Genomic DNA, 1,153,433 nt, shown 5'->3' with positions numbered 1-1,153,433 from the left:
GAGGAGAGGGGAGGGCGGAGTAGATGCAAACAGCTCCTTCTGATATGGAGATCAGTTTGCTTCTGTAAAGGAAATCAGTTACTTTTGATAATGAGATAGCAATTCAGTCAAGCTGGGACTGAATAGGGACTATGAATGGTTATCTCATTATCAAAAGTAACTGATTTCCTTTACAGAAGCAAACTGATCTCCATATCAGAAGGAGCTGTTTGCATCTACTCCGCCCTCCCCTCTCCTCCTCTATATCTGACCAGTTTCTTCTTGCCCTCCATGCATCTGACGAAGAGGACTGTGATTCTCGAAAGCTTATGCTACAATAAAGTTGGTTAGTCTTAAAGGTGCTACTGGACTCTTTTTGATTTTGCTACTACAGACTAACACGGCTAACTCCTCTGTATACATAAGTTATAGAATTTATGGTCAAAGATGAAACTATGACCGTCAGCCTAGATGACTTTAGAAAGAGGTTAGGCAAATATATGGTGAACAGTTTCATGGACTATAATAGGATCGTTCTTTTCCTGTTTCCAGTTTCTCCTCATAAACTGGTGCACGTAGCATAATTTGAGGAATGCAATGATTATACATTCTTTAAGTGATGGCGGATGCTTTAATTTCTACCTAAAAATATCTGGGACAGTTTAAAGAAATAATAGTAAAAAAAAAAAATCAGAGTAGAACCCATCATTTTGTTATGACTGAACATGCCAGGCAATATTCTCTTATTCCTTATTTGTATTCACTTTTTCACCTTAAGAATAATGACTTTGAAATTACTCGCAGCTACTTTTATAACAACATTAATGGCAATTCCATTAAGTAAATTAACATTATCATATAGATTCAAAGTCAAAGCAAACTATCGCTGTTAAAGGAGTCACTTACAGCATTAACACAGTTTGTGAGACGCTTCAACCTCACACAGCTAGGGGGGAAAAAACATGTTAGTACCCTGGAGTTTGAGGATGGGAAGTGAGACATAAAATGGATGAACGCTTCTACAGACAAGTACCTTGGTGCTGATCAAGTAGGAGAAGATTCCCCTCATAACATTTTAGAAAGCTGTATGCTACTAGATGAGCAAGCCAGTGTGGTTTAGCAGACAGAATGTGATCTGGGAGACATGGGTTGAAATTCCTATTCTGGTAACCTGGCCAGTTACTCACTCTCCATCCAAACTACCTCACAGGACTTGTGCTATGAGGAAGACAAAGCAATGTTATAAGCCTCTTTGGGACCCCAGTAGGTAGAAAAGCAGAGTGTAAAAATTTAAATAAATTAATTAATGTTATTCTGTATTAGACAAAGGAGTGTAGTGATATTCTGGAATCCCTAATTTGAATATCATTGCTTATTTATGGTGATGGTGAAAGCGGAGCAGAATGTTGACAATTCTTGCTATTCCTTTTGGATGTGGAAAATACAAAAAAATACTTGAAAAACGATCCTAATAATATCTAATGATGCCTCATAAACATAATTTCACAATCCGTTTTATAAGAAGTGCTCAGTGAATTACAAAATTCAAATATATACATCTATACAATTCAAGAATCCATCATACTGAATCAATGCAGGAAACAACATATACCTCTTGCAACAGACCATAGCCTCCAAACACTCTCTCAACATTGAATATAGGTATATTCAATAATATACCTATATATAGGTATATTATTAATTCTATATAATATACCTATATAATATACCTATATATATTGTTGTATATTATTGTTGTAAGAGGTATATGTTGTTTCCTGCATTGATTCAGTATGATGGATTCTTGAATTGTATATATGTAAATATTTGAATTTTGTAATTCACTGAGCACTTCTTATAAAACTGATTGTGAAATTATTGATTGTTTATTAGGCATCATTAGATATTATTAGGATCATTTCCCTTAGTGTTTTTTTGTATTTTCCTTATCTCCACCTGGGGAAGCCTCTTGGTTGTTTTGGAGCAATTCCTTTTGGATATAGCAAATTCAACTAAACTAAACAAATTGTCCCCTCTCCGCAATACTGTTGGTTTGAAGGCGTTTGGAGGTCTTATGCCCTCTGAGTTGCTACTTTTTAAAAAATCTACCCAGAGACCACAGAACTCAATAATCTTACAAGATTATTGCCACCATAATCGGAATGAAGAGACAGACACCAGACTCGGATCTAAGGGCCACTTTATTAATTAACATTAACCAAACATTAACCCATAACTGCAGCAAGGGCCTAATAGCAGTACAGGTCAAGCCACGGGGTCCCCTTGGACCACCACCTTGACCTGTCTGGGCAAGCCCTGAAGCCCTGGATGTGAGCCATCCCCCTGGATGGCTTGGACCTGGCTGGCCAGGCAAATTGGTTCCCCCTTTTCAAGCTCCTAAAGCCTCAGCCATACAGCAGTGAAGGAAGGACTTGCATGTGGGGTTCCCCTAGGCAGTCTGCCCCTGCAGCTGGCAACCGTCATAAGCAGTACCATCTGCTCCTGGCAGACCCCTCTTCCCCACCAATGGGGAAGCACCAAGGATGCTCACCAGCTCGCACCCTGTCCCCCAAAATCTATCCTACCCAGGACCAACCTAACAGGTGCCACCCTATTCAGATTGTCCCATCACCACCACTTGGTGTGCAAGGTAGGTGAACCCCCCCCCACTCCCCAGGCCAATACAGGAGAAGGGGGGGGAATTCCTACCTGGCTCCGCATGAACAGCAGCCAGCTAATCCTGCACCAATAGGGTGAGGAGTGTGGGCCGAGCACTTTGGAGGCAACTGCATGGCCGGGACAGGCGGAGCCACCTAATGAAGCTGCCGGCTCCGCCCATGGCCAAGTCCTGGATGCCTGGGAAGGTACAATTTCCCCTCCTCCATGGTGGCAAAAGACATTCCCCATCTTAGCAGCTTTGCTGCTGGACAGGAGTGCTGCATACTCAGGGCTGCACTGTTATTTACAAATCTCTTACCACTGCCCTGTGGGTCACTGCCTAGATTTTAGATTTTTTCCCTTTATTTATGCCCTGACTTTCTCCCCAATGGTGACCCCAAACAGCTTCATTCTCCTCTCCTCCATTTTGTCCTCAGAACAATCCTGTAAGGTAGGTTAGGCCAAATATCTTACTGGTTTTCACGACAGAGTGAGGAGTCAAACCTGACTCTCCCTTAACTTAGAGCCTTGCTACAAGTGACATTTTACATGTGAAGGATAAAGGATCATTTTTGCAAGTCTTTCTGGGAACTGAAGTTCCTCTCCCCCACCCCTTTTCCTTTTGTTCCTTCCCCTTGCTGCCTGAAGAGACAGAGAAAGCCTGTGGCAACAGCAACTTTTGCAAATCGTTCCTCCAGTCACAAGCCTGCTCTCAATGATCTTTGGGGCAGGCAGCTGCAACTTTCTCAGCTTTTTCCGGAGCATTCCCCCCCCCCCGCCCCCCTGCAGCAAGACGATTTGCAAAAGCTGATGTTGATGCAGGCTTTCTCTGTCTCTTCAGGCAGCGAGGGGAAGGAACAGAAGGAAAAGGGGTGTGGGAGAGGAACTTCAGTTCCCAGAAAGACTTGCGAAAATGATCCTTTATCCTTCACGTGTAAAACGTCGCTTGTAGCAAGGCTCTCAGTCAGACACTCTAACTGCTACACCACTATTCCCAATTTGAGGGTTTCTTTTAACTAGTTGCAGACCCTAACCTAGCTGTTCCTTAGGGTGGAAGGGCAGGGAGGAGATGGGGAAGTTGTTGGGTTGGGTTATTTCAGCATGGATTTGGATTTTAATTGGAGAAAGTGGGCCATATTCATGCAAACTCATGTATTCCTGTCCGTCTCCTTCTTTCTTGCCCTCTGCAGCGGAAATTTTCTTTATATTTATAAATTCCTTCTGGTGTTTGTTTATGTGTAATAAAAATACTTTGTAAAAAACTTCTGGTTTAATTCAAATACATGAATCAGTGATGTATTTGAAAGGGGAATGCAAAAGTTTTAGTTCATCTTAAAATAACATAATTAAAAGACTTCAGGTATGTATAATACTCATAACCTTTTTGGGGGGGGGGTAATATGGTGAAGAATGAATGTATAGCTACATAACACATATACCTAGCTTTTTTTTTTGGTCAAAAATGAGAAAATTCCAGATGTACAAAACATGGATGCCTTTGCTATTGTGGCACCTTGACTGCAGAACCCCACTTCTCAAAGATTTGCCCTATAGCAAGCTTGTTATGCTACAGGTACCAGGAGAAAAAGTAATTATTCTTCATCCTGATTTACTCTTGATCTCTCTCATCTTTGGTGGGCCTGAAGAAATGCTTCTACTTTTAATTAGTTTGACAGTGTTTTATTCTTAGTGACTGACAGGGCAATCCTAAACTGAGTTATGCCTTTCTAAATCCATTGAAGTTTACCAGCTTAGAAGGATCTAACTGCTTAGGATTGTCCTGCAACTTTATAGTTCTGTAATCATGCAATCCTAAGCAGAGTTACTCCACTCTAGCCCATTGATTTAAATGGGCTTAGGCTGGAGTAACTCTGTTTAGGATTGCACTGTGGTTGTATTTATATTTGATTGTTGGAAGCTGCTTCAGGAACAGAAGGGGAGAGAGGGGGGGGGCTATGAAGGTTTTTGAATATACTTACTTCTAAGTCAATATATATTGAGAGAAGGAAGTTACTGTAATACTTCCAATTCACCGTCTTTTTACTCTAAGACATAGCGGTGCAGAGGGTATCTCATCCCATAGCTATTAAGGTCTTTTGTGGTTCTTAGCTTCCTTAAGCGATAGTATGCAATGATATATTTTATCTTTTTAGTTGTGTTTTACGGATCCTTCATGTGGACTATGAATATGATGCCAGGACAATTAATTTAAGGTGTAGGCTTGAGGCAAGGCCAATAAATGGACAGCTATGATTCTATGATTTAGAAATTCCATTTATCTTACTTGGTTAGTCTGATATTTTAATATGGCAGGAAAAAATCCCTCTGATTCAAAACCTCTGAAATTAATGACAGTGTAATGTATTTTAATATCAGAGGTGACAGCACTGCGGTTTCTTCCTGCCATTTGTCCTCTGCCCCAGAGTGCCAGAATAAAAGTGGTTTCTGGCATTGTTATATGTATGGTGATTTAATAGCATAAATGACTTAAACTTCCTGTTTCCTGCGCTTCTTTGTCATTTGTGAAAAAATACTCATAGGAATCATGGTGGTATAGTGATTAGAGTGCTGGAGTAGGAACGGCTTTCAAATCATCCATGAATCTTATTGGGTGACCATAGAACAGTCACTCCATCACGGCCTACGCTACTGCATAGGGGTCTTGTGAAGTTAAAATGGAACATGGAGAATGATGTAAACCACTCTGAGCTCGTTGGAGGAAGGGTGGGGAAAATAGGTGATGAACTTTTAAAAATGCCAGCTTCATATCATATTCCTATCTTCCCACTGGTTTGCCCATCTGGTTTGCCCACTGGTCTTCCCACTGGATGGTTTGCCCATCTCACCATAAGGGATATGCATAAACTCAAGTTTACAGAGATGATCAGTAAGAGTTTCATAAGTGTAGAAGAGGAGACATTGTATACTGTTCACCTCATGCTGAGGATAAAATCACAGATCCTATATTTCTTCCCCAGGCCTTGGAACAAAATCTAATATTAAGGGGTTAGCTGAAGGTCATTAGGCAAAAAGGTCTTCTTAAATGTATGCCTTAGATCTGTGCATGGAATGCATATATCATATGTATACATGAATATACATGCACATATATACACATACTATCCCTTCTTTTCTCTGGGAACTGCAAAGTCATAGTGACTATAATTTTCCAGAGGCGGGCCTTCTGTAGCTTAACCAGGCCCCAAAGAACAACTTAAAGATTTGAAAAGCTAAGAAATGGATTCAGAAGCCAGTTCCTTGACATATAAGTACTGCTCTTATATGGTCCAGTCTCTGCACTGTGTTCAAATTACAGGCCCTCCTACATGTCCGCTACTCTTCAGACATGAGCTGGGTGTCCATGGTGGAAAAGCAGCCTTTCTCAGTGGTGGCCCCTTGAGTTTGAAATACTCTCCTCATTTCCCTGTATTTTGCACCTCCTCTTGACTTTTTTTTTCATTCCACGATTTTATATTTGTATACTTGTTGAATGTACACTGCTTCACATGAACACAAAAAAACTACCTTATACTGAGTCAGACTGTTTTAACTATCAGCATCAGTCTTGTTTATTTTGAGTGGCCATAGCAACCTCCTTTCTCTATGTTCCAGGCTTCTGCCAGATAAAGCAGCAGAAATAAAAATCAGGGGCAATGCTATGATGTCACTTCTGTGTGACTACATGGAATTGATGTCACGGTGTTGCACGGCATTCTAGAAATTTCCCAAAGAGATTTGAGAAATCCTTAGAATGACACTGACCTTAGAATGACACTGACACCATGACATCATATCTGGGTATGCAACCAGAAGTGATGTCACAGTATCATGCTATGCTGATTTGCAGAGTCTCTGTCCTCCCATCCGCAAGGGCTGGCAACCCTAACTGGCAGTGGCTCTTTAGGATCTCAGACTCACCTAATCCTTTTAACTGGAGATAGTGGGCAGGCAATATATAAACAAATTTACAGTACTTTGTGTATGACTATGTATGTGAATGAGGAACTGTATAAGAATATGAAAAGACAAAGGACATAGAGTAGATAGTGAACAAAAATCTCCACATATCCACAAATTAATAAGGGTTGCTATTCATAATTGTCATCATCAAATTATCAGTATCGTAAAACACTAAAAAAATGTTTACGAACTGGCAATGAGGGAATCCTGATGAGACAATAATTCTTCTTTGTGGGAGCTGAGAAAATCCTCTCTCCTTGAGGAAATATGTTTAGATCCCTTTCAATAAATGAGTAACTATTTCACTTTTATGACACAAAAAGGATGATCTGGAAAGGCACAAAGTATCCTGGTTTCCACATAAAATTGTTCCAGAAGGTGCAGTGTTGTTCTTATTGTCATTCCTCCTTTTAATTTTCACTGCTATTTCAATTTGAACCCCCTGGGAAATTGGGTAGACAAGATAAGCCCAAGAGGGTTTCCAGTCATGGAATAGAACACTCGTAGTCATGAGAATGGCTAAAAAACATTTTTAAAATTTGATATGGCTGGAAATTTTCCTCCCTGAGGTAATATGCCCCAAATGATAATTGCAAATTAATCAATGGGTAAAATATTAAGGCATAAAATTGTATCGCCTTGCTGTGATGATTTACGGTGCAGAAGACATTAAAGTCCTGGAGACATATTTTTATGACAAAATATTGGAATATTTTATTGCCACAGCAAAATCTGTAATGAGAACAGAAAGAAGTGCAATATATTTTGGTTATTGTGACAAACCTTGTTCGATAGCAAAAATAAGAGGCGACACTAACAACTGATTCTCATTACATTATTCAAAACACGGCTCTCTGGGCATCAGGTTCCATACACTAGGTTTGCTGTTCCTCCACATAAATTGTTAATTTATCTTTATTGAATATGACCACTTGAGAATCTAAATTACACATGTATAATACATACAGCACATTACTCTGAAAGGCAGATTTACTGCTTGCATTATATAACCCAAATGAAGTTCATGGGCTATAGGCATTAGGACTGTAACAGGTAATGTTATGCTTTGCAGCCGCTAATATCATTACAAATAGCAAGAGAGGGAGAGTTTGTATCTAGCTCTCAGGAGTCCAGTCTATCACCTGATATTTAAATCCATGACTATGCCATAGAGTTCCTAGGCAGCCAGAATAGACTTGAAGAAGGCAGTAGCAATTCTATTTTCCCAAGTTCTACATAAACCTCAAGTTAACTCTGGATCTTGCACAACTCTGAGTAGAAATGCAGACAAAAAGAGCAAGGGTCTGTAGGAGCTGCTAGTCGTGGAAAGTAAGCAAGGAGGCAGACGTTTACCAAGTGGGCATGCAGGGCCTGAAAGCTGTGTTTGAGATGTACAGACTGAGGGGTTAGATCAAATTTAAAGCAAATGGAATTCTTTTGAACTAGGATTGCCAGGGCCATTCTGGCAAGCAGTGGGAGGATTGCCAGGGCCATTCTGGCAAGCAGTAGGAGATGGGGGGAGGGAATGGAGGGGGCAGCTATCAGCAATGGCATAACATTACTTCTGGGAAATCCCAGAAGTTATATCATACCCCTCTAGAAATGTCCAGAAACTCTGTGGTAAAACTCTATGCTTCCCCCCAGAAGTGAAGTCAGTGGTCTCTAGAAATTGCCCCAAATGATATGGTTTTACCATAGAGTTTCCAGCAGTTCCTAGAGAGGCATGACAACACTTCTGGAGTTTCCTGGAAGTGACATCATACCATAACTGACATCAATTTTTAATGTTTTTCTTTCTCCTACTGGACATTTGAGTGCCTGCAGGCACATGGTATCCCTATATGGGCCAATCCAGATCCAAAAATAAGGAAGAAATCTTGGTTATGAAAGGCTTATTCAAATTTTTACTCTGGACCATTTGATAGGCTATGATGATGAGTTTTTGTCATTTTCTCAACTGAAGTCTAGATATGACTTGCCAACTTCTGTTGAATGGCAATCTTTGCAGCATCAGTATCTAAATATGGCCCTGCAGCATTAAGTTTTTCAGAATCTCACTCCTGGAAATTCTCATTGAAACAATCCACAAAACAAAACCTACAATGTTTGTTTATAAATACTTGATATCAATTAATCAATATGATATGCTCAGTCTCAATATGCTCAGTCTCAAATATGATATGCTCAGTCTTCTTATCCCTATGAATGGGATAAGAAGCTAGATTGGCCAATTCTGCCAAAGCAATGGGATATGGCCTTAAAAATGTATACCTCTTGTTTCTACAGAATTCAAACTGTGACTTATTCAGCAAAATATTAAAGTTTAGGATAAATTTGACACCACAGCACATTTTTAGTAAAAGACTAAGTAAAGTGACTACTTGCTAGTGTTCTGGATGCACCTTTTAATCATATTCAGTTATTTGATATTTCGAGGAAGAAGTAATTACTCATATTAATTTGGTGTTGAATATTCATTGATTTTTGAGGATGCTTATGCACTTTTAAACTATCTGCCTGTATCCTGGAATCTAACTAATGGTCAACAAAAATGGACCCTTCATTTCCTTATTGTAGCCAAAAGACCTGAGAGATAAATTCCCACTTTCCATAATTTAAAAGATGCAGGATCTGACAGCCTTGTCAATATCCGCACATATGGCCTCATGTAAATGACAATTGCCTATGGACTTACTTTAAAATATTTGGAAACTTTTTATAGTTGTTTATGTAGACCTACAATTATTATTGTCATATATTTTTCTCTGTCTGTCTGTCTGTCTGTCGGTTGATCGATCGATCTAAAAAACCCTATATTGGTCTATTGTAAAACCTGATATCTACTGAGCTGATAGATGAAATATGAACCTTTGTCTATCTTCAGGAATAGTGCTGAAGTACAGCAGAAAACAGACCAATTTCTTCCTCCATTCGTAAGCTACCACGAGCTACCATGAGGGTGAATGCAGAAAAGTCATCATTCCTACTGGCAGAGTTCCCAGTTTGATGTAGTTGGTGTCTTTCTTTCATTTTAATGTTTCAACCAACAAGGAGTCCCTGTTGACAATGGAGAAGCCAAAAACTACTGAATTAATTTTGTCGGTGCTTTATCTTAATCAAGAAATCCCACTTCACACAAACAGAATTGTATGTCATTTGAGATGAGGCAGATCAGAGTTCCAAGGCTTCAAGATATTGTGGATTCATTTAAAGAAAGTGATGAGGTCAGCAAATTCATATGGTATAGGCCTTGCTAGACTATACTGCTGTGTCCCTGGTCTTCTTCAGATACCTAATGGCATCACTGTACACCATCACACAACATGCCAGAAGGGTTATAACATGCTAGTTTTCTGTGTATGGATTTGTACCAGTTAGGGAGCGGTTATAAGGATAGCTCTAACATTGGCTATTAGTTATCAGCAGAAGTCCACAGGTTTATTTGCTAGCATTACTTTGGCATTACATGACCCCTGCCATTAATAGGAACATCAAAGGGAGGGCAAGAAGCTGAAGCTGTGAATCCCCTTCCCAAGAAATATTTATATTTTGAGAAGTATTTTTTGGGAAACCACTGTAGTACAGTGGTTAAGTAGTTGGGCTGCAAATCAGTACTCTTTTGGTTCAAATCCCACTACTTCCATGAGCACAGTAGGTAAGTCTTGGGTAAGCTGCTCCTCTCAGCTCCAGCTCCCAAGTTGTATTGTGGGGATAATAATAACACTAACATGTTCACCACTCTGGGTGAAACAGTAATCTGTCTAGAAGAGTGGTATATAAGTGCAGTTATCATTTATTATTATTATATTTAATATTGTCTTTTGTTTTCTTGAACTGCTTTATTTGGCCAAAAAGTTGGAAATAATAAAAGTAGTAGCAACAATTACTACACTTACCCTTACTCAGGGCTTTTTTCTGGGGAAAGAGGTGGTGGAACTCAGTGGGTTGCCCTCGGAGAAAATGGTCACATGGCTGGTGGCTCTGCCCCCTGATGTCCAGACAGAGGGAAGTTTAGATTACCCTCCGCACCGCATGGCACAGAGGGCAATCTAAACTCCCCTCTGTCTGGACATCAGGGGGCGGAGTCACCAGCCATGTGACCATTCCACTGTGTTCCTGCTGAAAAAAAGCCCTGCTCTTACGCTTACGCTTATGCTTACGCTTACTCTTGTTCAATTTTGCAAGCACTCCATTAGATTCAATATGTAGAAACTTATGGCTACTTTTACGCTTAAAAGTATTTTCAAAAATTTAGGCAGAACACTTCAAATTCACCCTCGCCATACATTATTTTCAAATATATATACTCTTGCCTTCTATATGGTGAGAAATGCATGAATTATTTTAGAAGCAAAATTGAAGCTGAGCTGCATTCCCTTGAGACAATTGATCATGAAATTGGGTAGAAAATGCTACTAACTTGAAGCATAAGAGATAATTTCAAGAGACACTGTTTTCACTCCATCTTCAGTTCTTTGCCAGCTGGTGATACAACTCCAAGTCCATCACTGTTTTTCATTTGAAAATGAGATTATTTCAATAATAGGCTTTCAACAGGAATCCCTCTAACTATGAATTAAAGTGGCAGCTCAGCTGACATGCTCACAAAACACAGCTTCACTTGGGTTCATTAAATGTGAGAGTAGTAAATGTCCTGTTGAATCCCCAAAGGGTCTGATTGAAATTCAAAAGAACTTGAAAATATATTCATTCTTTGATGATTGATAGGATAATTAATGGTAGTAAAATGTTATTAATTTCATGTACACCTATACTCCTGTAAACCTGGGTTTATTATTGTTGATGCTATTATTACACATTTTAAGTATATACCTATGATATTCATTACACTTATGTGGCTTTCAGCAATTCTATTTCTAAATTCTCATCTCCCCTTCAAAAACCCACAGGGCTTATTTGTCACAGCAGCAGCTTCACATTTAAACATAGGCGATTATCTAGCAAAAGTTAGCCTCACTAGAGCAATATTGAAAGTAATGGAATGGAAGTTCCTTACAACAAAATTACCTCTCTGATTTCAATAGAAAACAGCAAGAGTCTAGAAGTACCTCTAAGACTAACAAAATTTGTGGTAGGGTATGAGCTTTCATGAGTCACAACTCATTTCAGGTATCTCATACCCTACCACACATTTTGTTAGTCTTAGAGGTACTACTGGACTCTTGCTCTTTTCTACAGTTACAGACAGACTAACAGCTATCCACCTTGATCTATTTCTCTGATTTCATTGAGACAAACTGCAACCCCATGGTGGATACTTGTGTGGGAATGAGCATTTGAATACAGCCATGTCTTGTATAGAAAGAAGATCCTGCAGGGGGCAGAAAACTCTAGTTAGACAGAACTGTAGGGGGAGACCTTCATTCTAAAGGTGTCTTTCTTTGTCTGTCTGCAGACTGCTATTCTTTGGTCTTTTCTCAGAAATCTCCAGAACTCTCTCAACTAGCAAGACAGCATTTCCTGTTCTTTCCTCTCCAGCTTGTTGGTTCTGTTAGTAAAGTTTTTGTTAGAACCAAGCTAGATGTGCAGGTTTTTAGAGTTGGGTCTGGGTTCCCAACTTGAGTTCCCTGCAGCTTCATGGCATCTTTGTGGAGTAGCTGTTAAAAATAATATAAAACCTAAACGGCTTCAGAATGCTTCCCCAGGGGGAGGAGGGGCTCCTCCCTCCTTGCTCAAGCCATTCCCCCCTGTCAAAATAGCAGAAAAAAGTTCCCCTCCTGTTTTTTCTGTTGCATCTAGAGTATTCGGTGCACGTGAAGCAGTAAAAGCAACCGGAAAAACACCTCCCATGCTGTTGTGACACAGAAAAATGGCTTGAAGGGGGAGGAAGGAGCCCCTCCTTCCCCAGTGGAGGCATTCTGAAGCCATTTGGGCTCTCTTATTTTTTAACAGCCATTTAAGCTGTATGGCTGTGGAAACCTTTAAAAATTTGCCTGTCTAACTTGGCCTTCACTCTTAATCAGTTCAGCATTCTGACTGCTGCACAGGCACTCTGCCAGCATTGAGGGCCATTGAATAAAGTGGAATTTACTTCTAAGTAAACTCCATAAGATTGCACTGTTAAGTTATAGCTAACTTTTGCTGGGCTATGGTCACTTGACAGGATTGTTCAGAGAGTTTGTGAGTGAGTCTGACAGGGAAGGTCAGACAGGTTCCCCTCTGCTGTGAGGGAAGAGGAAACTTTTGCCTTAACTGTAACATCACTGTCCTGAAGAAGAATTCAATTTAAGAATTCTTAGTATAAGTGTGAGCAGAAGCTGAAACCCACTTGACACAGACACCATAGAAATGGGAATGTGTTTTGGCAAGAGTGATTGGGTGGTAGGTTAGACTCCCTTTCAAGCCAAAGAAGTGTTAAAACATCTTCTTAGGAGACGAAGAGTAATTCCTGCCCAGTTGCTACAGTGGGTTTGGATCTGAGGAGGACCTCGGGTATCTTGTGAAGGGAAAACAGTTTTAAACTAACAGCAGGAAACCTGAGCTGTCATAGGAAACTCTGTGAAGAAACATTGTTGCTGTAACCCAAACATTAAGTAAAATGCCGCTCTTTGCTAAGAATCAAGAAACTAAGCTTCAAGGAAACTATTTTGCTGGATACTCAGTATGTATTTTGTACTACCAACAAATTTTACCTCAGCACCTGACTGCCCTTATCCAATCCCTGCCTGTATAAAAAAAAGTTATTTCCTTTTGAACATTATACAGTCTCCAGTGCCATTTCCAACAAAAAGGAAGAGGGTTCCTACTTCTCTCCATCAAATTCCTGGGCTGGACTAAAAAGCCAAAATTATATCTGACTGTCAGGGTGGGACAAACAGACTTTCAAACCACAAAGATTATCATTCTATGGTTGTTGGGGGTTTTCCGGGCTGTATTGCCGTGGTCTTGGCATTGTAGTTCCTGACGTTTCGCCAGCAGCTGTGGCTGGCATCTTCAGAGGTATAGCACCAAAAGACAGAGATCTCTCAGTGTCACCGTGTGGAAAAGATGTAGGTCATTCGTATCTACTCAGGAGGGGTGGGGTTGAGCTGAGTCATTCTGTAAGAGTTTCCCAGGGTGTGGAATGCTAATGGCGGGAGGCTTCACTGTAACCTGAGGAGGTTCTTTTGCATATGGATTGGTGCTTGATGTGCTAATCTTCTCTGCAGGGCTATTGTCGGGTGTGGAGTGTTTTGTTGGCCTGGTGTTTTTCAGAACTGGAGCCCATGCTCTGTTCATTCTTAAGGTTTCTTCTTTCCTGTTGAAGTTTTGCTTATGCTTGTGAATTTCAATGGCTTCCCTGTGCAGTCTGACAAAGTAGTTGGAAGTGTTGTCCAGTATTTTGGTGTCCTGGAATAAGATACTGTGCCCTGTTTGAGTTAGGCTATGTTCAGCCACTGCTGATTTTTCAGGCTGTCCAAGTCTGCAGTGTCTTTCATGTTCTTTTATTCTTGTCTGGATGCTACGCTTTGTGGTCCCGATGTAAACTTGTCCACAGCTGCAGGGTATACGGTATACTCCTGCAGAGGTGAGGGGGTCTCTGCTGTCTTTTGCTGATCGTAGCATCTGTTGTATTTTTCGGGTGGGTCTGAATACTGCTTGAAGGTTATGCTTTTCCATAAGCTTTCCCATCTGATCAGTAATTCCTTTGATATATGGCAAAAACACTTTTCCTGTAGGTGACTGTTTTTCCTTGGTTGTTTGATTCATCCTGGGTTTGATTGCTCTTCGGATTTCATTTCTGGAGTAGCCATTTGCCTGAAGTGCGTGGTTTAGATGATTAATTTCCTCATTGAGAAAGCGCGGCTCACATATCCGTCTTGCACGATCCACTAATGTTTTCATTATGCCTCTTTTCTGTCGGGGGTGGTGATTGGAGTTTTTGTGTAAGTACCGATCAGTGTGAGTTGGTTTCCTGTAGACCTTGTGACCTAACTGAAAGTTTGCTTTGCGGATGACCAAGGTATCCAGGAATGAGAGTTTTCCCTCACTTTCTTTCTCCATTGTGAATTGTATGTTCAGGTGGATGTTGTTGAGATGATTCAAAAACTCCCTCAATTCTTCCTCCCCATGGCTCCAAATGATGAATGTATCATCCACAAACCGGAACCATACACTGGGTTTGTGGGGTGCTGATTCTAGAGCTGTTTTTTCAAAATGTTCCATGTAGAAGTTTGCTATAACTGGGCTGAGTGGGCTCCCCATGGCCACCCCATCCATCTGTTCATAGAATTCGTTGTCCCATTGGAAGTAACTGGTTGTCAGACAATGATGGAATAAGGCTGTTACATCCTCTGGGAAAATCTGATTAATCAGTGCAATAGTGTCTTTTACTAGAACCTTGGTAAACAGGGATACAACATCAAAACTGACAAGTATGTCTTGTGGATTGAGTTTCAGAGAACTGATTTTGTTGATGAAATCTGCTGAATCTTTGATGTAAGACGAGGTTTTCCCGATGTGGTCCTGCAGGAGATCTGCCAGATGTCTAGCTAATTCATATGTCGGTGAACCAATGGCACTCACAATGGGTCGGAGTGGGACTGAATCTTTATGTATTTTGGGGAGTCCATATAGTCTAGGTGGCTGTGCTTCAGTCTTGCATAGTTTTCTGTGCGTGTCGGGATGTAGTGAGGAATTCTTGATCAGCGCATTTGTTAGCCTGGTGATTTTGCAAGTGGGATCTCGTTTTAGTTTTTTGTAGGTGGAGGGGTCCAGGAGTTCCTTAATCTTCTTTTTGTATTCCTCCGTTTTCATGATCACTGTAGCATTGCCTTTATCAGCTGGTAGAATGATGATGTCTGGATCTGCATTGAGGGTCTTGATGGCATTTCTCTCCTTGCGTGTTATATTGCTGGTGGGAAGCTTTGCCTTTCGTAGAATCCTGGCTGTCTCTCCTCTTATTTCCTCAGCTTCCTCTTCAGGTAGATGACGGATGGCAGCTTCTACATTTGCAATGATGTCTTCCACAGGAATTCTGGTGGGGGTGACTGCAAAGTTTCCTCCCTTTGCCAAGATGGAGGTTTCTTCTGGTGAGAGTTGACGGTCTGTCAGATTGATGACAATGCGTGCATTGTCGAGCATTGGGCTTGTCTGTCTTTTTTCCTGTAGTTTGTTAAACTTCTGCTTCTGTCTGGATGTGTGGTTGGTAAACACTTGTTCCATCTTCCTGTAGGTGAGATTATCGACCTTGTCCCAATCCTGACTTCTCATTTTATGGCTGGTGTTGATATGCAAGCAAAATAGCTCCTTGTCTGTGGCAGCAAGTTCTCTGCGGGTAGTGTGGATTCTCTCACGTAAGAGGGCCTGTTCTAGACGGTCATAAATGCGGTTCGCCTGTGTGGTTTTGAAGATTCTTTTAGTTGTGAGAAAAGATGGAATGGTTCTTGTGTCCCTGCAGCGTAGAAGAAAGGTCAAAGAACAGAGTAGATGTGCTTTCTTGTTCCGAAGTGTTTCCAATCTTCGGGTCTGTTGGAATGTTTCCTCCCCGTAGAGGTGTTCGATGTATTGTCGAAGGCTTTCACGGCCGGAGAACGATGGTTGTTGGGGGTTTTCCGGGCTGTATTGCCGTGGTCTTGGCATTGTAGTTCCTGACGTTTCGCCAGCAGCTGTGGCTGGCATCTTCAGAGGTATAGCACCAAAAGACAGAGATCTCTCAGTGTCACCGTGTGGAAAAGATTGTGAGTGCCATTGGTTCACCGACATATGAATTAGCTAGACATCTGGCAGATCTCCTGCAGGACCACATCGGGAAAACCTCGTCTTACATCAAAGATTCAGCAGATTTCATCAACAAAATCAGTTCTCTGAAACTCAATCCACAAGACATACTTGTCAGTTTTGATGTTGTATCCCTGTTTACCAAGGTTCCAGTAAAAGACACTATTGCACTGATTAATCAGATTTTCCCAGAGGATGTAACAGCCTTATTCCATCATTGTCTGACAACCAGTTACTTCCAATGGGACAACGAATTCTATGAACAGATGGATGGGGTGGCCATGGGGAGCCCACTCAGCCCAGTTATAGCAAACTTCTACATGGAACATTTTGAAAAAACAGCTCTAGAATCAGCACCCCACAAACCCAGTGTATGGTTCCGGTTTGTGGATGATACATTCATCATTTGGAGCCATGGGGAGGAAGAATTGAGGGAGTTTTTGAATCATCTCAACAACATCCACCTGAACATACAATTCACAATGGAGAAAGAAAGTGAGGGAAAACTCTCATTCCTGGATACCTTGGTCATCCGCAAAGCAAACTTTCAGTTAGGTCACAAGGTCTACAGGAAACCAACTCACACTGATCGGTACTTACACAAAAACTCCAATCACCACCCCCGACAGAAAAGAGGCATAATGAAAACATTAGTGGATCGTGCAAGACGGATATGTGAGCCGCGCTTTCTCAATGAGGAAATTAATCATCTAAACCACGCACTTCAGGCAAATGGCTACTCCAGAAATGAAATCCGAAGAGCAATCAAACCCAGGATGAATCAAACAACCAAGGAAAAACAGTCACCTACAGGAAAAGTGTTTTTGCCATATATCAAAGGAATTACTGATCAGATGGGAAAGCTTATGGAAAAGCATAACCTTCAAGCAGTATTCAGACCCACCCGAAAAATACAACAGATGCTACGATCAGCAAAAGACAGCAGAGACCCCCTCACCTCTGCAGGAGTATACCGTATACCCTGCAGCTGTGGACAAGTTTACATCGGGACCACAAAGCGTAGCATCCAGACAAGAATAAAAGAACATGAAAGACACTGCAGACTTGGACAGCCTGAAAAATCAGCAGTGGCTGAACATAGCCTAACTCAAACAGGGCACAGTATCTTATTCCAGGACACCAAAATACTGGACAACACTTCCAACTACTTTGTCAGACTGCACAGGGAAGCCATTGAAATTCACAAGCATAAGCAAAACTTCAACAGGAAAGAAGAAACCTTAAGAATGAACAGAGCATGGGCTCCAGTTCTGAAAAACACCAGGCCAACAAAACACTCCACACCCTACAATAGCCCTGCAGAGAAGATTAGCACATCAAGCACCAATCCATATGCAAAAGAACCTCCTCAGGTTACAGTGAAGCCTCCCGCCATTAGCATTCCACACCCTGGGAAACTCTTACAGAATGACTCAGCTCAACCCCACCCCTCCTGAGTAGATACGAATGACCTACATCTTTTCCACACGGTGACACTGAGAGATCTCTGTCTTTTGGTGCTATACCTCTGAAGATGCCAGCCACAGCTGCTGACGAAACGTCAGGAACTACAATGCCAAGACCACGGCAATACAGCCCGGAAAACCCCCAACAACCATCGTTCTCCGGCCGTGAAAGCCTTCGACAATACATCGAACACCTCTACGGGGAGGAAACATTCCAACAGACCCGAAGATTGGAAACACTTCGGAACAAGAAAGCACATCTACTCTGTTCTTTGACCTTTCTTCTACGCTGCAGGGACACAAGAACCATTCCATCTTTTCTCACAACTAAAAGAATCTTCAAAACCACACAGGCGAACCGCATTTATGACCGTCTAGAACAGGCCCTCTTACGTGAGAGAATCCACACTACCCGCAGAGAACTTGCTGCCACAGACAAGGAGCTATTTTGCTTGCATATCAACACCAGCCATAAAATGAGAAGTCAGGATTGGGACAAGGTCGATAATCTCACCTACAGGAAGATGGAACAAGTGTTTACCAACCACACATCCAGACAGAAGCAGAAGTTTAACAAACTACAGGAAAAAAGACAGACAAGCCCAATGCTCGACAATGCACGCATTGTCATCAATCTGACAGACCGTCAACTCTCACCAGAAGAAACCTCCATCTTGGCAAAGGGAGGAAACTTTGCAGTCACCCCCACCAGAATTCCTGTGGAAGACATCATTGCAAATGTAGAAGCTGCCATCCGTCATCTACCTGAAGAGGAAGCTGAGGAAATAAGAGGAGAGACAGCCAGGATTCTACGAAAGGCAAAGCTTCCCACCAGCAATATAACACGCAAGGAGAGAAATGCCATCAAGACCCTCAATGCAGATCCAGACATCATCATTCTACCAGCTGATAAAGGCAATGCTACAGTGATCATGAAAACGGAGGAATACAAAAAGAAGATTAAGGAACTCCTGGACCCCTCCACCTACAAAAAACTAAAACGAGATCCCACTTGCAAAATCACCAGGCTAACAAATGCGCTGATCAAGAATTCCTCACTACATCCCGACACGCACAGAAAACTATGCAAGACTGAAGCACAGCCACCTAGACTATATGGACTCCCCAAAATACATAAGGATTCAGTCCCACTCCGACCCATTGTGAGTGCCATTGGTTCACCGACATATGAATTAGCTAGACATCTGGCAGATCTCCTGCAGGACCACATCGGGAAAACCTCGTCTTACATCAAAGATTCAGCAGATTTCATCAACAAAATCAGTTCTCTGAAACTCAATCCACAAGACATACTTGTCAGTTTTGATGTTGTATCCCTGTTTACCAAGGTTCCAGTAAAAGACACTATTGCACTGATTAATCAGATTTTCCCAGAGGATGTAACAGCCTTATTCCATCATTGTCTGACAACCAGTTACTTCCAATGGGACAACGAATTCTATGAACAGATGGATGGGGTGGCCATGGGGAGCCCACTCAGCCCAGTTATAGCAAACTTCTACATGGAACATTTTGAAAAAACAGCTCTAGAATCAGCACCCCACAAACCCAGTGTATGGTTCCGGTTTGTGGATGATACATTCATCATTTGGAGCCATGGGGAGGAAGAATTGAGGGAGTTTTTGAATCATCTCAACAACATCCACCTGAACATACAATTCACAATGGAGAAAGAAAGTGAGGGAAAACTCTCATTCCTGGATACCTTGGTCATCCGCAAAGCAAACTTTCAGTTAGGTCACAAGGTCTACAGGAAACCAACTCACACTGATCGGTACTTACACAAAAACTCCAATCACCACCCCCGACAGAAAAGAGGCATAATGAAAACATTAGTGGATCGTGCAAGACGCACGATCTAACCACGCACTTCAGGCAAATGGCTACTCCAGAAATGAAATCCGAAGAGCAATCAAACCCAGGATGAATCAAACAACCAAGGAAAAACAGTCACCTACAGGAAAAGTGTTTTTGCCATATATCAAAGGAATTACTGATCAGATGGGAAAGCTTATGGAAAAGCATAACCTTCAAGCAGTATTCAGACCCACCCGAAAAATACAACAGATGCTACGATCAGCAAAAGACAGCAGAGACCCCCTCACCTCTGCAGGAGTATACCGTATACCCTGCAGCTGTGGACAAGTTTACATCGGGACCACAAAGCGTAGCATCCAGACAAGAATAAAAGAACATGAAAGACACTGCAGACTTGGACAGCCTGAAAAATCAGCAGTGGCTGAACATAGCCTAACTCAAACAGGGCACAGTATCTTATTCCAGGACACCAAAATACTGGACAACACTTCCAACTACTTTGTCAGACTGCACAGGGAAGCCATTGAAATTCACAAGCATAAGCAAAACTTCAACAGGAAAGAAGAAACCTTAAGAATGAACAGAGCATGGGCTCCAGTTCTGAAAAACACCAGGCCAACAAAACACTCCACACCCGACAATAGCCCTGCAGAGAAGATTAGCACATCAAGCACCAATCCATATGCAAAAGAACCTCCTCAGGTTACAGTGAAGCCTCCCGCCATTAGCATTCCACACCCTGGGAAACTCTTACAGAATGACTCAGCTCAACCCCACCCCTCCTGAGTAGATACGAATGACCTACATCTTTTCCACACGGTGACACTGAGAGATCTCTGTCTTTTGGTGCTATACCTCTGAAGATGCCAGCCACAGCTGCTGGCGAAACGTCAGGAACTACAATGCCAAGACCACGGCAATACAGCCCGGAAAACCCCCAACAACCATCGTTCTCCGGCCGTGAAAGCCTTCGACAATACATTATCATTCTACTTGGAGCTGATCAGCAAAAGCAAGCAAACTGAATTTTGGCAGGAAAATCAGTCTCACAGTGGGAGAGTGAAGGGAGAGGTCTGTCATAGTAACATTTTCAGTGAAACCCCCAGAACTTTTCCTGGGAGTAAGCCACAGTAAATAGACATGAGAAGGATTCTGTGTAAACTAGTTTAGAATTGTTCTCTTATTCAAGTTTCCTCATATTATTTCCCTTATCTGGCAGTGGCAGACCATGATACAGAGCAGGGGTTAGCAAAAGAACAAAGTAAGTTGGACAAAACATTAAGGTAAGAATGGGGAACAACTGAAAACGGGGATGCCATTTTGAGTGGCAGCATGTGTACAGCTTTGTGCCTTGTTCCACTCTGACAACATATAGTTAGAAGGAAAAAATTAAGAATCATTATGAAAAAGGAGAAGGGGGGCTGAATTTTATATGACTTTGCTATGCAAGTTTTTATTATTATATTTTTGAAAAATGGTGACGGTAGACTGGGTTGCTAATTGAACCATAAATGTTCCTTTATTCCAACATGAAAACACTGAATCTTTAAATTTTAGAAAAGGCTAAGTAACTAGAAATTTCTTATTTTGTTGCATATTATACATATATTTTATGTAAAGATGGAATCCTGTAAAAATGATCATATTCAGCAAAACTTGTAGCATGAACAAACAGCTGATAATTAGGGAGGGGAGTCAAAGGGGAAATTCCTCTTCTCCAAAAGGACTCTTTTCCTTCCTGTGTTCTTTCTCTCACCCCAGCTGTATCTCTGTTCTGTTTCATGTCCCTAGAGGCCATTTTGGAAGACATCCCCATGACAAGAGTAATGTGTATTTTGGCTTATGGTATGAAGGGAACAGGAGAATCTCATTAACAGTTTATAATACTGAAGTTACCATCTGTACACTAACATCTGTGTTGTGGGCCATAAAGTATTTGGTCAATGTTCTAGATAAACAAAGGGTAACGAAGGCATCCACGTTTTTCTCCATGAGATGACAATTTTTCAAATAATTTCTACATGGCAGATCTAATGAAGAAAGTTGTCCATGTGTCCAGAAGCCCAGATGGATGATGTCATCAGGAGGTGACAGCTTTGTTTGAGAGTCAGTTGTAATAAAATACTTGGAAAATATTTTCACTGCTCTGCTACTAATACGTGGTCCCAGAAATAGGAGAAACCAACAGGATAAGATTCTGCAAGCCAAAAGAAACCTCAGTGCTTCACAAAAGTTTCAGAAGCTCAGGAAATGCCCAAAATGACAGCTTTGCTAGCTGTGATCTGTATGCTGAAGAGTTAACTTTTCTCCTCGCATAGTTTCCCCAATCTGAACTGGCCCTACATAGCATTTGACTTATTAGAGGCAAACATTTTGTGTATGTTTGTCCTGTTGTGTCACATAGCAGTTCCACAGGACTCTTTCAGGTTGGGGACTATGGTGCCCATATGCTGTGGTATCTAAATTAGAGGTGGGCACAAATCAGGAAAATACCGAACCATGAGGTTCATGGTTCATCACGTTTCACAAACCACGAACCACAAATGTTCACGAACTTGCCCTGGTTCATGAACTGTTTCATTTGGTTCGTGAAAATTTCACTTCTGGGGCAGCAGAAGGTCACTTCCAGGGCTGCAGAAAGTCCACCCCCCTCCATTGCCTAGGAAACTGATTGATAGGCACTAGGCTGTCTGCAGTGACAAACCAAAAAATGAACCAAACAAACCAGCCTAAAGTTTGTGGCGGTTCATCAGAAATGGGCTCTGACAGGATTCGGTTTCGTTTTCTCAGCCATGCCGGACGCTCCTCTCGGCTGGTCTGGGAGGAAACGACCGGGCACCCTGACCGGGCGGCTGACCCGCAAGGATTAGCCCCCAGGACTCCCAGGGAGGGAGCCAGGGTCCGGGACGCGGCGGGAAGAACTCCCCGAAATCAATGCGGGGGGGGGGGGGGAATTGCCCGTTTGTCCCTATGGAGGCCGGCAGATGTGCGCGGCGCCTCGAGTGCCGCCGGGCAACGAGAAACGGCAAGTAAAAGAAACAGGCGGAAGCCTGTAAACAAGCGAATCCCTTCTGTTCTACAAGCGTTTGTGAAGGAGAGGTTGATCTGAAGAAGACTCGCTCTTCCCCTTCGTTGAGTTCCAGAATTTTGTTGGCGCCCCCCCCCCCCCAAATGGCAGCAAAGAGGCAAAGTCCCGCTCTCGGTAAGTCAATCTCGGCTACCTTGCAGAAGGGGGAGTCGCTCGAAGAGTTGGTACGCAGGGCGGTGGTGGAAGCTATAAAACCCTTTGTTGACAAGCTGAACGAAACTGATCAAAGGGTGGGCTTAATTGAAAGCGAGGTGAAAACCATTAAGGCAGCAGCGGGGGGGGCAGAAAAGTCTGCTCTGGAAAGTGCGTCACTTGTGAAGGCTACAAAAAAGGACCTGAAGTTGGTGGAGAACCAGCTGATCGGGCTACAGGTGGAACGAACGCAGACAATTTTGCGTCTCCAAAACGTGAAAGAGGAGGAAAATGAGGATCTGTGGGATTTGGTCTCGGAATTACTGGCGACACCCGCGAGGACGACTAAAGAAGAGGTTAAAAGCGCCATTTTGGAGGTCCGTCGGGCTTCTTCAAAATATGCAACAAAGCGACAGTTGCCTCGTGAGATCATTATTGACTTTTCATCTAAAAAGATTCGGGACACCATCCTATATAACTCATACAATGCGGATTTGGACTTTATGGGTTTGAAAGTCAAGATTTTGAAGGACGTTCCATTTCTAGTCCGGAAACGGCGTTTTAAATATAAAAAGTTTGTAGCACTTCTGAGGGACCATGGAATAAAGTACAAATGGTTATTCCCGGAAGGAATATGGTTCAGATATAAAGATCAGGCCTATAAGATATTATCAGAAGATCAACTAAAGGATTTTGAGAATAAAAACCCAGAACTCTGCTGCACCAAGAACGAAGAAAAGGAGGAGCCGGAGGGGGGGGGGGGAGGAGGAGAGCATCGCAACAGCAGTTGCATAGAGAGAATTGCGTCCGGGACCTAGAAGGGGGAGGAAAGTTTAACCAGAATTTGAAATGTTTATTCTCTGTATGATTAACCACTCCATCATTATTTTATGGAGCTATTTTTGTATTGACAGTATGAAGGGAAACATTGAAGTGTAGTGTTTAGTGTTTGTAGTTCATTCCCCCCCTTTTCTTTTTCCACCCCCCCTTTGTCCCTTCCCTCTCCCCTTTCCTTGTGATAGTTTTGTGTAGTGTTTTGTAGCTATGAAAAATAAAAAATTTATTAAAAAAAAAAAAGAAATGGGCTCTGACAAACTGCTGGTTCATGAACCATGAACCGACCCGGTTCATGATGAATTTTGGTTCATATTTCGGTTCATGCCCATCTCTAATCTAAATTGATCTAAATTGTGGCCCCATGTGATTGTAAATATAAACAGGGCACTTGGAAGTTCTAGGCATGGAAGTCCCAGTGTCAGATGTAATGTTGCCCTCAGAGAACTCTCTGCTTTACTTACCAAATTTGAAGTTTACTAGATCTATGGGGGAATCAACCTAATGAAATCCTTGTTTCAGTGTCACTCCCTTAAGCACAGAAAGCTCAATAGCCTTTGCATGCCATTTCATAGGGAAGAAAGTTATTCATGAGTAGACAAGAGTTAACTTCCATATTCAAGGGACCTCAAAATCTGTAGACAGTTTTTCATCATGTCTGTACACATTCTGGCAGAATATTGGTCCATTTCAGTTGTTACATTGTTGCGTATGTCTATACTGAGACAGCAAATATATGTGTTTCCTCTTTCAATCAAAATGACAATTATTTTTATTGAGAGATTCCTATGTACTGCATTCTTTCCATAAGTGTGATGAAATATAACTGCTATTTCTATGGAATGCTCAAAGAAGACCTCATAAGGGACTGTCTTGCAGTACCTCTTTATGATGATAAGCTCCCACAGTGATTACAGCTGGATACTGAGTTAGTCTTCAGAAAGCCATTACACAAACTATCTAAGTTTGTCAAGCAACAACAGAGAGAAATTAAAAGTACTCTCAAACCTACTCAGGGGATAAGAGACCTTCAGTGCAATCCGAAACGGAGTCATACCCTTCTGAATCCATTGAAGCCAATGTACTAAATTTGGTAATAGTTACAAAACCATTGAGAGATTTCTTAAATGGGAAGAACATATGGATTTCATGTTGACAATGAACCTTTAAAGAGAATAGTTCTCACTACTAGCTTAGCATGACCGTGTTCAGGAGACAACAATCAAAAAGATGTTTCATCTTGCAGTCTGAGAGGAAACTAGACATTTACAATGAAAATATTCATATCATGATGACATGCTAACATGAGCACCTTGTTGACTTTCTATTTCTATTAATTTGTATTTACAAGCCCCTTGATAAACTTCATTGAAAATTGACGTGATGCTGGCTCATCACTTCCTGAGATGCTGCCCTGGGCGGGTTGCACTGAGTGGCACAGAAGCTGAGGAAGTGAAAGGCAGCCTCACCTCATCTGCTCAGTGCCTGCAGCTTGTCTTCAGGTGGAGAGGTGAGAGCTCTGGGGCCAGGCTGGAAGGGGGGGGCACACAGGGCTGGGGCACCTTCCTTGGCACGAGTCTATGGCGGGGATGCCACTGAGTCTCTCCCAAGTGCCCTTCTCCTGCTGGGATCGGGGGAGCAAAGCCTCTGTCTGGCTGCCCTTGAACTCAAATGCAGCCATGCAGGGAGGCTGCAGCTCCACGGTTCTGGAAGGTGGAGGGCAGCAGTTCACAGGAAGCCAGAAGTGGGACAGCTTGGCTCATTAAAGGCATCCCGGCTGGTCTCTGGCCTGCAAGAGCTGCTTGTGGCTGTCACTGGGACAATGTTCGGCGCTGCACATCAGGCGCATGATTTGGCGCTTCCCCTTGCTTGCTGCTGCCAGTGCACTCACTACACTTCCCATCAAAATGTGCAGGAAACTGACATATGTCTTCTCCATGTTAGGCATCACTTCCAGTTCAGCTCTAACATGTCTACCCATCTTGATCTAAACCAGCTTAGTACATGTACTTTTCAATTTACTCATTAGGTTACTTTGGACCAGTCACTGCTTCTCATCTGAACCTGCTTCACAGAGCTGCCTTGTTTAACTTTGAGGAAGCATAGCTTGTAGGGTGGGGTGGGGTGGGGGTGACTGATCAAAATGTGGGAACCTACACTATAGAACTGGAATTTTTTGCTTTCTAAAAAAAAACATCAATGGTGGCACAGTGTTTGGAAAAGAAAGAAAAAAAACCCCTTTCCCTCATATTTCTGTTGAGTTATTCATCTGTTTTACTGATCCCAACATATTAGCTGGGAATTTCAATCTAGACATAATAATCAGATGAAATAAGACATCAGGTTATTAAATCCGAGTTCTGAGGAATGCAGCAGCTGACATGATGAGCAATATGATTTAGATTTACTCTGAGCAAAAATCAAAATTACATTCCTGGTCAACTTTATCTTGGCAGAGAACAACTAATGCTGATCAGGTTCAAATCAAATGTTAAAGAAATGTGTGCTTTGGACAAAGCTGGCCCCATTCCAATGGTAGGTGAACAAAGAAGGGTGTGAATTGCTAGCCATTGCAAAGAAGGGTATTGGTATTTGCATTCCTTGTAACATGGCTGGGACTGTACATTCCCATCAAAAACTACATCTATTGTTATTGTTGTTCCTTTTGTTGTTGCTGCTGTTATATTTCATTATTATACATCACTTTACTTGTTTTAAAAGTAGTAAAAAGTAGTATAAAAACAAGTGTATCATAGCTTGGATGCTTGCCTGCTGCTCTGGCTTACATCTTGTTCACACGTTGCAAAAAGGAACCTGATTTTTTCAACGGTTGGTTGCATAGTTGGTCAATCTGTTTGTGAATGTTCAACAGGTTGCTTCACTCTGTTCCTTCACTGTATTCCAATCCTTACTGACCGTATAGTACAGTGCAATTAGCTTTTCTCACATGCGTGTTCCCACACAACCCAACTGAGTTCTACTACCCTCTCATCCTTATTGTGTAACTGCTCTGCTCAGCAAGAATTTTCTAAACCATTAGGTCACTCACAGATCATATAAATCAGTCCTATATAAATGATCATATAAATCAGTCCTATATAAATGTTTCAGTAAAATCCTACCCTTCAGTGTAAATATGTTCTACATAAGTGTTCTGAATGAATGAATGAATGAATGAATGAATGAATGAATGAATGAATGAATGAATGAATGGCATCTGTTTCTTCACACACCCAGAAAGACATAAGGTTTAATTGGTTTAATGTTTATAAGGTTCAATGTTTGGGTTGAACTAAGGGTCACAACTTTATTAACTGCATGTCTGACCTGAAAAACTCTTTGGCATTTGAAGATTTCCTCCACCTTATTGTAGGTATCCTGTCTAGTAAGGATTAACTTAGAAACCAGGTATACAGCTGCTTGCCTTTTTCAGGTGATTCTACCTTGCCTTCAAGTCTCAGATCAGTAATATTATTATTCCTTATCATTTACTCAAACCATAAAGCTATTTCAAGGGTGCCCAGTCAGTAGTAGCAACCCCTCAGCAGCAACCCCTAGCAATAAGTTTGGGGAAGGTCAATGAGTCCTACAGGTCTCAAGGAATGGCTAGTTACCTCAGGTCTCCTTAAGCCAGTCATCCACAAGGGTGAAGGTAAACCTCCCTTCAGGCTTTGACAAAGGGTGCTCATCAATTGTTTCCTATATCGCCTCTTCTGAAACTGCTTTTTGAGACCTATATATATGGAACAAACCACAATAGCAGCTGAATTGATAAAATCTTCCCTCCAATACCTCAACACAGATGCAAAGGCAAAAATAATCACTCTAAGTCTAGGAGCCCCTTTGGGGAATTAACTTCCTGTGTTGTTATACTTGGGTAGGTAGCATTGGCAGCTGTATTATCTCTGTGTCTAATGTGATGGAAACAACCTTCGAAATGGGTTTTCCTTCGACCCAGTGTTGAACACTAGCAGATTTGGCATACCTAGGATATTTCCTTTTAGAAGTAAAGACCACAGGTAATGGGAACAGTGTTCCATTGAAATTAGTGTCACAACATGTTTTGCATTTATTTTATTCATTATTGTGACTTCAATTTATGTATTTACTTCATTCATTTATTTACTTAATTTATAACCCACCTCTCCTCCATTTTATCCTCACGAGAACTCAGTGAATTAGGTTAGTCTGGGAGAGACTGGCCAGCCCAAGGCCACCCAGCAAGCTTCCATGGCAGAATGGGGATTCTAACCTGGGTCTCCCAGGTCTTAGTCTGACACTCCAACTACTATACCACAGTGGACATGACTTGTTCATTTCAAAGCCAGGCTTGTTCTAGTATGAATATTTCAACTTCCAGATTCCTAACTAGATTTTTAAAATAGCTTTCGTTCTACCACTGATTGATATCTTTGATGTATTAAATCGCAAGTTGTCATGCTCTTAAGAGAAACTTCCTTTCTAGTACCCTCAATAAGGAATTTAAATTGAAATTTGGTAATATGCAAATGTTAATTAATTGATTTAATAGTAGACAGCAGGTAGATAAAACAAAGAAAGAATTATTAACATTTAAGAGTTGGATGAGCCCTGCCAGTAGTGACAGATTTCTGTCTCCCTTTTGCCGCAGCCCACTGAACCCTCTAAAATATTGTTTCCGGGGTATTAATGGACCTTCAGGAATAGTATGAGGGCAAAGTGTGGGAAATGGGAATTGGCAAAAATTCCCATGACAATGTTGTTCCATTTTATTGATGGAACAACATCTTTCAATCGAACCCTTAATCATCAACTTTTGAAAGTTCTGAGTTTAAAATTTATGTCCCATCTTTTAATAAAAATGAGTTTTTGAAATGGCAAAATGTTCTTCATGCTCAAACAACCCAAAAAAATTGGGGGAGGGGGGATACAATGTTCATAGAAACAAGTGTGATCCTTACTAAGCACCACTGAGACAAGGAACTGATTTATGCTCCTAAACCAAAATAACAAAACTGGGGGTATCATAGTTTGGTCAGATCATTAGAAGAGAAGACTCACCAGAAAAGGCAATAATGCTAGGAAGGGTAGAAAGCAGTAGGATAAGAGGAAGACCCAAAATGAGAAGGCTTAACTCAATAAAAGAAGCCACAGCCTTCAGTCTACAGGAGCTGAACAAGGCTGTTAGTAACAGGACATTTTGAAGGTGGCTAATTAATTAATAAGGTTGTTGTAAGTCAGAAGTGACTTGACAGCACATAACAAACACACAATCTATGCAAACTTTCCCCTTCACCACTATAAATAAATGATAGCCATTCAGTCATGGGAGGGGGACAAAGCCATGCACTTGGAAGTACATTGTTGTAGTGAAGGTAAATCTGATACTTCACACACTTCCACCCAAAAACCTATGAGGACCCTGCCCAGTCTAGCTGTAATCACATGAAATGCTGTGTACAACAATAAGTCGTCCAACTGAGGCATAGGGTTGGATGCAGCCATCTTTTTCATTCAGTCTCATCTAATTCCCTTCCCTACTGCAGCTCAAATCACACATCTTTTGTCCATGCAGGTCCCATGATCCTGAGCATAGTAGTTTTTGGGTGGTCAAAAGGGAAGTGCTTTTTTCACCAATAGAAAAGCTGGCTGGATCCAACCCATTTGTTGCCATCTGTAATAAAAGATACATCAGTCCATTTCAATGGGGCCCAGCTGAGCATTACAATACAGATGTATGCCCAGATGTGCATCTATTTCTGCTTGACAAACTACCTTACCATTTTGGACTGAGTATATCTAACTCACCATTGTGACTTTAAATATTTAGAATTCTTGTACTAAAGAACCAGAAAAGTAACTTTAGGGCTATTTTCTTTTAAAACCACAGTAGCACAGGCATAGTTCTCCATCACCACCACCAAATTACCCATATTCATCCGCAATAATTTTCTTTTGATTGAACAAAAAGGAACATTTAATCAGAACGACCACCTTTCCAGGATCAAGGTTCTACAGCCCAAATGACTCTTTCATGTAATAATTCATGACGAAATGAGGTTTGACGGAGAACACACTGACTTTTGATTAGACCGTTCAAACTTAAACACTCCCAGTGGGCATTTCCGCAAGATGGTTACCTCATGAATATTTATCTGTGCCACAGGAGAATGAAATTGTCACCTTAGAGCAGTATTTATGATTGTGTTATTGTCAATGTTTCACCTCTTTTTATGGCCTCATTCATTTTTGTATTTTTTTTTACGCAGCCACTCTGCTATGAGTGGGGAAAATCAGATAAGGCGGCAATCTGTATGATGCCCCAAGCTACCCTGGCATTTTGTCAAGTTGACAGCAATCTGCTTTTTGTTGTAATAAAGTATCACTTGGACCCTGAGATCCTGAGAGAGATTGGTAGCATTTTTATATTTTGAAACGGCTGGTAATTGCCAGAACTCCACCCAGAGCAGAAGCACCAAAGGTTTAATCTGAATTCTATTTCTAATGAGAGTTGCCATCATATTTCCTCCCAATCATCCTGGTTCAGGCATAACTCCCACAAACTTCTGAAGAAAGCAAATTACATTTTAATAATAGTTTTCTGGTACCTTCCATACATTCTTACTTAGGCTACACAAAAACCATTAATACATATTTCTGGTAAAAATTATTTTGCATTTCTTATCCCTCTTGTTTTGACCTGAGAACCCCATTTTGATTTCATATCTGTTATGAATAAATTGAACATGCAATTCTTTGTTTCATTTCATGCCATTTTCCATTCTGTTGTAATGGCACTCCCCATCCATTGCATTAATTTGGCAATATCATGTTACATACACCAGATGGGGAAAACTTCCTGAAAGAACACCAAGAAAAGGGAGAGCAAGCAGGCTCAAAGAAGTTTACAAAAAACTTTGTTCAGAATATACAATATTGAAAAGTCCCGATAGGCATACAATGTAGTCCCAGTCTATTTTGAACACAAATGGGTGATAACCAACCAGTCAATTCCAGGACTTGGATTATTATCCAGGCTCAATTCCTTGAGCCTGCTTACTCTCCCTTTTCTTGGAATATCATGTTACATGACAAAATGATCTTACATATTAATAGCCAAGTGGCCCTGATTTGTGGATACTAAAATCCAGAGACTGGAGCTATGAACCAGACTTCAGTCCATGACAGATCTTCCTACACACCTGAGAAAGGCCCAGGTTTGCAGAAAAATCTGAAATCTAACCCCCCCTCCCAAATGATAAAAGAATACCATGTGACTTTAGTTAGTTAGATGCCCTCAGTGACTGTTGCTAGGCAATCGTAACAATTTAGCCAGTATTCCAGGTTTGGTTTCTGTCAGGAAAAGGCAGTGGGAGGGGGCAAGTCCCTTTTCAGGGCTGTTTTGGCCTTTGAGGGAGGACTCATTGAGGCCAGACCCAACAGCAACCCCTGGATGCCACTATATTATGTGACTTGAGTGACTGACCCAGTCTTGGCTGCTTGCTACTGTTCAACAGCAGTTACCCCACAAAAGGTAGTGTAATAGATTTAAAGATTCAGAGTAGGATCCAGGAGATCTAGGTTCAAATCCCCACTCTGCTGTTGAAAGAGAGAAGGAAGTAAAGAAAGGTGAGCTTATGAAGGTTGCTAGGAAGAAAGAAAGAATACTGAGTGGAAGGGGTAGGGTTACCAGGTCGCTATAATATACTGGCAGGAGGGAGGGGACCCAGTACTTAGCAGGAGGATTTCCTTACAGTGCCGAGTCCGACACCATGACATCACTTCCAGAAGTGACCTCATTGCACTGGCACTGGGCTTGCTTGCTCCTGCACTTCATGCAGGTCCAATTTAGCAATTGGCCTCTGTGAAGCATGAGATCATGCACAGCACCAGCATGATGGCATCATTTAAGGAAGTGATGTTGCACCTTGCCCAAAGCACTCTTGCTGGGTGTGCTTGCCCAGGTTGCCTGCCAGTGGTGCATTATCATTGGCCAGTTCACCACCTCCCACCGATCACTAGTGATCACCAGGCAATGGTGTTACCAGAACTGCTCTTTTATTATAATGGGGAATTAGCTATAGCAGTCTGTAACTTTAATATTAAGCGAGGATCATAACCTATGTATACGGAGGTCCCGATCCCAGACACTCTAGTGAAAAAGAGGCAGACAACAAATAAGTTCCAAACACGTGTATTGAGTGTGGCGTAAGCCTAGCTTGCACAATCATACAAGGAACACACAAGGTCTAAGAAATACAGAGTAGGAAATACAGAGACATTCGCATTAGCGGGTTCCCAACGATGGTAAGGGAAATACTCACAATCCTGGAGTGAAGCAGAGACACGGCAGCGAGGGTGGCCCAATGCCAGCACTGGGACCACAGACGGACAGCAAGGAGGTCTGGATAGGGAATGGCCGAGGCACCGAGTGGTCTGGGAGACCAGCTTAAATACCCCAAAACGTACCCTGGGGCTGGTGCTGTACTCGGTGGTTCTCACAGATTAAAACAAAGGGTCTAATGGGCTACTGAATGGCTTGGATGGGCCACTTTGGTAATCAGATTGTGATAAGTGACACCTCAGGAAGAGGGGACAAAAGAGGGAGGGGGAAATCCAAGTGGGCTGAAAGGATGTTCCAGCGGACAGGGCTTGTCCTGATGTCATCAGCTTCTGGAATGCGGAGGTTTCTTTGGGATGCATTCTCTAAGTGCTTGGGATGGTCGGCACTTAGTTCCTTCTCCGGGGCGGCTCCTAAGATATGCAGAGTGGGGCGAGGGGCTCTCGCTGCGGACGTGGTGTGCCCGCTTCGCCGAAATGGCTTCTCAAAGCAGTCTTCTTCCCAGGGTCTTCTGGCTGCCTGAGAACATGGATGCCGGCTGGGCATAGCTGGGGCTGGATAGCAGGCTGCCCGGTAGCGAGGGCAAGCTCGGGGACCGGCCCGCGGGAGGCTCCAGGCGGGAACTGACCAGGGAGCGCCTAGCCAGGCTCGCTGGAGGTTTCCCCGGCAGGCGCCCGGCTGCTAGCAGCGGCTTGGGCCCATATGAGGCAGGCTTCCATGGAGGCAGGGGAAACAACACTTTAAAACACAGTCCAAGGCAGGGAACAGGCACGGTCCATGGCAGATGGCAATGCAGGCACGGGGCACACTTGTAAGAAAGTCCAAACACACACTGGGAAATCCAGATACAGGTCTGGGCAGGGTTGCCCAGGAAAAGAGTCCTTTGTGCAGTTAACCAAACATGGGGTCAGTAAACTACACAGTCTATTGCAGCAGCAAGGTAATTGACACGCAGGCAGGAAACTGACACGTGTATCAGAACACACACGTGCAAAGCAGTCTTTGTGCAGCTGTGAAACAGTAATGCAGGAAAATTTAACACAGTTCATAGCAGGCTTCAAAGCAGGGGAGGGGGCCTACTTGGCAACAATTCCCCCCCTCGGAGACCCCGTGACGTCAGGCGCGCGGGTCTCCGAACTTGACTTCAAAGGTGAGGTGGTCGGCAATGTCCGGTGGTCGAGCTTCGAGCGAAGAAGGAGTGGGAAGGGAAGGAGGGGGAGGCGTCACTCAAAAATTTAGTTTGGAGAACCACCTAACCGAATAAGTGCAATTTAGATCAGCCAATGGGCTGCAGGTCTCTGGGTTCACACCAGGGGGTGTGCTAAGTGCAATCGTCAGAATAAATAGTAATAATTCATAGCAATAGTAATTCATAGTAATAGGCAGCAATGATCAATTCATGCATATAAACAACAACAATTCATGTTTGGGTACATTGATCAATTCATGGCGGGAGGTAATTCATACGGAATTCATGGTGGGTTAAAAGCACTAAAAACCAGGGGCAATTAATATACATGGATCAATTCATAGATAATTAAAATCATAAATACATAGGATTAAAAGCAGGGATAATTCATACAGGGTAAAGTGAAATGTGCAAGCATGGCATAATTCATTGAGGGTAGGCTAATTCATAAATGGTTAAAATCATAAATACATAGATACATAGGGTTTAAAATGATAATTCACGAAGTTAAAACCGATTTCATAGATGATAGCAGCAATAGTAAAAGCAAGTGCGGGGAAATAATTCATGGGGGGTAAGCGGCGGAAGGGCTCATGGGGGACAGAAAAATAAACTCTGCGATTAAAAACCAAATCAATATGGCTGGATTAAAATTAAATTCATAGACTAGAACTGCCTCGGCGGAGGGAGTTGGGTTAAGAAGGCAATTCAAAAGGTTAAAATCAAATTCATCGGGATAAAGTTCATGGGCGCACTTGCAGTAGCTGGAGGGAGGGACTAGTTCGGGGCTAAATTCATGGGAGTAAAATTCATGAAAGCAATGGGAAGAAATTCATAAAACAATAGAGCAACAAAGATCACAGACGGCTCAGTCAGCAGTACAGCTGCTGGACTGGGTTGCATATTTACAGAAACAAGCAAACTTGGTCCATGTGTTCCAAAACACACTTCCACCCCCCCTTGCTGTCTGCGTCAATCCGCAGAGCAGGGTCGGTGGGCGGCGAAAAGGGCTTCAGGTACACAGTTCTAGTCCTCATGGCGGTGGCGTTGCTGGCGGTCGTTTGGAGACGGGCCGTGGGCTGGGAGGCAGAGAAATATGTCCCCCCCTAGTCCACAAGAGGGCCTCGGAGCGGTGTCCGGCAGCAGAGAGTCCATGGGGCCGGTGCAGTATTCATACACATAATAAACATAATCATAGTTCATACCAACATAAGCAACTAAACAAGGGTTAAAGGAGGGCGCCAAGAATAACCATTAGGGAAGGAGGAGGTCGGGGTTGTAATGATCCAAACGGTAAGACAGCTGGAGTTGCTGGAGCTGTCGGCGGCTCCAACAGCCCAAATAAAGTAATGAGGCACATAATAAAACTTGAAAGGCCAAAATCACAACGATCGGGTGCAACGCCAAATTGTAAATTCCAGTGGCAATGGGGCTCCAGCCAAAGAGGGTTTCCCACCACGAGTGCTCACAGGTGGTCTTGATTCGTTGGACCAGATCCAAAATCTCCTTCCCGTTGTGGGACACAACCAAAGCAGTGGTGTCCCCGTCCCTCTGGATGCTCTGGAGGGTGTGGTGGAGCTGCGGGTGGGCCAGGAGCTCGTGGATTAGCTCCAGACCGATGCCAAGGGGAATGGGCTTCACATATCGATATATGGATGGTGCCACCAGGATCTCTTCTTGGGTCCAGACCGGTACCGTGTAGGTGAAATCGCAGGCTGCTACTGAAGACAGATTACAGAAGCAGCGGTTGACTCCCGGGATCACGGGCTTCAGCTGGAACGAGTTCAAGACCACAAAGTCGCAGGCCGTTTGCACACAGGCACATCCTTTCCCAAGGTAGACCACAGCGGAGCTGTTCTCCCGGACGACCTCAAAGGGGCACTCGTTGAGGGCGTCAACTTGCGGGGCTACACAGGGGTGATGAGGTGCAAAGGCTCGGTCTTGGCAAATGAAGCCGGTCTGGTCTCGATGCTGGCACCCTTGGAGGCTGACGAGCTGCCATCCGGTCGGGGTGAAGCAGGCCCAATGGTCGGGGTGTCTGGCGTAGAGGACTTCGGTGTCGCTGACTTGGAGTCCCAGAGGCACGACTGGATACACATGGAATGACTCGTGCGCACTGGCCATTAATAAAAATAATTTAGGCTCCTGGGTGGTCGGCGAGAATGAGGAATTTACGAGAGACCACCAGGATTCAAGCTCCAGTTCTATGGGTGACAATTTGGGCATGATCAATCTTTTAATTTCCAGGGGCAAATGCCCGTCCGTGGCTTGCCGAATTAGCCCCATGGCCACAGCCTGATTTAATTGTTGGGCTTGCATACATGCCATGGCTATTGACACGTTGCGTTCGAAAGACTGCGTTCCCTTGAGCAGCAGAGAAAAATCTCTTTCAATTTGACTCTCCCAGTTAACTAAAATGGAGCTGATCTCGTGTTGCCCATTTGAAATGGAATTTAGGGACTGCACCACTGGTTTACCTAAGTCAGAGATGCTAGTCGTGACATGGGCAAACTTATTAGCGAGAGTCTCAATATTGACCGAATCCATGATTGCTAAGCCTCCGGCTGCAGGAGCAGTCCAGTCGGCAATGCTTCGTCTGGCACGCGAGAGAGAGGGAGAGGGATCGATCCACAGTTGTAGCCATGCATTCCAACCCTTGCTACCGGCCTCCAGATAGGGAGCGCACTGCGGCAGCCTCTGGGTTACATTTAGCTCAGCTAAGTCTATGCGGATCTCTTTTAAAGACATTTGCGGGCGGACTAGAACTCTCTCTCGAATGTCAGTTTTCAAAACATGGGAGCCCACTATATGCGTGCCGCCTTGGCTTAATTGTTCATTGCTAGCAATCAAAGGGTCAATTTGGATGGCGTGGGTCTCCTGGGTCCGGATCAGCAGGGAATAATTGCCTGGTTCGTGAGTCAAATTTACAAAGAGCAGCCCAAGCCGGTGAAATTTCTCTACTAGGGGCTTGGTTTGGCATTCGGGCGTCTGTTGAACCAGTATCCAATCGGGTGGGCCGTGTTTGGCTAGATCTTCCTCTTTTACAATCCAGGTCAGGTTCTCCCAGCGTTCTATAGCGAAGGAGAGAACTGTGCCTGAAGGGGGCGTGATAGTGACTGATGCAGACTCAGTGGCAGTAGTGCCTAGTAGGATGGTCATTCTAAAGGGGTCTCCTGCCTTCCATACTGCGGCCGACACTAAGATAACTTCACAGTATGGTCCGAACGCCTCGGTGACAAATGTCGAGGTTTCGAAGTTGGCAGGGGTGGTATATTTGTCTACCACCGGGACTGCGGTGGGGGCAGGCCTGATGCGGGGGAGGAACATACATGGGATCGGAGCAAGTGGTGACACTGTGTCAGTAGGCGAGTAACATACTAATTCTTGGGACAGAGTTTTTACTCCTACACATAAAATAACAAGCTCTGGGGGTCGGATCCACTGCTCTTCACAGCTGCGGAAGTTAGTGCGATCCGTGGGGGTGGTCATATTGCTCTGCTGCACAACTTTGCAGACCATCATTTCATTTCCTGCCAGGGTATTAATACATCTCCAGTGGGGGTAGGGCATTAATTTGGACGGGCGTCCCTCTATTAGGGTGCCTGCCAGCACGAGCAAACACAGAGTAGCCAGGTGCCTCATCTCCTGGCCTTCCTTTTCTTTTGTGGTGAAAATATCCTGGGGAGACCTGCGGATATAAGTACAGGCTCCCTGAGTTTGTTGCAGCAAAAATAAATGAAGTAAAGGGGGGAAAAAGAAAAAGGGAGAGCGTTTTTCTGCCAGCACTGTCTATTAGGTGGGGCTCGAACGAGAAGTCCCGGAGCACTAAGCGAGCCTTCCAGCTTGTTGCTCTGGGGAACTCCTGTGCGAAGGTTTCTTTCTAAAGCATGTATATTTCAGAGGGTAACGTCTTTACGTCGAGCAAGGGTCGGCTGTGCGTTAGGCGGGATTATGCAAACTCGCCCCAGGGGTCCCTGGGTGCCTGGACTATGTGGCCTCCAGGTGCCCCTTGCTCGGTGGCGGGCTGCTTTTATTTTGCAGGCTGAGAGCTGTCGGTCCGGCTCGGCCTGGCCTTGCCGCTTCAAAACGACAAAAAAACTAGAGAGCGGTTTCCAGCAACTATAAGGGTTGCTGCTAAAGGAGACCTTCGTTCCCTTTTTCTGAAATAATTTTTAAGTAGGTGAGGTTAGGGTTGAAGGTATGTTTTATGATGGTTTGCTTTTGCTTTGCCTTTTTCCCTCTGCTTTTTTGCAGGACCTCATGTATGTATTTCAGCGGACCATCTTTTTTCCTAGGATCAATTTTTGGAGGGACTCCCTCGGGAGGCCCCAATTTCATGTTAAAAGAAAGAAACACACAAAGCAAAAGCACACGGGCGTGGGTTATTTTCAGGTTGCCCTCACTTGGAGGGCCTGGCAGGGCTTCATTATAACTTCAATATGTCTCCCCCCCTTCTTTTCCCTTATACGGTACGGGCAAGGGAAAAGATTACGTGGGGCGGGCGGCTGCTGGCGGAAAGGGCCGAAGTGGAGCCGAGGGCGCTCGGCGGCGTTTATCGAAAAGCGGCGGAGGCGGCCGAGATCTGCCGGCGCCACTGGGTCTGGGTTATTCGGGGGTCATCTTGGTACGGGGGATCCTGGCTATGTAAATGAGGCACGCTGCCCCTTGTGCGTGGCGAACGCACCTCAATAACACATTCCAGGGGTCACATGTTTACAAAATACTGGCGGGTCTTTTACCTTTGCACTAAAGCGTACTAGATGGTGGCGCCGTACAGCAACTCACCATGACGAATATGAACATTAGTAAAAGAGGGATGTTGGGCTATCTGGGGGACCTTTTCCAGGGGAGGCACGGCCCTCAAAGCCAAAGCCAACCATCATGCGAAAGCGTGGGTCTGGCAGGTGAGACCCCGAATCTACATAGATGCGGGATCTTCACCAGCACGGCGGGTGATATATTTTCGAATACAGGGATCACCTTATTTGGTGATTCCACTATGTTCGAAGGAATGTATGCACCTCTGGGCTAACGCCTCTCCACCCACTTTCACACACAGCAAATCTCTTTTGCCTGTGCAATTTTTTTCCGAACACGCGGCTTAAAATCCAATTAAGAATCACTTTCGGTGGTGGTCCTATTAGGCTTTGATTGCCGTGTCTTCTCCTAAGGGTCCCAACTGTGGGGCCCGCCTACTGAGGTCAAAGAATAGAACTGGAAAAAAAACTTTTAACATTTACACCCATATCTGTATATTCTAGTGTTTCTTTTATACTAAAGCTACAAAGGTCTGGTCTAAGGGGACACACGGTATCTCTGGCCCAGGGTGAAGGGATATCTGGCGAATCACTGGGCAGAGGGGGGCTGGGCTGGTGGCGGCTCCCCCAGGGTCATACACGGGAGGGGCGGATTGGAGCGGCTTCCCTTTCCATTCTTTTAACTGAGAGGCGTGAAAGTATTTTAGCCAAGTGCCTCCTGTCTTCCTCTGGATAGCTACCTGATAGACGGCTGGGGAGACTCTTCTCGTGATGGGGACTGGGCCTTGCCATTTGGCTGCTAGTGAATGCACCATTTGCGAGAATTTCCTGTATAGAACGAGCTGTCCTTCCTCCCACTGCCTGGGGTTCCTGACCCATCCTAATTTGCGGTCCATATCTTTCTGAGCCGTGCCCAACTTCTGGGCCACTTGCATGTGGACGGCATGTATGGATGAGAGCAGGTCTTGGACCCAAGCGTCATTAATCACCACGGGCTGCATATCAGAAGGGAGCTGCGTATCTAGCCAGAAGGCTTCCGGGAGCTGCATTCTACGCCCTGTCATCACCATATGGGGTGTGAGCCCGTGAACTGCGGTAGTGCCTCTAATGGCCATTAGGATTATGGGGAGTTTTTCATCCCAGTCTCTCCCGGAGGAGCGAACCATCTTGCGGAGAGCCTCCTTGAGGGTCCGGTTGGTTCTTTCTATGGCGCCTGAAGCTTGAGGGTGGCCGGCTATGTGGAAGCGTTGCTGGATGCCTAGCGCTTTGCAAAGCTCCTGTGTGACTTCTCCGATGAAGTGTGAGCCTAAATCAGAGTCCATGACTCTCACAATGCCCCATCTTGAAAAGACATTGTTGAACAGTAGTTTGGCTGTGGTGGCTGCATTGTTGCGCTTGCACGGAAACGCTTCGACCCATTTGCTAAAGGGGTCTATGACAGTGAGACAGTAGCGATTGCCGCGAGGAGTGGGGGGAAGGGGGCCGATAAAGTCAATTTGTATGCGAGCCCAGGGTCCGTCAATTCTCTGATGCTGGAGGGGAGCTCTAGGTCCGGTGGGGTCTGCATTGACCATAGCGCAGGACAGACAGTTGTCTACCCATTGCGCTACTTCGGTGCGCATGCCAGGCCACCATCCAACCTCTTTTACCCTTTCCAGAGTCAGGTCCTTGCCTCGGTGTCCCTGCTCGTGGACGAACTGAATTAGGTCGGCCCTAACTTCCAATGGCATTACCCAGTGGCGTTCGCCGGCTGTATCTACAGCCCAAACTATGCCTTCTTCTTCTCTGATCATGAGTCTCCCTGTCTGATCTCTTCCTGCGGCTAGGAGGTCGGTTATTTCTGGGTCAGATAGCTGCAGTTGTGCTAGGTCTAGTGTTCCCGTAGTTCCCTGAGCCTGGCTGCGGGCTTGTGCGCGAGTGGTGACAGGATGTAAGGGACAATCGGTAGCTGGTTCCGGTAGGGGAGCATTTTCAGTGGCGGCTGCCTTGGCTGCGAGGTCTGCCTGGTCATTCCAATAAGCGGTCTCTGAGTTTGTCTTCTGGTGTCCCTTGACATGGGTAACCTGCGTTGGGCCTGAGCGGGACTGAAGGAGTGCTGCTACTTGCTGCCATAGCTATAGGTGGGCTACGGGTTTCCCATCACTAGCTCTCCACCCCTGATTCTGCCACACCGGGAGCCAGACCGTGGCGGCTTTGGCCGTCCAATCCGAGTCTGTGTAAATGGCAAGTGGGCTTTCTGGGGGCTCAAACTCGAGCACTGCCAGAAGCGCTTGCACCTCAGCCGCTTGGCTGGAATGGGGGCGGGCTGGACCTTTGAGAGTATGGGCGTCGCTCACTCGCACGGCGCCGTAGCCTGTCCGAGGGGAGCCTCCAACGTGAAAGGAGGAGCCGTCACAGAACCAGCATGTGAAGCCGTTCTGTCGGGCTTCCTCTAGCGGGACTCCCCAAGTGACTGGCCAGACAACCTGCGGTGGCGGGTCCAGGGGGCACTCGTGCTCGGTCCCGGTTACTAACAGGCCATAGGGGGCTGGTGGCTCGGTGGTTTCCTTTTTAAATTCTACTCCGCGGTTGACCAGGGCCAGGGTCCACTGTGCTATGCGGGCGTTTGAGACTTGTCCGTCTTGTATCTTTCCAGACAGAATATATTTGAGAGGCGTGTGAGTGGTTTGAACTATGGTACGTGACCCTCCTATGATAAATTCCCAATGGGTCAGACTCCAAACTAGAGCAAGGCAAGTCTTTTCGCATGGGCTAAACTTGGTCTCTACTGCGGTTAGGTTGCGAGAGGCATAGGCTACTACCCTAGCGGTTCCCGCCTGCTGCTGGGTGAGCGTGGCTCCTATGCTCTTGTCTGACACTGCTAACTGAATAAAGAATGGCTGGGTAACATCCGGATGGGCTAGGGCCGGGGCTGCGGCCAGACTGCGCTTCAGCTCGGCTAAGGCTGTCTGTTGCTCCGGTCCCCACTCCCAGGGAGTGTTCTTCTTGAGGAGAGCATAAAGGGGGCGAGCTTTGTCTGCAAAGGACTCGATGAAGTCTCGGGAAAAGTTAAAAGTTCCTAGAAGGGCTCTGAGGGAGGGGACATCGGTGGGTGCAGGCAGCTTGGAAATGACCTCCATTCGCTGGGCATCCGGGGTGCGACCCTCGGGTCCCAGGGTCAGACCCAGGTACTTGACGCTGGTCTGAACCAATTGGGCCTTTTCCCTGCTAGCCTTGAACCCAGTTTCGCGGAGGAGTTCCAGGACTTCCCTGGTGATTTGGCGGGTCAATTCTTCCGTGGGGGCGTGGACTAAAATGTCATCCACGTAGCTCAGTACGTGAGGCCTCGAGGAGGGTTGGAGGCGTTCCCTCATCTGAACTACATGGGCATGACAAATACTGGGGCTGGAGTGGAATCCCTGGGGTGTCCGCTTGAATGCGTATTGCTGGCCGCGGAAAGTGAACGCGAACTTGTACCAGCAAGACTCATGCAACCGGATGGAGTGGAAAGCGTTGGCCAGGTCTATGACCGAGTAGAACCGGGACCCAGCGGCAATGGCCGTCAGGATCTCATTGTACTTGGCCACAACCGGGGCAACTGGAGGGGTGGTGGCATTCAGGGCACGGAAGTCGACCGTCATTCTCCAGGTCACTCCATCTGCTTTTAGAACTGGCCACAATGGGGCGTTGCAGATGGACTGCATCGGGAGTATGACGTCCCACTCAAGGAGTCCTTCTATAGTCTTGGCTATCCCTGCCTCAGTTTCCGCTGGGTACTTGTATTGTCGTTGGGGAGGAGGGTCCTTTCCTTCGATCAGGACGCAGGCGCCCTTCACTATCCCACACTCGGCCTTGTCTGTCACCCAAACTTCGGGAAAGTCCTGAGCCCAGGGGTCTCCTGTGATGGGGGTGAGAGGAAGGGGGGCCTAAAGGGCTGCGCACCGATGGATTGCATTGATAAAGTCTGGGCCTCCTGGGATGCGCCACAGGAGCCCATTTGCTAGGTCAATGGTCAGTCCCTCGGCACGAAAAAATGGCATGCCCAAAAGTCCATCATCTTCTCCCCGGTTTGCGCATGCCGAAATCCGGGTGGTCAGGTTCCCAACGGAGAGGGGGATATCCTGCCAGACTGGGGATTCCTGCATGCCGCCTCCAAAACCGGCGAGCTGCATGGTGGTGGGGGTCTGAGTTCCTTTAGTGACTAAGGTGGGCCGGAGTATATTAAGTGAAGCTCCGGTATCTATGAGGAGAGTGGCAGGCTTCTTCTTTTCCCCGGGAGTCCCGATCCCTGCCTTCACTGTCGGTCTCCCCCATGTGTCCGGCTTTAGTTTAGCAACTATGCCCACGGAGGGAGATTGGGACTCGGGGCAACCCTATTCTGATCCTGCGCCCTGGTCGGTGGGAGCGGCGCTTCCTCTAAAGGGGTTGTTGGGGCTCGGGCGTTCCCGGACCGCAGCTATCGGGGGACTCGAGAAGGGAGGATCAGGCGGTAAAGGGGACACCGACGGGGGTACTGGGGGCTGCTGCTGGTCTTCCCACTCCATGATCGCCTTCATTAGAACGGACGTGGGCTTTCCATCGAATAGCTCCATGTTCGCTCCAATGTTTTTGAGGCGCATCCATAGTTCCCAACGGAGGGTGTCCCTGGACTGGGGCGTGCTGCCGCGGTCCCGGTAGCCCTCGTGGTCGCCCTGCGATGCTCCCCAAGCGTTAGACTGATCTGGAGGCGGGTAGACCTGATGGTGGTACGGGTGTGATACTCGCGAGTGAGAAGGGGCTAGGGGCGCATCCTGTAATCGGGGCTCGTGGGGTCCCTGCTGGGAGGAGGAACCGTAACTCGGGGTGGGCGCAAAGGAAACTCCCGGGCGGTAGTCCCTTGGTCCTCTTCCCCGGTTACAGCTACTGCTCCTTCCCCTCAGGATCCCTCCCCTTGCCTCCGGATACGGGCTGCGTCCCTGCGGTCGGTACTGAGAGTGGGGGCCATGATTGGCATAGGTGACTGCACTTATCGGCTCGCTCTCCTTTCTGCGAGGGGCCGGGGACTTCACATGGCGGATGGCGCCGGTCTCTCGCAACAGGCCAGCAATGCTCTTGATGCGGGATTCCAGCTCTCCCCATGTAATGCTCCCGGGCTCGACTCCTGCTAGGGCTAGGCGAGTGGTGCTGTTGAGTCCATCTATGACTGCCCTCCTAAATTCTAAGTCATCGAAGTCCGGCATGTCGCTCAAGTCTAAATCTACCTCGTCTGCTAGTTCGGCTAGGAGCTGTTTCCTGGCTAAATATGCCTCTGGATCCTCTCCGGGTTTTTGAGACTCTGCAATATACAGGGCTTTTAAACTCTTGGTGGGCCACAGGAATGCGCACAACTCTTTCATGGCACCATACTGACTGCGAGTGGCTAGTCTCCGGTTAGAAATGTATGCATTAAGAGAGGTGACTATTTCGGGGCTGGCACAATGGCGGGCCAGCTGAGCTACATCGGAGCCACTGGCGGAGGGCTGGGACATGGTCACGTGTGCAAACCATTGTATAGCTGAGTCTCGGTTCAGGGGTCCCATGCGGTCAGCTATGGCTTGGAGCTCATCGGGCCTCCAATTGCGGGTTTCCTTAATGACCCGGTCTGTCTTCCTACCGTCCTCGTCTGTGGTTACAATTTCTTTGGTAGCTATCGGATGGAGGGGCTGTGGAGCTTCCTCGGGCTGGGACGAAGGGGGTGACCAACTGTCGGTACTACCTTCGTGGAGGGCCAAGAGGGCTGCGGGATGCACGGCGGAGATTACGGCCTGCTGCATCCCCAGGTGCTGCTTTAGGGCCTCTAGCTCCCTCTTACAAGCGGAGTGGTCTGCTGCGGCTATCTTTGCAACTTTCTGCTCTGCCATGAACTGGGCGGCATGGGTTAGCTTAGCGATTCTTTCCTGTCCCTCGATTACTGCGTGCTCAGCCATGTCAGCACGAGCGGTGGCCGCTTCAGCCTTGTGCTGGGCGTCCTGGAGGGCGGTAGTTAATCCTTGCTTTTCTAATATGAAATTGACGCGTTCAGCGCGCCACTCAACTGCCTTTTCCTCATGGTCTTTCTCCTGTTCGGTTAGCTTAGTCCTGAGGGTCTGGATTTCTAGACGCAAGGCGTCCTGCTCTCGTTCTGACCTCTCCTCTAGCTCCTCCTGCGCTGAGTGCAACTTACTAATTAGGGACACGCTGTCCTGCAGGGCGGTGAAAAGTGCCCAGGCCCCGTATCTGTCCTTCTTACTTGACCTAGGTTTCTCCTTTTCACAAAAATCTTGGAAGGCGCTTCTAACTATCTGGAGTGGGTCGGGTCCCTTGAAGGAACCTGCTTCCCAAGGGCAATCTCCCTTCTTAACTAGCCACTTCTCCAGGCGGGGCACGGTGGGGGCTGCCCGGTACATTTTACTTTTTCGTTTAAGGCTGATCTCGGGGGAGGTTAAAGAGTGGATCAGCGACACCAGGGGTGGGGCGATTAAAGCTGCTCAAGGGTTTTAACAACTTCTTCCTCTCTATGTCCCTTTTGGGAGGTTTATCCTTCCCTCAGGTCCTCAAGGGTTTTTACCAGGGGGTTTTAAGGTTCTACTTTTAGGTTCACAAGGGGATTTTTAAGGGTCCTACACTCGGTTCTTCTCCACCGGGGGAGAAGGAAGAATTCCTATTCCCGTTTCAAGCTTGCCTACAAGCCACGGGACCAGGAAAAGTTTACTGGCTCAGAAGGTGCCCTCAAGCTCTCTAAGCCCAAGAACCAAAAAAAAATGCTCAGTGCTTCCAAGCCTCTGCTCAGAAGCTAAAGCTCAGGGGTCTCCCAAGCCTATACTTGGAAAACCAAAAAGTGTCCCCAAGCCTCTGCTCAGGAACTGCTACTAAAGGGGTCTCCCAAGCCTATGCGCTCAGAAAACCAGAAATGCTCCCAAGCCTCTGCTCAGAAGCCAAAATGCTCTCAAGCTCTCTGCCCAAGAACTGAACTCAAAGTGTCTCCAGGCCTCGCGCTCAGAGACAAACGGTTAAACTGTCTCCAAGCCAAGACCAAAAGACTGAAAGCGCTCAAGGACTGCCTCTGCACGTCCCCAAGCAAAATTGCTCAGGAGTAAAACCACGGTACTCCCAAGCGGAAAAAGCGCTCGAGAGTTCTAACAACTCCCAAGCAAAAGTGTGCCCAAGAGTCCCACTGACTCCCAAGCGAGGTGTGCTCACGAGTCTGACTTAAAACTCGCAAGCGGAAAGGCGCCCAAGAGTCTACCTTAAAACTCTCAGGCGAAAAGCGCTCAAGAGTCTAACTTAAAACTCTTAAGCACTGTGCGGCCGGCTGCGGCGGGGCTTCAGGAACCTGGCTTCAGATTCCCAAAGCTAAACTGACTGAACGAACAGACTATCGATCCCCTCACGTTTCCTCCGGAGCGGGGATTGAAGCCTAAGTGCTGGCAGGAACGGGAGTTTGGACGGGCTTAGGAGAGACGGGGGAGGGCGGAAGAGAATTTTATATGTGCTGCTTCAGGATATATATATAGAGAGAGAGCCTACTTCTGGGATCCCACCCACATAGACGCGTTTAGGCGGCCCGGAAGGTGGCCAGGAACTTCACCAGTTCAGAGGTCCTCACCCACAGTACACCGGTTATAACGGCTGGAGGGCCTCGCGGTGCACCACAAAAGGCAAGTAGTCCAAAGCTGGCTGAAGGAGGAAATGGGGAAAAGCCAACCCACAAGATAGAAATGCTCACTAGAGCCACACACACTCACACTTTTAATTCCCTAAGCTAAATTGCGCTCTTTACACTGAGGTCTGGAAAATTTTCCTCTAAGTCAGTTCGCTGAAGACACGCGTGTCGACTCACGTGCGTTCACACGAACTGGGTTATGCCCGCATTCTCCACCAGTAAACTGTTACCAGAACTGCTCTTTTATTATAATGGGGAATTAGCTATAGCAGTCTGTAACTTTAATATTAAGCGAGGATCATAACCTATGTATACGGAGGTCCCGATCCCAGACACTCTAGTGAAAAAGAGGCAGACAACAAATAAGTTCCAAACACGTGTATTGAGTGTGGCGTAAGCCTAGCTTGCACAATCATACAAGGAACACACAAGGTCTAAGAAATACAGAGTAGGAAATACAGAGACATTCGCATTAGCGGGTTCCCAACGATGGTAAGGGAAATACTCACAATCCTGGAGCGAAGCAGAGACACGGCAGCGAGGGTGGCCCAATGCCAGCACTGGGACCACAGACGGACAGCAAGGAAGTCTGGATAGGGAATGGCCGAGGCACCGAGTGGTCTGGGAGACCAGCTTAAATACCCCAAAACGTACCCTGGGGCTGGTGCTGTACTTGGTGGTTCTCACAGATTAAAACAAAGGGTCTAATGGGCTACTGAATGGCTTGGATGGGCCACTTTGGTAATCAGATTGTGATAAGTGACACCTCAGGAAGAGGGGACAAAAGAGGGAGGGGGAAATCCAAGTGGGCTGAAAGGATGTTCCAGCGGACAGGGCTTGTCCTGATGTCATCAGCTTCTGGAATGCGGAGGTTTCTTTGAGATGCATTCTCTAAGTGCTTGGGATGGTCGGCACTTAGTTCCTTCTCCGGGGCGGCTCCTAAGATATGCAGAGCGGGGCAAGGGGCTCTCGCTGCGGACGTGGTGTGCCCGCTTCGCCGAAATGGCTTCTCAAAGCAGTCTTCTTCCCAGGGTCTTCTGGCTGCCTGAGAACATGGATGCCGGCTGGGCATAGCTGGGGCTGGATAGCAGGCTGCCCGGTAGCGAGGGCAAGCTCGGGGACCGGCCCGCGGGAGGCTCCAGGCGGGAACTGACCAGGGAGCGCCTAGCCAGGCTCGCTGGAGGTTTCCCCGGCAGGCGCCCGGCTGCTAGCAGCGGCTTGGGCCCATATGAGGCAGGCTTCCATGGAGGCAGGGGAAACAACACTTTAAAACACAGTCCAAGGCAGGGAACAGGCACGGTCCGTGGCAGATGGCAATGCAGGCACGAGGCACACTTGTAAGAAAGTCCAAACACACACTGGGAAATCCAGATACAGGTCTGGGCAGGGTTGCCCAGGAAAAGAGTCCTTTGTGCAGTTAACCAAACATGGGGTCAGTAAACTACACAGTCTATTGCAGCAGCAAGGTAATTGACACGCAGGCAGGAAACTGACACGTGTATCAGAACACACACGTGCAAAGCAGTCTTTGTGCAGCTGTGAAACAGTAATGCAGGAAACTTTAACACAGTTCATAGCAGGCTTCAAAGCAGGGGAGGGGGCCTACTTGGCAACAATGGAGCAAACCCTGTGTTGTGGGCCAGGCCAAGAGGTCAACCCAAGCAGAGTGGTTAAAGTCCATTCCAAAGTCAGGGCATGGAGTCAAGACTTGAGGGTTGGTCCAAATAGCAAGGTCTGGAGGTCTGAAGGTCAATTACTGGTAGATCTGAGAACATTGTCTAGGAAAGGCCAAAGCATGGTCCAGAGAGTCATGGGAAACCAGGAAGGGTCTGATGCAGCAATTGCAATGGCAGAGGAATCCCAACATGTTGCTTTCACTCCCAAGTGTTCCCTTTGGCTGTTTTGATAGTCCTGTGCAGAAGGGCTGTGTTTGCCACCAGTTACTTGGGGTTTACCCTGCTGCTCACTGTTGCTATCAGCTAACAGCAGGCATCGGGCCAGAAGGCATGCACTGTGGCATCTCTCCTGCAACTCTAGTTTATGATTCCATCTGCAGCGCTCTAAGGGTGTGAGTGATCTGGGAGGGCTGGAAATGACTGGCAGAGCTGGCCTGTTGCATCAGAACTGGAGGGTGTGGGTGTTGGTGGCTCTGCCCCAGCTCCTGGCTGTAAACTTTGATTGACCTGCAGCTTCTCTCCTAGCTTGCCAGCTTCTGCTGAGTCAGAGCTGACTGCGCAGGGCTCCTCTTCTTTTGAGGAGTCCTCGCTATCATTGAGCCCCAAGACACCCCAGGAGATAGCACACCACTGGGAACCGTAGGAAGAGGATACAGGGAAAAGTGAAGTACCCCTAGTGAGTCCTTGCTTGTTTCCCACCATGCAAGTGGGACCAGCTCTGCTGGCACCACACAACTGCACCATAGGGGAGAGACACCTGGTGGGGAGGAGGAGAAGATAGGGGGCAGACAAAGGTGGGTGGGAAGAAGTAAGCAGGAAAAAGAGGAAAGACTATGGGGGCTGGGTTAGGGGAAAAGGACATGGTGGGGGAGGCAAAAATCAGATGCCCTCTGCAAGTCCTTGAGCATCCCCACTTGTTATAGATATAAATGGCAATTCGAAGCTGTCCCACATGCAATTTTCAAGGGCTTGGCTATCATAAGTGCAATCACCTGTTTCTCAGTCCCCACCCATCTTTAGGGCTCTGCTTCTCTGGTCCCTTCTAGTAGCCTGAAACTCTGGCTGGATCCCAATGACAGTCTCTGTTGATTCAAGGCCTTAATAGCTGCCTTTTAGAACAATGTTGAATAGGGCTGCCAGGCAACTAGCAGAAGGGTTGTGGTAGGGGGCACACCCCAGGAGAAAATTAAAAAGAAAAATAAGGCCTCATTTACTTACAGGAAGTTCTTACTACAGAGCATTGGCCATTCCCAGATCTACTCGAAACTGTGGTAAGAACTTCTGGCTTTACCACAGAACAGTTCCTAGAGCTAGCCTTTGTTTCTTCTGATTAGCTTTAGGAATTGCCAGAACTCTCTGGTAAGAATGTACTGTAAGTAGATGAAGCCTTATTTTTCTTTTTAACTTTTTTCCATCACCACTTCCAGTGGTGGGCAACAAGACCTGGGGGATTCCCTGCTCCCACTGGGGGCTTGGCAGCCCTGGTCTCAAATCTGAAGAGAGTCTTATTAGATGTCCAGTGCTGATAAGAGGTATTGTGTGAAATACTCTGGGGGGAAATTTACTGATTTTTATCCAAGTTATTTCAGCTTCCTACAGCATTCCTTAGATGTTCCATTCAAGGGAGACTATCCAAACATGCTTCGGATTTTGTTTTAGGAAAATTCAGTAAGAATGAGAAATTCTGCTAGACTTACCGAAACTGTTCTGTCCTTCCCTGTAATTCCTAAGAACCAACTTCATTTTGCTTCAGGTGAAATTTCAGTGGATACTTCAGTGCTGAATGCTGGATAACATTTGCCGCAGAGTTTCATGTATTGCAAAGAAACATTTTAACTTGACTCAGGAATAGACATGGGCACGAACAGGAAAAAAAACCCTCAAACATGGTGTTCATTGTTCATTGCCATCCACGAACAATGACCAATGAACATTGACGAACATGACCTCTTCACGAACATGTTCGTTGTTCGTTGTTCATTGTTTGTTGTTCCTGGGGGCCAGCAGGCTCTCCTCCAGCCATCAAGATCCCTACCGCACCACTCGCAGAAACCTTACCTGAGCAGGCAGCAGGAAAGGTACCATTAATAAATAATAGCTTGGCCCAGAGCCTGGCAGCAGCCCTGGAACTTGCAGAGGTAGATTCCTATCCCACCACACACAAAGAAAATTCAAGCTCCAATGCACTCTCCCTGTCTCTCTCTCAAAATGCCAATAGCAACTCTCTCCTCCTCACTGTCTGCAAAACCAGAGCTGGGAGCCCCCCTCCCCCCTGCTCTTTGCTTCCTTGTAACAAATTTAGAGCTCCACACTTGAAAGGAAAACCTGCCTATCAAGCTAAATTGGGCTTAGATTGGGGTTTCCAGGGCAACAGCAGGAGTTCAGACAGAGTTCAGGTAGTCCCTGCCTCCGGTTGCCAAGGGAATTGATTGCAGGTGCCAGATTGTCTGGCTTGATGAACAGCAACGAACAGTAACGAACGAGGCTTGCAACAACCACCTGTTCATTTAGAATGGGGCCTCATGAACAGCTTGTTCACGAACAGCTAATTGGGCTGTTCGCAGCTTTTTAAAGTTCATATTGCTGTTTGTGCCCATCTCTACTCATGATTGGTAAAGCAGAATTGCCTCATTCGTAGTGTGAATTTGTTTGGAATGTAAGATTTCCTTTTCCACAAAAGATTTCCAGGGTCACATTTGATCTTGACGCTTCATTTCTGGCTGCAGAAGCTGCTGCTTCAGCAGGGCCCACTGCCCATTGATCGTTTTATTGCATGAAGGTTGGAATACTATAATTTCTTGCACACACAATCTCTCTCTGACTCTATTTGCTTTATAGAGCTTCAATTCATGTCGAATTTACCACACAGACTGCTCAGAGGAACTCAGCTATATCAGCAGATTGGTGAAAACGTTACCTTGGCCCCTGGTCAAATGGCAAATTGGATCTAATACTTGTCACATACTTATAGTTAAATACCCTGGTATCCATGGTTCTGTGAATTAATATAGCCTTTACCCTCATGTATTTAAAAGATGATAATAATACTATGGATGGATTTCTTGCATGTTAGCCTTTGCCAAACGTATTAATGAGTACTGGGCTCGCTTCAATAAAATTGGTTTTGCAATTTTTTGCAATTTCTGAATCAGAATTATATATGATTTAGCTGTCCTTATTCAGACAGTGTAATGGAGATTTAATAGTTGTTGCTATAGCACAGTCTGCTTTTTTTCATGGACATACCACCCCCATACCACAATCTTCCCACTTGTTTAAAGCACCTATATGCAAGAGTAGATACACGCACTTCTTAATGGGACACTGAAGATATTCACACCCTCCCTATCTTAATCTTGCTCAAGACTGAATGACCTTGGAAAGAGATTAAATCCATATTTGATCATTTAACAACCTCATTGTCAGACCAGATTATATTATGATTGCCACTGGGATGCTGCCAGAAATCGTCAACTTGTCAAGCATAATGTTTGGCCCCAATGCACCAAAGGGATTAGGTCCGTCAATTGCAGTATCTCCATGCTTCCTGCTCCAAATCAATGGCCCCAGAATCAGGCAGAGAATACTTCCAATTTTATGGTAGGGAGAGAGAGAGAATTCTTCAAGGGGAGATGTGGCAGCTCCCTTCTTGGAAAACCAAGGTGTAGTCAAGAACCTAGGTATAGCTAGTGGTCTGAGTTCAAATTAGTGAGTCACAAGTATAGGCAGTGGGAAGTGGTATGGTGTAGTGGTTAAGAGTGTTGTACTAGTGGTTAGAGTGTTGTACTAGGATTGGGGAAAACCAATTTCAAATCTCTGCTCTGTCATGAAGCTTGCTGGGTGATCTTGAGCCAGTCACTCTCTCTCAGCCTAATCTACCTCACTGAGATGTTAGGAGGATAAAATGGTGGAGAGGTGAATGATGTCTGCTGCCGTGAGCTCCTTGGAAGTTGTGCAAGATAAGAATGTACTAAAATAAATAAATCTGATATATTTATTTATTTGGAAAGTTTTATACCATCTCTCCACTAAAAATGTATATGGCAGTGTACAATTAAAAAAATATATCAAATCTTGCAGATCAACATTAACACAAATGGGAAAAAACCAATAGAGCAAGCAGTTGCTAAAACCAAATTGAAACAGCTCAACCTGTAGAACTTTAAGAAACAACAACTGATCAGAATAATTCAAAAATTAACTAAAAGCAAGTGGGAATGCGCTGAGTGGTAAGCCGCAGTACTGCAGCCCAAGCTCTGCTCATAACCTAAGTCTGATCCTGGCAGAACATGGGTTCAGGTAGCTGGCTCAAGGTTGACTCAGCCTTCCATCCTTCCAAGGTCGATAAAATGAGTACCCAGTTACCTGGGAGTAAAGTGTAGATGACTGGGGAAGGCAATGGCAAACCACCCAGTAACAAAAGTCTGCCAAGAAAACGTTGTGATGCGACATCCTGCCCCATGGGTCAGTAATGACTCAGTGCTTTCACAGGGAACTACCTTTACCTTGAAGTGGAAATAAAAAGATATGTCCCTGGAACCAAAACATGTCCAGTGCCATTTGGAAGGAGTAAGAGGGCATTCTAGAATGGGAGTGTTGGTGGAGGAGCCAATCTAAAGCTGTATCCTTCATGACCGTCCACCATATGCCTGAAAGTGGTAAAATACAAAGATAGAATGTTCAAGAAATGTTTAAAGGCTGTTTACCTTTGCTCTGGAAGGAGTGAGGAAAAGGGATGGAAGAAAAAAGCCACACCTTCCAGCTGAATTCTTCGCTATACAGTCTCTCCCAGTATTAGCCCATCCACCTGCTTAAATTTTCCCAGGGCTTTCTTTTGAATATCCCTTTCCTGAAGTTCATGAGATCTGCTACAGCTCAAACATGTTTTGTTCCTGGCCACGATAGGCAAAGATGTTTTTTGATCAAAGAGTTCTTCTCATTCTAATCTTTGTATTTTTATTATTTTAAATATTTTTATGCATTCTGGTTCACACACCAGTCTTTGTAATACTGGTTGAGGATAGGAAAGGTAGGATACAAATATTTTAATAAATAAACCTGGGTTGATGAGCAGAAATCTTTAGGGATATTGAGTTGCCATTTTGAGTGTCATTATGCATTTGGCCACATGAAGTAAGGGGCAGTGCTCGGAAGTTTGGGAGAAAGGAATAGAAGCCCTCTGTGATGGAATGGGTTTTAAATGCAAGGATTACCAAATACTGCATCTAGCGAGTGGAAGGTAAAGGTTTAAAGCAACTGCCTGAAGGGAGGATGATTGACATGCTGCTCCCCCCTCTCCATGATTGGCCAGTGAGAATGTAACAAATTGGTGCTGACAGAGTTGTCAGGAGAGAGTTGAAACTTGGAATCTGACCAGTGAGAATCAGACTGGGATTCCTCTGTGTGAGGAAAAGGAGGACAAAATTTGGCTTTTAGCTGTTGAACTAATGTGGGAAAGCCAGCCCTAATTTTACTCAGACAAGATATAACTGGGACCATGTGGTTGGCAGAAGAAGTGGGTAGTAAGAAGACTCCCCTTCAGCCAGATGATCAGGGTTATGTCTTTAGTAGAATAATTCCTGCCCAGTGTCTGGCAAGGTTTTTTTTAGCTTTGTGGAGTACCCTGAGTCTGGAATAAAAGGAGCGGTGTTAAAGTCAGAAAACCTAAGCTGTGAAGTGAAATCAATGAAGGAACTTTGCTTAAAGCAACTTAAGTCTGCAACTACCAACCTCTCACTTTTAGGAACTGTATATATTTGAAACTAAGCATTAAGAAGACTATTGTGCCTCATATTTGTGAATTATTCTGTTCAACAAACAAAATTTCCTTTCCCTGCTTATCTACATACCAATCCTGCCTGTTGAATAAATCTGCTGTTAACTTTTTGAACTTAGCTTCTAGTGCCATTTCATTTTAAAGGAGACATGGGCCTCTGCTTTTCATCTACTTAATCTTGGCCTGAGTAATAAACTAACTACATATATGTTCTTTAAGGGTGGGACTAAAGGAATTCAAGTTATACCCAGATGCATGCTACCAAAGGCTTCCCAGCCCCAGCAAACAACCTCATGGGTTTTAGAGGGAAAATGCGCCCCCTTCCCAGCTGCCTTCTGAGGCTTAGCTGGGGGGCAAAGTTTGCCCCCGCAGAAGGAGGAAGAGACAGACCTCCCTCCTTCCTGGCATCCGGGATCTGCTGGGGGGGGTGGAGTCAGACGCTGAATCAGGCGTCTCCACCCCCATCGGCTACAGTTTCTCCGTGCGATAGGCGGAGCAGGAGGTATTTTTCTGAGCTCCTGTTCTGCCTTCGCACGGAGGAAGCCTCGCAGACGAGAGCTGAGGAGCGGTGTCTGCTGCCTGCTTCTCGGGTTTTTGCAACGGCTTTGCTGTTGGGCACTCGGCAGCGTTCGGGACGGCGTACAGGGCATATCCACTTGTATTCCCTCTTGGGAATGGTTTGCTTGCGCAGTCGTGCTTATGGGTCTGCGGGGGTGGTTTTTAGTGGGGCGTGGGGATCAGTCGGGTTGCTGTGTCTCCTTCCTTCCCATCCCAACTTCTTCAGCTGTTGCCGGGGGGTATCTTGCTGGCTTTATTTGCAGGGGGCTTACGAGTATCTGTGCAAGCCTGTGCAGTTTCAGTGCCCAGTGAGGCACAGTGGGCCCAAGCCTTTGCATTGCTTGGTGGCGACGTTGTTAGGGGCTGGCATTTTAGTGCAGGTGCGTACTCGGCCGTCATTTTATGGTAGTGGCCATTTTAGGTGTGGCTGCTGATTTTCCTTACAGGCACATTGGGGGACCTTATAAGGAGTCATCCTCTCTTCCCACATTAATCTGTGAGGCAGCTGCCTTGTTAGTGCATTTGCTGGGTAGCACTGCGGTTGGAAGTTTCTCTTCATTCCTTTTTGGTAGCATAATACCTAATAGACACATTAACATATAGAGGGTGGTGATGCTCAGTAGTCAATTCTCTGCCCTATTGTGTTTTGGGGGGATGGCATCCAGAAAGGGCACAGGCCGTGCCAAGGGCAAGCAGCATACTAAGAAACAGCCTCCCAAAAGGTCCCCCCCACCTGTTAGGCCATCCTGGCAGGAGAAAGTTGGGGATATAGGGAGCGGGCCGGTGAGCACCCTCATGGCGATTCCCCATAGGGGGGGAATGGGGTCTGTCAGGAGGGATGGTATGCTTCACGGCTGCCACCAACTGTCAGACCGCCTTCAGGGAACCCCAGGAGCAAGTCCTTCCCTCATGCTGTACGGCTGAGGCTTTAGGAGCTTGAGGTGGGGAACTCTTTGCCTGGCCGGCCGGGTCTAGGCCATTCCATGAATGGCTCACGCCCAGGGCAGTGGGGCTTGCCCAGACAGGTCAAGGTGGAGGTCCTGTAGTGACCCCGTGGCTTGACTTGTACCACCAGATTGTATTTAATAAAGCAGCCCTTAATTCCAAAGACCTGTGTCTGTCTCATTCTTCCGACTTGGGGGGGGGGAATCTACCTCACAGTGGGGGAGGACCAGGACAGTACACTATACCATCATTTCCTCAACCCATCTGAAAAAAATGCAGCATTTCTCAGGTGTCTTTATACATGGAAAAATGGCTTTACTTAAGGAAGCTATCCTTGACTTAGAGAGTCCATGCAGGAAAGGGTTATGCAAGACACTCATCGAAGGAATCAAAACCCAGTTTGCTTGGCTCATTCTCCAGATTAATTTTTAACTAGGCTTATTCCTTTCCTTCCAGTTGCATACATTTATCAAGGCTGTGCATGTGAAATTCTGGGTTGTAGTCAACATCTATCATAAGTGATAGTCACAACAGATGTGACATGTTGGTGTTGTGTTCTGGCATTTTCTATTTTTTGATTTCCAAAAACGATGAAAAACAACTTACTTATGTAAATTTTTCTGGGCTTCCCACTAACTATACTGTTGCAAGATATATAGATCTTTTAGAAGAAAATGACAAAATTGCCATGGAATTTAAAAGACCCCTTCCCTTTTTTCTCCTTTGTTATGTGATACACATATCTTTACCATTCCTTCTCCCACTCCAGACTCTCCTGAGACTACAGCCTGCTTCCTTTAGTGAAGGGCACAGTTCAAAATGATAACAGATTTATGCCCCCCCCCCTCAATAGTTGAATTGGATCCGGATCTGTCCCACTCCTACATTAATCCATTTTGAACTACTTGTCCCCTGGAGCCATCCATACTACCCTTTTCCAGACTTACTGGAGCCACCCATACTACCCTTTCCCAGATTTACTGAGGTGATACTTGGGGTAACAATGAGGGATATTAGGAGCCCTGGGAACTAGAATTCACCAAACTCCTGGCAATCTCATCACATCCTTTTTTTCAACATCTAAACCCAGGGCTGCAAATGCAGCCGAATGAGATGGTGGAATCCTAAGCTGGTACAATGGTGAGAAAAGGCACACTTTTTAACATCCACATGGAAAAAAATCTTAGTGAATAAAAAAGGAGCACAACAGGGAGAAAGAATTCTCGCATAGCCCTTCAAATGCTATGCTAATTCTTTTCATATACCAGGACTTGCAGGAGGTACTTCACTTTCCCCTGTATCCTCTTCCACACTAAATATTTGGAGTCTTTCTTTAGCCACAATGGTGTCCCTAGCACCATGGTACTTTGGTGAAGGACAGCAGCAGCAGATGGCCACTGAATGGGCATGAATCAGTTCCACATGCCTGGGAATGCCTCATTGTGGCTCTCCTTTAATAATTGTTTTTTCTTTCCAATTTTCACCCTCATCTGCATAACATGAGGTTTTGTGGCAGCCAGGAGCTTGGAGGCTGAAGGAGACCCCTCCCTCCTCAAACCCACATGGATGTTGCTAGTCTTTCTTGCATTGTGCGTAAAAATGCTCAGAAAGGGGTAACAATGGCAGTACCAATGACATTATGTCATCTGCTGCTCCCCTCCATGTTGCAAAGAAAACCTTTTGCAATTTGTTCCCTGTGAGCCTAAAGGTAAAAGTAGACCCCTGTGCAAGCACCGAGTCATTACTGACCCATGGGGGAACATCGCATCACAATGTTTTCTTGGCAGACTTTTTGTTACGGAGTGCCTTCCCCAGTCATCTACATTTACCTCTAGGAAACTGGGTATTCATTTTACCGACCTCGGAAGGATGGAAGGCTGAGTCAACCTTGAGCCGGCTACCTGAACCCGGCTTCCGTCAGGATCAAACTCAGATCGCGAGCAGAGCTTGGGTTGCAGTACTGCAGCTTACCACTCTGCGCCACAGCACTACAGCGATCTTCCTTAGCCCTATAAGCCTACACAATGCCATTGCCATTGCCAACACTGAAGAAAAAATGCACACATGCACACTGCACATGTCCCCTTCCCACCACAGACGTAATGAGAGGCCTCAGTCTCTCCTCTTTGGATCCAGTTAGTTGAATGAGTGCAGACATACTTGCTGTAAGGGAAAACTAGATGCTGCTGGATGCACTTACTGGCCTGCCTGTGCAGCCACTGTGCAGGTAAGAAATGAAACAAAAGGCTTGTTATAGCCTTGCTTCCCAAATATGTTCTGCCTTTCTGGAAGTCACTTTAATGAGATGAATCAGTGATTTCTGTGTGTATTTTGGGCTCCCCCCCCCCGCTGTTATCCACACCCCTAGAGAACTGTTATCTTGCGTGCATCTCCAAACTCTGCTGCCAGGAGGAGAATTAAATAAAAAGTGGGACAAAGGCAGGTATGTTTAGGTTATTTAATTACAAAACAGGAGCATATGTATAAACAAAAGAAAACTGGGAAGATCTTACATCCGAATCCATATTTTTCCTCCATAGCAAGTTCCCCCACCCAATTCCATTTCTTTTTCTCCTCAGTTTTTACTTCAGCTGCTGAGTTTTTGTTTGTTTGTTTCTGACATGCTTGGAAACTGGCAGCTTTTTCCTTGGCTCTTCGGTCATAATGTGAAACAGCACTTTGGATCACAACAGATAATTATAATTTTTTAAAACAAACTAAATCTCAACTTTTTCTCATGCAGTACACTCATGCCTCACAACTTGATGCATTCCCCAGCAACTGTGCATATCCTTGTGAGTCCTGCCCAAAGTGTATACAGTGCCACACACATAGGGGCAAATGGGATAACTCTACTCTTAGATACAAAGATATACAGATGAAAGTCTGCAGGGTTCTATGCACATGTACAAGTGTGCATTTGTAGGCTTTGCATATGAGATCACGAACATTGTAAGGTGCTGGTTTCCAAGAAGGCGCATATATGATGTTACATTCATATGGACATACATTTGTATATCCAGAATGTTTTCTGCATATTTTTGTACATGTAGACATCCAGGGAAAGATAGGTATAAATGTTCTCTGTTGTATGCTTGGAGAGTACTAAAGTTTCAATGGCTTAACAGGGCTATGGAGGAATATAAATGAGAAGTGGACAATTCTTTGAATACAGCCAGAATTTAATGATTCCCTTAGATAAGAGATTTCCAAATCTTGAGCAGAAAGCCATTGGGCTTTTCACCTGAATTTTCCATTCATTTCATTTTTCCTCACTCATTTGAATGATTAGCTTTCCCCCTAAATGTTTTATTACTTTTAAAGTCCATGCTGATACATTTCAGCCAAACTCTACTAATATAATGCTATCAATTATGCATTCCTACAGCTATTCATCCCTCCCAACTCCCTCTTCCGAAACATGTGGCTTTCTTTGATTATGTGGGGGGGGGGGGGGGGTTGCATTATTTCAAATTATGTATTTGCAAGAAGAAAACCCAAAAAAGCAATTTCACACACTGTTTCCTTATTGTGCTCATTTTCATTACTTTAAAAAAACTGACAGAAAAGCACACCGACTCCAATTAGAATCCTTCTTTTGGAAATTTACTGGATCGATAAACATTAGTAAAATAACAGAAAGAGCAATTGCCTTTATGCGTTATTCTCGTTTTTGAAAACAAGTGCCTTCCAAAAGATAAATATCATGTATTTAAAAGCAGAAATAAACTTGATGTATGCATTGTCATATTATTAGTTACTAATAGGCTGGTCCAAGATGAGATGTCATGGAATTTATTTCAGCCATGCTGTACAAAAACTTTTTTTTTTGTCTGTGAAATAAAACATAGTACCAAACTGAAAATCTGCAGGAGGAATGTCTGTATATAAATTACATTAATTGATATAGAGAGGTTACTCGTCATAACATCAGTTTGACGTATATATAACAACAGATCTCTCTCAAAACTCTATGAAAATCATCTTTCTACTGAAAAATCTGGCTGCCCCTTGCTTATTCCTAGGTAAAGTGATCTTAGGACTGCAGTCTTAATGGGTTAGATCCAGACTAAATTTTCCATTAGTGGCATGGACTTTTGCTGCCAAAGCAACCCACTCATTTCTATTAAATCCTTCCCCAGGTGATAGGGGACCATGAAGAATGGCTTGAGGGAGGGACAATCGATAGAAATTGTCACATATCTGCATCTGATCCCAAATTCCACCCCTATTATAAAAAGCAAAGCAAGAAGCCACAGGATAGCTTCCATGCCATATAAGCAGCATTTATATTACACAACCATATATATATTGTGCTCACTTACAAATCAGGCCGCCACTTACACATTGCCTTTCAGCTCAACATGGGGCTTGGTATGTATGGCCTCAACATTTCTTCTAATGTGAACTATAACAAAACATTTATAACGCTCCAACATTATAACTTCATATGTACTAAAAAGCACAAGAGCCGAATATCAGACTAATGATCCATCTAGTTCAGCATCCTGTTGCAACAGTGGCCAGTCACATCCCCCTGTGAAGCCCACAAACAAGGGCTACAGGCAACAGCCGTCACCTTCTGGCTGCTCCTCAGTGTATGACAAATGTGTGTGTGTGTGGGGGGGGTGCCTCTGAACAAGATCCCATTCCGCGATAGACATATTTTCTATAAAACTGCTCATGCTCTTTTTAAAACTTCATACCATTAATAATTGACTTGTTGGCCTGTGTAATTCACTGCCACAAGAAATGGTGATAGCTGCCAACACTGTCATCCTAAGCAGAATTACAACATGCTAAACCTATTGACTTCAATAGACTTAGGAGCGTATTAACTCTGCTGAGGATGGCAACTGTTAGTGGCTATCACCCTATCTTGTGGTAGTGAATTCCACAGGACAACAAATCATTTATTAATTATATGAAATAATACTTTTTTTTCCTATCTGGAGTCTACTGCTAACACATGATACATGAAGCTGCCTCATAGTGCTCCGGATCTTTGGTCTATCAAGATCACTGTTTTGGGGCTAGCAGAATCTCTCCAGTATCTCAGATGAGGTCTTTTGCAATTTCATCCTTTTAACAGGAGATACCTGGGACTGAACTTGAGCAAAGGAAAAACTTTACCACTGAGCCATGGACCTTCCCCAGTTTTATAAGCTGAACCCTAATTTTAAATATTTCGTTGGGGCTGATACAAAATTGCATAGAAAAATGGCAGAAGAAAAATTGAAATTAAGAAAAGTTCAGATTCTTGATTGATTTGAAACTTTGATTGATTGAGTTCAGATTCATTTAAAATATTTAAAGGATTTGTTCAATGCTGTGTTCTGTGTATTTTTGTCACTACCTTGTATATTTTCATACTAATTGATTATAAATTTGTATTAATAACATCCCAATTTAAAATCCATTTATTTTTGATGTTTTGAAAAGGTAGACCCAAGTGTCGATTCAAGGTAGATCCAGTTCTATGTAGCTATCCCAGTCTGAGGCCATGGGATCCTTTATTTGCTAATAACCACTGGTAAAAGCAGTGCAGTCAACTATATGACATTTAAGACAAAGCCTGAGACAAAATTCTTCTTGAATTTGAGATGGCAATTGAAAAGTCAAATAGCTCTCTTGACACCTGGAGTCATTGACCGTGCACTTAAAAAAATAAAATAGACCAGGTTTGACACCAGCATCCACTAGTGAAAAATAAAAATCAATCAAAGGTGCTTTGTCATCACCCCCCACCTCCCCCCTGGTTTGTCTTTTGTGTAAGAAGTGCATTTAGAAAAAAAGTTTCAATTTCAGTGATGTGTGAGCTATCAAACCTATCATGACAAGTAATACTACCATTTCAGACTATGCAACTTGTAGTCAGACAAGAGAATGGAAAAGAATGCATGTTAGTGTTTAATGGGACAATTTTTTAAAAAGATGAAGAAGGAAAGCTCCAGAGGGTTTAGAAACCCCAAATATCTATAAATTCTAAGATGACTTTTTGGCGTCTGAATCTGGGCACACCTTATTCATTTTCTATTTGGTATTTCAGTAGTGACAAAACCTTGGAGCCAATACATTTGTCAACCTTAAATTGCTTTTGGTCTTTGTCAGAAAACTATATTCAAAGTGTTCTTTTACTCTTTTGACTGCATTGCCCTGGGACTGATCTTGAGGATTTGAGTTGTGCAAAGAACTATGGCATTGTGTAAGCAGGATGGGGTAACAGGTAGACATGGGCACGGACCAAAAAAAATTAACAAACCTGTGGTTTGTGGTTTCGCAGATGAACCCAAACAAATTAACCATAACAAACATTTCCCGTTACCAAACCGGTTCGCGGTTCATGGTTCATGGCCGTCGGAGTGGCCCCCATTGCACTTAGAGAGCCCATATTCACAGGGAGTGTTTTGCAGGCTCTCCTCCAGCCAGCATCCACGTTTGGTCAAGATTGCAATAGGGATCTTGGAGTTATACCCTCTCCAATCTGAGGCCCCCAGGAAACACCCACTCGATACAATTAGAGCTACCAGTTGGCATTGGCCCAGTGTACAAGGTGTTGGCCGTCAGACCTGCCAGGGATAAGATTGGAGTGCCCATGGCTACAGAACACCCCCCTCCCCCCTCCCTCCCCTGGGTGTCTTCCCCCATGTAACCAATTGTAACCAATTTGCAGCTCCATGGTTGGAAGGAAGACCTGCCGATCAAGGTAAGCTGGGCTTCTATTCAGGTTTCCAGGGCGACAGAAGGAGTGCAGACAGAGTTCAGGCATTCCCCCAGCTCCATTTCCAAGGGAATTGATTGATGGTGCCTGACTGTCTGGCTTCATGAACCACGGGCGAATGCAATGAACCGGGCTTCCAATGAATGCTGGTTCATTGGCCATGGACCCTCACGAACTGCCGTATTGTGAACAGATGATCAGGCAGTTGTGGGTTTTTTTGGTCCATAATGCGGTCCGTGCCCATGTCTAGTAACAGGTGTATCTTGGATGAGATACAACGTAGACAACAAATCTTTAAAATGTGTTATGCTTGCTTTCCTGTAATGAATAATTAGCCTAGTTACTTCATTGATGTGGAAAGATCTACCTCTTCTCTGCATGCTTCCTGGACCGATTGCTGCTGCAGGCTTGATCTCTGCCCACTGCTACTTGCTATAGAGGAAGTGACCTCCTGCTGGCATAAGCCTCTGACCTCAGGAACTGTAGTTGCTGTACCAGACTTGACCTCTGACTTGACTATGATCACATTTTTTTACTTCTGGTTCTGATGGTTCACATTTCTGTCCAGGGAGACAGAACAAGTCCACAGACAAGACCTCGGTTTTATCAAGCAGTCTCTGTTTGGGCTGTCCAGGGGTAACTCCTGTTCGATACTTTTCACTTCTTAAACAACTTGTTTGTAATATAGGAAGAACTAGATACAGCTTTGCAGAGAATGGAAGAATCAGTAATGTGATCCTCTGATTACAAGCCAGTAACACCTATACCACAAACACAGAGCTAAGCTACAAGAGATGAATTACATGAGAATACGCACATGAAGGGAATCGCAATGTTAGCCAGAGAGCTGAGTTTTAAAAGAGATCGGAAGGCTTTGTCAGTTTCCCCTCTCTACAGAGCCAGCAAAGATCGCTCCTCAGAGAGTTTGTTTATTTCACCTTTGCCTCCTGAAGACTCTGGCTGAATCCACATTACCTCGGCATGTCCTGGTGTTGCACTAAATGTTTGCTAAACACCCGGAAGTATAGCGCCTTTCAAGCACGATTTCTGAATCGTGCTAGAAAGACGCTATACTTCCGGGTGTTTACAAACATTTAGTGCAACACCAGGACATGCCAAGGTAATGTGGATTCAGCCTCTGTCAGTTTCATCTTCCCTTCTAGGCCTTCAGATCTCTTTTAAAACTCAGCTTCCCAGCTAACATGGTGAACCTCTTCATGTGAGCGTCCTTGTGTTTAGCTCTTAGTTGTTAGCTCAGGACTCAGTGCATTTCTTGGTCCCAGCATTGTACAGTGTTTCCAAGTAGCATTGGACATGAAAGCAGATTAAAAGCCAACCCAATGCACAGTCACTTTAGCAATGAGCAGGCAGCTCTTGTTCACCTGGTCCAATGCGAATCTTCAGTAGAAAGTCTAAACAGTCCAGTGAGGGAAAGTAATCTCTCTGAGTCCTCTAGCTGTGTGTCAGAGAGTCCACTTGTTGGTATTTTAGAGACTCTTGAAAGAGCTAGGCAAGTGAACTATGGATGGATTAGATGGCTTGGTGGAACTGACATACCAATTTGGCTCTCTTTATCAATGTTATTGCTAGAAACCTTACTTCTTCTATTAATCTTAATTTGGCTGCATCTGCTGTGATATATTCCCACCAGGTGTGCTGGAAAACCATGGTTGCAGTGGGAAACTGATTTTTTTTAAAAGAGAGAGAGATGGAACCAAATTGCTTTTCACTTAATGTAATAATTTATTTAGTTTCTTTGGCTCTAATGACACTTACTAAATATAACAACAAGGCAAGCCTTGATTTATACATTTATATGACACTATATTTATATGACACTAAAAACACTGGTCTCAGTCTGGTAGAGACTAAAATCAGAGACTTTAAACCAGCTTAACTTTCCAGTGATGTTAAGTGCTATCCTTCCATGCTCATTAATATATCTTTTGTTCTTGTGTGTGTTAAATTACAAATCTTATATATGGAAAGCCCAACAAGGCTATGATATACTGTGTCAGAGAAGTTCATTAACAAGCAAATTTGGGAAGAGGCACAATTTCCAGTTTGGTAGGGACAGGGAAAATATGTTTTAGCTTGAGAAGGCCCTGTTACTTGAGCTACTGAAGGTCAAATAACATCTCTCCTCCCCAGTCATCTTAAGATCATTGGTGGAGTTTCTGTTGCTTGAATACATTGCAGACCCCCTATGACCCATGGAATTTTGTCCATGGACCTCCTACAATTCACAACACCAACTTCTTGGGACATCCAAGGAAGGAAAGGGGGCGGTGAGGAAGATATATCTTCCATTTGTGTTTCATAGGATACCATTTAATTAATGAAATATGGAAAGGGTTTTCCCATTACTACTAGATAGTAGCATCTACCCACTTGCTGCCTTAACTTGTCTTCACTTGCTTTTATATTCCCCATTGCGTAGCCATTCCCATCCAAGGTTAAATAAAACTATGCCCTTATTTTTACAGTTATGTGTGTGAGTTGTACTTCTGCCTTCTCTCTTGACTCCTAAGCTGGTGCCGTCATATGCACAAAAATACCAAGAGATATCCATTCTCTCTCACAGAAGTACATTTACCAGAATCATCCAGGGAGAAAGAATGGCTACCAAACCACCAAGTCAAGATGTAGATATACCTATATTAAGTAGGGTGTGCAATTCGGTATTCTGATTAGGTTAAAAATACCGAATCAGGGCCGTTTGGGTTTTTTTCAATATTACGGAAACTTTTTCTGAATACCGAAAAATTTTGGTAATACTGAAACAGAGACTGCCGAAACGATTTGGCCATTGTTTTCATAGAGAAAACCTTCTCCTGGATTTCTGGGAGTCTGGGGGGGCATTTTCGGTCCGAATCACACCAAACTTGGTGGGGCCCTTCTCCTAACTCTCTTCTAACTACCCTCCAAGTTTCAGAAAGATTGGACTTTGGGGGGGCCATGTTATGTCCCCTCCAAATAAGGTGCCCCCATCCTCCTACACTCTCCATGGTTCTCTATGGGGAAAAACAAGTCATCTTTCTAGGTGACTTGGGGTGGCATTTTGCAAGCAAAATGCAACCAACTTTCCGGAGACTTGCTCCCACCTGTCCTCCCACCCTCCACCGAGTTTCAGGCAGATTCCACTTTGGGGGGCCATTTTACGGCCTCCCAAAGAAGGTGCCCCATCCACATCCACTCCACTATTCCCTACGTGGGAAATAAGACAGGCTTGTCTGGCTAGGGGTGGCATTTTGCATGCAAAATGCCCCCAAACTTCAGGTGCCCATCTGCCACCTGTCCTCTCATGCTCTACCAAGGCCCAAGCTGCTCCCACTTTGGGGGGCTATTTTATGGCGTCCCAAAGATGCTGCTCTTAGCCCCCCCTTTCTCCATTATTTCCTATGGGGGAAATAAGAGAGGCTTGTCTGGCTAGGGGTGGCATTTTGCCACCTTCAGGGGCCCATCTCCTACCTGTCCTCCCACCCTCCACCAAGGACCAAGCTGATCCCACTTTGGGGGGCCATTTTATGCCCCCCCAAAGGTGGTTCTCCTGCCACACCACTTTGTCTTTCTACTGTGGGCACATAGGATTGGAGCTGCCAATGGCCACAGCCACAGTTCACCTGCACCCAAACTGCCAAATACCACACACACCCTCCCACCACTACATAAAATAACACAACTCACATCACCGTTTTTGACAGCAATTGTGTTTGGGTGATTCTCTGATGTGAAGTGCCAAATACCACACACACCCTCCCCAAACTGCCTAATACCACACACACTCTCCCCAAAACCTAACCTCCCCTGTCCTGTGGCCAGCCACTTTCTATTGATTCCTGTTATGGGAAAATCTCCCACAGCAGGAACCCACAGAATGTGGCATCTATGGCCACAGGAACAGTCCCCCTTTTAAATCCACCCCCACAGCCCCACACTGACCCAAAGACACCCTCCCCAACATTCCCACACCAGCCACTACCCCAGGAGCAGGCTGGCCAGCCGTCCCCCATTGTTCCCTGTGATGGGAACTTTTAAAATCTCTTTCCCAGGGCAATTATGCACAGCCCAGGGGTGCCACAATGGTGGGCACACTCCTGAGTGTGAGCTTGTCCCTGTGAAAGAGAACCTGAACCACAAACACCCTCCCCCAAATTCCCCCACCACCTACAGAGATGGCTGGCCAGCCAGCCCCATTGTTCCCTATGATGGGAACCAACTGCACAACAGAGAATAAATCACAAACACACAGTGAATAAAGTTTTTTTTAAAAATATTTTCTCACTTTCAAAGTACAGGTAGGCAAAGCATTGTGACACATTACACCAGCAGTCCCCCACACAGAAAAATAACACAACTCACTTAACATCAGAGAATCACAAAAACGCATTTCCTGTCAAAAACACTTTATTTCTTTAACAGCTATGGGTTACATAGCAGGGGGGCACACCAAAGGGCATTCCAGCATTCCCCTACACAAAAATAACATGTCTCACTTCACATTAAAGAATCACAAAACCACAATTCTTGTCAAAAACACTTTATTTCTTGAACAGCTTTAGGTAACACAGCAGGGGGGCACACCAAAGGGCATGCCAACACTATCTTACACACATAAAAAAAACACAACTCACTTCACATTAAAGAATCACCCAAAACACAATTGCTGTCAAAAAGACTTTATTTCTTTAACTGTTTTAGGTTACACAGTAGGAGGGCACAACAGGGCATAAAAGCAGTCTACTACACAAAAATAACACAACTCACTTCACATCAGAGAATCACCCAAACACAATTGCTGTCAAAAACGGTGATGTGAGTTGTGTTATTTTATGTAGTGGTGGAAGAGTGTGTGTGGTATTTGGCAGTTTGGGTGCAGGTGGACTGTGGCTGTGGCCATTGGCAGCTCCAATCCCAAGTGCTTCAGCTTTGTGGAAGTCTTCCCCACAGTAGAAAGACAAAGTGGTGTGAAAGGAGAACCACCTTTGGGGCGGGCATAAAATGGCCCCCCAAAGTGGGATCAGCTTGGGCCTTGGTGGAGGGTGGGAGGACAGGTAGGAGATGGGCCCCTGAAAGTTGGGGGCATTTTGCATGCAAAATGCCACCCCTAGCCAGGCAAGCCTCTCTTATTTCCCCCATAGGAAATACTGGAGAAAGGGGGGGGCTAAGAGCAGCATCTTTGGGAGGCCATAAAATGCCCCCCCAAAGTGAGATCTGCTTAAGCCTTGGTGGAGGTAGAGAGGACAGATAGGAGGAGGTCCTCTGAAGTTTGGGGGCATTTTGCATGCAAAATGCCACCCCTAGCCAGACAAGCCTCTCTTATTTCCCCCATAGGGAATAGTGGAGTGGATGTGGATAGGGACACCTTCTTTGGGAGGCCGTAAAATGGCCCCCCAAAGTGGAATCTGCCTGAAACTTGGTGGAGGGTGGGAGGACAGGTGGGAGCAAGTCCCCTGAAAGTTGACCTAGAAAGTCACCTAGAAAGATGACTTGTTTTTCCCCATAGAGAACCATGGAGAGTGTAGGAGGATGAGGGCACCTTGTTTGGGGGGCATAACATGGCTCCCCAAAGTTCAATCTTTCTGAACCTTGGAGGGTAGTTAGAGGAGAGTTAGGAGAAGATCTCTGCCAAGTTTGGTGTGATTTGGACAGAAAATGCCCCCACCCCAGACTCCCTGAAAGCCGGGAGAAGGTTTTCCCATTGAAAACAATGGCCGAATCAAGCCGAAACGCGAATACCGAATCGGCTTGCTGTTTCGGTATTCCCTGTATACCGAAACTGTTTCCTGATTCAGTTAAAACCGAATCAGGTTTAACGAAATAGGCAGGCCTTGCAAACCCCTAATATTAACTTGTATTTGAATATCAACTTTGAAATTATTTTGACATCCCTCAAAATTTCAGTTGCAAACCCCTGCAAATTCACCTGGCATTCGCTTGAGGTGAAATTTAGTGGCAGTTCTACTAAGATTTTGTGTGTGTGTGTGTTCTCATAGAACAAAAACTTATTGCATTCAAACGCCAACTGTGTTAGTGTAAAAGCCTGTGTTGCCATAAGAGATGGTGAAAGTGTAAGATCCCTAGTTTGAGGCTCAGAGCCTTGCTACAAGTGACATTTTATACGTGAAGGATAAAAGATCATCTTTGCGAGTCTTTCTGGGAACTGAAGTTCCTCTCCCCCACCCCTTTTCCTTCTGTTCCTTCCCCTCGCTGCCTGAAGAGACAGAGAGAGCCTACGGCAACATCACCTTTTGCAAATCGTCTTGCTGGGGGTGGGGAATGCTCCGGAGAAAGCTGAGAAAGTTGCAGCTGCCTGCCCCAAAGATGATTGAGAGCAGGCTTGTGACTGGAGGAACGATTTGCAAAAGTTGCTGTTAACGCAGGCTTTCTCTGTCTCTTCAGGCAGCGAGGGGAAGGAACAAAAGGAAAAGGGGTGGGGGAGAGGAACTTCAGTTCCCAGAAAGACTTGCGAAAATGATCCTTTATCCATCACGTGTAAAATGTCACTTGTAGCAAGGCTCTCCGTCTCTTCCACCCCCACTAAAGATAGAGTTAACAATCCCTTGAGGGTATTAATCAAAAAATTTGTAATATTAAATTTTACTCACCAAATAAAAATCTTTTTTTAAAAAAACAATCCCTTTTGAGCACAGTGGAGCTTACTTTTGAGAAAATAGGCACAGAAACAGATTACACCATTTGTGGAGACAGGCCTCCAAAATGCACATTCTGTGCTTTGGTTTGCATGTGAAATATATATTTCCATCAACCCCCTCCTCTGCTCCCCCATGCTTAAGGCCATTAGGTAAAGAGACTAAAATGATCTGAGTGCACCATACTAGTAAATGCCATGCATATAATGAAAGCAATACTTAACCATATTTGGCATACTATTAAATATTCTTTCAGTACTCACTGTAGTAACATTAACTTCAAATGAGTTTCTGTGGTTAACTAAGAAGTAAAAGTTTATTACATTTTTTAAAAATGGAAAGCACTGTACTTAAAGGAAACTATTTGCACGAAAATGATACTAATCTCCAATTATTTAAATGGCACGACAGTACAGCAGCCCTGTGAGACTGAATTCATGTGGCATGATAAGGTAACATTCTTAAACAGATCTGAAAATGCCCGTTGCATAATGTCTGCTCTGAAAAACAGACATTTTCCACTATTGTGTTAAAAAAATGAATGTTATTCTTATCGTCTTAAAAACAGTGCTTTACATCTGTAATTGGAACTTCTCAAAGGTTTAACTATCTAGATCCCAGGTCAACAACTAGATATCCTGGACAGCTATTTGGAGAAAGGAGTGGGAAAGCAGAAGGCTGAAAACCTTTATGTTCCTTTAGTGACCTATTGGAAAATTTATTTGCCATGGACAGTATAAGCTTTCTATCATTTCTCTTTATTTTGTACTGCCTGGCAACCATCAAGGGAGGAACCAGTTTGGTGTAGTGGTTAAGGGTGCGGGACTCTAATCTGTAGAGCCAGGTTTGATTCTTCACTCCTCCACTTGAAGCCAGCTGGCGACCTTGGGCTAGTCACAGCTCTCTGGAGCTCTCTCAGTCCCACCCACCTCACAGGGTGTTTTGTTGTGGGGATAATAATAATATACTTTGTAAACTGCTCAGAGTGGGCATTAAGTTGTCCTGAAGGGCAATATATAAATCGAATGTTGTTGTTATTATTATTATGTTTATGTTTTCTCTTTTTATGTATTACTGTCCTGCCTTTCATTGGCAATGCCAAACCCTAGGCGGGTTATTACAATTTTAAATCCAATCACTTGTATTTTATAAATAAATAAATAAATAAATAAATAAATAAATAAATAAATAAATAAATAAATAAATAACAGTGAGGGAAAACTAAAGGGCAATATATTTAACAGAATCATTAAAACCACCCCAAGTTCACTTTAAATACCGCCTGAATTTCAACAAGTATTTGTCTGTGCTAAAAAGCCAAGGAAGAAGCAATCTGTGCTCTGCAGGGGGGCAAACTTGCACTGCCATTGTGCCATCACAGAGAAGAGGTCACCCACTGTATCTGAGATTTTGGTAGCAACCGTAAGATTTCTCCAAAGAAATTTAGCGTGTTCTAATGGGATAGTTTGGTATACTGTACTGTTTTAATTAATTTTAATTAACCTTTTTAAATTGTGATACTGGAAGTTAACTGTTTATTAGTTGATGTGATGTTTGGAAAATTTGTGATGGCCTATGGCTATAGACAATAAACTCTGCGACATAAGATTTCTCACAAATCTTCAAGGAACTGAACAGGATCAGCTGGAAAGATAATTCAAGAACATTTGGATCCTAAAATTACTACATACTAGCTGTACAATGTGTAGCTCCACAAGCATAAAAGAATTGATGATATTCTCTGCAAAGTATAGTCTCTCAAGCAGCATCAGAACTTCTACAACTTTTGGTTTCCTAGAAAATACCCAGGAGAATTTTCATTTGGAATGGGTCAGTAATTGTAAGAAGAGGAAACAAAAAGCATTTCTATACCAAAATGGTGATACCATTAGGAAGACTTTAAAATAAACAAGTGATCCATAGAAGCCAATAAAATAGCTCAGCTGCAAAGGAAAAGGAGCATACCACAAAATTTAGTTTCCATATGCTTAGGGCTTGACAGAATACCTCTTGGCCTTATACAACATGTACAAATAAGAGAAAAAGCTCAGAAGACCTCAGAAAAAGAAGAAAATCAGCTGGGTTTTATATAAGGTGTTTCAACACATATTTCTGAATGGTCCATCTCTCCCTCAATGCTACCACAGCCATTCTTTCTTCCTCTGTGTTCTTCATGTTGTCTCATCTCTCCAAGTGAAGAGAAAGAAGGAAGGCTTGTGTTCTTGTTACTTAGCAACAGCTCTGCATGTTTTTCCCTGACACTTCCAGATAGTCCGGAAGCAACTACAGAGCACAGCGGGCTAAACAGCTGCAATACTTGTCTGAGGAACCTCCTCAACATCCCAGGGTGGCATCCCACTCATCTCATGTGTCTGTCTAGCTCTAACTCGTGTTCTCATGATCAGCAGGAGGAAGAGAGAGAGAAATACAGGCACAGTGTAGGAGGAAAAAGCTTGTTCATTATTTTTCCTCTTTCCCCCTTTACTTCACTCTTTTCACATACCTATTCCTTCTTCCATAATATAACTAAGAGTGGCACAACATTGCATTGGCCATTTCAACAGTCGATTTTATCTTGTTCAACTGTGACATCCTGACATGAGCCATATCACTAGGTTTGTTCAGTTTGGCACCGAACAATTCACACACCTGTGAATTTGTGAAAAATACTAGTCATCTAAACAGAGTAATTAATGTTGCTGAGGACCATTTAGATGGATATCTTATGATAGGCTTTTTTTCAAAAACACATAATATATTTATGATTGACTGCAAATTTGGTGGGTATAGGACATTGTGAAGGTCAGTTTGTGGGGTGTTTAAAGGGCCCAGCCCCGTGCACATAGAAGGAAAGGGCCCTTTAAACTATCCACTGGCTGGCAGCAGGTGGGGAATCCCCCCTGCCACCTGCCAGCAGATAGTTTAAAGGGATCTTTAAAGGGCCACGAACAACGAACAACTAACATGTTTGTGAACTGGGTCATGTTCGTTACTGTTCATTGTTTGTTGTTTGTTGTTCGTGGATGGCAACGAACAATGAACAGCTTGTTTGGGTTTTTTTTTCTATTTGTGCCCATGTCTACTCGTGATACTCATATAAACTGAGACCAAAAACTTGTTAATTAAAACCCTTATTCCTAGCAGGGAATTTTTTTCATCAACTACCATCTCTTCCATAAATTTCAAAATACTCTGCCAATAATATCTGGCAACTAGGCAGCTCTACCAAATTCTATCAAATTCCTCTGTTATCGTTACATCTGCAGCATTCCGTATAATTGAATGTACTTATTTTTGCCACTCTATCTGGTGTTAAATACTACCTATACAGTTCTTTCAATGAATTTTTTTCTTAAATTATATTGCAAGAATCTTTCTTAATATCTTTATACAGATCAAAGCAGACATCTTATCTGATCTGTAACCATAAATCTTCTCTCCATTTTGTTTTATGTCTCTAGCATTTTCCTTCAATAATAATCTGTATAGGGTTGCCAATAACGTCCTCTGTTTCTCTGGTTCATTCAATATTCTCTCAAAGTAATTAAATGGCGGGAAATATTCATTTGTCCCCACAATGTGCTTATATAATTTCTCATCAGTAAGTTCTGGAAATTGGAGATGTTCCCTCCCTCCACATTATTAAACTTCAGCATATTAGAAGATTCTCCTCTCATGCGTAAAGTCTACTAATCTTATCAAACCTGCCTCAAGCCAGGTGTTAATTTTTTTCATATCAAATGTTTGCATAAGTTCCTTACCTGATAGTACAGGCCTACAGATAGAATACTGTTATTCCAAATGATCTTTGCATTTGTTTCAAGTATGTACTAATGCAGAGTGAACTATATTTTCTCCTTTTCTAATTGAATATACATGTCTCCAAATCCAAATTTTATTTATTTATTCAATTTTTATACCGCTTCTCTTCAGTTAAGATCTTGAAGCAGTTCACAACAATTACAATGATTAAAAACAATACAAAATATAATATTCAATAAAATCACAATTAAAAACTACTCTAGTCCCAACCCTAGCCTATAAAACCCTGTGAACATAATAATAAATAATAACATTTGATTTATATAACACCCTTCAGGACAACTTAAAGTCCACTCAGAGCAGTTTACAAAGTGTGTTATTATCATCTTCATGACAATCACTCTGTGAGGTGGGTGGAGTTGAGAGGGCTTCCACAAGCTGTAACTGACCCATGGTCACCCAGCTGGCTTCAAATAGCGGAGTGGGGAATCAAACCTAGTTCTCCAGATTAGAGTCCTATCACTCTTAACCACTACACCAAACGAGCTCCCAACTATCTACCACCAAACAGATAGATAAAAATGCACAGTAATTTGCTGTGTCTTACAAAGTAATATTAGATAACAAAGAAATGCCAGAATAGTTCTGCCTTACAGATTTTACAAAACATCAACAGGTTTTGCTGAGCATGAGGGTGCCACAATTGTAAAGGCCCTCTTCCTTGTGAATAAACTCATGCCACCCCAGCAAGCCTGGCTTAGATGAACAAAGCAGGTGGGAGAGTTCATAATGGGAAAGGCAGACCTGAAGATATGAAGTGAAGGGCTGTAAAAGTGAGGAGGACCAACACCTTGAATTGGATTCGGATGCTAATCAGTAACCAGTGTTATATGAGCTGACCATGGTGATGTATTGTCGAAGGCTTTCACGGCCGGAGAACGATGGTTGTTGGGGGTTTTCCGGGCTGTCTTGCCGTGGTCTTGGCATTGTAGTTCCTGACGTTTCGCCAGCAGCTGTGGCTGGCATCTTCAGAGGTGTAGCACCAAAAGACAGAGATCTCTCAGTGTCACAGTGTGGAAAACACACTGTGACACTGAGAGATCTCTGTCTTTTGGTGCTACACCTCTGAAGATGCCAGCCACAGCTGCTGGCGAAACGTCAGGAACTACAATGCCAAGACCACGGCAAGACAGCCCGGAAAACCCCCAACAACCATTGACCATGGTGACTTGGTCAGCGACCTAGCAGCCACGTTCTGCACCACCTGAAGTCTTCAAAGCTTCTTCAAGAGTAGCCCTACACAGAGCAAGTTGCAGTAGTCTACGCAAGAGGTGACTATTGCATGGATCAATGTGGCAAGGTCAGATTTAGATCAAAGTTGTCAGGCCTGGCAAAGATGGAAAAATGTTGTTCTAGCAACCGTGTACACCTGTTTGTCAATGGAAATCTTAAAATCAAGCTAAACCCTCAAACTCTTCATGGAGTCCACAGTAGAAAGCTGGGCTTTGTTGAATAATGGGAGAGAAAAACAAATTCCCCACAGTCAAAGTCCTTCCAAGCCATAGGTCCTCAGTTTCAAAGGATTTAACTTCAGCCAGCTACCCCATAGCCACTCCACTATGGCATCCAGGCATTGGGCCAAGGAAGAGAGATCTGCTTCTGGTTGCTTATCAAGTAGAAGGTAGAGTTGGGTGTCACCAGCATACTGGTGGCATCCAACTCCAACATCCACTAGAGGGTGTGTATGTATATATAAAACCACCACGGTCAAGACTGATCCTTGCAGGACCCTACTGTGTAGTTCCCTCAGTCCCTAGCGGCTCCACCTCCTAAACTACCTTGGCCTCATCTTTCCTGAATTAAGATATAATATGGAATTGATACAATAATTGATTCAATAATTTTGTGAGTGGACACCCCCAATAGTTAGTAAAATGCTGATGCATATGTAAAGCTAACTATAATCTCACATACTGAAAGAGAGGGGAGATTGACATCTGGAAAGAAGAGGCGTAGGGAGTATTATATTCACTCTCAAATGCTAAGCTTTTATTTGGTGATTGGGCAGTATTAGATTGGCATATGAGAGGGCTACAGGGATTCTATGTATGAAGAATTTTACTAAAACTCTACAGTTATATATGTTCTTTTTGCTTTTTGTTCCAAATACAGATACTTCCAGTCATTTTTCACTCTCTGTGTTCGTATAGAATTTGAATGAAAATGTTTGTCTTCATTAATGTGGGGAGTAACAAAAGGTGCTGTTGCACCTTAGGGCAACAAGAGAGAGATTCAGTACAACCAAGCCAGGCCTTAGTATTTATGCCTATTGTTTTCTCAATGATGTAGACCTATATCTTCCTTCCCTTTAAATATATAGCCCGTTTCACCAGCAAAACACTTTTGAAAGAGGATGTGGGAGCTCCCCTTGAGAGCCAATGAAATATTTATCTTCCTAGCACCATCAATTTTACCGTTACACAAAGACACATTTTTAATGCTAGAAAGATAAGGAAGCCAGCCATAATATATGATCATCAGCAATGAAACTGGAAAGGAAAACACTTGACTCGATCTCAGGTTCCACAGAGGAACCATATAACAAGAGGCTTCTCTCATTTAGCAGAGAATAAGCCAGACTTCAAAAGTAAATAGAAGTTGATATGGCATATATGAAGGTAGGGTATTTGGGATCATCTACAGTATTTTGACATTCATGTGACTACATCTAGGTTAGGAACCTGGCCCTTACTGTGGGGCAGAGAGTCAATTTCATTTGGGACAGAACATGTATTGGCAGTTTTAACACAGGAACTTGAAAACAGAAATCTATGAAAACCTTTTCTTTTAGAACAAGACCGAGCTCACAATAACCAACAGTACAAAAAGAGACAAAGATGAACAGAGACAAAAGTTGCACAGCTGTGGACTTTGCTCAAACCAGCATGGGGGGGGGGTCGGTGGCACTGGAGGGAGCTAAGTGCCCATGATGAGTTTCAGCACACATTGTATACTTCTTACAGACAAAGAGTGCAGGCAAACAAGAGTACTGATAAATCACATGTTTTACTTTATCTTTTCAACTCCAATCACAGTTCACTGTTCCCATTTATCTGACCAAACTGTCCTAACACTTTGTACTCAGAAACTCTTTGTCCTGTTTTCCTAAGACCCCTTGTCAGAACAAAACATGGATTGGAACTTCTGGTGACAGAAAATGGTTTCAGCATAAGCATTTTACAGAACAAAGAACATGTTGCAGAGAAAGAGAAGGTGATAGTATGTTTGAAATCCCCTGACAGCTTCAACCGATGGTTTCATACAGATGTTCAGTGTGGGATTGAGACAGAACTCTGTAACATTGATAAGAAAAGTACAACAGAGCTGAATGGGGGTTCCCCAGTACCACTTTATGGAGTTGTCATGCCAGGTAGAAATGGAACTACTGAGAGTCAACTCCCATGTGATTTCCCATGTGATTTCAAAATGTGAATGTAAAAACAACTATAGATAATTCTGGAATGGCAAACATCACAAATTCAAAGCTAAATATGAGAACTTGATCCACCTGAGAACTTGGGGAGATAAGCCATGTCCCAAATACATTGGCAAGCCACTTGAATAAGCCTCTTTACTTCTATTGATATATGGGATGAATGAGTGGTATAACCAGGGTTTTTTTGGTGACAGGACTTACTGGTACTGAGTACCAGCATTTGGGGGGGGGGGTGTCTCTGAAACATACAAGGAATAAGCTCCAGGCATTTGTGTGAACTTGCCAGGCCATTCTGGTGTAGTGAGAGAAGATACTGTTTCTGCATTCCATTATGATTTCCTGGAGGCATCTACAGATATCACCTTGTTTCTTTAATCACTGGACAGGTGGTGTCATATTGACATGGCAATGGAAAGTGACATCAAGTTTTACCTAATTTATCAAGACCCCTGCAGGGTTTTCCAGGTAAGAGACTAAGAGCCAGACTACACGATATGAATGACACGTTAACAACATGCAAACGGACTTACTTTCTCCCCTTTGCTTTCCCGTACACTCACTAGCACAGCCAGACTGTACTTGATCCTGTATCCGTGCTGGCATGGGTTTCTTCTGTGCTCCTTCAAGACACAGGAATGGTATCCCATCATGCACCGCCAGTTTGCACATGCTTAAACCATCCCCTGTAACTGTCCCCTGTGTCCCCTATTGCCTTTATGTGCAGGAAGAGGGAAGCAGAAGCAAAACAGAATCACCACTTTGCAACAGTGACTCATTAATATGGTCTGCGGACACTTGTCAATGTAAACTGCTTTTTTGCTGACATGTGCACAGAGCAGAGCCATGGACACGAGTTAATCAGTGGTAAAAAAGACATGGGAAGGTGAGGAAAAAAATAATCTGGCCACTCGCATAGACTCGTGTAATTCATCTCATCTAGTTCAACCACAGACGTGGTTTGCCATTACTTCAATCTGCATAACAATTTGGTGAACCAGATCTTCATTGAAGGTTTCCCATCCAATTACTAACCAAGGCTAGCCCTGCTTAGCTTCTGACAAGAATGAGCTTTCCTGAGCTATCCAAGTCACAATTGTATTAACATATCCAGTCATTATTCTTATCCCCTTCTCAAAAGCCGCCCAAATATCACTAGCCAAACTCTTACTTCATTCATTTTAATTGTGATAGTTTAGTCTGCATATCATCTTTGGAATGTTGGTTTTATCTGTACTTTGGATATCAGTTCTTAACTAACCAAGTTATACTTGCTGTCACATAACTCAACTATGTCTACAGATGGTAATAGAACAAAAATGCTTTATACATGATGGAGACCAGAAACTACTTCTGGTCTCCATCATGGTCAGTACTGTCTACTATTGTAACTAGCAGAAGCTCTCCAGGGTATCAGGAAGAGGTCTTATCTAATATCCTATAAACATACATACATGCCATCAAGTTGCAACCTACTTGTGCTGACCCTAATAAGGGGACTTCAAGACAACTTAGAAGCAGAGGTGGTTTGTCATTGACTTCCCTACAAAGTCTTGCTTGGTGAACCCCATCCAAAGACTGACTGCTTAGCTTCTGAGATCTGATGAGACAGGGTTATACCATGCTGCTTACCCTCCCATATATCATCTGAAACCTCCATGGAAGATCTTCTCCACATTTTATCTCCACAGCAAGCCTGTAAGATAGGCCCCAAATCAACCAGTGAACATGCATAGGACTAGGAATTTTTTTCTGGGAAAAGAGGTGGTGGAACTCAGTGGTGGAACTCAGGACTACACAATGATATCACTTTGGGTCAGCTGGAACAAGGAGGGAGTTTTCTAAAGTTTAAATCACCCTTGGTGGAAATGGTCACATGGCTGGTGGCCCCACTCCCTGATCTCCAGACAGAGGGGAGTTTAGGGCAAGGGACAGAAGGAAATCTAAACTCCTCTCTGTCTGGAGATCAGGGGGCAGGGCCACTGGCCATGTGACGATTTTCAAGAGGTGCGGGGACTCCATTCCACTGCATTCCCTCTGAAAAAAAGCCCTCCATAGGACTGAGGTGAAAGCATATAAGCCTTAGCATTGACTTTTGGTCAAACTACCGCTGAATGAAAAAATCGTGTGTAATACTAGAACAGCTTTTTTAGATGCATCCATTAACCTTAAGGCTGAAAAGCATGGTGTTAGCAGTGAGAATCAAAGTGCTCAAACAAAGGAAGAATATAATATTCTCTTAATGTTAAAAACCATCATTGTTTGAAGATGGTCCATGCAAATCACCACCATTTTGATTTCCCTCATGTTCCCTTCCCATTGATTTCTCTTTCTCATCCTTTTTGTACACTTTTGACATTCTAACTGAAGCAATTTTTCTAGCAGTGTTCAGAAATTGTTACATTTATACCTTACCACCTTATAACTTTTCTGTTTTATTTTTTGTCTTTCATCTTCTCCTACTCTTGATTCTCACTCAAAAGGCCAGGCTTTTCAAAGTGAAGATTTCCAAAGGTAAGAGCCCAATTGTTAAGCTGGTACTTTTCTCATGAACTCCTACAGTATAGCTTTGTCTTCCCTGGACAACAATGGGTCCAAGCAAAGTGTTGTGAATTCTCTTCAGAAAATGGAATCTATAGGTTTTGTCTTCATCCACATAGAGTTTCAACTATTTGAGATTGTTTTCTTTTATAATACTTACATTGTTCTGTCATCTTTATTAGAGATGGGCACGAACAGCAATATGAACCAAAAAAAGCCACGGATATCCCAATCTGCTGTTCGCGAACAAGCTGTTCTTAAGGCCCCATTCTAAACGAACAGGTGATCATTGCAAGCCTCGTTCATTGCTGTTCATCAAGCCAGACAGTCTGGCACCTGCAATCAATTCCCTTGGCAACTTAGGCAGGGATTGTCTGAACTCTGCTGTTGCCCTGGAAACCCCAAACTAAGCCCGATTTAGCTTGATAGGCAGGTCTTCCTTTCAAGTTTGGAGCTCCAAATTTGTTACAAGGGAGCAAAGAGAAGGGGGGTGGGGTCCCAGCTCTGGCTTAGTTTGCAGACAGTGGAGATGGAGAGAGTTGCTGTTGGCATTTTGATAGAGAGAGTGCATTGGAGCTTGAATTTTCTTTGTGTGTGGTGGGATAGGGATCTACCCCTTCAAGTTTTAGGGCTGCTGCCAGGCTCTGGGCCAAGCTATTATTTATTATTTGTACCTTTCCTGCTGCCTGCTCAGGTAAGGTTTCTGGGAGTGGTGTGATAGGGATCTACCCCTTCAAGTTGCAGGTCTGCGGCTAGGCTCTGGGGCCAAGCTATTATTTATTATTGGTACCTTTTCAGGTGCCTGCGCAAGTCAGGTTTCTGGGAGTTGTGCAGTAGGGATCTTGACTTGGATCATGGCTGGAGGAGAGCCTGCTGGCCCCCACAAACAGCCTAACACAAACATTCATGAACAGGGCCATGTTTGTGGTTTTTCTTGAGTCCCTGTTCGTGGATGGCAATGAACAATGAATATCATGTTTGGGTTTTTTTTCTGTTCGTGCCCATCTCTAATCTTTAGACAGCCCTGTCCTATTCATCTTGCAATTGGCAAGCTCCACCAAGCTACATTAAGTATGTTCATCCACCATATAGAGATGGAATGGTTTTGGAAAGGGTATAGCTATGCAAAAGCATTGTAGGATAGATCATGCCTCTCCAATACCAGGCATTTTTGAACGTGTGGAGAAAAGATGGACTTTTTTTGGCAGCATTTAAAGGCTTTGCTCAAAATTTGTTTGCCAAATGCCATCCCAATGGAGAGTGCTTGAACAACCTCACATCATACCCTTACTAAATATATACTCTCTATATACTAGTATATATAATATATATTAAAATATGTATCTTTAGATTCATTGATCTAAATAGCCGTACATCTTTAAGTAACATGTTATTTGAGGGAAAGATACTTGTGGGAGTGATGGGAAATGCATTTAAGTTACTTTTGATAATATTAGTGTAACAGATGTCATTTCACCTCTTCCAAAAAACAGCTAATGGGAGCTGACAGAATGTTTAGGCTGCTGGAGGGTGAGATCTGTTAGAACAGTTAGTGAGGAAGGGCAAGATTTTATGTTGTTGAAGGAAACAGCCGACATAGCTTGCTGCTGACAATGGTTATATTGTAATCTTCACTTTTAGGAGAGATGGGGATTATTGAATTCACATAAGAACTGTGTATCCCTGTGTTTAACTCACTCACTCCAATGTTGTTAATCTTGTAAATAAAGTTAACTCTTGTTTTCTTCTTCTCTTTAATCCTGGCTGGCTGGATGCATGTGCACTTACTGGGAAAACAGGACACACATACAATTCAGTCTGGTCGCAACCTAAGTGTCTGTGTAACTACATGGTGGTAATGTATATGAGAAATAAATATTGAGTTCCCCTACTCCAACAGTTCTGGGCAGTAGCTTGGTGAGGTGTAGTGAAGGAATTGGCCACCCAGTCTAGTGATGTCTCTGTGAAATGAAGAAAGAGGAGCCTGTACATTGTTTGGTCAGGCTTCTCAATTTAGTAATTGGAGATTATACAAGTGGTGAATTGTGGCTACTCTGAACTCCCTGTGAAGCCTGGAACCTGTAAAAGGAGGTTTATAGTGGGTGGCAGCATGTAAGGGGGTCACAGGTAGTTGTCTGTAGCCATTCTATTTAAGGCACCTGATTTTGGAACAGATAAAGAGCTTTGGTTGTTTTGACTGATGACAGTCACTGAGTGTAGGACTGGTGCATTTGTGTTTGAATCTCTCAATTCAGATGAATATCTTCTGAGTCATTCTCTTCCTTTTGGTGCTTCAAGGAAGTAAAGCAGAAACAGTGTCAGAGATGCATAAGAGGATAGACAAAGGACTGCCCCTCATTATTTCTAAAAGTACTTAGTGTTTTTTTCTCTTTGAATTAGGTATAGCAATTATATTAATGATTGGGTTGGATTTTCATTTGTTGTTATCTGAAGCACATTCCTAGTTTCTCTCTATGATTGGCTGGGAATAAGAGATAAATAGGGTAGGTTCCAGGATGTGATACTAAAAGATACTCTTCTTCTATATCAGAATTACCTATGGGAGCCCCTCTTGATTTCTGTTTTCCATGTCAAGCAAAACTATTGGGGGAGGTCTCATTTAAGGGATATGGTATCATCAATACCCAACTCTCTTTTCCTTTGAATCATTTGAAATATATACAGTCCTGAACAGATGGGAGTGGAAATGCTTTAGATGGGATTACACTTTTCTTGAAAAATCAGGTTTGCAACTAGGGGTTGCCCCTGGAATCCCAGACAGTGCTGTGATCAATGGTGCCTTTTAGTCCCTTATTAACTGAGCAAACAAGCACAATCACTATGGGAACAAAAAGTTACTACTGCTTGTCACTCATGCCTTTCCAGTATCTAGATTAGACTGTTGCACTTCATTCCATGTCAGGCTGCCCAAAACGAGTATTCAGAAAGATATCTGATGCAACATACTGCAACGTGCTTGTTGTGGGTTAAGTAGCAGGGGGCTTATCATAGCAGTGCCTCAATATATTTGCAGGTAGCATTCAAGGTGGTTTTGACCTATAATGTTCTAATTGGTTTAGGCCCAATGTACTTTAAGAACTACTCACTGCCAAGCAAGCAATCCTAGTTCTTAAGACCTGCCAATAAGGCCCTGATCAAGATATCATCACAAATAGATAAAAGACCCACTGTTTTTCTCAGTGGACTCCACCAAATGCTATGAAATTTGCTTACACAAATTGTTTATGATGCCTCTCTTTGACCTCATTCTGAAGCAAGGTGAACACTTTTCTTCTCTTCCACAATTTTAATGTTTAATGTCTGAGGATTTATGGCGTAAACAAATACACTTTGGTATCTTTGAGAGCCATTCCTATCATCAGATCTCTCTTCCCTCATCATGTTCCTGCTGAATTTGGAATCACACATAACACCAATGTATGAATTTAGGAAGGAATGTCACATGCCCCAAGCTCACGTCACAGCTGTTATCTATGCTTTTAGATAATTTAATGTAGCCTGTACCGTTTACTGTTTATGGTGCCACTTTAATATTTTGTGTTGTATTGCACTGAGCTTTTAAATATGTTTTTTAGATAACTGTTGATGTTTTTAATGTAAAATATTCCTGTTGTTAGCTGCCTTGAACCCATTTGCAGGGAGGGAGGGGTATAAATATCTTACTATATAATTGAGTAAGCACGTATCAGACAACTCACTTTATACCTTGGTGCACCCCCAGAGGGTGCTGCCATGGAGGCAAGCTTGGGTAATGCACCATGTACCTCCAGAAAACGTGCCATGGTGGGAAGCCCTGACCGGGAGCAGGATGGGAGCAGGTGGCAATGCCCACCTCCCGCCTTGACCCAGCTGGTATTAGGAGTGAGGCAGGTGGCAATACCCACCACTCAACTTAACCCAGCTGATATTAGGATTGGAGCAGGTGGCAATGACTCTGCTCACCTTAACCCAGCTTATATTAGGTGTGGAGCACGTGGCAATGCCCCCCCCCCCCCCGCGCCTTAACCCAGTTGGTATTAGGAGCAGAGCAGGTGAAAATGCCCACTCCCAGCCTTAACCCAGATGGTATTAGGAGGGGAGAAGGTGGCAATGCCCTCTTCCCGCCTGAACCCAGTTGGTATTATAAGCGGAGCAGGTGACAAAGCCCACTCCCCACCCTAACCCAGCTGACATTAGGAGTGAAGCAAGTGGCAGTGCCCTCTCCCCACCTTAACCCAGCTGGTATTGGGAGCGGAGCAGGTGGCAATGCCCACTCCCCATCTTAACTCAGTTGGTATTAGGAGCAGAGCAGGTGGCAATTCCCTCTCCCCATCTTAACCCAGCTGGTAGTAGGAGTGGAGAAGGTGGCAATGCCCTCTCTCCACCTTAAGCAGCTGGTATTAGGAGTGGAGCAGGTGGCATTGTCCACTCCCCACCTTAACCCAGCTGGTATTAGGATTGGAGCAGGTGGAATTTCCCGTCCCATCTTAACGCAGCTGTTATTAGGAGCAGATCAGGTGGCAATGCCCTTCCCCCCACATGTTAACACAGATGGAATCACGAACATATCAGATGGCAATGCCCACATTCCTTCCCCTGATTGAGATCAGGAGTGGAGCAGGTGACAATGCCCCCCTACCTTAACTCAGGTGGCAGTGCCCATCCCCCACCTTAAGCCAGCTGGTATTAGGAGTGGAGCAGGTGGCAATGCCCTCCCCTGCTTTAGCCCAGCTGGTATTAGTGGGAGAGCAGGTGGCAATGCCCACTCCCACCATCATCCATTTGGGATCAGGAGTGGAGCAGGTGGCAATGCCCACCTCATGCTGTCACCTGGTTGGGATCAGGCACAGAGCAGGAGGCAATGCCATTTTCCCCTTCATCCAGCTGGGATAAAGAGTAGAACAGGTGGCAATGTTGGCCCTCTTCTACTTACCAGAATAATCCACTGAGCAGGCGGCTATGCCCACCCTGACTTCAACCTGCTGGAATCAGGAGCAGAGCAGGTGGCAATGCTTGCACCCCCTTTACCCAGTCGGGATCAGGAGCAGAGCAGGTAGTAAAGCCCACTGCCCACCTTCATGTGTCAGGGTCAGGCGTGGAGCAGGAAGCAATGCCTGTTCCTCCCTTCACACAGCGGGGAGCAGGTGGCAATGCCCACCCGCTTTACCCAGCTGGGATCAGACTCAGAGCAGGCAGCAATGCCTGCCCCCCCCTTCACCCAGCCATAGTCAGGTGCAAAAAATGAGGCAAAGCGCCCACTTTACCCAGCATCAGGTAGTGAAGCCCACCACCCCTTCACATGGCCAAGATCAGGCAGATCAGGCATGGAGCAGATGACAATGCCCACCCCCATCCTTCACCAGCTGGAATCAGTGACAGAGGAGGAGCAAATGCCTGCCTGTCCGCCTTCCCCTTTCTAGAGCCTGTTGTATTTTTTTCCACAATGGGCTTTGTTGCTAGTGATAAACAAATGAAATAAATAAATAAAATGATTAAAATCGTGAATGATTTTGGCAGCATGGAATACAAAAAGAAAAAAAAATGTGGGGTGAGGGGATGATCACAATCTACTTCCTTTTCATTGATGCATATTTTGTGAGATTAAATTATAATCTAAACAATATTTCTTGAAACTGCTGTCTTGTCTAAGGCACACTTATTTTAATTTAAATCTAAGCATAAAAAAAATTAGCCAGAATTAATTTTTAAAGGCTCTGCTTTGTTCAACCCCTCCTCCTCTGTATAAGGTTTTACTTTAGAGTTGCCAGACTTTGAAGGGACATTAACAAACTCATCTTCCACACAGCTCTGGAAACAAATTATCAGACTGAATATTTAGTCACCCTTGTCTAGCGACAATTTTAATACTGAAATACCAGAAAGAAAAAGGCAAATGAGTCATCATGCCATAAAGTGCAACAGGATTACATTAGCAAATTTCTGTGCAGAAAAAAATATATGCAGTAACTCATGTAGGATGTTACAGGGGAAAAAATTAGTCGTGATTCTGTTCATTGAAAGTGTGCCGACCAAGTTGCTTGGCAGAACCAAATGTGATTGATTTTCACAAATCATATTTTACTTGCAGACTTTACACACTGGGACACAACTTACAATAATATAGTGATAAAATATTATTAGAAGAAGTTTTTATACCAAGATTCCAATCAGGCTGTCAAAATTATTTATTTAGTACTCTCACATTGCTTTTTTTGTCTGAAAGGTCTTGAAGATGATGTACAGTTTTTTTAAAAAGCATAAAACTATAAAAGAACAATTAAAAAAACCTCATCAACAGAATACAATAAAGGAATATAAATGACTACAGCTAAACCTTGCATATTATTTGGCTAGAGGTATACAAGCATTTTCACCTGCAGTTAAATTCTTTCCAAAGGTGGCCTGGAAGGCATCCCTAGCTATGTGATTCCTAACAGCTGCTCCTACCACTGAGAACACCCTCCGTAAGTGCTTACTTCACAAAAGAAGAAACCAGAACAAGAAGTCTGTATCCCAGAACCCGTCATGGAAAAGTCTTGATAGTTGCAAGTCTTGTGTACATTCCTTTCTCATGCAATCCATTATGACCCTAGGAAAGTTTATTTGCTGAGTAGCAGGACCCATGTGGATTGATAGCCACAAAAAGTGGGAGGATGTTGTGGGAAGGGGGACCAAAGCACCCTCTCTGTCTCCTCTGTCAGTAGATCTGTGCTGAAAGAAGAGGAATAAGAAAACCATTTTGAACTCTTTCCACTGCACCCTCCCAACCCAAATGGATATCCTTTAGGACCAACCTTCACAGTTGGAATTGGAAAGCACCATTTTGCAGTAGTTTTGGTCCTACCTTAAAGGTAGGTTTCAGAGCATAGTGCTGGAAGACTGATGCTTGATCCCCTTGGCCTCTGGCCTATTCCATATTGTCTTCCATGCTTTTTAACATGTACACAAAACCACTGAGAAAGGGCATCCAGAGAAAAGGGCTGACTTGCCACCTCTATGTTGATGAAGCTCAGCCTTATTTTGTGCTTCCAAAAGAACGCTGTGAACTGGTGGCTCAAGGCAGTTTTGGAAGGATGAGGCTTAACAAACTGAAACTTAATCCTGACAATCCAGGCCCAATTCAAGATGCTGGTATTGACCTTTAAAACCTGATAAAGCTAGAAGCCAGCCTAACTTAAGGATTGTCTATTCTCTTATGAACCTACCTGACCACTCCACTTATCTTCAAAAGCTCTGCATCAGGTGCTTCCCACCATGACAGCCTAGATGTTGGTAACTCAACAAAGGGTCTTCTTAGTCATGGTGCCTTCTTAGACTCATGGGGAGTACCTTCTCCAAGGAGACTGCTTTGTCTCCCTCTATCGTCATCTTCTACTAGTGGCTGAAGATATTCTTGTTTTGTTTGCCATTCCCTCACTCTCTTTGGCCTTCCTCTCTGTTTTTGTGTTGATTTTATATGTTTTCTTTAATTGTTTGAAATACACACACACATATATATATATATAGAGAGAGAGAGACATTAAAACAGCATTTAAAAATTCATATTTTAATGCTGCTTTAATTTTTGATTGTTTGCCACCATAAAGACCCTAAATTGGGTGGAAAGACAGCATACAAAAGTTTTACACAGGGCTATACTATAATGAGATTATTTTGAAAGATTTAAAGAAGAGAAATGGAATGTGGAACTATACCACAGTGTGTAATACATAGTATCTGTTGCTGTAGGTATTATCTTACTATGTCATTTCTGCGTCATTTAATATCTCACGTTAATACTTGTGCTTTGTTTGAGCTTTGTCTCAGATTTCTGCTTCGTTTCAGATTACTGCAATCCTAATCCTATAACCCTGTTTATTGGAAGTCCTATCCTGTTGAATATATTGACTGTTGAATATACTGACTGCTTTGAATCTAAGCGAGAAAAGTGGGCTACTATGAATAATGTTAATTAATTAATTAAAAATAAATAGTTATTAGTCCATGTGAGAGCTCCAATTTAGGAATATACTTTTGAGGGATCAGAAAAGACTGCTGAGGTGATGGGAATGGGTTAAAGACCCATAATCCTTATATCCATGAGTTGCAGGACCCAACCTAACCCTTCTTTACCAGTTCTCAATGCAGTAGGACTTGCTATACAATGGAATAGAAAACAGTTTCAGCCCATTTATAGATGGCCCCAGAGGATGTACTTTGAAGTGATGGGACAAAGGAACAAGTCATACTAGTATCTCCCTCCATATATTTAGTGGTAAGGCCTACAACTAAACTGCTGTATGTAACTAGGTACCAGCTTACTCAGTGTACCCCATTTTGAAATGGATTCATCTGAATAGGGACTATTTTTGTACAAATATGCACATGTTGATCTTGGAGGATGCTAAAAATTCTCCATGTGTTTTGCATTGGGGATGTGAGCCTCTGGGGTTCAGCCTTATGTACAAACTACATGGTGGGGCTTGTATCTGAACTAGTTTCTAGGTTTAGATACAGTGAAATTAGGAGTACCAGTCTACCCATGTGAGAAGCAAGGCTTGTTCTCCTACACCTAACAAGAGAACTTTAACTTCATTAGACTTCTTAGGTGGAAGGAAGTTGTTCAGCTTTTGGAAAGGTGGTCTCCAAGGGACTGTCTACATTACTCAAGATGTAAGACAGATGGATGTATGCTAGTTCTACTTAGGCCTGTGAACCACAATCCCCAATCCATCTCTGTAAGAGACACTGGCCGTTTCCACATGGCTTACCTTGTTCCGGAAAACAGTGAAATTTCATGTGAAACCACGCGAGAAGATGCTGTTATCACATCTTCTCGCACGATAACAGCATCTTCTCACACAATTTTGCACGATAACAGCATCTTCTTGCGAGATTTCACTGTTTTCTAGAACAAAGTAAGCCGTGTGGAAATGGCCACTATCTGTGTATAAGCGTTTCCGAATTCCCAAGTTTCATTTTTTTAAAAGTCTCTCTAGCCCCATTTCGGGGTGTGTGTGTGGATATATAAGGGGAGCTAGATGTTCTGTAAGAAAAGAGCTAGACTTTTAAAAAAAAATAATGAAGCTGAGAATTTGAAGAACCTGATTCACTAATTGTTACAATGTTATAATGATATAACAATTTTCAGGTTCAAATTTAAAAAGCCAAAAAGAATCTGTGCACTCCGTGTGTGTGTGAATAGCTGTCACATGGGTGGCATCAGGAAAATGTAAACTTTCTCATCCACACAGCAGCAGAACAAGCTTTTCTGCCATCGCCCCCAAAATTACACCGCAAAGCAGGTTTGGGAAAGATCAGAGGAAAGTTGGGAAATCCCAGGAGGTGAATGACTGCACCCTGATTCTGTGGGGAAGTGGGAGAAGAAACTTGAATAGAAAAGTCCAACAACATCACATTAAAGCTATACTTGTTATACCCAGCACTGAGCATAAAAATACTGACAAAAATTGATCTTAAAATCATGGCCTGAAGTATCTTTTTTTCCCTCTCACACACTATCTTTCTTATTCTGTAACTTCAAGCTTGATGAAGAGTTCTGATGAACTCAAAATCTTGAAAGCCCCCGGCCCCGCTCTTACCGGGGCTCGGCGTTTGCGGGGCTTACAGGCAGGGGAAGACGAGCAGGAGCGGCTTCTTCCCTGGCCCCAGCTCTGCAACGGGCAGCTCTAATACGAGCTGTGCAGAGGCTATTCCCAGCCAGCCAATCAGTGGCTGGCTGGGAAAATTCAATTAGAGGGCCGTTGCTGGACCTGAGGGAAGAGGTTTTCCCTCAGGTCCTCCTATAGCTCATTTAAGCCGGGGCCAGAACGCGTCCCGTTCAGTCGGCTCCGGAACTGCGAACCCCTCCCACCCTCCACTTATTTACATCTGTGTTAGCGTCTCAAGCCCCATGGTAGTCAGGTTTGGCTTTGTATTAGCATACGGTTAGCGTTATATGTTAATGGTCTAGTATACTGTTCAAATTGGTTGTTAAATAAAGAGACTCTTTGGAACAGTCTCCCTGTTAAAACCCGATGCTGGGATCCGTGCCCTACGCTGCCAACGTTCCTTTTCCTTTTCTGTAACCAATAAAGTTGTGGCCTGTTTTTTATCCAACAAAGCTGTTGCGTAATTCTTTCCTGCGCTAGGACCCTGCCTTTGAGCTTGCCCCGCAAACTGATTTGTGTCATTTTTGGCTGGTCCTCATAAAAGGTATTACAGGGATTGTGTTCTTGTTTTGAATCTGGCTCACACATTTAAGGGCTACATTAGGTGTGGGCAACAAGCCAGGTTTACAGTGCAATCCTATGCAGAGTTACTCCAGTATTAGCCCATTGAAATCAATGGGCTTAGGCTGTAGTAACTCTTTTCAGGATTTCACTGTCTGTATACTAAATCTTCTGATTGTTTTTTGTTTACAGAACATGCAGGATATAAATATTTTAAATGAATATTTATTTAAATATGGAGGGGGGACTAAGAAATAGCTATAGAACAAGTAAAAGCAACCCTTGTTGCTTAAGAACCATCACAGCAGGGTTGCTTGGCAACCAGGATTTAGGATGGGAAGGGGTTTGGAGAAAGCATGCAAAGAGTCAGAGAATATTTTCAAATGGGCAAAAGAAACTCGTTTCTAGGAAGCTTTTAATTAAAGAAAAACAATGCAGGGTGCAGTGGCTTTGTGACACTTGCCCTTGTTATCTCATTACTACATAGTCAGATTGTCATTCCCTGCAAATGGAAGGCGTAAAGGCCAGCTGTCCATTGCTTTCCATCCATGTGATAAAGGAAGGGATCATTTCTACTTGGAACATACCCATCATTAATCTTTTTTTTTTAAAAGTGAATTCCTGTGCTCAAGCACAGCAATCTTAAGAGAGCCTTACAGACTGAAGCATATTTCTAAAGGCTTTCCCCATGGATTTTAGATGCAAAGGTGGGTTTGCAACCCAGACGATTTCCAGATAATAATGGCTGTCCGGCAAGGGCACCTGTTCTATCCGACACATATGCTTAGAAACATGTTTATAATGGTCTCTATTCACATTTTTACTTACAACCTTAAAGAAACTTTGACAAAGAAAGTAGGATTAAATAAAAGCCCTGGATCACCATAATTTGGAAATGACTTGATGGCACACAACACACAGAGAAGGGCTGATGTTTCAACAGGGAGCATGGAAGTGTACAGAAAGCTACAGAGCAATTAAAGATAAATTCTGCATTTGAAAGAGAAAAGGAAATTAAGAGGAACCAATGGCTGTATCTAAAAAAAATAAATTTCTGAAAAAGAAATTCCATTTCCCATAAAAACACTAGGGGAAAAAATTGAAAGTTTTGAAAAACCAGAGAATAGAGCAAAGAGATTGTTGCAGTTGAAAGTGAAACATCATGGGGACTCAGGCCTTTGACCTTTCTTTAGAGATTTGATACAGGATAATGCAGGGTTGGGCAAATTGCGGCCCCCAGGCCACATGCAGCCCACTACAGAGTTTTTTGTGGCCCGCCAAAACAGTCAAAAAAATCCGCCTTGAACGGAGATTTCCTTCCCGTGCGCGACCAAAGATTCGTCTCGGATTTTCCACTAGGACGGCTACGTCAATCTCAACAAGCAATATCACTCCTGATTTCAAAAAAGTTGTAGAAAAGTGTGATAGGGTACATTTATCTCATTAAACTGATTCTAAAATTAAATGTGCTTGCAGCTATAGATGATATGAAATTAGCACAATAAATAAATTGAATAAAACTACCACTATTTTATTTAATTTATATTTATTGATTTTTATGATACAATTTATACATTTTTCTGAAATGCAAAGTTAACTAATGAATGCAATCATTTTAAAAGCTGCGGCCCTCCGCTAACCTCCGCTCCCACAAAGTGGCCCCCAAGCCAAAACAATTGCCCATCCCTGGGATAATGAAACTGTTGCCTGCATCTCTTAAGCTCTGCTTTTATATAGGTAAGCAAGACAAATATATTACAGTGATGCATCAAGTGTCTAGGCTGTTTCATCCAGAGGAAATTAAACTAAGCTGTGCTGTGTCCAAGAAAAAGCCCTAGATTCACAAGCACATGTGAGGTTTGCCTCTTAAAGTACCTCAAGGACCCTTGTGTAATTCACGCTGCCTACTGTGCTCTGCTGCAATTAGTGCTGTCCTGCTGTATTTCCTAGCATGAAAGTCAGGATTTCATTAAACAGGCATGAGCCCTCCTGCAACATTCACGAGGCACATCTACACTAACTCATCCCATCCAGTGTCATAAATTTCTTACTAGTCCTCCGACTTAATATTTTTTTTTAACTTTTGAAACCCATCATCATCATAAGCTTTATTGTGTTGGCTCACAGACCTAGCAATTAACACTAAAAACACCAGCATCAGAATTATAATTATACTTTGGACAACATCTGCATGCATGTTGACCGTTTCAGCAGTCTCTACCAATAGATAACTCACACACTTAAAAACCAACAACTTAGAATCATCTGTGGGTGCAGCCAAAATGAGATTGTAGCTGGAAAATGTTTCTTTTCTCACATAGGGAAAGCATATACATACTTTTTATTATTCCATTAATGCAAAAAACCCAGCTTTTAATTATTTTTATATTAGCAAAAATGGTAATACATCACCTTTGCCAGTGCTGTTCCATAACACAGTTTATTTAATAGATTTTTATCTTGCACTTGCTCTAAGAAGCTGGGGTGGGGCGGAGTATGTGAGTCTTCTTCTGAATTTTATCCTCACAGAAAACCTCTGAGGCAGGCTCGGCTGAGAGAGAAAAATCTAGACCAAGGTCATCCAATTTCATGGTGATAATGGAGTTGAACCTAGGTCTCTGGAAGCCTAGTCCAACATTCTACACGGACTCTGTGCAACATTCTAATCCGACACTACACTGGCTCTGTGCAGCCATTTACACATGTTGTGGATGCTTTTAAGATAAGACAACTACAATACAAGTGCTCTACTCAGAGATTCCCTGCAATACTTTGGTCCTAAATTACTTTGTTCAACCAAGTTCATGACCAGATAATCCTTGTCTGAGTCAAATAGAATAAAGGGTAAACTAACAAAAAGTTAAGCTGAAATAAAGTAAGGAAGGTTGTAAAAAGCACTTAAATGTAAATAGGACGAAGAACTCCAAAAGTGCTCTGTTGAGCTGTATGAGCTGCATATTGAGAAGGATGAGATAGTAAATCACTGAGAAGAAAGAATGGACTGCATGTAAAATTCCTGGGGGAGGGGGGGCTAGAATAAGGGGAAAGAGAGTTTAGGACCTATCCTGCTCAAGACTGAGATTTCCAAGACAAGGCTGGAGTTACTACTAAAGTCAACAAGGCAAAAAACCTCAGATGGTATCCTAGCAAATGCTGAACATGGAGTAAAGCTTTAAGCACCCCTGCAAGGAGATGGAGATACAAATCCGACTCCAACCTGTTCAAGGACAGGCTTCTGGATCTTGAAGGCACTACAGCTGCAAGGGTTCTGATGCTTCTTGGATTGTGAGGCTTGTGTGATCTGTTGTGGGAGAGGCCTCAACAGGGACTGGCATGGAGTCTGAATCTAAGGAGGAAAACAGGGCACCAGGGGGGAAATGCAGGCTTTTCCTGGGGTGTTTTATGCTTCAACTTGCAACCTCTGATGGAATGGGGGAGTCTGGGGTTAGGACTAGAGATGGGCACAAATCGGAAAAAACCCGAACCATGTGGTTCATGGTTCGTCAAATTTCATGAACCACGAACTTTCACGAACCTGCCCCTGGTTTGCAAACCAGCTCATTTGGTTCGTGAAAACATCACATCCAGGTCAGAAAACCATCACTTCTGGGTCAGCAGAAGTTCACTTCCGGGTCAGCAGAAGGTCTGCAGGAAGTCCATCCCCTGTTGCCTAGGAAACTGATTTATTGGCACCGGGCTGCCTGCAGTGACAAACCAAAAAACAAACCAAATGAACAAGACTAAAAGTTTGTGGCAGTTTGTCAGAAATGGGATCTGACGAACCATGGTTCACGAACCATGAATTGACCTGGTTCATGCTTAATTTTGGTTTGTATTTCAGTTCATGCCCATCTCTAGTTAGGACATGCTTTTACCTCCCCCATCTGTCAGATGAGGACAATGGCAAGAGAGCTATGGCACAAAGCATGAAGGACAGGCTGTATGCTCCAAGCCTGACTTCCCATGGCAACCAGTTGATTGGTACTGACTGAATTGCATTGGCAGTTGAGCTCTTGGCTTCCACCATTTTGGAGCTGCTTTAAATGCCCCTTGCCTTTTTTTCTATTTAAGATTTTTTTTTCTGTCAGCTTGGATGCTGTCCCAAGTTTCTAGAAAGATCCTCCTTCTCTGTCCATGACCCCATTTTCTAGATTTTTTGAGCTGCATTCTGAGGCCATGTTCAGACTTAGATATAACATGTGGGGGACTCACAAGAACATACTAGCAATGTGCTCTGAGGACCTTCATTAGTTATTGTAAAGTTACAAGTAACACTCATATCATGGGGGGTTTAACTCCCCAGTTTTATTTTATTTTTTAAATTTCAGATTTTTCTGCAAATGTGAGGCTTTTTTTTCAGGTTTGTAGAAAGATTTGTGTTGTTTGTCCATATTTCCAGTCTTTGGATTTAAGTATCCACATATTTGGTCCACAGAATGCAGTAGAAATCTGAGATTGCTGTCTGACAGCAATGGTGAAATGGTTGAAAAACAACAAATTGGAATTGAACCCAGACAGTACTGAAGTGATGCTTGTTGGGAAAGCAGAGATCTTGAAGGACATTGTACTCCCCACTTTTGATGGAGTTCGTCTGACCCTTGCAGATTCAGTTAAGAGCCTAGGGGTTATACTGGATCCAGCTTTATTACTAGAAAAACAAGTTAAGGAAGCGGCAAAAAATGCTTACTACAACCTCACTCTAGCTTGGAAGATGGCTTCTTATCTTGACTTGGCTTACCTGGCCACTTGGATCCATGCTACCGTAACACCAAGGCTTGACTATTGTAAAGCTCTATACAGAGGTCTCCCATCTACGTTAACTAGGAGACTCCAATTAGTGCAAAATGCTGCAGTTCGACTGTTATCAGAAGTGAGCAGGAGCATGAACTTCACTCCCATCCTATAGTTGCTCCATTGGCTACCCATCAGTTACCGTGCTCAGTTCAAGGTATTAGTTATTACATATAAAGTTCTTCACGGCTTTGGTCCAGCATACCTGAGGTACCGCCTCCCTCCCTATGTTCCTCCATGGCAGCTTCGCTCATCTGAACAGGGTCTCCTGCAGGTGCCAGACTGTACATGGGTGAAGTCAGCAGCAGCCCATACACGGGCTTTCTCTGTAGTGGCCACTATCCTGTGGAATGACCTGCCTGAGGAAGTCAGAAGAGCACCAACTTTTCTGGATTTTCATAAACGATGCAAAACCGAACTATTCAAAAAGGCTTTTTACTTGGATGAGAGGGCTGTATTGTAGGGATGGGGTCTCAGATGCTTTGTTAATGAGTTAAGGACCATAGACTTCATTACTATATTGCCTTACATATTATCTGCTGCTTTAAATATGTACTCCTATGCAGGGGTCATTTTGTAGAAAAAGAGCATAACTCATTAGCATACCTCATTAGCATATGCCACACCCCGTGACATCACCGGAAGTGTGTCAGAAGGCAGCACCCACCCCTCAGGCTCCACCCCAAAAATCTCTTGTTATTTCCCAACTCAGAGCTGGCAAGCCGACCTGGAGAAAAATTGCTTCAAAAGCACAAAGAATATAATCAAAATGTTAAATGGTTTTACTATAAAATCAAGAGAAATCAAGAAGTAAAACGGCACGCTAGGCAGATAACTGAGCCAGGTATAGTTGTGCAAGGACTTGCAGGGGGCAGCTCACTTTCTTCTGCATCCCCTCCTCACACTATTTCCTCTTGCCAATTTTTTTGGCAGCTCCCATATCCTCATTGGTTTATTTTCTCCTTCCCACCCACCAAGCAACCTTTTATCTACCCTTCACCTTTAGCTACATGTATTATTTATTTACTTCATTCATATCTTCCCTTTCTCCACAACAGGGATCCAAAACAACTTACATCATTCTCCTCTCCTCCCTTTATCCTCACAACAACCCTGTGAAATAGGTTAGGCTGAGGATATGTGACTGGCCCAAAGTTACCCAGTGAGTTTCCACAGTAGAGTAGGAATTTGAACCTGGGTCTCCCAGATCCTACTCTAACCACTGCAACACCCTGGGTATCATGGGATGGCTGCTGTTGAACTGTAACAAACAGCCAGGCCTGGTGAATCATGCAAGTTGCATGGTAGCAAGTCAGCCTGTGGATGCTGCCGGTCCAAAACAATCCTTAAAAAGCTCCAGCCCTTCCTCCTGCCTTTTACTAACAGAAACCAAGTCTTGAAGGCTGGCAATACTGTTGTGGTTGCCTAGCAATAGCCACTGAAGGCATCCATTTCTTAAGCTACAAGTACTTCTTTTATCATTGCGGGAGATTTTAATCCACCTTTTAAAACAAGATTTGTCTGCAAACTTTGGGCATTTCTCAGGTTTGTAGGAGGATCTTGTCTATCCATGGCCCCCATCTTTGGATTTAAGCTTCCACAGATGGGGCCACATTGAGAATTACATATATTGGTAAGAGTACCTTAGGGAAGACTGGTGGTTTCAAATGTATTCTCAAACCTTCCTAGCCTCCTTCTAGAGCATTGCCATATGGTGTGTAACATAAAACAATTGCAAGGGTTGAAGTTACAGAAGTGTGCATTGATTTCTCTTTAAAGAGACATTACTCTTTCAAAAGAGAAAAAAGAGAATAAAAGGAATCAATGAAAATTTTCTTTTGGAAAAATGAAATTTCCCTCATGATAACATTAACTTTGAGCTCCATGAAGGAAAGTGAGATAAAAAATATACTAGATCAGTGATGACATAAGGCCTCTGAATCCTTTGGTGAGAAAATTTGGAGATTTCCCCCAAAGCAATAGCTTTGACAAAATGAAGGACTTTTAGGATTTTTAGGCAACCCCTTTCCCCCACTTGCAATGACTTCTGAGAGTGTAAGAGTAGGGTCTAATTTTTTCCTGAGGAGGGCCGTTTTCACACACACCCCAGGAGACTGCGCAAACTCAAAGCATGAAGTGTCCTCCTAGCACGATCTTCCGGCACGATCCCCTTTAATGGCCCGATAACATCAGAAAAAGGGCCATTAAATGGGATTGTGCTGAAAAATTGCGCTAGGAAGACACTTTTATGGTGTGAATTTCACACGATTTTCCAGGCGCCTGGCCGTGTGAAAACAGCCGGGGGGGGGGCGGATCTCAGACCCAACATTCCCCATCTCAGTTGCTTTAAAAAAGTGGTGTGCAGCAAGCAGGAAACAAACGTAACACTGAGGAGGTGATGATAGCCCTCAGATACACAGGTCTTACTGTGTATATGTTAGGGTCTGTGTATTGTAAATATATATTAGAAGTATACCTATTTAAGTAAAGTTGCCCTGTCTGGAATGCAGTTTTCGCTTTCTATTTTTTTTACTTGTTCCCTTGTTACAAACCTCCTCCGAACTGAGTCTTCCCTTCAAACTGCCTGTTCTTCCAGAAAGCACGGGCTTGCTCTTTTTGGGAGGGTAGCTCCATCCCCTCTCAGCATGTGTAGAGCACCTCTATATTGTAAGAACCACAAGGCTATTCTTTATAGGTTTTCATTTTTCAATTAATTTAATGAGGATGCTATTGTTTGAAGATAAGTTTTAATGGAAAGCCATGGCTTTTTCTTTTGATACCTATTTTAAAATAATTTCTAATACCTGCAAGTCAGGGTTTTTTGGGTGTGTGTGTTGGGGGGGGGGTAAGCTGGTTTGGGTTGCCATGTTCAATGTGGAAAAAACAATATATAAATATTTAAAGAAACACACACATTCTGGTACATTTGATGATACTGCTGTGCAGTTGGGGGACCGTAGCGGATCAAAGGTTACAATCCACAGGTGAATAAAGTTGTCTTGTTTGTAGTGTTTTTCTTATGTACTAATTTTTTTATGCATGACTTGGGGGGCATTTGATGATAATATTTATTTGTGTGATGGTTATGGATTAAAAGTTAAGAACCACGTGTCTACCCATTTTCAAATTTGCTAAATTTAAGTGTCAAATACTTGGAGAGGGATGGGAAAGGCTTTTTTAAGATAGAAGGGCAGTGACTCGGTGATCGAGCATCTGCTTAGCATGCAGAAAGTCCCAGGTTCAACTCCTGCCATCTTGAGTTTAAAAGATCAGGCTGTAGGTGATGTGAAAGACCTCCCCCTGAGGCCCCAGAGAACTGCTTGGACCAAGAGTCTGATTCAGTATAAGGCAGCTTTATGTGTTCATGCATGCGTTCCGCTTTTGATGGAGAGTGACGTATTTAACAAAAACCTGTAAAGTTGCATTGCCATACACATCTTTTCCTGCCCTTGGCTGGAAATAACTGCAGACTTATTTGTGAGGAGTTTTCAAGTTCCACAGGGAAGAAAGGGGTGGGGGTATTTAAAGAATATTTAAAGAATGGGATATTCTAGGACAAGTAAAATGTCACAGGGTGAGGAACAAAGGTGACCAGAAGGAAGAGAAACAGACCTGACAGAAGAAAGTAAGAGAGCAAGAGCTTTAAAGCTCAGAACAAAATGGGTGTGCTGGAGGCGGAATGAAAAGTGACCTGTGAATAGAGATAGGAGTGGTTAGAAAGAGTCAAAGAATAAAGCAGTACAAAGAATAAAGCAAAGTAATAGTAGTACTATTACTATTCATAGCATTAGATGCACTATAAAAAAACCTTCTTGTTCATAGAGTGCCTGTCTTTTTTATTTCAAACATTTTTGGTACCTCTATAGGGTAGGGTTGCCAACTCTGGATTTGGATTCCTAGAGATTTGGGGGAGAAGCATAGGAAAGGGTGAAGTTTTGGAGGGGGGAGGGAGCTCCAGAGGGATGTGATGCCATAGAGTCCACCATATTCTCCAGGGGAACTGATCTTTGGAGTCTGGGGATAAGTTGCCATTCCAAAAGATCTCCAGCCTCTCCTGAAGGTTGGCATCCCTGGCATGGGCTGGCACAACTATATAGGCCAATTAGATTGTTGCCTAGGGCACTGGGCATTAAGAGGAGCTGAATTAAGCACAAATTTCTTGTTTCTATTTTTAATGTATTAATGTGTTATGTTTAGACTTTTCATTTCTCTCTATATTGAACAAAGATGTGCAGAAATCATAGTTTGCCAGTGGTGCCAAAACCCTTTGGGCCAGTCCTGTCTGGTGGATGCTAGAGGAAATAGAGGTAACTTAAACAAGCTTTCTCTCATATTCCTGCCATTGATGATCTAGATCTTTGTGTCATTGAGTGCTGCACTATTCTAATCTTTTACCTTCTTGGTTTTCTTGTCTAGGCAGAAAGTGAATAATTACAATAGCGCAATATTCAAAGATCAGAAGATCTGATCATGTTGTCCTGTATGGATAGCTAAGCTTGTGTTTGAGTTACCTAGCCCTGGGGGGAGGAGAAGCACAGATTCTGGGGCAGGAAAGCAGTGCCCACAAATGTCTCTCACAGATTGTTTCATTGTACCCATTTCAGTTTCCTGTGCAATCTTTTGCATGACAGTATATAAAATTGTGTGCTGGTCTGAAGCCAACAGTTTAGCTCCTTAGTGCATGCATGTGTGGAATACAAAAATGAATCTCACACTCTATAATAATGATGATGCTGAATTTCACTTCAAGATATTCCAGTTTTACTCAAAGAAATTCTGACAACCTTTCCCCAAATTATGTCTTTTATGTTCCATAAATAAAAAGAGTCTCAGACTTTCCCCGATTTCCTTTCAACCCTACTGATGGAAATTACTTTGGATTTCTTTGAACGAACCTTTATCTATGATACATATTGAACACCTTTCAAGAAGAGTTGTCAATGTGATTTACCATGTCAAATATAAAACAAATATATTATATATAAACCAACAGACTTCTGAAAAAATAACTAAAACGAGTGGTGGGCAATCCAGTCTGACTAAGAAAACAAGAGCTTTTTTGTGAGTGTCCTTCTTGAGTGACTGAAGAAGCACTGAGAAATGTTGTGATTGATCAAAATGAAGGCTTGCAACAAAACCCTCGACCCATAAATGGTGCCCACACCATCTCTTGTTGCTTCTCCCCCATTCCAAAGATAAGGACCTTATATTTATAAAAGGCAATGAAAAAGGGTTTGCTAAACATGAAATTATAATTCCAAATGATGTACCTGTCCATCACTTTATGCAGGGGTTGATGGGCATGGTAGTTTTCTGAGTCTTCTAAATTGAATTGGCAGTCCAGTTTTGATCAATTGTAATGGGAAGTGATGACTGGGGAAGAATGAGAATTGAAATTGTGAGAGGGAAGAGGTTAACGAATTCCTGTTGAATTTTTCAATGAAAATGACTCCACCTCAAATTGGCAGTTTCATCCCACTGTGATTATGCATAGGATGACCACCTCAAAATCATGGTCCTCAAGCCAAAAATAAATAATATAAGGCATCTTTAGGATACATTTTATGCACAAAATTAATTGCATTTTCAGTAGTGTTTCCTCACATTACTTATTTATTACTCCTTATGTCTTTGGGGTATTGCACATATGTATATGCTTATTATGTCATTTGCATTCAGTTTTGAAGCATATGTTGCGTGCATATAGATGTAGTTTTTATAACATCAGTGATAGTATTAATGATTTTTTCTCAGTTTCTACATAATATGCATACAGATGCACATTTTAGATCTTGTATCTTATGTCTTTTTCTCCTTGTGGTAATCAATATCAGTATCAGAACAGTAAGGAATCAATGGAATCTCCTTTGAATAGATCTTGGAATAACAAATGCACTTTGTTATTCCTCAAACCTTCTTCAAACGTGCTGCATTTCACCTCTCCTTGATAATTAAGATGGAATAACCTTGTCTGATTGTGAGAACCAATAAAGAGACTAGAGGTAATGAAAACAAGAACATTATTTATTTCCTTGGAAGAGAAAAGAGAAATTTTGGTGTTAAGGATTATAATATACATTTGTAACATTGTGTGAAACTTTGAGTGGAGGAACAGTTTCACTTTAGAATATATTGTATCAGAAATACAGATAGAAACTGTCAATTTACTCTTTGAGAGTAAAATTAACAAGTTTTCTCCAGGTACCCCAAACCTTAGTTAGGTTTTACTGGAGTTAATAACATACAGACCTCAGTCTGCCCCTTAACTCTATGAAGACTAAGGTCTAGAGAACTTAACAACCAGGGTATGCCCTTCCTGGCAATCACACTAACCAATCTGCCTCTGCCTGAAGACAGACTACAATATAGAGCTTTCTCTGACATGCCTGTTTGATTTTTAAACTGCATCTGAAGAACTGGCAGTTAAAAAGTGCTTCTTTTACCCTCATTCTCTACCTCCCATATCCCTCTGAGGGGTCCAAGAGCCCCGATTGGCTGCTTCTTGCTTCCCCGATACCCAAACAGGGATAAAACAAAATTGGCATATTATTTTAAAATGAGGGATAGCAGTGTTGGCCTTGTTTGACACACTTACACCTGACAATACTTAGTGTGCTGAACTAGGTGGAGTTTCAAGGACATCCCTGTGCACACTACATTGTGATACAGTACTCTCAAATACACAAAGATTTAAATTTTGTAATTGTCTGGGTTGAATTTCAGTTTACTCATTCTTTCAAAGTTCAAGAATGCTGCCACCACACTTCTGGGTTTAATGCAAAGAAAATTAGAGCCATTTGTTCTGGATAATTCTGATCAGGCCTGATTTAGATATACATCTAAACAGTGTAAACACATGAGTAGGAAGCAAGTGCCAGTTAACAAACTCAAGGGGTCAAAGGCATGTATTAAATGCAAAATATTAGCTTCAAATACAGTCAAAATTTCTCACATAGTCAACATAATATTGCAAGGTAAATTTCAAACAATTACAGTATCATGATGGTGCAACAGAAATACAGTCAGGAAGAACATCCCACAGGTAATCTTCCATGAAATATTACAAGGTAAATTGTAAAGAAGTCCTTTTTATAATCAAGTGCAGTGCTTATTTTTTTAATTATATTTTATTGTAATTATAACTTTTTCATAATAAACAGGAAATAAAGAACAATAACATATATACAATCAATAAACATATAAACTTTTTCAATATACAGGTAACATTGAAACATAAGCCTACAATTGACAATCGGCAGGTACTGGTCCAACAGTTGCTGGTAACTCGGTCCCACTATATAGCAAAAACAAAAGGGGGAATAAGTGCAGTGCTTATTTTTCAGGTGGAGCCAGTGCAAGCCAAAGGCACATCAGATCGCCCTACACACAGCACCGGCTTGACTCCAGTGTTTCATCAGGGGCGAAATAACATCCACCATACAAAAAGTCAATACGTAACGTCAATTTCAAGCACCAACCAGTCAATTATCCCATACAGAAGTCAAGTGAATTACTGTCGGCGTCCATAATTCAAGTTGTTCTCACCCTGAAGTTGCATATAAATATTAAAAGCATGGAAGATAAAATTGAACTCATAGAGGAGGACTAATCTCCCGGCACAACTTTCAGGTAGTTCCTTACTGAACCACAGCAAAGGGAGGTGCCTTCTTTTGACAGTTATGAATAAAATTCAAGAATATGATAGAGCTCATCACTAATTCAAATCTCCTCCTATTTATTTCACTTTTAAGCAATGTTCAGGATATGAGACAATGGAAATTATTTAACCTTTATCACAGAGACAGCTGAATGGTGTATGCACATAGATCAACCCAATTGTACAGCAAATAAAGTGTCAGGGCTTCTTTGTGAACAAATAGCCATTTCTCATATTATTGCTCAGATTTTCATAGACTACAGAGGACTTAATAAGATCCTATGTACACCAGTCCTGATGGGACCTGATGATTGCCATTTTGGAATGATACTTTCTCCCCATTTTTCTTTTATCTCAAAGGGATTGCTGAAGCAATTACTGTCAGCAACATAGATATGCTTTTGTTCAATCCTAAATCATTTTAAACTTAGAAATCTAAAATCATTCATGATTATCCTTAAAAAATAAGCACTGTTCAGTAGCTACAATGGCAGATTTGAAACCTTGAGCATTCTGCCATGTACAGCCATGCACATGCATAGACTAACAGGGAAGGTCCAGAGCACTCCATTAGAGCATATGCTTTGCTTGTATGAAGTCTGAAATAGTTACCAGAATTTTGTCTAATGCAAAATATCAATCAAATTTGGAGCTCCCCACCTGAGGCAAAATATCTGAGAAATTTTTGAGGGAAACAGAAGTATTTCAAAAAGTCTAAGAACATTTCTCAGAGGAAAGGAGAGTCTATATTATCTATAGGCTGTGCCCAGATTTCATAGAAGGTGAAACTTGTTTCAGATTTGGGACACTCAGGCTAATCACTTAAGGATTTACTAGGCAAAATCTCCCAAGAACTATGAAAGAATCTATACGAATTTTGGTAACACTAAAGAACTTTTTTTAAATGAAATTATTTCCAGTTTAATTACAAATATGAAAAGAAAGTCCTCTTCCTCTGAAATCTCTTCCAAACTTTGGAGATGCACTGAAAATCACAGCAAATGATACCAGTCCAGACAGACTAGTCAATGGTCTGATTCATCTAAATAACCTATGCTGAGTCAGATATTTGTCCATCTAGGCTATGTCGCTATGTGTGGTCAGGACGTGTACACTAAACATGTGACTATATGAAGATGGCCCACTTTCCAATTTGACTCAAAATCACTTTGTGGAAGTCTGAGCCTAAAGAAGAAAACTCTCCTTCTGCTATTATTAATGACTATTTTAATGAGATTTTTTGGATTGGCAATGATTTTAATAGTGTTTACATGTATGCTGTAAAGTGCCTTGAGCACCATGTATGGTTGAGAGGTGGTATAGAAGTTAAATAAATAATAAAAATGACTCATGCAAATCTGCTGACAAAGGGGATAAAATTCCTCTAAAAGCTTGGAAGAAATGCTAAGAATCTGGATAGAGCGGAATCAGAAGTAACATTTCTTAAGAAGAATTAGTAAACTCAAGCAGTCAAGCGTACAATAATAACAACACTGGAATTACTATGTTTAAGAACCAATAGTCCAAATTCCCAAAGATAGTGTTGTACATGTATACCATTTTAGAAGGGGAAGGAAAGGGCCAAAGAGACAGAGCAAGAGGCAAAAGCAAGGGATGGTTGCTATCTATTGCCACCCCATTCAGAAAAGAGACGGACACCAGGTTGGATCTAAGGGCCACTTTATTAACTTAATACAGACAACACAAGCCAAACAGCGGCAAGGACCTAAAGCGGTACAGGTCAAGCCACGGTGTCCCATCCTGGACCACCGCCTTGACCTGTCTGGGCGAGCCCCCGAAGCCCCAGGTGGGACCCATCCAATGGATGGGGCGGACCCAGCCGGGCAGGCAACTTTGGTCACCCCCCTTTAAGCTCCTGACACCTCAGCCGTATAGCAGTGAGGGAAAGGACTCTCAGGCAGGGTTTCCTGAAGGCAGCCTGCCTGTGGGCCTGGCAGCTGTCACAGCAGTACCAGCCCTTTAGGCAGGCCCCTCTTCCCACATAGGGAAGCGCCAAGGGAGCTCACTGTCCCGCACCCTACTCCTACAAACCAGCCATGACTCACCTAACAGGCACCACCTCGCACCAAATTCCTCAATCCCCAAGTATAGATGCAAGGTAGGCGAAAAAACCCCCTTTTCCTAAGCCAATTCGGAAAGGGGGGGGAAAATTCCTACCTGGCTCCGTACGGCAGCCGGCTTATCCTGCACCCATAACATAGGGAGAGGCGGGTGGGCCGAGCGACTGAGCAGCACTGAGCTGGGAGGGCAGAGCTGCGTCGCAACGCTTGCTCCGCCCTCCCAGCCACTCCTTATAAGGAGCAGAGGGGTGGTGCCGTCCATCCCTCAGGAGTGGCAATGGACGGCCCCTGGCTGAGCAGCAAAGCTGCTTGCCAGGAAGGGGCCGAATTGTACAGGTTCCAGGTAAAAGTCCAGGTAGAAAATCATCCAAAAACTAAACCAGAAGAGAAATGAAGCAGGCACACTTTCATACATCCAGAATGGGAACCCCACACTTGCACAGACATGGTTGGGTTGAGCATACTTGCAGGATCAACTTCAAGCATAACGAAGCATAGCATTATTGAGGGAAAGATTCTGGGCTCAATTATAGGGCCAAAGAGTTGAGTTAAAAAACAAAATATCATTTTCTGTCCAAGTTTTGAGGGATATAGCTAACAGCTGTGCTCCCTGATCAGCCACAGGTAAGGAAGAGGGAGGCTCCGGGTCCTCCTGGGACTATTTCCCAAGAAGGAAAGAAAGAGTAGGGCCGTTTTCACACTACTAACCTGCATCCATAACGTTGTGAAACATTGCACAAAAAATGCGGAAGACAGCGTCTCCTCGCGAGAGTTTTGCACAATATTGCACAAAACTCTCGCAATGTCACGCAAAACTCTCGTGAGAAGAGTTATCTTCCACGTTTTTTGTGCAACGTTTCGCAACATTACGGAAGCAGGTTAGTAGTGTGAAAACGGCCTAGGTTTCTGAGTAAGGACATAGTGCATTGTAGGCAGGCTTAAATTCAAACCAGTCCAAATTAACTCATTTTGGGCTGCAAAAGTTATGGAATGCCTAATTCTTTTTTATGGCTGAGTGCTAGGACACCAGAACTCCTTTGCATCCAATGCCTTGACTAATTGTTAGAGAACCTTGATTACAAGTTTGTTGGCTAGATACAAACCGATGGTTGGGTATAATGTCTCTCTGCTGTTGCTTTTTTCTTTAGCAAGGACAATGTGAGTAGATAGGATTGTGTATGATCCTGTCTTCTATCTGCTGGAAACAACTAGGAAGCCATTTTCTTACGTCCACATGACTGGCAAAATGGAAGAGGGAAAGGGGGAAATGCTAAAACGGGGCTTTGACGGCAGCTCTAGTATGCTCATGTTTCTGAGCTGCTTTCAGCAGACAGCAATATATCAGCCTCAGTGACCCAACTGTAAAAGAAGAATAATAGTGATCCATTGGACAGTGTTCTGTGAGCATAAGCATTAAAAATGCACTTTACTGTAAAAAAAGGATTGATATAGCTTGGATCTGCCCTTGGAACTCCCTCTCCTTTTTTGCAAAGCACTTTATAAACATTTAAAACTTGAGTCTTTAAAAAAAAATCATTCTACATAATTCTAAGAACCTGTTACAGGAGGTGGAGGGTGGGGGGGGGGGGACACATGCAGGTATGACCAGATAAGAAGTGAGCAGCGACTGTAAGTGTGGCTCGTACTTTTTAGTCAAGCACAGTCTGAGTATAAAATATCAAGTGCACATTTTGTAATGGTGCAGATGTATATTTCTGACAAGCGCAATTTTTTTCTTTCCAGAGGTGCAAATTGTTATCTAACCTTTGGCGATGAAAGCCAGCTGCTTTGCTGTGGAAGTGCAAGAATGTTTTCTAACTTGTGAAATTCTTGCTCTGTACTGACATTCAAATTAAGTAAAAATATAAGCATGAGTGGAGCTGGGATTTTTAGAGATCCAGCACTCTAACCACTAAACCACACAAAGCTGTCCCAGTTCTCTCAGGAAGACCAGTGGTGTCTTGGGAAACATTTGTGTTGACAGTGCCACCTATATGACATAGGACGGCTGGTGTTATTGGAATGGCGCAGGAGGCAGAGAACCACAAAGCAACAAGCCCTGTACCATTTATATCATGTCAAAAAGCATCCTGAGTGCCTAACTTTAGGCAGACACAAAGGAACCAGGGCCAAGAAACAGTACAGAGAATCAACTAGTCTTTTGAAATCCATTTGGGGTTAGCATAGGTTTGCCAACTCTGAATTGGGAAATTACTGGAGATTTGGGGGTGAAGCCTGGCATGGATGCTGTGTGGAGAGGGGAGGGGGGATTTGATGTCATAGTCCACTGCCATTTTCTTCAGGGGAACTGATCTCTGTAGTCTACAGATCAGTTATAATCCTGGGAGATCTCCAGGCCCACCTGGATGCTGAAAACCCTATATTAGTAATATTTTCTAGTCTGAGCTGTTGCTCAGAGATACTATAGACACACAACATCGCTTCTTATATCATACTGCTTGGGATCCCTTCTGGATGCTTAGTTCCTGCTGAAGGATTTCCACTCTTCGGGCTTTATTAAATGTACAAGACTCAGTACTTTTAAAGAATTATTTCGTTTTTTAAAAAGTCTTACTTTAAAACTCCTAAAACTGATCAACAGGGACTAATTGGGTATGGAGAGAGAGAAGCTTTAGCTCAGTGGTAGGTCACGTGCTTGGCTTAGAGAGTGTAAGTTCAGTAGCTGGTTTATGCCATTAAAAGGATGACAGATAGAAGCACTAGAAAGGACCTGGAAAGCAACCACTAGTCAGAGTGGATAATATTGACCTAGATAGGACCCTAGAGTCAGATTCTCACAGGGTAATCGTCATCTATCTACTTTGCTGAAATCAACTTGCTTCATCAGCAATGCAGTTTCCCAAGTTTATAATCATCACTTTTTTTTGCTTCATCACACAAAAAGCTCCCTGTAGACCTTTTAAAAATTAAAGCTGTAACATGGCAGAAAATTAAAGAAACCACCCTGCAAAGATACTTATTTTAGCCATATTAAGTTTGCTCCAAATTGTCCAATTTAAAATTATGTCATGTTCCTTGTCAGGGTTTTGGGGGAGGGGGGGTAGAATGGATGGTCAGGGTTTAATTGTGACATACCTTTGGGTTTATGAGAAGGCTTGTCCTGGAAATTGCAGTCAAATTATCTAGCCATTCGATTTTTGACTTTATATTTCTGAATCTTATTCAAAGAAATTAGATCATTCAGTGTGTGCTACTGAAAATGTTGATAGATGCAGAGAAGTTAGCCGTGTTAGTCTGTGGTAGCAAAATCAAAAAGAGTCCAGTAGCACCTTTAAGACTAACCAATTTTATTTTAGCATAAGCTTTCGAGAATCAAGTTCTCTTCTTCAGATGCCTGATACAGAGACTGGTCAAACACAGAAGAGCAGAGGGAAGAGGCAATTAGGAGGGGAGGGGGAGGGAGCAATCAAAACATTCCTTTGCTAGTATATGTAAACATCTCCTTTTGGTGTGTGTATCAGTTGGCTTCAAAGGAGTTTGCCCTGTTAGTTTGTAGAAGCCAAACAGCTAGACCATCCAATTCCAATGCAGTATGGGCCTTCGATAACCACAGCTCTCCCTGCCAGATGCATCTGACAAAGAGATCTGTGGTTCCCGAAAGCCCACGCCAAGTACCACTGAGCTCCCCCAGACCCCACCTCTGTAAAGGAAATCTGTTACCTGTGGTAATGTGATAACCATTCATAGTCCCTATTCAGTCCCAGCTTGACAGAGTCAAATTTGCATATGAATTCCAGTTCAGCAGCCTCCCGTTGGATTTTGTTTTTGAAAGGTTTCTGTTGAACTACAGCGACCTTTAAGTCTTTGATGGAATGTCCTCTTCCCCCCTCCCGGACGGCCGATTATATCAGGATGCGGGTCTATTCTGGAACCGTTAGCTCTACTTCTGGATATGACCCTGAAACCAGCAGTTGCAGCAATTGGTCCTCTCATACAGGATACCAGGGACTTTATCCAAAGAATAGAGGGGACACCCATGGTGGAGGATGCATGCTTCCTCACCATGGACGTAACGTCATTATATACAATCATTCCACATGATTTGGCACGAATGGTAGTGGAGGAGGCTTTGGATTCAGTAGGAGGCAATAGACCATCAAAGAATTTTCTTCTACAGCTTTTGGACCTGATATTAGAAAAAAACTATTTTCGCTTTCAGGATCAGTTCTTCTTTCAAGTGAGGGGAGTGGCCATGGGGTGCTCTGCAGCACCAAATATTGCAAATCTCTTCATGGGTAAATGGGAAAATCAGCACATCCTGGATCAATCGAACCCGTTTGTAACACAGATCATACAATATTTTCGATTTATTGATGATCTCTATTTCGTATATAGAGGGACAGACTCAGTCGTCAAGTTTTGCGAATGGCTCAATAACAGGGACCCCCATGTTAGGTTCACCTGGCAATATAGTAAGAATGAGATCAATTACCTCGATGTGATTACCTTTAGGGATGTAGACAACACCATCAGGGTACGTTCCTTTAATAAGGAAACAGATAAGAATTCCTATCTACACTTTGACTCGTTCCACCCCCGGCATTTGAGGGAAAACATTCCCTTTAGCCAATTACTGCTGATTAAACGCAATTCTTCCTCTGCTTTGGATTTCTTAAAGGATGGGAGGAGGCTTTGTGAACAGTTTAGGAGAAGGAGCTACCCGGTCAAAGTTATAGAGGCAGCTTGGAAAAGGGCAAATAATACAGGAAGACCGTTACTCTTCATGCCGGGAATGAGGAACCAGGGTGACAGGATAACGTGGGCGTTGGATTTCACCCCCAGAGCCAACCAGATCAAAAAGATAGTATATCGACATTGGCCTCTGATAGAAGGAGTAGAGGGTTGTGAGTCTAGACCAAGGATTGGTTTCCGCAAAACCAAAAGTTTAAGGGACGACCTGATACGGGCAGACATTAGAGAGAGGGAGAAACATCTTGATCTCCCACAGGGTAACTTCCAGTGTGGCAATTGCCAAATTTGTAGCATCATGAATGTGGGTAGGGAGTTTAACATCAGAGACATTAAAGTGACAGTTCACCATTTCGCCAACTGCCAGACCAAGGGGGTAGTTTACCTTCTGGAATGCCCCTGCAGAATGCTTTACGTCGGCTGCACGTCCAGACCGGTCAAGGTTAGAATACTGGAACACATATCACGCATCCGCAATAACATACAGGAAGCTCCACTCACACAACACTACAGGGAACGCAGTCATCCAGAGAATGCCCTTAAGGTAATGATCCTAGAAGTAGTGGGAAGAACTAGCGCCGATACAATCCAAACAAGGCTTCTACGCAGAGAAGCTTTTTGGATTCACAAACTTGACACGATAAAACCAAAGGGACTGAATAATGAATTATGTTTGAATTGTTTCTTGTGAGGAACTGAGGCACATAGCATGTGAGGTTACAGCATACAGTGTGAGGTTGCTTTAAGAGAGGGTGGTACCAACAGGCTACAGCTGATTTAAATAGAGGGCAGTTTGCAATGACGTACAAGGAAGAGAACAAGCATACCTACTAACCAGGCGATGAGAGAAATGTGGTGGTGACATTCTACTGGGGAGTGTTTGTAAGTAGGAAAGATTGTGAACTACAGGGAAGGGGTATTATGGAGAAAAGGCTGTAAAGGGGTAGCATACTCATAGAGTGTTTTCATCATAGATGGCACGCTCCTGAAGAAGGTGGCACGAAATCTGCGTTCGTAGCCGGCCCCAGATTGAGCGTGGCGGTCTCCACTCCCTCCTTTGGAATTTATTTGGGCTTTACACCACCTTTGGGAAGAACTAGTTGAAGGAGAGGAAGGAGTGAATCTGTATAAAATTCATTGTATTACTGATATACCTGGTATTGTAGAGTTGTACTGCACCAGAAATGAAATTGCACATGTATGATTTTGCACTTGTACGATTTGCACATGTATGAATTGTCCTATGAGCAATGGTCTTTGTATGAATTGCAATATTGGCTCAATGAACAAGAGGCACTTGCACTTTGAAAATTGTATAATCATTCATTATTGTGGTGGCGTGCACATAGAGTGCAGACGTTTCTGTGGGTAACCCCTCCCTTGTCTCTACTGCGGTTGCAGAAACGGCCATACTTTTCTTTTTCAAGTGGCTACCATAGCTTTTTTTTTTGTATTTTATGTTTCTGTTTGCACAAGAATTCTAGGACATTGTTTGTTGTTTATGGAATAATATGTAATATGGAAGTAGCAAAGCAGAACTAGTTGCAAAGTAGCAAATAAGTTGCAAATAAGTTGCAAAGTAGCAAAACAGAGCCAGTTTGGTGTAGTGGTTAAGAGTGCGGGACTCTAATCTGGACAACTGGGTTTGATTCCCCACTCCTCCTGAAGCCAGCTGGGTGACCTTGGGTCAGTCACAGCTTCTAAAAGCTCTCTCAGCCCCACTCACCTCACAGGGTGATTATTGTTGTGGGGATAATAATGACATACTTTATAAACACTCTGAGTGGGTGTTAAATTGTCCTGAAGGTGGTATATAATGTTGTTGTTGTTGTGAGCGACTTCCGGTTTGGGATTCATGGAGGTCTAACGCAGCTCCATTCGCGGAGCTGACCGGACTGCCGTTTTAACCGGCCGGAGGGGTGAAAATAACCCGCGGCCGACTGCTCTCAGGCGGGGAGCAGGCAAAGAACGCTCAAGACCCTAGGGTGAGCTAGATCTCGGACGAGGGGGGGCTCTACTCAAGGAGTCTCCCCCCCGATCCTTGAGGTCCCACCTTGCGACGGGTCGGCTATAATCTCTGCGGCAGTTTTGGGGCCAATTCGGCTGGCATAAGACCTACATAACCAAGCTTCGATCGGGGAGGGAAGTCGAGAGGAGAATTTAAGATCGAAACAGCGATTACAACCCGAGAAAGTTGAAGAGAAGGTAAAGATCGCTATCTCTTGAAACGGGACAGATTGATAAAAACAGAGTGGAAAGAAAGTAGATTTTTAAACTGCAACAGACTAGTGAAAAGGAGGTGAAGACTCGGCAGGAGTTGTATTTTAAAAGAGACTAAATTTAAAGAAGTTATTGCAAAAATCGGACTATTGTTTTGAATACCTGTGGTTTTGGAGCTGTGGGAAAAAGACACCATCGCGAGACCTGCTGTGGGAAGACGGGAGACAGGAAGTGCGTAACAACAATAGAGTGGCTGGAGGGAAGCGGCCCTTGCCGACGGACAGGAAGTAGGGAATCACCATTTTTGAAAGGGGAAGGGTCGCGGCTTCAGCGGAAGAGGAAGTAGGCCATCTTGGATTACAATAACATAGAGAAACCATAGAGAAAAGACGCCCAACATTTTGGATACAAAAAAATTAATTTTGGCAAAGATTGGGACATTTGAAAAAAAGGAAAACGTTTAAATATACGCCACGGAGCTAAGGAAGAGAGCAGATTCGTGGGAGCGAGCTAAAGCAAGCCCCACGATGTCGAAAAAAGAGTGGCAATCGGCAATAGAAAATTTGGACAAAAAACTTATAGACATGATGAAAGAACTTAAGGACACGAAATTGGAGCTTATTAAAGAGGTCAAAGAAGTTACACAGACAGTAAAGTCGGAGCTGTCAGAAGTGAAAAAAGGCGTGGAAACGATTAGTAGTGAATTACAAGGAACGCAGCAGAGAGTTAAAACAGTAGAAGACGCGATGGAGAATTTAATAGACACGCAACAAACAGAGATGAGACTGGTGAAGGGGAGGATGTCAGTTGCAGAAACTAAACACATGGAGAAGCAGCTTCGTTTTCGTGGTCTGCCAGAAGTGGAAGGGAAGTCAGCGCAAGAACAGATGACTGAGGTGTTGGCTGATTACCTGGGGAAGGAGGAGGAGGAAATTGTGGCTATCCTAGATGTGGCGTACCGTGTGAACTCGAGAATTGCAACCCAGAGGAAACTACCAAGGGATGTGATTGTGCAGTTTACAACTAGAAATATGAAAGAGAGGATTGTGACAAAACAATTTCAAGATCCATTGGAGATTGATGGCAAGACGATTATCATAATGAAGGAACTGCCCAGATCAGTGTTACTGGACAGGAAAAAATATAGAGTGCTAACTCAGACTTTGAAGGACATGAATATCAGATACAGATGGGAGTTACCGGAAGGAGTGTCCTTTGAGTTTGGAGGGGCAAAAAAACACATCAGATCTGAGCGGGAGATGGAGAGATTTATCAAGGACAATGAAAAAGACTTACCAACAAAACCATGAATATGGAGTGTAAAGTATTATCTTGGAATGTAAATGGACTAAACTCACCGAATAAGAGGAAAAATATTTTTCATTGGCTACTAAAAAAAAAATGTGATATTGTTTGTTTGCAGGAGACCCATATTAGAAAACAGGATGTAAAATATTTAAAATCTGGAAAATTGGGCAAAGAATTTGCAGCGGCCTCTAACAAGAAAAAAAGAGGAGTGGTGTTGTACATAAAAGAGGAGCTGCAGCCAAAATTTGTTATGAGAGATGTTGAAGCTAGATTTGTAGCAGTGGGATGTAATTGGAATTTAAAGAGAGTGTTGGTAGTCGGACTTTATGCACCTAACGGTGCAAAGGAAAGCTTCTTTGAGGATTTAAGGAAGCATTTAGATGATCTTGTATATGACCAGATAATTCTTGCTGGAGATTTCAATGGAGTGACAGATTTGGAACTAGACAAAAAGACTACAACAGCACAAAAGAAAAGAGGACTATTGCCAAAGCTTTTTTTTGAGTTGATTCAACAAGAGACTCTCGAAGACGTATGGAGGAGAGAATATCCTAAAACCAAACAGTTTACTTTTTATTCTGCAAGGCATCTTACATTATCAAGAATTGATATGATCTGGGCCTCAAAGGACTTAGCGTTATGGACTAAGGAGGTAGAAATAATGCCGATGGTAGGCTCAGATCACAATCCAATTATGTGGAAATTTGGAAAAAGGAGAAAAAGGAAAGCCTGGAGAATAAATGAGGACTTGTTACAGGAAAGTGAGAATATGGAAATATTGAGAAGAGAGACAAAGTTTTTTATACAATACAACGTGAATAAAGAAGTACCAACCAGTAAAGTTTGGGACGCGTACAAGGCGGTTGTAAGGGGCATACTAATGGACTTAAATGGCAGAGCAAGGAAAAAGAAAGAGGAGAAAAAACAAGAGATTGAGGAGAAAATAAAGGCCAAAGAAGCACAGTTAAAAAAGAGACCAGGGAAAAAGAAAATACATCAGGAAATCAAAATTCTTCAAGAACAGTTAACAGCAATGAGTAATAAAGAATTGGAGTGGAACCTTAAAAGACTGAATCAAAAAGCGTTTGAGGGTGCTAATAAACCTGGGAAATATTTGGCATGGCAATTGAAGAAGAAAAGGGAAAAGAAAATAATAAATAAAATCTGTGAAGAAAATAAAACGTACCTGGAGCAGACTACCATTAGTAGAGCCTTTTATAAATTCTATGCTAAGCTGTATAATAAAAAAGAAGTAACTAAAGAATCAATAGCATCATATTTGGAGAAAACCAAACTTCCAGAGATCTCGGAAGCTTGGAGAAATAAGTTGAATAGTGAAGTAACTGATGAGGAAATAAGTAAGGCAATACAATCCGCAAATCTAGGAAAGGCGCCAGGGCCAGATGGACTTACGGCTAAATTTTATAAGACAATGGCCAACGAACTGGCACCATTCCTAAAAGAGGTGATGAATGGAGTTTTCAGGGATCAAAGAATTCCAGACTCTTGGAGCGAAGCGAATATATCATTGATCCCAAAAGAGGGCCAAGACGTGAAAAATTACAGGCCTATATCATTACTTAACAATGATTATAAAATTTTTGCGAAGATATTGGCGGAGAGACTGAAGGGGTGGCTCTCGGAAGTCATAGAGGAAGAACAAGCAGGCTTTTTGCCGGACAGACAAATAAGAGACAATTTAAGGACAGTGATCAATGCTATTGAATACTATGACAAGCGCTGTGATAAAGAGGTTGGTTTCTTCTTTGTAGACGCTGAAAAAGCGTTTGACAATTTAAACTGGGATTTTTTGTTTGCCACTATGGAAAAGCTACAATTGGGAGAAAGATTCATCAGAGCAATTAAAGAAATTTATAGAGACCAGACTGCAGCAATTGTAGTGAATGATGAACTGACCAAGAAATTGACGATTAGTAAAGGAACAAGACAAGGTTGCCCGTTATCTCCATTGTTGTTCATTTTAGTATTGGTGATTTTGATGATACAAATACGACAAGATGAGGAAATACGAGGAATAAAAATAAAGGACTATTCATACAAGGTTAGAGCATTTGCAGATGACATAATGTTAATTGTAGAAGATCCATTGGAGAACATGCCAAAAGTGATAGATAAGATCAAGGAGTTTGGTGACTTGGCAGGTTTCTTCATTAACAAAAAGAAGTCAAAGATATTATGCAAAAACATGACTAAGCAGAAACAACAATTGTTAATGGAAACAACGGACTGTGAAGTAACTAGTAAGGTGAAATATTTGGGACTTGAGCTGACTGCAAAAAATATAGATTTGTTCAAGAACAATTACGAAAAATTATGGACTCAGATAGAGAGAGACTTGATCAAATGGAATAGACTGAATTTGTCATGGTTGGGCAGGATTGCAGCAGTTAAGATGAATGTGTTACCAAGAGTAATGTTTTTGCTACAGACAATACCAATCATCAGAGACTCTAAACAATTTGAAAAATGGCAGAGGAAAATATCAGATTTTGTTTGGGCAGGCAAGAAGCCTCGAGTGAAAGTAAAAGTTCTACAAGATGCAAAGGAAAGAGGCGGAATGCAACTGCCCAACCTGAGACTTTATCATGATGCAATCTGCCTAGTTTGGTTAAAAGAGTGGATGACATTAAAGAATAAGAAACTATTAGCCCTAGAGGGATATAAAAAATTTTTTGGATGGCACGCATACCTATGGCATGACAAAGTAAAGGTCAACTCGATGTTCCTGCATCATTTTGTAAGGAGAAGTTTATATACAATCTGGAAGAAGTACAGAATTTACCTACAAGAAGGAACCCCCTTGTGGGTGGTTCCATACGAGGTGATAGATCCGAGAGCTGTTGATAATGAACAACAATGTTTAACGTACAAAGAAATAACTAAAACTGAAGTATCTAAACTTAGAATAAAGACGCAAGAGGAACTATCACCTAACTATGATTGGTTCCAGTACAGACAGATTAGAGACTTATACAATTCGGACTCTGCAAAAGGGGGCATACGAACAGAGAACTCGGAACTAGAGCAGACCCTTCTTAAAGAAGACAAGAAAAGAATATCCAAGGTATACCAAGTTCTGTTGAAATGGTATACCGAGGATGAGATAGTTAAAACACAAATGGTGAAATGGGCTATAAACTTTAATAAAGAAATAACAATGGAGGCATGGGAATACCTGTGGAAAACTACAATGAAGACAACGACATGTATTAACATCAAAGAGAACATTTTCAAAATGATTTATCGTTGGTACATGACACCAAAGAAGATTGCGCTAGGGAACTTGAACACTTCTAATAAATGCTGGAAATGTAGGAAGCATGAGGGCTCCCTCTATCATATGTGGTGGTCGTGTGAGGTAGCTAGGCAGTTCTGGGGGGAAATAATAAGAGAAATGAGTGAAATTTTACAGTTTCAAATAAATAAGAACCCAGAACTCCTGCTGCTAAACTTGGGAATGGAGGGAATTCCAGCCCATCATAGGACGTTGATATTTTATATGACTGCAGCAGCTAGACTTTTGTATGCGCAGAAATGGAAAGTACAAGAAGTGCCAACTATTGAAGATTGGATCTACAAATTGCTGTATATGGCTGAAATGGATAAGATGACAAGAAAACTGAGAGATCTGGACTCAGGGCAGTTTAACACAGACTGGGAGAAGCTGAAACAATATTTGGAGAAGAAGTGGGAGGTGGGAGGAAAACTGTGGCAGTTTGAGAACTACTGAAGTACAATAAAAGTATAAAAGAGAGGGGTGACTTTACCGGGGGAGGAAGAGAAATGTGAATTTATAAGCAGTTAGATTAATTAATTGACTGAGATATATATAGATATGTAAGGTTAATTGATAGAATATTGATAGAGAATAATTAACGGTTTAAACATGAGGATTGAGTAATTAACAATATTTTTTTTACTTGATAAGACTTATATGCACCAAACTGAATGTATAGAAGAGTTAAAACGATTGACTATGTGATGAGTTATATAGAAATACTATAAAAAGAAGAAATGATTAATATATAGAGAACAAATCAAATTGTTTGATTTAAATGTGGGAAATTTTTATGGTTTATGATATATAGAAATATTCAAAACTGAAAAATGGGATAAATTGTTTATCTAAAGAAGTATAGTTTGGATGTATAATAAGTAAAAGAGTTAAAGATGTACTGCTTAATATAATGGAGAATATATATTTGTTTTAGACAGAGGAAGTTAATAGAAGTAAGGGAAAAGGGACAGAGGGTGGGAAAGCTGTTGGAAGTCAACAAAAGGGGGGGAAAGGGAGGGGGTTAGAAACGAAAAATTAGGGGAAAATTGAATGTAATGTAATGTAAAAATATTAATGTTCTAACCCAATAAAATTTTTTTTTTTTAAAAAAATGTTGTTGTTATTAATAACCTTGAAAATGCATAAATGTTGTATATAAATTGGGTGCAAAGAAAAAGAATATAGTGCAATTTTAAAAATAGATTTAACTCATAGAAGGGAGAATCAAAATTGAAATGAGACTTATCAGGTCAAAACAGCAGGGGTGAGAATTGGAGAACATCCTGGATTACATGACAACAGACAGAACATTTATATTACCCAATGCTCCCCAAAGTCACTGTTTTTCAGCATGATTGAGCCAGTTCATGCATGCAATTGCAAGATGTTAAATGCTAAGGCATCAAACGATGTGTATGCATGTTTGAACTGGTTTGGAGATGATGGCAATTATCCAGAAATGGTGGATGGGGGGAACCTCATTCAATGTAAGATTTTTTTCAGTCAGCATTGTTCTTTGTCTCTACTTCTATCACTATTACTAATGTTAACCCATGATGATTAATATGGCATACAATCTCACAGTGTCACAAGCAATGCAGACAATGTGCCTGATGGTATTATCACAGTCGGGCTCACAGCAGTCGCACATTCCTGTGAATGTGAAATATCTCAACCTGGTTGCTCATAATGCATTGAGAATGGTGTGTTATCATGGCCATCTGTTCCATTAAAAATAGCACAAATTATGAAGAAAATGTTCCCATAAGATGTAAAGCACAAAATGGTTAATTTTTTTGATTCACAGCAGGGCTGCAATATTTACAGTGCAATCCTAAACAGAGTTGCATTGTTCTAAGCCCTTTGACTTCCACGGAGTTAGAAGAGTTTAATTCCTCCTAGATTTGCACTATTAGTTCACTAAACAATTCGTTTAGTATTTTGGTCAGTTAAAATCCATCCTTCCAATTAATCAGATAGATTTTTCAGAAATTATTTTTAATAAAAGCCCTTACAACTCCATGGGTAGCAAGCACCTTCTTTTTCACAGCATAGATCACGGAAGAAGGAATGCCTCTGCTAAGCTGCTTCTTCAACATTACATGTATGCATGGTGTATAGACAAAAAGATTTTTTTCTTAAAAACTAATATTTCATCATTATGTAAATTCATGCAGATTTAATCAATGAATTACAACTTCATACTGTCATCTAAGATTTATTTAACTGAGTGATAGCATAAGTCACCAGTTTTAAGCAATCCTATTTTAAGGCAAGGAAACAGCCTTGCAATCTGTCATAATGCAATTATGAAAATTCAAATAACCATAGAAGTAGGTACAGCATTTAAAGTGCAGACTTTTGACCTTGAGTTCATAATGTGACTCATGTGTTTTCTGCAGCAATAGAAGGTATTTGAGGTACAGCTAGGCCTAGGATGGTTGCTCAAAGCAACATATCTCCCAATGGCATAGCTGCATGGAGTCTTTTTATTGTTATACGCCAAAGGTTGATTCACACATGCATGCTCAACACCACATTATTGCATCACCATTAAGCAGTGCATGATGATTGCTTACATTTATAGTGCATCAGAAAGAGTTTTGCTCAATTGTGGCTCAAAAATAAAACAAAAAAGGGACATTTACAATGCTTTCCTAAGTCAAGTTAAACTCTTCTAAACCGGTTAACATCAATGGTATTAGAAGGTGTAGCCCTCCTTAGAACTACACTGGTACTTCCTTAGGAAGAGCCACTAGTATCCATGACTAGACATGGGCGCAAACCAAAAAAAAATAACGAACCAGCGGTTCGCGGTTCGGTGCCGACGACGATCCCAAGATCATGAACAGCAACAAACATTTCCCGTTGCTGAACCGGTTCGTGGTTCACGGTTCGTGGGACGCGGAATGGCCCCCGTGGCACTTAGAGAGCCCATATTCCCAGGGAGTGTTTTGCAGGCTCTCCTACAGCCATCACCCAAGTTTGGACAAGATTGCAAAAGGGATCTTGGAGTTATATCCTCTCTAATCCAAGGCCCCCCAGGAAACTCCCACAAAAATCCAAGCTCAATTATACTCTCAGTCTCTCTCCCCAAAGACTAGCAAGTGGCAAGCAAGAGCTCTGTCCCACTCCACTGCTCACTGAAAGTGAAACCCAGCCTTAGGAAGAGCCACTAGTATCCATGACTACTGTCTTGGCTATCCCAAACAAGAGGTAGCTTTGAGGCTAAGAGTAGGATTTGGATGCATACCATGGGAACAATCACTGGGATAGGGGCCAAACAAGTCTGGTGACACACACTGTAAATGTAAAGTGCAAGGTCACTACCACGGACTATTGATGGCTATCAGTGAAATCCTAAGCAGAGTTACTCCATTCTAAGCCTATTGACTAAGACTGGAGTAAGTCTGCATAGAATTTCACTGTATGTCTATGAAGTAATGAAATGACTCCTATAGATTTAAAAAAAAAATCACAGATGGAGCTGTTTTACTTTATCAACTCATATCACTTTCACTACAATATTGTACAACAGAGACAATTGTAAAGATGATGTTAACATTCAGTTTACTGCTTGGACCCCAAAATCTTTATTTTGATTTCACTTCTCCTTTGTGTAAATGGAACTGTCACTAGATTTGTGCAATTTTCAGTTTCCTCATTTGAATCCTCCCCCATAAAACTGAAACATTTTAATCATTATTGTGCACTAATAAAATAGTGTTATAGAATACATATAAATGATGTACATTGCAGCATATCATTAGGCATTGCATACAACATCATGCAATATGTATACATAATAAGACTGAATTTATAAAATGAGCGATGAAAAATGAATAAATGAAATTGTTTGGAAAATATGAATAAATATTAGCAAAAAAAGAGTGAGATTGGGAACATTTGTTCAGTCCTTATATCCACTCATTCATTAAACTGCAAATCTTTCAGGTGTTGAAAATGAAGGGATAAGAAATCAAGCAATGTACATATGTGTGTGAATCAGCCCATCTGAGCATACTAGTCTGCCAAACCTGAAGTCGAGAAGATATTTCTTCATTTGTTTACTTAGAAAATCTATATGCCATCTCTCCAGAGACCTGTTTAAGATGGCTTACAGATAATAAACTAAAAAATATAAAGCCATTAAAACACATCCATTAAAAAGAAAACCATTTCTCATTAACTAATTAATCTTGAAGAGCTTCCACCACCCCACTTGTTGGTACAATAGAATAGAAGTGTGTGAACTGAGAAAATTTTCGTTATAATTTCTGATCCGAACTTTGTGGGGGATATTTTACAGTTAATGCATTTTTCTGGGTAGGATATTGTGGATTCAGGAGTCAAATCCGTGGGTTTTTTTTTCTTTGAGACCATTATTTCAATGGGAAATCTATTCAGGGGTCTGGGGCATCTGTTTATAAAGATAATGGCATCAAATTTGTACAGAACACAGTCCTCCCTCTAGTCAAAGTACATTGAATGAAGGTGGTTGATTCTACAGAGCCTCAAGTAAGTCCCTTTCTGCACAGCCACACCTATCTCTACTGATTTCTAAAATGATGGGCAGCCTGGCATGAGAGTTCCAGACTGGGCATAGTCATAACTCCCCCTCCCATCTTCGTTCATTTCATTTTCCTACTCTTACAGTGACTGACCGATCTATCTACTTTGCTGAAATCAACTTGAACCCCTTTCTGAGGAATGAGATTGGCAGTTTTAATCCCTGCATGAACTTCTGACTGAGAGCTGGGGTGGCACCCATGACCCAATTTGTGTCACACATAACACTTATTTTGTCCCATATATGCTAACCCTCTTTGCCTCTTTCTCCCCTCTCCCTTCTGTGACCATGACTGAATTTAGAGACATGGAGGACTCTAAAGGGATGCATTTTGACAAGAACAGGGTGGGGCAACTCTTGCTCTTTGGGGCTGACATGACAGAGATGGACAGTTCTAGATCCCTGTGTAAGCAGTTGGCCCTGCAGTTGGCCCTGCCATATTTAATAGCCATTTTAACATGGCTACCTGTGATATAAAATCACAAGGCCTCTGGATTTAAAATGGCATCTTGTATTGCAGCCAGAGGACTGCCAGCTAACAGTTGCTGAGTCTTGCCTAGGAGACCCAACCATGAATGGAATGCCACATAGGAATGCGGAGTGATCAATGGTGATTGGATTTACAGGCTCCCCAGCCCCTAAAGAATGCAGTGCAACAAAGGTCTCGCAGAGTCATCTCCACTTAACACATTCCTTTTTCTCATTCCTTGATGAGATCTCCTGTCTTTGATTGAGGAGCTAATCAAATGGCATTCATAAGTATTTACAGTTCATTCCTGGGAAGGTACATTCCCCAACTAAATTCATCAACTTAGCTCCGGTGGATTTCATAAACAAACTGCCCTTTTGTGCAGAGCCCAGGCAAGATTTGCTTTTCCTTTCACATGCCCCGGCAGCTACCAATCTAGCTAATCAAACCTTTTGTTAATCCCAGGAACTGACTATTGGAGTCTGTGTTCTAGCAGCTAAATAGGCTACCTCACCTCAGGGCATGTTTTACCCTATAAGAGTAGTGCCTTGGCCCATTCAAAGTGTGCATGCTTCCTGGCTGCTCCCTTAGGGTCACTTCCTCCGTACATGCTCCGCGGATCCAAAGTGCTGTTCCCTTGAAGTTTGCCCTAAGCCTCTTCCTCTCCTGGCCAAGAACGCTGGTGTTTGAAGCTATTCTCTTCTCCCATGAACTGGAGTACTCTTCAGGATAGGTAGATATACTTATTCCTCTCTCTCTATCCCAACTTCTGGCTAATTTCTTTGGACTCTGTGTGTGTGTAACCATTCCCCCCCCCCGCATTTCTGTGTGTATGTGCATGCATTTTTTTCTTTCTAATAAAAGATTATTTGAACTTAAGCATCAGCCTCATTTGCTATTTTGGAAGGGACCCCGTAAACATTGGTGAATAAGATCCCGTAGTTACCGGCCTTTCACATAGCTGTCTTCCTTGCTTGCTAATTCCCCCACAAATTCTCTTACTCACAAGGAGACTAATTCTGGGGACCAGAGGCACAGTGAACATGGCCACTGCCTGGAAGTCACCAGTCCCACCTTTCACCATACACTGTGGTGGGTCAAGGGGAGCCATATTGTGGGGTACTGTATTTGGGGCCCCTTGGCCAGGCAGCTACTTTTAAAACAAATTTATGACAGCTTGTTTTGACAGCCTAAAAGAGGTGCCCCCTAGCATGTCTTTCCTGTATTACTGTAAAGTGTTCAATTTTTTTGTTTATGTGCTATGCTGGAGTTCTGTCAATGAATTCTGTATCTGTTACCCAATGGTATGCTATCAGCTGGCATCCTTCTAGGAACTCGGGTGGTCTCTTGCTTTGTGACCTGTTTGCCTCATGCTCCTCTCCCTTCTGAGATTCCATCATCCTCAGCATTTCACTTCATGAAATAACTGATCAGCTTCTCATACCCCCCAAAAGGTCAAGGCCAACCACAACACAGTGAATAGCAGGTCTCCATCCCTTTGGATTTTAAAACAGGCATCCTTGAGAAAGTGAGAATCCAAATGGCTAAAGGAGCCATTTTCTCAAATGGATCCAGTACCGTATGAAAAGCATGAAAATAAGACTGAGGTTGGTGCTTGTGCCAAGTCAAATTTATTGTATTCCCACGTGTTTTTCTGCTTGTGTAAGATCTTTTGCAACCAATTTCTGGTTACTATAATATATTGTGAGGGATGTGCTAGATGCTGGGCAAGACCTTGTGCATGCAGAAATGCACCAAGTCTGTATAGGCTTCTGCTTGCAAACTGTTGGATCCAAGCCACACTCTAACTACATACCCTCCCAACTGATGTTTTTCAGCTCTTTTTGTTTTCCACATCCTTTTCTTGGACAGATGCAATCTCTATTCTTAGATCCCTGTTTTAAAGCTTTAGATTATATTAAAGATAAATTATGTTTAAATTACTATGAATTGTCTTGAAGTTCTTAAGGGCACAAAGGTAGCACTTAAAAAAAAAGATTAAAATGAAAATATAATATATACTAGTCCTAAGATCCTGCAGAGGAGACATGACATTGAAGCAATCGGTCTTTAAACTTTCCCCAGACTGGGCACAAGCATTACAACTCCACTCATTCTCACAGTGAAGTGACAGAGTTTCTGTAGATGTCATGGATCATATTGGTGGGGTAAGTAAAATGAAACAGAGAGAGTGTGGAAAACAACCTCCTCTTTTTGGATATTTTCAGCACTCACATTTGCTGTGTTTAATGCTATAGTTTGTGGCACCATTTTCCTTCGGTCTCTTTGCCTTCACTGCCCTCCATCTCCTTTGCTGCTGTCCAGTCCTATTGTTTGTGATCACAGGGGTTGAAAATGTCTGAATACTACATCTGATGAAATGCTGATGATGATGCAGATACCTATGAACAAAACCATGTAGGCTGCAATAGCAGCTGTTTGGGCAAATGAAGTCATGGACAGTAAAGGCAAGGAAGGATAGTGCTGATAAGAATGCAGCCAGGGCACCAATCCCTACTGAAACAACACAAATACTGGTTGAAGTATTTGTCTCAGTAATTTGATGGCATTTAAAGTGTTACTTTTAAAATGAGTATCAGAATTAGAGAATACTTGGCACAGACCTAATCATAACACAATCAGACCGGTCACAACTGCTAAATTTAATTTCTTTATATGCAGTTCATGGGGAAAATATTGCAGAAATCCACATATAAACACCAGGTGTGCTTTGCCTAAGACTGCCAAAAAAAAAGAGCAGGAAATATCTTAGCTGCTTAATTCAATTAGGTAATTGGTACTGCTGGTGGAAATCCATGTTTAGAATGTCCCAATTTGTTGCTTTTTTAAAACGATGCTATCATTACCTGTACAACAGGATGTAACTATTAACTGTGTATTGCTAATGACAATAGCCTATCTTGGAGTGATAACCACCTTAGAAAAATTGCTAAATGACTGAAAGGAAGAATGCATTCATAAGTGGAAAATTTATGTTTCATTCAATTGCTCCATCTTTCTTCTCAGCTAAATCTTCAGTTGCAGCCACAAATACGGAATTATACCAGCCCAATTCAAAAATCTTCTTTTAAATATGTTTTCATTATTTCCAGAAGGCGTTACTGGAATATACACTGACGGGTTCAGCAATGACATGAACCCTCATCTTTTCACAGACAGAAAAATTCTGTGAATGTCTGCAGCAGTGGCTGATAAGACACCCGTTTGTCTTTAATCATATGCCTTTTTCTTGCCGGTCCAGGAACTAGCTCCTGGCATTTGGTTTTCATGAGGTCACCAAATAAGCGTTGCAGTTTTTAATGACAAAAAAAGATGCAAATGTTTGCAGGAAAAAAAAATGCTAGTAGCACATTAGGTAACTGATTCCTTGTCTCCAATCACCACACCATATGGTGTGAAAAGATATTCACATTTCTTCTCTGAGGTGGAAAAAACCTCAATAAATTAGAGAACTTCTATTCCCTCAATAATATCACTATTTGAAAAAAAAATGTTATGTAGTTCTGCTATTCAGTTAGTTTCCTACTTTAACAGCTCTTGGGCTTGATTTCTAAATTAATGGAGGAAGAGTATTGCCAGCTGGTCATTGGCAACCCCTGGGAGGATTGGAGGACTGGAGACTGTGGAAAACAGATGTTGTGCCATGTTGTGACATCAATTCTGGATTCATATCTGGAAGGGAAGTTACAATATCAGGTAAGAATCATAGAGATTTGGGAAATTCCTAGAGTGTAGCATAAGACCACCCCCTTTTGCCCCCACTGTTCTATCAAGTGATGGTGCAAGCCTGAAGCATGGGGGCAGGAGGCTGTCTACCATGGTAGCCCTAGGGAAATGTCCCTTGCTTCTGTATCACTCTCCAAAAAATGTGTAAATTAAAACTTCTTGTCTGATGGCATATCAAAAGATTTCCTGCACATACCAGACAGCCAACCTCACACAGAGTTTTTATACAGGGTCGGGCCTTACTACATGACCTCCTTTGTCCCTTAAGGAACAAAGTGTCTCTTTTCCACTTTGCTTGTTTTGCAGGTTAGGGCTGGTGCATAAGCTCACCTGATTTATAGCCTTCAGGTAATGGGTTCAGGAGCTGCTACAGGTTGAGGATCTTACTACCTTTTATGTGCCAGCTCAAGACATTTCTTTGTTCCCAGGTTTGAACTAATGGATGATAATCTTTTTTTAAAGCTGTCTTACAGGTCTGTGTCTAGCCTACTTTATAGATTTTATTTAGGCTGCTCAGTGGCTCTTTTATGCTATTTTTATGTCTCTGACATTTTTTTTTAAATACTGGTTATATATGTTGTTTTTAAGCTTTGAATTGTATTTTAGTTAATGTGAGGTACCTGGAGCAGGTTTCTGGAGAGGAGGGTTGAATTCTACCAGCTTTTGCACTCATTATCATGTCTTCCACCTACTCACTTGAGTAAGCACCTGTGTGAAAAATAAAGCACAGTTTTTTTTCTGGAAGAGACAATGGCTTGGATCTTATGACTAGAGATAGGCACGAACTGGGAAAAAAATGAACCATGCGGTTCATGGTTCGTCAAATTTCACGAACCATGAACCACAAACTTTCATGAACCTGCCCCTGGTTTGCGAACCGGTTCATTTGGTTTGTAAAAATGTCACATCCAGGTCAGAAAATCATCACTTCCGAGTCAGCAGGTCACTTCCAGGCCTGCCAAAGTTCACTTCCAGGTCAGCAGAATGTCTGCAAGAAGTCCCTGTTGCCTAGGAAACTGATTGATTGGCACCAGGTTGTCTGCAGCGACGAACCAAAAAATGAACCAAACGAATGAGCCTAAAAGTTCATGGCAGTTCATCAGAAATGGGATCTGACGAACCATGGTTCACAAACCATGAACAGGCCTTGTTCATGCTTAATTTTGGTTCGTATTTCATTTCGTGCCCATCTCTACTTATGACATCATTCTACTTGCTCTTCTACTATTATACACTCAGATTTTCACTGTCTGTGTCCTGCAAGACTGTAGTAGATTTTGTATCCTGTGGCTTTTTTCCAATATGCTCGAGGGATTATGCAAACAAAAGCTCAAGCAAAGTGGCATCATTTATGGAGAGAGACTACATAAATATTAGCATTAACTGTGTGCAGTTTGGGTCACTATATCTCAAAAAGGACATTGCAAGGCTGGGAAAAGTATAGAACAGGAGGCAACCAAGATGATTAAGGGATTGGCACACTTTTCCTATGCAGAAAGGCTGAAGAGTCTTTTCAGTTTAGAAAAGGGATGACTAAGGGGAACATGATAGAGGTTTATCAAATTAGGCATGGATAGAGAGAGTAGATAGAGAGAACTTTTTCTCCTTCTCCCAAAACATTAGAACTTGGGGGTACCCAATAAACTTGATGTGGATTCAGAATGAACAAAAGGAATAAATTCTTTACTCACTGAGTGATTAAAATGTGGAATTCACTGCCAGAGAATGCAGTGATAGCGACAGGCATGGTGGTCAAGTCACAGCTGACTTAGAGCTATCTTGTAGGGTTTTCAAGGCATGAGATGAGCACAGGTGGTTTCCTATTGCCTGAGACAAAGGCATTGCCTTTCAAAGAGGATTGACTTTAAAGCATTGGCTTTAAAGGGGGATTAGACACAATCAGGGAAGGTAGTTCTAGCAGTGACTACTAATCATGGTGATTAAAGGAAACCTCCACGTTCAGAGACAATAGATCTCTGAATACCTGTGCAAAGAGGCAGCATCAGAGGAAGGCTCTGGCCTCTAGCACAGTTGTTGGCCCTTGAGAGTAACTGGTTGGCCACTGTGTGGAACAGGAGGCTGGTTAGACAGACCGCTGCATCTTGTATTCTCACTGCAGCACTTAGTACATGTGAATTTTGTCCATATGGGTCCCGTGATTCTTGGCATAGGCTTTTTGTTGATCTTTTGCCAGTGGAAGATCTGGTGGCATCCAATCCCAACTAGCTAACTAAGAGAGAGAGAGAGAGAGAGAGAGAGAGAGAGAGAGAGAGAGAGAGAGAGAGAGAGAGAGAACAAGTCTTGGCAAGTACATGGGGCGGTGAGAACTTCATCTTTCTCCACTTGTTTTTCTCCAGTACAAAAAGTTCTTATGGGAGGACTGCAGAAGTATCCATTCTAAGCTAGAACAACAGATGATAGAATAAGAGGGAGGAAACTGAAGACTTCCAAAGTATTGTGGCTGCTACCGATTTTCTTTTCTGCACAGAAATACATACAAGCAGCTATGCTTTTCTGATTAATATTACTTCTTTTGAGGTTGACTAGGTCCTTCTGAAGTCACTGGCAAATCTGAAACAACTTTATCTTAGTTAGATGCAGCAGTGTGTGGGCTTGCACCTGTAGGCATCTTATTTTTCATCCACTTTTAAACCATCAAACAAGAAAGCATGAAATGGCATGGGAAAAAAGATTGTCAAGATACATTTGAAGCTGGCAGGTCATGGTTAGTTACACTGTTCCTCACTAGGACACCCATATTTTACACTCATGCGAGTGAAGATGGACTATCCTGACACAAGAACACTCCAGTGAACATGAAGAAGTGCTTTGTTAGCTAGAGGATTAGAGATTGCAACAAGACAAAAAAGAATTGATGACATTAAAGAAACAGGTTGTCTTCCAGCTTCGTGGTGTACTGAGAAATAACCTTCACACTGGAATGACAAGCATAGATTTTTATAAATTTAATCAGTCATCCCCAATTTGTCTTTCTTTTTGCATTAGGAAAACTTAATGGTAACTGTGAAGTGTACTTACAAATAACTTCATTCAATTAGGCTTTGGTTTATAAGGAAGAATATTAGGAACTGCAATGCTGAATTTGACCAGGAGTCAGCATTCTGATTTCAATAGCAGCCAGGCATACAAGTAGGTCTTCTATGTTGTACCTGGTATGGAAACTCATAGGAATAGGGGCCAGCATGGTGTGTAAAGTCAGTGTGGTGTAGTGGTCAAATTAGGACCTGGGAGACCCAGGTTCTAGTCACCACTCTGCTATTAATGCTCACTGGGTGACCTTGGGGCTGTCACACATTTTCAGCCTAATTTACTGAACAGAGTTTGTGAGGATAAAAATGGAGGGAATGAGAATGTGTCTCTCTTAGGGAGAAAGGCAGGATATAAAATAAAATATAAAATAAAGAAATGTATATATACGAAGCTGCCTTATTCTAAGTCACATCACTGGTTCACCTGGCACCACCTCTTCAGGAAATCAGGCAGAGAAAGGCCTTCCCCACCAACTTCTACCTGAGGTCTTTAGAGTTGGAGATGCCAAGGACTGAACTGCCACCCTTCCTTATGAAAAGCAGGTGTTCCCAGGTGTTCCACTATGGAATTAACAGCTGTTTTGGCTAATATCTATTGAGAGGCTGTTACCTGGATGGGACTCCTTACGAGTGAGAGGAGGGAATTAGCGGCAAGGAGTAGGTTATACAAGAGGGGTAACAAAGGGATACTCCACCAACTTTTATGGGGTCCCCTCCCCAAGGCAGCAGATGAGACTGGTGACCTTGAATTAAATAGTATTTTTATTTAAAGAGGAAAAATGCACACGCACAAGAAGCAATAAAAATGGTTTGCATTCTTACACTTTGCGGTGGGTGCAACGACAAAATGGCTTCCACAAAATGGCTGCTGCAGGTAGCAGAGCCAGCAATAAAATAGCTGCTACTGCTTACCTATCAGTCACACAGTGAATATCTTTGTGACAGCTTCTGCCAAAGCAATGTTTTAAAAAATCTCTATAGCCAATCAAATCGCCAATGGCCAAACTGAAGTCATGTTTGTCAAAAGCCAGTGGCCCCACCCACTTTTTAAAAACACTTGGGCACCAGGAAAGGTGTCGATGGGTACCATGTTGGGGTTCTCTGCTCTATTTATTTGTTTTTAGGTATTGGTAAGCAAAATAAAGCAAAAAATATTGCACCCAGAAACCTCTTTGTGAAAGGTATTTGCATACTACCATTGCACAGGTGTGTTCCATTCACAAGGCCTCAGTCAGGTTATACATTCTCTTACTGAGCATTCATGGACTTAATAGTCTACCTAGAGTCTATATTAAAAGATACACCTGCTGGGTGGAGATATTGTTGATATGAAGACAGACTGACAATACTTCTTGATCCTCTGTAAGCAGTTGTGTTTGAATAGAGAATATAAAGAACAAACTGGACATTTCCTGCCTTGGATAATTATCCAACTGATCTAATTTTAGTATAGGATTGCTTTTCTATTTCTACTAACTGCCTTACTATCTGCATTTACCCTGATTCTGTGCTATGTTTGCTTCACCCATGTGTAGCTGGCAATTGTTTTCTTAATTACTCCATTCCCCTTTTATTTATTTTGTGAAAGATGAGAGCAAATTGAAATAGTCACCATCAAGCAGCCTTTAATAGTTTAGGCTAGTTACCTCTTCCATTAACCCCACTGAGTTAAAAAAAAAATCTGAACTCATTTAAAGATTCTCTATGAAAAAAAATCAAAATTTAAAAAAGAAAGAAAAACAATCTTGCGTGAATTAAATTGTGCATGCAGGCTTTTTAAAAATTCAAATAGTACAAAACAAATGTAGTCAGTAGGAAGCAAATCACAGTGCTGAAATATACTCAACCAAACAGCTTTTTCTTCTTCTTTTTTTGCCCAGTAGGAACATATCTACACAAAAAGAAAAAAAAATCTATATACCAGTGGGATTATTCCACTTTGCTCTAATTGGGCAAGACAAACAGTCTCAAAGGCACAGTCTAAACAAGCCGCCTTGTAATGTGGAAAGTTTCAGAATAATTGAAGCAAAGACATGGAGCACTTTTAATTAAATGCTCAGAAGTGTTTGATCAGAGTTATTTTGCTCTTTTTTGTGTTATGAGAGATTGCTACATTTGGAGGTGGAAATGTTGAATGGGCAGGCATGATTATTAGGCTTAATACTGTTTATTAAAGTAACAAGCATTTCTATAGCATTTCTAAAGTTGCTGTGACGGATCCCCCAGCCTTATCTGGCTGACACCCTTCGATGCCACCCCTTGTGAATGATTCTGCTAGCTTAATGCGGTTCTGATTTGGGATCTCACAGCTCCTGTCACCACTTGTGAAGTATTCACTGGTCGAGGGACCCTTCTGACAGGGAATAGAAATAGGGACCACTTACACTCCGACTCATTTGGTGCGTTGTAGACCTCTTCTCATGAGGAGAGAACTCTGGCTGGAAGCGGGTCCACTCTCTGGACAGAATGGAATCCTCCTCAGCTCTCACAGACACAAACTGGAACTAGAATATCACTTCGTTGCATCAGCACCTCCTCAAACTCTGCCACTTAGTCTGACAGGCTGAGAGCTGGTTCTCCTCAGGGAGTATAAGATAGGCAGGAATTATCAAACCGGACTCAGATGGTTAACAGAAAAAAATAACTTTACTGAAGCACATTTTATCTTCCTCCTGCACAGCCTTAAATGGTTAAATGTTCCAGATACCTCATTAACTAGTCCTCCTCAGAGAACTCTCTAAACACATCTGCCTTCTCTGGTTGCTAGCCCTCCACTTCCTTTTCCAGAGTCTCCCTTAACTGCCAAAACTCCCAACTAACTATTCTCAATGGTCTTAACTGCTCATCACTGCCACTCTCTCTCAACATTCTATTCAGGACCTGTCACTCAAACAGGGCCTGTCCGTCACAGTTGCCAAATCCAGCTTGGGAAATTCCTGGAAATTTGGGGGAGGGGGCTTGTGGAGAGGAGAGTTTGGGTTGGGGAGAGAGCTCTACCACCTACCACTGGTCAACTGACAGAAACAGCAGGACAGGTGATCTCTCCCAATTCCCTTCCTCACTGCACCCCTCCTGAGTCCTGACCTGCATGGCTTTTTTGAATATGAGGAACCCACCTTCCCCAAGCAGTGTCATTTCATGGTTCACAGGTGGTTGCTAAGGGAATGGAAAGAAAGAAAAGATTAGCTGCTGCCAGAAGAATGACAGGAAGATATAACCTGTCAATTCACTGCCAGTCCCCCTGCCCAACACTGTATGGGTGCATTGATTTAAAAAAGCCACTCTGATACATGTATAATCGCATGAGTCTTTTTGTGTGGTACTTTGTGTGTGCATGCTAGGGTTGTTTAGAGAAATTATCTTCATTCCTCTTTACCTGGATGCTCCTTGAAATCTAGCAATCCGTTTCTTTCCTTCGTTTTACGAATTTGGAGTCAGTTTCTAATCATTTCCTTTTTCCTTTTTTTTTTTTGATAAAGAATAATTTGAAAAGAGGAGGGGGCAGGAAGGGAAGTCCTGCAAAATTTCAGAATTTTACTTTGTAGATACTCAGAGGCAAGCCCTCCCAAACCTTCCTGTCTTCTTGCTAGAGAACTTCCCTGGGGTGTATAACATAAAATAACTACAAGGGCTGAAGTTGCAATAGGGCATCTTAATTTCTCTTTGAAGAGAAATGGAAGAGAAATCCTGCTCTTAAAAGAGAAAAAGAAAAGAAAAAGACAAGAGGAATCTATGGCTCTATTCAAAAAGAGAATTGTGGGAAAATAAATTTCCCACACCATAAAATCCCTAGTACGTGTACTCCTTCAGATTGGTAAAATATGTTTTACCAAAAGGAACGTTTGTAATGATGTATCAGCACCCAGATCTATATTATATCAATAATGTAGAGGAGAGAAAAAAGACACAAAGCTGTGTAAAATTGTGTATGTGCTGCTGTATGTACAAAAGTCAGAATATGTTTTAAAAAGAAGTTACAACCGGGGATTCAGAAACAAGCTCAGGTAATTCAGAACTCTGAAATCCAGGGAGAAGTTCAGACGAGGAGGGTTGCCTACATAGCTGCTTCCCATATGAGCCATTTCCACATCAATATTGTGCCACCCACTCAGGCAATAGTTGTAGTGAATAACCTGCTCATGCGATCCATCTATCTTTTTCATACAGTTCTGGACAGCATACAAAGAAAATGAGAGTCTGAGTAACTTCCAAGGAAACTTATCCTGCTGCCTTTAGCATAGTTGCTTTTCCTATTGCTGCTTATTCAGACTTTTATATGATGCAATCTCATTGTATGGAGCAATCCCATTGCGCGCACACCCCCGCCCAATCAGGCAATGGTGATCATAAATGAACTGACGGTGTGATCCATCCAAGTCAGTGGGCTTAAAAGGAAGTAATTCTGCATAGGATTGTAGTATAAGCCTTGAAAATGTGAGCACACGGTGGCATCATGGGGATATAATTTGGCTCATTTTGTGTTAACCAGCACCTTAAATGGCCTTGGAAACAAACTGGCAGACAATGCCAAGATTTCAAAAGGAAGTAATGAACATGGGGCAACCAGCCCCAGATAGCAATCAGGCCACACATTTTAAGGTGCCTTCCCTCCAAGTATTACTATCTTGCGTTCTAAGTTACTGTAAACGAAATGAAGTTGTTGGATGATCAATATCTGCATTTATTTAATGGATTTCATGGCTTTTAAATATTTTCAATAATACCATTTAATTATCCATTTTAAATATACTGTAAGCAGCCTTGAACTACCAGAAAGGCAGAGTACAAATGGTTCAAACAAATTAAATAAAATGCATAAACATTCCACTCTCTTTAAGCAAGATGAGGATCACATTCATAGGATGAATTGCATCCACATGTGTTAACTTTACATAACTTTACTTTAAAGCCTTGGATAGGCCAAGGGGTATGCTCCAAGGGGCCATTAATGCCTGGCAAAAGCACATATAACAAACAAGATATATTCAGGTGGTGCTTACCAAAGACAAACAGCCCGCTGTGCAAATTCCTCTCACTCAGTTCATGGTTTATTATGCTCTTTATTTTTTTATTGTGCCAGAGGAGGTTTTCTGTTTAATTACCACTGTTCTACACATTTCAGCATATTTGTGGCGATGAAAATCATTTATCATGCTTGCATATTCTCTTTTGGATGTTCAGCCTCATCTGAAAAATGCAGCATCCATAATTGGGAAAATTATTAGGATTTACAGAGCAGTGCTGGGTGGGAGGAGATTTTTGTAGCCACAACACCAGTATCTTACAATTTGGTGATGGATGCTACTTTTAAAAAAGGTTTAGGATTATATTTCCATTTGAGCTGTGTCAACCTAAGGAGATTTGTTTTAAGTTCACTGCATAAAGGTTTTATACTTTATTCCCACCCCCAACTGGTCTGGAATGTAGCATTCCCGGCTGGCAGCAGCAGCCGCTGTGGCTGGTGGCTATGATTTGCCACCCTGGAGGAGGAGGCGGCAGTGGTGCTTTCCTGGTTATCCAGGTACACTTTGAGAGGTGGAGCTGGTAGCCTTATAAGGCTGCTCCACCTCTTAGTATTGCAGTTGTGCCTTGTGCTTGAGCAAAGCACAGCATTTTTTCTAGAGATCTTACCTGGCACAAGGAGGAGAGATGCGGCTTCTAGACAGTGGCAGTGAGGCTTGTTGGAGGCAAGCAGGCTTCATCATGGCAAGCAACACACAGTTTCGGCAGCAGCTTTCGGTGGCAGGCCAGGTCGGGCAGTGGCAAGGTTTACAAGCCGTGGCTGTGGAGGCTGGCTCCTGAGCGGGCTCGCACAGGAGAAGCGGTGCCCTGCTTGGTCTGTTGGCTCCAGGCAGTGCAGGAGCTCTCCCCATAGTGCTGGTTGGTGGGCAGGCAAGCAGGCAGTGGTCTGTGCAGTGGCATCGGTTTCTCTTTACAGGAATGGGGGCACCCAAGGGCAGCAAGTGCCTTGTGCCATGCCTGCCTTTTTGTTCACGGGGCAAGTTTGCCTGGGGCCACCCTCCCCACACACACTTCTTATGTCGGGGGCTCACTTTGCCAGCAGCATTTATTATTAAGCACAGCCTTCTGGGGGCAGTTGAGTTTTTTACAGCCCATAAGAAGACCATGCTGTGTGGGGAAGGCATTATTGCTGGGCCTTTCTAAGGGCTTCCAGGCCTGGCAGCCATCTTGCAGGGCTTAAGCTGGCCATTTTGGGTCAGGCCACATCCCTTGGCCTTGATGGGGGCCCCTAGGCCCAGCAGCCATTTTATGTAAGTCTCCCCGACCCCCAGCGGATATTTTGTCTTGCCCCAACTTAATGGGGGCTTTTATTTACATGCTTCAAGGTCCCCAATTATCCCCTCCCCCTTTTGTCTTATTCTATAGAAGTGCCATTTTGGGCACAGCCTAACCTAGCCCCATGCCTGCCTTTAGGCCTGCATCAGGGTGCTGAGTAGGTGTCGTGGCCATTTTGTAGAGGCCTGGTGTCCGTTTTGTTGAGGCCTAGCTGCCGTTCTATTGGGCGGAGCACACAGCTACCTGCCTGCTAACATTAAAATCTTTCCTGACCTGGCCGCTTGGATCCATGCTATGGTAACATCAAGGCTTGACTATTATAATGCTCTATACATAGGTCTCCCATCTAAGTTAACTAGGAGGCTCTAATTAGTGCAAAATGCTGCAGCTTGACTGTTAGCAGGAGTGAGAGGATCATGAACATCACTCCCATCCTACAGTTGCTCCATTGGTTACTCATCAGTTACCGTGCTCAATTCAAGGTATTAGTTATTACATACAAAGCTCTTCATGGCTTTAGTCCAGCATACCTATGGGACCACCTCCCTCCCTATGTTCCTCCATGGCAGCTTCACTCATCTGAACAGGGTCTCCTGCAGGTGCCAGGCTGCACACAGGTGAAGTCAGCTGCAGCCCGTACACAGGCTTTCTCTGTGGTGGCCCCCTATCCTGTGGAATGACCTGCCTGAGGAAGTCAGAAGAGCCCCCACTCTCCTGGCTTTCCGTAAATGATGCAAAACTGAACTATTCAAAAAGGCCTTTTTTACTCAAATGGGATGGCTGTATTGTAGGGAAGGGGTCTCAGATGCTTCACTAATGAGTTAGGGACCATAGACTTCAACACTATACTGCCTTACATATTATCTGCTGCTTTAAATATGTATTCCTATGTACCACCAGTGCTCCATGTTGTCTAATGTTAGTCCTAGAAGTGATTATGTTCTGCTTCTGTATTTTTTCTACTCTGTATTGGATTCTTGCTAAAACTATGTCCTTTAAACATGCATCTATTTACCCTATGGCATTGTTTATGAAATGTCCTTGATACTCTATTGAAATGTACTTGATACTGATTGTACTAATCTCATACTATGTGATCTGCCTTGAGTGAAAAAGGCAGACTATAAAGGACATAAATAAATAAATAAATAAATAAATAAATAAATAAATAAATAAATAAATAAATAAAGTTCAGATAGGAGGATCTCAGAACACAACTCCTTTTCACCTCAGCATCATCTCACCTCTCAGAAGGGACAATGTCATCATTCATGACAAGTATCCACATTCTGCAAGGATTTATTTTAAATATGTTGTAAATTATACTAATGGAAAGACAATTCACATACTTAGTAAAGCATATCCTAGTGTTAGGTAGAATTCCTGTCAAAAATTTGCAGGTACAAATTTATTATGTTGGTAGTTCTATCTGTCAACCACCCAATCACGTCTTTTATTTAATTTCTGATATTCCCTTTTATAAGCCACCGTTCTTTATTTAGTTTTTGGGGGTGGGGGGGAAAGCACTCTCAACCCTTTCACCTTCAGTGACAAAAGCAAACAGGAAAATTGATAAGTGCTGGTTTGAAATCAGATCCTTCTGTTGAGACTAAAAAGCTGGCAAAGCCTCTGTCAGATCACTGGTTCAAGATTCCATTCACTAACTTACTCTTGCTTTAATGTCTGCTTGTACTCACTTTGAAGCTACAACAAAAGGTCCAAGTTGTTCTGCCTCAATAAAAGTCTTTTGAAGACAGAATGGACCTGTTCTCATAGGAAAAGTCCTGATTCCTCACTCCCCACCCTCCAATTCTTTTGCAATTGGTTCAAATGGACTCATCTAAAGTGAGGACAAAGCAGGACAAATTTTTACATGATTTTGCACCACCTTTTTTATCCATACAAACTCATCTCAAGTCTCTGATTCAAACATCATCTGTGTTAAACTCAATAATTTATATCTAATATTCTAAATTTAAAATAAACAGTTGCTATACTATCCACTATCCAAACACACTTTTATAAACTACAGCCTTGATCCAACTTCATAATGACTGTGCAACACTGAAAATAAAGTTGTAACAAATTTACTCCACTGGAATACAACTTGAAGGTGTTCACCTAATAGCATTCAGCTGTAAGATCACTGCCAGTTAGGGCTGCCAGACCCCCGGTGGGGGCAGGGGATCCCCCGCCCCCACCCTCCCACCCCCACCCTTACTTACCTGGCCAGCGGGGGGGGGGGCGCACCTTCCATGCACACCCCCCTGCGGTGCTGCACGCCCCAGCACACAGCCGCTGCCAGGATGCCTGTTTTGGCCTGGATCAGGGCCACTGAGGAGCGTTCCTGCGCTCGGCAGGGGCCCACAACGGGCCCGATTCGTGCCAACACGGGCCCATTCTGCACCAAAACAGGCCCGATCCGCGCCCATTTTGGCATGGATTGGGCCCATTTTGGCGTGGATCGGGCCCGTTTTGGGCTTCTGCGAAGTGCAGGAGCATTCCTGCACTCTGCAGCAGCCCCCAATGGCACAAGTCTTGTTCCAGCTATAATGGCTCTCAATTTGCTGCTGGATCCAATTCAGGGTGCTGGTATTGATCTTTAAAGCCCTATACAGGTTGATACTAGCATCCCTGAAGGATCACTTTCTCCCATATGAATCGACCCATCCTTTCTTGTAATCTTCGGAAGCCTTGCTTCAGTGCCCCACCATCTGAGGCTAGACTGGGGTCACTCATGGACCATGTTACTGAAATTTTAGAATTCCCTCCCCAAGGAGATTCATCTGTCTCCCTCTGTCATTGTCGTCCACCAGCAGGTGAAGACAGTTTTTGTTTATTGCCCCTTCTCCCTGGTTGTGTTGTGTTTATATGTCTGCATGTTTTTATCATATTGTTAAAGAATTTACATAAATGCGGTTTTAATGCCTTGACACACAAACACTCATAACAACACAATAAGGGAGGAGGGTCATTAACAGTGACTGAGGGTACACCAAACCAAACCAAAAAGTCTTCAGCCACTTGCAGAAGGCAATGATAGAATCTCCCAGAGGAGGGCATTCCAAAGTTTGGTCCCACAGCTGAGAAGACCAAGAATGCACTGGCCAAGCTGAGCATCTTTGTGCTACTACAAACTAGGCTTGCAGGGGCTATTCAGCACAACAGCTCCAGCAATGGGCATTAGCTCATGCATTGCTTCCTCTTTAAAACTGATAACAGTACAGGAGACAATAAGTGAGCCCTATAGATGCCGAATATTTGAGCCAAGTGGCCCTTGAGATACTGTTAGAGTTGCTGGGTCTTGGCTGTGCATACCTAGCCACCACTATACCACTATATCAGTGACCCATCAGGAAAATTTCCCTGTAAGTTAAATTATCAGTCCACCCCTGGAGAAGGGGTTGTGTTACCATCCAGCTAGCTTTAGATGTCACCCAAAGCACTGCCTCCAAATATGAGTATGTTCATATGGAAGACGGCAGTCCTTAAGGTATGTTGGCCCCGAGCCGTTTAAAGCTTTGATGGTCAATAGCAGCACCTTGAATTAGGCCCAGGAGCAAACTAGGATCAGTATAGATGGAACAAGCCTGGAGAGGCTGGCAACTGGAGAGAGTCTGGGGAGAAATGGACAAGAGGGGGCACCATCAGTGTTACAGTGTTATGCTACTTCCAGGGAAAATCCAGAAATAACGTCACTACACTTTAGGAACCATAGAGTTTCTGCTGATTCCTAGATCAGGGTGATGTCATTTTGAGAGTTTTTCATTAAAGTGATGTATTGCTGATATGTTAATTTTTTGTCCTCCTTCCAACAGCTAGAAAAAGCAGTTGACAACAGGGGTGGGGCTGAGATTTCACACCTCCAGAGGGAACCCAGCATCTTTACAAAGAGTCTACCCTCCAAAACTGCCATTTCCTCCAGGGAACTGATCTCTGCAGTTTGGAAATCAATTGTAATTTTAGGAGAACTCCACTCAACACCTTGAGATGAGTAATCATAGCATGAGTTCACTCTCCTCCAGAGGGACCAATCTGGGTAAGTGCTATCACTTGAACTTCTCACAATTTAGGGAAGTGGAGTGACCATAACAATCTATGGTTTCTTGTTTGGGCCCTCCCCCTTCTGACATTGCTTAGAACAACAAGGAAGTCTCCCATTTTCCAATTGCTTATGTCATAGTTTCAAAACACATTTCCAGATGCCTATGAGTGAGATTGAAATAACTTCCTAGGTTTCTAACTCATTTTGGTCCACTAAAACAAAGACAATACCATGCTTTGTAACCACCTTATCCTTGGGAATGTTTTTCTCTTCTATCCCAGCAGGGAAAAGCTGAGAGAGCTGCATTTTTCATGCCAGCTGAGCTCTCTGCCAGCAGCTTTTCTGTTTACTTGCACACAACACAAAACAGTGCAATTATATTGACTTCATAGGTATAAATTTGAATGGAAGTCAATAGTCAAGGCAGGCTGCACTTTGGCTTCTATTCATGTGGTTGCCAGACCAATAAACTGAGACAAATGTATAGAAAGTAACGCAAGCACTGATTCTCCATGGTTATCAGCACAAACATGCAATTACAAGCATTAAGTGATGTGCAAACAGGCAATCATTCAGCTTTTGCTAACAATCACAGATTGTTACTGCATTTGCCTAAATAGCTGAATCAGCTGCTGCAATTCTTGGGTTGCACAAATATTCGGATAGCAGCTCTGCACCTTGATTGCAGCACTTGACCAAACTGAATCTGCAACAAACACCTCTGTAGAAATACTTTGCGATGGGGCCAGGCTAAATCTTCTTACTTCTTTTCAATTGTTTATTTTTCATGGGTGATCATAAAAAGTATGCCCCCCATTTTCAGTAATTTTTCATTTGTCATTGCAAACACATTTGGTTTCTGAAAACCAAAACATTCAAAAAACAGTGGGGGGACACTTTAACCTTCCAGGACATTCAGTTGCTGATCTAAAAGTAGCAATTATCCTGCAGAGATTAGAAAGAGAGACTGCTGAATTGCAACTGATAATGAAGCTCAAGACAATTCTTCCACCTAGACTGAATGGAGACCTAGGCTTTCTGTCTCATTACCAATGCTGATTTTTCCACACCCATTACCCCTCAGCATGCCCCACCCTATCCAATCATGACTGCTATTGTTATTCACCAGCTATTGTCATTCACTGGCGATTGTAATTCAGTTTCTGCAATCACTCCACTCTCCAAGATATGGACTCACATTCTAGTGGTATTTGAAGAAGTGAGCTGTGACTCATGAAAGCTCATACCCTACCACAAATTGTGTTAGTCTCATAGGTGTCTGGACAGTTCAACCCTCAACTATCATTTCTAAATGCTGATTACAGCCACTCAGAACCCCTAGTAGCCCTCTGGAGGGTTGAGGTCGTCTAAGTTGTTTGAGACTTCCCAGTCTCCAGGTTCGTTTCTCTGGGTGAACTTGTGCACAAGTGGTCAGACACTCAAGACATGGGCTTAAATATAAATGTTGTTTATTAATTCAGAAGAGTGTATGCAAGGGTGCAGGAGCCACTCTATAAGGCACAAGCAAGAGGCAATAAAATAACAACAGCTTACCTAACTTTTAACTAAAACTATCTGACTAGACATGGAAGCTTGCTGATTTGCTTTTCTCTGAAGTAGCTTCAAGTTGTTCATACTCAAATAAAGTCCCAAACCATGCCAGGCAGCTCTGGTCATTGTAAGGCCTGACATGGAACAAAATCTCTCACATACTGTTGGAATAAAAGTAGCAAATAGAATGGTCAAACCAGGTGTCCAAGTGAGAGCGTGTCAGATCACAGAATGAAGTAAGGAGCCATCTTTTCTAGTACTGTTAGCCAATCAGGGCACACTTTAATATTAGCATTGTTAGGCCTGAGAAAGCAGGGAGGCATCCAGAGCCTTGAGACTCCCTTCCACCCAAGGACGTCTTAGCCTAGAACTACAGGCTGCAGGTGCAATTAATTAAGGAGCCTGCTCATTCCATTCCCAGGGTAGCAAACCAGAACTAATCTTGTGAGAACTTATGAGCCTGAACCAAAGTGCTCAGGTTAGGCATGTATATGTGGCTTGGCCTAGACAATAGGTGCTACTGGACTCTTGCTCTTTTCTAAAAATATCATGATTCAACACTGTCAAATGTGATTGATTTAAACATTCCCACACTTCCTTTCTCCATGCCAAGCACAATCCCATGAATTAAATCGGCATATATCTATATGTTAATAACCAGCCAAACCATCCACATGAACCAACACAGAAGTCTAAGGTAAGGCTCTTCTGAAAATAAATGTTTACATTGCTTATAATGGAAGGCAGGAAGCAAATAATCCATACTTCCAAGGGCAGAATATAACAAAGCATGATAGCCACCACCAGTAAGGCTCCAAATGGGCTTCCATCACTGTAATCTTGCTATGGCAAGTAACAGAATGGAGGAACTGAACATATAAGCAGAGTTGGCACACTGGTTTGTACAGGGAGAGGTGGTCCTTTAGTTAGATCTGGTTTGTACAGGGAGAGGTGGTCCTTTAGTTAGATCTGAGAGCTGTTGGGATAAATCAGGTCAAGGACTGTTGATGAACTGATGAAGACAGTGGAAACTACAGCAGCCAATGGCAACCAAAGGAGCCCCGAAGCAACATAAATGCTTGGTATTCTGTTGTATCAGATGTGCTACTTTTGAAGCAAGCATCAAAACTGGTGAACATTTGGTACAGCCTTCCACATGCACCTAGCTTTATACATACTGTAAGGTGCTTTTTCCTCTGCCCTTTTTGATTTTTTCTAAAGTCTCTCACTGCATAATTAACTTCCCATCTGAGAATCTTTATAGTGCTGGAAAAAAGGAGAATCTGCTGCAAAAACTGCAGAAAATAGTATCCACTGGAAAGAGGTTTACACTTCCTATGTAAAAGTATAGCTGGGAGGGATAATGCCTATTAGAAATGATCTGAAGACTGTTGTTCATTACGGTCTGCATAAAACAAACAGCATATTGCAAGAATAATAGCACATGCTGTACTGCTATCCGTTGTCATCATTATAACAAGCACACAAAATACAATTTATGACTCCTCCCCCACCCTTTGAAACAGCCGATTTCTCTTTAAAAAGCAATCTTCTCTAAAATAAGAGTGTTTTTTTAAAAAAGGGCATTAGCAATTAGCCATTACACTGGAGGGCAATAATCAGAGCTCAGATATACAAACATGCAATGTTCTCTATATAAAAAAAATAACCTTATGAGGAATTTTAAATACTTTGTTTTAGTTGAAGGCTCAAGGCAGAGGCATTATTTTAGGTTTTAATTGGAGGGGGAGAGATGTTAGTAATGAGGGGAGAGATTCAGCAGATTCCAGACATCTGTTTTTTGGACTCATTCAAGGTTAAATTTCAACTAAGCAGACAAAAAAAAAAAACAGGGTATGGCAAGGCCAGCAGTCATAAGATAATAAAATTTTGCATGGGGTGGGGAAGGTGGATAGAAGGAATTTTTTTCTCCTTCTGTCATAATACTAGAACTTGTGGGCTTCCAATGAAGTCAATGGTTCTGCATGGACAAAAAGAAGTACTTCTGCACTCAGTGAATAGTATAATTGTGGAATTCACTGCCTGAGGATGTAATGATGGCCATGAACATAGATGGTTTTAATAGGGAATTTGACAGATTCAATCATTAGCAGCCATGATTAGACATGGGCACGATTGGAATTACGGACTGAAAATTGCCCCGATTTTGGCATTTGTGCCATCGGGACCAGGCTAATCGGTTCCGTCCACAGCTCCTAGTTCAGCGCTCGGGTGGGGCGCACTATCGGGTCTCGATCAGATTGATCGGTTTACATTTGGGATTGTAGTCTGCAGACAGTCTTGCGCCAGCCATCTGTTCCCGAGGGAACGGAACCCCGTGGAAACGGAGCCTTGGGAATGCCAGAGCTGTTTGCCCTCCTTCTGTCACCCTGGAAACGTGAATGGAAGCCCAGCTTTCCTTGATCAGCAGGGCTTCCTTCCAACCACAGAGCAGCCAGAAAAGCGCGCACCCGTCTCGTCCATTTGGGAGAAGAGAGGGGAGGGCGGGGGAAGGGGGTGTTCTTCTGTAGCCATGGACACTCGAATCTCATCCCTGCAAAGCCTGAGAGGCAGCTCTTACGGCCAAACACAGCCCTCCTGCGTAGCAGACCCAGGCTTTATAAATAGCCATGTGCTGCACAACAAAGTTTCACTTTCCGCTCGCGGGTGGAGTGGGACAGAGGCGAGCTCTCGCTTGCCGCTTTTGGAGAGAGAAAGTGCAAGAGAGAGAGAGAGGGAGTTTTAGCTTTGGGCTTCAGTGGATAGGGAATTAGGGAATAGGGAGCTATCTCCTCTGGTCCCCCCCCCCGTGACAGTACCAGCACACTTCCATGGGGACAGACCCCCCTGCCCCCTGAGGGGAGGCGGCTTGCCGCCGCCTCAATGGGCCTGCCAGGCCCGGCGGCCACCATCTTCCTCACCCACCATTCCTTTAGCGTTGGAAACCGCGGGGCACCCTCCTGCGTCGGACTTCCCGATTCCCGATTCCCGATTCTGTATTGGAAACGGGACTTGATCGGTGAGGTTCGGGTACCTGGGTTCGGCACCGCCGCAGAATCACGATCAGTTAAATCAGGATTATTTTTTGGATCGTGCCCATGTCTAGCCATGATGAGTAAATGGATCTCCTTGTCCACAGGTAGTAATTCTATAACAACAACAACAACAACAACATTTGATTTATATACCACCCTGCAGGATGACTTAACACCCACTCATAGCAGTTTACAAAGTATGTTATTATTATCCCCACAACAAACACCCTGTGAGGTGGGTGGGGCTGAGAGAGCTCCAGGAAGCTATAACTGACCCAAGGTCAAGCAGCTGGCTTCAAGTGGAGGAGTGGGGAATCAAACCTGGCTCTCCAGATTAGAATCCCACGCTCTTAACCACTACACCAAACTGGCTATAAATAACAATGCTGAGAGACAACATCAGGGGAAGTGTCTGTGCCCGGTTTGTTGCCCACCTAGGCCACTGTGTAAGATAGGACACTGAGGCAGATGATATAAACACATGGTTGTTGTGTATTTTCCGGGCTGTATAGCCGTGGTCTTGGCATTGTAGTTCCTGGCGTTTTGCCAGCAGCTGTGACTGGCATCTTCAGAGGTGTAGCACCAAAAGACAGAGACCTCTCAGTGTCATAGTCTCTCAGTGTCACTGTGTCACTGTGTCAATATAACCGGCATTCAGCTGGAGTAAATGAAGCAAAGGAAGAATCAGAAACAATCCAAATGAGACAAACTGTAACCAAGTAAAACAATAACATATAGATTTTTTTTTAAAATGACTAGAGTGGGCCTGAAGCCAGCTGTGGTGATGAGTTATGGAGCCCTCCCTTCTTTCAGCCTAAGGGCACTTGTGGAATTTTGAGAATATTGAGTGACAGAGACAATCACAAATTGGTTACCATAAGAAGGGTAGTGGTCAGTCATGAAATTTTAGATGGCCAAAATGTTCTCCTATGATGGAGGCATGAAGGGGATGACTCCTTGGCTTTTCTGAAGCATCCCTTGATCCAATGAGGGGAAGAAAATCAAGAATTGGCTCTTACCTTTTGGACAACCACAACTTGGAGAGGCTGAGAGTAAGAAGGTAAAAGAACCAAGGGACTCCCTCAATTTACACAATGAACTATTCAATTTATGTATATATTATATTCAGTCTACTATCAATGAAAAAAGTGCAAAGTGCTAATCTCAATATTGTTGTAAATTCATAAATACAATAGCATAAATAGTAATAAATAATCAATTCTCTGATCCATATAAATACTCCGACATCAAATGCATACAAATAGTCAAAATATGATAAAATATGGTCTAAATCAAATACATATATAGTCAAAATTCCATTTCCTATAATAGCTAGCTGGCTTCATTTTGCGTAGTTGCTTTCTCAGGGGCTATATCAATTGAATTACCAGAGTTGATGAGAAATATGCAGCTCACCATCGCAATAGTTAACAGCCAGGGCGCATGATTTCTGCAGGAAGAAGATCTTTGTGTTTCTGTGTTACCTTGTACAGATGCTCCACATTAATCAACCAATCAATGGAAGTCTTATTTTTTCCATACATGAAAATAATGATAGGGTAGTAATATTGTGTGACAAATATTCTCCAAAGGGTAGGTAGGTCCTTCCTTCCTTCCTTCCTTCCTTCCTTCCTTCCTTCCTTCCTTCCTTCCTTCCTTCCTTCCTTCCTTCCTTCCTTCCTTCCTTCCTTCAGGAAAGTAGTCTGTTTGGTATAGTAGTTAAGAGTGACGGGACTCTAATCTGGAGAAACAGATTTGATTCCCCACTCCTCTATTTGAAGCCAGCTGGGTGATCAGGGGTCAGTCAAAGCTTCTAAGAGCTCTCTCAGCCCCACTCACCTCACAGGGTAATTGTTGTGGGGATAATAATAGTATTCTTTGTAAACTGCTCTGAGTGGGTGTTAAGGGCAGTATATCAATTGACTGTTATTTTCTTTCTTTCTTTCTTTCTTTCTTTCTTTCTTTCTTTCTTTCTTTTCTTTCTTTCTTTCTTTCTTTCTTTCTTTCTTTCTTTCTTTCTTTCTTTCTTTCTTTCTTTCTTTCTTTCTTTCTTTCCTTCCTTCCTTCCTTCCTTCCTTCCTTCTTTCTTTCTTTAGGAAAGTAGCCTTTTGACTGACACTGCCCATTAAAGATTAACCACATCTTGTTAATTTGATACTCCTTGCTTACGGGAATACTGGGATTCAAAACATGGCCCTCAGCACTTGTTTGCTGAGCTATCATGCTGACATCTGTTTTCTTAGTCAGTGTCTGTAGCTCGAGGTATTTAAAAAGAGAAAACTTCATGAATTATCTATCCTTCTGAGTTTAGACTGTGAAAAATAATATCTCTCTCTCTTCCTTCCACAGTAATGCAAATAGCAATCTTCAAAAGGGCTGGAAGCATTAGCTGAATATGAAACGAGTTAGCACATCAGTGCAAAAAAAAAAGTACATATGTAAATATCTAGGTGAACCATGAACATTTTCATGCCTTCTTCTATGTAGCATATTTTAGCCATAATACATTTTTCAATCCTGCATCGGAGGATGTGTTGCTAACCAACAGAAGGACTTGTTAGTGTTGTTATAGGGAGAGGAATTCCTTTTTTCCAAAGTTCACTTTTTAGATATAGCCATTGATTTGTATTATTCTCTTTTTTTCTCTTTCAAAAGATGGATTTCTTTCAATTGTCTGCAAAGAGAAATCAATGTACCCTTTTTATAATTTCAGCCCTTGCAGTTGTTTTATGTTACAAACCATACAGTGGTTGTCTAATAGAAAGACATCACTTGCCTCTGAGCATCTACATAGTGAAATTCTGAAATCTTGCAGAACCTCCTTTCCTGTCCCTGCTCTTTTTGAATTTCTCTTAGATCAAAATGAAATTTATTGGAAAATGACTCCAAATTCCTAAAAAGAGGAGAAGAAATGAACTATTAGATTTCAGGGGTAAAATGGGTAAAGAGGAATGAAGAGAATTTCTTGTAACAACCCTAGGACTTGCATGGTTTGGGGAATGGGAGACCTATAAAATATAGCCAGTGACTGAGCCATAGCACAGCCCTGGTGTCTCCAGGTAAAGGGGATTTCAGGAAAAATGCCTGAAAAAGGGTTTCTTCCAAGGGCTCAGAGCCTCTGACAGGAAAAGTAGACAAGAATGGGATAGATGGGCCAATGGTCTAAGTTAGGGTTGCCAGGCCCCCTCAGCCTCCCAGTGGGGGATTGGGGCCTCACACTTACCTGCAGGTTGGTGGGGGGTGCATGCATAGCATGCATGCACTCCCTCAAGCACGATGACATCACTTCCAGGAAGTGACATCATTACACAGCCCCTGGGAGCACACCCACTCTCTACAGGGGCCCAGATTGGGGATGCTACAGAGTGCAGAAGTGCTCCTGCCCTCCACAGTGGCCCCAAACGTGCCTGTTTCAGCCCAGATCAGGCTCATTTTGGGCCCATTTTGGCATGGATTAGGCCTGTTTTGAGCTGATGCAGAGCATGGGAGCACTCCTGAGCTCCACAGTGGCCCAAAATGGGTCCAATCCAGGAAAAAATGGGCCCATTTCAGGCCACTGCAGAGCACAGGAGTGTTCCTGTGCTCCACTGTGGTTCAAAATGGGCCCAATCTGCACCAAAACAGGCCCAAAATGAGACTCATCTGGGCTGAAATGGGCACATTTGGGGCTGCCGTGAAGGGCAGGAGCACTCCTGTGCTCCACAGCAGCCCCAATCTGGGCCAGATCTGGGCCAAAATGAGCCCAATCCAGGTGGATGCAGTGCACGAGAGCGTGCAGCACTCCCTGCCACTTTGTTTCCAAAGGACTGTGTAAAATGCTTGGTTTTTTCTCTGTTTTTCAAACAAGCCTGGGAGGGAGGGGAAAGGAGCCATTTAATTCTTTCCTAGTTTTTAAAGCCAGGATGAATGTGCAGTAACATTACAATGTTGCTATGTTACAATGTTACAACGTTACAACCCTTTCTTGTTCTTGAGAAAAAAGAGAGTGTGTGTGCATATTCCAAAGGAGGAAGGGGAAAACCAGCCATTTAACCCTTTCCTGACTTTTAAAGGAAGGCCCTTTGAAAGCAGTTCCTCCTTTCAAACGCCTCCTATCAGTTGAAAAGCAGCCGGGAGAACACCTCTATTGCAGAAAGCCCATCTCCGGTTGCCTAGGAAATTGATCGATCAGTGCCAGGCTGTTTGCCGTGATTAACCAAAAAACAAACTGGCCTAAAGTTCATCACAGTTCGTCAGAAATGGGCACAGACAAACCGACCGTTCGTGAACCATGAACCAGCTGAATTCGTGATGACATTTGGTTCATATTTCAGTTTGTGCCCATTTCTAGTCATGAGTAGAGATGGGCACGAACAGCAACATGAACTAAAAAAAGCCACAAACAGCCCAATCAGCTGTTTGCAAACAAGCTGTTCGTGCGGCCCCATTCTAAACAAACAGTGGTTGTTGCAAGCCTCGTTCATTGCTGTTTGTCAAGCCATACAATCTGGCACCTGCAATCAATTCCCTAGGCAACTGGAGGCAGGGACTGCCTGAACTCTGTCTGAACTCCTGCTGTTGCCCTGGAAACCCCAATCTAAGCCCAATTTAGCTTGATAGGCAGGTCTTCCTTTCAAGTGTGGAGCTCCAAATTTGTTACAAGGAAGCAAAGAGCAGGGGGGAGGGGGGCTCCCAGCGCTGGTTTTGCAGACAGCAAGGGAGAGACAGTTGCTGTTGGTATTTTGAGAGAGAGACAGGGAGAGTGCATTGGAGCTTGAATTTTCTTTGTTTGTGGTGGGATAGGGATCTACCTCTGCAAGTTCCAGGGCTGCTGCCAGGCTCTGGGCCAAGCTATTATTTATTAATGGTACCTTTCCTGCTGCCTGCTCAGGTAAGGTTTCTGCGAGTGGTGCGGTAGGGATCTTGATGGCTGGAGGAGAGCCTGCTGGCCCCCAGGAACAATGAACAATGAACAACGAACATGTTCACGAACAGGTCATGTTCGTCAGTGTTCATTGTTCATTGTTCGTGGATGGCAATGAATAACAAACACCATGTTCAGTCCCCCCCCCCCTTTTCGTGCCCATGTTTAGTCACGAGGCCTTTGGTAAGAATTTTAGTAATTTTTTTTGGTACACCCCAACTTTCAGATATCATAGAGTACTTCATAATACAAATTCAGATCATTGGCAAATACCTGAATTTTTTATATTAGAAGTTGTAGTCACAAAGAAGCAGCATTTCTTGAAATCAAAAAAATTAGACAACCTATGCAATAAAATTTTAAGGGATTTTTCAGGAATATATTTTCCCAGCTTTGAAGCCCTCAAGTTCTCAGAAAAGCTCTGCACAGACAACTCCAGATGTCAGATGAAACTTAGGCTAGGAGAATGATTGGCCCAAGTTCACACAATGAGATTCATGGCTAAGTGAGGATCTGAAACCAGGTAATCCTCGTCTGACACTCTAACCATTAACCTCACTAATTCTTACAGATTTGGTTTAAATTTTTGAAATTATACATTTGTGTATCACTTACTTTGCCTTTCTCTTCAGTCAACTAGGCTACAGCAGGAGCTCCCCACCTCTGCTAATTAGTGTCTAATTAAGACTAGTTTGTTTTGTTTTCTCTTAGAGCATTTCTTAATTTCCATTTTGCAATTGCAAGAAGAACAATTTGGCTTTTGGCTTGTAAGTGCAAATCAATTGCAGTATTATATTGTGTCCTGAGATAGCTTGGGTTCTTGGAAATCATTACATCTGTTCTGTTGAAATGTGATAAGACCTATGTACCGTTTTGTGTATTCCAAAAAGGCTGAAGAGATACTATACAATAACTGCAATTATTCCTATGATCCAAATCTTGACTTAAAAAGCAAAACACTGGCATATAATTCAAACTTCATGGCACTTAACTTTCCATAAGGGGTACAGTGATATCCACCAATTCTTTCCTCCCACAATAGACCCCTTCCACTTTGATCCCTATGTGTTTTCCACCGGCAAAAATATTAAAGGTCTCAGCTCACAGCAGCCAGAGGGGGAAGTATCAAAGTCCTGTTCCATGAAGTCCGTAGATATTTGGATGAACGTAATTTTCAACCTACAACCTTGCACCTTTCACAGCATCTTATAGGTGGATATACCTGTACTTTAAGACAGAATGCATCTGGTGATTCCTTTCCCTTCTGTTATACTAAATGAACTTAAGTATATTTAAACAATCACATTAATGAAAAAAGATCCCGAATAATAATAAAAGAAAATGCCCAATCTGCCGTGGAAGCTTGCAGGGTGACCTTGGGCCAGTCATATACTCTCAGCCTTTACCTTACAGGGTCGTTGTGATGATAAAATGGAGAAGAAGATGGAAGGTATCACTAGGTAGAAAGGCAGGTTATAAATCAAGTAAACAAACAAACAAATATATGAAGTCTATGAAAGGAGGAGTCTCCTTGTACCATGTCACGGAGTAAACAACCATTAAAAAAAAACTCAACCAGCCAGCAAAAAACTGCAAGTTATAATGCTTATTTTCCAGACCACTTACCAAAAGATCAAAAAATGGTATATCAGTCCTGCTGTACTTAAAGTATTTTTTTTTAAAGCTGAAGCCTGTAAGTTGGTTTACAATTTATAAAGACCATGTGAGGAAGAAAAGGAGCTCAAGAAAATAGAAATTAGCTGTAAAAAGCTTGAGAAAAACTACATTTTGGAATATTATTTCAACTATACTGAGGATGTCTGCAAGTTCCATAAAAAAGGAAAGGTATGTGAAAGGATGGTGGAGAGGTAATCCTTGGTTGGCTAACAGGTAAATATTAGTCAAGCTGAGCTGGCAGAGGAAGGTTTCATCTTCCCTGTCAATTTTTCTGCAGTTGTGTCAGGTTACTCCCACCAGCGAACCATCTTGCCCCACCCCTCTCAAAATGTTGTCTGTCTCCACCCTCAGATTTCATATTAGAGTGGATTTTATGATGTTGCATCTGGTATATGAGGGGAAAGTAATAGCTTATAAGCCTCTTAAAATCTTGGCTATCTGGGGGCTCTTTCTGATGGATTGTATATACATTCTTCATTAATATGAGGGAGTTTGTTTAATTAAAGCTGGGCCATTGTGGCTTTTTTTCCAAGAAGCAAACACAATACACAGGGTGATGGTCTGTAATCAGTTATTGCTTTAGAGTACCTAGGAGTCTAGGTTTCCAATAATCAGATCTCTTTTTAACCAAAGAACCTTGTCCAAGTATAATTACTTGAATCTGAAACTGTATTAAGCATAAGAAGAAAAAGGAATTAATGAAATTTCTGTTCAGCAGCACAGCTACACTTCACTACTTCTCCGTTGATATCTAATTATTTCCAACTGCTGAAACAGGCCAGATTAAAGTCTATCCTATTTGTGTACTGAGGCAGCAACTTGTACAATACTAGTTCTTTTCCACAAAGCTCTGAAAAGTTAGTTTTCTAGACAAACCCAAGTATTTTTGTTTTGTTTTTTAGATTTAACAACATAAATACGCGGGTTTCATATGTGGTCCTTTGGGTTTTGTTAGCTAAAGATTTGAAATAATCTTCAGAGTTTGAAATTATCTATTGCAGGAGACAGAAGCCTGAAACTGAAAACAGCATCCTGCTTTCTCCCTGCCTGTATTGACATCCAATTAAAAAATGTGCTGGGAAATCTCCACAATGTCACAAATGGAAGGATACCAGTAATCATGATGTCCATCCAAAGAATAAGCTACTGCCTTTCAGCTGCTGTCCATAAACCAATTATATTAAAAACACTTTTTGTTAATGGGCTCATAGCAGATACAGGAAAAATGAGAGATCAGAGTGGTCATATAAATGACTGACCATTTGACGTATTGACCTAATTGTAGGTTAATGTATCCAGTGCCCCCTAATTTGAGGAAGACCTGGTTGACCAAAGCGGACAAGGGAAACCTACCAGCAGGCAGGTCAATGGAAAAAGGAGACATTTCCATTAATATGGGGGTGATGTCAGAGTTGTTTTCCTCTCCAAATCTAGTCTTCTTCTTTCTTGTACTTTCTGCAATAGTAATCCATATGACTGTGAATGTAAATGGGTACGAGTTGCTGAAAATGTGGTTTGGATTATAAGGCATTGTTCCACTTGCATATTTGCCATTGCCAAGCAGATGTTTCTTCCTGAAACAACATAAATAGCCACTTAAGCATATATCCTGAAATAAATTCGAGCTTTCACAACTAACAGCACAAGAAGAAGCACCATCTACGAATCTATGCCTATGAACAAGGCATGGGCTCATTAAGCTGTAATCATTTAAGAGCTGGTAGCTTGGGCAGATAGAGCGAGCCAAAGGGTAGTGGATGAAGGATTGGCCAGTATGGAGTCAGGGATCCCAGTCCTCTGGGGGTGAGGGAGGTATGGCGGTGGGACTCAAGCCAAGATGAGAAGGACATGGAGATATGGTAGAGCTCGGTGTCCTTCCAACCTGTGTCCCATCTTGAGAAGTGCTGGGTGTGGAGTTAGGAAATTTAGCCCCCTTTTGACACTGATGTTGTACAACACTTGGTCCATAAATAATAAAACTAGAATGCTGCATGATTATTTTGCAGCAAATGATATGGACCTGGTGTGTAAGAGCAAGACCTGGGTAAGGGAGGGCAAAACAGTCGTCCTGAAAGAACTGATCCCCCCCGGGTTTTCAGTCCTCCATCAGTCCCAAATGGGTGGCCAGCGGGAGGGGTGGCGATCCTTGTCCAAGAGTCTTTCTTCTTCAGACCGCTCCCTGCCCCAGAGATCTCTGGTATTGATTGTGTGGGGTGATGAGGAGAGTTTGGCTATCTGTGTGGTGTATTGACTGCCTAGGGCACCAGCAGACAACCTGTAGTGCCTGTTGGAGGTGGTAGTGGGGTGGTCCTTGGTGTATCCAAAATTGGTAGTGCTGGTAGACTTCAACACCCATGCTGATGATGCCGCCTCTACTCGGGCTGCGGACTTGGTATCCTCCATGGCCGCACTGGGACTCTCCCAGATTGTTTTGACCCCCACACATCAAGCAGGCCATACACTGGATCTGATCTTCAGGATGGGGATAAATGTGGATCTGGAAGCAGTTGAACTGGTGCCATGGTCAGAACATTTGGTTGTGAAGGCTCGGCTGGATATGCTGCCGCCCTCTGCAAGGGCAGTGAGCTTATTTGTGCTCGCCCATGGAGACTTATGGATCCAATTGGTTTCCAGAATGCTCTGTGTTATCCGATAATCCCTGGCGGTTCATTGGATGCGCTGGTGGAAGACTGGCAAGTCCATCTCTCTGAAGCCATCGATAAAATCTCCCCGTTGCCCTCTTTGCCGCCACACCAGATTGGCTCCCTGGTATACAGAGGAGCTACGATGGATTAAGCGGGAACTGAGACGGCTTGAGCAAGGGTGGCGATGATCTCGTGATGAAGAAGCAAGATCATCTTATAGGACGTTTATGAAAGCCTATGAGATGGCGGTGAAAGCTGCAAAGAAAGATTTCTACACAGCTTCCATTGCATCAGCTAGCTCACACCCAGGAAAATTGTTTAATGGGGTTCAGTCACTGGTCTCCCTGTCAGAAGGAGACCGTCAAATTTGAATTTGGATATTAGCTGTGAGGCTTTTGAGAGCTTTTTTGCTGATAAAATTTTATCTCTCTGCTGTGACTTGCCGGCCACAAGTACGTGAACTAGAGGCCCCTTGGCCATCTACTGGGATGATATTTGATCATTTCAACCCATTCTCCAGGGATGAGATCGAGCAGTGAGACCTACCATGTGCTCCTTGGACCCATGCCCATCAGGGCTGGTGAAGACCAGCATAGATGGGCTACAGACTGCCTGGGAGGCCATTGTCAACATGACCTTGAGCTCCAGGATTTCCCCCAAAGCCTTGAAGGAAGCTGTGGTTAGGTGTCTCTTGAAGAAGCCACCAACCTGGTCTGTTACTGCCCAGTTCCAAAACTCCCATTTCTGGGTAAGGTGATTGATCGGGTGGTGGTGGAGCAGCTATAGGGTTTCCTGAATGATTCCTTATCCCTAGATCCCTTCCCGTCCGGCTTCTGCCTGGGACACGGAGTGGAGACATTGCTGGTCACCCACACGGACGATCTCCGTAGGCCGCTGGATCATGGCGGATCAGCGCTGCTGATACTATTGGATTTGTCAGCAGCATTCAATATGGTCGATTACCATATCTATTGACCCACCACCTCGCCAATGTGAGGATACAAGGGACTGCCTTACAGTGGTATGTCGCTTTTCTCCATGGTCGGGGACAGAGGGTGGCACTTGGGGAGAAATTGTCATCCTGCCACTCATTGGTGTGCGGTATCCCTCAGGGGGCAATACTCTCCCCATTATTGTTTAATGTTTATATGCGGCTCCTCTCCCAGCTGATGTGGAGTTTCGGACATCGATGTCATCAATATGCTGATGACACCCAACTATATCTGATGATGGACGGCTGGCCTGACTCTGCCCCAGATGTCTTGGAGTGTACCTTTGAAGCTGTGACTGGGTGGTTGAAGCAGAGTCGGTTGAAATTAAATCCAACAAAGACAGAGGGCCTGCATGTGGGTCTGAGGGCCATGGGCATGGGACTCTGGCTCCCCGCTCTTGATGGAGTGCTACTTGTGCCAGTTTCAAGAGTTAGGAGCCTGGAGGTGATCGTGGATGCCTCCCTGACTATGGATGCACAGGTTGCAGTGGTTGCCCGGTCTTCATTTTTCTATCTAAGACAGGCCTGGCAGCTTGTCCCCTACCTATCAACCCGTGACTTAACTGCAGTGGTCCAAGCAATGGTCACCTCTAGACTATACTACTGCAACTTGCTCTATGCAGGGCTTCCCCTGGTCCTGATCTGGAGGCTACAGCCGGTCAAAAATGCAGCTACATGAGTAATTGTAAGGGTCCAGATTAGGAAACATATAACACCTATACTATGCCAGCTGCAGTAGTTACCAGTTGAGTACCAGCTCCGGTTCAAGGTTTTGGTGTTGACCTATAAAACCCTCAGCCCAGCATATCTGCAGGACCGCCTCTCCTCATATGTACCTTCATTCAACAAATAAACAACTGTTGGTGGTCCCTGGCCCAAGGAAGGCCCGCCTGGCCTTGACCAGAGCCAGGGCCTTTTCAGTCCTGGCACCAAGCTGTTGGAACTCTCTGTCTGAGGAAACCAGGGTCCGGTGGGATTTGTTATCTTTCTGCCAGGCATATGGTGGAGGCTAGGTTGGGTCCCCACTGCCCACAGTAGAGATCTGTCCACCACCCTACATATGAGCCTACATATGAGCCAGGGCTTGAAAACCAGTATTTTATCGTCACCATCTGAAGAGAAGCTGTATTGTATTTATTGCATAAAGCTGTTTTAATGTTATTTGCATAATGTTTTATCTGTTTTTAATTCTTATTTATATAAATTGAAATGTACTCCACCCTGAGCCCGCCTGGCGGGGAGGGCAGACTAAAAATCTAATATAATAAATAATAATAAATAATGCTGCTGATAGGTATCAATGATGTACAGCATATACATGACAACATGTCTAGCACTGGCCAGTTTTGTTTTGGGGCAATTATGGAGGATTGAATATTTATTTATATATTTAGAAAGTGCATATGCTGCCTCTTGGAGTGGTTCACTACAAAGACTATACCAAAAAGTAAATAAACACAAGACAAGACAGTAAAAACCAATACCCATGGCCTAAACCATCACACAAACAGAGCAGTCTAAAACGATATTGATAGCAGTCTTCGGGCTTGGTTCAGACCATAGAACAGCTAAAGAAAATAAAACCCCTTAGTTAAAAGACTGAGTAGAGGGAACATTTTTTTGTCTTTGTTCTTAAAGGAAGGCTGGTGAACCTCATAGAAAGGGTATTTCAAAAATGAGGTGCCACTGTCTCTGGTCTCCATCTGCTTCTCCTCTCCAGGCATAGGCATAGAGAACAGGGTTTGGGAGGAAATTCTTAACTGGTAGGCAGCACTTTATCGCAGGAGGCAGTCCTTCTTAGGACTTTATAGTCATTATTAGCTTATACTTAGACCTACTGGAAATATGAATTGTGCTGGAGGGTTAGTGATTACACAAGGAGTGCTGCTTGAGCAAATAAGTTCTCTAGCATAGTAGTGAAGTACTTTATTCAAGTAATGATCTATACACTCTGCATAGGATCCAAGCTTCTGTACAGAAACCAGCATCGAGGCTCAAACATAACTGGAAAACTGGAAAACTTTACTGAGTTCTAACTGGCTAAGTACACAGGCCTGGGTCATAATTCAGGTGGAAAAACTTCTACCACATTGGGCTCACCAGAGACAAAGGATGGGTTTAGCTCATACCACGATAGAATCTTGCAGTGCAATCTTTTGCTTTCTCTCAGATATATGAATAGCCTTTCAAAAACAGAATCCAACAGGAAGTTGCTGAATTGGAATTCATATGTAAATTTGACTCAGTCAGGCTTGGATTGAATGGGGACTATGAATGGTTATCTCATTATCAGAAGTAATTGATTTCATTATCAGAAGCAAACTGATCCCATTATCAGAAGCTATTGATTGCATCTACTCCCCCTTCCCCTCTCCACCTATATATCTGACCAGGTTCTTCTTACCCTCCATGCATCTGATGAAGAGAACTGTGATTCTTGAAAGCTTATGCTACAGTAAAGTTGGTTAGTCTTAAAGATGCTACTGAACTCTTTTCTATAGAGAATAGTGAGGAAGTCAGGGAGGCAGCAGTACAACAGATCACACACAGGGCAAAATGCAGCATGTGGTGCTAGTGGTGGGATTGAAACCCCAAAGAAAAGTTGTTCATGAGGTAAAATGCCTGGGTAAAGTAAAGAACACCTGAAGCTCTGTGTGTGGAGAAAAAGGAGTGTTGGTTGTGACCAGGGCCCTCCTGAGGTAAAAGTTTAAGGTAATGTAAGGAGAAGCTGTAATAAAAGTTAGTGGTGTGCAAAATGAAACAAACCAGAAATACATCCAGAAATTGCTTGTTTGGTTCAATAAAGTGGTTTCTGGGAAACAAAGCTATAACAATTCCCCCCATCAAAAAGTCTGTGTGATTCAGTTCTCGGCATGCAGCAGCAGCTTCCTCTACTGTTTTCATTAACAGCAATCAACCAATTAGATCCCAAGGGGCGATACTGAGCCCTAGCATAGTATAACTGTCAGCGTGAGTGCATTTTTTCTTCAGTGCTTCCTAGGGATTGATTTGCAAAGGCTTACTTTGCACTGGGGAGGTGAGCAGCACATGGCATGATGCCATCAGCATAACCAATCCCCTTCTGTATGCTTTTATTTATGTATTATTTATTTATTTATTCAATTTATATACCGCCCATCCCCAGGGGCTCTGGGCGGTGAACAGTTAAAATCGATAAAAACAAAAACTAAAATCAATATACAAATAATAAAACAAATTAACAAGGTGCAGTGGTGGGCAGAACCTTCCCCACCCCAAAGGTGGGAGGCTGACATGGCACCGCCCCCTTCAATCACCAAACGCCTGGTGGAACAGCTCTGTCTTACAGGCCCGGCGGAACGATAATATGTCCCGCTGGGCCCGGGTTTCAATTGACAGAGCATTCCACCAGGCTGGGGCCAGGACTGAAATGGCCCTGGCCCTGGTTGAAGCGAGGCGGGCTTCCTTAGGGCCGGGGACCACAAGTAAATATTTATTCGCTGATCGGAGCGATCTCCGGGGAACGTACAGGGAGAGGCGGTCCCGAAGATATGCCGGTCCCAACCCACTCAGGGCTTTAAAGGTAAGAACCAACACTTTGAACCTGATTTGGAATTCAACCGGAAGCCAGTGCAGCTGGCGCAGGACAGGTGTGATGTGTGACTGGTAAGGTATACCAGTCAGGACCCATGCCGCTGCATTCTGGACCAATTGTAGTTTCCGGATCAGGCCCAGGTGTAGCCCAGCATAGAGTGAGTTACAGTAATCTAGCCTGGAGGTGACCGTTGCATGGATCACTGTAGCCAGGTCCTGGGGCGTCAGGTAGGGGGCAAGTTGCCTGATCTGACGAAGATGGAAAAATGCAGACTTGGCAACCGCCGTGACATGGGCCTCCATCGATAGGGAGGCATCCAGGAGCACACCCAGACTCTTTACCACTGGCAAAGTTGCCAGTGGTGTCCCATCTAGGGCAGGGAGCTGGATCCCAACATCTGGCAGCCCCCGTCCCAGCTGCAGGACCTCCGTCTTCACTGGGTTCAATGCACAATGCAAGGAGAGGTTAGCAAAGAACAAACATTCATGCAGGTATACACAGACAGATTTGAGAAGTGAGGTGTCTCCTCCAGCCTCTGAGTTGTGAGTTGCTGCAAAGGCTCATGTTATGCAGATTAGGGTCAAAATTGGAATAATGAAAAAATTATTATGCCAGAAAGCATAACCAGGCAGGTGTGGACTGGGTTGCCCATTCAATGACCTTCCGCTGCTGTCCTTTGCTTAGGTGCCACCGCTATGACTAAAGAAGTCCTCTGAAGATAACAGGTTGGGGAGCAACAGGAGGAATTTCACCCTGACTGGAAAGACTCCTGTCTTTTCTGGACTCTTCCAATTAAAACTGTTAATCCGGCATTAAATGATGTGGAGATAGCAGGCGCTGTGCACAGTTGCACATGTACATCAAAGTATTTCCAGATGAGTATTCCAAATGGAAGGACCAATCTGATTAGATTATTATATCTCCAGGCAGTTTTACAGAATTTTGCCATCCACTTTGCCTCCTATTTTATTCAACTCTGGGTTAATGGTTGTATCAGAAAGGGAGACTGGGAGACCTTTCCAGTTTCCCACGTTTACTAGTAAAAAAAAATAGAGAAAAGAAAGAGGTCTATCCTTCTACTTCCTGAGAACAATTTCCTCCACTCACTCCTCCCTTTGAATTTTGATTCTCATTGATGGCACCTATATGTCAATGGGCTCTATCACATTTAGGGTATGGCATGAAATAGATCATTATGGCCCCGTCATAAAGTCATGAGGAAGATATTGAGGACTCAATGGAAAACATCATGGTATGCAAAATTGTGTTCTACTCTTTGGTTTTTTAAAAAAACCCTTGATATTATCTTTAGAAGAACCACAGGTGCTCAGACACAGAGGGCATCTAGTTAAGTGCCAGTCACTGCCTTCTCCAGGTCTGTCTGACTGGTTCACTGTGACAGATAGTGATGGTGCTACAAATAAGGCCAGTGAACTACATTTCACTAAATTATATTAAGCCCAGGAAGATTCCAAAGTTCAAAGAAAGATCAAAGATCAGAGTTGAAAAGATGGAGCTGAGTCTGATCCCACCAGCTCCTTCATCATCTTCCACTCACTGGTTAACTAACTTAAAAACAGAAACCAAGAATAAATGTAGGGGGAATTGTAGGTTGAAAAAAAACCAAAGGGGAAGATTTAGTCTGCTAAGTTCTCCTAGAGGGTAGATGCAGGTTAGACAGGGAAATGCATCACCCCAGCAGCACCATGACATTCATCAGGACACTTGGAGAAAACACTCTAAAGAAAAGTGCCGCTGGGACGGGGGGAAGAAGTGGTCTGTTGACCAATCAAATTTCATCAAAGCCCTGGAAGATTTCAATCATAGTTCTTTGGGGCTTGCTGCTCCCTTTTTCTGTGTAAGTGACAAATGTGTGCCTCAATGAAAGCCCGGCTAGTTCATGGTTCCCACCTACTCATCCCCCAATGTAGATTTCTCTCCAGGTTTTTGCAATGTTCCAGCATCTGACTGCTGAAACAAATACTCCTTTAAAAAACCCTAATTCCCCACAAAATCTCCTGATATGAGACAAGGGCTTACTTACTCCTGCCTGTCCACACAGGAAAATGAAAAGTAATGGAAAAACAGAAGTCTGTTTGGATGGGGGGAGGGAAGCTGCATGCTTCCATTTGGAGCTTGGAAGTGATTAAGGCAAGATACCTTGTTTTCCAACAAAATGCTAAAATGGAAGGATTCGCCATCAGATTGGGATGAAACTGCAAAGAAGCAGAATAGGGCTGCCAGTCCCCCGGTAGGTGTGGGAGATCCCCCACTACTAGTCTCTGCCCCCTGCCTCCATTCACCTGGCTGGTATGGAGTGGAAATGGCCCTAGGGAATGGACCCAGGAGGCAAGAAGTGTACAGTGGGTGTGCTCCTCATGGCCGCAATGATGTCACTTCCAGAAGTAAAGTTCTCACACTTGGTAGTGGGCATGCACCTGCCCTTCACAGGGGCCAAAGGGTGAAGGGTGAGAACATGCCCACCGTAGGGCATGATGGCATCACTTCTGAAAGTGATGTCATCATGCCTGCCAGGAGCACGTGCACTCTTTGCACAAGAAGATCACAGAGGTAAGTGCCAGTCCCGTTCCCCCCCCCCCCCACAACCTGGAAGGTTAAGGGAACCTGGTTACCTTAAAGCAGAAGGAAATATGGCAGCAAGCGACATGCAAGGATGAAAAGGTAACAATATTTTATTGGCATTATGATCACTTGGAAAAGGAGAAAAAGGAACGGAAAGCAAGATTTTTTTATTTAACGAATTTACTCTGCTGTGCTGGTTGGACTCACATTGCACTGCCATTACTGCTTTACTGGCCAGTTTCCCACAATACTGTGTGCCTGGCTGACAATATTTGTCTTTCTCGGGAGTCTGTTGTTACGTGTGTGTATATAGTGTACTTGAGGAAAAATATGACGGGTCAATGGTTTAGAGGGAGGACTTTTGTGACTTTTGATGCCGTTAAGTGCAAAGACAGTTGCCTCCAAACCTCATTTGCCCAACTTCCCTTGAACAGCATGCATGTGCTCATGCACAGTCAACACCCTCCTTGTGCACACACAATGAGCCAAAATTCATGAGAATGAAAGGAACCAAACAGGTTATATCCAAAGCAGCAACGGCCCTCCTGAAACAGACCAATGACAGTGTAGTTCATTCAGAAACCCCTTATTCAAAACTAACAAAAAATTTCTCAGTGCATATCTGTAATAAAGGTTGAAGACAGTTTAAAACAGAAAGCATTGTATCCCCCCTTCAAATTTTTCATTATCAAACACAGTGCATTTCGGTCAGTTGCTATATTAGGCTGCCAGACATCAGCTGTGTAGTAATCAGATGGTGAGACATATACATGCCTGTGTGAACCAGCTATGAAACCCAAGTAATAGCCCTTCAAATATCAATCCAGCAGAGTGTCAGCTTGTGATGAATATGAAATTTAGAGGAGAAGGAAGCTTGGAGAAGATCCAAAAACCAAAATATGAATCTCCTGGCCAGCTGAAATCTTTAACCATGAAGGTTTGGCTTCAATATGCACTAAAAATTCTCAAACATGCTAATTAATGTATTAGCGCACATTTTCCAGTGTAGCTCATTTTTCCATAGAGAAATCTTCACTATGTCTTTAGGAATGGATCCAAGGCTTTCATGGAAGAAAAGATGCCAATTATCAGAGAGGTGTAGAGAAGGTCAATTAATGTGCGGCTTGCTCGCCAGCTCCAAGTACTCAGATGACAATGCTCCCATTCCATTATTTTCTCTCAGAGTGTATTTTTATTTTTACTTTAAAAAAATTAGTATCTCCAGATGTATTCGTGCATATTTTAAAGGGGTTGACATCTATGGAATAACACTTTTGGCAAATATAAAATAGCAAGTTAAAGGCCTACTGTTTTATAGTGGGGAGGGGGTTTCCGCTTCTTCCCCCAATTTCATATACCCATCCAAAAGCAGATATGCTAATATGACCCAGTGCTCAAACTTGAGGGTTGCCCAGTGATGCCTGGCTCTCCTACCTCTTGTGATGGCTCCCTAAACTATTGCTTTAGAAGGCTCAAGGAGACTATGATTTTCCCTCTCCAAGATTCCCCATTCCACTCTACTTGGATGCTTCCACCATTTTTCTGTGTCTATGTATTGCTTCGCATTGCTTCCAGATTAGAGATGGACATGAACCAAAATACGAACCAAAATTAAGCATGAACCAGGCCAGTTCGTGGTTCGCAAACCATGATTCTTCAAATCCCATTTCTGATGAACCACTACGAACTTCATGACTGCAGACAGCCTGGTGCCAATCAATCAGTTTCCTAGGCAACAGGGGATGGACTTCTTGCAGACCTTCTGCTGACCCGGAAGTGACCTTCTTCTGGCCTGGAAGTGACCTTCTGCTGGCCCTGAAGTGATGATTTTCTGACATGGATGTGACGTTTTCATGAACCAAATGAACCGGTTCACGAAACAGGAGCAGGTTCGTGAAAGTTCGTGGTTTGTGGTTCGTGAAATTTGACAAACCACAAACTGCATGGTTCGGGTTTTTTACGGTTCTTGCCCATCTCTATTCCAGATCCACACATGTTATGGACCTAGACACAGTACGTCTCTTTAGCCAGCTGGCTTCCTGCCTGCCTCCACCTGTCTCCCACTTGTCTTTACCAGTAATTCCTTCAGTCTTTTGTCCCAGCTTCTTAGATTTATAACATTTGATTTATTTCTCATCCAAGCATTACAAGAAAAGCAAATTGGTATTCTGAATCAGGCAATTGTAAATGTCAACAAGATCACTTTGAGAAGAGTGATACTTTGAGGAAGAAAGAAACGGGTGCCTGAAAACTTATTGGCAAGCACTGTGGTGGCCATGTTGGGTATCACTGTCTTAGATAGAGCTCTGTGCAAGTGCCTTTATAACTGTGGTGGTGTGGAAAGCCAGTAATGACAAAAAAAAAATACGGAGGGACAGAAAGTATGAGGTCCTTGCATTTTCTCTTATCTTCATTTTATTGTAACCTACAAAGCAGCTCTTTGATATGAAGAACTTTAACTTAAATCATCAGGGGAACATAATGGAAGTGCTGATTCAATGTGAAAAAAAATATCCTCACGCTCAAAAATAGATTTAGCAATATTGTCCCATTACATGTTATTAAAGAGAGGGTCGAAATTGACAGAACAAATTAAATGTAAAACTTTTTTTAACGGTCTAATGGAGTTTTGTTAAAGAAGCTGACTCTAGAGTCTTGAGCTTGATTTTAAGCTCCAAGTTCTTTTGTACCAAGGTTATGCTGGCCAAAACAATATGTTGAATAAGGCTTTGTGGGCTATTGCAGAAGCCAATAATTCCCTGCTGGATGATGATGATTTCATTATATGCCTCCTCGGAACAAAAAGTGCAGTTAAGCAATGCGAACTAGCAAATATCTTTCTTGAACAAAGGGTGTGATTCTAACTTGCTGATAGCATTGAAACCAATAGACCATATTTCCAGATACAAATAATTACAATAAGTTGCAGACAAAGCCAATCTGGTTGTGAATGACTTCTGTACTGAAATGTTAGTGCAATATTTTATCTAAGGAAATGTGAATGCAGCCCAAATTAAAACTGCATCTACACATCATTGGATATTATGCTATCATTGTGGTATAGCAATTGTACACAACTGGATTTGCTTGTCTATACAGGGAAATCCAGTTGGGAATGATTGCTATAGCACAGTAATAGCATAGTATCTCACAATATATGGAGGCAACCTACCTATGCACTTTATGCCTCTAAGAATTCTTGAGTTACTTGTCTGAAAATGAACCCAAACTAACTCAGAAATGTACTCTCTCATCCGCTAAATGAACTGGGTTTAAAAGTTATTTTCTCATCTTCTGTGTACAAAAAAGATAGTCAGATTATGATCTGATTCCCCAGTGCAATTTTATCCATGGTTAATTGGTAGCCATAGGAAAAATTAAATCCCTGAAGAAATTTTGTCTGTCTCCTGAGGCATCCAAAATTTTAATTGAAATATATCACTGATGGGGAATTGCCAAAGGGGTGCTCACCGGCCCTCTCCCTACTTCCCAACTTTCTCCTGCCAGTGAAACCTACTAGGCACCACCCTACAAATGCTTCAGACCCCTGCATCAGCACAAGGTAGGCGAATAACCCAACCCCTTCCAGTATACAGTATATTTTTACCCCATCATTTCTCTAAGGAGTTTCAGGAAGCATGTAGTGTTCTCCCTTCACTCTATTACCCTGTCAGGTAGGATAGGTGGCAAAAATATAAGTGGGCCAAGTCACCCAGCAAGTTTCATGACTGAGTGAGGGTTTGCCCCTACAGTCGGAAGAATGAGACAGACACAGTAGTTGGAACTATGGGCCGCTTTATTAAACACAGCATTAACACTAAACTGCAGCAAAGGCAAACTAGAAGTACAGGTCAAGCCATGGGGTCACTCCTGGACCTCTGCCTTGACCTGCCTGGGCAAGCCCCACTGCCCTGGGCTTCAGCCATTCCGAGAATGGCCTGGATCCAGCTAGGCAGGCAAAGGGTTCCCCCCCATCAAGCTCCTAAAGCCTCAGCCATACAGTATGAGGGAAGGACTTTCACCTGGGGTTCCGTGGAGGTGGTCTGGAAAGGTGGTGGCAGCCAGGAAGCATAGCCTCCTTCCTGACAGACCCCTTTCCCCACCGATGAGGAATTGCCAGAGGGGTGCTCACCGGCCCGCTCCCTACTTCCTAACTTTCTCCTGCCAGTGAAACCTACTAGGCACCACCCTACAAATGCCTCAGACCCCTGCATTAGCACAAGGTAGGTGAAAAACCCAACCCCTTCCAGCCAATTTGGGGAATGGGAAAAAAATTCCTACTTGGCTCTGGAACAGCAGCTGGCTAATCCTGTACTAAAACAGGGTGAGACCGATCACACGGAGGGACAGAAGCTGCAGGGTGGAGACGCCTCCTAGGGCTCTTGTCTCTGCCCCCAGCCTGAAGACCAAATAACCAGGAAACCCGTCTGTCCCCTCCTCCATCCGAGGAGGCAAACTTTGGCCACCAGCTTAAGCTGCAGGGCAGCTGCTGGGAAAGGGCCGCATTTAATTACACTTGTTAAGAGAACTTCTCTTAATTTTTCTTTACCCAATTTCTCCCTGAAATCCAGCACTCTGTTTCTTTTCTTCATTTTAGGAATTTGGAATCAGTTTTTAATCAATTCTGCTTTGATCAAAGAGAAATTTGAAGAGAGAAGGAGCAGGAACTCTCAGAAGCAGGCAATGACTTCCCAGACTTTCCTATGCTCCTATCACAGGCAGTCAATGGCAAACCACCTCTGAATGTCTCATGCCTTGAAAAGCATAGCGAGCAGCCTTAAGTTGCCTGTGATTTGACAGCACTTTCCACATTAGAGCACCAGCCTGTGAAAAACAAAAGCAAGGGTTGAAATTGCATTTATTTCTATTCAAATAGAAATCTAAGAGAAATGAAAAATCCACATTTTAAAAGAAGAAAAAAGAGAATAAGAGGAATCAAGAGCTATATCTTGAAAAGTTAATTTTGGAAAAAGACATTTATCTCCTGGGAACATAGTTAATTTGAACCCAGGTCTTCTGTATCGTAATCCAACATTCTTTCTTCTATACCGTATTGGAGCTAGTAAATAATTGGCTTCCAGTTTTATGAAAAAGGAAATTGCTGTATTCTAAAAAAAAGAGATATTCCACAGTTCATTGTTAACATCTCTATTTTTTTAATTGTATATGCAACACATATAGTAAGTAAAATACATCTTCATATGCAGTGCTATGCCCCAGAGCAAGTGTTCTGTAACTAAGTGGCACCAACATTATTAGAAACTACTCATGAGGTAGTCATTTTGTGGAGGAAAATTAATTTCTGAGTGGAACAACAGCTGAGTGTTATAACTCAAGCTCTGCATGCAGAAACATCCAGAATGAATCCCTGGCATCTCGTTAACAGATCTCAGGTAATAGGTGCTGTGTAAGACCATTCCATGACCAAGGTTGTGAGGGCCGCATCCAGTCAGAATAGGTAATACTGAGCTAGATGGTATGATGAATGGAATAGGCAACTCAGCATGCCTTCAATATTGGGGTGTGCTGCATGTCTCTTTGTGTAACTCTCTTGATAGTAAGCTGCTACTCTTTGTCTAATGTGGGAATGCCTCCTGACTCCTCCTCTGTGTCTCTTGGAAGATTTTCTTCTTGCCTCATGACTAGAGATGGGCACGAACCGAAATACAAACCAAAATTAAGCATGAACCAGGCCGGTTCGCGGTTTGCGAACCACAGTTCATCAGATCCCATTTCTGACGAACCGCCATGAACTTTAGGCTGGTTCGTTTGGTTCGGTTTTTTGGTCCATCACTGCAGACAGCCTGGTGCCAATCAATCAGTTTCCTAGGCAACAGTGGATGGACTTCCTGCAGACCTTCTGCTGACCCAGAAGTGACTTTCTGCTGGCCCGAAAGTGATGATTTTCTGACCTGAGTGTGACGCTTTCACAAACCAAATGAGCCAGTTCACAAACCAGGAGCAGGTTCGTGAAAATTCGTGGTTCATGGTTTGTGAAATTTGATGAACCATGAACCACATGGTGCGTTTTTTCCCCCCATTCATGCCCATCTCTACTCATGACCTCTCAAGGGGTGAAGATGTATTTCTAAGAGCTTCTGCCATGAAGGCTTCATCCACACACCCATACTCAGCTTCAGTGCTGGACAAGCTGGCCATTGGTAAATAGAAAAAGTGACCCTTTAGACTAGGAATCTTTCTCTCTCCTCCAAGGTATTGCCATGATCGGAATTTACATCAATAAACTGTTAAGTTTTATCTTTTCTAAAATTTGATTGCCTGAGGATTAATTACTGCATGTTGGGGAAAATGCTTCTGACTGAGTAACTGCTACTAATCTGCTACCACACATAATGTAACTATTTCTAATTCTGGATTGCTATAAGAGAGCTTCATAAGTGCATATTCAGACCCTGGGCGACTGCTGAGAGAACAGAAGGATACAGAAACTGGCCATTTTTGTCGTCTACATTGTTGAGTCCATACCAGTAGCCCAGCAAGAAATGTGAAAAATGTGTCCCATTACACACAAGATAAAGATGCATGATTAAAGGCAATTTTGTAAGATGAATTTTTGTGATAAGATTGTATTATAGACACTATTTTTATTCTTAATGGGGTTCTCTTCTGAAATGTTAATGTTTTTTCCTAGCTTTGACAGACTGATGTAAAACAATGGGGAACAGAAGGCCTGACAGGTACCAATTGGATTTACAGGTTAGGGCTACGATAAGCCTGTCTCCTCCAAATGAAATGTTCATCTCTGTGTAGATTACACTGCAATGCTTCACTGCATCGGTAGATAAGATAGTTCATTTAGCTCCCTGTTGCTCCCTGTTTAGAGTCCATTTCTCAGTTTTGCTAATGGGCAGTCCAGCTACAAGACTACATAAGAGAAGAAGAACATGAAAAATAAGAAAGGTAGACATACTCCTGTCCAAGGAAGAGGTGGATGCCTAACCGTTCAAAGTGTTAGCAGAGACACCATCATATATTTTAGAAATTTTACCCTTCCTTTATAAACTAATCAGTTTTAAATACTAGCATTTAAATACTATCATTTTTATTGGATTCAACAAATGCTAACAAAAGGAAGACAGTCACCATGACAATGAACAATGTCCTTATATGACCCACGACAACTTTAGAGATGCTTTTTTTATTATTAACAAATCCATCTGAGCAGTAAACGAATCCATCTGAGGGGAAAATGGAGGGAAATTGCCCGTCTTCTGGTTAAGAACAAGAAGTCTACCATTTCTTCTTTTAAACTTATAAAGATACTATCCATTATTTTTAGTGAAATAATAGCATGTAAAGTACAATCTTTAAACGTATTTTGCAATAGTAATTTCAGATTATGTTATCTGCAATCTTTAAGGGGCAAAATACATGTGACAGGAGTCAGATCACAGATGCCTGACACAACTCTCAGTCACATGTTCACACAGGGGCTACCTTTTAAAACCTCTCCCTCATTCTGTGCTGCTCAAAATACTGTGAGGACTTGACTACTGTGCCTGCCAAAATGGCTGTAGGGGTGCCTGTTTGCCCTTCCTTGGACTTCACATGTCCATCACAGGGCACATGGAGCCTGAGGAAAGGGAAAAGAGCCCCCTCCCCGGGTGGCTATTTCTGCTGACAAAAATGGCAGTGGAGGAAAGCCTACAGTTCCTCCTTCCTTCTTGCACCATATAGAATTGTGCAGAGCAACGGAAAGGTTTTTAAAGGTTAGTCCCCATGTGAAAGTGTGACTGAAATTTGCATCGGATACCTGTGACTTGACTCATGTCAAATGTAGCATGTATTTTAGACCTAACAGAGCAGTGAATCAAATCATTCTTGCTCCTATATTTAGAGCATTTTTTATCTCAGCCTTCCTCCAAGGAGTTTCAGAGCATCATATGTGTTTAAGCCTGTTTCATTTTATCCTCGGAAAGATCATATGAGGTTCATAATAGAGTGGAGATATGAGGTTTGGGTCTCCCAGATCTTAGTCCAGCACCTAACCACCGCCACACTCTGGCACTCCTGCATTCTTAATACTGCTGCCTTGTCCTCCACACCTTCCAGCTGAGGAACAAACTGTCCTGTTGCTGAGACAGAAATGGTTGGATCTCATGTTTGTCTCAGATAAACAGCGGCAGGGCAGCAATTGTAGCGATCAGCCAGGTAAACAGGAAGAGACAAAATTAAGGGAGCAATCTTAAGCAGGTCTACTCAGAAGTAAGCCCAATTTTATGCAGCAGGGCTTAATCCCAGGAAAAAATATTCTTTGTACTGCAGGCTCGTCTACTCATATCTGATTCACTGGTGGACTAGAAACAGGCATTAGTGAATATATGAAACTGACTTATATAGAGTCAGATTATTAATCCATCTAATTTAGTATTGTCTTCTCTGAATTGTGGTGACAGTCCAGGGCCTCAGATAGAGAGGAGCATTTCCCAACACTTATGGTCTGCATCTGTCATTGGAGATACCAGGACTGAGATCAGGCACATTATGCATGCCAAGCATATGCTGTACCACTGAACCCCAGCCCTTGCTCTCAGCTTCAGGTTGGTCTGTGTTATAGCAATGCCAGAAGTCGACATTTTGTTAACATTTCTTGAGTCTGATCAAACTGTTGGTTTTGCCACCAACTTTAAAAAAGGTTAATTTTATAATATAAAAAATAAAGTCTCACAACATATTTGCAGTGAGGTTTCCTATCTGTCTATAGTTTAGAAGAGGATTCCTTCACCCTTGCTCCAATAATCTTCACTTTGTTGCTGACAAAAAACAAGAAGTATCTGTTGCAAGATGACTTTTAAAAATAATTCATTGGAAAATTTCCCCAAACTACACAAATTTATGTCTGATGTGTAAATTGAAAAAAGAAATTATTTCTGAATACTCTTGTTACAATGTATAGATGCTGGCCTGTCCTACCAGTCAACTCAGCAAAGTCTGAAGCCTTCCTTTGGCCTAAGGCACTTCCTCTGAATTTGTTGATAGTTTTCTTGCCTTCTTTTCAAAAACAATGCTAAAATGTTATCAACTCCCATTGTGCCTGAGGTATTCTCTTCCGTTAGGAAAGTTAAATTGTGTATATTGGATATTCTGCCAAGTCCTTAAAATGTTCAAATGTATTTATACTTCCTTACTTGCACAGCCACTCGCAAAATTAAATTATCTCTAGCATGGATCTTTAGGGAGATTTTAGGGTTAAAATGAGTTTAATCATTGGGATTCCGAGTGAAACAAACAATCCATTAACTTCTGTATGTGATACAGACAGCTCTACGGGGTATGCCTAGAGACACGGTTAATTAAGGAGAGGGTTGAAGTATCAAAAGAGTAGAACCTGTATCGACTAAATCTGAGCTTGTTAATTATTGCCATGTCAACAAAGGCTGTCAAGAGTAACAATTGTTTAAACAGGGGACTCAGAACTGAAATCTTAATAAAGGAAATATATCAATACTACCAAGAGAAGTTCTAGCTATGGTTGTCACCAGAATCTATTCAAGGCCAATTCTGATGGCATATTGAGAGGTCTGCTAGGGAGATGAGATGCAGAATACTTGGGAGATTGGTATACCACCCCCCATAGATTTAACTGGCTCATAAAACTTACCTGTCTCATGTGCCATCTTGGCTAGGGAACATTGAGTTGCTCTCAAAATGATCTTCTCACAGATGTGAAGCCATTTTTGATGTTTGCCTATAAAGAGGTTCTTCTAGGGAGCAACTTGACTAATCATGTGACATTGTGGCTACTGAGGGTCTTCCAACTCAGATATTTGGATCCTGAGTAGAAAAGGATATCAAAGAAGTACTTGTGTTGAGATGGGTTATTCAGCATTATCCTACACACCATGGCCCATTCTGCATGGTCATTTTTCAACATATTGTACTCCATTCTGCTTCCTATGTTCTCCTCATTTCCAGATTTCTAAGGTAGTCATGGGACACAAATATGACATTAGTCCATCTTTTCCCCATATTTCCCCCCTGCACACATTCTGCGATTTATTTTTGAAGCTGATGCCTAGTCGACGCTGTCGCATGTTATGTCTGTGTGAAACACCATACTCTGCTTCTTATGCCCTCCTCTCCGCCCCCCCAAGTGCTGATTGGCCTGTCTGCCAGTAACCACTCTCACATTTCTAAGCTCTCTGAACTCCTTGCCCACTATTTTTATCAGTAAAGTGAGATAAGGGTCATAAGGCTGCTTCTCCATTCTTTTCCTTCCTCCTGGGTATACACACACTCTTTTTTTTCTTTCTTCAAAGCCAGAATGAGTCCTAACATTGCAGCTTATTACCTCTTGCTTTAAAAGCATGGAAAGGGTTAAATGGGTACTTTCCCCTCCCTCCAGCATGTTTCAGGCTTCTCCTAATGCCAAAAAGGAAAAAAATATATTTTTACAAAACAAGGCAGCAGGGAAGCTGCCAGGAGGGAATGAAGCAGCAGCATTTTAATACTTTCCTGGCTTGGCTTTAATAAATGAGAGTGGAACAAGCATAAAAAGTACATGTTTTCCACCATAACTCTACCACCAATTGTCTCTCCAGTGGGCATGGGACAGCCAAATTAGTAAATACAGGGAAGGGGGGGGAATAGGCTCCAACATTGCAACATTACAATGCATGCAAATGTTTTTTTTTTTAAATGACATCAGCTCCAGCTCCCACAAAATGCAGCTCCAAACAGACATATCTCAACTTGTAAGCAGACAAGTTGTGCAGTGTAGAATGACGGGAACCCAAGCTGTTTGAGCAACAATTGACATGAGTGCTCAGCATTGCTACTAAAGTGTGCCATGCAGAGTTGCCAATGAAGACATTTCACTCCACATTCACTTTAAAGAAATATAAAGCACTAGCAACAAAGCCCATTCTGAGAAAAAAATACAACAGGCTCTAGAAAGGGGATGGCGGGCAGGCAGGCATTCGTTCCTCCTCCGTCACTGATTCCAGCAGGTGAAGGAGGGGGTGGGCATTGTCACCTGCTCCACAACTGATGTGCATGCTTGGCTCCTGACTCCAGCAGGGTGAAGACAGGGTGGGCATTGCTGCCTGCTCAGTGGCTTATTCTGGTAGATTGAAGAGGGCGAGCATTACCACCTGCTCTGCTCCCTATCCCAGCTGGGTGAAGAGAAGAAGGGCATTGCCACCTGCTCCACTCCTGATCCCAAATGGGTGATGGTGGGGGGTAGGCATTGCCACCTGCTCCACAACTAATACCATCTGGTTTAAGGCAGGGGAGGGCATTGTCACCTGCTCCAATCCTGATCCCATTCAGATGAAGTAGGGTGGGCAAAGCCTCCTGCTCTGCTTCTGATCCCAGCTGGGTGAAGGTTGGGGTGGGCATTGCCAAGTGCTCCATTCCTAATACCAGCTGGGTTAAGGTCAGGAATGGCATTGCCACCTGCTCTGCTCCTAATAACAGCTGTGTTAAGGTGGGAGGGGAAATTCCACCTGCTCCGCTTCTAATGCCAGTTGGGTTAAGATGGGGAGTGGTATTTCCATTTGTTCTACTCCTAATGCCAGCTGGATTAAGGTGGGGGGCATTTCCACCTGCTCCACTCCTAATACCAGCTGGGTTGAGGCGGGGGTGGGCATTGCCACCCTCTCCTCCACTAATACCAGTTGGGTGAAGGCAGGTGACGGCATTGCCACCTGCTGCGCTCCTGATCGTAACTGGTTTAAAGGGGGTGGGCATTGCCACCTGCTCTGCTGCTGATACCAGATGGGTTAAGGCGGGGGTTAGGCATTGCCACCTGCTCCACTCCTTATACCAGCTAGGTTAAGGTGGGGGTGGGCATTGCCACCTTCTCCGCCACTAATACCAGTTGGGTGAAGGCAGGGGATGGCATTGCCACCTGCTGCGCTCCTGATTGCAACTGGTTGAAAGGGGGGTGAGCATTGCCACCTGCTCTGCTGCTGATACCAGATGGGTTAAGGCGGGGGTTAGGCATTGCCACATGCTCTGCTCCTAATACCAGCTGCGTTAAGGTGGGGAGAAAGCATTGCCACCTGCTCTGCTCCTAATACCAACTGGGTTAAGGCAGGGAGGTGTGCATTGCCATCTGCTCCATTGCTGTGTTAAGGTGGGGGTGGCCATTGCCACCTGCTCTGCTCCTAATACCATCTGGTTGAAGGCAGGGGTGGCCATTGCCACCTGCTCTGTGTCAGACAGTGGCTTGCTAAAAGTTGCAATCCAGACTACCTCTTGCAATTAGACATGAGTCCATTGATTTCAAAAGATTTACTGAATATAAACAACCATTATAGTCCACTATCCAAGATACAATGATCTTGGCTGATACATGAGTATTGTTACGAATGACAGGCAAAAGCAACGGTACAGAATAGCAATCCCCTGTAGGCCCCATCCTCCCCCACAGTTCTCAAAACAAACGGCCCGAGGGTGAGAAAGTGAAAGCTTCCCAAGGCTGGAAAAGTTGTAGACATAACATTCCTCTTCTCTCTGTGATGTTCCGGTGAACTGCTTGCCACCTGCAACAGAAGCACTTAAAATACTGACAAGATTAAAATGGAATCTCTTTGGTTGGAAAACATATAAAACATTGTCAGAACCTGACACTCTGCTCCTAATACCAGCTGGGTGAAGGCAGGGGTGGGCATTGCCACCTGCTCCACTCCTAATATCAGCTGGGTTAAATTGAGTGGTGGGCATTGCCACCTGCCTCACTCCTAATACCATCTGGATGAAAGCAGGAGGCAAGCATTGCCACCTGCTCCCATCCTGCTCCTGGCCTGGGACTCCCACCATGGCATGTTTTCTGGAGGGACATGTTGCCTTCCCTAGGCTTCCCTCCATGGCATCGCCCTCTTGTGGTGCACCAGGGTATAAAATGAGTTGTCTGAAATACACTTACTCAATTATATAGTAAGATAGGCATGAATAAAATTAGCACCTCTTGTGCTAATTAATAATTGCCCCCTCAGTCAAAATGAAGAGACAGACACAATGCTTAGAAATAAAGGATCGCTTTGTTAAACATAACATTAATCATCAATGATGGCAAGGGCCAACTAGTGGTAGAGGTCAAGCTATGTTGTCACCCCAGGATCTCTGCCTTGACCTGTATGGACAAGCCCGGCTGCCCCAGATGGGAGCCATCCATCGAATGGCTTGGACCTAGCCTGCCAGGCAAAATGTTTCCCCCCTTCAAGCTCCTAAAGCCTCAACCATACAGCATGAGGGAAGGACTTTTACATGGGGTTCCCCGCAGGCAGTATGCCCAGGTGGTGGTAGCCATCACCAGCATACCATCATCTCTTTGAAGACCCCATTTCCCCCACAATGAGGAAGTGCCAAGGGGTGCTCACCTATCTCCAGTCTTTATCCTGCCAGTGACTGTACTAACGTACCACCACAGCCAATTATCTCAAATCTCTGCCCGCAGTACAAGGCAAATGAAAATCCACCTCTACCCTATTTGCCAATGTGGGGAAAGGGGAAAAAAATTCTTACCTGGCTCTGGAAACAGCAGCCGACTAATCCTGCACTACCACAGGGTGAGGTGGGTCAGCCGAATATGTGGAGCGAATGCTGACTGGGTGGGCAGAGCAGCATTTTAAGGCACCTGGCTCGGCCTCCCAACCATGTACCTGGATGCCCAGGAGAGAGCTCTGCCTCCTCCTTCTGAAGAGGCAAAGCCTGGCCCTCAGCATAAGCCACAGAGCAGCAACCGGGAGTCCCGCATTGCTCTTGTTATAATACTGAATGAACTCTAAAAATCAGAAGATATGTTTTTTAAGAGAATTAATGGTGGTATAGAGGAATTGTCTATAATTTAAGCACTCACTTTTGCCTATAATTTATGCACTCCTTTCTTTCATGTTGTCTCTGGTGAAGCAAGTTTGTAATTTTTTATATGTGACAAAACCCTGCAAAACCTATTTGGCCAGAGCAACTTGCACAACCTGTGACCCACCAAGCCAAATGTATCCCAACCACCATCTGATATTGAATCTGTATATAACTTTACATAACTGATGAGTTGCATTGCATTTTTTTGTGGAGGGTATGCATTTTTTTTTCTCGGCTCCAAAATAATCTCCCCTCCACAAATAATGATAATTCATCTTTAGAAAAAATATTGTCCATCCATCACCAGCCTTAGAAAAAAACATTCTGACATGCAAGTCATCAATGGTATTCTGATCATGGTGCTGGAGTAGAGGAGGTAAAAATGATAAAAAACTGGTCAGGGTAGGGGGATCCTATTAGCTTTGGGCATGCCTGAAGTCATTCTTTCATCAGACCTATTTGTGTAGAGTAAACCAATAGTAATATCAGATTACTTTCTACCTTTATCCACAAACAAATGATTAACTGAAAGTGTTTCATCTTCCTTCACTGTTATGCCTATACAGCTATTCCCTGTTTGCTGTAGTGAACCCCCAACCACTCTTTTGATGTGCCTTGTAACAAACTGGATTGAAAGTATTTTGATACCTATATGATTCCTAGTATATTACGTTGTCTGAAACAAAATAGAAAGGCGCAGAGTCACATTGGGTCACTAATAGGTAGACTCATCTCACTTTTAAAATCATACTACAGATTTTGGGCTGCTGAAAAGTTGGACTTGCCCTGAATGGAGGGAAAGAACCTTTTTGACCAATGAAGGGCCAAAATCCCATATCCAATTTGCAAGCCGCTATACTTCATGGCCCCAGAAACTGCCTTGTTTGAGCCCAGTCCAAGGCTTTAATGGAATGACCAAGTCTTGGGGGATGATAGACATGTGCACAGTGCAACTGTGTTCTCGTGTGTGTAATAGATTGTGTTCTCATGTGTGTAATTAGTTGAAATGTGGGTCAGTGGGGGAGGAAGTGAAGAGCAAATGAATACAAATTAGATTGGGAATGCATTTATTGAGAAAGTGTTGTCTGATTTATATTCTTTGCAGGATGAAGTTTTCTGTAAAATATTTTTGCTAAAAAAAAAAGACCAAGCAGGCAGAAGACTGTAATGAATGAGAATTAGTGCCAAGACAAAAACCTGCCCTTTCAGCTCTTCATAACTATTCAGTTTCTATGAAAACTGCAGTTGAGAGAATAATAAGATTCCGCTGGAAACAGCTGAAAAATGCTTTAAAATTCTCTTTTCTATGCTTTTACTGCTGTAGCACATCTTATCTTGCCCTGAGTTCTGCATCTTAGCAGCTGTTTATTCCTTTTTCTTTGCCCATAATGCCCTTGGCCTTAAGTGACCACATAGCCCATTAATCCCATTGGTGTATAGACAAAACCAGTGTGTGCGTGAGGGGGGTGGGATGGCACTGAGAATTTGTTTGCAAGAGCAAGAAAATTTTCAAAAGTGGGAGCAGCTCTTTAGCACTCAGAAACAAACATGGACATGGATGAGCTTTTTTCGCTAAGCTGTAATCCTCTTTAAGGAAGGACACTTGAGCATTTGTTGGTTCATCTCATGTTCTGCTTCCTGGTCAAGACTAGGGAGCTGATTTTGCACTGAGCAGTTCTGCAGTTTGTGAGCAGCTCTAGCCTCATCACTGCATTATTTTCTCTTTAATCAGAGTACAGTGCAATGCAATGACGTCTGGGGAGGAGACTGAGATCCACAAATATGCATGATGTAAACAAGTACTTTCTCTTCAATCTACTGCCCATCAAATTCATTTCATAGTTTTTATACCCCCAAGTTTTAATATTTGGGGAGAAGAAGAAAAAGCTATCCCTAGCCACTTTCTTCACAGTATGCATGATATTATATTCATTCTGTCATTTCCCTCACGTAATTGTCTTTTTTCTCAACTTAAAAAACCCATACTCTTGAGCCTTTCCTCTCAGGGAAGGTGCACTACCCCCTTGGTTATTTCCTTTACCCTCTTGGCACCTTTTCCAGCTCTACAGTATCCTTTATGAGACGCAGTGACCAGGATGTAGCCCATCATTCTGTCTGTTATTACTCATTGATCTAAGGCTGGAGGTTGTCCAAGAAGGTTTTGAGAAGGACTCCCAGCCCACCATCTTGATGGGCATTTCACTCTCTATTAAACATTAGTGATTTTTCAGGGGTGGTATCAGATGCGCTGAAGACGATGAAGTACTGGAAATGCATCACAATTGATTAATTTGTCCTTGCAAATCTGTGCATTAAAGGAGGTGACAAAAACTAATGAAGTCTTTAAAGGGAAGATGAATGTACCTCTTCCATAGGATCTGTGAAACTGCAGTTCATGTGCTTTGCCAGGTAGTTGGCATTAGAAAAGTCTGTAACCCTTTAAAATAATGACACAGTTAATCAGTTCTGAATTACTTTGGTATTAATAAGGATGTCATAAGTAGAGTGTTTGGGGATTTCCAATTGATTTCATCATGGTAAAAATGGCTGCCAATAAATGCCAAAGGAAATTAATTTTTAAAAGAGTCCATTACTTGCAAGCATTACTTTATAATTCATTGTTATAAATTCACCCCCACACATAATATGCCAACTGTAAAACTTTTTTGAAAATCACATACAAAAACGATCATTAACTGTTGCGCAAAAAGAGACGGCTTCCTGGGATAATATTAGGTTCCTTTCTTGAATTCTGTACTACTAAGGGAACCCTCCTAAGCTTCTCCTCATAAATTTGAGTACATTTTTCTTTGATATGTCCATTTAATTATTATTCCCACTGATTTATTTTTTTACTGTCAACCAGATAAAATTTTCAGTTCCCTCATAGATCCCTCAGTGTTTATCAGCTCTGTTGCTAACAGTTTCCCATCAACAGTCTGAATGGGAAAATACTTTAATGACAGACATCAATGACATCACAGAAGGGGAAGGGTCCATTTTGTAGTAAGTTGTTGCCTTGATGTTTCATGGCTCATATGAACAGACTACTCACCTAGGCAGTTTGCTTTCATTATCTTTCCCAATGGGGAATAAGCCCCATTTAATAGATTTGCATTGGATTCTGAGTAGAGATGGGTAAGAACAAGAAAAAAACCAAACCATGTGGTTCATGGTTCATCAAATTTAACAAACCACAAACTTTCATGACCCTGCCTTGGTTCACGAACCAGTTCATTTGGTTCGTGAAAACGTCACATCCAGGTCAGAAAATCATCTCTTCTGGGTCAGCAGAAGGTCACTTCTGGGCCAGCAGAAGGTCACTTCTAGGTCAGCAGAAGGTCTGCAGGAAGTCCATCCCCTGTTGTCTAGGAAACTGATTGATTGGCACCATGCTGTCTGCAGTGACAAACCAAAAAATGAACAAACCTAAAAGTTCGTGGCGGTTTGTCAGAAATGGGATCTGACAAACCGTAGTTTGCGAAGCACGAACCAGCCTGGTTCGTGCTTAATTTTGGTTTGTATTTTGGTTTGCGCTCATCTCTAATTCTGAGTAGATTTGTTCAGAATAGCACTGTAAATATTTAACATTTAGGTAGACCAGGAAGGAGATAATTCACATTTGATGCCCTCTTCGAGATGCTATCCAAGATCTTTGGAAATCCTATAGAAGGTTTAACGGAGATTGGGCTAGACAGAAAGGGAGTATGGGAGATATAACCAAACAACAGACAAAGGTCTCCAAATAAGAAACAGAACATACTTGCATTTCTGACTTACATTACACCAATTCAATGAACATTGGTGCCATACAGAAGTTTACACACATTATCTCTGTCTTGTTCTGACATTCAGATTGAAATAGATTGGCCTTTTCAAATCAAAATTATTCTTCGGAGAGCTATGAAAATGTCAAAAAAAAGTTCTACAGTTTACATCACTCTTAAAAAGCCTTTTTCCACCTTTGTAATCCTATTCTTTTCAGGTGATTTCCCAAGTTAATATCTAGAGTGTGTGTTCCTTGTTACACTTGAGGTTAAAAAGGTAGGCATAATTCATGACCAAAGGGAAAACAGATTCTATTTGCTCCAGCACAATAAATATTTTAGCAACTATATGAAGGAAAAGAATAAGTTATTCACACTGGCATTAACAAAGATAGGATGAGCAGCCCAGAGTGCTACAAATCATTTAATTTGGTGAAATAATTTATTGTATAAGGGAAGAAATGTAAAAAGTGTAAAAGATAAAAATGTGCATACTTTGCATGGCTGCAATATTAATCAAATGTATGCTATTTTTTATCAAGCTGACTTGTACAGTTAATTAAAAATGGCTTTAGCTTCCTTTTAGAACTTTATTTTTTTCACTTGACAGGATTTTAGCATGAGTAGTAGCTGGAAATACAAGATGGATATGATTATGGGAATGAGAGCTTTTTAAACACTTCAATGGCTTGTGCACATAGGGGTCATCCAATCAATTTTATTGCTCAATGTTGACCAGTTACCCTCCTTTTTATTTGTGAAGATCCCATGATCCTGGGAAACATATCCTTTTTGGTAGTCAGATGGGAACCCCTCCTTCCTGGAATGGAAAAGCTGGTGGGTCTAATCTATGATATAAAATGGAACAAATTTGATTCTGTATTGGTGGACTCCTCAAGATGATTGCAAAAGAAGACTCTGGCAGGGCTAATGCCTTACTTTTAGCTGCAACTTCAGAGACTGTTGTTGAGATCTTCTGAAATGTCTAGGAAATGAACTCACCAGGAACACCACCTCATCCCACCCAAGAAGCATATCGAAGGAGGCCCATCTATGGCTCAGTTCAAAGAGTTCGAAGATGAGATGCAATATACATAACTACAGGGTCCGCATAACACACTTAGTGGCTGCCTGAGGAAGCAGATATCCCTTTGACCCTTTCCATTTTGCTCATTCATTTGGTGGAATATGAAAAACACTTGAAAAGATGGTGCATTCAGCATAAATCGCTTCATGACCTAGGGTCCACATATCTAGGTGCGGGAAGGAGACTTCTGGTAAGTGTCAGGTCCCCATCTCCACCCCCCACTGCCAGGTGAGTATAGTGACCTGGCCACCCTAGACTTCATTCAATTCAGTTAGAGAACCAAAGCCTTCACTGGGCTTTATTGTTGTGTAAGTTTTCATGTGCCTAAGGAGAAATCATTGAATCGATGGGTTTTTGTACAATGTGCGTTTTGTTAAGCACGAACAGAGCCTCATTTCCCCAATTCCCTCCTTTGAAAAGAAGAGTGTGTGCGTGTGAGCAGAGCTGCCCAACACTTGCCTTGACGCACACCTTCCCCAGGCATTTCTTGGGGTCTATAAATATGGAACCCTGTTATTGCATGCTCTCAAACTTGGTGCATCAATAGTTTAGAGGGAAGACTGTGCTGTGTGATTTTGGTGTTGTTGTGTGCAAAAACAGTTACCCCAAAGCCTTGTTTCCCCACCCACCCCTTGAAAAGAACAGTGTTCATTTGCAGACATACAGCCAACACACGCAACAATGAGCCAAAACTCAGGAAGGCGGGCAGGCAGGCAGGCAGGCAGGCAGGCAGGCAAGCAAGCAAGCAAGCAAGCAAACAAACCCAAATGTATCAGATTTGAGCTGGCACTGTCCCAGCTGGAACAAACCAGTAATGGAACTGAATTATTCTGGAACTCATGGAACCAAAACTGAAATGGAAATTTTATCAGTGCATACATACTTTTTGGGACATGAAAGAACTGGTATTGATAGAGCAGTTTTTTTTTCCATTTCCTTCCTGATAATTTAGCAGCTCTTGTTAAGGACTGGGTCACTTGTACTGTTAATCAGTTGAATTGGGAGAGAGAATGAAGCTCCACCACCAAAAGACTATGGGCAACTTCATTTCCCAAGTTAATATCTAGAGTGTTTTTTGCCTTGTTACGCTTGTGGCTAAAGAGGTAGGCATAATTCATGACTAGAGGGAAAACAGATCCTATTTGATTGCAACATCCAGGTAGATTAGGCTGATAAAGAGAGTCTGGTAAACTGAGGACCTAAAAATGGACATGTAAGGCTATAGCTGAATATTTTATTTGGACCTGATTGCATATAGATAGTGTACAGTACTGATAAAAATTTAGTACCTATTTTGCATATTATTTAGTGCATTTGTTAACTGCTATGCAAATGACATTGAAAGTGTGCACATTTCACACAAAAAATGTGTTGCTAAGAAGAAAATGGCATGGAAACAAAGAATCATAATTTCACTTTGTCCAAAGAAGTTAAATCCCAAGCAGGATGTTCAGGTTGACACAGCACACTCAAGAAATTTAAAGTTAACCCTAGGGGAGTAACAATAGCCTTCTGCTAGCATAAGAGGGATAAGAACCGTAAGTATCCCAGGGCAAAACTAAATTTTCCCCGAAACACTTAATGACTCTACAAGCCTCAGCTCAGCTATTCTCTAACTGTTTGATTGTAATAGAAATATAATTATATTGCAATTAGACTGCAATTTCTAAATGAGGATTTTTAAATTCATGAATCAAATTAGAGTACTCATTTTATTTGACAACTTCATTTACTATGACAAATAGCCTAAATTGGAATCACATGCTTCAGGAACCCTCAGCAAACTTCTCAAAAGACATCCAGCTATACATTGATTTCTGTGAGATTCAGAACCACATAATAGGATGCAAAATTACAGCCCAACTGATAATTCACACAGTTCATTATTTTTCAATTTGTTCAATCCAGGACTTTGTAATTTTTACACTGCCATTTGTAACTCTACAATTTGTAATCTAGAGACCTAAGCGGCTTTGATTGCAAAGTCTTGCATAAAGGTTGCATAAAGGTTGGATACAATAAGAGTATTTTAAAAACGTTAATGAATAATATGGAGAAATGTATCCAAATGCCCATCTGTAGTGCCAATAAATTATTACCTTTGCATCCTGCCGTTGCCTGCTGGTGCTATGTTTCCTTGTCCTTTGCAGTTTTGTTCCCATGATGAGGAGATGAGGAGATGTTCTTTTATTAATCACCTCCAATCTCCATTGCCCAAGTGCAAGCAGGCAGCATGATTGTCTGTACCTACAACTTACCTGGAGTTTCCCCGTAAGTTTTCCTTTTGCTGTAGGTAGGCAGGACTGTTTTTGAAAGGGCAGAGTAGGTGAATGGTTTGCAGGATGTGGGGGAAGCAACCCTAAAAAGTTCTACTCAGATGTAAATACCATGTTATTCAATTGTGCTTACTCCCAGGGAAGTGTCTTTAGAATTGCAGCCTATAACTAAAGTCTGCACATTCCCTCTTCCAAATGTTTCAAAAGCCGATAGATGGGGAGGGGTCTCCTCTTGCAAGGACCGAATTGGCAGGGAGACATTGCCATTGCCCTGGTAATGTTGGGGGGGGGAGATGCACTCCTGCACATTGCACAGATTTTCCCTTCTTGCCAACAGAGTTAATTAAAAATGGAAGAGCCCTCTCCTCTTGGGATCCAATTGGTGAATGTCATTAAGGAAAACAAGATGCTGCCACTGCTGCAAAGTAAGAACTGATATGTAATGAAACAAAGGAATCTGTTTTGCTGGATTTGGTTTGCTGTTCTGGAAGCTGCTTTAACTACACAAAGTGATTTCTGGCTTGTTTGTTTCATTTTGAACACCCCAAGTAAATAGCTTACCCTAGAATAACCATATTCAGGGTATGTCTAGAGGACTGTGTATATGTACCTTTATTTTAAATCTTTGCTATGAAGAGCATGTTATGTGGAGATCTTCTTTTAAATACATTTTTATTAGTTTGAATGTGAAAGTTTGTTCTCTGCAACCATGGCAACCCCCACTTGAACATGTTACTAAAAAGGTGACAGAGGAAGGGAGGCGGTTGGTTAACAGGTCACTAGATTCCCAGAGTTGTCAAGTGTAGTAAACTGTCCCTGCAGTAGTTAATAAGATTGAGGCACCAGTCAGAGCTTGTAATCATCATGGCGGACAGAATGCTAGGAGTCCTGGCCTTCTTAATGGAAGATACTCTAACAATGCAATCCTAAACAGAGTTACTCTTGTCTAAGCCCACTGAAATCAGTGGGCTTAGACTGGAGTAACTCCGCTTAGGAGTGCACTGCACATGACCAGATAATGGCAGCATAGCTACCCAGTGAGAACCACTTTGGGAGTTGGCTCAGGAGAGGGGTACACCACTGTGTGGAAACCTAGGACAGCGTCTTGATCTCTTGGAGGACCCAAAGTGGAATGGTGCTCAAGGGTAAGCAGGGCCATTCTGTGACAAGAAACAAAAGAACTTTTTAATGAACCCAATTGTCATATCTGCATTTTGAGGACCTTGTTTAACATTTATTTTAAATATTCATTTTAGTGGCAATAATTTGGTTTTGATACACCCTCCCTTTTTTGTTTAACCCTTTACATTAAAGCCAGTATTTCCTAGCAGTGCTAAACTACCAGAAAGATGAAATTACTTTTGACAAGTAAAGCTTGTCAAGCATGGGTGTATATGTTAGGTTTGCCAGCCAGGCTCTTCTCTCTAAATGGAGCAAAAATGGCAGGCTCAACATGATAGAGATATAGAGAACTCCTAGGGAGCTGTGACATTGCTTCTCGGTGAACTGGAAGTGACCATGCACTACGCCATGTCTCACCCCCCTCCCTTTTTGCTCCTGCTGGAATGAAAAGTGAGGGGGGGATCTGGAGGTTAGAGATTGCTTGCCACAGCAGGCAGTCTAGTAAGCCCAGTACATGTAGATATATTCATAGAGATGCACTGGGCTGCCAAGAGCCATCACAGGCCACCCTGAAAGAGATTATCACCACTCCTTTCTCTTCATACCACCCAGACTCAACCCAAACATATGAAAACAAATCAGATGGCTTGCCAGGCTCCAAGCCTCCCTCCCCCCCCCCCGACTAATCAGCACCCCCAGATTTTTGGTACCCGAGTGCTCCCAGTAGCCCTGTGGAAATGTTGGTTCTACCCAGCATGCTGTCTGAGTAATGGCTGATAAGGAATGTTACTGAATTACTAGGACTAGTAGCCAGTCTACCCCAGGGCCATTCTACTGATGGAAAATTAAGATCAGATCTAACCCGTTCTGTATACAAAATAAGAGGCATGAATCAGGATCATGCCCATTGGCCTTACTGCAACTACAGCAGCCTATGTGTATGTAACTAAATGCATATAAGTTGCTTCTGTTCAATGGCATCTTCCATTTTTGTAGAATGCAGGCTACATATAGAGACCCTGGGTGGAGAGGTATTTGGGTGCATGAACATAGGTGGCTGTGTATCCAAAGCCTTGAAAGTGTGGAAAGCAGACCTAGCAAATGTGACCACTCCCAACCTATTCATTTGCCATCTTAATGCTTAAGTCAGTAGCATTTACACCTCCTAAACCAATAGGATTACATCTACCTTATTCTGCACTAGATTATGTCCAGTTCCCTATGACTGCAAAATAAATATAATGTACATAAGCTATTAGAAAAAGCTACACCCGGATGCATTCTGCTTTTTAAAACTGTTTTTCCCCTATAAAGCAGTGTCTATAGTGTACCAAAATAAAACAGACTGCAAGGTGAAATACAGCCAGAATATAGGATGGCATAGTTGGCTAATTCAGCTAATGGAATCTAAGAGCAGGAAAGTGTGGAAGTTATAATAGCAGAAAATTAAGGCAGTTCTGCTTATAGCAGGATTGCATACAATAAATGCTATAATTTCCTACAAAGTGGAAACAAGCATCAAGCCTTTAACTGTACATTCACACATGGGAAAAAACCCTCACTCGGATCAATTATCATATGAACGGAAAAAGAAAAAAAGAAGTTGCTATTTTATTTATGTAGCGGAGCAAAGCCCTTTAATACCGCATAAGCAAGGAGTGAAAGATTTTTCTAGAGGACCAAAATGCTTTGAAATAAGGGAGGAAAGTTAAAATTAAATATCCCAGAGGGAAGGGAGTCTTTTTTAATAATTTTTTTTATTTTAATTACTAACATCAAAACTACAAACAAAAAAAGGAAAAAGGAAACAAGGGGGCAGGGAAAATACAACATAAAAACACAGTACGGCCCCTCCCAACCTGCAGCTCAAAGCTGCGTAGGATGGGGGCCGCATTTGCAGCCCTGGAGGGAGAAAGCGGCTGCTCTTGGGAGGGAAGAAAACGCGGGCTTTCTAAGGGGCGGAGCCAAGCCTTGCTAGGCGGCTCCGCTCTCTCTGCCCTGCAGTCGGCTTCGCGCGCTCGGCCCACCCACCCTCCCTTTACCAGTGCAGGAGAGCCGGTCGCTGTTTATCAGGGCCAGGTAGGAATTTTTTCTCCCTTCCCCTAATTGGCGAAGGGGAGGGGAGTTTTTCGCCTACCTTGCACTGGGTATTTGGTTGTGTGGACTTGTAAATAGGTTTGTCATTTGGCAGGATAGAGTTGGGAAAAAGGGAGCGGGCCGGCGAGCACCCTTGGCATATCCCCAATAAGGGGGATTGGAGTCTGTCTGATTGGCTGGTGGGCTTCACGGCGATCAGCTAAGAGGGCAGATTGGCTCTGGCACTCACCCTGTAAATGTCCATCACTCGGGCTGTATGGCGGAGTGGTTGGAGCTTCGGGTGTGGTAACCATTTGCCTGGCCAGACGGGTTGCAGCCATGCATGTGGATGGCTTACACCCGGGGCAGTGGGGCTCGCCCAGACAGGTCAGGACGGTAGTCCTGGCGCGGACACCGTGCCTGACCTGTACCGCAGTTAGATCCCTTGCCGTATTTATATTTTGTTAAAGTTAAAATAAAGTGGCCCGTTAATATCCAAAATGCTTTGTGTCTGCCTCTTTATTCCAGACTGGGGGGGCAAACTACAATTACAAGTATTGAATTCCCTTCATAATACAATTATTTAAAGTTAAACTTTCTAATATGCTATTAGATTGGTAAATCTTATAAGATACGAACTACAGTCAGGATCAGGTCTTCTCCCCCCCCCCTTCGTCTCGGTCTCAGCTCTCTTTGAACAGCTACAATAGCTGCGCTCACTCCCTCCTCCCTACTCCCCCCTTCAGATTCTGGATCTTCTTCTTTCTCGAACTCTGATGATTAAGCTCCAGAGGGAAGGGAGTCTTGACAGCATATGGAAAGTCCTACACAGATTCAAAAGTGCCACAAGCAAAAGGAGAGAACTAAACTGCATGCAATCCATTGCCTGTAAGTAATGAAAACACGGAGGCAAGCAAGTCAAATGCCAATAATACATATACAGCTACCATTTGGTATTCACACTATTTTAAGGATGCTGATCCCAAATGAAGAACAATTTCGGTTGAAGAGCAAGTATCAATAAAAATCCAAGGCCCGGAATTCCTAAACAGAAATAATAGTTAAGAGCCAGTTGAGTTCAGAGTGGCGAGACTCTAATCTGGAGAACCGGCTTCGATTCCCCACTCCTCTGCTTGAAGCCAGCTGTGTGACTTTGGGTCAGTCACAGCTCTTCCTGAGCTCTCTCAGGCCCATCCACCTCACAGGGTGATTGTTGTGGGGATAAACATATTTGTAAACTGCTCTGTGTGGGCATTAAGTTGTCCTGAAGGACAGTATTTAAATCACATGTTAATATTATTATTATTAATAGTTAAAGAAGTCCTTTTGAGCATATGTAGCAAGCTTTTCCCTTAAAAGTGAGTAACTACGGTATCCCCCCCACCCCACCCCTCTACTCACAGAGGTTAAAGTCCCAGCAGTGACTTCTCCTCCACAGCTCTCAAAACTGAAAATGGATAAGTTTTATAGTTGAACCTGTTAGTGGTAAAATTCAAGGTATTCCTAGAACCAACAGAAAGAGAACACATAAAGCCTCTTCTTTTCCACAGAACAATCCAATCTACTGCTCATTTTCCTTCATCTCTCAGCAATCCTTTGCAAAACCATTTTTTTTCTAGCACAATGGAAGCAGGTAGTTTTTAAAATATTCATCTTGATTTACTGGTAAATTAAGGCTTGTGTTTGTATGCATGAAGCTGAAAAACGCCAATTTCTCACTCCAGCACTTATTATTAATTAATTTATTTATGATCCACCTTTCTCACTGAGACACAAGGCAGATTACAGTGTCAGTCAAGAGCTGTGGCATGCAATAGCAGTGCAATGGGGTAGGGATTTCAGATATTTGAAAACCAGTAGAAGTCTGATACAAAGCTGGAACAATGCTGGAACAAAGCAATTTTAATATGGCGTATTATATGACGGAGAAGCTACCCAGCAGGAGCACAATTACAGCAACACAGAGTACACAATAGTGTAGTCCATTTCCCCCCGATTCTTTACCAAAGCACCACTTTGAGCTATTTTCTTACAGTGCAGTGCTCCTAACAGTGTAAAAAAGCCCTCCTGAATAACGAATTTTTGCATAGTTTGCAGAAAGCCAGGAGAACGGGAGCCCTCCTAAGCTCTTCAGGCAGGCCATTCCATAAGATGAAAGCTCCCAGGAGCTGTACAAGCAGTTGCTGATTTTGCCCATTTGCAAGGGGGCAACTGAAGAAGGCCCTGCTCAGATGAGAGAAACTGTCATGGAGCAGCAAAGAGGGAGAGACAGTCCTGCAGATATGGGGGACCAAAGCCAAGATGAGGTTTGTATATGATAGCCACCACCATCTGGAACTGAGCCCAGTAACTGATGGATAGCCCATCAGTGGTCTCAAATGGTGCAAGCTTCTGTTGCAGCCCTGGCTAGTTTCCCCTGTCAAGAATATTAGAAATCAGCTGATATTAAAAGCAGCTTATTGACAGTTAACAGCTAGGCTTTGGGTTATAGGATCAACGATTATCAGTTTTGGCAGCACTATAACTTATGTGGCATGAAAATACAACCGTGTTTACTGGTGTCAGCTTTTAGGTAGTACTTCCTCTCAGCTGTAAGCTTAATTGTCACATACATTATAGTGAAAAACAAATCAGTTGTTGCTTTAAAATGTGGACATTTTGATGGTGAAGTTTCCCCAGAAAAATGGGACAGTCCTGGCTGAAATGGTGCCAATACTGGATTTACGGACAGACTAAGTAAGCTACACTTTAGAACTTTAGATTATAGACTCTCTACAAAAAAAGTTACTTGCATTATTTATTTTATTTTATTTCAAAGTTTTATATGCCACCTTTCCACCCAAAATAGGGTTCCCAAGGCAACAAATAGAAACATTAAAATAGCATTTAAAATGCATATATAAAAACAATAAAAACATATAGCCATAAACAAACAATCAACACACACAAAAACAGGGAGGAGAGCCAATAAGAGTTTGCCCCCCCCCCCATTCAGAATGAAGAGGTAGATGCAAGAGTCGGGAACTAAAGGTCTGCTTTATTAAATTACAACAGCGTAACCGTCAACACGGCAAGGGCCTAACTATCAGTACAGGTCAGGCCCTGGGGTCACTCCTGGACCTCTGCTCTGACCTGTCTGGGTGAGCCCCTGCTACCCTGGGTGAGAGCCAACCATGTGCATGGCTGGGACCTGGCCCGGCCTGGCGAAGTGGTTCCCCCCCTTAAAGCTCCCCCACCTGGCCATAAAGCTGCAGGGGAAGACTGGCTTGTCCAGGGGTTTCCCACCAGGGCGTCTGTCCTCGCAACTGGGCCGTAAAGCAGCCAGCCACTCCTGACAGACCCCAATTCCCCACCAATGGAGATATGCCAAGAGGGCTCACTGGCCTGCTGATTTTCCCCAACTTTTAACCTGCCCCTGCTAAGGCCAAGCCTTTGCTTAGGCCTTCACACCTCACAGATGGCGTAGAGCTACCCGAGCCCTTGCCACATCTCCAGAATGCTGTTACTTCTGTCTCCTCAGTAGAGGTCAGCAAATGCGGCCCTGATTTGCAGATTGGGGGACTCCCTTTTCCCAATACTATAAAGAGGGCTCTAGGGCCTCCACCCAGCCCTTCAACCAATTCCAACCTCCTTGCACACCACAGGTGGGGAGCCTTGGACTAAAGTCACAAACCACAGCCCAAGCTTCTTGCACACACCTGGTGGGAAAGTCTTGGGCCCAAAACCAAAAGTTCCACCTTCCCGCAACCACAGGCAGGGAAGTCTTGTGCACCCAGGCACACAGGCCGTGGGTCCAAAACAAAACCTCCAAGTTTCTTGCACATACCCGGCGGGGAAGCCTTGGGGCGAGTACATGTGGGGATCCCAAGCTTCTTTGCACACACCTGGCGGGAAAGCATTGGATCAAATACTGTGGAAATACATAGGACCACTTAGCCTTTGAAGCACATACTGCGTATAAGCCGTAGGTCCTAACTAGGGATGTGCGTTTCGGCATTCAGAATGCCGAAAGAATGCCGAAACAAAAGTGTTTCGGCTTCTTTCAGGGAATGCCGAAACGTTTCGGGGAATCCCGAAACGTTTCGGGTAGCCGAAAGAAAAAAGCCGAAACGTTTCGGGATTCTTTCGTCTTTCATTCGGCTTTTCAATGGGAAAATGCCTCCGTCTTCCCGGACGTCTGGGGGAGGCATCTTCCCACCGAATAAGCCCAAAATTGGTGGGGACCTTCCTCTAACCCTTCTCTAACAACCACCCAAGTTTCAGACAGATTGGACTTTGGGGGGCCATGTTATGGCCCCCCAAAGCAGGTCCCCCCATCCTCCCATAAAGGAGCATCTTCTTCATTATTTCCTATGGGGAAAAAATGAAGAAGCAGGCTTCCTTTGCCAGGGGTGGCATTTTGCATGCAAAATGCCCCCTTACCCTCAGGGGCCCTTCTCCCACCCCTCCTCCCACCCCCCACCAAGGCTCAGCCTGCTCCCACTTGGGGGGGCCATTTCATGGCCTCCCCAAGTAGGTGCTCTAATCTCTACCACTGACAGCTGGGGGAGGCTTGTGTTGCCAGGGGTGGCATTTTGCATGCAAAATGCCCCCCAACCCTCTGGGGCCCTTCTCCCACCCCTCCTCCCACCCCCCACCAAGGCTCAGCCTGCTCCCACTTGGGGGGGCCATTTCATGGCCTCCCCAAGTAGGTCCTCTCAGCCCCTAAATTCCACCCCTTACAGCTCCACACAAACCCAATTCCCCCCAGCTGCCACACACAGACCCAAATCCCCACATTAGCCCCTCACAGACCCAAATCCACCCCCACCTGCCCCACACCCATAACCCCAGGAACAGGCTGGCAAAGGCCAGCCCTCTCCCTTTGTTCCCTATGCTGGGAACTTCTAAACTCTCTTTCCCTGGGCAATTCTGCACAGCCCAGGGGTGCCACAATGGTGGGCACACTTCTGAGTGCCAGCTGGTCCCTGTGAAAGAGCACCTGAACCACAGACACCCTCCCTCAAATTCCCCCACCACCTACAGAGATGGCTGGCCAGCCAGCCCCATTGTTCCCTATGATGGGAACCAACTGCACAACAAAGAATAAAACAAGAACAACACAAAATAAAGTTTTTTAAAAATTATTTTCTCCCTTCCAAAGTACAAGTAGGCAAAGCATTATGACACATAACACCAGCAGTCCCCCACACAGAAAAATAACACAACTCACTTAACATCAGAGAATCACAAAGCATGATTCCTGTCAAAAACACTTTATTTCTTGAACAGCTTTAGGCTACACAGCAGGGGGGGAACACCAAAGGGCATGGCAGCAGTATCTTACACAAAAATAACACAACTCACTTAACATCAGAGAATCACAAAAGCACAATTCCTGTCAAAAACACTTTATTTCTTGAACAGCTTTAGGCTACACAGCAGGGGGGGAACACCAAAGGGCATGGAAGCAGTATCTTACACAAAAATAACACAACTCACTTAACATCAGAGAATCACAAAAACACAATTCCTGGCAAAAACACTTTATTTCTTGAACAGCTTTAGGCTACACAGCAGGGGGGGAACACCAAAGGGCATGGAAGCAGTATCTTACACAAAAATAACACAACTCACTTAACATCAGAGAATCACAAAAACACAATTCCTGGCAAAAACACTTTATTTCTTGAACAGCTTTAGGTTACACAGTAGGAGGGCACAAAAGGGCATGATAGCAATGTACTACAAAAAATAATACAACCCACTTCACCGTTTTTGACAGCAATTGTGTTTGTGTGATTCTCTGATGTGAAGTGAGTTGTGTTATTTTTGTGTAGTACACTGCTTTCCTGCTCTGTGGTGCCTTCCTACTGTGTAACCTAAAGCAGTTACAGAAATAAAGTGCTTTTGACAGCAATTTTTTGGGGTGATTCTTTAATGTGAAGTGAGTTGTGTTATTTTTGTGTAAGATACTGCTTCCATGCCCTTTGGTGTCCCCCCCCCTGCTGTGTAGCCTAAAGCTGTTCAAGAAATAAAGTGTTTTTGACAGGAATTGTGCTTTTGTGATTCTCTGATGTTAAGTGAGTTGTGTTATTTTTGTGTAAGATACTGCTGCCAAGCCCTTTGGTGTTCCCCCCTGCTGTGTAACCTAAAGCTGTTCAAGAAATAAAGTGTTTTTGACAGGAATCGTGCTTTGTGATTCTCTGATGTTAAGTGAGTTGTGTTATTTTTCTGTGTGGGGGACTGCTGGTGTAATGTGTCATAATGCTTTGCCTACTTGTACTTTGGAAGGGAGAAAATAATTTTTTAAAAACTTTATTTTGTGTTGTTCTTGTTTTATTCTTTGTTGTGCAGTTGGTTCCCATCATAGGGAACAATGGGGCTGGCTGGCCAGCTATCTCTGTAGGTGGTGGGGGAATTTGAGGGAGGGTGTCTGTGGTTCAGGTGTTCTTTCACAGGGACCAGCTGGCACTCAGAAGTGTGCCCACCATTGTGGCACCCCTGGGCTGTGCAGAATTGCCCAGGGAAAGAGAGTTTAGAAGTTCCCAGCATAGGGAACAAAGGGAGAGGGCTGGCCTTTGCCAGCCTGTTCCTGGGGTTATGGGTGTGGGGCAGGTGGGGGTGGATTTGGGTCTGTGAGGGGCTAATGTGGGGATTTGGGTCTGTGTGCGGCAGCTGGGGGGGAATTGGGTTTGTGTGGGGCTGTAAGGGGTGGACTTTAGGGGCTGAGAGGACCTACTTGGGGAGGCCATGAAATGGCCCCCCCAAGTGGGAGCAGTCTGAGCCTTGGTGTGGGGTGGGAGGAAGGGTGGGAGAAGGGCCCCAGAGGGCTGGGGGGCATTTTGCATGCAAAATGCCACCCCTGGCAACACAAGCCTCCCCCAGCTGTCAGTGGTAGAGATTAGAGCACCTACTTGGGGAGGCCATGAAATGGCCCCCCCAAGTGGGAGCAGGCTGAGCCTTGGTGGGGGGTGGGAGGAGGGGTGGGAGAAGGGCCCCAGAGGGTTGGGGGGCATTTTGCATGCAAAATGCCACCCCTGGCAACACAAGCCTCCCCCAGCTGTCAGTGGTAGAGATTAGAGCACCTACTTGGGGAGGCCATGAAATGGCCCCCCCAAGTGGGAGCAGGCTGAGCCTTGGTGGGGGGTGGGAGGAGGGGTGGGAGAAGGGCCCCTGAGGGTAAGGGGGCATTTTGCATGCAAAATGCCACCCCTGGCAAAGGAAGCCTGCTTCTTCATTTTTTCCCCATAGGAAATAATGAAGAAGATGCTCCTTTATGGGAGGATGGGGGGACCTGCTTTGGGGGGCCATAACATGGCCCCCCAAAGTCCAATCTGTCTGAAACTTGGGTGGTTGTTAGAGAAGGGTTAGAGGAAGGTCCCCACCAATTTTGGGCTTATTCGGTGGGAAAATGCCTCCTCCAGGCGTCCTGGAAGACGGAGGCATTTTCCCATAGAAAAAAGCCGAAAGAATGCCGAAATAATGCCGAAAGAATCCCGAATCCCGAATCCCGAAAGAGATTCTTGTTTCGGCTTTCAGCTTTAACGATAGAGAATTTTCTTTCGGCTTTCTACTTTCGGCTATAGCCGAAAATTTTTGGCTTGCACACCCCTAGTCCTAACCTGCAACAATGGTAAACCAACAAAATCGCATTAGTCTCAGGTGAGAGTTGGATAGGCTATTCATCCCATATCACGGGTCATCACCAGCCCCAACAATAGCACCTAAAGAGAAAAAACACAACCAGTCGCTGCCTTAAACAACAAGGCCATAAAACTTAATAACAGTCCACTCCGTCATTGCAGTGAAGGCCTTTTGCCTGTGTTTTGTTAGGCATCCCCAGCACCATCTGTACTGTGCCTTTTGCCCTGTCCCAAACACTTAGATGCTGTGAAGGTGTGAAGACTTGCACAAACTGGGCACACACGGTGAAACTTGCAAGTCTCCTGGAGCAGGCCCCCTGTGAGGCGAACTCCCAGCAGAGCATCCATGGCTATGCCAACTGCTCACTCAGCCATGCCCTGTGAGCCAATGTCATTACCATACGAATGACTAGGACATGAGGTGGAGGACTGCACCTCCCCTCAAACCATCAGGTCTCTACTTGCCTGGGTGCTGCAAGTCTGTGTGAGCCTGTAAGGAAAGGACCATGCCCTGTGTGCCAAGGTCATTACAATGTGGTGAATGACCAGGATGTGAGGTGGAGGACTCCCCTCAATCCATCAGGCCACTACCTGCCTGGGCACGTAGTGCAAGCCTACAAGCCTGCAAGAGCCTGTAAGGAAAAGGGCCATGCCCTGTAACCTTGTCTCACAGGGCATGGCCCAGGTGAATGATCTGGACATGAGGCGGAGGCCACTCCTCCCCTCCAGCTCACAAGGCCACCTTGCCTATTCTTGCAAGTCTGCATGAGCCTACATCAAAAGGGCCATGCCCTGTAGCCAAGGTCATTACTGCACAGGTGGAAGACCGGAACTTGAGGTGGAGGACAGCTCCTCCCCTCAAGCACACTGGGCCACCTTGCCTATGCATGCATGACTGTGAGCCCGTAATGGAAGGGCTGTACCCTTGAGGAGCCCAGCTCATTACCCTCAGGTGAAGGACCAGAAGTGAGGCAAAGGACCCTACCTCCCATCAAACAGTAGTAGCAGCCCAGTCATCACCACCCCAGTGGCTAAGTGCAGAATTTCCAGACCCTTCCCTAAGGGCTTCAGCCATTGCTGCACTAACCCTCAGAATCTAACTCCTGTGCCAACCATTAACATCGGGTTACCCCAGAAATTGCCTGGGATACATCAAACTGTGAGGTTTACTGGTAAACCTAAAGGCGCCTAAGCCACCTGATGGCTGCCACTGGATATGAAGTAAGCCCCTTAACATTCCACTCCCCCATAACTGATAGATCCACCAGCTCAGCGATAACTCCTACAGACCAACCTACGCCCCAGCCTAGCAACTGCTGGCCAGTTGGTCATAGGTTCACTGCATACTGGGGGGCAATGGTGCCCAGTTACAAAGCAACCATGGCCAACCCCACAAGCATAGGTCAGAGAAAATCCAAGGGGCAAGCTGCACTGTTCCCTCTGCAGGCATGCTGCCTTAAAACATAAACGCCAGGACCAATCTCCAGGATCCATTTCAAAAAACTATGCCACTTGGATGAAAGAGGGTTAGGAATGAGCAACACTGCCTAATTGCCCATGTGGGCTGAGGGGTCATCTAGTTCCCTCCCCCACAATCCAATTGCCACAAGGATTGGAAAATTCCAAGCATATACGGTCTATAGTAAGACCCCCATTCTGACTGGTCAATGGGCCACTGCTCAGCCCACCAGTGCCCCTGAACTAAACCCAGAAGCCATTGGGCCGCAAGGCAGTGGAAACGCCAAGGAAACTCCATTTCTAGGCGCCAACACCCTGGAGACAAGGTTTGGTGCCCCGCCAGCTGCCATAGCTCCCATAAAGTAGGCTAACTAGCAGCTGCCTGGCCCAGGTGCAGTAAACCTTCTCAAGTATCATTTACCAGTCTCTTCTCAAATCTGCCTCATCCTTCTCTTCCACTTCCTGAAGAGGAGGGTTAACCCCCAACATGCTGCTCCCTTTATGACTGTGTCCCTGGTGGACTTAGTCAAGTGGCCAAACTGCAAAACCCGAAGGCAAGACCCAAGATGATATAACCCAGGAGTCTAATCATGGGAGCCTGGAGAGTGTCGCCTGACTCCTGGAGCCCCCATAGACATGCACTAGGGGCCAGTGGACTTACCTACCTTGTCAGTTAGGTCCACTGTCTCCTCAATAGGACCAGATTAGGGCAGCCTAGGCCAGATACACTACTGTCTGTCAATTGTGCTAATCTGGTAGAAAGATCAGATCACATCTTGTACTTCTGTGCCCTGCGTGACAGATTTGCAGGTTTCAGCAGATGCAATAACACAACATGCCATTAAGTGGCGTGAGTGACAAACCTAAAAACAGCTCTTTAGGACCGCAAAGACTGAAAAATTGAGCAGCGAAAAGGGGCCGGCCAGCCACCACCTTGGGACTATCCACCCTTCAGATGACTGCAAGTATTCTGCCCCCACCCCCCCGGCCTCAGCCAGGACTTCACTGCTGCTGCTGCTGTGTACTCTCTCCAAATAAAGTGAAAACAGTGGAGTAGGCCTAGATAGGCTGGAGTCCTGCAGGGGCTACGCCTAACCCTGCTTCAGCCCTCCTGCCTGATAGACAATGATAGCCCAGTATTCCTGTCAGAATGTCAGTTTGCTTGTCAGTTCAAGCCAGAGCTACGCCATGTTCTCATGTTATAATCTGTAGTTGTTTAGTTCTTTCCCTCCAGGCCCAGGCGCTGCCCAGCCCGCATATATCTATGGGAGCAAAGAATTCTTATCAACCCGTTCCGGCCGACCTTGACATCCTTGCCTTCCCAGGTCTTCTAGACAGGACTGAGGGGGGAGGCTGGGAATGGGTGTTTGAAGTATTGTTACTTTCATTTTGTGTGTCATTCTCAACAAAGCTTTCGTTCAGCCAAGGCTTTCCTAGTCCTTGGAATATGGACACTTGTATCCTGAGCATTGTCTTTCAATAAACCTTTTGGAATCAAGAAACTTTATGCTTCTTGCAGAAGGGGGGAGACGAACTCTAGATTCCATAATCTGACAATTCCCTTCCCTTCCAAAGCAGCCATGTTCTCCAGGAGAACTGATCTCTGTGGCCCAGAGATCAACTGTAATTCCATGAGATCTCCAGCCACCACCTGGAGGCTGACAACCCTACCATTTCATCATCCTCAAAGGACGAGTCTTGCCCTCAGCAGGGCTACCCTTTTTGAGCAGCATGATGAAAATGTACAGTAATGTAATGTGCTGTAAAATGACTGTTTTTAAAGCTTCAAAGCCCAATAGGAACACAGTACCCCCAAAATGGCAGCTCAAACACTGTGTAGGCCACAGAGGCTTCTATAAAATGGCCGCCAGTGCCAGGAGGCTAAGCAGGCCACCGTGTGACAGATTCAAAATGGTCACCCTCAGAGCTGTGCATATTGTAGATGCCTTCACAACGTGGCCGCTACTGCCAGGAGGCTAAGCAGGCCACTGGGTGCCACTCTCAAAATGGCCACACCTGAATGAATAAACTGCCAAGCCCTCCCCAAAATGCCCCCTGCTGCCTGAAGGCCTTAGGCTGAGCTATTGCTGCTAGAAATACTCCCTCCAAAGTAAGTGTAAAAGGGGGGGAGGGAAAAAGCCTGGGGGGGGGGAGCTACCAGCATCCACACTGCTAGGCCAGTAGCAATAGTGTATGAAGAAATCCTCCCCTCAGATGGTTGCAATTCACCCCTGCGGCCTTCAGCAAAGCCCTTGCTAATGCTACTGGAAGTACTCCTCCCAACAAAGCGGGGAGAGGAGCCCATGTAGGCCAGAGGCCTACAGGGGCTGAGCCTCACCCTACTTTAGCCCTCCTGACTGATAGACCACAGGCCCCAAATGTAAATTTAAAAAAGTCCCTGCCAAACCACTGAGCCAGGCGCTGGGCCCTGGCTCTCATCCTGGAGTTTGAAGGTAGCAAGCAAGGGAGTTTGAAGGTAGCAAGCAGGGGCATGGCACAGCTTCTCTAAGGCAGCTACTGCTACCTTTCCCAGAGGACCTTCAGTAAAACCAGTCTCGGAGGAGCTCAGCTGAGAGAGCTTGAGGTACGCTCTGCTGAAGCCGAGCATGAGGCACAAGGCATGAATGAGACACTGAGGGGCAGAGCAGCCCTATAAGACCTCTCGGTCCACCCACTCCAGCATGGCCAGGAAAGCATAGCTACCTCCTCCTCCTTCAGGGAGGCAAATTGCGGCCTCCAGCCAAAGTGTCTGTTGCTGCTGGCTGGGAGTGCCATATTACCAGAGGTACATCAAATGAAACAAAAAAGTCTTCACCCAGTGACAGAAGACAATGACAGAGAGAAACAAGCCTCCTCCTCCCTCCTAGGGAGGGAGGTCCAGAGTTCTGGCACCACAACTGAGAGGGCCCTTTCTTGGATTGCCACCTGTGTAGCCTCAGATGGCAGAAGCACTTGAAGCCAGATCTCCAAAGATGACCGGAGTTGTCATGTACTAAATTGCCAGTGGCTGGTAATGCTATGAGGCCTCTTAAACATGACATAATTTAGGATTTCAGGAAGTCTTAATTTGGCTCTAAATGGGGCAGTCACAGGGTATCACATTGTAATGGCCAGGTCTCCCGGGGCTCAAAGTGGGGGATGGGAGGGTTGTGGCAGGGGAGCTTCAAGAGTACTTATCCCCCGCATATACTCCAGAACTCTTCTGGTGTGACCCTGTGCTTCCATGTTGTGCCAGGAATGACGCAGTTCCTGGTGTAATGTGAAGGCATTCCAGAGCATGCAGGAGTGTGCTCTGGGGAGTTCTTGCCCTGTTCCTACACCTTCCCCCCTGTCGGCCAGGTGATAGTTGGCAGGGGATGGAAGCTGGGTGCAGAGGATCCCTCATCCCCACTGGGGGAATGGGATCCCTAATGAAGCATCAGTTTTGTCTCACTGGGAGCTGCCTTACATGTTACACAGATTGAAATGGTGGCGGGCTGAGATGGTATAACTCTGTCTTATCTTCTCTCCCACAGGTGACAGCTGGAGGGTATAATATTTTTGAAGGTTTCCCATAAAATAAACTCCTTGCAGCAGAAAGCTAGTTTCCCTAAACCATTTCTCCCCTGTGCTAGTCTGCTACTGGCAAGAAGTTTTACAAATTAAGTTTTACAAATATGACTTTCTGCAGCTGCAAATAGTTCAGTTTGGAATTATGTCACTTATCTCCCCATTCTCACTGTGCATAACATGTAGAACAGCTATAATTTATACTTTAAATGTCTCCTATTTGTATGCTGTTTGCTGTGAAAGAGTTTGAAAACAGCTGGATAAATAATCACATTCTCTTCTCTTTCAGTAATGGTTTCTCCTATTTTCCCTACTGCTTCCATCTGAAGTCTGATTTACATGAGCAAGAGAACGGTGTGGGAATAAGAGGGCAAAATGCAGGAGGGAACAGAATGGACTGCGCCACTTCAGACTGCAGGTGGAAGAATGGTGGCTGGAGGAATGATTTCAGAATGTCCCCCAAATTTAAAAACATCCAGGAAATAAAAAGTAAACAGTGTAAGAAAAGAAAGAGGGTAGAAGCTTTCTCCCTGCTGTCTTAATTTTCTATTACATAGAGGGGTTTTTTTAAAGCAACTTTCAAAGCTGGAATCCCTCCCCTGTTGTACAAAGTAGACTATTCCATTCTAACACCTCAAGTAGTACCTCATTCACTGGCATGAGTCTTTTTTTAGGGTTGTCACTGCTCAGTGAATCATTCTGGTGTGCCACTTGGCCCATTAGGTAACACACTGAAAAAAATGTTGAGTCTGAGGGAAGGCAGCAAATACAAATGCCTGACAAGTACCTTTCAGTTGCCATTTTACAGGGAATAATCCCAGACAGGTAAAGTCTCACATTATCATATGGGAAAATGTCCTTAGGATTGTAGCCACAGATGCTTAGTATGTGAGACATTGTCAAGGAAGCATCTCCATCTCTTATTTTAAAGAGCAGCTACTAAGAATCAAGCAACAGAACCACCTCTGTTCATAGAAACTGAATGGGTGATCTATGGGCCCCCAGGAAGAAACATCTTGTCTGTCTTAGTAAAAGGCTCCAACCTTCCTTCATATTTCCTCAGATAATTTTTCACCACAGACAAAGCCTTCAAATTAGATTCAGGTTTTGCTTTAGGTAAAAATTGGTGCAGAAGTTTTATTAGTCTTTTCAAAAGCTCTCTTGGCTTCCCACAGATGGCCTCAAATGTTTCACCTGGAGAGGAGGATATAAATTTGCTTCAAAGTTCACTGTAGTTGAGATGTTTTGGCAAACTAATCTATCAATTACATTTTAACCCCACCCTTCCTTTCAAGAGCATACTTAAACCAGCATACTTGGTTCTCCCTTTGGCCATCTTATCCTCACAACAATCTTGTGAGATAGATGAGGCTGAGAAACAATGACCATCCCAAGGTCACTCACTGAATTTCATGGCTGAGCTGGAATTTGAACTACTCAAACACTCTAAGCTGCGTCTCAATCAGAAGCTTTAATTTGGCCATCTCATAGCTCAAGCTTCCCAGGCATCAGCCTAAGGAGAATACATTATTCCTTGTTAGATACTCGTCTATACTAAGAGCATTTGAGGCAGCTCAAAATATTGTAAGACCTTGTAACTGAGGCTCCCATTTTGCTGTGCTAGTTCTATTGACATTGATGAAACCTGTTAGCTTAACTGTGCATTTAACTGTGTCCCATTGATTCAGATGAGACTTAGGCATCCATAATGTCCTCTAGATTCTGCCAGTTTTGTGCACAACTCCCAGAGCTATTGAAATCATTGGCAAAACTGGCCATCCTCAATAGGAACTGACATTAGAGTCCCAAATGGATAACTGGAATGTCTGTGCAATTAACTGTTAAAAGGATTTCCTCCCCTTGTGATCACTAAGTTGCTAATAAGTCTCGGCATTTAACCGAGACATTTTCTCTCTGAACTTTTAAGTTCAAATAATTTCCAGCTAATGTGTGTTGCCAGTCAGCCCACAGGTGCATCACTCTTTGTTCCAGAGCATACATCATGGTGCAAACTCTCATAGAAGGTACATCCAATGCCCTGTGCTTCGCTCAAGGACTCAGTTATATCTGTACCTATTAATTCAAAGATAACTTTCAGAATTTTCAATAGGGATTGTTTTCTTAAATGGATGGATGTCAGAAATTTCAATAACCTGTTCCCAAAGAGACAAAATGCTTTCCAACAAAACTTGCATGAGTAAGTCTATGAGAATACTGCTAGGAAATAATTATATACTTAAGCAGCAATAGTAACTATTTGTTGCTTCTGAAAGGCTTCAAGAGTTTAGGGTTTCTTCCAGCAATATTAAAATGGTGTGAGAACTGCTGCAGTGCATCATCTTCTTCTGACAATGTGATAACTATGACAAGCTGTGGTCAAGTATGAGGAGCCACAATAAGATTGTTTCTCATCATAGTATTAAACTACCAACCAAGGTTTGAATCCCCACTCTTCTGGGTGACCTTGCATCAGTCACATACTTTCAGCCAAACTTCACAGAGTTGATGTGAGGGTAAAAGGAAGGTGTAAGCTGCTTTCAGTCCCAACTGGCAAGAAAAGTGGAGTATAAATAGAGACAATATCTCCCATGAAATTCCAATAATTAGGGGTACATGCTGAGAAAAATGTCATTATTTTCCATCTGCGCTTTGGTGGTGGTGGTGGTGGTGGTGGTGATGGTGGTGTTACCATGATTGCTTATTTCTGGGTTGGACCATTTGGGATCTGAGTAGTTTTTCAGGTTCTGGAGTTCAAGACCATTATTTTTGGTGGAAAATGTATACAGATAATGGCACAAAATTTGCACAGAATACAGTCCTCCCTCTAATCTAAAGCCCGTAAATTTCAAACAGTTTGAACAAAGGAATTCAATTTTACCAACCCATGAAGTAGGTGCTTCTCTATGCAGCTGCACTTCTCTCTACTGTTTTCAGTCAAGTGGCAGCCTAACAGTAGAGCTCAGGCCAGCCACTGGCATTAAAAACAAAATCTGTCTGCATTCATTTCATTTTTCTACTCTTACAATAACTGACTGACTGATCTATATATAACCTTTCTGCTGAAAACTCTGGATATGCCATCCTTCCTTGTTATGATCAGTTTTCTTTCACAAAATGAGGATGACTTCCTGTGCAGAAAACCTCCCCATCCCCATGGGGGTCTTTTTCAGGGAGGGTTGGAGTGGCTGTTTTTTAACCAAATGGTACCACAAATTCAGGTAGTTTTTCAGGTGGGTAGCCACGTTGGTCTGCACCAGGACATTTTCAGGGCATAAACTTTTGAGATTTTGATTTATTGGACTTTAAGGTGCTACTGCACTCAAATATCACAATTGCAGGGGCACTAGTGCAGCCTATCCACGAAAGATCCCCCAAGTTTCAAATGAGTTGTATCAAGGGGTCTTACTGGTCTCTGAGCAAGGTGTTCCCAGCCATCCTACGTGCAGAGGAGAAAACGGCCCTACTCCCACAAAGGAAGAAAGGAAGGACAAATACCCAGCCAGTCTCACAGCTCTGCTGGGCATTGTGCCATGCTTGTGCCAGTCAGGACCCTTACTCCCCAGGCCACTGCTTGGGTAATTTGGAGAATCAACAAAAAACAAAGCACCCTTCCACAGCTGATGGGAAACACATAAACATGAAATACAAGATGGATTTTTCAGGCAAGGGGTATTGTAATGCCACCAAATCCCAGATTTATGTAACTATTTCGGAAAAACATGTTCACAACCCAAACCAATGATTTCCATGTATATTTTCAGCTTGAGAATTGTGTAATGCACATGGGCAGAGGATTAGCTTCCTTCAGCTGCAGACTGTAGTTTTGTTTTGATTCCTCCTATATATATGAATGCCAACTGGGTCCCTCACTGCTTCTTTTAAATTTGGTAAGCACATCTGAGAGATCTCTGAATCAGTGGTTTACTTACAAAAAAGTGATCCTTCATTATCACTGATCAATATCTGGGTTGTGCGCCTTTGCTGTTTACTATCACAGGGCAGGGATTCCCTTTGGCTTCTGGCTCTATCTGTCCCCCCATAATCTCCACAGCCCTACCTAGCTGCTAGCATACACAAGCAAAAAGTTTCTCTCTGCCCCCTGGAGGGCAGATAAGACGGTGGCCTAATGTAGGAAGGGCAAGCTGTAGCCTAGTATCCCCATTTTCTGAGCTTTGGCTTTTATATCTCACCTTGAAGTGTGAAACCTGCTAGAGGAGGGGAATCAGGCAGGGGGACATCTATCCTCTCATTTTACATGCCTGCTTGTGTATTTGCTTCTTCCTAATTCCACAGCTCTGGAAAGGAACACTTCACCTGAACACTCAATCCATTCTTAGACAGAATCAGAGGCCTCTTCTCAAGATTGAGAGTCCAGTTCAATGATTAGCAGAAAGCTGAAATAATGAGCAGAGGGACACCAACTGGATCAAGCCATTGGATAGAAAGATCAGTTAATTGCTCTGGCTAGATGGCATCCCTGTTTGAGAAATTAAATCCAGCCAATAAGGCATCGGATAACTCTCATATTGAAAGAATTCCAACAATTCTGAAATTAAATAATTTTATAACTTTACAGTAGCTATGAATGGGAACTTTTTTGGCCAGTTCTTAGATAATAAAATTATAACTCCACATCCCTTGTATACTTCTGCATTCACATATCCTATAACCATCATCTTTTTTGGTGGAAAGAAGAACACACAGAGTTGGAATGTGTATAGAGTATTGTACACTCAGAGCAGTGACACTTACTCGTGGGTTACAAAGAGCAATAACTACGTTTACCACCAACAAAAAGAGCTACAATGATTACTTTAATGCCCCACCAAATCCACACATCCAATAATATTAAACAAAACCATCAATATTAAATATATAATCCATTTTTTTTTCAGCGCAACAGAACTTAATTCCACTATCATATTTGTTGTATGTGTTTTCTTCTTGGGAAGCTGACAGAGGTTCAAAGCAATCCCCCAGAAAATGAAAACAGAAGAGCCTGAAGTTGCATGTTGAAGAGCCCTATGTGGCTCTCAAGCCATGGAGTAAATACCACTATGACGGTCACTTATTAGGTGGGAGTGGGGGAACTCTCACCCCTCATTGGCCACCCTCACTCTGGCGAACAGTGGGGAGAAAATGCTGGTGCCAGAGTTGCATTTAGTGATGTTGATATCATTTTTGACCCCAGAACAAAGTAATGTCACTTTGTGACCAGATGCTCATTCACCTGAAATTCTATAGTTTTACCACAGAGTTTGGGCTATTTTGCTTTTTAAATACATGCTAATTAAAGACCCATTTTCATATATAACATTATACATTTAGGAAGAATGGAAAGTAAAGAGTAAGGCTTTGGACAAAGATTACCTCAAAAGAGGCCCCAATCATTTTCTCTTGAGGATGTCATTTCTCTTTTTTAAATTCTAGAATGAAATACAATGTTTTGTTAAGCATTTGATTTCAGTACCTAGGTAAGGCTCATTTTCAACAAAATCTAGTGCATGTGGAAGTCTATGCACATGGATATAGTTCTGCACCCAAAATCCCACTGAAATTAATTATGAATATACAAGAACTGTAAACAAGGAGGCAAGAGACTCAAAGCACACATTACCTATTATAATTATCTTATTGCCCTGTGTAGCTGGTGTATGTCATTTAATATTCTGGCCTTCATCTGAGGCCTTTTTTGTATGAGGTTAGGTCTGCAAAAGGTTAAGTACTTAATTATGAAAAATCTTATGAAAAAGTCCTACAGGACAGGAAAGTGATTAAGCCAATCTAATACTACAGGAGTTTAATCAAGCTGTAGTGGAATTGTAAAGAACCTATACAGTTTAAAAAGAAAATGACGTCCTTAACAAAAAGGTTTCAATCCATTTAACAGAAACCCAGATGAAATTATGTTACGAATTTTTTTCCTTTCTTAAAAAAAGAGATCCAAGTTTATCAATTCTAGTAGTGGTCTTTCAGCTTCCCCAAAGGGTCAAAGTATTCCAGATGAAATAAAGAAAGTATAACATTGGGATTTTTCTTTCAGTAACCCTTATTATGGGGATTAGTTCACACCAACAATAAGAGTTGAATTTCAAAAATGGGAAGATTCTGAATTTCAGAATCTCCCTGAGCTGGCACAACCTGAGCCCAACCCACCACCCACTGAATTTGACTCAGCTGATAGTAATAATAATAACTGTGCTTATATACTGCTCTTCTAGGCAGATTAGCGCCTCACCCAGAGCGGTGAACAAGTTAGTGTCATTATTCCCACAATACAGCTGGGGAGCTGGGGCTGAGAGGAGTGGCTTACCCAAGGCCACCTGCTGAGTTCATGGCAGAAGTGGGATTCGAACCAGTAAAGTGCTGATTCACAGCCGAACCACTTAACCACTGTGCTACAGCAGCTCTCATGCATGGACCCAATTTTTTCTCCATTCCCTTTCCCATACTTTTCCATGTTTACAAAATTTCATGAGGAGAGAGAGGAGGAAACAAAATGGCAGCTGTGAGAGCTGATGAAAGCCAAGGGCTCTTCTGAAGACCAGATCTCTGCAATGAAGGTATCTGGGCATAGTTGAATACTCTGTGAACTCTAGCTGTGTTTTTGTTTTTTTGCTCAACCTGGCTTGTCGATCAGAAGCATACTTTCCTGATCATTAGCCATCTCTCTTGATTATTCTTTTCCTCCTCCTTGCCTCACATCCTGATATATATGGGAAAGGTATGGTGGAGTAACACTTGAAGAGGGCTGATGAAGGAGCTCCCCTGGATTGAGGCTTTCAGAGCTTTGGAATGCTCCTCCCAAATACCTCATTCTGCATAAAGATAACAAAAAGGGGGGGGAGGTATCTCACCAGGATTGCTAGGTACCCCTACCTTCAAACTTGAGGGGGGGGCTGCGAGTGCAGTTTCTCTCATTTTTTCACTATGTTTGGTTGATAACATTTACTTCCATGGAGATAGATCAAGATGAGTAGCCATGTTAGACTATCTGTAGCAGCAGAAAAGAGCAAGTGGCTAGTAGCACCTATAAGACTAACAAAATTTGTGGTAGGGTATGAGCTTTCATGAGTAACAGCTCACTTCTTCAGACATAGCTAGAATGTAAGTCCATCTGTTCTGATTTCAGATGCTGAATGACAATGGCAGGTAAATGACAATAGCCGGTGAATGACAATAGCAGGCATGATTGGATTAGGTGAGATATGCAAAGGGGTAGTAGGTGGCTCTCAAACTGTGGAAATTCCTGCAGAAGAATTTCAAAGGGAGTTTAGAAAGAGAGACTGCTGAATTGCAACTGATAATGAAGCTCAAGACAATGCATCTACCTGCATTGAATCAGACCTAGGCTTCTTGACTCAGTCATTACCAATGCCAATTTATCCATACCTACTACCCTTCTGCTAAATTTTCAATAGAAAATTTCAATAGAAAATTTAGTCATTACAAGCTAATATCTTCTACTGGATATTGAGATGGATATTCTTAGACCCAGTGAGGTGGTTAGATAGGGTTACCAGTTTAGGATTGAGAAATTCGTGGCAATTTGGGAAGGGAAGAAGCTTAGCATGGATTTGATGTTATAAAGAAGCCCTCCAAAGCAGCCATTTTTTTCAGGGGGAACAGATCTCTGACATCTGGAGATCAATTGTAATTCTGAGAGAGATCCAGGACCCACTGGAGGTTGTCAGCCCTATGGCTAGAGTGGTTAACCTAGCATCTTGGAGAACCAGGTTCATATACCCACTCTGCCATAAAGCTTGCTGAGTGATCTTGAGCCTGTTATTCTTTCTCTGTCTGTCTAACCTACTTCACAGAACTGTTGTGAGGATAAACAGAGTTGCCATTTCTTATTGCATTTTATAGACTTTATATGTAATGTTTACTGGGTCAGTATACTAATATATTGCTTTGAGCAGTGGTAAATAAATAAAACATTTCAAATATTTGAATTCCCCCCCCCTAAGAAATGGAACTGATAAAGAAACCCAAGTACAAGGGGCAGTACACAAAGAGGTTTTATAGAAGGAAAAGGTAGCAAGGAGAGATTTCAAGCAAATGTGTTTTTATCATTTATTAAGCAGGCACAAGAACCTGTTTTACCTATAACCTTAATACAGCTGATAGAGTTCAGGGATGCGTTATACAGACCTGGAAAAGAATTTAAAATCTGAAGCATTATCAAATTCTAGTTTTCCCTAGCAAAGATGTTTGACGAGACAGCAGCAGACAGAAGATACATACTTGTATCAGTTTCAGACAAATGCATGAAAGGCACAATTGGGATTTAATCCATGAATTCAGCCTCACCGTATTACTTCATACTAAGTGAATGATGATCCAGTGATCTTTTTTGTATTCTATTAACTTTTTTCTTTATTTCCAGACTTATCTCATTTTCATGACTAGATAAGACAATACAAGGTGAAAAGCAAATGATAATGCAGAGAACTAAAGAAAAGATAGATGATGGGAAAATGTTCAGAATCTATGGTTTGTGGAAAACTAACTATATTTAACTATAGACAGGGCTGTGGATTCCACAAGAACACAGTCAGAAAAAGCACTTCTAGGGTTCCCAACTCTGGGTTGGGAAATTCCTGGAGATTTAGGGGTGGTGCCTGGGGATGGGTGGGGTTTAGGGAGGGGAAGAAACTCAGCAGGAATGTACTGCCATAGAATTCACCCTTCAAAACAGCCATTTTCTCTAGGAGAACTTATCTCTGGAGTCTGGAAATGTAATTCCAGGAGTTCTCCTAGCCCCACTTGAAGATTGGCAACACCAAGTGGTACCTGGCCCCAAATGTAGCTTCCTGAGGATAAAGCTTCTAATACTTATTGCTGCAAATATATGCCTGAAAGTGTGTGGGTATTAACTGCTGAAACATCGGAAGCTATAGAAATTGCAGAATTTGTCAAGAATTACTGTGCCCTCCATAGCATTTTGCCTGCCTTCATAATTAGTAAACCCAGAGAATAGTATTCCAAATGGCAAAAAGTTAGATTACAAATATAATCTCTAGAGCCTTTGTTGTCGCACCAGGAATGATGAAATTTCTGGTGAGTCAATGAAGGGAAGGCTCCTGCTTGGGGATATTTTCCTTAACGTTGGCCAAAATTGGGTACTCCTCAAGAGCACCCCCCCAAGACACCCAACGTACCCCAGTTAGGACCCCGTGGGACCTGGAAACCCTAATTATGACCCTTCATTTGCTTCCTTGGAACACCTGCCAATTTCCCTTACTTCTTCTACAGCAACCTGTACAATTCCTGCTAATATAGAAAGGGCAACTCCAGTTCTATGACCAAGCCAAATCTCTATACTCATCCTCTTTTCGGAGCAGGGCCAAATATGTCCCCATATGCAGTCAGTCAGGAGTTATTATAGTTGCACTGCTAGTAGAAGATATACTTTTTGCTTTGCTTTTCCCTTTACAGTTCTGACTTTAGGCCAGTTCTCATATTACTTTTTTGAAGAGGAAGCATGAGAAATAAAGCCTTATTATGGCTGTAAATAAGCCTGTCACTCACAGCTCCTCAGCAGCAGCCAGAAAGAAACCAAGCTGGAGTAGCAAAGTACTGGGAGAGCCAATCAAGCCAATGAAGCTGGGCATGTGAGCAGGTAGAAGCTTTCTTCTTTATGGAAATTCTGGAAATACAGTTACCACATGGAACACATTGAGAGGCCATAGGACATGATGTCTGAGGCTTTGGAGAACATTACCAGTAATAATAACATAATAACATTCAATTTATAGACCACCATTCAGGACAACTTAACACCCACTCAGAGCGGTTAACAAAATATGTTATTATTATCCCCACAACAATCACCCTGCGAGGTGGGTGGGGCTGGAAAAGTTCTGGAAGAGCTGTGACTGACCCAAGGACACCCAGCTGGCTTAAAGTGGTGGAGTGGGGAATCAAACTTGGTTCTCCAGATTAGAGTCCTACCGCTCTTAACCACTACACCAAACTAGCTCTCACACCAAACTGGCTGTTATTAGAATATAACCTCCATGCTCTACCTGGAGGTTGGCAACTCTAGTAGATGCATTAACACACTACATATTTTCTAATTGTTCCTTATTGCCAGTGGAGAAGGGACTTTGATTCAACTTCTGGTAAAACAAGTCATTTTTCTATGAATACCACTATGCAGAGTTGGAAAAAGGAACATGGAGAGCACAGGAATGGCTACAGGAAACATTGCAATACATCCACATTTTCTCTTCATCACCAACTATAGCTGTGGATCTCAAATTATGAGTTGTGAGGCCAGGAGGAGAAACATAGTAAGCTGATATAGGATATTTTGGAAAGGCTCGTTGACAATTTTGGATCTGCCCTTTTATAATCTCTGAAATACCCTAATGGTAGTTTCCTTCTGTATAATGTTGCATAATTATAAAAGCTCAACATTGTATGTTGAGGGGGGAGAGTAGCATGGAGTTCCATTGCAAATGCAACTTTCCTAAATTTAGAAGTGGGTCCTACTACAAAAAGTCTGAGAATTGTGCTCTACAGGAGTTCCCCCTTTTTTACCAATTAAATAGCAAATGAAAATATCTCTGTAGTTCTTTAAATATGCAGGACCTTTATGTTACATCAGAGTTCTACTTCACTTTCATGTCATTAATTACCACTGACAGATTTCCTGCAGAGAATGTACTTAGGGCTAGATTTCACAAAAGTAATATTACATTCATAGTCCAAACTGAAAAGAGATAGGACAATAGGTTCACACTACTGGAGTTCCCACTTTGGCAGGCATTAATAAAAATGACTTTCTGCCTTACTACAGATGGAAAGTATTATTAGCTTCGTAATCTTTTTTAGCATATGTGAGATATTGATCAGATATGGCAACTATATTGTTGCTCCTCCACTCCACATCCTGTGCCCTGGAAATATTCAAAAGAAGTTCCCGTTAAGACAATGAGTCTGAAACATAGTAACCCAGTTTAACAATTCAGAACATGTACAGTCTATTCATTTAATGGGAAGCGGCATTGTCCCTGTTGGCCTTGGTCCCAGCTGGACAATTGTCTGGGCTGTACAAGAGGACACATACTCTGATGTTCATCTGCATTCACAGATATCTGGGAGGTGGAGCCAGCGGGTATGATCCTGCTTTCAAATGAGCATGTAAAGTACATGTGCTTTGAAGAACTGAACAGAGCAATTAGCACCTGGGGAAAAGTTTCCTATGTATACGTTGTATCTGGTTTAACTGTGGTCATTTGACCATGAAATTTTGAATCTTTTCTCTCTATCCGGGGACTGTCCATAGTACACATAATAAGCGCCCATAGTGTCCATAGTATTAGCCAATGATGGCGCTATTTTGTCCATTTCAAGTACACTTGGCCCACATCTCTTTGCTTCTGTGAGAAGGATACCCATACTTCTTAAAGGGGGAAAAGCCTCCATATTGTATTATTATCTGCTTATACAGTTTTACCAAGTTGGCTCAAAAGCGCCTTCCTATCTACATGCCTTCAAGTAAGGCACCTAAGCACATATGAACTGTGCATGTAGACTCCAAAATTGTGTGAAGAATATTCAAAAAGCAGAACTTCTGATTATAGGCACGTGCCCTATATAGGGTTCCCAGGTGTCCACCGGTGGTGAGTAAACTTCCAGAGGTTTGCCCCCTTTCTTGCTGATCTGCTAGTGATTGATGGGAGGTGGCAAGCTCCTAGAGGTTGCCCACCACCAGTTGGCACCTCAGGAATATGTGTGGTGCACGTGCTCCCGGGGGCACAAAAATATCACTTCCAGAAGTTATGTGATTGTGCCAGTTGCTGGAGTGCTCATGCACTTCATTTGAGCCAATGGTCAATGGTCATTTGAGCCAGTGGTCATTGTGCAGGCACTGGAGCATGCACATACATGCATGAAGAGAGAGCATAATGTTGCCATGAGGTAAATGCCAGGTCCCCCTTCCCACTGGGAGGGTATAGGGACCTGGAAACTCTAGTCCTATACAGCTGGTAGGCATAGGAGCTATACCCACAGGAAGCAGATGCATGTATGAAGGAAAGAACTATGCACTTAGCTGACCAGGAGGCAGGATCAGTGTACTTACTACTAGAGATGGGCACGATCCAAAAAAAATTAATGATTCAGCTGATCATGGATCTGCACCGGCACTGATCCCGAATGAACGACCCGCACCGAGTATCTCCCGTTCCCGATCCGTGGATCGTGGATCGTGGAGGCAATAGCGGAGGGGCGCCCCGCTGTTCCCAGTGATACAGGAATGGTGGCTGATGCCAGCGGCATCTGTGTTTGTGTTTGGCCGTCTGTGTTTGGCCATCAGAGCTGCCTATTAGGGTTTGCAGGGATGAGATTGGAGTGCCCATGGCTACAGAACACCCCCTTCCCCCTCCCTCCCCTGGGTGTCTTCTTCCAACTTGTGACTGCTTTGCTGCTCCATGGTTGGAAGGAAGCCCTGCTGATCAAGGAAAGCTAGGCTTCCATTCAGGTCTCCAGGGCGACAGAAGGAGGGCAAACAGAGCCCAGGCATTCCCCTGGCTCCGTTGCTGGCGCCTGAGTGTCTGGATCCCAGGTCTGAGCCCAGATGCCCCAATCCAGGCCACTCCCGACTGCTGGATCATTGGTCATGGATGATCATGATCCGCCGGGTCATGATCGTGCGATCGCCATTATCATGGGTTTCTTTCGATCATAATGTGGATCGTGCCCATCTCTACTTACTACTACCATTATCTACTTAGACATAGATCTACTTATTTAGTACATTTTCTTCTATCAAGGAGCTCATATATAGGCCCCCGTTTTAACCTCACAACAACCATGCAAGGTAGGTGAGGCTGAAAGAGAGGGACTGGCCCAAGGTCACACAGTGAACTTGATGGCTGAGAAGGAACTTGAACCTGGATCTCACAAACCTTACTCCAAGACTAATCATGACACCATGTTAACTCATATATCTATGCCATGAGTATAACAAACACAGAAACAGGAGGCATGAGAAAGGTCAGCAATGCAGATGGATCAGATTACCTCCCTAAACAAACTCCTCAGTAAACACATATCACCTCCCTAAGCAATCTAAGATAGCTCAAACTCAAGCAGTATTACAAAAAGAGCTGGAGATGACTTAATATGGGCAAATCCATCCATTTGCATTGGGTTTCCATTGTTAATGCAACCTGGAGTAGATGAGTGAGACGAAAAAATCCTGTTCCTTGATTTACTTCACATTTGTTTTCATTTTTTGAAGCATGGTTTCTCCCAGGTAGAGAGAAACTTGCATAGGAAGGGCTGAGGGAGCTTCCATCATAGCCCAGGTGAGGAGAAGGCCCATCCCTTCAGAAATAATATCATCAAGTACTGCTTGCAGAGGGCCATTTCTAGGCTTGCCACTTGCCCATTTCCTGGGAATGTCCTCCCGGGAATCTCCCGGGAATGTCCTCTGATGCCTACTGGTGCCTAGGGAATTGCTGCAAGAAATTGGGGAGAAGGAAAGGGGGGACAGGCTTGCCATGTCTACCAGAAGTGGTAAGAGATACTCTGGCATTTCTCCAAGACTCTATGGTAAAACCATAGTTTTTCTGAAAAAACAAACTATCCCCAGTGATGCACTGACACCACTTTTGGGCACACATCTGAGATATCAGTACTTCACCCTCAAAGGACACCAAGCAGTGGGTAAGTCTCCTACCTGTTCCCAGGGGAGACCTGGCAACTCTACCTATTTCCCCTGACAGGATTCCCAAAAAACAAGTCAAAGAAAAATGGGTAGCTAAAGATTTTAAAATATCATCCCTAATGCTAGGAATGAACTAATATCCTCCATTGTGTTCCATTTAAAAATCATATCTAATGCTTTATATCAAATATATTTTTTCTTAAGTTAGCTCTTGTTTTTTTTATATTTCTGATATTTATATTTATATCAGGCCATGTGTGCCTAGAAGCTTTATTGGTTTAGGGAAGGAATCCAGCACCCTGATTTCATACATAATTGGCAGGGGAAAATTCAGTGACGGGAGCTTAGAAGAAGCTAGCTAATTTGGAGTTCTCACTCAGTTTAAATTAAATTGAATTCAAATCATCCAGCCATCCTGGATGCACTTATCGTTTCTTCCAGGGCGATTCCCACTGTCCAATCAGGGAGGCAGGAACTAATTTTCTTCCTCTTCCTGTCTGGCATGTGGAACACCCTCTCTTTGGTTCAGGTGACTCCACAAAGCAGTAACATTGAATTGATTTAAAATAAGGGGCAGAGAGGGGATACTCTTCCATACCATGAATAATAACATAATAATAGCATTCGATTTATATACTGACCTTCAAGACAACTTAGCACCTGGGCCGTTTCCAGACATTGCGGCTCGTGCCGGAGAAAATGCAAAATAGCATGTTTTCTCACGCGAATTTTGCGCAACATCATGCAAAACTCGTACGAGAAAACACGATATTTTGCGTTCGCCACAGCACGAGCTGCGGCATTGTGGCATGGAATGGCAGAAGGTAAGCCATTTGGAAACGGCCCCACTCAGAGCGGTTTAAAAGTATGTTATCATCATCCCCACAACAATCACAACAATCACTCTGCGAGATGAGTGGAGCTGAGAGAGCTGCTAGAAGCTGTGACTCACCCAAGGTCACCCAGCTGGTTTCAAGCGGAGAAGTGGGGAATCAAACCCAGTTCTTCAGTCCCGCAGCTCTTAACTACTATACTAAACTGGCTCTTACAGCCTCTTTGTTCTGGACTGAATGGCTCTGCTACCTTCAGAAGGTAAAAGGTATGGCTGCTACCAGGTTACACCCATGACATTCTGGGAATGCTTGGCATTCTAGAATGAAGTCTTTAAAAGAATGGAAGCTATCCAACTGCAAACGCAAGAACTGGTAGTTAATCAAAAGAGAAAGCACCCCCACTCAGCCGCATGACAAAAACTTTCTCAGGGAAAATAACCCATTCCTATCCCAATAAACAGCATATTAAAACACCTAGTTAAAATTCAAATAAACTACCCTTTAAAGATCTAACTGCATAATAAAACCTGCCATTCTTTCTTCCACATTCTTTATTATCTATTTGCTAGATTTCACATATTATACAAAAAGCCTTCTACTGCGTTCTAAGCAATGAGGGAAGATGTCAAAATAGTGGAAAAGACATTGAAAGCTCTTTTGACCAAGAAGAGTTGATCCCTTTTCCCACTCCTAAAACCTAGTTTTTCTAATGTCAAAATAAATCACCAATTTCAGTTCCAGGGGAAAAAATAGTTCTACTTTTTTGTGGAGGAAAGGTAATCACCTGCTGTTATATATGAATCTCAAATGCAGCAACTCCGACAATTTTGCTGCAACATAGCTAGCCTAGCCCAGGAGAAGTTAACTTGAATGAGGCCTCATTAACCCAAATGCCATACCCCAACTGCAATTTCACACGCAGGAGCAGCACTGTCAGCATGCCATATATTTGAATAAATACATTCTTTTGTGTATAAAGCAGATAACAGAGTTTCCAGTAAATCTCTACTCACTCATGTTTGCAGAAGCATTTCCTTAAAAAATCAGATTTTTCTTAAGCTTCCCACTTTAACAACATTGATTAAAGTGCTAGAGATAATCTTTTGATCTAGATCTTCCCAGTTAGCCTTTGGAGGGTTATTATTTTCCTTTGTATCAGCTTGTTAGCATAAACAAGCTTTTTTCAAGCCCCGTGCAATGATTGACCTTCCAAACCAAATGCAGTTTTAGATAAACAGTGACACTTAGAAGATTTTTCAAGCCTTTAGTAGGCCAGGGAATGGTTGGCTGCATTCACTTTGGTAGACTGTGATGTTCTAGTGCCAATGGTATGATGGGTTTCTGCAAAACCTAGTATGTAAAAAATGAACAAAAACCAACCTCAGGTGCGTATGTATTGCTCCTTCTTAAGCTCCCTGGAGCAAATTCCACCTTCAGCATCTTTCAGAATTATATATGACAAATGGGGGTACCTGCAATGGCACAAAGGGGACTCATGAGACTGTTGTTTCCACCTTTGTCTCATGTTACCCCCCCCCCCCCGCGCCCATAGCTGCCATCCTCCATCAGAGGCACCCGCCACCACCTTATTTATGTATTTATTTATTTTATTTTATGTTTATATCACTTCTCTTCAGTTAAGATCTCGAAGCAGTTCACAACAATTACGACAGTTACAAAAAATACAAAAAGCCAGTTTGGTGTAGTGGTTAAGAGTGCAGGACTCTAATCTGGAGAACTGGGCTTGATTCCTCACTACTCCACTTGAAGCCAGCTAGGTGATCTTGGATCAGTCACAGCTTCTAGCTCTCTCAGCCCCATCCACCACACAGGGTGTTTTGTTGTGGGGATAATAACAACATACTTCGTAAACAGATCTGAGTGGGTGTTAAGTCATCCTGAAGGATGGTATATAAATCAAATGTTATTATTATTTATTATTCAAATTTAATATTCAATAAAATCACAATACAACAGCCTAATGCAAAAATTAAAGAAAACACTCTAATCCCAACCCCAGACTATAAAATCCTACAGATAATATAAAAATTGCAGGTAAATAAAAATGTACATGAATTTGCTTTGCCTCACAAAAGAATATCAGAAAGCAAAGGCATGCTAGAATAGTTCTGCCTTACAGAGCTTCGAAACATCAACACTGTCTTTTGAGCATGAGTGCGTTCTGACAGTGCATTCCAAAGGGAGGGCACCACAATCGTAAAGGCCCTCTTCCTTGTGGAAGAAAGTCATGTCACACCAGGGCCAGGAACCACCAGCAAGCCCTGCAAAGATGAATGAAGCAGGTTGGGGGGGGGATTCATAATGGGAGAGACGGACCTGAAGGTATGAGGGTCCCAGACCATGAAAAGCTTTAAAGGAATTGGATCTGGGGGCTAATTGGTAACCAGTGCAGCTGTTTCAAAATCAATTCTATATTTGGTCAGCAATCTAGCAGCCACAGGAGAGTCTTCAAGCATAGCCTTACTTAGAGCGAATTGCAGTAGTCTAAATGAGAGGTGACTGTGGCGCGCATCAGTATGGCAAAGTCAGATTGAGACAGATATGGGGAGACTTGTTGGGCCTGGCAAAGATGGAAAAATGCAGTTCTAGCCACCATGGATACCTGTTTGTCTATGGAGAGCTCAAAATCAAGCCAAACCTCTAAACTCTTCACAGACTCTGCAGCAGAAAGCTGGGCTCCGTCGAATAATGGAAGTAACAAATTCCCCACAGCCAAAGTCCTTCCCAGCCACAGGACCTCAGTTTTCAAAGTATTTAACTTCAGCCAGCTACCCCTTAGCCACTCCACGACAGCATCCAGGCAGTGGGCCAAGAAGGAGCTATCTGCTGCCGGTTGCTTATCAAGTAGAAGGTAGAGTTGGGTGTCGTCAGCATACTGGTGGCATCGAACCCCACATCTCTTAACAAAATCCACTAGATGGTGCATATATATATTAAAAAGCATCGGGGACAAGATCAATCCATGTAGGTCCCCACAGCATAGTTCCCATTGAAATGAATTCTCATCCCCAATTATCACCCTCATTGAGCAACCCTGGAGGAAAGAGGAAAAACATTGTAAGGCAGTAGCTTTTTCCTCCAGTGAGGCTAGGCAGTCAGTTAGGACCAAACAGTCAACTGTTTCAAACTCAGCACACAACTGCCCTTATCTAGCTGAAGCCGAATGTCATCAACCAAAGCTATTAAAGCAGTCTCAGTTGCAAAGCTTGGCTGAAGCCAACTGGAGTGGATCAAGACCTGAGGAATCATTCAAAAACCTCTGAAGCTGGTCAGCGAACAACCTCTCAATGACCTCACCCAGGAAAGGCAAATTTGACACAGGGTGGTAATTTGCTAGCTTCCCTTTCTCCAAAGAAGGATTTTTCAACCGAGGTCTCATTACCGGATTACCGTCTCCTTAAGGGAGCTAGAAAATTGGCCTCACATGAGAGAACAGTTAATAATTGCTCACAAAAAGTTTCCCACCACATTACAGCAAGATTTAATTAGCCAAGAGGGGCAGGGGTCCAACAAGCAGGTGGTAGGCCTTACAGCCATCAAGGTTCTGTCAACACCGGGGGGGGGGGGGGGGGGTAAGTGGACTGAAGGAATCTAAGAATGGACCCCAAAATTCAGATGGAGCTGCTGGTATGCTACTAGCAACAAACTTGGCAGCCACATCGGCACAAAGCATAGTGACTTTATCCATAAAATAAATTGCAAATAAGTCACAGTTAAAATCAAATCATCTACCACTTGAAGGAGTAGTAAATTGACAAATCAATCTAAACAATTGAGCTGGATGTGAACTAGCAGACACGATGGAAGCAGATATTCCTCCTTTCTGCCTCCACTGCCACTTCATAGGCCTTCAACTGAGCCCTATAACATGTTCTCATAGTCTGGCACCATTTACATTCAAGCTCTTAATGACCTCTTAGCCTCTCTTAGCTCCTCATTACACCATGGAGCCACTGAGGGCTGAGCACAAAGAGGATGTTGGGGAGCAACTCTATCAATGGCCTGCTGATAACCCTTATTCCAGGACTTGGTAACCCCATTGAGCAAGGTGCCAGCAGACAAGGAGAAATCATGCAAAACATTCTGTAATCCATAAGTCTCCGTGGGTGAGCATAAATCAGCTTGTTTCCCAAGTGAGAGGGGACAGCTAATTTCAATCCTGCCCCAACGAGGAAATGATCTGACCATGGAACTGGTTCACAGACAACCCATGACTCCAGATCAAGCCCTGCACAAAACATCAAATCTAGTGTGTGGTCAGCTTCATGTGTGAAAGCTGACACAATGTGGGAGAGACCCAATGTTGCTACGGCAGCCATAAAGTCCAAGGCTGCCCCTGACAAGACAGCCTCTGCGTGGATATTGAGGTCCCTCAGGACCACTGACCTGGGGAACTTCAGCACCCAATCAGCAACACCCTCTGACAGCAACAGCAGGGTGTCAGCAGGTGAGCTGGGAAGTTGGTAAACCAGCAGGACACCCATTCCAACCCACAGGCCTGAGATGTATACAGCTAGAACTAAAATCCAGCTGAGCAGCAAAGTGAGGCATACAGCAAGTTAATACCATTCAAAACAGCTGATCTCTCTCAGCATAGGCAGTTCTCCCTCTCTCTCTGGCAGCATAGGCCCCTGCAGGTAGGCACTCTAACAGTGACGTAGGAGGGTGAGGCTGAGCAGCCGGCTTCTCTCAGCACAGGCAGGAGTCTGTTCTTTCTCCTTTCTGTCTCTCTCCCTCTCTGGCAGCATAGGCACGTTGAGCACCATTTTAGGTTAGGGCTGGCAGGCCTCCTTGCCTGATGGGAGATTTTTTTTAAAAAAAAAATGTTAATGTCCTGTGTGCCACTAAAGCTTTGCCAACTTGCAGGTGGTGGCTGGAGATCTCATAGAATTACAATTGATCTATAGTCTACACAGAGAGAGTCTTCCTGGAGAAAATGGCAGCTTTGGAGGTTGGACTCTTAAGGCATCACGTCCGGGAATGTGTACTAAAGAAAAAGGTATCAGGAATCTGATAAATATCAAACAACCTAATATCCATGTCCAAAAGTACCAGAATAGTGTTTGGATCTGGGTTTTATTCAGAAATCTTCATTATACCCTACTGGGGAATATTTCCAGGGGGCTGGGTAGGTAAGGTCTTGAGTAAATTGCAGCATAGTGAGGGCTAGCTGTCCTCTGGGGATCTGCCTGAAATTTTGAGATGATTGGGTCAAGGGATCCGATTCTACAAGCCTTGGAACAAGATCCCCTCTCGAGCCACTCTATAGTTTCCTAGAGGGGAAAATCCGTAACAAAGAAGCCAAGCAAACACACAAAGAACAACCATCCTCTTAAAAAGAACTAACAAAGCCCAACAGATCTAAAGAATTCCAACAAAACCAATCTGGCAACAGAAGAAAGGCAAGGCATGCTTGCAAGCCACTTGTAACAACTCTGCTCCCCCTTGGCTTTTTGGAGGGTCTGGGAAAAAGAGGGAGAGGAGGTGACTCTTAGTCAACAAGTTAGAGGGAGAGAGAGAGCACTGTCTGTCCAATCATGATGATTCTGTCATAGACACCACCACCCCCCGCAGTACCACACCAATTTTGTGCATAGAGGTCCCATGATTGCCAGCATGGGCCTTTTTTTGGTGCTCAAAGATGATCCTTTCAGTCACAGGGTCAAGTATCCATGCAGGTTTTAAAACAGTTGGGGGGAATGCTTTAAAAAAAATAAAAGAGAGCCCAAATGGTCTTAGAATGTCTCTGCAGGGGAAGGAAGGGCTCCTCCCTCCCCGCTCAAGCTGTTTCCCCATCACAATAGCACAGGGGGAGTCCCCCCCCTTTTCTGCTCCACGTGCATGGAATAGTCCATGTGGAACAGAAAAAGCAGGGGGAAAACCTCCCTCCTGTGCTATTTTGACATGGGGAAATGGCTTGAGGGGGCAGGGGGAGCCCAGACCCAACTTTTTAAAAATCTGCCCTTGTAGCTTGACCCACTGACTACCTGGTTGCATCCAACCCTTCATAATTGCAGAGTTAGGATGAAAACACTGGCAAGCCTTCCTAAATGAACATAATACAATAAGCACCCTATTTTCTCATTATTAATTTTAAAATGGGCTTCTCATTAAATTGAAATTGGTTGCTCTTATTGATTAATTTTATAACGGCACAAGCCACTGGGGGCAATACTTTTGTTTCAAGTCGTCGTTATGGAAACACAGAGCAGTTTCTAGTTCAAAGCAAACTTTTACTTAGCAAAAAGAAAAAAAGGGAGGACATTATTATCTTCCTTCAGCAACATTTTTATGTAATGACTTCCTGATATTTATTCAGCAACACCAAGAAATCCACACAGAAAGAAAATAAAGGGAAATGTTATCCTGGAGAGAGAAAAAGAGTTGTTTGTAGCTACCATAGCAACCAAAGTTATGAAAAGATTTGGCAGCTGAGGGTTGTTTTGAAGCACAGTATCAGTGATCTCTCCAGCTCTTCGCCTAATCAATAAAAGCACTGTAGCTTCAACCTCTACTTGGGTCTCAAGGCATGAGGTAGATATTAGGGGGGAAATGTAGTATAGATTTTAGTATGAGTCTCCTGATCTCCTTCGGCATTGCAACAGAACAAGCATAACACAGCTTGTCTGTGTTTTTTTGTAGCCTAGAACTATTACAGTATTATTATTGCAGTCACAGCAAGCAGTGTCCTATGTCTCCTATCCCTCCTCTAGAATACCTGGAGACACAAAATGTACATTTTTGAGAGCCACACTAGTGCAGTGGCTAGAGTGACAGACTGGGATCTGGGTGACCTAGGTTCGATTCCCTGCTCTGCCATGGAAGCTTGTGGGGCAGCCTTGGGTAAGTCACACACTCCTAGCCTAACCTACCTCAAAGGGTCGTTGTGAGGTAAAAAATGGGAGAGAGGGAAATGATTTAAGCTGCTTTGTGTCTTCAGTGGGGAGAAAGGCAGGATATAAATGAAGTAAAAGAAATAAAAATAAAATCTGGAGCAAGGGCAGGGGCAAGGAAACTCAAAACACAACATTGTTACATGTAATATTAGATGTTATGGAGGGAGGCAGAAGAAGAGCAAAAGGGGGCTGGAGATTATAAGTGGTAGCCACACATAATTCTAGAGCCTGTACTTTCCGGTTCTGATGTTATATTGTCCTCATTTGACCAGCCTTTAGCATTGAGAATGGTTTCCAGTGATATAGCCAAAGTATTAGCCAGCAATTCTCTAGAGAGATATCATGTGAACCCAACGATCCATGTAGATATTTCTTGTAGTAAGTAATGTGAAGCACAGTCTTTGCAAAGTACATACTAGGGATGTGCAGCGAGAAATATGTTAATTGAGAGCTGACCTTAAAAGCATTCATGCATAAATGTAATAAATGTTCTACTTCTGAAGAGAATTATTTCCAACATTAAGGAGTGGTCAGAAACTTCCTGTTTGACAATTATTGAGGTTGCTCACTGTCTGGTCTAGTTTTTTCCAGCAGCAGAGGAAGGGGCAGCAAGTGGAGATAGTAATTCAGCAGCCTGACAGAGACATTATCATGTCAGTACAATTAACACACCTTCCCACCCCCAAGAAGAGACTCATTCTAGTTAGCATTTTCATAGACAATGGTTCCAATTTCTGCCAATCTCTGCACCACCTCACTGGTTTCTAGAGAGTTTTCTGATTCCATATCAACATGCATCTTGTGTCTGCACACGCTACTTCTCTGTAGCTGCAGTAGCCATCTACTGGCCAAGGGGAAAGGAATACCTTACAAACAATGTCAGGCTAGGAAGAAGGGAGGGGGGAGAAGAGAAGACAAAGCTCTGCCTTAGGCAATGTTTGTCCTATAGTTGGTAATAGGAAGCCATCTTAAACAGGGGAAAGAGGCAGTGGTTTTCTTGCATGTGAGATGGCAACCGAGCAGAGGTGCTCTTGGGTGATGGGTGTCTCGGTGCCCAGTTGCTGACATTTTGGCATTCCACTTTTGGGGCTCCCTCAGGCCTCAGATAAAGAAGGCAGAGTAATAACGTAATAACATTAGATTTATATACCGCCCTTCAGGATGACTTAACACCCACTCAGAGTGGTTTACAAAGTATGTTATCATTATCCCCACAACAAAACACCCTGTGAGGTGGGTGGGGCTGAGAGAGCTCCAGAGAGCTGTGACTAGCCCAAGGTCACCCAGCTGGCTTCAAGTGCAGGAGTGAGGGATCAAACCCAGCTCTCCAGATTAGAGTCCCGTGCTCTTAACCACTACACCAAACTGGTTATATCACCCTAAACCTCTGTTGCCTCAGTGGAGGGCTGCTTGGGAGTTTCTCCCACTCTCTCCCCATGCAACTCATCCAGCCCTGCAGCTCCTCCAGTCCCCTCCCCTTCTTTTATAGCCACCCCCAGCTACCTAATCCCACCCGAAGACACTGGCCCAGCTCCCCTGGGCTCTGGTGGCTCAGCTCCTCCACCCAGCATGATTGTGCTAGGGGCCAACTCCTGCCAATCGAAGGACCTGAGCTTGGCCTCCATTCCCCATTGCCCTAGCAGCATGGCTGTGCTGCTCTCAGGCATTGCACTCACTCTCTCTCCTGGAGGTCCTTGCTAGCAGCTGCCTCCCACTGCTAGCTTGCCACTCACCTCCACCTGGCTTCATCCATAGTAGGGTTACCAGCCTCCAGGTGGTAGCTGGAGATCTCTCAAAAGTACAACTGATCTCCAGGCCACAGAGATTAGTTCACCTGGAGAAAATGGCTGATTTGGAGGATGGCTTTATGGAATTATACCATGCTGAGATCTCTTCCCTCCCCAAACCCTGCCTTCTCTAGGCTTATCCCCCACCCAATCTCCAGGAATTTCCCAACTTGAAGCTGACAACCGTAGTCTGCAGTGTTGGATAACTGGAGGGCAGCAGCAGGGCCATTGATGGCCAGGAGCCCAGGAGGTATGGATACTGATTTTGGAACAAGTGTCAGCTCTGGTCCTGGACAGGTGCACAAGAGTGGAGGACAGAAAGAGGATTTGGTCTGCACCACATGCAGACTTTCTGCAACACACACATTTAGAAGACATGAAAGAGAATAGTTATGATAAAGAATTATATCATCTCCCCTTTCTAAAGAGAATGGCTGGTTCATACACTTCTATATGCCTTTATTGTACTTAAAAACATTAAACTCATAGAAGGATATGATGTCCATAAATATACTCACTGATGTTTCACGCGTGTGGAGTGGGTTTGTACCTTCTAAAAACAAAACCAGAGCACATGGATGGAGGAATTAAAACTACTCCTGCCCGCCTTACCTGTGTTATACTGTTTGAAGCATATATTCTCTAGAGGAGCCGCAAACATTGCTGTGAACATGTTCAGCAGGTGAACATATGGCTTGCAACAGCTGCACTCACTTGTGATCTGATAAGCTTCAGATATCCCCAACTCGAGCAGCTGCATAGCACTTGTGTGGATGAGTTTCAGTTCTTCTGCCTTGCAGCTGCTTCCAGTTCTGCTCAGTAAGGAAAATCTGTTATCATAGATGGTCAGGCCGGTGTTGGTGTGTATGTGTGTGTGTGGGGGGGGGGAGAAACTATGACAATACCTGTGGGGAAATGGCTTATTTTAAAAAAAAGAGCCCAAATAGGCTCAAGATGCTGCTGTGAGGGAGGAGGGGAAGGCATCTGCTCCTGCCTCCCTTCCTAAGCAATTTTACCATGCAAAAATAGTGCTAGGAGGAGTTATTTTCTATGTTTGCTGCTCCACATGAAGTATTTGTGCATGTGAAAAAACACAAATGGAGGGACCCCCCCCCCCAACACACACAGAAACACACACACTGCTTTTGTATGGGAAAATGGATTGGGGGAAAGCAAGAGGGGAACCCCCCTCCCCCAAAGTAACATCTAGCCTGGCTCTTAATTCAGCTCTAACACTTGCTGTGATGGAGAATTGTTTCCTCAGATGATGAAGGTTTTGTCCATTAAAGGAAGATTGTGAGCTAAACTAGACACTACGACGGCCATGCTTCAGACCTGTGGCTGCTGACAGCATTTTAGAGAAGAATTTGGCCATTTAAAAATGCTTCAAGGACCTGATCCTGATTGGGTCCATGGTGCACCTGAACCAGGTGATCTTGTTGGCCCCCTGCACACCTTTTCAAGCACTGAAACAGCATCCCCCAATGTCTGTTTCAGCACTTGAAAAGGCACACAGGGAGGGGGAGCTTGCCTGATCCTGCTGTGCCACAGGCCTGAGAAGGGCAGAGCCCTCATGGCCTTTTTCAATGGCTGAATTCTTCTCTAAAATGGTGTTGGCAGCCGTGGATCAGATCCATGGCCCCGCTAACATCTAGTTTGGCCTATAGTCATCAGATTCAACCCAATATTTACTTTTAAAAAAAGAATATAGTCACAAAAAGAAAAGCTATTCCAAACCTACAAATAATGCTTGGGTTTGAGAAAATTCTCTCTATTTCCATTTTTCTATGAGCCCATGTGTGACATCTCTTTTTGCCAGAATTTTTTACAACTAATAACCAGATTCTATCAAAGATCAAAACTCCAGGATAGAAGTCTTTTAATTAGATTTTTTGCAAATACGTGTTTGAATCTTTTATTTGTTGCTTTATCGTCTACCTTCATGCTTTTTTTTTTTGCTTCAACTATACTCAGCATTTAATCACATTTTGCTTTTTAATTATGTGAAGCCTATTTTTGTCTTTTAGTCACTGTATTATTATTATTCACTAACTTATTGACAGATACAAAGACAAGTGTTGAATGGGATCAATTCAGAAGATGCAATATGCCAAGTAATGCTAGACGGTGTGTGTGTGGGGGAGCGGGGGAGATAATATTCTGAACAGTTTTCTCTGTTCTTATTTCAATCACAGCTAATTAAAGATTCACACAAAGGTTTTTTCCCACTCTCCTAACTAAATCATACTCAGATTTCAATGGGGGAAAATAATAAATTATTCTACATTGCTGCTCAGAGCTTTCTAAAAAGAAAAGCTGGAAATAAGCATGGTATCCAAAACAACATCCAAAAAAATAGTTTCAAATCGCTGTTGTTGTTGTTAACATGATTTTTTATCCTGCCTTTCTGTCCTCACAGGACTAAGGAAGCAAACAAATCTAAAAGTCTTTACCCTCTGGCAGCAGACAGCAACAGAAGGGGGCAGGTGGATTTCCTTGGGGCAAGAGTTCCAGAGTTTGGGTACCATTACAGAGAGCTGAGCTACAAGAGATGAATAACATGAGGAGGAGCATGTGAAGGGATTCACAATGTTAGCTGGGAAGCTGAGTTTTAAAAGAGATTGGAAGGCTTTGTCAATTTCCCGTCTCTACAGAGCCAGGGAGATCTGCTCAGAGGGTTTGTTTATTTCCTCTTGACCTCTTAGAAGGGAAGGTGAAACTGATAGAGCCTTCAGGAGGCAAAGAGGAAATTAACAAACCTTCTGAGCAGTGATTCACATACTCCTCCTCCTGTAATTTTCTTGTAGCTTGGCCCTGAGAAGGCCTTCTCCTCAGTTGCCACTCACCGAGTCTCAGAAGGCTGGGGCACCCAAAGCAAGGCCTCTGAAGATGACTGCAATGATTAAGTAGGTTCATAAGGGAGCAGGTGGTCTTTCAGCTATGTTGGTCCAAAACCGTATAGGGTTTTAAATGCCAGCATCAGCACCTTGAATTGTGCCTGGAAACAAATTGGGAGCCAGTGTAGATGAGCAAAGACTTGAGTGATATGTTTCCTGTGACCCATTCCAGTCAACATCCTGGCTGCAGCATTCAACACCAATTGAAGTTTCCAATCACTTTTCAAGGGCAGCCCCACATACAGCACATTGCAGTAATCTAATCTCAGTGTAACCTGGGCATATACCATAATGGCCAGACCTTGTCTGCCCAGGAAAAGCTACAGCTGGCTAACCTGTCAAAGCTGGTAAAAGGTGCCCCTGGCTATAGCTGCCATAATCTTATCCAGCTGTAGGCCTGGGTACAAGAGCACCCTCAATGCCATCTTCTTGAATTCTTCTCTATAGGATATCAATTGATCAGAGTATAAGTAAGAGGGTCATGGATGACGTTTGGCCAGAGGTGTATAATAGTTAGAGTATCAGACTAGAATTTGGGAAACCCCTGTTTGAATCCTCACTCTGCCATGGAAATTTGCTGGGTGACTTGAAGCCAATCTCTCTCCCAATCTCTCTCTCTCTCTTCACCCCCCCACCCCCCGACCTACCTTCACTGTTGTTATGAGCATAAAATAGAGAATGATGTTGCAAGCTGCTTTGCATCCCCATTGAGGACAAAAGCACACTATAAATATCAATGTATCTATTTCCTTTATTTTCCCAATTGACAAACTGGAGCCACTGAGAGACGGGGGGAGCGGGGGCATTCTCTACAAACCTGAACAGTCTCAAGGTTGCATAAAACTCTGAAATCTTTAAAAAATTACATTGAGGGATTAAAACTGTCCACAATAACTGAAGCAACACCAGTAGCTTAAAAAAAAATACCGACTGAACTCTCAGTGTCTGTTGGCGGTTGCTAGACAGACACAACATAGAAACATAGAGTTGGAAGGGACCCCAAGGGTAATCTTGTTCATCTCTCTTCACAGTGCAGGAAATTCACAGTTCCCCCCCCCCCCAAATCCAAAGAGGTGATTGGCATTACCCTAGGCATGTACGAAAGGTCTACAAGAGTGTAGCATTGGGCTCATCCCTTCATGCCCTCCCTCTCCTGCATACATTCAAATTGATTCACAGAATCATCTTTGCTATCAGGTGGTCATTTAGCCTCTTCTGAATGGCAACAGTATTGCCAAACATACCAAGCCTATTGTTTCTGAAAAGCAAAGCTGGTGAGAGGGGGGAGCAGAAGTGGACTAGGAGACCAAAACAGTCCTGGAAAAGGTCCTGCTTCCCTCCACTGTCATATCCCCTGATGGAGGAGGATTTACTGGAGACTAGGCACTCAACTTTTCATATGCCTTCGTGTGCACCCAAATTCTGTGCACACTTCCAGGCTGCATGATGACATCACCTCCAGAAATTTATTTATTGTAAATAAATATTTGGCTGAATGAATGCGCAAGTCATACACTGTTCCCTGATGTATGTATGTATGTGGGAAACTGGTTTAGGATGGGTATGAGCTTTCATGAGCCACAGCTCACTTCTTCAGTACTGTAACTCATGAAAGCTCATGCCCTACCACAAACATTGTTAGTCTTATAGGTTCTACTGGACTCTTGCACTTTTCTACTGCTACAGACAGAGTAACACGGCTACCCTTCTTGGTTTAGAATGGTGAGATAGCCTCTAAGATCAGCTACTGTTGCTGCTGCTGGGGTTGAATAACCTACTGGCAGCATATCCGATGAGATGCATCATCACCTAGGATAATTACTGATGTCTATATGATAGTGGAATTAAAGTCTAGGTAGGAACTTCACTTTTGAGAAACGGGAATATTAGAAATATTAGAATAGATTAAATATGAAGAGAATTAAAAAGGTTTTAGCGCTGTTGGGGGTCAAGAGAGAAAGGGGGAGGGTGGGGAATATATGTTTTAATTAATGAATATACGGTATAAAAGTTGTAGAGTGTTATAGGGAACTGATGTATGTATTAGATATATGTGTGTATTAACCTACCCAATAAAAATCTTCTTTTTTTAAAAAAAGAGAGAGATGCATCATAACCTGTTATGCCAATGAATTCATGTTAAATAATATTTTTGTAGGTGGTGAGAGAAGTGGGGGAAAAAATTGATATTTTGTGCTAGTAAGCAGAGGGATCATTTTTGGCAGTAGAAAACTTCACCTGTACCCCATAGTGAAACAACAGGTGTCTTTACTTTCACTTCAGTGGCACTGAAATCTATTGCTCATGGAATCACCAGCCATCAGTTTAACAGTGGGGCTAGTCCTGGCTGCTTGGCCTCATCAAATCAGCACATTAATCCTTTTGGGTGAATGTCACAATCTCTTAAATAGCAATGCTGAAAATGAGAGACTGTTTCCAACTACTTTGTGTTCCTTCTGCTTCAATACAGTGCCTGTAATGAAGAAAGGTAATAATTTACCCTTCCAAGAGCACTGGAAAAGCACTGCAGGGAAATGGATGCAATTATTAGTAATTGTAGGAAGAGAAATTTTGCTGTGCTTTTCCCCATCCTGTTACACTCGACTAGTTCCAGGCTTACTCTGTAAACAGCTACTCCATAGTCATAAAACAACTGCTAAGAGAAGCTTTCTTATCTTTTCTTTTTTTTAGATCCATTTAAACCACAGCAAATAGCTTTTTATGCTGCAGTTGTGCTGCACAAAACTGATGGAGTAGTTTATTTAAAAGACTTTTTAAATCATTGCTCATAATCATAGCTAAATTACTATTATATATAAATCTTTACAGCATTACCAGCTTTCAGAAATAAGGGTAGGGGGGAGCCATGGCAACCCAACCGTGTGCTCTTAATGTTTACCACAAAGAAAAGGAGCACCCTTAGGCATTTTCCTGTGGTTTTTCAAGATGTTGGGAATGGGATAACTAGTATTGACTTCTTTTTCACCAATTTAGATTTGAAAAATAACAAATGGAAGATTTGGATAATTTCATCACAGGGTTAAGATTGTCATGATTCTTGGTAAGCTAGTAAAATAAATGTTTTTGAGGCACTGAATATGCAAAGGAGGCCTGTTTGTGGACAGAACACTGGAGGAGGGCAGGGCACTGTCCGGATCTCTTCACAGAGGATTGCTCATGAATTTGGAAGGATGTAACTTTGTTTGAGATTGTACTAAGGATGTGCATTTCCCCTTTTGCAAAGTGACCTTGAATTACAGTGCTGCCCAGAAACATGCTCATTTTTTTTCCCTCACAAAATTCATTGCGGGCCATTTAGAACTGAACCTGACCTGACCAGCCCTCAAAACAGGCATCCTTAATATGTGGCAGTGGAATTGTGAATGTCAAGAGATGCATTCCTTCCTGCAAGAATCTTGTCAGCCAGAGAGGAGGAATTTGTACAGTTTGGTGCCTCCTCTCAAACGTTCAGCCTTGAGCAGCCAACTCATGGCACGAATACCAGATGGAGTTTGTGGAGCAGCACCTCAAAAGGAACAGGAGGGACCACAAGCCAGCTATGGCACAGAGGCAAACATCCACATGACACTTTCTGGTGCTGCACTATTGCCTCCTCTGCAGGGCTAAATATGAGAAGCAAAATTAGCCCAAGAAATAACAGCAGGCTGAGTGTTCATATGTTGCCTTAATTAGATAGTCATTTCTCAAAACTTAGAGTGATATGCAAGAGACAGAAAATAACCATTTTTTTTAAAAAAGCACACTGATAAAAAAAAATCCACAGCCTGAGAGCCTTGCTACAAGTGACATCTTACACGCGAACGGCACTTGATCATTTTCGCAAGTCTTTCTGGCAATTGAAGTCCCTCTCCCCCACCCCTTTTCTTTCTGTTCCTTCCCCTCTCTGCTAGAATGGCTGCCTGAAGAGACGGAGAAAGACTGCTTTTGCAAATCGCTCCTCCAGTCACAAGCCTGCTTTCAATGATCTTTGGGGGTGGGCAGCTGCGACTTTCTCAGCTTTCTCCAGAGCATCTCCCCCCCAGCAAGACGATTAGCAAAGTTGCAGCTGCCCGCCCCCAAAGATCACTGAAAGGACACTAGGACTTCACTGACATGTCAGCTTTCTCCAGAGCATCCCCCACCCCCAAGCAAGACGATTTGCAAAAGCTGCTATCGTAGGCTTTCTCCGTCTCTTCAGGCAGGCATCCTAACAGAGGGGAAGGAACAGAAGGAAAAGTGGTGGGGGAGAGGGACTTCAATTCCCAGAAAGACTTGCGAAAATGATCAAGTGCCATTCGCGTGTAAGATGTCACTTGTAGCGAGGCTCAGAGTCAGCCATCACAAAAGTCTTAAAATATTGTTAAAATGACAAAAATTAAATAGGCATATGATTCAAAGATGGATTAAACTAGTTAATTAACGCATACTATAGAGGCATCTCCTTTGATCTTGATGGGTGGGTCTTACCCCTATCCTACCACTCCACTGAGCAAAGTTTAAAGCCTTCTCCCATTAAAGTTGGAATCTTCTTCCAACTTTAATGGCTGTTCCTCTAATAGGACAGACACTTAAGTTGGGGAACAGCTCCTTAGGCTGGAGAAACGGATCCATGCTGACATATCTAGAGACTTGGGGCAGGATGAATCAGTCTATGTTCCCACTCTCTTCCCATAGTGTACTTTCCTTACAATCACACAAAGCTAAGGAAGTACTCCCTCAATGACCATGCCACTCAAACCTCTTTCAATGTTTTGAATTGTGTCGTTAGATTTCCAGACAACTGACAAAAATTTAATCAATCAATTATTACTCCAACTCTATAGTTCTTTGTTGAAGACCATTCTTAAAGTTCCCCAAAGTTTCTGAAGTGTTTTGTGGGGTAAAGTGGAGAACACTTGGGAGGGGAATTGGAAGCTACTCTGTAGCCACTCAGGATCTTCTTTCACATCCTTTAAGATCCTAGCTATTATCTAAATGGAGAATTCATTTTCAGGCACCCATCATCCACCCTCTAGTTATGAGTCTAGTCTTTGATAATTTCTTCAGTAATTTACTTCTAATAATTACTTTAACCATTCTGATACTTTATAACCTTGACATTTCCAAGCAAGAGCAGCACGAAGCCATGTTGACAAATAAATAATTACCAATTAGTGTTTTGTTCTGCCACTGAGTTAATAGAATACTAATAACTATTTGTTTCCAGATTCTTGGGTCAAATTTCAAAGAAAAAATAGCCCCTTCAGGTCAATATTATTGACAGATTTGTCTTTCATTTTTCTCTCATCTTAATGAGCTAGAAATAGTGGCCAACCTTTAGAAGTGTAGGTATTGTTGCTTTGTGTCCTACATATTGGTGCTACAAAAGGAGAATAGGATTGGGAGGCTAGATCTAAGATCTTGCTAATATTTTCCGTCTGTTCCTATTTCAGCATAAAGTTTGGGCATGGCCCGAGGTACAAACCCTTGGGCATGAATGAAAGGGCAAGAGCTATGCGATCTGAAGAGAAACCAGAGTATATGATAGTAAGATAGATAGTAAACTAGCCTCCTATGGCTTATCACAGCAATTATTGCTCAGTATGGGTTATAATCAAGCCAAAAAGGCCATTAAGCAGAGAATAATAGAGGTCGAGAGACAACACGACTTGAACAGATTCAAGGTGTTACTGTTTGATCCTGACCACATGGTTAGGCTAACCCCTATGCCTTATCTTTTCAACCTTGCCAACCACGAACACAGGAGAACCTTTACATTAATGCGTTGGGACTAGGGGTGTGCAAAGGCACACTGTTTCGAGATTCTCGTTTCGGGTATACCCGAAACGAGAATCTGTTTCGGCAACAGCTAAATCTGAAATGGCAAGCCATTTCGGGGTTTAGCAGTTTGGTATTGTTTCGGGTTGTTTCGGGTTGTTTCGGGTTTTTCAATGGGAAAATGCCTCCGTCTTCCCGGATGCCTGGGGGAGGCATTTTACCACCCAATCAAGCCAAAATTTGTAGGGACCTTCCTCAAACTCATCTCTAACAACCCCCCGAGTTTCAGACCGATTGGACTTTGGGGGGCCATGTCCCCCTATCCTCGCCTAAAAAAGGGAAACGTGAACGTATTTTTAGCTTGCTGCTGCTAATCTTCTTCATTATTTCCTACGGGGGGGAAATGAAGAGGCAGGCTTGTCCTACCAGGGGTGGCATTTTGCATGCAAAATGCCCCCCAACCCTCAGGGGCCCTTCTCCCACCTTTCCTCCCACCCCCACCAAGGCACAGCCTGCTCCCACTTGAGGGGGGCATTTCATGGCCTCCCCAAGTAGGTACTCTCAGCCCCCAAAGTCCACCCCCTACAGCCCCACACAAACCCAATTCCCCCCCAGCTGCCACACACAGACCCAAATCCCCACATTAGCCCCTCACAGACCCAAATCCACCCCAGCAGCCCCACACCCATAACCCCAGGAACAGGCTGACAAAGGCCAGCCCTCTCCCTTTGTTCCCTATGCTGGGAACTTCTAAACTCTCTTTCCCTGGGCAATTCTGCACAGCCCAGGGGTGCCACAATGGTGGGCACACTTCTGAGTGCCAGCTGGTCCCTGTGAAAGAGCACTTGAACCACAGACACCCTCCCTCAAATTCCCCCACCACCTACAGAGATGGCTGGCCAGCCAGCCCCATTGTTCCCTATGATGGGAACCAACTGCACAACAAAGAATAAAACACGAACAACACAAAATAAAGTTTTTTTTAAAAAAAATATTTTCTCCCTTTCAAAGTACAAGTAGGCAAAGCATTATGACACATTACACCAGCAGTCCCCCACACAGAAAAATAACACAACTCTCACTTAACATCAGAGAATCACAAAAGCACAATTACTGTCAAAAACACTTTATTTCTTTAACTGCTTTAGGTTACACAGTAGGAGGGCACAACAAGTCATGATAGCAGTGTACTACACAAAATAATATAACCCACTTCACCGTATTTGACAGCAATTTTGTTTGGGTGATTCTCTGATGTGAAGTGAGTTGTGTTATTTTTGTGTAGTACACTGCTTTCCTGCCCTGTTGTGCCTTCCTACTGTGTAACCTAAAGCAGTTAAAGAAATAAAGTGCTTTTAACGACAATTTTTTGGGGGTGATTCTTTAATGTGAAGTGAGTTGTGTTATTTTTGTGTAAGATACTGCTGCCATGCCATTTGGTGTGCCCCCCTGCTGTGTAACCTAAAGCTGTTCAAGAAATAAAGTGTTTTGGACAGGAAATGTGTTTTTGTGATTCTCTGATGTTAAGTGGGTTGTGTTATTTTTGTGAGGTGGAATGCTAGAATGCCCTTTCGTGTGCCCCCCCCTGCTGTGTAACCTAAAGCTGTTCAAGAAATGAAGTGTTTTTGACAGGAATTGTGCTTTTGTGATTCTCTGATGTTAAGGGAGTTGTGTTAATTTTTCTGTGTGGGGGACTGCTGGTGTAATGTGTCATAATGCTTTGCCTACTTGTACTTTGAAAGGGAGAAAATAATTTTTAAAAAACTTTATTTTGTGTTGTTCGTGTTTTATTCTTTGTTGTGCAGTTGGTTCCCATCATAGGGAACAATGGGGCTGGCTGGCCAGCCATCTCTGTTGGTGGTGGGGGAATTTGAGGGAGGGTGTCTGTGGTTCAGGTGCTCTTTCACAGGGACCAGCTGGCACTCAGAAGTGTGCCCACCATTGTGGCACCCCTGGGCTGTGCAGAATTGCCCAGGGAAAGAGAGTTTAGAAGTTCCCAGCATAGGGAACAAAGGGAGAGGGCTGGCCTTTGCCAGCCTGTTCCTGGGGTTATGGGTGTGGGGCTGCTGGGGTGGATTTGGGTCTGTGAGGGGCTAATGTGGGGATTTGGGTCTGTGTGTGGCAGCTGGGGGGAATTGGGTTTGTGTGGGGCTGTAGGGGGTGGACTTTGGGGGCTGAGAGCACCTACTTGAGGAGGCCATGAAATGCCCGCCCCCAAGTGGGAGCTGGCTGAGCCTTGGTGGGGGGGTGGGAGTAGAGGTGGGAGAAGGGCCCCTGAGGGTTGGGGGGCATTTTGCATGCAAAATGCCACCCCTGGCAGGACAAGCCTGCCTCTTCATTTTTCCCCCATAGGAAATAATGAAGAAGATTAGCAGCAGCAAGCTAAAAATACGTTCACGTTTCCCTTTTTTAGGCGAGGATAGGGGGACCTGGTTTGGGGGGCCATAGCATGGCCCCCCAAAGTCCAATCGGTCTGAAACTCGGGGGGTTGTTAGAGATGAGTTTGAGGAAGGTTCCTACAAATTTTGGCTTGATTTGGTGGTAAAATCCCTCCCCCAGGCGTCTGGGAAAACGGAGGCATTTTCCCATTGAAAAACCCGAAACAACCCAAAACAACCCGAAACCTTTCGGCAATCGCTGTTTCAGATTACCCGAAATGTTTCGGGTTTTCTGAAACGTTTCGGGAGAACCCAAAACAACCCGAAACAGTTTTCTTTTGGGTTTTTTCGGGTATCATATACCCGAATTGCACACCCCTAGTTGGGACGCTCTCCCATCAGCTGTATTGGAAGGCAGATACAAAAGAATGCCACTGGAAGAACGCCTGTGTCCCTGTGGTGATGGGAAAATAGAATCGCTAGAATATGTCATCTTTGACTGCAGAATACATATGCAACTTGGAGAAGTTTATATAAGGCCTATACTTTCTGCCCATCCAGGTAGACAAAGAGCTTTTCTACTTTCAAAAATGCTCTCGGATAGATCCCAGGACATAACACATAAGGTTGCTAAGTTTGGTTGGATGGCAATAAAGAACAGGAGTTCATTTACTACCAACTAAAGACTGTTTTGTACTATGGTTTTATGGTACCTGGGTTTTATGATATGCTGGAATTTAAATTTTAAGCATTTTTAAATATTTTAAATATTTTAAACATTTTAAATATTTTAAGGCAATGTAATCTATTATGTTACTGAGCTATCTTTTAATCGGAATTCTCTAGTTTATCTCTGTAACATTGATCATTCCTGTAATTCTTTTGCTGGTCTAGGACCGTAATAATAAATTTGATTTGGGCAAGAGCTATGTGGCTCTTGGCACTTTGGATTTTAGTCTACAGTTCACAGACAGTGCTTTCAGATGAACTAGCCACTGAAACCAGGAATAGCCCAAAACATTGTTTGCTTTATTTGTTTCTTTTTGTAAGCTTCTTTGGGCCTCTTCAGGAAAAAAGTGGGATACAAACATTGGAATATATAAATAATATCAGCATAAAGGTGGCTAACCAAAACTGTTTTAAGTAGGGGGGAAACAAATCCGAGACCTGTAAACATTTGGTTGAAAGTTTGCTGAAACTCTGACAAATAAAGACCTCTTTGCATGAACACAGTTTGGCATGGTTTCTGCTAAGGCTTCTGGCCTCTGCATTGCCCCCGCAGTCAGAAGAAGGAGACAGACTCAAGGCTTGGAACTAAAAAGGCCACTTTATTAAACTTAACATCAACCATTAACATATGGCAAGAGTCAACTAGTGGTACAGGTCAAGCCACGAGGTCAACCCTGTACCTCTGCCTTGACCCGTCTGGGCGAGCCCCGCTGCCCTGGGTGGGAGCCATTCTTGGAATGGCTTGGACCTAGCCAGACAGGCAAGTGGTTTCCCCCTTCAAGCTCCTAAAGTCTCAGCCATACAGCTTGAGGGAAGGACTTGCACCTGGGGTATCCCTGGAGGTGGTCTGCCCAGGTGTTAGGAGCCATCACAGGCATACCATCCATTCCTATCAGACTTCATTTCCCCACCAATGGGGAAGTGCCTAAGGGGTGCTCACCGGCCCGCTCCCTATTCCCAAACTCTCTCCCGCCCATGACCAGACTTTCAGGCTCCACCCAAGCCAATTACCTCAAACCTCTGCTAGCAGTACAAGGTAGGTGAAAAACCTCTCCTCCTTGGCCAATGTGGGGAAAGGGGGGGATCCTATCTGGCTCTGAAACAGCAGCTGGCTATTCCTGCACTGCAGCAGGGTGAGTAGGCTGAGCATGTGAAGCAACTGCTGCCTGGGAGGGGCAGGCAGCTTCCTTTTATGGCACCTGGCTGCACCCCCAACAAAGTCCCCAGATGCCCAGGATGGCACGCTGCCTCTTCCTCCTTCTGGGGAGGCAAACCCCACCCCCTCAAGCCATAATGTGGCTGCCAGGGATACCACATTCCTCTGAGAGTGTGAGAACATGCCACTAACACAGTATGCTGAGATGGAGGCAACAAAAAGTTGGGTAATGTGTAGTGGGGGCCAAAATCTGAGAACAACTAACAGGTCACAAAAAAATTATACCACATTAAGAAGTGTTATGCCTCTGATTACAAGAGTGTATGGTTTATATAGCACCACTGGAAGATTGCAGCATGAATTTAGAGGCCACCTTTGTCAAGTGCAGCAAATAAACTATTCCAGACTATGATAGATATATACATGTGAAAGGATATATGCTGGGATATATGCTGGACTTACTTCCTTATATGTAACACAGTTGGCTGGATTGCTGGTTGGAGACATTGGGTTAAGACGTGGCTCATGGTCAGATCATTACCTGAAAACGTGTGTGCGGATATGCCTATGCACAAAGACAGAGGACTAAATAGAAAGATCTGCCCTTGGAGCTTTATGGTCCTTGTAGGATTGTGGAATGTTCTAGGTGATTAATAAAAGGATGTTAGAAATGGCTTTGTAGGCATATGTGGATGGGAGTTACCCCAGTACTATTACTTGGACTTTTATAGATCCAAGTCCTTGGTTCATTGCAGAGTTGAGATAGAGTAAATGGGTAGGGGCTGAAAGATAATTTGAGTACAAGGAGCAATATACTCTGACAGTGCTTCCCATAGAGCTTGTTTGCTGATGAATGAGATGGTAGCAGTGACAACTATGAGGCATTTTCTCTACTGCAATCACACCAGCTAACTGACATCCAGTGGTTCATATTGGGCCCTAAGAATGAGGCACTGTAGAATGACACCTTACTGTTACACAGTTTTAAAAGACAAAATAGTTCAGCTATGAGGCTCCACAATTAGTATACTGTCTATGCCAGGAGAGGTGGAAGCAGCTGCTTGTCACAGTTGCTCGAATCAATTCTGCTCCTTTTCCCTTAAGGTTGGTGACAGAGAGGTTGCAGTAGAGAAGGCTATCACATTTGCTTTAGATCCATGTCCATCATGGTTGGTTAAGACCAGTAGTACTGAGAAGGAAGCAGAAGCCTGTCAATTTGTGGATTTGGTGGGGTCCTTTAATCTTGAGGAGCACCACTCCGGTCTTAAGGTAAAGGTGTACTATTATCTCCTAACAATTAACATCCATAGAGTAAATACTTGTCAAACATGCTAAGTCATCAACATCTGTTTGTTTGTTTGTTAGTTTGTCTGTGAGATTGATATGATACCACTCCAGAGATCTGTTTGATTGATCAGCCAGCAAAGCTGGCAGAAATAGAGAAAAACTATTTTTTTCTGAGAAGCTTGCTGTCTGTTCAAAGAATTCTAAAAGGATAATGAGGCCAAAATTCCCCTTATCAAAGATACATAAGGAAATTTAGCAACTATTAGATTAACAATAAAGTAGCAGTTTGTAGATATAAACAATTATTTAGAGGATAGAAAATCCCATACTGACATTGACTGATCAAACATTTCCAAACATTTCCAAACAGTTGAATTCATTCCCCTTCTGCAGCATTGAGCTCCTATCACCTAATTTACAAGTTTGGTGGATACACAGACTGATCACACTGATTCATCAAAAAAAAATCTGCTGGTAAAAGTGCAGATCAGAAAAAATCTTTCTAATCTCGATCTGTGCAACAGGATCCTATTCCTATCCTACCATGCTGCTTACCAAAATGTATGTACGTATGTACATACGTAGGTACGCATATGTGTATGTATGTATGTATGTATGTATGTACCCTGACCTGAATAGCCCAGGTGAGCCTGATCTCATCAGATTTCAGAAGCTAAGCAGGGTCGGCCTTGGTTAGTAACTGGATGGGAAACAGATGCACCTCTGTTAGTCTCTTGCCATGAAAACCTCGTCATAAGTCAACTCTGACTCCAGAGCACTGTCCACCACCATGTATGTATGCATTTGTTCATTAAAATGCTTATACCCTACTTTTTCCTTGCCTTGACCAAGATAGCCCATGCTAACTCAGAAGCTAAGGCCTTGGTTAGTAATTGTATGGGAGACCACCAAGGAAGACCAGGGTTATTATGCAGAAACCAGAAATGGCAAACCACCTCTGTGAGTCTCTTGCCTTGAAGACCCCAGCAGGGGTCTCCATAAGTGAGTTTTCAGGTGCTTTCCACCACCACCACCTTTTCCTTCTGGCTCAAGCATGAAGCCTTCATCAAAACCTAAGAATCCTTCCTCCAATTTAAGTGGATCTTCCAGCAAAGGAAGGCTCCTTAAACTGGTGGAAGGCTACTTGGAGGATGGCTGGATCTAGTTCATTGACCTTTTTTCTGAATGTCTTTAAGTGAAATGTGTTAAGCATGTCCAATGGCTAGGATTTCATCACTTGGCTTAAACAATCACTATTCAAGTTGAACAAGGAAATGTTCCGAATCCTTCTGTATCCCTAATGTTGAGATTTGTGGGCTGTTGGCTAAGATCATCATTGCTTCTCTGGGTGAGGGTAGACTGCTTTACTGTTTCATATTGAATTTTGGTTTTACTGCTTGTGCATACAAATCACCTTAAGCCTTAAGTGTATATGAACATGCCCTATACTTTGTGCCATACATCTCTGTCTACTGGTGTGCTTCCCTGAGGGATGTGGCTTAGGACTGACATGCCTAGCAAACAGTGGGAGACTCTATTGGTGGCTTTACCACAGAGTTTTGGCCAATTCCTAGAGGGACATGATGGGAGAAAACCTGAAAGTATCATTCATATTGATGACAAATAACCATGTATTTCATTTTATTTTTCTCCCACCTCCTCTCTGAGTGGCAGCAGGAAACACGAGCTAGTGGCGGGGAGCCCTTGCCCATGCTGGGAGGCTGACAAGCCTCATTGTCTGGCTACTATCAGCATTTTTCTCATACTAGACATGGCATGGAGCTGAAGTGATACTTTTGAGATTATTTTCTTGTCAGGCACAGAAGGAGAGCAAGAAAATCAAGCAGAAGGCCTGCACATGCGTAGTACAGGTTTCTGCAAATCAAGGAGTCCCTATTGTGCTGAACATGTTCCTCTGAATATTATCACCTAGGAGGAGGCAATTAACATAATTATTGATTATTGTTGGGTTTGAAGTCTCTGTCTTTGTTAAAAAGTTCATATAGAATAATGAATGGGTGTCTTCCGGCATTAAAAGCCTGGTAAGTTTGTATTCTAACATCAGATGCATCTGATGATGTAGGCTGTAGTCCATGAACACTTCTATGAGAATAAAAACTTGTTCATGTTGAAGGTTACACAGGATTCCTGTCGATTTCTTTTTCTCTGACAGACCCACAAGAATATTCCATTGGAATGGGAAAAGGTTGGATTTTATATCTTTCCAAAACGAAGATTACAATTCCACGTATCAACACTTTGAATCATAAGGCAATTAGAGTGTGCCAAGAGATTCACTAGCAAGGATATTTAATTTGATTTTGTTAAACTTTCTAGAGACTGTATATAACTGAACAGAGTAGTTTAATCTCTCTTTATATGCATGAGGACAGTTTCCCAAGGGTCAAGCAAGGCAAAATGAATTATTATGCTTTTTTTCCTCCTTTGTTTCTTTTGGACTCTTCATGGATAGATAACTACACCTTTGTGTACACGATGTCTCAGGCAAGGAATAGTCATCATCTTAAGGCTAGGCTTCTTGGTTCCCCAGAGGCATTTGGTGGCCGTGATGGGAAACACAATGTTGGACTCAATACTTTCCCAAGGTTAGGCACCTGAGATTTTTCACCAGCTCCATGGTCAGCAGTGGGAAAACATTCAAGAGCAGAGCTAGTATACTTAGGCTTGAGGTACCCCTTAAATGCACCCCAATTTACCTGGACACAGGTAGGTGAAGTATTGTCATGCACCAAAATTGGTGTGACGATTGACCTGCACTGCTATTGGACCATATTCAAGGAAGTGGCTTCTCATTGGGTAATTTGCGGTTGCTGAATTATTAGGAGCTGAGCCATTATTAGGATAGATGCCAGGATCCAAGTTGCCATTAGAGAATTCAGACTTTACTTTGTGGGACATGATAATGGGGAAATGCATCTAAGGGATGTAATAAGGAGATGAGTCCTGCTGAGATGCCTGTATCACCTGTACAGCAGGTATAATTTATACCTCCCTACTAACAGTGAGTGATGGGGTGGGTAGATGGCTATTGGCCTACATCTGACTAGGTTTCTAGAAAAAAATCTGTATTCTAAGGAGATCCTGAGAAACTTCATATAAAGTTATGGATTTTCTCAAGCTTCTGACTGCACTAAACAAGAAAATCTTTGGGTGCACAGACATAGCTCTCAGTGAGGGGGTAGAGTTTGGGGCAACAGAGAGCAGAAATTGTCTCTCACCCAGTCTCTAGATCTATTGAAGTCTTTCTTATTAACCAGCAATCACACATTTGCAGGTGTTAAGACAACTTAACACCTGCAAATGTGTGCTTGCTGGTTAATAGGCAAGTGTTTGCATCTAGGGCGTAGGTTTGAGGATTGCAGGAAAGAATTGGTGGGGAAGTACTTAGCTCTTCCTATGCTCACCAGCTGTCCCCTGCAAATATCTTTCCCCTAACCACATGGGTTGTCTTTTTCTGAAAGTAGCTTGGGGAAACTCTGGTTTTGATCCAATAACTCCCTTCTACGAATGTCACCCAGAGTTCTGAATGCCTCACAAGATGTGTAGATCATTCCCTGGAGATCCTTTGGCCCCTGTTAAGAACAACTGGTCTATCCCAAACACCCCATCATTACTACTTTTTTCCCTCTACACACCCTTCACAGTTGTGATGTTTACCAACTCTCTACCAATGCCAATGTGATGTTTACCAATACCAACACTCTACCAATACCAACACTCTCTCCTATCCAGAGATTCCCTTTTGCAACATCTTCCTCTGCCAGAGAAAAACTTCCACTAGAAAAAGGCTTTCTCCATCAAATGAAGACTGCACAGGAGTGAGTAACTGGATCCTACTTATTGTAAACAAACAGGTGTGGGAGGATTTCACAGGAGAACTGGTAAGCAGCAGATGGACTACACACAGCTTTCCTGCCTGCCTGTTCTGTTTTACAAATCCCCCTGCTTCTACATTATAAGGCAAACATGGGTGTTAAGCCAGTGTCAGAATATTAATATGTAGTTCTGCCCTGTGTTGTTTGTGGAGGGAAGAGTAATGTCTGGCAGCTTCTAGTGGGAAATAAGAAGGGAAGCTGCATTCTCTCTTTCTCTGTTTCTGACAGACAGAGAAAGAGAACGTGAAAGAGAAGATACTCTCATTTTGTTTTCTTTTGTCTCCTCAGTGGCTGGATTGACTCTCAAACTCACATCTAAAGGGGTTTGGAAAGGACAGAGGCAGCCAAATGGCATGTTTGTCTGGCAAGTGGGGCTGTGACTTCAGAAGGTACCAGGTTCAGTTCTCAGCATTGGTGATGTGAAAGACTTCCACCTAAGATCTCTTGGAGAGCTCCTGTTAGCCTCAATAGCCCAGTGGACTGATTCTGTATACAGCAGCTTCATGTGTATATGTTCAGTGGTCTCTGAGAGTCCAGGTTCCAAGAAAATATCAATTATCAAGCAATGCATCTCTCCGAACTGCAGTGTTAAAATGAAAGGCTAGTGGACACATGAAGTGAGAAAGCAACATGCCTGCCAAGCACATTTACACCCTATCTTTATTTATGGACATAATAATAATATTTGATTTATATACCGCCCTTCAGGACAACTTAATGCCCATAGTTTACAAAAGTATGTTATTATTATCCCCACAACAATCATCCTGTGAGGTGGATGAGGCTGAAGGAGCTATGGAAGAGCAGTGACTGATCCAAGGTCACCCAGCAAGCTTCAAGTGGAGGAGTGGGGAATCAAATCCGGTTCTTCAGATCAGAGTTATTTTTGTACCAATGACTTATAGTCATCATTATAGATTCATCCATTACATTGCAGGGCCTTTAAAACAGATTGAGCATTTTCCATGTCCGCATTGTATAGGTCTATCAACAGACATTGAGGAGAGGGAGTTTCATGAAACAATTCCATATGCTCTGTTTGCTCCTGGGAAGGTTTAGAGCGATCTCTTTTAGGGAGTTGATCAAAGAGGAGCTCCCACTTTCTTTATGCTTATATTTTGCCAAAAGGGAAGGATCTACTGATTCTGTAAGTGATTGTAACCGATTTTTGGTAAACTCCAATCTTTCAACAATCGTGCGCTGTTCCTGGGAGTTTCTCAAAAGATTGTAAGAAATCTGCTTAGGAGTAATGGAGGATTAATCCATCTTTGTCCTCTAAAATCATTTGGGGCTGTTCTAGACATCCACTATGGATTTTTCTATCAGTTGGATTCTGCCATCTCTCTTTTAAGGATTTAAGATTTTTCTCCATTTAAGTGGTTTACATAGCAATGCAACAATTGACGTATTTAAAAACAAATGTGCAAGAAAAACCCCCTTTGACCATAGGATCTTTTTAAATCTTTGAATTAACATAGGAATACTAGAAGATTTGAAGGTAAGTCAAATTCTCTGCATTTGAAATATATAGTTAAGAGGTTCGATAGTCCTGCCACTCTTAATCATGACACCAAACACACCTTACGTGGTGTGGCATATCTGTCACAACCAACGTTTATTTATTTTTAAATAATCATATCCACATTGGTGCAGTGGCTTCCAACCAACTTCTAAAAATATAATTAAAACATAATAAACCACACTGACAGGCCCACATTTAAAATGCGAACTATTAAGAGATGTTTGACATAATCATTTGCAGTCCATGCACACCAAGAAAGGTTGGTACAATCACAAGGGAGCAATAAAACAACTGACAGTAGAAAACAAGAATATAACCCACAATGCTACAAAAGAAAGGCATTAAAGCAGAAGTGGAGTAGAGACAGATTTATACAGTAAAAGATATGTTTCAAACTTATTGAAATTTTTCCTAAGTTGAACATTAATTTGGTGTTTCCTCCTCAGATAAAGAATTTCTGAAACAGTTCTGAGGAATTTCAAGGGGGCCCAAAATGACAATAAGTCCAGTTAAGCATAAGGATAGTTTTCGTGACTCTCTTGGTGTCAAACTTCATAAACTCAGGAAACCATTGATTATAATCTGTGTGTGTGTTATGTGCAATCAAGTTGTCTCCGACCTATGGTGACCTTATGAATGAAAGACCTCCAAATTCTAATCTGACATATCAAATTTACATACAATACTGCCTTTAGGGTGCAATAATTTGGACTGTCCTTATGGGATACAAGGTGTTGTCACCATAGTTTTGTTTGTTGAAATTCTAAGGTATGGGCTAACTGTCTCTCTTCCCTATTAAGCTTCTTGTGACTTAATTAATTATCGGTTCTTTTTTTATTATGGTCTGCTTTTCCAATTAAAGTATTTTATGTCTTCATTAATCTATTAAAGAATTTCCCAGGAGGTAATTAATTAGATCTTTTTTTGCTGGGATGACAACAACTTGAGTGGACACAGTGGAGAGTGTATTTAAATAATGTAACTGCACGCATCATCTTAGAAAATTGTTTTTAATTGCTCTCTTTTAAAGAGATGGTCTGTTGTGCCTAGCAACTTTTGAGTTAAATCTAGCAGAAGTTAGTCTTGATGACTAATATCCTACAAAAAGAATGGATTGCAGGTAAGACTCATGGAAGCTGAACATTTGAAACACTATTTGCCTGCTAGAACATGTCTTCTTGTGGAAGGAAAAGATGATTGCGCGTTTGCAATTACATATTGATTTTCCACAGTTGCTTCCCCCACTCATCCATTGCTGACATCATCTCCTACTTCAAGGGTGGATCCTGCCCTAACCCTACCACTCCACTGAACAAAGCTTGAAGCCTTTCTCCAGCATAAGGAGTTTTATTCCAATTTAAGGTGCTTGTCCATTGAAGGAAGTACCCCTTAATTTGGAGGAAGGTTCCTTAGGTTGGAGGAAGGATCCTTGGAGGATAGTTGGTTCTTTGTTTTAAGAAAAAAAATGACCTCTTGGATTGGGTCCAGACTAAACTTTCCATTTGTGAAACAGAATTTACTTACCACAGCAGCCCATGGATCTCCCCAAAATGTTGCCCTAAGGGATAGGAGACCCTAATGAATGACATGAGGGAGGAATCTGTAGTACAAAGGAGGGATTGGAGGAAATTGCTAATGATGTTAAGAGAATATCTCTTTTTCTTCTTTACTTATTTGTTTCTTGACCTCTTTTTAGGAGTTTGGGTCTGTTCCAAGTCAATTTTGTTTTGATCAAAGAGAAGGGCAGGAAGGGAGGTGCTGCAAAATTTCAGAATTTCACTGTAAATGCTCAGAGGCAGGCAACGTCTTCCCAAACTTTCTTATCCTCCTGCTAAAGCATCACCATGTGGTACGTAACATAAAACAACTGCAAGGGCTGAAGTTACAAAATAATTCATTGATTTAAAAAATGAACAAACACAACTTGTTGCGCTTGCAACACATGATTCCTGTTCTGGGTACACAGGGCAGCATGGACAACTAAGAGGAAAGGGAGCTAGCACTGCCTTGCCTTGTGATAAATATGGGCATGGACATTCTTACACTGTCTCATGGGATTGTGGCTCTTTATATTATTTACAGATTCTTTAGTACAAGTAGCTATTGTGCAGACAGAAAGCTGGCCAACATGGTATTGGAAGCATCAAGATGATTCAACAGAGGACTCCATTTTTGTGCAAATGAAAAGTTGTCAAGGTAAGTTCAGATGTTCCTGTCAAAGTTCTCAGAATTTGTGACTGAAATTAGCCATGTATTAGGATTAGCACAGTCCCAAAGACACTTTCCTTAGAGAAAGCCCCACTGAATAGACCAGAAAAGGATTCTGAATCAAGTGGTTTAGGATTGCTGTCTTCGTCATGATTCTCCCTTCAGATTGCTCTCTCTTGTGACCTCTGTAAAATGGAAAGCACTGCAGCATGGCTCCTTCTAGCGCCTCAGTGATAACACCAAAAAATTCAGGCTATGGAATGTGGTGCTTCTCCATAACAGTGTGCCTCTTATGGAAATTAAGGCAACCCTGGTATGAGAATGAGCCATGCTTCAATGACAACTGTCCTGTAACTATACCAAACCAGTATCTTTTTTATCAGAAGAATCATGATTTCATATTGCTTTTCCATTAGCTACATTCAAACTCAGAACTATTAATCTTGGAATGCCATAAAAAGTCTGTGAATATCCCGACCTGAAGCTGTACATCCTGTGTTTGTAAAGAAGCTTAAGCACCTATTCAGAAGCTGAAGGACACGCACACACAAATGTTACTGCTAAAGTTACACATTTATTATGACAGCAGTCTGAAAAGGAGACAAGGCTCCATTTTCATGGCAGTTCCATAACAGGAGAGATACTCTTAACAGTGCAATTCTAATCAGAGTTACTCCTCGTCTGAGACTGGAGTAACTCTGATTAGGATTGCAGTAGAAGTTTGTCCCCCTCCCCCTCCCCATGGAAGAGCAGGGAACAACTGGTGGAGGAAGTTGAATGTTTGATGCTTTCTTATACTGAATCAAACCACTGGTTGTCCAAGTTCCATATTATTTACTATGACTGGTAGAAGCTCTCAAGGGTCTCATATTGACCCCTTTTACATCACCTGCTACCTGAACCTTTCAACTGGAGATACCAAGGATTGAACTGGGATTTTCTGCATGTAACACGAATGCTCTGCCAATGAGCCGTGGCCCATCATCAGCATTGCACAGTTACCAATCCATAAAAATTAATTGGCCACCAACAAGCAAAAGTTAATTATGACTATGTTCCAATTGAAAGGGCCTCATTCAGGTGCTGATCTAGGTGGGAACTGTTCACTTGTGACGGAAGAAGAGCGTGCTCCCATACATAAATACCATTCCAAAGTGCCCAATCTGTGTCATCTCTACCCTTTTATTGATAAGAAAGGATTGTACAAATTCAGCATCCATTGGTTGTATGTGTAATGTACATGGTAGAGAGACAATCTGTAAAAATATGTACAGAAATAATCTGTACAATTTGTCACCACCTAAGTAAATGTTTGAATAAGACCTTCCCCCCCCCCAAAAAACTCCATAGTCGCCCCTCCATGGGACAGACCACCAGATTTTGATTACATTCTCAGAACTAAGTTTCACTTAAAGGACTTGTGTTGTGATTTTAACTGTCAGCCACATCAAGCAGGACTCTGATGAGGTGGCATAGAAATATCCTAAATAAACAAATAAATATCATAGTAGTAAAAGTGTGCTCCAAAAAAAAAAATCATTATAATTTTCGATCCAGGATTCAGGGGGAAAATGTTTACCATGACTCCTGTATTTCAGGTAGAGGAAATTGGCAATTCAAGATTCAAATCTTTGTACGGTTTTGAGCTTTAGAGTTTGAGGATCATTATTTCCAATGGGGAATTAATTCAAGGGCAGCTGTTTATAAACATAATGCCACCAACTTCCCACAGAACACAATCCCCCCTCTAAAGATCCCATAAGTTTCAAGCAGACTGAACAAAGGGTTTGATTTTATACATCTCCAAAGTAGGCAGCTCTTGGCACAGGCGCACTTCTCTCTACTGATTGCTAAAGCAGCAATCAAGTATCCCTATGCTTAGGTTTGTAGCCTAATGCTTTAAATGAAAATGAAAGGAAGAGGGATCGACAGATGTTACTATGGAAGCAGCTGGAGAATAATGCCTTTTTAATGTGAGTTTTCAAGGTTAAGAGGCAGGAACAATGATATACAGATGCCAGCATTTCTTTCTTTTTTTTAAAGGAATGAAAAAACACAACACAATTGTTCCAGTGAGCATCAGAAGCTTGCCTGTTTCTTCCTTTCGTTGGTTTTAACAGTTCTTAATGATAGTTCTGCCTTGACCTGGATAGCCCAGGTGAGCCTGATCTTGTCAGATCTCAGAAGCTAAGCGGGGTCAACCTTGAAATTGGATGGGAAACCTCCAATGACCAGGGTTGCAGAGGCAGGCAATGGCGAACCACCTCTGTTAGTCTCTTACCATGAAAACCCTGCTCGGGGCTCCTCCACTGACATGATCCCAATGCTTTGAACGGATCATCTGAGCTGCTTTGACCTAAAAATCTGCATTTTGGTTTTTAAAGTTCTTTGTGTAAATGGAACCCACCATTCTTTATTTTCATGCTGTTTTCCATTTCTCTGCACAAAATTTCTTCCTATAAAATGCTCTCAATTTTCAGTGTTGTATTTATGTTGGTAAATCAGTACAATACATTATGTCAGTCAATCATAATGATCAGACTGGCCATTTAACTTACAAAGAAATTTTATAGCGGGCCACTGGTGGCCACAATCAAGCAGACCCAAGCCCTATCAACTCTGACCAAGTGTCAGGGGCCACCTGACCCAGAACCCCCATCAGCCACGGCAACTGATGTCAGCTCACCAACTGTCTCCTCCTAGGATTACCAGGTCCCCTTATCCTCCTGGTGGAAGGGGGACCCTGCGCTCACCTTTATGCTGCTTTGATCATGCTCCTCACACATGTGCCCTGCACCTGTGTGATGGCATCACTTCTGGGAAGACATGGAGCATGTGCACAGATGTGGGGGCACACACATGTTTTGCAATAGGCTGATTTACAGTGGGAGCACTCTTGGAGTGGTGTGATGACATCAGTCCCAGGAAGTGATGTCATCACAAAATCCCAGGAATACACCCAGGAGGCCCATTCCCACCCCCACCCCCACTGGCCAGGTAAGTGGTGAAGGAGGACTGAGGGTGAAACCAGGGAATCCCATTCCCACCAGGGGAATGGGATCCCCATTTCCTCCCGTGTTGCTTCAGTTTCAGGGAGGATGCAGTGCAGGAGCTAATGCCCAGCATTAGTCATACTGAGCTGAATGGCTTTGCAGTTTCAGTTTGTTGAACAGCAAGGGCTGCTCATCTTGACTTGCTCCAGGAACATTTTTACTTCCCAGGCTACTTCATTACATGCATATTAAAATTTCACTACATGTATTTACAATATACATCCAATAGTGAAAATAGGTTGTTGAAAAAAGTATAAATGAATGTAGAAACAATTGAAGCTGGAACTGTTTTTCACCCCTATTTTGGGACTGGAGTGTACATCTGAGAGACAGAGATCTCACTGTTGGCTGGACAGCAGCATTCAATTTTTTAAAAAAGTGTTTTGCGCATATTCAATGCCAGGTACACATTAGAGATCCTGCATATTGTTCCATGAACACTTTTACTGCTGAACTTACCATGTTCAAAGGTGGTGAGAGCCGATGTGAGCTGATCATTTGTTCTGTTCAATTTGTGCCCAGCAGCTGCAAATGTCTACTGTACTGGTTTACATTGGGTTTTCCCCAAAGATGCTATTGATTCAAACTAATCAGCAGCTAATAGTATCACTAAGGCTAGGATTTTATTGAAATAACAGCATGTATAGATGACTGATTTAAATGTTTTGTGAGGGATTTAATTTTTAAACAATTTAAATATTTAAACAATCACCTACTGAGCAGAGCAGTTATGTCCCAGGGATTAGGGGGCGGGATTGAAATCAGTTGGGCTATGTGAAAGTGCAGATGCACAAAAAGCCAATTGCACTGAACTGCATGGTTGATGAGGAATACAGTGAAACAGTCTGTAAAATCCTGACTAATAGATAGGACAACTTTCAAACTGATCATTGAAAACCAGGCCTTTGTTCACCAGTGAACAGATCACACTCTGAGCTGGCAGCTATCCAAACATTCCTACCACACATCTGTTTACCAAGTGGCACTGTAAATGTGGGTGCTGAAGGATTTTATTCTTCAAATCACTTCAAACTCTTGGAGAGATGGGATATAGAACTCACACAGAAGACCAAATTAACCCGAAGAGATCTTTTTCAACCTGGGATAGCTTGTTCACTAGCATAACCTTACCAAGTAATCAAGAGAACTCAATTTCATATTAGATGCAGAATATTATCTCAACATGGCCTATTATGGGTTAAAATAAATAGATATTTGTGGGGGAAGGCAGGAAGTTACATACTGGAGGGGATTAGAATCATCTTTTCACTTTTCAAAATAAAAGATGGCCTTTTTTTTAAGAAAGAAGGAGGTTTGATTTTGTTTTGCTATTTTGAGCACAAAAAGGGCCCATTAATTATCGCTCATTTATCTGCCTTACTAAACAGTATAACTCTAATCTACTCAAGACATTTATCTAGCTCTAAATGCCCGAGCCATCATGCTCACTGCATGGGGGTCATTAATGTGTCATGCAAATCGAGCACTACTGCTGGAAAAGTAGCATTGGGAGACTGAAAGTAACAACATTTGAATGACAGTAAACCATTTATTACCAAAACAAGAACACTCTTATAATGGGGTGAGGGGGGGGACTGACTGTAATATATGATTTACAGTTTAATGTATAATATCTTATGTAAAACAGAAGTTTTGAAAAAGATATGTTGCTCTTCGGAATTAGGAATGGGCCATGCATATGGCAGTATAATTTGCCTTATCAATTGAGATGAGAAGGGCAAACACCAGGGATCCAACTGAGAAAATGTTTGATGTAACTAATGGGACATTGTTGTTACTGACTTGTCCTAATTTCACTAGGACAAGCTGAACTGACAGTCATTGGATTACAGTCATGAAGTTAGGGAGCAAAAAGTGTGTGTATTTATTTAAATTTTCTTGACTTGATTTATTCTCTGCCTTTCTCACCAATGGGGCCAAAGCTGCATATATCATTTTCTGCCATTTTATCTTCATGGGAACCCCATAAAGTAGGTTAGTCTGAGTGTGTCCGACTGCCCAATATCCCCTAGCAAGCTTCCATGGAAGAGTAGAGATTAGAAATCAGGTCTTCCAGATACCAATCCAACACTCTAATCACTATACAACACTGGCTCTCTGTCGGTTGGGAGAGACTTTTTATTGTTTTTCTTGGCTTGACTTCTTTGTAATTACTTGTTGTGAACTGCATTGAGCATGTTCTGGAGAGGTAGTACATATATTTTCTAAATAGATAAACTCTGTTGCAAAGGATTGTCACATGTACCTTCTCAAAATTATTAACTCAATTTACTTCATTTATACATCACCATTCTCCCTAATTATGGGACCCAAAATGACTTATATCATTCTCCTTGCCTCCAATACATCCTCACAATAACCCTGTGCGGTAAGTTTGGCTGAGAGTGTAACTGGCCCAAGGTCATCCAGCGAGCTTCCATGGAAGACCAGGGATTTGAACTTGGGTCTCCCAAATCCTAGTCCAACAATCTAACCACTACACATCACTAGCTCTCACAAGAGGCACCACTAAATTTCTCCAAAAGTGAAATTTCCAGTTGAACATGGGAAGTTCATATTCATGCAAAACATGAGGAATTGTGGGGGCAGGGGGAGGGGATACAAATGTCCACACTGAAAATGTGGTGCTATTTGCTCTCTTCTTAAAGGTGTGGTACAGTGCTGCATTCCTGTGGCTTCTCTTGCTGTGGACGGATTGGTTCTTCCTGTTCCCAAATGCACCACAGTATATTTTGTCAATAAATGCTCATTCTTAGTTTGCAAAAGTAGATATTTGGATAGGAGGTGAAAACAACTCTTTATTATTTAATTAAATTTCATGCACATTCTTTACACAAGTGGAATTTTTTCCCCATAGAGCCCTCATTGTACACATGTACACCTGTGTGTACCATTTCTAGAAAATAAATGAACAGAAGTTCACTTTCCACATTACAACTATGTGTATATACACACAAACCACCCAAGTCCTCATCATACAAACTTAAACAAATAAAATTTAAATAAATCAAGGATGGGTTCAGTCAAAAATATATCAGCGGAGGGCACTGGTGAATGTGGATTTCCCCTGTATTCCTATCCCCCCACAAGGCCTTTGGACAACCAAAAAGATTATGCCTGGGATCATAAGAGCCATGTGGACAAACAGCCATGCAGGTTGGGTGTGCTGCAGTGAGGTGGGGGGGGGGGACCCTCCTCTTTCTGCCATCAGTAGACCAACACTTATTGAAGTGAAAAGGGGGCAATTTTCCCCTTCTTCCTCTTCACTGCATCCTTCAGTCCCTTAATGCTGTTTGTGCACATCGATTCCATGAGTCAGGACTCATGTCTCCTGGAGCTGAAAATTACCCCTAAGGAGTGGAACATGAAGAAATTTATTCTCATTCCACTGTTGCACAATATGGTACAAGCCATGGTTTCTTCAAATAAAAAATGAACAAACCTCAGATGCACCAATATGTAAAATACAAAATGCCCTTGAGAAAACTACTCCATCAAAGTACATAAACCACATAATATTGTAAAATCTGAAGGCCATGAATAGGAAGAAAAACCAGTGAAGGCAAACCATTCCTTAAGAAGGTTCCATCCATGAAGCTACAGCTTGGAGGGAGGATACTTCTGCAATCAACAATATTAGTCATGGATTAGTAATACAACTATCCTACCATGTTAGAAATGTACAGAGCCCTTACCACTTGTTAAAAACCTCAGCCTTCTTCATGTATAACAAAGTGTGGCCAAAAAAAATGAAAAACCCAATTTTAGTAATGTAGGTGACTACATGATAACCTTGTAGTAAATTGATATTCTGTGCGGTCTCAACAAGAGATATGCAAAAAGAGCTGCAATAATATAAGTGAAATGGTTTTGAGATACAAATACCAAAGTTATCACCAAGTTTTACATAAAGTAAAATGTCAAGGTGAACTTGGAATTTCTTATACATCCAGCGAATTTCAAGGCAAGCAACAACATTTTCAAGAATATTAGTGACATTTCACAGTCTAAGATCTCAAGCTGCTTCAGGCACATCCTGTTGAAACAGCTCTCTGCATGTACTTGGAATGCACCCCAGAATTATCATCAAACCATCAGCAACAAACAAAACCCTTATAACCAAGCAGTCCCCAAGAAGTTTCATTCTCCATATCCTCAGTTCTTCAGTGAACATTTAGAGACACTGTAACCCACCCTGAGCCTGTTTGTGGGGAGGGTGGACTAAATATAGAACAAACAAACAAACAAATAAATAAATAAATGTAGTAGCTTTCTTGCTTATTTTGAACCAATTATTTCAGCCTTCATCCCTCATGGCTTTTATCTATGTGGGTCTTGTGATCCAGAGTATAACATTTTTTTCAGTCTAAGGAGACCCTCTTCTCCCTTTTCCACCAATAGAAAAGCTGGTTGTACCCCATGCTATAAGCTGTACCACCTCAGTTTGACTGCAATTATGAACAAGATCATGAATTTAAAATCAGCAATCTAGAAAGCTCTTTGTAAACTAATAAATCTGGGAGGAGTCTACATTGAATCTGATACTTTCCTGTATGTAGAGAGACTTGAGTTTGGGAAGATTTTTTTTTTAAAAAAATGACTCTCCAGTAAAAAAAATGACTCTCCAGATGGGCAGGAACAGCAATACGTACTAAAAAAGGCGACGAACAGCCCAATCTGCTGTTCATGAACAAGCTGTTCATGAAGCCCCATTCTAAACAAACAGGTGGTCTTTGCAAGCCTCGTTTGTTGCTGTTTATCAAGCCAGACAATCTGGCACCTGCAATCAATTCCCTTGGCAACTCAGGCAGAGATTGTCTGAACTCTGTCTGAACTCCTGCTGTTGCCCTGGAAACCCCAATCTAAGCCCAATTTAGCTTGATAGGCAGGTCTTCCTTCCAAGTGTGGACTGGAGCTCCAATGAACAACGAACATGTTCATGACAGGATCATGTTAGTCAATGTTCGTTGTTCATGGATGGCAACGGACAACCAACACCATATTCGGGTTTTTTTTCTGTTTATGGCCATGTCTACTCTCCAGTAGTCATCTGAAGTAGCATTTTCAAGAATTCTCACCACATGTCATTCTGCATAGCAGGTAGATTTTACTAACAGATAGTCAATGTCTTCTTACTGACCATTCTATCCAGCATTTCATGTCTAAAGTACCTGACCTTCAAACTTGACCAACTTGACCTCAAAGTGTTACCCCAGAATGATTGTTTTCCTTGAAGAAATTTAGGATGTAATGACAGAAGGCTCCTGGGAGAGTGAAGAGAAAGCGGAAGAGGGAATAAGAAAGGGGAGAGAGATAAATTGAGAGCAGATTAAAGTACAGAGACAGTGATTCAATTTAGAGTGAGCTATGAATAATTATTCTCAGGAGCAAGCTAAGCAATAAAGATGTGGGTGTTCAGCAGCGTAAGAATAGATGAATTAGTCACAGAAGTAATAACTCAGATAGTTAAAAAAATATGATAACAGTCAGGGATTGTTGCATGGATGGAGAAATAGCAATTTTAGAGCAGCACAGAAAATTCTCAATTAATTGTGTCATGCAGCTTGGATATAGGGAAGAGAATTCCAGCAGCATCCATTCATTGTAAGCTAAATATATCAATCTGAGGACAGGATTGGGGTGGGGGGGAGGTTAGTAAATTTAGGGTTTTTTCAAAAAAAACAATGATTTTAAACACAAAAAGCGGATGATAATGCTTTACGTTTATGTTTATGCTGTTTTTTATTTTTTTTTATAATTTTTTTTTATTTTTCATAACTACAAAACACTACACAGCACTACACAAGACTATCACAAGGAAAGGGGAGAGGGAAGGGACAAAGGGGGATGGAAAAAGAAAAGGGGGGGAATGAACTACAAACACTAAACACTACACTTCAATGTTTTCCCTTCATACTGTCATAATACAAAAATAGCTCCATAGGATAATGATGGAGTGGTTAATCATACAGAGAATAAACATTTCAAATTCTGATTAAACTTTCCTCCCCCTTCTAGGTCCCGGACGCAATTCTCTCTGTGCAACCGCTGTTGCGGTGCTCTCCTCCTCCTCCCCCCCTCTCCGGCTTCTCCTTTTCTTCGTTCTCGGTGCAGCAGAGTTCCGGGTTTTTATTCTCAAAATCCTTTAGTTGATCTTCTGATAGTATCTTATAGGCCTGATCTTTATATCTAAACCATATTCCTTCCGGGAATAACCATTTGTACTTTATTCCATGGTCCCTCAGAAGAGCTGCAAACTTTTTATACTTAAAACGCCTTTTCCGGACTAGAAATGGAACGTCCTTCAAAATCTTGACTTTCAAACCCAAAAAGTCCAAATCCGCATTGTATGAGTTATATAGGATGGTGTCCCGAATCTTTTTAAATGAAAAATCAATAATGATCTCACGAGGCAACTGTCGCTTTGTTGCATATTTTGAAGAAGCCCGACGGACCTCCAAAATGGCGCTTTTAAACTCTTCTTTAGTCGTCCTCGCGGGTATCGCCAATAGTTCCGAGACCACCTCCCACAGATCCTCATTTTCCTCCTCTTTCACGTTTTGGAGACGCAAAATTGTCTGCGTTCGTTCCATCTGTAGCCCGATCAGCTGGTTCTCAACCAACTTCAGCTTCTTTTTTGTAGCCTTCACAAGTGACGCACTTTCCAGAGCAGACTTCTCTGCCCCCCCCCCGCTGCTTCCTTAATGGTTTTCACTTCGCTTTCAATTAAGCCCACCCTTTGATCAGTTTTGTTCAGCTTGTCAACAAAGGGTTTTATGGCTTCCACCACCGCCCTGCGCACCAACTCTTCGAGCGACTCTCCCTTCAAAGTAGCCGAGATTGACTTACCGAGAGCGGGACTTTGCTTCTTTGCTGCCATTTTGGGGGGGGGCGCCAACAAAATTCTGGAACTCAGCGAAGGGGAAGAACGAGTCTTCTTCAGATCAACCTCTCCTTCACGAACGCTTGTAGAACAGAAGGGATTCGCTTGTTTACGGGCTTCCGCCTGTTTCTTTTATTTGCCGTTTCTCGTTGCCCAGAGGCACTCGAGGCGCCGCGCACGTCTGCCGGCCTCCATAGGGACAAACGGGCAATTCCCCCCCGCATTGATTTCGGGGAGTTCTTCCCGCAGTGTCCCGGACCCTGGCTCCCTCCCTGGGAGTCCTGGGGGCTAATCCTTGCGGATCAGCCGCCCGGTCAGGGTGCCCGGTCGTTTCCTCCCGGACCAGCCGAGAGGAGCGTCTGGCATGGCTGAGAAAACGAAACCGACGTTTATGCTGTTTTTTATCATTGCTACCAATGTTTTAAATTGTTTTGAATTTCTGATGTAAATCCACTCTGAGCTCATTCACAGGGAGAGTGGACTATAAATTAAATAAATAAATGATTTAGGGCATCTTGAGTGGATCAGATCCAAGATATGAGGGCCTCCCTCATGAATGAGGAAGCCTCCCTCATGAATGAAACACAGGTCTTCAGTAAGTGAAAGAGAATCATAAGATTTTACACATATACATGAGTTTATAGAATATGTACAGCAAGCACTTGGAAATCTAAAGACTCTCCATCAATAATGAGCTAGTATGCAAAAATTTAGATTGGTGTACTCTACTAAAATAATTTATTATAAAAAGGAGAAAGGAAGATTGCTATCATATCAATGTTTTGAAAACTGGGTTTTGGTTTATGGAACACTGGAACAGAAAGTGTGGTGACTTTGTAATAACTTAAAATTACTTTCTTTGACGTAAAACTTAATAAAGATCAATTTATTATTTAAGCAGACTCTTTGCAAACTAATAGAAAACAATATATTTACAGTTACAGTTATATCCAGGTATTATTGGAGTCCCAGTTTATATGTAAAAGGATGGATAAAAGATTATTTTAAGCATGAACATATAAAATCCATTGAATTTTTTTAAGCCAACAACTTGTTCATTGCTAGCACATCCTTCAGACAACCAATTAAGGAACCATAGCTTACATAACTGGAAGCAGAAGATAAAGAAGCTCTATTCTCTCTGCTAAAACAAGACCAGGAGCTGATTGTGGTACAGATCATGAGTTGCTAATATCATGTGCAGATAAGTAAATGTCAAGTAGAAGGTTTATTGTATTCAGCCATAGGCCATTACAAGTCACAAACAACAAAAACAAAAACACAAGCTTGAATAGATACGTAAATGAAAATCAGTATTCTTACTCATGTGTAAGGGGAAAATACTCCTAAATCTCTTTTAAAAGATCCTTGGGTTTTATGAATTTTGAAGGGAGTGCTTAAAAGGGTTGTGCGTTTTAAAAAATATTGTTCTGTTTTTGAATCTGTGACTGTTGTTGAGTGAAATGTATATTGTGATTGGGTGGTTTTCTGTAGGGGTGCTACTCAAAATCCATTAGTTTTCTTTTATGCTCATGGCTGTTCTTTTCAATTGGGAAAGAGAGGGTAGACAAATGGAGGCTTTGGAGTAGCTGCTTTTGTACTCAATTACACATAAAATAAAGACCTCCCACTGAATCATTGACTCACTGAGTTTCCAACACATATAAACAAGGCAGTTGTGATTAACATACCCTAAAGTAGGTAAGTGGTGGCAGGGCAGTCATTGTTTCCTTGACTCCTATGCTGGGAAACTGCAAGCAAACCATTAGCAGTGGGCCAGTGCCCAAGCAGGAAAGCAGAGCAGCACCACCAGCTTGCGCTAGCCACTGACATTTGGAAAATAAATCCTGTTTTTATGTTTACCTTTTTCTTTTTCTTGTGTAATAGAATGATTAATTAATAGTAGTGTCCTGTTGTGAGGTCCCTTTGAGAAGCCAGGAAAAACACATTTCCCTTGCATGCTTCTTACACGTGATGAGGCTGGCTCTGTATCATTGTATCCTTTTCTATCAGAAGCAAATATATAGTATGGCAGTCTATCTTAACAATAGCTTTGTCAATGACCACAATTGGACCTATATAATATTTTGTGCCTGTAGTTATTTGGAAAACTTTTAACTGCCTCCTCATTAGACATGGGCAAGAACTGAAAAAAACGAACTAGGAGGTTTGAAGTTTGGTTTGTGTGGTTTGTGAAAATGTCACTTCTGGGGCAGTAGAAGGTCCACAGAACAGGGGTGTGAGCTTCTGGTTTCCCCCTTTTAAATGCCAGACACTTTTCAGCTGATGGGAGGGGAATCCCCATCAGCTGAAAAATGCTGCTGGCTGTTCTGCTTCCCATGTTTGCAGAAGTTTGCTTATTCCCTGCTGGCTTTAAAAGCCAAGAAAGGGCTAAATGGCTGGTTTCCCTTCTTCCTTTGGGGTATTCTTCCCCTCCCCCCTCCCCCCTCCCCCCGGCAAGTAGATGTAGCAACGTTGTAATGCTGTATTGCAACATTGTAACATTACTGCACTTTCCTCCTGGCTTTAAAAGCCAAGAAAGGATTAAATAACTGCTTTCCCCTCCCTCCAAGGTATGTTTCAGGCTTTGCAAAGAGAAAAAAAACCAACCGTTTTGCACCGCCCTTTGGAAACAAGGGGGGGGGACCTCCTCTCAATCCATTTATAAAGCTCCAGTGCTTACCAGCTGTGCCGCAAGAGCATGTGTTTTTCTTTGATTCTACTGTTTTCCTGGACCATGGTATTTCTCCCTTCCAATTAGATTCTTGCAATGAAGGCACACAGAGCATTCCCAGGCAATCCCAGGCAATCAGATGGTGGAGATAGCTGCCTTTCTTCTCTCCTCCTTTGTTGGGATTTCTTTCTAAAAGTAGAAAGCCTGGAGGAACCAGTGGCCATTGAATTGAAATGCTTGGTCCAATTCTCTTGAAACTTGGGTGGTAGACAGCCAGTAGTTGCTTGCCTGAAATTTTAGTCTAATTTGGTTAAACAACAGTCTTTTCAACCACCCTGAAGTTCCCCCAGGGAATAATAGCAGAACTTCAACGTGCTCTCCCCCCCCCTCTCATCCTGTGTGTGTGGGTGGGTGGGAAGTAGAGGCTTTTTTCCATCTGAAAGTACAGAGCCTGGGGGAACCAGTGGCTGTAGAATTGGAACGCTTCGTCCAATTCACCTGACACTTGAGTGGTCTTTAGTTGAACAGCAGTAGTCTCTCTGTTGCATTTGGTTAAAAAAATAGCCTTCCCAGTCCCCCACAGGGAATAATCGAAAAGCTGCCAAAATCCTTCCTTACATTGTTTTAAACAGACTGCAGCGAGGAAAAATGAAAACAGAGTTTTCAGCAAGAATTTTTTTTAAAAAAATATTTTAAGTCAGTCACTGTAAAAGTAGGAAAATGAAATGAATGATGGCAGGGTTTTTTTTTAATGCTGATGCCCATCTGAAGCTCTCTTGCTAGGTTGCTGTCATTTTAGGTATCAGTAAAGAACAAAGTGCAGCTGTGCAGAGAGGGACCTACTTCAAACTGACCCACTTTGTTCAATCTGCTTGAAATTTAGGGGGTCTTTACAGTAGAGGCAGGACTGTGTTCGGTGCAAATTTGGTGCCATCATATTTATAAACAGCTGCCCCAGGTTCTTGAATATATTCTCTATTGAAAATAATGTTCCCAAAGGGGAAAAAAATCACATTTGAAAACCACTCCAATAATATCCTACTTAGAAATAAACAATCACAGTAAGCAATCCCAAGTCAGGTTCAGAAATTAAACATTTTCTCAGTGCACACCCCTAATCTGTATTTCTAGAACATGTTAACTACTGTACAATGCCGACTGAATACCTAGCAAGAAGTAATTAATTTCTCTTTATTCTACCAATTACTGTATATGCTCATATGTCAATACAGACCTCAGAATGTTAGAGCAGTAAGTTATTAGCAAAATTCTCTGCTGAAATTCTGCTCACCCTGCTGATGAGTGAGTGCCAACATTTTTTATGCAGTGAGGTAGGGTTTTTTCCCAACATGCAATGCTCAGTGAATGATTTGTGTTAAGTACAGTTCAAAAGATTTCTTTGTTTGAGGAATGATTTTCAACTTATTGTATTTAGGAGGGGTGTGCATCCCAAATCAAAAATGTACACGGAAATTGGTGTTATCATAATTTCCCATGTAGTTTTTTTATGTTCGGATGCTTACTATCAGCAGCTACAGACATCTTGTTTTTCTTTTATTCCCTGCATTTCCCAGGCAGTGGCATGGAAGAGGCAGCTCCTGACTATTTCCCTTAGCAACTGAGTCTCCTTGTTCAGGGGCCCATAGAATTGAACCCCCTGGAGGAGTCTTTAGTGGAGAGGGAGTTCTAACTCCCTTGTGATTTTGGTGCCGTTTGATTGAAAAATATTGACTCCAGCCCCTGAAATAAGCATACTATAGTGAATAATGACTGAGTTGCAGTTTCCCCCCTGTCCTACTTTTGTGTTGTTGGAACATTTTCTATGGTTATTTTTCCTTCCAGTCCACCAGTCTGCAAGTAAGATGCTGGAGGCACCTTGTTCAGGGTTCTATAGAATTGGGCCTCTTGGTCAAATTCGCTTGACATTTGGAGGAGGGTCTTTAATGGGCACCCTGACCTGGATAGCCCAGGTGAGCTTGATCTTGTTAAATCTCAGAAGCTAAGTAGAGTTGGCCTTGGTTTGTAATTGGATAGGAGGCCTCCAAAGAAGATCAGGGCTGGAGAGGTATGTAATAGCAAACCACGTCTGTTAGGCTGGAGAGGTATGTAATAGCAAACCTCCTCTGTTAGTCTCTTGCCAAGAAAACCCTGCCAGGTGTCTCCATAAGTCAGCTATCACTTGAGGGCATTCTCCACCACCACCACTTTAATGGGCAGGCAGCACTAGCTCCCCTGAAATTTTAGTATCATTTTGTTGAAAAAAGCCATCTCCAGCCAAATCCCTCCATAGGGTTGACTGGAACCCAAATATTTCTAGAATCCAAGAAAAACCTGAACCTGAATTCCAAAATGGTACAGGGGAGCCTAAATACCATTAATAGTAGTATTTATGCTCTTCCTGAAATTTGAATCATAAAAATACCATTTGTTTTTTCAGGTGCATTTCCCTAGTACGGACAGGTTTCCAAAGGGTCAAAAAGCACACATATTGGGTCTGATATCTAGATTAAAGGCTGATCTAGAATAGTCAAATCTCAAAATCACTAGATGAGATACAACACCTTCATGAAACATTTGCACACCTTACATTAATGGATTCCTAACTCTTGCCTTCAAAGAACTCTATTTGAATTCATTTACACAACATTCAATCAAACAGACAATTTCCCCCATACGCTGAAATAAAAACATCAGTCATGGGAAATATAGGTTAACTAGGGCTTACTAAACTCCTGACTTGTGCAACCAAACACATACTTTCTCTCTTCTATATACACACCATTAGTGCAGAACCTAGGCAATAGCTGGGAAGGTGTCTGTGTGGTAAGGAAGGGGGCTCTTCCCCCACCCCTTTTGTGTTTGATTTTGCTACATTGCAACTTTTTGGTGCTGTAAGCCAATATAAGTCAATTGGCATTTGCGACTCCTAGTATCTACTGGAAGTTTCCTGGGGGTGGCTGCTTTGGGGGTCAGTTACTTGGACCACCGAAATGCAATCTTGGCCAAACTTGGAGAGTGTCTGGAAGAGAGCCTGCTGAAGCCTTGCTGCCAGTTTAGCATCTCTGAGTGCTAAGGGGATGATCCTAGGGCCCCCGGAAATGACAGACTATGGACCGACAAACTGGTCCATGAACAGGTAGGTCTGCGAAAAGTTTGTGGTTCATGGTCCATGAAAATTGATGGACCACAGGCCAGCAGTCCATGGCATTTTCCAGTTCCGTGCCCACCTCTACTAAAGAGATTTCCCAACTGTGCTTGCCAGCAGTTAGGCAATCCATATTGGGTTTTAGTTAAGGCACGTTAACTAAACTAACTACACACAGAAAGCTCTTATCCAAGTTAGAGAATCAATAACCGTTTATCTAAAGAAATATATTTACATACATTTAGTGGAGAGAAAGAACTAGTAACTGATCTAACTAGCTAGGATGGCTTTAGATTGAAAGTAGGCCATCTCTCTCAGGAGAAGACACCATGCTGCCTCTCCGGATACATGCAGGGAAGAAGAGAGAGGAGGAGGAGGAGGAGAGAAGGAAGTTCCTGGCAGGAAGGAGACTGATAGACTGATAGTTGCCTTCCTTCTTTTCTGCTGGCAGTCCTAAAGGCCTGAGCAAGAGGCATCACCAGACCCTTCTTCTAACAATCCACCTGGCTCGCAGCTCAGCAAGTCCAACTGCTTCTCCATGCCTGCAACAAAACTGTGCTGAGAGACATTCCTCATTAACTCTATAATTCCACCCCATACCCTGTAGGGGGACAAGTGATGTTGTATTGCTCTAAGGGATTTCCTCTCCCCAAGCTCCCTGATGCCATTAAACCCATAGCAGTTGGCTTGTATACCTCCATATATCTCAGAATGCTTTCCAATCTAAAATGATGACAAGGATCATCCCACACTAATCTTGCTAACCTCAGTAGGGCCTAGCCAATTCTCCAAACCAAGCCTATTTAGTGGTAACTTCCCCTGATGCAGCTACAAAAGGCAGGCAAAAAAGTGATATTTTCTAGGCCAATTTGAAAGAAGCTCAAAAAACCTTGTTCAGCACCAAAGTGATCTGCTAGTCACATACAGCTGCATGGAGGGAGGGATAGCTGGAAAGCAGTGAGGCACGTTCAGCCAAGTCTATCACAAAGAAACTCTTTGTAGGCCATGTGTCAAACCAATGTGAAGAGTAAGCGTGGTACGGGTGCACAGACTCTGCCCTACCTCCATGTGATTGTTGAGTTATCTGCATGGTGTGAATACATGGAAGAGACCTTGTGATCAGCTATGCAGCTTTCTGAACACTGCTGATCCTGGGGAAGCAGGCTATGCAGAGGCATATCCTCTGTGCATTCACACCATGCAAATAACTTTGCAATTGCGTGGAGGCGGGAGGCGGGGCTATCACAATTCGGCTCTTTCCAACTCTCATGGTAAATCAACACATGGGCAGGTCATCTGCACAAGACTACAGTTGTTGTAAGGATAGGAGAGAACCATGCATGCTACCATGAGTGCCTTGGAAGAAGAGTAGGGTCATTTTCACATGGTTTTACTAAAGATGGGCACGTTGCTGTTCATCAAGTCAGACAGTCTGGCACCTTCAATCAATTCCCTTGGCAACTTAGGCAGGGATTGTCTGAACTCTCAAGGGAGCAAAGACCAGGGGGAAGGGGGGCTCCCAGCTCTGACTTTGCAGACAGTGGAGAGGGAGAGAGACAGTTGCTGTTGGCATTTTGATAGAGTGCATTGGAGCTTGAATTTTCTTTGTGTGTGGTGGCATAGGGATCTACCCCTTCAAGTTCCAGGGCTGCTGCCAGGCTCTGGCCCAAGCTATTATTTATTATTAGTACCTTTCCTGCTGCCTGCTCAGGTCAGGTTTCTGGGAGTGATGCAGTAGGGATCTTGACTTGGATAATGGCTGGAGGAGATCCTGCTGACCCCCAACATGGCCAACCATGTTAGTGAACAGGGCCATGTTCGTGGTTGTTCATGTGTCTCTGTTTGTGGATGGCAACAAACAACGAACATCATGCTCATTTTTTTTGTTCATGCCCATCTCTAGTCTTTACCTCGCAAAATCATGCAAAACTCACAGAACAAGGGTGTTTTTATGGTGCGATTTCTGTTGTCACCCCTTCATGTTTTATCCCTTCATTTGTGGTGCAATGACGCACCATGAGGATGCCCTCATTCTGTGAGTTTTGTGCAATTTTGCACAATGGTAAAGACATGTGAAAATGACCCAGGATTAAAAAAATGCTGTAGATACATACCAGATAGGTCTGAACATCCTCTTTTGGTTTCACTTCTCCCCCATGGGAAACAAACCTTGTAGTTTTCTAAATGCCTATGTGACTTTCTGTTTCCTTACAGTGATGTTTTTCCCTGTTAAAATAGAAAAATAGTTACATAGACAGGTTTTTTAATGTTAATGTTCTGGTAATTTCATATAAATAGCACACTAATGGTGCAAGGATGGCACAAAAGAATCAAATGGATCAGTAACACTAGCAATGAATATGGGTTAAATGGATGCGTCAAATGGATCAGTAACACAAGTAATGAATATGGGTTAAATGGATATGTTCATAATGACAACACAGTCTTGAAAAGCTAATAAAATATGCATATTTGGGCATCCCTAGTTCTTACTTTATTGGCTATAAGGGGCTGCTCCAAGTTTTTGTTGGCCCTGGATGAAAACATACAACCAACCTCCCTGTTACCACTAGAGATGGGCACGAACAGCAATACGAACAAAAAAACCCCACGAACATCCCAATCTGCTGTTCGTGAACAAGCTGTTCATGAGGCCCCATTCTAAATGAACAGGTGGTTGTTGCAAGCCTTGTCTGTTGCTGTTTGTCAAGCCAGACAGTCTAGCACTTGTAATCATTTACTTGGGAACCGGAGGCAGGGACTGCCTGAACTCTGTCTGAACTCCTGCTGCTGCCCTGGAAACTCCAATCTAAGCCCAATTTAGCTTGAAAGGCAGGTCTTCCTTCCAAGTGTGGAGCTCCAAATTTGTTACAAGAGAGCAAAGACCAGGGGGAGGGGGGCTCCCCGCTCTGGCTAGACTTTGCAGACAGTGAAGAGACAGCTGCTGTTGGCATTTTGATAGAGAGACAGGGAGAGTGCATTGGAGCTTGAATTTTCTTTGTGTGTGGTGGGATATGGATCTACCCCTTCAGGTTCCAGGGCTGCTGCCAGGCTCTAGGGCCAAGCTATTTTTTATTATTGGTACCTTTCCTGCTGCCTGCTCAGGTAGGGTGTTTGGGAGTGGTGCAGTAGAGATCTTGACCAAAATGGGATGACGGCTGGAGGAGAGCCTGCTGGCCCCTACAAACAGCCAGCCATGAACATGTTCATGAACAGGTCCATGTTTGTGGTTTTTCATGAGTCCCTGTTCATGGATGGCAACAAACAATGAACATCATGTTTGGGGTTTTTTTCTGTTTGTGCCCCATCTCTAGTTACCACCCCTTCCTCCTGTAGCCATTCTTCTTCTCAACGTTGGCTCCTCTTCTTGGACTTACACCTTCTTCTTCTAAGGGCAGCTCCATCAATTGCTCCACCACTGACTGCTGATGCTGGCTATAAGAAAAGATCCTGGGTCAGGTGTCAAAGGAAAGCCTGGACTGGAAGGACTTGCAGCGGAGACAAGAGGTAAATCCTGGAGTGCACAATCAGTTAAGCCAGTCTGTTGCATATTTTTTCTGTTTGGCTGTCTGTTACTTGCAAGAGTTGGAATCTCTCAGTCAAGGGTGTTCATTTATTCAGGTAACAACAGAATGGCCACATTCGCAATGCAGAGTCAAAACAGACTTCCTGTAGTGAGCAGAATTCTTCCAAAGATCAGGGTCCCTGCATTTTATAGTCTTTTAAAAATTGCTTTTGGCACTTTGAATGTAAAGCATTAAGAGATAACATATGGGTGAGACAACAAAGGGAAGAGGCTATAAACCTATTTTTTTCCTCCTTTAATCTAGAAGGAAAACAGAGAAAATGTATTTCAGCAATAAGCAATTTATATTATGCAAGCTCAGGAGAGGATTCATAGTTCATGTGATTAATAAAGAACACATAGAGTACGCAAAGAAAACAGTCTGCGGATGTTCCACTAGTTATATAAAGATTAAGGATAACTAACAGAGTGTGAGTTTCCCAGAAGCTATATTAATCTTCAGCTGGCAACCAGTAAATAAATTTGTTTTTTCTGCCCCAGTGTTTACTCAGTGACTCTGCAGACTTATACAGAGCACAGGATGGTGTGTATAAATGAAAGTTGAAACTGACCCCTTTCATTGATGTAATGAAGAAAATTGGTTGGCACCTATACATTTCTAATTATGTTACATAAAGCACCCGAGGTCCTATTGAAGTTCCTTGTGTGTCAGACTGAACTGCCTCTGCAACATTCACCGGAGGTCTTGTTATGACCTTTACTTTCTTTGAGTACATATTTCTTTTAATCTTTCCCTTAACACCCTCTGGGTAGTTTGCTGCCACCAGGAATATTATATTCCAAGATATTTTATTTAAGTTTTTCCTTTGGTAACGTTCCTAAGCTTCAGGCTCCTTTGTGGTTCTATGTGGCCCTGAGGATAAGAATGAGATATAGCAATGACAGCTACTCTGGGATATAACGAAACAAAAATAAACTTTTATTTAGTCAAGAAGCGTATCGGTTTCATAAAAGTAGTTCTCGGTTCTTAAGGTTACTTCATTTAAACTCATTCATACGGATCTCTTCTAAGGCTTCACACACAGTTAGCCTCTTTCTCTAACTCAATATTTCTCTCACAGAAACGCTTAAAACTCCTCAGGCAGCACACAGCTAGCCTCTCTTTCTCCGACTCTCATTCACAGAAATATTAAACCTGCTCAGGCAGCACACAGCTGGACTCTCTTTCCCTGACTGAGGGTTCTTTCACAAACATGCTCAGTTCAGGTTCCACACAGGTTATATTTCTCTCCTAAATACTTCAATATACTCAGGCAGCACACATCTAGCCTGCTTTCTTATTCCTACTGGAACAAGATTTGGATCCAGTAGCACCCTAAAGATCAGCTAGATTTCTGGTGTATGAGTTTTCAAGAGTCAAAGCTCCCTTCTCCAGATACTTGTATTGGAAGGAAGCTTTGACTTTCAAAATCTCATACCCTGGAAATCTAGTTGATCTTTAAGGTGCTGCTAGACCTGAATCTTGCAGACCAACATGGCTACTCATCTGAAACCATCTGCTTACTAGTGAATGTTTATATTTCACAATTCCACTCCCACCCCCCATCCCGTATCCTCCAAAGAGTAACTGGTATTCCATTTTTTTCCTCACAACAATCTTGTGAGGAATGTCACACGTGAAAGGCCCAAGGTTATCTAGCGAGCTTCATGGCCCACCAAAGATTCAAACATAGGTTTGCATAGTACAACATCAACCCTTAGTGCATTCTGCTGTATTTATATTTATTCATTTAAGAACATAATAGCCCTGCTGGATCAGACCAATGGTCCATCTAGCCCAGTATCATATTTCACACAGCGGCCAACTGATTTCGCTGGAGGGCAAACAAATATGGCATAGAGGCTAAGGGTTTCTCCTAATGTTGTCTCCTAGTAAAGTTATTTAGAGGTAGTCTGTCTCTGAACATGGGCATTTATTATCATTCTATACCACTTTTCAGATAATTGTCTCTCTAAGCAGCTTGCATCAATAAAGAGAGACAGGATCTGCCCACAGATTTAGAATCTAAAAAGAAACACAAGAGGAGTACTAAAGAGGTAGGGTAATTGCCATGTCAGCTCCACAAGGAATTCTGGCTGTGGTGGCTACAGTTGGCCACTATCCCTTATGGCCACTGCCTTCCCATCCCCAAGGAGCAGGAGCAGATAAAGCTGCTTCCCTCCTCATTCCCCAGGAGTCTTTAAACACACCATGGCAAGCTGCGCACGACCAACAGGGCTTTCCAAACTCCTATGTCTCCTGATGTCCTTCAAAATCTGCTGTCTGAGGCCATTGCTCCACCCTGTCTCATTGTAGAGCTGACCATGGATATAGGAGGCAGAACACTGCTGGACTCCTTTTGCCTTGGATTGGAGTCTGGAGCTGAGGCCTGCTCTATGGTCACCTTCTCCAGCCATGGGCATTGTGGCAAGTGTCAGAATGGGGGGGGGGGTCTGAGTGCACATTGACCCTCCTGCCCCTATGTAATGCCTTGTCCCCTCGCTTCAAGCTATTGCCTTTGCCTCCCACCCTGGCTCTGCCCCTTTTGGCTATGTAAAGACTGCCCATAGGACAAGTCACCTCCAGGGTATTTCAATCAACCTCCCTCAGGGTGGCACTTCCTGCTATGGATATCATCTCAGCCCATAAGGGGCCTTCCCCTGCCAGATCCACTTGGAGCCAGCCTCCCTGTTGGTCCTCACAGGGTGAGGATGCCTGGCTAACAACAACTGTGATTACAGAACCCCACTCAGAGCTGTTAACAAAGTCAGTGTTATTGTTATCTCCACAGAACAGCTGGGAAGATGGAGCTAGGACGGTGGCTTACCCAAGGCCACCTGTGGAGCTCATGGCAGTAGTGGATTTGAAACAGCTGATTTAACCATTTAACCTCTATTCCCACGGCCAGTTTTGCTGCCACTTCTGCCATCCTGGGAGGTGTTCCTTGGGGCCTTGGTTTTGTGGTGGTGGTTGCTGCTGCCAGTCCCCCCCTCTTCCCCTGCCATGTCCAGCCTCAAGCCTGCTTGCAGCCATAGGTCAGAAGTCGGACTTGTCTGGAAGTGGAAACCACATTGCCTGCTCTGATGACATTACCCCTGCAGGTTCTGGCAACATCAGGACAGGCCTGTCCATCAGGATGCATGCTTGCTGATGATGGGTTGTTGCTGGAGGCAGAAGTTTTGATTGGCCCTTCCGTGGTCCCATTGTAGTTTCAGGGAACCTGCTGGAAGTTGGCCTCTTTGCCAGGTCACCTTTGCTTCTCTTCCCTCCTCCTCCAGGCCTTATACCCCCTCAGAGCTTGTAATTGCAGGAGGAATGGGAGCTGATCCCTTATACCACCTTCCTTCCTGCTGAATTTCTACTTCAAAGAAAAAAAATATGTACACAGATGTAACTCTTCCAGGCTGAGTAAAACATTGGGGGAGTTTCCTAAGAAGAAAGAGGTATTTTGATCAGACTAGCACCTTTTCACCCTTAGGATGATCATAGATACTGTTACATATGCTATTGAATTTTAGAGCCCCAGCATTTTGCATCATCAAACCTCACTGCATTTTCACTGTCCCCTTGAAAGAACTGACCAGTTTTTATTTCTGTGCCATTTTATTTGTTTCCTTGCAACACATTTCACCATTGAATATACCCAATCTGTACATTATTATTTGTACATTATTTTTCTGTCAATTGTATATAAACAGCATAATGTATAAATTACATAAAATGGAATAAAAATAATATTAAAATACTGCTTTAAAAAATCTGACTACCAGCAGCAGCAGCAGCAGCAGCAAAAAAAAAAAAAGCTAAATGAAAAGCCTCAGAATAATATCTGAAAACAACAGACGTTAACAGGACTTATTCATCTATCTCCAGTTACAACTGAACTTCACCTTAAGCAATTTTGAAGTGAATGACAAAGTGTCTTCTTGAGAGTAATATTCAAGGAATTTCTAAACAATAATATGCCAGGCAAGAGATGAACATATGAAAGCCTTGTTTTGTTTCTAATGATATATCATTGGTAGTGCTGTGGGATTTTCCAAAACTTGGAACCTAGCTCAAAAATACAAACTTTATGCTAATTTTTCATCAAAGTAGCTTACAGTGCAATGCTAAACTGAGTTACTCCAGTCTAATCCCACTGAGTTTAGACTGGAATAACTCTGTTTAAGATAGAAAAGTTGGTTTACCAAATCCCAAACTGCGTGATGCCCAGGTTGGTTTCCTCATTATCAATGCCAAGACACATCATTGTTGTTTGAAGAAGTGTCTTCAGTTTATACCATTTGAACCCCATGACCTGTTAATTTTTAATTGGTCAGTTAGCTATAGAATGTCACCTTTCCTCACTTCAGTATAGCTTACTGTGCCATCCTAAACAAAGTCATGCCTTTCTAAGCCCATTGACTTTAATGAATTTAGAAGGGTTTCACTCTTCTTGGGATTGCACTGTTAGTTCTTCAGATGCTGTACTAACAAAAAAGTTGTTTATATGTTAACATCTTCCAAAGCCAAATGCAAAGATGTTATTCAGGTTCTCCTTCAGTAATCCCATAATTTAGAGCCATTCCATTCACTATAATAACCACGGATCATCATTGCTGTGTCTCAGTTTATATCAGACATCGAAGATCCTTGAGTAGCTGCACCATGGATATCCATCACCTGGGGGTTACCACGACATCAACATATGTTTGTCATGTATTAATTGGCCACCACAGATGTAACACCACTGATAGCACCATGTATCACCTTAACAAAAATGCTTTTCAATGAAGTCAGGTCACATGTTCACAGTAAGTCATCATATGCGCATAGCTCAGGTTCAGAGAATTCAAGTAATATACTTATGTTTGTGTGAACTAGACTTTGGAAACAGATGCAACGTATTTTCTAGAAGAAACTCCATTTGTCTCTCACTAGTTCATGCCCAGAGAGCTTTTAAACTTCCTTTAAACTTAATGCAGTTGTGCTTCACTGAAGAATGTGAAAGGAAATGATAAAATAAGTAGAAGAAAGATATCCTTCAGTACTTGCAGGGACTACTTGGCAGCCTTGCAGTACCTAAACTTTCTGTAATTTCCACAATGTAAGAATGTGCATACTTAAGCTAAAATAAAAACATAATGATATGCAAAATCCTTCAACTACTTTCACTAATCTTACTGATATATTTTTCCCTTGAAATTTCCTGCTTCTCTGCTAACTCCTCCTCTTCCCTTTTAAAAACTCACCATGCAATCCTAAACTGAGGGCCAAGCTACACATGACGAATGACACTTGAACGGCAAGTGGATTGAGTGGAGGGCAAGTGAACAGGGAGAAATACACTTGCCATTCAAGTGTCATTCGTCATGTGTAGCTTGGCCCTCAGTGACACCTTTCTAAACTCATTGACTGTGGCAGGGAGTGGAATGGGGAAGTTGCCCCTTCTCCCTCTTCTATTGGCTCAGCTCTACTTCCTCCTCCTCTCTGCAGCCCATCAACTTGCATGGCTGTTTGGCCATATGTGTCCCCGGATCCCAGGAATAATCTTTTGAGGAGACAAAAGGGACTTTAACGGAAAAGGAAAGTGGCTGGGAATCTGCATGCATTCCATGCCAAGCTTCCATAAATGCTTCTGATAAAGTCACATAGAGCAAAATAAGAGAACTACAGACTGCATTACTTCAGACTGCCGACTGGGAGTTACATTTCTGAATGCTCTTCCACATCAGGAACTTTCATCCCTGTAGAAAACTAGCACCTCAGGGATAAAGGTTTAGCACAGCCCCCTACCTTATGTGCTAGTATACTACAGGCAAAGATACTTCTATGGGAGAGATTACTGAAAAAGTATTTCTTAGATGTTTATTTATTTTATTTTAAGGATATATTTCTTGCCTAAGCCCAAATCAGCTCACCACACAGTACCATGAGATTTCATTGGCACCAATTGTCTGAAGTGGAACAGTCCAGGATGCTAATGTTTCATTCATCGTAATTGGCAGGTTGGCATTTAAGATTTCCTTAGGAATGAGGAAATTGGACAAAATAGTTGGATAGTGCAGTTACAGCAGAGAATTCTACCTGTGAAATCTTGCTTGAATGCATCCATATTTAACTACATTTATGTATGCATCCTTACTTCTCATCATGATCTCCAGAAAGTTTAAATAAGTGGAGATCAAAAGGAGGGAGGGGGGAGGAGAGGGATATCCACTGCCTTACATTCAATGCACTTCTTATTCACTGTATTAAATACTCAGATTGCTTTTTGGGTATAATGAGCAACAAGGAATGAAGCAAAACCTCCAATGACTGCTTAGCAGCCGGCCACCTTGATCACCCAGCTCAAAAAATCGCTAGCCTGAATCTGACATACCCTAAGCATTTGGCCGTTCTGTTTGAGTTTGCAATGCTCAAAGAGATGAAATGAATTCATCCCAAGGGCAAACTGCTGGAGCTTGTTTACAAACTTGATTGTCTGTCTTTGGGTAGGCATCCAATTGCAGTGAAGTCATTTTCCCTGGCTCCCGTTAACTTGTTAAATTGCCTGTTAGATTCATCAATTTCCCTTGTGCCATCACACAGAATGAGAGGTCTTTTCCACTCCGAAGAGCGTGCTTTTGAAAGTTTTCTCAGTTTGAATTTTATGAAGCATTTGTCTCCCACAGGAGAGAAGTAGAGTAGGATCCAATTTTTACGGATTTCAAGGCAAGCGCCGATTTATTTATGTTTCAGTGTTATGGACTGGACTAAAAAAGAAGGGGAGATCCTGGCTCAGTCAACTTTAAGGGCAGTTCAAAGAGAGGATGCTAAATGAGGAGAGGTATGAGAAGTCTGCACAGGAGGGCCATCATGAGTGGAACAGCTGATGAGTGGCAGTGGGAATTCAGGTCATGACCTTTAAACTCCTTCACAACATGGGACCCACATGTTTGAAGGATCATCTCCTTCCCTATACGTCAACTACAGTCCTTGGGCAGCCACCTTGCATCAACCAGAGCCTGGGTCCTTTCCATTATGGTACTTGCTTTGTGGAATGGATTCACTGAGGAGGTGAGGGGAGCCCCCTCCTTGGAGATCTTCAGGATGTGCTACTAGAGTTGCTTGTTTGTTAGGGCTTCTGAAGGAATGTGAATAGTAGGCATCTTTTAATGGCTGGAGAGGGAGGGAGAAACTTGGGCTTTTTTATTTTATTCTGGTTTTAACTGGAAATGTTTTTTTTTATTCACTATTATTGTAAGCTGACTTGAACCATGTGGAAAAGGTAGGGAATAAATGGTTGTTGTGGGTTTTCCGGGCTGTATTGCCGTGGTCTTGGCATTGTAGTTCCTGACGTTTCGCCAGCAGCTGTGGCTGGCATCTGGATGCCAGCCACAGCTGCTGGCGAAACGTCAGGAACTGCAATGCCAAGACCACGGCAATACAGCCCGGAAAACCCACAACAACCATCATTCTCCGGCCGTGAAAGCCTTCGACAATACGTAGGGAATAAATGTTTTAATAAATATAAGCCAGTTTGGTGTAGCGGTTAAGAGTGTGGGACTCTAATCTGAAGAGCCGGGTTTGATTCCCCATCCCTCCACTTGAAGCCAGCTGGGTGACCTTGGGCTAGTCACAGCTCTTTGGAGCTCTCTCAGCCCCATCCACCTCACAGGGTGTTTGTTGTGGGGATAATAATAACATACTTTGTAAACTGCTCTGAGTGGGCATTAAGTTGTCCTGAAGGGCGGTATATAAATCAAATGTTGTTGTTGTTGTTGTTGTTTTATTACAAAATAAATTAATTTTGAGTGTTCAGCAAGGAGTGAGCCAAGCTGATGACTGGTCGAACAGCTTCCCCAGCACTGTGGTCTGTTCCGCTCATGCTCTGAAGTCTCCTTTGCCATCATCTAATGTGATTTTGCTTCAAGAGTCCTCTACATATGCATGGCATGGCTAATAACATCAGTGAAGATGCCGTTGCCTCTGATTCTGATCTGTTTGCTCATATCAAACTGAAATGGGACCCACATCAAAACTTATTATACACTGGGGGACCCCCTTCTAAACTTGCTGTTGTTTTTACCCACTTTTAAAGTAACTTCATACTAGAAAGACACACTTGCAAAAATAATCTCATGCTATTTCCTATCCTCCCTTGCCCCTACATTAATGATACTCAAACACCTGCAAGGTTGCAGTCAAAAACTGTGATAAACACAGTCGTGTTTAAACCACAATTCAAATAGTTTGCCTATGTTTGTTGTGCAAAGAAGAAGAAGTCAATTGCACATGCTGCTTTCCTATGGCTTCTCCCCCTTCCCTGTCACTTCCACTGCTCTACTGTCTGCTGCATTCTATATATATATACATTTGCATTTCACAGTAAGTGACTTACAGATGTGAGGTTTCTCTCTTGGCCTCTTGCAGCTGCCTAACTTGATGTTCATTAATGACAAAGGCAGGTGAACTGTCCAGATCTGGAACAATTCATGCACATACGTTCTTGCAGTGCCTCATGAGAATTGTAGCTATGGTAGAGGGAGAATACCAAACTGCTTAACTATCCTGAATCAGGATGAAGCTTGCTCTGATTGGCTGCCAGACTGAATATTGTATACTGCATAGGACCAAAACTACTCAGCATGATTTAATTTAATTTATTAGATTTATATTCTGCCCTCCCTTCACCACCAGGCTCAGGATCACAATTTACACACCAATTTAAAATTCCATCAGATAATTCATATAATTCATACAATTTAAAACTACAAATGATATCCCATTTGTCCTTGGCAAAATACCTCTAATCAAGCCAGTGAAGGGCTCAACTTGCATGTACATGATCAGTTCATGATTGCAGATAATTTGCTTATGTACTTCATTTATACACTACCTTTGTTCCCGGGGGAGGGGGACTCAAAACAGCTTGCCTTATTCTCCTCTCCTCCCTTTTAATCTGTATGTTGATCACATTTTTGTGGCTTGCAGCATCCTTGCTTACCACAGGACCACCTGTCACTTTAGGCACCTTCCTGCCGGACTCGAAGGAAATGAACAGAAGGTCTCATTGCCCAATTACAAAGACTGCAGAGTTCCACAGTATTTGCTGTCCTTGTGATCCACGTGGCAACCTCCTCTTTGTAGCATTCCTTTGTGACACACAATATAACAAGACAGTAAGATAAAAGAATACAAAGTCTCAGTAGCATACATTTAAAAATGCGACAGATTAATTATCATCATTTCTGATTTACAGGTCACTAGTTCAAAATGCTCCAGGACATTTACCAAATCAGGGGTGAGAGCTGGAGAATGGAAATGGATGGCTCTTTTAAAAAAAATAATTCCTATTGGCTAATTTGTAACTTGACTAAACTAGACAGCTTCAACCTTTCAAGTCCCATTAAAGTCAATAGGATCAGCTTTCCAAAGGAGCATTAATTACACTGAACTGTTGCCATATTCGTATTATCATCTTGAAATCTAGGGTGGGTGGCAAGAACTCTAGTACAATAATTATTTGAATACCTCTTGGTAGATTGGAAGACCCTTCCTTCATTATAATACCACCACACTCATTTGAAGAAGATATGCTGCTCATTCCACCTTGGTCTTCATTCTCTCTGTGCTTCCTATGATATTCAGCTTTTAGAGCAATCTATCTCAATCTATACAATTTTATATTTTTAACAAACACATGAAAAATATGATTTCCTAAGATATTATACAAACACCCCCCTACAGCACTGACTCAGAGAGCAGCTGCCCGTTGTGATGCATATTTTTGCAGAAAGAGTTGGTGTTCCATCTTCCAGCTGCTCTTGGTCCTCTAGGTGGGCGAATGGGATCCGGCTGTCCTCCTCCTCCATTCTGTAGCCACAAGGCAACAGATGTGTAACCATCTTTGGGAGGGCAGAAGAGCAAGCTCTCTGCATCTGTGGATTCTGCAAAATCCCTACAATTAAGGATACTTCCTGAACATTGATGTGACATGAGCTTGTTAGAATTATAAGAGGCAATAGCTTGTGGAGACACAGAACTAAAAGGTGGTATATATTAGAGATATACAACCAAAACCTTACTGAATGAGGCAAGTTCATACAGAAAATAAAATGCTTCAGGTATGAACAGATTCATTTGTTACATTCATGGGAAGCCTTCCTGGTGAACAGTGATTTGAATCCTTGCTGTTTGGTTTAATTTGCCTGGGCAACAGGAGAGGCAGTGAATAACTCATCTATGTATAGGATGCAAACGTGATCCAACCAGTACAGTCAGCTCCTCTTCACACCAAATTTGCCTGTCCCAACTGGCATTTCTGAGCAAAAGATTTCAATTTCCTGCCAATCATTACATAAACTTTGGGAGAGCTTTCCCATTGGTAGTAAGTTTAGTCCATCTAATATTAAGTTCCATTCTCCGTACTATCAGCATAATGCACAAACCAACAAACATAGACCATACACCTCCATATACTTTTGAAGTGCATGGAGGTATGTATTGTAGGGGAGGCTCCGGAAACTTCTTGTTGCTTCTTTCCTACAATTGTAAGAGGATGGTTCCATCCAGGGACAAATCCTAGAGAATGTTGATAAAGTTGCTAGATCCAGTCCTATAGGTATAGTTCTTCTGTCCCTATGGTTGTTGAGCTGATAGTCTCCAGGATGCTGAAAGTAAATTTGTGTGTGCCAGCGATGTGTACTCATGTTTAATAAATCTGAGCATTCAAAGACCAGCTGTACAGCTCTCTCAGTGGCAAGTCTCCATATTTGCATTCATTTTGCTTGGCAGCTCATCAGAGCCTGAGTACAGCAAAACTGTCAGAGCAAGATATAAAGCATATTTATTTTATTTAGCATTTGACGGGACTGGAAGGGAAAGGTTGTCCCATTAAAATGTACTTCTGATGATTTTCTTCAGACTCGCTGTGCTCAATTCCTGAAAGTGAACTGCCCAAAATTGTAGGAAGTAGGGAAGGCAAAAGAAACCAACAAAATTCACATCTAGCACATTTGCATTTGAAAGATTTTTTTTTTAATTATTACACGGGGGGTTCCAATTCCAATAAGCAAAAAGAAGGATTAAGTATAGTACGTTCATGCAAAGTCAATGGAGGCCAAGAGATTAGAATGAAGAGGTCAGAAGGAGAGCTAAATACAGTATACTGTAACAGAGAAACAAATTTTGCAGCAGATGTCCCAGTAGTTGTGTAGCTGTATCATTGTAAATTGAAAATTACTCTGAGAACAAAACTGGAGTTCAGTAACACTAAGGCCAAAACAGTTTTCCAGAGTATAACCTATTGTGAGTCAGGGTTCATTTTGTCAGATACCTGAAAAGTATTCTTTATCTTGTCCATTTTTATGCTGCATATTTTATCCTCACAATAACCTTGTGAGGTAGAGGAGACTGAGAGACAGAGACTGACTGATTATGCATTGAGATCCATTGCAGAAGAGGTATATGAACCTGGATTTTCCACCTACTAGACTAACATTCTGACCACTATACTACATTGGCTCTCCTTCCATTACAATGAAGCTGAAGAGACTTGTGACCAAATGCCAACGAATGCTTGGTAAGTTATTTATTACTAGGACTTAAGCTCAAACTAGACATGATATGCACTTTCATGTGTCTTCCCCTCACCATTAGAAAAACAAAAAACAAACCAGCCTGGGAAGACAGTAAAGGTCTGATTAGGCAAAATTTTGAACACGAGTTCAGTTTGGAGAAACCCTAACCCAATTCAAAACTGACATGGTCTGAATCAGGAAAAAAAGAATTAGTCTCAAAACGATCTCAAATACTTGTTAATTTGCCATCAAACTGTGACTCCACTAGGATGGCCTACCCAAGAAAACCAGGTGTGGAGCTTATAGATTGTATGTAGGGAAAGATACATGTCTTTATCTATTGAGAGACAGAGAGTTTTAATATGTAGCTTCCTAAGGGATCTTCGATATGAAGTAATATATAAATGGTATATGATGTCAACAAGATTAAATAGAGTATTTAGAGATAAGTCATTTAACTGCTGGGAATGCAACACTGCTTATACAAACTTTTATCATGTCTAGTATTCATTTGCCTACAAATCTAGATGTCTCGGTCACATTATATGACAGGGTTAACGCTTAAATCTGATGCTTTAATGATGGCTACGAATGATGGACACATTAACTGACAGGGTTTAAAGGATGGACAGTTTGTTTCTGTTGGTTTATTTCAGAAATTATCTTTATTTGTTGATCACTGGGGTGCTAGTAATAATGTGAGATTGGGTCATTTGGTAATTTTGTTTTAGAAATGAAGCATTGGTGGGGAGGAAGAGTCCTAAAAATTTGGGTAATTCCAAAATGATAAAAAAATTGAGTCTTTTTATTTCCCAGCCCCTAAAATACAGAGGTCCTTATAATATTTTTTTATAAACTCCACAAGGATGTCCCTGAATGATAAATGTAAGTAATTCTATCTGCATCTGATCTGTGGGAATGAATTCCTGTTTGTTTTGCCTCAGAATCATGAATACCGAAGATGTAGACAAAATGGGGATTCATTACCACAGTGAGAGTGAAATTATCTTCTTAAAGGATCTAATTTGGCTTGAACAAAGGGCCCTTTCTGCAGGCCATTTCTGAAAGACACATCAGCAACAAAAATGAACAGAGGCATTTTTAAACGATTTACAGTTTTAAGCTTTTACTTCCCATGTTTCAGATGAAAGCCACCAAAAACATTGGGGATCAAAACATCAAAGTGATGCCTTATGAGGAAAAAAAAGAGGCCACAAATGGAATAAACAATATGATATAATTTCTAACGAGTTGGGTCCAGTGTCCCCAGACACAACTTACTTTCTTGGCAACTAGACAGCAGCTCTGGGAAACGGCATTTTAAAAGACCACTGGGTAGGGTTGCCAACCTCCAGATGGAGCCTAGAGATCTCCTGGACTATTCAGACTACAGAGATTAATTCCCCTGGAGAAAGTGGCAGCTTTGGCAGCCCTACTGAGCTCCCTTCTTTCTGCAGACACTGTTACCAACTCTCTGGAGGCAGCAACCTTACCCCTGGGACCCAATTCTGATGTTCAGGTGATGCACACAGATGATACACACAGGGCCACAGAGCTGGATCAGATGATCCAGCTAGGGTTGCCAGGTTGTCTTCCCCTCCCAGCAGGGGATGGAGGCATGGGCATCTGGCACTTACCATGGAGGTCTTCTTGTGCACGCTCCTAAAGTTTCTCCTCAAGCACTTGAAAACTCACCCAACAGCGGACCCCAAAGAAGGTGAGTGTTGGCGGGCGCACACAATGGTGGGAAACTGGCATGGCATGCTACCAGGAAAGTGCTTCATTGCCAACTGGCACAGCACTGCACAGGGAAATTTTTAAAAAAATCCTGCTTTGGGTCCCTGTGAAGCCTAGGAACATACCCACCACCAGGAATAATGTCACTTCTGGAAGTAACGTTATCGCACCTGGTAGGAGCTTGCCCACTGCATGCAGGTCCAAGGGGAAGTTTCCTCCCAGGCCCATTCCCCAGGCCTCCCCCCCCCAACATAGTCGAGGGGCAAAGGCTGGGAGCAGGGGATCCCCCACTCCCACCGTTGGACTGGCAGCCCTAGATACAGCCCCCAAATGCACTTCTATGTTTGGTGCAAAGCAAGAAAAGGAGCAAGTTTAAGTCTTTCTGTTCTCACACATCAGACACATCTGCCCTACCTCCATTAACACTGGCCATTCATGCAGGGGCATAAAAATATGTAGAGTATAAAAAAAGGCATAAAAATATGCTTCTTACCTCTCATGCTTTGCAGACAGACACCATGAAGGAAAATATTGAGGCGGTTAGCAGTTATGATCTCCTGTCAGGAAGCATTGCAAGTGGACGAAATGGAGTCTGCATGTTTTACTGTGACAAACAACAAATAAATCAGTATTATCCACTGGCAAGTGATATATAATAGGCAAATTAATATGCACAACCTGCTGTAACAACAGAGAAACTAGTTTATGTTGAACCTAATAAATTAGAATATGGAGAAGAGTAATGGTATTCTCAGTTCACACTGATCCGCTGCCCATACTGACAATTCACATTTATATCTTGCTGGTTATGAGGAAAGAGTAAATCTTGTACTGTGTGTTGTATATCAATGTGATTTCTAGCAGTCCTTCCTGAAGTTCTGATAACTGAGATGCACTTTTTTCTTAATACAGTAAGTACAATTCACTTGTATATCTACATTTGGAGAAATGCATTTTATTTGGCAGTTTGGACTGGATAAAACTTTCACATTCAGTTTTAAAAGGTTTTCCTCTCCCCTAGTCGAAGACAGGAAGGAAAGGGAATTCAAAAGCTCTCAAAGTTTTGCTAAGTACCAATCATCAAAACTTTGGAAATGCTAATAAATTAATGGCCAGATTTTGAGTCCCAGAACTCCAGCCAACACAATTACCCTCATAAAACTATCTCCATTGCCAGAGAATAAAACAGTCAGCTCACACTATAAGTGGGAATCTAACACCTAGAAGGGATACGGAGACTTGGGGGCAGAGAGACTAGATTGTACTTTTCTGGAGACATCAGGTAAAGATTATTTGGCCCACAAAGGGTAGACAAGCAGAAAGAATAAAATTCCTTGGCATGGAGGGAAGGTGGCCCGTTTTTCTGGAGGAAGAAGCTGTCAAACCTGAGCTCTATCTTATGGCCATCATTCTCATGTGGAACAGACAAAGGGCTGGCTGCCTAAACAGAGACTCCAAATTAGTGAAGTGCTTTTAGAACTCCTAAGCCTAAAGAACCTGCCTTAGAGTAGAAACGAGACATATTTCATGTGAAGAGCACCTAATTGGTCCCGCAAGCTTCACTGGGAATGGTAGTCTTATCCCCCCCACCCCGAGCAACTGGAGGAAAACTGAGCAGAGTGAATTTTCTTGCAAAGAAGAGTCGCTCAGCTGGAGAGATTCTCTTTCAAAGGCATTCTCTCAAAGAGAGACTGGAAAGATTGATTCTCTTTCAAAAATCCAATCAGCTGGTTTTCCTTCAGGAGGTTAGAGACAGGGAGAGGGGCAATGTAACAGGACCCTGCCAGGAAAAGAAGAACAGAAGGGACCTGGTTTCTCTCTTACTCACAAAACACCTCATCTTTTTTCCTTCCTCTTGTTCAGGGCTCATTTTGAGGGGGAACGTGCAGGAATGCAGTTCCGGTAGTCCGGCCCTGCCCACCTGACTCTCGGCCATTTTGAGCCTGTTTCAGCCTGGATTGGGGCCGAAACAGCCCGGATCGGGCCTCTGACGGGTAGTGGAACACTCTCCACCTCAGCAGTGGCATGATCCTGTCCATTTTGGGATGCTTTTCGGCTATTTTCAGCCCCTTTCTGCCATTTTGGGCCCAATTTCGGCCCTGAATGGCCAGGATTGGGTCCAAAACAGCCAGGATAGGTGATGTCAGGTGATGTGGCATATGCAAATCAGTTATGCTAATGACACATTTCCAGTGATGTCAAGGGGCGTTGCATATGCTCATAAGTTATGCTAATGAGTTCCTGCAGCTCTTTTTCTAAGAAATGACCCCTGCTCTTGTTACATCATTCCCCACTCCCCCTACTCTCATCCCAAGCTCTCAGAGGATTTTTGAAAGGGAGAAAGTATGTATGTGTGTGTGAAGGTCCCTCCAGTTGTGATTAGAGATGGGCACAAACCGCATTACAAACTTCAAAAACCCACAAAATTGGCGATCGCACAATCGCAATCCAGCGGTTCATGATTGTCCACAGCCAACAAACTAGCATTCAGGAGAGGCCTGGTTCGGTGTGTTTGGCCGCGGTTTGGGAAGTCAGACACTCAGGCTCCAGCAAACAATTCCCCTGGCAAAGGAGCCGTGGAAATGCCTGAACTCTGTCTGCACTCCTTCTGTCACACTGGAAACCTGAATGGAAGCCCAGCTTACCTTGATCGGCAGGTCTTCCTTCCAACCACGGAGCTGCAAAGCAGTTACAAGTTGGGAGAAGACACCCAGGGAAGGGAGGGGGGAGGGGGTTCCTGTAGCCATGGGCACTCCAATCTCATCCCTGCAAACACTGATAGGCAGCTCTAATGGCCAAACACAGACCTCCTGCGTTGCCCAATGGGGCCTGTGCTTATAAATAGCAATGGGCTCCCAGGCTGGTTTTCACTTTTAGTGAGCAGTGGAGTGGGACAGAGCTGTTGCTTGCCACTTGCTAGCCTGAGACAGAGAGTATAATTGAGCTTGGATTTTTGTGGGAGTTTCCTGGGGGCCGTGGATTGGAGAGGATATAACTCCAAGATCCCTTTTGCAATCTTGTCCAAACTTGGGTGATGGCTGTAGGAGAGCCTGCAAAAGACTCCCCGGGAATATAGGCTCTCTAAGTGCCATGGGGGCCGTTCCACACCCCACGAACCACAAACTGCAAACCAGTTCGGCAATGGAAAATGTTTGTTGCGGTTCGCGACTTCGGGATCATCGTCAGCACCGAACCGCGAACCACTGGTTTGTTAATTTTTTTAAAAAATTTGTGCCCATATCTAGTTGTGATTCTCTCCAGCTGAGAATTACGTTGAGCAGTTTTTTTTTTTAACTACAATTCCCAGGGATCTTTGCAGGATCTGACACTTGCCTGTGTGTCTTGTGTTTTGACTCTGAGAATAAGATAAATAGGGCAGAGTGAGAGACAGGGGAATTGTGTGTTTGCTTCCTTCTTTTGTATTACTTGCTCAATCCATTGCTATACTGAGAATATGTATGTGGACATTTTACTTTTAATATATTCTTTAGTATTTTGTTCTCCATTCTTAACCTGAATAGGCCAGACTAGCCCAATCTCATTAAATGTCGGAATCTAAGCAGGATTGGCTCTGGTTAGTACTTGGATGGGAGACCACCAAGAAAGTCAAGGGTTACCAAACAGAGGCAAACTACCTCTGCTTGTCTCTTGCTTTGAATACCCTATAGGGTTGCCAAAAGTCAGCTGTGACTTGACAGTGATTTACACGTGCACTCACAGTTGTTCTCTGTAACACATAGATGTCCACAAGTCAAACATGCTATTTGTAATAGCACCAGGGGAAGGGAGGTGAGCAGTTTACAAATCACAATTTTCCCAGGAGTACACAAGTACTGTAAGCCATCCCCAAGGTAACCCATCTCTGGGTGGTGAGAAACACAGGCAATAAATGGAACCTTAGAATGGCAAAGCGGGAAGGTAAGCTGGGAGCACTGGCTTTCTTGGCAGTTAATTCCTACAATAGCCAGTTGGTGGCAGCAGTACCAAAAGGGTGGAGTTTTGGACAGCTGCTGGTGCTTAGTTGTCTCGGAGAGCCAAACAGGATGGTCAACAGGGCAGTTCCACCACACCACGTAAGTTTGTTTTTAAAGTGAATGACAAATCCCTGCCCTTCTTGGAGCCCATTATTTTTGATTCATTGGCTGATCCAGGTGTGCATCCTGAAGAGAAGGAGGCAAGCCTGCAACAGTGATGTATGAGGATAACAACAACAACTATGCTTATATACCTCTCTTCTAGACAGATTAGTGCCTTACCCAGAGCAATGAAAAAGTTAGTGTTATTATTATCCCCAAAATGCACCTGGGGAGCTGGGGCTACAGCAGTGGTTAACTGGCTTAGATACGCAGGATAAGCAGTGGGTACACTCCTCCAAGTAATTCTGCAGCCATTCTAACATGGGAAATGTTTGAATGATTTAAATAATTTAATCCTCCTTTTCATAGTCTGAAAAGGAAGTTTTGTCCTGTGATCTGGTATTGAATCCATCGAAAATGCTTTAAATTCCATTCCAGTCATTGGCTGCAGTTTTTATATGCCACTAACTCATGTCAGATACCAGCTGAAACTATCACAAAATGAGCTGTTACTCATCAAACAGCCAATTCATTTCTTTTGGAAAACAAAGTCATTTGCAAAAATTATCACTTAGGGAGAAACATGCAGGAAACGATTGCTTGGCTTTATATTCTAATCATATTTGTTTCCATCACTGACATTGTCACTGAAAGGAGGAAGGCTTGATGTCTTGCCAACGATACGAAGGAAAGGGTTTTTTTTTTTTTTTGCAGTTTTGGCTGCACCATGAGCATATACAGGCAATGGTGTGAGATGACGTAGCACAGAAAATGAGTTTGTGGCGCACCTAGGTCATGTCAACATGCCCTTATAGGGACAGCCCACTAACAGAATGCTGGAGGCTTTCCCCCCAGGAATCTGGACATTTCCGTTTGCAAAATGCTTGTGGGCTGTTTGGCTTCTGTTTTTTTGGTGCTGAAAAAAACGGAAGCCAAATGGCCCACAAGTATTTTGCAAACAAGAGATGTCTGGATTCCGGGGGGAAAGCTGCCAACATTCCGTCCCTAAAAGGACGTGTGGAAACAGCCCTGGATTGGCAATGGAGCTTCCTGGTCTCCCAGATTTTGAAAGATTTGCCTCTGATAGCACTTTTCCCTGCCACCACTCAATGGGACAGTAGGAGAGAAATGCAGAGATCACTATCTATGTGTTGTGGTGACATCACCATAGTTTAAACTTTAAAGTTTGGGTGTTGCCCCTACGTGATGATGTCACCTCCAAGTCACACTGGAAGTGACATCATTCTGTTGCTGACAATATCATGACATCGCTGGAGAAAAAAACCCTCTTTCACACACACACATAAACACACCAGTAGGTCTCCCACTGGTTGTCAGCCCTGGGCTGGCAAACCTACTCAGCATGAAAATGCCAATGAACATAGCAGGAATCCCCAGCTTTGATGAGCCTCTAGACATTTTATATTTTGCGAACAGGTAGCAAATGCTGTCATAAGATGGCTACATGTTGGACAGGGATCTGTGGCCAGCCACAAACGGCTATAATTGGGGCAGCATTTGCCAGCTTCCACATAGTAGTCATACATTTGTCTGGAGAAACTGGCTGCTTTGGAGGGATGGTGGATTCTATGTCCTTCTACCTAATGAAGGTCCTTCCCCTCTCCTCCCCAAACCATGTCCTCCCTAGGGTCCGCCCCAAATCCCTAAGAACTTCCCAAACTGGAGTTGGGAACTCCTGTTGCAAGCCAAGCATCCTTCTGGGATGGAGGCGCTTGTTTCTGAATAAGTGCTGCCTACAGACATAAAGGTGATGGGCTCTTCTGAATCATTTTCTTGCCCAATGAAATGGATGAAAGGCAGGACTGGCTCTTTACTCCAGGGAAGAAGAAAGTGGGTGCTAGGAAAAACAGTGGTGTGTGCTATTTTGGGGGACACTGGCACAGAGCCAGGCTTATAGACCAGCTTGATGCCACTGCCTGGTTCCAAAGTAAGGAGATTAAGCTAGACCTGCAAAACATCCAACCTGCCAAGCTGAATACAGTTTACCGGCTCTAGAGTTTAACATGCTTGCCACCCTTCACAGTCTAGTTTTGCAATTTCATGAAAGCCACAAAACATGATGTTTAACAAGACCCTACTTGTAGTGGAGGAGGGAGCCTGGATTCAGTTGATTGGGAACCTAGCTGTCTGATTTAGTGTTCAAGGTGAATTCTAACACAGAGCAAGCAGGAGGGAGAGTCCAGAGAGAATGGAACTGACAGGGAGTGTTTCCAATCAGCAAAGTAAAACAGTTACTAATCACATTGAACTATATACAACAAGGTACATTGTTTATTCTAATTGACAGTGACTTACTAGCTCCGTAGATATGTATTTCTCAACACCTGCTTCTCAGAACTGTTTTAATTGAAGATGTCAGGGATTTGAGCTGAACCTTCTGCATGCAATAAATGTGCTAGACCAGGGAGCCACATTGTTCCATATCCTACTGCAGCCTAGAGTGGCAGAATCTAATTATCTAGCCTCACATTAAATAAAAGGGTGGACACTGGCAATCAAGTGGTTAGAAGAAAAGTTTTCACTTTCAGTCATCTGAATTCTGAATTGTGTTTTGCATCCCTCTCCACTATTTTTGCACAGAGTGAGCAAGGGGCAGCAATTCTTCCTGCCTTTTTCATTATATCATCCAATAAGTTGGCCCCATTTCTCTTCCTTGCAAATTTTGCAGAAGAGAAGAAGATCTTGCAGGGGGCAACAAACTCTAGTTAAACAGAACTGTAGGGGATGTACCTTCTTTCTAAAGGGGCCTTTCCTTGTCTGTCTGCAGAATGCTATTCTTAGGCTTTTCCTCAGAACACTCCAGAACTCTCTTGACTAGCAAGGCAGTGTTTTCTCTTCTTCTTTACAGCAGAAATAGTACATTCATATTAGTATATTCGTGTACAGATAGGGATGCCAGGCCTCCCACAATAGCAGGGAGCCTCCTGGCAATTCTCTTTGATGCCCACCAGTATCTTGGGCATTGGCAGGAGGAATGGGGGGGGGGGGGGAGAAAAGGCCTGGCATGTCTTCTAGTTTAAACCAGAATTATGAGGAATGCTCTAGCATTCAACAAAGAGTCTATGAAAAACACCATAGAGTTTTTGCAGAATGTTAGACTGTCCCCAGCAACATGCTGATGCCACTTTTGGTTGCACAAGGAATGATGTCAGCACTCTACCACTGATATCATCTTGTCACTGATGAGCCCCCCCACACACACACACACACACCAATAAGTCTCAAGCAACCTTATCCAGGGAGCTCAGAGACAGAAATTAGTCTCCTTTCTTTTATTTTACTCCACAACAGAACTGTAAGGTAAGTTAGGCTGAGTAACAGTGGCTGGCCCCAGACCACCCAATAAGCTTCATGGCACAGTGGGGATGTGAACTTGGGTCTTCTGAAACCTCGTGCATCACTATACTAAGTTGGGTTGCCAGGATGAGTCACTAATACCTTTTTCCTTCCTGGGAGTTATTAAAGTTATTAAAGGAAAGAGGAAAATTCTTGGAGATTTTGGGGTGGAGCCTGGGGAGAGCAAGTGTTGAGGAGGGGAGGTATAATATAATTTAATGTCATAGAATACACTCTCCAAAGCAGCCATTTGCTCCAGGGAAACTGATCTCTGCAATGTGGGGTTCAGTTGTAATTCTGAGTGATCTCTGGAGGTTGGCATCCCTAGAATACACAGGAGCCAAGGAAGCATTTCTTGTCCCTCCTTGTTTTCTCTCCTTGCAAAGACAATTTCTGGAGGTATCATTCAGCATTTATTGCAAGATGAAGCACTTGCTGTATGGGCAGCATAACTTTTTGGTGTGCTTTGGTCTCCTCCACTAGCACAAACAGATAAGGGTTTGTGCTGTTAATGCCATTTTGCTATTTAACTGTGCTAAAGGGAAAAAAGACTGTGTAGGTGAAATGTGCACTCATGCTACATGAAGATTCTTTAATACTCTCAGATGAATGAAGCTATCATTGTAATTACTTAAAAAAGAGAAATAAATGCCCCAATTTAGCTTTGGTCTCAAATAGACTTGGCAAAGGCCTACCCACTTAACTGGCATCAATCTATTGGTCTTAATGGTAGCCGATACGTCTTTAATATCTCTCATCAGAAATAAATTGAATGAACCCATTGAAACCACAGCCTAAGTCCCTCCCAGATGCTTGATTGGCAATTAAGAGCGAAGTATCAGCTGCCCATCATTGCCAAGCAGCTGTGTACAATTATACTTTTAAAATAGTCTGAAGTGAAATTGCATTGCCCGGCAAACACATTAGGCAGTCATTAAAACCCTTGCTCCACGTCAACATAATAAAGAAACCCTGATTAGCATATTTACAAGGTATTATAAGTCTTCACTTTGAATGACAGGTCTCAGAAAAGTAGTGTTGTGCATTGCGAATGCTACAGCCTGGAAAACAAGGGGTTAAGATCTCCCCCCCCCCGCCCACCCCAGTCCTTGCCATTCTGCTGAAATGCAGTCTGGCTTTTGTCCTGTCTTTATTACTTCGGTCTTGTTCCTTAGCATGTTAAGACTGTTGCCATTTGCTATGCTATTTTCACGTTTTTCTGCTACTTCAATATTCTTTCTGGTGCATTAGAATTTTTAATAGTTATTTTTTGTTTAAATTTTAGCCCTTTTCAGACATTATGTCTATGAATATTGGAGCCTAGAAACTGCGTATCGGGCACATAGTGCTACCTGTGATAATCCCAGTGTGTGCAGCATATAATCTTTATATGTATATGCAGGGCTTTTTTTCTGGGAAAAGAGGTGGGGGAACTCAGTGGGTTGCCCTCAGAGAAAATGGTCACATGGCTGGTGGCCACGCTGAGTGGCGTGGAGGGCAATCTCAACTTCCCTCTGTCTGGAGATCAGGGGGCGGGGCCACCAGCCATGTGACCATTTTCAAGAGGTTCTGGAACGCCGTTCCCCCGCGTTCGCCCTGAAAAAAAGCCCTGTGTATATGTATATTTTTCATGCTCATACAGCTTCGGTTTGTACAAATCAGAACTTGGAAAATCCAGTGGTCAGTTTGCATGTACTAAAGCTGTATGTGCATGTAAAATATGTCTGTTGTTCCTGTTCAGGCAACAGATTGAACATGTGTAGTGAGAAGATCCAGAAGTGGTCTTAACCAATGGGCAGTGGGACAGCTGTCTTGGGTCCCATGCTGATCCATGCTGGGGGAGGCTTGATGGAAGTGGATCACCAGTGCAGCAGCAGCGGTTGCTCACACCAACCATCTGGGGCTCAGGCAGCCATCTCAGCAGTGGTGTCCACTTGTTCTCACCTTGTCCAAGGCTCAGGTATTTGGTTTCTGGTGGCATCAACAGCTCCCACCTACCTCAGATGGGGTGAGGGCTCCATCTTGCTTAGACCCCAGAATTAGAGTTGCTAACCTCCAGATGGTGAATGGAGATCTCCTGGAACTACAACTGATTTCCAGATGACAGAGATCAGTTCCCCTGGAGAAAATGGCTGCTTTGGAGGGTGGACTTCATGGCATTTATACCTGACAAGGCCCCTCCCCAAATCCCACCCTCTCCAGGCTCCACCCCAATATATCAAAGAATTTTGTAACCTGGAGATGGAAACCCTAACCCAGGTTGTAGGTTGTAGGGGTAGGTATGGTTGGTACTTGGGGTAGAGGTCAAAGTGATTCTGGAGCCCCACCCTGGATTTTTGCCTAGAGCCTCAGAATAACTACAGCTGCCCCTGAAAAGACCGATGTACAACTGTCAGCCTCCCAATATGCAGAGATGTACAATTTGAAAAGAGCTATTGCTGTAAGTTTCTTTAAGAAATGCCTAAAAAATGGTCTAAATGAACAAACAATATCCTGAAGGCAGAATTAAGTAGGCCTACTAATTCTTGTAATGATTTACAAAGAAGAAGCTTAACTGCTCTCACCTTGACTCAATGAATGCAGTGGCTATGCACATCTGGACTATTATATGCAGTTCAGTAATTTTTGGCATATTAACTGTGGAAGTTAGCCTTCCATTTTCTCTACCAGTTCCTCCTCACTAGCAAATTGCAGTGAGGCCAGTCAGGACGACCACTTAGGGTTCTGCAAACCTCAACCCCAAGGTGTACAGAAAAACCTAAAATTGTAGTCAGAATATGAAGTGAAAATGAAGTGAAAAACTCTCAAAAACTTAATTGTGGCCCTAAGTTTGTAGCTGACTTAGGGTCAAGCTACAAGTGATGAATGACACTTGAACTGCAAGTGTATTTCTCCCTGTTCACTTGCTCTCCATTTGCGCTCCACGTGGTCCACTTGCCGTTCAAGTGTCATTCGTCACTTGTAGCTTGGCCCTCAGTTTGTACAGAAATCCAGTTCTGATTGTGCACGCTGCCATCCAGGCTCATCTTTCTCTGGCAGCTCCCCAGTTATTCCCTTTGCCATGGAACTGCTGGTCCAACAGCATGAGGGAAACAGGTGTAGCCACCCACTATGGCACTGCTGGCTGTTCACCTCCTTCTCTTACAACTGCCTCAGTGCTGCCCCCTCCTCCCCATACTGTGGGGGGTATTGGGGAAAGCATGTGCTTTCGAATTGAAAGATGCAAACAAAGTAGGAAAAGTTACCAATGGATTCCAAATTAATAGCATCCAAATATCTTTTAAAGAAAGGAACAGCACTGAATCATAGGAAGCATTTTATGAGCCACTGGAAATATTTGGATACCGCTGAGAGTTGTTTTTAAATTAATATAAATAAAATATGGTACTTGTGACGGTGGGGCTTCTGAAATCCCGCAGCCTGATTTCCTCATTATCTACTAAATCCCCATTAAAACCTCTTTGGCAATGTGGAAAGGTCCTTCAAATGGATGCAAATGAAATGGCACATGTAATTGCTGAGACATTGCAAAGGGAGCTTATGGCAAATGAAAATAGGACCAACCTATGGTTTAAACCAAATGCAACTGCATAGCCTAAATATCTTTTGAAGAGCACCTGGCAGAGAGTGAATCACAAGTCTTTAAGTAATACTTTGGTCGCAGAGTGTCTTTTTTCCCTCCCTCTGGCAAATTAATGTAATTAATCTTACTTGCCAACATTATCAATGTAAACACTGTCTTTTAGAAATGAAGTGTGAACTCGTATTCTAATACTGAACACAGCCTGTGGAGAGTAAAACAACAACAAGCTGTCCAAGAAAAAGTGTTTACTTTTCATCCCTACAAATGTAATTCAATGAATATATCCTCCATACTAACTAGAAGTATTAATTTTCATACAAACTAAAGCCTACAACTATGATTACCTCTGAAATTTATATCCTGTTAATCTCAGTTGAGTTGAGGCATTAATTGCCTGGAACTGTTGAGATCTAAAATGAAGATTTGATAAATCATCTATTTTCAGGAAAACATTTTTTTTCTTTTTTGTATATGATGCCAATTGGAGGGTGAAAAGATACGGCCTTCCTGCATCACAAAATGTTTTGCTCCGTCTCTAAGAATTATGTCAGCCACCAGACTCACTTGGGGGGCCGAGTTGCTGCCTGCAAGGTGGTGGAGGGGCACAGTGGCATGGTGGCTGCCATGTCAGCTTTCCCAGCTTGCCAATCAGGACTGGCTGGGTGGGCTGGTCGGGGGCAGGGCCAGATGCCAGACCTGGGATGCACAGTCTCCTCTCAGATCTAGCAGCCTGCTATAGAAAGGGCTGCCAGTTCCACCTCTTCTTACTGCACGGTTCATTAGTAGAGGGAACAGATTATACATGCACTGTTTCTAAAACTGAGCTGAGAAATTTGTAAGTAAAACAACATCAGGCAGAGCAAAATTGGGGTAGGGACTGAACTTGGGACATTCTGAATGCAAAGCAGATGTTCCCCTACTGAGCTGTAGCTCCATCCCTACTTTATTTAAGACCCCACAAAACAAAGATCCACCACAGCCCCTTTGCCCTGGAAGTAACTTGGGGCACCATCCATCAAAAGTTCACCTGAAACATGCAATTATTTCCTGTCTTTCAAGACCCCACAAAACAATTGTGCAATTATTTCCTGTTTTTCAAGTCCCCACAAAACAAAGATCCACCACAGCCTCTTTGCCCTGGAAGTAACTTGGGGCACCATCCGTCAAAAGTTCACCTGAAACATGCAATTATTTCCTGTTTTTCAAGTTATGCATGAATAATTCCAATTATCTGTTGCTGGTCTATATTTTTTACCTTCTTGTTTATCAATTCTTTGACCTGCTGCCCATGGAACAATGTTATCTGGTCTGCAGCAACCTCACCAGAAGAGTTTCCTTTCCACTTGAGATGATCTTGATTTTGATTTATAGTACCTTTTCCCATTCTTAGTGATGGGGAAAATTAGCATAGTCAAGATGGCTCTTTTCTCAGCATGAGCTACCTTCTTTCATACCCATACATTATCATCCTGTCTGTCACTACAGACTTTTTTTTTCCTTTTTAATTTGTCCTTGGCACAACATTTCATAGACTCTGAAAACAACTGGGAAAATGTATGCCTTGAACGAGAACCTAACTCAATCCCCACACGTTAGTAACTTTTCATTAATAGTCACATATTAGCATTGTCATTGCATCAGTAGACTGCTGGATTGATTGTCATAATTTCATAGTATAGCTTGTAGAAATAAAATTGTGGCTGGAGGTGCTTATTGTGTGCCTGCTGAACAAATCAGAACATCCATGACGCAGCAGAACAGGCATGATTCCAATTGCAACACAAATCTACATGGGCAGCTCAATCCAGAAGATTCCATCAGTGTAGTGCCAGCCGACCTAGTCAACATCCAAACTCTGAAATGAAATTTAAACAGATTTTCAGGAAGAAACCATTCCTACCTCTGAAGTGATACAGGATAAGAAATGATTTGCAGCAGGAGTGTGAACTTTTTGAGCTTGTGTGGGTACTTTTGGAATTCTGACATAGGGTAGTGAGTGCAACTACAAAATGGCTGCCAGAAGAGGAGGAGCCAACTACAAAATGTCACGGAGTGAGGTCATGCATAACTCAAATAGTAACTCCAGCACCTCAGGCAGAAGCTCTGTTTAATAAGATGCCATTTCAAAATGAAAATATCTAAAAATATTTTCTTGGATACAGCTTTGGACATGCAGTGAACATCCTTATGTTGTGAAGGCAGCTGTTGCTGAATCGACTTTTTAAAAATCTGCACAATTGTATCTTCAAAGACCAATCAGAAGCCCTGCTGACAAATGTTCCACCTGGCCTCATCCACTTTCTAAAAACATGTGGTGGATGTCATGCACCCATGGCTGCCACAACAGGAACTCTTAGTTTACACAAACAGTAGGCCATGTGGTGAATGGTGAATGGACGGAGGGACTTCAGACTATTGGAGGGTGTCACTTGATTGAAGGTTCTGCTTGCCATATAAAAAACTCGCTGCATACCACTCTAACACTAAACTAACTGGCCTCAATGAGGATGATGAAAGCAGCACATTGGGGACACCCACTAGGATTGCCAACTTCCATGTGGGCTGGAGACCTCCCAAAATTACAACTGATCTGTAGACAACAAAGCTCATTTCCTGTGGAGAAATAGGGGAAAGAGAAGAACAGTCTAGGCAAAGGGAAGGAGCACCAGATATTTGTGTTCTATTGTCCCTTCTGATTCTTCTTTCCTCCAGGGTGATTCTGGTGACCTTCAACATCCCACTGGACAGTCATATCTTGTTTTTAAATGCCAGGACTGTTACACCCAAATGGCAACAATCCAGGATTTAATTCTAAGAGAACTGACCTGCCATGAATAACTGAGACCAGCTGAGGAAGAGGGGAGAGGTTATTCTTTTCCAACTATGCCCCCCGGGGCACTCAGGGGTGCATCAGTAGAGGCCTGCCTGGAGGGGAGGTAGTGTTGTGGAAATCTATTGGAATATTATCCCTCTGGCTTGATGTCCTGTCCAGGATACTGCCAGTTTTGAGAGTGTGTATTTAGTGTTGGGAGTGTGAGACAGAATTGGGACTCTGTTGTTGTACCACCCATCTTGCTGCCCAACAGTCTCCCTGCCTGGGCTGGAGGAGATGATCTTGGAGGCTACTTTGTCTGGAGTGACTCAGGACTTCATGGCCTCCATGACAACCACGGCCTGTCTCAGATAATAACAGGCCCCACACACTGTGCAAGGCCTACTTTTGATCTGGTGATTTGCTCTGGGCAGGAGGAAGGTGACCTGAATGTGGGGTGATTTAAGATGGCCTCATTGTCATGGACAGGTCACTAGTGGGGATTTAGGATACTGAGACTCTGCAAGGGTGAGGGATCTATTAAGATGAGCTGCCCTCATAGCCTGATGTATCCAATTGTTTTTCAGATGGCATTAGAGATTTTCCTGCTGATACTTGGCACTCCTGTTGATGTCCTGGTTGACTTCTGGAATGAGGAAATGATCCTGGTAATTGACACGATCATCCCTATGTGCTCTATCTTAAGTGTAAGAGTAACAATGACTACAGTAACAAGAGAGAAAGACTTGGGCTATATCTAGAGATGGGCACGAACCAGAAAAAAATGAACCATGCAGTTTGTGGTTCATCAAATTTCATGAACCATGAACTTTCACGAACCTGCCCCTGGTTCGCGAACTGGTTCATTTGGTTCATGAAAACGTCACATCCAGGTCAGAAAATCATCACTTCTGGGTCAGCAGAAGGTCACTTCTGGGTCAGCAAAAGGTCTGCAGGAAGTCCATCCCCTGTTGCCTAGGCTCATTTTAAAGCCTATTCTGTGGCAGGGATGGCAGCAAAGAAATAGTATTTATCTGCCACCATTGCATCAGCACAGTGTAGAGCCACAGTACTCTTCTGGGTGTTCAGGGGCCTATTGGGGTCTGGCCTACAACAGATGGACTGCTCTGCAGTGTGCTGCAATCATTTTGTTAAATTTCTCACATCCTTTCCAACATAGACTCTACATTAGCACTGACAGGATCAGAGGGTCCCAATTTTCCAGTTGTATGAGATACCTTCCAGTTTATATAGTCTTAGGGTGTGGAAAGCATTATTGGAAACTTCATGGAGGCCACTTTTCTTTTGTGTCTCCATTTTGCAGTAAAATAGATAAACGTGAGAAGGGTTTGCACAATCAGAACCCTCTAAATTGAAATTTATTTGAGGGGTATGGTATCTGGCAATAGTATGAGGAGATTTTGTACAGTACAAAAGATTTATGTGGTAAGAAGTGCTACCACCGAATCACAGAATCACAGAGTTGGAAGGGGCCATACAGACCTTCTAGTCCACCCCTCTGCCCAATGCAGGACGAGCCTAATAGCACTGTAATACATAGCACTGTAATACAGTGCTATGTATTACAGTTCACAAACAGAGCTTTCAGCAGCTGCCGCAACATGAATGGTCTAACAAGTTGATTAGTTCTAGCTGTTTCCATCAATAAACCTTGGAAATCATGAGAAGTATCATAGGGCTATAAGGATGACTTCTCAAGAGATATTTCAAGGGAAGTAACATTGAAACTAAGAAGAGAAATAGTACCACATTTAAAATTGGAGGGCAAAGTAATGGAATTTGTTTTTGCACAAAACAGAGTTGTAATTTGACAGTGACAGCTTGGGAATGATGCCACAGAGGGAGGTGAAGGAATTATTCAGAACTCTGATGTCTACCGCTTGTTTCAAGCTGGTATGGAAAAAAAGTTGCAGGGCTTTTTTACCACCCATTGTCAACCATGCCACTATGTCACTGCCGATCAGCTATGCTGGGAATTATTTTAATGCCCCTGAGGCAAAGTGTTGTCTCCCATATGACATGAATACTAAGAAAGATAAATCTCTTGGCAGAAAAATATGACCTATGTGCCTGCAGGCGAGCTAAATCTCAACCAAGTCCCAATTTGAGATGGAGAACTGAAAAATGAATTGACAAGCTCACCAACCAAGGTCTATCAGTCGATTGCCTACCAGCACTGCATTAATCTGTATGCACAGTCAGGGGATGTAGCTGCTGAATCACTCAGGAAGAAATTTCAACTCCAAATTCAACCTAACATAAATAACAGAGCAGCTCATTGTATGTACCTCTCTTATACTGAGATGGAACATATGAGGATCCACAACCAATCATGGTCAGAGATGAGAGCTATTTGGGCAGGAAGTAGGGCATTCTCAGTGCTGTTGCACTGAAATCCTACAAAGGACAAGCTTGTCAAGTCACATCTTTGTACCAGCAATTTTCCCCTCATGGATTTCCCATAAAACTAAAGTATTCATTAATAATCCACAGCTGTGATTTTTTCTTGTTCAATTTTAGTTTTTCTTTTTTTAAAAAAAATCATTTGTCACTGGCTATTTTTATAAATAGAAAAGGAACTAACTTGGGAATTGCCTTGGAATAAGCTTCGAGAGTTTTGGAGTGGATCATGAGAATGAAGGGTTTCAGTCATTGAGCCTTAGAAAAGTCATTATCTTTTGTCTTTTCTTTATTAATGTAGAAAAAATAGTATGCCAAAGGTAGGGATGCTACTGAATTTCTCATCTCTAGCTGATCTTGACAACCCCACTTCAGTTTTTGTTTCTTTTTTCAGACCATACCTATTACTATTTTTGTTCTATGTCCTGTTTCTTTGCACCATTTTTTCCTGTGCAATGTATGCATTTTTCAAACTTATTTATGCATCATGGCTTATAAATGGAGTATAATGTAATAATGATATATAATGTATAATGTAATAATGATATATAATGGGCATAATGGGAAACAAGTGACTTGGGAACACAGCAATAACAAGAAGTGGAATGAAAAGGTTGAAAACAACATGCAAAATGATAAAAGGTTTAATTGTACATCACTGCTTGATGGATTGGCAAATGGAATGTACATGTTATAGGGAGATGCAGAACTAGCACAGTGGTATCCCATGTGATCTGCCCATCCCATGGGATTATTGAATGAGTCTAGAAGTACCATGGATATATCAGTGAAACCACAATCTAACAGCACAATCCTAAACAGAGTTACTCCAGTCTAAGTCCATTAAAATCAATGGCCTTAAACTGGAGTGACTTTGCACTGTCAATGGCACAGTGCAGACATCACACAAAACCATAGCTGAATTAAACTAATATGGCTAGTGTGATTGCCCAAATGTGCCCCCCCCCCACATACTACAGTTAGCTAGAATCCATCCTGAGCCTGCTGGAAATGTGGAGAGGGTGGAATAAAAATCGAAAATAAATAAAATAAAAAAATCATCAATGCAAGATCTGGATTTAAAGTTGGTTCTGTGTGATATACAAATACAGATACCTTTGAATAATCCTGGCTTGATCCTTGGAGCCACACTTTCATGGTCCTCAGTGATAAAGATGTCTGGCCAAAGCAAAAGGGGTGAAACCAGCATTTGTTGAGGCAAATCAGAATACAGGTGATGGGGAATCCCCAAGGAGTGGAATCCCATTTTCATAATTTAATCAATTTATGTCTGAACTGAGCCAGTTACAACAAACCACCCTTTACTCCCTTACTCTGAGGCAGATTTTCCCATCAAAATCCAAATTTGCCTGCTTTGGCTGAGCACTCCCAAGTATCAGGTCTCTGTTTCTGGTTTTAAATTTCTTTGGTGTCTCACCCGGATAAGCAGTTATAATGGGGGGGGGGGGGGTAGCCCAGCCCAGAAACTTGATGGGGAAAAACAGGAGCCCTCTTCCTCTGTGTTGGAAATGGCACTGGAGACTGTATAACATTCAAAAGAAAAAAACAGCTTTTTTAATAGGCAGGGATGGAATAAGGGCAGTCAGGGAATGAAAAAGCTGAAGTAAAATTTGTTGGTAGAAGTAGCAGGCAAAATAGTTTTCTTGAAGCTTAGTTTCTATGTTGTTAATCCTTAACAGTGAGAGAGGCATTTTGTTTAATACTTTGGTTACAGCAACGTTTCTTCACAGAGTTCCCTTTTACAACTCAGGTTTCCTGTTGTTAGCTCACAACTGTTTTCCCTTTTCAACGGACCCAGGGTCCTCCTCAGAGTCAAACCATCTTTAGACACCGAGCAGGAATTAATCTTCTTATCTTAAGAAGGATTAACCCTTCTTCACTTAGCTTGAATGGGAGTCACCACTTACTCCCTACTCACTCTTGCCAAAAACAACCCCCCCCCCCAGTTCTATCATGGCTGTGTAAATGGGTTTCAGCTTCTGCTGGCTTGTATACTTGGAATTCTTAACTAGAACTCCTCTTCAAGACAATAATGTTACAGTTAGGGCAAGAGATTTCTTTATTCCTCACTCCAGAGGGGAACTTGTCTGACCTTCCTTGTCAGACTCTCACAACACACATGCTCTCCAAAATCCTGTCAGCAACCAATTGTCATCCTGAAGACTGATTCTGACTGACCAATCAGAGAGAGGAGGGAGCAGCCTGTCAATCAAGTTCTCATTCCAGGCAATATGGCCCTCCCGGCCAGCAGACCAGGCTGCTTGGGTGGGGGGCCACATTTGCTGCCGTGGATGGGGAAAAGGCAGCCTGCCTCTTCCCAGGCATCCGGGGATTTGCCGGGGGCGGAGCCTTAGAGAGTTTGCTGGCTCTGCTCTCCTGGCCCTTCAGTTGCTGCCTTGAGCTTGGCCCATGCACCTCTCCCTTTATGCAGTGCAGAATTAGCTGGTCACTGTTTATCAGGGCCATGTAGGAATTTTTTCTTCTCCCTTAATTGGTTCTAAAGGGGAGTTGTTTTTCGCCTACCTTGCACTGCAGGGTTGTTTGGTTAATTAGGTGTGGTGTTGTTGTTGTTAATAGTTTGGCTACTGGTAGGATAGGATCAGAATGTGTGGGCCAGTGACCCCCTTGGCATATTCCCTTTAGGGGAATTGGGGTCTGTCAGGAGCAGCTGGTGAGGCTGTATGGCTGCCAGCCACAAGGGCAGACTGCCTGGTGGGGACCCTGGACAAGGCCACCACCAGGATCCACAGCTGTGGGGGGTGGAGCTTTAAAGGGGAACCACTTGCCTGGCTGCCAGGTCCCAGCCATCCATCGGATGGAACACCCCCAGGGCAGTGGGGGCTCACCTAGACAGGTCAAGGCGGAGGTCCAAGGGGACCCCAGGGCTTGACCTGTACCGCAGTTAGATCTCTTGCCGCAATGACAGGTTGTGTTATACATTAATTAATAGTGACCCTTATTTATACCCAAAGCCTGGTCTCTGCCTTTTATTTTGACTGGGGGGGCAATTGTTAACTCCTTCCCTTCCAGCTCTTTGAGTGCTGCACTTACCAAACCTCCTTTTAAAGTGCATCCCATCACACCAGTATATCAGTTAACCATTAAACTGAGAAAGTCTAACCATATTGAAAATGGTTCCTGAACTGTTAGTCTGCAGATGGAATTGAATGCTCCTCAGACATGAACCCCTCTCTATATAAAAAACTAGCATCTCAGTAATAAAATTAGGCAATAATTCTTCTCTCCAACTACTAGCTATCTATACAGAGGAAGGGTTTTTTTAAAAAGTATTCGGTTATGTAATCTCTGTCCAGCAATCAGAAATTGATTAGGAATGGTTTTATTTATTGCATCATGAGCTGTTTGTTTAGAACAATTCCAAGTTACACTCAAGACTAGAGTGGGATTTGACCTGATCAGAATATTATGCACAGGACAACACCGTCCTGCTAAATATTGAAAGCAAGCTGTCAGAACTTGTGACGAGCCCCAATTTCTGTGATTGCTTTTCCCAGATGTTTACAACACATTATACTGCAGTGATCTAATCTCTGATGATAAAATAGTATTTCATATGTGTAATTGAACAACTATCCAAAATATATAGTTTATCCAAAATGTACAGAATAGAATGGTAATTATTCAAAAATACATTGAAGAAAATGTGCCTAGAGGTATGCTTTTTTGGACAGTAATTTATTTGGTGGGGAGGGGGTTTGATACAAATGGGAATGAAATTTCTTAGGTCTGCATAAAATATAAATGAAACATAGCCCTATTATAAATAACTGAATTCTCTAAAGCCTCTCAACAAATTGCCAGCAAAGAGCAGTTCGAAGCAACCAGTAAATTAGTAATGTATGCTTAGCTCCTGCTATTTGTTTAGTAGGTTGCTAAGGTAGCACTAAAATGTTTTGGTCAAGAGCATCTGAAATGTTGGATAGGAAAAAGCAACATATGCACAAAGGCCCTTCACAGTGATTATTGCAAAGCTAGACTGCAGCTCCACTTGTAGGCTTGTCAGACTCCAGGTAGGGCACCTGAAAGACTGTCTCTTTCCCTATGTGGCAGCTTCACTCATCTGAACAGAGCCTTCTGCTTATACTGTTGCAGCCACTTGTATTAAAGTTGACAGATCCCCTTAACCTCCTAGTGGGAGGGGGAGATACCTGACTTTTACCTTCTTCTTCCCTTCTTCATGTTTTACCTGTGTGCACTGTGCGCACGCAGTCCCATGGGTGCACCATGACATCATTTCTGGTGATGTCACTTCTGGTGATGTCACCGCACAGGCACAAGTGTGCCTGTCTGAGGCCCAAAGTGGCCTGCAGTGAAGTGCAGGAGTGCTTTCAGGGTGGCGCAATGACATCAGTGACATCATTGTGCCCCCCCCGGGAACATGCCTGGGAGCTCCATTCCCATGCCCTCCTCCTCCGCCAGCCAGATAAGTGGAGGATCCTTCAACCCCACCAGGGGAATGGGATCTCTACATTGTATCCACAAGAAGGCTGGAGGTCAAGACAGAGCAAAACAGTTAATACTATGGAGCGAATTCTCATGTCCTATGGTAACAGGAGCCACTGCTGGGCCCTCTTAACTACAGATAGGCATGAGCAGCAATACGAACAAAAAAAGGCCACTGACAGCCTAATCTGCTGTTCACGAACAAGCTGTTCGTGAGGCCCCATTCTAAACTAACAGGTGGTCATTCCAAGCCTTGTTCATTGCTATTTGTCTTGCTGTTCGTCAAGCCAGACAGTCTGGCATCTGCAATCAATTCCCTTGGCAACTTAGGCAGGGATTGTCTGAACTCTGTCTGAACTCCTGCTGTTGCCGTGGAAACCCCAATCTAAGCCCAATTTAGCTTGATAGGCAGGTCTTCCTTTCAAGTGTGGCGCTCCAAATTTGATGTAACCCCGCAAAGTAGCTTCCAGGAGTCAGTCCAGTTTTTGCCACTGTAAACAGAAAATGACATGAAAGGGGGAGACCCATGGATCATGCCTTTCCTGGTGTGCAATCTCTCTGAATCTTGGGGGGTCTTCAGAGGACCATGGAGATTATTTCCCATGCAAATTTGGTGGGTATTGGACTTTGGGAAGGTCAGTTTGTAATCTGTCAAATTAGCTTCCAGCAGACAGTCCAGTTTTTTCCACTGTGAAGAGAAAATGACAGGAAAGTGGGAGACCCATGGACTCTCCTCTTCCTGGCTCAAGTTCAGCTAAGTCCCAAGGGGGCCATTCTGGCTCCCATGAACCTCCAACTATGAACATGTTCATGAACATGTCATGTCTGTTGATGTTCGTGAACCCCTGTTCGTGGATGGCAACAAACAACAAACATCATGTTCGGTTTTTTTCCTGTTCCTGCCCATCTCTACTCAGTATATGTTTTGCTCAAGAATCAGGCTATCCTGCCACGTGCTCAGTGTATCTTGGGATCTCCTCAAACTGCATGTGTGAGTCCTCTCTCTCCCCTTTCATGAGACGCTGGCCATCCATTCTGCTCCTCCATGAAATCTTCTTCACTCTCCTCTCCTGGAACAGGTAATTACAACCCAACCCTTGAACTTCTATTCCTACATTCCTCACTGTTTATTTAGTTTGGTCTCTGTGTGTGCAGTTGCTATATGTATTTTATTCCATTGATCTTTGTTATTTTAGAAATTAAAAAACTTTTTTGGTTGAACATCTGCCTATTTGTTTTAAGAGTTCTTTAGAGGATCCTCATATACATAGGCACAAACAATTCCTATATTACCCCTCTTCTTGCAAGCTTCTCCTTGTTGCTAATTCCCTCAAATTTACAAGGAGACTTCTTTGAGTAACATAGTGGGCAATGGATGGAATTGCCATGAGAACTCTCACCATAGGAAGAGACTTGGCATCCCTACATGTGAGAAAACAAATTGATTCTATTTTAAATACAATTGTTTATAGTATTTTTAAAAAATTCCTTTAGATTAAGTTGTAACTAGGAATGAAGAATTTTGCATGTCTCACTAAAACTCTTTTAATTACTCTTAACATTTCTTGGACATTGCACTTCAGAAGGAACTTTCAAATTCACCTCCAAGTTTTACTTGAGGTTAATGCAATAGAAATTCTAGTTATCACTAGAACAAGTCTGAACAATTCATCTGCCAAACAGAACCAATCCATTAAGTATGGATTGGTTCTGGGGATTTGAAGTGGGGTTTTGAACCCAGGTCTCTCCAGTCCTAGTCCACCATACTATCTGCCATGGCATACTACCTCTCACTCAAGCCTCAGAACATCTCACTGAGGTAAAACTAACAGACATTAGGTGGTTTCTTTTTATTATTATCATATAATTTTTTATTTCAGGTAATAAACTCACAAACATTAAACATGAGGTACGATTGTACAATAATCTAAATCATAGATCTACAGTCATCCACTACTGCTATTATCTACAATCATCTAAGTCATACATATTACATAAACACAGTCATCTAAATCATACAAAGAAAACATAAAAGATAAATTACTATCGAGATGGTTTATTTTCAAAAGTTTATTTAGAAAAACAACTTGGGATAAATATTAACACTTCTGTTAATCTAACCGTCAAAACCTAACCTGCTCTCAGCCCTTTAACTCTTCCCTGTTAGCTGACTCTACCAGTACAGCTCCAAACTTACCCAGGACAATTCCTGTTGGTGGATCCAGAGCACTGCTTTCATTGGTGGCTTTGGCTCTGAGGCACTTTCTTGGCTCTACCTGTTCCACCCCTCAACAATAACCAAACATCAAGGGTATAGATAAGACATTCTTTTGAGTTAAAATAAAATTGCTTCTAACAGATGTTTCTGGGCTTGATAACCACACTAAAGCAAGGATTGTTTCCAAGAAATCACCATCTCCTTTGTTGCTTGTCTCACGACCAGCCTGTACCTCTCCTCCCTGGATCTGAACTCCTTCCTTAGGCCACTGTACCCTTACTTCAGAGATAGGCCCTGAAGCTAGTTATACCTCCACTGTCCCTCGTGCAGCTGTCCACCTTTCTTTCTTTGTCCTGACCAGAAATACCTTCACCCATGCCATTGGAGGATCTGTTCTTCTGATGCCCTAATACTATGGATAGAGTTGCCGTATGGAATCCAAACTAATACTGGACCCTGATGAGAAGTAGGAGCGGGATTTATCTTTTGTTTGTGTGCACAGCAAGTGCATATTCCTGGGGTGGCATGGTTACATCATGCTGACCCCCCTCACTTCCAGGCACCACTCCCGGGGGGGTCCCACACTGCCACAGAAGGCCACCTGGGCTGGTTGGCCAGCTGCTCCTACCTAACTTTTCTTCCTGCCTCTGCCTTTTAACAGAGTCACAAAAGCATATACCCTGAAAATCTTGTTGGTCTTCAAGGCACCACTGGACTCAAATCTTGCTGACCCACTTCCTGGCTCCCTTAGTCAATTCCTGGGCAAGCTTTACTCCAGAGTATAACTTTACTCTTGAGTAGGCTGGCAGTAGTCATTCCACTTCCTTGAACTTTAGTTACTTTGCTTTGACTCTCCCTTCCAGTGTTACCAACAGGCCTGGAGAAAAATGTCTTGTTTCAATAATGACCTTAATGTGTGAAAATGGACAGCTGAAGCTTTTCATGGCTTAGAGGTAAAACAAATCATCTGTTATATAATATGCAGTTCAGTCTCTGTTAAAGGGACATAACTTTTTTCCCCCAAGCAGTTGACAACCCTATTAACTCAGCTGCTGCTTTTCTTAGGGCTGCTCATTTGCTCCTGCACACATACACTGAGGTGATACCATTAATTGTTATTTCAAATTATCCTTAATAGAATCTTTGACATATAAGCATCATTTAGGGATGTGTACAAGTTTATTAATTAATGAAGACACCAAACCAAGAGGTTCCTTTCTTATTGCTGTTATTAAAAAGAAAAAGAATACTATGATTCTTTATCTTGGTGATTTGCGGCATGTTCAGTGCAACCCACAAAGTTCTATATTTCTATGAATTCCTTTAGGTGGTCTTTTCCAAAACATGGTTTCAGGTGAGTAGCCGTGTTGGTCTTCTGTAGATGAGCTAGGTTTAAGTAACGTAGCACCTTTAACCTCATGGCCAACAAGAGTTTCTGTTAGAGTTAAGCTCCCTTCATCTGAAGCAAAATAAATAAAAATACTTCTTATTTGGGGATGGGATAAAAAGAAAGAAAAGAGAGAAATGGGGCTTCCCAGGGGTCATTTTGTAGAAAAAGAGCTTGAGGAACTCATTAGCATAACTCATTAGCATATGCCATGCCTCTTGCCATTACAAGAAGTGTGTCATTTGTATAACTGATTTGCTTGTGCCACACCCCCTGACATCACCTATCCTGGCTGTTTTGGACCCAATCCTGGCCATTCAGGTCTGAAATTAGGCCCAAAATGGCAAAAAGGGGCAGAAAATGGCTGAAAAGGGGCCCAAAATGGTGAGGATCACGCCACGGATGAGCGAGAGAGTGATCCACAAATTGTCAGAGGCCCGATCAGGGCTGTTTCGGGCCCCAATCCAGGCCAAAACGGGCCCAAAATGGCTGAGAGTCAGGCGGGCGGGGCCACCTGACATGTGACCTCTTTGGGGAACTGCGTTCCTGTGTGTTTCCCCTTGAAATGAGCCCTGGGGCTTCCTAAAATTAGGACATGTTACTAGGCAGCAAAACTGGCATCCATCAGTGCCTGGATGAATCCAGATAAAGTTATCCAGAGATTCAATGAGTTTCACAGTAGATATATAACCTGAGTTGAAGATTGGAGAGCATTATATTATTGTGAGGGGGCAGGGAGACAAAAATAAGTAGGTAGGCTGGTGGAGACAGAATGTATCTGTATGGTAAATGATCATATCTGACATTAGCTTTCTATAATGAACAGCTGAAAAAAATACAGTTGGTGATATTTCTTTACAGCATGATCATGATTTGTATTCTTTGGACATTTTTTGAAAGATGGCTGATATGATGAGGTGTCTGCTAAAATGGGTAAGGCCCCTATCTTTCAATATTTTTCCGATTAGACTTATTTTATTTCTTTTCATGGGGAGCTGTAACTCAAAATGAAATAAAGCAGAATTTGAATTAGTGATCAGAGTAAGCCATATTAATGGGTTGATGCTTTATTTATTGCTATTAAACTGAGATAAGTCAGTGAACAATTTTATGGGAGGAAATGGGGAAAAGATTTCAGAGGCAGTATACCAAATATGAAGGCAGATATAGACTAAGATTTCATCTAGTTTAATATCTACAAATATGAAATAAAACTTCAAAATACAATTTCAATAGTAACTCACATTTTATACACTGAGATGTATACATAATTTACTATCAGATTATTGTTGTGTGGATTTCTGTCATATATTTTGGATGCATCTTTGTATATAGAACTACCAGAAAGAGAAGTTTGAGATAGCCATGGTATATATCAGTCCCAGGATATGCTTGAAGGTACACAATGCAGCATCCTTTCTAAAGTTAAGCAGATCTGTTTCCAGTCAGTGGTTCTGAGACCTCCTAGGAATCACATTTCTGTAAACACCTTAATGTAACAAATAATTGGATATGTAATTCATGTGCACACAAAAACTCCTGTTTGCAAGGAGTTGTTGATTCAAATGTTTTGAATTAGTAGTGAACTTATTTATTTATAATAGCAAAAATACAGATTACTTCTTTGGGGAAAGAGATGAGAATTATAACGACTAAATTGAGGTTGGTTAACAAGGATTTTGAAAATTGTGATTGTTTGCTTTTGAAGAACTATGCAGTGTCGCAGTAAAACATCAGAAGTTTCCTAATGGCAAGAGTGGTTTGATAATAGAACTAATTACCAAGCAGGGGTAGGGACTAGGGATGTGCGTTTCGGCATTCAGAATGCCGAAAGAATGCCGAAACAAAAGTGTTTCGGCTTCTTTCGGGTTATGCCGAAACGTTTCGGGGAATGCCGAAACGTTTCGGGTAGCCGAAAGAAAAAAGCCGAAACGTTTCGGGATTCTTTCGGCTTTCTTTCGGCTTTTCAATGGGAAAATGCCTCCGTCTTCCCGGACGTCTGGGGGAGGCATTTTCCCACCGAATAAGCCCAAAATTGGTGGGGACCTTCCTCTAACCCTTCTCTAACAACCACCCAAGTTTCAGACAGATTGGACTTTGGGGAGCCATGTTATGGCCCCCCAAAGCAGGTCCCCCCATCCTCCCATAAGAAAGCGAAGGAGCAGCATATTGTTAGCATGCTGCTACTCATCTTCTTCATTATTTCCTATGGGGAAAAAATGAAGAAGCAGGCTTCCTTTGCCAGGGGTGGCATTTTGCATGCAAAATGCCCCCTCACCCTCAGGGGCCCTTCTCCCACCCCTCCTCCCACCCCCCACCAAGGCTCAGCCTGCTCCCACTTGGGGGGGCCATTTCATGGCCTCCCCAAGTAGGTGCTCTAATCTCTACCACTGACAGCTGGGGGAGGCTTGTGTTGCCAGGGGTGGCATTTTGCATGCAAAATGCCCCCAAGCCCTCAGGGGCCCTTCTCCCACCCTTCCCCCCACCCCCCACCCAGGCTCAGACTGCTCCTACTTGGGGGGGCATTTCATGGCCTCCCCAAGTAGGTGCTCTTTTCTCTACCACTGACAGCTGGGGAAGGCTTGTCTTGCCAGGGGTGGCATTTTGCATGCAAAATGCCCCCCAGCCCTCTGGGGCCCTTCTCCCACCCTTCCTCCCACCCCCCACCAAGGCTCAGACTGCTCCCACTTGGGGGGGGGCATTTCATGGCCTCCCCAAGTAGGTCCTCTCAGCCCCTAAAGTCCACCCCTTACAGCCCCACACAAACCCAATTCCCCCCCAGCTGCCACACACAGACCCAAATCCCCACATTAGCCCCTCACAGACCCAAATCCACCCCCACCTGCCCCACACCCATAACCCCAGGAACAGGCTGGCAAAGGCCAGCCCTCTCCCTTTGTTCCCTATGCTGGGAACTTCTAAACTCTCTTTCCCTGGGCAATTCTGCACAGCCCAGGGGTGCCACAATGGTGGGCACACTTCTGAGTGCCAGCTGGTCCCTGTGAAAGAGCACCTGAACCACAAACACCCTCCCTCAAATTCCCCCACCACCTACAGAGATGGCTGGCCAGCCAGCCCCATTGTTCCCTAGGATGGGAACCAACTGCACAACAAAGAATAAAACAAGAACAACACAAAATAAAGTTTTAATTTTTTTTCTCCCTTCCAAAGTACAAGTAGGCAAAGCATTATGACACATTACACCAGCAGTCCCTCCCCCACACAGAAAAATAACACAACTCACTTAACATCAGAGAATCACAAAGCATGATTCCTGTCAAAAACACTTTATTTCTTGAACAGCTTTAGGTTACACAGCAGGGGGGAACACCAAAGGGCATGGCAGCACTATCTTACACAAAAATAACACAACTCACTTAACATCAGAGAATCACAAAGTACAATTCCTGTCAAAAACACTTTATTTCTTGAACAGCTTTAGGTTACACAGCAGGGGGGAACACCAAAGGGCATGGCAGCACTATCTTACACAAAAATAACACAACTCACTTAACATCAGAGAATCACAAAAACACAATTCCTGGCAAAAACACTTTATTTCTTGAACAGCTTTAGGTTACACAGTAGGAGGGCACAACAGGGCATGATAGCAATGTACTACAAAAAATAATACAACCCACTTCACCGTTTTTGACAGCAATTGTGTTTGTGTGATTCTCTGATGTGAAGTGAGTTGTGTTATTTTTGTGTAGTACACTGCTTTCCTGCTCTGTGGTGCCTTCCTACTGTGTAACCTAAAACAGTTACAGAAATAAAGTGCTTTTGACAGCAATTTTTAGGGGTGATTCTTTAATGTGAAGTGAGTTGTGTTATTTTTGTGTAAGATACTGCTTCCATGCCCTTTGGTGTTCCCCCCTGCTGTGTAACCTAAAGCTGTTCAAGAAATAAAGTGTTTTTGACAGGAATCGTGTTTTGTGATTCTCTGATGTTAAGTGAGTTGTGTTATTTTTGTGTAAGATAGTGCTGCCATGCCCTTTGGTGTTCCCCCGTGCTGTGTAACCTAAAGCTGTTCAAGAAATAAAGTGTTTTTGACAGGAATCGTGTTTTGTGATTCTCTGATGTTAAGTGAGTTTTGTTTTAATTTTTCTGTGTGGGGGACTGCTGGTGTAATGTGTCATAATGCTTTGCCTACTTGTACTTTGGAAGGGAGAAAATAATTTTTTTAAAACTTTATTTTGTGTTGTTCTTGTTTTATTCTTTGTTGTGCAGTTGGTTCCCATCCTAGGGAACAATGGGGCTGGCTGGCCAGCCATCTCTGTAGGTGGTGGGGGAATTTGAGGGAGGGTGTCTGTGGTTCAGGTGCTCTTTCACAGGGACCAGCTGGCACTCAGAAGTGTGCCCACCATTGTGGCACCCCTGGGCTGTGCAGAATTGCCCAGGGAAAGAGAGTTTAGAAGTTCCCAGCATAGGGAACAAAGGGAGAGGGCTGGCCTTTGCCAGCCTGTTCCTGGGGTTATGGGTGCGGGGCAGGTGGGGGTGGATTTGGGTCTGTGAGGGGCTAATGTGGGGATTTGGGTCTGTGTGTGGCAGCTGGGGGGGAATTGGGTTTGTGTGGGGCTGTAAGGGGTGGACTTTAGGGGCTGAGAGGACCTACTTGGGGAGGCCATAAAATGCCCCCCCCCAAGTGGGAGCAGTCTGAGCCTTGGTGGGGGGTGGGAGGAAGGGTGGGAGAAGGGCCCCAGAGGGTTGGGGGGCATTTTGCATGCAAAATGCCACCCCTGGCAACACAAGCCTCCCCCAGCTGTCAGTGGTAGAGATGAGAGCAGAGCACCTACTTGGGGAGGCCATGAAATGCCCCCCCAAGTGGGAGCAGGCTGAGCCTTGGTGGGGGGTGGGAGGAGGGGTGGGAGAAGGGCCCCAGAGGGTTGGGGGGCATTTTGCATGCAAAATGCCACCCCTGGCAACACAAGCCTCCCCCAGCTGTCAGTGGTAGAGATTAGAGCACCTACTTGGGGAGGCCATGAAATGCCCCCCCAAGTGGGAGCAGGCTGAGCCTTGGTGGGGGGTGGGAGGAGGGGTGGGAGAAGGGCCCCTGAGGGTAAGGGGGCATTTTGCATGCAAAATGCCACCCCTGGCAAAGGAAGCCTGCCTCTTCATTTTTTCCCCATAGGAAATAATGAAGAAAGATGAGCAGCAGCATGCTAACAATATGCTGCTCCTTCGCTTTCTTATGGGAGGATGGGGGGACCTGCTTTGGGGGGCCATAACATGGCCCCCCAAAGTCCAATCTGTCTGAAACTTGGGTGGTTGTTAGAGAAGGGTTAGAGGAAGGTCCCCACCAATTTTGGGCTTATTCGGTGGGAAAATGCCTCCTCCAGGCGTCCTGGAAGACGGAGGCATTTTCCCTTAGAAAAAAGCCGAAAGAATGCCGAAATAATGCCGAAAGAATCCCGAAAGCCGAAAGCCGAAAGAGATTCTTGTTTCGGCTTTCGGCTTTAACGATAGAGAATCTTCTTTCGGCTTTCTACTTTCGGCTATAGCCGAAAATTTTTGGCTTGCACACCCCTAGTAGGGACTAGAAATGGGCATGAACCGAAATAAAAACCAAAGTTCGTCATGAACTGGGCCAGTTCATGGTTTGCGAATCGGCGGTTCATCAGAAGTCATTTCTGATAAACAGCCACAAACTTTAGACCAGTTTGTTTGTTTTTTCTTTTGGTTCGTCACTGCAGACAATCTGGTGCTGATCAATGAGGTTCCTAGGCAAGGGGGGATGGGCATTCTGCAGACTTTCTGCTGCCCTGGAAGTGACATTTTCACGAACCAAATGAACTGGTTCATGAATCAGGGCAAGTTCGTAAAATTTCATGGTTTGTGAAATGCAATGGACCACATGGTTCGGCATTTTCCCGGTTCGTGCCCATCTCTAATAGGGACTCCTCTTTCCTACAGACTTTCAAGCAGAGGTTGAACAGCCATCTGTCAGAAATACTCTAGCCTTGGATTTCCAGCAAAGACCTGTGGGGTTGGACTAGCTGACCTGAAAAACCTGTTCCAAATCTAGGGGTTTGTATCAAACAAATAATTGAAAATGGTTGTGTGTGGGTTTTTTTTTGTGATCTACTGGCAATTGAGGTAACATTTGCCTGCATGATGTTCATGCACATGTTTTTTCTCTCTGTAGGCATCTTGTTTTTCTTAATTAAATTAAAATATTTTGCAGAACTCAAAAGACTGTTTTCACCCCTCTCTTGCTTGGCTGCTCTTTCATTTAAAACGGAGCTGAAGCAAATATAGGGGAAGTTATGAAGCAGAAACTGCTTGCCAAAATTTATATTCCTATGTTCCTAATTGGAATTTTTTTTAAAAATCCCATTTATGGTATTTATATAGCTGTAAGCAGATTTAGAGGAGCAGAACCTTTTCACATCCCCCTCCTGCTGAAATCCACTGAGGCCTCAGTCAGTGGACCCACAGGAACTGAAAAGGTGGCAAAGTGGGGGGGGGTCAACAGTGGAAAGGGGAATCAGCAGACTGCCCCCCTTCCACAACTGGAAATGTCCATAGCAGGTACTAAATGTTTGGGCACAGGCTGATAGCTTTAGGAATTTTACTTTAAAAAATTAGCAAGATATATTACCTATTTTACTCTATTTCTCATTATATATCCAAAATGTTTGCAGTTCATGTTTGCATGAAATACATGAGTGTCCAGTGGTAGTGGTGGTCTCAGAGTCTTATCCCTGGCCATCTGCCATGCTGGCAACCCTTCCCTAGGGGCTCCTTCAGCCCTCAAATGAGGTGGTGCAGGACAGAGTTGCATCATTCTAAGGCCTCTGGAGGGATGGTGGGGCATTCCTGTTCTCTCTCTCCCCTGCCCCTGTCCTCTACTGCAGCATCTCAGGTCTCCTTCCTGGCCTGAATGAGGAGCCTCCCTTTTATCGCAAATCCCATCTCCTTAGCACCCACTCCCAAGGCACCAACCAATCCTAAGGCCAGAGAGTGTAACCCTATATAGTGTAAGGTCCATCCCCTTGGTCTATCTTCATACTCCGTAGCTTGTGGTGTGATCAAGTACTTGTGCAGGGTTTCTGGTCCACCCACTCTCACTACAGCATCCCTGCACTCTTCCTGAGAGCCAGGGCCAGCGATGTAGCTACATCTGCTGCTTCTCAGTCCTGACAGGCAGACCTGTGATCCATCCACTACACTGTCCTTTGAGCCCACTGCCAGCCATGGGAGACCCCATGTTGCAGACAGGGAGATGTCCCATGCTCGGGCAGCATGGCTGCCTCATGCAGAGGGCTTCCTACACGGCACTGAGAGAAGTGGTCAGTCCAGACTGCCCACCTGCGGTTGGCCCACTTCTGACTCAGCTGTGGCAGTGGTTGAACTTGAACTCTGGGTGGCTGGCAGTCTCTGGAAGGGGTACACTCTCAGGCAATTGAGCCACCATTTAACGTTCCATAGAGTACTGGAGGCATACAAACGTGTTGGCATGATGAGTCTTATCCCTCTTACTTAAATGTTGAGGAATTCCCTGCTTTCAGTTTTACATACAAATAATTCTCTGATATGCAAGTGAGTAGGGGAGATGTTAATGGTATAGATCTCCATCTGTACATTGGAATCCCAATGTAATTGATGGCTTTAAAAAACAAAACAAAACTTGGTCTCTTTCCAGATTACCACTAAATATGTAGTACCATTTAAAATAGTGATTCCCAGACTGTGTGCCTTAGGGACTAAGTGAAACAGGCATTGAAAACTGAAATGTACATGTCATCATCATCATCCCAAGTTATGGTCTGGAGGCATGTGATGCAGCAGCACTGCTGAAGTTAAGCAGGTTTGGGTTTGGCAAGTGCTTGGATGGGAGCCTACTATATGCTGCCTGAAGTTCCCTGGTGGAAGAAAGGTGGAAGAAGCATTATGTAAAACATTCTAAGAGCTGTCAGACAAAAGAGGAATTCAAGAAGCATCACCCAAAAACACCTCTACCCCAGTGCTGGGAAAGCATGGCTTGTATCCAATGAGAATTGCAAATGAGCAGAACTCATGTAATGGGATTTCCCCAATACATTGCCCCAGAAGCCCCCCAAACACTACCACAGAAGTTCAATGAATGGCTCCCAGAATAGTGCTGAGTGTGACGTAGAGGTCTTCAGTAGGAGTGGAAATCACCTCTCTTGATGGTGCAAACAGGCCACTATTAACTGAGCAATCCTGCAATTGCAATTGTTTGTTGTTCTCAAATATCTTTTCTGAGTGTTAAGTAGGGTCCAGAACAAACTGTGTTTGGGGAGACATTGATTTAAAGAACATCTTGCCACTTGCCACTCTAATTGTTAACTTGCTTGAGATTTCTTAATATAAATACATCACTAAGAAAATATTCTTCCCAGGATGCTATTCTAATAAGGTTTAAGATTTTAAAAATCGTAGAAATCAAGATGGTAAACTTAGTCCAATAATTTTTTCAACTTGATCCTATGCTTGTAATGTCAGAAATTGACTCCCCCACACACATACACACCACAAGTTCAGAGGGAGGTTCTCCCAAATATCCTCAGGATTGTGCTTTATTCCAAAACTAGCACGAAAACAAGTGGTGCCAAATCACTGCTGGCAACTATTTGGTGAACAGAAAGACGTAACTGGGAAATGGATGATGTTGCAATTGTGTCAAGAATAGCTGGAAAGGTAGAGATTGTGATTTATTTTGACATATGTCAGTACCATAAAAATTCTCAAGAAAGAGAAACACTCATCATTCATGAAATGTGAAATTGCCCAAGGCAGCTTTTGGGAATGGAATTGCTCACATGGAATAAAAAGGAGTGTTTACTTATGGAAGAATGTTTTCAAGTACTCAGAACAAGAGAGAGAGAGAGAGAGAGGTCATATTGTTTGTAATCATATTTATTCTGGCGCAAGATCATACTCAAAATTCCCGGCCATGACAAGTATATACTTGATTAGTTCATGCATCCTACTTAGATTCAAATGTCATAAACATAATTATAAAATTACTATAGGTGCAATCTAATATTTTTCTTTCCTATGCAGAGGAAAATCCAGTCTAATTCAACTGAAACCATGTATGGAACATTTCTCCATAGAATGACATTGCAACCCTAGCTGGAATGAAGAGAGAGACACAGGCTTAGAACTAAAGGGCTGCTTATTAACATAACATTAACACAAACTACAGCAAGGGCTAACTAAGTGGTACAGGTCAAGCCACGGGGAGAGCCCTGAACCTCCACCTTGACCTGTCTGAGCAAGGCCCACAGCCCCAGGTGTAGGCCATCCCTGGAATGGCTGCAACCTGGCTGGCCAGGCAAATGGATCCCCCCATCAAGCTTCTAACACTCCAGCCATACAGCATGAGGGAAGGACTTGTCCTCGGGGATCCCTGCAGGCATCTGTCCATGTTATGGTAGCTGTCACAAGCATACCGCACTGATGGCAGACCCTGTTTCCCCACCCATGGGGAAGTGCCACTGGGTGCTCACCGGCCCACTCCCTATTCCCCAATACTCTTCTGCCCATGACCTAACCTACCAACACCACCCAGGCCAATACTTCAAACCTCTGCTAGAAGTGTAAAGTAGGTGAACACACACACACCTGTCCCACCAGCCAATTAGGAAAAAGAGGAAAAAATTCCTACCTGGCTCTGGAAACGGCAGCCAGCTAATCCTGCACTACTACAGGGTGAGGTGGGTGGACCGAGCCAGTGAAGCAACTGCCGACCAGAAAAGCGGAGCCACCTCTAAAGGCACATGGCTCTGCCCCTGGCCAAATGCCCATATGCCTGGGAAAGGGTCCTGTCTCTCCCTCTGGGCAGGGCTACAAATGCTGGCCCCCGATTTAAGCAGCTCTGCTGCTGCTGGGAGTGCCGACTTATTTATCAGCACATTCTCATTAAACACAGCAGTGTGAAGTGTTACTGTAGGTAAAGCAGAATCTCTTACCAGGCACGTAGAACTTATTCTGACCTATGTCCATTCAAGTTTCAAAACAACATGCTCAAAAATGAAAGCCTTGCTTACAAAGATACTTTTCTCTTGAGCCACATGAAGCCGTCTTAAACTGTTTCACACTACTGGTCTAGCAAGATCAATATTCTCTATTCTGACTGGCACTGATCCTTTCATACCACCTACTCCCTGATCCTTTCAATTGGAGATGTCAAGGATTGAACCTGGAACGTTCTATATGCAAAAGCAGAAGCTCTACCATTGAGCTACATCCTGATATGATTACAATTGATTGCATGATTGCATCATTTAAAATCAATTGCATTTCAAGGGTTGCTTCTGCACTTATCAGTTGGCAGCATTTATCATATGGGTGCATGCTCATACCTTACTTCTTTATTATTTTTTACTTTATCATTTACTGGATCCGTATACAATTTCTAAGTGCCACTGCACAAATGAATAGCTTTTGTAAACCATTTGGGAATCAGCTAGGACTCTCCCAGCTGAGTGTTAATCAAGTATTCTATATTGGATCACAAATACTTTGTGCATACTCATAAAGCCACCTGGCAACTTCAAAACCACCAGTTAGACCGCTAGATGCAGCATTTGCCCTTGATAGGTTGCCAATTTTAGACGATTAATGACATACCAATGGTTACAATGGGACCTACACAATTCAGACAAAGCCAGACATGACCACGCAAGCACCAATTACTGGGCCTATCACCAGGCTGAATATTGCTAGTTTGCACCCATGGGAAATGACTTGAAAGATTGTTGTTTCAAATTGAGAATAAATCATCAAAACAATCATATCTGGTGCACATCTTGGAAGAAAAGAAACATTGGTCGAATCCACATTCACCCATTACCCGCTTATTAATCGGTTTTCTTTCGTTTTCCTCCAACCCGCAACTTTTCCTTCTCCGTTCACATTCTGGCTCCCTATCCGGCTTTCTCGCGCGAGCCTCCGGTCACACATCCGCTCGCAAACCGCTTTTGTGGGCGGGACCTTTTTTTCCCTCCCTTTTTTTTATTTTTTTGAAAGCACTTTTCCGTTATTTTGTTTTATCAATATGGGGAAACATCAACAAAGCAACAAATCACGTGAACGTCTTGATAGCTACTGGTTAACTTTTTGGGGCGGGCGATTGAAATGGTCTATAAAAGGGAGGTTTTTCGGCAAAATCTATTTGTGGGTGTGAGTGGATGGTTGGTGTGCTTGGTGTTGTTGTGGTTAGTGTTGCTGATTTGGTTGTTGGTATGGATCCCATAGTCGCCCTCATCGGACAGGTGATGTTTATGTTGCTGGCTTGCCAGACGCAGCTGCTTCTGGCTTACCGGCGCTATTCAGCCCAACGCCGCAGAGCTGCAGCCAGGATTCTGTTCCAGGATTCAGTCTCCACCGTCGCCTGGATGCGCTCCAGAATACAGCGCCGGCAGCGCTTCCAACATTGGTTCATGCTTGCGGAGATGGAGGAGCCACGGCAGCACTGGGTGTACCCGAGAAGCACCGACTGGTGGGAGAATATCGTGTTGGTGCACTGGGATGACCGTCGGTGGATGCGCCGCTTCCAGATGTCTAAGAGGACCTTCATCGACTTGGTGGAAGCCCTGCGTCCCAGGCTGCAGCGTCAGAATACCTCCCTTCGCTCCGCAATATCGGTGGAGAGACGAGTCGCAGTTGCAATTTCGTGGCTGGCCAGCGGAACAAGCTACCAGGTGGTGAGCGATTTGTTCGGGATTGGGAAGTCAACGGTAGCCTCCACGGTGGTCGAGTTCTGCCTCGCGGTCGAGGTGGAACTTCTATCGAAGACTGTCTCCTTCGGTACAGCAATTGGAGAGGTGATTTTTATTTTGAAATATCAAATTTTCGCTATTACAATTAATCGTTTTAAAAAAAAAGTTTGAACTGTGAAGTGAACGCACCGACCAGTTCACATCACTCTGGTGTGCCCAGCATCCCCTTCTCCCAGTCATTTTAAAGGCAATTTTGAAACCCTCTCAATATTTCCAATGCTATGTGTTTGTTTGTGTATGAATGAACATTGCCCACAGACACCTCGAGCGTGTCATACCAGTGAACCTTCATAGTGTGTTCTTCCCACGCACAAATCCCTTTTTTTTAGAAATAGGGGGGCACTAATTGACACACACACGCCCCCCTCACTGTGTGACCTGAAGCAGTTCACAAAATGAAGTGTCTTGGACAGGGATTGCCTTTTTTGCCTCTATGATATAAAAAGTAATTTTAGATTGGTGAGGTGGTATGCAGGAATGCACTTTGGTCCAACCCCCTACTGTGTAATCAAAATCACAACACAATTGGTGTATACCTTCTCCTAACCCTCCTTTAACAACCCTTCAAGTTTTGAAAACATTGGACTATGGGGATACAAGTTCACCGCCCCTCCCATACAATTCTCCACCAATCCTCCAAAAATCTCCATGGTTATCTGTGGGGAGAAACGTCGCCCTTCACGGTGGCTCTGGGTGGCATTGTGAAAGCAAAGTGAACCCAACGTGCAAGGCACCTTATCCGACCTGTAATCCCACCCTCCAACAATTTTTTGTTATATTATACTTTGGGGGGTGATTTTGGGGTCCCCCCCCAAAGTGCCCCATCCACCTCCAAACCCCTGTCTCCAAGGTGGGAAACAATAGAGGCCTCTGTGGCCTGGGGTGGAATTTTGCGTGCAAAATGAACCCAATCTTCAGGGGCCCGTCTCCCACCCGTTCTCGTTCCCTCTAGCAAGGCACAAGCCAATCCCACTTTGGTGGGCCAGTTTGTGGCCTCACAAAGATGCTGCTCTTAACACCACCCCCGGTTACCTTTATTACCAATGGGGGAGATAAGAGAGACTTGTGTGGCTATGGGTGGCATTATTCAATTAAAATTCCTCCAAACATAAGAGAACCTCCACCCAACATTCCAGAATGCTAAAAATTTTAAATTCAGTTCACAAACAGAAATATTTCTGGGTGTTTAAGTATGAGACATCGCTGAGTGGTGATGATGCTTTAAAGCACAGTGTGCCTGACAGCACTACGACTCTTTTTTTTTTCTTCCTTTTTATTTCACCCAGATAATGGACGGTTTCCGTAGAATGGGTTTCCTGCACTGTGTGGGAGCTATTGATGGGACGCATATCCCAATCTGCGCTCCGGGAGGCCGCCCTGATCAGTACGGGAACCGCAAGAACTATTCTTCAATTCTGCTCCAAGGCACAGTTGATCACCGGGGAAGATTTGTTGACGCCGAGGTGGGGTGGAGTGGGAAGAACCACGACGCCTTCATATTCGCCCACTCCGCCTTCTGTGTTGCCATGGATACCGGCTCACTGATCCCTGGAAACCCTTTCATGGTGGTGGATGGTGTTCGAATACCCACGGTGGTCATTGCCGATGGAGCCTACCCCATGCGTAGGTGGCTTATGAAGCCCTACGGGAGAGCGGCAACCACACAAGCTCAGAAAAGGTTTGACAGCCGCCTATTGCGAGCCAGGAACGTGGTGGAGTGTTGTTTCGGGAGACTGAAGGCCAGGTGGAGGTGTCTGTCACACCGCCTCCAAGTTAGGGAGCATAACGTCATAGCTGTGGTGATAGCATGTGTTGTTTTGCACAACCTCTGTGAAAGCCGGGGACATCCCATCACTGGCCGCGGAGCAGCCCCAGAGACAATACTTGTTTCTCACGGAGAGGGACAAGAGTTGACCACCCATCACAGGCATCTTGCCGAAGGAAAGGTGGTTAGGGATGCCCTGGCCAAGTATATGGGCCTAGATTCGACAAGTTGATGTTGCCTTCCTCAGTGTGGCAAATGGTGGACATCGACTAACCTGCTTCAAAAAGCGGCTGAAGCAAGGAGAACAGAAACGGTGTTAATCAGCAACTCACAAGTTAATCTAATCTATTTAAATAAAAAAAAAATTGGTTAACTTAACATCAAGGACTATTGCTTTTTGTGGTGCTGTCAAACAAACAGTGGATGTTAATTCAAGTCCTGACACATACAGACAATACATTCCCACATAGATGAGTGGTCCCCCGCATACACTGTATACAGTCAGTCGTGGTCTTGTTGGCCAAGTCTGGGCTCTTGCTTCCCCCCCCCCCAAATATGCAAGTTAAGGAGATAGGATTCCTCCCTAAATAATGAAAATAGCTACATGTTGCAATCAAGGGAGGGGGAAGCACCACTTGATTGAAAATGGTTGTGTTTCACTTTTCAAAGTAAGGTTGTTTAGAATGGTCACTACATGAGTGATACCACTTATCCTAAAAAAAGACAAATGTAATTCTTAATGTTATTTGATTGTATTATTTGATATTAAACATTTCTAAACTTTGGAGAGAACGTTCAAAATCAACAGTAAATCAACACTGGAACGAGTGTCCATCATCTTATACCTTGATGATTCTATATAATCTATAAAATTTAACAATTTATACACAGACATACATAACTGGGGCGACAACACCTCAACATATTTTTTTTTCCTGAACAATAAATCAACACCATTGCGGGATCACCAGTGCAATGGAACCTGTCATATGAAATTATGTGCCAGAAACCATGATATCTGGTACATAAGCAGGGCAACGCAGAACATAACTCTTCACAGCGTCAACCTCTCCCTGGCTTTGCCAACACATGACCGCTTAGCTGCTGCCTTCTTTGCGGTTGCCTGTGAGGCGGGTAGAGCGGTTTGCCCATTATCAAGTGTGTGAGCGGTAATTTGACGCTGTTGGGCGAGCATCTGTCCCAATGACTTCAATGTGTTCACAGCATCAGACATCACCGAAATGTTCTGCTTCCAGGCCTCGGAAAACTTCTCGCTCTCCATTTTTGTGTGCTCCAAGAATTCCTTCTGAATCTTGTTTTCATCAGCCTTCCAACTGCACAGCATCTCTCTGTCCGTTCTCCATTCGGAAACTTGGACATTGTGTTCCTCTCGAGAACGGCGCATCATATCATCGGCTACTCCATAGAGTGCTGCGTTTCTGCGTTTCCTATTTCTTAGTTGGAATAGTCTTGTCCCAGGTGAAACTTCTGCAAGGCATCTGTTATCTGCCCCTGCTGGTGTGGATATAAGTTAGAGCAACAGATTTATAATTTGTTAACATCTCATACATTATTCAGAAATTTGAGCCTGGAGAACAGGAAAGTATATGTTTATTTATTGTCCGGCAGCAGGCTACATAAGTGGACACTTCCCCATGACTTGTCACACCCACAGAATAGATTTAGGCTGATTTCACCTCATTGCCCCCACCCAGGTCTATGTGTTCAACATGTATTGATAACCATGCATGCGTGAGCAGCAAGGTGCATCCCTCACTGGATGGAAGGCTTTGACGATGCCGCTTGGCATAGGGGTGGTAAAGAAATCACATGGAGGAAATACTGTCAATTGTTAAACTTGTTATGGGTATCACCGCGTTAGTGAAAGAAACCAATTTATGAGCTTCAGATGGGGAGGAATCGTGCTGTGTCCTGATAACCCTTTTTTCCCCTATGCTGACAAAAGTTGCTCTTGCAATGTGCCAGAGTGAGCACATTCTCACCATTTTCAGTGGTTTACCAAATCACACATTTCCTTGAAATCCTGACAAACTCAGCACATATGTGGTGGGAGCAACCGTCAAAGAAGATAGGTGAACCAAGATGGTGTCTTTGTGTCCCTCAAAATAAATGTTTGGACCTGTGATTCATGTCAGTGCAGATCACGTTGACAGTTATGGCTTTATCACTTGAAAGGGGCAAACTGCAGATCAATGCACTCTGTACATTGGAGAAACCAGCCAACAAATACGAAAAAGAATACATGGACAAAAATCTGACATTATAAATGGGAACATCCTGAAACCAGTGGGAGAACACTTCAATCTTCCAGGAAAATCCATCACAGACTTAAAGGTCACTGTAGCTAGACAGAAAAATTTTTAAAAAAATAAACCGTGGGTGGCCGCTGAACTGGAATTCATATGCAAATTTCAACCTTTCCAGTTGGTACTGAATAGGGACTATGAATGGTTTTCACAGTAAAACAGGTGACAATTCATTTGCAGAGGTGGGGTCTGGGGGAGCTCGGTGACACCTGGCGTGGGCTTTCGGGAACCACAGATCTCTTTGTCAAATGCAGGGAGATCTGTGTCTATAGAAGTCTCACACATCATTGGGATTGGATGGTCTAGCTGTTTGGCTGCCACAAACTAACAGGGCAACCTCCTTGGAAGCCAACAGACACACACACAGAATGGAGATTTTGGGCATGTGCCATTAAAGGAACGTTTTTAATGCACCCTCCGCCCTCCCCCCCAAATTGCCTCCACTCTCTCCTCCCCTTCTCTCCCTCCTCCTCTGTATTTGACCATGCTCAGTATCATGTGTCAGACAAAGATAACCTGATTCGCGAAAGCTTATGCTAAAATAAAATTGTCTGTTCTTAAAGGTGCAACTGGACTCTTTTTGATTCTGCAGATCAAATAAGCTTACCTGGGTTAGAGCGTGAACGATGAGCCAGGGGAAGGTCTGAATCACTGTCATCGTCCTCCACAGCGTTTGCACCTGTAGGGTCGTTTTCTGAAAATTGATTTTTTTAAAATGTGGGGTTTTAAAGAAAGGAGGTGATTTGGTATAGATAAATACAACTCAACAATTCACATCACAGGCACTGTTTGGTGAGGTGTCCTCTTTTCTTATTTGTGTCTGGCCCCCAAGCAATATCTCAGAGATCATAGAGGTTGTGAGGGGACATCTGAAAGTTCTTTTTGCACCCCAGAAAGCCAATGATGTGGCCCCGAAAACCAGAATCAAATTTTGTTTTGGCATTCTGTGATCAACCCTTTATCAGCCTTTTAGTATACCAGAATGTCTCATACACAAAATTGCACCTGTGCATCCCCCCTCCACGGTTTCTTATTCCTGTGTTGATCTGTCCCTGAAGCTGGGTACTGGGTTTATATGCATCACGTGTAGAGATAAGAGTTCAAGGCAAGGATCCATTAATGAAAAGGAGATTGATCGAAAATATTTTTTAATCCAAAGCCAATATCATCCATGCTTCTCAGTAAATCAAGACCGGATAAACTGTAGAGTTGCTTGCAAGTATAGCCTGAGCAGGAGTGGTCTGTTGATGATGGGAAACCAGAACTCTCTGACCACCTCCTTTGTATGGCTGATGATGTCACAGTATCCCTATGAATGAAAGACCTCCAAACCATCCCATCATTGACAGACTTGCTCAGATCTTGCAAACCTGAGGTCATGCCTTTCTTTTTTTTCTTAAACAAGCCATCTCATCTTGGCGTTCCTATTTTCCTAATGACTTCAACCTTTCCAGGCACTATTTTGGGTGGGCCACGATTGGAGCAATCTATCAAAGCAATGCTTACCCTTGTCAGCAAGTCCATCTACAGTGCGGTAAAGATCCTCTTCACTGGCATCGGTGGATGATGACGAGTTCTGCTCTATAAACGTGAAATAAATATAGGTGTCATAGTTTCATAGACAGGGAAATGGGAACAGGAAAAAAAATCATCGCTCTGAACCAGGATACTCAACGCTCCATGACTCATGTGCTACCATGGGATTTGGAGAAGAGCACCTCAGCGGTGCGGCATCTATTGTCAGCATGTCATGCGAGAAGAGTTCCTCCGATCCCTCCATCACTTCCCTGGGGGCGCTGATCTGCGGGGGTCCATGGTCAAAAATTATGCTTCACGCTATCCGTTTAGGTTTCACACTTGCGTCCCCTCTTAGAATACTGTCCAGTTCACGAAAAAAAGGACATGTAATGGGGCCATTTCCAGAGGTGGAATTGTGTGCTATGACGCGCTTGTACTCCAACCACATACTTTTGGTTTTGTTCCTGCATTCCAACGCGGTGCGCCGATGACCACGTGAGGACATCATTCTAGAATTTTTTTCAAAGTTGTCTAAGTTCCTGTGGGAACTTCTAAGGGCTTCCTGTATCTTGTCCTCTCCCCAGAAAGAAAGAAGGTCCAATACCTCTTTTCCCCTCCATGTCGCTGATCGAGGAGCAGCAGGAGCAGTGGCCATCATTTTCAAAGTACAATTGTTTGGGGTGGTGTCCGCAGATCAGGATGTCGGTTGCTCTTCTCTCTGTACGTCTGCAAGAAGGCAACTGGAGGGCAGTCTATTGCACTGTGATCCGTCGACCAAGCACTGTTCTCCCACCGAAAATTCAAGCCGTCAATTGAGCATGCGCAGTAGCCACCACCCGTCCCTTTTCTTGAAAAATTTAATGTTAACAAAATATCGCTATTGCAAATATTCGATTAAGCATTGGCGCGCCATCAAGATTCATTGGAAAAAAAATAATGCAATGTGAAAATTGAACCTATATGTTGATAAAAAAAAACCCTTTTCTTGTTAACAATGCTTTCTCGCGCTGCAATGAACCTCAAGCAGCAGAAGTTAAATACATTGGCCGTGAAGGGCCGTCCCATGAGAGTGGGAAAACACAGTGTTCATTCAAATGCATTTAGCGCCGAAATCAAATCCTCAACACCCATTGGTCATCTTGTTTCACCGCATCCAATCAGCAACCATTTTTTCCATGCCTTTATGTAACAATTATGTAGGCATGCTTATTTATGGCACAGCACATTTTCGGTATTTCGTTTTGGGACAAGAATGGCAGCAGCGGCAAAAGGAGTCTTCTGGCGGGATGAAGAGATCGAGACCCTGCTGGACCTCGTTGCACGCTCTGGAAAAGCGGCGCGTGTAATGAGGAGCACACATCTGCCCACAAAGCTAATATTTCACAAGCTGTCGAGGCAGATGTGTGCCTGTGGTCACAGCAGGACCCCCGAGCAGTGTAGATCCAAGTTCAAGAGAGTAAAGGGGGACTTCTACAAGGCGCTGGAAGCCTGGCAGGGGATCCCTCGCCAGAGTGGAAAGCCCCCCGTATTTTGCGTCCATGATGAACCTCTGGGATCTCGCCAGAAGGCCAAGCTGGCAATCCCGACATCATGCTGGTAAGAACTTCTTTTCATAAATTTTATTAAAAAAAACAATTCTGTTAAGTGCACATCAATATGGTGAAACAAAGCTAAATTTTAGATGGGGGGGGAGCTGAGATTTCATCTTCCCCCCCCTCCGTTATTATCGCACAACACCGTTTTTTTGCACTAGCAATTTTTTTTCTCCACCAAGGATACCTTTTTTCACCCCAGCGGCAGGGACCCCAAGGTTAAGAATGCGGCATGTGTTGAACCATTATGTTCATCATGGTGCATTGTTAATTGTGTTATCATTGTTGCACTTTTTGGTAATGAATGTATTGATTACAATGGTTTGATGGAGTGTGTCAACATTTCTTCTTCACTTTGCAGCCCTTCTCCGTGGTAGAGCTGCCACCACTGCTGTGGGGGAGGCAAGAGCAGAGGAGGAGCAGGATACGCCTGCGGTGCCTGGGGAGCACGCTTCCTCCGAGGATCCTGCACAGGGATCAGAACAGGCACCCCCTGGTAAGCAAGTCTTTGCCTAAAATTTTCTTCTCTACCAAAAATCAGGCAGACCAGCAACTGTTGCTTCCCCACACCGTGCACTTGTCCATCAACCTACATAGAATGTCTCCATGAATGAGTGGGACCACATTTGCATCCACACTCCTATGGATGGAGGAAAAGTTGTGTATAGCAGTGGAAACCCCAAGCACGGAGCATCACTGCTGACCCCTTTTTTTCCAGCTTTCAAAAGTTTGGTGTGAAAAATAATACTTAACATTCTTGTTTTTCTCTATTGTGACATCTAGCAAAAAAATATAATGTTGTCAGAGGTTTTTTTTACTTGTGCAATCACAGAGTTCCCATTTTTCAGTAACTATTGTAATCAAATCAGAGAATCTGGAGGTCGATGCCACTGTGAGTCAACCATGATGTGATAATTGCTGTGGCCGAACAATTTTCCAAGAATTTAATTATTTTCTGTCATTTCTGAAGCCAGTGTGCAAGAAAGCCAACCTGCACGGTCGGAGGAGGGTCCCTCAACCAGCACATGGTCTGCTCCCCCAGGAAGAGCCCAACGCAGAGGGATAGATGATCTGTTTACGGCCATGGAGAGGATGGAGGACAGGCTTGGATCATCTAGTAAGTTTTTGATCTGAATGGTGCTGTCACACTTTTTTGGGGTACCGTCTCTCAAAAACAATTTTCTTTCCCAAATTCAGTCACAAACATGCAAGAGAGGTTGAGCAGCGTGGAGGACCGACTAGCACACCTAGGGCAGCGAGTCAATGTAATGGAGCACTGGGAGAGATGGAGACATCACCCCTCTGCCTCCGGGGATGCCTCCTAATTGTTCTCACAACTGTATATAGTTATATAAATTTGCTTCCCCATCTCCCACAGTTTATTGTTGAGCTTTGAATGTAAAAAAAAAAAAAATTGTGGTTCTCTTTCAATGACTTTATTATTTAAATTAAAAAATTATTTCCCTGATGTCAAAAAGAAATTTTCTGTGTATGTGGTCCATGTCCATGCATCAATAAGATGGTGTAACGGTTGTCTGAACTGTCCACTAGATTTCCTCCTTTCCAATCAATGCCCACCCTTGGTTAGAAACAAGTGTCACATCATTAGAGGTTTTCTCTGCACCCCCTTTTTTCTAATTTCCCCCATCCCCGAAACACACGTCAAGTAATTTAATGTTTCTGGACCTCAAACCTTATTAGCCTTACCAGCAAAAATTTGGTTTCAGGTGTCAAATTCTGATTTCTTCAGTTGAGTTGACACAATGTAAGTTTTTTTGGGACCTGTTCAAGAAATGGCAAATGGTGGATTACACTGTTCTGCAGGCACCTCCCAAGCATCCCCCCTGTCATCGTTTTTACAGACACAGTTTTCCAAATGAAATATTCAACAGGTGTAGTCGTGAGTCACCATAAATGACACACAACCCATGCCTTCAGCGAAACCCGACACAGGTGCTTCAAGTGCAGGAATGTGGTGGTTTTTATTCTAGATTAATGTGCACTCTAGTTCCTCACAAATTAAAACTTTGGTGCAATGTTGAGGAAGACCGCTTTATTATCATGGTATTATCATACCTCCCTCTGCACTTTTTTTTATAACCTATCAACAATGTCAATTTTCGTAACAATGGCAATCGCAGGAGGTTTCAGGAGTAGCGAAGGAGTGGCTGTACCTGGACGCCTCCTGTTTAATTTCACTTTTAAAAATTTGACCAACATTTTTTTTTTAAATCAAGGAGAAGTCTTTGGTAGGTGCAAGGAGAATATGTTAGCTTTCCTTTTCCTGATCATATGCGACGTACAAGGAACACAGCACAGTTTATGCCAACCGCCACGGTATAAAAGACAGGAGACATTGGAGGGCTGGTTATTTTGGTTGATCCCAAGATCCCAAGCAGTATGAGCGGAACACCCCTTCTAGATTCAGAGATCTGTGAAGATTGAATTTTTATTCCTCTGGGAGATTACAGTGAGTACATGGTTGTAGATCCCCCGACTGGAAATCTTGCAAGAGTCCTTGCTATCAATGGCACTTGTATAAGCCATGATGTCCAGTTGGAGCCATTAGGCTGAGGTGTTTTTTCAATTATTTATTGTTCACAACAGAAGAGGGAAGCACTGACGATGTAAGGAGCATACCCCGATAGCATCAGTGGGCTCTAAATTGCTGATGTTGAGAAGTAATGTGATATGACCTGTAATTTAAATAGCCTAAGAAAGTGATTAATCCGCCACATCACATAGAGACATCAAACACAAAAGTGGCGGCACAACGTGAGACAGAAACACTAATTCTGACTCGCCTGGCAGGTGCCGCTCCTGGTGTTACCTGTTCTTCCCTTTTAAAACCTCAGTCTATGAATGTGGGAAATGAGATCAATGGGTGAAACAGGCAATGAATAAATGATTTCCTGAATGCAGTGCTGAATCAATCAGTCCCCAGTGTTGGAGATTGGGTCTGATGGAAAAGAACAACACGTAACACATATTGACAGAATTTACAGGCGGGCCCCTATCTGGGCTGGATAACCAGATGTGTTTCTTCTGCTACTGGTGTGGAAAACAAAGAGCGATTTAAAAGTGGAGGATGCAGAAGGACGCTTTGAATATGATGTCCAGAATAATTCCGGTGTTAACTTAGGTTTCCATTCATCCCTCCAATCGGGGGGCCACACGTCGAAGTCTCCAGCCTTGTTGGGACACAGATTTGAGATAGGTTCCAAACAAGAAGAACAACAAAGAACCCACACAACGCCACATCACCAATTTAAAATTAGCATTCATTCTCCACTCTTTCTGTATTCACTGTATCTTTAGAATGCTGTTTCCATTGTGACTCGAGGTATGACACTAAATTTAAGAACAAAACAAGAGTGGAAACACAGTTAAGATTTTAAGGGAATCGATTTTAAGGGAATAGATGTCAATTTAGAACAAAAAAAGTTGGTCACCAGAAATAAGAACCGGTTTTTAAAGAGCAAAAGAAAGGTGTTCAATGTACACAATGTTTTCTGCATGTTTTTGGACAGCATTTCCCTTGTTACTCCAAGATTGACAAACTTTTTTTATCAAGTAATATTCTTGTTAGAAACACAATTGATTCATATTCTGTCTGTGTGCCAGGTAAATCTTCCCGCGATTCTTTGATGTTGTCTGATTAATTTTTTTTTAATGAATCTTTGAAATAGCGATATTTTGCAATACGAGACTAGAAACAGTATTTCGCCAAGACAATTAACCCAAGCGAATTATCCCCGTGGTGCTCACCCTTCGGTCGTGACAAACGCCAGCCACGACAAACACCCTCACTAAACGATTTCAAAAATGAGATTTCCATAGAATAATCCAGTGTTGGACAATTAAAGCTTTTTATTTTGATCAATCGTCACTGCGTAACGTAAATTTAAGTTAAAAAAGAAGCTGAAATCAAAAAGACACATTTCTCAAGGAACAAGAAACACGACAGATTTTAAAACCTTGTTTGTGGTATCATTCAAGAGCAGTGTATACATGGGGTGAGGCAGGAGGCGTAAGGACGGCAGTTATATGTGATCTTTGTTGCGCTGGAACACACTATGTAATTTCGCTATGACAGATTTATCTTAAAAAAAAAATTAAAAGGGGGGGGGAAGGAGGAAGATATTCGGATGGATTGGCCACTAAAAAGATGTTATTGAGAAACAAGTTTGGCTTTTGAGACATCTGATGTTGTTGAACCAAGTAACGAAAGAAAAAAAAGGAGAAATATAGGAGAAATCGCTTATGAGCCGTCTCTTGTGGAATCGGCCAATGGGAACGCAAGGAACAGAAGGGGAGACTTGATTGACGGCTGTTTAAAAAAGGGGCGCGAAAATTGCGCTTGCAGGTGTTCACGTCCACCGTGAAACTCCCGCAAGAAAACCAATACTAGTAATCCGATGGAAAACCGAGAGAGATGCGTGTAGAGGATTGGGTAATGTGACCGGCACTCGGGAATGCGGATTTCATGTGGGAAAAAACCGGGAAAATAGAGGTAATGTGGATTCGGCCATTGCATACTAGGTATGCCCTATTTGCCAAAATTGTATAATATCTAGCCTAGGGTGTCCCATTATTGATTCCCACTACTAATGTTGTATAGTGGTTACACTATCTGCCTAGGATCTGGAGACACTCAGGTTTGATATCCCACTCTGCTATGGACACTTGTTGGAAAACCTTGGGCCAGTCACTCTCTCTTTTCCCAATATACATAGAGATGATGTGAGGATAAAATGGAGGAGGGGAGATTGACATTGCAAGCTGCTTTGAGTCCTCATGGACTTGCAGCATGACCTAGTGCTGTGCCACTGTCATTGCAGGTCACGGAAGACACTTCTGAGCATCACAGAGAGAAAGATAATCACCTGCTCATCTGTAGCTCCCAAACCACTCCTTTTTTTTTCTATGGGATCACATTGCTCTGCCTGCTGGAAGAGGATGTAGAGAGGAATGGGACTCTAGGTTCTTGTATGTGAGTTGTGGAAGGACTTTTCTTGGTGCCTAATAACTGAGCATGTTGCAATATGCCAAACATCATGGCAGCACAGTTAGCTGGGGGTTAGCTCAACAGAATCCCTACAACAATCTCCTCCCATGCGGGATGGGATGGATCGTGCCTTTACTTATTTTTAAGGTGGGCCCATTTGCCAGCAATTTACAAATGATAACAATGATCATTGTAAAATAGAACATTCCGTTACACCAATCACATAGCAAAACTGATAGTCCCGTGCCTATCAGTATGGCAGCAAAACTGGGTCACCCTAGGGGTTGTTTACCACTGAAGTGGCCCAAATATCTGCTCAAGGCAGCACAAATAGAAGAGGGTGCTGATCTGGGAGGAGACACTGGGAATGGCTAGTCTCCCCATCACCCTCCAAATGTGTACCACCATCACCAGGGTCCAAAGCCTGTGGCCCTTGCATAGGCCAGTGCCCATCACTTTGCATGAGGCAAGCAGTCAGGAGCTGCTGTAAGTCTGTGGCCTTTGTTTTATATAAAGCAGGAGAGCACAAGCCATCACCATCACCCTTGCTTTGTTGAGGTAGGTGGGCACGAGCTGGCAGCCATTTCTTTGAGCAAGGTGAGTAGGAGAGCCAGTAGTTCTTGCTTAGCCTGCTCCTTCTTCCTTCTTCCCTCCATTGGGGGACTGTGCTGGGGCACGGCCTTTTTCCAGGGCTATTTTGGCCCTCCAGTGCACTCCTGGGAGTGACCCAAAGCTCTTAATTTTCATGCTCCAATCAAAAGGCTTTGGATTTTATCCTCAAGAGTAAATAATGAAAATAGGCACCAGGAAATACAAAGGTAGGCACCAGGTTGGAGATCACTGTTGAGTCCAATTTTGCACAGTTACTACCAGAAAAACATTTTTTCCCCACAAGAAACAGGAAGGTGGATATGTGACAAAAGTAACACAGGGAACAAAAACACTTCATGGCAGAGAGTACACTGCTCTGATGTTTTGAAACACTAGCTTATGAGTTCTATTACAACGAAGCAACTTGAATTCAGTTCCCAGGAACACTTTTTGTGTGGGGTGGGGCAGATACTCCATTTTCAAAACTTAAGATATGCATAACACTGTCAAGTAAAGATAACTGGCCTCCTAAATGATTTCTTCTGTAGAAGAGAAGATTCCCTTCCCCCCAAATGCAGTTTCACAGTCTCATGTAGCTATGTCCAAGGTGGTGCTTAGGGGCATTAAATCAGACAACATTTCTGTATTTAAAAAAAATTAAGGCTTCATAAACATATGCTCATTGCAGATGTTTTGAGAAGAAAAGAAAGGCAAAGGGAGAAAAGCAAGCCAACAACATTATCAGCTGGCAGCTCTGATGTCTTCTGTTTGTTTCAATACATGCTTAAGGAGTTTTGTGCAAATCTCACAGTAATCCTCTCATACTCTGATGGAAAAAGTAAATATTACAAGAAATATGCAGCTGTCACCAAAAACAGCAGGCCCATATCGAGTTCCCTTCTCTTCCCATGTAAGGCCTAGAACATCTTCTGTCCTGACATCATTGGCTTGTGTGTTTTTCTGCCCTCAACCTACCTAATTGTCTGAGGACAGGCACAAGCTAATAATGTCAGGACTAGAGATGTAAAATTTCCAGAAATTTTGAAGCTATCGGCGGAGAGGGAAACACTTTTTTTTTCTTTTGCGTGTGACAGGGGAGCTGAAATGTTTGGGAAATTGAAATGCTATGCTCACTTTCCTATAAAATCTAGCACTACTATTTCATGTATTTATGGAATTTTAAAAGAGTACATTAGCTTTTGAAAGCAAAACTGAATTTAATTTATTTCATTTAATCCATTATTCCTCAATAGGGACCCAAAGTGGAGAAAGTAATTCTTCTTGCCTCCATTTTATCCTAACAACCAAGTGAGATAGGTTAGGCTGAGAGTGTGAGACTGGCCCAAAGTCACCCAGTGAGCTTACTCAGCACAGTGGGGATTTTAACGTGGGTCTCCCAGATCCAAATTTGACATTATAACCAGTACACCACACCGATTCTTATTATAACCAGTACTTGATAGAGAGCTGCACCCTAAGCTACATTTAGGGGTGCCTACCTCAGGTTGGAGGTTCGGGGGTTGAAGCCTGGGATGGGTGGGATTTGAGGAGGGGGGACCTCCAGCCTCGAAAACAGCCATTTTCTCCAGGGGACCTGCTTTCTGTCATCTGAAGACCAATTTAATTCTGGGAAATCTCCAAGCCCTACATGAAGGCTGGCAAACCTAGATACATTAGCACATGCATCTTATTGTTTGCCTTCTGAAATAGAAAAAGAAGTTGAAATCAGAAAAAAAAATTTGCAATAAACAAAATAAATGTACTATTTGAATAGAAGCAATCTCATACACTCTCAAGAAGACTATTCGGATATTTATATCTCTCGCTAAACTTTCCAACACTGAAAAAATGAAGTTTGTTTACTAGTATCAGTATTAGAAACCTGACAAACTACCACTAACAGTTTTTAAGTACAAAAATGGATAGCACAGCCTTTTTTTCAGTAGAGTTACCTATGCCAAGGTGGAACCTGGTGTTCTCCCAGAATTTCAACTGATCTCCAGACTACAGAGATCAGTTCCCTGGAACAAATGGTACCTTTGGGAGATAGGTTCTATGGAATTACACCCCCATTGAGCTCTCTCCCCTTCCCAAGCTCTCCTCTCTTCAGGAACCATCATTACAACCCCATTGAGCTCTCTCCCCTTCCCAAGCTCTCCTCTCTTCAGGAACCATCATCATATCTCCAGGTATTTTCCAAACCAGAGCTGCAACACTATTTTCCTGCTGTTAGAAATACAGACTTTTTATGGCATTAAACAAATACACATTGTCCAATTAGAATATTAAGCTTGTTCTTTTAAAATAATGAATTATCTAATTTTTTAAGACTTCCTTGTAAATTCCAGTTTCATCCAATATTATATTCTGGCTAATTTTAAACCTTTCTATTGACAGTGCTTTTAAAATATGTCTGGAAAGGATTATGCGATAATCTGCATTATTCAGAAATACCAGCAACTGAGCTGCTACCACTCATTTGTGCACCTTCTGATTCTAGAATACGACCGGAGTTTCATACAAAGTCATAAACCAATTGATATTTCATTCAGATGGAATTCTCATATCTAAATTCTGGAATAATTATATAAATACAGTTTAGACTGTATGAATGAGCATAAATGTGTAAGTGAGGAAGATATAGGTGCATTCACTTGAACAACTGCATGACACTTGTATAAATGGATGGGTACTTAGAGATTGTGGAAGCCACATTCGTCATCATATTTATTATTATTTTTGCACCATTTGGAATTACTGTGCTCCAATCAGTTTTTATACATGCAATTCTAACATCCATATACTCTCCAAAGTTGTGATGTATATTTTTTTTTAAATTGTAAATATGTGTTATATAATGAGGCTTATTACATCTAAAAATGCAATAAATTTTTTAAAAGCATTTTTATGGTGATTTGTCTGTTTTATGATATTGGTGCTTAACAAATAGTTGTTTGGAAATCTATTCATGCCGATACATGAAAGAACCTGTTACACCTTTATTGTACTAGAGTTTCTAACAGAAAAAAAACCTTGTAGAAAAGAGCTCAACTCAAAAGAGTTTTTTGCATGTGTTTCAGTAAGATAGTTCAGTAAATAAATGCATAGTTAAAATGGCAGATTTTGCAGACTACCACTGTATTGTTAGAACAAATTCTAAGTCCCTTCTGCCAGCTACAAATTTAGGACATGGAGGGAGCAATTGGCTCTTGAACCACAAGACCAGTGGAAATGTCACCCCCTGAGAACCACCTTGAGGAGTACAATCCAAATAAGGTCACCTTCTGTAACCCAGAAAGAGACCCCAATACCACAGCAGACAAGGTAACACTGAAAGCTTTCCCTTCTAACACTCCATAATGTTCCCTAGAATTACATTGCCAATGTGCTGTTCACAGATAACCAGGAAGTAGAGTGACTCAGGTCTGTTTCCACACGGCTTACCTGAAGCCGGGCCATGGCGCAACGTTGCGGATCATGCCGGGGAAAATGCAAAATATTGCGTTTTCTCGCGCAAGTTTTGCGTGACATCGCGCAAAATGCAGCATTTCGCGTTTTCCCCGGCATGATCTGCAACGTTGCGCCGTGGCCTGGCTTCAGGTAAGCCGTGTGGAAACGGCCCAGGTCTGTTTCTTTAAAAATGCTGAATTCTCTTTTAAGTCTTGGAGTTTTAGTCAATTGTTCTCAGGCTAGGGGAAGTGCACATTTGTGGCAATACTCTATAGGACTGTCTTTGACCGCATGGAAGGTTACAGTTCTCCAACCTGTTTCCCTGAGTCCTTCAGTGTTAAGGCAGTCTGAAGCTCTGATTTTATGCTCCATCTCCTCACTACTTCACTGTTCAATGCATACTCTACCACACACATTGTCCGTAACTGTAATATAGTATGTGCTTTGCTCCCTCCCACTTCCTTCTTTGGAAGTGACATCCCACTATTGGCCCAACAGCTATTTCTTTTTTAATTCTCCCACTGCTGGTTCAGCAGGATCTGGGTTGAGGAATTCTCTGCCTCCACTGAGAGGTTGCAACCCATATAAAAGGTTGACTTTTTCTGTAAATTGTTTGTGGACAGTGACCTCTCTTTGTAATTCATCCAAAGTCCTCCAGTTAGGATGGAATATAAATTCAAGCAGATAAAGAAATATATAGGCATAATTTAGTACAAATGGCAAGCTTTTAGGGTTGTTCCTAATTGGGCTCAGTGAAAACATGAAAAGTACCATGACTGTGACTTTCAGAATAGGGGAAGAGTTTTGGAAACCCACACTCCACAAGCCCTGTTGATCTCCCTCCATCAGAACTTCATTCATAATACAGTTTGCTGGTCTTATCAGCCAGCCATCCCTACTAATCCCTCCACCCTCTCCATGTATAGCAAACTTATCCTTGTAAAGTGGAGGAGGAGCCAGCAGTGGAGGAGGGTTGCTGGAGCAGACAATAGGGCTGCCAACTCCAGCTTGAAACATGTTTTGAGATTTTGGGGGGATGCCTAGGTAGCACAGAGTTTAGGGACAGGATGTTTAGGGACATCCCATAATGTCCAGATCAAAGGTCAGCTCTTACAACTCCTCCCCTTTCTGTGAGGCCACTTCCTTTCACCAAAATCTAAATTTTAATTTTAAATTACCTGACTCACATAACTTCCTCCCACTGCATATCATTTGTAGACTTATGTATGCATGTGCTCTGTATATGCTTGTTAAATGCCCTCTTTGGGCAGGCAATCTCCTGGGGAAAGCCCATCCAGCTTCCTGCCATTGTGGGAGAAATAATGGGGAGTGGAAATGTTGAGGATAAATGCTGGTGTCTGCTGATTCTCTAAAAACTCTATGGCTATATATCTTTTTTTGCCTGGACATGCCATTGACATGTCATTTCCACCCCTTGTCCCTCCCCTGAAGCTCCTGCAGATGCCAGGCCACCACCTGGGATCCCTATTTCTGAATTGTATACTAACCTACTGATCCTAAATATTTGTGCTGGTATAACTGGCTGCTATCCAGTTATGTTCCACGGAACTTTAAAAAAAAAAAAAAACCTCTCAAAATTCTATTCAGGTTTTTCTTATGGAAAAATATCCACTCAGAAATCCCATTAATACCTTTGCTCGCTGTTGGTGGGCTTGCCCATATGTTGAGAAATTTTGGAAGGAAATTTTACGAAATATACAAGAGATTACAGGTTATCTAATCCCTCTGGATCCATTTTTTTTTTTTAACCAATGGGAGACGGCAAACATCCCTAATATAAGGAAAGAATTAATCTGCAATTTTTTGATGGCAGCCAAATCACTGTTAGCATCCTACTGGAAATCACCCCAAATCCCTACTGTTGACAATTGGTTACTTAAAATATGGGATTACTGCATCCAAGACAAGGTATCAGAACTTATTAATCAAACACAACTCTACCCAAAAGAAACTGACTTTGTACCCAAATGGTTTCTCTTTTTTGAATTCTTAATTGTTAATGATATACATCCTCCTAAACATTTATCATCTTTTTTCTACAGATTACCCTAAATAATGCAAGTTTACTTAACACTGCAAAACATGTTAATGTTTTAATTTTTATGAAATTGATTTTTTTTGTTTTTATGTTGATCTGTTACGTGTTGTTATATTGAATTGTTATCTAAAATAAAATTTAAAAGAAACTAAAAGAAACCCCATTAAGGGACACCAGCCACCAGCATTCCCATCCCTCTCTCAATTTTCCGAAACACTCGTTTCTCCTAGAGATCAGTTGTAAGTCTGGGAGGACTTCAGGCCCCACCTTGAGGTTGGTAAATAGAATTTCAAGGCCTTTCAATGATTAGGCTACATGTTGCTAAGCTTGAAACAACTTGGTAATTTGTGGGGTGTATGGGATTTGCAATTTCCGATGTTTGCTGATACAGTTAATCCCGATTCAACGCTTAGTATCATATAGGCCAGCTGAGGCTTCCAAAGCCTGTTTGTTATCTAGCAAGCATTCTCTGCTACCAGTTTCCATCCTTCAAAAAGAGCAGTTTGCTGGGTGGGGTGGCTTCCCAGGAATGCTCCATGAAAGCTTGGAAAAACTGTTCACTTCCCAGGGCAAGCTGAGTTCACCCATCTCTAGTAAAACAGAATGCATGTTCCCATTGTTTTTCTATATGGGAACCACGTAATCCGTATAATAGCTTGAATACCAAGCAGCATTTTAAGAGATAGCAAGGGAAATGACATTATGCAAGATAACACCTGTCTTTCACATATTTTTAAGTTATTGTAATGCTTTTTTGCTAAAACAAGTGTCTTCATAATTTATCATCCACATTGTAAGCACCTTCAATTTAATGTTGGTTATAGCAGGAGGTACTCATCTGAATCACTCATGTATAAATGTCATTACGAGCCTTATTACGGCGTTTAGTATAATAAAGCTAGCCTGCAATTCATCTGTGAAACACATAACCTGGAATGCACATAACACCTCCTTCAGCAACTATGTCAGTGCAGCTACTAGGGAGGCAAAGGAGAATGTAAAGAAGAAATTGGAAGAAGATTGAGATTTGGAAGGGCAGCCATGAAGGCACTAGAAAAGATTCTAAAGTGTAAGGAAGTGTCGCTGGCGATCAAGATAATTTTTACTATGGTACTCTCCATTATTGTGTATGATTGTGAAAGTTGGACAAGGAGGAAAGCTAACAGGAAGAAAATTGATTCTGTTGAAATATGGTGTTGGAGGAGAGTTATACATATACCACGGATCATCAAAAAGATGGTTTCTAAATCAAATTAAACCTGAATTGTTCCCAGGAACTAAAATGACTAAGCTAAGGGTACTGTACTTTGGTTACATCATGAGAAGACAAGACTCACTGGAAAAGTCAATAATACTAGGAATAGTTGAAGGCAGTAGGAAAAGAGGAAGACTCAAAAAGAGAGGGATGGATTCTGTGAGAGAGAGAGTGCAAGCATAGCTGCTGGGGTCGGCTTTGCAGAGGAGGTTTAGCTGCTTTGAGTTCATTCTGTTTTATTTTCATTGGGGGAGTGGGAGGGTGGGGCTGAGTGTGTATGTGTGCTGCTTTGAGTTCATTCTGCTTTCTTTTCATGGGGTGGCTGAGGCTGTGTGTGTGTGTGTGTGTGTGTGTATGCTTTCATCAATATATTCATCAGCAGGTAGGTGTTCTTATGTCTTGATATCTGTAACTCAAATTGTTCTTCCCCACCCTCAGCTGATTAACTGCTGAAAATGCAGTGGACATATGGGGGTTAACGACATTTTTATGAATATTGTTTGGCTGGGATATGGGAATATTTATGAGCATTTCACAATGTCACAACAGCTTAACCCTTGGTGAGGTAGAGTTGACATGCAACAAAAAAAGGTTTTTTAAACTAAGTATAACTCTAATGCAGCTAAAGTTGAGTATCTAATTTTGCTCCAGTAAAGCAAATGGGGGCTGGATGGGCAAGAGTGCGTGTTCGATCTGGACCTTCACTGTCATCTCTGCCTCCTTCCCTGGCAGGGATGCCTGCTTTCTGAAGGGGGCCTATTGGCAGCAGTGGGGATTGCGGCCTCCCCATTGGCTACACCATGCTTTTCCCTTGCCTTCATGTCTGGGAAGGGGTGTGGCAATTGGCTTGTGTGAGTGGGGTTGTCAGGGGAACGGTGAGTGGGAGCTCCTGGCAGTGGCCACACCTCATCCTGTCACACTCGGGCACCGGCAGGACTCTTCTGCAAAAGTCCATAGGGAGCCATGGAATGGTGCCCCATTTACTTCGACACTTGAGTGATGACGCTTCCTTGGGGCATAGGACTGAGCTGCCCATGTCACACTCAGTGCTTATTATAGGTTGTTATTATTATTCTCACAACAATCACCCTGTGAGGTGGATGGGGCTGAGAGAGATTTGACTGACCCAAGGTCACTCAGCTGGCTTCAAGCGGAGGAGTGGGGAATCAAACCCAGGTCTCCAGATTAGAGTCCTGCCACTCTTAACCACTATACCAAACTGGTAATGGTGCAAGATGACTACTCCATTGTTAAACTACTTCTTAGAATGGTCAGCTGATGTCTTTCCAATGAGTGTTAATTGTCAATTGACATCCCATTGATAGTTCTGTGAAGCCTTCCAGCTGAAGGGTGGAGGAAAGTGGGCATATGACAGTAATAAAGAGCAATAGTGATCTTGCTAACTATAATGATGTTAAAGGAGGTAAATCAGCATAAGGAAACAGAAAATGCTACAAGAATAATGTCCGTGGTGTCAGTCACATAACTGGGGGCACTGATGGCATAGGATCTGAGAACTGATGACATAGGGTCTGAGAATGGAGCCTACATATTCAGACACCCCTACAGTGATGGTGCCTATGCCCAACACAATAGGATGTCCTGGACTGCCAGGCTTGTGTATTTTGGGCAGAAGATAGAAAGCTTCCCTGTGAAGGCTGTCCACCATCCTGTTTTAAATGTGTATTAATAGAAATACACTGTTTTTTTAATGATGTTTTAATGTAGATTAATTTTTTATTGTCTTTTAATATGTTGTTATCCGCCCTGAGCCTGCCGGCGGGGAGGGCAGAATAGAAATTTTAAATAAATAAATAAAGTGCTTGATCAAGAGAGTAGTGTGTCCATATAGATTTGTTCTTGTATGGGTGTGGGTAATTCCTTTATAATCATGTTTAGTTCTTTTTGATATTCCTGAGTGGGATTTGAGGATAATTGTTTGTAGAAAGTAGTGCAAATGACTATCTTCAGATCCCATCAATGCCCCCAGTTATGTGAATTTCTAAGAAAAATACAATCTTCCAGATAACACTATCATGGCCACTATGGATTTTGAATCTCTATAAATCATCATCCCACACAAAGATGGATTACAAGCCATTAGAAACAGCATCTCCAAGAACCCCACAGTTGACCTTGCTACCAAGCTCTGCCAGTTTGTCCTCATTTACAACTATTTTGGATTTGGCAATGATTTATTTCTTCAGATCAATGGCACAGCCATGGGCACCAAAATATCACCACAAAATGCCAACATCTTCGTGGCTAACTTGGAACAGCACTTTTTCAGCTTCCTCCCACTAACATCACTCTTGTACTTGAGATTTATTGATGACATTTTTATCGTCTGGAAACATAAGAAAGAAGTGCTGGAGGAATTTCACCAAGCCTTCAGCAACTTCCATCCCACCATCAAACTGATCATGAATCAATCCACACAAGACATACAAATACACAATGGAAACATAAAAATCATGTTATACCAAAAATCAACTGATTGCCAAACATAACTAAATGTCTCCAGTCATCATGCAAAACACACCAAACAATCCATTGTCTACAGCCAAGATCTACACTTCAGCTGCATTTGCTCCAATCCCTCTGACAGAGATTCTCACCTGCATGATTTACAACAAGGATTTCTGAAATTACAATACCCACTAGGTGCAGTAAGAAAACAGATAAACAAATTCAGAATAATACCAAGGGATGACCTGCCACAAGATAAGCCCAAACAGAACAACAACAGAACACCACTGGAAGTCACATACAACTCCCAGCTCAAACCAGTTCAACACATCATGAATGACCTGCAACCTATGCTGGACAATAATACTGATGATGATAATGCTCTCTCACAAGTATTGGGAGACACACCTTTTCTTGCCCACAGACTGTTTCTACCTTAAACAACAGAGCATTCACAACAATGCACTTGTCAAAATGGACACGAACTCTGGAACCAGAGCCTGCAAAAAAATAAGATGCCAACTCTGCCGCCATGTTGACTCTAACAACGCACTCACTGGACCTAACATTATCAGCTATACCATCTCAGGCTCATGCAGTTGTTCATCTTTCAACATTATATATGCCCTCAAGTGTCAGCAATGCCCTTCAACTCTATATTGGACAAACAGGTCAGCCTCTTCGCAAAAGAATGGACATAAATCTGACATCAAAAATCACAACATTTAAAAACCAGTGGGAGAACGTTTTAATCTGCCAGGACATTTCATTGCTGACCTAAGAGTAGCAGTTCTCAAAGTGAAATTATACCACTAGATTGCTGAAACTGAGTTTATTTGCAATTTGGAACCCCTCCAGAGTTGAATAGGGATACAGGATTTTCTTGCATTACAGATGCTAATTTTCTACAGTGTTCTGCACACCCTAATTTTCTACACTTCTCTGTCAAGCTAACCACAACATGTATCAGAGCTAGCTTCCTGAATCCGGACATCAGATTTACAATAACCCTTCCACCCTTTGCCTGAATTATAAGGATTTGTTCCTTTTACCACTCCTCGTGGTAAAGGGAGCTCAGATACTCAAAAGCTCAGCCCCTAGAAATCTAATTGGTCTTTAAGGTGCTACTGTACCCAAATCTTACTCTTCTGCTATAGACCAACACGGCTTACTAGAGCCTTCAGCATCTGTCTTGAACTTGCCCAATTGCTCATGAACCAACAGAAGACCATCTTAAGTACCATGGTCTAGGCCCACTAGCTGGAAAGAAAGTAGTGATTAGGCTAATTGTGCCTTCTTGTCAGAGATTTCAGCATCTGTCCTCCTGACTCTAATGAGACTCCTTCCCTCATGTGCTTAAAGCTCAGGCAGGGCTGAGCTTCTTTGTTGTCCCTAATGCTTTGTACAGAGGAGAAAGAGCTCCCTGTCCCTCTCCACCATCTTTTTCCTCTTCTTCCTTTCTCACCCTCCTCTGTCTGTCTGTTTGTTTGAAGCAAAACCTATCCAAGATGGCCATCAGGGAACAAATGGAGAAACAAGAATGAAGATGAGTGGGGGGGCTAAGGATGGGGGCCACCCAGAGATGTCTCCACTAATCCCTATGTAGTCAAGGTGTCCGAATGCTCTTGCCCCCTCCTTTCTTGCTGCCCATGGTAAAGTAAAAACAACAAACTTAGCCTTCTTGTTACCTCTCATCTTTTCATCCTCCTGCCATAGGGTCACACACATGTAGCCCCAATAATCACACCTCACACCTGGAGCTTTGTCTTTTGAAAGCTCATACCTTGGAAATCTAGTTGGTCTTTAAGGTGTTATTGAACCCAGACCTCTCTCTCCATCACTGAGGCAAAATATCTAATGGGGAGAAGGCTAAGGTAAGCAAATCGCTTCCTGTTGACTTCCCCTAATTGGCTGAGACCCGTTAGCTGCAATCAATTTTTTGTGTCCCATTTGCTTTGATGTAGGGCCAGGGCAAACTGAATCCTCAGCAATAATTCCACGAAAGTCCCTTCTAAGCACCTGCAGAGTGAAATCCTGAAATTTTGCAGAACCTCCCTTCTTGCCCATCCTCTTTTCAAATTACTCTTTGATGAAAACAGACTCCCAATTCATAAAAAATAGGAAACAAAATGGATTGTTGGATCTCAGAGAGAGATTTGGAATAGAGGAACTAAGAGAAATAAGACACTATTCAACAATTCTTGAAGATCCTTAGTAATGCTGGCCCCAGATCATGCAGATATCCATTTTAGATCAGAATTGAAAATAACAAAACAGGCTGAAAATGATTTTATTTATTTATTTATGTCATTTATAGTCTGCCTTTCTCACTGAGACAGGCAGATTACACAGTATGAGATTAGTACAATCAGTATCAAGTACATTTCAATACAGTATCAAGGAGATTTCCATAAACAATGCCATAGGGTAAATAAATACAAGTTTAAAAGACACAGTATTAGCAAGATTCCAATACAGAGCAGAAAAAATACTAAAACAGAACATAATAAATTCTAGGACTGACATTAGACAACATGGAGCACCGGTGGTACATAGGAGTACATATTTAAAGCAACAGATAATATGTAAGGCAATATAGTTATGAAGTCTACGGTCCCTAACTCATTAGCAAAGCATCTGGGACCCTCTCCCTACAATACAGCCCTTCCATTTGAGTCAAAAGCCTTTTTGAATAGTTTGGTTTTGCATCATTTACGGAAAGCCAGGAGAATGAGGGCTCTCCTAACCTCCTCAGGCAGGTCATTCCATAGGATAGGGGCCACCACAAAGAAAGCCCATGTACAGGCTGCTATTGATTTCACCCATGTGCAGCCTGGCACCTGCAGGAGACCCTGTTCAGATGAACGAAGTTGCTGTGGAGGAACATAGGGAGGAAGGCGATGAGAATGCACTGATTGTAGTAGCAGAGACGATTTAGAGTAATCGCTTTCAACCCAGTTCAGTTTTTTCTTCTCCTTCAACCTATGATTACTTTCATGTTATTTTCTATTTTGTTGCACTGGATTTATTCCTGTAATTTGCATACATTTTTTAAGAATTGTCATTAGTATACACCATAAATAATATGACAATAATATATAAAACCTATACACAATCGGCCAGATCCACTGATAATTGCAGATCTTTGCAGGGGTAAGATTGTGAACATTGGGTTTAGAAATTCCTGGAGATCTGGGAATGAAACCTAGAGCAGTGGGGTTTAGGAAGGGGAGGATCCTTAGCAGGATATAACACCATAGAGTCCACTGTGCAAAACAGCCATTTTCTCCAGGAGAACTAATATCTCTAGTCTGTAGATCATTTGTAATTCTGGGAGATGTTCACACTCAATCAGGAGCTTCTCTATACCCCACTTCAGTCTCATGACCCATTAGTTCATGAGGGTCTCATCATGACCCCCAAAATAAACTATTTGAGGGGCAGAATGGCCCATTGAGTGGATGGGAATGAGGGAAAGCTCTGCTATCCTTGCACCTGTGGATCTCTGCATCCAACATGTTACCAATCAATCTAGGAAAACAACAGCAAAAGCTAGAGGACTGAAATTAGTGACAAAAACAAAAATATTAAAAGAAATAAAACGGGGAACATTTGCCCACCCCACATTTGAGTTAACTTTAAAATGTTGTTGTCTTCTGTTCTTCAAAGTAAAACCCACCCATTTTAGTTGAAGTCTGAAATTTCTAATTAAGTTAAATGACAAAAAATGTTTTAAAGACCAGATCCAACATCTGAAGTCAATTAATAAAGGTCGTTTGATGCCATGTCCACTGGGATTTGCAGTCTCTTTCAGTACCCATGGCATTGCCAATTAATAGCCCATAGTACAATTCCAACCCAACCACAGATTGGAGAGAATTATGACACTTCTTTTCCAATTAACTGAACCCTAACATTTACAGAATGTCTGGATTTCACTGTTATTGCTTCTGTGTACTTAGCTTGCACAAATACTCCTAGGAACTCACAGTAGCTGTGAAGAATGCTCCTAGGGAGATTTTATGCCTGGCAGCAATTTCCTGTTTATTTGTCCTTTCTCTAGCAGATAGGACACTTTCTTCACTCTGCATTTGTTTTCTCTGCAGCGAAATCTTCAGTTTACTCTCTGTAGTCAAGTATCAAAAGCCATACCACGAGGTGATGTGAGACAGCTGCCTCTGGCAGTGGATTTGGGTGCTATTAAGGGTCGCAGAATGAAAGACAGACCTTTGGGCCACAATCCACATGGAAGTTACCGTACCAAAGCCCTATTGAAATGAACAGGAGCTGTGCACGAACATTACAATGCAGCATTTTATTTATGACTCATTTATAAGATTTGTGACTGATCTAACTCTATTTAAAAATTGCCTTCTGAGCAGAGGAGTTATGCAGCAAGGGGCAGTAGGACTCAATTGGCTGTGTGAGAATCAATATGCTCAAAAAAGAGTTGTGCTGTACTGCACGGTTAGGAAGAAGTGCAATGATGCAACCTGCCAAAAATGCAGTATGATACAGCCCAAGTAAAAGCTGGTGGTGCCATACAGGATGGACACTTAAAAGTAAGGTCTGTCTCTCCTAGGGTTGCCAGCTCCAAGTTGGGAAACACCTGGAGATCTGGGAAGTGAAACCTGGAGAAACCTGGGGAAAGTGGGGTTAGGGGAGGGGAAGGACCTTGGCATGGTATAATTACATAGAGTCCACTCCCCAAAGCAGACATTTTCTCCAGGTGAACTGATCTCTGTGGCCTGGAGACAAGTTGTAATTCTGGAAGATTTCCAGCCACTACCTGGAGGCTGGCAACCCTAGTTTCTCCCTGACACCAAAACCACAAATAAAAGTGTTATAACATTCAAAATCAATCTAAAACTATCAGGATATGGGAAAACAAGACATGAACAGCAAAAAAAAAAAAAGAAGAACTTAAAAGCAGACAAGAACCTACAGGATTTTTTCCCTCAGCCTCAGAAGCCAGCACTTCAAACAGACAGCAAAAAAGACATACTTAAAATGACTGCTGAGGGAAGCCAGGTGAGTTTGCCACTGACTCCCCCCGCCCCCAAATACTGCTCTAGCAGCTCTATTGGCTTCCATGGAGCAAGACATTCTTGAAAAAATGTCCCTACTTATTAAACCAATAACAGATCAATTTGCAGATCTTAAAATAAGAATAAACAAAGCCACACAGAAAGCACATTGTGCCTTAGAAATGAGTGAGAAAATACAGGAAGAGGTCAGGGAACTTCAAACGGATAAGAGGCAAATGCAAGAGAAAATATTGTACTTAGAACTCCAATCAAGACAATCGAACCTGAAATTTAGGGGATTTGAGGAGTATCTGACTGCCTTCCTTTCTGGCAAACTGCTAGCTAATATTTTAAACTTAGAAGATGGTATTGCAGGATTGGTATTGCAGGATTGGTTTACAGGGCCCTCAGAATCACCAGACCTGAAAAGGCCCCAGAGATATCATAGCAGTCTTTCCTGACAAGAGAGTAAGAAAAAAAAATACTTGACACTGCCAGAACTCAATCTGCTCTTTCATTTAAAGGTAATCCTATGCTGATTTTCTCTAATCTTCCAAGTGAAATACTAAATAAAAGGAAAGAACTTAAGATAACAACAGAAGCATTGAGACGAGCTCATATCAGAAACAAATGGATAAATTACACAAAATTACAAGAGAGTCACAAAGATAAACTTCTGTATGCCACAGACTATGATTCAGGTCAAATGCTGTTACAAGATGTAAATCTGGCTACACCTATGGATTTTGACAAAACATGCCAAAAAAGGAAATTAGCACAGCCATCCACTGCTCACAAGGAAAGTAAAATGACTATTTGTCACAACTAATGGAAAAGGCAGATGGATTCTAAATACAAAACATCAATTTATTATTATTGCATAATGACTTGTATTATAACTTCCTTAGAACCGTCAAGTCAATCTACTCTAAACTCACAGTACAAATCAAAGTGAATGGGTTAACCTCAGAATTTATATTCTTGGAAAGACGGACTAGACAAGGCTGTCATCTCTCACCAACACTATTTGCGCTTACTTTATAACCTCTTGTGGAAGCAATCTGAGATAATGATCAGATACAAGGAATAACAATTGCATCCAACAACTACAAATTAAGCGTATATGCTGACAACATGTTATTATGCATCAAAAATCCAGTAAACTCTCTTCCTCAATTTCAGGAAATGCTCTCAACATTTGGACATATATCAGGACTGCAAGTTAATCAAACCAAATCTAGATTACTTCCTATTAATCTATCACCTGAAACAGTGAAATTAATTCACCAACAATTTAAATTTCAGTGGCCTGACAATAATCTACCTTAAATAGGGATCTTGATCCCTTCCACTTTAAACAACTTAATTAAGGTCAATCATATTCCAAAATTCAAGGAAATAAAGCAAGATTTATTCAAATGGAATCAACAACAACTATCTTGTTATGAGCCTTATCATCTCATCTCATCCTCTGGACTCCCAAAATTAATCTTCCTATTTCAAACTTTATCCATTGAATTGAAAAATTGAAAAATTATTGAAACATTGTCAGATTTCTTGAAAAATTGGCAGAGTACCCTCAATAATTTCCTATGACAACATGAACATCCATGGATTGCATTTTCCATTCTGAAGCTAAAAAAGACACATGGAGGCTTCAACTATCCAGATGTTGACATTTACACCAAATCAATAAAAATAGAAAACAGTGCTGATGCTGCAGATGGGTGATCATCTAGATTGGATCAAAACACTACAGCCACTCCATCACCCTCTATCCATAAAAGAGCTGATCTGGAGTAAAGCGAATTTACATCCCCTGATGATCAACCAAAATACCTGGCATCCACACTTAAACTATGGGATATTCATAGAAGCAAATTAGTGCCAGAAATATGCCGATTTTTCACATTCACAGCTCAAGTTTGGTTTCTACCCAGTCAGGATCCAGCCTCTAGAGAACTCTGGAATCATCAGAATCCCATGCATTTTATAGATATTGTTACTGATAAAGGGATTCTTGAAAAATCAGAACTAGAAAGGAAAACACAACAAAAGATCCTATGGTATTCCTATCTACAGCTCAAACGCATGATCACACAGATTAAAACGACTGACATAGTGGCCAAACCTAAATCAGAATTTGAGCAAATCTTAGATAATCCAATGCAAATTTGTAAAGGTTTAATTTCAAAAATTTACAATGCAATCCTCCTTACCTGTAATAATAAAGTTCTAACGCCAAGTTAAATGACAGCAGGAGTGCACAAATCTGAACTCAAACGATTAATGAAAGTCTATATGAACCTCAAATCTTTTCAATTCACCAGTGGTTAACACCAAGCTACAAACTTACAAAATAATACATTGTTGGTACCACACACTTAAGAAATTGTCCACAATATCTTCAGCAAAATCCCCTCTATGTTGGAAATGATGTGGAGAAATGGGCACCTATGCCCACTGCTGGTGGGAGTGCAAACACATTTAAACATTCTGGAAAGAAATATTGGAACAAATAACCCACATAACTGGCTGCTCACAATAAATCCTGAAAGAATCATAGAATCATAGTGATAGAAGGACGTCTAGGGTCATTTAGTCCAACCCCCTGCACAATGCAGGAAATTCACAACTACCCCCCCCCCGACTGCCCCACTGACCCCTGCTCCATGCCCAGAAGATGGCAAAACACCTCCAGAATCCCTAGCCAATCCGGCCTGTGGAAAATTGCTACCTGACCCCAAGGTGGCAATCAGCATTACCCTGGGCATGTAAGAAGGCACAAGAACTAAGCACTGATGCAACCCATTCTACCCTCCCCCTCATGATCTGCCCAGGTTCATAGAGTCAGCATTGCTGTCAGATGGCCATCTAGCCTCTTCTTAAAAACCTCCAAAGAAGGACAGCCCACCACCTCCCGAGGAAGCCTGTTCCACTGAGGGACTGCTCTGTCAGGAAGTTCTTCCTAATGTTTAGCTGAAAGCTATTTTGATTTAATTTCAAGCTGTTGGTTCTGGTCCAACCTTCTGGGGCAGCGAAAAACAACATTGCACCATCCTCTATTTGACAGCCCTTCAAGTACTTGAAGATGGTTATCATTCCACCTCTCAATCATCTCCTCTCCAGGCTAAACATTTTAAGCGCCTTCAACCTTTTCTCATAGGACTTGGCCTCCAGACCCCTCACCATCTTCATTGCCCTCCTCTGGACACGTTCCAGCTTGTCTATATACTTCTTAAATTGTGGTGCCCCAAACTGAACACAATACTCTAAGTGAAGTCTAAACAGAGTAGAGTAGAATGATACCATCACTTCTCATGATCTGGACACTATGCTTCTGTTTATACAGTCCAAAACTGCATTTGCTTTTTTGCTACCATATCATAATCCTTCTGCACCAATGGCAGAACTCAACTATACCATATATCAGATGCGATCTCATAAGGATCTTGTTGGTGGCAGCGAAAACTGCAATAGCTTTAAAGTAGAAATCACAGAAACCTCCTACACTTGCAAATTGGTACTTTAAGTTATGGGAACACTACATTATAGAGAAAATCACAAATGGCCTCCTTCAAGCTTAAATATACCCCAGAACAATGGATTTTACAGAAAAATGGCTCCTCTTAATTGAACATATAGCCAAGAACGACAAACAACCAAAAATCCAGTGTACCAAACCATGATGTTATAAAAATTTCAAATCTATGAACACTCATGACTATATATCCTTAGCTGGACCTTGCACAACAACAAATGACATGAGCAAACAATTTATTCAATCTTTTGGTTCATCATGATACATCTTATCCTCCTGAACAATCGACAACAAAATAAAGCTTTCAATCTTGTGCAACACTGAAAGAATCCACACAGAAAACCTAACTGAGTTATTGACTACAACAAACATTGTCAATATTGTACCTTGCAGCAGCTGGTTTATTGTTATCTTTAATGTTATTGTTGTTTATTTTTAATGTTATCATTATTTATAAGAAGTTAAAATCAATTTTAATAATTTTTTTTTTAAATTAAAAAGTAATTCCCTCTGGTTTCCAAACTAACTGTATCAGACCAACTCAACTTATAAACCACCAAACAGAACACAAAACATCAGACAGATTCCTGCACTTGGAAACTTTAATGTGTACTGATGGGCTGCTCATGTATTGCAGGTAAATTACTCCAACAGGGAAAAGTAGCAGCTATGAGTTTGTCAAAATGACCTGGAAGGGAAGGCTTAAACCTCTTCTCCATACATGCTGCGTTCCTGATTCAAGCCACTGAGTATGAATTTCAGAGCACCTCTCTTGACGAGCCCCAGAGATGAACCAGGAAATGTATAATGTGTAATTAAGACCCTTAGTTAGTAAATTTAAATAGAAGAAAGTAGGTATTCCAATATACAAGCAAAGCAAAATAGTATAAAGCAAAATGGAACACATGTACACTCACGCCCACAGAGCAATGGAGACAAGACCCCAACACAGAAAAGTACTTCATGGACGCATCTAATGCTCTGTCCTCATTGAAGTCTTCTCTTCCAAAGCTCTCCATATAAGCCAGGCTGAAAGTGCTAAAATTTCACTGAATTTTATCCCACATAAGCTCAGTCATATAAGCAAAATCCACACAGTGGGAAACTTGCATTAAAATCTTTAAAAGCTATTTCTTTTTTCAAATCCCTGATTATTAGGAAATTAATTCCAGTTGAGTTTATAGGTTAGCAGGCAGGAAAAGAAAAATACGTTTCCTCAATATATATCTCTTTAAAAAAAATTCTATAGATGGCAGGGCATGGGAAACTACATGAAAAGTATAGAAGATGACCTCTGTTTAAAAGAAAGTTGATCAGGCTCAGCGCTGGAAATGTGTTGTGCTTATTAAATCCCCTCATAAGTCAAATTTGAAAGCTGCTATTCATGAAAGGTTTATATATACATGCGTACACAAACCTCTCTCTCTCTCCCTAGTATACCATATATATCATTAGCAGGTAGATCCGTGAGGAAGTAGAAAGCATTATTGTATCACACTCCCAAGCATTGATCATCTGTGAGGGAATAAACAGCACTGAGAGATCCTGAGCATGAGGTGCTAATAGGCTGAGATATTTTACCAAAGCCTGGATTTTTTTGTCCAGTGAAGAAGCCGGCTGTTAAATAGAGATAAAACTAGCAATTCCTCTATAATAGCTCAAACTCTGCCTCAGCAACATCTGCGATTTTAGTGGATCCCAAATTTAAAGGAAAGGAAAGTTTCTCCACTCCAGTTTGAGAATATCGTCTTCAGCATGAGATCTTTTCAAATTACATTATTTTGAGAATGTTTTATATATTTAATTTATTTAATATGAAACATTTTAATGCCGCCTTCCTACCCACAGAGGGTCTTCAAGGATATGAACATAAAAACATTAAAAAATTTCAATATTAAAACAAAATTTAAAATCAACACGTTTAATGCAGACCTATAAACACATAAACACTCATGTACAGGATGCAGTGTACATGGGCCCAGAGCTGTTGGCACCTCAATAACATATTTTTTTTAAATAAATTTTTATTTATTAACATAATAATAAACAACATCCAACATTAAAACTTAGACAGTAAGTCTGACAGGGAGGGCGGTCTAAAAATGTAATTAAATAAATAAATAAATAAATAAATAAATAAATAAATAAATAAATAAAAGGTAATGTAGAAATGTATTGTCGAAGGCTTTCACGGCCGGAGAACGATGGTTGTTGTGGGTTTTCTGGGCTGTATTGCCGTGGTCTTGGCATTGTAGTTCCTGACGTTTCGCCAGCAGCTGTGGCTAGCATCTTCAGAGGTGTAGCACCAAAAGAGAGATCTCTCAGTGTCACAGTGTGGAAAAGGTGTTGGCAGGTCATTTATATCTACTCAGGAGGGGTGGGGTTGAGCTGAGTCATCCTGTAAGAGTTTCCCAGGGTGTGGAATGCTAATAGCGGGAGGCTTCACTGTATCCTGAGGAGGTTCTTTTGCATATGGATTGGTGCTTGATGTGCTAATCTTCTCTGCAGGGCTATTGTCAGGTGTAGAGTGTTTTGTTAGCCTGGTGTTTTTCAGAACTGGAAACCATGCTCTGTTCATTCTTAAGGTTTCTTCTTTCCTGTTGAAGTTTTGCTTATGCTTGTGAATTTCAATGGCTTCCCTGTGCAATCTGACAAAGTAGTTGGAAGTGTTGTCCAGTATTTTGGTGTTCTGGAATAAGATACTGTGCCCTGTTTGTGTTAGGCTATGTTCAGCCACTGCTGATTTTTCAGGTTGTCCAAGTCTGCAGTGTCTTTCATGTTCTTTTATTCTTGTCTGGATGCTACGCTTTGTGGTCCCGATGTACACTTGTCCACAGCTGCAGGGTATACGGTATACTCCTGCAGAGGTGAGGGGGTCTCTACTGTCTTTTGCTGATCGTAGCATCTGTTGTATTTTTTGGGTGGGTCTGAATACTGCTTGAAGGTTATGCATAACGTTCTGCAGCCAATCTTAGCCCTCAGTACTTAGATAGGCAGCTCTGCCTGCCAAGCAGAGTCCCCAGTCTACAAGGGAGGGTAGGACATTCTGCAGCCAATCTTAGCCCTCAAAACTTTGATAGGCAGCTCTGCCTGCCAAGCAAAGAGCCCCAAGTCAGCAAGGAAGGGTGGGACATTGTGTAGCCAGTATGTAAGCAAGGATTAATTCCTTAGGCAATGCTTGGGAAGGTGTCGGTGTGGTGAGTGAGGGGGCTCTTCCCTCACCCTTTTTTGTTTGATTTTGCATAATTGCAACTTTTTGGTGTTGCTAGCCAATGCAAGTCAATTGGCATTTGTGACTCCAGTATCTACTGGAAGTTTCCTGGGGGCAGCTGCTTTAGGGGGCTATAACTTGGACTTCAAAAATGCAATCTTGACCAAACATGGAGGGTGGCTGGAGGAGAGGCCGATGAAGATTCTCTGCAAGTTTGGACTCTATGGGTGTGAAAGGGGGTGGAGTCTGGCCCCCCGGAAATGACTAATCACAAACCAACGAACCAGTTCATGAACCGGGCAGGTCCGTTAAAAGTTCGTCGTCCATGGTCTGTGAAAATTGATGGACAATGAACCATTGGTCTGTGCAATTTTTCTAGTCCATGTCCACCTCTACTCACAATCATTCCCGCTCATCCCATTTCGTCTTTCCCCTTATCCTTGTATTTCTGATTGGCTTGTCGAAAGTAGCAAAACAAGGCTAGAATACCAGGTGCAATTTACCTTGTGCACACAGGGATCTGTCAGCCTCTCCCCTTTTTAGTAGTAACATCTATATCTTACCAAAAAAATCACTCCTGAGAGTTGGGGGTGGGGGCAGAATGGCATTTTATAAGCTGTGAAAGGCTGCTGCTGGGAGAGTAAATTGGCAACCCTTCCATATGAGCACAAAATTGCCTGTTTGGATCCTGGCCCATTCTTTTCTTTGTCTTTTGCTCCATCAAGTGTTTTATGTCATATTATTATCACTTTCAATCTTGTCAAACAAAACAAAAAGTATAAATATTGATGAACAGACTGAGAGGCTTCTTGGCTTATCTGGAGGGGATAGGATGCTATCATTTAGCTTGATACTGAATTGTATCTTTTGACATCATATAAAGAATGTCAATTTTAATGAACAGAGATAATATCAGTGTCAGAGTTTAGAAAGCAAAAAGGCCAGTTGGCAGGAGAGGAGGGACAATACACAGCATTATTCTCCTCCATTTCACCCCCCCACACACACACACACACATCTCAAAGAAGAATAACTGTGTTTTTTAAAAAAGAGATATCTAGTATATTGGAATGAACCCACCACAATTGGAGCAATGACTTTTTATTGCTCCAGTGTTTCCATCACAGAGAAGCATAAACATCCTCACAAATGCCGTTTTCTTCTATTGATTGACAGTAATTTTAGTGCATGTCCAATTCTCCATTATGAAACATTAAACCTCGCAGAGTATTCATAATGAAATGATAACATTCCATCTGCTCGGCAATGAGGATGTAAAGTGATGAACCCCCCCCCAAAAAAGGTTTTATTACACACAGCATTGTTAGACTGTGACTCAAACCACTTACTGCCGCCTTGCATGTGGTGAAGCAGAAGTGATACAGGATGCACAAAGGATTCCCCACCTCTTTTTCACAGATCTAAGCTTCAGGCAGAAAGGGACTCCATGAACCTTTCTTAATGGGGAGACAGGAAAAAAGCAGTTGTCGTCACATTCCAAAGAAGTGCACTTTTTATACATTCTACAGGGCTGCTGATCAATCATTCTACTATTTACTTCAAATCAAGATGTCGTCTTCAGCCTTCCATCCCTCAAAAGTTCCTAAGCATTTGTTCTTCCCTCATCCATTCCTTCCCTTGCCCAGATTTCTGTATCCATTTGAATTCTTACTTTGGGCCTTCCCCACATCTCTCGGGGCTAGGTTTGCCAGCCTTCAGGTGGGACCAGGTTGTCTCCCAGAATTATAACTGATTTCCAGGCTACAAAAATCAGTTCTCCTGGAGAAAATGGCTGCTTTGGGGGGTGGACTGTATGCAATGGTCACTCCCCTCCCCAGGTTCTACCCAAATACTTTGTTTGTTTGTTTATGTCATTTATAGTCTGCCTTTCTCACTGAGACTGAAGGTGGATTACATAGTGTGAGATTAGTACAGTCAATATCAAGGACTTTTCCATAAACAATGCCATAGAGTGAATAAGTACAAGTTTACAAAGACGTAGCATTATCAAGAATTCAATACAGAGTTGAAGAAATGATGAAACAGAGCATAAACAATTCTAGGATTGACATTAGACAACCCAGTATGAACATACTTGAAGCACAGGTAGCACACAGGATGATAGGAGCACATACTTAAAGCAACAGATAGTATGTAAGGCAACATACTGGTGAAGTAGCCGTGTGGCTTTGGGGATCACACTTGGCGAACCGAGCTGTCCACTTTTGGTCTGACAACTTGGCTGTCATGCACGTGGTCAAAACCATGGCATCTAGATCCCCCAGGGTGATGAGGCTGGTAAGGGCCTTTACATTGAAATGTGTGCAGATGAACATTTTGTTCAGGGCCAGGCATGTTCCAGGTGTTAACAACGGTGTGGCAGACGCTTTGTCTTGCCAACAGCTGGAACGATTCTGGCAGCTTGCCCCCCTGGGCCGACAGGCGGCCTGCAAGGATGCCCCAGGAGCTGTGGGAGCTTGGACGGCGGAAGTAAATAGAGCAATCCAGCTGTCCATTGCCCCCAGTACACGCCGGGCCTACGACTGTGTGGTAGGGCAGCTGTTCCAGTTCAGGGTGTCGGCGGGGCTCCAGCAGTTGTGGCGCATCCCGCCTGAGCACTTGATGCACTTTTGTGCAGTGCAGCGGGGCTGGGGCCTTGCAGTGAGGTCCATCAGGGGTCAGTTGGCCGCTTTAGCCTTCACCAGCAAAGCACGTGGCTTACCTGAATTCACGGGGGTCTTCAGGATTAGAAAGATGCTGGAAGGCTGGGCCAGGGAGATAAAAATGCCACATGATCCAAGGCAGCCCATCTCCCCATCAGTCCTTAAGGGACTGGGGGACCACATGGGTGGAAGTCTGCTCATCAGCATTTGAACGGAAGCTTTTCCACACTTCTGCCTTAATGGCATTTTTTGGAGCTCTGTGAGTTAGTGAGCTGATGGCCGCATCACGTACAGACGTGTCTGGCCAGGCACTGAATGCCCAGGACATTAAATTTGTTGGGGATAAAGTCTCCATTGGGATCAGACAGTCCAAGACTGACCAGCGGCAGTGGGGGAGCCCCTTGCTTTTGGGCCCCTGCTCTGAGAAGGAGCTGTGCCCTGTTAAGGCCCTTAAGGAATATGTCACACTTCGTGGGGATGACCGAGGGATTTTATTCCGCCAAGAAGATAGGGCCCCACTGACTAAATATCAGTTTTGGGCGGTGACAGAGAGGGCATTTAAGAAAATTGGCTTGTCGGGGGTCAAATTCCGAACCCACTCCTTCCGGATTGGTGTGGCCTCCACAGCAGCTGCTATGGGATACCCTCAGCGGGCGATTCAGAGAGTGGGCAGGTGGCAGTCAAGGGCATTTTGGTCCTATGTCCGGCCCCTGCAGCAGTTTTAAATGGGAAACTACTTGTTCTTTCCTCAGGTGCCGTGTCGAGCCAAGAGAGGAGCAGAATCTTGATTTGTGGCCACAGCATGGTGTTCTGGGCGGCCACTCAAGCCAAGAGAACACAGATGGGATCCCAGCTGGGCCTGAGCGCTGTGGCCATGGTGGATTGGCAGGGCAGGCGTGGTCTCAGATGGCCTGGCCTGCTGCCTCTCCTGTTTAGGGGACGGAAAGGTCCTCCCCCACACATTGTGGTCATTCACCTGGGTGGTAATGACCTTGGGCTGGTACAGGGCAAGGCCCTGTCGATGCAGGTAGCTGAGAACCTTGAATACATAAGCAGCCAATGGCCGAGTGTGCTTATAGTATGGTCAGAGATGCTACGACGACGGGTTTGGCGGGAGGCCTTTGACACCAGGGCAATAGAGAGGGCCTGACATAAGGCTAACCACGCCATTAAGAGGTCTTTGGGGCAAGGCTTGGGTATTTATTTGCCACACCCCAAGATTAGGGCCAAATTTGCCTGCCTCTACAGAGGCGACGGTGTCCACCTGGCACCTGAGGGCATGATATTTTCCTAGATGACCTGTGGCAAGGGCTTTGGGTGGCTCTAGGCCACCAGTGGGGCGCGAGGGTCTAAGCAGAGGCTTGACCCTTGCGGTGGCAGGAGATTTTGGGAATAGGGTGCGGGCTGGTGAGCACCCTGTGGCACTTCCCCGTGAGTGGGGACAGGGCTGCCATTAAGGGCGGTATACATGGTTGCGGCTACCATACGCTGGCAGAAACCTGCTGGGATCCTCAATACAAGGCCTCCCCTCATGCTGTGCGGCTGGGTGTGTAACAGGTGCTTCAATGGGGATCCATGGCCTGGCAGCCCGGGTTGCAGCCATTCAAAGGATGGCCTACACCCGGGGGCGTGGGGCTCGCCCAGACAGGTCAAGGCGGAGGTCCGGAGTTGACCCCAGGGCTTGACCTGTACCGCTTAGTTAGCTCTTGCCATGCATTACCTTTATGGTCATTTAATAAACGGCCCTTTATTCCAAGTCTGTGTCTGTCTCTTCCTTCCGGCTGGGGTTGCAATGGTAACCTATAGGTAGCCCACAGAATACATAACAACAATAGCTAGAATCACAGAAAGAGGATATGCCAGTCACACTAACCACTTTCAGATGTTACATCCTCCTATACCAGGAAGCTGGTAACACACATATTGGGAGTGTGCTTCTCTCAATATGTAGTCACCATGTTGTGTGAACAGGAGTACTGTGCATATCTTGCACTTGTGTATAGCTTTAGTACACTCAAATCAACCACTGGACTATACATGTATGCAAAATACATGCAGTGTCCCTGTTCAGACAACATGATACCCATGCATGTCTAAGGAGCATGTACTCAATATGCAGAGTTGTAAACCTCCCAGTGCATACAGATGTAACTTGAAAAGGGCTTCATTCATTCATCCACAGTACCTAATTCCTTTGTTGTAGTACCAAATTTTATTCTGTCTTTCAGATTCCAAAGAACTTCGAATCATTGCATCCTGCATCATGTTCTACCCAAGCTTAATTACAGCTACAGGTTTTTTTCCTTTCTCAGGCTCAGCAGTTCCATTTTTTCTTGACTTGCATGCAGGTTAAAGTAGTAAATTAAAACTAAAATTACAGTTTATTGGTAAAAAGGCTATCCTTCATGTATCAAAGACTATGACTGTGCTGAGAGGGTTTCTGCGTTCAAATATTTCTTTCATCATTGCTTTGTAGTGCGGCTTGGAATATTAAACCCTCTGGAAGGGAGAAAAGCAGTTTTTCTTTCCTATAAAAACAAAGCAGGCAGGAAAACAGCCTAGACATCAAAAGATGCTGCATAAGTCTGTTTCCCAGCAGGCTATTCTGTACATTTTCAGCAACTTTTGGGTACAATTAATGCACTCTGCCTAATATGTGAACCTTTTGAAAAGTCAAATGGTTATTTCCATTTGAAAGTACTTGAAAGCATCCATGGTACAGTAGGATAAATTCAGCGTTGTAACTGTAAGAAGACTCTTGACTGTTTTTCATATTAATTTTTTTTTTTAAGAAAAGAAATGCACATTTCCTGACAGGTTGCTTGAACAAATGATACACACACCCATTCTTACTACTTCTTTGGCTATTTCTGCCTTTCTGAAAAGATATTGTATGCTCTGGATGAATATAGGCAAAGACAGGATTTTCCAAATGTTCCTTGTGCATATTAATTTAAATTTGAGCATCAATGCCCAGCATTCCCCATTGACAGCCATTGAGACCTAGCTTAATTGTGAATGGCTCATACGTGAAAGGTAGTACAAGGAGTGCATGGCTCAAACTTGAAAAGCAAAGACCTAGCTTAATTGTGCATTGTTTCTGCATGAAGCCTTCCTTTGTACTGTTTTTCCATGCGCTATAGCTATGATGAACTATTTTCATTTGCAATGTTCCACATGCAAAATACTAAATATTTTGCAGTTGCTTATTTAGTTTCCATTAAAATTGGCTTCATTTCACAACATCCCCCCCCCTTCTCTCTCCGCAGACCCACAGCCACTGTTCAGAAACAGTTCCTGTTTTTCAGGGACATTTATAAATGTGAAAATGTGGGCTTTAAAAAAAAATTGAAAATGAAAATCAGAAACCTTTGTGCTATAAGTAGCTTGGGCTAAAAAAAAAAAAGAGTAGTAAAACCACAATCCATCACTCTTTATTCTGAAATAATTGACTGTAATGGGTTGAACAATTTGAGGATTATGAAACTGACTCTAAGGCTTGATGCATCTGTAAATACATTCTTGCAATACTGTATATGCTTGTTACAATTCCCCAAACTAGTCAATGGCTCTGATTCAAAGGGCATCTAAGTCCTCTAAAATCAAAGTGATATCATGCACTACTAATGCTGCTTCAATTTCCCCAGAATTTAAGCACATCTAACTTTTTGTGGACCTAGATGTATATGAATGATTATTTAAAAAATTCACCTTTCAATAGGGATGTGACCAATAGCATAGAGGATCTCAAGATTCCCTGGACACATTGGAGAAATTAACAAGCAGTGAATAGTGACTCCTTTTATGAAACGGACAATGTGCTTCACCAACTATTATGGTGATTATTTCTGTAGCCGCATATATTTAGAAAGGCTTTAAAAGATTTAATACGAGAAGCAACTAAACAACTTCTACAGCAGTCTCTAAGCCTTGCTCTAAAACTAAGGTCATGTGATCTTCAAACAAGTCTACAATCAATCAATTCCTCTGCAATGTAAAAGGGCAAGTTTGTAAATTGTAAATTCTGTTACTACACTGAAAGGGGAACTCTTTGCATTATGCCTTCCTACAAATAAGAGAAATAAGTCAAAAATAATAGAAAGAAGATAGAAATAATCCATTTTCACACTCAATACTTCACCTCTTAACTATGCTCATTTTTATTCTTTGATTCCTATTTCAGTACCATATAAATCAATACAAAAATGTTCCAGTCAAAGATGCTGGCTGTGCCCAGAAGCTCTCTTATTAACAATTGTGCCAGTCTGGCCTTTTCCAGTCTTGAACAATTGCGTATCAGCTGCCAACTGCAGAAAAGCCAAAGTGAGCTGAAGAGCTGAAAAATAAGGCCTCCACTGGCTGCCAGCTGCCTAACCACATTCTTGCGTAGTATCATATTCTTGCTCAGTTTGATGCCATGCTGGAAAGATACTACAGAAGTATAAACTGAATTAAACCTTGATTCAGTGAGACAGCTCTGGTGTTAATATCATATTTATGCCTGCCCTGTATGTGGGGTATATATAGAGATACCATACCCCTGGTGGGGGCGGGGGATCCCCAACTCCACCCCTCACACCCCACCCCCACTTACCTGGCCAGTGTCAGGATCTAATATGTTGTGGGGACCTTAGTCAGAGTTACACCATGTTTAATCTGTAGTTGCTAGCCTTTTTCTCCCTCCAGGTCCAGGTGTTATTTTGACCGCGCTTTCCATGGGAGAGAATACTCTTATCTGTTTCTACAGCCAGAGACCTTGATGGGCCAAGCCTTCCTACAGCAAAGTTCCCATTGTCCTCGAAGATGGGGGGGGGAGGCTGGGAGTGAAGGGTTTGATGTATCACCAGTTTCGTTTTCTTCTCTCATTCTCAACAATGCATTTGTTCAGCCAAGATCCTTTCTAGGCCTTGGAATATGGATACTTGTGTCAGAGCCTAGTATTTCAATAAACCTTTTGAAATCAAGAAATTGTGCTTCTTGCAGAAGGGGGAGACGGACTCTAGATAACAGGGATCCCATAGTCTGACATTTTGTTGAGAATCCTGCTTTTACTCCCCCGAGCCCTCACCCAGGGAGGATGGATACCAGCGGAACCTGATTGATCCGTCGGTGCCTGGACTGGAGGGTGCTGGGACTAATGAATTGCCTGCCGGTAGTACTGGGCAGGACAGAGCGATCCTTGAAGGAGCTCGACCAAAAATGAGTGGGATTCATGGACATGAACAGCTGATATCGTTGCCAACTCCTTGGCAGTGGGGCTCTAGACCCCGGGAAACCAGGGAGAGGTGAGCTGGCACCATGTTTTCCCACTCAATGATTGACCTCAGTAGGACCATCGGGTCGGCAGAGCAGGGAGCAACGGGAGGACTTGTTTGGGAAATGGGTCGCCTATCCACGCTCTCGGCGGGTGCCACTCGGATTAGCTCCCAACTGTGGTTCAGATGGGATGCGGAGGCTGGGCGCCTGGTGGAGGATGTCCACCGGGGGGAGGCCAGTGGGCCTCAGAACTGGGAGATCGTGCGTAATGAACTCTTAAGTTGGGATTACACAGATGTGGGCTCAACTGGAACTTGGGGCATGGGCGCAGGAGCCCAAGCCACAAACCCATGGTGGAACCAATTACAAAATCAAGCCCATATGGTGCAGTATGGAATACTTGCAGTTACGGGAATGGCTAAGGGCTGTTTGGTGAGTGCTGCGGAAGAGGAAGAAAGCCCCAGGGAGACAACAGGGGTGACTTCGCCCGGTGAAGAATGGGTGCCGGGGATTGCAGGTGATGCCGTTGAAGAAGTGGATAAACAGCAGCATGACTGGGAGGAGACCCTGCTCCTGCCGGATCAGACGGTGCCAGCTGAGGAGGAGAAGACGGAGTACGGTACTCCTGCCCATTACCGGCAGCTGGAAGGCTGGTTGGATGCAATGCAAGGGGACCTGGCTCAAGCTGTCTATCTTATCAGCCTGCTGGTGCAGGGTGAGGGCTCCACCCAGCTGGCTTCTCGAGCCCGAGAGGCAGGAGGGGCACACGCTCGAGCTCAGCCACCCTCTGCTCTACCTGCTCCAGGACCCCAGCCACAGGTTCAAGCCCAGCCTGGGCCCCAACAACCTGTGCCGCCGTCAGCTACTCAAGTTCTGCAGCCGCAACAACCGCCGCCGCCCCCGCTGGTCCTGGCCCCGCAACCGCTGCCACAGCTGCCGCCAGTGCAACCCGTGCCAGCCCCGCAGCCTTTGCCGCCACCACAGTTACCTGCCCCAGGTCCACCACCACAGCCGCAACAGCCACCGCCGCAACTGATCCCGGTGTTGCTGCCGCCAGGTCCCGTGGGTGAGGAGTGCAGGGTGGGGCCCAAGCTCCTCCAGCAGGACAATTAGTGCCTCCAAGGAGACAGGCTAGACTGGGCGGGCAGGCACCGGGAGGACCAGCGAGACCAGCACCTAGACCTCAGCAGATCCCAGGTCGGGTGCCAGCTCCCCTCCGACCACAGCCGCAACAGTCACTGCAGTTTGGCCCTCCACTGCTAGCCCAGGGACAGCAAGGTGGAGCGGAGCTACCTATGGGATGGATTAAGTTGGAGGCCACCTTTGACGGAGATACCCATAAATTGGGATTTTTCGTGATACAAGCCCTCCAGTTTTTCAATCGGTGGGGATATCTGTTCCTGGACGAGGAGAGCCGGGTTACCCATTTAGTGTCCCAGCTGGAAGGCAAGGCAGCAGAGTGGTACGTGACTCTATATTACTCGGGGGCTCCGGAACTGAACACTTTACAGGACCTTATTGCAGTGCTAAGAGCCCAATATGAAGATCCCTTAGAGGAGGAGAGAGCACGTACTGAGCTGCAAACTCTCAGACAAGGATCTCAACCCATGAGAGAGTATACGTCCAAATTTCGTCAGTTGGCAGCCAAGTGCCCTCATTGTGAAGAAGGGACAAAAATAGTAATGTTCCGAAATGGAATTAATCCCAGATTGCTTGACCGAGCTCTAATGCAAGATGATCCCCCGACTCTTATGGGTTGGATACAACTAGCGTGTGAGGTGGAAAACCGTACCCAAGTAGTCCGCCTTGTGGAGCAGCAACAGGCAATGGGAAATAGAAGACCACCGCCCATAGCGAGAGGGGCCCGTGGAATGCCACCAGCTAGAGGAGCTCGAGAAACCCGATGGAGGCAAGGACTTTGTTTGCAGTGTGGAAACAGCGGGCATTTCGCGGCCCAGTGCCCTCTTTGAGTGCAAGCCCAACCACCTCCCCCAACCACTCACCCAGTTCTGGCCCTGAGAACCAGTCGAGGTAGGGGAATACCAAGACGGGGCCGCCTAGACAAAGGGCTGGAAGCCGAGGAAGTGCAAATGGAGCTTGATGTTCACTTCGCGGAGGCGGATGTGCCCAGCCCGCAATCGGGAAACGAGATGGATCTGTCGTGAGGAGGCCCCAATGGCAGATAATGCAGGAGTCCACCCCAGCGGAGGTGAGAGAGAGAGGGGCCATTTTATTTGTACCAGTAATGCTAATTAATCCAGGGAGGGTAACTCATATCCGGGTGCAGGCTTTAATAGATTCAGGTTGTTCAAGAGACATTATTACACCCACCCTGGTAAATGGCTTGGGGTTAGAAACCTGAGAACTTAAAAGCCCGATCATTTTAGAACAAATGGACGGTTCCAATATGAACCCAGCTGTTCAAGAGACAGAGCTGGTACCCACGGGAATGGGCAAACATTGGGAGAGCCAATCCTATATAGTCAGCCAAGCGGTCAAATGTCCCCTCATCCTAGGCAGTTGATGGCTGTGGGATCATAACCCTTACATTAACTGGGCCAAAGGCATGATTGTGTTTGATCAGGAATACTGCAGCAACCATCATTGGCAAACGGAGTGGGGGGAAGAGGCCTCGTTGAACATGGAAGTAACGTTACTCTCCGCAGAAGAACTCAACCTGATTCCAGTGGAATACAGAGACCTGGCACAAGCTTTTAGCGAGGAGGAGGCGGACAGCTTACTACCACACCGAAAAACTGATTGTGCGATTGAACTGATCCCAGGACAAAGTCTGCCCAAAGGAAAACTTTATTCCATGAGCCCAGCTGAGAGAGAGGAGCTCCGAAAGTTCATAGATAAAAACCTAGAGAGAGGTTTCATACACCCGGCTAGCTCCCCCCATGCCGCACCAGTACTGTTTGTAAAGAAAAAGGATGGAGGATTGAGACTTTGCACGGACTTTAGAGGCATCAGTGCAGTATCCATGACCAATGCCTATCCAATTCCCTTGATTCGGGACCTGCTAAGTGTGGTGGTGCATTGTAAGATCTTTTCAAAGTTGGACTTAAAAGATGCTTATTTCCATGTTAGAATCAGAGAGGGGAATGAATGGAAGACCGTATTCAATATGCCATTAGGCCAATATGAATACCTCGTCATGCCTTTTAGGCTTATCCGGAGCACCTGCCGTTTACATGTCAATGATCAATGAGGTGCTACATAAATTTTTATATAAGGGAGTGGTCGTTTATCTGGATGACGTGTTAATTTTTACAGAAATCAGAGAGGAACATGTTGAATTGGTCAGAGATGTTTTGACCACCCTGATACAACACAAACTCCCTATTAAATTATCCAAATGTGAGTTTCATAAAACTGAGTTGGTCTATCTGGGCTATTGCATTTCAGGACAAGGACTAAAAATGGATCCTGCTAAAACCCAGGCAGTGAAAGAGTGGCAAGCTCCTACTACCAGAAAGCAACTACAATCTTTCTTGGGCTTCACCAACGTTTACAGGCAATTTATTTGAGGGGTTTGCCCAGATTGCCCTCCCGTTAACAGATTCACTCAAGACAAAAGGGAGGGGAGAATGAACAGCTAAGCCCACAAGCAAGCTTAACTGGGGGCCTGAATGCCAGGCGGCATTTGAGAAATTGAAGGACCAATATACTTCTGAACCGGTCCTCCAACATCCAGACAAAAACCAAACCTTCATAGTGCAAGTAGATGCCAGTGATGCGGCTGTTGGAGGAGTCCTCTTGCAGAAAGGGGAGGACGGAAAAGTACGGCCCTGTGCATACTTGTCTAGAAGATTCACTGAGGCTGAGCGTAATTGGAATGTCTGGGGAAAGGAAGCTTTCACAGTTACGGTAGCCCTTTCTACGTGGCGGCACTGGCTGGAGGGGGCACGTCATCAGTTTGAGGTGTGGACTGATCTCAAAAACTTAGAAGCTTTACGCACACCCCGAAGGCTTAATGCTAAACAGCTTCGGTGGGCCGAATTCTTTTCAAAGTTTGATTTCACCCTAAAGTTTCTTCTGGGCAAATCCAACTTCTTAGCAAACACTCTCTCGCGCATGCCCCAACTGCAAAGCAGAAGGGAGGAGACTATTGATACTGTCTTCTCCCCCCGTCAGTTGGGAGGTGTGGTCACCACTCGTAGCCAAGCCACCAAGCAGCAGAGTGAGCCAAATGGGTGGAGAGCTAAAATGAAAAGCAAAGTGGAAAAAGAGGGGGAGCGAGCGCCCACAGGAAAAATGTCTCAAACGGCAGCGGGAGACTGGATTAAAGACAACAGACTTTATATTCCTGCCAGCCTCAGGAAAGAGGTGTTACAGCATTGTCATGATGCCCGCACCGCAGGCCATTTTGGTTACCTAAAGACTTTACACTTGGTTCAAAGACAATTTTGGTGGCCAGGAATGAGAAGGGATGTGTCACAATATGTGTCTTCCTGTCCTACGTGCATTATGGCCAAACCCAGAAGGGGAAAGCCTCCGGGATTGCTACAGCCCCTAGAAGTTCCCAAGCGGCTTTGGAATGTGATCTCTATGGACTTTATCACTGATCTACCCCCCTCAAAAGGTTGTACATGTATTTTAGTGGTGGTGGATTTATTTTCCAAACAAGCTCATTTCATTCTGTGCACCACCGTGCCTACAGCCAGAAAGTTGGCCAGTTTGTTCATGAAAAATATTGTAAAATTGCACTCTTTTCCTTCCAAGGTGATTTCAGATCATAGTGGACAATTCGTTGCCAACTTCTGGCGGGAGCTTTTACAAATGGCAGACATTGAACAAGGTATAAGCTCCACCTACCATCCCGAGAGCAATGGGCAATCTGAAAGACTAAATCAAGTGTTAGAACAATTCCTCCGATGTTACATTAATTTTCAACAAGATAACTGGACTGATCTGCTCCATTTAGCAGAATACTCGTATAACAATTTGGTCCACAGTTCCACAGGAGAAACACCTTTTAAGATTGTGCATGGATATGAAGGAGTAGCATTTCCGTTCAGCATACAACCAGAAAGCAAGCAAACCGGAGATTTGGGAGATTGGTGGACCTCCATCTCCAAACAATGGACCTTAATTCAAAAGACTCTGGCCAAAGCGAAAGCGGATTATAAAAAGTACCCTGATCGCCATTGTGTGGAGCAGTGGGAATTGCAGCCTGGAGACAAAGTCTACATCTCCACCAAGAACATTAAAACGGAACAAGCCAGCAAAAAATTAGGGTTGAAATATTTAGGACCTTTTCCAGTTAAGAAAGTAATAAACAGAGTGACTGCAGAACTCGAACTCCCAAAGAATCTACGCCATGTACACCTCATATTTCACATCAGCCTACTGAAAAAGGCACCACCCCCAAATGAATGGCATCCAGAACAACCAATACCCCATCCAACTCTTATTGATGGCCAAGTACACTATGAAATAAAAGAGATCTTGGACTCAAAATGCAGACATAACAACTCTTTTACCTAGTCAGGTGGAAGGACTTTGAGGAGGGGTTTCGGGAGTGGGTGGAAGCTTCTCAGGTCAGAGCCCCAAGGCTCCTCACTAAATTTCATTCTAGGTATCCTGAAAAAGCGGGACCAGAAGGGTGAGAGGAGGGGTCTTAAGGGGGGCAGAATGTCAGGATCTTTTTTTTTTTTTGAAAAATTTTTTATTGGGTTAGAACATTTTTATTTTTACATTACAGTCAATTTTCCCCTAATTTTTCGTTTCTAACCCCCTCCCTTTCCCCCCCTTTTGTTGACTTCCAACAGCTTTCCCACCCTCTGTCCCTTTTCCCTTACTTCTATTAAATTCCTCTGTCTAAAACAGATATACATTCTCCATTATATTAAGCAGTACATCTTTAACTCCTTTACTTATTATACACCCAAACTATACGTCTTTAGATAAACAATTTATCCCATTTTCCAGTTTTGAATATTTCTATATAAACCTATATATCATAAACCATAAAAATTTCCCACATTTAAATCAAACAATTTGATTTGTTCTCTATATATTACTCATTTCAACTTTTTATGGTAATTCTATATAACTCCTCGCATAATCAATCAATTTAACTCTTCTGTACATTCAGTTTGGTGCATGTAAATCTTATCAAAGAAAGAAAATATTGTTATTTACTCAATCCTCATGTTTAAACCTTATCATTAATTATTCTCTATCAATGTTCTATCAGTTAACCTATACATATCTATATATATCTCAATCAATTAATCTAACTGCTTATAAATTCACATTTCTCTTCCTCCCCCGGTAAAGTCACCCCTCTCTTTTATACTTTTATTATACTTCAGTAATTCTCAAACTGCCACAGTTTTCCTCCCACCTCCCATTTCTTCTCCAGATATTGTTTCAGCTTCTCCCAGTCTGTGTTAAACTGCCCTGAGTCCAGATCTCTCAGTTTTCTTGTCATCTTGTCCATTTCAGCCATATACAGCAATTTGTAGATCCAATCTTCAATAGTTGGCACTTCTTGTACTTTCCATTTCTGCGCATACAAAAGTCTAGCTGCTGCAGTCATATAAAAAATCAACGTCCTATGATGGGCTGGAATTCCCTCCATTCCCAAGTTTAGCAGCAGGAGTTCTGGGTTCTTATTTATTTGAAACTGTAAAATTTCACTCATTTCTCTTATTATTTCCCCCCAGAACTGCCTAGCTACCTCACACGACCACCACATATGATAGAGGGAGCCCTCATGTTTCTTACATTTCCAGCATTTATTAGAAGTATTCAAGTTCCCTAGCGCAATCTTCTTTGGTGTCATGTACCAACGATAGATCATTTTGAAAATGTTCTCTTTAATATTAATGCATGTCGTTGTCTTCATTGTAGTTTTCCACAAGTATTCCCATGCCTCCATTGTTATTTCTTTATTGAAATTTATAGCCCATTTCACCATCTGTGTTTTAACTATCTCATCCTCAGTATACCATTTCAACAGTACTTGGTATACCTTGGATATTCTTTTCTTGTCTTCTTTAAAAAGGGTCTGCTCTAGTTCCGAGTTCTCTATTCGTATACCTCCCTTTACAGAGTCCGAATTATATAAGTCTCTGATCTGTCTGTACTGGAACCAGTCATAATAAGGTGATAGTTCCTCCTGCGTCTTCATTCTGAGTTTCGATGCTTCAATCTTAGTTATTTCTTTGTACGTTAAACATTGTTGTTCATTATCCACAGCTCTCGGATCTATCACCTCATATGGAACCACCCACAAGGGGGTTCCTTCTTGTAGGTAAGTTCTGTACTTCTTCCAGATTGTATATAGACTTCTCCTTACAAAATGATGCAGGAACATCGAGTTGACCTTTACTTTGTCATGCCATAGGTATGCGTGCCATCCAAAAATTTTTTTATATCCCTCTAGGGCTAATAGTTTCTTATTCTTTAATGTCATCCACTCTTTTAGCCAAACTAGGCAGATTGCATCATGGTAAAGTCTCAGATTGGGCAGTTGCATTCCGCCTCTCTCCTTTGCATCTTGTAGAACTTTTACTTTCACTCGAGGCTTCTTGCCTGCCCAAACAAAATCTGATATTTTCCTCTGCCATTTTTCAAATTGTTTAGAGTCTCTGATGATTGGTATTGTCTGTAACAAAAACATTACTCTTGGTAACACATTCATCTTAACTGCTGCAATCCTGCCCAACCATGACAAATTCAGTCTATTCCATTTGATCAAGTCTCTCTCTATCTGAGTCCATAATTTTTCATAATTATTCTTGAACAAATCTATATTTTTTGCAGTCAGCTCAACTCCCAAATATTTCACCTTACTAGTTACTTCACAGTCCGTTATTTCCATTAACAATTGTTGTTTCTGCTTAGTCATGTTTTTACATAGTATCTTTGACTTCTTTTTATTAATGAAGAAACCTGCCAAGTCACCAAACTCCTTAATCTTATCTATCACTTTTGGCATGTTCTCCAATGGATCTTCTACAATTAACATTATGTCATCTGCAAATGCTCTAACCTTGTATGAATAGTCCTTTATTTTTATTCCTCGTATTTCCTCGTCTTGTCGTATTTGTATCATCAGAATCTCCAATACTAATATGAACAACAATGGAGATAACGGGCAACCTTGTCTTGTTCCTTTACTAATCATCAATTTCTTGGTCAGTTCATCATTCACTACAATTGCTGCAGTCTGGTCCCTATATATTTCTTTAATTGCTCTGATGAATCTTTCTCCCAATTGTAGCTTTTCCATAGTGGCAAACAAAAAATCCCAGTTTAAATTGTCAAACGCTTTTTCAGCGTCTACAAAGAAGAAACCAACCTCTTTATCGCAACGCTTGTCATAGTATTCAATAGCATTGATCACTGTCCTTAAATTGTCTCTTATTTGTCTGTCCGGCAAAAAACCTGCTTGTTCTTCCTCTATAACTTCCGAGAGCCACCCCTTCAGTCTCTCCGCCAATATCTTTGCAAAAATTTTATAATCATTGTTAAGTAATGATATAGGCCTGTAATTTTTCACGCTAGTCAAATCTTGGCCCTCTTTTGGGATCAATGATATATTCGCTTCGCTCCAAGTGTCTGGAATTCTTTGATCCCTAAAAACTCCGTTCATCACCTCTTTTAGGAATGGTGCCAGTTCGTTGGCCATTGTCTTATAAAATTTAGCCGTAAGTCCATCTGGCCCTGGCGCCTTTCCTAGATTTGCGGATTGTATTGCCATACTTATTTCCTCGTCAGTTACTTCACTGTTCAACTTATTTCTCCAAGCTTCCGAGATCTCTGGAAGTTTGGTTTTCTCCAAATATGATGCTATTGATTCTTTGTTTACTTCTTTTTTATTATACAGCTTAGCGTAAAATTTATAAAAGGCTCTGCTAATGGTAGTCTGCTCCAAATACGTTTTGTTTTCTTCACAAATTTTATTTATTATTTTCTTTTCCCTTTTCTTCTTTAATTGCCATGCCAAATATTTCCCAGGTTTATTAGCACCCTCAAAAGCTTTTTGATTCAGTCTTTTAAGGTTCCACTCCAATTCTTTATAACTCATTGCTGTTAACTGTTCTTGAAGAATTTTGATTTCCTGATGTATTTTCTTTTTCCCTGGTCTCTTTTTTAACTGTACTTCTTTGGCCTTTATTTTCTCCTCAATCTCTTGTCTTTTCTCCTCTTTCTTTTTCCTTGCTCTACCATTTAAGTCCATTAGTATGCCCCTTACAACCGCCTTATACGCGTCCCAAACTTTACTGGTTGGTACTTCTTTATTCACGTTGTATTGTATAAAAAACTTAGTCTCTCTTCTCAATGCTTCCATATTCTCACTTTCCTGTAACAAGTCCTCATTTATTCTCCAGGCTTTCCTTTTTCTCCTTTTTCCAAATTTCCACATAATTGGGTTGTGATCTGAGCCTACCATCGGCATTATTTCTACCTCCTTAGTCCATAACGCTAAGTCCTTTGAGGCCCAGATCATATCAATTCTTGATAATGTAAGATGCCTTGCAGAATAAAAAGTAAACTGTCTGGTTTTAGGATATTCTCTCCTCCATACGTCTTCGAGAGTCTCTTGTTGAATCAACTCAAAAAAAAGCTTTGGCAATAGTCCTCTTTTCTTTTGTGCTTTTGTAGTCTTTTTGTCTAGTTCCAAATCTGTCACTCCATTGAAATCTCCAGCAAGAATTATCTGGTCATATACAAGATCGTCTAAGTGCTTCCTTAAGTCCTCAAAGAAGCTTTCCTTTGCGCCGTTAGGTGCATAGAGTCCGACTACCAACACTCTCTTTAAGTTCCAATTACATTCCACTGCTACAAATCTAGCTTCCACATCTCTCATAACAAATTTTGGCTGCAGCTCCTCTTTTATATACAACACCACTCCTCTTTTTTTCTTGTTGGAAGCCGCTACAAATTCTTTGAGCTTCCGGTTTGGGATTCATGGAGGTCTAACGCAGCTCCATTTGCGGAGCTGACCGGATTGCCGTTTTAACCGGCCGGAGGGGTGAAAATAACCCGCGGCCGACTGCTCTCAGGCGGGGAGCAGGCAAAGAACGCTCAAGACCCTAGGGTGAGCTAGATCTCGGACGAGGGGGGGCTCTACACAAGGAGTCTCCCCCCCGATCCTTGAGGTCCCACCTTGCGACGGGTCGGCTATAATCTCTGCGGCAATTTTGGGGCCAATTCGGCTGGCATAAGACCTACATACCCAAGCTTCGATCGGGGAGGGAAGTCGAGAGGAGAATTTAAGATCGAAACAGCGATTACAACCCGAGAAAGTTGAAGAGAAGGTAAAGATCGCTATCTCTTGAAACGGGACAGATTGACAAAAACAGAGAGGAAAGAAAGTAGATTTTTAAACTGCAACAGACTAGTGAAAAGGAGGTGAAGACTCGGCAGGAGTTGTATTTTAAAAGAGACTAAGTTTAAAGAAGTTATTACAAAAATCGGACTATTGTTTTGAATACCTGTGGTTTTGGAGCTGTGGGAAAAAGACACCATCGCGAGACCTGCTGTGGGAAGACGGGAGACAGGAAGTGCGTAACAACAATAGAGTGGCTGGAGGGAAGCGGCCCTTGCCAAGGGACAGGAAGTGGGGAATCGCCATTTTTGAAAGTGGAAGGGTCGTGGCTTCAGCGGAAGAGGAAGTAGGCCATCTTGGATTATAATAACATAGAGAAACCATAGAGAAAATACGCCCGACATTTTGGATATAAAAAATTAATTTTGGCAAAGATTGGGACATTTGAAAAAAAGGAAAACGTTTAATTATACGCCACGGAGCTGAGGAAGAGAGCAGATTCGTGGGAGCGAGCTAAAGCAAGCCCCACGATGTCGAAAAAAGAGTGGCAATCGGCAATAGAAAATTTGGACAAAAAACTTATAGACATGATGAAAGAACTTAAGGACACGAAATTGGAGCTTATTAAAGAGGTCAAAGAAGTTACACAGACAGTAAAGTCGGAGCTGTCAGAAGTGAAAAAAGGCGTGGAAACGATTAGCAGTGAATTACAAGGAACGAAACAGAGAGTCAAAACAGTAGAAGACGCGATGGAGAATTTAATAGAAACGCAACAAACAGAGATGAGATTGGTAAAGGGGAGGATGTCAGTTGCAGAAACTAAACACATGGAGAAGCAGCTTCGTTTTCGTGGTCTGCCAGAAGTTGAAGGGAAGTCAGCGCAAGAACAGATGACTGAGGTGTTGGCTGAATACCTGGGGAAGGAGGAGGAGGAAATTGTGGCTATCCTAGATGTGGCGTATCGTGTGAACTCGAGAATTGCAACCCAGAGGAAACTACCAAGGGATGTGATCGTGCAGTTTACAACTAGAAATATGAAAGAGAGGATTGTGACAAAACAATTACAAGATCCATTGGAGATTGATGGCAAGACGATTATCATAATGAAGGAATTGCCCAGATCAGTGTTACTGGACAGGAAAAAATATAGAGTGTTAATTCAGACTTTGAAGGACATGAACATTAGGTACAGATGGGAGTTACCGGAAGGAGTGTCCTTTGAGTTTGGAGGGGCAAAAAAGCGTATCAGATCTGAGCGGGAGATGGAGAGATTTATTAAGGACAATGAAAAAGACTTACCAACAAAACCATGAATATGGAGTGTAAAGTATTATCTTGGAATGTAAATGGACTAAACTCACCGAATAAGAGGAAAAATATTTTTCATTGGCTACTAAAACAAAAATGTGATATTGTTTGTTTGCAGGAGACCCATATTAGAAAACAGGATGTAAAATATTTAAAATCTGGAGAATGTCAGGATCTAATATGTTGTGGGGTCCTTAGAGTTACGCCATGTTTAATTTGTAGTTGCCAGCTTTTTCTCCCTCCAGGTCCAGGTGTTATTTTGACCACGCTTTCCATGGGAGAGAATACTCTTATCTGTTTCTACAGCCAGAGACCTTGACGGGCCGAGCCTTCCCACAGCAAAGTTCCCATCACCCTGGAAGATGGGGGGGAGGCTGGGAGTGAAGGGTTTGATGTATCACCAGTTTCGTTTTCTTCTCTCATTCTCAACAATGCATTTGTTCAGCCAAGATCCTTTCTAGGCCTTGGAATATGGATACTTATGTCAGAGCCTAGTCTTTCAATAAACCTTTTGAAATCGAGAAATTGTGCTTCTTGCAGAAGGGGGAGACGAACTCTAGATAACAGGGATTCCATAGTCTGACAGCCAGCAGGGGGCACAAACCTTCTGTGTGCGCTCCCCTGCAGTGCTGCACGCTCCTGTGCACAGCAGCTGCCTGGATTGGCCCAGTTTGGTCCAGATCAGAGCCACTGAGGAGTGCGGGAGCACTCCTGCACTCCACAGCAGCTCAAAATGGGCCCGATCCATGCCAAAAGGGGCCCAAAATGAGCCCGGTTTGGTGCAGATTGGGACCATTTGGGGCCTTTGCAGAGGGCAGGAGTGCTCCCGTGCTCCTGCCCTCTGCTGCAGCCCCGATCCAAACCCCTGTGGAGCATGGGTGCAGTCCGGGAGAAGGCACCGCGTGATGATGTCACTTCCCGGAAGTGACATCATCATGCTTGGCGGAGCGTGCATGCACTTTGTATGTGCACCCCCCCGGAAAGGTGAGTGCCAGGCTCCAATCCCCCCGCTGGGAGGTTGAGGGGGCCTGGCAACCCTAGGTATATACAACCAGAAGCCTGGAACATGGGAAAAGGCCTACTCAGGCCTGGTGAGACTGACATGGCAAAAGTCAAGGATCCTGCCTAGGAATTGGAAAGGTTATAGGATTCCATGGTGGCCAGAAACGGGAGCCCAGTAAGGGTGGGGAATAAACCTTCTTTGCCAGTTTTCTCCTGACCATTCAGCATCCAACAATCAGCTTTGGTCAGCTACTTGAGTAAGTTCTGTGCAAGCCTGCAAAGCCTGCAAAGAATTACTCTGTAATCAATAAAGCTATAGATCATTTCAAGGCATTTGTGCATCCTGTCTGTCTTTGTTTTTGGCATCTCAAAACAATTCTCTGTGTGGGTAAAAGGGTAGGGTCTTTGGCAAGGCGTGTTACCAGATCTGCTATTTTATGGGGAAATTAGCACACAGTCTAGATTAAGTTAGTGTGGATCTTAACCAATGTATACCAGAGTCCGTACTTCCGGATTACTCATGCAATAAAGAAGCAAGGACTAATCAGTACAAAACGTGTTTACTACGGTGTTGCATAAGCCTATAATAGCACATACAAACAAGGTACATACAAGGACTAGGAAATAAAGAGTAGAAAAATAGAGCCATTTGCATTAGCAGGAAGCCCACTTGAGATCGAAGAAGTGGGGCAATACGTTACCTGATCACGGCGAGAAGCAGAGAAGCAGCAGCGAAGCGGGGCAATATCTAATGCCTGCACTAGATATGCAGAGTGATGGTCGGGGGTCAGGAGAGGAATGGTGCGCTCAGTCAGGGTCGGGAGATGAATGATGCACGCCTCATGGCAGGCAGAGCCTGCTTAAGTACCCCAAAATTTACCCTGAGACGGGGGCCTTCCATGTGGTTCTCAGGAGGGGAAACAAAAGCTTGATGGCTCGGTAACTATTGCTAATGGACCACTTTAGAGTCTAATTGTGTGATAGTGACACCTTGGGAAGAGGGGACAAAGGAGGGGAGGGAAGTGCTGGGCAGGTTGATTGAATCTGTCAGGAAGCTGGAGTTGTCTTGATGGCATCAGCTCTGGAATGTGGTGGTTGTATTGACATGTGTCCATATGCATATCAGGGTGAGGCTGGGCTCTGTGAACATGACAGGAGTCTGGTCTTGAAATGGCAGCCTCAGTGCAAACTGTCCATGGTGGTTCTTTGCTGCCTGGGAATCTGGCTTCTTCCTTGGCACATCTCGTGGGCTGGCTAGCAGGCTGCCTAGTGGTGAGGGCAGATCCAGTGACCGTCTTGCAAGGAACTTCCCACGGGAACTGACCAGGGGGTGCCTGGTTAGGCTCGCGGAGGGTCCCTCCAGCTGGCATTGTGCTACTAGTGGCATGGCTCTGGGCCCAGGTGAGGTAGGCATCCAAGGAGGGAGGAAACAGGCACAGGTAACACTGTCCATAACAGCGTGGACAATGCTGCCCGTGACAGAGTCTTAAACAGCAAAGCGGTAAACTGGCACAGTTCAGAGAGGGTTCCATAACAGGAGGGGGGGGGGTCCCTGGCAACAGGTGGAATGTCTTCCCAAAGAACCCCAGCCCCAGTTAGATTTTAAAGCTAGCCCTTAAAGCCCTTCCCCTTTCTGTGTTCCATGCAGAGAGAGATAAGAAACTGCTCACTTCCACTGTCCACTGTCTTTAGGTCTTGTCTTGATTTCAATCCTTTTCATCAATACAGTGAGTAAATATTTTGGATCTGGATCAATGAGCTGCCCGAATGAGGTGAGTTGTTGGACAAAGAGAAGTGTTGATTTGGGCATAAAGGTAATGGGGGTGAAACCAGTGATGCTGTTTGTGTGTCAAAAGTCCTATGAGTGCCTACTAGATATGAGCACAAATCAAAATACAAATCAAATTTAATGACAAATTGGGCCGATTCATGTTTTGCGAAACATGTTTCGTGGGGCCTGCAGTTTTCATGAAATTGATGACTTTTTGGCCCAATTCGTTCGACTCATGAATGATTCTTGATGCCAGACAGGCTGGCGCCGATCCATTGATTCCCTAGGCAACATAGGCTCGGAATGTCTGCAGACCTTTTGTTGCCATTGGAAACCCCAATCTTAGCCCACATAACCTTGATAGGCAGCTCTCCCTGCCAACTGGAGAGCTTCCATTCTGCCCTAAACAGCGAGGAGCAGGGGAATTAATCAACTGAGGAGATGGGCCTTCTGTAGCCATGGGAACACCAATCTCATTCCTCCAAACCTTGTTAGGCAGGTCTGTCTGCCAACCAGAGACCTCCTGTTTTGCTCCATGTGAGCATTTCTTATATAAGGCACAGCTCTCTGCCTTGTGCTTTTCAGTTCCAATAGACAGAGGGAGAGGGAGGACCTGTTGCTGGGATTTGGCGCAAGAGAGTGGAATTGGGAGCTTTTGGCTGGATTTGCTGCTGCTTTAAAAGAGACTGAAAAGCCTCTTTCTTATTTTCAGCTCTTGGCCTTGCTGGGAATGTTGTTGGGTGAGGGTGCCTTCTTTCCTCCATCCCACCCAACCCCAGTCTCAGGGCATTGCCTGGCTCTGTGGCATAGCTTGACTGAGGCCTACCTTTTTTCCCTTTAATTTTCTTCGCATATATTTGTATTTAGAGCATTTGTTCTTGCTGGCTTGTTGGATGAGGTTGGGTGGAGGAGAGCCTTCTGAAATCTCCCTGCGAGTTTGGCATCTCTGGGTATGAAGGGGGCCATGGCAGTGCCCTGCGTTCTGACGAATCACAAAACTGATGAATAATTTCCCGAAACAGGACAATTTTGTGAAAGTTCATGATTTGTGATAAGTGGAATGCGACAAAACACGAAATGCTAATTTCATTTTTCCCCATTTTGTGCCCATCTCTAATGCCCACATATATAGCATATGGTTTAAATTCTGCTGGTCTACGACTGGATGTAAAGCCTGAAGCTGGGCTCCCCTACCTGTTCCACAGACACTTTATTCTCACTGTAAGTTTCTAATGCAACTGAGATTATGTAACGTGGCCTGACATCTTGAATGGAGGACATTGCTTGGCAGCGAGACAAATATATACACTTGTAAAACAAGCAGAACAATCTCTGTGTGCTCCACCCTCTCTCTTTCTAGGCTCCACCTACAGACTGTGCATGGGCACCAATTTTTTGTATCAGAAAAGTTGATAGCCACAAAAGCAACAAGTGATGGTACTGGAAAGAAAGCAGAGGATAACTTGCAAGCCCAGGAAGCAAGTTGACAAGTGCATGGATCTATGAACTGACTAAATAGTGCCCTATGTTGGCTAGCCTATAGGAAGTTTTTATTTAGATGAATCAGCTAAGGGGTAGAGCCAGTAATGCTCTGTGTCTCTGGAGATGTTTGCTTGTATAGATAAATGAAGGATTTGGTTCCAGTAGCATCTTAAAGACCAACTAGATTTCCAGGGTATGAGTTTTGAGAGTCAAAGTTCCTTTTGTCAGATCTGAGGAGTGGGGAAAGGAAGAAGCCCTTATAATTCAGGCAGAGGGTGGGATTATAAGGACTCCTTTTTCTACTCCTCATATCTGATAAAGGGAGGTTTGATTCTCAAAAGCTCATACTCTGAAAATCTAGTTGGTTTTTAAGCTGCTCCTGAACCTAAATCTTGCTCTTCTATTACAGACCAGGATCTGTAATCTGTATCTGAAACTATCCAGATACATGCAGTGACTCAAGTAGTAGAGCTTCAGAGTATTTCCGGGATGGTCAGGTGTTCAAGTCCTCCTGTGGTTTATGACCTTCATAGTTCTTGATATAATGCATATGAAAGATTTGAAGCACTATGTAAAGGCTAGGCATTATGATTAAAGTTAGCTTCAGAAAAGAAATAGTCACTGAAGGTATAACTGGGAAGAATATTCTGGTTTATAACGTGTTGATGTGTTAAAGGTCTTGACAGCTGCCATAGCTTTTTCTCCCCCTCTTCCTTTTTGTTATCCTAATAAAAGGTGTCACTTCACCCAAATGTTATCTCTCTGTGAAAAAGTCTATATTTACAGACTGGGAGTTTTGACTCCAGCAGGGAGGTCTTTAGCGCATATGGTGCCATAGACACAAGTGCTGATACATCTGCAAGTTGTCTCTCTAAGGCCCCAGTGGGTAGTAAATCTACTTCCTCTTTTGCCAAGCTACATCTACACCCAGCTAATAGCTGTTTTTAAAGGGAAGCAAGGGAGGGGGAATGCCACTGTTTACATACAGTACATCTCTGCTTGTAAAATGAAATATAAGTTCACTAGTCAAAAGAGTAAGTTATGCACCTTTTTGGCAAATTTGGACTGCAGAAAAACATTAAAGCAATTAGGCAAAGGAGGCCCACCTTATAGATTTATTTAATGTGACATTTTGGTTAAAATTTAAACATGGGGGGTTGAACAAGCCCAGAGAAAGCAACTGGTGGAGTATGACGCATGAGACTAATTATGCAAACATATGCACCCATTGAGCTTAAACTGGAGTCATTTTGCATAAGATGACACTCTCAAAAGACCTCAAGACAAAGGCACACTAAGGACACGCCAAAAGACCGCTGCTGCAATCCAAAGCTTTATTCATAAATGCCGAGGGTCAAATCAAAAGGACAGGGGAGCGCCCACTCTCTCCGGCTGCTACCGGCAGGAGATTGGCAACGGGTTTGCCTGGCTAAATTGTCCCGTCTCTTGTCACCAAGAGAGGAAATTTTGTTTAACTAAAACTAAGAAGAAACTTGATTCTTGTCCAGCAGGTTATTTTGCAGTAAAGGAAATATGCTTTACACCAAGAATTTATTTGTGGCTTTTGATGAAGCTGTGAGCCTTGCAAAACGGGACAATTTAGCCAGGCAAACCCGTTGCCAATCTCCTGCCGGCAGCAGCCGGAGAGAGTGGGCGCTCCCCTGTCCTTTTGATTTGACCCTCGGCATTTATGAATAAAGCTTTGGATTGCAGCAGCGGTCTTTTGGCGTGTCCTTAGTGTGCCTTTGTCGTGGAGTTTGGGACCGTTCCCCCTGTCTTTTTGCCTACTCTCAAAAGACCTGCCAAAGAGAATATTCCTTGAGTACTGAGCACAATCTTCCATTCCTAGTTTCTAAGGTTTTTTGGTTATTGCCCCAAGGACTAGAAATCACAAAAGCTTTAATGTTCAGTATTCAGTGTTAACTGATATATAATAGCTATTAGCTGTTCAACACAAGATCACTACTAAAAGGATGCTGGCGGTCTTCCCTTGCTAGGAATAACAGAACATGTTCTACATTATTTTTGGCATTATGTGCCCTTCTACTTATCCATCTGATTTCTACCAATTGGACATCTTTAAATATCGAAGGGATTTTCTCTTGGCTAGCTTAAATGTTTTTCCCTCAGCCTTTCTGCTGGGTAGATTCCAGGGAGCAGCCTAGACAGACAAAATTTGCCCCTGTGGATCCAGAGCAAATGAAACCCTATCTAACACCCTTTAAACAGTGTATGGTGGTCCCTTTGAGAGATCATGGGATTCAGCTGGCGGTAGCTTCTGAGGTTTTTTTGCCTCTACAGATTTCCTGCTAGCTGAAGCTGATTTTAATATTACGTTGGCTGTAGCAACAATTTTGGCAGCAGTGGTTGCTATACAAGGGTGGGAAAAGAGGGTGGTATTAGAATGATTTGTGTTGTCTAAGACCATTGGGTCATCGGATAGAAAAGATAGCCCGGACATGTCTAAACATATTCTTACTGCATCAGACTACTTTTTACCCTTTGTATCCTATTACAGTGGCCCAACAACAGGCAGAAATCCATAGGTGAGAAAATCTACACTATCACATGGTTTAAAAAAAATTCCAAATTAAATTAATGAGAAGAAAGAAGAACAAGAGGAACAAATAGCCATATGTAAAATTAGAAATTTCAGAAAAAGAAAATCCACCCCCCCCCCCACACACACACACCATAACAACCCTAGGTGTTTGGTAATACCAATTTGTGTCAGTTTACAGATGCTCATCAGCCATTAATAAACTAGTTAACCTGCACAGTGGTGTCTCGTGTCCTTATTTGGGAGTACTGGTAAAAAACAAAGCATAATAATTATTAATTATGTTACAAGAATTCGGCCCCTTCCTGGCAAGCAGCGATGCTGCTCAGCCAGGGGCCGTTTATTGCTGCACCGGAGGGATGGATGGCACCACCCCCTCCCTCCATATAAGGAGTTGCTGGGAGGGCTGAGCGAGCGTTAGTGACGCAGCTCTGCCCTCCCAGCTCAGTGCAGCTCAGTCGCTCGGAGGAGACAGACGTCTCCAGCGAGCGATTGGGGGCCTAGAGCACAGGCGTTTGCTGGTCTCTGGGCGGGACGGGCGAGGCACGGCGCAGCGAGCAGCTTCTGGGCAGCATCGGAGGCATCGTTGTCGTCCCGCGGCGTCGGAGTGCGCTGGATGGCTGAGGCGCGGCGCGGCTGCGCGGCCTCCTCTTTCTCCGTCGGCGGCATCAGGCCGGCGAGGAGCAGCAGAGCAGTAGGGGTTTTTTTGTGGCCCGTGTTCCGCGGCCCGCGGCTGGGCGGCCTCTTACTTGCCGTTCAAGGCACAGGGAGGCAGGCTACCTGGGAGGGGTGGTTATTAGGGTGTGGGTTGGAAGTTGGCCCAACCCCCCCTTCCTTTTTGCAGTGCAGTTTTGGGGCAGGGGGTAAGCCCTGGTGTGGGCCTCCCTGTGCGGGCGTCGCCCTCGTGGAACGAGCCGAGAGGGCCATGTATTAGCTAGCCCCTGGGGCCGGCCGCCATTTTGTCATCAAGGTACGGCGGACATTTTGTGTGGGCCTGGTGGAGTCAGCCATTTTGACCGCTCCTGTTGAGCAGCGGGCAGTGTGACCTAGTGGGAAGGGCTGTGCTGCACGTTGGCTGGGTCTGCCGAGTGGGTGCTCAGAGGGGTTGGTGCTCATTCATGTTTGGGCCCCCCACCTTTTTTAGAATAAGGTGCGGCCAAGGCAGTCTTGCCTAGTAATTACTGCGGCCCGGTGTGGGAAATTTTTTCCAGGTTACCCTTTGGTGGCTCGTCCATACTCATCAGATCTTGGAAGCTAAGCAAGGTTAGCCTTGTTTGGTGTTGGGGGGGCCTGACTCAGCCTAAGGCCTAAGGAAGTGACGCCAGAGGTTGTGGTATTGTACTATAGGTGGGACTCACTATGGCTCCCAAGAAAGGTAAAGGAGCTTCTAAAGGGAAGCAGCCTGCTAGGAGGGCGCCGTCTAAACGGCCCCCTCCCCGGCTATTTCGTCTTCTGATGAAGATGACTCCTTGGGGGACCAACTGAGTATCTTAAGGCGCCTGGAGGCTCTTGAACAGGCTAAAGGAGACATGGGCTCTGCACAACAAGGGGTGCGAGCAATACGGCCTGTGCGGCGTGCAGCTAGGGACGCTACTAATCGTGACATTTTGCGTCGTTTATCAGTTTTGGAGGGCGCTTCTGGATCCCCGGCGGCTGGAACCAGCAGTGGCCGTGCAGTGACGGTGTCGGATGTCCAGGAACCGGCAGCTGAAGTGGTTGACTTGCCCGAGGAGTTACCGCCTGTGGCAGTGGCTGTGGACCCAGTGGAGCCGGCTGGTAAGGACACTGCACCACATTACACTTATCCGTGGCCTTGGTGCCCGTGGGCGCAGGGCACAGCCAGTGGGTCGGTTAGTAGTGCGCTGGATGCCCCCTCCAGCACGACGGCTGCTCTTGCAGGCCCGGTGCAGCCCGTCCTTAATCAGGGCATTCCAACTGGCGCTCAGCAGCAGGCGGTTCCTTTTCAGGCTTGGGGGTGTTCCCCCTTTGGTTGGCCTGGATTGTCAGCCGGCCCCTGGGGTTATTATCCCTATCAAGCATTGAACTATGGCCAGGTCCCTTTCCACGCTCTGCTGTTTGGTGACACGGCCCTTCCTTTAGGTGATCACTTGGCGCAGGCCACGAGGGATAAAATCCTTCGTGGGGAGTATGTTGACGTCTTTTCCCTTCTCTACCGTGAGTTAGAGAAGAAGGATAAAGACGAGATGGGCGACAGGGACAAGGAGCGTTTGAAACGGAGGCGGGTCGATAGGACCTGGAACAATTGGCTGCCTGGTTTTTTGATTTATGCCGGGGTGATTGCCAGGGCGCAGCCCGGTCGGGCTGCATCACTGTTTCAGTATTTGGACATCATACTGAAAGGTTATACGGGCTTCTCAGGGGCTGCATGGATGCAGTACGATGAGGAGTTCTGTATGCGGGCAGCTATGAACCCTGGCCTTCCGTGGGACCGCATTCACCAGCAGCTGTAGTTGTCGGTGATGTCCCCTGCTAAGCCGAACTTAGGGGATCGTTCGGATAGCGGCCATGTCGTTTCACGCAGCGCCCAGGCAACCAATACCCGTGGTGGGGCGGGGCAGCAAGTTCAACCCCGGCTGCTCTGCTGGGAGTATGCGTATAAAGGTACCTGCCCTAGGAAACCTTGCCGTTTCCGGCATGAATGCCCATCTTGTGCGGGCCAGCACCCCTACAATGCCTGTGGGAAAGCCCGGCAGGGTTGGGGAGGCAAAAAGCAGGGAGGTGGTGGTCCCAGTGGCCAGCAGCCTCCTGGAAAAGGGCCCCAGCCCGGTAAGGCTGAGGGTCCTTGAGCGCCTGTTACGTTATTATCCTCTCAAGGAGGATGCAGTTTATTTGTTGGCAGGTTTCAGGGATGGTTTCAGAATCCCCGTTCAAGGTTCTAGGGCCCCGTTCATGGCCGAGAATTTACGTTCTGTTCAAGGCAGGGAGGATATAGTTAGACAAAAAATCCGGAAAGAATGTGCAGAAGGCAGAGTTTTGGGGCCGTTTGCGACCCCTCCAACCCCCAATTTTCGGGTGTCTCCTTTGGGGGTGGTGCCGAAGAAGGCGGCGGGCGAGTATCACCTTATCCATCACCTTTCCTATCCGAAAGGGGGTTCAGTTAACGATGCCATTCCAGACCACTTATGTTCAGTACGGTACACCTCTTTCGACCAGGCTGTGCAGGTGGTGCGCCGGTGTGGGGTGGGCGCGGAGATGGCGAAATGCGACATCAAGTCTGCATTTCGTCTTCTTCCGGTCCACCCACTGGATTTTGAGCTCTTGGGGTTTGCCTTCGAAGGTGAGTATTACATGGACCGTGCCCTGCCAATGGGTTGCTCCGTGTCTTGTGCAGCCTTTGAGCGCTTCATCTCATTCCTGGAGTGGGAATTGAGGAGGCGTGCCGCTTGCAGTGACTCCGCCCACTATTTAGATGATTTTTTATTCGTTGGGCGGGCACAGTCGTCTCAATGTGCCAGGCTATTGGCTACCTTTAAGGAGATGGCAGCGGAGCTGGGGGTTCCATTGGCTCACGAGAAGACGGAGGGTCCATCTACGGTTCTCACCTTCTTGGGTATTGAGTTGGACACTGTTCAGCAATCCTTGCGATTGCCTTGGGATAAAATTGAGGAGCTCAGGGCCCGTTTGCGGGACTTCAAGGGTAAGCACAAGGCTTCCTTGGTCGAGCTGCAACAGCTTGTGGGGCACCTTAATTTTGCATGCAAAGCTATTGCCCCTGGTAGGCCGTTTTTGCGTCGTTTTTGTGACGCCATGGCTCGCCTGCGTGCACCCCATCACAGGTTGCGAGTTACGGGTGGCATGCACGCTGATTTGGAGGTGTGGATGGAATTCTTGAGTGACTTTAATGGCGTTACCTTTTGGCGGGAGGACTTGTTGCTCGAGGCGGAGCTGCAAGTCACATCTGACGCCTCGGGTTCCACTGGCTTCGGAGTTTGTTTCCGGAGGCACTGGTGTGCTGAACAGTGGCCCGCTGATTGGCTGGCATCAGACGTGGTTAAGGACTTAACCTTTTTAGAGTTTTTTCCTATTCTGGTAGCAGTTCATCTGTGGGGGGAGGAGCTGGCGAACCACACTGTCCACTTTTGGTGTGACAATTTGGCTGTGGTTCATGTTGTCAACTCCTTGACCTCTAAGTCCCCCAGGGTCATGCGATTGGTGAGGGCATTTACATTATTGTGCCTGCGGCACAATATATTGTTTAAAGCTAGACACGTTCCTGGTGTGTGCAACGGTGTGGCGGACGCTTTGTCTCGCCAACAGATGGAGCGTTTCTGGCAGCTTGCCCCGGAGGCGGATTATCGTCCAGCAGCGATGCCTCCAGAGCTTTGGCTGCTTGGGAGGTCGAGGCGTGCCGCGCCATCCAGCTAGCCATCGCACCCAGTACACGGAGGGCGTATTTTAGAGCGGTAGGCCAGTTGGAGGGGTTCAGACGGGATGCTGGGATTGGTAACACCTGGCCCATTCCGGTCGAGCACATTATTCAGTTTTGTGTCCACCAGAAGGTTCGGGGGCTGGCGGTGAAGTCCATTAAGGGGCAACTGGCCGCCCTGGCCTTCATTAGCAAAGCTCGGGGATTTCCTGAGGCCACGGGCGATTTCCGGGTGCGGAAGATGCTCGAAGGTTGGTCCAGGGAGTGTGCGGTCCACAAGGATCCGCGTCAGCCCATTTCCCCGTCCGTTCTTAAGGGTCTTGGTGCGGTATGGAAGAAGGTTTGTGCATCAGGCTATGAGGCACGGCTCTTTCACGCGGCTGCGTTGACAGCCTTTTTTGGGGCCCTCCGGGTTGGGGAGCTGGTGGTTTCCTCCTGTAAGGATAGGTCTGGCCGCGCTCTTATGGCAAGTGACCTGGCTTTTGATGGTGATACGGTTTCCCTGACGATACGCTGGTCCAAGACGGACCAGATGCGTAAAGGGGCTTGTATTCGGTTGGGCTCTTGTTCTGAGGTGGAGCTATGCCCAGTCCGTGCATTGAAGAGGTATTGGAATGTGCGGGGAAGTGAGCAGGGGTACCTTTTTCGGCACCTGGATGGTTTTCCCTTAACCCGATACCAGTTCTGGGCAGTGACTAAGCGTGCTCTGGCGACGCTGGGGCTGCAAGGTGTGAGTTTTGGAACGCATTCCTTTCGGATTGGAGCGGCTTCGACGGCCGCTGCTATGGGTTATTCAGGTCAGGCTATTCAAAAGGTGGGTAGGTGGCGGTCGGCTGCCTACCAGTCCTATGTGCGTCCGCTTAAGCATGTTTGAATGTTACTAATTGTTGTTTTTCTTAGGTCCTGCGTCACGGGTTGGACATCAACGCATCTTGATTTGTGGGCACAGTTTTGTCTTCTGGGCTGCCCATCAAGCACGTAGGACGCCGGTTGGGTCCCAGCTCGGGCTAAGCGACCGGGCTACGGTTGAATGGCGGGGCCGTCGAGGTCTTCGGTGGCCGGGCCTGTTGCCATTGCTGTTTGGAGTTGGGTATGACCCGCCACCCCACATCCTTGTGATACATTTAGGGGGAAACGATTTGGGTTTGATGTGGGGTAAGGCGTTATCTTCCCAGGCGCTATCTGATATGCGCCTTATTGCGGCACGGTGGCCAGGAGTGCTGATCATGTGGTCGGCTATGATTCCTCGGCGAGTCTGGAGGGAGGCGGAAGATCGCCAGGCCATTGAGCGGGCCAGGATGAAGGCCAATAGGGCCATCCAGAAGGGTTTGGGGGAGGGGTTAGGCGTTTATTTGCCTCACCCCAGGATCAGGGCCGAATTCCCCGACCTCTACAGGGGTGATGGGGTGCACTTGTCCGTGACAGGCAACCGGATATTCCTTGATGATTTGCGGCAAGGACTGCAGTTGGCTTTAGGCTACCAGTGGGGCGCCAGGGCCTAAGCAGAGGCTTGGCCCTGGCGTTGGCTGGTTTGTAGGAGTAGGGTGCGGGACGGTGAGCACCCTTGGCGCTTCCCTATGTGGGAAGAGGGGCCTGCCTAAAGGGCTGGTACTGCTGTGACGGCTGCCAGGCCCACAGGCAGGCTGCCTTCAGGAACCCCAGCCTGCGAGTCCTTTCCCTCACTGCTATACGGCTGAGGTGTCAGGAGCTTAAAGGGGGGGTGACCAAATTTGCCTGGCCGGCTGGGTCCGCCCCATCTACTGGATGGGTCCCACCTGGGGCTTCGGGGCTCGCCCAGACAGGTCAAGGCGGTGGTCCAGTGTGGGACACCATGGCTTGACCTGTACCGCTTTAGGTCCTTGCCGCTGTTTGGCTTGTGTTGTTTGTATATAGTTAATAAAGTGGCCCTTAGATCCAACATAGTGTCCGTCTCTTTTCTGACTGGTGTGGCAATGAATAATTAATTATGTTACCCTGCTTCCCAACAGGGATCCAAAGAAGCTGACAACATCATCCTTCCTTCTTTCAATTGATCTTAACAACAACCCTATAAGGTAGGTTAAGAAGAGAGAGTATAACCAGTCCAAGATCACAAAGTAAGCTTTCATGGCAGAATGGGGACACAACCTTGGATTTCTCATATCCTATTCCGATACTCTAACCAATACACCACAACTAGAGGTTTGGAGCTAGAACATCCTCTGTGTTAACATTTGCAAAGGATTTTTCTAGAATTTTCTTCTATGTGTTATTCAAGCAGTAACCTCCAATTTCTCCTTAAGGTAAAATTCAATAACAACCTAAGGTTAAACTTCTAGAAATGTTGCTAGCCATATTAGAAATCTACCGGGAAAATTCTCTGATATTTAGCTTGGCTAGGAATCTCTGTATGAAGGTATTGTCCTGCACCTGATCATTTGAGACTCCTATGGAGTCAGTCAGCCTGGTGGCCTCTAAGGCAGGAGCAGCTGGAGGTGCAGCTGGTACTGGAATGCCAGGAAGTGGACCAGTTGAGGGGGGTGATTCGGGCCAGCTGCATTTGCTGGCAGGTGTTGGAGCTCTGGCCATGATCCTCTGGCCATGATCCAGATCTTTGGGGGGGGGGATCCAACCAGCTTTTCAGCTGGTAAAAAAGGGAGGAGGGTGTTCCCTTTGACTATGAAAAAAATATGATGGGGATGATGATACCTGCACAGACAAAAGTGATGTGGGATGAAGGTTGAGGGGAATTAGTTGAAAATAAGTGAAAAGTCTGACCCATTAACTACACCAGGGGCCCCCCAAACTTCTGAGCCTGTGGTTACCGTAGGAATTCTGAGACAGAGTGGTGGGTGCAGCCACAGCCAGAATGGCTGCCACAGGAGGTGGAACCAATGACAAAATGGCAAGGATGAGGTTATGCTTAACTTTAAAAATAACTGTGCAACATTTCAGGCAGAAGTTCTGTTTAATAGGATGCCTTTTAAAGTAAACATATTGTTTAAAAATATTTTGTGAACCTTTAGCCACACATGAAGTTCCTTGTCCTGTGGTGACAGCTGCTGATAAACATTGTATTTTTAAGATGTGCACTGCCAACCAAATCTCCGATGGACATTCACGAGCCCCTTTTTGTGAAAAAGCCTCACTAGGCCCTGCCCACTCTCTAATAACACTTAGTGGCCACAAAATCTCCAATGGCCAATCACAAGCCCTGCTGGGCCAAAGCCCTACCAGACCACACGGACACTCACTTGGAGGGGATCCATGAACTATAAAGTGGCATCATTTTGTTCATGACATGTTCCCTACTTGGCTGGCATCACCCGAGTGTCTAATCGCAGTTAAGAGATTAAAAAGAGACCAGTAAGAGATTAAGCAGCATCCAGGGATAGAAACTATACTAAAAAATAGCAGCCCACACCCTGGGAGGGCTGACAAGATTTCTTAGAGAAATCGTCTTCTAATCAAAATCACTTGTTTCAAATCCCAAACAAAGTATTTATAACAGCATTATTTAAAAGTAGGTTGGTCTCTCTCTCCCTGGAGATGTTGCCATTAGCACTGTTCCAACACATCACTTTAAGTTAGATATGTTCTTTGTTCCTGTTTAAATTTACACTACTTTGACTGCAAGTGACACAAGGATAACAAAAGTACCCACTTTCCCATTCAATTTATCCTGCGACTATGCTTTCCATAATAAAAACAACCCAATGACAGAATCATTTTCCAATGCTATAATTCTCACCTCCATGAACGCTGAAATGTTACTGCCTTGTGAATCTTTCACAGGTGGAAAAATACATTATATATATAAACAAACTTTCTCTTGAAACACGAATAAGCACAAAACACACAGTCGACCCAAAGAAGCAAAGATTCACTTGATTTTCAATGGTAGTAGAAAGAGCCATCAAGTCACAGCCAACTTATGATGACCCCTCATGTGGTTATCAAGACAAGAGATGAACAGTGGTTACCATTACCTGCTTCTACATAGAGACCCTGGACTTCTTTGGTGGTGTCTCTACTCACTAGGGTGGATCTGACAAGATTGTCCAACTGCTGGAATAAAAGAGCCTTGTTCTCCCACCTCACCTGTTCCCTCTTCATTTGAACAGACCCCTTATTCAACAAGCTGTAAATACTAATAACTGGATCCATGGCATCAGAGAGCATTTCATGAATGAAAGCAAAAATAGCTGAAACTAAAGGATGCCAAGGAAGTTGAAATGGGTTATAAGGAAAGCAGAGTGGGGCAAAACCCAGGGCTTTTTTCCAGCTGGAACGCAGTGGAATGGAGTTCTGGAACCTCTTGAAAATGGTCACGTGGCTGGTGGCCCCGCCCCCTGATCGCCAGACAGAGAGGACTTGAAATTGCCTTCCGTACCATGGCGCAGAGGGCAATCTAAACTCCTCTCTGTCTGGAGATCTGGGGGCAGGGCCACTAGCCATGTGACCATTTTCTCTGAGGGCAACCCACTGAGTTCCACCACCTCTTTTCCCAGAAAAAAAGCCCTGACGAAACCTATGGTTTCTATCTTTACATTTAAAAAGTGCAGCACATTTTCATTTGCAGCTAACTCCCCTAAATCAATTGAGCGAGTTGTTGTAGTATCATGGAATATCTACTGATATCCTTAATGCTGGAGAGGAAGGATCAAGAGGCACAGTGTAGCTAATACAAGGGAAAAGGAGACTCTAAATCAGAGGTTCCCAAACTTGGTGAACCTGTGGGCACTTTTGGAATTTTGAGAATGGGAATGGGGTGTTACCACAAAATGGCTGCCATAGCTAATGACAATATGCTGGGAGGTTGCTGGCTAAGTATCCTTCTATGATATGACTGCTCCAATGAAATGGAGGAAAGCCAGGACTGGCCATTTGTTTGGGGAAAGAAATGCTTTGTCAAAGAAGGATATGGGTACCAGGAGAACCATTAGAAGTCTCCATGGTATTCATGGAAAAGCCCATGTCATTACATTCCTAGATAATACAATACATGCCCTATGGCAAAACAGTGGTTTCTGATGTGATTCCTCTGCATGCCTCCTATGAGTTCAAAGACATACTTTCTCCCTTAGAGCAAAAATTGTCCACAACAAAAGCAAGTTCTCACAACAAATAACTGGTAAAGTTGTTCTTTTTTCCTCTCTTCTTTCCACCATGCTTTTCTTTCTGACAGTAGGCCTACTGTTTAGCTGATATGAATTCCTAAGCATTTTCCCATTCTTAGAGACTTTTATTACAATATTTTAAATTGACTCAGATACACAGTAGAAAGACGAAGCATTAAGTCTGGTTAAAAAAAAAAAACAATTTCCTCTGAATGAAACCCAGTGTGTATGCACAATTTCTTGGAAGAAATTGGTCAGAAGGAAAAAGGAATCCTTTCATCTTGAACATTTTAAATAAATGACAGTGTGTAAAAATGGAAAACAAAGAGATGCCATGTGTATTGCTCAGGCAAGATTATGTCTATTTATTATTTCATTTGAAATTTCAGCATGGTGTTTTTGAAAACTGGGCCCTTCAAGTAGAACCATTGGTGTCCTGCAAGCAAAGATATGGTTCAAAGACAACTGCCCCAAAACTGAAGCACATTTATTTTATAAATTATTTGCTGCTGTACATTTTTTTCTGGTTCTGAACAATTTGTGTTGAAAAATAAAAGTAAACGGCAGGTAACATTTGTCAAGCAAATAATTAATTCTGAGGGGTACACACTGAAACTCATTAGAAGGGAGCAGATTGATAGCCACTGCTGGAACATTAAAACAGATCTCCCCAAAGCATAGCTTTGATCCTTTTTCACATCAGCCACTGCAAGAAGAGGAAATGAGGAATGGCACCCACACCAGAATGATGTCCTGAAAAATAAACACTCCCATATCCAAAGTAAGAAGCAGGTGGTTCAAGAGCTATTTGTATTCTTTTTCATATTTCAATATACCTTCTCAGAGATAACGAAGAAGAAGAGCCGGAAGAGCCATTTCTCACTTAAATGATCTAATTAGGTCTCAGAATAATTCAAGAGGATAATCCTTTGTGGATTATCAATTGCCTCTTCTTGCAATGGCTAAAAACAGCCACCAAGGTAAGTTTTCTTTTTTGTTAGTTTTCACTGTCCCTCCTGTGTTTCCATAGTATCTGCCAATCTTCCAGTTTGTCAGCTTGGGTTCATAAAAAGAGATAGAAAGCAAGGCACAGCGTTCCTAAGTCTACAACGGTGTATCTTGCTGGCGCGAGCCCATGGAGATGGGGGCAGCTTTCCAAGTGTATTCTGATGCCACGGGGGTGTGGGTTTTTGGGTGTACTGGGAAGGACGATGGTGGGCACAGAGATAGCAAGAGGCCTGGAGGGATAGCAGCATTCTCAGAGATATTACTTTCCTGGAGCTCTTCCCGATTCTGGTCGTGGTAGTCTTTTGGACCAGCCGGTTCCATAACAGGAAGTTCCCTTTTTGGTGTGACAACCACACGGCGGTGCAAGTGGTGAACAGGCAAATGTCACGCTCAGAGTGAGTCATGCAACTGGTACAAAGGCTGATACTCCTCTGCTTGCAGCACAACATCATGTTTGGGGCTCATCCTATAGCTGGGGTGAAGAATGACCTAGCAGACACCCTTTCTTGCTTTCGGGAAGACAGATTTTGGGACATGGCACCAAATGCCGAACAATACCTAGACCCCTTCCCATAGGAGCTGTGGGAACTTGGGAGCACCAAATCATCCAGGGAGTTCTGAACTCACTAGTGCCAGCCACCAGGTGGGCATATGGGGCAGCTGTTTCTACCTTCATGGCCTTCCTTTCTGAACTGCTCAGCCAGGCGGAGGGCGAGGTACCAGAGGAGGAGTTCCTGGAATACTTGGCACGGATGGACGAGTCTGGGTACGCATCCAAAACCATTAGGACACACATGGCGGACATCTCATTTTTCTACTGGGAGATAGGTTGGGTGGACCCGACCAGCAACTTCCTGGCCCAGCAGGCCATGGCGGGCTGGGCCCACCGGGAACCCCCTCGCAAGGACTCCCGGCAGTCGATCATAGCAAGCACCTTGCTGAGTATCCTGGGGTGCTTGCCCAGAGTATGTCGCTCATCCTTTGAAACCATGTTGTTCAGGGCAACCTTTTGCCTAGAGTTCTATGGGACCTTTCAGGTAGGGGAGCTTGTGGCTGCTTCAGCAGGGGGATTCATCAGTCAGGGCATTGGCAATGGGGGACATCTTGCGCAAGGGTGGCAGCTTACGGGTCAAAATTTGGCACTCCAAGATGGACCAGCAGGGATGAGGAGCAGTGATACGGCTCCAAGCAGTGAGGAATGAGCCCCCCTGCCCTGTCCGGGCCATCAGGAAATATCTGGACAGGCGCCCCTCAGCAGCCGGCCAACTCTTGGTCCACACCAACAGGAGCTTGCTCCTGAGATTCCAGTTCTCAGCTATTCTGAAATCCAGCCTCCCTGCTGCAGACCTTCCACCAGCGAACTACGGCTCTCACTCATTCCAAATTGGGGCAGCCACCACAGCAGCTGAGGCCAGGCTGTCTGCAGACCACATAAAGGCAATTGGCAGGTGGGCTTCCAGAGCATACTTGGGTTATGTCAGAAGAGAATGTACTAACATTGCGTGATCTAGTGTCCCCCTGGGAGTGATGGTCAACAGCTGGTGGCAACATCTGGACAAGCAAAGAAATACAAATAGTGGTTTAGGGGGATGAAGTTGGGCCCCCTGGGGGTCTCCGCAGAGATCCCCAGTGCCAGTTGTGCCGGTCACCTTCAGGGGCCAGGAAGGAATTTTTCTCACAAGGGGCCAGATTGGTCGGGGCTTCCTTGGGGTTTTTGCCTTCCTCTTGTCATCAAAGTTGGGAACCCTGGGGGAGGGGGTGGCTCCAACTTTCTTGGCTACAGCAGTTGGAGCACTGGCGGGAGTCGGGCCTTTGGCCTTCCTCCTGTGGCAGGTTTGAGGCATTGGGCCAGATCCCAATAGGTGAATGGGGCATTCAGGCAGCTCACCCCAATGAAGCAGGAGGCAGTGGCCGTCCAGCAAAGCTGACAGTGGAAGAATGCCTGCTGTGGTGTACCAGCATGGAGCTGGCATGATATGCATTGGATGGCAGGCAGGCCTTCTGATGCCAACAAGGATCCATGCCCATATGCCTGGCCTATGCTCCATCCAGCTGTAATCAATAAAGTTGTGGCCCTCTCAACCCAAGAAAAGTGTCTGTGTGTTATTTGCCGGAACTCAGACTGTTGTAGCACATAGGTGACGAAACAAGCTGAAATCACACACATAACTTGATGGTTCAGCTCGTTAAAGCAGCTTTTGGAATGCTTAATCAAATCCAGGAAATGAGGCTGTAAAAACTCCCCTCACTGAAAAATGTGTGTTTCATTCCAGTACTTACTGCACAGAAGCCGTGCAGGCAGGCCAGCATCTTGTTTTCCTTAATGGCAAATCTCTTTGCACATGCAACCAATTGGCTCCAAACAGCAGGGATGGAGCCCTTAGCTTTAATTCCATTGACGTAAAGGGGATGTGCATGGCGTGCATGAGTGCAATTTTTTTCAGCACTTCCTAGGCAATGGGGTTATGGCATTGGCATTGAGTGACTCATATGGATCAAAGATTTCCTAGACAAGTCAGAATTAGAACAAAAACTACAGCACAAACTACAATGGTTTACGTATTTTCAAATAGCACACATGATGAACCAAATTAAAATAACACAAATTATTAATACACCTTTGACAGACTTTGAAATTCTTTTGAGCCAAACCAATATTAATCAAAAAGGATTAATATCTAAACTATATAATGTTCTCCTGAATACTTTTGAAATTAAACCTTTAAAATAACAGCAGAATTGGCAGCTGGACTGTAATACTGAAATTACTGCAGATCAATGGAAAACAATTTGGTCTTCCAATATATTGCAATCTCGTATTATTCCAACTAAAATCCAATCTTACAAAATTCTCCATCGCTGTTACTTAACCCCCCAAAAACTTTCATTAATTTACCCAAAGCATTCTCCACTTTGTTGTAAAGGGTGTGGCGGAGTTGGTACCCTTGTGCACTGTTGGTGGGCTTGCCTGTATGTACAAAATATACAAGAGATCACAGGTTATCTAATCCCTCTGGATCCAAAATTAATTTTTTGAACCAATGGGAGACTGCAAACATCCCTAATATGAGTTAATCTGCAATTTTTTGATGGCAGCCAAGTCATTATTAGCATCCTACTGGAAATCACCTAAAATCCCCACTGTTGACAATTGGTTAGTTAAATTATGGGATTACTACACCCAGGATAAGATCTCAGAACTTATTAGTCAAATACAACTCTGCCCAAAAGAAACTAACTTTGTATCCAAATGGTTTCCATTTTTTGAATTCTTAATTGTTAACGATATACATCCTCCTAAACATTTATCATCTTTTTTTACTGATTACCCTAAATAATGCAAGTTTACTTAGCATTACAAGTTATGTAACTATTCCGTAATATCAATAATATGTTAATGTTTTAATTTCTACGAGATGGATGTTTTATGTTTGTATGTTGATCTGTTACGTGTTGTTACATTGCTTTGTTAATTAAAATAAAATATTTTTTTTTTAAAAAAAGATTTCCTTTGCACCAGGGAGGGGAGCAGCTGATGACATGGTGCCGTTAGCACCAGTGGTGCCATCACCATCCCTTTCTGTGCACTTTTAGGCATAATACAAAGCAAGGCCAGCCCATTAACATGATCGGAGCGAGTATGCACATATGGGATTGATGAGGAGAGAGGATTCTCCTTTATCCTCTCAGCCTTGGGCTGCAACAAAGGCTTATGTAATGCAGATTGGGGTAAAAAATGGAAAGAAAAATCAATTATCAAAGGAGAGTCAGGAAGTCCCAGGCATGTGGAGCTGGATCATGCCCATTCAGTGACCTTCTGCTGCTGCTGTCTTTTGTTAGGTGCCATGGTGATGCCCCAGGGCCACTCACGGTGACTTAAGAAGTCCTCCAAAGATAGCAGGCTGAGGAGCACCTGGAGGAATTTCATCTTGTTCACAAAGCCTTCTGGCAAGCTTTTTTGGGCTTCTCTGATTAAAACTATTAACCCAGCATTTAATGATGGAGAGGTAACAGGCATGTGCATTGCACACTCGCACATACACACATCCCCAAGTCTTTCCAGATTAGTATTCTACATGGAAAGAAGGACCAATCTGGTCAGATGTTTTAGTTTTTGGCACAGCAAGGAGACTCACTGAGTTCTTCCCACCATTTTGTCTCCTTCAATTAACTCTGGGACAACGGTTTTAGTTGGAAAAGTAGACTGGCAGCCAGCAACCTCTCCATTTCCCCACTTTTACTAGGAAAAAAATAGGGGAAAGAGGGCTATCCTCCCTCTACTTCCCTTCCCATCAAGGAACAAGCAACATCTAGCCCTCCCTTTCTATGTGCTTTCTATGCGCTTTTACGCACAGTGCAAGAACAGGCTGGCAGCCAGTGGGTTTAAATAGGGAGTCCCAGGCTGCTGCAGAGCAGATTAGGGTGAGGAGAATTCACCCCTCATTGTGGAAATGAAACTATAAGGCACAGGGAAAGATGACATCACAGCAAGCCTCAAAGGTAATAACGTAATGGCTTTGCTATCATAAAGAAGCATATTTTTCTTTTGCTGCACTGTGCAGGTTGGAAATGAAACACTTTCCATGCTTGCATGCTGTGATGTCGTGCCATGTCAGCCTTGCTTTCCCAGTAAGTTTCACGCCATCGTGTGCACCCACCAACACTTACCTTCTTTGGGTTCCATTGCTTTGTGAGTTTTCACATGCTTGAGGAGAAACTTTTTGGATCTAAGGGTTTGGGATGATGCAGTTTTTGGTTAAGTGCAAATAGAGCAGTGATCACCCCTGAAAATAGCAGTATGTGCTTTTGTGCACACTGCACAGCACAACCTTTGCCTTGATGTGTACCTTCCCCAAGCATTCCTTGTGGTCCATAAACACAGACCCCAGCTCTCAAAATCAGAGGGTCGATGATTTAATGGGAGGACTGTGTTCTGTGTGATTTTGGCACACTTGCATGCAAAAACAGCTGCCACAGAACCTCATTTCTTCACCTCCCTTTGAAAAGAAGAATGTGAGTAACGAAAGAAAAACATATTAAGATCTTTACGATGGTAAAAATGATATCAATATAGTGTAATAATAATAGCTATGAATAAACGGGGGGTTCGAGTGTTGTTTGAAGTCAACAAAGAAAAGGGGGAGGGGAGGGGGTGGGGTATATATCTATGTAGAAGGGTTAATTTGGATAAGTTTAATGTATTAACCAATTATTGTATATTGCCTCATCCAATTAAAATTATTTTTTTAAAAAAGAAAAGAAGAATGTGAGTTTGCATATGTGTGCCCAATACACACACAATCGGCCAAAACTCATGAAAACAAAAACAAAAACCCAGATCAGTTCCAAGCTGGCACTGGCCAACCTTGGAACAAACCAGTAATGGGAACAGAATGATTCTAGAATCCCCCAGAACTGAAGATGAAATGGAAACTTTCATGGAGCACACTCCTAGTTTTCATTTTGTGTGAATAAAGTAATGTCTGTATTTTACAACTTTGCTAAGTACAATCACAAACTCAGATTTGTAAGGGTTTTTCATGTATACCAAATTGGTAATTATAAACGTTGTCGTATTCACACCAAATGGTGGCTGTGCATACTGGGAGGACTGTGGTTAACACTGTCTTATTTTGTGAGGTGAAGCACCAAAATCATATGACTAAACAAGGCTAACGTGTCACAGATAGCTAACAAATATGCACAAGAATGTCTTTTCCTTACCAAGGGGGGAGTAAAAGCAACCCTCAAATTTTGATAGTTTAAAACCGTGTGTTCATGGTTTTGTTTTTCCTTGTAGCTTTGATATGAGCAAGAAGAATACACCGATAAGGTTTTTTTTAAAGGATTGTTGCAATATTTTGGTCTGGGAACAAATAATACCAAACAGCCAACAGCTAATTGTTTTGGTCCATCTCCTTTGTTTCTTTTCTAACACTTAGAATCTCTATTAAGTGTGTGCAATCCAGATCCAAGAACTAAATTTTTACCAATTTGCCTTCATCTGGCTTTCCCAAATCAAATCAGAGAATCTCAGATCCAATCTAGGAACCCGGATTCAGACCTCTGGATAAATCTGGAAAAATCTAGGAAACATGGCTTCAGCTTCTGGATGGCAGCTTCCTGAACTTCTACTTTTTTTCGCAAGAGGAGAGGGGGAGGAGGGAGAGGGGAGTGAGTCAGAGGCAGGAGGGAGGGGGAAGGAGGCAGAGAGAGGGGAGTGAGCGACCAACTGTGCAGAAGCTCTCCTTGTCTGCTTGACTTCTGTGAATGACACTGGTTCAGTTGAGCAACAGTGTCCCTTGCTTCAGTTTAGTTTGGGTGGAATACTCTGCTTTGACATGATTCTGTTTTAATGTTGGTCATCTTGATTCATTTTGGTTCTGGGGTGATTCCATCCATTCCCTTGCTTCTTTTTGGTTCTGTTGGGCTTCCTCTTGCATTTGGGAGTGTGTCTTTGGCCACTGGCAGTCTTGCCACTGTTTATTTCTGCTTGAGAGCCTGCTTGAAAATGTTTACCTCATAGAAAACAATGGAGAGTGAGAGGGGGCAGCTTCTTCAGGGGCCCATAGAATTGGACCCCAGGGTCCAATTTTCCTGATACATTGAGGGTCTTTAGAGAAGAGTCAGGAGTAGGTTACTTGCACATTTGTTGTAGTTTTGTTGAAAAATTCCACTCAGCCCCGCTCCCCAGATAGCCAATGGTAGTTTTCTCCATAGGAAACAATAGCCAAATAAATCTGGGATTCTCTGATCTATCTTAACCTGATCAGAGAACCTTTCTTGGATTTCAGGAATCCCTTTGGGGATCCCTGAAACTTGGATATGGATTTTTTTTTTGTGCACACCCCTATATACGTTGTCTATAAGTACACTTCATTCCCCAAAGATTTTATTGTGAATAATCTAGAACTGCCATAAATTTTTACTTAAAATTTCAAAGTTTTACTGATCAGGTAAAACGTATAGAGAATTTAAAGGGGGTGGGGTGGAAACTTCCATGCTTATCAGTTTTGAGATTAATTTGAAAGTTTCTGCTGGTGCAAAACAAAACACATGATGAAAGTTTCCGCTTTATTCACAGCCAACTGTAGTGGGAATATTTGGTGGAGAGCATCTCCCCGCAGTAGCAAATGATGTGTAAATAACTGTTTATTTTCAAATATCTTCTTTTTCTTTCTTGAGCAGGGACATTGCTGGCATAATACACATTTTTTTTTCAAAACCAGAGATCATATTCCTTTTGTAATTTCCAGATCATTACTGTTTATCATTGTGACATGCCACATGTGCAGTTGATTTAAGTGTGTATGTTGCTCCCCATTTAAGTACACAGGCTTGGCTTAATTGAGGATTATTTCCTATTCTAAAGTGTGAACCTAGCTTAACTGTGCTTTGTTCTCCCTTCCAAAGTACAGACCTAAGCAGTTTCCTGTAGGAAGAATTGTTGTGAAATGAGTTGTTGTACATTGAGTTGCTGCCTTATTAGCAAAGCAGGTATTTGTTCCTGACATAGATTTGTCCACTGTTGGGAATATATATTTGCAGAATCCCTTGTCCATACTACATGATACTGTAGAAGGAAAAAGTCAGATTTCAATGAAATCCAAAAGAGTGGCAGAATGGCTGTGACCTCTTGAACCATGGCTGCAGCTCACATTTTGATAATACTCAATAGGAACCAGGAATTCAGATTCTTGACAGCAGACAGCTGGAGTGCCCTGTTTTTCTGGTACACTCATAGAACAACTATAATAGCATTTTACTTGTCATAGCTGAATAGTGTTTATTTATTTATTTGGGTAGACAGCATTGCTCATGAGTGACCTACAAAGATAATCTGAAGAGCACTCCATTTCCATTAACTGAATCCAAGCTTTCAACTGTGCTCTGCGTTGCCAGGTTCTTGCTCAAGGTTATCAGCTCTTTGAAACAATGGGGTGGCAAACCATTTAATTGGCTTTTCTCACGATCTCTTCAAGTATAAAATTTTGAAGTGGGTTTTATGCAATTCCAGAATTCTATTTAAATCCAGTTATAATTAAAGTATTATGAGAATAAGACACAGGTTCTCCTTGTCAAGACTTGGTTGAAGTAACATAGAATTCGTTAAGTAATCGGTAAAGCAAACGGATTGGGATTTTTTTTTAAAAAAAAACATTCCATCTCTTTTACATAGGAGATAGCTCAAGGTGACTAAAACTACATGATCAAGTACTAGAAATGACATGTGTAAGGTAACTGACATCTTAAGAACAAGCTCCATGTTTTGCGGTGCTTTAGGGAAAAATGTTATTCAAGAGTGGACATCAAAGAAAGAATGTTACTCTCTTTCTGAGTTTTGCCTGTGGTGATCAAGACCCTGAAGAAGGGAGAAAGGTGAGATAGAGTTGCCAACTCAGCTTGGGAGATTCCTAGAGATCTGAGGGTTGTGCCTGTGGAGGGGGGGATTGGGGGGAAGATTTCATCTAGAGTCTATGGTATACTATAGAGTTTGTCATGAGGAACTGCCATTTTTTCTCCCGGGGAACTGATCTCTGTAGTCTGGGCATCAGTTGTAATTCTGGAGGTTGGAAACCACAAGGTGTTTATTTTTTATTTTTATTTTTTATTTACTTATACTCCACCTTTTGCCTCAAAGGGGACCCAAAGTGGCTTATATCATTCTCCTCTCCTCCATTTTATCCTCACAACAAACCCTGAGAGGTAGGTTAGACTGAGAATTTGTGACTGGCCCAAGGTTACTCAGTGAGCGTCCATGAGAACGTGAGGAATTGAATCGGAATTGCCCAGATCCTAGTCCATCATTCTAGCCACTGCATTGCACTGGCTCTCTTTTTATGGAGCAGAAGCTGTGTTTCTTGGGAAAGTAACACAAAAAAAAGGGGTCTAACCTGGCAGGCCTGTCATTTCTGAGGACCTGAAAGGGAACACTTGGGAAACATTTGGTTAGGCCCTGAGTAGTGACTGTAGTGAGGACTGAAGCAGCAGTGATAGGAGGCTTTGTTTAGTGGTGGACCCATCAAAGACATTGGCAGCTCCTTGAAGATGTCGGGCCATAATGCTTGTTCTAGCACTTTGCTGTTTTTCACTCATCTTTGGTAACCAATAATCTAAGGACCTAGACAAAATGCATCAAAACCTTTATTGTGGCATTCTTTACTTTTGAAGTTAGGGACTATAGTTGAGTGGAAAAGCATCTGCTTTGTATGCAGAATGTGCCAATTTCAATTCCCAGCTACCAGCTTTTTTTTCCTGGTGGTACATGGTGATATGCAATATCAGCACCTCTTTCTGTAGGCCAAACACCTCTTTAGGCTGGTGGGCTTGGGCCCCCATGGTATATAAGCACCATTTTTTTAAGAACCAGCACCTGTATTTAAGGAAAAAGACACTGCTAGCATATCTAGTTAAAAAGCAGGTAGTAGGTGATGTAGAAGACATCTACTTAAGACCTTAGATAGCTACTGCCAGTCCAAGAAAATAGTACAGACCTTGATAAACCAACAGTCTGACTCTGTACACATGATCTCTCCATGCATTGACTGAATGCACAAGTGTGCTGGCCCTGCCCCATATGATCAGTGGTGTAATGTTTTGCATGTAATGTATTTAATTTGGATTTAATTTCTGCTTGCTGATGTGTGTGTTTTTTAAAATGGTACTGTGAGTTTAAATGCAGGCCTCTGAGGAAAGAAGGAGGGGGGCTGAATGGATGAATTGTGTGTAATCTGATTGGATAGTAGCTGTACCCTCGGGGATGGTGTGAACTGCAGTTTTTAGTCAGAGTTCTGAAAGGAAGTGTTCTTCTAGTTGAGTCAGTTAAATTGTGTGGAGCCCGTGAGAGTCTGTCTGTGTGAATCTCAGAGAAATTATTCATTCTGACAAGTTTGGCGAATCTGTGTGGAGTTATGGAAAATTCTGGCCAAATCAGGCAAACTATGTGGAGCCAGGGGAGAGTTAGTTTGTTTGTATTTCTGAGAAAGGCAAAATATGTGTGTGAGTCTAACTCAGCCTTTGGGTGTCTCAGAGAAAGGATTCTGGCTAAATTGGCCTAGCTGTGTGGAAGCCTGAGAGCCTAATTCTGTCTATTCCAGGCAAATGGTGTGTGAGCCTGGGTCAGTTTGTTTATATCTGAGAAAAAGAGATTAATCTGTTTAAACTAGGCAAGCTGTGTGGAAGGTCCTGAATGAATCTGTGTCAGTGTGGATGCAATGAGAATTTATTCTGCTACTGAAGATCTATGTGGAAAATTAGTCTGTGTGATTGACTGTGAATATACTTTTAAGAAGATATAATTATTTTTGAAACCACCAACCTTAAGAACTATTCTGAAACCAATACATTTATCAGAACTCTGAAACCATCACCCTTATGTTCTTATAAATAAATTCTACTTTAGTTTAAGAAAAAAGATCTTTTGTTTTTACTTCACAACCACTCTCACTTGCTGACCGTTTTGTCAAACTACCATCTATAACAAACCATCCTATATTACCAGTTAAACTGAGGAGGTCTAAGGCAAAAGCCTTTGGTGACAGTAAAAAGCTTTTGTGGAAGTCAGGTAGGCAGCAATATTTAGGTCACACAAAGAGAAAAGGAAAGGTGTTCTCAAGCTTGGATAAAATAGAGAGCACCTGGAGCTCTGAGTGGAAATAAAGAATGTTGGTTGTGACCAGAGCCTTTGTGATGTACAAGTTTAAGTTAATGTAAAGAGTAGCTGAATTAAAGATCCAAAGGTAAACAGCAAATAATTACAACTGGCTTGTGTGTTCAGAAAGCAGCATTCCTGATCACAGGGAGAGAGATGCACAGACACTTCCTCCAGAAGTTAGCATTGTGTGGATTATGTGAGAGTCACACAGAGGTGGAATCAGGGCCAGCCACTCTCGGGCCCACTTTCCTTCTATGTGCATTCAGTCAACATGCAGAGTGGTCATGTGCAAAGGGCTAGCATAAGGCCAATCCATGTGTTCTTGAGTGTCCCCACATCCCTATTCATAGCCCCCTTTAACCTTATACTGAAGATGGCACCTACTTTTTAAAAAGAAAATTTGCTTTATTCTCTGTGTTTGCAGTAGCAGGAGAGTCTGTGCAGTGTCTTTGGCAATAGGAGGAGAAATGGGCACGTAGAGGAAACCTCACTTAACTTTTGAATGGTTTGTCACTTTTTGCATCAGCCACTTTTACATGTTTGGGTTGCACATTTTAGAGGGAGGTGGGGGACAGAGCATGTTTTCCTAGAGTTGTACATTTTGTGTTTGGTTGTAGATTTTTTTTAAAAAGCCCTGCACACACATTTGTTCTCCCCATTGGATTCCTTATTAACTCTTGTTTTTTTGTTTTTTTTTTAAATAAATAGGTAAAATACAGAAGTTGTGATGATGCCTCCAGCACCTACTTTAGGCCAGGATTTCACCTAGTTGGAAAAAATGCTATGGTAGATAGAGCCACATTTATAGCATAATCTTGAGTGCTCAGGAAGCTAACTAGGAGATGCAATGGCATAATTTGCATTTACACCATTGTAACCTCCTTATACAATGGCGCAGCAGCGTGGTACCACTCCATCCAGGTTCCCTACCGGCACTCGGCCACAGTAACTGGGAGTGACTGGATCTGGGACAGAACTCTTTGCGCTGGCAGACTGGGGGAAAGACTTGGGATCAGGTTGTGAGTTAGTCCACTCCCTAAGTTGTTTTGGGCACAGGAACACTCCCAGCAGCAACTTTTCAGTAACTGAGCAGCCCTTCCACGCCAGCACAGAGAAGCTGGCCAGGAGCAGCAGGAGGTCCCAGAGTGGCCATGTCATCCCCCAGCCAAAGGTGCCCATGACCACTTCCTCAGTGGGGACCCCTCAATGGAGATTCTTGGCTGGAGCTCCCCATCATGTGCATAAAGAGGTCCTTTGCAAAAGCTGTGAGGTTGGAGTGGGGGGGCATTCCAAGCGAACATTGTATCAGCTGCCAGCCTGATCCTTGTCAAACTTAGGGTATGTGCAGGCTCCCTGCCTCCCACTTGGCTGAGGAACTCCCCCCAAACTGTGTGCGGGGCTCCTCTTGGGCCAGGTGCCTCTGCGGGAGTGTGGTGAGTTTGATCGCAGGTGGGCAGTCTTCATGCCTCGAGCACTCGCTCTCTGTAGGGGAGGGGAGTGATATCCACAGGTGGCACAGGGGGTCTGTCCATGAGGGGGGTAGAGCCTCAAAGACCTATCTGGCCCCAGTGAGGAATGAGGGAGTTTGGCCTGTCAGCACCCAGGCTTCCCTCCCAGCTCAGGCCTCCCCTGAGCCAAGCACCTTGATATGGACACTGTGATTGCAGGGGCCTGTGGTCCCTGGCTGCCTGCTTTCTGGAGAGGGGGGAGGCGTCAACAGGCAATGGCGATCATGGCCCATGCATTGGATTCCCCTTTGCTTGCCACTCAAAGGCCTGTCAAGTGGGGTAGCACAGCCATGGGGGGGGGGAGTGATGGGAGGGGGCACTCCCTGCTGCAGCCTCTCCACACCTTGCCAGGCTCAGCCATGGGTGCAGCTTTCCCAGGGAAGTCCTTAGGGAGGGGACAAGAGGTGCCACAGATGCATGGGTGAGCCAATGCTGGCAGGGAGGTAAACCTTAGGATTGCACTGCCTATGTTACCATTCTTTATACTGTTCTATACTGCCTCTTCCATGTTACTCTATCAACTTCTAGCATGATTTAAGAAAACCAAATCTGACGGTTGGAATTCTGTCCTGTATAAACAAAGCATTTTTATAAACAGCTGTTATATGCTTTTTGTGCATTTCCTATGTCTTATTTGACTCTATCACCAGACTTTACCCAACGTCTACCCATATGACATCACTATAAGTCAGTTTACCTCATGGCTGGATTATTTGAGGCTCCTATTCACCATCTTGGCAGCATTACAGGTCTAATCCTACTTGCATGTTTCTTGAACCATATCATTCACATTTAATATGGAATAATGACTTACTATACATGTTCTTCAGATGCAAATGTTTCAAAATAAGAGAAAGAAATTTGAAAGATCATCAAGCAATCACATTTGGAGAGGGCTACTTTTTATGTGTGTTTTAACAACTCAAATGCTGGGATAGGAATTGTACATATAAACTCCAACAGCTTTAAAGGGGTCATTATAGCAAATGGCTGCCCAGCTTTCTATTCAAGGGAATGCACTGAGCTCAAGTACTGTCCATAATTGCCTACTCCACTGACTGTACTGTAAGTGTAGGCAACTGATTGCGAGTTCAGAAGAAGCCAAGTTGAAAGAGAATTGAGCTGATCACCTCTTAAATGACAGTGTTGTGGACTAACACCTCTGCAAATGTTTGAGAAAGAAAAGATTAAAGCCTAGCAGCCCTCATAAAAACTACTCAAGAAAGATCTAACATGGACCAACAAAGACATCACAGACAATAGTTGGCCTCCGATTAAGGTGGAATAGAACTGAAGAGGTTAAGCTACAGTCTTGGTAAAGGCTGCTTTTAGAGAATTGTTGAGAGTTCTGTTGAAATAGAAACTCATCGACAATTATTCATTCAGTCCAGCATGTACTAAAGTGTTTTCTGTTAATCTTTAGGTAAGTATGTGTAACTGTATTTATTCACAGCTCACCTTTGTTTCTTTGGGGTCTTTTGATCCCCCACCCCATTTTGTTCAACAAAGAAAGCTACTTCAGACAGACAACAGAGGCCAATCTGTTACCAAAATACTTTTCTATTTGTGTGGCTTCCAGATTCCATCTTAGTGTGGGAATTGGCTTCTCTTTTCATGCCACACCAGAGCCAGTGACAAGATTTCTTGTCATTATCATAATAAAAAGGCTGAGAGCAAGCAGAAGAAAAATGGCCGTATCTCACTGAATCACCTATCCAGTTGGTATATGATACTTTTCCAAGAGACAAGCTGCACCCTTTTCAGTCTCTAGACATCCAATCATTCATTAATCAAGGACCCCCCATACTTAATCAGAGTGCCATAAAAGAAGCAAAAGAATTAGAAACAACAACAATGGGGCCAGGTGCATACAAATGGAAACATATAAAATCAAATCATGTATCTCTAATTCAGGACAATATCCCATATTTCAAATAGAAAGCTGAGCTTGAACACCTTTTACAAAGGGGAAAAGTTAATATAGACCACGATGTGCCATCTGAAGGGACTGCTCTCGAGCCCTGCTTCCTGCTCGACTTGCAATGAACTCTTCATTTTTGAAGCGTATTTCATTCTTTAAGCATCATGACCTCCTTTCATTATTTCATTTTAGCATCTTTTACATTGTATCCACTTAAAGCCAAATATAAACTTGTCTTCTCACTTTACATCAATCTTCCACATGATCTTTAAAATCAATCATGAAAATATCCCCAGCTTTTGCTTGTATGCAAACGTAATGGCTGCAACATTTGCAATTGTGGCTGTGATGGAGATGTCTAGTTGTCTGCCGTCTTTTTTTAAAAAATTGTCAACCCGCCCTCCAGTTCTCTCCACTTTGGGAAACCTGATCCCTGTTGTATGTCCCAAAAAAGAACACACGACTGATCTATGAAACTGCAAGCAGGGTTGATTCTCAACATATGGCTTCACTTTCACTTATATAAGTGAATAGAGTACTTGGAGATTCCATTGTGATAAAAGCCCCCTCAGCACAGATTGGTTGGCCTCTCTCTAACTGACAGGAAGGTATAATATCTGTCTTCATGTGCACTGACAACAAGAGTTCAAATGATGATGGACGTTTGCTCACACCCTCCCCAAGGAAACAATACTTCAGTTTGTCAGTAAGCATAAGTAATTGCAATGACAGCACTTCCCATGAGTTAAAAGATAGACAGGTTCTTACTAAAGAGCTACCATTTTGTTACAATTGTTTACTGGCCAGACTCTGAAAGGGGCAAAATATCAAGGGGATGCTCTGCCAAGGTCTTCCAGTACATTGTTTGAACACTTCAAATTTACCACTGTAGATGGTACCCTATACAAATCCCTCCATCTTCAACACACAAATTGTAATAGCACAAAGTAAGGTTACATACATTAGCCATTCAATGTCTCTTTTTTACTGTGCTTTATCTTTATTAGTTGCTGTCATTCTCCTCCGTGAGACTTTCCACATGCCTTTTGATGTCTTAATGTTCATGATAGACTCATTTTATAATGTCTGAAAAATTCCAATGGCCTATGTTCTATCACTTCAGTAAGCAAAGTTAGAAGCCTTCCTACAACTCAAATGACCCTTCCTCCAGTGACTTCTTGTACTGGAGGAGGAGTTACTTATGTTAGAGGTAGACCCTTTAGGCTTTCTATAGTCTAAGGTAGGATGCCACCCAAGTTTTTCCCCACTGTTTTCAAAAGGCCTTTATCCTTTGGAGGTGGATAGTGCCATCAAGTCATAGCCCACTTATGGCAACTTCTGCCTGGCTTTTCAAGGCAAGATACTAACATAGGTGGTTTGCCATTGCCTGCTTCTGCATAGCTAATCTGGTCTTTTTTGAAGATCTCCAATCCCTGCTTAGATTCCAAGATCTGACAAGACTGGGCTTGCCTGGGTTATCCAAGTCAGGGCATTGCATCCTTGAGAATCTGAGTACGTTGTCTCTAAATCTTCAGGTACTAACAAATATGACCATGCTGAAACGAAGCGTAGAAATATCTCTTCTCTTTACATTTCTGTGAAGGCAATTATCAGATTGTTCCATGGTGGACATCAATAGAACTAAAAAGGTTCTCAAATGGCCCACTGAAGCCCCCAATCAATCACCACAGTGTAATGTGCTGCCATTTGCAAAGCACCTGGAGAATTCCATTCTTGCCCCAAACAGAAGGGTAACAGAGCATTCATGGGCCCAATAACTGGCAAAACAGCCCCCCCCTCATGCCTAGGAAGAGTCCACGAACCTTCATTTGAGGGGCTGGGGGGTATTACCAAATGACTTTTCTTAAGTTGTCATTGACTGTGTACGTCCATAATGAGAAAGGATTCCTCCTCATGGGAGGAAGCCTTTGTTGTGTCAGTTCAGGAAGCAGACTGGAGAATCCACCCAGTGAGGCAAGAGGGTGAGAGGCACAAAGGCTGAGGGAAGCTGCCAAATTACCAGAGAGAAGGTCATCTGCGCCTGGAGAGAACATTGGAGTTGCTAAGCAGCAGTTGAGGGTGCTTTAAACAAACTATTGTCCTAAGGTTCTGCCTTAGCAACCTGGTTCATTGCAAGCTTATATAAGTGAAACTGCCATGGGGCCTGACTGCTGTGTCCCCTAACCCCTGGAAGTCTCCACTATCTGTAAAATAAGTCATGCAGAAAAAGACCACAATGCACAAACTTGCAATCAAGAGCAAAAAGAAAAAGAACACTGCCTCTAAAAGTTGATGAGGCAATCCCTCACACCACTGCCAGAAAATATGACATTAAAAAAATCAGCTAATGGTAAAAAAGAAAAGAAAAGGAAGGAAGGAAAACCATTCCAAATACACCCTCACCCCCAATGCACAGCTCTTTTGATAGGGGAGAGGAGACAGTTTGATAGTCTTCCGGGATTGCTATTTTCCCTCAGAAGGAACAAAATGAAAAGCAATTAAGTTGCTAGGACCACAACATTAACTTAAATTAACAGGGAAAACATTTACAAAACTAATCTAAGTTCTATATATTTTTTTCTATTGCCATCTTGCACATATAAAGCTGGAGGAGGGGAAAAAAGTATTCTGTTTTATTTCTTTAGCGTTATATTGAACATCACTTCAAAAGAAACAAGAAGGGTTTGGGAGAATATACAGCGGTGCCATCCAGAGGACTCAAAGACTGCTGCTTTCTCTTGTCCCAAAACGTGCAGCTTGCCAACCCCAGAGCACAGCACTGTTAAGCCCTGTTGATTTCAAGAAGAGAAATCTGACCACATGCTAGGCCTGAACCAGAACTTCAAACCTAAATAGATGCGCGCGCGCGCGCACACGCACGCGCGCGCGCACACACACACACACACACACACCCCAGGGTAAGACAAAAGATTTCTCCATCTTTCCCTTCAGTTTACTTCTTTGATCATGTTTTTGCCCATGTTCAATACCAAGAGCCATTTTCTACCTTCTTTTCTTTTTGAAGAAATGTGCAATAAATATAAAATTCTCTGTTTAGGCAAACCTAAAGTGAAACCAATTCTGCAATCTGTCTACATTATGAAAACTAATCACATATGCATTCTCTCTCTCCCTTCTTGCAAAATGCATTCTGGCTATGCTTGCCAAGGGAGAAGCAAAGGTCTCAAAATCTTACCACCATGCTAGCATGTTCCTAATCTATCTAAAAAAATCCTGTGATGCTGCATTCTTGACATGCACTGTGCCCAATTTCTATTTTGATTTGATGAATAGGGGTCTTTGCTCTTCTTCTTGATCTGATGTTATAGGTTCATGAACATCTAGCACAAGGCAGCCTTTGTTGCTATACTGAAGCCCTCAGAATTACATTAATCTTTAGAGAGCTTTCCATTTTTTTCCATGACCTTTTTTCTGGGGGTGGCAGCTTTCCATAGGGAGAAGTTCTAAGCATACCCAACCATGTGAATATACTTGATACTCCCTTCCATTCTAAGGTGGAAGAGTTCCAGGAGAGATATACCATATGCTTAATTCTGAACATTTCCATCATTTCCAGAAGTTTCCATGCTACCTGAGGCAATGTTTGATCAGCCGCCATCACAGAAATCACATCTGCCACTAAGAGCAGAACCACAAGTGACAAAAGGCACAGATTGGACACTTGTCAGCTTCCCTCAAGTTTTGATGGAAAATGTAGGCATCCTGGTCTCGCAGCTTCGCTCTCTGACTGCTGTCCAATGGATTTTTCAACTGTCACTTGTCCAACATTCCGCCAAGCTGCCTACATTTCCCATCAAAACTTGAGAGAAGCAGACAAGTGTCCAATCTGTGCCTTTTGTCACTTGTGGTTCTGCTCTAAGATGACTACAGAAATAAGTTTCCCTGGAGAAAATGGCTGTGTTGGAGGGTGGGATCTATGGCATTATACCCATTGAAGGTCTCTCCCATCCCCAAACTTCACTCTCCCCAGAGTGCACCCCCAAATCTCCAGGAATTTCCCAACCTGGAGTTGGCAAACCTATTTGCCATTTATACAGCAGCCATATAGGGTCACCATTTCACCCCAAGGTTGTCTCCATGTAGCCTCCACCCTGCCTTTTGCCTTAAGTGCTGCTGAGGCAAACATGTCACAGAGCAGCCACTGACATCTGAAACAGCCTGTAATCATTTTGTCTATGAAACGTTTAACACATGACAAGGCAGCTGTGTTAGTACAAAAGCAACCTCAGTTCTAACACAACCATTACTACTTTTTTATGGTTGATTTGCATTTTATTCATTTTGCTGATATCCCCGATCTTCCTCTGAGGAGCCCCAGGTGGTTTCTTATTCAGGTCCCATACAATGCCAAGGCTCCTTTGCTTTAACAATACAGCAGACTCTTTTGCCGTCATACCATTCTCTGGGTCACCTTGACATTGGAGAATAGCTCACAGCTCAAGGTCCAGGAATGTTACCTGTATCAGTGAGTGAAGAAATCATTAATTTCTCCTCTTTCTTAGCTTTATCACAGACAATCACCAGATAGCCTTTGACTGTAAAGGTACTGTACAGATATCAGCGGGAGCCAATATTGCTGCCTTGCTATGTTTGTAGCAGTGAAGCAAAATAAAAGAGTTATAAAGTCATGCGGCTGTTCTAGTTTTTGCTTTATTCATTTGAGGGTCCGTCACAACAAGCCAAGCCATACAGATCCAAACCAACAAGTAATTTATTATCCCAGCAGTTTGGGGTAGATTTTCCCCTCCTTTTTTTGCTTTTGTCTTGCTTATTACTGAAGCTATTCATATCAGGATGAAAGCTTTTCTTCCACCTTGTATTTTGGTTTCTCCTGCTGCTTCATCTTGCCGGGAAAGTCTAATTTTCTCTCATTGCTACCTGCCTGTTGCCATAGGGGAAAAAAAAGATAATGTCTTAAATCTGACAACTCAAGTTTGTTTCATGACTACACTGAGAATCTAAGTGACAGTGCTGTAAAGTCTTGCTTTGAATGAGCAACAATACGTGATATTTAATAGGAAAGATAAAAAATTAAGACCTTGTTTGTAAGTTAATCAATTGACCAAAAAATGACTTTGTAGTCCTTTTCTAAAGTCTGTGCATAGCAAAGTAGTACCCTAGCATAAGGGAAGGCAGTTCCTCTTGCAGTCTCTTTCATTGGGCCATGACTGTACTCTAGCACCCCATTCTCCTTGTGTAAGTCTCTTTGGGTCCACAGTAGCCCTGGAACCACTTGCAAAAATATGGCTCTCCAGTGCCTGTTTTGTTATTTTTAAAAAGGTGCTGGTACTCACAATAGAGGCATGCAGAGAAGGTGACAGGGCAGCTGATATATTCTATTGCACCCAATGATGATGTCATCATCCAGCATCACAGAGTATATCGGCAGCCCTGTCACCTTCTCTGCAGTCTCACCGACTGCCTTCTCTGCCAGCCTCTTTGCAAAGAAGCCATCAGAGTAACTGGCAAGTGGGGCTACAGAGATGGTGACAGGGCAGATAACACACTCTGGTCGTTTCCACACGGCTTACCTTGTTCCGGAAAACAGTGAAATCTCGCACGAAATCTTGCGAGAAGATGCTGTTATCACGTCTTCTTGCGCAATTTTGCATGATAACAAGTGTCTTCTTGCACGATTTCGTGCGAGATTTCGCTGTTTTCCGGAACAAGGTAAGCCGTGTGGAAACGGCCTCTGTCATGCCTTCTCTGCAGTCCCACCTGCCACCTTCACTGCCAGCCTGTTTGTGAAGATGCCAGCCAGAAAGAGTTGTCAGTATACCATACTGGCACAAAAAAGCCCTGTGACTCCTACTGCTGACAGAAGGAAAGTAGAGAGTCATTTAAAATGTGTGAATCTTTTTCAATTTTTTTTGTTTTGCTTCCTTTTAACAGGTTTACATGTTTTTCTTTACATGGGGTGCTCCAAATCATCTGTGTAGATTAGGGTTACCAGGCCATGCCTGGAAACCAGTATTAGCTCGGGAGCTGGGGATATGGGGTGTGGTGACATCACACATAACATGATGTTACATCCAGGAAAAAACAAATGGTTCCAGTGATTCCTAGAGCTATGTAACATCACTTCTGGTTTTCTCACAAGTGATGTCATGTCATGCACGATGTCAGCCTTGTTTACATTTTTCTGCTACCACTGCTTGGAGTAGGAGTGGGTAAAGAGAGCTGTCAGAAGGAGGCCTCCTGCCACAGTGGGGGGACTGACAACTCTCATGTAGAACACCCCCGTCCCCCCTTGAGGAACATTGTTAGTATTCTTAAAACCATGTTCATTTCCCGTGAACCCTCTTGGATATATGTTCCATCCATATTCATTCTGAAATACCATTTTAAGTTAAATCAGTGCCATTATACATGCTACTGAATGGTGAGTTTCTGTATGACTGTAGACATCTAAGACAATGTCAAGTCATGATGAGAGTGAGAACAGACAACTTGCTAGAAGGTCCATGAAGCTCTTGGAATGTTATTCCCTTTAAAAACCAGGCATGTCGATCCTGACCTGGATCAGGTCTGTAGTATGAAGGGAAGGGGTGAAACTCATGCTGAAATGGTCTAGGAAGCCACTGTTTGCCCCATTGGGGAAACATACAGGTCCCCATGTTGGTACCTGTATCTCATCGTGGGGTAAAAAATGGCTTTCTGAGACTATTTCAAGTTGGGAAGATAGTACAGGGAAGAAGGCCTAACCCTTCTCCATCACTTTGGTCAGAACTCTAAACTTCTTATCTCTTTTACCCCTCCTAAGAAACCCACAGCTTGGCCAACAACCTGCATTCATATTTCCTGTGGAACCCAGAGAGGGATGTACAGGACACTTGTTGTTGTTTCACTTTACATAATGCTCAGTGTCATCTATTAAGGGAGTAGGTGGCAGACAATGGGAGAACCTTGGATCTCTCCTGCCTAGAAGGCATAGGATAGCTCTGTAGCAATCTTAGCACATCTTTAAAATCAGGTTATGGATGCCTTTGCACATGTCTAATGAATTCCTTCTCTCTTGCTCACATTGGGATGTTTTGGCTCCTCATCTCTTATGCAGCATGGTGTAGTGGCTAGAGTGAAGGACTAGCATCTGGGAGACCCAGGTTTGATTCATTGCTCTGCCATGGAAGCTTTTTGGGTGATGTTGGGTCAGTCACATACTTTTAGCCTAACATATTTCACAGGGTTATTGTGAGGGGGGAAATGAGGAAAGGACAATGATATAAGACACTTTGGGTCCCCATTGGGGGAAAAGGTGGGATATAAATGAAAAAAAAATGAAAAATTAAAAAGAATACAGTCTCTTGGCATGTGTCCCTATAGATTTCAAGAAAAAAGAGACAAGGTAAATTCAGAAAGGTGGTGACAGCATTTATTATTTATTTGTTCAAGTGCTCCAGATGATCTTGCCTGATGACATATGAACAAATAAGGTTCACAGCAACCTTTTGAGGGTTGCCTTGTCTCTAATCTGCAGGTTGGTGCTGCCCTCAGCCTTTTTTATGTCCTTGCAGGTCTCAATTCCCCCCAAAATTCATAGTTCTGATTGAAATATTATTGACATTCACATAGCTTAATCCTAGCAGAACAAACAAAATAACTTAAAGAAGCAGTAAAACTGTTTGGATGTTGGGTACAAGGGACTCTCCTTTCCTGCCTATTATTACAGAGAAATTTGTGAACAGTCATTTGAAACTCTAGAGCAAGAACATGGAATGCACAATTTCACACAGTTCTCCAACTGAGATAACTGAAAATTGTACCACTACGTCACAGGTCCTGAGTCCTGAAATCCAAGAGTTGGCAGGGAATTGAGTTGAAATCAATGTCCTTAGAAGAATGTTTAGAAGAGTTTAACTCTGTTTAGGATTCCACTGTTGTTCCTGTATTATTCAGTTTGTTTATATCAGAACACTGACAGCCATTAAACAGGACAAGGGATTTACAGTGTTCCTTTGCTTGAAAACAAGGATGAAATATCCTCTCCACATTCTGTTGCTGGAAAAAAAAATAGCATTGAAATGTGCAGATTCATCGGAGCCCCTTTCATAACTATACAGTATTAATCCAGAGGAAGGCAGTTGCTAATGCATCCATCATTCTCATGGAAAATATGTAGAGTTCCCAACATTCCTTAGGCAAATGCTGGAAAATTTGGGGGGAAGTGTCCGAGGGTGGAATTTTGGGAGAATATGATGCCTTTTCCAAGTGACAGTATAAGATCTCCCCATAATCTCTATGGCAAAGACCATAGAGATTAGGGGAAATTCATAGAGCATTACTTCGGAGGCTGGTTTTTCCTCCAACTCTCCTAGGAGATTGAGGCTGGAGGTGAAGAACTCATCACCAGGAAGCCTAAGTACATAAGCAGCTGAAACAAATAATCTGAGGCTGATCTTTGCCAGACATCATCTGGACTAAACACTTGTATTTTATGGGGCTTCACTCCCCTTTCTTAATCTTTATGTTGCATAAGACTTGCTCCTTAAGGCTGCAAGGGTAAAAGTTTATCAATGCCATCTAGTGCTTAGGATATTCAAGTGGTGAGAGCTTTGACATGTTTGCCCCAATTCAAGCTCAGCTCATACCTTTTCAAATTCAAGCCTGGACTCAGACTGGGCCAGAGAGCCTTGTGACAATACTGTGATATCCTTACCTCCTAGACCCCCCTCAGCACTTGTTTATTTGGTGGTGGGTCAGTGGGACCAGCAAAGAACCCATCTTTCTCCTTTCATGTACTATAACAGCCCCATGCCATACACAAAAGTGTCTTGGGTAATGTACTTCCTATCAATTTTCCAATTAATTTTCCTAGGTACCACAAGGAGCAATGAAGAAAAGAGGTGAGATTCTGCCTGTGTCCACCACTTGATAATACCCGAGTCAAGGAAAGTGGTATAGGGACAAGCAAGTTTGGTGGGGGAAGGGTAGATAGATATTGATAGATTCCACTCTGTTTTTGTGATTTTCTGTGTAAATACTTGCAGGAAAAAAATGAATCTCACTAAAAATGTTAACAAAAATCCTCTTTACATGATTCCCCTGTACATTCATTGAACATGCAGGGAGGAAGAGCAGGCATGAGTCTGCTGACTCATCTCCACATGATTGCCAGTCTGTCTGCATGGTGTGAACATGCAGAGGAGGTGTCTCTGACACCATACACTCCCTTGACATAATCCGGGATGCTGCCTTCCAGTTGTTGCCAAGCATGGGTTTATGCATGGATACTTCCTCTGCTTGGAGGCACCGTGCCCATGAGCCAGCAATCACATGGATGGGGGGGGGCAGGGCTAGCACTGTCATGCCCACTTTCCCTCCAGGCATGTGAGGTCAACATGTCTGTACAGGGTTATAAAAAGCTCAGAAAAAGCAAATCTAAATAACAGTGAATTGAGGGCAGGTTACCCTTTGCTGATAGCAGCCTGCACAGAACAGAGCTTATGGATGTACACATGTGTACATCAGGAATCCCAGGCTCACTTGTACACACACAGGGTCTATTCCACTGAGCGTGCATAGGCTGAGGTCTGGATCCACTGCTGCAATCCCATCCCTGCATGGATACAAAAGTATGGAAAAGGCTTTTGTCTTCCTGATTATTCTGTAAGTATCTTCTGATGGAGGCTCTTCCACTCTTTGCTCCTTGTGGAGCTGCCTGGCAGCAGCACAACTCCATTTCCAAGATCTAAGGCTATGCCGTTGACACACGTCCCCTGCCTTAACAACAGAACAATTAGAGAACCAATAGACTATTTTTTTCAGTGCCAACTTTCCCCTGCAAGTTAATTGTTTTTGAGACATTGCAATAATTTAATAATTGCTTTCAAAGCAATTATGTTTTCTACGGGGAAAAACAAAGCACAGCAAAAAGAAGTCACCGCTTGTAAACTGAAGCTTGTCTGTTTACAGCTGGCTGTTGGTGGATTGACATGACAAAATCAAAGGAAGATTGTCGCTTGATAAGACTGTGAACGTCCCTTCCTACTGAAAATAGGGCTCGTGCTTATTGAAATGGTTCAATTGGTAATCCGGAGCAGTTCCTAACAGTTCCAATCAAGCAGTTCTCAGATATTTTCTCCTTGTTAAAAAACACTGCTGCTTATTTTAAACATGTATCCACAAAAGCTGGTATTATGTATCCATTTATTTATATCTATGTATTTTATGCTGCTTTGGATTTTTCTTTCCTCCAGCTCCCCTTGGATTCTACTTTGAAAAAAACATTGTCGAGATAAGGAAGCTGATAGAGAAGCATTTGCAGTATCTCTCAGTATTTTTGTCTTGCTTTCTAGCACATGATGGGAATTGTAGTGTTCAGGAATAGAGATGGGCACGAACTGCATTACGAACTTCAAAAACCCACGAAACTGGCAATCACGCGATCTCAATCCGGCGGTTTGTGATTGTCCATGGCAAAAGAACCAGTGTTCGGAAGAGGACTGGTTTGGTGGGTTTGGCCGCGGTTCGGGAAACCAGACAGTCAGGCGCCATCAATCAATTCCCCTGGCAATGGAGCCGGGGGAATGCCTGAACACTGTCTGCACTCCTTCTGTCACCCTGGAAACTTGAATGGAAGCCCAGCTTACCTTGATTGGCAGGTCTTCCTTCCAACCATGGAGCTGCAAAGCGGTTACAAGTTGGGAGAAGACACCTGTGGGAGGGAGGGGGGAGGGGGTGTTTTGTAGCCACGGGCACTCCAATCTCATCCCTGCAAACCCTGATAGGCAGCTCTGACCACCAAACGCAGACCTCCTGCATTTCTCAATGAGTCCTCAGCTTATAAATAGCCATGGGCTCCCAGGCTGGGTTTCACTTTCAGCTAGCAGTGGAGTGTGACAAAGCTGCTGCTTACTACTTGCTAGCCTTTGGGGAGAGACAGAGAGAGTATAATTGAGCTTTGATTTTTGTGGGAGTTTCCTGGGGGCCTCAGATTGGAGAGTGTATAACTCCAAGATCCCTATTGCAATCTTGACCAAACTTGGGTGCTGGCTGGAGGAGAGCCTGGTACACACTCCCTGTGAATATGGCTTCTCTAAGTGCAATGGGGGGCATTCTGAGCACCACGAACCATGAACCACGAACCGGTCCAGCAACAGGAAATGTCTGTTGCAGTTCGCAACTTCGGGATCGTCATCGGCACCGAACCACAAACCGCAGAGTTGTTAAATTTTTTGGGTTCGTGCCCATGTCTATTCAGGAACCAGGTTGTTAATGTCAGGTGGCCTGGGAACTACAATTCCAGGAATGCACTGTAATTTCCAGAAGGCATGGGAGAAGAATGGGAGACACCTGGTGCATTCTGGGAATGTAGTTAATCACAGGCATTCTGAGAGTTACAAGGCCAAGAATGTGTGGAGATGGGGGAGAGTGGAGAAATGGAGGGTGTCAGGTCTGCTACCCACAGTACTGCCATATTGCTTTCCTCAGTATGTATTTCACTACTGTAACTTTCCAGTGTTATTTGTCTGCAGGTTTCAGCAGACAGCTGTGGTTCCCAGGACAGTCTTATCTAGCGTGGCTAGCCACAGACCCTGGAGGAGTTACTTTCACATTCCCAAACCTCTACAATGGCTAGGCTTATGGGGGGGGGGGGATGGAAAGGAGGGTTTGACATACTGCAATATGTAACCAGCATGCCATTCTCAACAAAGCTTTGTGTTCAGCCAGAAGTTTTCATAGCTGTTGGGATATCTATGGACACCTGTACTTTGAATATAATCTTTCAATAAATAACCTTTGACTCAAGAGACCTTGGATTTCTTGCTGCAAGGGGTGGGAGATGAAATCAGTAACTTGAACTCCATAGACTGACATTGGGAGACCTGTGAGTACCTCATGCTACTTTACATCAACAGGAGAGATGAGAGAGGAAGGAGGTTTCTTCATTGCCTTGGATTTTTTCCTTCATGGAACTCACAGAGGCCTATCCAGACCTTGATCTGTACCTTCTTAACTTAGAGATGCTGTGAAATTTTTCACTCTGCTGGTTAAACTCAAAAATCCCCTTTTCAATTGAGCTTCTCCCTCACGTGAATCAAACCTCTGGCTTGGTTCAGAAATAATTTGAATTCATTGGTTTAATTTAAAATATGGTTAGTTAAATGGGTATTCAGCTCACAGATGATTGCTGAAATCCTGGTTTGCCTTGGTTTCATTTCCTTCCATCTGTAACCTTGCAGACCATGGAGGATTGGCCATTATGGCCAAGCCACCTGGAAGAGTCACAGTGGGTTAATGGCATGGTGGATCTCATGAGCTACTACTCCCACCTGGCAATGAAGTCAGCCTGGCTGAGCACAAGGAACCACCACCAGGGAGTGGGAGGTCATAGCAGCTATCTTGGCTCCAGCATCATCTCCAGGCTGTCCAGGAAAGTGAGAAGGATGCTGTCACCAGAGGTGGAGGGAGACTGAGATTCCTGGCTACTTGCTGCCAGCTCAGACCCATTGGGTCCACCAGAGAGGAAAATGGCAGTATATTTTCCAACTTATAGTACAGTATATGCATGGCATAAATGTAGGCATAGAATTGACATAAAAGAACTGACAAATGAATTAGAGATTTAAATAGATGTGATGAAAAGGCTTACAAGAGCAACATAAGGAGAGGAAGAAATGAAAAAGTGTGCATTCTCACATCCTTAGCTTAGCAGTTTGCTGAACTACATGCCTTCTAACCATACTCTGGAAGAGCTAGAGTGGCTTTTGCTAAATGGATGGTTCTCATGTTAATTTTCATCCTAGCTGAGGTGTGCAGCGTTTGTCATGAGCATTGTTTGCCATGCAAAGTGCTGATCAGCTTATTACAGCAGTTATATTATGCTGGAGGGTAGGAACTTACTCCACCTAAGGCTGAAAGTTTGCTGTTGCTTACTGTTAGTTCCTACCAAAGTACTGACCAGCTTGCTATTTCACATGGCAAGAACATAACAATAGGCATGCTGGGTTAGACCAATTGTTCACCCAATTTAGCTGTTGCCGTAGTGACCAACTGGATGCCCCCAAGAAGGACCCAGAAGACAAAACTTCCTCTTGTTATTGCCCTCCCCATTGGTCTCTGATCCTGGCTGGCACTGAGCATGTGCACTGGGCAGTTTCAGATGAGTGGGGGATGGGCTGGAGACTTAGAAGTGCTCCTTTGCACATTCTTGCCCTGTTCTGGACCTGGCAAAAGACCAATAATCCTGCTGTGGTCACAGAAGATCAAAGAATTGTGCACGTACTTGAAAATCCCAGATTCAAGAAACATGAATTAATATTTCTTGAGAGAAGCTTTGCAAAAAACAAAACCCCTGTCTCTGAAAACTTGGCCTGGAAATTAGGACTATGCTAAGCTAAAGATATCAAAAATGAATGTTGAAAAGATGGAGGAAAAGGGCTTGCAGTCTCCATTAATCATCAGATATGAAAACAGCAATAAATGTGTGTGTGATGTTGCTGCATCACTCTCACTGAATGGAAGCTCTGCTAGCCAGTACCATAAAGAGGAACATGAGGACTACATGGAACTTAAGGAAACTAATAAAATGGTAAATATATCAGACCACCCATACACTGAAGCAGAAGACGGATTGATGGACTGGATGCCATGTGTATGCCTTCTGCAAAGGAGTAATCTTACATGCGTGCCTTGAAACAGAATTTCAGAGAACCAACCAACCTTCTAAAAGACAGTTAGGCAATGAAGAGTGTTCAGAATCTTGGTACTAGGAGTACGGGTGTGCACTGGGGAAATATTTGGTTTTCCCACTTCGAGTTTACCCGAAGTGGGGAAAAGATTCGGAATAACCCAAAACCCAAAGTGGCAAGCCACTTCGGGTTCGGGTTATCGGAATCACTTCGGTATGCTTCATAATGATTCAGAGCATACCAAAGTGAGACCCCCACCACCTCCTCCTTGATCCCCCCTTCCTCCAACCCCAACCCCACTTACCTTTCCCGAAGGCTGAAGCAGATCCCTCTGCCACAGCAGCAGTCAGCAAAGTGGCAGGGAAGGCCACAGCCGGCACCTCCGCCACCTGCGCCACTGCTTCGGCCGCCACAGCAGCCAGCAGGGCAGTGGAGAAGGCCATAGCTGGCACCTCCAAAGCCTGTGCCACCACTTTGGCCGCAGCAGCGGCCAGCAGGGTGGTGGGGAAGGCTGCAGCCGGCTCCTCTGCCGACCACACTGCCGCTTCTGCCACCTCCAGAATGTCCAAGGTAAGTGGGGTGTTGATGGGAGGAAGCCCTTTTAAAAGGCCCCAAAGCTTCTCGAAGCTTTGATTCGGTACTTCTGAACTGGGGGTATCATACTGTCCCCGATTCAGAAATACCGAATCTTTACTAATCGAGCCCGATTAGTAATCGAGTTCGGGTTTTTTTCCCAAAATGGGAACCCAAAGCGCACACCCCTACTGAGGAGTCTGTGCCTTATTGCCAGGAAGATCTAATACACTTCAATGTGGAGGCAAATATTCTACTGTGAGTCAGAGCAAATTGCTGTGTATTTTTTCTATCTGCTATTTCATCTTATTCACAAGGTTTTATAGGCTGGGGTTGGGACTAGAGTGGCTCTTACTTTGGATTAGGCTGTTGTTTTATTGTGATTTTATTGAATATATTATATTTTTGTGCATATATTTTGAATATATTATATTTTTAACTGTTGCAGTTGTTGCGAACTTCTTCAAGAGAACATAGATAAATAAGGCTCTACTTGGGAAACAAGTTCTCTATGCCTGCCATGCGACTGAAGCAAAGTCAGGTTAAGGGAACTACATGTTTAAAAATTAGCATTGGTCTGAAAAAACACAGAAAAAACTCAAAGAAAAAATGAGAGACCAACAACTGACAAAAGATACGCTGGGTAATGGAGAGGAACAAACCAATGCAGTTCTGAAGCCATACTGGAGAAAATAGTTTCTATGCAGATTATTTATTCTTTGTATGGTTACCTAATGATGGCACAGAAAACTACCCAAGCATTGATTTTGTTTAAGCATACCTGCTTTGAAATTATACAAAATAATTACAGTAGTTTCAACTAGAAATAAGTAGGAAACGCCTGAGATATTTTGCTAACACATCAAAATTCTTTTAAGTTTCCTCAAAAAGTCCTACAGAATTGACATATGGATATACCTACCTTCTCTCTTCTCCCATTTTTTTTAAAATAGATGATTTCTGAATTGAGTATCCTTCTTAATTGTCCTCATTACTCCTCTTTACGTCACCATCTGATTCGCCCTCTTTTTGTCTTCTGCAAAATCCACAATTGATAATGAAATTATTTTTTTGTTATCTGATAATTCCCCTGAAATCACTGCATCTGTTGCAGAGTTCCTCTCACATGTATGTAAGTTAAGGGTAGGAGTTTACAATACTTAGACCTTACTGTGTACCTTTTTATTGTGTTTTTTATTCTATCATGGTTCTTGACCAGCTGAGATTCCATATTACCCTCTAGGTAGCTACCTTTCGGGTTTTTCTTTTTTTACCCTGTTTTCCTGTATTTTATGCCAATAAAAGGTTTATGATGATGATGAAAGAATCTCAGATGAAAGAAAATCCCCAAATTTGCTTCAAATGTCACTTTACATAGCATTTCCACAGCAATTCTGGTAGATCTTCCAAATTTCCTGTCTTATGTTACCAAGATTTGATGGTCACATACAAACATGAAAAGTCCAACTAAACAGTTCTAAAAAATTCTTTTAGCTTTCTGCACCATTGAAATGGAATACGTTTCACATACATGATCTTTCAAATTCATCTCAAATTTCATTTGTGCGGGGCAGTATTGGGTGGCAACTTTTAATGCTGCCTAGCAAAGTGACCAAAGTTATAGCACTCCTTTTCTCAATCGTCAGTTTTAGAGGTTTGTTAAACAAGGAGGAGGTTAGGATTCAGACAGTGTTTTCTCCCCTATCGACTGCTGAAGACAGACTTGTGGAGCTTTGATTTATGTTCTCAGTTCTCAAGACAAATGCAGACAGCTCCAAAGTTGTACAAGTCCTAGTTATGGTTGAAAGAACCTGGGAGGAAAAATGGCAAAAGTGTTTAAAGGGCGAGCGCTTCCAGTAACAATGGACCCAAGGAATGAAATTTAACAAGGGGGCTTTTTGCTGACAGATTGTTTTTGTCTACAACGGATGTTTCTTGGCACAGGTAGCAAGAGATGAAAAAGTGCCGTGAGCAAAACAAGCTAAAGTGGTCAAGTCAATTACTGTGCTTTCCCATCCTCCAGCCATAATTCCTGTATCTCTTCCTCCAGTCAGCATCTGCCACTTAAAAATGAAGTGTTCCAATTTGACCTGGAAGATAGATTTCGAATCCCAAATGTCCCCATGCTTCAGGCTCTTGTGCCACTGTAGAGCAATTCCTATGGGAATTAAGATACAGTCATTGCCGCTGCTGCACTACACCTTTTGAAAGATGGAACAGCTCTATAGCCAGGAACAAAATATTAGCAGTTTGCTATCTCCCCAGAATATCCAGTATCCCCAAATGGGACCCAAACTGGGATGTGAAAGGAGGAAATGAGCCGTGTCATATGATGTACGATTAGGGGTGTGCATCCGGAAAGTTTCTGTTTCAGTTTCAGTTCAAGGGTTATGGAACAATCACATCTCATTACTGGTTTGTTCTGGCTGCAATGGTGCTGGCTTGGGACTCATTTGTTTGGGTTGGGGTTTTTTTGTTCCATGAGTTTGAGCTCCTTGTGAGCATCTTGGCTGCGCATGCACAAATGCACACTTCTTTTCAAGGGTGCAAGCTCTGGAGCAGCTGTTTTTGCACACAACAGCACCAAAATTGCACAGAAAACACAATTCTCCCTCTAAACCATTGATCCATCAAGTCTGAGAGTAGGCAAGAATGGGGTTTTGTGTTTATGCCCCCTGGGGAATGCTTAGAAGGCATGCACCAAGGTGAGTGCTGGGCAGCTGCACACACATCCATGCACTGTTCTTTTTGCATTGTCCCCAAACCAGTCTATTCAATGAGTTTCTCCTTAAGCAGATGGAAACTAATGGCCCCTAAAGAAGGTGAGTGGCCATGGCCAGGCACACACAATGGCAAGAAACAAGTGGCATCAGCATGGCAAGCAAGCAGGAGAACAGTGCATTGGCAAATGATCCAGCACAGCACAGCACTATTTAAAACAAAAAGTGCTTTACTGAAAAAGTTGATAAATTTTACTTTTCAGTCCTGCTGTTATGCCATGTTTCCCTGTGCCTTCTAGCTTTGTTTCCATGATAAGGGGCCATTTGGGCAAATTTGGGCACTATCTTCCATTTTGTCTGGAGGCATACCTAGTTCAAACTGTAAAGCCTCAGACTGGGAGATGTTGTTGTTGCCTCCTAAAGATCCTATGCTAAACTGGATCTTCTAGAGATTTAGTCATGTGCTAGGAAGCCTCTTCAAAGATTAATTCTCCAGGACAGGTGAAGGGCAAAACTAACACTGACCAACAAAAAACCAAGCACCAAGAATCCTGAGAACAACAGAGGCCAGTTATAGTGGCTTTGTTGTTTTCCCAGCGGTATGGGTAGGGAGTAGGCTCCTACCAGGCCTTCAGCATACCTCTCTGTTTTCCATTGTAGCTAAGATGCAGGAAACTGAGGGCCAAGCTACAAGTGACGAATGACACTTGAACGGCAAGTGGATTGAGTGGAGCGCAAGTGAACAGGGAGAAATACACTTGCCGTTCAAGTGTCATTCGTCACTTGTAGCTTCGCCCCGAGATAGCCTCTTTACTAATTCCAGATGTGAAAGCACAAACACAGAGCCAAGCTACAAGTGATGCCTGACACAGGTTGGACACTTGTCAGCTTCCCTCAAGTTTTGATGGGAAATGTAGGCATCCTGGTCTTGCAGCTGTAAAACCAGGACACCTACATTTCCCATCAAAACTTGAGGTAAGCTGACAAGTGTCCAATCTGTGTAAGGCGTCACTTGTAGCTTGGCTCACAGAGGGGGTGAGAGAGTGCAGAGATTCAGCACCAAACTCAAGACAAAAATGAGATGCCTCCCACAGAGGCCTTGAGGAAGAAAAGCCTCCAATTTGGAGAGTTGAGAGCCAGTTTGGTGTAGTGGTTAAGAGTGTGGGACTCTAATCTGGAGAACCAGGTTTGATTTCCCACTTGAAGCCAGCTGGGTGACCTTGGGCTAGTCACAGTTCTCTGGAGCTCTCTCAGCCCCACCCACCTCACAGGGTGATTGTTGTTGTGGGGATAATAATGGCATACTTTGTAAACCACTCAGAGTGGATGTTAAGTCATCCTGAAGGGCGGTATATAAACTTCTTCTTCTTCTTCTTCTTCTTCTTCTTCTTCTTCTTCTTATTAAAATGGGACTCTTTAAGGAGCAGAAGGCTATATACACATGAATACATTTGGAAATGGAAGGCAAAGGATCCTTCTGAAGGAGCTGGTATGAGCGTTGGGGGACTTTATCTTGTGTTACCAGGTAGGGTATCTCCTGCAGTTATAACTGATCTCCAGATCACAGAGATCAGTTCCCCTGGAGACAATGGCTGCTTTGGAGGTTGGATTCCATGACATTACACCATGCAGAGGTGCCTCCCCTCCCCAACCCCACCATCCTCAGGTCCTACCCCCAAATTTCTAGAAATTTTCCAACCCAGAGTTGGCAACCCCAGTACTAGGGCTAAGATCTGCTGAAAAGTTAAGCAAGAAGAAGTCACTGCTGCCTGCATGAAACCACAGCACTGCTTTGCCTTTGGAAAGTGTTGGGAGTTTTAGATAAGGGCAGAGCGGGAAACGTGTAGTTATCCTGATTTCTTTTAAATGTAAGCTCAGTTCAGTCACTTCAGTTGCTAATCCTTTGTAAATCTTTTTATTTAAAAATTTCTTCTCTCAAGACTATTGTTGTGCCACTTTGTATCAGAATGAAAAATAAAATCAATCCACGTATGTCTGTGCTGAACTATATTCTCTCTAACCCTGGTTAGTAGCATCCTCCCTGCTTGCCCCTCAAGACATTAATACCTTAATCTTAAAAGAAGGCAGGAGTGGGGGGGGAGGCCAGCACCTGGCTCCTTCCTGTGCCACGTGCACTGGCTGTACTAGCCAACATACTTCATGTTTCACCTTATACCTTTCCTCATCAACTTCCTTTTAAGAAACAGCTGAATCCTTTATTAAATACCATATACCCACCCGCACAAAAATTTATTTCTCACTGCACAATTTTTTTGACACTGCACAAATTATATATAGCTGCACATTAGAATAATCCCTGAACTGAAGCAGTTATTACTTCTGTCTGGCACCAATGATAAGCAGAATAAAAAGTGAAACTTTGAAATAATTGCTCTGCCCTAAAACAACATGTAGTTCAGTAAGGGAACATCAAAAAATTCCCTCAGCAGATATTCTACAAGAGCAATCATACTCTTGAGCTCTGCTCAGAGAAGAGGGCCTTGGGGTCCAAACCAAGAGGAGAAATTTGCTCAGATAATCCTGGAGGTAAGCAAGACCATTACTACAAAAGAGATATGGAAACTGAAATGTAGTAGATTTTGTTTATGCTAATATATATCCCACCCAGTTTATCTATACAACTAACAGAAGCAGCACCATCATTAGATCAGAACTAAGCTGCCTACTGGTCCTTTCAGTTCTCCTTGAGAAAAGTAAAGTGTGTCCTGGCCTCATAGCTGGAACCTACTATTCTCTCACTAACGGTGGTCACAGAGATCTCTGTCAATGCTTCTTTCTGTGTAGTTAGACTCTGTGTGTGTGTGTTTAATGTATCTGATTACATTTAAATAAATACCAAATTAGGATTCTGGGGGCAAGGACGGCTATTCATATGTCCTTGCGAAGGAATGGACACTTAATCCCTCAGTGAGACCTTACATATGTCACCCTGGCCTGCACTGGCACAATATACAACTAGCTGAGGGGTGAACTAATGTGGGTAGGGCCATCAGGACCAAGTATTGACATTTGGCTCATGTCGCTCAAATACTCTTGCAAATATTAAAATAATATGTTCCAAAAATTCTAATTTTACATGCAAATGAAGACATCTGATATTTGGAACTGAAATATTGTACTTTGAATGTAACCAAAGGGTTTTTTTCACTATAAGATTTAAAACAGGACATAAATCTCTCTTTCATATTTGGCTCTAAAAAGACCCATCAAGTATTTACAATAATGTTAAGATTTTGCTGGTACTGGAGTGCCTTTATTACCAGGTGACAAGCCAAGCCATTGTATCTATTCAACCCTCCTGTTCATATTTCCTTTTTCTTGCATCATTAATTTCCTTACCCGGAACACATTCTGGATGCTTCATGCATCCCTAAGAAGAAAAAGAAAAAACTTCATGGGTCCCCTCCTTCTCTTCTGCATAGCTGACATCTCTTTTTAATTGTGCATTGTTTGTTTTTAATAGTGGATAGGCTGAAACAAATGAGGCTTGAAGTAAAGAAACAGCTGGAAAGGCATCTGTTAATTTATCATCTCAGGTGTTAGCAGCTACTATTTTGAGTCCAAGTGGATTGTTAACACACCAGATGAACTCACCCCAGAGTTTTAAGATCAGATACCCTTCAAATTCTTCCACTATGAAAACGTAATCTAGAAAACGTAACTGTTTTTTCAGCAGAAATCCATGCACTTGAACAAGCGATTAAGGCAATAGTGCCAGTTTGTGCAAGCAGTAAATTGCTTCAGCTAGCAAATGGGGATTGCTGCATCAAGGCAAAACATTTCTCTGAACCAAAGATTTCAGCAAGTTCTACAACAAAGATCCCCTGCCTGAGTTTCCATGTATCTGTGTTTTCTTTGAAAAAGCATCTCTTCCTCAAAGCAAAGACACAGTCCTGGCTTTCTTTCAACTCTCTGGAGGAGGAGGTGCTTCAGAAGAACCCAGGAGGAATTGAGTTTGTGTCTTCAAGAAACGCCTATTCAGAAACAGCTACCTCCACTGTAGAAAGATGCTTAACTTGCAACCATTTTCAACCCTGTGGCAGCCATTTTGTGGTGTGCCTGCTTCAAAATTTAAAAAGTTCTCACTGGCTCAATTAGATTGGGAAACCCACTGTACAGTGTATTAACAGTGGGAAAAAACAGGATAAGTTCCAATTACTATTCAAAAGAATACATACATTCCTACTTGAGCCTGTCAGTAGTTTTTCTGTTTTCCTGTTCAGTTCTGAATGCTTGTTTTGACATGAACATTGTAGGTTCAACACAGGCAAGTTTAAATTATTGATTTACATGTATATGTGTATGTATGTACAAAAGAAAAAAAGCTTAGCAAGAACCTCTCTTTTCCTGGTAACCCATTTAGCTTTCCCCTTGCTCAAATCACCTTCTTCTCATATAATCTTTAATTTAGAGACTTAAATTCCTGATGTCTATGGTAACACTCTTGACTCTCACAAGAACTATCAGTCATAATAGAACTTCTAGTCAACAATAATGAAAAAAATAGATGCTGATTTTCTTACAAAGCAAGAGGCTGTCATAACCAAAAATAAAATCTAAAGTCAGTGAATCCATCAAACTTTGCTCTGGAAAGCTTCTATGAATATATCTTGCTACTGGTGAATATACTCATTCAATGGGTCCACAATGCAGAATCTGACCATGGCCATTTTCACACGTCTTACCAGCTGCCGGAACATCGTGCAAAACACCCGGAATATAGCGTCTTCTTGCACGAAATCGCGCCAGGAAGACACTGTCATCCGGGAGTTTTGCGCAAAATTGCGTCTTTCTGGCACAATTTCGCGCAAGAAGATGCTGTCTTCCGGGTGTTTTGCATGATGTTCTGGCAGCAGGTAAGAGATATGAAAATGGCCCATGTGCGCACAGACTTTGAGGAGTACAAATAAAGCACAGTTTAAGGAGATGAGGTAAACAAAAGACACAACTAATGGTTGTTTATTGTGAATGCACATATTTCCAGTTCTAACCTCAAGCTGTTTTCCATATACATTATATTACATTATACAAATAGATGATGTCATTTATACTAACAAATTAATCTGGATCATGTACAGTTCAAAATCTATAATCAAATCATTCAATGGCTGGAGCTTTGACATTAATTATAACTGTAAGATTAAAAATGATCTAGTTGCCTGTCAGTAAGTCTTGTAGCTGCTATGGCTGGCTCATGAAAAGTGAATTAAGTTAGGTCATTATTACTTTGAGGCACAATTTAATTTTCAGCTAGGCCCCTTGAAATAGAATATTACAAGTGCATATACGTTTCTTAATTCCCCTGCCATAATTTCATTTTCACCACATTATGAAACGTATATTAAAGTACTGCAGCAGTTGCTGAGGTAAAGTAGAGGTAGCAAGTGGTTGTTGCTGTTGAACATTGATTGAGAGGGAGGGAATCTATACAGTATCAGGAACTTCTCCACTTTAGAATGGGATGTCACTTCCTTAAATAAGAACCTCTCCTTGAGGACTCCACCATTTTTGCATGAGGAAAAAAGCTTGAGGGAAAGGCAGGAGCTTTTTCTCCCTTAGCAGCAGCTTTCCAAGCCTATGTAGCTCTCCCTTTTTTATGCAAGCCATTCCACAGAGCTGCTTAAACCCAGGTTGCCTCCATGGTGAACTCATGAGGAAAGTAATGTTTAAAGTGACCCTAAAAATCTTGAAAACCCAGGTATGAATCTTGGTTAGAAGCTTGGGGCAGTCAGCCTATCCTTCCTCACAGGACTGTTGGAGGGAAGAGCAATGTTGTAAGCTATTATGGGGTACCCACTGAGGAGAACATTTGATAGTAAGTTCAGGAAAACACCTCCCCTGCTGTAGCAGTACAGAAACTGTAAAATACTCCAATCAAATCTGAAGCTTACCTCAGCTGCTGTAAATTAAAACAAAACGGAACAAAACACTCAACCCCAAAATCATACATCAAGAGATTCAGTAACAATTATCACAATTACAATTACCCCCAATAATCACAATCAGAAGATGAAGTCCCTTACCCATGCTCCTGCTAAAGTTCTCATCATAGTAGATCCCAGCAGGATAGTAATGTAGACAGAGTGTGTATGGATCATGCTTGTAACATTACTGATAACTGAGGCTGTGTATTGGTATATATGTCCTCATTAGACCACAAGAACACCCCAACTGTGACAGAAAAATGTAGATTGTTTTAACAAAATGTTTCTTTGAAGGCTGTGCACTCCTCCTCTGTGATGGGAATGTTGCCTGGTTTCCCTAATATGTCTGAATACGCCCTAGTGAAAAGGTAACAAATTAAGTAGCAAGCAAAGATATTGGCCATTTCCACACACATTGAATAATGCACTTTCAATGCACTTTAGCAATCCTTTGGAAGTGGATTTTTCGTTCCACACATGGAAAAAGTCATTCCAAATGTTCACTAAAGAGTATTGAAAGTGGATTATTCAACGTGTGTGGAAGCAGCCATTGTCATTGTAAGCTTCAATTTGCTGTTTTACCATAAATGAACTATTTTTGCTTTGTATTGCCTTTAGTCTGTGGGAAGAGCCACACATAAACTCCATTGACCTGACCATGAACTTGAAACAACTTGTGACAGGAACTGCAATAAGATCTCAAAAAAGATATCAGTTTGATGTTACTGTTATTGTGCTTTGCATCTGTTTTACACCCCCAAAGTGTAAATGAAAGACTATTAAGAAAAAAAAATACTCAAGCTTCTTTCCATTGAATTTTGAAACCATTGAAAAAAGAAGAGAGAACAGGATGAAAAACAGAATTTAAAGTACTGAACTACAAAACAAAACAAAGAACCAAAATGCAAACCAACCAAAAACAGGACTCCTATATGTGGAAGACATTTAATTCATTTGAATGAAAGAGATGGGAGAAATGGAAGGAAACTCTGACTTGATCCAGGAGGAGGTACATCTCTTAGAATGGAAAAACATGAGGTGAATTACGTGAAGAGCACTTGATTGGTCCTGCAAGTGTCCCTGGGAGTGGTAGTCAAACTGTCTCCCTCTCCAAGCAACTGGAGGAAAACCGAGCAAGGTGGATTTTCTTGCAAAGAACAGCTGCTTGACTGGAGAGATTCTTTCACAATATCCAATCAGCTGGTTTTCCTTCGAGAGCTCAGAGATGGGGCAGGGGGGGATATAACAGGACCCTGCCAGAAGAAGAAGAATGGGAGGGACTGGGTTTCTTTCTCGGTTGCAAAACACCTTGGCTTTTTTCTTGCCTCTTGTTATGTCATTCCCCCACGCCCATCCTGAACTCCTGGAGGATTTTTGAAAGAGAGAAATAGAGTGTATGTGTGTAAGAGAGAGAAAGTCCCTCCAGTTGTGATTCTCCCTGCTTAACTGAGATTCACATTGAGCAGGTGGGTTTTTAAAACTACGATTCCCAGGTATCCTTGCAGAATCCAACACTTGCCCTTGTGTCTCATGTTATGATCCTTAGCTTTCTTCCTTCCTTCTTTCAGCTCTATGTTACAGGACACTTCATGACACATGGCTGCAAAACACAAGAAGGCATACCAGAATAAGGAACAAGTGAAGGGTCAGATCCTTGAAGGAATCCTCTCCACTACTGAATGACTTTGCCTTTTAGTCTTTATGCTCCTCTCAGCATGCATAAAAAGAAAAACAGGAGATATGGTGTACCCTAAGCAGCTCACTTCCCAAAACACAGTAAAAAAGTATTGGTTCTTTAAAGGCTTGCCACCCAACTGAGGGTCACTAGACCACTCTGTTAGAGATTTAACCAATCCATAAACTTCTGTCTTCCAGTAATCTAAAGCATTTTTTCATCATCTGAAGAGCTTTCAAGCCTCTTTCAGGACAATTCTGGCGCTTCTACTGGGCATACTAGGAAAGTATGTTATATATAATCATGTACAAATGTTATTTGTCTGCAAAGAGAATTACATATAATTTCCAGCTAATTATGTGGCAAATGTGCAATAAACACCAATAAACAATTGAATCAGATATACTAAAAGTTTCTACTTAATCGTAAAAGAAAGAGAATTCAAATCACTGTCAGAAAACTGTGTGCCAAAGTTATCTCTTGAGTTACTTATAAAAACTTCATGGTGAAAACTGAGCACAAATCGTCTTTCTTTACCATTGTTATGGGAAATGAAAATCAATAAAGTTGAAGTTTGTTACGGATCTAGGCTTCCAGGAGCAGATGCCTTGACCAATTCAACAGATTTATTTTCCATTTTCTCATATCAGGTTTAGTCAAGCTAAGTTCATGGAGGCATGTTCACCATCTGATAACTGCAATGTCAAGTGATAACTTGCATGAGGATGAATGAAACTTTGTGGAACTAATAGCACAAATGTAACCCTCATATTACTGAACATCAATTCAAAGTATTTAGCGGTGACAGCTTACAGATCCACCACTATGTGGCATAAAGGTTAAAGTGTCAGATAAGTATCTAAGAGACCCAAGTTCAGATCCTCATTCAGCTATGATACCATCTGAACTTGCACTAGGCTCTCCATCTAAGCCTAGTAAGGAATAGTAAAATTGCCCCCCCCCCCCCAGTTGGAAGAATGAGGCAGACACAAGGCATATGGAACTAAGGGCCACTTTATTGAATGTAACATCAACTCTAAACTGCAGCAAAGGCAAACTGGTGGTACAGGTCAAGCCATGGGGTCACTCCAGGACCTCCGCCTTGACCTGTCTGGACAAGCCCCACTGCCCTGGGCTTCAGCCATTCTTGGAATGGCCTAGACCCGGCCGGCCAGGAAAAAGGTTCCCCCCATCAAGCTCCTAAAGCCTCACCTGTACAGCATGAGGGAAGGGCTTGCCCCTGGGCTTCGCTGGAGGCAGTCTGCACAGGTGGTGGTAGCCATGAAGCATACCTCCTGACAGACACCATTTCCCCACCTATGGGTGCTCATCGGCCCACTCCCTATTCCCCAACTTCCTCCTGCCAATACAAAAGGCCATGCCTCAGCTTAGGCCCTCGTGCCCCACAGGTGGCCTAGCACCAACCTGAGCTCTTGCAGCATGTTGTCTAAGAAGATGTTGTTAAGGCAATGCAGCCTTAATCCTGGGGCGAGATGGGTATATTCCTAGGCCGTCCCTAACTGGTACCTGCTGGGCCATTGGTCTTTGCTCACTCCAAAGTCAGTGAGCACCTGTAAAGACAGGGTCCATCCTTTCATTAATCGCAGGTCATTACAACTGGATGACCCCAATATGCTGGAAATGACTGGGCTATCCAGACCTGGCCCCCTACAAACAGCGTGCGGGGAAGGACCACACCTTCCCACAACCATAAGCGGAGGGAAACCATTCCTCCCTCAATTAACATACATGGGAGAGGACCATTCCTTCTCCCAAACCAGGCTGCTGGGAAGGACCCTTCCTTCCTCATTAACATATTGGGGGAGGACCCATCCTTCCCCCAAACAGAAGCGGCAGCGAACGTGGCCCATTCACCCAGCCTGTGCTGAGACACGCCGTCCTGCTGGCATGGTGTGCCAATCAAAATGCCCTGCTGCATCCCCAGTGGATCAGTCAGTGCCTTGAAGATCCACCTTGGCGAACCAGCATACCTAGGAAAAACTCAATTCGCATAACGTTCAAAGGGAAGCAGGGGGACAAACTTTTCCTCTCTCTCACTTTTTTGTATTTTACTATTATTGTTACCTTTGAAATGAAACCCAACACGCAACAGTAATAGTAACAAGGAAACAGCCTTTAGACAAAAGTGAGCAAGAGTTAACACTCAAACAAAAACTGCCAGACTGTTACTCCAATTAAATGCCAAATGCTCAACTATCCACCACTCCACTGGGCTGGGACCCTTTCGCAGCTGTCTGCTGGCCTCCTCCACCCCCTGATCATCTGTTGCCCCCTCCCTGCTTGGATCCAGGGCAAGCTGCATAAGGGTGAGGGCCAGAACAAGATGGGCACTCATGCCTGTACTTACAGGTTTTTCTGTTACAGGCCCCCTTTGCTGTAAAGTCCCAGCAGAGGAGGTGGGGTTGCAACTGCTGCCCTTCAGACACATGGGTGGCTAAACTTGCTAAAGGGCAATGAATCAGATGGCCACTATCTGACCTATCTCCTGAATTCAGCTTTGCAGGGGACATCACCTGCAGCCACAGCTGCTGGTGAATTTGGTCCCAAGGAAGCTGCAGGTTGAGATCTGCCCGCATCCTGAACTCTTCGTCGTACTGCAACCATGCAGCACCAACAAAGTCAGTGTATCCCCTGTAAATTATATTAAGATACTGAAATAGAGAAATAGCCTGTAAAGGCTGGGCTCTACCCAACACCCCCACGTTAATCAAGAATCCCAGAAGCCAATTGTTCCAATTACAGTCTACTTTCCGCCTTATCATTTTCTCCTTATCACGTTTGTCTAAATCCTCCTTATCCTTCTTCTCCAGCTCCCTAAAGAGAAGGGTAAAGACATCTACGTATTCTCCTTTCACTATCTTATCCCTGGTTGCCTTTGTAAGATGGTCCCCAAGGGGCAGAGCAGTGTCACCAAAGGGAAGCGCACTATATGGCACCTGTCCATAAGCTGACATCCCATAAGGAGGAAACCCCCATGGTGAACATGCCCCATACTGCCAACCAGCAGAAAGGAAGCTAAGAGCCTGTCTGTCACCTGTTGTCCATGTTGGCTGAGTGTTCCCTATTGCTGACTGGGAGCCCGGTGCACCCACAAACTGTCCCAGCCAACCCCTATGTCACAGTGGTAGCCACGAAGAGGTGTTAACAGGGTAATAAGGTGCTGTGAAACCTAGGGATCCAGAGGTAGTGGCCTGACTCCAGGGTCCCCATGGCTAGGTGCATGTCTGCTGTTGTAGGCCATACTTACCCTCTGTCATGCTAGGCTCCACCACCACCGTGACTTGACCTCTGTCTGTTTCACCTTCTGGTTTGACTTCCAACTCTGCACCTTCCTCAGCATCACAAGCTTCATGACTAGTACTAGCAAGCACAGCTGCTGAACCTGTCACAGACTCAAGAGCAGCGAGGCATTTCAAAATCTCAACCCTGGAACCAGATTTTGATGCAGCCCTAACCAACCTAGATCGTTTGGGCCTGCTTCCTGCTTGAGCAGATGCCCCTCTAGCCTTCTCCAATGCTTCCAGGTGCTTCAAGACGTCCATGGGAAAGCTAGTGCCCCCCTCATCATTAGAAGAAGGAGTGGGTGGGGTCCTCTTAGGAGGCTGTTTTTTGGCAGGCTGTTTGCCCTTAGGCTGGCCCCTGCTCTTTCTAGAGGCCATCTCTCTTTAAGGTCAACCCCTTAGACACACTGTCCCTTTTATTTATCCTTTATGTAATTTAATAGGATTATTATAATTAGTGCACAAAAGCAATGAACATATGCCTAACTTAGACTGTCTGAGTGCGCACAAAGCAGATCCTAACTATGGGTTACGTGCTACAGAGCCTCAGCTAGGCCCCTGCAACAGCAAAGCTACCATTAAAAATGTCCACCACTCGCAAAATGGCGGCTGCTATACAAAGCATGTGCCAGAAGGCCAAATAAGAAATGTGGCCACACGCCAGGCTAACCCAGTCTCAGCCCAACTAAGCCCCAAGCTCACACCTTAAGTCCAGGCCTGCTGCCTCAGTACAAATGGCACCCAGAACTGGGCTACATGTAGATGGAAGGGGTACAGGGGGGAGATAGAAGGAGAACAGACCACCCCCTTTCAAAACAACAACCCCCTCCTGGCAACAGGCGCTGCTGAGCTGCAAAACCCTGCTGAATAAACTGGGCTCAAAACGCTCCACTTCCCTGCTGTTCATGCCCAACCAAGGACCCTCCTCTGAAGCCTGGAGAGCCCCTACCCGAGCAGAGCCCCCAGCAGGGAAAGCCCCGCTATGATGGCGCCATGCAGCTGCTGCCCTTGGGATGTGCAAGGAGCCAGCAGAACAAAGCTGCTGCTCCTCATGAGTAGGACCCTCGCACCAGATCGGTCCTCTGCATGCCGGCAGGTTGCAAGCTCACTCAAACAGTGCCTGCTGCCAGAGCACAAGGAGCTGACAAAACAAAGCTGCTGCTCCTTGTGAGTAGGGCACTCACGCTCGATCGGTCCTCTGTGCACCGGCTGACAGCAGGCTTTTAAAATACATCCTGCTTCAGCCGAACACGCGGAGCAACTGAAGTCTCCACCCCCCAGCTTGTACCCAGATGCTCGGGAGGGCTGTCTGTCTCCTCCTCCATCCGAGGAGGCAACTTCGGCCCCCGGCATAAGCCTCTGCGTGGCTGCCAGGAAGGGGCCATATTCCTACTAAGGAATAGTAAAATTTGTGTCACCCTGAACTCCTTGGAGGATGGTTGGGTGTAAAATAAATAGATACAGCATCAGTCATAAAGTATTAAGTAATTGTATGATGAATAATTAAGTAATTAATTACTTAAGTAATTAAGTCTGTAGGATGATGTGCAATTATGGGAGGCCATAAACATACTAACTGGCTACAGGTATCTGGTATGCTTTCTAAAATTCAGTTTCATTAGGATGTTCTGTGTTGTTGAAGTTTCCTCTTTGTGATCAGATTGTTAGTTTCCCTTTTCTGTACTGAGAGCTACACTGGAACTATATGATGATCCAGTGCACAATGTTTCACACAAGTGCATCAATAAAACACTGCAAAAAAGCCAGTTCTTTCCCTCATTTTCTCCCATGGCTGCTGCTAGATGGGGTCAAACTAGGTGTGCAGGTTTTATATAGAGTTGGTTCTGGTTTCCACAGACCCAGCTTGAGTTCCCTGCAGCTACACAGCAGCTGTGGGGAATGGCTGTTAAAAATAAAGGAGAGCCCAAACAGCCTCAGAATACCACCGTGAAGAGAGAAAGAGCTCATACCTCCCCTCCCAAGCTGTTTCCCTGTGGCAAAATAGCTTGGGTGGGAGAGGATATTTCTCTGTTTGTACTGCTTCGTGTGCAGAGAATACTCTGCGTGGAGCAGGAAAAACAGACAGTTGCTATTTTGGAAAATGGTAGCAACATTCTGAGAGCCAAGCTACAAGAGACAAATTACACGAGGAGGAGCACATGAAAGGAGTCATAATGACAGCTCTGAGGCTACCTGCACATCTAATTTGACCTTTGGTTCCCAGTGAGAAAATTATTCACCCCATTCTGCTCACTTATTCTTCTCCATAAACAGGGATGAACACCTTTTGTTTCCTTCCTAAAATTTAATTCTACCCTCAGGAATGCATACACTAAATACATGGTTCCTTTTCATAATAAAACACTATGCTTTGTATGTTGCTGGACTGATGTATGAATGTACTGGGCTATCCATCTGTCTGAATTCCACTCTTCCAAATACAGTCTTAAGAGTCAGTTTGGTGTAGTGGTTAAGAGCGGCAGGATTCCCCACTTCTCCACTTGAAGCCAGCTGGGTGACCTTGGGCCAGTCACAGCTCTCTCAGAGCTCTCTCAGCCCCACCTGCCTCACAGGGTGATTGTCATGAGGATAATAATAACACACTTCGTAAACTGTTCTGAGTGTGGCATTAACTTGTCCTGAAGGGAGATATATAAATTGAATGTTGTTGCTGTCGTTGTTATCAATAATAAACTCATCCTGATGATCAGAAAAAAAAATGGTCAAAGCACAAACTTCTATATTAAGCTCCCCCCTTTAGAATATGGACAAGTCAATAAGCATTACAGGCATCTGCCAGTCTTGGTGAAATGGACATTCCTAAGTTCTTCACCTTTTTAATAGACAGGATTCTTTGCTCCTCCTGTCCTGTTTTCTCAGGATTTTCTATAGGTGGTGCGATCAGAAAAGGATGCGAGGTCTGAAAGAAAATTTCTCCATCTAGGCAACCTGGTCATAAATACATTTCAGCTTATTCAGCTAATGAGAACACGAGCGGCAGGCAGTGGTTTCTTGATTTCTATAGACCTGTAAGCTGAGGTTCTGGTGCAAAACGAGGAATCTCATCACAGTATTGCATCATTTAATTGCCCATATCCAGTTGAAGGGTGTAAACAGAGGGGGATAAAAATACCATTGAGTAGGCTGAATTCAGTCCAATGGCCACCATTTGGACATCACTGCTCTATACAGAACTGTATAATTTGCCTTGAGTTTAACTCACTGCTGTTCCCCTTGTATCTGCTGGTTCGGCTCATGTTCTGATTGTCAGTTGTGATCAAAGAGCCAATTTCTTAACAGGCCGCTTGGGTGTCCATCAGTACAAACAGGAAAATTCTCAATGTGACCCAGCCTTGAGGGAATGCAGCAAGATGTTTTGTTGACGGAGTGGAAATCAGCTTGTAGTTGGGTGTGGGTGTGTAAAAGAACAACATCAGGGCAACTGCAATGCCCTTAGCAAGACGTAGCAGCAGCAAACCTGTTTGTCAGATGCTTGAGTTGTGTGATGCTGAGGCAAAGAGATCTGGGGTCAGCTCTGTTTTTCATGATCCTGGCAGTCAAAAATGCCATGTTGAGCTGGCAAACATGATTACTGAGAAATTCTCAAGATCCCCATTCCTAAGGAAGAATGTAAGAACTGCTGGGTTTCTTCCTACCCTTTTGCAATGAAGCAAACTATCTTGTCCCACTGTGGTCAACAGTAGATACTTGAACATTAGTGTACAAGAAATGTGGTTTCAGACCTAGGAAAAGTGAATGAAATGAAAAATACAGCTAAATTTATTCTGCAAATGGTTGTACATCTGTTAGTGGAAGAGTCTCTGTGGTGCTGTAACAGAGATGAGAGCCAGTTTGGTGTAGTGGTTAAGAGTGTGGGATTCTAATCTGGAGAACTGGGTTTGATTCCTCACTCCTCCGTTTGAAGCCAGCTGGGTGACCTTGGGGCAGTCACAGCTTCTAGGAGCTCTCTCAGCCTCACAAGCCTCACAGGATGTTTGTTGTTGCGTGGATAATAATAACATACTTTGTAAACCGCTCTGAGTGGGTGTTAAGTTGTCCTGAAGAGCGGTATATAAACCGAATGTTATTATTATAGATGTTTGTCTTGCTACTGACTCTTGAAAGAGCTTCCACAGTAATAGCTACTGTGGTATAGTGGCAAGAGAGTGCTGGGCTAGGAACTGGGAGTTCCAGGTTTAAATTCCCACTCTGATGTGAAACATGCCGGGTGACTTGGGCTGATCACTGTTTCTCACCCTCCCCTCCCCATAAAAAGACTGGAGATTGCTGAGGAGGGAATAGACTAAAATGCTCTAAATAGACACAGCCTTTTGTTCAAAAGAAGAACATCTTTGGATTGATTTTTTACTTTTCTTACAACAGTCCAGTCTGATGTGAAGTCCAAAACTTCCAGATGTGCTGGAAACACCTTACTTATGCAGAAAGATACGCCTGCACTGAACCAAGTATATTTAGAATTTAAGACAGTCCATAGCTCAGTGATAGAGCATCTGCTGTGCACGCTGGAGGTTCCAGGTTGAATCCCTGGCATCTCCAGCTAAAAGGATAAGATAATAGGTTATGATAAAGGCTGCTGCCAGTCAGGGTAGACAATACTGACAGTCCATAGCTCTGTGATAGAGCATCTGCTTTGCATGCTGGAGGTTCCAGGTTGAATCCCTGGCATCTCCAGCTAAAAGGATAAGATAATAGGTTATGATAAAGGCTGCTGCCAGTCAGGGTAGACAATACTGACAGTCCATAGCTCTGTGATAGAGCATCTGCTTTGCATGCTGGAGGTTCCAGGTTGAATCCCTGGCATCTCCAGCTAAAAGGATAAGATAATAGGTTATGATAAAGGCTGCTGCCAGTCAGGGTGGACAATACTGACCTTGATAGACCAATAGTCTGACTCAGTATAAAAGAAGCTTTATGTCTACATGTTACCATTCATCCAACTCTGCCATTAGCCCGTGTGTGTGTGTGTGTCACTCCTGATGATATTGCCTAGCGGCTATGAATGTCTAAACTTTCCCTCTCATCTCTGAACTCACTTTCTCAGCCCTAATGATATTTAATGGTGTTTCATTCTCTTCTGTATCAAATGGGGAGAATGCTTCCTACTGTTAGTTCCTCCCACATCTCCTGCTGCTTCTTTATCATATTTTAGGTGCCCTTCTTGTGTTACTGAAAAAGGTAAAATAACACTTTTAAATGTCCACATCATTCACTTTTTTCCCTTTTAAAAGTACATCTGTTATAAGTATATGCTATGGGAATCAATGTTAGTTAACTGGTGGCGGGGGGGGGGGAGTCAATGTTGATATTTATGCTCTATTAAGTAGTTTCAGATAAGTCAACTGAACTCAAGAGACACAAATACAACAAATAGTTATTAAATGAAGTAGAGCTACAGGGTAAGCAGAGATTTATCACTGCCACCTCTGCTTCCATTCTGTTTTTGTAAGAAAATGGAAAAATTGACACAAAAAATAGATTGCACTTCCAAATGGAGAAAAGTTTTCATCTTGGAGAGCCTCCTAGTGATACTAGTTTGATGTGTTGTAGAAACAACCACATCTACTTCCATTATTTTAATGGTGCAGTGTGCTATAGGTTCTCTGAGGCCATTTCAAATCTTTTGTGCAGGGAGTCCAAAATTAATCCATTCTTTGAAAAATCCATGTGGTAGAGCATCAAGGCCACCAAGGGTCTTTGATGGGAAACCCTGTGCTAACCAAAGGTTTGTGGTATTGCTTCTCTTTCTTCTTTCAAATTCTCCTCAACATTTTTTTCCATGAAGACCAGCTTCACCCGTAATCTTTGTACCTAACAGATGCTCACTATACTGCAATTACATATAATTAAAATAAGTGTGACTAAAGTGAAGTCCAGCTGATTAGAATGATATATATTTAAAGTATTAGACTAGAACCAGAGAAACTCTGGTTCATAACTTCACTTAGCCATAAAGCTCACTTGGCAACATTGGGCCTGAGGGAGACTAACTAACTACCCTCCTTCAGCTTAAGACACCTAAAAGGATTGTTGTAAGAACAAGGTGAGGGTGCAGAGAAGAGTCATGTGCTTTGACAATAGAACCAGTTACCCTGAGAGAGTCTAGATAGCCGTCTATCTGCTGGGAATGAGCAAACTTTGGATTTCCTGCTCTGAAGGTAGAACTAGATGGAGTATAAAGATTTAATCAGCTCCTTGGAGGAAAATGTGATGATAGATAGATAGATAGATAGATAGATAGATAGATAGATAGATAGATAGATAGATAGATAGATAGATAGATAGATAGATAGATAGATACATAGATACATAGATACATAGATACATAGATACATAGATACATAGATACATAGATACATAGATACATAGATACATAGATAGATATGACTGAATTTTCCCTATTTCATTTCCTTTTATATTTTCATTAACCTTCACACTACTGCTGATATCCAGTTGTGGGCCCTCATGACTGCACAAAAACTATGCTATGATGTACAGTCATAAATCTCCCACAAAATATGTACCATGACTTAAGCTACCAGATGAGGAACTATTGGCTGCCTTACGTGCATTGTGTATCAGAACTCAAGAAAGACAATTCAGGTATCGTGGTGGCACCTGGGGTGGTACGCAGGAGATATCCCAGCCTCCACTGCTGTGTGCTGCTGAACGAGAAGGAGGCTTGCCCCTTACCAGCAGACAATAGGAAGCAGGAATGTAGCTGCCAGAGCTATGGCTGCATAGCATGTTGGTTCTTAGGGCCAAGCTACAAGTGACAAATGACACTTGAACGGCAAGTGGATTTTGTGGAGTGCAAGTGAACAGGGAGAAATACACTTGCCGTTCAAGTGTCATTCGTCACTTGTAGCTTCGCCCTGAGATGCTGGGGAAGCTGGCATGAGTGTGGGGTGACAATGTCAGTTGCTGATGCCAGGTTCCCCTAATCACTCAGAAGCTGCATTGCTGCCTCCCACTGGTAAGGGTACAAACTTCCCATCCCCTTTCAGTGCTGCAGAGGGGGTAGAGGCTGGAACATTCCCAGCACACCCGTGCTGCCACAAACCAACCAACGAAAGCTTGAAGTGCTTCGAGAGGAAGCTTGAAACCTGCTGAACAATTGCTCCCAAATGCCTGTTAGTTGCGAGATGTTTATTTCCGTACCACTCATATGCCCCTTCCTAAATGTCGCCGGCAGAATATCATCGTACCCTTATCCTAATCTACAGTGGAGTGATGCCTAGCTTCAAAGCTGTTCTTGAATTGCACCTGACAGTGTATGGTACTATGTAGAGAGATTTCCTACTGACAGACTCTAATGCATTTTGCTGTGAAAAAGAGAGATGTCTTGCCAACTCCTGGACTCATTCTGATATGCCAGCAGGAGGGAACTGAAGGGGAAAGCAGCAACTCCTGCTGCTTCAGATTCTTCCGTTACTCATTTCCATTGCTCTCAGGTAGAGGGTGGGTAAAGTACAGCTGTTGTCTCCCCATTGCACAGGGACTTCTGCAATCATCATGCTGAGCCATGCATATGGAACTAAAGGATGATTTATTTGTTATTCAATTCGATAATATCCCCACAGAGCTCAGACTGGCTGGTTTAGGGTTCCCAAATGGGATAACATCCAAGGAAGTTATGGAGAAAGCAACAAACAGCATTTGGTGACAAGGATGTAGGGCGGCCATAATCTGTCCACCGCCCCTGACACTGGATGCCCCACCCTCCTCTGGGGGAGGAAGGTGCAGCACTGCAAATTTCTGAGATGAAATTAATTTGCTTTTTCAAATCAACTTTTAATAACATTAATAATAATAGCATTTGATATATGTACCACCCTTCAAGGCAACTTACTGCTCACTCAGATCGGTTTACAAAATATGTTATTTATTATCTTCATGACAATCACCCTGTGAGGTGGGTGGGGCCGAGAGAGCTCTGAGAGAGCTGTGACTAACCCAAGGTCACCCAGCTGACTTCAAGCAGAGGAGTGAGGAATCAAACCTGGCTCTCCATATTAGAGTCCTGCCGTCTTAACCACTACACCAAACTAGCTCTTTTAATTTTAATTTTATTTATTTTATTTATTTCAAATTTGTATTCTGTCCTCTCCGTGAGCGGGCTCAGAGCAGATAACAACATATTAAAATACAATTAAAATTCATCTTCATTAAAAACAACATATTTAAAACAGGATGGTGGACAGCCTTCACAGGGAGGGTTAAGATATATACCCCCCCCTTTTTTGTGTGAAATTCAAAGTTGAATATTCTCCAGGGACTTTTGAAACATGTTCTAGATGACACAGTGGGCCACGCTGAACTTCACTGATCATTGTGAACTAGCAATGTGCATTTGAAAAACAAGCATCATTTCAAAAATGACATATTGTTATCAAATGTGTGGACTTCCAATACGGTGTTTTTTAATTATATCCAGCGGTATCAAAAGAATTCCCTGAGTGCCAGGGAACACCCAGATCTCACTATCCTGCCAAGTAGTGGCAAGATAGCTGCCATTGCAATGGCACTGATCTCCTGACTGGCCAGCAGCCTCTGACACTCTGGGATTTTGCCAGCCTGACAAGACGCAGCTGGTACAGCAGTTAACAGATGCTGATGAACACCTGCTGGGTGAGCCTGTGCTGGCTCAGCAACACTAGGATGTGTTCATTTGTTGCCACCTCTATGTGTTCATTTGTTGCCCTCCCTAACACAAGGAATGCTACTTGTTTGTTTCAGATGTTCATTTGTTTAAAAATGAATAGACATCCTTATTGTGAACCAAAAGCAGGGGTCTTAGCCAATGGGCAACAAAGGCAGCTGCCCTGGGCCCTGCACTTGGTGGGGGGCAACAGCCCATTCCCCTGCCTCTTGAAGGGAAGAGAAAGAACAAGCTCTTGCTACAGCTTGCACCTCCCTCTTTTTGGGTTTGAGCAGTTGGCTTCTGGAGACAGTGGTGGATCTTGCTCACCTCCCATGGGGCAAAGGCCACCCCTTGCTTGGCCCCAGTAGAAGAAGGCTGGCAGTAAGGTCTCAGTGATTCTGGGGCCTCATCCTGAGAGTTTTGTTCATGGCCCCAGGATCATTATGACCACCCCTGACCAAAGTACATCCTACAACACAACCACCATTCCCTTGTGGCTGATCTTTTCAGAGGTAGCTCAGTAGAGGTGATTGAATGGCCTTACAAGTTGTTCTTCTCAATGAAAAAACCTCAAGAAGCTTCAAGTATACACAGCACTTCTTAGCAAATTGTTCAAAAGCATGGGCAGTAATGGATGGTTAACAAGCAATAGCATTTAACAACAGGTAATGAAATATAGAAACACAAAGCTGGAAGAGACCCCAATGGTCAGAGTTCAATTACAACCTCCCTTCCACTGCTGCTCCCCCAGTGACCTCTGCTGCATGCCCAGATGAAGGCAGTACACCTCCAGGATCCCTGGGCCAATCTGGCCTGGAGGGAAATTCCCTCCCGACTTCAGAGTGGCTTTCAGCATTACCCTGGGCACATAAGAGAGGCCCACAAGATCCTAGCTTTGGCTTATCCCTTCCTGCTGTCCCTCTCACAAACTGCCTAAATTCATACTGAAATGCAAAACAACAAAGGGAACCCCCTGGCTACACGGACAACTCAAAGGCACAACAACCAGGGTCACAAAAATCAAACATGCAATGTTGGTATAAATTATTATATTATATCCAAAGTGCAAAAGTGCAAAAGTGCAAATATGTATCCAACAAGGTTTAAAGTGCATATATATACAGGAAGAAGTAGTCTATCGGATGAACAATAAATATATTTCTATATACAATTAATATTCTGGTGGTGGGAGAGTGCAGACGGATGGAAACATGCGCGTGGAAAATGTCCATATGTCCAAGAATGGGAAAAGGGTGTGTCCAAAGACACCTAGCTGACGGGCTTCAGCTCACTATTTCCAATTCCTGTTTCAGTTTTTCTTCATCCTGGGCTAGACTCTATGGATGTCCACTGGCATCTCTATGGATGTCCACTGGCATATTTGCACTTTTGCACTTTTGCACTTTGGATATAATATAATAATTTATACCAACATTGCATGTTTGATTTTTGTGACCCTGGTTGTTGTGCCTTTTAAATTCATACTGAGTCATGGAATCAGCATTGCTGTCAGATGGCCATCTATCCATCTCTTAAAAACCTACAAAGGAGAGCCCACCACATTCAAAGGAAGCCTGTTCCACCAAGGAATCGCTCATTGAGGAAGTCCTTCCTAATATTTAACAGAAAGCTCTTTTGATTTAATTTTAACCCATTGGTCCTGGCCTGACCCTCTGGGGCAACCGAAAACAACTTTGCCTCATCCTCTATTTGACAGCCCTTCAAATACTTGAAGATGGCTATCATATCATGTCTCCTCTCCAGCTAAACATGCCCAGCTATCAGATGGGTCATATCTGACATGTAATTGGATTTTTATATAATAGCTTTGATCAAGCAATTTATATATGATAGTGGATAGTGTATACATAAAACATGCCATAATCAAAACAGACGCAAAGAAGTCTATAGTTTGGGAAAGGATTTCCATCTTGAAGACAACATACTGTATCCTTCCATTTAGAAAGACAAAGTTTGTTTTTGATACTGTCTGAGTGGTAAAAATCAATACAGGAGTCTTCTTTTCAGATAGTCAGCTGTACGTAAAGTAATGTAATTTTTTTTGTGCTTCACCCAAACTCTGTGCTAGAGCTATTTGATGCTTGTGGAGTTTGAAACTGAAAATTCATTAAAATTACAATTGACTGGCATTACTATTACTATTGTGGCTATTTGAATGCATTGCTAAAAAAAGACACTCTCATAAACAAACTTGAGAGGAAGAGAAGACTTTTTTTGAAGAAAGGAGTATTATTTTAATAGTAAAAATAGCTGATAGCTAGGGAACAATGTCTGAAACAAATCAATAACAAGATTCATGGACTGTTTAATGGACCCTATGTTATTCTGATATAAAAATATACCATATATGTGTTTAATGGAGCTTTACCACTCTCTTATGATTTATTCAAAAATTTCATTTGGTTTTTTACCCCTAAGAAAAAGAGTTCAAATATTAAAGGCAATAGTTACAACAAAGTCAGCTACAAAACTTTTTCCTTCCTTTATGAAGTAATTGGGTGGTTACTTTTTGATGTACTAGTGAATGTACTTGTGAAACAGTTTAGAGGAAAAATCAGGGTTGAACAAAGGATCCCTATTTCATTTCTTTTTACATCCATTTATGTGTGTGTGATTGGTATAAGTTCTTTACTTTTTGCTATTGGTTATATAAATCTTGTGTATCCATATTGTATGATTTTAATGCAAAATTTATACATTTATGATACAATGTTTCTGTCTGACTTTCTGTCACCCTCTACTCCCACACAATACACTATGATGTATAGTAATTATCTATTGATACCAAAATGATATTGAAAAAGTTGTACATTTTATGAACAAAATGTGGTATGAAGAAGCATCAAATTGCATGAAAAGAGTTAGAGGTTAAGTAATTGCTCCGCTGTTGGCCATGGTACCGGGCCATTCGGCAGAAGACCTAGTTACCCTTTCCCTTGCTGGAGAAAATGTGTCTATTACTGAAAGAGTGGCTATTTTCTTTAATGTAGCCATTGAGTTGTTGAAAGAATTCTGCTAACCAAGCATGTACAAATACTATAATTTGGTTTAATGACGGTTTTGTGTTACTGAAAGAGGTCAGTTGACCATATAATAAAGCTTTACTATATTATTATGAAAACAAAGATTCATTGATTCAGTTTGAACAAGGGAGAAAAAAGATCAGAATAGGGATTGGGGGTAAAAATAGCTGAGAGAAGAAAATTGAAATTAGCCCTAATTTTATCTGTCCCTCTCTACAGCACACTGCTTGACCTATAGTGCCATCCTACAAACCCTTTCCTGGGAGTAAGGCCAACTGAACGGACTTGAGTGGGAGTCTGAATAGACTAGCTCCGGATTGTTCTCTAAGATGGTAGAGTGATCAGTGGTATATTTTTTCCAGGCAGTTTATTTCACATGTACAGGTAAACTTGATTACTATGTGCTGGCTGTTTAGAAACTGAATGTTACTCCACCCAAAAAATATGGTGTTTGAGGTGATGGGAGGAGTTCTGAAATTCGGCTGAGGGTAAATCTGTGGGGTCTATACTGTTCGATAGTTACAGACTGCTGGTCTCTTGCCTTGTGAGATATGAGAAGGAAAAAATATAATGAAATAGTATGTAAAAGTGCATCAAAATTACAGTTTTGCTGTGTTTTATCAATGCACAGAAATGCATGTAGGTATCTGTAAAATATTGCACCAAAGAATTCTGATACAATTATACATATGAACACATCAAGACTGCCTTTTTGCAGTGTTTTATCAATGTAAATGTGTTCATTGTAATACAGGAGAAAGAAAAAGAAATGAACGCATTGAAGGTATAACAAACCACATCTGCACAATGCGTTGTACAAAATTTAGAAATGGAAAATTACTAATAAATCACATTTTTATTGCAACCTTTCTCCAAGGAATTCAAGACAGTGGATTTGATTCTCTTATCCCTCCTTTATCATCACAACGATCCTGTGAGGTAGGAGAGCCTGAGATGCGTCTCCATAAACCCATGGAAAAACAGATGAAGAAATTCAACAGTATTTGCTGACTAAACAGCACCTTAGAACTTACCTTGACTAATTGCACCTTGGACTTAGAACGTATGTGAATGGAGCTAGGCAGCACATTCCTTTTTTGATAGTGTCAAAATGAAAAAGCATGTACTTTGATGGACTCATGTACATTTGTATTTATATGGTAATTAGATTGTATTTAGAGGATATGGATGGGACAGCTGTTTCATGTATATGATCTACTATTTATGGCACTAAGACACTTTAGAAATATATATTGTGTTTGGCATATTATTGTAACTAAGCACATTGGTTTTTATGAGTTAGGTTATTGCCTAGTCATGCAGGGCTTCGGCTCTTTGCCTTTGGGAATAGTCGTTTACCGTGATGCTTCCGCGTTTGTTGGTTCCACCAAGTTTCATGGCAGAGAAAGGATCTGGATATCTTGGAGAAGGAAAACAATAATTTATGACATTGACTGAGGAGAATGAGATGTAATGGAACAAAAACAATCCCATCATATGTAATTTGATTTGTTATTAAGCTTTACTCCAGGACAGTTCCCATAATGCTTTGTTTCTAGAGGCTTATTCCCCTTGCTGCCATTACAGATAAGTGTGCCCACCTTAGACAGCATTTCCTTTGAGTTCCAGTTATGTACTAAACAATGACCTATTTACACAAGATGAATATCTGTCCCATACATAGCTTGTTCTCTGGTTATAGATAAGTGCATGTTTTTCCAAGTAGGATAAAATATAATCCCCGCTCATGCACAGGCTAGGGAGTATAGAAATCCTGTTTTACTTAAGCGGCAGTCTTAGAAATATTGCATACCTTACTTCATGAGGAAAGGTATTAAGAAAAATATATAACTGTTTTGCAAGAACATCAGGTAGGATTTAATCCATCCTGCAAGCAAAAACTAATATATGTTATCTAATTCTTCCAGGGCTAAAATTATAGACATTACTTTAACTTCAGAATGAATGTTGCATCAGTTTCTTGATGTGAAATAATATAATCAAGTCTTTAAAAAGTTTTTAAAAACACTTTTTTGAAAAAAATCTTCAGGACGTTAACACAACATAATTTGTTCTGGAACAGAAAAAATGGAAGATACAATGAATGTGAAACAGCTAGTCAATTTTAATGTTTATTTTTCAGTGAGAAAATATATTATTAAGGGGGCACAGCATGTTCTCCACACAGGGATCACCCCCTGCTTTCAGTAGAAGTGTAATACTTTGCAAAACGATTGCCTTCCACCATATGTATTTGGTGATGGAGCTTCAGTTAGGAAACTGATTTCTGAGTTTGGAACTACATTTCTCATAATGCTGTAGGTTCTTTTGGGGGCATGTTCCTATAAAGGTTCTGTGTGTATGTACACACACACCATATTGAAATGTGTACAACAATGTGTATTTGCTTTTTGCTCCGTATGTGCCTTGTTTCTATAACTTTCCAGGCAGCTGGTCTTTGTTTGATCCTACTAGCTCTTCAACTACTCTATTTCTGTGAACAGTGGATTGCATAAAATACATTTCAATTGAATTAATATGGACCCATGCAAATATTGGCTTGGTTCCACTGATAATTTCTAGGGTGGTAAGGGATTTCCATCTGTAGAATGTGACTTTCTCTCTCCTTAATGGCACAGCTCCTAGCCTATAGGCTGTGAAGTAACCACACTGAATGTCAAAGCAGATCCCCCCTCCTTTTGAGTGGAATGCTGCTGTAATAAATGTTCCCTAAAATGTTGCTCCTGGGGGACAACTGAGAGCCAGTTTGGTGTTGAGAGCCAGTTTTGTATAGTTGTTAAGAGCAGCAGGACTCTAATCTGGGTTTGATTCTCCACTCCTCCACTTGAAGCCAGCTGGGTGACCTTGGGTCAGTCACAGTTTCTAGGAGCTCTCTCAGACCCACCCACCTCACAGGGTGATTGTTATGAGGATAATAACAACACCGTTTGTAAACCTCTCTGAGTGGGTGTTAAGTTGTCCTGAAGAGCGGTATATAAATCAAATGTTACTATTATTATGTTATTACAAGGGACTCACAGTCAGAGGTCAGCCATGGAGATAAGGACATTAGCACCCCTCCCCCCTCAAACCATCCACAAAAATCATCTCTTGGATACAAGCCATTACATTCATCTTTGTTTCCAAAATTATATTCATTTTTGTTTTCCCAACAATTTATTTTTCATTGTTTCAATCAGATACACAGTTCTGTGGTGCTATCACAGGCATGGAAAGTGCAAAAGTAAACAAATAGTGACAGTGGTAAAAATGTGTGCAGAGGAGAGAAGAAAACAGTTGAAAGGAGACGCTTCTGATGCAATGCTAAGCAGAGTCAGACCCTTCTAAGTTTGTTGAAAGTTAGAAGAGAAGAAACCAGCATAGAATTGCAATGTTCTTTCCTAATCTACAAGCAAGTTTGTGAAAAAGGCTCCAAGTCTCACCACAGGAAGTGTTGCTGAGAAATTCTCAAGATCCCCATTCCTAAGGAAGAATGTAAGAACTACTGGGTCTCTTCCCACGCTAATGCAATGAAGCAAAGTATCTTGTCCCACTGTGGTCAACAGTAGATAATTCAAAATTAATGTACAAGAAACGGTGGTTTCTTTCCAAATCTACAAGTAAGCATGTGAAAAGGAAGCTAGCAGACTCACTGTGGGCAGTGTTGCATCTGAGGACCAGGCTGGAGTGAGGCAAAGGTTGGTTTCAGAAGAGGAAGAGCCCACCAGGAGACCCTCTTCCATAGGAAGATGCCTGGTTGGCGTCATTCCCAAATAGCAATGGCAGGAGCACGTCACTTCCCCACCCACTCACCCACCCTCAGTTTTGGGGCAGCTGGAGTGGCCAGTCACAACTTTAGGTGGTTTGGTGGTTTTTAAGTATTGGGCTAGATCCAAGGGGGTGAGCAGTGCATAATGGGCAGCTCACCCCTCTGCTTTAAGGAGGTGGCAAGGGCTGTCCAGTGGCTGTTGCCAACAGTATGGCTGGGGGATCAATGCATCAAACAGCAAAGGGCCTTTTGGTGCCGGGGATCTGCTGCCCTATGCCTTGCCAATGCTCCAAAGGGCTGTAATCAATAAAGCTGTGGCCATTTCAACCAAATGAGATGTGTCTATGTATCATTGGATGGGGCCCCAGCCAGCTCACAGCCCATAGGATGCAGAGGCAATAGCCAGAAGGGCATTTGAGCTTAGTTGTAGAGAGAACAAAGACGTGCAAACCTTCTTTTGTCCATGGGGGAAAAAAGACCAAGAAATGTACAGCATCAGCAGCTCCTCTTCCCCAACAGTGATTATGCCTATAAAATTGGCAGTGATTAAGAATGCAATCTATCTTTTTCCCATTTGTGCTGCTTTTGCAAACACATAGGTTGTAGGGATTTGGTTAACTGCTGGAGGCGATCTGAAGCATCATTTAGCTGGTTATTGCAAATTTCCCTATCTGGATATTGAAAAGTTATGAATAATTGCAAAACTTCTTATGTCTGTCATTTTAGCTGCTTCACTTTTTTCTTCCTGGAAGAATTTCTAGCTTCACTTTTTATTTCTCTTATTTCCTTCAAACACACATGAGGAATCACATTTATGCACATGTCTGAAGTGTTCCTTGCTTTATAATTTCACAGAAATCGTAATCAATTAAATCAGCAAACATTTTGATAAGTTATCCTGTATTTTATGCCTTTGATTTGGTGTCACACTTAGGAAAGTGACTTGACTCCTTAGTTTTTCTCAAATATGTTTAGTGTTGACTAGAGATGGGCACAAACAGAAAAAAAAATGAACATGATGTTCATTGTTCATTGCCATCCACAAACAGGGACTCACAAACAACCATGGACATGGCCCTGTTCATGAACATGTTTATGATTGGCTGTTCGTGGGGGCCAGCAGGCTCTCCTCCAGCCATCATCCAAGTCAAGATCCCTACCACACCACTCCCAGAAACCTTACCTAAGCTGGCAGCAGGAAAAGTACCAATAATAAATAATAGCTTGGCCCCAGAGCCTGGCAGCAGCCCTGGAACTTGAAGGGGTAGATCCCTATCCCACCACACACAAAGAACATTCAAGCTCCAATGCACTCTCTCTATCAAAATGGCAGCAGCAACTGTCTCTCCACTGTCTGCAAAGTTAGAGCTGGGAGTCCCTCTCCCCCCTGGTCTTTCCTCCCTTGTTGTAACAAATTTGGAGCTCCACACTTGAAAGGAAGACCTGCCTATCAAGCAAAATTTGGCTTAGATTGGGGTTTCCAGGGCAACAGCAGGAGTTCAGACAGTTCAGACAATCCCTGCCTAAGTTGCCAAGGGAATTGATTGCAGGTGCCAGACTGTCTGGCTTGACGAACAGCAAGACAAACAGCAACGAATGAGGCTTGCAACGACCACCTGTTCATTTAGAATGGGACCTTGCGGCTTGTTCACGAACAGCAGATTGGTCTGTTCAATGGCTTTTTTTGGCTCATATTGCTGTTCATGCCCATCTCTAGTGCTGACTAAAATAAAATTACACACCTTTCGAGAAAACTTGCTTGTTTTAATTACGCTTACTCTCTCTTGCCATTACTTTCCTTATATGCTGCCAAGTTGATGGGCTATGTACAGTCATGATATTGTCTCATTCACAGTGTCATCTGGGTGGGAATCAATGGCACAAGCAATCTAGGCAGTAGGTAGAAGAAGCAGTTTGGATGGAAATAGTATCAAAGAAGCATCTCTCTTCTAGCCAGAATTGCCCGTTCCATCATTGAAAACTGATATTTTATTTTTCACAATATATGTTAGACATAAAATATCTCTTTGAGGACTGCTTGCTTTCTGAGATGACTAGGGATGCTGTGACCTCTGTGGTGGACTGGTTCAGCAGGTGAATGCATTGTGTTCGACAACCATAATCACTCATGAGCTGAACTTCAGATGTCCTCACCTCACTGCTGTTTGGGTCAATCAACTGCAGAGCAGTTTTCTGGCCAAGCAAGCAGCTGTGGTGGTTCAGTTTCAGTTCTTTCTTCTGATTATTCCTCAGGGTCTTGGATGATTAGGACAGGTAACTAAATGGCCTAGGTGGTACCATGACTCCCATAAGACTCCATGAAAATGTGCATACATGAAAGAACCTTGAAAGTAACTTGGAATTAAATTAACAACAGTTAAGACTTTTTGAAAAAATACAGTTCTAATTGATCATCACTGGCTGATTAATTTGCTCACTTTTTAGTTAAGTGATTGGCTGTGCCAAGTAGAGATGTTCATGTAGAAAGTTTCCATTTCGGTTTCAGTTCTGGCGGTTACGGAACAATTGTGGCTCATTACTGGTCTGTTCCAGCTGGGGAAGTGCCAGCTTGGAATTGATTCACTTAGGATTTTTTTCATAAGTTTCAACCTGTTGTGTGCATGTTGGCTGTGCATGCGCAGATGCACAGGCTCCTATTCAAAGTGGTGAGGCTCTGGGGCAGCTAGTTTTGCACACAATGGCACCAGAACTGCACAGAAAAAGCAGTCCTCCTTCTAAACCGTCAACCCACCCAGTTCATGAGCATGCAACAATGATGTTCTGTGTTTATGGATGAGTGTTAGGCAGCTGCACACAAATGTACACACCGTTCTTTTATCATCAATCCAATGAGTTTCTCCTGAAGCACATGAAAACTCACACAACAATGGATCCTAAAGAAAGAGTGTGTTAGTGGTGGCCAGGAGCACACAATGGCAGGAAACAAGAAGCACAAGCACAGCAGGCAAGCAGGAGAGGACCCCATTGCCAACTGGCCTGGCACAGCACATAGTACAGCAACATTAAAAAAATCAGTGACAAAGCCAGTAAGTTTTACCTTTGAGTCCTGCTGTTATCTGACTTGAGTCTCAGTGAGAAAGGTGGACTATAAATGACTTAAATAAAATAAAATAAAGAACCGTTTCCCTGTGCCTTCTAGTTTTGTTTCCACAATGAGGGGTCATTTGGGCAAATCCTTCTCCCTAATCTGCTGCAGGAGCCCTGGCCAAGATTCCTAGCTGCTGGCCTTTCCTTGCACTGTGCATAAACAAGCTCGAAGCTTATGCCACAGTAAAGTTGGTTGGTCTTAAAGGTGCTACTGGACTCTACTATTTTGCTACTACTACTACTAATAATAATAATAATAACATTCGATTTATATACTGCCCTTCAGGACAACTTAATGCCCACTCAGAGCAGTTTACAAAGTGTTATTATTACCCCACAACAATCACCCTGTGAGGTGGGTGGGGCTGAGAGAGCTCCAGAGAACTGTGACTCGCCCAAGGTCACCCAGCTGGCTTCGTGGAGGAGTGGGGAATCACAGGCTAACACAGCTAACTCCTCTGGAACCAAGCACGGAAAGGGAGGGATATGATTTCATGGGAAGTAGAGGGAGGATGGCTCTCTTTTCCTCCTATTTTTTACTAGTTAAAACAGGAGCCTGGACAGGTTGCTGGCTACTAGTCTCCCTTTCCTATTAAAAAGTTAACCCAGAGCTTAATGAAAACGAAAAATCAGAAAATGGGGTCACAGAAGAAACTGAACAAGAGAGTCCCGTTGTAATGCCTAAATATATATATATATATATATATATATATATATATATATATATATATATATATATATATATATATATTTAATCTTGCCCAGTTTAGTAAGTTGGCCTGTGTATGAATGGCCTAATCCGAGAATCTGAATACTGATGTTTGGGATAAGGAATACTGGAACTGGGTTTATTCCCTCTGTTGTCCCTTCCTCACTGAATATTTGATAGGCAGCATTTGTACTTTCTACCTGGGGCTGAAGATACGGATGGAGGGGGGGGCTCTGTGCCCTAGATAAAATATTTTAATCCTCTCCTAGCATCAGCCATCAATCCTAGAGTTTATGGATATAACAACCATCCTCAAAATCCTGCATGATTTTGTATTCCATGGGCCAAGGTTTGCCATCTTTCAGGTAGGACCTGGAGATCTCCTGCAACAACTGATCTCCAGATTACAGAGATCAATTCCCCTGGAGAAAATGGCTGCTTTGGATTGTGGGCTCTCTGGCATTATAGCCCACTGAGGTGCTTCCTCTTCCCAAACGACACCTTTCCTAGGCAGCACCCCCAAATATCAAAGAATTGGGGACCTGGAGTTAGCAATCCTATGCAGGCCTAAAGGGATCACCATTTTATGCGCTAACTTTATTTTCACAATTGAGTTTCTTGTTACAGAGGAAGTCACAATCTTTATGAAACTGGAAACCAAACTATATCTTCTTGACTTCCTTAATAAGCCACAAACCTTTCCAAAATGAGAAAAAGACTTTTGCTCATCAAGTTTCTGACCCACGAATACTTCCTGACGTGAAAGAATGACTTCGTATCATTTTTTTAAATCATTGTCTTTTATTATCTTGTCCCCTGTTCCTTGTTGCAAAGTCCCCTATTTTTCAACTGAAGAAGAATCTTTTCATTATCATTTTTCTGGATTTTTCTTTAACAGGATTTTAAACTTTTTTTAAAAAAAATGTGGCTTTCACTTTCAAGGAGCAAGCTATGTCAGCTTTAAAGAACCACAGCTATAAAAAATATTCTGGTCTTAACTGACACCAAAGAAATGGAGTACCGAAAGTCTCACAAAAAAATGAGGACCTTGAAGCTACATGCCCTACACATGATACCGAACCTGGAAGGCAACAGAGAATAGTTTTGTCATGAAAAATAATTGCTCAGAGATGTTTTTAAAAGACAGAGGAAGGGAGGGAGAGCAATGCTGTTGGCTGAAGAATGACAGACTGACAGAGATTCTAGTTCAATACCAAACAATGACTGATAGATGTATTGTCGAAGGCTTTCATGGCCAGAGAACGATGGTTGTTGTGGATTTTCTGGGCTGTATAGCCATGGTCTTGGCATTGTAGCTCCTTGGCATTGTAGTTCCACAACAACCAATGACTGATAGGACAGATACAGACCTATATAGTACTGATTCCAAATGATTTTCATGATTTTTGTTGCCTGTGGTGAAAACTGAGGCCCATTTCCAGTTCCTCTTCAAATTTTTTAAACAATGTTTATCTAAAATTGGTACCTGTAAACCTCTTGTAAAATATGTGAGGTAGTTACCTATTTAGCCCATTTTTAGCCATCCCTTCTCCTGAGAAGCTTAAGACAGCGGATGGGGTTCTTCTCTGTTCCCCAATCTAAACTCACAATGATCCTCTGAGGTAAATGAGGCTGTGACAGCATAAATGGCCCCAGATCCTTCAATAAGTTTCCCAGTAAAGGATCTGAACTCAGATTTCCCAGCCTGACATTCTAACTACTATACTATACTAACCCTATTCACAAATTATATTTTCTGTCCCGCTGAGAGACATCTCTTCCAATACATATTTACTATGGGATCCAAGCCTCTCTTTATTTTGTCAACTTTTCTCCTCCTTTCCCCCTACTTATTGTTTGGGCCATGGCCAGAGCTTGTGCCACTACCAGTGGCTGAGCTGGGGATGTAGCCACTTCCAGCATCTTGGGAAGACCAGGTGGGAATCTAGCCAGCTAGCTGAGAATCTCTCTCTCTCTCTCTCTCCTTTCACTTTCTTTTCCTGTTGTTTTTTGACGTGCATGGTACCATTCTTTGAGACATTCTAGGAAATGTAGTCCCAGGGTGCCTGACACAAATAATGCACAAAAAACAGCATAAGCCATATAACAAAAAACAACTTTCAAGGTAAGTATTGCCATTTCAAACAAGACATGGAGCTTAACTTCTTCAAAAGTGGGTCTTATGTACTGAATATGAAAACTGGGAAAAATTCAGTGCAGCCCTATCAACAAGCAAAAATGAGGATTTTTTTAAAGGTTGTCTTTTGGTTGGAAGTAAAGCCTTAATAGGAGAATATAAATATAAGAATGCCTTATTGAAGTCAGTTATTGAGAACAGATTGCTTTATTCTATACACTGATGCCCTGAGCTCCCAATGACTACCCCATCCTGTAGGTTTTTTTGAGGTTCAAAAGGTAACAGAAGGGTTACCTGTAAATAAATGTTTATTTACAGTAGGTTAAAGTCTTGTAGTTTTAATGACAGTCACCAAATGCAGACTAACAGCAGCCATGCCAATCTGTCTTCTCGAGCAGCATGCCAGCATTCCCTGTCCATGGGACATAACAGTTTCTGAGAAGTGGATTGTTAATTGTTACTCAATACCTGACCCCTGCTGTGCTGTACTATACCTGCGCAACCATCTTCCAAGCATATGTAGTAGGGGTACTACAATATGGCAGAATAGTAATTCCCTCCTTATTTATATGCCCTGACCTGGATAGCCCAGGTGAATCTGATCTCATCAGATCTCAGAAGCTAAGCAGGGGCAGCCTTCGTTAGTAATTAGATGAGAGACCTCCAACAAAGACCAGGGTTGCAGAGGCAGGGAATGGCAAACCACCTCAGTTAGTCTCTTGCCATAAAAACCCCACCAAGGATCGCCATTAAAGATGGACATGAACCGGAATACGACCTAAAGTTTGGCATGAACTGAGCATATTCATGCTTCGCGAACCAGTGGTTCATGGAAACTCGTTTCCCACGAACTTCCATGAACTGGTTTGTGGTTCATGTTAAACCCCAATGCCCCTTTCCGTGCTGCTGCAAAGGGGCATTTAAACCTGCAGATCAGCTGCATGTTGGGAGATACCCAATGGGTATCTCCCTGCTGCTGAGAAATGGTACAAAAAGGGGCATTTAAATTCCCAGATCAGCTGCTTGTTAGGGATCTCCATGACAAGCAGCTGATCATTTAAACAGCTGCTGTAAATGTTCCCTAACCTGCTGCTCCTGAGGTACAACTGGAGAGCCAGTTTGGTGTCGAGTGCCTGACAAGCAGCTGATCGCGGGGGGGGGGGCGTTAAATGCTCCTTCTGTGCCGCTGCAAAGTGGTGTGGAAAGGGGCATTTAAACCCCACGAACTACAAACCGGTTTGTGAACTGGGGCAAATTCATGAAAGTTCGTGGTTCGTGAAACTTCACGAACCACAAACTGCACAGTTCATTTTTCCCCAGTTCATGCCCACTTCTAATTGCCATAAGTCAACTCTAATTTGAATGCACTCACCACCACCACTTTATTTATATATTTTTTTTTAAGAATTTGGCTTTAAGGAAACTTTCTCAATACAAATAAAACGCTTTCCACAATAAAGCCACATCCAATTATATTTATACTATAACCCACAAGACCTTCATATTCAGCCGCACCTTGATATAATAGGTTCATACAGGGAGAAGGGTCCATGAAGTATCTACGTCCTATGCAATACATGATTATAAAGGTTAAAACAAGCACCTTAAATGGAACCCAGAAACTTATCAGTAGCCAGTACAATGCTCTGAAATAGGCATTATGTGACAAAAAGGATGCCCACAAGCTGCCACATCAATGCAGATAGATAGTGAGGTGTCTGGGTCCCACTGCTAGAATTGCTGAGTGGAAACATCTGGCACTTTACACAACTGGAAGGCAAGCTGCCTGGAAAAAGTGCCTTAAATGAAATGAAATAATATTTCCAAGGGTGACTGTATGCAAACGACAATAGGATATTTACCTTTAATAGAGGAAATGTCTGGATTGTTTCCACAGGCAGCTTCACGCAGATTGCAGTATATTGCAATCCTGAGCAAAGTTAGACCCTTCAATGTCTACTGAAGTTAACAGGCTTAGAGACTTTGTTGGAGTCCTGGAAGATGAGACTATTGCCATTTGTTAGGTGTAACAGACAAAATGAAATCTATGTTCAGTGGCCATATAGTAATGTGTCCCAGGTGCACTGAGCCCCCAATAACAGGGTCCATTGCTTTCATACCCGTTCATCAGCACCACAGGAGGTTTTTTTTTTTTTTTTTTTTTTAAATTATATGCTGACTTCTCATCGAACCCAGGGTCCCCAAGGGGACAAACAATCAAAACAAACTTTTAAAAATATATATTATAAAACCAACTAAAACCAAACTTTTAACAAAACACATAAAAATCAAAACACATAAACAGGAAGAAGGATCAGTGAGGGAATTCCAAACAAAACAGGCAAGTCTTCTCCCAATGGCAGAAGACAATGATCAAAGGGGACAGATAAATTCCCCTTGGGGAAAATTCCATAATTTTGGACAAGTTATCTGGCCAAGCATTACACATAGAATGCTGGACTAGACTGGATCTTTAATTGGATGCAACAAAGCCTTACATTCTTAATTTACAAACTTTATGTAGTCAGTTTGTTTCTATATCGTAATTTAAATCAGATTACTTTTTAATATCTTGTTTAACTTTTGCAAATGCAGCTTAAGTTTATAAAACATTTTCAACAATTTTTTTCTGTAACTGTTTTTTTACAACTCCACCAGAAAAATGTCACTGTCAATTTTTTTTTGTTGATTAAAAAGACAAATATGCAGCACAGCTCCTTGAAGCTACTGTTTTTCTTCCTCTCAGTTCACAGACTGAACAAAAGACAGACAAATGGCTTGACTATAAGCAAGCATTACTTATTTTCCATTTTATAACATTAAAAGAGAGCTGTTTAAGGCAGTTGTTTATATGACAGACTAAGCTAAATTTCATTTGTAGTCATTTGACTGAGTTTTCTTTTCTACTGCTTTTTTTTTTACGCTACTGTGCTTTGAACATATATACTCTTGCACACACATATATATCTAAGGCCAAAAGAAAGTAAAGATTGAAAGAAGCCAATTTCTTTTTTAACTTCAGCTTTTTTGTTTTTCCTACTCTTTACAATAGAGCTTGAAAACACTTTTTTTTTTTTTACAAACACAAGTTTGGAGAACTTTCAGGACTTGAAATAAGGGCTGAAGAGCAAGATCTAATGAAGGCCCTTCCACTGCTTACTTGCTTTGGCCATTTGGTACTTGGCCATTTACATGGCAATCCTGAGGCTTGCTGTACAGCCACTGCCTGCTGCAGGAGCGGCCAGTGGGTACAAGGAGGGAGCTGCGCTTACCAGCAGGATGGCCTCCCAGTCTCCCAGCCATGTCGTTGGGAGCAACCTCGTAGCATGCTATGGGTCACCCCTGCAGGTAGAGGGATGGGAAGGGAGACTGGTGAGGCACCATAAGCAACAGTCACAAGCTGCCCAAGCAGCCCCTAAATACATCCCTGGCTCTTGCTCATGACAGCCAGCAGATCCTCCAGGTGGTCTGAGGCTGCCAATATGGCCAAGCCAGCCATGCACTCATGGCTTTGGGACACAGCCTCCCTCCACTCACAGCATGTCTCCAGCCACTACCTCTCAATCACTGCCCACATAATGGAGAAGGGAGGAGGGATGTGCTGCACAAGGTGAGGGCTCTGTGCATGGGCCCCGAGCAGGGCCCATGCATCTCCCACATCCACCCTTAGTTTGGAGCCTGCAGCACACATCCCCGATCTGCACATCCTGCCAGCCCATGGTCCCCCTCTGAACCTCGCACCGGCATCACCCTGCCCCCTCCCAGAGGATGTAGAGTCTGCCCACAGCATTTGCCTCATGTCTCAGACTTGAGCAGTGATGAACCCACTGCACAAAACCAAGACCCCACATTCCACCCCATTTGTCTCACTGCCATGTGAAGGGGGCCAGGTGTGGATTCGGTTTCGTTTTCTCAGCCATGCCGGACGCTCCTCTCGGCTGGTCCGGGAGGAAACGACCGGGCACCCTGACCGGGCGGCTGACCCGCAAGGATTAGCCCCCAGGACTCCCAGGGAGGGAGCCAGGGTCCGGGACGCGGCGGGAAGAACTCCCCGAAATCAATGCGGGGGGGAATTGCCCGTTTGTCCCTATGGAGGCCGGCAGATGTGCGCGGCGCCTCGAGTGCCGCCGGGCAACGAGAAACGGCAAGTAAAAGAAACAGGCGGAAGCCTGTAAACAAGCGAATCCCTTCTGTTCTACAAGCGTTTGTGAAGGAGAGGTTGATCTGAAGAAGACTCGCTCTTCCCCTTCGTTGAGTTCCAGAATTTTGTTGGCGCCCCCCCCCCCAAATGGCAGCAAGGAAGCAAAGTCCCGCTCTCGGTAAGTCAATCTCGGCTACCTTGCAGAAGGGGGAGTCGCTCGAAGAGTTGGTACGCAGGGCGGTGGTGGAAGCTATAAAACCCTTTGTTGACAAGCTGAACGAAACTGATCAAAGGGTGGGCTCAATTGAAAGCGAGGTGAAAACCATTAAGGCAGCAGCGGGGGGGGGCAGAAAAGTCTGCTCTGGAAAGTGCGTCACTTGTGAAGGCTACAAAAAAGGAGCTGAAGTTGGTGGAGAACCAGCTGATCGGGCTACAGGTGGAACGAACGCAGACAATTTTGCGTCTCCAAAACGTGAAAGAGGAGGAAAATGAGGATCTGTGGGATTTGGTCTCGGAACTACTGGCGACACCCGCGAGGACGACTAAAGAAGAGGTCAAAAGCGCCATTTTGGAGGTCCGTCGGGCTTCTTCAAAATATGCAACAAAGCGACAGTTGCCTCGTGAGATCATTATTGACTTTTCATCTAAAAAGATCCGGGACACCATCCTATATAACTCATACAATGCGGATTTGGACTTTATGGGTTTGAAAGTCAAGATTTTGAAGGACGTTCCATTTCTAGTCCGGAAACGGCGTTTTAAATATAAAAAGTTTGCAGCACTTCTGAGGGACCATGGAATAAAGTACAAATGGTTATTCCCGGAAGGAATATGGTTCAGATATAAAGATCAGGCCTATAAGATATTATCAGAAGATCAACTAAAGGATTTTGAGAATAAAAACTCAGAACTCTGCTGCACCAAGAACGAAGAAAAGGAGGAGCCGGAGGGGGGGGGGAGGAGGAGAGCATCGCAACAGCAGTTGCACAGAGAGAATTGCGTCTGGGACCTAGAAGGGGGAGGAAAGTTTAATCAGAATTTGAAATGTTTATTCTCTGTATGATTAACCACTCCATCATTATTTTATGGAGCTATTTTTGTATTATGACAGTATGAAGGGAAACATTGAAGTGTAGTGTTTAGTGTTTGTAGTTCATTCCCCCCCTTTTCTTTTTCCACCCCCCCTTTGTCCCTTCCCTCTCCCCTTTCCTTGTGATAGTTTTGTGTAGTGTTTTGTAGCTATGAAAAATAAAAAAAAAAAATGAAGGGGGCCAGGTGTGGAGGCAAGAAAAGTGGCAGAGAGGAACTAGTGGCTTGACACAGACTTTATTCTGCCAGTTTGTGCAGCAGTTGGAGTCATGAGGGCTGCCTTCTCAGGAGTGGGATTGAGTCACAGGCTCAAGGAACCTCCCTGTGCACTCTTGCCCTGCCACCCCAAGGACCCTTTCCTGCCTCATGCTCTAATTCCGGAGGCTTGGGTAGAGCCTCCGGCTGTCTTCCCACTTACCTGCAGTCATGGGTAATAATGGGTATCCTGGCTGGAGGTTATGTAGGGTGTCTGAGGAGTGGATTGTGCAGGGGCAAGGTGGCTTGGCTGCCATGGGGGCAAAAGCGAATTGGTTCCTGTGGTAGTTAGCATCCTATGCTCCACTGGGCCACTTGGGTGGGGCTTGGCACAGGAGGGTGATCTACTTTTCGTGCACAATGGGTGCCTATAGGCTATGCTGTCATTTTTTGTGGCGTGACTTTCAGCTGCTTCTGGAGGCACTTTCATGCCCATCATGGCTTAGGGAACCAACTAACTCCCATCTGCCCTCCAACACAGGGACTTATGCCCCAGTTACACCTGTTTCCAGCCTCCATGGCCACATGCCAGCAGAGGACCCTAGCAGAGTAGCACCAGTTCACTGTGCCGTCATGGAGTGAATTGCACTGGCGTAAGTCCAGGATACACCAGAGTGACTCCAAGTTGGCTTCCAGGGCTGTTTTGCCCCCGCCCCCACCCCAGATTGCACTGTTAATCTTGCTGGTTTTGCTAGGTACCACTGCCACACCATACACATACCGGCTATTATTTAATCATGAAAAACTTGATTGAAAGCAGGAAATATTGCCCTAATGTTTGGAATCCAGTCCTGACTGGCACTGTGGCATGTGGTACAAGCAATCTTGTTTCCCAAAACAATAATGTCTAGTTTGACTTTCACAGATAGGCAATGTATATCCTCCTGCTATGGCACCACCTTGTGGTGTATAATATAAAACAATGGCAAGAGCTGAAGTTGCATCTATTTCTCTTCAAATAAAACACCTTTTTTAAATAGAAAAAAGAACAAGAGGAATCGATGGTTGTATCTAAAGAAGTTATTTTGGAAAAAGAAATCCCCCTACCCACAACAACTCTATTGCAAACAAAGTGATGACATTCAACCACCATATTTTATAGCATTGCCATTGATTTCACTGACAGCAAAGCTGACATAAATTTGGAGTCCCTGTTGCGGCAAAGTATGTGAACAAATTTGAGAGAAAGAGTTGGGTAGGACTTTGTCCCTTTTTGCCATCACCCTCTTGGCCAATGCAAGGACAAGAATGAGTTATTAATGTGCAATCTTGGAAGCTTTACATTTCCTGCGGAGAAGGGAAATCTTTTTGTCATGCTGCAGATTTAAATATACCTATTTCACTTAGTCAGCATCAGCCTCTGCAAATATATTCTAGTCACTTCTCAAAAGCTGTCTGAATGATGAAATGAGAAAAGAATTATTTCTGCGTGTGGAACAGCTGATCAACAATCATGTCCAAAGTTCACGGCCAAGAGAGAGCAAAACATTATACAGGGCATTTTTCCAAACAAAGCTGTAAATCAATATGAATTTGCTACAGGATTAAAAAAAAAAGCATGTTTTCCATTATCTTTGTGATGATGATTATGATAATCTCGTCGCTGTTACTGAACCAACATGGCTTGTCTGCATCGTCTTGTGGCTCTACAAATTCTAATGCCATGCCTTATGAATAAGCTAGGGAATTTAAAATAGTTGTCAGCATTAAGATGGGGGAGAAATTTATCAGCCATGACTGGCTTTGCCAGAACTATAGGGTGGGGAACTGGCTACTTGGCTGATAATCAGCCTGTGGTAGTCTTCCTTCATGTTTGGTGTGGGACACTAGCACCAAAGGGATCAAAATAGAGCAATACATCCAACGCATTCACCTTTCCTATTATTTGTTCCTATATCTGATATCCACAGGTGTATTGCCTCTGTGCATAGAGGCCCCATTTATCTATCATAGACAACTCACTATAGAAGCTGTGTGAGCCAGTACTTGTCATTATCACATTTTGTCTCAGAGAATTCCATAAGTGATCCATGATATAAAGAAGTCCTTCCTTTTGTCAATCCTAAAATTATTGTTGTTTTAGTTTACTCACTGAGACTCTATGTGGATTCCAAAATTATAAATCAAAAACCTGGGAACAAGCAAGGACTTGTGGGAATCACTTCATTTCCCCGTTTCCCCTTCCCCACACTACTTCCTTTTTCTCTACTCCTAGCAGCCCCAAATTGTCTCCCATTTCCCCACTCACTTCTCTCCTTTCCATTCACAAATCAACCTTTTTCCATTTACAAACCAACCTTTCTTTTATCTGCCCCCTCCAGTCTTCAGCTTTATTTATCATTTATTTACTTCGTTTATACCCCATCTTTCTCCCCAACAGGGACTAAAAGCAGCATACATCATTATCCTCTCCACCACTTCATACTCACAGCTACCCCGTGAAGTAGATTAAGCTGAGAAAGAGTGACTGGCCCAAGGTCACCTAGCTGCACTTGGATTAGTCACACAAAGTGCATGGTAGCAAATTTCACAGTGGTTGCTGCAAGGCCTGGCCCCGATTAGTCCTCTATATAGGGCTGGAGAGAGGAGAGCATGGGTTTAATGGGGGGACCAAAGTAGCCATAGAAAAGATCATGTCCCCTTCTTCTGCCTTTTACTAATGAAAACCAAAGTTTGAAGGGTTGTAATATTGTTTTGACCTCAATCCTCAACTGGAGCCTCAATCCAAATCCAGTACCCTGCCCGATTTGGCTATAGCTACCCAAGTAATTGTTTTATGGAACTCAAACTTGCAGGCATCCGACCTTGCAGGGTTGACCTAATGCCTGGTAGAGCTGGAGATTTGTCTCTTGGTCTCACAGTAGAGGGTTAGCTCAGAGAGACTGGTGGTGGCTTTTGTTACCTTGAGAAGTGCCAGTTCACTCTCCAGCTTTGAGTGTTTTGCTCTGACTTGACCCCCTTATTGTTTCTCTTGTGGGATGGGAGGGGGAGCTGTGATGGGTTATCGGCAAGACCATCTTCTCCCATAGTTCCTGCCTTGGGAGTTAAGATCACAGGAAGTGGCCCTCGTGACTGTTCCATCAGCCAAAGACGCTTGGTTTGTGGGTATAAGAGAGAGGGCCTTTTTGGTGGCAGTTCCACAATTGTGAAACAACCTCCTCACGGAAGGGTGCCTAGTCCCCTCACTCTTAAATCTTTACAATGCAGCTGAAGACAGTTTTATTTAGAATTGCATTTGATGAATTTTACTATTTATTTATAGTTTTATATAGTGATTTTAAATTGAGTTTTTAATGTATTTTTATATCTACTGCAAACCTTGAATATTGTAAGATAGAAAGGTGGCTAACGAATGCTTTAAATAAACAAATGAAATTTGTAAATTAAGGGGGAACACTGAAGAAGTCTCTTATGAAATCCTCCCCCCTCCTTTTGTAATGAATAAAATATGCATTGCTAAGATACTATAGATCGTAACGTTTGGCAGCTATCATCTTTACCATCTTGTGTATTTGTAATTTTGCTAATTGAAAATTGAGGTATTTATACCATAAACATGCCAATTAATACAATTTTATATGGTTATCTCAGAGTCTCTCTACAGAAGACATCTTACATGGGTAAGATCAAGTGACAGATCTTACTTGTCCTCCCATTGTGGCTACACTGCTAGGGAGACAGAGTACACTTGAATATAAGACCACCCAGAAAGTAAGTCACTTGAGTGTTCCTGTGTAAGATGTCTAGTGTAGAGAGACTCTAAGTTATAAATGATACATTTTGGGTTGTTAAAGCAATGAAAGAGGTTTAGGTTCAATATGAAAGTAAACATTAAATGTATTTCGGTTTTCTTTAAAAATTTCCTGAGGAAAAATGGGCTAAATGTCTTTTCCTCTTCATGGCTCCAAAACTTCTGTCCACTGGAGAAATGTCCACTGGAGAGATCTAAATGCAATGGCTTATTGTGTTCTAGAAAATCCTAGAGGATTGGATTCTGGCAAACATTTCCACACACATGTCAGCTGCTATTTCTGAGGAGTCTCTGTCCACCAGAAACAGCATTTGGGAGTATTTTGAGCTCCAGTGGGATGGGAGAAGTCATGTTCCATGAATAAAAATTCTTCAGTCAGTGGAAGCTTTAGGTAGGATTCAAGCTGGTATAATGTTTAGGTTTAACGTTCGCCTCTCCCAACAACAAAGAGCCCATGAGAGCTAATGGAATGCTTGAGCTTGTGGCAAGTGAGATTTGTTAGTGAAGCAGAGAAGGTTTTTTTTTTTTTTTTTTTGCTGCTGAAGGGAAGTAGCAGAGATAGCTGGCTGCTGAAACCTGTTATATTATATTGTAACCATCCTGTTATAAAAATGTGGGCTTATAAATTCCCATCTTAAAAACAATGTATCCCTGTATTTGAATCACTCACTCCTATATTGTTCATCTTGTGAATAAAAGCTTTTGTTTTATCTTTTTAAACCCTGCTGACTGGATGTCTTGTGTCTCAGGGTAAGAAACACACACAAACACACACACACCAACCTTTTTGGCCTTGATCAATATATCTAATTAAATAAATGGTGGCAGTGGATAAGGGCAAGAAATACTGAGTTCCCTGACTCCTATAGCCCTAGGCATTCAGCTGGGTGAAGGTAATGAATTGAGAGAACTGACTGCCTCTCTGGTGGAGTCCCGGTGACAAGGAGAGAAAGGACCCTGTGTGGATTTTGTTCAGTGCTTTCTACCTGATAATTAGGGACTAGATGGCAAATTGTAATTGACCTGAACTGCTCCTGTAGCCCAGAACCTGAGAAGAGATGTTTAAACTGGGTAGCAGTAAGACTGGGCGTCGCAGTAGGGAGTCAAAATCAGTAATGGCAGATGTCTGAAAGCCTAGCATTAGAAATCTTACATGTTTCGTGTATTCAATATGCCTAGCTCAGCTGGACCTCAGTAGACCTGACCAGTGTGAGCAGATTGGGTGCTAGAACATGTCATAGAATCCTCTACAACATTAAAAAGTTTCTCACAGAGTTTCTACAAGGGATGTCACTGTAGAACGCAATTCAAAAACCTTGAAAATATAGGTATAATAAAATGTCTTTTAAAAAGAGGAATGTTTCCCAAGAATCTGCATCTTCTGAACAAAAAGTTACAAATGTTCCTTCCTTGAACAAATGGAATGAGCACATCCGTTCCTTGGTGGCTCCACACCAATTATATATTATTTGACCCCTTTTTTCTAGGAGCATGGTAACTTTAGTGGTTGAGTGGAATATTGGATATGCACATAGTTAAGGTGATGGCCCCCACCTTTGTATTTTAGGAGAGAATATCTCAAATGTACTAGCCTGAATGCAGGGGGCGGAAAAGCACTGTCTCCTATACTAGCTTTTTATGCACTTTAAAGCCACTCTGGTGTATATGCTTTTGAATTCTCAATAGCACTCCTATGGTTCACGGACAATATATTACATGGAACAAAACAACATCACAATGGGCTGATAAGATGGTGGGCAGGGGGGTTTCTTCATGTCTCCCTTTTTCAAAAGAGTATGGAATTTGATGTACAATTTTGTCAATGCTTTAAGAAAGGAACTATCAAAGCCATCCTCAGAGATCCTTGGCAGCATGTACTTCCATAAAGACACTGGGCTTCTTTGCAATACATTATCATCATTACTCCTACTTCTACCCTTTTGCTGAAAAAGCAAGCTAAAAGTGCCTGTCATTTACCACCCCATTTGGATTCACCTGACTTTACCTTGCTGATCCCATGTTACAATAACCTTGATGCATGACAACTGTAAAATGTAGGGCTGCTATTGAAGACAACTTGGAAGCTGCAATTATTTCCTAATGTAGGACTCGGTGTGCTATTGAGAGTAGCTCACAGAACTCATTTTACTTCAGTTTTACACAGTTTCACAGTCCACCTATACATTTATAGGATTCAAAGAGCTGTTAAACCCTTTCATGACTTGCAACCTGCATCCCTGAAGAATCACCTCTCACTGTATGGTGGACTTTCTAACTTGGGTTTGGGACACTCATCCGGAACCACAACCCATTTGGGTGATTAAGCTCAGTGTCAGGGGGTAACCTCTTCCTGTTTCCATAGCCTGACTAACTTGGAAAACTGACACACTTGCCAATTAGGGGGTGCAGAGCATGTGACTTAGGAATCTTTCACCTGGGCAGTGGGTAGATAAGATCAAAGTGCCTCTAATAGGTTATCAGTAAATTCTAAACAACCAATTCTTTTCCAAAGTAAAGTTTAGAATTTATTGAGGGACATATTAGGGGGTACGGGAATTTAAAAGGTACTCAAGCATAAGAACAGTGCAATTATTATGTTCAGAGGGACATGCATATGAAAAGTTACATGAGAGGAGAGAAAATAAAAAGAAAATCAAGCCTCTGAGTGAGAGGGAATTTTGCAACTGGGAATGGCCATGGCAGGGGGAGGGGGGAGAAAGAGATTTAAAGAAGGGAGAAAAAACGGGAGAGAGTTTTTTCCAGAGGAAAGGAGTAAACAGAGAAGGTGTTTACCCATCCTCAGTCTGCTGAGCTGCATACAGTATGTTGTCTGCTTTGATGGTCCAGAGGTATAGAGAGGAGGATCTCAGACAGGGCTTCTGAAGGTCCCAAGGAAAAGGATGGCTGGTTCCAGAAAAGAAGAGTGGAGTGGGTAACTTCTGAGCAAGCAGAGGGGTTTAGACTGCCTGCCTTTGGCTGGCCGAAGAGTAATAGTTATAGAAGCCCCCACAAAAGAATATCAAAGAAATAATTGTAACATCCAGAAATTCAGGGTGCAGGTCTGTGTTTTTCCTGATTTTGAATGCACTAGGAAGGAGTTTTCTAAAAAGGTAACAAAAGGTGATTGCCTCTAGGCAGAGTGGACAAAAAGGGTTGGCAAGATGCAAAAAGGGCTGGCAGGGTGGAGGCTTCACCCATGCCTATAGCAGGTTGAAAGGAGACATTTGGATAGAAAAACTTGTTCTTGCAGATGAGACTCCATTAACAGATCTAGGTGGGTATGAGTCCCTTTGGCAATGGGTAGGCAGGCAGATGTCCCATCAGTGAATCAGTCTCCTGCCCAAAGTAATGGCCACTCATTAGCATAGCTTGAGGAGAACCTTGGTCATACCTTCTCCAAAGCATGGCATTGCTATCTCCTAAAATGGCTGCCACAATGGATCTAGCCAAGATGGATTCAGAGCAGACAGCACACATCTGGGAAGGGGTGCCTGGTAACACAGGACTATATTATAGAAGTTTAATCTGATATATTACATTCTATGCCTGGAATAAAATTTACTGGCATGCTTTATTCCAGTTGTCTGGCTTTTTGCAAATGCTTGCAGTTTTTCATTCCTTTTACCTTTGAATGAGAGAAAACCATATACAATGCCACAAGGAGTAAGGTGGAGTGTGATCTCCCCAATGCCTTGCCACAGGCTGTCAGAGCAGTATTTCTAATCCTATTGCTTGCCTTGGCAGCTGTTTGGAACTGAAAATTCAGTAAGATACAATGCACTAAATGGTTGACAAGCAATTGATTCCCACCCCCACTTTCTTTGCCAAGAGTACTTGGTATCAACCAATCAGAATAGCAGTTATGTACTAAACAGTGTATCCACAGAATGTAGTAAGCAGAATATCCACAAAGAGTTACACTACTTGCTCTATGCTATACTATGCCATGCTATGCTACTATAACCTTTTGGTACATTCTACCTAAGAAGAAGCTAGGAGGTAAAATGGATTCACAGAAGCTCCACATGATGGGTGTTGCTGAGCTGTATTATTTTCAGCTGTCTGGGATTGAGGCATCTCCCCTCCACCACTCCCAGATTCACAGGCTGGCATTTCAGCATGGCTTCCAGAAAGCCACTGGTGAAGTTGGACTTCATATCCAGCTGACCCAGCTCCTGACCTCTTGCAAGTGTGGTGGCCCTTCTGGAAGCACCCAGAAGGTAGTCACAGCTTGTTGTGCTGCCTTCATAAGGATGCAGAGAAGTGGGCTGAGAATGAGGTACCCAGCTCCCCTTTACAGAAAAGGGACCAGGGTGGGGAATGGAAGAGGACAGAAAGTGCTGGCAAACCTGCTTCCCTCTCCATTCTGGAGCCATGTGGACCCTGTAACTCAGATGTTGGAGTGCAAGCTGACAAGGGTACATGGCTTGGAAGACCCTCCCCTCCCCACCTCATACCAGCAGAGTGGGATCAAATGTTTGAATGCTCCCTCACGTTTCATAAACATATACTAAAATAAGTAAAGGTACAAAAGGAAAACACTTTCTGATGAAGGAAGTCTGCCCCCTCCCCCCAGGTCACCTTACCTTCCTCACCATAATCCTACAGTCAAGTCATCAGCCTGTAACAGAGGACTGACAGTAATTTCACAAATTAAGTATTATGACTGCCGCAATATCAAGTAAAGTGGTCTGTACGGGATAAAATCTTCACCTAAGACAAATGGCTTTTCAAATTAACAGGAATGGCAAGGGAAATTATGGGAAACACAGAAGAGGCTTATATTTAACCATGATATATTCAAAATTTCTTCTCTGTCAGGGGATAAAATCCTTTACAATGTGCTAATACTATTACACTTAAGTTAGGTCTGCTTTGTTGGGTGATTTGTTCCCTGTTATAACAATAACAGTTCTTATCTGACCTCTATAAGTGTTGTCTTTTTACACAAAGCCTCCCATTTTATCTGGAGCGAAGTTGGAAGTAAGTTCTTTTGAAATCAAGCAATTATCCCTGGCACAGCCTTACAGACAGATCCTTTGCAGTCTCTAGCCTGCCCTTTGATCTCACTGGGGTTAGCCACACCTCGCCATGCTTAGAATGAGGGCCAAGCTACAAGTGACGAATTACACTTGAATGGCAAGTGAACAGACTCACATGTATCCCTCCCTGTTCACTTGCACTCCACTTGCACTCTACTTGATCACTGATCGGGTGGAGTGCAAGTGGAGCACAAGTGAACAGGGAGGAATACACGTGAGGGCCAAGCTACAAGTGACGAATGACACTTGAACAGCAAGTTTATTTCTCCCTGTTTACTTGCCCTCCACTCAATACACTTGCTGTTCAAGTGTCATTTGTCACTTGTAGCTTGGCCCTGAGTCTGTTCACTTGCCATTCAAGTGTAATTCGTCACTTGTAGCTTGGCCCCGAGGCTTTTAGTATTTCTAATGTCTGATTCATCCTTGAACAAATTCAATTTAGAAATGTATACATAAAATTCTTGTCAGCATTTCTTCTTTGTTGATTCCTTGTTTTGTTCTTGCCCTTTGTAAATAGAGAGGTGTGTGAAAGAGGAACAGTATTGTAGAATTCTAGTTGGCAAAACATATCATAAATGTTTTAGTAACTGAATATGTGTAGATACATAGAGATTACACTACTTTGCAGATATCAGTACCCTACTATCTCTAAAGGTCTTTTTTCCTCTCTTTGAAGATGGAACAACTACTATCCTGTTGAAAGGTGGAGGAGACACATTGAATCTCATTATCCCCTGTGCCACTAAGACACTAAACTGCAGCACCTGCAAATTGTTGTGTTTTTATACCCTTGAGGGCTTTGTATTGCATACCTTCAGAAAGCTACAAGAAAGGGGGCTTTGAGAACATTTTGAGAACATTTTCAGGAAGAGGATAAAAGAGCAGGGAAAAAGCTTTAGACCAAGCTGTGGTTCTGTGGATAAGATGGCATCCAGGATTGGCTAAGATAGCAGCCTAAACATAAAACTCAAGTGAGTTGCTTCCCTTCCTATCTTCTGCTACTATATCCACCCTTCAAGATAATATGTGTTAATGAATGCGTTTGAATTCCAGCTGTTCTATAACACAGCGTGAATCATTATGAGATTACACATTCGACTAAGCATTCTTAAGGTGTTGCTGCTTCTTTTTTTTAAAGGAAAATGTGCTAACATGCTTTGTTTCAGAATCTCTGAAGAACAAGCTATTACACAAGAAATTAATGCAACATACATAATAGAGGTTAAATATCATTGGGAAAGTGTTGCTTAGGCAAAAATTCTTTTTAGGTGTAGTATTTCTGGGTCCAGAGATGAAGGATACCAGAATGAGGATGGGCTTAAAAGAACTTGAATATGAAGATCTCTTGTACAGCAGTCCCCAATATTTGTTCCATAATTTATTAATGTTATGTGTCCTTAAGACAAGTACACAAATTACCAGTTGATTAACATTGGTAAAGATTAGAGATGGGCACAAACCAGAAAAAACCCGAACCATGTGATTCGTCAAATTTCACAAACTATGAACCACAAACTTTCACGAACCTGCCCCTGGTTCGCAAACCAGTTCATTTGGTTCGTGAAAGCGTCACATCCAGGTCAGAAAATCATCACTTCTGGGGGAGGGGAAGGTAACTTCCGGGCCAGCAGAAGGTCTGCAGGACCCTGTGGCCTAGGAAACTGATTGATTGGCACCAGGCTGCCTGCAGTGACGAACAAAGAAACAAACCAAATGAGTCAGTCTAAAAGTTCATGACGGTTCATCAGAAATGGGATCTGGTGAACCGTGGTTCGTGAACCTGGTCTGTGCTTAATTTTGGTTCATATTTCAGTTCGTGCCCATCTCTAGTAAAGATAAGAGAATGTCTCTAAATTACAAATTCTGTCACTGCATTAGGGATAGCCCAGGTGAGCCTGATCTCGTCAGAAGCTAATCAGGGTCAGCCTTAGTTACTAATTGGATGGGAGACCTCCAACAAAGACCAGGGTTGCGGAGGCAGGCAACGGCAAACCACCTCTGTTAGTCTTTTGCCATGAAAACCCCACCAGGGGTCGCCTTATGTCAACTCTGACTTGAGGGCACTCTCCACCACTATATTAGGGATATTAACAAACACTCAAAGTCATCTTTACTAGGCATTTTGTGCTGTTTCTAGTTGGTACTGAAATCATTGCTTCAATTTCAAAATATGCATTAGATAATTGACAAGAAATCAGGAACCAGCTGAACAAGACCAAATAGTTACATCATTTTTTAAAAAAGATTAACTTCCCTTATGCTTCACACAATGGTGATGAAACCATTTGTTCATTCTAATGAAACCATAAAGGCTGCCTTCAACACAGTCTCTGGGAGGGAGTTGTGTTAGAATACTCACTTCATCAATAGCAACAAAGACTACTGAGAGGCTCCTTTGAACTTCTGTTGGATATACAAATCTCTCTCTCATCCATGGCAGCAGTGGAATGTATTTGTTGTGATCTGCTAGGCAGGGGAGGGGTTGAACCTTTGGATACTTACAATGGAGTCCCTTACCACAGCACCCCCTTAATATTCTTGGAGCTGTCAATCCATCTTTGCAGGCCTGGTCAAAGGTTGAGAGATGCCAGATGTGGTCAACCTATAGTCCTGACTGAACCTTGGGCTGTTTGACCTGGGCCATTACTCCATTTACAGTGCTGTCTTAAGAAGAATTACATCCTTCTAAACCCATTGACTTGGAAGAGTATAACTTTAATTAAGATTGCACTGTTCCTGCATTTGAGACAAGTATATTAACTTTCTCTCACTGCTCGTCTCACTCCCTTACATGGATATAAGTGGGTGGATATAAGTGAACAAGGAAATGACTGAATGCATGGGACCATCTTTATTAAATCACTTATGTGTTACACCTAAAGCAAGGATAAGTAAGTAAACTATGAATTTAATCATTTAGAGGAGTCTGCAAAATGACTCTAAACTTCCTGATATTTAAACATTCTTTTAAAAAAAAATATTCTACTTCTAGCCTAATTGTTGTTTCCCTCACCACTCTCCACCACCCATCTGTCCTTGATACATAATTTGCTCCTTGGTTTGTAACATCCATAGACAGCTAATTTCATGCCCAGACTCCATTCCTCAACAACATATTGTTTCTGGTTAAATGAGGCTATTTTATTTAAATGCTTAAGAAGATGCTACTTCCAGTTAAGAAAAAAAAGAAAAGAAAGATCCTAATTAAAAGGAAGTAAGTAAAATCTTGCCATGAGGAAAAAATAAAACTGTCTTCAAGCAAAGCATATTTCTCAACCGCTACAGATACCTCCAATTCCACAATCACATATGGTAGTTTCTCTCTTTTTTTTCTTAATATTGTACCAGACTCAATAGCACCTAGGAGTCGTTTTAATACAAATAACTGAATTTCAGTTAATTCTCCATCTGCTACTCCAGATTGGCTACCATTGTTGATACTAAGCTCAGTTATACTGCTGATACGTTGTACTCGCTGCTTAAGGAACATGGCCAAGTGAAGAACTTTCTTTTTAAAAAAATGTCTTCTATGAGTTTTATGAACAACATTCACAGATGAAAATGCCAAAACAGCAAAGCGGTTCAACCTTTGGAATTAATCCTGCCTGGAAAATTTGTTTGCTTATTATTTTCCCTCAGGTCATTTCTGAATTTCCTTCAGGTGTTTTTGACAAGGAAACCATTTAACGTGTAAGTGTTCAATGTCAAGTAATACTGTACTCTATTACATAGTGATAGCAACAAGAATGTTGGTGGCAAGAAAGCATCCATCACAATATTTCAGGGCTGATTCACCTGTTCAAGTCCATTATTTAAGGGCTACAGTTTGACTTATGTGCCAGCAGGAGGGTCAAAACAAAATCTGAGAGTCCCAGGTTTAAGTTCTCCAAGTGACCTTGGGCCACTGGGTTTTTGTGAGAATAAAATGGAGGAGAGAAGAATGATGTTGTAAGCTGTATTGCATCCCCATTGGGCAGAAAAGTGTGACATAAGTATCTAAATAAATAAATGAGGCATCAAAGAGATTAAACATCATCTTAGTTCCAGAGCCCAATGGCTAGAAGAGATTTTCTTGCAGTAGCACCTTAGAGACCAACAAGATTTTCATAGTGCAAGCTTTCAAGAGTCAGAGCTCCCTTCTTCAGACATGAGTTCCCTGACTCTTTAAAAGCTTATACCCTGAAAAACTTATTAGTCTCTAAAGTGCTACTGGACTCATTCTGGCTGTTCTACTGCAGACCAGTATGGCTACCCACCTAAAAGCTTAGCTCTGCATACCTCCCAAAGGCCACAGAAACAACATTATATACTCCAAGTTCCAAAAAGCATGTGGCAAAGTCCTCACCAAAGGCTCCTGAGTAAATTTAGTGGTCATGGGATAAGAGGACAGATCCTCTCATGGATTAGAAACTGGTTAAATAACAGAAAGCAGACAATATGAATAAATAGGTCTCATAACAGGGATGTAAGCAATGGTGTTTCATTGGGATCTGTACTGGAAGTAGTGCTAATTAATTTGTTCATAAATGATCTGGAATTGGAGGAAAGTGACAAATTGATCAAGTTTGTGCTTGAAACTCAGTTATTTAGGATGGTGAGAACCAAAGCGGATTGAGGGGGTCTTCAAAGGGATCTCTCCAAACTGGATGAGTGGATGACAACATGGCAATTGAAGTTATGCACATTGGAGTAAAAATTCATTGCACAGTTCCCAGTTGTCTAGGATTGCCCATGTGACTATTTCAAGAAGATGATCCAGGACAACTTGTTGGTAACTGTGAGAGACAGGATACTAGATGACATGGACAAATGGTATGATCCAGGAGAGCTATTCTTGTGATCTTATCCAGTACTTTGAAGAAAAAGAAGCACCAAAGGAGCATCAGGAAGGGGAAACCAGGACAGCAAAAATGAACATTCATATCATCATCATCATTTTATTACAGTACCAAGACCAATATACAAAAATTATGAAAATTATGTTACCAAACCACTTATCAGTAAAAAGAAAAACCATGTTTTAAAAAAAACTTTAAAAATACATTTCACACTGTTTAAAAATTAATGTACATTCATGTCATATATTACACTTCCCCCACCCCCACATACTATTTTTGACCAAAAGCCAAATTTTGCAAATTTTGAAAAACCCTGTGATCATGATTTTTTTTGTTTGATTATTACAAGTGGAAAAACACAACACACCAAAACAAACAAACCCACAACCCAAAGTTAACAAAAAAGAACATCCAAGATACAGCCAATGACACAACCCAACGTGACCACATCAGTACTGGTAATGAGATCATTAAATTAATTGGAAAAAGTGAATTCTGACCCTTGACTTGGAAACAAAAGCAAATGTAGCTAGCAGCACAATTGCAGAATGAAGAAGCTCTTGCTTGTACATGAAGCACTGACAGAAGTATATAAACTTTTTCAAAGTATGTTTATTCTGTGAATGTCAAATTTGTGTTATGCTGCATTATTTATAGTCAGCTGCTTTCAGCCTCTGTGAGAAATGCATGGAACGTGGCAAAACCAGGAGATTTCATGAGACGTAGTTGGGCTGCAGTCTGTATGCCCAGTGAGCTGCATGTGACTGAGTAAGATGCAAATAGTCTCAGCCTGATGCTTGGGATGTGCAGATAGAAATATACTAATTAAGGTTCAAATGTGAATAATGCCCATTCATAGTGCATTACAGTGCACTATGAATGGGCATTATTGATGTCTTGATGTTAATGTAGCATGGATCCAGCTGGCCAGATCAGCCATGTCAAGGCAGGAAGCCATCTTTCAGGTTACAGTGAGGCTGTAGAAAGCATTTTTCGTGGCTGCCTTAACTTGCTTTTCTAGCTGTAGTCCTTTATCCAGTATAAGCCCATGGCTCCTAAGTGAGTCTGCAAAGGTCAGAAGAACTCTATTGAAAGTGGGGAGTACAATATCCTTTAAGATCTCTGCTTTCCCAACAAGCATAACTTCAGTCTTGTCTGGGTTCAATTTCAATTTGACCACAGCTGTTAGACAACTCTCCTGTGAGGACCTGGATAGTGAGATATAGAGCTGGTTGTCATCTGTATATTGATGACATCCCACTCCATGGCTGCGAATGAGTTCTCCTAAAGGCTTTACATAGGGTTTAAATAATATGGGGGATAAGACTGCATCCTGCAGAACACTGCAAAATAATTCCCATTTGAATCCATACTATGGGAAATGGTTTAAACCAGCCCAGGGCACATTCTTTGATGCCCACTTCTGTCTGATTTTTTTCTGAAACTCCCTGGTATGTTCCATTAGCCATTGTAAATTTGCAATGTGATCTCTAGTACCTATTCCTTTTGTTTGGTTAGGGCTCTAAAATCAGGTGCTCGCTTTCCTTAGAACAATTGCCAGTGACTTAGTACATGTGAGTGATAGATGGACTGCTATTACTAGCAACATTAAATTAGCCTTATTATAAGGTATTATTTTCTCCTCTCTATACTTTATTATTGTTTACTGTAGTTATGTTCATATATTGAACTCTTTTATTATTTGCAGTGCACATAATTCAAATTATGCGACATCTTGTGTTTGAGTCCATCAAAATGTATCCATGGATGGAACAATTTCTGCTAACGGAGAGCAATTCTCTTCCCCCTTCCCAATCATAATTATCTACAGATTACAGACAGAAGTTGCAGAAAGCAGTATTAAGTGTTTGTATTGCACCAAGCAATTATATCCAATGAACACAGTGCAAGGATCAGAGAAAGAATAACAATACTTTTGAGAATATAATAAACAGCCTTATAGTTCTGTGACTTTCAGCTAGGGGTGTGCAATTCGGTAATCAGATTACCGAAAAACACCCGAAACATACCTGTTTCTGTTTGTTTTGGTATTACCAAAACATTTAATGATTACGGAAACATTTTGGTAATACCGAAACAGCGATTACCGAAACGTTTCGGTATATTTCGGTAAGTTTCTGTAATGCATTGCAATGGGAAAAAGCCTCCCCCAGGCTTCCCTGAAGCCTGGGGGAGGCATTTTCCCACCGAATCAAGCCAAACTTGGTGAGGACCTTCTTCTAACTCCTCTCTAACAACTCTCCAAGTTTCAGACAGATTGGACTTTGGGGGGGCCATGTTATTGCCCCCCAAACCAGGTCCCGCTATCCTCGCCTAGAAAGGGAAAGGTTTTCGCTTGCTGCTGCTAATCTCCTATTTTGTGCTTGCTGCTGCTGATCTTCATTATTTCCTATGGGGGGGAAATGAAGAGGCAGGCTTGTCTTGCCAGGGGTGGCATTTTGCATGCAAAATGCCCCCAACCCTCAGGGGCCCTTCTCCCACCTTTCCTCCCACCCCCCACCAAGGCTTGGCCAGCTCTCACTTGGGGGGCCTCCCAAAGTAGGTGCTCTTCCCCCCCCACCCCTTTCTCCACTATTTCCAGCTGGGAAATAACAGAGGCTTGTCTTGCCAGGGGTGGCATTTTGCATGCAATTGCTGTCAAAAACAGTGAAGTGGGTTGTATTATTTTGTGTAGTACACTGCTTTCATGCCCTGTTGTGCCCTCTTACTGTGTAACCTAAAGCAGTTAAAGAAATGAAGTGTTTTTGAAAGCAATTATGTTTTGGGGTGATTCTTTAATGTGAAGTGAGTTGTGTTATTTTTGTGTAAGATACTGCTGGCATACCCTTTGGTGTGCCCCCCCCCCCCCCGCTGTATAACCTAAAGCTGTTCAAGAAATAAAGTGTTTTTGACAGGTGTTTTTGTGATTCTCTGATGTTAAGTGAGGTGTTATTTTTCTGTGTGGGGGACTGCTGGTGTAATGTGTCATAATGTTTTGCCTACTTGTACTTTGAAAGGGAGAAAATTTTTTTTAAAAAACCTTATTCTCTGTTGTTCGTGTTTTATTCTTTGGTGTGCAGTTGGTTCCCATCATAGGGAACAATGGGTCTGGCTGGCCAGCCATCTCTGTAGGTGGTGGGGGAATTTGAGGGAGAGTGTCTGTGGTTCAGGTGCTCTTTCACAGGGACAAGCTGGCACTCAGAAGTGTGCCCACCATTGTGGCACCCCTGAACTGTGCAGAATTGCCCTGGAAAAGAGAGTTTAGAAGTTCCCAGCATAGGGAACAAAGGGGGAGGGCTGGCCAGCCTGTTCCTGGGGTTATGGGTATGGGGCTACTGGGGGTGGATTTGGGTCTGTGAGGGGCTAATGTGGGGATTTGGGTCTGTGTGTGGCAGCTGGGGGGGGGGGAAATGGGTATGTGTGGGGCTGTAGGGGGTGGACTTTGGGGGCTGAGAGCACCTACTTTGGGAGGCCATGAAATGCCCCCCCCAAGTGGAAGCTGGCTGAGCCTCGGTGGGGGGTGGGAGGAAAGGTGGGAGAAGGGCCCCTGAGGGTTGGGGGCATTTTGCATGCAAAATGCCACCCCTGGCAAGACAAGCCTCTGTTATTTCCCAGCTGGAAATAGTGGAGAAAGGGGGGGGAGCACCTACTTTGGGAAGCCCCCCAAGTGGGAGCTGGCTGAGCCTTGGTGGGAGTTGGAGGAAAGATGGGATAAGGGCCCCTGAGGGTTGGGGGCATTTTGCATGCAAAATGCCACCTCTGGCAAGACAAGCCTGCCTCTTCATTTTCACCCCAAAGGAAATAATGAAGATCAGCAGCAGCAAGCACAAAATAGGAGATTAGCAGCAGCAAGTGAAAACCTTTCCCTTTCTAGGCGAGGATAGGGGGACCTGCTTTGGGGGGCAATAACAATCTGTCTGAAACTTGTGGGGTTGTTAGAGAGGAGTTAGAGGAAGGTCTCTACCAAATTTGGCTTGATTTGGTGGGAAAATGCCTCCCCCAGGCTTCAGGGAAGCCTGGGGGAAGCTTTTCCCCATTGCAATGCATTACCGAAACAAGCCGAAATACCAAAACGATTACTGAATCGCAATTAGCAATTACCGAAATGGTTTCTTTTTTCAGTAATAACCGAAACAAGAATACCGAAATGGTGTGCCTTTGCACACCCCTACTTTCAGCATGTTTTCCACCACAACTGCCAATGCGTTATCTATAATGCGCCATCCACTGTCCTTTGGCTCTCAACTGTCTGTTTTACTCTTGTTTCTGAAGGGCTGCTCATCTTTCAGTGAATGCAAACAAAATATCTGACCTACCCAGTATACTTGCCTGACTTTAAGATTACTCTTTGCCTACACTACCATGCTGGCTATTTGGGGGGGGGGGCAGGCACCTATCTGTGACCTGCTCTGCAAGAGAGCCTGGTAATTGATTGGGATGACACTGTGGGTGAGGAAGAAGTCTCGGAGAATTTCCCCTCAATCATATCGGGGGAAAAATAGTGACACCAAGAAATGGAGTGAAAATAAGAGTTTATCAAAAGAGGAGTGAATAAAACTGAATGGAGGGCAATAATAAATATAATTAATATGGATGGGGTAAAAGTATTATTTTTTGGCTTACTTCTACCTGATCCTGTGAATTTGTCAACAAGAAAGCTATTTGTGACATGAGAGGAGGTTTGCCCCCACCCCCACCTCAATGGTCTTGTCCACTGCAGTCCTCTATTTTCTACTATATAAATGAATGCCTGCCATCTTCTTATATGGAGGAGGGGAAAACTAAAGTATAATATCCAAAGACCAGTGATTTTCATGGGAGCATAATTAGATCACTGAAAATATTCAGTTGTCAGATCGCAGACCTCCACAAGAGATTGTCCAGGGATGGCAGCCCACTCCCCCACTCCCTGGACTCACCTCCTTGCACTGCTGGGGAGTGTTGCTGAGGTTGCAGGAGCAGCAGCACAGCCCACCAAGAAGTCAGGGAGCACCACCAAGGTGGTGGGAATGACAGCCTGACCCCCACAGACTCACCTCCTTGCACCACCGAGGCTGCAGCAGTGGCTTAACGGGAAGCCAGGGGACACTGCCAAGGCTGCAGAAGAGGTGGTGTGGCCTGCAGGATGGCCTGGGAATGCAGCCAAGGCCACAGGAGCAGCAGCTGCTAATAGAGCAGCAGCAGAAGGTGGAGTGGCCACTGGAATGTTGATGTGGTGGCAGGGCCACAACAGGCTGGTGGGGCCTGCCCAGCCCCACAGTGCAGGGTATCACTAGAGGGCCAGGGAGGGACTGAGAGTAGGGAAGCCCCAAGGGAGTCCCAGACAGTCCAACAGCACTGTCAGTCACCTGAAAGGGGGCATGTCAGCCCTGGACAGGGCAAAATCTGGAAGAGAGGTGGAAATTCCCCGCCTAGGAATGCCTTATGAAGGGATACTCCATGGGGAGGCCAGGAAGGAGTAGCTGGGGGTGAGTGAGAACAAGAGTGAGACAGAGAAAGCAGAGAGAAGGAGAGAGGTGAGCCAAGCCAGCTCAGCAAAGGGAGCTGGCTTGGCTCCCCTCCCCTCATTTCTGGAGTAAACCCCCTCCTCCCCCCATTTCTGAGGCCTATCCTGAGCCAGGCTTGACATATAGGCCAACCTGGAGGGTGAGCTCCTCCAGGCTCTGACAACCCCAGAGCAGACCCTGACAGAGATACATTACATCTCAGCAATAGGCACACTCTAATACCACAGACATCTTGTTCATCATGATGACAGTGTTTTAAAAAGTGAATGGTAAGATTTCTACAATACTGCCAGTATCAGATTTATCATATTCACATTGTAAACTTTCCAGTTCATATCTGTTCAAATACAGTGCCATAAAGAAGTTCTTATAGTAGCAAATAGGAATGAGTTAATCTTTTCTGTTCCTAATGGTTCAAGAAGTTTACTCTGGGCAGTGTTCCACTCCACCTGAATTCCATTTAACTATGAAAATTTCTAAAATTCATTCCAGAAGTGAGGTATCTGAAGTTTGCTGCTGTTTTCCACTCCATCATTTGCATCTTTCCCTCCACCTTTTCTTTAGAAATATCTCCAGGGTAAATTGGATTCTCTAGTTAAAAGGCACTCCCGGAGCGCGCCTGCGCGCTTACCCGGGTGCCTCCATTTGCGCGCATGCACGGAGGGAGAGGCGACGGCTTTCCCGGGCATCCGGGTGCTTGGCTGGGGCGGGGCTTGTAGCCGTTATAGGCACACCCCGCCTTTTCCCTCCGTGCAGTGCTTGGCAAGCTCGTTGGGAGGAGGACGCACGGCCGCGACTTGCTCTTTGGGCTGCGTCGGGCCCGCTCTCCTCGGCCAGCAGCAGCTCCGCTTTGCTGCTTCGGCTTGCCTCGGCCGACGGGAGTCGGCGCGGTTTGGTCTGGGCTGGGATCTTCCTCGGGCGGCGGCCTCGTTGCTGGAGGCTTCGTCCCGGGGTTTGGCGTTCCGGGCGGGGGCTTCCCGTCAGTCGAGCCTCGCGTGGAGCCTTTTAGCGGCGGCGCGGCTTTCTGCCGGCCTGGCTGCTGGGGTTCCCGCCTCCGCGCCGCGTGTTTTCCCTGTCCTGCTGGAATAGTCGGGCCTTTTCTTTGGTGGGGGAAGGGGTGGTAGCGGGTTTCCATCCCGCTCTGGAAGGGGCATTCCTTTTTCTGGGGTGTTTGTCCCCTTTTTTCCCCCAAGCTTGGGATCGGCTCAACTGCCGGGTGGTGATACCCCCCCCCCCCGCTTTGGGACAGCTAGTTGGGTAGGGGTTAAGAGCGCAGGACTCTAAGCTTGAGTGCTGGGGTTGATTTCCCCCTCATTCACTTGAAGCTAGCGGGGTGCCTTGGGTCAGTCACAGCTCTGTCAGAGCTCTCTCAGCCCGCCCACCTCACAGTGTTTACGGGTTGGTGGTGGGTTCCAGGCAGGGTTTAGGCTTCAGGGCATTTCCTGGTTCTGGTGGCTTTGACTTGGGTTCAGTGGGGGCTGCGTTTCGTCAGCAGCCCATTTGGGGACCTAGGGGCAATTGATTTGGTTGGGGTCCTTGGCCACTCCTAGACCATGCCTCCTAAAAAGGGAGTGGGTAATAGCAAGGGCAAGCAGCCCGCCAGGCGCCCTATTGCCAAGCGACCATTGCCGGTGTCTTCCTCGGATGAGGAAGATGTAGAGTCGGCTAGGCAGGAGATTTTGGCAAAATTGGCCGCTCTGGAATCCGCCAGAGGTGGCTCTTCCAGGCATGCGGTTGGGAGTAGGGCTGGCAGGGCTTCGAAGAGAGTTTCACAGGCCACTTTCAGCGGGAGGTCCTCACCCGTCTCTCTGCTTTGGAAGGTCCAACAGGTGCCGGCGCTGGTGGCGGAATGGATCGGCAGGAGGACCTGGAGGCTGCTGGGAGTGCTGCCCAAGTGGAGGAAGAGGTTGCTGAAGTGGCAGAGATTCCTCAGATCGCGGTTGCAGTGGATCAGCCCGAGCAGGAGGGTAGGTCTCCTGCACCACTTACACCACATTCTTGGCCCTGGGGGCCAGTTGTCCCAGCTGCCAACCCGGCTAATTGGGGATCACAGTTTGCGCACGCCCCTATTGCCGGGTCGGCTGTTTGGCCTGGGCACTCTTTCCAGCCGCAGTCGGTTGGCGGGGGGCAATGGCAGTCTTGGGGTCAGCAGGTTCCCCCAGTTCAGCAGGGATTTGTGCCCTCTGGCTCTACTCCGGGCACGTCTTCTGCCTCGGCTAGTGCTGGTTTTGGTGTGCAACCCTTTGCGCAATCCCAGGGCCTCTGGCCGCCTTATCAAGTCGCCCCTTACTATCAACCTACTCCGTTGGGGGTTTTGCCCTACAGGGCTACCCCGTTTGGGGATGCGGCGCTCCCATTGGGAGATCATCTGACCCCAGGCACCAGGGACAAGATACTCCGTGGCGAGTTTGTCGATGTCTTTACCCTTCTTTTCCGGGAGCTGGAAAAGAAGGATAAGGAGGACATGGACGATCGCGACAAGGAGAGGCTTAAAAGGCGCAAGGTGGATCGTACCTGGTCCAATTGGCTGCCCGGCATGCTGATTTATGCTGGGGTTATTGCCCGGGCTCAACCCCAGCGGGCGGCTCCCTTGTTTCAATATATTGATATTGTTTACAGGGGATATACGGACTTCGTCGGTGCTGCTTGGATGCAGTACGACGAAGAGTTCCGGATGCGCGCAGCTGCCGACCCCACTTTACCTTGGGACCGGATCCATCAGCAGCTATGGTTGCAGTTGATGGCTCCAGCCAAGCCCAATCTGGGCGATAGGGCTGATAGCGGGCATTTGTTGCACAAGCTTAGCACCCCTTCTGGTACCCGCGCCTCAGCGGGGCAGTCGGTTCAGCCCCGACTGCTTTGTTGGGACTTTGCATATCAGGGTGTGTGTTCCAGGAAGGGGTGTGGGTTTAAGCACGAGTGCCCAAGGTGCAGGGGTTCCCACCCCTTTTCTGCCTGCCCTCGCCCCAAGCCTCGGGGCGGAGGTAAGCGCCCTGGGGGCGGGACAAGTCAGCCAGCTGTTGACAAGGGGTCCTACCCCCATAAATCTGAAGGCACTGGCTAGGGTCTTGCGGGGATACCCCGACCGTGCCTCCGCCCAGTACCTGTTAGATGGTTTTACGCACGGTTTTCGTATTCCCTTCCAGGGCCCTCGGGCCCCCTTCATGTCGTCAAATTTGCGTTCAGTGAACGGCTTGGAGGAAGTTGTTCGACTTAAAATTTCCAAGGAATGTGCTGACGGGCGGGTTTTAGGCCCCTTTGCAGCTCCCCCGGTACCTAACTTGAGGGTGTCCCCTCTTGGGGTTGTGCCTAAGAAGGCACCTGGTGAGTATCGATTGATACATCACCTGTCCTTTCCCAGGGGGGACTCCGTTAACGATGCCATTTCAGAGCATCTGTGTACTGTTCGGTACACGTCTTTTGACGAGGCTGTTAGGATGGTGAAGCGCAATGGGCTGGGTGCGGAGATGGCTAAATGTGACATTAAGTCTGCATTTCGCCTTCTTCCTGTTCACCCGGGGGACTTCGAGCTGTTAGGTTTTTCTTTCGATGGCCAATTTTATATGGATAGGGCGCTCCCTATGGGGTGTTCTGTTTCCTGCGCGGCCTTCGAGAAATTTAGCTCATTCTTGGAATGGGCCTTGGGTCAGAGGCAGCAATGCCATGACTCCGCCCACTACCTTGATGATTTTATTTTTTGTGGCCCCCAGGGAACGGGCCAATGCGCCCGGTTGCTGGCGGGCTTCATGGCCTTGGCGGATGAGCTTGGAGTCCCCCTGGCCCATGAAAAGACGGAGGGTCCAGCCCAGGTCCTTACGTACCTGGGGATCGAGATTGATACTGTCTCGCAGACTTTGCGTCTGCCATTTGTCAAGGTGGCTGATTTGCGGATGCGCCTTGCGGCGCTTCTGGGCAAACGGAAGGCTTCCCTCCGCGAGCTGCAGCAGGTTGTAGGTCACCTGAACTTCGCATGTAAGGCGGTGGCGCCAGGACGGGCCTTTCTGAGGCGCCTGTGCGACGCCATGTCGGGGCTACGTCTGCCCCACCATAGGGTTCGGCTGTCGCTGGGGGTCAGGGAAGACCTTAAGGTTTGGGAGGACTTTCTCTCGTCCTTTAATGGAGTTCTGATGTGGCGGGAAGAGCTGTTGTTAGAGGCAGAATTACGGGTGGCATCGGATGCCGCCGGGGCTACAGGCTTCGGTGTCTTTTTCCGTGGTCACTGGTGCGCTGAATCCTGGCCGGCAGCTTGGCACAATCAGGGCATCACCAAGGATTTAACGTTTTTGGAATTTTTTCCAATCTTGGTGGCACTCTGGTTGTGGGGGGATGAACTGGCAAACCGTGTTGTCCACTTTTGGTGTGATAACATGGCTGTGGTTCATGTTATCAATTCCCTCTCGGCCAGGTCGCCTAGGGTCATGCGACTGGTCAGGCCATTCACGCTCCGTTGCCTTCAGCTCAACATCCTGTTTAGGGCACGACATGTTCCCGGTATTGATAATGGCGTGGCGGACGCTCTGTCTCGCCAGCAGATGGAGCGGTTTCGTCAGCTGGCCCCCGAGGCCGATCCCATGCCATCCCTGATGCCTCTGGAACTGTGGAGTCTTGGAGGGACGAAGTGCACAGAGCCATCCGTTTAGCCATCGCCCTAGCACAAGAAGGTCGTATGATCGCGCTGTGCGGCAGTTTGGGGGTTTCCGACTGGAGGCTGGTTTGGAGCAGATTTGGCCCATTCCAGCTGAGCATCTTATGCAGTTTTGCATCAATAGGAAGTTGAGCGGCCTTTCTGTGAAGTCCATTAGAGGGCTTCTGGCTGCCCTGGCCTTTGATAGCAAGGCGCGGGGATTTCAGGAGGTGACTGGGGACTTTAGGTTGCGCAAGATGCTGGAGGGTTGGTCTCGGGAGGTAGGTTCCCAGCCTGACGCCAGGCAGCCTATTTCTCCTTCCATCCTTAAGGGGTTAGGTGACACCTGGCAGTCGGTATGCTCTTCTGACTATGTAGCGGCGCTTTTCCATGCTGCTGCGCTCACGGCCTTCTTTGGGGCCCTCAGAATTGGGGAGTTGGTGGCCAAGTCCCGTACGGACTCATCACAGCGTGCGCTGTTGGTGGGAGATGTGCAGTTTGCAGGGGATGCAGTTTCACTTCGGCTCAGACGGTCCAAAACCGACCAACATTGCAAGGGGTCTGTGGTTCGGCTTGGATCCTGTGTTGACGCCGAGTTATGCCCGGTACGAGGGTTGCGCTTGTATCTGGAGAAGCGCGGGTCTGACGATGGTCTCTTATTTCGCCATCTGGATGCGTCCCCATTGACTCGGTACCAATTCTGGGCGGTTACCGAAAAGGCCTTGGGTAAGCTTGGTCTTGTGGGTTTCAAGTTCTGTACCCATTCGTTTCGGATAGGGGCGGCCTCTACAGCTGCTGCGATGGGCTACCCAGAAGCAGCCATTCGCAGAGTTGGGCGGTGGCGGTCGGCAGCGTACCGGGGGTATGTCCGTCCTCTGCCGGCCCCGTTATGATTTGTGGCTGATTGTGTTTTTTTTCTTCTTCAGGTGCTGTGGTTCGCTTTGGGAGGTGTCGGATCCTCATCTGCGGGCACAGCATGATCTTCTGGGCCGCCCATCAGGCTAAGAGGACGCATTTGGGGTCCCAGCTTGGCCTCAGTCGATGGGCGCAAATTGAGTGGCAGGGCCGTCGGGGTCTGCGGTGGCCGGGCCTGTTGCCTCTCTTGTTTGGGGGACGGTGTGCACCTCCCCCGCATTTCTTAGTGATACATTTAGGTGGGAATGATTTAGGTTGGGTCAAAGGTAAGGCCCTTACGCTGCAGGCACAGGCCGATTTAGAGTTTATTGGGCAGCGTTGGCCCGGGGTCCTGATAATGTGGTCAGCCATCCTCCCACGTCGTGTGTGGAGGGAGGCTTTGGATCACGAAGGGGTCGAACGGGCTAGGCGGAAGGCCAATAAGGCTATGTTTAAGGCTTTGGGTGCAGGGCTGGGGGTCTATTTGCCCCATCCCCAGATTAGGGACACGTATGCTGACCTTTACCGGGGAGATGGTGTCCATCTGTCCTTTAAGGGCAATGAGATCTTTTTGAATGACTTGCGGCAAGGGTTGTGGTTAGCCCTGCAGGAGATGTGGGGCGTTAGGGCCTAAGCAGAGGCTTGGCCCTAACGGTGGCAGGTTAGCCGGGGTAGGCAGAGCGGGCTGGTGAGCACCCGGTGGCACATCCCCATTGGTGGGGAATGGGGGTCTGTCTCGGATCGGCTGGCGGGCTTTACGGCTGCCAGCTGAGAGGGCAGACTGCCCTGGGACCCCCTGGAAAAGGCCTTCCCTCGGGCTTTACGGCTGGGGTGTATGGCGCTTTGAAGGGGGGAACCATTCGCCTGGCCGGCTGGGTTACAGCCATGCATTGCAGGGCTCGCGCCTAGGGCAGGGGGTTGCTCGCCCATGCAGTATCAGGAGCTGGTCAGTGTGACCTTCTCGCTCGAACTGTACCGCTAGTTACACCCTTGCCGTTACTAGTTCCTAGTTTAAATTAGATTTGTTTGGTCAATAAATGGCCCTGTTTCACCCAAGCCTTGTGTCCGTCTCTTCTTTCCGAATATGGGGGCAAAAAGGCACTCCCGGAGCGCGCCTGCGCGCTTACCCGGGTGCCTCCATTTGCGCGCATGCACGGAGGGAGAGGCGACGGCTTTCCCGGGCATCCGGGTGCTTGGCTGGGGCGGGGCTTGTAGCCGTTATAGGCACACCCCGCCTTTTCCCTCCGTGCAGTGCTTGGCAAGCTCGTCCCGCCCTCCACGCCCCTGGGTTTGGCAGTACAGGTGAGTCCGGTCGCTGGTTTTGGGCCAGGTAGGAATTTTTTCGCCTCTCACCGGATTGGCTGTTGGTGAGGGGTGTTTTTCGCCTACCTTGTACTGCCAAGTTGGGGAGGTTGGTTGTTGTTTAGGTTGCGTTGGCAGGTTAGCCGGGGTAGGCAGAGCGGGCTGGTGAGCACCCGGTGGCACATCCCCATTGGTGGGGAATGGGGGTCTGTCTCGGATCGGCTGGCGGGCTTTACGGCTGCCAGCTGAGAGGGCAGACTGCCCTGGGACCCCCTGGAAAAGGCCTTCCCTCGGGCTTTACGGCTGGGGTGTATGGCGCTTTGAAGGGGGGAACCATTCGCCTGGCCGGCTGGGTTACAGCCATGCATTGCAGGGCTCGCGCCTAGGGCAGGGGGTTGCTCGCCCATGCAGTATCAGGAGCTGGTCAGTGTGACCTTCTCGCTCGAACTGTACCGCTAGTTACACCCTTGCCGTTACTAGTTCCTAGTTTAAATTAGATTTGTTTGGTCAATAAATGGCCCTGTTTCACCCAAGCCTTGTGTCCGTCTCTTCTTTCCGAATATGGGGGCAATAGTACTTTTTAAAAACAATGCATAGAGAAGATGATGTATAACTTTGCCCTCTTAGGACATTGTCTCTTGTACAGTTGTAAATATCCCCAAAGTACAGCCAGTTACCACTCACAGTTTCTGTAAACAAAAAACAACTGAGGTACAAAACATACAAATTGCTGAAAATCTTGCAAACAATCTCAGTTGTATCTATAATTGTATCAAGATTATTTTTGGAGGTATCATGTGACATTTTGCTCCCTGCACAAGTGCTCTGGTATGTAACACCTCAATATGGCACCTCAATATAAGGCTCTGAAATGGCCTGTATCATGTTGCCACCCTTAGTATTCCCAAATGATTTTCACTGCCAACAAATGTTCCTGCTTTAAGTCTTGGTTAGACTTATAGTATAGGAAGGATTTGTTATATTTGGTAGAATGACAAAATGGTCAGCACATGGGGATGGATGTAAGGTAAAAGAGGATCCTTTATACTTGATAAAACAGATGTTTTATCTAAACAAAAATAAGAGTTTATTTATAAGTGCATACATACGTGTAATGATTTCAGGGTGGTTCAAAAGCTTAATGGTTTCAGAATAGTTGATAGGCTTAATGATTTCAAGACAGGTAAAGATTTTCAAATGTTTCTGAACAGACACAGTCACAAAGATTTATTTCCCCCCAGTTTCTACTTAGGCTAAAAATATCAACAAAGAAAAGAACACACAGATGTCCCTCGGGATACATCACCTCACTCCTCCTCCCTCTTTCCCTTGGAAAAAGCTCTCAAAAACCCTTAAACAATGCTCTGAACTCTTTCCCTCAGAACTCCACTCTGAAACTTTAGTTCAATCCACCTTTTAGGGTACAGCTGCCATCCAATCTCAGCGTATTTCTTCAGTCACCCATCCAGGCCCCCCGCATTCTTTCTCTAGAAGGTATGTTTACCACAGTAAATATACATTCAAAACTTAATCTTAATTAGCGTAAATAAAGCACACAAATTATTTGTGTCAAAACACCACATAGCAATGTTGATGTAACCAGATTCTCCTGTTGAGGGGCAGACCCCCCCCCCACACACAGCTTCAGTGGGTACTTTTTTGCAACAGGGCCAGGGAAAAGGAAGGCAGGCATGCTGGGGTTCAGTGGGCACAAGGAACTGGAGACACCTACCCCCTCCATCTTAGCTCCTTCCAGTTTGATATGTTCCCTGAATCCATTGTTGTCAGCATTTTCAGGACCCTTAGCTGGGCAAAAACTGTGCTTTCATTTGAGTGCTTTCACCATTCCCTCCCTGCCCCTTCCAGGATAGTTAAATGCTCATGAATCACTCTGCTATTCATGAGAAACACTTCGACTCTGCTTTATAAAAAAAAAAGACATACTGGGCAGCCCATAATACAAAATCTGTTCATTTTTGTAAGCAGTAAGGAGTGCCAAGTGACTCCCCCAAGCACAACGAACAGCCTGGCAATCTCTTGTGCCTTGATCATGTTTGGGTGTAGTTAACTGCAAAGAGAAAGCAGCAGAGATTGCCAACCAGGAAGTCAGAGCAGGAGAAAGGCAAGCCTACTCAACTAGGGCTGCCCCACTGTGTGCTTGTTCTGGAGGGGCAGCCCAAGTCAGCAGACTTGGGTTTAAAAGCCAGGGAACACAACATTTGTAGTTCCCCTCTGAATCATCTTCCTCCTGTTACATCCTTTATATCAACAGTGCAGTCCTAAGTAGATCTATACCTTCCAAGCCCATTGACTTTAATGAATCTAGAAGGGTGTAACTCTGTTTGGAATTGCACTGGAAATCTACATCCAGCTTTCTTAAATATTCAGATTATTCTTGCTATAATGTCCACTGGTTGTTTTACATGCACGCTAAAAAGGACAAAGACGAATACCTTTGGATTTTTGTCTTCAAACATATGGGCACAAAAGATCTAAGTACTAAAATTAGGAAGAAATAAAATGAAAACCATCAGTGCCAATGGATTTGGATTACAGCCATCTTTGTATGTAGGTGTTGCATCTTATTTCATTTAAAAAGGGAAATCAGGGTGCTGTTAATTACCTAAACCAGATGTACAAGTTAGGTTTTACATGTTTACAAGAATTGCGCAAAACAAGAATTCCAAGGCACCAGCAGGAGTTCTTTTAAATACACATTCTGCCAGGCACGGATGGTTAATTTCAGTCAAAAACATTAAACCTCATAATGGAACGAGAATTGGCAATTAGTTGGTAACTCTGAAGACTATGAGAGTCTCTATTGCTTGACATTCAAGGAGCAAAGTCAAAGCACCTTTAACTTGGTTTCCAGTAATTCAGCTAATGAAAACAGGTGTGGAATCAATACTTTTTCAATCCATTAAAAGGAGAAGCAGTTGTGATTGCTATCTTGTCCTTTCTGATGTTATATTAAACTATGCTGTACACAGAGCAGCACCAAAACTTGGCATTGTGTGGATAAGACACCTATCCTCAAAACCGTAGAGTTTCTTGGTTGTTCTTTTACATATAAATTGGCAACCTAACTAAAGCACAAGAGGCTAATAGTATTCCATTCTGGAATGTTTGAGGCTATTGTCTGTTCCCATTGCCCCCCCCCCCCAGTTGAAATGAAGGCAGACACAAAGCTTGGGATTAAAATTGGGCCACTTTATTGATTACAACATAACTTGTCACTACGGCAAAGGATCTAGCTAACTAGCGGTACAGGTCAAGTGCTGGGGTCACCTCAGACCTCCGCCTTGACCTATCTAGGCGAGCCCCCACTGCCCCAGGGGTGAGCCATCCGATTAATGGCTGTAACCGCCAGCCAGGCAAATGGTTCCCCCTCCAAGTCTGCAGCACCTCGCCGTACAGCAGGAGGGCCTTACTTATACAGGGGAGCCATGCAGCAGTCTGCCGTCACCACTGGCTACCGTACAGCCCACCAGCTGCTCTGGACAGACCCCAATTCCTCACCAATGAGGATGTGCCAAGGAGGTCACTCATTTTGCCATCCTAACCTGCCAGTGGCCAAACTATGTACAGCTCCACAAACCAATTACACAAAACAAATCCCACAGTGCAAGGTAGGCAAAAAACCCTTCTCCTCTTTCATGCCAATTGAGAAAAGAGAAAAAATTCCTACCTGGCCCTGACAAACAACAACCAGATAAGCCTGCACTGTAATAGAGAGGGTGGGTGGGCCGAACAACCCAGCGTCCTGCTGCCAAGAGGAGGAGGCGGAGCTGGCTTATACGCCCTTAGCTCCGCCCTTCCTGAACACCCGTATGCTGGGGAGAAGGGAACTGCCTTCCCTTCATCCACAGCGGCAAAAGTGGCCCCCACCCTAGCCGCTGCGCTTTCGGGTGGGAAGGGGGCGACTTCCCTGCTTAAGTATCTGATCACCTTGCAATCGCACACAGTGCCAAGCTACTTCTCAGTAATAATTCTCATCTCAATAGCTCATTGGCTTATATTTGTTTTTAATGCTGCTTGAATTTTGTCCATTCTGTTCTTATTCAAATTATCTGACAGACTGGTATTGCATGTACTAACTATTGACCCCTTCCCCATTCCTTGCTTCTGGTTTCATGTGAAATATTTTCCTCAACAAATTTTCCCTCTTCCTTTTTGCAGGTTCATAACCACCTTTTAGAAATTAATTACAACATTAAGGCTACTTCTTTCTAACTATCTGTGATTTTTTAGTTTTGAAAATATAATCTAACCTGGAGATAGAATAGTAGGAGGGGTTGAAAAGATCTATAAATGGCTTGCTTACACATTGTTCACCTTAATGTAGACAAAATGAAGACCTGTGCACATATACAAACAGCAAAACATAACATCTGAGCCAACTCTAAGTCTTTTATTTATTCAGAACATTTGTATGCTGTTTTTTCAGGAACCTACCCAAAATAATAAAAACAAAACATTAAAAGATACTAATTAAATCCAGCATTAAAAACCCAAGCCAGCATAAAAACATAGATTATACAAACACCCCTTAATTACAAGCCTGGGAGAACAAAAATATTTTGGCCTGGTGCCTAAAAAATGACCAACAGAGGCTCCAAGTAAGCCTCAAGGAGAAGCACATTCCAGAAGTGAGGTGCCACTGCCTCTACTTGCCACCCTCCACACTTCTGAAGGAGGAGGCCCAGAGAGCAGGGCTTATGAGGCAGATCTTAACTGGCAGGCAAGACAATAGTACAACGATGTAAAAGATCATGCCATATTCTCAATTCCAGTGTCTCAAAGGAGATTCTCTCTGATTGTATCAATGGAATTATTTGGAGGGATATTATTCAACTAGGTAGCAAGTGGAGCATCACCACAAAGAGAATATTCTGTGTCAGAGGAACTAAAATCCTGTTCTCAGAACTTCAATCTGTTAATTTTGTTTTAATCTGCACTACTTATATGTTTCACTCATAGCCTAGAAGATGAACTTTACACTGTCACTGGTACATGAAGATGAGTCATCCTACCAACATCAGAGCCTGTGGAATTGCATACCGTGTGGATTAGGACCATCATGCTATGAGTCTCCAGTCCAGGACCTCACTCCACTCAACACGAGAGTTTTGCAATCCACCTTGAGAGCAGTCTTGCACATAGTAGCCAATGAGTTACCCTGGGAGAACATTTTGGGAGGCATTCCCATGGCAACTGCCATATGTTCTTGAGTTCTGATTGCATATGACAAAGCATATTTCAGTGAGAAAAGGAGGAAGAATCATAGAATCATAAGACTTGGAAGGTACCTCCAGGGTCATCCAGTCCAACCTCCTGCCTAATTCTGGAAATTCACAACTACCCCCCCCCCCACACACACACACCCAGCCACCCTTGTTCCATGCCAAGAAGATGTCAAAAGATCTTCCAGGATCCCTAGCCAAACTGGCCTGGAGAAAATTGCTTCCTGACCCCAAAGTGGCGATTGGCATTACCCTGGGCATGCAAGATAAGTTAGTGTTCCATCAGAGGCAAAGAATGTAAATATTTCAGGATCCAAATTCTCTTTCAGATCCTGAATTTCATGTAAATACAGACACACAGAGACACACACGCACACATATGCACACACTCACAAAAGCTGTTCTGTCTGGAGCAGGCTCAGTGGCTGTAATCTCTGCATTAACTGTCCTCCTTTGCTTAGCACATTTTCTTTTAACATTATTCACCAGTTATCTTATTCCCTCTGTTACGGAAAATGTTAAAAGCATAAGAAAAAGACAGTTCATCCATTAAGAATCATAATAGGGGGAGGGGGACACTGTCCTGCAAGATTTTCTTGTCTTTTTCTGTATTTGGAGGAAGGGAGGATGTGATATGGTAAGCCACTTTGTGTTCGCATTAGGGAGAAAAGTGGAGTATATACATAAATATTTCTTATTGATTTCAATAGGGCAGTTAAGCACGTGCTTTGCTCTCTCTGTCCTTTTCAAATCAATAGCACTTATTCCAGATACTTAATTTTGGCTGAATCATTCCAAGCATTTGGGTATCTCTTCCCTCATACCACAAATGCTTCATTTCACCCTCTTTTTAACACTGTTTCTTAAAACCTGAAAAAATCAAGATTTTATAGTTCCTCTCAAAACCTGCCTTGCGTTAACTAATGTCGCTGTGTAGAGAGATGTGTCATCCTGCTTTGTTTCACCAACGTTTTAGGAGCAATTGCAGCCTGGGGCTAGTGACATCAAAACTTCTGTCCATTTTTTAATGAGCCTTATCAGGAGTATCTTCTCCTTCCATTTCATTGACTGCCTCTTTGATTTATGTTTTTTTTTTACTAATTTAGATATTTATACCCACTTATTTTCCCAATGGGAACTCAAACAGAACAATCCTAAACAGAGTTACTCCGGTCTAAACCCATTAATTTCAATGGACTTAGACTGGACTACCTGTTCTTAGGACTGCACTGAAAGCAGCTTACAGCATTTTTCTCCCCTCCTGTATTTTTATCTTTAATAGTCAGCCTGTCAGGAAGGCTAGGCTCAGAGAGTGACTGGCCCAAGGTCACCCAACAAGAATCCATGGCAGTGTAGGGATTCAAACCTGGGACTCCAAGATCTTAGTCCAACATTTTAACCATTATACCACATTGTTCTCAAGAGTGTGTTAAATACTCAGCTTCTACTATCTTTTGGTAATGGTTTATATTTATACATATATACATACCTGATTTTTTTCGCAGTTGCCTTTTTAATGTACTCTACCTTTAAACAGTTAGTACTATTTACTGGGGGTGGGGGGAAACGTTCATCATATAGTATGGAGACTAGTTCAAGGGCTCTGGAGAATACAATATGTCATTGTGGGCAACCTTTTGTGTTTATGAGAAAACTGAAGAGTTCGTACAGGTGCACCCCTTCTCCTTGACTATATGTGGTACAATTCGTGGTGCTGTGAGGAAGTAGTACTTTAGCTATTGGAATGCTGGGATCCTGGCCACTGCACTCTATCCCCCCACCCCCGCATATGCTCTTACATATCCTCACAGTAAAAATTCTGCCTATGGTTTTGATATTGTCTTTAAAACGAGATATTGTCTTTGAAGGTCCATGTGAAGGCCCATTTAAACATAGACGTTTGGGCACGCAGAGAATAGCTGGTTTCTGTTCAATTCACAAAACTAAGACTGTCAAAGAACACTAGTACCCTTGCCTCTGCAAATATTTAAGACTATGTGCAGCCAAAGTTTTAGCTGGAATTTCACAGTCACATGCCTTGATTAGAAAAGACATAATATAATGAATTCATACCAGAACAATTCAGTCTGCTAAGTATACATCTTAATTGCAAATGGTCTTTTATTAAAAGTCCATTAAAAAGTTAATTAAAGTAATAACTTTGTGAAAGATGATGGTGTCATTATAGTTAAAAATCTCCTATTTTTTCAGAGTATATAGCGCTAAGATTTTTTCAAACAGTTTTTCAGTCAGATTTTTGGAAAGTGCTATGAGCTCCCCATTTGGAGAATAGGTTGAAATGTTGAATATTTTTATTCTTCAAAACTGGGAAAATTTCACCTTGCTGTGGAAGTTATTTTGTAAGGTCAATTTCTTTTTTAAAAAATACTTTTTAATGAACACTCCTGAAGTGAGTATGTACAAGTCTGAAGTTGAAGATCTCCTGAAGCTGTGATGTGGGAGGTTCATTTCAGTGTGTAAACACTAGAGATGGGCACAAACTGAAATACGAACCAAAATTAAACATGAACCAGGTCGGTTTGTGGTTCATGAACTGCGGTTTGTCAGATCCCATTTCTGATGAACCACCACGAAATTTAGGCAGGTTCATTTGGTTCATTTTTTTGGTTCATGGCTGCAGACAGCCTGGTGCCAATCAATCAGTTTCCTAGGAAACAGGGGATGGACTTCCTGCAGACCTTCTGATGACCCTGAAGTGACCTTCTGCTGGCCCGGAAGTGACAATTTTCGGACCTGGATGTGACGTTTTCATGAACCAAACAAACCAGTTTGCAAACCAGGGGCAGGTTCGTGAAAGTTTGTGGTTCGTGGTTCATGAAATTTGATGAACCACGAACCGCATGGTTCATTTTCCCCCCGGTTCATGCCCATCTCTAGTAAATACTTCAAAAAATAGTTCTGTAACCAACTAGCATTGTTCAGATATTATGTAATAATTTCCTAGGAATTGGATGGAGCTGAAGGGTACAAGCTATGGCTTGCATTACTGTAGCGGGAGAGTTTTCCTGTGCCAGGGAAATTCGGGCTCCATGGCTCTTGGGAGAAATTAAGGTCTATAGAATTCTGTGCAAAGGAACATTATTGGCAAGCTGATATTTTTAATGTATTTAAAGTGGTACAAAATGCAACTGCATATCCGCTAGTTAGTAGTATACTAATGTTGTCTGTTTTTAAAGAGCTGCAAGGGCTTCCAAGTTGCTTTAAGTTTTAGCTGACTGTGCTGGTTCTTTTGCCAACAAGCCTCTTTTTTGTTGTCTTTCTCTCTCATCCCTTGCATCTTAATTTGGGACCAGTTTCTGTTCTTAGTGTCTCTACATGGGCCAGTACACAAGCTTTTATCTATAGCCCCAACAAAGACAGGAGAGCCATGATGTTCTTTTAGCCTCATAAAGTAAATGTTGCTCTAATATTTCACAAGGAAGGTCCCCTTAGCACAGATTGATCTAATCAAGATTGATTAGAAGTGCCTGATGAGAATTACTTCCAAACACACCCTCATCCCCACCTTATAACTTCTCTTCGTTATATTTCCAGAACTTGGAATAATCCCCCCTTCTGCTTATCTTGTAGAATACCTTTACACCCAACTTTCCTCCTCCTTTCTTGTCTTTAAAAATATTATTTTGTTTTTGGCTCAGACTTCTTGCCCTGTAACTGGAAAAAGAATCTGTCCCAAAAGGGTGCAGTAGATTGCCAGAGGAAGTATGGGAATCTCCTTCATAACTGGCATTCTGCAGGGCCTATAACTGTTAATTATTTTAACTGAGTTCTGGAATTCGGGGATAGATATGTTTCTTAGTCATAAGGTGGCTTAAACTATGGAAAGCAGAAAATCATTTTAAAAATAAATATAAATAAAGTTTGTCAAAATCAGTGAATCTTGATAGGCTCAGTGAGAGCAGAACTGCCAAAAATAGCAGCCCTGTGGCAGCTTTATCTTAACCTCCAAAATGTCTTGTTCATCACATGCCACATCCTACGATGAAGTGTGGACCGGGATCAATATCGTATTGCCATATTAAATACTAGAATGGCATGCATGAAAAGGTCTGAGGTAATTGAAAAAATGCTGGGCCTCAGTAATTCAAACACAATTGGCAGTTACCGAAAGATCATGCCAAGTGTTTTTCAGGGATGAAACTTTTCAGTTAATAATGTTATAGGGATCACACACAAAAAGTCCAGTTATTCAGGAATTAATCACGCACCTGGATAAGATGGCCTGTTAGATGGGTGATTTTCTATAACCAAGCACTGTTTCCCTGGGAAGAAACTCATTTATTTGTCTAAGGAGAAAGAAATGGCCATGAGGCTATACTTCTTACTGTCACACGTTATATTGAGCAATGCAGCACTCTAATTAAGAGAAAACCCACAGGCAAGATATGAATCAATTTGAACTATATATGACATTTCTTATTTCTCCGTGAGAATGCCCTTTCATTCTTCTGAACAATGCAGCTACCACGGTAGGTTCTTTATTTGCAATCTCTGTATGCTATTTTTCCATGAAATAGGAACTGTAAGTAGCTAGCATCACTAGACACTAATCTTACACAAAGGATGGCCACCAACTTCATAAATTAAAACGATTCATATTAACACATCAATCTGATTGTCACTGCCATTGATTCAAATGGAAAACACATTTCCTGGGATAACCACTTGCACATAGAATTGAGATGGATTTCTTTGAATGTGTGCCCCTCATCCAAAGGATCCTCTTACCAAAATTTCAAGCAGGTAGGATAGGTCTTCCTGTTTGATAGGCAATTCAGTTCTCATTTGCAATGCAGGCAGGCAGTGCTGTGTAAATCACTTCTTCCTGTTTTCAGGAACCTTAAGTGGCAAGGTGTGTGTGTGTGTGTGGGGGGTGCTTAGCCCTGTTCCTCAATTTACATGGTTCCACTATGTTTTTTTGCCAGCATATTTCAACCATCCTGCCTGTCTTTGTATTTTGGATCATAAAGGAAGAAAGTATTTCCAGCACCAGAATAACACTGCAATCCTATGCAATTACTCTAGTTTAAGTCTATTGAAAGCGGTGCACTAAAAGACATAGGCTGGGTCAGGGAGGATTCAGTTCCCTGGCTTACAAGTTCTGTTTTTATTTAAAAGTAGATTCCATACCTCCTTCTAACTTTACACTAGAATGGGAGTTCGCTTTTCCCCGTGCAGCAACAAATAATAGTGGGGTGGGGGATCTTTATCAGGAAAAAGGTACCTAATATTACAGCCAATGAGAGTTTCAGACAGAGATGACAGAAAGATCTTCTGATCCCTCCTCATCCCTGATCACTTACACCTTATCTGGTTTGGTGTGCTTCTATTGATCAGCAACGGCAGCTTTAGCCTCTGCTTCTGTCCAGGCAAACCGTAGGTACCTTAAATAAATCAATAAATACAAAGAATATTTCCCTTTTGTACCTATCATGGGTAGATAAACCCCTTTTCCCCTCTCCATCTCTCCTTGTATGGTTAAACAAGCACGGCGCGTATTATCCTGCTTTCTCCACAGGAGTTATGGCCCGTTCTCCCTTTTTCAAGGAAGAAAAGTCACAGCTTCAGCACCTCTGTCCCCCACCCCTGAGTTTACCCTGTACATGTATTCCAGCATGTAAAAATTAAGCATCTTTTCTGCTCCCAACAGAGCAGGCAAAGTGACACGCATCAAGGTGACACGCTTTGCCTTTTATTTTCCCTTCTCATTTCTACAGTTCAGCTCAAGTCAATGAAGAATTTCCCTCTGTCCTGTGCAAAGCGACATTAAGGGCTTGCTGGCACTGCTCCCATTAGTGGGGGGGGGGGAGCAACTTGCAGCCTCGGTAGTCTATTCCCACTTCTGTTCTGCTAAATAACTATATAGAATCAAATCCCTCCCCAAGCCAGCCAGAGAGTGCGAAGATTGAAGGGAAATGGAAACACCAATCAGGATGAGGCCTCTTCTGGTCGGATGCCATCCCTTTCTCCTCACTGTATCAATCATTTCCACCTTCTGCTGACCAGGTAATCAAAAACACACCCAATAAGGTATCAGAATGCCAGAAAGATTCTACCCACTTGAAAACATCAGAAATAATTTGGATCAGATAAGGAAACTTCCTAATATTTTTTTTGACTTTAATATGGTTTGATTTTGTTTACTTCATTTCAGAATGGAGGTGAAGGCTCTCATGAGCAAATTCTTCTTCATGCAAAAATTCTAACCATGTAGAAAATGAGTGTGACAGAGAAAAGCCTTCCTGTAGCCTCCCTCTGACATGCTAGTTTCCACTGTGCAAAGCTTTTTGTTTTTATCAACCATGAGAGCGCCGACCTGCAGTGTCAGGTGACAGAATCCTCACAAAAATCTACCAACTCAATGAGAACCAAGCTTTAGCAACTGTCTGTAGGACGGGAACTGTGAAGTTTGAAGTCTGCACCAGCAAGGGTATAAATCTTCTTTATTTGAGATGCAGCACATTAACCTTCTTTTCCCAGAAGCATGTCTAGGCCTGACTGCTCAACAAAAAGTATCTGCCACTTGACCACTAGGTGGCAAAGAAGAATATGTATTAGACTTCTTTCCTTTTAGTTTGTGACTTATGACGTGCACTGTATGACATGTAATACAAAAGGAGAAGAAAGGGGAGGTGAGAAAGACTATGAAAAAGAACTATCAAACTATGTCTGTTTTTCTAACCAAAACTGTCAATGTCTATAAATCCAGTATTTACCTGGATTACAGGAGATCTTTTTGAACAGCAGAGTGAAATTGCTAATATTCCTGAGCCATCACCTGCTATTTTGGGGGTTCCAGGTACTGAAGGTATCACACTAGAAGTTGCATCATCACATTCCAAGTGTAATTAGCATCTCATGTTGCCGATGCAATCTTCACCCCCCCCCCCCCAACTTCACCAGCTATTTTCCTCCTACCGTCCAGCTGAGTGGCAGCAGGGGATGGGATATCTCCTGCCATCAGAGGGAATATGGCACCCATATTTGCCAGGCACCATAAAAGGTTTCAGTGGGCTGCCATGGCCTCCAGTGGCACCACGTTGTGGACCCCAGTGTTACAGGAACAAACTGGAACGGCAAAGATCGTAGGGCAGAAAGTTTCAGAGGAGGTTGTGGTTGCTGAGAAAGTAATCTGTATGTTAGTGCTCACTTATGTTGCAGTCCTCAGCACACTTACCTGGGAGTGAGTCCCATAGTGGAACTGATTTCTGCATATACATGATTAGGAAGGTAATCCTAATCCTAATCCTAATCCTTGAAGAACGTGGTGGAAAATATAAGAGGATGATATCTGTGTCTGATAGGAGGGAAGAAGACCTCTATAATAAATTGCCTACACCACTAGTCTTAAATCTTTCTAGACCTGAGACTCCCTGAGCCACAAGCACATGACAGAAAATTTTGTGCTATCACGGTTATGTGACAGGAAGAAGTGGGACCCAGGTGGGATCAGGAGCAAAGCAGTTAGTAAAGCCCATGACCCAACTTCACCTGTCAGGATCAGGCATGGAGCAGGAGGCATTTCTGTTCCTCCTTTCACTCAGTGGGGAGCAGGCGGCAATGCCCACCTCCCTTCACCCAGCCATAGTCAGGCACAGAACAGGAGGCAATGCCCCCCCCCTTTATCCGGCATGTATCACGCATGAAGCAGGTAGCAAAGCCCACCACCCCTTCACATGACCAAGATCAGGCAGATCAGGCATGGAGCAGATGACAATGTCCACCCCCCTCCTTCACCAGCTGGAATCAGTGATGGAGGAGGAGCGAATGCCTGCCTGCTCGCCCTCCCCTTTCTAGAGCCCGTTGTATTTTTCCCCCACAATGGGCTTTGTTGCTAGTCAATAAATAAAAGACATGCCAGACCCTTTGTGCCATCTAAGGTCTCTCACCCAAGTGAGATAAAAAGTAAAACTCCTACTAATAATATCTTCAAAAAACCTTAAAACACTTAAAATTACAGAGCGTTCACTGCAGCTGGGGAAAATGCTGGGCCCATGTAGTAGAATGTCCATCACAGCTTATGGCCCAGCTCTTGGACCCGCCTAGCTCATGAATTAAACACAACCGTCATAAGCGGTATGACAATGTATACATAACAGTCACTTGAAGTTAGAGTTATCCCATTCTTTCTCCACTTTTATAAAGCCTGTAAGGTGATGATCATTTTGTGACCATTTGTATAAGGCATGGAGGGAGAGGAATACTGAATTGGTTCTGTTGGCTGAAGACTGTCATGAAAAAGTTGTGACTGACTGATACGTTGTTATTACTATTTTGTATTTAATGTGAGGACTTAATTCACTACATTACTTTTTATCTGCAAAATGCTTTTTAGTCTGTGGTTTTGCAGGCAAAAGCAGGATAAAAAATTCTATATGTAAATAAAAACACAATGCAGTACAAATTGTAACAGTTACTAGACTTTTCTGAATATCTCTAAACTCACAGCTTCCATTGCTATAGCAACCAGTGTTACTGCACCAGGAAATCAACAGGCGTGTCTTGATATGATTTTGATCAGCATTTTGTGCTGCAAATTAATATTAAATTGGCATTCAATAATAAATGAATATACCTTTCTAAGCAGCGAGTGAGGATGGGGAGGGGATGCCTAGAAGGAAGCATTAAGCATTTCAGCAGTCAGAAGCTTCTAATGAAGAACACACCGTAAAGTAAGAAAAGGAGAGAGAGAAATCCGAAGAGCTGTTGATTTTCATAAACACTACAGGCAAATAGCTTCCAACCAAAAATTTCAATTCAGAATGAGTCATCTACACAGCAGGCAGAATTATAGGTCGTTTCTTCTTCTCCATATTTAGGCCGTTGTTCATGGTGTTTAATTAGATGTTGTTTAATGCTTCACTTGTCAAAGAAGCCACCGACTAGACGTGACATATTAAGATGAAGGGGAGGGGGGGGAGACCTTCTTTTGTCATCGTTTTCTTTATTGTAGGCAGTGGCTCTGCATACCAGCTCATTAGAAGAAAAGACAAAAGAAGTAGGGGGAAGAGGCTGTACTGAATCTAGGCACGGAAGGCATTTCCCAAGATCCCTCATCTTCTGGAACAAGGGACTGAGGTACAGTAGTCAGGAACAACTTTTTGATTTTACATTTAAGACCTGAAGACCAGGCTTGGATCATATATCTTGTTTCTATACACATTTCCATCATTCATTGCTGAGGTAGTCCTCCATTGCAGAAGGCATGTTCCTCAAGTGTAGACACTAAGATTATGCAAGACCAATGTCTACAATTAATCATTTCTAACATTTGTGTAGATTGTGGTATTTCTCTACCTCCTTAAATATGGGTAAAGGACCCTACCTCAATTGAAAAATGAATAGATTTGGGGGGTGATATTCTACCATAGGTGCTTTTTTGTTTACTGTAAGTGGTAACTGTGGTAATTGTATTTTGGGGACACTTTTGGTACAGTCAATGTCCTAAGACAGTTCTCTGAGAGCCGGAAGTTGTACAACCACTTTTCTATGCATTCTGCCAAAAAATGTGCAACATGGGGGAGCTAATTGACCCCAAATATGTTTAGGATTGCATCATAACTTCCATGAGATTCTCAGTACAGGCAAGAAAACTCTGTCTGTGAGCATAAAACATGGAATTTTCAAGGATAACCAAATGGGCTTATATCACATCCAGGTTTTCAGGCAGATGTGACTTCACACATTGAAATCACACATGTTATTTTTGCCCCTAGACCTTTCTTCCACCGATCTGGGGAGCAAGGGCGGGAGGGCAGGTCCACCACCAGACACCATCCTGCCACAAGCAAGCATATGGTAAGCCTAACGGTCAAGAGAATTATAGAACAGGGCATTAAACAAAAATGGAGTAGGCAAGGGGAGCTAAATCAGGAAAGTCTGGCCTGTCTTAAACATACTATACGGCAGTTTCCCAGGACCCATAGTGGGCTTAGACTGGAGTTATACTGCTGAGAATTGCACTGTTAGAAGGGTGTAACTTTTTATTGTTGTTGCTGTTGTTCATTGTTAACAAGACTTTTACCCCACCCTTCTGCCCTCACAGGTCCACCAAGGCGGCTAACAAATTTAAAACATACAAATTAAAATCTCATCTTAAAAGCCATTAAAACCAACACATAAATTAATCATTAACACCGTTTAAAACCAGCATTTAAAATAAACACAAAAAGGTAAAAAAACAGTTTAAAAAATTAGGAAGGAGGAAGAATCACTGAGGAAATGTGAAGTGAAACAAAAGTCTTCACCTGCTGGTGGAAGACGGCAAAGGAAGGGGATATGTGAATCTCGCTGGGGAGAGAATCCCAGAGTTCTGGTATCACTACCAAGAAGGCTCTCTTCTGGGTTGGCACCAGTCTAATCTCAGAAGGCAGGGACACCAGGGCTGTTTCCACACTACTCACCTTCAATCGGAATGCCGCAGAATGCTGCGAACAAAACACGGAAGATGGCGTTTTCTCGCATGAGTTTTGTGCGCCATCGCGCAAAACTTGTGCGAGAAAACTCTATCTTCCGGGTTTTGTTTGCAGCGTTCCGTGGCATTCCGATTGAAGGTGAGTAGTGTGGAAACGGCCCAGAAGCAAGGCCTCTGAAGATGACTGCCGTGATTTGGTATGTTTCTAAGGGAGTAGTCAGTTCTTCAGGTATATCAGTCCCAAACCCTAAATTCAGGCTTGCACTGCTAATGACTGGTACTGGGTGGTGTAATGCAGCCCTGTTCTAGAGAGAATGGAAGATATTTATATAGACAAAACGCTTTTTTATGGCGGGCTTTTTTTGTGGTGAGTACAAATTCCTTTCTTGAGGTGGGGTGGGGGCTCTCCCAAATTTTGCAGGGGACATTAGTGGAAATCTAGATATGAGGCACTTACAAAAAATAAAAAAAACTCTGTATAGCCATATTTTGAACAGTTTTTTTTTTAAAAAACAATAAAAAACTATATCCTTTACCCCTCCTACAAAATAAACCAAAGTAGTAGATCTAGCTTGGTAACACTTGGAAGTTCTGTTTGCTTTTGATTCATATTAACAGCACTTTCCTAAAATTAATTAGTGAACTTCTCCAGGATTCTAATACAGCCATAGTATGTTTTCAAAAGTTGTCTTGGCTAATGATTCGCGGAAAACCATTCTCCCATTTTAATCTTGGGTTCTCTCTAGAGAAGGGTGCTCAGTATAATGATTTTAAAGTGTTGTCATTTCAACAAGCTGTGCAACCAAAATCTTTAAAATGTGCTTCTTTAAAAACACATCTCAGCTGCATTAATTAGATATGTGTGCGTCACTTAATATTGTTGGAACCACCTGCCAATGAAAATAAAGCATCTTTTTTAGTATTCTTTGAAAATAAACAAGACAAGAAAATTACTACTGCTGTGAAATACTTAAGCAAAGCCACATCCTTCAAAGCCCATTTTTAATGCACTTAGAGGGATGTGACTCTGTTTAGAATGGCAAGGGTAGCGTACAAAGGGGTGATAACTTAAGGACCATGAATATCTTTATGACTGCCTACTCCCATATGAACCTACCAACCACTACGATCATCTTCAGCAACCTGCTTCCAGTGGTCTTGTCATCTAAGACTAGATTGGTGGCAATCTGAGAAAGTGCCATCTCAATCATGGTGCCAAAGTATTGAATTCCCTCCCCAGGGAGATTGGTTTACCACCACCACCCTTTAATCACTGTCTTTTGACTACAGATGAAGACTTATCTGTTTCGTCTATTGATCCTTCACTGACTCTCCTCAGGCCTATTTTTTTTTTAAAAAATAATTGAACTTTGTTTAATTGTCTTTTTCTGGTTTTGTTTCTTGGTTTTATATAGACGTGCTGCATTTAATTGTTTGCCACCTTGAGGGCCCTAATTGGGAAGAAAGGTGGCATAAAATGATAAATAAGAAAATAAATAAATATGCCCTGCTCTTTAGATTTCTTTTAAAAAGTCAAAATAACACAGAATTGGCTGCCACAAAATGCCCTTTGTTCCAACCATTGAGGGTCAAAGCAGATGTGATGTGAAAGATTTGTGGTTTTTCTTAGCTGTTTTATGGTCTGCTTTTAGTTGAGGGTTGTTTCAAAGATATTTTTTAGGATGTTCAATAGTTTTAATGATTTTGAATGGCTTAGGTTTAATATTGTTAATTTATGTTATTTGTTTGGTTTTATGTTTTGGATCCTACTGCTATTAGGTGTATTTATAACTGGTTGACAAATGGCACCCAAAGAGTGCTTGTACATAATTCCTCAATCCTCTTGGAGAGAAGCAACAAGTAGAGTGCCTCAGGGATCTGTCCTGGGCCCTATGTTATTCAATATCTTGAATAAATGACTAAGGGGATGCTCATTAAATTTGCAGATTATACTAGATTAGGAGGGGTTGCAAATACAGTAGAAGACAGATTCAAGATTCAAGATGATCTTTACAGGCTAGGAAACTGGGAGAAAACTAACAAAATGAAATTCAGTACAGATAAATGTAAAGTTCTGGGGGAGACTAGTCTTGGAAGTAGTACATGTGAAAAGAATTGTGAAGTCTTCATAGATCAATATGTTGAATATGAGTCATCAGTGTGATGCGGTAGCTAAAAAGGCAAATGCAATTTTAGGCTATATCAACAGAAGTATAGTGTCCAGCTCACACAAAATGATGGTATTGCTTTACTTTGCACTGGTTAGACCTTAGTTTTGGGCACTACAGTTTAAGAAGGAGGTTGACAAGCTAGAATGTGTCCAAAGGAGGACAACTAGGACATTGAGGGGTCTGGAGATCAAGTCTTATGAGGAAAACCTGAAGGAGCTGGGTATGTTTAGCCTGGAGAGGGGGTGACTGAGAGGTGATATGATAGCCCTCTTCAAGTAGTTGAAGGAATGTCACATAGAGTGTGGAGCAGAGTTGTTTTCTGTTGCCCCAGCGGATTGGACCAGAAATAACTGGTTAATATTAAAGCAAAAGTTTTTGGCTAAACATTAGGAAGAACATCTGGACAGTTAGAATGGTTCCTCAGTGGAACAGACTTCCTCAGGCGATGGTGGGCTCACCTTCTTTGGACATCAGTGTTGATTCTATGACTCAATATAAATATACACAGATGGGGAGAGGGAGGACAAGAAGGGATGAGCTGCTGAGAGGCTCTTGTGGCCCCTTCTTACATGCCTGGGGTAATGCCAATCACCACTTTGGGTCAGTAAGGAATTTTCCTTCAGACCATATAGGCTGGGGATCCTGGAGGTTTTTTGCCTCCTCTGGGCACTGAGAGGGGTCACTGGGGGAGGTGAGGGGGTAGATAGTGGTAACTGTCCTGCATTGTGTAGGGGGTTGGACTAGATAATCCATTGGGTTCATTCCAGCTCTATTGTTCTGTGTTTCTGTGCTTCTTTTTTCTGTTGTCTATACTTGTGAGCTGCCTCCAGCAGGTCTCTGGAAAGACTGCATATGCATTCCCTGAATAAATAATACATAAATTCTGCATTAAAAAAAGATTGCTGGGTGCTTAACCCTTTCTTCTCATGCTACTTCCATGATTTACAGTGTCCTTGCCCCAAATCTGCAATTTGCTCTCTGCTGAATTAAAGATACGTGAGGCACCTGAACTTCAACCCACCCCAAAAGAATGAATTGCAGTTTTTCCCGGGCATTTTAAATAATTGATGGCATAGGGGAGGAAAGGGTTAAACACTCTCTCATCTTGTCTTAATTCTTCAAAAACTTCATCTAGGGCTACTAATTAGCTTTAAATCAACAAAGGAACAAACTATAGATACCATGAAATGCTGTTTGAGACACATCCACTTGTCAAGGTGATAGCTTAACCATTTTTGTTAGGGGAAAGATAATGGTTCAGTTCAGACTGAATATCAAACCATGGTTTATTTAAACTACATTTAGTATGATTGTCTGAATGAAGGCCACTGTGAGTAAATGAGGAGAGTGAATGATGATAGTGCCAGAGAACAAACCAGGATGCATTCATACATTGCACAAAAACATAGTTAAGACTAGACATGGGCACAATCCCAAAAAAATTAATGAACCGGCGGATCGTGGTTTGGTGCAGACCACAATCCCAAATTCCTGAAATGCAATGAACATCTCCCATTGCCGAACCGAACTGGATCGTGGTTCGTGGAGGCCAAAGTGGCAAGCAAGAGCTCTGTCCCACTCCACTGCTCTCAGAAAGTGAAACCCAGCTTGGGAGACCATGGCTATTTATAAGCATGGGTCCCATTCAGCAACACAGGAGGTCTGTGTTTGGCTGTCAGAGCTGCCTTATCAGGGTTTGCAGGGATGAGATTGAAGAGCCTATGGCTACAGAACACCCCCTTCCCCCTCCCTCCCCTGGGTGTCTTCTCCCAACTTGTAACTGCTTTGCAGCTCCGTGGTTGAAAGGAAGCTCTGATGATCAAAGAAAGCTGGGCTTCCATTTGGGTTTCCAGGGCGACAGAGCGAGGGCAGACAGAGCTCAGGCATTCCCCTGGCTCCGTTGCCAGGGGAATAGATTGCTGGCACCTGAGTGTCTGACTTCCTGAACCAAGCCCGAATGGCCCAAAACGGGCCTCTCCCGACCGTTGGTTTGTTGGCCGTGGCCGATCATGATCCACTAGGTCACGACCGTGCGATCGCCATTTTTGTGGGTTTTTGAGGTTCGTAATGCGGTTTGTGCCCATCTCTAGTTAAGACTAACTGTTAATAACAATTAATAAAACCAACTTCAGACCATGGTTTCGGAACCTAATTTGACAAACTCTGTCCAATTTTAGTCAGTGATGTGGCCTGCATTCAAACAGCCATACTGTTAAACTAAGCTATAGTTTCACATTACATCTAAACTGAACCAGTGCTGAAAGTAGGAGAAAATTTCTGGGGAGATTTTCTCTTGGCATAAGCTGCTTTTTTCCCCTTTGGAGCTACCATAGATTTTGGCCCTCCCGGCACGCAGAACAGGCTGCTTGGGGCTGGGGGCTGTTTTTGCCGCCCTGGAGGAGAAAAGGCAGCCCGCCTTTTCTGGACATATGGGGATCTGCTGGGGGGCAGAGCCAAGAGGAGATTAATGGCTCCGCTCTCCCAGCCCCTCTTAGGGCCAAACTACAAGTGACGAATGGCAAGTGTATTCCTCCCTGTTCACTTGCCCTCCACTTGCTCTCCACTTAATCCGCTTGCCATTCAAGTGTCATTCGTCACTTGTAGCTTGGCTCTTAGTCGTTGCTCTGAGCTTGGCCCACCCACCTCTCCCTACAAGCAGTGCAGGATTAGCTGGTCGCCGTTCATTGGCACCAGGTAGGAATTTTTTATTCTCCACAAATTGGCTCTGGTGGGGAGTTGTTTTTCACCTACCTTGCACTGTAGGGACTGTTTTGTTAATTAAGTGGTGGTGTTGTAAATAGTTTGGCCGCTGGTAGGATAGGATCAAAGGAGCAGGCCAGTGACCCCCTTGGTGCATTCCCATTAGGTGGGAATTGGGGTCTGTCTGGAGCAGTTGGTGAGGCTGTACAGCTGCCAGCTGTGAGGGCAGACTGCCTGGTGAGGACCCTGGGCAAAGCCACCCCCAGGCTCCACGGGTGTGGGGGTTGGAGCTTTACAGGGGAGCCACTTGCCTGGCTGCCAGGTCGCATCCATCCATTGGATGGAACACCCCTGGGGCAGTGGATGCTCACCCAGACAGGTCAAGATGGAGGTCCAGGCAGACCCCAGGGCTTGACTTGTACTGCAGTTAGATCCCTTGCCACAATGACAGGTTGTGTTATGGTTCAATTAATAAAGTGGCCCTTATTTAGACCCAAATCTTGTGTCTGCCTTTATTTTCAACTGGGGGAGAGCATTTGGTACACCCTGTGTGCTTTTTCTGTACCCTCCATAATAGGTGTACTTCTATAAACAGATTATTACAGATGAAGCATTCATTTCCACTGGATTCTGCTCCAAGGAAAGCTTAATGCTGTGTAGAGTTTGCACTAAATATGCAGTGGTTATGTAAGAATGTGTTTTAAGCTGGCTGGAATGGTGGTGTTATTTTTACTTTAAGTTGCTTTGGGACCTTTGTGATTGTGAATGAGAAAAGAGGGGTTTAAACAAACAGGTAGAAAAATTGCTTGCATGTGGCACCTAATCCAGCAGACAACAGTCTAAAAGGTTTTTCTTTGACCGAGTTGTCATGGTGGCACAGAGAACATAGCACCCATCTTTCAGTCAAGACAGCTGGCCTCTTCCATGATACAGCCCTGAACTATTAGCAATGGAACCACTAAAGAAAGTTTTGAGATTCTAGAGAGGCACAAGAGAAATCCTGGGCATGAAACTGCACCCATGTAAGCCCCCCTGTGGCTCTTTCTTATGTTTTCAATTGTTTGTTCTTCTCAGTATCTACCTATACTATATTATGCTTCTCAGAGATCTTTGCTTAATGCCCCAAGAGATACCAAATTCAATTAATTTGCAGAATGGTAATAAAGAGTTAGACTTAAAATACCATTAAGAGAACAATGACGGCATCTCCATTGACCAGCTTTTTATTCCCCTTGCACTTGCAGCACAGCTGGTAAATGTCTTCCCCCTTTTTACTGGCCAGCTGTCTTTCAAGGCATCACACGTAAAAGTTTCTGACTACTAAGTTATTGCAGCAGATTCCATTCAAGGACATGGAATATTTCAGTCCAAGATGTTTCTTTATGTAAAAAAGGACTATTTAAAAACACTGCTGTCATAAAATACCTCCTGGAGGAGGCACAGGATTGTAGCCCCCAACTGACCTACATTCACTGGAATATTTTGTGCTGCCGACATGGGCACTCATATAAGATTTGTGCAATCAAGAACCCCAGCAAGCTAAGCTAAAGACCTGGTGGAGTCAAAAAATATGTGGGCTCCATATGTACATTCACCACTGAACATATAGAGGTTGAGAACAAATGGATTGGCTGGGGGAACCTTGTTCAGGGGTCTTCCTGAAACTTGGGGGGTATTTAGAAGACAGATATCGGTGAAGATTTGGTGTATTTTTCTTGCATAATGCCATCTCCAACCCCCTGAATAGCCTACAGATAATTTTTTCTCCTAGGGAAAATAATGGAGATTGGAGGTGGCTGGGGGCATTTGGGGGGCATAAAATGGTCATCCAGCGTCCAATCTCTCTGAAACTTGAGGGGTCTTTAGAGGGCAGTCAGGAGTAGGTACCCTGAAAATTAAGTGAAATTTGGTGGGGGGGAAATGGCCCTCCCCTGAAGCTATCAGATAAATCAAAATTGAGTTTCCCACAGGAAACAATGGCTGAATTTTACCAGATTTTCTCTGTAATATCAAACCAAGCTAGAGAATCAATTCAGTATTCAGGGAATACTGAATTTTTTCTTCATGTTGTTGTTACTGAACCAAATTTACTGATCCCCCACCCCCCCCGTGCACATCCCTATATACTACTTCAGGCTGTACACGTAGGAATCATATTTGGAATGCTCCCTGTGTAAAAAGGCTTCTTACATGGAGGCAGGACAAATAAATGTCGAGTTTTGGCCTAGGCTTAACTTTTGGGATTCTGTATTCCATATCAGAAAAAGATCTTGAAATTTCTAGGCCATTAGTTACCCCATTTACTTGATGGCTCCTTTCAGAAGTCTGAGCTATCCAGATTGTGATAACTACTAGGGGGCACACATCTAGAAAATTTTCATTATGGTTTCATATAACAACAACAACAACATTCAATTTATATACCGCCCTTCAGGACAACTTAACGCCCACTCAGAGTGATTTACAAAGTATGCCATTATTATCCCCACAACAAAACACTCCGTGAGGTGGGTGGGGCTGAAAGAGTTCCAGAGAACTGTAACTAGCCTAAGGTCACCCAGCTGGCTTCAAGCGAAGGAGTGGGAAATCAAACCTGGCTCTCCAGATTAGAGTCCCATGCTTTTAACCACGACACCAAACTGGCTTTCTGAGGCTGGGGCTGTTGAGTGAAATGTTTAATGTGACTGAGTAGTTTTCCATTGGAGCATTGCTGGGTTGGGGTCGAAATTCATCAGTTTTTTTCCATTGTCACAATTTCCATGGAAGCCTTCTGTTACAGCCCCTACCAGCTATTTTTGCATATTCATTACTCCCTATGGGGGACTTCTAGGGGGTTGGAGTCATTGTTTTTCAACCAAATGTCATCAAAATTGCAGCAGAGTATCTTCTGCCTGTTCTTCAAAGAACCCTCATGTTTCTAGCAGATTGGGCAAAACATTTGAATTCCTGGGGCCTATAAGCAAGTCAAGGCTTTTTAATTTTTACAAGAAAATAAATTCCACCCCACAAAGGGGGGGAAGGTCAACAGCAGCTCTCTGCAGCTTGGATTGACTGGTAGTGCTCTTTGTTCTTCCCTTGGAATGATCTGGTTGGAAGGGGGAAATTCTCCAAGAAATTAGTAGAGATTCAAAATGAATGGGAGCTCGTGCTGCATTGCTGGTAAATGCCAGAACTCGAAAAAAGAGAAAAAAGAGTTGTTGTTTTTTTCCTGAAGGCGTTTCTTGACCACCAAGCCACCAGGACTAGCATTTTTGTTACAAAGAGTCAAAGGCAAGACCTGGAAACAGTTATTTTCTAGATTTTTACGGCTCATGATTTTCATTATGCACACCTCTAATAACTACTGCACATGTTGCATGGCTTAATGAATTTTCATATTCAATAAAAGCCCATCTCTTCAAAGCCACATAACTATTACTACAAACATTTCCAGATAATGCATGGCATGATTTCTAACAGTATATGGATGTTACTACCAGTTGCTCTTCGATGTGGCATCACTAGATCCTGCCCCATGGCACAACTAGGTTCTGTTCCAAGAATCTCAGGGTATGGGATGATGAGAACATGGCAATCCTATACATAGTAAACAGCTAATACCTTCCCTGTAACAGTGCCTACTTTGTCGAATTATCTCTGTCAACACTCAAAGGGCTCTTGGGCTCCTCCTTGCAGATTTGGGAAGCACATAAAAACATTTATTTATTTGCTAAGTTTTGGGGTTTGAATTGTATATCTGACTTTCTGTTCTGGAATAATTCTTATGATTTCTGGAACCTTGCCTTTCTCCAGTTTCTGTAATTTCTTGACCTCTTGTTCATCTACTGCATTGTACTGGACAGCAATACAGTGCAATAAATACAGGTGACAAACTGGAATTCACTGTTTAGTGTAAGGACATTCCATTATTTTTTTAAAGAAAAACTTTGTACAAATTCCAGTGTGTCACCTTGATCAAAGTGGATACTACATTCAGGGGTCTGAAAGAAGAAGAAAGTATAGGAAGATTTAAATTTACTGCTAAGCATATATACTAATCTTTCCAGGCAAATGAAAAAGAAAATACCCTTGTCCTGGCTATTGAAGTTGATAGAAGCAAAGTATCAGCAATAAAAGGATGAAATGGGTCCAGTAAACTTTAACCACCATGACCGTCACTTAAACACAAATAACTGAGATGGACGAGGATCATGGATTTTATTTCTGCATAAAGATTAAACAATTTAAACAGCTTACATTATATTGCTTAAACGTAACTGTAATGTTTCTATTAAAATTAGTCATTTAAGGGCACTGATATTAGGCCATTGAAGCTTTTTTAGTGCATATTTGCTTTGATTACATAAAAAGGGCTTCTTAAAAAAAAACTCCTTTTCCTCAGGAGCAGGTCAAACCCAGAAGATCAATCAGAGCTTGCTCCTGAGTTTTTATGACAGAGCTGGACAACTGTTGAGTGCTGAAAATTACATTAGGAATCTTTTCCCATCACAAATTCCTGAAAATAACCTGAAAAGGGCAAATTTATTTCTTTACAAGCAAAAAATACGAACAAGAGTGGAAACTGATAACATGGCTTTGCAGAATGTAGCAAGGAGTTCTTCATTATGGTATAGGATCTAAGGAGGGGACTGTAACACTAGTTATTTAATACAACTGGACAAAAAAAGGATACCTCAAAGAAGACCAGTACTTAGAGGTCAAATATACTAGATAAGCAGGGCAAAACTGCTTACGAAAGAAAAAAAAATGCTTATTCTTGCCAACTCTGGGCAAAAGGTAGCAAGGTTCAGTTCACTTGAAGGAGAAGATATTATAAAATAGTGCTGTACATCACACCCATAGCTACTACTCCATAAAAATGTTTACTTCCTTGTCAAATCTAAACGGCCACTACATGAATTGTAACTTTATAAGTACACATTTAAGGCTTAGCAGTTTTAATAACCTACAATGATGTCATTCAAATTCTATTCTGGAAAACCCTGGGTTTTATTGGACACTTATCATGAGTGAATTAGCAACGTAGCTATGCTTCCTTGCTGATCTTTCCTTGTGAACAGGAAAATACTGGATAGCAAAATGTGTGTACCCTCAAAGGATCCTATACTATTTACAGAAGTCCAAGAGAAGACAAGGGCTATTTAACAGATGTTAATGTGGAACATGTTCCCTGGAAATTTGTACTGAAAGATGTGGTTTGTGTTTTTCTCCTTCAAGAGGGGAGCTCAGTGGTTTTGTCCTTTTTTTTGTCTTGCTCTTTGCTATATTTCCCCCGGTGCATTTTTCTGTAACACATTCTTTTCTACAACAGGATTTTTTTCCTGATTGGAAACAAAGGTTCCGAGGTAGACATGGGCATGATCGGAATTACGGTCTGAAAATTGCCCGAATTTTGGCGTTTGCGCCATCGGGACCGGGCTGATCGGTTCCGTCCACGGCTCCCGGTTCAGCGCTCGGGTGGGGCGCTCTATTGGGTCTCGATCGGATCAATCGGTTTACATTTGGGATTGCAGTCTGCAGACAGTCTGGCGCCAGCCATCTATTCCCGAGGGAACGGAGCCCTGTGGAAATGGAGCCTGGGGGATGCTGGAGCTGTTTGCCCTCCTTCTGTTGCCCTGGAAACGCGAATGGAAGCCCAGCTTTCCTTGATCAGCAGGGCTTCCTTCCAACCATGGAGCAGCTAGAAAAGCGCGCGCCCATCTCGTCCATTTGGGAGAAGAGAGGGGAGGGCGGGGGAAGGGGGTGTTCTTCTGTAGCCATGGGCACTCGAATCTCCTCGAATCTCCTCACCCACCTCCCTTCCTTGGCAGGGAATATGCCCTGCTCCACTTTGGCCCGGCAGCCGGGCACATGGGGTGTGCTGCCGGCGAGCGGCCAGACCCCCCGCCCCCGCAGGGCAGGCAGCTCGCCACCGCCTCCCTGGGCCTGCTGGGCCCAGCGGCTGCCGTCACCCACCATTCCTTTAGCGCTGGAAACCACGGGGCGCCCTCCCGCGTCGGCCTTCTCAATTCCCAATTCCCGATTCTGCATCGGAAATGGAACTTGATCGGTGATGTTCGGGAACCAGAGTTTGGTGGCGGCGCGGAATCACTATCAGCTAAATCGGGATTATTTTTTGGATTGTGCCCATGTCTATTCCTAGGTAAAGAGGATGGCTGCAAACAAGTAAACTTCCAGTGAAGTGAGACTTGTGCTGCCTCCCCAATCACCCACCTCCTTCCAGTTTCTCCTCTGAGAGGAAAAGATAGGGGTAATGAATAAAGATAAAATGTACTGAATTCATTTTTATGGACCCAATTCATTAAAATCACTCTGCATTTTCTCAACAGTAACAAAATGTAAGAAAAATGCCATGTCAGGCACATTTCAACTGCCCGAAGAAGTGACCACCACCTCTCATTCCTCAAATGACAATCTTTAAGTTCCCCAAAATTTAGTTAAAAGAATTGGGGGGGGGGCAACTTTTTCCCCATTGCTTCAAAACTATCCAGAAATTTTACATCTCTGGTTTCAGCTTGGAAACCCTAAACACAACTAAGGAAATTGATGATAAGACAATTTGAATTCCTTTTCCTTTGATATGTTATCAGTTTCAAAAGGCCTCATGTTCTTTGCTGTCACTGATGATTCTTTTGTTTCTTTTATACCATTTATATACCATTTATTTGTACGTATGCATCACTTGTACACAGCTGGCCAAAACCCCCCACTGAAGAATGAGTTAAAATTAACATTTGTGATTCCTTTGTTCAATTTAATGTTCTTCCCCCTGCATCCTTGGAAGGAAGATGTCGTGGTGTACGACACCAGGAACATTCATGTCCTTATGCAAGTGGGGAATTTGAAACTGTTGTGCGTGTTTTATTGCATCTCCCTTTTTATGGCAATCTTATGTATGCTTTTTCTACTCCTATACTCCAAAAGAAAAACTCTGGTAGATCACATTAATAATATAGTTCCATTTTTCTCTCATACCATGAGCCTTGGATGATGGATAGAGTCACCAGATTTTTTGCAGATGCTGGAATCTGCTATAGTTCTGGATTAATTTCATGAATTATGCTTGCTATTTCTAGTACTGGAATTTTATGCTGGGGTATGACCATAATAAATAAGTATTCATTCATTAACAGGTGTGACAAAATGAAAAAATATAGAGTCAACCCTTTCTCACAAAGGAGAGAAATGAAATTGAAATGGAAATATTCTAACCAAACCACTTTAAATAGTTTCAAATATTTATTTATTTAGAGCATTTTGGGCCTGCTTTTCTCCAAAATTCAGAATCAAAGCATGTAACAATGATAATCACAAAAAAGATACACTAGTAACAGTATAAAAGCTAACAAAGAGATATGGCAGAGTCAAAAAAGTTCTCCTGAATCTCCAAAATACTTTTAGAATCTCAATCATGTGGATGCCTTCCTAACAATACAGCTAGTTTGGTGTAGTGGTTAAGAGTGTGGGACTCTAATCTGGAGAACTGGGTTTGATTCCCCACTCCTCCACTTGAAGCCAGCTGAGTGACCTTGGGTTAGTCACAGCTCTCCAGAGCTCTTTCAGCCCCACCTACCTCATAGGTGTTGTGGGTGTTAAGTTGTCCTGAAGGGTGGTGGTTATTATTATTATTAATATTGGGAAGACTATTCCATAGCATAGGAGCAGCTATCAAAAAAAGCTACAAAGATAAATATGGCTGAGTTACTGGTCACAGAAGCAGAGATGACATACAAATTGATACCAGGAGTACCAGCGTTTCTACACTGCTACCTCCTATTGCCAAGGAAATCAGTAAAATGTGAAAAACAGACCTGGGAACCTTAAAATTGTGCTTCCAAATATTCCCAAATATTCCCGGAAATTTTCAGGCTCAAATTATCAGTATTCCAGGAAACACAAACATCATTTCAGATACCCAAATATATCCAAAAATACTGATAAAATATTTTTTCAGATATAAATTTGAATTGGAAATATCCGTATGTACATCCCTACATGTAACCTAAAGTCCTCATGGGAGCCACACAGTCTTTCTAATGTATGAATTGTCTCCCTCATTCTCTTTTCCTCTTTTCTTCCTAATGCCAACCCTGTAATGTAGGTTAGGAAGAAAGATAGTGCTTGGCCCAAGTTCACTCAGTGAGGTTCATGGTTGAGTGGAGATTTGAACCCTTATATCCCATGTCTTACAGTATAATCCTAAACAGAATTACTCCAGTCTAGAGCTGGGCACGAACCGAAATACGAACCAAAATTAAGCATGAACCAGGCTGGTTCGTGGTTCATGAACCACGGTTCATCAGATCCCATTTCTGAAGAACTGCCACGAACTTTTAGGCTGGTTTGTTTGGTTCATTTTTTGATTCGTGACTGCAGACAGCCTCGTGCCAATCAATCAGTTTCCTAGGCAACAGGGGATGGACTTCCTGCAGACCTTTTGCTGACCCAGAAGTAAACTTCTGCTGGCCCGGAAGTGACCTTCTGCTGACCCGAAAGTGATGCTTTTCTGACCTGGATGTGACGTTTTCATGAACCAAACAAACTGGTTCATGAACCAGGGGCAGGTTCATGAAAGTTCGTGGTTCATGGTTCATGAAATTTGATGAACCACAAACCACATGGTTCTTTTTTTTCCTGGTTCGTGCCCATCTCTACTCCAGTCTAAGCCCATTGAAATCAATGAACTTAGACTGGAGTAAATTTGCTTAGGATTGCACTGTTAGTCTGACATTCTAACCACCATACCATACTGGCCCTAATACATGATGATAGTACTTTTTTTCATCCAGAAATTAGCACGCCTTTTTCATCCAATAAAGTTTCTCATTTGATTTTTTATATTTTTAAATGGAAGATATACCATATTGCCACTTCTTCTTGGAATACCTATGACACAACTTGATACCAGCTAGCCATACCCTGTTGAAATCAACAAAGAATCCCAAATGGGTGGCCTGAAGATTTCACCCCTCACCCCCACCCCACCACTTTTGTTTGCTTTTTTGCATTCAATCTGATAGAGAGTTCAACAGAACTCAGACACTTGCACCATGTTATTTTGGTTGGTTTTAAGAAAAAATATTACATGCTTCTGTTTTCAGATTGTAGTTTGGCCTCCACAGCAGCTTCGCTCATCTTACAGGTGCTAGCCTGTACATGGGTGAAATCAACAGCAGCCCATACATGGGCTTTCTCTATGGTGGCCCCTACCCTATGGAACAGCCTGCCTGAGGAGATCAGGAGAACCCCCACCCTCCAGGCTTTCCGCAAACAATGAAAAACTGAATTATTCAAAAAGGCCTTTTTCTCAGCTAAGAGGGTGGTATTGTAGGAAAGGGATCCCAGATGTTTCACTAACAAGTTAGAAACCATAGATTTCACCATTATGTTGCCTTACATATTATCCGTTGCTTTAAATATGTACTCCTATATACTACCGGTGCTTTATGTTGTTCAATGTAAGTCCTAGAACTGATTATGTGCTGTTTCAGCAATTCCTCAACCCCATACTGGATCCTTGCTAATACTATATCTTTGTAAACTTATATTCTTTTGCCCCATGACTTTGTTTATGGAAATGTTCTTGACACTGTATGGAAATACCTGCCCTTGTCCTTGCCACTGATTGTACTAATCTCACACTATGTAATCCGCCTTGAGTCTCAGTGAGAAAGATGGAATATAAATGACACAAATAAAATAAAATAATAAATAAAGATGATTGGTGTCATGTATTTCCCCTCTAAAATAATACAATCAAAATTATTAGATGTTTTTCTAGGTGTAAAAATGAAGGCTATAAACTTATCTTTTAAAGTACATTGTTACATTTATCTTGTACATCTATTTTCTTGGCCCTGTTTTTCATACTGCAGCACAATAATGGCCTATCCCTTTTCTAAGCAGTAGGTCTATAGCAGAGTCACTTCAGTGTTTTTATCTTTAATGGTACAATCCAGTGGACATGCCAGCAGAGAAAAAGCAAGTTGGGGAAACAGCAGTGCTCACAAAAGGCAACCTTCCGTAAAAGTTGCAAAGCAAGCTGGGAACACACCTTGGCATGCCAGCCCCTCTTCCATGTTCCCATGCTTTCTGTGATGCCTTGAGGTTATCTGCATTTTTAATGCTGAATTATACTAACGTTTTTTATTAATTTGGTAATAGTTATGCAAGGCTTTCAAAATGCAAACAGAGCTGTCCTCTGGGAAATGGAGCTCCCTGGGTTCACCTGAGGGTAAAACAGACAGCTTTATAATGTCAAGAGGGGGCACAAGGGTGAGTTTCAGAGATGCAACGCATAATCGTATCTTACCTAGAGCAGCAATTTTAATGATACTTTATTGTTACCGAGAAGGGGAAAAAGAGGTCAGTTCTGTATATCGGTTCAGCAAGCATCCGTTCTTCTTTTACTCCCTCTGTATAGTTACCGTGGAGAGGATAGAGATGAAAAATGAGGCATAATACATTTTCAAGGTTGCTAGGAGCAACTAATACTTCCAAATTGGTATTCATGTTTTATTACATCTTAAATTTCGACACCTTAAAAACAATAAAGGAAATTGCATTTTCACAAAGAAGCTTTGTTCTGGGAGCATACATCAGGTTTAGTACTTTTCCCCCTGATGTCTTTGTCCGTGTGCTATGAACTTTTTCCTACAACAAGGGAGGAAAATATCCCTTTGCCCCCAGTTCTGGGTTACACAATGGTCCTGGTTTTGCAGTGCTGATATATGCTCCATTATTATTATATCTAATTCCTGTATGCATATTTTTCATGTTTGGATTAAAGACTGAGGAGGCCCTTAAAAGTAAATTATATTCTGAGACCTAATCCATGTTGTACTGCTAAATTCACCCTTTTTCCTAGGTAAATTCATATCCCTTTACCGTGCAGAGAGACATGAAATCAAGCTTCTTGGGCTCCCCTAATGCAACTTTTGACACACAACTTTTTGGCATTATTCTCCGTCCCCCTTTCTGTGTAATTTATTTTTTGCAAAATGCATATGCTGCCTCTCCAGAGAGCCTGCTCAAGGACAGGTGGATTACAAAATAAAATATTTTAAAAAATAATAAAACATGGAATTCATTTTTTTTTAAAAAAACAGCCATTAGGTTAGAGCTTATGGAAAGGATTTTTTTTATCAAGGAAACTTTCTGGGCTCCATCTCATTCTGCTGCAACTCAAAATACTCTCTGAAATGTTGAGTACAAGGGACAGAATGGGGGTGACTTAAAGGTCTTCCATGGGAGAGAGGAATCAGCAAAAATTGCTCCCCTTCTCTTAGCAGATGCAACCAATTGCCTAAAGTGCTCAAACTTCCTTGACAGCTGTACGTTGCCCAATCTAATCTGTTTCACTGGGTGTATGTACACAGCTCTTGCTCAGGTGCTCTTGGGGCATATACATCAAAGAATCTTCCACCATAAGAGATCTCTGTAGTTTTCTGTTTGCCGTCATTTCAACAAGAGAAAACATTTCTGTTTCAAAAGCATTTCCCTCTGACTGCTAACTATATTTTAAGTATTGAAGTGTACTGGTGTTGTAATTCTTTATCTCAGTTTAGAATTGTTTTGGATTTTTTTTTTCATTTTCAATGAATTTTATTAGGAACAGTTTTATTCTTCTTGTATGTATGCTTGTCCCATGCCACTTCAACATGATACATCAATGCCTGCCATATAAGCAATAATAAATGTATCCCAGTAATGAGAGGTATGAGTTGGATCCAAATGATGGAATTGAATCCAAAGGATCTTCTTAGATAACCGGTGTTCTGCACATGGAAGAAGTCTTCATTCACATGAAGCTGCCTTATTTTAAGTCAGTTGATTTGTCCATCAGCTCACCATGATCTATTCAGATGGGGCCTCAGTCTCTTCCAGCCTGGCTACATGAGACCCTCCATGGAATGAAACCGGGATATTACACCTACAGTGCACATGCTTCATCACTTAGATCCATAGGCTTTAGTCAGGTGGAAATGGAATAGTTTCTCAAGAAAAATCAGCTTACACCACATTGGCATATCAGGTTGCAGCCACATTAGTTTGGTTAGTACATATCTATACATTTAAATAGTGGCGCTGACCTCACTTTCAGAGTCTGAAGTCAAGCAAGGGGTCAGAGGTCAGTATCAGGGTTGTGGAGTATAACCTGAACTCTGTTGGGTCAGGTCATGAAGTCCAAAGCTAGGCAGAAGAGCAGTCAAAGTCCAGCAAGAGGTCAGAATCCATAAGGCAGTCTAGGGGATAGGCAACAGATACGGTCAAAAGAGGCAGAGGTAAGAAGCTAAGAAGCAGCATTAGCTCTGTCTTCACATCCAGGAGAAGTTGCTCAGACTCAAGAGCTCAGCCTGGAGGTGACAGCTTTATACCTCCACACTGAGTCTGATTGGACTATTCAATCAGCTGATCCTTCAGTCTTGGATGCTATCAAACTTCTGATATTTTTTTCCTGAAACTCTTTAGTATCATCAGAATGAAAAGTGCTTAGAAAATTAAGATTCTGTGGAATAGATTTTTATTTCACTATTGAATCCTAAGAACCCAGAGAAGCTGTATTGCTACCTGTCCTTTCATTTAATGCATGTGGGTCAAAGAATATTAAAATCTAACCTGGTGATCCCAAACAGCCTTTCTGTGAAAGTGACTCAAGAGGATTGGCTACTTGAACTAGGAACTCCAAGATTCATTCCAATTAAACTCCTACCGTTTTGCCTTTATGACATCAAAAGCTTAGATCTCTGTGTTGATTCACATGAAAGGAAATGCCCTTTGTTCTCTATCTAAGAAGCTATCTAAGGCCTATTCACCACCTACTGTATGAAGTACAAACGGTCTAAGAGAGATATTTTCAGAAGTTAAAATAAAAGATTCAGGTTTTCTTACTCTGCTGAACAAAGTTAAGGAAACTAAGAAGAAAGTGGAGTGAACTCTGTTTGGGACATTCGAAATGGCTCGTCTGCCATCTTGAACATGCTCAAGTTTGTTGAAACAGTAAAATCTAGTCTCTTTGTAAGCAGAACACTGTCTTTCTATTTTATTCTCCAAAGATCCATACGTAACCCTAATTATAGCCTAAGTCAAGAGGGAAAAGGCTTTTCAGAATCCTTAAATCCAGCTATGGAAAAGTAAGACATGGCTAGACTTCTAGCTGTCAGTGCCACCACCCTCAAGGAGCAGCTCCTCAATACAAACAATACAAAAGGGGGATCAGAGGAAGATTTACTTCATGTTCTGGCTTATGGTAGCAGAGCTGGCAATGGGAGCAGATGTTAAGTTTAGTATTTTGAAGATTCTCCCAGTATTAGTGACATGCTTACTGGGACTCCTTTCTGCACCCAATTCACATTTTGAACACATTGGGAATCAGTAGCCTCTCATAACACTTCATGTCCTGCAATGGGGTGTTACCATATTGGGAAGTTTTTGTATGAACCTGAGCAAGGTCTGAAATAAGTATATAATCTGGAGTCTCGTGATTTCATATTTTCTGATCTACGGTATCCACCTATTTTTGTATAGTTTTACCAATTACCTACCATACAAGATTATATCTAGCTGTGATTCGGTTTCATTTTCGCGGCCATGTCGGATGCTCCTCTCGGCAGGTCCGAGAAGAAGCGGGCCGAGCAGCCTGACCGGGCGGCTGATCTGCAAAGGTTAGCCCCCAGGGCTCCCAGGGAGGGAGTCTGGGTCTGGGACGCGGCGGGAAGAGCCCTCTGGCAAATCGAGGCAAGGGATAAATTGCCCGTTTGTCCCTATGGAGGCCGGCAGATGTGCGCGGCACCTCGCATGCTGCCGGGCCATGGAAAACGGCAAAGAACAGGACTAGGCGGAAGCCTGTAAGTAAGTGAATCCCTTCTGTCACTACAAGCGTATGTGAAGGAGTGGTGGGATCTGAAGTTTAGAAGATTCGGATTTTCCCCCCCTCTCAGAGTCTCGGAAGATTGGTGGTCCCCCCCCCCTAAAATGGCAGCGAAAAAGCAGAGTCCTGCTTTGGGCAAGTCAGTTTTGGCTGCCCTGCAGGGAAGAGGCGAGTCGCTCGAGGAACTGGTGAAAAGATAGGTTATCGAAGCCATAAAACCCTTTGTTGACAAGCTGAATGAAACAGATCAAAGGGTGGGCTTAATTGAGAGCAATGTGAAAGCCATCAAGGAAGTAGCGGGGGGGGGCAGAGAAGTCTGCTCGGGAAAATGCGTCACTTATGAGAGCAACGAACAAGGAGCTAAAGTTGGTGGAAAACCAGCTGATTGGGCTGCAAGTGGAGCGAACACAGACCATTTTGCGTCTCCAGAATGTTAAAGAGGAGGAAAACGAGGATTTAAGGGATCTTGCCTCGGAACTTTTAGCGACACCCGCGAGGGCAACTAAAGAAGAAGTAAAAAGCGCCATTTTGGGAGCCCGTCGGGCATCTTCAAAATATGCAATGAAGCAGCAGCTGCCTCGCGAGATTGTTATTGAGTTTTCATCTAGGAGGGTCAGGGACATCATCCTATATAACTCATATAATGCGGACTTGGACTTTCTGGGAAATAAAGTCAAGATACTGAAGGACGTTCCATTTTTAGTTTGGAAGAGAAGAATCAAGTATAAAAGGCTGGCGGCTCTTCTGAGGGATCGTGGTATAAAGTACAAATGGCTACTTCCGGAAGGAATCGGGTTTAGTTATAAAGATCAAGCTTACAAGATTAATTCGGAAGATCAGCTAAGGGATTTTGTGGACAAAAACCAAGAATTTGGGCAAGACACCAAGCAAAAAGAAGAAGATTCGAAGCCTGAAGGGAGGGGGGAGGCAACGAGCGCTGCGGCTGTAGCTGCTCAGAGAGAACTGCGTCCAAGGCCCAGGAAGGGGAAAAAGATTTAATTTGAACTGTAATTTGTATTTTGTAAGATTAACCATTCCATCAGTACTTTATTAAGCGTTATTTTTCAATTATGGCAGTATGAAGAGAAAGCATTGAAGTGTAGTGTTTAGTGTTTGTATGCTGCCTTCCCCTTTTTTCCACCCCTCCCTTCCCCCTCTCTTTTTTTCCCTCCTTTTTTTCCTCCCCTTGTACTATTGTAGTTTTTTGTAGTTTACTGTTTTAGATGTTAAAAATAAAAAATATATTTAAAAAAATAAAGATTATATCTAGCTGTCACTGCCATATAGGATATGAAGATCCCTTTGGGGCATGATTTCTAGCGGGGAGTGGAAGTTTGGGAACATCTCTGACAGCTGTGTAACATTTAAACTGAGTTTCTGTTTCTCTTCCTATTTGCGGGATCCTGTAAGGATAGTGGGTGGCCTCAGGTGAGAGCCTTTTGGCAAGATCCAAAGAGCCCTTGGCGCCTGCCCAATGGCTCACAGCTTGTGGTTATATGAGTCAGCTACCCAGGACCAGCTGAGGAGTTTGTGCTGGATATTTTTGTTTTCTCTCCATTGGTTAATTGTTAACATAGTACTTTTTTCTAGGTTTTTTTTTTGTCCCAGCTTGGAGAAAAGTGGCATATAAATGGCTAAATAAATAAATGTCACATTTCTTATACTATTGTTTCAGCTTCAAAGTACGCATTTTGATTTCACTCTCAGATTCGAATCTTCTAAAGTTCTCTCAAAGTGAAGAAACATCATCTACTTCTTGGACTTACCACGACACCTTTCCCTCCCCCTATAGCAACAACCATTCGCCTGTATAGCATAATCAGTTATCCAGACATGATGGTTATGGTCCTAGTACCAGCTTGCTCTTAATTTCACCATTAACTTGAACAGGTCTGATCATCATAAAAGTTGTGAAGTAGCTAGCATTTGTTTGCTCATTTGAGGTTGATTGGAATTGCAATTATGTGTTCTTACTGTCTTGATCAGATTACTGGCTAGCCAGGTAAAATCAATTGCTTTCCAGGGAGAAGATGGATTTTTAACTCTTTAACACTACACAATGAAGCTAGTTGGAATGAAAGACATCTAATGGAGTTTGTACTTCATTGGCAGAGTATATACCTTGCATGACTGCCACAACTTTAGTTCCTAAAACCTCTGATTAAAGGCAATTGTATAGTAGGGCTGTAGAGGAACACTGGCTGATTCCACACATGTTGGATAATGCACTTCCAATCCTTTTTAGAGATCATTTGAAACTGAATTTTACGTGTGTGAAACAAAAAAATCCACTTCCAAACGATTGCTAAAGTGCACTGAAAGTGCATTATCCAACGTGTGTGGAATCAGCCACTGTCTTAGAACCTGGAGAACTACATGACATCATGCTCAATGCAAGCATGACATGGCATTCATGGGGCACTCCTCTTTAAATTGGCTCTGCTGATCAAAACGAACAGTACTGAGCTAAATGAATAAATGGTTTGATTCCTTATAGCGCAGGGGTGGCCAAACTTGCTTAATGTAAGAGCCACATAGAATAAATGTCAGATGTCTGAGAGCCGCAAGACATGATGCATTGAAGTGACTTCAGATGAGGGGGTGGGTTTGGGGAGTGTCCTGAAAGTGACATCACAGAAAGGGGTGGGGTTTTGGTGACATCGTTGGAAGGGGTGAAGCTTGGGAAGAGCCATCACCTGACCTTTGACTTGGAAGTGACATCACAATAGTGAAATCACCTCCTTGCTAGGCTTCATCCCCAAAGTCCCCAGATACTTTCTGAGTCAGACCTGGCAACCTCAGCATTTTTACTGAAAATATGAAAGACATGGAAAGAAAAAAGGACAGAAAAATGCAAAGGGAGGAAAGACATGGAAAGAAAGCAGGAAAGGGAGGAAAGGGAGGGAGGGAAATAAACTAGACTAAAATAAAATGTATAGCCAGATCTCTGGGAACCACACAGTACATCTAGAAAAGCCACAGGTGGCTCCCGAGCCACAGTTTGGCCGCTCCTGTTATAGCGCATAAGAACAAATGCAGATTTGGGTGGGTATGATCTTGAACCAAGTCCCAGGGAACTATATTTAACACAACACTACCCTCTAGGGCCACAATGGGGAACTGCAGTTTTTTAAATGTTTCAGCCACTGTCATCACCACTGTACATGTTGCAGTTATTAACTGAAATTGCAAGTCATTCATACAAAGCACTTCTTGTTAGGAATGCACACAGAAATTGTATGCAAGGTTGCTTTTTTATTCATTAAAACTTCAGTTTGAATTATTTAACACAGCATATGTTCAGGGTTGTTATTGTGTCTGGGTGACATTTGCATTGATTTCAACAGGAAACATGTTTCCATCTACTCAACTGGCACGAAATGTGCAAGAACTGCCTTCCTCATCCGAGGGAACTTCATTCCCACATTCTGGCTTGCATCACAGGTCATTAAAGTTCTCCCTTGCAGAGTGGGCACACAGAGAAATATGGGAGAGATCTTTTTTCCCTCTAATATCCCTGATTAGGACTCTTTGGGTCCTGATCAGGGATGCTCAAATTCTTGCTGGTTCTGCGTACATTTGGCTCTTCAGTTGTGAGGGAGCCAATTTTTTTCTTGAGCAGTTTGACTGTTAGTGAACAGCTTGAGCCTATTTGATGGGTTACTTTCCACATATTTCAAACAGTGCATACAACAACTGACAGCATTCCATGCATGTACATGGTCACACAGCCCAATGGGAGTGTCAGTTTCTCTCCAACAAAACTGTTGTTGCTGCACAGCAAATTGTTTTAAAAGCATGAGCAAACCAGTTAATCAGTCATTAATATAAACTGGTTTTTAAAGTGTTCCCATATGTTGTTCATCTGTGTCTGTATCATTGATATTATTTTGCCCATGTGCATTTTTTCATAACCTTATGGGAGCTGTATTCCCATGTACCCATGTCATTCTGACTTGACCATGACCATGGGGAGAATCAATTTCACTTACTGTGCAGGTGTAAATGCAGCAGCAAGGCAGAAAGGGAATGAAACTCTACGACCATAGCTATTGCACAGCTGCAAATCTGTCGGTACAGTGGTACGGTGAGGAGCAATCATGTTGAATACTGTACTTTGGCTTGCTGAACATGTTTGGCATAAAATTTATGGCACTCTGGTCCTGATGTTGCTGGGGGCCTATTTTTAAAGAGACATGTCCAGGGGTACTAAACCCTGAGGATGCACACAAATCCTGCATTGTATTCAATCATTTCAGCATCTTCTTTTCCCTGCCTAGCAAAATGTACCTCTGGGTTGTTCTCAAAAAGCTAGTGAATTTGCCTGGAGAAAACTCAGTGCTTCGTGCAATGAAATAAGGTATGAGAGTAGAGGCTTTTCTCATCTTCAGCTGCATGTCTTGTTTCTGTAAAGCATATACAATCCTCCCCATTCTGCATGTGAACAGGTAATTTTGAACAATTGGTTCCCCTCAATGCAGCTTTAAATTAAGAGAAATCTCTGCCATCTTGAGCCCAATCTTTCTGTGTGTTTATGGGTGTGTTTTTCTACTTTGGGGAAGGTGGAAGCCCAGTAATCTCTGTTCTGCAAAGAAGTAGGCTGCCTATCAAGAGAGGCAGAGATGAAGCACAGGAAGTCCACCTTCTGGACCTTGCCCAAGAGGCACAGTACTCCTTTCTGCTTTACAAAGAATACATTTATTATTGATTTATTGAGTGCATTTTTCTTGCCCTTCCTCCAAGGAGCTCAGGGTTCTTTCTCCTCGTCCATTTTATTCTCACAAGAACCTTGAGAAGTTGAGAGTGAGCAACTGGTCCATGGTCCCCCAGGTCCCAGTCCAACAACACTTTAACCACTGTGCCCCACCGGATGACTGCCAATAAAACTCTTGTGTCTTTCCCTAAATTTGCAAAGCATATGACCAGCTTCCTTAAGACAGGGAGGGCATTAGAGGTACAAAAACCTTTGTCTGTACCTCCCTTTATAAGCCTGCCTTTCTGCCACATTTCCATCAGCTGCAAGCAAGGCATTTGCTCACTACTACAATCAGGCTAATGGCTTATACCCAGTGGTAGCCAGCATGGTGTAATGGTTAGAGTATGAGGGCCAAGCTACACATGACGAATGACACTTGAACGGCAAGTGGATTGAGTGGAGGGCAAGTGAACAGGGAGAAATACCCTTGCTGTTCAAGTGTCATTCGTCATGTGTAGCTTGGCCCTCAGTCTAAGATCTGGGAGACCCAGGTTTGAATCTCTGCACTTTCATGGAAGCTTGTTGAGTGATCTTGGGCTAGTCACACATTATAAGTCTAATTAAATCCTATCAAATCACTATGATACTCTCTGGTGAAAGTAGTCTCAACCATTGCAGTATACTGAGTAGACTTGGGCACGAACCAGAAAAAAAAAACTGAACCATGGGGTTCATGGTTTGTGGGGTTTCCACAAACCACGAACCATGAACTGGCACGGAACTGGCCCAGTTACGGACCAGTTCATAGTTTGTGGTTTGTGGGGTTTAAATGCCCCTTTATGGCAGGGAAAGGGGCTTTTTATCATTTAAAGGGCCCTTTCCTGCCACTTGCAAGGGGCAAGACCCTTTAAACTATCAGCTGGCAGGCGGGGGAATCCTGCCACTTGCAAGTGGCAGGAAAAGTTTAAATGACCATTTCCCCTAGGGAAATGGCCTGGGGAAATGGCCATTTAATCTGGCCCTTTAATACGAACCAAACAAACCAGTAGTCCAGCTGTGGAATTCATGGAAATGAGCTTCCATGAACCCTGGTTTGCGAACCCCGAACCAGGCTGGGTTTTTTTTTGGTTTGTATTTAGCTTCATGCTGATCTCTAATACTGAGCAGCTTTGAGCTAGCACAGTAGCCTCTTAGTTGCTGCAGCTGCTTTTGGCCAGTCCAAGAATGAAACCATCTCATTTAACAGAGAACATGTTGTATCTGCCCCAGAGCCCTAAATCCAGGCACAATTGTTCTCCCGAGTTTATTGATTTATATACTTCTCTTTTTGTGGTTTCCTTTAGAGTGAAATATAGACTTTTAAACAAGCTTTGCATTCTGTTCAGGGGGAAAACCAGTTAGATATATAAAGATCTAGATAAAAATATTCTATAAGAATTCAGACAACAAACCTGAATATTGAGTTAATACATGCTCACTTCTTGTTTTTAAAAACTATAGCTATGAAGGTCTTGATTGTTGAAAGTGCCATCAAGTCATAGCTGACTTACGGTGACACCTCACCCCCCTCTGCTGGGGTTTTCAAGGCAAGAGACTAACAGAGGTGGTTTGTCATTACCTGCATCTGCAACCTTGGTCTTCTTTGGAGATCTCGCATACAATCACTAACCAAGGTCAACTCTGTTTAGCTTCCACAATCTGATGAGACTGAGCTTGCCTGGGCAATTCAGGTTAGGGCTACTTTGAAGATGGAGTTAATCAAATAACAGCATAATGCAATGAATAGAACATTTGGTGAATAGCACAGTAATTTTGCTTTAAAATCTTAACCACCCCATTATATCATTGTGTTCGCTCTGTGATCTCTCAAGACAATAACAAGGTCCTTGGATATTAATTTTATTCCTTGGTGACTTACTTTAATTTCTTCGATCTTCATTCAGTTCTATCACTGAGCCACAGTCCCTCCCCAAGGCATGTGGAAAGAATGTCAGGAAAATGAAGAATGATGACTTCACGCTATGCATAAGTATTCCAATATACTGGACACATTGTAACATGTTGTTTCACCCAAAGATGGATATACTCACTAAAGAATTTTCAAAATGGGTCCCATGTTGTCCTTTGGGCCTGGCAAGCTTGAAGACTGCAACTGCTATGAGCCAAAAATCTTTAGCTCTCGACTACAACATCTGTTGGCACCATATGCAGACTGTCAAGTCTATTTTCAAAAGATACTGCTGGGGGAAAAATGTATGATGAGTGAATCTTCTATTTGTACTTCAATTTCTTTTTAAAGAAAGGGTTAAGGTTATGTGAATGTCATCACTTTATTAAGTACTACTCTCTGAGTTTATTACAGATTCCCCTCTGCATCGAATTAAAGCATGCATATGGTTATAGCAATGATTTCTTAATTTCATTAAAATTACCCTACCAACATCTGGTCTCTTGAACAAATGAATATGTCAATGGCTGATTACAGATTAATGATATAACCGTTTCTTCAAAGGTGCAGCAGTTTTTATTTAAATTTAGGTCCATAAAAATGAATGTTTTAGGGTTTTTTAAATTTTTAAAGACAAGTAGCCATTATTCTTTCATTCTTTTCCCTCCTTCATAGACAGGACCATGTTCTAGAAAACATCTTTCAAATTCTGAAACATATTATAGGAAAAGGAATCTATTACAGAGTGATTCAGCAGCTTGGCATGTGCTGATGTTTCAAACTCTCTGTTCAATTACTGCTAATCAAATATGCATCAAGGAAACAGGATATGAAGTATGAAGGTTGGGCTATCTGTGGCTGTTTTAAACTTAAGCTTGATTTAAGAACGCAAAAGCCCCGCTGGATCAGGCCAGTGTTCCATCTGTTTCAGCACCTTGTCTCACATAGTGGCCAACCCGTGACTAGAGATGGGCACGAACAACAATACGAACAAAAAAAAGCCATGAACAGCCCAGTCTGCTGTTCACGAACAAGCTGTTCATGAGGCCCCATTCTAAACGAACAAGTGGTCATTGCTAGCCTCGTTCGTTGCTGTTCGTTGCTGTTCATCAAGCCAGACAATCTGGCACCTGCAATCAATTCCCTTGGCAACTGGAGTCAGGGACTTCCTGAACTCTGTCTGAACTCCTGCTGTTGCCCTGGAAACCCCAATCTAAGCCCAATTATCTTGATAGGCAGGTCTTCCTTTCAAGTGTGGAGCTCCAAATTTGTTACAAGAAAGTAAAGACCATGGGGGAGGGGGGGCTCCCAGCTCTGGCTCGTCTTTGCAGACAGTGGAGAAGGAAAGAGACAGCTGCTGTTGGCATTTTGATAGAGAGACAGGGAGCATGTATTGGAGCTTGAAATTTCTTTGTGTGTGGTGCGGTAGGGATCTATCCCTTCAAGTTCCAGGGCTGCTGCCGGGCTCTGGGGCCAAGCTATTATTTACTATCGGTACCTTTCCAGGTGCCTGCTCAGGTCAGGTTTCTGGGAGTGGTGCAGTAGGGATCTTGACTTGGATGATGGCTGGAGGAGAGCCTGCTGGCCCCCACGAACAGCCAACCACTAACATGTTCGTGAACAGGGCCATGTTCATGATTGTTTGTGAGAGGGACTCTCACATGATTGTTTGTGGAAGGCAATGAACAACAAACATCATGTTCAGGTTTTTTTTTCTGTTTGTGCCCGTCTCTATCCGTGACGTTGGAGGGCCAATAACGGGACATAGAAACTGAAGCTTTCTCCTAATGTTTCCTCCTGGCACAGGTATTCTGAGATTTACCGCATCCTGATGTGGAGGTTCTCTGTACTCACTGTGGCTAGTAGTTACTGATAGACATCTCCTCTATGAATCTGTCTATTTCCCCTTTAAAGCTGTCTGTGCCTGTGGCCATCACTAAATTCTCTGGCAGTGAATTTTACATTTTAATCACTTGGTGTGTAAAAAGCGTTTCCTTTTGTACTAAGCCAAAATGTTGTCTTTGTACTAAGTCAAAATTGTCTGCTGCCCCACAGTGAACACATACCTTCCCTTTCCTGTACACGTGTGGCCTTGCGTTCTGTTCTAATGAAGGAAAAGTTCTTTCTGTGACCATAAAGAGCACCAAACTTTACACTGGATGCACCAAACATTGCTGCCCTGAGCTGGTTTGAGGTTTTGAGGGGCCCTGGATAGACAGTACCGAGAGGCTCCTATCTGCCCATCACCAGTCCCCCCTCATAACTTTTCACACCCACCTGTGTGCCTCCAACTTCTCCCACTTGTGAGCCCTCCCACTGTCTACACCACCTGCACACCCTTTCCCCAACTGCACTGGCTTTTGCAAGTCGCTGAGTGTGCTAAGTGTATTACTTCCATGGCAACCAGCAGCATTGATGCTGGGCAGCTGTGAACATGAGTGGCAGACCACTTCAAGGCAATAGATGGGAAGGACCATGCAGACAGATAGCAGGGGAGGCATGTGAGTAGGGGTCAGCACAGGAGCCCAGAACCCTTGCTGCTGGCCTCTGGATATACTAATGTTGGCCCCGTGACTGCTTACTACTATATAAACCCACCGAACCATTAATGTTGCCTTCAGGGACCCTGTTTTGGGTGCCTCTGTCATCTGAGGCAAGATGGATGGCAGCCTAAGAAAGGGTCTTCTGGGTCATTGAACTAAAAGTTTGGAATTCTCTCCCCAGGAGATTCATCATTGGATCTTCTGTTTGTTTGGAGTTCTCTTGTTAGCCTTCCAGGCTGTTGGTTTTAATTGTAGTTTTAAAATTGGTTTTTAATGTCTTTTTGACTGTGTACCACCTTGAGGACCCTAATGGGATATAAAAATGGGATGCAAAGGAGTAAAATAAATAAAGTGCCCCACTCAGAGTGATGAAACAGAGTCAGTGTTATTATTATCTCCACAATACAGCTGGGGCTGAGAGGAGTAGCTTACCCAAGGCCACCTGCTGTGCTTATGGTAGTAATAGATTCAAACCAGCAGAGTGCTGATTTGCAGCCCAGCCATTTAACCACTAAGCTACAGCATAGTTGCACTATGCTGAAGTACACAGATACATAAAATATGTCTTTATTGGTGTTGTTATGCACATCTCACTTCCCCAAGAACCTGGGTCTAGGTCCTTTGGAAGAGGAGCCATTAGAAACTTATGGTGTCATTCTAACATTTCCTTTATTTACAAATATTCAAAAGGAGCACAGGTGGCACAACATCTCTAACTTTCTAATGTGTTATGAAAAAATATATTATATTACAGAGCCACCTTATTTGTATTAGAATACTTAAAGATGCTGTTCTAGAGATGTCAGAATATCAGAAACGCAAACCCAGTGACCTCAGAATTACTTTTCCCTCACCAGGGAGGCTTTTCCCACAATCCTCAATAGTAAGATTGTGCATGCTCATGTCACTTTAAAGTGTTCTCTCCTAATGTCTGTAGTCTCTACTAGCAGTGGAGAAAATCAATTAAAATAAGGAATTCTCTCTTTAACATCTGGATTTAATCAAAGGTCAATGGAGAGGATCCTTAAAATCAGATGGGAGGTTATCAGAGCAAATCCCAATAGAAAAGACAGCCAGAGCCTAACTGAGATGAAAATGGAACAATCCAACCATCTCTAGTTTTGTTTATCATTTTTGTTCATTGTTGTGTCCATTGAAGTATTCAGTCTAGCCCATTCCATCTAGCACTAAAAATATATCACATTAACAACTCTGATAGTTTTCTGTCTACATTGGTTGGTTAACAGTAGCCCTGTTCACATGTTGAAGTGAATGCACATACAGCCTGCCTGTACATGCGTACATCAGTTTGTAAGAAAGAGCCAACATGCATTCACTTTATGAATGAAACTGAGGACTGCTACATGGATAAATGCGGGTTTTCACAAGCTGTACATTTGTTGAATGTAACGTAAGAAATACTCAACACACATACAAAGGACAATGTGTACACTGAACACAGATTGTATGTATGTTCACTGTAACTTGTGAGCGGGGCTTATTTTTTTCTGGATGTAATTCCAAGTGTTGGCTTTGACTTCAAAGCACTGAACTCATTGATACTAGCTATCCAATGGACTATCTTCTAATGTATGCATCTAATGTATGCAGTTTGGTGTAGTGGTTAAGAGAGCGGGACTCTAATCTGGAGATCCAGGTTTGATTCCCCACTCCTCCACTTGAAGCCAGCTGGGTGACCTTGGGCTAGTCACAGTTCTCTGGAGCTCTCTCAGCCCCACCCACCTCACAGGGTGTTTGTTGTTGTGGGGATAATAATGGCATACTTTGTAAACAGCTCTGAGTGGGCATTAAGTTGTCCTGAAGGGCGGTATATAAATCGAATGTTGTTGTTGTTGTTGTTACTCTACCATTCAAATCAACATCTGGTGTGTTGTGTGTTCCTTTGCCGTTTGTGATGTAGCAAATTGGACCATTTTGGGTATTGGTCCCACATCAGTAGAATGCTTCCCCCAGTCCAACCCATCTGTTTCTGTCAGTTGTTTGTCATCAGGTAGTGAAGACTTGTCTCTTTAGGAAAGCCTTTAATTCCTGTCTAAGCTACCAAGAGTTGTAGCTGTTTTCCTGGGACTCTAATATTTGATGAGTTAGATGCACACTGAGGGCAAGTTTGGTGTAGTGGTTAAGAGCATTGGGACTCTAATTTGGAGAACTGGGTTTGATTCCCCACTCCTCCACTTGGAGCCAGCTGGGTGACTTTGGGTCAGTCACAGCTCTTCCAGAGCTCTCTCAGCCCCACCCACCTCACAGGGTGATTGCTGTGGGGATAATAATGGCATACTTTGTAAACCTCTCTGAGTGGGTATTGAGTTGTCCTGAAGGGCGGTATATAAATTGAATGTTGTTGTTGTTGTTGTTGTTGTTGTTGTTGTTGTTGTTGTTGTTGTTGTTGTTGTTGTTGTTGTTGTTGTTGTTGTTAGGTGACCTTGAGCCATCAATTTCTCTCAGCTTAACCTACCTCACTGGGTTGTTGTTGAGAGAATAAATCTGAGAAGTGGAGAATGATATTGTAAGCAGCTTTGAGCCCCCATGGAGCAGAAAGCAGGTTATAAATTTCAAAATAAATAAATACTTCATGGAAAATTCTCATTCAAGTAAATAGTGGCATCTAGGTTAGTGTTATACATTCCAATTAATGAATATATTAATAATCTCATTTAATATGTAGCCTTGGGGCACAAGTTTTTAAAAAGGTGCTCCAACTTGAAGCTCTTGGTTATTGAACTAGCAAACATAGAAACCCTTTCTTTAACATCTAGTGAGTCAGAGCCCCGTGACTAACATATAAGTGAAATAGCAGTCAATTAGACATGCAACAGGGAGGACAAACTCAGCTGCATGGGAAACTTGTGCAATTTGTACACATTGCCCTTTTTCATGTATTAGCCTCATCTAATTAAGAGCTAAATATTGAAGGATTTACAAAATATGGCTTTGCATAGCGATGACAACTATATTCTCAAGATTCTACACCAGGCAGGATGGTCAGAAGTGATAGTGTTAACATTACCTAGCAGAAGTGACATCTCAAGGATGGAATATTCATGCTTAGATGGTGCGTGAATTCATTAATTGGAGAGGGGAGTGAGGAATGAATGCATTATTTCCTTCCATAGGCAAAATAAATGGGCAGTGAGACTTTGCCTTTCCAGGTGCAAATGGAGATGGACTACCAATACAATCACATTTACAGGAAACTATAGGAGATTATAGGAAATATCTGCAGAGACACTTTGCTTCTTTCTTTTCCTTACGAAGCATGAATACATTTTCATTATGACCTTATGTCATAATAAATCTCTCCAAAATATCACTAGATTCTCCACGGGGGGGGGGCAGAAATAGTAATTGTCCCTCTATGATTTCTTAGTCTAACTCCCATTGCCTTTACCTCACGAATCATAGCTTTAAGTACCCAGAAATCCAGGCCTTAAGAAGAAGAGAGAATCCATCTTTGATATTAAACCAGAGAATCAAAGTCAGACCATGGGGGATTCTGCATGATCAATTTTGATCGGACTTTCTGAGCAGTCATGCAGCGGTGGAGTCCTACGAATCCACTTCTCCCCAATTCCACATTAGGCTTTTGTTTCGCACATTTCATCGGCTCAAAGTCCATCATGAGGAATTTTTGACAGGATAAAAATCGATTCCTCATCGCTTTTTCTGGAGGAAGTGTCGAATGATGCACGTCTTCATTTTTTAAATTCCCCCCCCCAAAAAAAAGTTGCTACACATAAACGTTGCATCAAACCAACACATTAGAAAAAAAATTCTCACAAAAAAACGTTGCTACACATAAACATTGCATCAAATAAACATATTGGATAGGCCAGAGCACTTCCCGCCAATATTGTGAAAGAGTATTGGCTATTGACATTTGGAGGGAAAATTGTTACCAATGACCACACGTCTATCTTTCCCACTTTCTTCGTAAGCAGTGTGGTTTAGTGATAGGTGTTGTGTTGAGGACGGTCTCTTTCTCCCTCCATGAAATGCCTAGACCACTAGTTGAACGCTGAAGTCCCTCCATCATACTTTCACTCTACCTCAGAAGCTGTCAGCTGTCAGCGAGCAACAAGTAACAAATTTGGTGTGTTGTAAAATGGACCCATTATTGGTCAGCTGTTGTCATGTGACACAGGATATGTTTCTGCATAGATTTGTAGAAACGTTGCAACGTTTTTTTATATATATTTTTTTAAAAAAAAAGAGGGGAAGGGGAAGGGTAGTGGGAGTAGCTTAGAAAACATGATTGGCCAATCAAATTAAGTTGATTCGAAGGGCGAGAGAAAAGAGCAAGGGTGGGGAGAACATCGGATAAAGAATTCCGCATGATTAAAATCCCTAATCTGCTGCGCATGGACAAATAAGTTGGGGGAAAGCAGGATGGAAAAAAACGGACAAAACATGCAGTGACTTCGAATCTGCTGCTAGGATTGCCTTCCCATGTGTGGAAACACAAGAAAAAATCGAGGTCATTTAGAAGCTGAAGCAGGGAAAACCATTCGTGCGGAATCACCCCATATGCAATCAAGAGACGAGGACATGAGGAAGCACCCTGATTCCAAGGAGATACAAGACTCTTTTCTCCAGAGGACTTAGCCATGCTAGTCTGTAGTAGTGAAATAGTAGAGTCCAGTAGCAATTTTAAGACTAACCAATTTTACTGTAGCATGAGCTTTCAAGAACCACAATTCTCTTCGTTTGACGCATCATGCATCGACGAAGAGAACTGTGGTTCTCGAAAGCTTATGCTACAGTAAAGTTGGTTAGTCTTAAAGGTGCTACTGGACTCTTTACTAAGACTCTTTTCTGTAACTCTCTAAATGACCCACACATTAATCACATTTCAGTGATTAATAACTGATATTTGTAAATCAATAAGTGAGACTCAGGAAGCTTCCTTATAATACCAGGTTTGCTAGAAAAAGAATCAAGTGCTAAATCAGGTAGGATTACCTCATATCCTGGCCCATCAACACTGGACCTGAATCAACCTGATTGACTCAGGGGGATCCCAACACCCATCTTCTCTCATGACATCAGTCACCTGAGGAAGCCCATGAGGGGACTTAACCAATGGTGTTTGGCCAACATGTAATCCTACAAGGGATTAAGCATCTTCTCACCCCACTCATTTCCAATAGCCATGAAAAAGGATATGAGAATGTTCCTTGATTCCTCCCCCCCAATATTCTGTGGTACTGCCTCTTGGACCTTTTCTCATCACTGACACAGGAGGGCAGGATTCTTCAGGACAGGCTAAGTATACACTGAGAGCCAAGCTACAACTGACGAATTACACTTGCCTGGCAAGTGAACAGACTCACGTGTATTCCTCCCTGTTCACTTCCTCTCCACTTGATCAAAGTGGGTAAAGAGTAGATGACTGGAGAAGACAATGGCAAACCACCCCATAAAAATTATTCCAAGAAAACGCTGTGATGTGATGTCCCCACCATGGGTCTGTAATGACTCGGTGCTTGCACCTTTACCTACCCAAGAAAAGGCCCTTCTTGGTTGAGGTATCAAAACTTTGGAACTCGCTCCTCAGGGAGAGTCGTCCATCTTCCTCTATCATTGCCTTCTGCTCGTGGGTGAAGACTTTTTTGTTTTGTTTGGCATTCTTCCTCTGTTTTTGCTCCTCCTCCCTGGCTGTGTCATGTGTAGAGATGGGCACAATCTCCATTACGATCAAACAAACCCCACGATAATGGCAATCTCCCAATCGTGACCTGGTGGATCGTTGTCTTCCACGGCAAACGATCCTGCAGTCGGGAGGGGGCTGGACCGGGACGATCGTGATAGGACTCGGAGGCTAGACATTCAGGCGCCAACAATCTATTCCCCTGGCAATGGAGGCAGGGGAATGCCTGAGCTCTGTTTGAAACTTGATAATATTTCCCCTAGCGAGGAAAAGCAAACAGTTGTGAGTGAAAAGGTGGCTTACTGAGAAAAATATAAGCAAAGTGATTGGGAGAGGAATGGGTTAAGAGAGAGAAAACTTTGAGTGCGGCTATCAGCAGAAGCTATTTTGCGCTCCTCCCGAGTTCATTCAGTGCGTTGAAAGAGTTAAGAAGAGTTCTCTTCTCAGTGTTAACTCCTTCAAAAATTCCTTGCTTTGAGAGCAGCTATCAAGCTGTTTTGCGCTCCTCTCCTGACTGAGTTCGTTCAGTGCATTGAAAGAGTTAACTGAAAAGAGATATCTCTCTCCTCCTGGCTTCTCAGCCCAGTGCCTGCTTTTTGCAAGAAGTTGGTATGTGATTTGATGTTTCATTTGTGTTTTTCCTATTTAAAAAACAATAGGATCCACGAGGATCCGTGTGGATCCTGGTTTTACTTTCTTCCTGTTTAAAATATGCTTTTGGAAGACTGGCTGCTTGCTTTTAAAATCGGGTGGAATGGAGGATTCTATCCCTGCTTTTTTTAAAAAGCTGGCTGAAACTTGTTGATGGGGTCTCTCTCTCTCTCTCTCTCTCTCTCTCTCTCTCTCTCTCTCTCTCTCTCTCTCTCTATTTGGAGAGGCAGGGACGGGTTAAAAACTCCCCCCCTCTGCTCTAAGTGCATGCGTGTGTGTGTGTGAGAGAGAAAACGTCCCCTCCCTGAGGGGATGCGGCTCATCACCAGGTTAAAAACTTCCCCCCCTGCTCTAAGTGCATGCGTGTGTGTAAGTGTGTGGCAGGGGCACCCCTACGATCCCAGATCAGAAACAGGACTTGATCGGAGTGAATCACTTATCTGGGGTTGTCACCAGAGCAGATCCACGAACAGCTTGATCGGTATTTTTTTTTTTTTGGATCATGCCCATGTCTAGTCATGTGTGCTTATATGATTTCTTGAACTGTTCAATATTTTATATATATTTATTTAAAATAATGATTTAATGTCATAAATGTTTTAATATTTCTTGCCTTGGGGACTTGGGGACTTCTGGATTCCGTTTTGATAGCGTGGGATGCTTGTATTCTTTGCTCTGCCTTGAGGCTGCTAATTTTAACTTATAGTGGCTTTTAAAAATCTGGGGGGGTGTTTGTTTTTTCTCTCTTCTCTTCTTTCTCCTTATTCTCTGCTTGGTTTTTCTGTCTTTGTTTTGTGATTCTGTTATTTCATACTACCTATATAGTTACACGGCTACTGTCCTCCCATGTTCGGAGCATTTATCTTATCTTAGTTTTAGTTTTATTACTTTTGCCAGACTTTGCTGGTTGGTAGCCACATTGTTAAGAAGAGAGTTATTTGCCTTGGAGACCCTACATGGTGGAAAGGCATCACAGAAACTTTATGAATGAATGAATGTTTATACTTGCGTATCATGACAAGGGTTCCCCCATTGGTAAAATCAATATCCAAATTATGAAGGATTTGAGTCCAGGATTTGAGACCAACAAGATTTTCAAGGTATTTTGTTGGCCTCTAAGGTGACACTGGAGTCAAATCCTACTGTTCTACTGCAGACCAACATGACTACGCACCTGAAATTATGAACTATATATTATGCCTCACCTTTAATTGCAATTTGTTGGATTAGCTGTGTCATTTTTGGCAAAAGTATATGTGACATGTAGGTTTCCAAAGTGGTAGCTCAGCCCCTACTTTTCCCTACGTCTTCCCATTTGGTCCCTATTTCCCTACCTCTCTCCTTTTGTTTTTCACATTTTACCACCCTTCCCACCACAGTTTAACATCATTTGTAGCTGGAAATACAGAAATGCAGAGAAGTAAGTATTCATTAATGGGAGAGGGGGAAAAGATGACACAAGGCTGCCATTTTCAATGGCAGTCCTGCATCGCACATCATACGCAACACCACTCTGTTGATTTGCCATTGTTTAAAGTTCACTATAAAAGTCCATACATTGGTTAGCTTTCAGCAAAGCTTACCTGACCCCTCTGCGATATCTCTAAAATTCAGTCAGAGTATTCAGTTAAAGGAATAGTCCCTACTACTTTATGTTTTGCAAAACATTATAGAAACTTGCTCCATGTTCTCCTTGTAAAAATCTTTTTAACTGTTGGATTCAAAAATGGATTTTTGTGTGCATTTGGTAGCACAAATCCTTTCAGCATCAGGCGTCTGAAGCCAGCAGATGAGACTAGAAGCAATCCTCCAAACCTTTGATCTCTAATACCAAAGAAATAGTGTAAAATTGTGCTAGCAGAAAATAATATGTATTACAGTAAACACCTTTTACTCTGGTCAAAAATTGTATTAGGCCACAGAAAGAGGCAGAAAGGCAGATAATCCATCTTCCTTTTTTCTTTTCAATAAAGATTATTTTTGGACAGGTTTTTGCCACAGTCCATATGCTCCCTTCATGCATGGAGCCATAGGCAGAATGGCTTCCCTTTTATACAACAACCGGAAGTGATAGAAACACACACCCTACTGCCATTTACCAGGGGGCAAGTTTCATAGCAAAACAGTGAATTTGCTAAGACTTGCAAAAAGTATTTCCTTCAGGAGCCTTTTCTAGCCTGTTCTACATTGCTTTGGTGCTGCTTGGGTGTTTTAATAGTTCTGCTCCAAGAACTAGTTAGGCCTTAACTAGGAATAACAGGAATAGTGCAGATTGCTAATATATAGTTAGAGCTAAACTAGGAAGTACTCTACAGATGCCAGGCTGCCCACCATGGTGGGAGGCTACTGCTGATTGCCTCCATTGCCTGCTGCAACCCCAAGTGGTGGCAGGAGGAAAATAAAATAAAAAATGCCAGCTTCCTACATGCCAGCACCCTACATGTGAGCATGTCACTTCCAGGTACACCGTGGAAGTGGCAGTGAGTAGCTTTTAGAAATCATCAAAACCTCTGTGGGAAAAAAAACCATATACATATCCCAAGTCCCTATTCCTCAACCTTCCTGCTTTTTGCTGAGCTCAGACTTGCACTCTTAACTCTTACGGAGTCATTCTGAGCAAAGCTGCACCATTCAGTGATTTAGGATTGCACTGTTAGGCCTCTAACAGTGAAAGAAGTTTCCCCCAAACTAACTGCTCATTAGTTATGTGGTTGGAAGTGGAAGGAGCAGCAGCAGCAACAACAGCACATCTTTTAGTTTCATGGACAATAAATTTATTTAGAACATTTTAACCTGTCCTCTCCAAAACTGGACTTTAGGGAAATAAATTTTTGGCATAAATTTCTGTACAGGCTGGTCTAAACAAATCTAATGGTAGTGGTGGATGATTCTAGAACTGTGTGAAAGCAGCCAGCAGCCAGAGCAAGCTGTTTGTTAGGAATACCTAACATTTAAATTCAGGAGACTTTTACAATGCAGACCAACATTAAATAAATCTAGTTGAATCTACAAATTCATGCCTTATATTTTCATTCCATGGTGTAGAAAAATCCTTGCCTGTTTATCCAACCACACTTTGCAACCTTTTGGGCAACCCTTCACCTATTTCTTTTCTGTGGGATGGTTTCTTTGGATTAGCCACATGGGAGAAACATAATTTTGGTCAAAAGTAACTTTAATTGGGCATTAACTTAAAGTAATACAAGTGAACACTAGGACTGAATACATGAACATTAGAAGCTACCTTATATTGAAGCAGCCATAGGTCTACCAGGATCAGTTTTGTCTACTCAGACTGGCAGCAGCTCTCCGGGGTTTCAGGCAGACGTCTTTCACATCATCTCCTTTCTGATCCTTTTAAATGGAGATCTCTGAGATTGGACCTGGAATGGTCTTCATGCAAACCAGGTACTCTGCTACAAAGCTATAGACCCTTCTCAGGCCTCGAAGGACAGTAAAAGTGAAGTTTTTATTGGATTTCCCCAGCTAATTTGCCATTGAATCATTCAATCTCACTATCTTGACTGCCATTATTCTACTTCCCCCTTTTCAATTCTGTATCTTGGATATGGCAATAAAGTTACATGCTACGGATATGGCAATAAAGTTACATGCTAGGTCATTCTCTGTCTCCCTTCCACCTTTCTTTCTCTGGGAGATTTAGTACACCACACTGGGAAATGTATATACATTAGGCTCAACTTATCCCTACCCCATAATCCATGTTCTAGCTCTACACATGTAGAGGACACTCATCAAGTTCACCAGGGCTGCCAAATCACGCTTTTCAAGGAATGGTCATAGCTGGCATATCAGCCAAAGTTGGCAGAAGGTGCTACTTTCACACTAGTTATTTCAACTAACAGAACAGATCAGTTATTACCAGTGCAGAAAAGTTTGGAAAATCATATGGGCAAAAACTCTAGCATCTTTAAACATATTGGGAAAGTGCTGTAATATTTACAGTGCCTACCAGTTTCATTTTATGTTGCAAAATGTTTTAAAGACAGTCACTGCTACTGAGGATGGAATCAGGAGTGTACAGTAGCTACAGCACAGACACAGATGAGGAGCAGGATTCCCTGCAAACCAAAGCACTGACTACGGAAAAGGTTCTTCTGATTACAATGGTTCTGCTGAAGAAGATGCAGAAGAGATTGCTGTGGGTTTTTTTCTGTGGGAGATGAAGAAAATATTTCTAATAAAAGATGCACAGTGCCAACCATTAGGCACTGTCAATGCAGTCCTAAGAAGAGCTACACCTTTATAAGGCCATTAGCTTCAATTAACTTTCAAAAGTGTAACTTTGGTTAGGATTGTGCTGGAAGTGTCTACATGACTGGAAAAGGTGGTCCAACGAGTAAATAATGGAAAACACTGCTCTCAATGATAAGTCTGTGAAAATGCATGGTACTTGAGGCACAGAAACTGTGCCAACAACTCAGCAGCTGCAAGGAAACATGTCTGGCCTGTTGACAGAATTTCATGAAGGGGCATCATCAGAGGTCTGATTTCCAATATTAGAAGTGCCATGACATAAAAGGTAACCTTAGGAGGATGATAGCAACCATGGCATATGACCAACTAAGCCCAGACATTGCACTTGAAGAAATGAAACAATTCCAAAGGGGACTTACACTTGCAGTGGTAATAGCTAGAGATGGGCATGAACCGGGAAAAAAACGATCCATGCGGTTCATGGTTCTCTCAAATTTCACAAACCATGAACCACAAACTTTCACGAACCTGCCCCTGGTTCATGAACCGGTTCAATTAGTTCATGAAAACGTCACATCCAGGTCAGAAAAACCATCACTTCTGGGCCAGCAGAAGGTGATTTCCGGGTCAGCAGAAGGTCTGCAGAAAGTCCATCCCCTGTTGCCTAGGAAACTGATTGATTGACGCCAGGCTGTCTGTAGTCACGAACCAAAAAATGAACCAAATGAACCAGCCTAAAGTTCATGGTGATTCGTCAGAAATGGGATCTGACAGTGGTTCGCAAACCACGAAACGGCCTGGTTCGTGCTTAATTTTGGTTCATATTTTGGTTCGTGCCTATCTCTAGTAATAGCCATGCTGTTAGACATGGCATCACGAACTGGGGAGGGCTTGATATTTCCAAGATTAATTCATGAGGGATTTGTGGCCACTGTTTTGATAAACTGTTACTTTATCAAAAACATTTTTCCTTGTCCAGAGAAAAGATGGGCTGTTCGCTATTGGTAGACAAGAAGTGGATACAGGAATTAGCTAAAGGGAATATTATTTTAGAGCCTGTCAGGATATTTTGCCCATTAACAAAGTTAATTAGAGCCAAGAAACATGAAAGAGAAAGTGGATTCCTTGAATGTCTTATACAGCAATGCTAAGCAGAATGAATGGGCTTAGAAGGGTACAACTCTGCCTAGGATTGCAGTGTTATATTGATTGGATCTAACCAGCCAATTCTTTGGCTGAAATCTTCTAGCAGTTCTTTAAAAAATATTTCCTATTCATCAGTCACCACTCACTTTAGCAGAGCATATAATTGACACATTTATCCTGGCAGGCAATCTCGGTTGGACATCAGACCAGACCCACTCATCTCAGCAAGCACATGTCTAATCTATAATAAAAGCTTACCTTTCTCAAGATTTAAAATAAGACACCAACTTGAAAAGGAATAAAATACACCACAAAATATTTCAAAATCTACCATGCCAGAAAGAGCCCTTGAAATTGTGGAAAAATATTGTTTTGAAGAGTAAGAATAGGGATACTGTGAATATCCAGGATGTGAAAATTCCAGTCTTAATCACTTCCCTGAAAATATATCCAGGGCTAAATGAAATTAAGGAGTTGTCCTTATAATTCACTACCATAATGCAGAATCTTCCATATATTGACCCTAAATGATATAGCACATATAATTTAGAGCAGCAGTGAAGAAGCTAGACAGAGATATATGCAACTGAATTTCAACTAAAGTGGAATTTAGAAGAAAATAGGAGGATATCTCACAACTGCTTATGGAGGAAAAGTAATCTCATCCCTCTAGTGTCAGCCACTTCTCCTATTCTTGCTTTTTCTGGATCATTGCCCTCTTTCCATTCCTGTTCCACTCCCTCATGCTGATGTGCTCCCTGTCCTAAACACAATAATGAAAAGGATGTCTTAGCTTGGAGGACTGTAGATCAGTGGTAGTCAGGGCTTTTTTTCTGGAAAAAGAGGTGGTGGAACTCAGTGGGTTGCCCTCGGAGAAAATGGCCACATGGCTGGTATCCCTGCCCCCTGATCTCCAGACAGAAGGGAGTTTAGATTGCCCTCTGCACCGCCAAGCAGCATGGAGGGCAATCTAAACTCCCCTCTGCCTAGAGATCAGGGGGCGGGGCCACCAGCCATGTGACCATTTTCAAGAGGTTCTGGAACTCCGTTTCACCATGTTTCTGCTGAAAAAAGCCCTGGTGGTAGTACATGCTAAAGATCTTAGAGTCAATCTTCAGCACAGTAGTAGATGATGTCAAAGACCTATCCTGGAAAACCACTGCCAGTGAGAGTAGATACAACTGACCTCAATAGGCCAAAGATCTAACTCACTGTTTTCATGGGTAGTTAAAAGAGCAAGATTGAAGTCCAAATGCACCTTAGAGACCAACTAGATTTCCAGGGCATGACCTTTCAAGAGTCAAAGCTTTGACTCTTTAAGTAGTTAGGAAACCCAGTCCAGACAACAGCTGGTCATTCCATGTTTATGAACTGGATGTGGTTGTATTACCTAGGAGGGAGAGAGAAGACACATATGAGTTCTGATTACTGGTCCTATGTTTATTTTCAACGTCAGAAGCTGAGACCATGCATTCCTACCACTCCAACTCAATAAGCTAGGGATGTCAACATCCAGGTAGGGCTTGCCTTTCTTCTGGAATAATATTTAATCTTCAGACTAAAGATCAGGTCATGTGGAGAAAATAGCTTAAGTGGGTGGCATCTATGGAATCCTGTTCCTGCTGAACTCTCTCCCTCCTGAAACTCAGCTCTCCCATACTCTACCTCCAAATTTCCAGGAATTTTCCAAGCTGGAATTGGCAGCCCTAGAGCAAATCCATCCCTCTGTGGTAGGAGATTCATCAGCTCACCTTCAACCATTCTAAGCAGGTGTATGAACAGGAAGTACCAACTACGTATGTTTCCTCTTCCACAACTCATTTCATGTATTTTGAGTCTATAGGCTTGCCTCATTTCTCATTTGTTCACTAATCAAAAGTACCTCATTTCTTGAAGGTTTTTTTTAAATAACTCAATTATTTTTAGAGTACTAGTCATTCTTTGGTTTCACTTGTGCACAAACACAGAGCTACTCTGCTGCCATGTGTGGCGACTAGAATAACTTCGACTTTATACTTGTATCCTTTATGGTGATTCAGAATTGATGATTTGGAGACTTTCTGCAATTATTTACAACTCCCAAAGTCTCTGAGTTTGAAAAAGATTTCTTTAGCAGAGTGGCTGAGCAGCTTCAGTTGATTCACCGTAGAGAAGGAAGGCACTCTAAGTAATTGCAATTGTACAAGCCCAATTTAGTGCACACGTGGTACACATTTATTAAATATTCCCCACTTGGTATTCCCCACTTGGTCTGGAAAAAAAATAAAAAGCTGAGGGAGCACACAGAAGGAAGTCACAAATACTCAAAAATCATACAGTATAATTCATCAGTGTATTTATATATATCATACATAAAGTCCCGAACCTACATAACCAATGAAGCCCAAATGGTTGGCAGATGAAAAATTCCGAAGTAGGAACCAACGTCCAATATAATCTCCTGCATGTGTGGGGTAAGTTCACAATTGCTGGCATCCACAATTTGATGATGATAGCAGCAACGACACAGTTCGCCGAAAATTGCAGCAACCGTGTTCACTGAAGTCAATAGTAACGGCAACGAGCTACACCGGTCTCTTTATCCTTTCACTCGTTTCAAATATAATTTCTTCTTCAGGCCGTTAATTATCAACATCTTATTTCCACAGGTTAGACCTCCAACTCGCAAAAGGCAGTGATCCAGTGGGATCACAATGTATTTATTTGTGCCAATACATATCACTACTACTGCTGCAACTACTACTACTAATGAAAATTGCTGTTATTATTGTGCCACTTTTTATAAAAATGCAAACAAGTATACAATTCAAAAGAACAATTATGATGTACCTTTGAAAGGGACTAAACTTAATATTGTCACTCAAGTTCAGTCTTCTAGACAAATGTTAGTGCTGTTCTTCTCTTATGGTTTTGCTTTCATATAACCTTTAGGCTGTCGTCTTTGGGCTTTAATATCTGAATGTTATTTGTAGATTTTATTGTGTGCTGCTTGTATGTATTTTATTCTGTAACTTTGCAGCAATTTGGTTAAAAAGCTGAGGCTATGATTTTATATTTTTAGTTGTGCTTTAAACATGTACGGTGCCTGGACTTCCAGGGAAGAAGGAATAAAAATATAGTAAGTAAATATCCAACTTCCATTAAAACAGCTCAAAATATGATGAGAAAAAAATTGAATTTCCTCAAAGGAACTGTTTTTGTTTTTGATTTGTTTGTTTGTGTTCATTCTTTGGAGTTCTGCTCCTTGGAATTTCCATAAAGTTGTATACAAGACCATTGGAGCAAAACTTTAGGAAGATGGACAGAGCTAGGAGAGGGGAAGAGATCCTTTGATCCTCATTAAATGCTGATTTAATAGTTCCTATTAAATTCATGACAGTGATTTCCTGTGAACAGTTTATGATATTGATGGGATGGAGGGAGAAGGTCTTCCTGGCAAATATAGCTGAAACATCTGGCCCTGTATATTGCTCTCCACACTGTAATGTTTCTACATCCTGACAATGGCTTCAATGGAGGGAAGTTGCTTTTGCTCTTTGAATAGCTTCATTTTCCATCAAAAGACATAGTGGTTGAACATCATCATTTGCAAGAGAACAGCCAGATTCAAGGAATGTATATAACTGATTGTAAGCTATAAACTATATTATCTGACTTCAGAATTGTTGACCCTGGCACTTATAAAGGCAGCAAGAGAAGAGGCTGGATGTTGCATTGTCAGAAAGATTAATGCGCTTTCAATGAGAATAGGGAAGTTGCAAGTGGCTGATTTTTTAAAAAAGTAATAGTACAAACTAGGTCTATAGGTAGGGCACATATGTATAAAAAGTGTCTTTCTGAGGACAAGCCCCAGAAGGTGCTTAGACTATAGATAAAAAATTATAAATATCAACCTGCTACAGCTGCTGCTGTCTCTAGAGGATAGGGAAGCTACTCGTTTTTCACAATTTGACAGATCACCTTTATGGCAAAATAGTTTAGAGTCTCAAATCTAGATGAGAATGTGTGCATTTTCCTTCTTGGAAAAGCAGGGGAGGGGTGGGATTTTATAAGAAACTGGTGCTGATTCAAGTTATATTGTTGCTGGACCCCACCTGAACGTCCTACTAATATCATGTACACTTGCAAGTGTATTGGGGGGTCTGTGATGCCCTAGATGTAAAAAAACACCCTCTTATGCGAAGGTCTGGGCAAATATGAAGGCTGCAGCTACATCTGATCAATTTTCAGAGTTGATAAGAGTGTTGGGAGAAGTGAAGGCAGTTTACAGTGAACGTCTGACTTTTGGAATGAACAGACAAATTTTTAAAAGAATCTGTTTTAAGGCTGGAGCAGATTGAATAGAACCTATGCAAGTAAGTGAATCTAATCTGCTTTAAATCTGTTCTTCAGAGGGGAGAAAACTGGTTGTAAACTGTTTGTTAAGACTTTAATAATGTCACCGAGATAAATTGTCTTGAAGTGAAGTCCATGAATCTGACTGAAAAGATATCATTCTGTAGTGAAATTACTCTCAGATTCTCTGTAAGCAATTTAGTTAAATTACATATAAAGCTTTCTGATGCTGTAACCCATGAAGAAGGAAATATTTACCTCAGCCAAGGCTGTAGTGTTATTGTTCTGTAGCCCTGTTCACAGTGCCTGTGACTACAAAAGAATTAACCATTCTGAGAAGAAGAAAAAAACATTTGACTGTATCACATATAGTAGGCAATTGTGTATGGACTTATTTTAAGATATTTGGAAATCCTTTATAGATACCTCTGTGTAGATTTGCCAATAGTGTTTCTGTAGCCAGCACTGTTTCCCCTCCTCTTGTTTGCTTTAAAAAAAAATGTTTTGTACTAATAAAAAAAGGAGGGGAATCAAAACTATTGTTTTTTTAATCTGGCTCAATGTTCTGAGTGGCTTTAAACAACAATAACATTTACCTCACAATAGCAAATCTGTAATTCAACAATCATGGAAATTCAATCTCCCAACAGTCATATTTAACAGCTTTAATATGATACCTTATAATACCTCAGATGAAGAATAGGGGGAAACTTTATTATAACATACACCCATCTAACCTCAGAAGGTGAAGGCACCAAAAGAGGGCCTCCAAAGATTACTGTAGTGGTTGAGTAGGTTCATATGGGAGTAGGTGATCATTAAGGCATGCTGGCTCCAAGCCCTATGGGGCTTTACAAGTAGACATGGGCACGAACCAAAAAAAATTAACGAACCAGCAGTTTGTGGTTCGGTGCCGACGACAATCCCGAAGTTGCGAACTGCAACGAACCTTTTCTGTTGCTGAACCGGTTTGCGGTTCGCCCCCATTACACTTAGAGAGCCCATATTCACAAGGAGTGTGTAGCAGACTCTCCTCCAGCCAGCAGCCAAGTTTGGTCAAGAACCCTTGCCCACCACTCCCACAGACCTGACCAGATCAGGCACTAATGTGTGAGCCCTCAGCCAAGGTGCCCACTGAGCTTGGCCCCAGAGCCAGGCAGCAGCCCTGGAACCAGAGGAGATAGATCCCTATCCCCCAAATCCAAGCTGAATTATATTCTCAGTCTCTCTCCCCAAAGGCTAGCAAGTGGCAAGCAAGAGCTCTGTCCCACTCCACTGTGCTGAAAGTGAAACCCAGCCTGGGAGCCCACGGCTATTTATAAGCACAGGTTCCATTTAGCAACGCAGGAGGTCTGTGTTTGGCTGTCAGAGCTGCCTATCAGGGTTTGCAGGGATGAGATTGGAGTGCCCATGGCTACAGAACACCCCCCTTCCCCCTCCTTCCCCTGGGTGTCTTCTTCCAACTTGTAACCACTTTGCAGCTCCGTGGTTGGAAGGAAGACCTGCTGATCAAGGTAAGTTGGGCTTCCATTCGGGTTTCCAGGGCGACAGAAGGAGCGCAGACAGAGTTCAGGCATTCCCCCGGCTCCGTTACCAGGGGAATAGATTGCTGGCGCCTGACTGTCTGGCTTCCCGAACCACGGCCGAACGCACCAAACCAGACCTCTCCCGAACACTGGTTCATTTGCTGTGGACGATCATGAACCGCCGGATTGCGATCACGTGATCACCAATTTCATGGGTTTTTAAAGTTCATAATGCGGTTCATGCCCATCTCTATTTACAAGCACCTTGAATTGGGCCCCCAAAATAAATTGGGATCCAGTGCAGGTGGAGTGAAACCATATAACTCCAGCCACAAATCTAGCCACAGCATTCTGTGTCAATTGTAGTTTCCAGACACTCTCCAAGGGCAACATCATGTAGTGGTTTATTTAGATATTATGAGGGCATGCACCACAGTGGCTAGATCTTTCCTGTACAGGAAAGGCTGCAGCTGACTCACCAGCCAAAGCTGGTAAAAGGCATTCCTGGCCACCCCTGCCACCACTGCCACTTGCTTTTCTAAAAGGAGGCCTGGGTCCAATAGCACCAAGCGATGAATCTGTTCCTTTTGGGAAAGTGCAACCTGATCCTCAGTTCCTGGATCAATTCCTCCTCTTACAAATAGCACTTGCATTCTATTGGGATGAAATTTCAGCTTATTATCCTTCATCTTTCACAGAACTGCTTTCAGGCCAGCAAGGAAGAAGTCCTTATGGCCGCAACTTGGGTTGGTCTTCTAGTGAAAAGGATCAATTTGTAAACTATTTCCCCATTTACTAGATCCTCAAGCCAGTTTCAAAAATAAGGGCATGGGCAATAAAGGATTTAGCTAGCAAGTCAGTTATGATTATGAATGGGCAGCAGCCATGACTGTTGGCTGGCTGCCTAAGTGTGATGAATTGAATGCCATTAACTGGGCAGATGTAAAAGTAGCACATCAACTGAACATATATCTTGGCTTAAAGTATAAATATATCAGTAAGTTCAGAGTATGAGGGATCAAGTAGAGAGGAAAATGGGCATTACAAACAGGGAATTTTTTGAGCACTTTATTTGAGATGTTTGTGGTATCACTAGCTACAATTAGGAAATGAAGGAATCCTGTAGCAGAATTATAAACTGATTCTATGTCAAAACATCCTGGCTGGTTTTGCAAAGTTTTGATGGAATGGAATGGATTTGCTTCCTATGTGATTCATGCAACCCAGCACAAAACTCAGTACAGACAAACAACACAGCTTGTGACACAGACAATTCACAAATCAGTACACCACATTTGAAGCTGGAGATGTGCAAAATATGGTTTTTATTCCAACTGTGTTGTTCTTAAATAACCCTGTTTGTTTTCCTTGTTATCATTATTAAAACCTGTTCCTTGTTATATTCAGCATTCATTTCTATCCTATAGGAAACATAAACAAACAAATTAATTTCTGGCTTTAATTGTTTTCCCCCCATTCATTGAGAACAACAAATCTTGGGGAGTTCATCCTTCACCCAAGGAAGCCTCTCAGACAAATTTCAGGAAGCAGAGCTCCTGTAATGCAAGCAATTAAAATCCTCCCATGCAAACATGGAGACCCAACAAAATGGTGAATTCTGCTTCCCACCTTTTTAAGTATCTCCAACTAGAGAGGGGGGATTTATTTTTAAAAGAAAAAGATAGGGTGCACAGGTAAGGAGAGCTAAACCCTCCATCCTACCTTACTTCCACTCATTTGGTTCATTTCAGGAGTTTTTCAGCTGCCTGCCTTTCAGTATTGGACTGAGTTTAAAGAAAAATGGTTTGACCATAGAAAGCTAAGGCATATCTATCTATCTATCTATCTATCTATCTATCTATCTATCTATCTATCTATCTATCTATCTATCTATCTATCTATCTATCTATCTATCTATCTATCTATCTATCTATCTATCTATCTGTCTATCTGTCTATCTGTCTATCTGTCTATCTATTCCATGATGATCTACTATCCTCCTGCTGTTACCTAAAATTAAAGATGTTGAGAGATTTCAGATCTTCAGGCATCAGACCTCTTAAGCACAGGTATCTTAGATCCTTTTCTAATCACAAATATCTCATGTCTCCTAAGTAGGTGTGCATTTTACTATTACAGGAGAAGATGGCCTTCACCTCAACCTCTATACCTAGGAATACCAAGAACTTGGAGGAAAAAAATGACCCAGCCCATATCCATATCTCTCTTTCTGCAATGCAACCATGCTATCTGTTGGTGGAGGAGGGAAAGCCTGAACCTCTACCTCTGTCCAGGACTGGCATCGACATATGGTGAGGCGAGGCAGCTGCCAGAGCTTGTGGCTCTGGTGGGGTTCACTGCTGCTGACTCTCTTCCCATGCATCTCCTCTGATGCCTGCACTCACACCTTTCCATTGCATGAGATTGTGAGTGCATTGTCACTTCTGCTCCCAGCAGCATAGGCTGCCTAGCGCTGCTGCAGAAGGGCATGTGGGTGGTGCGCAGTACCATCAGCCATGGCAGTGGTACTCCTAGCTGCACCCATCATCAAGCACCATTGGGGAAAGGGCATGCAGACTGTGGGCAGCTGTGAGTGCAGGCGGTAGGAAAGCTTGAGAGTGGGCAAGGGAAGGATGCACAGGCAGATGGGAGTACATGAGTGGGAGGGCAAGAAGGGGAGCCAAATAGCAGGCATGCAGCAGGTCTCTGTTGCCAGTCATTTTCTCCCTCACCCCCCCCCCCCAAGCAAGTGACAAGACTCTTTTCCAAGGGAGAGGAAACAACTCTTTGAAAATGGGGGTAGGCTCACACCCGAGATACTACTCTTCTCAGTCTTCCACAGCATGGCTAGAATTGAGAAAATGAGCTAACAAATCATCATTGTGAGCATATGGAGTGCTCAGCTTGAGAGAAAACCAACACTGCAAGCAAAGTAAGTTTGATTTTCAGATATCTGCAAAAATTACAGGACCTCTAGAGGTTATCTGACTGCACATCCATATATGGAGACCACAATTGGGGTGTACCCCTGTATAATAAGCATGAACTCAATGCAATAACCTTGTTTTTTTCTTAAGGTCCAATCATCCAGATTTTTGCTGAAAATTCAATCCATGTCCCTAAAGTTTGCCTGCTACAATTCAATTTAAATCACAGCGCGCGCACACACACAAGCACAGTGTTTCTTATTGCTTAAAGGGCATACTATTGAAATATTATGCAAAACCTATGATAACTGAATGCAATATGTGCTCACAGAAAATAAAACCTTGTAGCCTCCAGTGCACACTTCTATTGTATTACATTAATTATAAAAAATGTCTCACATTTCAAAATATGAGGGGAATTGTTATGAAGGCTGGAAATTACTCTTTCCTTTGGGTAGATAAAATTTAGTAACAACTATTCAGCTTGATGATTTCAACCTAATGGTCTCTAGATGTGTTTGCTGTGGAACGACATAAAGGGTGAGTTGCAACGGAACTGCAGAGAGGGTGTGAGACTTTGATTCTTATCTTGCTGGGTCCCGAGCAGATACATGCTCAGTCCTATGCCTACACATACTCCCTGACTGCATTCTCACTCTCTCCACTCTATTTCCACTCTTCTCATAGTCCTTATTCCATTCACACATGGCAACGGCACACAACCATCTTCACCACTTTCCACACATAGCCACACACGTTTTGTAATTCTTGCATACACACATGCACCTCATACACCTGTATGCTATGCAGTCTTCTTATCGCATGCGTCTAACCTCTGTTGGATACACACAGATTTCTATACACTATATTTATATCTACGTACACTATATTTATACCTGCATCTATAAACCCTTCTCTCTATTCACTATACGTATGCCATATGTGAAATCCCTAAGGTGAAACAATGTGCCTTTTAAAACTTGATAGGAAGGGAAATTAACCTGTACAGAAGGGATATCTGAATACCTTTAATGGTGCAGGAAGAGTGATTGATTTGACAAGGTATCATTCTTGACACAGAGTTGCCAAATAGTCTTGGATAGCAAATGCTTCATGTTTGCTTATCTTGCTTTCCTTGTGCCTCACCCATCATCTGCTGGGTATTTGTGGGCGGGGGGGATCAATAAAATAAAGGAGGTATTTTGATCCTGCTGGGGAATAAGCAAAACTATGTGGCCTGATCCTCTACTGATTGCTTAGTCTAGCTTGGGTGAGGATGCAGTTCCCATGCCGCTGGTAGCTGGGAGTAGAGTTGCCAGCTCTGGATTGGGACATTTCTGGAGATTTGGAGGGGTATAGCCTGGGGAGGGTGGGATTTGGGGATGAGAGGGACCTCAGCTGTGTATAATACCATACAGACAACCTTCCAACCTTCCATTTTCTCCAGAGGAAATGATCTCTAGCCTGGAGATTGTCTCCAGTCATCACCTGAAGGTTGCTAATCCTAGTTTAGAGTAAGATAAATCCCTGTGATGGCAACCTCCTCACTTTGTCATCCCAACCAGTTGCTAGGGTGGCTTGGTTTGGCGTCCTTGACTGACAGTGAACAAGAGAAAGGAAGTCACAGCAGCACAATCCTGAAAACACTGAGGCTTTCAGCATGCAGAGATATAATCTGAGTTATGGCCCCTCCCCAAAGTAAAGGTGCAGCCACCCTTTCCTCCTTGGCAAAGATTGCCTGGAATATTATTCTAGGGCTTCTCATCTCTTTAGTGAGAATCATACCTCTAGACCAACAGGCCAGACAAATTTGTTTGACCTGGCTGTTACTCCTTTAAACAACTGATGGACTTACATCTGTTGGCAACTGCGGCTAAAATCCAAGAAGCTGTTTTATTTCCACTATTATTAGGCTGTGAAACATATGAAGTCAGTAACTTTTTTTACTGAAGATCTGAAAAGAGTTTTTGTGAAACTCCAATCTTGTATGTACTTATTATATTGGCATAATAAAAAGATCTCTTCGATGCAATTGCAGATGTTTCCATTATACATATGACTACCTAGTCTTTATGACCTAGCATTTTATGAAAAATACAATGTTACTCCAACTGAGACATTGACTCTTAACTTCAAGGTGCTCTATTTGCTTAAATTCCTTTCACTCCAGTAGGGCTCGTTTCAAAGAATTACTTTAAAAATTGAGCTGATCATAAATATACATGTTACTATTTCAGCCTAGCCAAAACAGAATTTATTCATGATTAACAACCTGATAGCATAGATTCATGATATCCAATAGATAACCCATGGGATCAATTTCAATCTCTACCACAATCTCTACGACATAAATTCTTTGTCCACAAGTTCATTTAGAAGAGAAAATTGTTTTTAACCACAGTGAGAGGTGAATTTGTAGTGTATTTAATTCAGGGAAGTGTATACAATGCCTTATGCATGTGTGATTACATGGACTTCATAATTGTGATGGGACTGGAATTTGTCACTGAAACTTCATCTGAATTAAATTTTCAAACCAAATTCCTTGGCGGGGGGGGGGGGGGCACAAAATCTGAAGAATTTAATGGGATGACAAATATGTCTCAAGAAGAGTAGTTAACATTTTTGAAGCATTCCGTATATCATTACATTTTAATCCAAATTAATCTCAAGAAAACATCTGGAGACAAATCAAAAGAGGTCTGATAAGGCTGGAAACATTTTGGGGGGAGTGGAAGAAGAGTTAACATATCTTGAGGTTGTCACCATGTATTGCCTAAGAGCAGTGGGTTTTTTTTCCTTTTTAGAAACATCATGCTGCTACTCATGATGTTTGGTACCTGGGGGCCCAAGCCTGCCAGCTAAAAGATGTACTGGTACTTCAAAAAGTGGTGCCAGTACTATGTACTGGTGTACAGTGGCAGAAGCTCCTTATCAAGTCAAAATTCTGACACATTCTCAGGGAAGTTAAAAGAGTTTAATAAGCCATTGGTTGAGGAACCATGAAAGCCTAATGAATTGACTTCAATAGAACACCCCCACAAAAAGATTCAGGTTGCAAGTACTGGTGGAGAGAGGACTAGTATACCTAAAAGGAAAAGAGGAAATGTATCCCTCTCCTGCCAGGCATGGTGTCTTGCACATGGAATGAATATGTGTGGGAACTCATTCACATATTAACTAATACACATCTATTACAATTTGCTAATACATACATTTTTTTTTTTAGATTGAAAGTACCCTACTGTATTGGCATGTCCATGCCAGAGGAATTTGTGAGTGATATGAAGTATGGGTCACTGGGGAAGGGAGGAGATGTTGCTGACTACTTGCATATGGAAAATATAACCCCAATGATCCTTTACTAAACCACACATGTGTCAAACAGCACATATGTCCGGAAACCCATGGTGCATGTCTGTTATACTAGACATGCAGTGCTCCCAGCAAATTCCAGTGAATGGCTTGGCAAACACACATGAGCTGATCATCAACAAATCTGTTACGTATCAGTAACTGGTGATTGTGACGAGATACAAATCTGCAGGAATTCAGGCATCCCTAACTGTATTTCTCACATGTCTAAAGAAGGCCTTACAATTAGGTGGTCACTAGGCCATGCATGACTGAGGGGAATTGAGAGTCCCCTTTCACACAGCCATTTCATCCATCATAATCCAGAAAGGGTTTTAAGAGCATATGAGATTTCTCAAATCCTTAGAGAAGGTCTTTTGGTTAAGTGGCATCAGACCACCCGTGACTGAAAGGAACTGAGTACTTACGATGCAAAAAAAAAAAAAAAAAAAAACTTCTGGTCCTTGTACCAGCATGCTGAGAAGAACAGCCCGGAAAGTGCAGATGTTAATCATCCCTAGCATAAAATTATTAAAATAGCTAGATAGCTAGATCCTCCACTTCATAACATGAAAATATCTACAGTATTTACCCATTTATAATTTATAATAGACTTTTCCCATTTACATCCAACATTTAATCAGTCAATCAACTACAGTGTTATCACAAAGACAAATGATGTAGTCAGGGCACCAGCTTAACACCCGTTCTCTGTGTTTGTTTCTTGTCATCATAAATAAATCCCAACATCTGTTGCCACATAATTCAGGCCTGGTGGTATTCCTGCTACTGAACCTCAGGCACCCACTTGCTTATCAAAGTAGTAATTACTTCTCCCATATTACTCCTATAGCTTTCAAGTGAATGTCTTCAATATTCCAGCAGTTGGCCTACCTATAAAAGGAACCTGCAGCTGCCGCATTTAATCTCTTAACTTCAAAAGTGCAGAACGGTGAAAGAAATCCATAAAAGGAATCATTCCCAATGAACATCGCCTAACAGAAAGTTAAAGGGCAATTATGAATTTGCTAGAGATGATAAAAGTAGTTAAGGAGAAATTGAGTCTATAAATTAGTCAGGTTTCAGGTGCCTGAGTTTCTACATATAAAGACTTCTGTACATTTTTCATAAAGGAGCTAACAGCTCCAGCAGTGATGTAATAGTCCCATTCTAGATTATTTTTTTCATATAGTGCTCTGCTCTGCTGGCGAAGAAATTAATATTTTGTTTTACATGTTAATTAACAGGATGCCTGGAAACCAGTTTTTGCCATTCCCCTGACCTACAAAAAGTATGTTCAACATCATTTGACAATACCATTTGACAATGATTTATAGACTTGTTGCTATTACATTTTTAAACCAACCTTCCTTCAAGGAGATTCATGGTCCTCCCCTCGACTGTTTATTCACACAAAATCTCTGTGAGGTAGGTTAAGCTGAGAGAAGATTGATTAGCCCAAGGTCACCCACTGGGCTTCATAACTGATTGGGAATCAGAAACTGTATCTCCTCAACTCTAGTCTAATCGTTATATTACATTGGGTCTCACCACACAAGACAAAATACACTCAAATTACATGGGTAATTTGAGTGTATTTAAGTGTAATTCGAGTGTAATTCAAGTGTATTTTGTCTCATATGATTTGACCCATTGTCTGTGTCATAGCTGGTGACTTTCACTCTTGTGGCAAGGTACACTATGAAAAGAGACATGACAAACTATAAAAAGAGGGCACTGGGCATCTAATTTCAGGCACTCTTTAGTTCCATTTTGTATCAGAGCCTCCCATCAAATCCAGAATCAAATCCTTCCTACTGCCATGCCATTCCCTGGAATTCTCTTTTCAGCCCTTTCATGCAACGTACTTGAAGAGAGTGTCAATGAAAAGTTGAACCTCACAAAATGTATTTGTAGGGAATGAGCCCCTGTATGCCGTAGCTCTCCATGGCCACCAAAACATCCAGGGATGCCATAAATGATAGGAAATATAACATCCATGACTCCTTGCCTGCCCAAGACACTGTGGTAAACATGTTATGTAGCATCTATAGCATGAGGCTGACAACCTTTACTTTAATAAGAACTGCTTCTGAGTAGGGGGGGGCACCTCCCAGCAATTTCCCCTGTTCCTTGCCAGCACTTCAAAGGCCAATGGAGAAAAATGGGGGGAGGTATGTGTGGGAGGGGGGGTGCCAGCATTGTTCAGCTGGTAACCCTACTTCTGTTTAATAAAAAATGTCCCAAGCTGTTGTCCCCATCTGCTGTACTTCTTAGAAAGAAATCATGGAATACAAAGAACATGAGAAATGAAGCTATCTCTAAAGAAACACAGAGCAAAATCTTATAGAGAAAAGCCTTTTTGACAAAATAAATAAATAAATTAAAAATCGCCAAGTTGATCTTCTTGAAATCTTTCCCTGGGTCTTTTTGGAGGTATTAGTTGATCTTTAAAAGATGGTGAGCTGCCAGTGGCTTAGAAGGAAACTGTTGGAGATTTCTGGCCTACAATCTCACTCTCTGCTTCAGCATTCTTTTGGAGTTCTCCCTGCTGTCTCTGCACAAAAAGGGATACAGGGGGAAATAAAGCAGGGGCTGAAGTCCACAGCAGATAGGCTTGGTCCACTCTGATAAATCCAGAATCTAGATTAATTTTATGGGAATTTATTCTGATTACTCCAGATAGGAACCAGAGCCAATTTGACAGAATCAGTCCATCAGTGCAAATGACTAACAGCAAGCAGCTCTAGAATTTTTTTTTCTTTATTTAAAATATTTAGATGTCTGCCTTTCTCCTGGCCAACTCAGGATGCAAGGTGGGTAATGACTGTAATGTACAACTGTATAAAATTACATAATTAAATAACATTAAAACAGTAAATAAAATACTTTAAAGTAAAGGATTGCATGTAGGGTTGTCAGCTCCAGGTTTGGAAATTCCTGGCGATTCAGGGGATGGAAGTAGGAGAGGGCAGGGTTTGGATAGGGGAGAGACCTTAGCAGGGTATAATTCCAGAGTCCATCCTCCAAAGCAGCCATTTTCTCCAGGGGAACTGATCTCTGTCATCTGGAGATCAGTTGTAATTCCAGGAGATCTCCAGCCTCCCCCTGGAGGCTGGCAACCCTTATCCTACCCATCCCACCACTCCACTGAGCAGAGTTTATTTAAATATTTATATCCTACCTTTCCCTTGGGATCAAGTTTGAAACTTTCCTCCAATGTAAGGAGACCCTCCAGATTAAGTGCCTCTTCCATTTGAGGGAGAGCCCCTTAAGTTGGAGGAACACTCCTTAGGCTGAAGAAAGGTGACTTGGAGGATGACTGAATATATGATATGCTTACTGGAAACTCAGGAGGGTAGAATTCCAACCTGACTCTTCTGACTGTGTGAGGCAGGATGCTGGACTAGATGCAGCAGGGCTATTCTTAAATTGTTTCTTTCTTAGGCTGCTCCACTAGCACAGCGTTGCCAGCTCAAGATTGGGAAATTCCTGGAAAGGTGGGAAGTTGAGCTTGGAGAGGGTGGGGTTTGAGGAGGGGAGGGATCTCAGAGAGGTATAATGTCATTGAGTCCACCCTCCAAATTAATCATTTTCTCCAAAGCAAACGATCTCTAGAGCCGGGAGATCAGTTATAATTCTGGGACATCTCCAACCACCTCCTGCAGATTGGCAACCCTACCCAGGCATAGAGTAGCAGCTGGGGGGAAATGAATAATTGTAGAGCACACTGTAGATAAAGGGGACAGAGACAGGAAAGTCTTGTTGGGAGGAGTGAAGCTGATCCATCCGATGAATGAAATAAAATCTCGATGCATCCTTGAAAGGTATCATGTCCTGAATACATTACCAAAACCCAAAAGCTGTGGCCTATGAACCTATATTTACCCAATAGATGTTACTGAAAATAGTCTCCACCCTACAGCAGCCACAACATCAGAGTCTTCATAATTCACACTGCAGACCATCATCTGTAGATTGTGGTAGTGGTATGGGAAAGCCTCAGAGAAATCCAAATGGCAAATCTTGCTCCACGTTATATACCTGTGTGGCGCACCCACCACATTTCAGATTCCACACATTTAATGCCTGTAGCACGCAGGCTAGAGTTGGCATACTCTTTAGGGGAAATTTTCATTGTACCTATGACTTTGAGAAAGACTAGTCATTTAACATGATATAGTTGCAAAGGACACCCAAACCATACATTGGCCGTCGTCACACAAGCTTTTATTTAGCGCTAAAATGGCGCTATTTTCCGGCAAACACCCACCTTATTCCAACACTGTAGCGATTTTCTCTCTTCTGCTTTGTGCTTGATAGTCGCGCTATTTTGTGCCTCAGTGTGAATGCCTCACATCGATGTATTTCACCTTGCAACGTCCTATGCCCTCCCTTCAATCCCAGAATCCATTTCTTCCTGCGACTCCCCTTTTTTTTATTTTATTATATCCTTATAACGACATAATGACATAACACAATGCAAACTTTCTGCTGAAGTAAAAATGACCCAATGTCCATGGCAGAGTCTTCAGCAATGGGGGTCATGTCAGACAGGGAGTTTTCTGCGGGCAAAGGGCTATTTATATAATTTCAAAGTTGGAAAAACAAAAGGGTCGTAATGTTTTGCTCTAAGGGAATGTTTATATGCTGTTATTCCGTTATAGCGGAATTAAACGCCAGAATAATAAAAAAGGAGGGAGGAGCTGCTTCTGCGCGGTTAGAGAGAACAGAACAGAGTGCTTCGGTATGGACAGCTGGTGGTGCGAAGAGCCGTTAGGTGACCCAAAGAAACGTTACTGTGCCGATAACAGGTAGGACGCTATATGCTGTAAATTTAACGGAAGAGATGCCCGTGTGATGACGGCCATTGTTGGCTTCTAAAAAAGGTATCAATTCATCCATTAAAAAAATCACATGTGGAATTATCAGTATTTAATAGAAGCGGGCATGAATCGAAATATGAACCAAAGTGCATCACGAACCAGGCAGGGTCATGTTTCGCGAACTGGCGGTTTGTGGGAGGTCATTTCTCACGAACTGTGATGAATTTCAGCCCGGTTCGCTTGGTTTGTATTTCGGTTCATCACTACAGAAAGCCTGGCACAGATCAATCAGTTTCCTAGGTAACAGGGGGCGGGGTGGACTCTCTGCTGAATTTCTGCTGACTTGGAAGTGACATTTTCACGAACTGAACAAACCTGTCCATGAACCGGAGCAAATTCGTAAAAGTTCGTGGTTCATGATTTATGAAACGCGACAAACCATAAACCACACAGTTCACAATTTTCCCAGTTCGCGCCCATAACCATTCTGGTGGTGATAGAGATATTCAGGTGATAGAGTGCAGGCATTGCAGACATAAGCTGTGAGACCTTTTGGCTTCTGTTTACATAAATAATCATCTAGAATAGTGCTGACAAAAACACAGCAAAAATCAAACACTATTTCTCCCTTTCTATTGGTCATCATTTTTTATTCATATCTAAATATCTTTATCCCACTGTAGGATAAAGTGGAATAAATCCATAGCTGGGTCTCCTCCTCCCATTACACTTTCATTCCTGTGCAATAAACACTACAAACCATACATTACTAGAACTAAAAGATGGAAACCAGTCTTTTCCCTCTTTTCCCCTTCCCCCAGCAGCCTTCTTCCACCCTCGTAAAAAAGGAATCAGGGAACACTTGAAATTAAGAGCTTGCACTGGTCAGGGGTCTACAGTGAAGAGAGGAATTGGATGAGATTGCCCTTGTCCATCAGTGGAAAATCCACCAGAGACAACCCATTATTTGCAAATATTGTCTTGTTTCACCACTCTAAATTAGAAAATGCCACTTCGCAATTGAATTTTGCATTTGAAAGTTGTCTTCCGAATTTGAATGCATTTGATGTTTTGTGAATTATTAACAATCAAGTTATCTCTTGATTTTTTTTTACAGACATCAAACATATGATCCCATATTCTAACAGCTGTCAAGTACTGTGAATCACCATTGCACTAAATACAGACAGGTACTACATTCATTTGTATGGCTATTTGGCTATTTGTATGGCTACCATTGTATGGCTATTTGTATAACTCACCATTATATGTGAGCTATCACATGCTGTCAAATATCAAGGGGCTAATCCAGTCTGGCCTCTACAGTTGCTTTTGCATGCATTCATCCCTCCCAAGAATATAGCTTTCTGGGAAATGGCATCAAGGAGGCATCAAGGGTTTCCTGTGTGACAGCAGATACAGGTCTGTTAATGAAAGATAAAGGAGAAGATTGAATCAGCCCTCCAAGTATTGTAATGAGTCAGTATTCTCTCATTATATAGACATCTAATATTTCAGAATTGTAGCCAATCACGCCAACGTTCAATAAGAAAAACTGCAAAGAATAATTTGGGAGAACAAAATTAATTTAGCTCACCATTCCAATTAAGCAGCCCCTCTGCAAATCCAGGAAGCCGATCTTGTTATATTAAGAGATGCACCTTTCTCTCAGTCACATTCACACCAATATGAAGAAAGTTCGCACTATCACAATCCAAGTGCATGCCTCTTGGCTTTGCCTTTTAAAAAAAAATCTCATCACTTTGAAATGCTTCCATCATTAAAACAAAGCCATATGTTTGATTGCAATGGTATTAAACAGGAAGAAGACAATGCTGGGCAATTAGCCTGATTAAAATTTGTTGTCACAAGGAGATCGTAACCATTATGCTGTGGCTCTGCTGTAACCATCATAACACGATGGGTTCCAATAACCATACACCCAACAAACTCTCATTTTCTAATACTCTTCTCCTGCTTTCGATTGAAAACTAAATCTATTTATTAGGCCCACTGGCACATACTAATTGTGATTCTATTTCTCTTGATTCCATTTCTGTGGGAACACATTAACTTCTTCAATTCAATAGCATCTGTGTATCAATTTTACTATGGCATTAGTTTGCCCCGGTGTGAACTTCATTCTGAGATATTGTTCAAGGGACTCCTTTTTTTAATGAAAAAGCATGAAAGGGAAATGCAAACAGGGAAAGAAATAATTCTGGGTGGCACATGCTACAGATATTTTTTTAAGGCTCATGATTCAAAATACAAATCAAGCCAGACTGGAATGTAGGATTGCTAGTCTACCACTGGCAAGCAGCAGGAGATAGTGAGAGATGGGGACATGTAAATTGCCATCACTCCAACATCACACTATCCCTTCTGGCATGAACATGGAAGTGACATCACTGTGTTGGGGCAAAGCTCTAGGATTCCACTGAAACTCTATGGTAAAACCATCCTAAAGAGTTGTCTTGACACAGTAACATCATTATAGGTTTGTGACAGCACAAAGTTGGAGCAACAGCAATCCCCCCCAGTTTTTCCCATGCAGCCCTACCAATTGTTGGGAGGGGGCGGGGTGTCAGGGCTGCCAGTCTGGAGGTTTTCCACCAGATCCAGAGACCTGGCAGCCCTACTGTAATATCAAATGTAAAATATAAAAACTGAGATTCTTCAAGGAAAACAAAGGTGCCCCTTGATATAAATTGCATTGTTTATATGACTGATTACCTCAGATGCCATTTTTGTCAGATAATTTTGTGATATTATTATGGATGTGTGACTCTTTCCAGTCTCCACCTCTGTGTATCATCAAAACTGTGAGAAAGGAAAGAGAAACTATTTTGAGTTTTCATTTGAAGTGCATAAATATCCAAAGCCAGCACTGCAAATGGGTCACCATTAGTGTGTTTATACTTATCTTTTCATTTATAGCCAGACTACCGCTTTAGTGGAAAGAAGATTGCTGGTATTATTCTCTGCTTTGTCATCAGGCAGAGAGGACACAATTGCTGTCCAATAGCGCCTTGCATTGCATAAGGAGCTTGAGTGACACTAATCTTGAAAAAGACAGTACTTATTTATTAAAATGTTTATACGCTGTCTGTCTTGCCATAAATGACATCTCAAGGCAGCTTAAGCTAGTCAAAGATATCAGCAAAACATTAAAATCAAACTACAAACTGTTACACAGCATAACCTCAATAATAAATCTGCAATATCTCCCCACAGTTAGAACACAACACTGGGCCAGGATCCATTCATCTTTTTTTTTAAAAAAGGGTTGATCAAGTATTGGCCTGTATCCTGTCATGGCTTTACACATTTGAGGCCTTCCTTCTTGTCTTTTGCCAGAGACACAACATGTAGGAAGTTTCCTTAGGCTGCGAGGTTGGAACAAAGTAAGGGTTCTCCTCATATCATTCTGGCAAAGAATTCTGGAGTGGCAAAACTACTGCTATAAAAGAGCAGACTCATAGTGGCCAGAGGATATTTTCAACAGGAGGAAACTCTGAAAGGATATGAAGTGGCTCACAGGTTCTTATCAAGAGAGATTGCCTTTCACAGAGGCGGGTCCCAAACCATTAACAATTTTAGGTACATTGTTAATGGTTTGGGATTTTTTTCAGATCTTAAAAATTAGGGGCCATCAGTCAGTCAGTCAGGGCCAAACTACAAGTGACAAATTACACTTGAACGGCAAGTGTATTCCTCCCTGTTCACTTGCCCTCCACTCGATCCACTTGCCGTTCAAGTGTCATTCGTCACTTGTAGCTTGGCCCTCAGTCTGTCTGTCTGTGCTCCACCTTCCTTCCCTCATAAAAGCCACCAAGTGACTAACGATTTTTTAAAAAAATACATAATAAAATTGCATCTTAAAAACTATTAAAGCCAACAAAAACATCATTGAAACAAGTAAAACAGAGTTAAAATACACACAAAAGCATAATGCTACAAAATATTAGGTAGGAAAGAGGGATCTCTGAGGGAACACCAAATGCAACAAAAAAGTCTTCACCCGCTGGTGAAAATGGCAACAGAAGGGGACAGACAAATCTCCCTGGGGAGATAGTTCCTGACTTTTGGTGCCATGACTTAGCAGGACTTTCCTAGGATTTCCATCCACCTAATCTTAGGGGTATAGAAACACACACACATAAGAATTTTACAGTTATATTTCAGCCATTCTAAAATTTAAGTTATTAATTCAACATTATGTTAACCATAAAGTAAGACAGTTTTTTTCTCTCCGCCCCCCCCCCCCCCCATTTTAATCTATGCTATTTTAAGTATGAATACCTCTTCCTAAATTTGGGGATTTCTTTTTTCAGCATTGAACTATGTCTGTATTATTTTGCCTAAAAGCCCATATGCTGTGTAGACTTTTTGAATAAATGGAGTGGACTTGAAGTGGCACATCCACTAACACTTTAAAATACACCTTTAAAAAAAATTCAGGTTGAAAATATCTGAAGTAAGAACTTTGAGCTTTTTGTAAGTATTTTCCTTTCCCCATTAAACCAGTTCAACCTAGCAGATTAGCCTGCCTCCCTGTTACACCACAAGTCCGAAATGTTCTTGCAGAGCATCAGTGCAGATATACCAAGAAGTAACCATAGATGTTTGGTCCAATAAAAAATTTCCATGAGGACAAAGTCAAATTAGAATGAACCTTGGGGTTTAGCACAGCCCCAAAGGCAGTAGAAGAGAGCCGAGGAAATGAAGCTTCAGTTAGACGAGGCAAATTGCAATGACAACTTGGGCTATGATAAATTACCTCTCAGTGTGGCAAAATGAATTCCCTGACTGTTCTACACAGTCAAAGTTATCAATCATTTGAGGTGCAAGGCTATTTATGAAGTAGTTTTAAAAAAACGGGTTTAGAGCAAATTAGACCTAAAGTCCCAGAAAAGTACAAGAAGGGTTATGCCAGCATTGTAATACTAATTATTTGTTCAACATGAAAGTCCCATGATCCTTTCTCAATTGGGCCTAAACCTTTTCTTAGCAGTTAGTGTTAGGGGAGATGTTTACAGAAATGTTCTTACTTCTTAACAGATAAATACTGGGAAAGGGGGGAAAGAGTTGTGCAAACTATCTAGATTTAGAAAGGTACAAAAAAAAACTTTGCAGGTAGCCAAGCCTTCAATTTCTCTTCATATACAGGTGGAGCTCCTGAAATTCCTTCAGATAGGTTCTCCTAAATTTGAGGCAACTGTACAGTTACCAAAAGACTCTACCAAAACCTATATACAAAGGGGTTGTTTTGCTATTCTATGCAACACTGTTTTCCAGAGCTTTCTCCTCCTCAAAATTGTCATGTTCTGCTAAAAACAGATCTTACCTCTGAAGCAGGTGGACCAACTGAGAAAGCAATGGTAATGTTTCTGAGTGGAAGAATATGTCTGAAGAAGCACTCTTGCCTCATTGATCATCTGCTGAAGGGGCATAAGGACCACATAAGACACTGGGAAGGTCAGAGGAGGATTAAACTGAGAACTCTAAATGATAGACCCAGATATTTTACCACTGTGGTAGTTTGTAGATAGGAGATTATACTCAAGATAAGGTGTTCATTCTTTTAGGAATCTTCCAGACAGCCTGAATGATCGGGTTTCATTTCCTTGTTCACTGTTTCCCCCCCTATAATTTCCCAAAGCTTCATTGCCAATCCCTGTGCCTGTGCTGTTTCTCATTGCTCCACCCAACTTCACTTGGTAATGATGGTAAATTTCTCTTTCCATATATGGTAAGAGTCCTTGCTGTGAATTTTGAGCATGATGGGGAATTAATGTGATGGTCAGATAGTTTTGCTGCACTCTTTAGTATCAGTAAGCTATCTACTCCTGGTGATTTGTTTCTCCTAATTGCGTTGAGTGCAGCTTTCACTTTACTATCTATGATTTTGGGTTCTTCATCAAAAGATTCTTCATATGAATCTGTCATCCTTCCATCTCTTCTGTATAGTTCCTTATTTTGTCCTGATGAGATACAGTATTTCCATGTTGATCTTTCAGCATCCCTAGTTGTGGTTTGAATTTCCCTTTGATTTTCTGGATGTTATAGAACAGAACTCTTGTTCTTCCTTTTTTGTTGTTTTCTTCTATTTCTTTGCACTGGTTATTATAATAGATTTCTTTGACTCTGTGTGCAAGTCACTGAAAAACTGCATTCAGAATTCTGATACTATTTCTGTCACTTTTTGCTTCTATCATTTAGTGTTCTGTTTTCTTTTGGCAACAGGAATAGTCTTTGCACATTCTTCTTTGATAATATATCTGCTTTCATGCCATAGTTCTTCTGGTTCATGCACAACTAAACTTAGTAATGCAAATCTATTCTTTACATGATCTTTAAATTCTTCAGGAATGTTATTTAGATTTTATTTTGGGACTATGGTTCTTTTAGTTTCTCTCTTCAGCTTTATTCTAATTTTCTGATATTAACAATCCATGATCTGTACCACAATCAGCTCATGGTCTTGTTTTATCAGAGAGAATAGAGCTTCTCCATCTTCTGCTTCCAAAATATATACATTATATACGTGGTGTCCTGATGGATATATACATTAACATGATGAGGGGTTTGAGTGTGTCAGGAAAGCTGAAGACAATACTATCAGGACAGCAGACTTGGTCAAGAATCTGAGCTCCTAGAACAGTCACTCAACAGTTGCCTAATCGGTGCCAGAACCTTGGAACCGTGACTTTTTCTGCTCAGACAACTTGGGAGTTTTCCCTTGCCTTCTGCCTGTGTGAGTCTGCAACTGCAACAAAATCCTATGATCAGACAATCTAAAATGACAGAAGATATAGTGCTGGGATACAGGACTCCCAGGTTAGATGACACTCAATTGGCTACTGGGGAAGATCAGAGGACAAGTACGAATAGCATTATTCTTAATCATGGAATTAAATATACATTTTTGTGCTGAAAAAATAAGTCCTGGAATTAAAACTGATCTCTAGGGTACAACGATCAGTTGCTCTGGAGGAAACAGCAGCGTCTGAGGGTAGAATCTATGTCATCACATCTCCACTGAGCTTCTTCCTTATCCCGAACTGTGTCCTCCAGGAATTTCCCATACTGGAGTTGCTAACCCTAAACAGCAATGTATACACAGCATAATTTTAAAAAAAAATCAAACACCCCCCCCCCGCCTCGAAAATAAGGCATTTTGTATTAAAAATAGCTTCTTAAAAATTTAAATACATTTTATTTCATTTTTAAAGGTTTTCTTTCTGAAAATGCCATAACGTTGAAAACCAAGTCATTTGGCACTCCCTTTTTTGAAAGAGTTTTTATTTCTTCCTACTAGAAGAATAAATATATGAACAAATGGGTTAGTTTTGAAAGTGCTGTATTTTTCCAGGAAGAAAAATAAAATTAACAAACAGCATTCAAAAACATAGTTTAAAACATTTTTTCAAAATGGCACAGTGACCATTATTTTTTAAGATTTTATTTTTGTTGCCTTTTGGCAGTGCAGGAGAGAAAAATAAATAAAACTGCAACAAATTTTAAAATATTTATTTTTCAGCCTAAAGAGGTGAGGTTTGAAGTGCTTTATTTCTGTTGTTATGTTGCACGTGAGCTCTACTGCACACTATATAAACAGCAGCAGTAAAATACATACTTGAAAAATAACCACTTTGGCTGGGGAAAAATAGGTCTATTTTCATTTCTTTTTATATTCAAAGTTCAGAACTCCAGCCACTCTCTAGAACTCTAGATTCCAGCATTATTAACTCTGTTCTATTATTAATTTTGGCAAAATGGAGCACCTCAAACCAGGAGAAAACCTGATAGTAGAGCACTTCATAAGCATCCATAGCCATGATGATACAGGGAAAGGAGAACTAGCTAAATTAGCAAGGGAGAGGACCTGAAACAACAAAAGAAGATGATAACTGAAAAAATAAATGACGATGTCTCACTGCATTAAAAAATAGCCACAGTGAGGTTTGCTACCCTCCATGTGGGTCCTGAAATTCTCCCAGAACTACAAATGATTTCCAATCTACAGTGATCAGTTCCCCTGGAGGAACTGGCAGCCTCAGATGACAGAGTCTATGGGATCACATTTCCTCTGAGCTCCCTCCCCTCTAACCTCCTCAGGTACCCTCCTCCATTCCCAGGAACCTAGCCCTAACCATCCCAATTAGGAAATTTTTTGAAACAAAATCAGGGGACAAGGGTAATAAATTCCCCAAATATAAAAGCTGTAACTAGAGATGGGCACGATCCAAAAAATTTTAACGATCCAGCGGATTGTGGATTGGCACCAATGATGATCCTGAAATAGCGATCCACGTTGATCATCTCCCATTCCTGAGCCATGGATCGTGGATCGTGGAGGCAAAAGCAGGGCACGCTGGTATTATGTGGGAAGGTGGGTGGTGCCAGCAGCCGCCGAGCCTGGCAGGCATGGGGAGGCGGCTCATCGCTGCCTCCCCTCAGGGGGGGGGATCTGGCCGCTCGCCAGCAGCACCCCCCATGTGCCCTCCCGCCAGGCCAAATTGGAGCCCGCTGGTATTCCCTGTGCAGGCAGGATGGTGGGTGATGACAGCGGCTGCCGGGCCTGGTGGGCACAGGGAGGTGGCGACGAGCCACCTCGCTTCATGGGGCAGGGGGTCTGGCTGTGAGGAGGTAACGAGTTGGCTTCTTCTTCTGTGAAGGCTTGGGTGTACGCCCTGTATTGTTTGGGTATTAGGTTGACTTCTTCCTGGGAGAGGAGAGCCGGTTCAGTTGTGGTTGGATCTTTTCCCCAATTTTGATCCCACCGATGACTTTTGCATGACTCATGGGTGAAGGTGATGCTTCCCTCTGTCCAGTTGATGTAGGGGTTATGATCGCATAACCACCGGCTTCCCAGGATCAAAGGGTACTTGGCGGTGGCACTAATAACGAAAGATCTTTTTTCCCAATGTTGCCCCATGCCTGTGATGACTGGCATGGTTTCTGTAGTCACTGGATTCATGTTAGTGCCATCCATTTGCTCGAAAATGACCGGTATGTCTAATTCTTTGACAGGGAGCACTAGTCCGTTTACCAAGGCTGGTGCAATAATGTCTCTAGAGCAGCCCGAATCAATAAGGGCTTGTACCCGGATGTGCATCCTTTTGTCAGAATTCACTAAAGTCACTGATATGAAGAGTATGGACCCGTACGGTCGGTTCGGAACTGGAACTGACTGAGGTTTGATCTGTCGTTTGGGTCCTTTCACGACAGATCCATTTCGTTTCCCAAGGAGGGGCTTTCTGGATTCTCCCCTCCCGCCATCGCCGTTGGATCATATTCCATAACTTCTTCCAGTTCTAGCCCCCTCTCAGGGGGATTTCTTCTCGGCGCTCCCCTACCTCTTGCCGTTCTGGGGGCTGGGGTAGGGCGCGGTGGCGCCGGGCAGGCAGTGGGGGCTGGGCGTCTGAGTTGGAGCAGAGGTCTTTGCACAGGCCGATAAGGACATTGCGCTGCAAAATGACCACTTTGTCCACACTGCAAACACAATCCTTGTTGCCATCTAGCATCTCTCGCTCCACGAATAGCGTAGCCAGCCCCCCGGCTCCCTCGAGCAGGAGTGGAGGAGCGTCTTTGGCCCGGAGGTTGTTGGTGTTGCTCCACCAAACGAACTTCCATCATACGGTTTTCTACTTCACAGGTCAATTGTATCCACCCTAACAGCGTAGGAGGATTATCTTGCATTAAAGCCCTGTCCAGCAATCTAGGGTTTAAACCCTGTTTAAACATGATAATCTTGGTGGATTCCTCACACCTTGGGCATTTGGCAGCAAGTTGTCGGAATTTGGCGGCATAGTCTCTAGCCAACATGTTGCCTTGCCTGATAGCCTGCAATTCTGTTCGGGCTCTGGTTTCTTCCAGGGGATCCTCATATTGAGCTCGGATTGCGTCTACCAGCCCTTGGAGTGTATCTAACTCAGGGGCCCCCACGTTATACAGTCCTACATACCAGTCAGCTGCTTTGCCTTGAAGACGTGACCCCAGATGTTCGATTTGACTAGCTTCACTTCCGAAAAGATGCCCCCAACGATTAAAAAATTGTACTACTTGTACTAGAAAAAATCCCAATTTGGAAGGGTCCCCATCGAACGTAGCATCCAACTTGACCCAACCCATCGGGAGGTCTTGTCGAGGGGCCGGTGCCGGCATTGGATAGACATCGAGTGGGCCGAGGGGTTGTCGTGGAGCTGGAGGCATCTGTGGTAGAGGTTGCTGCGGGCGCGGTTGCGGCTGGTGCGGTGGAGGCCCTCCCGGAAGCGGCTGGGGGGGTCCTCTCGGCATAGGTCGCGTTGGCCGACCGGGTGCTGGTTCCCCTCTAGGCAGCGGCTGATGAGGGGCCGGCCGTAATGGTAACGGATGGAGAGGTAGCGGATGAAAAGGTACCGTATCCCCTCGAGGCCCTGGCGTTGGTCCCGTCCCTGGTATGTTTGGCGGTTGGTTCGCTTGCATTGTAGGTGGAGGGGCTACCGGCTGGTCCGCTTGCGTCGTGGTTGGAGGGAGAAGCGGAGCCGTCGGCAGTAGCGGTTCTCCTCCGCCGTTGGTAGGAGTGGTGGGACGGGGATCTCCCGGCTGCGGCCCGTCACCTCCTCCATTGGTCCCATCATCAGCTGGTCCCACCGGTTGGTCAGGATGGGAATCATCTGGACACGGGTCATCTGGGCCGGGTCCTTCTCCGGTGACCGAGTCCTCATCTCCCGTCTCCGGTGGCTGCTGCGGCCAGGGTTGAATAGGACCCCCCGGCCAAGGTAGGAGCGTTTGAAGGTTGGCCAAACTCTGACTGATGTCTGGTAATCCAGCGGGCCGATCACGACCGCTGTCCCCCGCAACTAGCACCGACAGCAGGTGGACGGCAGTAGCCAAACTTTCTTCCATATTTATGAGTCTGTTTTCCAAAAGCTGCACTCTATCCATAGATTCCTCCCCCTCAGCAGCTCTGGCCGTCTGCGAGGTTTGCCTAGTTTCCGTCCGCGATCCCGTGGTGAGCGTTTGCTGCCAAGGCAAGGGTGTCTCGTCTCCTCGCTCCTCTTGGGACCTCGCGGCTAAGACTCCTTTTGTCAGGCCGGTGATTGCCGAAATCCCTGAGTCAATGGCTAACGTTCTGCTCTGCAGTTGCACCCACTGGTGCTCACTTACTTCTTGTTGCCCCGACCACGGGGTGACTTCCGTATAATCCCAACTCAGGGTGCCACGGCGGGACGTGTCCCACTCCAATTGTTCGATCTATTCCAATATAGCCAAGGTTGTTCACCGGTTTGCTCGGGGATGGATTCCAGGCTACGCCGACTATCCAGCTGTAAATGCGTGAACATCGCGCTGGCCCTCCTATCCCTCATTTCCCTTGGTCTCGCACCCCACTGTGTCGGGGTAGGCAGCGACAGCAGAGGAAGAGCTGCGGCCCGAGGCTGAGTATCAGCCCTGCTTGGAGCAAGGGTATAGATCGTTGTAACCGAGGAGTTATCCTCCCTCGGTGCAGGTATTTGAGAGTCCGAGCCTTGAGAGCCGGGAGAGGCATACGGGTCAAACAAAGGATCCCTGACAGGGACAGCTTTGGATTCCGTCTGATCCAGCTTAGGCATTGGAAAAGTGGATTGGTAACAAAATGTCAGACTTGTGGCTAGATAACGTTCTTACTCCAGACTACCTCCTGCAATTAGACAACAGTCCATTGTTTCCAAAAGGCTTTTACTGGAGAATTAGTTCATTATAGTCCACGAGCCTGAACACAGGTCCAGGATGGTACATGTGCAATGTTACCAATGACAAGCAAAGCATGAGATACAGAGTAACAGATCACAGCAGGCCCAACCTCCCCCCACAGTTCTCAAAACAACCCCTTTGAAGTCGGAAGAGCAAGAAGTTCCCAAGGCCGGTTCTTGGTGGAACATCGGTAGCCAAAACAATCCTTTTCTGCGAGATAGCTGCCTGGGAACCTTGGCACCTGGAAGAGAGCACTTACACACTGAAAGGATTAAAATGGAGTCAGTTAAGCAAAGAAGGTAAGCCACAAGTCTGACACTGGCCACTCACCAGCGGCACCCCCTATGTGCCTGCCGGCCAGGCCAAAGTGGAGCGTGCTGGTATTCCAGGCGAGAAAGGAATGTGGGTGATGACGGCTGCCGCCGGGCCTGGCTGTCACGGAGAGACAGCAACAAGCCACCTCCCCTCAGGTGGTGGGGGGTCTGGCCACTTGCCGGCGGCACCCCCCATGTGCCCGCCCGCCAAGCCAAACTGGAGCTCACTGGTATTCCCAGCGATACATGAACGGTGGATGTTGGCGGTGGCCACCGGGCCCAGTGGGCATGGAGAGACGGCTACGAGCCGCCTCCCCTCAGGTTCCATTCAGCAACACAGGAGGTCTGTGTTTGGCCGTCAGAGCTGCCTATCAGGGTTTGCAGGGATGAGATTGGAGTGCCCATGGCTACAGAACACCCCCTTCCCCCTCCCTCCCCTGGGTGTCTTCTCCCAACTTGTGACTGCTTTGCTGCTCCGTGGTTGGAAGGAAGCCCTGCTGATCAAGGAAAGCTGAGCTTCCATTCGTGTTTCAAGGCGACAGAGGGAGGGCAAACAGAGCTCAGGCTTTCCCCTGGCGCCTGAGTGTCTGGATCCCCGATCCGAGCATGAATGCAACGATCCAGGCCTCTCCCGATCACTGGATCATTGGCCATGGACAATCATGATCTGCCGGGTCACAATCGCACGATCGCCATTATCGTGGTTTTTTTCGATCGTAACGCGGATCGTGCCCATCTCTAGCTATAACATTGCATACTCATTTATCCGGATATCAAAGTTTCTAGATTCTATACTGTTAAATCTCATCTATTTGATTAGAGCCTTCTATAAGTATGGTTCCCAGGCCTCTTGGGAATGTTGCTTTTTAAGATGGAGAGGGTGAGAGAGAAAATAAAGAAGAGGAGACTTCAGTGTGGCTACCCTTTATTTATTTATTTATTTATTTATTTAATTTATAGACTGCTCTCCCTGCAATCAGTCTCAGAGTGGATCACATCAGTTTAAAAGACATCAAATAAAACAGATAAAACTAGTAACATAAAAGTAAATACATTTTACAGATTCACCCTCAGCAGTGCACATTGCACAGTCTCATATACAGCCATTCTGGGTCTGCAGAGGCTGTTAACAATCATCAGATGAAACAACAACCAGGGAGGGGACATTCCCCCACCCCGTAGGAGCCCGAGTTGGAGGCCCGCTTGCCTCAACCACCAAAGGCCTGGTGGAACATCTCCATCTTGCAGGACCAGCAGAATGATAATAAATTCTGCTGGCGGTGGAAAGTGCCACCAAGTCACAGGTGACTTTTGGCAACCCCATAGGGTTTTCAAGGCAAGAGACATTCAGAAGTTGTTTACCATTGCCTGCCTCTATGTACTGTCCCTGGAGTTCCTTGTTGGTCTCTCATTCAATTACTAATCAGGGCTGATCCTGTTCCACTTCCAAAGTGTAACAAGATCAGGATAGCCTGGGCTATCTTGGTCAGGGCACTGCTATCCCACCACTAGAAGAACAGAGGAGGACAGGGTCTGGGCTTCACCTCCTGTTGTGAACTGGCAACATCATGAGCTTGGCCAAGTATAATTTCATCACCATCATGGCCAAGTGGGGTGGGGGGATTCTCCAAGCCATACACATTTTCTAATCAGTTTGTACTTTCTAGAAAATACGGACATGATAAATCAAAATGTGTGGGATAATAATTGAGCAAGGAGGAAAAAAGCTCTAAAATCTAGAACTGAAATCTTGCATTCATGAATGTTAGTAAAATCCTAATTGAACCATTAAGATTAAATAACTGTTGGATATTAATAAAATGGGTTGTTAGCACATTATTTGGTCTAATTAAAAATGTTATTTTTTTATCTTATACCATATGGTGATTAATTGTAGTCACCATTGACTGATACCTTTGGTCCAAACAGAAAGAGTTTATCTGATTGTGCTATCTCTCCACACACCATCTGGCATCAAATTTACCAGTGCAGTACTATCTTGGTCTTGACAAATATATAACACAAAGTTTGCAGTGGTGGAGTAGGTTCTTTTTTTTATGTCAAATGCTCAGAAAGCAAGAGCACTGCCTTTCTGGTTGACTCCTCCTGCTAAAGTCTTGAGATCAGAATGCCTATACAGTTTCCCTGTTAGAGAATTAAATGTGTTTTTAATTAATCTAAACAAAGTTACAGAACCGAGGGGAAACAAAGTAATTTGTAAATCTGCAGTTTGCATCCCAAACTATGTAACCAGCCTTTCCATAATATCTGTTCTGATGTAATGGTGTTTCTCAGCCCCATGTTCTAGAGCATAGGCTGCCTCTGGTAAAGAAGTGTGGCACATCATGATATTAGAATGGCTAAAACGGTGGAGGCCAGGGCCAGGAATGCTTTTTACCAACTTCAGCTAGTAAGCCAGTTGTGGCCTTTCCTTGGCAGAGAACATTTAGTTACTGTGATGCGTGACCTGGTGACAACTGCTATGTGCTATACATGGGGCTGCCTTTGAAAAGTGTTCAGTAACTTCATCTGGGTACAGAATGCTGTAGTCAAGATGATGACTGAAGTGAATCCACTTTTAGACCATCTACACTGGCTTCCAATTTGCTTTTGGACCCAATTCAAGGTGCTGGTATTGACCTTTAAAGCCCTATACAGTTTAGGGCCATATGAAACTTCATGATCACTATGGTCATCTTAAGAGGTCCTCCTTCTTGTGGGTCCATCTTTCAAGATTATACAGGTGGCAACTCTAAGAAAGGGGCTTCTTGGTCATGGTGGCAAAACTACAGAACTCCCTCCCCAAGGATATTAATGCATCCCCTTCTATCACTGTCTTCCAGAAGCAGGTAATGATGTATGTGTTTTGTCCGGTTTTCTGTCCTTCCTGACTTATGTTTTAATTGCTGGATCTTGTTTTTTATATAAGTATTTTTCTCTTGGTTTTAAATTGGTTTTATGATAGTTTTATAATGGTCTGCTTTAGATTGTTAGCCACTTTGGTTGTCGTGACTGCACATAATATAAATTTTGTAAATTTAATTAATTCATTTGTTAAATATTATGGTTGAAGAGGGCTCAATCTGCAGCTGCAATTTTCTGTATGCCGAATCCCAGTTGCCTGTGCTAGTCCTAGAGATGGGCACGAACAGCAATACAAACAAAAAAAAGTCACGAACAACCCAATCTGCTGTTCGCGAACAAGCTCTTCATGAGGCCCCATTCTAAACGAACTGGTGGTCATTGCAAGCCTCGTTCATTGCTGTTCATCAAGCCAGACAGTCTGGCACCTGCAATCAATTCCCTTGGCAACTTAGGCAGGGATTGTCTGAACTCTGTCTGAACTCTTGCTGTTGCTCTGGAAACCCCAATCTAAGTCCAATTTAGCTTGATAGGCAGGTCTTCCTTTCAAGTGTGGAGCTCCAAATTTGTTACAACAAGGGAGCAAAGACCAGGGGGAGGGGGGCTCCCAGCTCTGACTTTGCAGACAGTGGAGAGACAGTTGCTGCTGGCATTTTGATAGAGTGCATTGGAGCTTGAATGTTCTTTGTGTGTGGTGGGATAGGGATATACCCCTTCAAGTTCCAGGGTTGCTGCCAGGCTCTGGGCCAATCTATTATTTATTATTGGTACCTTTCCTGGTGCCTGCTCAGATAAGGTTTCTGGGAGTGGTGCAGTAGGGATGTTGACTTGGATGACTGGAGGAGAGCCTGCTGGCCCCCATGAACAGACAACCATGAACATGATTGTGAACAGGGCCATGTTCATGGTTGTTCATGAGTCTCTGTTCATGGATTATTAATTATCAATATTAATCTATGCAGTGCCATATGGCTAATGGATAAGAAACCTGACATTGCTTTCTTTCAATTGTTTTAAAAAAATACATCATATCAATTATCCAATAAATAGAGTTGTCTTCTACTTTATAAAAGGAATGAATGAAATCCATAGGAAACAACAGTGTTGGCTGATTGCAGTTGTGATGGACATGGTTATCTTAAAAGTTGGAGAAAGGTTACTGGACAAACTGGAAGTGATTCAGAGCAAAGTGGAAATGACATGAGTGGATGATTTGCATGCTGACAATCTCCAAGACCAGGAGAATGTATAAGGCCCTTCCCTTACCAGTCAAAGAGAAACAGGGAGAGTCTCAGAGGGGGCAGGAAGAATAATAGTCCCTATAGAAAGAATAATAGTTCCACTTTCCCTGTGGAAAAGCTGATGGACCAGACACTGCCCAACCCAAACAGTAAGGCAGTCAACCAGGGCCACAACCAGGTGAAGAGAACTTGGAAAAGGACCCTATGAGGAGATAGCCACAGCAATTAGTAAGGACCAAACACTTTTCTGATGAGGATTTTACAGGCCTATGATTAGATAAGTTCCTCCCATTAGAGAAGGTGTGAATGCTCACCAGATGTTTTTAACCGAGGATGAGGCTGTATAATCTGAATCATAACTAAAAGTGAGATATACCCCTGAAGCAGGGAGAAGGTACATTCACAACATGATAATCAGTTGATAGATACAAGCCATACTTCCCCCCCCCCCTAATATGATTCTGCATGTGGATACAGAATGTATAAAGAATTGTAAGGGCTGGCTCACATGTGTATGTTCATCAGTTCATAAGTACAACTGCATATGTGAATGGATTTTCATTAGGGGTATGCATTTGGAACTACTTACACTGAAATTATACACAAATTAGTTGTTTTAAGTCGGTTTAAGTCACTTGAAAGGATGCAAAATGCTCCCAAAATTTCAGGAGTGATGAAAATTTATCTCCTGGAATTATAGGAGTGTTTCAGGGTTGGGGGAAGACACAGGGAGGAAGAAAGAGAGGCAGCCAGACTGGGAAATAGCTGTTCATCGGAGACTATTTTCCCAAGACCTAACAGTTGATGATCAGGTACATCTGGCCTTTACCCTTTTACATTTTAAAAGGAAAAGGACTGAAGTGGACTTATCATTGCTGCATTGTCTTTTCTGGAGGCTTCTTCCTGCTGCTGGTATAGGAGGCAGTTGAGCCTGCCTCCTCATCTACAAAACAGATAACAAGTTGGTTGTTGTGGGTTTTCCGGGCTGTATTGCCATGGTCTTGGCATTGTAGAATGAACAGAGCATGGTTTCCAGTTCTGAAAAACACCAGGCTAACAAAACATTCTATCCCCGACAATAGGGGTGTGCAAGGAAAAAACTTTCGGCTTTCTTGTTTCGGGATTACCCGAAACAAGATTCTCTACCGGCATTAGCCGAAAGCCGAAACAAGAATCTCTTTCGGGATTCGGGATTCGGCATTATTTCGGCATTCTTTCGGGATTCTTTCGGGTTTTTTTGCTGGGAAAATGCCTCCGTCTTTCAGGACGCCTGGAGGAGGCATTTTCCCACCAAATAAGCCCAAAATTGGTGGGGACCTTCCTCTAACCCTTCTCTAACACCCACCCAAGTTTCAGACAGATTGGACTTTGGGGGGCCATGTTATGGCCCCCCAAAGCAGGTCCCCCCATCCTCCCATAAAGGAGCATCTTCTTCATTATTTCCTATGGGGAAAAAATGAAGAAGCAGGCTTCCTTTGCCAGGGGTGGCATTTTGCATGCAAAATGCCCCCCAGCCCTCAGGGGCCCTTCTCCCACCCCTCCTCCCACCCCCCACCAAGGCTCAGCCTGCTCCCACTTGGGGGGGGCCATTTCATGGCCTCCCCAAGTAGGTGCTCTAATCTCTACCACTGACAGCTGGGGGAGGCTTGTGTTGCCAGGGGTGGCATTTTGCATGCAAAATGCCCCCCAACCCTCTGGGGCCCTTCTCCCACCCCTCCTCCCACCCCCCACCAAGGCTCAGCCTGCTCCCACTTGGGGGGGCCATTTCATGGCCTCCCCAAGTAGGTGCTCTCAGCCCCTAAAGTCCACCCTTCACAGCCCCACACAAACCCAATTCCCCCCCAGCTGCCACACACAGACCCAAATCCCCCCAGTAGCCCCTCACAGACCCAAATCAACCCCCACCTGCCCCACACCCACCATAACCCCAGGAACAGGCTGGCCTGCCCTCCCCTTTTGGGAACCCCTAAACTCTCTTTCCCAGGGCAGTTCTGCACAGACAAGGGGTGCCACAATGGTGGCAGTGCCAAATCGTCCCTGGGAAAGAGCACCTGCCCTGGCACACAGACAACCACCCCCCTGACCCCCCCACCACCCGCAGAGAAGGCTGGCCAGCCTGCCCCATTGTTCCCTATGCTGGGAACCAACCTCCCATCAAAGAAGGGAACACAGACACACAATCATTAAGTTTAAAAAACCTTTATTTTCTCATTTTCAAATTACAAGTGGTCAACAAATCACAACATATTACACTTATTGTCCCTCATAGCACAACACAACACAATTAACTACACATCAGAGAATCTTAAACACAATTTTTTTTTTGAAATGGACAAACAGTAAAGTTTTGAACATTACAACAGGTCACATAGTGAGCGGGCACAACAGGGCATGGAAACAGAAGATGATCATAATAACTACCAGCCTAATACAACTCTCCCTCCATAACATGACTTAATGGGGGGGAACCACTGCAACAAAATCCCCCCCCAACCCTCTGGGGCCCTTCTCCCACCCTTCCTCCCATCCCCCCACCAAGGCTCAGCCTGCTCCCACTTGGGGGGGCCATTTCATGGCCTCCCCAAGTGGGTGCTCTGCTCTCATCTCTACCACTGACAGCTGGGAGAGGCTTGTCTTGCCAGGGGTGGCATTTTGCATGCCAAATGCCACCCTCACCCTCAGGGGCCCTTCTCCCACCCTTCCCCCCACCCCCCACCACATGCATTCCTTGACAATCAAGAAATCTGGAGTTAAATATAATGTGCATGTAAGTCCCTCAAAGACAGAAGCAATATGACCCATTTGATTTCCACAACCTCAGACACAATTAGGGATCCGTTTCCCCTTGGTGGGGGATCCCCCACTCTCACCTATCACCCCGAAGGGGGAAAGTCAGTGAATGAGCCTTCAAGGTACGCTCCAGGGGCTGCTGCCGTGATGTCACTGATGTCATCTGGCTGCCCTGAGAGTATGCCTGTGCTTTGCAGTGGGCTGATTTGGGCCCTGCAGGCCAAAGCAGGATCCCTTGTGGCCCAAATCTGCCTGCTGTGAATTGTGCGTGCTCCCCAGCCTTGTGTGATGATCACATCACTTCCTAGAACAGACATCATCATGCCAGAGCATTGCCATTAAATGATCATGCGTGTGTGAACAGACCCTAAGTATCCTGTAGGCTTCAGTGATGGTATAGTAATGTTTTCACTCACATTATAGAGAGAGAGAGAGAGAGAGAGAAGGGGGGGAGGCACTGAAGCTAGATTATTTCTTCTATTTTACTGTCCCCTTCCAAAGCCAGGGTGGCATTGGCACAATGCCCCCCTCCCCCCGGCCAGAGCCTTAGTACCAGTATGCATTGACAGGCCCATGCATCATAGTCCTTTTTGAGACCCAGCCAAGTTGTGTGCCTTTTGGAGAAAAATGTTCAAGTTGCTGGTGGGGGTATGAACAATTTTTAGATATCCACTGTAGTGCAATGGCTAGAGAGTTGGTCTAGAATCTGGCAGACTCTGATTCTGTGCCTTGTAGGCTTGATGGATGTTCTTGGCTCAGCCTAAGTAAACAATTGTGTTGTGTTTTCCAGAGGCAGTCTAGGTGATTTTGGGGCCCTGGACAAATGTTCTTGACGGGGCCCCAGAACCAGTGCCGCCCCACCACTGGCTCCTTGCCAAGGCCAAGCAATTTGGTAACCTAGGCCCCAGATAGAGTGGGCAGGAGTGCGTTGTTTCCTTCCTCCCCCCCCCCTCCACCCCCTCATACAACTAAGAAGGCCATCGGTGGAGTCACTCCAATGTGAGGCATGGAGCAGCTGTCTATTGTTAGCCTGGTTGTGATGAGGGTGAAACAAATCAAGGGAGAACAGCAATGTGTAAACCACTCTAGGTTCCCATGGGGGAGAAAACCGGGGCATAAGATAAACCTTTAATTTGGTGGGGAGGGGGTATATACATTTTATGTGTATGTGTCTGTATGTTTTATGCATTCAAATCACTTGTGGTGTACTTTAGAATTATATTGAGCTCCACAGTATCCCAAAAACCTTGTCCATGTATTGCAAACCGAAGTCAATCTACCACATCTAGGGTATTCTTCTTTTCCCTACTGCCTTCAATTTTTCTTAGCATTATTGTCTTTTCTAGTGAACCTTGTCTTCTCATGATGTGACATAAGCACTATCATCAATTGATATCTTCAAGGGAGAAAGCAGGCCTGATTTGGTCTGGACATGTCTTTTTCGGAGTCCATGGTACATGTAAATTGAAACTTTCTTCCCACTTCACAGTGTGAATGCTTTTTCCTCCTATGAGCTTTGTCTAAATTTTACTGTACTGATACTGCTCATTTGGCCAAAAGGCCTGCCCTTGATCAATGCCACATTAAATACTTCATAATAAAAATATGTTTTTAGAACCATTTAAAAGTGTCCTTAAGTGCCATACGCCGATTTAAAAAACCATAAGCTAAATGTTTGGGAACACAACCAGATATGTGAATGACTGAAATGCAGCCCAATCCCACTGCTACTTAAAATCCATTTTTGATGGAGGTCTGGATTGTCTTACATTGGTGTCATTGGGCTTGGAATCAGGAACCTGGAAGCGTTCCATGGGGGCTACAACTTTCATGCCAAGGCTAAGAGGGTGGGAACGGGATCTCTCTGGGGTGGCAAACTCTGGCCTTGGAAGTTACTGGCAATTTGGGGGTGGGACTTGTGCAAAGGAGAATCTGAGTAGGGATCTCCCCCAGAATCCATGGTCCGCATTTGCCCTCTAAAGAGATTGCCCTTGGAAGCAGCCAGTTTATCTGTAGGGAACTACTCTCTCTAACCTGAACTCAAGCCCAACCAGGAGTTTGGCAGCCCTAGGAAAATTTCTGAAAAAGATGGCAAAGGAGGGCCAGCAACTGATAGAGGCATGGAAGCCCACACCAGGACAGTAGCAGGGGCCTACTTGGGCAAAAGGGACGACCAGTGCTCTCATCCCCCATAGTCCACTCCTTACAGCCCCACACAAACCCAGTTCCCCCACCCCAGCTGCCACACACAGACCCAAATCCTCCACTCAGCCCCTCTCAGAACCAAAACCACCCTCAGCTGCCCCACACCGAGTACCCCAGGAACAGGCTGGCCAGCCTGCCCCATTGTTCCCTATGCTGGGAACCAACCTCCCATCAAAGAAGGGAACACAGACACACAATCATTAAGTTTAAAAAACCTTTATTTTCTCATTTTCAAATTACAAGTGGTCAACAAATCACAACATATTACACTTATTGTCCCTCATAGCACAACACAACACAATTAACTACACATCAGAGAATCTTAAACACAATTTTTTTTTTGAAATGGACAAACAGTAAAGTTTTGAACATTACAACAGGTTACATAGTGAGCGGGCACAACAGGGCATGGAAACAGAAGATGATCATAATAACTACCAGCCTAATACAACTCTCCCTCCATAAAACGACTTAATGGGGGGGAACCACTGCAACAGGGTCCAGCAGAACCTATGTCATTTCCTGTGGCTGTGCTTTCAGTTCAGACACACAAAGCTGAACTGGGCACTTCCAAGGCACTGGACAATGGTATTTCTGGAGCAGTTCTGCAGAGGTCTCCCCCCACCCCCACACCAGCCTCAGAATTTACCTGGGAACATCTGTGAGAGATCATCATTGGCCGGTGCCCATCCACCACTCTTCCCGCATCCCCCAACCATGCAAACCCAACATTAACATCAATTTTTTTTTTTTAAACATGAACATTCAATCAACTTTTAAAAAACATAATCACAACATTTTTTTTGGGGTTTTTTTCCTTTTTTTTATATGAACAGAACATCAACTTTTAAAAAACATAATCACAACATTTTTTTGGGTTTTTTTTCCTTTTTTTTACATGAACAGAACATCAACTTTTAAAAAACATAATCACAACATTTTTTTTTGGTTTTTTTTCCTTTTTTTTACATGAACAGAACATCAACTTTCAAAAAACAGTACAACAATTCTTCTACAATTTTTTTTACAATGATTTCATCTGATAAAAACACCTAAGCAATCCCTATCTAACCTGTTTCTCCCTCCAGTAGCAATCCATGTTTCTGGGGCATTATTTTTCATAATAAATTTGGTCCCACAGGGTATGTCTCAGTGATGGGAGATGTTTTGAATACCCTGGGGGGGGGGCTTTCAAATTGCTGGGTGTTTTCCCTTTGCCACTGGTTCCTAACCACCCTCCCTCTACTGGCCGGTTTTAACTGTATATACAGGGTTTTATACAGGGGAGAGCGCGATTCCAAAGGATTGGACTCATAGAGGATGCAGGCCACAAGTTGGGCTCACCTCAGTCACTCTGGAAGTCCAGTCCTGAGAAATCGAAGAGGCGAGAGTTGACCTTCAGGAAGGTCAACTGCTCGACTCTCCATGGGAGAAGGCGAGTGCGATGTGGGCCGACAATGTCGCCCGCATGTGAAAAGACGCGCTCGCTCTCCACGCTCGTCGGAGGGCATGAGAGCAGCCGCTGCGCCTCGAGGGAGAGGTCCGGCCAGACCGACTCCTTCCTGGCCCAGTAGCTGAGCGGATCGGTGGAGAGCGACTCGCAGGGCTCCGCGAGGTAGTCCCTGACCATCGCCTCCGCCGGATCCTCTCTCACGGTCCTCACGACCCCAGAGGGGACGAGGGCCCACCGGAGCATCTCCATCTCCATCGGCACTCCGGTGGTGGCCTCGGGGGGGGCCTGCGCAGAGGGGGCGTCAGAGGGACCCGCACGGCAGGGCCCCTCTTGCGTCCCCCCTGTCGACAGGCGTCCCCTCTTGGCCTGCCTGCGCCTCACCCAAGAGCAGAGCCCGTCTCTGGCTTGGGTGAGGTTCCCGTCCCGCTCGGCGAAAGTGCCCTTTATGCGCGGGTCACACATGGTCGCCAACATGTATGACTCTTCCTTAGTGAGAGGAGTTAGCCTGGCAGCTATGCCCTGCTGCAGCCTTCTCACTAATGCGCGCACCGCTGGAACAAGGTCAGCACGGGGCGCGACCCGGTCTGCAAGGGTGGCCAGATTCCTCTGGAGCGTGTGCACCAGGGGAATGACCAGACCGAGGGTCGCCGTGTCTGACGAGACCGCCACAGTGAAGTCCTTGAAGGGCTTCAGGACCTCCACTGTCTGGGTGATGGTGAGCCAATCCTCCCGGTTGAACTCACCCACCTGACTCGCACCGCGGTGCTCGGAGAGCCACGCGTGGAGTGCGGCCTGCTGCTCCACCAAGCGCTCAAGCATGGCGCAGGTGGAGTTCCAGCGAGTGCTGACGTCAGTGATCAGAGCGTGCTCTGGCACACCTGTCCTGACCTGTGTCTGGCGCAGTTCGTGCGTGGCCTTCACGCTGCGCGAGAAGTGACCCGTGAGCCTCCGACATTTCTGGACAAGTAACTGGAGTTCACGGGTCCGGGTATCCACGGGTTCCTTCGAGGAGCCCAACCCCAGCGCATCTCTCACCACTAGGTGAAGCTTGTGAGCGGCACAGTAGACGCTCTCTCGGCTCACTAGATGCGCCGCTGCCCTCATGTTCTTGCCACCGTCCGTCACCATGCATCCCACGGTGGCGGGTCCCTGGCCTATCCACTCGTCCAACTGTCTCCTTAAGGTGGCAGCGATGTTCTCCGCCGTGTGGGACACGTCGAGCACCTCGGCGTGAAGCAAGGCCTTGCAGTAGCCGGCCTGGCGGTCTCGCATCCTTCCCTGTCTAGCTGTGCTAGGCACCTCCCCCCGGCCCCCACCCAGAACCGACTCGGGTTCCCACCAGTGAGCAGTAAGCGAGAGGTACGCTTGCTGCACACTTGGGCAGGTCCAGATGTCCGATGTGAAGTGCACAGTTCTCCCGGCAACCCGGGACAGCTGTGCCTTCACATGATCCCTGGCAGCCCTGTAAAACGAGGGCACCACCGATCTGCTCAACGACGTGCGAGCAGGGACGGCGTACCAGGGAAAGCAATCTTGGAGCAGCCCTGAGAAGCCGAAGTCTTCAACTACGGAATACGGTTGCCCATCCACTGCTATCATGTTGACGATGTGGCGCGTGATGCGCCTGCTCGCCCTCCGGATCCCCTCTCTGGGCACACTAGCGCCCTGCATACCAAGCATCTCCGGGAGAGAGGCTTGGCGTCCCTTTCCTGCAGGTACCCTTGGGGGGAGAGCACCAGAGGAGCCTGCCTCCTTCTGGCTAGCTGGCGGCCGTGCGGCGCCACTCGAACCCTCCTCCCGAAGAAGCACCGCCTGGTGGTGCCTCTTCATATGGTACCTCATCCCAGACGTGGAGAGATGCCACACATCTTTGCCACGGCTGACGCGCTGCCTACAATGCAGGCACAGGGCTGCTCGGGGATCCTCCGTTGTCTGGAAGTGCTTCCAGATTTCGGAGGAAAAGGGCATCCCACGCTTCCCAGGAGAAGCGCGTTCGGGACCACCCTGCGGCACCTCCTGTGAGGTGCTCTGGCCGGACACACCGTGTCCCACTCTCGGCCGGGCAGGTGGGGATGGACGAGGCTGAAGGGGCAGAGATGTGGGCTCTTCCACCACAGTCTCTGCCTCTTCCTCCCGCGTCCTCTCCTCCTGCACAGCCGCGAGAGGCCTGCTGCTGGCCTCAGAGGAAACTGGGGTGGACCGCCCCAGGGGGGGTCTCACGGGCAGTTCCTCCAACATCCTCCGGGTTCCTGGGGTGAGCGGGAGCGCAGGGAAAGTCATGTGCTCCGCGCCCATCCCAGGAGACACCACATGCTGCCCCTCCTCCAGCAGCTGGCTCGCAACCACTGGAGGAGGAGGAGCCTCAGCAGCAGGCCCCTGCCCAGTGCCAGCCCCTGCCTCACGCACCCGGGTTGGGGGTGGCCCTCCAGCAGCTGCCTCAGGAAAGAGAGTCTTGCGAACCCTCTTCCTGTCACCAGAAGCCAGGCTGGTGAACGGCAGCAGCGCAGGGGAGGGCCTCCTCCGCTCAGATGGAGGGGCTGCCGCAGCAGTCCCCCTCCCCCTCCCCTCCTCCCCTCTAGATTTCTCCCTAGCCTTTCCCCCGGGTCCCCTCTCTGCTTTCCTCTCTGACATACTTTCCCCTCCCAAATTCAACCCTAACTAATCAGAAAAGATTTAGAAAACAAAGGTCAACTTTGTTTTCAAGACCTAACTAACCTGCTATAAATCTGTGTTTCTAGTGGCTCTGTGACTTGGAGATGAACAATCAAGTGCCTTTTTAAGCAACCCTATTTATGTCAGGGAACCTGAGCCTGCCAATCAGCTGAATTCCTCTGGAATTGAGCTGGCCCTAAACCCCAATAACAGGTGACAAAGCCTTAAACACTCACACACTAGTATGCCCGGGCCGGCCTGGCACCACCACGTGTGCCAGAGATGGGCAGTGGAACCCTAGTTATGGGGGCACTAATGGGAAGCCTATTGACAGCTATTACAAATTTTTATATATATATATATATATATATAGAATTCAAACCTAACACTCACTCACTAATGCTTTCCCTGCTGAGTCCCTATTTAGTTTTTTAAAAAAAACTAGGCTCGGTTTCCCTAATAATTATGTTGAGGGCAATTATCCACTGATCACCTACCAACTGGCCTACCTACCTAAGAGACACTATTTAGCGGGACCGATGTATCTGTGGTATGTCGGTGTGGGGTGTGGATGTGGTGTTTTGAAGATGAGCCTCCCCCCTCCCAAGCTAGCAAGAACCCACCCCCAAGGCCACCCAAATGTGAACCCGGACTCGCTCACACTAACACCAGTCCTGCAGTCCAGCGATGTTCAGGCGGTCTTGCAGCTGGTCCTCCTCTCCTCCACGATGCTGTCAAGAAAATTGGAAATGTTAGCAGAGTCAACACCACACGCCGCACACGCAACCCCAAAATTCAAGGCCCCGTTGCACAAGCCAAGTCAGCCCCCCCCCCCCTTAAAGGCTAGGGCCAACCAGCAGCAAAACAAAACACATCCACCCAGCAGAGCTTCTGGCCTGTGCAGGCCAGAAGCTGGCACACTCATTTTTTAGTCCTGTGAAACAGCAGTTCATGCCCACCCCACACTCAAACTTGAAAAATGAAACATGAAAGAAAGCAGGCACTGCGATCAATGCTGGCCCCCCTAACCCCCAAACAATATCCTCTTGCCCAACCAGAAAATGCCCCCCCCCCCGGCCCAAGCCATAAAGACAGAGCCAAAGCATATGCTCGCAGGTAGGCACAGCAGCAGACATAAGCTCAAAAACCAAATTTAACAACAACCCTACCAGTCCACCAGTGCAGATGTCCAGCAATGTTGATCCTCCACGCAGAGATCTGCAGGCCGATGTCCACCAAGTGCAGTCCAGTCCAGAAGAGGTCCACCAACGATAAACAACCTGAATGTGAAGCAAAACAGTGAGTGCCAGGCCAGCAAACGGGAAGGGTTACCAAAGCCGGAGCAGCAGGCCTGTGTGTGGGCCGAAGGCTGGCACAGTTGATCAGGACGGAGCCTGTTGGGAATCCTTGCAAGCAGGGGACCAGACACAGAAACGCAAGCCACACCATTCCAGATTGTGGAGCACAACTGTGAGTGCCAGGCCAGCAACCAAAAAGGGTTACCTTGGCCAAAGCAGCATACCTGTGTGTGGCCCACAGGCTGGCACAGTTGATCAGGACGGAGCCTGTTGGGAATCCTTGCTAGCAGGGGACCAGACACAGAACAGCAAGCCACACCATTCCAGATTGTGAAGCACAACTGTGAGAGCCAGCCAGAAGAAAGGCTTCTGGCCTGTGTAGGCCCAAAGCTGGCACACTCTGGTTTTAATCTTCAAACAGTGGATCAAGCTTAAAGAAGGCAAGCACAACAACCAATGCTGAACCCCCCCCCCACCATCAAAGATTGTCTGCCCAACCTGTCCCCCAGGCCATACCTGTGTGTGGCCCACAGGCTGGCACAGTTGATCAGGACGGAGCCTGTTGGGAATCCTTGCTAGCAGGGGACCAGACACAGAAAAGCAAGCCACACCATTCCAGATTGTGAAGCACAACTGTGAGAGCCAGCCAGAAGAAAGGCTTCTGGCCTGTGTAGGCCCGAAGCTGGCACACTCTGGTTTTAATCTTAAAACAGTGGATCAAGCTTAAAGAAGGCAAGCACAACAACCAATGCTGAACCCCCCCCCCCCACCATCAAAGATTGTCTGCCCAACCTGTCCCCCAGGCCATACCTGTGTGTGGCCCACAGGCTGGCACAGTTGATCAGGACGGAGCCTGTTGGGAATCCTTGCTAGCAGGGGACCAGACACAGAAAGGCAAGCCACACCATTCCAGATTGTGAAGCACAACTGTGAGAGCCAGCCAGAAGAAAGGCTTCTGGCCTGTGTAGGCCCAAAGCTGGCACACTCTGGTTTTAATCTTCAAACAGTGGATCAAGCTTAAAGAAGGCAAGCACAACAACCAATGCTGAACCCCCCCCCCACCATCAAAGATTGTCTGCCCAACCTGTCCCCCAGGCCATACCTGTGTGTGGCCCACAGGCTGGCACAGTTGATCAGGACGGAGCCTGTTGGGAATCCTTGCTAGCAGGGGACCAGACACAGAAAGGCAAGCCACACCATTCCAGATTGTGAAGCACAACTGTGAGAGCCAGCCAGAAGAAAGGCTTCTGGCCTGTGTAGGCCCGAAGCTGGCACACTCTGGTTTTAATCTTCAAACAGTGGATCAAGCTTAAAGAAGGCAAGCACAACAACCAATGCTGAAACCCCCCCCCCCCCACCATCAAACATTGTCTGCCCAACCTGTCCCCCAGGCCATACCTGTGTGTGGCCCACAGGCTGGCACAGTTGATCAGGACGGAGCCTGTTGGGAATCCTTGCTAGCAGGGGACCAGACACAGAAAGGCAAGCCACACCATTCCAGATTGTGAGGCACAACTGTGAGAGCCAGCCAGAAGAAAGGCTTCTGGCCTGTGTAGGCCCAAAGCTGGCACACTCTGGTTTTAATCTTCAAACAGTGGATCAAGCTTAAAGAAGGCAAGCACAACAACCAATGCTGAACCCCCCCCCCCCCACCATCAAAGATTGTCTGCCCAACCTGTCCCCCAGGCCATACCTGTGTGTGGCCCACAGGCTGGCACAGTTGATCAGGACGGAGCCTGTTGGGAATCCTTGCTAGCAGGGGACCAGACACAGAAAAGCAAGCCACACCATTCCAGATTGTGAAGCACAACTGTGAGAGCCAGCCAGAAGAAAGGCTTCTGGCCTGTGTAGGCCCGAAGCTGGCACACTCTGGTTTTAATCTTAAAACAGTGGATCAAGCTTAAAGAAGGCAAGCACAACAACCAATGCTGAACCCCCCCCCCCCACCATCAAAGATTGTCTGCCCAACCTGTCCCCCAGGCCATACCTGTGTGTGGCCCACAGGCTGGCACAGTTGATCAGGACGGAGCCTGTTGGGAATCCTTGCTAGCAGGGGACCAGACACAGAAAGGCAAGCCACACCATTCCAGATTGTGAAGCACAACTGTGAGAGCCAGCCAGAAGAAAGGCTTCTGGCCTGTGTAGGCCCAAAGCTGGCACACTCTGGTTTTAATCTTCAAACAGTGGATCAAGCTTAAAGAAGGCAAGCACAACAACCAATGCTGAACCCCCCCCCCCCCACCATCAAAGATTGTCTGCCCAACCTGTCCCCCAGGCCATACCTGTGTGTGGCCCACAGGCTGGCACAGTTGATCTGGACGGAGCCTGTTGGGAATCCTTGCTAGCAGGGGACCAGACACAGAAAGGCAAGCCACACCATTCCAGATTGTGAAGCACAACTGTGAGAGCCAGCCAGAAGAAAGGCTTCTGGCCTGTGTAGGCCCGAAGCTGGCACACTCTGGTTTTAATCTTCAAACAGTGGATCAAGCTTAAAGAAGGCAAGCACAACAACCAATGCTGAAACCCCCCCCCCCCCACCATCAAACATTGTCTGCCCAACCTGTCCCCCAGGCCATACCTGTGTGTGGCCCACAGGCTGGCACAGTTGATCAGGACGGAGCCTGTTGGGAATCCTTGCTAGCAGGGGACCAGACACAGAAAGGCAAGCCACACCATTCCAGATTGTGAGGCACAACTGTGAGAGCCAGCCAGAAGAAAGGCTTCTGGCCTGTGTAGGCCCAAAGCTGGCACACTCTGGTTTTAATCTTCAAACAGTGGATCAAGCTTAAAGAAGGCAAGCACAACAACCAATGCTGAAACCCCCCCCCCACCATCAAACATTGTCTGCCCAACCTGTCCCCCAGGCCATACCTGTGTGTGGCCCACAGGCTGGCACAGTTGATCAGGACGGAGCCTGTTGGGAATCCTTGCAAGCAGGGGACCAGACACAGAAAGGCAAGCCACACCATTCCAGATTGTGAAGCACAACTGTGAGAGCCAGCCAGAAGAAAGGCTTCTGGCCTGTGTAGGCCCAAAGCTGGCACACTCTGGTTTTAATCTTCAAACAGTGGATCAAGCTTAAAGAAGGCAAGCACAACAACCAATGCTGAACCCCCCCCCCCCCACCATCAAAGATTGTCTGCCCAACCTGTCCCCCAGGCCATACCTGTGTGTGGCCCACAGGCTGGCACAGTTGATCAGGACGGAGCCTGTTGGGAATCCTTGCTAGCAGGGGACCAGACACAGAAAGGCAAGCCACACCATTCCAGATTGTGAAGCACAACTGTGAGAGCCAGCCAGAAGAAAGGCTTCTGGCCTGTGTAGGCCCAAAGCTGGCACACTCTGGTTTTAATCTTCAAACAGTGGATCAAGCTTAAAGAAGGCAAGCACAACAACCAATGCTGAACCCCCCCCCCCCACCATCAAAGATTGTCTGCCCAACCTGTCCCCCAGGCCATACCTGTGTGTGGCCCACAGGCTGGCACAGTTGATCAGGACGGAGCCTGTTGGGAATCCTTGCTAGCAGGGGACCAGACACAGAAAGGCAAGCCACACCATTCCAGATTGTGAAGCACAACTGTGAGAGCCAGCCAGAAGAAAGGCTTCTGGCCTGTGTAGGCCCGAAGCTGGCACACTCTGGTTTTAATCTTCAAACAGTGGATCAAGCTTAAAGAAGGCAAGCACAACAACCAATGCTGAACCCCCCCCCCCCACCATCAAAGATTGTCTGCCCAACCTGTCCCCCAGGCCATACCTGTGTGTGGCCCACAGGCTGGCACAGTTGATCAGGACGGAGCCTGTTGGGAATCCTTGCAAGCAGGGGACCAGACACAGAAAGGCAAGCCACACCATTCCAGATTGTGAAGCACAACTGTGAGAGCCAGCCAGAAGAAAGGCTTCTGGCCTGTGTAGGCCCAAAGCTGGCACACTCTTGTTTTAATCTTAAAACAGTGGATCAAGCTTAAAGAAGGCAAGCACAACAACCAATGCTGAAACCCCCCCCCCCGCCCACCATCAAACATTGTCTGCCCAACCTGTCCCCCAGGCCATACCTGTGTGTGGCCCACAGGCTGGCACAGTTGATCAGGACGGAGCCTGTTGGGAATCCTTGCAAGCAGGGGACCAGACACAGAAAAGCAAGCCACACCATTCCAGATTGTGGAGCACAACTGTGAGAGCCAGCCAGAAGAAAGGCTTCTGGCCTGTGTAGGCCCAAAGCTGGCACACTCTTGTTTTAATCTTAAAACAGTGGATCAAGCTTTAAGAAGGCAAGCACAACAACCAATGCTGAAACCCCCACCCCACCATCAAACATTGTCTGCCCAACCTGTCCCCCAGGCCATGCCAAGAATAAACTGCAACACCTTTTTGCAGAGGCAGGCCACAGCAGCACATTGCCCGGCATCAAAAAAATTTACAAAAATTTTAAAAAGGCCTACCAGGTGTCCTCTCAGGATGTCCAGCACAGTTGATCCTCCAGGCAGATGTCCTCCAGGCTCCAGGTGCAGTCTCTCTTCTTCTCCTCTCTCGGTCACAGCTCAGCAGCAGCAGCAACAGAAGTGTTCCAGACAGTCTTGCTCCAAATTTAAATCCCCTGCTGCAGCCTCAGCCAAAGATTTAAATCTATTGGCTGGCATGAGAATGCAGCAGTGGGATTGGTGACTCCTAAAGTCCCCAGTCCCCTGCCTTTCCCCACCCACACTCCAAGAGCCACCCTCCTCCTGCTCCCCCTCCCCTACCTGTTAGTTTTGGCGGGAATCTCTGCTGCTTTGCAAATGCAAAGTGCAATGCAATGCTTGCACCTTGCATTTGCAAGGCAAAGCAGGATTCCCTATCCTCCTTTGCAAGAGGGGTGGGGGGTGACAGAAGGAGTGAGTGATTCACTCCTTCTCCCCCCCTCCCCTCTTCTAAGAGCCTGCAGGAAGCCTTTGCTTCCAGCAGGATTTTGCTAGCCGCTTGCTAAGGCAAACGGCTAGCAAAATCAAAATGGCGATTCTCGAATGCCGAAAGAATGCCGAAAGAATCCCGAAACGTTTCGGGTTTTTCTTTCGGCAATCCCGAAACGTTTCGGCATTCCCCGAAACGTTTCGGGATTCTTGAAGAATGCCGAAACACTTTTGTTTCGGCATTCTTTCGGCATTCAGAATGCCGAAACGCACATCCCTACCCGACAATAGCCCTGCAGAGAAGATTAGCACATCAAGTACCAATCCATATGCAAAAGAACCTCCTCAGGATACAGTGAAGCCTCCCGCCATTAGCATTCCACACCCTGGGAAACTCTTACAGGATGACTCAGCTCAACCCCACCCCTCCTGAGTAGATACAAATGACCTACATCTTTTCCACACTGTGACACTGAGAGATCTCTGTCTTTTGGTGCTACACCTCTGAAGATGCCAGCCACAGCTGCTGGCGAAACGTCAGGAACTACAATGCCAAGACCACGGCAATACAGCCCGGAAAACCCACAACAACCATCGTTCTCCGGCCGTGAAAGCCTTTGACAATACATAGATAACAAGTTCTTTGTCACAGCAGCTATTTCCACCCCCACTATTGGTAGGGATTATTTTAAAAAAATGAAAGCTGGGGATTCAGACATCTGGTACACGTATTGCTTTTATATTGATATAACATAATTCAATTATTAAAAAATAAAACATCTGGTGGGGAGGGAGGAAAAAAAATTGCAACAGCCAAGCCTTGCATGAGTCCAGGAGCTCACCAGCCAACCCATGATTTACTGGTGGTGAGCTGGGCTCCACTACCTCCAATACCGGTGGCAGGGAGAAACCTCCAACAAGGACAGTAAAGGGATGGTAAATCTGGGGCTGGCTTCCTCTCTTTTCCTCCCTCCCTCCCCACTCCTGCTGTCTCCCCTCCCCCTCCAAAAATACCTGAGGGAAAAAAAAATCTTGAACAATACTTAAGAAAAACCAGGCTAAGGAAAGCAGCACCTTCCCAAAATCCGGATCCAAAATTATTACAAAGATTTTTGAAGTGTGCGTGCCTCACTATAACACAGAACTTTCTCATGACCTCACACTCTTACAAAGTTCAATATTTTCCAAAGGAATTAATTCATATATATAGCTGCCAGTCTCACCAGTCCAATTCACACGTTTGCCAGCTCCCATATGATCACTGATTAGTAGATTTCTGGCTGGATAGAGATCGGATGGCAGCAAGCCGTACCTGATATCAGTTTCTCCGGGATAATCTTTCCATCAGGATTTATAGTTTATATAAAAGTGCCATTTCCCCTTTTCTCCTTCCCTGCAGGTTAAATACTGTAATATACAGAGTCAGAATGTAACAATAGCATTATGGTTCTGCATCACAGTTTCTGAAGACTAGTCCACTGGCAATAGAAAAGTAGTTATTTTAATCCCTCCTAAACAGACCAAGAGCTATTTAGAAAGAGTTGTCATCTACAGCACTTGTACACATTTCCCAAGAGGCAATGGGGAAATATGCCAAGACATATTCTGAAAGGGACTGATTCCCATTTATATTGCTTACAAATACACTAAGATGATGACTTGTATCGCCACGGGCAACACTTACCTCAGCTTACAAGTAAGCTTTCAGGGAGCAAGTACGTATGGCAAATCTGGACATATTATCAGTTTTGGAAACACATATGTATATAGATGCAGACATCCATCCCTCTCATATTTTATTGCAGGGTTTTTTAGTCCTACTACAAGAAGAAGAAAAAAGACGCACTACTATTGCAAAAATATGCCCCTTTTAATTTTTTTAATGTGTTGTCGTTATGAGCCTTTTGTTTATCCTGATGTTCATTGCTGGTGCTCCTGACTGGTTTATTGTTAAGCTATTTAAGTTACATCCTTTGATTTCAGTTGTTCATTTTAATGGAAAGAATTCATTGCCGGGGAGGGGGGATGACTCACATGAGTTTGACTCATGTAAGGGAGAAGCAAAAACAAAATGGGGATTTTTTACACAAACTAGTATCATTAAATCTGTTTTGTGTACTGATTAAGAGTGGCAGGACTCTAATCTGGAGAGCCGGGTTTGATTCCCCACTCCTCCAGTTGAAGCCAGCTGGGTGTGCTTGGATCAGACACAGCTTCTTGGAGGTCTCTCAGCCCTATCCACATCACGGGGCTATTGTTGTGGGGACAGTAACAACACACTTCATAAACTTCTCTGAGTGTAGCATTAAGTTGTCCTGAAGGGTGGTATATAAATCAAATGTTGTTGTTGTAAAGAGTTACACAAGTATTAAGGCAATGTGGTGCAGTAACTAGAAAGACCCAAGTTCAAATCGCAACATGTCATGCAAGTTACTGGGTGACCTTAGGCCAGTCATTTTCTCTACCTACCTTACAGGGCTGTTGTGAGGATAAAAATGAGGAAGGGAAAATGATATATACCATACATGGAGGAAGGGTGAGATAATAATGAACTAAATAAATACATGGGTTTAAAAATTATGCATAGTATACACTTTGGTATATTAATCATAGTGCTTTATCACATACATGAATCACACATATTTTAGTGGTGTTGAAAAATATCCTACAATAATTGCTACAAGTCTGCACCCCCCCCCCCGGCAGCCACACAGCGGCTTGAGCTGGGTGCAGAAGTTTGCCTGGCCAGAAGGAGGCCGACAGACTTCCCACCTTTTCCTGGGCATCCGGGCTTTTGCCTGGGGGTGGGGATAGGAGCTGTTCAGGCATCTCCGCCCCCAAGGTGCCAGTCGCTCCGTGCGATCGGCCCACCCTCCTCGCCCTGTTTCAGTACAGGATTAGCCAGCCACCGTTCTCGGGGACAGGTAGGAATTTTTTGCTCTTTCCCCAAATTGGCAAATGGGGGAAGGGTTTTTTCACCTATCTTGTACTGGAGCAGGGGTTCGAGGTCTTTTAGGTGTGGGGCCTAGTAGGTTTCCCGGCAGGAGAAAGTTGGGGAATAGAGAGCGGGCTGGTGAACACCCCTTTGGCAATTCCCCAGTGGTGGGGAAATGGGGTCTGTCAGGAGGGATGGTATGCTTCATGGCTACCACCACCTGTGCAGATTGCCTTCAGGGAACCCCAGGTTCAAGTCCTTCCCTCATGCTGTATGGCTGAGGCTTTAGAAGCTTGATGAGGGGAACCCTTTTCCTGGCTGGCCGGGTTTAGGCCATTCTAGGAATGGCTCACACCCGGGGCTTTGGGGCTCGCCCAGACAGGTCAAGGCGGAGGTCATGGTAGTGACCCTGTGGCTTGACCTGTACCACCAGTTTGCCTTTGTCGCAGTTTAGAGTTGTTGTTGTTGTGTTTAATAAAGCGGCCCTTTATTCCAATGCCTTGTGTCTGTCTCGTTCTTCCGACTAGGTGGACAACATGTTGCTTTCATGTAAGCTGTTGAAAGGTGCCAGGGCTAGAACCCAGAGCCTCTTAAACTGTAATCTCCTGTTGCTTGTACAGACCTACTTAGGGCTACCTAACGAAAGATTATCTGGGCTATAATGTCCTCCCAGTGAATTTAGCACCCTGGCAGCCCATTGGTTTATACAAGCTCTGTGGTAGAGGTGTGTGATAGTGGAAACCACTGGTTCAATTTGTTAAAGTTGCTTCTGGAATGGTGAAACAAAATTGGGAAATGAAGAAGCTGTAATGACTCCCCCCACCAAAAAGTTCATGCATTTCTGTTTGCTTCTTACTGTGCAGTGGTCATGCAGGCAGGCAGGCACTGGGCTGGCAGCAGCATGCAGCAGCATCTATAACTGTTTTCCTTAATGACAACCAACCCATTGGATCCAGGAAGAGGAATGTGTGCATTGTGTATGAGTGCATTTTTGCTTTGCCATTTCCTAGGCAATGTTGTTAGCATTGGGACATGGCTCATTGGGATCAATTTGCAAAACACTTGCTTTGTGCCAGGGAAGGGAGCAGCAGATGGCATGGCATGGCACCACTGCTATCCCCAATCCTTTTCTGTGTACTTTCACCCATAATACAAGGAAAGGCCAGCAAGAAAGCATGCACATGCAGGTTTGAGGAGGAAGGGGTCTCCTCCAGCCTCCAAGTTGGTGCAAAGGTTCATGTTATGCAGATTAGGGTGAAAACTGGAAATAATAAAGAATTTTTAAAGGAGAGTTGCATTGAGGAGGACCCAGGCATGTGTGAACCGGGTTGCTCATTCTGCTGCTGTGCTTCATTTAGGTACCACCACTGTGACTTGGCTAAAGGAGTCCTCTGAAGATAATGGGTTGAAGCACCAGGAGGAACTTCACCCTTTCTGGAAAGACTTCCAGTCTTTTCTGTTTTTATGATAAAAACCCAGGGTTAAAGAATAGGAAAGAAGGGCCTTAGCAGGTCTGTGCACAGTCTCAACACACCCCAAACCTTTCCAGATCAGTATTGCACATGGGAGGACTGATCTGGTTAGATTTTTTATTCTATATCAAGCTTTTCTTTGCATTTAATGTACCTCATTCTCCTTCTTCATTCAATTCTGGGTTAACAGACTGGTTTTAGTCCACTGTTCCACTTTTACTAGTAATAAGTAGGGAAAAAAGTAGAGAAAAAGAGAAAAAGTAGAGAAATAAGTAGAGAAAAAAGAGGGCTATCTTTCTACTTCCCTTCCTGTGAAGGAAACCAAAGACTGATCCCTCCCTTTCTGTACCCTTTTCTGCACAATGAAAGGAAACGCTAGAGCCTGGCGGCAACCACTGTGCAAGGCAGGTGTATCTTCACGTGGGTTTAAAGAGGGAGGGAGTTCTGAGTCTCCGTCTGCCGTAAAGGCTCCTGTTATGTGGATTAAGGAGAAAACTGGAAATAATCTCACTTTCTTTAATTAGCTCTGGTAAGATCATCTGACTGATAAGTAGCAGCTAATACTGTACAGAAAAAAGATTTACTCTTTGATTCTACTGAAGATATAAGGTGGCCCATAGAGATATCCTCTGTCAGGATCAAAGCAAGTTTGGGTGAATATTAATTTTGCTTCATCCCTTACCATACTTGTTGACAACAGATTAACATATGCTTCCTCCTTAAGGATTTATTTATTTATTTATTTTATTTTATTTCTATTCGACCCTCCCCGCATCAGCAGGTAGTTTCCAATCTACCACTCATTTGCCCTATTCCACATAAGTGAATAGACCAAAGGGAAAAGGATGTGACTGAGAACATGATAGCATGCGGAGGAACCATACATGTCCCACTCAAAATGCCTAGGAGAAAAGGGTCTGGAGCAGACACGTAGTTGAGGTTTTCCCCTTTAAGAGAATTGTACACAGTGAACAAAAATGGGCTATAGTTAGAAAAGCAAGGTTGAGGTGACATAGTTGCCACCTTGTCCCAAATATCTGGGAAGGGGCAGAGAACTTTATTCCCCTTTGGGGGATTTCACCATCAACCAAGAACTCCTGGAATTTTCTTATTTCAGGCAGATGCCTGTTCCAGCAATTTTGCTAGGCTTTCTTTGCATGTAAGCTCAAGGTGTCTGATTACATTTTTTTGAACCAGCATGGCATACATTTTAAGACTACAAGACTTTAAGACTCAGAATAAAACTGATGCCTCTTGTGAAAGAGATTTTTTAAAAAGTCACTTAGAACTTCAAACTTAATTTATTGTTACAGCCACCAGACGAAATTCAGGTGTTTTATTATTATATTATGATGGAATGAAAAAAAGGACAGGACTTTCTCAAAAGCAGCCACTAATAAATCTTACTGTTATACCGAGAAGTGAATATGGCAATAACTCAGAATTGTCATAAAAGGTCACTATTCCCATGATTTGGCACTGCACTGAATAAAGTCCCACTTATAACAAAAAGCCAAAAAAACCTAGTGTTAACCTGTGATGCCAAACACAAACTGACACTGAATCAAAAAGGCAGCTGGCGATCAGACACAAAATGTCAGAGACAATGACTGTAGTATAGCTGGAATAAATTTGCCGTCATAAATCCTCTGCAAAATTCTCATCTCCAGATTCTGATGTACAATATCTGCTGAATATTCAAGTGCCCTAATATTTCAGCCGATGCCGCCCCATAGCAGGACATGTGCAGCTCTGGAAAAACATCTTCACAAGGGAATGAATAAAGGGAGACCCAGAACTCAGCGATGGCTTGTGCTTTGCATGGCTGGGATCCCAGTCAAATTAAACATAAAAGCAGCTGCAAAAGAATCGCCAATGATAGGTCTACGCAGCTTGGGTCAAATGCACTTCACCAGCTCCTATACTGCAGTCTATTCAGGTCAGGGATGGGGGTCAGGGATGTGGGTTCCCTCAACAAGGCCTTCCTGCTACTGCTCAGCTGGCTGGTGAGGGAGGATAGTGGGAATGGGGCAAAACATCATTAGCATCCTGATACACTGATATCACTCCTTGAGGACCCAGATGTCAGCAAATTGCCAGGAAGCACCAAGAACACAGTAGCATACAGTTTCCCCAAATGCTAGAGCATCCTCAGTGCTAACTACGCATGGGGAGTGACATCAGCATGTTGGGATGCTGATGATATCCCTCCCATTCCAACCATTTTTCTCTCCTCCTGCCTGCTGTGCCCCTCTGTGACTCAGTTAGTGTCTGCAACTCCCACCCACCCACCCCCACACACACACCAGCTGCCAGGGGGACCTGGCAACCCTGGGTCCACAGGATGCCTGATAACCCACTCCGGTTTTTGCAGAAGCAGACAGGCCAGGTGGATTCTTTAGCCCCTGGGAACCAACATGCATGACTTTTAAGCTGTCTGGCTTGATGATTCACTGTCTCAAGTAGAGCAGGTCTGATGTGAATTAAGGTACAGTGATGGTTCACATAGATATTTAGAGCCATTGTACATGGCTTTTCCTATGTCTTATACACAGGATCTCAGGAATAACACCCCGAGTCCAGGATGATTTGAATATTCAGTGCCAGCAGCTGAATTCTCATTGGATTGATACTGACCTACAACATGGCACAGCCCCCTCCCCAGATTTTAACTGTCATCACTGAGGTCAAAGGCAGTGCTATTGGCTAGGCATCCCTCTATCTCTCTTGGGTCTTCCACTGGGAGGCCCCTCCTCCCAGATTTCAACTTCTATCAGCAAAACCAGTGGGAGAAGAAACAACATCCTTTCTCATTTAATTTTTAATTGCTGTTATCCACTTCAGAAGCCATTTTTTTCCAGCAGCAATTAAAGAGTAGAGCAGCAATAATATTATCAGTATATTTGACAACTGACAAGCAATGATTTTTGGTATTTGACTTTTAGCGTTGGATATTTAATTTCTAGCATTTAATGTTTGATTTATTTGGTGCCTGGCTTTTAATATTGACTTTTAGTATTTGCTAGCCTGTATTTTATCATCAGTAGTATCAGATTCTATATATAATATACAAACAAACCCTACATTTATATCAGATGCTTTATACATTTATTTTTTTTCATTACTGACATTAAATACTAGCAATTAATAATCTGTATTTGATGTTAAAGTAATACAAGCTGGATGTGCCAAAAGATTCCAGTTAATTCTTTGCATTATCCGGAGAAAACTCACTTTTATCAGAGCTTAATTGAATTCTTTACTGACACACAGACATTTCTCTCTTTCCTTTAATGAGTCCAATGATTGTTAAAAAACAGCCCTTCCTGATAATCATCTATACAACTTGCAAATGAAACAAGCTTGATCAGAAAAAAAGAAGAAGAGAAAGTTGAAAATGGCAGTTTTACAACAACCATTTTTTTACACATTATGCAAAAATACACTTGATGGGGGTCACAGCCAACTTTAGCTCCCAGATGAAAGGGTACGTCTGTATGTATGTGCATTTGCCAACACAAATTTGCCCACACTTGTTTTATATTTTTGTATTCACATTTAAAGGCTCTTCAAGGCCTGGTTCCCATGTGCAAGACAAGTGTAGTGGGAATGAGACCGCGGAATTCAGATCATAGGTGGGAGATCACAGTTTGTAATGTTCCTCTAAATTTAAAAACTCTTTGCAAACTGTGAACCATTTGAAACCTTTCTCCATGCTATATAAGTTATTTGCATGGAATTTTTGTTTTTATGCAAAGGGTCCTTCAAAGTTGGAAAATAAAGTTACAAAACTTTTCTACCGACATGTCATTTCCACCGGCAGAGGATAGAGACATTTTTTTGTTGTGGATCACTGAGAAGATGCACAAGACCAAAACAGGGGAGAGATAGAGTTCTGGAGTAGAGATGGGCATGAACCAGAAAAAAACTGAACCATGTTATTTGTGGTTCGTCAAATTTCACAAACCATGAACTTTCATGAACATGCCCCTGGTTCACAAACTGGTTCATTTGGTTCGTGAAAATGTCACATCCAGGTCAGAAAATCATCCTTCTGGGTCAGCAGAAAGTCACTTCTGGGCCAACAAAATTTCACTTCTGGGTCAGCAGAAGGTCTGCAGGAAGTCCATCCCGTTGCCTAGGAAACTGATTGATTGGCACCAGGCTGTCTGCAGTGACGAACCAAAAAACGAACCAAATAAACCAGCCTAAAGTTCATGGCGGTTTGTCAGAAATGGGATCTGCAAACTACGAACTGGCCTGGTTCGTGCTTAATTTTGGTTCATATTTCAGTTCGTGCCCATTTCTATTCTGGAGTAGGAAGGGGAAAATCAGTGACTATTATCCCTCCCCCTTCTGTTGATGGATAGAGACCTTTAGATTCAACCTTGCATGTATAAGTAATACCATACAATGAAACAAAACACTTTACTACTTTAACATGTTATTTGGAAGGCATTTTACAATGATATAATAAGGCAAACAAGGGAAGATTCTAGCCCAGAACAACATATAACCACAAATTAGAAGTGAGACCAGAAGACTGCAACACTATTTTAAAATGTGCAAATGGCTTGCTAATATGAAAAGGCCCCTCTATTAAAATATTGCTGTTATTGTGGTTTTACTGAGTGACACAACAAGACGGCAATCCCAGCCATGGTGCAGCCATTAGGGCTGGGTGCCTCATTTTGCTATCCTGGAAGGAGAGAAGGCAGCTCTCCTCTTCCAGGACCTGAGGGGTGGGTGGAGCCAGCCAGTTAATGTGCACTCCACCGTTTTCCACCCTCAGTCGGAGCCTCGATCATGACCCACCCTCCACACGCTGTAGCAGGACAGGATTAGCCGGTCGACTTATTAGAGGCCAGGTAGGAATTTTTTCCCCTTTGCCAATTGGCCTGGGCAAAGGAAGTTTTTTGCCTACCTTGTTCTGTTCTCAGTGGTTCTGGTAATTGGCTTGGTGGTGCTGCAGTCTTTTAGGTTAGTGGCAGGTTAGAGTTGGGATTTGAAAGTGGGCCGGTGAGTACTCTTGGCACATCCCCATTGGTGGGGAATTGGGATCTGTCAGGAGCGGCTGTGGCTCCACGGCCCAGCTGCGAGGGCAGACTGCCTGATGGGACCTCCTGGACAAGTCCTTCCCTCAGGCTGTACAGCTTGGGGAGTTTGGAGCTTTATCGGGGGAACCTGTCAGACTATGGAATCCCAGTTATCTAGAGTTCGCCTCCCCCTTCTGCAAGAAGCACAAGTTTCTTGATTCCAAAAGGTTTATTGAAAGGCAACGCTCAGGATACAGTTATCCATATTCCAAGGACTAGGTAAGTCTTGGCTGAACAAAGGCTTTGTTGAGAATGACACACAAAGTGAAAATAACAATGCTTCAAACACCCATTCCCAGCCTCCCCCCTTAGTCCTGTCTGGAAGGCCTGGGAAGGCAAGGACATCAAGGTCGGCCGGAACGGGTTGATAAGAATTCTTCACTCCCATGGATATATGCGTCTTGGGCAACACCTGGGCCTGGAGGGAGAGAACTAAACAACTACAGATTATAACATAAGAATATGGCGTAGTTTTGGCTTGAGACCTGACTAGCAAACTGACACTCTGACAGAACCATTCACCTGGCCGGCCGGCCCAAACCATCTCTGTGGATGGCTCGCACCCTGGGCAGTGGGTCTCGCCCAGACAGGTTCAAGGAGAAGGTCCCATGGTGACCGCTGGCTTGACTTGTACCGCTAGTTAGTTCCCCTTGTTGCCGCTGTTGAATATGATGTTGTTGCTTTAATAAAGTAGCCTTTAGTACCCAAGCCTGTGTGTCTGCCTCTTACTTCCAACTAGGGTAGCAAACTAAGACAGAACCCTGTCCTGAGAGGCTCAGTTTGAACAGTGAAACCAAGAAAGGGAAGAAAAGAGAGAGGAGGAAAGAAATATGTAGGCTTAAGAAAGGGTGAATAGGAACAGATGAAGTTATATGTGGTTTGCTAAAAAAAAAAATATTTCTAAAGACCACAGAATTTCAAAAGAAAGAGACTTCATTTTCATTACATTTCTTGCTGGGTTTTACCATTTTAACAATAGTTTATTGAAATATTCATCTTTAATAATAACAATATGAAAAAAAATGTATTCAATTGAAAAGTACGTACAGCATATGAGTGGTACAAAATTATCGAAAAGAAACACTCCCAATATGAAATGATATTCTTCTTCTCATATGAGCCCAGACATCAGTTAGAGGGGGAGGATGCAGATAATTTTGAATCAACTTACACTGCGATCATAAAGTTAATCCCTTCTAAGTCCCATGAAGTCAATACCGCATAGAGAGCAAAATTGCTACAAAAATCCAAAGAACATTTGTTTCATGCTTAGCTATTTCAGCTGTGCCCTGCAACGTCAAGTACAAAGCATTTTTTTTTAAAATCATGATTGGGTCACTCCATATATAAAGATCACCTGGTGGCACATCCCATAGCCATAGGAGATGGTTTGTTCAAAGCAGCATGTCAAATGACTTCTACTAGCTGACACTGTGTACCAAGAACATTATTTGAGGAGATTCCTTCTTTTATTTAAATTCTTTAAAAATAATTGTTCTCAGTGTGCTTTCCAAAAATGAGATAAAGGATATAGAATGGCTCAAAAAGGTCAGACCTCTCTATTGACCTGGGGTTGAACTACCTGCAAATTTAAGCCCTTTGAAGAACACTGGGAAGTTGGATTGGTATCCATTTTCTGTATTTCAAAGCCCTTCATGGCCTTGACCCATCATAGCTGCAGGAAAGCCCTTTTTCTTATGTTCTGCTGCGGCTGCTTTACGCATTTGAACATGGCCTTCTGCAGATACCACCCTGCAAAAAGGGCCCTTTTCTGCCTTGCAAGCAGCAGGTCCCTTTAAACTATCAGCTGGCAGGCGATGAGGAGGGAATCCCCCCCTGCCGCCTGTCAGCTGATAGTTTAAAGGGACCTGCCACTTGCAAGGCAGGAAAGGGACCTTTAAACTGTCAAATGCCCTTTTCCCTGCCGCTGCTAAGCAGCCAGAGAGGGGCATTTAAACCCCATGAACTACGAACCATGAACTGGTTCATAAACTGCCCCCAGTTTGTGCCAGTTCATGGTTTGTGATTCGTGAAAATCCACGAACTTCATGGGTCAGGGGTTTTTGTGGTTCATGCCCATCTCTATTAAAGACTCGACACTCAGGTTTAGTAATGGGGTTTTACTACTCCTAAACAGACAAACAGTGGGATAATTATGAAGGCGCACACTAAAAAGAATAAAATTAAAATTAAAAACATAGCAAAACAAAGAGGAGTTCACTTGTACACATTCCATATTAGTAAGAGTTACAAAACATACATGGCCAATAAACAGAGCATCTTTCCTATTTGTGGCAATGTATTAGATGTTCTTAGAAGGACTAGTGTATGCATAGGTGTGGGTGCAGAAATAAAACATGTGACCTGTCCTGAAGAGCGAAGGGTCAATGATTGAATGTTCCCAAAAAATAGCTCCAAAAGGGTAGATGCAAAGGATCATATCTTGCCACACTCACCAGTCAAAAAACTATCTGGTGTACAGGCATGTAGAGTTCACAGGTCACTTTGGGAGTGTATTAAAAAAAGACTCAAAAAAGGTGGACCAATAAATCCCAAAAGTGCAAAAGAAAACAAAGACAAAATTGTAGGCTTAAAACAAGCTTGTAAAAATAAGCTGAAAAGGGGCCAAATAGTAGGTGGAAAACACCTGTTACAATGATATATTTATATTCAGGGTTACCTTTACATAATGTCAATGAGGTTACTTAATATGGACACTTGATATGTTCTACATTCCCATTGGGTCATTTGGAATAATTTAAGCTAGGACTAGAAGTTGGGGTACTTGAGTATGCAGTGGGAAAATAAAGGATGAGTGATTGATCATAAGGGCTGAAAGGAGACAAGAGTCTGGATATCTGGGGATCACGATTGGCAGATATCCTTAATGTGATCCTTTGATGTTAAGTAACAATGTAACATTTAAAGCACTGTGTTTGATATGCAGTTCTGAGCCAGTTCTAAGGAAGGAAATAATACTTTCATAGCTTTGCTATACAAGATGGACCCAAGTATTATAGTATGCATGTAAGTTGCAAGGAACTGTGATCTTTATCAGATCCTGAGAGTTACCAGTTTATTTGAGCATATTGATTTTTGCATGCAAACCCACAGCAGGAATAGTTCTTAACCATAAAGTGTGGATTGGGAAAGGGTGGGGGAGAGGGAGAGACCAGTGGATACCCTTTGTTGTCAAACCTGGGCACTTTTCCATGCATGGGAGACAGGGAATACTCAAGCCATGTTTTGAGAGAGCTGAATTCCTCTGCAGGCCTGCCATTTCAATGTCTTGGGTTCAAGGACCAAGGGCTGCATGGTACCATGTACTAGGTATGCCTTAAACCCATGGTGTTAAACAATGGAGCTGGTGTCAGGGTATCAACTTCCTTGTGGCAAAATGCTTGCTCCGGGTGGTGAGGTTATTAATTCAAAGCCTTAGCATAAAAATGGCCACTCTCGTCACACATGTAATTTTGCCCTTAGAGTGCAGGCAATTGATAAACTGGGAATAAAAGTTTTTGCTGAGCTAAAATGGGAGATTTTCATAAATGCTTTTCTCAGGTTTGAAAGGTGCTCACCTCACCTTATTTTTTAATGTTATGAGAAAAAATTACCATGTTCATACCTTCAGAAAGCATTAAGCTGAACAGATTTTATGTGCTGTCTAATTCTGACTGGCTAGCCTAGGACCACTAACATGATGAGGCCTGTTCGGTCCTTTCCTCTAAAATAGCTTTATTTCTTCTCAGTGATGTCAGCATGCAGCCCAGTCTTGGCTGGGATCACCCTATGAAGGAGAAAGAAGCTCTAACAGAGAACATAAACAGTGGGAGCAAACAGCAGCAGACTGAAGGAACAATAGTTGGCAACAAGTGGTCGGAGAATATTCACCAGTAGGGGGAAATGGAAAAATGTGACTCAACCCAAAATCAGAAATGGGCAAACATTCGGCACAGCACCCCACAAACCTGCTCATAAGCTGCCTCAGCAGAAGTACAGAAGAAATAAACAGGAAGGTGAGAAAAAACTGGAAGGAAAAAAGCTAGGAATTGTATCAATTCTTGATATTTGATACGTAAACTCCCATCATTCTATTTACACACTAGGGGTTCCCTCTACTCCAGGCCCAGTTCAGGACTGAGGGCCAAGCTACAAGTGACAAATGACACTTGAACAGCAAGTGTATTGAGTGGAGGGCAAGTAAACAGGGGGGAAATAAACTTGCTGTTCAAGTGTCATTCGTCACTTGTAGCTTGGCCCTGAGTTATTTCCAGAGCAGAGCAGGTTGGTCTGCCCATCAAAACTTTAATCACTATGCTAAGATGGCTCCCACTGTGCTTTCCCCACTCAAACATCCCTCTATTGATCATTGCTAAATGCACACTGCCCCCTCAGCAAAATTAAACTAGTCTGTCTCTGCCACAAGAAGCTTCGTTTTATAGGATTAGTTTTCAGCAAAACCCCATGTCACCAGGAAGCCACTGGTGCAGTAAATTAACTGCTTTAATACTTAAGTCCCCCCTTCACTGCTACTTCCTGAATTTGAAATGATTTGCTGTTGCCAAAAGAGGTCCCCTGATCTTCAAATACATACAAGTCAGAAAAGTGGAATTATGAAAAGGTCACTAATGACACAGACTCAATTAGAGATTATATTTTAAACTTAAAAAAAAAAGAAGAAGAATACAGGTGCATTCTGACATAAAACCAAAACACAATTTTAGAAATCGATACATTAGGCAAAACAAAATGAGACAAAGGTGTTCAAGGCAATCTGAGATTATTCTCAAATCTATATTAAATTAATAGAAAACCTTGTCACATTTTTATTTTTAAAAAATACCTTTTAAAGAATCTCACTGTTGACCAAAGTAGTGGCAATTGTATGATGCAGATCTAAAGGGATTAACAAACTTTGTGAACATATCAGATAAGAGATCCATGTCAGGAGTTCCCACTACTTTTAAAAATTCAGTTAACCAGGCATGTGGTGTACCAATTAGTATTGTGAGCAAAACAGAAGGAAATGAGGGCTGGGGGTTAGGCCATCCAAGTTGTGCCATTTTCCCAATCTAAACTGGCCCTATGTATCCTATTGCGGAATTTGTTTATTTTTCATTTATAGTCTATCTTTTTCACTGGGATTCAAGGTAGATTACTTTGTAACTATTCATTCAATCAGGAAGCCAATCATAAAATATAAGAACATTTGAAGGTAACCATGTTAATATAATAGGCAGCCCCACCTGCGGATACTTAAATCCAGAGACTAGGGACATTGACAAACTAAACAAATCTTGCTACAAACTTGAGAAAAGTCCCAGGTTTTCGGGGAAAAAAAGGGATTCTTAATATTACATTGTGAGCTTAAAACCCTCCAAAATGATGACTGCTACACCTGTAGATTTGAGAGATGAATGTCCTCAATGGCTGTTACTAGGCTACCAAAACAGTATTACCAGCCTTCAAAGCTTTATTTATGTCAGTACAAGTCAGGTGGAGGAGGCAGGGCCCTTTTTAGGGTTATTTTGATGGAAGATCTATTGGGGCCAGGCCCAGCAGCATCTTCAACGTGACTTGCTATCATGTCACTTGCATGATTCACCCAGGCCCAGCTGCTTCATCTTCAATAGCAGCCACTTCTTGATAAACAGTGCTGTATAATGGTTAGAGTTTCAGATTAGGACATGGAAACCCAGGTTCAAATCCTGCATGCTGCTGTGTAAGCTCATCGAGTGACTGGAACACACTCTCAAACTAACCCACTTCACAGAGTTGTTGTGAGGATAAAATAGAGAAGAGGAGAATGATGTAAGCTGCTTTGGGTCCCCATTGTGGAGAAAGCCAAGGCATAAATGAACTAAAGAAAATATATCTGAAGACTACGGACAGATAAAAAATAGGCTATTCAGTCACTCTGTAAAATATGACAACATATTTATTGTCTAAGGGCAAAAATTCCTAGTAAAAACAGCAAAATAAACTGGGGCTAGGAATGAAGAACTGGAAGAAAAAAATACATTGTCCCTAATAGAGGTCCCCTCCTGAGCTGTTCCATTACATCAGAATTCACAGCTTGTAGAGGAGTACATTCTTGTTTTGCACCTTCTGTGATACCATAAAATCTTGGGGGCCTTCCCCTCAGTACCAGTGGATATTATTTTTGTCATATGGGGCTAGTTCTTATTCTCCAAGAAATTTGCATTGCACAATGATAGTTTATCAAACAAAGCAGGATGCTTTGTACTTCAAATGTTGTATTTCTTGGAATACAAATAAATGACATTGATCGTGGTCAGAAAAGTATCATATAATCTCATTAGTGAAATGACGTACTTGGCTGTCACTGTCATAAGAAAAATAAAAATCTTAGTGAAACCGCTGGTATGAAAAGGAACAATCAATGGCACATGGTGTAGGACAGAATGGTTTAGTTTAAAAATAGTATTACAGATGAAAGGGGTCTGAACACCTAAGGAAAGGCAAACAAAACCAGACAATGCCAGTTAATTGGCCATTAGTACTGCCTGGAATATAATTTTAGCAGTGCAAAAACTTAAAAGCACACTAAATGAAAGCAAAACTTAAGGGAGCCACCTGCTGGTGCAGTTCTTTCTTTCCCTGCAAAAGAAAACAGCTTTCCAATGGCACTTCAGAGGCTACCAATATTTATTCCAGCATAAGCTTTCCTGAGTCAGAGATCATTCCCTCAGTTGCATAAAGTGTGCAGTAAGGGCGTGTACTGAGAAAATTTTCGTTTCAGTTTTGAATCCAAGGTTTTCAAATGAATGATTTACTGTTATTGGTGTTTTCTGGATGAGGAATTGCCAGTCTGGATCTAATCGGGTTTCTCCCCCCACCCTAACCAATTATCACGAGTTTCAACCCCACTGGGGGGGGGGAGCTGTTTTTGTACTTAAAGGCACCAAGATGCACATTCCCCTTTAAACTCAGATGTAAACCCTATGTTATTCAATAGTGTTTACTCCCAGGGAAGTGTCTTTAGGATGGCAGCCTATTCCCCCTTCCCTCCTACAGAATTAAATGAACATTTTGAAAGCTGATAGGAGGGGAGGGATCTCCCCTTGCGAAGACCTGATTGGCAGGGAGAAAATGCAGTTGCCTGAGTAGCAAAACACAAAATATGGAGCAACACGGTAAGTATGGCAGCAACAAAACACAATTTCCCGTGCAATAACAATGTCTCCCTATTTTATTTACAGTAATTGCATAATTTAACAGAACTATACCACATGTAACCAGTTCTAGGAAAAATTATTTTGCAGGCGTCATATATGCTCCAAAGTCCATACATAAAGTGTCCAGTGCTTCAAGTGCTCTATTAATATTGCAACAGGTATTAAAGTGCAAATGCTTCCTAGCACCATGTACACATTAATTATTTCATACAAGCTCGCCTTATATTCCAACTGGAGTTGGGTATAGTCCAAGATTTGGTTCCAATAAACTGTGTAGTTCACAGATCACAAGTAGACCTTGGCATGTATTCTTTAGGTGTACATTGATAATTCTGTGACATCATTATTCTAACGGAAGGTCCAGATCACCATTGTATCCGTTTCCAAACTCTTTCTCAAAGAACACAGTTGTCAAAGTTTCATGCAGCTACCACTCCATATTAGTCATCAGTTTTCCAATTTTCACCATTTCACCTTCCGTTAGAATAATGATGTCACAGAATTATCAATGTACACCTAAAGAATACACGCCAAGGTCTACTTGTGATCTGTGAACTACACAGTTTATTGGAACCAAATCTTGGACTATACCCAACTCCAGTTGGAATATAAGGCGAGCTTGTATGAAATAATTAATGTGTACATGGTGCTAGGAAGCATTTGCACTTTAATACCTGTTGCAATATTAATAGAGCACTTGAAGCACTGGACACTTTATGTATGGACTTTGGAGCATATATGACGCCTGCAAAATAATTTTTCCTAGAACTGGTTACATGTGGTATAGTTCTGTTAAATTATGCAATTACTGTAAATAAAATAGGGAGACATTGTTATTGCACGGGAAATTGTGTTTTGTTGCTGAGTAGCAAAACAAACAAACAAAAAATATGCACTCATGCACATTACAGACATCCTCCCTTCCCACCAACAGAGTTAATTAGGTGCTATAAGATACCACAAGATCTCTCTCCCCTTGGGATCCTATTGGTGAATGCTGTTAAGGAAAACAAAATGTCGCCAGTGCCTGCCTGCTTGGTACTGCCACCATACAGTAAGAACCGAAACAAAACTCAGAAACTTTTCAGTGGAAGGGTGACACTGTAACTTGGTTTGCTGGTTTACTTGGTTCACCATTCTAGAAACTGTTTAGCAAAGAAAATAGCGAATTCCAGGTGCATTTCTAGCGAATTCCAGGTGCATTTGTTTCATTTTGGACACCCCTAGTGTACAGACATTAGGCCAATGCATTTCTATTAATGGGAGTGAGGAATGTAACAAACAGGACAGTTTAAAAGATCCAATCAAAAGAGTAATCACCGAGTAAGAATGGGTAAGGGTTGCTCCTAAAAGTTGACAGACAGGCTACTCCTGGCTGTTACTAAATAGCTAAAATAGAATTAACAAAAAATCTGATCTTGAAAGGTACAGGATAAAACATGAAAATCAGATCGAATTATAATATTATATAGGTATAGCTAAACTCATTAGTATCCAGGGCTTTTTTTGAGCCGGAATGCGCTGGAACGCCGTTCCGGAACCTCCAAGAAAAAGCCACGTGACTCATGACCCCGCCCCCTGGCGCCCAAAGACACCTGCTTCCCGGCTGCCTGCTCCTTTCTCTTTCTTTCTTTCTCTCCACATCTCCCTTCCTCTTTCTTGCTGCCCCGCCCTGCCACCTCTCAGCTGTTTGGCGGGCTCCACCAGCAGCAGTGGCAGCTGCAGCAGGGCTACTCTGAGCCCGCTTCCCTGGCCTTTTCCGTTCCTTCCTTCCTTCTTCTTTCCCTCCCTTTCTCTTACTTTCCTTCTCTCCTTTCTTTCCCTCCTCCCTCCCTCTTTCCACATCCCTCCTTCCCTCCTTCCTCCAGTGGCAGGGCTACTCCAGGACAGAGACCTGGGGCCACTGGCGCCCTGCTTCTCCTTTTCAGTTCGATTAGGAGCCCCTGGAAGGTTGCTGCGCTCACAGAGTACAACAAGAAGAAACCAGAAACAGCAGCAACAGCTTTGGAGAGGGGGCGTTGGCACAGGGCCCTAAGCAGGCACTTCTCCAGGGTGGAGGAGCAGGTTCAAATTGTATCCAGAGAATTGGAGCAGGTAGGGCCCAGGGGAGGGGCACAATGGAGTGAATGTGTTGGGGGAGCAGATGATGCATGGGGGTGGGGGACATGTAACCTGGACAGGACCCACGAGCCTCCACAGGAACAGCAATCAAAAGCACAATACAGAAAAATCCATCCAACCGGCTGCCTCTCAGCTTTTATGTGCACCACAACTGGGGCTGGATGGGCAGGAATTGCAAGGGAGGATTCCTTCCTTTCAAGCCCAGTGCAGTCTGGGGCATTTCCTCCTCTTGGCTTTGAGCAGCACCTGCAGCGTGAGGGGCATGCAATTGAGCATTCTTTCTCCTCCCCCTACCCTGAAATTTTGACATGTCGGCCCTTTAGGGCTCAGCTGAACCCTAAGACAAATAAGTCCAATGAGCCAGCACTTCTTGACCAGCCCTCTTAGCTGGGGAAGAGGTCTTGGTTGTGCGAAAGGAGGAGCTGGTAGCAGTGGGGAATGGGAGGCTGTGCTTTTGCTGACACGTGCTGCTTCTTTCCAAGGTTGTTGATGCATTTGTCTGGCTGCCGAGGGGGCTTATCTCTTTGTGCAGGACTTGGGGGCTCCTCAAGGTTCACCGGCAAGGGCTGTAGTCTTCTCTAACTTTCCCTCTGTCCTGCTTTCTTGTTTTAACAGGGGGGGGGGCAGAGGACTCACTGCCTCCTCTGTCTTTGTTATTGTTTTTGTTTCACACAGAGCTCATGGCCTGTGATCTTGCTGCTCTTAAAGTTACAAATCCTCTAACTTTTGCACAAGCAAATCAATTTCAAATTCCCTGGGATCTCTTTCCAATGGATTTGCCCAGTAAAGAGTGTTGATAATCAGGAATGAAAAGACCAGCTCTTGTCAAGAGGATCTTGGGTACTGTAAAAGCAGGGCTGACTGGACATGGGGAGAGAACGAGTGTATGCTATGACTGAGAATGGGGGATATTTTATATTTGCTGTTAGATTATAGAGAACTCAGTCTGCTGAATCTCTTTACTCTGTTCTAGTTCCAAAAGCCTAACCAGGAGTTTCCCTATACCCCATATGTGCTACCACTGCAGTATTTTTTATTTTTTAAAGGTGGTGCAGGTGAAAAGAGAAAGCAAGTTCTCTCTTGAGAAAACAGTCTCAAAGGTGATAGGGTATAGGGACACTTCTGCTTAGGCTTTTGGAACTAGAACAGAGGAAGGAGATTCAGCAGATGGTAGAGGAGAGGAATCTCTCCTTGTTGAAGAAGAGCCTGTCTGCCTGCCTGCAATGTGGTCAGTATTATACCATACTGAAGGACTGGGGAGCCCAGTCCTAGGCTTTCCTGCATCGTGATGTAAACACAGAGTTGAAAATATACTTTTTGGTGGGATAACTGATACACTGCCTCTGCATCTGAAAGTTCCATTTTGCCATTGATAAAAACTTCTTTCCTCCTCTATGACTTCCTCCTTTTTTAAGAGAGCCAGTTTGGTGTAGTGGTTAAGAGCACGGGCTTTTCATTTGGAGAACCGGGTATGATTCCCCACTCCTCCACTTGAAGCCAGCTGGGGGACCTTGGGCTAGTCACAGCTTTCTGGAGCTCTCTCAGCTCCACCCACCTCACAGGGTATTTTGTTGTAGGGATAATAATAACATACTTTGTAAACTACTCTGAGTGGGTGCTAAGTCCTCCTGAAGAGTGGCATATAAATCAAATGTTATTATTTTAAAGAAAGCAAATGTTCATTTTTCTTCCCACACATACTGACAGACAGAAAATGGGATGCATAGCACCATATAATGTTTCTTTCAGATTTTAACACTGTTGTTCATTTGATTTGAATCAGGTACACTGCCTCTGTTCCTGGAGGTTCAATTTCGTTTACTCTAAAGGCCAGGGGGGACACAGCCAACTGCCTTAAGGTCATGTTATGGTAGAGACTGAACTCAAGTGTCCCAGGCCTAGCAGTAAAGGTATCTGCCCCAGCAGATCTCCTACCTAGTCCAACTCAGACTGTTTCAGATCCATCCAATTTGAGATCAGATCTGTCAGAGAGCACGTCCCATGGACTTGAGGTCAAATCTGTCCTGACAACAGTCATGTTTTAGATAGCATTTGGCTGCATCATCTTGACTAGCATTGGTGGTCTTGGTTCTCACATTATTAAAGGTGCAAGGAAAATCAGTACTGATGCTTGTTTACACCATGTGATGAGGAGAAATAGAAATTTTAGGGTTACCAGCTCCTACTTGGGAAATTCCTGGCGATTTGGAGGATAGAGAGTGGAGAGGGCAAGATTTGGGAACAGGAAGTATTTCACTGGGGTATAATGCCATAGAGTCCACTCTCCAAAACAGCCATATTCTCCAGAAGAACTGATCTCTGTGGCCTGGAGATCAGTTATAATTCCAGGAGATCTCCAGCCACCACGTGGAGGCTGGCAACCCTAAATGGCATGGTCTTCAGAAAATGGGAGACTGCAAATAAATCATCTGCAAATAATCATCTAAACCACGCACTTTAGGCAAATGGCTACTCCAGAAATAAAATCCGAAGAGCAATCAAACCCCCTCACGTCTGCAGGAGTATACCGTATACCCTGCAGCTGTGGACAAGTTTACATCGGGACCACAAAGCGTAGCATCCAGACAAGAATAAAAGAACATGAAAGACACTGCAGACTTGGACAACCTGAAAAATCAGCAGTGGCTGAACATAGCCTAACTCAAACAGGGCACAGTATCTTATTCCAGGACACCAAAATACTGGACAACACTTCCAACTACTTTGTCAGACTGCACAGGGAAGCCATTGAAATTCACAAGCATAAGCAAAACTTCAACAGGAAAGAAGAAACCTTAAGAATGAACAAAGCATGGTTTCCAGTTCTGAAAAACACCAGGCTAACAAAACATTCTATCCCTGACAATAGCCCTGCAGAGAAGATTAGCACATCAAGCACCAATCCATATGCAAAAGAACCTCCTCAGGATACAGTGAAGCCTCCCGCCATTAGCATTCCACACTGTGGGAAACTCTCACAGGATGACTCAGCTCAACCCCACCCCTCCTGAGTAGATACAAATGACCTGCCAACATCTTTTCCACACTGAGACACTGAGAGATCTCTGTCTTTTGGTGCTACACCTCTGAAGATGCCAGCCACAGCTGCTGGCGAAACGTCAGGAACTACAATGCCAAGACCACGGCAATACAGCCCGGAAAACCCACAACAACCACTGCAAATAAACATCAGTTGATTTGTATAATGCAACCACATCTTCCAGGAGGGCCCTAGAAATACATTTCTGAGGGCACTCTGGAGGGAAATACCCCCACCCCCAGCTGTCATTTCATGTAATCTGGAAAGCTTCTTATTTTTACTTTGGTTGGATGGGTGTCAGAGCTGAAGGCTGTACCTGCTACATTCTGGAGTGGCTTTTGCCTCTGCAAGTCTTGTAGAGCCTTTTGCAGCAGCATTTACAGGAAGTTATGTCACTTCCGGAAGTGACGTCATCGTGTGTTTCCGGGGAGGGGGGCACGCAAAGCGTGCACATAGATAATAATAGAGAGTTCCACCATCTCCTTTCCCAGAAAAAAGCCCTGTTAGTATCCATAACAGTGGGATGTGTAAAACATTGCCACCAAGAGTGGGAAGGAAATCTGAATTCCTTTGTCAAGAACCAGGTTAGGGTGTTAACTTCTTGTCGATAAAATTCTTGATCTAGCAATTTCTCATTGGATTATCCCTGGGAAGTTCTTTTGTAGGCAAGTAAAGCCTTTTAGATCAGCAACAGATTACCATAGAAATTAAAATATTCACCCACTGGTTTCCATAAGTTGAGATTTTTAATAAAAGCCCTGGAAGACTTCATTTATAGGCTGCAATTCAAAAGACACTTCCCTGGGAGTAAGCATTATTGAATAATATGGAACTTATATTTGCATAAATCTGTTGGGGTCTGTCTCTCTCCCTCACTTGGGATCACTGTGAGGAAAAGTGTGTGTGGGAGGGGGGGACGGTAGATGGTCAATTGGATCTAGGGCTGTGCACTGATTTGTTATAATTTGTTATAATTTGTGAGCCAGACTGGGGAGGAGGAGGATGTTTACCATTATTACTTGTTTCTGAGTAGGATATTACTAGTTCTGGGAGTAAAAGCAGTGCCCCCCACCCTTTGGGACTATTATTTTCATTTTTTTTAAAGTATTTTATTATAAGAAAAAGGGAATACAGGAAAAATAGAGGGATAAAGGAAGGGGACAAGAAAAACAAATAAAAAGATGTGTGCTACAACTATTATTAAAGTACAGAGTACAAAATCATAACCTTTAAAAGTGTTAGAATAATAATTAAACTGTTTATTGTATATATTTTCAAACTAGCAACAAAGCTTGTTGTGGGAAAAATATAATGGGCTGTAGAAAGGGGAGGGCAGGCAGGCAGGCAGGCATTGCCTCTTCCTCCGTGTCTGATCCTGGCCAGGTGAAGGGGGGCGGGCATTGCCTTATGCTCCATCCCTATTCTGGCCAGGTGAAGGAGGGGCAGGCACTGTTGCCTCCTCTGTGCCGGATCCCAGATGGATGAAGGGGGAGGCGGGCATTGCCACCTGCTCTGTGCATGATCCTGGCCGGGTGAACGGGGAGGCATTGCTGCCTGTTCCACGCCTGATTCCAGCTGGGTGAAAGTGGGGTCAGGCATCGCCACCTACTCTGTGCCTGATCCCACCTTCCCAGCTGGGTAAAGGAGGGGGGTGGCATTGCCACGTGCTCTGCTCCTGATCCCAGCTGGATGAAGTTGGGCGGCAGGCATTGCCACCTTCTCTGCTCCTGATCTCAGCTGTGTGAAGAGGGGTGGGCATTTCCACTTGCTCCATTCCTGATCACAGCTGGGTGAAGGTGACAGGCGGGCATTGCTACCTGCTGTGCTCCTGATCGCAGCTGGATGTAGGTGGAGGGCAGGCATTGCCATCTGCTCTGTGCCTTATCTCAGCCTGGGCTTCCCTGCATGGCATGCTCTTTGGAGGGACAATCTGCCTCATCTGGGCTTCCCTCCATGACAGTGCCCTCTGGTGGCACATCAGGATAGGAAGTGTGTTGTCAGCCTTTTATATAATAGGATAAACAATATGTGCAGAATTCAAAACTATTTCTACTCCTTTTCTTGACACAATTGCTGTCAAAAATGGTGAAGTGGGTTGTATTATTTTGTGTAGTACACTGCTATCATGCCCTGTTGTGCCCTCCTACTGTGTAACCTAAAGCTGTTCAAGAAATAAAGTGTTTTTGACAGGAATTGTGCTTTTGTGATTCTCTGATGTTAAGTGAGAGTTGTGTTATTTTTCTGTGTGATTCTTTAATGTGAAGTGAGTTGTGTTATTTTTGTGTAAGATACTGCTGCCATGCCCTTTGGTGTGCCCCCCTGCTGTGTAACCTAAAGCTGTTCAAGAAATAACGTGTTTTTGACAGGAATTGTGCTTTGTGATTCTCTGATGTTAAGTGAGTTGTGTTATTTTTCTGTGTGGGGGACTGCTGGTGTAATGTGTCATAATGCTTTGCCTACTTATACTTTGAAAGGGAGAAAATATTTTTTAAAAAACTTTATTTTGTGTTGTTCGTGTTTTATTCTTTGTTCTGCAGTTGGTTCCCATCATAGGGAACAATGGGGCTGGCTGGCCAGCCATCTCTGTAGGTGGGGGGGGGGGATTTGAGGGAGGGTGTCTGTGGTTCAGGTGCTCTTTCACAGGGACCAGCTGGCACTCAGAAGTGTGCCCACCATTGTGGCACCCCTGGGCTGTGCAGAATTGCCCAGGGAAAGAGAGTTTAGAAGTTCCCAGCATAGGGAACAAAGGGAGAGGGCTGGCCTTTGCCAGCCTGTTCCTGGGGTTATGGGTGTGGGGCTGCTGGGGGTGGATTTTGGTCTGTGAGGGGCTAATGTGGGGATTTGGGTCTGTGTGCGGCAGCTGGGGGGAATTGGGTTTGTGTGGGGCTGTAGGGGGTGGACTTTGGGGGCTGAGAGCACCTACTTGGGGAGGCCATGAAATGCCCCCCCAAGTGGGAGCTGGCTGAGCCTTGGTGGGGGGTGGGAGTAGAGGTGGGAGAAGGGCCCCTGAGGGTTGGGGGGCATTTTGCATGCGAAATGCCACCCCTGGCAAAGGAAGCCTGCCTCTTCATTTTTTCCCCATAGGAAAAAATGAATGAAGATCATCAGCAGCAAGCTAAAGCTATGCTCTTTTTTGGCGAAGATAGGGGGACCTGGTTTGGGGGGCCATAACATGGCCCCCCAAAGTCCAATCGGTCTGAAACTTGGGGGGTTGTTAGAGGGGAGATAGAGGAAGGACCCCCACCCATTTTGGGTTGATTAGGTGGGAAAATGCCTCCCCCAGGCTTCAGAGAAGCCTTGGGAGCATTTTTCCCATTGAAAAAGCTAACCTGAATCAACCCGGATCAACCCGAATCATCCGGAATTGGCATACCCGAATCGACTGGGCGATTCGGGTTTCTGCTATACCTGAATCGGCTTCTCGATTTGGGTTTGCCAGATTCGGGAAACACGAACCAGGGTGCCTTTGCACACCCCTAGCTGGGAGTATTCTTTGTTCCTCCCTTGCAATAGTTCATTTGGAAGGCAGCAATGCCATTTCCAGGAACTCAATACAGAGAAAAAATGTGCTCACGTTGCATGGTTGGAAAGCATCAGAACTTGAAGAAAAAAACAACCTTTTTTTTAAAAGGGAGGGGGGTTTGTTATTGCAAGCTTGCATTTGTGTTACTTCCCGTTAATCATGGTAATGGTATGAAACAGCAATTTTTGTGTATATCTTCAGCTTGGTTGTTTCGTTTTGTACAACTGTATATAAATCAATCAAACTTGATAAAAGCCCTGGAAGACTTCAATCATAGGCTGCAATTTGAAAAACACTTACATGGGAGTAAGCACAAGGAAACATGGCACTAAAGGTAATAATTTACCTATAGAAAAAGAAAAAAAAGTAAACAGAAAGGATTGGAATGCTGTCACCAAATCCTCTTCCCCCTCCCCCCACCTTTCCTTAGCCAGCCAGGGTCTGCTGTTGTGTATGTGTATGTGTATATGTATGTGTGTAAGTGTAGAAAACTTGGCAGGTCAATGGTTTAGAGGGAGGACAGTGTTCTGTGTGATTTTGGTGCTGTTCAGTGCAAAAACATCACCTAGAAGCCCAAGTTGCAAAGAATGGGGTCAAAACTCAGATAATGAAAAAAAAAAGGATTAGATACCACTAGGAATGCCCCAGTCAGGAAAAAACAGTAACAGTGCATAGTTGGTTTGGAACCTCTGGATCCAAAACTGAAATGGAATTCCTAAAATGAAAACATACACACAAATCACTGTTTTTGGTCATTTCCATGATGTTCTAGAATGGTTAGACAAATCCAGGATTCTTATATATTACAAAAACACCCTTCCCCCCAAAATCCATGTTGTTTTTTGTTTTCAGGTGCTTACCATAAGCAGCAGCAGGCATCCTATTTTTCTTTGAAGTGGGTAGCCATGTTGATCTGCAGTAGACAATCAGGATTTTGAGTCCAGTGGCACTTTAGAGAGCAACAAGATTTTCAGGGTATAAACTTTTGAGAGTCAATGTTACCTTCATCAGCTACAAGAAGGTAAAATAAGCAATCATGGTAAAATCTCCTCCCTCCTCCCTAAAACCACAAACCAAAATTATAGTGACATTTTTCTTGGAGCACATCCTTAGTTGTAACATAGTACTTGACTAGTTGGTATGGTGTAAATGGTAGCTGGAAGCATTCAAATATTTATTGATTTTATTTTACAAAATTCATGCCCTGCATTTTTGCCTGATAATGGCCACCATCTTAAAATCTTAAAAAGTCATTAAAACCAACAAAAATATATCCTCAAAACAATTAAATCCCACTCTAGAAACACATACAAAAACATACATACAACAATTAAAGCAGTAGGCAAGAAAGAAGGATTGCTGAGGGAATGCCAAATAAAACAAAAACACCCACTGGGGATGGAAGAGTATCCAAGGGGAGAGAGTTTCAGAGTTTTGGTTCCACAACCAAGAAGACCATCTTTTGTGTTGTCATTCATCTAATCTACGAAGGTGGGAGTACCCAATCTAATTCAAAAACAGGGATTTCCACATAGGTGTCCCCTAGTCAGCATACCAACTTGTCACCCCCCCCCCCCTTTCTAGGTCAGAATCTGATGCAGTGGCACTCCAGTATTCCCTCTTCTTAGTCCAGCCACAGATGAGCCTCAGAGCTTTGTGTTTCTCTCTGTCTTGGATTGTCTGAGGGTGGAACAACCCTGGACTTCCCCAATGTCATTTTCAGGGGCAGGCTGCTGGTGAGTGAAGGGAATCTGGACCAATGCAACTCTGGCTTGGCCCTCCATAGTCCTGCCCTGCCCTCCTCAGAAGTTTTAAGAAGCTGCTTTACCTGCTTGCTCTGTCCCACAGAGCCAAAACACACGTTAAGAAATACCTAGGTTCAGCACGTGTTCTCTTACCTCAAGGTTTGCCGGGATCTGTAGGAGTCCTGGAAGCTTAAAGTTTAGCATTTACAGAGCAGCAAAAAGGGGAAGGGAAATACAGGCGCCTGTATTTTAAACTTTAAGCTTCCGGGACGCCTTTAAGCTTCCAGGACGCTTACAGATCCTTTAAGCTTCCAGGACTTTAAGCTTCCAGGACCCCTACAGATCTTTAAGCTTCCAGGACGCCTACTTTAAGCTTCCAGGACGCCTACAGATCCCGGCAAACCTTGAGGTAAGAGAACACGTGCTGAACCTAGGTATTTCTTAACGTGTGTTTTGGCTCTAAGAAGCCCAGCTGCAGCCAGCTTCTTCCTCTGGCCTAGGATTACCAGCTTCCTTGTGGGGGTGGAGAATTCTTGGCTCCCAGCCCCCACAACTTGCCACCTGCCACCTCACCTGGCTCCCATGCTCTCTGGAATGCTTTCACGTAACACTTGGAATGACATCATTTCTGGCATGATATGTAAGCAACAGGTTGCAATGTAGGCTGATTCAAGAAAAATCGACCCCCAATTTAGTGTCAGTCCTGACACAACCTGTCATTTCCACATTATATCAGAAATGTCCAGTGTGACATGACAGTGTTCTGGAGAGCGCCTGCATAGCCATTGGCATGCCCACCCCAACCCCCCACTTTCAGTTCTGAGGGACCCACCTGGTCTGGTGCCTGAGCCCTGCCTCCCTATTGAGGCATGTGCTGGGCCCTCATATTCTGAAGATGCTGCTGGAGTGCCTCTGGGCATGGCCTCACCCTTGCTTCTTTCCCCACAGCCCCTGGTTTGGCTGCTTGATTCAGCAGTTGCTGGGGAGGGACTGTCCCTTGCCAGAGGCTTCTTTGGAATAGGTGAGTATAGGGGTAGAGTAGATGGGTGGATCTGGGGTGCTCACCTCAGGAAATGAGGAGGATGACAACCACTGAAGCAGCAAACCTCGATTGCTTGCATTTGGTATAATGGGGTACATATGGATCTGAACAGAGTCCAATTTGTATTGAATATCTTGGCCATAAAACTCCTGATCTAGAGGATACAAACGGGAGTACATGGTTAATAAAAAGTAAAGTTTGGAGAAGAGACCACATTCCTGGAGGAATGTGGGAGGAAGAACCAGGATTTGGTGTTTCAAGATGGCTGCTGAACTTGTTGCAGTTATGGCCTCTAGGCCCAAGTTGTACATAATGTAAATATGTTGAGTGCTTTCATGAGAAGCTGGGATCAATTGGAAAGGAAGCTGAAGGATCTTTCGAGTCCCACATTACAACACAGATGAAAAAGTTCAATACAGATCTATCTGCATGGGCTACGTGATGTATACAAGTCAACTGAATCATACTCACAGTATTTTTATGGTTTGGGGAGACACTGATTGCATACAGTCCGTAAGCGAAAAGCTACAGCACACATTATGATAAATAGGAAAGTTTATTCATAGCTCACCTTATAACCGTATCTTTTTTACTTATCCTCATTCTTCCTATATCTCAGCTAAAAAGAAACCTCAAGTCTGTCTTCGAGATTTTGCTTTATACTGTTTGGTACTAATGCTTATTGAGACACTTTTCAGCTGGTAGAGAAGAGACTATGGAGAGTCATTTTTGAAAGAGGCATTTCTCCAAAATCCAGAACATCACCCAGCTGCAAAATCATTTAACTTACCCAAATTTTCTTCAAGATGCAGCAGAGAGCTCTTCTTTTGAAAAAACTGTCAAGGCCTTTACGGTTTGAAGGACATTTTGGAGGAAAAACATAATCGGGCTATTAAACGTCAAAAACAGAAACTGCAATCGCTTTGGCTAACGTCCCTACTAGTGAGTGATGGCTTGGTTTTTGGTTTCTCAAACATACATTTTTTCCCCAGCCATCTTCTAACTTCTGCATTTTCATCCACATGGCAACCATAGAATATGACAAGACAATGTGAGCAGTGATTGAGCCCTAATCCTAATTCTTACTTTGTAATAACTTTACATTTCTAAATCCCTAATCTGCTTTATCCGCACTGTGCCAGTGCTTGTGCTTATCCATGCTTGCATAAAATAATCACAGTCTCTGTTAGTAACTGTCATGTATTAAATTTATTCCACTCCATCTGCATGAAATTTTCAGTGGTTTTGCAAAGTGTGGACTGTCTTCAAGAAACAATAAAAACTTCAAAGAATATCACTGATATAGTATGAACGTTAGTTTGTCAGGGACGAGAACAGGAATTTTGGTGGAAATTTCTACGTATGAAGCTGGATATTGCATACTTACTGGTACAGTGATATTAACTCAGTGGCTTGGGAGCCACATTTGGCTTTTTGGCATGCCACCTGTGGCTATTCTGAGCATTGTGGTCCAATGTGGCACCCATGTAATGTTCCAGGGAAGTGGGCCAGGCTATTGCATGGTAAGGTTTGTGGCTGAGGGAGGTGGGTCACACCTTGAGAGAGCCATTTCTGGGGCACTGGAGGATCGGTAAGCTGTGAGTTTCCCTGAGCTGTGGGCTTTGTTCCTTAGGTGGAAATAATGGGCCCAATTTCTGACTTGGAAATTCAGAAGAGCAAGATTTGGGTCCAGTAGCACCTTAAAAAACAACTAGATTTCCAGCATATGGGCTTTCAAGAGTCAGAGCTCCCTTCATCAGAACACATTCAGTCACTGAAGCTCGTGTACTTCATTTATACTTTACTATTCTCTCCAATGGGGACCCAAAGCACCTTGCATCATTCTCCTCCATTGATAACACCAGAGGCAGGTTAGGCTGCATCTGTGTTCACTGTGGAAAGTGTGGATCATGTACGCAATGCCACAACCAATATTTTTAGGAAGGAAGGCCGAAGAACTGAATCAAACTGAGGTAATGAGAGATGTGGTTCTAATCTTTACTAATGGGGAAATTAAAGACCAGCAAGTATCCAGGTCCTGATGGCATACACCCAAGAGTTCTTAGAGAACTCAAATGTGAGATTATTCATCTACTAAACATATATGCAACTTATCATTAAAATCAGCGAATGTGCCAGAAGACTGGAGAATAGAAAATGGCACACCGATGTGGCACTCACCCAATGTTCCAGGGAAGTGGGCAAGGCCATTGGTACAGTGATACTAACTCAGTGGCTTGGGAGCCACATTTGGCTTTTTGGCATGCCACCTGTGGCTCTTCTGAGCACTGTGGTCCAATGTGGCACCCACCTAATGTTCCAGGGAAGTGGGCAAGGCTATTGCATGGTAAGGTTTGTGGTTGGGGCAGGTGGGTCACACTTTGAGAGAGCCATTTCTGGAGCACAGGAGGATCGGTAAACTGTGATCTTCCCTGAGCTGTGGGCCTTGTTCCCTACGTGGAACCCATCCCCTCCGACAACCCCCTCCTCTTCTTCACAGCCTTTGTGCTCTTAACTGTACTTGGGTGGCTGTTGTGAGGATAGCAAGCTGGCCGCAGGGAGGTGGAGGTAGTTTTACCCTGATTTTTTTAATGGCCACCTGGTAGAGTTGCCACAGGTCCAGGTTGGGAAATTCCTGGAGATTTCAGAGGTGGAGCCTGGAATGAGTGGAGTTTGGGGAGGGGAGGAGCCTCAATGGGGTATAATGCCATAGAGTCTACCCTCCAAAGCAGCCATTTTCTCCAGGGGAACTGATCTTTGTGGTCTGGAGATCAGTTGTAATTCCGGGAGATCTCCAACCACCACCTAGGGGCTGGCAAGCCTACCACGTGGTCCTCCTCTCACTCTTTTTTGTGAATTCTTGTGTGAGATTTTTGAGGAGAAAGTGGGAAGGCAGAGAGGGAGGCTGTTCCCCTCACTTCAGATAAAGAAGTGTTGTGTAAAGTTCAACAGTGGTGGGGAGAGATAACCCCTCGAAGTGCAAATGTACTCTGGTAATTGAAATGGCTACATTCATATGTTTAATATTAATAGTTATATCTTATTCTATTTTATATATGTGTGATGGAGTGGCAAACAAGCATACATTAATCATGTGGCTGTTTTGGTTGATGATAATTACACATATGGCTCTGTGCAGGTCACAGTCACAGAACCACTGACTTGGTGTGTATCCCCCCCCCCCCCCCGCCCCACAATACATTTATATCAAGGGACAGTTTATAGCTGGAAGCCATGTTTTTAATCAGTGTCAAAGAAGGTGTTCATTATCCTCTTTCTACAAGCTTTCTTGAATTTTTTTCCTCTCTGGGGCCTAGAGTTACCAATGCATTTTGTTTAAAGCAAAATGTGGAAAAATTCTAGGCCCAAGCAATTTAAATTATTGGGGATAAATATTTATTAACCATAATAAATCACCTGATATTTTTGTGCTGCAAGGTTGGTTATTTGCTTCTTTGCACAGAATTGGAAAATTTATCTTTCTCCCAGTTTTTACTGCGGATATCATGCCCCTCAATATATGGGGGATCTGAAATTGCGTTTCATTTTAATGTTAGTAGTTATAAGATCTTTGCACTACAGAGTTCACATTTACTATCTATACTAGATCATGTTTTTTTCCCCAAGTATCAGCACCTCAAAGATGTATGTAGATCATTTCTTTCTCCATCTTGATCTCAAGGCTTTCCATTTCTTAAGCATGGGATCATTCAATCATAGACAGGTCAGAGTGCTCCCAGCATTGGGTCACTGTGCCATGTGACCTTTGGCGTTCTCTTTAATACCATGCTAAATGTGCCCTGACAAAGAAAATTGACTTGTTCTCTCCTTTATGCCCTTTCACCATGGCTTACAACTCCTATTTTTCACTCACACAAAGCAGTTTGCAAGACTCACCTGCACATAAAACTAGCAGTTTCTTCTAAAAAACCAAGAATCTGGAATGGAAAAAAAATAAAAGAAAAGCAGTTTTGCAGAGATTAACAATGAGGTCCTAAACAGAGTTACACCATTCTATATCCAGTAAAAGTAATACCTCTGTTTAAGACTGCACTGTTAAGCATCGATATGTTCTTGCTTGGCATATGCTCACTATAGGAACTAAAGTGAATCCAAAAAATCCATACAAGGAGTATTTAGGATTAGTACCAAAACCAGGATCCAAAAGCAGACTAGCAATCACCAGGTCCATTTCAAAGGCTCTCTTCTAATGCAACTTTGATCAAAGGTAAGCAGACATCAAGGTGCCTAGTTAGCTCTTGTAATGCTGGGCCACCCAGTGCAGTCTTGCCTTAAAGGACACACTTCTACCCTGGCACGCATAGTCTGGTGCTCTGAGCCTCTCAAGCACACAAGCATAACTCTTCAGTTTGTGAAGCATAACACTTCAGGTTTCTGGCAAGCATTGTTTGACGCTTGTGCTTTTCCACTTAATGTTCCAACCCATGCCCTCTCCATGTGCAGGTTGGGAATATACGTAGAGGCTACCATCCCTGAGACTAGTGCTTTCCCAGTAAATGCTTACATCTTCTTGGAGCAGAGGGAGGATACTAATCAGTCCTTCTTCCCAATATCCCATTGTTTCTCTCTTTTTGTTGACCACGAAGACTGGCAAACATTTAGTAAGCAGCTAAAATTTCTCCCTCTTCCAGCCCCCAATGGGTACCATGTGTATGTCTATACTCAATTGCTGAGAACACTTAATTGCTTACCATGCTACTGTGTCCCAGTTATTTGGGGATTTTTCCAACAACCTACAGGAAATTTCAGTGATGAGCCAGGAGCATGTAAGTAAACATGGATTTGGCCAGAAAATGGTCCATCCAAATGGAAGTGATTTTGTAGGCTACCACTCCACTCCAGATGAGTGATATTTGGGCCTTGATTTGCATGGAAGTGGATACCTGCTAATCTGTTTTAATATGTATGTGCGCAAGAACAACATTCAGATATAGTCAAGTAATCTTTAGGTCTGTATTATCCAATCCAATTCAAGCAATTCAGTGTTCATCCCCCCCCCCCCCGCAAAGTCCTTGACACTTCATTGGTGGTTTTGCCATGACAAAGGGCAGGAATTTTTAAAGTTGTTTTGTTTATTTTCAAATTGAGTGGTTGTTTTTTCAAGACACTTCTTTTATGCCAACATACAGAGCCCTCCCATGATCCTAGGTGACAAATATTGTGACCAGTTCTTAAAATCATAATTGATATTGTCTACTGTTCAGATGACAAAAACAGGCAGTGTATCCACTGTCGGTCACTTAAATGATACATCTTTCCATGTATGTATAGAGATAGGCAAATGAACTGTCTTTTCTTATAAAGAATGTTATTTTAATAATCACACTATGATTATTAAGGTGAAAAGCTACTACAGTGATAATGTTGTGGTGCTTGAATTAACTTGTGAACAGTGCCATTTAGATAATAATACAAGGCCACCAGCCAGCATCCTCAGTCATTTGTGAGGTGAGTCCAGAGGCAGAAAAAACATTGTAAAACATGTGACATAACATTCAGCCCAACACTTGGATATGACATTAATGTGTCAGTCAACAGTTTGGCTGTGCCTGAATGTCCAGAATGTAACCTGATGTGCTTACATCACATCCAAGTTTTCAGCCAGATGTGACATTACTTGTCACAGGACTTCATTTCAGCTTCTGAACTTTTCTCCCTCTGATTTTGAGTGTGGGCGGGCCCATCAGTGGGGGCCCTCCCACCAGAAGCAGGCATCTGGCAACACTACATTCAGACGAGTTGATCTGAATCTTGGCTTGTGCGCAGTCCGCAGCAGTTGAATGGGGCAAGTTCACCTAGTAATGTTGTTTGCCACAAAGTTCAGGGAGTATCTAATAAAGGTTAAACTATGCTGAGGCCATCATGCCCCTCCCAACACTGATTATTACCCTGTTGGGGTACCCCTTTTCAGACTTTGTAATTGTGCATACCAGAAGCCTGCTGACTGGGCATATCAGGAGCACATGCCATTTATTGATGTCCAGCTAAGGGGACCCAGCCAGAGACCGCCCTCCTTTCCAATGCTCCAGCTACATGTACAACCCAGACTTTATGAATACCCTGAAATCAGCAGCAATTGTGTACAGGAGAAGTAAAAGGGTATGGTTCCAGTAACTAACTTAAGAGTTTCCAGGAACTTCAAAGCCGGCAATGGAGGGAAGCAGCCTAGCTTAATCGGGTCTACCTAGAGGTTCGCATTCCTGACCTGGATAGCCCAGACAAGCCTGTTCTTGTCAGATCTCAGAAGCTAAGCAGGGTCAACCTTGGTTAGTTATTGGAGGGGAGACCTCCAATGAGGACTATGGTTACAGTGTTAGGCAATGGCAAACAACCTCTGTTAGTCTTTTGTCATGAACACCCCACCAGGGGTCATCATAAGTCAGCTGTGACTTGACACACTCTCCACCACCAGCAGAGGCTGTCATATCATGTTCTTCCCCACTTGAAATTTGTGCAATTCCCTAAGGGATTCCTTAATGCAGGCAGGATCTAGCAAGTAGTCAGCCTTATCATATTTATTGTCGTCCCAGAGACAGCCATCTGTCACTCCCAGTCTTTTGTTCACTTATCACTGCCTCACCCTATGACTAGCACATTCGAAACCAAGAACATCTGAACTAGGTTGACATAACTGTCCTGAACATGTTCCTGCCTGACAGTTAACTTTAAATCATCGTCGTCGTCATCATCATCATCATCATCATCATCATCGATTTATATACCGCTCTTCAGGACAGCTTAACTCCCACTCAGAGTGGGTTACAAAGCGTGTTATTATCCTCACAACAATCACCCTGTGAGGTGGGTGGAACTAAGAATGCTCCAAGAAGCTGTGACTGACCCAAAGTCACCCAGCTGGCTTCAAGAGGAGGAGTGGGGAATCAAACCCAGTTCTCCAGATTGGAGTTCTGCCACTCTTAACCACTACACAAAACTGGCTCTCACCCAACAGAATTCAAACTTTCTGACTCCAGCCCAATCCTGAGCAAGGAACATCCTGATCTTAGCACCACTAGCATTTTTACAGGATGATTATAGTCTTCAAATCCCCAATACTTGGCAGCTGTTTTTTTCCCTGCCACTGTGTCTGTTGGCACAGGCCACTTGGAGGCATGAGCTGGTCTCTGTCTCTGTCTCTACATGCCTCTCTTCCACTGACCACATCAGGACTCTACAGGATTTCCACACTTTACCGGACAGGTTGTATGCCCCCCGCCCCCGTTTATTGTTTAGGTGTTAAGTTTAGCATATTTACTGTGTTTGTGTGCTTTCAGGCGTGTTTGGATTATTTTGTGCCTCTTGCTATTCCCCTATTCTATTAGTTTCTCATTAAAGATCTTAACTTTATTCTATCTTCCCCCTGGAAATCTCTCCACTCTGATATGAGGCACTGCCCAGATATGAATCCTTGGTGTACATACACAGGATCCCGTAATTTGCCCAGTTACAGGTCTAGGTTTGACACACTAAGAAAGGGTACACTCCAATAGTCAAGGGGCAGACACATATAGACTATTTAGGTAACACCATGATTCTCCCAGTTTTCTGTGAATATACAGTCTTTGTACAGAGTTGAAGTTAGTTTGTAAATCAAACATTTTCAGCAGCTGTAATTTTAGGTTAAAACAACCTATATGAATCACCAAACCAGAAAACTCTCAAAATTTTCCTATATCCATATTTACTAGGGAGATGAATGGAGAAAAAAAATTAGTGATGGATATCCTCCATAACAGTTACATAGACTCTTTGGAAAATGAAGAAATGAGGTCTAAATTAGAAGAAATTCAGCCAAGGGGCAACAGGATTTTGATAAACAGAATTAAAATATTGTTTATTGCATGCAGCCAAAGGCCAATTGAGCAAATAAAACACACAAGTAAAACATGAACAGTGCACAATAAAGCTAAAATGATATAAACACATAAAATACATTAAAGCACATTAGCACCTTTGTTATACACAGATGGAGTCATATCAAAAATCAAGAATTAAGTAATTCACAATGTTTTTCCAAATTTCAGGGTCTGTGGAAGTATAATCATATGTGTATATATTCAGAAGCTAGTTCTACTAATGTGATGAGAATTAACTCCCAAATAAGTTTGTACAGGATTGCATCCTACAGTTATATTTCTGTCACCCCCCCCCCCCCCACCCAATCTTCTGACTATCCCTTTAGGATAATAACATGATGAAAGGGATTCCTGTGATAGACAGACAGTGTCACAAAACAGCTGGTCCATGGGCTTACTGAATATTTGTTTCTGCTTGGCTTGGGGGTGCAGATTGTTCTATATAAACACAAAGCAAGCACACCCTGGCATGAAAACTTCCAGCTTCATAAATCATTTGTTTGAGCAGATGTTGTTATTCTTTCGCTGTCATTGTTTTGGGATATTTTGTTGATGGATTAGCACCTGGCAAATTCTCTATGCATCTCCTTTCAAGGCAATTTCCTATTTGCTAGCTGGCGAAGAGGTGCAGAGAGGAAAACAACAGTGGCGATGAGCATGATTGACTATTGCTATGACTAGTGGTAATAATGTTACGTAGGTCCAATGGCTTGTATGTTACAGGCTATACCTCCATTCTGTCTCTACCAGAGCAATCCATACCAGAGTTACACCATTCTAAGATCATTGACTTAATGCTTGAATCACAACACATGGAATTCTTCTAATATCTAGAAATTGGGAGGACATGTGGAGGGAAGATTCGCTGGACAAGATAGCTGGAGGTAAGAGAAAGAAAGACCCCACAAGCCACTGGATTCTGCTTCCCATTTGAGCCAGGTTCTTACCCTGCCTTCTTCCTGTTCCTTATCACACGTTAGAGTGAAGAGTTGTTGCTTAATTTCATGAAACATTCTGGTTTGGTTTGAAAATGCAGATTGATTTTATGGTTATGAAACTCTGGTCACGTGTATAATATATATGTGGCACATAAATGGTGCAAAGGAACAGAAAGCAGCATTTTAAAAAATAGAAATTTTAAAAAATAGAAGTCAAATGAAAAAGCTCAAACTGTGCATAAAAATGGAAAGAAATGAGGAAACGCACAGTGAGTGTAACAAGTGACCAGACTATTAGAAAATATGTACACAGTATAAATCCTAAGCAGAAGTTCAGGCATCTAAGTTGATTGAAGTGAATAAGATCAGAATGGTGTAACTCTGTTTAGAACTGCATTATTAGAGCTATGCAGAGGTTGTCTAATTCATTGTTTTCTATGCCCTTTAGATTGTAATAACAAACTGCACAGGATTGCACTATAAAAGAACTCCGTGTGGTGATTCAGCCTTACCCTGTTATTTCTACATGAACGCATGGTCAAAACTATCTCTCCTTTCACATAACTAACAGCCAGTCCCCTGCTGGGGGTGGCGAATCCCCTACTCCCACCGTCCACCCCCTGCCCCTGCTTACCTGGCCAATGGGGGGAAAGGCAGCCTCCGGACACACTCCTGGGTGGCGCGATGCACTCCCACACGCCACGACTGCCTGGATTGGGCCCAGATCATGCCCAAATAGGCACGGATTGGCTCTGCAGTGGCTTGAAACGGCCTGAAACGTCCAGAATTGAGGCTGAATCGATCTGGATTGGGCCCAAATAAGTCCAGATCAGAACTGCAGAGTGCAGAGTGCAGCAGCAATCTCTGGGTGGCCTGCAGTCTACACAATGATGTCACATCCTGGGAGTGATGTCATCTCACAGGATGGGAGCATGTGCATGCTGCACGAGTACACAAAAGGGAGAAGGCAAGGTAGGTGCCAGACCTCCAGCCTCCCGCCCTGGGGCTGGGGGGACCTGGTAACCCTAATCTCACCCTATCCTACCTCACAGGCTTGTAAGGATAAAATAGAGGAGAAGAGAATGATATTGTATGCTGCTTTAACTCCCCATTGGGGAGAAAAGCAAGATATAAATACCTAAGTAAATAAAACGTGATACTTTATGAGAGTTTACATATTGAAATCATCCCTCACTGGAAAAAAACATCCCAAATATAGAAACTAGGATGTCAGACAGAATGCTAGGCTGAACTCTTCAACTCCTTACATTCATCTTAGGGTCGCACTACAAGTGACGAACGACACTTGCCTGGCAAGTGAACAGACTCACGTCACGTGTATTCCTCCCTGTTCGCTTGCCATTCACTTGCACTCCATTTGATCACGTGGAGAGCAAGTGAATGGCAAGTGAACAGGGAGGAATACACATGAGCCTGTTCACTTGCCAGGAAAGTGTCATTCATCACTTGTAGTGTGACCCATAGTGGTATGGGAAGCGTTTTAATGGTGGATTCTGTTGATTGTACAAACTGATCCTATGTTTACGCTTGGACGTTTATGCATGTATGCAGGGCATGAGTGGTTTTCTCTCTCTTTTTAAAAAGACTTCAGCTCTCAGCAACAGAGAAGTAGAGAAAAATCTAAGGTCAGTCACAGTAGAAATTTGGAACTGAGTATGAAGTTTAAATTCCTGAGGCTCACAGCTGCTAGCCACAGCTGCGTAACGAACCATTGTTTGTTCCAAATACTCCAGCAAACATATCAAGGTTTGCAATGTCAGACACAAACACACATCCGCTCCATTCCAAGTGATTCTGAAATAAATTGTGACTGCCAATGTTTGCCAGGCATCTCAGTGCTTAAAGACAAAAGCTCTGTGCTAACAAAGCATAAAGAAAACAGGGCTCTGTCAGGCATATGGTTAGTAAATATTAAGATATATTTATTTATATGTATGGCTATTTTGAGAATAAAATCATTATGCAAAAAGTTCTGATTGAGTTACATGTCTCACTACAATAGAGTCACAAAGTGTGTTACATTGTTATTTATTTATTTATTTATTCATTCATTCATTCATTCATTCATTCATTCATTCATTCATTTGACTTCAACACCACCTCTCCACCATGTTTAGTCCTGGAGGCAGTTTACAATGTAAGTTACATGTCACATAATTGCTTGAAGGTGCCAAGAGTCAGAAATGGGAGACATCAGCTTGTCTGGTATCTTTTTAAAGTGGTGGGCAATGGGGGCAATTACCTCAGGCTTCAGAACTGGAGGCCTGCTGCTGATGACATAACTTTCCAAATTTCATTGTGTGATATGAGCACATAGGTTCTTTTCCAAGGTAATAGAAAAACAAATCATTCAAAATGTTAAAAGACTCAGAACTGGATCCAAAATATTGTCGGCAGAATTCCACTGATAGAACAGAACTTTCCCACCACACATCTCTCCCTGAGGTCCAAACATCTCCCTTAAATATTCCTCCAGGACAATACAAGGTTTCTAGAAACAGTGTGGGAGTGAAGTGGAGTTCTGAGGAGGGGGCAATAGATAAAAATCTTTCTCACTGTCAAGTGTCAGGAGTAGACATGGGCATGAACAGGAAAAAAATGAACATGCTGTTCATTGTTCGTTGCCATCCACAAACAACTAACATTGAAGAACATGACATGTTCACGAACATGTTCATTGTTCATTTTTTTTTCCTCCAGCCATCAAGATCCCTACCACACCACTCACAGAAGCCCTACCTGAGCAGGCAACAGGAAATCTACCAGTAATAATTAATAGCCTGGCCCCAGAGCCTGGCAGCAGCCCTGGAACCTAAAGAGGTAGATCCCTACTGCACCACTCCCAGAAACCTTACCTGAGCAGGCAGCCGGAAAGGTACCAGTAATAAATAATAGCTTGGCCCAGAGCCTGGCAGCAGCCCACCACACACAAAGGAAGTTCAAGCTCCAATGCACTCTCCCTCTCTCTCCCTCAAAATGCCAACAGCAACTGCCTCTCCCTCACTGTCTGCAAAACCAGAGCTGGGAGCCCCCCTCTCCCCTGCTCTTTACTTCCTTGTAATAAATTTGGAGCTCCACACTTGAAAGGAAGACCTGCCTATCAAGCAGGCTTAGATTGGGGTTTCCAGGGCAACAGCAGGAGTTCAGACAGAGTTCAGGCAGTCCCTGCCTCCGGTTGCCAAGGGAATTGATTGCAGGTGCCAGACTGTCTGGTTTGACTAACAGCGACAAATGAGACTTGCAATGACCACCTGTTCATTTAGAATGGGGCCTCATGAACATCTTGTTCACGAACAGCTGATTGGGCTGTTCGTGGCTTTTTTTTAGTTCGCATTGCTGTTCGTGCCCATCTCTTGTCAGGAGTACCATGCACCTACTAGTAATATACCTTGTACCATTTTTTCAAAAAAGCTGTCAAAAAGAACTTCAGTGGTGATGTGCGGGTCAGGCATGAGGGGATGGTGTAGAAACATCAGTTAATCTCCCCTTGTGGATACTCCCTTACTCGTGTAAATGCCTCTGCATTTACCGCAGCATTGAGACCACAACAGATATCATCCCATTGCGGTCATAGCCAAATTCTCAGCATGCCTGGAAGTGAAGCAGATGAAATTTATACGAGGCAGAAAGGAGGATTACAAACAGTGAAATGAAGGAGCATGAAATGCAAGAGGCACAGCTTGTGACGATTCACAAACATATAACATAAATACAATGACCAGTCACAAAAACTAACTGGGCCAAAATACAAGTTATGTGTGACAAGTGTTGGGCTACAGATGCCCAACCTGATCTCAGTCACACCTTTAAAAACCTCTTTATTGCTCTGCCTGGCTCCAAATGCTGCAAGGGGGAAGAAAGGGCTTCATGCTTTCGTTCCATGCCATTTTCACCAGCAGAAACTGTTTGTCTTTTCCTCAGATATCATGTGCCCTAGGATGGAGCAAATAGAAGGTGCAAACAGCCCCACCCCACACCCGTGGCTGTTTCCACAAGCAAAAATGGTGTATGATGGAAGCCTGAAGCCCTTCCTTTCCCCTCATAGTGTTTAGAGCCACACAGATCAAAAGAGAGATTTTTAAGGGTTGGTCTCCACAAGAACACGTGCCTGGGAATCAGGTTGGGCATCTGTGACTAGATTCATGCCTCATGTAACATTATTTTGTACTACAGACTATGTAGTTAAACAATTTAATACCTGTAGAGCCTAAGAAATATGTCAGATGTGTTTAAGCTCTTGTTAACACAATTAAAGCAATCAATAAACTCTAATTCAGCAATTGCCTGTTGATGATTCCTATTGAAGTTCATTTGCTAGAGAATGATGGACTTGCAGGTCGGCCATGCATCAGATTGCAATATTTACTACCATCACTTGCCAGTGAAAATGCAACCCAGGATCAGGAATAATGTCAGTACTTTACTCGCTTTGTTTAATTTAAGGAGGGATCATTCAGTCTTATGGCTGGATAAAACCGCTTGAAATCGCAACTGAAGTGGCAGTGAAATATCTGGGAAAATGCCACACAGCGGTCCGTAGTTGTTCACTTTATCATCAAAATAAGGCTGATTTGTATCATGTGTTGTTGACCTGCGTTAAAGCTGTTATTTTTTGGAATATGACATGATGTAGTAAGCAGCCTGAATAGCCCTGACTAGCCTGATCTCATCAAAGCTTGGAAGCTAAGCAGGGTTAGGACCAAGGAAGATGGGTTGCTAATCAGAGGAAGGCACTGTCAAATCACTTCTGCCCATCTCTTGTCTTGAAAACCCCTTGAGGGGTCTGCTTAACAGCACTAAATTATCATTATTAAGATGTAGTATCATATGTGTTGCCATCGTAGTGTGTTGCAGCAAAGTTTTAAAAAAGAAGGTAATTGGCAAGTTTATTCCCACATAAGCTTTTGTGAGTCAGAAAGAACTCACTATTTCAGATGCATGAAGATGCAAGGTATGACTCACAAAACCTTATGTTGGAATAAACGGTCATCTTTAAGGCACCACTTATCTTTTTTATATTAGAAACGTTTAGCATTCAAATTCCCTTTGATCCTATTTTTTTTCCTTTTACATTTATTGACAATAAACTTCCAGAGCCTTTATGAGATCTACAGTACCATTCTAACTGGGCTGTGCACCAAAATAATAATAATATAATAATAACATTTGATTTATATACTGCCCTTCAGAATGACTTAACACCCACTCAGAGGAGTTTACAAAGTATGTCATTATTATCCCCACAACAACAAACACCCTGTGAGGTGGGTGGGGCTGAGAGAGCTCCAGAGAGCTGTGACTAGCCCAAGGTCACCCATCTGGCTTCAAGTCGAGGAGTGAGGAATCAAACCCGGTTCTCCAGATTAGAGTCCTGCCACTCTTAACTATTACCCCAAACTGGTTCTAGAGGAGAAGAGGCAGCTGCGGGACTGCTGTTGCCCGTTGGCATTCAAGTTCACGAGATAACAATCTCCTCCTCCCCTCTCTGCTCATGGAGAGACAATGTTCCTTTCTTTTGCAGTTGTCTGAAACATGGTTACTCATGGTTGCAGTTGTCTGAAACATGGTTACTATAGTAAGATATGGTTGATACTTAGGTATCCAGTAGAAACTTGTATCAGCTTAGCAAGGCCAATCAATAATAACATATGACCTCTGCTTATTGTTTATTGTTTTTCAGATAATCCGAATAATAATAATAATAATAATGATGATGATGATGATGATAATTGATTTATATAGCACCCTTCAGGATGACTTAACAACACCCACTCAGAGCAATTTACAAAGTATGTCATCATTATCCCCACAACAACAAACACCCTGTGGTGTGGGTGGGGCTGAAAGTGCTCTGAAAATGCTGTGACTGACCCAAGGTCACCCAGCTGGCTTCAAATGGAGGAGTGAGGAATCAAACCTGGTTCTCCAGATTAGAGTTCCGTGCTCTTAACCACTACATCTAATCTGGATTCAGAATCTGGATTGGGAGTTCGGGTCCTTTGGATCCAAAGTTTAGGATATCCTGAATTTCCAAATATCCAGAACTCCATTAAAATCAAGATTTCAGAATATCCATAACTATTTTCAAAATATAATTTATTCTGTGACTCCAAAAATTTCTGAATCCATATTGCTCACCCCTACAATCTAAGCAGAGTAACACCTTTCTAATGCCATTGAAGAAGGGGATGGCACTGTAGGTAAATTTTGCATTTGATATGAAATAATTATTCAGATCTGCATTACAGCACTTAGAGAAATGCTTTCAAATAGGGAATGTGATACGCAGTTAAGCCAGCTGCAAATAATAATACCCATATCATGAACAACAATTATTCAGATCTATGTCATAAAGAAACAGGCCTGTTCTTCTCGATAAGTGTCCCAAACAAGCAAAAAGGTTAAAAAATACCTATGGAAACAGATAGCTTATGTACATCCCTAGTGTCTTTGGATCTGCTGTTTTCTCTTTATATAAAAATGAAAGTTTACATGAATCCATTTCTTCTACCTCCCCTATTTATTTATTTTTTAAAAAACCTTAGGTCTTTCAAATAGTATAATTTCACAATGTACAAAATGGGGAGAAATGATGATTAAAATGTCCATGTTTTCTATAAATATCTATTTCAGGAACACACTGCCTTGGATCTGTTTTAAAACTTAAATGGGTATAATTTTAAATGCATAGGCCATTTATGGAATGTATTTTCTATCTGTGATCTGCAGGCACAATCAGACACAGCAAGATGCTGTCCTTGCCAACAGTAATTTCCATCAACTGCAATTTTAAAATTAGAGTCTAACTTTTAAAAGAGAAACAGAACAAAACAACCAGAGGCCAGCCTAGCTCTAGCAAAATACAGGCTTCTCTTAAGTCTAATAATTAAGTTTAAGGGTACATAGGTTTCAGAAATTACAGCGAGAACTATATCTCAGTCTCAAGACTATTTTCAAAAGTTTTAAGGTAAGGGCCTAATTTAAATCTTCTTGCAAGGCTTTAAAATGAACACTCATGCCTTCAACAACACAGCACACTTATCTTTATATGGTAATCTTAGAAGTGATGGTAGCAATTGGATCAAATTAGGCTATCATTCACAGTGGGAATTTGAGTTTGAATTATAAAGGCTAAATTCCAGAACTACATTCAAGAATCAGGATGGAGAAAGAGAACAGTGAGCTATGAGTACTTAAGGTTTGGGTTCAGTTTTTCTTCAATTTATGTTGACTTTGCTATAACACAAATGGTGTGGTGATAGAGAGCGCCCTCAAATCAGAGTTGACTTGTAGAGACCCCTGGTGGAGTTTTCATGGCAAAAGATTAACAGAGGTAGTTTGACATTGCCTGCCTCTGCAACCCTGGTCTTCGTTGGAACTCTTCCAACCAGTTACTAATCGAGATTGACCCGTCTTAGCTTCTGAAATCTGATGAGATCAGTCTCATCCGGACTATCCAAGTGAGGACAACTCAAATGGTAGGAATCCAAAAATTCAAAGAAGATGGGACAGGTTAAGATGTTAAGTCCTCCAGCAATCCTCTTTCATTGCTGAAGGATTAGGCAGTGTGTCTGGCCAGCAACACGCAAATTACTTGATGTATGAAATAGGATATCCATACTCCATAGGATTGCCAAGTCCAGGTTTGAAAATTCTTGGGTATTTGGAGGTGGAGCCTACTTGAGAGAGACAGATGCTCAGCAGGGATGTGATGCCATAGAGTCTACCTTCTGAAACTGCCATTTTCTCCAGGGGAAATCAGTTGTACTCTGGAGGCTGGCATTCTGTATGCAAATGTGCTTCCATGTATCACTCCCACATCCCTCATAATACGTGGTAGAAAGAGACATGGGCATCCATTCTTTCACCATGGGAAGAGAATCATAGGATCAAGTCAAGTTATGACTTATCTCAGTAATTTCAGTAGTTTCCCAACTTTGCTAATTTAATTACTTCTATGATTCTAATAAACCAGTTTTTTAATTAATTTATTTACATCATTTATAGTTCACCTTTCTCACTGTGACTTGGTGGATTACACAGTGTGAGTCGCTACCATCAATACCAAAGACATTTCAATAAACATGTATTAGGTATATGTGAGCTTGTTCTGCTTGTTTACATAATGATTGGGGAATTGGAGGGGGGCCACCATCCAAAATGCTGTGTCAATCATATATGCCTCCTGCATGAATGAATGTGGGTTCAGCCTATGGCTCCTGAGGGTGTGGGAAGTTCTTTACTGCTCTGTGCCTGTTATCTGGCAATGTTTACTTTCTCTTTCTCGCTTCGCTGACCTAGTGTCCTTGACAGCCAGCTGAAGCTGGCTTATGGTGTGCTCTTCCTGAGAACCAAAGATAAGTCCATCTTTCTCACTGCTTGCTCTAAATAATGTCTCACTCTGAACCCCACCCCCACAGGTTAACGGTCCAAATTAAGGTGGGAATATGTCCTATAACTAACACTGCTAGCTGTACCTACGTCACTTCTGCCAATTCCCATTGTCTATACACCTTGTACTGAATGGATCTCTAATAAAGTTACTTCAACTGGAACACCTGTGTGTTAACTGTGGAGAACTTGGGGACCTAACTGCCAGGGACTAGTGTGCTGTTTGCATATATTTATGGTTGTTTTTTTGGTTTAAACTGTATTTTTATGTTTTAATACCTATTTAACATTTTATTGTAACCCGCACTGAGCCTGTTCCTGAGGAGGGTGGGCTATAAATTGAATAAACAAACAAACAAATAAACAAACAAATAGCAAAGATTTTAAAAACCAGCAGAAATCAAATACAGAGCTGAAGAAACATTGAAAGAGAATAAGCAATTCTGTGACTGACATATTAAACAACATAGGAACTACTCATTAGGATCATACTTACAGCAATAGTAGTGAAATCTCTGTCCCCTCAAAGTATTCAGCAATAGCAGTAAAGTCTGTGGTCCCTCCTTATTCCTTTACTGATGGGTTCCCTTTATTGATGGGTCTCTTGAGACTACTTCTTATGGTACAGCCTCTTATCTGAGTAAAAAGACCTCTTGAATAATTCAGTTTTGCATCATTTGTGAAAAGCCAGGAGAGTGGCAGCTTTCCTAACTTCCTCAGGTAGGCTATTCCATAAAGTGGGGCCCCCACGGAGAATGCATGTGTATGGGCAGCTGTTCATTTTGCCCATGTGCAGAATGACCTGTTCAGATGAGCAAAGCTGTCATGGTGGAATATAGGGAGAGAGGTCGTCCCATAGATATACCAGACCAAGGCCATGAAAAGCTTTGTAGGTGATAGCCAATACTTTGAATTGGACTCAGTCACTGATAGATAGTCAATGGAATGACTGTAGAATGGGAGTAATATTCATGGTCCTCCTAGCTCCCAATAATCACTGAAATGCAGGTAGCACTGAAATATTCCATAGGTCAAACCCATACATGTAGCCTATCTTCACAGATTGTTTGTCATTTGACAACTGCACCCAGGCTCAATTTCTACATTTCCTACTAAAAAGATCTCTGGTAGTGAGAGATTGAGGAAGACCTCTGTTCTAGGACCTAGGAGAGCTACTTCTTGTAAAATTAATGATTCTAACTTGACATAGATCAATAGCATGAATCCATATGTTTATTTTACCATTATTTTGGTTGTATTGTTAGCAGGATATTCAAAGAAAAGGTCCCTACAAGTTGGAATGAATACACCTATGCCTATGTTAAAGAACAAGCCATCCTTGCTCTTTTCCCCATGGCAAATTTTATTAGACTGTATTCCAAGAAGGACAGATTAACAGTCTGTACTTTTCCCCTTAATTTTTGAAATTTCTGTGCTCTTGTAGGTGGGTGTTCAAAATCTTCTCTGTGTGGTTTGTAGGAGCGCTATATACAATGTATAAAAGCAAAGAAGAAATGGGAAAGGCCATCTTCATAACCTCTAACTTTAGAAAACATAAAAACATAGAGGTAGAAGGTGCCCCAGGGGTCATCTAGCCTACCCCCCTGCACATTGTGGGAAATTCATAGCTCCCCCCTCCACACCACCTCCAGTGACCCCTGCTGTATGCCCATAGAAAGGCAAAAACTTCCGGGATCCCCAACCAATCTGGCCTGGAGGAAAATTCCTTCCTGACCCCAAAGTAGCCTCAAACTTTATCAAAAAATCTTTTAGTCCTTTTGCATTGTCATGAAATTCTCATTCAAACTGGGAGGTTCTTGCTTGGGTCAATAAAATGTCATAGCTTGGGACACAGTGAGAACATTTGTACAAGATACCAAACTTTGCTGCTATCTCTCACCAATACTGGATATCCACACAAAGGACAAAGTTGGTACAGAAATTTTCTCTACAGTGTTTAGAAAGAGTAAAATCTGTGGGTTGGATCTAGCCAACTTTTTTTTCACAAACCTGCCCAATTCTCTTCTTTGCTATAGTCCCTGTTCCACATGGCTTTTGTCCATGCAGCTCTCATGATCATCAACATACTCTTTTTATGAAATCAAAGAGAGGACTACTCCTTTTTTTACCAGCAGAAAAGTCAGCTGGATCCAACCAAACAGAATTTTGAGAGAAGAAAAAAGAGTTTGATAAGACTTACCAAAAATATACCACCAGTAGACAAACTTCTGAATTATTTTTTTAAAGGACATGAACTCCTAAGTCAAGAAAAAATATGAACTTTTGTTGACTATGTGTGGAACCTTCATTGAATCATAGAACTTTAGTTGATGTATGGAACCTTCACTGAATCATTTCACCAAAGTTCTTTTCTCTTGAATTGTTGTCCATGTGTCCTTTAAAAATCATCTAAAACTTTGCTTACTGGTGGTATATTTTTGGCCTCAAAATTTACATAAAAGGTCATTTGCTGAGATCAGCTATTTCTAGCTCAATGTCAGTCCAGGTGATAGCTGAGACAGCACTGGGGCTGAGAGATTCTTCTTGACATCCTGAGTTATTTTAATTGGGCAAGGTCACACACTGTTCAACCTCTGTTCTCCTTCGCCTCTGGAAATGTCTCTGGCAATAGTGATGACTCTTACACCTGCTCTCTCCCATTCTCTAGCTTGAAGATTCCACTGCTTGTTTAGTATAATCATTTATCCTATTAATTTAGTATCCAAAAAAGCTAAAAACCCATCTTATCATGTCTTGATAGATTATAAAATCATTAGTTTTCTTCACATATTTGTCGTAAAATGTATCTATTGATGACATTACTGCTGAAGCTGGTAGACTAATCCTCATTCTTAAAGAGTCCCTGATAATCTCTAATTACATGATTTTTATACTGAGTTCAAGTTCTTTTCTTTACCTACACATGGTTGTGCAACCCTTCAGACAAATCTGCAGCATCTAATTTCATTAAGCTGTCATTTGGATTTTTAATTCAATCTGCAATCCAAACTAGGTCAAGTGCTTGATAATATAGCTTAATATTGGATACGGCTAGGCCTCCTCTAAATACCCATCTTGACAGGAGAGCAAAAGAATTTATGAGCTAGTTTATTTGCCATATTTCAAGCCTGTCCAGATGAACCTGATCTCATCAGACTTCAGAAGCTAAGCAGGGTCAGCCTTGGTCAGCAATTGGATGGGAGACCTCCAATGAAGACCAGGGTTGCAGAGACAGAAAATGGCAAACCTCTTCTGTTAGTCTCTTGCCATGAAAACCGTGTCAGGGGTTGCCATAAATCCACTATGACTTGTGGGCACTCTCCACCACCAGAGTTTATAATCAAAAGCTAACATGACCCAACATAAATTCATTTGCCATAAACAACTTCCGTGAGGTCTGCTTCACACATTAATGTTCAAATGAATTCTTCATTCAAACACCACTCAGAGATCTTCCACAGGTAGTATACCTTGCACTCTAGATACTTTGATTTTACACATTTATATACATTTAATGCATTTGAGCTTTGTTCCCATGAGCTGCTGGCATTAGGATCATCTTGCTGGATTGGATCAAGGCATATCTTGTCCACCACTCTATTTCTAATTGCAACTAGCCAAATGCTGTTCAAAGAACTTGAAGAGGGACTTCTTCTGTTTATCCACAGACTTTTGTACTCAGAGGTATATAGTCTCTAATAATCAGGTATACTGCAATTTCCATTTAGCTGTTATGGCTAGCAAAAACTCATCACCCCATGAATTTGCCTAATCACTTTAAAGAAAACCATCTAAATCTATGGCCTTCACCATATCTGAAATTAATGTATTTCCTTGTAACAGAACACTGAAGGTGAGAGACTACAGAGTGATATAAGCTAAAACTTATGATATGATTATGTGTTCTAACAGGCAACAGAGATGTGAGTCGAATGGCTCAGCCCAACTGGTCTTAGTTGTCATTGTTAACAAACTGAAATCAATAAACTATACACTCCATATAGGTTGTCAGAAAGTCCCCAGACTCCACAGTCATCGTTTACCTTCCTTGCTATATGTTATAGTTGGAACTCTCTTCCACAAAACTCTTTTTCAAATAACTCTTCAGAACCCACCTCTTCACAAAGCCTCTTTTTAAACCACTTAGCACATGTAGCTGCATTTGTGCATATTGTCAGACTTGCGTCTCTCCCTTTCCTCCTCCTCCTCCTCCTCTCCATCTCTTTTCTCTCCAAGGCTGAAATACAGCCTGTAAAAACTCTACAGGAAGGGACCTGCCATTTTTGCTTTGTTCCTCTGTACCAATTATATAAATAATGACACGCTGCTTGATTTTTTAAATATGTTTTCAAATGTGACCTGGTGTAGAAATGTATACAAGCTGAATACAAAGGTTCACTTGAATAGTCAGCAGTCCCAGTTCCAAGAGTTTTCATTAGGACTGAGCCCCAAATCTAGTTTGTTAATTTTGCATAGGCATCCCAGATTCAAGAACAAATCAACTATAAACATTTTTTGTGGCAGGCCAACACTCCAAATGCTTGAAGAAACAAAATGGAATAAGAACGAAAAGTCCATGTGTGGATTCTTGCTCCGATCTGAAATAGAAGGTTCTAAATTTAACTCTTTAGTATTCACGTTTGTACAGTTATGTGGATTATTTGCTTGACCTCCAGGGAGTTTCAAGAAGTGTTTTGCTCAAAAAGACACAATTACAACTTGCTGCTGATCAGAGTGTAGAGAGTATTTAAAGAGGATACTACTTAGCATTTATATAATGATTTAGACTAAATAAGCTATGAGAAAGGAAAATTGTAGTACAAATGTTACCTCAGCCATGAGTTTATAACATAAACACTGCATAAACTCAGACTCAAAGATCATCATTATTTAATTTCTTGGAGCTATCAAGCACAACTAATATAATTATATTGTCGAAGGCTTTCACGGCCGGAGAACGATGGCTGTTGTGGGTTTTCCGGGCTGTATTGCCGTGGTCTTGGCATTGTAGTTCCTGACGTTTCGCCAGCAGCTGTGGCTGGCATCTTCAGAGGTGTAGCACCAAAAGACAGAGATCTCTCAGTGTCACAGTGTGGAAAAGATGTAGGTCATTGGTATCTACTCAGGAGGGGTGGGGTTGAGCTGAGTCATCCTGTAAGAGTTTCCCAGGGTGTGGAATGCTAATGGCGGGAGGCCATTAGCATTCCCGCAGGGATTCTTATTTGTCCATATGCAAAAGAACCTCCTCAGGATACAGTGAAGCCTCCCGCCATTAGCATTCCACACCCTGGGAAACTCTTACAGGATGACTCAGCTCAACCCCACCCCTCCTGAGTAGATACCAATGACCTACATCTTTTCCACACTGTGACACTGAGAGATCTCTGTCTTTTGGTGCTACACCTCTGAAGATGCCAGCCACAGCTGCTGGCGAAACGTCAGGAACTACAATGCCAAGACCACGGCAATACAGCCCGGAAAACCCACAACAGCCATCAATATAATTATATCTTCTCAATTTTAGGCTGGGGTAAAGTCACTGGGTTATAGAAGCAAAGATTTAAGAAACATATAATTAAATAGAATTAATGAGCTTACAATTAGATAAAATAGTGCATAATTAAAACTGTCATATAGAAAAACACCATTCCTAAACATGAATTTATTAATTTTATTTATTAATATTTCTCTTATAAACGTATTCCTCACTTTTCAGCAAACATTTCCAAATCAAGTTATGAAAAATGATAAAACAGTAATATCAGTCAGATAAGACTAAAACCTATACACAGCAAATCTTAATAATCCAGTCACATATATCCAAAAATCAATAAATAGATCATCAAGGCCTTCTTAAAGACAGTAAAACTTAAGATTCTATGAACTTCAGCAGATAGCTTGTTCACTAAACTAGTCCCACATGAAGAAATGTTTTCTCAGAAATAGCTACCAGCACTGATGTTAATGGGAACCACGAACTAATTATACCCTGAAGATCTCAGTAAGTCGAAGAGAGAATGTGCTCCCTCAAAATGTGGGGTGTGTATGATGCCTCTTACTTGAATATCCATTCACAACTATAAGAAATTTACCTATTAATGCTCTCTGTATGCTGTACTATCTCTAATGGTTAAAAGTCTGGCTGGATCAGAACTATAAGACATTTGATCCAGCATTCTGCCTCCTCTCCAGTGGCCAGCAAAATTCCCAGTAGGTTAATGGGTCCACAAATGATTTTTCACCTGGGACCCCCCAAAGCCTGAAGTGGCTTTGCATTTGGGAAGAGGAAGGACATTTTCTTAGGCACCTGAGAAAGTGCAAGAAATCTATTCTTTTTTCTTCTGTGTATATGTGCTGTTGTATATGTGATGCTGAAGCAAGCACAATTTCTGGCACTATTTTGTCCGATAGATCAATTTTCTGCGCTAACTTTATACCATCAAAGGACCTGTGAGAGTGCTCATGTACAAACATCATTTAAAAACTCCAGTTATTTAAATAATAGTTAAAAGCCAAACAAATGTGAAAAAGAAAGCAATGGGAAAAGGCACCCAGCAACAGCAAGGAGGATGAAATATCATCCAGCCAGTAGACTCTGCTGTTGCACAAGGGCCCTCCACAATATGAATGTCTCAAGCAATTTCTGAATATCCAAGTGAGAGTCATATTGCTTGGAAGCACTGTACACTCGCTGCCATAGGCTAGTCTTTAAACTGGATGTGTCAACCTTCTGTCTGGCTTGTTTTTTGCTACTACCTCCATGACCACAAGCTGTCTGCAGGTGATAACTGGAGGAAACAATAGGCTTCCTTCAGGGAAGAAAACACAAGGGGACTGATGGCTCATTCTCTTCCACAAATTTATATTCCGCAAGGCAGATGGGTGGCAGAGACCTCCATGAAGAGCCAAGCTTAATGTTCCCACATCTGAATTTACTCAGGAAAGAAGTGCTACTCCAGTCCTTTACATACAATCACATCATGCTAAATAGAGAATTTTATGAAGCTCCTGCTGAGAAATCTGATCAGTCTCCTTAAAACTCTTTAAGATTCCTTCAGAATCTCTACCAATCGCTCACCTGCGCAGAATCCTGCATATTTGTCCTTAGTTGTCACTTCTAGAGAAACTCAGTAGCATCTCTACTTGCATTTATACTTCCCAAGAGTAGGCAACTTTGGGTCAAATGTAAGGTGCCTGTGCTATTTAGTGTATGGTACTGGACTGAATATAAAAATATTTTTTGGCCCACGGCTTTGCCTCTATTCTATTGAATCAGGAACAAGGAAGAAGCACAGCAATGGAGACAGGGTTGAGTCTAGGCCTGACTCTATGATTTAACTCAGGGCCAAGCTACACATGACGAATGACACTTGAACAGCAAGTGTATTTCTCCCTGTTCACTTGCCCTCCACTCAATCCACTTGCCGTTCAAGTGTCATTCGTCATGTGTAGCTTGGCCCTCAGAGCATCAAGGACACTGTGCCATCACCTGAAGTGATGTCACAGGCCCAGCATACACAATGTTGTATCCCTCTCCTCCAGTTTTTCCCCCGCTGATCAATTGGATGAGCATGGATGAATAAGGGCATGGGTAGGAATTTGCCAAACAAGGGAGGACACATAAAAAGCTTGTGTGTGCGTTTTGTGTCATCAAGTCACTTCTGACTTATGGATACCCTACAAATCAACAACCTCCAAAATGTCCTATCATTAACAGCCTTACTCAGATCATGTGAACTGAAGGCTGTGGCTTCCTTTATTGAGTCACGCCATCTTATTTTGGGTCTTCCTCTTTTCCTATGGCCTTCTACCTTTCCTAGCATTATTGTCTTTCCCAGTGAGTCTTGTCTTCTCATGATCTGGCCAAAGCACAAAAGCCTCTGTTTTGTCATTTTAGCTTTTGGAGATAACTCAGACTTGATTTCATCCAGAACTGGCTTATTTGTCTTTTTGGCTTTCCATGGTATCTGTAAACTTTCAAGTCAACTTTCTTCTTGGTTATAGAGCTTAGCTATAACCAATTTCGTAGCCCGCTCCCCACCTGCCCTTATTCTGACTTGAATACCTGTAGCACTTATAAAATGGCTTCTGCAATCTGGACATCTATATCAAATATCAGGGTTGGAAATAGGCTCTGGTCCTTTAGGGCCATTGGCTAGTTTTCAGCGGAGGCCCTGGTTGCAGGGATTCTTGCAATGAATTTTGGACTATATAGACCTTAGTCTCACCAAGAAAGATATTTCAAATGTTCTTAAGCATATTCAGGGTCAGACTGCTTATGCCTTATCTGCTAAGACAGCCTGAATATGTATGCCTGCTTTGTAATTTAAAATACTGTGATGGACCACAGGGATTCTTCTTCTTTTTTTTTAAAGTAGACTACATATACTTGACGTCAGTCCTTCCCTGTCATAAACCATTGGATAACTGTTGTAGCAGATGACAACAGTCTTACATTTGGAGAAGTGGTGTCCTCTGTAGTCCTGCAACATAAAAGTGGCTGACGACAGTGTGCCATCAAAAACTGAGCAATGATGATAGGTTTTGATAAATAACATGTGAGATTACACTCATCAGTTCCATCTGGCAAATCGAGCTATGACGGTAGGTATTTAATGCTCTGCTGGGACACTGCATATATCAGATTCAAAACATGAATTATACAAACAAATCATTCTTCAAAATATGGATTTATATTTTCTCTGAGTATGAAACGTGCTGCCTACCTTTGAAGGCATCCTGCAAATTCCATAAAGAAACCCCAGGGATTTGGCTATCATGAGATAATCACTCTGGGAATTAAAAGGATTTGACTATATCATATGCCTAGAAAAACCCCTGGGGCTTGATTACATCTTGGTAACTGGACCCCTGCAGTGTCTAATTGCTTTTCTTTTAATACAAGATATGATTAATTGAATTAGATAATGATCTATCTTTCGCTGTCCTTTATAAAAGTATACTTTCTGTTTTCACTTATTGGTTACAATGTTCTTGTACTATTCTTGACTTGTACATGAACATATACTGAAGACTGTCTAAGTTTCTCACTGCCATTCTCCAGTTTATGACACTGTCAGTATATATCCGTGTATAATTTGAGATGGCAGAAAGTTACCTTTGATGCTAAAGGTATGGGTAGGGAATTAGACTATGGGGATGAATGCTACAAAGTGTGCAAACTCCAAGGCCAGCCCTTCACTCCAAGTGATGATAGGGCAGTGCTAGGGTTAAGAAGTGGCCTTATAGGATGATTGCATTACAGTATGTATCCTCCAGGTAGGGTTGCCAACCTTCAGGTGCAGCCTTATTTCCCCTGGAGAAAATGGCAACATTGGAGTGTGGACATCCCCCTGAGCTCCCACCCACCCTTCAAACTCCACCTTTCTGAGACTCTGCCCTAAATCTCCATGAATTTCTCAAACAAGAGTTGGCAAACTTACTTCCAACTCTTTTCTTTTCACAGCAGGAAAGGGGCAGTTCTCCTTTCCACCTGGAAGAATGGGAACTGAACTCAGGGGATGTGTTTGTCACCTGAATTCCTTGCTTTTAAACACAAATATATGGAAAGCTTTCAAATTGTATTACATAAATTCAGTATATAATGGGCTGTAAATTAAGTACATGAGCATGCCTTTGTAGAAGAGTTATAGATTATTATAGTCAAAGGAGTCCACAGAGAAGTTCTCTAGACAATTCTCAATGAAATAAATGCAAAGGATTTTATACTGGAAGTTGCACATTGTGAATTAACACAGTCTTGTGGACAGCATAGCCTGAATAGCCCAGCTGAATTTGGCCATTTCCACATATCCTTAAAGGACAGCTCACTCAACAAATACTGGTGGCTTTTCCCCTTGACTCCAGACATCTCCATTTTCAAAACAATTGTGGGCTGTTTGGCTTCTATTTTTTCGGCAGCTTTTCTGGGATTATGGGAGAGTGAGATCCCAGAAAAGGTGCCAAAAACAGAAGCTAAGTAACCTGCAACTGAAAATGGAGACATCTGGAGTTAAGGGGAACAGTTGCCAGCCTTCAGTGAGTGGGCCATCCCTTTAAGGACGTGTGGAAAAGGCCTTTGTCAGAACTTGGAAGCTAAGCAGGGTGGGCCATGGTGGTTACTACTTGGATAGGAGATCACCGAGGAAGACTGGGGCTGCCATGTGGCAAAAGACAAAGCACCTCTGCTTGGCTGGAACACATTGCGACTTGAAGGCATGTCCTCCTGTGGTCAGAGAACTAGACATTTATATTTGAATTTTTGAGTTTATTTATATGGAAACTTTTATTTTACTCAATTACTCTGTTCAAAGAAGCTAACAATTCCAAATTACATTTAAAAGGAACCAATGAAACATAATAGACATTAAATATAGAAATGCATCTTAGAAGTAAGCAGCCCAACAGATAATGCAAAGCTACTAAAAATCATATATAAAAAGTGCACTGAAAAAGAATGTTTACAAAGTATGACGAACATGCCTAATGAAAAAACCCTCCAAAGCATTTGTAGCAGTTAATTCCATAGTGAAAATTGTAAAAGAAAAGTCAATGAGCCAGCCACTCCAGACTGAAGTCGCTGAAAAGAATGTACCACCAGAAGAAATTCTGAATGTACCACCAGAAGAAATTATCAAGTACATTGCTCTAGGAAGAGATGATTCTTCCACTATGTGGATCCTATGTCATGAAGGATTGTTCATGTTCTAGTAAATGCTGAATTAACTGAGTGAAGTAAGGTTGCCATCGGGGAGAGGGAGGTGGAAGGGAAGATGATATTGCACCATCTGCATCAGGTGAATTACCATCATCATCCAGTGAATACCTGAAAGGACATCAACACTTCACTGTGTCAGATCTGTAGCTAAATAATACTTGTATCCAGACTACCTTCTGCAATCAGACAAGAGTCCGTTGTTTTCAAAAGATTTACTGAAAAAAGCAACCATTATAGTCCACTGGTCCAGATGCAATATCTGAACTGGTACACGTGTATTGTTACTAATGAAAGGCAAAGAATACAGTACAAAGTATCAAGACTCAGTAGGCCCAGCCTCCCCCCATAGTTCTCAAAACAATCCCTTTGAAGCTGAGAAAGTGAATGTTTCCCAGGACTGGAAAAGCTGTAGCCAAAACATTCCTCTTGTGAGAGATAGCTGCTAGGGAACATCTTGGCACCTGTGAAGAAAGCACTCAGAACACTAAAAGAATTAAAATGGAGTCTTTTTGGTTACAACACATAGGGAAGCATTCTGAACCTGACACGCTGTGCCCACTCTAGGATTTACCAAAACTCTATGGTAAAATCACAGAGTTTGGTCTGAATCCTAGAGTGCAAAATGGGAGGCACCCCCCAGAAAAAGGACCCAATAACTAGGTGGATAAACCACAACTGGAGGGAAATGGTACAAAAATACAACAATCAAAATATATAAAGTGTATTCAAGTACAAAATGCTAGTGCTTTGACATAAATACTTATATAAATAGGAATAATTCAGAAATATAAATACAGATATCAAATCCAATATACAAAATAGTTGTCACAAAATTGTATCCAAATAGTGTCTTCAGAGATCCTGAGTTGGGCACCCCCATTTTCTGAGAGTAGGAGCGTGGCAACCCAGAAGTGGGCCTTTACAGTTATGGCACTAAAACTCTGGAACTCTTTCCTTAGGATTATTTGTCTGTCCCCTTCTGTTGCCCTCTCAGCATAGTAGGATTCAGAGAAGGGTTTTGTTTTGTTTTGTTTTTCAGAAGAGGTCTAATCACTATCTCCTTGAGTGTGGGCATCACAACTTCCACTCTCAAAGAAGCATTCACCCCTTCTCTTACACAATTAGCCAGTCTGGCACTTTTATCAGCAAGGAGGAGCAGGGGACAAGAACACAGAAGGTCTCACTTTTCCAAGGATTGTGTCCACATCCTCAGGAGGATCCACAAGTTAAAAGGATGTCAATGGTATATTCTCTGAACATGCATCCACACTAGTATCTAATTCAGAGCGGATCCAGGTCATTTTGTCTGCAAAGTGAGTTGCAAATTGATCACAGCGGGCCATCGTGTGGTCAGAGTTCAGTTCCATGGAGCTATGATGTAAAAGCCCCCAGACCACATGAAATGGTTCACCTTAATGATTCTGTGCAGATGCAGTGGAGAAATATTGCCTTTTTGCCACCGTCACCACCACAGAATAGGCTCTAATATGTGCTCTATGCTGTGTTCAATCAGCCTTGCTTCAAATTTTCTCCAGTGGCACTCTAGCTGTCATCCCTCCCATTTCATCATCATCAATTCCCAGGAAACCAGGGAGACTGTTTGGCTGTATCTGGGGGGAGAGGGTTCTTAGGAGTGATTGTGACAACCGCCCAGGCCATTTCACCATTCCAGAGAATCGCCAGGCTTTAACAGAACCACCTGCAGCTGAAGTGGGAAAACTATACAACAACTTTACAGAATGCTTGGCCCTTTCTTTCACTAATCATATACTGCATTTTGAGATACGTTTTGGTTCTTGAACAAGAAAAAAATAAGAATCAAGTTTTCTCTTTCAAGTATCTTGTATTGGTGGTTTACATGAAATTTTAATGCATAGTACTGTAACAGGTAAGACCTTGGGAGAAAACTCTATGCGATTTTATTTTGAGCTTACAACAACAATGGATTGTTCTCATCTCTTCTGTGTTCTTTGCCTACCAGCGTCAAGAGAAATGTATGCTAACATTTCCAACATATTGGGAATGCCAAAAAGAAGAAGACATTTCCTATCTATTAAAAAACCCTCCTTTTTGTTTTTGCTGTAGCAGACTAACATGGCTACTCCAGTAGAATTTGTATTTATCTGGTAAAGGAAGTAAACAAAAGTTGAATACTTTTTCTTGAACACTGGTAAATATATTACCTCCTAATTGCAAATCAGCAAGTCCTGATGTTGTTTATTATTTTGGTACTAGCAACAAAGCCCGTTGTGGGGGAAAAAATACAACGGACTCTAGAAAGGGGAGGTTGGGCAGGCAGGCATTCACTCCTCCTCCGTCACTGATTCCAGCTGGTGAAGGAGGAAGGGCATTTCCATCTGCTCCCCACTGGGTGAAAGGAGGAACAGGCATTTCCTCCTGCTCCACACCTGATCCTGACAGGTGAAGGTGGGCAGCGGGCTTTACTACCTGTTCTACTCCTGATACCAGTTGGGTGAAGAAGGGGCAGGCAGTGCTGCATGCTTGGCTCCTGACACCAGCAGGGTGAAGACAGGGTGGGCATTGCCGCCTGCTCAGTGGCTTATTCCAGTTGGTTGAAGAGGGTGGGCATTGCCACCTGCTCTGCCAGTAATACAAGCTGCGTTAAGACAGGGAAGGGCATTGCCACCTGCTCCACTCATAAAACCAGCTGGGTTAAGGTGGGGGATAGGCACTGCACCTGCTCTGCTCCTAATACCATCTGGGTTAAGGCAGGGGGTGGCCATTTCCACTGTTCCACTCCTAATATCAGATGGATTAAGTTGGGTGGTGGGCATTGCCACCTGCCTCACTCCTAATACCAGCTGGGTGAAAGTGGGAGTCAGCCATTGCCACCTGCTCCCATCCTGCTCCTGGCCTGGGCTTCCCACCATGGCACGTTTTCTGGAGTGACATGGTGCCTTGCCTAGGCTTCCTTCCATGGCAGCACCCCCTGGCGGCGCACCAGGGTATAAAGTAAGTAGTCTGAAATACGCTTTCTCAATTATATAGTAAGATAATACAAATATGGGAAACTATTATAATTTTGGTAGACCGAGAGTAAAATATTAAAACCAGAAATTAATCGACTCGCTATCATTCTTAAGTATGCTTTTGCAATTCCCTTATTGTGGATTGTAAGGAAAATAGAAGGCATAATGAAAATGAGGTGTAGTGAATAAATAGAAATATACAAATCATAGGAATAAATAGAATAGATAGAAATATACAAGTCATGGAAAAGAGGTAAAAAAAATCTATAAATCGTGAGTCCCAAATCAATTGAAAAATAGTTTTGATATTTTCAGTAGTGGAATGGCACAAAATAATTTAGGATTGCTTATAACCATGAGCCTGAGACGATAAACTCCTTAGCAGTGGAAATAAACTAGTGTTACCTAGCAATAGCCCAGGAGGCAGAAGGATCCTTTGACATGATAAAGGACTGATGCACACAATATTTGGCAGGAATACCATGCAGAATGCAAAATATAGAGAAATCCTACTGTGGTTGTGCAACGGATGTACTTTTGTGCCAACAATCAGCTATCCATGTGTCAGTGCAGAGGTCTTTCGGGTATATGAACAAATTAGTTATAACTACCCAAATCATATCATTTCCCATTTTTCTATCAAACTCATAACCTAACCTTCTAAAGAATGTGCACTGTATGTTAATAAAACAGTTTACCCAGATGGAAACTCTCATTACCAGCATATCACACACTCTTGGACATATGTCCACACATCTGTTTTTCTGAGAAGTTAATGAACTCCTCCTAAATTTGTTTTCTAATAAATTCCCTGTACTTTCCCCATAAACTTCTCTGAGATATTGTTTGCATTTATTCACGTTATCTTTACTGAGGGGCAAATATTCTATCTGCTTCCATGATTCCGATTAATTATCCTTTGGAGAATGTTGCAGTCAAGTACTGAAAGCAGCCTTATACTGAACCAGGCCAGATAGCCCACTGGTATCTATTGTGATCTCATGCTGAAATGGGAGAGATGTCCTGGCCCCGGCTCTCCATTCCCAACTTCACAGGCCATTGAGGAAAAAAACATGGGAGGGGTCTTCAGCCATGTACTGACATGCAACGTCATTTCCCGCACAGATCTGGAAGAAACGTTGTCACATTGCCTTCATGCAACAACATCATTTATGGTTTTGTACTGAAAGTAATGCCATGAGTCTGTGCAATGCTGATAAAACTGTCCCTGCCCCCCAAATGTTCCCAGCTGTGTCTGGCATCAGTAACCGTGTCTGGCAGTCATTCTCCAAGGCCTTAAGTAAAGTGATCTCCCAGCCCTGCTAGCTGATACTCTGTATCAGCCAATTCAACCCTGGGTTGTATCAAAGGTGCCAATTCAATTCTGGGTTGTATCAAAGGGGCTGTAGTGTCGAAATCGCAGGAGGTCATAGCCCCTCTCTATACAACCTTGGTCAGGCCACACCTGGAGTATTGTGTGCAGTTCTGGAGGCCTCACTTCAAAAAGAATGTGGACAAAATCGAGAGAGTGCAGAAGAAAGTGACGAGAATGATCAGGGGCCTGGAGACTGAGCCCTACAAAGAAAGGCTGAGGGCATTGGGAATGTTTAGTTTGGAGAAGAGGAGATTGAGGGGGGGCATGATTTCTCTCTTTAAGTATTTGAAAGGCTGTCATTTGGAGGAGGGCAGGGAGCTGTTCCAGTTGGCAGCAGAGGGTAGGACCCAAAACAATGGGCTTAAATTACATGCACAAAGGTATGGGCTGGGTATTAGGAAGAACTTTCTCATGGTCAGAGTAGTTCAAAAGTGGAATTAGCTGCCTAGGGAGGTTGTGAGCTCCCCTTCACTGACAGTTTTCAAGAAGAGGCTGGATGAATATTTGTCAGAGATGCTTTAGGCTGATCCTGCACTGGGCAGGGGGTTGGACTAGATGGTCTGTATGGCCTGTTCCAACTCTGTGATTCTGTGTGGAAGAGAAGTAAATCTCAGGACTTTACATATACAATCCTATTTTCTGCCATTAAATTATGAACCCTTATCAGTCTTGCTAAGATTATTTATTTAGAATATTTATATGCCATTTTTTACTTGAGACAAATCTCCAAAGCAGCCAACAACATCATGATAAGTGTAATCATGAGATCATTGTAGAACAAACACCAGAACCTTCTGTCCTTCAAAGATCCGCCGATTGGTGGAACTTGTACAGCTGGCAAAGGAAATCTTTGGGACAGAAGGTACATAGTTTTCCAACAGTGAGTTTGCACATGTTCTTTGGGCACGACTGCACTGCATGCATAGGTTATTGCTGTGCTACTTTAAAGTAACTGTTTTGTAATTTGAAAATCCTCTATACTTTTAATATGAATGATTCATCCTGAATTAAAGGGGGGTGGGAATTACAGCCTTTAACAAGGGATGATTTTGTGCTCTAACCAGTCTGTCAGTCAGGACAGAAAAACAAGACATAATAAAAGAAGATGGGTTTTACTGATGTATTAACCTCAATTAACATTTCATTTCTGGCTGAGGTTACCACTCAAGCTGACATGATTTTGATCTACAGGCACATGCAGTGGTGCTAATAATGGCTGCAGGAAACAAAATAAGATGTGCAAGCAAGCTTACATAATGAGGATATTTCCTATAAAATGCTAGATAAGGGTGAATGGATACGGGATGGCATCTCTATTCTGTTTGTCTTTGGCTAGATAAAAACTACTGCCAGCAGAAATGGTTATACAGAACCTCATTGCCTCTTTGCTCCTAATGTGGGCCACTGAGCCCCCTGACAACAACGTGGGATCAAAGTGGGGGTATGGGATGGAAGTAGGAATCCCAGACCCCCAGTGGGAGCGGGGGATCCCCTGCCCCCGCTCCCCACATCCTTCCTCCACTTACCTGAGCAGCAGGGGGTGCACACCTTCCTTGCGTGCTCCCCTGTGGTTTGCTACCAGCAAACTGGGCCCATTTTCGGGTGCTGCAGAGGGCAGAAGTGCTCCTGCGCTCCGCAGCACCCCAAAATGGGCCCATTCTGCCATGGATAGGGCTCGTTTTGAGGAGCTGTAGAGCACAGGAATGCTTCTTCACTCAGCAGTGCCCAAAATGGCCCTGTTCTGCCACGGATCAGGCCCATTTTGAGGCACTGTGGAGCGCAGGAATGTTTCTGCGCTCCACGGTGCCCAAAATGGGCTGTTTCAGCATGGATCTGGCCCATTTTTGAGGCACTACGGAGTGCAGGAATGCTCCTGCACTCTGCATTGCTCAGAATGGGCCCGTTCTGCTGTGGATCGGGCCCATTTTGAGGTGCTGTGGAGTGCAGGAACACTGCTGCACTCCGCAGCGCCTCAAAAATGGGCTTGATCCGTGGCAGAATGACCCATTTCTGGTGCTGCAGAGTGCAGGAGCGCTCTGCAGTGCCCGAAAATGGGCCTGCCCAGGGGCCGCGTGATGACATCACTCCTGAAGTCACTCCCAGAACTCAGTGGGTTGCCCTCAGAGAAAATGGTCACATGGCTGGTGGCCCCGCCCCCTGATCTCCAGACAAAGGGGAGTTTAGACTGCCCTCCGCGCCGTTCGGCAGCACGGAGGGCAATCGAAACTCCCCTCTGTCTGGAGATCAGGGAGTGGGGCCACCAGCCATGTGACCGTTTTCAAGAGGTTTCGGAACTCCGTTCCCCCGCGTTCCCCCTGAAAAAAAGCCCTGATCCTCACATCAATCACCCTGTGAGGTGAGAGAGCACAGGGAGAGTTATGACTGACCCAAGCTCACCCAGCTGGCTTCAAGTGGAGAAGCAACCACAATTATCCTTCCTGAAAAAGCCTGGGATAATTAGCATGGATCTTGCCAAGATGCTCATACAAGAAGTTCTTCCTATGAAAGGAGGAAAGCATGGACATAAACAGATTGAAATGTTAGGGTTCAATGTATCTTCACTGGGCTTATTATATCTGCTTTCATCCCTGCCATTAATTGCCTTTTGTAACACACAGAAGGCAAAAATCAAGTGCAAAACAACAGCTCACCCAACAACAGCACTTGCTGCTATAAATAACAGACTAAGATACTATAATTAACAAAAGTTACTTTTTCTTTCGAGGGCTCAGTGGCAAAATGTGGTATACACAATTATTTACAAAGTACAAACATGTACCCATAATTCAAAGTCCCAAATACAAACATGAATATCACAATGTCCCTTTGAGGTAGTCTCATAGAGCTATCAAAGTCCTTCTATTAGTGTGTATTCTTGCTTGAAGAGCTCTAGACTCCCTCTAATTGATATGCAGTAGGTTCAAAATGCAAATTAAATGAAGCAAGGGAACCCCAAAAGCACCAAAGGGGTTCCCAAGTGGACAACTCCAGGTAAGTGCGGCATTGTAGCCGAAAACATACAGGTAAGTGTGACGTTGTAGCTGAAAGTGAACTGACAATATTTTATTCTTTGGTCTCCAAATCCAGGTGGAAGTCAAGACGGAAAAGAGAGGGAAAAACCTAGCAGGGTGTCTCTACACTTAAGGGCCAGTTGAATATTCAAAGAGAGTTGCTTAGAAGGGAGGCTGAATGGATTCACCGCCTAGGCTCACTACAGTCAGGGGGTTTGAACCAGGAGAATAACTTATCTTGCTTTCTGTAAAAAAGATGCCTTAGTGCTTATTATATAGTGTGGAATGATTACCTGTAAATATTAATAGGGGTACTGTACCTTTAAACAACTTGTGATTTAGCTGCTTGTTAGTACTTATGGGATTGGGGTGGTTCCCCCCAGACCGTCTTCCCAGTGCATTGAATGAACGCACATGAACATTTTTGAATGCATTATGGGTGAGTGATTAAGCCAATACAATGAGCTAGGCTATGGTAACAAATCTTTATTCGTGTGAATACTGTGGACGTGTAACTATAATTGACATTATGATTCTGTTTGTAGAATTGTGTGACTGTTTTGGTGGTACAGAAGTGGCCCCTGATGAAGTGGATATTTCGTGAAACAAGCTCAAAGAACGAGCCGGCAGCTTGTAGGGCCTGGGGAACCCCCTGCTGGGTTTTTCCCTCTCTTTTTCCATCTTGACTTCCACCTGGATTTGGAGACCAAAGAATAAAACATTGTCAGTTCACTTTCAGCTACAACGTCACACTTACCTGTATGTCTTCGGCTACAACGCCACACTTACCTGGAGTTGTCCACTTGGGAACTCCTTTGGTGCTTTCGGGGTTCCCTTGCTTCATTTGATTTGCATTTTGAACCTACTGCATATCAATTAGAGGGAGTCTAGAGCTCTTCAAGCAAGAATACACGCTAACAGAAGGACTTTGATAGCTCTATGAGACTACCTCGAAGGGACGTTGTGATATTCATGTTTGTATTTGGGACTTTGAATTATGAGTACATGTTTGTACTTTGTAAATAATTGTGTATACCACATTTTGCCACTGAGCCCTCTAAAGAAAAAGTAACTTTTGTTAATTATAGTATCTGAGGGCCAAGCTACACATGACGAATGACACTTGAGCGGCAAGTGGATTGAGTGGAGGGCAAGTGAACAGGGAGAAATACACTTGCCATTCAAGTGTCATTCGTCATGTGTAGCTTGGCCCTTAGTCTGTTATTTATAGCAGCAAGTGCTATTGTTGGATTAATTGCCTTTCCGCAGTTTGGCAAACTTTACAGTAAGATGCAATCCCTGGGGCAGTGCACTACACACATACACAGATGTATGTAGTCAAGCTGAAGCTGCCTTATGGTGACCCCTGCTGGGGCTTTCAAGGAAAGAGACTAACAGAAATTGTTGGCCATTGCCCATCTCTGCATAGCAACCCTGGTCTTCCATAGTGATTTCCCGTCCAGTTACTAAGAAAGGCTGACCCTGCTTAGCTTTTCTCTGGCATGCTAAAATTCCCTGTTGCTTCCTTGGACATTCCTTAGATATTTCTCTTTGTTTTCAATATTTTTAAAATAAATGATATCATTTTTATAAATGATGTGGTATGATGTTTTATATATTTATAAATATATCATTATGCTATTATCTTTTTTATCTCTTCTTTTCAGTACCTCCTTTTTTCTGTCTTAAATTCGCACTGCCAATCAAACATTCTAGTTGGTTATTTCATTCTCTGTGATGATATAACCCTGTATAGAGCTACAGAAAGACTATATCAGAAGAACTATCAAAGCAGTGGTTTTTCAGCAGTGTCCTAGGGACCCCTGCCATCCTTCAGAAGTTTATAACAGCTTCTCTAGTGAGAAGGTGAGCAACTGTTTTAATTAGCTTTCCTGATACACAGTTTGTCCGTGAGTACAAATCTTCAGTGTACAACTGCAAAATTCCCGGAGCTGAATTAGTATAATGGTTAGAGTACTACAATGGGCTAGAAGCTAGAAGGCCCAGGTTTAAATATCGACTTCACTATGAAACTTGGATGATCTTGGGTCAGACATTCTCTTTCAACGTAGCTGAACTCATAGGGTTTTGGGATAGGAAGACAATAAGCAACCAAAGCGACAGTAAGACCCAAGAGACCTTACTTATTATTACACATGATCTAACTAGTCTCCCTGGAATAAGACCCAGAATACTCAGCAAGACAATGGCATTCCCTGGCAAACTAGGGATACTTCTAATTTTACCATTAACACATTCAGCTGTTGAACTTATCATATTCAAAATGATAATCAGATGTGATAACTCAATCTGGTCAGTTCATGCCGAGCAAGCTCCACCACTTCGGAAATTGATTTCTATCCAGTTTTTCCATAACTGCACATGCACAATGATGCTGCTGGTTCAAACTGATCAGTGACCATTTGCATTTCTACACTTATTTAAATGATTGCCTGTGGAGCAGAGCAGACTTTCAGGAATGGCGATGGTAGTCAAACTCAATCAGGCTGTCTGATAAGGCAATGATTGGAAACCTCCAGTTCAGGCCTGGAGATCTCCCAAAATTACTACTGATCTCCAAATGACAGAGATTAGTTCTCCATGATGATGATGACGATGATGATCCTGTCCTTTCTGTTCAATAGGGTACATATTGTTTTCCATTAAATAATCATATACTGATATTGCTAATATCCTTGTGAAAAGTTTGAATGTTGTTGGAAGGCATGTGATTGGGCAGTAATTGCCAGGCTCATTGCCTTTTCCAAATGGCCGCACATTTCTGATTGTGAAGGATGAAGGAAGCAAGGCCAATCAATAATAACGTGATCTCTGCTTATTGTTGATTCTGTTTCAGATAATAATAATAGTAGTAGTAGTAGTAGTAGTAGTAGTAGTAGTAGTAGTAGTAATAGATTTATATATCACCCTTCAGGATGACTTAACACCCACTCAGAGCGGTTTACAAAGTATGTTATTATTATCCCCACAAAAAAACACCCTGTGAGGTGGGTGGGGCTGAGAGAGCTCTTAGAAGCTGTGACTGCCCCAAGGTCACCCAACTGGCTTCAAGTGGAGGAGTGGAGAATCAAACCCGGTTCTCCAGATTAGAGTCCCGCACTCTTAACTACTACACCAAACTGGCTGTCAGAGGGCAGCTTTGAAGGTGGACTGTATAGTGTTATACCTTGCTGAGGTCCCTCTCCTCCCCAAACTCTGCTTCCTAGATTCCACCCCCCAAATCTCCAAGAATTTCCCAACCTGCAGCTGGCAACTCTACATAATTTGCCTACCCTAAAAGACCATTGTGCTGTAATACACGGTTAGTAAGGAAAACAGTGGAACAACCTGCCAAACACTCCCAGGTCAGTGAGCTATCAAAGTGATCATTGAAAAATCAGGTATCTGTTTGCAAACAGGTCATGGGCCAAACCGTGGCTGTTTGAGCATCCTTATGGCAGGCATTCAAAGTTCCTCTGAAGACTAGACTATATGGAAAAAGTTCCTTGCAGGAAGAAAGTTTGTAAATCACCACATCGGAGCCAATTTTTTACATAATTCAGACAAAAGCCCCTAGCAATTTTAGAATATTAATAACATTCCTTGCAGGCTCTCAAATTTTAAAGAAGCGGTCATTCTTGTGTCCCATTCTTCACTGTAAAGAAGGTCACTTGGGCAATAGTTTTCTACAGTATAAATCAGGAGTATTATAAATTCTCATCTTTAAAATATGTACCTTTTAGACAACTACTTGATCTTTTCCTTTTAATGCTTGAAAATCTGACATTTCCCCCTAAGACACCAATATCTGTCAGCCCATAACTTAAAAGAAAAAGGGGGGAGGCCTTCAAAAGAAACACATGATAATGTTTTGAGGTATTTAACTCGTTCTGTGACTAATGCACTGGAAAATGCATGGAAGTTTGAAATATTAAATAGCTTGTTGAATGTGTGGACATACTGAAATGAGAATTCTTAGGAGCTTTCCACATTGTTCTACCACTCATAGAGTTTAGAAGGATATTAAGGAAAGTCTACAAGGCAAAATGTTTTCCCTCTTATTCTTTCTGAATAATTAGGAGAAAGTCTCTGAATTCTTTTTACTTCTGCTTTTTTAGGAATTTTAAACCTGGTTTGAATGAAATTCCTTTTTGTTCAATAGAGAAATTTAGATTTTGAGTTGTAGCACTACCACATGAAGTGTTGTTGCCCACAATCAGAAATGTGGAGGAGTGGAGCTGAGTCACGTGCACACATTTCTGACTGAGAATTATGGAAGAAATTTATTAACAACATCTTTGTGGAAGCAAAGCAGGATTTTAAATACTATTATAAGGGCTAACTATGGATGTTTGTGAGACAGAGTTTGCTTCCTGACCCCCTTTCTGCCATCTTAGGCCTTCAAAGATAGGAAACTAACTCAAAACAACTTTCATGAAAAGTATGAGTGAAAAGGGAATTTGTGGATGTGGATAAAGGGTATAGAAATTTAACATTTATACATATTCTTACACAATGTCTCTTTTGTCATGTTTTGTGGAGCTGGGGAGGAGAAACATAAATGGCACAGTGATCCATGGAATCTGGTTTACAATGATGTGTGATTAGAAAGCAATTTGTAGCTACAGCTCAACAACAAAAGAGCAACGTTTGAGATGACTTGGTAGGGAAGGCCTACTCTGAGGGGTTATTCTGCCTAAAGATCAGCCAGGAAAGCCTACATTGGGAAGGGAACCTGCAGGATTAGTACATAATATGGGCCGTTTCCACACTACTTACCTTCCTCCAGAACGCCGCGGAACATTGCGAAAAAACCGTGGAAGATAGTGTTTTCTCACACGAGTTTTGTGCAACATCACACAAAACTCTCACGAGAAGACACTATCTTCTGCTTTTTTTCACGACGTTCCGCGGCGTTCCAGGTGAAGGTAAGTAGTGTGGAAACGGCCATGGTTAAGATTTCGACCTTAGACTGAGGACTCAATCATAGAGCACATGCTTTGCTTGCAGAGGGTCCTGTGTTCAATCCCCAATGACATTAACTGATGGAACTCTGATGCAGGATCAGAATAAAGCATGAGGCCCCAAACTAATTTAAGAAGCCTGGCGCTCACCTTCTTTAATGTCTTTGTGTGTGCCCACCTATGATGATGGGCACTTTACAGCAGGCCGATTTGGGTCCCAAACGGGCCCGATTGGGCCTGTTTGGGGCCCAAATCAGGCCCCTATGAAGCACAGGAGTACTCCCAGGGTGGTGTGATGATGTCACCTCCAGGAGAGATGTTGTCACACTGCCCCAGGAGTGCACCCAGGAGGCCTATTCTCCCAATCCCCCCCACTAGCCAGGTGAGTGGTGTGTGTGGGGTGGGGGTGGGTGGGGGTGGAGCAGGACATTCCCTGCCCTCCCCAGGGGACCTGGGATCCCTAACCTAAGCATTCCCAATAAAACTATAATTGAGCTGGATTTTTAAAATTTATTTTGAGACCCCTAATTGAGGCCCAAAACTGTAGTTTACTTTGTGCATAAATCCAGCTCTGCTCTGGTAGTAGAACTGGAGAAATCCTTCTTCTGTCTAAGAGCCACCACTTTTTAGACTAGACAACATCTGAATAAAATGACCTGACTCAGTATAAGGCAGCTTCATATGTCCATTCCTATTCATGCTTCTCTGGGCATATGACTCATGGTGAGGAATGTTGAAAACGAACCTTCCTTCTGAACATACATGAACAACGTTGCGCTGTAGAAAATAGCAGCAGAAAGGATCTGGTTTTGCACAGCCAGAAGAGTTTGATTTTCAGCCCTTTAAGACTGTATTAACATACAGCAGATCTGCACAGTACAGGAAACCAGAACCATTACTCAATGATCTAATGGAAACAAGAAGTAACATGGCATACAAACCACAAATAAAGTGGTTTACTGTAGTATGAACTCTTCTTGGCAACAGCCTACTTCCACAGATTTAAGAAATGGGTTGAGGAAAAGGTGGTAGGCCCACTATCAAGTTCTATAGTGGGAATAGGGAGGAGAGGAAGTTGTATCCTACAGATGGGACTATACACTAGAGATGGGCACGATCCACATTACTAACATAAAAAACCCACGAAAATGGCAATTGCGTGATTGTGACCCGGCAGATCATGATCATCCACGGCCAACGATCCAGAGGTCAGGAGAGGCGTGGATTGGGGTGTTCGGGCTTGATTTGGGGATCCAGACACTCAGGCGCCAGCAATCTATTCCCCTGGCAACAGAGCCAGGGGAATGCCAGAGCTCTGTTTGCCCTCCTTCTGTCGCCCTGGAAACCTGAATGGAAGCCCAGCTTTCCTTGATCAGCAGGGCTTCCTTCCAACCACAGAGCAGCAAAGCAGTCACAAGTTGGGAGAAGACACCCAGGGGAGGGAGGGGGAAGAGGGTGTTCTGTAGCCATGGGCACTCCAATCTCATCCCTGCAAACCCTGATAGGCAGCTCTGATGGCTAAACACAGACCTCCTGTGTTGCTGAATGGGACCCATGCTTATAAATAGACATGGGCTCCCAGGCTGGGTTTCACAATCCACGATCCAGGTTCGGGAACGGGACATGTTCGTTGCTGTTCAGGAATTCGGGATCATGGTCTGCACCAAACCATGATCCTCTGGTTCTGTATTTTTTTTTTGTTCGTGCCAATGTCTACTATACACATTCAGACTGCAGGATGGGAATGCATATTTCTTTCTGAATCTACATTAATAATTCTGCATAACTGAAAAACCAGCTCAGCACACAGCCTTTCTTCCATATGTGGTAAGGTATGATTAGCTGGATGTTGTTATATGAGCCTCTATTCCAAATATGAACTTTGCTCTCTTCAGTTTAAAATGGTACAGCTCATTCTATCACCTCATGCTACTGTATGGGTAGACGAGGCTTCATATGAATTAGAAGAAAACTGAAAGAAGCCAGAAAGCAATTATAGAAATTGCAGCAAAATATATCTAAAGAGTTCAGGGTAGTGGTATACATGGAAGGTTATTCAGTTTAAGGTTACTGTCCTCAAGGTTCTCTTAGAATTACAACTGCTCTTCAGACTACAGTTCTATTAAAGGAAATGGCACCTTTGGAGAATAGAATCATAGAATCATAGACTCTATGGTATACAATAGAATCTAGGAGAAATGGAAATCCTAGAGTGACATCACATCCTATTATTGATATCCCTTCCCTTCTGCCCTCCCCATGCAGAATTTCCTAAGCTGGAGATAGCAGCTTTATCCTCAGCAGTTAGGATTGTCAGAACTGTGGCTAGATAAAATCCTTACTCCAGTCTGCCTTCTGCAATTAGACAAAAGTCCATTGTTTCCAAAAAGCATTTAATGAAGAAAAAGATTATTATAGTCCACTGGCCTGGATGCAATATCCAGGTTGGTACATATGCATTGTTACCAATGCCAGGCAAAGCAAGAGATACATAGTAAATACCATAGCTGACCCATCCTCCCCCCATAGTTCTCAAAACATTCCCTTTGAAGCTGCGAGAGCGAAAGCTTCCCCAAGGCCGGTTCTTGGTGGAACGTCGGTAGCCAAAACAATGCAGGTCTGTGAGATAGCTGCCTGGGAACCTCTGCACCTGGGGAAGAAAGCACTGAACACTGAAAGGATTAAACATGGAGTCGGTTAAGCAAAAGTACACAAGAGAGTATTCGGATCCTGACATTCTGCCCCCCCTAAGAAGCCCCCCCCCTGGTTTGTGTGGGTAGCGAGAGTGGAATGCTTTTACCAGTCTAGGGGCATGGACATGCACAGCACTGACCCACTCATCAAACCCAGAATCAAAGTCCTTCCATCTAATTAGGTAAAACAGCTGATTACGTTTAACTTTTGAGTCCAGTATTTGTTGTACTTCATAATGGGTCTGGTCATCGATTAACGTTGGAATTGGGGGGCCTTTGACATGCCATTGGTTATCAGTTGGAGCTTTTTTTAGGAGGCTGACATGGAAAGTATCATGCACATAGCGTAGGTTCTTTGGCAAATTTAAAGCAACAGTCACTTTGTTGATTACTTTGCGCACTGGGAAAGGTCCTAAAAATTTTAAAGCTAGTTTCCGGCTAGTTTGGGATATTTTCAGGTTTTTTGTAGACAGATAAACAAGATCGCCAGGCTGTAAATCCCATTCTACCGCACGGTGGCGGTCGGCGTATTTCTTGTAGTCTTGTTTGGCTTTGTCGAGGTGCCTTTTGATTTGAGTCCATTGGTGAGTTGCTTCCCCCCACCACTCAGTGACGTCTTGAGAAGCTGTCGTTGGAGGGGGAAGCGCTTCAAACGGGAACGGCTTGAAGTGGAAGCCATAAACTACTTTGAAAGGGGTTTCCCCTGTAGACGCGTGTACACTGTTATTATAGGAAAACTCTGCCAACGGAAGCAAATCAACCCAATTGTCTTGTTGGAAGTTGATGTAACAGCGTAGAAATTGTTCTAATATCTGGTTAGTTTTTTCGGACTGTCCGTCTGTTTCTGGGTGATGGCTTGAACTGAGCCCTTGTTCAATCCCCAGTAGGTGTAAAAGCTCCTGCCAGAAGTTGGCAACGAATTGCCCGCCACGATCCGAAATCACCTTGGATGGAAAAGAATGTATTTTCACAATGTTCTTCAAAAAAATATCAGCTAGCTTTCTAGCGGAGGGAATAGTGGTGCACGGTATGAAGTGTGCTTGTTTGGAAAACAGGTCAACCACAACCAAAATACAGTTATGTCCCCTAGAGGGGGGTAAGTCGGTAATAAAGTCCATGGAAATAATCTCCCACGGTCGACTTGGCGTTTCTAATGGTTGCAAGAGCCCTGGAGGTTTGCCCTTTCTGGATTTGGCGCTGAGACAGATGGGGCAAGAGGCTACGTATTGGGAGATATCCTTGCGCATGCCTGGCCACCAAAATTGGCGTTGCACTAGGTGGAGCGTTTTCAAGTAGCCGTAGTGTCCCACTGTGGGGGCATCATGACAACGTTGTAAAACTTCCTTCCTCATACATTTGGGCACATAAAACCGGTCTCCCCAAAGCCATTCCCCGTTGGCGGATTGTTGCAGTTTGTCTTTGGGCGCTGCCCCCCCCTCCTTCTCCACTTCGGCTTTCAGCTTTTCTCTCCACCCCTGATCAGGTGAAGGGGAGGGCTTAATGCGGCTGCACGTAGTCACCACACCCCCTAATTGCATAGGCGAAAACACTGTGTCGATGGTCTCCTCCCTTTTGCTTTTATGTTGGGGCATGCGTGATAGAGCGTCAGCGAGGAAATTAGTTTTGCCTGGGAGGAAGTTTAAGGTAAAATCGAATTTCGAGAAGAACTCCGCCCACCGCAATTGCTTGGCGTTTAGTCTGCGAGGGCTGCGCAGGGCCTCCAAATTTTTGTGATCCGTCCAGACTTCGAACGGATGTCTGGCTCCTTCTAGCCAATGCCTCCAATTTGTGAGCGCCGCCTTAACAGCGAAAGCCTCCTTTTCCCACACATTCCAATTCCTCTCTGCCTCAGAAAACTTTCTGGAAAGGAAGGCGCAAGGTTTGAGATTTCCATCCTCCCCTCGCTGCAATAACACACCCCCAATTGCCGTATCGCTGGCATCGACCTGTACTATGAATGGGCGGTTTTCATCGGGGTGTTGTAGCACGGGTTCTGAGACAAATTGCTCTTTTAGCTGGTTGAATGCTGCCTCGCATTCGGGTGTCCATGACAGCTTCGCACCAGGTTTCTTTGCTTGCTCCCCCTTGTCTTTCGTTTTTAACAGTTCGGTCAAGGGGAGCGTGGTCTGGGCGAAATTAGCAATGAATTCTCTATAGAAATTGGCAAACCCTAGAAATGACTGCAATTCTTTACGAGTTGAGGGGACCTGCCAATTTAACACTGCTTGTATTTTTTCTGGGTCCATTTTTAAACCCTCTGACGATATACAATAGCCCAGATAGGTGAGTTTAGGTTTGTGGAACTCACATTTCGAAAGTTTAATAGGTAGTTTGTTATTCATGAGTGTGGTTAGGACCTTTTGTACAAGTTCCACATGTTCTTCCTCCGTTTCTGAGTAAATCAACACATCATCAAGATACACCACTACCCCCTGATACAGAAATTCATGCAGGACTTCATTGATCATGGACATGAAAACCGAGGGGGCGCCAGTCAAGCCGAAAGGCATTACTAAATATTCATACTGTCCGAGTGGGGTATTGAACGCGGTTTTCCATTCATCCCCTTCTCGAATACGAACATGGAAGTAAGCATCTTTTAAATCCAATTTTGTAAAGATCTTACCTTGGGCCACGACGTTGAGTAGATCTTTGATGAGTGGAATGGGGTAGGCATTGCTAGCGGACACCGCGTTTAGTCCCCGAAAATCGGTACACACTCTCAGGCCCCCATCCTTCTTTTTCACGAATAATACTGGGGCTGCATGGGGACTATTAGCTGGGCGGATGAACCCCCTTTGCAAATTGAGATCGATGAACTTTCGCAGTTCGTCTCTTTCGTTGGGGCTCATAGGGTATAACCGACCCTTGGGCAGCGAGGCCCCTGGTAAAATCTCCACAGCACAGTCTGTCCTCCTATGCGGAGGGAGGGTATTGGCCTCTTCTTCTGTGAAGGCTTGAGTGAATGCTCTATATTGTTTAGGTATTTGGTTAATTTCTTCTTGGGTGAGTAGAGCTGACTCAGACATAATGGGATTTCTTCCCCAGTTCTGATCCCAACGATGATTTTTGCAAGATTCATGGGTGAAAGTAATACTTCCTTCTGCCCAGTCGATGTGGGGGTTGTGATCGCACAACCATCGGCTTCCCAGTATCAGGGGATATTTAGCCGTGGCACTAATGACGAAGGATCTGGTTTCCCAATGTGACCCCATACCGGTTATAATCGGAGCAGTTTCTGTGGTAACCGGATTCATGTTAGTGCCATCCATTTGTTCAAAAATGACAGGTATATCCAAATCTTTTACTGGGAGCACTAGCCCATTGACTAAGGCAGGTGCAATAATGTCTCTAGAGCAGCCCGAATCAATCAGGGCTTGCACACGGATGTGCATCTTCTTGTCAGGGTTTACTAACGTTACAGGAATGAACAGTATGGATCCCGGGGGTCGGTTTAACACCGGACCAGACTGACGTGTGATCTGCCGTTTGGGTCCTTTTACGACAGATCCATTTCGTTTCCCGACTCCGGGCTCTCGGGATTCCCTCCCCTGATCAGGGCTGTTTGATCGTCTTCGGTGATCTCCTCCAACTCCAGTCCTCTATCCGGGAAGCTTTTTCTTGGCGCCCCCTACTTCTCGGGGCAGCTCTGGGCACCGGAGTAGGGCGCGTCAGCGCTGGGCTGGTTAGGGGAGCTGGGCGTCGTAATTGGAGCAGAGGTCTTTGCACAGGCCGATATGGGCATTGCGCTGCGAAATGGCCACCCTGGCCGCACTGTAAGCACAATCCCTGTTGCCATCTAGCATCTCTCGCTCCACGGGTGGCATACCCAGTTCCCCTGCTCCCTCTCAAAGACAAAGGTGTGGAGGAGCGTCTTTGGCTCGGGGGTTGTTGATGTTGTTCCGCTAGGCGAACTTCTAGGAGTCGATTTTTGACTTCGCAAGTCAACTGTATCCACCCTAGCAGTGTAGGCGGGTTGTCTTGCATGAGCGCTCGGTCTAGTAATTTCGGGTTCAACCCCTGTTTATACAAAATGATCTTGGTGGACTTCTCGCACCTCGGGCATTTGGCAGCAAGCTGTCGGAATTGTGTAGCATAGTCTCTAGCCGACATACTGCCTTGCCTAATTGCTTGCAACTCTGTTCTAGCCCTGGTTTCCTCCAAGGGATCCTCATATTGCACCCGGATAGCATCCACTAACCCTTGGAGAGTTTCCAGCTCGGGGGCCCCCACATTATAAAGTCCCACATACCAGTTGGCCGCTTTACCTTGGAGACACGATCCCAGATGCTCTATCTGGCTGACCTCGCTTCCAAACAGGTGTCCCCAACGATTAAAAAATTGCACCACTTGTACCAGGAAAAATCCCAACTTGGACGGGTCTCCATCAAAAGTTGCGTCCAGTTTGACCCATCCCATGGGTAGATCCTGTCTGGGGGTCTGGACTGGCATGGGATAGGTGTCCAGGGGTCCCAGTTGCAGCGGTGGCTGACGCGGATGGGAATACGGTTGAGGTTGGGGGACAGGTTGTCTCAGCATCGGCTGCGGGTGTAGAGGTTGCAGGGGTGGAGGGGCCACCGGCCCCGTTGACGGTATCGACCCAGGAATTGGCAGGGGTCCCCTCGGGGTCGGCTGTCTCGGCGTCGGCCGGGTTGGTGCTGGTCGGGTGGGGCGAGGTTCCCTCGGCGAGGTCTGAGTTCCTTGAACCACCCGCGGTGTAATTGGATGGTTCGCTTGGGTTGTCGGCGGTTGAATTATAGGGGAAGTCGGCCCTTGTGGTTGTGCCGGTAAAGTTCCTGGAACCACCCTCGGTGTGGTTGGCTGGCTCGCTTGGGTGGTTGGTGGAGGAATCATAGGGGAAGCTGGTCCGCGTGGTTGGGCCGGCGGTTCTTCCTCCTCTTCCTCCGTTTCCTCGCTGCTGCTGGTATCTGTGGTTGCGGGCTGGTCTGGATACCGGTCCTCCGGACACGGTTCTCCTCCTTCTCCCGCCATGAGGGACCCCCCTCCAGTGGCCCCAATCTTCTCACCCATTTCCGATGGGTGCTGCGGCCATATCTGGTCCTGCAAGTTAGCCAGACTCTGGCTAATGCCAGGAAGGCCCATTGGCGGGGCCCTGTCTTTGTCCCCCGCCACTAAAACTGAAAGCAGATGTACTGCGTTGGCTAGACTCTCTTCCATACTCTGTAGTCTATTCTCCAACCTCTGTACTCTGTAGACTGCTGCGGGTCCCCCGTATCCCCGGTAGTTGGAGGGGTTGGCGGGTGGTCCGTGCTCAGCATCTGTTGCCACGGCAGGGGTGCTTCCAGCCCTAGTTCTTCCTGCGACCGCGCAGCAAGTACACCTTTGGTTAATCCAGTGATTGCTGAAATTCCAGAATCAATGGCAATTGTTCTGCTCTGGAGCTGTGCCCAATGATGCTCTTCAACATCGGGTTCCCCCACCCTCGGGGTGACTTCGGCATAGTTCCAGCTCAGAGCCCCTCGCTGGGAAGTGTCCCCTTCCGTTTGTTCGGCCGTCCGATTCCAGAACAGCCACGGACGGCCCTCAGCTTGCTCCAGTATAGATCCCAGACTACGCCGGCTATCCAACTGTATTTGGGTAAACATCGCGCTGATCCTCCGCTCTCTCGTCTCTCTGGGCCGGGCCCCCCACTGTGTCGGGGTCGGCACGCTGAATAGTGGAACGGTTGACGCGCTGGGCCTCGTTCTCTCCGTACTGGGAGCGAGGGTAAAAATGGTTGTAACCGTAGATCCTTGTCTCCTTGGTACAACTTAAGAAGATTCCGAACCTCGAGGACCGGGAGAGGCATACGGGTCGAACAAAGGGTCCCGGGGTGGGACAGCTTTGGAGTCCGTTTGATCCGGTTGAGGCATTGGAGAAGTGATTGGTAACAAAATGTCAGAACTGTGGCTAGATAAAATCCTTACTCCAGTCTGCCTTCTGCAATTAGACAAAAGTCCATTGTTTCCAAAAAGCATTTAATGAAGAAAAAGATTATTATAGTCCACTGGCCTGGATGCAATATCCAGGTTGGTACATATGCATTGTTACCAATGCCAGGCAAAGCAAGAGATACATAGTAAATACCATAGCTGACCCATCCTTCCCCCATAGTTCTCAAAACATTCCCTTTGAAGCTGCGAGAGTGAAAGCTTCCCCAAGGCCGGTTCTTGGTGGAACGTCGGTAGCCAAAACAATGCAGGTCTGTGAGATAGCTGCCTGGGAACCTCTGCACCTGGGGAAGAAAGCACTGAACACTGAAAGGATTAAACATGGAGTCGGTTAAGCAAAAGTACACAAGAGAGTATTCGGATCCTGACAAGGATAAGAGAGAATGACTTGTCCATTCATTGAGATCCAAGGCTGTGTTTGGATTTGAAGCCAAGAGTACCTGGTCCAAGTTCATGCTGGTGTTGTTCCTAAGAGGGAGACAGTTAGGTAGCTCCCCATCATGCTGCTTAAAGCTCTTCTTTTGAAGAGCATTCACACAAGGTGTAAAAAAAAAATCAGACACCACCTGCACAAAAGAGAGATAAAGAGCTATTTTCTGCAATAGCAATCTAAGTGCAAGATACTGAAAAGATCCCCTGCAGAGCCATAAGTCCATGATTTTTATATCTTTTTGGTCTTTGTTTTGGATTCATGTGCACAGCCAGACGTGGATATTATGCTTTCTGAAACGACAGAATTTGAGAAGATTTAGCTCAGGCTGACAAGACTGACAGATGAGTAGAGTTCAGGTAATCTCACTTTACTCAAACGCTTGGTAATCGCACATCCTGGTTTTAAAGAATGCTGGGAAAGTGCCTGGTTATTGTCAGTGAAATTTTTATTATTTTTGTAAATACGTGAAATAGTTTCTGGTGGTTGGAAATACTCTGAAGATGTGTGAAACACTAAGAGCCAAGCTACAAGTGATGTCTTACACAGGTTGGACACTTGTCAGCTTCTCTCAAGTTTTGATGGGAAATGTAGGCATCCTGGTTTTACAGCTTGGCTCTCCATTACAGCTGCAAGACCAGGATGCCTACATTTCCCATCAAAACTTCAGGGAAGCTAACAAGTGTCCAACCTGTGTCAGGCGTCACTTGTAGCTTGGCTCTAAGAATTGTATTAGTCTTAAAACACGGGCATTTCCTTTAAAACTCCTATTGCTTTCTCAGAATCACTTTCTCCCTTCCCTGCTCCCTTCACCTTTTAGGGTTGCCAACCACTAGGTAGGGCCTGAAAATCTCCCAGAATTACAATTTATCTACAGACAACAGAGATCACTGCTGGAGACAATGGCTGCTTTGGAAAGTAGACTCTATAGCATTATACCCCACTGAGATCTCTCTTCACCCTCAAATCACCAGGAATTTCCAAAACTAGAAATGGCAACCCAACCCCCACTTTTCCCCACATGCAAGAGGGTTCAGGGTTGAAGTCCTTCTTCTCCTCTTGGGGCAAAATTATTCACAAGAATCCCTTGATGACTGTTTAGTGAGAAAAGGCCTCATCCACTGCAAGCATCAAGACCTAGATGCTGGGAAGCTCATCAGGTTGTCTTCTTCTTCTCTTCAAGGTAAGAAAGTAAACAAGGTTATGAATTTTATACCTCTCTGGATCTGACAGAAAATTTCACATTGTGACTTACAAACATCCTTAACTTTGGTGGTTGATAAACTTCAACAAACCTGACAGTGTGTATTAAAGTCATGAAAAGTCATTATCCTATGTATACCCCTCACTTGGCCCTTAAAGAATAAATCATAGGGCCAATTCATGTGGAAGTTTTGACAATTTTTTCCAATCTCTTCATTTTTGATCCCACAGAAGATTTCTGCTAATGGAAGCAGGAGCATCTCCAAAGTCTACCCCCCCCCCACAGCAGACTTCTTCTGACTTCTCCATCACACTACTTCTGCAGTTCCTGTCACTCAAGAATAGCATTTCAGGTGGCATTTTGTGCTGTAGCAGGAGTGGAGGGAGGGAAAGGACAGGAATTCTTTCCATTTGAAGAAATTATTGTTACATCCAATCCTATGTTTCCTCTTTCAGACAACTCAAGGTTTGAGAATGAACTATGATTTTTTTTTATTATATGAAAAATGAAGCAAATTGCAAACACACAATAACAAATAATATTTGTCACAAAAATAACTGAAATCTAACACACTTTCATGTGTTATCAGATGTCTTGCTTGTTATGTTTTTGATTTCCTGTTGTGAGGTATCGAAGAACATTTCAGATTAATATTCTAGGTTCTCCTATTCTTCACCTGCACCTCTTCATTCCTGGTTTTGACCTTTGAAGGACCTGTTGTTTTCCTATTAGGAGTAGTATTAGATGGGCCTGGGATGATACTTTCAAATCCTCCATGAAAAAGAAAATAACAACCAGAAACACTCAAGGTTAATCAGTCTTTCCTGTGTTTTCTGCCACCTAGAAAAATGGTAATTAATGGAGACACAGGATGGTCAAGTGGTCTAAACACAGAATATTGAAAAGGTCAATGTAGTACAGAAAATGAGGTATTTATAGATCTTTCTGATATTAGAATTTTTGTGCACTTTTCAATATCTTAAAAAATAACAGAGAGAGAGAGCTGACAGCAAATTAATTTCTCCTTCCGATAAAGTATGATAATGAGATTGGGAAAATAGCATCCAATTACACCACTCGCTACTTGTTTAAGAGGGCACTGTCAAGTTCTTTTCCCTCTCCCATTTATTTTTCAACCCTCTGTTCCTTCAAAGAGCCCCTGGGAAACTTGTTCCTGAAGCCTACTTCCTTGACAAAAACTTTTCTTTTTGGTTAGTTACTAGGATATATTTCAACTCAAGAAAAAGTAGGACAAAAAACTAAGTTTCTTCTTGCCTATCTGCTAAGTTCCCATTGTCCTTGTACTTCTATACAGTTTCAGTTGGGTATTCTGTATGCACCAAAATGCTGCTTTGCAGTCTTTATAGCTACTTGTAAGGCTAAATTAAAAATACTCACTTTTTCAACATTCTTGACAACATTCAAAAGTGCCCTCTAACAATGGTTTGGTAGCTCTTCAGAATTATTGTCCTGTTCAAGAACCATCACTCTAACTTAATTGCTTTGGGTTGCGGGGCGAGCTTAAAGGCAGGGTTCTAGTGCAGGAAAAATTACGCAACAGCTTTGTTGGATAAAAAACAGGCCACAACTTTATTGGTTACAGAAAAGGAAAAGGGAATGTTGGCAGCGTAGGGCATGGATCCCAGCATCGGGTGACCCGCCTGCCAGCCAATGACCCTCTCACCCCCTCAGTCCGCCTGCTGAAGGGGGACACCCCGGGATGATGATTGATGGGTCCACACAGGGCAGAAGCCTCTGTGTGGTTCCCCCATCACCTGGAAGCTGGCATGCCTTGGCAGCCCCCCGAGCTGGGCCTGCCACTGCCATGCCTGGTCCAAGATCCCTTATGGGGATCCTCATCTATGGGAAAACAGTGCCTTCAGGCCCTGATTTCCCCCAAAGGGATCAGTGCCCGATGCCCAACTGACACTGGAGCCACGAAATGGCTCCCCACCAAAGCTCCTAATCCTGCAACCAACACAACAAACTGTCTCGGACATCCTGTAGCCATATGTCCTGACTCCAGCTGGACAGGTGCACTCTGTCCAGGCGATACAGGGCCGAAATCCTAAAAGAAATGTCAGGGTGATCTATAACCCCCCCCCCATTCTCTCTAACAGATTGACCCACCTTTTTGGATAGCCGCCTGTGGGCCAAGTCCACCCTGGAGTTATCCCGGTCTCCCCTCCAAGTACAGCGCTCAAGCAGAGCAGAACAAAATGGCATCATATTCGCATAACTATCCCTCAACAAACCCAAGTCCCATAAAATGTTCTGTAATATTTCCAACTTGGTTCTTCTGGGCAGGTCGTTTTCCCCTAGCTGCAATACAACTGTGTCCGGTGATCCCTCACGGTCAGCAAGATGTCGAAAACAAGGCATCAGCGAACTCCAGGTCATCCCCCTCAATCCAATCCACTTTATGGTGACAAATTCTCTAAGGCCCAAATCACATCCCCAACCAGATGCCTTGGCATAGTGGGCTTCCCAGAAGGTGATGCTATGCCCCATGATCCACACCAGCTTGCGATAACCTAAAAGAGGACGGATTGAGTACCAGCCCTGGCCTGAGATATGTTTTGTAACACCCGGACCGCCACCGGCCAATGGCCCTTATGTGACCAGCAGGCAGGCCAATATCAGATGCTTCAGTGGCGGCCCCTATCCTAAAAGAGTGGGCTCCAAAATCCCGGGCTGGCAAACCAGTCCCTTACAAGACCAAGTGATGACAAAATGGAAACGGGAAAGAAGGGTCCCATCCCTGTGAACAAAAAGGAAGCCCCCAATCATGAGGCGTATGCCCATGTAAGCCTTTTTTTTTTTGAAAAAATTTTTATTGGGTTAGGATCAAATGTTTACACATTACAGTCAATATTCCCATTTCCCAATTTCTAACCCCCTCCCTTTCCCCCCCCCCATTTTGTTGACTTCCAACAGTTTTCCAACCCTTTATCCCTTTTCCCTTACTCTTTATATATTCCTCTATCTAACAAATATATATTCTCCCTTTATTCTAAGCAATACTTCTTTAACTATTTTTAATACTCTGTACCCTGACTATGAGTCCCATTTTCCATAATGGATAAACAATTTATCCCATTTTTCATTATTTCACTTTCAAATATTTCTATATATCATAAACTATGTAAACCATACATTCATATTTTTTTTTTTTTGAAAAATTTTTATTGGGTTAGAATCCATTATTTCCACATTTACATTCAATTTTCCCCAATTTTTTCATCTCTAACCCCCTCCCTTTCCCCCCCCTTTTTGTTGACTTCCAACAGCTTTCCAACCCTTTGTCCCCTTTCCCTTACTTTTATTAGCTTCCTCTATCTAAAACAAATATATATTCTCCATTATTCTAAGCAGTACATCCTTAACTATTTTTAACATTATATGCCCAAACTGTAAGCCTTTGTTTCCATCTTAGATAAACAATTTATCCCAATTTTTCAATTTCAGGTATTTCTATATATCATAAACCATATAGATCATACATTCGTTTATATCAAACAATTTGACTTATTCTCTATACATATTACTCATTCTATCTTTTTATAATAGTTCTATATATCTCTCCTCACGTAGTCAATCAATTTGACCCATCTATATCTTCAGACATTCAGTTTGGTACAAAACTTGTCAGAAAAAAAAGAAAATATTGTTAGTTAATCGCTCCTTATATTTAGTCCTTATAATTAATTATTTTCTCTATGTTCTGTTTGTTAACCTATATATATCTATATATATGTCAATCTATTAATCTGACTGCTTATTAATTCACATTTATCTCTTCTCCCCCCGGTAAAGTCTCCCCCCTCTACTTCAATACTTCAGTAGTTCTCAAACTGCCACAGTTTTCCTCCCACCTCCCATTTCTTCTCCAGGTATTGTTTCAGCTTCTCCCAGTCTGTGTTGAACTGCCCTGAGTCCAGATCTCTCAATTTTCTTGTCATCTTGTCCATTTCAGCCATATACAGCAATTTGTAAGTCCAATCTTCAATAGTTGGCACTTCTTGTACTTTCCATTTTTGCGCATACAAAAGTCTAGCTGCTGCTGTCATATAAAATATCAACGTCCTGTGTTGGGCTGGAATTCCCTCCATTCCCAAGTTCAGTAGCAGGAGTTCTGGGTTCTTATTAATTTGAAATTGTAAAATTTCACTCATTTCTCTTATTATTTCCCCCCAGTACTGCCTGGCTACCTCACACGACCACCACATATGATAGAGGGAGCCCTCATGCTTCTTACATTTCCAGCATTTATTAGAAGTATTCAAATTCCCTAGCGCAATCTTCTTTGGTGTCATGTACCAACGATAGATCATTTTATAAATGTTCTCTTTGATATTAACCATACATTCATATAAATCAACCAGTTTAACTTATACTCTATATGTTATTCATTCTATCTTCTTCTTTCTATTTTAGTTATATTTGTTTACATTAGTATTTCTATTCCCCTTCAGTCATAAGTCTATATATGATATCAATCAATTTGACTCATATACAACTTCAAATAAACATATTCAGTTTGGTACACTGTACGGAATCAAAAAGAAAATATTATTAGTTAATCAATCCTTATAGTTAACCCTTATGATTAATTATTTTCTATCAATATTCTATTTATTATTCTATATATATCAATCTAATATCATAACTGCTTAGAAATTCTCTTTTACCTCTTCTCCTCCCCGGTAAAGTCACCCCCCTCTACATTTTATTGTACTTCAGTAGTTCTCAAACTGCCACAGTTCTCCTCCCACCTCCCATTTCTTCTCCAAATATTGTTTCAGCTTCTCCCAGTCTGTGTTAAACTGTCCTGAGTCCAGGTTTCTCAATTTTCTTGTCATTTTGTCCATTTCTGCCATATACAGCAATTTGTGGATCCAATCTTCAATAGTTGGCACTTCTTGTATTTTCCATTTTTGCGCATACAAAAGTCTAGCTGCTGCCGTCATGTAAAATATCAACGTCCTATGATGGGCTGGAATTCCCTCCATTCCCAAGTTTAGTAGCAGGAGTTCTGGGTTCTTATTAATTTGAAATTGTAATATCTCACTCATTTCTCTTATTATTTCCCCCCAGTACTGCCTAGCTACCTCACACGTCCACCACATGTGGTAGAGGGAGCCCTCATGCTTCCTGCGTTTCCAGCATTTATTAGAAGTGTTCAAATTCCCTAGCGCAATCTTCTTTGGTGTCATGTACCAACGGTAAATCATTTTGTAAATGTTCTCTTTAATACTAGTGCATGTCGTTGTCTTCATTGTAGTCTTCCACAAGTATTCCCATGCCTCCATTGTTATTTCTTTGTTGAAATTTATGGCCCATTTCACCATTTGTCCTTTAACTATTTCATCCTCAGTATACCATTTCAGCAGTGCTTGGTATACCTTAGATATTCTTTTCTTGTCCTCTTTAAGAAGGGTCTGCTCTAGTTCCGAGTTTTCTGTTCGTATACCTCCCTTTACAGAGTCCGAGTTATATAAATCTCTAATCTGTCTATACTGGAACCAATCATAATAAGGTGATAGTTCCTCCTGAGTCTTTATTCTGAGTTTAGATTCTTCAGTTCTAGTTATTTCTTTATAAGTTAGACATTGTTGCTCATTATCAACAGCTCTCGGATCTATCACCTCATATGGAACTACCCACAAAGGGGTTCCTTCTTCCAGATAGATTCTATACTTCTTCCAGATTATATATAAACTTCTCCGTATATAGTGATGCAGGAACATGCCCATGTAAGCCTTGAGAGCCCATAAGGGACACGGTCCAGAGTCAGACCTACCCAGGGAAATCTGGGTCCCTTTTCCCCATTGATCTGTCTTTGAATAACGGAGATGTATGAGGACTCCACTGTTCAGCAAGGAAACGTCCCCAAACTTGAGGGCTCTACCCTCTACCTCATGACAGGAGCCTGCCACCAGCTCCCCCACCCGGAATGCGGCAAAAAAGGCTAAAGTGAATACTGCCTCAAATAACAGTGCTTCAAATGATGAATTGCAGACATCCCCAAGTTGCTGGATAAGCCCCTTGAGAATCGAATATATGATGGGTCGGCGGGTATCCGGGGGAGGGGGGGTAATGCACCACCACCCTTCAATTGCCCGGCGAGCCGCGTAAATTGAACAAGGATCAGGCAGACCACGCGCCTTGCTAAAAAAGGAAATGGTGGCTAGGTGGCAGTTCATGGTTCTAGGGGCAAAACCTCTCTCTCGAAGGTGGGCCAGATATCGAAGCACCAGAACCTTCGAGGTAGGAAGCCTGACCGACCCACCCCACTTAACAGAAATGGCCAAAAAAACCTGTGAGGGCCCTTTGGTACGCCTTCAATGAAGATGGAGGGACAGATGCTAATACTCCCTGTACTATGGAATGTTCCCAAGGTTCCAGAGGTCCTCTGGGAATGGGTCTGGGTCCCGACATGCTTCTGGTGCCAAGGCAAATAACCGCTCCATCTGGAAGTGAGATAATGCGTCTGCGATGCCGTTTGTTGCACACAGGGCTGGGCACAGCAGGCAAGAGGCTCACTGGTACTGCTGGGCTGAACACAGCAGGCAGGAGTTCAGTATTACAGGACAGCAAAACCAGGGTCCAGGAGTCAGGCCAGGTGTCAGGGTCAGGCTATCAGTCAGAGAGATAGAGGGGCAGGCAGAAGAGTAGTCAGTAAGCAGGCCAAGGTCAAAGTCCAAGCAAGCAGTAGAGCAGGGAACACGAACGTCCAGGTAGCAGGGAGTGGCGAGCTGAGTTGCTTCCACGCTTGGTTTCCTCAGCGTCTTCCTTTATTGCTGTCCTAATGAGGGACAGCTGTTGCCTCTCCCTCGAACAGCTCAGCCCGGCATTGTGCTTGCAGACGGCCACTCCTACGCCTTTCCAGAAGCGCTGCCTATCTCTAAGTTTCCTCCTTTCAGCTGGCCCCAGAGGCTCAGATTTCGCTCTTGCCCTGGGGGAGTCTTTGTCTCTTACAGCCTCTGTGGAGGTTTCTGGCTGTTCCTCGTCCCTGACAGTCTCTGCAGAAGCTCCAGGCTGTTCTTGCTGAATTCCCTCTGGAGCAGCAGCAGTGGTTTCTGACTGCTCCTCCTCTCCAATAGCTTCTGCAGGGGCTTCTGACTCTAGAGGAGATCCTGCTGGCCCTTTCTGCTCATCTTCTGAGGAGGACTCTGAGGAGGACTCTGAGGCACTAGGTAAGGTGGCCAGTCGGGGCTGGGGCTGACACATGACACCGTTATCTGTGCCTGCTATGTGCTTTACAGAGAAACAGATGTTACTTTCAAGGCACACCAGGACAAACCTGTGCACCAGACGCATAACCCGCTCAGAGTGCGAGGATTGCTTATTTAATACCTTGACAATGGCTAAGTTGTCACACCAGAACAACACCCTCTTATTCCTGAATTGCTCTACTCAGATGATGACAGCTACCACAATAGGGAAAAGCTCCAGGAATGTAAGATCACGCAACAAACCAGACCCATCCCACCGGGCAGGCCAAGGCTGGGCACACCAGCGGCCATTGAGGTAAATCCCAAAACCCCCGCTGCCAGCGGCGTCAGAATGAACCTGAAGAGCCGGAGATGCAATCCATGCATCCTGCCAGAAAGACACCCCATTGTATCGGGATAAGAAATCTAGCCATATCCTTAGAGACCCTGATGTGGTGCCGGGGGGAAGGGACCCCACTCATGGCCCTAGCCAGACGAGCACAGAAGGGGCGACCCGGGGAAACCACCCGACAGGCATAACTGAGGTGACCCAAAAGTGACTGCAACCCTTTTAGCGTGGTTTTGGGCCAATCTAAAATGCTCCGTATAAGCTCCTGCAATTTTAAGATCTTATCCTGCGGAAGCCTGGAGCATCCCACCATGGAGTCCAACTCAATCCCCAGATAGGTGAGCCGGGAGGCAGGACCCTCTGTCTTCTCCCCCTCCAAAGGGACCCCCAGCTCCGAGGCGAGGGCCTGGAAACCTGCTAACCTATCGGCACACCCATGGCCCCCAGGGGGTGCTGCTAGGAGGAAATCATCCAGATAGTGCATGACCTGAGGGCACCCTAGCCTGCCCTTGGCAGCCCATTCAAGGAAGGTACTAAAGGCCTCAAAGGCCACACAAGCAATAGAACAACCCATGGGCATGGCCTTGTCCACATACCAGGAGCCCTCAAACTTAAAGCCCAGCAAACAAAAATCATCTGGGTGTACAGGCAGCAACTGGAAGGCAGACTGTATGTCACACTTGGCCATAAGGGCTCTGGTGCCACAAGACCGCACCAAGCGCACTGCATGATCGAAGGATGCGCAGCGTACGGGGCAAAGCTCTTTAACTGAGGAAACCTTCGGGTAAGAAAGATGGTGAATAAGGCGGTATTCACCCGGGGCTTTCTTAGGGACCACCCCCAAAGGCGACACCCGAAGATTAGAAAAAGGAGGTGCCCCAAAGGGGCCAGCAATCTGCCTGGCCTTGAGCTCCTTGTCCAGCTTGCAGGCAACAACACCTGGCATATCACTGGCGGATTTTATGTTGCCAGAAATAGTGGGCACCCTGGGACCAGTAAATGGGATGCGGAAACCAAAATTAAACCCCACCCATAAGTAATCCGCAGCTGACCTATTGGGATAGAGATCCAAGAGAGGGTGCAGTGCCTCCTTCCAAATGGGAGAGGGAGCAAGGGCCAGTCCTCAGGAATCCATGCTACTTACCACCGGGAGTGAGCTGAGAGGCAGCGCTGTTGGAGCCGGCGGGACCTCCCTCCTTTCAGGCACCTGCATTGGAGGGCTGACCCCCCCGAAAGGGCTGATTGGAGCCCCCCTGAGAGCAGGAGGAACGAGGATGGGACCCATAGCAGTGCTCACACAGGTGCTCAAATTTGCAGCGAGCACACTGACACTTGCCCAGATTATATTCCCAACAGGCGGCTCTCCTGTCCCTTCTAGCGCCCCAGCACCCCTGCTGAGAGGAATCAGCCCTGCCTTGCATGCTAGGCCCAACCAACCACAACCACAATTTTTGGCTGATAAGATCCCATCATCTCCAGGCATTATGCGAAGCCCTCTTACGGAAGGCTTCATCATAATCAATAGCTTCCCTGTCCCCGGCCAAGGCCCACAATACGTTAGACACATGACTGGACAAATGCCACTCCCGCTCCGGGTATGCCAACTGGACCACCCCCTCCATCCAGTTGGCGAAGGTCCTGTCTACCTCACCTTTCTTGTCTTTCCCCTTGCGTTTTTTGGAAGGGGGGCGGGAAAGACCCTCCTCCGCCTCTGGACGTATAAGAGAAAAAACGTCCACATAATATCCATCCAAGATGTGCCTACGCATCTTGTGAGATAAATGGGCCCCAGGGGGGTCCTCCTCTTCCCCACGGGGCCCTGTGGGGTATGATGCCTCCGCACCCTGTTCCTCCCCCCATACTGACCCAGGGCCAGATGTTCGAGACCCTATACTGGAACACCTACAGGCCACCCAAGACAGGATCCTGGGAACATGCGAAGCCACCCCCCAGTAATCCCCTTCCGAGTCCCTATCCCCGTCCTCTGAGGATAACTCACTCGAGGAAGAAGTTGTCTCCGAGTCGTCCCAGCACTTTGATGCCCTTTGGGTCTTTCGCGTCTTCTACCTCTTTTTTACCGCTGCGCATTTCCCGGTGTCCGGGCTGGAGGACCCATCAGTAGGTGGCGAAGAGGCCCGATGGCCGCTCCTGGAAGGCCCCTCCTATGCCGGACTTGGGCTTGCTTCCTGACCCGGAGAGTCCTCAACCTCAGGGGCCGAGGACCCCCCTTCCTCCGAAGTGCTGGGAGCCTCCATCATAGAAACCCTTTCCTTCAGCTGTTGGAGCGCTTTGGAAATGCCCCGCAGAGAAGAGCCCTAACGTGAAGAGACAGGAGGCCTCAGTGACCTAACAGGAGCGGATTCCTGCCCCATCCATGTAGAGGCAGAACGCCGCCTAGCCCCTGTCTGTGGCTTGGCTGAACGCCCCGCCACAGATGGCACGAGCGAACGCCTCAAGGCTCCTGAGGCAAGCCTGGTGGCTGGCCTGTCCCTGCTGACCGATGAGCTGTCATGTCTCGCTGCACCAGTAACCTGAACAGCACCAGCCCTATTCCATGGTGTTGCAGCCCTGCCCCTACCTGGGGCATGCCCCTCCCGTTGAGGGCTGTTTCCCGCCTTCTGTGCCCTGCCCTTGTAGAGGGTGGCATCGCCGTGTGTTTCTTTGTGGCTCTTCCCTCACGCTGGGGCTGTCCTTTTTCCCCAGCCCTGGCCTTACCATGGGGGAGCCCCTTGCCCATAAGGGCTGTTGTTGCCTTCTTATACGGCGTGCTGCACACTGTCCTATGCCTGGCCTATGAGGAAGGCAGCAGTTGGGAACGAAAGTGTGCCCTTAAGAAAGGCCGGGGCCCTGGACTTTTCAGAAGCAGCCTGGGCACAACCACAGGTCTGGAAAAACAGGGACCTGCGGCCTTATGATGTGGCTTGGGACCTACCACCAGCCCTCTGAAAAAACCAGGGGCCTGAGGCCTTATAACGTGGCCTGGGACCTACCACCAGCCCTCCGACGAGCATGGCCCTGGGGCCTGAGGCCTTATGACACGCCCAGGGCCTTGGCATGTTCTACAGATGGTGAGGCCCTGGACTTGGCCCAGGCCCTACAACTGGGCCAACAGCGGGTGAGGCCCTGGGCCCAAGGAACCTGCCAGCAAATGTGCCACGCCCCTCCCCTGTGGCTCACAAAAAAATTCCCGTACTTGCCCAGGCCCTGATGGGCAGTCAGCTGGTCAGGCTCTGGGTTGCGGGACCTGTCAGGTTCAGAATGCTTTCCCTAATGTTATAACTAGGGATGTGCGTTTCGGCATTCAGAATGCCGAAAGAATGCCGAAACAAAAGTGTTTCGGCTTCTTTCGGGGAATGCCGAAACGTTTCGGGGAATGCCGAAACGTTTCGGGTAGCCGAAAGAAAAAAGCCGAAACGTTTCGGGATTCTTTCGGCTTTCTTTCGGCTTTTCAATGGGAAAATGCCTCCGTCTTCCTGGACGTCTGGGGGAGGCATTTTCCCATCGAATAAGCCCAAAATTGGTGGGGACCTTCCTCTAACCCTTCTCTAACAACCACCCAAGTTTCAGACCGATTGGACTTTGGGGGGCCATTTTATGGCCCCCCAAAGCAGGTCCCCCCATCCTCCCATAAGAAAGCGAAGGAGCAGCATATTGTTAGCATGCTGCTACTCATCTTCTTCATTATTTCCTATGGGGAAAAAATGAAGAAGCAGGCTTCCTTTGCCAGGGGTGGCATTTTGCATGCAAAATGCCCCCCAGCCCTCAGGGCCCCTTCTCCCACCCTTCCCCCCACCCCCCACCCAGGCTCAGACTGCTCCCACTTGGGGGGGCCATTTCATGGCCTCCCCAAGTAGGTGCTCTTTTCTCTACCACTGACAGCTGGGGAAGGCTTGTCTTGCCAGGGGTGGCATTTTGCATGCAAAATGCCCCCCAGCCCTCTGGGGCCCTTCTCCCACCCTTCCTCCCACCCCCCACCAAGGCTCAGACTGCTCCCACTAGGGGGGGGCATTTCATGACCTCCCCAAGTAGGTCCTCTCAGCCCCTAAAGTCCACCCCTTACAGCCCCACACAAACCCAATTCCCCCCCCAGCTGCCACACACAGACCCAAATCCCCACATTAGCCCCTCACAGACCCAAATCCACCCCCACCTGCCCCACACCCATAACCCCAGGAACAGGCTGGCAAAGGCCAGCCCTCTCCCTTTGTTCCCTATGCTGGGAACTTCTAAACTCTCTTTCCCTGGGCAATTCTGCACAGCCCAGGGGTGCCACAATGGTGGGCACACTTCTGAGTGCCAGCTGGTCCCTGTGAAAGAGCACCTGAACCACAGACACCCTCCCTCAAATTCCCCCACCACCTACAGAGATGGCTGGCCAGCCAGCCCCATTGTTCCCTATGATGGGAACCAACTGCACAACAAAGAATAAAACAAGAACAACACAAAATAAAGTTTAAATTTTTTTTTCTCCCTTCCAAAGTACAAGTAGGCAATGCATTATGACACATTACACCAGCAGTCCCCCACACAGAAAAATAACACAACTCACTTAACATCAGAGAATCACAAAGCATGATTCCTGTCAAAAACACTTTATTTCTTGAACAGCTTTAGGTTACACAGCAGGGGGGAACACCAAAGGGCATGGCAGCACTATCTTACACAAAAATAACACAACTCACTTAACATCAGAGAATCACAAAGCACAATTCCTGTCAAAAACACTTTATTTCTTGAACAGCTTTAGGTTACACAGCAGGGGGGAACACCAAAGGGCATGGCAGCACTATCTTACACAAAAATAACACAACTCACTTAACATCAGAGAATCACAAAGCACAATTCCTGTCAAAAACACTATATTTCTTGAACAGCTTTAGGTTACACAGCAGGGGGGAACACCAAAGGGCATGGCAGCACTATCTTACACAAAAATAACACAACTCACTTAACATCAGAGAATCACAAAAACACAATTCCTGGCAAAAACACTTTATTTCTTGAACAGCTTTAGGTTACACAGTAGGGGGGCACAACAGGGCATGAAAGCAATGTACTACAAAAAATAATACAACCCACTTCACCGTTTTTGACAGCAATTGCGTTTGTGTGATTCTCTGATGTGAAGTGAGTTGTGTTATTTTTGTGTAGTACACTGCTTTCCTGCTCTGTGGTGCCTTCCTACTGTGTAACCTAAAGCAGTTACAGAAATAAAGTGCTTTTGACAGCAATTTTTTGGGGTGATTCTTTAATGTGAAGTGAGTTGTGTTATTTTTGTGTAAGATACTGCTTCCATGCCCTTTGGTGTTCCCCCCCTGCTGTGAAGCCTAAAGCTGTTCAAGAAATAAAGTGTTTTTGACAGGAATTGTGCTTTTGTGATTCTCTGATGTTAAGTGAGTTGTTTTATTTTTGTGTAAGATAGTGCTGCCATGCCCTTTGGTGTTCCCCCCTGCTGTGTAACCTAAAGCTGTTCAAGAAATAAAGTGTTTTTGACAGGAATCATGCTTTGTGATTCTCTGATGTTAAGTGAGTTTTGTTTTAATTTTTCTGTGTGGGGGACTGCTGGTGTAATGTGTCATAATGCTTTGCCTACTTGTACTTTGGAAGGGAGAAAAAAAAATTAAAACTTTATTTTGTGTTGTTCTTGTTTTATTCTTTGTTGTGCAGTTGGTTCCCATCATAGGGAACAATTGGGCTGGCTTGCCAGTCATCTCTGTAGGTGGTGGGGGAATTTGAGGGAGGGTGTCTGTGGTTCAGGTGCTCTTTCACAGGGACCAGCTGGCACTCAGAAGTGTGCCCACCATTGTGGCACCCCTGGGCTGTGCAGAATTGCCCAGGGAAAGAGAGTTTAGAAGTTCCCAGCATAGGGAACAAAGGGAGAGGGCTGGCCTTTGCCAGCCTGTTCCTGGGGTTATGGGTGTGGGGCAGGTGGGGGTGGATTTGGGTCTGTGAGGGGCTAATGTGGGGATTTGGGTCTGTGTGTGGCAGCTGGGGGGGAATTGGGTTTGTGTGGGGCTGTAAGGGGTGGACTTTAGGGGCTGAGAGGACCTACTTGGGGAGGCCATGAAATGGCCCCCCCAAGTGGGAGCAGTCTGAGCCTTGGTGGGGGGTGGGAGGAAGGGTGGGAGAAGGGCCCCAGAGGGCTGGGGGGCATTTTGCATGCAAAATGCCACCCCTGGCAAGACAAGCCTCCCCCAGCTGTCAGTGGTAGAGATGAGAGCAGAGCACCTACTTGGGGAGGCCATGAAATGCCCCCCCCAAGTGGGAGCAGTCTGAGCCTTGGTGGGGGGTGGGAGGAGGGGTGGGAGAAGGGCCCCAGAGGGTTGGGGGGCATTTTGCATGCAAAGTGCCACCCCTGGCAACACAAGCCTCCCCCAGCTGTCAGTGGTAGAGATTAGAGCACCTACTTGGGGAGGCCATGAAATGCCCCCCCAAGTGGGAGCAGGCTGAGCCTTGGTGGGGGGTGGGAGGAGGGGTGGGAGAAGGGCCCCTGAGGGCTGGGGGGCATTTTGCATGCAAAATGCCACCCCTGGCAAAGGAAGCCTGCCTCTTCATTTTTTCCCCATAGGAAATAATGAAGAAAGATCAGCAGCAGCATGCTAACAATATGCTGCTCCATTGCTTTCTTATGGGAGGATGGGGGACCTGCTTTGGGGGGCCATAACATGGCCCCCAAAGTCCAATCTGTCTGAACCTTGGGTGGTTGTTAGAGAAGGGTTAGAGGAAGGTCCCCACCAATTTTGGGCTTATTCGGTGGGAAAATGCCTCCTCCAGGCGTCCTGGAAGACGGAGGCATTTTCCCATAGAAAAAAGCCGAAAGAATGCCGAAATAATGCCGAAAGAATCCCGAAAGCCGAAAGCCGAAAGAGATTCTTGTTTCGGCTTTCGGCTTTAACGATAGAGAATCTTCTTTCAGCTTTCTACTTTCGGCTATAGCCGAAAATTTTTGGCTTGCACACCCCTAGTTATAACCATAGAGACTCCATTTTAATTCCTTTAGTATTCTGAGTGCTTTATTCACAGGTGCCAAGACATTCCCTAGCAGCTATCTCACAGAAGAGGAATGTTTAGGCTACAGCTTTGCCAGCCTTGGGAAACTTTCACTTTCTCAGCTTCGAGCGGATTGTTTTGAGAACTATGGGGGGGAGGTTGGGCTTGCTGGAGTTTGATACTCTGTACCTTGTTCTATGCCTATCATTCGTAACAATACACGTGTACCAGCCCAGATATTGCATCTGGGCCAGTGGACTATAATGGTTGCTTCTTTCAGTAAATCTTTTGAAAACAACGGACTCTTGTCTGATTGCAGAAGGTAGTCTGGATACAACTATTATTTAGCCACAGATCTGACAGGACCGACCGGCCCACCTTCGCACCGCCACTGCACTGAACGGGGAAGAATTCTCCCCCACCGGCCCTTTCCGAGCCACTGCAGCGAGGCGCAGGCAGATCCAGCCAGCTGCCACGGTCCCACGCTAGCCAGGAGTCCGGAGCTGCGAATCGGTGCAACTGCTCCGTTCACAGTTCTGGAGCCGAGTGACGAGCACACGCTCAGGACCCGGCTTAAGTGGGCTGTGTGAGGACCTGAGGGAAAACTTCTTCCCTCAGGTACAGCAACAGCCCCACAGTTGAAAACCCAGCCAGCATCACTGATTGGCTGGCTGGGAATTGCATCCGCACGGCTCGGATTAGAGCCGCGCAAACCAGAGCCGGGGCCGACGAGGAAGGAGCCGCTCCTGCTCGACACTTCCCCTGCCTGCAAGCAGGAAGGGGGCTTTCCATCAGTGATGTCAACATATGGCTAGGATCATGACATCACATTCATTATGTGATACCTGGTAGATTGGGATCACCCATGAGACTAAGCATTGTGTTTACTCTTAACTGAATTGCTCACCATCAATGTTAGAATGTAGCCAGATCTGATTGGATATGTAGTGCTATGGCATCCTCACATTCTTTTTAAATCCTTGATTAGCTAAGGACACCTATGTGAGAAATACAGGGAAGAGAAAGAAACCCTAAGTAGGAACAAATGGCATCATCGTAATAATCATTTAGGACATCAATGGCACAGAGCAGGCTTCAAATGAAGGTTGTTTGCAGCAGATAATTACAGGTTGATAACTTAAATGGAAGAATATTTGATGTAACCCTAATTGTCTCAAACAGGAGTTAAACTTGGGGTAAAACATACAAGTCTTTCATAATTTATTTGGAATGTGCTATTTATATTTAAATTGGGCTCCTCAATGTAACAGTAGGACAGTACTGAAGTTTTGGTACTCAAAGTTTTGGTACTGACCTATAAGGCCCTGTGCGGACTGGGGCCAGCGTATCTGAGGGACCGTCTCTCCCCGTATATTCCCCAGAGGACCCTCCGATCAGGAGAAAAGAAATTACTATCAGTCCCTGGCTCCAAGGAGGCCCGCCTGGCCTCGACTAGAGCAAGAGCTTTCTCAGTCTTGGCTCCTACCTGGTGGAACACTCTGTCTACTGAGATCATGGCCCGGCAGGATTTACTATCTTTCCGCCGGGCCTGTAAGACAGAGTTGTTCCACCAGGCTTATGGCTGAGGCTGGGCTTCCACTGGCTGGAGGATATAACATCTACTCCCCTCCCTATGAGAGCTGCCCACCGTTCTGAAGCTGCTGCCATGTTTCAATTGCACTGCTGCACTTCCTGTAATCGCCCCCCCCAAAAAAATGCTGCTATTTTTAATATCTTTATACAATGCTTTTAATGTTTTATGATAATGTTTAATGAAATGTTTTAAATGTTTTTAATGCTGTTATCTGCCCTGAGCCTGCTTGCGGGGAGGGCGGAATATAAATATGATAAAATAAATAAATAAATAAGTGTAGGACAGTACAAGCTCAGGGCAACTAAAAAGAACATATAAATTGCCTTGCTGCATCCGACCACAGATCCTCAAGTTCGGAGCTCATTCTACAAGTGTGACCCACTGAGATTTGTATGTCAAATTGGATTAATTAAAAGAAAACATTCCAATGAATTTTACAGATTTATGAATTAAGGCGGCTACATGGTTTTGCCTTCATTGTAAACCATTGCAAAGGCCTACAGAGTTCAGTTTCTTATCTTGCAATTGTGAACATCCTGTGTTCTATAATTATATACTTTATGAATTGGTCCTGTATTAGCCAATATATTAGCAGGGCAGACTTGTGCCCTGCTAAGCCCATTGATTTCAATGGACTCAGGTGTAACTCAGTTTAAGATTCCACTATATGTGCCTGGTAAACTTCTCACCAGATTTAGCTTAAAGTAAAATATGTATTGAACTTGCTCAAGTAGAATTCCTGCAAAGTTCTGAGGGAACCTAAAAGTGTTTGGTAAGACTGAAAAATTTTTCAAGTAAGAAGCTTACAGTGCAATCTTAAGCAGAGTTACTCCAGTCTAAGCTCTTACACCTATTTCACCTCAACAAGAAGATATAACTGCTAGAGAGACACTATAAAAAAGGTAAAGGTAGTTCCCTGTGCAAGCACTGAGTCATTACTGACCCATGGGGGGCCATCACATCAAAACGTTTTCTTGGCAGACTTTTGTTACGGGGCGATTGCCATTGCCTTTCCCAGTCATCTACACTTTACTCCCAGGAAACTATAAATATAGATATTTACAATCAAAAGTTGCCCAGTGCACATGGTGACAGTTAAGTTCCTATTCAAAATACAAAAATTAAGTTTTGCCATTTTGAACTATTAGATATTACCTTGAGAGGTACTTGACAAAAATAGGTCTCCAGTCTAAGTTAACTTGAAGCCTCCAGTTTGTGCAGAGTGCTACATCTTGGCTATTATTGGGAACTAGGAGGAACATGATTATAACTCCTACTCTGCAGTCACTCCCTTGGCTACCTATTGGTAATCAGGCTCAATTCAATGTTTTGGCTATAACATTCAAAGCTCTTCGGAGTCGTGGTCCTTCATATCTATGCAGCCACCTTTTCCTCTATGTTCCACTATGGCAGTTTTGCTCACCTGAACAGGTCCTTCTGTAAGTGCTACCTATACATTAGCAAAATCAACAGTTGCCTGTATACAAGCATTCTCTATGGTGGCCACTACCTTATGGAATGGCCTACCTGAAGAAGGCCGGAAAGCCCCCACTCTCTTGGTTTTCCACAAATGGTGCAAGGAATAGGTACTATAGATTTTACTACTATGTACTGTCTATTGCTGTAAGTATGATGATACTGGGTAATAGAGATGGGCACGGAACAAAAAATCTCCGAACCATGTGATTCGTGGTACGTAGCATTCCATGGAACATCGAATCATGAACTTCTGACCTTTTCCCAGTTTGTGGTTCATTGTTCCGTGGCATTTCAATCACCCTGCACCGGCTGCTGAAGCTGGTGTGGGGCATTTGAAACAGACAGCCCCTTTCTTCTGCTGCCTGGCAGCAGAAGAAAGAAGCTGTCATTTCACAGACCCTGTGCTGGAACTGCCAGGGGGGGTGGGTCTGTGAAATGACAGCTTCTTTCTCATGCTGCCCGGGCTGTCAGTTTTACAGACCCGACACTGTTCCAGTGCAGGGTCTGTGAAACTGACACACTGACAGCCAATGCAGCAGGAGAAAGAGACTGTCAGTTTCACAGACCCCGCGCCGGCTCCAGCACGGGGTCTGTGAAATGGACAGCCCGTTTCTCCTGCTGCACGGGTTGTCCGTTTCACAGACCCCATGCTGTGGGTCTGTAAAACGGACAGTCCAGGCAGCAGGAGAAATGGGCTGTCTGTTTCACAGACCCCATGCCAGCTTCAGCCCATCAGCTGAACCCCACACAGGGTCTGTGAAACTGACAGCCCCTTTCTCCTGTGCAGGGGCTGTCAGTTTCACAGACCTCGTGCTGGGTTCAGCCAATGGGCTGAAACTGACACGGGGTCTGTGAAACTCTGAAACCATCCACGGAATGGCTGGAAAAATTTGTTGTTCCATAAACATGTGTTCCCACAGAACACGTGTTTCGGTGCAAATGAACCAGCCATTCTGTACAGAATTTTGTTCCATGGTTCGTTTTGTGCCCATCTCTACTGGGTAGTTTCTGTGTGGTTTAATATGTAAATCTTAAAATTGTCTATGCTCTGTTTCACCATTTCTTCAATTCTGTATTGGATTTCTACTGGTTTTAAATCTTTGACAATTTTTATGCATATACCCTATTGCATTGTTTATTGAAATGTCTCTGAAACTGATCATTCTGATTCACACTGTGTAATTGGCCTTGAGTCTCAGTGAGAAAGACAGTCAATAAATTAATAATGGATTTCTAACGCAAGCACCTGGAGACAGTTTTACAGTAACCATGGGCTAAATAAGTAATACAGAACCAATAACATTAAAAAAGGTCTTGCATTGATCTTCTTCCATTACTCAACATACAAGTATACTAAGAACATTGTATAAAAATGAATTGTGATATTTCAGTTGTAGCTTCCCTTTCAGAATTTGAATGTATGTTCAGAAAAGGGCTTGTATGCAGCCACTCAGTTACAAAAACTTAAATTTTATTACAGGAGCAGTGTGTGTGTGTCTTCGTGTGCCATCAAGTCACCTTCGACCTGTAGTGACCCTATGAATGAAAGCCTCCAAATTATCCTATCACTAACAGACTTGTTCAGATCTTGCAGACTTGAGGATGTGATTTCTTGGTTGCAGCCTCCCTTTTGGTTGACGACTGAGCTAAGGAATAGAGAATCTTGAACAATTTCAATTCCCTCATTGTCAGCTTTAAAATTGTGTAATTCCTCAGTAGTCATTACTTTTGTCTTCTCGATGTTCAACTGTAATCCTGCTTTAGCGCTTTCTTCTTTAGCCTTCATCAGTAGTTGTTTCAAGTCTTTTCACTACTTTTGCCAATAACATGGTGTCATCTGCATCTCTCAAATTGTTAATGTTCCTTTCCACCAATTTTTATTCCACCTTCTTCTAAATCTAATCCAGATTTCCTATTTATATGTTTTGCATAGAAGTTGAACTGGTAGGGAGATAACATAATAATAATAACAACTTTTGATTTATATACCGCCCTTCAGGACAACTTAATGCCCACTCAGAGTGGTTTACAAAGTATGTTATTATTATCCCTACAACAAAACATGTGAAGTGGGTGGAGTTGAGAGAGCTCCTAGAAGTTGTTACTGACCCAAGGTCACCCAGCTGGCTTCAAGTGGATGAGTAGGGTATCAAACCCAGTTCTCCAGACTAGAGTCGTACACTGTTAACCACTACACCAAACTGTATCTCAGTTTCTTATCTTTTTTTGTATTCTTGCCTGACACCTTTGCCAATTGGAAACCATTCTGTTTCCCTATATTCTGTCCTAACAATAGCCTCTTGTCCAGAGTACAGGTTGCACATCCAAACAATCAGATGTTGTTAACACCATCCATAGTTTTTCATGATCCACACAGTCAAAAGCTTTGCTGTAATCTATAAAACATAGGCTGATTTTGGTTGTTGTGGATTTTCCGGGCTGTATAGCCGAGGTCTTGGCATTGTAGTTCCTGACTTTTTGCCAGCAGCTGTGACTTGCATCTTCAGAGGTGTAGCACCAAAAGATAGAGATCTCTCAGTGTCACAGTGTGGAAAAGATGTTGGCAGGTAATTTATATCTACTCAGGAAGGTGGGTTTGGGCTGAATCATCCTGTAAGAGTTTCCCAGGGTGTGGAATGCTAATGGAGGGAGGCTTCACTGTATCCTGAGGAGGTTCTTTTGCGTATGGATTGGTGCTTGATATGCTAATCTTCTCTGCAGGGCTATTGTAGGATGTAGAGTATTTTGTTAGCCTGGTGTTTTTCAGGACTGGAAACTATGCTCTATTCATTCTTAAAGTCTCTTCTTTCCTGTTGAAATTGTGCTTATGCTTATGAATTTCAATGGCTTCCCTGTGCAATCTGACGAAGTAGTTGGAAGTGTTGTCCAGTATTTTAGTGTCCTGGAATAGGATACTGTGTCCTGTTTGAGTTAGGCTATGTTCAGCCACTGCTGATTTTTCCAGATGGCCAAGTCTGCAGTGTCTTTCATGTTCTTTTATTCTTGTCTGGATGGTACACAGTGTGGTCCCGATGGAAACTTGTCCATACCTGCAGGATATGCGGTATACTTCTGCAGAGGTGAGGGGGTCTCCACTGTCTTTTGCTGATAGTACCATCTGTTCCTCACTGTGGCTCCAAAGGAGGAAGAATTGATGGAGTTTTTAAACCACCTCAATAATATCCACCTGAACTTACAATTCACCATGGAGAAAGAAATCGAGGGTAAACGTCCATTTCTAGATACCTTGGTCATCCGCAAACCAAACTTTCAGTTAGGTCACAAGGTTGTAGCATCTATTGTAGGATCATAGCATCATTCTCTGGCCATGAAAGCTTTCAACAATAGGCTGATTTTCTTTTGAAATTCCCTGGGATGTTCCATTAGCCATCAGACATTTGCAATGTGATCTCTAGTGCTTTTTCCTTTTCTGAACATCTAGCATTTCTCATTCTATATATGATAAGAGTCTTTGCTATAGAATTTTGACCATCACTTTGCTAGCATGGGGAATTAATGCAATGGTCCAATTGCTGCACTCTTTGGCATCCTCTTTGTTTGGAATTGTAATGTAGACTGAGTATTTTCAGTCTGTGGGCCATTGTTTTGTTTTCCTTATTTGTTGATATATTCTCGGTAAGATTTTGATGGACTCGGTTTCTGTAGCTTGAAATACCTCTTTTGGTATCCCAGCTACTCCAGGTGTTTTGTTTCTCCAAATTGCTTTAAGTGCAGCTTTCACTTCACTTCCTAAGATTTCTGGTTCTTCATCAAAACATTCTTCTCTGAAGGGGGCAGTGATATCCACCAATTCTCTCTCCTGATGCAGCCTACTGAACCTCCCTTATTTGTTCTGAGGGATCTTTGGACTTTCAGAAACAGTGTGGAGATCAAAGTGAAAGTCTGCAATGAGAGGAAGAAATTGTCAGAAAATTTTTCCCCTCTTAAGAAAACTTAAGTACCATACATTTTCAAAGTATGCAGTTAAAAACTGGCCAAGGTTAATAGAGATGCTGACAATAGCAAACCAGTGATGATAGTTTAATGTTATTAGTTAGATCAGTAGGAAGTGTAGATGCTTGACTATTTTAGCTCTTAATTTGAATACCCTAACTCAATCTTAGAAGCAAAAATGACATAGAAACTAAAATGGCAAAACGGAGGCTATTGTACTTTGGTCACATCATGAGAATACAAGATTTTCTGGAAAAGTCAATAATACTAGGAAAAGTGAAATGTAGTAGGAAAAGAAGACCCAAAATGAGATGGCTTGACTCAATAAAAGAAGCCATGTCCTCCAGTTTGCGGGATCTGAGCAAGTCTGTTAATGATAGGACATTTTGGAGGTCTCTCATTCATAGGATTGCCATAAGTCAGAAGCGAGTTGACGGCATATAACACACACACACAAAACTCAATCTATGAAGATTTTTGAGGAGATTCATACTGAGTCCAGTTCAACAGTAGAATTCTAAGCTGTTGGCAAATTTGGGGGTTATGGCTGAAAATGTGGAAGTGCAACCCACCAATGGGGCAAATAATGCCCCATTTTGTCTAGGGGAAATGTTGCAGGGGGAAAGGCAGAAGCCCCTCCCTCCAGTTCCAAGCAGAATCAGGGCCCCTGCAGTTCTTCTAAATGGAAATGTTACCAGGAACTTTCAGCTGCAGTTTGGCTGCTGGTCCCTGTGTTGAACATGTGTAACTTGTAACGTGTAGCTTGACTCTTATACAGAGTTGTGGCACCACGAAAATGGAATCATAACTGCCTGCATCTCTTTTGAAAATGGTGACATCAGAAATCACGTGAAGAAGCTGCCAGCGTTCAGCGAGTGGGGGCGCTATTTTTAAGATGTGGGGAAACGTCCCCAGGTGAAGAAACCCATTCTAGTTAGGGTGGCCAGCAACTAGGGTGACCAGGATAGAAGCTTATCATACCCTGTAAATCTAGTTGGTCTTTAAGTTGCTTAAATCTTGCTGTTCTACTATCGTCCAACATGGCTACCTACCTGAAACTATCTATCTGTGTGGAAATGAGTAGCTGAATCTTTTCATAAAATGGAAGTAAATAACATCACCTGTAAATAATATCCCATTAAGCCTTTATTAAAGTGGCTTCTCCTGATAGTTAGCAAACCTAACTCTGGTGGGTCATTCTAAAAGGCTGGACCCACAACAGAAAAAGCCTGTGACCTAGCTGTTGCTATATGGAGAGTCCTAAAGGAGGCTACCAAAAGAAGAAGGCTATCTGCTTATTCTGCAGTCAGACCACACAATCATGAGAAAGTCCATTTATACCACAAAATACATATTCAGCCTTCAGACCACTTAACTGGTTAATAGCATAGCCCCAGAATATGCAGATGTTGTATACAAGAACCTGGTAGCATAGAGTATGCGGTGAATTTAAGCCTCAGATTCTTTTCAATACAGCTATGTTCATCAGTCATTTATCTTCCCTCCTTACACAGATTTTAAAAATTCCCCTTATAGGCAAAGGGACTTCCTTTTCAAACAGTATGCTTTACCCCCATTTTTGTCCCAAACTCATAGTGGCATATTCATTTAATTTGGGCCTTCAGAATCCAGGGTTAACAAACAAAACCATGCTGCCTCAGCAGGTGGAAAGCTATAAGAATGATTTGACAGGGTTTTTTTAATATTTTAGGGGTACTTCACATTGAAATTTCTATTGACCCTAGCAGAAATACAGTTTCTTGTGATTTGTTTCAAGAATGCCTCTGGGACTGAAACTACTTTCAAAGGTTTTCTTGACAGCAGCCAAATGTTTTCATGTTTATTCATCCAGAAATAAATTGATTACATGAGGTGTGATGCAAGCTGTTTACTAATGCTGAGCATCTTCAGAAGGCCACAACTACTAAGGAGGGAGTGCTGCAGAAAGCAAGCAGCCCCTGTATACTGTGAGAATTCTACATTTGTGTCTTCATGTTTATTGAGGATATATAATGATCAGAGATTTGGGTGAAATGATGCCTTTGAAAGAAGAAAATGCTCTGTAGCACTTCTTCAGAGCTGCCTGTTCAGCATGACATTGCGGAGGCCCCTACAGTGCAGATGCTATCAAATATTTCATCCCTGCTTGATTATATCAAAAACCCTGATTTCAGTTTTGCTTCTCCTCTAGTGCAAATTGCTTCTTCCCTACTGCAAATTGAACATAAGTATTCTTCTTTGTGTCCCATTTTCTGTATCGTTATGACAAATGTTTGCCATTACATTTATACAATGTGTTCATTCCATTGTATTCATTCCATTGTATTAAAATATTTACCTAAATATTTATAAAGCATAACCACAGCATAAATAGAAAATAAATAGAAAAAGCAAATGAATGAATCAGAAATACCTGCAATGAAAATAAGCGGGGGGGGGGGGGGACCTCGCAATAACCTAAACACATAACAACCTACACAAAGGAAAAATGGAAATTGTCAAGGAATACTTTCTACCCAAGAACTGAATCCAGTGTTTCAATTATGACTGCTGTCTGTCCGTGGACAGGCATCCTGCTACAGAATGATAGCTGGGGAGGGGGGACATAATAGTCCTCCAGCTCCCAGCACAGAGATGTCAAACCTTTAGTTATGCTAATGGGAGCCTCCTTCATCACCTGCTAGTAAGTCACCCCTAGAGCCATAAAGCAGTGAAGACTAAAGTGATAAGAGAACAACTTTTTCTTTGGGACAAGAAGACAATTCCAAATTGGGAATTGGGTGGAGAAAAAGAGACTATAAAAACTATGGAGGGGGTATCATCTTCCATTTGGGAAGCTCTTTGGGTGTACACAAGCCATGATGCTTTCACCAAGAGACTCCACCTTGTCCGTGAGGAGAGCCATGTTTTGACATCTCACTATTACAGTTGTCAAATCTAGTTTGGGAAATTGCTGGAGATTTGGGGGTGGTTGCAGAGGAAAATGGAATTTGGGAAGGAGAGGAAGCATGGCAGAGATGTGATATCATACAGTCTGCTCTCTGAAGCTGCAATTTCCTTCAAGGGAATAAATTTCTGTAGTCTGGCAATTGCTGCACCTTGAGGTTGGTAACCCACCTCATTATTGTTCATTTTTTCACTCCCCTGCTAAGGAAGCAAATTGCTGGGAGATGAGGATGAAACACAACATTTTGGTATCAGGACATGGGTAGGTTATTAAAAAATGTTAAAGTGTAGGGTCAAATTTTCAGCAGCAGCCACCTATACATTGTGATGTCTGCTTTTGGCCTGAGTTAGGCTGCACTAGCAGGGATGATAAATGTATAGCCCGGATTAAAATAATCAAACAATTGTTTCCTAAATCAGTGGTGTAGCATGGGAGGGCCCAGAGGGGTGGTTGCCCCAGATGCATAATTTTTAGGGGACACCGCACCCAGGAGAGCATGTGCTATGTTCACGGGAGGCTGCCCGTGGTGCCCTGGCCACCTACTGTGCTGATGGGGTGGCTGGCTCACTGGGTGCTGAGCCATCCTGACCACCTGCAGCTGAGGAGCACACTGAGCTGGCAGTGGTGCACGTGGCTGCTGTGGAGGGCTGCCTGGTAAGGGTTAGGGAGGTGAGCAGCCAGAATCATGGGAGAGCTTCCGGGGGGGGGGGCAGCTTCATAATCTCACAGTCCCAAGAGTGTGTGTGTGTGCAGTGCCAGGGGCACCACCTCCTGCTGGGAGTTGCCCCAGGTGCTGCCAACTAGAGATGGACACGAACCTGGTCTACTGGTTCCATTTGGTTCGTATTAAAGGGCAATGCCCCTTTCCCTGCCACTGCAAAGTGGCAGGGAAAGGGGCAGTTTAAATGGCCATTTAACTTTTTCTGCCACTTGCAAGTGGCAGGTCCCTTTAAACTATCAGCTGGCAGGCAGCAGGGGGGGATCCCCCCTTGCAACCTGCCAGCTGATAGTTTAAACGGACCTGCCACTTGCAAGCGGCAGGGCCCTTTAAATGGCCTAAACCCCACAAATCCCACCCCACCCCAGCCCACACCCACACCCACACCCACAGGCCCAGCCCCCCAGCCCCCCAGCCCCAGCCCCACACTTACCTTGTCTCACGAATCCAGTGTTTTCCGCAGCTGCAGCGTCCTCCCCCTCCTCCCACGAGGAGCGGGAAGGGCATTTTTGGCCTCCTCCGCTGCTGCACAGGCTCGCTCGTGGACTGGGGCTGGGGTTTGTGGGGTTTGAAGGGCCCTGCAGCTTGCAAACAGCAGGTCCCTTTAAACTATCAGCTGGCAGGCGGCAAGGAAAGTGGCCCTTTAAACTATCAAATGCCCTTTTCCCTGCTGCTGCTAAGCGGCTGGAATGGGGCATTTAAACCCCACAAACCACGAACTGGTTTGCGACCTTGGCCCAGTTCATGGGAGTTCGTGGTTCCTGGTTTGTGGAAACCGCATGAACCATGAACCCATGGTTCATTTTTTTTTGTGGTTCGTGCCCATGTCTGTTGCCAACTCATGCTATGCCACTGTCCTAAATTACTTACTACATCGAAACTCAGGCTTTTGTCCCATTATTGCACTCAAAACACAGAAGGGAGCAGCACAGTACAGAGTCCAGGAGGCATAAACTTGACTCTCTAGGTCAGTCCCACCACAGAAAGGCAGAGAGGCTAAGAAGGAGGTTTCTGACTGTGCTAACTTCTCCATAGTTACAAAACTAGAGAATAGAAAACTATTTACATTGTTTATAGGTATCATCTGTCATTTCCATTCTTTTCTCAAGGAAAGCTAAGTATGGATGCTTTTCCTGCCCTTCATTTAAGGCTTCCAAGAAGCCCTTAAACTCATGTCATTTTTAAAGGCTTCTCGTAAATTCACTCTACTTCACCTCAGCTTCTCATTGCAAATATATGATTCTCACTTTTCAACTTTAAAAATCACATTTTTATTGCCAAATATTTTCTGCTCTGTGGCTTTGCCCTGGTAAATTCACAATAGTCATGATTCAAAATTCCTCACTTGTAATAATATGTTATATAGTACTCGATCAGACTTTATCCCCACTACAGTAAGTAGTAAAAACAAAATGAGCAAATGGTCATTTATGGGCATTTTTTTTTCTTTAAGTATCCATCGCTGTGTGAGAAGTTTTCGTATTTTTTACTCTGAACCCCAACTACTTAACAAAAAGAAGGGATATTTGAAGCACTCATTCAGGCAGGGTTCCCTTCTATGAAGTAATCTCCCTTTCTTTCCTGCCTTGGGAATCTATGTGGCAAATATTTTAATAACTGGATTTAGAAAGGTGTAACTCCGTTTAGGATGTCATGTTCATTTTGTTTTCAAAGGGATTTAGGATTAAATTTAGCTGTACCACGGTCTAAGAAGTTAGGCTAGACATGTAACACAATAAGGTGGTGGGTAGAGGTATGAGCTGAAAAAAAAGTGTTTATAATTTTGGATCCAGCATTTGGAGAGGAGACCTTTACAGTTTATTCCTGATTTGGGGGTAGGATAGTACTTGTTATGAAACCAAATCTGTCTGGGTTTTTTGGGTTCCACAATTTCAGGGCCATTACTTTCAATGAGAGAAGCAATTTGAGGGTCTGGGAAAGGAGTTTTAATAATAATAATAATAATAATAATAATAATAATAATAATAATAATAATAATAATAATAATAATATAATTATAATGACCCCAACTTTGCACTTAACATTGTTCTCCCTCTATCAAAAGGCCCCCAAAGTTCCAGAGGATCAAAGAAAAAAAAGATGTCTGTTGATGGTGATGATTGTGAACACCTAAACTCAAAAACCACACAGATATTTTTGGGGTGAGGGTGCATTATTTGTAAAGCCTAAGAATTACAGATGTTTGTTTACCATTCTGAAAATCAAGTAATTACCCGAAACAGTGATTTTCATGTATATTTTTGTTGTGGAATAGCAGGATGCACACCCCTAGTGGTGGTAGAATCAGCAGCAGCGCCAGGGTTTTCAGTGTGTGAGGCCAGCTGGCAGGCCTGGTGCCCACATGCGCACATGCACACATGCACCAGCCTGCATGATGACATCACATGTCATCACGGGCGTGCGCACACCGCCAGCCCGATTGCTGCGGCAGGTGGCTGGGACGGCGCACAGGTGACCTCCCAGCTCTCCCGCTCGGTTGCCCTGTGCTGCCGCAGACGCCTGCCTGCGGCTGCTGTGCCCGGCCAGGGACATGTGCTGGCGGCGGCGGCACAGGACAGGAGGTCTAGGAGGCGTGCTCCCACCCCCCACGTCTCCTATGGCACCCCACGCCCTGAGGCCACTGCCTACCTGGTCTCAATGGGCGCACCGGCTCTGAGAATAATTTGTACATTTTCAAAACTAAGAAGGGTGATCATTTTTCTGTACACTCCTCTGGGTATCTCACTCTCAACCTGGCTCAATTCCGGTGTCAAAGCTAGGTGGATGAAAAAAATGTACTAACAAAGCATAGTGAGGTAAGGCAGGGAAGAGAGCAAGGTTTAGCTCCCCTCACTTTCACACACTACTTTTTTTGGAATCATACATGATGACCCTCCTATTTTGTTTAAATAAGTATTATATTTGTGCCCACTTGCTGTCTTGGGTTGCCAGAATCTTCCCTGTGCAAAAGAGAACTTCTAATTTTCCATGAAACAGTAACCCTTTCTGCTGAAATTTTACAGGGTAAATTTAGGGTGCATTCCCTAAAAATTGTATCTTAATAGAATGAAAAGGAAACAAAAAATAAACAAAGGAAAACAAAAAATAAAGAAAATGAATATACGTAATAACTATAATAATAGAAAGAAAGACTTGGATTTTTTAAAAAATAAAATGAATGAAAAACAACAAAAAAAATCTGTATCCTTAGAATACAAATTCTACCAGCTCCTCTGCCTTAAGGCCTGTGTCTGGTGAAAAAGTAAACACCAAATTATAGGCAAGTAGTGCCATGTCACTATTTAATGAAATAACACTTAGGTTTTTTAATAATTTTGCCCAGCATGATACATTTCTGTTGATTGTGAGGAAGATTAGTTTATTAGTAAACACACTAGGCAGTCGGAATTAATTGGTCTTGGCTGATTATAATAATAGAAAGGAATTATTGATTTACTCATTTAAATCATACACTATGAGCAAATTCACACTGACTGGCTTTTTCTCATGTTGAGCCAGGAATCCATGCATCAAGGAACCACATTGGTAGGACTAATGAAGCAGTTTCCTCCCACACAAATATTTAACACTTTCCTGGCCATTTGAAGGTTCGTTTTGCAAAAGATCATGTCATTGGGCCCACTCAAATGGTTCCCTGTTGCATTTGTTGCCAAAACAGTGTGAGAAATGCCACAGGTCAACCACACAACCACCAAGAAGTGTGAATTGTCCCTTAAAGGTCCAAAGTTGCAAAGTGACATGAAAACTCGACATGCCCTCCTTTTCCTCATTCATGATACAGATTTTCAAGAAGCTTTGTACTCAAGTCCTAAATAACAGCAAAAACAATAACAGTGTGCTTATAAGTGCCCCACCTAGAGTGGTGAACAAAGTCAGTATTATTGTTGTATTGTCAAAGTCTTTCTTGGCCGGAGAACGATGGTTGTTGTGGATTTTCCGGGCTGTATAGCTGTCGTCTTAGCATTGTTGTTCCTGATGTTTCGCCAGCAGCTGTGACTGGCATCTTCAGAGGTGTAGCGCCAAAAGACAGAGATCTCTCAGTGTCACAGTGTGGAAATTACCTGCCAACATCTTTTCCACACTGTGACACTGAGAGATCTCTGTCTTTTGGCGCTACACCTCTGAAGATGCCAGTCACAGCTGCTGGCGAAACGTCAGGAACTACAATGCCAAGACCACGGCTATACAGTCCGGAAAATCCACAACAACCACAGTATTATTATTATTATCCCCACAATACAGCTGAGGAGCTGGGGCTGAGAGAAGTGATTTACCCAAGGCCACTTACTGACCTCACAGCAGTAGACAGATTCCAATCAATAGAGTGCTTTCTTGCAACCCAGCCACTTAACCTCTGTGCAGCTATTGAGTTGAATCTGGTAGAAAATTTCCATGCATGGAAGGAGGAATTTTTGCTGATTCCCTCTTCCCTTTGCAGACCTCCAGCCCCTTCATGGTGTTTATGGGGGTTCCTTGGCCCGAAAAGTAGCTTTGGGATGCTTTTTAGTCCACAGAGGGAGATGGGAGGTAAGCTAGTCATACTTGGGCTTACAGAAATAATGATAACAATAACATTTGATTTATGTACCGCCTTAACACCACCTTAACACCCACTTAGCACCTACCCAGCTGTGAGGGCAGACTGCTGGATGGGACCTCCTGGACAAGTCCTTCCTTCAGGCTCCACGGCTTGGGGTGTTTGAAGCTTTAAGGGGGAATCATTTCACCTGGCTGGCTGGGCCCAAGCCATGCCTCATGGATGGCTCGCACCCGGGGCAGTTGGTCTCGCCCAGACAGGTTCAAAGAGGAGGTCCCAGTGCAACCGTTGGCTTGACCTGTACCGCTAGTTAGGTCCCTTTTGCCATGTTAACTGTTTATGTTGTTGTTTTAATAAAGTGGCCCTTTAGTACCCAAGCCTTGTGTCTGCCTCTTCATTCCAACTAGGATAGCAATGCAAAAGTATACTATTAGTCAAGTCATTGACAGGTCAACCTCTAATCCATCCAACAAGTGCTGGGGATGGGTTAATTTATAAAATGGAGTCAGGACTAGACATGGGCATGAACAGCAGTATGAACGGAAAAAAACTCGCTGCTCGGCTGCTCGTGAACGGGCTGTTTGTGATGTGCCATTCCAGCCGAACAGGCGGTTGGCGCAAGCTTCGTTCATTGTGCTCAGCTGCCGTTTGGGAAGCTAGACATTCAGGCGTCTTCAATCAATTGCCTCAGCAATGGAGTGGGGGAGTGGCTCAACTCTGTCTGCACTCCCTCTGTCACCCCGGACACCCTAATCAAAGCCCACCTTGATGGGTAGGTCTTCCTTCCAAGTGTGGAGCTGCAAATCGGTTACAATTGGTAACGTGGGAGCAGACACCAGGGGGGAGGGAGGAAGGAGGGGGGTGTTCTGTGGCCATGGGAATGCCAATCTCATCCCTGCAAACCCTGTTAGGCAGTTCTGACTGCCAACCACAGGCCTCCTGCATTTCTCAATCAGTTCTCAGCTTATAAAAGGGCACTGCGCTCCCAGTTCTGGTTTCACTTTCAGCAAGCAGTGGATTGGGACAGAGCTGTTAATAGCCTTTTGGGAGAGAGAGAGGGAGAGTGCATTGGAGCTGGGCTTTTTTCTGTGTGTGGTGGGTGGAATAGGGAGCAATCCCCTCTGGTTCCAGGGCTGCTGCCAGGCCCTGGGGCCAAGCTCAGTGGGCACCTCAGCTGAGGGCTCACCCTGATTATTAATACCTGATCTGGTCAGGTCTCTGGGAGTGTTGGGCTAGGGCTCTACCCCCTCCCTCTGGGAATGTATAACTCCAAGATTCATGCTGCAATCTTGACCAAACTTGGATGGTGGCTGGAGAAGAGCCTGCTGCACATTCCCTGTGAATATGGGCTCTCTAAGTTCTAAGGGAGCCGCTCTGGCACCAATGAACACCGAACACTGAACACGTTAGGTAACAGGACATGTTCGGGTCTGGTCGGCTGTTCGTGTTCATCATCAGGAATGAACACCGAACAGCCTGTTCGGGTTTTTTCCCCCGCGTTCATGCCCATGTCTAGTTAGGACAATGCAACTGAATGGAGAATTTACCTAGAGTTATAACACTGCACAGTATCTGATCAAAGGTTTCTACGATCTGCCTTGTATAATGAGTTCATAGGTTCCTACCAAAATTGTAAAACCCCTTCACTGGTTAAGCATCTCCAGAATGCCACAATTGTGTAGGAAAATGAGATACAGATAACAGTCAGAACTGGGAAGCTTACCAGAGGTTGCTTGGCTTGTGGCATGGAGCTTCAGCTTCTGTTTAACTCTAGTAGTTCCATTTTTGTGAGGTTTCCACTAAGATTAATCACTGACACCCCTTTTTTTTGCCTCTAGCAGTAGCAGAATCTTGGAGGCAATGGTCAAGACAAGCTATTTGGGGTAAAGTTTCTGTCATTTATCTCTGCAGTGTTTTTATATTGCTCCCACCTCTCAAAGCTACAGCTTGCTGGGCAAGGGCTGAGGAGCCTGTCCCCAGACTGTTCATTCAGGCTTGTCTTGAGAAGTGGGTTTGGAGGTGTAGCATTTCCCCCAATTCAACTGATGGGTCTCTACAGTTGTTTGTAGCTTTTCAACTGAGCTTTTGTGGTCTGAGTGATATCAAGAAGGGACTGAATGGCAGCTGAAGTTTCCTATGTCTTGATGAGTTATTGATGTCTTGATGTATGTATATTCTGGATACTTTTACGGGGAGTTTAGATTTGTTTTTAATTATTTCAGTGTTTATAATAAACCACTTTGAGCCTGGTAGACTGCCATTTTAGAACTATAAAGTGTCAGTGGACGCCAGTTTCACTTTGAGTCCTAAAATCCAGGACAAATGAGATGTATAAACACTTTAAATAAACTTTACTGAGCTGCATTTGTGCCCTAATGATTCTCAAGGAATGATTACAATCTGGGATATGGGGAAATGCCTACATGGCATGGATCAGGCCCCAGAACTGAACCTTTATATTTCCTCCTGAAGTGTTCTAATGGCTAAAAGTTTGATTTATCAATTAATTGCTGCAGTATGAACCCTATAGTAAAAGGGTAATGTTAGTGGTTATTTCAGCTATTCAGCTAATTATACATCTTAAAATGTGCATAAGTGTTATTCAATAAAAATAAAATTATTAGTGAGGTAGGAGAAAATTCTACATATACCTAACAACAGATTGAGGTTAGGTTAGTGAAGTAGTGAAATTTATAGAAGTACAAATGACAATTGAATATCACTGAGTCATTCAGCTTTAAGCATACAATGCCTTACAAAATCATTAAAATTGAAAAATCACTTCTTTCTGTTAATATTTTATAAGAAGTTTGAAAGTGTTATTTGAGTATATCAAAATGTATTAACTGTTTACTGTAGAATGTTCCCTCCTCTCTCCCACTCATATCTTGTCAACAATTGCATCACATTTTGAAATACAGAAGACACTAAGAAATATTAAAAACAATATGTGAAAAAGAAGATTCAGAATTGCCTGAGGTAAACAAAAATGTTACCACGGACGCCAAATTTCACTTGATTTATAGTTTTGAAGCATATGCTGAGGTTCTTGCAAGTTATCTGAAGAGTGTCATTGGATGTCAGAAGAGTATTGATGAAATGAGGAAATTTTGGTTCCACATATTCCTAGCTAGGACAGAAAATATCAATGCCATTTATTAGTCATGATGGGCCATTGCTGCTGTCTTCCTTTGAATGTCCTTTTGGAAGTCTGGGTCTGATGAAGAAACTCTTTACAAAGTGGACAAAGCTAGAAACGTGTAGAGTCCTTCCCCACCCCAAGCCTTTTGGTGGTCAAGAAAACATTGCTTCCCTTGACATTTCTCAGGTGTTTTGTCTGAGCAGGAATGATCCAATTCACATTGAAATTTCACTTTTTTGATCAAACTTGGTGACAATTCCATAATACTTACCAGGTGCTAAGTCCCATTGAAGTCAGGGAGAATAACTTCTGAATAAACATGTTTAGGATCAGGCAGTGTTTAAGATCTGGACTGTACAATTCTATGCAAAGTTATACCCTTCTCAGCCCATTGCAATCAATGTGCATAGAAGTGCGACTGCATAGGATTACATGGGGACTGATATCCAGAAATACAACTATAGCCATTTATACAATATAGATGTCTGCTTGTCCTTCTACCAATCAGCTTCTTTTTAAAAAAATCCCAGTGCTTTACCTTATCCAGAAGAATGCAGTTGCACTTTAAATTCTTCATCCCATGGTGCTTTGTAAGTATATTTGGCATGTATCAGTAACATTCATCACTGTCTCACACGTTTGCCTATTAGAAAGGCAAGCCTTCACTTTTATGGTGAGCAAGAGCTAGAGAAATTCGGAAGGAGTACAAAGTCTCTCACCTATGAAGGATGAGGGTAATGTTTCTCTCGTGTGTGTGTGAGAGAGAGACCCATAACTCATGAATCCCAGTTCTCTGTGGAAATGATAAAAGGCCAGAGGAAAAGAATTCAGCTTAAACAGGTGGGACATTTTATTCATTCTCTCAGGATTCATCAAGGTTTATTTTACTGTAAACCTGGAGTATAAATGAGTAGGGCTATTTCTTTAAAGAAGGATAAAGAGAAATGCACAGTTACACAGACACTTGAAGCATGTGGCATACAAGAGTGTAGGGTTTTATCTTTCATTTCACTTAGAAATTACCTTGGTAGAACAAAAAGTCCCAGTGCTGCCCTCCATATTTGTTGTGAATTGTTAGTTCCATATTTTTTTTTAAATGATTCTGATTCCAAACCAGCCCTACCCCCCAAGCTTCCACAGCGATTTTTGGAACTCAGAGCTAAAACAGACACCAGAAACCTCCATAAAGCAGAGGAGAGATAAATGTACTACTAGACTGCAGGGGATAGAATCAAATACTTTAGTGTTCCCACACAAAAAGGCATTGTACACGTATATAAATCTAGCACGTATAGGGAAAGGATGTCTCCATGACAGTTCTTTAATCCTAATCCTGCTGTTTGACTTAGATGTTTTTCATATTTTGTAATCTGCCTTGTGTCTCAGTGAGGAAGGCAAGGCATGCTATAAATGAAGTTAATAATCCTCACCTGCAGACTGAATTGGTATAGCCCAGCCACTTTCACTCATCTGTTTTTGCTGCCAAAACCTATATTTCTTATATATTTTTTATTTTGGTAAGAGAAATTAGTGTATCTGTTTTTATCGTTACCAAATCCAGTATAACCAATAATACACCGGATGATTCTCAGCACTGGTTTATTTGTGATCTTTGACTAGGTTTGCCATTCCCCCCCTCCCACACACACAAAGGGGGGTGATTCAGCCCTTTGGCGAGCACAGGAGTGCTCTTGGCCTGGGCCACCCTTTGATCCATGTGATGACATCACTTCCTGGAAGTGATGTCATCACACTAGCCGGGAGCGCACATGCGAGACAAAGCTTGGGGGAAGGAGGGGAGGTAAGAGCCCACCAGGAGAGTGAAGTGACCTGGCAAACTTATCTTTGACCCAGAGTTCAGAAGTTTTCATTACTTTCTCATCATAAACAGAATATTAGAATCCAAGCAGCTTAACAGAAATTTTGCACTCTGATGAATTGTTGTATTATTATATAACTTATTTAAAGATTAATAATGGCCGTCGTCACATGGCCATAAATTTAGCACCAAACTAGTGCCATCTCCCGCTGAATTCTCACCTTATTCCGGCTCTCTTGTGATTTTGCCATTCTCCCCAGTTCACGCTTTGTGACTCTTTATGTCGTCTTTATCCACTTCCATGTGAATGCCCTGGATCAACTATGAACGCTTTGCAACACCAAAATGCTCACTCTCCCTGATCATCTGTCTCACCTAACACTGATTCTCCTGCCCTACACTCCCACAAGCCCCAGTGCGACCCGCAATTAAGCCTCAAAGTAATTTTTTTTTAAAAAGTCAGCCTTATAGTGCTATAACGCTATAGTGCTATTCTGCCATGGGTGGGAAACCTCTGCTACCTATCACGGTTGGCTTTTGGGTTGGCCCAGCACAACATTATAATAGAAGAGTGATATAACACAAATATGCAAAAAAAAAATTAAAAAGGGGGCGGGATTTTTAGGGCCCCATTTCCGGAGGCACTTTGACTGACCGTTGAATTGCGCTTTTCCCTTTTAACATGACTGACTGGAAGTGCAAGCAGTCGTCAAAAGATGGGAGGATCCATTCTAATAACAATAACAGAAGAAATGATTTCTAGTGCAAAACTGACGAAATAAAGGCCCGTGTGACGATGGCCAATGGTAGATATTTTGCTTTACAGTTTATATTTTTCCCTAAGAGCTTAAATTCAAAGACTGGGAATTGAGAGACACTTGGTTCTGCTGCCACAAACATGAATTTGTTTGATGAAATTCAATATTCAGCCTGGGGTAGTGAATATACTTCAAATATGTATACATGTTTTCACAACATTTCCAAAGTGATCACTCTTCTCATATGAAAAGTGCCCAAATATGGCTTTCAACATAAAACACAAATAACAAACATTAAAATTTAAACAAACCAATAAAACTGGATGATGTTGGACATTTTGTAAAAAGAAACTTTGGGCTTGGTACATCTGCTGTCTGAATCAAAATACAAATGAAGGTAATGGCAACATTCCTCTCTGCTCCATTCATTAAAACCAATGTCACAAAAACATTTCTACAACACTGTATTGCAGGGACATTTATTGTTGCAGAGCAATGATATCTGAAACCTTATTAAATATATGTGCCATTTAAGAGGCCTAAGGCAACCTATGTATTGATTTTTTTTCCTACCAGCAATCTGCTTGTAATTAATTGAAAGTACATTCTATTAGTGAATGGGCTGATCACACAAAACAGACATTTTTTCTGACATATGTGTATAAGGAACAAGAAACAAACTTCATCCAAAGTACTGCAGAGAAGTCGCCATGTAAACTGCTGTGATGGCTAAAAGGAAACTCCAGAAGGACTCTAGTTCTAATCTCACCTAAACCCTTACTAAATGGCCTTAAGCAAGTCACTCTTTGTCAGCCTGAGCTCTCCCATCTGCAAAATGGGGCTGATAATACTGGCCTGCTTTTCAGGGCTGTTCTTAAAATTTACATGAAGCACTCTGAATACTGAAAGTGCTATGTAAATGCTGAATCATATGCTAGACCTTTCCATTAGAAGAGACTTCAGATCTTAAGTGTTGCCTTGCTCTGCCTACTGCTCTAGTTAATCCTACCTTTCAGCTTCCAGACTTACCCTGTCAAGAACTAAGCCTACTTCTTAACCAAACACATGCTATTGGGTGAGACCTAAAAGAGGATTCTGGGAAACTTTGAGAAACTCAGTGTAAAGCAGTTCCCAGAGATATAAACCTGGACATGTTTTGCAGAACATAGTGAGATCTTAGAAGCACCAAGGCTAAGGGCTGAAGAGAGAGGGGCTGCTTCCACACACATTGGATAATGCACTTTCAATGCTATTTAGTGATCATTTGGAACTGGATTTTCATGTGTGAAACAAAAGATCCACTTCAAAAGGATCACTAAAGTGCATTATCCAACGTGTGTGGAAACGGCCAGGGTCCCTCCCTTGCATTCCATCTTGTTGACCTATCAGAGCCCAAGTAGGGGATGATTGCTCTGTTGTGTGTGTGTGGCTTAGTTGTAAAGAGTCATGCAATGCCCTGATTGATTCCTAGAGTCTGTCCATGTTGCTGGTCGATATGATATAAAAATGAAATTTCTAGTATGGTTCTTTGTTCTTGGACCAGCAGTTGGATAGGTTGCTGGCCCGTGGCCATCTTATTCTTGGACTAGCCTTCACGTGGAGACCTGGCCCCTGGTGTTCTGTTTGAAAATGCAGCTTGACTTTTGCCAGGTAATGTCCAGTTCAGAAGGAAACAGATCCTGTTAAGTAATTTAGGGCTTCTAATTTAAGTAGTCATTATTGTTTTATTTATCCTGCCTTTGCACACTTTCTACCTATGTAATTTTTAAACACAATTCTTAATAAATATGTTACTCCTTCCAGTTGCATGGTGTTGTAGGGGTTGGGATTTTTCCTGAATCCAGCCTTTTGGCCTATTAGCCCAGCTACCAGTTAACTGTGCGAGTGGAACTCAGCAGGCATATAGTCTACCTAGCTAGGCTGACTTCCAGATTTCTTGTGTGGAGAAAGAACCTTCATATTCTGCATAAAGTTTATCCAATGTAAATGACTGTTATATATATAAAAGTAAGGTTCAGGAATAAGATTTATTAAAAGTTATTAGGTCAAACTGTAGTTTTACTTCTAGTAGAGGTCCAATAAGCCTATAATAGAATGTAGGTGGACCTCTATTGGCAGTCTACCAAGCAACAGAGCAGTTTCATTGTTACTGTAACCAAGGCCACATTAATTCTGTAGGGTTTACAAATAGTCCATAGAAGGCAGAGAGAGGACTCAAAATTATTCATCAATTAGTGCACGTTCTATCCACTGTCAGGTCATAACTAGGCATGATGGCATACTGGAGGTGGGGGTTTGGCACTTGAAGGAGCCTGGTCCTTCTGTGCTATGGGCCAAGCAATGTCATCACTCCTGGAGGTGACGTTATTACGCCACCCTAGGAGTGGAACTGCAGTCTGGAGACTGTAATTCTGGGAGAACTCCAGGCCCCACCTGGAGGTTGGCAGCCACAGTTCCCAGATTCAACCCCCCCCCCCCGAGACACTTCAAGAATGATATCATAAAAACACGCTTGTTGAATTTAAGCCCCAAGAGACCTACTAGTGCTAGTTAAAACATATGGCTGGTGGCCTGCATTCAACTTGGCAGGTCACAACCTGCATTGTGTATCCTCAATGCCTTTGATTCCTTCATTTGTCAAATGTTGCATCTTCAATTTAACACAATTGTTAGCTGGACTACAATTTACAAAGCCATTTTCCTGTTCCTTGGGGTGCTGTAGCCAGGCTTAAGCATAAAATGCTGAGATCACAAATCTTACTGCTAACAAGAAAACTTGCCAAATTAAGTACCTGTCACAAACATTCAGCCTTTGATAAATAAATAAGCAAAACCAGCCATTCCAGTAATACAGTTGAAGTAAAACACTGAATTAAGTGATGAAAAAGGCGAATTTTCCATGGCTTCAGTGACCAGGACTCAGCTCAGCTCACCCTCCCACCGTGTAGCAGTACAGGTTTCATTGGTTGCTGTTTATCAGGTAGGATTTTTGTCTCCTTTCCCTAATTGGTTTATGGGGATAGGTGTTTTTTGCCTACCTTGTACTGTGTGCATGGGTCTGTCTTTGGTGGAGCTGAAAATAGTTTGGTCACTGTCAGGACAGGTTGGGAAAATGAGTGGGCCAATGACCCCGTTGGCACATCCCCATTGGTGAGGAATTAGTGTGTCCAGATTGGCTGGTAGAATTTACGGCTGCCACCTGTGAGGTCAGACTGCCTGGTGGGACCCCCTGTACGAGTCCTTCACTCAGGCTCCACATCTTGGAATGGTTGGAGCTTTGAGGGGAGAACCATTTGCCTGGACGCTGGGTCCCAGCCATGCACTTAGATGGTTCACGCTCTCAGGGCAATGGTGGCTCACCTAGACAGGTCAAGGCAGCAGTCCTGGGCGATCCCAGGGCTTGACCAGTACCGCTAGTTAGACTCTTGTCATATTGACAGTTTATTTTGCATTTTAATAAAAGAGGCCCTTTACTGCCCAAGCCTTATGTCTGACTCTTTATTCCAACTGGGGCGGGGCGGGGGGGATTCCATTTTTTGGCATAGTTATCATATCACACCTAATATTTTTTGCTTTGCTTCAAATTTCTGTAATCCTAGTATTATCATATTGCTTATTAAATTTCCTCAGATGTATTGGCCAAATAGAAGCCAAATTGTTTGTATTTGCTGTGACATTTCCCCCGTTATAGAAAGAATTTGGCCTACCTTAAATTCTTTCAACTTTGTTCTGACAGGCTCTGCCAAATTTCACTTCAAGAGAATCTTAGCATAGATTCATCACCCGAGCATCATAGGTAAATGAGGATTTAAACAAGGGCCACATCTGAAACCAAAATTGTGACTTACTATGAGCCTGAAAACTGAAAAGGGTTCCCTTCCCCTCTTTCTACAAATCATCCTCCAAACTCAAAAGTACCTTTAACTTTTGCAAATCCATTTTTCCAACCTTACACAGAAGGGCAATTTAATTTCAATAGTCTGAAACAATTTGATAGCTTTTTATTCCTTAAATGATTCCCGGGGGCTATGACTGCAGAACCTATTAGCATTTTTTGTGCCTGTATGGGGAGTTGTCTCTTGGGACACAAACTGATTATTAATAAAGGCGCTTGGAAAAATTGAACATGACGTTCAGCCACTCTGGTAAAACAGAATTTTGTTAAGTGACAAGTGACATTAAAAGCCCTTGAGAGGCAGGTCTCTTGTCAGGCTCCAGGGATATCAGTTGGTATTGGAAGAAGAAAGTTTTACCTGTACATGTAATTTTAATTTCATTCTCCTGTGGAAAACAAGTATGTGGGGGTTAGGAAACAAGGGCAGTCTGTTCCACAAACGGGTTATGTCAGTGTGTGTCTATCTAGGCCAATTAAATCTCAATGAGAATAAATTGGCTTGAATTGAAGTTTGCTAGCAGAAACTTTGTTAAGCACTTATCCTTTTTATGCTTTGATTGCTTCCTTAGAAAGCTTGCCTAATTTGCTTCCCAAGAAAGTTTTACTCCTGCTTGCGCAAAGCTCTTAAACATACCAGGCTTTCCTTAACTCACCTGCTATTAGGATCACTATATATTTCACTAATCCAGATCCCATTGCCGTTAACAACAGCCTGAAATACTCACCTGGAAAGCAACAGAGAATTCTGGGGAGGGGGCCCAGGGCTTCCCACAGGAGGCCCTCAAAACCCATGCAGCATCTTAACTACCTGGTGAGTAAATCTGACTCTCAAGATATCTATCTAAAAACTTTCTTAAAAAAAAAATCTAAGATCATACCACTATCAGAATTTAAGCTCCAATTTATCACCTAGACCACAGGAACAAATGACATGCCAGTATGAGCCTTAAATGTGCCATTCCCGGATTTTGTTTTCAAAGTATCGCAAATATCCCATTGGGAGTGGTTGACGCCAGGGGCCCTGGGAGCTCAGCACCATACTCTACTGGGCCATAGAAGTAGCCTGACAGAATCTGGCAGGTCATGGTGAGAACTAGGGTATAATCTGATGGACTGTGGTTAAGGTGGAATTGGGTATATTTGATGGTGTGGGCAACAGGAAAAAAAACTGGTTTACTTCATTTATTACCCCAATGTCAGTGATCTACCAGATAATAATTTTACTGTTTGCTGTTCTAGTTATCTTCTTTCCTTTGAATACATTTTCAGAGAGATGTCACATGGCTAGATCAATGATATCACAATGTAGAGTATAAAAAGAATAGCATTCAAACCCAGGTGAATAAAGCACATTTTTCCTGGAAAAGAATAATGTATATTTATCTATTAAACTGGTTCCCAATATTTTATCTCCCCATATTCTGTCACATTTTAGTGTGGCCAGGAGATGAGTCAAAGGCAGTAAGTCTTGAATCTTAATGGCTGGGAGTTGCCCGAGGCAGGGAACAGATTTATAGTGCATTCCTATGCAGTTGCTCCTGTCTAAGCCGATTGATGCCAGTGGACTTAGCATGGAGTATTGCTACACAGGATTGCACTGTTAGCTTTCATTTGAATTGTGTCCCCAAATGCTCCCCTTAATTTTCTGTAAAAGAGCATTGCTGCAAATCACTCCTACGAGAAGAAACAGCGTGTGGATGCAACGTTGTAGGGCAGGCAAAACCTGTCCACCATTCCTGATGGTTCATATCCTGGACTAATAGGACCTAAAAATCATGGGTCGGAATGATGTCCTTCCTGCTTTTCCTTATAAAAGTAGTTTCCCATGTGGTAGGAGAGAGGGCAATATATTCACTGCTCCCTTCCCACGAGTTCTTTTTTTTTAAAGTTTTTTATTTTTCAATATCTAACACACAAAACTACAATAACAGTAACTACAAAAGACTACAATAGCACAAGGGAAGGAAAAGAAGGGAGAAAAAAGAGAAGGGGAAGGGGGGGTGGGAAAAAAGGGAAGGTAGCCTACAAACACTAAACGCTACACTTCAATGCTTTCCCTTCATACTACCATAATAAGAAAATAGCTTAATAAAGTAGTAGAGGAGTGGTTGATCATACAAATTACAAAGTACAGTTCAAGTTAAATCTTTTTCCCTCCCCTGGGCCTCGGACGCAATTCTCTCTGAGCAGCTACCGCCGCAGCGCTCGTTGCCTCCCCCCTCCCTTCAGACTTCGGATCTTCTTCTTTTTGCTTGGTATCTGGTCCAAATTCTCCCTTCCCACGAGTTCAATCAAGACCCACATTGGAAAGAGCATAAGAAAACACAGGTGAGAAATGTTCCTTACCTGCTTCTGAGGACATGGGAGATGTGTTTAGTTTGTGGACTGGGAAAGAGGCCTCTTTGGAAAAGCAGGTATTTTGATCCACCTATAGCAATTGTCTGTTCATACACCCCTTCTCTTTGCCCTCCCCACATCAAACTTTGTGAGTCTGTTTCTAGTTTGTTGATATTTATTGGTTAGTGAGAACAGAGAATCAAGCAAGTGTAACATGGATTATATTAATGACCCCCCCCCCCCCGTGGTGGTGGGGGTGTGTGTCACTGTGCTTATAAAACTGAAAGTTGGGAATAAAAAAAGAGAAGAGAATGATAGGTTTAAGTGGGTCTCGAAAATTAACGATATATTAAAATATCATATAGTTAGGGGCCATCACCTCTCATAAAAAGGATGATTTCAGTGTCTCAGCAGAGAGACAGACTATAGGATACACCTTACAAAGGGGAGATATATGAGAGACATAGAGTTGACTCCTTGCTTCTGGCTGCTCCTTACTAGTGGTATATTCACAGAGGTCCTGAGGTCTGGTTCCCCCTTCTGAACAATTCTGCTGGGAAACTGATGGGCACTATGTAGGTCAAAGTAATAACTGTCCTTATTTTTTTAGAACACATAGCTTGCTAAGTCTGAATGAACTTCTGATGAGAAGATTAAGGTAAGCCATTCTGCCTATATGTTTCTCAGGTCTACCAGGTTATAGGGTGCCAGTATGATACATTAAACTATTTCAAGCTAGGCTGAGGCACAATTTCAACATGTATATGGTGCTGGATTCTGAAACTCCAGGCTGAAGGAACAGTAATCCAGACCCAGAGAGCCCACTTTAAATGCACATTGAACTGAGGGGGGGGGGAAGTATTTTTCTTTAATTTCATTTACAAAAATTTGACCCTGCCTTTCTGAACTTACAGGTCCACAAAGGTGGCCAACAAATTGAAAACATGTAAATCAAAATATCTTAAAAGCCATTAAACCAACACTTAAAACAAGTTAAAACCACAAGTTAAAATAAACACAGAAGATAAAGACAACAGTTAAAACTTTCACTCAGGGAACGCCAAGTGAAACAAAAAAAAATCTTCACCCACTGGCAGAAGATGGCAACAGAAGTGGCCTTCTTCCAAGTGGCCTTGCCAAGTGGCAAGTGGCCTTCTTCCAAGTTGCCACTTGCCTAATATCAGAACGCAGGGGCACCCAAAGGAGGGCCTATGAAGATGACCACAGTGATTGGAAAGTTTCTTAAGGGAGAAAGGGGTTCTACAAGTATGCTGATCCCAAACCATATAGAGCTTTAAATTTGGTTCCCGTATATTTCCTCAGCCATGAGGGAACACCATTTGAGGTGCATCTGTGTAGTGGGGATAAATTAACTGCCAGGTTCAGAGGTCAGCATTTGCATACATTCAAGCTTAAGTTGCCAAAGCAATACATTTTAAGAGCTTTTGTAGTGATTTATACCTCATTATAAGCAAAGATAAAGCTCATCCTGAGGTATAGTCATATGTGGTTAAAGACAGGGAGAGGGTAACTGCCCTGCCTTCATTTGGAATAAGTTCCTGTATCTGAGGGCCAAGCTACACATGACGAATGACACTTGAACGGCAAGTGGATTGAGTGGAGGGCAAGTGAACAGGGAGAAATACACTTGCTGTTCAAGTGTCATTCGTCACTTGTAGCTTGGCCCTGAGATAAATACTAGTACCTGAATTTGGAGCAGGAAGATATGCAGCAGTTTTACAGTTTTTAAAAAAGTATTTCCTATGTTTCTACATTCTAACATCGGGCAACAGGCAAGCTGAATCATGCTGTACAAGCTAACATATCAGAGATGTTCACAGGATTCCCCACAATGTAGCCCCATGAGCAAACCCCTTAAACCATGAATAAGATAAGGACTTGAACCTAGAACAGCTGAGCAAATATTAGGGGAAAAAACTCCAAAGATCTTACTGTTTCTAGCAATGTGCCCCTATTTCCTTTTCTGTTTGCCTAACCACTATCTTGCATTGCTTTTGCCAGAGTTTTGTGTTCTCTCAAATTTTCTCAATTTGGTCTAGATTTCTGTCTTCTAATGAAGGCCTTCTTGCCTTTTATAGTTTCATGGACTGCCACTTGTTGACCATGCTGGTCACTTCTTCAGTTTTCATTCATGCAGTGTTCCAGGACCACAGTGTACATGGAGAGGAGCTTCAGCCTTTTCCCCTGTGCCATTTTTCCAACCTGAAGCAATCACAAGGGGTGCTGTTTGGAGAAACCCCATGTTCCCTGGGAACCATGAGGTTTCCCCCAACAAGCCCAATAGTACCCTCTGGGATGGTTTCACACTGGGGAAGAGGTGCAGAGAGGAGGCTGAAGCCCCTTCTCCACATACATGGCAGCCCCCCCCTGTCTGTCCCTGCCTCCTTATTTGGATTTATTTGATCCACACTCTATGGCCAGTTTTCAAAGTAGATATAATGATAACCATGCTTTGGATGAGACTGTAGGTTTCTTTTAAAACTTTACTTCATTGCCATCCATCTAGCCCTTTATTTTTGGTGGACACCACCTTCCTTTTTCAACAGCAGAAAAGCGGTTTGGATCTAACCAATAGACAATATACCCACCGAACCCCAGTTTAAACACTCCATGTACAATTTTCTCCTACTGACTCCTTATTTCCTTAAATGGAAGTCTTCCATAATTTCTAGACTGTCCACAATAAGAAGATCTAACTAACGTTCACCATCATCCCCAAGGGAGAAGTTTTTTCCCCCCCTCCACCTGTAGACTTTCCCCCATGGGTCAGTTGGAAAGCTGCTCTGCAACCTTTTTAATATTCTACTGAAATCTATCCAGTTGCCCAGTTACTGACTGTCTCATCCACCATCTCATCCATTCATTGAGACTCTCAGCTTCAGTGTGCATAGTTGGTTCTGCAATGGGAACAGTAACATTTCTGATAGTGCTGTCTAGAGATGGGCACGAACCGGAAAATAACCGAACCATGCCATTCATGGTTCATCAAATTTCACGAATCATGAACTTTCATGAACCTGCCCCTGATTCGTGAACCAGTTCGTTTGGTTTGTGAAAATGTCACATCCAGGTCAGGAAATCATCACTTCCAGGTCAGCAGAAGGTCACTTCCAGGCCAGCAGATGTTCACTTCCCGGTCAGAAGAAGGTCTGAAGGAAGTCCATCCCGTTGCCTAGGAAACTGATTGATTAGCACCAGGCTGTCTGCAGTGACGACCCAAACGAACCAGCCTAAAGTTCATGGTGGTTCATCAGAAATGGGATCTGGCGAAGCACAAACCGTCCTGGTTTGTGCTTAATTTTAGTTCGTATTTTGGTCCGTGCCCATCGCTAGTGCTGTCCCTGAGGTCCTAAACTTGGATATCCTAGTGACACAGCAAATCCCAAGCAGGTCTATTCATAAACCTACATGGATCTATTCCATGGTGCTAACTCACAGAAAAGTGTTTCTAGGATTGCACTGTTAAAAGTCTAAATTTAACTTCCAAGACCTGTTGCCTATATTTGCCAATATCATTAAAGCAACATACATCACAACCATCGAATTATCTTAAATAATACCTAACTATTTACCTATGTGGTTTGTGGCATCCAGACCCTTTGCACCAGGCAGGCAAGTCACTGTGTTTTCATCAGGTCCATTGTAAACCTATACGCCTATGGTTTTAGCTATCAGACCACTCACAGAAGCATATCCTCAGTGTGGGAGGACATCTGTTCTCCACCTAAGGAGCAGGTTGCTTTAGAAGTATCATCAATCAAGTCCTCTCCTTCCTCCCCTGAGACTCTTATCTTCCATAACGGCAAAAGTTGTAACAGTTCACAGTAGGATTTCTCTACCAAATCCCTGAGGCTGATATCTAATGGAGTCTTTTGGGAATGTAACAGGAGTTCTTTAAGTTCTATAATTGGGTGACAGTGAACCACTTCAGTATAGACTAAGGTTGTTAAGGTTTATTCATTTATTTATTTACTTCATTTCTCACTGAGATTCAAGGCAAATCACAAATAAAAACGATGCTCTAAGACCAGTGTAAAACATTGCAGTAAGATCAATGTAATACATACAACCAGCAATTACTCTGTAGTAGTTGTAAACAGAATTAGAGAACATGCTCTAAAAACACAGAGTTTGATCCTAGGTAGATTTTCATGGGTGCAAGGATGGGGTTGATTTTAAAAAATTCTCTCCTTCCGTAGCAGCCCCAAACACCGTCCCCCAATCTGGTCCTGGGAAACAGGACCCCCACCCCACCCCAGGAATAGCTAAGGGGGAATCAGTAAAAATCTTGTGCCCACAGAAACCTAGGTCCCCACAGAATTCTAATAATATAGGTAGTAAAGCAGGAGTTACAAGATTGGAGATCAATGCAGTGAAACATTATATTATGTACAATAGACAATGCAATACAGCTGGATTACTAAATTAGAAATCAATGCAATAAACACAGCATAATATTTACAATTAAGACCACCTTAAATGCCACTGACATTAACTACAACCTAATGCATTTCAGATGAATACACTAAATACTATTTTTTTGCTGCAGGTCTAGGAAGGAATTGTCCCTTTTCCCCATTTTTCTTTCTTACAAGACAGTTTTAATTTTTCTGTGTTTAGAATCTACAAGCTTGCCATTAGTTGAAAAATATACATAATGCGCCATTACATACTTCGGTAATCATTTATGGGTTTCCTTACCCTGACTAATTAATTAATATTCGTGAGATCTGAAGGAATGGAAGTGTAAAATCTAAGGTGAAATTATTGTTCCTGTTTTGCTTAAGGAAGCATTCTTTCTTTCTAATTGAAACTTTTGTTTTTGTAAAAAAAAAAAAGGGTGTGATTACAGAGAAAAGATGCCACAGGTAATGCAGCCTTATCAAGCTTATCGAACAGGCAGTGCTAGTTTCAGCAGGCTCGCTGCCAGAAGTCAAATGCTTTCACCATCTGACAAGCTTAAGAACCACAGAATTTCAAAAATGGTCACATTTGCGCCATGCCTGAAGCCACATGAATATATTCATGATTGCAACCAAGAGCCTCTATGATATTTGTCCCATGTTAAGAGATATTTTCATTTGGCTCATTTTGAATAAAGATGTATTTCCCATGAGAGAAGTCTGTAATTGCTTTTCAAGCAGGTTCTTCCTTAAGGAAAAGTTGGTTTTATGAGAAGAAAACCCCTCTAATCATTTTTTTCCAGTGTCAGATTGAAACTTCTCACAGGCAGAAGATTTCTTTTGTTTTGGATGAATTGTCAACAGCAAAATGGATTTCCCTTTCTCTCCGCTCCACAGTGGACTAATATGAAATCAATTTCCCAGGCTAAGTTCTCTCTTGTTGGAAGGGTTCTTTCTGCATCTCATCATCCATGGACAAAGTTTCTAATACTTCATCTGCTCTTGTAATTCTATTATTTTCTTGTTTCCCCCTCCTATCCTTGTTTATCTCCAGTGCAAATCCCTATGTGTAAAGCAGCTTCTGTGGGATTTTAAAATAAATTAATAGCTTTATTTGTTGCATTGCCTTCTGAAGTCAGGCTTGCTCTCTGAACAAACCAGCAAAAGAAAAAAGTCTCACGTTTGAACATTTGCAGAGCTGCAATGAATATTTAGTATCTTCCCATTACTGCAGGGAAAGTACATTTCAGGATTAATGGGAAACATAATTCTTCATCTCCTTGGAAGTGCCTCTTTGATTAAGTGTTCACTTTTGTCATTGCTGTCCAATCTGGAATATAAGTTTGTGTGTGTGTTCCACACCAATAAATGACTAAGTATCTGCATCGAAATTTTGCACTAACAAAACTCCATTTCCCTTAATGCCACTATAACTAGCAATAATAGGAACCTGTTCCCAAATGCCTGCCAGGTGCCTGTTTCTCCTGATTGCCTTGGTTGATACTATTATTGGTTATCTCTTACCGGGACTGAAGGATCATAATACAGAGATCATTGGGATGAGAATAATGACGTCTCACAACGTTGGCTGCCTCAGTGTGGAAGATGGGGGAGCTTCTTTTAGAGCAGGAAGTGATCTCACTTGAATGGGACATAAAGGTTGGGGGAAGAGGTCAGAATGTTCATGGAACTATTTAAGGGTATGTGGTCACTAGGTGTGTCTCTATATTTATAATGGTGCTGCTTTTATTGTTTTTATTGAGCTGCCCTTGAAAACAACATGGAAACTATCTCTAGGTCAGAATGAGCAGTGCAATTATTGTTAGAGGCTAGCCAATGGGAACATATCGCACAGGGCTAATAGCCATTGACTGACACCCAAAGGAAAAACACTAGGGGATATCCCTGTTAACCAAGGTAGACTAAAGAACAGCAGGGATATAAAGTGCAGTCAAAAACTCTTCAATTAATATATTTAGAATGTGTTAAAGTGCAAAATTGCAATACAATACATTCAATAAATACAATAAATATATCAATAAATATATCAGTAAATATTGCTATGCAAAATCAATTCATGTTTGTCTGTCCAATGAATTTCAAAAGTTCTGAAATGTTCTGTAATCACAGAGAGCACCAGGAAGTAAGGGGGATGGAATTCTGACTCGCTGGTCTCCACTAGGTGAATATAATGCCAAGAGGCAGAATTGCCTTTTTCCACTAGGAGCAACTGTCTTCTCCTCACTGCAAAACCAGAGCTGGAAGCCCCCCTCCCCGCCGCTCTTTGCTTCCTTGTAACAAATTTGGAGCACCACACTTGAAAGGAAGACCTGCCTATCAAGCTAAATTGGGCTTAGATTGGGGTTTCCAGGCCAACAGCAGGAGTTCAGACAGAGTTCAGGCAATCCCTGCCTCCGGTTGCCAAGGGAATTGATTGCAGGTGCCACATTGTCTGGCTCGACGAACAGCAACGAAGGAGGCTTGCAATGACCACCTGTTCATTTAGAATGGGGCCTCATGAACAGCTTGTTCGTGAACAGCTGATTGGGCTGTTCGTGGCATTTTTCTTTTAGTTCGTATTGCTGTTCGTGCCCATCTCTAGTAATGGGCTCCCTGAGGAAGTGACCAGGCACAGTCTGTAGAAGTGTTTAGAAGGAGCTGCAAGGCCATTCTATTTAGCAGGACTTTTAATGGGGTGTAGTGGTGGTGGAAAGTACTGTCAAGTTGTAACTGACTTATGGTAACCACTGCTGGGGTTTTCAAGGTAAGAGACGTGCAGAGGAGGTCTGCTGTTGTCTGCCTCTGTGTAGCGACTAGTGACCCTGGTGTTCTTTGGAGGTCTCCCATCCAATTACTAACCAATGCCAGCCCTACTTAGCTTTTGATATCTAATGACATGAGGCTTGCCTGGACCATCCCGGTCAGAGTTTTAATGGGTTAAAGACTGCAGCAACCAACAACTTCAGCAGGTATTTTATAGGGTGGGTTTTTGGGGGGGGGGGTTATTGCATTTTGTATGATTTAATCTTGAACTGTAATGAAAAAATACATGAGACCTGGTAAACATGTTGGAAAGTAGCTTCATGTGTTCGTGTAGCCTTCCCATTTTGACTTCGAGCTCTCCCGTGAAAGATCACAGCTGCAGTGTATGGGCCTGAGAGAGATTACTCGTTATCTTTAGCTTTTTAAATTTAGTGGTAGATTTCATCTAAGAGAAAAAAAAGCTTATTCTGGAGACAAGAACAATATTTAAGCATCTGAAGAAGACATTGTAAAGCATGCTTTGCTAGCAACTTCAATATGTTTTGGATGTGTGATTGTTTTCTATGATGTTTACCAGGTCTCATGTATTTTCTCATATACTTGGTGATGTGGAACTGTTTCTTATGATGTTTATCAGATCTCTCTTTGTTTACCAGGTTTCTATATATAGTTTGTTGCAAATAGTTATTGGATTCATTTTGTTGTGTATCTGGTGAAAAACGATGTATGTTTTCTACAAATAGATTTTTCATTCATGTTTCATTGTTTGTGGTGTAGGTTTGTGGTTGTTTTACTTTTATTTCTGCACTTACATTTATAGATTGAGACATAAATCTAAATCATCTCAATCAATAACCACCTAGACGTAATCATTTGGTGTATGTTGGAAAACATTTAAATACATATTAATTGGCTTTCCCTTATTCACATGCTTTTTAACCTTCTTAAAGAACTCCAAAGGGTTGGAGAAGAAGGACACCCCTTGGTAAGAACCATGCTAATTTTCATTCAATTGTACTTGTTCTTCAATATATTTAATAACATTGTATTTAATAACAATTTCCACCAAACCCTGTAGGGATAGGGAGATGTAAGAATAACTAAGCTTGGCAAAGAAACATCAGAATATTTTCCTTGGTTCACTCTTCTGAGACATATCCTGCTTGTCCAACGTAGACTGTGGCTATCGTTCCCTACCCATAGGTGTTCCTGTTGCATCTTGTATACAAAAGAATGGAGCTGATGTTGAATTATGGCTGATTCCGCACACATTGAATAATGCACTTTCAATGCACTTTAGCAATGGTTTAGAAGTGGATTTTTTTGTTTCACACACAAAAAATTCAGTTCCAAATGGTCTCTAAAGAGGACTGGAAGTTCATTATCCAACGTATGGAATCAGCATATGTCTCTATGGGTTTTTGTGAAACAGCTACACAATACAGCTTGGGTTTTTTTATGAATAGGCTGCTTTTAAAAGTTGTTGACGGATAGAAATGCAACAGGAGCAACATTTCCTACCATAGATGGTAGAAAACTGTACCCATTGAAACTCTGCCAACTCATATAGCTCTGAAAGGCAGTGGAGATTATGGACAGGAAGGAAATGGGCAAGCCTACTCATGACAATTCTGGAACTTGTGAGGGAAAGGATGCCAGATTTGCACATACTTCCAGTAGCCTTTCTGAGCCAGCACTAACTGCTGGTTAGTGTGAATTAGGCTGTTTGTTTTACATAAAAGTCCACACTTTCAAAGACTGGCTAGGCTGAACAAATCAATATGTCTCATAGCAGGCTATTCTCATGAGTAGAACATGCTGATGTTCTGCAAATGTCTCTAACTGCGTATATAAAAGAAGGATATTTATGTAAGCAGCTTCAATCAAAGTTAATAGATATGCTTTCACTGTGGTCTTGAGTAAATAGATTTCATGTTTATCAGACAAAATGACAATTCTGCAAAAATCAGGATGCCGATTGTTTGCTGTGTACTGCCTGTATATTGAAAATCAAGATGCAAATCAAACTAGCTTTATTTCTTTTTCCCTAGCTCATTTTGTAGTCAGCTAAAAATTCATCGAGAATCTCATTATCTTATAACCAAACAGTACAGCTCCTCTTTTCTCCTATATAAACTTTCACTTATGCCTACAAATCAGTCTAAATAAATCTTATTTTAAAATCTCTCTGAAAATAAAAACATACCAATAAAGGCAACATTTACATAAATTGGGGGGAAAACACCCTCACATGTATCTATTTATTTTCTGGCATTAGGCTGTATCTAATATAATGGTCTCCAGCTGTGCTTTGCTGAAATGGAAGTTAACAAAGAATGAAATGGAATATAAGTTATAATTTGTTAATAAAAAGTGTATCTTAAATGCTGGAGAGACAAAATCACAATAAAAATGAACATGGTTTGGCACTGATTTTAGATGGATCATCAGAGTTTTTTCTAGTTAATAGAGCGGCTTTTAAGCTGTGTTCCAGGAACCTCAGTGGTTTGATGAAAGGTTTTCAGAGGCTTCTTAATGAGCTCAGTAATGAAAGGCAAGCTTCCCTGAATGGCATCCTGTCCAATGCAACCAATCTTTCCAAGTGATCTAGAAAACTCCATCTAGTGTAGCATCTAGTTTCATACCAGTTGCCCTAGAAGGCCAACGGACAAGACATGGAGCCAAAACATCCCACTGATGTTGCCTCCTTGCATTGATATCCAGTGGCTTTCTGCCTCTGGATGTGGAGGTTCTCTTTAGTTATTGTGGCCAAAGCCATTGATAGACCTCTCGTCCATGAGTCTGTCCAACCCCCTTTTAAAGCCACCTATGCTAATGGACATCACTAAGTCCACTGACAGTTAAATCCACAATGTAATTCCTCATTGAGTGAAAATATATTGGGTGGGATCCAGCCAGCTTTTTTGCTCAACCTTGCACAATTCACCTCCTTACTATAGCCCCTGTGTCACATGACTTTTATTCATGATTTTCAGAATAGCCTTTTTGGTGAACAAAAGTGACCCCTCCTTCTTTTTTCACCAGCAGAAAACCTGATTGGATCCAATCCCTTTCCTTTCGTCCCTCCTGAATCTATTCCCTTTGAATGTCAGTAGTTCCACCAAGTTCTAATATTTTGGGAGAGGGAGAAAAAGTTCCTTCTATTAACTTTCTGAACCATAAAAAAATCTTAAGAGAAGATGAGAAGAGACTCTTTCTTCAAATCTCCCACCTCCCAAGAAGTCAGGCAGACAGATGCTTGGCAAGCAACAGCTGCAGGAATAATCAAACACCCAAAGCACAGCAAATACAGTGGGAGAAGGGAGAGGAAGAGACGGAGGGCATAGTCATTCCCCCTGAAATGAAAAGGAACCAAAAAACCTGCAGTCCTGAAAATATATAGATACATCATGATCAGCTAGGACAGGATCTAACTAGACCAACCTTATCAGGATAAAACAGCAAGGCTTATATAGTCCCAACTATGCTCTGACTGACTTCCATAGTCACAAGCCTCTGATGGGCTGGCCTAGCCACAGTTCCTCGAGTAGCCAGGTGGCAATCAGCCCCACAGTTCAGCCTATCTTCCAGAGCTCTGAACCAATTCTGGGAATTCTGCCCTCAAGCAAGCCCCAGAGACTGGCCAGCCAATCAGAACCCCTGGAACTTCACTGGCTAGGAGGAAGTGAACCACCTCAGCTTAAAAAGGGGCAAAGTTATACATTTCCCTTTGGACAGGGATATTGAAGCTCTGGATAAGAGCTTAAGATGAACTAGGCTTTTTCACTGGGGCTTTTAAAATTATAATTTTGAGTTCATGTTATGGTAGGAAACTTGTTTTAAAGAAGTAAACAAGTAGCCTGTTATGAGCCTCGGCCTAGTGGCTCTGGGGAAGCCTGCACTCAAGTTACTGCACGGCCTACATTTCCCAGGTTCCCTTTGGCCCCTGTGATTGGGTAAGAGGGGATTCTGAGGGGAAAATTGCATCAATAGGAAAGGAGGGAGATGGTTCCTGAGAGAAGAGATAAAAGGCCTCATCACAGGGGGAATGGAAGATTTATTCACTTACCGTGAATCTTCCTTTCTCGGTGGTCCAGGAGTGGGGCAGTCAAGACCTCTGGATAGCTCCTCCTCCGTCTCTTACGCAGGGCCGGACAGATCTGCGATCCTAGGGGGAGGGGCTCCCAGGCAGCTCAGTTCCTTTTCAAGCCCTTGTTGACTTCCCATACAGTTCGTTCCCAGGCTGCCACCAACCTGCTTCAAAAAACTATAACAACAACTGATGAACTATCCAATAACGTAACAGTGTAAACCACACACTCACAGCGAGTAACCTAGACCAAGTTGACAACTTGCTCCATCTGCTCTTGTGTCCTATATGACCGCTTCAACTAACCCCTTTCCTGATTGGGTGGGATTGTGACTGCCCCACTCCTGGACCACCGAGAAAGGAAGCTTCACAGTAAGTGAATAAATCTTCCATTCTCCAGTGGTCCGTGTCCGGGGTCTGGGTCCCAGCCCCCAGACTTGGTAGGAGGGAACAGCAGGTCAACCGGGCTGACGGGCAAACAGAGGGGGCAGCCAGCAGCCAGCAGGTCAACTGGTCAGCCAGCAGGCAGCAGGTCAACTGGTCAGCCAGCTGACAGCAGGTCAACCGGTCTGACTGGCAGGCAGAGGGGGCAGCCGGGGGACAGCAGGTCAACCCCTCCCACAGGCAAATGGAGCCAGAACCTGCCGGTGCCAGGGGCAAGGGGCAAAAGCCCAGGGCCTCAGGAGGCAGGGGGAGACAGAGAGGGGCCAGCGAGTCCCACTCCCCTAGGGAAGGAAAGGGGACTAAGCAAGGCGGAAGGGGGCAAGGGCAGAGGCATTGGGAGCCCAGCAGTCACCCACCCAAAGACCTTACCTGAGGAGGAGAAGCAGCAGCAGCCCCAACAACCCAAAGCCACGCCCCAGCTAGAAAATAGTAGCCTGGCCCAGGAGTTGCCAAAAGCCAAGCCACTCCAGGTGGGGCTGTTGGAGGCACTCTGCAGGAAGCCCTGGGCAACCAGCCAGGAGACTGCAGCTGGACAGGCCTTCAGCAATCAGCCAAGGCAGGGAGGCTGGGCAGCCAGGGAACAAGGCACAGCTGGTGCTGGTCAGTGGGGCCAGATCAGCTACCCCAGCTGCAACTGCTTGGTGCAGCCCAAGACCAGGCTGAAAGAGGGCTGGGACAGTAGAAGGAAGCCCTATAAAAGCTGGCTGGGAAGAGCCCTGTGGTGGTGGGTGTGAGTGAGGAGTGAGAGCAGTAAGATGCAAGGGTGGAGGCTTGGAGGAGAGTTCTGGAAGGAGGAGATGAAGGAGGACGCAGAGGGTAAGCAGGCCAGGTTGAGCAGGCCAGCGAGTGGACTGAGAGGGAGTCTGGGTGAGGTATACCACCCCTCCTTCCACAGAGCAGGGTCCTGCAGAATCCCTGGCCCCCCTATGATGTCAGGAGCAGACCGCCCAGTGCCACGCCCAGCGGCAGCGGCAGCAAGCCCTGACAGTCTGGAGTGGGGCAGTCAAGACCTCTGGGATATATGCTTAGCAGTGTTCCATTTGGGTGGGTAACTTAGGAGTCTAGTACGTGCTGTAGCACCCTCCTGCCGAAGGCTGCGTCGGAAGACGCAATCTGATCTATTCTATAGTGCCTAGTGAAAGTGTGAACTGACTTCCAGGTTGCAGCTTTACATATCTTCTCCAAGGATGGAAAAGATCTATACGCCGCTGAGGCGGCCGTCCCTCTAAGGGAATGAGCCGTGATGCCTTCCGGGGGTGAAAGGTTCCTGGCTTTGTACGCTAACCCTATGCACTCCCTGATCCACCTACTGAGTGTCGAAGTCGTTACTTTTCCGCCCATGGAGTTCCGTCTATATGAAACAAACATGCTCTCCCCTTTACAAAACTGCTTAGTCCTATCTATATAGAAGCTCAGAGCCCTTCTCACGTCTAGCCTGTGCCACTCCTTTTCCTTATCATGCTTGGGATTAGTACAAAAGGAGGGCAAAACAATGTCCTCCCCTCTATGGAAGGAGGAGTTTACCTTAGGAATAAAGGCAGGATCCGTTCTCAATACTACCTTATCCTGGTGGAAAATACATAGATCCCTGTTTACAGAAAGCGCCCCTATCTCTGATACCCTTCTAGCTGAGGTCAGACCCACCAGAAAAACTGTCTTAAGAGTCAGATTCTTCAGAGAACAAGTTGCCATTGGTTCAAAGGGCTCTCTAGTGAGTGCGTTCAACACTAAGTTCAAGTTCCATGTAGGAAAACGATGCACTTGAGGTGGATTCAGCAACGTGGTCCCTCTCAGGAACCTCTTGACGTTGGGGTGTGTAGTCAGAGATGTCCCAGACTTGGTTCCCCTGATGGCCGAGATCGCTGCCACCTGTCGCTTCAGCGTGCTGGTACTGAGTCCTTTGTCCAAACCATCTTGCAGGAACAGGAGGACCTGTTTCACTGTAGCTGACATGGGGTCTTTGTCATTCTTAATGCACCATTCATTGAAAATTTGCCATGTTTTATTATAGCTCTTGTTAGTAGATACTTTCCTTGAAGCCAACATCGTGGAAATCACCCTTTCTGAATATCCTAAATCCCGAAGTTGACCATGTTCAATCTCCAAGCCGTCAGCCTTAGAGATGTAGGATCTGGGTGCCGGATCTTCCCTTGTGTCAGAAGATCTTCCCTGCATGGCAGAGACCACGGTTGCCCCCGAGCCATCCTCTTGAGGTCCTGGAACCATGGTCTCCGTGGCCAGAATGGTGTAATCAGAACGACTTCTGCCTTCTGATCGAGGATCTTCTGAAGCACCCTATGTATTATCTTCGGAGGGGAAAAGGCGTAAAGAAGGTATTTCGGCCACTCCTGAGTCAGCGCATCGACTCCCATTGCCTCTGGCTCGCTGTACCTCGAGAAGAACTGAGGCACCTGCCTGTTCTCCACAGAAGCGAAGAGGTCCACTCCCGGGGTGCCGAACCTCTGGCAAATCAGCGCAAATACTTGTTTGTTCAGAGCCCATTCCGATTGGTCGAGTCTGTTCCGACTCAGCCAGTCTGCCGTGGTGTTCTGTTGTCCTGCGATATGACTGGCTCTGATCGACTGCACTCTGCTTTCCGCCCAGGAGAAGATCCTCTCCGCCTCCTGGTTCAGAAGCTTGGACTTGGTGCCTCCCTGCCGGTTTATGTAGGCCTTTGCCGTCATGTTGTCGGTGAGTACCATCACGTGACTGTCCTGTAGGGCGTTTTCGAACTCCAGTAGCCCGTTCCTTATGGCTTTGAGCTCCAGAAAATTTATACTTGCTTCTTTCTCCTCGGGAAGCCACTCTCCTTGAGCCACTCTGCCCTTTATGTGGGCTCCCCAGCCTGACAGACTTGCGTCCGTAGTCATGGGTATCCTGCTCGGTTCCCTGAGCGGAGATCCTTCCGCAAATCTGCTCGCATCCAGCCACCAGTCCAATTCCCTGGACAATGACTGAGGGATCCGCACCAGCCTGTGCCATTTGTGGCAAATCACGCGTTGGTATGGACGTAGGAACTGTTGCAGTGGCCTGGTGTGGAATCTGGCCCATTGCAGTGTGTCCTGGCAGGACACCATCATGCCTTGCAGCTTGGCCAGTTGCATTATCTCCACTGGTTTGCCCGCTTGCACTATCTTGATTAAGGATAGAATTTTTTGCTGTGTCTCCGGCGATACAAAGGCTTTGTCCAATACTGTGTCCACTGTAACTCCCAAGTGGACGATCCTCTGAGTAGGGAGCAAGATGCTCTTTTGCCGGTTCACAATAAAGCCGTGATCCTCCAGGCAAGCCAAGGTCCTTGTGACCGCTGTCTGTGCTGCTTGTAGGGACGGCGCCTTTATCAGGATGTCGTCGAGGTACGGGGACAGGGCAATGCCCTGGACTCTGAGGAAGGCCACCAGCGTTACCAGCACCTTGGTGAACACCCTTGGTGAGGATTTCAGGCCGAAGGGGAGAGCCCTGTACTGGAAATGTTCCCCGTCGTAGGCGAAACGTAAGTACCTCCTGTGAGATGGTCGCATAGGGATGTGTAAGTAGGCCTCTGACAAATCGATGGATGCCAGGAAATCCCCCTGCTGTATGGCTCCGGTGGTGGACTTCATCGTTTCCATTTTGAATTTTCTGTCCTTTATGTGAAAGTTCAACCACTTGAGGTCCAGAATGGCCCTGATCTCCCCGTTCTTCTTCGGGACGATGAAGAAAATAGAATACACCCCTTGTCTCTTGAATTGTGTGGGTACTGGTTCTATCGCCTCGATCTGCAACAGGTGCTTGATAGCCTGTTTCATTTTCTGATGTTTGTGTTGTGACTGGCTGCGAAACACTTGAATGAAGCGTCTGGTTGGCACCTCCTCGAATTCCAAGGAATAGCCCTTGGATACTGTCTCCAGTACCCACCTGTCGGATACCGTTCGTCTCCATTGGGGTGCAAAGGCTTGAAGATGACCTCCAATCTGGTTTGACTTCCCCTGACACAGATAGTCATGCTTGATTGTTCTTTTTCTGTCCTTTGGATTGGGTGACTGACTTCCTGAAGGCAAACAGTCTGGCATCAGATCTCGGCTTGGTTTGCCACCTGTTCCTGAAAGGTCTTTCGGAGTTCTGTCTGGATGTTCTTCTGAAGTCTCGAAAGGAGTGTCTTCCTTTATACCTCGTGTCCCTTCTCTTGGATGGCAGCACCTTCTTCTTTTCAGCGTTTTCCACTAAATATTTGTCCAAGGCTTCACCGAAAAGTTTGGAACCCGCGTACGGAATTGCTGCCACCCTGCTACGAGCTTGTTGGTCCACATCCCAGCTCCTCAGCCACGTGTTCCTACGGGCCGCCACGTTGAAGCCCATGGCTCTAGAAGACATTTGGAATGAGTCCAAGGTGGCGTCTGCTGCGAATGCTGCTGCCAGGGCTATTTTCTTCACTTCATTTTTAATTTCCTTAGGGACTTCTCTGCCTGCCGCTGCCAGATCCGAGGCCCAGGTATAGGCCGCCCTAGCGAACAAGGACCCAGTTGCTGAGGATCTTAGAGACGCTGCTGATGCCTCGAAGTACCTGCGCAGGGCCTGTTCGATCTTCTTGTCTGATGGGTCCTTAGGCATGCCCTCAGCATCCATGGGCAGAACCGAGGTGGTAGCTAGACTGGTGACAGGGTCATCCACGATCGGCAGCTTGATCTTTCTGGCATCCTCTGGGTTCCAGGAGTAGAATTTGTGAAAAACTGATTGATACAGCTTAGGTTTTGCTGGATTATCCCATTCCATTTTCAAGACGTCGTGGAAAATAGCAGGTAAGGGCACCCCTGAGTGTTTAGGCCCCATCTTAGGTAAGGCTCTCTCCAGACCTTGGGGGTAGGAGGATTCCGTCTCCTCTTTACCTGCAATAGACTGTGATATCTCCAGAGTTCTTAATGCCTTTGAAAGCAACTTAGAATACATATCAGGAGGGAAAAGCCTAGATTGCATTTGGCTAGTATCCACCTCCTCCTCCTCAGATAGCTCCCCTTCTTCACTCCCTGAGGACTTGTGGGATGATTCTGAATCTTCCAGGGAGACATCTGAGTCACTGGAGTCTTCATCCTCCCACTCCCTTAGTTTTCTCTTTTTGGTTTTAACTAGGGTAGTGGGTTCTGCACACCTTTTCCCTTTGGAGGTACTTGGCTGTTTGCCTTTCTTATGGGAAACTGGCTTCAGATTCTTGACTGCATCGTCTATTCCTTTCTTAATCTCAGCTTGCAGCCAGGCTAAGATATTTTCCTTTGCATCTGGGCCTGCAAGATCAGGGTCACTACCCCCCAGGCTTTCCCCTTGAGAAGGGTGTAGCTGCCTTGTTAACTTTGGGGACTCCATGCTGCTTAAAGCGGATTCAGCCACTTTTTGCTCTGCTGTACTGGCCTGTGACATCATTCCCGCCAAATCTTCCCGCCTAAATGGAAGAGAAGCGTAGGCGGGCATTACTATGCAGCCAGAGCCTAATAACCCCACATCCCTCAATCTGCAGGAATTAGGGGACAAATAAGCAAGCATTGACCCTCCTCAGCTTCCAAAGGCTACAAAATAAGCAGTTTGCACCATTCGGGCCAAAGGCAATCAGGCTGCCATTAACTGGACTGGGCCTAAGAAGGGGGAACTCGAGGGAAAAGAAACCTCCAGGCTGTTTTTTTTTTAAACATCCGTTTCTATCCCCGTGCCGTTTAGGGGCTTACAAGTAGATTCCTCTTCCCCCCCCCTCCTCGAGGTTCCGAGACCTCTCCACGGGGTCCATAGGAATACTCATGAGCAAGACGCTAAATACGAGGCCGCCGCTGCTCAGGAACCGCGCTGGGCGTCCTTCTCTTCCCGCGGCTTTTCTACGGCGTTTCCAGCCGTTTGCAAAGTGGCGCCTCTGCAGAAGCTGGGTCCTAGCTTCCTAGGATCGTCGGCTCTGCTGCTCGCTCCCGAGGCCTTCAAGCCTTGCACTCGGAACAGGAGGGGGGGGAGGGGTTGGAGGAATACTTCCTTCCTTTCCCCAGCGAGCCTGCGTCTCTTTTCTTCTTCCTGGGATCGCTGCTCCCACGGTGCAAAGAAAACTATGTCTGCCTGCAGAGCAGGGCCGGAAAAAACTGAGCTGCCTGGGAGCCCCTCCCCCTAGGATCGCAGATCTGTCCGGCCCTGCGTAAGAGACGGAGGAGGAGCTACCCAGAGGTCTTGACTGCCCCACTCCAGACCACTGGAGAAGGTGTTCACTTCTAGGGAGCACAGCTGAGGAGAGGCTGCTGCAGACGGAAGGGGTGAGACAGTTGGAAGCCAGTAACCAGAGGACAGTTAAGAGCAGTCTAGTTAGACGCGTTAGGGTATTTTATTTTTGTTTGTTCACCAACCTTTACTATTTTCTTTAATCTACCAAGTTTAAGAACCGTTATTAATAAACCTTTTAAATAAAGTTCTTTATTATTCTGCCTGGGTCCTCATGCCTCATTTGGTCATATACTAAATCAAACCTACTGGGAAAGAATCGACAAAAGGTGTTAGCGGGGTGCTCTGGGCCCTTCTTGGTGGCGGCCTACAGACAGCTACCCTGGGCACCAGCAGCTGTGACATAGCCTTTGAAGGGTCTGTCCAAAATCTAACTTTTCTGGTACTGTTTCTGAGGTCAGGTCTCTGAAAGCTTATAACAGTGTCCTATTTCTTTAGTAAAAGCCTGTCAGCTGTGGTAAAGCGGTTACAAAGGAAACTCAGATGCTGAGGAGCCATGTCTGGAGAAAAAACATTAATTTCTCCACTCAGCATGTGTGTTGTTAACTTAGGCTTGGGTTCAACTAGTTCAACTAGTTTCTCCCAGTGGAGAAAATCATAACCTCTGGGGAGCAGAGTGCAAGCCAGCTGTAATTTGTTGTTACTGTTCATTCCATATAAAAAACTTTTAACTGTGGCCGTTTCCACACAGCTTACCTTGTTCTGGAAAACAGCGAAATCTTGAGTGAAGTCATGTGAGAAGACGCTGTTATCACGTCTTCTTGCACCATAACAGTGTCATCTTGTGCGATTTTGTGCAATAACAGTGTCTTCTTGCATGACTTCATGTGAGATTTCACTGTTTTCCGGAACAAGGTAAGCCGTGTGGAAACTGCCTGTTTCTACATCTTATTTTCTTTAAATAAATCTTTGGTTGTTGTTCTGTTTAAACTGTGTGCAGTCAGTGTGCTGTGGGAAAGAAGTTTCTAATCACCACGCTATCAAATGCCATAATATTAGGGTCTCAAAAGCCCTTTAGGGAATCCAAAATTACATGCTACCATCCAGTTAATAAAAGCTTGTCCCCCCCACCTTTAATCAATATTGTAATGGCTGGAGTTTAAACAGAAGGGAAGAAGAGGCCAGAGGTAGAGGTAATAGAACAACATTTAGTTCAACTTTCCTTCCTTCTCTTTCCCCTCATGATACCAGGGCTACCTATGCCACCAATTAAATCAGTGACCATGCAGTCAAAATATACAACAAAAGTGGTGACAACCAGGTACTAACTGTCACAAGCACTTGAAGGACAGCACTGTTGCTTACCTCAAGCTCTGGCTAGTTGACTTGTTTGTGACTGTAGTGGGGGAAGGTGTTAGATGCTGAGCCCAAGATCCTGGTTTTGAGACTCTCAATTTGTTATGAATAAACAATTTGGGGGAGGGGATGGAACATCTATATGCAGTACAAATGACTGAATATTCCTTATTTGATTGTATGTATGTGTGTGGGGGTTACCACTGGCTATTCAAATCAAATCAAATTTATTATACAGTCAAAGACCAGCATAGAGGGAATACTATAAAATTACAGAGATAAAATTATTAAAATAGCCACTGATAATTATTCCCTGCTTTTAGTGGCTGATTTGTAGACTCATTCGGGTTATGCATGCTTATAGTAATCCTGTTCATATATTTCAACGAACAATGTACATCATGCATGTACATGTGTATGTGTTTGTAAGAAAGAGCTAACACATGTTTACTTTACAAATTTAGAGGGTTGGGCTAGGACCTAGGAGACCCATTTTGTCATCCTCTCTCTGCCATGGAAGCTTGCTGGGTGACATCGGCCAGTCATACTCTCTCAGCCTAACTTGAGTCACAAGGTTGTTGTGAAAATAAAATGGAGAAGAGGAGAATGAGATAAGCCACATTGCACATAGTAGAGAAAGGCAGGGTCTAAGTGACGTAAATAAATGTGCATGTTTAAATCACACATGCATTTGTGCATGTGCTGAACATGAGAATTATACATGAAGAAATATCAAGCATACATTGTACACAGATTGTATGTGCATTCAATGTAACATGAATAGGGCTTGTTTAATTTTTATATGCAAATTATTTGTATGATAAATTTGTACAACATATGTCATTAGTATGTATAATATTCACATCATATATAATGCTAATTTTTGATGCTCAGATATATTGCAATATCCATATGGGAAAAACTGATGAACATTCCCTTAAAAATGGTGAAAAAGTAAAGAATAAAGAAATAAAAGCACATGGGAGAAGCAAAAATCAAAAAAGACAGCACAGATTTTTTTAAAAAAAATCAGAATAATCCCTAGTATCCATTGACTCTCTATCCACTTTCTGCACTGTTAAAACATAATGGAAGATGGAAAGAGACTCTGTCTTCACACCCCCATCCCACTTTGCCCAGCCTGCCCTCAGATATGCCTGACATAGGCATTGGCTCACAAGCCCATGCCTGATCCTGTTGATTGGTCCCTGAGAAGTCAGAAAAATCTTGCAGCCATCCGCTTAGTGATGCTGCCCCTTCCCTTCACTCCTTGGGGGGGAGGAGGAGGAGTGGATGAGTGAGGGCCAAGCTACAAGTGATGAATGACACTTGCCTGGCAAGTGAACAGACTCACTTGTATTCCTCCCTGTTCACTTGACATTCACTTGCACTCCAAGTGAAGCGCAAGTGAATGGCAAGTGAACAGGGAGGAATACACGTGAGTATGTTCACTTGCCAGGCAAGTGTCATTCATCACTTGTAGCTTGGCCCTGAGAGTGCTGGTGCTGTTTTCCTCTCCAGAGCAAAGGTACATGTTTGTTCTTCCTTCCTTTTGTTCAAGAATCCTTTGCAGGCTTGACTTCCGGTTTGGGATCCATGGAGGTCTAATGCAGCTCTAAGTGCTGAGCTGACCGGGCTGCCGTTTCAACGGCCGGTGGGGCAAAATAAGCTCGTGGCCAACTGTTCTCAGGCGGAGAACAGGCTTAGAACGCTTAAGAACCTCAGGGCGCGTCGATCTTGGGCGAGGGGGGGTCCTGCGCAATGGACTCTCTCCCGTCCCTTGAGGTCCCACCCGAAGACAGGTCAGCTAAAATCTCTGCGGCAGTCCTGGAGCCAATGCGGTTGGCATAAGACCTACATGCCCAAGCTTCAACGGGGGCAAGAAGAGCTGATGGGAATTTGAGATTGAAACAGCGATTACAACCAGCGAAAAGTGCTGGAGAAGGTAAAGATCACTATCTCTTGAAACGGGACAGATTACTTAAAGCAGTGAAGCATTAAAGTAGACTTTTAAACTGCAACAGATTGATTATAAGGAGGAGAGGATCCGGCAAGAACTATATTAGAAAAAGGACTAAGTTAAACGGAGTTATTAAAGAAATTGGACTATTGTTTTACATACCTGTGGTCACAAGGAGATATCAGGCTGTGAGAAAGTTTTACCATCGCGAGAACTGCTGTGGGAAGTCGGGAAACAGGAAGTACGTAACAGTGATAGAGTTGCTGGAGAGAAGCGGCCCTTGCTGGATGACAGGAAGAAGGGAACCGCCATCTTTGAAAGGGGAAGAGCTGCGGCTTCAGCGGAAGAGGAAGTAAGCCATATTGGATTACAAAAACCATAGAGGAACCATAGAGAAAAAACGCCTGACATTTTGGACTCTTTAAATGACTTTTTTGCAAAAAGACCGGGACATTTAAAATAAAAGGACACTAAGCCAAGCACCACGGAGTTAAGGAAGCGAGCGGACTCGTGGGAGCGAGGTAAAGCAAGCCCCACGATGTCGAAAAAAGAGTGGCAAACGGCTATAGAGAACTTGGATAAAAAACTTTCAGAAGCGATTAAAGAACTCAAGGATATGAAACCTGAGCTGGTGAAAGAGGTTAAAGAGACAGTAAAGAATGAACTGGCAGAAGTGAAGAAGGGAATGGAAACAATACAAAATGACCTGCAGGCGACACAGCAAAGAGTCAGTGTAGTGGAAAATGCGGTGGAGAACCTTGCAGACACGCAACGAACAGTGATGAGGGTGATGAGGGGAAGAATGGCAGTTGCGGAGAGCAAGCATATGGAGAAGCAGCTGAGGTTTCGCGGCTTGCCAGAGGTAGAAGGAAAGACGACCCAAGAACAGATTACCGAGGTGTTAGCTGAATACCTGGGAAAGGAGGAGGAGGAAACTGTGGCTATCCTAGATGTGGTGTATCGAATAAATTCAAGATTTGCGACCCAGAGGAAATTACCAAGAGACGTGATTGTGCAATTTACGACTAGAAATATAAGAGAAATGATTGTGAGTAAACAATTTCAAGAACTATTGGAGGTTGATGGCAAGACGGTTATTATTATGAAGGAGTTACCCAGATCGGTGTTGCTAGATCGGAAAAAATACAAAGCTCTAGTCCAGATTCTGAAGGACATGAAAATAAGGTACAGATGGGAATTACCAGAAGGAATGTCCTTTGAATTCGGAGGAGTGAAAAAGCGCATCAGATCTGAACTAGAAATGGAAAAGTTTTTGAGGGACAATGAAAAGGACTTACCAACAACAAGGTTATGAATATGGAGTGTAAAGTTTTATCTTGGAATGTAAATGGACTCAATTCACCGAATAAGAGAAAAAGTATTTATTAAAACAAAAATGTGATATTGTGTGTTTGCAAGAGACTCATATTAGGAAGCAGGATGTAAAATATCTTAAATTGAACAAATTGGGCAATGATTTTGTAGCGGCCTCAAAAAAGAGAAAAAGGGGAGTGGTATTGTATATAAAAGAGAATCTACAGCCAAAACTAGTGATGAGAGATGTGGAAGCCAGATTTTTAGCAGTGGAATGTACATGGAATTTAAAGAGAGTGTTGGTGATTGGAATTTATGCACCTAATGGAGCAAAAGAAAGCTTCTTTGAGGATTTGAGGAAGCAATTAGACGAACTTTCTTATGACCAGATAATTCTTGCAGGAGACTTCAATGGAGTTACAAATTTGGAACTGGATAAAAAATCAGCAACTGTACAAAAGAAAAGAGGATTACTACCAAAGACTTTTTTTGCATTAATGCAACAGGAAACTTTGGAAGATGTATGGAGAAGACAGAATCCCAAAAGTAGACAATATACGTTTTTCTCTGCGAGACATTCTACGTTATCACGAATTGACATGATCTGGGCCTCAAAAGACTTAGCGCTTTGGACTAAGGATGTGGAAATAATGCCCATGGTAGGCGCAGATCATAATCCAATTATGTGGAAGTTTGGAAAAAGAACTAAAAGGAAAGGATGGAGAATAAATGAGGACTTGTTACAAGAGGGAGAAAATATGGAGATGTTGAGAAGGGAAACTAAGTTCTTCATACAATACAACATGAATAGAGAAGTACCAACCAATAAGGTATGGGATACCTATAAGGCAGTAATTAGAGGCATATTAATGGACTTAAATGGAAGAGCCAGGAAAAAAAGAGAGGAGAAGAGACAGGAGATTATGGAGAAAATAAAAGCCAAAGAAATACAATTAAAGAAAAGACCAGGGAAAAAGAAAATATACCAGGACATTAAAATCCTTCAAGAGCAGTTGACGGCAATGAATAATAAAGAATTGGAATGGAATCTTAAGAGAATGAACCAAAAGTCGTTTGAAGGTGCAAATAAACCTGGGAAATATCTGGCGTGGCAATTGAAGAAGAGAAAGGAGAAGAAGACAATAAATAAAATATGTGAGGATAATAAAGTATATTTGGAACAGACGGCTATTAGTAGAGCCTTTTACAAATTTTATGCTAAACTGTACAACAAAAAAGAAGTGAATAAAGACTTAATAGCGACATATTTGGGGAGAATGAAGCTCCCAGTAATTTCGGAAGGATGGAGAGATAAACTGAATAGTGAAGTAACGGAGGAAGAGATAAGGAAGGCAATACAGTCAACAAATCTGGGAAAGGTGCCAGGACCTGATGGACTTACAGCCAAATTTTACAAGGTAATGGTCAATTAACTGGTGCCATTCCTAAAAGAAGTGATCAATGGTGTTTTGAGGGATCAAAGGATTCCAGAAACTTGGAGTGAAGCTAACATATCATTGATCCCCAAAGAAGGACAAGATTTGACTAATGTTAAAAATTATAGACCTATTTCGTTACTTAATAATGACTATAACATTTTTGCGAAGATACTGGCGGAAAGAGTAAAGGGATGGCTATCCGAAGTTACTGAGGAGGAACAAGCTGGTTTTTTACCAAACAGACAAATCAAAGACAATTTAAGGACAGTTATAAATGCTATTGAATACTATGATAAGCGTTGCGACAAAGAGGTTGGTTTCTTCTTTGTGGACGCTGAAAAAGCATTTGATAATTTGAACTGGGATTTTATGTTTGCCACTATGGAACAGCTACAAATGGGGGAAAGATTCATAAGAGCAGTGAAAGAAATTTACAGAGACCAGAGTGCAGCAATTGTGGTGAATGATGAGGTGACTAAGAAACTGACTATAGGTAAAGGTACAAGACAAGGTTGCCCGTTGTCTCCACTGTTGTTTATTTTGGTCTTGGAAATATTGATGATACAGATTCGAGAAGATAATGCAATCCGTGGAATAAAAATAAAAGACTTTTCCTACAAGGTCAGAGCATTTGCGGATGACATAATGTTAATTGTGGAAGATCCAATTGAGAACATGCCAAAGGTAATAGAGAAAATTAAGGAATTTGGAGATCTGGCAGGATTCTATGTAAACAAAAAGAAGTCAAAGATATTATGTAAAAATATGACCAAACAAAAACAACAGTTACTAACGGAAATAACAGACTGTGAAGTAACAAGTAAGGTGAAATATTTGGGAATTGAATTGACTGCAAAGAATATAGATCTATTCAAGAACAATTATGAGAAACTGTGGACTCAGAGCAAGATTTGATTAAATGGAATAGATTGAATTTGTCATGGTTGGGAAGAATTGCAGTAGTTAAGATGAATGTGCTGCCAAGAGTGATGTTTTTGTTACAAACAATACCAATTATTCGGGACTCTAAGCAGTTTGAAAAATGGCAGAGGAAAATATCGGACTTTGTTTGGGCAGGCAAGAAGCCTCGAGTGAAAATGAAAGTACTACAGGACGCAAAAGAGAGGTGGAATGCAACTGCCCAATCTAAGACTTTACTACGATGCAATTTGTTTGGTGTGGTTCAAAGACTGGATGACGCTGAAAAACCGCAAATTACTGGCCTTAGAGGGATATAAAAAAATATTTGGATGGCATGCATATCTGTGGTATGACAAAGTAAAAGCAGATTCTATGTTTTTACACCATTACATTCGGAGAAGCCTCTTCACAATTTGGAAGAAGTATAGAGATTACCTACAGGAAGGAATTCCCTCCTGGGTGGTTCCTTACGAAGCAATAGATCCGAGAACTGTCGATAATGAACAACAGTGCTTAACGTATAAGGAGATAACACGAATAGAATTTTCTAAACTAAGAATAAAGACGCAAGAGGAGTTGTCTCCAAGTTACGATTGGTTTCAATATAGACAGATTAGAGATCTTTATAACTCGGACTGTGCGAAAGGAGGGGTAAGAATGGAGAATTCGGAATTAGAGGAGGTAATTCTACAAGAGGATAAAAAGGAAATCTCCAAGACTTATAAAGTGTTGTTAAAATGGTACACAGAAGATGAGACAGTTAAAGTGCAAATGGTGAAGTGGGCTATAAACTTTAATAAAGAAATAACAATGGAGGCGTGGGAATACTTGTGGAAAAATACGTTGAAGATCACGACATGCACTAATATTAAAGAGAACGTCTACAAAATGATTTATTGTTGGTATTTGACACCAAAGAAAATTGCGTTAGGGAATTTGAACATGTCTAATAAATGCTGGAAATGTAAAAAGCATGAAGGATCTTTGTACCACATGTGGTGGACCTGTGAGGTAGCTAGGCAGTACTGGGGGGAAATAATAAGAGTGATAAGTGAGATTTTACAATTTCAAGTTAATAAGAACCCAGAACTCCTGCTACTGAACTTGGGAATGGAAGATATTCCAGCACAATACAGGACATTGTTATTTTACATGACAGCAGCGGCTAGACTTTTGTACGCGCAAAAGTGGAAAGTACAAGAAGTGCCAACTATCGAGGACTGGATTCACAAATTGCTGTACACGGCGGAAATGGACAAAATGACAAGGAAACTGAGAGACCTTGATCCAGGACAGTTCAACATGGATTGGGAAAAGTTGAAGCAATATTTGGTGAAAAAATGGGAGGTGGGAGGAGAACTGTGGCAGTTTGAAAATTACTGAAATACAACAAAAGAAGAGGGAAGTGACTTTACCGGGGGGAGGAAAGTTAAATGAGAAATTCTAAGCAACCGTTTTATTTGACTACTATATATAGTATTAAGAAATAGAGGTGTTATTATAAGAATTATAAGGATAGAAACTAATTAATTTCATTTCTGGCAGATAATTGTATAATGGAGAAATTATATAATCAAAATAGAATGAATATAAGATAGAAGGAAGTAAAGAGCAACATATAGAGTACAAGTTAAATTGATTGACTTATACTAAATGTATACAATGTTTACAGAAGTACTTAAAGCTATGTAGAATAAGGGACAAATTGTTTGTCCCATATTGACGAGACTAGAATGAATAAGATAGAATATAGAGTACAAAAATTAGACAAATGATTTTTATTATTAAAGAATATATGCCAGGAATGTAATATTTAGTTGATAAGTTAAGTGGGAAAGGGAATAGAGATAGCACTGTGTTATAACAGAGAAGCTTAGAAGAGAGTGAAAGTATATGTTTAATAGAATAAGTTTTAAATGAGTAGGGGGAAAAATGGATAAGGGGTTGGAAAACTGTTGGAAGTCAACAAAAGGGGGGGAAAGGGAGGGGGTTAGAACTGGAATATTTAAAGGAAATTGATTGTAATGGATATTATAGTGATTTCTAACCCAATTAAAAAAAAAAAAATTTTAAAAAAAGAATCCTTTGCAGGCAAGAGAAACTGCTGCAGCTGTTTTAAAGGGGAGGATAAAACAATGTTGACAGCAACGCTGGAGGAGGAATGGAGAGCTACTTTTGGAAAGTGACTGGATTTGGAAAGTGACTGGTAATTCACTAGTGAGCTTCTCCCCACTCTCACAAGGAACAATAATGTCTTGATGTAGCCCTAGCCAAATGTGAGAATGTACATTTTGCAAGGGCAATTGGATAATCACTACTGAGTTCACTGTTTAGTTCTGTTATTCTGTAGTCTTCAGAGTCCCAAACACTTTGCTTGGTGACACTGTAGAGGAAGATCATCTGGTTGTTCCAGATGTTATGGTTCCAGCTCCATGATGACGAAGTATAATCTGTTCCACAAGGCCATCATAACTTGATGACAAATAAATGTTTTAAAAATAATAATAAATAACTTGATGACAGCTGTGCAGAGTTGAAGTGATGACATATGGATTTTTCCCTGGCAACATTTTAGATTTAGTAAGAAAATGGGCAATAAATCACCTGCTGTTTTACAGAAAGATGTTATCAGGTACCATTTATAGAGTTGACTCTTGCCTTGCAATTCTAGGAGAAGGCCATATTTCAGATAGAAAAGATGGATCTGAGCTTCCTTTCCAGCTTTCATCACAATCAGCCTCTTTCCCTTGGACCAGAGAAGGTGAGAAGAAAGATTTCTTAAAGTTCAGAAATGTCATGATGACTCTCTATTAATGGCTTCCCGAGGTAAGGCTAAGGCATTAATCTAATTCAAAACTCCAACAAACTTCAAAGGTATGATGAAGAAGCAGGTAGTTCAAGAATCATCTGCCCAGCCCTCCTTGTAATTGCCCTGACATATTCTTCACTAGTTGCAGGCAAGCCTCAGGCTCAATGGAGCTGGCATTTGAAGTAGATGAACCACCATGTTAAAAAGTCTCATAACATGATTGTCAGGTCAGGGAAGTAGGCAAGATTCTGCCACTTGAGAGGTGGCACAGAAACCAATCAAATGCACATCTAGTGCTTGATCTGATATCGTAGATGGAAACAAAGGCATATGAAAAGGAACACTATCCTTTGTGAAGCTAATCTTTCTACCATGGCTCTTTCTAGTCATTGTTCTTTATACCCCATGGCACTCAGAAATGAAGGGTCATGACAATGAAACAATGCATCTAGACCAAAACTTCTAGAGTTGCAAGACAAGAGCCATCTCCTTAAATTGTGTATGATAATATCTTGCTATAAAATACTAGGTTAAAAATTGTTTTATATATTTATTTAAACATTTACCATATTTACATACAATGAAGATGAGATACTTTTATATTAAAACAAGTCCTAGGTTGTCTTAAATTCAGGGTTTTATTATTTTTGGGTAAATTTAGTAGATCCTGCCTTTCCTTCAATCCTCAAAGGATCAAAATGCCTTTAAAAAGCACAAGAAACAGTCAAGGCACAAACTATTAAAATCAATAAACAAAAGAAAATACAGGCCCTCCCCACCCAATAACTATCCAGTAAACTCTCAATTTCTGTGTCAAATGTTGGTCCATTTTTCAGTCCGTGCCAACCTCTACTTATAGGTAGTAATGGACTCTTGCTCTTTTCTACTGCTACAGACAGACTAACACAGCTACCCATCTTGTAGCCAATGGACTTAGAAGTGGTGAGGAGTTGGTAAGAAAAATCTAGTATATGAATACTAAAGGTTAAGGATCAGTAGTTTGCAAGTTGCATAAATCCAGAACACTTTGGGGGTTCTATTCTGAGTAATTCACATCCTCTTAGCCTAGTTGCCCATTTGTGAAATCAAAATGACAACTGACTCATGAGTCTTTTCTAAAGTCCTCTGAATTCTAAACAGAGAATTATTAATTAATTATTATTAATCATCATTATTAATAAATTTTATTAAAACATAACCAGCTGGTTTTAAACTCTTTGCTGAATGCATGAAACGTTGCTGTATAAACCAGTGGTTAGAATTTATATTTACTTAATTTGTACTCAGCCCTTCTGCCCAATGGAGACCCAAAGAAACTTACATCATTCTCTTCTCCATTTTATCCTCACAGCAACCTTGTGAGGTAGGCTAGGTTGAGAGGGTGAGGCTGACCCAAGGGCACCCAGGAAGCTTCTTTGGCATGGTACAGATCTGAACTTGGGGTTCCTGAATCCTAGTCTGACACTACAATACAATGGCACATTGCTTAGTACTATTAGATATATTAATTGCTTCAATATTAGTTGCTGCTGATACATGTATCTGTTTATTTAAAACATTTATATGACACCTTTCTACCAAACTAGAGTCCCCAAGGGGGTGAACAACAGATAATTAAAACATTACATTAATTAAACATATAAGCATATGAAACAAATGCACACACTGAATCAGGGAGAAGGGCAAGTAAGAGTTTACTGGGGATATGCCAAACAAAACAAAAATGTCTTCACATGCTGAAAGAAGACAATGTCAGAGGGAGACAGGCAAATCTCTCTGGGAAGGGAGTTTCAAAATTTCAGCACCACAACCGAGAAGGCGGGGGGGGGGGGGGTTGTGAGATTGCCACCGTCTTGTCTCAGATGACAGGGGCACCAGAGGCAAGGTCTTCAAAGATGACCAGAGTTGACAGGTAGGTTTATATAGGAGATGACAGTCCTTATTGTATTCTGATTCTATATAATATTAATTGAACGGACTTTACAGGGTTCCATTTTGTAGGATATTTGCTGACACCCATCAAGGAGTAGCCACACCACAAACAGTACTTTTATTTTAATATGTCTTTGTCAGCAATAACCTCCCTTTGACAGGTTACTCACTAGATTCCAAAGGATAAATAAAATAAGCCTATGGTGCTAAGGCTATTTTTCTGCTATTGAGTGAAGAATGCATTCTAGTATTGATTCATATGCTCACAGAGTCCTCCAGGGTCATGCAGAACATGAAACAAGGTGTTGCAAGTGAACTCCAGCTCTTGTATGATTCTGTCTTGGTAGATTTCAGTGAGATGATGAGGGTCTACTGAAAAGTAACAAACATTGTCTTTGGTTGAACTGGCTGCTCTTTCTATCCACTTCCTTTTCTTCATCTTGAACAATTAACAGAAATCTCAATGAAGAGGGATCTCCAATGGCATTTCATCAGAGTAAAAAACACTGAGCTTGCCATAAAGAGATTTGCATATATGTGCTTTCATAGTAACCTTTCTCCAAACCATATTTAGTATGTATGTTTAGTACAACAAAATTTATTATCTATTAATCCAAATCAAGCATACCAGTCATGTATGGTGGCCTACTTGGGTCAATACACCTCTCTTGGTTTTGCTAGCTGCTTGGGACTGAAATAGAGAGATATCAGTCACCTGGAAGCCCACAATTCATAACGGATAGCTGCTTTTCATGGGGCAGATCACAAGTTGTACAAGCTGAGGTAAGAGCAAAGGGCTGGCCGGTAATAGGTCTCTGACTACTTTCTCTCTTCAATCATCATGAGTGTGAATGATCAGAGCATTTGGAAAAACTACTGGAGTGTGCCATTCTTTACATGATGTGCCATGCTGGCTTAAAGTTATGCTTGGATCCAGCACAGCATTTCCCAGTTGGAAGGAATTCTGTCTGCGGAACATGACTTTCTTATCTCCTCATTCCCACTGCATCCCAGAATGACTCCAGAAATGCTGTTCTTGGGGTCCCTTGTCCCTAGGAATAGCATTTTGGGGGGAGAGGGGAGGCAAGAAATCTTTCCAACCACAGAAATGTGGTGCTGGATCCAAACCATTCTCTGCCATCGCACTGACAAGATCTCTCTTGCTGAGAACTCTAAAACCAATGGGGATATTGTTCAATAAGGTTTCTATATTGTTCAATAAGGTTTCTAATAAACCAAAATACCAAGCAAGTTTTTATGAGCAGGATCTACAGTGATCTGTTCCACTGAGGTTTTGCTGTGTTTCATGAATTGTCTGAACATGTGTCCTGCTGAAGTCTGTATGTCTGTGCTGACCTAACCTTTTGTCCTTTTGCTTCCATGGGGACACTGGAGGACACGGCTAATGGGCATCTTGATGCGATAATTGCAAGTATCACAGGGTAGTTCAGCTGAGCTCAAGATCAACAGCTCTCCCACGTGCTATAATGGAGAAACTTCCTTATCCATCAATAGAAGGCAAGCTGGAGCATGAGCTTATCACTTGATAACCATCATATGAAATAGCTCTGTGGGTCATCCCTCAAATAGTATCAGAATACTTGTTCTTTAAAAAAAAAAAAACTTTACAACCTTGCAGGCTCCCACTGAAAGTGTGAAAAACTAATGTGGCTTTTTAAATCAATGGAAAGAAACTATTGACCTAAGATATGATTTCTTTCTCCAAGTCTTTACTTGATCACTTATCTCAAACTTTTTGCACTGACTCTTACCGAGTAAGTCCTTTCTGCCCAATCCCTAATAGAAGAGATATGTGAGGATAAAAATTTAAGTTAAAGCCTGTTCCTTATACAATGTGCTCCCATCCTGTCCTGTCTCATCCCATATTTTACTGGTTACACAAGTTCTCCCTTACAAAAACCTTTCCCAGTATGATTGCTTATGCCTTTGTGGCTGCAGTCAAGGTTGTTTAATATGGGTAAATTGAGCCCCCTTTGTACTTCAGCTTCTTGGTGTATTCAGAAATGTTGCCTATCCCTTGAGAGATTTGCTGCAGGTGTGACTTTTTAACATACTAGGAAGCCAATCAGAAATGGGAATTTTGTTCATGTACTAGTAAGGAACGACCATCTGTAATCAAGTAAAGAGCTGGACTAGACATGGGCACGAACAGAAAAAAAAATGAACATGGTGTTCGTGGCTCATTGCCATCCATAAACAATGAACAATGAACATTGACAAACATGATCCTGTTCACAAACATGTTGTTGTTTGTTGTTTGTGGGGGCCAGCAGGCTCTCCTCCAGCCATCAAGATCCCTACCGGACCACTCCCAGAAACCCCACCTGAGCAGGCAGCAGGAAAGGTACCAATAATAAATAATAACTTGGCCCAGAGCCTGGCATCAGTCCTGGAACTTGAAGAGGTAGATCCCTATCCCACCACACACAAAGAAAATTCAAGCTCCATTGCACTCACCCTGTCTAACAGCAGCTGTCTCTCCCTGAAAGCCAGAGCTGGGAGGCCCCTCCCCCCAGTCTTTTCCTCTTGTAACAAATTTGGAGTTCCAGTCCACACTTAGAAGGAATGCCTGCCTATCAAGATAAATTGGGCTTAGATTGGGGTTTCCAGGGCAACAGCAGCAGACAGAGTTCAGACAATCCCTGCCTAAGTTGCCAAGGGAATTGATTGCAGGTGCCAGACTGTCTGGCTTGATGAACAGCAACGAATGCGGCTTGCAACGACCATCTGTTGGTTTAGAATGGGGCCTCATGAACAGCTTGTTTGTGAACAGCAGATTGGGCTGTTTGTGGGGTTATTTTGTTGGTATTGCTGTTTCTGCCCATCTCTAGACAGGACTTTTAAGCATAAAAAGTGGATCTTCAAACCCATCTGGAAAGAACCACACTCACATCAATGTCCAGACTGAAAATAGGCTGGCATTGGTGTGTTTTCCTATATGACCCCTGCCCTTGTAATGGCAGGGTAATGTAATGCTCCCATGCATAGCATCACACAACCTGGAACCTTAGGTATGCAAAATTCTCAACACAAGTGTCAGGCTTGAAAGTGACAATATTCCAAAAGGAACAGGAATTCTGTCTCTTTATGAGATTCTGGGAAACAAAAATTTCACAGGTGTAACATAGCTTTGCAACAACAGGAACAACCGTTCCTCATGAATACCCCCTTGCTTTTTAGCTCTTAAACTGACAGAAAGTATACACCCACACTAAGGCATACAGGAAATAGAGGCAGGATAGTTCATTCTACAGCAACATGAAAAGTCTTAGTTAGGAAATCACTCCCTTCTTCTGCTATTTGTTTAATCAGAATCTTTAAAAGAATAAACATTTCCATGAAGCTTGAGATGGATCATTAAGCATTATGGAGTATACACAATTGCTGTGCTAATAATTAAGAAAAAATTCTTGGATGTTTTTTGTCATTAGGGCTGACTATAATTGCATTTGTTTCACAGTAAGCCACTGAAGGAAAAACAACAATCATGCATTTGATGGCACATTGAACAACAGAGCAATATTTTGAGATTAAAAAATTAAGTTTTTTTTTTAAACTAAAGGGCTCTTTTTTTAACACTGAATTTCCATTCAAATCCATGTTAGTGATGGAGGGGGGGGGCTAAATCCCTCTGCTTTTAGAGAACCTTGTGCTATGGCTGAATAAAGGCTTTGCCAAGGAGAGAATTAATGTCAATCTTAACAGTTGGACTGTCAACTTGAAGCTGAGGTTATGGGCAGCCAGATTTAATCCAGAATGACTCAGATTCTCCAGTTCAAGGCTCCCTGAGATCAGGAGATGAAATTCATGGGTACAAAGCCAGGCTCCTAGCACTTCCAACTAGGGGTGTGCAATTCAGTATTCTGATTAGGTTAAAAATACCGAATCAGGGCCGTTTCGGGTTTTTTCAGTATTACCAAAACTTTTTCTGAATACCAAAAAATTTCAGTAATACTGAAACAGAGATTACTGAAATGATTCAGCCATTGTTTTCAATGAGAAAACCTTCTCCCGGCTTTCCAGGAATCTGGGGGGGCATTTTCTGTCCAAATCACACCAACCTTGGTGGAGACCTTCTGCTAACTCTCCTCTAACTACCCCCCAAGTTTCAGAAAGATTGGACTTTGGGGGACCATGTTATGCCTCCCCAACAGGGCATAAAAGCAGTCTACCACACAAAAATAACACAACTCACTCCACATAAGAGAATCACCCAAACACAATTGCTATCAAAAACGGTGATGTGGGTTGTGTTATTTTGTGTAGTAGACTGCTTTCATGCTTTTTGGTGTGCCCTCCTACTGTGTAACCTAAAGCAGTTAAAGAAATAGTGTTTTTGAAAGCAATTGTGTTTTGGGTGATTCTTTAATGTGAAATGAGTTGTGTGTTTGTGTGTTTTTTTTTTTTTGGTAAGATACTGCTGGCATGCCCTTTGGTGTGCCCCCCTGCTGTGAACCTAAAGCTGTCCAAGAAATAAAATGTTTTTGACAGGAATTGTGTTTTTGTGATTCTTTAATGTGAAGTGAGATGTGTTATTTTTGTGTAAGATACTGCTGGCATGCCCTTTGGTGTGTCCCCCTGCTGTATAACCTACAGCTGTTAAAGAAATAAAGTGTTTTTGATAGGAATTGTCTTTTTGTGATTCTCTGATGTTAAGTGAGTTGTGTTATTTTTCTGTGTGGGGGACTGCTGGTGTAATGTGTCACAATGCTTTGCCTACTTGTACTTTGAAAGTGAGAAAATATTTTTTAAAAAAACTTTAATCAGTGTGTGTGTTTTATTCTTTGTTGTGCAGTTGGTTCCCATCATAGGGAACAATGGGGCTGGCTGGCCAGCCATCTCTGCAGGTGGTGGGGGAATTTGGGAGAGGGTGTCTGTGGTTCAGGTGCTCTTTCACAGGGACAAGCTTGCACTCAGGAGTGTGCCCACCATTGTGGCACCCCTGGGCTGTGCATAATTGCCCTGTGAAAGAGAGTTTAAAAGTTCCCATCACAGGGAACAATGGGGGACGGCTGGCCAGTCTGCTCCTGGGGTAGTGGCCAGTGTGGGAATGTTGGAGAGGGTGTCTCTGGGTCACTGTGGGGCTGTGGGAGGGTGGATTTAAAAGGAGGACTGTACCTGTGGCAACAGATGCCACATTCCGTGGGTTCCTGCTGTGGGAGATTTTCCCATAACAGGAATCAATAGAAAGTGGCTAGCCACAGAACAGGGGAGGTTAGGTTTTGGGGAGGGGGTGTGGTATTTGGCAGTGTGGGTGCAGGTGGACTGTGGCTGTGGCCATTGGCAGCCCCAATCCCATGTGTTTGTACGGTGTGGAAGTCTTCCCCACAGTAGAAAGACAAAGTGGTGTGGCAGGAGAACCACATTTGGGGGGGGCATAAAATGGCCCCCCAAAGTGGGATCAGCTTGGGCCTTGGTGGCGGGTGGGAGGACAGGTAGGAGATGGGCCCCTGAAGGTTGGGGCCCATAAGACAAGCCTGTCTTATTTCCCTCATAGGAAATAATGGAGAAAGGGGAGGCTAAGAGCAGCATCTTTGGGAGGTAATAAAATCCCCCCCCCAAAGTGGGATCAGCTTGGGCCTTGGTAGAGGGTGGGAGGACAGGTGGGAGATGGGCCCCTGAAGTTTGGGGGAATTTTGCATGCAAAATGCCACCCCTAGCCACACAAACCTGTCTTATTTCCCCGATAGGAAATAACGGAGAAAGGGGGGCTAAGAGCAGCATATTTGGGAGGACATAAAATGCCCCCCCAAAGTGAGATCTGCTTGAGCCTTGGTGGAGGGAGGGAGGACAGGTAGGAGGAGGTCCTCTGAAGTTTGGGGGCATTTTGCATGCAAAATGCCACCCCTAGCCACACAAGCCTCTCTTATTCCCCCCATAGGAAATAGTGGAGTGGAGGTGGATAGGGGCACCTCTTTGGGAGGCCATAAAATGCCCCCCCAAAGTGGAATCCACCTGAAACTTGGTGGAGGATGGGAGGATGGGTGGGTGCAGGTCTGCTGAAAGTTGGGTGCATTTTGCTTGCAAAATGCCACCCCAAGCCACCTAGAAAGATGACTTGTTCTTCCCCATAGAGAACCATGGAGATTGTAGGAGGATGGGGGCACCTTGTTTGGGGGGGCATAACATGGCCCCCCAAAGTCCAATCTTTCTGAACATCGGGGGGTAGTTAGAGGAGAGTTAGCAGAAGGTCTCCACCAAGGTTGGTGAGATTTGGACAGAAAATGCTCCCCCCAGACTCCCGGAAAGCCGGGAGAAGGTTTTCTCATTGAAAACAATGGCTGAATCAAGCCGAAAATCGAATACAGAATCGGCTTGCTGTTTCGGTATTCCCTGAATACCGAAACGGTTTCCTGATTCAGTTAAATCTGAATCAGGTTTAACAAAACAGGCAGGCCTTGCACACCCGTACTTCCAACCAGCATGGCTAATCTGTTGAGCTTCCCATACCGCCTTTGCCCCAGAGGCTATTACATGCCCCTATTGGCTACCGTACCTGAAGAGGTACAGAAGAGGGTTTTGAATTTGAAGTAAAAGCACAGACAGCTCACTAAACCAAATCCCAGCCATGAGATTCTTGCTTTAAGCCCTGGATAAGGATTCTGTGAAATGTTCAGCCATCACCATATTATAGAACTCTGTCCCTTCAATTTGCTGCTTCTCTGTTGCTAAGGTTGTGAACTCTGGGTTGCAAAAACCCAGGCACCACCGAGGGTTGGCAATCCTATCTATTTGTTGCCCTTCCATCAGATCTTAAAGACTCTGGAGCCAGATACCTTCCTCTGAAGCAAGTCTCCTCACTTAGTGGAAAGGAGGCGGCTCCAACCCTGTGTGCTACAGTTATTTCTTGTGACTTTATTCTTTGTAAATCACTTTAATTATTATAAATTTTGCTCTAAAAGCAGCATATGCACCATCAATATAAATGCCTAATTGTGACTGAATAATTGGTTATTTTATTCCCTTATGTAATGTATAGTTCACCTTCTCTTTTAGATGCAAGGTGATGTGATAGTACTTAATCACTGTTACCTTTGGTATTCCATAGTTTGTAATCTGTCTTGACCCAGGCTGGCCCAATCTTGTTAGATCTCAGAAGCTAAGTAGGGTGTCTGGAGCCGGCCTCATGGCACAGCATGGACTGCCCATGCCCCCCCCCACACTATGGGCACCACCAACACTCACCTGGAGCCCATCCAGTGCTGCATCAATGGTTATCCCAGTGCCCAACAACCAAGCCAGGCCAAGGGAAATTGGCAACAAAGAAGCCCCACTGCCAGAGAAGGTCAGCAGCAAGGAAGCCCCACAGCTGACAGACTGACGGAATCCCATGGCCTGAGGGAGGGACTCGCAGAGGACCCAGAGGCAGTGGCAGTTGCTGGAGGTGGGCAGATGCCACTCAGGCTGCCTGCCAGCCCTTGGTTGGAATGTCACAGGACCAGTGGTGGTCAGCTGCAGCCCCACTAGCCAGCATTCTGCAGCCCCACTCAAGGGCTGGGCCAGCATCAGTGGGCAGTCCAGAGGCTGCACTTGCTTCCAGTGCACAGCTGGCCACTGCCGGTAAAGGTTCAGGCCCGAGTGAAGCTGAAATGTGGATCCAGGCCACAGGTCCCAGCAGACTACGGGGGTGGGGTGGGGTGAAGCCATGTGGTCATTCCTGCCCCAGGTGTTGGGCCTTACCTTGGGGGTGGGCTTGTGGGGAGCAGGGTGAGGATGTGCTAAGCAGGTGGGAATTTATGGAGGGCTCAGAACCCTGCCCAGGGTGGAGAGAGGAGGACTGTCTCTGTGCTGTGGGGGCAGCCTCCCAGGTGGAGAGGAGCTTTTGAGGGGTTTACAGCCCTGGCACTTTGCCCATCATCTCTGAGGTCCTTGGGGGAGCCCGTGATGGAGAGGGGAAGATGTGGCAACAACAGCTGATGAGGTGGCCAGGAGCAGGAGCCAGAAACAGGGGTCATAAAGTGCAGTGTCACCATGGCAGACAGACCACTGATGAACCAGATGTCAAGGGGCATCACACAGGGTCAGCTGTGGTTATTACTTGGATGGGAGACCACCAAGGAGTGCAGGGTAGTTATATAGAGGTAAGCACTTCTGAATGTCTCTTGCCTTGAAAAACTTACAGCATTGCCTGCCCTAAATCACCTGTGACTTGATGGTACTTTCTATCACCATGTTGTAATCTACTACTGATTATACTCATCGTTTTTTATACCTCTGTTGTATACCACTGTCAATCTGTCACTGATTTTTGGTTTTTATTATTATTATTATTATTGATGTAAAGTTAAAATGAAGTCAGCTTTTATAATTTCTGGATTTATGGTAAGTCACCTTGTATATTCTTTCATAGAAAAGGAAAGGTTAAAACCTTCTAAATCATCCCATCAATACATTTATCCGGAATTTTGGAGTTCTGAATTAGCTATTTTTCTTTTCAAAAAGGATAGGAGGCATTAGAAATTCCTCATTGCTCTGTTTTTTTTTTTGTATTGCTCATTTTCTACAGAGCACGCTGCATGTGCAGTTTGCAACAGCTGTCACTTATTCCCTTCATGTACTTTCCCTCCTCTGCTTTACCTATATGCTCATGCAGATTGATAAAATATTAATTTAAAGAATCTTGATGTGATTGAATCTACGAGTATACATAGATGCTATTTTTCTGAGGCATTTGACTGATGTACACATGCCTTTCTAAAACATTATTAAAACACACAGATGGGCAAAAAGTTGCAAACAAATTGGAGAGATTTAACGCTATTGCAACTGGATCATGATTGCTTTCTGGATTTAATTATGGAAATTCTCTCACTTAAGCCAGAATTAAGAAGTGTTGAATGCTGCACAGAGAAATTCTAGAAGAATGAAGGAACAATCTTAAATTAAACCCTCAAAACCTGGAACTAGCCCTGTATATGCTTAACTACTATGCCAAATACCCATGCATGTGTTTACTGATCTATAGGACCACAGCATTCATATAGAAATATGCAATTTCTTTTCATGGTTTGATGGAATTTGGCTGAGAAAGTGCTAAACTGCTAGGAGGAATTCTCCATAGAACCTTTTTGTTTTATTGAACTGCCCTTAAAAACAGAGACAAAGCAGAGGCACATCAGCTATAAGTAGTGCTAAACAAAAGAATGGTAAACATGTTGCCTTTCCCATCATGCTGCCGTATGATTCCTTCCACCAGTTTTACTAACAGAGGCAAATTGTGCCAGCTTCAGAAGCGATTGCAAGTACCAAATTCTACACGGAGGGAATTTTTTTTAAGTCCATCACTTCTTTTTCATAACTCAAATGAGTTCAGCCCCCCAGCTTTTAAATACCTTCAAATAGATATTACTGTGAAAGTGATTCACTTAGCAGCAGGAAGGCAATCTGAAGTGAGCAAAGTGCTCTACAGTAGAGCAGCCATCAATTCACACCTGGGAGTTACTGAGAATAGGATTACAGCCAACACCAGAAGTGTTGATCAATAGGATTAGGTTCTCCATTTATCCACTCGAGCTGTCAGGGCAGTGTCCTTAGGTTGAAATATGTCCTCAGCAAAGATCATTGTATGCATAATAGTGAAGAGTCATTGGAAGGTGCAGGGGATTTTTTCTGTGGCTAATTAAATAGAGTACTGTGTTGTCTACTAGTTACCAAGACTTCTAATACCCACAAACTTTTAATTAAATATCCTACTATATAAAAGACTAACTGTGTTCCTGACAACTCACTTGCTACCCTGGTCTGCCTCCAGAGAGGGTGCCATGGCAGGAAGCCCAGGCTGGTATCAGGTGTGGAGCAGGTGGCAATGCCCACCCCCACCATCACCCGGCTGGGATCAGGAGTGGAGCAAGTGGCAATGCCAGCTCTGCCTTCACCCAGCTGGGATCAGGAGCTGAGCAGGTGGCAATGCCCGCCCACTGCCTACACCCACCTGGTTGAAGGCTGGGAGCAGATGGTGATGCCCTCCCCCTGCCTTAAACAGCTGGGTGAAGGCACAAATCAGGGAGCAATGCCCACCCCCACCTTCATCTAGCTGGGATCAGGAGCGGAGCAGGTGGCAATGCCTGTCCCCCTTCACCTGGCCAGAATCAGATGCAGAGCAGGTAGAAATGCCCACTGCCCATGCTCACCCAGCTAGGATCAGTAGCAGAACAGGAGGCAATGCCCACTCCTCCCTTCACCTAGATGGGATCAGGAGTGGAGCAGGTGGCAATGCCCACTCCCCCTTCAACCTGCTGGGATTAGGTGGGGAGCAGGTGGCATTTTCCATGCCCCTTCATCCAGCTGGAATCAAATACAGAGCAGGCAGCAATGCCATCCCCCCTTCACCTGGACAGAATCAGGAGCAGAGCAGGAGGAATTCCCCCCCCCTTTATGCAGCAGGGATGAGGCGTGGAACAGGTGGCAATGCCTGCCCCCTCTTCACCCAGCTGGGATCACACACGGAGCACGAGGTAATGTCCAACCCCTCTTCACCCAGACAGGATCAGCTGCGGAGCAAGTGGCAATGTTCGCCCTCTTCTGCCCAGAATCAGGAGTGGAGCTGTTGGTAATGTCCTCCCTCCCTTCACCCAGCCAAAATCAGGAGTGGAGCAGGTGGCAATGCCCACCCACCCCCACCTTCACCCAGCCGGGATGAGGTGCAAAGCAGGAGGCAATGCCCACCCTCCCTTCACCCACCCAGAATCACAAGCAGAACAGGTGGCAATGCCCTCCCCCCCTTCTCCCTGCTGGAATCAAGCATGGAGCAGTAGGCGATTCCCACCCCCTTTACCGGCCGGGATTAAGAGCAGAGCATGAGATAATGTCCCCCCTTCACCCAGCCGGGATCAGGTGTGGAGCGTGAGTCAATGCCCGACCTCCCTTCACCTGGCTGAGATCAGGCACAGAGCAGGTGGCAATGCCCACTTCCCCCCACACACACACCTTCACCTGGATGGGATTAGGTGTGGAGCAGGAGGAAATGCCCTCCCTTCATCTGGCAGGGATCAGGAGCAGAGGAGGTAGCAATTTCTGCCCCCTCTTACCCTGTTGGAATCAGGTGTGGAGCAGGTTGCAATGCCTGCACCCCTTCACCTGGCCAGGATCAGGCACGAAGCATGCAGCAATGCCCACCCCCCCTCTCACTCAGCCAGGATCAGGGGCGGAGCAGGTTGCAATGTTCCACCCCCCCGCCTTATCCTGGCCAGGATCAGTCACAGATGAGGAGGAGGCAATGCCCACCTGCCCTCCCTTTTCTAGATCCTGTTGTATTTTTTCCCCAATGGGCTTTGTTACTAGTTCTTTAATAATGTTCAAACTGGAGACTGGTGTTGTAGCTAAAGGTGGCTTGCTTGAGATTGTTAATAAATATTGGGTTCTTCCTTCATTTGACATTAATTTATGATATTTGCACCTTACCTTTCTTTCAAGGAGATCAGGGTAGTGCACATTTTATTCTCATAATAACCACCAAAGGTAGGTCAGGCAGAGAGCATTCTGTAGTGTGGTGTTTAGACAGTCAGGCTAGGATCTGGGACTCATGTCTGAACCCCCACTTTGCCATGGGAGATCACTGGGTGACCTTAGGTCATTTACTCTCTCTCAGCATAACCTACCTCACAAGAGTGCTATTTTGAGGATAAATGGAGTAAGGGAGAATGATGTGAGCTTTGTTGGAGACTTTTTTTTGTTTTCTTTTGGTTAATATATACAATAATATATACAATTATATTTGTCTGCATACCTGAGTGGCCATTACATTGTCTGTGAGAGGCCCTGTGGTGACCATTTGCACAGGAGATATCTCCCTTGAGATAGTGACTTTATTATTAGATATAGTGGCCTCACATAATAATTTTACAAAACTACAACCACACATCCTTTATTTTGAAAGCATTCTGGCTACAATGACCATTTTTTTTCTCAGACATGTTTTCACAATTGTAAGTAGGACTTGGTGATGTTTGTTTAGACATACAATTCTGTCTTCCTAATGAGGAGGAGGAAGAGGATGGTCTGAGAGTGGGGCTTTAGGCCTATCAGCTTTTAAACTGGTCCCTCTAGCTGTCTCTTTAATATCAGTTTGGACTGAAAATAGCTATCAGGCAATGTTATTTTAACTTCATCCCATGCAAAGTTTCAACTGCCTACATTTCCACTCAATAAATCTCTCATAAGGGGACAGGGTGTTTTATCCTTATCCTGTTGGCAACCAAAGGAGGCAACAGTGTTCTACAATTATCCTGATTGTAGCTCTGTGCTCCTCAAATGAATTCAGCCCCTTTCCTCCGGAACATTCCTCCACTGTATGCTGTATACAACAAATTGGGTGGAGGGGAATTAATTTTAGAGATGGCCACACAAAGAATTCTTGCCCCAGTCTGCTGATCTTTTCTCTTACCTGATCCCGCTTGCAGTGTCAAATATGAAGGTTGGGGGTGGAAGAATGTACCATTTAAATGCTAAGAAGACGTCTCTGTCCTGCTGTTCTGGAAATTTAAAAAAGACAGGAAGAGTTTCTGGGTCAAAAAAGTCCTAGTTAAATTGTGAAAGACAGATTTTAAGATTAGGCATCAGTGATGACTTTTGAAGACTATTTGCAATCTTGCCTCTCTCAGACTCTACCGGTTTCACTTTTACAAGTCAAGCTGAACTTTCCTATTAAAGGTATAAGCTGTGTTCCTTGAGGGGAGGGTGGGGGAGAGAGGCTCTGGAGTTTCTTGACTGACTGCAAGCTGTAGCCTCTATATTAACATACCTATGTGAGACATTCCAGTCCTGAAGAATATGAGGTAGGACTTCCGCTCTCCTCTCAATGCCTGCCTTGCAGTATCAAATGTCCCCTTTCAGTATGTGCGTCCCTGCTTGCGGGCTATTCTCCAAATCTTATCTTTTGTGCAACCAAATTTATCTCAGGTTCTTCCTGCTGCTGCAGGCCTCCTTTGATCTTCTTAGTCTGTCTCTTTCTCATGCTACTGTCTCTCAAACTTAGTGACTGGAGTGCCAGATCCCTCATTGTATTCTGCTCTCTGTGTTACTGTGTATTTGGAATCTTTCTTATCAATATTCCCACATGGGTGCCTTTCATTGACTTAAAAAAGGGGGACCCTTTTATTGTATCTGTCTGAAATCTGAAAGCGAGGATGTCGTGGGAGTGCTACAGTCCCCCTGAGGTTTGCTGAATTTGGATGGAAAACCATGAAGGAGCAGACCCCAAGGATTGACACCAGTGGGAAATAATGAAACAAAATTATGAAAATGAAACAGCAATACTGAAAGATACAAGAACAAAACAAAACCATATGAAACAACACAATAATAAAACAGTCCCTTTTGGAATTAATAACAAATATAAAAGAAATGAAACAAACTATCATGCACATCTCTGCAAAACAGGGTTGCACCATGTCCCTATGTTCTGTGCCCTTTCCAATTAGACACAAAGGGATGGAGTGGAGTGAGTGGTCACTAGAACTTTAATTGCAATTATAGGAGAAAGAAGAGAATACTAAAAATGGTTCTCTCTGGCTCCTCCCTTGAGCAGTAGAGTTTTCATAGCATTTATGACATCAGAACATTACAATATGATTGGTTCATAGTTTGTCGCAGTTAGAAATTTTAGTACGCATGTCACTTTCTTTAGTGCAGTCAGCCCATGTTACATTTGCACATGTGTGATCCTACAGAATAAGCCATTGTCTGAGTATGCGAGTTTGTTATCTTTTAAGAATTCCTTTCTGCCTGAATGTATCTGGCAAACACACAAACTTAGCTTGTACCATTATCTTCTGAATTCTTGCCTTTGGTACTCAATGTGACTAAACACAGCTTCTCAAAATAACTAAGCAATTGTGAATTGCTTATAGCAAACATGTAAGAAATCACTGTTTGTATTAGGTCTATCAGCATACAATTAATTGTTAATTATTATAGGTGAGCTTGGCCATGATATCTCCTATACCCTCCTGGCACTTACTGTGAGGATATTTCTCATGTGAGTGCAAAGTGTGCATGCACTCCCAGTGCTGACATGATGATGTCTCTTCCCGGAAGTGACATTATTGTGCCAGCAGCAGGCTTGATACTGTGCTTTGTACAGGGACAATTCAGCCCATCGGAGGCCAAAATTAGCCCCTGAAAAGCATGGGAGCATGCGTGCTGCCAAGTGCAATGTCACCAATTCTGGGAAGTGATGTTGTCATGCCCACTGGAAGCACACCCATTGTGCCATTTCTTTGTCTCCCAAGTCCATTCCCCATGTCTTCCCCTCCATCGGCCAAGTAAGCACTGGCAGGCGGCAGAGGGTGGGAATGGGGGATCTGCTGTCCCCAACCAAGGGACTGGCAACCCTACTGCAAAATAATATCAAGCATTCAAATATTAATACTAAGATGCCCACTTAGAGTGCAATCCTAAGCGGAGTTGCACCATTCTAAGCCCATTGATTCAATGGACTTAGAAAAATGTGACGCTGCTTAAAACTGTGCCATTAAAGTGCAAGTCATGGCAAATAGCTAAACAGTATGCAACATTCTCCTTTCAAGAGAAAAGGCAAAAGGGGTAGAGCAAAAGGGAAGTCAAGATGACTGTAGCTACCAACCCATGCAAGTCTAAGTGGAAGGCAATGTTCCAAGGCAGGGATCCAAATTAATTCAAAAGTTGGAAGAAGGCGGGATATGCACAAACATGGATGGCTTGAAACCAATAACAAGTGCACACTGCCAGAATCCAAAGCAATAACCCAAGAAAATAATCCATGCAGAAATCCTGAAAAAAATTGGAGTCAGATTCTGGCTCCACTTATACAGTAAATATCTGAGCGCAAAACCAAAAGGAACATTTCTTTCCAGGGTGGGAGAGAAGGAAGGGTTAAAGTGTGGGAATTCAGAAGTGCCAGTTAAATGGAGGAAGGGGATTAATAGGCACTTCAAGGTCGTGGGAATAAAATCATATTTTCCTCAGCATTCATCCAGGTATGCAGAAAAGCTGCCTCATTTGCATTTTTTTTTTGCATTTTTTCTTTATACAACTCCATGCCTTCTCTCTAGAGAACTTGTTCAACGTGACTCTCAAAAAGAGCCAGTTTGGTGTACTGGTTAAAGTTGGGAGTAGGATCTGGGAGACCCAGGTTCAAACTGGGTGTTCTTTTGAAACAGAAAAGCGGGACACAAATGAACAAATCCACACTCTGTCATGGAGGCTTGCTGGGTGACCTTGGACTAGTCACACTCTCTCAGCTGAATCTACCTCACAGGGCTGTTGTGAGAGTGAAACGGAGGAGGGGAGACTGGGCCAGTCACCCTGCACTCCTTGGAGGAAGGTCAAGATAAAAATGTAGCAAATAAAGTAAAATATTATGAAATATAAAACATCATAACAATCATTAGCAATTAATAAAGTACTAAAACCTCAGCAACAGCATAAAATATCATACTATAGGTTTAAAGGAGTCTTATAGAACAGTTCTCACGATAGAAGCAGACAGTAAAAGTGATTCTAAGTGATTCTAAAAGTACTTGTGTAGTGATCAGCAGACCATTCGCTTTAGTGTTAGAAGGAAATATGATGAAAGAAACATATATGTGCAACCCGGGCTCATTTTGAAGGGGAATGCGCAGGAACAGAGTTCCGGTAGTTCTCCAAAGAGGTCACATGCCAGGTGGCCCCGCCCACCTGATTTCCAGCCAATTTGGGCCCCTTGTGGCTTGGATTGGGGCTGAGACAGCCCGAATCAGGTCGGTGCCAGGCAGGGGAACCCTCCCCTGCTCCGCATCGACACGGTCCCAGCTGTTTCAGTCCTGATCCGTGCCCAAACGGGCCCAAAATGGCCACTTTCAGCCATTTGGGGCCCAAAAGAGCCAGGATTGGTCCTGAAATGGCCCAAATCAGGACTCTGATGGGTGGTGGATCCTGACCATTTTGGGCCCCTTTTTGGCCATTTTCAGCCCCTTTTTGCCATTTTGGGCCCCATTTCAGCCCTGAATGGCCAGGATTGGATCCAAAACAGCCAGGATAGGAGATGTCAGGGGTGTGGCATATGCAAATCAGTTATGCTAATGAGTTCCTGCAGCTCTTTTTCTACGAAATGATCCCTGTGTGCAATACTCTATACCTCAAGAACTGAATCCATAATTAAAGGCAACTTAGCATAAAGACTTAACAAAAAAGCCAATATAGTAGTTTGTATAGGCAAAATGAGCCAAGGAGAGGGAAGATGGAAGGAGAACTATTGTATAACTGTGTTTAGGTATGGCAAATTTCGAATGTATCCCTGTATTAGTTCAATGTAAGTTTAAATGAAGTGCTTGTATGTCTCAAAATAACTCCATATGTATTGTTTATATGGATTGTATAAGTCTCAATTCAATTGCCAATCTAGTATTTGTATAATTTTTATTATGCACTATCTTTCACTTTCACGTTTTCTTTTTTAAATAAAATATCTTTTTTAAAAAAGAACTGAATCCGTAATTCTATTGAACTTTGTAAATGCATTCCAATTTCTGGCTGTTTTGATTCTTTACACCTCCACTTACTTTCTTGCATCGCATCACAAGCAGTGGCTGTGAAGGCTAAAGCCATTAAAGGTCTTTCTTTGTCAGCACTTTCCCTCACACCGTCTTAAAATCTTTGCTCTTGCCTGAAACTTGGCAAAGTTAGATCTTAGCCTGAAATCAATTTTTATAGCAATAGAAAACAGGGAGCGACAACAAAATAATTTATACTCACAGCATATATTTTTGTAGCACTGCAATGGTTCAGAACGGTTTGGCTTTCTTCAGGTTGGCATCCAGTGTGCTCTTATGCAACACATGAAGCACAGCCACACAGTGGGGCGGCCAAGGTGAGGCAATAAGGCCACGTCTCCAGGCAAGTTAGCTGTCCAGCAAGCCTGCCCCACCTTGGGCTGCCCTGCTCCAGGCCTGTTCTGGAGGGAGTGGCCTCACAGTGCTGTGTTAAAAAACTGCACATAAATTAAAAATGAAGTCTGCACACGAAGGTATAAACCAAGGGAAGCCATTACTTCAAGCTTGGCTCTTAAACTAACAGCAGTTTGCCAAGTGCTGCCTAATGAATCCATGGTTGGTGAGGCCTCCTTTTTGCTCTTCACCACTGTTCCACTCAAGATAACTTAAAGTGTGTCTTTTAATTATATCAAAACTGCAGAGGCAACAGTTTTTGGGTTATAGCTCAATCTCTAAACCATTACACTATACTAGTTCTTGTGAATAATTAAATCTATACAAGTTTCATGGTAAGATTATCAAATAACAACGATATTTGTCCCTTGCTGGCTAATTACAGGGACATGGAGAGTAGTTGTTATTCTCCTCTGCTGTCAATAGACAGGATTGTGTATTTATCTTTATGGGAGGTCAACTTAAGAAAGATGCATATAATAGAAATATATTGTTATATATAATTATATCATTTAGTGTGTAGCACTTAATCAGTTCATTAATAACGTGAATACTAGATAGGCAAACAGGCTTCCTTTAAACCACTTTTCTGGAAGTCAGTGGTGAAAGGTTGGACAACTAACCTTAGGCAATGTGAATCACTACCTGGGGACCTTTAGCCTCATGGACCCTGAGAAGGTTTCCCCCTCTCTATACCACACAGGAGGGATGGGAGAGGTACCACAGGGAAGCGGAGATTTTCACTTAATAATATGGTGTTCACTGTGGAAAACTAGCCATACGGACTGAATAGCTAGCCTTTATTGGTCCTTGCTAGCAGAGGTGGTCCTTTTGATGACTACCATGGGTCAAAGAGCCCTACATCATTATGAGAAGTACCAAAATGGAGCACCCATTAGGATGCATTCCCACATCTAAGTTTTAGCCTAGCCGAAAATCTCTCCTCGATCCCATTAAAATAAGCTTGGACTTCTATGATGTGTAAAAGTTCAGTAGCTAGACCAGAATTTGTTAACAACTTAACAGATTTCTGCCTTGTAATTTTTGTAAGGATTGACTGATAGCTGACGCATCTGTCCAGTTTGGCCAATAGGACATTGTTGAAGCGAACACTGAATTATACATGGTGACACTATCACGGACATCATTAAGCTAGAAACGCAGAATAGAGAGCAATTATAAGAAAAATGATGCTTTCCAGATTCTCCCCTCACCTTGTAGTGTCACAATATAAGAATTAATGGTGAGAGAGGTAACTGAGACTGTCACTTTTCCCAGTTATCTTGTGAAACATTAACTAGCCAGGAAAACTGTTTTTCTCTCTCTTCCTCTTACAACACATTGGATTGTACATCACCACGGTGAATGATTATTAAGTTACTTGCCCAGGATATGATCTCTAAAGGAGGAATTTTTAGGGGTGTTAAGTGGAATTCTTGTAATTTCTCCTTGAAATTCTTTGACAAATTTCTCCTTGAAATTTAGCAATCTGTTTCCATTCTTCTTATTATTTCTTTTTTTTTAGGAATTTGAGGAAATTTTGAATCAATTCATCTTTCATGAACAGGACAATTTGATTTAGCTCTCTAAGAATTAATGTATTTTGTTTATATGCTATGAAATAATTGAAAACTTAAGAACAAGATGAGTCATTAAAGAAACAAACACAAGCCAGGCTGAACATACGCTTCCTGCATCAGATTGCTTTTTACCCTTTGTATCATATTACAGAGGCACAAGAACAGGCAGAAATCCATAGGTGAGGAAATCTACACTATCACTTGGCTGAAAAATCTCAAAAGATAAATTTATGAGAAATCAAAGAGAATTCCTCTTTTGAAAGAGGAAAAGAGAATGTTCAGATCCCACCCCACCAGATGTCTTCTTTTTACCACCATTATGTTTCTAGAACTCTGTATTATCCAAGTGAAGACAAGTTAAAGTTATACTATAGTTGCCGCCCTCTTGATACCTTTTAAATTATTTATTATGTAAACTGTGATTTTAATGTGGATTACGGTTTTATGAAATTGTAAATTGCTGTTGTATTTTGATTGTGTTTTTAATTGATGTAATCCACCCTGAGCCCGTTCATGGGGAGGGTGGAATAGAAATATAATAAAATAAATAAATAAATAAGAATAAGAGAAACCAATTGCTGTATCTAAAAAGGAAAATTTCAGAAAAAGAAAGTCTATATACACACACGTAACAACCCTAGAATGTTTTCTAGTTATTCCCACTTAAACTTGGAACTCACCTACCTCTTGACTCATAGGGGTAAGCTGACGTTTCATATACTCCAATAGAAAGAAACTTAGGTCATTAAAAATATCTACAGAACACATAAAGCGTACTCCAAAATACTTAAGGTTCTGCCATGCCACCAGTGTAGCTCAGTGGTTAGAGTGTCAGACTAGGATCTGGGTGACCCCTGGGTGACTTCCTTTTCCGTGGAAGCTTGCTGGGTGACTTTAGGCCTGTCACACACTCTCAGCCTAACATGCCTCACAGTGTTCATTGTGAGGAAAAAATGGAGAGGAGAATGCTGTACGCTGCTTTGGGTACTCGTTGCGGAGAAAGGGGTATAAATGAAGTAAAATAAATAAAATAAATGCCACAAAGAAAATGGATATTTGGTGCATGTATAAACCAAGGCAGCCTGCATCTGAAAATGGACCATTGCTACTTTTCTTATTCCACAGCAGTGGACATGAAATCTGTCGCAGAACAGTCAGGATAGCTTTGTCCCACCCAGAAAGTTGACATTTGGTACACAGATAACCCCAAACACATGATGTAAACCACAACTTCATCCTAGATGAGTAGACTGATGAAACCATATCTCAGACACCTTTCCCTCTTTTCATTGCAAGACAGGCTCTGGGGCTGTCAATATGTTGGTGGGGAGAGGTAAGCTTTAGCATCTCTTCCTAACCTACTCTCTCCACACGCCCTTTGGACAGTACAATCAAAGGTTTGCCCTGCCCAGCAGGCAGAGGCCCAGAGCACACACATGGGCCTTCTGACAAAGCCAACCATATATACCAGACACTTTAAAGAAAGCCCTAGTGTAGTGGAAAAGAACAGATTCAGCACACACAGATGCATCTGATGAAGAGAACTGGACTCTTCTGGAGTCCAGTTCTTCTGCTACTGGACTCTTTACTATTTCGCAACTGCAGACTAACACAGCTAACTCCTCTGGATCAAGATCCAGAGTTCAAACCCTGGATGGATTCATCAAACAGAGCAGAATGGGAAGAAGCACCAGACACCAAAACATGTGGAAGGCTCCAGAGCCAGAATCAATGAAAGTCTTCTTGACTTCATATGCACACATAACGCTGCTTTATACTGAATGAGACCATCGTCTATCAATGTCCTCATTGTCTAGCCAGACTAGCAGTGGCTCTCCAGGGTAACATATCACCTACAACTTGATCCTTACTAGAATCCCTCTCCAATTTAGACACTCAATAGCATGTGTGGCAACATCATCTCTGAATGTCAGTCTAGTGGGTAGACATGGGCACGAATGGGAAAAAAAACCCCAAACACCCTGTTCGTCGTTCGTTGCCATCCACGAACAATGAACAATGAACATGAACTGTTCCCAGACACATTCGTTGTTCATTGTTCGTGGGGGCCAGAACCCGCCCACCCCCCTTAGCCCCCCTCCCCTCAAACCCACTTACCTGGCCCTTTAAAGATCCCTTTAAACTATCAGCTGGCAGGTGGCAGGGGGGATTCCCCCCTGCCGCCTGCCAGCTGATAGTTTAAAGGGCCCTGTCCTGGCAAAAACAGTAGTGTCTGCTGGCAGCTAGTATGAGGGGTTACAAAAGTGACCTTCCCAATGTCCAATACCCACCAAATTTGCAGAGAACATAGTCCTCACTGTACTCTGAAGACCCCCCAAGTTTCAGAGAGATTGCACCCATGGAAAGGCATGATCCATGGGTCTCCCTGTTGGCTGTCATTTTCTCTTCACAGTGGCAAAAGCAGGACTCTCTGCTGGAAGTACTTTGAAGGGTTAAAGCCAAAAGGAAAGCCAGAAGGAGTTCAGACAGAGTTCAGTCCCTCCCTTTCTCTGGTTGCCAAGGGGATTGATTGCAGGTGCCAGACTGTCTGGCTTGCTGAAGCCAGGCTTGCAACAACCACCTGTTCGTTTAGGATGGGGCCTCACAAACACCTTGTTCAAGAATAGCAGATTAGGCTGTTCGTGGGTTTTTTTTCTGTTCGTAATGCTGTTTGTGCCCATGTCTACTAGTGGGTCCACCTTGGCATACAAGTATTGGATGCAACTCACATGTGAGTAATTCTTCAAAATGCCTCAGTTATATGATATAATTGTAGTGGAATTAAACTGGAACAGTTCATTTTTTAATTTTTATTTTTGCTAAAAATCTAAGGTGGGATGCATTTAGCCTGTGGGCCACATGTTGGACATCAGTGATTCAGCCAATTGTTGCCTTTGGCTACCTATCAATTTGCTTAGCCTCCAGTTTAGTCCTCCTATGCTCATTAAGTTGATTTGCTCTGACTGCTGCTTATTATCCCAGAAGGCTTATTATGTGTTTCATTCCTATCTTCCTTCATGTTTTGCAATCTGTATTGCAAAATATAAGATCACAGCAGCAGTAATCTGGGAGATTTTCTTACACCATTGGGTTCAGTGGGAAACACTACTTCTTTTGTTGGCATAATTTTAGGCAAGACCATCGCTGGGGAGAGAAGGCTTAGGATCCTCATTCAGTCTGGCTTCTCCCCATCATACTCCCTGCATTGGCAGAATTGTGCCAGCATTGAGGTAGGGGCTGTAGCTCAATGGTAAAATATAAAATATCTGATTGTGTGGCCTTGTACATAATCAATAGCCCTGTACAGATGACCCATTTTCACACTGAGTAGCCACACAGAAAGGGAGAGTGGGTACAAATGCACTCACCCACCACCCACCTTCACACAATCTCCAGGTCATCTGCATGGTACAAAAGTGTGGAGGAATTGTATGCCTGAATAATCTCTCCCCATGATCAGCATTGTTCAGAAAGCAGCATGGCAGATCGTAGGGAGGGAGTATACATGCATACACTATGAATTGATTCCATACTCATGAGTAGACATGGGCACGAACCAAAAAAAATTAATGACTCTGCGGTTCGTGGTTCAGTGCCAACAACGATCCCGAGGTCGCGAACCGCAACAAACATTTCCCGTTGCCGAACTGGTTTGAGGTTTGTGGTTCATGGGCGTCAGAACGGCCCCCGTTGGAATTAGAGAGCCTATATTCCCGGGGAGTGTTTAACAAGCTCTCCTCCGGCCATTACCCAAGTTTGGTCAAGATTGCAATAGGGATCCAAGCTCCAATTAATCTCTCTGTCTCTCTCCCCAAAAGCTAGCAAGTAGCAAGCAACAGCTCTGTCACACTCCACTGATTGCTGAAAGTGAAACCCAGCCTGGGAGCCCATGGCTATTTATAAGCACAGGTCCCATTGAGCAATGCAGCTGGTCTGTGTTTGGCCGTCAGAGCTGCCTATCAGGGTTTGCAGGGATGAGATTGGCATTCCCATGGCCACAGAACACCCCATTCCCCCTCCCTCCCCTGGGTGTCTTCTCCCAACTTTGCAGCTCCATAGTTAGAAGGAAGACCTGCTGATCAAGGTAAGCTGGGCTTCTATTTGGGTTTCCAGGGCAACAGAAGGAGCGCAGACAGAGTTCAGGCATTCCCCCAGCTCCGTTTCCAGGGGAATTGATTGCTGGTGCCCAACTGTCTGGCTTCTCGAACCACGGCCGAACACACCGAACCAGGCTTCTTCCGAACACTGGTTCATTGGATGAGGACCATCACAAACTGCCAGATCGCGATCGTGTGATCACCAATTTCATGGGTTTTTGAAGTTCGTAATGCAGTTCGTGCCCATCTCTACTCATGAGCTAGTAATCAGAGGGAGGAGGAAGCTGAGGCCAGCCTTCTCCCTACCTGCACATTAAGTCAATACCTGACAGGGGGTTGTTGTCTGTTCAAGGCAGCTTCATATGTGTGTATAATGTGGGTATAACGGAAGAATGTTGTGCCCATTTATATTATACCATTTACACAATATTGTAAATAGACTCAAAAACAGGCATCAGTTTTGGTGATGATAAACTGGATTTTGTTACTATGTTTAAGGCAAAGAATGAACTTAGTTATTCCAGGACACCAAAATACTGGACAACACTTCCAACTACTTTGTCAGACTGCACAGGGAAGCCATTGAAATTCACAAGCATAAGCAAAACTTCAACAGGAAAGAAGAAACCTTAAGAATGAACAGAGCATGGGCTCCAGTTCTGAAAAACACCAGGCCAACAAAACACTCCACACCCGACAATAGCCCTGCAGAGAAGATTAGCACATCAAGCACCAATCCATATGCAAAAGAACCTCCTCAGGATACAGTGAAGCCTCCCGCCATTAGCATTCCACACCCTGGGAAACTCTTACAGAATGACTCAGCTCAACCCCACCCCTCCTGAGTAGATACAAATGACCTACATCTTTTCCACACTGTGACACTGAGAGATCTCTGTCTTTTGGTGCTACACCTCTGAAGATGCCAGCCACAGCTGCTGGCGAAACGTCAGGAACTACAATGCCAAGACCACGGCAATACAGCCCGGAAAACCCCCAACAACCATTAGTTCATCCTGTGTGTGGACAATATCAGAAAAGAAACTTGAACTTACGAATCAGATTTATCACAAATGCTCCCACTCCACTCAGGTCATGTTCAGAGGCCTGGCTTCAGGTGCCCCTGCCATCTAAAGCTAGGCAGGTGACACTCCAAGCAAAGACCTTCTGGGTCATGGTGTCAAAACTTTGGAATATCCTCCTCAGGAAGATTCATCTGTCTCCATATATTGTTGTCTTCTGCCAGCAGCTAAAGATCCTTTTGTTATATTTGGCATAAACTAAATAACTGTGATTGGTGTCCTACCTGGTTTTTGGAGTTATGTGTGTTTGTAAGTTTTTGTTAAATTATTGCATATATACTTTATTTTAAATGTTTTTAGTGCTGTAATGTTTTAATGTTTGACATCTGCCACCCTTGGGGAAATATATATTTATACACACACACACACACACACATTCTCTGTTTATGCCCAGTATGTATATACAGAGTATATACAGAGAGAGAGAGAGAGAGAGAGAGAGAGAGAGAGAGAGAGAGAGAGAGAGAGAGAGAGAGAGAGAGAGCATATATATACTGGGCATAAACATATACAGATTGGGCTGAAGAAATGTTGACTTTTGGCTGGATTATGTTTGTTCTTAGCTTATCATAAGGGAAGCATGTAAGTGTATAGAAGAACTATAAAGACAAATGTGGAAACTGAGGAACAATTGAGCCTCTTAGGAGCTCCAGATATGAAGATAAAGGAAAATGAATATTATCTATGAGCAAAATGGAGACTGTCCTGCTATCTGCTTCCAGCTTAGCCACAAAGTCTTTGATCATCTTATTGACCTGGTCTTGGCAAGAAACATCCATTAAGGTACCTTTGAAAGCAATCTATAGCAAGAGGAAAGCAGTATTTTTTACCATTCGCAATTACACTTTAAAGACCAGAGGACACTGAATTGCACAAGACCCGTCGATATATTCGTAAAATATAAATTAGCTACCAAGTTTTACAACTAGTGTAGGGAGAAATCCTTCTTCAATTAACTCATTGCAAGCCTAGTGAAAAGGATGTTGATAAGAAATCCACAAAAGCATGTCAGCTTCAGCAAATAAAAAGATTATGCATTTCCCCTTTCGAAAATCATGCCTCTATTCAGTGAGGGAAACTCACCCCCAGAATGATTTCACATCATTGTATACAAATGCAATCATTATTAAGCTTGGTAGCGATGGTGATTCTCCAGCTAGATCTACTACTGCCATTGCACAATTAAAAGTGATTACAGCTTTGGTTTTAGGAGCAAATCATTTTAGATATTAATCGAATTTTACATGTGGCTAAATATGGATAGCCCAGGCAAGCCTGACCTCATCAGATCTCAGAAGCTAAGTAGGGTAAGTTTTGGTTAGTAGCTGAATGGTAGATGACCAAAGAAGACCGGGGATGCTATGCAGAGGCAGGCAATGGCAAACCATGTCTGTTAGTCTCTTGCCTTGAAAACCCCAGTGGGGTCACTGTAAATCAGCTATGTCTTGATGGTACTTTTCACGACGAAATATGTGAAGTACACTTTTTTCAAAAGCTGTTTTGCTACCATAGTAGGGATTAAGAGGCTTAGGTACTAAAGGGCCACTTTATTAAAGCAACAACACAAACAGATAATGTGGCAACAAGGGGGCCTAACTAGCAGTACAGGTCAAGCCAGTGGTCACACTGCGACCTCTTCCTTGAACCTGTCTGGGTGAGGCCCACTGCCCCGGGCACAAGCCACCCATACGACATGGCTGGGACCTGGCCAGCCAGTTGAATGGTTCCCCCCTTAAAGCTCCAAACACCCAAGCCATGCAGCCTGAGGGAAGGACTTGTACAGGAGGTCCCACCAGGCAGTCTGCCCTCTCAATTGGCTGCTGTACAGAGTGCCAGCCACTTCTGACAGACCCCAATCCTCCACCAATAGGGATATACCAAGGGTACTCACCAGCCCGCTCTCATTTCCCTAACTCTAACCTGCCACTGGCCAAGTTATATAATAGCACCACCTAATCCAGTTACCAGTACCATGCAAGCAGAGCAAGGTAGGCAAAAAACCTCCTTTCACCTAGACCAATATGGTGAAGGGAGGAAAAAAATCCTACCTGGCCCCATAAATGGCGATTGGCTAGACCTGCCCTGCTACAGGGTGTGGAGGGTGAGCTGAGCATAAGGCACAGAATGAGTGCCTTAGGGGTGGAGCTGCCTTTTAAGGGCTCTCGCTCTGCCCCTTGCTAGGAGTCTGTATGTCCAGGAAGGAGAGCTGCCTCTTCTCCTTTCAGGGCAGCAACTAATGGAACCCGGCCATAGCAGCCAATGGCTGCAGCCGGGAGTTGCCGCCCTCTTTTGACTCACTGTCTATTAGAAAACACATATTCTTCATATTTTCAAGATTTTATACTACATACATGTAAACCTGAAACTTATTGGGAATAATGGCCATTTGAATTTTCTATGGAGGTGATAGGGAGAAGCTTTATTGCTCTCAGTTTTGGGTCCACATGGAAGAGTATCTTTTTAAGGGGTTCATCCTATAATCAGTCCTGTTCCCCCCATGGAACTGTGAACACATCTGAACAATTTGGAGAGAAAGGAACTCTTGTGTTCTACATATTCAATTTTTCTTCTCTACACACACATATATATATGGGGGGAAACTGCATGAAAAATACATTTTTGTTTCTAAAAGCTATTCAGCTCCTGCTGCTTAATTCTCATCCAAATGCATAATGCTCTTTTAGTGACATCATAATTACTTCCAAAGTAACCATTTGTGATGGCTCAAACTGAAGGATTAGAATCTAAAGGCTGGATTAAGCAGCAGGTGTCAAACTCCTAAGAAACAGGGACCAGTTTTCATGCAAATGTTCCAAATATAAAATAGACTGAGGAAAGATAAGAAGTTTTTTTTTTAAAATGCATTATATAAACAACAAGGACGTGCTGTGGTTTCAAGAGGGCAGTACTGCTGCTCAAAATGGAAACTATAGAAGACTTTTCAGTCACACTGTTTTATTGAATTGGTATAATACTTCTAGAGTCTCTTGTCAAATGGACTGTGGTTTAAAGCAATTTATTTACTTATTTGTGTTTGAGAATTAGTGCAAGATACTGGCTAGGGCTGTGGACGAAGAAACAAGGTGTCCCCAGTTCTCAGTCACCCCATCCATAAACTCACTTGGTGGCCCATTGGATACAAATAGAAGTTTTACTCAACCTCACTGAGTTGTCCTTCCTATTGCTGCCCCCCCCCCTCACATGGGTTGTTTATGTGCAGCAGATCCCATGATCCCCGGCAAAGATCTTTGGTAGTCAGAAGGATCCCCCACCCCTGCAACATCTGCAATATGGGACTATAAATTCTGACTTACCTTATCTATCAGGCTGTAAAGACTACTGAAGTGATATATGTGAGATGTTCTGAACTCTCTAAATCTATATATTCTTCTTAACAATCTCATGGGATACATTTCCCTTTGTGGGCTTTTTCCAAACTGGTTCCATTCACCCTAAACTTTTAAGGAAAAGAGTATGTTAATTCTAACTCTTTCATCAAAAGTTTCACTCCCTTTGCTTTTTTATTGAAAATCAAAATCCTTTCCCATCTGTCTCATCTACAAGAGGAATGATAACAAAGATTAATGTACATTCACTGTGTCCTTTCTGCTCAGGCATTTTCCTTTGTCACCCTTGGGATTCACATGCCAGAACCTGGATTCATACCTTTATTTTATTTGATCTATTTTAAGATTTATTTAGCCTGCTAAATCTGCAGAGGGTTCGGTGTGCCAGTTTCAACCATGTGAATGAGTGATCTGCTGAAGAAAGATTTCAGTTCTTCCCATATGTGATTTGAATAGCTGAACCTGAAGTTCTGAACATGCATTTGGTCACCAAACATTTCAGTCACTATCCTTGCGTTACATTCTGCTCTCCATACTAATACTGTCAGAAGATGAACAAAGATTTCTCATTCCTCCGTAATGCTTAAGTGAAATAGCTATGGTTAATTAACTGACATTAAGACAAGGAACATTTAATTTTTGTCATGTTACTTGAAAAAATGCAAGAGTTGATTCTTCCAGGCTCATACCCAGCCTGGATTGCACACTCCACCTCTTTCATGACTTTTGCAACTGATGTGCATTTACATGGCCTTCACTCCATGCACCCTCTCCCCTCACTACCTATATATCTCTGGCCAGTTTCCTCATACCCTCCATTCAGCTGATGAAGAAAGCTGCGGTTCTCAAACGTTTATGCTGCAATAAAGTTGGTTAGTCTTAAAGGACTCTTTACTATTTAGAAACGGTAAAACACTTGTGACTCTGTCTTTTTAAAAACATTTCCCCTAACAGAAGCCCAGGGCAGGGCATCTCCCACCCCTCTTGGGGGGTTGGAAGCCCTAAATCAGGCTATGTCTGGCCTTTTAGTCTATTTTTCCTTCAACCAATTGCTGTTTTATTTATTTATTTTATTCAATATTTAGCCTGTCCTCCCTGCAAGCAAGTTCAGGGTGGGTTACAGCAACATTAAATAATACAATAAAATTCTAATCTGTAACATCTAAAATACAGATCAAGTAATATTGAATATACAATGGTGTCTATTTTCCATATCTCAGGACAGCAGCACATTGATGCTTAGTTAATAGACTATGAGCAGACAGACGGTCCATTAACTGACAGTAATTTGTGACATTTGAATTCTGCTTTCTTTGATTTTGCAACCTTTTTTTTTTTTTAATAAAATTTTATTGGAATTAGAATAATATAATTTCACATTACAATCAATTCCCGTTTCCCAATTTCTAACCCCCTCCCTTTCCCCCCTTTTCTTTTGACTTCCAACAGTTTTCCAACCCTTTGTCCCTTTTCTCTTACTCATTTTAAATTCATCTATCTAACAAACATATACTTTCCCTTTGATCTAAGCAATAATTCTTTAACTATTTTTAATACTCTATACCTTATCTTTGAGTCCCTTCTTCCATATTAGACAAACAATTTGTCCCTTTTTAACATAATTTCATAGTTTCCTGGTTTCAAATATTTCTATAAACCATATACCATATAAACCATATAATCCATGCATTTGTATAAGTCAACCAATTTAACTTATATTCCGTATATTGCTTTGTATAACTATCCTCAAAAGTTATCAATCAATTTGATCCATATATTTCTTCAGGTAGGCTCATTCAGTTTAACATGTTACACGTTTATACCAGAAACAATGTTAATTAGTCGGTCCTTATAGTTAATTATTTTCTATCCATTTTCTATATATTTTTCTATATATAACACTCTAACAAAATAGCTGCTTAGACATTTTCATTTCTCTCTCTACCCTCCGGTAAAGTCACCCCCCTCTACATTTTATCATATTTCAGTAGTTCTCAAACTGCCACAGTTCTCTTCCCACCTCCCATTTCTTCAGCACATATTGCTTCAGCTTCTCCCAGTCTGTGTTGAACTGTCCTGGGTCCAGATTTCTCAGTTTTCTTGTCATTTTGTCCATTTCGGCCATATACAGCAATTTGTAAGTCCAGTCCTCAATAGTTGGCACTTCTTGTACTTTCCATTTTTGCGCATACAAAAGTCTGGCCGCTGCTGTCATGTAAAATAACAGTGTTCTATATTGGGCTGGAATGTTCTCCATTCCCAGGTTCAGTAGCAGGAGTTCTGGGTTCTTATTAATTTGAAATTGTAGAATCTCACTTATTACTTTTATTATTTCTCCCCAGTACTGCCTGGCTACCTCACACGTCCACCACATATGGTACAAAGAGCCCTCATGTTTTTTACATTTCCAACATTTATTAGAAGTATTCAGATTCCCTAGCGCAATCTTCTTTGGTGTCATGTACCAACGATAGATCATTTTGTAAATGTTTTCTTTAATATTAGTACACGTTGTAATCTTCATTGTGTTTTTCCACAAGTGTTCCCATGCCTCCATTGTTATTTCTTTATTAAAGTTTATGGCCCACTTCACCATTTGTACTTTAACTATTTCATCTTCAGTATACCATTTCAACAGTACTTGGTATACCTTGGAAATTTCCTTCTTATCCTCTTTTAAAAGTGTCTGCTCTAGTTCCGAATTCTCTGTTCTTATGCCTCCCTTTGCACAATCCGAATTGTAGAGATCTCTGATCTGCCTATACTGGAACCAATCATAGTTGGGTGATAACTCGTCCTGTGTCTTTATTTTAAGTTTGGAAGATTCTATTTGGGTTATCTCCTTATATGTTAAACACTGTTGCTCAGTATAGACAGCTCTCGGATCTATTACTTCATACGGAACTACCCACATGGGGGTTCCTCCTTGTAGGAAGTCTCTATACTTCTTCCAGGTTGCATATAGGCTTTTCCGTATGTAATGATGTAGGAACATAGAGTTCACTTTTACTTTGTCGTACCATAGGTATGCATGCCATCCGAATATTTTTTTATATCCCTCTAGGGCCAATAATTTCTTATTCTTCAACATCATCCAATCTTTCAGCCACACTAGGCAAATTGCGTCATAGTAAAGTCTTAGATTGGGCAGTTGCATTCCGCCTCTTTGCTTTGCATCTTGTAAAACTTTCATTTTCACTCGAGGCTTCTTGCCTGCCCAAACAAAGTCTGATATTTTCCTCTGCCATTTTTCAAACTGCTTAGAGTCTCGGATAATTGGTATTGTCTGTAACAAAAACATTACTCTTGGTAACACATTCATCTTAACTGCTGCAATCCTTCCCAACCATGACAAATTCAATCTATTCCATTTGATCAAATCTTGCTCAATCTGAGTCCATAATTTTTCATAGTTGTTTTTGAATAGATCTATATTCTTTGCAGTCAGTTCAATTCCCAAATATTTCACCTTGGTTGTTACTTCACAGTCCGTTATTTCCATTAACAGTTGTTGTTTTTGCTTAGTCATATTTTTACATAATATCTTTGACTTCTTTTTGTTAATATAAAACCCTGCCAAATCTCCGAACTCTTTGATCTTCTCTATCACTTTTGGCATATTCTCCATTGGATCTTCCACAATTAACATTATGTCGTCCGCAAATGCTCTAACTTTATAAGAAAAGTCCTTTATTTTTATTCCGCGGATTTCTTCATCTTGTCGTATTTGTATCATCAGTATCTCCAGTACCAAAATGAATAACAGCGGAGACAACGGGCAACCTTGTCTTGTTCCTTTACTTATAGTCAGTTTCTTGGTAGTCTCATCGTTCACCACAATTGCTGCATTCTGGTCTCTGTAGATTTCTTTAACTGCTCTTATGAATTTTTCTCCCATTTGTAGCTTTTCCATAGTGGCAAACATAAAGTCCCAGTTCAAATTGTCAAACGCTTTTTCTGCATCAACAAAGAAGAAACCAACCTCTTTGTCACAACGCTTATCATAATACTCAATAGCATTGATCACAGTCCTTAAATTGTCTCTGATTTGTCTACCAGGTAAAAAACCTGCTTGTTCCTCCTCAATAATTTCCGAAAGCCACCCCTTCACTCTCTCTGCCAATATCTTCGCAAAGATTTTATAATCATTGTTAAGTAAGGATATAGGCCTATAGTTTTTCACATTAGTTAGATCTTGGCCCTCTTTGGGGATCAGTGAAATGTTGGCTTCCTTCCAGGTATCTGGAATCCGTTGATCCTTTAATACTCCATTGATCACTTCTTTTAGGAATGGTACCAGTTCGTTGGCCATTGTCTTATAAAATTTAGCTGTAAGTCCATCTGGCCCTGGTGCCTTTCCCAAATTTGTTGATTGTATTGCCATTTTTATTTCCTCATCCGTTACTTCATTGTTCAGTCTATCTCTCCATGCTTCCGAAATTACTGGGAGCTTCATTTTCTCCAAATATGTCGCTATTGATTCTTTATTCACCTCTTTCTTATTATACAATTTAGCATAAAATTTATAGAAGGCTCTACTAATGGATGTCTGTTCCAAATACATTTTGTTATCTTCACATATTTTGTTTATTATTTTCTTTTCCTTTCTCTTTTTCAATTGCCATGCCAAATATTTCCCAGGTTTGTTTGCACCTTCAAACCCTTTTTGATTCAGTCTTTTAAGATTACACTCCAATTCTTTATTATTCATTGCTGTCAGCTGTTCTTGTAATATTTTAATGTCCTGGTAAATTTTCTTTTTCCCTGGTCTCTTCTTTAACTGTATTTCTTTGGCTTTTATTTTTTCCATAATCTCCTGTCTTTTCTCCTCTTTCTTTTTTCTGGCTCTTCCATTTAAATCCATTAGTATGCCCCTAATTACCGCCTTGTAGGTGTCCCAAACCTTATTGGTTGGTACTTCTTTATTCATGTTGTATTGTATGAAGAATTTTGTCTCTCTTCTCAGCATCTCCATATTCTCTCCCTCTTGAAGTAAGTCCTCATTTATTCTCCGTCCTTTCCTTTTGCTCCTTCTCCCCAATTTCCACATAATTGGATTATGATCCGAGCCTACCATCGGCATTATTTCCACTTCCTTAGTCCATAACGCTAAGTCTTTTGAGGCCCAGATCATATCAATTCTCGATAGTGTAAAGTGTCTTGCGGAGTAGAACGTAAATTGTCTGCTTTTCGGGTTTTGTCTTCTCCATACATCTTCTAAGGTTTCCTGTTGTATCAGTTCAAAAAACAACTTTGGTAGCAATCCTCTTTTCTTTTGTGCAGTTGATGATTTTTTGTCTAAATCCAGATTTGTCACTCCATTGAAGTCTCCAGCAAGTATTATCTGATCATATGAAAGTTCATCTAGTTGCTTCCTTAAGTCCTCAAAGAAGCTTTCTTTTGCTCCATTAGGTGCATAAATTCCAACTACCAGCACTCTCTTTAAATTCCATACGCATTCCACTGCTATAAATCTGGCTTCCACATCTTTCATTACAAACTTTGGCTGCAGCTCCTCTTTAATATAAAGCACTACTCCTCTTTTTTTCTTATTGGAGGCCGCTGCAAAATCATTGCCCAATTTTTTTGATTTTAAATACTTTACATCTTGTTTTCGAATATGGGTCTCTTGCAAACAAACAATATCACATTTTTGTTTTAATAGCCAGTGAAAGATGCTTTTTCTCTTATTCGGTGAGTTAAGTCCATTTACATTCCAAGATATAACTTTACACTCCATACTCATAATCTTGTTGCTGGTAAGTCCTTTTCATTGTCTCTTATAAATCGCTCCATCTCTCGTTCCGATCTGATGCGTCTTTTGGCCCCTCCAAATTCAAAGGACACTCCTTCTGGTAGTTCCCATCTGTACCTGATTTTCATGTCCTTCAAAATCTGAATTAGCGCCTTATATTTTTTCCGGTCCAATAACACCGATCTGGGTATTTCCTTCATAATGATAATCGTCTTGCCGTCAATCTCCAATGGATCTTGAAACTGTTTAGTCACAATCTTCTCTTTCATATTTCGGGTCGTAAATTGCACAATCACATCTCTTGGTAGTTTCCTCTGGGTCGCAATTCTTGAATTTACACGATATACCATGTCCAGGATAGCCACAACTTCCTCCTCCTCCTTCCCCAGGTATTCAGCTAACACCTCCGTCATCTGTTCTTGCGCTGTTTTTCCTTCCACTTCCGGCAAACCGCGAAATCTTAGCTGCTTCTCCATGTGTTTGCTTTCCGCAACCGCCATTCTCCCCCTCATCAGCCTCATCTCTGTTTGTTGCGTGTCAGCTAAATTCTCCACCGCGCCTTCTACTACTTTAACTCTCTGCTGTGTTCCTTGCAATTCATTTTGCATTATTTCCATACCTTTCTTTACTTCTGACAGCTCACTTTTCACTGTCTGTTTGACCTCTTTGATCAGCTCCGGTTTCATGTCCTTAAGTTCTTTAATCACTTCTAAGAGTTTTTTGTCTAGGTTCTCTATTGCCGATTGCCACTCTTTTTTCAACATCGTGGGGCTTGCCTTGGCTCGCTCCCACGAGTCCGCCCTCTTCCTTAACTCCGTGGCGTGAAATTAAGCGTCTTTTTAATTTTTAATTTAAATGTCCCAGTCTTTTTGCAAAGAAAAAACTTTTAGAAAATCCAAAATGTCGGGCGTCTTTTCTCTATGGTTCTTCTATGGTTTTTGTAATCCAAAATGGCTTACTTCCTCTTCCGCTGAAGCCGCGGCTTTTCCCCTTTCAAAGATGGCGATTCCCTTCTTCCTGCCCTCCGGCAGGGGCCGCTTCTCTCCAGCAACTCTATTGTTATTACGTACTTCCTGTCTCCCGACTTCCCGCAGTAGCTCTCGCGATGGCAGGATTTTCTCACAGCTCCATAACCGCAAGTATTCAAAACAATAGTCCAAATTCTTTAATAACTTCTTTAAACTTAGGCTTTTTTCTGTTTCGACTCTTGCCGAGTCTTCTCCTCGTTATAATTAGCCTGTTGCAGTTTTAAAATCTACTTTTAATCTTCTTTACTTTTAACAATCTGTCCCGTATCAGAAGATAGTGATCTTTACCTTCCCATTCACTTTCCGTGGGTTGTAATCACTGTTTCAATCTTCGTTTCCCTCCACTCCTCTTTCCCCTATTGAAGCTTGGGTACGTAGGTCTTATGCCAACCACATTGGCCCCGAAACTGCCGCAGAGATCTTTGCCGACCTGTCACAGGGTGGGACCTCAAGGGTCGTGAGGGGGCCCGTCGCGTAGAGCCCCCCCTCACCCGAGATCAACGCGCCCTGAGGTCTTGAGCGTTCTTTGCCTGCTCTCCGCCTGAGAGCAGTCGGCCGCGGGCTATTTTGCCCCCGCTGGCCGGTTAAAACGGCAGTCCGGTCAGCTCCGCAGTTGGAGCTGCGTCAGACCTCCATGAATCCCAAACCGGAAGTCCTCTTTGATTTTGCAACCTTGACAACCTCTTCTGGAAGTGAGATTGTGCTACTTTTTACCTCTTACTTTTACTGATTCTTATTATTGAATATCACCTTTCGAAGCTGAGCTGTTACTTGAATGTTTTTACTCATTTGGTAAACTTCATACAGCATTTTAGATTGTTTCTCCACAGTGCTTAAAAATATAAAATACATTAAAACTAAGTATGAATTGCTTAAAATGTCTAATAATTTATTTCCAGATAATTCAGTGTCAGATATGTGTCAGCTAGTACCAAACAATGTAGGTAAGTGAAGGTACCAAAGCAATAATTTCTTGTGCTTTATGGGCCTTTCATTGCCCTTTAGCCATCGCTTTGATTCCTCAATAGCTCTTTTACAATCCTGTTCAATATACGTCTTGAAGCATATAACTGGCTTCAGGACAGAGATTGTTGGTAGTTTTGTAGAGATTTTATGATTTACCACCATATAAAGTTTTGGATTCTTCATTGCGTGAGTTGGTTTGGTTTCTCATTTTATTTTTCTTAACATTTTATAGTTTCTGGAGTTGCCATTGCAATTTCGCTAACTACAAAACTCAATGTGAATTTGGAGGTTTCATTTGCAGAAATTTTCTGAGGCGACTCTACATCCCTAAGTTGTAACATAAAGGAAAAGACCAGAGGACATTTATGGAAAGTCCCCAAAAGTGTCAATAAAAATAGTTACCTGGAAAGTTGCACAGGTCAGTTTCACTGGATCAGTTCTCATACTGCAGTGTTTTTTCGTAACCATCTGCTCCAGATTTGCCACCATGAGTAGTCACTTCGGCCACTATGTGGCTTTTCCCCGAATTTCCTGGGAGCTGTTATACTCTGACTTTTTAAAAAATATCATCTTTGTGGTAGGCTGTTTCCCTGTACATACGCTTTATTCTATTTTTGGTGTTCCAACCTCTCCCCCCCCCTCTGTTACCCCCTGCCAGCTCACTGCATTGTGATTGGCAACTCTTGTCTAGCCAGACATTCCTGCTCATCTCCTTTCCATTCTTCCCTACTCCTTTCTTTCCTCTTTTTAAAATTTTTTCCCAAGTCCAGCACAGGATTGATGAATCATTGGTTTGAAAGCACAGGGGAAAGTTCCCTTTTTATTCTTTTTGCTTTGGCACTGGTTGAAATATTGAAGTGGGGCTAAATATCTGGGTATCAAAAATAAAGTTTTTAAAACTGAATTTTATTTTTTTTTAATTTTTTATTTTTAACATCTAAAACAGTAAACTACAAAAAACTACAATAGTACAAGGGGAGGAAAAGAAAAGGAAAAAAAGGAGAGGGGGAAGGGGGGGTGGAAGAAAGGGGAAGGCAACATACAAATACTAAACACTACACTTCAATGCTTTCCCTTCATACTGCCATAATTGAAAAAAGCTTAATAAAGTAATGATGGAATGGTTAATCTTACAAAATACAAATTACAGTTCAAATTAAATCTCCCCCCCCCCCCTGGGCCTCGGACGCAGTTCTCTCTGAGCAGCTACAGCCGCAGCGCTCGTTGCCTCCCCCCTCCCTTCAGGCTTCGAATCTTCTTCTTTTTGCTTGGTGTCTTGCCCAAATTCTTGATTTTTGTCCACAAAATCCCTTAGCTGATCTTCCGAATTAATCTTGTAAGCTTGATCTTTATAACTAAACCCGATTCCTTCCGGAAAAAGCCATTTGTACTTTATGCCACGTTCCCTCAAAAGAGCTGCCAGCCTCTTATACTTAATTCTTCTCTTCCGAACTAAAAATGGAACATCCTTCAATATCTTGACTTTATTTCCCAGGAAGTCCAAGTCCGCATTATATGAGTTATATAGGATGATGTCCCTGACCCTCCTAGATGAAAACTCAATAACAATCTCACAAGGCAGCTGCTGCTTCATTGCATATTTTGAAGATGCCCGGCGGGCTCCCAAAATGGCGCTTTTTACTTCTTCTTTAGTTGCCCTCGCGGGTGTCGCTAAAAGTTCCGAGGGAAGATCCCTTAAATCCTCGTTTTCCTCCTCTTTAACATTCTGGAGACGCAAAATGGTCTGTGCTCGCTCCACTTGCAGCCCAATCAGCTGGTTTTCCACCAACTTTAGCTCCTTGTTCGTTGCTCTCATAAGTGACGCATTTTCCCGAGCAGACTTCTCTGCCCCCCCCCCGCTACTTCCTTGATGGCTTTCACATCGCTCTCGGTTAAGCCCACCCTTTGATCTGTAGCATTCAGCTTGTCAACAAAGGGTTTTATGGCTTCGATAACCGATCTTTTCACCAATTCCTCGAGCGACTCGCCTCTTCCCTGCAGGGCAGCCGAAACTGACTTGCCCAGAGCAGGACTCTGTTTTTTCGCTGCCATTTTAGGGGGGGGGACCGCCAATCTTCTGAGACTCTACGAGGGGGGAAAAATCCGAATCTTCTAAACTTCAGATCCCACCACTCCTTCACATACGCTTGTAGTGACAGAAGGGATTCGCTTACTTACAGGCTTCCGCCTAGTCCTGTTCTTTGCCGTTTTCCGTGGCCCGGCAGCACACGAGGTGCCGCGCACGTCTGCCGGCCTCCATAGGGACAAACGGGCAATTTACCCACTGCCTCGATTTGCCAGAGGGCTCTTCCCGCCGCGTCCCGGACCCAGACTCCCTCCCTGGGAGCCCTGGGGGCTAACCTTTGCAGATCAGCCGCCCGGTCAGGCTGCTCGGCCACTTCTTCTCGGACCTGCCGAGAGGAGCGTCCGACATGGCTGCGAAAACAAAAACGAATCTTTAAAACTGATTTTTAGAGAGGTGTGAATGGCCACATACAAGGTGATCCCATCCCTTTCGGCTTTACTTCAGGGCAAGTGAGGAGTTATGTCTGCAGTGCAGAAGGGGCTTCAGTCTCATGTGCTAGAATCCTTGTAGCAGACATGAGAAACTCCTTTAAGTCAAATTATGATTGTTGGAGATTATTTAATAATGCTGCAAAATCTCTGTTTCAGCTTGAATCACAGATTTTGTTATAAAATGTCAGCAAGTTGATACTCAGAACTAGACATGGGAACAACCCCCCCCAAAAAATAATGAACCAACGGTTTGTGGTTTGGTGCCTATGATGATCCCTAGGTCGTGAACCGCAACGGACATTTTCCGTTGCCGAACCGGTTCACGGTTCGCAGTTCGTGGGGTGCGGAACGGCCCCTGTGGCACTTAGAGAGCCCATATTCCCAGGGAGTCTTTTGCAGGCTCTCCTATAGCCATCACCCAAGTTTGGACAAGATTGCAAAAGGGATCTTGGAGTTATACCCTCTCCAATCCAAGGCCCCCAGGAAACTCCCACAAAAATCCAAGCTCAATTACACTCTCAGTCTCTCTACCCAAAGACTAGCAAGTTCAAGCAACAGCTCTGTCCCACTCCACTGCTCGCTGAAAGTGAAACCCAGCCTGGGAGCCCATGGTTATTTATAAGCGCAGGTCCCATTGAGCAACGCAGGAGGTCTGTGTTTGGCCATCAGAGCTGCCTATCAGGGTTTGCAGGGATGAGATTGGAGTGCCCATGGCTACAGAACACCCCCTTCCTCCTCCCTCCCCTGGGTGTCTTCTCCCAACTTGTAACTGCTTTGCAGCTCCATGGTTGGAAGGAAGACCTGCCGATCAAAGTATGGGTGACAGAAGGAGTGCAGACAGAGTTCAGGCATTCCCCCAGCTCCGTTGCCAGGGGAATTGGTTGCTGGTGCCTGACTGTCAAACACACGGCTGCATGCACCAAACCAGGCCTCTCCTGAACGCTGGTTCATTGGCCGTGGACAATCACGAACCGCCGGATCGCGATCGTGCAATTTCAGGGGTTTTTGAAGTTCGTAATGTGGTTCGTGCCCATATCTACTCTGAACTGCATATAAAAAAAACAAAAATGGATTAACACATCAATTGTGAATACTGTTAACTTGGATATAAATTACAATCACCTCAGTAGAACCTATTTCCAAATAATTATGCTAATAAGCACAGTTTAAGTAATCATGCCCCAATTATTTACATGTTGTTTACCTGGAAATAAATCCAGTGTACAGTGGCCTTAGCTAAAATTACATGTGGATAGGATTCCAGCTTTATTCTATAGGGCCGTGTTTCCCAAATGTTTTTCCAGGGAGGAACCCCTAAATGAATTTTTCAAAACCCAAGGAATCCCTTCCAATGAAAATGTTTACAGGTCAGAAAAATTTGGTGGTGGGAAGCGCAATTCAGTTACTGCTGAACTGATATCATTTGTATAGTCAATTCTCTGTAATAATACAAAGCAAACACAGACATAATACAAGTAAATATAATCTCAATAACTGTGATTTTCAAGGGATATTTGGAGTTTTTCATAGCATTTCAATTTTTTTTTATTTATTCCATGGTTTCTTCTCGAATCTCTGATGATGTCCTGTGGAACACCCGGGTTCTGTGGAACTGTGGTTAGGAAATACTGATTTAGGATTCTTAATTTACATTTCCCCCTTTTCTGTGTTCATCCGAGTTTATTTGGAGTTATTCTTGTGAATATCGAAAAGTATTTCATTTATTTCTTTTTTCTAATATGCTACTCTGAAAATGAATGTATGGCAGCTTATCAGAGAATTTTATTAGTTTTAATATAGAAGCATATTGGGATGAGTTTAGATGAAAAATAAAGATTCTTTATTATGATTATTTCCATTACAAATGGTTTAGAAAATGTACAGCACTGATCCGTATATTAGCAATCTCCTTGTATAGTGGTAGTTTCACTCATGGTTTGTTTGACTAATGCAAAGATAAGTAAATCATTAGGTCTCTTTAGATGCCAGGCAGCCAAGAGGAGCTTTTACAAGAATATATTTATTATGATAACATCATTTTCAATGTGGCAGCTACAGTACTTGCAGTACCTAATGAAAATTAAAGAGAATAGAACTCTTAAATGAACAAAAAAATCCTGAACTTCAAATAATCAAATTGGATTAGATGATCCATTAAATAGTCCTGTCTGGTCTACAAATAAATCAGTTAGCCACTGCTTTATAGTTTGCTGACATGAATATCTAAAGAAAGTCATGAACGCTCTAAAAATGTATCAGTGGAGCAAGGCTGCAAATGTCTGCTGGGTTTTTTTGGCTCCCAAAGCTAAACCTGCACAATTTTTATTGCAGGTAAGTGTCTCGAATGATTTTTGACAGCAGCCGAACATGCATTTAAGCCAATTATGACATGCAACCACATATTCAGATCTGTATTAATATGTAATGCTGGGAGTGCTTTGGAACAGAGAACAGGATGGGCAGTTTTCCCTTGTCTGTGCTTTGAAATGATAAAAACAATGAAGATTGGGCATGTAACAGTACATATACAAATGGGGGGAGCATGATCACAGACTTATTATGCCTGCTGTCTCATCCCTGCTCCCTGTGTATCTTGAAGTAATACTTGACAAAGATCTCATAATCCTCTGGGCTGAGGGGGCTCCTTTTGATTCTAGCAAATTAAATGTCTCCTGTCCGACCGTAACTCACAGAGATTATTCACATTCAGAATCAATAATGCTACAATCCGAACAATTAATGTGCTTGAAATTGTACATAAACAACTGGCTGTGGAGTGGCACACAGAGAGGCCATGGCTGTGTGGAGGATAACTAAGACTCTCACGGGGGTATGTATGGGAATCTGCTGATTGAACTTTACAGTTCTGTTTGAATGCACACAAAACAACCTGCTGAACAGGTCTAAGCTGCTCACAAACAGTCGCTGGATAAATATGGCACTCCTGGCCGGCGGCAACAGCTGCTATGGCTGGGAGCTGTGCTTTGCCCCTCTGGAGGTTGAGGAGGCAGCCTTGACGCTCTCCCCCACAATTCGGGGATGCGTGTGGAGGGTGGAGCTGAGCTAATCTTATACGGCTGCTCTGCCCTCAGTGCTTCAGTGCACTTCATGCTCACCCCACCCACCTCATTCTATTTCAGTGCAGGATTAGCCGGTCGCCATTTCTGGGACCAGGTAGGAATTTTTTCTTTTCACCCTAATTGGCAACTGGTTGGGGAGTTTTTCGCCTACCTTGCACTGTTAGAAAGGTAATTGGCTCTGGTGGGTTGAGTTTACTATCTTTTGGCAGGTTAAGAGTTGGGAGAAATGAGTGGGCCGGTGTCCACCCTTGGTATATCCCCATTGGTGGAAAATTGGGGTCTTTCAGGAGTGGCTGGTGGCTGTATGGCACAGTTGTGAGGTCAGATGCCCTGGTGGGGAACCCCTGGACAAGCCGGTCCCCCCTAGGGCTTTACAGCCGGGGGGGGAGCTTTAAGAGGGTGAACCACTTCGCCAGGCTGGCTGGGTCACAGCCATATAATGGATGGCTTGTCCCAAGAGCAGTTGGTGGATCACCCAAACAGGTCAGGGCAGAGGTCCAGGAGTGACCCCAGGGCCTGACCTGTACCGCTAGTTAGGCCCTTGCTGTGTCGGCAAATATGTTGTTATAATTAATAAAGCACCCCTTTAATTCCCAAAACTTGTGTCTGCCTCTTCATTCTGACTTGGGGGGGGGGGCAAATGTTGGCTCCCTGCTCATGATGGTAAGCAGAGTGTGAGCTGAATTAGGCGGTCCTCAATCATCCCTATCTGGTTTGAGTTCAGCACTTTTCCAGTGACAGTCCTCTGATTAGGAAGCAACCTGACACTCTTTGGCTTGTTTCAGTTCTGTTCAAGACTCTTTGGACTTTACCCTTGGATTCAGAATAAAGAGGGCACCAGGAATCACAAATATGGGGTCTGAGTCCATGACGTCACAGTAGGGATCACTGAATTAGAGTCATCATTTACACTCCAGCAATAAGGATCTTTGATGGGGTGATGAAGATCAAGATTCAAATTAGAAGGGAAAGCTAGGGGGAAAGACCAGAAAGCCAAATCATGTGCCTGAGCAGGATCTGGAATGACTGAGCTGTGCAAAACAATCAAGCCAACTAACTATCACAAAAGAACAAAACACCTGTTGGGCAAGTGTTTGCCTATTGGTTAGACTTGGGGGAAATCTGTATGGCTTTCTTCTAGTCTGGAGTCTTTCACTACACACAAGCAGTAGTTTCCAAGCTGAAAGGCACCAGGTATTTCCACTCCAATTTATAGCATTACAATAAAGCATTAAGCTTTTGTTCGTTTGCGGATGCTGTTTGCAAGTTGTGATCAAATTATGATTCAAGTAACCATCACTATTCAGAATAATCATGCACTATATTGCTACTTAGGCTAATATTTCAAAAAGCAGGTATGAATATCCATGTTTAAGTTTTTCCCTATGTTAAAAACCTCTGCATTTAGAAAAATAACAAACCAGAAAGGCTATTTCTAGCCCATTCTCTGCTTGATGTGCTAGTTTCCTATGTGCATTTTTTAAAAAAACACTACGGAACAGTCTAATATGTATCATCTTACCTATAATTTGAAACAGCACTGTAGCTACAGAGATGAACCATGTGATTATTCCAAATGTGTAGGTCAACCCTTAAATAGGAAGGTTGTGCAATTAGCACTGCAAGCTTTAATCAGTTTAATCAGCAGAATAATTAGTGGGCACCAATTTTAATCAGTGGTGGCAATTTTTAATTGGTGAGTCAAAGTTAAGGATATACTTTAAAAAATACTATTTTGATTCCAATATGTTACAGCAACAGCGAATGAAAAAGAAAATATTAAAGGTGGCTTTTCGTTCTAAGAGTAAGAGATAGTTTTATTATTTGTTCATTAGTCTTCATTGGCATGAGACTGAAGATGAGGAGGAGGGCACTTTAGGCTGAGATACTTTCCAGATTGAAAAGGGCTGCTGAGACATTCCCCCCCCCCCGCCCCTCTTGATTCCCTCTTTGTTCAACACTGCCAAGAGGACGATATTTTTGTTCTTTACCAGTGTAAATTTTAAATATTTGCAAAAGCAGTTCAGGACCCTTGGGACAGATTAAAATAGAGACCAAATAAATAACAATGTAAATTAATTTACCCTCTCTTTAATATTAGAAAAGGATATTAGAAAGATTAGAAACATTTAAATTTACTAAATTAATTAGCCAAAAGGAAGTTAACTCTTCAACAAAAAGTAGAGAAGGTGAGCTTCCCCTCACCCTAAATTATAAAAAAGTCTATTAAATTATTACAAACTTCAATGGAAATCTCTCAGGGAAAAAGCCACCCAACCCCACAAGAGTTCCTCTCACTTCTGAATAAATTCCTGTTTCACAACTTACAGTGAATGCACGTACATCTTGCATGTAAGTGCATATATTGGTTTGCAAGAAAGAGCCAACATGCATTCACCTTACAAATAAAACTGGGGACCAATACTTGCATAAATGTATGCTTCCAATCACACATTTGACTGTACATGTGTTGAATGTAACAGGAGAATTGCCCGATACAAGTATAAAGAAAATTGTATGGACCGTACACTGTTAAGATGCAGTCCTAAAAATTGTTACACCCTTTTAAACTGAGTGATTTCAATGGATGTAGAAGGATGTAACCCTATTTAGGATGGAGCTGTCATTATCTCTCCCTCCACCCTTTATGTTCAGATAACATTAATGTACTCTGTTCACTTTGTAAACATCAGATTTACCCTTTCTTCACTTGCTGTCTCAATGAAAAAGTAAAAGGCAACTGCCAACAGGGAAAAAAGTGTAATGTGTGCACAAAGACAATCCAAGTATCAGTAGGTACAAATCTGGAAACAGGAACACCTTACGGGAGAACAGCCACTATGATCAAGGAGGCCATTGGAGACAAATGCGGATTGCTGTTATTTTTAAATGATATTTAAAGCATACCTGAGGTTCAGCCTTGTACAGAATAAAAGGTTAGCGCTTGTATTAAGCCATGTATTTTCTTTCACTTTTGGAATACAATTCCTCCAAATGTCAGTTACATCATTAGCATTTAAAACAGATGTCAGCTCTTTCCCTGATGGCATCTGAAGTTTTAAATGCTTCCTGGCACTTTTACACGCAAGAGAACATTTTAAAAACTCGTCTACTAAAAAAAAAAAAATCCCAGCATTTTCAGATGGCAGACGACCAGACTTGATCCCTATGGCTCAATAAATACAACTACCATGGGGGTTCAGAAAACAAACCTACTCATTCATAAATAAACTGTTCTACAAAGCTGGATCCACACATTGTTGTGTAATGTGCTGTGATTGTGCTAGCATAATAATTTATCTCCTGATTGCCTTGTCTATGCAGGAAAATGTTTTACTGTAGTGCAATGTTAACGTAACATCTAAAAAAATATGTGAATCTAGTCTCAAATTCTTTCTCCTGCTTTCAAATATTTGGTGACAATATTAGGTAAAAGCAAGTTTTGCATAAAAATATCTTTCTTACTACCTTTCTCAAGTGATGGAGAAGGGGCCACCGCCTTTTCCTCCTCCACATTGTCTCTGCCTTTACTTCTTCATCTCCTTTTCCAGGATAAAGATGGGAGCAGTTTGAGAAGGAACAAACACAAGGCCTTTCCCCCTTGACAATGCCAGCACAAGTGCAGACAATCCTTCTCTGAGGAGATTTTACTCTCCTCCCCCCTTTCAAACTTCTGGAATTTTTTTTTGCAAACCTCAGAGTACTCCCAGCTGTTTACTCTCTGTACCTGACCCCATTCTTTGGGTGTTTTGATTGATAGTGGAACCAGATTCAGAATTAGATGTCTAATATAATGACCAATGAAATAGGAAATGCTTACTCATCTCTATGGGATGAATTCTGAATTCTCCTTCCCTTTTCTCTTTTCCAGTCAAACTTGATACTGCCTTTTGCATGCCAATCCGTAACATTCTATTACAACAACAAAGAAACCCCATCCTGAACCTAGGATGAAATAATTCAGATAGATGGGTACCAGGGATTCTTAGATGATGGGGTCATCAAAGAGAGGGAGTAGGCTTAGCTTCTGTTCTAATAGTGTTTTTACTCCGTTCAGTTCATTTATATTTGTTGCGAATCGATCATCAGTCAGCCATGCTCTATAACCAAACAATCAACAATACATAAAAAGTAATACATAAAACAATAATGCATACTATAAGGGATTCCTATCACTGTTAATAGTGATGGAATTGTTAAAATACTAGATCTATAGCTTCCTTGTTGAGCATGCCCAGACCCAAAGTTTTCCCAAATTAAGGATGGTTTCATCAAAGTCATCAACAAGGGGAAGGGATGTTTAAAAATTGTCATATCTGCCCGGATATTTAGACAGGATTGGGGTAATATATATTTTCCAAATATCCTTGTAAAATGACCAGTGCAAAAGGACATGTTCGACTGTTTCAACAGTGCCCAATTGACAGGGGCAGATATGCTGAGAATACAGAGTACATGAATATTTCACTTCAAGAAAGGCTGATGGTAACAAATTAAAGTGGGACAAAGTAAAGGCTCTACAGTGTTTAGAGAATTCTAATATATATAGTTTGCCAGGGCAAATTTTTTTCCATAATTCCTGGGACTGTGCATTGTCAATTTGAAAGGCTATAACCCATATTCATTGTTTAATTATTCCTTTCAAGAACCCAAGATGCTATAGGGCTGGGAGGGTAAAACCATAAAGGTGTGATTTCTCCTCAACAGTTTCCACTGACTTTGAGGGATAATTATCAAGGGGACAGTGGTTCAAGCAAAACTAACTCTTTCATTCATTGTCTTGGCCAACCTGACAGGAATCTTAGTATATGAGATACAACGGCCTGCATTGTGAAGATTATACAAACAGAAAGGAGTAGAAGAAGGGGGTCAAAAGATGAATGCTACAATGATCTCTGTGTCTTCTGACACCATCCCTCAGATTTTTTCCGTTATAAATTTCAACTAGTTTATGAAACCTTCAAGTAGTTTGCTATGTATGTACATCTACTGGCTTTTTACTCCTGGGGAATCTCAGATTCCTTAGAAACATATAAGGGGGTTCCTCAATTTTTTTTAAAAAAAATCACTGACTCCTCTGTCCATCATTACAGACTTTCCCAGGCTATACTGCATCATCAAGATACGTTTAACCACATTCTTGGTCATAATATACAAGCTCTTTCTGAATCCATGTGTGTGAAGTGCCATCAAATCTCAACCAACTTACAGAGACCCCTCTGAGGAAGCAAGAGACTAACCAAGGTGGTTTGCCATTGCCTGCTTCTGTATAGTGACCCTAGTATTATTTGGTGCTCTCCCATCCAAGTACTAATAAGCATCAAACCTACTTAGTTTCTAAGAACTGATGAGTTTGAGCTAGCCTGGGCTATCCAGGGCAGGTCCTCTAAAGCCATATACCTGTCATAATTAAAGTGATGGTCATTTTGCTAATTTTAAATGAACAGGATCACTCTTGCAATGATGCTGGAGCCAGATTCAGAATTAGACAGATTAGACATATAACATAAAGAAAAACGACTTTCATAACTTTTTTGAGTAACTCTCATAAATAAAGATACGCAGATAAAACATGAAAAAGGCAATCAACTCTTACAGAAGAACCCTGAACAATGAAATTTCAGAGCGTATTTTTTTGTTCACGTACCTGTCTTCTGTGCTATGCGTACTTGCTAGAGGCAGGCACGAGCAGAAATACGAACCAAAGTTCATCACAAACCGAGCCAGTTTGTTGTTTGTGAACTGGCGGTTCAAGGGAGCTCATTTCTTACGAGCCGTGATGAATTTTAGCCCAGTTCGTTTGGTTCATATTTTGTGCATATAAACACAGAAAGAAAAATAAAGTGCTGAATGACAGAAAAAATGTTGTACTATAGCAAACACTGTAAATATATTAAATCTGATTATTGCAATACTTGCAAAAGAATATTCAGTAACAAGGAGTATTTACAGTTCAAAAATGAGAAAGAACATTCACATTCAAATATGAACTAAAGATAATCATGGCTGAGGAATGACAACAAAGATAACAGTGACTAGGGAATAATGACAACAAGACAGGACTTTGGCTGTAGTTCTGTTTTGGAGGATTCTTCTTAAGTATATAAATAGCAGTAGACAAAATTTTTGTTCTGACCTCTCATGGAGATATTCACTGACATATTGAGAAAGGAGTCAACAGCATCTGAGGTACTTCATTCAAACAGTTTCAGGTAGGTAGTCATATTGGTCTGCAGTAGAACAGCAGGAATGGAACCCAGTGGCACCTTAGAGACCAACACGAGCTTACATCCTGGAAGAGTCAAAGCTCTCTGAAAGTATCTGAAGAAGGGAAAGCTCATACCCTGAAAATCTTGTTGATCTCTAAGGTGCCACTGGACTCAAATACTGCTGTCCATTCAAATGTTTTCAAACTTCTAAGTCTGGAATCCATCACTCTTCGCATGGAGATTTCGAACAGCAACAAGTGAATATGAGCTTTATTTCACCCGCTGCTGTTAGAAATCTCAATGCAGAGGATTATGGATGGAAGAATCCTATGAAACAGGAGTATATTCTTTTGCAAGTATTTCAATAATCACATTTTATATAGTCTTAGTGTTTACTGCAGCACAATATTCTTTCTATGAACACAGAAACACAGACAGTTTGTCCCCTTCCCTGTGTTAACGATCTGTGCCCCTACTACATCCTCCTTAGAGAAACAGGTCCTAAAACTTCTGCTTCTCCACCTATGTCTACTTTTTCATTGCCAGTCTTACCATAACTACAACCTCTGATTTTTTCTCCAGTACCTCCACTCCAACATCTTCTTTACCTTCATTTCATTCATCATCTTCACCATCACTGTCCCTGCTCTACATCCTTACCATTATCATCACTTGTTCCTCTATACAAAGCCTAGGAAAAGAGTAGAAAACTTGTAGCTGAAAGCCAGTTAGAGGAAAGGAAGGACACAGGCCTGAACTCTTTGATCAAAATAACTCCAGTGGTTAAGCTCTTGTTTTGGGCGCTATAATTATATTCCCCGTCCCCTGCAAGTATCTAAACTGATAGGAAATGTACACTTCTTTACAAGCAAGATGCCCTGACCTGGATAGCTCAGGAAAGCCCAATCTCATGAGCCCTTGGAAACTAAGTAGGGTCAGCCTTTGTTAGTAATTGGATAGGAGACCTCCAAAGAAGACCAAGGTTGCTAAGCAGAGGCAGGCAATGACAAACCACTTCTATTAGTCTCTTGCCTTGGATACCCTAGTGAGTGTCTCCATAAGTCTGCTTTGAATTGACTACACTTTTCACCACCACCATAAGCTAGATGTGTTGATGAACATTCAGATGAAGTTAGAAATATATTCAATATACCCATACTTTGAAAAGAAGAACTGTCATTTGCAGGGCTTTGGTGGGGGGGAAGAGGTGGTGGAACTCAGTGGTGGAACTCAGGACCACACAATGACATCACTTTGGGTCAGCTGGAACAAGGGTTTTTTTTTTTAAAGCTTAAATCACCCTCGGCAAAAATGGTCACATGTCCGGTGGCCCCACCCCCTGATCTTCAGACAGAGGGGTGTTGCCAAGTAGGCCCCCTCTCCTGCTTTAAGGCCTGCCATGAACTGTGTTAAAGTTTCCTGCATTGCTGTTTTACTGCTGCACCGAAGACTGCCCTGCACGTGTGTGTTCTGGTACACGTGTCAGTTTCCTGCCTGCTTGTTAATTACCTTGCTGCTGCAATAGACTGTGTAGTTTACTGACTCCATGTTTGGATAACTGCACAAAGGACTCTCTTCCTGGGCAGCCTTGCCCAGACCTGTATCTGGACTTCCCAGTGTGTGTTTGGACTTTATTACAAGTGTGCCCCGTGCCTGCAGTGCCATCTGCCACGGACCGTGCCTGTTCCCTGCTTTGGACTGTGTTTTGTGTGCTGTTCCCCCTGCCTCCATGGAAGCCTGCCTCATATGGCCCCAAGCCGCTGCTAGCAGCCGGGCGCCTGCCGGGGAAACCTCCAGCGAGCCTGGCTAGGCGCTCCCTGGTCAGTTCCCGCCTGGAGCCTCCCGCAGGCCGGTCCCCGAGCTTGCCCTCGCTACCGGGCAACCTGCAAACCAGCCCCAGCTATGCCCAGCCGGCATCCATGTTCTCAGGCAGCCAGAAGACCCAGGGAAGAAGACTGCTTTGAGAAGCCATTTCGGCGAAGCGGGCACACCACGTCCGCAGCGAGAGCACCTCGCCCCGCTCTGCATATCTTAGGAGCCGCCCCGGAGAAGGAACTAAGTGCCTACCATCCCAAGCACTTAGGGAATGCATCTCAAAGAAACCTCCGCATTCCAGAGCTGATGACATCAGGACAAGCCCTGTCCGCTGGAACAGCCTTTCAGCCCACTCAGATTTCCCCCTCCCTCTTTTGTCCCCTCTTCCTGAGGTGTCACTTATCACAATCAGATTACCAAAGTGGCCCATCCAAGCCATTCAGTAACCCATTAGAACCTTTGTTTTAATCTGTGAGAACCACCAAGTACAGCACCTGCCCCAGGGTACGTTTTGGGGTATTTAAGCTGGTCTCTCAGACCACACGGTGCTTAGGCCATTCCCTATCCAGACCCCCTTGCTGTCTGTCTGTGGATCCATTGCTGGCATTGGACCACCTCGCTGTTGTGTCTCTGCTTCGCTTCAGGATAAGTGAGTATTCCCTCTACCATTGTTGGGAACCTGCTAATGCGAAAGTCTCTATATTCCTGACTCTGTATTTCTTAGACCTTGTATGCTTTCTTGTATGTATGTGCAAGCTCAGGCTTACGCCACACTATTAGAAAATACATGTGTTTGAACCTATTTGTAGTCTGCCTCTTTTTCACTAGAGTGTCTGGAATCGGGACCTCGGTATATATAGGTCAGATCCGCGCTAATTTTAGTTACAGACTGCTAAAGCTAATTTCCCCCTTATAATAAAAAGCAGTTCTGGTAACAGGGGAGTTTAAATTGCCTTCTGAGTAGAGCGGCGCAGAGGGCTATCTAAATTCTCCTCTGTCTGGAGATTAGGGGGCAGGGCCACCGAACATGTGACCATTTTCAAGAGGTACCGGAACTCCGTTCCACCGCGTTCCCACTGAAAAAAATCCCTGGTCATTTGCCTGCAGCCTCTCCAGTGGTCAGCCATGAACTGCAAATGACTTAAAGGCAAACAGTTCCTATGAAGAAATGTAATAAGCCACATCATAAATGTAAGGTTGACGTCACCATTCCAGGTAGTTTCCTAAGCCTGCATGTCTAAGTTCATTTTAATCTAATCTTTTAGTTTTATTTTCATTTCAGAAGATGGATATATCTGATGTTTATGTTGGTACTGAAGATTTTGAGAACAAGCATCAAGAAACATCCTAACCTTGAAATTCCTCGGAAGATACTCCCATCAGAAGCCTCCAGGAAATCACTGGGCCCCCTTTCAAGTAGGAAATTTTACATTCTCACTAGGAGAATTGTCCTAGTGCAGTCGTATGTGGCATGTACAAGACTAGAGTGTTTGCAGTTCTGAAACAAGTACTACTGATAATGTTTTGGCAAACCTAATTGTGCCTCTTTCTGGACCCCAAGGGAGTTTCTTAAGTGCGTTAAGGAAAAATCACTACCTTCTGAAACAGCTTGGGTGAGGTGTTCTAAGCAAGAGACTGAAAATATTTTTAACTAACGGCAGAGCCCGTTATGAAAAATAGATCAGCTGGGCAAGGAGGAAGCCTCCTCTCTGCCCAGCTGAGGGGCGGGCGGGTGGGTGCTCTGCCACCACCGTCCCTCACCCATCAGCTGGGCAAGGAAAAAGTGGCGGTTCACCCATCTTCTGCATGCCCAGCTGAGAAGCCTTGAGGCAGCGGGAAGGCCAAGTGCCATGGTGCCAGACCTCGCAGCCACAAGATGGGGAGGAAAACTGTTCCCCCACCCCCACTCTCTTCTTATCCCCACCTTCTGTGCATGCGCAGGAATAAGAAGTGAGTAGTCAGCAACATTGTTTGCCTTTTATGTCTTGGGATAGCTCATAGCCAACCCTTGGCAGATATGCTGTTACTGAACTTCAGTATCTTCAGTAGCCAGTCAGTAGAAACTTGCAATGATTTGAAAGGCACAATGTATGGCCATCTGCTGTTGTGGTGACAATGCAAGAAAATCCACCTTCCACGGCTTCATAACTCTAGCTCATAATCATGTTTAAGTGTAAAGTTTGTTCTTCATACCACAACAAGGAAACAACTGACATTTCTGCTGAAGAACAACATTTTCACTTTGAAGATTTGTGTGGCCCCACAAACCCCAATAAATCTCATTAAGATATCCTGGCCATGTAGCCCACAGAATGTGTCCAGTCCGCAGCGATCAGCAAAAAGCAGAGAAAACCAGTTAGAGAAGCCATGGAAAGCATCTTTCAGAATAACGTACTAATGCTGCCATTTGATTTCTGGAATGGCAGACTGGAGGGTGTGCATGAGGATTTGTGTTTCTTCATGCAGATATAAAAGGCACAAGCTCAGAACCATGCACATTTGCTCCAAGCAGTGCTGGATAGGTGTTGTTGCACGTTACCTGCTACCCGAACCTTTTAATTGGAGATTGCAGGGATTGAACCTGAGAGCTTTGGCATGCAACACTGATGCTTTTCCATTGAATCATGCTCCCACAGCCAAGGTGCCACCTGCTTTGTGCCTTATCTCAGCCAGGTGAAGGGGGGCAGGCATTGCTGCCTGATTTGCACTTGATTGCAGCTGGGTGAAGGGGGTGGGCATTGCCACCTGCTCCACACCTGATCCCAGCTGGGTGAAGACAGGAGGCAGGCATTTCCACCTGCTCTGCACTTTATCCCAGCTGGGTGAAAGTAGCAGGCAGGCATTGCCACCTGCCCTGCTCCTTATCCCAGCTGAGTGAAGTCTGGGGGGGGCATTGCCACTTTCTCTGCTCATGATCCCAGCTGGGTGAAGGTGGGGTAGTGGGCATTGCCACCTGCTCCACTCCTGATTCCAGCTGGGTGAAGGCAGGGGGCGGGCATTGCCACATCTATGCTCCTGATCCCAGGTGGGTGAAGGCAGGGGGCGGACATTTCCACCTGCTCTGCTCCTGAGCCCAACTGCATTAAGGTGGGAGGCAGGCATTGCTACCTGCTCCATGCCTTATCCCAGCCTGAGCTTCCCATCATCATGCGTTCTGTGGAGGGACGGGCTGCATCTCCTGGTCTTCCCTCTATGACAGTGCCCTCTGATGGTGTGCCAGGGTAGGAAGTGAGTTGTCTGGAACACGCTTAGCCTTTTATATAGTAGGATAGTTGAATGAGAGTGCTCTTGAGTGGTTTTAGAACCATATAAAATAGGTTTGAAAACAGGTGAGCATCTCCTGTAAGAAACAGTGTGGTGTTGTGGTTAAAGTGTTGGACTGGGACCTGGTAAGGTCTAGTCCAAGCCCCTGCCGACTATCAAAAGCAGTGGGTGGCCTTAGACCAGTTAGATTCTCTCAGCCAACCTACCTTTCACATGTTGGGAGAACAAAACGGAGGAGGAGAAAGAATCAGGTATACCACTCTGAGTGTCTTGGAGGAAAGGTGAGATATAAATGTAACTCCCCACACACATGTATGCATGCATATTCTGGTTAGTTAGCCACAATCCCAACTCCTATATTAAATTTCATTGCTACCAATGCAGTTCTTTTCCTTGCATGACGCCCCTTCATCTGCTACCACTTTTGCTTTGTTTTTGCCTGAAAATGAGGTGATTATATGTCACAAAGACCACAAATTCTTTTAGGCAAGACAATTCTTTGCCTCTGAATTAAAGTTGCCAGCTTGAACCTGGAGATCTGTCCTGTAACTTTGAAATTATTCAGTGAAGCAAAAGACAAGAGAGAAATGGCTACTTCACGTGTTTCTCCTTCAGTCCTTCTCTCCATCCTCTCCCACATCTGCTTGTAACTGGGAATTGGTGAAGAGGTAAGCAATAGGGTTTGGTGCTTGGGGGAAAACAAATAAGAGATGCTTTATTGTTACATTATCTCCCATGACACTGATGAATATCAAAGTGTAGCATGGATCTCTGAATTCCCACCTCTACAAAATCTACCAAGAGTGATAAGAGAAAGTGTATATGAGCAGGTAGGAGGATCCACTTTTCTTCATTGCTGTTGCGTAGGAGGAGGGCTGACACCATTTTAGATAAGAATTCAACAACGTCTAGATTGGCCTTAAGCAGCCATCATGCAAGTGTCTGTAGAAAAATAAGAAGAGTGAAGAATTTAGATTCTTACTAAACGTTGCCAAACCCTCATTATAACAACATCCTCATTTAGCCCCCTGCCTTCCTGAATGTCTAGTCATAAGCCAAATGGAAAACCAATTATAGGTTCAATTTTGAACAAAGGAAATAAAGCCCCAAATACTAACCTGCCAGAGAGAAATAAAGTGAGGAACGTCGAGGTTATGATCCATAGAGCACCAGATCAAGATAACAAACAATAAACTAAATGCTCCAATAAATCTTTCCCATCTTTTCAGAGCATTTTATATTGTAAATTTGTCACCAAAGTTAATCAGATAACGAGCATGGCTATGAGATCTCTCGTGCTTTACACTGTTCAAACGTGCTTCAATAATTATTTCTCCTGCCCTTTGTACCTACTAAATGAATGATGAACAGATATTAAAGTGCGTCTTGGTGCCATTATTTATGTAGCCTGTTTCACATAATGCACGCTTAATTAAAAATCAGCAATGCAATTATGAAGCTTATGAAGGAAACAACAAAAGCCATTCAATGAGTAGCATTAAACAGTTAATTAGATTCCCCCTCTTTCAGGAATAAAATAAAGGGCTTTATATCCATATTTAATGTCCCCTTTAGAAATTATAATTGGAGCATCAAGACCATCAGTTGTTGGTAGCATTGGTGGGAAAATTATATGTTGGAGTCTTTTTTCTGGTATTACATTTTGCAAAATCAAGCTGCTGTTGATACTGCGTGTATCCTGAAGCTTGTATCTTTTTCTGTTATTAACAAAGAGACAGTAGATTGCTAAATCAGATCATCACGAACCTGCCAATTTTCCAGGAGAACAGACATGAAACTGCCTTATATGAAGTATACTAAAGTCTACTCTGATTGGCAGTGGCTTCCCAGGCTCTGAAGCAGAGACTTTTCACATCACTTCCTACCTGATCCTTTTAACTGGAGATGCTGATGATTGAATCTGGGACCTTCTGTCAAGCAGATTTCATACCACTGAGCCACAACATCTCCTCATAATCTAGACACGGGCCCTTTCCACACATCCTTAAAGGGACGACCTACTCACTGAACACTGGCAGCTTTCCCCCTTGACTCTCTGTTTTCCAATGGGTGCAGGCTGTTTGGCTTCCATTTTTTCGGCGCCTTTTCTGGGAGCACACTTTCCCATGGTCTCAGGAAAGGGGCCAAAAAACCAGAAGCCAAACAGCCCTCAACCATTTTGAAAACAAAGGCGTCTGGAGTCAAGGGGGAAAGCCGCCAGTGTTCAGTGAGTGGGCCGTCCCTTTAAGGCCATGTGGAAAGGGCCGTGATCTAGCCAAAGAGCACATTCCAGTTCTGATGATTTCACTGGCAGAATTAATCATGTGCTTTCCCCTTTTTAGTTTAAATCTGTGGGCAACTAGTGCTATGTTGAATTTTCACATCGTTTCAATTTCTGTATACAAATTGCCAGGCTGAAGCACCCATGACTACTTGTTGGTTGACACACCTACTCTCTAAACCTGTAAAGTTCACTGTATAGATTTTCCTTCCTACATAGATAATTGTCACTGACTCTGAAATCGAATAGCCTGCCCTGTGCATGGCAATGCATATGCATAGCCCTTATTTGACCTTGGCTCCCTGCATATTGGTAACAGGGGAGTCCGGCATACAAAGCATGGGGGAAGGGGAATCAAGGGCCATAAAGATGGCTGACATGTTCTGCTGCAGAAATTAATTTTCATTTCATTGGCATTAGTCACTTGGGTACTCTGTTATTTTTACTTCAAAAATGACACCTTTACCTATACAAAAAAAATCCTCATTTTTATCAAGCTGCGCATTGACTATGGTGACAGTCGTTCCTCAAGTGTTTATTTGAATGCTGATGATTAGCTGTATAAATTTTTGAAGAACCATTTTCTGCACCAGTTGACTAATTATAAACTGTCAGGCTAACAATGAGACGCCTTTCTCTAACACAGACACTAATTGCTGAAAGAACAAAGTCCTGATTTCTATAGCTAAATATGCCAGGAAGAAGGAGATTATAACTTCCTATTATTCAGCTTTTTTTAGCAGATTAATTAGGTGTTGTTATTGTTATCATCATCATCATCACTGTTATTTTTATTACTGTCATTGTCATTAATAGGCAAACATTCACATGTGTAAAGCTTCTGTGTTAGCTGCAAGACTTCCATTGGCTAATTCAGGTTAGCATGCTATTTCAGATGTTGGTGATAGAAGGCAAGGTTTACATGGTCCAAATATAGTGGACAGGGGTGTGAAGTTGGCCTGCTTGACCACTGTGAACAGGTAATTGGTTTGGAGGGAGTTTAACAAAAGAGTTTTTCTTTGTCTTAATGATGGGAATGTCTTTCCTGATGACTTGGAATGTAACTTCCCCTCAGAGCTGAGTGCCGAGAAAGAGAAACAGTTCGGAGCAAGGATGTTCAATTACTTCTGTGCTCCAATTACAATTTGCTGGCAAATTGCAATCAGCACTCTTGAACATCAAAAGAATTATGCTTTCTTTTTCCAAATGTTCTACAATGTTTAGAATTGCATTGTAAATACTTTTGTGAATATGTATTCTTGCAATACTTTGCACAGACATCACCCTCTTCATTTCCTCTGCCCAAAGCACCAAAGATTCTTTCCTCCTGAAAAATAAAGCATTTTTTTGCCAAAGTGGGGGGAGGGGAGTGTCAATTTAACAATTTGTCTCTCAGTTATAGACAAGCTCTCTGATGCCTGGAACTTTTGTTCTGTGTTTCTTGAAAGGGCAGCTAAGAGAGCCTTGGTCAATGTGTCATAGTGCTGCTCCCATCCAAATGAACACACTGTGTTTAGACTAAAATAACTCTGCATAGGAATACATTGTGAGTGCTCTTTCATGCAGTGAAAATGAAATTGACTAACACTTAGTTGCAGAGATAGATGCCTTTGGGAAATAGGGATCAACAATAAAGGCCGTGGATAACAACAACAACAGTGTTTATATACCACTCTTCTAGACAAATTAGTGTCCTGTTCAGAGCGGTGAACAAATTCACTGTTATTTTATCCCCACAGTACAGCTGGGGAGCTGGGAGTGAGATGAGTGACTTACCCAAGACCACCAGCTGAGCTCATGGCAGTAGTGGGATTCAAACCAGCAGCGTTCTGATTCACAGATGAAATACTTAACCACTGTGCTGCAGCAGCTCTGAAGAGAGCAAGGGATGATGAGAAATGCTGCTGATGGATGAATACCGCTGCCTGCACATACCACCCAACATAGCTGTTTGTACAAGAGGTATCTTTTTCTCATTAAGTTTTTAAAAATTGTTTTCCCACATAGGATAGAAAATATAACAACAAACACCCTGTTAACTCTACCACATATCCTCCCAACAGCTCTCTTCCTTAACATGGCCCATTCACAAGAGAACTAAAAGCTGAGCACGCACAGGCAGCTAGAACTAGAGATTTAAAAAAGGAGGAGGGATGAGCAGAAAGCTGGAGCATGTGAGAGGCAGTACTATGGATCCAACTGAGCAAGGAGTGGAGAAGGTGAGGCATCACTGCTCAAAGAGATACAAGAAATCCTTCCAGAAGGAAATGGAGGTCTCAGGACTTCCTCATATTTTGTATGAGATTCTCTCCCTTATACAGAGATCTAATATATAATTGATCCGATCATCCACAGAGGGAGGACTACAAGATTTCCAGTGCCGCAAGATAATTTGCTTGGCAACCAAGGCTGCCCTTTGAATCAATAACACATGAAATTAAGAAGTGCCCACAGCCTAGGATTAGGTTATTATATGTGAGATACAATTTGGTAGATAATGTAAGATTAATTTGAGATATAACATCTTGCCAGAAATGTTCACCTTTGGGGCACTCCCAGATCCTGTGGACCAGATTGGCTCTAGATGTTTGGCAGCACCAACAGTCATCACACTCAGAGAGAACTAGGTGGCGGGTAAATTTAGCAGGATACCAAAGTACTTGTAAAAGAGTTTTTGATGAATAAGCCTTAGACAGAAATCCAGGATTGCAGATCTAATGGAATTAAGTGCATTTTGCCATTGGGACAAGTGGATCGAGGCATTCAGTTACATGTTCCACTGGGAATGAGTGGAATTTAGAGTGTTTTATTTGGCTTTTAAAAATCATGATAGCAAGTCGAGAAAGAATTTCTAAGATTTGGAATAGAGAAAGTGGCGGGGCGGGGGGGAGGTTATGAAGTTGCAAAGCCTTGGCTCTAAAAACAGGTTATAAAATGGTTTAAATGGATTGTATTGCTAACTAGATATGGCTGAGAGATTAAATTCTGTGCACAGAGTACTGAAGAGTTTGAAATTATCATTTTGTCTAATCAACTAAAATAGGAACAATAAACCACTGGACACACAGTGTTGCCAAAAAAAACCCCTTCATTCCCTATCTAAGGACCAAGCTACAAGTGACAAATGACACTTGAACAGCAAGTGAACAGACTCGCATGTATTCCTCCCTGTTCACTTGCCCTCCACATGATAGAGTGGAGGGCAAGTGGAAGGCAAGTGAACAGGGAGGAATACATGTGAGTCTGTTCACTTGCCGTTCAAGTGCCATTCGTTGCTTGTAGCTTGGCCCTTAGTCTTGGGATTTTTCCAAATAGTTTTTTTTAAAAAATATTTTACTTCATTTGTATCCCACCTTTCTCCTCAGTGGCAACCCAAAGGGACTTACATAGTTCTCCCTTCCTCACGTTAACTCTCACAATGACCCTATGAGGTAGATTAGGCTCAGAGTGTGTGACTGGCCCAAATACACCCAACAAGCATTCATGGCAGAGTGGGGGTTTGAACCTGGGTCTCTTAGGTCCTACTTTAGCCACTGCAGTATGCTGGCATGTGTTATGGACCAAAGGCCAATTGAGTTCCAACCATTTGCTAGGCCAACCTAATAACTTCAGTTACCTGTACTTCCTCTGGACTATTTGTTTAAATTTAAAGACATATTAAAAAGGTGTGTGGAGTGAGGGGGGGACCTCGACATCTGTTCAAAGAATCTAATCCAGTTGATAAATTCTGAATAGATGACAAAGGGTTACACCACAGGATACAGAAACCCCCAATTCAACCCATCAAAGACCTTCTTTGCAACCAGCAATGGGCCATCAAAGAATCATGCCTGTGTTCTGTAGCCGCAATAACATCAGTCAAGTGTCTTAGATTATTAGCACTTTGTCTCCAAGGAACAAAACCTACTTGATTTGGATGGAACAACATAGGTATCAGCTGGGTGAAAACAGGGTGGGCTTTGCCACCTACTCAGTGGCTTATTCTGGTAGGTTGAAGAGGGTGGGCATTGCCACCTGCTCTGCTCCTTATCCCAGCTGGGTGAAGGGAAGAAGGACAGTGTCATTAGGCCCATCCATAATGACACAAGAGAGACTGTATTGATGTTGGCCGAGCAAGTATTTATTTGACAGGCGGAAAGATGCATTGCATACATTAACATATGAAGTTCTTTTATACTGAATCAGACCATTGATCCATCACAGTGAGTACTGTCTACTCAGACTGGCAGTGGCTCTCCAGAGTCTTGGGTGGAAGTCTTCCACATCCTGGAGATGCCAGAGATTGAACCTGGGGCCTTCTGCATGCCAAGCAGATGGTCTGCCATTGAGCCAAGGCCCCTCCTCTGGCATGCACAGCTTGTAAAAAGAGTTGTAAATCTGTTTAGGACTGCACTGAAGTTCCCTTAATTGTCCACCACAATAGCCACTAAGCAGAACCTGAAGTGGCCAGAGCTAGAGGGATAATCCAATGTTGCCCTTCCCAGACGATGCCTCTGTTTAAAATTTGGCTCAATCCTTTCACAGGGTTCTATTTTGGATTCTGTGGGAGAGTTGAATCCATTGGGACACAATTCTGACTTAAAATGCATAGGATAAAATTGAAGCCTTGATTTCTTCTCGGTGGCCATCAAACCAAGGAACACAAAACTGTCAAGTCCTTTGGACCTCTGATTCATTCATTCTTAAACTGATGATGAAAATTATCCCTGACAAACAGGAAAAGCGAAGATCAGAGAAAAGCAAAAAAAGTACCTTGAATGGAGCGGTGATTGCTAAAACCGTAAACAATTATTTGAGTTTACATCAATCTATGTGCATTAATATTTGATGGCAACATAAAACCATATACACAAAGTTCAAAAAGTGCATGTTGGACAGCCAAATGTTTTATCAGCTGCATTAATTAATAGATAACAGCACCTCTGGGAAGGGCAATCTCAGATTTAGTACTTTGTTTTTGTTTATTTATGGGCATTTCCAGCTGGAGCTACTAAAGTGCTTTTAATCAGTGTGAGATTTTGCTGCACAACAACATACAGTAGCCATGGAACCATAAATAAAGAGAGGAACTGTGAGACAGTGAACCACAAAGAAATCTGGCACCACAATGTAGTCATGGTATTTAACAGCCTTTTATATATATTTGAAGTGTGATTAGATGAATGCATGGATGGAGTATGTAGGATCACACCTTCTGGCTTTTATGATTCAATGTCGGCCTGGCTCTGCCCCAGATGTCCTGGAACGTGCCTTCGGAGCTGTGACTGGATGGTTGAAGCAGAGTCGGCTGAGATTGAATCCCTTGAAGACGGAGGTCCTGCATGTGGGTCTAGGGTCCATGGGTGTGGGACTCCGGCTCCCTGCTCTCGACGGAGCGCTACTTATGCCGGTGTCGAGAGTGAGGAGCCTGGGGGTGGTCCTGGATGCTTCCTTGTCTATGGAGGCACAGGTTGCAGCGGTTGTTAGATCCTCTTTCTTCTATCTAAGACAGGCTCGACAACTTGTCCCCTACCTATCGACCCATGACCTCACAACAGTGATCCAGGCAACAGTCACCTCCAGATTAGACTACTGCAACTTACTCTATGCAGGGCTTCCCTTGGGCTTGATCCGGAAACTGCAACTGGTTCAGAATGCAGCTGCACGGGTGGTTGCCGGAGCACCAGTTATGGCTCATGTAACACTTATCCTCCGTCAGCTGCACTGGTTACCGGTTGAGTACCGGGTCCGGTTCAAGGTTTTGGTGTTGACCTATAAAGCCCTTTGTGGACTGGGCCCAGCATACCTTCGGGCCCGCCTCTCCCCATATGTTCCCCAGAGGTCGCTTCGATCAGCCACTAAGAACTTGCTGATGGTCCCTGGCCCCAGGGAGGTCCGCCTGGCCTCTACCAGCGCCAGGGCCTTCTCAGTTCTGGCTCCGACCTGGTGGAACTCTCTGTCTGAGGAAACTAAGGCCCGGAAGGATTTGTTATCTTTCCGCCGGGCCTGCAAGACGGAGATGTTCCACCGGGCATTTGGTGGGGGCTAGGCTGTCCTCTCGCTGGCCATACCACTGAAGACTATCTACCACCCATGCAGGACAATGTTGCATTTTAATATTTAATATTCTACACCTGCCAATTTTAATGTTTTTTTATACGATGTTTTAATGTTTTTATAATGTTTTTACTGTTTTTAATTTGTTGTCAAACCGCCCTGAGCCCATCTGACGGGGAGGGCAGTCTAAAAATGTAATTAAATAAATAAATAAATAAATGTCATCTTACAAAGGGCCTACAGGTCTATGTACCCCCACACATAAGTTCTGTATGCCCACTCTGTGTCTCATACTAGGTACTTATAATGCAATCAAAGTTTATTAATATTGGAAAATGCAGCTATGCAGTTTGGGACACCAACAGTCAGCAGGAATGATTCCACTAGACATTCTTCTGTGCATGTTTTGAACATCTGTGCAGTGTTAAAATCTCGGCACAAATTAAAGAGATACAGACAAGGGATCTATGAAAGTAGTAACAGTGCACTTATATACTGCTCTTCTGGACAGATTAGACAAGTGAACAAAGTCAGGAGCAGGAGCTGAGAGGAGTGGCTTACCAAAGTCAACTGTTGAGCTCATGACAATAGAGGGATTGAAAACAGCAGAGTGCTAACTCGCAGCCCAACTACTTAACTACTATGCTACAGCAGCTCTTTGTCATTAATGTATCTATTCCAATATGTCCTTCTGTATCTCGAAGGCAAATAAAACTTTATTTATGTTTGAACTTCCAAAAGACTGAAGGTTTATTAAGAATAGTAGTGCTAGGAGATGAAGATGATGCAAATTTTTATGTTTCTTTGGAAAATACTTACCTCTTCCCCTTCAAATAATCATTAAATGCTATCTGCATTTGCTATTGGATTCTGGATCTTTTTGTTGCTATTTTGCCAAATTTCATTGTTGACATGTAGCAGTATGTAGTATTTCACAGTACCAATGGCTAAAATAAAATCATCTATCACAGTAACTTTCAGGATACACTTTTCACTTCAAGGCCAAGGATCCAGTGCAGATCAGCTACAAAGTCTGTGCCTCTTGCAGAGGATTGTGAAACACACTACAGTATACACATGTGACTGTGTTTAGCTTCACCACCAGCCATAATGAACTGAGTATGTTCTAGAAACACCTAACATTTCCCTGTGACTGTAGATCAGTGGTATCCTGAAAAGGGACCCTCTCATCCCATGTTAATAGATGGACATGTGCACTATGAGGTGGAAGAGATCCTTGATTTCAAAATGAAACACAACAAAAATTTTTACCTAGTTAGGTGGAAAGACTTTGACAAAGTGTACAGAGAGTGGGTGGAAACATCCTATATGAATGCCCCAAGACTCGTTTCTAACTTCCATAAACACTATCCGGACAAACCAGGACCTTGAAGAGGGGAGGGTCGTTTTTGGGGAGGCAGAATGTCATGTTTGACTGTACCCATTCATCCATGCCAATATTTCTTGTGTTAAGTATATGTTCAATTGCCATAACTCTATATACTTCGTTGCCTGGTATAATTCCATTTCCTGTTGCCAGTGTTCTAGTGGGTTCTCACACGGTCCTAGGTGGCTGTCTGTTTACAACTTAAAATCTTTCTTCCAGACTATGATGTGTCTTCTCTCTTAGTAATGTGATAGCACAAATATGCACAATGTTCTCATGCAGAAAGAACAACAATGAATTGTTTGGAAATTGGGAGGGGGGAGGAAAGTTGGGTAGAAAGGGAATGTGTGTTTCCTATGTTGCCATTCTTGTCAAACTTCTACTAGCCCTACTTAGCTACTTACTCCTAAGTAGACCATTGGGCCTGAATATAGAAAGAACTGATTCCTGAATAAAAGTCATTTAACCAAGAACCTGTGTCTTGCTATAATGAACAAGGGGTTTGTCTGCTGTATTCTGTCATCCAGAGCCTGACATGCTGCTTGTGATCTATTTCAGGTTATTCAGTCTGAAGATGTAGGCAGGGCCCTTAGAGGTTTGAGGCCTACTCCCTGATTACATGACCCTTGCCCTTCCTGGTTGCTTCAATCTGCCACAGGATGGCTGGTTGACAATGTCCAACAGTTAATGCCTCCTTGAGAGAGGGGGTGGTTGCACCAGCTTTTAAAAACCCTGTGCTGTGTCCACTATTTAAGAAGACCACCTGAGATCCAGGAGATTTCAGTCAACGAGTCTCAGATGTTCCATTGTTGAGCAAGTTGATTGTATGGGTGACGACTGGGCAACTTCGAGCATTCCTGAATTGTTTGGATCCTGTTTTTTTAGGCCTAGTTATGGGATTGAAACAGCCTTTGTTGCTCTAGTGGGTTTCTCCTGGACCTCTCAGTGGCTTTCAATACCATTGATCCTGATATCCCTCTGGACGGCCTTTCCAAACTGGGAGGCACCGTTTTGCAGTGGTTCTGGTATTACCTGGAGGATAGATTTTTAAAGGTGGTGCTGGGGGGATTGCAGCTCAGCCTCATGGTTTGTGGCCTATGGGGTCCTAGAGGCTCTATCTTTTCCACTGTGCTTTTCAACATATACACAAAACTCTTGAGTGAGATCTGTAAAACTTCTGCCCCAGTGCCCAACTGGGCTACTCTCACTCCCTACACTAGCAAATGGCCCTCGAGCAAGCAGAGAGATACAGCTCTGCTCAGAAGTCAGGATGGATGTTAGTTTTGGTGCCAGAAATCCACTCATCTTAGAAGAAATTTCTTGCAGTTCCCCAACCCCTTTCAAGGGAGGTTCAGAGCCTTTCCCTTCAGTAACTGCCAACACCTGTTTCCTGCCCCCTCTCTATTTTGGCTGCCAGCATGAACTGACAGAAAGGCACTAGGTAGCAATTAGAGATGGGCATGAACCGAAATACGAAGTTCGTGATGAACCTGGCCGGTTTGGGTTCCCAAACTGGCGGTTTATCAGAGCCTATTTCTGATGAACCACCACAAACTTTAGGCTGATTCGTTTGGTTCATTTTTTGGTTTGTCACTGCAGACAGCCTGGCACTGATCAATTAGTTTCCTAGGCAACAGGGGATGGACTTCCTGCAAACCTTCTGCTGACCTGGAAATGACCTTCTGCTGACCAAGAAGTGATGATTTGCTGACCTGGACGTGATGTTTTCATGAACCAAATGAACCAGTTCGCAAACCAGGGCAGGTTTTTGAAAGTTTGTGGTTCGTGGTTCGTGAAATGCAATGAACCACAAACCGCACGGTTTGGTTTTTTCCCAGTTCGTGCCCATCTCTAGTAGCAATCAAGGCAATGAATTCTCTTAACAAATATAACTTTGTTTCCCTAAGGGCTCAACTCTAGGGTACATGCAATCTACAGGACTAGGGCACAGCCTAAGAAAAGAAATGAAACATGGAAAGATTGTTAACCCACATGAGACCTACAAATCCTGAGCATCTGATCCCTGCCCCCTCACACTGGGAGATTTGGATGGTTGGATGCCTAAAGAGGATGCTTTTCATTGCATTGTCATATTTCCCCGTGGGCACAAATACAGAGAAGGAACAGCTCCTTTTCAGTTATCCCCCTTCTTGTGTAAAAAGGCCATAACAAATCCAGGCCTTAGATTCTGGAAGCAAGAAGCCCATCAGAACCTGTTCAGACAATACAGAGGCATTCACATATCAAACAAATTCTGTGTTTACCCTTCTGGATGTAAAACTATGCCATCTGGCAGGATAAGGTTTTCCCCAGCCCTGGTGTCACTTGAAATGCAAGCCCACGGCAGGTGGACTTCTGGTGGGGCATGATGATGTCACTTCCAGGAGAGACATCATCACACTGGCCATGGAAATGCTCCTGTGCTTCACTTGGTGCTGATTTGGGCCCCAAACAGCCAACGTGATGACCTCATTCCCGGAAGTTATATTGTTGTATTGTACAGGGAATGCATGTAAGCTATGCACACCAAGATTTCCCAATAGGTAAGTTCCAGGTCCCGCTCCTCCCAGCCAGAGGGTAAGGGGATCTGGTAACCCTAACCTGGAACCCTCTTATTTCAATGACTGCCAGAAAGAAAGAAAGAAAGAAAGAAAGAAAGAAAGAAAGAAAGAAAGAAAGAAAGAAAGAAAGAAAGAAAGAAAGAAAGAAAGAAAGAAAGAAAGAAAGAAAGAGAAAGCCCTACACACACACACACACACAAACAAACATGAGCCAATGTGGCTCAGCTCAAACATTTTTTGTTGGGTTGCCCTCCTGTTGGGAGGTGTAATTGTGAGATCAAAGTCATTTTCAGCCATTGCAACATCAAAGTCATTCCCACCCTATGGAATGATCTGACTGTGGAGCCGCACAGTGCGGCCACTCTAGTTCATTTTTGCAAATTACATAAAATTGTTTTGGCAAGCTTTCTCAGCTGAGTCCCTAATGGGATTCAGTGCATTTTTCCCCCTATGGGTTTCTTTCTAGCAGCAAGAATATTGGGATTTGTTATGGACTGCATGATTAGACGTAATTGTTTTCAATTGATTTTATTGATATTCTGGGTATTTTATTTTGTTTGCAGAGGGCTGTGAATACTTAGAGAAGCAGGATAATTTTTAAAAAAATAAATAGTGGATAACAAACGATCCTCGTACTTGATGACCTTTGGTAGATGCTCTGAGAGTATAGAATTTCCAGCCACAATTGGCCATGATTTCCTAACATGTGTATACTATTTGCTACATAAATGCAAGCCAGGTATGATGATCTATGTGCAGGATTCATGAAGAAGTGATTCCTATGTAAGAATTTTATCACCAGGGAAGTACTCCTAAGTGCCTTTACATTAGTTGGTTGGAAGATAAACAGATAACAATGAGGATTTGAACAGAGCTTCCTGATAAAAGGAAACTTTCATAAGATGTAATGTAGCCATTAATGATGTATAATTAGACACCTGATTAAAAGCATAATCTACTGTGTTAATTTATTTTAGAAAACCTAATGACAATTTAGAATGAAGCAAAATTAGTTTCATGGGCTTCCATGATATTTTATTTCCTAAATCATATACTATTGCAGTTTGTAAAAACGAAAATGAAATTTCTTAGAGTGGGTACATTAGTAGGTTTCTGTCATTTGTTGATCACTGCTGAGATGTACACATAAGAACATGCAATACTGTTAAACCAATGGTCTATCAAGGTCAGCTGTCAACTGGCAATGGCACTTCAAGGTCTTTTACATCAACGACTGCTGATTTTTTTCAGCTGGAGAAGTTGGTTGTGAAGGTGGGACCTCCTGAATTAAAAGTAGATATTCTATGACAGTCATGGTATCGTTTTCATTTCTTTTTTATTTCCATTTATTGATTTCTATTTGTTTTCAGTGCCCTTGCATTAACAAGCTTACAATGTTTACCATCATTCACCGCCAAGCCTACCCACCATTTTGTGCCACTCTTCGCAAGTTTGGATTTCCCAGACTAAGATGCGAATGATGAAGAAAGTGTTACTTTAATAATTCTGTCTCCATACTCATCCCAGTACTTCTTCATTCAAACTCTGCCCTGAACCCTAAAGCTGTCTTTCATTACTAGTAGCCAAGTCAGTAGGCATGAACACCTGCACCTTCTCCTAAGGAGCTAAAGTTCCCTCTTTTTTTGTCTTTGAGACACAACACAGCAGAAAGAATTATGGCGCACCACTACCAAAGCATTCATTGTACAACACCTTGAGCCCTCTATTTCTGAATCTGAAACATAAAACACAACTATTTTAAATAAGAAATGTGTACCTAAGAAATGGTAACAAAGTATTAATGATTCTTTTAAAGTCAGTGGATGGTGCCAGCCAGGTTTTTCACTCAATGCTATCTAATTCCTATTGTTACTACAGCCCCTGTCTCACATAGCTTTTGTACATACAGGTTCTGTGATCCCCAACGTAGGCATTTTTGGTGGTCAAAGGCAACCCCTCCTTTTTGACCAGCAAAAAATCTTTACATTTTTCTTCTTTCTATATTACATTATAGTGTACATAAACCCTGTGCTGCACGGCAAAAGCTTTCCCATGCTCATCAGATCTAGGAAGCTACATGGGTCCAGCCCTGGTTAGTATTTGGATGGGACAGCAGGATCACTAAGCAGAGGCAGACATTGGCAAACCATCTCTGTCTCTTGCCTTGAAAACCCTACGGGGTTGCCTTAAGTTGGCTAGTTTGATGGCACTTTATACAAACATAGTGTGTGTAGACTACTTCTTAGCCAATAGGGGAAGGCTAGTTCTGCACTGTTTTTTTCATAATTCAGCAATATAGGATAATTACTAAGAAAGGACTGGGAAACTGTTCAGTTCTTAGAATGATCACTGATGTGCTATAATCACCTGTGTGACCATACAGAAAACATTCCTTTCACCCTAATGGGCTTAAGTGCCATAAGTGTTGTTGGCTCGATCTAGTTAGCTACACTGTATTATGCCAAAGCAGTAGAAAAGGGAGGGAAATAGTGTTTTTTTATAGTCATGGACATGTGCAAACAAGTTAGAATTAGTGGGTTTTGTGGTTCCTTGCCTCACAATCACTACTTTAAAGACAAAAACCACATTTGGAAAACATATAGTTTAGCATTGGTATTTGCTACCTTGGATTCTGAATATTAGTCTAGCTAAGTTTTCCCCTACTCATTTCTAGTAATTGCCCCCCCCCACACACACACACACACTCATGTGCTTCCAGGTTGGCATGAACTTTTTAAAAAGTATGCATTTTCATAGCCAGAACTGGCCCTAGAGGATGTAGCTGCCACCAGGCAAACTGGAAAACACAAAACTCGCTTTGGAAATGTGCAGAACAAACATTTGTTGCTTTAGGCAATCACCTGGACTTGCTGCATGCTAAAGACAGCTCCAATCATGACCTTTTAATAAATGAGGGTTGGATAGCAACAGCCATTATGCTATGCTCATTTAAGCAGTTAAGTTGCTAGGAAAGGAGGATGATTCAAATATGAATAACAAGCAGCAAAGCTCATTGTGGGGAAAAAATACAATGGGCTCTAGAAAGGGGAGGGCGGGCAGGCAGGCATTCACTCCTCCTCCATCACTGATTCCAGCTGGTGAAGGGGGGGGTGGGCATTGTCATCTGCTCCACACCTGATCTGCATGCTTGGCTCCTGACTCTGGCAGGGTAAAGAAAGGGTGGGCATTGCCGCCTGCTCAGTGGCTTATTCTGGTAGGTTGAAGATGGAGAGCATTGCTCTGTTCCTTATACCAGCTGGGTGAAGGGGAGAAGGGCATTGCCTCCTGCTCTGTGCCTGATCACAGCCAGGTGAAGGCATGAGGTGGGCATTGCCACCTGCTCCAGTCCTGATCCCAAATGAATGATGGCAGGGGGTGGGCATTGCCACCAGCTCTGCCACTAATACCAGCTGGGTTAAGACAGGGGAGGGCATTGTCACCTGCTCCACTCCTGATGCCAATCAGATGAAGGAGGGTGGGCATTGCCATCTCATCTGCTCCTGATCCCAGCTGGGTTAAGGTGGGGGGTGGGCATTGCTACCTGATCTGCTCCTAATACCTGCTGAGTTAAGGCAGTGGGTGGGCAAAGCCACCTGCTCTGCTTCTGATCCCAGCTGGGTGAAGGGGGGTGGGCATTGCCAAGTGCTCCATTCCTAATACTAGCTGGGTTAAGGTCAGGAGTGGCATTGCCATCTGCTCTGCACTAATAAGGTGGGAGGGGAAATTCTACCTGCTCTGCTCTTAATACCAGCTGGGATGAGGTGGGTGGTCGGCATTTCCACCTGCTCCACTCTTAATGCCATCTGGGTTAAGGTGGGGGAGAGCATTGCCACCTACTGCACTCCTGATCCCAACTGGTTCAAAGAGGGGCGGGCATTGCCATCTGCTCTGCTGCTGATACCAGCTTGGTTAAGGTGGGGGTTAGGCATTGCCACCTTCTCTGTTCCTAATACCAGGTGAGTTAAGGCAGGGAGAGGGCATTGCCACCTGCTCCTCTCCTAATACTAGCTGTGTTAAGGTGGGGAGAGGGCATTGCCACCTGCTCCACTCCTAATAGCAACTGGGTTAAGGCAAGGGCATTGCCACCTGCTCCATTGCTGTGTTAAGGTGAGGGTGGGTATTGCCACCTGCTCCACTTCTATTACCAGCTGGATGAAGGCAGGAGGTGGGCATTGCCACCTGCTCCACTCCTAATATCAAGCAAAAAAAGTGGAAACCCACCCGGGAAACTAGAAAGTATCTCTATATATTGTAATGATATGTAATAGTATGTGATCAAACCAAAATGATCATGAATATATCAAACATTCATACAGTCATACAGAAAGTGTATTCATACAGTCTTGATAATTTCTAAACATAATACATTCAAAAGTCTACAAATTTAAAAGTTTCTACACAGACTCAATGTCCCATTAAAGTCTTCTCAGTAACAAGGAAACGCTCCAGTATGTACTGCACGGTAAGTATATGTCCATTATGACAGTATTTAAATTCTTCTCATGTTCCTTTATCTGTTCTCTTTCAGATGCCTCATAAGATGTTACACAAAGGATCCAACATGAAACAGCCCTAGCTGCAACCAGCTAGATGGCAGATTTCGTCGTCCCGACTTCCTCAGGGGCTGTGGGATCACCTGAATCAATGTGAGTACTTCGTACGGAGAGTGACACAGAAGCTGAAGCCGAAGCATTGCCACCTGCTCCCATCCTGCTACTGGCCTGGGCTTCCAACCATGGCACACTTTCTGGAGGGACATGGTGCCTTGCCTAGGCTTCCCTCTATGGCAGCACCCTCTGGTGGTATACTAGGGTATAAAGTGAGTTGTCTGAAATACGCTTACTCAATTATATAGTAAGATAAAAAAAATCAAGCATGATCAGGAAAGAGACAACCCATTTGTTTCTGCCTTATGGGAAATGTTCCCTTCCTTTCAGTCCAATACTGCACAAATTAACATCAAAGTACAGGACTGGAGCAGGGCTCTCCGCATCGGTGCTTATTCTTAAGTTTCCATCATGAAGCAGCATGGGGGCATTGACATTTCACATGCGATTATTGCCAAAGCACCTTAGTGTTGATGCAAATAGTAAAGTACTTGCTATAGTAAAATCTAGGGTTGATTCCTCTGGAGGGTTTCCATACACAGAAAGATTGCTATCCACAGAGCTTGTCTTTCTCACCCTCCCCTGGCAAAAGCCGAACGAGGTATTTTGTGGGGAATAGGAGGGTAGAAGCTAGAATGTCATGCTCTGGAGACAGATATTAGGGTTGCCAGCCTGAGCATGGCAACCAGCGGGAGGGGCTGGGGAAGAGGACAAGGGTGTGAGCATATAACATTGGCTACAGTGAAGCTTAAACCCAGGTATCTATTCCTGATACAAAGAGTGAATCCAGTGACAGCATGGCAGTACTTGAAGATATCATCCAAATTCACTCATACCACTGCTTCCCAGGGCCTGTTTACACATGTTTAATGGGAGGAAACCCCAAATAAACTCACATTGTATGTGTGATGGCACTCACCTTCAAAATGGTTTGGTGGGAGGAAAATAGGTTTGCGAGCTCATGTGTGGAGGAAGGAGAGGCTTCATTGGTCCCTGATTTCTATCCAGAGCTTTTGCAGATACAAAAGAGCTGTTTCTCTGACTGCCTTTTTCACATATCTGCCCAGGAGATGTGCATTTCCAGCAGTAGGACAAACAGCCTATTCCCCCATTACTCTTTTGTAGAGGAGAAAGCAGGGACTAACAAATCCACTCCTTCCTTCGCATGCATGCCCGTGAGCCCATTCCCCCAAAATCATTTAACATGAAAGTTCATGTTGAGTTTCCCCCTATTAAAGAGAGCCAGTTTGGTGTAGTGGTTAAGATTGGAAAGACTCTAATCTGGAGAGCTGAGTTTGATTCCTTACTCCTCCACTTGAAGCCAGTTGGGTAACCTTGGATCAGTCACAGCTCTTTCAGAGCTCTCGCAGACCCACCCACCTCACAGGGTATTTGTTGTAAGGATAATTCAGCCCTCCCAGTCGACAGCCAAAGGCTGTGAAAGGATGGGGACCGCGTTTGTAGCCCCGGAAGGAGAAAGTGGCTGATGCTCCTTCCAGAGCATGGGCTTTTGGGGGGCAGAGCCAAGCCTTTGCAAGGCGGCTCTGCCTCCTTAGCCCCGCAGTTGGTTTCGCGTGCTCGGCCCACCCATCCTCCCTTTACCAGTGCAGGAGAGCCGGTCGCTGGTTGCCAGGGCCAGGTAGGAATTTTTTCTCCTTTCTTCTTATTGGCATTGAGGAGGGGAGTTTTTCGCCTACCTTGCACTGTGTACTGGGTTGGGGTAGCAGTTACTGGTGGAGCTGTAAATAAGTTGTCATTTGGCAGGACAGAGTTGGAAAAAAGGGAGCGGGCCGGTGAGCACCCTTGGCATATCCCCACTAAGGGGATTAGAGTCTGTCATGATTGGCTGGGCCGATTCCAGATGACTAACCTTAAGGCGCTTCATGCCGCCCTCTTCTGGATCGCGACGGGGAAAATGCGAAATATCGCGTTTCCTCACGCGAGTTTTGCGCGTCATCGCGCAAAACTCGTGCGAGGAAACGCGATATTTCGCATTTTCCCTGTCGCGATCCGGAAGAGGGCGGCATGAAGCGCCTTAAGGTTAGTCATCTGGAATCGGCCCTGGTGGGCTTCATGGCAACTAGCTTAGAGGATAGACTGCTGCTGGGACTATCCCCCTTTTAAAAGTCCTTCACTCGGGCTGTATGGCGGAGTGGTTGGAACTTCAAGGGGGGAACCATTTGCCTGGCCGGCTGGGTTGCAACCATGTGTATGGATGGCTTGCTCCCAGGGCAGCGGGGCTCGCCCAGACAGTTCAGGGTGGCAGTCCTGGCACGGACACCGGGCCTGACTTGTACTGCAGTTAGATCCCTTGCCGTATTTACAGTTTGTTAATTGTTTAATAAAGTGGCCCTTTAATACCCAAATGCCTTGTGTTTGCCTCTTTATTCCTGACTGGGGGGGGGGCAATAATAACATACTTCATAAACTGCTCTGAGTGGGTGTTAAGTTGTCCTGAAGGACAGTCTATAAATTGAATGTTGTTGTTGTTGTTATTAAACATACACTTAGCAAATATGTGATCAGGCCTTATTTTAAATATAGACACTGCCTAGGATTCTTGCACAATGCCTATGTAAACTGTTTCAGCTACTGGTTGCTAATAGATTTTTTTTTTTACCATTTTATACACAACTGATTTGTCTGCCAGTTGCTAATGGATTCTTTTTTTACCGTTTCAGACACAACGTTTGTGATTCATTTGCAATGTTGAGTTGAGTTGTTTTTTTCTGAAAACCCTTCTCTCCAATTTAAAGAAGTCTCCAGTGTTTCTCAATCACTGCAGCATAATGTTTGAAATCTCTGTAGTGCTTCTGAAAGTGCTGCCTTTTGATTTTCCCACCCATTTCCAGTGCGTTTTTTTTCCTCTGCAATTTCCATTAATTTTTGGGGAAAAGATACAAATTTTGGATATACTGCTGAATTGTTGTATCAATACATTACTATAGTGCAGAAGCTGGGACCATTTTTTTAAAGTGTGATGTCAGAAAAAGCAATATAGACACATAAATTTGCATGCAATTTTTAAACAGGTGTAAATGCTGTTTAAAATTTCAGTTTCCTTATCACTTTATACAGAGTTGGGGCTGCAACAGAACAAAAAATGAGTTAAATTGGAAGTGTGAAAGTGCCTTTAGAGAATCTTTATTGATCTGATCAAACCACTTGTGACTTTCCTTCAAAACATGTCAGACATACCACATTAGGAAGAAATGTGAATGCACTTCTGATTTTGATTTAAGTGAAATCAGGTGACAGTCTAGGGATATGTAGACCCTCCCCCCCTCCCAAAATGCGGCTAGTTGTACTGGCTGCTGGGCTACAGCGTCTCTTCCAGTTACTCAGAATAACAAGGCCAGGGGAAGTTCCAAAGTCAGGTTGGTCAGGCAGTGGTCAGGTGGACTTCCAGCAATCAGTCTCTTAAGATAACAAACCGGAGAGGGAGTATCTGAAATTCAGAGTCATTCAGGCTGAGGTCAGGTCTTCCAGTAATCAATCAGGTAGTGTCGGCAGGTCCGCCTCTCAACCTACACATTATATCCATGCCCAGAAGCCTGTCTCTGGAGACTTTATAGTCTGCACACCCATGCATCACGCACCCAGCCGGCTTCTCAGCCACAGTCCTGTAAAGACTCATCTTCACTGTCAGCAGGCAGCTGCCTTCGAGACATCAAGTGTGCACTGTGCCTTTTTTGCTTGTAATTCTGCCCTTAGTCTGCGTCTCTGGCATTCCTGAAGCACTGGTGATCCTGGAGGGCTGGGAGCAGCTAGCTGGCCTTCACCTGCTGGGTCAGAGCTGGAGGATAGAGTTGCTTCTGACCAAGCTGCTGGCTGTAGATCCTGGCATGCCCGCTCTTCATTCCCCTGCTGGTTGGCTCCTGTTGGCCCTGGGCTGGTTATGCAGGGCCTTCCTCCTCTGAGGAGCCTTCACTGTCACTGAGCCTTACCTGTACCATGACACTAGTATTAAGACTTTTCTGTTTTAGCTTCTTTCAAAATTCCTAAGTAATTTTCCCTGATAAGGAACTTATGAAGTTCTACTTCATGGACAAACCAGCAGCGACTTCCCTAGCTTATCTTTACAGTCTAATCATGGCTAATGTCAGCTAATGATTTCCTTTGATAACAGATTTTGTACTTCCACCTATTATTTTCATCAATATTTTCCCATTAATTCACGGAGTTTTTCCATTTGATAGTTGGCACTGATTGTTCAAAACAGACAAGGCAAAATATGTTTTCACCAGCAGTGGGTATTTTTCAGTATTTTGAGGAAGACACATCAGTGAACCACCACAACAATAATAAAGCAGTAATAACAGAAAGAGCTCCTTTAATTTCTTTTCTCCATTACTGCAGCAACTCCAAACTCCACTTCCCCTGTTTGCTTAGTTTTTCTCTGTCGGGAAGAAAACACCTCACAGCAGAAACTATAGAAATCAATATATCTGTATTTCATCTAAACTATATTTCCAGCTCAATGCTGTACAACTGCTAAAGGCATTTATAGACTTTCCAAAGGAGAAGAAAGCAATGATTTTAGATGTGTCAAAGTTGAAATATATATTTCAACCACAAACTTTTGAAAGATGAATTCCAACCTTTTAAAATCACTCTGATTTCTGCCGTCATGTTTTTAACTGGTTTCTGGATTTCACAGAGAGTCAAGGAACACAATGATTCACATTTGCATTCAATTTCAGTTTTTTCTTCATGTTCATTTTGGTCTTAACAATCTGATAAGTTACACAACATGAAACAACATTGTTTTCCCTGGGCTGTGTCAAATCAGAGTAGAAGAACAAAAATTTAAACATCGTTTGTAAGTAAAGTGTACATAACTCCTCCCAGCAAAATATGCTGTTCTTCTGGTTCCCCCAAAATTCATTCAATATTTCATTCAAATAGAAACCTCCGACTTTCTCTTTGAAATCTGGTTATGTGGCAAAGTATGTTCCTGAATTTCACCTGCAGCAAGGACATTTGGAGGTTCTCATCTGTAGAATTTCAAGGAACTCCAAAGAATTCTAGTCATGGAAGTAGCAACACTTCTCTTACATTAACATATTTGTTTACTTAATTACCTGAAAATTGTTTGTCTCATGGCTGCCAGACTGGAGCATTCATTCCAGTTTACATAATCTCCAAACCAATACAAATTCACATCAAAACACTATTAAGATCATCACTGTAACAAATAACAACAAAAATTAGCAATCAAAAACTGAAATTCCAGATGTAATAGCAGTTGCCCCAAAACAGCATATGCCTATCCGTGGTTTCAGGAACGTTAAAAGAAACCTTTATGGAGAGGAAGAAAAACAGTTGAAGAAGGTCACAGATTGCTGCATTATTTTGAGGGTACTTACTTGTGGAGGGCTGTATCTGGAATAACTTTTCCTTTTTTCTCATTTACATCCTGCTTTTCCTCAAAGGAACTGTTGGTGTAGACTGTTTAGGAGGGTAGCCATGTTGGTATGCAGTAGAACAGCAAGATTTTCAGAGAATATGCTTTTGTGGGTCAGAGCTAGACATGGGCATGAAACAGAAAAAAAAACGGAATGAGAGTTTTGTGTTTTGTCGTGATCCACGAATCGTGAATTATGAAATTTCATGAAATTGACACGTTTGCCGAAACAATTCATTAGTTTTGTGATTTGTCAGAGCCTGGGGCATTTAAACGCCCCCCCCCCCTTCATACCCAGAGGTGCCAAACTTGCAGGGAGACTTCAGCAGGCTCTCCTCCACCCACCCTCCCAGTTTGCAATACGTTGATTGGGAAGGTCAATGGGAAAGGTGGGAAGGGAAGTGCTGCCAGAGTGCATGACTGAAATGGGGACTGGGAGTTGCTGGATTAGAGGCACCCTCACCCAAAGACCTTCCCACAGCAAGGCCAAGAGCTGGAAATAAGAGGCTTCCTTCAGTCTCTTTTAAAGCAGCAGCAGCAGCCAAAAGCACAATCTCAAATCCTTCTACACACTCTGTCACTCCAATTCCAGCAACAGGTCGTCCTCCCTCTCCCTCTGTCTGCTGGGACTGAAACACAAGGCAGAGAGAGGTGCCTTTTTATAAAAAAACGCTGACATAGAGCAGAACAGGAGGTCTGTGGCTGGCTGACAGACCTGCCTAACAGGGTTTGGAGGTGTGAGATTGGTGTGCCCACTGCTACAGAAGGCCCACCTCCTTGGTTGCCTAGGGGATTGACCCCCAGCTCCTGGTAGTATAGGGCAGAATGGAAGCTCTCCAGATGACTAGAGGAAGCTCTCCAGAAAGAAAGAAAAAAGAGTGTAGGACTCTAATCTGGAGAACCAGGTTTGAGTCCCCACTCCTCCACTTGAAGCCAGCTGGGTGACCTTGGGTCAGTCACAGTTTCTAGGAGTCTCTCAACCCCACCCACCTCACAGGGTATTTGTTGTGGGGATAATAATAACATACTTTGTAAATCGCTCTGAGTGGATGTTAAGTTGTCCTGAAGGGTGGTATATAAATCAAATGTTGTTGTTATTATATCATGTGGATTAAATGCACACTGTATCAGTATATATACTGATGGTGCTGTCACCTCTCTAACAACAACCATGTGAGCCAGGTTAGACAGAGAAACACAGAGAAAGAATGACCCAAGATAATCTACTCAGCTTCATAGCTAATTGGGATTTTAATTTGGCTCCCCCAATTCCTAATCCAACCACTATCCCACAATGTCTTTCTAATAGCAAATGTGGCCATAAAGGTGAAACAGCCTTGAACAAGATACCTTTTCTATGCAGCCTCTCTCAGTCACAGACACAATTCAAGTGTTGCTAAACACGTCCTGCAGGTTATTTCCTTATACTTGAGGCTGTTAGTCAACTGTCCGCAGTAAACAGGCAGCCTGCTATCAAAGAGAATCAGAGCAAGCTGGGAATATTTTCTTCTTTGAAACACAGCTCAGGTGTTATTCCCAGCAGTCACTCATTCCTAACTGAGAACAGCCTGGAAAACTTATTTTATTTAAAGCTTTACACGTTAGAGTCCCAGTTGCACTACTGCGGAACTTGTTAACTATGTAGGGGGTTGCTGGTAATAGCTGCCTTTTTCCAGTGCTGTACCACAGTCTCATAAGAAAAAAACAGGAACAAGTGAGGAGTATTTGTGTTTATTCTCAAAGAGATCTTGTTTGGGGGTGGGGAGTGGGGTGGTGGTGGTAAGACCCCACTGGCTCCTGTCAAAAACTGTTAGAGCTGGTCACTGTCAAAACACACCAGAAACACAGTCCAGCATCATATCAAGGGGCTGTTGCTTGAAATATGAGTACTTCTAGGTTTGTTTAATATGTCAGTCTTAAACCAGTTTATAATCTGTCTCAGTATTTCCTTAACTCTGTACCGGATTTCTTCTGATGTTAAATCTTTGCAAATTTGCATTTATATACCCTATTACATTGTTTGTTGAAATTGACCCTAGTAACTCACATATTCATAGCCAATTCAGGTGGACTATGAATAACAAATAAATAAAAGATTAAAAGTCAGGCCCTGCATCCTTCTGGCAGTTATACACTCTTTTCCAACTCTCTACTATCTATAGCAGTCCCCATCCCTAGCCATGGCTTGTTATGGTGGTGGTGGGGGGGAAATGCAGGAAGAATTGCCGTTATTCCAACTGCTACTCTTAGGGCATCTCCCCAACATGATAATATCACTTCCGGGTTGGCACTGGAAGTGGCTTCGTGTCATTGCAGCAACACTGATTTGCATTTCCCTGTCACTCTAAGCCTCCTACAACTTTCTGGCACTTTGCTGGCAGCACTTGGAGGGCTACCCTACCTCCACAGTTGCATGCACAACCTTCCAGAGCCTTATTTTCAATTCAGTTAGGGTAGTGTCTCCATGGTGGGACTACTTTTCACCCACTGAATACCATATGGATAGGTGAGGGAGCATCAAAGAATCCACTCAAGGATTGTGTGGCATTGATATGTACATGGAATCTTGGGGGGGAGAGGGTGTTAAAAAGCAAAAAATAAATTGCCACTGGGTTTTATTTGTTTTTGCAGCTACAGACTAACAAATCTACCTAATCTGGAATTATCCACACACCCATTATATGAGGACATTATGTGAGAACATGTTCCTCAGGATTATCTATATCTCTTGTAAACTCTATGGTTCTATGCACTAGCCAGGATCCAAAGGACAGGGCATGGTTTTCTATCAGTGCTATCCAAAGCAGAATTACACCCTTGCAAACCCATTGGCTTCAGTGGATTTATAAGAGTGCAACTCTGCTTGGGATGGTACTGTATGCATCTAGGACTTTTGAGGGCTTCTCCAAGGGCTTTCAAGGGCCTTTATTTTGACCTGGAATGCTTCCTCTAAAGATCGAGGCAAAGAGGTTTACAGAGCAGCATGTGAAGGAGTGTAATGGATAATACCTAGAAGGGTAAATCAAGACTCGCCTCTTGGTTTACAAAGTGACTATTACAACATGTAAACAATTTAATGAGTTTATGGGTACAAAGCACAAGCTCCAATGGTACCAACTTATCAGCTTTTTCTTTGGATGAGGGGTATTGTACTGACAACTATCATGAAATATTAAAATAAAGCTACCACAAGTGCTCTTAAAATAAACTTTTTTTGAAAAGTAGTCTTGAATATATCATAGGGCTGCCAAGAGCCACTATTTGCCCCTGTAAAAGGAAGACAGAAGGATAGAGGTTCATGGAGAAGGGAAGGAACTCATGAATTCTTAATGGAATACAAGAGGGAGAACCTCTCTATGAATCCTGAATTGCTCATGTTAACACTTTGATTGACTTTAAAGATTAGCACATGCTTTCTAGCTTCAGGAGAGCACTTCTTCTAAGATCAAGTCAGGCAAAAGGTTAAAATGAATTATTATGGATTCCTAAAGAGGCTTCTAGCTATTGCTAAAGCCCTCCGATTATCATCTAGATTGTTGGATGACAACAAAATGGAGCCCTCAGATTGTCATCTAGATTGTTGGATGACAACAAAACGGCCTGAATCCTGTTGCTTCAGCAGTATGGGTCTGGGAAACTTTGTACCCAGATCCATCCAGCAATAAGATTGCTAACCTTACTGGAGATTTGGCAGTAGCTCCTGCGGGGGGTGGGGGGAGCTCAGCTGGGATGAGTGGCCATAGAGTTCAGCATGCCATTTTCTCCAGAGGAACTGATCTCTATAGTCTGGAGGTTAGCTATAACTGCAGGAGTTACGTTACTCCTCAATCACTTTGTATGTCCAAGAGTAGTGCTTTAACATTTGCTGAGATGCTTCCTGCTCCTTCCCCATTTCTTTGTTTTCCCCAAGTGAAATCTGAAATGGAATCTTTATAAATATATCAATCATGTATCTGCTTTTGTGCAAACCAGCCTGTGCTGCCTATCTGTGCACCAGTTCACTTCAGTGCTGTGGTAGTCACTAATCAGAGGTGTGGTTGAAGTTCCTGCCCATGGAATAGATATATGAAAGGAACCAAAATTGGGTGAAGATCTCATTGTTATGTCATTTTATCTTGATCTGTGATATGAAGGAATCACATGGATGGGAATCTCAATAAAGATTTTCCTCTTATAAATATCGCCTGGTCAAGAGGGAGAACATCATTTGCACATAGGGCTTCCTGGTCCACCAGTGGGGCAGGGGATCTCCTACTCCCAGCCACTGCCCTCACCATCACTCATCTGGCTGGTTGGGGGAGAAGGCCTGAGGAATGGGGCAGGAGGCAAAAAACTTCCTGATCCAAGGTGCAGTGGGTGCACTCCCACCGGGCACAATGACGTAACTTCCCTAAGTGATGTTATCGTGCCTGGTGGCAGGCATGCTCCCACACTTCACAGAGGACTCAATTGGTGCCTGTGAAACACAGGAGCTTGTCCACTGCTGGGTACAATGATGTCACTTCCAGAACTGATGTTATCACACCTGGCCAGGAGCGTACACGCATGAAGTGTGCAAGAGAGAGAAGACCCAAATGGTCAGTCTGCCCCCCCCCCACTTCCACTGGCAGGGTAAGGCCTGGCAAGCCTATTTGTGCAGGAAGCATAGCTGCTCATGTGCTTCCTTCTTATACATTGCTGTAATGACAATCACAGGGAAGCAGCTGCCATACCACTGATCGTGAGCATGTTATGTGCTCTAAAAGGTCTCTGTACTAGACAACTTGCATTACAATGATACTTCCTCCTTCCTGAGATTTCCCTGTTCAAGAGATCAATGTAAAGTTCTATATAATGTCAAATGTAGGCATATTTTAAAGCCTTTTGCTCTGCCATCTTCAAAATTCTGCATGGCATGTGTTGTTAACAGTAAATACCATGACAGAGTGAAGAAATAAATGCATTTATACCTTAAAGTCACCATAATTGTCTTGAAATTTTAGTTCAGGTTCTCAGACAGCGACCCAAGCATAAAAGAATACATCATCGCATTAAGTGAAGTTGCTTAGTCTGAGAGAGTAATGTTGATGACAATGTAATGGAGAACAATTCAGTCAAGCTTGGGGACACTCCCTGTCTAGTATTTACAGCTTGCACATTTGTTTTAGTTCTACTGGCAGGGCTTTTCTACTTTTCTTGTCCTTCTTTGCTTTCCCTTGTTCTATCTTCCACATCGTTCAGCAGTTTCCATCCAAATCATTGATTAATTCCATCACAAAACAACAGCCAGGATTCACTTCTTTAGTAAGCATATGTTAAGGCTCAGTTTATGCAATATGCACACCAAAGGAAAGAGTATCTTTATGTAGGCATTCAACACACCCACTGTCACATTAAAATGGACTTATCACATACACCATCCTAAAAATATGCAGCATGAATACACCAGTCAGATGTTCTCTTGGAATGCAAATGGCTATTTTCTTTCTTTAGAAAAAGGAAAATAACTGTAGCATAATATATTGATTAAAACCTCATTCAAATTCAGCGAGTTTGGTGTAGTGGTTAAGAGCGGCAGGACTCTAATCTGTAGAACCAGGTTTGATTCCCCATTCCTCCGCTTGAAGCCAGCTGACCGTGGGTCGATCACAGCTCTCAGAACTCTCTCAGCCCCACCCACCTCACAGGGCGATTGTTGTAAACTGCTCTGAGTGTGGCATTAGTTGTCCTGAAGGAATTTCCAAATACAGAGCTGGCAACCTGAACTGTAAGTGAAACAGTCATACCTACCAGTCCACATGTTCTGCCCTGCAGGGGTATAAATCTAAATAAATAAATAAATAAATAAATAAATAAATAAATATAGCCAATCAGGTTATGCCAAGTGTACTTGTTCCTACCTTGCCATATAAGGTAATGCAAGTGCCTAAAAAAGCTTTGTAACTGCATCAGTACAGGGTCTTTGAACTTTGGTTCCTAGCCCTATGCATGTATGTAAAGCTGGGTTTGATTTAATAAATTCCTTTTGAGTCTCTAGTCTAGGGTGTCAGTTGTTTCCATGTTCAGCTGACTGTAATAGCTTGGTGTGCTCTCGGATTCTCAGAACAAGCAGATGAGTGAGCCAGAATAAAAATAGAGGAAAGTTCAGTCACTAGGACAAAGGAAAATGATAAAAGTGAAGTGAAATGACCTCACACACCTGGAGTGAAATGACCTCACATAACTGGCTTTAGATTATGAGAAATGTGAAGTTCTGAGAAAGTTGCTCCGCTGCTACAAAACTACCTACATACAACCTCTTGCCTCACTCTGTGCAGCTCCTGGGAGCTGAAGCGCCTTCAAGTACAGACTCACCTGGTGAGATTATGTTGATGCTGCCAGGGTCAAAGCCATCCACTCCCTCTTGCCTCACTGCATGAGGCACCCAGGCACCCAGCATCATCAAGGTGAAGTGCTGCCCTTACTTGGTAGGGTCTGCTGCAACTGCAGTTTTGGGCCTGGATCCCAAACTATCAGATTTCTCATCTCCACACTCTGTCTTCTCCTGTTCAGAATTCACAGCACACTCCCACCCTACTTCATTCAACTGTTCTTCTGTATGCGCTGTGTTCACAGTATTCTCTCCTTTCGAAAGCATCATCCACAATAGGCAGACCTCCATGGAAAGAACTGCCACAGATTCCAAGATCGGTAAAATACTTAATCAGCTCACAGCAAACCCCTTCAATAACATAACAGAGGCCGCCTAAATAACTGCTCAAGTATTCCACTCCCCGTATAAGGAAAAAATGGCTCAGTCAAAGCCCAGTAGCACTTTGTACTCTGTTCAGGATAGGTGGTGGGCATAAAGTTCTATAGAAGGAAAGTTCTATAGAAGGAAAAGTTTTGTAGGAAAGGTAGTTGCTCCTTAAGATTTGATATCTGGTTAAGGAAATATATCCTATTAAATACTGAGCTTGGAGCTCAGAATGATTTCAGCCCAGAGTGATTTCAGTTCAACACACATGCTTTATTGCAAGCCAGGACAGCCAGACTTGAACAGCAGACAGACTTGACAGAACTGAACATAAGCCCAAATATATACACACAAGCCCCGCCCCAAAAATAACCAATAACCAATAGTAACACACACCCTAGAATACCTTCATTTGCATAACTATATACAATGTAATGTATTTACAGAACTGTGATTGGTCTTTATTATACACATTTGATTGGATGCAACCAGCAGTAAAACAACCAATAGGAATCAGACTCTAGACTCTGACTGAACCACAGTACATAACACTTAATGAACCCAAAAGACAGTAGAGGCCTTGGTAGCCCTAACTCAGCCCAATACATAACACCCCTCCCCCCCTATGCTTGGAACAACCCATTGTCAACATAGTCCTGTAGATAGGCTGGGGGATGGTGAGCCTTCCAGAACCTGCACGGTGCTGTCATGCCAGAGTCCTCTGAGGCCGTTGGTCCAATATCCATTGCTGGCTCCACTCCGGAGGTACGCCGCTGCTGCTCCCGATTGGTGGGTCTCTGCTGGCCTTGGCTGCCTTGGCTGATACAGTCTCTGAGACCACGGATTGAGGAGAAAAGTCCCTGTCCTCTGCTCCTGTAGCGGCCAGTGCAGTCGAAGCTGGTCGGATTGAGTGCGGAGTAGACCCGATGCGCCTTCTGATGGCTTGGCTTCATTGCTGGATTGTGGCTGAAGTAGATGGGTGGCTCTTTGCAGCACCCTGACGAGCCCTTAAACACAGTGGGGAACTCAGTGCATACAGTTCTGAGTTGGGATTGGTTGACTTGTTGGACTCCGGTGATGTGGATGCCCAATGCCTCAAACCAATCAAGTCCCAGTAAGCCATTGACGTGCCCCTTAACAATGACTAGATGGAGGGGGCTGTGAAAGTCCTTGTAATTGACCGTGACTCGGCCAATTCTGACCACTAGAACATGATGACCCTGGAAGTCCATCAGGCGTAGATTGCAGGGCTCAAACTGCTGCTTCTTGCCCTTGTAGCACAGACAGTTGTAGGTGTCCCTGGAGACAATTGAGCATGCTAACCGGGAGTTAACCTCCATCACGCATGGTGTTCCCTCAATGTGCACTGTGATGCTGGTGCCTGAATTGGTGTTCATGATGACAGTTCTTACATGGCATTCTTCTTTCCCTGCTGCCCTTCGGTGGCGCAGAGTGAGGTATGAAGACTGTGGTGGAGAGCCTCCCTTCCTCATAGCTCTGCAGGCTCGAGTGAGGTGCCCTTCTTTCTGCATGCCCGGCATTCAGCGTCGCAGAATTAGTACCACCTTCTTTCTTGGTTTCCCCCACAGCTGGCACATGGGGGACCATTGTATGGCTGCCTTTTGGAGTGCTTGGCCTGCGCTGCTTGGGTTTGGTGACCCCGTCTTCTTCTTCAGAGCCACTGTCAAGGTCCTGACAGTGGACCAACTCCTCCTTAATGGGTGGTTCTGGGCTCCACGATTGTCACACCACCCTGGTGGACTGGTCTGCTGCTTCTACTGCTACCGCCTCTTTGGATGCCGTTCTGAAGTTGAGGCACTTCCTTGTGAAAACCCAGCACTGTAGCTTCTCCTCACGAAGGCCACATACCAGGAGATCACACGAGGCATCTTTGAGGTCAGCAAGGCCACAACAAAGGTAGTGATTGTTTCACCTGGTGCCAGATCCCGCTTGTAGGTGTGGTGGCTGGCGATTTTTGAAGGTTGCGGTGAGAAGTGCTCTTTTAGTTTCTCTTGGATCATGCTAACTGACACTGCTTCAAGTGTTTCTGGTGCTATAAGAGTGTAAGCGATTTTGAATGTGGGATGGCTGCAGTGCTGAGGAAAGCTGCTCTTTCCCGTGCCATGCCAGTGATTTCATTGGCCGTGAGGTAAAATTGAAAATGTGGCACGTAGGAGTCCTAGTCCTCAATGGCGGCATCGAGTGACTTGAATTGGCCCTTGGCGACCATACTGTTCTGTTGATCTGGTGCAATGAGGGCGGTGGAGGCGACAATTCCTCACTCTAGAATACCTTCATTTGCATAACTATATATATTTCATTCAACTGTTCTTCTGTATGTGCTGTGTTCACAGTATTCTCTCCTTTTGAAACCATCATCCACAATAGGCAGAACTGCATCTCCATGGAAAGAACTGCCACAGTTTCCAAGATTAGTAAAATACTTAATCAGCTCACAGCAAACCTCTTCAATAACAATAACATAACAGACTCGAACCTGGAGCTCAGAATGATTTCAGCCCAGAGTGATTTCAGTTCAACACACGTGCTTTATTGCAAGCCAGAACAGACAGACTCGAATAGCAGACAGACTCAACAGAACTGAACGTAAGCCCAAATATATACACACAAGCCCCGCCCCGAAAATAACCAATAACCAATAGTAACACACACCTTAGAATACCTTCATTTGCATAACTATATACAACATAATGTATTTACAGAACTGTGATTGGTCTTTATTATACACGTTTGATTGGATGCAACCAGCAGTAAAACAACCATTAGGAGTCAGAGCTTGTGGAGCCTAGACTCTGACTGAAGCACAGTACATAACACTTAATGAACCCAAAAGACAGTAGAGGCCTTGGTAGCCCTAACTTAACCCAATACATAACATATCCTACAAGACATTTCTCTCTCTCTCTTTAGAGCAGTAAGATTTGTGGCTTAGGAGAAGAATAAGTAGAAGCAGCAGACATTTGGGAAACCATTCCAAGATGAGCTTATATGTCTTGAAAACATTGTGAGCATTTTGAACAGGGAAGTTTGCTTTTCAAAGCCTTCTGTTTGAAGAACATTAGAATCATTCGCTGAAGCTAAATATTAAAACATTGATAAGCAGAAACCTTAGATGGAGCAAGCCTGGATATGGTAGTGTTTGTTTCTAGACTATAAATTCAATCACCTCAGTACTTCTTGATAGACAGGCAGACAGAAAGGTTGAAAAGTGTGTGCATTTTACGGAAACAGAAAATGTAATGAAAATAATTCTTAAGCTTGATTTGCACAAGGAAGAAGCAAAAAGATTAGGGGGAGATTAGGGGGTCAAATTTGCAGGGATGAGAGATTCAAAATTATCCCAAGGTTATGTACATCCCTAACTGTAATCCATAGAAACAGAAGGAACAATAGTTTGGTCACTGTCCTTGAAAACGTGAATGCCATCATGTGGTGCATATTGTTGGGATAATACGCAACTACTTTGAAAAGGATGAGGTTGAAAAAAATTTCAAATTGTGTAAATATAAAACCACAGGACTAAAAGTATCAAAAGTCTGCTGAGAACTGGTTGCAGTGATAATTCAGCTCTGAGGAAAGACTGTGACTGGTAGGTGAACTCTATAATATTCTTTTCTTTAAAAAGTTGGGAAGTTGCATCAGGTTTCTTTTCACTCTCTGAACTCCCTCTCAGTAGTGTACATTCCTTCTCTTCCTGAGATTTGCAGTTAGGAATGTGCATAAACTTCAGATGATTTTGAAACTCTCGACCGTCAACCTTCTCAGCAAAAGGGAAACACAGAGGTTTAAAGCCCCAAAGCCATGCCATACCTTTTTATCATGAACAACCAAAATAACACAAAGCAATGTGCAAGCTAAGCTTTCAAGTTCTCTGGAATTCTTCATCAGATTGGATATTAAAAAGGGGTGTTTGTGTTCCAGGTAAAGCTTTTACAAACAACTTCCATAGAATACTAGGTTTGAATAGAATAATGCTGAGTAAAATTCCAGAAGCCTTCATATCAATTTGTTTCGGGAGCTCTTGGTTTATGTTCCTTAGGCTACAATCTTAACAACAGTTTCTTGGGAGTAAGTCCCATTGCTTTTATCAATATATATACTTACCAAATCTGTGGATACTTAAATCCATGGATCATGGCCATATGGACAGAAGGGAGATTTTTCTTCAAACTTGGGAGACTTGCAGAAAAATCTGAAATCTTAAAAAAAAGAAGGGAGTTGGGGGGTTTCCAAACGAAACCTAAAAACATAAAGCAGTTGTCTGCACTTGCTCAGACAACTGTCTCCTAGAATCCTCCTTTTCTCTGCCCACTACTGAGTTGGCATCACCTCAGGCTGAGGTGGCATCACCTGCAGGCTGATAGGGCAAAGCTATGATGCCCCCAACACTACTGAAACAGCTGCTCAGAAGGCAGAACTGGAGCCTCGCAGGTCGGCAGGGAGGAGGAGGAGCTCTGCCACCTCTTCTCCTGGAGGATGGGTGTTGGTGAGGAGGAGGAAGAGCCTCTGCTGCCCCGGACCATCCCTGCCACTAAAACCACCCCTGAGGCAGCAGTGCTGAAAGTGAATGAGTGGGCAAGGAAGAAGGGGAACCCATGCCTCTCCCATGATGCTTTTTCACCAAACCCAGTGAGAGGGAGGGACGAGTGAAATACACAAACGTTTCTTGGTAAATGAGAGGACAAAGGAATGGAGGGAGAGCAAAAGAGGGGGGCCATGAGTGACACAGAAGGGTAGGGGATGGGAGAAAGAAAGACAACAGGAATGGGATGACCCTTGCTTGTAACCTTTAGAAATTCCAGTGTGCCTTCTTACACTTAATTCCTTCCTGCTTTGGCAACAGTTTTGAGTTAAGAATTTCGCTATTCATTTAGTTGAAGTAATGTTAAAAGAAGGGTTGAGCAGGGGGTGGCCTTATGGGAAAGGAAAGGGTTTGGTGGGGTGTCTCATAAATGACCTCACAGGAAGAGGCATAGTTTGAGAAAGTGCCATTTGACCTGGAAGTATCATCACAGGACATGATATCACAAAGTGACATCATATCCTTGCTAAGTACCACTCTCAAAATATCCAGGTATTTTCCAAGTTGGACCGTGGTAACCCTAAGCTTGGGGAGGGGGGGAAGCTAAAGGCTGGGGCAGATACAGGTAGATTGGCTGGTGTACACCAAGGTCAGAAGAAAGCAGGAAAAGGGGACAGGCTATAGGGGCTTTCAGGGAAAGGAAAGAGGAAATAGGAGAGAAAATTTGATCCTCCTGCAAATCCTTGCAGGTCTCTTGCTTGTCTCTCCTATTTCTATGCTCATGCCACGGTTGGGATTAGTACTAGGGGTGTTCACTGAGAAAATTTTCATTATAATTTCTGATACAGATTTCAAGGGGAAATTTTTACCATGATTGCTTCATTCTGGATAGGATATTACCAGTTCAAGAGTGAAATCTATGGTTTTATTTTTGTTCAGGACAATAATTTTCAATGGCAAATATATTCAAGGATCTGGGGCAGCTGTCTATAAAGATAATGTCACCAAATTTGCACAAAAACAGTTTTTTTTTCTAATCTAAAGACCTCCTAAGTATCAAGCAGATAGAACAAAGGGGGTCAATTTTAGAGACTCTCAAACTAAATATCGCTCTTCACAGCTGCACTTATCTCTGGAATGGAGAGTGTCATCAAGTAATAGTTGACTTATGACAACCACTGGAGAGGTTTTCATGACAAGAGACTAACAAAGGTGGTTTGCCATTGCCTGCCTCTGCAACCCTGGTTTTCATTGGAAGTTGCTCATCCAATCACTAACCAAGGCCAACCCTGCTTAGCTTCCAAGATCTGATGAGATCAAAATTGCTTAGGCTATCCAAGTCAGGGCTTCACTTATCTCTAATGATTTCTAAAATGGTGGCAGCCTTCACCAAGCATAGGCATAATCCCCCCACCCTGTCTACATTAATTTCATTTTCCTACTTTTACAGTGACTGACTATCAATAAGAAACTTTTATGTATTGTCGAAGGCTTTCACGGCCGGAGAACGATGGTTGTTGTGGGTTTTCCGGGCTGTATTGCTGTGGTCTTGGCATTGTAGTTCCTGATGTTTCACCAGCAGCTGTGGCTGGCATCTTCAGAGGTGTAGCACCAAAAGACAGAGATCTCTCAGTGTCTCAGTGTGGAAAAGATTTTGGCAGGTCATTTGTATCTACTCAGGAGGGGTGGGGTTGAGCTGAGTCATCCTGTAAGAGTTTCCCAGGGTGTGGAATGCTAATGGCGGGAGGCTTCACTGTATCCTGAGGAGGTTCTTTTGCATATGGATCGGTGCTTGATGTGCTAATCTTCTCTGCAGGGCTATTGTCGGGTGTAGAGTGTTTTGTTAGCCTGGTGTTTTTCAGAACTGGAAACCATGCTCTGTTCATTCTTAAGGTTTCTTCTTTCCTGTTGAAGTTTTGCTTATGCTTGTGAATTTCAATGGCTTCCCTGTGCAGTCTGACAAAGTAGTTGGAAGTGTTGTCCAGTATTTTGGTGTCCTGGAATAAGATACTGTGCCCTGTTTGAGTTAGGCTATGTTCAGCCACTGCTGATTTTTCAGGTTGTCCAAGTCTGCAGTGTCTTTCATGTTCTTTTATTCTTGTCTGGATGCTACGCTTTGTGGTCCCGATGTAAACTTGTCCACAGCTGCAGGGTATACGGTATACTCCTGCAGAGGTTAGGGGGGTCTCTACTGTCTTTTGCTGATCGTAGCATCTGTTGTATTTTTCGGGTGGGTCTGGATACTGCTTGAAGGTTATGCTTTTTCATAAGCTTTCCCATCTGATCAGTAATTCCTTTGATATATGGCAAAAACACTTTTCCTGTAGGAGACTGTTTTTCCTTGTTTGTTTGATTCATCCTGGGTTTGATTGCTCTTCGGATTTCATTTCTGGAGTAGCCATTTGCCTGAAGTGCGTGGTTTAGATGATTAATTTCCTCATTGAGAAAGTGCAGCTCACATATCCGTCTTGCACGATTCACTAATGTTTTCATTGTGCCTCTTTTCTGTTGGGGGTGGTGATTGGAGTTTTTGTGTAAGTACCGATCAGTGTGAGTTGGTTTCCTGTAGACCTTGTGACCTAACTGAAAGTTTGCTTTGTGGGTGACCAAGGTATCCAGGAATGGGAGTTTTCCCTCAATTTCTTTCTCCATTGTGAATTGTATGTTCAGGTGGATGTTGTTGAGATGATTCAAAAACCCCATCAATTCTTCCTCCCCATGGCTCCAAATGATAAATGTATCATCCACAAACTGAAACCATACACTAGGTTTGTGACACTGTGACACTGAGAGATCTCTGTCTTTTGGTGCTACACCTCTGAAGATGCCAGCCACAGCTGCTGGCGAAACATCAGGAACTACAATGCCAAGACCACGGCAATACAGCCCGGAAAACCCACAACAACCATAGAAACTTTTATCTTTCTACTGAAAACTATCAATTTGCTATGCTTCCTTGTTGTTGTCAGCTTAACGAAGTAAGGAATGAAATTGGCAGTTTTTCCATTAATCCATACAAGAGATTTTTTCAGGGGGGAGAGCTGAAGTTATTATTTTTTCAACCAAATATCAACAAAATTGCTGTGAAGTGTCTTCTTTGTGTCTTTCATAGAACTCACAAGTTTCAAGCAAACTGGGAAAAGTGTTTGAATTCTATGTGCCCCTGAGCAAGCCAAGACTTTTCTACTTTTACAAGAAAAAAAAACCTCTCCAGCTGAGAAGGAGGGGGAAGGGGAAAGAAGGGGGGAAGAGGAAGGAGAACTGCAGCTCTCTGCAGCTTGGATTGGCTGGGAGTGTTCTTGCTTCTCCCTTGCAAGCATCTGATTGGAATGGAGAGATGTCATTGTTCAGGAAATCAGTAGATTGGCTGGGAATTTTCTTGCTTCTCCCTTGCAAAAGTCTGATTGGAAGGAAGTGATACCATTTACAGGAAATAATTACAGAGAAAAACATGCTTATGCGACATGGCAGGTAAGCATTGGAACTTGCGGGGGGGGGGAACAATTTTTTTTCAAGGAGAGGGGTTTGTTATTGCAGCCATCTTGAATTTGATTATCCAGAATGGTAACACAAATGTAATGATTTGAAACAGTGATTTATGAGTATGTGTTCAGCTCAGGAATTTCATTTTGTGCACCACTAATTAGTACTCCAATCCATATACCCTTGAACTAAGCAATAGACTGTAAGCCTGCAAGTGTGTGTGTAAGGCTGTCTACATGGCTACCTCTGGAATAGTCTAGTTGTATTGTGTTGGGGTTGGAGAAGTGAGTCCAGAAGGTAGAGCTGGTTTAGAAGGATGTCCCAAACATTGTTGCTTTTTTGGAGGGGGATAAAGATTGTACATTTCCCATGGTGAAGCTGTATGTTTCCTGTCCCCCTGCATCCAATGTGCTTTAGTACTATTTAAGTTTGATGTTTTTGTAGGTATAGCTCACAGGGGCTTCAAGTGCCCACCAAAAGGGAGGCAAGGAAATGACAGTCTTGATTTTTCATTTCTGAAGAATAGCATGTCTGGCAGAGGACGGGACAGCAGCCCCAAATGAGATGTATGCTGCCTTTAATATTTCATTATCCATGTCAGATTAATTTAGAAAGGGCAGAATGATTCAAAAGAAAGCTTTAAACAAAATCTCTTCAGTTTCAAACATTCCTTTTTATGACAGATTGTTTACTTTTTTATTATATTTGAGACACTTCCCATTGATTTACAAACTTGCAGGAGCCTGGAGGAAAAGCAAGTAAAATGTGAAGCATTCTTATTTTTGTTTTTATTAAATATGACATATAATGCTGAGAAAGCAGACAGTAAAAGCTTTCAGTGGGGATGTGCACGTGTTGCAGTAAAGTTTACATGTGCCATCTGACGATGTCTTACTTTTCTAGTTGTTTTTAAAGTCAGCCCAGCCAAGAGTGTAGCAATTTTTAGATTCTCTGGAGTTTCATGGGAAAAGATGGTGATGGTGAATAAACTTCTTTGGAATGGCTTGCTAAAGTCATGCCAGTTGTACAGGGCAAGGTCAGCAGCACATCCGATACCAAGTTTACAGAATGTACCATAAATATTGGCTGGCCTCCCCACCTTTTTCTGATCCACTTTCCGAGCCCTGCTATTAAAAGCAGGGCTGGTCCCACCCTACAGGCACAGATCAATAGATTTCCCAAATGGAACTGGAAACGAAGGAACATGTCTTAATTGAGTATTTTTATCTCCAAGCTCATTTGCATACTCTGCATCTAAATCTTTCCCAGAATCTCAGAGCCATCTGTCACTCTGTATTTCTACAGGCCCTCAGATGCAGGGCTGTCTGTCAGCTTCTCTCACTGGTGCTGTGTAGGCCTCTGACTTGTTCTTCTCACTGGCCCCTTACATACACTTCTTTATTTTGTTCCAGGTTGTACACACGATTCTTCTGATCCTCATATCTCATGTTCCTTCCTTGGAGGCAGAAACCCTGTCCAAGGAAATCCAAGCTCTCTTTCTAGCATTTGTCTCCCTTTGTGTCTCTAGAGTTGCCATATGGGGTTCATATGTGCTCATAGCACATGCACACTCCAGCCTCTGGCACAATGACATCACTACAGGAAGTGACATCATAGCACCAACCTCACTTCCGGGAATCAGGGCTGACTGGCCACTCTCAGGTACCCTGCACAGCTGCAGGAGGCCAGACAAGCGGGCTGACTACTCTCATGTGGCACCACACAGGAGGCTGGGTGCTGGGGCTGGCTGGCCACTCCCAGGTGGTGCCACACAGGAGGCCTGCTGGGTGAGCTTGCCCGGTGTCAAGTATTTGGAGAATGTTTGCTCTGGACAGTCCTAAAAAATATCAGACTGTCTGGGTGAATATTGAAGAACTGGCCCTCCTATGTATCTCCCTGTCTCTGTAGTTTCTTTACCTCAGCAATAGCTTTCCCCTGTCACTCTATTAAATGCTCCAGGTCATCAAGGCTTCATCACCTTGGCTAGCAGATGTCTCCCACTAAACCTATTAACTCAGCCCAGTGTCCTCTTTCATGGTTCCTAGGCTGCAGGGCTGTCCTTTTCCCATTGGCAATGGCATTGTGCCACTTCTTGCCCACCCATACTTAACAGCTACCCATACCAACCAAGGTGCTACAGTGACACCATGCCCTAGTGAGGCTGCTCCATACTCACACCATCTCTCATTGGTGGTAGCCAAGTTAGTAGTGCAAAGACACTGGCATTTCTTGCTAAATAGCTACACATTCCATAGTTGTGTTTTCTTGTTTTTAAGCCCCAATGCAGCACAAACTTTTCTGATGTGCCACTAACTCTACACCTATAATTTGTGATATATCTTCTCTTGTAGAGGAGATGTTTTGGAACTCCTCAGGAAATGACCTAATATGGGGAAATTACCCTGAAGACAAAACATTTGGAAGCCTTAATTCACACTGGCTGTCAATGAGGGTGTACAGGCCTGACCAGTGCCCAGATGCACTTAATTTTCATTCCAGGACATGACTTATTATCTGTGTTGTCACATAATGGTTCTGTGGCAGGTTGTACAAACATTCTGCATACGCCAGTGATTCCTGGTGGTGCTTGTAAGCCCACTCGTACAATATTTTGCATTTCTTACTGGTTTTGTGGAATACTTGCAACCCTCCCACCCCCAAAAAATGGAATCTAGACATTTTTAGTACTTTAGCTTTCCTAGTGACATTATTATCAATGGGAATAGCAATGCCTAAGGTATTGAGAGCAAATGAAAACCTTTAAAAACTATACCTTTAAATGAAAACACAGGTGCCTGGGACCTCTGGGGAAGTGCTTGGTGATGTCAAACTGAGGAGCAGTAGACATGGTAGCACTTCCACACACCACTATGGGGAGCACTAGATAGTATATCTTACTATATAATTGAGTAAGCGTATTTCAGACAACTCACTTTACATCCTGGTGCACCACCAGAGTGGGGGGGGGGGGGTCTGCCATGGAGGGAAGCCTAGGCAAGGCACTATGTCCCTCCAGAAAACATGCCATGGTGGGAAGCCCAGGCAGGGAGTAGGATGGGAGCAGGTGGCAATGTCCACCACCCAACTTAACTCAGATGATATTAGAAGTGGAGCAAGTAGAAATGCCTACCCCCTACCTTCACCCAGCTGGTATTAGGAGTGGAGCAGGTGGCAATGCCCACGTGCCCCCACGCCTTAACCCAGTTGGTATTATGAGCGGAGCAAGTGGCAATGCCTGCCCCCCTTTGAACCAGCTGAGATCAGGAGCAGAGCAGTTGGCAATGCACCTCCCCCCCCCCCGTCTTAACCCAGTTGGTATTAAGAGCAGAGCAGGTGGCAATGCCCTCCCCTGCCTTAACCCAGCTGGTATTAGAGAGGAGCAGATGGCAATGCCCATCCTCACCTTAACCCAGCTGGTATTAGGAGCGGAGCAGGTGGCAATGCCTACCACCCACCTTAACCCAGCTGGTATTAGGAGCAGAGCAAGTAGCAATGCCCACCTACTGCCTTAATCCAGCTGTTATTAGGAGTGGAGCAGGTGGCAATGCCACCCTGTCTTATCCCAGCTGGTATTAGGAGCAAAGCATGTGGCAATTCCCATCCCCCACCTTAACCCAGCTAGTATTAGGAGTGGAGCAGGTGGCAATGCCCTCCCCTGCCTTAACCTAGCTGGTATTAGTGGCAGCGCAGGTGGCAATTCCCACCCCCCGCCATCACCCATTTTGGATCAGGAGCAGGTGGCAATGCCCACCTCATGCCTTCACCTGGCTGGGATAAGGAGCAGAGCAGGAGGCAATGCCCTTCTTCTCTTCACCCAGCTGGGATAAGGAGCAGAGCAGGTGACAATGCCCGCCCTCTTCAACCTTCTGGAATAAGCCACTGAGCAGACAGCAGTGCCCACCCTGTCTTCACCCTGCTGGAGTTAGGAGCCAAGCATGCAGCAATGCCTGCTCCCCCCTTCAATTTGCTGGAATCAGGAGCCGAGAAGGTAATAATGCCCTCCACCCACCTTCACCTGTCAGCGTCAGGCACAGAGCAGGAGGCAATGCCTGTTCCTCCCTTCACCCAGTGGGGAGCAGGTGGCAATGCCCACCCCCTTCACCCAGCTGGGATCTGGCTCGGAGCTGGCATCAATGCCTGCCCCCTTTCACCCAGTCATAGTCAGGTGCAGAACAGGAGGTAATCCCCCCCCCTTTCCCCAGCATGTATCACCCATGGAGCAGGTAGCAAAGCCCACCACCCCTTCATATGGCCAAGATCAGACAGATCAGGCGTGGAGCAGATGACAATACCTACCCCCCTCCTTCACCAGCTGGAATCAGTGATGGAGGAGGAGCAAATGCCTGCCTACCCACCCTCCACTTTCTAGAGCCCATTGTATTTTTTCCCACAATGGACTTTGTTGCTAGTTTGTGAATGTGTGTAATCTCAGTCTTGTAGTTTTGAAGAAATGGAAGTTGCATAAGAATAAAAAATATGTTAAATGAAAGATGTAGCTGCGTGTCAGATTATTGCCTCTCATCTCCAATCCACACATACACTATTTCCTCAGGCCGGCATGCAAAGTTGTCTTAAAAGAAGCCATCAAGGGAAAGAAGCCATCAAGGGAATAATCTCTCTGGTGACCCTGAGATTTCCAACTTGCCATCTTGAGAATGAGACAAAAAACCTGAATCTCAATGCCAAAGCTCTAGAGCAAGCGGCTTTTATTGTAGAAGGGAATCCAATTGTCTTTCCTGAAATAGCAGAGTTATCAGTCAGTTGTCATGTAGGATTCAGGCAATTCTCTCCAGCAGCAGCAACCTTTATTGGCATTATACCCATATTAATAACAAAAACACTCAACGCAATCAAAACTCAGTCTACAAATGCACATCTCACCTCATAGATGAAAGATACAAAAATTTAACTACAATTTTGATCACCTTTTGGTTCCGAGTAGCAAATAGGAAAATTTTGATAATGTGAGGGTGATCTGGCTATGACATCTGTCAACCCATTGATCGCCAGGGTTGATTCGGTTGATCTGGCTGGCTAGGCGGGTGTCCCCTTCCTCCCTCATCGCTCCATGTATGTCCCTCCCGAAGCTGCACAGTTCTCTCTTAATTCTTCAGTTTCTTGACATTCATCTCCAAAACTGTTACCTCTGACTCCCCCCACCCCATGGCAGAGCATTTCCATTGCAATCATGCAGTAATTATTTATTTATTGAATACACAAAGGCTTTAGAAATATAATAAGGTCATTAATTCATCCAGAGAAAATATTGACAGAAGAAAGATTGTTATGCACAATAAAGGGATTTCAGATTAGCAACACATTGCCCAGGTTCTCAAACTGGAAGGCCGACCTAATTAGGTTGGGGGGCAAAATCCCAGTTAGGAAAAAAAAGAAAATTCAGAGGCAATACAAGCCTTTCTTTCCATCAACCAAGAACTTGATAGCCTCAATGCCTATGTAAACAGGCCTCATGGATCCATATTGGCTTTGTGCAGTGGATGAACCCTCAAAGGCACATTCACTAACCATAGTTTAAGAAGGAGAAAACTCAAAGGTCAGAGGTCTCTTTCTATTTTTTTGACAGCACTTGGGAGGTCAAATGGGGCTTCTTGGAGAATGGAAAATCAGGAAACGTATCTGTGGTCACTTGGATGTATATGAATATTTTTGGACATTGTTTCCCATACAGCTATTGTAGAAAGCAAATAAAAATGATTTTTTTCTCCAGCTTCCATGCCTAATATGATATCTGTGAACTATAACCTATTAATAAGCTTGAGATTAGCAAGCACAGTGAATAGTCTCTTCCTTTTGAAATACAAATCTCATCTCTTTCTTTGTAGTCTATTTAAGCTGTTCCAAAGAAGCCAGAAGGGGTCAGGATATTCTTTTCTGCCTATTCTCCCATATTTAGTATTAAACCAATTCACATAATAATGCATAAGAAACTGAACTTTGATGTCTGGTGGTTGAGGTGACCTTAAATATTTCCATTCCTGGGTCACATTTTACTATTACAGTGGTCAGTGTATCATTGCTCACACAAAGAACTGGAAGATGTTTTCCCTTCAGTACAGAAAAACTAACATGCCTATTAATGTCTCAAAATCAACCTACCAAAAAAGTTTAATCTATTGTTGTTTTAAAGGGTTTATTAAAGGTTATGTATTTATATTGATATGATTCATTTTTGTTTTACCATCGCCACTTTGCATACATTTAGGTGATCCTTGGTGGTAACACTATTTTAATGGGGGGATTCATATATATGGGAGGAAGGCACACTCAGAGGAATATAGGCACCACAAGAATAATGTATTGTCACGAACCCAAATTCTACCATGAAATAGGAACAATGGCCAAAGTAATACAACTTCCATTTGTCTCTTTGACATATCTCTGGGCACAGAATGTCAAGAGTCCTCCAAATGACACACTCGTAAATCAAAAAATCATTAATACAAGGCATAGGTAACTTTCCAGACTTCTTTCTTCTGTGAGTCATGATAGGCCATTTGATTGCTGAATGCTTTACTTGGTAACAGTTGCCAAGAAAATCTGCATCTTAATCTGCAGTTCCAAGAAAGATGACAACCTATTTCAGTAAATGACCAAGAGTACGATACTTATTTAAGATCCATTCTTCTCGTGTCATTTTTGTGGACTGCAATGTGCCAGGACTTCTTTTCTGGGAAAAGAGGTGGTGGAACTCAGTGATGTAGCGTGGATTGCCAGCACCTGGGGCAACTCCAAGCAGGAGGTGGTGCTCCTGGCACCACATGTGTGCACACTTTGCATGCATGCTCCTGAGACTGCATGATGATGTCACTTCTGAGAAGTGACATCATCGTGCAGGGCATGGCTTCCCCGTGACAGTGCCCCCATGATCTGGACCCACTTGCCTCCCCGCCCCTTACCTGGCAGCCCTCCAGCACAGCTGCCCATGCTGCCACCCACAGCTCAGCGTGCTCCTCAGCCTGCAGCTGCCTCAGGAGGGCCAGCTTGGTGCCCAGTGAGCCGACCACCCTGTCAGCATGGCAGGTGGCATGGGTGGCCTCCCATGGATGCAGCACAAGCTCTCCTCATAGGGTTGCCAGCCTCCAGGTGGTGGCTGGAGGTCTCCCAGAATTACAATTGATCTCCAGACCATAGAGATCAGTTCCTCTGGAGAAAACGGCTGCTTTGGAGGGTGGACTCCATGGCATTATACCCTGGTGTGGTCCCTCCCTTCCCCAAATCCTGTCCTTTCCATGCTCTACCCCTCAAATCTCAAGGAATTTCCCAACCTGGAGTTGGCTACCTTAACTCTTCAGCATTATACCTTGCTGAAGTCCTTCTCCTCCCCAAACCCCACCCTCTCCAGGCTTTCCCCCCCCTCACATCTCCAGGAACTTCCAGCTGACAACCTTAACTTTATGGCATTATACCTCACTGAAAACCCTCTCCTTCCCAAACCCCGCCCTCTCTAGGATCCCCCTGCCCACATCTCCAGGAATTTCCCAACCTGCAGGTGGAAAACTTAACTCTATGGCATTATACTTTGCTGAAGTCCATCTCTTCCCCAAACCTCACCCTCTCCAGGCCTTCCCCCCACATCTCCAGGAGTTTCCCAACCTGGAGCTGGCAACTCTATCTCCTCTGCATGGTGCCTCCCCCCCAAAAAATTGCCCCTGGGGCGACAACCCCTCTGCCTCCCCATGCTATGTCACTGTCTGCCATGCCCAAGCAGGAAGAACAAATAAAAAGCACAGCTTAGATGTTACAGCATTCCTCTCAGTCTTCCCTTTCTGCTTATAGAGAGTAGCACTTCCAAACTGTGAACCTGACTTTTCAAGGGAAATATAACCCCCATCTAGGACAGGAGAGCTCTCAAGTTTCTGGCCTGCCCTTCTACTAACCCAGAGAGCCTCTGCCTTGCCAAGATTCAATTTCAGCTTGTTCACCCTCATCCAGCCCATTATTGACTTCAAGCACCAGTTGAGAACATCAACAACATTCTTGGAATTAGATGGAAAAGAAAGGTAGAGCTGGGTATCATCTTCAGGTTGGTGACAATGCAGCCCTTCTGATGACCTCTCCCAGTGGCTTCATATGGATAGTAAATAGAATGGGGAATATGGTTGAACCTTGTGGAATCTCACAGGCCAATGGCCAAGGGAATCCCCCATCCCAACCTTCTGAAACTGATCTCCCAGATAGGACTTGAACCACTGTAACATGGAGCCCCTTAATCCCAGAACCAAGGCAACTCAAAAGGATATTGTCGTCGAGGGTAACAAAGGCTCCTGAGAGATCCAGCAGGGCTAGCAGGTCACACTCCCCATGCCTAGTTCTTGGTAAAGGTCATTAATCAAGGTGACCAGTGCAGTCTCTGTTTCAAATCCTGGCCTGAAGCTCATTTGAAATGGGTCCAGTAAATCGGTCTCATCCAAGAACCGCTGGAGGTGAGAGTCAACCACTCACTCTAACATGAAGGAAAAAGCTTCAGCTGCACCTATTAAAAGGATAGGGCATTTCAGCAATCCTAGTCCTTTGTAGTTACTAACATTTACGGGGTGATTTTCAGATCAGGTTTAGCATTCTTAACTCTATTATCTTCCTTTAGAGACTTGGTAATGAATGTACAGAATTTGTTGTAGTTTGCACTGGTGAGAAAATTTGCTGTTTTATGAATTTTGATGAAATAAACATCGTTACAACTATTTCCATGAAAAAACAAAGATTGTATCTGGGATATATTCATATATCATATTTTTCATTGTAATCTTGACATTAGACATCAAACATGCTTTTAAATTATAGGCACCGATAAATGTAACAACAAACTCCCTCTGATCTGTGCAGCTTTACAGGTCCATCAGGGAGGTGGTAATTCACTGTAATGATGGAAATTTCCACTACTTTTCTGCAGGCTATGCTGCGGGGAAAGATAATACCTCCCTCACTGTCTTAGACTGTATGTTGCAAGAATAACAACTTATCCTGCACTTACAGTAGCCATCCCTTTGGGCAGAAGGAAAACATTACAAAAAAGCCATTATGTACAGAGTAAAATGAGTGATTCTTTCCCTCCATGCTTTTGTGCAGCTGAATACATACCATCAACTACTGCAACAATGGAGTAGTAAAGATGAGTATCACCTCTTTAACAGAACACCTTTCAAAGATCTAGGTGACCAAATGGAAATTATGTGCAATTGGAGACAGCCGGGCAGCGAGATTCAGGTGTGATACCCATATGTACTTTGGGTGTTGTAAAGTCAAGACAAGATGGTTATCATATGTGGTGAATATTGCTTATTAGAACTGTAAGATTATCTGTTTAATTGGTATAGAGCAACAAGGATTTTATTAGATCATCGTTGAGGGAAAATCACACATACATGTTTCTGTTTGAGCCTACTTTGGTTCCAGTATGCTCTTGTACTCAGACTTTTAGAAAGGTACAGGGCACATGAAGTGTTCAGACAGTGTCATCAGGGAGTTACGGATTCACATTTAAGATATAAACAGGCATTTGGCTTCAGGGTTTGTAGTGACTGGTGGCTGACTTGCTTTTATTGCTTTTATTTAAATCGAAGTTCCTTTGCGTCTGCACAGCAGTGACATGTGTTACAGAGTAAGGAGCATATTGTGCTTACATTTATAATTTACATGTTGCAGTTTGTGACTGACAGCACAATCCTATGCAGAGTCACTTCAGTTTAAGACAATTAAATGGCAATTAGATGTTTAATGACTGGAAATTGGCAGTTGAAGCTTTGTATGGCATGAGGTCCAATTTGGTGTAATGCTGGACTCTAATCTGGAGAACTGGGTTTGATTCCCCACTCCTCCACTTGAAGCCAGCTGGGTGACCTTAGGTCAGTCACAGCTCTTGCAGAGCTCTCTCAATCCCACCCACCTCACAGGGTAATTGTTCTGGGGATAAAAATAACATACTTTGTAAAACGCTCTGAGTGGGCGTTAAGTTGTACTGAAGGGCAGTATATAAATTGAATGTTATTATTATTATAACATCTCTTGATAATCTCTTACAATCCAAACTAATATTTAAGGAATAGCTAGGAGGACCAGTTTAAAAGCTGGCGACCCTATATTCTGTCTGCTTTTGCACTTGAGAGGTTTCTTCAGCGATAAACCCGAGGGATGTATGGAGAGGGATGTACTAAAAGGAGGTGTGCAATAGATTAGAGCTTTAGTCAGTTATGATGGCCATTTTAAAAAATGTTCACAGTTTTTTATCTAGCCCTGGGATTCCTATGAGCCATAGGAGAAATCTAACAAACAAGCAAATAAGTGTGTTTTCTTATGGGGGCTGATTTTTTCACTTCTGCACCCACTCATTTTCTCCCTTTATTCTGGAGCTGTTAAGTGCGTTCATTACCATTCAAAGATTACCACTGAAAAGTCTAATGGAGGACGAAGGGTGCATCAGTAAACCTATCTGTAATAGCAGAGGGGGAATAATGCTTATTAACACAAAGCACTCTCTTTCTTTGCTTCCTTCCATTTCCCTCGAAATAAAACCTGATTTTCAAAGCATATGAGTAGCCTGCAGAAAAGTTAATTGGAATTCTATAATACATTGCATATGACATCCAGTGCAGAAAAGTAGTTAATGCTTAAGAAACTATTTTGTGCACCACAAGGGAAATTAATCCTATTAAGTCTGAACAGGTAAAAAGGCCATTGGATGCCAGTGCTGTTAAGTAGGGATATAGGGGAAAGGTTGTTTGAAATGATAAGCCTTCTGGCAGAGAGGAAATCAAGTAATAGTAGTGTTGATATAAGAACTGGAATTTCTTTTTCCAAAATTCACTTTTCTATGTATAGTCATCAGTTTCTCTTATTCTCTTTTTTCTCTTTCAAAATAAGAATTTCTCTTGAGTTTCTATTTGACTTCTGTTTTCTGGTTCCTGTTATAGCACACCACAATGTTCTATGTACCCTTTTGCCACTTTAGCTTTTGTAGGTTTTATTGATGCTACACAGCACAGGGTGATGCTCTAGAAGGATAGGAAAGTTTGAGAAGATATTGCCTGCCTCGAAATTTCTGCAAACTGAAATTTTGATTTTTTTTTTCAGAACCTCCCTTTCCTGCTCCTCCAAATTTCTCTGTTGATCAAAATGGAAGTAATTAGAAACAGACTCCAAAGTCTTAAAAAGTGGGAAAGAAATAGATTGCTTGATTTTAGGGAGAAACTGAATGAAGGGAAGAAGGGAATTTCTCTGCTTTAAAATGGGTCACGTGGCTCACAAATACTTCAAATGAGAAAACGGCCATTTCCACATTACTCGCCTCCATCCAGAATGCAAAACGTCACAAAAAAACCACGGACGACAGCGTCTTCTCACGCGAGTTTTGCGTGACACCATGCAAAACTTGTGCAAGAAGATACTATCTTCCGCATTTTTTTTGCGATGTTCTGCAGCATTCCAGATAAAGGTGAGTAGTGTGGAAATGGCCAAGGTTGAGATTGGTTGGTTACCAATCACAATGGATTATCACTAGAGATGGACACGAAAAAAAAAACGAACATGATGTTCACTGTTCGTTGTCATCCATGAACAGGGACTCACGAACAATCACGAACATGGCTCTGTTCACAAATATGTACATGGTTGGCTGTTCATGGGGGCCAGCAGGCTCTCCTCCAGCCATCATCCAAGTCAAGATCCCTACTGCACCACTCCCAGAAACCTTATCTGAGCAGGCAGCAGGAAAGGTAACAATAATAAATAATAGGTTCGCCCAGAGCCTGGCAGCAGCCCTGGAACTTGAAGGGGTAGATCCCTATCCCACCACACACAAAGAACATTCAAGCTCCAATGCACTCTCTCTATCAAAATGTCAGCAGCAACTGTCTCTCCACTGTCTGCAAAGTTAGAGCTGGGAGTCCCTCTCCCCCCTGGTCTTTCCTCCCTTGTTGTAACAAATTTGGAGCTCCAGACTTGAAAGGAAGACCTGCCTATCAAGCAAAATTGGGCTTAGATTGGGGTTTCCAGGGCAACAGCAGGAGTTCAGACAGAGTTCAGACAATCCCTGCCTAAATTGCCAAGGGTGTTGATTGTAGGTGCCAGGCTGTCTGGCTTGACAAACAGTAATGAACAGCAATGAACAAGGCTTGCAATGACCACCTGTTCGTTTAGAATGGTGCCTCATGAATAGCTTGTTCACAAACAGCAGATTGGGTTGTTCATAGCTTTTTTTGTTCGTATTGCTGTTCGTGCCCATCTCTAGTTATCACATCAAAACATAATACATAGCCATAGACTTTTCAGAAAATCATAAAGAAGTTGTCACCTGACCTGATACCAATATCTGATCTAGCCAGGGTTACCAGCTCCCTGAAGGGGGCAGGGGATACCCCACTCCCAGCCTCCACCCCCTGCCACCTCTCACATTGCTGGCAGAGGGGAGGCACAGGAACAGGGCTGGAAACTCAGGAGCGTGTTGTAGAATGCTTCCAGATTGTGCTGGGGATGACGCCATTCTTGGCACAACATTGAAGTGACGGGTCACACCAGAGGCTGATTCAGTAAAAATCATCCCCCAAATTTAGTATTTGGAGCTGATTTTTACTGAATTAGCCCCTGTCACTACCCATTTCTGGTGCGATGTGGGAACATTCTGGGAAGGTATAGTACAGGGGTGGCCACACTTGCTTAATGCAAGAGCCACACAGAATAAACCTGACATGTTTGAGAGCCACAAGACATGATGCATTGAAGTGACTTCAGAGGAAGAGGCGGGTTTGGGGGAGTGCCGTGAAATGACATCACAGGAAGGGGTGGGGTTTTGGCACAGTATGCTGGGAGTGACATCATCAGAAGGGGTGGAGCTTGGGAAGGACTACCACCTAACCTTTGACCTGGAAGTGGCATCACAAAAAGTGATGTCATCCTTGCAAGGCACCACCTCTAGAGTATTCTGGCTAAAGACTCCAGGTTTTTTTTTAGTTGGAATTGGCAACCCTAATGTTTTATTGAAAATAGGAAATACATGGAAAGAAAGAAGGAAGGAAAAAAGGAAAGGGAGGGAGGGAAAGACATGGAAAGATGGAAAGGAAGAAAAAGACAGACATGGAAAGAAGGAAGGAAAAGACAAAAAAGAAAGAAGATATGGAAAGAAGGAAGGATAAAAAAGGAAAGAAAGAAAGATAAGGAACGAAGGCATGGAAAGAAGGAAGGAAAGGAAGGCATAGAAAGATATGGAAAGAAGTAAAGAGGAAGGAAGAAGGGAAGGGAAAGAAGGAAAGAAATACACGAAAGGAAGGAAGGAAGACATGGAAAGATATGGAAAGATATTAAAAGAAGTAAAGAGAAAGGAAGGGAAAGATTTTGAAAGGTATGAAAAGATATGGAAAGAAGAGGAAGGAAGGAAGGAAAGAAAGGAAGGGAAGGAAGGAAGGAAGATATGGAAAGGGAAGGAAGGAAGATAGGGAAAGGTATGGAAGGAAGGAAGGAAAGAAGGAAAGAAGAGAAAGGAAGAAAGAGGAAGGAAAGAAAAAGAAAGAAAGATGGAAAGAAGAAAGAAATGGAAAGAAGGAAAGAGAAAGGAAGGAAGGAGGGAAGAAAGAAAAATCAAGAAAGGAAAGATCACAAAAGCAGAGCCACAAAATCTTAAAGCAAGCACATGTCCTCTGAAGCAAACACATTCCCTGCTCCTCCATCTCAGCTGTCCTGCACACACTTATGGGTGCGCCAGTCCTCCGTGCAACTAACGAGGCTTCTACCCATGCAAAAGCCCCCCGGCGCAGGCTGTGCTTCATGCCATGAGCGGCTCTCGGCAGCTGCGCACTTGCCTTCTCGGGAGTAAGCCGGAAAACAGGAAGTCCTGGGCCACCTCTGCCTTGGCGCTTCCTCGTCCCGTCTTCACTCCTCTCTTTCCCCTTCCCCCCAACTGCCCTTCCCGGGCGCTCGCTGAGAGCGCGGGGCAGGCAAAACTCAGTGCTTGCAGAGGAGTGCCCAGCAAAGCGAGGAGGGGTGGGCTGTCCTCAGCCCTGGCCCGCCCCTTCGTTGCTCCAGCGTTGGAAAAGGGGAAGCACGCTGGGTGCATAGATCGGGTGAGCGGCTGGTCGGCTCTGCCCCTTAAAGGAGCCTGGGGGAGGAGTGAACTTGCAAGCCTCCGGGAGCCGCCAAATAAGACTTGAAGAGCCGCATGCGGCTCGCGAGCCGCCATTTGGCCACCCCTGGTATAGTAAGACCCTGCTGGCATGCCCCCAGGAGATCTTGCAATCTTAGATCTGGCCCATAGACATATTATCGAGTTACATTGTATAAAACTCACATAACACATGGATCTGTTCACCTTTACTTAGTGTCAGGCCTGGCTAGGGGATTCTCTCAGACTCTCCACTTCATTTAACAAAGTTGTATGAGTTAAATGTTGTGATAGCTTGGCTACTAAAACCTGCTCTCCCCTGAGCTTTGAAGTTCCCCTCACTGTAGGGAGGATGGCTCCATATTTATCCTCCCTGCAGGTGCCCCAACTTCGTAGAGCTTTTTCTTTGGCCAGGTGCAATGCTATGCCTTCGGCTATTCTACATGGCAGATTTAACAGGATAGACTATTCAGCTAGATGCTGTCTATGTGAACGAAAATGTGTTGAGTCAGTTACTCATGTCCTTTTGCACTGTCATTTGTACGCTGGTATACGTCAAACATACTTAAAAGCTGTCTTAACTAGTATGATGGATTGTTCTGACTCGCTCAAAGTCTATAGACTGTTGAACGATTCCCTTCATGATGTAACCGAGAAGGTGGCTGAGTTTCTCCATTCTGCCTTGAAGTTGCGTCAAAGGATATCACGGAGTTCAGCTCTAAATGTATTTTTGTATTTGTAATACAGCAATCTTTTAACTTTGTTCTTTCCTTTTGTAAGTGGATAACTTGAATTGCTGCTATATGCCAATAAAGGCTAACTTGACTTGACTTGAGTTAAATGTCTTTATTAGAAATTGCTCCCTAGAAGTGCACGTATATATAATGCCAAAGCAAAGTCTTCCGCGAGAGGTTATATCTCCAGTCCGCTCCCCTCAGTTCAAACAAGAGTCAGTTGAAGTAAGCGAAAGACCTGAAAGAGATGCAGAACTGAGTTTCCCAAGGTCAGTTCCCAGATGTTCAGTTCTAGCTACACTGATAACACCGCTCAACCCAAGCAAAGTGTATCCAAGATACAGTGAAGGAAGAAAGCTACACTACTAACCTTCCCCCCTGCCTCCTCGGTAGATATACATTCACGTGTATGGCAGGCAGGCTGGCTGGCCTGTCTGACATTTAGCTGTGGCATAACAAAATGAATTCCTTTGTGGTATGGTCCATTGGAAAGACAAAAGAATCTTACTATATAATTGAGTAAGCGTATTTCAGACGACTGACTTTAGACCCTGGTGAACCACCAAAGGGCACTGCCATGAAGGGAAGCTTAGGCAAGGCACCATGTCCCTCCAGAAAACGTGCAATGGTGGGAAGCCCAGACCAGGAGCAGGATGGGAAAAGGTGGCAATGCCAGCCTCCCACTTTCACCCAGCTGGTATTAGGAGTGAGGCAGGTGGCAATGCCCACCACCCAACTCACCTGATATTAGGAGTGGGGTAGGTGGCGATGCCCACCCCCGTCTTAACCCAGTTGTTATTAGGAGAGAAGGAGGTGGCAATGCCCATCCCTTCCTCAACCCAGTTGGTATTAGGCGCGGAGCATGTGGCAATGCCTAATGCCCTGCCTTAACAAACCTAGTATGAGCAGCAAAGCAGGTGGCAATGCCTATCACCCAACTTAAGGTAGCTGATATTAGGAATGGAGAAGGTAGCAATGCCCACCCCCTGCCTTCAGCAAGTTGGTATTAAGAATGGAATAGGTAGCAATGCCCACCCACCCACCGCTTTAACACAGGTGGTATTAGGAGCGGAGCAGGTGGCAATACCATCTCTCCCCCTTAAGCCAGCTGGTATTATGAGTGGTGCAGGTGGCAATGCCCCCCCCTTAACCCAGTTGGTATTAGGAGCAGAGCAGGTGACAATGCCTAACCTCCACCTTAACTCAGTTGGCATTAGGAGCGGAGCAGGCAGCAATGCCTAACCCCCAACTTAACCCAGCTGGTATCAGCAGCAAAGCAGGTGGCAATCCCCCCCCCCCCCTTGAACCAGTTGGGATCAGGAGCAGAGTAGTTGGCAAAGCCTTCCCCTCTGCTTTAACCCAGCTGGTATTATGAGCGAATAAGGTGGCAATACCCACCCCCACCTTAACCCAGCTGTAAATATGAGCAAAGTAGATGACAATGCTCACCCCCCCCCATCTTAAACCAGTTGGTATTAGGAGTGGAGCAGGTGGCAATGTCTTACCCCCGCCTTAACCCAGCTGGTATTAGCAGCAAAGCAGGTGGCAATTCCCGCCCCCACCTTTGAACCAGTTGGGATGAGGAGCAGAGTAGTTGGCAAAGCCTCCCCCCCCCGCCTTAACTCAGCTGGTATTAGGAGCAGAGTAGGTGGCAATACCCACCCCCACCTTATCCCAGCTGGTATTAGGAGCGAAGCAGGTGGAAAGGCCTACCCTCACCTTAACCCAGCTGGAAATAGGAGTGGAGCAGATGGTAATGCCCACCTCCCACCTTAACCCAGTTGGTATTAGGAGTGGAGTAGGTCACAATGCCTAACCCCTGCTTTAACCCAGCTGGTATCAGGAGCGAAGTAGGTGGCAATGCACCCCCTTCTTTGAACCAGTTGGGATCAGAGGCAGAGTAGTTGGCAATGACTGCCCCCATGCCTTAACCCAGCTGGTATTAGGAGCAGAGCAGGTGGCAATGCCTACCCCCAACTTAATCCAGTTGGCACTAGGAGCAGAGCAGATGGTAATGCCTGCCCCCTGCCTTAACCCATCTGGTATTAGTAGCAGAGCAGGTGGCAATGCCCACCCACCTTCAGCCAGCTGGGATCATGAGCGGAACAAGTGGCAATGCCCACCCTCCACCTTAACCGAGCTTGTACTAATGGTGGAGCAGATGGCAATGCCCACCCCATGGCATTACCCTTTTGGGATCAGGAGTGGAGCAAGCGGCAATGCCCTTCTTCCCTTCACCCAGCTGGGATAAGGAGAAGAGCAGGTGACGATGCCCACCCTATTCAACCTACTGGAATAAGCCACTGAGCAGTAGGGGTGTGCAAGCCAAAAATTTTTGGCTAAAGCCGAAAGCAGAAAGCCGAAAGAGGATTCTCTTTCATACAAGCCGAAAGCCGAAACGGCTTTCGGCTTACTTTCGCCTTTCGGCTTTAGGCTTTTTCAATGGGAAAATGCCTCTGGCGTCTTCCCGGACGTCTGGGGGAGGCATTTTCCCACCGAATCAGCCCAAAATTGGTGGAGACCTTCCTCTAACCCCTCTCTACAAACCCCCCAAGTTTCAGACCGATTGGACTTTGGGGGGCCATGTTATGGCCCCCCAAAGCAGGTCCCCCTATCCTCCCATAAGAAAGCGAAGGAGCAGCATATTGTTAGCATGCTGCTGCTCATCTTCTTCATTATTTCCTATGGGGAAAAATGAAGAAGCAGGCTTCCTTTGCCAGGGGTGGCATGCAAAATGCCCCCTCACCCTCAGGGGCCCTTCTCCCACCCCTCCTCCCACCCCCCACCAAGGCTCAGCCTGCTCCCACTTGGGGGGGCATTTCATGGCCTCCCCAAGTAGGTGCTCTAATCTCATTCTCTACCACTGACAGCTGGGGGAGGCTTGTCTTGCCAGGGGTGGCATTTTGCATGCAAAATGCCCCCCAACCCTCTGGGGCCCTTCTCCCACCCCCCACCAAGGCTCAGCCTGCTCCCACTTGGGGGGGCATTTCATGGCCTCCCCAAGTAGGTGCTCTAATCTCATTCTCTACCACTGACAGCTGGGGGAGGCTTGTCTTGCCAGGGGTGGCATTTTGCATGCAAAATGCCCCCCAGCCCTCTGGGGCCCTTCTCCCACCCTTCCTCCCACCCCCCACCAAGGCTCAGACTGCTCCCACTTGGGGGGGGCATTTCATGGCCTCCCCAAGTAGGTCCTCTCAGCCCCCAAAGTCCACCCCCTACAGCCCCACACAAACCCAATTCCCCCCCAGCTGCCACACACAGACCCAAATCCCCACATTAGCCCCTCACAGACCCAAATCCACCCCCACCTGCCCCACACCCTAACCCTAACACAACTCACTTAACATCAGAGAATCACAAAAGCACAATTCCTGTCAAAAACACTTGATTTCTTGAACAGCTTTAGGTTACACAGCAGGGGGGGAACACCAAAGGGCATGGAAGCAGTATCTTACACAAAAATAACACAACTCACTTCACATTAAAGAATCACCCCAAAAATTGCTGTCAAAAGCACTTTATTTCTGTAACTGCTTTAGGTTACACAGTAGGAAGGCACAACAGAGCAGAAAAGCAGTGTACTACACAAAAATAACACAACTCACTTCACATCAGAGAATCACACAAACACAATTGCTGTCAAAAACGGTGAAGTGGGTTGTATTATTTTTTGTAGTACATTGCTATCATGCCCTGTTGTGCCCTCCTACTGTGTAACCTAAAGCTGTTCAAGAAATAAAGTGTTTTAGCCAGGAATTGTGTTTTTGTGATTCTCTGATGTTAAGTGAGTTGTGTTATTTTTGTGTAAGATAGTGCTGCCATGCCCTTTGGTGTTCCCCCCTGCTGTGTAACCTAAAGCTGTTCAAGAAATAAAGTGTTTTTGACAGGAATCGTGCTTTGTGATTCTCTGATGTTAAGTGAGTTGTGTTATTTTTGTGTAACGTTTCGGCTTTTTTTCTTTTGGCTAGCCGAAACGTTTCGGCTTAGCCCGAAACGTTTCGGCTAACCTGAAAGAAGCCGAAACACTTTTGTTTCGGCTTTCTTTCGGCTTTCAGAAAGCCGAAATGCACATCCCTACTGAGCAGTTAGCAATGCCCACCCTGTCTTCACCCTACCGGAGTCAGGAGCCAAGCATGCAGAAATGCCTGCCCCCCCAAACTGCTGGAATCAGGAGTAAAGCAGGTGGCAATGCCCGCACCCCCTTCACCCAGATGGGATCAGGAGCAGAGCAGGTAGTAAAGCCCACCGCCCACTTTCACCTGGCAGGATCAGTCACAGAGCAGAAGGAAATACCTTTTCCTCCCTTCACCCAGTGGGGAGCAAGTGGCAATGCCCCCCCCCTCACCAGCTGGAATCAGTGATGGAGGAGGAGCAAATGTCTACCTGCCCACCCTCCCCTTTAAAGAGCCTGTTCTATTTTTTTTTCCACAACGAGCTTTGTTGCTAGTAATCTATAATTGTCTAATAAATTTTAGGTGCCTATCTGGATCAAGTAAAGCACCATATTCCTTAACTCATATAAAAATGTGGAGAAAATGACTTTTTCTTAGATTGATGGCTTATATTCCATGAGCATTAATGGAGGAATTATTAGCATTAGTATTAGTTATTTGTAGAGGAATTTTTTAGTTGTCCAAAAGGTCTGAAACTCCAATCTGCCATGAAGCTTGCTGGGTGACCTTAGGCCAGTGAGTATAAAATGGAGGCAGGGAGAACAATGTACTCTGCACTGAGCCCCTCAGAATAAGTGTGGGATAAAAATGTACTAAGTGGTTAGAATGCTGGACAAGCAGTTAAAATCCCCACTCAGCCCTCAAGTTTGCTGGGTGGACTTTAGCAATTCTTTCTCGATCTAAGCTACTGTGCAGGGTTGTTGGCAGAATAAAATTTTAAGAGCCATGTACCCTAAGCTCCTTGGAGGGATCCAATAAAGAGAGAGACTGAGGTAGATAATGTTGGTGGCACATTGCGGACTAACAAGAAAAAGACATATTGCTACCTAAAATTAGTTACAGAAAGATTGGTACAAAAAGAAAATTACACATTTCATTCAATTACACACTGTTACAGGCTTCAATTACACACTGTTACAGGCTTGCATCAGTAGTGGTGAGGGGGTTGTGTGAAAGAGTTCACAGAAAAGATGAAGACTTTTATGTTGGCTCTGGGAGCAAAAAGAAAGCAATTGTAGGAAAATTATTTGCAAAACTAGATTAAGCCGGTCTACATTTATTTATCCCTTGCCTTTCTTCCCAATAGGGACCCAAACCACTTACATCATCATCATCATCATCATCACCACCACCACCACCACCACCACCACAACAACAACATTTGGATTATATACCGCTCTTCAGGACAACTTAACGCTCACTCAGAGCGGTTTACAAAGTATGTTATCATTATCCCCACAACAAAACACCCTGTGAGGTGGGTGGGGCTGAGAGAGCTCCAAAGAACCGTGACTAGCCCAAGGTCACCCAGCTGGCTTCAAGTGGAGGAGTGGGGAATCAAACCCAGTTCTCCAGATTAGAGTCCCGCGCTCTTAACCAGTACACTAAACCGGCTCTCCTATCCTCCATTTTATCCTCAGTATAGCCCTGTGAGGCAGGTTAAGATGAGACATTGTGACTGGTCCAAGGTCACCCAGTGATCTTCCATGGCAGGGCAGAGATTCAAATCTGCATCTTCCAAATCCTTGTCCAACATTCTAACCACTACACTTATTTTACAAAGTGAAAGGTAAATTTCCATTTTGTTCAATGGGGCTTACTACCAGGACAACATTCTTAGGACTGCAGCCTTGGTAGCAAAGGTAAAAACTCTGAGATATAACTCTTGGAGTCTAGCTAGAAGGAGCCAGCTCCAGAGATGATTACCGTGTGAACCAGAGTATTTCCCAAGGATGAAGAAAGAAAGTCCATATAAGTTGCTCAATAACAAAATAGCGCCCTGACCTGGATAGCCCTGGTGAGCCTGATCTCATCAGATCTCAGAAGCTAAGCAGGGTCAACCTTGGTTAGTAAGTGGTTGGGAGACCTCCAACAAAGACCAAAGTTGCAGAGGCAGGCAATGACAAACCATCTCTGTTAGTCTCTTGCTATGAAAACCCCACTAGGGGTTGCCATAAGTCAGCTATGACTTGAGGGCACTCTCCACCACCAACATGACAGCAGTGAACAAAATCTGAAAAGGCAAGAAGAGAGAGAAATCCAAAGCCAAAATATGCTGCCTGCAACAGAGCAAGTCACAGCTACCAGTAGATACTGAGAATAAGGAGCAGAAGGCTTAGAAGTAAGGATGAGAATGAAATCAGAGAGAAGAGGAATTAACTCTTTCTCTTCCTTTTGCAGTGGGAGCTCAGAAGTATTGCTTATGACCCTTATCAGTTTGGGACAGGAGCAGAACACATTTCTGCTACCCAAATTAAAACTTGTCTCCTTGGAAAAATAACTACATGGTGACCCAATTATCTGTTTGCTTCCTCCCCACCATGAGTTGAATTTTAAACACCTGTAAAAATGTACTTTGTTACCATAAATTACAAGTATAATCCTGATCTCATAAATTTCTAACATTAGTTATCATGTCATGGTTCTTCTCCTTAAGGGTTAAATCTTTTCCTTTAGTTACATTCTTGTGATGCCTGTGCAACATCTGAACATGCCAACTATTTTGCAAACACACATGCCATAATTATCCAGCACCCCAGGTGTCCTCAGTTTGATTGCTTGACATTAAATCATTAGAGAACCACCTGTTGAAGTCCAAGCCTCCACATGAATGTAGCAACTCAAAGGAACAAACAAACAAAGTAAAAGAACAAAAGAGTGACACAATGGTCTCCAAGATTGCCTTTGGTTTTTACCTGTTTGCTTCTATGCTGCTGCTCAAACAATTCTGACATTAATTAACATGCAGCAAGTTGTCATACTGGGCTGAACAGGTCATGAACTCATTGTCAAAGATGCTCTAGACATGATGTTCTGCACCAGGCTGATGCAAGTGAATGACATTTGGGAGGAATAATGTTGCTTAACCTTTTACCTTCCATTCGTCATGCTGCCCTGTGCTGATAATGCTGGGGGGAGCTGAGGAGAAGAACAACCACTTCTGGACAAAAATAAACAGTTAAAGGGCACAATGCAGAAAATGTTGGCTTTCTTTTTCATTTATTTCATAAAACTGGAGCTTAGAAACATCTATTTCAGCCAGAAAAATGGGATTCAGGAATGTTTCAGATTCGGATTCGGTTTCGTTTTCTCAGCCATGCCGGACGCTCCTCTCGGCTGGTCCGGGAGGAAACGACCGGGCACCCTGACCGGGCGGCTGATCCGCAAGGATTAGCCCCCAGGACTCCCAGGGAGGGAGCCAGGGTCCGGGACGCGGCGGGAAGAACCCCCCGAAATCAATGCGGGGGGGGAATTGCCCGTTTGTCCCTATGGAGGCCGGCAGACGTGCGCGGCGCCTCGAGTGCCGCCGGGCAACGAGAAACGGCAAATAAAAGAAACAGGCGGAAGCCTGTAAACAAGCGAATCCCTTCTGTTCTACAAGCGTTAGTGAAGGAGAGGTTGATCTGAAGAAGACTCGCTCTTCCCCTTCGGTGAGTTCCAGAATTTTGTTGGCGCCCCCCCCCCCCCAATGGCAGCAAAGAAGCAAAGTCCCGCTCTCGGTAAGTCAATCTCGGCTACCTTGAAGGGAGAGTCGCTCGAAGAGTTGGTGCGCAGGGCGGTGGTGGAAGCCATAAAACCCTTTGTTGACAAGCTGAACGAAACTGATCAAAGGGTGGGCTTAATTGAAAGCGAAGTGAAAACCATTAAGGAAGTAGCGGGGGGGCAGAGAAGTCTGCTCTGGAAAGTGCGTCACTTGTGAAGGCTACAAAAAAGGAGCTGAAGTTGGTTGAGAACCAGCTGATCGGGCTACAGATGGAACGAACGCTTACAATTTTGCGTCTCCAAAACGTGAAAGAGGAGGAAAATGAGGATCTGTGGGATGTGGTCTCGGAATTATTGGCGATACCCGCGAGGACGACTAAAGAAGAGGTTAAAAGCGCCATTTTGGAGGTCCGTCGGGCTTCTTCAAAATATGCAACAAAGCGACAGTTGCCTCGTGAGATCATTATTGACTTTTCATTTAAAAAGATTCGGGACACCATCCTATATAACTCATACAATGCGGATTTGGACTTTATGGGTTTGAAAGTCAAGATTTTGAAGGACGTTCCATTTCTAGTCCGGAAAAGACGTTTTAAGTATAAAAAGTTTGCAGCTCTTCTGAGGGACCATGGAATAAAGTACAAATGGTTATTCCCGGAAGGAATATGGTTTAGATATAAAGATCAGGCCTATAAGATACTATCAGAAGATCAACTAAAGGATTTTGAGGATAAAAACCCGGAATTCTGCTGCACCGAGAACGAAGAAAAGGAGAAGCCTGAGGGGGGGGAGGAGGAGGAGAGCACCGCAACAGCGGTTGCACAGAGAGAATTGCGTCCGGGACCTAGAAGGGGGAGGAAAGTTTAATCAGAATTTGAAATGTCTATTCTCTGTATGATTAACCACTCCATCATTATCCCATGGAGCTATTTTTGTATTATGACAGTATGAAGGGAAAACATTGAAGTGTAGTGTTTAGTGTTTAGTGTTTGTAGGTTATCCCCCCCCTTTTCTTTCTCCATCCCCTTTGTCCCTTCCCTTTCCCCTTTCCTTGTGATAGTCTTGTGTAGTGCTGTGTAGTGTTTTGTAGTTTGAAAAATAAAAAATTTATATAAAAAAAAAAAAGGAATGTTTCAGATTCACTTCAATGTCCCCATTTATTGTGATTTATTGTTTTACACTAATAGCCATTGTTGACAACTTTGAATAGAGACATTAATTCCAGGCTCTGATCCTGAACTAATGAGGCAGGTCCTTTCCCCTGTAGATTTAATAAAATACAGTAAAAATGCCTGTGGTTAAAGGCAAAGCTTTGGCACGTTAGAGGCTTTGCAGAATGATTATGAAACATTTTTAAAATATCAGTTACCATCTTTCCATAATCAGTACCGTTGTTATCTAAATACTAATTACAAAATCAAAGCCAGCTTTGCATAATCTTTTATAGCACCTACTATGGTCACAGAGAGAGAAGTGTGAAACACAGAAATTTGATAAAGTAGTGGCAATACTATTCCCTCCCCCAGCAGATAACTTGACAGAAGAAGAAGAGAATGGGAAGTAAATCTTAGAAGGTACAGCAGTCTTAGAAGGTATAGTTATTCATTGCAAGAACATGGCTTCAGCTGGTCGAAATAAAACTTCCCATGCCAGTGATTCAGCTGCTAGGGTGTTATGGAATGTTCACAAATATTCCATCTGTACTGAAGTTTTTTTAAAAAAAAACTGTTGACATAAAATGCTTGAGGATAGAGATGAATAGAATTGATGGGAAAGGTTCAACAGACAATTAAATAGGGATTGAGGTACTGGTTAACAGTGTTTCTCAGTGCTGTGTATGTGTATATGGAAGTTCTGTATCTACATAGTGTGAATGGGTATATAAGTATGAAAGAATATGCAAACAGAAGAGTATATGCCCTGTGCATGTTTAATCTGCATGTAGACTTGTAATTTTGGAAAAGAGATAGTTTGGCATTTAGTAGCACCACCTCTTCACTGAATCTGACAGCCATATATTTAAGGTGCTGTCTGCACAGAGGGTTATTTGTGCACACCCCATTGGAGATAGATTCCAAATTTCAATCAGTACAGGCTGAAGTGAAGAGTGCAGATCAAACTTATAAAAGACTAGCAACAAAGCCCATTGAGGGGGAAAATATAATGGGATCTAGAAAGGGGAGGGTGGGCAGGCAGGCATTCGTCCTCCTCCATCACTGATTCCAGCTGGTGGAGGGGGGGTGGCATTGTCATCTGCTCCATGCCTGATCTGCCTGATTTTGGCCATGTGAATGGGTGGTGGGCTTTGCTACTTGCTCCATGTGTGATACATGCTGTGTAAAGGGGGGGGGGCATTACCTCCTGTTCTGCGCCTGACTAAGGCTGGGTGAAGGGAGGCAGGTATTGCCACCTGCTCTGAGCCTGATCGCAGCTGGGTGAAGGGGTGTGTGCATTGCATCCTGCTCCCTGCTGGGTGAAGGGAGGAACAGGAATTGCCTCCTGCTCCACGCCTGATCCTGACAGGTGAAGGCGGTGGCAGGCTTTACTACCTGCTCTGCTCCTGATCCCAGCTGAATGAAAGAGGTGTGGGCATTGCCACCTGCTCTGCTCTTGATTCCAGCAGGTTGAAGAGGGGGCAGGCATTGCTGCATGCTAGGTTCTGACTCCGGCAGGGTGAAGACAGGGTGGGCATTGCTGCATGCTCAGTGGCTTATTCCGGTTGGTTGAAGAGGGCGGGCACTGACATCTGCTCTGCTCCTTATCCCAGCTAGGTAAAGTAAAGAAAGGCATTGCCTTCTGCTCTGTACCTGATCCCAGCCAGGTGAAGGTGCGAGGTGGGCATTGCCACATGCTGCACTCCTGAGCCCGATTAGGTGGTGGCAGGGTGGGGGTGGGCATTGCCACCAGCTCCTCCACTAAAATCAGCTGGGTCAAGGTGGGGGATAGGCATTGCCACCTGCTCCACTCCTAATAATAGCTGGGTTAAGGTGGGGGGCATTGTCGCCTGCTCCACTCCTGATCCCAGTCGAGTGAAGGAAGGCAGGCATTGTCATCTGATCTGCTCCTGATCCCAGCTCAGTTAAGGTGGGGGTGGTGGTCATTGCCACCTGCTCTGCTCCTAATAGCTGCTGAGTAGGCAATGGGTGGGCAAAGCCACCTGCTCTGCTTCTGATCCCAGCTGGGTGAAGCAGGGTTGGCATTGTAAAGTGCTCCGTTCCTAATACCAGCTGGGTTACGGTCAGGAGTGGCATTGCCACCTGCTCTGCTCCTAATAACAGCTGTGTTAAGGTGGGGGTGGGTGGGCATTGCCATCTGTTCTACTCCTAATGCTAGCTGGATTAAGGCAGGGGGAGGGCATTGCCACCTGCTCCACTCCTAATACCAGCTGGGTTAATGTGGGGGATGGGCATTGCAATCTGCTCCGTTCCGAATACCAGCTGGGTAAAGGGAGGGGGCAGGCATTACCACTTGCTCCATTCCTGATCCCAGCTGGCTGAAGTTGGGTGGTCATTGTCACCTGTTCTGCTCCTAATACCAGCAGGGTTAAGGTGGGCGGGTGGGCATTGCCAATTTCTCCGCTTTTGATCCCAACCAGTTCAAAGGGTGGTGAGCATTGCCACCTGCTCCACTCCTAATATCAGCTGGTTAAAGTTGGTTGGTGGGTATTGCCACCTGCCTTATTCATAATACCAGCTGGGTGAAAGCGGGAGGCAGGCATTGCAACCTGCTCCCATCCTGCTCCTGCCTTGGCTTCCCACTATGAGCAACAAGAGCTGACACCAGCAAGGAACTGTAACAACTGAATAACTCAATAAATGTAAGAATAGTAGACTATACAATTTAGTCAATTTCAATATACAATGAAAGTAATGACAGTGAACAAATGAGTAAACCAATTCATACAACAAGGTGATACATTAATATGTTCACACAAGACCGCATTCCCTCAACCTAGTCTCTCAGTGGTACTAGCAGTGTCTCATATAAAGTCAATGCAATAAATATTAATCAATGATGCTACACACTGAGGACCTCCGCTGACAGGCGGAAGCAGTGAGGGTTCCAAACGATGAGCGGAGAGAGGTGAAGAAGCTCCCAACGGGGAGGGAGAGAGGCTGGATGGTGTAATGTCACAGGGTGGAGTGCAGAGAAGAACGGTGGACCCCAAGCCCCCCCCCTACAAGTGACCGGTAAACTCAACTTGTTTCATGCAATCCACTTCCTCAGGGGACAGTGCACAAACCACCAAAACATATTTTTCTCTACAAATAAAATAAAAGACATTCTTACCATACTGATTACAATCTTATGAATAATCATATTGCCTCCGTTTACAAAATAACTTACCCAACTTTCATACAAGGAAAAAGTATTTTTATGCATTCATTTCAGCGCACAGACAGGAACAGTCATGACACACACACCCCACACTTGGAAATAAATACTAACATGGTGATCAAGAGTTAAAGGGGTCAGAACATACCATACAGCTTCATTGGAGGTTAAAGAGAAAGTGACAAATCTGATACAACATTGTTGTGGATTTTCCGGGCTGTATAGCCGTGGTCTTGGCATTGTAGTTCCTGACGTTTCGCCAGCAGCTGTTTCGTGCATACTACATTTTTGCTGCCTAAAACCCCTAGTGGCCTCCCTAAGGGACACTTCGCCTGCAGACATTGCAGGGTTTGCCCGTTGGTGTGGCCGAATGCGGATATTTTGGTGGATGACAGGATGGCAAATTTAAGATTCTGTCATTTTTCCGCCTGTCAAACAGATTGTGTCGTTTATCTGATCAGGTGCCCATGTGACAAATTGTATGTGGGGAGTACAACTCGTCCGATTCGAACACGTATTTGTGAACACCTCTCAAGAATTAAACATCAGGTAATGGAGGCTCCGTTACTGGAGCACTTTTCTATTCATCACCTGGGGGCTGTCAATTTCAAATTCACAACAGTACATGTGTCCCGTAGGGAAGAGCAGTTTGATACACAAAAAGATCTTTTGAGACATGAGGCAGAGTAGATATACCGATTGGCTACTCTACATCCAAGGGGACTTAATCCTGAGCTTAATTTGTCCTGTTTCCTGGGCTGACAATGTGGTATCAGATCCCAAGCTGCAAAATGCCACCATTCTCCTGCTCCCCTCCTTGTGGGATGCAAAGGCTTTTTTCTCTGAAAGTAGAAAACCTTGGCTTGTTTAGAAGCCCATAGAATTCAAACTCTTTGACCAATTTTCCGAAAACCTGGGGGTTCTTTGGTGGATGGACAGAAGAAGCTCCACTACAATTGTAGTAACATTTGGTTGAAAGATAATGATTCCAGCTCCTGTAAAAAATGTACAGGTAACTTAGGGCAGCTGCAAAGAGAGGGATTTAATTTTGAAACTCTGTAAAATTGGTCCCTTTTGGCCATAGGATTGCCAGGTTGGGAAATTCCTGGAGATTTGGGGGTGGAACCTGGGGAGGGTGGGGATTCAGGAGAGGAGAGACCTCAGCAGGATATTGTGCCATACAGTCCAACCTCCAATGCAACCATTTTTTTCAGGGGAATTGGTCTCTGTTGTCTGGAGAACAGTTGTAATTTCAGATCTCCGGCCACCACCCAGAGATTGACAACCCTATTTGTCTAATTTGCTTGAAATTTGATAAGTAGAAGAAGCTCCTCTGCAATTTCTGCATCATTTGGTTGAAAAACAGTGACTCCCCCCTCCCCCCTGAAGAAGTTCCCGACAGAGCATAATGCCAGACCAAGGGGAGGGGAAAGGCTCTGCAACAGAAGCCTTCCTCACTTTCTGAAAGGAAACAAACAACAAATCACAACAAGGAAGGAAGGAAAATGCTGGTGGCTGGCTGGAGCGGTCCTGCTGACTGCTGCTTGATGACCATTTTAGGAATTAGTAGTGATAATTTAGTGTAACTATGCAGACAGAGAACTGTAAAATTGACCCACCCCCCTTTTTGGTCATATGCTTGAAACTTTGGGGGGAGGAGGTTAGATTAGCAGGAGGACTGTGTTCTGGGTGATTTTGGTGCCATTATCTTTATAAACAGCTGCCCTAGACCCTCATATATATTCCCCATTGAAAATAATGGTCCCAGAACTCTGGACCCCCTCCCCCAAAAAACACTGATTTGAATCCAACCAGTAATGCCCTACCTGGAAATAATAAATCAAGGTAAAAATCCACCACCGCTAGAACCCCAAATCCCAAATCTGACATTATAAGATTTTTTTTCTCTGTGCACTCTCCTAGTGGCTAAACACTGGGAATTTTCACGGTAAGTTAAAGGAACATTCTGCCCTGAGTGTCACTGTTACTGTTATGGCTCAGTACTCTAAGCATTCTAGAAAACAAAGTGATACCCTGTAGCCTTTTGACATAATCTATGCTTGAGTTCTGAAAGCAGTCTAGATTGGCCTGGGCCTGTGCAAAGATGCTTTAAAAATGATGCAGAGTTGGCTTTGATTTTTAGTATATAGACATAGGCATAGGCATAGACATAGACAATTGGTGACGGATATTAAAATGTTTCACAGTAATTCTGTAAAGCTTGTTACATGCCAAAGCTTTGTCTTTAAACACATGCATATTTACTATGTTTTATTTAAAACTACAAGGGAGAAATACCTTCTATTAATCCATGAATCTAATGACTCCACAGTTAATAATCTGTCTTTGTTCATTCTTGATACTGGAACAAAAACATAGTTTTGAATAAAAAAGTAAAAGACACCAAAGGCTGACTCTACATATGCTTGAGTATAATTTTAATACAAAGTTTCCATTAATCCTCTTTGGACAGCTTCTTTAAAGGCTTACACTATCATTTATTGTTCATATTTGTTCATATTTTCACACCTTATACCCCTCCTCCCAATTTGTCTGAAAACACTTTTTGTTGAAAATGTGAGAAACTTCATGGAGAGAACCTAATTAGATTTATGATTACAATTTGATATATAACCACGGATCTTTCCACTTGAATTTTGAAAACAGTCTGCACAGTTACTGGATATGTGTCTATAATTATCCACAGATAACCACATATTATCTTTTGTAAAGTTGCTGTTCTTCTTTCAGGGCTAGAACAGGGTTAAAGATTTAGTCATTTCTGAGGGCTCAAGGTCAGGAAAAGTCTTTTGCTCTGACATTAACACCATTGTCATTTTGCAAAGAGCAAGAAGGTCAGAGGATGTAAGATACATTTTTTTTTTATTTTAATGCTCTTCCCATTCCAAGTTAAGGAATTCAACTGAGGGTGCCTTGTCTAAGGCCCACAAATTTTGTAGTGTTGTTTTCCCTGGCAATCCAACAATAGCACATGGCTGAGTAAGAAACAATGTTCTTAACAAACATTTTGGACAGTAGCAACTTGCCCCCCATACGTTTAGTGATCGAGGTCATACTACCGCATTCAGAGTGAGGGTAGTAAGGGTTCCAGCAGCATTGCTTTCAGAATATTGCCACAATCAAATCGGTTACACTGTTATAATGTTGTGATGTCATGAGGGATGAAGACCTAGATAATGATGGTGAAACAACAGCTAATGAGAGAAAAGCTAATACAAATAAGGAAGTTCAGGCAACATCTCCCCTCCCCACCATTCCCTTCACCCAAGACACTGACATGGGGGATTTATTTGTGGAATTTCTACATTTCTTTTAAAAAAATTAGAAGTAGTACACAGATGATTAAAATCACAAGATACAATAAAAAGGAAAACAATCAATTCCAGATTTCTCCCCCTTTTACTATTCTGACTTGCAGGGCTTTTTTTCCAGGGAAAGAGGTGGGGGAACTCTCACCCGGGGCAACTCCTGGTAGGAGGTGGTGTCCTTCTCAAAATATACGAGCGAGCACAGTGTGTGCGTGTATTCCTGAGATTGCACGATGATGTCACTTCCAGGAAGTGACATCATCATGCAGGCTGTGGCTGCCCTGGAAGCACTCCTGGCCTCCATGGGGGGGTGGGGAGCTCAGATTTGGCCTAGAGAAGGCTAAATTCAGCCCAGATTGGGCCTGAATAAACCCAGAAAAGGCTGCTCTGCCACAGGGGAGCACTCACTTGCCTGGTAGTGTCTGGATCTGGGCCATTTCAAACCCCAATCGGGCTAAAACAGGCCCAAAACAGCATGGATCCACCTGGAACAGGCTGCAGCCACACAGAAGAGCACTCCACTGCTGGGCAGCAGACTGATCCTGGCTGCCTTGGACTCAGTCTTGGCCATTTCAGGCCCAATCCTGGTCATTTGAAGCCTGAATTGGGCCAAAAATGGCTGAAAGGAGCCCAAAATGTCTAGGACTGGGCCACCATCAGGTGGAAGAATATTCCCACTCCTATCAGAGGCCTGATCTCAGCTGTTTCAGGCCCAATCCTGGTAATTTTGGGCCCAAATTGGGCCCAAAATGGCCGGGATTGGGCCGCTGCTGGGCAGGGGAGTATTGTCCCACATGGAAGAGACCTGATCTTGGCCATTTGGTGCCCGATCCTGGCTGATTTGGGCCTGATCCTGGCCATTTGGGGCCCAAATTAATCCCAAAATGGCCAAAAGGGGCCCCAAAGGACCAGGATCGATCTGCTACCAAGCAGAGGTGTCTTCCCTCACCTGGTAGGGCCTAGATGCTCTCTGTTTCAGGTCCGATCCTGGCCATTTGGGGCATGAATTGGGCCCAAAGTGGCCAAAAGGTGCCCCAAACAGCCAGGATCAGACTGCTGCTGAGTGGAGGAGTGTTCCCCTGCCCATCAGAGGCCTGATCTTGGCTGTTTCGAACCTAATTCTGGCCATTTGGGGCCTGAAAAGGGCCCCAAATGGCCAAAATGGCCCAGAAACTGCTAGGATTAGGGCCAAAATGGCCAATATCAGCCCAATCCCAGCCATTTCAGTCTTGATCCTAGCAATTTCAGCCCTTAAAGGGGCCCCAAACAGCGAAAATGACCCCAAAACGGCCCGGATCGGGCCCCAAACAGCTGGGATCAGGATGTTGCTGGATTGGGATGTTGCCCTCTCAACCTGGCAACAGCCCAATCCAAACTGTCTTGGCCCTGATTTGGGCTGTTTCTTTGGTAAATGTTTTCTGATGATGAATTTGGTTCAGGAATTCAAAAGTAAGATGTCCAACTGTAAAATTGCAATATTAGTGACTAGCAACAAAGCCCGTTGTGGGGAAAAATACAATGGGCTCTAGAAAGGGGAAGGGCAGAGAGGCAGGCATTCATTCATCCTCTGTCACTGATTCCAGCAGGTGAAGGAGGGGGATGGGCATTGTCAACTACTCCACGCCTGATCTGCCTGATCTTGGCCATGTGAAGGGATGGTGGACTTTGCTACCTGCTCCATGCCTGATACATACCGGGGAAAGGGGGAGGGCATTACTTCCTATTCTGTGCCTGACTATGGCTAAATGAAGGGGGGCAGGCATTGCTGCCTGATCTGAGCCTGATTGCAGCTGGGTGAAGGGGGATGGGCATTGTCACCTGCTCCCCGCTGGGTGAAGGGAGGAACAGTGGGTAATGGCAAGGGGTGGGCATTGCCACCTGCTCCACTCCTAATACCAGCTGGGTTAAGGTGGGGGATGGGCATTGCCACCTGCTCTGCTCCTAATACCATCTGGGTTAAGGTGGGGGGCATTGTCACCTGCTCCACTCCTGATCCCAGTCGAGTGAAGGAGGGCATGCCTTGCCATCTAATCTGCTCCTGATCCCAGCTGGGTTAAGGGGGGGTAGGCATTGCCACCTGCTCCACTCCTAATATCTGCTGAGTTAAGGCAGTGGGTGGGCAAAGCCACCTTATCTACTTCTTATCTGAGCTGGGTGAAGGGAGGGGGAATCGCCAAGTGATCCATTCCTAATACCAGCTGGGATAAGTTCAGAGGTCACATTGCCACCTGCTCTGCTCCTAATAACAGCTGGGTTAAGGAAGGAGGGGAAATTCCACCTGCTCCACTCAAAATACCAACTGGGTTAAGGAGGGGAGTGGACATTGCCATCTGTTCTGCTCCTAATACCAGATGGATTAAGGGAGGGGGAGGACATTGCCACGTACTCTGCTCCTAATACCAGCCGGTTTAATATGGATATGGGCATTGCCCAGCTGCTCTGCTCCTAATACCAAATTGGTTAAGGTGTGGGATTGGACATTGTCAATTGCTCCGCTCTTTATACCAACTGGGTGAATGCAGGGGGTGGGCATTGTTACCTGCTCCACCCCTAATATCAGCTGGGTTAATTTGGGTGGTAGGCATTGGCATCTGCCTCACTCCTAATACCAGCTTGCTGAAAGCAGGTGGCGGGCATTGCTATCTGCTCCCATCCTGCTCCTGGCCTGGGCTTCCACCATGGCACGTTTTCTGAAGGGACATGGTGCCTTGCTTAGGCTTCCCTCCATGGCAGCACCCTCTAGTGGTGCACCAGGAATAAAGTGAGTTGTCTGAAATATGCTTACTCAATTATATAGTAAGATACGTTCAGAGAATAGAACTTAAATGATTATGGGTTGGAACCAACTAGGTTTTCTGCTGATGAAAGAGAGAGGCGGGAGTCCCCATTGACTATGCTGGGGATCGTGGGATTTGCATAGATTGACGACAAGTGGGACAGAGGCTGTAGTAAAGAGGGAAATTGGATGAAGTTGCAAGAAAATCTTGCTGGATCCAATCTTATGTTATTATGGAGCTAGGTTGAGTTTTATAGGAGTAAGATTAGTATACAGTAGGTTTATCTGTTGTCTGCCCATGGCAGACAACCTCCTGCTGTTGTGGTCCATCACCTGTACCCACTCAGTGGAGCAGCAGGAGAAAAAATTGGGGGGCAAGGGACAACACACACACACACAGGGATGTTGCTTCCAGAGCACCCAGACATGACATTGCAATGTCCATGTTGGTCTAGGAAATCTCCCAAATCTCTATGGCATTTACTGTAGGGACTAGGGTTAACAGGCGTGTGAAAATGGCCATGAGTTCCTTTTTGAAATAAATATAACAAACTTTGTACTTCTTCAGAACGAGTTGTTGACATTCATCCAACCATTGCGACATATAAGAATAGAACAGCAAGAACATATCTGAGAAAAATGTCTTTTGCCAATATGAAAATAAAGCAATTACCAGGCTTGCTTCACTTGTTCAACCAATATCTGTTTCAGACCTGGTCTGCAACAGCATCAGCAATTATCTTTTTCCCCATACTCAACTCTTCTCAAATGCTCCCAGAGTGGGGGGTAGCACAGGGCTTGTGACCTCAGTCTAATAGCAAAGGTTCTATTACTAATAAATAATGTTTTGAACTACACTATATTCTGGAGTAAATGACATATTTCTATTGGTGCTTTGGTCACTCCCTTCTGCATTACAACACATTATATTTCTTACATTTCAAGGCAAACTTATATGAAGCAGCTAAGAACTATGCATTCTATAAAACAAACTGAGGAACACACCGAAGGATCACTGACTTTCCTCCCTCAATTTCTCTCTTGAAGAGTGCAAATTTTTCCCATGTTATCATGAGCATGATGGGGAAAGGTTAAGGAAATTCAGGCCCCATTCAAGGTACTATGCTAGCCCATGCCACCCATCATACGAGCAATCTGAGCCCTAGCAATGCTAGTACTACTGCTGAAATGCAACTTAGACCTTGGCAACAATGACATGGATCCCAGAAACAAAGATGGATTATGGTCTCTGTTAGGGTTGTCAGGTCCCCCTGTCCCCCTGGTGGAAGGTGGGGGACTTGATGCCTACCCCCCCCATATGTATGAAGTGCACTCCTAGCCCCACATGATGGTATCACTTCCAGGAAGTGACATCAATGTGTGGGGCACAGCTGCCAGAATTGGGATGTTGCGGAGCAGGGGAGTGCTGCCAGGCTCAATAGTGGCCAGATCTGGCCCAATCTAGCCAGATTTGGGCCAATTTTGGGCTGGTTTGGGCCCATGGGAGCATGCCATGCCCCCTGGAGTGCTTCCCTGGGTGGCCTGTGCCTCCCCCACCGGCCAAGTAAGCAGGAGAGAGGGGAGTGGGGAGTGGGGGATCCCCTGCCCCCAGCAGGGGAATGGTGACCCTAGTCTCTGTTCAGGTACATGGGGTTCAGGTCAGGTCAGGACTTTGGTGGGAAAAAGGTATGTCAAACCTTTATACCTGCACTGTTTTCCCAAACTAAAATAGCCCTGTGAAATTGCTATTAGCCTGGTTGGAGAAAACATACAAGTACCCTTATCAGAATCTATATGGTTCCCCAATGTGGCAAATAACAGATCCTTGGAGCCATTTCAGGTCAAGAATCCCCTTTGTGCCATGGTCCCAATCTAAACGGAGGCCCTGTGTGCTTGATTTTTAGAGGGGGTTGAAAACTCTGGGAGTTCAGTTAATAGAATTCTCAGTGTCTCATTTGTTTGAGCCTCCAGATACTGTGAATTTCAAATCATGTTGGTTTCAGCCGCAGAAAAGGAGGAAAAAATAACCTCGGTAGAATATGTGTCTCTTCCAGTCGCTGTGAGGAGCTCACCAGAGACCTATTGTACATCAGGATTAAAAACCAAATAAAGCACTCTGCCATTTAACTAAGTTTACATATGCCTGAATAAGCTTGGCAGTGTGTATTATCCTACAATTTAATGCCTTTATAAGCACCGACAAAAATATCTCAGCCCTATTTTTCTTCATTCTCCAAAGAAACTGAACTCAGGGAGGGGGTGGAATACAGAATTAAAGCATTTATTGAGAGGAGGGACAGTGTGATATTCTGGAACAGAGGACAAATTTTTATGCGGTTTTATGGAGTTACAAACTAGTATAAACCTTATGTATGGGGTATATCTAACCATCAGAAAGGAATGAAAGGAAATATTATTGAGGGCGTTGCAAAAAGATGCCGTAAAGTAGAGAAGTCTTTCATTTTTATTATGGTTTTATTGAAAGATCAGAATGGTGACCCAGGCCTATTTCTGCATGTGGGAGGATACTAGGATACTGGGAGTGAATACTGCACATAGACATGGGCACAAACAGAAAAAAAACCCCAACATGGTGTTCATTGTTCATTGCTATCCACGAACAACGAACACTGATGAACATGATCCTGTCATGAACATCTTTGTTGTTCGTTGTTCGTGGGGGCCAGCAGGCTTTCCTCCAGCCATCAAGATACCTACTGCACCACTCCCAGAAACCCTACCTGAGCAGAAAGCAGGAAAGGTACCAATAATAAATAATAGCTTGGCCCCAGAGCCTGGCAGCAGCCCTGGAACTTAAAGGGGTAGGTCCCTATCCCACCACACACAAAGAAAATTCAAGCTCCAATGCACTCACCCTGTCTCTCTAACAGCAGCTGTCTCTCCCTGAAAGCCAGAGATGGGAGCCCCCCTCCCCCCTGGTCTTTTTCTCTTGTAACAAATTAGGAGCTCCAGTCCAAACTTGGAAGGAAGACCTGCCTATCAAGCTAAATTGGGCTTAGATTGGGGTTTCCAGGGCAACAGCAGGAGTTCAGACAGAGTTCAGGCAGTCCCTACCTCTGGTTGCCATGGGAATTGATTGCAGGTGCCAGACTGTCTGGCTTGATGAACAGCAATGAAGGCAGCAACAAAGGAGGCTTACAATGACCACCTGTTCGTTTAGAATGGGGCCTCACAAACAGCTTATTCACAAACAGCAGATTGGGCTGTTCATGGCTTTTTTTTGTTCGTATTGCTGTTTGTGCCCATCTCTAACTGCATATAAAACAGTGCACATGGGAGGTGGAAAGAAGGTGGTGAGAACCAGATTATTTAGTTGGAGGACTGGTTCTACACTACTGAAAACTAACAGACTAGCAGAGAACTTTGATGCAAACATAATTGCCAGCTAAACTTACCTTGATTGAACTCCTCGCTTACCCAGGTATCAAGCTTTCTTGCCTGATTGCCTTGATACTGCTTTTCAATATCTGACACATGCCATGCTCAACAGCTTGGTGGCTGTGAAGTAGTTACTTGTGCTGCAGGTTCATGGCTCAGCCACGCCTTGTTAGATAATTCTCATTTACTTCTGTGCTGTAGCTCATAGATGCTTTTACACCTGTTTTACTGACTATACATATTCCCCAGAGTTGTAGTCAGGCCATTTTTGTTAAGTGGGCCCTCTCTTAGTACAAATACATCCCTGAGTGGGACAGTTCAGCTACCTTGCCTTTTAACTGTGAGAGCAGGTGCTGTGTCCCAGAAACACTGCATAGGAACAACTGCTGAGATGCATCCCCTTTAGTAGTCTTACAGTGAAATCCTAAGCAGAGTTACTCCAGCCTAAGCCCATTGATTTAAACAGTCTTTGACTGGAGTAACTCTGCTTAGGATTTCACTGTTAAAAGTTTAAAAAAACAAAATGATAGTAGACCTAGGAAGAAAGAAATAAACTACGGCTCCTATGAGGCTATGCAAGAATTTCTGTGCACAAACTGATCTGAATTCAAACAGCAGCCATTAATAGACAACAAGTTATATTGCCCTGGTAAGGCACACAGAGACGCTAAAGGAATAAGTCTCAACACAAAATGTAAGAAATTATTTTGTTTCCTTTTAGCACTGTACCTTTAACTTTGGAAGAGGCAGTGCCAGACATGATGGGACACACTACTGTGAGAAAGCTGCACATCATCACACATAAGCAATTGTCTCCCTCCCCACCCCGCCCTGCAACTGGTAAAGTTCAAACTGTTTGGATAAAAACTAACAGTGTGGGATGCTCGGCTCTTGAGAGCTCTATCAGCAAGCAGAACCAGAGCCAATCTGGCGAGTAACTGAGCATCCTTAGATGGGCAGAAAAAGGCAGTGGAGATAAAACTGTCCATGAACTAGTCTCAAAGGAGAAACAAGATGGCAGCAGAAGGCTAGAAGGCAGGAAAGGAAGAAGGTAGAAGAGTCTTACAATAATTTAATGGTATCATAATCTATTTTATATTAATTGCATGATTTCATGTCATGCTTTCCAGAGCAGCTGGCAAGAGACAGTATGAGAAGGAAGTCTTCAAGGCTTTATGCAGCCTTCGTTTTGCTGCTTTCAATGTGATCAGCATAGTATGTAGTCAGGTCCTAATCTTTTGCAACTTTTGCCTCTGTTCCAGCCCAAATGATTGCTTTCTATTAATAGACTAGTGCCATACAATTCTAAAGTTACCGATTCAATTCTAGGCAAAGAAGTCTCCTTTTACAATTCCATTTCCCTAGGATTATCTATACAGCTCTATGCTTGATGGAAGTAGAAATGCTCTGGAAGTGCATTGTGTCTTACATTTTAAAAACTCCTATTTTAAGCATGTACACAGAGTTGTCATTTGAAAGAGTCTGTTAACTGGAAAGAAAAAAAAATCAAAGGAGAGGAACCCATCCCAATTCCTGCTTAGTAAAGCTGTCCACAGATTTAATATACTGAAATATTTCTTATCAGAAATGTTTATGGAATGGTCTTTTTGACTGTGAACAACATAAAAACTGTAATGGCTTATTTGTAAGTTCAGAGAGTTTCTTTTTGAAGTTTCCCTTGCATTCCTGCTTCTATGGCCTACTTTATCTCAACCATTGCTGTTTCTAATCACATTGGAAAACATATATACATATATAGGAGGTTCCCAAATGATTTTTTTCCCCTGTAGACTTACAGGCAGCATAATTTTCTGATAATGCAAAATTAACTTCCCAATTAGAAAATGTTATTTTCTGAAAAGTGCTCCACGATATCTATAGCTTCTTTTTCTTTTTTTCTTTTTGCAAGGGCATTGTGTCTACAACTTTTGGAGACTCCCAACGAGACATGGGCACGAACAGCATTACAAACAGAAAAAAACCATGAACAGCCCAATCTGCTGTTTGTGAGCAAGCTGTTCGAGAGGCCCCATCCTAAACGAACAGGTGGTCATTAAAAGCCTTGTTTGTTGCCTTCAGCAGCCGCAAGCCAGACAGTCTGGCGCCTGCTGCAATCAATCCCCTTGGCAACTGGAGGGAGGGAGTGACTGAACTCTGTCTGAACTCCTTCTGGCTTGCCTTCTGGCTTTAACCCTTCAAAGTACTTCCAGCAGAAAGTTCCGTTTTTGCCACTGTGAAGAGAAAATGACAGCCAATGGGGAGACCCGTGGATCATGCAGTTCCTGGAGTGCAATCTCTTTGAAACTTGGAGGGTCTTCAGAGGACAGTGAGGATTATGCCCCCTGCAAATTTGGTGGGTATTGGACATTGGGAAGGTGAGTTTGTGGGATGTTTAAAGGGCCCTGGTCCTGCTGCCTCCCAGCTGATAGTTTAAAGGGATCTTTAAAGGGCCAGGTAAGTGGGTTTGAGGGGAGGAGGGCTAAGTGGGGGTGGTTCTGGCCCCCATGAACAATGAACAATGAACATGTCCGGGAACAGTCCATGTTCATCCATGTTCGTTGTTTGTTGTTCGTGGATGGCAACAAATGACAAACAGGGTGTCCAGGGTTTTTTTTCTGCCCGTGCCCATGTCTACTCTGAACTGCTATTTAACTTAAAATGAACAGAAAAGAGTCTACTTTAAATAGGATTGTCAGCTTCCAGTGAGGCCTGAAGTTCTCCCACAACTACAACTGAGCTCCAGAGACCATATCCCCTGAAGGAAAGGGCAGGTTTGATAGGTGAACTCTATGGAATTATATCCCCTTTTTTTTTGAAAAAAAATTTATTGGGTTAGGATCAAATGTTTACACATTACAGTCAATTTTCCCATTTCCCAATTTCTAACCCCCTCCCTTCCCCCCCCCATTTTGTTGACTTCCAACAGTTTTCCAACCATGGTTGTTGGGGGTTTTCCGGGCTGTATTGCCGTGGTCTTGGCATTGTAGTTCCTGACGTTTCGCCAGCAGCTGTGGCTGGCATCTTCAGAGGTGTAGCACCAAAGACTTTGGTGCTACACCTCTGAAGATGCCAGCCACAGCTGCTGGCGAAACGTCAGGAACTACAATGCCAAGACCACGGCAATACAGCCCGGAAAACCCCCAACAACCATCGTTCTCCGGCCGTGAAAGCCTTCGACAATACAGTTTTCCAACCCTTTATCCCTTTTCCCTTACTCTTTATATATTCCTCTATCTAACAAATATATATTCTCCCTTTATTCTAAGCAATACTTCTTTAACTATTTTTAATACTCTGTACCCTGTCTATGAGTCCCTTTTTCCATAATGGATAAACAATTTATCCCATTTTTCATTATTCCACTTTCAAATATTTCTATATATCATAAACTATGTAAACCCTACATTCATATAAATCAACCAGTTTAACTTATAATCTATATGTTATTCATTCTATCTTCTTCTTTCTATTTTAATTATATTTGTTTACATTAGTATTTCTATTCCCCTTCAATCATAAGTCTATATATGATATCAATCAATTTGACTCATATACAGCTTCAAATAAACATATTCAGTTTGGTACATTGTACGGAATCAAAAAGAAAATATTATTAGTTAGTCAATCCTTATAGTTAACCCTTATGATTAATTGTTTTCTATCAATATTCTATTTATTATTCTATATATATCAATCTAATATCATAACTGCTTAGAAGTTCATTTTTACCTCTTCTCCCCCCCGGTAAAGTCACCCCCCTCTGCACTTTATTATACTTCAGTAGTTCTCAAACTGCCACAGTTCTCCTCCCACCTCCCATTTCTTCTCCAAATATTGTTTCAGCTTCTCCCAGTCTGTGTTAAACTGTCCTGAGTCCAGGTTTCTCAATTTTCTTGTCATTTTGTCCATTTCTGCCATATACAGCAATTTGTGGATCCAATCTTCAATGGTTGGCACTTCTTGTATTTTCCATTTTTGCGCATACAAAAGTCTAGCTGCTGCCGTCATGTAAAATATCAACGTCCTATGATGGGCTGGAATTCCCTCCATTCCCAAGTTTAGTAGCAGGAGTTCTGGGTTCTTATTAATTTGAAATTGTAAAATCTCACTCATTTCTCTTATTATTTCCCCCCAGTACTGCCTAGCTACCTCACACGTCCACCACATATGGTAGAGGGAGCCCTCATGCTTCCTGCATTTCCAGCATTTATTAGAAGTGTTCGAATTCCCTAGCGCAATCTTCTTTGGTGTCATGTACCAACGGTAAATCATTTTGTAAATGTTCTCTTTAATACTAGTGCATGTCGTTGTCTTCATTGTAGTCTTCCACAAGTATTCCCATGCCTCCATTGTTATTTCTTTGTTGAAATTTATGGCCCATTTCACCATTTGTCCTTTAACTACTTCATCCTCAGTATACCATTTCAGCAGTGCTTGGTATACCTTAGGTATTCTTTTCTTGTCCTCTTTAAGAAGGGTCTGCTCTAGTTCCAAATTCTCTGTTTGTATACCTCCCTTTACAGAGTCCGAGTTACATAAATCTCTAATCTGTCTGTACTGGAACCAGTCGTAATAAGGTGATAGTTCCTCCTGAGTCTTTATTCTGAGTTTAGATGCTTCAGTTCTAGTTATTTCTTTGTAAGTTAAACATTGTTGCTCATTATCAACAGCTCTCGGGTCTATCACCTCATATGGAACTACCCACAAAGGGGTTCCTTCTTCCAAATAGATTTTATACTTCTTCCAGATTATATATAAACTTCTCCGTATATAGTGATGCAGGAACATCGAGTTCTCCTTTACTTTATCATGCCATAAGTATGCGTGCCATCCAAATATTTTTTTATATCCCTCTAGGGCTAGTAATTTCTTATTCTTTAGCGTCATCCACTCCTTCAACCACACCAAGCAAATTGTGTCATGGTAAAGTCTTAGATTGGGCAGTTGCATTCCGCCACTTTCCTTTACATCTTGCAAAACTTTCATTTTCACTCGAGGCTTCTTGCCTGCCCATACAAAGTCTGATATTTTCCTCTGCCATTTTTTAAATTGCTTAGAGTCACTGATGATTGGTATTGTCTGTAGCAAAAACATTACTCTTGGTAACACATTCATCTTAACTGCTGCAATCCTTCCCAACCATGACAGATTTAGTCTGTTCCATTTAATCAAATCTCTATCTGAGTCCATAGTTTTTCATAGTTGTTTTTAAATAAGTCTATATTCTTAGCAGTCAGTTCGATTCCCAAATATTTCACCTTGCTTGTTACTTCACAATCCGTTATTTCCGTTAACAATTGTTGTTTCTGCTTAGTCATATTTTTGCATAATATCTTTGACTTTTTTTATTAATATAAAAACCTGCCAAGTCTCCGAACTCCTTAATCTTATCTATCACTTTTGGCATGTTCTCCAATGGGTCTTCTACAATTAACATTATGTCATCCACAAATGCTCTGACCTTGTATGAATAGTCCTTTATTTTAATTCCTCGAATTTCTTCATCTTGTCGTATTTGTATCATCAGGATCTCCAATACCAAAATGAACAGCAGTGGAGACAATGGGCAACCTTGTTTTGTTCCTTTATTTATAATCAATTTCTTAGTCGCTTCATCATTCACCACAATTGCTGCAGTCTGGTCTCTGTAAATTTCCTTAATTGCTCTAATGAATCTTTCTCCCAATTGTAGCTTTTCCATAGTGGCAAACATAAAGTCCCAGTTTAAATTATCAAACGCCTTTTCAGCATCAACAAAGAAGAAACCAACCTCTTTGTCACAGCGCTTATCATAATATTCAATAGCATTAATCACTGTCCTTAAATTGTCTCTGATTTGTCTGTCTGGCAAAAAGCCTGCTTGTTCCTCCTCAATGACTTCCGAAAGCCACCCCTTCAGTCTCTCCGCCAGTATCTTCGCAAAGATTTTATAGTCATTGTTAAGTAACGATATAGGTCTGTAGTTTTTCACATTAGTCAAGTCTTGGCCCTCTTTGGGGATCAATGATATATTCGCTTCATTCCAGGTATCTGGAATCCGCTGGTCCTTTAAAACTCCATTGATCACCTCTTTTAGGAATGGTGCCAGTTCGTTGGCCATTACCTTATAAAATTTTGCTGTAAGTCCATCTGGCCCTGGCGCCTTTCCTAGATTTGCAGATTGTATTGCCTTGTTTAGTTCCTCATCTGTTACTTCACTGTTCAGTTTATTTCTCCAAGCTTCCGAAATTACTGGAAGTTTCATTTTCTCCAAATATAACGCTATTGACTCTTTATTTACCTCCTTTTTATTATACAACTTAGCGTAGAATTTGTAAAAGGCTCTACTAATGGTAGTCTGTTCCAAATACGTTTTATTATCTTCGCAAATTCTATTTATTATTTTCTTTTCCCTTCTCTTCTTCAGTTGCCATGCCAAATACTTCCCAGGTTTATTTGCACCTTCAAATGCTTTCTGATTCAATCTTTTAAGATTCCACTCCAATTCCTTATTATTCATTGCTGTTAACTGTTCTTGAAGTATTTTGATTTCTGGATATAATTTCTTTTTCCCTGGTCTCTTTTTTAACTGTATTTCTTTGGCTTTTATTTTCTCCTCAATCTCTTGTCTTTTCTCCTCTTTCTTTTTTCTTGCTCTACCATTTAAGTCCATTAGTATGCCCCTTATAACCGCCTTATAAGCGTCCCAAACTTTTTCAGTTGGTACTTCTTTATTTACGTTGTATTGTATGAAGAACTTTGTCTCTCTTCTCAACATCTCCATATTCTCTCCTTCCTGTAGCAAGTCCTCATTTATTCTCCATGCTTTCCTTTTTCTCCTTTTCCCTAATTTCCACATGATTGGATTATGATCTGAGCCTACCATCGGCATTATTTCTACCTCCTTAGTCCATAACGCTAAGTCTTTTGAGGCCCAGATCATATCAATTCTTGATAGTGTACAGTGCCTTGCAGAGTAAAAAGTAAATTGTCTACTTTTAGGATATTCTCTTCTCCATACATCTTCTAGAGTCTCCTGTTGTATCAAGTCAAAAAAGAGCTTTGGTAATAATCCTCTTTTCTTTTGTGCAGTTGTTATCTTTTTATCTAATTCCAAGTTCGTCACTCCATTGAAGTCTCCGGCCAGAATTATCTGGTCGTATGAAAGATCATCTAGTTGCTTCCTCAAATCCTCAAAGAAGCTTTCCTTTGCACCGTTAGGTGCATAAACTCCGACTACCAACACTCTCTTTAAGTCCCAAGTACATTCCACTGCAATAAATCTGGCTTCCACATCTTTCATTACAAATTTTGGCTGTAGCTCCTCTTTTATGTACAACACCACTCCTCTTTTTTTCTTGTTGGAGGCCGCTACAAATTCTTTGCCCAATTTTCCTGATTTTAAATATTTTACATCCTGCTTTCTGATATGGGTCTCTTGCAAACAAACAATGTCACATTTTTGTTTTAATAGCCAGTGGAAAATATTTTTTCTCTTATTCGGTGAGTTTAGTCCATTTACATTCCAAGATAAAACTTTACACTCCATACTCATAGTCTTGTTGGTAAGTCTTTTTCATTGTCCCTTATAAATCGCTCCATCTCTCGCTCAGATCTGATGCGCTTTTTGGCCCCTCCAAACTCAAAGGAAACACCTTCTGGTAACTCCCATCTGTACCTGATTTTCATGTCCTTCAAAATCTGAATTAGCACTTTGTATTTTTTCCGATCTGATAACACTGACCTGGGTAATTCCTTCTTTATGATAATCGTCTTGCCATCAATCTCCAATGGATCTTGAAACTGTTTTGTCACAATCTTCTCTTTCATATTTCGTGTCGTAAACTGCACAATCACGTCTCTTGGTAATTTCCTCTGGGTTGCAATTCTCAAATTCACACGGTATGCCTCATCTAGGATAGCCACAACTTCCTCCTCCTCCTTCCCCAGGTATTCAGCTAACACCTCAGTCATCTGTTCTTGCGCTGATTTTCCTTCCACTTCTGGCAAGCCACGAAAACGTAACTGCTTCTCCATGTGTTTAGTTTCTGCAACTGACATTCTCCCCCTCATCAGTCTCATCTCTGTTTGTTGCGTGTCTGCTAAGTTCTCCATCGCGTCTTCTACTGTTTTAACTCTCTGCTGTGTTCCTTGTAGTTCACTTTGTATTGTTTCCATACCTTTTTTCACTTCTGACAGCTCCGATTTTACTGTCTGTGTAACCTCTTTAACCTCTTTAATCAGCTCCAATTTCGTGTCCTTAAGTTCTTTAATCACATCTAAAAGTTTTTTTATCCAGGTTTTCTATTGCCGATTGCCACTCTTTTTTTGACATCGTGGGGCTTGCTTTGGCTCGCTCCCACGAGTCCGCTCTCTTCCTTAACTCCGTGGCGTAAAATTTAATGTCCTTTTATTTCAAATGTCCCGGTCTTCTTGCAAAAATTAAATTTTAAAGAGTCCAAAATGTCGGGCGTCTTTTCTCTATGGTTTCTCTATGATTTTGCAATCCAAGATGGCCTACTTCCTTTTCCGCTGAGGCCGCGACCCTTCCCCTTTCAAAGATGGCGATTCCCTTCTTCCTGCCCTCCAGCAAGGGCCGCTTCTCTCCAGCAACTCTATTGTTGTTACGCACTTCCTGTCTCCCAACTTCCCACAGTAGGTCTCGCGATGGTGTCTTTTTCTCACAGCTCCATAACCGCAAGTATTCAAAACAATAGTCCAATTCCTTTAATAACTTCTTTAAACTGAGTCTCTTTTCAAATACAACTCTTGCCGAGTCTTCCCCTCTTTATCTTTAGCCTGTTGCAGTTTGAAAATCTACTTTTATTCCTCTCTGCTTTAATCAATCTGTCCCGTAACAGAAGATAGTGATCTTTACCTTCTCATTCACTTTTCTCGGGTTGTAATCGCTGTTTCGATTTTAGCGTCTCCTCTCCGTTTCTTCCCCCAATCGAAGCTTGGGTATGTAGGTCTTATGCCAACCGAATTGGCCCCAGAACTGCCGCAGAGATTGTAGCCGACCTGTCGCAGGGTGGGACCTCAAGGATCGGGAGGGGACCCGTTGTGCAGAGCCCCCCCTCGTCCGAGATCTAGCACACTCTAGGGTCTTGAGCGTTCTTTGCCTGCTCTCCGCCTGAGAGCAGTCGGCCGCGGGCTATTTTCCCCCCCGCCGGCCACTTAAAACGGCAGTCCGGTCAGCTCCGCAAATGGAGCTGTGTCAGACCTCCATGAATCCCAAACCGGAAGTCCTATGGAATTATATCCCTGATGAGCTTCCTCCCTTCCTGAAACTCCATCCTCCCCAGAAAAAGAAGAGTTGGCAACTCTAACTGCAACGTAGTTTGAGGAGTGATTCCTATGTTCTCATAAAGCCATATTGTGGAAGAGGTGACTGGAGTAGGAGAACCCCCCCCCCAGCATATTGTGGTCTGTTTGAAGTCTCCGGATAGAAGTATACTTCTGTAGACCAAAAAGGAGCAGAAGGCCAGGCTCCTAGCATATGGCCAAACCAGAAGCTTCATACTGGTGCCAACCTCAGAGGCCAATGATGCTTGCCTGTGTTCTCTTCAAGGATCTCTGAAAACTAAATATTAACTCTCCCAGGTAACACTAGACACAGTCCTAGTCTCGGGCCATAAGAGTCCTGTTCAAATCTGGGTTCTCTGATGGATGGTAACTACTGTTTTTGTTTGTTTGTTTGTTTGTTTGTTTGTTTGTTTGTTTGTTTGTTTGTTTGTTTGTTTGTTTGTTTGTTTGTTTGTTTGTTTGTTTGTTTGTTTGTTTGTTTGTTTCAAATTTCTATTCCGCCCTCCCCGCGAGCGGGCTCAGAGCGGATAACAACATATTAAAATACAAAATACAATAAAAACAACATATTAAAATACAATAAAATCATACACATTTAAAACAGGATGGTGGACAGCCTTCACAGGGTGTAGTGGTTAAGAGCACGGGACTCTAATCTGGAGAGCCGGGTTTGATTCCCCACTCCTCCACAAAGCCAGCTGGGTGACCTTGGGCGAGTCACAGTTCTCTTGAGCTCTCTTAGCCCCACCCACCTCACAGGGTGATTGTTGTGGGGTAATAATAACACTTTGTAAACCGCTCTGAGTGGGCATTAAGTTGTCCTGAAGGGCGGTATATAAATCGAATGTTATTATTATTATTATTATTATTATTATTTATACACCCCTTTTTTCTGGTTGGCAGAGGCCTAGCCTCAGCCATATGCCTGGTGGAACAGCTCTGTCTTGCAGGCCTGGCAGAAGGATAGTAGGTCCTGCCGGGCCCTGATTTCAGCAGACAGAGTGTTCTGCCAGGTGGGAGCCAGGTCCAAAAAGGCCCTGGCTCTAGTCAAGGCTAGATGGGCCTCCTTGGGGCCAGGGAACACCAACAGCTGTTTGTCCCCTGATTGGAGTGTCCTCCAGGGAATATATGTTATATGTGCATTCCTTTATTTGGTCCATGAATTTTCACTAAGAGAGCATTCTCTGTCATTACTGATTTACAAAAATCAATTTTCTTTACAGCCATTAGTTGGTTAAATGAAAGTGATCAATAGATGTAAAATGTGTATTTATATTCTAAAGATGTGGGATTCAATTTTTTTTAAAAAAAATCTTGTGTGCCTAACATACACAGGGATCTTTCATGCCCAGTAATTAAATGAGAATTTCCTTTAATTATCTGTCACAGGGCTTGACATTACTGAGCAATATTTTTGAACAACTAATTTCGAAGTAGCAATATTAACCTCATCTGAAAAGGACCCAGTATAGGTGTGTTTATATTCTTCTTTAGAATAATTAGATTTGAAAGTTTCATCTTATCATTATTATCCCCATAACAACAATCACCTTGTGAGATGGACAACGTTGAGAGACCTCTGGAGAACTGTGACTGACCCAAGGTCACCCAGCTGGCTTCAAGTGGAGGAGAGGGGAAAATCAAACCTGGTTCTCCATATTAGAGTCCCGCCACTCTTAACCTCTACACCAAACTGGCTGTCAGTATTGTCTACACAGAGGCTTTCCAGTGTCTCAGTCAGAGATCTTTCATATCACCTACTGCCTGGTTCTGTTTACGGAGGTGCTGGGGATTGAACCTAGGACCTTCAGCATGCCAAGTAGAGGCATGCAGATCTCTTCCACAAATTTGAGCCACAAATCATGTATCTGAGTACTGTGACTTATTGATCTTAAATCTAACTGTGGCAGGCATCAGAGCAAATTAGAGAATGGAATGTTTTTGTCATGCGGGGAGGCGCCCCCTGGCGGCGGCGGTGACGGATCTAGGCGGGGCGGCCCTGGTGGGTCCGTGCTGGTGGCCTGGGGTGGTCAGGTGGGTCCCCCACAGTGACGGAGGCTCCTTCCTGGGTGGCCTCAGCCTTGGGCGGCCTCAGCCTTGGGCGGCCCTTGTCTGAACCGGCAGGCCAGTCAGCACGTGGCTCCACCCTGGCCAGCTGCACCTTCGCCTTCAGGGCAGTCTGGCTGGTGTCAGTGGTATGCGCACCTACGGGCCAGGTGGCAACACCGATGCCTTCTCTTACACTTCCTCTTCGGCCTGTCCCCAGACCCTCCTTAAATCCCCTCCCTGCCTCAGCTCCACCCTCTCCCCCAGGTGCCCCTGCCCAGCATCAGGCCCAACACCTGGGCCAGGTGTGGCCCCGCCCACCGGGCTCACCTCCCTCTAGCCCGTTAGTGGGCTGCTTGCAGGGTTGCCCTGCTCTTCCCCAATCCCCTCTGCTCTCCACCCTCCTCCCCCATGATGGGCAGTGGGCCCAGCCCCTGGCCGGGTGGTCCGGCCCTTCCCAGGGCCGTCCTCCAATCCCGGGCAGGCCTGTAACTCCCCTCGCCCCGCCGCCTCTGGCCGCCATCCTGGCTGGCTGGGCGCACCTGTGCCGGTGTCTGGCGGCCCGGCGTGGCCTCGCCTCTCTGGCCGCGGCCTTCTCCCCCACCCGAGCCTTGCCGCCGCGGGCGGGCCACCGGCCACGCTCGCTGCCATTTCCCGGCACGGCTGACGCTGCACCTGCTCAGGGCCTCCGTCTGCGGTGCGGCAGTGGGTGGCAGAGCCGTGGAGGCACCGCCGCTGGGGCCTGTGGCTGCTGGCGGAGGTCTGCCCCCGTCCCCCACCTCCAGGTAAGCGGGCTGGGGATCGTCAGAGGGGTGGGGGCGTTGGGAGTCCGAGGCCAGTGCACCGGGACTCAGACAGTTTTAAAAAAACAAAGTTAGCATTGCTTAGATGGCTCCAGTTTTTGAATAACACTTTACAGGGGAAAATTGGTCAAGATATTTCAAAGCCTTTTGATGGAGACAGACAGAGAACGCTAGCTGATTATGTTATGTGATGATTTCAGGAGTTCCAATGAGAACAGAAAAGAGGTTTAGATACTGATTGCTCAGATCCATGATATGAATATTAAGCAGAATTACTGCAACCTAAAATTGAATGTATCTGTTTGAATTTATTTTGTTGTTGTACAGGCAGCTTGAATACAATTTGCTCTTTCACAAAGGTAAATCCTAAAATGCACTGGACACCATCCATCATAGAGTTAAGTGAATTTACCCATTGATATAATTTGGCTAAGCCAGACTTGGCTTTTCTTTTTCGATTGTGCCCACTATCAATTACCTTGAAATAATAATTCATGCTTACAAAGTAAGATTGTGTTGCTCAAAATTCTGTACTTTATCTTGTTTTGGCTCAGTTAGTAAAGGAGAATAAACTGGAGTCCCATAAGAGAGATAAGCATAGGCCTTTTTATTCACTGCTTATAGGGGTGTGCAATTCGGGTATATGATACCCGAAAAAACCCCGAAACAACCTGTTTCGGGTTGTTTCGGGTTCTCCTGAAATGTTTCAGAAAACCCGAAACGTTTCGGGTAATCTGATTTCGGGTTGTTTCGGGTTGTTTCTGGTTTTTCAATGGGAAAATGCCTCCGTCTTCCCGGATGCCTGGGGGAGGCATTTTCCCAACGAATCAAGCCAAAATTGGTGGGGACCTTCCTCTAACTCCCCTCTAACAACCCCCCCCCCCAAGATTCAGACCGATTGGACTTTGGGGGGCCATGTTATGGCCCCCCAAACCAGGTCCCCCTATCCTCGCCTAAAAAAGGGAAACGTGAACGTATTTTTAGCTTGCTGCTGCTAATCTTCTCATTATTTCCTATGGGGGAAAAATGAAGAGGCAGGCTTGTCTTGCCAGGGGTGGCATTTTGCCTCAGGGGCCCTTCTCCCACCTTTCCTCCCACCCCCCACCAAGGCGCAGCCTGCTCCCACTTGGGGTGGCATTTCATGGCCTCCCCAAGTAGGTGCTCTTTTCTCTACTACTTACAGCATTTTGCTTCAGTGTTCACTCTCTGCTTTGCACAGTGAGAATATAGCAAAATTGAATAAGAGCTAGAAAGTCACATGAGAATATTCTAGTCCATTAAATTCACTTCCAGCAATTGTGTCCTTTTATTGTGATTATCTGTACCATAGCATCTATGGGCACCACACTGCCCACAAAGTGTTTTCTAGTACTCATTTGCATCTGTGCCCAAACATCTCTTCCCAAAGCAAAGAGAAAATTGTCAATATACTCCACTTCCTAGGAACAAGAGGTGCTTCAGAAGACCCAGGGAAGACTCACATTTAGGTCAACATCCCTTTCGAAATAGCTACCCCTATCATAGGAAGATGCTTGGTTTTGATCCTGTAAGTAATCGGACCCAGCCTCCACCATATTTAATAATTATTTGATAGCTGCCTGTGATATAAAAATCACAGGGCCCCTGGATTAATGCAGCCTGATCTGCAAAAGGGGGAATTTCAGCCAGAGTTGCTGAGTCCTGCCCGGGAGATCAAACATGAATAGGACATTCGTGCTAATGCAGAGTGACTACGGTGATTTGATTCACTACCTTCCAGCTGTGGGTGTGAGCTGTGATAAAATAGGGTCTAGTTGAGTCACCCCTCTTAGCACATTCTGATATCCTCCTTCCGTGATGAAATCCCCACCCCAAGATCGAGGAGCAATCAAACTGTGCACACTTACTGGATCCAAGCGCTGCTCCCTTGAAGCCACTTCCTTAAGTCTCTTTCTGGCCAAGAACACTGGACGTTTGAAGTTCTCTTCCTCCATGGACTGCTCTACTCTCTGAGATTGGTAAATATACTCCCCCCTCCCCCACTCTATTCCAATTTCTGACTAGCTTCCTAGGACTCTGTGTGTATGTGTGCCAACCATTTTTAATTGCCTCTTGTGTGTATGTTGGTTTTTCCTTTTTTAAAAAAAATACTCTTTGACTTTAAAAGCACCACACCTTGACTGCTACTTTGGGAAAAGGATCCCATTAAAAATAGTGGAGTTATCCTATAGTTACTCCCCTCACATAGCCTTACTCCTTGCTGCTAATTCCCCCCACTTACTTGCAAGGAGCCCTAATCCAGGTAACAATCCTCCCAAAATTTACAGCTGCCCTACTGCAGTCATTCATTTTTGTCCCTGCCTCCCACGAGGGCCATTTTGTGGTTGTGCACACTATCACTTTTTCAGAATTCCAGATGTGTCCACTGGCTCAACAAGGTTGAGAACCTCAAGGTTGAGAACTAAAATTTTGAAGCTGTGCTTCCTTAAAAGGAACTTGTTGGAATGTTCTTAAGATTTATGTCCTCCAAATGCTCAATACTCTTCTACCATTAAGAGTATAAGAACTGCCTTGATGGATTAGATAACTGAATCCTTTCCTAGCAACCAGCTAGATGACCCTGGCTTCTCACAAAAATGGCAAACAAATATGGCCCAAGAATCAACAGGAGTGTTAGTATGCTATAGTAGTAATGGTATAAGATTAGAACAAGGAGACCTGGGTTCAAAATCACCCTCCATCATGAAGCTTACTTGAAGAGTTTGGGCGAGTCACTCTCTCTCAAGGGGTAGTAGGAGGCTAAAACAAAGGAGGTGTATGCAGCCCTGAGCTCCTTGGAGGAAGGACAGTTTTCAACCTAATACCGCTAATGCAGTGTTCATCATTGAATGCACTTGTCCTTTGAATCACAGGATTCAACTTCAGCCTGCTGTTTCTACCATCCAGTCACCACCTCCAAAGCCCTGGCCAATTTATTTGGAATAGTTTGGCTGACCATCCAACAGATAGTTTGGTGTCATCAATAGATGTGAGATCCAAGTTTGAGTACAGTGGCTTATTTAAGACTAGAGGTGGGCACGAACAGCAATATAAACCAAAAAAAGCCACGGACATCTGCTGTTCGAGAACAAGCTGTTCATGAGACCCCATTCTAAATGAACAGGTGGTCATTGCAAGCCTTGTTCATTGCTGTTCGTCAAGCCAGACAGCCTGGCACCTGCAATCAATTCCCTTGGCAACATAGGCAGGGATTGTCTGAACTCTGTCTGAACTCCTGCTGTTGCCCTGGAACCCCCAATTTAAGCCCAATTTAGTTTAATAGGCAGGTCTTCCTTCCAAGTGTGGAGCTCCAAATTTGTTACAAGAGAGCAAAAACCAGTGGGGGGGGGGGGGCTTCCATCTCTGGCTAGTGTTTGCAGACAGTGGAGAGGGACAGGGAGTTGCTGCTGGCATTTTAATAGAGAGACAGGGTGAGTGCATTGGGGCTTGAATTTTCTTTGAGTGTGGTGAGATATGGATCTACTCCTTCAGGTTCCAGGACTGCTGCCAGGTTCTGGGGCCAAGCTATTATTTTCTATTGGTACCTTTCCTGCTGCCTGCTCAGGTAGGTTTCTGGGAGTGGTGCGGTAGGGATCTACCCACCCTCAGGTTCCAGAGCTGCTGCCAGGCTCTGGGGCCAAGCTATTATCTATTATTGGTACCTTTCCTGGTGCCTGCTCAGGTCAGGTTTCTGGGAGTGATGCAATAGGGATCTTGACCAAACATGGATTATGGCTGGAGGAGAGCCTGCTGGCCCCTACAAACAGCCAACCATGAACATGTTCATGAACAGGGTCATGTTCGTGGTTGTTCGTGAGTCCCTGTTCATGAATGGCAATGAACAACGAACATCATGATTCTTTGTTTTTCTGTTCATGCCCATCTCTATTTAAGACTCACAAAGTTTAATTTCTGGTTAAAAGTAAGAAAAGAATGACTTAGTATGTATAGTGAGATAAGAAGTTGATGTCGCTGTTAAGCCCTGGGGTTTCCATTGTCCTGAGTGTTGTAATAACTTGGGTTTGGATAGCTTTGTGACATTTCACAGTCCAACTGGGTCCTCTCCTTTCTGCTGCACCTGTCAACACAAATTTTCAGATGTTAACAGAGTGTACATAAGATATATCTTATACCTATCAGCTAGCTACTTACCTGCTGGATGTAGCACAGAGCCATCGCACACCCTTTTGAATGTTTGTTCCTGTTTGTATTGGAGAAGCAGGATTTACAGAAGCACCAGCACACTGATGTGAAGACATTGCATTTAGCTGTCCGTGTATTCATTCATCATTTGGTTAGACAAAGTGAAGACTTCAAGTGCCCATTTTTCATTTGTCCTTCAAAAGTATTGTGTCCCATTTTTGACATATTCCGTATTTATTGATATTTATTGATATATATTGTTATTATATTTATTGATGTTTGATCCAGCTATTGATGGTTATGTGTATATATAGTATGCAATTCACTTATGAGCACTTTGCACTTTATAAATTGGATATTATACTAATACTAGATATACTTTGTTTATTGGCACTCCACAGGGGATTTTTGTTCCTAGTACTTTGTTGATATCTGTGGTGGCAACTGGTTGCTTTTTGGTTTCAAATCTAAGAGCAGACTAGTGTGGCTAACATATAAAGTCAAGGAAGCAATAAATTGCAAAAGACTTCCTTTAAATGATGGAAGGTTAACCTGATTGACACAAATAAGAAAGAACGGTGGTTTTGACAAAAGAGATAGAAGACAGTTACATCTGGGTTCAAAATTGTGAGCACCCAAACTAGGTGCCCTAGCCATTCTCCATTCTTTTTAAAGAGAAACAAAATCAGCCCAAACCACAGAGACACTAGAGGAAGAAAGTGCCTACAAAACCTATGGCAATATACAAACACCCTTCCTTCTATGGGCAAGTATGGCCTCCATCATTTCCCATGGGTAAGCGTGGCCTCCATTATTCTCAAATGGCAAGTGTGCTCTCCATTATCCCCTATGGGCAAGCATGGTCATCATTATTCCCTGTTGGCAATCATGCATTCTCTATTGGCAATCATGTATTGTCTAAGGGCAACTTGTTCTCTATGAGCAAGTGTGATCTCCATTATTCCCTATGGGCAGTCATGCATTCTCTGTTAGTAATCATGTATTGTCTGTGGGAAATCGTTGTCCTTACCTTTACTATGTCCCTTGAACTCCTATTTCTTTAATGCTTCCCACTTTTTTTGTGGTACTAGCATTTAGTTAGTGCCTGTTCCAGCCTGTTCTGTGGTATTCCGGGAGCATTTTGGCAGGGAAAGGGTGAATGAAAGCCTGATATTTCCATGTTTTCATTTATAGAATATTGTTCTCTTGTGTCTTTAATGCTTCTCACTGTTTCTTGTGGTCGTAGCATTTCTTTAATGCCCATTCTGACCTGTTCCATGGTGTTCTGGGAGCATTTTGCCAAGGAAAGGGTTAATAAAAGCATGATATTTCCATGTTTTCATTTCTAAAATATTGTTCTCCGATGTCTTTAACACACCCTACTGTTCTTTCATGCTGCTGCCTCATTCCCTGGGTTGGTGCATGGAGGCTGATGAGCAAATGCTATAAAAGTGATCTCTTGTCCCTGCATCCAAGTGAGGCTCTACTGCAAGAGCTTTATGGGCAGAGTAGCTGCCAATAGTTCCTCCTAGCAGGATCTCTCTGAATGGTATCCTTTTACAAAATGGGCTGTCAAGCTGATATCAACAACTTGTTTATTTTCTCCACTGCCTGGAACACAAAGGACACGAAGAAAAAAAGGAGCCAAAGCAAAAGCCACAGTAAAAAAGGAAACTAATAGGTTCATAAATATCTACTAAACCACGTAGGAGAGACCTGGGAAAATAAAAACCCAGCACACGACTGGCAGGAACATCCATTCTGCCAAGATCTTTTAATGCCAAAGTGTATTTTCTTGAAGGATATTTTTTTCCAGAAATTCCCTCATGTTCAAATACCAGTCTAAATACAGAAAACAAACAAAAGAGATGACGGGGACTGTTCAGAATGATACTCAATCAATTTTGCCACTCTTACTATACAAGTGAAATGAGGATTTAAAGACAGTACCTCAGAGCTAATTTCTAATGTAAAAAAAGCGCTTCAAAACTCTCCGAAGGGGCTAGATTTCAGATGCCTGCCTGCTTGCGGCGGCTGCTGGTTCTGCAAGGTTCAAAATGAAACAACTAAACTTTTTGGTCAGAGGGACTCATTTGGTTCAGCATTCCAGAAGCTGCTTTAACAAAATGAAACAGTAATTTCTGAGTGTATTTCTGGCTCGTTTGTTTCATTTTGCATACCCCTAGCAGTGTTTTCAGCAAAGGTTCTTTTTTTAAACAAAAGGCATATTGGTAGGCATATTGCATCAGCCAATTTAATTGTTTATAAGAACGGGGTCTAAAACCAGCAAGCAGGCCAAAAAAAAAAGAGCTGTATGATCCAGAGGTGTGTTGCATTTGGAAAGAATTGCCCCTCTTCCTTCTCAATGGAAGCAGCTCCAGAGAGTTGCAAGGTTAGCATTTGTCATGGTCTTAGGGTTACCAGGTCCCCTGCTATGTTGAAATTGTCAAAACTGAAAGCATCTCTAGTTTGCTATGCATGAGTAATAAGGTAAAGATAGATCTACTCCCATCCTCATTCAGAGATTGTCAGTGCAATCCTTAAAAAACTCATACTTTTCTAAAGACATGAAAATCATGGGCCTTAGAAAGACGTACCGCTGCTTAAGATGGTAATGTAACCTCCTAGAGATTTGTGGGAAGTGGCTGAAACATAAAACAGCTCTGAGTCACAATCACAATAGTAGCTCTGACCTGGACAACCCAGGCAAGTCTGATGTCATCAGATCTTGGAAGCTAAGCAGGTTGGCCTTGGTTAATAATTGGATGGGAGACCTCCAAAGAAGACCAGGATTGCTATGTGGAGCCAGGCAATGGCCAACCTCCTCTGTTAGTCTCTTGCTTTAAAAACACCAACAGCGATTGTTCTTTTTTCTAGTTTCTGTTCTCCTTTCTTTCTCTTTTTATCTTTCTCCTTCTCTATTTGTTTTTGTTTTCTTTTTTTTTTAATTTCCCCCTTTTTAATGGGATTTTAAATTTATCAATAATTTAAAAAAATACCAGCAGGGGTTGCCATAAATTGGCTATGACTTGGTGGCGGTTTCCACCACCACCAATAACTATGATAACCCAACAAGGCAAATAGGATCCAACTAGGGAATGGGATGAGACAGGTATGAGAGAACATGGGCTATTCATGTTAAGTAAGAACAGCTGGAAAGTATGCTTACATGGCAATCCTTAGATCTCTCTCTGCACTCTCCAATGACTAGGACATTTCTGGAATAGCATGAAGGCAACAGGGTTTGTTATAACTAACAACAATGTTCAACATAGTTATGAGTAGAAATGGGCACAAACCAGAAAAAAACCAAACCATACGGTTCATTGTTTGTCACATTTCACGAACCATGAACCACGAACTTTCTCAAACCTGCCCTGGTTTGCAAACTGGTCCATTTGGTTCGTGAAAACATCTGCGTCTATGAAAACATCTGCAAGAAGTCCATCCCCTGTTGCCTAGGAAATGATTGATCAGCACCAGGCTGTCTGCAGTGACGAACCAAAAACGAACCAAATGAACCAGCCTAAAGTTCATGGTGGTTTGTCAGAAATGGGTTCTGATGAACTGCTAGTTCGCAAACCACGAACCAGCCCGGCTTGTCATGAACTTTGGTTTGTGTTTTGGTTCATGCCCGTCTCTAAATATGAGTGTCAGGTCCAGCTGATGGACAGATCCATTTGACCCATGTGGATCCATTTTTATATAAATTTCTGAAAGCAATGAAGCAAACAGAAACAGAATTGACAACAGATAGGCAGGGAGATGAGCAGTGTTTGCCCAGTTCTGCTCTCCCAAACTGTATCATTGGCTCACATGGATCCTGGTTTCCGCAAAGTGCCATAGCCAAGAAAAACATTTGCATGCACAATATGCATGTATGCTTATTTCTGCAGTGAAAAGCTAATTATAATGCAGTTGGCATACAAGTCTCTTGACATTATGTTTGCATTTAGAGAAATTGCCACAGCACACATAGACTTCCTTTTTTAAAATGGACTTTGAATTTGATTTTCTTCAAGAACCATGGTTTAATTATGACGATAATCAATTAATAAGCTTTTCTGCCAAGATTCTCTTTGCATACACTATGGAGATGATGAAAAGTGATGTGTGCCTAAATGGGGGGTAATGATGACCTCCATGATGCTGTAAGGTAGCTTTGCTACTTGATTTTGGTAGTTTTATACTTAGAATTATTGTCTCATCTACATTTAAAAAGTGACGAGCAATCGTTATAACTACGTGACTTCTCTAAAATAATAGGATTTCAGCTCATCCCCCACTGTCATCCATTTAATTGCTGAAGTGTTTACTACTTATGCTCCTACAGTTAATCTATGTAAAGCAATTCCATAAAGCTATTAAAGAAAATATAAGAAATGAGTTCAAGGCAACCAGCTCTTTTATGGGGAAGGGGGTGCTGAGAGAGGGATGCAGAAAAGAAGGGAGGAAGGTATTTTTAGAAGAGAGAAATTTTACAGAGGATGGGCTTGTTGAACTAAATTGCTTCCATCATTTACCCACTCATAAATTCCTCGATTCTTATCATGGTGCTACACATGGTGGTAAACACAAGGTTGTCACTGAAAACAGCAATTCCATGTCAAGTTCTCCGCATTTCACTGAAAAATTACCCATATCCAAATACCATTGTGTTGTATTTCCCTACTCCACCTCTCTTTGCATTCTTCGCTGCTAGTGGTTTATACTGAGAAAAAAATTGTTACAGATTTTGAACCCAAGGTTTCCAAACCTACTGTATTCCATTATCATTTTTTTTTTTTGGCTGGGCCATTGCCAGTTCAGATCTAATCTTTTCTTTTCCTCTCATGGGTTTTGGCCCCATTGCACATGCAAGGTGGGTGTTGGCTCTGCATGTGCATGCTGTTCTTTTCAAGGGGGGTTGGGGAAACTAGGCTCTGGAGCAACTGTTTTTGCCAACAACAACAAACAACAACAACAACAACTGCACAAATATACTGCTCTTCTAGACAGATTGGTTCTTCACACAGAGCAGTGAAGCTAGGGTGCTGGGACTGAGAGGAGTGGCTTACCAAAGTCCACCTACTGAGCTCATGGCAATAGTGGGATTCAAACCAGCACCCAACTCACACAAAAAAGAAAGTCCTCTTTCTAAACCATCGGCCCACTTATTTTTCACTCAAGTACACTTAACACACAAACGCAGACCCTGAAAAAGGTGAGTGTCAGCGGTGGGAAACTGGTTGCAAAACTGGTAGCAGTGTTGTGCCCAGCGCTGGGGCAGTGCCCAAGCTGGAAAGTGCTTTAACCAGTGCGCCACTGCAATAACATTAAATAAAAATGCTTTTATGTTGCCTTCCCCCCACTTCTGAGTGATGATAGTGCCAAAAAATTATTCCTACTGTTGTGTCTTTTGGTTGCACATTGCTGCTATGTTTCCTTGTACTTTGCAGTACAATGACGGGTGGTAGCTGGTGAATGCTTTCTTTTGTTCTCAGTCATGTTCTGCTGGAAAGCAGGGTGTTCTCACCTCTCTAGCCTCCAATTGCCTTCACTGATCAAATGCAGACAGGCAGGCAGCATGATTCCCTCACAGGGCAGGGCCAGCGAGGAGCCCTGAATGTCGGGATGAGAGGGGAGACCCTCAGACAGGCTGGGAGAGCTGCACGTCCTGGAGGGAGGGGGTGGGGAAGACAGGCATGGGGGAAACAAGGGGAAAGGTGGGGATAAGCTGGACGGCTGCCCCATAAAAGCAGGCAAGATGAGAGGGGCGGTGTGGCATAGTAGAGGCGGAGAAAGAGGGAAAGAGAGAGTAGCAGAGTGGAAGGGAAGAGAAAGGTTCAGAGAGCGTTGGCTGAGCAAGGAGAGAGAGAGAGTTGGGTGCTGTAAAACCCCCCTTCTCTCCCAATGAGGAAGGCATCGAGGGTGGAGGGTGCTGTATACCCCTTCCCCTTCCAAAGGAGCTGGGAGAGAAAAGAAACGGTACGGTTGACTGCCTCCTCTCCCAAAGGGGGCAGCAAAGAGGGAGTAGGGTGCTGTATACCTTCCTGCCATTACACCCCCACTCCCCATTCTGAACCTCCGTAATAAGCCAGCCAGCAGGAGGGACAAACCTGGTGACAGCGCCACCCTCTGGCCCTGATGCCCCAGCAGGTGATGCCCACTGGCTGGAAGGGGTCAGTCAGTGGCAGTGCTCCCCTGAGTGTCAAATAGCAGGAAGACAATGTCATTTCCAGGGTAATGCCAGGAGAAAAAAAAGACACACATTCCTTCTCCCCAATGAAGTTAAATTGAAGGAATGTTTCCAGAGGTGATGGGTGGGAGTAATGGTTGATGCTCCTCTCCTTTTGAAGACTCAGTTGGCAGGAAGGCAATACCATTGCCCAGGAATCATGAAATAAAAATGCATGAAATAAAAATGCACTCATGCACACCATGCACCTTTCTGCCAACAGAGTAAATTGGCATAACAATGAGCTCCGGGGTTGAGCTCCGGGGTTTTTCCCAGTGCGTTGAAGGAAGCCATAGTGAGACATCTTCTGAAAAAACCATCCTTGGACCCCACTGACCCATCCAGTTACCACCCAGTATCGAACCTCCCGTTTCTGGGAAAGGTGATTGAGCGGGCAGTGGTGGAACAGCTGCAGGTTTTCCTGGAAGAGACCTCTGTCCTGGACCCATACCAGTCTTGTTTCCGTCCAGGCCATGGGACAAAAACAGTGTTGGTTGCCCTCATGAACGACCTCCGTAGGCACCTGGATCATGGCGGGTCAGCACTGCTGATTTTGTTAGACCTTTCAGCGGTGTTTGACACAGTCGACCATGAGTTGTTGGGCCACCGGCTCGCCGAAGTGGGGATTTAAGGGATGGCCTTGCAGTGGCTTGTTTCTTTTCTCCACGGTCAAGGACAGAGGGTGGCGCTGGGGGAGAGATTGTCCACATGCCAGCTTTTGGTGTGTGGTGTCCCTCGGGGGCAATACTCTCTCCCCTGTTGTTCAATCTTTATATGAGTCCCCTTGCCCAGCTGGTGCAGAGGTTTGGACTGGGTTGTCATCAATATGCACATGACACCCAGTTGTATCTGCTGATGGATGATCTACCTGACTCTGCCCCTGATGCCCTGTTGAGAGCTTTGGAGGCCGTGTCTGGATGGGTGGCACAGAGCAGGCTGAAGTTGAATCCTGTGAAAACGGAAGTTCTGTACTTCAGCCGTGGGCTGTCGGAGGAGGGGATCCATCTCCCAGTCTTTCGAGGGGCACCACTTGTGCCCATACCATTGATCAGGAGTTTGGGTGTGATCCTGGATTCCTCCTTATCTATGGAGGCCCAGATTGTGATGGTTGTTCGGGTTACTTTTTTCCATCTTTGGCAGGCCAGGCAGCTAGCAACCGATCTCTCAGCCCAGGACCTAATGACAGTGATCCATGTAACAGGTTGGATTACTGTAACTCACTCTATGCAGGGCTGCCCTTGGGTTTGATCCGGAGACTACAGCAGGTCCAGAATGCTGCTGCACATGTTTTGACGGGTGTTCCTTATAGGACACATATTACACCAATTCTGCAGCAGCTCCACTGGCTACCCATGGAATTCCAGATTTGGTTTAAGGTGCTGGTTTTGAGCTATAAAGCCCTAAATGGACTGGGCCTGGCATACCTAAGGGACCGCCTCTCCCTGTATGTGCCCCAGAGAACACTCCGATCAGCTGGAAAACATCTGCTGGTGGTCTCTGGCCCCAAAGAGGCTTGGTTGGCCTAAACCAGAGCCAGTGCCTTTTTGGTCCTGGCCCCAACTGGGTGGAACTCTCTGTCTGAGGACATCCGTGCCCATCAGGATCACTATCATTTTGGCAGGCCTGTAAGACGGAGATGTTCCACCAGGCATATGGTTGAGGCCAGCATGAGATCCTCACTGAGCCTCCCGCCAGCCTCCTGATAAATGTGGGGTTGTAATCGCAATCGCAATCGTAATAACAGCAACAACATTCAATTTATATACCATCCTTCAGGACAACTTAATGCCCACTCAAAGCGGTTTACAAAGTATGTTATTACTATCCCCACAACAAACACCCTGTGAGGTGGGTGGGGGTGAGAGAGCTCCAGAGAACTGTGACTAGCCCAAGATCACCCAGCTGGCTTCAAGTGGTGGAGTGGGGAATCAAACCTGGCTCTCCAGGTTAGAGTCCCACGCTCTTAAACCACTACACCAAACTGATTTCCACCGGCCAGCTGCCCAACATATGGGTACAGCACGGGGCTATGTAGTGCCCATTCGTTTGCGGACCCACGTATGGGTTGCAGTACATTATCTGTCCGCTTCCCTCCCCCTTTATGTTGATGGGCAGGAATCTAGAATTGACCCCATCTTGGGACAGTTATTACCTGTTTGCTGATTTTATGACGAACTGTTGTTTTATGAATTGTTTTAATATTTGTATTATATTTTTATAACTGCTGTACCTCACCCTGAGCCCGCTTGTGGGAAGGGTGGGTTAGAAATGTTGTTGTTGTTTTTGTTGTTGTTGTTGATAATGATGATGATAGTAGTAGTAGTAGTAGTAGTAGTAGTAGTAGTATGGGCTCTAATTATGGGCCCTTTGAATCTTATTATTTGGTAGACTTGCCATTAAGGAAACAAAAAGGAAGGAAACAAAATAAGATGCTGCTGGTCCAGTGCCTGCCTGCTTCCCTGCGCTGCCACTGCATGCTAAAAAACTAAATGAAACACACAAACATTTTAGTTTAGGGGGGACACTCGTTACAATTTCTTTTCCAGAACTGGGTTCATTATCTGGCGATCTGTATGGTATAAGCTTCACTCACTTTCCCACTGTGAGAAATTTTTTTTGCTCCAAAACTGTCAAGATTGTTTGCTGTGGCTGGTTAGCCTCTGGTAGCATGTCTCTGAGTAAAATTTAAAAGTATTTTTGTCCCACACATATATTTTTACCTTAAATCCAAGCCCAAACACTTGAAAGGGGAGAAGCAGGAGCCCATGCCTTCTTTAAAATGAAATGACACAAAGGGCTGTGTAAAGGAAAGAGCGGGTTTATTAAACAGGCCAGGGTTGGTATATAAAGGTAGGCAGTGAACAAAAAAGCTGAGGTAAATTTGGATTGTAGAACAGAATACTTCAAAAGTGTTAGGCACAATAATTTTCTTATAGCTTAGTTTCAAACATTTACAGTCCCTAAAATTGAGAGGTTTGTAGTTTCAGACTTAGGTTACATTAACAAAGATTCTTCATAGATTTCACTTTACAGCTTAGGTGTTCTGATTTCAGTACAGCACTCTTTTCCCTTTACACCAGACCCAGGGTCCTCCTGAGAGCCAACCCCCCTTTTTTTGAACACTGGGCAGGAGTAATTCTTCTCCAAGAGATATAACCCTGTTCACTTGTCTGAAGGGGAGTCTCCTTTCACTACCCACTTCCTCTGCCAATAACACTCCTGGTTCTATCTTATCTGTAAAGTAGTACTGACTTTCACACTTAAGTACCTAATCTAAAAGTTTTATTTCAACCTAAAGCTGCCCCAGTTAGGGCAAGCTTATCCTTTTTCCTCACACAGAGTATTCCCAGTCTGACCCTTCATGTCAGACTCCAAACTTCAACTGCTTCCAACGGTTCTATCAGCACCAAATGTTGCCTTCTCATTGGTCAATCACGGAGAGGGGGGAGCAGCCTGTCAACCATTCTTCCTTCAGGGAGTTTTTAACCCTTTACCTTAAACTCTCTGGGTGCTGCACCCAGTAAACCTTTCATTTGAAAGCCCATTCTGTCACAATTAACAAAATGAAACAGCAAATTAATGGTGTATTTTGGCTAGTTTGTTTCATTTTTCACACCCCAATTGACTGCTGATGGCAAGGAAAAGAAAATACAAAACATGATGATATTAAAATATAGGTAAATTGTACTAAATATTGTCAGAGGATAAGGGGAAAATTGACATGAGGTAGGCATTTCTTTTCTATGCTGGCCTTATGTAGAATACCAACTAGATATGCTGGCATCCAGGGTCCAGGATTGTGCTGCCTGGACTTTAAAAATGAACCTGAATGGTTCATCACAATTTGTGATACATATGACAGGGATATCCACATTTTGAATTCCTTATGATGCTTTTAACTATATTTTTGTAAATCTTCACATGTAACTCTCCAGATGCGAGAAGGACTGTGGCTGTATGGCAGAGCACCTGCCTGGCATGCAGAAGGTCCCAATGTCAATCCCTGACATCTCCATATAAAAAAAAATCCGGTAGGAGTTAAAGTGATCTTTACCTGTGTGGGAAGTAGATTTAATGAAGAATATTTCAAGTACCTTTATGTACCTTTAGTACTGCCATGCATTATTATTCTCAGGAGCTAATGTAGTATTTATAATTCAACTTTCAAGAAAATGAGACTTGAAACTAAATGACCAAAGCAGAATGTATGTTATGTATGGTAACCACTGTGAAGACTAAGACCAGCCACTGTGAAGCTTGCTATAAGGTAGTTGCACCTGCAGTACACCTGCTTATGACTTGATACAGAAATTTCTTAGTAAAACTGCTCATGCAAAATGTAGCAATAGAAGAATGGGAAAGAAAATGTGTTACTGAAAGAACGAAGCTAGCTATGAGTTAATCAGATTAGAAGTACCTTTCAAGGTTGAAAAGAAGCCCCAGAAAAAAGGGGAATGGGTGCTAAATGCACCTGCAAGCACATTCCTCAGGAAGGGAGAGTGCTCCCCTCCCACAGAACCCAGCATACTGGGTTGCCAAAAGTGACATCGGGGCTCCCTTGGTAAAATGTTACATAAGTCAGAGAAAGGGGCGAAGTGAAAACCTATGAAAGAGATGTGTGGGAAAGGAAGAAAGATGTTCCTTCTACAGATAAAACAAGCACGGATAAGATAAGCAATGGCAATCAGGAAATATTGTAATTATGCTGTTGACCAAAGTTATTTCTTCCAATAAGAATACCCCTGGACTATTATATCATTAGAGGTGGTAGCCCACTTGAGCCAATGGGGACCACAGTAGTACTTGAGCCAATAGAATAACAAATATTGTAATTAATCAAAAGGTATAAAATGCTTTGCAGAGCTTGTCTGGGGTCAGCAGCCCAGCTCCCGGACTTGCTGATAGACAGCGGCAGGGGGCAGCCGGGAGACAACAGTTCAACTGCTCTGACTGGCAAACAGAGCCAGAACCTGCCTACTCCAGGGGGAAGGGGCAAAAGGCCTAAGCCTCAGAAGGCTGGAGGGAGCGGGGAGAAGCCAGCTAGTCCCACCCTCCAGGGGAAAGAGAGGGGGCTAAGCAGGCTAGAGGAAAAGGGCCAAGGCAGGGGGAATAGGGACCCAGCAACAGCCCAAACAGAGCCCTTACCTGCCAAGGAGGAGAAGCAGCCACTACAGCCCAGAGCCACACCCTGGCTAGAGGACAGCAGCCTGGCTCAGGAGTGGCTAGGAGCGAAGCCCCTCCAGGTGGAGCTGCCACAGGCATTCCGGAGGAGGAGATGGGTAGCCCCACCCAGCATCAAGGAGCAGGCAGCCCAGAAGCTAGCCAGGGCAGCTCCTCGTGAGCAAGGCCAGGCATGCTCAGCAGCACAGAAGCTGGCTGGGGCAGCTCCTCGTGAGCAAGGTCAGGCATGCTCAGAAGCACAGAAGCCAGCTGGGGCAGCTCCTCGTGAGCAAGGCCAATGAGACCTCAGCTGGGGATGGCTCGCATTCAACCCCACCCTGCCAGCAAGGCAAGGAAGCCAGGAAGGGATTAGTGGTAGGAGGGAAACACCTGAGGGAAGGCACAGCTGGGCCAAGTCAGGAGAGGGAACAAGCCTAGAAGGAGGGGGGCGGGGAAAGGAAACCCTATATAAGGTGGCTAGGAAGAGCTTTGAGGTGGTGGGTGTGAGTAAGGAGTGATGGTGTGGAGTGAGAGCAGAGCAATGCAAGAGTGGAGGCTTGGAGGAGAGTTCTGGAAGGAGGAGATGATGGAGGACACAGAGGGTAAGCAGGCCAGGTTGAGCAGGCCAGCGAGTGGACTGAGAGGGAGTTGGGGTGATGAATACCGCCCCTCCTTACACAGAGCAGGGTCCTGTAGTATCCCTTGTGCCCCTCTGATGTCAGGGCTGGTCCAGCTGGGGCCCTGCCCAGCGGCGGCAGCGACAAGCCCTGACAGAGCTATTGTAGCTTGGATGGGCGTTGGACATGAGGGAATCCTTTGATCTCTTTGTAACCTCCGCCCTGCCATGTTTAATAAATGATATTGACTTGCTTCATTCACAGGAGTCTGTGTCTTTCTCTTCTTATGATTGGCTGAGGGACATTCGAACCACAGATTGTGTGGAACACCTGTAGAGCCAGTCTGTGTAGACAATACAGTATTTGATAGGCCAAGGGCCTAGTCAGCTTCGTGTTTTCATGTGAGTTGTGATGCAATCATTAAAATACATAAAGTAGACTATAATGCTGAGGTGAAAAAATACTGCCAAAAAGAAAAGAAGAGAACCAAATCTCCCAACAGCAGTACTACTGTGTGTAAAGAGGAAATTAATGGGAACGAACTAGGTCAGGAGACAGCTTCTAAACTGAATCTTATTAGTTTTTATTCCAGTAATACCAAACAGAATTTTCTTTTAATTTTTTTTTTACAGTAAGGTCATTAACAAAATTACATTTCTCTAGCAGTGACTGCTGCAAACATTAGTCAACAGTTTTGGATCTAATATAAAATTTTATGATTCCCAGATGTTACTGAGACTGAAGTGAATGTTCTCAATGCATTCACCGAAAAAGTGATTTTCAAGGTGTTTGAAATGTACATCAGATTTCCCTTGCTTACTTTTTTGGGCCTATTCTCTATTATTCATCCTAACTTCTTCCTCTATTTTTAGCACCATCTTTTCTTTCTTGTAAAGAAACTCGCTGGGTGATCATAGCCAATCAGGGATCACATAGTGGATATGATCACATAATAACACCATGTGGCAAGCTACATTTGGTTTCATAATAACTGGAAAGAGGCAAATAATGCCAGTTTAGAGTGGGAGCAATGATTTTTGGCATTGGATTGTTCTTACTCTGAATGGGTTTTTTTCATTATTTTCATTTTCCAAATATATAAATGTACATATGTAAAATATAAACTATAATCTGATGAATCTAAAATAAAAACAACATACATTCAAATAGAGTTTACTTAAATCTACTTTCAATATTTCAGTTCTATTTAAATATCTTAATCTATCTTTATCATCTATCTTCATATCTAATTTTTATCAACTAATAACATTTTATTATAGATGTGTATTGCCTAACTCTTTCATTCTTTCATTTTCTTTGTCAGATTAATTTTATTCTTAGTTTTCAGCTGTATAATTTTCTGGGCATTTCACTGCTTTCCATTTTGCTGCAAATACTATATTTCTTTCTGTCACCATATACTTGAATAGTTCACTATGTATTTTTGCAATTTTACTTGATACAATATTTAATAACATTTTTCTTGCATGTCCACCACATATGATAAAATGTTGCATCTGACATTTTCATCACTTCTCATTATAGTCTTCTCATTATAATCTGTATCTTTAGGGGTAATATGCCATCTAAAAAGCATTTTATACCAGTTCTCCCTAAACTTTTGACATTCGGTAAACTTAACTTCTTTCATCCATAAATGTTTCCACTGACTCACATGTATGTTTTCTCCAAAGTTTTGCATCCATTTGATCATATAGTCTTTTACTTGTTCTGTTTCAGAGTCATATTGCAATAACATTTAATAATTTTTTCCTAACAGATGTCTTAAATCTCCAGAGTTTATTTGTTTAAAGGTGGTTTTATTTCTTTGTCGTCCTATTTTAGCAATTTGTTCTTTCAATTTAGACACCATGTGATGATATAACAACCATTAAATATTTTTTCCTTCTTCTTGAACCACTTGCCAAGATTTTATTTTTCCTTGTTTGTCCATCATATGCTCATAAGTAATATGGTCAAATTTCTTTCTTGTGTTATCGTTCCAGTGAACATAAACTGGGGATACTAGTGATAAGCTTGGTGGACTTACTTTATTTCTATGTTGGAACCATATTCTTAATAGACTATTTCTCAGTATACGATTACCATCATGCTTTTGAATTGTTTTTAGTGATTTCTTAATCCATAAATAGTTATATATTCCTTCTTTAATATAGATTGTCTCCAGTTTAATATTCCTTCAATTTGAATTTAAAATCCAGTCTGACACCCAAACTAGTGCAGCTGCTTGGTGGTATAATTTGTTATTTGGTATGACTAAGCCTCTTTTCTCTTTTTTTCCCCATCCCGTAACACTTTAACAGCGCAATCCTATGGCCGGCCCCAACGCCGACGCGGCTGCACTGGTGGTGTGGCGGCGCCGCCGGGCCGGATCCTGTGCCAGCAAAGTGTGGCCGCAGCGGCACCCGCAGCGGCGCAGAGATGCAATTTTGGAGAACCAGAAAGTGTTGTGGGCGGGTTTGATCCACGGCCGCCGCCAGGCGCAGCCAAAGGGCGCTGTTCCTGACAAGCGTCAGGGGGAGGGGCCAGGAAAGGTGCAGCCTATGGGCAGCACGCGATCCCGGCCAGGCCCCAGAGCAGCAGGCAAACCGCGCCCATGCTGGCAGACTGCCTCGGCTCGTGTGTCGGGCGGGGCTCGCAGTCGGGAAGGAGAGGGGTGGGCGTATTCTGAGAAGCCTTTCCCCCGTTTGCCCAATGTAGCACCAAGTCCGTGGCGGCCGCGTCCAGAGAGGTTGGCATGGGACTGGCAGGCGCCCTGCCATGAGGAATCCAGGGCAGCAGCCAGTCTCTGGCAGCAGGGGACAGCCCCCAAGTGGCACCGAAGGGGAGGGCTGGCCTGAGGCCGCCACCAAGAGGCAGACACAGCGGGCCTGCCCCCTCGTCCCCATCCCAAGGCAAAGAACACAGACACCCATTGCACAGAAATCAGCCTTTATTATTGTATCATCCCACCTCCCCCAGCAGACGTGAGGAAGGGGAGGCGTGTAGGAGAGCCGCCTGTGCAGCAAAACACCCCACCCCACCCCCAAGGCGGCAGCGGCGGTCACCAGCGAGGCCGGCGGCCGGACCCCCTTGGCCGTCCACGGGCCCGGCCTCTCGCACGCAACTGGACCCGAGGGAGGGGTGCCTCTGGGGCGAGTGGAGCTGCTGCAGTGGGTGGGGCCGGAGGGTCGAGGATGGCGATGAGCTGCCCGAGCAGGGCTTCGGCACAGACTTGAGAGGCACACCCCACCCCTCCCAACAACCATGGCCTGTTGGCGTGGGAGGCTGGCAACTGCTCCACAGGATTGGATGCGAGGCAGGACGCCCTGGGGTGGAAGGTGTTGGAATGACCAATGGGGCTGCTGCAGACGTCCGAGGGGCTGGACCCACTCTGGGAGGCGGCCGCTCATGGGACTGTGTTGCTGGGGCTGCAGCTGCGATGGGGGTGACCCTCCCCAGGCGCGCGAGACCTCCTGCCCGGGATATGGCATCCGCCTGCCACCACCCTGGATTCTCCATTGGTGGGGGCTAGGGTTCCCGCGAGCGGACCATTTCCCCTGCCATCTCCCACCCCCTTGCAGCGGCAGCTCGCACCACCCTCTCCCTGGCTTATCGGGTGCCAGCTACTCTCCCCACCGGGGATTGATCCCCCTCCCCGCTCACATGCCCCACCCCAACCCTCTACCTGGCCATAGATACAGGGGGGTTAGCCGTGGTAGCCTGTGGTAGCGAATTCAAAAAGGGTCCCGTAGCACCTTTAAAACTATCCAATTTTATTGTGGCATAGGCTTCTGAGAATCAAGTTCTCTTCGGCAGATGGGTGGTACAGACACTGGTCAAATACAGAGGAGGAGGGGGGAGGAGGAGGGAGGGAGGGGGTGTTACTGTGAGGGGAGGGAGGGGGCGGGGAGGCAAGACGGGGTGTGTCGGATACATTTGTGGCAATGTGCAGGTGGGGAGATGTGACGGGAGTGTTGGGGGAGGGGCGGAGGACGAAGTCAGACTCGCAGACACAGAAGACAGTTGTTGTACATCTCGTTTTATTGCACTGGAAAGAGCGGGCTTGCGTTTAGGCTGGCGAGGGAGGCCGCGGCGCGACGGTGCTTCCTGGGCTGCAGCCAACCGTCCGTCAGAGATGTTTGGGGAGGGCGGGGCGCGGGGGAGCAGCCATGCCCTGGACGTGCCTGTGGGGGAAAAAGACACGTGTGGGCTTTGCCTCGTTCCACTGGCAAGGCAAGCCCCACACTCCGCCATCCGGGGGGGGTTGCACATGGTCGAGGGCAGCAGCTGATGCCTGACGGTCTGGCGAGGATGCACTCAGCCTTGGGAAGCCTTTACCTTTATGGGAGGGAATGAGCTGGTCACAACAAATACCTGGCCACATGTGGTTTTCGAGGCGCCTGCCTCTGAGGCAGCCAGGGGCGGCCATGGTTGCCCCCCACCCCTGCTGGGCCTCACCCAAAGCGGCAAGTGAGCGGGTGGGTTCAGGTGAATGGGCGGTTTGCACTAATCTGCGGAATGCCCCCCCACCTCCTCCTTACCTGTCAGCGCTCCGTCGGTCATCACCAGGTGGGAGCGCCAGAGTCAGGGCACCTGCAAGGAAACGGGAGAGCATGCGGTTAATTTGCAGTGTCATTCCCTTCTGCCACGGAAGGGTTAGTTTGTTTGTGCTTAGTTAGAAGCAACTAGCATGCATCAGTTAGCCGTGGAGTCATTCTTTCTATCACGGTAGAAAGAGAGTTAGGCAGACATTTGCACCTCTTCCCCTTTATGCGAAGTTCCCCCAGTTTTTCGCAAAGTCCCCCGAGTGCATTCTGCGCCTGCCAATGTGAATGCCCTCAGCCCGTTTCGGTTTTCAAAGGGGCAATGCCACTCAGCAGACGGGCAGAGCCTCCGGCCGAGTGCTCACTTACCTGGGGGTTTGGGTGGCGCTGGCCGGATGTTTTGTAGGGCGCGGTCGCAGATGATTGGGTGCAGAGAGGGGGGCTCGTCCACGCCGGGCGCGCACGGATTGGTCCCTGGGATAGTTCTCATCCTATGCTCCTTCGGGCCATAGGGGCGGGGCGGGGCGCTCAGAGAGGGGGCTGATTTTTCGCCGTTCCATGGACGCCTATGGGGTACGCCTTCTTTTTCCGTGGCGTAGCTTTTTTGCGCCGCTGTGGGCGTTCCCGCTTCTGGAGGAGCTTAGGGAGCGGACTAACTCCGACCCCGCCTTGCTCCCCGCCCCCCCTGCATCGGCATAGGGCTCTACGCCACTCCTGTGCCGCCGCCCGGGCGCCTGTGGCTTGCACCGGTGCTGGCCCGCCAGCGGGCCAGCGCCGCGTCCCAGCGCGGGCGGAAGGCCACTTACGCGGGCGTACGGGCTAGATGCGCCCTCGCAAGCCTTAGTTCGGTTCCTGTTCACTTTCCGTGCCCTTCTTAGGATTGGGCTGCCCATCTTATTTTTGGCTTCTTTCCTCCTCATAAAAATTATATCTTTTTTGCCATTTTTAAAAAAATTCTTTATATGAATTGGTAACATTTGGAACAAAAAAGTCAACTTTGGTAATATATTCATTTTGACTGTAGAAATTCTTCCTACATTTTTGTAAGTGTTCAAGGATATTGCCAAGCTTGCTGATAGTTATCTTTATAGAGATTATCATTTTGTCCTATCACATATATTCCCAAATATTTTATTGATTTTTTTAGTTACAACACATTGCTATTTTTTTTTGTCTCTTCGTCTTCTGCTTTGGTTCCTGATAATAACATTGTCTTTGTCTTCTTTTTATTCAGTTTTTGTCCAGAGTGGATTCCAAATTTAATTATTTCTTCCATTGTATATTTCAAGGAATTATTTGATTTTACTACAGATACAACATCATTTGCATAACTACTCTGAATGGGTTTTGACCTCTGGACCAATACTTGAACAGAAGTCAGCAGCAGGAGGAGATCATGATGTGAGGTGGGGACAGGAGGCTGAGCACAGAGAATAGCTGTTGCCTGAATACAAGGGGAATACAAGGGGAAAATGTCTGATTGTAATTCAAGTTGGGGAAGCTTGACCCAGCTCATGGCAGATGTCACAACTAGTTCGGTTCTCATCAAGTATCCAAACTGATCCTGTATACAAAACACACATACACACAATTCTCCAGTGTAATTTCCTCATCAGAGTATAGGGTTCCTAACTTTGATATCCAACAGCCTGGTGTCTTGGAGGAGTCTGAGTGTGAAGCCTTCTGAGTCCAGATTGGACATCAATCCCAGATTTCATGCAAAGTAGAAGCACAGTGGATTTAGGCAGGTCTAGACACAGATCTCAGTGTAAAACCTACAGCAAATGTGCAGATTGGGAAAAAGGCTTCCAACTCTTCCATATAGCTTTCTGGGTAATCTTTGGCCAATCATAAACTCTCAGCCTTTCAGGATAAAATCAGGGAGGGGAATCTCCACACACAGCCCTGAACTCCTTGGAAGACCCTTTGTGTGAGATAAACTGTTCAGTTTAAAAAGTACTATATAGATAGAACAGATAGGAATTATGGTTAAAAAAATGCTTTTACTAAACATGATTGCTAAAAATAAGGATATTTTAAGACTATTACCATGAGTTTCACAAGGTATATGTGCTCCTGAAATGAGTGTAATTACAATTGGTTTCAGATAGAAGAGGAGGGTGTAAGAGGGCCCTCTGCCCTCCCTTCATGTCGCCCTTTGGAGAAAGCCAGTGGAAACAAATATCTAATGTTTAGACTTTTTCATGGAGTCTTCATTCAGTCAGTTATTCAGTCAGCCATAACAGACAGATTCACCCTCAACAGCCACAGTCATTAGATGTCTAAGCCACATGTTGTCATTGCACGCTGAGTAGGAATGTGCTTTCTCTGCTCTAAGCTACTTAGATTAGCACAAGCCACAAGCTCCCTCTGTGAACTAAGAATAGAAACATGCATTTCTTTCTCATTCTTGTAGTAGGTATTCCTAGCATGGCATAAGTCTAAACTCTTCTGAAACTCCTCAAGAGGAAGTGTCTCAGGGCTGTTTTGTATATGACATTTTCCCCATTGGATAGAGAGAGGGATGTCACACTAAACTCATAATTGCTGCACAAAATGGCAGCTATGCATTTGGCTGCACCCTCACTGTACAAAATCACATTTTTTAAAATCCTTCTAGGGAGCTCAGTGCAGTGTGCATCATCCTCTCTTCCCTGATTTATCCTTGCAATGACCAAGCAGGAATCTACAGTGACTTCACACATTATAGAATACACAGGTTGGGCTAAGCCCTGTGTCCTGTGTAGTCATCACACATGACCTGCAGGTTCTCTTCAGATTGTATGCATGCAATGCCCAATTCAGATTTCTACAGTGGTGCACATGGAGAAGGAATTTCAGCCTTCTCTAACTCCTATTTTTCTGACTGGAATGATTCCAGAAGGGTGCTATTTGGCCTGTTGGGCATACTCGTGTCCAGGGACTAGGTGCAAGGATTTGCAACTTATGGTTCTAAAGCCAAATGTAGTTCAGCATAGAACCCACATATGGCTCTTTTTAAAAACCCATGAAATCTTTATATTCAGGTATACCAGAGGGGCACATGGAATGCTAAAATAACCAGTATGTGAAGGGAGTGACAGGCAAAAGCTTTTATAAACCTAAATGGCTGTTTAGAGATGATGGAGATGAACAGTTGTCAGCAACCTTTCACAAATATATGCCAATGCACTAAAAGAACTCAGTGGGATTATCTGGTGTATATTTATTACTTATTGTGAGATACAGACTACTTTCATACCACTGTGGATTTCTGTAGTGATCAGGTTGATAACAAGATGGTGCACGAATTGGCCCTTGAAATGCAGCCTCTAGATGACACTCAATGTGCACTGAAGCCCCCTCCCTCATATGTTTCTCAGGATTTTCAGCCATCCCTGTTTTAATATTTTTATTTTGAGGAGTGATCCCTCCACCTTATCCCAAAGGCAGGCTGTGGTGTGACCTTCACAGCCATGCCTAACACTGCATAGGAATAACACAATACCTTTAAAAAACTTTTTTAAAATATTGCCCACAAATGTATAGATGCATTTCTGGACATCCCCTCCCCCTGTTTAAAAGGCAGATGGTTCTCTTCTATTATGCCAAATGCTACAAGGCTAACCCTTGAGGTTGTCACCAAATGAAAAGAGTAATTGATTAGCTTGTCCATAGTCCTGCAATTATACTGTTTTTCCTTCAGGCACCAAAAACTGCTTGTAACAATAGTGTACTGCCCAGCAAACATCTGAGGTTTTTTTAAAAAAAACTGGTTTAAAATAAAGCAGATTATCTGTCTCTCTCTGTCCCTCTGTCTTTCTTTCTCTCTCTCGGTGTGTGTGTATACGGAACAGGCTGTTAATGGTCTGTGGACAAACAGAGGATGATGTCATTTGGAAACATGAAAAAATGCATAAATCAGGTGGCTAAAACACGAGAAACACTTGGTGTGAAAGCATCTCTAGTGTTTACCACTTTTCAATAACATACTGCAGAAACTGTACAGATTATTAATCAATGAATTAATTATCAGTAATGTTAATTTGTATATTTTCAATTGTGCACTTTCTTCTACTAACTCTTTGTTGATCTCTTGCTCTGAACTTTGACATAGATCGGCTTTCATTATAAATGGCTGCTAACCTCTAGACTATAATCTGTAAAGTTTATGAGATGGGGGATTTCCTCTAATGGTTCTTTGGCAGAGTATTTTTCTGTTTTGACTTCCGCTCACCTTCGGAGAGCATTTATATTTCCATGCTTTAATGTTCTTCCTTCTGCAGTACTCCATGGGAGGTTTAAGAAAATTCCTTATTCCACAAGGTATTGTGCCTGTGGCCTGAGGGATATAGAAAGTACTGAACATGTTCTTCTGTACTGCTTATTGTATTGTGATATCTGTGCCATTTATCTAGAACCTGTGCTTCAAAATCATGACGGTCAATTGGATGACAGTAAGATACGCCTTTTACTATCCACACATAACCCTGGGATCATTGGCCACCCTGTGGCTAAATTTCTTTGTTGTGCATCGAAGAGGAGAAGAATGGTTTAAGTGATGGGGCAAGGGATTTTTTAAATTTTTTTTGTCTCCTGCTGACTGTGCATATGTATGTCCTGTCATGCCAATAAAGGTATTCGATTTGAATCTGTAAAGTCATAAACCTGAATCAAATTCATTAGAGTACTTTGACAGCAAGCCATGTTCATTCCACTACTGTTACCCTTACTCACTGATAAAATGAGATGAAAATTGAAGGTAATAAAATATTTTATTACATCTTACGATATTCATGAATACTCTTTAGTGAGGATGTGTTGAATATTTGTTTACATTTTCATTGGAAACGTTTCTCTTATTTCATGGTAACTTACAAAAAAAATCAATGTAAAAGAAAGCTTAAATAGAACACCTAACTATAACTTGCCATCTTATTAGCCAGTTTCTTTAGAATTTGACTCTGTCATGATGAATATAAATCATTTTTTTTAATAGTCTTAGCATTAGAGGCAGGCACAAACCAAAAATATGAACCGAGGTTCATCACGAACAGGGCCAGTTCATGGTTCGCAAACCGACGGTTCGTGGGAGCTCATTTCTCATGAACCATGACAAATTTTAGCCTGGTTCATTTAGTTTATATTTCAGTTAGTCACTGCAGACAGTCTGGTGCCACTCAATTGGTTTCCTGGGCAATGGGGGGATGGGCTCTCTGTAGACCTTCTGCTGACCTAGATGTGACATTTTCACGAACTGAACAAACTGGTTCATGATTTGGGGCAAGTTTGTGAAAGTTCATGGTTTATGAAATGCAACAAACCACAAACTGTATGGTTCAGAATTTTCCCGGTCCGTGCCCATCTCTACTTAGCATTAACTTTTTTACACCCTCTCCAGCTTTGGTACACTCTTTCCCACAGTGAATAAGCGAGTCAAAAGATAAACGTCATTAAATCTTCCTCTTATATACATGCAAACCATAACAGAAACAGGGAGAAAGCAAACAGATAAAACAATAAAAAAGTCTGTATCTTGTGTTGCTATGTGGTTAGTTAGCATGAAAGAGATTGTTTAATGGATAGAACTTCCCTGGCTTCTTCCAAACAAATAAATCATAGGATATGCTAACAATGCATAACAATTTATTCATGGTAAAAGAAAGTGAGGCATTCCTAACCACTCTTCAATGTTATATTCAATGACATGAGTGTCCCAAAGGAAAGAGATGACCATAGCATTAAAATGTTCTGCTCTCACAGAGCTGAAATTGAATTGCCACCTTGGCAATTCTTCTCAACATTCTCTTATGAGTTTTGATGACAAATATTCCCCAAATATATCAATATTTACCTTTAGCACTGATATTTGACATCTGTTCTGAAGTACTCTGGCTGTGGCATGCAGCAGTCATTATTTGCCTGTGTTGTAGCTCAGGAAACAGCTAGTAGAATATATGTCAACTGATTGAAAGTCTTTCATGCAAACATCTTCAGGAGTGTCAGAAACCCTTCCCTTTCTGGAAAAGTTTTAATACTCCATGTTGAAAATATTTGCTTCTGAATTTTAATTTCTCTCACTTGCCTTCACTATCAATTGTCCTTTTTGATCTTGCTTATTTACCCAGTCAAGACCCTCTAAAGACTCCACAAATCTTTCTTTTTTTTTCTTTTTTCATTTTTTAAAAAAATTATTAAAGTAAAATGTGGTACATGAAAGAAGGGGAGAAAAAGGGGACAAGCAAAGCAGATATAAAACTGTGTACTACAAGAATGATTAAAATACAAAGGAGCAAAGTCATGACCTTTATAGATATTAAAATAGTGATTAAATATTTTTCCAAAATAAACAACACAGGCAAAATTCAAATCTATTTCTACTCGTTATTTTAGTAATAATAGAGAAAGAAGAAAAGCTGAGGTGATAAGGGATTAAGCTCTAGACCTGTTGAGGAAATTAAAAACGGGTAAGTCTCCAGGTCTTGATGGTATACACCTGAGACTTTTTAGGGAAATTAGATGTGAAAATGTTGATTTAATAACCTGAATCTGTAACTTGTCACTAAATTCAGCTGCTGTACTAGAAGACTTATAAATAGCAAATGTTCCAATGGTTTTTATAAAGGGATCCAGAAGGGAACCAGGAAATTACAGGACAGTTAGCCTAACATCTGTCCCAGTTACACTTTTAATTTTTCTATGAACAAATTTTGCCATGAGAGTATGCTTTGCATTGGGTAACACTTTTTATAGTGTACCTGTATGTGTAATGAGCAAGTCTGTCAGGAATCTACTGATGTAACTCCCCTTCAGTTGGGGCTTTATATATTTGTTGATTGTATTCACGCCTTTTGTAATATATTTTGTCAATTTTTTTTGCCATTGGGCACATGTATATTGTTTGGTTTTGACTCCGTGGGCAAAATAACTAGCACAGGGACCGCCACGAACTTCTCCTCCCTCGGGCGGAGAGCTGCGGAGGCTGCGCTTTTGAGCCATTCCAAGCCGTTTGCTTCACTAGGAGTTTGGTTTAAATAAATTTCACTGCACATTTGATATACTTTTATTGTTTTACATATTCTGTAGTTAGTTGGTCACGGTTTTTTGTTTTTTGAAGTGCTTTCCGTGTCCCTCTCTCTTTTTGGATTGGTAACATCTGTCCCAGGCAGATGGAAGGAAAGAACTGAGGGTGAGAGGTGGGGCCTGCCCCTAACATTTAGAAGCGGAGGCTCACATGCTAGCCATTGAGGTGGTGGAGGATGCCTTCCCCCAGTTGTGGGGGAGGCATCTTTTCCTCTAGGAAAGGGGACTGTGGGCAGTCAGGTAGGTGCCCACGTGTGCAGCTGTAGGCTGCCCCCTGCATCACCCACCTTCCTGCCTTCGCGGAAAGGATGGGAGTCATGGGACCCATTCCCCCCTGCTCAGAAAAGACAACAACTGCTTCTGAGCTGCCCCTTGTGGCCAAAACCAGCAGCAGCATACAGCAGTGCAGCACCCACTTTCCTGCCTTCACAGAAAGGGCGGGATGTGCAAGACAGGAGAGGTTGGGAAGGGTCAGAGTGGTTCTGGTTGGACAGGGACAGGTTGAAAGAGGGACCAGCAGCCCCATGAACTGAGCAATCCACACCAGTCTGAGACACCTTTCCTGAATAGGCAGGACAGGCACTTCAAATAAGCGGTTTAGGCTCCCACCAGCATCACTCACCTTCCTGCTTTTAATTTAATTTAATTTAATTTATTATATTTATATTCCTCCCTCCCCACTTTTGCAGGCTCAGGGCGGATAACAAAATACAAACATCACCCACCATTAAAACATTTAAAAGCATTAAATAATACTTTTAAAAACATTTAAAAGCATTAAATGTTACGGTTCATACTGCACAGCAATTCATACATGCATCTGTGTTCACATAGGGGCGATGGTTTAACCCCCCCTCCACGGTGGGGGGGCACTGCCCAGCATCAGCCATATGCCTGGGGGAATAACTCTGTCTTACAGGCCCGGTGAAATGCAAGCAAATCTTGCAATGCAAGCAAATCTTTTGTGGAAAGGATGGGAGGGACAGGACAGGAGAGGTTGTTGGGAAGGGCTGGACTGGTTCCAGAGAGGGTGAGGTTCAAAGAGACACCTTGAGCTTGACAAGGACAGGATGAGCTTAACAGACACATTGCACAGCAGGACCAGGAGGACCTCAACATCCACCCTGAAGGAGTGCACAGACTGCTGCTGGAGAGGCTTGTCTGCCCCTCATGTGTCGGACTGGAGGCTGCTGCCAGCATCACCCACCTTCCTGCCTTCGTGGAAAGGATGTGACTGGTCATGGCAGTACCCATTCCCCCTTGCCCAGACAGCCACTGCCGTTGACAGGGGCCACCGTAACGTACAATTTTATGTGCAACAGCAGCAGAGCTGTCTCTTGTGGGCAAAAGTGGGTGGAGCGAACCTCACCCACCTTCCTACCTTTGTGGAAAGGAAGGGATGAGCAGGACAGGTCGTTGGGAAGGGTTGGAGTGGTTCCAGAGAGGGATAGGTCAAAAGAACTGGGAAGATCCCGACAGTTGCGAGGCCTCCTCTGAGCAACCCATTGATGTGCTCAGTGGCAGCAGCTCACATCACTCACCTTCCTGCCTTCGTGGAAAGGATAGGATGAAGATGGGCAGGACAGGAGAGGTTGTTAGGGAGGTTTAGAGTGGTTCCAGAGAGAGTCAGTTTCATAGAGGGAAGGGGCGCTTGACGGGGAGAGGAGGACCCCAACATCCACCATATCGGATTGTGCAGAATGCTCCAGCATAGGCTTGTCCACCCCTCCTGTGTCGCAGTGGAGGCTGTTGCTGGTAGCACCCACCTTCCTGCCTTTGCAGAAAGAATGGGGTGGGCAGGACAGGAGAGGTTAAGAGGGGTTGGAGCGGTTCCAGAAAGGGAGAGGTCAACAGAGGGAACATCCAAGAACTTGATGAGGAGAGGAGGACAATGGGTTGCCGCCGGCTGCATCATGGTGAAGGACTGGGAATACCCCCTTGTTGGAAAGCCATGAACCAAGAAACCCACTGAGTTGTGGGGTGGCGGCGGCAGCTGACATAACCCACTTTTCTGACGCTGGTAGGAGGGCAGGATAGGATGCTGGTTGCCATGACAGACGGGTCCAGCCATATGGAAGATTTTCTCGCCCAATACTCCAAGGGATTAGAGTGTGTGTGTGGGGGGCTCAGTGGGCTCCACCAGGTACTCTTGCACTATACCCCCTGCCAAGGCCTCCACCGCGAGTGATGTGCCCATTGTGTTACGGCCAACCACGCAGCCCACCAACAAGGCCCAGAGATCAAATGGGGTCGTTTAGGTGGGTCTCTCCTGGCATGACTCTCTTCCCAACTCTCCACGCCCCTCCTCCTGTTCCTCCTCCCCCTCCTGTTCCTCCTTCTCTGCCACCTGCCCCTCACCCCTGTCCGGTTCCCTCAGGCCGGCCTTCTCTTTCTGGTAATGGAGCACTGCTTTGTGGAGCTCCTTTTTCCAGCAAAGTGTCTGACCCGCCCGCATGGCGATGCTGCCCTTGATCCAGGGGTCACAGAGGGAGGCCATTTGGTACAGCACCTCATGGCACAGAGAATGTAAGTGCTCAGGCACACATGCCTGGATCCTCCTCACAAAGTCCTGGACCCTGGGGAACAGCTCTTTCTCATGCTCGAGCTCCTTGGCCAGGAACTGGTCTAGCCCGTTGATCAGGGGGATGACCTGACCCGGGCTGGCTTCATAGGAGCACAGGAGCTTGGTGGCCTCCTTAAAGGGTTTCAGCATCCAGGACATCTGGGCAAGGACACTCCATTCCATGGAGTTGAGGCTCAGCTCCTCCCCTCCTCAGAATGTCCATGGATGACAGGAGGTCCTGCAATGGGCCCCTCTGCTCCACTAGACAACATATGTCATAGGTGGAGTTCCAGCAGGTGCGCAGGTCCTGAAAGAGTTGGTGCTCAGGGTCCCCCTGCCTCTGGAACAGCTCACGGGAAGAGTTGATGCTGCGGGAGAAGTGGGAAATGATGCAGCAGCAGCTCTCCAGCAGATTGCACGTCCACAAGGTTCCATCATCTCAGCTGTCCCTTGGCTTGCTCCCCAGCCCAAGCACGTTCCTCATCACCAGGTGCAGCTTGTGCACCATGCACACCAAGCCCGGGAGGGCTGCCAACATATTGCTTCCTGTGTCCGTCACCATGAAGGCCACGGACAAACCCTTCCTCCCCCGCTGTCCAGTCCCTCTGAGCCGCCTGCACGGTGGTGGCGATGTTCTATGCCCTGTCGTTGGCCCTCCAGAGTAACTGGTTGACAGGAAAGTGAACTAAATGGACCACTTTTCTGATCCAGCTGGGCTTGTCTTATGTTCTTATAATATCGAGGTTTTGGATTTTCTTTGTGAAATTGATATGCATAGCAATTATAGGTTGTGACAAATTTTGGAAATGGTTTTCAGAATACAAACTATCTCATTGTGGAAAAAAATACCATATTTCAAGCCAAGTGAAAATACACTTCAAATTCAAGCAAGTTCAGGCAAGGTTCATACTTCATGATGGATTCTCTGGGGACAGAACAGACCTTGTAGACCTCATCCTTAATGTCCTGAAGCAGGTAGGTAGGCAACCTGTTGTTTTGGGCTGTTGTACCTCTTGCTGCTTGGTGGAGCAGGGGGAGGAAAAAGAGAGGGAAACTAGCATTACATGATGCTGTGACATCACTTCCTGTTTTGGACCAAGAAGTGATGTCATGTTGTCATATGATGATGTCGGTGAAAACCATAGATACCTAGGAATGCCTAAAGTGTGTTGATACTGTGATGTCACTTATAGGTCCAAAACCAGTTGTGATATCATGACATCATGCAACGGTGATATCTGTTGGAAATACAGTGTCTTGTGTACAGAGAAGGCAGAAGACAGAGAATAGCTGCAGGGGGCAGCACATCTGACAGTTAGATAGCAAAATAAGACCTTTCTTTCTGTCTGTCTTCTGTCCTTCTTGCATGTCTCCAGATTGGTATTCTTAGGTTACTTCCTGCTTCTTCCCAGAAGCCACTCTCTCCCAGTTTAGTGAGGCAGTTAGTATCTATTCTGTTTCTCTGCATTCTATCAAAGTTGAAGTTCCTGGATAAACTCTTCATTCACTCAATAATCAAACTCAAGATCTTTCCTAAGATATACCAGAGCCTACAATATCCTCAGTCTCCACCTACCCAATCCTTCCTGGAAGTCATCATTCTCTCTTGAGTTTTATGGAAATTGTAATTTTCTAAGTGTCTCAGGGCCAAACTACAAATGATGCCTGACACTAGTTAGACATTTGTCAGCTTGGCAGAATGTTGGACCAGTGACAGTTGAAAAGTCCATTGGTCAGTAGTAGGGATGTGTAGTTCGGGTTAATGAAACCCGAATAAAACCCGACTCAACCCTGATTCGGCTTGATTCGGGTTTCCCGAATCGATTCGAATTTCCCTGAATTAAAACAGAAAAACGTTAAATCTTACGCCACGGAGTTAAGGAAGAGAGCGGATTCGTGGGAGCGAGCTAAAGCAAGCCCCACGATGTCAAAAAAAGAGTGGCAATCGGCAATAGAAAACCTGGATAAAAACCTGGACAAAAAACTTTTAGATATGATTAAAGAACTTAAGGACACGAAATTGGAGCTGATAAAAGAGGTTAAAGAGGTTACACAGACAGTAAAATCGGAGCTGTCAGAAGTGAAAAAAGGTATGGAAACAATACGAAGTGAATTACAAGGAACGCAGCAGAGAGTTAAAACAGTAGAAGACGCGATGGAGAATTTAGCAGACACGCAACAAACAGAGATGAGATTGGTGAAGGGGAGAATGTCAGTTGCAGAAACTAAACATATGGAGAAGCAGCTACGTTTTCGTGGCTTGCCAGAAGTGGAAGGAAAGTCAGCGCAAGAACAGATGACTGAGGTGTTGGCTGAATACCTGGGGAAGGAGGAGGAGGAAGTTGTGGCTATCCTAGATGTGGCATACCATGTGAATTCGAGAATTGCAACCCAGAGGAAATTACCAAGAGATGTGATTGTGCAGTTTACAACACGAAATATGAAAGAGAGGATTGTGACAAAACAGTTTCAAGATCCATTGGAGATTGATGGCAAGACGATCATTATAATGAAGGAACTGCCCAGATCAGTGTTATTAGATCGGAAAAAATACAAAGTGCTAATTCAGATTTTGAAGGACATGAAAATCAGGTACAGATGGGAGCTACCAGAAGGAGTGTCCTTTGAGTTTGGAGGGGCCAAAAAACGCATTAGATCTGAGCGAGAGATGGAGCGATTTATTAAGGACAATGAAAAAGACTTACCAACAAGATTATGAGTATGGAATGTAAAGTATTATCTTGGAATGTAAATGGATTAAACTCACCGAATAAGAGGAAAAACATTTTTCACTGGCTACTAAAACAAAAATGTGACATTGTTTGTTTGCAAGAGACCCATATTAGAAAACAGGATGTAAAATATTTAAAATCTGGAAAACTGGGCAAAGAATTTGTAGCGGCCTCTAATAAGAAAAAAAGAGGAGTGGTGCTGTACATAAAAGAGGAGCTACAGCCAAAATTTGTTATGAGAGATGTGGAAGCTAGATTTGTAGCAGTGGAATGTATTTGGAATTTAAAGAGAGTGTTGGTAGTCGGACTTTATGCACCTAACGGTGCAAAAGAAAGCTTCTTTGAGGACTTGAGGAAGCATTTAGACGATTTTGCATATGACCAGATAATTCTTGCTGGAGACTTCAATGGAGTGACAGACTTGGAACTAGATAAAAAGACTACAACGGCACAAAAGAAAAGAGGACTATTACCAAAGCTTTTTTTTTGAGTTGATTCAACAAGAGACTCTCGAAGATGTATGGAGGAGAGAATATCCTAAAAGCAGACAGTTTACTTTTTATTCTGCAAGGCATTCTACATTATCAAGAATTGATATGATCTGGGCCTCAAAAGACTTAGCGTTATGGACTAAGGAGGTAGAAATAATGCCGATGGTAGGCTCAGATCACAACTCAATTATGTGGAAATTTGGAAAAAGGAGAAAAAGGAAAGCATGGAGAATAAATGAGGACTTGTTACAGGAAAGAGAGAATATGGAAATATTGAGAAGAGAGACAAAGTTTTTTATACAATACAACGTGAATAAAGAAGTACCAACCAATAAAGTTTGGGATGCTTACAAGGCGGTTATAAGGGGCATACTAATGGACTTAAATGGTAGAGCAAGAAAGAAGAAAGAGGAGAAAAGACAAGAGATTGAGGAGAAAATAAAAGCCAAAGAAATACAGCTAAAAAAGAGACCAGGGAAAAAGAAAATATACCAGGAAATTAAAATACTTCAAGAACAGCTAACAGCAATGAGCAATAAAGAATTGGAGTGGAATCTTAAAAGACTGAATCAAAAAGCGTTTGAGGGCGCTAATAAACCTGGGAAGTACCTGGCATGGCAATTGAAGAAGAAAAGGGAAAAGAAAATAATAAATAAAATTTATGAAGACAACAAAACGTATTTGGAACAGACTACCATTAGTAGAGCCTTTTATAAATTCTACGCTAAGCTGTATAATAAAAAAGAAGTAAATAAAGAATCAATAGCGTCATATTTGGAGAAAACCAAACTTCCAGAAATCTCGGAAGCTTGGAGAAATAAGTTGAACAGTGAAGTAACTGACGAGGAAATAAGTAAGGCAATACAATCTGCAAATCTAGGAAAGGCGCCAGGGCCAGATGGACTTACGGCTAAATTTTATAAGACAATGGCTAATGAACTGGCACCATTCCTAAAAGAGGTGATGAATGGGGTTTTAAGGGATCAAAGGATTCCAGACATTCCAGACACTTGGAGTGAAGCGAACATATCATTGATCCCAAAAGAGGGCCAAGACCTGACTAACGTGAAAAATTATAGACCTATATCGCTACTCAATAATGACTATAAAATTTTTGCGAAGATATTGGCGGAGAGATTGAAGGGGTGGCTCTCGGAAGTTATAGAGGAGGAACAAGCAGGCTTTTTGCCAGACAGACAAATAAGAGACAATTTAAGGCAGTACTGGGGGGAAATAATAAGAGAAATGAGTGAAATTTTACAATTTCAAATTAATAAGAACCCAGAACTCCTGCTACTGAACTTGGGAATGGAGGGAATTCCAGCCCAATACAGGACGTTGATATTTTATATGACAGCAGCAGCTAGACTTTTGTATGCGCAAAAATGGAAAGTACAAGAAGTGCCAACTATTGAAGATTGGATTTACAAATTGCTGTATATGGCTGAAATGGATAAGATGACAAGAAAACTGAGAGATCTGGACTCAGGGCAGTTCAACACAGACTGGGAGAAGCTGAAACAACACCTGGAGAAGAAATGGGAGGTGGGAGGAAAACTGTGGCAGTTTGAGAACTACTGAAGCACTGAAGTAGAGGGGGGAGACTTTACCGGGGGGAGAAGAGATAAATGTGAATTAATAAGCAGTCAGATTAATAGATTGATATATATAGATATATATAGGTTAACAAACAGAACATAGATAGAAAATAATTAACTATAAGGATTAAATATAAGGATTGATTAACTAACAATATTTTCTTTCTTTTTGCTAAGTTTTGTACCAAACTGAATGTCTGAAGATATAGATGAGTCAAATTGATTGACTACGTGATGAGAGATATATAGAATTATTACAAAAAGATAGAATGAGTAATATATAGAGAATAAGTCAAATTGTTTGATATAAATGAATGTATGATCTATATGGTTTATGATATATAGAAATATTTGAAATTGAAAAATGGGATAAATTGTTTATCTAAGATGGAAACAAAGACTTACAGTTTGGGCATACAATGTTAAAAATAGTTAAGGATGTACTGCTTAGAATAATGGAGAATATATATTTGTTTTAGATAGAGGAAGCTAATAAAAGTAAGGGAAAGGGGACAAAGGGTTGGAAAGCTGTTGGAAGTCACAAAAAGGGGGGGGAAAGGGAGGGGGTTAGAGATGAAAAAATTGGGGAAAATTGAATGTAAATGTAAAAATAATGGATTCTAACCCAATAAAAAAATTTTTCAAAAAAAAAAAGAATTTCCCTGAATCGATTCGGGTAATTCGAATCAGCATTATCTGAATGGATTCCAGTTGATTCGGAGGTTCGGATAAACTTTTTAATGGGAGACATTTTCCCACCGAATCAATCCAAAATTGGTGGAGAGTTTCCTCTAACTCCTCTCTAACAATTGGACTTTGGGGGGCCATGTTATGGCCCCCCAAACCAGGTCCCCCTAACTTCGCCTAAAAATGAGTAGAGCTTTTACTTGCTGCTGCTGATCTCCTAGCTCCCAAGTTGTGCTTGCTGCTGCTGATCTTCATTATTTCCTATGGGGGGAAAATGAAGATGCAGCCATGCAGGCTTGTCTTGCCAGGAGTGGTATTTTGCATGCAAAATGCCCCCCAACCCTCAGGAGCCCTTCTCCCACCTCTACTCCCACTCCCCACCAAGGCTCAGCCTGCTCCCACTTGGGGGGCATTTCATGGCCTCCCCAAGTAGGTGACCTTTTCTCCACTACTGACAGCTGGGGGAGGCTTGTCTTGCTAGGGATGGCATTTTGCATGCAAAATGCCCCCCAACCCTCAGGGGCCCTTCTCCCACCTCTACTCCCACCCCCACCACCCCCTACTGCCCCACACAAACCCAATTCCCCCCCAGCTGCCACACACAGACCCAAATCCCCACATTAGCCCACACACAGACAACCACCCCCTGACACCCCCACCACCTACAGAGAAGGCTGGCCAGCCTGCCCCATTGTTCCCAATGCTGAGCTGAACCAACCTCACATCAAAGAAGGAAGGACACACACAATGACTCAAGTTTAAAAAAACTTTATTTTCTCACTTTTAAAGTACAACAGGTCAACAAATCACATCAAATCACACTAATTGTCCCCCACACAAAAGGACTACACAATTCACTACACATCAAAGGATCTGGCCAGCCTTCTCTGTAGGTGATGGGGGTGTCAGGGGGGGGGTGTCTGTGTGTCAGGTCAGGTGCTCTTTCCCAGGGACAAGTTGGCACTCAGAAGTTTACCCACCATTGTGGCACCCCTGGGCTGTGCGGAATTGCCCAGGGAAAGAGAGTTTAGAAGTTCCCAAAGGGGGAGGGCTGGCCAGCCTGTTCCTGGGGTTATGGCAGGTGTGGGGCTGCTGGGGGTGGATTTGGGTCTGCGTGTGGCAGCTGGGGGGGGGAATTGGGTTTGTGTGGGGGCAGTAGGGGGTGGACTTTGGGGGCTGAGATCACCTACTTGTGGAGGCCATGAAATGCCCCCCCAAGTGGGAGCAGGCTGAGCCTTGGTGGGGGGTGGGAGTAGAGGTGGGAGAAGGGCCCCTGAGGATTGGGGGGAATTTTGGATGCAAAATGCCACCCCTGGCAAGACAAGCCTCCCCCAGCTGTAGGTTGTAGAGAAAAGGTCACCTACTTGGGGAGGCCATGAAATGCCCCCCAAAGTGGGAGCAGGCTGAGCCTTGGTGGGGGGGGGAGGAAAGGTGGGAGAAGGGCCCCTGAGGGTTGGGGGGGCCTCAAACCAGGTCCCCCTATCCTTGCCTTAAAAAGAGCAGAGCTTTAGATTGCTGCTGCTGATCTCTAGCTTCTAAGTTGTGTTTGCTGCTTCTAATCTTCATTATTTCCTATGGGGAAAAAATGAAGATGCAGCCATGCAGGCTTGTCTTGCTAACCCTAACCCCCCCACCCCTAGCAAGAGAAGCCTCCCCCAGCTGTAGGTTGTAGAGAAAAGGTCACTTACTTGGGGAGGCTATGGAATGCCCCCCCCCCGGTGAGAGCAGGCTGAGCCTGGGTGGGGGGGTGGGGGGGAGGAAAGGTGGGAGAAGGGCCCCTGAGGGTTGGGGGACATTTTGCATGCAAAATGCCACCCCTAGCAAGACAAGCCTGCATGGCTGCATCTTCATTTTTCCCCCACAGGAAATAATGAAGATCAGCAGCAGCAAGCACAACTTAGAAGCTAGAGATCAGCAGCAGCAATCTAAAGCTCTACTCATTTTTAGGCGAGGATAGGGGGACCTGGTTTGGGGGGCCATGTTATGGCCCCCCAAAGTCCAATCGGTCTGAAACTTGGGGTGTACTTAGAGGGGAGTTAGAGGAAGGCCCACACCAATTTTGGCTTGATTCAGTTTGAAAATGCCTCCCCCAGGCTTCTGGATAAGCTTCATTAAGAGAGAGAGAGAGAGAGAGAGAGAGAGAGAGAGAGAGATGATTTTCCAGGTGCCTCATTTGAGCAATGTCTGTTTCTACAATTGATGAGGGGAAAATATACTTAAAATATCTAATAAAAAACTATCATGGATTTCAAGCTCTCATTGGTGGACCTTGAGAGTCACTGGGTTACATTATGGAGCAATCTTCCTTGCTTCTGTACAAAGAGAGAGAGAAAGAGCTAATTAACATTTTGAACCTGTCGTGCATTTTCTCTGTTGACAATATGTTGTGTTGAAAAGGGCAATGAGTAATGTAGCAAGACTGCTGTACAGAAAAATAGATTATTACTGAGATGGATGGTAATGTTTATTGTCAGTGCTTCCCAAGCAGAGAGAGGCCTCAGGTAAAGGCCAGATATAATGGGAACCCTTCATTCAGCTATCTAGGCAGACAAAATGCCTATTGACTTTGAACAAGATTTAAGGCTACTTTTGACATTCTTTCTTAAGTCATTGGTGGATTCTGAGGAGCCATACCTATGTCTAAAGACATTTGAAAATGAAATGGGATAATTATTGTGAAAGCCAGTGAGGTGTAGTATGCAGAAAGTTGGATGCAATTGTGTTTGAAAGGCAGTCATTTATGAAGTTCAGAATGCCCTTCAGTGAGGTACTTTCTCTCAGCCAAACATACATTACAGACTGCTGTTTTTGTGATGTAGATATTGCCCTAAGGTACTTTAAAGAAGGATAATATTTAAGTATGACAAATAATAATTACAACAACAACAACAATAACAACAACAATAATTTGTTGTGGGTGACAGGCCAGCATACCTCATGAAGAAGTCATTCCTGAACGTTTGCAGAGAATTTGGGGAGAGAAAGGACATGCTTTGGAAAACTTGTTCCTAGTCTTCTGTTCCTATCTTTCCCAATCAAATTTATTCTTATGAGGGCAGAGGATGAGATAGCCAAAGACAAACAAGAACAGAATGCCTTATAAATTGTATAAATATTTTTAAATCTGAATTTAAGAACATCATTTACTGCCAGTGTGCTTGGGACTTGAAGTTTCCTATAACTGCCAATTTAGTGAATTGGACTTATGACCAAACTACAAGTGACACCTGACAGTATTTGGACACTTTTCAGCTTCCCTCAAGTTTTGATGGGAAATGTAGGCAACCTGGTCTTTCAGCTTAGCTCTTTGACTGCTGACTAGGGGTGTGCAAAAGCACAGTGGTTCGGCTTTCCTGATTCGGGTATACCTGCCTCGAGAAGCTGGTTCGGGAACAGCTATATCCGAATCGGCAAGCTGATTCAGGTATAGCGATTCGGGGATCGATTTGGCTTGATTTGGGGGTTCGGGTAAGCTTTTCAATGGGAAAAAGCCTCCCCCAGGCTTATTAGATATTTTAAGTATATTTTCCCCTCATCAATTGTAGAAACAGACATTGCTCAAACGAGGCACCTGGAAAATCATCTCTCTGTCTCTCTGTCTCTGTCTCTGTCTCTGTCTCTCTCTCTCTTTCTTAATGAAGCTTATCTTTTTTTAAAAAAGAAAAAATGTTTACTGTTTATACTGCATTTTCTTTTGCCGAAAAGCACTGGATAGCTAATAGACAAAGACAGTAAAATTAGCTTTTATTTATTTTTCTACTTCTGTGACTGAGATTCTGTGAGAAATACTTTTGTTTACAATTTTGGACAGCCTCATCCACATGATCAAATAATCATACATTAGTGGGATAGGAGTGCGCTCTGAGGAAAAAAATCATTATAATTTCAGATGCAGATTTCAAGGGGGGAACTGTACTGTGATTGCTCATTTTGGGGTAGGAAATTACTGGTGCAGGATTAAAATCCTTGCAGTTTTTTCAGGTTCTGCAGTTTTAGGACCACTATGTTTGATGGTAAATATATTTGTTGGTCCAGGGCAGCTGTTTATAAAGGCAATGGCACCAAAATTGCACAGAATATAATTCTCTCTTTAAGATAAAAAAAACACATTTCAAAAGCAGTTCAATCTACTGACTGTCCGATAAAGAACTACCAAGTTTCAAACAACTTAATCCAAAGGGTCCAATTATGGTGCCACCAAAAATGGGAGGGAAAGAGAAGCAGTGAGCCAGATGAACAGTTCTGCTGTAACCTGCACCTGGCCTGCACCAGCCAGGAGCTTTCTTCTGCAAGCCACTTCCTGGGAAATTCAGAGAATCAAAGAAAAACAAGATGTGCTGCCACAGATGGTAAGGCCCTGTGATGAATGGGCAAAGGTTCTGCCTCTTTCCGAAAAACTGCAATCCCCTTTGGTCCTGTTTGGTGTGTGAGCTGAGCATCTAGCAGCCAATTAGGATACCTAGATGGGCTGGAGGAGCCAGATAGGAGGAGGGGAGTGAGAAGAAAAAGGGAATACTCTCTCAGCTTCAGTGAGGCAGGGTTTGTATCTCCAGAATGTTAGTTCAAAGAAAACTTGTCTCAGGAGACTTTGGAAGTCTCAGAACCTGTCTTTTGTAATAAAGTAGGATAGCTTGAGGAAGATACTACAGCTGTCTCAAAGCCCTAGTTTCTGAGGGAAACCAGTGAAAGATTTGTTGTTTCTAAGAGGAGCTCACATTTACATTGTGAAAATCCTGAGGTAGGCGGAAGGCCAATTTTCACTTCAAGAATACAACCTTGGTTGCTAACTGCTCTCTGCACTCATAAATTATCAACTATAACCTATAAATGAATGGGACCACAAAGATTGTGTTACACATGTAAATAATTTCTATCCTCTTTTCTAAATCACGTTATTCACCTATCTCTTGGAGTAAATCAAAGTTACTGTTATTTTCCTGTTTCCCTGTTGGGTGCTGAATAGAGATGGGCACAATCTGCATTACAATCCAAAAAAAACCACGATAATGGTGATTGCGCGATCGTGACTCAGCGGATCGTGATCGGCCACAGCCAATGATCCAGCGATTGGGAGGGGCCTGGATGGGGGCTGGATCGTGCTCAGATCGGGAAGCCAGACACTCAGGCGCCAGTAATCTATTCCCAGGGCAACGGAGCCAGGGGAATGCCTGAGCTGTGTTTCCCCTCCTTCTGTTGCCCTGAAAACTCAAATGGAAGCCCAGCTTTCCTTGATCAGCAGGGCTTCCTTCCAACCATGAAGCAGCAAAGCAGTCACCAGTTGGGAGAAGACACCCAGGGGAGGGAGGGGGAAGGGGGTGTTCTGTAGCCATGGGCACTCCAATCTCATCCCTGCAAACTCTGATAGGCAGCTCTGACGGCCAAGCACAGACGGCCAAACACAAACACAGATGCCGCCGGCATCACCCACTGTTCTTTTCTCGCCAGAGAGCTCCTTTTTGGCCTGGCGGGAGGGCACATGGGGGGTGCCGCCGGCGAGCGGGCAGACCCCCTGCCCCCTGAGGGGAGGCGGCTCGTTGCCATCTCCTCGTGCCCTCCGGGCCCAGTGGCCGCCACCAACACCCACCTTCCCACATAGCTGGGAATAGCAGCACGCCCCGCTTTGGCCTCCGTGATCCATGATCCACAGATTGGGAAAAGGAGATGATCGGTGTGGATTGTTTAGTTGGGATCATCACCGGTGCCGATCCATGATCAGCTGGATCAGCAATTTTTTTTGGATCGTGCCCATCTTTAGTGCTGAACTTGTTGTGATCAGAAGCCCCTTTGATTAAGTCTGTCAGTTAGACAACTAGGGTAGAGACCACACTGGTTAAGCTTCACATGTTCTCTGTTTCAACATCATTTAAGAACCCAACCTTCACAGCACCCTAATACAAAAAATGATTCAGATTTTTTGGGAGGGGGTATTCTTAATGCCTAAGAATTCCAGATCTGTGTAACTGTTCTGGAAAATCACAAGAACATCATGAAATAACAATTACCATGTGTACCTGTGCCCCAGAGGATGCTCCAATCAGGGGATTAAACAACTATTGGTGGCCCCTGGCCTCAGGGAGGCCAACCTAGCCTTGACTAGAGCCAAGACCTTTTTGGTCCTGGCTACAACCTGGTGGAACTCTCTGTCTAATGAGAACAGGGCCCGACAGGATTTACTATCCTTCTGCCAGGCCTGTAAGACAAAGATGTTTTCCCAGGTATACGGTTGAGCAAGCAAAAATAAACCCACAGCAACTGGTCTACAAGACCACAATTCCTTAAACAGTACCGTTTACCAATTACATCAAAGAGTAAATAATCCTTAATGAAATTTATCAGTTATTCTTTTTATAATATAAAGTGCCAAGTGCTTTATTATTGACAGAGTAATTAACAAGGATACACAACTCAAAAGCATGAAAGGATAAGTTCTCAGTCCTAAGTCTTGACAATTTCCAAATGAGGAGCAACTCACTTATTCTTGTCCTGCAGAATTCCCTGACACAGTGCGCTCTGAAGACCAACTCCCGCACGGGAGGACCGCAGTGGAACTGTAGAACTTGCTGAAGAAATAGCAGCCACCAAACGCTCAACAGGGCAGCTAAACTCCTGTTTCAGGATTTCTTTTTCAAGAGTGTTAATGAGCGGCAGTCATGCCTATTGATTGAGACAATCAAATGTACACTAATACAAGTAAAATATTACAATTCCTGCTATTATAACCAATAAATAACAGTAACTTACAATTCAGAAGTTGTTGACTCACTCCTCTCAACCTGCCGGGCCTGTAAGACAGAGATGTTCTGCCAGGTTTATGGTTGAGGCTGAGCTGGGCCTCCACTGACCGAATAGAGGAGATCAGGCCCTCCCTGTTAGAGGCATCCACCACCTGGCTTTTTAGGAGATGGTTGGGTGGCAGATTGACTACCTTCCTGCTGCTATCTTTTATCTTTTAAATATTTATATTACATTGTCTGTTTATTGCTGTTTTAAACTGATTAAATGTAAATTTTATGAAAATATTTTTTTGAATGCAATCCACCCTGAGGCTGCCTGTGCAGGGAGGGTGGAATAAAAATCTAAATAAATAAATAAATCTTGGGCTTAGGAATTCTGCAGGCTGAGCTGGGGCAAGGTACCTTAAGGTGGTTTTAAGCAGAATATGTGATAGATAGATAGATAGATAGATAGATAGATAGATAGATAGATAGATAGATAGATAGATAGATAGATAGATAGATAGATAGATAGATAGATAGATAGATAGATAGATAGATAGATAGATAGATAGATAGATAGATAGATAGTGGATAAGAATAAATTATAGATGCTTGGCCACGTTGCAGTTCAGGGCAAAGCTGAAAGAGATATAAATTCATTTCTGAGGCAAGATTTAAATTGGGTACCTCCTAATTCACATCTCAGGTTCTTTGCCTATGAAAGCATCCTAAAGATGCTTCTACAATTGATTTGAGAAGACCTTTTGCTAGTGATGGATGCTGTGTCATTCTCTCCTGACTTTAAAAAAATATAGCCATTTCTACAGGCTGCAGGATTAGATCATTTTGTTGCTAGGTTTGAGTTAACATCAAATCAAAACAATTCAAGCTTTATCATAGTCTCGTAGAGACTGTTTAACTGCATTAGATTAACTAGCATTGATGGACAATTGGCAATATAAATATAAATTATAGATAAATTATAGATGAAGATGAATTTTTATGTGCAGGTCATTCTTTCAACTGACTTAGCATCAGCATAATTTTATTATACTGTGGTCTGCCAGAAAGTAATTTTCAAGTATATAAAAAATCAGCAATTTGTCGCTGTTCAAAATGGATTTTTTAAATATAAAAATGCTTCCCTTTGCTATTTCAGCTTGAACCTGAGGGTGTTTGGACATCCATACAAGGCTGTAATTTTCTACAGTTCAAAAATGAGTCAATCCCATTTTTCCCCAAGTGTGCCAGTTGAATGTTGCTCTCTACACTTTGCATATTAATCTAATCACTTGCCCTTTACTTTTTCCTTGTTGATTTCACAAAGTGCAGCTCAAGATGGTGGAGGGGAGAAGCACAGTTTGACTCTATGGCAACAAAAAATCTGGGACTAGCAACAGATTTTTTTTTTTGGATTATGCACATACTCACACACAGATGTGAAGATACATTTGTCTGTATATATTTGTGTCTCTGTGCATACACACCCACTTCTGAACTTTTTTGTCAACGTGGTCAGGTCTGCTTCTGTCAAAGATGAGAAGGTTTAGAGGGATCAGTAATCTCTTTTATGGAGGGAAATCTGCCCAAATGTTCCTTTATTTTTAAAAATCCCAGCAAATTTGCTGAAATATATTGGATTGAGATGCTGTGTGACCTTAGCAGCCAACAGACCAGTCCCATCCTACTGGTTATAGGAGGCAAGTGGGTGCTGCTGAGCAAAAGCGGCATGTAGAAGGTAAAAGGAGATATCATACCTTCCCTACTCTGGAGTTTCATCTGTATATGTTGTAGCAAACAGCTTGGTATGCCTGCAAGCTAGACCATAAAAGGAACAAGCCCTTAAACTTTGTTTATCATTTATCAAAACTGTGGGATGAAATTTATCCCTGGTTGCACTTGTTATTTGGTAGACTGGTAGCTCTACAACTTTTTCCTCTTAGACCTTGTTGCTTGCACCTTAGTAAACAAAGCCCTTAGTAAACAGTCAGTTACAATTTTTTTTCTATACATAAGAAATTACCCAGGAAAATGAATGGTTGGAGACTATTAGGGGATTGTATGTAGAGATGGGCACGATCTGCATTACGATCGAAAAAACCCACGATAATGGCGATCACGCGATCGGGACCCGGCGGATAATGCTCGGCCACGGCCACCGATCCAGTGGTTGGGAGGGGGGCTGGGTAGGGGCTTGATCGGGGTGGTCGTGCTCGGATTGGGAAGCCAGACACTCAGGCGCCATCAATCAATTCCCCTGGCAACGGAGCCAGGGGAATGCCTGAGCTGTGTTTTCCCTCCTTCTGTCGCCCTGGAAACCCGAATGGAAGCCCAGCTTGCCTTGATCAGCAGGGCTTCCTTCCAACCACGGAGCAGCAAAGCAGTCACCAGTTGGGAGAAGACAGCCAGGGGAGGGAGGGGGAAGGGGGTGTTCTGTAGCCATGGGAACTCCAATCTCAAACCTGCAAACCCTGATAGGGAACTCTGACGGCCAAACACAGACGGCCAAACACAAACACAGATGCCGCTGGCATCAGCCACCGTTCCTGTATCACTGGGAACAGCAGGGCGCCCCTCCGCTTTTGCCTCCACGATCCATGATCCATGATCCACGATCCACGGATCTGGAATGGGAGATGATCGGTGTGGATCGTTAATTCGGGATCATCGTCGGCGCTGATCCATGATCAGCTTGATCAGTGTTTTTTTGGGATCGTGCCCACCTCTAATTGTATGTATTAGTTAGATTTAATGCTTTGCAAAATTTCCATGATATAATACAACAAAATACTTATTGGAAGGTTTTTGTTCTGAGGGAGGGATGAAATGTGCTTAGATTACTTTGTTCTATTGGCATGAATAACCTTTTGAAAAATAAATACTGAATTATGTTTTATACCAATGAACCATTTAACACTTAATGTTTACTGGATAAACTTTTTGTGTGCACATTTAACATGTGTGTGTGTTTATGTGCTTGTCATAAGCATTATTGTTTACACATTATCCATTTGAAAATGTAAAAATGAAAAAGAAATAACCACAGACATTTTTTAAAAAATCTCTCCAAAAACAAATCATTTGGGGGCGTTGGGATGCTTTTGTTGCTGTTTACAATGTAGTGGGATACCAAATGTTCCATGAGCTTTTGCAAAGGAAGATTGAAGTGGAAATCTTAAAAAATTTCTGCAGAATGGTGAAAACAATGAGCTTCCATTGTAGAACATGTACCTGTGGGGATCAAAAATACCAGATGATCAGTGTCCAACATTTGTAAAACTGAATAGTTGGTGGTGTGTTCTATTATAGATGCTGGAGAAGAGGGCCTCTCCAAATACAAAGCAAGAAACACCCTCCCCGCAAGAGACCGTTGTGAAGTGGGAAAAGTAGTTTTATTTTAATATGCTGCCCCTAAGCATTTCACTGGTGCTTCTTCAGGAGTGTGTGTGTCTGTATAACAATATCAGGTGATTTCCACTGCACCACCAGTTTTGTTTGCTTGCTTGTTTGTTAGTGTCTCAGTATGTTCTATTAGACAGTGCCTACATGGATTGACTTTGAAATGGGTAACACCATGATGGTGTTTGGCAGCTTACACTTCTTAATTTAGCTTGAGATTAAATTACTCAAAATTGTGTTTACTTGGCCATGTTGAAATCTTGTGCACTCATAAGCCTAGCTATATGTGCCAAACGTCGGTTTGTACAATTTTGTACAAAATCACTGTCTTGGAAGTTTTTCCGGAAAAAAAATAACCCCAATGATAATACTCGGTTAATTTGGTGGTCCCGTTAATTATCAAATGTCATTATCCTTGAAAGTTTATTATAGACTCTGGTTTGGAACCCATGAACCGTGAGCAGAAGGCCGTTGGACAAATACAACTTGAAATCAAAAGCTAGTAACTCTAGTCACTATCCCATTATATGCATTACATTAACATGAAGAAAGGTCCAGTGCCTCTTCCTTGACACCCCTGTGCTATATCTGGCTGTGGAGATAGGCAGAGATGTGGAAATTAATTTTCTTTCTAGAGAAGACAGCAGTTCTTATCTCTAAAAAAATGTTTTATGACCTTACCTTTGAAGGAATAACTGTCCATAAATCTCTTTAATTAGCAATTATTAATTAGCAGTAAAACACAGTCACGATCCCCCCCCCCGACTTCAGCTTACTTCCAGCTTTATGTGCTGGCAGTCCCAAAGAATCTTCATAGGAGATGATTTGCAAACACATTAAAATTTTTATTAGGGCACACGAACGGCTGGTGTCTGTATTAATAATAATACAATTATGTCTCATTAAAGCCCTAAGCAGCAGCAAACAGGGAAAGAAAACCAAAGCTGCCTATTCTAATCAGTGCTTTGTATTGTCATTAGCAGATTTGGATTGGAAGACCACGTTAAGAGGCAAATTGCATGCTGCTTTGATTGCATTGCTAAATAAGTAATGGGGAAATATGAATATTTCAAGGATATCTGTGCTGCTTCATGTGGATTAATCTTAAAGCATCACAGAATTAATATGTTTTATATTACAGAATTAGTATATTCAGTAGTTTTAAAATTACAAAAGGTGAATGGATCATGTACAAGGTTGCCAGTTATTTATATGGCACATTTCTGTCTTGCCTTTCTTCCATCCTGGAACTCAAGCTAGTATATACAGAATTCCCAGTAATGATAAGTGAATGTTTCCTCTTTTCTTTCTTTTTATAGTTGCTCATGAAACCTAAACAGAGTTGCATCCTTGTAAGACTTTAAACAGTGTATCTCTTCTTAAGATTGCATGGTTGGATTTTGCTGTTGGCTTTGTAGACATGTTTGCATTGTGCTGTCAGTTTTTATGCACTTTTTATGAGGTTGGATCCGCTGCACTGTGTATAAAGCATCTCTCTCGGACCAGGATTTTTCCAGCCTCCCTCTTCCCACTGCAGTCCAGTTAGTCCTCCAAAATTACAGTCTTCAAGGACAGGGGACCCTCAAAAATAGTGCAAGGGTAAAATGGGGGTCTGTAATGTGAGTGAGGAATCAGCAAAAATCACCCCCCTCCTTAGTCAACAGTAAGCTTTGTTATACCAGTGAAAGAGCACTTCTGGATCCAACAAATGGTATTTATATGTAGAACCACTTTTGAATTGTATATATATACAACTAGGAACACACAGGGGACTTGCAGGGAGGGGTAATCCCATTCCTTCTGATCTGCATCCTCCACCTCCCCTCACTCCTTAATCTTCTGTCTCTCTTTCTAAGTGTTTCTCATTCTCCCTCCCTCAGTTGCTACATCACACACACATTCTTTCTTTCTCTTTCTCTGTTCCTACCTCAGCTTGCTCTCTCTTTCTCCCCCAATCCCTGCTCCCACCCACTTGTCAGCAAGTTACATTTAAGGTCACATACGGACCTCAGAAGCTAAACAGGGTTGGCCTTGGTTAGTAATTGGATGGGAGACCTCCAACGAAGACCAAGATTGCAGAAGCAGGCAATGGCAAATGACCTCTGATAGTCTCTTGCCGTGAAAACTCCACCAGGGGTCACCATAAGTCAGCTGTGACTTGAGGGCACCACACACACACCTATCACAAACTACCCAGAAGGCAGGAATAGGTGGGAGGGGGGCGGTTAAAATTTGTAATTTGGAAGAGAAGACCAACCAAATGAGCAAGCAGAACTGGAAAGAGAGAACAGAAAAGTGAAACTGTGGTGGAGATTTAAAGTTTGTACCCTTCTTCTCAGATGGGGCTTCTTTTCAGGCTGAGTTGTGTAGGTTTCTCATGCCCTTGATTGCCATAGGAAGCCTCATATTTTTCAGTTATATAGTCTTAGTTCTCCCTTCATATCTTTACGGAAGTTTTCATCTATATTTCCAAATGTTCATCTTCCTTTTTTGCAAGAGGGAGACACATAAACAGGATCTCTGAAGGGACTGTTTTTTGGGGAAAGGAGAGGGGAGACACTAAAAGTCATTAGATGTACTCTCCTTGCCAAGAAAGAGAAAAATTACTGGAGTTGAGGAGCAGATGTGAGTGGAAGAGGTTTTGAGTCTCTCCTCACAGATTTGGAGCGGTGGAGGCAGAAACATGTCTGTGGGAATGAGGAAGGGGGTGCAAATTTTCAGCATCTTCCAGGATTGTCTAGGGGAATTTACCCACTGATTCTGGAGAGCTGAAAAGCAGGAGGGACCCCACAGCTTATTGCTGTAAATACAGAGGGGAGACAGGAGATACCATGTCATTGCTCAATCCACTCATAGTGGCCAAGAGCATCAAACGGCACAGTCATAGTGGATCTCCCCCTTCAGCCACCTCTAGGACACTGTCCCATCAACCTTTCCCCTGCACTGCCACCCTGACTGCTAGCTTCTTCAGCAGTGCTTTCTGATCTGCACCTCCCTCCGCCACCACTAGGCATCTCCTCATCATTCCTGAGGACTCCTTGCTTACCTGAACAATTCTGCCCTGTCCATTCACAGAGCTCCACTAGTCAGCCTTCTTCACCCAACTGGGCCAGGAGTAGCACAGGAAGCCTATGTGTGGGTGGAAAAGAAAGCAAGCAAGTGGGGAAAGGAAGAAGAAGCTACCATGCCCCAGGCAGGCAGGATTGGGTTGGGCTTTGAGGGCCTCTCAGAGGTCAAGAAAGGACTGAGATTCAAAAGGCTATCACCTCTTTGGCTGGGGTTGGGGTGTGTGTGTGCAAATGGTTCTGCAAATATTGTATGAGCTTTGTGTAAGTGCAGCATTGTTTTTGGTTGTTTTGGGGGGGATTTAACCTCCTCTTTTTTTTTTTAGGTTTCAGATTTTATGCAACCCTGAGGAGTCCTCCAATGTTGCAGAAATCTGTTTTGTTCCCAAGTGGCCCTGTTCCACAGGTTTAAGTGTCCACATGTGGGGCCACTTGGGAATTAGTATATATGATAAATCAGCATTGTGCCATCTATCCATCTATCCATCCATCTATTGCATGATGCTGATTTTTTGATGCAAGAATAACAACATGTATACTAGACTTAAAAAAATTAGTACAAAAAAACCAGAAATTGGCATGAAAATAGATGTTGAAAGGCTTGATCAGAAAAAGACCTCTGAAATCACATCTCATCCAGGTGTTAACCAGGTCCAGATATGCTTACCTCCAGTACAGTTGCTGCTCAAACAACACAAGAAACTTGTGCAGGGTACTGTAGCATGTGCATGCCTCTTGTTTAAAATATAGCCCAAGTTATATATGAAAGCTAGGCAACAGAAGTGGCACTTTGTACTTACCTCCTCATGCGAGATCTTATGCGAAATATGAGACAGATATGTTAGTACAGACATTTTGAGAGGGACAAAAAAACTTAGCAAAAAATTCTGGTTCTGGAAGCAAAAATGCAAGTTCACTTAAAGCCAAATTCATGGGAAATGTGTAAGTACCTGCTCAAGGAACATCTATAAGAAGTCTGAGGAAAATAGAATATATTCTTATCTTTCTCTGGGAGGAGACAGATCACACAGTGAAAACTTGCTACCCAAAAGTAAGGTAGAACCAACAGATTTTGCCAGCCAAGTTCATCAGAAAAATGCTAGTTATTTTTTTCAAAAGCTTTTGCATTTGCAATTTTGTGATAATTTGTTTTAGATAGATGCCGGTGGCTGATAGTTAACATTAAGCATTATGCTGTTTTTTAATAATGTTATGCAAGCTACCTTGAGACAGTTGAGAAAGGTGGCATAGAAATATTTAGGTAAATAAATATCTCTACATGCATAATGAAACAACATTGTTAAACTCAAACCTCGTGGATAAGGGAGGCATCTATCACCATCCATGTACCATATCAGGTTCATTTTTCACCCACTTCTGGCTTAAAAAAAAATTAATTATTTATTACAAATGTCCCAGCAGCAGGAAAAGCCAGCGCCTTCAAGTGACATTTCATATTTTTAACTTAATTCAGCTTTAAAGCTTGCCATGCATTCATTTCTGACAGGGAAATATACAGCGTAGCATTATAAATCCTTTATGATGACCCCCATTCTCCCATACTCTTCACTCTGATCACAGCAATGGCCCTTGCGATTCTTGTCATTTGGAGAAAATATGTAAGACCCATAAAAGCGAAGGCTCCTTTTCCCTCCCCTCTTTGACGTCATTCAAGGAGCTATAACAATAAAGTCCAAATGGAATCTCAAACTGCTGTGAATTGAAAAAAAATCCTACTTTCTGACTTTGCTTGATGACTAGACTAGTAGATCGATGACCTCTGTTCTCCAATCAGCAAATAAGAATGTGTTGTTTCTATGGCATAGGATATATTTAATCGTGTCTTCCTTACCATCAATGAAAGCTGTCTTCACTTTCAGCTATTTTCCTCTCTTTCTTCCTCTCTTTCTTTCTTTCTCCATTTCCTCTTAGAAACACATAATTCTACCTGAAGAGAAATCTGAACCTGGATTCAAGGGGAGGTGGAAATAGCCAAGGCATTTTTCATGGCAACCAACATGATGTTGGTAATCAGCCAAATTTTTTGGAATACACAAGGATGGGGGAAGTCTTGCACCCTTATTGTGCCATCACATTGTTCTACCTATTTGTAAATTGTGTGTTCTGCTTCAGTATATAAACTGAAGAATCAACAGTCAGGTCCTTCAGAGATGTTGAAGAATCCTGAAAAACTAGTAACTCAGTCCTCCAAATCAGGATGGAGTTATACCCACTCCATGCTTTTAGGTATGAGGCCTCACCTGTTAAAACTAGGAGTTACTCCTGCTGCACGCATTCCACAGAAAAAAAGTAACAATAAAACGGTAGAACCCCGAGGTGTACTTCTTGAGACCACAGGCAATGTTTTCAAGCTTTGAATCTTCATTTGTGCATGCACTGCCTGCATGCATACACACACACAAACATCTTGTAAACAGAAAACCAGCACAGCAGTGAGAAATATTCTGTCTCTTCTCTTTGCTTGCTGTTCCAGTTCTCAATGGAGATCTTCATTCCCACCCCATGATAATGTATCCCGGTGCACATCCCACTGAAAGCTACACAGTGCAAATAGAAAGCATCCATGCTTGGATCCATGATGCAGATCTGATTCAGACCCAGAGTTACTAATACTCTGTCCTTGCTGTCTGCATCCACCCAACCACTACCACTACATCCACTCATGCTTTTTTTCTCAATCTAATAAAGATGTTCTGAAAACTTCATACCTTGTGAAAAAAAATCTTGGATTTGACCTTGTTATTTCTCCGGTGACATTTTGAATGAATCTGGTGCATCTAAAGACAAACATCTATGAAAATCCAAGAAAAGCTGAAAGTCTTTCAGTAAGATTAATGGGGTTTTGTGTATCTTTAATTTGTCATTCCATTCTGGCTATAACAAGTTTTGGAACAATTTGACATTAGTAAGGGGTTGGATTCAACAGACTGTGAGCAGAGCTCTCTGCCTCTTCCTGTTTTCTGCAACCCCATGTGACCAAAAATTCTGGTTCTTAGGTTTTGGGGACCCCTCAAAAGCAATGTGGGTTGTAGCACAGTGGGTCGCACCTTGAATGGTGGTGGTGGAGAGTGCTCTCTAGTCGTAGCTGGCTTTTGGTGACTCCGGGCGGGGTTTTCATGGCAAGAGACTAACAGAGTCTACCTCTGCAACCCTGGTCTTCGTTGGAGGACTCCCATCCAATTACTAACCAAGAACCACCCGCTTAGCTTCTGAGATCTGGTGAGATCAGGCTCACCTGGGCTATCCAGGTCAGGGACACCTTGAATGGTAAATTCTCAAAAACTGCAAATCTCTTGCTACATGAATAGAAGAGCCTTTTCAATCCAAGCTATGTTGAATTTATTTCCCAGCTTTACTTCTCAGGTTGACTGACAATTTGTTTGGGAGCAGAAAATGAAATTCATCCTCCCAGACACTTAGCTTGTGTAAATATACACCTTGGTTTTAGCTTAATCAGTGCATTGTATACCTTGGATAAGGCATCCTTATTTTTTTCAGCATTACAGTCACACACCTGACTAAGTGACAGTGTAACTCATACACTGTTGTCCAGTCTGTTTCTGGGCTCCATGATTTTAAATAGGGTTGCCAGTTCCCAGCTGGTGGGAAAAGTGGGGGATAGGGAGTGGCACATATGCATTCATAAGGCCTTCTTTATGCGTGTATGTTAGTGTGTACACACTCCTTCATGATGATGTTACTTTTGGTGCAACTGTTTTAGCTTTCTTTTCTTTAAGAATTGTCCCTGACATGGTGCCATTGCTTCCGTTGTAACCAGAAATGGCATCGTCATGCAGGGTACTGTAGCATGTGCATGCCTCTTGATAGCAGGTGGTCTCTGGGCAGTCTATCTTTTGCCACCACAGACAGAAAGAAGAGACAGGCACAAGTGTTGGGAACTAATGGGCCATATTTATTTGGTAACAACGTATCATTGAACATATATACACGGCAACAGCCTAACTAGCAGTACAGATCAGGCCCTGGGGTCACCCCTGGACCTCCACCCTGACCTGTCCGGGCAAACCCCACTGCCCCGGGCATGAGCCATCAAAGCGCATGGCTGGGACATGGCCAGCCAGGCAAATGGTTTCCCCCTCCAAGTCTATAGCATCTCACCATAAAGCAAGAGGGCCTTATTTGTACAGGGGGAGCCACATGGCAGTCTGCCCTCTAAGCTGGCAGCCATCAAGGAGTACCAATTATCCTGACAGCCCACAATTCCCCCACAAATGAGGATGTGCCAACGGTACTCACTGGCTCACTCATTTCTCCCCCTCCTAATCCTGCCAGGGGATATCCAATTACAGCTCCACCATAAGCCAATTACCACAACCCATACAAGAAGTGCAAGGTAGTCAAAAAACTTCCTTCTCTGAAGCCAAAATGGAGAAAGGAGAAAACATTCTTACCTGGCCCTGGTAAACAGTGACCAGCTAAGCCTTTACTAAGCAAGGTGAGTGGGTAGGCCAAGCTCAAGGCAACTGCAGGGGAGCAGGGGCGGAACCGCCTTATAAGGCTCTTGGCTCTGCCCCCTCCTTAATCTCTAGATTGGCTGGGAAGTTGTCTGTCAGTTCTTCTTCCTGGGGGGTGGGGGGCAAGAGGCAGCCCCCAGCCTTAAGCAGTTATACTGCTGGCCGGGTTGGCCGTACTCTTGCTGATCACTGGCAATCGGCAGGCAGAGAGGCAAATTACTGGGAGTTTGCCCACCACCTTTAAAGCCCTAGATTGTTTAGGTCAATAGTGCCTTAAGGGCCCCTCCATGCACCTCTAGCAACCATCTCAAGACAACCCAGAGTTTCTTCTTCTGGGAACCACTCCTAGTAGATACTGGCTGTTTTTGCCTTTTTGGCAGTTTTCTCCTGATTTGGAACTCCCTCCTGAAAGAGTTGAAAATGGCTGCTTCTTGAAAAGACTTCTGGATGGGTTTAAAGACTTGTCTTTCCTGGAGAGGCTTTAGACTAGATTAATAAGAAATTATCAGGTAGGGTAGTGGCACTATTGGTATTTTGTACCTTATAGTATTTTATTGATTGTATAGTACGTTATTCATTTCTGTTCTATTTTACTGTATTTATTTTTTATTGTACCTTAACAGGCCTTTTCTAGATTTTATTGCATTTCACTATGGTGTTGGGACTTTTAGTGGAAAGGCAATAAAAATCTAACATTATTGTTCCCCTACTCTCCTCTGTGTGTGTGTGTGTGTGTGTGTGTGTGTGTTATATGTAGTCAAGTCGCCTCCGACCTATGGCAACCCTATGAATGAAAGACCTCCAAACGTCCTATTATTAATAGACTTGTTCAGATCCTGCAAATTGGAGGACATGGCTTCTTTTACTGAGTCAAGCCATCTCGTTTTAGGTCTTCCTCTTTTCCTACTGCCTTCCACTTTTCCTAGCATTATTGACTTTTCCAGAGAATCTTGTCTTCTCCAAAGTACAATAACCTTAATTTCATCATTTTAGCTTCTAGAGGGAATTCAGGCTTGATTTGGTCTAGTACCCACTTGTCTTTTTGGCTGTCCATGGTATCCGAAAAACTCTCCTCCAGCACCACATCTCGAATCAATTTTCTTCCTGTCAGCTTTCTTCACTGTCCAACTTTCACATCCATACATAATAATGGAGTATATCATAGTTTGGATTATCTTGATCTTGATTTTCAAAGAGACATCTTTATCTTTAAGGATCCTATTTAGCTCCCTCATAGCTGCTCTTCCAAGTCTCAGTCTTCCTCTGGTTTCTTCATTGCAGTCTCCCTTTTGGTTGATGATTGAGCCAAGGTATAGAAAATCTTGAACAATTTTAATTTCCTTATTGTCAACTTTTAAATTGTGTAATTCCTCAGTAGTCATTACTTTTGTCTCCTTGATGTTCAGATGTAATCCTGCTTTGGTGCTTTCTCCTTTAACCTTCATAGTCATTTCAAGTCTTCATTATTTTCTGCCAGTAATGTGGTGTCATCTGCATATCTCAAATTGTTAATGTTCCTTCCACCAATTTTCACTCCACCTTCTTCTAGATCTAATCCAGTTTTTCTTATGATATACTCTTCATAGAGGTTGAACAGGTAGGGAGATAATATGTATCCTTGCCTGATAACCTTGCCAATTGGAAACCATTCTGTTTCCCCATATTCTGTCCTGACAGTAGCCTCTTGTCCAGAGTGCAGGTTGCAAATCAGATGTTGTGGCACCCCCATTTCTTTTAAGACTCTTCATAGCTTTTCATGATCCACGCAGTCAAAAGCTTTGCTGTAATCTATAAAACACAGGCTGATTTTCCTCTATCATTCTTGGATACAAAACTTAATGTGGTGAGGGGGTTTGAGTGTGTCAGTGAAGCCCAGAGCAACACCGCCAGGGGCACAGGCTTCATCAAGAGTCTAAACTCCTGGAAGAGTCACTCAAGGCAGAATGGTCAAAGCTGAGAAACCAGACTAAGATGCATTCACCCCCATCAGGAATCAACAGTCACTTCAGCAGAAGAGAACAGAATGTTCCAATGGTGATGGGAGTGGAGGAATCCTTGAAGGTTAGCTACTGGGCAGCAGCAGTAGTGGAAGGTGACACTGGCAGAAGATCTTTCACAGACAATGGCAGCATCACTTCAACTAACCCTGGTTAGTACTGCGAAGCAGAAGAAAGCAACTTCTGCTAATCTCTTACCCTGAAAACCCTATGATGAGACCTACCCTCCTATTTGCTTATTTTCTCTCTTCCTGAATTGGAGGAATATAATCACAGAATGAACATAAGGTCACATCATCATATCTGATGTGATGATGTCATCAATGTGTGCGTGAGTGTGTATAATGTAAATGTTGAAAAAATAATGTAATTGTTGATAACCACAGGAAATAGCTTATTATTTGCACACAGCTGAGATCAAGAATGTTAATTCTGTCTTTGCGATTAAGAACTTGGAATTTAACTTAATAAGATTCAAAGTCTTGAAGTATCTAGAGATTAGTAGAATTGAATCTTGTCATCTGCATGTAATAGAAATTGCTATGAAATTGATTCAGGTAAGAATCAAAGACAAAGCTGATTATCAAGGCAGTTTATTAATCCAAATAAGTTTTTTGTGGAGGGTCAAAAATACAAACTTAATGTTCTCAAATGACTCTCAAAACAAGCTAACAAAAATTATTCCAATTTAAAGAGGAAAGAAGTAATTCCTGAAGAATGTCCTACACCTGGTCGGATGTCTCATTGAGAGTTGGTTACTGGCCTGCAATGGGACTTGGGGCTTATGCAAAGAGAACCAACTGATGCAGCACTGAAGCTCTGCCAAGCCTCAGTTTAAATAGGCTGAGGAGTGATCTGGTTCAGTTCCATCTGATGGCTTAAGAGGCTCTGCTCTGGCCACGGTCCTGCAAGGAGGTATCACTGTCAGAGTTCTGGCCTGAGTCTGCATGGAGATGCCATGTTGCCAGCCTTGCACTTTGTCTTCTCCGTGCTACTTCTACCTAGCTCTGTTGCTGCTGTTGATCCCCCAGCATGGGAGGTGCTATTGGCCCTAGTTCATTACCTGTCTGGTGGGGTCCCAGTTGTGGTCTCTGAGGCAGGCAGCTGGAACATGCAGGCAGGTTCTGGTGAAGCGGTCTCAGGTGCTGCTAGGGCACAGTCGGCCGGGGACTCACTTACAGGCTCTGGTAACATGGTCTTTAGTGCATAGTCAGCTGGTGCCTCTGCAGCACCAGGCTCATCCTGGTCCTGCTGGTCCTCAGACTCTTCCACTGAACCCTCCAGGTCTGAGTCACTGGCCTGGTCAGAGGGCTGGTCTGAGGGGATCATGACCAGGAGAATTTTTAACATACACAAATCCCTTCTCCATCCCAATAGTTTCAGGCCTTCTCTTCTGCCACAACAGTACCTAGATCAGCTCTGATTTTTCCAGTGAAACATAGCTGATGTATGGTGGCTGGCCTGTAGGGGCATTTTGACACCCCAAGCAGGTTTGGGCTGTGTGAGTCAAGGAGGTGACAGGTAGCCAGCATTTGAGAATAAGGTATTGCCAGTGATGGGTAGTGCACTAATATTCATGAAGGTCTGAAGGAGAAAGAGAGCTCCACTGAGTGCTTCTTGTCTGCATGTATAAAGCTTGGTCATGGCAAGAGGCTCTGTGAGCAAGGAGGGCTAGATTTTGTTTGTTTGTGTGTGGTGGTACACACTTTTCAGAGTACCAGCACCTTTTGTGGGGTTCTCTGAAGTCCTGATAGGGGAATTGGTAGAATTCAGTGTAACCATATATATGAGTACCAGCATCTTTTAAACATAGCTACACACACCCAACTCCAACTCAGAGAGAAGCAGGTTTGTAGGGCTGTGGAGTGCAGGTTAGTGGTGGAGGCTCCTGCCATTGTTGCTCAGCCTGGGCATCTCCTTTCCCACATGGGACCCAATACTGCCAACAGATCCAGCTGGCCAATCAGAAGCAGTCAACTGGGTGAAGGGGCGTGCCTGGGCAGGTGGACCTGGGTGGCCTAGTTTTCCTGGCAGGTTTATGAGGTAGAGCCACCCAGGCTCCACGTGCCTTTGCCATGGCTGGCAATCCCACCCGGTTCACCCTTCTTTCTCTCTATTTGGGTATTTCCGTGACTTGATCAAACAGGGCTTTTCTTCAGGTATTTCATGGTCTGTCAACTGCTCATCACAGCTTTTGTGGTGGTTTGGCATTGGGAACAGATCTCTTTGGAGGAAACACAGCCTGCATGTTTTGTTTCTCCACAGCAGGGGACCCTCTTATGGGATCTAGGGGGCAATGAAGGGCAGTGACAGGCCCAGCTTGGGGGCTGTCAGGGATACTCGCTCCCAGGTGACAGGGGAGCCATGCAGCCCAGATGAGTTCCCACTCGCTGTCATCCTACAGTGCCCCCCCAGCACTGAGAGGGCGAGGGGGTCATTGGCTTGCAGGTGGGTCAGCTGATCTGGGATCCATACCCCATGTGGCACCAAGGCTCTGGTAAGCTGTAAGCAATAAAGTTGTGGCCTTTTATCTCCAATCATGGTGTCAGGCTTTCTATTCCCTGCCCTTGCCCTCAACTGTCAAGCTGGCACCGCAAACAAAAAATCACTGTGGATAACAGATTGGGAGGAATATTGCTGTCAGATGGAATATACAATCTTTTGTTTGTTCTTCTTGTCAACAGGGCTAAAGTTTGGGCATGGTTTCAGGCCCTTCACCATGAACCATACAAACTAAGAGCCAAAGAGGACTAAGCTCTTAGCTTGTGCCCTATGTGGCTTTGGATAGGATGGTTCAATGGACTGAAGACCAGTCCAAAAATAGCTGCTGGAGGGGTTTCCTATTTACAATATATTACATTTTCTATACTATTTTGATTATATTTTCTCAATCATTGTAAGTTACTTTGAATCCATTTGGGGAGAAAAGTGGGGAGTAAATATTTTAAGTAACTATGTCAATTTCCTCCTATGATAACAGCTGCATCTACATGGGCACATAACATGTATTTTATTATTTAATATTTTCATGTATTTTTAAAATGTTATTTGGAATGGATTTTTTTTTTGTGTGCGGAACAAAAAATCCACCTCAAACCATTGATAAAGTGCATTGAAAGTGCATTATCCAATGTGTGCGGAATCAGCCATTATCTGAGTCCTATCCTAGACTAGCAACAGTTGTTCATATCATAGTTAGACTACTGAAAAGTGCTCTACATGAGGCTACCTTGGAAACAACAACAACAACAACAACAACAACAACAACAACTGTACTTATATACTGCTCTTCTAGACAGATTAGTGCCCCACTTAGAGCAGTGAAATGAGGTCAATGTTATTACAGTGTCAGTGTTAGTGTCATTATTATCCCCACAATACAGCTGGGGAGCTGGGGCTGAGAGGAGTGGCTTACCCAAGGCCGCCTGCAGAGTTCATGGCAGTAGTGGAACCAGCAGAGTGTTGATTTGCAACTCAACCACTTAACCACTCTGCCTGGAATTTGCAGCTGGTGAAGAAAGGGATTGGTAAGTGGGGCCAGCGGAAAATAGCACATTATATCAGTCCTACATCAACTGCATTGGTTGCCAGTTTGTCAATTCAAAACATCTCATTTGATCTTTAAAGCCCTAAATCATCTATATTCAATAAAGGTTTGCTTATTTCCATATAAATGCATCTGTATGTTCTGATCGTCTATGGAAACCGTTCTTACCACTTCCATCAGAAGTTTACCGAAACCCATATATAAAAAGAGCATTCTTTCAACGGTGGTGCAAGGGATGTGGAACTCCTTGCTCAAAGAGAACAAACTTACATCTTCCCTGATGGTATTTCAGCATCAGGTCATCAGAGCCTTTGGCCACTTCAGCTAAGTATATTCTCTGCTACTGTTTTCCAGTGTTTTGTGCTCTCTGATCTTTGTGTGGTAGGGGGGATGTGTTTCATTGGTTGTTCTCCTGAATTGTTGACTCTAGTTTCTTAATGCTTCTGCATTTGTTGATTTTAATTGTTTTAAAACTTTTTTTCTACTTGGGGGTCTTTTACGGTCACATATAAACATTTTCAATCAATAAATAATGGCTTTAAACTTCTTTCATTGCCTCTTGCAAAATGTAAATTTTAAGACTGGCAAAAAGAATAAAGCATGTAAAAACAAATAAATATACAACCTGGGATCATGCATTCTGTGGTTCCAACTAGGAAGACCGAATACAAACAGCCATCATATTCATCTGGACGTTTCTTATTGTTTATGGCATATATGATAATAAGCAGAAAATAATAAGAACCAAGCAGTGTTGGGTAGGGAGGGGGGACTTGTAGAAACAATGTATTCAGGTGTTCCAAATAATTAGGCCTGTTCTCTACTAATCTTGACAGTGAGACCTCAGAGTCAAAATAACTGTGCCATTTTCTGAGCCTTAATGAGCAATCCATTTCTTAACATCAACAAAATCATTCCATTGTTTTAAAAATGTGTCAGAGTTCAGAAAGAATGTGACACATTATTTTTAGCTCTGTGACAAGGATTGTACAACCAGCTCTTGCTGCTGTGATATTTATGTTCAATCTATCCTTTCCTTTTCTTTCTAGCTGTCTTTTTCTTTTTGGTTGGATGGGGAGTGTGGTTTAAGCATGAGTGCTGGTTTCAGACTGAAGCCTGCTCTAAAAATGCAGCATTAAAAAGTAGGAATTGGGGTGAAGCATCAGGGTAGTTAAGAGACCCTGAAATGATAGAGCAGGGTGTATGATTTCCAATTGCAGGTGGCACTAAAAACTTACTTCCAGCTGTGCCAGTTTTCTTCTTCCAAATTGTTTTTCTCCACCCACCCCCAATTAAAAAATGTGATGCCCAGAGGTGGATTGGAAAGTTCAAATTACCCAGGAATAAGCCAGACTGACTGATACTTGAAGTGCTTCCAGGGCAGCTCAGCTCAGATACGGCCAGCAGAGCGGATGATGGGTGTCAGCCTTACCCATTGCCTCTCACTACCCCACTGCTAAAGGAGGAAGCACAGGCTGAGTGTATGCCCATTATTATTACTGCTGGCCACATCTGAGCTGAGCTGCCCCTGCAACACTGGTAGATGTACTAGAACTTGTCTTTGCTTGCTCCTGCCTGCTAACGCTCATACAGGACACAGATCCACGAGGAACTTTTCCTGTAAGTCAAAGGGCCAGTTTACTGGTGATCTTCCCATCTGCAGATTTAAGTGATAGAATCCAAACAAGTGGGTGCATGGCCAGCTCCAGGGATTCCTGAATGAAGTGGATTGTTTGGATTTGTTCCAATCTGGTTTCAGGCCTCTGTCCTACAGGGTACCCCAAGATTTTTTCTTGTCCCCTGTGCTTTTCATAATCTATGTAAAGCTGATGGAAGAGGTCATCCAGAGATTTGGGCTACTTTGCCACAAATACAGATGACACTCGGCAATAACTTACACTACCAACAGATCCCAAGCAGGCTGCAGGCACTGTGAACAGGTGCCTAGAGGAAGTTTGGAGTGGATGACAGCTAACAAGCTGAAACTAAATCCCCCCAAAACAGAGGTGCTGCTGATGGGGGTGAATGACCCAGGAAATGGGTTAGCTCATGTTCTAGATTGGGTTGCAGTACCCTGGGTGGAAGGGTGGTATACAAATGTTTTAAACCAGGGGTGGGGAACTTTTTCCCGCTGAGGGCCAACTTTATGTTGTCCTGTGCGGGGAGGGGCCTTTCTCCAATGTGCGTGATGTCTCTCCCAGAAATGATGGCATCACGCAGCAATTGTGATGAGGTCCCTTTCAGGAGTGATGTCGCACGTGCGGGAGAAAGGGCGCTTGTGTTCCCTTTTTCCCTGCTGACACTGCTGTGGCCCACTTGTGGTGGTGTTGGCGGCGGCAGTGGCAGCAGCTCTATTGCCAGCGCCAGTGTCCCCTGCTGTTTTTGCCACTGCTTGCTCTCATTGCGGTGGCACAGGCTGCTTTCTCCAGCGCAGCGGGTCACTCGCGGTGGCGGTGGCGGTGGCGGTGGCAACAGCAGGCAGCAGTGGCAGCAAAAGCGGCCTGCTTTCACCACCACCTGCTCTTGTGGTGTAGGAACGTGCCCCCTGGGAGGGGACACACCAGGGAGCGTGTCCCCCACCAAGTGGGTAAGTGGGAGCGGGGGGGGGGGAGGGTGGGAGCAGGGGTTCGCCGGCAGCTCCGCCGCTTTCCATGGGCCAGTGCAAATGACTTTGTGGGCCATATACGGTCCACGGGCCAGATGTTCCCAACCCCTGTTTTAAACAAATAAAATTTAAAAATTCATTTTACCAGATGAGGGTTCTTTTACCTCATTCTGCTATATGTAAACACAATGAGTTGCATCCAGTATTCCATTCATGCAAGGACCACAGATCTTCCTTACTTTCCCCTCCCTCCAATAATCCCCTTAGATTCCAGGAAAATTTATTCCCTGGGTCCAAGAAACTGTGTGCACTAGCCACACATGTCAAAGGCTATGCACATTTCACTGCACAATAGTTGCTGTTGTTTTAAATAAATTTCATTTAATGAGGTAAGTAAAGCTGGTTCATACCCTTTTCTAGAATCAGATTTATAGTACAATTCTGTGCAGAGTTAGTCCACTCGTTGATTTCAATGTGTCATTAAAGTCATTTTTATTGAATAGGTTAACATACATTCCTTTAAAATATACAATTTCATTTACCCTTCAAATTGATATATGTGCCCCCATCCCTTCCCCCTCCCCCTTTTCCCTTTTTGACTTCCAACAGCACTAGAACCCCTTTATTTCTTATCATTGCCTCTATTTTCCAGATAGTCCTTAAATTTCCAGATAGTCCTTAAATTTCCTCCAATCAGTTAGAAATTCATTTGGATTTTGCTCCCTCAACTTTCTTGTCATTTTGTCCATCTCTGCCATGTGCAACCATTTTTGAATCCATTCTTTCACTTCTGGTATGTGGTTGTGTGTTGGGATGCATTGCCTGAGCCAAACTCTAGAAAGATTTTGTTGTTGTTGTTGTTTTTGAAAAATGGAGGATTGATTGAGATGCTTTATTTTTTAACACCCTCTTTGTTTACATTTCTGGCTAGCTGATTTGTATTTACAGTCAGATGTGGCTGTATGGTTGAAGTTGTATTCCTATTTTTTGTGCCTGTAAATCCTACCAGCAGCCAGCATGGGCTCCCACTACCACTAATCATTATGGCATAATTTGTCCCTTCCACCAGTTCTCCTGCAGGAATTCTGAAACTGGTAGTTCTTGAGAGAGTATGTCACATAGGCATTCACACTTCTTTCTCTAAAACTGAGAGTCCTATTTTAAGTACAAATAATCAATAGATAAAGGGTTAGGAACCTCAGGAATTGCAGAAAAAGGAAAGGGTACAGAAGTACCAGAGGTCCATATTAAATATATATAAGGAAATGACAAATAGAAAAAAATATATAATTACAAAATTGCAAAAAATATAGAATCATCATAGTGCAATTGAACATATGCCATAGAGAGTTGACAAACTACAGATGACCCACAACAAAGACAAGATGCTGACTAAATTCCTGTTTCAATGTATAAATCTTCATCAGTCATGAGTGACCTTTAGGACATAATTGTGAAGATAAGAATTCAGTAGTGAATTGGTAGTATACGATATGATTAAATATCATGGCCTTAGTCTTCATTGGTCACGAATAACTTTGCACTTGTAAATTTAGATGCCAGAGATTCTAAAACAATTCATAACATGTAGTTTGAGAAAACCAATGTAGTTCATGTCCGAAAGGTAACTTTAGTAAATATTGTATATATGTAAAGAGAATACTGCTTCAGAGGGAATTTTGTAATTACAATATATATATATATTTTCTATTTGTGATTTTCTTGTATATATTTATTATGGACCTCTGGTATTTCTGTACCCTTTCTTTTTTCTGTTATTTTAACTACATACATGTATACTCTCTGTTCTAGAGCCAGCCACTCACTGTTGAGAATGTTGCTTCTTCTCCTCTAACACTGTTTCTCATTGGCTCCAGCAAACCTCAAAAAATCTGGACATGCATATAGGTTTTTGTCATAGATATGTTTTTTTGTCATAGATACCTTTCCTCCTAATAGTAACAGAGTTGCAGCCCAGGCCATACAATTCACTTGAATCTCTAGGTCATGGTACACATGAACACATGATGCTATAACAACAACAACACTCAATTTATAACACCGACTCAAAGTGGTTTACAAAGTATGTTATTATTATCTCCACAACAATCACCCTGTGAGAGGGGTAGGGCTAAGAGAGCTCTGAAAGAACTGTGACTGACCCAAGGTCACCAGCTGGCTCCAAGTGGAGGAGTGGGGAATCAAACCTGGTTTTCCAGATTACAGTCCCACTGCTCTTAACAACTAGACCAAACTGGCTCATACTTAGGCAGACTTCTGACCTATCATGATCATTGTTGTCTACTCTGATTGGCAGAAGCTCTCTAGGCTCTCAGGCAAAGGTCTTTCATATCTGGGTCTGTCCATAACTGTCCATTACCCATTGAAAATAATGATCCTGGAGTGGACTTCCGGTTTGGGATTCATGGAGGTCTAACGCAGCTCCACTTGCGGAGCTGACCGGACTGCCGTTTTAATCGGCCGGTGGGGTGAAAATAGCCCGCGGCCGACTGCTCTCAGGCGGGGAGCAGGCAAAGAACGCTCAAGACCCTAGGGTGAGCTAGATCTCGGACGAGGGGGGGCTCTACACAACGGGTCCCCTCCCGATCCTTGAGGTCCCACCTTGCGACGGGTCGGCTATAATCTCTGCGGCAGTTTTGGGGCCAATTCGGCTGGCATAAGACCTACATACCCAAGCTTCGATTGGGGGAAGAAGCTGAGAGGAGAACTTAAAATCGAAACAGCGATTACAACCCGAGAAAAGTGAAGAGAAGGTAAAGATCATTATCTTCCGATACGGGACAGATTGATAAAAACAGAGAAGGAAAAAAGTAGATTTTTAAACTGCAACAGACTAGTGAAAAGGAGGGGAAGACTCGGCAGGAATTGTATTTGAAAAGAGACTAAGCTTAAAGAAGTTATTAAAGAAATCGGACTATTGTTTTGAATACCTGTGGCTTTGGAGCTGTGAGAAAAAGACACCATCGCGAGATCTGCTGTGGGAAGACGGGAGACAGGAAGTGCGTAATAACAATAGAGTGGCTGGAGAGAAGCGGCCCTTGCTGGAGGGCAGGAAGTAGAGAATCGCCATTTTTAAGGGGAAGGGTCGCGGCTTCAGCGGAAGAGGAAGTAGGCCATCTTGGATTACAAAATCATAGAGAAACCATAGAGAAAAGACGCCCGACATTTTGGACTTTTTAAAATTTAATTTTTAAAAGAAGATTGGGACATTTAAAACAGAAAAACGTTAAATTTTACGCCACGGAGTTAAGGAAGAGAGCGGATTCGTGGGAGCGAGCTAAAGCAAGCCCCACGATGTCAAAAAAAGAGTGGCAATCGGCAATAGAAAACTTGGATAAAAACTTGGATAAAAAACTTCTAGATATGATTAAAGAACTTAAGGACACGAAATTGGAGCTGATAAAAGAGGTCAAAGAGGTTACACAGACAGTAAAATCGGAGCTGTCAGAAGTGAAAAAAGGCATGGAAACAATACGAAATGAATTACAAGGAACGCAGCAGAGAGTTAAAACAGTAGAAGACGCGATGGAGAATTTAGCAGACACGCAACAAACAGAGATGAGATTGGTGAAGGGGAGAATGTCAGTTGCAGAAACTAAACATATGGAGAAGCAGCTACGTTTTCGCGGCTTGCCAGAAGTGGAAGGGAAGTCAGCGCAAGAACAGATGACTGAGGTGTTAGCTGAATACCTGGGGAAGGAGGAGGAGGAAGTTGTGGCTATCCTAGACGTGGCATACCGTGTGAATTCGAGAATTGCAACCCAGAGGAAATTACCAAGAGATGTGATTGTGCAGTTTACAACACGAAATATGAAAGAGAGGATTGTGACAAAACAGTTTCAAGATCCATTGGAGATTGATGGCAAGACGATTATTATAATGAAGGAACTGCCCAGATCAGTGTTATTGGACCGGAAAAAATATAAAGTGCTAATTCAGATTTTGAAGGACATGAAAATCAGGTACAGATGGGAATTACCGGAAGGTGTGTCCTTTGAGTTTGGAGGGGCAAAAAACCGCATCAGATCTGAGCGAGAGATGGAGCGATTTATTAAGGACAATGAAAAAGACTTACCATCAAGACTATGAATATGGAGTGTAAAGTATTATCTTGGAATGTAAATGGACTAAACTCACCGAATAAGAGGAAAAATATTTTTCACTGGCTACTAAAACAAAAATGTGATATTGTTTGTTTGCAAACAGGATGTACAATATTTAAAATCTGGAAAATTGGGCAAAGAATTTGTAGCGGCCTCCAACAAGAAAAAAAGAGGAGTGGTGTTGTACATAAAAGAGGAGCTACAGCCAAAACTTGTTATGAGAGATGTGGAAGCTAGATTTGTAGCAGTGGAATGCATTTGGAATTTAAAGAGAGTGTTGGTAGTCGGACTTTACGCACCTAACGGTGCAAAAGAAAGCTTCTTTGAGGATTTAAGGAAGCATTTAGACGATCTTGCATATGACCAGATAATTCTTGCTGGAGACTTCAATGGAGTGACAGACTTGGAATTAGATAAAAAGACTACAACGGCACAAAAGAAAAGAGGACTATTGCCAAAGTTTTTTTTGAGTTGATTCAACAAGAGACTCTCGAAGATGTATGGAGGAGAGAATATCCTAAAAGTAGACAGTTTACTTTCTATTCTGCAAGGCATTCTACATTATCAAGAATCGATATGATCTGGGCCTCAAAAGACTTAGCGTTATGGACTAAGGAGGTAGAAATAATGCCGATGGTAGGCTCAGATCACAACCCAATTATGTGGAAATTTGGAAAAAGGAGAAAAAGGAAAGCATGGAGAATAAATGAGGACTTGTTACAGGAAAGAGAGAATATGGAAATATTGAGAAGAGAGACAAAGTTTTTTATACAATACAACGTGAATAAAGAAGTACCAACCAATAAAGTTTGGGATGCTTACAAGGCGGTTGTAAGGGGCATACTAATGGACTTAAATGGTAGAGCAAGAAAGAAGAAAGAGGAGAAAAGACAAGAGATTGAGGAGAAAATAAAAGCCAAAGAAACACAGCTAAAAAAGAGACCAGGGAAAAAGAAAGTATATCAGGAAATTAAAATACTTCAAGAACAGCTAACAGCAATGAGCAATAAAGAATTGGAGTGGAATCTTAAAAGACTGAATCAAAAAGCGTTTGAGGGTGCTAATAAACCTGGAAAGTACCTGGCATGGCAATTGAAGAAGAAAAGGGAAAAGAAAATAATAAATAAAATTTGTGAAGACAACAAAATGTATTTGGAGCAGACTACCATTAGTAGAGCCTTTTATAAATTCTACGCTAAGCTGTATAATAAAAAAGAAGTAAACAAAGAATCAATAGCGTCATATTTGGAGAAAACCAAACTTCCAGAAATCTCGGAAGCTTGGAGAAATAAGTTGAACAGTGAAGTAACTGACGAGGAAATAAGTAAGGCAATACAATCTGCAAATCTAGGAAAGGCGCCAGGGCCAGATGGACTTACGGCTAAATTTTATAAGACAATGGCTAATGAACTGGCACCATTCCTAAAAGAGGTGATGAATGGGGTTTTAAGGGATCAAAGGATTCCAGACACTTGGAGTGAAGCGAACATATCATTGATCCCAAAAGAGGGCCAAGACCTGACTAATGTGAAAAATTATAGACCTATATCGCTACTTAATAATGACTATAAAATTTTTGCGAAGATATTGGCGGAGAGATTGAAGGGGTGGCTCTCGGAAGTCATAGAGGAGGAACAAGCAGGCTTTTTGCCAGACAGACAAATAAGAGACAATTTAAGGACAGTGATCAATGCTATTGAATATTATGACAAGCGTTGTGACAAAGAGGTTGGTTTCTTCTTTGTAGACGCTGAAAAAGCGTTTGACAATTTAAACTGGGACTTTATGTTTGCCACTATGGAAAACCTACAATTGGGAGAAAGATTCATCAGAGCAATTAAGGAAATTTACAGAGACCAGACTGCAGCAATCGTGGTGAATGATGAATTGACCAAGAAATTGACGATAAGTAAAGGAACAAGACAAGGTTGCCCGTTATCTCCATTGTTGTTCATTCTAGTATTGGAGATTCTGATGATACAAATACGTCAAGATGAGGAAATTCGTGGAATAAAAATAAAGGACTATTCATATAAGGTCAGAGCATTTGCGGATGACATAATGTTAATTGTAGAGGACCCATTGGAGAACATGCCAAGAGTGATAGATAAGATCAAGGAGTTTGGAGACTTGGCAGGTTTCTTCATTAATAAAAAGAAGTCAAAGATATTATGCAAAAACATGACTAAGCAGAAACAACAATTGTTAATGGAAACAACGGATTGTGAAGTAACAAGTAAAGTGAAATATTTGGGAGTTGAATTAACTGCAAAGAACATAGATCTATTCAAAAACAATTATGAAAAACTATGGACTCAGATAGAGAGAGACTTGATTAAATGGAATAGATTGAATTTGTCATGGTTGGGCAGGATTGCAGCAGTTAAGATGAATGTGTTACCAAGAGTAATGTTTTTGCTACAGACAATACCAATCATCAGAGACTCTAAACAATTTGAAAAATGGCAGAGGAAAATATCAGATTTTGTTTGGGCAGGCAAGAAGCCTCGAGTGAAAGTGAAAGTTTTACAAGATGCAAAGGAAAGAGGCGGAATGCAACTGCCCAATCTGAGACTTTATCATGATGCAATCTGCCTAGTTTGGTTGAAAGAATGGATGACATTAAAGAACAAGAAACTACTAGCCCTAGAGGGATATAAAAAATATTTGGATGGCACGCATATTTATGGCATGACAAAGCAAAGGTCAACTCGATGTTCCTGCATCACTTTGTTCGGAGAAGTCTATACATAATCTGGAAGAAGTACAGAATTTATTTACAAGAAGGAACTCCTTTGTGGGTGGTTCCGTATGAGGTGATAGACCCGAGAGCTGTTGATAATGAACAACAATGTTTAACATACAAAGAAATAACTAAAACTGAAGCATCCAAACTCAGAATAAAGACACAAGAGGAACTATCAACTAACTACGACTGATTCCAGTATAGACAGATCAGAGACTTATATAATTCGGACTCTGTAAAGGGAGGTATACGAATAGAGAATTCGGAACTAGAGCAGACCCTTCTTAAAGAAGATAAGAAAAGAATATCCAAGGTATACCAAGTACTGTTGAAGTGGTATACCGAGGATGAGATAGTAAAAATACAAATGGTGAAATGGGCTATAAACTTTAATAAAGAAATAACAATGGAGGCATGGGAATACTTGTGGAAAACTACAATGAAGACAACGACATGTACTAATATTAAAGAGAACATCTACAAAATGATTTATCGTTGGTACATGACACCAAAGAAGATTGCGCTAGGGAATTCGAATACTTCTAATAAATGCTGGAAATGTAAGAAGCATGAGGGCTCCCTCTATCATATGTGGTGGTCGTGTGAGGTAGCTAGGCAGTACTGGGGGGAAATAATAAGAGAAATGAGTGAAATTTTACAATTTCAAATTAATAAGAACCCAGAACTCCTGCTACTGAACTTGGGAATGGAGGGAATTCCAGCCCAATACAGGACATTGATATTTTATATGACAGCAGCAGCTAGACTTCTGTATGCGCAAAAATGGAAAGTACAAGAAGTGCCAACTATTGAAGATTGGATTTACAAATTGCTGTATATGGCTGAAATGGATAAGATGACAAGGAAACTGAGAGATCTGGACTCAGGGCAGTTCAACACAGACTGGGAGAAGCTGAAACAATACCTGGAGAAGAAATGGGAGGTGGGAGGAAAACTGTGGCAGTTTGAGAACTACTGAAGCACTGAAGTAGAGCGGGGAGACTTTACCGGGAGGAGAAGAGATAAATGTGAATCAATAAGCAGTCAGATTAATAGATTGATATATATATAGATATATATAGGTTAATAAACAGAACATAGAGAAAATAATTAACTATAAGGATTAAATATAAGGATTGATTAACTAACAATATTTTCTTTCTTTTTGGTAAGTTTTGTACCAAACTGAATGTCTGAAGATATAGATGGGTCAAATTGATTGACTACGTGATGAGAGATATATAGAACTATTACAAAGAGATAGAATGAGTAATATATAGAGAATAAGTCAAATTGTTTGATATAAATGAATGTATGATTTATATGGTTTATGATATATAGAAATATTTGAAATTGAAAAATGGGATAAATTGTTTATCTAAGATGGAAACAAAGACTTACAGTTTGGGCATACAATGTTAAAAATAGTCAAGGATGTACTGCTTAGAATAATGGAGAATATATATTTGTTTTAGATAGAGGAAGCTAATAAAAATAAGGGAAAGGGGACAAAGGGTGGGAAAGCTGTTGGAAGTCAACAAAAAGGGGGGGAAAGGGAGGGGGTTAGAGATGAAAAAACTGGGGAAAATTGAATGTAAATGTAAAAATAATGTTCTAACCCAATAAAAAAATTTTCAAAAAAAAAAAAAAGAAAATAATGATCCTGAACTCCAGAAGCTTAAAACCACATGGATTTGAATCCCAAACTGGTAAGGCCCTGCCCAGAAACAAGCAATCATAGAACCCCCTCCCCCCCAAAAAAGTCTGGATCTGAAATTATAAAAAAATATAACAAAGTCCTCTAACATGGGACCTTCTGCATGCTAAGCAGATGTTCTGCTATTCAGCATGGCCCCTCCCCAAAAAGTAGCTCTCCCTGACCCTGCTTGGCTTTAATTTGGGTTTACACCACATGCTTTGGGGACTGAGATAATGGCTGTTTCCATAAAGAATAAAATATTAAAAGATGTGGATATCTCTAGTAATTGCACTGGGCCATAAACCCAGTCCAGATAAGCGTTCAGTCGTTGGATCTGACAAAGACTCTCTCCTGTATTTGTCTGTCTCTTTCTTTCCATAACAAGAACAGTCTACAGGTGTGTTAACCTTGAAATTCAACCCAATTTTCTCTCATGCCTTGTATGCCTGAAGGAAAGTCTGTAGGTAGTTGACCTTCCATGCTCAGGTTTCCCATTACGGCTCAGACTGTATATATTAGTTATAGTTTCCCTTGAGATAGAAGAAGTCTGCATTTTTCATTTTTTTTTTAGGCAACATGTCTTAAGGTTAAAATATTTCTCCAGAGAACTGGCAGAAATGATCTTGATAGAGGATAAATGAGCTATTGCCTAGCTTCTGTTTCCAGCTGCCTATACATATCCATTTGGAGATTACAGGATGGGGTTGGTCTTCTTTAAATTGGCCCTGAAACTGCTTGATGTGAGCCAATGCAAAATAGAACAGAACCTTTAAATTCTAGAAAGTAGAAATTGGAAAAAAATGGTTACATTCGCAATCTAGGTGCTGCAGGGTCAGGAGTAGAGATGGGCACAATCGGCATTACAATAGAAAAATACCCACGATAATGGCGTTCGCGCAATCGGGACCCGGCAGATCAGTGCCATCCACGGCACCAATCCAGCGGTTGGGGGGGGGGGGGGGCTTGATCAGGGCGATCGGTATCTGATCAGGGATCCAGTCATTCTGGCACCAGCAATCTATTCCCCTGGCAACGGAGCCAGGGGAATGCCTGAGCTGAGTTTGCCCTCCTTCTGTTGCCCTGGAAACCTGAATGGAAGCCCAGCTTTCCTTGATCAGCAGGGCTTCCTTCCAACCACAGAGCAGCAACGCACTCACCAGTTGGGAGAAGACAGCCAGGGGAGGGAGGGGGAAGAGGGTTTTCTGTAGCCAAGGGCACTCCAAATGTTTTTTGATTTTTAAAAAAACAGGGCTTTGTAGGAGGAATGGCTGTTTTTCTGTCTGTCACTCTCTGTTTTTAACCTGCTTTTAAAACACTGTATTTTGTGGGAAAACCTCATTCACGGCTCTGTGTGTGTGTTTAAAATATGTTTTGGGAAGACTGGCTGCTTGCTTTTAAAATCATGGGGGACGAATGGAGGATTCTGTCCCTGCTTCCCCCCCCCCTGCTCTAAGTGTGTGTGTGTGTGTGTGTGAACGTCCCCTCCCTGAGGGGAGGCGGCTCGTCGCCGGGTTAAAAACTCCCCCCCTGCTCTAACTGTGTGTGAACGTCCCCTCCCTGAGGGGAGGTGGCTCCTCACCACCTCCCCGTGCCCGCCGGGCCTGGCGGTCACCGCCATCACCCACCTTCCCACATAGCTGGGAACAGCAGGGTGCCCCTCCGCTTTGGCCTCCCCGATCCCTGATCCACAAATCGGAAACGGGAGATGATCAGTGTGGATCGGTGATTTGGGGTCATCGCCAGCGCTGATCCCCAATCAGCTTGATCGGTAATTTTTTTTGGATTGTGCCCACCTCTAGTCAGGAGACAAAAAGGGCAATATCCCCCAGAATCAGCCCAAACAGAGTGGGGAGAAAGAGCAGGTCAGCTGCCTTGCACAGGCTGAGAGCTGAATAATGCCTGCTCAAGAATGAATGTGCATGGTAAGCCCCCCACTTTAGACATATTTCACTCATGGCGTATATGTAGGGATGACCAGATCTTTCTAATTTCATTTCTTTTGATATGCATTTGTATTTCTGTGAAATTTTGGTTTCCTACTTTTCACGGTGGTTATGTAGATTAATCTGTAGTGGATACATGCAGCCGGCTGTTTACTCCTTACTGTATCTCCTATCCCACATGGTTTTTGTACATACAGGTCCCATGGTCACTTTTTTGATGATGTAATGAGATCCTCTCTTCTCTTTTCACCAATATAGAAACTGGTTGGATCTAACCCAACATATAATGCTGACTTATTGATGGTCAAATATTGTTGAAAAAAGGGGATACATTTTATAGGGAAAAAATCAGAACAAGAAAACTGATGCAAAACTTAAGACTCGTTGGTTCAATTCACAAAAGGTTGAAGCAAAGTCAAAACATGGATTTTGAATCAGAACAGCAAGGATGAGACAGTCGTCTGAATCAGTGATTTATCCTTCTTAACAACTGTGTCATATTCCCCCCGTCCTCTTTCTGGTACCACTGTAGAAAATGAGGTAGCAATATGTGGGAAAGTTACAGTTTCTCTTCTAAGCATGTGAATGGATTTTTGGCTCACTTTGTGTAATCTAGCATTGAGCCATGACACTGAAAATAGGGTCTAGTGCTCATTTTTATGTCTGTGTGTGTGTGTGTGTGCGCGCGTGCGTGTGTGGTTGGTCCTACTCAAATTAATCCCTGCCTACTGGTCACTCAGAAATCATACTAAATCTGTAGGGAGTTTAATGAGTACATCTGTGTTGCCTATAGACCTTTGAGTTGAGAGGAGGGAAATTGAGGTCTTGACCTGAAAGTCGGACTCTGTGTGGTGAAGTCTGTTCTCCAAATGCCATCTATATTAGAATCTTCCACTTATTCCTGCTTGTTGGTAAATTACATGTTCCATAATTCTTGTCCTTGAAATCTCTCTCTCTTTCTCTCTCTCTGTCATCAGGACTCACTGAACTTCTCCATTAACCTTTTGCCATCTTGAAAATGGACCATTTATTCTTTCTCATTGTTTTTCATCCCATAGCCAGCTTCTAAATCTATGATAGAATTTCTTCTTACCTCATGGCTACTTATTTACTTTAATAGTTCATTGACAAAAAGATTCTTGAAAGCCCAAATAAAAACTCTCTGTTGCCTTCCTCTCACCTGAAATTTTATTGACACGTGAACAATTGATGAATAATAAAAAAAATGAGGTAAGTGCATGCTACAGTTTTTTTTTAAATCTCTGTAGCTGTTTGCTGTGACAGCTCTGGCTTATGGAATGAGCCCTTCATAGTCATTGGCTCAGGTCCTCTGGTGTTAAAGAATATTTATGAAAATTCTAATTGTTCAGAAATTAAAAAAAAATAACACAAGACCTAGGAAGATACTGGTCTTTTAAAAAATGTTTTTTGTATGTGAATGGCGTAGAAAAGTTAATACACCAAAAATAAAAAATTTACAAAGATTATATATTATTGTATTTAGAGTTACCTGAAGCAAAACTCAAAATGAAGTCTAAGGATTTTCTCAGTTGAAACTGCTAAAATTGTTTTAGGGAGGCCAAGAGAATTTGAATTAAAGGTATTTGTGAGAAGCCAAGAGATGTTCCTCCCACCCTTAGATTGTCACCACATTTTACTTAAAACAAAATTTAAACTCAATTTGTGGGAATTAGAGGAGTTTGGGAGGAAATAAAAGCATTTCAGTAAGATGAGAGAACTTTCTTAAGAAGCCTATTTGTGTTCCAATAATATAAAAGCCATCAAAAGAAAAGTCGATAAATTATTTGGGATGTGGGTGCCTCTCTACCCTTTTGTAAGTAGAAGCCATTTTACATTATGTTATTTTACATTCAATTTTGCTGAAATACAGCAAAAACATTGTCTAGCTGAACAAATACCTGCAAGCTTTAGAACTGCTGTTCTGTATCCTACTATTCCACTCAGCAAAGCTTGAAGCCTTCCACCAGCCTGAGCCTTCCTCTGATGGAAGAGCCACTTAAGTTGGAGGAAGTTTCATTGCAACTGATTTACAGATTAAAACAGTAGTTTCTCTGGAAGAAATGGCAGCTTCAGAGGGCAAATGCTATGGAATCATATCACATCCCCACTGAACCTTCTTCTCTTTTCAGACTCAGCCCTCCCCAGGCTCCATCTTCAAATCTCCTGGAATTTCTGAGCCCTGAGTTGACAACCCTGGGGAATCCACATAACTGCATGTTGAGCCAAACAAAATGAAAATCTCTGCATAAGCATATGAAGGAGAACGAAGTTTTCTTCCCAACATCTAGCTTTCTTTATGCTGGAATTATTATTAATATGAAGTTATGAGAGTCCCCTGATCTGCAGTCTGATAGTGGCAAAAAATGAAGTTCAACAGACCTTACGCATAACTTTGTTTAATATCTCAGAACACAACCAACGCTGACTCTAAAATTCTACCCACTTCAACCACACTCCCCAAACAACAGGGGCTGAAAAGGTCCAAACAACCCCAATTCAAGATGTACAAAACAGTTGTACTACAGAACACACACAGAGTTCCCACTTTCCTAAGTAATAGACCTCGGAGTTTTCACTTCATGCAGCATTCAGTTCAATCTCTCTTTGTCCATTCTGTTGTTGTCAAGTTTCTCCTGAGCAAAAGCACTGACAACATTCCCATGTTAGCACTTTCAACTCTGTTTTGTAAAATTGGTCGTTACACTCCACTGTTTTTTCCTTGGCTACCAACCAGAAACTCCTTTCTCTGCCACCTTTCCTTAGCCAGCTTGTCAGCGGCAGAGGACCAAAGTTCCTCAGTCAACAAAATGTGAAAAGGCAGATATCATTGGGTATGATGAGGTCTTCCAAAAATACTAGTGTCTTTCAAAGCTGTTTGTTAAGCTCAGCTGTCTTCCCAGCCACAGTGCCCATCACAAAGCACCTGCCACAAAAGGAACATCTACAAGGGAAGTGGAAATTGGTATTTAGATGGAACTTTTTCAGTCACTGCAGAGTGGAATTCACACTGACATCGCTTAGAAGCAGTCCAAGTACAAAAAGGCCAGATTAAAGTCATGGACAGCTGTACCAAGAACAACATATGGACTGTGTATTTTCCAACCAATGGCCACTTGAATCATGTTCTAAAGAAAGGAAAGAAAGCTAGGCTTCTAATATGTCTGGTCCAATACACCCAAGGGTTCACATTGTTGATGAAATATAGCAAAGCATAATTTCACTTGATCTGGTACAAACTTGTAGCACCTCTCACTTCCCTACAATCCCATCCCATCATTAAAACTTCATGAATCACAGAAGAAAAATGGCTATTTCTGAAAGAATTGCATTACCATGGATTCGGAGCCCAGGTTAGCATCACCCCCAATGAATCCCTGGGTCTCACTAAATCATACCTAGGTAACTAGTGGAGGATTATCCTACCCTTCCTCCAAGGAGCTCAGAGTCATGTCCATAGCTTTACTTTCTCTATTTCATCCTTACAACAACCTGTAAGGTGAGTTGTAAAGAGAGTGTGAATCTGAATTCAGGTCTCCAGATCCTAGCCTGAAACTTTACATTGGCTCTTAAAGATGGGAGGAGGTGCTTAATACTTTCTCCAATATTTTTTTTTCTTTTCCTAATCACTCCCAGTCGCTTTGTCCCTGGAAGGGTAACAGTTACACAACATCTACCCACCTACCATGTTTCCCCTCAAAATATATTTTTTCTGAGTAGCTGAGGCTTTGTTATGCCTATTTGCATGTAATGTAGTTTTGCCTCTCTCAATGACTTTGCTAAGTGGCATGGGGGTGATATAATGATTAGATCTAAGATCTGGAAGAGCCAGCTTTGAATTCCCACTCTGCTATAGAAGCTCACTGAGTGACCTTGGGCCAGACACCCTCAGCCTCACAGAGTTGTTTCTGAGAGGATAAAATGGAGGAGGGAAGAACAACGTAAGCTGCTTTGGATCCTCACTGAGGATATAAGTGGGGTATACATTTCTAAATAAATAGATGAGAATCATATAAAGCATACATATTTAAACAGAAAGATTGTTCCTTTGCTTTGGATATATTAGATATTGTTTATGAACTGTGTGAGACTGGCTTACAGGTAAGCTAATTTAGGCAGGGAGCTTTTATAACAACAACAACCTTCAATTTATATACCGCCCTTCAGGACGACTTAACATCCACTCAGATAAGTTTACAAAGTATGTCATTATTATCCCAACAACAACAAAACACCCTGTGAGGTGGGTGGGGCTAAGAGAGCTCCTAGAAGCTGTGACTGACCCAAGATCACCCAGCTGGCTTCAAGTGGAGTAGTGGGGAATCAAACCTGGTTCTCCAGATTAGAGTCCCATGTAGAGATGGGCACAAACCAAAATACGAACCAAAATTAAGCATGAACCAGGATGGTTCACGGTTCGCAAAACACGATTCGTCAGATCCCATTTCTGATGAACCACCACGAACTTTTAGGCTGGATTATTTGGTTCATTTTTTGGTTCATCACGGCAGACCGCCTGGTGTGAATCAATCAGTTTCCCATGCAACAGAGAAGGGACTTCCTGCAGACCTTCTGCTGACCCAGAAGTGAACTTCTGCTGACCTGGAAGTGGTGATTTTCTGACCTGGATGTGACATTTTCATGAACCAAATGAACTGATTCGCGAACCAGGGGCAGGTTCATGAAAGTTCGTGGTTCGTGAAATTTGATGAACCATGAACCACATGGTTCAGTTTTTTCCAGTTCATGCCCATCTCTAGTCCCGTGCTCTTAACCACAACACCAAACTGGGTCTCTTTTGTCAAGGTAAAAATATTTTTGTTCCCATATGGTTCTCATTGAGTCTGATTCTTTTTGCTTCTGTTATGATCTGGTGGTAGAAGGATTACAGATGAATAGAAACCTTGTTTATTAGGACTCTATAATAATTTGAAGGATTTTAATGCCTCCCAACACCCTCTGGCTTAACGAAGCTGCTCTATAGATGATCTGTAAAATCCAGGCCTGCTGGTTTACACTTCAAATGCTTTTGGCGGTCCATTTTTCTAGGAGGGAAGCCTAGCCTCTCAACAACAACAAGCAATGCTGAGGGAAGGCCACACACATATAAACATGCCCTGACACATGCAATGCCAGTGCAGATGAATATTCATGAGCATCAAGTCATCTAACTTCAATCAGCTCTTGCTTTAAAGCTGCGAGGCACTGGTAATTTTCACCTTTATTGTGAAGAAAGAGCAATCACATTAGAGTGGCATGTCATTCTGCCACTAATGAGTTTAATATGACATTTGGCAAAAAGTGCTTTCCTGTGTCTTGAATAACAATATTGTTTGTACAGTTTCAAGAGAATCTGCACAAAAGTCATTTGTGGAGTGTGAGTGGCCCTTGATTTCTTTTGCTTCTGTTTGAATGAGTTAAATGATAAATATGGCTTTCAAGCTTGTATTGCTTGATGGTTCTCAGTCATGCACTTTGTCCTAGGTGTATCTTTCTTAAAACATGCACAGAATGTACATGTGGCACATCCTGTAGCATTTCAAAAATAAAACATTGTGCATTTATTCTCATACTATGATCATTGCCATAGCCTCCTCCCCAACTTACTCACATATTTCTTCAGTTCTGTATCTTCTATATGGTGTATTTCTTTGCTGTGCAACAGTCTGTCCTATTTTGGCTTATTTATTTTATTTATTTATTTTATTTCAAATTTCTATTTCGACCTCCCCGCAAGCGGGCTCAGGGAAGATAACAACATATTAAAATACAATAAAAATCATCTACATTTAAACAACAGTGTATTAATACACATTTAAAACAGGATGGTGGACAGCCTTCACAGGGAGGGTTAAGATTTTATACGCCCCTTTTTTCAGGTTGCTGGAGGTCCAGCCTCAGTCATATGCCTGGCAGAACAACTCTGTCTTGCAGGCTTGGCAAAATGATAGTAGGTCGTGCCGGGCCCTGATTTAAGTAGACAGAACGTTCCACCAGGTGGGAGCCAGGACTGAAAAGGCCCTGGCTCTAATCGAGGCTAGGCGGGCCTCCTTGGAGCCAGGGACCACCAACAGCTGTTTGTCCCCTGATCAGAGTGTCTGGGGAACATATGGGGAGAGATGGTCCCAGTCTGCACAGGGCCTTATAGGTTAATACCAGAACCTTGAATCTGATCCAGTACTCCACTGGCAACTAATGCAGCTTGCATAAGAACGGTGTTATATGCGCCGGTGTCTACTCTGGTGTCTATTAAAGCAATGATGGTCCAAAAGAACATTTGTGCAGTTCACAAAAAGCCAAGTGTTCTTAATAGGCTGGCTAAGCCATGTCTCATAAATGGAAACTTTGAGGGATGGGGGCATGGGGGGCATGCGGAAGTGCATCATAGTCTGTAACATGATGTTAGAAAGTTCTAACTCTTATCGTACAACCACAGAATTTCTGGTAATTCATCGAGCTAACCAATGTTACTTCTGGGTTTTCCCTGGAAGTGATGTCCTAGAAGTGATGTCATACAGATGATGTCTTCTGACACTGTTTGGAGTAGCACTGGGCAATGAGGGCTGCCAGCAAGAGGCTGCCAGCCCTGCTTCTCATTAGTGCTGTCACATTCCCAGTTGTGAGGACTGTCTCCCACTCTATTTCTTGGAATGGCTGTTGAATCATCCAGTTGGTTCTCTCACTCCCCCCACATAACACTTTTCTGTCAAGTTCTCTTCTTAGATCTCCAAGCCCAAAACTGGGTACATGTCAGAAAAACAATAGAACTAAGCTTTCCTAGATGTCTCTCAGGCACAGAAAAGGACTTCTCTCTCTCTCTCTCTCTCTCCCTCTTTCCCTTCTCTGCTTATTTCTTACCTCCTTTCTCTTATTCTGAGGGCCAAGCTACACATGACGAATGACACTTGAACGACAAGTGGATTGAGTGGAGGGCAGGTGAACAGGGAGAAATACAATTGCCATTCAAGTGTCATTCATCATGTGTAGCTTGGCCCTGAGACACTCACTGCTCTGTAGTGGAAACAGTATCTCCTCTTGTTGCCCACTGGCACTTACAGCAGAATGAAATGGAGGCAGGAATGTGTGCCAGCTTCACACCAATGCACTTATATCATTTCTGTGACATGGTGGATGCTATAACACCAAATGGTCAAGTGTCCACTATGACATGCCTGCATGCAAGTCCCAACCTCATTTCTTCCCAGGAGTTACCAGATGTAGCCTGGCAATCCATGAGTGGCACTATTGAATAGGTGCCAGAGTCATATACTGGCATTGATGGGCTGGGGGATATTTACCATGAAAATGTACTAAACTATTGCTCTAGCTCCTTGACTGTAACCCTGATTTTCCTTCAAGAATGGCCTCTTATTTTGTCAGTTTATTGCTGTCTTTATTTTGCTTTTTGCTTTGTGGCTTTGTCACTTTTTATTTCAGTCCCAACCTTCTGATTAGGTAATATTTATTCCCCTCTGTTTTAGCCTAGACCTCAGTTCGGTTCACTCAGACAAGGTATGTAATGATTTCAAGAAATGGGTGCATGTGTCTTTAAATGTTTGGTGAGATAGGTGAAGAGTGGGGGGTGAAAGAGAGAGATGAGTGAGTGATATGATTGGTTGATGACAGAGAGTGGGCAGAGTGAAGGCAGTTTTCAGTTACTGAGGGAGAGGAAAAGATTCAGTTAGGGCAAGAGAGGCGAGCTGTGTGCAGCCTGAGTGTGTTCATGTATTTGTGAGGAAAGGCAACCTGAGTGGAAGCCTGAACTGAGTGTGTCTGTGAGACTATATATTCATTCTATTTGAAGCAGGCAAACTGTGTGTGCGCCTGAGAGAGAAAGAACTGAGAGTGAAAAGAAAACAGGCTAGCTGTGTGCTGTCTGAGGAGTTCTCTGTGAGGGAAATATAGAGCCTAGAGAAAGAGGCTAACTGTGTGTGAAGCCTTACAAGAGATCTGTGTGAATGAGTTTGGATGAAGCAACTAGAAGAACTAAGAACAACTTTTATGTAACCAATACACTTCTTTAAAAAAAAAAAAAACTTTGTTTTGTTATATCCCAGAGTTATCTCCCATTCCTATCCTCAGGACCACATAGAACCACGAAGGAGCCTGACGCTCAAACACGTTACAAAAGGGAAAATTTAAATAAAACATTTTGGAATAATATATTCCTGGTGGCAGCAAACTACCCAGAGGGTGTAAGGGGGAGATTTAAAGCAAAATCCACCCTAAAGAAAGTGAAGATCATAACAAGGTAGTTTACACATGTCACTGTATGTACATCTGGTAACAAGTGGCCTGTTGCTCAGATTTCCGAGCTGCAGGAGGCCTTGAGGTTTATGTAAGGGAAAGTGTGAAGAAGATGGCTCTTCCCTGATGAGGAGGCTTAGAGACTGGGGTTTCTACTCACTGTCTTAAAGTGTTTGCGTTTTCCCACAACTCTCCTGGAAGTACAGTGACTGAATTAGAAACTGATGTCTCAAGCCTCCTGTCACCTGGCAAAGAGCTTCACAGGTATATAGTAGCTGTGGTGGTGAAGGTTTGTTTCCTTGTGGTTGTGAAGTTTCATTTCCTTGCCCTGTGAGGACTTTCTGCATCTGTACAGAAGGTGAGCGGTGATTCTACCCAGAGATATGGATGGTCAGGTCAAGTAATTAAATGGAAGGGGAAAGACCTACACCTCTCATAAGGCCATGCAAAAATGTGCATGTAAGAAATAACATGAACAACACAGACTTAAATGAACACCAAACTGAGACTTTTTTTAAAAAAGTGTATTTTTAATTATTACTAGATAAATGATTGATTTGCCTATGGTTTGTTTATATGATTGGCTGTCAGGCTGCACACAGTGACAACAAGTCTATGGGGGAAGAAGGAAAGAAGGATTCCCACTACACCAAGTGCAGCAAAAGAGGGAAAAAATAAAAAGTTGACATCATGTGCACCATGACATCACTTCCAGGGAAAACCCACAAGTAACATTGGGTAGCTCTAGGAATCACCAGAAAAATCTATGGTTGTACCATAAAGTTTCCAGTGATTTCTAGAGCTTCCTAACATCATTCATGGCAGAGGAAAGATAAGTGAACAGACTGAAGGTTGAACACAGAACATTTGCTTATTGGACATGTTCATTGTAAATGACACCAGTAGACTAAAAGAGTGGAATAATTTATGAACGAATGGAATGTGAAGCGATAAAGGATAATGCCAGGCATTTTGCTATTCCAGAAAGTAGAAAGTATTTTTAAAACATTTTGCAGAAAGGAATACATCTTTATCAGTTGAAAACAGATGTCTTCAATCACCTAAAGGGGCGGGTGGGTGGGGGGGCATTACAAGGAAGCATAAAACTAACATAGTACTGGCATAGATAGATTTTTTTTAAAAAAAATCCAGAGTGAGAGGAAGCACAGCTGTTCAAATATTAATGAACCAACAAAGAACTAAAAATGTACATCTCTGTGCATCACTATTCCTCATATCCTTAATCTACTGTACTCCTCACTGTGCCAATCTCTCTGATGGGGGATAAGGCTTACCCAAGGCCTCATAGCAAGTCCACAGCAAAGCAGAGCAACTTTATCCAAGAATCCCAGAAATATAGATATCCAGGTACTTGACATATTACAGTTTTAAGCATGTTGATTAAGGAAGTATGGAATTACCAACAACCAAAGGCTGGGCTCGTAGTTGCCTCTGTTTCACTTGGTAAAGGGAAGCGTGATATTGAGGAGAAGTTGGAGAATTACCACTTACCCCCTTTTCTTTTGGTTGTTGAGGATCTCCTCCTCCTCAATCCACACTTTATAAGCACTGATTAGCCTCTTCAGTGACATTCCTGAAGCCCAACACCATTGATAGAGTGACCCTTAATTGAATGTGTCAGCCTGAATTAAAGAAATGGAGATCTAGGGTATCATATCTAAATTAATTTCCTGACTCTGCATTTAGCCTTTTCTGCACTACCAATTAGGAAAATGAAAGATAATGCTGTTGAAAACTGAAAGGGACACACTCAGGGCTGAAAGTCTTGTAAATTAAACAGACCTTGACAGTTGTCCCATTTCACTGCACTTCCTGTGAGCAGAACTTTATAAAATGGCTCTCAGCTGAATGCAAATACAAACCATAGGACTGAAACGTATTGCATTTTTTGTGGGATAAGGATATCCTTAATGCAGTGTTTCCCTACATTCTGATAGCTTAGAGGTTCATTTTTTTCCTGAATTAAAATTGGAGGCACACTTCATTCTTACAACCATACTCTTAGAGGATGAATAAGAATCATCCTTCACAAAACCCCCTTTTAAATTTCATTTCATTTTTAATTTCTGTGTAAATGACTATTTTAAGCGAGGAGCGCAGCATGGGCACTATGGGCAGCCAGCCGCGCCACTCCCTCCTCCGCCTGCTGTGTTGCAGGCACTCACCCTCCGCCGACCTGCGGCTGCCATGCTGCCATGCCGCCACCCTCAGTGCCGCCCTGGTGGGGGGCGCCTGCTGAGCTCACCGCTCACCTCCGCCTGCCACCCAGCCATGGGGAAGCAGGGCTGCTAGATGGGCATCTTCCACAGTGGGCCAGGCATGCCTCTCACCACCCCGACACCCGTGCCCTGCCACCACCCAAGATGCAGCGCCCCTCCGCAGCCATGGGCGCCGCCGCCACCTTCCCCAGCGAAGCCGCCTTTGTGGCAAGCCTCCTCCTGGGATTCATGTTGCTTGGCAACACCAATGCTCAGTCAAAGCTGACATCAGAGCAGAATGCCATAAGCCCTGCCTCTGGCACATACAGCCACTTCGATCGGGCCACTAACAGAGAACTGATTTATGACAAGTGTCCTGCAGTAATGTGCGTGTCCAAGCACTGTACAAACACAACCGTGTGAGAGTGCAGTGGCTGCCCTAGTGGGACTTTTACAAAACACAAAAACACTATAGAGATGCCATCCATGCCGAAAGACTTGCAAGCAGCCAAGAGTTGAGAGAACCCCTTGCACGGCTTGGACTGACCGCGAATGCTCCTGTCCGCCTGGCCGCTTTCTAACCAATGACACTTGCAACCTTCACTCTGAGTGCCCTGTGGGCTGGGGCTTGAAAAAGAAAGGAACTGACATGAAAGATGTCAGGTGTAAGCCGTGCCCTCCTGGCACTTTCTCCAATGTGCCTTCTAGCGTGCTGAGATGCAAAATGTTCACTGACTGTTCCAAAAAGAGCATGGTGGTGACGGTTCCAGGGACAAGAGAGAGAGAGAGAGAGAGAGAGACTATTTTAAGCATCTCTTAGGGTGGGTCTCTGGAGATGGGTAACACAGAGACACAGTAGAGATCCCAGATCCCTAGCAGAAGATGATTGGAAAGAGGCATGGTTAGAGCAGCCAGCCTTGTAGAGGCACAATATGATGCCTCTTCTGTGAGGAAATACTTTGGGCCTATATGAATTTTTAATTAGTTAATTAGTTTATTACCTGTGGCACATTAACAGTTCTCTCATGGGAAACAAGAAGGCTTGATATGTAGGTTTGGGAATTATTTCCTTAGTAGAAATCAAACAATATATTTGGGGGCTGAAAGGAACCTAGTAGGGGCCATTTCAAACAGAGAAATGGAATGGGGGGGATTGTTCCACCATCTCCAAAATAAAGACATACCTAAAATTGGGTTCAACAGGGATTTCTTCATTAAATTGATCTGAGCTTTATTAATACCCTACCCTCAGTGTGGGCACATATTAAACAGGCTGCCAGAGACATGCCAGCATTAACAAGCAAACCCATCCTGACTCAAAATTAGGGCTGCCAGTCCCTTGGTGGGGGAAGCGGATTCCCCACTTCCAGCCTCTGCTCCCCGCCTCCACTTACCTGGCCTTCAAGGGAAATCACCCTGTGAGGATGGTGGGGAGGAGAGAGCTCTGAAAGATCTGTGACTGACCCAAGATCACCAGATGGCTTCAAGCAGAGAAGTGGGAAATCAAACCTGGCTCTCCAGATTAAAGTCCTGCCACTCCATGATACCAAACTAAACAACACCCATCTAAATGACACCCAATGCTTATAGTGATAGCAAATGCCTTGCATTTAAAACACACACAATGCATACACAATACATGTAAAGGTATGGAACTGTGAAAAGTACAGAAATGAAATAGTTGATAAAATAAAATCAATATAAAACACAAAGGAAAGAGGAAATATTTGTTCAGCTATAGAGTTACGCAATTGGTGCAAGTGGAGATGAGTAGATTGATCAATTGTCCACATTACTCAACAAATGGGCCACTACGTTCTGCACCTGCTGCAGTCTATGAAAAAGTGTGGCCAATAAAGAGTATACTCCAATGAACTAAACAAGCCTGTCTTTGCTTTTTTTATATGGATAAGAAGCACTTTCAGATAAGCAACTTGGAGAGTAGGCCAGGGATTGAAAACCAGCTGAAGCAGCCCCCTCTCTGTATGTTTCATCTGATAAAATGGGCTTTTCCTTAGGAAAGCTCATGTACCTTTCTTAGGGTGGTTCTACACATCATGGGATATTGTGCTATCATTGTTCTTGGGTAATCATTCCCTTCTGCATAAGACAATCCAAGAAGTGAATAAGAAGTGATAGCACAATGATAGTGCAATGTTCAACAGTGTGATTCGGGTTGTTAAGTGGAATTTTCTTAATTCCTTTTGCCAGATTTCTCCATGAAAATCACCAATCCATTTCTATTTCTCTTTTTTGGAATCTGTTAATTCAAAAAATCCGTTTTAAATTAACTTCTCTTTCATGAAGAGGAAGATTTAGATCTCTAAGTAATTATGTATGTTTGCATGTTTGCATGTATATATTCCACACACAGTTGAAAAATTAAGAGCAAGATGAGCCATTAAAGAAACCATTAAACACAAGCCAGGACTTGTCTGAACATATCCTTGCAGCATCAGACTGCTTTTTACACTTTGTAGTACTGCAATACCAGGCAGAAAACCACATTATGGTTCCACGATAACAGGCAGAAATCCATAGGTGAGGAAAGCTACACTACCACATTGTTGAAAAAATATTAAAGATAAATTACTGAGAAATCAAAAAGAATTCTTCTTTTGAAAGCGGAAAAAAGAATAAGAGGAACCAATTGCAACATCTAAAAATAAAAATTTCAGGAAAAGATATTCCACCCCCCATAACAACCTTACAGTGGGTAAATCTGGAGTCTTTAAAGTGCCATGAGATCTTTTTCCATTACATCTCTTTGAATATTGTATTACGTTTCCATTTGTAAGTGAGCTGTCTCATAGTTCTAGATTTCTATAGGACTTTTGACCTTGAAAAATGCATTGTCGCTGACAAATGATGGTAGCTGCTTAACCGTATCTCCTGGTTTGCCCAAATCCGACACTATTCATTAGGTGGTCAGTGGACTTCTGTAATGAAAAGACACCTGTAGCCTGAATCAGGGGTTCTCAGTCTCATTGAGCCTATGGTGACTTTTGTAATTTTGAGAACTGGAATTGAGCACCAACACAAAAAGGCTTCTATGGAGGTCAGGGCCAAACACAAAACGGTAGCCATGGTGGAACAACAGCATAGCCTGGAGCATAGCCATAGCCTAACAGCATAGCCTGGAGAACAGCTCCAACTCTTGGAGGGGTTACATGGCTGAGGGAAAGGGCTTGCCCCAGTACTCTTTAACCACCCCTTGGCACTTTCCTGGCTGCAGGGTTGATGATTGCTACTACCAAGGCTTTGGATTTCCTAGAGGGGGATACCTTGGATTTCCTCCGTTCTGTTTTAATAAAGGAGGATTGAAGATTCATTTGGCTCCCTTTCAATATGATGTGCCAAGTAGTGGATGCCTAGATCCGCCACAGGTGAAACAAACCCGAACTCCCCTAAAGCCTGTCCTCCCAAGACCACAATCTAACAAAATTTGGGGAACAGGATTCCTCCAGCTCGACTCTGATTCCATAAGCCACTCATCACACTGCTAGGAACTCAGTTCCCAGATATGTTCGGTCTAAATTGGGATTGGGACTGTGTTGCAGGGGGACGAAGCTTTACCCTTCCCACGAACGATTTTGCTGAGACAAAATGGTCCCTGGAAGGCACTATTTGACCCACTGGGGGTATACATGTACTGTCAAAAATCATATTGATTAGTTTGCCCTTAGTCACTTGATATAAACTCAAGTTTGCATGTTTACAAAGGGATTATCAAAATAGCATAACAATAACATATATTGCTGAACTTCCTTTAACATAGCTACCATCATTTGGTATTCTGTGCTACTTTCTCTCTCTCTCCTGATGGTTGGAAGTCATAGCCACCACCACCACCCTGGTTATTCTGATCAAGCCTCCAATAACTGATAATAAAAAAAAAGATTTCTCCCGAACTGTCACCAGTGTCCCTGGCCAATGGAATCTTCACAGGTTGGCTTACCTTGTCATGAGTAGACATGGGCACGAACAGAAAAAAAAATGAACATGGTGTTCATTGTTCATTGCCATCCACGAACAATGAACAATGGACACTGATGAACATGACCTGTTCACGAACATGTTCGTTGTTTGTTGTTCATGAGGGCCAGCAGGCTCTCCTCCAGCCATCAAGATCCCTACCACACCACTCCCAGAACCAATAATAAATAATAGCTTGGCCCCAGAGCCTGGCAGCAGCCCTGGAACCTGAAGGTGTAGATCCCTACCGCACCAGTACCAGAAACCTTACCTGAGCAGGTACCAGGAAAGGTACCAGTAATAAATAATAGCTTGGCCCAGAGCCTGGCAGCAGCCCTGGAACTTGAAGAGGTAGATCCCTATCCCACCACACACAAAGAAAATTCAAGCTCCGATGCACTCTCTCTCTCTCAAAATGCCAACAGCAACTGTCTCTCCCTCACTGTCTGCAAAAACAGAGCTGGGAGACCCCCTCCCCCCTGCTCTTTGCTTCCTTGTAACAAATGTGGAGCTCCACACTTGAAAGGAAGACCTGCCTATCAAGCTAAATTGGGCTTAGATTGAGGTTTCCAGGGCAACAGCAGAAGTTCAGATAGAGTTCAGGCAGTTTCTGCCTCTGGTTGCCAAGGGAATTGATTGCAGGTGCCAGCTTGTCAGGCTTGACGAACAGCAACGAAGGAGGCTTGCAACAACTACCTGTTCATTTAGAATGGGGCCTCATGAACATCTTGTTCATGAACAGCTGATTGGGCTGTTCGTGGCTTTTTTTAGTTCGTATTGCTGTTCATGCCCATCTCTACTCATGACACATAGGGGTCCTGGGCCAATAATAAAATGTTAGGGAGGTTGCAAGCCAAGCAACCTCCAATGATGCAGGCAGCTGTTTTTAAATGCCTTCTCTCTGCAGACATAAAGGTGATCTGTCTTGGGTTCATTATGAAGCATCTGCCCTGAGTCATATGTTGTGTTGTAGCCACAGTAGACTATGTGTGAGGGCATTCATACTCTTCATACTTCCCTATCATGCTCACACAGGAACCATTCTTTCTATTTTATCTGCTAATGTCACATTGAAAAACTCTGCTAGATTAGATCCTAGGAATTTTGAGTATTTTGTGAATGCATAATGGAAGGAGAAAATAAAAGCTTGAATTTCAAACGACAACAACAAAATGTCTCTTCTTGAAAGATCTTTGGACTCCCTACTCCCATTCAATATACCTCTCTGTTTTACAAATGGCATTTCTATTTACCTGCTTTACAAAAGTAAATAGCTGTTACAATTGAAATCAAGTGTACAAATAATAAAATGCTCTATCCAACGTGATAGTTCTGTACATTAGAAATGTCATGCTCAAAATGGTTAGGTTAAAAACAGCTAGCCTGCCGTTTGTGTCACTGTGACAATTCCATTTATTGGCTCCATTAATTTAATGGTCAAATAACATCGCCCTCCCGTTCCCTCTCCAACAGTACACTCGTCCCCCACACAAATGCATGTTAATGTGAAGAGATGTTATCAGCATTATTTTATGTCCCCGTTATTGTTCCCTATAAAATCCTGTCACTAGGGATTAAAACTAATGGATTTGTGTGTTTGGCCTAGTCACTTTGAAATGTTTTTTTTTAAAAAAAAACCCTTAAACATACTAAATACTGGTTTCATCTTTCCATTAGTTGATAGTGTTTGCTCCACTATTCCTCAAAAGGCAAAACTGGAGGATCTGAATATATTTTTTTCCCAACACTGGCCGTTTCCACACGGCTTACCTGAAGCCGGGCCATGCCGCAATGTTGTGGATCGTGCCGGGGAAAACGCAATATGTCGCGTTTTCCCCAGCACTATCCGCAACGTTGCAGCGTGGCCAAGCTTCAGGTAAGCCGTGTGGAAACGGCCGCTATTTGCAGTATTTGAAAATTGATGTAACTATCAGAAATTGACCAATGCAGTCTTTTAAGAACATTCATGTCAACTCCTCAAAATCACACAAGCATGTCAGTGCACTAACGGTGAATTATCAGCTCTCGATAGACCTTAGGTTAGCAATCTCCTGATGTGCTGTGATGTCCACCAAAGTGTTTCCTAGTGCCCACTTGTCTCGAGTCTTCAGGACAAAGTCCAAAGGATCTTCTTGACTAGAATAGGGGGGGGGGGGGGCAGGGAGATTGGATCAGTCTCTGGTAGTTGACTGGCTTGGAAAGTGCTGAGCTCATCTCAGGCGGATGAGTCACATTTGTGATTCCAGGCAGATCATAGACATAGACTTTACGTCTCTGAGCATGGCAATATATCCATGTATCCACACAGGGAGCAAACCTAACAACCTTATTGAAACTGAAACCAAACATTTGATGATAGCTCCCACCTCCATGACAACCATTTTGTGGCGATGCATGCTACCTTTCTCAAAATTCTAAAAATGTCTTCCAGAACTTCCGTTCTGACATTTATAACAATGTGTGCTTCCCTGCAATGTGTGCTTCCCTGAAATACTAGTTCTAATACCTCAACAATTGCATGTAGTAGTATGCATGTTGCCCTTTCATAATGTTCTGTCTCACCTCCTGATCATATGGAATGGAGAAATTAATAAGATTATGATGTCACACTACAAGATAAATTCCACTAGGTTTTATGGGGGGTGGAAGTATGTGGCAGCTGTTTTTAGAAGCAGTGTTATTTACTTCAAGTTTCGTATCTGGGGAAAACTATACAATATTCTTTTTTGTCATTCTTCCATGATACCAATTTTGTTGTAAAGGAGCTCCCATGTAGGGTAGATTTATTTTATATACTCCAATTATCTTTGTTTCCTAGGATCAGTCCCTGTTTCCTGTTTCCACAAATCACTATCCCTGTTTTAAAGACTCCTTTGATGATTTTGTCACCGTACATCAGAGTTGCTATCCTTATATATTTCAGCCTCATCTTCTACATGGGGAATTGTACCTTGATTTTATTATGCATGCTTGTAAATGGATGCACATGAATACTAGGGCGACATCTAATGCACTGCCATTTCACACTCTGTAGGTGATGAGGTTAGATTTGAGCTCTTGTGCACTAACTTTATGGAAACCGTATGTTTTTCTCAATATATGTACAAATGTACAAAGTGAACATTGGCTGCTTTTCCCAAGCCAGCTACAAAATTCAGATTTTTTCTCCTTAACTGTTCAGTGTTTTTTTTTTTCTAGCTCCCATCAAAGCTAGGATGTCTAGTTCCAAATAAGCCACCAACTGTCAAGGATCATTGAATGATCAGTGTTAATGATTACTGCATTTATACAAATGCCTATAGAGATGGGTATTTCTTTGATTGATACCCAAATAAGTAGTGTTTAGGGCAGAGGCCCCCAACATGGTGCCCATGGATATCATCTTGCTTGCAGCACCTTTCCTGGTGCCCATCAAGTGTTTCTAGAATGTGAGTAGGGCCAGGTGGGGCTTTTGCCCATCTGGCCTTCTGATTGGCCACCGGAGATCTGATTGTCTTTGCAGATTTTTAAAAACGTTGGCTTAGTGATAGCTGGCACTACAGCACTACATGACCGAAGGTAACTTGTGAGTAAACAAGAAAATATTTTTAAATACATTAATTTAAAAAGGCATCCTATCAAGCAGAGCTTCTGCTTGAAATGTTGAAGAGTTATTATTAGAGTTTTGCATAGCCTCCTGACATTTTGTGGTTGGCTTTGCCGCCTGCAGCCACCATTTTGTGGTTGCGCCCACAAAGATGGAAAAGCTCAAAAATGTTGGGTATTTCTCAGTTAGAAGTTTGGACTAGGTTCAAACCCAGGTTCAGATCACATTTCTGCCATGGAAGCTTGCATGGGATAATCATATACTCTTAGCCTATCCTGTGATGGGCTGTAAACAGTAAACATAGGGAATGAGAATAACGTAAGCCACTTTGGGTTCCCATTAGGGAGAAAGGAAGGGTATAAAGCAAAGAAATAAATGCAACCTTACAATGAATTTTTTTAAAAAAATTATAAAAGTAAATATATAATTAAATTAATTAATTGGTGGCTTCATTGATATCCTGCCTTTCTTCCCAATGGAGACCCCAAACAATTTGCTTCTCCTCTTCTCTATTTTATCCTCACAACAACCCTGAGAAGAAGGTTGGGCTGAGAGTGTGTGATAGACATGTGCACAAACCACGAAAAAAACGAACCGTGCAGTTTGTGGAGATCCCCAACAAGCAGCTGATCATTTAAACAGTAGGGCTGTTTAAATGGCCGCTCCCAGCAGCAGGGAAGTGGCCATTTAAACTGTGGGTGGGGCTTGGCTGGCCCCATTTAAACAGTGGGTCTTGGTCGAGAACTCCCAGCCGGCCAGCCAAGCCCCATCCACAGTTTAAATGACCATTTCCCCACTGCTCTGAGCCAGCCAAGCCTCACCCGCTATTTAAATGGGGTCCATTTAAAGAGCAGGTGAGGCTTGGCTGGCTGGCCAAGCCCCATTGTTTAAATGGCCATTCACCCTCTGCTCCAAGCAGCAGGGAAATGGCCATTTAAACAGCAGGGCTGGGCTGGCTGGCCAAGCAGCTGCAGGGAAAGGGGCATTGCTCTTTAAAACGAACCAAATGAACCAGTAGACCAATTTGTGGAAGTTCATGGAAACAAGCTTCCACAAACCACTGGTTCACGAACCACGAACTGGGCTTGTTCGTGGGTTTTTTTGGTTCTTATTCCAGTTCATGTCCATCTCTAGTGTGTAACTCACCCAGCAAGCTTCCATGCCAGGGTGGAGCCTTAGGTCTTCCTTGACATTCTAATCCTTAATTAGCAGAAACCTCAGAAATTGGTGTTCCATGGAGGATGACACATTGCAATAACATAAGAAACCTGGGGTCCTGACCACAAACAAAAGCCCTTGTCATGTGGTCATTAAGTCTCCTTTCTGACTGCAGAAAGACCTATTGGGAATCAGTGAAGCTGTACACTGCTTGTTTTCCTTCTGTGAAAACTGAACTGTGTGCAGATTATTGTGAAGATGATTATGGATTCCACCCCCCCCCCTCCTCATACAATTTACCTTGCTTTTCATATGAAACATCTCTGTCAATGAGAACATCAATAACTCATCATCTTTGGATTCTTTCCTCTTACTTTATGTATAACTATGGATACTGACTTTTGATTTCTTTGTAATGAATTCATAATAGTGTTCTGGATGGTTTATAAAATCCTTGGTGAAAAAGCACATTTGAATCAAATACTGTCAGTGTCTTTGCGGACCCAGAAAGATTACACCTAGAGTTTGAGTAGTTCATGGTGATGATTATTTGATCCTCTAGTTTTGAGGTGTTTTTACTTTTATGTCAGTCAATCTCCTTTGCCCTCCCTGTATACCTGAAGATTGGCTCCCTCATGCTGCCATTGACAATCTTTCCCAGTTCTTAAGAATGGTACTACCATTTGTACAGTAAAGTCCTTTATATAAATTAAGGGTCAAAAGAACTAACAGAATTAGAAAATCCAAGCTCACAGCTTGATTGGTTCAAGCATGGGCTATCAACCTTTATCCAGCACTTTGACCTACAGTTATACTTTTGACTCAGGATTTATGTTCCATGGTGAACGTGCACTCTGAGTTATCATTGTCAAAAATATAGAGGCTCCTGTTGAGACAAAACTTCTGCAGAAATATTCAGGGAAGGTAAGAATCTAAACAGTGGCATTTCTATAACAGGAACGTTTTACAGATTTCTAGCATCTAGAAACCCACAACAATATTTGGGGATATTGTCCCACCTTCATTATCCCCTGATACCTTTATACTTGCTGAACTTTTGACCTCTGAGCTGCCAAGCTGTGAGTAAATCCGACACATCATTTTTCAGTTAAATGCTCAGTCATCAGAAAGGAGGGCTCATTAATTCTCACTCTGCTTCTTGCTGACATGCCATTCTCTGAGAAAAGGAGCTCAAAGCAAGCCTATTGTTGATACAGTTCATAGGATGAGTATAGTGCTCCAAGCTCCTGAGGATTCTTATCTTTCGGTGATATCGAAGGCCGATCAACCTTCCAGCTCAACTTGTTTAATAATTAATATAGAGTAGTTATTTCAATTTATCTTAAAATTGCTTCAAGGAAATAGTTTCTAGAATTACTTTTTTTTTGCTTCAGAGCATTGTCATCTACAACCTCTTAAAATTAATTTTCTAGTTCAGCCTAGACAATGTTCTCTTGTCATTAAAACTGTTGATAAAGGATGATCAATAAGCCATACCTGGGTTTTTGTTTGGTTTAGGGTTTATTTTAGTCTGTGAAGAATCCCAAGGGCCAAGTCAGGAACTGCTTGGAATCGGGAAAGATATTCACATGGGGACAGTATATCCAACACAATTAGTTACTCAAATACAGTAAAATGTGTCGAGCATTGCTCTGAAATAAATTATGTATGTATTACTCCAAAGAACATTGGTAATTTATGAATTTCTATTAAGCCTGTTTCACTCCATTTTTATTAAACTTGAGAGCTGTGACCTATCTAGAGATTCCAGTTAAATTAAGCTAATTAAAAATTAGAAACAGTGAGGGTGGAGAAATGGGATGCATGGCTGATGCAAATTTAAATTAAGGAATAAAAAAGAAACGGGTAGCATTCTTTTTAATATTTAAATGCAGTGGTTTTTTTTCACAGAATAGCTTTAAGTCTTGTCACCAGTCACATTGCATAACCCCATGTTTCTGCAGATGTATGAGACTGCCTTCAAGAAATGTTGTTAGTTTATTCTCAGAGGGTTTATCCAAGCAGGAATTTTGAAAGTTACCCAGAGCATTATTTTAAGGAGAACTTAGTGTCATTGAGGGTTGCCATATGCCACCTGAGGGCCAAGCTACACATGATGAATGACACTTGAACGGCAAGTGGATTGAGTGGAGGGCAAGTGAACAGGGAGAAATACACTTGCTGTTCAAGTGTCATTCGACATGTGTAGCTTGGCCCTGAGTGAGGAAAATCTCCCACTCCAGTGGGTCTTGCCTGCCAACACTCCAAAGGCCAATGGGAATTTTCTTTTTTACATAAATTACTGTTCGTGATGGCATGATGTCACTTCCAGAAAAAAATCCCAGGAATAACATCATGTCCCTCTAAGAGTTGCCAGAAACTCTATGGTAAAATCATAAAGTTTTCAGGGCCTCCTAGAGAGATGAGATAACACTTCCAATTTTCCCAGGAAGTGACATCATACCATCACTGATCACTGCCCCCATATTCCGACCCCCACCCCTCTTTCCTGTTGGTTGCCAGGCTGAACTCTGGCAACTCTAGTGTCTCCCTATTGGTGTGTGGAACTCATATATCCCACTTTTTTCTGTTGTCCTTAACAAAACTCTTAGCTTTTCTTGAAATCCCTCATATGTTTTGCCCAAGGAGACACCTCTACACACATCACATTTCATTTCAGATGAAATATTTTAAAATAATTTTTTAAAAATATTGCACAATGAAGGAACAATATAGAAGAAGGGATTTCAAAACAAAAAGAGCAGGCTTGTGAAATTTGGTATCATTCCTAGTTTAAATTGACATCAAGACCTTCCAGACCAGAATGTTCAGGGAGAGGAGGAGCATGCTGTTAATTCCACAGTTCCAAACACTTCCCATTGTCCTCTGTGCCTCCTGCCCAACTTTGCTAACCAGGCTGCTCACACAGCACTGATGGATAATCCTATTGATTTTGCCATAGTCTGGAGCTGAAAAGGGATTTTGCTCCTGTCAAATCCTCCTCTGCAAACTTTATGGAAAATAATCTCTGAATATTTCATGCATAAATGAAATTCAGCAGCAGGGGTTATCATCCTAATGTTTTTGCAGTACCAGTCAACACCTCACTGTATCTGACAGCTGGCGTGCAAGAGCAGTGAGTACTTGACAGGGTGTGCCATGCAGCACTTTACATCTGACAGTGCTCGACAGCTCACACACCACAACACTCAGCATCATCATGAAGTATCCAGGCATTAGCAGTCAGTGTTTAGCAATAGCTGATGTGACTGGCAGGGAGTGGCAGACAGTACTGGACCATATTTGACATATAACATTAACATGTTGAACTGCAAGGATTAGTGGCAGGACTGACAATTGTTGTATGACCACAGTTGACATTTGACATGACAGTATGCAATATTTCATCATCAGCTTTTGATTTGTGGTAGCAGTTGAAGCATGTAGCTGGCATGGTGTAGTGGTTACAGTGCTGAACTAGGATCTGGGAAACCAGATTGTTTATGAAATTATCCTTGATATTGACTGTGCTAATCTCACACAGTGTAATCTGCCTTGAGTCTCAGTGAGAAAGGTGGACCATAAAGGATGTAAATAAAGTAAAATACGTTTGAATCCCACACTGCCACGGAAGCTTGCTAAATGACCTCGGGCCAGTTACTCACGCTCAGCTTAACCTACCTCACTGGGTTGTTGTGAAGACAAAATGGAGGAGAGGACAATGATGTAAACCTCTTTGGGTCCCCATTGGGGAGAAAGGTGGGGTATAAATGAAATAAATAAATAATGCATGTAGCTGTTAGTAGAAGACAGTATTTGCATAACATGGCAGCTGCAGAAACAGTCATCATCCAGGAACAGGGGTAGAGGACCTTCCGTAACACATGCAACAGCAGCATATCAGACTATTTTTCTTGGCTTTCAGGGCTAGATCCATCCAAGTGACTGAAGCACTGGCAACACTGGGGCTAGTAGGACAGGAGAAGACCACAGGCATGGCTTTTGCCCATCATTGCTCCCCAGTCTTATACAGCCACCAACTGATTCCAAAGCAAATCTGTGAGTTGCTGGCAATGCCAGGGCTTGGATTGTTCAGGTACAATTGTCACACACACACCTGCCATTTTGTTTGCCAGCAGATTGACATTTTTGCAGGTAGATGTTGCTATTTGCTTAACACTTGGTCTGAAAAGGTTGTCTATCACTGTCCACTGTTGCTTGTAGAAATTAATCTTTGACATGGCTGACATTTGGGTTTGGCTTTGGTAGGCTTTTGCCTTGGGAGACATGAGGAGAAGGCAGGCATCTGGCAGTACACTCCTAAGCAAAGTTATATCCTCTCAAGCCCATTAAAGTCAATGGACTCAAAAGTGTTTACCTCTTCTTAGGACTACACTGTAAGTTGTTTCCAGTCTTTCTTGTTAACTAGTGTACACGTTTCCTGTTATGAATTTTGTTCTTCTGAGAACCAAAGTTGGAGCTACTACCATGGACTTCAAGAATTTGAGATATGACTTGGGAGCAGAAGCCGTATATTTGGAAGAGAGAGAGCTGAACAGAAAGAGCTGAACAGACACAAGAAAGATGAGCAATTGGATTTTAGGACAGGGTTGTTGTTGGTTGTTGTGGATTTTCCGGGCTGTATAGCCGTGGTCTTGGCATTGTAGTTCCTGACATTTCGCCAGCAGCTGTGGCTGGCATCTTCAGAGGTGTAGCACCAAAAGACAGAGATCTCTCTGTCACAGTGTGGAAAAGATGTTGGCAGGTCACTTATATCTACTCAGGAGGGGTGGGGTTGGGCTGAGTCATCCTGTAAGAGTTTCCCAGGGTGTGGAATGCTAATGGCGGGAGGCTTCACTGTATCCTGAGGAGGTTCTTTTGCATATGGATTGGTGCTTGATGTGCTAATCTTCTCTGCAGGGCTATTGTCGGGTATAGAGTGTTTTGTCAGCCTGGTGTTTTTCAGGACTGGAAACCATGCTCTATTCATTCTTAAAGTCTCTTCTTTCCTGTTGAAATTGTGCTTATGCTTATGAATTTCTTTTTTTTAAAAAAAATTTTTTTTATTGGGTTAGAACATTAATATTTTTACATTACATTACATTCAATTTTTCCCTAATTTTCCGTTTCTAACCCCCTCCCTTTCCCCCCCTTTTGTTGACTTCCAACAGCTTTCCCACCCTCTGTCCCTTTTCCCTTACTTCTATTAATTTCCTCTGTCTAAAACAAATCTATATTCTCCATTATATTAAGCAGTACATCTTTAACTCTTTTACTTATTATACAACCAAACTATACTTCTTTAGATAAACAATTTATCCCATTTTCCAATTTTGAATATTTCTATATATCATAAACCATAAAAATTTCCCACATTTAAATCAAACAATTTGATTTGTTCTCTATATATTAATCATTTCTTCTTTTTATAGTATTTCTATATAACTCATCACATAGTCAGTCGTTTTAACTCTTCTATACATTCAGTTTGGTGCATATAAGTCTTATCAAGTAAAAAAAAAAATATTGTTAATTACTCTAAATTACTGTTAAATATTCTATCAATTAACCTTTACATATCTATGTATATATCTCAATCAATTAATTAATCTAACTGCTTATAAATTCACATTTCTCTTCCTCCCCCGGTAAAGTCACCCCTCTCTTTTATACTTTTATTGTACTTCAGTAGTTCTCAAACTGCCACAGTTTTCCTCCCACCTCCCACTTCTTCTCCAGATATTGTTTCAGCTTCTCCCAGTCTGTGTTAAACTGCCCTGAGTCCAGATCTCTCAGTTTTCTTGTCATCTTGTCCATTTCAGCCATATACAGCAATTTGTAGATCCAATCTTCAATAGTTGGCACTTCTTGTACTTTCCATTTCTGCGCATACAAAAGTCTAGCTGCTGCAGTCATATAAAATATCAACGTCCTATGATGGGCTGGAATTCCCTCCATTCCCAGGTTTAGCAGCAGGAGTTCTGGGTTCTTATTTATTTGAAACTGTAAAATTTCACTCATTTCTCTTATTATTTCCCCCCAGAACTGCCTAGCTACCTCACACGACCACCACATATGATAGAGGGAGCCCTCATGCTTCCTACATTTCCAGCATTTATTAGAAGTGTTCAAGTTCCCTAGCGCAATCTTCTTTGGTGTCATGTACCAACGATAGATCATTTTGAAAATGTTCTCTTTAATATTAATACATGTCGTTGTCTTCATTGTAGTTTTCCACAAGTATTCCCATGCCTCCATTGTTATTTCTTTATTGAAATTTATAGCCCATTTCACCATCTGTGTTTTAACTATCTCATCCTCAGTGTACCATTTCAACAATACTTGGTATACCTTGGATATTCTTTTCTTGTCTTCTTTAAGAAGGGTCTGCTCTAGTTCCGAGTTCTCTGTTCGTATGCCCCCTTTTGCAGAGTCCGAATTATATAAGTCTCTAATCTGTCTGTACTGGAACCAATCATAGTTAGGTGATAGTTCCTCTTGCGTCTTTATTCTAAATTTAGATACTTCAGTTTTAGTTATTTCTTTGTACGTTAAACATTGTTGTTCATTATCAACAGCTCTCGGATCTATCACCTCATATGGAACCACCCACAAGGGGGTTCCTTCTTGTAGGTAAATTCTGTACTTCTTCCAGATTATATATAAACTTCTCCTTACAAAATGATGCAGGAACATCGAGTTGACCTTTACTTTGTCATGCCATAGGTATGCGTGCCATCCAAAAAATTTTTTATATCCCTCTAGGGCTAGTAGTTTCTTATTCTTTAATGTCATCCACTCTTTTAACCAAACTAGGCAGATTGCATCATGGTAAAGTCTCAGGTTGGGCAGTTGCATTCCGCCTCTTTCCTTTGCATCTTGTAGAACTTTTACTTTCACTCGAGGCTTCTTGCCTGCCCAAACAAAATCTGATATTTTCCTCTGCCATTTTTCAAATTGCTTAGAGTCTCTGATGATTGGTATTGTCTGTAGCAAAAACATTACTCTTGGTAACACATTCATCTTAACTGCTGCAATCCTGCCCAACCATGACAAATTCAGTCTATTCCATTTGATCAAGTCTCTCTCTATCTGAGTCCATAATTTTTCATTATTATTCTTGAACAAATCTATATTTTTTGCAGTCAGCTCAACTCCCAAATATTTCACCTTACTAGTTACTTCACAGTCCGTTGTTTCCATTAACAATTGTTGTTTCTGCTTAGTCATGTTTTTACATAATATCTTTGACTTCTTTTTGTTAATGAAGAAACCTGCCAAGTCACCAAACTCCTTGATCTTATCTATCACTTTTGGCATGTTCTCCAATGGATCTTCTACAATTAACATTATGTCATCTGCAAATGCTCTAACCTTGTATGAATAGTCCTTTATTTTTATTCCTCGTATTTCCTCATCTTGTCGTATTTGTATCATCAGAATCTCCAATACTAAAATGAACAACAATGGAGATAACGGGCAACCTTGTCTTGTTCCTTTACTAATCGTCAATTTCTTGGTCAGTTCATCATTCACTACAATTGCTGCAGTCTGGTCTCTATAAATTTCTTTAATTGCTCTGATGAATCTTTCTCCCAATTGTAGCTTTTCCATAGTGGCAAACAAAAAATCCCAGTTTAAATTGTCAAACGCTTTTTCAGCGTCTACAAAGAAGAAACCAACCTCTTTATCACAACGCTTGTCATAGTATTCAATAGCATTGATCACTGTCCTTAAATTGTCTCTTATTTGTCTGTCCGGCAAAAAGCCTGCTTGTTCTTCCTCTATGACTTCCGAGAGCCACCCCTTCAGTCTCTCCGCCAATATCTTCGCAAAAATTTTATAATCATTGTTAAGTAATGATATAGGCCTGTAATTTTTCACGTTAGTCAGATCTTGGCCCTCTTTTGGGATCAATGATATATTCGCTTCGCTCCAAGTGTCTGGAATTCTTTGATCCCTAAAAACTCCGTTCATCACCTCTTTTAGGAATGGTGCCAGTTCGTTGGCCATTGTCTTATAAAATTTAGCCGTAAGTCCATCTGGCCCTGGCGCCTTTCCTAGATTTGCGGATTGTATTGCCTTACTTATTTCCTCATCAGTTACTTCACTGTTCAACTTATTTCTCCAAGCTTCCGAGATCTCTGGAAGTTTGGTTTTCTCCAAATATGATGCTATTGATTCTTTGGTTACTTCTTTTTTATTATACAGCTTAGCATAGAATTTATAAAAGGCTCTACTAATGGTAGTTTGCTCCAGGTACGTTTTATTTTCTTCACAAATTTTATTTATTATTTTCTTTTCCCTTTTCTTCTTCAATTGCCATGCCAAATATTTCCCAGGTTTATTAGCACCCTCAAAAGCTTTTTGATTCAGTCTTTTAAGGTTCCACTCCAATTCTTTATTACTCATTGCTGTTAACTGTTCTTGAAGAATTTTGATTTCCTGATGTATTTTCTTTTTCCCTGGTCTCTTTTTTAACTGTACTTCTTTGGCCTTTATTTTCTCCTCAATCTCTTGTCTTTTCTCCTCTTTCTTTTTCCTTGCTCTGCCATTTAAGTCCATTAGTATGCCCCTTACAACCGCCTTGTACGCGTCCCAAACTTTACTGGTTGGTACTTCTTTATTCACGTTGTATTGTATAAAAAACTTTGTCTCTCTTCTCAATATTTCCATATTCTCACTTTCCTGTAACAAGTCCTCATTTATTCTCCAGGCTTTCCTTTTTCTCCTTTTTCCAAATTTCCACATGATTGGATTGTGATCTGAGCCTACCATCAGCATTATTTCTACCTCCTTAGTCCATAACGCTAAGTCCTTTGAGGCCCAGATCATATCAATTCTTGATAATGTAAGATGCCTTGCAGAATAAAAAGTAAACTGTTTGGTTTTAGGATATTCTCTCCTCCATACGTCTTCGAGAGTCTCTTGTTGAATCAACTCAAAAAAAAGCTTTGGCAATAGTCCTCTTTTCTTTTGTGCTGTTGTAGTCTTTTTGTCTAGTTCCAAATCTGTCACTCCATTGAAATCTCCAGCAAGAATTATCTGGTCATATACAAGATCGTCTAAATGCTTCCTTAAATCCTCAAAGAAGCTTTCCTTTGCACCGTTAGGTGCATAAAGTCCGACTACCAACACTCTCTTTAAATTCCAATTACATTCCACTGCTACAAATCTAGCTTCCACATCTCTCATAACAAATTTTGGCTGCAGCTCCTCTTTTATGTACAACACCACTCCTCTTTTTTTCTTGTTAGAGGCCGCTACAAATTCTTTGCCCAATTTTCCAGATTTTAAATATTTTACATCCTGTTTTCTAATATGGGTCTCCTGCAAACAAACAATATCACATTTTTGTTTTAGTAGCCAATGAAAAATATTTTTCCTCTTATTCGGTGAGTTTAGTCCATTTACATTCCAAGATAATACTTTACACTCCATATTCATGGTTTTGTTGGTAAGTCTTTTTCATTGTCCTTGATAAATCTCTCCATCTCCCGCTCAGATCTGATGCGTTTTTTTGCCCCTCCAAACTCAAAGGACACTCCTTCCGGTAACTCCCATCTGTATCTGATATTCATGTCCTTCAAAGTCTGAATTAGCACTCTATATTTTTTCCTGTCCATTAACACTGATCTGGGCAGTTCCTTCATTATGATAATCGTCTTGCCATCAATCTCCAATGGATCTTGAAATTGTTTTGTCACAATCCTCTCTTTCATGTTTCTAGTTGTAAACTGCACAATCACATCCCTTGGTAGTTTCCTCTGGGTTGCAATTCTCGAGTTCACACGGTACGCCACATCTAGGATAGCCACAATTTCCTCCTCCTCCTTCCCCAGGTAATCAGCCAACACCTCAGTCATCTGTTCTTGCGCTGACTTCCCTTCCACTTCTGGCAGACCACGAAAACGAAGCTGCTTCTCCATGTGTTTAGTTTCTGCAACTGAAATCCTCCCCTTCACCAGTCTCATCTCTGTTTGTTGCGTGTCTATTAAATTCTCCATCGCGTCTTCTACTGTTTTAACTCTCTGCTGCGTTCCTTGTAATTCACTACTAATCGTTTCCACGCCTTTTTTCACTTCTGACAGCTCCGACTTTACTGTCTGTGTAACTTCTTTGACCTCTTTAATAAGCTCCAATTTCGTGTCCTTAAGTTCTTTCATCATGTCTATAAGTTTTTTGTCCAAATTTTCTATTGCCGATTGCCACTCTTTTTTCGACATCGTGGGGCTTGCTTTAGCTCGCTCCCACGAATCTGCTCTCTTCCTTAGCTCCGTGGCGTATATTTAAACGTTTTCCTTTTTTTCAAATGTCCCAATCTTTGCCAAAATTAATTTTTTGTATCCAAAATGTCGGGCGTCTTTTCTCTATGGTTTCTCTATGTTATTGTAATCCAAGATGGCCTACTTCCTCTTCCGCTGAAGCCGCGACCCTTCCCCTTTCAAAAATGGCGATTCCCTACTTCCTGTCCATCGGCAAGGGCCGCTTCCCTCCAGCCACTCTATTGTTATTACGCACTTCCTGTCTCCCGTCTTCCCACAGCAGGTCTCGCGATGGTGTCTTTTTCCCACAGCTCCAAAACCACAGGTATTCAAAACAATAGTCCGATTTTTGCAATAACTTCTTTAAATTTGGTCTCTTTTAAAATACAACTCCTGCCGAGTCTTCACCTCCTTTTCACTAGTCTGTTGCAGTTTAAAAATCTACTTTCTTTCCTCTCTGTTTTTATCAATCTGTCCCGTTTCAAGAGATAGCGATCTTTACCTTCTCTTCAACTTTCTCGGGTTGTAATCGCTGTTTCGATCTTAAATTCTCCTCTCGACTTCCCTCCCCGATCGAAGCTTGGGTATGTAGGTCTTATGCCAGCCGAATTGGCCCCAAAACTGCCGCAGAGATTATAGCCGACCCGTCGCAAGGTGGGACCTCAAGGATCGGGGGGGAGACTCCTTGTGTAGAGCCCCCCCTAGTCCGAGATCTAGCTCACCCTAGGGTCTTGAGCGTTCTTTGCCTGCTTCCCGCCTGAGAGCAGTCGGCCGCGGGTTATTTTCACCCCTCCGGCCGGTTAAAACGGCAGTCCGGTCAGCTCCGCAAATGGAGCTGCGTTAGACCTCCATGAATCCCAAACCGGAAGTCGCTTATGCTTATGAATTTCAATGGCTTCCCTGTGCAGTCTGACAAAGTAGTTGGAAGTGTTGTCAAGTATTTTAGTGTCCTGGAATAGGATACTGTGTCCTGTTTGAGTTAGGCTATGTTCAGCCACTGCTGATTTTTCAGGTTGTCCAAGTCTGCAGTGTCTTTCATGTTCTTTTATTCTTGTCTGGATGCTACGCTTTGTGGTCCCGATGTACACTTGTCCACAGCTGCAGGGTATACGGTATACTCCTGCAGAGGTGAGGGGGTCTCTACTGTCTTTTGCTGAACGTAGCATCTGTTGTATTTTTCTGGTGGGTCTGAATACTGTTTGTAAGCCGTGCTTTTTCATAAGCTTTCCCATCTGATCAGTGATTCCTTTGATATATGGCAAAAACACTTTTCCTGTGGGAGACTGTTTTTCCTTAGTTGTTTGATTTATCCTTGGTTTACTCGCTCTTCTGGTTTCATTTCTGGAGTAGCCATTTGCTTGAAGTGCGTGGTTTAGATGATTAATTTCTTCATTGAGAAAGTGCGGTTCACATATCTGTCTTGCACGGTCTACTAATGTTTTTATTATGCCTCTTTTCTGTCGAGGGTGGTGATTGAAGTTGTTATTTTTGCTAAACTCTATTAATTTTCCATTGTACACATACTCATGTTTTGTAATTAGGTAATTAAACATGTACCTTGATACCACGTTTATGTAAGTCAGAGTAAGTGTTTCTCCTCCTAGTAGTGCAGTCAGTGTAATACAGTCCTGAATAGTTACACCTTTCTAATCCTTTTCACACCAGCTTTTCTGTGGCCTACACCCCCGTAAGAGAGGTTTGCAATAGATTGTAGCAAGTTTTATATTAATTTGGTTAATTAGTTGAGCCAATCAAGGAAAGCAAATTTTGGTACTGAATGCTATTATTTCAAATGTCTACTGTAACTTAGCTATTTTATTGCTTCTGCAATCCTATTACAACATTCTGCTACTGTTGTGTGTGTATAAATTAGCTTCAGTGATCAGATGAGATTGGGCTAGCCCAGGCCATCCAGGTCAGGGTGCTACAATGTTACATTAGCCAAAATATTAGTATCAAATATCCATTTAATGTAAGGTTGTAGAAAATGTGATACACCTTTACAGGTTATCAGTGACATCTCAAATTTCCACCCTTCTACTGTATGGCTCCAGTCCAACATGGTAAGAATAGGGTGTGGGGTGTGTGTGTGTGTGGGGGGGTGCTTGCACATAACCATTTAAGAAAAAAAATGATAAGCAAGAATCATGAGTATTGGCGACTGAATGAACACTCATCTCCCCTCCTGAACAGCTGATAGGTGAGATTTCAGCTTTTGAGAAAAAGGCTATTAGGAACCTATTTCACAGTATTGATTGTGGGAGTTAATAAAATGGTTTTACATCATGGTAGGTAATTTTTATGCATTAAAATATCAATTTTTATGCATTAAAATATCAATATGCAGTGTCGCTGTATGGATCCTTTCACTGCTGAGAACCTCCTAGCTGAAAAATAAACTTCAAAAAGAATTGATTTGTCAGTTTTCCACTTGGGTTCTGTTCTCCACAAACTGTATTTCTAATGAAATTGAAATCAATAAAATGGTTTACTTCTCCGTTTGTAGTCAAGCTTTCAGTACTGTCACAGACTACGAACTTGAGAAGACTCACTGAAGCTTTAATGAAAAAATACTGAAAAATCTTGAAACTACATGGAGTCAGTTTGTGAAGTCCCTTTCCCTTCATGCTCCTCTTCCCTCCTAGGCAATCAAATGCCAAGCAGCAGTTTGCCGTATCAAATGTCTGTGACTGGGGAGGAGGGAATTTTCAACCCTGAGTTAAACTCTATGCTTTATGGGAGGGATAATGAGAAAAGAACAAATCTTGCATAGTATCAGATTGAAAATGTCTTGGGGAAACACTCAGAAGCATATGGGGGAAAGAACAATTCATTAAGAGAAGAAATTCTTTTGAATATCCAAGAAGTCACCATTCTGTTCACTCATATTAACTGTTTTTGCCTCTTAAACGTGCTCCTCTGTAGATATATATTGTCTTGCAGCCATGATTTCATGGGTCCTCAGTTCATTCATTTGGTGGCAAGTCATGACCCACAAATGGGTTCTCTTACATCAAAAGGTAAGTGGCAGCAAGAATTCCAGAGGAGAAAGAAGGACGAAGATAGATACAGCAATAACAGGAAGTAATAGTGTTGGACTTGGACTGGGGAAATATGGGCTCAAATGTGAAGCTCGCTGGTGACCATTCTTAGTCTATTTCATAGGACAGTTGAGAATCCAAATGAACAACCCTGCTACCTTGAGCTTCTTGGAGAAAGGCAGAGATGGAAATGTATGTACATAGAGCAGGTTTGGGCAGGTTATGACTAGAGGTGGGCACGATCCAAAAAAAAATACCAATCAAGCCATTCATGGTTCTGGGCTTCCGTCGAACCCAGGTCACCGATTCTAACCGATCAAGTCCTGTTTCCGATCTGGAATCAGGAAGTCCAAAGTGGGAGGCGCCCTGCTGTTTCCAGCAGCGGCCGCCAGGCCTGGTGGGCACTGGGAGGGAGGGGATGTTCACACACACACACACACACACACACACACACACTTAGAGCAGGGGGGGAGTTTTTAACCCGGCAACAAGCCACCTCCCCTCAGGGAGGGGACATTCACACCAGGACCGGATCTATGGTTGCCAGCGCCCAGGGCAACCGTAGTCAGGCTCTTGCATGCGCACGCTCCTGGGTCCCCCCCCCGCCCACTCTGCAAGCCGGCTGTCCCAGTGCGCTGCGGAGCGTTTCCGATCTGCAATCGGGAAGTCCAAAGCGGGAGGCACCCTGTTGATTTCAGCACCAGCCGTCAGGCCCGGTGCGCACCGGGAGGGAGGGGATGTTCACACACACACACACACACACACACACACTTAGAGCAGGGGGGAGTTTTTAACCCGGCAACAAGCTGCCTCCCCTCAGGGAGGGGACATTCACACCAGGGCCGGATCTTCGGTTGCCAGGGCCCATGGCAACCGTAGTCAGGCTCTTGCACGTGCACGCTCCTGGTTCGCCCCCCCTGCCCACGCAGCAAGCCGGCTGTCCCGGTGCACTGCGGAGCTGGCAGCTGCACGAGTTGCTCGGAGGCTGCCTGCGCCGTTCACCTGCCCCGCAAGGCAAGGGACGGCCGGCTTGCCCGTGCGCCCCTTCTCCTGGGGAAAGACGAACGGCGCGGGCGGCCTCCCAGCCTCCCACACTGCCTTTTGCCTTTCCCCAGGACAAGGGGCGGCCAGCTTGCCTGCACACCCCTTGTCCTGGGGAAAGGTGAACGGCACGGGTGGCCCCCCAGCCACCCACGCTGCCTTTTGCCTTTCCCCAGGACAAGGGGCGGCCGGCTTGCCACGCGCCCCTTGTCCTGGGGAAAGACGAACAGCGCGAGCAGCCTCCCAGCCACCTGCACTGCCTTTTGCCTTTCCCCAGGACAAGGGGCGGCCAGCTTGCCCGCATACCCCTTGTCCTGGGGAAAGACGAACGGCGTGGGCAGCCTCCCAGCCACCCGCACTGCCTTTTGCCCTTCCCCAGGACAAGGGGTGGCCGGCTTGCCCGCGTGCCCCTTGTCCTGGGGAAAGACGAACAGCGCAGGCAGCCTCCCAGCCACCTGTGCTGCCTTTTGCTTTTCCCGAAAGCCAGCCGCCCCTTGTCCTGCGGGAAAGGCAAAAGGCAGCGTGGGTGGCTGGGAGGACAAGGGGCGGCCAGCTTGCCTGCGCGCCCCTTATCCTGGGGAAAGACGAATGGTGAGGGCGGCCTCCCAGTGACCTGTGCTGCCTTTTGCTTTTCCTGCAAGCCGGCTGCCCCTTGTCCTGTGGGAAAGGCAAAAGGCAGCACAGGTGGCTGGGAGGCTGCCCACACCATTCAACTTTCCCCAGTCGTGCTCCTGGGGCTGGCAACTGCGCCCGGCGCCCCCTCTTTGGCGGCGCTGGGGGAAGACTACCCCCCTGTTGATCCGACCCTGATTCACACACACACACACATTTAAAGCAGGGGGGGGATCTATCCCTGCCTCTCCAAATAGAGAGAGACACCCCGTCAACATGTTTCAGCCAGCTTTTAAAAAAAAGCTGGGACAGAGTCCTCCGTTCCTCCCCACCCGATTTTAAAAGCCAGCAGCTAGTCTTCAAAAAGCATATTTTAAACACACACACAGAACTGTGAATGAGGTTTTCCCACAAAATACAGTGTTTTAAAAGCAGGTTAAAAACAGAGTGACAGACAGAAAAACACCCATTCCTCCTAGAAAGGCCCATTTTTTTAAAATCAAAAAACCTTTGTGCCCATGGCTTCAGAACACCCCTCCCTCCCTCTCCTGGGTTGCTGCTCCGTGGTTGGAAGGAAGCCTGCTAATCAAGGAAAGCTGGGCTTCCATTCGGTTTTCTAGGGTGACAGGAGGGCAAACACAGCTCAGGCATTCCCCTGGCTCCATTACTAGGGGAATAGATTATTGGTGCCTGAGTGTCTGGCTCTCCGATTAGATCACGATGCTCCCCCCGATCAAGCCCCCCCCCCCCAAACACTGGATCAGTCACTATGGACGGAACCGATTAGCTGAGTCATGATGGCGCAAACACCATTATTGGGTTTTTTTTCACATCATGAGTCCGATCGTGCCCATCTCTAGTTATGACTCACTGGCAGAACACAGTCAACCAACTAAATAGCCTAGCCCTTTAGAGGATCAGATAGGCCTCCTGAGTTTGCTGTCAGCTTGAGGCTGCAAAAACAAGGTGGTTGTCAAACATCTAGCTGCAAGTATGTGACATTTGGCTTGGTGGGCCTCAAGTAGCATACAACTGGTATAGATGCAATAAAGCATAATATATGAGTTCATGGTGAGTTCATTTCAGATCAAACACAGACTCCTAGAACATCCTCCCAAACAATGGGAGATGCAAGGATAGCATACATTATATGCCCTGGAAATTATATTATACTAGAAACAGAGCCCGTTGTGCAAATAAATACAATGGGCTTTAGAAAGCTGGGGAGGGCTGTAGGCATCCTGGTTTTACAGCTTGGCTCTCCATTACAGCTGCAAGACCAGGATGCCCACATTTCCCATCAAAACTTGAGGGAAGCTGACAAGTGTCCAACCTGTGTAAGACATCGCTTGTAGCTTGGCTCTGTGTCAACAAGATTGGGAACACTTAGTGTAAAAAATCACCTAATCAGCTACTACCAGAGAGCATATTCCTAATGGGAAACCCCCCTCACTTGGATATGTCCATAATCCAGCTCTGCCTTGAAACTGCTGAAAAACTGACTACATTTTGACCCTGATACTCTATGAAGATGCTACTTGCCTCAACTTTGGTCTAGCTTTGTGTGCCCCAACATTTGTTCTCCATCTATAAAGAAGTTGCAAAAAGAATTCAGTAAAGATCTGCTTGAGCAAGTCAAAGGAAAGCTCTCTCTTGCGTACTAACCGCACTTGTTGCCTTCCACGGGCTTTTCAGAAACTTGATTTTTAATGCTGTTTATTGATGTAGCTGTGTAATCTCCTTTGGAAAGGATTTATGCAATGTCTCATCAAAAATTCACAGCCAAGTACGCTGTTAGCTTGACATCCTTTCGACAGCGGTAGGAGCCCATGTATCTTGAATTGCCATGAATAATTTGCAATGCTATACACACCAAATGTCTTGCAGGAAGATGAGGTTGTGTCACTGATTTTGATGAAAAGAAATCTCAGTTTTATGTGTTCTGCCGCTGATGCAGGCTTTGTCCTAAGAATTACACTCATTCATTTATTTTTAAAAACTATTCATCTGTTATCTCTAAGAGGCATTTATGACATGCACATAATCAAGCAGAAGCTTATGCTGGTAAAGAGACTGCTTCTATGGGTTAAGGCGGCATTCAAGTAAATCCACAGTTTATCTTCATTTGTCTGTATAGCTAAGGATATGTTCCAGAACAAACAGTAGGATAACTAAATGTAATAGCATATTATCTAGTACATTTGGTACACTGGCCTTCAACCAGTCATTTTGATCACAATTCTTCTTCTTTTTTTATCATAGGTTTATGTCAAGGGATCAGAACCCATTTTTTTTAAAAAAGTTTCTTTCACCATAGCATTATAGCTGAGGTCTGGTCCTGCAAACAGCAGATGGGATGGTTGCCATGTATAGAGGCTATACTGCAGGTTAGGGCTCATATGTATATATTTAAATTATTAACTTAGGCCCAAGGCAATATACAAACTGATCCATGCTTCAAGTAAATACTATCGCCTCTAGGGGGGAACTGAAGATCTTCTGGAACTGCAAATCATTTCCAGTTATGATGAGTTAAAATTTTGTAGAGATTTATTGATTACATGTTTATCATCTGGACACATGGCAAAGAAAGACTGGAGGAATTTCACCAGGCCTTCAGTAACTTCCACTCCACCATCAACCTGAGTATGAATCAATCCCCACAGGAAGTACAACTGTACAAATATACAATGAAAGTATAAAAAACACCTTATACCAAAAACCAACTGATCGCCAAACATAACTACAGTCATCATCCATAACTACAGTCATCGTCCAAAACACACTAAAAATTCATTGTCTAAAGCCAAAATTTACACTACAGCTGCATTTGCACGAGTTCCTCTGAGAAAGATTCTCACCTGCATAATCTACAACAGAGATATCTGGAATTACAATACTCACTAGATGTAGTAAGGAAACAGATCTATCTCTCTATCCTAGAGAGACAGATCCAGGGATAACGTGCTACAAGATAGATCCAAGGATATCTGTAAGGATGCCAGGCAACTCTCAAGAGACTTCACTTCATGAGTAAAAGTTCTTTATTGATAAGATGCCAGTATCATACACATATGCCATCCTTGCTAGGACTGGCGGCTACAGACAAGTATCATGTAGATATAGGTCTCCCCAAGGCTATTCCTAATTCCCCCCCCCCTTTCTCCTAACAGTCCTCTAACTCTGTAGTTAGGAAAACAGGCTGTGTGATCCATGGACTGCTCAAGGTCAAGCAGGCTCCCAGGCTCGGGAGAGATTACAACAGGAACAAACACCTTCCGTTCCCAGTTTCCCACCCTGGGTTCAAATAACAGAAACACCCCAACATCAGCTTCAGCTACAGAGAGGTATTGAATATGACAGGTGATCTTGAGCACCTGACAATAACCTGCTACAAGATAGATCCAAACAAAATAACAACAGAACGCCACTGGTGGTCACAGACAGCTCTCAGCTAAAATACATAATTAATGACTTGCAACCTATGCTGGAAAATGATTTTCTTCCTCACAAGCATTGGGAGGCAGATCTTTTCTTCCCACAGACAGCCTCTTAACCTTAAACAATTTCTCACTCTCAATAATGTACTTCCTAACATGGACATGGACTCTGGAACCAATCTTCCAGTGTTAGATATGCTAGCAAGTGTCAGCAATACCCTCCCATTCTCTGTACTGGACAAATTGGTCAGTCCCTATGCAGAAGAATAAATGGACATAAATCTGACACTCAAAAACCAGTGTTTTGTTGTGGGGATACTAATAACATACTTTGTAAACCACTCTGAGTGGGTGTTAAATTGTCCTGAAGGGCAGCATATACATCAAATGTTATTGTTATTACTATTATTCGAATTATCCAAAACACCACCAACAATAAGCAGAGGTCACTCACATGTTATTATTGATTGGCCTTGCTAAGCTGATATAGGTTTCCGTTGGAGACCTAAGTATCAACCAGATATTGACATAAAATGTACACTGTTCCAAGTAGCACTGCAGTTCTGGAGGTGTTATGTCAGAAAGCTGCAGTTTTTCCATATGAATTGTAAAGTTTTTTTCGAGATGGTTCCAAGTGCCCTGATGACAATTGGGACTGCTGTTGCATTCTTCTTCCATAGCTGGGTGGTTCCTATTGCCAGATCTCTATATTTAATTATTTTTTCTTGTTCTTTTTCTTCGACTCTGGCATCTCCAGGAATTATTCAGAATTTTTAATTTTCCACTACTGTTATGTCTGGTGTATTATGTTCAAGGTGCTGATCAGTTTGAGTTCTGAAATCCCACAAGATCTTGACTTGTTAATTTTCTAGCAACTTTTCCACCTGATGTCCCCATGAATTCTTTGATACAGGCAAGTTATATTTTACACAATGACCAATGAATCAGCTTTGCGACCCTGTCATGTCTAGTTTTGTAGTCCATCAGTGCAAGTTTGCTGCATTCAGAGATAAGGTGGGACACAGTTTCATCTTTTTCCTGGCAAAGTTGACATTTTAGATTCTCACTGATTTTCTGAATTTTGGCTTTCATAATATTAGTTTGCAATGCTTGTTCTTGTGCTGTGAAGATCAGACCTTTAGTTTCTTTCTTGATTGTACCCATCTTCAACCATGCCCAAGTTAAGCTGTTGTCACTTTTTCTTCAATATTTTTTAGATGTTGCTCATGTAAGGGTTTGTTCTTCCTTAAGGATCAGCTTGATATTTTCACTAATTCCAAAAATGTCCAGGCAGGTATTATCATTATCATTATCAATAATAATAATACTTGAATTCATTTATGAGTTCAGAACAAGGGAATCCCCAGGGCTGAATAGAGACATAGGATTCATATCTCACTACAGGTGCTATTTTTCCCCTCTAATCAGCTGTATCGTACCTTTCCATCCTTACTCCCTTCTTTGCTTCACCCCTCCCTGAAGAAGGGAGGAGTATTTGAAGAAGGGACTTTTGATTCTTGAAAGCTTACACACAGAAAATCTTGTTGGTCTGTAAGGTGTCACTAGATTCAAATCCTACAATTCATCTCCAGACTACAAAAATCAGTTTCCCTGGATAAAATGGCAACTTTGAAGGGTAGACTTTAAAGCTTTATACCACACTGAGGTTCCTCTTCTTCCCAAACTCTTATTTCCCCAAGGTCCACCTCCAAATCTCCAGGAATTTTCCAATGTGGAGCTGGCAACCTTAATTGCAAGGTGACATTGCAATGGGCTCTGCCTGGAGCTGTATTTTCAGACATCTTGGAGGCTACAGATAGTACAAAAATATGATAGCTCATCTGCTGGTTAAGACTGGGAGGTGGCATCATCAGACCCATTCTCAAACATTCTCACCCATTTGCTCCAGGCCCAATTTAATTTTCTGCTTTTGATCCTTAAAGCTGTATATGACTTGAGACCTGCATCTTTGAAAGACTGCTTCTCCTACTATGAGCTTGTGCCCCAAAGTTTCCTCCTATCAGACTTCCTCTAAAGTGATTTGATCAACTGCTGCCTGTGTTCGTCCATCCGTTCATTTGTCCATTCGTTCGTTCATTTGTTCATTCTTCCTTCCTTCCTTCCTCAGCAACTCCCATGTTGTGGAATGGCCTCTTCAAGGACATTAGGACAGCTCTGATAGCGGCTGTGTTTTGGAAGCAATATAAGTCAATCTTGTTTGGACATGTTTTGGCAATGTCTGCTGTTGTTTTGGTGATGTTTTTGTTATTGTAATGATGGTCACTTAGAAGTCATTATTTGATCTATTTAATTGAATTTTTGCCTTGCTGGCCTGAGCTGCCTTTGATGGGAAGAAGAGTGTAGAACATAAATGGTGAGACAGCCTCTTGTAGTACAGTGTAGTAGAGTGTTAGATGTGAACTGAGAGGACATTGTCTTAAATCGCCACTTGCAACAATTGACCAGTCATTCTCTTTAAGTCTAATCTACCTCACAGGATCATTATGAAGGCAAAGGGGAAGGAGAAGAAACTTATATTCTACCCTAAACTTTTTAGAAGAAGTGTGGGGAAAGTGCACTAAATAAATAAAGATGATGGAGTGCTCCTTCAAATTCCATGCACACAAACAAAATAATAGCATTGCCAATGAGAAAATAAGGAATATGAATATTATTGTTGTTGTAATTATAATTGAGTACTACTTATACGTATTTTGTATATATTTTTGTGTATATATTCAAAAATGAAATATTTTTTTAAAAAAATCAGGTATTCCTAATTTATCTTCATTCACGCTGCATGATTTTGTCCTCTTTCATATGTATTTTTCAAAATATATTTATTATGGCTTCTTGATAGCTGCCTTTCAATCATCTTTTCTGAGAAAGAAAAAGACCTTGAGACTGGCAGAACATGCATAGAAAGAAACTGGTTTACAACTTTAGAATGGGGACAAGGGCTTGGAAGAGCCTGTCCCCTTGGCATGTAGGATCTTATTCGACTCACTCACAACACCCAGATATTTCAGGTCAAGCCCTAAGACCTGGTAACCCAAACACAGATTTATCATCTTGACTGCTGTTTGGAAGAAATAAGCCACAGTAATGCCCCTTTGCCAGCAAGTGTTTGAAAAGATGATCAGCAGAAGTTCTTACAAACCTTTCTAAAGTATGAACCTCCATAAAACAAGGAAAAAGCACAACATTTTCACTGTGTTGATGGAGTGGGGAAAATATCTCAATTCAGAGGGGGGGAAATGATGATAAAGTGCCTGTTTTCTGGGAGTAGATGAAACAAAGATGCACAGTGACTTTATCAAAGAAAACATACATCTTCTGTTCAACTATCAGATCCCTCCTCAGAGGCACTTTATAAGACAAAGCAATTAAATCCTGGAACTTCCATGTTACACCAGATGTAACTTTTTCTTCTTTTTTTTAACAGCTGAACTATTATGATTAGAAATGAGCATGAACTGAAATACGAACCAAAGTTCATCACAATCAAGGTTGGTTCGTGGTTCGTGAACTGGTGGTTCATCAGAGCCCATTTCTGATGAACTACCATGAACATTAGGGCAGTTCATTTGGTTCATTTTTCAGTTCGTCACTGCAGACAGCTTGGCACTAGGGATGTGCGTTTCGGCATTCAGAATGCCGAAAGAATGCCGAAACAAAAGTGTTTCGGCTTCTTTCGGGGAATGCCGAAACAAAAGTGTTTCGGCTTCTTTCGGGGAATGCCGAAACGTTTCGGGGAATGCCGAAACGTTTCAGGTAGCCGAAAGAAAAAAGCCGAAACGTTTCAGGATTCTTTCGGCTTTCTTTCGGCTTTTCAATGGGAAAATGCCTCCGTCTTCCCGGACGTCTGGGGAAGGCATTTTCCCACCGAATAAGCCCAAAATTGGTGGGGACCTTCCTCTAACCCTTCTCTAACAACCACACAAGTTTCAGACAGATTGGACTTTGGGGGGCCATGTTATGGCCCCCCAAAGCAGGTCCCCCCATCCTCCCATAAGAAAGCGAAGGAGCAGCATATTGTTAGCATGCTGCTACTCATCTTCTTCATTATTTCCTATGGGGAAAAAATGAAGAAGCAGGCTTCCTTTGCCAGGGGTGGCATTTTGCATGCAAAATGCCCCCTCACCCTCAGGGGCCCTTCTCCCACCCCTCCTCCCACCCCCCACCAAGGCTCAGCCTGCTCCCACTTGGGGGGGCCATTTCATGGCCTCCCCAAGTAGGTGCTCTAATCTCTACCACTGACAGCTGGGGGAGGCTTGTGTTGCCAGGGGTGGCATTTTGCATGCAAAATGCCCCCCAGCCCTCAGGGGCCCTTCTCCCACCCTTCCACCCCCCACCCAGGCTCAGACTACTCCCACTTGGGGGGGCATTTCATGACCTCCCCAAGTAGGTCCTCTCAGCCCCTAAAGTCCACCCCTTACAGCCCCACACAAACCCAATTCCCCCCCAGGTGCCACACAGAGACCCAAATCCCCACATTAGCCCCTCACAGACCCAAATCCACCCCCACCTGCCCCACACCCATAACTCCAGGAACAGGCTGGCAAAGGCCAGCCCTCTCCCTTTGTTCCCTATGCTGGGAACTTCTAAACTCTCTTTCCCTGGGCAATTCTGCACAGCCCAGGGGTGCCACAATGGTGGGCACACTTCTGAGTGCCAGCTGGTCCCTGTGAAAGAGCACCTGAACCACAGACACCCTCCCTCAAATTCCCCCACCACCTACAGAGATGGCTGGCCAGCCAGCCCCATTGTTCCCTATGATGGGAACCCACTGCACAACAAAGAATAAAACAAGAACAACACAAAATAAAGTTTTAAAAAAATTATTTTCTCCCTTCCAAAGTACAAGTAGGCAAAGCATTATGACACATTACACCAGCAGTCCCCCACACAGAAAAATAACACAACTCACTTAACATCAGAGAATCACAAAGCACAATTCCTGTCAAAAACACTTTATTTCTTGAACAGCTTTAGGTTACACAGCAGGGGGGAACACCAAAGGGCATGGCAGCACTATCTTACACAAAAATAACACAACTCACTTAACATCAGAGAATCACAAAAACACAATTCCTGGCAAAAACACTTTATTTCTTGAACAGCTTTAGGTTACACAGTAGGAGGGCACAACAGGGCATGATAGCAATGTACTACAAAAAATAATACAACCCACTTCACCGTTTTTGACAGCAATTGTGTTTGTGTGATTCTCTGATGTGAAGTGAGTTGTGTTATTTTTGTGTAGTACACTGCTTTCCTGCTCTGTGGTGCCTTCCTACTGTGTAACCTAAAGCAGTTACAGAAATAAAGTGCTTTTGACAGCAATTTTTTTGGGTGATTCTTTAATGTGAAGTGAGTTGTGTTATTTTGTGTAAGATACTGCTTCCATGCCCTTTGTTGTCCCCCCCCTGCTGTGTAGCCTAAAGCTGTTCAAGAAATAAAGTGTTTTCGACAGGAATTGTGCTTTTGTGATTCTCTGATGTTAAGTGAGTTGTGTTATTTTTGTGTAAGATAGTGCTGCCATGCCCTTTGGTGTTCCCCCCTGCTGTGTAACCTAAAGCTGTTCAAGAAATAAAGTGTTTTTGACAGGAATCGTGTTTTGTGATTCTCTGATGTTAAGTGAGTTTTGTTTTAATTTTTCTGTGTGGGGGACTGCTGGTGTAATGTGTCATAATGCTTTGCCTACTTGTACTTTGGAAGGGAGAAAATAATTTTTTTAAACTTTATTTTGTGTTGTTCTTGTTTTATTCTTTGTTGTGCAGTTGGTTCCCATCATAGGGAACAATGGGGCTGGCTGGCCAGCCATCTCTGTAGGTGGTGGGGGAATTTGAGGGAGGGTGTCTGTGGTTCAGGTGCTCTTTCACAGGGACCAGCTGGCACTCAGAAGTGTGCCCACCATTGTGGCACCCCTGGGCTGTGCAGAATTGCCCAGGGAAAGAGAGTTTAGAAGTTCCCAGCATAGGGAACAAAGGGAGAGGGCTGGCCTTTGCCAGCCTGTTCCTGGAGTTATGGGTGTGGGGCAGGTGGGGGTGGATTTGGGTCTGTGAGGGGCTAATGTGGGGATTTGGGTCTGTGTGTGGCAGCTGGGGGGAATTGGGTTTGTGTGGGGCTGTAAGGGGTGGACTTTAGGGGCTGAGAGGACCTATTTGGGGAGGCCATGAAATGGCCCCCCCAAGTGGGAGCAGTCTGAGCCTTGGTGGGGGGTGGGAGGAAGGGTGGGAGAAGGGCCCCAGAGGGCTGGGTGGTATTTTGCATGCAAAATGCCACCCCTGGCAAGACAAGCCTCCCCCAGCTGTCAGTGGTAGAGATGAGAGCAGAGCACCTACTTGGGGAGGCCATGAAATGGCCCCCCGAAGTGGGAGCAGGCTGAGCCTTGGTGGGGGGTGGGAGGAGGGGTGGGAGAAGGGCCCCAGAGGGTTGGGGGGCATTTTGCATGCAAAATGCCACCCCTGGCAACACAAGCCTCCCCCAGCTGTTAGTGGTAGAGATTAGAGCACCTACTTGGGGAGGCCATGAAATGGCCCCCCCAAGTGGGAGCAGGCTGAGCCTTGGTGGGGGGTGGGAGGAGGGGTGGGAGAAGGGCCCCTGAGGGTAAGGGGGCATTTTGCATGCAAAATGCCACCCCTGGCAAAGGAAGCCTGCCTCTTCATTTTTTCCCCATAGGAAATAATGAAGAAAGATGAGCAGCAGCATGCTAACAATATGCTGCTCCTTCGCTTTCTTATGGGAGGATGGGGGGACCTGCTTTGGGGGGCCATAACTTGGCCCCCCAAAGTTCAATCTGTCTGAAACTTGGGTGGTTGTTAGAGAAGGGTTAGAGGAAGGTCCCCACCAATTTTGGGCTTATTCGGTGGGAAAATGCCTCCTCGAGGCGTCCTGGAAGACGGAGGCATTTTCCCATAGAAAAAAGCCGAAAGAATGCCGAAATAATGCCGAAAGAATCCCGAAAGCCGAAAGCCGAAAGAGATTCTTGTTTCGGCTTTCGGCTTTAACGATAGAGAGTCTTCTTTCGGCTTTCTACTTTCGGCTATAGCCGAAAATTTTTGGCTTGCACACCCCTACTTGGCACCGATCAATCAGTTTCCTAGGCAATGGGGGATGGGCTTTCTGCAGACCTTCTGCTGACCCAGAAGTGGTGATTTGCTGGCTCGGAAATGGCATTTTTACAAACCAAACAAACCATTTTGCAAACTGGGGCAGGTTCATGAAAGTTTGTGGTTCATGGTTCATGAAACAAGACAAACCACGAGGTTCATTTTTTTTCTGATTTGTGCCCAGCTCTAATTATGATGTTAAGATTTTAGCAAAAGGCCAAGTATTTCTGGATATTGAGGAACTCAGTTTTTGATTAATTAATCTTGAGAGGAACGTTTAGTGTAACTATCAAGAAAGCTTTAAGAATAGATATTTAGAGCAGTGGATGAAGGTCTGGAGACAAATTTTGTGTACAAGCAACTGATGTTCCTTGTCAATTGGTATGACAAGAGCAACCCTGGATGGATATAGTTTGGCTATGTTTTTTTTTTCAAAATTTCAAATAATAAACACTATCTCCTCCCCAATAAAATATCTCTAAAGACCACCTCTGAAGTGCATGCTATGCTACAAGCTAAATTTTGCAAAACCAGTCTCTACAGCCATACAGGTTGGGCAAGGTTTTCTGTGATCCACCCCAATTAAGCTTCAATAAATTGGATGCAGCAGCCCTAGATCTCAGAAAGACTTGGGTGTCTGCTTAGTACTGCTGTATTTGTTCAGCCTCATTGGTTTCAGTAAGGAAGCTGGTGTTTTGTGCAAAAGCAATCCAGCAGAATGTTGCCATCTGTGCAGGGAGCAATGTTAGAAGACATGCATGTAGATTTGTTAAGCAATGTTGTGTGCTTGGGAAGGACTTTCTCACCTTCTCATTAAGTGAAAATGAAGACCAGAATCCTAGAAGGCATTCTATTTACAAATGAAAAACCCACTTTTCATGATACGTCAAAGCTGGACAGCTTCATAGAAGTAATTTCCACTGAATTTATTCAGAGAAAACATGCTTTGGTTTGGGTAGTAATGTTTATTGGGAGCAAGTCCTACTGATTTTATTGGAACCTCCTTCTGAGTCAATGTCTCTGAGTTTTTCCAGTTAAAGTTAAAAGCCATTGGCACTACAGATGGGCTACATCAAGATATGCTAATATTTAATCTGGTTGGTATGAGCTCCATGGCGCTCCGTGGTGCAATGAGCTCCGTGGCACAGAGTGGTAAGCGGCAGTACTGCAGGCCAAGCTCTGCTTATGACCTGAGTTCAATCCTGGCGGAAGCCGGGTTCAAATATCCGGCTCAGGGTTGACTCAGTCTTCCATCCTTCCAAGATGGGTAAAATGAGTACCCAGTTTCTTGGGGGTAAAGTGTAGATGACTGGTAATGGCAAACCACCCCGTAACAAAAAGTCTGCCAAGAAAACGTCATGATGGGATAACCTCCCCTGGGTCAGTAATGACTTGATGCTTGCATAGGAGACTACCTTTACCTTTTTAATCTGGCTGGTAGTTATGCTGCTAACTCTGTCTTGATGCACATAATTTAGAAAGGGATGATGTTTATTTCTATGCCAATAAAACTTCACCTACTAGTTTCTATGTACTAGGTTGTTTTTATCCTGGTCAGTTGGCAAGTCTAATGTATTAGTGCTAGGGTTGCCAGGTCCCCTTACCCTTCCTGTGGGAAGTAGGGACCCATCACTCACCTTTTTTGATGTTTTTATGTGTGCACAAAATGTGCATGAGCTCCTGGGGCAGTGCAATGACATCACTTCTGGGAAGTGACATCATTCTGCAAGAGCTGAGAGCACTCCCACGCTTCACAGCAGGCCAATTTGGGCCCTAAACAGTCCGAATCAAGCCCATTTGGGGCCCAATTCAGCCCGCTGAGAACTGCAACCCCCTTTTAAATATGAGTTGAACGGTGCTTCATGGCACCATATCATATACTTCCCTTCACCCATGTAATTATTAAGCAACAAATCCAACTCTGCATCTAGTCCCCAGGGAGCAACTTGTGCAAATGTTTGCCCCACAACAAGAAGGTTCACCTCAGTTTCAGCTATGTAGAGAAGTATGCAAGACTGTTGATTAAAAATATTGTTTCAAATAGCATCCACTGAATTTGTGCCTAGGGCTGCCAACCTCCAGGTTGGGCCTGGAGATCTCCCAGAATTGTGACTGATCTCCAGACTACAGATCTCCTGGAGGAAATGGCTGCTTTGGAGAGTGGGCTGCATGACACTACCCTGCTGCGATCCCTTCCATCCCCACACCCTGATCTCCTCAGTATCCACCCCCAAATCTCCAGCGATTTCCCAAGCTGGAACTACTTGTGCTGCTATTCTGTACTAACAGAAACAAATCATAACAAATTAACTCCTGGACAAACTAGGAGTGCAATGAGGGGGGAAAAAGGAAAACAAGAGATTGTTACAGACATTGTCAGGAACTGTTGTTATAGTTCGGTGTATAAGTGATGGCAACTGAGGGGGAACCACTCCCATTTTCAATCCCTCCTTCTTTTGGAGTACTACATTCCTGCGCAGTCACATGCATGATTTCTGAAAAGTAAGTCTCACAAATATAAGATTAGTATAGATGGGTTTGCAACACAAGGACCCCCTTCTGTTGGCTGTCAGGTCTGTTACCCACAGCTCTTCCATATTGCTTGCCTGATGTATTTTTCCAGTACTGTTTATGTTCACAGGAGCAGCCTGGTTCCCGAGACAGTCTTATCTAGGATGGCTCACCACAGAGACCTTGAGAGACAACTCCTTTCACTTTCCCACCTTCTGTACTAGTTGGGTAGACACCGAGGGTGGGGGCTGGATGAAAGGGGTGATATGCTGTAGCAAGCACTTAACACGTCATTCTCAACAAGAGTTCTGTGTACAGCCAAAGCTTCTTTAGCCTTTGGATTATCTATGGACACTTGTACTTTCTGAATATATATATTCTCTCAATAAACAACCTTTGACTCAAGAGACCTTGGATTTCTTGCTGCAAGGGGTGGGAGATGAAATCAGAGTATCCTGCTATTCATAGACTGACATTGGCCCAGTGCCTACTCATTAATGTGCATAATTACAGTTGCGGAAGTACCTTACCTGACTGGAATCTTTGTCTTTTTTGGGCAATTACATCCAACTGATTTGGAAACAGCTATGGTGGCATGCACTGACTCTTAACATTCTAAACATTCCTATCTGAGGAATGAAAGGTACTGCAATAATAAAAAATGTACTGATTTAGAATGACTGAATGCAAAACCATGTATTGTGAGAAGAGCATAAACAAGCAGGCGCTTCTGAGTGCTTAACTAGGAATTATTTATTTGCCCAAAAAAATGCACTGGAAGAGCTGAAACAGACTTAGAATGTACAGAGAACAAAGCACTTCTCTGCTTCCAGCTCAGTCATAAGCCTCATTCACATTTGAATCCATGATATGAACCTGCATAGTTGGCTGCTGACTCACAGTGCTGTAAAAGTGCTGTAAAACCTTCCATAAAGCATACTACTAGAAAATGGAAGAAGACATTACAGTGGGCTAATATACAATGGAAGAGCATTGCAGTGCAATTCTTCTAAGTTACATTCTTCTAAGCTCATAAAAGTAAATGGACTTTGCTTAGGATTGCTCAACTGATTCCTCGCTAAGCAAGTTGCGGTCAAACACAACACAGGTGCAAACCTCTGCTACTTCCTTCTGCTTCCTTCCCACTGTTCAGAGTCATCCTTCAGAACTTGTGACCCATCATGCATGCTGACCTGCCATATTGTTGACAACTTTCTCACCATTGTAGCCTCAGGCAGGCAGGAAAACAAAGATACTTCCTGAGCCCCTGGCTAGCAGGTATGGAACAAATTGTGGCATGCCTGACAGAGGGTAACCAGATGACAGAATTCCTTTCCTGTACCTTTACATAGACATGAGATTTCTGGCAGGTACAAAATGTCATCCAAGGGTGAGAAGAAATGCACCTGATTTACTTCCCACCAAGAAAAACGGAGTTATGCTGAAGCCAAGTTTCTCTGGCCCTGAGCACTTCGTGGACAGAAGGCTGCTTGGGACCCATGTACAACTTTCATAGGTTCTTTGTAAGAAAGGGAAAGAACAAAAGCTCAATAGCAGAGACCACAAATAAGATTTTAGGTTGACACGTTCAGTCTCTTGCACCTTCAGCTAAATGATCTTTGGTAGCATTCAAACACTGCGATCCTAAACAAGGTTATACCCTTCAAAACCCATTGCTAACAATGGTCTTAAAAAAGCGTGACTCTGTTTCATAGAATCATCGGGTTGGAAGAGACCTCCCGGGTCATCTAATCCAACCTCCAGATTTGTTTGTTTGCTTGTTTCTATTTCTATCCCACCCTCCCCACATTAGCAGGCTCAGGGTGGATTACATTTATGCACATTAAAATTTACAGTTAAACACAATAAATGCAATATAAATATTTAAAATACAAATACAGCACAGCACTAGTTAATTCAGTTGAACCATTTCCACTGTCACTAAAAATAACTAAGCATTTAAAAGTTTCTTTGGAGGTGGATGTTTTGATAGGGAGGGCTCCGTTCTACCCCATTCGGCCGGCAGGGGCCCAACCCAGCATCAACCATACAGCTGGAGGAACTGCTCTATTTTACAGGCCCGACGGAACAATAACAGATCCTGCCTGGCCCTGGTCTCATTAGACAGAGCATTCCACCAAGTTGGCGCCAGGACCGAAAAGGCCCTGGCTCTGGTCGACGCTAGGTGGGCCTCCCTGGGGCCAGGGACTGTTAATAGTTGTTTTTCACTGGATCAAGGTATCGTCTGGGGTACATACGAGGAGAGACAGTCCTGAAGATACACAGGTCCCAATCCACATAGGGCTTTATAGGTTAATACCAAAACCTTGAATTTGATTCGGTACTCCTCTGGTAACCAGTGCAGCTGGCACAGTACCAGCATAATATGTGCACTTCTCAGCACTCCGGTGATGACATACGCCACTGCATTTTGGATCAGTTGCAACCTTTGGATCAGATTCAAGGGAAGCCCTGTGTAGAATGTGTTACAATAGTCTAGCCTAGAGGTGACCATTGCCTGGATCACTGTAGTTAAGTCATGGGTCAAGAGATAGGGGCAAGCTGCCTAGTCTGTCATAGATGGAAAAAGGAAGACCTGGAAACCACAGCTACCTGAGCCTCCATATTCAAGGAGGTATCCAGGATCACTCCCAGGCTCCTGACTCTTGGGGCCGGTACAAGTACCACCCCATCGAGGGCAGGAAGCTGGGGTCCTGAATCCACTTGTCCACGACTCAAGTACAGGATCTCTGACTTCATGAGGTTTAATTTCAGCTGACTCTGCTTCAACCATCCAGCCACAGCTTCAAAAGTTTGCTCCAGGACATCTGGGGCCGAGCCAGACCAGGCAGCCATCAACAGATATAATTGGGTGTCTTCAGTATATTGGTGACACCCAAGACCAAAACTTTGCAACAGCTATGCAAGGGGGCACATATAGATGTTAAACAATAGTGGGGAGAGTATTGCCTCCTGTGGCACTGCATACCAGCAGGTAGTGAGAGGACAATTTCTCCACCAGCACCACCCTCTGTCCCTGACTGTGAAGAAAAGAAACAAGCCACTATAGTGCAGTCCCCTGTATCCATACATCAACGAGGTGGTGGGTCAAGAGATCATAATCGACCATATTGAACACTGCTAAAAGATCTAACAATAGCAGCAGTGCCAATCCACCTCAATCCAAGCATCTGCGAAGATCATCCATGAGAACGCCCAGCAGTGTCTCAGTCCCATGACCCAGGCAAAATCCTGACTTGAAGAGATACAGAGTGAGATTGCACTCTCAAAAAGTTTGATAGCCACTGCCAATTAGCACAGAGGAAAGCCAGTCGTGGTCTGGCTTGGTTATCTTCCTTTGAAGATACCATGTCATTCCCTGCTATATTCCTGCTTACCATGTGTATCCTAAGTAAATATTGTACTGAGGTGTCCACCATGAGAACCAGTGGCATAGGACAGCTGGCCTTTATACAGCAATGAGAAAATGAGTCTGAGGTCATTAATGTGCTTGCATAATATTGAAATAAATATTAGAATTCTGGAGCTGATGTGGATAAAAAATAACCATTGAGCAACTGGAGTGACATGACCTCAGCCCCTAGAAAAGAGAAACATTATTTGATCAACTGATGTCTGTTTTGAAAGTATTTGATTTAATATTTTTTCATATCCTTGACTGTTAAGTCTTAGCCTGAATATCTTGTCTTTTTCACTCTTTTCTTATATCCCAGTTAGACAACAGAAACGATCCAATGTACCTTGGGAGCAGGGAGAAAAACAGAAATGGGCACTTGAACTGGTAACCACAGGGTAGCCCATAAGATACTGAACATTTGCTAAAAACACCAACTCATCAAGACAGAAATGAGAAATTTTGTGGGTCACTGTGCAGTGAATTTTCACAGCACTGCAGCCATTGCACTATTTACTAGTTTTTTTCTATATCTTTTATCATCCACCCCTTTTAAGACCAAAAAGCTATCTTTTTAAGGGGACAATCAGGAGAATTTAGTTCTGAGAACCCAAAGTAACAAGCAATACAATCCTACATTTACTCTGAAATAAGCGTCCTTGGGTCTTCCTTCCAGGAGTGTGTATATGATGATAGCCTTAGCATAATGTAATTATATTTGGGGTTAATTTGTTTTTTTTATTATTATTTAACCAATGATATTGAAATATGTGATCATTTCTAACAATAGTTTTTCAAACCAATGAACCTTCCTTGTATGCTGCTGAGTTAGCCAGCCCCCACTCCCAGCTGGCTTTCCTGCTGTCGTTGTTGGGCAGAGAATAATAACATAAATAAATAAGAAAATAAATAAATAAATAAGAAAATAATAATAAAATGAATAAAATAATGGTTGACAGTCAATGGTGTGATGTCACATCTGGGGAAACCCATAAATGATGTCTCATCTCTCTGGGAACTGGCTGAAACTGTATGGTAAAACCATAGCATTTTTAGCGATTTCTAGAAACGACTGACATCACTTCCGAGATTTTCCATGGAAGTGATGCCAGTCACCTCTAGGAATCGGGATAAACTATATGATTTAACCATAGAGTTTTGGCCAGTTTCTAGAGAGGTGTGATGTCACATCTAGATATCACTCCCATATCCCCACTCCCTCTCTTCCACTGGTTTCCAAGGTGGGGTTTGGCAATCTTAAATGCTACTAAATCATTCCCTTCAAGAAACACCTGTTCCATTTATATTTACCTCACCCTTCCTCCAAACAGGTGAGGGTGACGTATGTGGTTCCCCCCCTATTTTGTCCTTACAGTGATCCTGTAAGGTAGACTATGAGAGAGTGCCTGGCCCAAGCTCACTCAGAAGTGAGAATGCAAATCCAGGTTTCTGAAGTCCTAGTCCTCTATCCACTACAGAACATTGGCTATCAAGAGTCTGAAGATCCCCATGAGTCACAGTGGTCTACTTTTCAAAAGGATTGTTAAAAGATGTAGAATGTGGAGTGGTCTGAGCCTCATCACTGAAATTTGCTGACTTAAAAAAAAACCAGTTGACACAAAGTGTCTGGATTTAACACTAGAGATGTTTCAAGTTCTTATTACGTCTTCCATATCAAGCAGGGATGGCCAGTTTTCCATTATTAGAGCTCATGGAGTTTTAATAGCTGTGCAGGGGCTGAACTGGGACCTGGCCAGTGATGACCCAGGAGGAGATGATGGGTTATCTTGCTTGGGGAAATAAAATGCCATGAACTGGCTCTAGAAAAATATCCTCTTCCACAGAATTCTTAACAGTACAGGAGCACCCAGTGTGCATAACGTTATCATTTTGAGTTCTTCTGCTATAAATGTAATCTTTCCTGGCAGTGAACAAAGATCCTTTTTTGTTCGTTTGCTTATATCGCTCCACTTTTGCAGTAAACCAATTCCACATTAAAATCCCATGCTGACACCCTACAATATTGTGCCTGGCGTGAGACAGGAAGCTGTTCTCTCCAAGGCAGCACAACCGTTTTAGTTTAATTTAGCCTTGGCAATAATGAAAACATTTGTCTCTTTATAACAACTCCAACCGACTTTGATTAAAGATATTAATAAACTTCAAAAGGGTAAATCTAATTTCCCATTTGGAATGAAGAGCAGAGCTTTATGGCGATAAAGTGATTAGCTTAGAGTTGTTGGCAGGGGAACTTTATTCAGGGCTTTCAGATGCAATTTATATTGACCTGCATGCATCCAGCAACATTGCAGAGGTTAAGTCTGAAACTCCGTAGAAAGTGTTTGATCTTAATCAGTCTCAGAGAATGCAATCCACACAATACCTTTTATTAGAACCAACCACAAATGATACAAAATTGTGTGCAAGCTTTCCAGTTCATAAGAATTCTTCATCGGGCTAGAAATGACAAGAAATAAAAAGGGTGTGTGTAGGGGGGTGGGGAATCTTAAGACTCGTTCACACCAGCATTCTGTGCTTAATCTGAGCAGGCATGCAGATTTTAATAAGTTCTGGTGTTGGGTTCCACCCCGGCCTTGGGGAGAAAGAAATATCAAATGGTGACTGCAGTATTTTGAAATTATTTGTCCCAAAGGGCCCAGTCAACCCCACCTGCACTCCATTGTTGGTCTTCTGGAAGATGGTGAGGTACAGTTGGAGGGAGACTGAACACAGTTCTGATTGTTTTAGTGCCAATATTTGGTACTCCGTTTCACTTTTTTGCTGCACTTTTAGCTTTTATTGAAATAGTTATTGCTGAACTGGTAGTTATTTTACCAGCTTTGTTTTATGTTTGTGTTGGTTCCAAATGGGGGTGAAATTTAGTAGTTTTAGGTTGCTCTTAATTGTTTGTAATTGGTTGTAATTTTGCACTTTTATGAATGTTTTAACTTTTGTAAGCCACTCAGAAAAACTCAGTAGAAAAAAGTGTATATATCCTAAATCAATACATCATATTCAGAAACTTCAGCATGATGGGTTGAAACCTTCACTTAAGTATCAAAATTGAAAAAAGAGCATGTCTGCAGTTGACTCAAAGGCTGCTTCCACACACATTGGATAATCCACTTTCAATACTCTTTAGTGAACAGTTGGAACAGCTTTTCCATGTGGAACAAAAAATCCACTTCCAAAGGATTACCAAAGTGCATTGAAAGTGCATTATTCAACGTATGTGGAAATAGCCAAAGCCAAAGGTACTACACCGGTAGTCCAAGCACAGACTTCAACTGTCTGAAAATTGCCTCTGAGCCAAAACATGCAATGTGAGGTATCTCATATAACATCCATCACTCTGTTTAGCTTCTTTTTATCTAACATTTTCTCCAAGAAGGTTAGGATGACACATAATGTTTTCCCTTCCTCATTTTATCTCACAGCTCTCTGAGTCAGGTTACGCTGAAAGAGATTGTACTAAGGGACACCCAATATGTTTAACATTGCAGATCATAATCCAAAAGTGCAACCCTATGCCAAGTTGAAATTGATGGTCTTAGCCTGGAGTAACTCTGCATACAATAGCACAGTAACTCTTGAAGCACTACAAGACACTGTCATTTTTGTAAGCTTACACTATTGATGCAGCTTGGGAATATGGACTGGGTAGAAAGTGTCCCCTTCTCTTATTCCACTAAAGGGACAGAGAAACAGAGAGACTTTAAAAGCAGAGATGTCAAGTTTGTGCTGAAGAGACATGGGCATGAACTGCATTATGAACCCCAAAAACCCACGAACCACCTGATCGTCCGTTTGTGATCCGGCGGTTCGTGATCGTCCACGGCCAACGAACCAGCATTTGTTAGATGCGCGGTTTGGCACGTTCTTCCACAGTTTGTGAAGCCAGACAGTCAGACACCATCAATCAATTCCCTTGGAAATGGAGCCGGGGGAATGCCTGAACTCTGTCTGTACTCCTTCTGTCACCCTGGAAACCCGAATGAAAGCCCAGTTTACCTTGATCGGCAGGTCTTCCTTCCAACCATGGAGCAGCAAAGTGGTTACAACCTGGGAGAAGACACCCAGAGGAGAGAGGGTGAGGGGGTGTTCAGTAGCCATGGGCACTACAATCTTATCCCTGCAAACCCTGATAGGCGGCTCTGACGGCCAACCACAGGCCTCCTGCATTGCTCAATGGGACCTCAGCTTATAAAAAGCACTGAGCTCCCAGGCTGGGTTTCACTTTCAGCAAGCAGTGGAGTGCGACAGAGCTGTTGCTTGCTACTTGCTAGCCTTTAGAGAGAGAGACAGAGAGAGTTTAATTGAGCTTGGATTTTGGGGATAGGAGGGGCGGACAAGCCTCTGCCACAGCAGCCTGTGCAATCTGACATGGTGGGTGTTTGGACCCTCTGGGTCCTCCTCTCCCTGTCAAGCTCCCAGTCCCTCTTCAAACCTCGCCCTCTCTGAGACCGCTCCGTCCCCTCCCAATGACCTTCCCGGTCCTGTCCATTCCTGTCCTTTCCATGAGGGCAGGAAGGTGGGTGATGTCGTCGTCGCATGCCGCTGCCCCACAACTCAGTGGCTTTCTTGGCTCATAGCTTGCTGACTAGGGTCTTCCCGGTCATGCTCCGTGATGCAGCCGGCAGTAACCCTTTGTCCCTGTCTCCCTGAAATTTCCCCGATGGTCCCTCTTTCAACCTCTCCCTCTCTGGATCTGCTTGGATGCCTCCCAACCTCTCCTGTCTTTCTCATCCCATCCTTTCCGTGAAGGTAGAAGGTGTGGTGCTGCCAGCTGCTGCTGCTTTTGGTTACGAGGAACAACTCTGCTGCTGTTGCCCATGTTAGAGTGGCACCGCATGGTACCCCCCCCTTCCATCGCACCTGCTGTCCCCTCTGAGCAGGGGGAATGGGTCCCTCCCACCCTTTCCACAAAGGCAGGAAGGTGGGTGCTGTCTGCTGCTGCCGCTTTGGACCCCAAGGGACAGCTCAGAAGCTTTTGCTGAGCTTGACAGGTTTGAGCTGCATGGTGCACCCCATGTGCACCTGCTGTCCTCTCTGTGCATGGGGGGAATGGGTCCTACGACCAGTCACATCCTTTCCGCGAAGGCAGGAAGGTGGGTGAGGTCTGCCAGTGGTGGTTTTGGCCATGAGGGGCCGCTCCACTGCTGTTGCACAAAAAATTGTACAGCACAGCGTCCCCTGTCAACAGCAGCGGCTGTCCCCTCTGGGCAGGGGTGAATGGGTAATGCCACGACCAGTCACGTCCTTTCCCCAAAGGCAGGAAGGTGAGTGTTGTTGGTGACAGTCTCCACTGTGACACAGGAGGAGCGGACAAGCCTCTGCCACAGCAGTCTGCGCACTCTTTCAGGGCGGATGTCCCTCAATGGGACCCTTGGATGAGGCCCCGCAGTTGCTGGGGGATCTTCCCACTTCCAAGACCCCACGCCTCCCTTTGCCTACCAGTCCCAGCAGTGGCCGTCATCACCCACCTTCCGGCCTGTGCTGGGAATAAGAGCATGTTCCTCTGAGGCCTGGTGGGCGGGCACATGGGGGGTGCCACTGGCAAGCAGCCAGACCCCCACCTCCTAGAGGGGAGGCGGCCCACCTTCAAGTACACCCCTTGTACACTGGGCCAATGTCAACTGGTGGCTCTAATTGTATCGAGTGGATTGGAGAGGGTATAACTCCAAGATCCCTCTTGCAATCTGGACCAAACTTGAGTGCTTGCTGGAGGAGAGCCTGCTAAACACTTCCCGTGAATATGGGCTCTCTAAGTGCAACAGGGGCCATTCTGATGCCCATGAACCACGAACCTCGAACCAGTTCGGCAACGGGAAAAGTTTGTTGCAGTTTGCTGGTTCAGGTTTGTCGTCGGCACGTTAAATTTTTTTGGTTCGTGCCCATGTCTAGTGCTGAAGTCTGGAAAAGATAGGAAACCTGGGTAGAGATCTGAGGATGGATACCACATCATCTGATTGATAAGACAGGTTAATTATTTTGGTGGTGGAATTCTGAGAGCAACAATATTCGATTTATATTCTGCCCTTCAGGATAACTTAACATCCACTCAGAGTGGTTTACAAAGTGTATTATTATTATCTTTATGACAATCATCCTGTGAGGTGGGTGAGGCTGAGAGTGTTCTGAGAAGCTGTGACTGACCCAAGGTCACCCAGCTGGCTTCAAGAGGAGGAGTCAAACCTGACTCTCCAGATTAGAGTCCTGCCACTCTTAACCACTATAGCAAACTGAAGATGAAAGGTACAGAGAAGATGAAAGAAAGAAAAGAAATAAGTCAGGTGGGAGATGAAGACCAAAGACTGAACCAGAGTTTTAGCTGACAGGATAGAAGGGAAGAGTTTATCAGTGCTCTATAGATTAAAGTGACATGACTTGGAGCCAGATTGGAAGCAAAAGAGGAGGAGGAATCAGACATAAATCCAATGCTTCATGTCCGGTTGATGGGGAAGAGAAATATAGAAAGTAATCAAGAAGAGGAAGGGATGGGAGGACAGAGGAAAGGGTCAGTCATGAGCATATTGATTTTATGTATATCCTTGTTTATCATTATTCTCTGATCAGATCCTTGATTATTTCTTTAATAAATTTTAAAATTCTTCTGAAGAGTGGACCAATTGAGATAGCTGTGAAAAAGGACCCCATTCCAAACTGAAATGTAGGCAAAGAATGGGAGCTGAAATCTAGACAAAGAATATATATTATATATATATATATATATATATATATATATATATATATATATATATATATATATATATATATATAGGGAGGGGCAGGCTACAAATGGAATAAATGAAATATATATATATATAATTCTTAAATTCTACAGGATTATGGATTTCCACATGCTTATTAGGAAAACAGTAGAGGCTTTTAAAAATTTCTTAATTATTGTCAGACTATGGAATCCCAGTTATCTAGAGTTCGTCTCCCCCCTTCTGCAAGAAGCACAAAGTTTCTTGATTCCAAAAGGTTTATTGAAAGACAATGCTCAGGATACAGTTATCCATATTCCAAGGACTAAGAAAGTCTTGGCTGAACAAAAGCTTTGTTGAGAATGACACACAAAATGAAAGTAACAACACTTAAAACACCCATTCCCAGCCTCCCCCCTTAGTCCTGTCTAGAAGGCCTGGGAAGGTGAGGATGTCAAAGTCGGCCGGAACGGGTTGATAAGAAATCTTCGCTCCTGTGGATATATGAGGCTTGGGCAGCACCTGGGCCTGGAGGGAGAGAACTAAACAACTACAGATTATAACATAAGAACATGGCGTAGCTTTGGCTTGCGAACTGACTAGCAAACTGACACTCTGACAATTATGCTGCTTCTTTGAGAAAAATGTGCAAAATGCTAATTGCACTTTTCAATCTTGCAACAGCCATTCATTTGGAATTGACAGTAGACACCTCTTTGTATTTTGTATTTATTGGTATTTATCTGATTTTATGGTTTTAATGTAAATTGTATATGTATTATTTGATATTGTTGTGACCCATATGGAGCCTGTTTATAGGGAGGGGCAGGCTACAAATGGAATAAATGAAATGCAAATGAAATGAAAATAAAGAACTCTGTCTGGTCCTTACTTTTATTCTCTGGTTGATCTGCTCTACGTGCGCAATTGGAGATGGTAACTTAACTGCTTGTTTAGCGACAGTTAAAGTTAGTATAAGGGGGAGATGTCACCCCCAACTCTGTCTGGTCAAAAGCACACAAAATGTATTTCATAACTTTTTCCGTATCCTGAAATTATTCATTAGCAAAGAAGCCCTCATGCAATCATAATGCAAGAGCTACCTTATTCATCTCATTGGAAAGCTCCAGTCCATGCATAAAAAGACATTGAAGGGATCAGGCTGTTAAAATAAATGGAGATGTTCATAGCTCAAATGAGACAACACAAAATCAAGGTTTACTTTAACTTTGGTTACTTTATGATACTCAGTTTAAGCCAGAATGTCCACATTTGTGTATCACACAGAACCATATTTAAGGCAAACTGTGATTGATAAACTAACTCAAACCATGGCTTCAAACAGATCTTGATCTGAAGAACCCTAACTGTAGCTAACCATAGTTACTAGGATGTCCCATGTTTGGACTATTAACTAACTGTAGTTTGTTTAATTAAACCATGGGTTTGCATGGCATGGTTTTTGCATGGCATTTGAATGAAAGGAATTCATGTATACACCAGAGCACTGACAATGCTGTTTTAGTTGACACATCATAATGTTGGTAACATTTATACCCTTCTTCCATCATGGAACTCCCAGAGGCATATCTGAGGTTCCCAGGTCATCTTTCAACTAAGCAATGACCAGACTCAAATGTGTTCATTTTTGCTGAGATTCCTCAGTCAATTTGTTTCAGGTGAAGTGAGACAAAGTGAAAGTTCCGTTTACAGTGTTTGATCTATGAGGACCATTAACACATGCAGTCATCAACTCATCCACATATGTGTGTGAATCAGCCAATTTTAGCACTCCTTCTATCAGATTTTGGCCAATAAAACATGCAATTCATGCTATTCCATGTTCACTGATGTAACTAGAGGGAATATAAAGTCCATTAAATATTAACTATTATCCCCAGCTACTTTGTGACATAGAAGAACGCTGTTTTTAAAAGAAAGCATAAGGGAGCTAAAAATATTTGCCTGAAGCCATTAGGCTATTTCCAACCTGTTAATCATAAGTGAATAACAATATGCTACATAATTTAGATTTATTTAACGTTTCTCTTCCTTAAATTATTTTTATATAGAGCAGGTAGAAAAGTAATTATTCTAATTAGTTTTAAAAATTCCAGCAATGGCTGAGTTCATCCTCCAACAAATCAATATTTAATTAACAACGTGTCAAAATCGAAATGCTCATCATTACGGCTTTCTGGGTAGATAGGTAGGTGGGATAGCAATAGAAACACATGTAGAAGTACTACACTACAGCAAATCTAACCCAAATTAAACCAACTGGGTTTAGAATCTGACATTTTATATCAGCTCAAAGGAAAGTGATCTTACTACCCAGAAGAACTTGATCCTGTTGCTGGTGACTGAGTCCAGCCTGCCCTTCCCATTGCCTTGCAGCTGTGGGGCAGCTGATCATTCATTGCAGCAGAATGCTTCCTGGGAGGAGGGGAAGCAAACCCTCTAAGGCTGTTTAAATCATTACCAATATTTTCAAAGTGAGTCATTGCATAGATAGCTCTGGGGCATAAAAGAGATAGGAATAGTATGGTAGAACTTGAGACCCAATAGCAGCAGGACAACTTTATCTTCCAAGCTTACATTAAATCCATGCCAGCTATCCAATGAAGGCACTGGGCTATGCCTCTGCTGACATAAGGGTCTACCAACCAACCAGAGAGTATCACGACAAAAGTACAATTGCAAGCAAATAGTCGTGAAAACTAACAAAGACAATTGTCAGTAAGCATCAAGCATAATATATATAGTATCTCATTTACTCATACTTTATACAATCCTTTATAAGTTTCTTCTTACAGTTAGACATGCATAAATAACACCCAAGGCTGCAAAAAGTGCCAGTGCAAATTTCATATAACAATACAAAATTCCTATGGACAATATCCAGTGCCAATACCATAATATTATTGCAATGATCCTCTAAAGTGCTGTGTGCAGAAGCGACAAGAACTCAGTAAGTTCTTATTTGCACAAATAAATTGGCATCATAAATAGATATATCAAGTCCATTCAGTCCAAAGGAGTCCACTCTCAAAACCAGCTCAAGCATGCTTAGAAGGAATATGATGAATTCAGACAAGGCAGAGCCATCTAACGGGTGGACAGGTTCTTATTCAGAGTCCCATTTCAGGTCTTTGTCAAAGATGGCAAGGCAAAACAGGGGAATTGACGTGCTGCCAACTCATTTCCTACAAATTTTCAAAAAGATAAATATAATATATACAATAACAAACACTCATGAGAGCTGACTTCTATACAAGAGGCTACTCACATACTGCTTTGACAAAGCGACCTCAAGCGTCAATCCTGATCCTCCAAAGTTTGCGTGTAATGTGAAAACAAGAAACTCCCATTTGATAAGAATCGCTTACAGCTGTCCACCAAGGGACGGAATTTAAAGAGACATACTGGCCAAATGTCCACTCCATTGGAGGAAGCAAGAGTAATCATTATTATTCTTCATTCCTCCAGGGACCAACATCTTTAATTTGTAGATCCAGAACATTTCGTTTCTATGGATGTCCGTTCTAATTGCCTCTGAATTCTTTGCTTTAGTGGTATACAAAAGAGTATATTTGAAGTTTTTCTCATTGTGCCCCACATCTAAGAAATGGCTCACCAAGGGGGCCTCTAATACCTTATTTCGAATGTGAGATTGATGCTCCAGCACACGTTGTTTCACCTGTCATGTGGTGCAACCCACACACAACAGTGCACATATACATCTAATCAGGTAGACATTTCGTGTGTTACAATTAGTAAAGCCACAAGAGATTTTCATATTTAACAATTGGAATTCTTGTTCATTCATTACCAACGAACAGGCTTTACACGTGCCACAACTGTGATGACACAGTGATACTCCGTATATGGAGTAGCTTATCAGATTGTCCGTAGGAATTTTGTATTGTTATATGGAATTTGCACTGGCACTTTTTACAGCCTTGGGTGTTATTTATGCATGTCTAACTGTAAGAAGAAACTTAGATACCTTTTGCACTCGGCCTTTACAGTGCATTCATTGCTGTTTTGCATCCCATGTTTTTCTACCTTTTACATTTCCCAGCTAGTCATGTGATGCAGCTCCGGGCTAAGTTAGGTTTTTCTTTGCTTCAGATGCTGACTTGAGCTTGAGTCGGTGAAAGTAAGTGTAAAATGTTTGCCTCTCTTCCCCCCCTTTTCTTTCCTATTGCAAGTTGATTGGCCAGAGCAGATTTAACCACACCCACCCTCGTCAGCTCCCATAATGCTTCTTTCACCATTTGGACCAAGTAGCAGCTCAGCTGTGCCCATTGCTCGCCTCCTCTGCCCCCTTCTCTTCTCATCTCCCCATCTGATTTTTTTTTACTGCTTCTGAAGGGCAGTATCATTGCGGCATCAAGCACTTTAAAACAGAATTGTGGGGATTTAACAGTCCCTTCTGATGAGTGGTTGAGCTAGTTCAAACAAGCAGAATGGCTCTGCCCCTTCCCTTCTCATCTCCCCATCTGATTTTTTTTTCCTGCTTCTGAAGGGCAGTATCGTTGAGGCATCAAGCACTTTAAAGCAGAATTGTGGGCATTTAACGGTTGTGGAGATGGGAGCTTTCCCCAACACAAACCTAAGATTTTTTTTAAAGCGTTCATTTGGGACCTGGTTAAATGGAGTGGTTCTCCCACACACACACACACCATTTCCGTCCTGCAGCCTTCTCTCCGTGGAACCACCTTTCTTTTACTGCTCTTCTCTGGTTGCAGAGAATAGTAAAAAAAAAAAAAGGCGTGGTGGGGGAAGGAAGATCATTCCATGAATAGTAGGCAGTGGCGGGGGGGGGGGGGAGTGGAATGCAGCTGCTCCTGTGCTGTCTTCTAAGTAAAAAGACTCAAACTTTCAACAATTAGGGTCAAACTAAAAAAAAAGTGACGTGTATTCAGTAGCCCACAAAGCTCACGGTAGAACAAGTGAATATAAAATGCAGCAAAGAATGTGAGACCGAATCAGGAGCAGAGTGTAAAAAGGGGCAGTTCCAAGCCAGTATGAGGGCTATAGGGCTGGCTGTTGAGATCCATCGCTTTTAAACTTGAGTGCGAAAGGGATCTTATAAAGGTTTGTATGAAGTATGAGTAAATGAGATACTATATATATTATGCTTTATGCTTACTGACAATTGTCTTAGTTTTCACGACTGTTTGCTTGCAATTGACATAAGGGTCTAAGCACAGGTGCAACCATGAGTAGACTATGGCCATTTCCACACACGTTGAATAATGCACTTTCAATGCACTTTCGTAATCCTTTAGAAGTGGATTTTTTATTCCACACATGGAAAATCAGTTTCAAATGTTCACTAAAGAGTATTGAAAGTAGATTATCCAATGTGTGTGGAAGCAGTCATAGTCACGTGTGTCCATATGAGGAAAGGAAGAGTTACAGGACGGCAAGATTCTTGGAAGGGTTCAAAGGCCCGTTCTTAGATATACTGAAAAATACCCTGGTCATCACAACTGTAGTTAATGTAAGCCAGTCACTTCATTTTTTTTGTGACACAAAAGAGTTTTATGGTCCTGGACAGCATAGCACATAGGCCTATCTCATACGCATTGGAGTTATTCACTATAAAGAACTAGTGAGCTGACCAGGACTGTAAGGTAAAAGCTACAAGTTCAGAGGCAGGCCTGAGTCTGGAACCTGTATCTCCACCCAAACATCTACCAAGTGGGAGTGTGGTTGTGAGAGGATCACTGTAGCAGAAATGTCTTGGAAGGGGCCCCTGAATCCTCCCCCTTCACTGATGCTTTTGCTATGCAGTCCCTTCTGTCAGCATTTTTTCTGCCAGCCAGATATCCAGATTAGAGATAGGCACGGTCCAGAAAACGGACCAAAATTCTTCACGGTCCAGCCCAGTTCATGGTTCGGAAACACACGGGGCGTGGACTCACCTTTTTCATGAATTTTACTCCGCCTAGGCCGGTTGGTCCATTGTCCATGAGTCCAGACATCCTGGCATCGATCTATCAATTCCCTAGGCAATGGAGGGCACGTCTGCAGACCTTTGCAGCCCTTAAAAACTTAATAGGCAGCTCTGCGTGCCGAGCAAAGAGCTTCCATTCTGCAAGGGAGGGTGGGGATGGTCTGCAGTCAATCTTAGCCCTCAAAACCTTGATAAGCAGCTCTGCCTGCCAAGCAAAGAGCCCCCAGTCTGCAAGGGAGGGTGGGGACATTCCACAGCCAATCTTAGCCCTCAAAACTTTGATAGGCAGCTCTGCCTGCCAAACAAAGAGGCCCCAATCTGTAAGGGAGGGCAGGGACGTTCTGCAGCCAATCTTAGCCCTCAAAACCTTGAACGGAAGCTCTGCCTGCCAAGCAAAGAGCTCCCAGTCTGCAAGGGAGGGTGGGACGTTGTGTAGCCAGTATGCAAGAAAGGAACAAGGATTAATTCCTTAGGCAATACCTGGGAAGGTGTCTGTGTGGTAAGTGAGGGGGCTCTTCCCCTACCCTTTTCTGTTTGATTTTGCATCATTGCAACTAGAGATGGGCAGAAAACGAAGCACGGAACATAATTTCGTTTGGAACAGCTGGTTTGTTTTTAAAGAAATGCTTTCCGAGCAGCCACATTTTTAAGGAACAAATGATTACCATTCTGTTTTCCTGGTTTTAGCAGCAACACACATTCATTCCATCACCCAGACAATGGTGGCAGTCTTCAGGTTGCCCCCAATCTGAGGCCTCCACGTTTGATTGGCAGCTGTCCTTGGCAAGTAGAGAGCTCCCATGTCTGGCCAATCCAGCCAGAGAAAGGGGGGGGAGGGTTAGAATCTCTAAGGCAACTGAGGAGATGGGTCTTCAGCAGCCATGGTAACACCAATCTCTTCCTCCAAAACCATTTTAGGCACCTTTTTCTCCCAACCAGAGTGCTCCTGTGTTGTTCTAATCTTGGCTTTGTCTATAAATATGGAAAGCCATGTGACCTGGTTTCATTTTTCTCCTGAGTGCGTTGTAGAGAGCTTGCTGGCTGCCTGGCTGGTTGTTTTGCTAGGAGAGGATCTGTGGCCACTTCTTGCTTCTTGGGAAGGCACTAAAAATCCTCTTTTCTCTTTCTTCTTTTTCTTACTGGGGACTGGGGGAGGTTCTTGGAAAAGGGTGCTTTCCCCCCTTTCTTCCCCTACCCCATTCCAATGCTAGCTTTTCACACACCCTCCCCAGCCTAGTCCTAGGACTTTGAGTGGGACTGGGTTCTTGCTTTTCTAAGTAAGTTTTATTTGCTTTTTCTCTGTTTCTCCCCTTCTGCTTTTTTGAGATCCAATCTTCTGGTTTGGCTTCTGGGGGTTTGTGCCCCCCCTTCCCCAAGGAGCCCTTCTTTTATTTGTTTTTCTTTCTTCCTCTGTATTATATAGTGGGTTCAGACACGAGGTAATTCAACAGCTCTTTATTTAGCAGGAACACAACACACAATGACTGACTGAACAGAAGCCCTCAATATATATACAGCAGCTCCACCCCCAGAATAACTGATAGCCAATGAGAATACATACTTTACAATACCATCATTTGCATAAACTATATACAATGTTTGAAGTAGGCAGGCCACTGATTGGTCTTTATTATAGAGGACCGATTGGTTGCTGCCTTGAGAAAGTAACCTGTGATATTGCAGGAATCAAGGACCAATGAGAATGCAGGCATTAGGAGCCTTGACTGAACCTTAAGCTCAACACAGTATATTGCATTGCAATCAATACAGTAAATACTTTAGAGGCCTTGCTTGGCCCAGTACACAACACCCCTCCCCCCTTAGTTTGGAACACCCTGTTGTTCGCAGATAGGCTGGGGAAGGTGAGCCAGAATACATTAGAGGCCCTGATCCCAATACATCACACCCCTCCCCCCTTAGTGTGGAACTACCTCTTGCCAATAGAGTCCTGGAGTGAGACTGGGGAAAGGTGAGCCTGCCGGAGCCTGCGCGGTACAGTCGCGCCAGAGTTCTTTGGGGCTGACAGCCCAGTGTTCCTTGCCGACTTTGCTCTGGAGGTGCAGTCTCTTGTGGGAGTTTGTGAGCCGCTTGAGGCCATGGATTGCGGGGAAAAGTCCCGGTTCTGTTTCTGCTTCCGTAGCGGCCAAGGCAGTCGAAGCTGATCTGGTTGAGTGCCGAGTGGACCTGATGCTCCTTCTGACGGCTGTCTTCACTGCTGGCGTGGAGACGGGCGGCCTTTTGCGGTGCCCTGATGAAACGTGCCGCTTTGCTTATGGATGGGCTGCCTTGTTGGACTCCGGTGATGCTGATGCCCAACGCCTTGAACCAATCAAGTCCCAGCAAACTCGTGCAGTGCTCCTTAACAACGACAAGAGGAAGGGGGCTGTGAAAGTCCTTGTAGCTGACCGCGACTCAGCCAGCTCCAACCACTGGAACCTGACAACCCTGGAGATCCGTCAAGGGTAGACTGCTGGGCTTGAGCGGCTGGTTCTTGCCCTTGGAGCACAAGTGATTGTAGGTGTCCCTGGAGACAATTGAGAGCACTGACCCGGAGTCAGCCTCCATGACGCACGGTGTTCCCTCAATACAAACTGTGGTGTAGATCTTGTCTTTGTTACCTGCTTGTGTGTGCACAATGACGGTTGTGGTGTGGCATTCATTCGGCTGGTGCTCTCTCCCTCCTGGCCTTTGACGGTGCGGAGTGAGGTGAGGAGACTGCTGCGGAGAGTCTCCCTTCCTGACAGTTATGCAGGCCCGAGTGATGTGGCCCTTCTTTCCGCATGCCAAGCAGTTGGCATCACGGAACCGGCATCTCCTTCTTTCGTGGTCTCCCCTACAACTAGAACAAGGGGAACTGTAGTATGGCTGCCTCTCAGAGTGCTGGGCTTGCACTGCATGGAGTCTGTGCACACCGTCTTCTTCCTCAGAGCCACTGTCAAAATCCCCATAGTGGACTGGCTCCTCGTTCAGGGGAAGTTCTGGAATCCGCCAACGTCGCACATCCCGGGTGGACTGGTCTGCTGCTTCAGCCGCTAGTGCTTCTTTGAATGCTGTTTGGAAGTTGAGGCTCTTCTGCGTGAAGAGCCGGTGCTGTAGCTTCTCATCGCGAAGGCCACACACCAGGCGATCACATAGTGCCACCTCAAGGTCAGGGAAGTTGCATTGTCTGGTTGCCTGTCGGAGGGCTGTGACAAATGCCACTACCGATTCACCTTGTGGCTGGTCTCAGCTGTAGAGCGCATGTCTGCAGGCTATCTTGGATGGTTGTGGTGAGAAATGCTCCTTGAGTCTGTTTTTTATTGTGTTGAATGCTGTAGCTTGAAGCAGGGCTGGCACCACTAGTGCCCACGCTATATCAAATGTGGAATGCCCACACACGCTGAAGAACGTTGCTCTCGCGAGATTTGTTTCCTTAATCTTGTTCGCTTTGAGGTAAAATTCAAACCGGGTAATGTATGATTCCCAGTCCTTGGCTGTTGAGTCAAATGGCTCCAAGTAGCCCTTAGCGGCCATGTCTGCCCTCTGGACGAAGCGAGCGTATGCCAGATGGGTGAGGCAACAATTCCTCGCCGGCAAGTGATTTGCTCTGTTTCTCGGGGCTGCCTACCCAAGCTTAATATTTCAGCTCAGGTCTCGGGGCTGCCTACCCAAGCACCTTGTTAGTGATTTCGCTCTGATATTAGGACTGCAGACCCAATCAGAGATCCCATCCTCGTCGCCAGTATTATATAGTGGGTTCAGACACGAGGTAATTCAACAGCTCTTTATTTAGCAGGAACACAACACACAATGACTGACTGAACAGAAGCCCTCAATATATATACAGCAGCTCCACCCCCAGAATAACTGATAGCCAATGAGAATACATACTTTACAATACCATCATTTGCGTAAACTATATACAATGTTTCAAGTAGACAGGCCACTGATTGGTCTTTATTATAGAGGACCGATTGGCTGCTGTCTTGAGAAAGTAACCAGTGATATCGCAGGGATTAAGGACCAATGAGAATGCAGGCATTGGGAGCCTTGACTGAACCTTAAGCTCAACACAGTATAGTGCATTGCAATCAATACAGTAAATACTTTAGAGGCCTTGCTCGGCCCAGTACACAACACTTTGCTTTTTGGAGGGTCTGTCTTCTGTTTTGTGTGGGTCCCCCCCTCCAAGGAGCCTCACTTTTCTGTAGGCTGGCTCCTTGTGTGCGTGCACCTGTGTGCACTTGTGTAGCGTACTGCAGTTTTCCTCTTTTCTCCACACTCCTCCAGTGCACTTTACTTTTATTTAGAGTGCCTCTACAGCCTGTACCACTGACTGAGTGGTGTTTTGGGGGGCTTGAGCCTCTGGTGAGCTAACTCACAACTGCACAGGGCTGTTTGCTCTCTGTGTGGATTTGTGTGGTGCAGTGAGGTCTGCCCTCTCTTCTGCACACTCCTCCAGTGCCATTCACTTTTATTTGGAGCGCTTCTCCAGCCAGTGCCACTGGACTCGTGCCTCTAGTGTGCAGATTCACATCTGCACAGGGTTGCTCAAACATCTCTGCTGCGCACACCATCAGTTTCCAATCCAATCCAATCCAATTTATTACAGCAAAAACCAGCAATATAAAACAATACGATTACAAGCAATAAATCAATATTATCAATACAGGAAAACCACAGGCATAAAGGGATAAGAGTGAAAATGGAATAACAATAATGAAAATAGAAAAAAATTTATAATGTTTTTTCCACTAAGAGAAGTTTACGTTTTCTGATAGCTAAAGAGCAGAATTTGGCCACAGCATAGGTTACTGAGCTCTGAGAATCTTCTAAAAGAAATTTGCGCAGAACTTCTGGTCTAAATTCCAAATAGGATTGCAAAGGGATGAATTTAGACAAAAGAGGTAGTATGAGGCGAGACCGTTCTTCACAATAAAATTCACAGAATAAAAGTATGTGAGTAACCGATTCCACCATATTGTCCATGCATGGACATAAGCGCTCATGCATTGGTATCTGCCAGAATTTGCCGTACAATACAGCTGAAGGCAATGCCTCAAACCGGGCTCTAGAAAATGCCCATCTGTAGGACTCATGGGTAATACTGGATAAATATGGGGCAGCTGAGAAATTAGGCCAAGATTTTAAGCACCTGAAGTTCTTGGGAAGTGAAGCTTCTTCATTTTGAAGTTCAATATCAAGAAGCCTCTGAGTAATAGCTGTTTTTGCCATATTCAGGGTTCCATTAAAAAGATCTTCAGGATTTAGGTCAATTTGCTTGATCTTGTTAAAGATTTGTGTAAACCAAGGTGGATAAGGGTTCGCAGCTAGGAGATGAGTTATCATTCCCTTTGGATTATAATGAATTTTCAGCCAGAGGAATATTGCCTGTTCCCATACTTTTAATTCAACTCTGGGTAATCCTGCCTCTTGTCTAAGTATTACATTAGATGTACTCTTGGGAGCACCAAATAGAGATCTAAGAAATTTTGATTGGACTGTTTCAAGAATCTTAAGATTGGCAGAGAGTCCAATTTGTGAGCCATACAAAAGTTGGGCCAAAGATTTTGCCTGGTAAGTTTTTAAGGCCATAGGGAGAAAGCCAGCGCCTTTCCTTCTAAACAATTTAAGGATGGCATTTGCACTTCTCTCTGCTGAAGTGGCTGATGAGGTCAGATGTGCTGAGAATTTGGCATTATAGGAAAAATTTATGCCTAAATACTGAAAGTTCTTGATTTGATCTATGACATCACCATCAGTTTCATTTTATTTTGAGCCCCTTTCCAGCTGGGGACGGTGTCTGAGTGAAATTGGTTTTGGGGGCTGCCCACTGACTCACAACTGCACAGGTAGCTTTTCTGTCTGCAGGCTCCCCACTTGCACACTGCTCGAGTGCAGCTCGCTTCTACTGTGTGCACACACACCATCAACACACACACAGTTTCATTTTATTTTGAGCCCCTTTCCAGCTAGGGGCAGTGTCTGGGTGGAGTTGGTTTTGGGGTCTGCCTGCTGACACACAACTGCACGGGTAGCTTTTTTGTCTGGCCAGCTGGCAGCCAGACACCCCCACACACACACCGCGAGTTGGGAGGTGGCTGGCTGCCTGCCCAAGCCCACCAATGAGGAGGGGGTGGCCACTGCCATAACCCACATGCTGGCCTTGTGGTCACCCATATGGCTATGAGGGCGGGCACAGGGGATGATGCTGCATAGCAGCCAGACTCTCTGCCCCAAGTTGAGAGGTGGCCAGCCACCTCCCAACACCCGCTTGCAAGGAGGGGCAGCTGCCCACATGACCCACATACTAGCTGTGTGGTCGCCCATAGGGCCATGCAGGTGGGGACAGGGGGTGCCACCAGGTGGCGGCAGAACCCCGAACTCAAACCAGTTCAGTAATAGGGTGCAGTTCAGAAGTCCGTGGTTCGTGGTCCAGCAAAATGAGCAAACCTCAAACCAAGCGGTTTGTTTGTTTTTCTGTTCTGTGCCCATCTCTAATTGCAACTTTTTGGTGCTGCTAGCCAATGCTAGAAATAGAAGTTTCCTGTGGGTGGCCAATTTGGGGGTGTGTAACTTGGATGTCCAAAATGCAATCTTGACCAAACTTTGAGAGTGGCTGGAGGAGAGGCTGCTGAAGATTCTCTGCAAGTTTGGGCTTTCTGGGTGTGAAGGGGCGGAGCCAGGGCCCCCAGAAGTGACAGATCACAAGCCAACAAACCGGTTCACAATCCGGGCAGGTCCGTTAAAAGTTCGTGGTCTGTGGTCCATGAAAATTGACAGACTGTGAACTGGTGGTCCAGGCGGGTTTCCCAGTCCATGCCCACCTCTAATCCAGATGCATATTTCCCACATTGCACACTATGAGGGAAAAAACAGGGCTCGGGAAAGGTTTGGTCTTATGGTACAGTTTGAAGCTAAGATACAGCAACCTTCTTGAAGCTAAGATGTTGGCCTGGTCAGAACTCTACAAAGAAGCAGCCAGATAACCTGTAATTGAAGAAACCTGACTACAGCCTATTCCTTTCAGCAGTGCCTGAGGACAAAGATGTCAACAGAACATCTTTATGCACGGTTGAAGCAGAGGCAGTATGCCTTCTTGAATGAGGTCATGCACAGCTGTTGGATTATGTGTGAGATACAAGAACTCTCAGTATGCACTCTTGAGTTCAATTACTGGAAAAGGTAGGATAACAATACAATAAAATCACCCTCCTTGTTTATTTTGTGTAGTTTTAATTCCCATTTCCTACCAGGAGCTTGGGGCTGCATACATAGTTATTCATTTTATCCTCACAGTCACAACAACCCTTTGGAAGTAGGTTAGCCTGAGACAGTATGACGGGCACAAGGTCACCCAATAAACTATGGCAGAGAAGACACATTTGAACCCAGATATCTGTAGTTCAACACTTGAACCACCACACTTCTCAGCAACTCGCCATCTCACCACTTGACAGCTCTTTAACAGCAACAACATTTGATTTATATACCACCCTTCAGGACAACTTAATGCCACACTCAGAGCGGTTTACAAAGTGTGTTACTATTATCCTCACAATAAACCCTGTGAGGTGGGTGGGGTTGAGAGAGCTCTGAGAGAGCTGTGACTGACCCAAAGTCACCCAGCTAGCTTCAAGCAGAGGAGGGGGGAATCAAACCTGGTTCTCCCAGTTAGAGTCCCGCCGCTTTTAACCACTACACCAAACTGGACACTGGTGTTTGCCCTAGTTACAGAGCAGGAGTTTCTAAAGAATAATCACATGTAATCTGAAACATTAAAGGAAGGAGTGATGATGACTCCTCTTGCCCTTCTTAAGTGGTATGTCTGGGATATGTACATCAAGAATACGAAGGATGGTTTACCTGGAAAAAGAGCTTATTATAAAGTGCATAACGTTTTTCGAGAATGTATCTGTTTTTACAGCCTGAATGATCTATCAAGAGTTGGATCATATGATTCTTGGGCTGTTGTTACCCACCCACCCCCTCCATTTTTTTATAAGTCTACTACTGGAACTAGACTTTGTGGGAAATGTATTAGCCTTTAGCACTATATCCATTTCTTAAAATATAAATTTTAACTTTAAAATTCCGTTCCCTCAAAGATCATTCATTTTATTAAGTGACTATATTTCTTTCCAAATACCTTGGGCAACAGTGTCAAGAGCCTTCTGTGTAGATGCCTTTTCTGCAGTAAAAGAAAAAAAAATCACAACAGGTTTAATAGATTACCTGGGGAAATTTATTACTGCTGAAGTGTAGAGAATATTTTCTTCACTGCAGCTGGTTTTTATTATGCGACATCCGGAACTCTCCAACTTCTGGGCAGTTTTTCTTAAATTGTATGGCAGTCTGAAGCAGCAGGGAACTCAGAGTGTTGTGAATGTGCTAGGTTTTGTATTGATAGTCTGTTTTGCTACACTGTTTTGAAACAAGGATGTAGGTGAAATGTCATCTGTCTTTAAATATCCATACATAACATGGCATTCCCAGCAGCAATCAGCTGATCACATGAAGCTCTCTTACACTGACTCAGGCCAATTGGTCCATCTTGTCAGAATTGTCTACTTGGACTGGCTGCGAGTCTCCAGGATCTGTGGTTGAGGTCTTTCACATCACAACCAGGGCTTTTTTTCAGCAGGAACGTGGTGGAACGGAGTTCTGGAACCTCTTGAAAATAGTCACATGGCTGGTGGCCTCGCCCCCTGATCTCCAGACAGAGGGGAGTTTAAATTGCCCTCCACGCCGCTGGAGATCAGGGGGCGGGGCCACCAGCCATGTGACCATTTTCTCTGAGGGCAACCCACTGAGTTCCACCACCTTTTTTCCCAGAAAATAAGCCCTGATCACAACTATTAGATCCTTTTAAATGGAGAAACAGGGGATTGAACCTGGGACCTTTTGCCTGCAAAGCAGACACCCTTTCACTGAGCCACAGTTCTTACTTTGCTTCTGCTTGTGCTGGCTGACTACATATAGACTTTTTACTACAGATATTAGAACTGCAAAGAAGTGAAGTCTTTATCCAGGACTTACAAATCTCTCTAAAGATGACAAATGCAGAGCTAGTGTTACCACAAGATTTCTCTTAATGTAAATCACAACATAGTTGTTGCATGCAAAATGTGCAATAGGATGATACCAATGGAGAGAGGAAGATGAAGCATGGGTCTGCTGCCAAAAACTCTATGGCTCTCATAATGTCTAGTGCTGGCCTGAGACCAATACTAAGGAAATGAGATATCAATTTTGGTTGATTTTTTTCCATTTGCCTTCCTTTTTCCTCATTACTTGCTAAACACCAACTTAAAATCTTTCTTTGTTCGATATGGAGTAGAGAACAATTTCTACTAACTTCTAGAGTAAACTGAGAGTATATAATTAAACCTACATAAATAGAATTACAATACTTTAGTCACCTCTTATTTTCTGATTTTGTCTTTGTACTATAAATCAGTCTGTGCACATCTATTGCCAATTTGTACTGTGCCATCAAGATTAAAAAATCATTGTTTCCTGTACGGTATCATAACATCATAATGGAAAGAAAAAAAGCTGCAAAATCTATTATGTCTGTCCAGAATTAATGTAAGCATATACTGGGATATTTCAGAATACATCATTCATTGTCTTGAAATTATCCTGTATAACTGCAGCATGTAAAACCAACCAGTTAAGATAATGGAGGTTCCATATGTCAGCTTTGTATGGGATTTTTTTTTTAAGTCTGTGTATGAGACCCTGATTCAAACTGGGACTGAGAGATGGAAAGGGATTAAATCTTTTCCCCTTGCCATTTTATAACCTGTAATGGTCAAGTGCAGTTGCTGTTTGTCCCACTGGGTGCAAAAAAACAACAACACCTGTATCAGTACTCAATACAAGCCCATGCAGCAATTACTTTTAACACACCACCACCATATCACTGTGTCCATCCCCTCGAGGTGCTGTCAGCTGACATGGGCTTTCTGAGGGTCAAGCTACACATGACGAATGACACTTGAACGGCAAGTGGATTGAGTGGAGGGCAAGTGAACAGGGAGAAATACACTTGCCGTTCAAGTGTCATTCGTCATGTGTAGCTTGGCCCTCAGTGTCTGCCTCAGTTTTATGGAATGGCTTTCCAAAATTGCTGAGGAAGGCCTCCACATTGATGGAATGCGGAAGGGTCTAAAAAACCAAGCTTTTCAAAAAGGCTTTGTAGGCTGTTAATGTCAGGCAAAACCTTGGGTTCGTAAGTGGATTGGATTTTTGTTAATTTAGTTATGGCTCCTTTTTTATCAGTAATTAAGTATTTTAAGTTTGTTACCATCTTGGATCCCACTCGCTGAGAGAAAGTTGGACTGATAAATATTTTTACCAAATAAGCCCTGGTACAAATAGGAGCTCCATTTTAGGTCAGGAAAATGGTGTAGGAGGAAGACTTAACCTCTATTCTGCCATGTCATAGTTCCAGTCCAAAATGAGTTTCCATATGTTGGCTGATTTTTTTAAAAAATGGGCAGCTCCATACATGGATATCCCATTGTGACATTTGTTTTTAACCATAGGAATACCATGTTCGTGTGCATGGCTGTATGAAATTTTGCTAATGCCATCACCAGAATTTCTTTACCTTTTCTCAAAACTCTTCAATTGTTTTGCTTGAGCAGAATGCTACAAATTTGCTTCACGTTTTGTTTTAAGGGTAAATGTAGGGCTCTACTTCCTTTAGAAACAGCTGGTTGACAGGATTACAGCTTTCCAGTTTCAGATTTCAAACACAGTTCTGCTTGTTCCATTCACTAGCATTTGAGCTGGAGCCATTGTTTTCTCACATATAAATCTAAAAATGCGTACTACGGTGTAAAATGTGATTGTATCCCTGTTGAATGTATACTCAGTGGCTAATCCAACTTTGTTGATGTGTACAGCAATACTATCCCCATCTGTACAGGAAATGTTTTTGGAAAATCAGATTATTTTGCTGAATTTCCACAAATCTAGGCCCCAGGTTAGATCTGGTGTGGACTGGGGTTCTAGAGCAGTGTGCCAAACCCTTTGCTACTGTTACCCTTTTTTCTTTTTAACTTGGGATAGCATAGCAGTGCTAGCAGGGAGGGCTCGCATTGGGCACTGCTCCAAGATGCACAGTAGCAACCAGGACTATAAGGAACTGTAGAAAATATTTCTGGGAGTCCTATCATAGCACCTGATGTGATACCACCTTCACTATCCCAGTATATGACAGAGAGATACAGAAGGGTCACATTGGGTGTTGCAGTGGAGGGTTCCAATATGTACCAGTAGGACTGTACCCAAATTTAGTATGGTCTGGATTTGATGTTTGATTGGATCCAGAGGGAAAGGCTATCAGGAATCCAATATTTTAAATCTTCTGATGTTAGCTCACCCATGACAAGCTGGGTAATGCATGAAATAGCCTCCCTCCCTCCAATGAATCCACTTGGTAAGTTTCCTCATAATAGAATCTTCTCTAAATTTGTTGCTTTGTTAACGGCATTTCATACAATATACTCAGTACCAATGAGCAACCATTGCAGTATTGTGGGTTATAGAGATTCCTCAGCAAGAGATTATCACTGCTCTACTTATTTACACATCATATTTTATTGATACATCTAATTAGAAATCCTACTAGATGCCAAAGCCACATCTAGGCAGGTAGGCTATGAGTGACCCCATTTAACTGAGCTTTCAAAGACATGCACAACGTGGGCCAATTTATTTCAGAAAATCTGGAACATGACATCCCATCTATTTTTTATAATTGCCAAAAAAGTGAGGTTATGTTAAGTAACGTTCCATTCAAGTTCAACAAGGCACGAGGGCAGACGAGCGAGAATGTGATGCATTATTTGTAGCTAATTCTGCCAGAGGAAACCTTTTGCTCTCACCTCAATGTCTGACCTTCATTAGCCAGCTCAAGACATAGCACACACTCATCCCTGTTTCCTGGAGAATAAAACAAATGTTTCAATAGGGTTTAGCTATGGAGAAGCAACCACACACCCATGAAATATCACCCCCCTGCTGGTTTATGGAATTGCAAGAGCAGAGCATCATAAGAAGACATGTGAACTCACAAATTTAAGGGAGTCCTAAGCATGGGTAATAGAAGAAAAGACCACCCCCATTCTAGTTGCACATGGCTTAATTTGCTTCCAGGAAATGAAAGCAAATAGCACTGCTGCTAGTAATATTGATACTATTTGTCACTTTTATATCCCACCTTTCCACCAAGCAGCATGACCCATTTAATTCTCACCATAACTGTGTCGGGTAGTTTAGATGGAATGGGAACATATTCAAGGCCATCCAGCGAGAGCCCATCTTTCTGATATTTTTGGTACTGTAGTACCCAAGTACAAAATAAACAAGTGGAGTGTTGGATATGGAATATTCCTGTGTGTATTTCTCATTCCTGTTTCTTATTAAGATGCATACAAGCAGAGACCAATTGCCACTCTTGTTTAGTTAATGGAGGAGTACAACTAAAATTGTATTCATATTTGATACACTGCTTGTGTATTTTGTTCTTAGTTTAGATAGGTAGTAGTTTATTGCAATTTGCCATTGGCTAATAAAATATATGCAATTAGCCATTGGCTAATAATATATACAGCTGATAACAACTGCATAAAATCCAAGAGCTACAAAATATCATACAACTAGAGCAAATAATATTTTAGTTATTTACAGTGAAGTCCCTCTTCTAAGACCTGAGCTTCGTGGATAAGCAGGGATATGAATCCAGATAAGCACTGTCCACTCATTCCTGTCCGCTGAATCAATAACTGAGGCCAAGAGGGCTCTCAGCTTGTGAGATGCCACTGGGTGCCATTTTATAATTTCTGGGTTTTGTTTTTCACTTTCCATTTAAATAAAAGTGAAAAGCCTATGCTATGTCTACAGAGACTAGTGATAGATTGAGTTCCCCACAACTAGATCCCAGCTCACACAAACCAAACTTTTTGAGGGTAAATCATCAAAAAGCCTTTTTAAAAATTGAAACTGGAATCTAAGATGGCAGAGAACCTCAAACACTATGGCCTATGATCCAATGATGCTATTAGGTTTCTTAAATTCTCTTCTTTAGGTTTGCCAGGTCCACCCCGGCAACCAACAGGGAGTAGAGGGATTTACTGGGTTGCAAGAGGTTTCACCAACATTATCACATCACCAGTAACCCACTTATGCTACTCCTGTGCACTCAGAAGTGATGTTAATACATTACCAGAGGCCTAAAGGGACATCCTGGTATTTGGGCAAACCATACTGACATCACTGTTGGGTGCACAGGGAGTGACATCAGCACAATAGGATGCTGCTGACATTCCTCCTTTTTTCCCACCACCCCCCCACATCACCCCTGCCAGCCAGCTGAGAAGCAGCGTGAAGTGCCTACTGGTGGCAGGGGAATGGTAAGCCTGCTCCGCTTCCATCCCACCTCAACCTATCTCTCAATCAGATAGGCAGTGAATGAAGGTGGTAGTGGAGGTGAGGGGGAATTGTTGAAGTGCTCCCTCATTTTTCTTCTGTCCTCCTTTTCGATCGATCGATCGATCGATCCACCCACCCACCCACCCACCCATCCATCCATCCATCCATCCAAGTTTATTTCAATCCAAGATCAGCTCCAGAGAGTCAGCAGTAATATTAAGAATAATAAATAAAGGAAAGTAAAATAAAGATAAAGGTAGGTAGGACACATAAAGTGCAATGAGCACAAAACAGTGAGTGCAGATTACAGGGGGAACGGAGAAATAACACCTTCCTCCAACAGAGCAGTAAAGTTACTTAGGCTCAGTCAGTCACCTGCATATTCCACAGGCTAGAAGGCAAAATTTAGCAACTTTATTAGTTATATCTTGGGAAAGCCTACAAGAAGGAGGGAGGCATAAAGTTGTTCAGATCTTCCAGGTAAGTTTGACAAGATTGGAGCTATATATTGAGAGTGAATGTCATTATAGAATGGGCAATGAGGCAGAATGTATTCGATAGACTCTACTTTCCCTGCATGGCACGGGCAGAGTTGTTGGGGGAGTGGGACGCAATGGTATCTGGCTTCCAGGAGGGCTGAAGGTAGAATGTTGAAGCATACAAAGGTAAAGATTCTCTGATATTTAGAGTTCTCAAGTGATTTAAGGTAATCTGCTGGTTGAAAACATGGCATACTGTAAAATAATAGGATATTTCTTTATCTATGCCCTATCTGATTGTATGATGTGATCCTAGAGCCACTGTTTAATTGTTTCTTTTGCTTTTTGGTACCCAAGATGCAGTAAGACTTGGGGAGAGAGGCCATGCTTCTGGAGTTTCCCCTCAATTGCTCTTTTTCAGGTTGAGTGGTGACTATCAACAAGGATCAGCAAGGACCCACCATATTGGTTGTTGGGGGTTTTCCGGGCTGTCTTGCCGTGGTCTTGGCATTGTAGTTCCTGACGTTTCGCCAGCAGCTGTGGCTGGCATCTTCAGAGGTGTAGCACCAAAAGACAGAGATCTCTCAGTGTCACAGTGTGGAAAAGATGTAGGTCATTTGTATCTACTCAGGAGGGGTGGGGTTGAGCTGAGTCATTCTGTAAGAGTTTCCCAGGGTGTGGAATGCTAATGGCGGGAGGCTTCACTGTATCCTGAGGCGGTTCTTTTGCATATGGATTGGTGCTTGATGTGCTAATCTTCTCTGCAGGGCTATTGTCGGGTGTGGAGTGTTTTGTTGGCCTGGTGTTTTTCAGAACTGGAGCCCATGCTCTGTTCATTCTTAAGGTTTCTTCTTTCCTGTTGAAGTTTTGCTTATGCTTGTGAATTTCAATGGCTTCCCTGTGCAGTCTGACAAAGTAGTTGGAAGTGTTGTCCAGTATTTTGGTGTCCTGGAATAAGATACTGTGCCCTGTTTGAGTTAGGCTATGTTCAGCCACTGCTGATTTTTCAGGCTGTCCAAGTCTGCAGTGTCTTTCATGTTCTTTTATTCTTGTCTGGATGCTACGCTTTGTGGTCCCGATGTAAACTTGTCCACAGCTGCAGGGTATACGGTATACTCCTGCAGAGGTGAGGGGATCTCTGCTGTCTTTTGCTGATCGTAGCATCTGTTGTATTTTTCGGGTGGGTCTGAATACTGCTTGAAGGTTATGCTTTTTCATAAGCTTTCCCATCTGATCAGTAATTCCTTTGATATATGGCAAAAACACTTTTCCTGTAGGAGACTGTTTTTCTTTGGTTGTTTGATTCATCCTGGGTTTGATTGCTCTTCGGATTTCATTTCTGGAGTAGCCATTTGCCTGAAGTGCGTGGTTTAGATGATTAATTTCCTCATTGAGAAAGCGCGGCTCACATATCCGTCTTGCACGATCCACTAATGTTTTCATTATGCCTCTTTTCTGTCGGGGGTGGTGATTGGAGTTTTTGTGTAAGTACCGATCAGTGTGAGTTGGTTTCCTGTAGACCTTGTGACCTAACTGAAAGTTTGCTTTGCGGATGACCAAGGTATCCAGGAATGAGAGTTTTCCCTCACTTTCTTTCTCCATTGTGAATTGTATGTTCAGGTGGATGTTGTTGAGATGATTCAAAAACTCCATCAATTCTTCCTCCCCATGGCTCCAAATGATGAATGTATCATCCACAAACCGGAACCATACACTGGGTTTGTGGGGTGCTGATTCTAGAGCTGTTTTTTCAAAATGTTCCATGTAGAAGTTTGCTATAACTGGGCTGAGTGGGCTCCCCATGGCCACCCCATCCATCTGTTCATAGAATTCGTTGTCCCATTGGAAGTAACTGGTTGTCAGACAATGATGGAATAAGGCTGTTACATCCTCTGGGAAAATCTGATTAATCAGTGCAATAGTGTCTTTTACTGGAACCTTGGTAAACAGGGATACAACATCAAAACTGACAAGTATGTCTTGTGGATTGAGTTTCAGAGAACTGATTTTGTTGATGAAATCTGCTGAATCTTTGATGTAAGACGAGGTTTTCCCGATGTGGTCCTGCAGGAGATCTGCCAGATGTCTAGCTAATTCATATGTCGGTGAACCAATGGCACTCACAATGGGTCGGAGTGGGACTGAATCTTTATGTATTTTGGGGAGTCCATATAGTCTAGGTGGCTGTGCTTCTGTCTTGCATAGTTTGCTGTGCGTGTCGGGATGTAGTGAGGAATTCTTGATCAGCGCATTTGTTAGCCTGGTGATTTTGCAAGTGGGATCTCGTTTTAGTTTTTTGTAGGTGGAGGGGTCCAGGAGTTCCTTAATCTTCTTTTTGTATTCCTCCGTTTTCATGATCACTGTAGCATTGCCTTTATCAGCTGGTAGAATGATGATGTCTGGATCTGCATTGAGGGTCTTGATGGCATTTCTCTCCTTGCGTGTTATATTGCTGGTGGGAAGCTTTGCCTTTCGTAGAATCCTGGCTGTCTCTCCTCTTATTTCCTCAGCTTCCTCTTCAGGTAGATGACGGATGGCAGCTTCTACATTTGCAATGATGTCTTCCACAGGAATTCTGGTGGGGGTGACTGCAAAGTTTCCTCCCTTTGCCAAGATGGAGGTTTCTTCTGGTGAGAGTTGACGGTCTGTCAGATTGATGACAATGCGTGCATTGTCGAGCATTGGGCTTGTCTGTCTTTTTTCCTGTAGTTTGTTAAACTTCTGCTTCTGTCTGGATGTGTGGTTGGTAAACACTTGTTCCATCTTCCTGTAGGTGAGATTATCGACCTTGTCCCAAAGCATAACCTTCAAGCAGTATTCAGACCCACCCGAAAAATACAACAGATGCTACGATCAGCAAAAGACAGCAGAGATCCCCTCACCTCTGCAGGAGTATACCGTATACCCTGCAGCTGTGGACAAGTTTACATCGGGACCACAAAGCGTAGCATCCAGACAAGAATAAAAGAACATGAAAGACACTGCAGACTTGGACAGCCTGAAAAATCAGCAGTGGCTGAACATAGCCTAACTCAAACAGGGCACAGTATCTTATTCCAGGACACCAAAATACTGGACAACACTTCCAACTACTTTGTCAGACTGCACAGGGAAGCCATTGAAATTCACAAGCATAAGCAAAACTTCAACAGGAAAGAAGAAACCTTAAGAATGAACAGAGCATGGGCTCCAGTTCTGAAAAACACCAGGCCAACAAAACACTCCACACCCGACAATAGCCCTGCAGAGAAGATTAGCACATCAAGCACCAATCCATATGCAAAAGAACCGCCTCAGGATACAGTGAAGCCTCCCGCCATTAGCATTCCACACCCTGGGAAACTCTTACAGAATGACTCAGCTCAACCCCACCCCTCCTGAGTAGATACAAATGACCTACATCTTTTCCACACTGTGACACTGAGAGATCTCTGTCTTTTGGTGCTACACCTCTGAAGATGCCAGCCACAGCTGCTGGCGAAACGTCAGGAACTACAATGCCAAGACCACGGCAAGACAGCCCGGAAAACCCCCAACAACCATCGTTCTCCGGCCGTGAAAGCCTTCGACAATACATCGAACACCTCTACGGGGAGGAAACATTCCAACAGACCCGAAGATTGGAAACACTTCGGAACAAGAAAGCACATCTACTCTGTTCTTTGACCTTTCTTCTACGCTGCAGGGACACAAGAACCATTCCATCCTTTCTCACAACTAAAAGAATCTTCAAAACCACACAGGCGAACCGCATTTATGACCGTCTAGAACAGGCCCTCTTACGTGAGAGAATCCACACTACCCGCAGAGAACTTGCTGCCACAGACAAGGAGCTATTTTGCTTGCATATCAACACCAGCCATAAAATGAGAAGTCAGGATTGGGACAAGGTCGATAATCTCACCTACAGGAAGATGGAACAAGTGTTTACCAACCACACATCCAGACAGAAGCAGAAGTTTAACAAACTACAGGAAAAAAGACAGACAAGCCCAATGCTCGACAATGCACGCATTGTCATCAATCTGACAGACCGTCAACTCTCACCAGAAGAAACCTCCATCTTGGCAAAGGGAGGAAACTTTGCAGTCACCCCCACCAGAATTCCTGTGGAAGACATCATTGCAAATGTAGAAGCTGCCATCCGTCATCTACCTGAAGAGGAAGCTGAGGAAATAAGAGGAGAGACAGCCAGGATTCTACGAAAGGCAAAGCTTCCCACCAGCAATATAACACGCAAGGAGAGAAATGCCATCAAGACCCTCAATGCAGATCCAGACATCATCATTCTACCAGCTGATAAAGGCAATGCTACAGTGATCATGAAAACGGAGGAATACAAAAAGAAGATTAAGGAACTCCTGGACCCCTCCACCTACAAAAAACTAAAACGAGATCCCACTTGCAAAATCACCAGGCTAACAAATGCGCTGATCAAGAATTCCTCACTACATCCCGACACGCACAGCAAACTATGCAAGACAGAAGCACAGCCACCTAGACTATATGGACTCCCCAAAATACATAAAGATTCAGTCCCACTCCGACCCATTGTGAGTGCCATTGGTTCACCGACATATGAATTAGCTAGACATCTGGCAGATCTCCTGCAGGACCACATCGGGAAAACCTCGTCTTACATCAAAGATTCAGCAGATTTCATCAACAAAATCAGTTCTCTGAAACTCAATCCACAAGACATACTTGTCAGTTTTGATGTTGTATCCCTGTTTACCAAGGTTCCAGTAAAAGACACTATTGCACTGATTAATCAGATTTTCCCAGAGGATGTAACAGCCTTATTCCATCATTGTCTGACAACCAGTTACTTCCAATGGGACAACGAATTCTATGAACAGATGGATGGGGTGGCCATGGGGAGCCCACTCAGCCCAGTTATAGCAAACTTCTACATGGAACATTTTGAAAAAACAGCTCTAGAATCAGCACCCCACAAACCCAGTGTATGGTTCCGGTTTGTGGATGATACATTCATCATTTGGAGCCATGGGGAGGAAGAATTGATGGAGTTTTTGAATCATCTCAACAACATCCACCTGAACATACAATTCACAATGGAGAAAGAAAGTGAGGGAAAACTCTCATTCCTGGATACCTTGGTCATCCGCAAAGCAAACTTTCAGTTAGGTCACAAGGTCTACAGGAAACCAACTCACACTGATCGGTACTTACACAAAAACTCCAATCACCACCCCCGACAGAAAAGAGGCATAATGAAAACATTAGTGGATCGTGCAAGACGGATATGTGAGCCGCGCTTTCTCAATGAGGAAATTAATCATCTAAACCACGCACTTCAGGCAAATGGCTACTCCAGAAATGAAATCCGAAGAGCAATCAAACCCAGGATGAATCAAACAACCAAAGAAAAACAGTCTCCTACAGGAAAAGTGTTTTTGCCATATATCAAAGGAATTACTGATCAGATGGGAAAGCTTATGAAAAAGCATAACCTTCAAGCAGTATTCAGACCCACCCGAAAAATACAACAGATGCTACGATCAGCAAAAGACAGCAGAGATCCCCTCACCTCTGCAGGAGTATACCGTATACCCTGCAGCTGTGGACAAGTTTACATCGGGACCACAAAGCGTAGCATCCAGACAAGAATAAAAGAACATGAAAGACACTGCAGACTTGGACAGCCTGAAAAATCAGCAGTGGCTGAACATAGCCTAACTCAAACAGGGCACAGTATCTTATTCCAGGACACCAAAATACTGGACAACACTTCCAACTACTTTGTCAGACTGCACAGGGAAGCCATTGAAATTCACAAGCATAAGCAAAACTTCAACAGGAAAGAAGAAACCTTAAGAATGAACAGAGCATGGGCTCCAGTTCTGAAAAACACCAGGCCAACAAAACACTCCACACCCGACAATAGCCCTGCAGAGAAGATTAGCACATCAAGCACCAATCCATATGCAAAAGAACCGCCTCAGGATACAGTGAAGCCTCCCGCCATTAGCATTCCACACCCTGGGAAACTCTTACAGAATGACTCAGCTCAACCCCACCCCTCCTGAGTAGATACAAATGACCTACATCTTTTCCACACTGTGACACTGAGAGATCTCTGTCTTTTGGTGCTACACCTCTGAAGATGCCAGCCACAGCTGCTGGCGAAACGTCAGGAACTACAATGCCAAGACCACGGCAAGACAGCCCGGAAAACCCCCAACAACCATCGTTCTCCGGCCGTGAAAGCCTTCGACAATACCCACCATATTGTCAATAAGTTTTAACCAATAGGTGGATGTGAGTCTCCAAGGGGATCAACCCCATCTCTAATCTAAGGAGGGCATTCAGTATACACTGGGGAACTCCAAGGATCTTTCCTAGGAACTTGGATCGTTCCACTTCCAGTGAGCACCTTTCTTTGTAGATAAAAAGCTGGGAACCATATAAGAGCTGAGATACCACCTTTCCTTGGAAGAAATTGATTGCTGCAGGGATAAAGGGGGCTTCTTTCATACAGCAGAATCTTAGAATGGTGGATGACACTCTGTAAGCAGTCTCTGTGGCATGAAGTGCCCGAGCTCTCATGGGTCCAGATGACTGGAAAACTATTCCAAGATATTTAAAGATTTTGGTTTGTTCAATGTTATGACCCTCTGTTTGCCATCTATGGATTCAGTGTTTTGTAGTAAAGATGAGGAGGACTTCAGTTTTTTGGTAGTTTATCACAAGCTGCTCCTCTTTACAGTATGTACTGAAGGCACAGAGTGCTCTCCTGAGGCCCACTTATGAATAAGATAGGATGACAGTATCATCTGTGTATAATAAGGCAGGAATCATTTTGTCAGCAAGATTTGGAGAATGAAAGCTTGAATTTCTTAAACGTTGCATCAGGGAGTTGTTAAAAAGTAAAAGGCCAAGGCACAACCCTGCTTGACACCTTTGTCAAGTGGAGTCTTGTTGGAGAGATGGCCTTGAGGGCTGCATCTTACTTTTAGGAAGTTTCTTTCATGCAGTGAGTATATAAGTATATAGAGTGATTTATTTATCTCAAATTCTGCCCAGAGCCTGTTCCTGGAGATGCTGTCAAATATTGCTTTGAAATCCGCAAAAGCAGCATAGAGTGCTCCTTTTGGCTTGGGGCTGTACTTCTCCACAAGACGGTGCAAAATCAGACACTGGTCTATGGTGAAACAGCCAGCTCTGAAGCCTGCATGCTTGTCCATCAATATATTTTCATGTTCTGGCCAGTCAAGAAATTTCCAATATAAGTATCTCGAATATAGTTTACTAATAATGCTAACTGGTTGATAATTGGCAGGATTCAATTTTTCTCGTTTCTTGTATATTGGGACAATAATTGCAAGTCCCCAATCCAAAGGGATAAATGCCGACAGATTAATGCTAGAAAAAAGTGCAGTGAGCATTGTAGCCAACCAGTTAATATTGCATTTTATCATCTCTGGAGATATCAGATCATTTTCAGGAGCCTTACCGGATCTCGATTGATTTATTAGGGATTTTCTACTTCTTTTGTTGTTACTGGGGGCCATACTGGGAAATTTTGTAGCTGGATCTCCAAAAAAGTATGTTTGTTGACTTCTGATGAGTTGAGTTTCATCTTGATGGAATATCCTCCTTTTCTATTGCATATGCAATAGGGATGGCCAACACCGATAGTGCATTATGGGAAATTTAATTCAAAAAAATCTTTGTCTTTTTTTACAGTCCTCTACAATGGCCTCTTTCTGTACTAAAGATTCATTTAATTGCCACTTAAATGTATTGGATTTGGTTCTATAATTTACACTTACAGGATTATGGTCAGGGAAAAGAGTTTAGCAATATCTCTACTTTACTAATTTTGGTAGCCAAATTTTTCGATACCCAGACCATATCTATATATGACAAAGATTTATGTCTCTCAGGGTAAGAAGCTCATCCCACTTTTAAGATGGGTACTCTAAGTTGCTGGAGTTCATTCTCCAAGACACAGGACACTTCGTCAACATCTTTGAATGAGATGGGGATGAAGCAGTAGACCCTGCGGCAATTGTACCATTTAAACGGAAGGCAATACAAATAAATAAATAATAAAATATTATTAAAAATATAATAAAATAAAATAATATAACATGTAATATTATTATAACATAATAACATAAAAAATAAATTTAAAAAATATTTCCTTGTTTAAAACATTTAAACACAAATGGTGAATTAGAACGGTAGGGATTGTTTTGGCTACAACCTCTCTCCCTGCTGTTCTAGTTGACTTTTACTTAAGAGGCTTTTAAAAAAAATAAAAAGGAAAACATTCAACACACACACACACACACACCTTCATATTCTGAGACGGTACCATTCTACCATCTCAGTAGTCTACAACCTCATTTTGCTTCAAGCATAGAACATGCTCTGCTTTAAGCCAGATCTGCCAACAGGTTAGAGACTCTCAGAATGCTGTGGTTCACACACCTGGCTGAAAGCTAATTAAATATATTATTCATTTAGGCAGACGGTTGTGCGGCTCTAAAGAAAAGCAAATGGCCCATGGGAATAGTTCTGAATCTTTAAAAAGTAATACATAAAATATTCTTCAGTTTGCTATCTTTCTAACCTGCAGAACAGTAGGTGGCTGAAAGGCAAATGAATGGATTCCTCTTTATTATATATATATATATAAAAAAGACAGGTGGAATTGGTGATTTTGCTTCCCCATCTACTCCATGTGATTCATCTGAGACTTTTTTTCAGAGGACATATAAGACGTTTATGTTGAATGTGTTAATAAAGTCCTAGAAATGCTCTGTTTATTTACCTTTTGGATATGCAGTCCATCACACAAAAAGCACAAGACGTTGTGCTGGGGAGGGGATAGAATGAAATGGCACTGTTTATGATAAAAATGGAGCAACTGATTGCTGACTTTTAATCTTACTGAAAATCTGCCACATGAGATGGGGAATGCCATCCTGCCCGAGGGTAGATGATTTTTTCATGTTGTATCACATTTATGGAGGTAATACATGTTTTAAACTCTTTAGAAATCTAAAAAGTTCTTATTCTTTTCACCAAAATACTTTGTAATTTTCAATATAATTGGTAAACTTCATTTTTTAAATTAATATCTGGAATCTTTGTGAAAGAATATAAAATATGGCATCTTTCAAGCAGATGGCATCTAAAAACATAGTGTCTCTTTATTATACCCACAAATACCTGGAAAAATCAGCAGGGGAAGGAAGTGGTCTAATCTGATTTATTTCAAATGGTATCGTCTGTTTCAAAATGACCGAACATAAATAAATACAGTCATTGTGCCACATCTTGCCTCCAGGTGAAACAAAAAAACACTCTTCACTTCTGCTTGAGGCTTTAAATGATACTGTACATGTTAATCAACATCACTTGCCATCTGAGGCACTGTTGCTCCTTTAATCCTGTCTGAATCCCTCTCTCTGTTTTGCTAAAGTTTGGCTCTTACCCACAAATCAGTTTGCAAACTGTAGCCAATGTATGCATTTCTTCAGATTTATTTTATATTAATGATATGAAGGATTCAGGACAAATGACAATGCAAATGCTCTCATTTTTAATACCCCGCCCCAACCTTAGCTCAGAATTGGCCTTGGCAAACTGAGTTTTTCACCTCAAACAGCTGAGCAATAGTTCATTTTTTAGAGTCCAGTTCCAAAATTTGCAAACCTCACTTAAAACTTCATTGAAGCTTGATGGAGTTTCTGAATGCCCCCACTCAACAACTCTGAATTCTACCAGGCACTACCAAATATTAGTAGAATGCATTACATTTCTTTTACATCTATCATGTTTAGTATTTAGCGCTTTCCCAATTGATTCTGTTGTCCTTTTGCAGAGCCCGTGAAAGTGAAATTGACTGGCCTTTGTTAATTACATCTCCTAGCTAAGAGGAGGCTGGTCAATTTCATGCCCAGCTAGGAGGTGAAATTAACAAAGGTCGGTCAATTTCACTTTCAGTGTCTCTCTGCAGAAAGAATAAAAAGGGAACTTCCCATTGTTGCTTTCAAACAAGTGATTCATCAAGCGGCTGATCTTTGTAAGACTACACTTCCCAGAGAACCTTGCAGGACTCAACTTGTGCCTGTGTAGTTTCCCTCTGAGTGGCTTTGAAAATAACTGCAATGTGTATCCATGCCTGGAGTGCACAGAGAGGGAATATATCCACCTAGGGGTCTTTTCAATGTCTGAAGTACCCCTCTCTCCACATATGTACACCTCCTGACATGAAGGTAGACAGTTTGCTCCTTTTATCTAACAGAGAGAAACTGATGCGAAATGGGGCTGGGGGTCCTATGTGTGATTCATAGCACAGAGGAGCATGGTAGAAGGCATAAAGAGGGGTGGGAAAAGCAGGGGATGATGTTCTGTGAAAAAAGGAATAAGTGAAAATGACAACAAGGGGGATAAGCTTAGGAGCAGAGTGGCAGAAAGCCTTTGCATGTAAGTATGAGAAGCTTGAGTTTGCCACAAAGGTGATGTGTGCTTTGTGCTGTGGATTACTAAGAAAATACAAAAATTTGGAGGCCATTTATTCTCCTTTTGCTAGTTTCTCAAATGCAATCACTTTACAGAGGCCAAAGAAATGCCACTATTCAAAATAAGAGTATGTATGCGAGTGCACCCGTGTGTACCCTGAATTTTATTCTGAGGCTTCTGTCTGGTGAAAGAGATTCTTTTCATCTGAGCTCCTGTTTTTCCTTAGCTAGATGATTGTCGAATCCATTTGTTTTGGGGGATTTGCAAATCTGACTTTTCTTGACAGACTTTGATCTTGCATGCCAAAGCTGAGGCTACAAGGATGCTTTTGTGGTAAGTAATGGCAGTAAAAATTTGCAGGCAACAGCTTTGTTCAGGAGGCTTTCAACTGTGACATCGATCAACCTTTGTTTTGAAGAGATTTAACCCATCTGTAGAAATATGCTTCGGGCATTTTTTTTAAAAAAATTACAATTCTTGTAAATTGTTGAAGTGCAGCAAAAAGATGTCTTGCATGTCCCTTAATAACTGTAAATCCCCTTTATAAGAAGTTTATAATTTGTTAATGAAGAGGTGCATAGAACCTGAAAATTGGTCTACATATCATAACCATTTAAGCTGCCACTTTGTGTACCCTTCAGTATTATTCCTGGGGATATTTCATATTAATCAGAAAGTGAAAATGTGTGTGTGAAGGAATGGACTCATAAGCCCCTTCTGTTCTTTCTGGTTGGCCCCAGAGGGACCATCCTAAAGGTAGTGTGTCTTCTTGCTTGGACTGTTGTCCTGCACACATGATCTGCCTGAAAGCAGGCTACTGCTAAGATTAAATGTAAAGAAATCTAATTTATTATAGGATTTTCTTCTTTGAGTCCCTAAAGTAAACTGCCAGCCTTGTAAATTGCCAGTGCATTGTAATACAACTACTTGCAAAAAAAGCTCTTAATTTTCAAGTGCAATGCAAGATTCAATCACAATAGGGTGTCTCCTGTTATAAAGTTACTGCAGTCCTCTTCTGTGGACTAAATATTAAATATTGTCCACAGTATCTGATAAATGCATTTAAAAACCCTGCCTTTAAAGTTCTAGGTGTTTCTTTCTGCATGCAATTTAATATGGCATATAAAAAGCAAAGTGACTAACTGCACTTATTCATACGACTGTCATCATTGTATCATTTAGTCCTGGAATTCAAGAAACGGAATAATTAATCCTAAAGCGAAGAAGCAGCGGAGCTTAAAGGTCAATGCCATTGACAGGCATGTTTTCACAGCATAATGACTTCTGAATTTTTATTAAACTTCTGCAGGTTACATATTTCTGAAAATGTCAGGCACATGTGGCCACTGCCAATCACAACACTATTTGAGTGCATCCCATTTGCATTCTCCAAATACGGATATAGATTTTGGAAATCTACTGCCTAGGTTGACCAAATATATGAAGAGCCAAGAAAACTCTCACAGCTGGAATATTTTCTGGGGGAAATGTACAAATCTCCTTTCAAAGTTTTCTAGTAATCCGGAAACATTTCAGCTGAACCAGTACTGGGGTTCACAAAATGGTCTGAAGGGACCCCTGATGCTATGCAAGTCTAGCTAGCCAATGAAACTTACTTCCATCTCCTTGGAAGAAGGGCAGAATATACATGAGGTGCATAAAATAAAGAAGCCATACATAAAAGTACTTTCAGGTCACCTTCTACCCCATGCCGGAGCAACATGTCTTTAATGGTGCTATCGTAAGTACTAGGTCAATGTGCTTCGGAGGGTATAATTATTCTTAGGATTTCAATTTAACTCTTGGATTTATGTTCCTTAGTCATCTCTACATATATCTATTTGGATAATATGGAGGATTCATAGTGACACATATGTACAGTACAATCAAGTAAAAGAAATAGGTGACATGATGTCAAGATATTGTTTCATATTTTTTTCCAGTTCATAGGCTGCCACTTGCAGGAGATGGGGAAATATGGAATGTGATGACATCATGTCACCTATTTTTTATTATTAAATATTCTTGGAAGCTGTGTAGTGGGATTATGAGTTGATAGCAGACACACATTCCCCATAATCCTGGATTGTTTGTCAGACCCAGAGTCTTGCAAGGCTCAATCCTGGACAAAGAATAATAGGAGGTAAGATGGCAGAAGGATAGGTAGCAGTGAGCCGCCTCACTTAATTCAACTTTGGACAAAGCAGCACGACGATGCATGACAAGCCCAGAAAAATGACACCTGTCACCCTGAAAACCCCGTAGAGAGCAAACTACAGTACCAGCTTTCAGACTGTTATTCAAGGTATTTTGGTTCAGTCAAGGTACACAGTACTCCATTGTCTAAGCACTCCTTTCCAACAAAAGACGCCCCCCCCCGTGGCACTGGCCGCTAACTGATATTTCACATCTGCCTCTGACACTCTGCCTTAGTCTTCCCTTAATTTGAAGTTTCCTACTTCAAGAAGCAGCTCTGCCATACCTCTAGGAAATCGGAAACTCCCCATTAGTATTTCCCACTTAGCGATTCTCTGTTCAGAGTGATCTAATTTGAACTGACGGGAATTTCCCACCCAAAAAATCACAGAAGAGATATGGTGAGGTGTAAATATTTTAAATAAAGAAACTAGACAGCTTTCTTTTCCCCATCCACTTACATCCCCTCTACATCGAAGTCAGATATATTGAGACCACACTCCTCTTCATTGACCAGTCATGTGGCATGCTTACTGTCTCAAGCAGCTCCTTCTCCATTCTAAACTAGAAGAGAAAAGAATCTTTGCCCAAATCCAAGTTCCTGTGTCCTGCTGGCTTCGTCCTCTAAGTATGGTCTCTAGTTCTAGATTCTACCTTTCAGCCTCCTTTAGAACCACTTTTATGCTTGGCCCTCACTGCTTTTCCCTATTGGAATATTTGATGCCAAGACCTTGTCCAGGACTTGAACTGGTACTTGGAATCTGCATGGACAGGTAGTTATCCCTTTGGATCTCCTCCTTTGGCCTCTTGCCTCCTCCTTTCTGGGTTGTATGTTAGGGTGTTTGGAAGATCTGTATCTCAATGTGAGCATTCTACAGTACTTCATATTACTGTGTGCTTGAGTGACTGCTTGAGTGTGCTAATTATTCCCCGTAATAAACTGTCCCTGAATTCATCACATTCATGGACTTCCAAACTTGCCCTAGTAGCCTCATCTCTTTGCCAATGTTCCCTTATTACTGCTTGTATATATCACTGTCCAGATTGGACATATTCTTGAAGCCAGGCATAAAATCTAAGTCAGTAGTCCAAGAGAGGCACTGTGGAATATTCATGTCCCTTTGATCACACATAGACATGGGCACGAATAATAAAAACAAACAAACATGGTGTTCGTTGTTCATTGCCATCCACGAACAATGAATACTGACGAACATGATCCTATCACGAACATGTTCATTGTTTGTAGGGGCCAGCAGGCTCTCCTCCAGCCATCAAGATCCCTACCACACCACTCCCAGAAACCCTACCTGAGCAGGCAGCAGGAAAGGTACCAATAATAAATAATAGCTTGGCCCCAGTGCCTGGCAGGAGCCCTGGAACCTGAAGGAGTAGATCCCTATCTCACCACACAAGCTTGCAACAACATCTGTTCATTTAGAATGGGGCCTCAGGAACAGCTTTTTCGCAAACAGCAAATTGGGCTGTTTGTGGGTTTTTTAAGTTCGTATTGCTGTTTGTGCCCATCTCTAATCACACACAGTAACACCATTATTTGGTGCAAGGGAAGGAAAAATAAAGGGCCTTGCAACCTATAAATAGGTTCTCTAACCAAGTGGTATTTATCCTGTATATAGGAAGTAGATGATTGCCCATGTGTCTGATGGAAATAGTAACAGTGCAATCCTATGCACAGTTATTATATCCTAAGTCCACTGAAATCAAAGGCTTACACTGAAACTCTGCTTAAGAATGTACTGTTGTGTTTCTCAATCTTGAAGCCTTGGCAATCCCTTTGAAGGCTATGCCAGCTTCTGGAATCCTAATGATATAGATGAAGGTTGCTAAGTTCAGTTACCAATGTTTTCCTTCCACAACAACTGTTGCATCTACCCTACTCTTCCAATTGTAAATTTGATATATATCTCTACTGAGTAAAGAGGTTTTTTTAAAGGCAGCAGATGATAAGGTAATTTGAAGGTATGTGTTCTGATCCTTTACTCAGCACACACATATTGCATATTTAATGGCTTTTGGTAGACAAAGAACCAACGCTGATCGATGGTTTATCACACTCGTATCCCAGAGGAGGGAATTCAGTAGCCATAATGCATTTCTGCACACCATCTGGTCAGACCAAATGATGCATAAACATATTTCCTTTACAAAATGGCTGATTACTGAAACTGTAGAGGCTGCCAAGGTGAGCAGATAACTGGTCGGTACCATATATCCAACCTGTGATAGCTAAGCTGTTAACCACCACAATTAAGATAAGTTCATTTACATATTAATTCTAGATTCACAGTCATTACACACATGCCTTAAAGTACTCCATAATTCAAATGAGGAAAGAAGTGATCACCATTTGAGCATTTATAACAGGAGGATTATGCAACTCAGATATCATTATCATTATGCACATAAGCGACTCACTAACAAAGAACAAGAATTTGTCATTGGCTGAAAGGAGTGAAACTGCAACCATTACACCACCTCTAATCTGTATTTAGAAAGGGAGAAGAATTTCAAATGGACACAGAAATGAACACACATGAAGTTTCCTTAGGTTGAGTCAAACCGTTGGTCCATTAAGGTCGGTCTTGTCTACTTGGACTGGCAGTAGCTCTCGAGGATCTCAAAAAGAGGTCTTTTATGCCACCTATAACCCCGATCATCACAGTGACTCCATTTTACTCCCAATGCACTTTCATGGTTGCCAGGATTGAAATTCTTCCTTAGCTGGATCCACTTTATCTTTGGCAACCTTCTTCATTTGTGCTGCACAGGTTCCTGCTTTGTCCACGCTGCTCATGCAGCACAGTTGAAGCAGGAGCCATGGCATCTGGCTATGCCACAGTGATGCTGGTCAGGGAGGCAGTGGGGGCCAAGCAGGCAAGAGTCATAGCTTAGATGGAGTTAAATGAAACATGGTTTAACAGAGGTGGAAGGAGGCTGGCAGCAGCGGAACTGGCTGGGGGCAATGTGGCTGGTTGGGGATGAACTGCAATAGCCATGGCAGCCATGATTCATTTCCCCTGGCTCCATGGTCCTCCAGCTGACATAGTGGGCCTAGGAAATAGTGGTGCTGCAGAAAATCTATGTGCTGCAGTCCTTTGGCTGTGCTGCCTGCCTGTTTCTGCCTCCAGCAGCTGCAGGAACTGCTTGCCCTTGCTTCCCTGGCCCCATTGCTCTGTGGACAGCTGGACAGTGCCCACTGGGAATATTGCTGATGATGGTAATGGCAAATATTCTAATATTTAGTGTGACTATGGGGATGGATCTTAGTGTATATAAGCTGGGAAACTGTTTGTCTGAACCATAATAACTGCCTTTTGCTAACTTGATGAGAATGAACAGAAAAAAAACAGACTTTTAGCCAATGGAGGTGGAGTAGAGATGGGCTGGGGTGGCACACAGGCAGAGGGTTTGTTTTTTTTTTGGAACAAATCTAGGTTCTTTCCCCAGAAGCCCATCACATGCCTAGCACCCTCAGGAAAAAGGTTAAAGTCTTGCTTGGATTCTCTGTATGACAAACGCAGCTGTGTTGCTCGGGGCTTAGCTGAAGAGCCAGAGGCTGTTCTTCCTGTGTTCCCTTTTCCCCCATCCCTTGTGACAGGCAGCCTGCCTCCTTTGCAGAGCAAGGCTATGAGGTTTCTAATCTTCCAACATTTAAAGAAAAAACAGAAAATAGAAAATAAAAAGGCAACTCAGAATAAGAGCAGAATCAGATTTATTTTCCTGTTTAAAAGAAGACTTGGGAGAACTCAATTAGGTGCAAGTTTAGCTTTTCCTATGGAAAATGGGGATGTGGATCAGTGTAGTTTTTATTTTTACAGAAACACAGTATGCAGGCTAATGGGCATATACACTCTGCCTCCCCTTATGTTTAACCTGATTGGACTATATGTTGTATTTAGATAAGTATTGTTAGCTCACTGTGGATTGTTGTATTTAATTCTGTTACAAAAACAAAAAAAATCAAAAATAAAGAGTTAAAAGAAGCATAAAAAAAGTGTGAAATGTTTGATTTTCTTCAGACAACTTCAGTGGCCCCTTGATGGATACCTAGAAGTATTGTAATGATTTTAAATGTGTGTGTCTTTAAATGCTTGGTGTGGTACAGATGAAGAGTGGGGGTGAAAGGGATGAGTGAGTGATATGATTGGTTGATACCTGAGAGTGTGGGTAGAGCGAATGGGTGGAGAGAAAAGCTTCAGGGCCAAGCTACAAGTGACGAATGACACTTGAACGGCAAGTGGATCGAGTGGAGGGCAAGTGAACAGGGAGAAATACACTTGCAGTTCAAGTGTCATTCGTCACTTGTAGCTTCGCCCTCAGTCTCGGGAAAGCAGGCAAGCTTGAGTGTGTTTAAGCATTTCTGAGAGCAATATAACCTGTGAGGCAGCCTCAACTGTGTATGTTTGTGAAAGAACATTCAGCCAGCACAAGAGAAGCAAACTGTGAGTGTGCCTGAGAGAAAGTCTTACATGTATTTGAGTGAGAAATTGATATCAAAAGCAGGCAAACTGTGTGTGCAGCCTGAGAGAAGATCGGAGTGACTGTGTCTATGAAAAGTAACTTTAAGAACAAATAACACTCTTTTGAAACCAACAAGTTTAAGAAATAATTTGAAACTGATACACCTATTGTAAAAATAAAAGTTTATTTTGTTTTTTTTTCCAACCCAGATTATCTGTTATTCCCATATCCCATTCCTATCATCAGGGCCACATAGTCCCATGAAGGAACCTGATGCTAGGGCACATTATTAAAGGGGAAATTTAAGTTATTTTGAATTATAATTCCTGGTGGCAGCAATCTACCCAGAGGGGACAAGAAGAAAAGGGTTAAAGGCAAAATCTAACTGAGAGAAAGAAAGGGGCTTGTTACAAGTACGATATGTTAGGCTTAGACTGAAGAAGCATACCGAAATGAAATGACCTAGTGCAAAGTTCAGGGTTTAGCGGCCCTTGTTTTTTCTGTTTAAACCCTTGCCCATATCAGGCTCCATCTACATGGTACAAAGTACTTGTGTTTGTCGGGGGACAACAGGAGGACTTTGTGTCACATGTATGATGGCAGTTTTGTGCCTCTCAAATGTACACTGCCTTTTTTCAGTTTGCAATCAAAACTAGCAGGGAGAAGTAGCTTCAGCCTCTCTCAAATAATTATTGCTTAGGGTGGGTGAGAGCTGTTGAGGAAAAATCACAACTTTATGGGTTTACTCTCCTAGCCCTTCAGCATCTTGAGTTCTTGGGAGCTAGAGGAATAATTCAACAATGAATATGGGACACAGCCCTTCAAGTTGGTAGTGCCAATGGAAAACAAGGGAGGGGGCACACCAAAACAAAGAAGAAACAGCAAATAGTGCAAGGAAAACATTCTTTAATGTTGTTGAATAACCCCTGGTTGCCCAGTCTGCAACCAGTGCACATATGGAATAGATGTCTAAAAGAATTCTGAAGATCCTCCTGACAAAACTGAGGTGAAACACGTAGGGGTTACTCAACATTAAAGAGTGCATGGACCCAGCCTGCTCCAGATTACTGCTATACTAGACATGGCATGAATCGAAATACGAATCAAATTTCATGATGAATCAGACCGATTAGTATATTGCAAAAACGCATTTCGTCAGGCCGCATTTTTCACAAAACTCACAACTTTTGGGGCTAATTCATTCTATTCATGAATGCTTCGTGATGCCAGACAGGCTGGCGCTGATCCATTGATTCCCTAGGCAACATAGGCCTGGAACATCTGAAGACCTTTTGTTGCCATGGAAACCCCAACCTTAGCCCACATAACCTTGATAGGCAGCTCTCCCTGCCAACCTGAGAGCTCCCATTCTGTTCTATGAGAGCAATGAGCAAGGGGGAGATGGGCCTTCTGTAGCCATGGGAGATGGGCCTTCTGTAGCCATGGGAACACCAATCTCATTCCTCCAAACCCTGTTAGGCAGGTCTGTCTGCCAACCAGAGAGCTCCTGTTCTGCTCTATGTGAGCATTTCTTATATGAGGCACAGCTCTGTGCCTCCTGCTTTCAGTTCCAGTAGACAGAGGGAGAGGGAGGAACTGTTGCTGGGATTTGGAATGAGAGAGAATGGATTTGGGAGCTTTTGGCTAGATTTGCTGCTGCTTCAAAAGAGACTGAAAAGACTTTTATTTTCTGCTCTTGTCCTTGATTGGAAGGTTGTTGGGTGAGGTGCTTTTGAAGTCTCCCTGCAAGTTTAGCATCTCTGGGTGTGAATGGGGCCATTGTAGGGTCCCGGGATCAGACAAATCACCTAACTAATCGTTTCATGAAACGGGACAATTTCATGAAAGTTCGTGGTTCATGGAATGCGACCAATCTGTTTCACGCCCATCTCTATTCTATACATTAGAATTTCCTAAATACCGTAGAGACTTTACTTTGGCATGCTCTAACATGGTACCATTAGTTCTTCTCAAAGAGAGATATTCATTTACACCACACTACAGGTATGTCTGCCCCTGTCAATTAGGTACAGTTGAAACAGTTGAAAATTTCCTTTTACATTGGTACAAGGCCATTCCTTAAAAAAATATATCATCCCCAAATGTCCAGGTAGATCTGACAATTTCTATCCCTCCCTTCTCTTTTTTGAGTTTTAATGAAACCACTCTTATGGTGGCAAAAATGTATGTTTCACTATGTTCAACAAGGAAGAAGATGTATTGTCGAAGGCTTTCACGGCCGGAGAACGATGGCTGTTGTGGGTTTTCCGGGCTGTATTGCCGTGGTCTTGGCATTGTAGTTCCTGACGTTTCGCCAGCAGCTGTGGCTGGCATCTTCAGAGGTGTAGCACCAAAAGACAGAAGGAAGAAAGACAAAAGGAAGAAGATGGTCTAGAATTTTAACAATTTCACACCTGTTACCAATGTTATGAATTCTATGTATTATTCTTTTAGGTATTACTTTTCTATGCAGTCTTGATTTGCTTTGGCTGATCAAGGATTGCAATAAATAATCTATACTGTACTGTACTGTATTATACTGTACTGTACTGTAGAATCCTACCAGTGGGAAATGATAGAGGGACAAAAATTGCATTCCTCCCTCTGTCTCTATGTGCTCCTACTGCAATGGAGATCTTGAATAGCCTACAAAACATGGAATTCCCCCTTCTCTCTGTCTGTCTCTAAATTGTCACAGAATCTGTCTTGGATGATGTGTACAATCCTGGAAAATTGCATCCCAAATAGGTTGATAGCTGATAAAGAACAGGTGATGCTGTGCTTCTCTCTAAAACCAATGTAACAGTCTTGAACACATGACATAATTATATGAAAGAACCCAAAATGAATTTTTAATGGACAAAAATGAGCCAAATCTAAACCTGAAATATGTCTCTCTAATTTATGCTCTATAGCCTACCCAGACCCCCCCCCCCAAGAAGATATAGAGTTAAGAGCTGAACAGGTTTTACTGTTTCCTGTTGTTGTTATTTTGTAGGCTAAAAAGTTATTCTTTTAGAGTGAGGATGGACATAGTATTGTGAAATTTAATTATGGAGAGGAACATAGAGAACATGTGGCTTTTATATAAAACCGAAGAAATACGCATTACAGAAAGAGTGATTTATTGATGTAATGTGGTGCCAGCTCCTCAATATCAAGATCAAAGCATCAGGCTGGAGAGGATAATAGTGAGTTCTCTGCCTCATTGCTACATATTTATGGATATTTTATACCTTTTAAATTCAGACTCTGAGAGTTCAGAGTGTCATACTGTTCACATATATATTTATGAACATCCGTATCACAGTGGTTCTGAAATTCTTGTAACATTTGGATAGAAATGAAAAATTCATAGTTTCAGTATCAACCTAACTGTATGACACATTATTAAACAAAAGATATGCATACTATTACCATAGCAACTTAATATTTTGTCCTCAGTACGTATATAATAAAGTTACAGTCAAATCTACCTTGTGATTTCTTTGAACTGAGTCTTTCTTCATTCCAAACATCAGTTTAATTGTGTTCGTTTTCCGAATGTCTATAATCATTTATTTGTTGTAGGGTTACCAACTTTCCGGTGAACACTGGATTTCTCCGAGAATTATAAATGTTCTCTAGACCACAGAAATCAGTTCCGGTGGAGGAAATGTCAGTTTTGGAGGGCAGAATGGAAAAGTGATGTCATATCCCCTCTGAGCTTCCTCCTCTGCACAATTCTACCCTCTCCAAGCATCACCCCCAAATTTCTAAACATTTCCCAACCTGGGAATTCAGGACCAACTTTCAAGAATACCTTCTTTCATATCTGCCTACCCAGACACTTAGATATGTGTTTCCCAATGGTTAGAAATACAGGGGTGATTACACTTGAACTTTTCAATGGTGGCACCAGTTGCGGATCTCCCATCTTCGGGAAGTCCACCACACATCTTCTTTCTTAAAATTTAAGCAACTGCTAAAACAACCTTGTTTTAAAAGGCCTTTGTGCCGGTTATTAGATGAACCAAAAACATTTAGCTCTCTTTTATGGAATGGGTTCTTTATGGAGCTCTGCATTCTATTGAATTGCTGCTAGTTGTTTTTCATTAAATTTGAGGTTGGAATCTACCCTCCTTCTCCTCTGTTTTTATGTATCCTTTTCTGTATGTGATAATCTAGCCTTTTGTAGCTGTTTGGAATCTGGTATTGGGGTGATTGATTACAGGGTATAACCTAGGTGATCTGAGTTCTCTAAAGGGCCCACTCAGGCTACCTTCATAACTTATATTCAATGGCAAGTGTAAGATGTCGATGACATAGATTTCTTTTAGTGGATGAGAAAATTTAACTTCATTGCAACAGAACTAAAAATAGCAATGCACTCTTAAATCTCACGATATTATATTCCTTGTTGAGGTGGGGGGGTAGATGGGGGGGTCATCTGTCTACCTATAACCTGATCAGGGCTTCTGATTGGCCAGTGCAGACAAAAAAAAATCCTTTTGACAGCACCTGTTACAACAGTACAAGTTTTTTTACTGCATAATTGAAGGTAAGCTGTGTATAAGCAAGAAAGTACTTTTAAGCAATTCGTTGATTTAAAAAGTCATCCTCGGTGATTTCAATGCATTTAGACTGGAGTAACTCTTCTTAGTAGGGGCACAAACTGGGAAATGGGGGAGTGTTGGAGGTCAATTTTATTCTGGATCCCTCCCTACGTATTCTTCTAATAATATCTACTAGAGGCTCTCTGTGAAGGAAAGTGGGGCATATTATGATATTTTCAAATTTCTCATGCCTGTTCTATTGACCCATGGCTGTTGAGTTAAGTTGGTGGTGCACCAGAAAGCAATCTGGTTCAAATAACGAAATAAAACAAAAATATTGGCATGTAGTTCCTTTGGAGGGAGTGCCAGTGTTCACACCTACTGATCTGGCTACCAGTGAAAGATAACTTTGAGATTTGGGGAGGTGGGGTTTGAATCCAGCATGTGGAAATTAAAATAGTTATATAAATACTAGAAACTAGATAAATACTAGACAAGCCCAGGCTGTTAGTTTCCAGTTTGATTTGGAAAGTCCATTGATCTCCACTTGATATGCCTGCTGAGCTGAGACATCAAATTGTTGGCAAAAATATAATGAATATGAAAAGCATTGACATAGGGAACATTTGTCCATCCTTCAATGATTACTGAATGGAAAAAGCAAAACATTTGCATGGGCAGACGGTCGTTTTGCTAGATTGGAGAATAGCACTTTTCTTATGTCTGAGAAATAGCAGGGATGGGGGTGGATGACAGGTGGTTCTGTACTCTTCTAATCAAAGAGGTTAAACATCTTTATTAACCTTCACTGTTACTTTGTTGATGTAAATCAAATTCCTTTTCTCAGTATTTACTTACTTTTTCAGGTTGATCATAGCACCTTATTATACTGAATATTAAATTTAATTGCTCCAAGTTGGTTGAGAAGAGCAAATGTTAAATCTGTTTAACTTGGCTTTTCACTCTAGTTACTTTCTTTGTAAATCTAAACTTCAGTATATCTGGAGACCACAGGCACAGATTTCTGGCTGTTGAATAGGAGCGTGCACCAAGATAGTTTCTGTTTCTGTTTTGATTCCAGGGATTCTGGAATAATTCTGTTCTATTACTGCTTTGTTTCAGGTCACTTGGTGCCAGCTCAGAACTCATCCACTTGTTTTTTTTTTCCATTGCCAAGAGTTTTCCCCCCTTGAGCATGCATTAGCTGTGCATGCACAGATGCATTTTCTTGTTATCAAAAGGGGGTGGGGAAACAAGGTTCTGGGGCAGCTGCTTTTGCATGCAATTGCACCCAAATTGCACAGAACACAGTCCTCACTCTAAACAATCAACCCACAGAGTTTGAAAGTGGGGTTCTGTGTTTAGGGACACCAAGGAATGCTTGAGAAAGGCACACATCTAGGTGAGTGTTGCACTGTGCAATGAGCACACATGCACACATTGTATTTTTCAGAGAGAGGGAGTTCAGGAAACAAGGATCTATTGGGGCTTAACCAAAAACTGCATTGTCCAAAAACACTCCAATCCAATCTGTTTCTCCTCAAGTACATGAAAATTCACACAATAATGGATCTCAAAGAAGGTGAGCGTTGGCAGGCATATCAAATGGCAAGAAACAGTGGCAAAGCAGTGCTGGCATTGCATGGCATGCAAGCAGGAATTAATTCCATTGCCAACCAGCACAGTGCAGTGGCATTAAAATGGCTTTTTTTATTATAGCAAAGCCAATAAATTATTACCTTTGAGTCCTGCTGTTATGCCATATTTCCCTGTGCCTTGTAGTTTTGTTTCCATGATAAGGGGCAAATCTTCTTCACCCTAATCTGTTTAAACCCTCTGGCTGTCAGCCTGTCCTTGCTCTGTGCATAAAAACACATAGAAAGGGAGGGCTAGATACTAATTTCTACTTAATGGGAAGGAAAGTAGAAGGAGGATAATCTTCTCCCCCCCACCACCATTTTTTGCGAGTCCAGTTGATGCCTGCAAGTCTTCCTTTCTGACTAAGGTCACAACCCTAAACTCAATAACTCCAGTCTAAGCCCATTAAAATCAATGAGCTCAGACTGGAGTAACTCTGTTTAGGATTGCAGTGCAAAACTGTTAAACCAGTTAAGAAGATGACGAAATGAGCATGAAATGAGTCTCTTTGCTGCACCAAAAACTAAAAAAAATATGACCCGATCGGTCCTTCTACATGAAAAGATTTGGGAATGGGTGCAAGTGCAAATGTGCCTTGCACACCTGCTACCTCCCAGTCATTCAATGCTGGGTTAACAGTTTTAATCAGAGAAGCCCCCAAAGCCTGAAGGTTTTCTAGACAAGATGAAACTCTCCCTGGTGCTCATTGACCTGCTACCTTAGTAAGTAAGTACTGAAATGCAACACACAAACTTTTTGGCAGGGGGTCATTATAGCCTCGTTTCCTGCTGCTTTAATTAGCCAAACCATTATGTTCTATGTGTAATTTGGCTCTTTTTTTTGTTATGCACACCCCTGTTTTTGAATGACAAGGCAATCCCACACAAATATATTTTTATTTTATTTATATTTCAATTTATATGCTTCCCATCCCAGGGGCTCTGGGCGGTGAACAGTTTAAAATCGATAAAAACAAAAAACAACAATACTAAAATCAATATACAAAACAATAATGAAATAAATTAACCAAGTGCAATGGTGGGGACAACCCTCCCCCACCCCAAAGGTGGGAGGCCGACATGGCACCGCCCCCTTCAACCACCGAACGCCTGGCGGAACAGCTCTGTCTTAAAGGACCGGCGGAACAATAATATGTCCCGCTGGGCCCAGGTCTCCATTGACAGAGCGTTCTACCAGTCTGGGGCCAGGACTGAAAAGGCCCTGGCCCTGGTTGAAGCGAGGCGGGCTTCCTTAGGGCCGGGGACCACCAGTAAGCATTTATCCACTGATCGAAGCAATCTCCGGGGAACATACAGGGAGAGGCGGTCCCGAAGATATACTGGATTTAGAGTGGTATAATTCTGCATAAGGTAGCACTGTTAGTCACTGAAATAAAATTATTTATATTTTAAATCAGTCTCCTTTTCAAAAGATTAAGAAGTAACCAATATGACAAATAACCTAGGACTGAACATTATCATTTTTAACATAATGACATTGGTGCAAAAAAATTATCAGGAATAAAGTATTAAGCAGACATAAAAAGGAAGCTTTGGCTGCATCCACACCCTATTAGATTTTTTTGTGGTCTTCTTGACTATAGCAATCATTTGCAATTGGATTGTTTTGTCCACACAGGAAAATCCAGTAGCAAATGATTGTGATAGCACAACAGGAGTGCAACATCCAATGAAGTGTGGATGCAATAAATGTGTTGTGTGATAGATCAAATTTATCAATGGGAATTCTTGCTTCTCTGAAATTCTTCTGAGAATGTTAAGAAGCATTAAAGATGGCTTCAACAAACCCAAATAAAGTTTGTTCTTTTCAATTTGTCTTAAAACTGCAATATAGCATAGGGATATTTATTATCTTTTAATTTTTTTTAAAAAAAATGTGTAATCTTTTATAGTTTGCTTATCACTTTTCAGTGCTTTTTAAATTCTGATTTCCCTTTGGCAATAAATCAATTTTTGAACTTTTGCTATAATACATTAGATCTTGCACAAACACATATCAGGTTGGTTCCCCCACTACTCTTAGGGTTCATTTTGCTCCTTGAATAGGAGGCTTTTAAAAAGGTATCCTGCTGTGCAGTCTAAGCAGAGTCGCACCCTTTTAAGCCAATTCACTTCAAAGGATTTAGAAGGTTGTAACTTTACTTAGGAGTGCACTGCTAATCACCTGAAGAACCAGACAAAAGTGATCTGCATTAGAAATGCAGAAGAATTCCAAAGATTTGCTGGTTCAACTCATACTTTTGTTATTCATATGAATGCTTTTTGATTTCAGGTTGCAAAGCAACCACTGAAAGTGTTACATTCACAGACAGCCTTTGACAGAAAACAATGTCAATATTTATGTCTGCTCTTATCCTACTATATAAAAACTGAGCTGTGTTCCCGACGACTCACTTTTTATCCTGGCACAGGCATACTGCAGCCCTGTGGTGCACCTGCGCCAGGACAAAAAGTGAGACATCAATGGCAGGCCTCTAAGGGCCTGTGTAGCCAGTGGGGAGGTGCAGCACCCCCCCCCCCCCCGTGCAGCCTTCCTGCTGCCTCTGTGGCAGCTGTGGGGCTGCACTGCACCTCCCCACCAACTCCATGGCCCTCAGAGGCCTGCCTACAGAGCCGGCAGGGAGGCACAACACAGGGGAGCCCCCCTGCATGTCCTTACCACCACCTCCATAGTGGCTGTGGAACTGCCCTGTGCCTCCTTGCCGACTCTGGGGCCCCTCAGAAGCCTGCCTGCAGAGCCAGTGGGCAGGTGAAGCATGGAGGATCTCTCTCCACCTCCGTTGTGGTGGCGGGACTGGAGAGCCAGTTGGGAGGCACAGTGTGTGAGAGCTGAACCCTCACCATGCAGCCTTCCAACCACCTCCATGGCGGCTGCCTGTGGAGCATTGGTGCAGCCCTCCCAAGGCCCCACTGCTAGAGCTCGTTGTATTTATTTTTACAATGGGCTCTTTAGCTAGTTTATTTATATAGTGCCTCTGCACAATAACGTGCACAAGGCATTTGACAATGCAGCAAAGCTGCTTCCAGACATAGCATCCCATACTAGATCAAGCTTCTCAAGAATGTGGTGCTTATATCTTCTGAAGCTCCTGTTTCTTATTGCCACTTATATGGCATGATGTAAGATTCTGCCGAGATTGCTACAACTCAGTGATTTTTAGCTAGGTTTTACTCTTCTTTCTTCCTAGCTCTTTTAAAGCTAAATTGTTAGAAACAAAGCATTTGTTGTCACCCACAATGTATGCAAGCATATCTCTTATGGCCCTTGTTTTATCACTTGCAAAATAGACAGCTGTATCTCAAACAGAACAGAACTGCTGGAAATGAGAAGCTGTTCAGAGAATTTTCTTACATTTGCCTGCCTGCTGATAGAACACCTACTCTTTCTTTCAATATGTACTGCACTTTCTAAGGCAGTATAGGATTTGTCAACTAGCTGATCAACAATTGCACACATTTTTATTTGCTTTTAATCTTCACAGTTTTGGATTCTTTGTTGTACAGCAGATTTTTTAAGTGTTTACTCTATACCCTTCTAACACTATCTTCCACCAGTGGGGAAGACCTTTTTCTTTCCTTTGGCATTTTCTTGCAGATCTTTTTATTTATTTATTTATAGTCTGCCTTTCTTGGTGAGATTCAAGGTGGACTACATAGTGTAAGTCAGTATGAACTACGGCTGGAACATCCCATAAAAATGATGCTGGAGAAAAACCTGCACTTACTTAATCTGATAAAATGTGCTACTGACTGAGTCCATTAGAAGACTTATGAAGTGGTGGTGATAGCAGCAAAGAAACTTTATTTCTCTGCAATCACTGTATCGGCTGGTTCACATCCATCAAAATTGTTTAAGGTAACTTGACATCTTTTGACTCCTACATCTGAACATTTGCTGGTTCAAGAACACACAATTAGCTGTGACATCTTTGCAAAAATATTTCTGATAAAATAGCATGGATACACTTCCATCTGAATGCCAGCTGTAATATAGGTGAGGTGGGAAAAATGCTTAATGCACCATCTGGTCCACTTATGGACCATTTTAACCCAGTCACAAGTACAGATACTGACAAGATCCTGGGAGTTGTGAAAGCCATTGTTTTTTGGGATAAAAATGTTTAAAATAAATAAAATAAATAATAAGTACCCATTTTACAGTCCTCCAAAAGTTTACAGTAGTGTACATATGCTTCTGGATAAAAGCTGAAGTGAATTTGTTTCTAAAAAGCTTCTTTTGTGAATTTTGATACAAGATATTCTGTTTATCTAAATACAAATATTTGCTGGTATTTGTGGAATTCTTGCATTCAATTACAGATGAGAAAATGTTCCTTGTTTCATTTCTTTTTATATTTGATTACATGTTTTTTCTCCATTTTTCACTTGTTTTTGTAGCTTCATTTATATTGTGTACATGCATTCATGTTTTATTTTCTATGCAAAAATTATATGCTATTTATAATACAAGGTAGACCATTCATATGTATAATACAATGCTGATATGCTGGCATATAAATAACACTGAATAATGTGCGACATCACAATAAAGAATCCAGGATTCAATTCACATGAAGGAAAAGACAAATACTGTCTTCAGTGGATTTAGAAGTAGGGCTGCCAAGCCTTGATGGGGGCAGTGGATATGGCTCTAAGCTGAGAAGGTAGAAAAATAAACAAAAAAGGTCTGGAAGACTGAAGCCATGACATTACTTCTAGAATAAACTTGAGAGTGATGCCAGTTCTATCTAGGAATCACTGGAAATGCTATGGAAAAACCATAGCGTTTCTGACAATTCCTAGAGAGTACTGATGTCACTTCCAGGCTTTCCGTAGACATGACATCATGAAATTACTGAAGCCAGCCCCGCTTCATTTCTAACCCCATCCCTCACTGTCAATCTTACATAGAAAGATGCTCTCTGTTTAGGATTGTATTGTGGCACTACTGGGATTTCAGTAGATTGACTGAATGCCATACTACAGCCTAGAGGCAAATGAAATTCAGCTATTGGAATTTAACAATGTAGGAATTCAGCAATTGGAACTCCAGAGGTGTTTTGACTAGACATGGGCATGAACCGCATTATGAACCAAAAGGACTCACGGACCGCCTGATTGTCTGTTCGCAAACCAGCAGTTCATGAGGGTCCATGGCCAATGAACTAGCGTTCGTTGGAAGCCCAGTTGGTTGCATTCTCCCGCAGTTTGTGAAGCCAGACAGTCATGCACCATCAATCAATTCCCTTGAAAACGGAGCTGGGGGAATGCCTGAACTCTGTCTGCACTCCTTCTGTTGCCCTGGAAACCTGAATCGAAGCCCAGCTTACCTTGATCAGCAGGTCTTCCTTCCAACCATGGAGCTGCAAATTGGTTACAATTGGTTACATGGGAGAAGACACCCGGGGGGAGGGAGGGGAAAGGGTTTTTTTCTGTACTCATGGACACTCCAATCTCATCCCTGCAAACCCTGATAGGCAGTTCTGATGACCAACCCCTTGTACACTGGGCCAACATCAACTGTATCGAATGGGAGTTTCCTGGGGGCCTTGGATTGGAGAGGGTATAACTCCAAGATCCCTATTGCAATCTTGACCAAACTTGGATGCTGGCTGGAGGAGAGCCTGCTAAACACTCCCTGGGAATATGGGCTCTCTAACTCCAACAGGGGCCATTCTGATGCCCACGAACCACGAACCTCGAACCAGTTTGTCAGTGGGAAATGTTCAGTTGGGTTCATTAGTTTGGGTTCGGCAGCGGCACTGAACCCCGAACTGCTGGTTCATTAATTTTTTTTTGGTTCGTGCCCATGTCTAGTTTTGACCATAGAAACAGCCACATAAAGGAACCTTAAGAATCAGGCCTGTAGTGCTTGGGAAAGAGAGTTAGCCCACCACCATGCCGTTTTCCTAATTGAAAATGCCCTCTCATGCTCTCTTTTAACCCAGAAGATAAAAAGGTAGGGCAGATACAGATCCTATCTTTTCCTTTTTGGGGTATCAATGCTAAAATAACTGGAAGGGTGCATTTTTAATCAGAAAAACAGGGTGGGGAAGAAGAGTTAACCCCCTTTCCCCCAGAATAAAAGCCCAGGTCTATATCCCTCTCTCCTTTCCTGCATGGCACTCTTTTAAGGCCAAAAAAACCCAACACCAACAACATTGGACATTCCAGTCACAGCCCTTCAATGTCACATGTAGTTCAACCCTTACAGAACTGCAGCTTTCTTTCTTTTTTAAAACGCTGTGTGCTTACATTAATCCTATTTCAGGAACATGTTGAACTTGCTCACCTTGAAAGTGCATTACTATGTGTTTACTGTGAACATCCACATACATACCAGTCTCTTGCAACTCTCAAGATGTGCCCTTTTGGTCGACCGATTTCCACTTCAGCAGCCCTATTCAATTACACTGGATAAAACAGACTAAATTTGTCATGCAAGATTTCACTTTTCTCAAAAAGTACAGAGAACATTTTCGTTCAATTTTGATGAATTTCTTTGCCCTTTCTTGAGTCACCCCTGAGGCCTTTATGTGCAGAGTTTCTTTTGGACTGCTGTTATCTCATGGGGTAAGAAAAGTGTGCCCATACATTAGGGCCAGCAGTTTAACATTTTCATACAAGTTGAGCAGACTTTGCAATGAATTGTGTTCAAATGACACTGTAAATGGCCAACTTAAATTTAGTGACATGATATTACTCTCCCCTCCCTCAAGAGGAACAAAAAAACCTTCTGCAAAATGGAGACAAAATATATTGCAAGAGAACTAGATAGATTCCCACTTAATACTTTTTCCCTTTTGTTGTTAAAAAGTGAATTCTGTGCATTTCCTTTTTCTACTTCACAAATGGTCTAGTGAGACTTCTAGTGCTTGATGGAGCCAGATGAATAAACCTACAAAAATTACTGGCCAACATTTTCTTTAACTCTTCTGAAGAGCTGCTGGCATCAGTGGTGAGCATGACTGGGCACCAAGTCACATGGCCTGAATGAGGCCCTACCACCCACTGTTGATGCCTGACAGTGGTGGATGAAGCAGAACAGAAAATAAATATAGGTTCATCTGCTTCTTCCAATATCCTACCATTGGGAGCAATCCCACACTTTCTGGTAGGGGGCCAAACCCCTTGTCCTCACTGCACATGTCTCTTTCCCCCTTTCAGGCAGGTTGCAAGCCACCAGGGACACTCAGGAGCAAGGATTGTCACATTTCCCAGCAATCCTTCATGACTTCCTTTCCAGCCTGGTCCCAGGAGTGGTTTCTCAGTCAGCCCATGACTCAACCTCACTCCCAAGAAAGCAGCATAAAGAATGGCTCTCCCAGCTCCAACTGCTGCACACACAGGCACAATTTCCATACCAAGCATTTAGCAGTTCAGTACAGACTTTGTTGAACCACACTTTCCCTGTCTGTTTGATTGCCTGTGGATGACAGTTGCTCCCCCCATTTCTCATGTCCCCGTAGGGCTGCCCCTCTTTACATTTGAGGAAATAGTCTCTGGCTCTGGGCTGATAAGGGTGGGGTGGCCCCAAAGATGTCTCAGGTGCTCCTGCATCTTTGTTTGCTTCTGCTGCCAAAAGGAGCAGGGGTCCAGTGGCACCACCACCACAACAATAACACTCGATTTACATACAATTTAGGACAATTTAACACCAACTCGGAGCAGTTTACAAAGTGTGTAGTTATTATCTTCATGACAATCACCCTGTGTGCTGGAATGCAGGTGGGGAGTCTGCTACAAGCCTCTCTAAATGTCCAGACAGAGTTCAACCAAGCTGACAGGGGAGCAAGCAGGGAGCATAGTCCAAAGAGCCAAATGCAAGGGTCAGAGCCAAAAGAGCAGAACTGAGCCGCAGTAGAACTGGGCGAGTCTGTGCGCAGGTGCTTCTGCAACAAGGGAAAGGGCGTCCTGGCTTAAGAGCTCTCACCTTCAGGGCAGTGCTGCATCCTGTTAAGACTCAAGGTCATTACGCCGCTGTTTGAGTGCCTGAAGCCTTGCACTTCACCTCCTTTCCTGTGCAGCAAGACACTGCCTCCCTCTGCGCTGCCTATCAGGCTCAGGGGAGCTGGGTGGGGATGCTGCCCTGGTCTCCAGTACTGGTGCAGGTAAGGGAACAGCCTCTGTCCCTGAGTCTGCCCTGGATTCCTCAGCCTGCTCTGGCAAGGGTTCCTGCTGTTCCATTCCCTGCTGGTCTTCCAAGCGACTGACTCTGGAGGGGCTTGGAATAGTCCCACTCCTGTCGTCCTCCCTGAGGTCTTCATTCTCTGAGGACTCAGAGGCCACGACACTCTGTGAGGTGGGTGAGGCTGACAGAGCTCTGAGAAGCTGTGACTGACCCAAGGTCACCTAGCTGGCTTCAAGTGGAGGAGTGAGGAATCAAACCCGGTTCTCCAGATTAGAGTCCCAGTGCTCTTCACCCCCACTTAGCTTCTCTCTCTCCTTTTCTCCCCCCAAATACATTGCAGGGAGTGAGGTGGGACTTGGAGTGTTGTTCATGTGTAATGGGCAGTGGGGCAATGAGGACTCTCATTCACCTGCAGTGCTGCTGGCTAGAGGTCGGCAGGAACCATGAAAAAAATGAACCATGTGGTTTGTGGTTCATATGTTTCCAACATTCCTCCAAGCTGCCTACATTTCCCATCAAAACTTGAGGAAATCTGACAAGTATCCAACCTGTGTCATTTGTCACTTGTAGTTTGGCCCTGGGCCTATCCTGACTTGCAGTGCTAGTGTGGCTTCCTCGTGAAAGTCCTTAGGGAGTGAATAAGCACAGCTGAGGGTCCACAGGTGGCTGGCCACCTCCATGGTAGTGAGGGTTAGGATTACATTATCTATTTTCTTAGTTTTTAAGGTGCCGCAGGCCCTCTGTTTTATAAAGATATAAGAACAGTTGCAGGTCCTCAGAAAAGATAATTTGAAGATTTAGCTCAGTTATTATTTTATCTATGTTTTCAGCTAAAGATGGAAAATATGTCAGATTCACAACTGATCCGTGTGTGTGCTTATGTACACATGAGGGAAGATTAATTAAGAGGATACCTGCCAGATCAGTTGTGAATTGGTATTGGCCATGGAGTAATATATAACCTCAACTATGATAGTTTTAAGAAGTAGGATGTCACACAATCCTTTTGAAAAGGGGATGGAATCACTAGCCCCTGAAGGCTTTTGGTTATCCTTGATTCTAGGCAACTTCTTGCAACTGTAACAGCTATTGCCCCACTAGTCGGAATGAAGAGGCAGACACCAAGTTGGATCTAAGGGCCACTTTATTAACTATATACAGAGACAACAATAGCGGCAAGGGCCTAAAGCGGTACAAGTCAAGACACGGGGTCCCCCTGGACCACCGCCCTGACCTGTCTGGGCGAGCCCCGAAGCCCCGGGTGCGACCCATCCAGTAGATGGCGCGGACCCGGCCGGCCAGGCAACGTGGTCACCCCCCTTTTAAGCTCCTAACACCTCAGCCGTATAGCAGTGAGGGAAGGACTTGCAAGCAGGGGTTTCCAAAGGCAGCCTGCCCTGCCTGGCAGCCGTCAAAGCAGTACCAGGCCCTCAGGCAGGCCCCTCTTCCCCACTGATGGGGGGAAGCGCCAAGGGTGCTCACCAGCCCGCACCCTATCCGACCCCAAACCTGCCAGGGACCACTATACAGCACCACCACAGTCAAATACCTCAACCCTTCCACGGTGCAAGGTAGGCGAAAAAACCCCCATTCCATAAGCCAATTAGAAAGGGGGGAAAAAATTCCTACCTGGCCCTGATCACAGCAGCCGGCTAATCCTGCACCGATACAGGGTGAGGAGGGTGGGCTGAGCGACGAATTCAACTGCTGCTGGGCCAGGGCAGAGCAGCCTCAACGGCTCCAGCTCTGCCCCGCCCAGCCTGCCCTAACATGGAAGGAGGGCGGAGCTGGTGCAGCCTCCCTCCTTCCAGTGAGGCAATTTTCGGCACCCGGCCGGATCTGCTTTGCAGCCAGCCAGGTAAGTGCCGCATTGCCCCACTAGTCGGAATGAAGAGGCAGACACCAAGTTGGATCTAAGGGCCACTTTATTAACTATATACAGAGACAACAATAGCGGCAAGGGCCTAAAGCGGTACAAGTCAAGACACGGGGTCCCCCTGGACCACCGCCCTGACCTGTCTGGGCGAGCCCCGAAGCCCCGGGTGCGACCCATCCAGTAGATGGCGCGGACCCGGCCGGCCAGGCAACGTGGTCACCCCCCCTTTTAAGCTCCTAACACCTCAGCCGTATAGCAGTGAGGGAAGGACTTGCAAGCAGGGGTTTCCAAAGGCAGCCTGCCCTGCCTGGCAGCCGTCAAAGCAGTACCAGGCCCTCAGGCAGGCCCCTCTTCCCCACTGATGGGGGGAAGCGCCAAGGGTGCTCACCAGCCCGCACCCTATCCGACCCCAAACCTGCCAACGCCATGGCCAAGCCTCTGCTTAGGCCTTGGCGCCCCATTGATAGTCTAAGGCTAGCAAAAGCCCTTGCCGCAAGTCGTCTAAAAATATTTGATTGCCCTCTGCCGATAAGTGCACCCCATCGCCTCTGTAGAGGCCGGGACTGGTGGCCCTGATCCGGGGGTGAGGCAAGTAAACGCCCAGCCCCCCTTCCAACGCCTTCTGGATAGCCCGATTAGCCTTAATTCGGGCCCTATCGATAGCCTGCCAGCTACCAGCCTCCCTCCATACCATGCGCGGAACCATAGCCGACCACATGATCAGCACCCCGGGCCAACGCTCAGCGACAATGCGCAGATCTGATCCAGCCTGCGCCGACAACGCCTTGCCCTGCATCAGCCCCAGGTCGTTGCCACCTAAGTGAATCACCAAAATGTGAGGGGGTGCATTCCTCCCCCCACCAAACAACAGGGGCAACAGGCCCGGCCATCTCAGGCCCCGGCGCCCTTGCCATTCAACCACGGCCCTCTCACTCAGTCCCAACTGGGACCCAATAGCCGTCCGTCTCGCTTGATGGGCCGCCCAAAACACATAACTGTGACCGCAGATCAGGATCCTCTGTCGTCCCCTGCGGTCCGTCGAACCTAAGAAAACAACTATTAGCAACATTCTCATTGTGACAAAGGACGAACATAAGAATGATAGGCAGCAGATTTCCACCGCCCCACCCTTTGAATTACCTGCACCGGGTATCCCATAGCTGCAGCAGTGGACGCAGCCCCAATTCTAAATGAATGGGTACCAAAATTCACCCCACAAAATCCCAATTTGCATAGCGCCCGTTTCGTTACCCGCCCAAAACTGGTAACGAGTCAATGGCGCGCCCCCTTTATGCAAAAACAAATAACCGCTCTGGGACCCCCCTGACCTTCAAATACCTACGCAATGCCAGAACAGGGCACAAGTCACGATCATCACACGGGCCCAGCTGGATAACTGCCCCCTTTCCACGCTGGTCAGTCTTAGACCATCGAATAGTAAGGATGACACCATCCCCCACAAAACGCAAATCCTCGGCACCCAAAGCCCGACCGGAAGTATCCCTTCCCGATTGGGCCACGAGCTCGCTCACCCGAAGCGCCCCAAAAAATGCAGTCAGGGCTGCTGCATGAAAAAGCACGGCCTCATACTGTGAACTACAAACCTCCTTCCATGTAGCTTTCAGCCCGCAAAGGACAGCCGGGGAAATAGGCTCGCGCAAGTCCTTCCGACTCACACCCTCCCTTGTCCAGCCTTCCAGGATTTTCCTCACCCTGAAGTCTCCCGTGGCCTCCGGAAACCCCCGGGCTTTGCTAACGAATGCAATAGCAGCCAATTGACCCCGTATAGATTTTACTGCCATCCCCTTGCCTTTCTGCCCAATGCAAAATTGTATGAGATGCTCTACCGGCACGGGCCAACTGTCACCCAGCCCAGCGGCCGACCTAAATGCCCCAAACTGTCCTACCGCTCTCTGGTACGCTTTCCTTGTGCTAGGCGCGATGGCTAACTGGATGGCCCGGTATGCTTCGGCCTCCCAAGTCGCCACAGCTCCAAAGGCATCCGAGCCGGTTGCCGATCTGCGTCCGGGGCAAGCGTCCAAAAACGCTCCATCTGCAGGCGAGACAAAGCGTCTGCCACACCGTTGTTCACCCCCGGTACATGCCGCGCCCGAAACAAAATATTCAGCCGTAAACAAAGCAAAGTGAACTCCCTGACTAACCTCATTACCCTGGGGGATCTGGAAGTCAAGGAATTAACCACCTGCACCACCGCCTGGTTATCACACCAGAAGTGTACCGTGTGATTAGCCAGTTCCCGCCCCCAGAGGTGCACAGCCACCACAATGGGAAAAAATTCTAAGAAAGTCAGGTCCCGCACCCGTGAGTCCAGCCGCCAATCCGGCGGCCATTGCTCAGCGCACCAATGCCTTCGGAAATAAACTCCGAAGCCAGTGGATCCAGAAGCGTCCGACACCACCTGCAGTTCCGCTTCTAACAACAATTCTTCCCGCCACAGGGTAACCCCATTAAAGTCGGCAAGGAAGCTCTCCCAAACAGCCATATCTTCTCGCATGCCCTTGGTCACCCTAAGCCGGTGATGCGGAGCCCGCAGCTGGGACATAGCATCACACAACCTGCGCAAAAAGGGGCGCCCCGGCGCCACCGCCTTGCAAGCAAAATTAAGATAACCTACCAGCTGTTGCAGCTCAGCGAGGGACACTTTATACTGACCTCCGAAGTGTCTAACCCGCTCCTTGATCACCTCCAGCTTGTCCACTGGCAAGCGCAGGGACTGCTGGACAGTGTCCAGCTCAATCCCCAGAAAAGTAAGCACCATGGCAGGACCTTCAGTCTTCTCCTGCGCAAGTGGGACCCCAAGCTCCTCAGCTAGCGCCATGAAGACAGCCATGAGCCTGGCGCACTGTCCAGACCCCGCCCGCCCCACAAAGAGGAAATCATCTAAATAGTGGGCGGTATCACGGCAGGCCGCCCGCCGCTGAACCTCCCACTCAAGAAAAGTACTAAAGCGCTCGAAAGTGGCGCAAGAAATGGAACAACCCATCGGCAGGGCCCTATCCATATAATACCTGCCCCCAAATGAGAATCCCAGAAGCTCGAAATCATCGGGGTGGACCGGCAGGAGACGAAAGGCAGACTTAATGTCGCATTTCGCCATTTCTGCCCCAACCCCGCACCCACGCACCACCCTGACCGCTTGGTCAAACGTGGTATACTTCACTGAGCATAAGTGTTCTGGTATGGCGTCATTCACAGACTCCCCCCTCGGGTACGACAAGTGATGAATAAGGCGAAACTCACCAGCCTCCTTCTTCGGCACTATCCCAAGCGGGGAAACCCTGAAATTTGGGGTAGGAGGGGCCAAAAACGGCCCCACCACCCGGCCCTCAGCACATTCTTTATCAATCTTCCTTTGCACAATGTCCTCCTTTCCAACAATTGAACGTAAATTATCCGCCAAAAACGGAGAACGGGTACCTAACGCTGGTATCCTAAAACCTTCCTTAAAACCCTGCAACAAGTAAGCTGCATCATCCCTTTTGGGATAGCGAGCCAACAGCTGCCTAAGGACCTTCAGTTTTACCGGGCTGGGGCCCTTTACCAGCAGGGTGCTGCCCCCCGGCACCACCTCCTCCAGACTTCTTACCGCTCCAACCTTGCTTGGCCTTATTACAGGAGTTGTAAGGGTGGGCCCCACCGCAGGAGGGGCACTCATGCCGGAACCGACAAGGTTTCCTAGCGCACGAGCCTTTATATGCAAACTCCCAGCACAACAGCCGGGGTTGAACCGGCTGGCCCGCTGCACTGCGGGCGCTGGGGGTCTGAGAGGATCGGTAAACCACGTGCCCACTATCTGATCTATCAGCCGTGTTTGGCTTGGCTGGAGACATAAGATGTAGCCACAGTTCTTGATGAACCCTGTCCCAAGGAATGCTCGGGTTCATGGCCGCTCGCATACGAAACTCCTCGTCATACTGCATCCACGCAGCACCCAAGAAGCCCGTATATGCCTTAAACACAATATCAAGATACTGAAACATCTGCACAGCACGATTGGGCTGCGCCCTGGCAATGACCCCAGCATAAATCAAAAAGCCAGGCAACCAATTATTCCAGGTCCTATCCACGCGCCGCCGTTTAAGGCGCTCCTTATCCCTGTCATCCAATTCCTCTTTATCTTTTTTTTCCAGCTCCCGAAAAAGCAGAGTAAAAAGATCTACATATTCCCCTTTTAAAATTTTATCTTTAGTAGCTTGGGTCAAATGATCGCCCAAGGGTAAGGCAGTTTCCCCAAAAGGCAAGGCAGTAAATGGCACCTGGCCATAAGCCATAGCAGGGTGGGGGAAAAACCCCCAAGGCCCCCCTGCAAACCCGGCCCAACTTGCCGGGACCCCTGCCACGCCACTCACACTGCTACCGCCCCATGTTGAACCTGGTGGAGCAAGCTGATGGGAGGAAAACCCAAACCCTGGCCCTGACCATGCCACTTGGCCTCCCCCTGCGGACAAACCAGACAAGGGAACATACGCCCCTTGAGACACTGATGGCACCATACCCGTTGTAGTCTGCCCCCATGTCCCCCAAGGCCATGTGGGTGGACACTGTGGTGCATTGTTCTTACCCCCAACGTCCGGAGGATCCACTGCCACTGCTACAGGAGATGAGTCGTCATGCCAATCCTGTTCCAAATCCACCACTGCTTCTTGCTGTTCCACGGCGCCAACGCCCGTCGCGCTGCTGCTTCCCCCAGCTGCCTGCCCGGCTGCACCTTCTAAAAGAGACAATCGACGCAAAATGTCCCTGTTAGTAGCATTCCTGGCAGCACCCCTAACAGGCCTTAGCACACCAGAAACCTGCGGTGCTGCCCCTGGGGCTCCTTGAGCTTGCTCCAAAGCCACCAACCTTTTAATTATGTCCCTCTGATCAATGGTGTCATCCTCATCACCTGACACAGTATGATGAGGGCGCTTAGCAGCCTCCCTGCGAGCAGGCTGCTTCCCCTTAGGGGCTCCCTTACCCTTTTTAGGAGGCATCCTAATGCACACTGTGCAAAGGAAGGGCCCAGAACCTGCACAAAATGGCCGCCCCCCCAAACCAATTTACAAAATGGCCACCTATCACTAGTACAGCACCACGTGCTTGTGCAGCGTGCCCAATATCCTGCCTCCACACAGAGTGTCCAACAGTGGTCTAGCCTCAATAAATGCTCCCACCTGGACCTCTGCAACCTAAGGCCAAACCTGCAGGTAAGCCCCCAGAGCACCTAACTAACGTGCCAGCCCACTATCTGAAGACCTCAGGCTGGGTCGAAAGCTGTTCCCACTAGGGCAGTAATAAAGGCCTGACGCCCCAAGGCCACAGCCCAGGCTAACAAGGGGGGGAGGGAAAGTCCAGCCGCAGCCCGCCTTCCCCCGGGCCCGCGCACTAACCCCTCACCCTCACTACCCTACAGTGCGGAAGGCTTCCTTGCGGGCAGTAACCCCCCACCCCAGGAAAACCTCCCAAACCGCGCCGCCGCGCCGCCGCGGGAAGCCTTTCCCGGCGGCGCTAAAACGCCGCCGGAGCCGCAGCAAAACCGCGGTCTCCGCCGCGCCGGCCAGCAGCCGCTTGCTGCCTCCTCCTCCCAGCAGTCCCTCGCCGTTGGAGAACCCCTTCAGGCCGCCGCCGTTCCGCCGCTCCCAAGGCCTTGCAGCGGCCGAAGCCACGCAGCTCGTCGCTCGGACCGGTGTGCTCCCACCGAGCGACGAATTCAACTGCTGCTGGGCCAGGGCAGAGCAGCCTCAACGGCTCCAGCTCTGCCCCGCCCAGCCTGCCCTAACATGGAAGGAGGGCGGAGCTGGTGCAGCCTCCCTCCTTCCAGTGAGGCAATTTTCGGCACCCGGCCGGATCTGCTTTGCAGCCAGCCAGGTAAGTGCCGCAGAAACTTACAAAAAATAAAAGTGGATGGGCCAAGATCCATTCAAACCATGGCAAAGGAAAACTGTCTCTCAGCATGCCACAACTTGAACAGAATTGTGTTTGTTTATATAGCTATATGTTTTTATTGTATGTATACATGCATTTTAAATGTTGTTTTAATGTTTTACCTATCTGTTGTTCACAGCATCAGGGACCCTATTTGGGGTTGAAAGGAGGTATATAAAAGTTTTAAAAAAACAAATAAAATAAAGGTATAACTTATAAATAAATTTCCAGTCTGGCTGTAACATGAGTGCTACCTTGTTTTATTTTTGAACGTTTTAAGGTACAGTTTAACCTATTTCAGTTTTTCTACATGTAAGGCAACTGTTAAAAAATTTTCAGAAAGAACACGTACTATGAAAGTCAAGATTGCCCGTTGACTGAGCACCAAATTGGAATCTTTAATGGATTAAAAAATGTGAACTGATATTGAATCAAATTGGTAAAATTGGCTGCCTTTGGTATTATTTCAACTAATGTATTGAATGTTCTGCCTTGACTGTGTAAGATTGTCTCTGAACTGAAAAGTGAACTGAAAAAAAATATTTGGAATATAGTATGAGGCTTCTCAGAACTATGGGTCAGTTGCAGAACCATATTATACTGCTTCTCTGCCTTTCTTAAGTGTTCCTTAGAGTTTCACTGCTACCAAAAAATCTTGCCTTAGTTCTCTTTCAGTTTGAACTTTCCTATTTGGTAGATTGATAGAAAAATCAGTATATGGGGGTCCTGTGAGGTAAAGGGGACCGGGTTTGATTCCCCACTCCTCCACTTGAAGCCAGCTGGGTGACCTTGAGTCAGTCACAGTTCTTCCAGAGCTCTCTCAGCCCCACCCACCTCACAGGGTGATTGTTGTGGGGATAATAATGGCATACTTTGTAAACTGCTCTGAGTGGGCATTAAATTGCCCTAAAGGGCAGAATCTAAATCAAATGTTGCTGTTGTTGTTATTCTAGATAAAACACATTTTGCTGAAACAAAAATCAAGCATATTTATCAGGACATAAGTATAATGGTTCCAAGGTATGTACAGAGTACCTTCTAATGTTTCTAAACAGACTCAGTCACAAAGACTTATTTTCCTCCAGTTGCCACATAAGCAAAAAAAGAAATAAAAAGAACACACAGACTCCCTCAGATTATAGCACTTCACTCCTCCCACTTTCCACAGAACATCTCTCCCCCAAACTGGGGCCGTTTCCACATGTTCTTATTAGTATGGTTCACCCTCAAAACTGTGACAGAGAAACTTTTCTTCAGTCATGCACACGTTATTGTTTGCCAAATGTTTGCATATTTTTAATGAGTTTTCTGCATCTTTACTGGGACTGCACCTGCTCCTATTTATTTATTTATTTATTTCATGTTTTCAGACACATGAATTTGAAGTGTTTCTGAAGAAACCTATTCTTCTCAATCTCTGCCCAGTTCTTCTCCTGAAGTTCCTGCCCTTCCTTCTCCACATTTCTATTCAGCCATAGAAGCCTGCTTGCAACAACAGCTGCATGCAATCACACATGTGCAAAGCAAAATAAATAAATAAATAAGGGGGGGCATGCTCTTTCATAGTGACATAAGTGCCCAACTTCCTCTCCAAAACCACTTTTTTTGTGGGGGGACAGTTTGGAGGTTTTCCTGTGACCTCACAACCAAAGGTTATGGGTACTCCATGTGGAGGATGAAATTTCTTGACCATTTCAAAAGTATACCCATATAGAGTACATTGCAGTAATCTAAGCTGGCTATAATCAGAGCAAGGATCACTGTAGCCAGATTACATACTTTGAGGAACAGCTATAGCTGGCATACCAGCTGAATCTGATAAAAAAGCACTATATGCCACAGAGGACATGTGGGTATCCAACAGAATGAGGATCTAGTAGCATCCCAAGGATATGAACCTTTTCCAGGGGAGTGCAACCTCCCCACTCTGGGACAAGTTGGCTCTGCAGTCCCTTAGCAGCTTCTCCATTGAACAACATCACCTTAGCCTTGTCTGAACTGAGCTTCAGTTTATTGGCCTTCATATATCCCATCACCTTCTCCAGACACCTATTCATGATTTCCACAGACCCACCTGACTCAGCTTGAAAAAGTAGAGCTGGGAGTCATCTGCATGTTAATGGACTTTACCCCAAATCCCTTGATGATCTCTCAAATTTTAACTGTACCTATTTTGGCTCCTAGAACACAAACATCATTCTGGTGGCTAAATATATGGCTAAGAGCCAGTTTGGTGTAGTGGTTAAGAACGCGGGACTCTAATCTGGAGAGCTGGGTTTGATTCCCCACTCCTCCACTTGAAGCCAGCTGGGTGACCTTGGGCTAGTCACAGTTCTCTGGAGCTCTCAGCCCCACCCACCACACAGGGTGTTTTGTTGTGGGGATAATGGTAGCATACTTTGTAAACTGCTCTGAGTGGGCATTAAGTTGTCTTGAAGGGTGGTATATAAATCAAATATTATTATTATTATAAATATATTTTTGGTATCAAAAATTCAGTTATATGCTCCTTAAATTCATAGGGACCTTAGAGTTTACTCTACACAGATTCCATTTTATTTATTACATAAAAATTGTTGCAAATATTGAACATAACTCTATGAAAGTTATTACAGTGAAATAGTAAAATACATAACATGAAGGATTTTGTTGTTATTATTCAAACAAAAGCATTCATTTGATATCTGTAAACACTCCTCATAACTTTTTTACACTTAAATTATCAGGGTGGAGCAAATACCAGTGTGACAATAGTCCCAACTTTTTATCTCTTCAGCTACAATCTTTGACATTGTTCTGTACACATACAAGATCTTGTTCCAGCCATATACTTTAAATGACATTTGCATCTACTAGTAATGCCAGTTGTGCATGTGGACTGTAAAAGTAGTTCAGAAGGCATCCTGTTAAGACATAGTTCAAACTTTAGAACACCACTTAATGTTTTGTATCATTGAAAGTCTGTTGGTTGAAGAGTTTCATAAACAAAGCATCCACCAGAAAGAGTTAAGCATTCTCATAGATTGTTCAAATCTCCATTCCTAACTGAGAAGGGTGAAGGTGAAAGTTCTGATACATGTTGGTGCATGTGCAGTGATTATTGAAGGTCATCAAATGTCTTACACTTTGTTCACGGATGCAAGACCTTAACAAGATATTCCTCTGCTTCGTCAAGTGTTTTTTGAGACGAAGCATTTTCTTTGTAAAACCAAATGGAGACTTTTCAGGTACTGATTTCAAGGTTGATGGCTTTGCTCCTACTTTACTTGTGCCATCACAACCTTAATTAGAATACTGCAGACTGTAGCTCTAAGATGCTTTGCAAGTTTGTGAAGATGTACGCAGCATGATTTGTTTCCCTCTCCTACTTTAATCTACATTTCTTCCAAACCTTTTTGTGAATTGTTCAAATATATATCAAAAGATGAGTACAACTACACTGGCGTTATTTGACAATACTGTGATGTATTTCATTTCTGACTGAACAGGGTGGAACAGATGGATTATCATTCTAGCATCTGTTTCTTTAACAGAGACCTGAAGTTCAGAGAAGGTGTCAACCACTTGATGTCTAATATAAGCATGACTCTGTTATTATTTTCTCCTGTCATGGTTCCACTTAACACTACATTCATGGTCATCATTTTTGTATTGTTGATGAAACAATTAATGACAGCCAATTAGAGCATCTCTCTGTTTCCTCAATTTATTATAATGAGGAAATACAATGCAATAGGAGTAGTGTATTATTTTGTCATGCGTGTTTTATTACTGCATATTAATGTGGGGTTATGAATATTTGTTACTGTGGGTTTCAATGCAGGCTTCTGAAGGAGGGGGCTGGATGGGTGAGGGAAGATTCCTTTGATTGGATAGTAGCTGTGTCCTAGGGGGGTAGAGTGAACTGCACATTTTAGGCAGAGTGCTGAGGAAAATTGTTCATTCTGTATAGTTCAGTCAGGCATACTGTGTGGAAGTCTGAGAGAGCCTGTGTCTGTGTGACTGAGGGCCAAGCTACACATGACGAATGACACTTGAACGGCAAGTGTATTTCTCCCTGTTCACTTGCCCTCCACTCAATCCACTTGCTGTTCAAGTGTCATTCGTCATGTGTAGCTTGGCCCTGAGAGGAGAGAATTAGTCTCTGAGTAAAGAGCTGCTAGGAAAATTACTATCTGTAACTGAGTCTGTGAATAAACATTTAAGAATTTATAACTATTTTGAAACCACCAAGGTTATGAATCTATGCAGAAACCAATACACTTATCAATACTCTGCAATCACCACACATATGTACTTATAAATACATTCTATTTCTGGTTAAGCAAAATGACTATCTCTTCTGGAATAAGGGATCCTTTTTTACCTCACAGCTCCCCTCACACACTAACTGTTCTGTCATACTACCATCTAAGCTTTCCTGTAATATCAGTTAAAATGAGATCTAAGGTAAAAGCCATTGGTGACAGTGAAAACCTTTTGGGAATACTGAGGAAGTTAGGGAGGCAGCAATATATAGGAGACACATTGGGGGCAAAATGCCACAGTGGTGGGATCGAAACCCCAAAGGTAAAAACCCTGAGTAAAGTAGAGAACTCCTGAAGTTCTGTGTATGTGCGCTTGAGTGTCTGTGTGAAAAGAGAAATTCCACAACTAGTATTACAGAAATCAAGAAACAACGCAAACAGAGAATCATCTAAGCCATGACATACCATAAACAATGCAAAGAGTGGCTTACAAAGTTAAAAGATACTGCAGACTAGATAAATGCAGCAGTGGGAAACCAAAGAGCAACATTAGATATGCTCGAGATCACAGTGGTATGTTTGAATTTGAGGGAGGGGGGCTCCAATATGTCATAAATCCCTCTAGGTTCAACAGCACAGGTAAGTATTAAAAGTGTACATGAACTGGTAATGAAAACACAAAGGTCCTTGAATGCAAGAAACTAATTGTACTCACTCTTGCTTTGGATTCCAGCCATTCTAATTAATGTGCTCATTCCCAATTTCTGCTAGTCCAAAATGACTCACAACAAGGCTCAGCAGACACCACAACAAAAGATGGAATTGAAATTTCTCCTCCCCTTGCATTTGATTTTTGCCTGGCAAAGAGAGGGGCTGTTATTTTTCAGCGCTAGCTGCACACACTCACCATGTTCCCGGTGATGCCCTCTCATCTCTTTGCAGAATGCAAAAATACAAGGCTATCAAGATAACACTGGCTAAAGTACCCTCTAGACAATTTGTCACAAGGCACATTAAAGACTATTTGAAGAGAAGCTATATACATACATACACAGACACAGACACGTATTAAGTCATTTTTCTTCAGTGCTTGACTGGCCAGGTTACAAGAGACAGTTCTCTCATTATTAAAGACTAGGGCCGCTGCTTGAACAAAAGAAATATCACCGTGTCCTGCACACTAAGCTCCTGGGATTTGTTACTGTTGACTTTTGATTTAGAGGCAAAGTCAACAGGTAAAAATATCTACTGCTTGCAGTTCATGTTTTCTTTTTCTTTTCTTTAAAAAAAATCCCTTCTCATACTGTTCTTGTCTCGGCTGGTAATGTTTCCCAGACAACTGAAAACATGCCTTTATGTAGTTACTTGGTTTTTAAAAAAATATATATACATATATAATCCAGTGAAATTCTGTTGTAGTTGACCTTTTGCCAGGACAATGCTGATGAAATAAACCCCAAACTTATTATTCAGGGCCAACTAGAAACCTTCTATGGAAAATAATCAGATTAAAGAGGTGCAATTCTGTCTGAGGAAGTAAAACTCTTTGGGACTGTACCACTGCAAACTGGAGATAGGTGCTTAAATAAGATGGGGAGGGGGAGAGATTCCCTTCACATAAAATACCAGGACATGCCTGGCAACCAGCAGGAAACTGGGGAGGGAGACAGGGATGAGTGGGGCAACCATCAGCAATGGTGTGGCAACACTTTTGGGATGTCACACCTCTCCAGGAATTTCCAGAAACTCTACAGTAAAAAAGAAGGCTAGGAATGGCCTTTGCCCACTTTCCTCTTGCAAAAAAGGAGACACTGGGAGTTCTGGTGAGCATGCTTGGAAACTGGGCTCCCAGATCAACCAGGGTAGAGAGGCATGCAGCATGCAGGCTATAAGGATTTGCTCCTCCCCTGGAATGACACATACTATTCAGCGCTGCCCATCCACCCATTCCTATTTAGCAAGGTGGGATTAGCTAGGCCCTTCAGGCCCAAGCAGGAATTTCGAGGGGTCTTGCAAATTGGCCAAGAAAGGGCTCTGTTTCACCTGCTTCTCTTTGCCACTTGTTTTTAATTAAGCCTGGTTTCAGACTGGATAGGTCCAGACTTGAGTTGGCTGAAACAGTGCTTAAGCTAGGAATATTTTGGCAACTACCCCATAGCATTTCTTGAAGGGGAGAGATTTCTCAAACCAGCCTCTCATGATGACTTACCAGTCCAGAGGCTGATGAGGAGGTTCCCTCGGGACTGGGGCTTAATTAGTTTGATCTCTAGTGTTTTTCAGCATGGGGAGAGGACAATTCCTAGCTTTCTGTTTTACACAGGGAGAGGACAATGACATTACAGCTTCTCATGGCATACAATTATATGCAAGCTATGATAAGCTAAGGGTGGCTTTATGTCACATCATGCTTGGAGCTGGGGTGGGATTGCCTTTAATGCTGACATGCCTCTGGCAGCCCATTGAGCAGGGTGCCTAAACTGAATGGTCATAGATCCAGAGGAGTTAGCCATGTTAGTCTGTAGTAGCAAAATCAAAAAGAGTCCAGTAGCACCTTTAAGACTAACCAATTTTATTGTAGCATAAGCTTTCGAGAATCAAGTTCTCTTCTTCAGATGCATGATCCGAACTGGTCAAATACAGAAGAGGAGGGGAGAGAGGGGAGAAAGAAGGGGACATATATCACAAGGAGACAGAATGCAATTAGCGTGGAGGCAGTCAAAACATTCCTTTGCTTGGAAATGTAAACATCTCCTTTTGGTGTGCAGTCAGTTTGCCCTATTAGTTTGTAGCAGTGAAGGTATCCAATTCCTATGTAGTATAAGCCTTCGATGACCACAGCTCTCCCTGCCAGCTGCATCTGACAAAGAGAACTGTGGTCCCCGAAAGCCCACACCAGGCGTCACTGGGCTCCCCCAGACCACGCCTCAGTAAAGGGAATCTGTTACCTGTGATAATGTGATAACCATTCATAGTCTCTATTCAGTCCCAGCTTGACAGAGTCAAATTTGCATATGAATTCCAATTCAGCAGCCTCCCGTTGGATTTTGTTTTTGAAAGGTTTCTGTTGAACCACAGCGACCTTTAAGTCTTTGGTGGAATGTCCTGGTAGATTGAAGTGTTCTCCCACTGGTTTTTGGACGTTTCCATTTCTAATGTCAGATTTGTGTCCATTTATTCTTTTGCGTAGAGTTTGGCTGGTGTGTCCAATGTACAGAGCAGAAGGACATTGTTGGCACATGAGGGCATATATCAGATTGGAGGATGAGCAGCTGTAAGAGCCAGAGACAGTGTAGTTGATGCCATTGGGTCCTGTAATTGTATTCCCTGGGTAGATATAGGGGCAGAGCTGGCATCTGGGTCTGTTGCAGGGCCTGGTACCTGTGCTGGTGACTCTGCTGGCCGATTCATGATTGTAAGTGAGAAGTCGTTTAAGATTGGGGAGCTGTCTGTAGGCAAGGAAAGGTCTTCCACCCAGGACTTCTGAGAGAGAGGTATCATTTTCCAGGATGGGTTGTAGCTCACTGATGATACGTTGGATGGGTTTGAGCTGGGAGCTATAGGTGACAACCAGTGGTGTTCTGTTGTTAGTTCCTTTAGGTTTGTCCTGGAGTAGACTGTTTCTGGGTACTAGTCTGGCCCTGTTGATTTGTTTCTTCACTTCATTTGGTGGGTACTGTAGTCTCAAAAATGCTTGTTGTAAATCTCTTAAGTATGAGTCTCGGTCGAGAGCATTAGAGCAGATACGGTTGTAACGTAAGGCTTGGCTGTAGACAATAGACTGAGTGGTATGTTTAGGGTGGAAGCTGGAGGCATGTAGATATGAGTATCGGTCTGTTGGTTTCTGGTATAAGGTGGTATTTATTCGTCCATTATGTAGTTGTACAGTGGTGTCCAGGAAGTGTACCTGTTGTGTAGAGTGGTCCAGGCTTAGGTTGATAGTAGGGTGAAAGTTATTGAAGTCCTGATGAAATCTCTCAAGGGCTTCCTTCCCATGGGTCCAAATGATGAAGATGTCATCCAGGAATCTTAAGTATAGTAGTGGTTCCAGTGGATGAATGGTGGGTTTAATAAGACACAGATCAGCTGTTCAATGAGTATAATCCCAGTTGAAACTATAAATCTTGTGTGGCATCTTTATTTTGGGGGTAGGGGGACAAAACTAGCTTGTGTAGGGCCAGGTTGGAGTTTGGCACTTTTCCCTTATCATTTAATTTTCTGCATCAAGCAGAAAGCAGTGATCTGGGAGAGTTGGCAATGGGTGCGTTAGCAACCAAAACATCTTGTTTCGCAAAGTTTCTTCACTAGCTGTGAAGTGCTGACCTTTCCACCAAAGAGCTTCATGGTGGTATGTTGCATTTCAGGTGTAATTGTAATCACAACTCCTGAGGAAGAGAGTTCAAAACAAGTTCTTTGCTGGCATCTTGTTAGTCGGGTGTGTGTTTGTGTTCTTGTGTTCCCCTTTTCTTGCCTGTCTGCACCTGTAATTATAAGAGTTTGATAAGAAAAATGGTTTAGAGATATTTTTGTATACATGTACCTCTCATTGTACCATTGGGCTTTAGTGGTTGAGCCCTTGTGTGAATTTCTTGACTGTTTCCCTATGCTGTTACTGTTGGTTGCTGCTGTTCCTGCTATGCTGTAAATTCTGACTGTAAATGTTGACTGTTTGTCTCTATAGCAATTTGCACTCTTATGCACTTTATTCCTTGACAAAATTGAATTGAAATACATTTATATTTCTTCATTAGTTAGCCCTTTTATTTTGCTTTTTGGCTTACCCCCTGGAGGCTGGCAACTCTACACCACAGGGAGATTGGCAACCCTAGTGAACTTTTAGGGGAAGACTGGGAGGTGCATTTTACCTCAGGACACATTCAATGACTCCCTTAGCAACTGTTTAGAATGTTAGACTGAGCCCCAATAAGGCCACATATGCAAATGACCTTGAAAGGCTAGCCCAATCAGGGAAGAGTGGCTGAGCTGGCAGTTGGGAGTGGAAGGAAGCAGACTGCAGACTGCCAGCCCCAGCTCTGTGCCTGATCCCAGCCAGGTGAAGGCACGAGGTGGGCATTGCCACCTGCTCCACTCCTGATCCCAAATGGGTGGTGGCAGAGGGTGGGCATTGCCACCTACTCTGCCACTAATACCAGCTGGTTTAAGGCAGGGGAGGGCATTGCCTCCTGCTCCGCTCCTAATATCATCTGGGTTAAGGCAGGGAGTGGGTATTGCCACCTGCTCCACGCCTAATACCATTTGGGTTAAGAGGGGGAATGGCCATTTCCACCTGCTCCACTCCTAATACCAACTGGATTAAGGAGGGGAGTGGGCATTGACACCTGCCTCACTCCTAATACCAGCTAGGTTAAAGCAGGAGGCAGGCAATACCACCTGGTCCCATCCTGCTCCGCGTCTGGGCTTCCCACCATGGCACATCTTCTGTAGCGACATGGTGCCTTGCCTAAGCTTCCCTCCATGGCAGTGCCCTCTGGTGGTGCACCAGGGTATAAAGTGAGTTGTCTGAAACATGCTTACTCAATTATATAGTAAGATGGAACTTTTCTGGGGGCAGCCGCTTGGGTGTCTATAACTCAGACATCTGAAATACAACTTCACGAAATTTGGAGTGTGGCTGGAGGAGAGCCTGATGAAGACTCTCTGTGAGTTTGGTATCTCTGAGTGAGAAGGGGGCTGTCCTAGGGCCCCTGGAATTGATGGACCATGGACCGACGAACTGGTCCATGGACCAGGGTGATTCCGTGAAAAGTTCATGGTCCGTGGTCTATGAAACGCGAAAGACCACGGACCAACAGTCTGTGTTTTTTTCCCGATCTGTGCCCACCTCTACTAGGGAGAATAGTAACATAGAAACATAAAGCTGAAAGTACCCCCAAAAGACATCTAGTCCAACCCCAGCACAATGTAGGAAATTCACAGCTATCTCCCCCACATCTCCCTTAGGGCCAAGCTACACATGACGAATGACACTTGAACGGCAAGTGGATTGAGTGGAGGGCAAGTGAACAGGGAGAAATACACTTGCCATTCAAGTGTCATTCGTCATGTGTAGCTTGGCCCTTAGTGACCCAGAGGAAGGCAAAAAAAACCTCTAGAATACCCAGGCAACTTGGCCTGCAGGAAAATTCCTTCTTGACCCCAAAGAAGTGATTGACATTGCCCTTGGTTTGTAAGAAAGGGTCTCAAGAGTCTAGCACCTGCTCATCCCTTCATGCCCTCCCTCTTCCAATCTGTATACATTCCTATTGAGTCATAGAATCATCACTAATGTCAGGTGGCCATCTAGCCTCATCTTAAATAACCCCAAGGAAGGAAAGCCCACCACCTCCCAAGGAAGTCTGTTCCACTGAGGAATAGTACGTAGGAGTCTTCTGCTGTCAAACTAATTTTGTGCTTTCATTTCCTTTGGGGTTTTAAAAAATGATATTTGTTAGTATATATTTTTAAATTTCCTAAGCTCCCTCCAGATTTGGAAAGCAGGGCATGGTGCTTAATTAATAAATCAGTCTGTGCAAGGCGCCGGCTCTCAGCTTGAATCCTCTTTTTATATATAATTAAGAAAAGAGCAAGCGACCCATCCGAGAGCTCTGAGAATGAATGAGACAGGGACTGTATAGCATGCTAAGGGTGCTTTTAAGTGATAGATAATAACCAGTTTGTTTCCAGTGCCATCCTCTGCTAGGGGCCAATTAAGCAGACATTCCATATTTATTCAGCAAGTGTTTCTGCACATCAGTCTCCATGAACTCTGTTTATTGAGAAAAGAGATGACTAAAGGAACATATTTTAATGACAAAAATGTCTGTATCACATCCTGAACAGTGCTACAAGAGGGATTTAGACTGATGACAAAGGAAACATTTCTAGAGGAGTGGAGGTGATTTTTGTCTGCTCTCTGTTCCCTTAATCTTCTGCAATTACTTCATTCCTCTCAGTGAAGTTTGTTTTCACATTCATTCAGCCTGAGCAAGGTTCCACTCCAACTTTGTGGAGCTGGAAAGTTAAGGCTTTCTTGTTTTTACTCCTGTTTTGGAAAGCCTGCATAGCAGAAGCTGATAAGAGGGCTTTTCACTGATCTCTATAGTCTGGTGGGGTCTCTGGTCTGCATTTACAATTCTGATTGTTTAGATTGCTATTGTGATTTGATTTTAGTGGAAACCACTGTTGAGCTGACAGGAAAAGTGATATAAACTATTACAAAGAGATAAATCTGCCACATCTTTATCCTTAAACCTCATCTAGGACTTCAGGATGGCATATATGAATCTGTCATGGGTCACAAATACATGCTGACCTTGGGTCTGTCTCACTGCTATACTCATTCTGGCTGGTTTTGTACATTCCAGCATATTTTAAGATGGATGGGAAAATCTAATTGGAAGAATAAAAAACAAACATGTGCATGACTCTTGTGGGTGCCATATTGATTAGTACCCCAACATCACTGGTGCCAAGTGGCATGCTGCCCACCTCTTTGTAGCTGTTGTTGAAAGAAGGTTATGTTGTTTCCTGTTGCAGACATTGCCAAATGATACAAAACAAGGCTTACAATTTCAATAAGAAAGATGAAGTATGAACACAAATGCATAGAATGTATGATCACTATGTACCTCTTTAAAAAAATTGCAAGTCTACCTGGTCCTCCACTCACAAACAACTAAAGTACCAATGTGAGTTTTATTTTTCACTAAACAGGTTGTGTTCCTCCTTTCTAGTGCTTGAACTAACATCTTGGATTTAAAATATTTTAAAATAACAGCAATAAATAGCCAGCATGGTATAGTGGCACCCAGGGGATTTGAACCTGGGTGTCTAGATCCTAGTCTAATACTCTATTAGACTAGGATCTAGACACCCAGGTTCAACTCCCCACTCTTCCCTGGAAGCTTGCTGTGTAACACTGGCCTAGTCTCTCTCAGGGCCAAGCTACAAGTGACAAATGACACTTGAATGGCAAGTGGATCGAGTGGAGAGCAAGTGGAGGGCAAGTGAACAGGGAGGAATACACTTGCCATTCAAGTGTCATTCGTCACTTGTAGTTTGGCCCTCAGCCTAACTAACTCACAGGGGAGTTGCTGTGAGGCTAAAATGGATGAGGGGAGAACAATGCCATAATCTATTTTGGGTCCCTGTTGCAAAGAACAGTGGGTCATAAATACCTAAATAATTTATAAATAAAAGAGCCTTTCCCCCAGCAGGCAGATGTGCCCCATTTCCCTTGACAAGACACACTTCTTACTACATTAATCTGGTTATCCAATATATACTACCTAACCTCAGATAGGCCATTTCCATACGTCTCCCCTCCCCAAAAATAGTGCAAAGCTTACAGAACAACGTGCCTTCATGGCGCAATTTTCTATCATGACTTTGCTTCATGCTGCGTTTTTGATGTCATCGCACCACAAAGCAAAGTCATGTTGGGAAATTGGGCCATCAAGGCGCATTGTTCCATAAGTTTTGTGCTATTTTTTGGGAGGGAGAGAAGATGTGTGAAAATGGCCTATGTAGTCCACTCTCTAGATTTCTTCTTCAAATTGTTGGGAAGGAGTTGTGGCTCAATGGCAAAGCATCTACTTTGTATTCAGAAGATCCCAGGCTCAATCTCTGGCAACTCTGGTTGCAAGGACCAGCTTTGTGTGTGTGTCAATCATAACCACATAATAATCATGCTGCTAAAACTGGAAAATACTAGGAACTCTTTTGGGAGAAAGAAAAAGAAAATGCTAGGAATTCACTAGAATAGCAAAGGTGCCATGCCCTAGTTTGGCTTGTGGGAAAAGAGAGCTATGTTTTTCTTAAAGTGCTGAGATTGGAGTTGTGGGAATTTAATGGGTATCGAGGGGAAGGTTTGCTATTACCTTCCTCTAAACTAGAGCAGTTATTGTGTCGGCACAAGGCTAATAAATTCCAAAGGGGAGGATTACAAATGCCTTCATCTAGAATTCAGTAACTGCAGATGGTTGCTTCCCACTATTTTACAATGATTACCGTTCAAGCTTAAACTGCATTCCTTCTGTGAACGTTCCTTTTAATTAATACAAATGTGCACTACAAGAATCTGGTTTCTATCTTCACTAAAATTGGTTACAAGGGGACAGGAATGCACCCTGCTTAGGTCACTTAGTCAAGGTTACCTCATTTTGGGAGGCGTGGAGGTGTTAATAATAGCCTAATGCAGATGACCAGCAATTGGCTAGTGCTCTGTCCATGTAAGTTCTTATGAAAAGCTGCAAGTAGAGTTTGGCAGAAAAGGATCAAACTAGATGGTCAGGTTTTTAAAGCGGTGGGTCTGGGGAACCCAGACTCAACTTGGGTTCCCCACTGCCACACAGCAGGTGTGGGGAATGGCTGTTAAAAAATAGAGCCGAAATGGTCTCAGAACACCACTGCGGGGGGAGGAAGGGCTCCTGCCTCCTTCCTCAAGCTGTTTTCCAAAATAGCAAGCAGGGAGGGGTCTCTGTTTTTGCTGCTCTACATGGAGTATCCTGTTTATGTAGAGCAGTAAAAACAGGGAAGCGTCCCTCCACTGTGCTATTTTGACATGGAGAAATCGCTGGAGGGGGGAGAAGCTCTACCTTACTCTGTGGTAGCATTCTGAGGCTGTTTGGGCTTTCCTTTATTTTTAACAGTCATTCTCCACAGCTACTGTGTTGCTTTGGGGAACCTGAGTTGGGTCTGGAGAACCTGGACCAAACTCTTTAAAAATCTGAACATCTAAGTTGGAGTATAAAGGTAAAGGCAGTCCCCAGTGTAAGCACCGAGCCATTACTGATCCATGGGGGAAAGTCGCATCATGACATTTTCTTGGAAGACTTTTTACAGGATGGTTTGCCATTGCCTTCCCCAGTCATCTACACTTGACCCCCAGGAAACTGAGTACTCATTTTACCAACCTCGGAAGGATGGAAGGCTGAGTCAACCTTGAGCCAGCTACCTGAACCCAGCTTCCACCAGGATCAAACTCAAGTCATGAGCAGAGCTTGGGCTGCAGTACTGCAGCTTACCACTCTGTGCCATGGGGCTCTTAAAGTTGGAGTATGTTTTACCAGAATTGCACTGGAATGGCCAAAGTCCTCACTGGAATTTCACCAGCTTTGTCACAGCTCCTGAGGGTCCACTGACACAGTAGGCACCAGCATATATCCATAGAGGCCTAGTGTACTGCAGAAGCCTCCAATGTTGGTAGCAGGGCTGTCAGGTTTCTAATGGGGGCAGATATTCCAGGCTAAAATGGTTTTTGATATAGTCCACCATCCAAAGCAGCCCTTTTCTCCAGGGGAACTGATCTCTGTTGTCTGGAGATCAGTTGTAATTCTGTGAGATCTCCAGACTATCTGGAAGGTGGCAACTGAATTACAATGGATCTCCAGACAGTGGAGATCAGTTCCCCTGGAGAAAAGGGCTACTTTGGAGGGTGGACTCTCAGGGACTTTACCCTGCTGAGGTCCCTCTCCTTCCCTAACCTTAGTCTCTCGAGACTCCACCCTCCAAATCTCCAAGAATTTCCCAACCCAGAGTTGGCAACTCTATCTTTGAGAGAGCTACAATGTGAAAGCAATACTGGGAATAGCTGTGTATTCTGGAAGTGGAAAACCGGATCTGCCAAGAGAATTCTTGTCTCAGAGTATGAACTAAAGCACATGATAAAAGATTGCCAACCCTATGGGGCTAGTCAGTCCCTATGTGGCAGGTCTCCTGGTAATACTACATATTCTACTTTGAGTTCCATGATGGAAGAAAGGTGACAGCTAGATGATATAAATACATTAATTCTGTAGTAGGTATCTGCAGTGGTTTATCCATTTGGGCAATAGCAAGGGTTTGTTGGAATGGAAATAGTAAGAAATATAATGGGGAAAACACACCTGTAGCACTTTAATATATATTATAGGATCCTGTGGGTTAGAATAAGAAAAGATACCTTTCCTTGAACTACCAGCAAAAATCCCCTCCAGGTTCAATATTGGTTGACTATTGGGTTCCTCATAAAGATGATAATGAGCAATAATTTCTCCAAACTCGCACAAAGGATATTTGTACATGAGTGTTCCGTTCAGATTCTTTCTGAGACCTTTTTAATAGACTTCTGAATAATAACACCAGCTGTCTCTTCCTACCACGGGTGTCGAGGCAGACTTTCTTATATTTAGAAACGTTGGAGAATTAATGAGGACAAAAGACAGAAAGTGATTAGACAGATCCTGATGGGGTTTCAAAGCAATTAATTATTCTGAAAAACAAGAAATAATTAAAATATGCTGCTTGTAAATCTCCAATGAAATAGTGCATCTGTTGTGACACTTTTGCTTTCCCCCACCTTTCATTTTTCCTTGTTGTTATTGAAATTCGGGGCGGGGGGGGGGAATCCACTCCATACACAATGTGCACAATACGTATCTACCGAAGGGAGGAAGGGAAAGCCAATATCCCACATTAATTTTAAATGTGATAAAGAACTGCAGCAGGAAACATTTATTAACCAAGGGCATATTTCTTGGGCAAGAAGAGTCCCACACCAGTTCAGTTGCAACCCAAGGACATGATCCTGTTCAAGGTAAGCACTTGGGACTCCTATGGATTTTGGTAAGACAAACAAACGCTGCTGTCAGTGGGACTTAAAAGTGTTTACTTTTGACTGGATTAGGCCCTGAGGCTGCAGTCAAACCTGTGGGATGTCTGCATGGAGCCTTTCTTGCCTGAAGGAAACCATGAATTTGGTAAGAATAGAAGTTCATTCTTGTGCACAAAAATAAACTCTTGCTATCAGTCCTCAAAAGTAACTTGCTATACATTCAAGAAACAAAAGAAACAGACTGAGTTCCATAAGATTATGTAGGACTCCTGGAAAAAATTATCGCCCCTTTTCACATACTTAAAAGACAGACCCTAGGGAGGGAAAAGAATATCTGGGATTCCACAATTGCTCCTTTTAACCTTTTGCTTCACTGGAAAATGTAGCAATTGACCTCTTGCTATTACTTTAAGTCAAACAAATTGTTAATGGAATAGTGATGGATCCTGAGGGCAGAGGAGGCTTGCTGAAGCCTCAGGATTACAGACAACCTGCTGGGTGACTGATGAGAGCAAAATGAGACAGACAGACTACCTAGTTTCTTGGGGTACCCCAGAACAACCTGGATGTGCCCCCAGTTCTCCATTCAGGGCCCCCAAAACTATGCCCCTAAAGATTTTAAGGAGGTAACCATAGCAGTTTGCTTGTCACTAGTTTCATCATCAAGCCCTACTTGGATGACTAGCTGGCTAAAAGAAGGGATTTTGGCAGGTGCAGCTTTTCTTACTCCTACGCCTACTTCATAAGCTGTTCCTGCTAACAATTTCCATCCTTTGGGTAATATTGAAAAAAACACTGCCCTCAAACATATGGTCAGTCTAAGTGCCACCCACATCATGTCACAAGAGTGAATTCACATCAACTTAGTGAGCCATCTGGAGGAGCAGTCAGACTGGTTTGGTTATGTTTCTAACAGTGAAATCCTAAACAGAGTTACTCCAGTCTAAGCCCATTGATTGAAATGGGCTTAGACTGGAATAACTCTACTTAGGATTTCACTGTTAGCCCACTAAATTTAGGGAATGCTTAACATGGCATTTATTCAAAGTCACTGTCCACTAACCAGCCTGAGACCGACCAGATCTGCTTTTGCTAGAATAGAACCTTCAGAACTGCAGACCACCATAGGCATGTTTTAGAGTCTAGACTAGACATGGGCATGAACAGGAAAAAAACAGAACATGGTGTACATTGTTCATTGCCATCCATGAACAGTGAACAACGATGAACATGACCTGTTCATGAACATGTTCGTTGTTTGCGGGGGCCAGCAGGCTCTCCTCCAGCCACCAAGATCCCTACCGCACCACTCCCAGAAACCTTACCTGAGCAGGCAGCAGGAAAGGTACCAATAATAAATAATAACTTGGCTCAGAGCCTGGCAGCAGCCCTGGAACTTGAAGAGTTAGATCCCTATCCCACCACACACAAAGAAAATTCAAGCTCCAATGCACTCTCCCTGTCTCTCTTTCAAAATGTCAACAGTAACTGTCTCTCCCTCACTGTCTGCAAAACTAGAGCTGGGAGCCCCCTCCCCCTGATCTTTGCTTCCTTGTAACAAATTTGGAGCTCCGCACTTGAAAGGAAGACCTGCCTATCCAGCTAAATTGGGCTTCCATTCGGGTTTCCAGGGCAACAGCAAGAGTTCAGACAGAGTTCAGGCAGTCCCTGCCTCCTGTTGCCAAAGGAATTGATTGCAGGTGCCAGATTGTCTGGCTTGATGAACAGCAATGAACGAGGCTTGCAACTATTCATTTAGAATGGGGCCTCAGGAACAGCTTGTTCATGAACAGCTGATTGGGCTGTTCGTGGCTTTTTTTTAGTTCGTATTGCTGTTCGTGCCCATCTCTAGTCTAGACTTACCTCAAGAAACCAAAAAAGATTTCTGGGGCAGAGGGAGAAGCAAAGAGAAGAACATTGGAGGAGCTATAGCCATCATCATTATTTCTAATCAAAGGTAACAGCCACTGTGACACTGTATATTATTTTTTCTCCTCACATCATCTAGACTCAGAAGTGGCAGAATTTTCCATTATGAATTCATCAGAAAGGGAGAAGACTAGTAAATATCCAACTCCCCATCTGATCTCCTTTGCATTCAATTCACAATGGAGAGAATGCTGTATCTCAGCAGTACACCATCTGTTTATTTAGTACATTTTTATCCCAACCTGCCTCGGAAGAGCTCAGAGCATTATACATCTTTCTTCTCTTCTCCATTTTATTGTCACACCAACCCTGTGAGGTAAATTAGGCCCAATATGTCTGGTCCAAGGTCACTCAACTGGTTTCATGGCCTGTGGAGGTTTGAACCTGGGCCTTCTAGAACTTAGACTGGCATGGGGTGTGCTCTGAGGGGGGATTCAATCAGAATTTTGGATCTGGGAGAGAAACTTTTACCGTTATTGCTGTTTATATATATATATGATGTTACTGGTTTGGGATTCAAATGGGTGTTTCTTGATGGGTTCCGGAATTTCAGAATTTTGGGGATTCAAGGGTACGGGGCATCTGTTCTTAAAGATAACAGCATTAAATTTGTACAGAACACCGTCCTCTCTCTAATCTAAAGACCCCCCCTGAGTTTCAAACAGAAAAGGCAAAAGTGTTCAATTTTAGAGGGTCCTGAAATCAGTGCCTCTCAGCACAGATGCATTTTTCTCCATTTATTCCTATGGCAGGAAAATGGAAATGGTCCAGAAGGAGAGGGCCAGCTGCTGGAATTTAAATATAATTCTGTCAGCATCCTTTTTAAACATAATCTTACCATGACTGACAATTAAAAAAAATAGCTTTCAACTGAAAACTCTGTATTTGCCGTCCTTCATTGCCGAGGTGTATTGTTTCTTTTTACAAAGAAAAGCTTCCTTTGCAGAAAACTTCCCCTTCTCCACTGTCCTACCCCTGCAATCTTTGAAAATAGTTCAAATTCCCACTCTCCCGACCCAATGGATGGGTGGATGTTTTGCATAATGCATAAGAATCCTGGATTTGTGTTACTGCTCTGGAAAATCACAGCAACAATGTGAAACAGCAATTTTCATGTATATCAGTGATTCCCCCTTGATTCCATAAACTCATCTCCTACCCTATAAAAAACATTATTCAGAATAGTGGTTTGCACAACTCACTAAGGAAAATTAGTAACAATAAAATTCAAAACAATAACAATTAATTGCATATTTATTCAAAAATCAATTAAAACTTTTTAGTTAAATTAAATCAGTGAAGATGATGAGCTTAATCCAGTGATACCCAAATCTTGAAAAATGACAAAAAGACAAAACCACACATGGTGACAACAGTTCTCACAACATGGTATACTGGTCTGATTAGACCACCAATGGCATATTTACTAAACATTCTAATAGTTTCCACAAGATTTCAGCACCATGAAGAGGCAGAAACCTGAAGTGATGAAGCTCTAGGCTGTAACCTGGTCAATCTTAATTACAATAACAATACACTCAGAATCAAAAAGAGTCCAGTAGCACCTTTAAGACTAACCAACTTTATTGTAGCATAAACTTTTGAGAATCACAGTTCTCTTCGTCAGATGCATGGAGGGCAAGAAGAAACTGGTCAGATATATAGGTGGCTCAGTCAAGCTGGGATTGAATAGAGACTATGAATGGTTATCTCATTATCAGAAGTAACTGACTTCCTTAACAGAAGCAAACTGATCTCCATATCAGAAGCTACTGTTTGCATCTACTCCTCCCTCCCCTCTCCACCTATATATCTGACCAGTTTCTTCTTGTCCTCCATGCATCTGATGAAGAGAACTGTGATTCTCAAAAGCTTATGCTACAATAAAGTTGGTCAGTCTTAAAGGTGCTACTGGACTCTTTTTGATTTTTCTACTACAGACTAACATGGCTAACTCCTCTAGATCTATGACCATGGAATACACTCAGAGGGGCCCACCTCTAGTGCCCCCTGCCACCCCCTTGCCTCTTTTCATACCCCTAGGTAATCCCACCACCTCCGGGTGGTGGTACCACTAATTTTGGGAACCATTGATTTAGCTCAGGAATTTCAGAATGCACTCCGGCCCTCCCAGCTGGCAGCTAAAAGCTGCGTAGGATGGGGGCCGCATTTGCAGCCCCGGATGGAGAAAGCGGCTGCTTAGGGAGGGAAAAAATGCGCGCTTTCAAGGGGGGCGGAGCCAAGCCTTGCTAGGCGGCTCCGCTCCCTCTGCCCGGCAGTCGGCTTCACACGCTCGGGAGAGACGGTCGGAGTCTTGCTCCGTCCTCCGAGCGGCGAAGCTGGGTTTGGGGAGGCGGCCTTTGGCGGCGAAGCAGGCTGGCAGCCCGGGAGAGTCTTCGGAGCCGTTCAGCCGCGCTCCTCATTGACGCTCCGGGGCGTTGCGCGCCGTTTGGAGCCGGCGTGGGACGTTGTTAGAGGGCAGCGGCCTTCTCATCTTCCCTCCGTTTCCCTGCGGTTTGGGGTGACTGGGGTGGGCGGCCCGCTGCTGGCGGGGAGATCGGGGTACCGGCTCTTCCCCCCCCCTTTGGCAGCAAGTGGCTTGGGTTCCTCTCCCCCCCCCCAAGCGTCCTCTGGGGCTAGTGGTTGGTTGTTGGGGGCCTTTCAGTGGCTTTGATTTGGGCCTCTGCTTATTGCCTGGCTGGCACTGGGGGTGGCTGTCGTTCTTATCACCCCCCCTCCTTCTTGGGAAGACAGGGTGGCTGTTTGTTCCCTGCTTTGCACAGAGTTACTCCGGTTGGTGGCTGTACAGGGGGTCTTATTTATTGGCCTATATAGGCTCTCCTTTTAGCAGCCATTTTCTCAGGAGTCCGGCAGCCATTTTCTGGGCTTGCACCTGGGGGCCATTTTGTTTGAACAATGCCCAAGGGTAAAGCTAAGGGCCCTTCTAAGGGCAAGCAGCCGGCAAGAAGGCCTACTTCAAAACGCAGTACCCCGGTCTTGTCTTCCTCAGATGATGAGGAAGGGGGAGTGTCTACTTCCCAGATCTTGGCACGTATAGCGGCACTGGAAAAGGCCAGGAATGTCACTCCTGCCCCACCAGGAGGGCCAGTTCATTACAAGTCAAGCAGATTGGCTGCTAAGTCGGCCTTTAGGCAAGATGTACTGACACGTCTCTCTGCTCTTGAGGAGTCCACAGGTGTGACGGCCGGTTTGGCTGGTGACGGTGTACAACAGTCGGGATCTGCATTGGATGCGCAAGGAGTTGGTGAGACTGAGCAAGCTTGGGCCGATGAGGGTGGGCCTGTCGCTTTGGCTGTGGACCCTCCGGCATTAGTGGCTGAACCCACCGAGGATGCTGGTAAGAGTACCACCACACCACCAACTCACACTTGGCCTTGGGGCCCTCTGCCTCAGGGATCTTCTCCTATGTGGTCCAGTCAGGCACAGGCGCTTGGTTCTCAGGCTGGCCCCGCTCCGGCTTCGGCCACGGCCGCAGTTCCTTCCCCTTGGGGTCAGGCTAATACCTGGGGTCAGTTGGGTGTCTGTGCTCCCTCTGTACAGGGGCAACCATGGGCTCCCCCAGTTGGTGTCTATGGGGGTGTGACTCAGGGGGCGGCTGTGCAACCTTCTGCATGGCAGGCTTATCCTGCCGGTTATTGGAGTCCTCAGCTGGGGACGGGTAGTTACAGCATGGTGCCTTTCACTGCACTACCATTTGGTGACATGGCACTCCCCCTTGGTGATCATCTGACCCAAGCCACCAGGGATAAAATCCTGTGCGGAGAGTACGTTGATCTCTTTACTCTTCTATTCAGGGAAATTGAAAAGAAGGATAAAGAGGATTTAGATGAAAGGGATAAGGAAAAGCTTAAGCGTAGGAAGGTTGACAGAAACTGGCACAATTGGCTGCCTGGTATGTTCATATATGCTGGGGTTATTGCCCGGGCGCAGCCATGGCGTGCAGCCCCGCTTTTTCAATATATGGACATTATTTATAAGGGCTATACGGAGTTTTCAGGGCCGGCATGGATGCAATACGACGAGGAATTCCGTATGAGGGCAGCCCTTAACCCTGCCATGCCATGGGACCGTATACACCAGCAGCTGTGGCTGCAGGTCATGTCTCCCACGAAGCCTAGTACTGGGGATCGTTCTGATAGCGGTCACTTGCTGCACAAGTCCCAGTCCCCTTCTACACCCCGCCTTGCAGCGGGGCAGGTGGTTCAACCCCGCTTGTTATGTTGGGAGTTCGGGTCCCGAGGGGAGTGTTCAAGAAAATCTTGTTCGTTTAGGCATCAGTGCCCCTTCTGCGGGGGTCCCCACCCATTCACAGCATGCCCCCGACAACCTAAAAAAGGAGGTAGGTGCGGTGGAGGTGCTGCAGGTGGTTCCCAACAGCCTGCTGGTAAAGGGCCCCAGTCCAATAAGACTGAGGGTCCTTAGGCAGATGTTGGAGCTTTATCCCAAGCGCAGCAAGGCGTTGTTTTTGTTAAGGGGTTTCCAGTTTGGTTTTAGAATACCGTTTATGGGTGTTAGAGCCCCCTTCATGTCATCCAACCTTAGGTCTGTGGCTGGCATGGAGGAGGTGGTCCGGACAAAAATTGCCAAGGAGTGTTCTGAGGGGCGGGTGTTAGGCCCCTTTCATTCCCCGCCTCTTCCTCGTTTGCGGGTCTCGCCACTTGGCGTTGTTCCTAAAAAGGCTGCTGGTGAATACCGTTTGATTCACCATCTGTCTTACCCCAAAGGCTGCTCAGTGAATGACTCCATACCTGAGCACTTGTGCTTGGTGCGCTACACTTCCTTTGACCAGGTGGTCAGGGTAGTTAGGCACTGCGGGGTGGGGGCGGAGATGGCTAAATGTGATATTAAGTCAGCATTTCGCCTTCTCCCAGTCCACTCAGAGGATTTTGAGTTGCTGGGGTTTGCATTTGAGGATAAGTACTACATGGATAGAGCGCTCCCTATGGGCTGCTCTATTTCTTGTGCTTACTTTGAATGCTTTAGCTCTTTTCTTGAGTGGGCATTGAAGCACCGCTTGCAGTGCTACGATGCCTGTCATTATCTCGATGATTATCTTTTCGTTGGGCCGCAGGGGTCTGGACAATGCGCCCGCCTTTTGGCTGGCTTTATTGACCTGGCCGGGGAGCTGGGGGTCCCCTTAGCACACGAAAAGACAGAAGGCCCATCTTCAGTACTTACCTTTTTGGGCATTGAGCTTGACACCAGGCGGCAAACCTCGAGTTTGCCTAGGGACAAACTCTGTGACCTTCGTACCCGCTTGGCATCGTTTAAGGGAAGGCGGAAGGTTTCCCTGCATGAGCTTCAACAACTTATAGGGCATTTGAACTTTGCATGTCGCGTGGTTGCTCCTGGCAGGGCATTTCTTAGACGCCTGTGTCACTCAATGAGTGGTGTTAGCAAGCCTCACCATAAGATCCGGATTACCAGTGGTGTGAGGGCGGATATACAAATTTGGGAGGAATTTTTGAGCTCATTTAATGGTGTTACATTTTGGAGGGACGAGCTTTTGCTCGAAGCCGAACTCCAAGTTACTTAAGACGCATCGGGAGCCATGGGTTTTGGAATATATTTTTGGGGGCACTGGTGTGCAGAGCAGTGGCCTTCTGATTGGGCTGCTCAAGGGATTACCAAGGACCTTACGTTCTTGGAGTTCTTTCCCATCCTTGTGGCGGTTTGTTTGTGGGGTGAGGACCTTGCTAACCACTCCGTACATTTTTGGTGTGATAATCTGGCAGTGGTGCAAGTGGTTAACTCCCTTTCATCCAAGTCCTGCAGGGTGATGAGGTTGGTCAGGGTTTTTACCTTGCAGTGCCTGCGGTTAAATATACTGTTCCTGGCAAGACATGTTCCTGGTGTGAACAACTGCATAGCGGACGCCTTGTCTCGCTTGCAGATGGTGCGATTTCGACTGCTTGCCCCCGAGGCCGACCCGCATCTGGCCCCGATGCCGCAGTTTCTATGGCAGATTGGAGGACAGAGGCATGCAGGGTGATTCGTTTAGCTATCGCCCCCAGTACCCAGAGGGCGTATGATCGGGCGGTGAGACAGTTCGCTACTTTTAGGCGGGAGGCAGGACTGCGGCAGGAATGGCCGATTCCGGCTGTCCACCTTATGCAGTTCTGTGTCGACCGTAAAGGTAAGGGTCTGGCAGTCAAGTCGATTCGGAGCCAGCTAGCTGCGTTGGCGTTTGCCAGCAAGGCTCGGGGTTTGTCTGATGCCACGGGGGATTTTAGGATTAAAAAAATGTTAGAGGGATGGTCCCGAGAGACGGTGGCACCAAGGGATGATAGACAACCTATTTCCCCTTCTGTCCTTCATGGCTTGTGCTCTGTTTGGGGGGAGGTTTGCCACTCTCGTTATGAGGCGCTTCTCTTTCATGCAGCGGCCTTGACGGTATTTTTTGGGGCCCTGCGGGTGAGCGAGTTGGTCCCTCTTTCCTTGGCAGATGTTTCTGGGAGAGCGCTTTCGGCGCAGGACCTTAAATTTAGGGGGGAGACGGTGGTGCTTCGGGTCCGTCGTTCCAAGACAGACCAGAGGGGGCGTGGGACTGAGATTGTACTAGGGCCCTGTGAGGAGCAGGAGTTGTGCCCTGTTAGGGCTTTGCGTCAGTATGTCCATGCTCGTGGGACAAAATCTGGGGTCTTGTTCTGTCATAGTGATGGAGGACCCCTGACGAAATATCAATTTTGGGCTGTGACCGGGAAGGCGCTTGTCCAGTTAGGTTTTACGGGTGTCAAGTTTGCGACACATTCCTTTCGGATTGGTGCTGCTTCCACGGCTGCGGCCATGGGTTACCCAGGTCCAGTTATTCAGAAGGTCGGCCGTTGGTGATCTTTGGCTTACCGTTCATATATTCGCTCTCTCCCTTAGAGTGGACAAGTTATTGATGCTGTTTTCTTTTGTAGGTGCTGTGTCTCGCCGTGGGAGGCTTCAGATCCTCATCTGCGGGCACAGCATGGTGTTCTGGGCAGCCCACCAAGCCAAGAGGACGCAGATTGGGTCCCAACTTGGGCTCAGTGAGTGGGCCACGGTGGAATGGCAGGGTCGTCGCGGCCTTCGATGGCCGGGGTTGATGCCACTGCTATTTTCAGAAAGGAGGGGACTCCCCCCTCATATTTTGGTCATACACCTTGGGGGTAATGACCTAGGCTTGATCAAGGGTAAGGCCCTTTCTTTGCAGGCGCAGGCAGACTTGCATCGCATATATAAACTCTGGCCTGGGGTCCTGATCTTATGGTCGGCTATCTTGCCGCGACGCAGATGGCGTGAGGGCCTCGATGCCCGGGGCATGAATGATGCTAGACGTAGAGCTAATAGTGCTCTACTAAAGGCCTTGGGAGATGGGTTGGGCATATACTTGCCTCATCCTAGGATTCGAGCTGCGGCATCTCATCTTTACAGAGGTGACGGTGTTCACCTATCAGTGGCAGGTAATGAGATATTTTTAGATGATTTACGGCAAGGGCTCAGGTTGGCCATAAGCCACCTGTGGGGTGCAAGGGCCTAAGCAGAGGCTTGGCCCTTCCCATGGCAGGATAGAGTTGGGAAAAGGGAGCGGGCCGGCGAGCACCCTTGGCATATCCCCAGTAAGGGGGATTGGAGTCTGTCTAATTGGCTGGTGGGCTTCATGGCGATCAGCTAAGAGGGCAGATTCCGTCGGGCACTCACCCCTGTAAATGTCCTTCACTCGGGCTGTATGGCGGAGTGGTTGGAGCTTCGGGGAGTGGTAACCATTTGCCTGGCCAGACGGGTTGCAGCTACGTATGTGGATGGCTTGCACCCGTGGCAGTGGGGCTCGCCCAGACAGGTCAGGGCGGTAGTCCTGGCGCGGACACCGTGCCTGACCTGTACCGCAGTTAGATCCCTTGCCATAGTTATAGTTTGTTAAAGTTAAAATAAAGTGGCCAGTTAATATCCAAAATGCTTTGTGTCTGCCTCTTTATTCTGGACTGGGGGGGCAAACCCCTAGTCTCGCACTCCAACCCAGTGATTTACAACATGGTGCCCATGGGTACCATGGTACCCTTCACTATGATTCTTGGTACCTGCTTCCACTTTCCCCAAAGCATCTCCTCACCTAAGTAAATAGCTCATCATGTCTTTCCTTCTCCTCACCAGAGCTTCAGAAGAATCTGGGAAGCATCACCTTTGTATCTTTAAATAGCACGCATTGAGAAACAGGTGCCTCCATGATAAGAAGATGCTTGCTATGAGACTTCCTAATATTTTGTGGAACTTTGCAAAATTTTGATAGTGAACACAGCTGCTATCGCAGCGACTTTTTGCAAGTTTCCAGCACTCTATAGTGGCCATGTTGTTGTGGCACCCACTACTTGCTTTCAGAATGTCAGATATGCCCTCAGGTTCAACAGTTGGGGGAAGCCTGCTCTAACCATTACACAATACTGGCTTCCTCTAAACAGCAGTTAACTGTATTTCATCTGTATGAAAATGTCCTTCAGAAAATAGGCATAAACTCTTATATAAACATGTATCATGCTCTTCCAGCATATTATTCTAATAAGCCCCAAGTGGCATCTGTTACAAATGAACAGATAAAAGTGATGTAGTTTAGGATGTTTTGCCTTCAGCATGGTCAGCTGTAGCTTACTGGATGGTAGTGTATACTAGAAGTTTTCCCACGTTCCACTTCCACAATGTTGGTTTGCTGCCAAGCTTCTGCTGGCTCTGGCTTGTGTCCTTCTCTTTTTGACTGACATCTGGACAACTGAGATCTTGGCTATCTAATGTTCTTAATGTCTATTCATATTGCCAACAGTGGTTACAGAATTAAGAGATTTTGCAGGTCTATCTCTGCTTCCCAGCTCCAGCTGTGTACAATGAGGTCCTTTGAGAAACACTGATATTGAGCCAGCTTCCTATTAACAAGAATAATATGCTACCATCTCTTAGAAAATAAAACTTTCGATGACTGAAAAAGAGCTTGCTGTTCCCACCCACCCACCCCCCATTCATACAGCATTAAGCATTTTTCTCCTCTCTAATCTAGCTCTGCAAAAAGTCAGGAAAGCACAAATCTTGTTCATTCTTCTTTCTAATGACATCAAAAGCAATGGCTAATTTCTTGAGCTTTAATTGCATTGCAAAAATGTGGCTTTAGGGATTCTTTTTGGGTTGTGTTGCATTCATAAACCACACTTGTCGAACATTAAAACTTGTCTGTAATTATGAAACGACCACACAATTGGAGAACACAGAATCATGTACCACTTCAAGCATGAGGATTTACAACACAAACCTAAAGAGCCTACGTGAATTGCACCTCAACCATTAAAATACTATTATGGTAATGCTACTGCAGGACACAGTCCAACTATGTCCATAGGAGTTTTCCATTCAGATCTCATAAGGAAATTGCTAACGATACCCCTGAAGAATATGATACATGAAGTTGCCTTAAACTGAACCAAACTATTCGCACATCAAGGTCAGTATTGTCTACCAGGCTGACAGTGACTCTCCAGAATGTCATGTGGAGGTCATTCACATCACCTACTACCTGATCCCTTTAACCAGAGATTCTGAGTAGACATGGGCACGAACCACATTACGAACCAAAAAACCCCACAAACTGCCCCATCGTCCATTCACAATCCGGTGGTTCGTGAATGTCCATGGCAAATGAACCAGTGTTCATTAGAGGCCCGGTTTGGTGTATTCTTTGTGAAGCCAGATAGTCAGGCACCATCAATGAATTCCCTTGGAAACGGAGCCGGGGGAATGCCTGAACTCTGTCTGCACTCCTTCTGTTGCCCTGGAAACCCGAATGGAAGTCCAGCTTACCTTGATCGGCAGGTCTTCCTTCCAACCATGGAGCTGCAAAGTGGTTACAACCTGGCAGAAGACACCCGGGGGAGGGAGGGGGAGGGGGTGTTCTGTAGCCATGGGCACTCCAATCTCATCTCTGCAAACCCTGATAGGCAGCTCTGACGGCCAACCACAGACCTCCTGTGTTGCTCAATGGGACCTCAGCTCTGGGCTCCCAGGCTGGGTTTCACTTTCAGCAAGCAGTGGAGAGCTATTTGCTTGCTACTTGCTGTTGCTTGCTACTTGCTAGTTTTTGGGGAGAGAGACAGAGAGAGTTTAATTGAGCTTGGATTTTGGGGATAGGCATCTATCTCCTCTGGTTTCAGGGCTGCTGCCAGGCCCTGGGGCCAAGCTCAGTGGGCACCTCTGCTATAACTCCAAGATCCCTATTGCAATCTTGACCAAACTTGGGTAATGGCTGGAGAAGAGCTTGTTAAACACTCCCTGGGAATATGGGCTCTCTAATTCCAACGGGGGCTGTTCTGATGTCCACGAACCACGAACCTCGAACCGGTTTGGCAATGGGAAAAGTTCATTGTGGTTCGCTGGTTCGGGGTTGGCGGCGGCACCGAACCACAAACCGCTGGTTCATTAATTTTTTTCAGTTCGTGCCCATGTCTAATTCTGAGTATTAAACCTTGGACCTTCCGCATGCCAAGTAGAGGTTCTACCACAGAGGGGGCCCCTTCCCCCTGTTGCCAGTCTTCTCTAATCTCCACTGACTTCCCTCAAAAATCTTCAAGTATTGATCCTGCAGAACAACCTTTTGGCAAAATCAGCTTACAGCCTGTGGATATATGACTGGAACTCCTCTGACAAGTGTCACTATTTTTGTTGATTCTCTTTTAGCCTCTCTCAGTTCTCAGTTGTTTCATCTGAGGAGGACTTTCCAAAGTTTGCTTTAGGCAAAATCCCTCCAGTTTCCTCAAAAGTTTTGCTTGTGGATGTATAATTCAAAACTCGAAAGGTACAAGTGTTCAAATCTTATGGTTAACTTCCATTTCTGTTTTGTTAACATTTTGGACCCTGTTTGGTCCCAGGGTATGAAGTGTTCATGAGGCAATCACCTTGCTGATGCTAAGCAGGTATGAGTCCGATGAGCGCCTGCATGGAAAACTTCCTGCAAACCTGTGTACACTATCTTGAGTTCCACTGAAGAAAGCCCGGTTATGGATGTAACTAATTCATTTATTGCCATTTGTTGAATTTATATTTATCCATTCAGTTCATCTAACAAATGCAGTTCATTCAGTTCACCTGATAGATGCAGACCTTCCTGCATTAAGCATTGTGCAGAAAAGCTGTTATGAATAATCACATCCAGATTTTCCACAATAACGTTAAAGTGAGCTGTGAGGAACCACTACCTGCCTTTAAGCTTCCCAAGTGCTCATTCATTCACTATTTCTGATATGCTCAAACAGCAGTTGAACAGAATTGTTGTGTAGTTGCTTCATTAGTCACTTCGGTGTGGCATAAGCTCTATCTGCATCAATAATTGATGGATTCTGTGCACCTGCAGTGGTGACCATGGATTTTCATGGAATGGAAACACCAGTATCTGTAGCCTCACAAAAGACGGAACTCTGAAACATGTATATATAAAGGTTCTTTCCTCTACATCAGATCTCAGTGCAAATGAAGAATCCTGTGTGATCTCCGGTCTTTTGCAGCAACATGTATCCTGTTTACATGCTCATTAGAGTGGCACACCAGAGAAATTGTGTCTGAATTAGTGTTCTGTTTATCATGCCCTTACAATGAGGGGCCCCAACTGATCTATAGTATAAAAAAGAAGAAAACTTTAGCAGGAAAGAGAAACCCTACATGGGGACATCACCCCAGGAGAACATTGTTTCCCCATATTGAGTAAGGCATTTAACTCTCATTCCAAATGTGTTTTGGTCTCTGAAACTATGAAGCATTCCATAGTGTTAAACAGGAAAAAAAACCCTTCAGATTCAGTATAATAATCCACTCTGGAGAAAATGGCTAACACATGCAAACATGTCCAAAGAAATCTACAAAGCACCCCTTGGCACCCACAGCCGTTTAGATAGAAACACAGAATCGCAGAGCTAGAAGGGTCACCAAGGGTCATCTAGTCCGGCCTCCTGAACAACTCAGGAAATTCACAGCCCCCCCTCACCCACCCCCCAGAGGAATGCAAAAATATCCAGGATCCCTGGCCAACCTGGCCTGGAGGAAAATTCCTTCATGACCCCAAAGCGGCAATCAACATTAGCCTGGGCATATAAGAAGTGAGCATGAGAGCCAAGCACTGCCTCACCCCTTCATGCACTCTCTCTCTAGATCTGTATACATTCATATTAAGTCAAAGGATCATCATAGCTTTCAGATAACCATACAGGCTCTTCTGAATACCTCCAAGGAAGGAGAGAACTTCACTTCCTGGAAGTGCTTCTAATGAGCATCACTTGCCCAGAGAGGGGTGGTGAGTGGGAAAAAGGAAAATGAAACAGTTCAGACAGGGAACAGCGCAGACAGGGCAGTAGGAACTACCCTCAGAAAAGGGAGCAGACAATTTTGTGTGTAGCTCTGCCTGGTAGAGTGGCAGAGTAGTCACCTCTGGGAGATGACAGAACTGTGAGGATTGTCTCTGGAGATGAGCAGACCTGGTAACTTCAAGTTTTAAAGAGAATACAGAACTTGCACTTAAAATAGATTTTCTTTGCTGTTTTATTAAACCTCCTGCTTCAGTGATCTCTGTACTCTTTTGTGCTAAATACAAAACTTACCTTACATCAATGACTCAAAGCCATTACAGGTGTTACCCTAAGAACACCTTGTAACTGAAGAGAAGGGATCTATCTTAAATTCATAAGAGGCAGTGTGATTCCCTTCAGTTTCAGAGGAAAAGTAGAAAAAAGGGCTTGTCACAGCAGCAAAAATGATTTTAAAATACTTAAAGTAGCATTGACAGATGTTGCCAAATACAATGTGGTGAGAGTGAGATACACATGCCAATCTATTTTCAGCACGCATGTTCTTCATCATAAAAGTTTGACGTATATGCTCAAAATATATTTAGACTTGATTGGGGGGGGGGGCATCTCATTATATTAGCTTTGTACTCACTCCTTAAACAGTTGTGATTGGCATCACTCACAGGTGCTCTGAGGCCTTAGAGAACACAGTCCCAACATTAGGCAACAATCCTTTTTTTTTTTTAATAATATTTTTATTTTTTATTAACTACATTAACTAACAATACAAAGGGAAGAAAGGGAACAAGGGGAGGAAGGGAAAAAAAAACACAACAACTACAACATGTAACAGCTATGCTACACAAAATGTTTTCCCTTCATACTGCCATTATTCAAAAGTTAAAGCTTTATGTTATATTGATGGAGTGGTTGACCTTACTAAATGCAAATTACAGTTTAAATTCAAATTAAATTTTCCTTCCCCTCCTGGGTCCCGGACGCAATTCTCTCTGAGCAACTGCAGCCACAGTGCTCGTTTCCTCCCCCCCCCCCTTCAGACTTCTCCTTTTCGTCTTGCTTGGTGCACTGAAATTCCAGATTTTTATCCTCAAAATCCCTTAGTTGATCTTCTGATAATATCTTGAAAGCTTGATCTTTGTGACTGAACCAGATTCCTTCCGGAAATAACCATTTGTACTTTATTCCACGTTCTCTCAGGAGAGCTGCGAACTTTTTATACTTAAAACGTCTTTTCCGAACTAGAAATGGGACGTCTTTCAATATCTTAACTATATTACCCAAAAAGTCCAAATCTGCATTGTATGAATTATATAGGATAGTGTCCCGGATCCTCTTAGATGAAAAATCAATGATGATCTCGCGAGGCAGCTGACGCTTCATTGCATATTTTGAAGTAGCCCGACGGACTTCCAAAATGGTGCTTTTTACTTCTTCTTTAGTTGCCCTCGCGGGTGTTGCCAGTAGTTCCGAGACCAGACCCCGTAAATCCTCATTTTCCTCCTCTTTCACATTCTGGAGGCGCAAAATTGTCTGTGTTCGTTCCACTTGTAGCCCGATCAGCTGGTTCTCCACCAGCTTAAGCTCTTTATTCGTAGCCTTCACGAGTGACACACTTTCCCGAGCAGACTTCTCTGCCCCCCCCGCTGCTTCCTTAATGGTTTTCACTTCGCTCTCAATTAAGCCCACCCTTTGATCTGTTTCGTTCAGCTTGTCAACAAAGGGTTTTATGGCTTCACCAACCGCCCTCCGCGGGGTGAAAATAGCCCGCGGCCGACTGCTCTCAGGCGGGGAGCAGGCAAAGAACGCTCAAGACCCTAGGGTGAGCTAGATCTCGGATGAGGGGGGGCTCTACACAACGAGTCTCCTCTCGGTCCTTGAGGTCCCACCTTGCGACGGGTCGGCTAAAATCTCTGCGGCAGTTTTGGGGCCAATTCGGCTGGCATAAGACCTACATACCCAAGCTTCGATTGGGGGAAGAAGCTGAGAGGAGAACTTAAAATCGAAACAGCGATTACAACCCGAGAAAAGTGAAGAGAAGGTAAAGATCGTTATCTTTCGATACGGGACAGATTGACAAAAATAGAAAGGAAAAAAAGTAGATTTTTAAACTGCAACAGACTAGTGAAAAGGAGGGGAAGACTCGGCAGGAGTTGTATTTGAAAAGAGACTAAGTTTAAAGAAGTTATTAAAGAAATCGGACTATTGTTTTGAATACCTGTGGCTTTGGAGCTGTGAGAAAAAGACACCATCGCGAGACCTGCTGTGGGAAGACGGGAGACAGGAAGTGCGTAATAACAATAGAGCGGCTGGAGAGAAGCGGCCCTTGCTGGAGGGCAGGAAGTAGGGAATCGCCATTTTTGAAAAGGGAAGGGTCGCGGCTTCAGCGGAAAAGGAAGTAGGCCATTTTGGATTATAAAATCATAGAGAAACCATAGAGAAAAGACGCCCGACATTTTGGACACTTTAAAATTTAATTTTGGCAAGAAGATTGGGACATTTGAAAAAGGAAAACGTTTAATTTTACGCCACGGAGTTAAGGAAGAGAGCAGAGTCGTGGGAGCGAGCCAAAGCAAGCCCCACGATGTCGAAAAAAGAGTGGCAATCGGCAATAGAAAACCTGGATAAAAATTTGGACAAAAAACTTTTAGATATGATTAAAGAGCTTAAGGACACGAAATTGGAGCTGATTAAAGAGGTTAAAGAGGTTACACAGACAGTAAAGTCGGAGCTGTCAGAAGTGAAAAAAGGCATGGAAACGATACGAAGTGAATTACAAGGAACGCAGCAGAGAGTTAAAACAGTAGAAGACGCGATGGAGAATTTAATAGACACGCAACAAACAGAGATGAGATTGGTGAAGGGGAGAATGTCAGTTGCAGAAACTAAACATATGGAGAAGCAGCTACGTTTTCGTGGTTTGCCAGAAGTGGATGGAAAGTCAGCGCAAGAACAGATGACTGAGGTGTTGGCTGAATACCTGGGGAAGGAGGAGGAGGAAATTGTGGCTATCCTAGATGTGGCATACCGTGTGAACTCGAGAATTGCAACCCAGAGGAAATTACCAAGAGATGTGATTGTGCAGTTTACAACACGAAATATGAAAGAGATGATTGTGACAAAACAGTTTCAAGATCCATTGGAGATTGATGGCAAGACGATTATCATAATGAAGGAATTGCCCAGATCAGTGTTATTAGACCGGAAAAAATATAAAGTGCTAATTCAGATTTTGAAGGACATGAAAATCAGGTACAGATGGGAGTTACCGGAAGGAGTGTCCTTTGAGTTTGGAGGGGCCAAAAAACGCATCAGATCTGAGCGAGAGATGGAGCGATTTATTAAGGACAATGAAAAAGACTTACCAACAAGACCATGAGTATGGAGTGTAAAGTACTATCTTGGAATGTAAATGGACTAAACTCACCGAATAAGAGGAAAAACATTTTTCACTGGCTACTAAAACAAAAATGTGACATTGTGTGTTTGCAAGAGACCCATATTAGAAAACAGGATGTAAAATATTTAAAATCTGGAAAACTGGGCAAAGAATTTGTAGCGGCCTCTAACAAGAAAAAAAGAGGAGTGGTGCTGTACCTAAAAGAGGAGCTACAGCCAAAATTTGTTATGAAAGATGTGGAAGCTAGATTTGTAGCAGTGGAATGTATTTGGAATTTAAAGAAAGTGTTGGTAGTCGGACTCTATGCACCTAATGGTGCAAAAGAAAGCTTCTTTGAGGATTTGAGGAAGCATTTAGATGATTTTGTATATGACCAGATAATTCTTGCTGGAGACTTCAATGGAGTGACAGACTTGGAACTAGATAAAAAAACTACAACAGCACAAAAGAAAAAAGGACTTTTACCAAAGCTTTTTTTTGAGTTGATTCAACAAGAGACTCTTGAAGATGTATGGAGGAGAGAATATCCTAAAAGCAGACAGTTTACTTTTTATTCTGCAAGGCATTCTACATTATCAAGAATTGATATGATCTGGGCCTCAAAAGACTTAGCGTTATGGACTAAAGAGGCGGAAATAATGCCGATGGTAGGCTCAGATCATAATCCAATTATGTGGAAACTAGGAAAAAGGAGAAAAAGGAAAGCATGGAGAATAAATGAGGACTTGTTACAGGAAAATGAGAATATGGAAATATTGAGAAGAGAGACAAAGTTTTTTATACAATACAACGTGAATAAAGAAGTACCAACCAATAAAGTTTGGGATGCTTACAAGGCGGTTGTAAGGGGCATACTAATGGATTTAAATGGTAGAGCAAGAAAGAAGAAAGAGGAGAAAAGACAAGAGATTGAGGAGAAAATAAAAGCCAAAGAAACACAGCTAAAAAAGAGACCAGGGAAAAAGAAAATATACCAGGAAATTAAAATACTTCAAGAACAGCTAACAGCAATGAGTAATAAAGAACTGGAATGGAATCTTAAAAGACTGAATCAAAAAGCGTTTGAGGGCGCTAATAAACCTGGGAAGTACCTGGCATGGCAATTGAAGAAGAAAAGGGAAAAGAAAATAATAAATAAAATTTGTGAAGATAACAAAACGTATTTGGAGCAGACTACCATTAGTAGAGCCTTTTATAAATTCTACGCTAAGTTGTATAATAAGAAAGAAGTGAATAAAGAATCAATAGCGTCATATTTGGAGAAGATCAAACTTCCAGAAATCTCGGAAGCTTGGAGAAACAAGCTGAACAGTGAAGTAACTGACGAGGAAATAAGTAAGGCAATACAATCTGCAAATCTAGGAAAGGCGCCAGGGCCAGATGGACTTACGGCTAAATTTTATAAGGTAATGGCTAATGAACTGGCACCATTCCTAAAAGAGGTGATAAATGGAATTTTAAGGGATCAAAGGATTCCAGCTACTTGGAGTGAAGCGAACATATCATTGATCCCAAAAGAGGGCCAAGACCTGACTAACGTGAAAAATTACAGACCCATATCGCTACTTAACAATGACTATAAAATTTTTGCGAAGATATTGGCGGAGAGATTGAAGGGGTGGCTCTCGGAAGTTATAGAGGAGGAACAAGCAGGCTTTTTGCCAGACAGACAAATAAGAGACAATCTAAGGACAGTGATCAATGCTATTGAATACTACGATAAGTGTTGTGACAAAGAGGTTGGTTTCTTCTTTGTAGATGCTGAAAAAGCGTTTGACAATTTAAACTGGGACTTTATGTTTGCCACTATGGAAAAGCTACAACTGGGAGAAAGATTCATCAGAGCAATTAAGGAAATCTACAGAGACCAGACTGCAGCAATTGTGGTGAATGATGAATTGACTAAGAAATTGACGATAAGTAAAGGAACAAGACAAGGTTGCCCGTTGTCTCCATTGTTGTTCATTTTAGTGTTGGAGGTTCTGATGATACAAATACGTCAAGACGAGGAAATTCGGGGAATTAAAATAAAGGACTATTCATATAAGGTCAGAGCATTTGCGGACGACATAATGTTAATTGTAGAGGACCCACTGGAGAATATGCCAAGAGTGATAGATAAGATTAAGGAGTTTGGAGACTTGGCAGGTTTTTATATCAACAAAAAGAAGTCAAAGATACTATGCAAAAACATGACCAAGCAGAAACAACAACTATTAATGGAAACAATGGACTGTGAAGTAACAAGCAAAGTGAAATATTTGGGAGTCGAATTAACTGCAAAGAATATAAATTTGTTCAAAAATAATTATGAAAAACTATGGACTCAGATAGAGAGAGACTTGATTAAATGGAACAGATTGAATTTGTCATGGTTGGGTAGGATTGCAGCAGTTAAGATGAATGTGTTACCAAGAGTAATGTTTTTGCTACAGACAATACCAATCATCAGAGACTCTAAACAATTTGAAAAATGGCAGAGGAAAATATCAGATTTTGTTTGGGCAGGCAAGAAGCCTCGAGTGAAAGTGAAAGTTCTACAAGATGCAAAGGAAAGAGGCGGAATGCAACTGCCCAATCTGAGACTTTATCATGATGCAATCTGCCTAGTTTGGTTGAAAGAATGGATGACATTAAAGAACAAGAAACTACTAGCCCTAGAGGGATATAAAAAAATATTCGGATGGCATGCATATCTATGGCATGACAAAGTAAAGGTCAACTCGATGTTCCTGCATCATTTTGTACGGAGAAGTTTATATACAATCTGGAAGAAGTACAGAATTTATCTACAAGAAGGAACTCCCTCGTGGGTGGTTCCGTATGAGGTGATAGACCCGAGAGCTGTTGATAATGAACAACAATGTTTAACATACAAAGAAATAACTAAAACTGAAGCATCTAAACTTAGAATAAAGACGCAAGAGGAACTATCACCTAACTACGACTGGTTCCAGTACAGACAGATTAGAGACTTATATAACTCGGACTCTGTAAAGGGAGGTATACGAATAGAGAATTCGGAACTAGAGCAGACCCTTCTTAAAGAGGACAAGAAAAGAATATCCAAGGTATACCAAGTACTGTTGAAATGGTATACCGAGGATGAGATAGTTAAAACACAAATGGTGAAATGGGCTATAAACTTTAATAAAGAAATAACAATGGAGGCATGGGAATACTTGTGGAAAACTACAATGAAGATAACGACATGTATTAATATTAAAGAGAACATTTACAAAATGATTTATCGTTGGTACATGACACCAAAGAAGATTGCGCTAGGGAACTTGAATACTTCTAATAAATGCTGGAAATGTAAGAAGCATGAGGGCTCCCTCTATCACATGTGGTGGTCGTGTGAGGTAGCTAGGCAGTACTGGGGGGAAGTAATAAGAGAAATGAGTGAAATTTTACAATTTCAAATAAATAAGAACCCAGAACTCCTGCTACTAAACTTGGGAATGGAGGGAATTCCAGCCCATCATAGGATGTTGATATTTTATATGACAGCAGCAGCTAGACTTTTGTATGCGCAAAAATGGAAAGTACAAGAAGTGCCAACTATTGAAGATTGGATCTACAAATTGCTGTACATGGCAGAAATGGATAAGATGACAAGAAAACTGAGAAATCTGGACTCAGGGCAGTTTAACACAGATTGGGAGAAGCTGAAACAATATCTGGAGAAGAAATGGGAGGTGGGAGGAAAACTGTGGCAGTTTGAGAACTACTGAAATATAATAAAAGTATAATAGAGGGGGGTGACTTTACCGAGGGAGGAAGAGATAAATGTGAATTTATAAGCAGTTAACAGATTGATATATAAATAGATATATATAGATTAATAGATAGAATATTGATAGAAAATAATTAATGATAAGGTTTAAATATAAGGAGTGAATAACTAACAATATTTTCTTTCTTTGATAAGATTTATATGCACCAAACTGAATGTACAGAAGAGTCAAATTGATTGACTATGTGATGTGCTATATAGAACTACCATAAAAAGACAGAATGAGGAATATATAGAGAATAAGTCAAATTGTTTGATTTGAATGTAAGATTTTTATGGTTCATGATATATAGAAATATTTGAAACTGGAAAATGGGACAAATTGTTTATTTAAGATGGAAACATAGATTTACAGTTTGGGTATATAATGAGAAAGGTAGTTAAGGATGTACTGCTTAATATAATAGAGAATGTATATCTGTTTTAGATAGAGGAATTTAACAGAAGTAAGGGAAAAGGGACAAAGGGTGGGAAAGCTGTTGGAAGTCAACAAAAGGGGGGGAAAGGGAGGGGGTTAGGAATGAAAAATTTGGGGAAAATTGAATGTAATGTAAAAATAATGGATTCTAACCCAATAAAAATTTTTTCAAAAAAAAAAAAAAAAACCAACCGCCCTCCGCACTACTTCCTCCAACGACTCTCCCTTCAGGGCAGCCGAAACTGACTTGCCCAGAGCGGGACTTTGTTTTTTTGTTGCCATTTTAGGGGGGGGGGAACCGCCAACCAGATTCTGAAACTCAGCGAAGGGGAAGAACGAGCCTTCTTAGCTTCAGATCCCACCACTCCTTCGTGTGCGCTTGTAGTAACAGAAGGGATTCGCTTACTTGCAGGCTTTTGCCTAATTCTGCTCTTTGCCGTTTTCCATGGCCCGGCAGCACTCGAGGCGCCGCGCACGTCTGCCGGCCTCCGTAGGGACAAATGGGCAATTAACCCCCCGCATTGATTCCGGGGGGCTCTTCCCGCAGTGTCCCGGACCCAGCCTCCCTCACTGGGAGTTTTGGGGGCTAATCTTCGCAGATCAGCCGCCTGGACAGGGTGCTCGGGCGCTTCCTCTCGGACCTGCGAAGAGGAGCGTCCGACATGGCTGAGAAAACGAAACCGAATCCACATTAGGCAACAATCCTGTCAGATCTCCAAGCCCTGACTGCCTGCTGCTTGTCACATCACAGGCCAGTTCTGTTTTATGATGCTCCCACAGAGCCAAACTACACATTGTGAATTTTGATGGTTAGGTCCACACTGCTAACTCACTTTCCCCACAGGGGTGAACATAACAGAGGGGGGAGCTGAAATTACACACAGAATTCACTACTTCGGCTCATTAAAACAGCTTCCAGAATGCTCAACCAAATCAGGGAAACTAAATCGAAACAAATCTCTCCCACAAAAAAATTTGTGTTTTGTTTCCACTTGTACCTTCCAGTAGCAGGGATGCACTGGGCTTGTTTGTTTTCCTGAACAGCACAAATTAGATCTTAAGGGGAGAGAGACCTTACATCATTAATTAACTCTGTTGGCTGGAAGGGGGGATGAGACCAATTCTCATGGTGTGTGAGTGCATCTCCCACCCCATAGCTACCCAGGAAATGAGTTTCTCAATTCAATCCTCACAAAGGATGACCTCTCCTCTCCCCTCCTATCAGCTTTGGAAACATTTGGAAGGGAGACCTCAATCATATGCTGCAATGCTAAAGAGACTTCCCTGGGAGCCGGGCTTTTTTTCTAGGAAAACAGGTGGTGGAACTCAGTGGGTTGCCCTCAGAGAAAATGGTCACATGGCTGGTGGCCCCGCTCCCTGCTCTCCAGACAAAGGGGAGTTTAGATTGCCCTCTGCACCGTGTGGAGGGCAATCTAAACTCCCCTCTGTCTGGAGAGCAGGGGGCGGGGCCACCAGCCATGTGACCATTTTCAAGAGGTTCCGGAACTCCGTTCCCCCACATTCCCCCTGAAAAAAAGCCCTGCCTGGGAGTAAGCACTATTGAATAACAGAGGAGTAGACCTGTTTAGGATTGTTTCATAGTCTTTCAGGGCTCTCTCTTTTTTGGAGTCAATTGACAAACATGTTCCTACTCCTCCTTTTCAAAAACAATTTTGCCTGTCCCCACAGCAAAAGGAAAATGTAGATCAGTTTGCGGAGGGGGAGGAATTCAGCCAATCATTCTATCTGCCTACCTGCATGCACTTGGGCGATGGAGAAGATTGGCAGCAAGAACACCCTGTTTTGCAGTAGAAGCAACAAAAGAAGGGATTTGGATCCACCCCTCATGTGGGAACAAAGTACAAGGAAACCGGGAACCAACAGGCAACAGCAGAAGGCAAAGGTAATAAGTTATTGGCACTATAGAAGGAGTAAATATTAAACAGGCATGTTTTTAATATTGCTGAACTGCACTGGGTGGAGAGCTCTCCTGCTTGGGAACAACCCGCTAGTCAACCCACCAACACTCACCTTCTATGGGTCTGTTGTTGTGTGTGTGTGTGCGTTATTGTACTTGAGGAAAAATTCAGTGGATCAACAGTTTAGACTACGAGGCAGAACTAATGGTTACTTCTGTTTTTGGTTAAGTGTGGAAACAGCTGCCCCTTGCCTCATTTCCCCACCCCACCTTGTAAAGAACAGTGTGTATTTGCATATGTGAGGCCAACATGCTGAAACGAAAGAAACCAAATGGAAACCAAGCAGGCTCCGGCCCAGCAGGAAAAATCTACAAAAGGAACTGGATGATTCTAGAACCACTTGAACTGAAACTGGAACTTTATTGGTGTACACCTCTACTTCTCTGCAGTCACATAATAGTTGTCAGAAAAGCCATTTTAAAGTTCCCAAAAATCTGGTTGGGTTTGGGACTATGGCAGCGGAGGGGACATGGAAGATTCCCCCCATGCTGTTTTCTTGAGCCAAAATACTTGACCCAACTTGTCAAAAACTGTAACATGTAATTTGACCTTTATTTTGGATCTCCAGGCAGAGGGTATTGCTTCACGCTTCAATTCTGGTCACAATTGGTTTTCATTAGCAAATTGCATGTTTGTTTTATAGTACAGCATTGTAATCTGCCTTGAGGACTAATCAGGGACCCAATATGGCATGAGAGAAATTTGAATTTGAAAAGAGGAGCGGGGAACCTCAGAGAAATAAACCAGACGAGTCTTATCACTTCCCTTCTCTCCATTGTAGAAAAAGTTTACCTGCTGAATATTGGCACATCTGGCTGATGTTAAGGGCACAAGAGCAAGCACATTTGCAATCCATTCTTCCAAGCCCTTCCAGTTTAATTGATTTCTGGATCACAGCTTATCCTGCCATGGCAATAAAGGCACAAGAGAAGCTTCAACAATGCCTTAATTTCAGTCCAAGTTGTTGGCTACCCTGCATATCCAGACTAAATGCAGGCAGATGCAAATATCCTGCATCCAATTGGTCCAACTCCAAGACCTCCAGCATGATTAGTCTATCTGAAGTTTAGCAGAGCACAATGGCTGGGTTAGGGGGAGACTTAAGGATTGCCACAGTGAGAAAGTGCTGATCAGGCACCTCTTAGTTACTTGCCTGTGGGAACCAAGCTCCCAAGTCACTGAATTGCAGGCATTTTCCTTCTGAGACCCTCTGTGCCTTGTTACTATTTTGTTACTACTATACAGTTCTTGGAAAGCTACAATACTGGTACTGCTTTTATTTTATCTTATTATTATATTGTACTTCATTGATACTTTGTCTTTCTCCCAAGTGGGGACCTAAAGCAGCTTACATTTTTCTCCTCTCCTCCATTTTATCCTCCCAACTGCCCTGTGAAGATGGTTAATCCGAGCGTGTGTTACTGGCCCAAAGTCACCTAGTGAGCATCCATGGCAGAATACGGATTCGTACCTGGGTATCACAGATCCTAGTCTGACACTATCCACTACACCACATTAGCTCTCAGAGTATCTCTAGCTGATACATTTCTGCACAGACATGCACTCATTTTAATGCATGTCCACCCTGAGCCCTTTGTGGGGAGGGCGGAATAGAAATCTAAATAAATAAATGTGCTCTATGTAGTCACATTACAGCAGTGGAGAACTGCTTTTTTAAAAAAGGAGACCTTAAACTGTCAAAAGGAGAGCTCCTGCCTTTCCCCCAAACCATTTTCCAACATGAAAACAAGATGGTGGAGGGGGTCAGGGCCGGATCTAGGGTTACGGGCACCCGGTGCAACCCTTGTCCTGGTGTCTGATGTCATCATGCAGGGCAGGAGGTGTGCTGCCCATGTAGCAAGATGGCTGCCCTAGCGCCCAGTGCACCACGGAGCTGGCGGCGGTGGCGGTGCAGGTGTGCACTGGGGCAGCTGAGCACAGGGCTGGGAGGTCTTGCACGCACTGCAAGCCAGCTGCCCCATCGGCCGGGCTGGTAAGGGCCTCCCAACCCTGTGCTCAGCCTCCCACGCAGCAAGCCATGGCACACTCCCAGCAGCTGGCAGCCACATCCGGCACCCCTCTTTGGTGGCACCAGGGGCAGGTTACCCCCTGCCCCCCCCTCAATCCGGCCTTGGCTCAGCCTCCTGCACGGCAAGCCGTGGCACACTCCTGGTGGCTGGCAGCCACGCCCGGTGCCCCCTCTTTGGCAGCGCTGGGAGCAGGCTACCCCCTGCCCCCCCTTGATCCAGCCCTGGAGGGGGTGGAAATATTTTTGTTGATTTTGCTGCTCCCTGACTTGGGAGAAAGGCAGAAGCTCTCCCTCCCCATGTGGCATCATTCAGAACCCATTTGAGCTCTCCTTTTTAAAGAAGAAGTGTTCCGCAGCTACTGTGTGATTGCACTGAGCTCATTAGAACAAGTGCATGCCCATGCAAAAATGTATCATCAAAAGATGCCATCAGGAAAAAAAACCTCACTTCTGTTACATTTTGAGAAGTCAATAGCCAGTGTTTTTGTTTATAGATTTTTCTTCTTTAGAATCTGAAGTGTCTAATTGGCACACATTAACTTATGGGTTTAAAGTGATCTGTATTTTGTTCAAATGCATAAGTACTCAAAATATAATCCAGCCAAGATCAGTAGCCTATTGAGTTAAACATGTCCTTATATCTCTGGCATTTAAAATCACTATGTATTATGATTGGCGCAGGGATTCCTCCAAAAGAGTGATAAATTCACCCTTTCCACCTGAGAATATGAGAAAACACTTACCAATGTCACAGCATCATCTTGTTAACCATTTCCTACTTCTGCTCAATTGTATTGGCACCAACCATTCCCTTCCCTGTCTAGCTGACAGGTAAAGTGAAGCCAAGCAATTGAGAGAGACAGATTGGTGACAACAAACTTATCAGATCAGTGATTACTTTTTTATTTGAAAGGCCCCTTGAGCATGCAATGGGCAGGGCAGGGTGGGGACAGAATTATACAAGTGTAATTGGAACCTTGGCCGATTCCAGATGACTAGCCTGAAGGCGCTGCATGCCGCCATGTTCTGGATCGCGACGGGGAAAACGTGAAATATCGCGTTTTCCCCGTCGCGATCATGGCGGCATGCAGCGCCTTCAGGCTAGTCATCTGGAATTGGCCCTTCAGAAAGCAGATCTACAAAACTGGTTATTAATACAGAAACACAGAAGAGCTTAGTTGCTGTAACAGTAGTTAAAACCACTCAATAACCATGAGATTTGAAGTTCCTCAGGAGGAGATGCCAATATTCAAAACTAGTGGCTCTGTTCTGCAACAGTTCTCCACTCTGTTTGCCATCTGTTGGGCCCTAGATGTAAGTTTGTAAATGAACAAAAAATATGAAGCTGAAGTTTTTTCCCAGTTCCCAGTTTCTTGTTCCTTATTTGCAGAGCAAAACACAAATATTGGGGGAAATTGAAAAGCTCTGTACCCCAAAATAAGACAGTCTAGTGAGTGAAAGGCTGTGTGATCTGGGGTCATCCAAAGATTGTTTGGGGGTAAAGAGGGCTTGTATCTCTTTCAGTTCCTTATTCACAGCTGTTCCCAAAATTGGCTTCAGGGAGGCAGCCCAAACAGGAGATCCAAGCTCCAAACCAGAGTTTGAATTGGCACCAGAAAGTCTTGTTGTAGAGGACAGTGTGCAGGGCTATGTGATCTAGGGTCATCCAAAGATTGTTTGGGGGTACAGAGGGCTTGTATCTCTTACCGTACTTTGAAGCTGTTAACTCAAGAATGGGGCTTTGTAAAAAGGACCCAGTATATGTCCACTTAGAGGGGAGAGTCCGCTGAATATGGAGGTGTATTATATGTGCTCCTACAGTCTTTATTTTGGAGTACAGAGCTTTTCAATTTCCCCCACTATTGGTGTTTTGCTATGCGAATAAGGAACTGTGAATAAGGAACTGGGAACTGGGAACCAACTTCAGCTTCATACAAAAAACAGCGGGAGGAAGATACATCCATCATTCTTTGCTTATTCACTGGAAATCGCCACTTCCCAATTCTACCTCTTGGGAAAGGAAGGGGAGCTATTAGGATTTTCTTGCATGCAATGGCTGTAACATGTAATTTGGCTGTCAGACCAGTATTTAAAATCCAGATACTGGATGTGAAAAGGGTGAGAAAGAGTATGATCAAACAAAAGCTGTATTTCAGGGACTTCATAAATGCTAATAAAAATCCTGGCCAAATCAAATGGGTGAGCTTTTGGCTTGTTTGGGATACAGTCCATGACACAGATGTTGACCTGGATTTGGCACAAGTTGTGTAATATCCAAACATGGATTTCCCATTTCCCCTTTCTCCTGGCACTGTTTATCAGTTTTATATTTGTCCCTGACCACAAAGCAAGGATGATCTATGCTTCACCTGAAACCTGTCAAAACATTGAGGCTTCTCTTTCTGCCGTGCATAAATTAAAACAAGCTTGAAGGACTTATTTAAATGAGAAAATCAAAGAGATGGGTGTGCCCACACCCTGCATTCCACTCATCCTGCGCTTCAAGGTGACATGCTGAAGAAATGCTTATATATTCAGTATTTCTATGGGAATATTACCATGAAATTTCATAATTACATCCTCTTTATGACTGTGGCCAGACTATACATAGCAAAATAAAGGGATGTCATTTCTGAATTCTTGGATGCTCAGATGAAGTGTCTAAGGCAGTGGCTCTCTTTATAGATGTGGAAGAGACTGGGTTGTTATCCAACCAATTTTTCCTCTTGTGATGAAAGAAGAAGGGTTGTCTTTGGCCACCTAAAATCTATCCTGGAGATTAAGGGACCTGCATGGACAAAAGTCATGTGGGACAACAATTTGTAGTAAGTAGGAGCATTCAGCAAGAATGAGTAGAAAAAGCTGGCTGGACTAACCTTCTGCCTCAGGGGTCTTGTCAGACTCCAAAACTGCCTGAGGCTCAGTTTGAGGAAAATATTCCCTGGGTCCCAGTTTTGACAGGAAGGAGCATGATACAGCAAACTTGATGAAGCAATGCACATCAGAGCCTGAGTGGAAGAGCTTCTGGGAACCACATGTAGGCTGACCTGGATTAGTTAAAAAAAAACTTTAAAATATATTCAAAGTAAGTTTTTGTTATACAGAGTACATAGTACTCAAATTAAAGACAGGCCCATTTGATTGCAACTACAGATTGATGATACACATCCAGAAACACTGGAAACCAAGTGCCAGATTATTTTATTTATTCATGTCATTTATAGTCTGCCTTTCTCACTGAGGGCGAAGCTACAAGTGACGAATGACACTTGAACGGCAAGTGTATTTCTCCCTGTTCACTTGCACTCCACTCAATCCACTTGCTGTTCAAGTGTCATTCGTCACTTGTAGCTTGGCCCTGAGACTCAACTTGAATTACACAATGTGTGATTAGTACAGTTAATATCAAGAACATTTCCATAAACAATGCCATAGGGTAAATTGATACAAGTTCAAAAAGACATAGTATTAGCAGGAATCCAATACATAATGTTAAAATCTATGGTTCCTAACTCATTAGCTGATCTTCTGAGATCCTGTCCATATAATACAGCCCTGTTAGGCTGTAGGATTTGGATCTAATATACTAGCTTACATTTCTTAAAGAAGAAGAAACAACAGACATCAAAAGGTGTTTAGGAATAGCTTATTTTGAAAAAAACGATGTAGCCCAAAGTGTCTTATCGTGGTTTTTTTTTCAATCATAATGCGGATCGTGCCCATCTCTAGAATTTAGCTTCTGGGACAACTCAACATATCCAACTTTGTCAGAGTAATAACATTTCTTTGCGCTGTTTCTCAGGTGTCATTTCTCCATGCTGAATGGATTCCTCACACATGATGAAGCCCCATCCTCTCTTGTTTCCGTTATGTCTTAGTCTGCCATCAATATCCTTATTGTATTTTTCACAGATTGGTTCAGAGGCACAGGGTGAGTTAGAGCAGGAAAAAAAGTTATGCTGCAAAATGTTGAAGTATCAGAAGCCAACATCTACGAGATGCATCATATTCTTCTAGTGAGAAAAAAAATAACAAAACTACTACCTTCCTTTTAAAGTTTTTTTAAAAATACATGAGCAAAAAATAAAATTACTGGTGGTTTTGTTTCCTATTGAAAGCAGATATGTGGTTGTTGAGGATGAGTGGAAATGCCCAATTTGCTGTAAATGCATGAGTAGTATACCATTTTCCCCTTGATGGGCATGCATAATATCAATTACATGTAATGGGTTTAGATCCCTGTGTTGAAGAATCTGTTACATTCATCATGCTTCTAAACTCATAGTGATTCTCCCTGCAAAGTAATGATGGTGCATTGCTTGAAGGTTCTAATCAGAAACTTGCCTTTTCATCATTCTGTCACATCAGATAATTCCATTGGGCAAAAGATCCCCCCCACACACACACACAAGTTGTCACATCACTTTGTGAAACAACTATTTGAAATGGGTAAGTGACAAAGTGCACCCCCTTTGAAAACACGGTAATAAAGATACCCTGCTATTTTGTTTTTAGATTGTCATCAATTCACATAATGGTCTGTGCAGCAGAAAATGGAGGGCAAATAGATACACCTGACTCACAACGCTTTCTTTTTTGTAGTTTGTGCTTTTTTTGTTCTCTTTTAATTAGGTTGGTAAGTAGAAAGAAATTGAACAATGAGAAATTACAGAAGGCTAGAGTAGGATGGCCATGTCCCCAGCATCTCAAATCTTGAGAACCATTCAATCATAATACTAATATGGTAGCTTTTCCACAGGCTGCTAGGAATTGTAATATATAGTGTCAGGGAATGTGTGTTGTCACAATTATATGGCTTTGAAATAATCGTCTATTGACAAATTTAATGGAAAATCACCACGGAGTAATTGTCAGTGCTGAACTATGATCTGGGGGACACAAGTTCAAATCCCCATTCTGACATGGAAATTCACAAAGTGAGCCCAGAATAACCTACTTCACAGGGTTGTTGTTATGATGACAAAATGGAGGGAGGAGAACAGTGTTTGTAGCCACTTTGGAGCCCCACTGGAGAAAAAGCATGGTATAAATATCTAAATAAATAAACTGAATAGATTTTTGTTAATAAATAACTACATAACTACATGGGAAATGACTATGCACTAAATATAAAATCTAGTTGAGCTGTTAATGTCAGAGCACCAGTTTACACATGCAGTTGGTACTGTGAACAGGAATGCAGAGAATCTGAAAGAGAGGGAGTGATTCCGCACACGTTGGATAATGCACTTCCAATCCTCTTTATAAATAATTTGGAATGGATTTTTTTGTGTGCGGAACAAAAAATCCACCTCAAACGATTGATAAAGTGCATTGAAAATGCACTATCCAAGGTGTATGGAATCAGCCAGGATTAAGTGTGCTCACTAGCAGACACCCCTCAAAATACCTACTCACCAAAAAGGAATTCTGACTTTGCTCTCTTCCAATCACCATCTTCTTAGGCTAAATAATTTTACTAGCTCCTCTGTGCATATCGTTATTACCAGATCGTTCAATACACCCAGTGCAGAAGATATACAAGAGCTCTCTCAGAGGCAGCACAAGTAGAGTACTGGCTCATGCAGAAATACTGACATTCTAAGGCTATGTAGTTCATGCTAATCAAGCTAGGCTGTATACTACGACAGAAACAATGCGCTAGTGAAGCTAATGTGCATACATATTGTTGGGAATCACTTACAAGGTTCATAGTTTATTCATAAATACTATTGAAAGCCTAGTGGTTCAATTCCAAACTGGTAATCCTTTCTGAAACACAGAAAAAACAGGATGATGCTGTTAACTTAAGGAGAAAGGGCTAGATTTAGCCAGCAAACTTCAGCATCTCTAATTTTTATTTTTACCTCAGTTAACTAATGATTGATTCTGGGACTCTGATGTTGAAAACAACTTTGTCATGAAATGAGTTTGCAATTTTGTGTAGCAAGTAAAATCAGGCCATCGATTGCAAATGGGAAAAATTATGTTATACAATCTATCACTTAAAAAGCCTGATCTGAGAAAGGGACCTGAAATAAGAATACATAAAACACCTAAAATCCAGATGTTCAGACTGTCCCAGCTATGATGTCTTTGATCCAGCAGAGTCAGGACAGGGAAATAATTTGCAAGAGGAAAATGGCTGCTGTCCTGCCCTCATATATTTGGACATAAGTTCCATTGAACTCACTCAGTCTAAGTAAACTGTTTGTGCATACGAACTTGAAATGCTCTGCTTGAGCAGACAAAGGCCCAAGTCTAATATCCTCTTTCCAGTAGCACCCAGCCAGGATGCCTCTGGCTCCCCAAAAGCATAGAGGCAACAGCTTTCCCCGATGTTTGCCTCTATGTCTTATATGCAGAAGTATTCTGCCTCTGAACAAAAAGGTACTATTTAGCAGCCAGGGCTAGATGTAAAAAAATCTCTCTGTGTTTATGAATTTTGGGGTTCTCTGTCCTTCCTGAGCACTCTAGTAGACAAGCTGTGGTCTGTTGTAGCAAAATTACAGAGGAATTACAGAGGAATCCAGTACCTTCAAGACTAACAAAATTTATCTTAGCATGATCTTTTGTGAGCCAGAGCTCATTTCCTCAGATGTGTATGTCCATCAGGCTGGGTTAGATAATCAGAAGTGTGTGTGTGGGGGGGGGGGGGAGGATATATTAAAAAGAAAGGTTGGTGTAATACAAGATCCACTCCAAAGAGATCCAATCAAAAGAGAAATCAGTTCACCTAGAGTAGGTGTGTGACATGTCCAACCAACAGGAGCACAGCAGAACAAACATTAAATCTGATGCAATAAGAAATGAGATAGTAGAACAAATTAACTAAAAATGGATCTGCAAACTAAATTGGTAATATACAGTTCTTTGGACATCATATCACTCTCAATGAAACAACAACTTAATAATAAAAAAAAACTTTAAGAGGATTATTAAGATGTTTACAAATTCACTCATACATTAAACCTCATAGGCCTAGATCATATACATTGTTTCCTCTTGCACTTGTTGTCATACACTACGGAGTGCACTTCCTTTGATGCTAGGCACTTCTTCTCATGCAAGAGGAATGTCTTTTGAGGAGATGAAGATAATGGAGGAGAGGGGTGCATCTGCAATGGATGAAGAAGAGTACAAGCAGAACTGTATAGAGTCCAAGTTACAGTTATGAGAAACACAATGGAAAACTTGAAAAGAAAGTGAATGCTATTACTGAGACGACAACATTTCAAAAAACTCTAACACCTTCCTTGCAGAATTATCCCAATAGAGGCAACTGTTGGAACAATCCAACATCTGACCAGTGAAGCACATGAGCACTCAATGTGAAGGGTTTTACTGCATTGGTACTAGACCACAGTCCTAGTCGTCATATCTGCAATAAGTGATGGATTAGAGGAACAATACTTCCAAACAATGGTACACCATCAAACATGCTGTACTGTCAGTTTTCTATGTAGTAGCATTGAAAAGGTATTTGGAAAGCTGCCAGTGAGCAAAATGTTAGTGTGTTGCTAAGGGCTTGAAGTGACTGATAGTAGTTTACTTACTTGTGAGTGCATGTTTGCCTTTCACATTGTACTTCTGAGATAAACAAGAATTAATTTGTATTTTCTAGCTTACAAATGTAAGCTGCATATATTTTAACATTAACTCTCCAAGGACATGGTAAAAGGAAGAAATCAAACATTACAGCAGTCTTGTGGAAGTTGTAGGGAATATTTTCTGCATGGATAATCTAATGTACAGTGACTACTTAGTACATAGATCTCGCAAAGGTGTTCATGTCAGAGCTTGGTTCTTTCAGGCAATTTGCTGTGTTGCTGTTGAGATGCTCCACATATTTACTATAGAATTACCACAGTGTAGAAGCATTTCCTGTAGTCTCCACATTAATATTATAACATTACAGCATATCCTACAAAAACACTATAGAGACAAAAGTAGGGTTGCTAGCTTCAGGTTGGTACATTCCTAGAGATTTGGGGGTGAAGGTTGGGAAAGCAGGGTTTGGGGTGGCAAAGGACTTCAGCAGGGTATAATGCCATAAAATCCACCCTCTAAAGCAGCCATTTTCTCCAGGGGAACTGATCTTTGTGGTCTGGAGATTAATTGAAAATCCTGGAAATGCCCAGACTCTACCTGGAGGTTGGCAACCTTAACAAAAGAAAGACACTTTTCCAGGGCCTACTTTACCATAAGGTGATGTACCTGGTGGGTTTTTGGGGGGGGGGGTAGGGTGCAGGAGAGAACATAAATAGCCTTCCGTTGACAGATACTGAGACCAAGGGGTAACACACACATCCTTTTTACTTCATTTATAACCTCGCCTTTCTTCCCCAATGGGGACCCAAAGCAGCTTATACCACTCTCCTCTCCTCCATTTATCCTCACAGCAACCCTACAAAGTAGACTAGGCTGAGAGTGTGTTTCTGGTCCAAGGTCACCCAGCAAGCTTCCATGGCAGAGCAGAGAATCGAATCTGAGTCGCCCAGATCTTAGTTCGACACCATAACCACTACACCACACCGGTTTATTAAGGAATTATTTAAAAGAACAATGTTTCCTCAGCTAACCTTCAGGTTCTCTCCCGCCAACCTTCATCTTCTTCTCAATCCCCTCTTTGCTTTATTTTTGCTTTATTTGCTTTATTTTTCTTCAGATACATCTTCTGATGTCTTATCTTCTGCTCTTTTTGCTGACACCACCTGCAACTACAACACTGTGTCTAGCCTTTTATTCTGTCTTGCCGGACCTTTCAGACAACCACTGGTTGTTATGTCTCAAGCTTCCAGTTCATTGGTTCTTAGCTAAAGTCCTCCGAGAATGGATAGACTGTTCATTGACTGAGCATATTTTGGCCAATGATATGTGATGCATTTGGATTCACCTATCCTATCCTATCCTATCCTATCCTATCCTATCCTATCCTATCCTATCCTATCCTATCCTATCCTATCCTATCCTATCCTATCCTATCATAATTTGGTTGTTTATTTATTTAAAACATTTATATGCCATATTTTCACCTAAACAGGGCCCTCAATATGTGTGAGGTGAACTTGCTGAGAACTTCATAGAGCACTATACCTGAGGTTACAGCACCCTTACCTACTAGGCCTACAACTTTGTATCTTTCTCAATCCATTTTAGAATTAAGATCATTTTAGCTTTAACTCAGAACTTCACTATTTCTAATTCTTGAACGCTACACCTTTCATATCTAACCATCATTAACACACTTTATGTACATTTGCTAAACTATAAACAGGATTTTAGGCTGCTTCTTCCCCCAAATCTTGCCATTCTACCTCCATGTAAAAGGGGGAACAGGACTTTAATGCCCTCCGGATTTGGTTTCATTTTCTCAGCCATGTCGGACGCTCCTCTTCGCAGGTCCGAGAGGAAGCGTCTGAGCAGCCTGACCGGGCGGCTGATCTGCAAAGATTAGCCCCCAGGACTCGCAGGGAGGGAGTCAGGGTCCGGGACGCTGCGGGAAGAGCCCTCTGGCAAATCAAGGCAGGAGGTAAATTGCCTGTTTGTCCCCATGGAGGCCGGCAGATGTGCGCGGCACCTTGCATGCTGCCGGGCCACGGAAAACGGCAAAGAACAGGACTAGGCGGAAGCCTGTAAGTAAACGAATCCCTTCTGTTATTACAAGCGCATGCGAAGGAGTGGTGGGATCTGAAGTTAAGAAGACTCGGATTTCTTCCCCCTCGCTGAGTTTCATAAGGTTGGTGGTCCCCCCCCCTAAAATGGCAGCAAAAAAGCAGAGTCCCACTTTGGGCAAGTCAATCTCAGCTGCCCTGCAGGGAAAAGCAGAGTCGCTCGAGGATTTGGTGAAAAGGTCGGTCATCGAAGCCATAAAACCCTTTGTTGACAAGCTGAATGAAACAGATCAAAGGGTGGGCTTAATTGAGAGCGATGTGAAAGCCATTAAGGAAGTAGCGGGGGGGCAGAGAAGTCTGCTCGGGAAAATGCGTCACTCATGAGAGCAACGAACAAGGAGCTAAAGCTGGTGGAAAACCAGCTGATCGGGCTGCAAGTGGAACGAACACAGACTATTTTGCGTCTCCAGAATGTTAAAGAGGAGGAAAACAAGGATCTAAGGGAGCTTGCCTCGGAATTATTGGCGACACCCACGAGGGCAACTAAGGAAGAAGTAAAAAGCGCCATTTTGGAAGTCCGTCGGGCTTCTTCAAAATATGCAAGGAAGCGGCAGCTGCCTCGCGAGATTTTTATTGAGTTTTCATCTAGGAGGGTCCAGGACACTATCCTATTTAACTCATATAATGCGGACTTGGACTTTCTGGGAAATAAAGTCAAGATACTGAAGGACGTTCCATTTCTAGTTCGGAAAAGAAGATTTAAGTATAAAAAGCTCGCAGCTCTCCTGAGGGAACGAGGGATAAAGTATAAATGGCTATTTCCGGAAGGAATTTGGTTCAATTATAAAGATCAAGCTTACAAGATAAATTCAGAAGATCAGCTAAGGGATTTTGTGGACAAAAATCAAGAATTTGGGCAAGACACCAAGCAAAAAGAAGAAGATCTGAAGCCTGAAGGGAGGGGGGAGGCAACAAGCGCAGTGGCTGCGGCTGCTCAGAGAGAACTGCGTCCGAGGCCTAGGGGGGGGGGAAGAAGGTTTAATTTGGGCTGTAATTTGTATTTTGTAAGGTCAACCACTCCATCATAACTTTATGAAGGTTTAAAACTTTAACTATGGCAGTATGAAGGGAAAGCATTGTAGTGTAGTGTTTATTGTTTGTATGTTACCTCCCCCCTTTCCCAGCCCTCCTTCCCTTTTTTTCTTCTTCTTTCCCCTTTCCCCTTCCCATTTACTTTTGTAGTTTTTTTTTTCTGTAGGTTTTTGTCTTAGATATTAAAAAATAAAAAAAAAATAAAAAAAAAGGACTTTAATGCCCTCCGGCTACGTCTCCCTGCTTCACAGACAGGGCTTAGGCATGTCTATTCAGAACAATATCCCAGTGAGTTCAGCTGGATCTGGCCTCAAGTGAGACTATATAGGATCAGAGCTTCAATTACTTCATTCTACTCCAAGCACCATGTAGCAGCTTAAGGCAGGTAGCAGAGACAGACGCTAATTAAGAAAACCGTATTCCCATATGGTGCTTTTTGCTAGTGAGTGGACTACAGCTACCCAGTGATAAAAGGGCATTCCCAGTGGGGGAATGCACTCTACACATACTCAGAGGCACTTACTATTAAGGGGGGGGGAAGAATGTTATTTCAATAGTGAAGCAATGCAATATATAAATCTTTGCTTCTGAATGGAGAATTATTTAATATTGAGTTACTCCTTTGTCTGCCATCCATAGCACAGTTCTTCATTTTTTTAAAAAAATTCTGGGAGGGTTTTTTTGGTAAGAATCAGAAAGATGCATGCATTTGCACATAATCACCACCATGCTTTTAATAACTTTTAATATATGATAATATATATTTATATATATCCACTGCTGATCTAGTGGATGCATTTTCTGCTGGTGGAAAACATTTTCCCCATGCAGTGGGCTGTTCGGCCAGCAGAAGACATTTTCCTCCTTCTGCTGGAGGAAAGCTGCTCCTCTGCTAACACAATGGGATCCAACCCAACAAGTCCACCCCCTCATTTCTGAAACAGGAACACAGCATAGTTAACAGTGAAGCCAGATCTATGCCTTGAGTTTGGAATGATAGGCAATGTCATCAGGTTGTAAGATGTCAACCACAGCAAGGCATGTCAATTAACAATCAGAAATGTGCTGCTGTCCAAAACTCACACCTCTGCTTTTATGAATGTATCCTGGATTTGTGATGCCACCTCCTTCCTAGCCAGGAGACCATTCTATGGAACAAACTGGTAAAGACTTCACGCATCCCTTTGGGATAGCTGGTGTTACGCTCTCATGTGGAGGGAAAGTTCAGCAAGGAAAGCAAAATAACTTACAACAGAACAACACAAAGGAAAGCGAAACAGGAGGTTGTGATTATGCAGATGATGAGATAAGTGACAAAACAATATGCATCATCCATGCAGCAACATACGAGCCGATTTGATTTGAATTACATTACTCTGAATAAAGCACATACCTTCCAAATACACTTGCTAAATTCGAAGGCAATGGAAAAAAGTCCCAAGATTAATGCAATCTGTCACCATTTTATTCTGGTCTATTCAATATAAAGAAAAGCAAAGGAGGATGATAATGATCTGTGTCTTTTGCTGAAAAGGATTTACTCCCCACAGGTTCTATGCTGGGCTTTTGGGGGGTTTCAAAGAAATAATACACAAGAAATGTTTTCCAGCTGGGATATGGACAGCCTAATAATGAATAAGCAGTATGATTACAAATGAGAAAATGCATTGTGCTTTAAACAATGTTATCAATATGTAAGCTTACTGGAACACAATTCTCCCCCCTCAAACGAAAATAAATTTAAAACTCACAATGACTTGAATTTATCTCTCTATATGCATGGTGTTCCTCCTAGTGGAAGAAATGAATTTTTGCCCTTGAAAAATGGCAGTTGAACCAGCCAGGATAATCATGCAAGGTTAACTTTTTGTGTTGTTTTTGTAAAACAGAAAATGTAGGACAGTAGTCAGTCTGGGGAAAACTAGTTGTGAGGCCTAGTATTGGGCAGAGGAAATGTACTCTCTCATGGATGGTATAGGGATGGTTGATGGAAAGAGAGGAGAAGATCAGTGTCCAGATCTCTTCAATTTCTATTAATGAACTGAACCAAGCCAGGTTTTCTGCTGGTGAAAAAGTATACGGATCCCCTTTGACCAATAAAAGTCTATGCTGGTGGTCATGGGACCTCCATGAATGGAAGCCATGTGGGATGGGAGCTGTAGTAAGGAGGGGAATTGGGTGAGACTGAGTGAAAAAGCTAGCTGGATCCAACATCATTGACTGTACCGTGTGTCTCCACTGGTCTCCTGAGTAAAAGCATAAAATTCTTATAGTAGAGGAAAATAAAGTGAAAAGCAGTGTAACCGGAAAGTATTACTCTAGAGCAAAATCGTTGTAGAACTATAAGGAACTTTTACAAGTGCAGTATTTGTTATTAATTACAGAGAGCCCCCCCCCACACACACGCCAGAGTTTCTATAAGACATGAACACCGTGGGCTTTGAGATTATAATTATGCAGTCTTATGAAAGTGTATATTGCAGTGATATGTCTATTTCAAATGGATTGCTCAAGCTGTAATAATGGATTATCATGGGAAACACCAAAGAAACCAATAATTATTTGCCTCTCAATGGAAAAAAGGGCTGACAAAATAATTAGTAACCAGTACATCCTGTAAAGTATAAGCACAGATGGAGATGGCGCTGAGAACCAGTGTTCCTGACAATCACCCATCATAAACTGATCCTAATGAGAGCCACAGTTTGCATGAAATAGGAAGGCATTTATCTAAGTTACCCATTTGCGAGATACCTGTTACTCAGGTACTAAGAATATAGCATGCAATTACCTGTGCATGAGTCACATGCAGGCTGACAGAATAGTTGATGGTGGAGCTGTGTGTTAGGTCAGTAAACATGGGTGACCAGAGTTTTCAGCCTGTTTAGGGGGAAATGAGTAAAATGAATTTGGTAGTAGGAGGTGCATTTTGAGAGAAGTGGTGGGTATGAGGACCTGCTTAACCCTTTCTTGACCAATGCTTGTCCCCTACTCCTACTTCTTCGGGACCCACTTCACTTGTTTCTAAAGAGGGAAGGCATCACAGAGTCTCTCTGCATGAGATATATGACATGTGAAGAACACGTCAGGAGATGCAATGTTAGTTGGGAAAGGTAGTTTAAAAAGACAGAGCCAGCAGCAGGGCAACGGCTTTGCTAAACCCTGGAGCTGTGTGAAGGGGCTGTGAAATGCCAGAAGGGAAACTTCAGCCCATTATAACCTCTCCAGGTCCAAGCCCAACTCTGGAAGGCAGCTCCAGCCCATTTCCTTTCCTCACAGCCCTTTGGTTGCAATCAGGCACAGTTTTAGACTGCAGAGGTGAAATTGACAGAGCCTTGGTGGAGGCAAAGATGAAATTAACAAACCCTCTGAGGAGCCACCCCTGCTGGCTCTGTCTTTTAAAACTACATTTTCCAGATAATGTTGCGTCTCCCTACACTTGACGAATACGCATCGAGGTGTCTCTTGTGTAGATTCTCAGCTTACTTATAGCAAAGGAGAGAAGAGAAGAAGCTGTGCTTGTCAAGGAAAAATTGGTGGGGAGGGAGATTCAAAAAGTTGTGATGGTTACATGAGTTTCTTCAATTCTCAGAGTTAAAGTGACTGTGCACTAGTTTCCAGTTTGTACATTCAAGAAAGCAACAGCTTACTGATACAGAAAGTTCTTCAGACTTCATGACATTGTGCCTCTCAATCTCTTGGCAAAAGCCTTCATGTGTTCTGAAGCTGGCTATAGTACATTTAACACTGTGGTCCTTTTTGTTGTTGATATCTCTATGCCCAGAGGAAGGATACGTGGCCAATTTGGCCTGGAGGAAAATTCTTTCCTGAACCCAAAGTGTGATTAGCATTATCCTGGCCATATAAGAATGGACCATGAGAGTCTAGCACTGGCTCATTCCTTCATGCCCTCTCTCTCCCAATCTGTGTACATTCATATTGAATCATAGAATGATCACTGTTGTCAGGTGGCCATCTAGTGTCTTCTTAAAAACCTCTAAAGAAGAAGACCACACCACCTCCCAAGGAAGCCCGCTCCACTGAGGAACCACTCTATCAGGAAGTTCTTCCTAATGTTTAGCTTAAAACTCTTTTGCTTTCATTTTGATGCATTGATTCTGACCCAACCCTCTGGGGCCACAGAAAACAACTCAGCTGCATCATCTATGTGACAGCCTCTATGTGAATGCCTACCTACTACCACTACCAGGCAAGCATCAAGTAGTGTGAATGAAGTCTGCCATATTGGGTTTCCCATTTACAAGTAGATTCCAGCATCAGCTGAAATCTTTGCATTAATATCGACTCATTTTGACCATTTCTCCTTAAAAATGGCAGGAAAACTTGTGCAATATAGGCTTCTGCATAACTGGGTTTCCATGAGGCTCAGTACACACATGGGGCTGTGTGGCTGAGTGACATGCACCATTCTTCTTCGACATTATTTCATCATGGATAGGGTGGCCAGCAATGGCTTAGGAAATTCCTGGAGATTTGTGGGTGGTGGTTGGGTACTGCAGAGTTTCAGAAGGAGAGGTAGTTTGGCAAGGATGTGATGGCATTGAGTGCCTCCTCCAAAGCTGTGATTTATTTCAGGGGAACTGAAGTCTGGAGATCAGTTGTAATTCTTGGAGACTCCAGGTTCCACCTCTTGGTTGGCAAACCTCATTGCAAACTGAGGGCCAAATTACAAGTGACGAATGACACTTGAAAGGCAAGTATATTTCTCCCTGTTCACTTGCCCTCCACTTGCTCTCCACTCAACCCACTTGCCATTCAAGTGTCATTCGTCACTTGTAGCTTGGCCCTCAGGTAGTTTTTCTATTCTCAAAGTAGATCCTGGAGTTCTAGAATCCCAGCTGATTTTCAGTCTAGAGACATCAGTTTCCCTGGAAAAAATGGCAGCTTTGTAGGGCATACTCTATGGCATCATATCTCTGCTGAACTCCCTCTCTTCTCCAAGTATTACCCGCCTATGCATCAACCCCAAATCTCCAGACATTTTCCAGGCTGGAGTTGGCAACCCTAGCCTTGAGAGATGTTTCAAATGGGCATGTAGGTAACCTGATTACTAGGAATGCCTTAAGAGTTTCCTCAATAAAACTACTATAAATTTAATGTTGTTGTTGTTGTTGTTGTTGTTGTTATCATTATAAAAAGATATCTTCAAAATGAAGAGAGAAACCTATCTCAAATAGTTTGGATACTTCAGCATTCAAAGAAAAGTTTAAATTTGAAACACACACAAAATCAGGTATTCTGATTAGTAGAAATTTGGGAGGAGGGCCATTTGTGCAGGTCTTCCTCAAAATGGAGGATATAAACTGTATTTCAGAAAGATAAAAATTCTTCTTTACTAACCAGCATATCATCAGTGGATACGCTGGCATTTGGGCAGAACCATAGACTTTTGCTCGAATGCTAGCACATCCCTGTCATTTCTGGGCAACCATGGAGTGATGATAATACATTGGTAGCAATGTCATCATTACATCAGCAGCAAGGGTCATCTTCAGTTAGGTAAGTCATCAGCTGGATGCCTGCCTTGTACTGGCAACTCTAGATGCTGTCCATTCTACCAACTCAGGGCTCTGCCACCTCAATTCCATGCATGTGTGAACCAGGCCTAAGAGTTCTATTGTGTCTCCACAGTCTTGAATCAACTAGAAGTGAAGGGGTGCATTTGTTAGAAACTTCCAAAGATTTATATTCGAAGAATGCAAGCCAGCTTCACTAGTACAGCACCCACCAAAAGATGCATACACAATTGTAAAATATTCAAGCACATAACTCTAAAGTCTTGCATGGTACTTATATTCTTCTGGCTTCCTTTTGCATTTGAAAAACCTTCCCATTATGCAAAATGGTATTATCTCCGAACAAAATCAGGATCTTGTATGTAGTAATCACTTCAGTAGATAAGTCAATGGAATATATTAACAACAATATTTTTGGTCTGCTACGGGAAACTGGAGAAAGGTAAATTTTTAAGTGTTTTAGTGTAACTCTTTTCTTTTCTGAAAGCACCATCGTAGTTTGTCAAAAACAAATGTTTTTGATACACTCCATTAATATGTATGTACTCTTGCACAAATACACTCAGACTAGATAAATAACACCGACATCCGAATGTTTCAGAAATACCCTGTCTTTTTCTTTTTCTCCTTAAGTGTACTTGATGCAGATTAATACAAAGAACAGACAGGATTTTTTTTCCTCCCTGGAAGCCAGACTGGTTCTTATTTGCAGCATAAAATGAATTGTTGTTTAAAATGACCCACCAATTGTTTTATGTCAAGGTTGTTGTTGTTAAAGTGGGGCTTTCAGAAATGGGAATGCAAAAATAAAATCCACGAAAGGAGGAAAGAAAGTATTATGCAGGAATAAAATGTGCCAGAAAGAGGATCAAAATAATTTGCATTGGAAAAAGAGAGAGGGGTGGTGGTGGAAAAACACCTTCAAATTAACCACACCGGCATTGACTCACCCAGCAGGAGAAGAGGAGAAATATGCCAACAAAGATGTAATTAATTCAATCTGTCACATTGTTTCTTTGAATAACAAGGACAATGTTTGAAGGCTACCTACGCTAACATCGGTAGGCGATGCGAAATTATGTTGTTGCTTTCCTGTTTATTTCTACATGGAAAGCGTTATTTATAACTAATGCGTTCATCAGGATGATGGGTGATATGTACGTGCATGGCTAGAGGAAGACCTGTATATTGTAGATACCTCGGCCGGGGGGGGGGGTACTATTGGAGGAAGTAAGGGGGTGAAGGTGAGTATACCGCTGGGATGGGACTCCTGGTGGCTGCAGTGTTTGAGGCAAGCAGTAGATTTTACCACCTCCCATCTGTATCCGACAATGCAGTCTATTTGCCTTATCCCACCCCATGGGTTTGGGGAGGAGGCTTATAACAACATGGCTATTGTTCACCTCTATGTGGGAAAAAATGCAGAACTGGGGCACAAATCATGACGAGAGCCAAAAGTGAGTTCTGTGGCCTCCTATGAAAGGGACAATAGTGTTTTTATCACATTCATCCTCCAAAGAGTTCATGAGTGTATATTATTCACTCTTCCCCATTTTGTTTTCACAACAGTCCCAAGAGGTAGACTTAGAGTATATGACCACCCAAGCATATCCGATAAGCTTGATGGCAGAGTATTTAAACCTGAGTCTCCCAGTTCCTTCTTTGAGATACTGACCATTTTTCTCATTGTAGTGTGCACACAAACACTTTGAGGGTTCTGACAGGTATCTGTGCTTTCCAGCTTTCGTTGTCCTTGTCGCTCACCAGTTATATAAGAGTCGGTGGTGGTGGAGAGAACCCTCACATCAGAGTTGACTTATGGTGACCCCTGGTGGGGTTTTCATGGCAAGAGACTAATAGAGATGGTTTGCCACTGCCTGCCTCTGCAACTCTTGTCTTCGTTGCAGGTCTCCCATCCAATTACTAACCGAGGGTGACCCTGCTTAGCTTCTAAGATCTGACAAGATCAGGCTTACCTGGCCTATCCAGATCAGGAAAAGGGAGCAAAACTGGGTTAGTACATTTTAAACAGAGCAAGAGTGGTTGTTAAATTCCACATTAGTCCAGCATTAAACAATCTGACCAATGAGATCAATATTCACAGCAAGTATCTCTGGATCAGGCATGATCAAGTAGTCAGTTCAGCTCAGGTACTACTGTTTAGTCAGCTATTTGGATGTATTCAGATGAATTAGAAAGGACAAGTTCACATGATTGCCTGCATTCTCTCACACAACATTTTCCTACAGCTATCCACTAGGGATGTGTATAAATGAAATCCTGACCCTTAAAAATCACCGAAAAAATGTTTTTGAGCCTTACTTCCATCTCTCTGGAATGGAGATGCTGGTCCGTGCTGCTCAGTAGTCACGGCCCCAGGAACCTCTCTCCTAAACATTTTGTGGCATTTCCCGATTCCAAATGCTTTCGACTGTGCCACCTCACAGTACCAGACAGGTTCTTTTCAGCAGTTATGGAGGATTTCCCCACCCCCACCCCACTCCCAGCAACGTTCCTTATTTTATTCCTTCCATGAGAAGAACCACTGAAGCAGATCAGTGTTCCATGGGGGAACCCATCTAGTTGGCAATGATCTTGTACAACAGCACAAACTGCAAATGTCTTCAGTGGTTCAACGCAGGGTTAATATAGTCAGTCAAGGAGGCTAGCTTTCACCATCCACCCATCTACACTTAGTGAGAAATCGCTTTAAGAAATCTAACTTCTTTCTCCTCCTCCGTACTGTCTCCCTCCACTTTTTAATAAAGCACACACAGTGCCTGGCCTGCCAACTTTCTCAACAAGAAAGTATTACTCTTATGCAGTTGAGTTGATCATCAGCCAATTATCTCTCCCAGTCCCAACTATATGGACAAACTGGCTGTACTGCATTGGAGGAGGAAAGAGTTAATGTATGGTGCGGTTGCATGGGCCCTATCCTGAAATATTTGTACATTCTGTCCGTCTGTTTCACAGGAGTCAGAAGGACAGAGTAAGTTGGAATTAGTAGACACATTACTGGATGATTCCATTTGCATGTGGCTTTGCAGCATGTTTAACATATGGGGAAAGGAGTACCATTTCTGCCACTCTGCATTGGGTGGAGGAAAACCAGGCAAAGATTGGTATGAATCTGGCCAAAGAGGGCGCAAAGAAAGTCAAGTCATTGGGAGATCCTGTCCATCCTGTCTTTGCGGGCAGGCAGCCTATCCCAGCTGCGACAGTAGAAGTATTTCTCTGTAAGGGCTGGTGCATGGGGGTGGGAATCACCTACGACAATTTCAATCCATCCATAAGGGGGTGTTGGCTATGAATGGTGAGCTTCATACAGAGGTCTCAAGGTGTGCAACTCATGCACTTCACCTACAAGAGCAGATCACTCAGCATAGGCAAGACCAAGTCTCCAGCTTTTACTCACAGTTAACATCTTGAGAGATGCTGTTGACCAGCACATTCTTCCACCAAGAGTGTTATAAAGGTAGAAAAGGAAAAGAGAAGAGACATGTCTCTTGCATTCAGCACCACCTGAGAAAAAAAGAATATTCATTCTCAGTTCTCACTCATCTGCTAAATGCACCCCTGATATGCTAGTGGAAGGGCCAGCCCCCCCAGTAAAGAAAACAAGTTTGGTGAACTGTTTGGGAAGGCAAAAGCTCCCTTTGCACTGAGCAACCAGACCCACCCATCAATAATTTTGGCTGGCAGACCCTTTATGCACAGAAAGGAGTCAGACCCCAAGAACTGAAGTCTAGTCTCCATTAATTTCCTCCATGAGCTGAAATATAAATCAGATTTTAATAAAAAGAGACACCAGTTAGCTTTTGAAGCAAATGGAATTTTCAACCAGAACTCAAAGGTCATTGCCCAAGTATGTGCTTCCAGAGACCACAAGCCCAGTTGTGCTCTTAAAGAGACATCAGCCACACAATTTGGCACACCCGTGATCTTCCACAACAATAACAATAAATGGGGATCTAATGTCTTTCTGCAGGCCTTGATCCATACTTGAGCTCCATACAGAAGCCAACTACTTACTTTTGCATTAAAAACTGAATAGCAGCAGGGACAAACTGACCACCATTATTACAGAAAAAATATATTATGGCCTTTGTTGCAACCAAGGCCTGGTTATGAGCATTCTTAAAGTGGGTTCTCCAAACCAAATTAGCTTGAAAATAGACTCCTAAATAACAAAACTGAGTGACTTTCTCTACAGGTTTCCTGTTAACTTGCCGGTTGTATTTCTGTATATGATTAGATTTAGAGAATACTATAACCTCAGACTTCCCATTGTTTATTGTCAGCCCTTCTGCATTGCAATATGTTAACCAATTTTAAACGTTAAGGTTAAATTTACCATTATAATGAAAATTTGGTTTTAGAAATGGCCATTGACTCACAAAACTGGGATTTTTAGGAAATTTCAAATATTTGTAAAAAAAAATCGCTTTACCTTCAATACAGTGCTTTAAATTCATCTTAGCTTCCTCCAAAAATCACGCAGCTAAATCAAATGGAATGCATTTGCTTTTTAATGGTGTTATACAAACCGCTTTTCCAAAGAGAAAAAAAGGCTTGTATAACGCCATTAAAACCATGTAATCGATTTGATTTAGTTACCTGAAGGTGGCATCTTTATTTAATCCTGCTGAAATCCATGTGAATACGGATCAAGAGTCTACACTCTCGGGATGCCAACTGACTTTATGATTCTTATGTGATTGCCAGAAACATGGATCCGCTGTCTCCCGTACACGTACTTCAGAAGCACTAAACCATATGGGGCTTTGAAACATTTCACCCCAGAGCTGGATGAAAGTCTGCTCCAGATGGTGAAGGAGAATATTGCAAAATGTTGCTTTTAAGGTATTAAATTAAGCATGCTGGAAAGCTCCTATAAACAAGAGTGGGGGGGAAATGCTAATGTGTTGTTAGTTAAGGAGAAGATGTCGCCATCAGGTGATTAGATAATAAAGAAGAGGAAGCCTGAATGTATAGTAGCCTTCTTATTTTCACAGATATTCCTGCCACTAGCATCATAGGTTCAAGACCAATGAACTGCCAAAAACAACTCTGCCGTTTTCATAAGCAGTTCTGAATTATTGTTGCATATCTCATGCAGAATGGCTCTATTTTATATCAGCCATGCGGTTGGCTTTTCATTGTACAACAGCTTGTACAATTTAGCCACCATATTTTTAGGGTCTGGGGGTTTTTTTTGTCCAGATCTAACAATAATATTTACAAATCTGCTCTCATTTGGGTGTAATTATTTGCTGTTCTGAATATGCAGGCTTTGCTTTGGGAGTAGAAAATCACTGGTGTTTATAGTATCTTTTGGATGTATTCATTTGGGGACAATGCTGGTGTCTGAAAATACCTCATATTTGCATAGCAATTTCAATATGCATTACAACTGACTTCTCACTAGAGCAGTCTGCCCAGCCATACGACACTTGCAGTCTTCAATGGTTTGGGAGGCAAGTTTTCAGATACAATTCTGCCCTGGAAACCGATCTGATTGTATAACCATGCAATAGATTTGCTGCTGCATGGTGAGCTGTACATATGCACTGAACTTGCCATACGAGCAGGGACACTTTTCAAGTATGCCTCATGGCCCATTGAACAGCTCTTAGCGGCAATGAGGTGGTGTGACTTCTTCACATCAGGCATCATTCACTGGAGGAATTCACTACATTGTAATGTGATAATGACAAACACTAGATTAGATGGCTTAACAAATACCAGATAAGACACAAATTTGTTGATGACAGGCCAGTCAAGGGCAATTAGCTAAGACAGACAAAGGGCATTTTAAGTGAAGAAGTAGAATGATACTATTTATTTTTATTTATTTATTTAAAACATCTGTCTGCCACCTTTCTACCCTAGTAGGATCCCCAAAGCAGCAAACCAGTTTGGTGTAGTGGTTAAGACTGCCGAGACTGTAATCTGGAGAATCGGGTTTGATTTACCACTCCTCTGCTTGAAGCCAGCTGGGTGACCTTGGATCAGTTATGGCTTCCCGGAGCTCACAGGGTATTTGTTGTGGTGATAATAATAGCATACTTTGTAGGCCACTCTGAGTGGGTGTCAAGTTGTCCGGAAGAGCAGTATATAAATTGAACGTTGTTGTTGTTGATGTTGTTGTTAAACATTTGAAAATCTAAACAATTTAAATTGTTTAAAATAGTACAAAAATAATTCAGTAGTCACACACACAAACAATCCCGAGAACAGAGAGGGAGGGCCAATAACAGTTATTGAGGATGTGCCAAAGAAAAGATAGCAACAGAGAGGGACAGATGGATCTCCCTGGGGAGAGAGTGCCACAGTTTTGGCACCATGATCGAGAAGGCCCTTTCTTTTGTTGCTGGCCATCTAGCTTCAGCAGCAGGGCCTCTGAACATGGCCAGAGTGATCAGGGGAACTAGGAGCAAACCACAGGAGAAAGCTATTGTTTTAAAACAATTTCTCCTGGCCTGATATAAAAAACTCTCTAGTCTGTCCACCCAATCTCATGAATCATGGGGGGATTTTTTTTTTTAATTTCTGAAATGACAGAACTTTAATAAATCATGAGAATGGTTTTGCATCCTGACCTGGGTTCCCCACATGTAACCATTGGTCCACTAGAGGGAGGTAAAAAGTTGGAGAATAGAGAAAAATAGAGGGGGGGGGAAGGTGCAATTTTCTTTTGATGCTGAATTGACTCTCTCCTGATTCCTTGGGGCTCCAGCTGCAACTGGAAAGCCAACAGCATGGAGTGCCAATTCAACGGGGAACCGGCAGAAGATTTTGCAAGTGAGAAGAATAATTGCTGGTTCTACTGGGAAGCAGTTCTCTGGCAATTAAGGGGGCAGGATAAAAATAACTAAATGAAGTTAAGTTCTTGGTGTTAAATTATGTGTGATTATTTGTAAGACCTTCTTCAGTTGGGATCACTTAAAAGTTTAAAACAGATCCGTCAAAGCAAGTAGTCTAGTGGTTTCAAAAAGGCTTGTTGAAGCATAAACTTTTGCCAAGCGGGCAAATGCAGATTAATGGGGAAATCCTGTGTGTTTCCTCTTGTATTTTTTTAACTTCATTTTTATCCTGTTTTTCTCCCCATAGGGACCCAAAGCAGCTTCCATAATTCTCTCCTCCATTTTCCCCCCCACAACCACCATCATATACTCTCAGGTTAGGCTGAGAGTATGTGATTGGTCCAAAGACACCCATCATGCTTCCACGGCAGAGTGGGGAAATGAATATGGTCTCTCAGAGCATTTTGTGCTGCATGTTGTGGTGATGTACCCGAAGATCTCATGGAAGAAATGAAATATTTGAAGGCTATTCTCTCTGCCAACCTGGGACTAGAAGCATCGTCTCCTCTCCAACTTTTAAATAAACTTCAGGAACTGAATTTAGCAAACTTATTTCCTTACTGATGCATAGCTCTGAGGATTACTGTTACTCTTGCCCAAGCTGAATGATCTTTCAGTAGTCTTGTGTGCAGGGGTCATTTCGTAGAAAAAGAGCTGGAGGAACTCATTAGCACAATTCATTAGCATAACTCATGAGTCATTAGCATATGCCACACCACTTTCCATCACCGGGAATGATTCATTAGCATAACTGAATGCATGTGCCACTCCCCCTGGCATCACCTATCCTGGCTGTTTTGGACCCAATCCTGGCCATTCAGGGCCGAATTTGGGCCCAAATTGGCAAAAGGCGGCTGAAAATGGCCGAAAAGGGGCCCAAAATGGTCAGGATTGGGCCGCTGCTGAGTAAGAGAGTGATCCACCACCCGTCAGAGGCCCGATCCAGGCCGTTTTGGCCCCAATCCAGGCTAAAACGAGCCCAAAACGGCCAAGAGTCAGGTGGGCGGGGCCACCTGATGTGATCTCTTTGGGGAACTGCTGGAACTGCGTTCCTGCACGTTCCCCCTCAAAATGAGCCCTGCTTGCATGTATCAAGAACTTTATGAGATCCTCAAAGAGCCAAAGTCGTTTTTGACATCCTTGGCAGTAAAAGCACACTTTGCCCCCAAACTTAACTTTGATAGTGTTACTGAACAATTTGCTAGCCAAAAAGCTCACAAAACACTATGAGCTAGATTTCTTCAAATCTGCCTCTTCTTTATTGTTGACTTGTGCTAAATGGTTGTTATTTGGAGTGTGGGGTTATTTGAAGTGAGGGGTTTGCACTATACCTTATTGCAATGCGCACTGTGTAAATAAGTAAAACCAATTTAATAATAATGACTTTTCACATTGGTATTTCTTACCTAATGAACAATTATTATTCTAATCACGGTAACAGCATTTGATCAGGGGGGCCAGATAGCATCTTTGTTCGGGGGCCCATGGTGACTCTAGGTGGCCTTGCTTTTAAGTTTCTACATTCTAACTCACAGCTCCACCAATTAAAATTTGCCTTTATTGATTAAAATTGGCCTGTATCACTTAATCAGCTGAAGTTCTAATTGATTTATCTACTGATTAGCACTTGTATCCAGCCCTAATCAAGATTAATGCTCCTGGATGTTGGTTCTGCACTCAGCACTTCAATGACATTTTTTAAATCTTTGCTGCCATTTTCTGTCTGCTCAATTGGGGAAAAATCGTTCCTGAGAGTAACTGAAAATTGCCCCAGATTGTCATTGAGTGATTTACAGAAATAGCCTTTGATTACACTCCCAGTCACTTTTATGGTTTACAGGCTATCAGATTGGCCTCGGAGGGGAAAAATAAAATAATGTGTCAGTTCTGGACAATCAGATAATTGGTACAGTTTGTCCAAGAAAAATTATGTCTATTTCTTTTTGGAGATCTTTGGCAAGGTGAAAAATATCAATACTATAAATCACATTTCAATTGGAAATATGATGGCCTTAAAACATCTACTAAGCTGTAGCAAAATGTTTATTTGACTCTGTTGCTATACATTTTCCACTAAGTGAGGAAAATTGGGATGTATTTTCTGTTTCTACTGCCGGAGCAAGATCCAATGTAGGTCAAGGAGGAGTGTGCATATGAAAAGGGATGCAATTGAATTTCTCCATTTTAATTGGTTCCATTCAAAATTCTGCACTTTGATTTAGCATCTCCCTTGTACAAATTGTACCTTTGATCATTTTTTAAAAAATTATGTTGTTTTCTGTTTCTTTGTAATGGATTTCTCAATGTTATTTGTGCATCAATTGCATATAAATAGCATTAAAAACAAATTGGTAGCAATAGTGACAAAAATTGCCAGAATGATGAATAAGAGTGTTGTAGTGGTTAGATTGTTGGGCTGGGACTGGGGAGTCACAGGTCAGATCCCTGCTTAGCCTTGGAGCTCATTGGATGACCTCGGTCCAGTCACTCTTTCTCAGCCTAACCTTCCTCACAGCCTTGTTGTGAGGAGAAAATGGAGGGACAATGAACTGTATATAAGGAAGGGTAGGATAAAAATGGTACTGGGATGATTAATGGATGGGGGAAAGGCTAGTGATAGCAATTAACAGAGTAAAAAGAAGTGGGGAAAGGACATTTTATGCATTCTTTAGGTACACACAGGAAACCAATTTTGAAAAATTCTACCTATTCTAGCTAGCTATAGTTAGAAAAATTCTAACTATTTGCCAATTATTATCCTGGTTCAAACATTCACTTGACTGGCCAATCATCTCCCATGGTGCAAAAGCAAATGCATGTCTTTCCTCTTCACCAGGCATCTAACGCAACATGTGAAAAAGTTGCTTCACATCTCTATAAGGCCCACCTCTATGAGGCCCAGTTCGTACAATCTGTCTTTTGTATGTCTTTTGTTCACATCATCTTCATTCTGTGGGAGAAGAAGTACACAGAGTGGGCTCTTATTTAGAAAATGCATTGATTTGGCAAATTCTTATGCTATCCCTCAATGGAGACTGCTCTTACAAGCTTCTAGCAGAGGGCCCATCTCACATGCTCCTTCAATGTAGGGAAGAAATCATCATCATCATCATCATCATCATCATCATCATCATCATGTATTATTTATATTGGCATAATACAGAAATAAAATCAAACCGATCCTGCACATAGTCTCATAATCTGGGGTTGGGAGGAGAGAACACCATTAAAAATCACTATCCTCATATTGCATCTCCCTCTCCAAAATTATTTTGGATCTCTTTTTCACCCACTACAGCACTGTGCTGGTGTTATCTTCTCTCCCATGCAACATTGCTGTGCTGCCGGTCCAGCCCCCCCCCCACCCAATTTCTGGCTCTTTCACTCTCCCACACCAACTCCTTGTACCTCCTCCATCATAGCCCCAGGGAAAACATGTGCATGCACTTGCATATGAGGGGGTAAGACCCCACACTTCAACCTCCCTTGGCTGTATAGTCTCTGGACTTGCCACCACCAAACTGATTTTTTGGTTTGCCTTTCATCAGCAGTTTGGCACTAGTGAGCCTCTGAGCACATGCAGATTGCCAAGCATGAACCAACGGTTAGGTATGTGGGGAAGAAATCTCATACACCTTTCCTCTTAAGCAGAGAAAGGGCTTTATTGTACAATCTAAGATATGTTTCAGAGCACCAAAGTGCTAGGAAGGTAATATCATGGCATAAAGGCTAAGCAGAAATAAGAAAAATCAACATTCTTTGTAGTCAAAGTTTATTCTGATGTTACCTTGGCATCCCAAATCCAAGATGATGGGATGGATGTCCCATTTCACAAGGCACAAGAGATGGAGGAAAACAGTTCCTTTGCTCCTGGCTCAGAATGAACACAAAGATAAAATGCTATACATCTCTATTAACTTTTCCTGAAGGGTGGATTTCCCCTCTTCTCAGCAATCCCAGGTTTAGAAAGCATCCCTAGTGGGTCCTCTAGGCCAACCTGTCACCCATGAAGTTTTTTCATGTATTCTCTGGATTTATACCATCAAAGGTTGCAGAAACAATCTTCTTTCTAGCCCAGTTTGACAGTTAAGCCAAATGGTCCAAGCATATTGCTGCTCTATGGCAATGGGAGGTCTTTATAGACCTCTCTTCCTGAGAAGATGTCTTCCCAGGATATGGTTTCTGAGGAGACAGGAGTGGTGGTGGTGGAGGGGGGTCAATTAAAGGTCATCTACCTTATACAACATGTCTGGTCCCAACATCACTCTGGCTCTCTTTCAGATTTTTTTTTTTATCGTGCCCACCTCTACCTATTACAGTTGCTATTATAGCAGGATTTGAGTCCAGCGACACCTTAGAGACCAACAAGATTTTAAGGCTATAAGCTTTCCAGACTCAACCTTTCCTGAGAAGGAGTGGAGAACTCTAAGCCTTTATATTCCATTCAGGAGGTAGGAGGGGTGAAGCAAAGAAAGGAGTCAGCATGTAAAGGTACAATGCTGCTGTTCTGAGCAGAAATTAGCATCTGTTGTGAGATAAGAATCCTATGTCTCCATTCAGTCCCTGGGGTTCCATTGTTCTGAATTTGTAAATGAGCTCAGATTCAGCAATCTCAAATTGTAATCAGCCCTTGGAGCTTTTTTTTGTTTGAGGACAGCCACTTTTAGGTCAGCAATGGAATGTTCTGGAATATCAAAATGTTCTTCCACTGTTTTTGAGTTTTACGGTTTTTAATGTCCATTTATTCTTTCGCATAGTGACCTACCTGTTTATCCAGTGCAGAGAGCTGGGAGGGCATTGCTGATACTTGATGGCATATATAACATTGGAAGATAAACAAGTACATGAGCCTTCCCATGATTGGTATCCTCTGTGGCCCCAATTCCCCACCCTTGAGAAACTGAGGAATGGGAGAAAAAAAGACTATAAAATGATGCCTTAGAAACTTCTCCATCCAATGGTTGTTATGGAGTAAGGAATTTCTTTTGCCAGAGTTCACTTTTTTAGAAATAGCCATTGATTTCCCTTCTTTTCTTTTTTGTCTTTTAAGAACAGATTTTTCCTTTGTTGTTTATCCAAAAGAAATCAAGACTCCCTTTTGTAACTTCAACCCTTGCAGTAATATTATGTTATAAATCCCAGTGTGGGGTTCTAGCAAGATGATAGGAAGACATTGCCTGCCTCTGAGCTTCTACTGAGTGAAATTTGGAAATTTTGCAGAACTTTCCCTTTGTGCCCCTCCTTTTTTCAAATTTCTCTTTGATCAAAAAGATTTTTTTTTAGAAATTGACTCCAAATCACTAAAAAGAAGGAAAGAAAAGGGTTGTTGGATTTCATTGAGAAACTGGGTAAATAGGAATTAAGAAAATTTCTCTTAACAACCTTAAATTCTCGTAAAATTATCTTAGGAAGAAGCTGTAACATTTCAGAATTTTACTCTGTAGATGCTCAGAGGCATGCAATATCATCCCAATCTATACTCCTATTATAACACCATCCTGTGGTGTGTAACAAAATTGCAAGATTTGAAGGTGCATTAATTTCTCTTCAAAGAGAAATGAAGGAGGAAACACCTCTTTGAAAAAAGAAAAAAAAGAACAAGAAATCAATGGCTATATCTAGAAAAATGAATTTCAGAAAAAAAAATCTCTTCCTCATAACATTAGGGAGCAGAGCTCCTACACTATAAATTTTGTTCCTTCTAAATGAATTGCAAGACTACTGATTGCATGATAAATTAGCTTGCTGGAAGCAAAGATTATATATATGGTATTTTCTCGTGACCAAAAGCCGTATTTTCATTTTAGGTAGATTCCAACAAGAGACTGATATGGTGACAGTTGAAAATCAACTTGGGTATGATAGTGCTGGCTGCAATTCAAAAGAGTGTATGAGTGGGCTTTTTTTTGTCTAGACATATTATTTCCACACAGCCAGTATTTTCAGCCAATTCTATATACTTTAACAATTTTATGCTTTAGCAGACTGCCGCAGTGCAAACGATATTTTCAAAATTGAATCCCAGTCAAACCTTACTGACACTAGATAGAAACGTGGAGCCAAATGGCTATGCTAAACGAGCTAATTTTCTACTTTATTTTCACTTTCTACAGCACACCTTCTCCCAGGTCTCACACAGACTTTCCTCAACATACATCACACTTCATTAATTTCTATATTTTTTTGAACTGATATTTATGAACGAGGAGTTCTGGGCCCAAAACTAGAGAAAGAAGGGAATTTTCTTGGCTTCATTGTCAGCACTAAACTTCTTGCTCCTTTTTCTTTCCAGCCACATTTATGGTTATAAATTAGTTGGCAATAACCAGTGTTTGCTGCAGCCAACATTATCTCTGTAGCCTTCTACATAGTTTACCTGAGTGATGAACTCTGAATTTGCCACTGGAGGGTGGAGGGGATTCCACGGATACATAACATGCTTCCAGCTGTACTAAAATATCTAGTTCTTCCAACCTGGCCAGAAAAATCACAGCTGTGAGAAGAAGTACATATCACAAGCAAATGAGCAAAGCAATTGCCTTTTTTAAAAAAGTGTTCCTTTTCTGGGTAGGCGTGTAATTGTGAGCCTTGTACTGACACTGGATCATTTTGCCAACTGATTAAAGAGACTGATTGGCTTCATGAAGAAGAAAAAAAAGGCATCTGGGTATAGGTCGAACTGGTTCACATGCTATGCTGTTGAAAGATTAAAAATAAAAGCAATTAAGCTGATCAGGTTAAACCTAACATCCAAACACTGCAATAAAAGTTTCAAAGGGCATCTACCTGGTTTTGCATGCCTTCCCCCTTTATTGGTTGGGAATAATGGCTATTGATAACTGCCCACCTAGTGGCCCAGGACCACTAAGGCAGAATTCACAATATAAGACACTCTAAGGTGAACAAAATATACCAGCCATGCTTGCCAGTGTTCCTGTTTTTCCTGTTTGATGGGTAATCCCATCAAACTGTAGTTAACAATAAATATTTTCACAATATTCAATAAACACAATGATAAGCAGCAATTTTCATAAATAGTCCAGTAATACAAAAATATCACAGTCTATATAGTAACTTCTCAACTCAATGGTACATAGGAAAGTAGAGTGGAACAGTATGGTAAGATTAATAATTGTTCTTCTCCTGTGTAACTGTAGTCAATGGTCCCTGTGATAGTAAGGTAAGTATCTTTCAATCTTTCAATCTTTTCACAGTGAGACGCAACCCTCACTGGATTACCCATGAATTGAATTTATTGTTGTATATGTACTATTCTCTTATTTGAACTCCTAAGGGGATTATACGTATCTTAAATATTGTACATTATGATTACATAGCACTTGCACTTTATGTAGTTTATCAGCAGTGAATACATATTGGGAAATCTGTACATGAGATTATTGGACTTATTATGGGAACACAGTGTGTGTGTTTTGTTCCCTGGAGGTACTTAACCGTAATTGCCCTGGTTGATATATCCACTCATAATACCAGCTGGGTTAAGGTGGGGGATGGGCATTGCCACCTGCTCCGCTCCTAATACCAACTGAGTTAAGGCAGGGAGAGGGCATTGCCACTGCTCTGCTCCTAATACCAACTGGGTTAAGGTGGGGGTGGACATTGCCACTTGCTGCACTTCTAATACCATCTGTGTTAAGGTGGAGAGAGGGCGTTACCACCTGCTCCACTCGTAATACCAACTGGGTAAAGATGGGGAGAGGGCATTGCCCCCTGCTCTGCTCCTAATACCATCTGGGTTGGCGGGGAGTGGGCATTGCCACCTGTTCTGCTCCTAATACCAGCTGGGTCAAGTCAGGGGGTGCACATTGCCACCTGCCTCATTCCTATTCCCAGCTGGGTGAAAGCAGGAGGCGGACATTGCCACCTGTTCTCATCCTGCTCCTGGCCTGGGCTTCCCACCATGGCATGTTTTCTGGAGGGATATGGTGCCTTGCCTAGACTTCCCTTCATGGCAGTGCCCTCTGGTCATGCACCAGGGTATAAAGTGAGTTGTCTGAAATACGCTTACTCAATTATATAGTAAGATATCTATATGCTCCCCCTCATCCAGCTGGTACGAAGTTTCGGACTTTGGTGTCAGTATGCTGATGACACCCAATTATATCTGTTAATGGATGGATGGCCTGACTCAGCCACAGATGTTCTGGAGTGTACTTTTTTAAAATCAATATTTATTTGAAGAAAATTAGTGCCTCTCTAGTAAAACATTTTTGACAACAACCATAAATTCACAGACTTGACATTTTTGGCTTTTTAAAGTTGGAGCATGCTTTTGAAGCTTTGACTGGATGGTTGAAACAGAGTTGGCTGGAATTAAACCTCACAAAAACAAAGGTCCTGTACTTGAGTCATGGGCATGTAGATTTGGGACTCCAGCTTCTGGCCCTCGATGGGGTGTTACTCATGCCAGTTCCAAGGGTCAAGAGCTTGGGGGTGAGCTTAGATGCCTCCTTGAAAATGGAGGCTCAGGTTGCAGTGGTTGCCAGGTCTTCTTTTTTCCATTGGTGATAGACCAGGCAGCTTGCCTCGTATCTCTCGACCCACAATTTAACTACAGTGATTCTAGCAACGGTTACCTCTAGGCTGGATTACTGTAACACGCTCTATGCGAAGCTTCCCTTGGGTCTGATCCAGAGATTACAGCTGTTTCAAAATGCAGCGGCATGTGTCATCACTGGAGTGTGTCAGCTGCATTGGCTACCAGTGATGTACCAAATCAGATACAAGGTTTGGGTGTTAACCTATAAAGCCCTATGCGGACTGAGACCATCATATCTGCGGGACTGTCTCTCCCTGTATGTACCCCAGAGGACATTATGATCAGGAAATAAGCAATTGTTGGTGGTCCCTGGCCCCAGGGAGGCCTGCCTAGCCTCGAACAGAGCCAGGGCTTTTTGGTCCTGGCTCCAACCTGGTGGAACTCTCTGTCGGATGAGATCAGGGCCCGGTAGGATTTGTTATCCTTTCACTGGGCCTATAAGACAGAGATGTTCCGCCAGGCGTATGGTTGAGGCTGGGCTTGGCCTCCACTGGCCAAACAGAGGAGATCAGATCCCTTCCTGATCAGATGCATCCACCATCTAGCTCTTTTACATTTTAAATGGTAGCTCAGGTGGTGAACTGTGTTACTGAGTGCTGCTATCTATTTTATATTATTTTATACTATGTTGTTTTATATTGTTATTTAAATTGTTTTAATATAATTAATACTCTAAATGCTTGTTATCATACTGTAATCCACCCTGGCAGAATATAAATTGAAAATATAAAAAATAAAAAATGTCTTCGTTGAAGACAATGGCATTGGGAAGAAGGATCTTGAGAGGGAAGGAAAAGGGCTGAACCATATTAGGTACAAACTTTTGTGAACACGCAGGATTGTATCCATTGTAGAGAGGATCCACACTTGGCTGAGCAGAGTGGTAGGATACATTCCATTGGATCATGCGTAGATTTGTGTGGGTTCGGGGGGGGGCAATCTTTGCCAATCCCCTCCTCTGCAACAGCCCCAAATGCTCACCAAAATGTTATCCCTTCAGGACCTCCAAGAATAGCTTGGGGGGGTAGGGTACCCTATGGAGGTTGTATGTGTAGCAAAAATCACCTCCTCCTTGTGTCCACCAAAATCTAAGTGGGATCCAAGCTACTCTTTTGATTTGAAAATCACAGTTTCTTACATGGGATCTCCCACTTTGGAATTAGACTGCTGTCATCTTTTTTCCCAAACATACTGACAAAATTGGAGAGAATCATTAATGTTGGAGCAGATTCCTTTTTTTTTGTATCAGATGCATAGAAAAGGTGTGAAAAGGCATTTAAAATACTGCAAAAGAAACAAATGAACCTGAAACAGCAGCAACAAAACAGGTCAATAGAAAAAGATTCAAAACAGCAACATACAAAAACAAAGTGATGTGATATTGAGTAGGAGGGAAAGCAGCAGAGAAGGGCCTGAACTCGTCAGATCTTAGAAGCTAAGCAGGGTCAGTACTTGGATGAGTGACCACGAAGGAAGACTCTGCGGAGGAAGGCACTGGCAAACCACCTCTGCTTCTCACTTGCCTTGAGATCCCCTTGCTGAAGTCTCCATAAATTGACTGACTTGATGGTACATACACTTGGGTATACTTGTAAGTTCCTACTAAGCAGCATGGGAGCCAATGACAGGATTGGATCATCCTCAGTCCTGCAAAGGGGAGTTGATGGAAGCAAATGTTTCCCACTTTTCTCCAGCATCCTCTGTGCTCCTCCTGCAGAGACACTATTGAAGGTTACAAGGTCCTTGAGAACAAAACAAGATGATATATGCCCTGAAGGCTGCCACAAAAAGAGGGAATTAGGTCCAATCACTCCGTTGTATCTGCCTGCACAACTTTGGCTCCATTTGCCCAAGTTTAGGAATGGATTTTGCCTGATTCCCTCTTCTTGCTGCCATTTGATAGTGCTGCATGGCATATGGTTCATGATAGTTCCTCAATCCACGATAGCAGCTTTACTGGAGTTGAGAGTGGGGAGAGCTGCAAAAGGACAGGAAAGGCAGTGAAGATCTGCTGCTGCAAATAAAATCCATTTGTGAGGGTTTGGAGTCGACATGGGCACAAATGGAAAAAAAAAACTGAACACCCTGGCCATCATTTGTTGCCATCCACTAACAACGAACAACAAACATGGATGAACATGAACTGTTCCCGAACATGTTCGTTGTTCATTGTTCATGAGGGCCAGAACCACCCCCACCCCCAAACCACCCCACTTAGCCCCCTCCCCTCAAACTCACTTACCTGGCCCTTTAAAGATCCCTTTAAACTATCAGCTGGCAGGCAGCGGGAGGGGGATTCCCCCCTGTTGCCTGCCAGCTGATAGTTTAAAGGGCCCTGTCCCGGCAAAAACAGCAGTGTCTGCTGGCAGCTAGTTTGAGGGGTCACCAACTGACCTTCCCAATGTCCAATACCCACCAAATGTGCAGGGGACATAGTCCTCACTGTCTCCTGAAGACCCCCCAAGTTTCAGAGAGATTGCACCCTGGGAAAGGTATGATCCATGGGTCTTCCCCTTGGCTGTCATTTTCTCTTCACAGTGGCAAAACCAGGACTCTGTGCTGGAAGTACTTTGAAGGGTTAAATCCAGAAGGAAAGCCAGAAGGAGTTCAGACAGAGTTCAGTCCCTGCCTCCAGTTGCCAAGGGAATTGATTGGAGGTGCCAGACTGTCTGGTTTGATGAATGGCTGACAAAAGCAACGGACAATGCTTGCAACAACCACTTGTTCGTTTAGAATGGGGCTTCACGAATGGCTTGTTCGCGAACGGATGAACAGGCTGTTAGTGTTTTTTTCCCGTTCATAATGCTGTTTGTGCCCATGTCTAGTTTGGACTCAATCTGATATGCTTGCAAATATTATCTCAGGCACTCCCCAACACACATGAAAACAAGAGACAAAGCAAAACTAGGCAGGCCATTTCAGCTCTGCCATAATTTTGCTATAAATTTCAGATTTATTTGGCAGGATTTATAAGGAGACATTTTAGTTTTGCAGAGGATACCCATACTTTTCAGGAAGTGGGCCATTTTCTTTGCAGCAACTTCCAGTATGCATAATTGCTGATATTTTGAGTTTTAACAATTCGATACTGAAGCTCACAATTGAGTAAACATATTTAGGATTGCAAAATACAACTGGATCAGATATGGCCATTGATTAAGGATCCAGCTCCTCACTTGCTTTGACTGCTCAGCTGATCAGATCTTGTTCTATGAGACTTTCATTAAGCAGTCCACACACAAGTTCCACTCTGAAATTCAGTCCTGAGACTTAAGAGATCACTAGTATCTGGATATTTTATCAAAGCCCAGAGGCCCGTAGCTTTGGACTCTGAGAAGCAATTTTGGTACTTACCAAAGTGTCAGGATCAGCATTTCTTTCCCCCTATCATCCATAGAATCTCCAGACATGGGTGAGATGAGGCTCCTACTTTACTCATGAGTTTGTGATGCATCAAAATTTTCCAATTTCAGTAGAAGATCTTCAGATCAAATCCCCAAAAGTGGACAGGAACTGAACTCTAAATGGGACAGAAATACATGAAGATCTTTATTCTTAATTTGGCACTGGGACATAGGTTTTGTTGTCTTTATCAAGAGCACACTTACATTATCTAAAATTTCCCCAACTAGGATGTGATGTACTTTTCATATCACCAGCTTTATGGCTGCAGTATATTTTCTTTGTTTATTATCAAAGCACATTTTGTTGCCTTTGGCAATGCAGAGCAGGAACTTGGTTCAGTTTTATCCATCAGCAGTTTAATTTTTTTTTATTGGTGGTCATGATGTATGACACTAGAAAACACTGTTTGAATTTCAGATATTATATTAAGGCTTCACAGATTGTTGGAAAGAAACCTAATTTGTTAAATACAAAGGGTAGCTCTGAGATACATTGTGGAGAAATAAATACGGGATGTACGATGTTATTATTAAGCAGTCCTCATATTTTTTGCCTCTAAGCACACCGTTTAGGTTTCAAAGGGAATTATTAATGAGCTGGAAAGAGAAGACATAGATACTCGTGATTAGAATGCATTACTTTTGTGTGTAGAATGCATTACTTTTGTGTGTGTGCCTATCTTCATTTGTGTGCTGTGAAAAGCATTTCCTTAAATATTTCATGTAGATTCAAATTTAGCAATTAAAGTCTTGCTGGTGCTGCAGAAACATATGGCAATTTGTAAAAGAATGCATTTCAATAGCAGCAGAAAATACTTAAGAGGGGAGCCTAGCCCACTCATGTTTTCTCACCAATGTCTTCTGGTGCACTAAAAAAATGTTGCCCATTTCTTATTCATCTACATTGCCTTCAATAGTATAATCAAAAACTCAAATCTGTTTGGCCAAATATCATTGTGATATCACCATGTTTACCGAGTGATTCCCTATTTGGATAGAATCACAGTTTTGATGATTCCAGGAAGAGGCTGCAAGTAGGGCAAATCAATAGCACTGAAGCACCAAAGTCAAGGAAAACAATGATGCCAAAGACTGACTGAAACCAGTAACTTCCATAGTAAGTTAAATGGCCAGTCCATGTCTGGTCTTTCCATTGCTTCCAAATTTGAGAGCACATTGACTGTAGGAGAATCTCAACACACACACACACTTAAAAGAGCATGGATTTCAGAGTCACCACGTAGCATGTGACAAAATGAGGACTAGATTACACATTTGCCAACTACACTTTTGCGAACTGCACTGATGCAAAAGTGTCCACAAGCTGCATTACGTAAGTTGCAACTGTGGCTTATATCCCATAGTGTGTTTTGGGCATGATCCTGGAGCACAAGCAGCTGTTGTTGCACAAGTACAAAAAAAAAAAATCTCGACATGGCATTCTCATAGAAATTGGAGGAACAACATTCAGCCAATCAGGAGTAGTGACAGACTCATGTTTAAATGAGCAGTCTGATCATTTTTCTCAGTACACATCCTCTTAACATCTCTGTTGCATGCATCCAATTCCAGCAATACTTCATCCAATTTCCCACACACATACTCAATCCTCACATCTCCATTCACACACACAGGCACTGGCCGCATTCAAGCACATCCTAATTCTCCCCTTATAAAGACCTCCTATGTGTTGACTATTGAATAGAACTGAGGGGTGACCTGAAAGGAGGACTGGTAAGATCACCCCTTATGCAGCACACCTCGGGAAATGCCCCAAGGACTTCAGAACTTCAGAAAGAGGTGCAGAACAAGCTGTTGCAGTATAATGGGTGAACCATACAACAGGCTTAGGAAAGCATTTAGCAATGTATAATGGTGGTTAAAAAAGAGCCTCATGGCACAGAGTGGAAAGCTGCAGTACTGCAGCCCAAGCTGTGCTCCCGACCCGAGTTCGATCCTGGTAGAAGCCGGGTTCAGGTAGCCAGCTCAAGGTGGACTCATCCTTCCAAGGTTGGTAAAATGAGTACCCAGTTTCCTGGGGGTAAAGTGTAGATGACTGGGGAAGGCAATGGCAAACCACCCCGTAAAAAGTCTGCCAAGAAAACATCGTGATGCGACGTCCCCTCATGGGTCAGTAATGACTCAGTGCTTGCACAGGGGAGTACCTTTACCTTTAATGGTGGTTAGGGATGTGGAATGATATGGTAGATCTTAGAAACTAAGCAGGATTACTTAGATGGGGGACCTCCAACAAAGGCTCTGCAGAGGAAAGCAATGGCAGCCATGTGCTTGTTTAAGTCAGCCATGTGCTTGTTCTTGAAACAGGTATGCACACACATACAGGTTAAACCATGGATGGGCAACTTTGCCAAACACTATGGAACCTCTGCTTCTTGCTTCCCTTGAAAGCCTCTTGCAGAGGTCTCTATAAGTCAGTTCTGAATTGCTGGTACATATGTAGGTTAGGTCATGATATGATCCTTGGCAAGATAACAGGAGGGTTACAAGAGTGCACAGGTGTCTCTATTTCCATCTGTGAAATATTAGAAGGCAATAGATTTCTTCTGAGCCTGCATAAGAATGAGGACCCAAAAGTTGCTCCTACATCACAAATGATACAGAACTCCAACAGAAGAGCTGATAGCCCGAAATGAAACATGTCCATTTTCATAGAATTAATACATCATGCCTGCCGCAATTTTCTTCTGCGAGCATACAAGAACAAAGACAGTGGCAATCTTTGTAGCGAAAGTTCAGACAAGCACAGCTGGATTTCCCTTTTGTGTTCTGTCAGCTAGACCTGAATGTTGATTAGTTTTAGCATTCTGCGATTAATGAGTTCCACTCTTCTTCTTTGTCTGTCACTAGAGGGCAAAGCAGCCTTAACAAAACAAAACAAAACAAAACCTATATTCAAGATTGTCAAGAGACTGTGGTATTCACACAGACAACTGTGCGCTAATAAGCTCTCTATGTGCATGGTCACTTGTCTGTAGCATAGAGGTGTGATTTAGAATCACTGATTGGGTTTAAGTCATCCATGTGCTTGTTCTTGAAACAGGTATGCACACACATGCAGGTTAAACCATGGATGGGCAACTTTGCCAAATGCTATGGAACTCAAAACGGTGGACGTAAGAGTCCAGGAGATCTCTCACCAATTGACCTAACCCAGCCCTATAAACATACCTTGGGAAATTAGGGGTTTGGGGGGAGGGGGAAGAGAAGAGCCTTTTGCCACACAGACTGGTCCCTTACAAGTGCTCTGCTTCTATTATAAAGGCAATACAATATAGCAATAAGGGCTTCCTGGTGAGGGAGGAGATGTGGCTCACTGGTGGATGGTTTGGCAGGTCCCAGGTGCAATCTCTGGCCTCTCCAAAGATTGCAGGTTACTAATGCAAGGAAAGGCTTTTCTTCTCTGAAGATCCTGGTGAAGCACAGCTAGATAAAACAGAGAGTGTTGACTTAAATGGATCAGTGATCTAAGTTGGTATGGCAGTCTCATGTGTAAAAAGAGCACGTGCATCAGGCTTAGTATTTACATACATGTTCAATTATTATTCTAACATAAATCATGAAGTGTTCCTTTTCAAATTTACATAGAAACATAGCGCTGGAAAGGACCCCAAGGGTCATCTGGTCCAACCCCCTGCATAATGAAGGAAATTCACAGCTACCTTGGCCCTGGATTCTTTCTAGTCTGGCTTCCGCCCGGGACATAGGATGGAGACATTGCTGGTCGCCCTCACGGACAATCTCCGCAGACACCTGGACCGAGGAGGATCGGCGCTGCTGATGTTATTAGATCTTTTGCATTAGATTTTTGCATTATTAAATCTTTTGGCAGCGTTTGATATGGTCGATTATGATCTTTTGACCCACTGCCTCGCCGATGTGGAGATACAAGGGATGGCACTACAGTGGCTTGTCTCTTTTCTCCACAGTCAGGGACAGAAGGTGGCACTGGGGGAGAAGTTGTCATCCTGCCACCCATGATATGTGGTGTGCCACAGGGAGTGCTACTCTCCCCATTATTGTTTAATATCTATATGCGCCCCCTCGCTCAGTTGGTGCAGCGTTTCAGACTTAGATGTCACCAGTGTGCTGATGACACTCAGTTATATCGGCTGATGGAGCATACTTTTGAAGCTGTGACTGGATGGTTGAAGCAAAGTCAGCTGAAATTAAACCCTATGAAGACAGAGTTCCTGGACTTGAGCCACGGGTGCATGGATTCAGGGCTTTTGCTCCTGGCCCTTAATGGGGTGTTGCTCACACCAGTTCCGAGGGTCAAGAGCTTGGGGGTGATCTTAGATACCTCCTTGAAAATGGAGGCTCGGGTCACAGCAGTTGCCAGGTCTTCTTTTTTATATCTTCAACATACCAGGCAGCTTGCCCTTTATCTTTTGATCTGCAATTTAATGACAGTGATCCAGGCAATGGTCACCTCTAGGCTAGACTATTGTAACATGCTCTACGCAGGGCTTCCCTTGAGTATGATCTGGTGGTTGCAGCTGGTTCAAAATGCAGTGGTGCGTATCATCATTGGAGTGCCTAGTAGTGCACATATAACAACGGTATTGCTCCAGCTGCATTGGCTGCCAGTGGAGTACGAAATCAGATTCAATGTATTCGTACTTACCTATAAAGCCCTATGTGGACTGGGACCAGCGTATCTGCAGGACAACCTCTCCCTATATGTGCCCCAGAGGATGTTTCAATCAAGTAACAAACAGCTGCTAGTAGTCCCTGGTTCCATAGAGGCCTGCTTAGCCTTGACTAGGGCCAGGGCCTTTTCGATCCTGGCTCCAATCTGGTGGAACATTCTGTCCAATGAGACCAGGGCCCGGCAGGATCTGTTATCCTTCTGCCAAGCCTGTAAGACAGAGCTGTTCCGCCAGGTGAATGGTTGAGGCTGAGCTGGGCACCTACCAGCCAAATAGAGGTAAACGCCCTCCCTGCCAGAGGCATCCACCATCAAACGTTTTAACCAACTGCGTAAGTAATTTTAATATGGTGGATTAGGTGGCAGACTGATTGATTACGCTGATTACTCCTGCACAGGTTTCTTGTACCTTTAAAAATATTTATATTGCACTGTTTTATATTGTTGTTTTAAAACTGTAAAATGTAAGTTTTTTAGTGTGCTATTTTACAGAATGCCTGCCAGTTTGGGGAGGGCAGAATAGAGACTGAAACAAACAAACAAACAAACAAACAAACAAACAAACAAACAAACAAACAAACAAACAAACAAACAAACAAACAAACAAACAACAAACAAACAAACAAACAAACAAACAAAATCTCCCCCCCCCTTCACCTCCCCCTGTGACCCCTGCAGTATGCCCAGAGGAAGGTAAAAAATCCTCCAGGATCTCCGGCAAAAGGAGTTCAAGAGGCTGAAGCTATGGGGGTGGGGGTATTCAGTGAAACTTCATCTTGGAGCCCCTCCATGTTAACCTATGAACAGTTTGTGTATTCTAAGAGCATGTGTTTCCTTTCTGCATCTTATGAGTACTATAGCTAGGGTTCTCATGGACTTCATATTTGGAGAGTTCTGTCTATGACTTGCTGAAAGCTTATCATTGACGGAGTCTTCCATATTGTTTTGAGAAGGCATAATAAGGTGACTGAAGATTTACAGCATAATCCTCAATACATTTAGAATCTTCTAAGTCCAATGAAGGCTGCATTGCTAATCACTGATACTTCACATGTAGACAGTAGCCCTGTTCACATGTTACAGTGAACACATGTACAAGACGCATGTATATTTTTACACTTGTTTGTAAGAAAGAGCCAACAAGCATCACTTTACAAAGAAAACCAGTCTCTGATGTCTTCCACACAGTATCTGTCCCAAGTTCCATGCTTTTGGGAAGTTGGTATTTTTCCTGCTTCTCCACAACATTGTGGTGAGTTGGTGTACCTCCAAGGGTTTCCTGAGCTTTTCATTGATCCTTTTCATTGATCCTGAGAGCCAGTATGGTGTAGTTGTTAAGAGCACGGGACTCTAATCTGGAGAGCCAGGTTTGATTCCCCACTCCTCCACGAAGCCAGCTGGGTGACCTTGGGTGAGTCACAGTTCTCTGGAGCTCTCTCAGCCCCACCCACCTCACAGGGTGATTGTTGTGGGGTAATAATAACACTTTGTAAACCACTCTGAGTGGGCATTAAGTTGTCCTGAAGGGTGGTATATAAATCGGATATTATTATTATTATTATTATTATTATTATTATTATTATTATTATTCAAACCTGCTTTGCTCCAAAGTTTAACTGATAACAGTTAAGTCCGTATCGCACTTTATTTGCAGTTGCACCAGCAGTGGGGAAACCACAAAATCTTGTCCCCATGTGGAAGACTCCTGTTAGCTGGGAATGTGTGGGAATTCAATCACACATTCAGCTGTACATGGATTGATTGTAGTGCAAGAATTACTCAACTAGAAAGAAAAATCAAGCATACACAGTACATAGATTGTATACATGTTCACTGTAACCTGTAAACAGGGCTAATGTGTACTTGTGGAAAAGGCCTTGGTCGTTTTGCAAGAATACTTTTTTTACTCCAAACAAACCTAGTGGAAAAATAATACACAGGTTCATTTCAACAACATTCCCAGTCTAAAAACTGAGAATGCTGGAATTAATGACCTGTTTTCCAACTCCTTATGTAAGAATTAAAATAAAATAAAGTGAATAGAAATGCATGATTATACCTGGTAATAATAAAACTCTGGAGGTTATATTTGTTTGGCCTTGCTAATATAATGAACGATTGGATTGTCCGTATATTTATAGATTAAAAAGTGGCCACTTTAACTATAGCAATAATAATGGTAAAAATAACCACAGATGTCCTTTCCAAAGCAAATGGGTTTGCACTTTTATGTCCACTCTTTAGTTCTTTAGATATTTATATCCCATTTTTCTCCCCAGTGAAAACTCCAAACAGTTTAAAACATCATGCACCTCTCCTCTATTTTATCCTTACATCAACAAACCTGCATGGTAGCCTGGACTGAGTATGTTACTGGTTCAAGGTCACCCAATGAGTTTCCAGGATTTGAACCTGGCATTCCATATTCTAAGAGCCAAGCTACAAGTGATGAATTACACTTGCCTGGCAAGTGAACAGACTCACATGCATTCCTCCCTGTTCACTTGCCATTCACTTGCGCTCCACTGGAGCCACTGGACTGAAATCTTCTTGGTCTCTAATATGCCACTGGACTGAAATCCTGCTGTCCTACTGCAGGCCAACACTGCTACCTGCCTGAAGCTTGTTTCTTAATGACATCCTTGCCTCTAATAAATCTGTCATATCCTGAACATACATATATAAGATTAAGCTTGGGGCCATTCCCATCAAGAGACATGCCCTGTCACTAAGCTATGATGGAGCTGTGATTCAATGTTCAAGCATTTGCTTGGCATGCAAAAAGCCCCAGTTTCTGACTCAGTATAAGGCACCTTCATGTGTATGGTACCATCCTATCTGCCAAACTGCCAAACCACCATCTTTTCTTGAAGGACAAGTTTGCTTCACTAGAGAAATACTCACCATCTACAATTAAGGGATTCTGAAATAGCTTATTTTGTTAATAGTCTTGAAAACATGTTGCTACTGAAAGACGTATAAGCTGAAGTTCTAAGTAGTGGTGCAATATATACTGAGGGAGGGACAGTGAACTAGTCAAAAAATTACTCACTGGTTAGCCAAATCTATGCTACAGCTTCTATGATTGCTATAGAGCTATAGTGACACATTACAGTAAAAGATAATGATGTATTCTTTCATCGCTGAAGGCTGGCACCATGGAGAATTCTGCGAGGGAAAGAAGAGACCTCGATAAAATATCTACATTTCTGGCATATTCATCTTTGATTGAATACCTTATTTCATGACAAGGAAGGTGACACTTGTAGACCTCTACAAGGTATTTTGTCTACATATCACATATATTAGAAAAATCTCCGACATCCCCACTGGTAATGTTAAGGTTGGATTTTCTCTTCCTGACTGTATGTTATCCTGCATATAAATGGTTCTTTCTGAGTGATTCTGCATACATTGGATAATGCACTTCCAGTCCTCTTTATAAATCATTTGGAACAATTTTTTTGTGTGTGTTACAAAAAATCCACCTCAAACAATTGATAAAGTGCATTGAAAGTGCATTATCCAACATGTGCGGAATCAGCGTATGTTAAACATAGATTTAGAACTGCATAGTACAGTGGTTATATAATCATAATGATACTCTAGGTGATGTTTTGCTAAATATTCCCTCATTTAACCATTACATCTACAGAAACACAAAGCAGGGGGGGTTGGTAGGGGGGGGCATTGTAGCACTCCCTACCAGGTAATAATACTCAAGTACCAAGTGGTGGGAATCAGTAAAGATATCTGTGTTTCAAAAGAACTTTCCTTTTTCAATAGGTCTATTTTTTAAAATTTCACTGTTCCTTGGAGCAGGTTCTTCTTTTCTCCATCCTGACACCCACCCACAGCACAATCCTCTGAAGTAGACTAAACTAAAAGAAAGAGATTGGTCTAAAGTCACCCAATGAGTTTCATGAGTTTTACCTGCATTTTTGAGGTTCCAGTTTGATAGCTAAACCATTACAACATATTGGCTCTCTTATTGGTTTGCAAATATCTGCTGCTTTAAAGCCCTCCCCCTTACTTTTATTGACATATTGAATTAAGAGTCTTTTTTACAGAATTTGCAAGTTGCTTTGAATACACTTTGTGGGAAGATGACGGAGAAATACATCAATGCATAAATAAACCTTTGAAGTTGCAGTTATTTAAATGGACAAAAGCTTCAGACAGTGCCACATATTTTTTTTTGTTCTCCGCATTCCAATACTGGAAACTTAACACAATTAGAATATAAGAATTGCCTGCTTGGATCAGACCAAAAATCTCCTGTAGTCCAGCATTCTCTTTCCAGCAGATCCCTCTGGGTGCTCACTAGTGGGTGCAAAGTTGATGACATGCTATTCTGGATTTGGAAATTCCATTTAGCTAATGCTTCTGATAGACCTTGTAAACAAGCGAGGGATCTGTTGTGAGATGCACATATGTGGCATGTCTTTGGTTAACTGTTTACACAATGTTCAGTTCCTTCAGATCTTCTGATACCAATAATGTCAAAGTAGGGAAGAAGAGAATTCCGGAATGGGCCATGGAGGAAATTGACAGAGCCCTTGACAATATATGTCTGCTAAGACCCTTATCAAAATGTCCTTTCTCATATCTTAGATGGAATGGAGTTACCTTTGTCTTCCTTACAGACCTATCCTTCATGAATTTGTCTTTTCCTTTTTAAAGACATCAAAGATAGTGAGCATCATCCCTTTTTGAGGTGATGAAGTTCCTGAGTGTCCTATCAAGAAACATTTCCTTTTATCAGCCATGAATCTTCTGCCCTTCAGAGTCATTGGGTAATCTTGACTTTTAGGAAAGATTAGTAGGGCTAGTATTTTGCTTTCAGGATAATTTTCAGAAGGGACAAGGTCAACTGTTTCCCCCTCCTGTCATTTTTTTTAAAAAAGCTATTTGCCTTAGTTGAAAAGATACCTTTTCACAGGACTCTGCCTCTGGACTCACCAAAGCTTATATAGGGTTCATCCATCAGACCTACCAGTAGGGTTATCAGCTTTTGAACAGTTCTGTCTAGCTGTCCTTTTACTATCCTTTGCATCTGCAGCAATTATCAGATAATGTTATTTCACTCCATGCCATAAGAAGCTTCAACTGTGGATCGCAGCATTTGAAACCTTTATTAAAAAGGACAGGAAATTTTTTTCCTGGCCAGTTGGCAACCTAAATGGCTGTCCTACAGGCTCCACCCCACTGATCTAGAAAGCACCACGCTAAAGGACCAGAAAGTTTTGACTTCTAGACCTGGCAACCCTATAATCTTGGCCACATCATCATCATCAGATGCAGATGCAGAGTTTATTGTCTATAGCCATAGGCTGTCACAAATTTTCCAAACATCACATCAACTAATAAACAGTTAACTTCCAATATCACAATTTTAAAAGGTTAATTAAAATTAATTAAAACAGTACAGAACATCAAAATATCCCAGGAGTCACGAAACAGTCTCATTCAGTACCACCTTAGATCTTATCTTCTTGGCTGCAAGTGTAAACTGAGAGACTCTATAAGGCACATGATTATCTGTGTCAGATAACAAGAACACAATCTTCTCAATTTCATAATATGTGTTTGTGGCTGGTAGGATTCTGGCCAAGAATTTAGCTCTGGGCACACTGTATAATGGGCAGTAAAGTAGGTAGTGGGGAAGGATCCACAAATGCAGCTGCAGTGATCCATAGGGATGTGAGAATAACGCCCTGCCAAAAGAGCTGATTGCATCGTCTGAAAGCGCAGAGGGGTGAAAGATACTCTGAGATTATAATGAGAAATGCTGACTAGGTTGGTGGACCTTAAATCATCGTCGTTGTCATCGTCGTTGTTGTCGTCGTTGTCGTCGTCATCATCATCATCATCAAAACAACAACATTCAATTTATATACCACCCTTCAGGATAACTTAACACCCACTCAGAGCGGTTTACAAAGTATCTTATTATTATCCCCACAACAATCATCCTGTGAGGTGGGTGGGGCTGAGAGAGATCTGGAAGAACTGTGAGTCACTGACCCAAGGTCACCCAGCTGGCTTCAAGTGGAGGAGTGGGGAAATCAAACCCAGTTCTCCAGAGTTGTTGAAAAGCCTTAAAGCACAACCCACTGGAAAGTTGTTCTGTGCAAGCCCCACTGAAATGAATGAACAGCCATGCAAGAGCATATCACGAGCAGACAAAACTGTGATTTATAGAAGCTCATAATAAATAGAGCTATTAACCAGCTGGGGGGCTGTAAGAACTCACAGGAAAGGGTGGATCCCATTCTCTCTTCTCGGCAACCATCGGTTTGGTATTGTTTTCTGCAGTCTTGATGAAATTAATGGGTTGCCAGATGAATGTTTTCAGAAATTATGAGGCCTGGTCTCATTTGAAGTACCTAGAAATTATCTCTAGTGATAACGTGACATCAGTATCTGGTTACAAATGACAGCCTAGATTAAAAAAATCATTCCAAAATGGCCAAGTATTTCATGAATTCCTAGAAAGATAGGCATTGAGCCAGCCAGAGAAAAAAAGAATTAAATTCTCTTTGACAACTGCAAGGTATAGTACACTGGAAGGAACAATTTAAACCACTTACACCTTGAAGGGTTCTAAATTAACTGTAACCACTCAAGTAAAAAAAAAGTCTTGTGTGTTGCTAGGCGAGAACCATTCAACAAAAACCTTTACATTCAGTAGTAATCCAAAATGAAGACAGGACAACCTAAATATTATATTAAATAGGATGAGGGTAGTGAGCATTTCTGCAAATCCCATCATGCTATCCTGTAAAACAAATTAACTAATTAACTAACTACCTTCTGTAAAAGACGCACCTCAGAATTATTTCAACACAACTTCAGTGGAAATAACCAACAAATTCATGTATTTGGAGTCATACTAATACTACTATGATATACTCTTTTGCTTGCAAGTCAAGAATAGAGTACTCAGGCAGGTTTCTGGTCTTAAGTTCACACAGCAGAAGGGGGGGCAGACTGTTCTACTGTAAAGCATACAATAAATACACCACAACTATTACTATGGAAGCATAGCTTGCAACACCTGTCAAATAAATAGATAATGCACATCTAATAATGTCTGTTTTGTGCATACTCACACAAATGAAGTGAATAAAACTTTTCAGTGGATCACTAAGGTTGTGGAATGAAACTGCAAAACTGTGGAACAAGAATGGAACCAAATTAGTATTATTAGTAGAGATGGACACGAACCAGAAAAAAACCGAACCATGCAGTTCGTGATTCGTCAAATTTCACAAACCACAAACTTTCACAAACCTGTCCTGGTTCACGAACCGGTTCGTTTGGTTCATGAAAACAGCACTTCCAGGTCAGAAAATCATCACTTCCGGGCCAGAAGAAGGTCACTTCCGGGTCAGCAGAAGGTCTGCAGGAAGTCCATCCCATGTTGCCTAGGAAACAACAACAACAACAGACCTTGAAGAAGGCAATTATCAGCAGGTGCACGGGGAAATAGGCAAAGTGGTGGCAGTGGCAGATGCCAAAGCAGGAGAGTGCTCCAACCAGAACAGTGCAGCGAACTTCTAAAAATATCCTGATTTATATTCACTTTTTTCCTTTTTCTAAGGCTGTTTTCACACAGCCAAAGCCTCTGAAAGATCGCACAAAACTCATGGAACGAAGCATTTTTCCTAGCACGATTTCCCAGCATGATCCAGTTTAATGGTGCGATTTCTGGCGTCATTGTGCCATTAAAGAGGATCATGCCGGGAAACTGAGCTAGGAAGACACTTCGTTCCGTGAGTTTCGCACAATCTTATGGGTGCGTGTGAAAATGGCCTAAGTCATGATGATAGCGCCAATAAATTATTTGCCTTTGCACCCTGCTGTTGCTGCCACGTTTCATTGTGCTGTGCAATTTCATTCCCATGATGAGGGACGAATCTGAATCCTTCCTTTTGAGGTTCAGTGTTCCACTGCAAAACAGGATGCTCTCACCAATCTCCATTTCCCAATCATTGCAGGCAACATGATTGTCTGAACAACCGCCCCCCCCCATTCCCCAGCCTAAACAGATTTGTGTTTTTTCTACCTGTTTTCTTTTTTGCTGTAGGCAGGCAGTCAGGATTGTTTTTGAAAGGGTAGAGTAGACCAATGGCTTGACTGAAGCATGTTGTGGATAATTTGTTTTTAAATAATGTTTCAGTGAATGCTGGATGGGGGGAAGCAATCCTAAACTTGCCTACTCAGATTTATGTCCCATGCGATTCAATAGTGCTTATTCCCAGGGAAGTGTCTATAGGACTGCAGCCATTGATTGAAGTTTGGGGGGGATTTTTCAAATTCAATTGATTGACTGTCCAAGTGTGAGTGAGGGTGGGGGCAGACCAGTGCCTGAGTAGCACCACACACACAAAATAAACAAGAGGCACATTCCCTCTTCTGGGCGTTTCCAAAGCTGATAAGCAGGGAGGGATCTCTCCTTGGGGGACTCACATTTGGGAGGACTCTTGGGGGGACTTATGCTATTGGCAGGGAGACAATGCCATTGCTCAGGTAGTGCTGCAAAAAAAGATGCACCCATGCACATTGCACACTTTCCCCCTTCCAACCAATGGAGTCAGCAGACTGCCATTTCCTGGGCAGCGACAAGGGGAAAAAGCTGCACTCAGGCTCATTGTGCAGTTCCCTTTTCCCACCTACAGAGTTAAGAAAGGACTCACATCTCCCTCCTTGGGATCTGATTGGTGATTTGCCATTGAGTAAAACAAGATGCTGCCAGCCCAGTGCCTGCCTGCCTGCTGCTGCTGCCATGTGATAAGAACCAAAATGAAACAAACTTTTCAGTTGGAGGGTGTCATTATAACTTGGTTCCCTGGGCTGGGTTCACCATTCCAAATGCCTCATAACAATACAAAACAGAAAATTCTGGGTGTATGTTTGGCTTGTTCATTTCATTTTGTACACTCCTACTTACCTGAAATTCAAGAACAGCATTGAGTCCTAGAGCCAGAAGTGGCTTCATAGGCCATGAAGTTCAACTCCTGCTCAGTGCAAGAAATGGCTGTCCAGCCTCTGCTTGAAGACATCCAGCAAATGAGAAAGTTTCCCTTAAACTTCAACCAGCTTTTCTCTTCTTAACCTCATTATATCTAACCTCACCCTCTGGAGCAACTGAGAATTCATCTTTGCCCTCTTCTGTGTGACTGGTCTTTGGGTGTTTGATGAGCATGACCCTGCTTCTCCTTAGTTGTCTTTTTTCAGTCTAAACATACATAATTGCTTTATCCTTTCATTGCAGAAATTGCTTTCCAAACCCCCAACTATCTTTACTGCTTCCTTATGAACCTGTTTCTAATTGGCTGCATTTTTCTTAAACTACATTGCTCAGAACTGAATACCATACTCTCCTATGTAGAAGTCATGGCCTGTACAGTATTAAAGGAAGATAAGTCTGAATCATTGTATCAGATCTGTAGTTTTTTGTCTTGTGTCTTCTCTTTCTATTTATTAATAAGTTACAATTTCCACATCTCATTCTTACATTAATATATCTCCTGGTCTGCCAAATATCTGGACTCATTCAAATATTTCTCTCCTATCATGGTTTTTTTTTTGGGGGGGGGGGAAGTTTGGTAAAACTTTCCAAAAATTCCAATGTTATGGTAGCATTTTTCAAGAGCAATGTGTCTGTCTGCAGGCCAAGTGAACTTGGTTCTTTTTACATAACTCCATTAATGTTCTATTACCAGGCAGGTGTTCTTTGCATATTATCTTTCCTGGGGTGAAGCATTATTAAGAAAAAGTGATTACATTTGTTGATGAATTTGCAAGTCTAGTTCCTGTCTGGTCAATTATGGGAAGTAGTAATATAGCAGTTCTATTTTAATGATGTTATCATTAACATGGTTCCATGTGTGGAAAAAAATTGCTATCAAAAATTATTCATGTTATTAACATCTTGATTATCCATCAGAATGGCAGGATTTGAGCCCAGTGGCACCTTAGAGACTGACAAGATTTTCAGGGTATAAACTTTCAAAAGTCAAAGCTCCTTTCTTCATTTGCCTGAAAAAGTTATCTTAAGAAGGGAGATTTGACCCTTGAAAGCTGACACCTTGAAAATCTTGTCAGTCTCTAAAGTGCCACTGGATTTAAATCATGCTGTTTTACTGCAAACCAACATGTGACTACCTGCTTGAAACCATCATAATGGGGTGTTGAATGAAGAAAATTGCTACCCTGTTTCATAACTGAGAAGCAGGGAGGAATATAAAAATAACTAGGATATTTGTTGGCAATTTTGGACATTAGTAAGCCCAAATTAAGCCCAGGAATATCAAGGAGATCCAACAAGGAAGACTGATTTGCAAGTAGAAATGTGAAGGTCTGGGGAGGGGGGAACTTTAGAAATATGCAACATATTTTCCAATGATATTGTTATTGTTTAAATTTGAATAAGGCCTTTTCCACATGTCCTTAAGGGATGGCTCACTCACCAAATGCCGGCGGTTTTTCCCTTTGACTCCAGATGTCTTCGTTTTCAAAACAGTTGCTCTCTTCTTGAGATGAATTTTGGCACTGCCAAAGGGAACTCCAGCTGCCCTGTTATGGATAGAACTTGGCCTTCCCTCAATCAAGTCCCGCATTCACTTGGCTATATTAAAAGCATGGGGAAAAAACCAAAGCACAGACGATTCATTTAGCAAACTCAGCTACCAACTACTGCAAAGCAAGATCAAAGAAAGGTCAGAATTTCTTAGTAACATTATTTCCTGCTACACAGTCCCAGATGATTTGCTTCAGCCCTCAGGGAACAATTTTGACCTGCAGGAGTGGGTTTATAAAGGTGACAATTTAATTGACAATTGGTCAGTTACCCAGTCAAAGGTCGCCACATGGTATAAACATATTAAAAAATACCATCTTAGAGCCTCCTACTTGGTTGATATTATTAATAGACATGGGCACGAATGAAAAAAACAACAACTGAACCTGTTCATTGTTCGTTGCCATCCACAAACAATGAACAACGAACATGGACGAATGTTGTTTGTTGTTCATGGGGGCCAGAACCCCCCCCACCCCAACCCCCCACTTAGCCCTCCTCCCCTCAAACCCACTTACCTGGCCCTTTAAAGATCCCTTTAAACTATCAGCTGGCAGGCGGCAGGGGGGATTCCCCCCTGCCACCTGCCAGCTGATAGTTTAAAGGGCCCTGTCCTGGAAAAAAACAACAGTGTCTGCTGGCAGGTAGTTTGAGGGGTTACAAAAGTAACCTTCCCAATGTCCAATACCCACCAAATTTTCAGAGGACGTAGTTCTCACTGTCCTCTGAAGATCCCCCAAGTTTCAGAGAGATTGTACCTGGGAAAGGCATGATCCATGGGTCTCCCCATTGGCTGTCATTTTCTCTTCACAGTGGCAAAAACGGGACTCTCTGCTGGAAGTACTCTGAAGGGTTAAAGCCAGAAGGAAAGCCAGAAGGAGTTCAGACAGAGTTCAGTGCCTCCCTGCCTCCGGTTGCCAAGGGGATTGATTGCAGGTGCCAGACTGTCTGGCTTGATGAACGGCTGCTGAAGGCAACGCATGAGGCTTGTAATGACCACCTGTTCATTTAGGATGAGGCCTCATGAACAGCTTGTTCGAAAACAGCAGATTAGGCTGTTCATGGGTTTTTTCTGTTTGTAATGCTGTTCATGCCCATGTCTAATTACTAATCACAACCTCAGAATGGCATTTACATAATTGAGGTTCCAAACAATGCCAACTGAGTTTGTTTTAGGTCGGTACTCCAAAAAAAAAGGAGCAATGCATTTGTTTATGCAGTAGATCAGTAGAGGACCTTCTTCACGATGTCCTGGCTTGTCCATTGTATATGGAACCCAGAAATAAATTCCTGTCCAAGACCCTAAATGACACACATTTCCTCTCTGACTCCGACAAATTAGTATAAATGTTATCTGCTGTAGATGCTGCTGTATCCTATAAAGTGGTTCTTTTTGGCTTGGCCACTAGAAAGATAAGAGCAAGTGCAGGTTCTAAGACAGCATCTCATCAGCCTGAACAGTAACTCCAGGTCTTGTGTTTTGCTTGTGTTTTGTTTTTTTGTGTGTTCTGAATAATTTTAACGTTGTCTGGTATTTTAGAATTCTTTTAAATCTTATGGTTGTAATTTGTATATATGTTTTGCTTTGTAAAGGCCAATGACTATATACAATAAATTTATCTACTTCTAAAACTGTTGAAAGTTATCTGCCTTCCAGTTTTTTGGCACCTTTTTGGGATTGTGGAAAGTGCACTTCCAGAAAAGGCATCAAAAAAAATGGAAGCCAAACAGCCTGCAGTTGTTTTGAAAACAGAGACATCTGGAGCCAAGGGAGAAAGCCACCAGCGTTCAGTGAGTGGGCTGTCCCTTTAAGGATGTGTGGAAAGGTTTAATTTTAGAAACAATTAATATCCTATAATATTTTACATGATAGTACATTATTCAAGAGTTCAGGGTTTCAGTGTTACAGAATTTAACTTGATAGCCAAGTATCCTGGAAGCCCTTTTATTACTTTATGAAATTGTTTTTGTCCAAATGATACTTTTTTAGTACAAAATTTATTTTTTAATTTCACCTTTTATTTCCTACCTCTCAGCTGGCAAAACTTGGGATATATGTTTTAAGGTAACATAAGATGCAACTCTCTCTCACACATAACTGGGTCTGTTTGCTGTTTAATAGCTTGTAAAAGCTAGCAGGGATATCCTAAGCAGATGTATACCCTTCTACGTCTTTTATGGTTGCCAGATCTAGGTTGGGAAATTCCAGGATATTTAGAGGTGGAGCCTAAGATGGGTGGAATTTGAGGGGGAAGGACCTCTGTGGTATAATGTCATACAGCCACTCTCCCAAGCAACCATTTTCTCCTGCGTAACAGATCTTTATAGTCCTGAGACCAATTCTAATTCTGGGAGATTTCCAGGCATATCCTGGAGGTTGACAGCCTTACTGTCTATTGAAGTCAAGCAGCATAGGATTGCATTCTAAGGCATTTCTATTTTTAATTTCCATAACTATGCAAAATAATATAACTTTATATACTGTTATGAAGGATATATTTTATATTGCCAAAGTAGTCAAATAAGTTTAGGTTTGACAGGAAAGTAAGAATTACATACGTTTTATTGTTTTATATCATTTCCAGTCCCCAATCCTCACCCTCACCCCCCACCCCACCCCCCAAAAAAAGAATCAGGAAAAGAGTGGCTTTCCATGGCTTCAAAATTTCTGGAAATTTTAATCTGTACTTTCATGTAAGTAAGGAGTTCAATCATGATAAATTCAGCTGGCAACTATGTTCAGCTGGTGTCAAAGTTCTCTTTATCTCTGTAGACAAACTCTTCTGGGTAACCAGCTTGTGCGTTAGGCAAAAGCTATTAAAATGACATTTTTAAAGTCTCATCAATCCTTGCTGCTGAAATGAAAGTGATTTGGGGCTGTGCCTTGGAATTTCTAATCCTAAACATCTTCATTTTTGCCGGTGTTGGAATTTAGCACTAGTCTAACTAGGGGTGTGCGCTTCGGGTATCTGATCCAGGTAAAATATTCAAATTGGGTCCAATTTAGAAAGTTTTGGTATTTCCAAATCAGGGCAAGCATGTTGGCCTCGATTCAGAAATACCGAATCAAAACTTCCTGAAACATTCATAATGCTTCGGAAAGCTTCAGAGGCCCAGGGGTTAAGTTTAAAGGGCCCTTTCACAAGTGGCAGGGCCCTTTAAACTTTTCCATTCCCCACCCCTACCTTCCCACCCCCACTTACCTGGCACTTGCTGGAGGAGGAGGCCCTCTCGCTTCCCCGCTGGCCTTCGGCAGCAGCAGTGGCCTTCTCTGCTGGCCGGCTGTGCTGGATGCGGCTGCGTGGCATTGGCAGCAGCGGAGGCCTTCTCCACCGGCCAGCTGGCCAGTGCAGTATTGGCGGCTGGAGCCTTACCAGGTAAGTGGGGTGGGGGTGGGGTGGGAGTTTAAGGGTGGGGTGGGAGTTTAAGGGTGGGGTGGGCCTCCCCCTCCCCCTCCCCCCTCCCCATCACTTCAGTATGCTCTGAATCTTTACTGAGTATATCAAAGCGACTTAGAAACCTGAATCCGAAGCGGCATGCTGCTTTGGATTTTGGGTTTTTTTCCAAAACTTTTTCCTACTTCGGGTAAACCTGAAGCAGGAAATCCAAATATTTTTCAGGTGCACACCCCTAATTCTAACGAGGCAGCAGTGGCAGGAAGTCACAATTGGGCTATATGTGAACCATTTATACTTTGTTTCCTGGACAAATGACCAAGCCATCTATAGCAGTGAAATATTGTGACCTTGAAAGGCCATAATCTTCATGTCAACTCACTGTTGCTTGTGGATGGTCCTACCTCTTTCCAGGTTGTAGAAATGAGAGGTTGTGAATGAGAGAAGACTGTGTAGCTTTAGGCAAGTGGCTTAAATATGCAGTGATGAAAGAGTTAGCTCTGTGTGATCTCACTTTGCTATTAACCATAAAACAGTAGCATTAGACATCTGTCTTCTATACTGAGCTGACAGTCCTGTTTGCAGTGACTAATAGGACCATTTCAAACTGATGTGCATGAGATATTCTTTATTGCCTTGGGTGAATTCCACTGATAGAACATTTAAGTGAAAAACAGTGTAAGTTATAAGGCTGAATTGTGAACTTGTCTAGAACAGCTCGCTTCCAACAATCAAAAATGGAGACGAATGTGGGTTCCTAGGGATATTTACAAGTTAGGCAGTAGCAAAGTTCAGATAGCAAATACTGATCTGAGCCAGTGGGTCAATCCAGATGGGTAATTTATGGAAGTCTCAAGTTGTGTCAGGAGCCTCAGATTGCATACTCTTCATTGGATCTAGCAGCTTTTTCACTCAATCTTTCTGAAATCCCCACCATATATGGCTTTTGTACATAGAGGTCCCATGAGACCCAGCAAGGTCCTTTTGAATGGTCAAAGTGTACTCTTCCCCCCTTTTTCACTAACAGAAAAGATGCTTTGATCTGGTCCCCTGCCTGCAGAATCCAGACAGCTGAGTAACAGTGCCACTACAAAAGCAAAGCAGTACTGTACTTACTGACTGAAGAGGAAGGAGAGAGGACAACAGTAGTCCCACACAATGGGCAGTTCTAAGAAGACAAGAATGATGTAAGCTGCTTTGTTGCAAAAGGGCAGGATATAAAAGAAGTAAATAATATAATAAATAATAAAGATGGAGCAGATAAAAGGTAAGCAGGTGGGTGGGTGGGAAGGAGAGACAGAAGAAGGGAACGATGAAGATATGGGCACTGACAATAGGAGAGAAAAGGGAAATATTGGGGGAAGGGACACAGGATAAAGTGAGGTGCTCTGCATAATCTGTATGGGTTCCTTACCATGCAACTGGACCCAGAAGGCACTGTACAACTAGGCCTGGTCTCATGGATGGTACCATCCAAATGGGCTCAACCAGCCAAGAGGCCAGCACTGAGCAACTCATCCAGAGCTTCCTCAGGAAGAGGCTGCCAGAGGGAGGGAAGGCCAGAAAACTGAAGATGGTGGGGTGGGGGGCAGATAAATGTAGGTTGGCTGGTGGGTGGGAGAGAAGGAAGCAGAGGAAATGGGAGAGGGTACGGGGGCTTTCAAGAAAGGGAAAGAGGAAGTAATTAGGAAGGGGAAAATGAGATGCTCTCTGCAAGTCCTTGAGGGTGCCCTGCTTGTTAGGTAACAATTCTGACCTGCCTTATTGAGTTGTTGTAAAGATTACTGAGGTAATGAATGGGCATTGTTTGAATATCAGTACTGCAAACCTAAATACACTTTCTTGGGAGTACACCTCCCTCAGTTGACCTGAGTCGTATTCTGACTGTCTGATGGCTGTCTGAAAGCACTATGTAAATATTAATTATCCTAGGAATGTCACTGGACTCTTTACTATTTTGCTACTACAGACTAACATGGCTAACTCCTCTGGATCCATATCAAGATTGTAATGATGTTTCCATCATATTGTCTGCAAGTCTGTGAGCTGTCGCCAGTTTAAAATGCCACTGGACTTGTGGATGGCCTTGTTTAAACCAAAAGTAAAGAAAAAACCAGTTGTGATCTAGCGTTGACAAATTTTCATTGCACGTAAACAAAGATAATGGATGAATGTTTTTAATGTATTCTAATTGTTTTGAAACAGAAAGCTTTATCTGAATATTTTACTTTTATTTGCTTAAAATTCAGCTGCTGAACTAGTATTGCATTTTTAATTACCCTTGTCAAAAATAATCCAGCCCATACAATATCTGTGATCAAGATGAAATGGGCTTTACACATCTAAGGGAAACTGTTTTTCAGAAGGTCTAAGATTAAATCAGGAGATTCCCTCCTCTTCTAGTCCCTTCATAAGAAAAAAAAATTAAAATAATTCATTTATGCTAATTTTAAGAAGATCAATGTGTCATAGTCTCTGGAGACCTTTGACTTTTGCTTTGTCTTGGATAATATTGAATTTTCTGCGTAGAGAATGTTGCTAATCAAAGCAATTATCAGCTCACATGCCATCCACTACCATTTTATCACTCAGTTACTTAAAAGCTAATCAATGACTATGAGAATTCTGAAGTTTCAGCTTACCTCACCACCCCTAAAGATGCATTAAAATGATACTTATAGGAATTCTCTGTGACATCTTCCGTAAGTTAACGCTTTAAGAGCCACAAGAGCTAATGTGTTGGGGTGGGAAAACAGTGCTTACAGTTATGTGCCGAAGACAGGTTCCCTCTCCTACATATCTTTCCTCCTACAATTTGGTACTCAGGTGAGTTTAGCATGGCTCGTAAGGCACAATTTCTCAATGTTCAGGTAGACTGCTCTTGCTCAAAGCTGTTGTACAAAAAACCTGCTGCTGGCTCCTTTCCTATGTCATGTGCCTCCAATTCCCTACCTTCCAGCAGAATTCAGGCAATGAATGTGCATTCCTATTTGAGACTCTCTCTACACCATGGCTATTAAGGCTACAGCTATTGCCTCCATTGCCTCCAGAGTGTCAGGAGTATGGATCTGAAAACTGATGCAACTCCTCCTGTACAACAATAGATGCTCCTCCTTGAAGAGGAGCGCTGCTATCAATGCAGTATTACACAAGAACATTTCTGTAAAAGAAGTCTGCAAGCCAGCAACATGGTCATTGGCCTCGACCTCGGTGAGACTCTACAAATTAAATCTATATGATTCCGCGGACACCACATGCGATAGAAAAGTACTGCAGTGCATGATCTCAGATGAAGACCACATCCCACCCAGAAAGTGGAAACTGCTTTGGGAGCACCCAAGATGTCCTCCGCCTCAGAGGGAGAACGGACCTTTGGACACTTACCGTGAAGGGTCCTTCTCCTCTGAGGAAAGGAGGACATCTTGCCCTACCCAGGTCTTTGTCCTCCTCTACCCCGCTGTCTCATTCTTCTACCTCCTCTGGGTTAGGCTTTATTTACAGTACATGTTAATCTGACAGGTGTTTTTTTCCTCTCAGTATTGATAGTTGCTGAATGATAAATTCAATGTTACTGCTTTATGGAGTCACCTGAACTGAAGAGAGGGTATCCCACATGCCAGACAGGAAGAGGAAGAAAATTAGTTCCTGCCTCCCTGATTGGGAGTTGCTAGTTAACAATAATAACATAATATTTGATTTATATACCACCCTTCAGGACAACTTAATGCCCACTTGCAGCAGTTTACAAAATATGTCACTATTATCTCCACAACAATCACCCTGTGAAGTGGTTGGAGCTGAGAGAGCTCTGGAAGAGCTTTAACTGACCCAAGGTCACCCAGCTGGCTTTAAGCAGAGGAGTAGGGAATCAAACCCAGTTCTCCTGGCACTCTTAACCACTACACCAAACTGGTATTATTGTACAGATATCCCCATATATATAGAACCAGACATGTTTTGGCCTAAGACCTTTCTGAGTGTTATAATCTCATGTCATGTACCCTAAATATAACTATTTAATACAACCTGCCTGACCATGCACAAAGTGGACCTGAAAAGAGGTGGAGGGAATCTTTATAACTATTGTGTATATATTCCTTTATGGAGAACAGAACTAATTTTGAATTTGAAACTCATTAAGAATATTTTGATTAAGTTACATAAAGATGTTATGCACAATCATGAAATGAATAAATTCCAGTCTTCCCATTAAAATAACTTTGAGTCCAATGTGGGCAACTCATAGAGATAGGAGTATTTTCATTTGCTCATGAGGCTGCACATGAACGATAGCAGCCAGGAAGTCCAAATTCAATAATCAACCAAATTAGAATGTATAACAAATTAAAAATAATTCTGGAATATTTACTTCCTTAGGCCCAATCAGGAACATCTAAACTAAACACAGAGTGCATAGCCATTAGCCACAGCAGAAAATGTACAAACATCTTACATACTCATCCCCTACATATACTGTAAAAGGGAGAGGAAAGATGATGCAATGATGGAAAGCTAAGAGAGGTGATCAGCAGCACTGGAATCAAAATTGCATCAGCCCATGGAAATGTCCCACACATCAATTAAAGCACTACATACCAGATGGGATACAGTGGTCATGTGAGATTTCTATAACCCAGATATCTGTTGGAAGTCTAACTCTGCTAAAAATGAAAGGTCAGATAAATTCCTGACTTGTCTTGCTGACAACTTGATTTTTTCAGAAAGTGGAGAGGGAAACATGGGGTTCTGCTATCTTGAACGTGGTTCTCACCAACAGGGAAGAACTGGTTGACAAGGTGAAATTTGTGGGCACTGGGTAGCAGTGACCATGTAATTTTGGAATTTATAGTCTTGGAGCAGGGAAAGGCTGTATGTAGTCAGACATATAGGTTAGACTTCAGGAAAGCAAAGTTTAAGAAACTGAAAGTTATGCTGGGTAGAATCCTATGGTCAGAAATACTTAAGAAGGGGGTTCAGAGGTAGGTGAAATATTGAAGGCACAATTACAAATGATTCCTATAAGAAGGAAAAATGGGAGGAACCTAAAGAAGCCAAAGTGGCTCCATAAATAGCTTTCTAATGCATTGAGAAATAAAAAAGACTCATTTAGGAAATGGAAGGAAGGCCTAATAACCAAGAATGAATATAAACAAATGACCAATGCTTGTAGGGAAAGTGTTAGAAATGCTAAAACTCAGTATGAGCTTAGGCTAACAAGAGATGCTAAA

This window comes from Eublepharis macularius, chromosome 5 (genome assembly GCF_028583425.1).
Source record: "Eublepharis macularius isolate TG4126 chromosome 5, MPM_Emac_v1.0, whole genome shotgun sequence".
Classification (NCBI taxonomy): Eukaryota; Metazoa; Chordata; class Lepidosauria; order Squamata; family Eublepharidae; genus Eublepharis; species Eublepharis macularius.
The sequence above is the reverse complement of the archived record's forward strand: the minus strand, read 5'-3'. Positions refer to the sequence as shown.